Source organism: Mauremys mutica, chromosome 7 (genome assembly GCF_020497125.1).
Source record: "Mauremys mutica isolate MM-2020 ecotype Southern chromosome 7, ASM2049712v1, whole genome shotgun sequence".
Taxonomy (NCBI): domain Eukaryota; kingdom Metazoa; phylum Chordata; order Testudines; family Geoemydidae; genus Mauremys; species Mauremys mutica.
The window spans coordinates 48,725,063-49,846,068 of record NC_059078.1 but is presented as its reverse complement, the minus strand read 5'-3'; the positions used below and the strand labels follow the sequence as shown (position 1 = coordinate 49,846,068).

At 51.0% G+C, this 1,121,006-nt stretch overlaps 14 protein-coding genes across 30 annotated transcripts; 3 read left to right on the top strand and 11 right to left on the bottom strand.

Moving 5' to 3' along the window:
• Positions 1-5,920: 5,920 nt before the first annotated feature.
• LOC123374655 (2'-5'-oligoadenylate synthase 1-like) lies at positions 5,921-15,440 on the top strand. Its single transcript, XM_045024840.1, has 6 exons — positions 5,921-6,111; positions 9,790-10,084; positions 10,311-10,486; positions 12,046-12,278; positions 13,184-13,328; positions 13,697-15,440. Exons 1-6 carry the CDS (start codon positions 5,947-5,949, stop codon positions 14,180-14,182), a joined length of 1,500 nt encoding a protein of 499 aa, XP_044880775.1. The 5' UTR covers positions 5,921-5,946; the 3' UTR covers positions 14,183-15,440.
• Positions 15,441-18,590: 3,150 nt separating this feature from the next.
• IFRD2 (interferon related developmental regulator 2) lies at positions 18,591-38,193 on the top strand. Of its 2 annotated transcripts, none has more exons than XM_045025081.1 (12): positions 18,591-18,912; positions 26,751-26,867; positions 27,289-27,373; positions 28,114-28,238; positions 28,884-29,041; positions 30,596-30,646; positions 31,746-31,927; positions 32,368-32,473; positions 32,983-33,120; positions 33,840-33,968; positions 34,198-34,293; positions 35,120-38,193. In XM_045025081.1, the coding sequence occupies exons 1-12, from the start codon at positions 18,774-18,776 to the stop codon at positions 35,198-35,200; spliced, it is 1,407 nt and encodes a 468-aa protein (XP_044881016.1). In that variant the 5' UTR covers positions 18,591-18,773; the 3' UTR covers positions 35,201-38,193. The 2 variants fall into 2 exon arrangements, with proteins under 2 accessions (XP_044881016.1, XP_044881017.1); XM_045025082.1 differs by having other exon boundaries at positions 18,592-18,819; positions 35,120-38,190.
• A 905-nt stretch (positions 38,194-39,098) lies between these two features.
• Positions 39,099-44,560, bottom strand: LSMEM2 (leucine rich single-pass membrane protein 2). Its single transcript, XM_045023547.1, has 4 exons — positions 44,539-44,560; positions 41,134-41,274; positions 40,159-40,380; positions 39,099-39,226 (listed from the first exon to the last, which is right to left on the bottom strand). The coding sequence occupies exons 1-4, from the start codon at positions 44,558-44,560 to the stop codon at positions 39,099-39,101; spliced, it is 513 nt and encodes a 170-aa protein (XP_044879482.1).
• A 6,103-nt stretch (positions 44,561-50,663) lies between these two features.
• Positions 50,664-71,899, bottom strand: HYAL3 (hyaluronidase 3). Of its 3 annotated transcripts, none has more exons than XM_045024808.1 (4): positions 69,843-71,899; positions 54,426-55,409; positions 51,928-52,017; positions 50,664-51,441 (listed from the first exon to the last, which is right to left on the bottom strand). In XM_045024808.1, the coding sequence occupies exons 1-4, from the start codon at positions 69,852-69,854 to the stop codon at positions 51,007-51,009; spliced, it is 1,521 nt and encodes a 506-aa protein (XP_044880743.1). In that variant the 5' UTR covers positions 69,855-71,899; the 3' UTR covers positions 50,664-51,006. The 3 variants fall into 3 exon arrangements, 2 of the variants coding, with proteins under 2 accessions (XP_044880743.1, XP_044880744.1); XM_045024809.1 differs by lacking the exon at positions 69,843-71,899 and adding an exon at positions 59,136-59,180; XR_006581145.1 differs by having other exon boundaries at positions 51,383-51,441; positions 51,928-52,692.
• Positions 65,888-72,169, bottom strand: NAA80 (N-alpha-acetyltransferase 80, NatH catalytic subunit). Of its 2 annotated transcripts, none has more exons than XM_045024812.1 (2): positions 72,040-72,169; positions 65,888-67,360 (listed from the first exon to the last, which is right to left on the bottom strand). In XM_045024812.1, exon 2 carries the CDS (start codon positions 67,057-67,059, stop codon positions 66,028-66,030), a length of 1,032 nt encoding a protein of 343 aa, XP_044880747.1. In that variant the 5' UTR covers positions 67,060-67,360; positions 72,040-72,169; the 3' UTR covers positions 65,888-66,027. The 2 variants fall into 2 exon arrangements, with proteins under 2 accessions (XP_044880747.1, XP_044880746.1); XM_045024811.1 differs by having other exon boundaries at positions 65,888-67,414; positions 72,040-72,105.
• A 19,900-nt stretch (positions 72,170-92,069) lies between these two features.
• On the bottom strand, positions 92,070-96,728 carry HYAL1 (hyaluronidase 1). The gene is made up of 3 exons (XM_045025543.1): positions 95,315-96,728; positions 93,934-94,023; positions 92,070-93,629 (listed from the first exon to the last, which is right to left on the bottom strand). The coding sequence occupies exons 1-3, from the start codon at positions 96,221-96,223 to the stop codon at positions 93,300-93,302; spliced, it is 1,329 nt and encodes a 442-aa protein (XP_044881478.1). The 5' UTR covers positions 96,224-96,728; the 3' UTR covers positions 92,070-93,299.
• Positions 96,729-104,836: 8,108 nt separating this feature from the next.
• HYAL2 (hyaluronidase 2) lies at positions 104,837-123,709 on the bottom strand. 2 transcript variants are annotated; one of them, XM_045022708.1, is made up of 4 exons: positions 123,423-123,709; positions 114,023-114,996; positions 106,677-106,766; positions 104,837-106,089 (listed from the first exon to the last, which is right to left on the bottom strand). In XM_045022708.1, exons 2-4 carry the CDS (start codon positions 114,947-114,949, stop codon positions 105,688-105,690), a joined length of 1,419 nt encoding a protein of 472 aa, XP_044878643.1. In that variant the 5' UTR covers positions 114,950-114,996; positions 123,423-123,709; the 3' UTR covers positions 104,837-105,687. The 2 variants fall into 2 exon arrangements, with proteins under 2 accessions (XP_044878643.1, XP_044878642.1); XM_045022707.1 differs by lacking the exon at positions 123,423-123,709 and adding an exon at positions 116,688-116,916.
• Positions 123,710-133,854: 10,145 nt separating this feature from the next.
• TUSC2 (tumor suppressor 2, mitochondrial calcium regulator) lies at positions 133,855-179,348 on the bottom strand. 2 transcript variants are annotated; one of them, XR_006580809.1, is made up of 4 exons: positions 179,070-179,348; positions 174,717-174,837; positions 134,262-134,406; positions 133,855-133,939 (listed from the first exon to the last, which is right to left on the bottom strand). XR_006580809.1 is itself a non-coding variant. In XM_045022709.1 (3 exons), exons 1-3 carry the CDS (start codon positions 179,213-179,215, stop codon positions 171,060-171,062), a joined length of 333 nt encoding a protein of 110 aa, XP_044878644.1. In that variant the 5' UTR covers positions 179,216-179,332; the 3' UTR covers positions 169,659-171,059. The 2 variants fall into 2 exon arrangements, 1 of the variants encoding a protein (XP_044878644.1); XM_045022709.1 differs by lacking the exons at positions 133,855-133,939; positions 134,262-134,406 and adding an exon at positions 169,659-171,125 and having other exon boundaries at positions 179,070-179,332.
• Positions 179,349-188,515: 9,167 nt separating this feature from the next.
• RASSF1 (Ras association domain family member 1) lies at positions 188,516-217,378 on the bottom strand. Of its 2 annotated transcripts, XM_045022815.1 has the most exons (6): positions 216,832-217,378; positions 208,746-208,870; positions 192,764-192,868; positions 192,023-192,317; positions 191,321-191,436; positions 188,516-190,051 (listed from the first exon to the last, which is right to left on the bottom strand). In XM_045022815.1, exons 1-6 carry the CDS (start codon positions 217,154-217,156, stop codon positions 189,905-189,907), a joined length of 1,113 nt encoding a protein of 370 aa, XP_044878750.1. In that variant the 5' UTR covers positions 217,157-217,378; the 3' UTR covers positions 188,516-189,904. The 2 variants fall into 2 exon arrangements, with proteins under 2 accessions (XP_044878750.1, XP_044878751.1); XM_045022816.1 differs by lacking the exons at positions 208,746-208,870; positions 216,832-217,378 and adding an exon at positions 205,275-205,914.
• Positions 217,379-225,302: 7,924 nt separating this feature from the next.
• ZMYND10 (zinc finger MYND-type containing 10) lies at positions 225,303-248,915 on the bottom strand. Of its 2 annotated transcripts, XM_045022813.1 has the most exons (12): positions 248,604-248,752; positions 247,891-247,999; positions 246,450-246,566; positions 243,576-243,629; positions 242,122-242,274; positions 238,248-238,336; positions 237,549-237,649; positions 236,096-236,268; positions 233,140-233,265; positions 228,596-228,717; positions 228,071-228,196; positions 225,304-227,194 (listed from the first exon to the last, which is right to left on the bottom strand). In XM_045022813.1, exons 1-12 carry the CDS (start codon positions 248,696-248,698, stop codon positions 227,095-227,097), a joined length of 1,365 nt encoding a protein of 454 aa, XP_044878748.1. In that variant the 5' UTR covers positions 248,699-248,752; the 3' UTR covers positions 225,304-227,094. The 2 variants fall into 2 exon arrangements, with proteins under 2 accessions (XP_044878749.1, XP_044878748.1); XM_045022814.1 differs by lacking the exon at positions 233,140-233,265 and having other exon boundaries at positions 225,303-227,194; positions 248,604-248,915.
• A 2,220-nt stretch (positions 248,916-251,135) lies between these two features.
• On the bottom strand, positions 251,136-269,190 carry NPRL2 (NPR2 like, GATOR1 complex subunit). Of its 5 annotated transcripts, none has more exons than XM_045023772.1 (12): positions 269,069-269,190; positions 267,475-267,560; positions 267,059-267,150; positions 266,484-266,652; positions 263,640-263,748; positions 262,905-263,041; positions 261,681-261,778; positions 261,349-261,385; positions 260,519-260,612; positions 258,762-258,879; positions 258,049-258,191; positions 251,136-251,932 (listed from the first exon to the last, which is right to left on the bottom strand). In XM_045023772.1, the coding sequence occupies exons 1-12, from the start codon at positions 269,118-269,120 to the stop codon at positions 251,865-251,867; spliced, it is 1,203 nt and encodes a 400-aa protein (XP_044879707.1). In that variant the 5' UTR covers positions 269,121-269,190; the 3' UTR covers positions 251,136-251,864. The 5 variants fall into 5 exon arrangements, with proteins under 5 accessions (XP_044879707.1, XP_044879708.1, XP_044879704.1 ...); XM_045023773.1 differs by having other exon boundaries at positions 267,475-267,667; positions 269,069-269,169; XM_045023769.1 differs by having other exon boundaries at positions 267,475-267,667; positions 269,024-269,158.
• Positions 269,191-269,265: 75 nt separating this feature from the next.
• LOC123374167 (transmembrane reductase CYB561D2) lies at positions 269,266-277,456 on the top strand. The gene is made up of 4 exons (XM_045023775.1): positions 269,266-269,376; positions 271,518-271,844; positions 272,886-272,923; positions 274,914-277,456. Exons 2-4 carry the CDS (start codon positions 271,718-271,720, stop codon positions 275,415-275,417), a joined length of 669 nt encoding a protein of 222 aa, XP_044879710.1. The 5' UTR covers positions 269,266-269,376; positions 271,518-271,717; the 3' UTR covers positions 275,418-277,456.
• A 5,529-nt stretch (positions 277,457-282,985) lies between these two features.
• TMEM115 (transmembrane protein 115) lies at positions 282,986-297,906 on the bottom strand. Its single transcript, XM_045024395.1, has 2 exons — positions 296,700-297,906; positions 282,986-284,669 (listed from the first exon to the last, which is right to left on the bottom strand). The coding sequence occupies exons 1-2, from the start codon at positions 297,551-297,553 to the stop codon at positions 284,450-284,452; spliced, it is 1,074 nt and encodes a 357-aa protein (XP_044880330.1). The 5' UTR covers positions 297,554-297,906; the 3' UTR covers positions 282,986-284,449.
• Positions 297,907-323,181: 25,275 nt separating this feature from the next.
• CACNA2D2 (calcium voltage-gated channel auxiliary subunit alpha2delta 2) lies at positions 323,182-965,943 on the bottom strand. 5 transcript variants are annotated; one of them, XM_045024558.1, is made up of 39 exons: positions 965,787-965,943; positions 943,076-943,157; positions 840,973-841,089; positions 588,792-588,851; positions 528,707-528,751; positions 470,434-470,572; positions 445,778-445,909; positions 445,116-445,173; positions 420,160-420,210; positions 419,748-419,847; positions 406,675-406,833; positions 402,914-403,021; positions 396,491-396,569; positions 392,765-392,814; positions 381,143-381,232; positions 380,515-380,586; positions 371,536-371,610; positions 370,206-370,280; positions 365,701-365,772; positions 364,921-364,992; positions 364,617-364,678; positions 360,269-360,345; positions 357,053-357,073; positions 352,096-352,156; positions 342,730-342,827; positions 341,520-341,610; positions 340,450-340,512; positions 340,206-340,309; positions 338,633-338,731; positions 336,966-337,060; positions 336,426-336,473; positions 334,643-334,714; positions 333,824-333,976; positions 332,603-332,655; positions 331,175-331,230; positions 330,660-330,783; positions 328,643-328,752; positions 327,802-327,890; positions 323,182-327,472 (listed from the first exon to the last, which is right to left on the bottom strand). In XM_045024558.1, the coding sequence occupies exons 1-39, from the start codon at positions 965,894-965,896 to the stop codon at positions 327,344-327,346; spliced, it is 3,351 nt and encodes a 1,116-aa protein (XP_044880493.1). In that variant the 5' UTR covers positions 965,897-965,943; the 3' UTR covers positions 323,182-327,343. The 5 variants fall into 5 exon arrangements, with proteins under 5 accessions (XP_044880493.1, XP_044880495.1, XP_044880496.1 ...); XM_045024560.1 differs by lacking the exon at positions 965,787-965,943 and adding an exon at positions 965,366-965,387; XM_045024561.1 differs by lacking the exon at positions 965,787-965,943 and adding an exon at positions 958,182-958,209.
• Positions 965,944-1,121,006: the final 155,063 nt, after the last annotated feature.

Here is a 1,121,006-nt window from a genome sequence, read left to right as displayed (position 1 = left end):
GTGGTAAATTATGGGGAGTGCAGAAAGAAGTTTAAAGTGTTGCATTGGTATTTCGGTTATTTGCATCAGCACTCCCACCCCACTTAGCATACCGCAAAGCAGCATGGGATGGTTATTTTCACAGCTGTGGGAGCCCCAATTTCATTGTTATTGGGGCAGGAGCAATAAAATGTTGTCACCCCGATTAAGTAAATGAGGAACTACAAAACTGTCTTATGATAGAGGGTTTCATTATCAACTAAATAGCACTTGCTAGACAAGGGACATGGGTTCCAAATCCCAGTCAAGAAAGAGAGGCTGGGGACAGATATCTGTACTGGGTGGTGCAGGCTTCTTGTGTGAGCCAGAAGCACCAGCTCTACCTGTGCCTCTTTCCACTGTGGAATGTCAGAGTTAATTTTTGATTCCCTTAAGAATCTAGATACAGGTTACTGAGCTGAACTCACTGGCACTGGGGCTCCCTTACTATGAGCTGGAATTACTAAGAGCTGAAATCACTGAAGAGCTGGATTTGCTGAGCTGAGAGCACTGAGTACTGTGCTAATGAGTGGGGGAGCCTGAAGCAATACCGCGGAGCAGAGCAGCTGGCAGAGCGGAGTGGAGCAGTTTGTGCAGCCACTGGGTGAGTGGAGCCAAGCAGCTCACGAGGACGGCTGGAGTGGCTCACAGGACAGCTGGTGGACCAGAGCAGCTGGCAGAGCGGAGCAGCCCACAGAGCAAGCGGAGCTGAGCTGTTTGCGGGGACGACTAGTGGAAGCAGAACCCCATGAAGAGGCAGGGCAGTTAGCCCCGAAACCACGTAAGGTGCCCTTTTCTATCCAGGCTGGGGAGGGGGACCTCTGCAGAGAGACTCTTGAACTCTGGGGCTGCACTGACCCCAAGACAGAGACTTTTGGATTGTGGGACTTTTGGGACTGTGGGTGATTTGGGGGTTGCTGGACTCAAGGGCCCCGAGAGAAGGACACAGCCCAATTTGCTGGGGTGGGTCTTTACTCACGGTTTGACCCATGAACTCTAGCTGAGGTATTTTCCCAATTTAATGCTTCTTGTTTATCATGTAATTAAACCTCTTCTGCTACACCAAGACTCTGTGCTTGCGAGAGGGGAAGTATTGCCTCCTCGAGGCGCCCAGGGGTGTGTGTAAGATTTTCCCAGGTCACTGGGTGGGGGCTCGAGCTGGTTTTGCATTATGTTGTGGGGAAGGGACCCCTATGTATTGAACCCAGCCCTTGCTGCTATCGTTTCGGCCCGGCAGAAGGGTTACACCTATAAGAAGGTCAGGGAAGCCAGAAGCCCAAAAACAGTCTCTCTCTAGCTGTAGAGGGAGATGGGCCTGGCTTCAGGGAACTGGATACAAGGTACCTGAGTGAAGCTGGGCTGGGGAAAGGCTGAGGAGCTGGGCAGCTCTAGCCTGGAAAGCCCCAGGCTGTGGCCTAGCATTGGGCTAAGAGGTACTAGGGGTTGCAGAGGGCAGCCTGGGGTAGGCCAAGGCAGCAGGTCCAAGCCCCCCTTGCAAGTGATGAATAGGCTGATACTGCAGTCTGCCCCAGTGTACGGGGGCTAGATGGAGACTGGGCAGTAGCCAACACTGAGGCAAAGTGGCGATAGTGGGGTGGGGGTTCCCCTGGGAGGGGGAGACCCAGTTAAAGGGGCACCAGGGTCCTGGGAAGGACATGGGGGGCCAGTAGCTGGAAGGCGGATCACCGGCCTGCAGAGGCCGCTCCAGAGCTGGAACGGAGCTAATTCCTGAGGACGACCAGTAGGAGGCGCCACAGGGGTGAGTCCGGCCCGTTTACAGAGTCCTTGTGACACCATAGAGACCAACAAATGTATTTGGGCATAAGCTTTTGTGGGCTAAAAACCACTTAATCAGATGCATGGAGTGAAAAATACAGGAAGCAGAATGTACATTATAGCACATATTCTGGCCTTGCAGTCTTTGACTTGCGCCTCTAGGGCCCCCGGGACATTACGGGGGTGGGGAAACACCGAGGGGCAGGTTTGCCCCAATCTTCCCCCTCCCGTCTCTTTGGCCCGTCACACCCAATCGGCATCACGATGCTAAAGGCAGCCCCCGCCCCACACACTGGGGTGCTGAAAAGGGGCCTCGGGCAGCGATGGCTGAGGCCTGGGTATTTCTGACCCACTCTATATGTCTCCCACAGTATTCTTGCCAACAAGTTAAAGTAGTATGGATTGGATGAATGGACTATAAGGTGGATAGAAAGCTGGCTAGATCGTCGGGCTCAACGGGTAGTGATCAGCGGCTCCATGTCTAGTTGGCAGCTGGTATCAAGCAGAGTGCCCCAAGGGTCGGTCCTGGGACCGGTTTTGTTCAATATCTTCATTAATGATCTGGAGGATGGCGTGGATTGCACTCTGAGCAAGTTTGCAGATGACACTAAACTGGAGGAGTGGTAGATACGCTGGAGGGTAGGGATAGGATACCGAGGGACCTAGACAAATTAGAGAATTGAGCCAAAAGAAATCTGAGGTTCAACAAGGACAAGTGCAGAGTCCTGCATTTAGGACGGAAGAATCCCATGCACTGCTAGAGACTAGCGACTGAGTGGCTAGGCAGCAGTTCTGCAGAAAAGGACCTAGGGGTTACAATGGATGAGACGCTGGATATGAGTCAACAGTGTGCCCTTGTTGCCAAGAAGGCTAACAGCATTTTGGGCTGTATAAGTAGGGGCATTTCCAGTAGATTGAGGGATGTGATCATTCCCCTCTATTCGACATTAGTAAGGCCTCAGCTGGAGTACTGTGTCCAGTTTTGGGCCCCACACTAAGAAGGATGTGGAAAAATTGGAAAGAGTCCAGCAGAGGGCAACAAAAGTAATTAGGGGGCTGGAGCACATGACTTATGAGGAGAGGCTGAGGGAACTGGGATTACAGTAGCTCCTCACTTAACATTGTAGTTTGTTACTGAAAAATGCGACTTTAAGCAAATCCAATTTACCCATAAGAATTAATGTAAATGAGGGGGTTAGTTTCCAGGGAAATTTTTTTCACCAGACAAAAGACTATATAAAACAGTAAGTTTTAAACAAACAATTTAATACTGGTACACAGTGATGATGATTGTGAAGCTTGGTTGAGATGGAGGAGTCAGAGGGTAGGATATTTCCCTTACTGCTAAATGATGAACTAGCAATTGGCTGAACCCTCAAGTGTTAACTCTCTCTCTGCACAAGGCAGCAGGAATTGAGGGAGATATGCGCATTTCCCTTAAGTACACTGCTTGTTAATTAGATCAGTTTGCTGAGAGGCAGCTGCTGCAAGCTTCCTCTGTCCTGAGTCCTGGTCTGTCCCACCTGCTCTATGGAAGATGGGGTAAGCGGGGTGCAGGAGCAGGGGGGAGAAGGACACCCTGACATTAGCCCCCCTCTTCCTCCTGCACAGCAAGCAGGAGTCTCAGGGAGCACCTCCAAGGCAGAGGGCAGGAGCAGCATATAGCAGTGGGGGGAGGGACACAGCTGAACTGCAGGCAGCTGCTGCACAGGGAACTTAAGGAAGCGGGGCGATGATAGGGGACTGCCGGTCCAACCCTGGTTCCATGCCCCACCAGCTAGCTGCATCAGGCTGCTCTCCCTGCAAGCAGTGGACAAAGCAGGCGGCTGCCAAACAACGTTAGAAGGGAGCATTACATAACTTTAATGGAGCATGTTCCCTAATCAGGGCCGGCTTTAGGCCTATTCCACCAATTCCCCCGAATTGGGCCCCGTGCCTAAGAGGGCCCCGGGCCCAGTGCGAATCCCTTCCCTGGCTAGAGGCGCCTTTTTAATTTTTACTCACCTGGCGGCGCTCTGGGTCTTTGGCGGCACTTCGGCAGCGGGTCCTTCGCTCGCTCTGGGTCTTCGGTGGCGGGTCCTTCAGTGCTGCCGAAGACCTGGAGCGAGTGAAGGACCCGCCGCCGAAATGCCGCCAAAGACTCAGAGCAGAACACCGCCCGGTGAGTACAAGCCCCACGTGTGTGGGGTTTTGTTTTTTTAAGTCATCCCTGCCGGGGTCCCGTCGAAACTGTTTGAATTGGGTCCTGCACTTCCTAAAGCCGGCCCTGTCCCTAATTGATCAGCAATGTAACAACAAAACAAGGTTAACGGGGACGACTTTAAGTGAGGAGTTATTGTATTTAGTCTGCAGAAGAGAAGAATGAGGGGGGATTTGATAGCTGCTTTCAACTACCTGAAAGGAGATTCCAAAGAGGATGGATCCAGACTGTTCTCAGTGGTACCAGATGACAGAACAAGGAGTAATGGTCCCAAGTTGCAGTGCAGGAGGTCTAGGCTGGATATTAGGAAACACTGTTTCACTAGGAGGATGGTGAAGCACTGGAATGGGTTACCTAGGGAGGTAGTGGAATTTCCTTCCTTAAAGTTTTTAAAGTCAGGCTTGACAAAGCCCTGGCTGGGATGATTTAGTTGGGGATTGGTCCTGCTTTGAGCAGGGGGTTGGACTAGATGACCTCCTGAGGTCCCTTCCAACCCTGATATTCTAGGATTCTGTGAAATCCCCCCAGTTTCGCTTGGGCTCTATGTTGCCTGCTCTCCGGTGGGCAGCGCTGCTGGGAGCTTTCTGCTGCTCCTTGAGCTGGTGACATAATCTGCACCGCTCAGTTTCCACTTCCAGCCAAAGCAGGCCAGGCTGCTTCCTTGTCACCTGCTGGCACTGGCTGCGCCACCCCTCTGCCCCGGGCCAGGCAGGCATGGGAACTTCCCACGCAGGGAAGAGATGGAAACCGAATCCGATGCCCCTGCCCCAGTGCCAAGGAGTGATCCCCAGCTTCCAGCAGCAGCCCATACTGGCCCCTCCCTTGTCACCAGCTGGGCCTTTGCAGTTTCGTTTCTTTAGTGAATGGAAAATGAAACTTAGCAGATCAAAACCGGGGAAACCCTTAGCTCTGCTGCTGCCAGTTAAGGTGGCCTTAGGGAGCAGCTCCAAAGTGCTCGCCCAGGTGCTCGTCTGCCCTGGCTCCTGCATTGGGGTGCGCTGCAGGTGCCCTCCCTCCCCCAAATCCTGCTGTTCTTCCTTCAGCCAGGCTTGAAAATGCCCCTCAGCCAGGGGGCGGGTAGTCGCTGTCCGGGTCAAGGGGGAACCTCACCACCACTTAACCAGCCCTTTCGTAAAGGAAGGGGCCGGCCTGGCAGGCTTGCTGCTGGAGAGGAAGCGCAGCAGTGGGGAGGCTGCCGTGAGGCTGCAGGCAGATGGCTCCAGGACCCCCCTGGCACTCAGGGGTGTCCAGACAGTAGGCGGCAGAGTGACATTAACGAGACTCTGGGCTGGGGGTTCATGTCTCTGCCCACGGCCCTTCATTTGGGTCTCCCTGATTCCTAGATTCCAGGGCCAGAATGGACTCTGCCCTCCTGTGCAGCACAGGCCAGTGACCTGCCCCAAAATAACCCTGGGCGCAGCTCTGCCAGCAAAGCATCGGGTCTTGCTTTAAAAATGGCCAGGGATGGAGAAGCCACCACCCCGCCTTGGTAAGTTGTTCCAATGGTTAATTGCCCTCCCTGTTAATTACTCTCCCTGGGGCAGTTACCAGAGGGTCCCTGTGTCCCAGCCTAGGCACATGAAACTGACACGGACGAGGTCAGTGTCACTCTCTGGCGGGGTGGGGGAGACAGACACTCAGGATAGGGGCTGGCATGAAGGACAGCGCCTGCAAACAGGGCCTAGGGACAGCCCCCTCCTAGGAATCCCTGCAGCTGGGGATGGGGGAAGTGCATTGGGCTGCCCCTGGAATTGGGGATGAGGACCAGCCCCCAGGCTTCTCTCCTAGCCATGCCCAGCAGGCGTCTGGTGGACAGTTCTAGTCCTGTAGCCCAGGCCACCTTAACAAGCTCAGCCTGACGTCATCCACAGGGAGGAGCTTTGGGCTTTGCCGGGGTTGCTTAAAAGCAGCAGCAGCAGAGGAAGGCAGGGACAGGGAGCAAAGCAGCAGAGATGGAGCTGTACCAGGTGCCCGCAGGCTCGCTGGATGCCTGGATTGCAGAGCATCTCCAGCCCAGTGAGGAATTCCAGCAGCAGGTGAAAGACACTGTCCGGAGGATCTGTGATTTCCTGAAGGAGACGTGCTTTGATGACATCAAGGTGTTCAAGACGGTGAAGGTGAGTCCGTTCTGGACCAGCTGCCAGTGTGAAAGAGCTTGTCAGGGCTCCTTTGGTGCAGGCAAAAGCCTGGGTGTCTACACTGTGATCAGGGCAAGCTGAAACCACCAGCTGGACGGGCCAAGGGATGCTGAACAGGGCTCCCACTTACAGCTGGCAGCAGAGGGCATTATCCCATAACAGCCCTGGCTTCCCAGTTGCTGGTGGGATCAGGTAGGAAAGTAGGAGCTGCATTGTCAGGTCAGAGCAGTTTTAGCCCAGTAATCTATCTCTGACAGTGACCAGCACCAGCTGCTTCAGTGGAAGGCACAAGATCCCACCTCGTGGACAATTATAGAATTATTTGCCTATAGGGGAAGTTTCTTCCTGACCACAGGCTGTTAGTGGTCAGTTTATGCTCTGAAGCATGAGAGTTTGTCTCCCTTGTACGGTGACATGTTTCAGACTGGTAGCCGTATCAGCAAAAAGAACAGGAGTACTTGTGGCACCTTAGAGACTAACAAATTTATTTGAGCATAAGCTTTTGTGGGCTAAAACCCACTTCATCGGATTCATGCAGTGGAAAATATAGTAGGAGGATATATATACACAGAGGACATGAAAAATGGGTGTTGCCATACCAACTATAACGAGAGTAATCAGTTAAGGTGGGCTATTAGCAGCAGGAGAAAAAAAAACTTTTGTAGTGATACTCAGGATGGCCCATTTCCAACAGTTGACAAGAAGGTGTGAATAACAGTAGAGGGGAAATTAGCATGGGGAAATAGGTTTTACTTTGTGTAATGACCCATCCACTCCCAGTCTTTATTCATACCTAATTTAATGGTGTCCAGTTTGCAAATTAATTCCAATTCTGCAGTTTCTCGTTGGAGTCTGTTTTTGAAGTTTTTCGGTTGGAGTATTACGACTTTGATGTCTGTAATTGAGTGACCAGGGAGGTTGAAGTGTTCTCCGACTGGGTTTTGAATGTTAATTCTTGATGTCTGATTTGTGTCCATTTATTCTTTTACGTAGAGACTGTCCAGTCTGGCCAATGTACATGGCATAGAGGCATTGCTGTCACATGATGGCATATATCACATTGGTAGCTGTGCAGGTGAACAAGCCTATGATAGTATGGCTGATGTGATTAGGTCCTATGATGGTGTCCCCTGAATAAATATGTGGACAAAATTGGCAACAGGCTTTGTTGCAAGGATAGGTTCCTGGGTTAGTGTTTTTGTTGTGTGGTTGCTGGTGAGTATTTGCTTCAGGTTGTGGGGCTGTCTGTAGGTGAGGATTGGCCTGTCTCCCAAGATCTGAGAGTGAGGGATCGTCCTTCAGGATATGTTGTAGATCCTTGATGATGCGCTAGAGAGGTTTTAGTTGGGGGCTGAAGGTGACGGCTAGTGGCGTTCTCTTACTTTCTTTGCAGGCATCCGATGAAGTGGGTTTTAGCCCACGAAAGCTTATGCTCAAATAAATTTTAGTCTCTAGTGTGCCACAAGTATTCCTGGTCTTTTCTCCCTTGTACATTTCCCTTTCTGCTGAAAACAAATATGGATGTTCTAGTTATCCTTCAAATGTCTAATCCTGTGGAGAGGGCTCACAAGCTCATGGCCTCATTTGAGTGAGTTCCACGGATATGCTGTCACAAAAAAATACCTTTTGAGCTGTTTTAAATGTGTTGCCTTTTAATCTAGCATTATTAGACATCTGATACCTCTTCTCTGAATCAATGGCTCTCAACCTTTCCCCTGTTGGGTCACTACCTTGTAATCAGCATTCCCTTTACCAATAACAGGACAGGAAGTTTTCAAAACCTCTCCCCAGTCCCATTTATTACATCCAGGAAAAATTACACTAAAAAAGAGTTATTGAGATTGCAACTCAAACATTAGGATGTGGCCTGTTTAACCTCATTTCGGCCCCATTGTGCATATGTATTACAATGCAGGCTTTAATGACATGATCACATTATTTTTCCCATGGGACCCTGCCTCATTCAGTGCACACGGTGGACTTGCTCTACGGGTGAATCAGGGCCAGGTAGTAAAGGAGACTGTTGTCTGCAGGACTTTGCAGCAGATGGAAGCATGGGTGGTAGGGTTGTAGAAATTTTGGTGGTGCCCAGAACCTGCCCCCCAAACTCCACCCCCACCTGCCTAAGGCTCTGGGAGGGGGTTTGGGGGGGAGGTCTGGGGTGCAGATCCTGGGCTAGGGATTAGGGTGCAGGAGGGATGCAGGGTGCAGGCTTTGGGATGGAGTTTGGGTGCTGGGTGCAGGCTCCGGGCTGGGGTGGGGGTGTGTGCAGGAGGGGGTGAGGGGTGCAGGCTTTGGGAGGGAGTTTGGGTGCAGGCTCTGGGCTGGGGGTGGGGGCATAGGAAGGGGTGAGGGGTGCAGGCTCTGGGAGGGAGTTTGGGGATAGGAGGAAGTGCAGGGTGAGGGCTGTGGGGCTGAGGATGAGGGATTCATGATGCAGGAGGGGGCTCTGGCTGGGGCTGAGGATTAGGGTGCAGGGGGATGAGGGCTCTGGCTGGGGCAGAGGATTAGGGTGCGGGGGATGAAGGCTCTGGCTGGGGCTGAGGGGTTTGGGGCATTGGGGAGGCTCAGGGCTAGGGCGGAAGGGCAGAGTAAGGGCAGCCTGCCTTGCCAATAGTAGATAGCAGGCACTAGGACCCTGGGGCAGCAGACAGCAGTTCTGCCTGGAGCTGCTCTCTGGCAGCAGGAGCAGGCAGGGGAGAGGCACGCACTGTTTTCTGTCAGGCAGGGACGTGGCGTGGCGGGGGGGACATGCAGGGGGAGGGGTGGCAGGCGGGGGCTGGGACCTGCTCCAGGCAGGGACGCAGCAGGGCGGGGGGGGGGGAGACCCACGGGGGCTGGGGCCCGATCCAGGCAGGGCCGGGGGAGAGACCCAGCTCCAAATATTTCTGGAGCCCGAGCACCACAAATGTATATAACCTGCCGCCTATGGATGGAAGGTGTGCAATGAACAGGGCAGAGGGTTCCAGAGAGAGAAAGGAAGGTCTCCTGGGTAAGACAGTTGAATGCTGCCCTGGAGAACTGGACTCGATCCCTGCCTCTGCTCCGGAGTTCCTGTGTGATGCTGGGCAAGTCACTTAACTCAAGCTGTTCCCAAAGTGTGCATTCTTCATTTTTGGGTGCCCAATTGGAGCCCCCAGGGTCTGATTTGCAGAATTGCTGAGTGCTCACAGCTGCGACTGAAGCCAACGGGAGCTCGGCTTTGATGGTACAACATGCTATATAAATGCTACGTCATCTGTGGGGCTGGCCAAACTCTGACACATCTGTACTGAGCATGTGCAAAGGGAGATATTTCAAAGGTTCTTAGCTTGGGCAAAGTTGGGTGGGTTTTCACGGGCATGGCAAAAGGCGCATCCCTGAGACGCAGGTCACCCCACTGCCAAATTTCAAGGCTCTGCCCCATCTTCAGTGATCAGAAGGAGATGCGGGGAGAGGGGCCCCCAGCAGTATACACTACAACACTGGATTCATCCCAGGAATATTTTCTATCCCATCCTAACACTTCTGGTTTGTTGCTGGCTGCCCAGCAGGGGGGGTTGTGCCAGAGGGGTGACCTGGCTCAGCGGGCACAGGCGTGAGGGCCCCTGTATGGCTCAGCGCCCTGGGATTGTTCAGAGGATAGCGCAGTGAGCAAATGCTTCTGTTCCTTGGCAGGGCGGTTCCGCAGGGAAGGGGACAGCCCTGAAGAACAACTCGGATGCGGATCTGGTCCTTTTCCTCAGCTGCTTCTCCAGCTACCGGGACCAGATGGAGAACCGTGCGGCTGTACTCAACACCATCGAGCAGAAGCTGAACCGGTGCCGACAGACCATCGCCTTCAGCGTTGACGTGGAGGTTTCCCAGCCGAAGGAGAAGGGCACCTGCCCGCGCTCGCTCTCCATCACCATCCAGTCGAAGAGGCGGAGTGAATCCATTGAGGTGGACGTGCTCCCGGCCTACGATGCCTTAGGTAGGGACTGTATCCCTGCCCCTCAGCTCGGCCTCCGGGGATCCAACAGGTTTGGGGGTACCCACCCCCCCGCAACGTCCTCATGGGCCCCAGGGCTTATCCTGAGAGAGCTCATGGGAATGAGGGTGCAGCCTATGTATGGGACACAGGACTAGCCCAAGGCCCATTGGGACAGGACTCCCCTCAGATCTGTGTGTGGTGACCCTTCCTCCACTCTCTCCCCCAGGGCAGGTGACTCCTGGCAGCAAACCTTCCCCCCAGGTCTACGAGGATCTGATTCGGGCCAGAGCCGGGCCCGGTGAGTTCTGCACCTCCTTCACTGAGCTGCAGAGGGACTTCGTGAAGCGTCGCCCGGCCAAGCTCAAGAACCTGCTGCGGCTGGTCAAGCACTGGTACAAAGAGGTGAGGTGCCCTGCCCTGCCCGAGTCAGTGATTCCCCTCTCCCCCACCCTTGCTCCTTCTCACGCTTGGCCAGCCCTGGGGGTTACCATTGTATGTTAATGTGGGTTCAGCTGGAGAGCTCTGGGTTGACAAAAGAACCTCCCACATGTTAAAAACACCTTCAGTAGCTTTATTCCAGAGGGGATCACAGGAGCCCCTCCACCTGCCAGCACTTAAGTCTTTCCAGAAGATCACTTTGCTTCCCAGCATTTTGCTCACCGGAGATGGTGGTCATCTTGGCTTAGGCTGGTCTGTCCTAGCTCACTGCTCTCCTGGATGCTCTTGGGGTGGGCTGCAGCGGCTGGGTTCCATCACCCCATCAAAGGGCCGTGGGTGTCGCTGGAGGCAGACAGGACACTGGACTAGATGGATCTTGGCTCTGATCCAGTCTGGCGAGTTTGCTGAGTCCCTCTCTAGCAGTCCCAGAATATCTGTCCAGATCACTGGTCCCCAAACTGTGGGGCACCCCCCTGGGGCACACAGAGGAACATTCAGGGGGGACACCACAGGGCCTGGGCCAGCCTCCACAGAGGGCAGGGAGGGAGCGCCACCCAACCCCACTCTGCCCTCAGCTCCAGCTCTGCCCCCAACCCTGTGGCTCCTCTGCTGGCCACAGCCCCAGCCACAGCTCCGGCCCCAGCCTTGGCCCCCGGCTCCCAGTTCCCACATGGGTGTGGACAGATTACATTATGGGTAAGGGGGGCGAGACATGAAAAGTTTGGGGACCGTTGGTTTAGATGGCTTGGGTCACTCTGAGACAAGCGCTCACGAGATCTTCTGATCATTGACTGGACCAGAGGTTAAACAACAGAATTGTTGGCCATCTTGAACAGAGTCTGACTAGGAAACAATTGATTAAAAATCATTCCAAAACAAAACAACAATTTATATATCACTAGAGCTAGATATAAATTCCCCATTGGAACTAAATTTGTGTAGCTTCATAACAACCAAACACTCAAACATCCAATCACACGTCTCCTCCTCTAATCTCAGGGCAAGCAACTGAACAAAGAGCAAATTTCAGATAATGATTTAACAACCTATTTCCTGCTCGCTTGAGTGGAAATTACACTAGCCTGTCCAATGGCACTTTACAGGGCCTGGGGAGAAGAATTTTCTTTATCCTAACACCTGAAATGAGTCAGTGCCTGATGCCACAGCCTTTGGGGACTTCACACCAGCAGTGGAAATAAAATGTGGAGCCTTCCGTTTCAGAAGCACAGGCCTCTGCCACCTGAGCTAAAGGAGAATCCCCACTAGATGTTAGCAATATAGGGCCTTGACACACAACTGAGCAGGTCTGATTACACACACACACACTCTCTCTCTGTTTCCAGCTGGTACATTACACCCCGGCTCACCTTGTCTGGCCACTGCTAAGTAGTTGAGGGTTGTGGTGAGTATAGGACATGGGCAGGGGAGGGCACCCACCTGACCACGCAGCAAGAGGGATTTGAGGCCCCTGTACTCCCACCCCATCCCATGTCTCAGGCAGGCTTCCCCCATCTCCTTAACAGCTTTCCAAGACAACAACGGGCTTGCCGACCAAGTATGCCCTGGAGCTGCTGACCATCTACGCCTGGGAGAGTGGCACCGAGAGGGCAGAGAAGTTCAGCACGGCTGAGGGGTTCCGCACGGTGATGGAGCTGCTGTGCCAGTACCAAGAACTCCGCGTCTACTGGACCGAGTTCTACGATCTCCAGTCCTCCGTGATAGGGCCCCATGTCAAACGGCTGCTGCGGGAGCCATGGTGAGACCCCTGCATCTGCTCCTCTTGTCTCCGCGCGGCTCACTCACGTCTGGCTGCAGCTTGGCCTTCCTTTCTGCATGGGAGGGAGACTGTCATACCCGGGGACACGCGAGCAGAGAACTGGCAGCTCTGCTCAGCGTCTCTCAGCCCTGCCACCCCCAAGACCCCTGCGGTTACACTCAGCACCAGCCAAGCAATGTGGCTGACCCAGCAGGTCCTGCACCATGTGCAGCCAGGCTGCCCCTGGGGGTGTAGGCCCAAGGGGAGCCCCGGCCCCATGGAGCTCACCGGCCAAACCCCTTTAACTGAAGGGAGCAGAATTCCACCCGGCAGCACCCATATGAGCGAGGAAGAGTGGGGGGCTCACAGCCTGGCACAGGTCTGTCCCCCACTCTGCCACCAGTACCCCGTGCCTCAGTTTCCCCATGGGCATGGTGGGGATGGCGACAGTGATGGGGCGAGGGCTCGTGAATGAGTGCGTGTGGTACCCGGCAACACCCCTGGGCCAGCATTAGAGATGGGTGCAATAGTATCACAGGTTCTAGGGCAGCAGCTGTCTCCAGCCCCTCAGCTGCCCAGACCCTGGCTCTTCCAAGCTGGGAGACCCCAGACCATACTTACCCTCCCCATTGCCCCATCCTCGAGCCCCTGGGACTCTGGCTCCAGTCGGTCAAGCCTGAGACTCCCTCCTCCAGCTCCCCTCTGCACCCCAGTGCGGTGCCTGAGCCGGGGCAGGCAACGTGGGCAGCAGGCAGCTGGGATGTGTCAGCAGCCTGGACACAGAGCAGGGCCCGGCTCATGGGGGAGAGGGAGCAGGCTGGGGCTGACAGCAGAGCCTCTGGCCACGTGGGCAGGTGGCTCAGCTGAGGAGCCATCGACAGAGAGAATCTGTTGTGTGTTTGCAGCCCTGTGATCCTGGATCCAGCCGACCCGACAGGAACCTTGGGGCAGGGAAAGAGCTGGGACCTGCTGGCGAGAGAAGCCGCCAAGTGCCGGGACCAGCTGTGCTGTAGGAACGGCCTCGCCCCCATCCGCTGCTGGGACGTGCAGGTACCGACGCCTCACAGGATCCCCTTCCCACTCCAGCCTGTGATGAGCTCTTCCCTGTTCAGAGCCTCCCGAGCATGGAGTAGCCGGGAGTTCCCCTGATGGCCCTTGCTCCTGCCCCACCCCCACAGTGCCCCCTGCTGGGAGAGGCTGGGGCTGAAATTGCTGGGAGATCCCCCTCCCCCACAGCCAGCGCTCCTGCCCAGCTCCCTGCTACAGAATCTGATGGGCCCAGAACTGCGGGAAGCGCTCACGTTGAGATTCCACTCCCCAGCAGAGGTTGCTATGCCAGGGTGCCGTTAGAGGTTCGCCGCTGCCCCACCTGGGCTGTCCGACCCCCACCCATCCCCATCTCCTTGTCTCTCTTCCAGCCAGCCAGACCCATGCAGGTGATGGTGAAGCAGCTGTCAGGGGTCAGCCTGGCCCTGCGCCTGAGCCCCTCCACTACCACATGGGAGATTAAGGAGGAGCTCGAGCGTGCATGGGGCATCTCTCCTTACACGCAGCGCCTGGCCCTGCAGGAGCCTGGCCTGGAAAACCAGCTGCTGCTGGACGATCAGACCCTGGCATCACACAGCGTCTTCTACGACACCACGGTTCTAATGCTCACGACCGAGCCCCAGGAGATGGAGATCTTTGTGAAGGACCATAACAGCAGAACCATCACCTATGATGTCCGCGCCAGTGACACCGTCCTGGGCCTGAAGAAGAAGATCGAGGGTCGCACGGGTGTCTCCGCCAGCCAACAGCGCCTGACGTTCAACAGCAAAGAGCTGCAAGACGACTACACGCTCGCCCATTACAGGATCCGGAGCAAGAGCACGGTCTCCCTGCTTTTGCGCCTCAGGGGTGGGTAAGATGCTCACTGGGACCTGCACTCTGGCAGAGAGAGCATCACAGTGGACTATGTTTCCCAAGATTCTTTGCATGATAATTCAGGACTTTGCTAATGCCCCCCACGTTCCAGAATCAGCACCACGTCCTTCTGTAGTGCCAGCCCATCCCCACACCTCCTGCTGCAGCTCCTGGGAGCTCTTTCCTGCCGCTCTGTGGCCCGTTTCGGGATGTACTGCCCCCAGTGCAGAGCTGGGTGCTGGGCGCCCACCAGACATTGTTCATTATCCCCGTTGTTGTAGTCCCCTTCCTCCTCCATGTCCTGACTCCACTGCTGTATGTCACCATCTCCATTATTATGTCGTTCCAAATCCCGACCAGTGTGTGCTGCTTGGAATTCGAAATAAACTGCTTTACGCTTATCCCAGCTCCTGGGTGTTATGTCCATGGGATGTGGGTCCCACCTGCCCTGTGCGTACAGCCGGGGGTCATGGATTCAGAGATTCATTTACTGATCTCATCTAGTCTGACCTGTGTCACACAGGCCGGAGACCTGCCCCACATTAATTCTTCCAGCAGCAGTGCTATGACTGGGTCGTGGACCCCCTCATCCGATCCGGCTACAGCAAACTTGGCTGAGTTGTCTCCCCCAGCAGCTTTGTTCAACACACAGCCCCGCCGGCTTCCTCAGCGGGGCAGTGCATTGTTGGAGAATCTGGGCCACACTCCCATAGTGCCTCAGTGGAGACAGCGTACCTGGCAGATGGGGACACACAGCAGCACCAGCAGCATGTGGGCCAGTGCACGCTGGGATATCTGTGGCACAGGGAGCTGGGAGTGTCATGGACATGGTTATGGGGGGAGGCTCATTTACACGCCTGGCTGAGCTGTAATCAACCTGCTGACATGTTCCACCTCTAGGCTGAGCTGGAAAAGCACAATCCAGGAGGAGTAATGTCCTGTATCAATCCAGGAGGGGGCACTGTATGGAGGGCATGGGGTGTGGGCTCAGTGAGGGAACCAGAGGGCTGGGACTGTGCCCAAGATAAGAGGGACTCTGGCCCAGCCCATTGCAGCCAGCACAGAGGTCTGAAAGAGGGATTTTTACACCATGTTTCAGCTCAGCCAGCCTGTGGGACAGCCAAGGCCGCAGGACGCCCAGACCCAGATGATGTGGGACAGGCCAGGCCATTAATGTTTCTAGGACCAGGGCTGCATTCCCTTTGGTGGGAAAGCCCATCAGCCATTGGGGCAGTGACTTGTTGCCTCCTAGCCCAGAGAGATAAGGGATGTGTGTGGAGGGGGAGATAGTGAGGATGTGGCAGATGAAGGGGGGATGTGGGGGTCATGGGGGACATGCATACACCCCTATCCATGCCCTCATTGATGCCCACACAAAAGGTTAATTATATGGGGGAAAATATTTTTGTCCAGCCTGCTGCCCCCCCCGAGCACTTAGCAGAGAGGATGAGCACCCAACGGCAGAGGCAATGCCAAGATCAGACAGCAGGGGGAGGCAAAGGGAAGCATCCAGCTTCCCTCCTGTGCCTGACTGTGCACACAGCAACGTCAGCAGCAAGGGCGGGGGGGGGGGGGGGGCTCACTCTGCAGCATAGCCCCCCACATGTGCTATAATGTATATTCTGCTTACTGTATTTTTCACTCCATGCATCTGATGAAGTGGGCTGTAGCCCACAAAAGCTTATGCCCAAATAAATGTTTGTCTCTAAGGTGCCACAAGGACTCCTCATTCTTTTTATTAAATTAAGAGCAACTCTCAATCAGCGTTTGCATTGCAAACCAATTGCTGAGAACCCAAGCGAATAGGGTTAGGTCATTTTTGCTGCATTCCCTGAAATCAATTTATTCCTGGACTTGTTTGGGATTTCCTCTCCCCCCCTCCCCCCCAAAAAAGAGCCTGGATTTCCTCCCCCCTCCCCCAAAATAACAAGAATTGTTCTACATTAGATGCGCTGAAGTACTGACAGGTTTCAGAGTAGTAGCCATGTTAGTCTGTATCCACAAAAAGAACAGGAGTACTGAGAGCACCTTCTAGACATCGCTGGCTCATTGGCTAATGACAGAGAAAAGAAAGCTCGGCTAGAGGTCATATCTGTTGGATAATGTGGTATATTTGGGTGTTAACTGCTTTTGGTTTAGAAAGAGAGGAAGAAGGGGAACAGAGAGATCAGGCAGCGAAAGAGAGAACTAAACAGAACCAAGGAGTGTGACGGATTATTTTTCACTGGCAATTTTTAAATCAAGGGTGGATATTTTTCTAAAGGACCTGCTCTAGTTCAAAGGAGAATTCATTAAGGGAAGTTTTCTGGCCTGTTTAATGCAGAAGGTCAGACTAGATGATCACAGTGGTCCCCCTTGGCCTTGAAGACAATGAAAAAGAGCAGAGGACTGTGTGTTAAAGGGGGAAAGAGTCAGAATGTGCCAGTGCCCCAAATCTGCAACCTCAGGTATGTCACATCACCTCTCTGCGCTCGGGTTTCCCTGTGGATAACACTGTCCCATCTTGCAGAGGGGCAATGAGAATCCACACTATGCTGCTGATAATGTGGACTGGCCAGGGTGGGTTGTAGGATGGTCCTTTCCAGTTGATGGGGGGGGCGAGGTCCCTGTGGGATGGGAAACTGGAGTTACCCCCTGGCTTGGGGCTAGCAGGCTTAGCCAGTTCCTGCGCACCCATGGCCAGCACAGCCTGACCAAGGCAGCAGTTCTTTTGGACTCACAGTGGGGGAGTGGTGAGGGGGCTGGCAGATGTGTTTGCTGGAGGGGGGAAATCCCTAGGTTGTCTGTCCCTCAGGTACCTGAGGGGGCAGCCCAGGGACCCCTCTCTGGAGTCCAATTTCTTCAGCTGCTGGCAGCTCTTCCTTACTGAGTCCAAATCCAGGGCCACCCGGGGGGGGGTCAAGTGGGGCAATTTGCCCCGGGCCCCACAGGGGCCCCCACAAGAGTTTTTTGGGGCCCCTGGAGTGGGGTCCTTCACTCACTCTGGAGGCCCCGGAAAACTCTGTCGGGGCCCGAGCCCCCGGAGCATCTTCCACTCCCAGTCTTCGCCGGCAGGAGGTCCTTACTGCCGAAGCGGGACCCGCAGCCGAAGTGCAGCCGGGTCTTCGGCGGTAATCCGGCGGCAGGGGGCCCTTCCATTCCAGGACCCGCCGCCGAAGTCCCCCGAGGACCCGCGGCGAGGGCCCCCCGCCGCCAAATTACTGCCGAAGACCCGGCTGCACTTCGGCAGCGGGTCCCGGAGCGGAAGGACCCCCCGCCACCGAATTACTGACAAAGCGGAGGCCCCCCTCCGCTGAAGGATCCCAGGCCCCGGAATCCTCTGGGCGACCTTGTCCAAATCAGCCAGGCCAAGTCAGTGCCACTCAGGGTCAGGGCCAGATTAACACAGGGGATTTAGGGGCTGCAGCCCAGGGCCTTGGCCTAAGGGGGGACCCCACAGGCTGGATGTAGCCCGCCTCTTCTTTTCATCTGACCGTATGCCAGTCCCCGAGCCTCAGCACCGCCCCCACTCTGCAGGCTGGAGCCACAAGCACTGGCTCACCAGCATGCCCCTAGGCAAAGGGGATTCAGGGACTCTATACATGCTGCCCCTGCCCCCAGTGCCAGCTCTGCAGTTCCCATTGCCTGGGAACCGCAGCCAATGGGAGCTGCAGGGGCAGCACCTGTGGCCATGGGCAGCGTGCACTGCGCAGACTGGCCTGGCCCTTCTGCCTAGGAGTTGGACATGCCAGCCACCTCAGGGAGCAGAGCAGCACGGAGTCAGGACTAGCAGGGATCCTACCTTAGCCCCACTGCATTGCTGAGCAGGAGCTGCCCGAGGTAAGCACCTCCAGGTTGGAACCTACACCCTGCACTCCCTACCTCAGCCCAGAGCCCCCTCCTTCACGCAAACTCCCACCCGGAGCCTACACTCCAACCCCCTGGCCTATCCCTGGCCCCACCTCTCCCACACCCCAATCTCCTGCCCCAGCCCTGAGCACACTTCCGCACTCCAAACCCCCAAGGGCCTCACAAAATCTAACAGCCCCAGGCCCACAGGAGAGTTAATCCAGCCCTGCCTGGGGTGCTGGGGCCGGGCTTGGGGCTGCGCATTTCGATGCTAGCCGGCCACCAGATCCGTCCCGCAAAGATCAGAGCACTTTGCTGCTGTCCCAGCTCTCCCCAGGCCGGATCCCCCGCCCACGCAGCCCCATGGGCACCGCTCTGCAGCTGGCTTCGCATCTCCCCGAGCGTGAAACACGCCCCAGGAGAGCCGCCCGTAGCGGAAGGGTTAACACGGCTCCGGTCCGCGCGCGGCGGCTGCAGGGACTTGTAGTCCGTGTCCCAGGCAGCGGTACCCAGGCGCGGAGCATCATGGGCCGCGTAGTCCCGGGCGCCTGTCACAAAGCGCGAGAGCCGCGGCGACCCCCCCTCGCGGACTGCGCTTCCCAGGGGACAGCGCGGCGCGGCGGCGGTGGCCGGGAGTGCCCCGCCCGCGAGCGAGGGAAGATGGTGGCGCCGGCGACTGCCGCGTGGTTCCCCTCTCAGGCAGCGCCTGGCCCCGGCCGCCCCCGGCCCCGTCCCGCCCCCTGAGAGCGCCCGGTCCGGCCCGCCATGCCGCGCTCCCGCCGGGCGCACGCGACCCGTCGGGGCGGCCGCGGTGAGTCCCCGTCGGGGCGGGCGGTTGCCTGGCGGGGATCTGCGGAGCGGGGGTGCGCGGAGAAGGGGCTGCGGGGTCGAGGTGGCAGGAGAGGTGGGTGCCCGGGGGTGGAGCTGGCCGGCCGGGTTCCCTTGTAGGGAGGGTGCCCTGGGCACTCACCGTGGTCCCCCTTCTCCGGCCCCGATTTACTGAAGCGCCCCCGCCGCTAGGTCCCTGGCCCCGCTGCCTGTGCGAGTGGTGCCGTGGCTGGGGTGCTGGGGCCGGCTGGCAGCGGGTGCGGGGCCGGGACCGGGCTGGCAAACTGGCTGGCACCTTTGGGGTGAATCTCCCATGACTGGCTGCAGCGAGTGGACTTGTCTTTCGTGCCCACTGAGGGCCTGGTGTCCAGAGACCACAAGGGGCAGGCTAGGTGGGACCCGGTCAGGCTCTGCCTGCTGTGCCTTAGGCCTTTCTAGGCAGGGCTGCATGGCCCACTGTAAACTCCACTCCCCCCCTCAAACAGTGCCCACCCCCCCCCCCAAACAGACCTGTAGGCTGCTGCCCTCCCTGCCCGTGACCCTGCTTGGGCTGCCCACTCCCAGCAGTAGTTCTGGGCTGGGCTGCACGTGGTCTTACTGAACTTACTGCTCAGACTGGGGGTGGGGTGACTGGCAATGGGGGAAGCACTTTGGGGCAGGTGCTATCATTTTGTCCTGTGTTTGTGCAGCACCTGTCACAGTGAGGGCCTGATCTGTGCCTGGAACTTCTAGGTGCTTCCACAATAAATAATATGCTGTTATCTTCAATGTACAGAGACTGTGGTCTGGTCTACACCTAAAACTGAGGTTGATGTAGTTATGGTGCACAGGGGTGTGAAAAATCCAGGTATGCCAACCTAACCCCTCCTCCCCCCTGCAGTGCAGACTTGGCTAGGGTGACAGAAGAATGCTTCCATCGCTCAGGGAGGTGGAGTTACTACACCATAGGGAAAAACCCCTTCTGTCACTGCAGTTTGCATTGACATTACTATTTCCTGTAACGTAGACGTGGCTTAAATGACTGACCCAGGGAATCAGTGGAGGAACAGAAACTTGAACCCAGATCTCCCAAATCTCTCACTAGCACCCTATCTGCTAGACACTGTCCATCCTTCCTCTTGATGTGGTTGACTGAAGTCTCCTTAGCTGAACAAATCTTGCCTTTCCTATTCATTTAGGGCCCTGGTAATTGAAACAGCAGGTGCAAATACACTTGGTTCTGCCTGCAGTTCTGTTGCTGTTTTGTGCATTGACTGTCCCCTTGTGGTGGTACTTGGTCAGGGCATCTGTTTAAAAATGATTAATTGCATGATACATTTACAGGCTGCTCAAACTTTGACTTAGTACTAAAAATATAAATCCAACAGCAAAATAACGCTTTTGGACTTTTAAGATTAAATTGGGGGCAGTGGGTATGCCTGCTAAATCAGGGCAGCTCAAGATCATCTTCAATATTGCTTTGCAATCTGTGAAGACTACAGATTCCAGCATGCATGTTCTACTGTAATCAAAGCACCCAGAAGTGTAGTTGGCATACAGCACCTCATATTAAAGATGGGGACAGCTGTGATCTGCTTCCTTCTCCCAAGTTAGGTACATACTTTCTGCCAAAATGGAGCCCTCAAATATGTGGTTTTTAAAAAAGAAAAAAAAAATTGGGAACTGAACCTAGTTTTAAAGGTGAACAACAAGGGGGGAAAATTGAAGTAAGCGGAGATATGTCCCATGTGCTCATCATAGAAGGCAATTAGGTTAGTCAGGCATGACTTGCCCTTGGTGAATCCATGCTGACTGTTCCTGATCACTTTCCCCTCCTTTAAGTGGTTCAGAATTGATTCCTTGAGGACCTGTTCCATGATTTTTCCAGGGACTGAGGTGAGACTGACTGGCCTATAGTTCCCTGGATCTTCCTTCTTCCCTTTTTTAAAGATGGGCACTACATTAGCTTTTTTCCAGTCATCCGGGACCTCCCCCGATCGCCATGATTTTTCAAAGATAATGGCCAATGGCTCTGCAATCTCATCAGCCAACTCCTTTAGCACCCTCGGATGCAGCGCATCCGGCCCCATGGACTTGTGCTCGTCCAGCTTTTCTAAATAGTCCCGAACTACTTCTTTCTCCACAGAGGCCTGGTCACCTCTTCCCCATACCGTGCTGCAGAGTGCAGCTGTCTGGGAGCTGACCTTGTCTGTGAAGACAGAGGCAAAAAAAGCATTGAGTACACTAGCTTTCTCCACATCCTCTGTCACTAGGTTCCCTCCCTCATTCAGCAAGGGGCCCACACTTTCCTTGACTTTCTTCTTGTTGCTAACATACCTGAAGAAACCCTTCTTGTTACTCCTAACATCTCCGGCTAGCTGCAACTCCAGGCGTGATTTGGCCTTCCTAATTTCACTCCTGCATGCCTGAGCAATACTTTTATACTCCTCCCTGGTTATTTGTCCAATCTTCCACTTCTTGTAAGCTGTTTTTTTGTGTTTGAGATGAGCAAGGATTTCACTGTTAAGCCAAACTGGTTGCCTGCCATACACATCGGGATGGTTTGTTCCTGTAACCTCAATAAGGATTCTTTAAAATACAGCCAGCTTTCCTCGACTCCTTTCCCCGTCATGTTATTCTCCCAGGGGACCTTGCCCATCAGTTCCCTGAGGGAGTCAAAGTCTGCTTTTCTGAAGTCCAGGGTCTCTGTTCTACTGCTCTCCTTTCTTCCTTGTGTCAGGATCCTGAACTCGACCATCTCATGGTCACTACCTCCCAGGTTCCCATCCACTATTGCTTCCTCTACTATTTCTTCCCTGTTTGTGAGCAGCAGGTCAAGAAGAGCTTTTCCCCTAGTTGATTCCTCCAGTAATGCCTACGCTTTTGTCTAATTTCCTCTCTTTTAAAAAATGTAAGAGTTCATTTGCTCTGCTTGCTGCTTCTGTTCAAAGGTCTTTTCAGCAGGGGAGAAATTAATTATATATGGGAAATGGAAACTGACTAGTCACTAGTGCTGTCAAATGCACAAAGTACACTGGGGTAAATAGAGAATTTATTCTCTCATATTTCATTTTTAGTCATATTATTTGGGTCATGGACCAAGTCCCATTGCATTAGGCATTGTAGTAACACAAACAAAAAGCCTCTCTCTGCATTTTTTGTGTTAGTAACTGTATAATAGGTTTAACAAAAAAGTTGACAGGAATGTGACTTTTTTCAAGTTGACAGCATCTTTTTAAATCTTATTTCTGTGCTGAAATCCCTCTTTCCAAAGCACATTTCTGTTTTATCTAGCTCCGTTTTCACTTTCCAGTTCACTCTTAATCTTGTTCCTAAGCAGCATCCTTGCATGAAAGAATACTACAAGTAGGGTACGTTCTGTCAGCCTATGTCTGAACTAAAAGGAAGCAATGTGTCTGTTACCTAGCCAGTGCTTGCTAGCTACTGGAGTTTTCTGATACCTGGGTGCAAACAGGAAGAGCTTCCAGGTGGGAATTTGTCACGGTTGTTATACAAAGCTGTAGCTGTTTTGCAAGCCACACTTGTTGTGCTATTTCTGTGCGTGCATCTCCTCTGAAATCAGGTACTCCAGCTCATCTCCATTTCATGTTCTTTGCTGCTACTGAAGAGCCCACAATGAGATCTATGCTGTATGCCATGCAAAAGTAGCCTGTTTCTGCCTCAGGTAGCTTAGCATCTGGAAGACACTGAAGACTAGATATGCTGTGAGATCAAGAGAAGGGAGCAGACATACCTGGATGTATTTTTTTCAATATCTGTAAAATGCAGTAGTAAAACTTCTCACTTATAGAGACAAATCTTTGAGTGGACAAATCATGGAAGCCGTTACTGTCTGTCTGCAGTTCAGTGACTGCTGGGGAATGTGTTGCTAGCCATGTTTCTGTTCTTTGCGGACCACATCATAGTTGGCGTTATGGGGGACTCTTCAGTGAGGTTATTCCAAAGGGAACAACTTCACTAAGTGGGATGAATTTTACAGCTTGGGCACTGCAGTGTCCCTGACCCAGCCTGGAGCTTTCCATTCTTCACAGCTGTGAGAGAGGCATGCCCAGTGTGTCTCTTCTGCAGGTGTGTTGGATGAGTGCACGTTCACCTGTGCAGCTGTTTGCAGTACTCCAAATACACACAAATGCAATTGTGCCAGACTGCTGTTTACTTACTAGTTTGGAATCCAATGTTGGGCAAACACCTGTTTGATGTCCTGGGCATTGTAGGATCACCTGGAAGGTCTGGCTGATGTGGATCTACCCCAAACCATGGGAAGCCCCTGCCAATGGCACAGCTTATTCTTTAGGTTGTAGTAGAACCTGGATACACATGGCACTCTCCAAACAACCAGTTTAAGCAACTGTGTTCAACAGAGATGTCAGACACTCCCCTACCAAAGCTGGATTTGAACGTGGTATTCTCTAACATGGATATACCGTGGTTTTAAATGTTTGCTACATGTAAACATAGGCTATTAACCAGGGCTGGAGTAATTTTCTAGGTACTTATTAGCCAAAGGGCTAAATCTAATAGCCAGAGAGCAATGCAAAAGATGAGGGTGCAGGATAAGATCTGGGGGCTGTTTTTGCTGAAATCCACAGCAGGGTGCCCTCTGCTTGTACTGCTGGGAATAGGCAGTTCTTGGGCTCTGCTCGGGCAGCCCCATCTTGGTTTGGCAAGTGGCCATTTGGCTAGAAGCCATTTTACAGAGACTTCCCTCTGAGGATCTCAGAATGCAAATCTGTTAGTAGTAGGTGGGTCCATGCACGCCTGGCTGTGGTGAAAAGGGGGATGCAAAGGGGGCTTCTCTCTTTCTCTCCTGCTTGGGAGGCATGAGAGATTGATGCTGAGAAGGGGGATGAGCCTTGCCATGTGTTGGGTGTATCATTAGAGCTGTCTTTATTGCTCACCTGACAGAGCTCCCTGTACTGATACTTGGCGTCAGCATGAGGGGCAAATTGCGGGCACTTAACCACAACAGCAGCTAGCTGAGCATGTAAAAGTTCACCCATGTGCTCTGCAGAGCTCTATGCAGAAGGTTGCATGGAGTGGGCTGTTCTCAGGAGCAGATCTGAGCCCCATCCTGCTCCGTGTGTCTCTCACTAGCCCAGGGGGCTCAGGACAGGTTTTGTGTCTCGTTTGGGTTTGAAAGGCCCATGACCCCCATGTGCCCTGTTGTGAGGGACATGCTGACTCTGCTTCCCAAGGATCCCAACCTGCTGCCTTTCCCCCTGGCCACTGCATTGTGCAGCACCCTGCTGGCAAGTTCCAGGGGGAGGGATCACTGAGAGGGCGGGCTGTGTGCTCAGCACTATGCTTTCATCTCTCTGCCAATCCGCTCAGGCGCTCAGTGCCACGCTGTTCTTGCAGCAGGCGTGGAGCCCGAAGAATATTAACCTTTCAGTAGCATGTCACTGGTGCTCTGCTTGTTGTGATGAGTAGGACTCGATATACCAGCTGCCTTCTGGTCTTAATCCTTGTGCCTTAGCAAGAGGCTAAAAATAAAACCCAAAGGTTTGTCCCAGTTCCCCTTCCTTAGCATCCTTCTGCCTCAGCCTGTGCCCCAGTCCCTGTTCCCCTTCTCTCTCCTGCACCCCAATCCAGGCATCGCCCCCCCACCCCCCCCCGAACTCCAGCACTCCTTTGCTCTACCGCTGACCTCTTTTGGCAGTGGCTGCCTGCTTAGTTGTGTCGCTGTAACTTAATGTGGTGCTGTTTTGTTCTGGTTATAGCAGCAGAGGCTTTGACTCTCTTCCCACGAAGCTTGTCCGCTTTTGTGTGGGATCATGTAAGGTGAGCAAGCCTCTGTTTACCACTCAGCTCAGCTTTCTTGTGCTGCGTCAGCACACAGTTTCCAGGGCCTGTGTGCCTCTGGCCTTGCTGGGGAGGTGCCTGGTGCAGTCTGTGCATGCGCCGCACTCCCACTATGGGAGCCCGCTTGGGTTAAAGGTTCACTCCATGCAGTTCTCCAGCAGGGTTCCTCCAAACTACCCTCTAATATGTGTATAGCACTTCTTCCCCCAGTGATCCCAAAGTGCAGTCACGTCTACCACCACTGACCTGCGTATGGGGGGAGGGGTGCAGGCAAACTCTCCATGCAGTGTTCTCTGCCTGGCCTTCTTCCAGCTTCTTCTGAAGTGCTGGGCTTTAAAGAGCTGACAGGTGTGTGCCGAGCTGGCACTGGCTGGTTTAACACTCAAAGTGGCTTTAAGCTCCCAGCTGTGAGCAATGTCCCCCCTCCCTCAAGTCAGGCCTCAAGTGGGGAGGGGCAATGGGGCAATCTGAAGGGGAGTGGATCCAGATTGCCCTTGGGGAAATACTGAGGCTGGTTCAGTCTGCAAAGGGCTGGGCTTCCAGGGATCACAGCTGTTTCAGGAAGAGATGCACTTGAAGGCTACCTGTGATGTCTCTAGCTGGTTTAGCCTCTGGAGCATCCTCGCTGTGATGTCCAGCTTTCTGCAGGACCCATGCCTTTGGCCAGTCTGGCTTGTACTCTTCATCACTCTCTTGGGGACCGCCACTGGTTTGCTCTGTGGGGTTGAAGGAGGACAGTTGGCTCTGTGAACTTACATGATTAAGACACTTATCTCTCCACGGCAGCTGCTGGCTTCCTGTTGCTGCCCAGTGTGTTACTGAGATGCACCACTTCTCCAAAGCACCGCTCTGGCGCTCTCATGCCCCAGGGCCAGCTGAAAACCAAGCTGCCCAGCCAACCCCTCCAGGACACACAATCCTGTGTGGGGAGCACCAATTCAGTGGCTCGAGAGGGAGAGGGAGGTCAGGCGTGGGCACTTAATCCTGGCCTTCAGCACTCGCTCCATCAACACTCCTGCTGCCTCCTCCACTGGCGTCTTCCCCCCCGCCCCCCCCAGTCGCTGTCCATGTGCTCAGAGGCTGCTCTGGATCAGCTCGGCCATTCATGATCCTGCTGGCCTGTTGCCTGGTTCCTGTGCTTGCCATGCAGAGTAACTGGTGCTGCTTGTTGTTCATGAGCTAACTTGAGCGTGTAGTCAGTGCGCTTGGTGCTCCACAAACCATGAATGGGCCCTGCCCCAAAGAACTTGCAATCAAAGTTAAAAAGGGAGAAGATGGATTGGACTGGGATGGACTGAACTCTTAATAGCAACATACCAAGCTGTCTTGTGGCCAGTCTTGGCTCCCTTCTCTCTCGTCTCCTGCGCCTTGTCCCCTTTCCATATGGTGCTGATTATCAGAGGCTCCAGGTCTCGCTTCTTTATCGGCAGAGCATGTCTAAATTGGGGTTGGTAATTTGCCAATATCCTCCCTTGCTATCTGCGTAGACACTTGCTGCTTCCTTATTTGCAGGCTACATATGGTGCAAGCTAATATTCCCGTCCCCATCAGTGCTTGTGGCAATAGTAGCGAGGCGTGTGGGTCGCTGAACCCAGCCCTCGGGACAGACTCCTCACCGGTGGGGATCTAGCTGGCACCCCGAGTCACAGTACAGCTGGCTAGAGGCATGTGGCGCCCGCACAGCATGTTGAGAGGCATGGCGCTTTGCAGGCATACAGCTAGGTCCCTGCCTGGCAGAGTTGGCAGCCTGAGTTGGATGACTCGTGAGTGAGGCTTAATGGGCAGAGGATGGGGGACATGGGAGATCCAGGGGAGTGGAGGGGGAATTGACTAGATATCCTTTTGCAAGCTTCCCTGGCATGTTACATGGGCACGTTCAGTCTGCCTTTGCACACCTTAAGCTACTGGCCGCTACAGGAAGCTGGGCCAGCTAGCTCAGTGATGGCAGATCCCAGAGAAGGAGGATCGTATTTCTTATGGTTGCTGGGGCAGGGTAGGAAGGTGATTAATGGAACAAGCAAGGCTCTCCAGGAGTGGAGTATGGGGCTCTGCTCTCTCTGGCGGCTGCCCCTGTCGACCTAACCCCGGCCCCCTCCCCTTCTGGTTCCCCAGGAGCTCGGAGCAGCGCCAAGGCAGAGTCCCAGGCCAGCGATGATGAGGCAGCCAGTGAAGTACTGAGTCACTACAGCAGTGCTAGCGAGAGCACCAGCGTCGCTGAGGAGGGGACCGGTGAGTGAGAAGCAGGGGGCATGATGGGTGCAGAAGAGCTGGCTAGAACCTGTGGCCAGACGAGCAAACCAAGCACGTGACAACAGAGTGCTCTGTCTCACCAGAACCTCCCTTTTCCCCAGCATCTTCCCCCCCGCCGCGGGGGCAGGAAATTCCAGGCCTCAGTTGTGTAAAGGACTTTAACTGATGGAGCGCAAGGGCTTATCCCAGGCCCAGTCGCTCTAGCTGACCATGGAGCTGCCTCCAGGTCAGCCCCGCAGTGTCAGTGGTTCTGATTAGGTGTATGAAGCATATGGGTGCCAGGTGGCACAGCTGCTACTCTTCTTCCTGGGACTGGATGTGGGGGTTGGCACTGGGGCCCGAGGTGGGAAGAACGGGTCCATCTGGCTGCTCGGTGTTTGACTCTGGCTGTTGCTTGCAGGGAGTGATGCTGTGGACGAGCAGGCCCAGCAGGAGGAGGTGGAAGACAAACTGAAGGAGTGCATTGACAACGTGACCGACAAGAGGTAAGACTGGGATGGCCCAGGCCAAGGCTTCCTCCTGTTCCTCAGCCCTGGCCCTTCCTTGGGGAAAGCACAGATGATCAGCGTGCTTCAGCTGTACTGGGAGCTCTCGCCTCCTCTCTCGCCCTTCTCTCCAGAATCCTTGCGATGGGTGTCAGTAGGTGTCGGGAGCTCTGTGTGACCCTTTGCTCCTAGTAGGTGCAGCATGCTAGTGGGCTCAGCCAGACAGGGAGGAGCCTTGAGAGCTTGTCTGGATTTCATCCCTGATGGGAGCCATGGCAGATACGGTGCATAGGCAGCTCCCCTGGGATCTTATCCTGTACAGCCCCAGAGAAAGTACTTCTGTTCCTCCTCTAGCTGCAGCAAGGCCAGACTGGACAGGACTCCCCTGGGCTGCTGTGGAGCAACCCTTAGAAGCATGTAATCATAGCTGGCACCCCCTTTACTCTGCAGCCCTGCTGGGCTGGGCACCTCCCTCAAGAGGGGTAAGCTGGCCTTGGAAGGGGTGTGCTCCGCACCCCCTGTTCAGAAGAACCCATTGGAATGGTGACTCACCCTTTTCTCAGGGCTTCCGTGGCTTGGGAAGTTTTTCAGCCCTTTGGGACTGGCCCCAGAATATCTTCCTTCCCCTCGCCCAGGCTGCCTGCCTACAAGGAAGCTGGTCTAGGTGATGGGGTGGCCCTTGCCAGCCTTTTCAAGTCCCCACCTCGCCCTCAATGTCTAGCACAGGGTATCTTTTCCAGCACCAGGACCCGGCAGGTAGCCCTGGAGAGCCTGCGGCTGGCTTTCTCCTCCAAGACGCTCTTCGACTTCTTGTTGGAACGCAGGCTCACACTCACAGACTCCTTGGAGAAGTGCCTGAAGAAAGGTAAGGCTACCCCTGCCCTTCCAGCCCTGGGAAGGCCCTCCGTAGCGGTGGGGCCACCATCTTCCCTGCAGATCCGGCCCCTTGGCGTGAAACCAGTCTTTATCTGCAGCCTACATCTTCTCCTCATCTCAGCAGATCATAGCAGGAGTGCCCCCAGAGCATCAGCTGCAGGGGGGGTGGGGTAAGTAGCAGGAGCAGAGAGACCCAAGGGGGACAACCAGCAGAACATGCAGTCCCTTGAAACAAAACCTTTGCCTACTTTTCCCTTGCCTGCCTGGGCCAGCCCCTAATGCAGTTTAGGGAATGCAGGAGCTAACTCTGTCTTCAGCTCCTACAGCAGGAGCACTGGTTTTCTTCACTCTGCTCTGGGCGGGTTGAAAACCTCAAATCTATCAAAGAAATCAGCTTGGCTGAGAGTCCCCTCCAGTCTCAGGAGACCAGCCCGAAGTGCTGAGCAAAGTTCTGCTTTGCCTGCATTGGACATTCGCCTCCATCCAGCAGCTGAGGGGTATCGGTGCACCTCGCTGCGTGTTCCTTGGTTGCATGTATGTGCCCTTTGTTGCTCTGGCACTTGAGGTGGCCTCCCAGGTGGAGGAAGGGAGAAGATCTTGAGGCTGATGGAGGTTCTCTTCTCCTGCCCCGCAGGTAAAGGGGAGGAGCAGTCTCTAGCTGCTAGCGTTCTCACACTACTGTGCCTTCAGATGGGCTCGGGCCCCGAGGGGGAGGAAGTGTTCCGCAGCCTGAAGCCCCTCCTCATCAGCATCCTGACTGACTCCTCGGCCAGCCCCATCGCTCGCCAGAGTGTAAGTTGCAAGTCTCCTGGACACGGGAGCCCAGCTGGGTTCCAGGAGCGCAGAGCAGAGAGCAGCGCTGATGTGCTTTAAAGAGAGCCGTGTGCGGTGTGGAGCTGGGTCTCCCTGGCACCTGGGTCTGTCTTGGGTTAACTCTAGGCTTGTAGCAGGACTGGGGCTGGGTTATCATCACAGAATGTGTGGAACTGACCAGTGGCTGTGGAACGTGGCATTCGCTTTCTACCAGTTCCAGCTTCTACAGGGAGGAATGCAGCTGCGGGTGTGATGGGGAGATGTGGCTCTGAGACAGGCTGAGTGCCGGTCCTGGCTTGGCCAACCTGCTTTTGGACTCGCTTACACTGAGCCTGCAGACCTGGCCCCCGGGAGAACGGACCAGACTCAATACTATGTCAGAGGACAGGCTGGGACAGGGTCCTCTCTCCCCTGAATCCCCGTTCTCTTCCCATCTCTGCTCTGTCGGTGGTCTCGTCTACAAAGCTGGCTCCGTGATCCAGGGGATGAAACCATTCGGGAGTGGGAGGGAACTCTCCAGAACTGAGACGTGGAGGCCTGACCTTCCCCCTCCGTCCAACCTATCTGGATCCAGGGACACGGGCTAGAGGAATCAAAGCAGGCGGGCCAGCCCCAGGGATGCAGAGACAGGAGACCTCCCTTCTGAGCCGCCTTGTGTGCTGTCCCTCAGGCCATCAGGGCGGCACCCCAATCTGTGCTCTGCTAGGAATCAGACTGCAGCTTGCCATGGTCACAGGGTGCCCAGGCTCCTGACCACGCTGAATCCTTAGCTTCACGTGCCACGGGGTGCGGCTTTGGAACGTGCTGGAGTAACAGCCGCACTCTTAGCCAGCACCAGGGTATGAACAAAGTGTCTCCAGCTTGGGCTGCAGATCCAGGGCTCCCTAGCTGGGCTGTAACACTCCTAGCCTCTCCCCGACCCCCAGAGATGGCACCCCCCACCTTGAGCAGTGCTGCTTGTGTGGTGTGCTCGGCCTTACTGACTTCAAGTGGTTCAGTGTCAGCCCAGATTCCTGGGCCCTATGGAATCACGCAACCCAACTGCCCCCGCTTGGCCTCCTCCCTGGCATGCTCCTAGGCCAGGGATCGACTGGGCCTGGGAGGCTGGACCAGTGTCTTGTCCATAGACGGGTCCCTGCAGGGCACAGGTGACATAACACTAGCAGGCAGCATGAGGGCAGCTTGCCCTGCCTTGTGCCTGCGTGGCGGAGAGAGAGCTCCTAGGCTGGCCACCAGCAGGAAATCACCTGAACAAAGTCTGCTTCTGCTCTGTGCCCCCTGCTTTCTGCCAGTGTGGGGCACGCCAAGAGCCATGGAGGCCAGGAACGGGGCCAGATCAGCCAGCGCAAGCCCTGGTGTGAACATTTTCCACAGGAGAGGAGGCACCCAAGCCCTAGAGCAAAGGTGCCTGTGTTAGCTCGTGGCGCCGGAGGGTTTTACCAGAGGGTGGCTTGGAAGGAGTTAGGCACTGGGACCTAGGGGCAGGGATTGGCCCTGCATGATTTTCCATAACCCACTCCTCTTCCTGTCTAGTGTGCCATGGCCTTGGGTATGTGCTGCTACATCGCTGCTGCGGATGTGGAGGTAACTATGCTGTGGGATAGCACCCAATGGGTGCTTTAAATGGAAAAGCCAGGGAAGTCTGCTCAGCCCCAGTAGGGTCGGGTGTCCCCTGCCTTCCACACCCCAGAGCCAGATGCACCGACCCACCATTGCCACCATCTCGAGGGGTGCAGCAGTTGCTACTGCTCGTCACGTGGCTGCTTCAGGGAAGGTGGTCTTAGATCTTCTTGTCTGCAGTGCTTTCCTACCAGCTTGTCCTGCCTGGCTGCTGTCCCTGCCCTGGAAATGTCCAGTTCACCAGTCACCTGGCTCTGCCTAGTTGGGTGATGGGATGTCTCCCCTCCGGTGGGGGAGGGGCTGTGATCCTCATGCTGTTACCAGAGCAGCTGTTCAGAGGAGAGCAGCCTCCTGTCCCCCATGATCAGACCCACCCTCAGGAGGGACCCAGGTAACTGGCTGTCATGTCACATAGGATGCGGGAGTCTTCAGCCCTCATCTTCATGTCCTTGCACCTCCAGCTGCTGCCAGTTATCCACAGGCAGCCAGTCTCTGGGGCTGGTTCTTCATCTGTGACCAGGACAATGTGGAAACACCAAGAGACACCCCCACCCCCAGCAGCTTATGACTGGGTTAGGCCTGTCCAAGGAGTTTCTCTGCCACAGAACCTGGAGCTTCTCTGGATAACAGGCTGCTTCTGGGCTGGGCAGAAGTCCTTGCCAGCGGATGTGGTGAAGGCCAAGACCATAACGGTTCAAAAAAGAACTAGATAAATTCATGGAGGATAGATCCATCAATGGCTATTAGCCAGGATGGGCAGGGATGGTGTCCCTAGCCTCTGCTTGTCAGAAACTGGGAATGAGCAACAGGGAATGGATGATTTGATGATTACCTGTTCTGTTCATTCCCTCTGGGGCATCTAGCACTGGCCACTGTCGGCAGACAGGATACTGGGCTAGATAGACCTTTGGTCTGACCCAGTAGGGCCGTTCTTATGGGCAGACCCCAAATGTGTTTGACCCAGCTGAGATGCTCTCATCAGAGGCTGCTGGGGCTCATTTCTGCCCTTCGATTCACCGGTCCGTGAAACTCCCTGGTGTGCTCACTCTCTCTCCTGCCCTAGGATCTGGTTTCCTGTCTCAACTGCCTGGAGGGCATCTTTGGCACTTCCTGTCCAGAGGAGGGCAGTTCTGTCCCCACCCACCACAGCCCCCTGCTCCAGACTTTGCACTGCAACGCCCTCCAGTCCTGGTCCCTGCTCCTTACCATCTGTCCCAGCACCCAGATCAAGAAGATTCTGGACAAGTGAGTGACCTGGCAATGCTAAGGAGCTAGATGTGGGCTGGGGCTGAGCTGCCATTTGACCCTTTCATGCCAAGGGTTCAGAGGGCAATGCATGTCCTGTTGTACTGGCTGGGTGGCAGGGGGTTGGACTTGTGGGGCTGACTGAGGAACAGCTTGACTGAGCGGAGAAGTGTCCCATCCATTGTATGGGGGGAGCTAGCCCAGACTCCAGCACTGGCCATGTCAGTCTCCATTGTGGCTGGAGAGTAGCACAGGAGTGTGCTAGTTGCTTTCCATAGGAAGTGTGACAGGCTGGTTTCCTTGGTCTGTCTTCACTCCCTCCTGCCTGAGCAAGGCCCAAGAGGGTCTCCCCTGGCTGCCCATTGTCCTCTGAGTTGCCCAGGCAAGTGCAGCGTATCTGGTGCTGGCTCTGCCTTGATTCCCTGGCTCTCCTGCTGCAGTCACCTACTGAAGCTGCCGCTGCTGCTGTCCAGCGACAACGTCAACCTGCGGATTGTGGCGGGCGAGACCATTGCGCTGCTCTTCGAGCTGGCCCACGAGCTGGAGGTACGTCTCGGGGGCGCTGCTGGGGCTCAGGCAGGCTCAGTGCTCAGTGGGGCCCATGTGGAAAGGCTAGCCCTCAGCCGTGGTGGCCAGCTCAGTGCTGCAATAGCAAGGAGCGGAGGAGGCTGGCTGGCTGGGGAAGCCTGCCCAGGGCTCCTGCTGTAAGGGGGCTGGCTTGCTCTCGCCTCTTGCTGTTTGCTTTCCCTGTGCTCCTGGCAGGGTCCCTGTCTGTCCCCTGCTGCCACGATCCATGTCACTGGCAGGGGATGCCCAGGGGCATGGGCTGGTTATGTATTCAGTGGGTGGTGTCCATTGGGAAGACCTGCTCCCCTACTAGAGAGCCTTCCCAGCCCAGCTGCCCCTATCCAGGGAAATTCCAGCAGCTGGGCTCCAGGTTAACCCCCTCCTAGCACTCCAGCCACGGCTAATCCCTGTTCTCAGCCAGGCTTCGAGCTGTGGGGTGAATTCCAACAGGCTGCTCATCTCCTCCAACCTCGCTCCCTCCCACGCAGGAGGAGTTCTTCTACGAGGACACGGACCTGCTGTGCACCAAGCTCAAAGCCCTGGCCACCGACAGCAACAAGTACCGGGCCAAGACGGACAGACGCAAGCAGCGCTCCATCTTCCGCGATGTGCTGCACTTCATAGAGGTGCCCACTAATCCCTGCCAGCCCCAGAGAAGCCTCACTGATGTGTGTGCTAGAACCGGGCATGCCCAGGGCAGAGGCCAGCCTGGGTCCTGCTAGCAGGCTGCTTGGCAGGGTTCTCTGTTGGGATACAAAGCTCTAGGCCCCTTCAGCCTGTTACTGCCCCGGCCCTGACTGCAGGTCCCAGCTGGCACCTCACTGGGATCTCTCTGGGGGTGGGATTGTGCCACCCTGAGGTGACCCTGCCCCAGTGGGGTTGGAGGTGTACCCTGGCAAAGGGCTCAGTCACTAAGGACTTTGAGTGTCTCAGTCAAGCAGTGCCCAGTGTGTGACCCACTCGAGTTGCAGGGCTGAGCATGTCAGAATGCCAAGGGGCTGGGGTGGCCGCCACCAGCCAGTCTGCAGGGATTATGAAATAGTAAGTGGCTGACAGCTATGTTGGCACCTCAGCTGGCCCAAGGTGAGTGTCTTCCCCAGGGCACAGAGGCCTGCACATCTGAGGAGAACTTCCAGCTGGCTTATGCCAGTGCACTGTGGGTGAGCCATTAAGCTGTGCCTGCTGGGAGCTGCTGAGCTCATGGGCCGTGCTTTGTCCAGTGGCATCCCCTGCTGGGGGCAGCTCTTTCCCATGCTCCTTGGCTGCGTGTGGGATTGGGGGTGGGAGGGACTCATGCTCTCCTGGGCTGCCTGGCGAGGCACTAATGCCACCTCCCTGCCCCCAGAATGGTGAGTGCCATGAGGAGACCATCAAGTTTGGCCTGGAGTGCATGTACGTGGACAGCTGGGTCAGGAGGAGAATGTACAATGCCTTCAAGGAGGTGCTGGGCTCCGGGGTCAGGCATCACCTGCAGGTACTGGACTGGGGGTGGGGTGCTGAGAAGGTCTGGATGGGGGGAGGTGGGATCAGAGACCCTCCCAGGTCAGGGGGAGTGTCTGCTGAACAGGTGCTTGGCTTGCTCCAGGCGACCGTGTGTGGCGGCGGGGCTCGTCGCTGGGGCTGGGTGTGGCAGGGAAGCGGCTGCTCCCTCCCTGTGAAGGCCGGAGGGCGCACCAACAGGTCTCGTCTCATGTCGCCCTTAGAACAACGAGCTGCTGCGTGAGATCTTTGACCTGGGGCCTCCTCTGGTGCTGGACGCTGCGGCTATCAAAGCCAGTAAGATCTCCCGCTTCGAGAAGGTATGTCGGTCAGGGACTCGAGCCAGGCCTGTGGTCCCTTTCTCCCTGGCTCCAGCGCCCCCTGAGGGGCTGCCTGTGTCCCAGGGGGTGCTGGGCAGGGCAGAGCACTGGTTTCCCAGCCGTCCTTGAGAGGGGTCACTGAGCCTAGCGGGAAGGCACCAGGGAAGGGTTGGAGAAGGCTGCAGGTAGGCAGAGCTGTGATGGCTGGGAGGACTCTGCCAAACCTGCTAAAGCCCATCTCTGGCTCCTGTGGCCAGGCTGGGAAGAGCAGAGGGAACAGCTCCCCATTCCAGGTGGAGCTTTCCCCACGAGCCTTGGGGATCCAGAACCAGGAGCTCCCTTCCCACTTGGGGCCAGGTTCCCGGGGCCTGTTGGGATGGTGGGTCCAGTGCCAGGAGCGCCGTTAACACGGGACTGGGCCCGGACACCTCCAGGCTGCATGGCCAAGTCACTGGGCTCTCCCAGCGAGTGAGACAGAACCCCACTTGGCCCAAGCAGCTGCTTCCTTCTCTGGTGAGGGGATGGCCCCCCTCTGACTGTGCTGGCTGGAAGCAAGAGGATCTGCTGGAGTGCTCCATGCAGGGCTGTAGAGGGTTAATAGGTGGCATATCAGGAAGAAGCTGCCAGTGTTGACGGAGTAATCTCCCCAGGGAAGGGCTGGGAGCCCTATGGCTGGGGATGCAGAAGGTACCAGCAGAGCTGCCCACAAGCAACCCTGCCTTGTGCTCTGCAGCCAGCCAGGATGGGTAGATGGGCCCTAATGGCATAACCCAGCAGTCCGGTACCTTCCCCTCCAGCTGACTGTTCCCTCTCCTCTCACCCCCAGCACCTGTACAACTCAGCCGCCTTCAAAGCCCGGACGAAAGCCAGGAGTCGTGTGCGCGATAAGCGAGCCGATGTCCTGTGACAGAGGCTGCTCCCTCCACCGCCTCCTGGACAACCCACGGACTGCAGACCCCGACCACTGTGACACAGGGGAGGAGCTGGGGGGTGGGGCTCTCGGCCCTCCCAGCTCATCGGCTCCTGCCATGCCCCTCACCCCCAGCCGGGGGGGCTTTTAGACGTGTACAGACTTGTATTTAAATGACATGGCTGGTGGATCCCAGCAAGAGGGCCATGGGGTGGTTTTATTTTTTTAACCCAAAAAATGTAAGCGAGGTTTGGGTGTGGGGGAAGCCCCCCATTTTAGCTGGTGATTTTAGCCTCCTCCGTCCACCTCCCACTCTTGCGAGCACATTGGACCATCCAGGTGCTGTCCCATGGAAATGCTGTGAATCAGTGCACAGCCTGGGGGGCAGGCTGGAGGCAGCGGGAAGGGGGGAGGTGGATTTTCAGCTGAGTGTCTTGTTCTCTCCCCTGCTGTGGGAGCTGTTGAGCTTGGCTGGGTGAAGTGGGAATTCTGGTGAAATGCTGAGCGTGTGGCATTACTGGAGGGGCTGTTCCCCCTCCACTCTCCCTGTTCCTCAGTTACCCCCACATAGCACCCGTGTTCGTGCCCTGCTGTCCCCAATACACACATGCTTTGCATTGGGCCCCTCCCATGTGCACAGGCCAATCAGCTCTTCCCCTGCCCTTCCAGGGGCATGGCTCAGGATGTGCCCAAGGGGCCGTGGGCCATCAGCAGCCACTGGTTTGAGAGAAATCCCCAACCAGCGTCAGGGTGGAACTAACAGGGCCCTATGGGGGTAGGGCCACTGCTGAGGAGCTGCTGCTCCCCTCGGGTGCTCTTGTTTTGTAGGGTGGGGTCTTGGGGTTCATCTCCCATAGCGAGGTGCAGGGGAGGGCAGAGCGTGCAGTGGGGATTGCTTGCTGAGAGGGGTTGATGCAGTCCCTAGTGTTACCGGTGAGTGGGAGATGGGATCCCTCCACCCCGGGGAGAAGCCGGAGATCTTGGCGCGAGCGGCAGCCTTCTCGGGGCCCTGGGCCCCTGGCTGCTAGGAGATGAGGATGGGGATTGTGGGTGATGAAGAAGGCAGGGCCTAGAACTGAGCATGGGTGCAGGCTACCAGCACGTATTCCCCCAGCTCTGTCCCTGCTGGACAGATCTCACCCTGTGTTAGCCAGGTCTGACTCAGTCTAATAACTAACGGAGTGCACAGCCTGGACTAGCCCCAGCCCTGTCTTCCCCCCACCCCAGAGCTGAGAGAAACTGAGCAGGTGGGAAAGGTGAAACTCGCCAAGCTGAGGGAGCAAAGGGCCACGGCGGGGGCAGGGCAAGCTTTGTAAAGGCTCAGTGAGGCATTGCGGGGCTGGGAACGTGCTCGCTTTAACCAGGCGTTGTCTCTTTAAAAATCCGCCTTAGAAGTGATTCTTCCTCTCCCCCCACTCTGCCTGCTCCCCAAAACACAGGCAGGCTTAGTGGGACTCAGGGCCGGCTCTAGGCACCAGCGTCCCAAGCCTGTGCTTGGGGCGGCACTCTGGCCTTTTTTGGAGCCAGCCCTGGTGGGACCCTAGAGCCTGTGCTGGGAGGGGAGGGTCCCCTGTTTCTGTAGTGCCCCCTCTTGCCTTGCTTGGCAAGTGCTGGTGGGGGGGAAGGCCAGGAAACACCCTCCCTCTGCCCTCCCTGATGAAGACTTGCCTCTCTGAGAGCTGCAATTTCACTTTCTTCTGAGCCCTGTTGCCTGCCTGTCGGGTGTTGGGCCCCCTCCCACTAGCCTCTGCCCAGAGCTGGGGGAATGGGGCCAGCCACCCCCTGCCAGGAAGCATCTCAGCTGGAGTGCATTGAAGGTGGCTCCCCGCCTGGGGTTGAGGCCTTCCCTACGGTCTCCCTCTGACAGCACAATGGCCTAAGGGGCCGAAGCTGGCCCAGGTGCTCTCTGGCTAGGAAGGTCACATCAACTTCTCACTGTTGCTCTGCTGGGCTGGGCTCTGCCATAGCCGGGGGGCACACACAGCACCTGTGCCAGAGGAGGAGAAGAAAGACAGCAAGGGAAGAGTGAGATGGGACAGGGCAGCAGCATGGCCCAGCTGTATCATGGAAGGACGAGGACTTTGCTGAGGGGAGCCTAGGGCCTCCTGGTGCTACTGTTCTGAGAGATGTCTCCCCCCTGGGCTATTGGGCTGCTTACCCCATCCTACAGGGCTTCCCTGGAATGGATTGCTGGAGTGGTTTTATAACAGGGTGATGAGCAGAGATAATTAAAAGGCAAATGGCTGGGCTGCCTGGTCTGATTTCAGAGGCAGTAAGTGTAGGGCAGCACCCCCTGCTGGGGAGACGTGATCAGCGCTTTGGATGTGGGTTGGCTTGCTGGGTTGGGATGGGCTGTTCAGGGGAGCGGTGTGCTGCAGGGCCATCTCTGCAGCTCCTGACCATATACTTTGCCTGCACCAGGGCTGCCTCCCCCATGCAGGAGCCAGGCATTCCCTCCTCCTGTCTGCATCTGGCAGTGCAGGATGGGACCCTTGCCCTCTCCCAGCCCCCTGACATGCATGCAGGGTCAGTCCTGCCCTGCCCTGCAAAAGGAGCAAGAGGCAGTATTCCAGCTCCCCTGCCTCTTGCACCTGTGCTGTGGTAGCTGCCCCTTGCCACTTGGGGGAGCCAGCGGGGAGCTCTCTACTGCTCTGTCTCCATCCAGTCTGACCACCTGTGTAACACAGGCCCCAGCCCTGCCCCACTAATCCCCAGAGCAGAGCTGCTAGGAAAACACTCTGGCTTGATCTGACCATTGCAAGGGATGGAGAATGGACCATGCCCATTAGTAAATACTTCCAGGGGCTAAGGCAGTGGTTCTCAACACAGGCTTCATGGGGCCTGGGTGGTAGGGTCCCAGCTGCCTGCCTGGCTTGCACGGCAGGGTCTGGGCTGCCTGGCCACTGTGTGGGGTTGGAGCTGCTGCCTAGCCCTGCACAGCGCACCTGGGGCTCTGCTCCTGGCCCTACTCTGTGGAGGGGGTGCTGGGCAAGGGGGGGAGGGGCACTGTGGTTCTCAACCTGCAGCCCAGGTAACATGTGGGAAGAGACTCTGGGCTGATTCTCCACAGAAAAGGCCTGAAGGCCCAAACAACCCCTCAGGGGCTCTTGCTTTCTGCAGCCATGGAAGGTCAGGCTCTAGTGGCTGCTGTTCCTGGTCTAACTGCCCTCCCATCTGGCCTGAGCCCTAGGCTCCCCCAGCCACCACTGAGCTGGGCCCCCTGTAGCACACCTCCTGTTTCAGCTCACAGGCCCTTCGGGCCCTCCCCAGCAAAGGCAGAGCAGCTTCAGGGTGTGCCTAGGCTCAGGCTGTTTGGCAGGTGCCCACACCTGGAGGGCTCTGAGCATGGCCTCTCTCTTGGGGGCAGAACCAGCCCAGGTGGGGGCCATGCCCTGAACTCCAACCACAGCAGCTTCCTGGCCTGCTTGAAGCAGCTGGTAGCCAGCTTCTATGGGGCTGTTGCAGGGAGGGGGTTGATGGGGGTGGGTGCTAGCACAGCTTTATTGTCACATACAAAATCTGTATTTAGAAAGGATAAATAGTGCTGGGGGGGAGAAGCTGCTGTTAGAGGGGGAGGGGTTATAAATAAGGTGTGACTGGAGAGGATAATAAATAGGGTGTGGAGGGGGGGAGTAATGATGGTGATTCTCATTACCCCTCCCCCCCCTTTAGTCCTTTGCAGGTTGCCTGCTGCTGAACCAGACCCCAGCATTCCAGCAATGGCCCCCTGAGGCCAGGACTGCTGGGCCTGGCCCTAGAGAGCCTGGCCTCGGGTCAGTCCATGTTCCCCACAGAGAGGGGGCGCTGTCTCCTTGTCCTGGGGTGCAGGAGGTAGTGCCTGGCTTCTGACCTCCCCCATCAGAGGGAGCAGCAGGCCGGGCTGGGTGGCTCATGTCTAGTCCCTGGCCTCACTGACATTCAACCGCTTCCACAGCTGCAGGCTTGTGGCCTTCATCTGCCGCACGGACTCCTCCTGGGCCTCCAGCCACTGGGACAGGACTCGCAGTGACTCACTCTGCAGGACTGCAGGGGAGAGAGGAAACCCTGTGGGTGGTGCTCCTGGCCCCCCCTGCCCCCCATCCTGGTCCTTCTTGCCTAGGGCCATGGTCACCACGGGCTTAGAACTCAGAACCTGCAGTAGAGGGACTGGCTCTAGCCTAACCACGCCACTAGGGGGCAGGCTTACCCATCAGCACCCACTGCTGCTTCAGCCCTAAGCTCCCACTGAGGCCAAGAGCCCCCCTCCGTCGTGCCGCAGCGCCCCCTTGTGGGCAGCCTGGGAGCTCAGCTAGAGAACGGTGATTCTCAGGGAGTCTGCCCTTGAACCCAGGAGGATCCCACCCACGAGCACATACCCGCTGCTGCCACCAGGCTGGCCCCCTCAGCCCATGTCTGTTAGCAGCAACCCACGCACGTGATTCTGCTCCAAGGTGCCTGCGGCTCCCCCCAAGCCAGTACCTGCTGAGGGCTGTGAGTGGGAATGGAGCCTGTCTCTGCCACAGGGAGAGGGGGCCACTGGCAGGGCTCAAACCCAGCTCCCCCAACACACACACCCATGCTGCTGTCCTAGCGTGGGCACAGGCTCAGAGCCTTTCCATGGTGATCTCCATGGCTCAGGGTGGTGGAAGGGGCAGCAGGGGATGGGAGGTGCAGAGAATGGGACAGGGCAGAGGCTCAGCTCCTGCTCCCATGGGATCGGATGTGGGGGCACCAATAATGCCTCAGGCTGGCCTGTGAACTCTGCCCCTGTTGGTCTGCTACTAAAGTAGCTCCTGGCATGGCTCCCCCATGGCACCTTGCCACCCGTGCTGCCTCCTTCACCCCAGGAGCAGCAAGTGCTCTGATTCTACATGAGCCACCCCTGCCCCGCCTGGGTCCCGTTTGCCCAGCAGGTGCTCCCAGCCCAGTGGGGCGGGGCCAGCATGGCGAGTGCTGAAGGAAATGGTCCCACATACCGCTCAGGTACACGGCCAGCGTGGCGAGGGCGAGGCTGGCCAGCACCAGGCCCCCGAGCAGGGCGATGAGGGCTGTGCGGCAGCAGGCAGGGCGGAAGCAGGGGCAGATGGGGGTGGTGCGGACGGCTCGCAATGTTGGCAGGAGGGCTGGCCCAGCCACACGGCGCTGGGTGGAGTGGGCCTGAGGGGTCTGTGGGGTGGTGGACTGAGAAGGGCCATTCCCTGGTGGGAGAGGTTAGAAAAGAGTGAGACACCAGCCCCTAATGGTCCCACTGCCCCCTTTCTGCCCAGCAACCCCACTGAGAAGCATCTGCATGAGGGTGGGTGATGAGCTTCCCTGCTGCCATGCCAGGCCCATGCCATTCAATGGAGCTACCGCAGGGCCATGCCAGTGCAGGCTGTCCCAGTGCCCCTCCCGTGCCAGTGCCCGTCAGGGTGTAGCACTGCCCGACCCCTGCCTGAGCAATCCCAGGCTGGCAACAGACTCTGTCGGGGGGCAGGTGTCCTGAGGGAGGAACCAGCCTGATCTGAGCAAACCCCCACCCTGTGACTGCTCCCTTCCTTCTCTGCCACCTCAGGACTATCCCGTACTTGCCCTATCACCGGGGAGGACTTGGCATTAATTACCCAGGCTGACCCCCCTCCCAACAACCACTGGAGCCCCAGAGCCAATCTCTCCCCTGCCCCCCAGTACTTAGAGCCTCTTTGTTTCAGCCCCGGCCTCTCACCCAGCTCAGCCATCACCATGCTCCTAAAGTGACCGGGATGCTGTGGTCTGTGTAGTGCCCTGCTGCCGCCCTCTAGTGGTGGCTGGGCCATACAGCGGCTGATGAGCCTGCTATGGCCCTGGCTAGCCGACCTGGACCCTTTAGTTCAGACCAGAGAGATCCAGGCATCAGAGGTTCAATCCCCGCTGCCCTAGCCCAGCTGGCCTGCAGCATTGCACAGGCAGCCCCTGGGGGGAATGATCCTCACCCTCCGCAGCCTTGTGGCCCCCAGACACCCAGTACAGGTCGCTGATGGAGTCCACCGAGTGCAGGTTGATCTCTGCCAGGTCATTGCCATTGAGGTCGATGGGCTCCCTGGGGGGAGAGGTGTCTGCCTTCACCGCGGTGTCTGCCAGAGGAGGAGGAGGAGCTGTGAGGTCTGCTGGCTTGGCCCCTGGCCCTCAGCCTGGTCAGTTTCACTCTGACTCTGATTAGTTTAAGTGGAACAAAGCTAGCAATGGAGGTGCCTGCAGTGTGTCCTGTCCAGGTTAAATGGCCAAGTTATGGGGCCCAAACCACCTCTCCACAGAACCCATGGGGGGGGGGGGTACCTGTTAGCCTGGCCTCACAGAGCTTTCCCTCTGGTTCCAAGTCCTGCCAAGTCTCATCTGGCAGCTTCTGCCCATGCAGAACCCGTTTTTGTGTACAGCCTCTGGGGGAGCTGCAGATGGACTGGAGCACACAGTCCCTCTGCTTGGTGCAGGCTTCCGGTCCCCCAACCCAGAGTCACGTCCAAGCTGTACCAAGCAGGCATTGCTGTAGCTTGTAACAGCCGGTCACAACCCCGTGCACTTAGCTGGATTTATCCCACGGGATGCAGCGGATGTGTGATTCCCGGCCAGCCCATGGCAGGACTCAGCGGCTGCTGTGAGCCATGCCCTAGATGGGCATCGCACACTGATGTCATGCTACCGCGCAGCCATAAATACACAGCTGACTTGTTAATGCCGCCCGGCTTAATCACGCTAATGTCCCGCTCTCCTAAAACGGCGCCTGTCCTTAGCTGTGGCCATGCAAAATCCAATTGGTCTGGACATCAGCCTAACTGCCACCTGCCATTTGACAAGCAAAACCTTCTGCAGAATGGGACAAATCATTGCTAAGAGGAAGCAGTTCATTGCCCCCCACCCAACCAGAGAGCCCCATTGAGTCCTCCCCATGCCCACCTCAAACCCTTTTCCTCAGCCCCCACAAATGCTCAGGGTCAGTTCTGGTTACCTTTGTCGCTCATCGCAGGAAATGGTTGGCCCTTTTTTAAATTGGCACTAGACGGCTGAGGGAGGGAGGGCAGGCTGGTGCCTTCCCCGGCTGGCTCACTAGTGTGAGCCAGCCCTTATCAGCACTGATACAAAGTACAAGAATGGTTAATGCACATCTGGAAACGGGGGCAGGGGGAGGGTGTTGAAACCCCATTGCTGTCAATGAGGTGAGGTTTTTCACTCCCATCTATTCCACAGACTCACTGCATGACCTTGGGCAGGTCGTATTTCTGCTCCATGCCTCGGTTTCCCCAGCTGTATAATGGGGGGGGGGTAATCCCCCCACAACCTCACAGGCATGTTAATGCACATGGTGCTGCTCAGACCTAATGGGCAAAGGCTCTGATGTAGGGTGACTAGACAGCAAATGTGAAAAATCGGGAGGGGGGTGGACGGTAATAGGAGCCTATATAAGAAAAAGACCCAAAAATCGGGACCGTCCCTATAAAATCGGGACATCTGGTCACCCTACGCTGATGGCTGACAATGAAGCAGTGATGACCAATGCTGACTAGCAATGCCAGACTAGCAAGCATTGCTTTGCCCACAGACCAGATGCCAGTAGAGGGAGTGTCTCTCTGCCAATGCCCCAGACTTGACCTCTGGGACCTGTTCAACTCTTGGCCTCTCTGACCAAGAACACCAGGTAGGGCCGGTTGTGAGGCTGCAGTTTGTAACATGAGCTGATGACCTAGTCACAACCTTGCCAGAGCTTGTTACCAAGCCCCCATCCCAACCCCGCAGACAGCTTCTTTGGATTCCCACAGGTCCAAAATTGGTCACTGTCGCGCAGGGCTGATGCTCCCATTTCATGCTCAGGCTGTTTAGCAGCAGTCATCCCTGTCAGTCTCCTGGAGCTGTGTGAGAGGGAGGAGAAACCTGGCCCATGTGAAGTGTATCCGCCAGCAACAAACACAGGAGTCAATTAGCCCTGTCGCCTTAACCTAACGGTCACACTGCCAAGCTAACCTGGGGGGACATTCCGTCCCGACTCCAGATTGGATGGACTCTGAGCATATGTGCAAGCCTCACCAGCCAGGCATCTGTACTAGCTACTGATGAGACCCTTGCGTTGTTCTGCTGCCCACACCACAAAGCCAACGGTTGCTCCAGCCTATGTGCCACAGGCTCCTGCTCCTGTAGGATTTAGTTTTCTGCTTCAACGGGCCCCAGCCAGCTAGAGCCAAGCCCAGCATTAAGGTGTTTTTGTTTTGAGGGGTTTAACCAACCCTCAGCCATATGGCCAGCCCCACCAACCATGGTGGGCTCTAGCAAAATCATGAGAGTGTCTTAAAAGGCGTGAGATTTTTTTAAAAGCTATTTTGGGGTCTTTTCCTCTATCTTCTTACTTTGGAGCCTTTTGGACACCTCCGGGTCACATTTTCAAGCTTGTCTTTGCAACCATAATGGCTAGAAACATACTTTTTAAAAAAGCTGCTCACATTTTCATGTGTTCCCATGACTCCAGGAGCTGAGGCTTTAAGGATCATCACCATTAACACAGCACATGTAACCCACTGCCCTGTGTGGTATGTGTCCTCCTCTTGTCCTATCAGCAGAGCCTATGAATCGATTACAGGCCCCCTACGGTCAAGCTTGGGTCTTTAGTACTGGAGGGCTGTGGTTCAAGCCCATCATGTTTCAGCCAAGCTAAGTGAGGGTTAGGGGGTTGGTACTTTAAAACAGAGGTGCCGCAGCTCATGAAGGTTCCCTGCAAGCAGGTTAAGCTGGTGCTCGTGTTCAAGGAACTCCCAGTTCCACCAGCTGCTCCCTGCTGCGTGCTCTCTGCTGCCCTAAGCGTGAGCTGATGGCACCCTGGTCGTGTGCCCAACTGTCAGTGCCCAGCCTAGGGTTAGTGACGTGCTGAGCAGGCACTGAGCCAGCCCCATAGGACGGGGGGTGGGGAAACCAGGGGGTTAGTGGGGTGTTAACACCCTGCTAGGCTGGCAGGAGCGACAGTGCCGTTATCCCTGCACGCCGGCCTGTGCTGCCAGCAGCCTCGCTGGGGTCAGCCTGGCCTTGGACCCACCTGCAGCTGCCTGCACCATCTTGAGCCTGAGCTGGGGGCTCCACTTTTAAGCCCGGCCTCTCCTGAGCTGGGCTCACGCTGGGGACCCCTCTCAGACCTGTGCTGGCATCTACCTCCTCCGGTCTGATCTTGCCTGGGGGTCTATGCCCTCCCAGGGCTGGGACAGGGTGGCCTCACTCTCCCCTTGTAATCCCACGGCTGTGCCCGGCAGGATGAACACTGAGGGAGGCAGCTCGAGGCTGGCACAGGAGCAGGGGCATGGATCCCACCCCCTTCCCACACGCTGACGGGCACAGTGCCCCTGATGACTGCCCTTCCCCCATACCTTCTCCAGCCTCCCTGGGCATCGCTGTGGGGCCAGCAACCGCTGCAGCCGTTGTGCCTCTGCCAGTGGTCGGGCTGTGGGAGCCGCCGGAGGAGGGCCCCGGGTCCCTTGGGAGCTGCCCAGGAAGCCGGCGCTGGTGCCCACAGCACCAGCTGCTCGGGCTTAAAATAGGCCTGAGAGGAGCCCACTGAGGAGCTATAAATAGAGGGGGAATGAACTGGGGCGGGGGTGTGATGGGCTATATTAGGGGAATGCCTGGGATGACGCCACAGCTGGAGGCAGCCAAGGGAAGGGGAGGCAGCCAGCCTGGGGAGCTGGAGCGGGTCGGGAGGGGGGAAAGGGGCCCCAGCCCATGATTTGTCTCTGGTCCCCCTTCAGAGCTCCGGCTGGCTAGGAAATAGTTAACCCCATGAGACCCGTATCCGCGTCATGGCTGGGAATTAGAAGAGCTCGAGCCTTCTGGAACACCCCTCACCCCCGAAAGGAGCAGGGGCCACACCCCCTAACTAGTCTGAGGCTGGAACTGGAGGGGCTGCCATGGCGGGGTGGCCTGTGCAACATGGGACTGGACTTGACAACCCAGGAGGGCCCTTCCAGGCTGATGAGCCAGATGGGGAAACTGAGTCACAACAGAGCAGGTGACCTGCCAGAGGGTCTGCAACAGCACTGAAGGCAAACCTGGTGGTTAAGGCAGTGAACTGGCACTTGAGGGACATGGGGGGATTCCCAGTCCCTGTGGGAGGAAGAATAATTCTGCCTTGTCTAATTACTTTGTAGGGACTGACCCTCACTAGGGCTGGGTGCAATGGCTGGTGAGTCCCACTAGAGCACACTGCCTTTCACGTGAAACCCTGTTACTGCATCATCTGCCCTGGAATGGGAGCTTTTGCTGGTTCCAGACACATCACATCAGCTGCAGAGGAACGTGACAATCCCATCAAGGAATGGGAATGAAATCAGATTACAAAAATCCCTGGGGTATCCTGGGGAAAGCTTGGAGACCTGCACCCTCGATTTCCCAGGCAGAGCCCATGGTCCTTGCGCATTCAGACTCCTCCGCTGATGTCAGTGGGAGTTTGATGTATAAAAAAGCTGCAGGCTGGTACATGCTTGGTGCTATGCAAAGAAGATGACTGGCACCCCAGACAGAGGGCCAGCACAGAGCCAAGGTACCCCGTAAGCCCTACCAGGGAGTTTCAGTGAGGCACAAGCCTGGCAGGGCCCCTGTCCAGGAGTGACTTACACCCAGAGTGTGGGGAAGATGGCAGGTTTCTTTGAATCAGAAAACCAGAGTTCACTTCATCTATCCTGGACTGCGACTTGCTTCAACTAACCTCTGCTGAGAACTCCAATCACCGAGGAGCTGTTGGTCCATCCTGGGCACTACATAAGAACCTGTGACCCCCAACTGGCAGAGGGCACAGAGGGGCTGCCTAGGGGTTTACAGGGTGGTATGTGAGGGCTCTGCCAACAGTAACACACTGGTCCTCTTAGCCATTGTGAACTTGCAGGTGATATTTAAGGCATGATGGATCTAGGCTGAAAATTCTGACCTTAAAGTTAAAAGCAGGTCGCCAGGCGGTGACAGGCCAGGGACCGACTCTGTTCAGCCAGAGGGCAGGAGATGCTTCCCTCTCTTTGCCTGCTCAGGTGTGCAAGCGGGGGGGTGTCCTGCTTATGAACAAGAACAAAGGCTTGTCCTGCCTTAGCTAAGGGCCCCAAGCGATGCCTTTCAGCCTTCACAGAGGAGACAAGCCGAGCATGTGGCTAGGTCCATGAAAAAGGGCTTGCAGGGCTGCCTCGCTGGAAAATGCTGCAGACGGCTGAGCTAAACGTCATTATACAGTATCAGAGGGGCAGCCGTGTTAGTCTGGATCAATTACGCCATTACATGCATCTGACTAAGTGGGTATTCACCCACAAAAGCTCATGCTCCAATACGTCTGTTAGTCTATAAGGTGCCACAGGACTCTTTGTTGTCATTATACAGGACAGTGTTGGCCAATATATGCCGGTAGCACATATATTAATCATAGCATATTAGCGGCACCATGCATTAGTTTGCACAAAGCACAAATAGCATTAGGCACAGCCAGTTTTAGAACCTAAATTGGCCTATATCTTTGCTCTAATACTGGTCTCTATGCTAAGTAGCCCACACCACATTGCAGAAGTCAGTTGTTGGCTTAAGCAAATAGAGACATTGTTGAGCTCAGGTCAGAGGAGTGTTTTACCATAGCAACAGAAAGGGAGTTACTCTCACAGGTGAACATGGCCTGTCCCAAAAGAGGAGGAAAAGACATGTGATTGTTCTACAGCAGTACAAAGCTAGGAGATGGCTTCATGCCCCATGGTACAGTACTTGGAATGCATGTGTTCAGAACAACGTGATGAGGGGGACACCATGGGACCATGAGTGGTTACAAGTAGTTTCCGATGTACCCTGTACTTGTAACCAGGCAGGATACAAACTGATGGCTGTAACTTTGGGTGCACAGTGCTGTGTAAGGTGAACACAACAAGGCTGCACGAGCCAGCTTCCTGGAACTGTACTGAACCTTTGTCCTTTTCTATATTCTTCTTGACTTTTAGCAATAAACCCACTGATACTGGGTATTTGATCTCCTGACTCTTTCATAATGAACCAAACTGTGGTCAAGCAATGGCCTATGCAATTTATCAACACCAATATCTTGTTAATTCAATCGTGGCTCCAAAAGGCTTTTATTTTAAATGTAATGCCATGGTCCCAAGCTTGCCACTTGCCAGCACTTGATTTGCTGCTCTTTGGTAAATACACTTTAGCGTGTTCACTACAAACATGTCTAAGTGCTGTGTGTGTGAAGCAGAGCTGTGTGCAAAGGGGGAGTTGGGATGTAACGTGAATCCCATGAGTGGCCAGTGGGCCAGGGGTTTGGCACTCCAGAACCTATCACTAACCTACCGAGGAACAGCAGAGACAGCATGGCTGGCGGAGCCAGGGAGCTGACCCCTGGTGGGCACAGACAAGGTTTCCTCACACTAAGGGCAAGTGGTAGCAAGAGGCCTCACAACCCTGGGTACCCCCGGGAAGTGTCACAGAGCCTCTAAGCAAAGCTCCCTGTCTGGGCTTGTCGAGGCAGCAGAGAAGACACCAGCTTTACACAGTTAAGGCTTTAGTTAAGTTATATTGCAATTACATGGACTCAGGTAACACATATCATTCTGGTTCATTTCATCCTTGGGGGCAGGGCTAAAGAGTGAACAACCATTTGAGGGAGTGGCCAGACTGGAAAAGGCATGGTGTGATTGGACGTACAAGCTTTTCACTTTAATTTGAGGGCGGGAGTGTAATAAATACTGCTGGACTGTGATTGGCTGAAATCCTTTCCCTCATCTGAAGTCATCTTAATGGACTGGTTTTAGTCAGCCATTAATTGAGCTGTAGGAGTGGGGCTGGGGGTCTGATCACGTCCAGGCTGAAGCCATAGGGAGGAGAGACCACGGTGGAGCTTCCAGGGATGTAGAACATAGAGATGGGACCATGCCACACAGCTCAGCCATCCCCAAGGGCTCGGGTATCAAAAGCCAGGGGCCAGTCAGCGAGGTCTGACCTGCTGCCATGGCGAGGTGCGTAGAAGCCCATGGCTCTTGGCTTGCTCCCCTCACTAGAGCATCTGATGGCCGAGGCCCTCAGAGGTGCCCATCACAGCCCACCCCCAGCCCTTTGCAGTGCCAGGGCCCCTCTTGAGATGGCAGCAAGAACATGTGCAGCTGGCCCTGTTCCCGAAATGCAGCCGTTGGGGACGGGGAGGGATGGTGTAGGGGCACTGGGGGCAGGGAGGAGGCCGGGGTTGGGGAGTCATGCTGCCTCCTGAGGATTTGGAGCCTTTGAACTGCACCATCCTCCCTGCCAAACTCCCCCACTGCCTATGACTTAATGCACGAGACCGCTCCTTGCTGATCTAACGGCAACTGTGTCACTACCCCTGGCCCTCAGAGGAGATAAGAGCTATAGTCTCCTACAAGGAGCAACTTATGGAGGAGCTACTCCTTTAGCTCATGGCGTTGGGGCATTTGCTTTGGGGACAGAAGGTGCCCTGGTTCTGTCTCTGCTGATGCGGCTCATGTTGGGTGTGTTCCATGAGGCTAGATCTCGCCTGGATGAGCTCGTCTGGGACTGGGCATCTCCTCCCAGATGGATTAAAGATTAAAGAATCCTTATTTAGGTTGCAGGAACAAACCATCCCGATGTGTAGAAAGAATAGTAAATATGGCAAGTGACCAGCTTGGCTTAACAGTGAAATCCTTGCTGATCTTAAACACAAAAAAGAAGCTTACCAGAAGTGGGAAATTGGACAAATGACCAGGGAGGAGTATAAAAATATTGCTCAGGCATGCAGGAGTGAAATCAGGAAGGCCAAATCACACTTGGAGTTGCAACTAGCAAGAGATGTTAAGAGAAACAAGAAGGGTTTCTTCAGTTATGTCAGCAACAAGAAGAAAGTCAAGGAAAGTGTGGGCCCCTTACTGCATGAAGGAGGCAACCTAGTGACAGAGGATGTGGAAAAAACTAATGGACTCAATGATTTTTTTTGCCTCTGTCTTCACAAACAAGGTCAACTCCCAGACTGCTGCACTGGGCAGCACAGCATGGGGAGGAGGTGACCAGGCCTCTGTGGGGAAAGAAGTAGTTCGGGACTATTTAGAAAAGCTGGACGAGCACAAATCCATGGGGCCGGATGCACTGCATCCAAGGGTGTTAAAGGAGTTGGCAGATGTGATTGCAGAGCCATTGGCCATTATCTTTGAAAACTCATGGTGATTGGGGGAGGTCCCAGATGACTGGAAAAAGGCTAATGTAGTGCCCATCGTTACAAAAGGGAAGAAGGAAGATCCGAGGAACTACAGGCCAGTCAGCCTCACCTCAGTCCCTGGAAAAATCATGGAGCAGGTCCTCAAGGAATCAATTCTGAAGCACTTAGAGGAGAGGAAAGTGATCAGGAACAGTCAGCATGGATTCACCAAGGGCAAGTCATGCCTGACTAACCTAATTGCCTTCTATGGTGAGATAACTGGGTCTGTGGATGAGGGGAAAGCAGTGGACGTGTTATTCCTTGACTTTAGCAAAGCTTTTGTTACAGTCTCCCACAGTATTCTTGCCAGCAAGTTAAAGAAATATGGGCTGGATGAATGGACTATAAGGTGGATAAAAAGCTGGCTAGATCCTCGGGCTCAATGGGTAGTGATCAATGGCTCCATGTCTAGTTGGCAGCCGGTATCAAGCAGAGTGCCCCAGGGGTCAGTCCTGGGACCGGTTTTGTTCAATATCTTCATTAATCTGGAAGATGGCGTGGACTGCACCCTCAGCAAGTTTGCAGATGATGCTAAACTGGGAGGAGTGGGAGATATGCTGGAGGGTAGGGATAGGATACAGAGGGACCTAGACAAATTAGAGAATTGGGCCAAAAGAAATCTGATGAGGTTCAGCAAGGACAAGTGCAGAGTCCTGCACTTAGGACGGAAGAATCTCATGCACTGCTACAGACTAGGGACCGAATGGCTGGGCAGCAGTTCTGCAGAAAAGGACCTAGGGGTTACAGTGGACAAAAAGCTGGATATGAGTTGACAGTGTACCGTTGTTACCAAGAAGGCTAGAGGCATTTTTGGCTGTATAGTAGGGGCATTGCCAGCAGATCGAGGGACGTGGTCATTCCCCTCTATTAGACATTGGTGAGGCCTCATTTGGAGTACTGTGTCCAGTTTTGGGCCTCATACTACAAGAAGGATGTGGAAAAATTGGAAAGAGTCCAGCGGAGGGCAACAAAAATGATTAGGGGGCCAGAGCACATGACTTATGAGGAGAGGCTGAGGGAACTGGGATTGTTTAATCAGCAGAAGAGAAGAGTGAGGGGGGATTTGATAGCTGCTTTCAACTACCTGAAACGGGGTTCCAAAGAGGATGGATCTAGACTCTTCTCAGTGGTAGCAGATGACAGAACAAGGAGTAATGGTCTCAAGTTGCAGTGGGGGAGGTTTAGGTTGGATATTAGGAAAAACTTTTTCACTTGAGGGTGGTGAAGCACTGGAATGGGTTACCTAGGGAGGTGGTGGAATCTCCTTCCTTAGAGGTTTTTATGGTCAGGTTTGACAAAGCCCTGGCTGGGATGATTTAGTTGGGGATTGGTCCTGCTTTGAGCAGGAGGTTGCTAGATGACCTTCTGAAGTCCATTCTAACCCTGATAGTCTATGATTCCCCTTTAAACGGGCTATCCCAGCATGGATTCATTGATTGTTTATTTGTGGGAGGGAAGGATGTAGTCTTATGGCTGGAACAGTTGATCATCCTGTGGCACATCCAGCCCTCTAGCCAGGAATAAAGGGTGTGTCAGTGCAGGAATTTCCACCAGCACCACAGGCTCCCTTCTCCCCAGGTTCTATGTCTATGAGCCTGCTGATGTCCCAGGAGCCACTCCCTAATCCAGGCGGTCACCTGAGCTCCGTCTTCCCCTCGTAGGCAGACTTAGGGCAGATCTGGGAGCCCGCAGTGTTTCTGTCCTGCACTGCGATGCAGATGTCAGGATCATGTGCTCGCGCAATGCAGTCCGGGCCCCTGATGGGCTCAGTCCACCCCGGCTTCTCACAGCTGGCTCCCGTCCACCCGCGGTAGCAGCGGCAGCAGAACTGCCCCCATGTCCTCTGGCCCGGCTCGTCCATGCCCACATAGTTGGTCAGCACAGAGTCCGCTCCCCACTGCTGCGGGCTGAGGTGCAGGAAGGCTCCCAGCTCGTCGGGGCGCTGCCTCACACACCGTCCATGCCCGTGACACAGCTGGCGGCTGCACAGCTGGGCCGCTGACGTCACATTCACCACGTAGGGCCCCAAGGTGTGGGTGATGTAACGGCGGAGGCTCCTGCAGCTCTCCTGGGGGGCAGAAAGCCACATTTACACCCAGTTCCGCTGCAGAGGCTGGCATGACCGGGGAGCAAATGCTGCCACCCGTCTGCCCCACCAACGCGCCCCAGCCCTGCCCTGGAGGAACCCCACTTCCAAATTGAGCTAGGTCTCAGGGCCCATTGGCTCATGGGCCTCCCTGCTGAGAAAGAGGAGCAGCCAGTGCCAGCCACGCAGGGCCCCCGGGGAAGGGATCTGAGAACCCACACACTCATCTCATACCCCTAAGAGTGAGTCCCTATTCCCAGACACCTCCTGCACAGCTGCTTGCATTACGACTAACACATAGGTGAGTAAATGGAGGCATCGGGCCACGTGGATGGGCACCGTTCATGCCACATGGACAAAGGGCAGCGCCACCAGAAATGAACGTTCAGACTATTGCAGATCTTAGTATCTAGGTGATTACCCCCTGGCTCTGCTGAGGGCCTGACAGGGGCTAAGTGGGGTACTTACGGCTGAACGGGAGTAGGAGTTGTCCCCCCACAGTGCCAGGCCGGTAGCACCAAGCGCCGCGCTCTCCCCAATCGTATGGACCAGGTCAGCCTGACCGAGGAAAGAAGGGAATGAGAAAGGGACATTTAGACAAGTAAAATTTGGGCACCAACTCTGGCACCAGTCGCTGGGGGCACGTTACCGTACAGTGCTGTTTTCTTTGCTGGTCTCATGGCACTGGCACCGCATCATCTGTGTGTGTGTGAGAGGCGGTGCCCGTGGGATTGGTATCCCCCCGGTTCCAGACAGCTGCAGCGTGGTCCTGAGGGCGCCCACGAGGCGTGAACATAATGTTTATGTTGGCCTGCAGGTGATATTGGCATCCCCCATGACACTGCATGTGCCCCCAGTACAGCACAGCCCCATGGCACTTTCGGGGCAACATATGAGCCCCTGGCCCCACCTTTCACTGAGCAATGCCCCTCATTCAGCCGTCGGTGTCACTGATGTGCAATGAGCCCTAAGCAGAGATCAAAACAAGCCGGGGTTTGCACTGACTGAGGCTGTGTCTACACTACAAAGATAAATCGACCTGTGTAAGATCGACTTACAGCCATCACATCTCTTACTGCAGTGGCTGATGTTCACCCTCCCCTCCTTCTGTTGGTGCAGCGCTTCCAATGACGTAAGAGGGGCAGTGTGGGGGACAGATCCAGGGAGTGGAGACTGTGTGACTGAGGAGCCAGGAGCCGACTTTCTTGTCAATTGAACAGCTCCAGCAGAGCCCTGAAATTGACAAGAGGGCCAACAGCAGATGTTACTGCAGGATATTCTGCGCCAAAAAAATAAAAATTATTCACATAAAATTTTAAAATTTTGCAAATTTTATTTGTCAATAAATAAATGTGGCTCCAGCATGGGAGTGGGGAGCACAGGCCACTGGCTGCACTGAGGTGGGAGATCACCCTGAAGCCCCCACCTCTCCCAATACAGTGACTCGGCTGCACCGGACCCTGACACAGTGCAAGGGCTGGGCCTGCCCCAGAAATGCCCTGTGGGCCCTGCACCTCTGCGCCAGGTGCACCAGGTGTGGATGGGCAGGCTCAGCGCATCAGGATCCAAGTGGGGAGGGGCTTAGTGTGGGGGGGATCCAGGTGTGGGGTGAGAGGGTTCTGTGTGGGGCAACCTGTGTGCAGGCGGCTCAGTGGGAGATCTGGATGCACAGTGGCTCACTGGAGGGTTCCAGGTGCAGGGGCAATGGGACTCTGCAGAGAAGCCAGATGAAGGTGGCTGGGACTCAGTGGGGGGTCTGGGTGAGGGGAGATGTGGCTCAGCGGGGGGGTCTGGGTGTGGATGGCTTAATGTGGAGGTCTGGGTGCTGGGGGAGTGGGGCTTGAGGAGGTGGGGGTCCAGGTGCAGCTGGTTGGGGCTCAGTGGGGTGGAAGCCTGGTGGGGGGCATTGTCAGAGGGGTCCAGGTGGAGGGGGGCAGGGCTTGTCAGGATGAGGGTTCAATGGGCCTGCTTAACAGGGGAGCCCCAGCTGCTGCCAAGAGGACGCTGCATGTCGGGCTCCCACTCACCCCCCACCACCTCAATTCCTGCATCCCCTTTTCTTCTCTATTCCTGTCACCTCACACCCACATTCCCCTCCCCATGCCCTATTCCACACCCCCTTTCCTTCCCCGCTGCCTCTTTCCCCCACCCCATCACTTCCCTCACTCCCCCTTACCCAGCCCCACCGCGGGCACTCACTGTTGCACAGAAAACAGGAAGGCTCCCAGCACACAGAAGGGGAGCATGACTGGCACTAGGACCCAGGAGGTGGCATTCAGCTGCAGTCAGCAGAGCCCAGATATAGCCTCCTTCAGCTGGGCAGCTCTGCACTTGCAGAAATGGGGTGGGGAGGGAGGGCCGTGGCATGTAACCCCATGTACCCCCCATGCCTCGCCTCTCTTTGGGGGGGGGCAATAATATCCCCAAAACTATACCCATGATCACCCCCTCCCCCCCAAACGTGTAGCTTCCCTTTGCTTCCCTGACATTTTCTGCGAGGGGGGATTTTTCTGTGGAAGCACAGTCACGCAGAATCCCCCCAGGAGTAATCAGATATAAGGAAGGCAGTGTTTACACAGACACTACCTTGTCCTAACTACACCGACATAAGCCTCTCATTGAAATGGCTTTATGATGTCAGCATAGCAGGGGAGTTACATCAGTGGAAGGAGTATTTCAGAGCGTACACCTACACTGTTTTGTCTGCAAAAGCTGACTTTCTTTGACAAAACTGTAGTGTAGACAAGGCCTGAGTCAACTGGGCATATCCTGATTACAACAGCCCCCACCCTTGCTAGCCCCTGGCTGTCCTAGAGGTGCAGCTTCACCACCTAGTAGCCATCAGTGGCTGATCCAGGGCTATTCCCAACCACCAAGAAGGTTGAAGTCTACCAATGAGCAGGATACCAAGCACATGGATCTCCAGCTCTGGTTCTCTCCTTTGTGTCCCAATCCCTGGCTCTTACCTCGGACAGGTACCTGGCGGAGTGCCGATAGGAGACTCGGGAGTATGCTATCACCGGCAGGGGCTGCTCCAGGCCAAACCGTGCCACGCGGAAGGCCTCTTGCAGGCGGTGGTGAACATAGCTCTGGCGCTTGGCTGGCGGAAGCTTGGGTGGGAGGTAGATGCTCGGGTAGAGGGCAGTGGAGGCCTCCCAGAGCCACATGAGCCGGTTGTTCCGCAGCACCTCCATGGCATTGCACTCCCCCGTGTAATTCCCCCTCTTCATCCAGTTATCGTTGAAACAGTCAGGGAACCTGTAGAAGCCCCACAAACCCCAGGGCCTCAGCTCTTTCCCCAGCTCCAGCGTCCTCTCCATGAGCTCTTGGGCTGCTCCCTCAAACTCTACCTCAGCCAAGTAGACTCGCTTCTTGGCACGCATGTCTGGGAACCTCTCCCAGACCCACTGCTCAGAGACCTCCTTGTACACTGCTTTAGGGCCCCAGTTCCGTCTCCACAGCGGCCTCCACTCCTCCCAGTCAACCACGGCCAGCCCGTGGAAGTCTGGCTGCAGGAGCTGGGTGATCTCCGCTGTGGCCCTCTCTAGGTGCTGCTTGAGGCGGACTTTCTGGGGGATCCCCGCATTGTAGTATTCGCCCTCCGGGGAGATGTAGGGGTAGAGTCCAAACTTGTTCTTGTAGAAGATGGTCATGTTCTGGCCCTGGAATGCATTGCCTTGGTTCTCCACGATGGCATAGTCCTCAAGAGGCAGGGCAACCCCAAAGCGCTGGTGGCACCGGGCCGTGGGCATGTTCCACACTACCACAAATGGCTCATGCTGGAGAAGGGGGCTGGCGGATGCACTCTCCCAACTGCGCCCTCTCAAGGGCAGGATGGCTCCGAGGCAGAACAGGACCCAGGGCCAGACAGTTAGGCCCAGAGTCATGGTGGACGTTCTGCAACTACGTCCGGTCCGGACCCCCTCCTGCTTCCTTCCTGAATGAACACCCTACAAGGGGAGAACAAATCAGAGGTGGAGTGAGACCAGGGAGCCACGCCTGGTCTAACACTAATGGGAACAGCTTGTCCACGGCTTCCTCTCTCAGCCCCACATCCTCTCCCTTGAGCTCCACCCATGACAATGGGAGCAACCAACGCAACCTGTGCCCAGGACAGACTGTGGCAGGTCACCCTGGAATCCTGGGGAAAGGCCCCAGCCCATGTCACCCACGTCAGGCTAAGGAGGACCTGATGCCAGCTGAGAACTGGTCTCTTCTTGCTACATCCTGAGGCTGCCCACGGTCAGCTTGTGGTTGAGCCCGTTGGGGCGCCAAAGGGCTACTGGAGAGGACAGCTGTGCAAACTATGCCCCAGGATTGGGAAGCATAAAACCCCATGGCTTAGTTTGCTTTGCGTCCCTCCTTGTCGTTTGTTTTCCCTTCCAAATTACAGGTGTAATGGGTGTTGAAACCTATAGGTGGTGTTTCTCTGATTGTATTAGTGCATCCCAGCCAGCCTTCAGCCTGGGCTTTGTCCACCCCCATGATGCTGTCTCCACTGTTTCTTGCCCCTTGGACTGGACCTCACCTCTGACCCGGCCTTCCCACCAGATCACACTTGGACCAGGGACTCACTCTCCACAGGGAAAGAGCCAGAACTCCCAGTTGACACCAGCAAGCAGCATCACTCTCAGATCAGTGCCCCAGGAAAGGAGCCCCTGCTTGGCCCGTCTGGGTGCAGCTCCCAGGCTGGGATGCAGGAGAGGATCTAAGGCTCCTAATTCCCAACGGAAGCTGGGAACGTTTGTGGATCTGGGCCTTAAGTTCTTTGGGGCAGGGAATGTCTCTTATTATGTATGACGGGCAGAGCCGTCCCTAGGGTATAGCAAATCGGGGTGACCGCTCCAGACCCTGTGCTTTGAGGGCCCCACAGGCTGACACAATTGGCCAGTGCAGCTGGTCCCAGAAGTGACGGGTCGGTCCCGGAAGTGGCAAACTCATCACTTCCCCACTGATGATGGGGTCCTGATCTTGGAAAACCTCCTGCAATGAAACAGCCACATACTCGTCTCCCGCCATCGCTCTGATCTGCAGTCAAGCCCCAATTGCACGTAGCTAAGGGCAATGCTAGGTTCTCTCTGCTGGTGCCCCTCCACACCAGGGTATACAGATGGTCCTGAGTGGACACCAAGAAGCTCAGGCTGAGGGAACCACTTCGGGGGAGATTTGCAGTCAGGGGTGCAAGCAGGGCAGTACCCTCCAGTACACAGTATCAGCAGGAGATTTTTAGCGGGTATGGGGTACCAGAAAGACTTGGGGCTCGCTCCCCACTCCAGAGGGCGGGGTGGGGCTGTGCTCTGCTCCTTAAAGGAGCAGAACGGGGCTAGGGAGAACATTCATTCTTTAAATGGCTTTAACAGCACAATACATATTCTAACAAATATAAACAAAGGCTTTGTTTAATTTTTTTAGCACATATATTGTGCTGTTACATTGGTCAGGAGTCCTTGGGGGCGGGGGCAGAAGGTGTTTAAACAATGTTTTTTATTCTGTTTCTCCCCATTGGTCTGAATTATCCATGACATTCATACTTCATCACATCAAGTCCAAATCATTAGAGGAATGCCTCTGCTTGCACTGACCAGAGGATGTTTGGATTGTGATGTCAGCCCAGTTCTGCAGCCTGATGGGAATCAGGTGTTGTCCCCAGTGTACACAGAATTCTTCTTTGCAGCCAAACTAGTCTAACATGCATTTTGTTAACTGGAACTGGAGCAGCAAAACAAGGAAAACAAATGCCTCATTTTCCAGCTTTGTGGGTGAGAGAACTGTAAGTGAAGATTATAATGCCGGACACTGATGGCCATAAACCAGCTGCCTCAGGAATCTGCCAAGAACTTTGCTGAAAATATGTTCCTCATCTTAGCAACGAGCTACAACTTACCACACATCTGCCCACCTTTATTTGAATGAAGCTCCTTCTGATCTGACAGCTCAGGCATTGTCAGTTTCATCCAGAACAATTTACAAACTTGGAACCTAATCCTGTAAACTCTTAATCATTTCATCCGTCCCAATGGGACTATTTGCATGACTATGGACCACTTTTGCGGACTGGTAAGAGTTTCAGGAGTCTGTTTCTATAAAAACAACGAGGAGTCCTTGTGGCACCTTAGAGACTAACAAATTTATTGTGGGTTATAGCCCACGAAAGCCCAAATAAATGTGTTAGTCTCTAAGGTGCCACAAGGACTCCTTGTTGTTTTTATAGGAACAGACTAACATGGCTACCCCTCTGAAACTTGTTCCTATAAAGGAAGTTGAATCCCCCATTGAAATGCAATGTTTGGGTACAATACCATAAAGCAGTTTAGGATACAGTTCTACTTAAAATTTGTCTTTTAATAAGTCAGACCTATGCTGAAATGGCTCCTCACCAAACTCCCATATTCCATATAAACAGACTGAATACTATATACGTGGGGGGAAAGTGAGTAGTTAAGCATGTTGATGTTTGTATATACAAAGGGGGATGTCAGAGGGGACAGGGAGAGTGTGGGGTTCCCAGGCTGGGGGCAGGGCAGGGAGGAGTCACATGGAGGGTCTGTGCCCGCCCCCCCTTGTGTCCCTCCCATGAGTGCAGTACCAGCAAGAAATGATTTCTACTTGCACCACTGTTTGCAGGGGGCAGTTAGGCACCACTGGGAGTTGGGCGCATAATGCTCAGGCTGCCTGTAAGCCGCAGCACCAGCGGGGAGCATTAAATATCACGTTCCCACTCATGCACAAGCCATGCCACTGCCCCCCTCCCCGCCAGCTCAGATGCACCCTCCCTGCGGTCATGCCAATGACTAGCGAGGTGAATGCAAGGTGGGGGAAGGGGTCCAGAACAGTTCTGACTCTCCCCACCTGATCCAAGGCATTGGACCAGGCCTGGCTGCATGCGGCCAGGGCAGCCAATGCCAGCTTGCCACTCCCAGCTGCGACAGAGATATCTTCGGAGAGAGAAGATTAGGAACCAGATCGGTCTTGGGTGCCGCGTGACAGCCCAGAGCCACACTCTAATCCCCCCAGAATGCACTGCCTGGGCTCGCACTGCCTCCCGGCACCCCGGAGACAGGCTCTAATCCCCCCCAATCTGCTGCTCAGAGCTCAGTTACAACTGACCTTGTTGCTTGAATGTCACCTACCTTTTCCCCCGTCTATTTTCACAGCCCCGGTTATTCTAGGTCTGTGTTTTCCCAGCACAAACGCTCCAACACTTATCTATACACTGACTCACACCAGCAGCCCAGCCTGCTCAGAAGACCCTGCAATAACAAACCCAAGTGCAACACCCAGCACTTGCAGGCAACCCTACAATAACAAATCCATGTGTGTATAGCCCAGCACTTCCAAGCAACCCGACAATAACAAACCTATGTGTGTATAGCCCAGCACTTACAAGCAACCCTACAATAACAAGCCTGTGTGTGTATAGTCTAGCACTTCCAAGCAACCCTACAATAACAAACCCACATGCAACATCCAGCCCTTGAGAAACTCTGTAATAACACCCTAGTGTGTGAATTCCAGTGCTAACAAATGACCCTGCAATAGCAAACCAATGTGTGCAGCCCCTATGCTCCCAACAACCCTACAGTACCAGCGTGCATGTAACTAGCTCCACTTGAGCCCTTAGCAGGGTTTGACTGATGGCACTAGAAGCACAAGCACTATTTGAGCTAAAGAAATACCTCTTAGCAGGCAGCTGTAGTAGACTTTTAGCCTCTTACATGAACCAGCCACTAGAGGAAGACAGAGACACACTCTCCCCAGTGTGGGTTACATGTGCCCTTGAGCAACTCTGCAATGACCAGTCCCTGGATATAAAGCGCATCATCAGAAGCAAGCTCCCCACAGAGCAGGACACTCCACCTCACACCTGCCAGAACAACAGATGCAAAACCTGCAGCCTTATCTCCACTGCTACAATGATCAACACCCCCACCCCACCCCAGCACATCTTTCAAGATCCACGGGTCCTACACATGTCAATCACAACATGTGCTGTACCCCATCCAGTGCACTAAATGCCCCAATAGCAACTATGTGGGTGAAACTAGGCAATCCCCATGCTCTGGAATGAACCCGCACAGGAAAATGATAAAAGACAAAAGCACCCTATCACTTCTCACAAGGCGATCACTCTTTGTCCTTTGACCACTCTTTGACCACTCAGTCCTCAGCCCCAAAGGAAACCTGCGCAACACTTACAAGTGATGAACCTGGGAGCTTAAATTCATAACTTTGCTAGACACAGAAAATCCCGGATGGAACAGAGACAGACAATAGATTTATGGCTTATCACAACAATCTATAACCCACTAACAACCCATCTCAGCTGCTTTCCCCCTCTGACTGCAAGGGTGTTAATGGGCCACGGCAACTTGACTAGCCCCTTTTGGGGGGAGGGATAGCTCAGTGGCTTGAGTATTGGCCTGCTAAACCCAGGGTTGTGAGCTCAATCCTTGAGGGGGCCATTAAATGAACTGGGGTAAAAATCTGTCTGGGAATTGGTCCTGCTTTGAGCAGAGGGTTGGACTAGATGACTTCCTGAGGTCCCTTCCAACCCTGATATTCTGTGAAATGTGTGTTAACTACTTATGCTAAACAATTGTTCAAATCTGGGATTGAATTGTGGCACTTTGAGGAAGAGCTCTGTATAGCTCCAAAGTTTCTCTCTTTCACCAACAGAAGTTGGGCCAATAAAAGATATTACCTCACCTGCCTCTAATGTCTCTCTAATATCCCCTAGGGCAGGGGTCCCCAACCTTTTTGGGTCCAGGGACCGGTTTCGTTTGCCGGACCCTCCGCAGGCGTGCCTGCGGGAGGTCCAGCTGAGCCGCGGGACGAGCGGTCCCTCCGCAGTCGTGCCTGCGGGAGGTCCGCTGCTCCCGGGGCTCAGCTGGAGCTTCCGCAGGCACGCCTGCGGGAGGTCCACCGGCTCCAGTGGAGCTTCCGCAGGCGTCCCCGCGGAAGCTCCAGCTGAGCCCCGGGAGCAGCAGACCTCCCGCAGGCACGACTGCGGAGGGAGCGCTCGTCCCGCGGCTCAGCTGGACCTCCCGCAGGCATGCCTGCGGAAGCTCCACTGGGTCGGTTCGCGGCCCGGTTTCTAAGAGGCCGCGGACCGGTACCGGGCCGCGGACCGGGGGTTGGGGACCCCTGCCCTAGGGTATGGCTACACTGGCGAGTTGCAGCACTGGAAAGCCTCCACCAGTGCTGCAATTAGTGAGTGGCCACACCTGCAAGGCACTTCCAGCGCTGCAACTCCCTGGCTGCAGCGCTGGCCGTACACCTCACTCAGCATGGGGAATAAGGATTCCAGCGCTGGTCATCAAGTATGGCCACACACCAGCGCTGTGGTTGGCCTCCAGGGTATAAGGATGTATCCCAGAATGATTTTATAAATTACTCTCTTTGTTTTGTTATGCAGCCTCTCTTTGTTTTGTTGTGAACTCCGAGCTCTGTAGCTCCGTTGATCCTGGAGTTGTTTATCTACAAACACAGCTCCTGTTTGCTGTGATCAATCTGTGAACAATCAAATGAGATAATGAGGCAGGCAGGGAGTGAGTGTTTGCTTGACAGAAACAGCGGGGGCAGAGGGGAGAAAGGGAGTCGTGTTGGCTGCAGGCTGTTTGCAGTTAAGAGTTAAGGGTAAGGGATCGGGAACATGTTCTGATTTTTCAAGTCAGGAAGCTAACACACAGTGTTGGCTTCAAAAATCCACTCTCTCTCTCTCCCCCCGCTCCCTGTCACACTATGCCCCACCCCCCTCTTTTGAAAAGCACCGTTGCTGCCACTTGAATGCTGGGATAGCTGCCCATAATGCATCACTCCCAACAGCGCTGCAAATACTGCAAATGTGGCCACACACCAGCGCTGGTAGCTGTGAGTGTGGCCACACACCAGCGCTGGCCCTGCACAGCTGGATGACCAGCGCTGCAACTACTAGTGCTGCAGATTTGTAAGTGTAGCCATACCCCTAGAGTCAGAGAGCACATGGGCATGTGATGGGGAGGGAGCATTTTTGCTAAGGAAGCTTCAGAAAGGAGCTCAGCAACATTTTTAGATGGGGGGGATATAATGGGTTCCCGACAGCTTCAGCAGAGATTCTGTGCTAGCTGAAACATTGCTAGGTCAGTACAACCGGCCCCACGGAGCTCACAGCGGGCAGTGGTCCAGGGATGCCCAGACAGCTGTTCGGTACTTGGAGTTCCTTAGGGGGCTGGGGTATTGACAGGCCAGCATTCAGGGTGGCTGATGTCCCACCTGGACTCATTCTCATTTCCCCCACCCCAGCTGAGGGCCCTTTCCCAGCAAGCTCCACAGCAAATGAAGATCCCGGCGGCAGGTGTGAATGATCACGTGACTAACAATGACTACATAGAAGCAGCTGTGGATGATGGGACAGGGTGGGATGCAGGAGATTGATCTCAGCCACTCTCTTCCCCAGTTCTCCCGGTGTTGTCACTGGGGTTCAGAAGAGCTACAGTTATGGCAAACCCCATTGCCACCTTGCATGTCAACAGTGCTTCCCCACTAGAGCTGCTCCCCTCCCAGGTGCAGGGGACAAGGGTGCAGGAGGCTCCTGGGGGGTTCTCCTCATCACATGGGAACATGGGTCTCTGCAGAGAGTGCTGCTTCCTACAAAGGAACCTTGATCCTGGTGACTCCAGTCTACTGGACAGGAGTGGATCCAGTTGGCCCACAACAGAGGTAGGGGTTATCACCCCAGAAGTGGCTGCATTTCACCAGTGGGAGAAGTGACTCCTGTATAGTAACCATAGGCCAAGGAGGCCAGGTTTGGTTTTTCTTGGAAAAAAAATAGGGGTGGTTCCAATGCTGGTTCCATTTTATCCAAAGCACCAAGCTCCAGATAACAGCCAGCATAGGCCCATCTCCCTTGTGAATACTTAGAGCCACATTCTACTTTCAGATCCTTTCAGCGCATCTCCGCTTACAAGAACCCAGTTACACTCATAAGAACGGCTATAGTGGGTCAGACCAATGGTCCATCTAGCCCAGTATCCTGTCTTTGGCAGTGTCCATGCCAGGTGCTGCAGAGGGAACAGGGCAATTAACGAGTGAGCCATCCACTGTTGCCCAATCCCAGCATCTGCAGGTTTAGAGACTGCTGGAAAATGACATTGTGTCCCTGGCCATCTCATTTAACAGCCACTTATGGACCTTGCCTCCATGAACAGATCTAATTATTTTCTGTGTATAGAGCAGGAGTCGGCAACCTTTGGGCAGTGATGTGCCAAGTCTTCATTAATTTAAGGTTTTGCATGCCAGTAAAAGGTTTCGCGTGCCAGACCGGCAGCATGGGCACCAGACGGAACCCCAGACCGGCAGCGGGCTGAGCTGCTCAGCCCGCTGCCAATCTGGGGTTCCATCCGCCGGCCCCTGCCAGCCAGGGTCCCAGACGCCAGCCCCGCTCAGCCCGCTGCCGGCCCAGGTTCTGTCATCCAGGCCGGGACCCCAGCTGGCAAGGGCTGGCGGCCGGGACCCCAGACTGGCAGCGGGCTGAGCGGCTCATCCCGCTGCTGGTCTGGGGTTCCATCCATTGGCCCCTGACAGCCAGGATCCCGGCCGCCGGCCCCGCTCAGCCCGCTGCCGGCCCAGGTTCTGTCATCCAGGCCGGGACCCCAGCTGGCAAGGGCTGGCGGCCGGGACCCCAGACTGGCAGCGGGCTGAGCGGCTCATCCCGCTGCTGGTCTGGGGTTCCATCCATTGGCCCCTGACAGCCAGGATCCCGGCCGCCGGCCCCACTCAGCCCACTGCCAGCCCGAGTTCCATCCATCCAGGCTGGCAGCGGGCTGAGCGGGCCCGGCGGCCAGGAGACCCTGGCTGGCAAGGGGTCGGTGGCTGGGACCCCAGACCAGCAGCAGGCTAAGCGGCTCATCCCGCTGCTGGTCTGGGGTTCCATAATCCAGGCCCACAGAGGGCTGAACGGGGTTGGCGGTCAGGACCCCGGCTGGTAGCAGCATGCCACTAAAAATCAGCCCGCGGGCCACCTTTAGCATGCGTGCTGCAGGTTGCCGACCCCTGGTATAGAGCAATCCCTCGCTAAGCCCAACCCTCTACCCACACAAAACCAGCTGCTTCTCCCCACCTCTCAGCACAGTTAAGAGCAGACAGAGCTGTGGCAGTAATTCACATTACCAAGACTTCCCTTTGGTTACGAAACAAGTTGCCAAATGGTTCCCAGCATATCACGAAGCAGCCTTGTGGGTCAGAACCCACCACGATTGCCCCAACAGTCAGATCAAAGGCCTTTTGGTGAGGCACTCGCCTGGTCTGCTGAAAGTTGCATTTATTCCCTTCCTTGCAAGATACGCTTTCGCAATGGGGTTTCCCAGCCATTAGCCTGGGGAAATTCTCATCTTAGTGGAGCCTGCCATGAGTCAATTGTCCCATTGTGCCATCTAGCACACGCCCAGTACAGGATCGTTTGCAATTAACCCCTAGAACAACTGACCCAGGGTCCTGGACCTTCTCCATCACAAACAATTCTTAAATCCAGATTGGCTCTAGGAATTATCATGGGGCAGTTCTCTGGCCCGTATCATGCAGGAAGTCAGCAGATGATCACAAGGGACCACCCTGGCCTTGAAATCCATGAGTCACATCACACAGTTTGAGTGACATAGGGGGGTTGTTGGCAAATGGGTCTGGAACTAACCCATACTGCTCTCCCACCTGTATATATAGGACTTTAACTCCACCCCTAATTCAATTAACCTGGCCCCTGGGAGGGGCTTATTTTAAAATGACCCATTCTCCAATTTGGATTTCCCCTCCAAAGAGAGAGAGTCAGACTAGAAGCTGGCAACCAAAGAGACGAGGGAAGAAGTGACAGAAGGGCGATGGGTCGGAGAACGTCCCCTCCAGCCAGCCTGTCCTCTCTTGAACAAGAAGGGTGGCACCTTCTTGATGCCAGCTGGGATGCCCTTCTGACACCCACCCACCATCCCTCTACATAGAGCACCCCAAGAACTTCTTCCAGTCCGTCTGGTGCCTAGTTATAAATGCCTCCCAAAGGATCTATTTACAGCAAGACAGTGGCCACCGCTGTCTTCTCCCCGTGTACCTCACACAAGATATTCTTGTCTGCCCTGTATGGGCACCTGCACATGATTGTCGCCCTGGGGGTCTGGCTGTAAGACGGATGGCCTGGCAGTGTCCCAGGCCCTCCCTGTGTCTCAGCTGGAATGTGCCTGTTATTAGCTGCAGTAGCTCAGGGTGATGGCAGATCCCAGCCCAGGAAGTAGGTTGTGGGGGGCCCCTGAGAGAGAGGCACCTTCCCCTCTGTGTTGGCCATAAACTCCTGCAGTGTAGCCTAGTGGGTTGAGCACTGGAGTGGGACTTAGAAGGCCTGGGCTCTATTCCTAGCTTGGCTGGCTGGGTGACCTCGGGCAAGTCACTGACCGCTCTGTACCTCAGTTTCCCCATCTGTGAAAGGGGGTTAATGATCCTGACTTCCTCTGTAAAGCCCTATGGGCTAGATTCACAATAGGACTTTAGACACAACTGCCACTTTAGACACCTGAATCAGGGATTCACAAAACCACTGCCCCCACCCCCAATCTTGGTAGGTGCCCAAACTTGTTTGACACCTTAAACTTTCAGGGTAAAAGTTTCCTGGGCACTTCTGTTTCTGCCTCTGAGCATGCATACTGCAGCCCCAGGTCACGCATCTTGGCACCTACGCCCCAAAGAGCGATCCACAGGCCTCACAGGCTCTGAGATCAGCGCCATCCTGCTTAGCCAGCCATGGCACTCTCCTGCCCTTGCTGAATCATAGAATCTCAGGGTTAGAAGGGACCTCAGGAGGTCATCTAGTCCAACCCCCTGCTCAAAACAGGACCAATCCCCAGATTTTTGCCCCAGATCCCTAAACTGCCCCCTCAAAGATTGAACTCACAACCCTGGGTTTAGCAGGCCAATACTCAAACCACTGAGCTATCCCTCCCCTGCCAGCTAGAACTGGGCACGTGACCAGTCAGGCTTGGCACAGGTGTAACCCACCAGAGCTTCATCACCAATGCACAAGGACCAGCCCCACGCAGATTTGTTAGTGGGGCTCTTAGCTGATGGGCCTTCGACACACAAGGAGCAGACCTGGGGGGTCCCTTTGCAACCATACTTTCAGCTCCAAGCCCCATGTCCCATATCTGGGCCTCTCTGGCAATGGGAATAGAGTAGAAGGCCACTTGCTGATTTCCCTACCCCGGCAGCTTGGGGGGGCCCCATCATAAGGCCAGCCCTGCTGCTGCTAGAGATTTCTCCAGCTGCTTCCCCAATGATCCAAGGAGGCAGCTCGTGTGAGTATCTCTACATTATAGATTTGCAGGGTCTCTCTGTAGAAATCCCCTTCTGGCTGGACCAGAAGAGATACAGGCTCCCTGATTTACCCAGGTGAACATGGCAGATGGCCCAAAAGGGAATGACTGGGATTTGGACTCCCACCCCACCCCACTGGAGTCAAAACTAAAACAACCAAGCAGTGGGTAAAGTGGGGGGGGGAGAGTTCTCCCCACCCCCAACTTTTAATCAGCAGCTCATTGGCACACCGTGCAGGAGTCAAATGTCCTTCTTCATCCAGAAGATGGGGAGCCCTCTGAGGTCGCGGTACGGTGTCTTCAGGAGGCTGTGATCATAGGGCTCCTTCCCTGCTGGACTGGAGGCGATGGGGCCAGGAGAACCTGGTTGGCCTGGCAGAGGGAGGAGGCGTGGTGGAGGACCAGGGGGAGGGGGCGGAAAGTGTGCAGAGCTTACATGGGCAGCTGGTGCAGGTAAAGGGGGTGGGGGAGGGAGCCCAGCAGCAGCAGTCTTGGAATGGAAAGGGGAAGCATGGTGAGGTGAAGGTGGCAAGGGGAGTGGAGGAGGAATGGCAGATTGTGAGAAGTTTAAAGAGCAGGTCGGTGGAGACAGAGACGGTGGCAATGGTGGCGGAGGTGGTGGTGGGCACACAATGGTGGTGCACTGGGCAGGGGGTGTGGAGGACGGTAGTGGAGGCAGGTTGGCTCCTGAAGTTCTGCTAAGATGGGAGGTGGTGGGGCTGGGCTTTCCCAGTCCCCAAGCAGGTGCTCTAGCATGAGGAGGGGGGCTGGAGAACATCTGCAGGAACTCCATGGGGACCAGGGAGCTCATGAACCCCATGCTCTGCACCGGCTCAGATGTGGTGTAGCCCAGGTGGGCATAGAAGTGCTGCTTGTCATGTGTGGTGAGATGCAGGTGCCTGAAGCCACGGGACTTGGCGTAGCGCTCGGTGGCTTCCATCAGCTTCCGGCCATACCCCTGGCCCCGCAGCGCCCTGGAAACCACTACCGTTTCCACAAACAAGCTCTCGGGGTGGCTGACTACGCGGGACAACCTGGCGTGCCCAAGGAGCTGGGTCTTTGCCATCTTCCCTTCCTCAGCAGCCTCTGTGGCCCTTTGGGTTTTAATCAGCACCAGACACATGGGGAAGTTGTCTGTGGACTTCTGGAGTGAGTACATGCGAGAGGTCTTGCTTTTCTTCCACTCTTCGTTGATGAGCTCGGCACAGACCTCCACCAGATCCGGCCTCTGGTGAAGGGGAACTGCCGTGAACAGCTCCGAAACTGAGCCCATTCTTCCCACCACGGAAGACCAAGTGGGCAAAGCTTTGCAAGTCAGAGAGAGCTAGCACCGCTCCCCAAAGCCACGAGACACCTGGGCGGGTGCACACAGCCAGATGCAACCTTGCTGCTGGAATTCCAACGATCACGGCAACGGGCCATTCCCACCGGCCTTGGGCAGATTGTGGGGAGACAGGGAGACATCAGGCCCCCCCGGGGGGGGAAGAGAGAAACTCCCCCAGGCAAATCCAACCAGGCGCACACCCAGTCTTGCAAGGGTTCAGTAAGTGCTATGGGTCGTCTTGCGCCAAGAGCTGATAGAAACAAAGCAATGGGCAGAGCTGTCACCATCTCGCTCCATCTGGCACCTGGAGAGTTTATTCCTTTTAATTTTTTCCATTTCTGGATGAGCATTTGAAAATCCACCCACAAAACTAGCCCTATAAATACCACATCTGTTGGAGGAATGGATAATAAATGGTGCGGGAAGGTGCTGGAGAAATACCGGCTGGGTCACAGAGCTGCCACAGCCGAGCTGCGCAGGTCCCCTTTCCTGTCCCAGCAAAGGGGTATGGGCCAAAGAGTGCTGGGCTCCAGCTGGTCACAGCTGGCAGATGGCCCCCTAGGGGCCAGGGACACAGAGTGTAAATCCAAGCAGCCCCAAGGATGCTCTAGCTTACATCCAGGGGTGGGTGACAGCTGGTCCAAGCGTACATGGAGGGCAAAGGTGGCCTAAAGCCATCTCAGGCCAGGTGCCCTGCTCCTGCATAGACAAAGAGTGGGGACTCCGCAGTCTGCACAGGAGATCGGACTCTGGGGCTGGTCAAGTCCTCGCTGCTGAGACCAATGAGGTTGATCAGTGCCAACTGCGATGCCAGGGTCTGTGATTGGGACACAAGGCTGAGAACCACCAACTCATTGCATGCATGCCCTTGCTGCCCACTTGAGAGAGGAACTTGGCCTGACCATCAGGACAAAGAGGGAGAGGGCTGTGTCAGGCTGGGCTGGGCGAAGTGGGAAGGGGCCATGCCACAAGCACAGTCCGTTCCAGATGGGCCCCGTCTGTTCCAGGCCGAGGAGGTCCCTGCCCCATCTCAGCTTTGGCTTGTGCCGAGCTTTAAACCCAGGAGACGCATGCACGGACCCCACCCACACTGAGGCTTGGTGCCTACTTTAATGGAGGCTGCCTGTGTCCCCCAGGAGATGGCAGCAAGCCATGGCATACAGGGTACCTCTCCTGTGTGCCAGCTCATCTCAGAGGCTGCTGTCAGGCCCCACAAACCACCTGTGCACCCAAGCTAGGGGAGACAGAGCACAGTAAAGGCTGCACCTCACCAGTGGACAGTTTAGCTAGAGTGTCCCTGCCTCCCAGAGTCACACCCCCTGCCCCCCGCCCCGGCACTGAGCCAGCAGGTCACAGCCCAGCAGATAGGCCTGTGGATGCAGTGAAATCCTCACCCCACGCACTCCCCCCCACCCGACTTCCGCTCTGGCTGGGTCACAACCTTGTGAAACTGCAACATGCACAGTCACCACCACGACTTCCTCTGAGCCATCCACTCGCTGGATTTAGAGGCATCTTGAAAAGACCCCAGCCTCTCCCAGCAGGGGGCGCTGTAGGGATGGGGCAAGAACGCTGGCTGTGGGGATCGCCCAGCTACTCCAGCCCTAGCCTCTCCCAGCAAGGGGCGCTTCAGGGAGTGGGGTAGGGGGCGCTGGCTGGTGAAGGGGGGGGGTCCTAGCTACTCCAGCCCCAGCCTCTCCCAGCAGGGGGCGCTTTGGGGAGCAGGGCAGGGGGTGCTGGCTGATATGGGGGGATCCCAGCTGCTCCAGCCCAGCCTCTCCCATTATCAGAGCACCGGTCTGCAAACTCATCAGACCAGCACCTTTCATCAGCACTAAAGTCACTTAAAAAAACCCTGAGAGGAGACAGAGCAAACACTTGCCGTCCTCTATCCAGGGCTTACAGGGACCAGCCCACCCCTGGCACCACTCTGGAGACGCTTGAATTTCCTGGCACTGGCAGGCGCCTTTCCCCCAGGCTAGTTCCCCTTGCTAGGAGCCGGCGGGCTCTGGGAAGCCACAGGCAGTTTGCAAGAGGAACCACCAGCTAAGCAGTTTTCTCAATACAGTCTGATAGCAACAACCGTGCTTCCCTGCCAGCGTTTGGAGACAAAGAAGGGCCTGGCCTCGGCAGGCGGACAGGCTCCCAGCCCCGCTGCAGCTCAATCCTGAGACAGGCTAACGTCTCCTGACCTGGGAGAGGCCAGATCTGACTGTCCTGTATCCCATAGTAACTGCACAACCCACCCTGGTGCGGCCAATCCCAGCTCAGATCCCCTCACCCTGAGCCACAGCCTTATCTCCAGGGCTTCATCCAGCCTTGTATTAAAAGGTCCAAATGAGGGGGCGCCCTGTTCTGGGGAGGAGCTATCACAGCCTCGTCCATCTCTGCAGATGAGCCCCATTCTCCAGCCTGCCTTTGCCATTGCTCCATTTCAACCTCATAGTGAGAATCAAAATACCCATTCAGGCACTGGGGAATGGCCTTAAAGGCAATGGCATCCCCCTTTATGCCAGGCCCCCTCTCAGACCTGCCAGGAGCAAAGCCAGCCTCCCAATCCCCTCTGCAGGCTAGGTGTCATCACCCCCACTGGGGAAACTGAGGCATGAGGCATGTCCAGAGCCAATAGTGGGGTTGAGAAGAGATTCCAGGAATTCCTGGCTCCCAAGCACTATGGAGACCAAGTCAGTTCTGTTAGCCGGGGAGCATGTTTCTGCTGGGTGTCCACTCACCCTGCCCAGCATCAATGCCCGTCGAGCTCCTGTGCTCTGCGTCTCCTCCCTGCCTGGGGATCGACTCAGAGACTCTGCTCTGACTGAGGCCCCAGAGACACTGTCCAGCCTCTTTCACAAGCACCTCACAGGAAGCTGCACGTTCCCCAGCCAACCACAGACACTGACACCCAGTTCTGCTTCCCAGCCATGAATGACGTGTCTGTTTAAATACAGGACGAGCCCTTGGCCCACAGACCTGGAATGGAAATTGGTGTGGGGCAGCCCCTCCCCAGCGCTGGCACACGGCCCTGAAAAGCTCTGCTCGCTGGGGGCTCCTAAAAACCAGGTAGGGCACAGCAGGATTTCAGTTCAAAGGTGGCCGAGTTGGTGGGTTCTCAGCCTGATCTCCCCATGGAGCCATCGTGTGGGCACAAACCAGCCCCTTACAGGCAGGCTCAGCACAAAGGCCAAGAAGGGGGGTGGCGGTAGAGACAGAGTTCCCTTCGCAGCTGTCAGTGAGGGGCACATCCAGGGGGCACAGTGAGAAGAGAGCTTGCCCTGGCGCTGGCTGAGCTAGACCTGGTCTCTGGGGCTTCAGCCTGGCACCTTCAACCTTCAAATAAAAACAAGACCCCAGCACAAAGGCCCGGGGCATACAAAGGGTTAAAACAGGGAGTATTCACTATGGTACCTGGAGCACTCCCATAACTGCTATGCCGATAACACAAGCCCCTGGGGGACCAAGCTTCAGGGCAGCAGAGTGGGGAGGAAGGAGGACCAATCTCTAGATAGGCCTGCCTGTCTAGTGAACCTACCTGGCCGGGGTCCTAGCAGGCACCCACAGGGCACAGCCAGGGGGACGGTCACCCTGCCAGGGTTCCACCTAGCACCCACAGGGCACAGCCGGGGGAAGCTCACCGTGCCAGGGTCCCAGTGGGCACCCACAGGGGGTGTGCTTACATGGCTCAGAGCACAGAGGTGGGCTATGTCTGTGCAGCCTGGGGAAGTGTGGACACACGCCTGGGCACACGGACAAACCCCTGCATGGTCCCTGTTGAGAAGGGGGCCCAACTGCCCCCTGCAAACATTCCCTGGCACTGAAACAGAAATTAGAGGCGGACTAGGGGGTGGGGGGAGTGGGTCAGCCACCAGGGCTCCTCCTTGCTCCCCTAGGGGTGGGGAGACCCCTCCACAGCAAGTACAGCTCCACTTCCAGGGCATTGTACCTGCCATTCAGCTCCCCTGCAGTGGAGGTTTGTCCTAATTCTCCCTCTTGGGATCAGATCCCTCCCTGCACCTGGCCCAAGAGGCGGCAGCCTCCCCTACTCAGGGTAAGAGGGAAGTAGGGGGACCCCAGAGCAGCCCAACATTGTGCCTCTACCTCAATGAGCCCTATGGGGTTTGCAGGGGTGCAGAATCGCAGGGGTGCAGATCCAGCCCCACCTCCTCCCATCCCCATCTGCTCCCTTTCTCTGGCCCTTCGCCCCAGGTTGGCCCCGTGCCCAGAGCTGCTGCAGAGATGGTGTAAAGGCCAGAGCTATTCCCCAGGGGCTGACACCTGCCTGGCACAGCCCCTTGGCATTAGCCTCGCTGGCACAAAGGGCACCTGATTCCCCATGCCCTGTGGAGCCATTTAAGCCAGGACAAAGTGTGGGTGAAACTCCCTCATGATGACTGAGTGGCACTCAGCATCCTCTGTGCGCTGGCATAAATAACCACCCGGGGCGTAACGGAGAACCAGGCCCCAGAGCACCACACCCTTCGGGTGCTCCCACCACCGTGTCCCTGTTGTGGCTCCCACAGACATGGGCTGGCCAAGCTTCCTGCTTTTACCACCAGGGACGGCTCGGATGCAGGGCCGGGCCCTACCCACTGGTGCTCTTGGCAAAGCACTAGCGAGAGCTGTGGGCAAATGTGGAGTTTCCCTCCCCAGTGCAGACAGGGCTGCTGCTGTCTGAGAGCCAATGTGTCACCAGACCCAGCGTCTAGACGGCGCAGGGAGACAGAACCTCCCCGATCACCCTGTGGGTTTAGTCCCCCGCCCCCAGGCCGGGTCACAGCCCGAGCGGGGCTCCCCGTCCCCCGCCGCCAGGCCGGGTCACAGCCCGAGCGGGGCTCCCCGCCCCCCGCCGCCGGGTCACAACCCGAGCGGGGCGCTATGGGGCAGGGCCCCGTTTCCCCGCCGTTCCACCCCTCGCAGGGCCCCGGTACTGACATGGCGGCACCGTGCGCTGCCGGTCTCGCGTCCCGTCCCGACGCTCTCCCCGGCGGCAGACACTGCGCCGCCTGCTGGCCGGAGGCTGCCGAGCGCTGAACCCGCTCCTCGGCCGTGTGAACGGGGCAGCCCCCCGCGTTCGGTCAGGCCCGGCCTATGGACACCTGGCCCTGCCCCCTGGTACCCGGCCAGGCCCATTGTCGTGGGGGCTCTACACTGGCAGAGAAGCGGGGTGTGATGTACTCGTGGAGGAGGGTATAGGAGGAGCGGGGGTATCAGGAGGGCTGCAGGGGGAGGTGCGGGAGGGTACAAGGGGAGAGATGCGGGTGAAGGGAGAGTACAAGGGGAAGGGGTGCAGCGAAGGAGCGATGGGGGGAGGTACAAGTGGAGGGGCTGCGAGCAGGCTGGGGGCGGTGCAAGGGCTCAGAGGGGTAGGCGCTGACAGCTGCTTCCCCATCCCGGTGCAGGCAGAGCTGAGAGGACAGACACTGAGCCCCCCCCCCCCCAGGTGCCCGAGTCGTGTGGGTCTCCTGGTGGGGCACAGGGGCAGTATCCACTGCCCCACTCGGAGCCGGGCTCTGCCTCTCCCCACCCAGGGCAGGTAGCATGGGGCTGAGGTGGGGGAGGTGTGCAGCGGGCTGGGTCCGGGGACAGGAGGGGGCAGCTCCCTGGCAGCTCGATCTGCCCAGCCACTCGCCCTGTCAGCGTGCGAGCCGGGATCTGTGCCCCCTGCCCAGCCCGGTGGCACCCTGCACAGCCCACTCAGGCAGGGAAACGCCGCACCACCCTGGGGAGACTCAGAGCCAGTGATTTCCCTACACCCCGCCCCCCAGGTGTACACCCCACCTGAATTTTCTCAACACCCCCCCCCCCAGTTTTGTGAGCTAGTTACATACCCGTTTGGAAATCTGAATTTAAACTGAAACATTAATACACACTTTAAAACCTTATACAGTGTATGATAAAATATGTGTATCTGAAAAAGTATAATAGATTTGAAAAGTATGAACATAGACTAGCTTCCTTGTTTCCTTATACAGCTGTTTTTTATGACAATGTCAGTGCATTCATTTCGGTGATGTTGGCCAACCTAATAATTTCAAATGATGATTTGTAAGCAAAGTCTAAATGAGTTCTCCCTGACAGCTAGTGATGAGCTGGGGGCTAAGGCTTCAGGGCCAGATCATATTTACATTCACACCTAATCTACCTAGGTATCCAGCAAACAGAGCTGTGTTGTCCAAGTGATAGATTTTTGGCTGGGGTTGGGTTACAAACCACTTGAATGTGGGGGTAAGGGGGGATGAAATGTTGTTCTTATTGTATGAGTAAAGGGCAATAGAACTGTACTTAGCCTGTGATGATTTGAAGGCACCAAGAGAGAGGGTGGAGACCTGTCCCTCTCCACTGTTTAAAGACAGAGCTGATTAGGCTCCATAGATAGTCTGTTAAGTGACCACTGCAGCCGAAATCACTGACAATCAGGTCTAAGTGCTTAGTTCTGTTGTGGGGACAATCATAGAATCATAGAATCATAGAACTTAAGATCAGAAGGGACCATTATGATCATCTAGTCTGACCTCCTGCAAGATGCAGGCCACAAAAGCTGACCCACCCACTCCTGAAATAATTCTCTCCCTTGACTCAGCTGTTGAAGTCCCCAAATCCTGATTTAAAGACTTCAAGTAGCAGATAATCCTCCAGCAAGCGACCCCTGCCCCATGCTGCGGAGGAAGGCGAAAAACCTCCAGGGCCACTGCCAATCTACCCTGGAGAAAAATTCCTTCCCGACCCCAAATATGGTGATCAGCTGAACCCCGAGCATGCGGGCAAGACTCTCCAGCCAGACACTCAGGAAAAAGCCTTTCAATATTGACCCTTGGTACTAATTACCAGTGGTCGCACATTATTGACCTATTGACTAAATCACGTTATCCTATCAAACCATTCCCTCCATAAACTTATCAAGCTTAATCTTAAAGCCAGAGAGGTCCTTCGCCCCCACTGTTTCCCTCGGTAGGCTGTTCCAGAATTTCACTCCCCTGATGGTTAGAAACCTTCATCTAATTTCAAGCCTAAACTTCCCGACTGCCAATTTATATCCATTTGTTCTCGTGTCCACATTAGTACTGAGCTGAAATAATTCCTCTCCCTCCCTGGGTACAGTGTTTTTGTGTAAGAGACAGCCCAGACTGCACTAGCAGCGAGGTTCCCGCACTGAGAGCTCAGCTGAAATCACTGAGAGCTGGTGGAACCTCGAGACCAACTCGCAGATGTCACAGTGGTAGGTGACAGAAGAAGGTGACTGTGCAGGGCCATTGGCAACAGAGTGGTGGAGTGAACGGTGGCACAACGAACAGCTGTGGCCAGAGCAAATTGTGCTTTTTTGTCCCCCACCTGGAAGGTGTACTCACGTGAAAGCACCTCTGAACTCTGAGTCTCCACTGACCAAGGACAACACCGGTGAGTGGAGTGCGGTGGAGGGAAAAGTGAGGGGCATGTTAAATAAACATTTGTTTGTTGGACTATATTTTAGTCACTTTGCTCCAGAATGCTAGATTTGTGACTGGGAATGGAAACTTATATAAATATGTTTCCCAGTAGGCCAAGATTTTTAAAATGCAGTATTTGCCAAGGTTGTTATCTCACATTGTTGCTATCTTGGGAGGTCATTATGTTGGGGAGTTTCTGTACTAAACATTTTTATTATAATTAATTTTTACATAAGAATGGTCATACTGGGTCAGACCCATGGTCCATATAGCCCAGTACCCTGTCTTACAAAAGTGGTCAAGGCCAGGTGCTTCAGAGGGAATGAATAGAACAGGGAATCATCAAGTGATCCATCCCCTGTTGCCCATTCCCAGCTTCTGGCAAACAGAGGCTAGGGACACTCAGAGCATGGCGTTGCATCCCTCTCATCCTGGCTAATAGCCACAGATGGACCTGTTCTCCAGGAATTTATCTAGTTCTTTTAAAAATCCTGTTATAGTTTTGGTCTTCACAGCATCCCCTGGCAAAGAGTTCCCTGGGTTGACTTTATATTGTGTGAAGAAATACTTCCTTTTGGTTTTTTTAAAATCTGCTGCCTATTAATTTCATTGGGTGACTGCTAGCTCTTGTGTTATGTGAAGGATTAAATACAATTTCCTTATTCACTTTCTTCGCACCAGTCAAGATTTTGTAGACCTCTATCATATCCCCATTAGTCATCTCTTTTCTAAGCTGAAAATTCCCAGTCACTTTAATCTCTCCTCCTGTTTCATACCCCTCATCATTTTAGTTGCCCATCTCTGTAGCTTTTCCAATTCCAATATATATATTTTTAGGATGGGTGACCAGATCTACACACAGTATTCAAGGTGTGCACGTACCATGGATTTATATAGAGGCAATATGATATTTTCTGTCTTATTATCTATCCCTTTCTTAATGATTCCCAACATTGTTTGCTTTTGTGACTGTTGCTGCACATGGAGTGGATGTTTTCAGAGATCTATCCACAATGACTCCAAGATCTCTTCCTTGAGTGTTAACAGCTAATTCAGATGCCATCATTTTGTATGTATAGTTGAGATTGCTTTCCAATGTGCATTACTTTGCATTTATCAATATTGAATTTAATTTGCCATTTTGTTGCCCAGTCACCCAGTTTTGTGAGATCCCTTTGTAGCTCTTCGCAGTCTGCCTGGGACTTAACTATCTTGAATAGTTTTGTATCATCTGCAAATTTTGCCAACTCACTGTTTACCCATTTTTCCAGATGAATATGTTGAATAGGACTGGTCCCAGTACTGACCCCTCAAGTATACCACTATTTATCTCTCTCCATTCTGAAAACTGATAATTTATTCCTACCCTTTGTTTCCCATCTTTTAACCAGTTACTGATCCATGAGAGGATCTTCCCTCTTACCCCATGATGGCTTACCTTTCAAAAGTCAATTTAAATTAAATACATTTTTTTAAATTATATATTTTTTTAGAAGCAGCAAAGAATCCTGTGGCACCTTATAGACTAACAGACGTTTTGCAGCATGAGCTTTCGTGGGTGAATACCCACTTCTTCGGATGCAACCCACGAAAGCTCATGCTGCAAAACGTCTGTTAGTCTATAAGGTGCCACAGGATTCTTTGCTGCTTCTACAGAACCAGACTAACACGGCTACCCCTCTGATATATTTTTTTAGAAATCTAGATCAGTTATGTGTTTTGGTGTAACTTGCATTTTCCTTATGTTAAATTTGCATTATCCTAACAAAACATTTACTTTATTCACTTTCTTCACATCAGTCAAGATTTTATAGACCTTTAGCATATCCCCCCTTAGTCGTCTCTTTTCTAAGCTGAAAATTCCCAGTCATTTTAATTTCTTCTTCTGTTTCATACCCCTAATCATTTTTGTTGCCCATCTCTGTACTTTTTGCATTTCCAGTATGTCTTTTTTGGGATGAGGTAACCAGATCTGCACACAGGGGCAGCTCTACCTTTTTGGCCGCCCCAAGCAGTCATGCGCGGGAGGCGCCCCGGAGCCGCGGGAGCCGTGGACCTCCCGCGGGCATGACTGCGGAGGGTCCGCTGGTCGCGCGGCTCGGCTGGACCTCCCGCAGCTGCGGACGGTTCGCAAGTCCGGCGGCTCCGCTTGAGCTGCCGCAGTCACGCCTGCGGGAGGTCCAGCCGAGCCGCGGGACCAGCGAACCGTCCGCAGTCATGCCTGCGGGAGGTCCCCAGGGGCCGCGGGGCGAGCGCCCCCTCCGCAGTCATGCCTGCGGCAGGTCCGGTCGTCCCGGGGCTCCAGTGGACCTCCCGCAGGCATGACTGCAGCAGGTCCGCCGGCCCAGCCTGCCGCCCCCCCGGGAAAGGGCCGCCCCACGCGCGTGCTTGCCGCGCTGGGGTCTGGAGCCGGCCCTGTCTGCACACAGTATTCAAGGTGTACATGTGCCATGGATTTATATAGAGTCAATATGATATTTTCTGTCTTATTATCTATCCCTTTCTTAAAAAAGCAGAGGTTTCAGAGTAGCAGCCATGTTAGTCTGTATTGCAAAAAGAACATAAGCTTTCGTGGGCTACATCCGATGAAGTGGACTGTAGCCCACGAAAGCTTATGCTCAAATAAATTTGTTAGTCTCTAAGGTGCCACAAGTGCTCCTGTTCTTTTTAAAAAAGCAAACAGAATGTTGGGAATCACTGACTGCCGCTGCACACTGAGTGGATGTTTTCAGAGAACTATTCACAATGACTGCAAGATCTTTCTTGAGTGTTAACAGCTAATTCAGACTCCTTCATTTTATATGTATAGTTGAGATTGTTTTCCAGTGTACATTACTTTGCATTTATCAACATTAAATTTCATCTGCCATTTTTGTTGCCCAGTCACCCAGTTTTATAAGATCCCTTTGTAATTCTTCGCAGTCTGCCTGGGAGTTAACTATCTTGAATAGTTTTGTATCATCTGCAAATTTTGCCACCTCACTGTTTACCCATTTTTCCAGATCATTTAAGAATATGTTGAACAGCACTGGTCCCAGTACTGACCCCTCAGGGATACCACTATTTATCTCTCTCCATTCTGAAAACTGATAATTTATTCCTATCCTTTGTTTCCCATCTTTTAACCAGTTACTGATCCATGAGAGGACTTTCCTCTTACCCCATGATGGCTTACTTTTCAAAAGTCAATTTAAATTAAATACATTTTTTAAATGTATATTTTTTTAGAAATCTAGACCTGTTATGTGTTTTGGTGTAACTTGCATTATTCTTATGTTAAATTTGCATAATCCTAACAAAACATTTACTTTATTCATATCTCTTTTATAGATCTCATTGGTCCTGACACCCCCCCTGTAAATTTGAACACCCCCCCTAATTTCAATTCCTGGGGAAACCACTGCTCAGAGCAACAGCAGCAGCAGGACCCCTCCCCCCCTCCCTGCATCCCGGGCCTCACTTCCCTCCCTCCCCGGCTCCTCACACCCAGGCTGGACTGCAGTTCAGGCTGCCCTGCCGCTGGAGAGCCAGAGCATCATCCCCCGGAGCTGAGCCCCTTTCGCCGCCACAGCCCGGGCTCAGCTCCGGGGGAAGATGCTCTGGCTCTCCAGCGGCAGGGGAGCCTGAACTGCAGTCCAGCCTGTGCAACTCAGGCTGCCATGAGCGCCATCTAGCTACTGAAGCCAGAACTGCAGTGCCAGTTCTAGCTCAGCCTGAAAGCCTGAGCTGACAGGGAACATCTTGGTTCAGGGCCGGCTCCCAGCTTTTTGCGCCCCAAGCAAAAAAAAAGGGGGGAGGGGGCTGGAATGCTGCCCCTTGGAAAGTGCCACCCCAAGCACATGCTTGGAGAGCTGGAGCCTAGAGCCAGCCCTGCCCATTGACACCTGCAGGGTGGATAAAAATCAATGATTATTTTTTAAATAAAAAACATTGTATTTTTTTTTACTTATATTGGATTTTTTTATAAAATGCTTTTAAATGCTTAATTAAGATATATTATAGCTCAAAAATATCTCTTCATGGAATAGGGATTATAAATTCTAATTCTATAGTATGAGACAATATATTCATGCAATGTTTGAGACAAGTTTTGTAAATGAGTTCCAATAATTCATGGATTAGGGACCCGATTTTATGGGATTCCAGGGGCTTCTGTATAGATTATATAGGTTAATCTTTCTATCCACCCAGTGGGACTCAGTCTAGAACAGAGGTGGGCAAACTATGGCCTGCGGGCCACATTCGGCCCGCGGGACCCTCCTGTCCGGCCCCTGAGCTCCTGGCCCAGGAGCTCAGCCTCCCGGCCCCTCCCCCACTGTTCCCCCTCCCCCGCAGCCTCAGCTCACTGCGCTGCCGGTGCAATGCTCTGGGCGGCGGGGTGGCGAGCTCCTGGGGCAGCACAGCTGCAGAGCCCAGACTGACCCAATCTCTGTGCTGTGCAATGCGTGGCTGGCTCCAGCTGGGCGGCGTGGCTCTAGCGCTGCCAGCCACCAGTGCTCAAGGAAACGTGGTAAGGGGGCAGGGAGTGGGGGGGTTGGATAGAGGGCAGGGGAGTTCAGGGTAGGGGTCAGGGGGTGGGGGTGTGGATAGGGTTCAGGGCAGTCAGAGGGTGGGGAACGGGTTGAATGGGGGCAGGGGTCCCGGGGGGAGAAGTCAGGAAGGAGGAGAGGTTGGATGGGGTAGCGGGGGGCAGTCATGGGCAGGGGTTCCAGGGGCGGTCAGGGAGAAGGGGTAGTTGGATGGGGCAAGAGTTCCAGGGGGGCAGTGAGGAATGAGAGGAGGGGTTGGATGGGGCGGCAGGGGGCAGTCAAGGGGTCAGGGGACAGGGAGCAGGGGGGATGGATGGGGCAGGGGTCCCAGGGGCACTGTCAGGGAACAGGGTGGTTTGGATGGGCCAGGAGTCCGGGGGGTGGGGGCGTCAGGGGGCCAGAAGCAGGAGGGGGTGGATAGGGGGTGGGGGCTGGCCCACGCCCCCCTCCCCTAACCGGCCCGCCATACAATTTCCAAAACCCGATGCAGCCCTCAGGCCAAAAAGTTTGCCCACCCCTGATCTAGAAGATACCATCAGAGATGCTTAGTTTTGCAGTTCTCAAACGAACTGCAATATGAGTCAACAGTGTGCCCTTGTTGCCAAGAAGGCTAATGGCATTTTGGGTTGTATAAGTAGGGGCATTTCCAGCAGATCGAGGGATGTGATCATTCCCCTCTATTCAGCACTGGTGAGGCCTCATCTGGAGTACTGTGTCCAGTTTTGGGCCCCACACTACAAGAAGGATGTGGATAAATTGGAGAGAGTCCAGCGGAGGGCAACAAAAATGATTAGGGGGCTGGAGCACATGACTTATGAGGAGAGGCTGAGGGAACTGGGATTGTTTAGCCTGCAGAAGAGAAGAATGAGGGGGGATTTGATAGCTGCTTTCAACTACCTGAAAGGGGGTTCCAAAGAGGATGGATCTAGACTGTTCTCAGTAGTAGAAGATGACAGAACAAGGAGTAATGGTCTCAAGTTGCAGAGGGGGAGGTTTAGGTTGGATATTAGGAAAAACTTTTTCACTAGTAGGGTGGTGAAGCACTGGAATGGGTTACCTAGGGAGGTGGTGGAATCTCCTTCCTTAGAGGTTTTTAAGGTCAGGCTTGACAAAGCCCTGGCTGGGATGATTTAGTTGGGTTTGGTCCTGCTTTGAGCAGGGGGTTGGACTAGATGACCTCCTGAGTTCCCTTCCAACCCTGAGATTCTATGATTCTATGAAACTGTGGATTTGTGTCGCCAGAGAGAACATGCTTGTTAATAGCAAAAATGTTTATAAATAATTAAATAAATAATATTTAGAGGTGAGAAATAACAGACCTCAACCCTATTGTCCGTGTCATAAACAGATAGTTAAGGGTTAATGTCTCTTTTACCAGTAAAGGGTTAACAAGCTCAGTGAACCTGGCTGACACCTGACCAGAGGACCAATGAAGGGACAAGATACTTTCAAATCTCGGTGGAGGGAAGTCTTTGTTTGGGTTCTTTGTTTTGGGGGTTGTTCTCTCTTGGATCTAAGAGGGGCCAGACGTACATCCAGGCTCTCCAAGCTTCCTGAAATAGTCTCTTCTGTTCAATATAGTGAGTATTAATTAAAAAGGCGGATTAGTCTTTTGTTTGTTTTCTGTATTTGCAAATGTGTATTTTGCTGGAAGAATATTTTACCTCTGGTTGCTGTAACTTGTACTTATGCTAGCGGGGAGGGAGTCCCTTTAGTTTTATAAGCTGTATACCCTGTAAGCATTTCCATCCTGATTTTACAGAGATAGTTTTTTACTTTTTCTTTCTTTAATTAAAAGCTTTTCTTTTTAAGAACCTGAGTGATTTTTTCCCTTGTTTGATGTCTGTTACAGCTTTCCCCCTATTCCATTTTGTTTCTTACAGCTGTCCCCTTACTCCATTTTGTTTTTGTTCTCCTCCTGTGGCCGCCCCTCCCTGGCTGTTAAGTTGTTTACCAGGGCCACTGCCCTTCTCAAAGGGAGGGCCCCTTAAGTCGTTCCCAAGAGCCATTGCCCTTCTCAAAGGGATGGCCACTTGTGCTGCGTGCTAAGTGGGACCACTGCCTTGTTCAAAGGGTTAGTCCTGTTATCACCTTGTTAAACCTGGGCTCGGTGTAGGGGGCGCTGCCCAGAATGCAAGACCTGAAAAGGCCAAATAGCTGAGCATATGAGTTATACCTGTGGCTCAGAAACTTGCCCAGGCATGTCTGTGCTCACCTGAAGTCTCCTCTCCTCCCCTCTAACAAGGGGAACCAATCAAAGTTACTGGCGGGAAGATGCCTGAGTTTGCCTTTATAACCAGACATTTTCTGATCAGACCTCGGAGAGGTTCCTGCATTGCCACCTGGTCTGATCAGCTAGGGGTCTTTGGGGGGCCTTCTCCCCGCTCTCGTTTGTTTTTGAGCGTACCCCCATTTTTAAACTCCCCTCCCACGAACAGCGCATTTTGCCTGGAGATCTCCTGATTATTGTAAGTGAATCGAGTCCTCTCTGCGTCCTCTGATGCTGCTGCTGTTCCTGTCTCTGTGGGTACGTTTATACTTACCGCGCGGGTCGACGCGGCGAGTTCGACTTCTCGGAGTTCGAACTATCGCGTCTGATCTAGACGCGATAGTTCGAACTCCGGAAGCGCCGCAGTCGACTCCGGTACTCCACCGCGGCAGGAGGAGTTGGCGGAGTCGACCTTGGAGCCGCGGAGTTCGCTTCCGCGGCGTCTGGACGGGTAAGTCATTCGAACTAGGGTACTTCGAATTCAGCTACGTTATTCACGTAGCTGAATTCGCGTACCCTAGTTCGACCCCGGGGCTGTGTGTAGACCAGGGCTGTGCTTGCTGCTGTCCTGGGGATTGGTAAGAACTCCCTCTTGCAAACTCCCCCTGTCCTAGCTGCTGGCTTTGTTTCCCCAGCAGACAGACCCAAGTTAACTCTGTGGTCTGTGTTCTTTAACTGCTCTGCTTCTAGCTCCGTAGCGCCTTTGCTGCTAGAAATAAGCCTGTGCCACTGCTGAGCTGTGCCTTCCTGGGCTGCAGGCTTGCAGTCGTCCCACTGCTGCAGTCACCCTCCCCCCCTTGGGGCTGTATCCTGGGCACACACCACTCTGCCCTCTGTAACTACCCCTAGCATAAGGTGCACCCATTAGGTTAGGTTTAGCCTTTAGTCTAGATAAGTTGTAATTTCATTTTGCATAGCTGTGGTTAAGTTAGGTTTAGAGAATTGTTTGTATTGTGCTCTGTAAGTTAAGTTTAAGAAGTTGTTTCATTGTGTTCTGTTGCTTGCTAATTTGTGTAGTCTTGGTTAAGTTAGATCATAGATAAGATTTTGCTGTGTTCTGTATAATTGTGATTAAGTCTGTCTTCCCACTGTCAGCCCCCCCCCCCCCCCCACCGGGCTTCCCCAGTCACTTACAGCCTGTTTGTTCTCTGTGTCTCTCTGAGTTTAAATCTCCCTCCGCAGCGCCTCTGCCTTTGCTCTCTGCTCCACCTTCTCTTCCCCCATCCCAATCTAGCATAAAACCCCATTGGTTACCCTTTTTCTCTCTGATACACCTCACATTCTACATTTACACCACTGTGACACATTTTTACCTAAAATTGTTTGCTATTTAACATATTTTATCCATAACTGTTAGTTGGTTATATGCTGCTGTGACACACCCTTTACATAGAAATTGTTAGCTACCTGTTACATTTATACTTCAGTGTTAATTGGTTACCAACTGTACTGTACCCCACTGTATTGTACCCCACTATTGAAACCCCCTATACTATTTACTAAAAGAAACCCCTCCCCAATTGTCTACCTTAACAAACCCCATACCGCTCACTATTAAATTTTCCCTGCTTTTGCATTTTCTTAATAAAGTTTATTTTGCACCCCACCAGTGCAGTAGTTGTCCCCCAAGATCCCCTACCTGCTGGCAGGGACATTTGAGACCCCAGGGGGTTAGTCGGACTCACCAGGGATAGGTGGGGGTGGGGAAGAGGAGGGGGAAGGTAAATCCCTCTTTGTTTTAGATTCAAGGAGTTTGAATCAAGGTAGTCTCTCTAGACGACCAAGGGAGGGAAAGTCTGGGAGGGGGAAAGGTGGGGGAATGGTGTATTTCCCTTTGTGTTAAGACCCAAGGGGTTTGAGTCTTGGATTCCCCAAGGAAAGTGTACCAAAACACTATATTTTTGGTTGGTGGCAGTGCTATCAGATCTAAGCTAGGATTTAAGCTTAGAAGGGTACATGCAGGTTCCCCACCTTTTGGACGCTAAAGTTCAAAGTGGGGAACAAACCTATGACAGTCCGTCTGCACATTTGTGTACAGAGTCAATCCCTTACCTCTCTCTAAAAGTGCAAAGTTTCAAAAAGTTCAATGAATAGAAGATTGTTGGGGTCAGACTAGATCTTGACAAGGAGAAGTCTGGAGATAAATGTGAGAAGGGAGGGACAGGCAGTAGAAACAAAAGTGAAACTGAGCAGCATATTCCAGAAGTTTTGAGGTCTTTCTGAGTGTAGCCTTCATTGATTTGAGATCTACCATACCATTCTCTCACTATGTAAGGGGCTTACCAACTAGGTTGACCAGACAGCAAGTGTGAAAAATTGGGACGGGGGTGGGGGGTAATAGGAGCCTATATGAGAAAAAGACTCAAAAATCAGGACTGTCTCTATAAAATCAGGACATCTGGTCACCCTATTACTAACATTCAGTGGGGGTGTTTTGGTTGCTAACTCCTAGTGCTAAAAGAAAGGGGAAGGGTCGATGGGAAATCAGGAGCCTGAGACTGACAGTCCACAAGGGCAATGGAGAGAGGCCAATGCTCCAGGTCAGCCTGATTGACAGGGCAGGCAGGCTAATCGGGGAGTCAAGACACCAGGGTCCCATCCTCCATGTGAGCTGGAATTGCCTGAGTCAGACAGAGTGGGGCCGAGCTAAGGAGAAAGCAGAGACCCAAGCTGAGCTGGGGAGCAGAGCCGCACCAGCCAGAGGGGCCAGAAAACAGCCCAGGAAGCAAGTCAGAGCTGGGAGCAGAGTCACAGAAGCAGCCCACAGAGCAGACCTCCTGGGGGGAAGAGCTGCAGCCACAGAGCCAGAGACACAGCCCAGAGAGAGCAGATCCAGAGCTGCAGCCATAGAGCCAGGTGTGGTGAGCAACTGGGGCCAGCCAAGGGGGGATTCTGGGCAAAGGGCCCAGCGCAGAAAGACACCTCCAGCCAAGGGTCCCTGCAGGCCAGACTGGGAGGGGGATCTTAACCCGAGGGGGAGCTGATGCTGGGAAGAAGGGTCCCACCACCCAAAGCTGCTGTGACACACCCTTTACATAGAAATTGTTAGCTACCTGTTACATTTATACTTCAGTGTTAATTGGTTACCAACTGTACTGTACCCCACTGTATTGTACTCGCTGATGGTCGAGTTCAGGATCCTGATACAAGGAAGAAAGGAGAGCAGTAGAACAGAGACCCTGGACTTCAGAAAAGCAGACTTCGACTCCCTCAGGGAACTGATGGGCAAGGTCCCCTGGGAGAATAACATGACGGGGAAAGGAGTCGAGGAAAGCTGGCTGTATTTCAAAGAAACCTTATTGAGGTTGCAGGAACAAACCATCCCGATGTGTAGGAAGAAAAGTAAATATGGCAGGCGACCAGCTTGGCTTAACAGTGAAATCCTTGCTCGTCTTAAACACAAAAGAACAGCTTACAAGAAGTGGAAGATTGGACAAATAAGCAGGGAGGAATATAAAAGTATTGTTCAGGCATGCAGGTGTGAAATCAGGAAGGCCAAATCACACTTGGAGTTGCAGCTAGCCGGAGATGTTAGGAGTAACAAGAAGGGTTTCTTTAGGTATGTTAGCAACAGGAAGAAAGTCAAGGAAAGTGTGGGCCCCTTGCTGAATGAGGGAGGGAACCTAGTGACAGAGGATGTGGAGAAAGCTAGTGTACTCAATGCTTATTTTGCCTCTGTCTTCACAGACAAGGTCAGCTCCCAGACAGCTGCACTCTGCAGCATGGTATGGGGAGGAGGTGACCAGCTCTCTGTGGAGAAAGAAGTAGTTCGGGGCTATTTAGGAAAGCTGGACCAGCACAAGTCCATGGGGCCGGATGCGCTGCATCCGAGGGTGCTAAAGGAGTTGGCCGATGAGATTGCAGAGCCATTGGCCATTATCTTTGAAAAATCATGGCGATCGGGGGAGGTCCCGGACGACTGGAAAAAAGCTAATGTAGTGCCCATCTTTAAAAAAGGAAGAAGGAAGATCCAGGGAACTACAGGCCAGTCAGTCTCACCTCAGTCCCTGGAAAAATCATGGAACAGGTCCTCAAGGAATCAATCCTGAACCACTTAAAGGAGGAGAAAGTGATCAGGAACAGTCAGCATGGATTCACCAAGGGCAAGTCATGCCTGACTAACCTAATTGCCTTCTATGACGAGATAACCGGCTCTGTGGATGAGGGGAAAGCAGTGGATGTACTATTTCTGGACTTTAGCAAAGCTTTTGATACAGTCTCCCACAGTATTCTTGCCAGCAAGTTAAAGAAGTATGGGCTGGATGAATGGACGGTAAGGTGGATAGAAAACTGGCTAGATGGTCGGGCTCAACAGGTAGTGATCAATGGTTCCATGTCTAGTTGGCAGCCGGTATCAAGTGGAGTGCCCCAAGGGTCGGTGCTGGGGCCGGTTTTATTCAATATCTTCATTAACGATCTGGAGGATGGTGTGGACTGCACCCTTAGCAAGTTTGCAGATGACACTAAACTGGGAGGAGTGGTTGATATGCTGGAGGGTAGGGCTAGGATACAGAGGGACCTAGACAAATTAGAGGATTGGGCCAAAAGAAATATGATGAGGTTCAACAAGGACAAGTGCAGAGTCCTGCACTTAGGATGGAAGAATCCCATGCACTGCTACAGACTAGGGACCGAATGGAATGGCTGGGCAGCAGTTCTGCAGAAAAGGACCTAGGGGTTACGGTGGACGAAAAGCTGAATATGAGTCAACAGTGTGCCCTTGTTGCCAAGAAGGCTAATGGCATTTTGGGTTGTATAAGTAGGGGCATTTCCAGCAGATCAAGGGATGTGATCATTCCCCTCTACTCAGCACTGGTGAGGCCTCATTTGGAGTACTGTGTCCAGTTTTGGGCCCCACTCTACAAGAAGGATGTGGATAAATTGGAGAGAGTCCAGCGGAGGGCAACAAAAATGATTAGGGGGCTGGAGCACATGACTTATGAGGAGAGGCTGAGGGAACTGGGATTGTTTAGCCTGCAGAAGAGAAGAATGAGGGGGGATTTGATAGCTGCTTTCAACTACCTGAAAGGGGGTTCCAAAGAGGATGGATCTAGACTGTTCTCAGTGGTAGAAGATGACAGAACAAGGAGTAATGGTCTCAAGTTGCAGAGGGGGAGGTTTAGGTTGGATATTAGGAAAAACTTTTTCACTAGTAGGGTGGTGAAGAACTGGAATGGGTTACCTAGGGAGGTAGTGGAATCTCCTTCCTTAGAGGTTTTTATGGTCAGGCTTGACAAAGCCCTGGCTGGGATGATTTAGTTGGGTTTGGTCCTGCTTTGAGCAGGGGGTTGGACTAGATGACCTCCTGAGGTCCCTTCCAACCCTGAGATTCTATGATTCTATGAAAGCCACCATCAGAGCAAGTGTCCAACCCGCAGCATCCCTGCAGCACAGCCAGGGCCTGAGACGGCGGCCTGGGACCTACAAGGAACAGACAGTGAACTGCCCTGATGTTCCAGAGACACTGTTTGTGATGTTCCCTGCCACAGAGCGGGGTGATGTGTTTTCCTTTAACCTTTCCCATTTGTCCTTATTCTTTTTTTTTAATTAATTGTTGATTAAACAACTTGTATTTGCTTTAAATTATATGTAATGGTCAGTGGGTCAGGGAAGTGTGTCCACTGCAGAGAGCACCCCGGAGTGGGGACACCCTAGCTTCTGTCCTAGGTGACCACAGCAGGGTTGGGGGTCAAGCCCCCCAGGAATCCTGGGCCCAGCCTTTTTGGGGTTACGAGGACTCTGCCAGACAGGAGAGTGGAAGGGGAGTTCTCAAGGGCAGGCAGGCCTCTGGGTAAAGGAAGTGGGAGCGAGGACTCAGATCCTTTCGCTAGCCCACCTCACCGGGGTAGTGCAGAAGCCAGGAAAGTTCCCCACAATAGCGGGACCATTCCCCCGCTTACATAATTAGAAGGGAAAACCTATAATGGCAGCAGGCCATAAAAGAGACCCAGTTTGGGAATATTTTAAGGAAGTTCCTCTACCTGTGGGTAAGACAGGCATGTGTGCAAAATTCAAACAGTGCAACAAAGAAATGCAAGGCCTGGTTGCCTGCATGAAACAACATCATGAGACGTGTTCCTTCTCAGAAGGAAGCTGTGTTGAAGATGATGAAAGGAACATCTCTTCAGGTTGGTAAACTTTTTTATTTTGTATTTCTTTCTTAAGGTCTGCCTGACTTCCTTCTGGACTATTCTTGAATGTTCATGTTTGAGCAAAAAAAATATAATTGTTACTCTGTGGTACTATCATTTTAGATGCAGTTGTGATGAAAAATAAATGGCTGAATTAGGCAGATCTTCCCTTTACAATTTCACCTTTAAAGTAGTAGTGAGTGTCATGAATGCAATGAGTAATACTAAATGAGCAGTGTGGTAATAATAATTAAATAACTGCATTGACTTACTTTGTTTAGGAGAATCCACCCTCAACATACAGGATTCTGAAGACTATCCACCTTCAAGATCACCATCATTTTCTATAGTTTCAGAGTTATCTGCCAATGATAGTGTTTCAGTCACATCATGTATGTCACATAACCACAGTATATCTCCTGTAGCAAAAAGGGGACAAAAATCTACATCTTCCAGAAACAACCGTATATAAGTTTGTGATAAGAACCAGGAGATAACAAAAAAAGGTAACTGATGAAAAAATTGCCTGGTTTGTTTATGCAACAAACTCTCCTTTCCATATGATTGAGAACCCACACTTAATTTACATGGTTCAGTCATTACGAGCAGGATACAGTCCACCCAACAGAGCAGATGTCGCAGGCAAATTGCTGGATAAAGTGTATGAAAGAGAAATTGAGCAGTGTGCAAAAGATCTAGAGGGTGAAATTGTTAACCTGAGTCTTGATGGGTGGAGCAATGTCCACAATAATCTTGTTGTATGTGCTCGTGTGACAACAGAAGAAGGGAATATCTTCCTTACAGAAACAATTGATACATCAGGAAATGCACACACAGCAGAATACTTACAAGAAGTAGCAGTAAAAGCTATAACAAACTGAAAAAAAATTCAAATGTCTAGTACGCAGCCTGGTCACAGACAATGCTGCAAATATATTCAATATGAGAAGAAATTTAGAAGAGCGTCCCAAGCTAATAACACACGGTTACAGTGCTTATTTGATGCACCTCCTAGCCAAAGACTTCATTGTTCCAGAAATAAAGGCTAATGTTGTTGAAATTGCAAAATACATCCATAACAACCCTTTGCAGCAGCTGCTCTGAACAAAGTGGGAGGAACCAAGCTAACTCTCTCACAAGACATGTGATGGAACTCAGTAGTGGACTGTTTTGAGCACTATATCAAGAACTGGTCTAATCTGATGACAGTTTGTGAACAAAATCGTGAAAAAATAGATGGCACTGTCACAGCCAAAGTTCTCAACATTGGGCTTAAGAGAAATGTTGAACACATGCTGAGTACCCTGAAGCCTATTTCTGTAGCCTTGAACAAAATGCAGGAAATAACTGTTTTATTGCTGATGCTGTTGAAATTTGGAAAGAACTGAGCGAGATCATAAAAAGAGAAATATGCAATGACAGAGTTAAATTACAAGCATTAAAAAAACGAATGAGACAAGCACTATCTCCAGCTCATTTTCTTGCAAATATTCTCAATACTCAGTACCAGGGTCAAACCTTAACTGCTGAGGAAGAGGAGTTGGCTATGACATGGACATCCAGCAATCATCCCTCCATAATGCCATCTATAATAAACTTCAGAGCGAAGAGTGAACCATTCAAGAAATATATGTTTGCTGATGATGTTTTAAAGAAAATCACACCAGTTAACTAATGGAAGTCACTTAAGCACTTGGATTCAGGGACTGTTGAAGTGATAATCTCACTTTAAACAGCATTAGCTTCTTCTGCCGGTGTAGAAAGAATATTTTCTTCCTTTGGACTAATTCTTTCCAAATTGAGAAATTGTTTGAGACCTGAAAAAGCAGGAAAGCTCATTTTTCTTTTCTAGATTATGAACAAACAGGAAAATGAAGGTGAAGACAACTGAGTTAGCTGCAGAAGCCAATATTTTAAGTTTCTCATGTTGACCTGGCTGGTATAGTTGATTTAATTTTTTTTTAAGTATTTCATTTAACTATTTTAGTTAAAAACAATTTTAACAAAAACAAACCTGATTTTAAAAAACTTGAATGTTTAACTAAATTCAAAAATCCATATGCTTGTTTTGTTAAAATATTATATGATTGCTGTTGAAGAAAAAATATCCAGAATACATAACATTGTTGTTTTAGTTAAATACAACAATTTAAATGTCTGTCTGGTGATGTTCTCCTCCTAATACAGCATGGCCAGAAAATCCTCCAAATATTAATGATTAACCTGTTGAACTGGAGATAGTTCACCTCCCAATGACTTCATAAATATCTGCTTCCATTACCTTTGGTAAATGAAATAACCAAACAATCATTCATTTTCTGATATAGCTGTAAAACTAATCTGAAAAGTTTTCAAAATAAATCATTTTAAAAATGTATAGTGTGTACCTTCTAAAAATGAAACCTACATCTATCTCTGAGTTGTGAAGATTATGTATTAAGGTTATAACAACCAACAAGAATGCACTTTTATGTAGAAATCCATGAATAAATCAAGTCTTCCTGACTAGTGATTTAAATCAAATCCACCCTGACACCCAACCCATTGACACCCGGCCCAGCCCAGCCCAGCCCAGCCCATTGATACCCATCCCATTGACATCCGGCCCATTGACACGCAGCCTGGCTCAGCCCAGTCCTTTTACATCTACCTGGGCTGGACCCATCCATTGACACCTGGCCCGGCCCTTTGACATCCAGCTCATTAACACCGGGCCCGGCCCATTGACATCCAGCCCATTGACACCTGGCGCAGCCCATTGGTACACAGCCCATTGACACACGGCCCGGACCATTGACACCCGGACTGGCCCAGTCCTTTGACATCCGACCCAGCCCAGTCCTTTGACATCTGGCCCATTGACACCCAGCCCAGCTCATTGACACCCAGCCCGGCTCGGCCCAGTCCTTTGACATCCAGCCCATTTTCACCTGGCCCGGCCCAGTCCTTTGACATCCTGCCCATTGATACCTGACCCCTTGACACCCGACCCATTGACACCAAGCCCAGCCCATAGACACCTGGCCCGGCCCAGCCCAGCCCATTGATACCCGGCCTGACCCATTGATGCCCAGCCCATTCAAATATGGCCCATTGACACCCAGCTCATTGACACCCAGCCCAGCCCAGTCAAATATGGTCCAGCCCATTGACACATGGTGCATTGACACCTGGACTGGCCCATTGAGACCCGGCCCATACACACATGGCCTGGCCCATTCACACCCGGCCTGGCCCAGTCCTTTGATATTCAGTCCATTGACACCCAGCCCAGCCCATTGGCACACAGTGCATTGACACCCGTCCCAGCCCAATGACAGCCGGCCTGGCCCATTCACACTGGGCCTGGCCCAGTCCTTTGATATTCAGCTCACTGACACCTGGCCCAGCCCGTTGACACCATTGAAACATGGTGCATTGACATCGGGCCCAGCCCAGCCCAGCCCATTGACATCCAGCCCATTGACAACCAGCCCAGCCCATTGACACCCGGCCCAGCCCATTGAGACCCGGCCTGGCCCATTAACACCCAGCACATTGACACCCGGCCCAGCCCATTGACACCTGGCCCGGCCCAGTCCTTTGACACCCAGCCCATTGACACCCAGCCCAACCCAGTCCTTTGACATTCAGCCCATTGACACCAGGCCCAGCCCAGTCCTTTGACACCTGGCCCACTGACACCCAGCCCAGCTCAGTCCTTTGACACTCAGCCCATTGACACCCAACCCAGCTCAGTCCTTTGACATTCAGCCCATTGACACCCGACACGTCCCAGTTCTTTGACATCTGACCCATTGACATCAGCTTGGCCCACTCCTTTGACACCCAGCCATTGACACCCAGCCTGGCCCAGTCCTTGAGCAAGTCCATGAGCAAGTCACATGTCCATGCATGACTCAATTTTTTACAGGTAGAGCGAGCAGCCATTGCTCACATGTTTCTTGGCTGGGCACTTAATCTGAAAAGTCCCTTCTCAATAAGCTGGCCAGATGCTTCACTGGTGCTACTTAGAATCAAACACATTGAGATACAAGTACATAGCCAATATTCATAACTTCAAATACAAAAATGATACACACATGCAGATAGCATAATCATAACCAGCAACTCACAACCTTTTCATAGACACCTTCTTGACCTCCTTTATACAAGATTTGGTGCAACTATAGGACCTTGGTTGCCACAATGATCTGTACGGTCACAGTTCATGTCAATAACGTCACACCTAACCACAAGTGTATCTACCTCTCCCCCAAACTTAGTGTCCCCACTGTGTCCCCTTCCAACACTCTCATGTAGCTCCCTGCCCTCTCCCTGCTACCCCTTCAGCTCGGAATTCCCTTCCAAAATCCCTTCAGCCAGCCCCCCTTGCCTCGGTCACTCCTAGATAGCACCATCAACTAAAAAATGCCAGTGTGTTTGTGATCCACCAGTGGGTGGGGATGTTATAGGTCTGATCCACACAGGATGAGAGCCTTGTATAGGTCCTGCTAGGATGCCTTGACTCTTCAGCTCAAGCTTGCAGTCGTTCATGTGGTTAGCTCTGGAGGTCTCCTGTTCAGTCCCTGGGGTCTCAGCCAAGATGGAGGCCATCACACGCTTACACTTGTACAAATAAAAAGCCATTTGATTGGGTGGCAGTGCCGGGTGCTCTGCATGTGTGAATCAGCTCTTGAGCAGGGGTGGCTCCAGGCCCCAGCACGCCAAGCACGTGCTTGGGGCGGCATGCCGCAGGGGGCGCTCTGCCAGTCACCGGGAGGGTGGCGGGCAGCTCCAGTGGACCTCCCGCAGGCATGCCGCTGTGCTTAGGGCGGCAAAATGGCTAGAGCCGCCCCTGCTCTTGAGGTTGGCATGTGAATTCTTTGCATGGCTCTAGCTTGTGATTTCTTTTTATTTTGGAATGATGTGTTCCAGGGGTGGTGTGTTCCCGGGGTGGGGTGTATGGGCCACGTAGGGTGCATGGGCCATGGGGGGGGTGTTTAACAGCCCCACACTGAATGGTTCAGTGTAGGAGGCTTACACCGTTGTAGCCCTTGCATGCTGCTAGTTACAGCGCACATTTTGGGCCATGAGGTACGAATCTCTCTCCGTTGTGGACATGACAGAGATCACTATAAGTGGTATGCACCTCTCTGTGAGGTGGTTTTTAGCATAGGATGTATCTGACACTTACATGTCAGTTTATGATGGGGTTCCACATATCATGCATGTTTCCTGTTATAAAGTACAGAGTTATACTATGTGAGGGGTACATGACAGAAAGGCTTGAACTGTATCCCAGATTGTGTCCATATTGGTGTTCGGGTGTGTTTCAGGGTGAGGGGGCCACGTGGGTGCAATGGGGCCATGCGAGGGGGGGGGTGTTTTGGGGTAGGGTACATGGGGGCCATGTGGGGAGTGTTTCAGGGGTTGGATGTAAGGGGCTACATAAGGTGCGTGAGCCCACGTGGGGGTGTATATGTGGGGTGTGGGTATGTCAGGAGTGGGGTGTATGGAGCCATGTGGGATGCATGGGGCCATGTGGAGGATGTATATGTGGGGTGTATGGGGCCATGTAGGGTGCATGGGGCCATGTGGGGGTGTATATGTGGGCTGTGGGTGTGTCAGGAGTGGGGTGTATGGGGGAATGTAGGGTGCATGGGGCCATGTGGGGAGTAGGTGTGGGTATGTCAGGGGTGGGGTGTATGGGGCCACGTGGGATGCATGGGGCCATGTGGGGGATGTATATGTGGGGTCTATGGGGCCATGTGGGGAGTATATATGGGGTGTGGGTATGTCAGGGATGGGGTGTATGGGGCCATGTGGGGTGCATATCAGGGTGTCTCTGCTGAGGTTCTCACTCTGGGTTGCCCTCATGTTCACACTGGGTCCCTGCCCAGCCAGTGTAGCATTGGCAGCTGAATTCTTCCACCAGCTTGGCTTGCTCCTGCTTTGCCAGCTGTCCCTGCAGGTGGAGGTGGGGCCGGCTGTGGTGCCTCTGGACGGTGAAGCTGGAGGGGCTGAGGTGCAGGAACGCGCCGGGGTGCCCGGCTCGCCCGGCTCGCCGCACACAGCGCCCATGGCTGGAGCACACCGTGACACTGCACAGTGTGGCGCTGCTGGTCACATTCATGATGTAGTGGCCCAGGCTGCTGTCCACATACTCCTTCAGTGCCAGGCAGGACTCCTGTAGGGGGGCACAGTACAGGCCCAGGCAGGGCTCGCTCAGAGGAGAGGAGGGGCCCATTTTCCTGTTGTGCTTCCCTTCCACACAGTCCCGCCGGGACCCACCCTCCCAGCTCCTGAGTGCAGGGGGAGCCAGACCCCAGGGCTCTCACTCTCAGCATCACACACACCTGGGAACTGCCAGTTGCACACCATGCGAGACGCCCCCACACAGCTTCCCATCCTCTGAGCGCAGGAGCATCCACACCCCAGCCAGGATTCCCATTCCCAACCCATAAGCAGCCGTAGCCCCCCATGTAACGAACCCGTGAGCGAGTGTAATCCTCGTTGCCCCACAGCACAATCCCCGAGGCACCTTGAGAAGCACTTTCCCCAATGGTGTGGACCAAATCCTCCTGCAAGAAGCAGAGAATCACCATGAAGATAACAACTTCGGCTACTAACACCTGGGAGGGGTGGAAGGCTGTTCCTGTAGGATCCACGCATGCATCTTTCCCGCACAGATCGCCCCCTTCTGGCACAACAGCAGACAACCACCAGCATCCGCTGCCTCAAGCCAGATTGAGGAACCTCTGTGGTTCTGTTCCAGGTGAGGGGGGTGGGTCAGAGACAGTGCCATCGATTCACTGCCCACATGCAAAGCCGTGTTATGCTGACAGGTGTTAATGACTGCCAGCAAGTGGCATCTACAAACAATCACACACCTGGTTAAAGCAACCTTCTTGCAGGCTAAAGGGAAGGAGCAATTAAGCCCCTTTATGTAGTGACATAGCTGGAAACAACAGAAATCACCATCCAAGGCAATGGCAAGTCCTGATCAGAAGGTAAGCTGTGCGGGCTGTGGGATTCCCTAATGGCAAATGCAGGGGCTAGGAGCTGGTTTGGCAAGCTGTGAGGGGGTGCTAGAGCAGAGGTGGCCAGCAGGCAGGGAGATGTCATGGCCCTGAGAGAGCAGAGGGACAGCTCGGTGGGCCCAGCACTGACTGAAGAGGCAGGCCTGGGGATTTCTCAGTAAGGAAACTGACGGCTGCTTGTTTCTTTCTGTTCAGGGAAGCTGGACTTTGTGCCCATTCTTTGCAAATAAACAATCTGACTCAGAAACGACTTGCAAGGCCCCAGCTGCTGGCTAATCACTAAGGGCCACTGGGACCACAGCAGTGTAACAAAGACAGGTTTCTGCTAAGCTGGGGTGGGATGGGGGTGAAGAGTTGGCTGAGTTGGGGGTATTTTCTTTCCCAGAGGTATTGGGGGTATTTTCTTTCCTGGAGGTACAAAGAAAAGGCAGAGGAATAGCCTGAAACAGGCCAAATGTAGAGAGACCCTCCACGAGCCCAGACCTTTGTCTTGTGTGAAAGCATTGCTCTCTTCTGGCCCCATGGCCCAGGATATGGCCCTTGTCCCTCACACGTCTCCCGCTGGGATCCCTATGGATCCCCCTTCTGCCCTCCAGGGCTTCTCCACACACACACACACACCCCGAGCTGACTTCATCCTACCAGATTTCCTCCCTCTGCCCCTTCCCCGCCAATGGCTGCTCCTTGGCCCCGGGTGACAATGGTAAGCAATGGTCGAGAGGACCTGGGCTAGAAGATGGGAAACACCCCCGCCCCTAAAGCTGGCCTCCGCCTCATGCTGCCCCTCTATTCAGCCCTGGGGGGCCATGGCAACGTTGGCTGGGGGCATCACCTGTGAGAGGAAGTCCTCCGTGAAGTCGTACTGGATACGGGCGTAAGGTAGGACTGAGAGGCTGCCGGTCCCCATCTGCCCCTGCACCCGGAATGCCTCGGCCACACGGTGCCGGACAAACTTGCCAACCTGGTCTGTCAGCCGGAGCTCCTTGGGCAGGTAGATGCTGGGGTAGAGCGCCCGGCTTTGGTTCCAGAGCCACCAGAGCTGCTCGTTCCGCCGCTGCTCCACGGCGGGACACTCCCCTGTGTAGTTGGCCGCTTTGAAATCATAGTTATAGCAGCTGGGGAAGCCATAGAAACCCCAGAAGCCCCCAGGCCTCAGGCTCTTGCCAAGCGCCAGGGTCTGCTCCATGAAGGCCCGGGCGCTTTGCTCAAATTCCTCCTGAGCTTCCTCGGCCACCCTGTCTGGGGGCCAGTCGAGGTGCTGCTCCCGGACCAGCTCTTGGGACTTCTCCTTATAGAGCTCCATGGCATCCCAGTTCCGAGCCCACACGGGGCGCCAGCTCTCCCAGTCGATCACTGCCAGGCCCCGGAAGCTTGGCTCCGATATGGCGGCCTGGATGTCGTGCCTCGCCTTGCCGAGGTGGGCCAGGAGGCTGCCATTCTGGGGGATGCCCCCATGGGCTGCCGTCCCCTCCGGGGTGTAGTGTGGATAGAGGCCCAGTGTGTTGCTGTAGAAGAGGGCGATCTCCTGGCCCAGGAAAGACTCATTGCGGTTCAGCACCACGTCAAAGACCCCCAGGTCAAGGGGCACATGGTATTTTGTGCTGCACTCCTGGCTCGGGGCGTTCCACACCGTGACAAAGGGGCGGTTCCAGAGAACGGGGCCCCCGTCTGCCGTGCTTCGAGCCACCAGGGCCAGGCTCAGCAAGCATGCCCAGGGCAGTAAGAACGCGGTGGCCGCCATGTTGAGCCTGCGTGCCAATGGCTGGCGTCTAGTCCTTGAGGCCTCGGGAGAGCTCCTGGGGGCCCGGCTCCTCAAATCTCAGAGGACGCCCTGGCTGCCTAGTTTCCCCACTCAGCCCTGCCCCAGGGATGGGGAAGCTGAGAGAGATGCGGAGTGGATTCCTGCTGCCCCCCAGGGGAGCCGAGTTCTGTCAGCTTTCCAATGCTAATTCCTACTGGTTTGTCCCGACCTCGTCCCTCCTAATAACTCTCCCTGCAGAGGAGGGAGGGCTGGAATCAAACCGCTGGCTTTCGCAAGGATTTGTGGTGGGAGGCCTGGCACCTGCTCCAGAGCTTTGCCCTCCCCATGACCTTGGCTGATGTGTCAATGGGTCCTATTCCCCGCCCCCCACTCTCTTCCCGTAGGAGACACCAAACCGGACCCTTGAGCTCCTGTCCTCGGGGGCGGGTGGGAGGAGTGTTTTCCCCATGTGAAGGGACTGCTGGGCCATGATGCCAGGGCCACTGCTCCAAAGGGAAGCAGTGTTTGCAGATGGGGTGGAAGAGCCCTGGGTTGGCTGCTCTGTGCCCAGGTTAAAGATTTACCTGCGGGGGGGGGGGGGGGAGAAGGAGCAGGGAGAACGGGTCAAAGAGATAGCGTGGGGTCAACGGAACATGGGTCAGAGCTGCCATGCTAAACTGCAAGGCCAGAATCCAAGCCATGGCAACAAAGACACTGCTCCGAGGAAGCGCACAGCGCTGGGGGCCAGCTGGCATGGGCAGGGTACTGCTCCAAGGAAGTGCACAGCACTGAGGATTAGCTGGCATGGGCAGGGCACTGCTCCAAGGAAGTGCACAGCACTGAGGATTAGCTGGCATGGGCAGGGCACTGCTCAGAGGAAGCTCACAGCATGGGGCCAGCTGGCGTGGGTAGAGTACTGCTCTGAGGAAGCTGGCAGTGCTGAGGGCCAGCTGGTGTGGGTAGGGCACTGCTGTAAGGCAGCTCGCAGCGCTGGGGGCCAGCTGGCATGGGCAGGGCACTGCTGTGAGGAAGCTCGCAGCGCTGGGGGCTAGCTAGTGTGGGCTGGGAAGGCAAATCATATCCTGGGGCTGGATGTGGATCATGCCCATATCCTTGTGGCTATGCTCAGTAGCAGAAGCAGTGGCCCACGCTGACTAGCCTTGCCAGGTTCCAGTGTAACAAAGTGGAGCCAGCCAAAATCAGCCAGCCTACTTCTCAGACCACAGGAGTCAGTCCCCCCCAGCCCATATGGAGCGGGCCCCTTTCCTTCCTGCCCCACTAGGAGCTAAGCCTGTAGCATCAGTGGGGAAGCTGAAGTAAGTGGAGACCTGTCTATAAATCTCTGGGCTGGTGTTGGGATGCAAACTGATAGGGGTAAGCGGAGGGCAAGGGCAGAGAGGCTCATGGGAAATGCAGTCCTGGGGTGGTTCAGCTCCATCCCCAAGGAATCCTTGCATCCCCATGCTCTGCAGATCTGCGTGGTGCTGAAACTTCACCTGTACTGCCCCAGCTGGGCTGAGGGTGTCACCCTCCGCTACTGCGAAGCCAGAAATACGGCCCTGGCATCGATCGCTCCTGGGAGGGAGAGCATTTTATAAGGGGGCAGCCAGGGTAAAACACCAGGCCCAGGGCTGGGCCTACTCCCTGAAGGACCCAGGGCCGGCTCCAGACCCCAGCGTGCCAAGCGCGCGCTTGGGGCGGCGTGCCGCGGGAGGGCGGCAGGCGGCTCCTGTGGACCTCCCGCAGGCGTGCCTGCGGAGGGTCCGCTGGTCCCGCGGCTTCGGTGGAGCATCCGCAAGCACGTCTGCGGGAGGTCCACCGGAGCCACGGGACCAGCGGACCCTCCGCAGGCACGTCTGCAGGAGGTCCACCGGAGCTGTGGGACCAGCGACCGCCAGAGCGCCCCCTGCGGCGTGCCGCCCTGCTTGGGGCGGCGCAATTCCTAGAGCCACCCCTGGAAGGACCTCTGATCACAGCCCTGCTCTGCCCGTGGCAGCATGTCCCTGTGGGCCCAACATGACCACGCAGGCCCGAGGGCGGCTTAGGACCCAGATGGAGCCCACTGCCAGACCCTACACCCTGGGATTGGTGGGGCTGGATAGGAGGGGCTGGAGGAAGCTCAACTAGAACAATGCCTCCCTCTGAGCCAGGAGCTTAATTTTCTATAAGAAAGCTCCAATCTCCCACCAGCTCTGGGATCCTTCCCCTCCTCCTCCCCTCCCCCGTTTGCCTCCTTCCCCAGCCAACGGCAGGCTGGGGGAGTGAGATGGGGCAGACCCTTCCAACCAGGGATTAAGGGGATGAGTGAAGCTTTCCAACCTATGAGAGCCTTAAGGGGTGGCATAATGGGGAGGAGGGGGGGCTGTTTCCACCCCAGTAACCACAGCTGGCGTCCCGGGGGAATCTCTCTCGGGGGCTGGGGTCTACTCCGGAACATTTCCAGGTGGTCCGTCAGATGAGATGAGGGAGGTGCACATGTGCAAGCCAGATGGGCCACGTCCTGCACAGCCCTGGCGCCAGCCACCCCCGAAACCAGAGCGCTGAACCCAGACCAGGATCCGGATCCAAAGCAGGCCCTGATTTCTATAAAGGGCCAAACCAAAACCCAGGACCGGCCCAGCCCCCCAGGCTGCCTCAGTGTGTGTGAGATGTGGGCAGCGGTGCTGGCTCCAGCCCTGGCCTCCAGAGTATCCTCTTGTGACAGGGAGTGGTCCTGCAACATCCATGCCTCAGTTTCCCTCTCTTCAGGGCTCCTCAATAATTTCACAGACTGGTTTGGCTGTTGCAGTGACTTGACCCTCTGCCTAAGTCCCTAACAAAAGGTCCACCCCATCCCAGGTATACGAGGCCAAAACCCAACACAGTTTTCACACTGGGCCTGTCTGAGAGTCTGGTTGGTCTTCACTAGCTCAGACACGCTTCTGCCTGCCTGCCCTCGGGGCTCAGCTTTTCCCCCTTCCCAGGCTCCCCTCCTTCCCCCCACCCCAGCTCCTTTGTGCTGGACCCTGCTCCTTCCTCAGCAGCCACCCCCAGGCCTTCCTGCCTGGAGTCCCTGCTCCCCGGCACATCATGATACCGTGCCAGAGCCTTGCCAAACTCTGCAGCCCTCAGCAGCCTTCTCCAGGCCTCGACCTTCTCTACCCCAATTGGTGACATGATTCACCAGTAACATGACCGTCAGCATTCACCCCACCTAGGGAGGTGAGCTGGCTGGGTCACAAGTCTGCTGAGCCCCATCGCCTCTGAATAGGCCCAGCCAGCCTAAAAGAATGTGCGATAACAGTGCAATGCTGTGGGGTGCAGTGCTGCGGGGTGCCCTGAAGGGGGCAGTGTGCGATAACAGTGCAGTGCAGGGGGGGCGGGGCCCTGCAGGGGGTGGCGTATGAAAACAGTGCAGTGCTGCACGGTGCAGTGATGTGGGGTGCCCTGAAGGGGGCGATGTCTAATAAGAGTACAGTGCCGGGGGGCCTGCAGGGGGCAGAGTGTGATAACAGGGCAGCGCTGCAGCGGGCAGTGCTGCAGAGTGCCCTGAAGGAGACAGTGTGCGATAACGGTACAGTACTGAGGGGTGCAGTGCTGCGGGGTGCCCTGAAGGGGACAGTGCTGGGGGGAGGGGCTGTAGCCCAGTCCCCTGTTGTGATTAGGGGAGCAGTTCCAGGCATCGATCAGCAGGTGTCAGCACACGCCCGCACACAACTCTCAGAAAAGCAGCCGGCCAAGCACTGGGAAGGAGGAGGGGAATGGGGCAGAGCTCAGCCCCCACCGAGTCTGGTTCCTATTACACTGCGGTGGGGGGGCCGCCAGGGAGACTGGGAAAAGAAACAATCCAGCCTTCAGCTTCTGGAGACCTGGGGCCTTGACTCATGCAGCTCAGCCTATTAACTCTTTGCTGGGGAGCGGGCAGCAGGCATTTCAGGCCCTGCCCAGGGCGCCCTGGGTTGCGCCCGCACTACACCAGGTGAGGCTGCCCCGTTGCAGTGCAGGCGGGGTCGTGGCTGGAGTAAACTGGCTGGCTGCAGCCTTTAGCCAAGCAAACACCCCAAATAAAACAGTCACCTATTTTGGACGGGCCGGGGGGGCAATGTTGGGGGGAGTAATGGGGGGGCTACACCTCCCCTTCCCCATCCTGCCCCTGAGTGCCCCCAACTGTGCATTGCACTCACTAGCGACTGCTTTGTCCATTCTGGGAAGAGATGGTGACACCGGAGCCTTCCCAGTGATAGGATTGCTGAGGCAGAGGAGGACACCTTGGGGCAGGGAGCAAGGAGTGCTGGTTTGAATCCAGCCCCAGGCGGGAACTTGGTCCTGTCTGATGGCAGCCCTGTAATGGGAGTCTTAATCCCCGCTAACTGACCCCCTGGTTGGCACATTGGCAGAGGGGGGCCAAGGACGGACTGAGTCAGTGGAGACCAAATGCCCTGCTCCAGTTACAGCACAGAGAGAGGCCAGTGACGTTACTGCCTGTGCTGTGGCTGATTTCTGGAGCCGTCTGTGGCTGTCACGGCCCAGGAATACCAGCCTGGCCTGGCCACAGCACCATACCCACTTTTGCTGTGGGAGGAGGAGATGCCCCTATATCTAGGGAATGCCACGCTGCTCCCACCATACTGACAAAAAGGGTAGGCCGTGCTAATGACCCTCCTGGATGCCATTTCTCCTGCCAGGGCAGAGGAGCTGAGATTTCAGCAGGTTTCTGAAAAGCCACAAAGGGTTAAAGCACCCCTGGAACATGGAAATGACAGGGCTCCTCCACCCACACACCTCTCACTGTCATAGGACAAAGGGCTTGAAGTGATCTGGGCCAGACTGCAGGGGGGCGGGTAGGTGGGGAGAAAACACTCCCCCATCAGCCCGGGGTGGGGGGAAGAGGAGAAGAGTGATTCAGACTCTTGGCTCACAGGGGGAAGTGGAGAGCAAAGGCTCAGGTCTAACCCCTGCATCGCCCCTTGCCCAGGAGAGCAAATTCAGGGCCAAGAAAAGCACTAGCGAGCTGTGAAGCCTCCCAGAGCAGGTCATAACCCAGCATCTCCTCCGGAGCCTGCATTCTACGGGCCATTGCAAATGAATTGGGTTTTACAGCTGGTCAAAGGAGATAGCTGGGGCCAGCTGGAACGGTTCCCCATACAGCCCCCTGTAGGTTTTCCCCATGCAGCTCTGCCAATGCACTGAAGTCCTGTCCCACAGCCCCCCGCTAGCCCAACCCGGGGCTCCCCACCCCCTACAGCTCTGCTGGTGCCCCTCAGCCTGGCCTCTTGGTGCCCTGCCTATCCCAGCCACAGGCCTGTTCTGAACAGACAGCTAAATGGTTCCACACTGTACAGTAGTTTTGGGGAGCAGATGCATCTCTGCTTGGCTGCAACCAGTGGATCTGGTTTCCCTTGGGTAGCCAGGGAAGAGGCTGCTCAGAGGCTCCAGCTGGCAGTACCCATTGTGTGATGAATGGGGAGGGGGCTCCGGCCTGTCCATAGCAGGCACTGTCTCCACATCACACAAACCACCTCATTGGTCACCTCAGCTGGGCAGCCACAGACTGGGTGGGTCATTGAAACGGCACCTGTGGGCCCCCCAGGGCAGGGTGCATGGTGCTTGCCCTGCTCCCATCTATGCTGCACCCACTCCGGGTATGTGCCCCTCTCTGGCGTTAACCCCTCGCACCATGCATTGTAGGACAAGGGGCCCGCCCCTTGGGCCAGCACAGGCTCCCGTCACAGCCAAAACTGGGGGACTTGTGAAGACCCTCCAGTGCAGGCGCTGGAGAAGCCGGTGGAAGTCAGGCCCTGACAGACAGCAGCTGCTTCCTCCTTGCAGCCAGGGCAGGGTGCTAGACCTGCTCCAGGCCCTGGGGAGGTTTCACCACGCTGGCCTGGGCTGTGTTTGCTTTGGCTGCCCAAGCTCAGCTCCTGCCAAAGCGGGCAGCAGGAGCCATAGGGGTGGGCAGTGCGGTGGCAGTGCCAGCAGGGAACACAGTGCGAGGGGCAAGGTTGGGGCACAGACACATGCCTGGGCAGCGGGGACGCCAGCATTGCCAAGGGGAACTGGGCTGGGAAACCTCGAGGAGGGAGAGCACATGGGCTGCTGGGCCTGCCCCATGGACACCCAGCAAAAGGAGCCCGTGGCCTTCCCCATCCCCTTCCCCACTCCTTCCAGCCCCCCCATCCCCTCCTTAAGCCCCCCCCCAACTGGCTGCACAAACCCCTCCTTCCTCTTCCCCACTGAACACTTGCCTCAACCCCCATATAACCCCTTTCCCTCACTCTGTCCCATGGTGCTTTGGGGCATGTTGCCTGGCGGGGGTGGGAGTCACGATAGAGCCCTCTGTCCCCTCCTCTCTCCCATCCCCCTTTTCTTCCTTCCCCTTCCTCCCCTCCTCTGTCCTGGAACAAGGGGGGCCATTCTTGCAAACTGCACTGGAAGGCCAGCAGCCGCATGCAAGTCAAGCCCGGCCTCCTCTTTGAAATTATTAGTAGGTAATGAGAGAACGTGCCCGCCACTCAGCCGCCCTCTCCCTACTGACCCCAGCTCCATTCTGTCCAGCCACGTGCCCAAGCCTGGCAAGCTGCCGGGTCCCTTCCCCATGAGGCCACCGTGCCTGCAGCTCCAGGACTTTTTCTAACAGGACTACCAAAAAGCCCTGTTGGGCTGTTGCCCCCTGAAAACACACCCCAAAGCATCACGGGACACACATGCCCTGCAAACACACAAAAACCTAAGACACCAGGGCTGACCCTGGCAGAGAGGCACCAACAATGTGATACTGCAGCTATCTTGCCTGTGCACCTGCTAGCTGGCACACACTAAGCAGGGTTGTGGGGTGGTCACCCACCCAAGTCTTGGCTAGCCCAAGTCCCAGCTGGTACAGGAAGCAAGGTGGGGTACTCTGAGCTGGTGCTGTGTTGCAGGGAGTATAAGTGGGTGCAGGGCTGGTTCTAGAGTCTCATTACTGGATCTACTTTGGGGCCCTGGATGTCACTGAAAAATAAACACTGGCACATTGGCAGGTGTGTGTTAGACCACCAGGAGATCTTGGATTTTAAGCATTTACCAAAGTAAAAGTTAGCACCTGGCTATTGCTCTGTGATGTCTGTTATAGAAAAGATGAAGACTGGCATGTTCTGGCTTTTCTGACAATAATTTGGGGGCCCTAGGAAATTGCTGGGGGGGGAGGCAAATGCCCCCATATCCTTCCAGTAGCACCAGGCCCGAGTAAGGGGCTCAGTAGGGGGCATGCTCCCCTCAGTCACTGCTGACCCCAATGGGAAGCTCAGGATGCTGTGTTTCAGGGAGCAGAGGGGGTTACTCAGTAGGGGGCGCTCTCCCATCAATCAATGCCAATCCCTGCATGCTGCTGTATTTCAGGCCAGCTGCTAAAGTAAGGCCCCTCCCCTAGTGCTAGTCCCAACACAGGGTGATCATGCCTGGGGCAGTGGTGGTATGGGGGGTGGATAGCACCAACCCGTGCACTGTTTAAGGAGAACACAAAGACGAGTGGGCAAAGACAGCCCCCCTCCCTCCTGGCTTCACACCATACTGAGGGGTATGAGCCCATGGGGAAGGGAAACATCCCAGAGCAACAGGCACCCCCTGGAGCCAAGCTTCCAACACTCAGAGCTGGGGGCTGGCAGCAAGGAGGGAGCTATGTAGCTCAGTGCAGCACCCTGCAATGCATGAGCAGGGCCAGCTGTCAGAGATAGGTCTCACCTCCTGTAATTAACCTTGAGCCCCCAGCCACATGGCTTCCAGAGAAACCCCCCAGAGAGGGTCAGTCACCCACTGGGGTTTCAGCAGCCCCAGCTTTCCTCCTCGCTGCTGGCCTTGAATGAGCATGCAGCATTCCCGTACGCAACACAAACACCCCTGCGTATCTCCCCAACGCCTGCAGAACCCACGCTGCTAGCACGCAGGGCCACCAATAGTTTTATGGACAGCTGTTAGCATGAGGGGGCTCTGGCCACTCCTGGAGGTCAGGCAAAGGGGCAGGTGTCCCATGAGGTACCAGCCTCTGAACATGGAACAAGTCACAGGCTGAACGATAAATGACCTAGTTGGGGGCTGGGCTAGGGAGACATGGGGCTGCCCACTGCCCCCCCGTGGCCTGGAGCTGCAGGTATGACTCACGCCAGCTCCCAGCCTTAATGCCCCCTCCACAAGCTAGCCTTCCCCACAGCTTTCTTCTGCTGCCATCCCAGGGGCAAAGGGAAGCCACGGCCCAGCCTTGCCGAGCGCACACCCTACAGGAGCAGGAGACCTCACGGGCAGATGTCTCCATGCTGTGTGCCAGGAGCTAACAGAGGGCAGCTCAGTGAGCTGGGGGAGGAGGGAGGGAGGGGTGCTTGGTACCATGCATGCTGGCTGTTGAGTCACACACCAGGGGCCAGGAGAAACGGGGAATTGTCAGCAGGGGGGGGGGGCGCAGAGAAAAGGAGTATGGTCCAAACATGACTCAGATATAGTTGCCTCCCTAGCCCAGGTACTGTGCCAGCCAAGAGGGGCCCAACTAAAAGCCCCCAGAACACCTGTCCCAACCTCCCCTGCAGCAGGGGTGAGGAAAATGGGACTGTCCCCTGCTCTCAGGGCAAGGGGGAGCCGCGCCATAAGCCAACAGCAGCCACCTGCTCTCTCATTCCACCTTTAATGGTGAGGTAAAGCACTTTGGTTTCTCGGTGACAGAGGCAGGGCGCTGGCTCCCAGGAGGCCCCCGGCCCGGGCCCCACCTCACTCAGGCACTGAAAGGCAGATCCTCCCCCAGCCCATAAACTCAGCCCCAGGGGGATTTCCAGACACATACAGTAGTATGTCACATCAGGCCTTGCCTCCCAGACACTCCTCCGCTCATTGCATAGCCACCCCCCTCCTTACAACAGAAGAAGGGCCCTGCCATCCCCTTGCTCCTCCACCAACCCCAAAGCCTAGAGTAGAGCTAGGAGGCACCCCACACCCCCTGTGCAGCTTGGCTCATGCCAAGAGGCCCCTGTCCCTCTGCTGAACTGGGGATGGGGATGAGCACCCCCCCACACACCATGGGGCCAGGCTCCACATTGGGGCACACCCAGCAGCAGGGAAGGAGGGGCTACCTGGCCCTGGGGGATGAAGCCAGCCCCAGGCACAGCCCTTGTATTTCCACACCAGGGCAGATCTCCCCCCACTCCCAGCTGCAGGCTGCCCCCTACCCCTGCATCACTGCCCAAGAACACCCCTCACCCCACAGCTGCAGGCACTCTGCTGGCCAACAGGGAGTGCTGGAGGGGGTCTCTTGCCCCCTCAGCCATGGCAGAGGGCCACCTCCAAGAGATCCACTACATCGGTACTAAATGAAATACAAAAGGCTCCTGGGTTCTAAGTCTGTCTGCCCCACGGAGGGGCACGCCAGGCTCTGGCTACAAGTGCCATCTATTGCACCCATGCCCCTGCCATGCTAAGCACCAGGAGACTGCCTACTGCCATGAGGACCCCAGTAAGGGGCCAAACTAGTCCAAGTGGGCCAGGAGCCCCAGCGCCAGGAGTCCCAGAATGGCACAGGTCGGGCAGGCTCCACTGTTGTGTGTGCTCAGCTGCCACTCGCACGCATCCCCACGCCAGCCCTGGTAACACTGGCACCGGAAGTGGGTCCGTAGGTAGGCGGTGTCGGCGGCAGACAGCTCCCCCTCCACCCGCAGCATTGGCTGCTGCCCGTCTGCCTCACCCCGGCGCCGGATCTGGAAGCTGAGCGGGTTGAGGTGGAGGAAGACGTTGGCGGTGCTGTCCCGGCGCAGGCAGCGCCCCCAGCCCTGGCACAGTGCCTGGCTGCAGCGCTGAGCTGCCGTGGTGACGTTGATGATGTAGTGACCCAGCTCTTCCTCCAGGTAGGCCTTGATGGTCCGGCAGGTGCTCTGGGAAGGGAACGAGGGGTGAGTGAGAGCCAGAGGGCAGCTGTGGACCAACTGCCATGGCAGGCCCTGCTAGGAACCCAGGAGCAGTTCAAGCCCACCAGGGTATACCAATAGCACTGCCAGGTGCTAGCACTGTTCCTTCACATGCCTTCAGATCCTCAGGGGCTAGCAGCACTATTGCTGCATGCAGGGGGTTGGCACTTCCCTATGCCCAGGCCAAGCCAGGAGGCAGAAATGCCAAGCAGGCCAGGATCAGCAGGGCCCCAAGGAGACTGGCAGCTTCCCCTGCCCCACTGACTGCACTGGGTCAGGCACCATGGGATGCTCAGACCTTGCGGGCACAGACCAGAGCATCCAGCAAGGCCACAACACGTGCTGTGTGCAGCCCCGGCTCATTCTCAGCACAAGCTGCGGTAGGCAGATGCCAGCAGGGCACCAGGCCCAATCCTGTTTCAGTCTTTGACTCCACAGGAGGCAGGAGCAGGCCTGTGGAGAGGCACTCCCCATGCTCGATACCAGAGCTCAGATGGCAGGCAGATGCTTCCCTGCTGCGAGCAGAGGGGGAGCTGTCCTCCCCCGGTACCTACCTGGCTCTTGGTGTAGTCTGCATCACCCCAGAAGATGGCACCAGCTGCCCCCAGGGCAGCGCTCTCACCAATGGTGGAGACCAGGTCCATCTGCCAGGGAGGAATCCAGACAGGGCCAATGGTTAGGGTGGAAACTTGCAGCAGGAGGTAGCAGGTGCAGCTCCCCAAACCAACCTGCAAACTCTAATCTATTGCTCCCACCTGGATACTCCAGGGGCAGGAGGATCAGGATCACGTGAGAGGGCAGTGCCGTAGCAGTCAACCCCTGGGGGTGGGGGTGTGTGTGGGTGTCCCCACATGCGCTCACACTCTAGTTGGCTGCATCAGAGATGTGAACTCTCTGCTAGTCTCTGAGCAGGGCTAGGCCTGGCCAGGACCGGGACAGGAGGCCTCCCAGGTGGTGCTAGTGCCCTGCTGTAGTGTTAGAGGCAGGTGCTTTTGGGCATGCTAACTTGCCACCTGAGGCCATTAAAGATCCAGTGTATTTTTCCTGCTACCCTCCCCACACCCAATTCTGCTGCCCAAATCCCAGCTCCCTACACTGCACCTCCCTGATTGCTCTCCCATCTCTTCTCCAGTCCAGCTGCCTGGGGAATTCTCCATTATATGCCCCACACTGTTGCTGGGTGCTGTTAGAACAGCTGCTGTGCTCCACCCCAGAGGGGGTGGCCTTTCTGGCACCAGAGAGAGCAGTCCCAGCCTCCCTCTTACAGTCCATGAAGCAGCTGGGGGTGAAAGGTTGCCAGTTACCTAAGATATGAGATATCCCAGGGCTGCACCCAGCCTAGTGGCACGCACTTTGTGATGGGGTGGGGGTGAAGCCCCACCCCATGCTCCTCACATTCCTGCCCCTCCCTTCCTTGCCCCAGGCCAGCATGCATGTTCCTGGGCTGGGCCTAGCCACCAGGGCTGCTGAGACAGCAGGTGGCCTGATGGAACAAGCACTGAAAGTCAGGCAGGAGGGAGCCGCCAGCAGCTAGTGAGCTGTGCGGAGAGTGCCAGAGGTGGGAGGCAGGGCCTGCGTGCAGCTCAGCTCCTGCCTAGGATGGGGGTGGGCAGCTGCAGGATTAACTTGTCTAGCAAGAGGGACTGGTGGAGCTACTGAGAACCAGGCTCTGAGTAGCCTCCCCACACATGGCCTTGCCCACATTCCTGGCTGCTGCAGGCCCCTGAGATCCCAGGCCTGGGCTCCCTGCACACAGCTCTGCCAGTGCCCCTCAATCCACAGCCCCTGCTATCCCTGCCCCAGGCTCTCCCCACACAGCCCTGACAATGCCCCTCAATCCTGACCCACAGCAGCCCCCTGCTATCCTAGTCTCATAAAGGGGTTGTAGCCTATTAAAGACCCTTCACGTTACATTAATCCAAACGGAGCCAGCTCTTCAGCACTGAGAGGTTAGTGCATGGGGTTCTCAACAAAAATTTTGGTGGCTTCGGAGTGTGACCACCAACACTTGCTAGTGCCAGACTGACACTTTTTCCTAAAATACTTAATTAACTTTAGGAAAAACAAAAATATCCATGTGTATGTGTTTTTTTGGTACAGACAATAAAAATAGTGCTGTGAAAAGTGATATTTGTATGTTGGTTACTATCACTTTTCACAGCACACTTGGTAGCTAGCTGGGAGGCTGTGATAGGTCTGCTGGGAAAAGTGATACCTGCATGTTTGTTAATATCACTATTCTCAGCAAGCCCCAGGACAAATTAAGTCCTAGATGGGGGGGGGTCAGAGGAGGAGGTAGTGGGGGCCTGGGGCCATGGATGCAGGGCCAGGGGAGACAGCAGAGGCCCAAAGCAAATGGGGGAAGGGGGTGGTGAGCCTGCATGGCTGGAGCCGGGGTTCAGTGCCCCTGGCTGCGTGGTCAGAGCCAGGGGCTGTGCAGCTGAAGCTGAGGGTCAGAGCCTGCTGCCGCACAGCAGGGGCTAGAGGTCAGCACCGAGGGTTGGCTCTGCAGCTGGAACCCGGGACCAGAGCCCAAAGCTGGGGCCACATGGCCAGAGCCGAGGGTTGGCACATGCAGTCCCATGGCCAGGTTCCTGAAGGCCTGCCACTGGAACCTGCTGCCCAACCACCCCAGGGCTGAAGTCTGAGCCCTACCACCCCCTATCAAGGTGGGCTGAGAACTCACCTTGCTCCTGCAGCATTGTACCCCACCTGTCTCCAGAGGCAGTGCAGGGTACCTCATCCAGGCAGAGCCGCCCAGAGGATTCAGGGCCCCCTCGCCGCCAAATTGCTGCCAAAGACCCAGCACTTTGGCAGCGGGTCCCGGAGCAGAAGGACCCCCCGCCGCCGAATTGCCGAAGACCCGGAGTGGAAGAAGCTCTGGGGGCCCGGGCCCCGCAAGAGTTTTCCGGGGCCCCCGGGGCAAGTGAAGGACCCTGCTCCAGGGGCCCTGAAAAACTCTCGTGGGAGCCCTTGCAGGGCCCAGGGCAAATTGCCCCACTTGCCCCTCCCCGCAGCCCTGCATCCAGAAGCAACAGGTAGGGAAGGGGGAAAAAGAGGTTGATTTTCCCTCCCCCACTGCCCAGGAGGCTGTTGTGGCCACACGAAAAATCCCTGGTGGCTGCATGTGGCCACATTTGACAAATGCTGGACTTGTGGATTTCAGAGCAACATTCTGCTGGAAGGGACCTCGAGAAGCCATCAAGTCGAGCCCCCTGCGCTGAGGTGGGACCAAGTAACCCTAGACCAGCCCTGACAGAGGTTTGTCTGACTTGTTCTTAAAAACCTCCAGTGACAGGGATTCCACAACCTCCCTTGGAGGCTATTAGTCTGTGTCCTACTGTCAGCAGCTATGGAGAACAATCAATCACCATCCTCTTTGGAACAGCCCTTAACATATTTGAAGACAGATATCAGGTTTCCCCCCCCGCCCCCGAGTCTTTTCTCAAGACTAAACATGCCCCAATTTTTTAACCTGTCCTCACAGATCAGGTTTTCTAAGCCTTTGATTATTTTTGCTGCTCTTCTCTGGACTCTCCAATTGGTCCACATCTTTCTGAAGTGTGGTGCTCAGAACTGGACCCAACACTCCAGATGAGGCCTCATCCATGCTGAGCAGGACAATGTCCTCTCATACGACACTCCCTTAAACAACATCCCAGAATGAAAGTAGCCTCTTTGGGGAAGGGGGGGCAACTCTACCACATCAGTTTGATCCACTCTAACCCCCAGACCCTTTTCAGCAGCAGCACCACCTAGCCAGTTAGTCCCCATTTTGTAGCTGTGCATTTGATTTTTGGTTCCTAAGTGTAGTACATTGCACTTGTCTTTACTGAAGTTTATCTTGTTGATTTCAAACAAATTCTCAATTTGTCAAGGTCCTTTTGAATTCTAATCCTGCCCTCCAAAGGGCTCGCAACACCTCCCAGCTTGGTGTCCTATATATTTTTATAGGCAAACTCCCCACTCCATCATCCAAGTCATTAATGAAAATACTGACTAGCACTAGACCCAGGACTGATCCCTGCAGGACCTCACTAGATGCACACTCCCAGTCTGCCAGCTAACTATGAAATACCATCTTTCAGCCAGTTGCACATCCACTTCACCATAATGGTATCTAGACCCCATTTCCCTTGTTTCCTTACGAGAATGGCCATCAGCTGGCTGCCCTGAGCCATGCCAGTGCTATGCCTAAGCTATCACTAGGGCACTTGCCAAACACCAGCATCCAGTGTCTCATAATTAACCCTCTCATTGCCTCCATGAGGACTAGCGTGCCCATGTTACAGAAATGGAAACTGAGGGACAGGAGAGGATTTATTCAAGGTCAGAAAATTTAAGTACCAACATTGAGAATAGAACCCAGGAGTCCTGGCTTGCAGTCTCTTCTTCTAGCCCCTAGACCCCACTCTGCAGCCAGAGTCAGGAATAGATCCCAGGAGTCCTGGCACCCAGTTCCCACTCTAACCATTAGAACACGTGATCCTTCCTCCCCTGCATACAAGATCAGGCCTGTCCACTAAGAGGGGAGCTGCACTCCAGCAACAATGTATATAACACAGAGAAGCAGCCTGCCACCCACAGAGACACCCCCTCCCCCCCAGGACCCCTTCACCCCCCAGAGAGCTTCCTGTGGGAAGTGGCCCCAGCCAGGAGTTGCACTCAGCAGGACATGTGAGGCAACATTTAGGCATGTGCTGCCCTGGCAGACAGCAGAAAAGGAGAACACAAACACCAAGGTGGGAGGGGGGGGGGGAAAATCTGCCCAGCTGGGGTCATTCATCTCCACCCCCTCAAAATGCCCAGAAGGCCAGGGTGGAAAGGCCCCCCTCCCATGCAGCTAGGAGCCACCCAGCTGGGCAGGACAGCATGGGGACCCCCAAGAACCTCTGACTCCCAGCCCGCCCCAGAGAGATGGCTTTGCAGCCCCAGCCATGCTAGCAGTTGGCTGTGTGCAGGGCCCCCTGGACTTCTACTCAGTCACTGACAGGGGGCGCTGTGCCCAGCAGGGGCGGCTCTAGGATTTCTGCCGCCCCAAGCACGGTGGCACGCCGCGGGGGGCGCTCTAGCAGTCGCTGGTCCCGCGGCTCCGGTGGACCTCCCACAGGCGTGCCTGCGGATGCTCCACCGGAGCCGCGGGACCAGCGGCCCCTCCGCAGGCACGTCTGCGGGAGGTCTACCAGAGCCCGCCCTCCTGCTGGGATGCCGCCCCAAGCGCGCGCTTGGCGCGCTGGGGTCTGGAGCAGGCCCTGGTGCCCAGCAGAGCTGGCATGCTGGGCACTATAGATGGGCTAATGGGCACAGCCATCGGGGTCCCTGTGGTGCTTTGGGCCTCAGTGGCACTTTCACCCCCATCTCAGCAGCCAAACATCCCGCAGAGCCTCTGTGCGGAGAGATGTCCCACGGGGCTTGGCTGAGCTTCCTCCCCCTGTGCCTGCAGGGTGGGAGCACAGAGTGGAGCTGGGCTCAGACCTGAGCCCATTCACATGGGCTCTCTGTTACAAGGGGGCCCTTTATACTAAACAGCTGGGAGACCCCACATCCCCCATGCTACATCCTCAGTTAGAGAATGAGATTCTGTTGCCTCCTACCCCTGCACCATTGCTGCCAGGGAGCTGGGTGCCCGCCTTGCCCACCCACCACCTGCTAGCACCCGAGGCTCCTCCATGCTCTGCTGGAGGAGCCCACCCAGGGCATAGCCTTGCCCCATCAGCAGGGAGTTTGATGGAGCTGCTCTCCTGGCCCACAGAGCCTATGCTCAATTCCCATATCGGGCTGGCAACATGAGTTGCCCAGATCTAACACCCCCCCCCCCCCCCCCCCCATCACCCCACCAGCATGACTTGAAGCCCCACCCAGGACAATGGAGCACCCTCCTGTGGCAGATACTGGCCTCTGCCTGCCCGCTCACAGCTCGAACACACCCCTGCCCCACAGGCAGAGACTGCAATGGCTTCTTACCCGAGAACAGCTTAATGTATCTGCAGGCCCTGCCACTAAGTGCCAGGCACGCATGGGCCAGAACAATGGTACCAGCACCACCCTCCCACTCCTGCCTTTTCTCCCCCCACCACAGCCACCTCCCTGCCCATCATGCTGCCCCCACAGGCCCTTGTGGGGACAGTCACACCCCAGGGCACCAGGAAACAGACTTCCCAATGGAGATCCTTGGCACCGCAGAGGGCATCCTGTGGCAGCATGGCCCTTCTACACTGGGCAGGGGGGTTGGCTAATGGAGGCATAGTACAGGATGTGATCATTCCAGACTCTGCACCCCACCACAGCTCCATATGGCTCCCCCAACATGGCACCTTTCCCCATGCTGCACCTGGGGTCCAGAGAGCTCAGGCACCAGATTTTCAGCTGAGCTCTTGAGAAAAATCTGGCTCTAGGTGATTTGCCCGTGCTCAGGCAGGAGGGCCAGGAATGGAACCCAGGAGTCCTGGCTCTTGAGGCCATGCTCTTCTTCCAGCTGCCTCCTGAAGCTGGGCTCTGTGGGACAGGATCCAGAAAGGGGAAGTCATGGCTGTCAATGTGCGGTTAGCCTGCACAGCAGCAGGGCCACAGCTCCCATTTCAACAGCTGCACTCCCCCCACCAGAAGGGGCATGGTAAGGTCAGGAACTCATCCTCAGCCATGGCAACGCTGGACAGGACCAGGGAGCTGAAATGCAATCTCACAGACCCACCTGGCTAGCACAGGAAGATTCCCCCCACCCCCTCTCCACTGCCCATCCTTCTCTCCTCCACCCCAGCCTGCCAGGAAGGCCACAGAGCTGCCCGGTCTCAGCTCCCTTGGCTACCGCAATGCAAGAGCCCTATGCCCAGGCAGCACAAGCAACAAGGCCGCTGGCAAGTCAGCTCAGATGCAGAGGGGCAAGCGGGACTGGGACCGGGACCCTGCTCTACCCCATAAAGCACCACCAGCCCATGACAATGCAGGAAGGGTGCAGCTGGGGTTGAATTTGAGGAGCTGGTGTTTAAAACCTTGGATGGTGGGAAGAATCAGTTCCTCCTGCCCTCCCTGGTGGAGATGGGGCCTGGAAAAGACTGTGCAAAGTCTGTCCCCTTGGTATGTTCTGGTGCCTTTACTGTAATATGCTGGGAGGATGTGTGATCACACTGCTCCCTAGTGGTGAGACCACCCACTACCCTCTACGAGAACCAAAGAGCTAGAGGCCCAGGAAGAAGCAAGGTTCTAGTCAGAGTCAGTGAAAATAAGCCGGTACGCCCTGCTACAGCATACCAGCAAGAGCTGGTACGCCATACTGGGCTGGCTTCCCCAGACAGCAATTAAAGGTGCTGGGGCTCCCAGCAGTGGCTGGAGCCCCAGGCCCTTTAAATGGCCACCAGAGCCCCGCTGCTGGAGCCCTGGGGTAGCGGCAGCAGGGCTCCGGGGGTTATTTAAAGGGCTGGGACTCCCGCTGCCTCTACTGCCCTGGGCCCTTTAAATAGCCACCAGAGCCCCACCGCTGCTCCGGCAGCTATTTAAAGGGCCCAGAGCGCTAGAAGCAGGGGACCCCCAGGCCCTTTAAATAGCCCCTGGAGCCCTGCTGCCGAAGCCCTGGGGTAGCAGCGGCAGCCGGGGGCTCCGGCAGCAGTTTAAAGGGCCCAGGGTGGTAGCAGCAGCTGAGCCCTGGGCCCTTTAAACTGCTGCCAGAGCCCCCAGCTGCTGCTGCTATCCCAGTGGGGGAGGAGGAGGGCACTTACCAGTATAGGGCAGGCTGGGGCTGGCTCTGACCCCCCACCCCATCCCCACCCCTTCTGGGGTGGAGAGCTGGCCCCAACCCAGCCCAGCCCCATACCGGTAAGTCCCTATTTCTACTTTCACCCCTGGTTCTAGCCCCAATATCCCTGGCAGAAATAGGTCTATCCCTGGGGCGCGGGCACCGCCTTACCCTGCTCAGGACGTCCAGCTTACGGCTGTAGGTGGGCCTGGTGTAGACGAAGACTGGCAGCGAGTAGCCATCATGGTGCTGGTGGGAGATCCGCAAGGCCTCCATGACCCGTGAGCGCACGAACTTGCGGCCGTTCACAGAGGAGGCCAGGACCTGGTCTAGGTAGATGGAGGGGTAGAGGGCTGTGCTCTCCTTCCAGAGCCAGGACAGCCGGTCATTGCGTGTCTCCTCCACGTCAGGGCAGCGGCCCGTGTAGCTGTCTGGATTCTTGCTGTAGTCATGGTTGTAGCAGTCCGGGAAGAGGTAGTAACCCCACAGCTGCTTGGGCCGGTAGCTCTTGGCATGCTGCAGGGTGTGAAGCATGAATCTCCGGGCCGAGCTCTCAAACTCGTACTGGGCCTCCTTGTTCACCATGTCCTCCTGCCAGTTGGGGTGCTGCGACAGCACCAGCTGGCGGGAGTTCTTGCGGTAGATGTCTTTGTTCTGCCAGTTGCGGATCCAGATGGGCCGCCATTCCTCCCAGTCGATGACAGCCAGCCCTTCCTTGGCCTCTGAGCGGATGTACTTCCGGATGCCCTCCTGGAGGTGGTCCAGGTGCTCCTGTAGGCTGCTGTTCTGGGGGACACCCCCATTCACAGCCACCTGCTGCTCATCATAGTAGGGGTAGAGGCCCAGGCGCTCCTTGTAGAAGATGGTGAGGTTCTGGTCTACAAAGCCCTCATTGGGCGAGGCCTGCAGGTCAAAGAGGCTGAAGTCCAGCTGGACCTTGAAGCGGGGCCTGCAGTCCTGGGTGGGCGCATTCCAGGCCACAATGAAGGGCTTCCGAGTGAAAAGGGGGGCAAAGGCTGGCTTCTCATCCTGCCCACAGCCGCCGGTGACAGCAAGGACCAGGAGCCATGGCACTGCCAGCACAGAGCCTCCACGCATTCTCTCTCACTGGGCTGCTCGGTCACAGGACAGCTTCAGGTCACAGCCTGCAGGGGAACAAGACTGTAAGAGGGTAGAGCAAAAGGCACTCCCCCACCCCGCTAGCAGTAGAGCTTTGCAAGCTTCTCCCAGTTCTGCCAATGCCCCCCTACTATCTCAACCCCACAAACCCAGCTTTGCCAATGTCCCTCCAATCCATTGAGGTACTCAAATGGTCTGCCACTGGCCCCCACGTGAGCACCTCACAAATGTCAGTGCATCTCTGCTCTGAACTGGGGAGAATACTTTTCCACTTTGCTGAAGGGAAACTGAGGCACAAAGCTCAAGTGACTGACCTGAGGCCATACAGGATGACTGCACTGGAGCTGGGAACTGAACCGAGATCTTCTACATTGCAGACTAGCATCTCAGACCTCAGATCAGCCTTCCTGCCCTGCTCTGCCAAGGCACTTTGGTCCTGACCTGCTGCAACCCACTTGAGCCCAGTACGACTTGATGGGCAGCAGAGACTCATCCTTAGAAGGGGGAGCTTCCAGCCACAAAATCCTCCAGCACCAGCACAGGTAGAGGGCTAGGAGCAGTCCCAGACCCAGGTCTGTCAGCACAGTAGGCTGAGCAGCCTCCCCAACCCCAGCAAAGGGCCGGCTCCAGAGCTCAGCTCCAACAGTACAATCCCAGCATAGCTTTCTTGACAGTCCCACCAGCAAGAGCCAGGCCCCATCATACAGCAGGCACATAACCTCCCTGGAAGGGAGCTTGCAATGTAGGGCCTGGTTCCGATCTCTCCCACACGTGGCGCCGACTATTCGGGTCGGGTCACTCCGGATTGAGGCTGGCGGTAAACCGGAAGGATCGGGCCCCACGCCGGAGGTTGAAGCCCTAAAACATCCCAGGAATGTGCGGGCCTTCGCTTATCAGCGCAGTCGGTGGGTCGGACACGTTTTGTTCCAGACCGATCCCTCCCTCTCCCCCGGCTGCGCCCTCGTGCGACCCCCAGATCCCCGCCTCAGCTCCGCCGGGGTGTGCCAGCGAGGCCACCTTTTGTTCGGCAGCTCCGCGCACGGAGCAACAGGCTTCGCGCGAGCTGCGGGGCAGTGCGAACTTTTTTCCATTGCAATAGCCTGCGAGGCCAAGCGATCGACGAGAAGCAAGAGCCGGAGATCAAATAGCAAAGGGGGCGGGGGTGGGAAAAATGTGGGTGTCAGCAGAGCAAGGGCTCGCACAAAGCCGCCCCAAGGAGCGGTGCTGCAGCGAGAACAGCTCCGCTCTCAGCCCGGCCGGCAGCTAGCGGCACAAATCACAGCACGGCGCAGAGCCGGGAGAGGGAACTCGTGCAGCGGCGCGTCCGGGACAGAGCCGGGACTCCCCAGAGTTACCAGCTCCCCCGGCGTGGGGGTGGGGCGCAGGCTGCCCGTCGCCCCCCCCCGCCAGACCCCCAGCCAAGCCGCACGCCGGGATCCAGACCGCAAGCTGCTGGAGCGGGGCGGCGGGGCAGGGCAAGGCGCGGAACAGGGGACGTTTCCCGGCCACCCAGGGCTCCGCTCCAGAGCGGGACGCTCGCCGGGCCGCAGGGGGGGTCGGCAGCCCCCGCGCTAGAACCGGGGCCGGTGGGAGCGCCCCACGCCCCCCAGCGCCGCTGCCTCCCGCCCCGCTCCCGGCAGCTGGGAAAGTTCCGTGCCCGCCCAGTCCCGGCCGGGCGGGCCCCAGCAGCCCCTCTGCGCTCCGGGCGCGCACTCACCTGGGGCTCAGCTCCCCATCGCCCCCAGCAAGCCGCTCTGCAAGGGCCACGAGCCCAGCACCGCCCCCCTCGCTGCTGTCGGCCTCGGCAGCCCCTTTAAAAGCCCAGAGGCTGGAGCGACCCAACGCGAGCCGGAGGGGAAGGGAGATCCCCGAGGAGCCCCCAGGCAGGCACTGGCTCAGCGCTCGGCCGACCGGCCGGAAGCGGGAGGCAAGTCCTGTGGCCCCTGGCTCGCTCTGCGCCGTTTGTAACGCTCCGTGGCAACGGGGACTGCTATTTTTATGTGCCCTAGTCCTCACCCCCCTCCCCAGCCGCCAGGAGCCACTTGGTACAGCCCAGCTGTCTTGGCATGCCCGGCGCCGCTTGCTACTGAACTACAGGGGGCGGCGCGCGCCGGGGCAGGGCGGGGCTGGGAGAGCGGCCGGGCCAACTGAGCCCGCCCAGGGCGGCAGTTACGGGAGCGGCGAACTGCTGCAGCGCCGGCCTCTGCCCGCAGGGGGCGCTGTGGGGAGGATCACTGGCTGTGTGGGAGCTCCCAGCTACTCCAGCCCCAGCCTCTCCCAGCAGGGGGCGCTGTGGGGAGTGGGGCAGAGGGTGCTGGCTGCAGGGGTCCCGGTTACTCCAGCCCCAGCCTCTCCCAGCAGGGGGCGCTGTGGGGAGTGGGGCAGAGGGTGCTGGTTGCAGGGGTCCCGGTTACTCCAGCCCCAGCCTCTCCCAGCAGGGGGCGCTGTGCGGAGTGGGGGAGACACTGGCTGTGGGGGTCCCGGTTACTCCAGCCCCAGCCTCTCCCAGCAGGGGGCGCTGTGGGGAGCGGGGCAGAGGGTGCTGGCTGTGTATGTGTGGGTCCCGGCTGCCCCAGCCCCGGAGTCCCCTGCAATTCCAGTATTCAGAGCCCGTTTTCTCCGGGAGCTGCAGACAATGGGGCAGGCATGCCTGCTGCCTTGCCCTCGCCCAGCACGAGTTGGTATAAGGATTGACTTGGGAGCACTGGCTCTCTGATCAAGTCACAAAGCAGTTGTTATGTCAACGGCTGGGAATCCCTTGGAACGTTTGTTTCGTTATGGACTCTACATAAACATCTGCTGGGGGAACAATGTCAGCCCCAGTGAATGGCCATTGTCTCGGGAGGGCCATTTTCCTTCCCAGGAATGCGCCCGCCAGTCTGCTGGGTTCAATGGCTCCCCCAGAGCCCTGGCAACTGGCTGCCAGTGCAGGGCTTGGCATGCCAAATGGCTGGCACGTTCCAGCCAGACGGCATTCTGGAACCCCTCCAAAGTGCCACTAGAGCTCAATCAAAACCAGCTCTTCAGAGCCAGAAGGCCAAGCGGCTGGATCTTCTCCCATCACAAGGTTATTTGCATGTTGTTGTGATACCAGAAGCTGACAGCACTCAGGGGTTCAATGGGGCTTGTCTGAGTTTGGTGGCTGGCCAGCTTGGGAACCTGCAGACACAGGATGCTGAGTGATGAGCCCTGGTTGAGTTCAGCTGCAGCTGAGGGTTTTCCTCATCTCTGGAAATCAGGCTTCTGTCTAACTACATAACAGAGCCACTGCTTTCCCCATACCACCTGGCCAGCGGGCCTCAACCCTGTCCCAGAAGGGCCTTGAGACCCCATGGTGTCCCAGGCCTCTGCTCAGAGTGCCACCACCAGGGGCAGAAATGGTGCTTGTCAGCTCAGGATGTCTCTAAGGCTTTACACTTTGCTTGAACCCTCCTCTCTGGGAGCCCTGGGCCGTGACAAGGAACATGGGGGTTAAAGAGACAGTGCTGCTGCACAAATGGATTCCTTATTGATTAAAGCCTCCAAAAAGTGCCTTCAGTCACCTACGGTACTGGGATGGCTCTGGGGATGGAATCTCTCACCTCTAGGTCCTTAGTTCCATAACCCAGCCAGGTCAAAGGAGACCAAAGAGCCTTCCCTTGGGGTGGCTGATCAGTGGCCTGTTGGCCATGAATTAGATGGGGAGGGATGTCCCAGTCCATTTCCAAATGGGCCAATATCTACGTGACACCCACTGCCACCAAACCTGCTGGCACTCCCAGCAGCGAGACCAAGAGCTGAGTCAGCCACAGGGTCCTTCTGCAGTAGGGAAACAGCCCACAGGCTGACCTCGGTTGCCCACTGCAGATCTCTCTTGATCCATCCAGGATTGCTGCTGCAAATGGGGATAATAGGACGAGATCATTGGGGACACTGTTACAGGGCGCACAACCAGGCCCCAGTTCTCAAATGGTTTGGGCCCATCTACAGTAGCACTTCCCTCAATGGTGAGAGTGGGTCCAATGGAACGTATTGATTGCTTTTGCTGGCCTCCAGTGGACTCCCCTGTTGGTCTCTGCGGGGTGGGGCTGAGGCATGTGGGTAATATGGAGACTGTTTGCCCTGCCACTGCCCATGCTGTATCTTGGCTGCAACCAACCAGAGGCCTTTGAGCTCCAGGGCTGTCACCACGGCCCCAGTCTCACCCCCTCCCCCCAATCCAATGCAGTTTTATGTTTGCACTGCCAGCTGGCCTGGGCACCTCCCCTTCCTTCCTCTGCTGGGCTCGCAGGCCTTGCTTCTAGCTGGGCCCTGCTTTTCCAGCCACATGTGAGCCACATACAAGCCACTGTGGGTGTAAAGTAATTAAGGGCTTGTCTACATGGGGAGTTTGACCACATACACTTAGTCCAGAAGTGCCTGCTTCTGGTTTAGCTTAGCTCCCTTTGGCTGTCCACATGTAGGCTTAAATTCACTCCCTTAGCTTCTACTGGTAGAACTTCCTGGGTGCATGAATCTGAACAAGCAAACAGGATGAGGCCAACTAGTGACAGCTGGGGTAAGAACACTCTCCCCCCCCCCCACCACACACACACACACACACACAGGGTAAGGAGCCACTCCCACCCCATCATTACTCGCTGGTTACACAAATGGAGGGACAAACAACAGGGCATCACATTAGGGCTGTTCTTAATGAGCAGCCACCCCACTCTTTACTGCTTCTGCTGGGAGAGGTGGGCCCGGTAACTGGGGGCTCCCCCCACACCCAGCGCTCCTGCCCCTCCCCTCAGTGCCCCCTGCTGGGAGAGGCTGGGGCTGGAGTAGCTGGTTGCTCCCCCTCTAAATCCCCCCACAGCCAGAGCTCCTGCCCCCTCCTCCCAGCACCCCCTGCTGGGAGAGGCTGGGGCTGGAGTAGCTGGTCGCTCCCCCCATAAATCCCCCCACAGCCAGAGCTCCTGCCCCCTCCCCACAGTACCACCTGCTGGGAGAGGCTGGGGCTGGAGTAGCTGGTCGCTCCTCCCATAAATCCCCCCACAGGCACCACTCCTGCCCCCTCCCCACAGCACCCCCTGCTGGGAGAGGCTGGGGCTGGAGTAACTAGTAGCTTCCCCCATAAATCCCCCCACAGTCAGCACTCCTGCCCCCTCCCCACAGCACCCCCTGCTGGGAGAGGCTGGGGCTGGAGTAGCTAGTAGCTTCCCCCATAAATCCCCCCACAGCCAGCGCTCCTCCCCCCCCCTCCCCACAGCACCCCCTGCTGGGAGAGGCTGGACTGGAATAGCTGGGAGCTCCCCCCACAGCCAGTGCTCCTGCCCCACTCCTTACAGCAGGTGCCAGAATCATCAGGGCAAAGTCGTACCAGCAATGCCCTCTGAGCAGCAGTGGGTGGGTTCTGGCAGTGCACACCCACCGTGTGAGGCCCAAGGCCAGGGAATAACAACACGGAGGAGAGCTACTGGATTAGCTGGAGCCTTTGTCCCAGCTGAGATGGATCTCCACCGGCAGAGGAAATGAAGGGCTGCTGATCTGTAATCCGATCACAGCCCCTCACACCCCTGCGCTGGGGAGGGGCAAGGGGGTGAGGCCCAAAGGCTCCCTGGAGAGCTGGACTCTGCAGTTCGGGGTGGAGGGGGTGAGCTCCCAGCAGGAGGAGGGGGAAGGGAAAGGCACCGGGGCTAGGCTGAGGAAGGGGGCCAGGCCAGCCAAATAATGGGGGCTCCCAGAGGAGCTGACTGTGGAGCTTGGGGCTTTGTTCCATACAAAAGGCTCAGGAGGCAGCAGTGGGGCAGCTCCCAGCAAGGAGACTAGCCAGCCCACGTTCTGGGAGCTGGGGGCTCTGTCAGCCCAACCCCAAGCCATGAGCACAGGCAGCCAGTTCAGGGTGGATACACACCACCAGCCATGCCAACCACGCCTGCACTTCCCCTCCCCCCCGCCCCGAGCTACCCGCCCCATTACAGGCCCCAGTTCCCACACTCCACCCAATAAAGACTCCAATTCACTCACCCACCCCCATTACAGACCCCAATTCCCCCTGCCCAACCCCCCATTACAAACCCCAATTCCCCCATCCACCACCCCAGCCCACTCCCATTACAGACTCCAATTCCCCCTTCCCACTAACCCGCCCACCCCATTACAGACCCCAATTCCCTCCACCCCATGTTGCACCAGGTCTCTACAGGGGCCAAGGCTGACTGTCACTAGGGGATGCCGTTCTGCCTTGGGGGCTGCCCTGTGGGTGTAACACGGCGCAATGGCTGCATAGGATTATCGTTCCATGCCTCCTTGCTGGGAACAAAGCAAAGCAACCCAAGCTGGGGCTGACGGAGGAGATAATACACGCAGCCAATCTAGGATGACCAGACAGCAAGTGTGAAAAATTGGGACGGGGGAAGGGGTAACAGGAGCCTATATAAAAACAAGACCCAAAAATCGGGACTGTCCCTATAAAATCGGGACATCTGGTCACCCAAAGCCCATCCGGCTTCTTGACAGGCCAGGAAATCCATGTGCCTGGGATGAAGGAACAGCCAGGAAAAAACACAGGAAGCCAGGTGTGTTCCAGCCTGGAAGCATGAGACACTCACCGACAGTCCAGAGGGAGAGGCAGGGGCTTGCATAGCTAGGAGCTTCCACCACCAGCCAACACTCCTGCCACCTCCCCACAGTGCCCCCTGCTGGGACAGGAGTGGCTGGGAACTGCTCTGTGTCTAGCACTCACTTTTCTGGACAGTGCCTCCTCTGTTTTAGTCCTGGAAACACTGTAAATAAGCCACTTCTCCCCAATACAGAGACCTGAGATAGCAAGTCCCTGGTGAGTACTCTGGTCTGGATACAGAACCAGAGCACACACACACCCCCCCCCACACACACACACTTTCCACACACACACAAACCAGAGCCTGGGACCCACAGCCCTGTATCCTTCCAGTTACCGAGTCTCATGTTATCACACTAACAATATAGATCACAAAGCCCTTTGCAAAGGTGGGGGTCATTATCACCATTGCACAGATGGGGAAACTGAGGCACTAAGAGTTAACCAAAGACACATTGCAAGTGAGTGACAGAGCCAGGTCCTGAACCCAGCTCCCCAGCGCCACGTCCTACCCACAGGGTCGTGCTGTCACACGCAGCTCTAGTGCATTGCTGCTGTAGCATCTGCTGCACATCATGCAGTCCTCAGCCCCACCAGGGCAAGGTTCTGTCTTCAGAACATCTCGCTTGCCTGCCCTAATGGTGTCCGAACCTGCTGCGCTGTTGGTCAAACTGCCCTCTCATTGACCCTCGGGGCTGGTTGTTCCAAGCACTGGCACATGAGCAGCCAAAGGGTGTCCCCACTAGATGGCTAGTCACTGGCTTGTGTGACATTAGTTTGTGGGGTGTCAGTCCCATGGGCCCGTCACAATGCCAACAGGCCACCTGCTTTTAGTCGCTGCAGAAAGGCTGAGGACTGACTGGGCCACGGAGCCAACCTCCCTGCTCACCCCAGAGGCTGAGGCAGAGAGCGGTGTGTGAGATGCCTGGCACTGCTTCTGCCCATGCTGCGCATACACTAGCAAACAGATACCATGAAACTCCCTGAGCCCTTGGCTCAGATTCACCCTCAGCAGTGTAAGGGCCTAGCAAGAACTATTCTATATAGGGAAGGTTTCTGCCATACACCTAACATGAAGGAGGCAGGGCACTGAGCAGGTGTCCATGCCCAGCTAGATGAGCATAATGGATAGTGCAGATCACTGGATGTTCTACTCCCCTCTGGGACAGCTGGCCGGGGTGGTTCTAGCACAAGACACTGAACACTCACAAGGCACTCACACTCCGGTTAGTGCATTAAGTCTTGTCTCCTACCCCTAGCCTGGCATTGGGGTAGGATCAGATCCTTTGCTAGCCTCCTGTGGCCCCTCTATAGGTTTACACTGGATGTGTCCTTAGCACCACCCATTAGAGGGTGTCATAGCACTTTGTGGACATTAATTTACCCACAGAACCCCTCTGGGAGCCCAGTCAGTAACATTAGCCCCATTTTATAGATGGGGAAACTGAGGCACAGAGTGAGGAAGCAACTTGACACAATCATGAAGCAGGCCAGCAGCACAGCTGGGCCTAGAACCCAGCTCTTCCAAGGCCTAGCCCAGTGCACCAGCCACTAGGTAACACTATCAGAATGGGCATGTGATGGAGCTGGGAATAGACCTCAGGAGTCCTGACACACATTGCCCCCCATTCTCACTGTTAGATCCCCCGCCCCCCACTTCCCTTCCAGAACTGGGAATAGGACCCAGGAGTCCTGATTTCCACCCCCTACTCCCCTTCCAGAGCTGGGAAAAGAACTGAGGCATCCCAATTCCCTGCTCTTATCACTCCCTTCCTGACCTCATTTCTATTGCTAGGTCCATCCCAGCCCATTATTCTCTCCAGGTAAAGCAGGTCCCTTCACCCTCCCCAAGTATAAAAAATGACTCACCTGCCTGGCTTGGCTTTCTGTGGCTCCGGGTGGCAGCAGCAATGTTGGCACAGGGAAGGGTGTGGTAGGGAGATCAGTCCACACTGGGGGAAACCCCTCACGGATGGCTGCACCCAGCGAAGGAAGGGAGAAAGAAATGAACGAAGGAGCCGGCAAGGAGGAGAGTTTTGACCCCCACAGGGGATCTCCGAACAGTCCAAAGTGTCCGGATTGGACAGAGACACTTCCTGGGCTGTGCCGTCCCAGGGCTAAGATTCCAGGGCCTGCGGGGCTGGACAGTGGCTCTCTCTCCCAGTGTCTCTCTCTTCTCAGCTCTCCTATGCTCGGTCCCCCTCTCCAGAGGTGCACACTCTCACTCTCTGCAGCCCAGGGAGCTGTGCGCTCCCCAGTTCTCACCCGCCCCCGTGGAGCTGCCCTATGTGCCTTAGCCAGTGCACACTCTCTTGTCCCCCTAGACTCCCCCCTAGCTTGGAAGGTCTTTCTCCCGGAACCGAGCCTCATTTCCTGCTGGCAAATGGAAAGGGAAGCTGTGCAGTCCCTGCTCAGCAACCACAAGGCCTCCGCAAGCTCAGAGGTGGGAGGGAGGGTGGCTCAGAGGTCAGCGAGTGCTCAGGGGATCTCCCCTGCATTTGCCTCCACTTGCAACCCATAGCGAATGCTGCTGACTGTTCCATGATACACCAGCCCAGCTTCCCCCACCCCTGCTGATGGGGCAAGATCGGGGCTTAGCATGGGCCATCCTGTTCCTGCTCTTCTGAGGTCGCCACCTGCTCCACCCCAAAAGAAAATACTGTAACAAGAGTCACCCGAAAGTTCTCCAGACTCTTGGCTCCAACGTACACCTCTCCCAACCTGTAGGTAGCACTGCAGAACAGCCGGGACTGACATAGTGCCCCTCAGCTGTGCTCTGTGAGTGTGTCCGGTACCACCACAATGTGTCGGAAGGTTCTACTCCCCTTGAATGGTTCTTCCTCTGCTTCTGGGTCTGCCTGACCCCAGCAGGACTGGAGAGCACCGTCTATGGGCAAAGGAACCGGAGCCTGCACTGTTAGAGGATGCCAGAGAGGCTATAGCCCCCATTGCCCCCTAAGCTGAACTGCACATGGGTGCAGGGCCAATACAGGAGCCACATTCTGGGGCTGGTGCAGAGGTCCCTGGCCGGTTGTTTGTGGAGCACTAGCGGGTGTGCCATGGAGATCTGGCAGGGCACAATGGCACAGGTGTCCCGTCTTCTTTACGGGTGCTTAACCCCATAAAAGACATTAGAAATGCACAAAGACTTTCCCACAGAAGCACATGCCGGAGCTGCCCCAGAGATGTTCTGGCAGTCACCAGGGAAGAGGGGGGCAGGTAGATGTCCCCATGACACTCTCCTGGGCCCAGACTGAGGCTGTAAAGAGACTTTGCAGGACCCTGGGATTTGTTGTGAGTTGGTGTCAGGGGGGTTGATCCTTGTCTGGGCTGACCTAGAATTGGTGGGACTCGGTAAGTGGCAGGCGGAGGGGGGGGTCTTCTCAGGCCTTGTTGCCTTAGAAAGGAAAATTGCTGGAACTCTGCAATTGTAGCTTTAGTTCCAGCTTGTTCCCAAGCATGGTGCAGTTACAGTTCAGTGCTAAGGAACAGTTTCCCAAGGGGCTGTTTGCTATTCCTAGCCCAGGGTACATGGGTGCTGCCAGAATCCCTCGGCTAGCAGGGGGATGCAAGGGGCAGGTGAAGGAGCAGCAGGACAGAACCAGCATAGTTCTCTCGGGGAGCATCATGGCTGTGTGGTCCCAGGGAATGCCAGCATTTCGGGGCGGGGAGGGATTTCCTCTGCCCGTCACTGTGCCGCTGAGTGCGCGGGTTGTTCATGGAGCTGCTGGGTCAGCCCTCCGGTGCCTCCCCTTTCTGACCTCACCGTGGTGACTCAGCAGCTTTCTAGAACCAGGAGCAATACAGGAAGGGTTTCCTGTCCCGAGCTCTGCTGGGCTGGGGCCAGGAAAAGAAACTGTAGAGATCTGTCCTGGCCTCAGAGTGGAATGGACCTGGCGGGACCTAGCAGAGGTCAAGCTCCCATGACACTCAAGGGTTAGCCATGCTGCTCCATGAAGAAAGAACTCACCTTCCTCAGCAGCCTGGGGTGGGGTGGCTGTCGTCATGTTCCTTCAGACAGAGGATCTGCCCACCACCACCCAGCCTGAGACCCCAGAATCTAATGGCTGATGCCTAAAGCCCCATTTAATCCAAGCGCCCCTCCGCCTGAGCCACATGAGTGATGGCTGCCAAGGCACCCAAAGAGAACCTGCTCCCTTTCTTAATGACCCCCAACCAAGTCTTAGTCACTATCCCCATCCACCCATCTATGCAGAGCCTCCATCAGCATGATATCCATGCATCTTCTATGTATCTGTAAGTGTCCTGCTCCATGCAGTGTTACCCGGGGTTCTTTCAACCCAAAGCTTTTGGTAACTTTACTCTGTGTGAGGAGGTGTCAGGAAATAAATCAGGGGAGACACGGCCGTCCGACCGATAGATGGCTGGCACAAACAGGACAAGACAAGAGTGCTTCCACTTAAAGCTAAACTTTACTTAGTCTCAAGCACTTACACACATCCGCAACAAGTTAGTAAAACACCCCCAACCCTTGATAATTACCAAAGCTGAGTGTGGCTTTCGAGTGATACAGCAGCAGCCTGTCTGCCGCTGGGGAACACAAGATGCATCCAGAGGGAGAGCCCAGTCCCGAAACGAGTCCCACCTGTCTCAAGCTTTTTCCCCTTATTTATACATTAGTAATTAAAGAAACCTTGTTAAGTAAGCAGTTTCAAGCAAGAGGTTCCTTCTGATTATTGATTAACCAGGTGTGGGTTTTTCCAGAACTTGCAGCCTTGAGACCTCAATAGATATTCCTGGGGCATATCCTACTCTTTGAAAACGCATGTATCAGCAAATTTTAACACAGTTCTTATCAGGAAGGATGCAGGGTCAAGCTGCCCTTTCGGTGGCACCCTGAATCCCACCTCCCCTCCTGCCTTGGTCAAGCTGAGACTTGCTTTTAACCGCTTTCTGTCTTTAACAATAAGCCATAGTGGTTTCAGGCACTTTACTGGTTTGCCAAAGTCTCCCCGTACAACAGCTCCCCTACACCCTCGCCATCCCCTGGCCCCTCCTCTGGTGCATGTTTCTTCTCCAGTACCTCATCACTGAGCCCACCTGCTTCCTTGGGATGGGTGCTGGGATGGCAGCCAGCAAGCCCCATGGGGTGGGACTCAGGGGCAAGTTCTCTGATGCCAGCAGCCCCAGCTGTGATCCCAAGGCAGCCCCATGTGTCACCACTACCCAAGTCTTGTTCACTATCGCTGGGTGCAAGGGCCTGGCTGGCTCAGGGATTCGAGCTACATGGCCTTCCTAGCTCAGCAGTGACTGATGTCTGCCCAGAGGTCTCTGGGAAATGGGTTGCATGGTCCTACTCCAGTCCCTAGTGGACAAGCCCCCACACTGGCACTAACTGGACCCCTTGCTAGCAGTATCAGCTGATGGGTCAAGGACTGAATGGGCCACGGAGACCAATCTCCCTTCTCTGCCTACTGAGGTCCTTCCAAGGGGGGCAGAGGCACAACAATGTGTGATATGGAGAAGCCAGCCCTGCCACAGCCCATGCTGCTATACCTGCTCTGTGGATAGAGGAGTCCAGGTTCCAGGAACATTTCCCCAGCACAGGAGCCATTTAAATCAAAGCACCTTCCCCAGGATCCACCACTGGCCATGGGGCAGCACCATGGAGCAGCTGAAGGTGACACTTGTCTCCAGGCAGACAGAGATCAGGCAGGGAGGCTAGCCTGGCTGGCAGGGGCTAGGTGGGTGGGCAGGGCATCAGCTCTTTGACTAGCTGGCAAGTGCTGCAATAACAGACCAGGCTCCAGCCGGCGGTGCTGGAGTCAGCCTGAGCAGAACTGCAGGCTGGCAGCCCAGCCTGGCACTCTGGAGCTGCCCTGACTGTCCTTGTGCAGAAGAAAGGCCGTCTGTCTATGGGGCTGATTTGGTGGTTTTTTTGGCCAGGCTATTTCCAGGAGACAGAGTCAGTTTTTTTCCACTGAGAACGGAAGCGAAGGTCCTGCTGAAGGCTCCTTTATGTGTGTGTTTGTGCAGGTCCCTCTGGGTGCCTGTCTAAGGGGAGTGTGTGTGTGTGTTAGTATGTCCAGGGTGTGCATGTGTGATTCCTGGCACACACCCACACACGGAGCTGGCCAGGAGGCTACCAGGGGCTGCTAATCTGAGGAATCTCACAGCCCCCAGTTGGACAGATTGTCCCTGATCTACCCTGTCTCTGCCAGGGCCGCTGCTCTGACTCCCCCACGGTGCCATGGAGTTGATGTGCCCAGGACAGGACAGGACAGGACAAACTTCACCCACCCCGCCAATGAGCATGAGAGCTGAGCAGGGCCGGTGCAAGGATGTTTCGCGCCCTAGGCGAAACTTCCACGTTGCGCCCTCCCCCATTCCCGAGCCCCCGCCCTGAGGCGCCCCCCCGCCCCCCGCGGCAGCTCCCCCCCTCTGCCCTGAGGCGCCCCCCCCACGGCAGCTCCCCATCCCCCACCCTCCACCCTGAGGCCCCCCCCCGCCCCAGCTCACCCCTGCTCCGCGCACAAGCACGAGCACCCCGAGCACGCCATGGCAGCTTCACTTCTCCCGCCTCCCAGGCTTGCGGCGCCTAAGCTGATTGGCGCCGTAAACCTGGGAGGCGGGAGAAGTGAAGCTGCCACGGCATGCTCGGGGAGGAGGCGGGGCAGGGGTGAGCTGGGGCAGGGAGTTCCCCAGCGTGCCTCCCCTCCCTTACTTGCTGCAGGCGGCCCTCCCCACGCCCCCCTGCCCCAGCTCCCTCCGCCTAAATGCCGGCAGCGACCGGGACAGCCAAAGATCCAGCCGCTGCCGAAGAAAATGCCGCCCCCCAAATCCTAGTGCCCTAGGCGACCGCCTAGGTCGCCTAAATGGTTGCACTGGCCCTGGAGCTGAGTGGGGAGAGCCATCCCCGTGTGCCAGCCTCTGCTCAGAGTGAAAGCGCTGCCTGGCTTCCGAGTTCTGCACCCAGCGAATGTTGCTGCAGGGACTAAATCACCATTCTCAAATGCGGCCACCAGGGGGTTTCCCCTGGGCGAGGGGAGGCAGGGCTGGCGTTATCATGAGGTGAACTGTGGCAGGGCCGCCCAGAGGATTCAGGGGGCCTGGGGTCGCGGGGAGCCCCCGCTGCTGAATTGCCGCCGAAGACCCGGCACTTCGTCGGTGGGTCCTGGGGTGGAAGAACCCCCCTGCCCCCAAATTACTGCCGAAGATCCGGAGTGGAAGAAGCTCCGGGGCCCCTGGAGCCAGTGAAGGACCCCGCTCCAGGGGCCCCAAAAAACTCTCATGAGGGCCCCTACGGGGCCTGGGGCAAGTTGCCCCACTTGCTCCCCACCTCCCCGCAGGGCAGCCCTGAACTGACTCAGCCATCTAAGGTGCCAGACTGGGGGGGGGGGGGGGCGCCACTAGGACCCAGAGTGTAGAAAATTGTGTCTGCTGCTGGTGCATGTATTCTCTCTGCTCTAGATGCACAGAGATGGTGGAGTGCTGTGCTGGAGGAAGGAGGGCACAAGAGACATAACAGGCAGGCAAGAGAAAAGGTAAGAGGGAATAACAGAAAGCAGCAGGAGCTGCAGGGAGAGAGAGGAGGAGGAGCCTCTTATGTACCTCTCTGGCACCCCCAGGATCCTGGCCTGATTAACACCAGCTTCTCAGGGAGCTCCCTGTTTCCTGCTGCTTCCCTGAACCCACTTGAGGAGAACAGGCAGTCAACTGAAGTAGTAGGAGCCAGTTAGGTTCTTAAGACGCTGATATTTTCCCTCACTCAGGCCCTGCTGCCAGCCTGCTTATTTGTCCCCTTCTATTGAGTGTTGAGAGCCATTCTAGCTGGCACAGAACAGCAGTCATGAGTGAAAGAAGAAAACACCCCTCTGGGGCAGCATTCAGAAAAAGAAAGAGGCAAAGGAAGCTTTTCTATCTAAGCAGGATGGAGCTCTCCTGAGATACATAGACACAAATGTTCACGGTGAGCCTTCCGGCCCCAGTGAGGATGTGGTGAGGAGATGCCTGATCTTCCAGTTAGAGTGCAGGTGACCTGGCAGCTACTGCAACATCCATATCTCCATCTCAAATGGATGTAACCATGCACATTCCTGAAGAAATGTGTAGATCAGAGAAGAGTGTGGTGGAGGTGCAAGAAACAGCTGCTGCTGAGTTTAGTTCCTTAAATCTAGATGATCCAGGACTGTGGACCCACTTGAGCAGTAGCCTGAGGGACTTCCTTGCACTGCATGGGCCACAGCAACTGAAAAACTTCATGTTCCCCAAAGACAATGAAAATAGAAGTTTCCATCCAACACACAACTGGTGTGAAATCCCCAATGGTGACAAAGTGGAGAGGCCATGGCATATGTACTCAAAAACCCAGAATGCTGCATACTGTTTTTGTTGCAAACTCTTCCAGTCTAATGTTCCAGCCACATTGGGTTCTACAGGAACAAAGGACTGGAAAAATCTGGCTAGAAATCTGGCATGCCATGAGAAGGCAGCAAATCACCAGAGAGCATTCCATAGGTGGAAAGAGCTTGAGATGAGACTAAGGTTAAAGGCCACCATAGATGATCAGCATCAAGAGTGCATCAGAGTCTCTTTACTGGCAAAATGTTCTGAAAAGGCTCATTGCCATTGTGAGAATGTTTGCTACCCAAAACCTAGCACTGCGTGGCACTTCAGATCAGCTGTATGTGCCAAACAATGGAAACTTCCTTAAAATTGTGGAGCTGATGGCGGAGTTTGATGCTGTACTCCAGGAGCATGTAAGAAGAGTCACCACCCAAGAAATGTACACACACCACTACCTTGGAAAAACAATTCAAAATGAGATCATACAGTTTGTCAGGGTTCCCTCCCCATTCTGAACTTCAGGGTACAGACGTGGGGACCTGCATGAAGACCCCCTAATCTTATTTCTACCAGCTTAGGTTAAAAACTCCCCAAGGCACAAATCCTTCCTTGTACCTTGGATTAGGTAACACTGCCACCACCAAGTGATTTAAACAACATTTAGGGAGGGCCACTTGGAGCCCTACCTTCCTCAAATATTCCCCCAAGCCCCTACACCCCTTTTCCTGGGCAGGCTTGGGAATAATTCCCTCACCAATTGGTACAGGTGAACACAGACTCAAACCCTTGAATCTTAAAACAATGAAAAATCAATCAGGTTATTAAAAGAAGAATTTTAATTAAAGAAAAGGTAAAAGAATCACCTCTGTAAAATCGGGATGGTAAGTACTTTACAGAATAACAAAAGACTCAAGAACACAGAGGATCTCCCCTCTAGGCAAAACCTTAAAGTTACAAAACCAGGTATAAACCTCCCTCTTAGACAAAAGAAATTACAAGCCAAAATAAAAGTAAGCTTTCCTTCACTGGTACTTACTAATACTAATGGAGCTGGAGTGCTTGCTTTAGAATTGTAGAATCATAGATCATTAGGGTTGGAAGGGACCTCAAGAGATCATCTAGTCCAACCCCCTGCTCAAAGCAGGACCAATGCCCAAATCCCTAAATGGCCCCCTCAAATCTGTCTCCGGCAAGCACACAGAACAGACAGACAAAGAACAGACAAAACAAAGCCTTTTCCCCCTCCCCAGATTTGAAAGTATTTTGTCCCCTTATTGGTCCTCTTGGTCAGGTGCCAGCTAGGTTACCTGAGCTTCTTAACCCTTTACAGGTAAAAGGATTTTGTGCCTCTGGCCAGGAGGGATATTATAGTACTGTATACAGAAAGGTGGTTACCCTTCCCTTTATATTTTTGACACAGTTACTATCAACAAAATTCAACTAAAAGATTGTGGCAGATCTGAAATCAGCAAGATATTACTCTGTTATTCTGGACTGCACAGCTGACATAAGTCATACGGAACAAATGACTTTAATGGTGTGTTTTGTAACAACAACAGAACCTAGTGAAAATGTCCCCGCAATGGTGACTGTCAGAGAGCATTTTCTAGAATTTATTGACATTGATGATACTACAGGAGTGAGTGTGACAAATGTGCTTCTTAAAAAGCTGGAAGATACAGGAATCGCGATAGCTGACATGAGAGGATCAGGGCTACGATAATGGTGCCAACATGAGAGGAAAGAACAGAGGAGTGCAGATACGGATCTGAGAATTAAACCCTCGAGCTTTTTCTGTCCCGTGCAGTTCTCATTCATTGAACTTGGTGGTCAGTGATGCAGCATCAGCTTTCAGTGAGGCTGCTGAATTTTTTAATATAATTCAAAGCATCTATGTATTTTTCTCTGCATCAGCTCATTGATGGCAAATTTTGAAGCAACATCTGGGAACAGCCTCTCTGACACTGAAACCGCTGAGTGCCACACAATGGGAAAGTCGAGTGGAGGCGATAAAGCCTATAAAACACCAAATTGGGAAGATAGATGATGCCATAGTTGCCATTATGGAGGATAATGCTATGACAGGAACTGTTTGTGGGAGAACAGTGGCAAAGGGAAATGGAATCACCGAAAACATACATAACTTCAAATTTCTGTGTGGCTTAGGGTTGTGAAATGACATACTGTCATACGAAATAAATGTTGTAAGCAAGAGACTCCAAGGTGTTGACCTTGATATATCTGGAGCAATGGAACAACTGGACAAAGCAAAGTCATATCTACAGTCTTACTGGTCAGATGAGGGATTTCAAAATGTTCTGAAGAATGCACAGAAGTTGGCAGAGGAACTTCACACTGAAGCTATTTTCCCACCCATTCAACAATACAAGAGTCACTAAAGAAGAAGGCATTTTGATTATGAGGCACGGCATAATCCCATAAGAGACCCCAAACAACAATTCAAAGTTGAATTCTTTAACCAGGTGCTAGTTTGTGCAATCAGTTGAAGAATGTTTCATACAGCTCAAGGTCCTGTGGGTTGAAAGGAACCTCAGGAGGTCATTTAGTCCAACCTGCTGCTCAAAGCAGGACCACTCCTCAACTAAATCCCCAAATAGTCCTCTCAAGGATTGAACTCACAACCCTGGGGTTCGCAGGCCAATGCTCAAACCACTGAACTATCCCTCCCCCACTCAAGGAACACAGCATTTGAGATGGTGTATGATATTCCAAAACTCCTCACTATACCTGAAGAAGACGTCCACCAGCAATGCAGGGCACTAGAGACAGTGTTGACACATGATGACATGTGCGATATTGATGCAAGTGATTTAGGTGATGAACTGAAAGCCCTTTCAAGATACATTTCAGCAAGATCAACTCCAAAGGCTGTTCTGGAATATATGTGCACAAATAAGATGACCACCCTCGTTCCAAATGCTTTTGTTGCTCTGCGCATACTTCTAACACTTCTTGTAACAGTTGCCAGTTGAGAATGCAGCTTCTCCAAGCTGAAGTTAATAAAAACACATCTACGCTCCACAATGACACAGGAGAGGCTGGTTGACCTTGCAACCATCTCAATAGCGCATGAGCTGGCCCAGACTATGGACCTTCAGGAAGCAGGTCAAATCTTTGCAACCCAGAAGGCACGGAAAGCACCACTTTGATTATTCAAACAGATAAAAATGCCAGTGTTTATTATGCAGACAAGAAAAGTTAAATTTGCTGTTCAGGCGTTTGAAAGTTAAGCATTACTTAAAATTTTTGAACAAGGCATTTTAAGTTGTTAATTCTTCTTTATAGGGGTAGGTAGCAGAGCAGTACCATTAGAGGAGTAGAACAGGAAGAAGGCAGAATTGAGACCTTTCAAAGTTTTGGCCAAAGCGAGGGGGCGTGGGGGTGTCATTTGAGCTCCCCGCCTCAGGTGCCAAAATGTTGTGGGCCGGCCCTGGGGGTGCGGAAGTATCATAGAATATCAGAGTTGGAAGGGACGTCAGGAGGTCATCTAGGTGGTGGGAATAAGGGTGTTTGACTTTTGCAGGGATTGCTCCAGCTGCCTGCACAGATCCTATGACTGCCCCTTTGTAACCTGAGACCCAGGAGCGGGATGCGATCAGGTGACTCTTGACCCAGGAAGTGAGACAAAGGCCGGAGGAGGAGCAATGGGCAGGGCAGGGGCCAGGCAGCTGGAAGCGAGTCAGTCTCATCTGGCTTGGGGCGCCGAGGGAGGGTTAGAGTCCTGGCTCTGGGCTCCCCTCCCCCCAAGATGGACTTGGCTGAAAGACACTGATTTCTGTGCTAACAAGTTCTGTCCTACGCTGAGTTCTAAACCTTCTGTTTCACTGGTTGGCTGAGAGTCACGTCTGACGGCGGAGTTGGGGTGCAGGGCCCTCTGACTTCCCCAAGTGCCCCGCCCGGGTGTACTCGCAGCGGGAAGCACACAGTGTGTGAGTTCCACCCAAATCAAATTATGACCTGATACTTGGTAATGGTGTTTAATATGGTTTTGTTTATTGTCCGCCATTTTGGTTTGTAAAGGCCAAGTAGTCCACCATGTTAGACAGTCTTCTTGTTCCCTTAGGAGAGAAAAGGCGGGAAATCTAGTGGCTTGTTGTTAGGCAATGGGAGGGATTATATAGGTTGGGAAAGAGCAGGAAGGGGTTCTTCTTCCTCTGCTCTTACCTCGGAGAGAAGGAAAGAGATCAGACACCAGTTATCCATCTAAGTAATAGCTCAACACTAATTGAATGGGAAAAGATCTGATTTATTGTTGGGGTTTATTGTTTTAAGGGAAGCATACTTCCATCCACAGGGTTTCTATCTCGAGTGGCTAGGGCTCTTACTCACAGACAGGATGTCGCAAAGGGGTTAGGGTGGGAAGTTAGTTAGGCCTCTTACCTGATTCCTCATTGTCATTTTCTGGTGTGGTCACTGTTCCAGAGGGGATCGTGGTCCAGTGAGTCATTCATCAAATCCTGGTCTCAGCAGCATCAGCATCTGGACACGGTATAGAGAGCAGCCATCATTTACCCTTTTGTAATTCCTGTGTGAAAGAGTGACTGGTTATAAAATCTGTTCAGTATTAATCCTGCCTCCCCATTCCCTTCTTGCCTATCCTATTCCTAATTCCCTAGTTAATAAAGAATCGGTTGTTTAAGTTGTGGTCTCTGTGATTATTTTAGATAAGCTCTGATAGATGGGCAATACTGAGGGAATCTTGGGAGACTTCTGTTGGCTTCCTGCAGTCTTCTGGAAGTAGGGTCCTGAAATAAATAAAAAAAAATTAACAGGTGTGGAAGGGGATGCTGAATGTTTTGAGGTCAGACCCAGGAAGGTCGAAGCTGTGTAAGCTTCTTGCTCTGGAGACAGTATGCTCGGAGAGAGGAGGCTCCCCCAGAGTCCTGACTGGCTTCGTATGCAGTAGTTCCAGAGCATTGCCCCAGTGACTCCATGACAGTGGGCAAGACCCAGCAGCCAGACACCTGGGAAAGAATTCTCTGTAGTAACCCAGAGCCTCCTCATCTAGTGTCTCATCTCCAGCTATTGGAGATATTTGCTGGCAGCAGCTGCAGATAGGCTACATGCCATTGACAGAGCAGCTCTGATCTTAGGCTGGGGAGTTACAAAATTTCACCAATCTCTGTAGGGGAACTGGCTTATTCTGGGTCTAGATCATCAACCTCCACCTGCAATCTGAAACCCAAAAACGAGGAGCCCCTGGTTGCAGAGAGGGGCTGTATTTTTGGCTGCTTGCTGTTACCAGATTAACTTCAAAGCTTCTGCTTGTCACGCTAGCCACTGCACACAGCAGGGATGGAGTCTGTATGTTCTCCATGGTCCAGCTTGAACCCTTGCCAGTGACAAATGCCATGGTATGACGTGCCACTGAAAACAGTTCATGCTGGCTGATGAATGGATGGCCTAATGTGCACGGACAACTATGGCCAGCTTTCTTTGCTTGAAATGAGCAGTTATGTGGATATCCAGGCTGATGAATGTCACAGGTGGCTGGTGAAAAATTCTTGGGGAGGAGGGGGCCTGAGTCCCACTCCTGTGGGTATTTGGAAGGGACCTACTCTCAGAGGGAGAGGAGAAATCAGCAGCTCCAGTTCCGTGGGGCTGGGCCCAGCTCTCCGCTCGAGCATTCACTGATTAGGAGGAGCCTGCCCCAGCATCGTGTGATATGTGCATCCATATGCAGGCAGAGTGCCACTGGCTTGAGGGCTTCACTTACCGAGCTGGGCATGCACGTGGGCAGCAGGGTGTCAAAGCAGAGATAGGTTTGGGAAGGGGGATGAGCCCTCTCTAGCCCTGCCCACCCACCACCTATGCCTAATGTGTGGCCCTAGGGTGGTGGTTCCAATGTAGCTCAGGTCACGCCTCTACCAAGAATTACATGAGACCCTTTGGGAATGAAAATCCTGGTTGGGAGTTGTGCATGGTGGACAGGGATTGATAAACAAGCAGAGGAAATGGCATGGTTGTTAACAAACACAACGCAGACCTAGATATGCTCCTTTGCATTCTTGGGGGTAGCCATCTGCCCCATGGCAGCAGATCCATGTAGCCCCCAGGGGCTGTTAATGGAACATATGTCTTTGATTGCAGAAGATGCCCTTTCTAAATGGCCTGAAGTATTCTGTATGAACTCAGCTAATTCCACGCAGATGGTGGAAGTATTAAGACTTGTTTGCACAGACAGAAGTTCCTGACCAGATTGTAAGTGACAATGGAACTCAATTCCCATCCAAAGAGTTTAATTTGTGTGTCAAAAGAAATGGGATCAATCATGTCACATCAGTGAATTCCCTTCTTGCCACAAACGAAGTAGCAGAAAAGTTTATTCAGACATTCAAACAGTTTGCACTACAGCCCTGGATAAAGGCAGTTTACAGTACAAGATTGTGAATTTTATGTTGGCCTACAGGAACGTAGCCCATGCTGCTACAAATCAGGAGCCAGCAATGTTGTTTATGGGACGTAATTTAAGGACTCTCCTGGACTTGTTAAGGCCCGATCTACAGAGAGACATTCATAAGAAACAGTGTGATCAACTGGCCACAAAATAATCCCACCCAACCGCATAGTTTTCACATGGGAGAAAGTCTTCATAAGAGACACCTGCTTTAAGTCATGGAAATCTGGAGATTGTGTCACAGACTGGTCTTCTGCCTTATCAGATAGAAGAGGCACCAGACATGTCGTGGAGAAGACAAAGACCTGCTTTGGAGCACAAGTCCTGTGGAATGTTCTGTCCCACAGCAACGCCTGTTGAAAACACTGAACTTGCAATACAGCCACAGCAACTTGTGATAGCACCAGTGAGCCTCAGGGCCCTGTTTCTACTACAAGAGACCGGAATACTATAGGGCAGAAGGCTGTTGCTGATCCAGCGACCTGAGAAAGTGCAGACACTGTTCCGAAATGGGTGGGATGCCAGTGAGATGTGATCCACGGAGAAGTTACAAACCAGTTCTCAGACTGAATTTGTAGAATGTTGTGCATTTAGTGAGTGATGCATTGTAACTTTTTGGGATTTTACAATTATATTAAAGGTGGAGGAGCCTGTAGTGTATAGGAATAGGGCAATATCCCTTTAAATCGTTTGTAAACCTTCTAGTGGCGCTCACTGTGTTTTGTTTAAGAAGCTGCAAGAAGCAGAACCCAGCCACAGCAGCAAACTCTATGTAGCCAGGCCTGGATGCTGGGGATGTTCAATAAGCAGAGCTATTTGGACCCCACTGGGCCTGGCTGGTTCCTTAATATTATGTTTGTGTTTCCCCTGGTTTCTTCTGGCCATGAGTTCTAGATTGGTGGCCAGTCCCCGAGAATGCTCTGTCTCCTGCACGTGTCTTGCTCTTGCAGCTGCCGGTTCCGTTACTGTGCTGGAGCAGAGGGTGATCATGCATGGTGATGGTGTCATGCTGGTGCTATGGGCCCATCCTCTGGAGTCCAGTGAAGATGAGGACTGAAGTGGTGCCAGTGTACAGCCAGGAGCCAATGCTGATTGCTGTCGTGATGTGATCTGGGCAGCCTGTGCTGCTGAGCTCAGAGCCTGCTCTTGCTCTTTCAGGACTACGCAGGTACCAAGAATGGCATAACCAATGTCCAGGAATGCATAGGCCAGTCCAGCTGGAGGCATCGCTGCATGTTGGGATTTGAGAGCCTTTGGAGTGATGCAGTGCTAAGTTCCTCAAACTGCTACAGCAGAAACAGTTCTGCTGCCCTGATCATGAGGGAGGAACCTGTCTCCAAACAATGCACATTCCTAAACACTCCCTAATCTCTAGCACCTACTGCACGGTTCCTGCCCTCTATACCCAAGGAGTGGCTGATAAAGGTGCCTACAGTCAGAGGAATCTGTTGCCTTCAGCTTAGGAAGCCCCACTGGAAAGGGCCTACTACCCCCATGGCTCACACAGAGCTGAGCACTTCATGGTGGTAGAGCTGAGCCCTTTCCAGTGCTGGGCCAGTACCACTGTCCTTGGAGACTGAGGCCCAGAATGGTGAAGTGACTCAGCCCAGTCCCACAAGGAGTTGCTGGCAGGGTTGGGAATAGGGGCCAGTCACTTGCTAACTACCGCCTTACAAGCAAACTGCTTAACCAACCAGGGACCTCCTCCTCGTTGCTCCTTTCACCCGTCCTAGTGTGAGGGCTGGGCAGAGGCAGCGGAAGGCAGTTGGCAGCTCCCTTCTAGCTGTGCTGTAGGAAACACTGGGACAGGAGGTTCTGTTTAAGTACAATAGCCTTGTCTGCCCAGAATTGTTTCCTGATGGGAGGGACAAAATTTTCTTCTCTTCATTTGCAACGTTCAAACTGGCACAGGCTAGAGAACAGCTTGTTCCTGAGCGTCAGAGAGACTCAGTACCAAACGACAGGGGCACCGGCCAAGCCACACCACACCATGCTGTGCCACTCTCAGATGGCACAGGCAGGCCAGATCAGGACTGGCAGGGCAAGGGATGAGCAGGGAGCAGTTCGTGACTCACTACGGGGCACTCTGCTTTCTAAACCAGGCCTGCAGTGCTGTGGCGTTGCAGGTGCCATCTTTTGGCAAAGACTTAAAACTAAGCTGCTGATCACTTAAGGTTATTAAAATTCCCAGGGTAGGTCCTGTAAGAGTACGTTCATTAGCCCTGCTATCCAGGCCCGATTCCAATTATACTCTGCTTCCCTGAATTCCCCCTGCTGTTTCAAAGGGATTCCAGATGTCTGGTTCCCAGGGAGCACCTCTGCACCAACTCTAGCTCAACAGCCCAAGGTAGAGAACAAACACTTGCTGTTTGCACCAGCTCCCAAGCAAAAAATGTGCATCACAAATATGGCGTGTTGTTAAAGACTGGTCTGTGCTCGCATGCTAAGAAAAGGGCTTGTAAGGCTCTGCCTAACAGCACCATCTGGTGCCTCCTGCATAGAAATAGCGCTTGGAAACTAACCCATCTAGCCAAACAACTGCAGAGACTAAGCCCCAATATCTGTGTCTGCTGGTGGATGTAAAATTGAACAGCAGCCCTACCTGTGAAATCCTGCACCGTGTATGCTGAAGGGTTAAATACACAGTAGTCAGCTGCAACATGCTCTCATACCAGCCAAGCAGGCTCTGCAGTAGGAGAAGGAAACTCCACCTCAGCTAATGCTCCTGTTTGCTAAAGGGAAGATCCTTCCCTTGCACATTTGCACACAGACGGGGAGTGGGAGCCATCCACCCTCCAAGTTCGGTGTGTGAGGAGCTTCAGGAAGGCTCCCTCCACCAGCCTGGGTTCTCCAGGCCACTGCTGGGCTCTTCCCACATTGGGGATGCTCAGGAGGGCATAGGGGCCAGGAGCCATGCTGGCAGGGAGGGGTCTGTGGGCTGTTTCCACAGCAGCTGGAGAAATGGCCCAAGCTGTGTTTTCTTCCCCTGCTTCAGGATTATTCCACTTGCGCTGAACTCCGAACAATAAAAGTCAGTTCTGGGCTCCCCTGCTGCTGGTGACCACGTCCCCTGGCAGCGCTCCTTCTCCCTTTGATTCTCTGGCTCCCTCCATATCTCATCTGCCTTGAGGTCACTTCCTTCCTTAGCCGGCTCACCCCTGCTGCCTGCTCCCTGGGGCTTGTGCTGCCAAAGGGCTTCAGAGCTCTGCTCACTGGGGGGGCCTTTCCCATTGGCTGCCTGTGATGTCATGCCTGGGACAATGGGCCCCAGCAAGCTCACGGTGCTGACCTGCTCTTTCCTGAGTTGTTTTATAGTCTCTGTGTCACCGGAGGCAGTGAGACTCAGTGTAAGCTGTGCACTGCCTGGAGAACCCTATTCCTCAGCCTTTGAGTACCTGCTGCATGCACTTCACCAGTGCTGTCCCAGCACCCTCCAGGCATGGCTCATCACTCACTTACTTCAAGGCACCCAACCTTCCCCTGACCAACAGCTGCATTCACCTAACACGGGGCACATTGTGGCCACGTGATCGTGAGGGCCTACGGCATGCAGTGCTCCAAGTAGTACCAATAAAGATGGCAGGTGACGATCCCCATCTCCGGCAGTGAGGAGCACTGCATGCTGGGACCTGTGGTTGTGCCTCTGTGATGGGATCCCTGGGGTGTAACCTGGGACTGGGGGACCACTATGCCTCCTTAAATCACTAATCTGGGTCATCTTGCACAAGCCTGGTGACAAGCAGCAAACCCTTCCAGGTGCTGTTACCACTCAGTACAATCGCATGTGGAGCCCCACGCCCAGCCAGATTGCATGAATGCTCCCAGAGCCACTCATGAATCACACAGAGAAAGGCACCAGCCAAATCCTCCTAACTTCCAGCACTGTACCTCAGGAATATACCATCTTGCACTGCTCAAGAACCTTTCTTGAACAATGCAAGTTTATTAATGGGTTCACCACTTCATCAATGGAAAGTGGACATACACCAGCCTTTGTAATGTGAGCAGATTTACCAAACACTTCAGTCAAACCCACTGGTAAAGATAAACATTAGAATAAGTGTATTGATTACAAGAGATGGATTTTATGTGATTATAAGTGATAGGCAAAAAGTCAGAGTAGTTATCAAAAGAAAATAAAAGATAAGCGTGCAGTCTCAATTCTCAACTGTATTAGGCTAGGCAATATCTGGACTAAGCAGATTTTCTCAGCCTATTGGATATTTCAGGTTGGTTGCAGTCCTTCATATGCAGGTTCTCCTTGTTAGCCTGGGGACCAGTCTCCTCAGCTGCAGCATTCTTGTTGCCTTCAGCATGGGTGGGGTGGGAGAAAGGACCAACCATGCGGCCTCTGTCCCCTATTTTATATCCTCTCTCCATGTGCTTGGAGAACACAAGTCCTGGAATGTCTGGTGGGCATTTCTGAGTCCCCAGGCAAGGTTGAGCAATTCATAGAATCATAGAATATCAGTGTTGGAAGGGACCTCAGGAGGTCATCTCGTCCAACCCCCTGCTCAAAGCAGGACCAATCCCCAACTAAATCAGCTCAGCCAGGGCTTTGTCAAGCCTGACCTTAAAAATCTCCAAGGAAGGAGATTCCACCACCTCCCTAGGTAACCCATTCCAGTTCTTCACCACCCTACTAGTGAAAAAGTTTTTCCTAATATCCAACCTAAACCTCCCCCACTGCAACTTGAGACCATTACTCCTTGTTCTGTCATCTGGTACCACTGAGAAGAGTCTAGATCCATCCTCTTTGGAAGCTCCTTTTGGGTAATTGAAAGCAGCTATCAAATCCCACCTCATTCTTCTCTTCTGCAGACTAAACAATCCCAGTTCCCTCAGCCTCTCCTCATAAGTCATGTGCTCCAGCCCCCTAATCATTTTTGTTGCCCTCCGCTGGACTCTTTCCAATTTTTCCACATCCTTCTTGTAGTGTGGGGCCCAAAACTGGACACACTAATCCAGATGAGGCCTCACCAATGTCGAATAGAGGGGAATGATCACGTCCCTCGATCTGCTGGCAATGCCCCTACTTATTCAGCCCAAAATGCCGTTAGCCTTCTTGGCAACAAGGGCACACTGATGATTCATATCCAGCTTCTCATTCACTGTAACCCCTAAATCCTTTTCTGCAGAACTGCTGCCTAGCCATTCGGTCCCTAGTCTGTAGCAGTGCATGGGATTCTTCTGTCCTAATTCCCCTGGGGGGACTTGTGCAAGTGAGTCATTGAATTGTAACTCCCTTGCTGGACAATGGCTGTTGATGTTTTTTCAACACCCGCCCCGGTGTTGCTTAGTTCCCTTGTTATCTCTGGGGAGCTAATATCTGGGCGATTCCCCAACTCTCAGCATATTTTAGTGACAACCATAAAACACAATCTCATAACTTCATATACACCAGTAATATACGTACTTAGATAGAACAATGGCTTTCAGCAGATTATAACCTTTCCCATGGCATGCTTTATATGAAATATCCCAATTATATATAAATGATTAATATGGAGGTTACAGGGTGCTCCCCTGAGGTATAGAGTGTCGCAGTCTCTGTAGTGAATATGGCCTTTGGCACCATGTTAGGCTCCTTGGTAGGCCAGATAATCTGGCTAGAGCTTTGCATGCTGGGACATGTAATCTTTGTGGGCCGCACCTCCGCAGGAAGGCAAGGATGGCCGGAGACTGCACAGTAGAACTCCATGGACTGTGCTCCTCGATTTAACGATGATGGTGAATTGTGAGGAGGAAAAGACTGAGATGATGTCAGTGGGGAGATTGCTTCTACCTGTTGGGCCTCCCCATGACCACTTGCCGGCTGCCCTGAGAAGCCCCAGGGCAATCTCAGAAACACAGAAGGGATCAGGGAGCCGGCAGTCTTTAATGCAGCCAGGGTCTGCGGCACCAAAACCCATTGGGGTGGGTTTCTACACAGGCAGGGTTGTTCAAGGCCTTGAGCCCCAGGTGCTGGAAGGCAAGTGAGCTGCTGGTGGGGGAGAAATACTACCCGGAAGGAGCAGTGACCCAGCTGCTTGCCTGCCCGCCCGGCCTGGGGGCTGCTGTTGCAAAGTCACCACTGCACAGACAAGGCTCAGTGTGCACCAAGCCAAAAAGCTTTCAGTAAGTGACTCTGTGGCAGTTTCCTGTTGATAGCTTTGTGGGCCGGGGGTTTCCTTGTCCCCTTTACGTCCTGTGCCATCCGATGGGGAACAGGAGACCGTCTCTTCCTGAGCACGGGTCACGTTCCGGCACTCAGTGCCTGGGAACAGGCAGGGAGCAGGAGGCCTGGGCTGCTGCCTCTTCTCATTTCTCTCCCAGACCCCGGGCAGCCTTCCTGCCTTGGAAATCCCCACTGCAGCTTATGGGCACTCCCAGGCTCAGCCTGACACCCCACTTGTCTTCACCCTCCCCCACTTTCTAGGCCACGTGTCATCATGGCCACCAGCCAAGGTGAACTGGAGCCCATCAAACCCTGCTCCTTCAATAGCCAGAACTAGACAGAGACAGGAGCCATTCACTGCTCCCAGCCCTGCACGTCAGTACCTGCAGCTGTGAATTGTCCCCAGCGCCCCCTCCCCCATAGCATAGTGGGGCAGGGCCGGTGCATTCATTCTATCCTAAAATAAGAGGGCAAGGGGACACTGAAAGGCAGTATGCTCTGGACTATTAAAGGGAGATAGTTATACAGGCAGGTTGTAGTTAACCCAGGGGACTCACTGCTGCAGGAGGCAAATACAACCGTGGGGTTTGCAAAAAAGGCTGCGTAATAAGTGATAGCTATCATATTGCAGAGCTACATGAGCTGAGGCACTGAAGAGCATAAATCCATCTCACTCCACGGCGCAAGGGTTTGATGACTGTGGCACATGCCTGTGGCACAGCTAGGCCTGGCTCTGATTCAGGACAGGGCTCTCAATCGGTTCCTCAATGGCCTCTTCACTTGGTCGAAGGATATTTGAAGATCCAAACAAATTAAGTCCGACCAGTTCCATTATCCACTGTTTGTTAGTTTCTGATGGGTTTGACAAGAAGCATGATTTTCCTTGTCAGCCATTGGGCTGCTATGCCCCGGACGTATGATCGTCAAGGTGCTTTATAATTCTAGTTGTAATTATCATTTCACCAATAGAGAATGAGGAAGGGGAGGGCGCCTGTTTCACTTGGTAATAGAAGAAGAAAAGGTTCTGAACAAAAATAGCGCTTCCAGAATTTATCTATATTTAGCTGTCTCAGTGTCTCTCTTTGTCCCCGCATCATCTACCCCCCCCAGATCACGTGTAGAGGATTATGAGTTTGCCAGTGGCTCTGGCCCTGTTGTCCAATCAGGACAGTCTCTTACTTTTAGATCTGGAGTCCTGGATTCACCCTGCGGTACCCGGAGGAAGTCCCTTCCCCTCTCTGCCTCCATTTACTTTCTGCAAAATGGGGATCAGCATGGTGACCCTCCCTCATAAAGCGCTTTGAGATCTCTGATGGCAAGGCTCAGGTTCAGTCAGTGTGGGGTGGGACAGCAGGCTGAAGCCGCTGGTGAGCTGCTTGGTTGGTCTGCAGAGGCTCAGCTTCCACTTAAAACATGAATAAAGGCTCTAGCTGTTCCGGTTGCGAAACCAACCTCAAAAATGGGACCCAAGCCTAATTGGTGCAGAGCTGGGGCTGTAGAGAGCCGGCAGGGACTGGAGAGGTGGGACCGGCCCCAGTGACCTCAGGGAGGAGTGAACTGTTTCCTTGCTCAAGTCAAACAGGAGAGAGAGGCTCAGAGATCTGCACAATTTATCCTGAGGTCTGGGCTACACTTGAACGTTAGGTCAACAGAGGTATGGCCCTCAGGGGGGTATGCGGGTGTGAAAACCCTGAGCACTCTAGCTATGCTGCCCTAACACCAGGGTAGATGCGACTAGTGGACAGAAAAATCCATCCATTGACCTATCTAGCTATGATCAAGTGGAAAGCTGTTTTACCTACACTGATGGACAAACTCTCCAGCGATGTAGGAAGCATCTACAGTCTGGTGCTATAGATGTGCCGCCATAGTGTAGATGTAACACCGACAGACCCTGGTCGTCAGTGGGTGGGATCAAACCTGGGACTTCTGGAGCCTAATGTCATCTGGCTGTTAGAAAATTCATTAATCTCGTGCTAAGTGGTCTTGGTGCCTGTGGTGGGGCGATGACTCACTGGCACGGCGCCTCCTGCTGGTCATCCTGGGAATTAGCTCTTCTCCAGCTCCGGAGTGCCCTCTGCAGGCCGGTGTCTTGCCTGCCGCTGGCCCCCCATGTCCCTCCCGGACCCTGGTGCACTCTGCCCAGGGTCTCTGCCCACTGCAGTACCCCCTCGGTCTGGGTCTCCCCTCCCAGGGGAACCCCCAACCCCCTATCCCCACCTTTCCTCAGTGGCTACTGCCAGTCATCATCTAGCCCCCGCTCCCTGGGGCAGGCTGCAGTCTATAAACCATTCAGCATTGGCAAGGGGGGTTGGACCAGCTGCCTCTGCCTATTTCTGGGCTGCCCCAGTACCTTTTGTGGGCCCTTAAATTGGCCTGCAGCCTGGGGCTTTGCTAGGCAGGAGCTCCCCAGCTCCCTCTGCCCTTCCCCAGCACTGCTCCACCCTAGTTACCCTTCTCAGCTTCCCAGGCAGCCCAGTCCCTCTCTCTCTGAAACTAGAGAGAGTCTCTTTTTTAGCTTCTGGCCCACAGCCCTCTTATAAGGGCCAGCTGGGCCTTAATTGAGCTGGCCACAGCAGTGGTCAGCTACTCACTCAGCTTCTCCAGCTCTTCTTAATCCCTTTTACCCAGTCGCAGCTCCCTCCAGGACTACTTTTAACACCTCCGGGCAGGAGCGGGGTGACCATCCCATTACAGTCCCACTTTATGGGACAGAGCGCCATGCCCAGGAGGTGTGTGGCTTCCTCTAGCTTAGGAAGCACATCCTGAGCTTCAGAAACTTCCCAGCTGAAATCCCAGACAAGCCCCCACTTGTAACACCACCAGACTCCGGCCATTGGCAGGTGGGATTGAACATGGGATCTCTGGAGCTAAATGCATGAGTCTCTACTGCATGAGCTAAAGCCATATAGCTGTTAGCTATGGCTGTAGAGCAAACTCATTAATCTCTCACTCAATGGGACAGAACACCACATCCAGGAGGTGTGTGGGTTACATAGACATCGCCCCAGTGATTTACTCTTATTCTGGGTTCAGTTCCTGTGTCTGCTACACTCTTCCTGCGTGACCTGGGGCAAGTCACTTCATTTCTCTGGGCCTTTCACCTGCAGGAAAGTCACGCCCCATTTCCTGTGGAACACACTCTCACGATGAGGTCAGATCTCAACTCTGTCCATGCAAGCAATGCTCTGCATGGGTCATCCACCCTGCACTTCCCCTGCAGCAGGAGCATGGGGCCAAAACTGCTGGTGGTGCGTTAATTCCAAAGGGGCACGCTCTGGGCTAAACCCCAGCTTGGTGGGCTTGTTCTGGAGAACTTCCACCCATGGCCCAGGAAGCTGGCAATGACAGCCTCAACTAGGTTGCAAGGCAGAGGAGGGCGGCCCCTCCTGCCTGCTGCAGGGCAGCAGACTAATGAAGAGAAGCTGTGTCCCAGTGGAATGGTGCTCCCATGGGCTGAGCCCTCACAATGATACCCTCCTCCCAGGATTGCACCTAACACTTTGTCCTTCTCCAGCCCCTTCCATCAGCCTGGTGTCATCGTTCCCTAGTCTGTAAATGGGGAAACTGAGGCACAGGAGGGGCAGGGACTTGCATGAGGCCAGACAGCAAGTCAGCTTTCTCCAGGCACCATTTAGTCCGGGGTTCCCGCAACAAATTTTTTGGTGGCCTCAGAGTGCGGCCACCAACTCTTGCTGGTGGCTACACTGACACTTTTTCCTAAGATTATTTATTTTTCCTAAATTAATAAGGTAATATACACATATATACATCCAAATCATTGTAATTTATTTATGTAAGGTTTTTTGGGGGGTTCGGGTTTTTTTGCAGACTCAATAATAAAGATAATGGACAGTTATCTCTATTCTTTAAAAGCGGCAAAGAGTTCTGTAGCACTTTATAGACTAACAAACGTATTGGAGCATGAGCTTTCGTGGGTGAATACCCACTTCTTCGGATGCACTCTATTCTTTACTGGACCTAACAGAATAGAAAGACAAATAAGGTGCTTTGCATGTTCTTGTCTTTATTTATTATTATTATTATTATTATTGTTTTTTCTTCTGCTTTTTTTGATAAAAGTGGTTCTACAACAATTCTGAAGTAAATTTAAAAATGCTTTGACATAATAGAAGTCCAAATAATAATGAAAAACATATCTGGGCAGCTTGGGTCTGGGGAGGGGAAAGGAGGGGAGGCACAGCTGTGGCTGCAGCTGACCCAGGGGCTTCTCCGGGGAGGTGGTGGGGCTCAGAGCTTCAGCCGGCCCTGAGCTCCTCTGGCTGAGAGGGGGTGTGCTCCGGGCTACAGCCAGCCTGCGGCTCCTCCGAGCAGGGGTGTTGAGGGGTGGGACACTCGGGGCTTCAGCAAGCTGGGGCTCCTCCAGCCAAGAGGGGGGGTGCTTGGGGTTCTCCGGGTGGGGGGGCTTGTGGCTCCAGCCTAGGGGGGGGCAGAGGGGTCTCGTGGCTCCAGCTGCTGGGGCTGGGGTGGAAGGGGTTGAGGCGGGGGCTAGACTCCCCAAACGGGGGCTCCACCCGCTACCCATGCACCCGCCACTCACCTCTTGACCCACCCCCCGCCCGCCTCCTGCATCCCTCCTCACTCCCCCACTGCAGCCAGGCCCAGCCCTGCCTCCTCACTCTTCTGCGGGCTCACCGCCTGCCTCCTTACCCCCACCCCAGGCTCCCCCTCCCCTCCCCTCCTCACCTTGCTCCTTAAGCATTGTGTATCCCACCTGTGTCTCCAGAGAGGCGGAGCATGCAGCAACAGAGAGGAAGGGCAGTGTTCCCTCTAATTTTTCCCACCCATGTGCAGAATGAATCATAGAATCATAGAATGTGCAGAATTAATTTTGTTATGTGCACCAATATGGAGGTGATTTGTGACACATCGCTTTCATATTGGCGCACATAACAAAATTCATGTGGTGCCGAGGGGTTTGGAGTGTGGCAGGGGGCTCAGGGCTGGGTCAGAGGGTTGGGGATTCAGGGGTGTGAGGGCTCCATCTGGGGGTGCAGGCTCTGGGGTGTGATGAGGGGCTCGGGGTGCAGGAGAATGCTCTGGGGCTACGACAGGGAGAGAGGACTCCCCCCAGCTCTCCCCGCAGCAGCACCTGGGCTGGTGGGGGAAAGGTGCCTTTCCTTGCCATGGCAATTCTGGGGCTGGGGCTGCAGGATAAGCGCCCCTTTGCCCCAGCAGGTCTGGGCTGGGGCTGGGTTTGGGACAGGGGAGGAGAGCTGGGTTTGGGGAAGGGGTACCCAGGGCAAGGCTGGATTTGGGCCAGGCCACTCTGGCCGCACTGGGCTGCGTCCAGGTTGCTCCAGCCACATCTGTGCCGTGCTGCCCCGGCCGTGGCACGGACAGGCCGCAGAGTTGGGGCTGGTAGAGGGGTGCCCCAGCCATGGCAGGTTGGGGGCCGGTATAGGGGCACCCCTCCCTCGGGCAGGTTCCCTGAGCGCCTGTACAGCGCTAAAGAAGCTGCTGCACGGCTGCACAGCTTACAGGGAAATTGGAGGGGCTGGTCAGGCTTGAGAATGCCCTGGCTGGGATGATTTAGTTGGGGATTGGTCCTGCTTTGAACAGGGGGTTGGCCTAGATCAGGGGTCTCAAGCATACGGCCTGCGGGGCTATTTCCTGCAGCCCGCCAAGCGACCCATGCCTGCCCCCTCCCAGCCTGCCTCTAGGCCAAGGGTGTGCAAACTACAGCTGCAGGATTGCCCCCCTCGAGACCCGCGCTGCTCCCTGAAGTGGCTGGCATCATGTCCCTGCAGCACGGGGGGGGTGGGGAGAAGCAGAGGGCTCCCTCCCTCTGTTGCCCTAGCTTCCAGGCACCCCCTCCCCAGCTCCCATTGGCCGGGAATGGGGAACCACGGCCAATGGGAGCTTCGGGGGAGGTATGGCAAGCAGCAGGCGGAGCCCTGCATCCCCCTCCCCCAGGGGCCGCAGTGACATGGTTCCAGCTACTTAGCAGAGTCGGGCTGGCAGCCTGCCCTGGCCCCAGTGTGCACCGCTGCCAGCCCGGAGCCCAAAGCCCTCCTGCACCCCACCCCACAACTCCCTGCCCTGAGCCCCCTGCCTGCACCTCAACCCCCTGCCCTGAGCCCCCTGCTGCACCCCACACCCCAACCCTGTGCCCCCTGCTGCATCCCACCCCCCTTCTGCACCCCAATCCCCTGCCCTGAGCCCCCTGCCTACACCCCAACCACCCCCTGCTGTACCCCAACTCCCTGCTTTGAGTGCCCTGCCTGAACCTCAACCCCCTGCTGCACCCCACACCCCAACCCCCTGCCCTGAGGCCCCTGCTGCATCCCACACCCCTTCTGCACCCTTAGCCCCCTGCCTGCACCCCAACCCTCTGCTGCACTTCAACTCCCTGCTCTGAGCCCCCATCACACCCCTCATGCACCCTCTGGGGGCAGAGAGGGGGCGGAGTTGGGGTGGGGACTTCAGGGAAGGAGTTTGATTGGGGGCAGGGAAGGGGTGGAAAGAGGCAGGGCCTCATGGAAGGGGTGGAGTGGGGGTAGGGCTGGGGGCTGCGAGGGGTGTGTGTGTCAGTGATGCGGCCCTCGGGCTAATGAACTAGCCCTCATGGTCAGTTGAGTTTGAGACCCCTGCTTTAAACCATGATTTGAGGACTTCAGTAACTCAGCAAGAGGTTAGGGGTCTATTACAGGAGTGGGCGGGTGAGGTTCTGTGACCTGCAACGTGCAGGAGGTCAGACTAGATGATCATGATGATCCCTTCTGACCTTAAAGTCTATGAGCATAGTTCTGTTCTGCCAAGGGAAAAGATCTAGACACAACAGGCATGATCTTCCGCCACACGCAACCTCACTGCTCCTATTGCATATGGGGAAGCGACACACGCTGACTTTACAGGCAAAAATGCACCTTAGTGCAGAAGAGCCCTCTCAGACGACATGAGCTTCTTGGCCTCATCAGGCGGCCTTGGTGCAGCATACGGGCCAACACCAATTCTGGGTAACAGTTCATTTAGGGGATGTCACACTGTCCCTCTGTTTGGCAAGAACCTGTGGTCATAACTGACTGTCCCCAGAAAGGAACATAATTGTGACACTTTTGTGGTTGGGGAACCGTAAGGCTTGTCTTGTGATTGAATCAAACAAGCTTTGTCAATGGTTTAGCCACAGAACGCAACGGGGTCCTGGAACAAGCTCCATTTTCCCTCTTTGCTCCCTGAGCGCATTCAGGCAGCCTCACAAGTATTCTCTGGGTGCTCTTGATCATAGAATCATAGGACTGGAAGGGACCGCGAGAGGTCATCTAGTCCATTCCCCTGCACTCATGGCAGGACTAAGTATTATCTAGACCATCCCTGACAGATGTTTGTCTAACCTGCTCTTAAAAATCTCCAATGACGGAGATTCCACAACCTCCCTGGGCAATTTATTCCAGTGCTTAACCACCCTGACAGTTAGGAAGTTTTTCCTAATGTTCAGCATAAACCTCCCTTGCTGCAATTTAAGCCCATTGCTTCTTGTCCTAACCTCAGAGGTTAACGAGAACAATTCTCCTCCCTCCTTTTTGTAACAACCTTTTATGTACTTGATACTGGCTCCCGTGAACAATATGTTGCACCTAGGAACACTGAGTACCAGGAAGGCCTTGTAATACCTGGTCCATGACTTGTGGCCAAATAGCAGGTGCTATTCCAAACACAAGCCTCTTACATGGAACTAAGCCTGGTGTGTGTTAATCACGAGCTACGACTTGCCAGTCTTTGTTTCCAAATAGGCTTGGGCAAGGTTGGTCTTGGAGAAATGCTTCCCATCAGCTGATGAGGCAAATACAGCCTCTGTTACAGGCAAAGGATACTAAACCACATGCAATTCTGGGTTAATGGTAATCTTAACATCACCATCGATGTGAACTGCCCCCTTCTTTTTCATTGCTGTCACTGTAGGGGTGTGCCATTTAACCTTGGATATAATTCTGGAGTCCTGCCAATGCTGCAGGTCTGCCTCTACCTTTGACTGTTTTGCAAAATAATCTGCTACAGTGGAAACTGATAATGGCTGCCATCAATTGAGTCTTTGATCTACAGACAATGACAGATCTGCTTAAAGCCGATAGCGGGGCTGAGCAGTCTTCTTTCAGGTTGAAGTGGAAGGAGCAATTAAGCCCTCTTGTATAGTGAGATAGCTTAAAAACAATATAAGCCACCCTCCAAGGCAATGGTCTGCATGGCAAGAACTGATTAGAAGCTAAGCCATGTGGGCTGAAGGGTTCCCTAAGTGCAAATACAAGGGCTAGGGGGACTGGCAAACTGTGGGTATGTGCTAGAGCTGAGAAAGCTAGCAGACAGGGAGAGAAGCAGTTACGAGTCTGGCCCTGAGAGGCAGCAGAAAGACAGAGCTATTTGGGCACAGGAAATGCTGGAGATACAGGCGTGAGGATTTCTGCATAAGGAAACTGTCCGATGCTGTTTGTTCTTACTGTGTTCAGGGAACAAACAGGCTGTCCGGTCTTTGTAAACAAACAGGATTGCACCAAAGATATACCTGACTCGTATCACTGGTTCCTCCTCCTAAGGGAAAGAACCCTGCTTGACCCCAAATACTGGCTGACCATGCAGGCTGAAGGGGAAGCAGTGATGGAGGAGTGATGTGACTTTTCGGAGTTGCTGTCTCCTCAAGCACAATTGTGACTTCCCAAAGGTTGTGATTCCACCCTGAAGCCAGCAGCTGCTTCCTCCAAAAGTTCAGCTTCATTTTTGCTTGGGGATGGAATTTGGGTAGCTTTTTTTTTTTTAAACCCAGGGCCGCCCAGAGGGGGGGGCAAAGGGGGCAATTTGCCCCGGGCCCCGGGCTCCGCAGGGGCCCCCAAGAGAAGAGCGGAGGCTCCCGCCTCCGCCCCTCTCCTGGAGCCTCAGCGTCTCCGGCGGGGCCCCTGAGCCCCGCCCCGCTCAGAGACGGTCCCGCCCCGGCCCCAGCCCCAGCCCCAGCCCCAGCCTCTTACCGAGCACGTCTCTGGCGGGGCCTGAGCTCCGTCCCGCTCAGAGCCGTGTGGTGAGCGAGGCGGGGCTGGGAGCTCCAACGGGGCCTGAGCCCCGCCCCGCTCAGAGTGCCGTGGGGAGGGGGCGGGGCAGCTGCCTCCGCTCGGCGTGGAGCTCACAGCCCCGCCCCCTCACCACGCGGCTCTGAGCGGGACGGAGCTCAGGCCCCGCCGGAGACGTGCTTGGTAAGAGGCTGGGGCCGGGACCGGCGGGGCCGGGGGCGGGACCGGGACCGGGACCGGGGGTGGGGGGTGGGAGCGGGACCCGCCGCCGCCGCAGCGCAGCCCGGTCTTCGGCGGCGGGGGGCCCCTTCTGTTCCGGGACCCGCCGCCTAAGTGCCCGGAAGGCCCGCGGCGGGGACCCCCCCCCCGAAGACCGGGCTGCGCTTCGGCGGCGGTCCCGCTTCGGCGGTAATTCGGCGGCGGGGGGCTCCCGCCGCGGGTCTTCGGGGCACTTTGGCGGCGGGTCCCGGAACGGAAGGGCCCCCCGCCGCCGAAGACCCCGGGCCCCCGGAATCCTCTGGGCGGCCCTGTTTAAACCTGCAGACATTTTATGCTTTGCCAGGGTGGCTGAATTTCTCTCAGCCGTTCTCTAACCCCATTGTAATTTTGGGAGGCATTGAGGCAGCCTGCTGATGCAGACCTGGATAGATACAACACAAGACAAGCATATGGCTGCCCTTCTCTATGGGGCTCATCTGTGCACTGGGATAGGCTCTCTCATCTAAGTGAGGAGGGGAGCAGCTGCTCATATTTCCCCAGGAACACGATGGTCTCCAATGGTTACAGTTGGGGAGATCTTGCTGGGTCACTGACCTGCTAGCAGCTTGGAGAATTTTGCTTGAAAACAGGCCAGCAGGAGATCTAGGAACTGGTTGCTGGTGGAAGGGAAGGGGTAAGAGCTACATTGCTCGGGGCATTTAAAATTGGCCATGACAAAGACTTCGCAGAACCAAGCCTGCCTCGGCCAAGGAGAATGGCACCTCATGATGGGGAGAACTCCTCCAGAATCACACCTTTGAGTCAGGGGGCCTCAGGTCCAGGCAAATGTAGCCAGGTGGGCTGGCCAGAATGCAGAGAGGAAGGTTAGAGATGATCAGGGGTTGGAAGGGCTGGTTTAAAAGGTAGGAAGAAAGGAAGGGAATTGGCAGGGGTGTGTCTGAAAAATGGCGGAAAAGGAAGGCGATGCCATCTGCAAGTGTCCGAAGGGTGGACACGGCTGGGAGCAGAGGAAGTGCAGGAGCACCAGGGCATTAACTAGCAGGGAGTTAAGGAAAGGAAACCTTAGGCTGAATCTCAGGAAAAGCTCGCTGGCAGTGAGATTGCTGAGGCTGCAGAATCCTCTTCCCAGAGAACAAGGGGAGTTCTGGAGACTAGGACAGTTATTGTTTATACCATGGTAGCACTCAGAGACACAGATCAGGACCAACACAGTGCTTGGTGCTGTATGTACGCAGAGTGACCAACAGAGCCTGCTCCAAAGAGCTTACATTCTAGCTGGACAAGACAGAGGTGCAGGAAGGGGAAGTAATTGCCCAAGATCATCCAGGTGGTCAGGGATGGAGCTAGCAACAGAACCCACACCTCCTGAGTCTCAGGACAGCGCTCTGCCTGTATCACTTGAGAGGACTGGACATACTTACCTCACATGCTTCCCAGCTTTGTCTTCCCTCCCCCTTTTAATTGCTATCGCCTGCTCCATTGACAGATTGGCACAGCTGTGTCATTCTCAGTGCTGACTGGTTTGATTTTCAGCATCTCTGTGATGGAGCAGCAATGAACCGCCCTGCTTGAGGGCTATGCTGGAACCTTTTGCACCTTCTCTTGTGGTGCAGGAGGCTTTTTTTGAATTAAAGAAAATTGGGGAGGAGCCACAAAGCTCTGGACAATACCCAATAAGGGCCAATCCTGTCCTGGCCCTTGGGGAGCTGTGGATGGACCGGATGGGATTTAACAGCTTTCCCATCATTAGCAACCAGGGTTATTCTGTAAAGACCAATTCTACTGTCTTGTCCATTTTCCCATCTCCATGTGATCTATTGTCCAGTTCTTCACACAGACTGTGTTTAACTGCCACCAGCCCTGAGCCTCACACCCTTTCCACTGGGGAGATTAAGCTGATTAGATTTCCTTTAGATAACAGCTATTCAGCCTGGATGTTCCCTGGCTCAGTCTCCCTTCAAGCCAGTGGCCCAAATCAAAGCCTTCCTGTCCCACAGTTTATCAGCTGTCCCTGAGCCTGTGATTCACTACACACCACATCCTCTCCCAAGCTGGGCAGCACTGATAAAGTGCAGGAGTCACCTCCAAGCTCCATCCTTCTGCATGGAGGCTGGTGGCAGACGGAACAGTTGTATTGTCAGGGAAGGGCCTTGTGCCAAATTCAGCCAGTTTCTCTCTGAATGACTGTGACGTTATTGATATAATCTGGGACCATATAGAACATGGTTGCAACCAAGGTCCTGTAGTGGCACCAAGTCTTATGTAAAGGGGGTCAATATAAGGTGTCTAAGACCAGGTTATGGGTTGCTGGTTATGATTATGCTGTCTGTATGAATGTGTCATTTTTTAGTTGAAGTTATGAATATTGACTCTGTACTGTCTGTACTTCAAACTTATGCTATGCTTCTGGGTGACATCCCAGACAAGTTGGTGTTAGCTCTGCCTAGCCTGCTTGATGGCCCATTAAGGACCATCAGCTATACAATTGACCCATGGAGAGAAGGCAGATACGCCTTGTAACTCAGCAAAGTATGCAGGAACTTGGCCTTGTGACTCCAGACTCCATTTTGCTGTAATTTTCCACAGTAGGAACAAAGAAGTGTTCTTACACCTGGAAAAGACTATAGAAGGCTGATGCCTCATCTCCATCTGGTCTTCAATCCTGCTTCTTACCTCTGGAGGGACTTTGCTACAAACTGAAGCTCTGAACAAAGGACTGAATGACCCATCCAAGCTGTGCATGTACTCCAGAGACTTGATTTGAACCTGCAGTTTACTCCATCACTGCTACAAGCCTGAACTAAGAACTTTGCCATTACTGTATGTAATTGATTCCATTTAACCAATTCTAGCTCTCATCTATATCTTTTTCCTTTTATGAATAAACCTTTAGATTTTAGATGCTAAAGGATTGGCAACAGCGTGATTTGTGGGTAAGATCTGATTTGCATATTGACCTGGGTCTGGGGCTTGATTCTTTGGGATCGAGAGAACCTTTTTCCTTTATTGGGGTGTTGGTTGTCATAACCATTCATCCCCAGGACGAGTGGCACTGGTGGTGATACTAGGAAACTGGAGTGTCTAAGGGAATTGCTTGTGTAACTTGTGGCTAGTCAGTGGGGTGAGACCAAAGTCCTCTTTGGCTGGTTTGGTTTGGTTTGCCTTAGAGGTGGAAAAACCCCAGCCTTGGGCTGTAACTGCCCTGTTATAAGCGATTTGTCCTGAATTGGCACTCTCAGTTGGATCCCACCAGAACCGCATCGTTACAATGACACCTGGGTCTCTGGCTGTTGCTAGCTTGAAACGGTCTGGGGTAAATGGCAGTCAGGTGCTTCACTGATAAGGGAACTCAGGAGTGGAAAGGGAGCACGGGCCATCTGGTAAGCACTTCTCAGAGTCAGGAGACTTCTGGTGGAGCCCTGGGGCTCTGTCCCTGCTTGGCTGGGTGACCTTGGGCAAGTCCCTTCCTGCTTCTGTGCCTCAGTTTCCCTATCAGGATAATGAAGGTGATGATTCTGCACACTGCTCTGGAGGGGTGTCTCCATTCATGTGTGCCAAGATCCTCCCATAGGAGGAGCCATAGAAGGGCAAAGTATGACAGTGAGATAGGGCTCCTGCCCCTCTGCTCCACAGGCCTTGCCTAACTCCTGACCATGTGCATGGCACTTGGTTTGTGATGGAGACAGACCACCACATTTACACCCTATTACAGCACGAGCATCCAACATTTCTACTGGGATCACGCTCCTGAGAGATCCCGGAATATATCGCAGGCTAGCTGCAAGCTGCAGGGATTGCTCACCAACCTGGGACACCTCTGGGGAGGAACATGGCAGCCACCCTGCAGCAGGGAACGGAGCCAGGAAAGATGCTGGGGAGCATTCGCGATCACTAGGCTGACTACACATGGTCAGGGGCCCCTGCTTCTGCATGGCAGCTGAAGACAGCATCCCCAGCAGCACAGCGCCCCCTAGCACTCCATTGGTGTAGCACCCATTCAGAGTGGCACACCACATACTGAATCATCGACACCGCTATGGCAAGAGCCAGCTCCTCCAATCTTGAACCGGCATGGCCCTGTATAATCTGATCATCTCAGTACTGGAGGTGGCCTGACCGCAGATGGTCTTGTAGGCCAGTAAGGTGTCTGATCTCATCACATGAGCATTCACACACTCTGGGAAATGTGGCCAGGACCTGGGCAGTACGAGTGCCACTGAAAATCAGCTCACGTGCTGCCTTCAGCACGCATGCCATAGGTTGCTTACCCCGATCTACATTGAAAGACCCACGGCCTCATCACGTCTGGCCTGGGTCAGCTGACTGGCTTAGGGGCTATAAAATTGCAATGTAGACAGTCAGACTCACGCTGGAGCCTGGGCTCCAAGACGCCGCGGGGCGATGGGGGGGCCTGGGTTGCAGAGGCATCGCGAGGTCTGAACATCTACACTGCAATTTGCAGGCCCCAAAGCCTGAGCCCTGCAAGCCTGGATCAGTGGATCCAAGCTCTAGGTCTCGGTGCCATGGTTTTTATTGCAGTGTAGACCTACCCTCTGGTAGCTAAGGTCCTGCCCAGCCTCCTCCCATCTACCCAGCAGGGGCTGTTGGGACACTAGAGAGGCACACACATCTTTGATCACACACCAGTTTCTGGAAGCCTGAAATTAATACAGCAAGATTCTGGGAAAGAGGAGCCTAGCTGTAGAGGTGCTTCCAGTTTTGGGTGCTCAGCATCAGAAGCCTGCAGATGGATTCATCCCCTGCCCCCGAGGTGCTCACAACTCCCAAGTGTTGTGAGTGGGAAGTCAGTACCTCTGGAGCAGGGGAGGAATCAGTCTACACCCAAAAATGGAAACATCCAAGATTCATGCCCACTTCCCTGCAAACTGTAGGGCAGACATAAGGGGAAGCTACTCTTTATGAGGGGCATTGCATGGGTTCACAGTGGCCAATGAGGTTTGTTCCATTCACACCCAAAGAGATCATTTTTCTCACCAGCACCACTGCTTACTCAGATCTTAGTTTGAATTGCACCTCTGTTCTTAGACTTCGGCCTCCTAGCTCATCTCCTGTTAAAGATTTTGCAATTGGGGCTCAGCTGACCTTTAGACAGGGCAGAAGGGAATCCGTCTCGCTCTGCAGCCTGAAGAAAATCTAGCAGTCACGGAGTCACCAAAGAAGCGTCATTTGACCAGATACACTTTTCAGACCGTAACTGCACTCTGCTCGACCGCTTGGAGAGAGCTCTGCTGGCCCCAGCAAGCAAACATGGACGGGTCTTGTCAAATTTCACCAGTCAAAGCAAAGCTCTCACCAGCGGGTGAAATACCACTAAAGACAGTAAAAGCGGAACAAATGGCTCATTGTCTGGAATGGCCGCAAACCCCAGCGCATGCTCCTCCACATGGTCTAGAAACACGAATGCAAATGTGAGTTGCAGCCTGGATGGTTTAAATCTCTGAGCTAGATCAGGACACAGCCATATAAGGACGCACAGCCGCATGCTCCTAAAGCAACTGGATGCTGCCCTCGTCTGGGCAACAGCCAGAATGACAGTTATTCGTAGTGCCTGGGTGACCCTAACATCCAGCACTCCTGGGACACAGCATGTTGAGGGGTGGGGAATCAGTCATTTCGCTGGCTGATGCAGGTTTTGAAAGAAGGTCGCTGAGCTTTGGAAGATTAGTTTCCAAGTGGGTAGGGCCCGTTCTAGGTCACTGGTCCAAATGCAGGGAAGGTGAGCATTAGCGTCTGAAGGCCTTTCTGAATTTAGCTTGGAGGGGGTCCATGTCTGAATGTTAGTCAGAATCACAAAGGACACGCCTGGCCCTGACCAACCTGGGCTCATCTGAAAAGCCAAAGCCCAGACAAAGCTGAACTCCCTGCTCTTCACCTTGTCTATTTACATTCCAGGCTCTTTGGGGCAGGGACTGTCTCTTGCAGCACCAGTACCTAGCACAGTGGGCCCCCATTTCTCGGTTGAGGCTACCATAACACACGCCATTTCACAGCCAGGGCAAGACTGATGGGGCAGGGGTGGGTTAACCACCCTGCTGCCAGAGAAACAAGAGGACTAGTCTCCTGGGCCATGAATCTAGCTGCCTCCATGATCAGCAGCGACGGTGCCCCCCATAAGGCTTTATGGAAATATGCTTAGGAATGTATATATATATATGACATAATTGGAATATGTTTTATGCTACATACGCCATATGAAATATCTATGTAAAGGTTATGATCTACTGAATGTATTCATCCTATTTGCATGCATGTATCATTTTTGTATTTGAAGTTATGAATATTGGCTGTGTAGTGGTTTGATTTTCATGTAGCATCTGTAAAGCATTTGGTCAGCTTCTTGAGAAAGAAATGTGCAAATTAAGTGCCCAGTCAAGAAGCCCTTAAGGGACAATGGATCTTGGGAGGCTCTAATTCACATAAGAAGTATACAGGAGGACATTCAAGGTAGCAGGTAAGCGATGGCTGTTGCCTGTAAAAACTTAGTCATGCATGGACATGTGGCTCCAAAACTCCATCTTGGAGCTGGACTTTGCATAGAAGGGAGTCTCTACCCACAAGAGAAAGTCTACTTAAACCCCTGGGAGACCCCTCCATTTTGTCTTCAGCTGGCTAAAGAGATAGCCTCTCCACCCCCCAAAGATACCTGAAAGAAACTGGAACAAAGGACAGTAACTACCAGGGGTGTGAATGATTGCTGGACCCAGACTAGAAGGAGACTAGTCTGTAAAAAGGAAGCTTACTGAGTGAGGTTTTCTCTGTATTCAGTTTTCTTAGACATAGACTTGCGTGTTCTATTTTATTTTGCTTGGTAATTCACTTTGTTCTGTCTGCTATTAATTGGAACCACTTAAATCCTACTTTCTGTATTTAATAAAATCACTTTTTACTTAATTAACTCAGAGCATGTATTAATACCTGTGGGGGGGGGGGGAAACAGCTGTGCATCTCTCTCTATCACTGCTATAAAGGGCAAACAATTTATGAGTTTACCCTATATAAGCTTTATACAGGGTAAAACAGATTTATTTGGGGATTTAGACCCCAATGGGAGTTGGGCATCTGAGTGTTAAAGACAGGAACACTTCTGTAAGTTGCTTTCAGTTAAGTCTGCAGCTTTGGGGCATGTAGCTAAGATCCTGGGTCTCTGTTAGAGCAGACTGGTGTGTCTGGCTCAACAAGACAGGGTGCTGGAGTCCCAAGCTGGCAGGGAAAGCAGGGGCAGTAGTAGTCTTGGCACATCGGTTGGCAGTTCAAGGGGATTTCTGTGATCCACCCGTCACAAGCACTGTTCGCTCTAACCCAGGAGAGATGGCCGAGGCTGAGCAGATCGTCCACTCACGTCTGTCTGCAGTTCACAGCCATAGGCATGGAGCCTAACCCAACTCTCACTGAAAGCCCAAGAAGTCTTTCCAGTTGCTTCAGCAGCAGCCGGATCAGAACCCCACTAAGCATTATTTATCTGGACAGTTGCTAGGAAGTCCAACGCTGATCCGATGTGTCTCTCTCTCCAACATTAAGTGGTCCTGTACGAGCTTTCCTTTGGAGAGCTGCACCCCATTATCCTATTATGCTCCTGTGGCAGCACCTCTCCTGTAAGTTACTCCTCCATTTTTGTAGGTGACTCTTTCACATCCTTCTCTGAAGCTACACATGTATGGTGGATCACGGCTCTTGTCAATTCTCCTAAGACTGTTGGCCAAGGACCAGTGGTCTGCCATTCTTGACAGACATCTCAGCCTGAAGACATGTCAGCATGGCCCTTCAGTCTAAATCTGCGGTTATGGGTTCAGCCCTGGTGCGGATACTGCTAGTGGGTGCTGTGCTTCAGTTTGGCTGTTAAATGGGGTTGTCTCTGCAGCCAGGCTCTGCTGGGAGCCAGAAGTCTCATGAGTCTGAAGAGCCAAAGAATTTCAGCGTCCTGGCCAACATTTTCCTCCCCCACCTCAGAATGCCCAACATTCACGACTTTAAATGGCTGCTTGGTTTGCCTACAGAAGAATTGTCTAAATTTTTCTGTGCTCAAGAGCCACATACATTCAAATTGGAGCCTGTAGCTGCCTTCTCTTTAATGCAATGGTGGGGACGACAGATCACAACAGAGGTCACTCGGGTCAAGAAAGAGCGCTATGGGCTGGAAGTCACGGCATTAAACAGAGCAGAAAAGGTTCCATGCTAGACAGTAGAGCAACCTTGGGCTACACTATGGAACTTCCTGGAATGTAACTTGGCATGCCCCATGTAACTGCTCTGATGGGAAGCCAACTCTCTGAAAGTTACACAGAGCTTGGGACACCGAATTCACAAGAGGTCATGGCCAGTCTAGTCTTCCCCATTTTTGTTCATTTCAGAGACAGAGTTCTCAGTTTTCAATTGCAGGGTCACATCTTTAACCAAGAGAACTTCTCTCCCAACCTTACAAGGCATCTGAGTTAAACAGGTGTTAAGAACAGGAAAACTTGGGTAGTCTAAACAGAATCACATCACCTTTTAATTACATTTTACAATCATGGCGCCCTAATCTTACCCAGTTCTCCAGTCATCTGAGAAAAACAGTATAGGAAGAACCTGAATTGCTAATGTAAGAAAAGTCACAGGAGTTCCCATTCCAATTAGCAGCTTTTAAGCCATTTCAATTTCCCCCGCCCAAGCCACATCCCAACAAGAAATGCTGGTAGGACAAGCTGCTTCCAGCAACTGCTGCTTCCCAGATGCTTGCACATCATCCAGCCAAGACTGCCAACAAGATTTTCGCTGCATCAGTCATTCTCATTAGAACTTTCGTCAATGGCTCATTTTCTCCCAGAGACCAGGCCTGTGCTAAGGAAATGATGAGTGCTGCGGTACAGCAGGAAACCATTTACAAGCCATTTGGCTGTTCAGGGGAGGGGAGAGAGAAAGCAGGATGAAGCGCAGAAAGCAAGACAATGTTTATTTCAACATACAGTGTAATTGGGATCAAAGGCCACCCACATGAGGCAAGCTCCTGGAACAGCTCCACACTCAGTGTGGAGACACTTCTTGGACCACTACCTCCAATGATCAACTGACCTGTCACTCTCTTGAGTGACTGCTGAAGATGTGGTTCTAGATTTATTTTCTAACCCACAGTGGTGGTCTGTCAGACCAATGAGTATATTCAGTGTAAGTTAATTTTTTAGGACTTCTCTAACACTAGAAAATTCTTCCATTTTAAACTCTAATCAATATAGCTAAAGCTGCCAACCCAGGCTACATCTACACTAGGAGTGCTTTCTTAGTATAGGAACACACCACAGTATACTACACTAGCAAAGCCCTCCTAGTGTGGCTGCAGCTAATATCAGCAAAGCTGTACTATGTACCAGTAAAGTAAAATCACCCCCAAGAATGAAATACATCAGAGGGCATCTGTGTTGGTATAACTGCATCTACACTAGGGGCTTTTGCTGGCATAGCGATGTTGGTCAGGGGACACTTCTTCACAGCCTTGACACAGCCGGGCCAACAGAAATCTGTAGCACAAACCTGGTCCTAGTGCGGATGCATTCATAATGGCATAAGAGTACTTATACTGGCATAACTTATTCCAGGCCAAGAAGCAGAACTAACTATACTGGTATAAGGCACCTTTATACTGAGAGCCATGCGCAGATACAAAATTTGTATCTGCATCTGATCTGCAAAAATGGTCCACAGACTTCAATCACCCTGACATCTGCTGGGAGAGCAATACAGCAGTGCACAGACAATCCAGGAAATTTGTGGAGAGTGTTGGGGACAACTTCCTGGTGCAACTACTGGAGGAACCAACCAGGGGCCGTTCTCCTCTTCACCTGCTGCTTACAAACAGGGAAGAATTGGTAGAATTAGTAGAAGTGGGTGGCAACCTGGGCAGCACTGACCATGAGGACGGTTGAGTTCAGGATCCTCACAAAAGGAAGAAAGGAAATTAGCAAAATATGGACCCTGGACTTCAGAAAAGCAGACTTTGACTCCCTCAGGGAACTGATGGGGAGGATCCCCTGCGAAGCTAATATGAGGGGGCAAGGAGTCCAGGAGAGCTGGCTGTATTTTAAAGAAGACTCATTGAGGGCACAAGAACAAACCATCTCGATGTGCAGAAAAAATTGCAAATATGGCAGCTGACCAACTTGGCTTAACAGTGAAATCTTCGATGAGCTTAAACACAAAAAGTAAATTTACAAGAAATGAAAACTTGGACAGATGACTAGGGAGGAATATAAAAATATTGCTCGAGTATGCAGGGGTGTAATCAGAAAGGCCAAAACACAACTGGAGTTGCAGCTAGCAAGGGATGTGAAGAGTAACAAGAAGGGTTTCTACAGATACGTTAGCAACAAGAAAAAGGTCAGGGAAAGTGTGGGACCCTTAATGAATGGGGGAGATAACCTAGTGACAGATGATGTGGAAAAAGCTGAAGTATTCAATGCTTTTTTTCCCCTCAGTCTTCACAGACAAGGTCAGCTCCCACACTGCCGTCCTGGGCAACAGAGTATGGGAAGGAGGTGAGCAGCCCTCAGTGATGAAAGAACAGGTTAAGGACTATTTAGAAAAGCTGGACATGCACAAGTCCATGGGGCCAGATCTAATGCATCTGAGGGTGCTGAGGGAATTGGCTGATGTGATTGCAGAGCCATTGGCCATTATCTCTGAAAACTCGTGGTGATCAGGGGAGGTCCTGGACGATTGGAAAAAGGCAAATATAGTGCCCATATTTAAAAAAGGGAAAAAAGAGAACCTGGGGAAATTCAGACTGGTGAGCCTCACTTCAGTCCCCAGCAAAATCATGGAGAAGATCCTCAAGGAATCCATTTTGAAGCACTTGGAGGAGAGGAAGGTGATCAGGAACAGTCAACATGGATTCACCAAGGGCAAGTCATGCCTGACCAACCTGATTGCCTTCTATGATGAGATAACTGGCTCTGTGGATATGAGGAAAGCAGTGGATGTGATATATCTTGACTTTAGCAAAGCTTTTGATACAGTCTCCCACAGTATTATTGCCAGCAAGTTAAAAAAGTATGGATTGGATGAATGGATTATAAGGTGGATAGAAAGCTGGCTAGATTATTGGGCTCAACAGGTAGTGATCAACGGCTCTTTATTAATGATCTGATGATGGGATTAGATTGCACCCTCAGCAAGTTCACTGATGACACTAAGGTTGGGGGAGAGGTACATACACTGTAGGGTAGGGATAGGGTCCAGAGTGACCTAAACAAATTGGAGGATTGGGCCAAAAGAAATCTGATGAGGTTCAACAAGGACAAGTGCAGGGTCCTGCACTTAGGACGGAAGAATCCCATGCACTGCTACAGGCTGGGGACCGACTGGGTAAGCAGCAGTTCTGTAGAAAAGGACCTGGGAATTACAGTGGATGAGAAGCTGGATATGAGTCAGCAGTGTGCCCTTGTTGCAAAGAAGGCTAACGGCATATTGGGCTGCATTAGTAGGAGCATTGCCAGCAGATCGAGGGAAGTGATTATTCCCCTCTATTCGGCAATGGTGAGGCCACATCTGCAGTATCGTGTCCAGTTTTTGCGCCTCCCCCCCCGAAAGGATGTGGACAAAATGGAGAGAGTCCAGCGGAGGACAACGAAAATGATCAGGGGGCTGGGGCACATGACATACGGGGAGAGGCGGAGGGAACTTGTTTAGTCTGCAGAAGAGAACAGCGAGGGGAGATTTGATAGCAGCCTTCAACTACCTGAAGGGGGGGTTCCAAAGAGGACAGAGCTCAGCTGTTCTCAGTGGTGGAAGATGACAGAACAAGGAGCAATGGTCTCAAGTTGCAGTGGGGGAGGTCTAGATTGGATATAAGAAAACACTATTTCACTAGGAGGGTGGTGAAGCACGGGAATGGGTTACCTAGGGAGGTGGTGGAATCTCCTTCCTTAGAGGTTTTTAAGGCCCGGCTTGACAAAGCCCTGGCTGGGATGATTTAGTTGGGGTTGGTCCTGCTTTGAGCAGGGGGTTGGACTATATGACCTCCTAAGGTCTCTTCCAACCCTAATCTTCTATGATTCTATCCATGGATATAAAGTGGATATCTGTGGATTTGCAGGACTCTATTTATACCAGTATAACTGCCTCTACACTAGGGCTTTTACTAGCATGATCATGTTGGGGGGTGGGGGAACCACACCCACCCACCACACAAACACCACCACACACTGATAAGACACAAGTTTTATCAGTAAAACCCAATGGAGACCAGCCCTAAGGGAAAGTTAACTTTAGTTAAGGTTGCTGAATGTATTTTGAAACAAGACATTCCATTACACACCAAAACCCAAATGTTACAAACCTGAAATCACAGAATCACAAATAATTCAGATGCTACTCTTAAAACCCCCATTCATTCCCTCACCAAACAAAAATTCTGCACTTTAAACAACCTTAACTTTGCCCTTGTAACAGGCAAATTGACAGTCTAAGTCTTTCCTTTCCATCCATCACAATTTTCTCACAGCAGTGCATAAAAGCTTTAATACCTTCCTCCGATTCGTACAAGCCTGGTCTTTCATAGAGAAAGAATCATGCAACAAAGACACTAACTTCTGAATGCACAAAGCGCACTCAGAAATCTTCCCCCCAAAACACAATTCCACCTACTCCTAATTAGACAAATATCAGGGAGCATAGGAACATAACATTAAGTTTTACATTAGATCATAAAATTATGTCCCTTACATTATAACAGCCTTTACTGAAAAGCAAAAGTTCAAAGTACAGTATAACAAAGCTTAAATTTGAAGCACAAACTGTATGGAAATTTACACATAGCAGCTTAGCTGCTGTAGATTGGATCACTGTCAGCAATTACTGCAGATTATTACTTTGTTCCAACACCAATTTTGTCCTCAGCATGAGTGCATGCGGACAGACCTGCCCAAGACTGTGGTTTTGCAGTGCCTATGCATGAGAGGTCACAGAAAAGTCATGAGACACCATCCTTGAGTTTGACAATTTGAGTGGTTGGCATCTAAAAATCTGTTTAACCAGAGCTTTTGAAACTCTAGGGACAATTTTTTTTCCAATCCCAAATCTATAATTTAGAAGAAAGTTATATTTAGAGGTTGTTCCAATCATAAGTTAAAAGTGGGAATCAAACCAAGGCTCCTGTCTGAACCCACCCAAAAAAATCATGGAACACCACAACCTTTGCCAACACCACATTGTTTACTCGACTGGTGTGTTCTACCCTTTTCCCTCCACTCTGTGGGTCTGTCTCATCTGGATTACATGCTCTTCGGGGAAGGAACTGCCTCCTGTTATGTGTTTTTACAGCTCCCAGCAGTTCTTGATTGGTCCTTAGGCACTACTATAAACAAACATGATTGATGATCACCCAAATTCCAGTTGCAACTACAACTGTGGTGTCAGGGCCAACAAATTTGCAATTCTTGCTACATTAATCCTTGCAAACTAACTCTGTCAAATCCATAAAGGATTTGCCCATTTGCTTCTCCAGTACCTGCAAGGGGATCACTCACATCTTAGGGTATGTCTTCACTACTGGCTGGATTGGCGGGCAGCGATTGATCCAGCAGGGATCAATTTATCGCATCTAGTCTAGATGCAATAAATCCATCCCCGAACGCTCTCCAGTCAACTCCTGTACGCCAGCTGGGCGAGAGGTGCAGGCAGAGTTGATGGGGGAGCGGCAGCAGTCGACTCACCGTAGTGAAGACACCGCAGTAAGTAGATCTAAAGTACGTTGACTTCAGCTACGTTATTGACATAGCTGAAGTTGCGTAACTTTGATCGATCCCCCTTCCGCCCCAGTGTAGACCAGGCCTTAGGACCTCAAGACCATCATGATGTAAATAAACTTCAACACCACTGTAGCAGGGTGCTGGTGCAAAGGCACCTAATTAGCCCCTGCTCAGCCAGCCCCAATCAGAGGAAATAGATTGAGGCTGGGGAGAAGTGTGGTGCCTGGCCTTTAGAACTGGCTGCACCTGTGGGTTGAAGGCCTATAAAGACTGGCTGGCAGCCAGAAGGGAGATGGCCAGGGGAAGGTCAGTCTCCAGGCTGAGGGCAGCCTCCGTGTAGGAGAGGAGATTGTAAGGCCTGCAAGCTCTGTATATAGTCTATCACTGGTGGTGGGAGAACAGGGTGTAAATAAAGCCACGGGTGCTGTAGAACTAGAAGCCTCTCTGAGCTTTATTGGGGCAGCCAGTGGGCCCCAGGAAGAGGGGCGGGCAGAGGACTTGTTACAACCACATAATCCAAGCTTCAGCTCTCAGATAGCCCCCAAGGCTAACTGTTCATGTGTTCAATACCACAAACTGCATCCACACATGGCATTTGAACAGCCTACATAGCAATAATGTGGGGTGTAAGCATGTCGAGGTACCACATGCCTGTGATCTCAAGTGGGGTGGGGTGATTAGAAGCATTCACTGGGCTGCAGGAGTCTAAAGAGCAGCTGTGCTTAGCTTTGCCTCTTTTTTCTGCCCTGATCAGTTGAAAACAGTTGTGTAATTATAGGAGATGAGCTCAATCAGCTGGAGATAAGCTCTGTTAATTTTATAAAGACTCCACAGATAGATTCCAAAGCCACTAGGGCTGTTCTATTTACAAATCTGTTTATGAACAACCCAGCTTGGTGGCTTTCACTTACTACCACAAAACAGATGGCACAAAACACCATGCTTTAGAGACATTGATTGAGATCCTGAGGTGGATGTAAGCAGACATGTGTGTCCCCCTCAGGCAAGCCCTATGTCTGAGCACAATTCAGAAGAGTCTTTCCTTGTGTCAGTACAACTGAAGGGGAGAGAGAATCAGGTAAGGCCCCTGAGTAGAACTAGGGGGATTGCTACAGGGGCTGTGACATCTGTATGGGTAAAGCCTGCATGGTAAGTTCATATCATGTTAGCTCTAACATGTCCTGTCTTTCCATTACATACAGAGGCAGAGAGACCAGTTACAAAATCACCCTCCAAAAATAAGACAGCTCTTGAACTTTTGGGATCTACAAATAGTTTTATTGAAATTTAACAAAATTAGACAGATGCACTCAAAGGCAGAGGAAGAAGGACCATAAATATTGTACATGTTTGAATTGGAAGCTCCTATCCATTCGCTAGAGGAGCTGTAAGTGTAGTGTTGGTGGGTACAATTCTATACATCCACACTTGAAAGCACAAAGTCGCACAGAAAGAAGTTGTAAAAAAATTGAAAAGAAACCAAGTGGGTTTTTTTTGCTTGCTTCAACAATATAGTGGACATAGATACTATTTACAATCACCTTCACATTTTAAATGTCCCTTCAGCAGTTCCCAAGGGTGGTCCTCATCCCATCTGTGTAGGCTCAAGGGGACCGGAGCTACTAGGAAATATGGTTGGGGGAGAGAAAGGCTGGGATTCTAGACTCCATGCAGACTGACTGCACAGCTTCGACCCCAGTGGGCTAACCAGCCTAGAAAGAAGTGGGTCAGGAAGAGGGGTAGGAAACCTGCTGACTTAGAAGTAGGGTGCAATGAGCCCTTCCTTGGGGAAAGGCTCTGAGTGGATTGCTCGGGGTGTGTGAAGAGAGGGAGTTTCCCAACAGGCTGTCTCAGAGCAATTAAAGGACAGTGAAAGTGGGTATAGGTTACCCATGGTGCTTTGCTGAGCGAAGGGTGCTCTGGCCACCTCTCCCTATTCAGAAGCAAGGTGGCCAGTAAAAGAACATGAGAGGGCTCAGCTACTATGTTACGGCCAGACGTGAGAAACAGTCACTGTACTCTGCACACAGTGGTATGTCTGCACTGTAATTCAATACCACAGCTGGCCTGTGCCAGCTGACTCAGGCTCAGGGCTCTTTAATTGTGGTGTAGACTTTCAGGCTCAGACCCTCAGTCCTCACAGGGTCCTTGAGCCTGGACCTGAAAGTCAACACTGCACTTAAACAGCCACTTAGCCCAAGCCCTGTGAGCCCAAGTCAGCTGGTGCAGGCCAGCCACAGGTTTTTAATTGCAGTGTAGACAAACCTAGTGCCTTTCAGTCTTGGCTGGGCACCCCGAGTGTTACACTCACTGTGCCGTGAGTAACCCATTCCTGCTCCCAATTCCAGCAAGGGTTTGCCAAGGTGAAGATGTGCTACACAAACCCCTGTGCAAAGGGGAGGGCGCATGGCTTCCTCTGCGAAAGCCATTCAACAAGCTCCGCCAGATGCACTGTCTCCCGGCCGGCCCTGCTTGCTGCCATGAAACACACCATCTGCTTCCAGAGTCAAGCCCTTCATCTCTGCTGCTTGTGGTGTGCAGATGGTTTCTGTGAATCACAGAATGGGGAGCTCAGCCTGCTCAGGACTCTAATCCCCCTCCCTGCTCTCTCTTTTATAATAGTGGGAAGCATCTTGCCTTTCCCTCCATACAGTCTTCCCCAAAAGAGCTAGTTCACCATTCAGCTCACTCATTTCTGACCAACTCTTGGCACGGAGCTTGTTTAACAACGGCCGGCTCCACCTGGCATAGCCCACGACACTGCCCTAGGCCAGTTTGGCATTCACAACACAGATCTAACCCTGCTGCTCCAAACCTGCCCAGCACAAGGATAAGGCGCCTATCCCTGCATTTGCAAAGACAGGTACCACACCCCACACCAAAGCACATGGGAGGTGATGCCCTACCAACTTCTGCTCCAGGGCACATGCGGGGGGAATAAGATACTGGCCAGCGGTTCTCATTTCTCTCTCACCATGCACTCTCCTCCATACCAAACACATCCTCATTTCTTCGGTGCTAGATTCCACCCACCACTCAGTACCTAACCAATATTGCTCTTCACTCAAGAGGAGGCCAGTGGCCTCCTGCAGTCTCTCACCTCCATCAAGAGAAGCCAGGAGGGCTCCCCAGCCCAAGTTGTCTCCAGCACACACCCCACAAGCGGCAGCAAGGGGGTAGTTTTCACAGCTAAGTCTCCCCATATCAGAGCAGGGGTCCAGGGTTAAGTCAGCCTCACGTAACTTGATCCCTTCCTTTGTTGGAGATGGTGTCCTCCAGTCCAGCTCTGCCACCAGAGATGTGCCTCTTTCAAGGAGATCTGTGAGCCTTGGTCTGAGATGAACCCAAGTCACCTGCTAGAGAATGGCTGGTGCAAACAAGAGACATTTTAATAGGATATTTTTTTAAGAGCAACTTTTCCAAGTAGGTGGAAGAACACTGATCTAGAAGGAAATGCTCAGCGTCACAGTGTAAAAGTGCTCTCTGCTGGAGCTGTAACAAGCATTCTACCTGTGAAAACCAACCTCCATGCCAGCTGGGGAGGGGAAGTGGGGAGCAGAACCTTTGGTCCCTCAGTGCTGTGGTTTCACTCCAACCACTACAGAGAGCTATCAGGGAACAAGGCCGAGTCTGAGGTTATAGGGAGATAATGACACAGAGCCAGCATTGCTATTGCTAACTACCAGACCCCTATCAGAATGGCATACAGCTCCTAGAACTGTTCTCAGGGGTGTGGAGAGGGATACATCCAATACAGACACATGGATACTGCTAGCAACTTTGCACCAGCAGCTTAAATTAAAAATCGAGGTAGCAAATGTCTGAAGTGCTCAGAACGTAAATGACATGCTCTGGAAGGGGAAATGAGATGTTTCTAATAAGCTGACCACTGTGGGAGCCACGTCTCGATCCAGTTTTAAAGCTTCACCAGAGTTCTTGGAGGGGTAGACAGTGGTAAGGATCCCTGACATCCTGCTTGTGCACAGCGACTCTGCCCATTCTCATGCAAGACGGAGACAAGAGACCATGACTTCTAGTGTTTGGGATGGGGTAGTCTCACCCCGGCTCAGCAGCAGCCAGCTAGCGCTCAATCCTTCAAACGAGGAAGCAGGCATGAAGTGGCAGACGCACCAATGCACAGTTTCAGTGCTGCCACCATGAGTCTAGCTGGTAGAGGGGGCCGCCCCAATAGCTACGTGTTTCTTTATCAAGTTGGGTGGGGAAGAGAGAACCTTCCATAAAGTGACCCCACAGGGAGAAAGAGAGGAATGGGTGCAGTGGAAGAACCCAGGCTTCATACCTCAGGGAGGTTTCCAAGACCGGGGGGGGGCTGACGCCAACTGCTTTAGAGGGTAAAAGCTAACTCTTCATTCCTGCCTGGGCTCTATCACAGCTACACACAGTTGGGGCATGCTGTCAGCACCGGGGCACAACTGATCAACACATGAAAGTTACCCAGAATCACATTCTGAGAGAGACTGAGCCCCAAAATAAACACTATGGCTAATACAAGAAGTCACACCTTGTACCCCGCACTTCAACACACCAGATTCAGGAGGGGGAAGAACGCCACTCAACAGAGCGCAGCTTGCTCCCGCCAAGGCAGACGCATGCTAATGATGGCAAGCTAAGCCCTGCTGTGCGAATCCTAACTGCAAAGCTGTGTGGGTTAACATGGGCTGCCAGCCCAGTCACTCAGCTCTAAGCACTGCTGCTGCTTCCAGCAGTGTCCATTGGTTTTGCTGCAAAGATCGGACTGTTTGCTCTGCTGGCTCTGCACAGCACCATCAGTGGCCAATGGATTTTCAGAGAGGTCTGAACAACAGCTGAGCCAGGGTATCTAGAGCCATTGGAAAGGATTCTGGGGACCAGACGAGCCATATCGCTAGAAGTACAAAATAACGCTGAGCACAGGAGAGGGCCGTATAAAAGAGGAGACTGAGGTCTGATGCAATGAAATCTGGTCTCCTACCTTCCCGAGAAGCGCTACTGTTTCAGTGGGGTTCTCAAGATTAGCTTCACCTCAGACCACCCCATTTACCCTCCATTCCCAGACCAACTTAGGGACAGTACTGCATAACCAACCCCCCACAAAGGATAAACTATACCACTACCCTTTTATTCATCACCACTTCATAGGGAAGGGACATTAGGGGTCTGCCCCTAGCCCCACAGAGGTGAATTAACTGACCTCAACTCTACCTGGGGCAGATACCTGCAAAGCAGGGATTTTGTTCAGCGAGAGATGCAGGATGGCTCTCCCTTTAAAACCTCAAACACGAGCGTCACAGGCAGTTCAGTGATCCATCCAAACATCTGATGGCAGCCACAAGAAGGATTTCAATCTTCTGACTCAGTCAAGGGTATTGTTAAGCATGTTGCTAAACAAGTTCACATGTCTTGTCTGACTTGTGAACAGATCCCTAGCCAATTCTATTCCAGGTAACTAGCCAATTCTGCACCAGCCCATCTCTTTCTCCTTCTCCAGGCAAGAGGAGCTCCAAAGTCAAGAGTGTGTGCATCTGTGCTCGCAGTCCATTGTGGTTCAGGGACACAAGGCAGCCTTGTGTAGTTACATTAGGTGCAGTAAGGCCAGGCAGGTCGGGTGCACTGACGGCACACAGCAGCAGCTCACGCTCCCCCCGCAGCTCAGACCTCACAGATGATAACAGGGAAGTCCACGTGAATGCGAGGGTGCTCCAGTTTCACTATACCCTGAAAAAAGAGCAAGGAGGGTAGTGAGGCAGGGGAGACACTGGCCAGAGCAGAGTCCTAAGAAAAGGCCTGCAAACAAAGGACCCATGCTCTGCAAGTCACTGCAGATGGAGACAGACAATAGAGCTTATGTCCCAGTCCAGTTCTTAATGGACAAGAGTTTATTAAACCATCACAATTGAGCTGTTGGTTGACACTCTGAGCACCAGGCAGGCAAAACAGACTGGATGCACTGCTAGAACTAGCCCCTAAAAGTAAGACTAAGGTGCTCAGCTCTTACGATGCTGAGCACAACGGGTCTGAACGACAATGGCATGAGAGTGGGGGGAAGCAGTTTGGCCCATCACTGCCCACGTTCCACCTGATCCATGACTAGGTGGTCACCAGCTTCCAGGGCTGTTAGTCTGGCACCTTAAATTTAAAAGGTCATTTAAAAGACTGGAAAGGAAAGGCCTCTAAGTGACCAAAAAGAAGAAAAGATCAAAGACACTTGTGCACAAGCAAGCTTTCTGGCCAAGGAGTGATACTGGGAACGTAACAACCACCTGTATCAACTAAAGCAGAACTCTAAGCCTTAGGCATTTAATGTGCTCTGGTGTGAATATTCTTCCACTACAAACACATCAGAAAGCAAAGTAGCTTCAGGGTCTATAGGCAAAGGATGTGTGTGCTAGTGGGTTTTATGCTCTGATTTCACAGAGGGATCAGAACTAGACTGAACCAGGGCAATCCCCACTAGACTTACGAGAGGCTGGGAATGTGGTCTAATGTTTAGAATATGGAAAAGAAGTCATTTCACCCTTTGTGCTTACATTTCTCCACCTGCAGTACAGTGACAATATTCTTGGAATTGAACTGGTTCGTTTGTGTTTGCAAGGCTTCTGGAGGGCCAGAACTATACAGCGCTAGCGAAGGACAAAGGCCTAGTGCAAGGATGACAAAAACTGAGGAAAACAGTTTTATTACATTTAATAAAAGACCTGTATTTTCTGGAGAACAGCCACAGTTTTTGCAGGAGTGTAAAATGAAAAAAAGCAGCTGGGGGATGCCTTGACCTGTGGCCTCCCAATTAATGGGCCTTGCTTGATTCATGACAATGCGGACTGGTTCTGTCACATGGCAGCTACTGCTAGAAAGTGGCAGCAGCTCATATGGGTGCCTGGGTATAGCATGAATGCAACAAATGTATTTTGCAAAATAAACAAGACCTTCATAACTACATACAAAAGCCTTGGAACATAGCAGAGGCCATAGAAATCAGGGATTCATCCATACTCATTGTTATATCAGTCCCATCAAAAAGCTACAGCTAGGCAGAGTTTATTTTTAGTGCTCATGAAAGGTGCCAGCCTAACAGTCCTGGAGAATGAGGTCCTCTGTCCATAAAACAAATACAGCACAGGTAGAAACTGCATCCTGTCTATGTGCCTCACTCCACCGCCTAGATGGATCCCCTCAAGGAGTGAAAGGGGAGCTTGCTTCACACAGCCCATTCAGCCTCTCTCCTAAGAATGCCAACAGTGGCTTCAATTAGTGGCAACTGTGCAATATAGACAGCTGCCCACTAGAAGCTGGACTGAGACACCGCCCCCCCAAACTCATCTCATAGTAGCCACTGAACTGCTGTCAGATGGCGACAACACACCCATTTTCACTGACCTAGAGGCAGTACTGCTGTGTTGGCATGAAGTCTGCTCTACCCTAACATCTGCTTCAGCACTTCTGAATTTTAAACCCCTGAAAACTAGTCAAATCATAACCAATACTCCACATTTAGAACCTCTGGTCCCCTGGTCCCTTCCTACAGCTGATTCTCCCACCCCATTTATTCTTTTGTCTGATTTTAGGACAATTTGTTATATTGTTCCCTTTACAGTTCATAATAAAAGAACTCCACGGACCTGAGAGGAAGGTTTAAAAATGAAGAGGTTTTATATCAATGCTGAGTGTTAATACTGTAAATCACAGAACAGGGAGTCAATGTTCATTTTTAAGGTCAGATTGTTGGCTTCAGAAAGCAGGGACTTCCTGACACAAGTGTATCATGCTCATTGGCTTCCCTGACCTCACTGTGCTGGTTCACTAAGTCAGTTTGGATTTTGTTCCAGACTGGCGCCATCAAGTGGCTCCATGTGGTATACCAATGTCAGAGTTTCCCTGGCATTTGCTGTCTGGAAACTAGTGTTTAAAACTGTCAAGTTATTTCATAGTTGTTTCTCTCACCCCTGTCAGTGAGAGGTAGGGGGGTTGAGCCAAGCACTTAATCACACAGGATTTTCAGAATACCCCCATACATAGATGCTCTCTACTCAATCTTATCATTTCTGCTTCAGAACAAGGAGGCCTGGCCACGAGGGTGGGGGTGAATACTCACCCTTCCCTTCTGGAGCTTTGAGCAAAAAGATAAATCTGGGCAAAAGGTTTCCATGTACTGTTGAAAGCCATTGTCCCATAGGCATATCTAATCAGAATTGCAGTCAGCTACCACTAGACTTCTAGGGGATGAGACTTGGCACAAATCCTAGGTGCCCCCTGGGTAAGAGATCACAAAGAAACCCAGGCGACCTGCATAGCACGCTAATACATTGCCAGTCGAGTCCCCACAAGGGTCGCTTTTGTTTCTGAGCATGTTACCCAAGGTATCAGGTTCTTGTGGACAGACAGGCTGATGATCCATCAGCGAGGACAGTGGACTGTGAAAAGGCTTGGCCTTCCTGAGGATGCTCCATAAGGCCACTGACTCATGGACAAGGCAATACTACAGAGTCAGATAGTCTTGTCACCTGATACTAAACATTACCTGGGACCTCTTGCAACTTTCCACTGGAAGGGAAGAGGAGTCAAGTTTGGGAAACAAAGGATTCACACCTTATGTAAATCCAATTTAAGGGTGGAAAGGAAGGCAAACAGGACTCCTCTCCATGGCCTGTTTGCCCAAGAAGAAAGACTGCTAAAGCCACTTGAAGGGAAGGCAGGGGAAGAGTCCAGACTGAGACAGGGGTCCAGTCTGAAAAGAAATATAACTGGAACTCTGAACCACAGAAACTTTGCAACCTGCCTAAAATAACATTTAGGGTAAGAAATTACATTTTGTAACCTGTTTCTTAAGTATATTGAGCCCAGCTTGCACATTTTGTTTTATTTGGTCAGTAATCTGCTTTGTTCTGTCTGTTACCTCTTATATTCACTTAAAATTCACCTTCTGTAGTTGTTAAACTTATTTCTTGCTTATAATATGACCCAGTTTATGTAATTTCTAACGGGGGGGGAGGGAACAGCAGCAAGAAGTTGTACATATCTCCCTCCACATTAAGGGAGGGGGTGAATTTCATAAAACCTTTGGGTTTGTACCCCTTAAAGGGAATGGGCACCAGAGTGCTGGGGTAAGCCTCTAAGGCTAAATCTTTCCAGAGCGGATCCCTGCCTGTGTGCTTGGTTGGAAGAGGCTTGTGAGCCTAGCCCAGCAAGACCAGGTAAATGAACCCAGGCTGGCAGAATAGGCTGACTCAGTGGCATCCCAGCACATCAGGTGACACTTCAAAGGGCCAAAATCTCTCACAGTGGGGTCATTTTTGTTTCTGAGCACGTTACCTGAGGTATCAGGTTCTTGTGGATCCTTTTCAGTTTGGCGCGCTTTCTCCCATTCTTGGTGACAATTGTCTCCTCATAGAATTCATGGGCGAGATCCCCATCCTCATCATAATACATGGAGCTGCAAAGAAATGAGGAGAGGAGCACATAAGGGACGGAGAGGACTGGCTATCAATGATCCCTCCCCAAACTTTTTGGGAAGAGGGCATTAGTGGGCTGGCAGAGATCAGCGCTCTTGGACATTACACACTGGAGACGTCTGGGCACCATGGGACTGGGAAATGGGATATGGAGCCTGTCAACAGCCAAGAGTCATTTCCATCTAATAGCTGTTCAGCAGCTGTGAAACAAGAAATTGGTCTCAGTGCAGTACCTAGTAGGACAGAAATCCACATCATAAAGCCACTCAGACAACTGGCATTAAATACATACAGTACTCAGATTTCAATAGACGTGCCAGCAGCTGCTGTGTAGGCAGATCAGCCCACCCAGAGGTTGCACATGAGGCTCAGTGGAGAGGTAAGGGACTAATGGACCATGGAGATTGCAGTCCCTCCATCACAGGGGCCTGGCCAAACCAGGGGTGAGATGGGAGAGAGAAGAAGCTGGAACTACTGCTCCCATTCTGCATACAGAGATAAGGTTTGCTATCAACTCACACAGCTGGATGATTGGTTTTGTACAGAAGCAATTATAAGCAGTTAAATACAGACCAATGGAGCCATGGTAAATCAGCACCAAGCATGCTTCCCAGCTCTGATTCCATGCACACACTGGCAGATCTGTAGCACTCAAGGGTACAACGGCCACCAGAAGAGTTTCACTTTTGGACAAGCAAGCTCAATTGTTGCCAAGCTAGAAAGCTATTCAGCACGAAGGGTACAAGGCCATTTTTAACTACAAGATCAAGTCTTACGTTCACTGCTCAAAGACACCTAGTTTTAAGTTAAAAGAGAGCACACTTGCATCAGGCATGAAATAGGAACCACAAACTAAGCTCACTAAATGGGGACCCTGCAGTTCAAGAGAGACTGCTGCAGTTAAAGGGGAAAATAAGTCACTAAATAACTTCAGGACTTCTTGTGGCAAGAGGGGAATTCAGTCTGATCTATTCAGTGCCTGGCTTATCTGCTAGCCATGGAGCTAATCAAGGCGCACAGATGGTGGGGTTTGTGATGTAAACACCTCTTCACTAGGATCCAAAGTGAGATGGCCAGTTTATTTCACAGGAACCTAAATAAATCATCAGGTGATAACCAACTTGGGTCACTACTAATGGATCTATATCAGAACCCATGACCTGGTGGTAAAAGGCCCCAGAATCAACTCAGCTATCAACTTCCCCCTTTGTCCCAGTTTATGATATGTTTGAACACTCTTCCCTTTCTCTAAGGGACTGAACCAATTTTACCATATAGCACTAAGACTGCTCATATGAACTAATGTAAACACCACAGCTCCAGGCACACACAGATACTGTGTGCGCCAAGATTTGTACAGCTGACCCACATGTGCCTGAAGTCCTCCAATGACACAAACGACACCTCCCATGCTACACCATCCAATGCTACCCCTACCCACGAAATGAACATAAGAGACAAAAGCAATATACTGGTACCTCTAAAGAAGCCACATATGGAATTACAGAGTAGCACAGCCTCCTTTCTAGACAGAAGCCACATATAAACAAAAAATAAAGGCCCAACCACAGACTTTTGGATTGCTGTTGAATTGCCCTGTTTCCACACACTGCAAATCCTGCACCTCCCGACTGGCTTGTGGGCATAAAGAGAGACAAGCTACTGATTTAGGCTAGACAAAAAAGAGGGGTACTGAGACGATGCCAATTCCCTGATAAACATCAGTTCTTACACCTTCCTTTATATCCAAGGAAGAGTGGTAAAAATAAAGCTAACCATAGGCAACAGCTTGCCAGCTATGCCATTTGATTCAGATGTACCTGGCCACTCTCCTGTCAAGAGAGGAGGGACACTGGTATGTCAACAGCTAATTAGGAGGAAATGAACCCAAAGTAAAAGTCAAGGATTTTGGCACAATATTAATAACATAATTTAAGAACTGGCAAAAAAACAGCTTTGTGGTGCAAACAGGTCTGACGGAGGCAATCCATTTCAACCGAGTCACTAAGATAAAGGCATTAGCTGCAGCTCCACATTTACTTCCCTCTCTGCTAACAGTCTGCTAGCTCCCCGATAGGACTATACGGCTGCCCCTGACAGATTTGCTCCACAGAACAGCACAAAGATCAGACAGTATTTTGTTGGCAAGTACAGTCTGCTTCCAAGTTCTTGGCAAAAGGCTTGAGGCTTTTCCAGAGGTGAAAAGCCTCAAACAGCTACTGATGGGAAATAAGTCCAGACACAGTGACCAGCAAAAAGCACTAACAGGAGCCTCAATCTAAACTGGTGATAGGACTTGCCCTGCCCCAATGCATGAAGCTTGGATGGCAGGCAATCAGCAGGATCCCATGTTTTTGCCTCAGTACTTCTCAGTGCTTCTCACTGAAGGAGTAGCTGCTACTGAACACCACTGACTTTGCACATCTAAGGCTATGGCTACATTAGCGCTTCAAAGCGCTGCCGCGGCAGCGCTTTGAAGCGCTAAGTGTAGTCAAAGCCCCAGCGCTGGGAGAAAGCTCTCCCAGCGCTGTCCGTACTCCAGCTCCCTGTGGGGAATAACGGACAGCGCTGGGAGCCGCGCTCCCAGCGCTGGGGCTTTGACTACACTGGCGCTTTGTAGCGCCGCAATTTGCAGCGCTGCAGAGGGTGTTTTTTTCACACCCTGCTGCAGCGCTGCAAATTTGCAAGTGTAGCCATACCCTAAGTGACTGTACCCTGGTACCTCTATAATTTAGGGGCTATTCCTCACCCCAACTGTGACACCTGATAAGGCAGGGAGCACAGCTCTTCTTGGGCCCCTCTTTGAGACCTAGACACAGCTGGGTCGCTGGACTCAGTCGTTCACTCTTCCTCCCCAAAGATAAAGTCCCATCTCCTGGGCCCGACAGTCAGTTCTATCTCCTTAAAAACAGATCTGAATAAGAGCTGCAATTAGATGACCTATTTATTTTTAAATAAAAAGGAGACAAATCAAAAGAAATGATATACTCTTATCTGGGCACAGATGCCACTATATTTCAAAGGTTAGTGGTGACAAACTCCACTCAGACCCTTTTGTTTTGCCTCCCCCATTCTTGCCAAGAGCCCTGGGAAGAGTAACATTTCTGTCTTCCCAGACCTCAGCACCCTCTCCCTTTATAAAAAAAACCAAAGAGTCCTTGTGTCACCTTAACAAAACTATTTGGGCATAAGCTTTTGTGGGCTAGAACTCACTTCATCAGATGTATCAGATAAATTTGTTAGTCTCTAAGATGCCACAAAGACTCCTCGGGTTTTTTTTTTGCTGATACAGACTAACACCACTACCACTGAAATCTCTCCCCTTTATAGTGAATGCCCCTTATAGGCAAATCCATCCTCCTCCCAGACTGCTACGTAGGGCGTCAGGGTGCAAATCCTGTATATAAACTGTACCTTCTAATCACTAAGAAAGTGCATAACTTTAATAGAGACTCTGCAGTCCCCCCTAGAGGGGCACCACAGGGAATATTCCATGGATACAAACATATGGACCAGCAGTACTTGCAAGTGCTGGGTATCACTGGGTGCTATAAGGCTCCAGATAAGGTTGTTCAGGGGCACAATGGTGCCCAACTGAGCCTCAGATTGCCAGGATATGACAGTTTACTCAGATGTCACAGCTGTCAGGTGCACACCCCTGGACCCCACATGCCCATTAGGACACCCTAAGGGCACTTCACAGCAGAAGATGCTCATCTGAAGGCATCATGAAGGGGGCAGAGGACTATATAGCAAATCATAGAATACCAGGGTTGGAAGGGACCTCAGGAGGTCATCTAGTCCAACCCCCTGCTCAAAGCAGGATCAATCCCCAGACAGATTTTTGCCCCAGATCCCTAAATGGCCCCCTCAAGGACTGAATTCACAACCCTGGGTTTAGCAGGCCAATGCTCAAACCACTGAGCTATCCCGCCCTCCAACATGATGTTCAGCCCCCAGCCACCGCCTACCCCAGATAAGCCGCTCCCTCCAGCTCTGACACCTTCCTGCCGCATGGAAACCTGCCCCACAGGAGCCCAAACCCCAACACCCCCCAGTCCCACAGCAACACACCCCGTGGAAATCAGCCCCCGATCCCATGGGACCCCACCCCCTGCCCCATGGGAGCCCATTCCCCAGCCCCCCAGCCCATGGCAGCCCGCCGCGTAACAACCCACCCCCTGCCCTACGGAAACCAGCCGCCCGCCCTTACCCGCGGCGGGTGAAGACGAATGGGGTCGCGCTGCGGCAGCCGCGCGCCCGAGCCAGGGCCTGCTCCCCGCCGGGGCCCGCGGCGCCGCCAGGCCCGGGGGAGGCGAAGGGCCAGAGGCCGCGGGCCTTGGAGCCGCTGGCGCCCATGCTCAGGGCGGGAGCATGGCCCAGGGAGGCGGAAGCCGCCCGGCGCCTCCGCGGAGCCCAGCAACGGAGCGCGCCTCCCGGCCCGCCCTACGCCATTTCCGGCCGCGCGGGGCGCCCGCCTCACGTGCCGCAAAGGAGGGGGTGGCGACCCCTCCTCACGTGATCGGGGAGCGTGGGCGAGGCTACAGTGTGAGACTCCTCCCCCTCACGTGATGCCGTGGGTTCGCGGTAGGAGGTTACGGGCTGTAGCCCTGGTTCCCGGCTCCGTCGTGCACAGCTCCTGTCCCCCTCCCGCTGCCTCCGTCCCGAGCCCGGTCACACACAGCCCCTGCACACACATGCGTCATACACCTCCCGCTGCCTCTGCTCTTCCACCCAGGGGCGGCTCCAGGCCCCAGCACGCCAAGCGCGTGCTCGGGGCGGCAAGCCGCGGAGGGGGGGGGGGCGCTCTGCCGGTCGCCGGGAGGTCCACCGGAGCTGCGGGACCGGCGACTGGCAGAGCGCCCCCCGCGGCATGCTGCTGTGCTTGGGGGGGCAAAATGGCTAGAGCTGCCCCTGCTTCCACCACCCCCTTTCACACAAATACCCCTGCTGCCTCCACCCTGCCCCGGCACACACAGTCCCCATCCCACTCCTGCTGCCTCTGCTCCTCCACCCCCCCATCACACACAGCCCCCAGTCCACCTTCTGCCTCCACACACAGCCCGCATCCCCTCCTGCTGCCTCCACCCCAACCCCGGTCACACACAGCCCCCATTCTGCGCCCTCTGCCCTGACCCCAGTCACACATAGTCCCCAGTCTGCCTGCTGTCCTCATCCCTCCAGCATACATAGCCCCTATCCAACTCCTGCTGCCTCTGCTCCTCCACCCCCCCCCCCCCCCCATCAGTAATAGTAATAAGTAATAATTGGAGATATACCAATCTCCTAGAACTGGAAGGGACCTTGAAAGGTCATTGAGTCCAGCCCGCTGCCTTCACTAGCAGGACCAATTTTTTCCCCAGATCCCTAAGTGGCCCCCTCAAGGATTGAACTCACAACCCTGGGTTTAGCAGGCCACTCCTCAAACCACTGAGCTATCCCTCCCCCCATCACACAGAGCACCCATCCCACTGCCACAGCCACCCCCTGCACATACATCCCCTTCCCACCCACCCACCCCAGGCGCACACAGCCCCCTTCCCCCTCCCGCTGCCTCTGCCTCTCCACCCCCCTCCCTGGCACACACAGCCCCCTTCCATCTCCCGCTGCCTCCCTCTCTGCCCCCTGGTCACGCACAGCCCCCAGTCTCACAGCTGCCTCTGCCCTTCCACCCCCACAGCACACACATCCCCATCTCCCTCCCCCTCCCCATCCCACTGCCTCCCTCTCTGCCCCCTGGTCATGCACAGCCCCCAGTGCCCCTGCTGCCTCTGCCCCTCCACCCCCCCCGCACAAAGAGCCCCCATCCCCCCTCCATCACACACAGCCCCCTGTGTGACATAGTGGAGATTTTCCCTTGTTATGTTCTACGTGAGCCTATGTGAGTCTTACTGTTTTGCATGAATGCTGTGTGTGCCTCAGTTTCCCTGTGTATTGCACCAATGCCTAGGTGGTGGGAATAAGGGTATGTGACTTTTGTGGGGGTTGCGCCAGCCACCCTTCCTAACTTGAGACCCAGGAGGGGGATGTGACTGGGTGCCTCTTGGCCTGGGAAGGAGACAAAGGCTGGAGGAGGAGCAATGGGCAGGGCAGGGGCTAGGCAGCTGGAAATGAGTCAGTCTCGGCTAGCTTGGGGCACAGGGTGAGAACCAGAGCCCTGGCTCTGGGCTCCCTTCCCTCTAAGATGGACTTAGCTAAAAGTCACTGATTTCTGTGCTAACAAGTTCTGTCCTACGCTGTGTTCCTGTTGACTAATAAACCTGTTTTACCGGCTGGCTGAAAGTCACATCTGACAGTGGAATTGGGGTGCAGGGCCCTCTGACTTCCCCAGGAGCCCTTCCTGGGCGGGCTCGCTGTGGGAAGTGCACAGTGTGGAAAGGGATGCTGAATGCTCCAAGGTCAGACCCAGGAAGGTCAAAGCTGTGTAAGCTTCTTGCCCTGGAGACAATATGCTCAGAGAGGAAACATGTTCCCCCAGAGTCCTGACTGTTTTCATAGGGAGTAGTTCCAGAGCATCGCTCCAGTGACTCTATGACAACTGGTGGCAGAGGCAGGATAAACTGCACCCCATGGACAGAGCATTCTCCAGTAAGACTGGAGAGCAGTAAAACGAAGGCGGATTAGTGAGAGATGGGTGCTGAAGGCTCTGAGAGGTGCGGTTCCAGGAGGTGGAGGAGCCTACAAATTAACCCCAAGAGAGATTAGACCCACGACAAGGGCTGTTGCACTGCAGGGGTTCCTCTCAGGGATCATGGGGAGCTGAGAGAGCACAGGCCTGTGAGTCAGTCACCACTTGGGAACAGCGTGGAGATGGCCGATAACCATCTCCTTAAGAAGGACATTGTAGAGCTGTGCAGAGAGAGAGGGCTACGCATTGGAAAGTTCACTAAGGCATAGCTGATTTCAAAGCTGGAAGAGGAGGATCGCTCTAAGAAGTGCGTTACTGACCCAGCTGGGGCCGCAAGAGAGGCTGGGAGCAGCTGGATGTCCTGGAGAGACCCGTGTCCCTGACCAGCAAGGGGTCTCCACCAGGTTCCCCCGTTCAGGGCCAGCTTTAAGCCGATTCGCCTGATTCCCCGGAATTGGGCCCCACGCCGACACCTTTTTAATTTTTACTCACCCGGCGGCACTCTGGGTCTTCAGCGGCATTTCAGTGGCGGGTCCTTGAGTGCTGCCAAAGACCCGGAGCAAGTGAAGGACCCGCTGCCGAAGACCCGGAGCGCCGCCAGGTGAGTATGAATCAGGCCCCGCACTTGCTAAAGCCGGCCCCTGCCCCCATTGTTGGATCTGAAACAGATGGAATTGGAGCTGAGATCAAAGGGATCTGAGGACCATGAAAGACAAGGAAGGCATGAAGCAAAACAGCAGGCAAGACAGAAGCATCATGAACTGGCGATGGCTGAACTGAGAGGCAGAAAGAGCTGTCCAGGGGTGAGTGGGGATGGACCCCGGGATGCCAATTCCAGAGGGAACCTCCACACTAAATTGCTGCCCCAGGTTAAGGAGGGGGAAGATATAGATGCCTGTCTTGTGGCCTTTGGGAAGGCTGGCAATTGGAACCAGGCTGGCCCTGTGGAAAGGCTCTGGTGTCTAGCCCCCTTCCTGGGTCCCAAGGACATAGAGCTGTTTAGCCAGATGGGCGGGGTGGCAGACTGTCTTTCACTCCTGGCCCCAGCATATATGTCTGCATGGACTCTCCTGGGCTCAGGCCCCTGGAACCCCAGAAGGTGGTGGTCAATAGGGAGACATTCCTGGGGTGGCGAGACCCTGAGACAGAGAGAACTTTTGTCAGGCCCCAGGTGGTGCAGCCTCACCAGATGCTGAGGGGCTGTGTGACCTGGGTGAAGGTCCCAGGGATGAAGCCTCTAGTCCTGCCTATGGCCCATATCCCTGTGCAGACACAGGAGGGGTCTGGCTGGTAGTTGGAGTTTTCCAAGATATCGGCTGTGACCTCCTGTTGCGGGATGACTGTGTCTCTTTGGGACAGGATCCACGTCCTGCTCCTAGAACAGCCAAGGATTTGAATATGTATCCAGGGAACCAATTGGCTGAGACTGAAGCAGTCAGTGAAAATGCAAATGACCTGGCTGGCAGGGGGCAGGAGCTGCTAAGCTCAGGTTACCTGCCTGTCTGTAACCAGAGATCTGGAGCTGAGTGGGACAGAGAGATGGTCCCCGCCCCCCTGCACACGGGGGAGGTGGCTCACGCTAGCTCTGATGCTGTGAGCAAAGCAGTGGGCTCCCTGCCTGCCCTCACTGGGGCAGCGGGGGCAAAGCTGAGCTCAGGGGGATCGGAAACCCCAGCTGAGTGTGGGGAACCACAGCCAGGGCAGGAGAACTGCCAACCAGGACTGCCTTGTCCAGAGGTGCAAAAGGCCCAGGACAAGGGTAAAGCAGCCTTGAGACACCTGCCTGTTATAGAGGAGCCTTTTCAGAAGATGGCCCTGGATTTGGTGAGGGACAAATAGGAGGGGAAAGCCTCCCCCGATAGAGAATCAGTGGTGGAGTATGTGCTGACTTTCCAGGATAAGCTTGCTGAGCTCACGGGTCTGGCCAGGGAGAACCTAGCCAGGGCCCAAGGGAGGCAGAAGGTCTGGTACAACCACTCAGCCTATGGCACCGGGGACCAGGTGAGGAAGAATAAGCTGCAAGCTGCCCGGGACAGGCCCTTCAAGGTCATCAAGCAACTGAATGGGGAGAATTTGTGGCCAGTGGGAAAAAGGGGAAGATCCCATGGGGAGTCTCTTCACTGAGACAGGAGCCAGCCTCTTGCTGGCAGATCAGAGAGATGCTGCATTCATACCAACAGCAGTTTTCCAACCCACTTGGGCTCACTAACGGAGCTGTCCACTAGGTGGCGACAGGAGCCCGCCCTCTCATCAGGTGTTCCCCATTCAGAGTAACTGGGAAAATAACCCAGTCCCTGGAGGGAGAGGTCAGAGACATGCTGGCTTTAGGGGTGATCCAGCTATCCACCAGTCCTGTGGTGCTGGTCCCCAGGAAAGATGGGTCAATCCAATTCTGTGTGGCCTATCAGAAGCTCAGTGCCATCACCATGTCTGATGCCTGCCCATACGTAGGCCTGATGAGCAGGAGCGGCTCTAGGAATTGCACCGCCCCAAGCAGGGCGGCATTCTGCGGGGGGCGCTCTGGTGGTCGCCAGTCCCGCAGCTCCGGTGGACCTCCTGCAGACGTGCCTGCGGAGGGTCCGCTGGTCCCGCGGCTTCGGTGGAGCATCCGCAGGCCTGCGGATGCTCCACCGAAGCCGCGGGACCAGCGGACCCTCCGCAGGCACGTCTGCAGGAGGTCCACCGGAGCCACCTGCCGCCCTCCCGCGGTACGCCGCCCCAAGCACGCGCTTGGCGTGCTGGGGTCTGGAGCCGGCCCTGCTGATGAGATCCTAGACAAGTTGAGGGAGACTCATGACCAGGGACCTCACCAAAGGCTACTGGCAGGTGACTTTGGATCCAGATGGCAGGTTGAAACCTGCTTTTGTCACCCCTTTGGGGCTGTACAAGTCCCTGGTCCTACCTTTTGGCCCCAGGAGGTGCCGGTCACCCACCAGCGCCAGGTGGCTCAGTTACTGAGGGGGATGGAGAGTTTTACCCTAGTGGACATTGATGATATTTGTGCCGTTAACCAGACCTGGGAGGACCATGTGTCCCAGGTGAAGAGGGGGCTGAGTCACCTCCAGGATGCAGGGCTGACTGTAAAAGCTGGGAAGTGCAAGGTGGGGATGGCAGAGGTGTCGTACCTGGGCCACAAGGTGGGGAGCGCTGCCTAAAGCCAGAGCCAGCCAGGTGGGGGCAATCAGAGACTGGCCTGCTCCCCAGACTAAGAAACTGGCCCAGGCCTTTATTGGGATGGCGAGGCACCACAGGAGGTTTGTGCCCCACTGTAGCTCTGCGTCAGCTCCTATCACTGAGCAATGCAAGAAGAGTGAACCAGACAAGCTGGTCTGGACTGGGCAGTGCCAGAGGGCTCTCTGCACGCTGAAGGAGAATCTGGTAAAGGGCTCGGTGCGGGGAAACCCAGACCTCGACAAGCCCTTTATGGTGTTCACTGATGCCCCAGACACAGGGCTGGGCACAGTCTAGAGGCAGGTGTGACAAAGTGGGGTTTTATACATCTTGTTATGTTGCATGTGAGTCTTACTGTCCTATACTAATACTGGGTACATTAGTTTCCCAGTGTACTGCACCAATACTTCCGTGGTGGGAACTAGGTGTGTGATTTTTGCTGAGGCCCTCAGGGCAGGTGAGGCTGCCCAGCTATTTGCACCTATGTAACCTGTGACTCAGGAGGGGGATGCGACCAGGTGGCACCTTTTGCCCGGGAAGTGAGACAAAGAGAAGGAGGAGGAGCAACAGGGGGTGTCCGAGGTCAGATCACTGAAAGCTGGCAGTCTGCATGGGTGACTGGAAGAAGGGGATAACATAGATGCCTCCGCCCCTCCACCCCCCCATCACACACAGCCCCCATTCTCCTCCCACTGATCCACCCCTCCACACACCCCCATCATACACAGAACCCATCTCCCTCCCACTGCCTCCACCCCTCCACATTCCCCCCATCACACACAGCCCACAAGCCAACTGCTCCCCCCACACATACACAGCCTCCATCCCCGTCCTTCTGCTGCTGCCACACCACCCCTGATCACACACAGCCCCTCTCCCCCTCCTTGCTGCCTCCACCACCCCCCATGGCACACACAGCCCCCATCCATCTTCTGCCCCCACCACATCACAGACAGACATCATCTCCCCTATTGCCCCCACCCTCCCGGCACAAACAGCCCCCATCCTCCTCTTGCTCCCCCCCCCCGGCACACATTGCCCCGATCTCCCTCCCACTGCCTCTGCCCCTCCACCACCCCCTGCCACACACAGCTCCCATCCTCTTCCCATTCACCCCAGTTACACACAGCCCCCAGTCTCCATGCTGCCTCCGCCACACCACCCCTGCTGCTGGCACACACAGCCCCTATCCTCCTCCTGGCCCCCCATCACACACAGCCCCCATCCCCCTCCTGCTGCCTCCGCGCCGCCACCCCCCCCATCACACACAGCACCCTCCCTGTCCCTCTGCTGCCTCCCTCTCCTGGCACACACAGCCCCCATCCTCTTCCCATGCCACACACAGCCCCCATCCCCCTCCTGCCGTCACACACATCCCCTAGTCCACCTGCTGCCTCTGTGCCTCGCCCCCAGTCACATACAGTCCCTGCCCCCCAACTGCCCCACACTACCCCAGGGCATGGCCTGGCTGGGGATGGAGGTGGTAGAGGCGGGTTGGGCTGCATGGAGGCAGAGTGTAGAGTACTCGTAGCATGACCCATTGGCACCTGCCACTAGGCTGGCACCTGGGCTTCCCAGCCCAGTGGGGCATTGTCCCTGGCGGGTGAGTTTTCCCAGCTGTGGTGAGTGGGAGGGCATCTCCCCTGCTCTGGTACCTGTACCCCTTATGGTGCTGCCCAGACACAGAGCCAGGGGGCTTGCTGGAAGCCCTCACCCTAGACCTCCTGTGTAGTTTCTTGTTCTCCCAGGATCAGAAGCTTGGGTGGGGCGGGAAGAGCAGGAGTCATGCCAGGGAAGCAGCTCTGTGGCAATGGCACATTGGTGCCAGGGCTTCTCCTCCATTCTGCTCCAGCAGCAAATCTAGCTGGCTGGTAGCATGGGTTTGAAAGATTCCTCCACCCACTGGCACTACCGGTCGTGTGGCCAACAGCGCCAAGGCCTTCCATGCCGTGCTCAGGAATCCAGCCTGGGCTGGCAGTGGGATGGAACCCACTCAGCCCTCCACAGCTACATGGGCTCTACAGGCCTGACAGGGACAGGGGGCTTGTTCCTAGGCTGAGCAGCTGGTGCAGGGAGTAGAAAGGGTTTAGGGTAAGGGTAGAAGTAGGGAACTCCCTCCCAGGAGGCAGATTATGCAGCCCCTGCTCTGCCCTGACTTTGGCTAATGTCAATCCACAGCACACTGTCTATTACTGTCATCAAACTGCCGGGGACAGTTCATCCCGTTGACCTGCCTGCCCCAGCAGGACTGAGGAATCATAACTGCAGGCCTCAGCATGAGGATCCTGAACTCCAGCCCCCAATTTTGTTCCCATTCTGTCTCCCATGGCCTTGCTCGGCCAATTGCAATAAGTCCTCCTCAGACATCCTGTAGATCAGTGCCCCAAATACTGCTATGCTGGTGTGGGATGTATGGTACAGGGGGGTACTGAAGGTGGAGGTCACAGGTGGTGGGGGGGAAGGCTGCATGGGGCAATGTTCTGGCAAATTCCTAGCAGTGAGAATTCAGTTCCACCTCCCTAATTCCTCCTTGTGGACACTGGCATCAGCTTCACTTCCTGGTCTACACTGGTGCATATCACTGCCATGGGTAGTTGTAAACAGCTGCCATGCTTCACCCCAGAGGTGGCTGCATTTTAGGGACAGGGGAAATGAACCTTGTGTTTCTAAAGGGGTCTGGGCTTATGCAGGGTGAGTGGCACCATACCACTGTAACTTGTTATATGCTCACCCATTCTTCCTCAGGGTGGAGCCCTGGGCGATTGATTCACCTCTGACCTGGAGGGGGGGCTGCACAACTCATGGCGTGAGACAACAGCCTGAATCCTTGTAGGTTGCCCCATTGCTTATCAACACAATGTGGGCTATCGTAGTGGGCCAGCTAACTCATGACTCAGCAAATCTCAGTGACTGTGAACCCAGTGTTGCCAAACCAAACAGGTACCCCTCAGAGAAGGGTACCCTTCTGCAATGGCCATTAGCTTGTAAGGGAGAGTACAGTGCCCTACCCCCACCACCACCATTCCCCTCCTAAGAGAAGAGAGCATTGCCTGGACTGGGACACAGAATAACAGACCAGCAAGCAGCAGGTCCTCACGTCACATCAGGGCTGATCACAGGTCCATGTGGAAGATGTGGGCACAGCTATGCATGGTAACAAGTGGAAGTTGCATGGACATGGTGAGGGGAGGGGTCAGTTTGCCCCCATGGTTGAATGGTCCCTCCCCCTTTGCCTCCCTATCCAATGTGGCCCAGGCATCCCAACTGTTGCACCTTTAGGCTTTGCCTGTTCCTCTGGCTGTGGCTGGCAAAGCATGGTGGGAGGCCACTGGGGTGGGGGTGGGGAATAGGCTCAGGAGCTTTGGCTATTGCTGATGCTAGACATAGACAGGACACAAATGCAGCTAATTTTGTTTGTTTGTTTTGCGGTGGGTGGAGTGAGGAAAGTTGTGCCCACACAACTTGTGACATGCCCCCAGCCAGCCAGATTCCCCTTTGAAACACAGAGGATAAACAGCACAGATGGGAGGAAGGGGACGGCCGCTCATCTCCCAGCTCAGTGCTAGGAACACAGCCCAGGCAGGTGGTGACTGGAAGTTGCTACAACAAGCAGGCCCCATAGGTGAGTCAGCTAGACTGTGCCTAGGTCGGATGCACTGGCCCTCGCCCTGGTTGCGCCAAGGACTAGATGGGGCATGGGGACTAAACTCCCCTCTCAGCCCGAGGGCTGGCTGCTTCCAGGCAGTGCTGGCCTATGCGGATAGGAGCTTGCCCTGCTGCTAGTCATGCAGACACCGTCTGCCTGCAGGGTTGTTGTTCTGGAGCCAAAACTGGCTCCAAAGAAATAAAAACAGCAAAACAGCCTTGCCCCGAATCATTTATTGATCCACACAGAGCCAGCACCACGCACAGGCCGAGCCTCCAGGGAGCGCGGCCCCCCCTCGAAGCTCGGGACATTCGACAGAGTCAGGTTCAAAAACATTCACTGAAAAACTCAAATCTCCAAGTGAGGCCCCCCTGCAAAGCAGGCGGTCTCTTGGATGCATTTGCATGGCCTCAGGTCCCACACGCTCATGGGGAGTGGCTCGGTTGCTTCACTCCAGCCTAGCAGTCCTGCACCAGTGCCCCAGCTCCCTCAGCACCGGGGGTCTGCTGCTCCTCCAGGGAAGGGTTAGGCCTGTCCAAGGCTAGGGCTACCACCCCTCTCACTCCAATGCTAGCTACTTGCCATTGCTATTGGCCCATGCTCCCGCCAGGATGCACTGAGCTTGCTGGGTGCCATCCCTCCATTCACATGATGGATCTTGCCATGCAACAGCGCCCAGGTCCTCTTCTCCAGGATACCCATGGGGGCAGACCCATCCCTGGCACCAGCTCCATTGAGGCAACACTTGGGGATGGGGTTGCCCCATGTGGTCCCCTGAGCTCCTTCTCCTGGCCTTCCTTTGGATGCTGCCCTCTACCGAGGCCATCTTTGGTAATGGGGATCCTGGAAAGACCGATGCAGGGTTTTGAGGGCTGCATTGGTCCCTGAAGCAATTCCCCTGGGCTTGCCCCACAGACAGCCCCGAGCGCAGCTGGATCAAGAGAGTCCTCAGGCCTGCCAGCTCAGCACCCTGAGCTGCACCTGTCCAGGGAACTAGGGTCTGGCTACATCAGGCAGTCTTGGTTGTCCTGCTTAATGAGCCACAGGGCAGGGCTGAGCGGATCCAGGGCCCTCCCACTCTCTGAGTCCATTGCTACCCCCCAGGAATGGGGAACAGGGTTCAGGGGCTGCCATTAAGGTCCACATTGAGCCTCCATCTATCCCCGGACACGGCTAGGCCCAATGGAGCCAGAGGCCCTGGCAGGAGGATGAACCCAGACCAGCTCTACCACCCACCTCTCCCCAAGGCGCAGCCAGAAGCGGCCATCCCAGCAGTGACCCAGCAGCCTCACATATATGCACACATGATGGGGGTGGGCAGTTCACCCCACCCCCCTAGGGAAATGTTCCCATGCACACAGCCCCTCGATCGCTCACACTTGTGCCTCACACAGCACCGGGGGCCCCCGCGGGGGAGACACCCACGGCCCATTCCTCCACCACCCCCTCCCACACTCCCCCCCACCTCCCTGCACCCACGCAGGGGAGCTCCCGACCCACAAGCATAGTCCTGGAGCAGATCCGTCCATATCCGCCTCGCCTCGCCTCCTCTTCTCCTAGCCACCTGGTGTCGGTTGGAGTGTCAGGTCCGGGACGGGGTGGCTCAGCCCGGGGTGCGGGTAGTCAGTGCCTCCTGCATCTTCTGGCGGCAGCGGGCATACTTGTGCAGGATCTGCCGGACGTGCTCCTCCTCCTCGCGCTGCAGGATGCGCAGGAAGTTGTGCAGCTCGGGCATGCTGAAGGCGTCCCACTGCAGGGCGAGAGGGCCTGTTACCCTGGCAGCCTGTGCCACGGTGTGCAGCATCACCTAGGTAGTGGGTCTGGGCTGTGGGGCATTAGCAGAGCTCTCGGGGGATTACGGAGTTGGAACCCAAGGCTGGACTAGCGTGCGGGGGGGGGGGGGGAGGGGGAAGCTGTGGGTCAGGATGAAGGGGCATCAACAGAGCTGAGTGGGGTCCATAACAGAAATAGCAGGTTAGGACTGATGGGCATTGGCGGGGGGAGAAAAAGAGGGAGCCCAGGGCTGCAAGTCAGTTGAGAGGCACCGGCAGTACTGCATGGGTTCCACGACTGGAACAGCAGGGGGCTCTGGTCCAGTATCCTTCAATTACACTGCCCCATGCCCACCTAACCTTACAGGAATCAGTAGTGATTGAAGATTCTCTCCCAATGGCAAGGGGGGTTTGAGGTTCTCATGCTGGGGCAGTATCCCGCACCTCACTGTCCCCATCTCATGCTCTCAGGAGTAGCCTTCTGTTTCTACCCCTGCCATGCTCACGTCCCAGATGGGGCCTTGCTGAGCTCCCCTATTTGATCCCATTGTTCCCCTTATCCTCTGGAATGGATGATTTTATGAAATTGTGGCATGAACTGACTGTGTCAGGGATCACCTGTCTGTATGTGGATCCCCCAAGATTTAGCAGGCTCATGTCTGTCTGCTGGGCCAGAGATAATGGGGCCTAATCAGCATACAACAATCAATCCTCTATTCAAAGTAAAATGCTTTGGGACAAGGGGCTTGCTCTAGCTGGGAAAAGACACTTCCTGCCCCTGTCTGAAGGGAGGGGGGTTTGGAAAGTTACCAGGAGAATAAAGGAAGCAGGTGCCCCTCCCGGAGTCTATACAGGAGCTCACAGAGGGGAAAGGTCCAGGAGTGAGCCATTTTTTGCAGCAGATGAACAAGAGGGAGGCTGCGGCAGGGACAGGCTAGGCAAGGGGGTGCCTGCCTGCCGGAACACAGATGTTCCCCAAGGGAAGGGTGAGCTTGAAAGCATCCTGGGGATACTAAGGACAGAGGCTCGGATTCCCCTTGCAGCAAGCCTGGTGGGTGGCCAGGAAGGGGCGCTTACAAGAATCTGTGACACCCCTCTGCACTCAATTCCCCCCTTTCCAGCCATCTGGCCCTGTCAGTGAGGCAGCCAGCAGGGGGCAGTGCTGTAACACCATTCCCACAACCCATAGGCTTCCCAGAGGGACTCAGGCTCCCACTTGAGACACATCAGAGCATTCCCAGACTCACATTGACCTCTCCGGTCTCATTCTCCTTCAGAACGAAGCTGAGGACCTTCTCGTTGGGGCCAGCCAGCAGCCGGAGATGCAGAGGCTGCTCCTCATCTGAGAGCTTCCGCAGGTACACTGCAATGACAGATGGGCCACGCAGCTCAGTACAGTGGAGCAGACAGCTCCAGCTGCTCCAGCCCCAGCCTCTCCCAGCAGGGGGGTGCTGTGGGGAGGGGGCAGGAATACTGGCTGTGGGGAGGTTGTGAGTTCAATCCTTGAGGGGGCCATTTAGGGAACAGGGGTTTAAAAGGAAAAAAAAAAAAGCTGTCTAGGGATTTGTCCTGCTTTGAGCAGGGGGTTGGACTAGATGATCTCCTGAGGTCCCTTCCAACTCTGATATTCTATGAGGTCCCAGCTACTCCAGCCCCAACCTCTCCCAGCAGGGGGCGCTGTGAGGAAGTGGAGCAGCCACTGTGGCAGGGTAAGACTTAAGCCCTGGCTGGTCAGTGTAATCTAGGGTGACCAGACAGCAAGTGTGAAAAATCAGGATGGGGGGTAATAGGAGCCTATATAAGAAAAAGACCCAAAAATCGGGACTGTCCCTATAAAATCAGGACATCTGGTCACCCTAGTGTAATCTACACACCGGGAACAGCTCTGGCTGGTTTTAAAGCCGGTTGAGACAGGGACTGAGCCCAAGGGAGGAGAGGACGTCAGGTACCTTGGTCATCCTTCTCAGCTCGCTCGAAGAGAGCGAACTTGCGGGGGTTGTCGACCACCATAAACTTCTTGAGCAGGGCCTCGATGACCTCGCTGGCGCGGGTGCGGGAGATGATGTGCAGGTGCTTGACCGTGTCCTTGGGCAGGTAGAAGGACGTGCGGCGCGTCACCACCTGGGAGCGCGGCACCTTATTGACGTCCTGAATGGAGGGCGCCTTCTTGCTGGCTGGCACTGAGACCGGCCGAATCAGCTTCAGCTGCACCTTGATGAAGCCAGTGTAGGAGCCATCTTTGTTCTGGGAGGAGGCAGAGCCAGAGAGAGAATGAGCTGGGCAGAGCCGGGGAGTGGGGCAGGAAAATGGGGTGGCGAACATGAAATGGGCTCTGGGTGCAGCCCCTGGGAGCAGGAAAGACCCAGAGTGGGATCCCTGTGCCCCCTGGAATGGGCTCTGGGTGCAGCCCCTGGGAGCAGGGAAGACCCAGAGTGGGATCCCTGTGCCCCCTGGAATGGGCTCTGGGTGCAGCCCCTGGGAGCAGGGAAGACCCAGAGTGGGATCCCTGTGCCCCCTGGAATGGGCTCTGGGTGCAGCCCCTGGGAGCAGGGAAGACCTGGACATGGAGCCATGACCTCTCTGGAACGGATTCTGGGCATGGCCCCTTTTTAAGAGTTCAAATCTGAAGCTCTAAGCTCCTTGCCATGCCCCATTGCCCGGATGCAGACCCGCCGCGCTCCTGGCCTCACCAAGCTCATAAAGAGGTTGCTGTTGATCTGGCTGTTGTATTCCTTTATCTTCTGCTCGATCTCGGCTTGGGTCAGAACCGGCTTCTCCCAGTCAATCTGCTCATCCTGCAGGAGAGAGAAGCATAGGGTCAGCCCACCTCCCTGGATAGCAGGGGCTCCCACGTGGCTCCTATCCCCACTGCTGCCCCCTGCATCTCAGCCCGGCCACAGCCCAGGCCCACTCGGCACAGCACCCACAATGCCCTTCTGCAGGAGTTAGGACTGCTATGCTTCCCCTGCCCCAGCCCCAACAACTTCCTGCTGCCTGGTCTCTGGGCATGGGTGCTCTGGAACCTGTGCGCTGGGCGCGCTTCCCCCGCACGGCCCCCTCCACCCTGCCCTGGCAAGTTCACCTCTAGGAGGAAGACACTCCCTGACCTGGCCCAGCTCAGGAACCCAGCAGCACCAGCACCAAGAAGCACCGTGACAGAGACCATGCCCCATTTCCTGGTGAGGCCCTCAGGGCAGGTGAGGCTGCCCAGGAGTGACTCGGATGTAGCAAGTGGGTCACAGTGCAGCAAGAGAGGGGGCCAGGCACCGTGTGTGACACAGACGGCTCGATTTCAGTCCAGTGGGGCATCCTGCTGCTTTGGCCTGGGTGAGCCAGATGGGGGCGGGGGGTGTGGGGGAAAGGGGAGGGGCAGATGAGTTCCCTGCCCCCACAGGAGAGGTAGATACCAAGTCTGCTTTAATCACACCTGCTCTTCAGGGCAGACCAAAAACTTCTGTGGGTAGATACCTCATGTGAAGGGTGCATCTGGAGAGAGATAAAACCCTGCTGAGCCTTCCCGTAGGGTCCCCCCAGCCCTGGCTAGGGGCAGCTCCCTGGACCCACAGGCAGGATCAAAGTGGGGAGTCAGGAATCATCCCCCCTGCTTGTTATCCCAGAGGCTTCTAAGAGGCTGCGAGCCAGAGAGAGGTTTATATCACGCAGCAGCCAACCCCACAGAAGCCACAGGCCGGGCCCAGCAGATGGGCACTAGGGGAGGCTGAGGGCAGATGAAGGCTGTGCCCATGTTGAGAACAGGGGGGACTATGCCAGCCAGCAAGGCAGACTGTCATTACCACTGGAGAAACCACTTCACAAACCAAGAGCTACAGCAGCTTCTGGCCTGATCCAGGGGCGAGGAGGCACTCGCTGCCGAGCAGCGCCCACTGGCCACACCCCCATGCTGACACAGGGAACTCACACAGACGGGGCTGGGGTGCAAGTCAGAGACCAGCCTCCAGAAGAAAAACACAGGAGGCTCCAGCAGGAGATCTCATCTCCAGGGCACCTCAGGCAGTTGCATCCCTGACCCTGCCAGCAGGCCAGATGTGGGGCCTTCCCAAGGTGCCTCTGTGCCACCCTCAGCCAGGGGGTAATCAGTAGCTGCCCAGCATTTGAGCTAGAACAGACTACTCGGATCACCTGCTCTGAGCCCCTGCAAACACAGGCCAGAGAATTCCCAGGATTACTTTCAAGGGGCTAAGTGGCCCAGGTCCTGTGGTACTAAATGGGGAGCAGGCACAGCATGGGAGTTCCAGGCTAAACACCTGTCCCCCTCGACCAATGCAAGGCAAAGAACAGTTGCTTGGTCTGGGATATTTGTTTCAATGCACGTGTTGCTCTTCAGGGGCTAACTTGGCATTGCCCGAGTGTGTTTTTTGGTTTAACCCCATGGCCATCCGCCTGCAGTTTGAGCTGCACCATAGCAAGGGTTGGGGTCAGGGTGGGGGTGTGGAGAGGGAGGAATTTATCAACCCCATGCTGCTCAGGGCTGGCACAGGAGATCTAAACACAACTCTCCTCTAGAGCATGTCCCCAGCCAGGAACCTGGTTAGGAGCCCCGACACCACAGTGATGGGCCATCTTATAGCACCTCAGTAGGACAATGCAGCCAGTTCCTGTATTACCAGCTCTTACTTCCCACAGATCACACACAAACACGCCCAGGACACACATGCCGCCAGAGCAGGAAGGCCAACCCTCTCTCTTTCCACTGCCACAGAACTTCATTGCACCCTCTTGCATCAGCCTGGCTTCCTGCTGACATCAGCCCTCTGCACGCCCCAACCCTCCCCACACAAGGGGAATTACAGATGAGCTCACCACAGACCAATCGGAGCTCTCCTGGGATTTGTGGGAACCACATCCTTTCCTTTCCCACCGCAAAAGCGGCAGCTGCCTGCGCAGGATGGCAGTGGGGGAGAAGAGAGAAGCGAATGGCATGTGGCACACACACCCCTCCACTGCATGGCACACATCAGACATGCATGGACACACCCCTGGATGCTCACACCCATGTACACACAAACAGATACTACATAGCGTATGGGTAGTAACCCGCACCTGGCATTAGCACCTGCGGCAGCTGCCCAGCATGCTGTCCGGGGAGAGAGATGGCCAATGAGAGGGCAGATTGCGCTGGGGAGAGGGTACCGAAGCCACCCAAAGGGGCAACTGGCAGAAGTGTTAGAGAAGGAGAATGGAGATGCTGAGCTAGTGGGCGAACCGGAGGTGGGCTGAGCAAATAAAAGAAGAACAGGAGAATACAAGCAGGGGACTGGGAAGAGAGAAAGAAGGAAAAATAGGAAAGGTTTCAGGTCAGGAGAAGCAGGAAAAAAAACAGACCTGGGTACGTGCGCAGACACTGTTAGAGAGGGGAGGGAAATCAGATCTACAGACTTACTGGAGAGAGAGAATCAAGGGGGAAAAATCTGAAATATAATTGGGGAAAAAGGGAATTGATCAAAGCTGTGTGAGATGCAGCCAGATCCTGAAAATGGTAAACGAGCCCCCCCACACACACACACATATACACACACACACACACACAAAACACCTTCAGCACTTGGAAACAGAGAGAAACTCTTTGAACATCTTTTGACAGAACACAGCCCAAAAGATGCCCAATGGCCAGGTGAGGGCCCACGAGGTGTGAATAAACTCAGCACAAAGTGGTACAGCCACAGAAACACAGAATCTAAGGAGCACTTTGAGCTGAAGAGGAGCAAAAAAGAGGACAGCAAGAGTGGAACTGGACTTACAGCCAAGGAGAGGAAACGTTGATTCTTCTCTGAAGTGACACAGGATATTGTTGAGTGAGTTCTTGTGTTCTTGTGAACAGCAATGCATTTAGTACCAACCACACAGCATGGTCAAGCATACAAATGTTAATGGGTTTGTCACCTATATTGCTTATTATTATAAGTAGTAAGTCTTTGGTAATGTTCGATATTATTTGTGCTCCTGGTACAAGTTGGGGGTTTTCCCTATAAAATGTAAAGTTATCGCGTTTGCCTCTGGCTCTCCTCACAGCTAGCACAGCCTCGCCTAGCCAGGTCACCACATGTGCAACACACACACACCCCAAAGATGGACCACACACACACACACTCTGCTGGTGCTGCACGCCAGAGACCATCTCATCTCAAGCAGAAGCTACAGCAGCTTCTAATTTGCAATTGCTAAACCTGTTTTCTCCTCTTAACCCATGTCCACCTGCCTTCCTGTATCCAACCCTAGACAGTGCCATCAGCCCCTTACTACCACGCATGCCACATTTACCCCATCAGGTCTAGCAAGCATTCACGGAGGGTGGCAGGACTGCTTCCCCATCCCCAGGCTGCCTGCTAGTTAATATCTATCAGGTGTTTGAAACTGGAAAGCTCTGTGGCTTAGCTGAGCCTGCTTTATCACCCACCAACTATGGTTGCTACTCTGGTCCTTCCCCAGCCCCCATATCTCTGACCCCACAGATCAGCCAGCTGATGATCCTCTAGGGCAGTGGTTTTCAAACTCCCACACTCCCAGCCCAGAGCCCCCTCCCACACCCTGAACCCCTCATTCCCAGCTCCGTTGGGTCATAGGCATCAACAATTTTCTTCAACTGGGTCACCAGAAAAAGAGTTTGAAAACCACTGCTCTAGGGAATGGTTCTCCAGCGCGATCATTCAGCCTGCACTGCCCTAGCTCTGGGCAGGTGCTTGTCCCCTGGTTGTGGGTGATGGAACAACTGTAGACCAGTTCTCTAGTCTACAAACAAGAGACCAGGGAATAATTCAGAGTGGCAGGCAGGGGCCCCTTCAGGCTGAGCCACAGACTCCAGGGCCTGAAGCACATTAATAGCAGGACACGCCACTAATCACGAGGAATTATCCAACACATTTGGAGCTGTGGAATCCCACACAGCCTCCATCTAAAGCCGGGGACGGGTCTGCAGTGTCCAGACATCCATCTCCTGACAAATGCCATTAGATCAATGGCTTGTCCCACCAACACAGCACGGCTGGGCATTACAATTACCCTGATTTTCCCGGAAGACTTGATAGACAACTGGAAAACTGCTGGGTTACATCAGCACACACCCGAGGGATGAACGATGATTAATGAAAGGGAAGGACAGAGCAAATGCTCAGAGCAGTCTGTTTTTGTTAACATCCATCTAACTCAAATGCTCAACAAACAGGCAGGAGGAAAACTCTCCCTGTTAAAGTTTCAATACCCTTCAATTAAAGACTGAGAAAGCTCTTGCCCCATGTTACTGGATGCTCTGGAACTACTCCATACAAAGCCAGTCAGGACTCTGGAGGAGCATGCCTCCTCTCTGAGCATACTGTCTCCAGGGCAAGAAGCTTACACAGCTTCAACCTTCCTTCCTTGGAGCATTCAGCATCCCCTTCCACACCATGGGCTTCTTGCAGTGAGTCCGCCTGGGCAGGGCTCTTGGAGAAGCCAGAGGGCCCTGCACCCCAACTCCGCAGTCAGATGGGACTCTCAGCCAGCCGGTAAAACAGAAGGTTTATTAGTCGACAGGAACACAGTGGCATAGAATAGAACTTATTAGCACAGAAATCAGGGACTTTCAGCCAAGTCCATCTTGGGGGAAGAGGAGCCCAGAGCCAGCCGAGACCAACTCACTTCCAGCTGCCTGGCCCCTACCCTGCCTGTTGCTCCTCCTCCAGCCTTTGTCTCACTTCCCGGGCCAAGAGTCACCTAGTCGCATCCCCCTCCTGGGTCTCAGGTTAAGAAGAGGTGGCCATGGCATCCATACAGGCAGCTGGAGCAGCCTCCGCAAAAGTCAAACACGCTTATTCCCACCAGCAGACGTCGGTGCAATACACAGGGAAACTGAGGCACAAGGCTAAGACTCACATACAACATAACAAGGGAAAATCCCCACTTAGTCACAGCCCAGTTCTCTAGTCTTCCAGGGACATCTCCAGCAAAAGCAGAGGAGACAACTGCACATTCCTGTTCTTCCTACAGAAGCAGTCCAAAAAAAAAAAAATTGGAGCCAATGCCTAGTTTTCTGGTTGCCTTCCCAGGTCACATTTAGGACAGGAAGTGCAAAGCTGCTTTAAACTCCTGCATGCTATGGTTGTAATGTTCTCTGTTAAACAAGGACTGCTGCCCCAGGCCCAACGTCTGGCTGCCCCTGAGTCTGGGAAGGAGGTTGGGTCATGTGGATTTTGCCTTGTCCATGTAGCCTTTGGGAATCAATGCATTAAGTGCAAGTTACTAGCACTGTTCTCTGTCCACAGCTGTAATTCCATGGGTGGGAAGCTCTGCTCTGCAACCAGGCCTACAGCAGTTTAGGCAGAGGCTTACAAAACCCAGCCCGGCTACGCTCCGACAGGATGTGGGAACATGGGTGTGCGTCAGGGTGGAGCGCATTTCCCATGTGCAGAGATCAGATCCAAGGAACTAAAGGGGGAAATCTCTGTATCCTGAGGACCAGGGCAGGCGGAAGCCTGCGAGGGTGAGGTGCACAGCTCGCGGCTGAAGGATGAAAAGTCACAGGGAGGGACACTGGCATCCTGTTTACAGAACAAAGGGAGTTTTCTCCAAGGCCCATTTTCTGGGACATTACATAATGCATCACTCCCTGCTCCAATGCTGCAGCGCCTCCTGCGGGCACCCCTGGCTCCAGACATTCCCTGCCAGCTAATGCTAGGGCAGCAATAGCGTTCCCCACACACAAGGGGGCATGCCTTGCCAGGTATCTCACACGCCTGCCCCACGCCACTACCTTCGGCTGCTCCAAGCCCAGCTAGGGGAGTAGCTGCCACTTTGCTCAGATCAGCCTTGTTTTGCTTAGAACAGCTTTGAGGTTGGCTCTGCTGCTCCACAACGGAAATATCACAGGGCTGGTTAGTTACCGGGTAACGGCAACACAGACGCACAGGGCGAGGGTGTGTTACGGGCCCCCTCACCCGTGCCAAGCCACACAGGAGGAGTCTACCACTGCCCAAGCTAAGCAGCCTCAGCTCTGTCGCTCAGCTGCTTGTGCATTTAGCCCTGGAGGTTCCCGGGTAGTTAGTCCCACATATGCAGGAAGAGGCCCCTATGTGGCACCTGAAGGGGTGGTGAGATGCCCAGCCCACCTGCATAAGCCACATGTAACTATCAGCACAGGTCAAAGAGGGGCAGCCTGGAGCACTGGCACAGGATATTGTGCCAGGGCATAGTGGATACTGGGCATCCATGGGTACTCACTGTATGCTGGACCCAGGAAAAAGGGGGTGCACCCTCTTGGAAAGGGAGAGGGAGGCCCTGGCAGCAGCGCCCCCTCCCAATGGCATTAAGTCATCACGGCCGCACCCCACCCCACCCACAACATGGCACATGGCATGGGAAACAGCTGCTATGCCAGGGTGAAGACAGCAAGGTGCCTAGCAGCTATGGGGTGCCCTGCTGGCTGGGAGGGAGCACCCCGCAGTGCCGCATGCCCAGCTGCCTGCCACCAGCACCAGTAGGCATGAGACATGGCCGTGACCCAGGAGGGAAGTTCAGCAATCAGGGTGCAAGAGGCCGGGTGTGCAGGTCAGCACGGTGCCACTGCAAAGCCCGGCAGCCGATCTATGGTGCCTACACACCCGGTGCAACACAGCCAGCTGATCTTCCCTGGATCGTCTCCTCTCCTGGCCCCAGGCTGCCCTTATCACTCCCCGGCCTGCGATAAGGCCCTGCTCACTCCCTATCCCAGAGCCAGCAGCACCTTGGGTTATCACGCAGCAAGCAACCATATACAGGCATAACGCCCTCTCTCACCACTAGGACTGTGTTCTTGGGGATGGGCCAGGCCCTGCTTTCTGTGGCATTGGCATTACATACACACACGCTGCAGCCTCCAACATGCAGTCAGCCAGTTTATCCAGGGTCCATGTCCCCTCCACAGCTCCCCACAGGAACACCCCATGTTCCAAGAGTCCATCAAGCAGGAGCAGGGGCTGGGCTGCAGAATGGACGAGATCTGTGTTTGGTCCCTCGCCCGACCCCAGGCGGCCTGGCTGGGCGCGGGGACCACAGCAGATTTTCACCCTGGCTCCAGCAGGGCCAGAGAAGAGCTGTTCACATGTTTGAGAGGCCTGGGATTGTTGGATCCTAATGAATATTTAACCCCCGATGCCTCGGCTGAGATCCCACAACTTCCTGCTTCTGCTCAGTAGGGGAAGATGGGCGTGGGGGAGGGAATTTCCTCCCAGCCCACTCCCCTCACACTTTCTGGCTGCATTCCTCCCTCTTTCTCCAGTCTGGGAGCATCCTGCCCCTCCAGTCACTGCAGCTGGGTTCTCAACTGCCCCTTTGTTGGGCAGGGCACCAAAGCTACAGCCAGTCCAGGCCCGGGGGCATTGTTCCCAACTGCCTGCAACCTCCCCATCCCTCTGACCCCTGCTGAGGGGGCCGGCTGCTCAGGGACATGGTGAAATGGTTAACAGCCGGTCTGGCTGCTTCCGCTCTCTGACTGAGTCAGATGGATTGTATTACAACCCTGCTCCATCACCCTTAGTCAGGGGTGAGTAGCACTCCCATCAGGCACAGCACTGTGTGTGTGGGGGGGATACCGCTCCCCCAGTACGCAGACACCACACAGCTGGGATGCAGGTGGCCCTTTGCATGGAGCCCAGAGCGGGAAGGCAGCAGCCTTGACTCCCCTTAAACCTCCTGGGCCATGGACGAAGAGCCAGAGTCGCCCGGAAGGAAGCAGACAGGGTTTACCTGGGGAACAAAGTGCAGCCTAGCCCCACCCTAAGGAGAAGGCCCTGTGCTTTCCTGGCCTGTGCCTAGGAGTCAGCCTCAGGCAGGCTTAGCCCCTCCCATCCAACACTCCCATTAAGAACCATCCTGCTTTGTGCTTTGCCAGCCCTCAGGGAAGCAGCAGCTGGTGATGCCAGGCAAGGCCATGGTGACGCTAACCCAACAAGGGCAGCACTCGGAATGTCTCCTGGTATCCAGGACGTCCAGTTGGCCACAGCCTTGGGGTCCATTTGGACTCCTTGGTGTCATGAGAGGCCCCCAGAGCCATGAGGCCAGAGATGCCCCCTTCTTATTTGCCACTGGCCAGAAGGTTGCCCCCCACCCACCATCCTCATCACAGCCAGAGGCAGGTCCCAGTGTCTCACACAGTTGTCGCCTCAAGACATGAAGCTCCCCACACTGAAAAGCCCAGCAACACAGATCACTGCCAGCTGCCCCTGGCCCCTCCACAGTGCCCTGCCCTCTGCACCGGCTCCCCATTGAACAGAGAGCCCAGGGCAAGGTCCCAAACCCTGCCATGGCCCTGATTATCCAAGAAACGCCTCTTCAGCTATGCCACAATCTCCAGTGGACCAACGGGGAAGAGGGGCCAGTGGCTATGGCACAGGACTGGGGCTCAGCAGACCCAGGCTCAACTCCTGGCTCTAGCACTGGCTTACCGGGTGAAGTGGGACAAGCCCCAGATTTTCTGAAGAGCTCAGCTCCCCCGTAGGCACCTAAATGAAGTGGGCTGATGAGAATAGCTCTGCTTGGTGGTAGTCTCAGCACAGCCACTGACTCATACACAAACGCTACTTCTCCTGCAGGCCCATCATTAAGTGCTTGGGAGTGCTCAGATGGGGGCCAAACCCAGACAGAGCCAAGGATCTGAATGCACTTTACACCTGGGAGTGAACCAAGCTTCACAACCCATCACGCCCAGGATCATTGTACAGAATGGGAAACTGAGTCACGGAGCTTTGAAGTGACTCGCCCAAGGTCACCTGGTGAGTCAGTGGCAGGGCTGGCAACAGAATTCAGGAGTCCTGACTCTCAGACCCTCTCCTGTAACCAGTAGATTCTACTCCCCACAGATCTGGCAACAGAACCCAGGAGTCCTGGCTCCCAGCACCTCTGCTCTAACCACTAGGAAACACTGAATCACACAAACAGAGGAGACTAACAGGGTTCTGTAACTCACATAAGGACACCTTGCAGGGGTGTCCCCAGATGGTTTCCTGAGCCAGCTGGGGGATTTACCCGTCTGTTGGAGTCTTAATGTATCACAGCTGGGAGGCTACAGCCTTTGCCAGCAGCAGATTTAGCACTCAGGGAACAATTCCTTTCCACCAAGCTCTGCAGAGTGGCAGGCACTGGCACAGCTGCAGGGGGCAGCAGGGCCCCCTTTCCCCCCGCTGACAAACTGGCACCACACAAAGGCCAGACTCTGCTCAGCAGCAGCCCAAGACTGGCACAGCAGAGGGTGTTGCAGGATAGGATTGAGGGGCATCAGTCAATCTGGGGGTGAGGACAGGACCAGCAAGGGGGGCTGTGGCCAGAAACATGGTGCACTAGCAGAGGGCAGGGGGCTGAAGTTTCCACAACACCCATTCCCACTTTGCTTAGTTTTTGCCAGCTAAGTCAGCAATTCCCTTTGGGGAATTAAAAACTCCCCAATTCATCCATGCCTCCCCATATGTACGTACACACACATACACACAATCTGTTCCAGTCACCAGTTGAGTGGAACCAACTCATCCACACCCAACCCCAGCCCAGAGGCTGAGATCATCCCATGTCTCACACCCTTGTGTCTCCTGACCTCAGATCATCTGCTAAAGCCACGAGTTGAGCCAAAGGTCAGCCAGATTCCCAGTCCTTTGGTGAATAGCACCAAGGGGCAACATGTCCCACAATGCTGGCCCAGTTCAGCTCCTATAGGGCCACAGGCTGAGTGGCCCCAGAGCGCTTTGTAGGCTCCAAGGGGCCACCATGCACAAGGATCTCCCTAGTCACTGATACCCACTAACACCACAATCTCCTCTGGCCGGTGGCAGCTGGAGGTTTGTCATCGCAATACTGGGCACTGGTCTATGAAGCCCTTTGGAGTTCGAGTCCTTCCCTGGCACAGACGCTACCCACCCTGCAGCTTTTAAGACAAGCCCAGTCATCTCTTTGTTGGGTTCTCAGGTCCCACAGCTTCTTAGGACAGATGGAGACGGAGGCAGGGCAGGAGAGTGGCTAAGACAGCAGTGGACAAACTATGTCCTGTGGGCCAAATGCAGCCTTCCAGCCATTTTAATCCGGGCCTTGAGCTCCCGCTGGGGAGCGGGGTCTGGGGCTTGCCCTGCTCCAGCTGTGTGGGGGGGGGGGAAAGCAGGGTCGGGGGCTACTCCACGCGGCTCCCGGAAGCAGGGCATGACCCCCACTCTGGCTCCTATGCGTAGGGGCAGCCAGGGGCCTCTGCCCCAAGTTCCGCCCTGCAGCTCCCACTCCCTGGGAACCACAGCCAATGAGAGCCGCAGGGTCGGTGCCTGCAGACGAGACAGCGTGCAGAGCCGCCTGGCTGCACCTCCGCATAGGAGGCGGAGAAAGGACATGCCACTGCTTCTGGGACCCGCTTGAGGTAAGCACTGCCCAGAGCCTGCACCCCTGACCCTTTCCCTGGGTCCCAACCCCTTGCCCCAGTCCTGATCCCCCTCCCGTCCTCTGAACCCCTCAATCCCAGCCCAGAGCATCCTCCTTCATCCCAACCCCATCATCCCCACCCTAGAGCCCACACCCTCAACTGAAGCCCTCACACACATCCCGCACCCAACTCCCCTGCCACAGCCCGGGACCCCCTTCTGCACCCTGAACTCCTCATTTCTGGCCCCACCCCAGAGCCCGAACCCCCAACCAGAGCCCTCACCCCCCCCACACACACCCCAACCCCAATTTTGTGAGCATTCATGCTCACCATACAATTTCTATTCCCTGATGTGGCCCTCAGGCCACAAGCCTGCCCTCGGGTAGCACAGAGCTGGGTGGGTTGGGCCTCCTCAGGCAGAGAAGGAGCCTGGCAGATGCCCCATCACAGGGCAATGGTGCCAGGTGGCAATTTGAGCCTGTCCCTCAATGACCATTCACCATTCTGGGTGCCAGACACAGCTCAAGCTGGTGCCCTGCCACAGGGTCCTCCAGGGCAGATCTCCCTAACTCAGCCTCCATCTGCCACCTCCCCATTCCTCCCTCCCCCATCGGCCAGGATGACCTGGGAGTGTTAGATTGATGCATAAAACCAGAGAGCTCCTCCTGCCCTTACCACCACCTCAGTGCCCAGCACTCTGGGGACGGACACCACAGGAACAGGAAGCCCAAAGACAGATGGAAAAGGTGAAGCATTTGGAGAGCCGGATAACAATGCAGCTGCACTCAGTCTCAACCCACAGCCCCCGCCTGCTGTTCCAGTCTGGGGTCCCTCCCAGTTCGGCCAGTGCCCCTCAATCCTGAGCCGCACCCTTCCAAAAGCCAAGTCTTCCAGTAGTGCCAAACTAAGTGAGGGTTTTACGCTAAATGCCCATTAAGGGGTTGGCAGGAGACACACCAAACTCATGCCACGTGTGATGTAGCCATAGCTGAAGGGCAATACCCCACCTCTCTTTACCCCACAGACCTCAGCGAGCCATGTGTCGGCCAGGCCAGGAAGACAGGAACACCCCTCTCCCCCGACTGGCCCCCCATGACATTTGGCCAAGATACTTCAGCCCTCGTGACAGCAGAGAAAGAGTTAGTTTCACATACACACACACACCCCTAAAAAAACCACCACCACGGTTCCCGGAAAACACGCCTACCCAACCAAGCGCATTTGATACACCCAAGGGAAGGCTCAATGGAGGCGCATGGGGGACCAGCCCCCCGGCCCCGGTACCCTGGGATGAGCCCAGTCAGCCTGCTTGCTAAGTGCCCAGAGCCTGGGCTGACGGGGTACGGCTCCCTCCACCCAGCTTCGCTCATCTCGGAAACCCACAGGGCAGCCCCCCATCCGCGGCCCGTTCAGCCCGTGTGGCTCCCCAAGGCACACAGGGGACCAGCCAGTGGAGAAGCAGGACCCAGGAGTAACAGGATCGGGTCCGAAGAAACCGGATCAGGCGGCAGTGAGGTCTTTTGGGCAGGGGCCTTGTTCACCCCACAGTGTCTGCGCAGCGCCAAGCAGGTCGGGGCTCTGGGCACAAGGGCAATCGAAATAACAGTCATCTGGTTCAAAGGAAGGGGGGCAAACTCCAGCTCGAGGATCTGGATCTCCCCCTCCACGTACGGGGAGATCCGGATTCCACCCCCGCGCCGACACGCTCCAAGTCAGGGCTCCTCTACCGAGCACTGAGGGGGAATCTGGATCCCCTCCCCACCCCCAATCGGGACTCCTCTTTCGGGCACTGAGGGGGATCCGGATCCTCCCCCCACCCCCAATCGGGGCTCTATCCTCACCTTGTCCTTGTGGGGTTTGCGGATGAAGGAGGTGCGCGCCGTGAAGTACTGCTCCAGCTCCGAGTCCGAGTCCTCCTGGCTGCAGTAGCCGCTGCTGGTGGTGCTGCTCCAGGTCATTTCGAAGGACGGAGTCCCCGGCTCGCACTCGCTCATCCCCTCCCCGACCGCCGCTCGCCCTCCGACCCTGGAAACCAGCCTCGCCCTTCTCCGGCGCGGGCTGCGAGTTCTCAGATCCCCGGCCCCGCTCGGAACAAGCCCGGATCTGCCGGCAGCTGGGTCCGAACCGGGCTCGGACGATGGAGAGGGTCGGAGCGCAGCGTGTTACCCTCACCCAAGCACTGACCGCCCGTCTGCACGCCCGTGGTCCCGGCTCCTCCGCCTGGCTGCAGCCGAGCCGTTGAGATTGAAACGTACACACTGCGCCGGGGGCCGGCCCGCATTGGGGGAGGCTGGGGCGGGGCGAACGCGCTCCGGACCCTCCCCTTTCCGGCCGTGATTTCATCCCCAAAGCAGCTCGCCCTGCCTGCGGCGGCGGCGCGTCACAAACATTAGCCAGCCTGGGGCCAACATCGCCCATTATGCAGGCAGGGACGCCACTACCACCTCCGCCTCGCTCAGCCGGGCAGGGCGCCCATCATGGCGGTATCTGGGCGCTTCACAGGCCTTATTTCTTTATCCTCCCAGTAAGGTAACCAGACAGTAAGTGTGAAAAATCGGGACGGGGTGGGGGGTAATAGGAGCCTATATAAGAGAAAGACCCAAAAATCAGGACTGTCCCTATAAAATCTGGGGTCCTTCCCAGTTCAGCCAATGCCTCTGGTCACCCTACCTCCCAGCCCCCCCTGCCAGACAGGGAAGCGCCAGGACCCCCATATCACACAGGGGGAACTAAAGCACAGAGACTGGGGCCAGATCCTCCATGGTCTTTACAGCCTAACAACCTTGCAGGAGCTGGGCCTAAAGTGACTCACCCAAGGTCCCACAGGTAGGACACGTGGTGGAGCAGGGAATTGAGGTCAGGCCTCCCCTGTCACACATTAATGCCCTAAGCCAGCCTGTGAATAGCCCCAATTCTCAGGGCTGTGCTCTAACCACCCGGCCATGCTCCCAGGTAGGTAGGTAGGTGTGTGCGGAGTTAATCAGCCCTTTCACCCAGGAGTCAGAGATGGGTGCAGCTTAGGCCAGAAGGACCAAAGGAGAGAGACAGACACACTAACTCAGCAGGACACGAGGATCATTTCCATTAAGACAAAACTGCCTTTCTTCTGCATGAGGGAGGTGGTGACAGCCCCAGCAGCGACACAGAGTTCAGTGCGGGGCAGTGCAAAGTGGGGATGAAACCTGGCTGCCCTTTGTCCCCTCCCCGATCTGCCTCGGTGATTGTTCCCCAGCCGCTCCTTGAAGACACAGGCAGGGTGCTGGGGCTGACCCTGCTTTCAGGTTCTCACTTGCACGGGGAATCCCAGGCAGTCTCACTTTCTTGCATTTGTGATCAGAAAGAGTGAAAGCTGGTCCTCCCACCTGGCGGGAACTTCCCTTCCCCCACAATGCAGACTGACACCCCCCCATCTTAGCCCCAAAATGCAAACCTCCCTCCCAAACTCAAGCTAGCCCCCCAAGCGTTTAGCCAAACCAAAGCACAATCTAGTCCCCCGCACTCCAAAGCTTCCCCCAAACACAAACCAAACTCCCTTTGCCTAAAGCACAGAGCCCCCGATCCTCCGCAAAGACGGCAAGGTTTGGTTCGCTCCACTCCCCTCTGTGTTCCCTGGCCCTGGCCAGTAGCAGAGTCACCTGGAGAAATGCGGCTATCGATGAATTTCTGATTGCACCAGGAAGAACCAGTAATACCATGATAAACCCTGGCCTTTTAAGAATTCCGGTCCGGATTCGCAGGCTGGGGCATTCAGACGGCTCTGAAAAGCACCCAGCTGTCTGGGAGTGGTTCAGACCCACCATCCAAGGCAAAGTGCTACTACAACAGCTCAACAGGGCCACAAGGAGCCTGCTCTACCCACCATCAGTAAACTCCTCAGCCGAGGCAACAAGAGACACGCGATGACCCACAACCCAGCCAGGAGCCACTCTGCCTTTACGGTTCTCCTGAGCAGGCTACACAGGGATGAAAACCTTCATCAGCTCCAATCCAGCCAACAGGCTGTGATGATTCATTGTTGCTATGGCCCCTGGAGGGTGCAGTCAGCATCACTGTATTAGGCCACATTGTGCTAGGGGCTGTACAGACAGAGGAAAACATGGGCCCTGCCTCACAGGGTTCCCATTGTCACCACCTAATGGCTGTGTGGCAGCCCCGGGCATGTGCCCCAGAGCCAGAGGTACTTATATAGTGCTCATCAGGATTGTTGGAGCACTCCACGAGGGATTTTACACTTACACCCCAAGGAAGTAGGGAAAGATCCCCATTTTACAGATGGGAAAACTGAGGCACAGAGCGTCTGTGGTTGAGCCAGGCCTCTCAAGTTCCAGTCCAGTGCCTTAAGCACTAGGATCACCCTCCCTGCTGCTCTACAGATGGATCAACAGCCCCTTGGACACTATTCACCAGCACAATGCTCACTGCTGTTTAAAAGGTTGTCCCCTTCAGGGTGGGGCTCAGACAGGATTTCCTTTGCATTGGATTTCATCCTGAGAACCTCTCCACATGCTCAGAGAGGGACAAGGGTGGGTCTGTGGGGGAGGGGAATTGGGGTCTGTAATGGGTGGGGGGTGATGGGGAAAGGGCAATGGTGGGTCTGTGGGGGGGTGATTTAGGGTCTGTAATGGGGATGGGTGAAGTGCTAGGCAAAGGGACAATGGTGGGTCTGTGGGGGAGGGGAATTGGGGTTGATAATTAGGGTGGGGTGACAGAAGATTCTGACTGACTCAGCAGCTGGGGCAGGAGGTGTGGGCAGTAGGGGATCCAGACCCACTGGGCATCCCAGACAGAGGGGCAGGTGCTTGTCTGCAGTGTTGGTAGGTGTCAGAACAGCCACCCCGGCACATGGCGTGGAGTTAATTAGCAATGTGCCTGCCCAGCTGTGCAAATGGGCCTCACCACCCTTCCCCCACTCTTCCTGCCCCTGGGGAGTCCTTAGCCAGGAGGCCCCAGCTGCCGGGAGTGGAGCCACAATCTCAGGATGAAATTGGAGCTGGCTCCTCCACCAGGGCTACAACAAGATTTATGAAGCTCTCCCTGGATGCCAGCTGAGCCCGCGTGCACACTGCTGTGCATGGGAGGGGAAGGAACGAACCAGCAGCTGAGCAGCACCCACGCCCTGGGCTGGGGACAGATAGCAAGGGGAGCAGCTTGATGAACTCCAGCTCCAGCCTCTCCCAGCAGGGGGCACTGTGGGGAGGGGGGCAGAGGGCACTGACTGGTGGAGCTCCCAGCTGCTCCTGCCCTGTTTCCCCCCAACATGGGTGCATTTTGCAGCCTGCAGACCTAGGTCAGAATCCCAACTGCTCTCCTACCACGTTGGTGTCTTTCTCCACAGTCTGTTCATTGGCCTCAGCCGGGTCACTGTCCTGGTACCGGGGGCCGCTGCAGTCCAGCCTGATCAGGGCACGGCACCGATAGTGGCAGGTGAACTTGCAGTCTGGGGGAGGGGAGAGGAAAGAGGAGACAGCGTTAGGTGGATGGGAGCCAGCCTGCGGGAGAATCCAGCAGCCTGCTGGAAGGAGCAGCAGCCCCCGGGGTCCAGCGCTTGCCAGAACCCCAGGGCTAGGATCAGGCAGTCTGACACCATTGCACATCCCGATCAGCTGTGTGATGGCTCAGTATTTCCTATCCTAGCTCCCTGTCTCCCCGCTTACATCCCAGGTCCCAGGAGAGTCCTGCCGCATGGCAACTCGGAGTGGGGCTGTATGACAAACCTAACCTTGGATCACCCTTGCCAGACCAGGAGGGAGTCGTTGGCCCCCATCTCAGCCAGAGCTGGTGGCCAGTGTGGGGTCCTCGGAAGCAGAGAGGCCCCACTCTGGGCTGAATCCCATCTATCCAGGCCTGTGCTTTGGGATTTCAGGAGTGAATGGAATAAAGGAGCCGGGGTCCCATGAGATCCCCGCCAGAAATCGATCAGCAAGCGCATGGGCCTCTTTCAGCCACTTGGAGGGGTTCTCACCTTTCCAATCATCCCAGCTCTGCTGCCTGCCCCCAAGATCAGCCAGCGGAGGGAGGGAGGGATGGTGGGACTGGGTTCTGGGGACACTCGCTCACATAGGTTGCCCGGCCCATACCACGCCACGCACACCCCTGCAGAGCTGGGGTCTGCCAAGAAAGTGGCATAGGGGAATGAGGAGACACGAGCCAGGTGCTCAGTCTGGGAAGCAGCCATGCAGGTGAAGGGGAAAGGACCAGACGTTACAGGCGGACGCCAATCCCAGGTGGAGCCAGGCACAGCCTCAGCAGCCAGGGAGAGGGACAGAGGGGAATGGCACCCTTGACAGGTTCCTGTTCTGCCCTCTTCACTGTGGTGGTGGTGGAGCATCTTCAGTGACACACCCAGCATCTGCCAGTGGCCAGGGAAACAGACCCCAGGGGCTGCTCCTGCCCCGGCTTGCGGGAAGGCTGGGCTGGACAGAAGCTAATGGGGCTGCTGCCCCTCCGATTTCTCTGTCCCTGTGATTAACGCACCGTGCAGCTCTGTGGCACCCGGACACTGCCCTGCCAGCCCCAGGACCTCTGATGGACCCAGCAAAGCCCCCTGTACCCAGCCACGAGGCCTCCACTCAGACACCATCCATGGGGCGAGGGAGAGAGCAATCCCCCCAACACACACACACACTTCAAAGGGACCGAGACAAAGACCCTCTGTGCCAGCAGCATTGCCTTTCCCTGGAGCCATGCTGCCACCCGCCAGCACAAAGAGCCTATTAACGGGCACCCGGCTGCCTCCGCAACCATTCACCTGGATGGGCTGCAGCCAGACATGGCTCCCGCAGTGCAGATGAGCTTGTGCAGGAGGAATGCTCCAACGGCAGTCACATGGTGCCACGACACAGCCTAAGAGATTTCCCCCCCCCATTTGCCCTGTGTGCCCCCCCCAATCTCTGGAGGGATGCCCTCTTCCCCACACCCTATCTCACAGGGGTCTCCTCTCCCCCATAGGAAAGACCTTTTCCAGTTAGAACAAATTCTCCATTTCTTTCCCCTTGTTCTGCGTTACTGGCCTTGGTCCCACCACCTTTGAGGTCTGCTTGTGACATTACAATCATCTCCGTTGCAACCTGTGATGTCACAAAACAGAGGATTCAGCTTGGTAGCAGGAACCAGTCAAATGCTCTGGAAAGAAAAATAGTTTGGGGTTTCCCTCCCCCAGATCTCCCGAGCAACAAAGACTGAGGCAAAGATTAGGGAATCTTGGTATAAAAATAATTTTAAATTTTTTTTGGAGAAACAACATGGTCCTCATTTCATTCCTGGCCGTTTTGTGGCCCCAAACACATCACTTTTCTGGCCTTTCCGCATCAGAAGATGAATTTCAAAATGTTCCCTATCTTGAACCAAAAGAATAATTGGTTGAATGAGAATATGGTTTCATAGGCCAAATATGTGGCTTGAAAAACAGAGCTGAATTCACTCTTAAGTAGCCCTGTGTTCTTGCCAGCACCCCAAGCCTCCATTCACCCAGGTGGGGAGTGGGGAAAATGAGAGCAGTTGTGACTATAGAAAGAAAACAAGAGCACCTCTGATTTAGGAGATGTTAGAGTTCAGTTGTGGCTATTTCACAGGGCCACCAACAGAGACAGGGAGAGAAAAGCATGCTACTTCTGTTCTCTTTGCAGTATCTGCAATGTCAGGAGTCCCGTTCCCCTCCAGCCCTCACACAAAATAAAATCACATCAGGCCTCTGAAAAAGTCACAAGACTGGCTTAAAAAACCATGAGACCATGACAAACTAACACATTTTGGGTGCTTATTTGCCTTCTGGCTTCTGAGCCTTTGCCATGCTTTCAAGCTATTCTCTCTGCGAGCACATGGGCTAGACAGTGACTTCAGAAGAAAATTTATTTGGACATTTTCATGTAACCCATAGAGACAAAAGCCACCACATATTACAAGAGTCAGGATATAATCGTGATAGGTGTTGACAGTGGGTTCAGGCAACTCAAGGGCCTCCCCCCACGACTGGGACATCAGAACAGTCCCAGTGTCTACATCCAACATGTGAGCTTCCTTCCACCGAGAGAGAAGCCAAACTTCCATTTTGCTGAGACACTTGAATGCCTAGTCAGCTTTTAACTAGCCCACTGAGACCCAGGCTGCCCTGTTCCCTGCCTGCAGCCAGGCTGCTCTTTAGGAAGCAAATCCATGGTGATTTCCAACCCAGCCTTTCCAACCACTGGTCCTGCGAGCTGCAGGAGAAAGAGGCCCCATGCCGCAGCTTTGGAGAGCAGGATTTAGCTGCAGAAGCAGAACAATCTCACTTAATTCTCCATGGAAAGTTTCTCCCAAGATTTCCATGGATTCGCAGCTGTTCTTTTTAGAGGGGAACTAAGACTTTTAATAGGGCTCTGGCTCCCTCTAGTGGTTATCTCTGCAGCACAGCAGGACACCGAATCCAATTCTTTGACACCAGTGTCACTTCACTGGAGTTACTCCGATTCACACCAGTAAGAAAGCAGAGGATCAGATCCATAGATTTTACAGTGGTGTGGTCCACTTATCTCAGACACCCGCTGCTAATAATGGCCATGTTCAGAGGCAGGGGTGGCTGGGATGGTCGTCGCTTATAACTAGGCCTGGCAGAATTAAATTGTTACTTTTTTATCATTTTGATGGAGAATCTCAAGATTTATTTTTAACTATTTTTTAGATTTTTATCCATTTCAATTTTCACAGTTGCTGGAAATTAGGGGGGAGGGGGGAGACAATTGTGTACTGAGAACAAACACTGAGATTCCAAAAGGTAACACTTTATAACCGCTAAACACAACATTGACAAGATCACCTGTCAAAATGCACAAAGTAACTGCCCTTCAATCAAACTCTAACGAGTTCTCAACAGCGTTTTCCTTACATTGGTACATTTGGATTATTACTGACTGAAATATTTGGGTTTGTAGTGAAATTGACATTTATCAACATTGACAATAAAAATCAGATCCTGCCAAGCCTGCTCACAACCGGGCACCATGTCTAACGGGCTCTGCAGCTGCCCCTCATTGAACTGTGGTCTCATTAGATCTCACATATAAGCCTGGTGAGTGCTTGCATGGAACTGAACCAGGGGATGCAGAAAGTGGGATTGGTAACTCAGGGTGCTCCAGGGGGTGCTGTGCTGCAGGAAGTACGTCCCAATGTCCCAGTGTGGTGGTAGGGCACAGTGTGCTTCGGGAAGTGGTGTTGGTGGGTCAGTAGGGGGCATCCTCCTCTCTGATTTAGTATTGACCTCGGTGCAGTACTGACCTCTTGTGGCCAGTCACAGTCCCTTGGCATTTATAGAAGTGCTAAGTATTATTATTATTATTCTTTTCACAAGAATCGTTGCATGTTAATGTCAAGTTTGGGCTGAAGTGCAAAATTGGTCATTAAATTCTGCTGACCTGGCCTCCCCCTACAGTTTCAGTTGGACACAGCTTTGCTTCCTGTCCCAGGGTTGCTGTGTGCTGTTAAACAGCTGCAGTGTTGCACCCCAGAGGCAGCTGCATTCAGCGGGGTGGGAGTCAAAGAGTTTATCTGTAACTGATGCAACACTTTGGCATGACAGAGGCTCTCAGTGATAGGTTAATTACAATCAGAAGAGCTTTGCCACACTGGCCTTCATGCTGTTCAGTTATAGCCTTGTCTGCCTGTCCCTCTGGGGAAGCCGCTCTCCTGACACTAGAGCAACCGCGGATGGGGCAGGAAGAAGCAGACTGCCTCAGGGGAGATGCTGAAAGCATTCCCATGTCCCATCCTCTGGGGGGTCAGAGGCGCAGAGCACGGGGCTCAGCGTGGGGTGACAGCTGCGAGCAAAACAGATTGTGGGAGCGGGGTCGCTGGGCCAAAGGGACCCAGAAAAGCAAGAAGGGAAAGGAAGACTCAGCTCAACTGTCTCTGGCCCAGCATCAGAGCCAGGCAGATCTCCCCATCCCCTCACGGCAGGGGCACACAAGCAAAGGTTTCAGCTTCCTCCTTCTTCCCAGGAAAATTCCACCCACTGCCCTTTTTCCAGGGTTAAAAACAAACCAAAGGCTCTGGTTTCTCCTTTGGTCCAGAAAGGATCATGGCAAAACTCAGGGCTGATCTACACAGGGAAAAATCGACCACAATAGCCACTGAAGCCTCTTCCACTGGGGAGTCGGGCACCACAGGGAGTCAGCTGGCCTGGGATCCGCAAGCCCGGAATGCCCAGCCCTGGGGCAACCCACATGGCAGGGCTGCTGTACAGCCACAGAGCCTGGAGGCCTGTCTCAGGATTTCCCTGCTTTCTGCGGCAGAGCCAGGAGTCAAGTCCTGGCTAGAGCTGAGGCTCCCAGTGCTTTCAAGCTCCCAGCTCTAGGGTAGGGAGCCTGGAAACTTGTCACGGCAAGGCTACTCCAGAGCCCCGGCCCTCAGAAACCTTGGGGGCTCCAGCTCTAGGGCTGCCAGGAACCCCAGCAGCCCACTGGTCACCTGCCTGGGATTTGCTGGCAGTGAATGGAGACCCAGATGCCCCTGGGGAAGTGGAGGCTGAGGTGGAAGAGAAATCACACTAAATAGCAGGCAAAGCAGGTTGGCAGCTGGGGCGTGTCAATCTGTCAGGGTGGGTGGGGCCTCCCTGTCCTTTGGCATGGGACACTTCTGCCTCCTATTATTTCCATCTCTAAAATATTCTGTTCTGCCCTATACATTTCTCTCTGCTCAACAGGGGCAGGATGGGCGTTCCTGAGCACGGGCCCAAATCAGTTGGCTGATACCGTCTCTAAGGACGCCAGTTACCACCACCCCATTGCCCCATATTACGGCCCTTGCAGGGCTCCGTGCACTCACCACTATCACTCTCAGTGCCTGTTGCCATGCCCAGCCTCAGTGCCCAGCCACTCCAGAGTCACTCCTTGCCTCTGCCAACTCTCCCAACCCGTACAGACAGCCTGGTGCCATTCTGCACCCCTCCAGCCAGCCTGAGCCAGGCCTGCTGCCTCCCCTGCTCCCCAGGAATGGGCCCCACCAGCCTCTGCTTCTTCTAGCAGGAGGAGGAATTTGGGAGATAGCAAATGGTTCCCAGGCTGGGCGAGTCGGCCCTGCCTCAGTGTTACTGTCCCCCCAGAGAGATCTCTCTACTACACAGCCGCACATCACTGAAATGCAGCTGTCTCTGAGGCAGAACACAGCAGCTATTCGGCACCACACAGCGATGCCACCGCAGCTATTCGACACCACACAGCGATGCCACCCAAGCCTTTGGATGGAAACGGAGGAGACTGAAGAGGGATTCGGGGGAGGCGGATCGTAACATCGCCCAAGGAGGGACCTGGCCAAGCCCTTAAGGTTAATACTTCCAGACTTGCAGACAGTGCCCCACCATCTTTAATGCCCGCAAACAGGCAGGAAGTCAGGTTCTGGCAGCAGAACTCTACCCCCTGACCTAGAGGGAAGGGCATCCCCTTCCTGCAGCACCTTGGGTTTCCCCAAGAGTGCCTCTCATCCAGCCCAGCTCAGCCTGGCTTGCAGGATCAGAAGAGATCCCAGCTTGACATACTATGGCTGGAGGAGAGCCTTGGTCTATCTGTGCCACTGGGACCTTGCACCCACGCCTGCCTAGTGCCAGCACAGCATAGCAAACAGATCGAGGTAGAGAGTCCGTTAACCCCAGGGCTTCCTTCCACACGCACACTTCCTGTGATTGGCAGGGGGAGGGCAGGCAGGCAAACGAGCCCTCTGATTCTTACTGACAGCTGCACCTGGCTGGCAGGGGATGCAGCACAGGGATGCACCTGCTGTGCATCTGCTAGGAGCACCAGACCCCACAGTGCCAGGGGTTGGGGTTTAAACACCTTCGAAAGGAGCTTTCACTGTCTCCTCATCCACAGGGGCTGGCTGTGGTTCTCTCCCCACTGTGCTGAGTGCTGGTCAGGTGAAGGCGACTGGAGATCAGCATAGGGAACCATCTCCCCTTCCCCACAGTGCCCTCCCCCCCCACACCCCTCCCCAGGGGGCCAGGGGAAGACTGGGAGCTCCTGAGGGTTGGGTAAAGCACCACTGTGAGATGGTGTCCCAAGGCAGATTTTGCACCAGGCAGGCAGACCCCAATGCCATGTGTGTGGGGGCATTCCACCTACCCACAGCATCACCATTCTCACAGGCCCTGGGCTGGCTCTGAGTCCTGGGGGCTCTGAAGTCTTCACATGGCCAATTTCCTCTGTGCACCATTGTGAAATCACCAGCAGGGGGAGCCCGTTGGGACGATAGGGTGACTTGGCCAGGTCGGGAGGCCTGGGTGCGATAACACTACAGAATGACCCATAGCAGTAAGCATTGCTCGGCAGAACCGAGCGTTCGCTGTGCGTGACAATCCCAAACTTCATCAGCCTGGAAACGGGGCCAGGACATGCAGCAGGACCTGGCCCCAGCTCCATGCATGAGCTAGCACTGGGCCCACTGTGGAGTCTGCGCATTGTGCTTAGCCCAGAGCAGGCCAGGAGCTGCTGTGCCGGATTGGGGGAGGCAGCAAAGTGCTGGTCTCTGGGGGGACAGGACTGAGTCAACAATCACCCTGTTCTGTTCATTCCCTCTGAAGCACCTGGCACTGGCCACTGCCAGAGGCAGGATACTGGGCTAGATGAACCATTGGTCTGACCCAGAATGGCCATTCTTATAGGTTTGAAGAGCTGAGCCCTGAGTTCATCCCAGGCAGAGAGAGGTCTGGAGAGGGGTGAGTGTCCCAGAACTGGGCTGCTCACACCAGCTCACAGGGCCCCCACATGGCCGCCCCATGTGGCCTAGCAGCGACGCAGATACGAGATGATGCATGGCCTGGCACGGATTCTTTGTCTAGCGGAGCCATGCGCTGGGCACTATGCTGTCCCTGGCTGGAGAACAGGAGACGAAGGGTCCCACCATCCTGGCAACCAGAGAGGAGAGCCAGGGAGAGAACAGAGGAGGAAAGGGAGTCTCCTGCCCTCTCTCAGAGCACAAGGGGACCTCTGGGTGGGTTGGGGCGGGAGGCCTGTGCCCTGAGCCACTGCCTGAACTCTGGGAAGGAGGAAGCTGCAGACCCCTGGTTCCTGCCCCTCACTTCCTCTCCTGGCTCCTGCTCTGCAGACTTTGGCAGGGGAACTGGAGGGCAGCCTGAGCAGCTGACAGACCATGGCTGCAGCCCTCTCCACCAGAAGGGGCAGGGCTCTCCTCTCCGCCCCCAGATGCCTCTGGCCTGTCTGCAGGGAACGGTGCCAGGCTGAGACTTTCTAGCCTGGGCAGGGCAAATGCCCCTGCCGAAAGCCCACCCAGATCAATGGGCCTCAGAGCAGTACCGGGCGGGGGTTCCCTCTACTGGGTTACCAAGAAGGGGCCAAGAACCCAGCCTCGGCCAGTCCCGCTGCCTGCGCCCCCCTGCAGGTGAGCCCCGCTGCCCCGAGCCCCCGCCGCGGTACTCACGGGCGCACTGTAGGCTCTTCCGAGGCCCCCCCCAGACGAAATCTCCGCACAGGTCGCACCAGGTCTGCTGGCCGCGGGTGCAGGGCCGGAAGGCGTGGCCCTCGCCCAGCTGGCCCGTCAGCCGGGGGTCGCTCTGCCCGCCCAGCAGGCGGATCTGCCGCACGCGGCTCAGGAGCTCGGGCACTTTGCCGGGCGTGATGCGCAGGGCGTTGGTGCGCTCCAGGCGCACGGGGCGCTCCGGGGTGCCCCGGGGCTCGCGGGTCAGGTCGATCCGCTTCTCCAGCTCTAGGTTCTTCAGCTCGATCATCTCCTGGGCCGCGGCCATGGCCCCGGCGGGGGGGGCCAGGGCAGAGCCCCTCCGGCGATGGCACTGGGGTGGGAGAAGCCTCAGCGCGAAGCCTGGCCTCGGGCCCTCCCTTCCTCGCTCCGTCTGCCTCGCTCCTCTTTTCAGCCCGCCCGGCTCTTTCCTCCCCGCCCCCTGGGTTTGAACGAGGCGCAAACTCCGCGCAGACACTGGCGGGGATCAAAGCGAAGGTCCTGCCAGCTCCGGGCTCTCCTCTGCCGGGGCGCGTTGCCCCAGCCCCGCCGCTTGGTGCTGGGGAGGGGGGTCCCGGATTCTCCTCCTCGTTCATCTCGCTCCGTCATAGGGGCGGAAACCCCTGCGCCGCCACCCCACAGCGGTCCCGGCTGTGCGCCCTGGGCTCCCGCTGGAATTGCTGCCAGCGCCTCGGGGCGCCCGAGGAAGGACGGACCGGGCGGGAGCGCGGGGCAGATTCACCCTGAAACCTTGTCGGGGCCGCGGGGAAAACTCCCCAGGCAAAGGGGGGGGGGGACGTGCTGAGCGGGGAGCGCAGAAAATAACGTCGCGGGCAGTAGGAAAAGCGGTGCCCGGCTGCCCCGGTATCCCAGCGCGCCTCCGAGGCTGCAGCGGCAGGATCGGGTCCCCCAGCGCCCCCCGGCCCGGCTGGAGGTTCATTTCCTGCTGTTCCTAGAGCGGTGCCCGCAGGCCTGCGCCCGGCGTCCGCACTGGGGAAGGGGTGAGAGCGGGCGGGGGCCCTGAGAGAGAAACCGCGGGCTGCTTGGGGCCCTTCGGAAAACTGGCTGAGGGGAGTGCGCTGGGCGCTGGCTCTTAACCCTTTGTGGGGCAGGGTCCCGGTCGGGGCCATCCCCACAGAGGCGGTGTCCATGGGTACAGCAGAGGGGTTGGGGGCAGGGCTGGTAGGTCTGGTGATTCCTGGTTGGGGGTGGGGGAGATTGTGGGTCCGTGGTTAGAGCAGGGCAGTAGGCGCCAGGGCTGGTGGGGTCTGTTAATCTCTGGGCAGGAAAGGCTAGTGGTTAGCGTCGGGGTGGGGACTGGAAATCAGAACTCCTGGGCTGTTCCCAGGTGTGTGTGATCTAGAGATTAGAGAGGGGGACTCTAAATCCGGACTCCTGGGTTCTGCTGTGAGGGAGTGGGGTCTAGTGGGTGGAGCAGGGAGCTGGAGACTCCTGGGTTCTGCTCCCGGCTCTGACACTAACCTATTGGGCATTTTCCTCCCCTGTGCTAGTCTTTACCTCCCTTCGAGGGGGCCTAATAACTAATGAATACAACCCTGCAAAAGGCCATGATGAGCAGGGGTGAAGGCGGGAGGTATTCCAGCGCCATTTGGGGCTGGGGGCTCTATTCCATGCTCCGTGAAACTGACCAGACTTCTCTGAAAAGCATCAAGCATGGACAAAGCCAAGTGATGTGGCAACACCGGAGCCTCGCTGAAAATTCGGCTCAAAGGCATAACCGGGTCCCAGAGATGGCTCCAGGGGAAGTTGTAATGTATAAAGGACAAAGTAACAAGGTTGGGTTGATTGTCTACGGGGGCAGTCGGTTCTGAAGTGAATAGTGTCTACCTCTCAGTGCAGCCTAGTGACGAGCACCCTGGACTGGGACACAGTATTCGCAACTCTGCCACTCCGTGCCTCAGTTTCCCCATCTGTAAAATGGGGTTAAGGATATTGCCCTCCCTCGGGCAGGGGAGAGTGATGGCTGACAAGTTCTGTGTATTTTTTTCCCTTCCTCTAGTGACTCTTCTCCTTTATCTCTACTGCTGCTTGGTCTTAGCTGCTGGGGGGTTGGTACACCTTCTTGCTTTGATGTGCCACACAACCACTCCAATAAAGATCAACCTTATTTGAGAAGGAGGCTCTTTGTTCCAAGGGCTGGGTGAGGCGCTGGAGGGCCACAGATAAAGAAATCTACCCCCATGCCCTCTTGATAGGGCAAGGGGTGGTGCAGAAATCCACAGAGGGCAGGCCGGGAAAGCAGGGCATCCCCTGTGGAGATTCACCTGGTCTCTGTGCCCGGAGAGGGACAGAGATGCCAGTCAGTGCAGACATCTCCCCCTCCCCACCCAGTGCTTGTGCCCAGCGAGGGACAGAGATGCCAGTCAGTGGAGACTTTCCCTGGTAGGTGAAGGCACTGCTGCTTCCAGTTTCCAGCACTGCAGGGTGAAGGCAGAGGCAGCCCTGGCTAATGGTGCCAGCATTGCCTTGGCATGGCACTGAGGGGCACAGCTGCACGGCAGCCCCCAGGGCAGGGAGCGGAGTTAGAGCCAGACAAAAGTTATGTACAGACGCTTTAGCCTATTCCCAGTAAAGCCCCTAAGCAAGGCAGAGAGCAGCATCCCTCCTGGCTGGGAGGGAGGGGGCAGGGCAAGGGGAGAGACCAGGATGCGCCCACCCTGCTCTGACCCACTGCCATCTTCCAGAGGGAAATGCCCCTGGCTGGCACAGGAAGCCTATAGCCTGAGCTAGGGAGCCCCTGGCTTTTACCAAGTTCAAGCCCAGCTTCCTTTCCTCACCTGTACTACAGAGCTAGGGAGTAGTCCTGGCCCTTTACTAGCTACTGTCCCCTGCCCCCAGCTCTCCCCAATAGGATGCACTGCTGCAGCCTCCCTCCTCCGTACACTCATGCTGGAAGTTTGAACCATCCGCTCCAAGCCAAGATGCTCCTTGGGAATTCAGCAGCTGGGCTCTCTGTGCCATCCCTCCCAGGCTGCCCCGAGGAAGACAGCTGGCCCCAGCCCAAGCAGGGAGCATGCCTCAAGGAGTAGGTGACATCCCAGTTTGGACAGGGTGTTTCATGCCTGAGAAAAGCTGGAATGAAGCAGGCCACAAAGAGGAATAGGACCAGAGAGGCGACCTATCATCACTGAGGCCCAGCAAAGAGAGGAAACAGCCAAGCTGCATGTGGATAGAGGGGGCTCACCCCATAAGGGGAGCTGGGCTTAGCCCCACTTTTAGCATGAAGAGCAGCAGATTCTCCTGGGAACCAGCAAGTAGCTCAGCTGTGAGTTAGAGCTGCAGGAGGCCCCAGTCCCTGTGCGACCCCACACAGGCAGCCTGTGGTGTGTCATCCCACAGAAGGGAACAGAGATGCCCACCTCGACTCCCAGGCAGCCTGCCTCTGGAGTGAGTCCTTCAGGGAGTAGATTGGCCCTTGCAGAAGACCCCAGCTCAGGGGGGAAGGGGCATGTTTGACGTACTGACCTTGGGTCCTTTTGAGGAAATAAAATGGGACTGGGCTCTGTGGCTGGCACATTCTTTGGTGCACAGGCCGGTGCAAGAGCCCATCGGCTTACACACAGCCCCTGGCATGATGGGTGGGATGTGGAGGACGTTTCCAGCTGCCCCTTCCTCTTGCCCCTGGCCCAGTTAAGACAAACATCTTCCAGTGTCAGTGAGCTCTGTTGATTAGCTCCTCCAGTGCCCCCCCACATCCCCTGCCTGTCTTGCCCCCTCTAATCTGCCCCCTAACCTAAGAAAGAGGTTGGGCCCAGTCCACGTTGAAGTGTGGTCACTCCCGGCTGAACATGGGCCATCCGGTTCAGGCTGAAGGTCACTTCTCCATGAAGCCCATTGGCATGCCAACTTCGGTGCCTTCTTTTTGTAGCCCCTTTGGAAAACGTGTGTGTGAATGCTGGTGTCTTGGAGCCTTGGGGGAAGTTGCATGGCCTATGGGACACAGGTGGTCAGACTAGACAATCACAATGGCGCCAGCTGGCCTTGGCATCTCTGAATCTAAGCCTGGAGTCCGGCCCGGGCAGCTGCATCTCCTCGCCCTGCAGGCGCTCCCAGAACTGATTGGGTGGGAGGGGGTGTGTGATTCATTCAGTCCAGGGCCCTGCTATAGACCAGTTTTTGGGGACAAGGACACTGATCCACTAGGACAGTGCTTCCCCACCTTCCTCACTCTGGCTGACAAGAGGGGGAAGAAGAGGACAGAGAGAAAGTGCTGCTCCGGCTGCTGAGAGGAGGTCAGGCTAGCTGCCTCTCAAGTCCAGAACTTCTTGTTGCTGGTGGTCACTATGGCAGCGCAGTACAAAAACAACAGTCAGATGTGAAGACTGTCTGGTTTCAATGGAAAAAAATCAAGCCAGAGAGATGGGTGGACCCAGGCAAACCAGAGGAGAGCGTCCCAGGGGCACTGGTTGTGGGTTCTTGCTGGCACTAAAATAGAAATGAAGAGATCCAAAAATATCCCAGCAAGAGTCTAAAATCGCTCCCAGGAAGAGCCATTTCTGGGGCGAGAGTCCCAGGGAAAGGTTAACGTTTAGGAGGAGTTTAAAAGTCAGCACCAGTTCAGGAAGAACAAAAGGCAATTTCCCTCTCTCTCCATGTGTTCTTGGCCTGTTACATCCAGGCATTGGAAAGATTATTTCCCTGTGACCAGACTTCAAGCTCTACAGTACTAACCTGAGGTATTAAAACCCCCATGCAGGGCTGACACAGGGGATAAAAGTGTGTTAGCTGCAACACTAAACATTTAAACACATTACTCCAGATTCTAGCACTAGTGTAAATACAGTCAGTCCCTGGGACTCAGTGGTATTCTTTGTCCAGTGTAAATCTGGAGTCACTCCGCTATTACAGTAGGCTGACTCTAGATTTATACTTGTGTAAATGGGATCAGAACTGGCTTGAGTGTCCTCTAGACTTGCTCCCTACCTATGACATGGGTTTCAAGCTGTTCTGGCCAGCTCACATCCCACAGGCAAATCACACCAGCAAAGCCCGTATTTTAGCCATGTTGATCCCTGGTTCTCTCAATAGAGTTTTATGCTCTGTGTAAATAGGGCCTGATCCTGTAATTCCATAGCACTGGAAAAGGGGGAAGCAGTTCCTGCCTTACCCCTCCGCTCAGATCAGCTTGTGTCCTGAAGCATGAGGACTGATAGCCCCAATCATTTATCCTTCTAGCCCAAGGCAGCCATTTAAATACATCACATGAAACCAGCTCCCTCACCTGAGTGCTATTCACCAGCTGCTTTCTCATCCTCCTAAAGAGGGTGCAGCAAGGCCAGCCAAGGCACTATCTGTTTTCTATGGGGCAAACCAGCCCCACTGAGTTCCGCTCACAGCTAGGAGGGTGATGCAAAGCATGAATGGCAGCTGGGGCCTGATCCTGAGAGGTGTTGAACGTCCACCATTCCCAGCCAAGCTGACTTCAAACACCAAAAAAGGCCAGTGCTCTAACTGGGCACAGTGGGTCCTGTGCTGTTCTTCCACAGCTGGGCTCAGGGGAGAAGTGGGCCTCAGTAGCATCCAGCTCCTGTAGGAGAGGCAGGGCCAGGTCCCAACTGTGGATGTCTAAGTCATGAGTGAGGCGGCAGCTTTTTAGCAGAGGCCACAGCGATACTGACAGAAGCTACCCTGCAATGTCCAGCAGAACCAGCTGTGTGCATTAGTCCAAAGCGCTGGACTGTCACATGGCAGCGCACAGCTTTCCATTCCAGTGCTGGCCAAGGCAGCCCAGTCCACCCCACTCAAAAGGATTGAGATGATACTGCAGGAACATCCTTCTCCTGTGGCCTGTAGGACAGCTGCCCCTTCTTTCCTTCCTTGGCAACACGTTTACAAGAGGATAAACTCTGGTTTGCTGATGTCTGGCTTCCTTAGCAGGAAAGGGTGTGCGAATGCAAAGAAGAGGCTGATAAGGGGAAGGAATTTATTATACAACAGCATGTACAAGCCAGGTCCTCAGTTCCCTGCCAGAGAACAACACTCAGCGCGTTGGTGGATGACAAAACACAGGGGAAATCACTATGCACATTTTATCGATGGGGCAACTGAAGCACAGATAAGATAAGTGACTTGCCCAAGGCCACCCATTAAATCAGTGGCAGAGCTGGGATTAGACCCCAGGGCTCTCAACTTCTAGTTTAATGCCGTATCACTTGAACCTCTCTCCAAAGAAATCAGGGGCACTTCCCCCTAAGTGTCAGCAGCAGCTCTTCCAGAATCATTGACCACTTTGCCCTGTGAGCTGTAATACCCTCAGCCTCCCCCCACAGCCATGCACTGATTCTGTGCCCTCTGCTCTACAAAGGCAGGGAGGGGACTTAAGCATCCTGACTGAAAATATGCCCTAGACCCACAAGTTCAAAGCCCAGCTTGATCAACTCAGCCCTTCATCTTCCGGAGTCACATACACTTAATTTCATGTTTTGTTCGTTCACCATGTGATCTTCTGGCCAAACCTTTCAAAACTAAAGGTCTCAGAGGGCCTCAAAGATCACATAGGGCAAAAGATCTGAGTGAAACAGGTAATGTTACAGCTGCGGTTTGCCTAAAGGTTTCCTGTTCCCTTAGTGCAGAGCCCCACCCCAGCATGGAAAAGGTTCCTGTGTGTGCACTTTTGAAAAGTCAGACGCACTTCAAACCAGCCTGTTACCTGATTATTTCCTGCTCCACTAACATTCAGCACCCAGATTGTAAAATCACATCATGGATGAGTCAACAACTTCTGACAGAGAAAGTTTGGCAGCAGCAGTTTTAATCTGCAAGTGCCCTCTTTGTTCAGTGCCTGAACGTCATCATATTCTGTGCTCTTCCAGTTCAGTCTCTACCACATGTATGGCTAAAAGCAGGAACTTCTAAACCAGATCAATCTCAACTGGTACTTCTAATTCCCAGTCACACTCTCCGCACAGAAAGTGGGGGGATCTGTCTATAGCCCCCGTTGGTGTGGTCTCCGAGCATCTCACCATTTTCAATGTAGTTCTGCTGATCCTTCCTCCAGGATAGGACTGGGGAAAACCCAGGGCCAGTTGAGATGCCAGAAGTGGGCTGAGAGAGGGTTGAAGGAAGAGGAGGTCTGAAGTTTGGGAAACTGGGAGAGCCTGTGATAAGAGAGTCCTGTCCCTCCAGGCTGGCCTGGCGCAGCATGCTCATGTTTACATTCATGCTTATCTACAAGGAAAGATTAAAGAAAATGCTGAATCTAACATTCACAAAGGCAAAACTGCTCTCTGAAGTCGCAGGCTGGATCCTTCTCTCCGGCTCTTCAGACCAACAAACATCTCTGTCTAAACTAGCATCTGCCCAAGAGCCACATCCAGACACAGGTGACATGAGCCTCAAACGCCCCCACAGAACATTTCCAGGAGTTTGACTTTCCAGCCCCACTTCCATTATCTAGTTTTTGCACATACTTGTGGTATTTTCCATTCATTTCACTTGTTCCATGATTGCTGACACTTGGGATTTTATCGTGAGTCTCAAGACACTTGGTGATTTTCTTAAAGCCCCAGCTCCCAGAGTCACATGATTAATGGAGCATCTCAGCTCACACTTAAAAGAGAAGTATGTTTCTAGCCCTTGTGGTTGTGGAGAAAACCTTGATAATATGGCCACTAAAGGGTGAAAAAACAGAAGACCAGCACTGGTTATTTTTTAAAATCTTGTTTTTTAAGACAATCTCATGATTTTGGGGGCCTCACAGTTTTTGAACACTGGGGATTGGTTAGCCTCACTTTTTCTAATGCATCAGATCGAGAGGAGAGTGAGCTGAAAGTTCAGGTGAGAACAGCATAGCCTTCAGAAGAGTTCAGAGCTGGATCCAAACTTCACTGCTTTATTTATCATGGGTGGAAGCAAACCCCAGCATCGAACATTTTGAGTGTTCGAATAAGGCTCGCTCCTGATTGGACTAGCTCAGACCCATCTCTAACATCAAACTAATCTAGCGGAAGCAGCCCTCTCCCCTTTTCTGGAGGCATATTTATACAAGCCCGTGGCTTCTGGGCAGGATGACCTGGGGGTCAGCAAAAGTTAGAGAGACAGTCAGAGAGGCCACTTTTGCGGATACACGATGCTATGGGACAGCTCTTGCAGGACTATTTGTTGTAACTGTCCATATGGTCATTAGAGAGACAAGGTGTATGAGCACAAGATTGTTTAGCGTAAGTAGTTAGCACATATTGTAAGGGACCATTCAAGGTGAAGTGGTCTGTTAATACCTCGGCAGCCATAGGATTAAAAGAGGGGGTTAGTGGGTTACAGATTGTTGTAACAAACCATACATATAGTCTCTGTTCAGTCCATGATTTTTAGTGTCTAGCAGAGTAATGAATTTAAGTTCTGCTAGACACTAAAAATCTGTTCCACTTGCATTTTGCTGTGAGGCTGGGAGTACCTTTCCCAGGCCTGAAGAAGAGCACTGCGTAACTCAAAAGCTTGTCTCTCTCACCAACAGAAGTGGGTTCAATAAAAGATACTACCTCATCCACCTTGTCTCTCTCATAGCCTGGGACCAACACAGCTACAACTATGCTGCATTCACAGACATGGTCATTAACAGGATTGAGCTGGCAGGATTCAGGCTCACTGGAGGCTAACCGGGGGGAGGGATAGCTCAGTGGTTTGAGCATTGGCCTGCTAAACCCAGGGTTGTGAGTTCAATCCTTGAGGAGGCCACTGAGGGATCTGGGGCAAAAATTGGTCCTGCTAGTGAAGGCAGGGGGCTGGACTTGATGACCTTTCGAGGTCCCTTCCAGTTCTAGGCGATTGGTATATCTCCAATTATTACCTAACACTGGGGGAGCCAGCACACCTCATAGCATGACCCAAACAACTAGGGAAGTTACTGATGAACTTAGCTACAGGGTGTTCAGCATGGGGGGGGAGATCAATATCAAACATGGGGAAGATCAATATCAACATGACTGGAGACGAGCTGCATGGGGACTGATCCTTGGCATTCTGACCAGAACACGACTTTGGATGACCAGGGCTGACACAAGAATGACTCGTGCTGCTTTCTGGATGGAGCTGATTATTAATTTCGTTTCTCACTACACTGCAGAGAAAAGAGAAAACCCCAGAGCAGGAGGCAAGTCCCTCGGTAGCCACCAAGACACCGCATTATGCTCTAAACCGTGAAACAATGAGCCTCCGAAAATTGAAGTATTTGTCCTAACCACATCCTTTTCCCTGCCCCTCCCCCAGCCTACACGGCAAGGCCCATGCAAGGATGTTATAGAACTGAGCACCTAGATAAGGAAGGTACAGAAGATGTCACCTTCTGGGCAATTCCCTCCCAGCCTGTATGGCCCTGACTGGCATCTGAGCATCAACAGAGACCTTATAAACTCATTATTGGCAGAGATGGGGTTTATAAAATCCTCCCCAGTAGGATGATGCAGGAAATAAGTGAGGAAGTGGTTTTGTCATCTCTAAGGTGGCTGCTGCAGACTGTTACAGAATGGAGATGAATGAGAACAAGATGGTTAGTGGTTCAACCCATTTACTGGAGAACAAATTGTAAGGGGGGGAGGGGGGAGTCACAGCAGAAGAGGGTCTGAGCCCAGTGCGGCTATTGCTGGCCTCTGAGCCCTGGGAGCAGAAAATATATTTTCCTTAAGGCCCATGGTACAGTCCCAGCAGCAGGTAGTGAGAGCAGCAGTCAGTGGTTAGTTCCAAACTTGTCAGCCGCCATTGTGCTCTGCCGCACTGTGGCGAGATCTGCACTCACTGCCATGCTGCATGACGGCAGGTGGCGCCTGCTTCAGGCAGGATGCCCAGTAACACAAGCTGCTTCTGTGTCATGGGTGGCAGCACGGAGAAAGCTGCTTAGCATAAATGAGTCCCCGAGGTCAGGATAAGCCTGTTCTCAAGCAAGGAAGTGTTTAGAAACTAGGAGACAGAATGGGGTATGAGAGAACCAAGGCTCCCAATCTCAGCAGTTGTGCTGGCCAGTGGCTGCTGTCTCCCACTGAGCTGAGCATGATCCCTGATCCCTGTCCGTGGCTGCAAGGCTGGGATCTGGAGCAGCCCATGCATTACCACAGCATGTACAGTTACACAGGAGGCAGGCACCAGTGGTGCACTGGGCCCAGGTTAGATGAACAAGGGGTTGTCTGTCTCTAGTTCTAACTGGCGACCCTTTGCTCTTGGATTGCTGGAATGCCTGGGAGGAGAAGTCCCTCTTTGGAAAGCTCTGGCTCTGCATTACGGCTGCACTTTCAGGTCCTCTTTTATTTTCTTCAAGGCATCAGCCATCAGGTTGCAAGCTTTCTTGTGCTTCTGCCAGTGCTGCACCTGGCACTCCCTGCAAAGGGAAAGAGGACAGAGGGGCAATGGTAGAAAGGAACACATTGGAAATTGGATCACGGGATTGGGATGCGCTATGGAGGCCTTCAGCTCTACTTGTCTGCGTGAAATAAGGGCCAGCCAGTGACAAAACCTGTTCCCATCTACCCGTGGCTCAGTGGTCTGTGTGAAACGGAGTAGGGGTATCTGTTGTAGTGGTCAATTGCCTATAGCCACTGTCACTGACTGGCCCCCTCTGCTAGTCTGGCAGAGTCTGGCAATGAGGCTAAGGAGTCCCAAAGAGGCCAAGGACACTGAATTCCCACCCAGGGTGGTTCCCTCTAGGTGTAAGGTGAAGCACATTCACTGGGGAGAGGGTAAGGTGGGGAAGCTCACATTGCTGCTTTTGTTGTGGATAAACAGGGGACTCCGGAGTATCAGCCCAGCACCTTCCAGCATCAGCACAAAATTCACTGGGCTTTTCATAAAAGGAAACATGGAAAGGCTGCTTCTGCTCCGGCTTGTGACATAACTGACCCCAGTGGAGATTCACTGTGGTGCAAGGACAGCTGACCTCACAGTTCCAGTGACGCTAATCAGAGGGTTAAGCGCTGTGAATTCATGCACTGATTTGAAACTCCATGACAGTCATGAAGTCGAGGTGCACGGGATATAACACCTGTTATCATGACAGGTGCAGAGACCAGCCAGGGCTGCTAGACCCAGCATATTCAGGCATGCTCCAGACAAAGGACCAAGTCCTAGAATTGGCATGGCCAGGTCTCACAGCAGGACTCTAGTACCAGCTGCGTGCCCAAGGGAGAGGTGAGATCCCAGCTAAGCCCTGAGGGCAGCAGGAAGCTCTGACAGATCAGACAACGCTAAGAATCATTACCGTTTGCAGTACCACTCATTCTGGCATCGAGAGCAGCGCTTTGTTGCCTCAAAGCCGCACAGCCCACACTTGGGTTTCTCTGGGACGAGAGCCTCCATCACATCCAGGTTGTATGTCCGTGCCCACCTAGTTGGGGATAGAAAACAGGCATCAGCACCTGTAGCAGAAGACTCATGATATGAAAGGTGGTGTCTGTCCTGATTCATCTTCCTTACCCTCCAGCACAGGATGGAGCATTTAGGTCTGACCCTGCTATCCTTCCCATTCCACTCTCCAAAGGGACCTCCTGCTGCAGGCTAGGATTCCTGCCTCGCTCAATGTCTCAGTCCTCCCCAGGGCAGTGAAATTTACGCTGGCTATTTTCTCTTGTCAAGAAGCCCCTGCTCATTGGGATGATGGTTGTGCTGAGCCTCCTGTAGCTAGCAGCCTCATGGCACAAGAGGAAAATGGGAACTGGCTTTGCAAACGGGCTCTCCTGCAAGAGGGAGCTCAGGGTTGCTCATCATAGAGGGGCTGGGATCTTACCGGCATGCCAGATCTTTCAACTCGTCCTCTGAGGGGCTGAACATGTGCTTCACCTGGTGCTTGGCGATCGCCTGCCACTTCCCAGAATTCTCTCTGACAATGCGGTCCCTGATGACAGGAACCTGTTGGGACAGTGAAAAGGGTGAGAGGAGCATCGTGTCCCAGCAATGTGGGGGTGATTCTGGGGCAGGACATGCAGGGGCAGCAACAATGTCTGGGGTAGCTCATGGACTTGTATGAGAGCCAGAAGCAGGGATGAAGGATGTGTGTGGGATGAAGGAAGATGTGACAAATCTGTGTGTGTACATGTGCATGTAGGGAGCTAAAGGACGATGTGACAGCTGTGTGTACACTCACATTTGTGTGCAGGGGCATGGGCAGCGGGTAGCATAGGCTGGGGGAGGCTGTGCCTCCCCAAACAGTCTGGTGTGGCCCTGCTCACGCTCCACCCCCCGACCTCCTCCTGCCTGCTCCCAGTTCCCCTTCCTACTCTTCTGTGGCCAAGAGTCTGGGGCAGGCAAACTGGGGCTGGTGCTTGTAAGGCCTACAGCTGGGGGTGCTGGGCCTGTGGCCACGTGGTGCCGTCCACCCAGTGCAGGGGTTGGGGCGCTGGGACCACGCCGCCTGCCTGCCCAGTGCTCCAGGGCTGAGGGCACTGTGACCAAGCTGCTCACCTGGGGCTGGGGGGCACTCTGGCCATGCCACCCACCCACCCAGCATTCCGGGGCAGGGGGCACTCCGGCTGCGCCCCCTGCCCAGCGTTCTGGGGCTGGGGATGCTAGGGCCAAGCCACTTGCTTGGGGCTAGAGGTGCTCCAGCCTCGCCGCCTGCCCAGTGCGCCAGGCAGCTGCGGGGGCAGAGGGTGCTCTGGGCTCCAAGAGGGAAGAGGGGGCAGAAGGGGGGCGGCTCGGGACTAGCCTCCCCCAACAGCTCGTTCACCCACCGCCCATGTGCAGGAGTGAAGGAAGATGACAGATCTCTATGTATACACACAAGTATGTGTAGGAGTTGAAGGAAGAGGTGACATATCTGTGTGTGTACAGGTTGAAGGGAGATGTACACGTATAGCCCTGCCAATTGTGAATGTACGGGGTGAAGGAAGATGTGGCAGATCTGCAGAAGCCACAGCAGTTTGCTATGAGAAGAACTCCTTCTCCGCATTGTGACAAAGTTCCTCCTCTACCTTGGTGGGTCCTGCGCTTATTGGCAGATTTGCTCACCTCAGTGATCTTCCCCACAGTCTGGATCAACTTCTCCTGTGTCTGATCAGGAGTTGGGAGGAACCCGGGCCCGCCCTATACTCCGGGTTCCAGCCCAGGGCCCTGTGGATTGCAGCTGTCTATAGTGCCTCTTGTAACAGCTTCATGACAGCTACAACTCCCTGGGCTACTTCCCCATGGCCTCCTCCAAACACCTTCTTTATCCTCACCACAGGACCTTCCTCCTGGTGTCTGATAACACTTGTACTCCTTAGTCCTCCAGCAGCACATGCTCTCACTCTCAGCTCCTTGTGCCTCTTGCTCCCAGCTCCTCACACGCACTTCCTCTCCTCTGGCTCCTCCTCGCCTGACTGGAGTGAGCTCCTTTTTAAACCCAGGTGCCCTGGTTAGCCTGCCTTGATTGGCTGCAGGTGTTCTAATCAGCCTGTCTGCCTTAATTGGTTCTAGCAGGTTCCTGATTACTCTAGTGCAGCCCCTGCTCTGGTCACTCAGGGAACAGAAAACTACTCATCCAGTGACCAGTATATTTACCCTCTACCAGACTCCTGTACCCTACTGGTCTGGGTCTGTCACAGCGTTTATTGAGAAGAGGCCACAGCACGTGCCTCCTAGTTGCATGACACTGAAGGGAAAGCTCAGTTGTTAACAGCATTTATTCTGGGAGGTGCTTTGATCCCCTGGACCTACTTCATCTTCCCAGTACATTTGCCTCCTTAAACTCTCCTAATTCCCTCCCTTACACCAACACACTCCTTGAATTCCCATGTCAGCCCCAGCCTCCCTTCTCTCCAGGAGGATGGAGGTGATGAGACTTCTTTCAGATTCCTTCACTGACAGAGGTGATAAGGGCTAAGTGAAACAAGGCTATGCCTCCCTCTAGTCCTTGGGAGTGAGAGATCAGCAGCAAGACTTGAATTCCAGTAACATGAAGCACTCTCACCAAGCTGCGGGGGTGACCCAGCTCCCAGAATCTCTTTCCTTATTTGATCTTTCTCCCAGAACTGAGAACTTTTTCCACTCATCATTTCTCTGAACAGAAACACCCTCATGAGAGCCTTTCAATGCAAAAGAGCAAATGCCAGCCAAGAACAGAGCAAGGAGCTCAGGCTCCAGAAGAAAAGCTGCTGCTTCAAAGGAGCTGTCATCCCTGCGGAGTAAAATAGCCAAGCAGAGAAGGCGAGAGAAGGACTGTTCTCAGAGAAGCAACCAGTGGAAAAAGCCTTTTTCATCATTGCTTGGCACAGTGACAGTGGGTGAGTTCATGGGGCAGGATGCATGATTAGCATGTGTGACTGCAGCTGGCTTCCCCCAACCCACTTGAGATGCTGAATTCCAATTACATGCATGAAGCTAGTGATGCAAGCTGAAAAGGAGATTGATGAGGTTAGGATGGCAGCACATTGAAGGGCCACACAAAACCCTCCAGAGCGATAGCTGCCAGCCCCTGCATTGCTAACTCTTAACTTTAGCAAAGCCTTTGATACGGTCTCCCACGGCATTCTTGCCAGCAAGTTAAAGAAGTATGGGCTGGATGAATGGACTATAAGGTGGATAGAAAGCTGGCTGGATCATTGGGCTCAATGGGTAGTGATAACGGCTTGATGTCTAGTTGGCAGCCGGTATCAAGCGGAGTGCCCTAAGGATCGGTCCTGGGGCCAGTTTTGTTTAACATCTTTATTAATGATCTGGATAATGGGATGAATTGCATGCTCAGTAAGTTTGCAGATGACATTAAGCTGTGAGGAGAGGTAGATACGCTGGAGCGTAGGGATAGGGTCCAGAGGATTGGGCCAAAAGAAATCTGATGAGATTCAACAAGGACAAGTGCAGAGTCCTGCACTTAGGAAGGAAGAATCCCATGCACTGCTACAGACTGGGGACTGACTGGCTAAGCAGCAGTTCTGCAGAAAAGGACCTGGGGATTACAGTGGATGAGAAGCTATATATGAATCAGCAGTGTGCCCTTGTTGCCAAGAAGGCCAACGGCATATTGGGGTGTATTATAGGAGCATTGCCAGCAGTTCGAGGGAAGTGATTATTCCTCTCTATTTGGCACTGGTGAGGCCACACCTGGAGTATTGCATCCAGTTTTGGTCCCTCCACTACAGAAGGGATGTGAACAAATTGGAGAGTCCAGCGGAGGGTAATGAAAATGATTAGGGGGTTGGGGCACATGACTTATGAAGAGAGGCTGAGAGAACTGGTCTTGTTTAGTCTGCAGAAGAGAAGAGTGAGGGGGGATTTGATAGCAGCTTTCAACTACCTGAAGCAGGGTTCCAAAGAGGATGAGCTCAGCTGTTCTCAGTGGTGGCAGATGACAGAACAAGGAGCAATGGTCTCAAGTTGCAGTGGGGGAGGTCTAGGTTGGATATTAGAAAACACTATTTCACTAGGAGGGTGGTGAAGCACTGGAATGGGTTGGTTACCTAGGGAGGTGGTGGAATCTCCATCCTTAGAGGTTTTTAAGGTCCCACCTGACAAAGCCCTGGCTGGGATGATGGTTGGCTGCTGCCTTGCTCTCCACTCAGCCCTGGCTGCAGCATGAAGCAAAGGCTGTCCACAAAGCCACTACTGTTGCAGGGTGCGGAGAGAGCAGTGCTAGTGAGAGCTGGAGTCTGTGCAAGGCTCCCATCCAGGTACTGTGTAGAAGAAAAGGCAGGCACAACTTGACCTATGGTACCAATATGGCCTCCATTACCATGGTAGCTGTGCACCTCACAATCTACAGTGCATGTATCTGGACCTCAAACACCCCTGTTGGGGACAGGGGTATTATCTCCATTGTCCAGATGGGGAACTGAGGCAGACAGAGACTGAGTGACTCACACAAGGAGTCTGTGGCAAAGCAGGGACTGAACTCAGTTCTCCCAAGTCCTAGGGTAATGCCCTAACCACTGAGCCATTCTTCCTCTCCATAATATAGAATTCCATCTCAGGGCTCCGGTGACTCTGGCTTTGCTCTCATATCACCATCGCCTGATGCAAGGGCGAACTCCCTGCGTCTCAGCTGCCTGTCTGGCCTGTGTGGAAGTAAGCTCCTCAGGGGATGATAGTTGATAGAGCAGAGGCCCATTACTAATGTGAGGAAGAACTGGATGCCGTTGTAGGGCCAGTAAAAAAAAGAGTGCAAAGCACAGGTTCAGTGCCAGGGCATGTGCCCTCTCTCATCACAGCACCATGTTCTCCAAGTGGTGGGAATATACTCAACCTTTGGAAACGGGAGATGGGATTACAGAATGCTATCCAATATGAAATGCAGCAGCCTTGTGCAGCTGGAATGGAGGAGACCAACTGGCCTTGGGAGAGGGATGGTGCTGGAGGTACCTGCTCCAGGATGAGGTCCTTTTTGGGTGGAACAGGCTCTGTCATTACGAGGTGGCTCAGAAATCTCTGCATCTCCACCAGATTTGGCAACTGGTCAATGAGGACATCAGTCAGGAATGCACGGAGCTAAACCCAGAGAGAGAGAGAGAGGAGGGTAAAAGGAGAGAGATCAGAACAAGGCAAAGAAATAATCCACTGGTTAAAAAACAAGCTGCTGGAAAAGTGGCCAGGTGGTCACATGCCAGCTCAGCAATGCCCCACTGAGCAGAGCATTAACTGCAAAAGAGAGTGCAGAATGGTTATCATCATCAAGGGCTAAATTCATCGGGGCTCCATTGCTCAACATCAACAGCCAGAGGTGAAAGTAAGCCGGTACGGCGTACTGGCAAGAGCCAGTACGCCGTGCCGGACCACACCGGCTTCCATGGTTGGGATTTAAAGGGCTCAGAGCGCCCGCGTCTGCGGGCAGCCCAGAGCCCTTTGAATCCCGCCCGTGGCTCCAGTGGCTGGGCTGGGGCTGGGATTTAAAGGGCTCAGAGCTCCCCACCGCTGCGGGCAGCCCAGAGCCCTTTAAACCCCGCCCGCAGCTCTGGCTGCCGGAGCTGAGGGCGGGATTTAAAGGGCTCAGAGCTCCCGCGGCTGCGGGCAGCTCAGAGCCTTTTGAATCCCGCCCGCGGCTCCAGCGGCTGGGCTGGGGCCCGATTTAAAGTGATCGGGGCTCCCCGTAGCCGCGGGAGCTCTGGGCCCTTTAAATCCCGCACTCAGCTCTGGCAGCCAGCAAGTTAAAGAAGTATGGGCTGGATGAATGGACAGTAAGGTGGATAGAAAACTGGCTAGATGGTCGGGCTCAACGGATAGTGATCAATGGTTCCATGTCTAGTTGGCAGCCGGTATCAAGTGGAGCGCCCCAAGGGTCAGTGCTGGGGCCGGTTTTATTCAATATCTTCATTAACGATCTGGAGGATGGTGTGGACTGCACCCTTAGCAAGTTTGCAGATGACACTAAACTGGGAGGAGTGGTTGATAGGCTGGAGGGTAGGGATAGGATACAGAGGGACCTAGACAAATTAGAGGATTGGGCCAAAAGAAATATGATGAGGTTCAACAAGGACAAGTGCAGAGTCCTGCACTTAGGACGGAAGAATCCCATACACTGTTACAGACTAGGGACCGAATGGCTGGGCAGCAGTTCTGCAGAAAAGGACCTAGGGGTTACGGTGGACGAAAAGCTGAATATGAGTCAACAGTGTGCCCTTGTTGCCAAGAAGGCTAATGGCATTTTGGGTTGTATAAGTAGGGGCATTTCCAGCAGATCGAGGGATGTGATCATTCCCCTCTATTCAGCACTGGTGAGGCCTCATTTGGAGTACTGTGTCCAGTTTTGGGCCCCACACTACAAGAAGGATGTGGATAAATTGGAGAGAGTCCAGCGGAGGGCAACAAAAATGATTAGGGGGCTGGAGCACATGACTTATGAGGAGAGGCTGAGGGAATTGGGATTGTTTAGTCTGCAGAAGAGAAGAATGAGGGGGGATTTGATAGCTGCTTTCAACTACCTAACAGGGGGTTCCAAAGAGGATGGATCTAGACTGTTCTCAGTGGTAGAAGATGACAGAACAAGGAATAATGGTCTCAAGTTGCAGAGGGGGAAGTTTATGTTGGACATTAGGAAAAACTTTTGCACTAGTAGGGTGGTGAAGAACTGGAATGGGTTACCTAGGGAGGTAGTGGAATCTCCTTCCTTAGAGGTTTTTAAGGTCAGGCTTGACAAAGCCCTGGCTGGGATGATTTAGTTGGGTTTGGTCCTGCTTTGAGCAGGGGGTTGGACTAGATGACCTCCTGAGGTCCCTTCCAACCCTGAGATTCTATGATTCTATGATTTAAAGGGCCCAGAGCTCCACGGCGGCCGGAGCCCCGGGCCCTTTAATTTGCCCCTAAGCCCCGGGGGCTCCCAGCCACTTCTGCAGCTGGGAGCCCCGCGTTGATTTAAAGGCCCTGGGGCTCACAGCCACAGCCAGTGCCACAGGGCCCTTAAATCTCAAGAGGCCACGCCCCTTCTGGTTGAGACCACACCTCTTCTGGATGAGGCCACGCCCCCCTCAGGACTCCAGCAGTCCTATAATTTACTTTCACCCCTGTCAACAGCACAGCTAGGTATTAAGAAGTGTCAAAAGCCTGCAGTACCTGGAACTGCAGGAAGTGCTGTGGGTGAGGACTGAGGGGCATTTTCTGGATTGTGTGGGGAGCTCAGGGCTGGAATAGCAGGGGGAGGGGAGCTGTGGGTTGGGATTGAGGTGCATTGTCAGAGTTGTGTGAGAGCCCAGGACTGGAAAAGCAGGAGGGGGGCCCCGGGCTGGGACTGAGCTGCATTGGCAGAGCTATTAATGGGAAGTTTATATAGCACCTGCCAGCATGGTGTGTGGCTCTAGTGCTCTCAGACTCATCCTTCTACAGGCACTAAATCCATACATGGCATAACCCTAATTAAAGCAATAAAATAAACCTCTCCACCTCAACAAGCCACTTGTGAAATTCTCACTAAGGTGGTGGATTGGCAGCCCTATGTCTCCACAGAAACTGCAGCAGCAGTGTGAGTTTCCCAACACATCCTGTCAATGGGTCTCAGACCTGGCCTGGAGAGACCATTCTAGGATGAGTCTAGTCTCCATGGACCTCTCTGTCCTTGGACTCTGCTGATCAACAAAGAGCTAATTCATGCCAGCTGGTGGGGTATTTGCCTCTAAACTTGACTGGCATGAACAAAGAAGCCATCTTGGAACTGACGACATGGTATTTCCCAGCTTGTGATACAGGTTTCAACCAGGAAATGCTCACCTGGCACATTTTGAAAGTGACGAGAAGAGGATATCTATACCTGAGGGAAGGTCCTAGTCCTCCCTGCGCCTAGGCACCATGCTGGGTATATGTACAGGCTATGCACACTGAAGTCTTGTACCTTTAGGAGCTGGCTCTTGTTGAAACCGTCCAAGTTGTATTTCCTCTGGCATTCTGGGCTCAGGAGGAGGTTATAGAGGGCAATCCACACCTGCCCATCCAGCTTGGTCATCTTCACATGGTCTTCAGGGGGCACCACATGCCACACTCCATTCTCAAACTTCTTTAGCTTGCCTGAGAGAGACAACCAGTAAGACAGAGGGTGAGACTGAGACACCAGAGAAAAGAGGGCCCAATGTTTAGGGTGCCAGCTGGGACTCGGACCTAGGTTCAATTCTCTGCTCCAACACAGACTGCCTGTGTGACCCTGGGTGAGTCAATTAGTCTCTCTTCACCTCAGTTTCCCTCTGTAAAGTGGGGCCAATCGCACTTCCCTACCTCACAGGGGTGTGTGAGGATAAACGTATTAAAAGATTGTAAGATGTTCAGAGAAAGGTGATGGGGCTAGATAAGGATCTAAGAGAGATGAACAGAGCCCATGGTTTTATCATCTGTGCATTCACTCAGGTATAGCAGACAATGCTCAGGGTCAGGGTCATTGTGGGAAGAGAAGAAATGGAAGAAGTGATCATGGGTCTGTGGCAAAAGCGAAGAAAGATGATGTGTAGCTTCTGGGACAGCTTGGACTCCTGGAGGAGATCATGGCTGTGCTTCCCACACTTATCTGCCTTTACTTGCCATTCCAGGGATGTGTTGTGTAGCCAGTGGTCTTGCCTACATAGGCCTTGCTACTAAATTAGCCACCATGCTTATACTTGGTTATGGCTGAACCCCTGTAATGCTAGTGTGGACTAGCCAGCCTGGTTCCAGATCAGGTTAACTCTGCCAACACTGATCTGATCCACTGTATGAGAACCCAGTTTAAGGTGGCCTGGAAGCATGCTTGTTAAACCTGTTTGGAACTCCAGTTTGGATGGGGCCTCAGTGCAGACAGCAGGGGTGGGATGAGGGCACAGTTGCCAGGGAGAAGTGGGCTGATAACCAGGTCTTTCTAAGCAGATCCTGTTGCTACTCACAGAGCACGAGGACTCCCTGCAGGGCAGGATGGGGTGGGTGAAGGGGGCTGGCAGATACATTAGGGTTGTATTGTCCTCTTTTACTGCATTGTGGACACTAGCTTGGGAGCTGCCAGATTTGGATGAGAGACAGCCACAAGCAGAGACCATTTTTGGAAGCGCAGCTCCTCAATCCCAGTTGAGTGGTGTCTGCTCAAGAGCGGAGCCAATGGGCGCATACAGTCCCATGCAGGAAGTGATTCCATGTACCTGGATGGGACGGGAGGGAGATGGGAAGGCCAGATAGAAATCCATGTGAAAGATGGAGAGTGAGAACTGAATCTAGGGAGGACCTTTCAGCTATTTCTCCCTATATGGGAACCACCTACCAGATGGAGCTCCAGGCAAAAAATGCTACAGCCCCATGGATGCACTAAGATATGAGCACATGATTCATACCTGCTTCACGGTGGCTCCATGGACAATGCTCTAGGAGCTCTACCAGGAGGCAGGGCACGTTATGAGTGTTCAGCATCCGTGTCAGGGCACTCAGTGGCAAACTGGAGAAAAACAAGAGAGGAACTAGTGAAAACACCTATTGTGAGCAGTACAAGATCAGCTACAAATGGTCCCCAAGACTCTGGGGAAGAAGCAAAAGTGACAAAATAAAATAAATTACAGTCAGACCAGGGCAAAATCCATACAAGCAGCCATTGAGAACAGCCTGATCCCACACCAGGATCCACACAACCAGCCACCCAAGCACGGCAGGATCTACACACCAGGGCACTAGTACCAGGATCCACACATCGGGCAAAGCCAGATCCAGACCCTGGTGCTAGGTTTGATACTTTCAGCTGCTAGGATGGATCTGCAAACCAAATGCCCAGCAAGATTCACTGAGAGCCAATCAGCACACTGATTTCTCACTGCCAGCTACTGAGAACAGGAGGAAGCACACACCGGAACTGTAGTGCCATGATCTGCACATCCAGCTACTACACACAGCGGGATCCAGACAACAGGGCACTGTGCCAGAACTGATGCTCCCAGTCTCTGAGCATAGGACTGACACCCGCAGACCAGTGCAATGACTTAAACAAGCCCACTCCAGTTCCTAGGCTCATCTCTAGATTCTCCTGTGAGCCAGCTGCTTACCTGTCTACCTGATCAGTGATGAAACGGAGCACAGAAAGAGCCCTCAGGGAGATCTTAAACTCCATCATCTCTGCCTGCTTCTGTAGTTCCTACGGGGATGAAAGCACAGACTCTCACAAGCACACCAGATATAGAGCTAGATTTTTTTCTGCAGAGTAATAAAGGAGGCAGCATATGAGCTGGCTTTCAGTAGCCAAGGACTCGTTAAGAAGCCCAAGCCACATAATGCTGATTCCTGCCCCAAGATCAATGTAAACTGCAGTCACACAAATGCCTTTCTTACAAGACAGTGACGGAGAGCTGGATGGTGTAAGCACTGCTGAAGATAGCAGCTAGTCATGACATGAATGCACCAGGCTCCCCATATGAAGTATGCCATAGGCTGCTGCTGGCAGTGTCACATACAGCCAGGTCGCAGCAGGACAGACCATTTACTCAGTCCTGATGCTGAGTGCTCAAGTCCAGCCCAAGGAAGAAGTAATTGTCCTGATCCACCATTTGAGAGATCCTAACATTAGCATGACCCCACCTCCAGATATCTGCCCAGAATCCCTTCTGTAAACTCCAATGTCATGATCCCACGTCTGGAGCCTCCCCGGGTTGAGTGGATGAATATAAACTGGCCATCAAGAAGTTTAGGTTTGAAATTAGGTGAAGGCTTCTAACCATCAGAGGAGTAAAGTTCTGGAACAGCCTCCGAAGGGGAGCAATGGGGCAAAAACCCTAACTGGCTTCAAGATTGGGCTTGATAAATTTATGGAGGGGGTGGTATGATGAGACTTCCTACAATGGCATGTAGCCGATCTGTGACTGCTAGCAGCAAATATCTCCAATGGCCAGTGATGGGACACTAGATGGGGAGGGCTCTGAGTTACTACAGAGAATTCTTTCCTGATGTCTGGCTGCTGGATCTTGCCAACATAACTGATCATCGTATCTGGGGTTGGGAAGGAATTTTTCCCCAGGTCAAATTGGCAGAGACCCTAGGGGGGTTTTGCCTTCCTCTGCAGCATGGGGCACAGGTCACTTGCAGGTTTAAACTAGTGTAAATGGTGGATTCTCTGCAACTTGAAGTCTTTAAATAATGATTTGAGGACTTCAGTAACTCAGGCAGAGGTTAGAGGTGTATTAGATGATCATGATGGTTCCTTTGGGCATTCAAGTCTATGAGTCTATGGGAGTCTGAGTCCATTGCATTAGGGGGATAGGGAGCTGAGCGATCAGGGCAGAGAGCTAGGTAGGATGACAGAGAATGCTGTGCTCTAAAGCAACTGCAGTCCTAGGCAATGGATATGACTTCACCTACCATGTCTATGCCAATGACTCACAGATCTACCTCGCTATTCAGAACTTGTCTCCTTCTGTCCAAACTAAACTCTCAGCTGGTCTCTCTGATATCTCCATGTTGATGTCCAGCCATCATCTTAAGCTCAACATGACCAAAACAGAGCTCCTAATCTTTCCCACCCCATAAGCCTCCCTCCCTCCCTTCTTTCTCAGTTACTGTGGACACTGCCACCATCCTCCCTCAGGCCCAAATGTTGGTTGTCATCTTTGACTCAGCCCTCTCTCGGTCCTCACATCCAGGCTATGTCTAAATCTTGCTGATTCTTCCTTCCTAACACCTCTAAGATACGACCTTCCCTATCCATCCACACAGCTAAAACTTTTGCCCAGCCTCTCATGACTTTGTGTCTTGACTATGGCAACATCCTCTTCTGTCTTTGACAAATGCAACCTTGCCCTGCTATGCAGAAGCATTCTGACTGAAAAGATCATTTTCCTAGACCTCACTTTGACCACATCTCCTCTCTTTGAGTTCCTCTACTGGCTCCCCTTTCTCCATTGCAAATAGGAGCTACTTGTCTTCACCTTCAAGGCCCTTCACGGACTATCCCCACCTTACCTACCATCTTATATGTCAATAGCATATAGATCAACTCTTGCCTCTGTTCAGCCGGTGGAGCCAGGCTTCATTGCTCACTTGTTAAATTTCCAAACAAGCATCTTTGAGCTTTCTCCCTTGCCAGCCTTCACATATGGGAGGAGTTCCCCTTAAGCATCTGCAAAGCCACCTGATTATCCACATTCAAAAACCTCCTTAAAACTCTCCTTTGATGTGACACCTACAAAAAACTTGACAATGGTTCAAGGGTTCCTAGGCCAGAAGGGACCATTATGATCAACTAGTCTGACCTCCTGTAATAACACAGCTATAGAACACCCAAAACCAATTCCTGGAGCAGACCTTTTACAAAATTAATCTTGATTAAAAAATTGTCAGTGACAGAGAATCAGTCACAACACTGGGTAAACTGTTCCAAACCAGTTAATTACCCTCACTGGTTAGACAGCTGGTGTGCTGAGAATATGGCCATCGTGCAGACCAAAACAGTCTCATTGATCCCTTGTACTCCCCGCTCTGTCTGTATCCATCAGTCGTTTGCAGGTCCTGAAGAAGAGCTGTGTAGCTCAAAAGCATGTCTCTTTCACTAACAGAAGCTGGTCCAATAAAAGATACTACCTCACTCACCTTGTATCCATTTGTTGTTTCTTGAATTATACTGAGATTGTAAGCTCCTTGGGGAAAGAACTGTCTTTTTGTTCTGAGTGTGTACAGTACCTAACACAATAGGGTTGTGGTCCATGACTAGGGTGCCTAGGTCCTACGTTAATACAAATAATTAATAATTGGCTCCATCATGGGGAAGAAAGCAAGATTGTTGGTTTAACTCTGTCACACGGAAGGATGGCTGTGGATAAAGTTAGCAGAGACTGGACTGGGCCTGAGCAAACTGGACAGATATTTTTCTAAAAGATATGCTAATTCAAACAGGAATTATTTTGGGGAAGTTCTCTGGCCTGTGTGATACATGAGATCAGACTAGATGATCACAATAGTCCATTCTGGTCTTAGAATCCTCACAGCATAAGTAGTTTTCAATACTGCAATAGCTAAGACTGTCATTCTCCCTTGGGCCACCTCCAAGGGTTAACAAAAATGCCCAGTGGGGAAACACTTCCCTACTGTTCTCAGGAGTCCCATGACTTCCTCTCAAGCTTTGAAAGATGAGCATAAGTTTGGGCAGGAGGCCAAAGGGTGAATGCAGTTCTGGAGACTACTGCTGAGGTTGCTGTGTCTCACTTTAAATCCATTTTAAAAGAAGATTATGATGTCCTGTTTACAGAGAAGAATTTTAAGAGCTGAGAAAAAAAAATCCCAGATGCACAATACTGTCTCACACCAAAATGCAACTGAAAAAGCAACAAGCGATGGAGCAACAACAATGACACACCCAGAACTGGGAAGGGTTCAGGAGGTTGGGTATGACCTTTTTCTCCTTAGGTCATTGGTTCAAAATTGGTCCAGGACTGCAGAGACTGAGTTGTTACCATCTCGTAGGCGTTGGGTGGCCTGTGTGAAATGAGTCTTAGACCAATTCCAAGTGGAAACCTATAGAGATCTCAAAAAAATACCATTGCAATTAACCCTGACTGGTTCCCTCACTCCTAGTCTTAGGAGGCAGGTCAAAAACACAATGGTTCATAGAAACTGAACTGCCCTCTTGCCCCTACAGAGAATCTCATAATGTCACACTTGAAGAACACTTGTAGGACAGAGTGGGAAAACTCACACTGTCTCTGCTCATGATGAGCCACCAGTGAGAACAAATCACCAATCAAGAGACCTCCACCAACACCAAATTCATGTAGAGGAATGCCCAAGTGGAGTGGATTTATTCATCAGGTTCTGGATACAAGGGCCTTCATGGCTATAACTATGGTCTTTCCCAGTCATGGAAATTTAACTTCCCTCCAAGGTACAAGGTCAGACAGACCTGCTGGAAATTGAAAACTTGCACTTTTAACCCACCTGCATTGATGATGCATTGGTCAGATCCTCAGGCAGAAGCTTTTCGTGGGTTGGAAACTCCCTGTTGGTGCTCCAAGCTGCTAGCAGGGTCAGTTTCCGGTAGCTATAATCGATCAAGTCCAGAATGGTGTCCTCAGCTGATTCGCAGATCTCCTACACAACAAAAGGGCATCAGAGTGCTGTTTGAGAGGAGAAGGTATTCCCTTCAGAAAGATCATTTTTCAAAAGGCCTTCTGATTAGAAAACACCAGTCCAATTGCACCAATACCTGCAGACCTCAGTGTCACAGGGAGTTGATTGAGATCCACCTTATGGCTTCAGGCTGAACATAGAGATATAGGTTGTTTGAGTTGCCTTAATTCTGTATTTCCATACTCTCAGTTGTCTGTGGTTTTATGCATATCTTTAAACTGGCAGAACTGGGACTAGAATTCAAGGGGGCCTTGTCACAGGGTCTGGTCTATGCCCCAGCTTGTCACTAGTCTCCCAGGAGTGACAGCTTTAGCATGCCAGGCTCCAAGGGCCCATACAATCCCACAGGGGAAGGTCTGTGACCTCCAAGCCTGGGCCTTTGGCACCAGCGTCTCCTGTCTCTCTCTGTGGCTCCCTGCAGTGAATCTAACCAAGCCAGAGACCTGCGGGAGGCTGTACTTAAGCCCTTCAGGGTGCAATGCTCTCAGTATTTACAGTGACACAGGCAGCCTTTTAAAAATACGGTAACAATTTATTGGTCACCAGGCACATAGAATCTAGAAGTCCTTAGGTTAGCACAGAGAAATGAAGGTTAAAGTATAGTCCATTCTGGTCAGTCCAGAGTCCCAGTCAAATTGTAGTGAATCCCATGCTCAGGTTCTGTCTCTCCCCCACAGTCTGACCTCCTTGGTCAGTTTCCAGATGAGAGTCCTGACTCCTTCCAGAAACCAACACTTTATCCCCACACCTCACACCTTCCAGTCCTTTGTTCAGAACTGGGGTCTGTGCCCAGCTTCCCTGCGGTGAGGTGGGGGAATCCATCTCCCTCTAGGTTGCTGGTTGCTAGGTGTCAATGTCCTGGTGCCTGGGCTTTCCACTGTCATCTCAGATTTTCTGTTGATATGAGGTCGGCCTCAGTCAGTCCTTTTTTTAATGACCCATTCAGGCTCGGACAGCTAGGTTACACACATCCACCTAGCTCTCTTAACTAGCCCTGACAGCAGACTTAGTTCTCCCCCACCCCCAGGTAGCCAGGCAAAATATAGGGGAAACTGAGGCACACACAAGATTCACAAAAATACTACAGAAAATTCCCACTTCATCACAGGTCTGGAATCTACTCCCATGATCGGCCACTACATCACACTGCCTCTCTAATTACAACTCTTGGGAAAAATGTTTCATACAAATGACCTGAAATCACATCTGGGATTTCCCCATTCTGGGGCCCTTGATTTAACACAGCTGAACTAATCTCTTACCTTGTGAAAAAACACTGTCTCCAGGAGGTTGACAATAGAAGCTTCATGGTGCAGCTGAGGGAATGTGAGGAGAGAAAGCAAAGGTCAGAGGAACATCATCTACAGTGCCCATGGTAATATGCAACCAGCCTGTAACTGAGGTAGCCCCCAATACAGGTTCAGCCAAAAGCCCGGCCGATGAGGCAAATGCAATCCATGGAGTCCTTAGCCAAGCTCATCTTTAATACAGATATGTGGCCTGGGGAAACTACAGGTCCCGACTCCCAGCAAGCAATGCTCCATCATCATCTGAGAACAGGCTGGAGCACTGCAAACTGGGAGCCAGAGTCTGAACCCCTGTATCACTGCAGTCTGCAAGTTTATCATGCAAATGATACCTCTGGTTCCTGGCAGCTGGCCAGTATGGCCCCTCTACTGGAATAGTTTTCCTGGCTTCACTAGAAGAATACTAGTGCACTGAGATACAGGAATGTCTTTTGCTACTGAGATCAGTCCCACCACCAAAAGGGCCAGTGAAGACCTCTCACTGAAATTCTTATAGCAGCAAAGGGCCACCACTTTCCAGTCACCGTGGGGGTCTTACAAGAAATGTTTTGGTGGCCATAGAGTGCGGACACCAACTCTTGCTGGTGGCCACTCTGACAATTTTTCCTAAAATACTTAATTAACTTTAGGAAAAAACAGATAAATACGCATATATACATGACCAAATCATTGTAATTTATTTATGTATTCTTTTATTGCAGACTCAATAATAAAAATAATGTAGTTGTCTCTATTCTTGACTAGACCTAAACAGAATAGAAACAAAAAATGTGCTTTGCACGTTCCTGTTTCTTTTGCTGTTGTTTCTTTTGCATTTTTGGTTGCTTTTTTAAAGACTTGCTAACTAGTAAGTCTGTGTCTGTGAAAAGTGATATTTGTATGTTTAGGGGAGCAAAGCAGTGTTAACAATCACTTCCCAGGAGGCTGTGACTGTACAAAAAGCCCCTGGTGGCCGCATGTGGCCTCAATGGCCACATTTGAGAAACGCTAACCCAAGAGATCCCACCAGATGGCAGGAGATGTTGCTGTGAAGATGCCTGGAATTCCAAGAGCACATTGGTGGCATTACAGGTAGTGACCGGTTTCAGAGTAGCAGCAGTGTTAATTTGTATCCCGTAAAAAGAACAGGAGTACTTGTGGCACCTTAGAGACTAACAAATGTATTTGAGCATAAGCTTTCGTGGGCTACAGCCCACTTCATCGGATGCATAGACTGGAACATGTAAGAAGAGTATATATACACATACACAGTAGATGCCATAATTAATTAATTAGCCTCTTAGAGCTGGTATGGCATCTTCTCTGTATGTGTGTGTATATATATATATATATATATATATATATATATATATTTATATTTACTCTTCTTATATGTTCCAGTCTATGCATCCGATGAAGTGGGCTGTAGCCCACGAAAGCTTATGCTCAAATACATTTGTTAGTCTCTAAGGTGCCACAAGTACTCCTGTTCTTATTACAGGTAGTGTGGGAGGAAGTTCTACACCTTCTTCTAAAACAGTGGTGGGCAACCTGCAGCCCATCAGGGTAATCCACGGGTGGGACCCCAGATAGTTTGTTTACATTTGCACGGCCACCCACAGCTCCCAGCAGCTGCAGTTCGCCGTTCCCAGCCAATGGGAGCTGTGGGAATTGGTGGCCAGCACGTCGCTGAAGGCCGCACAGCTTCCTGCAGCTCCCATTGGCCGGGAACGGTGAACTACAGCCACTGGGAGCTGCGGGCGGCAGTGCAAATGTAAACAAACTCTCTGGGGGCCCACCAGCGAATTACCCTGTGTTGCCCGCAGGCCACAGGTTGCCCATCACTGCTCTAAAATATCCATCTTTGGCTGCCATCGGAGCCAGAGTACTGAACTTGATAGACTATTAGTATTTATTGCTATCACAAGTCCTAGGAGAGTGCCCCCTGATCCAGCATTAGCTAGTGGCCCTATTTGAGGTGTCCAGGGCAGACAGGACTGTGGAAGGAATTCTTAGAATCCCAAAGAATTTACTGGACTATCCTTCCTCCACATACATGCTGGGTGCAAACAGTGTGGAGTCCTGTCAATCAACAGCATGAACACCTGTGAGCTGTGCTAACTAAAAGGCAGTGAAACTCGGCAGAAAAGACAGTCTCTCTGTTTTTAGAAGCAAGAGATTTGTAGTGCCCCATTAAATGGCCAGAATACCAAAAACGTTCAGTGCCTGAATTAAATGTAAATGATCAGCCCTGAGAACTTTCGGTCATTCAAGATTCTATGGCTGTTTTTAAAGGGGCAGCAGCTACCCCAGTGTCCTGGCCAAAGTCTAGGATAGGTGATTACATTCTGCTGTCTGTCAAAATTTCCACTGTAGTTTCAACTGGATAGGAGATCCTTCCTCATTTCCTGTCCTAAACTTAGGTAGTGTTGCTGTGTGTGCTGTTAAACAGCTGCAATGCTGCCACAGGGGTGGCAGCATTTCAAAGATGGGGGAAGTGATCCTTGTGAAAAGAAGTTATTTGGGATCCTTGAGAAGAAAGGCCCTATGTAAATAAGGGTAAGTTATTTTATCATTAAGCCATTGCCTAAAACCTCTTCTCTCCCCTCCAGCCCTTGTGAACAATGACTGTCCGACAGAATTTGTGTTTCGTAAGAGTTTCGCCTGTGAATATGACTCACATGCAGCTACCATATGAAAAGCCTTATTGGAATATGGACAAGGTGTCTTGTGAAGCATGCCTGTTGAAGCAGAAGTACCATGCAGTGCTACCACCCTACAGGACATTCCAGATCATGGCAATGCGCTTGAATACTGTATGTTTGTTCTCCAAGACCTCTCTGTACTCACCACCAAGTAGATGGGAAAGGTGCTTTTTGGCTTGAAATCCTCCAGCTGGCACAGCACAGGGAACACCTTGTGCTTCCAGATCTCCACAGAGATCAATTCCTCGATGAGAGTAGGGATCTGGACAGAAGAATACCCGTGGAAAGTGAAACCTTTTCAGGCAAGAGAAAATGTACAGACAAGCCAAGTGCCATACAAGTACTTTAGTCCTAGAGGAGAAGATGCTGGGACAAACTGCAGCTCTCAGAGTTGGCAGTTTTGTTACACTCTGAAGTGGGTATTCACCCACGAAAGCTCATGCTGCAAAACGTCTGTTAGTCTATAAGGTACCACAGGATTCTTTGCTGACTCTTCATCTAGGTACTTTCAATATGCCTCATCATCGTATTATTTGCTTCATTCCATTGATAGTCATTTCTGAATCAGTATCTGTCCCCACCTTTCCATTGGGTGAGATGAGACAGTGCATCTGGTGCAGGTAAAGGAGGGAGGCAGAGTTCTGCTAGTCTATTTCCTAATACACCAGCAACATTTCCAACTGACCAAATTTATCTCTGAGATGAGCTCCACTGACTTCAGTGTTACATCAGAGATAAGCATAGCCCATGATCTCATGGACAGAGAGACTCACTTTGTTTAGCAACAGTCCTTCTCTGGTACAACCAAACTTGCATTCAATGTTCAATTCTGGGGTCCTTTGTACTCAGAATATAGACAAACTGGAGGGAGTACAGAGGACAGCAACAACTATGATTTGGGGACTAAGGAGGGTTACTGGGAGGAGAGAACAAGAGCCAAAGATGTAACAAATTTAGGCTAGAAAATAAGGCACACATTTTTAACAATGGGTAGAACAATTTATCTAGGGATGTGGTAGATTCTCTGTGACTTGAAGTTTTTAACTCAAGCTTGGCTGTCTCATTCTAAAAAAGTATGCGCTAGCTCAACCATGAAATATGGGTTTGATGCAGGAATCACTGTGTGAAACTCTATGGCTTACATTATTCAGAAGGTCAGACTAGATGATGAGAATGGTCCCTTCTGGCCTTAAAATCTATGAATCTATAATGTGGCTAAATGACTGAGGTCCAGACTGCAGTGTCACAGACAGGGCTGACTACATAATATTGGAGGGGTGCAGATGCCAAGCAGGGAGAGAATTTGATTACCACAGAGAGTATTTGAACAAACAAAAATTTGGGCTCCATATCGGGACACCTTCCCTGACAGTAAGGTGAATTAGTGCATGCATCTCCCCAAAGAAAGAGGCAGGAGCCCACTTGGACTAGGCACTGTAGGGGGCAAGGTTGTCTAGGCTTGGTTGGCAGAGAAGGATGAATGGGGCCCTCCAGAGCTTTCCCTGTGTGTCTTGTCCACTGGATGCTGTCCCCATGGGGGAGGGTGCTCTTATCCCCCAGCTCCCTGTGGCTTGCACAGTGCTCACCTTGGCATAGTTCACCAGCAGCTCGATGAGGAGCTGTTCCTGGCCGGCAGAGGCGCTCAGAATGGCCTGCATGTTCAGCTTCTCGATGGCCTCGTGCTGCCGGAGCCATCTAGGGAGCGGGAGCAGGGGCAGGGGGAGTCAGTTTCCTCATCTCATGGCACCCCTGGTACCACAGCTCCCCTCCATGCCACCTTCCCACTCAGAGACAAACCCCCAACCCAGGCGGATGCTTGCCCCCCTCTGAGGGACTCATCACATCCCCAAAGAGGCGCCTCCCCTGGAACTGGAGGGCTTCTTCCTGCAATCAATGGCCCATCCCCCCAGCTATGGTGGGGCTCACCTTTGCCTGAGGAGCAAACCCTCAAACCCACTGGGGACGCACATCTGCCCTTGGCCCACACAACCCCCCACTCAACTCAACCCGTTGACTCACTTCCCCTCACACCCCACGCCCCTCCCCTCGGGGGACTCACTCCACACACCCCCTTATCCCCCCAGGGACTCCACACACATTGCCCCCTCCCCTCAAGTCCCCATGGACTCCTCCCGCCCCCAACTCAACTGGGGACCCCGCTGCACATCAGACCCCGCCCGAGTACCCCCCCTCCACATCTCGCCCCTTAACGTCCGGGGGCCTCTCCCACACCCCGCCCCCAACCCTGCCAGGACCGCGCCCCACAGCCCGGCTTCGTGGGGGACCCCCCGTCTCGGACCCGTGGTCCCCGGTGTTCCGCAGCGGGCCGCTCCGCAGCGCCTGCACCAGGGCCTCGGCCTCCCCCGGCAGCAGCACCGCGGCCACCTCCGCCATGGCCCCAGGCCGTCACCATGGAGACCGACGGGGGCGGGCGGTTGGAAAGCGGCCGCGAGAGCCGGGGCCTGCGCGCGCCCGGCAACCCCACCCGCCCCATTAGGAGCGCCGGGCTCGGGCCCGGCTGTGAGCCCAACGGTCTGTCTCCCCCGCCCGCAGGCACGGGGCAGGGCGAGGGGAGCGGAGAGCAAAGGGCCCTCTGCAGTAGCAGCGCCATCCCTGGGGGCACAGGTGGGCTCGGAGCAGGGCCGCCGGGGGGGGGGGGGAAGAGAAGCAGTTTGCCCCGGGTCCCGCCGGGGCCCCCACGAGAGTTTTTCGGGGCCCTTCACTCGCGGGGGGGGGGGCTGGAAAACTCTCGCGGCCCCGGAGCTTCTTCCGCTCCCGGTCTTCGCCGGCGGGGGGGTGGGGGGGTCCTTACGCTCCGGGGCGGAAGGACCACCCCCCGCCGGCGAATTACCGCCGAAGTGGGACCGCCCGCCGAAATGCAGCCAGGTCTTCGGCGGCGGGGAGCCCTTCAGTTCCGGGACCCGCCGCCGGAGTGCCCCGAAGACCCGGCTGCACTTCGGCGCGGGTCCCGCTTCGGCGGCAGGGGGCCCCTGCCGCGGGTCTTCGGGGCACTTCGGCGGCGGGTCCCGGAACGGAAGGGGCCCCCCGCCGCCGAATTACTGCCGAAGCGGGGACCCCCCGCCGAAGTGCAGCCGGGTCTTCGGGGCACTCCGGCTGCAGGTCCCGGAACTGAAGGGCTCCCCGCCGCCAAAGACCCCAGGCCCCCGGAATCCTCTGGGCGGCTCTGGCTCGGAGGGAGAGGCCCTGCCCCCGTCCCTGCTCCCCCGTCAGTGGGCACCTGTCCCCCTGGTGCACCAGAGACCTCTGCCCCATACCACATCCCTGCCCCCCCACCAATGGGCACCAGTCCCCTCGCTGCACCGGAGAGCCCCTACCCTGTACCCTGGCCATGCTCCCCTGCCGCACTGGAGAGGCCCTGTATCCCTGCATTGCTCCCCCACTAACGAGTACCAGTGTCACATTGCTCCCGAGAGGCTCTGCTATGTGTCCCAGCCCTGCTCCCCTGCCAGTGGGCACCAGTCCCCCTGCTGCACTGGAGAGAGCCTGCCCCCATACCCCAGCCCTGCTCCTGGGTCCCGTACCTGCTCCCCCACCAATAGGCACCAGTCCCCCTGCTGCACCAGAGAGCCCCTGCTCTGTACCCTGGTACTGCTCCCACACCAATGGGCACCAGTCCCCCTGCTGCACTGGAGAGGCCCTGTATGCCTGCACTGCTCCTCTATCACCAACTACCAGTGTCCCATTGCTCCGGAGCAGTCCTGTCATGTATCCCGGCACTGCTCCCTCACCAACAGATCCCAGTCCTCTCACTGCACTGGAGAGGCCCTGCCCCTGTACTGCTCCCACACCAATGGGCGCTTGACAATACCAGGGGCACAAGGTGCCCTTGAGGGAGAGATGAACAACAGGCACCGCCTCTTAGTACAGATCCCAGCGGTATTTTTAAAGTTGTGTCCCTGTTAATTTGCAATTTAGTGTGCTCTTCCCCCCCCCCCAACACAAACATACACATACACTTCATGCTGGGTTGTTACATTCCATTGTGCCTTTCCAGTGAGGGACTAGCTTGGTCCATTTCCTTCGCTGGTTCCCCTGTCCCAACCCAGGGCTCCTGCATTTGAGGCCCCCCACACTGCACAGGAAGGTTAAGAACCATTAAAGTCCTTGTGTGTTAATTATCGTCAAATTCTTTAATCAACAACTGAATCGTAAGTCACCCCTCCCCCGGTTTTCTGGCTCCCTCCCCAACACAGACAGGCTGGGTGGCTCATTGAGATGAGTTAGAGGATGGAAGTGGCACTCCCTCCCTGAGTCCCCTGGTGTCACCAGCCTGAGCCACCCCTGCAGCTTTTTGGCCTGGGCAACTGCCCCTGCTCACCCCACCCCAGTTACAGCCCTGCCCTATAGTGGTTTCAGTCAGCTTCTGTCCCCTTGTGGGATTGGGTCCTGCTCAGCACTCCCCACAGTGGCAGCTCCTTCACTGTGGTGCTGTCTGGCATGGCTCTCCGCTCCAGGTACTGCAACCACTGGTTTGGCCCTGCCCCGACTGGACCAAATTTGTGAGAGTGGAGTTGTGGAGTGGGGGTGTGGTGCCATTTACTCAAACTTGGCCTACCAGGGCTCCTGCCATCATAGCGGCTGGGCCAAACCTGAGTGGCTCCAGACGCTGCTGTGCCTGGAGCAGGGAGGTGAGCCCAGCCCGCCCCATGGGACAGGAGTTGCCATGCTACCCTTTGAAGCATTCTGGCGACCCAGTTTTGGGGCCCACACCCACAGGCTGGGAAACTCTGCATTCGACAATAGAGGGTTAACCATTTCCCCTCCCACACACCGCCCCCATAACCAAAGCCAGACTAGTTTTAAGCAATGACCTTTTCACACCCCCAGTTTCCATCCTCCACAAAGCTGGAAATTCACCAAAACTTCAAAATGCAATTTCAACAGTTTTATTACTATTCACTCACTCAGCCCCTGCCTCCCTTTACCTAACCTGGCTACTCCACTCCTACAGCACCCTCTGCTGCTAGATCCACAGAACAGCAAGCATAGATGTTTCATTCCCAGCTGCAATAGGAGATGCTGGGAGGCTGGAGAAGAACTAGTTGGGGCAAAACTATCAGTGCTTCTGAGAGTGGGAAGGAAACCAGCCCCCTTCCCTTTTAACACAAGGACTCAGGTGTTCCACATGTAGATTGTATGTGCAGCAAGTGGACACTCTCCAACAATCCCCAATACAGCGATGACAGTGTTTCTATGTGACCTAGACCGGCAGCAAGAAGGCCGGCACAGGCACCATGGAACTGATGATTTCAGTGGCACATGGCAAAAAGCAGCTGGCCAGCACTTTGCACTGAGAGGTGGGACCTATGCTTTGCCATTGTGGAGGAATGCAAAGACATCCGACGCGAGTTCTCTCTCTTTCTCCAAGCAGCATTAGCCTGAAATACACAACATACTCTCCACTAAAGGAACCAAGTCACTTGAAAGAGCTGCAGTCAGGGGTCTCAGTTCCTCTCCGCGATGTGGACAGCTCAGCCATCCTTTTCCATGTTCTTTTCTCTGTGGGGCAGGGTGCTGCTGGTACTTCCCCAAGAGAGATTCACTTCCAGCAAACAATGATGTTGGGATCATTCTCCAGTCTCTCATCCAGCTCTCGGTAGCTCATGCCTCAGGAAGAAGCAGAGAACAACAGTGTTAGAACCAGCACATCTATGGCACCAACGTGAGTCCACCCTGCCAACCAAAGTCCCTGTTATCGCTGATGGGGGGAAAGGCAGGCAGAGGGGTGACACAAGACTAGAACGCCTGATTCTTCTTCGAGTGATTGCTCCTATGCATTCCAGTTAGGTGTGCGCGCCGCGCGTGCACGGATCTTCGGAACATTTTTACCCTAGTAACTCCGGCGGGCCGGCTGGGCGCCCCCTGGAGTGGCGCCGCTATAGTGCTGGATATATACCCCAGCCGTCCCGTCCGCTCCTCTGTTCCTTCTTCCCGCCCGTGACGGCCGTTGGAACAGTGGAGTGCTCCTTTGACCTCCACATCCCTAGCTTCTCTCTGTTTCTCGTTGTGTATTTAGTGTATATAGTCAGTTAAAATAGTTAGTAAAGTTAGTAATTAGGTAGATTAAGGGGAATTAGGGGGGCTTAGCCCCTCTTCTCCCGACCGGTGCGGGCTTATGCCCAAGAAACCGGGGTTTAAGCCCTGTGCGGCTTGCCAGCAGCACATGCCGATTGGAGACCCTCACGACTCCTGCCTGCGTTGTTTAGGAGAGGCCCATCGCGCAGATAAGTGCCCAATTTGCAGATTGTTCAAAGCTAGAATGAAAAAGGAGCGGGACATTAGATTGAAGCAGCTCCTAATGGAGTCGGCGCTTACCCCTGCGGTGCCGACACCATCAGCTCCGCAGTCGTCTTCGGCACGGAGCGCACCAGCGGTTCCCGACCGGTCCGGCACCGAGACTCTTAAAAAGAAGCAGCCGGCACCGAGGCCTTGGCACCGTTCCCTCTCGCCATTGGGGAAACGAAAGCCGCAGCAGAAGCCTATCAAGGCACCTGCGTCGGGACCGCTCGCCCAGCCACCGCCGGCACCTCCGGCACCAACTGTGGTGGTGCACAGACCGTGCACGGTTCCGTCGACTCCGGCGCCGCAAGGGCTGTTGAGTCCGGTACCGCCCTGCTCCCTGGTGCCAACCGCGGTCGAGCTGCCTCACCCGTCGACGCCCGAGACTTTCTCGACGGCGAGAGAGCTCATCGAGCTCACAGAGGCACCGAGCCTCCGGCCCCCGGCACCACCGGTGCGGGCTGTACAGTCAGTGGGAAAGCCGGCTATGATGAGGCCACCTTCCCCTGACAGACGGGATAGACAGCGTTCCAGGTCCCGGTCCCGATCCTGATGACGGTCGCCGTCATGCCGATCCAGATCCCGGCACCGATCACCATCTCGGTACCGCTCCCCGTCTCAGCGCCGGTCGCAGTCCCAGTACCGCGATGCGGAGCGGTACCGGTCGCACTCCCGGAGACGTTCCTGGTCCCGGTCACCAGACCGTCGGTACCGAAGGAGGTCCGGTTCCCGGTACCGTTCCCGGCACTGCGACTTGCGAAGTCGCTCTCACCGACATCGGTCGAGATCGCGGTCGACCTCCCGGCACCGGCACGGTCGATGGTCCCGCTCTCGCACCCGGCACCGCGACGACCGGCACCGATCCCCAGCACCATCCAGGGACAGACCGGCGGCATCGACGGCGCAGTCCTTGAGCGCCTCTGCCCCCCCATGGCCTTCTCGCCAACCCTCGGTCGCCTCTCAGGCGGACAGCGGTGGAGATCTCCGGGCCAACCCCCAAGGGCAGGACCACGGTCCGCAGCAGTGGGGCTTTTGGACCCCCTGGGCCTACCACGAGGCTCAAGGGCTCCCCCCCCTCTGTGCCCCAGGGGCTCCGAATGCAGGGTGCCGGAAGCAACGCTCAGCAGGCCTCCTCCATCATCACAGGGTGAGGCCCCACCGCCACCTGTAGCGGCAGAGCATCCTGTGGCTGAGGCGGCTTCCCACCCCCTGGAAGAACCACCTCCAGAGGCCGTGGTCCAGGGTCTGTCCTCGTCTTCCTCGCTGGACGAGGCGGTGGCGGGGGCATCTACAGTGGACCCCCTTCCGATTGACTTGCGGGCCCACCAGGACCTTCTTTGCCGGGTGGCGCAGGCTATTGACCTCCCCGTGGCAGAGGTCGCTGAGGATGACGACCCGGTGACCAGGGTGCTTGGAGCTGAGGCCCCGCTGCGGGTGGCCCTACCCTTTATCCGCACCATACAAAAGAATGCCACTACCATCTGGCAGTCACCGGCGTCCGTCCCTCCCACCGCTCGCGGAGTGGAACGCAAGTACTCGGTTCCTCCCAGCGGCTACGAGTACCTATATACGCACCCGACTCCGGACTCCCTCGTGGTGCAGTCCGTAAATGACCGGGAGAGACATGAGCAACCCGCTCCAGCGCCAAAATCTAAAGATGCACGGCGCATGGATCTGTTGGGCCGGAAGGTCTATTCGGCAGGTGGTCTCCAGCTCCGGATTGCCAACCAGCTGGCTCTCCTTGGTCGCTACACCTATGACATTTTGGTGTCCCTGTCCAAGTTCTCGGAGCTGATCCCAACAGCCTCCCGACAGGAGTTCTCGGCCCTCCTTGAAGAGGGCAAGAAAGCCTCCCGGTCCTCCATCCAGGCCGCTCTGGACTCGGCGGACTCAGGAGCCAGAACTCTGGCCTCAGGTGTGACCATGAGGCGCATCTCCTGGCTGCAGTCCTCCACCTTGCCGCCTGAGGTGCAGTACACCCTACAAGACCTCCCATTCGACACTCAGGGTCTCTTTTCTGAGAAAACGGACTCAAGGATTCAGAACCTCAAAGATGGTCGAATCGCCATCCGCACCCTGGGTATGCACACACCGGCTACCCAACGGACGTCGTTCCGGCAGCAGCCATACCGACCATTTACTCAGGCCAGGTCACGGCCTTATAATAGTCGCAGAGGCAGCCTAAACCGCCGTAGACCGTCGGGCAACAGGCATAACCAGGCCCAGGCGCCCTCCAAGGCCCCTCAAGGGCCTAAGCAGACATTTTGATGGGACGCCCGAGGACGGCCCATCAGACTCTTTGCCGGATCCTTCCCAGTTATTTTTCAACCGCCTTTCCCACTTCCTCCCGGCGTGGTCCCAAATAACAACGGACAACTGGGTACTTCGTACGGTCCAGTATGGTTACCGCCTTCAGTTTGTTTCGCCCCCTCCCTACCACCCACCTTCCCCGTCCCTCTTCAGGGACCCCTCTCACGAGCAGTTCCTCTCGCAAGAGGTCGAGACTCTGCTGAGTTTGGGTGCCATAGAGGTGGTGCCGAGCGACATGCGAGGCCGGGGATTCTATTCCCGATATTTTCTCATCCCCAAGGCAAAAGGAGGTCTCCAACCTATACTAGACCTCCGGGAGCTCAACAGGTACCTGCTCAAGCTCAAGTTTTGCATGGTCACCCTGGGGACCATCATTCCCTCCCTGGATCCGGGAGACTGGTTTGCCGCCCTCGATATGAAGGACGCGTACTTCCATATCGCGATTTACCCTCCCCATCGATGCTACCTGCGGTTCGTAGTCAACGAGGCGCACTACCAGTTTGCGGTACTACCCTTCGGCCTTTCCACCGTGCCGAGGGTCTTCACCAAGTGCATGGCAGTGGTTGCCGCCGCCCTCCGCCGTCATCGCATGCACGTCTACCCGTATCTCGACGACTGGCTGGTTCGCGGGCCATCCCGACAGCTAGTGGCAGGTCAAATGGCCGAGATCCTAGCCCTGTTTCGGTACCTGGGCCTTCTCATAAACGCCGAGAAGTCCACTTTATCACCATCACAAAGGGTGGAGTTCATCGGAGCGGTCCTGGACTCCAGTTTGGCCAGGGCCTGCCTCCCTCGACCTCGGCACCAGACGATGGTCTCCATCATCCGGGACCTGCACGCTTTTCCCACGACAACGGTTCGGTCCTGCCTACGCCTCCTGGGCCACATGGCGTCCTGCACGTTCGTGACCAAGTACGCGAGGCTGCGCCTTCGCCCATTTCAAACTTGGCTGGCGTCGGTGTACCGTCCGCACCGCGACCCTCTGGACATGGTAGTCACGGTCACGAAGCCAATCCTTGGTTCGCTCAGCTGGTGGCTGGACCCAGAGGTCGTGTGTGCAGGAGTCCCGTTCCACCCTCCTCGCCCATCCGTCACCCTGACCACGGATGCCTCGGCGTTGGGATGGGGGGCTCACCTTGGCGACCTGCACACCCAGGGTCTCTGGTCGCCCCGAGAGCTCTCCCTCCATATCAACGTCAGGGAGCTGCGAGCGATCCGCTTGGCGTGTCACACCTTCCGCGCCCATCTGCAAGGGCGCTGTGTGGCGGTGTTCACGGACAACACGACGGCGATGTTCTATGTCAACAAGCAGGGCGGAGCCCGCTCCTCCCTGCTTTGCACGGAAGCGATGCTCCTGTGGGACTTCTGTGTAACCCACTCGATTCACCTGGCAGCGTCCTTTCTTCCAGGAGTGCAGAACACGCTGGCCGACCATCTCAGCAGGTCGTTCCTCGCCCACGAGTGGGCCCTTTGTCCGGATGTGGTGCTCACAATTTTCCGAAGGTGGGGGTTTCCCCAGATAGACCTGTTTGCCTCCAAGGAGAACAGGAAGTGCCACCAGTTTTGTTCTTACCAGGGTCGCTCCAGAGGCTCCCTGTCGGACGCATTCCTCTGAGTAGCCGGCAAGAAGGAACTGAGGAGCGGACGGGCCGGCTGGGGTATATATCCAGCGCTATAGCGGTGCCACTCCAGGGGGTGCCCAGCCGGCCCGCCGGAGTTGCTAGGGTAAAAATGTTCCGAAGAGCCGTGCACGCGCGGCACGCACACCTAACTGGAATGGATAGGAGCAACACATCTCGAAGAACAACAGTTACAACGGTGAGTAACCGTCTTTTATGTTGAGTTGAGTCCTCAACTCTCATGCTCCAGTATTGGTTTGACCTGAAGAATGGCCCAACAGTGAATCCACAGATTCTGGATTTTGTGTCTCCCAGCTTGGTCACTGGAAAAGTGGGGCTAAAACAGAGACCTAGACCAACCAGATATCACAGTTTGATCCTGGCTATCTCAGCAATTACCATTTCAGTGCTGATGGCCATGTCTGATAAAAGGAAGACTCAATGTAGACTGGCACTGTGCCAACTTTCCCTGTTCTGCTTTGCCAACCTCTCTCGATCCTCACCTCTGACACCCACACTTTTGCAATCTTGCCCAAAAAATTCCTCACCTCTGATGCCCATTTCAGTTTTAGCCCTTTCCAGAGAACATCCTCCCTCACTGGTATGGCCAGTGATCTCAGTGGCTCATGCATCACTCCCCCTCACCTGTAACTTCCCTATGCCAACGCTTCTCTTAGGCTGGTCCTGAGCAGACACTCCAGTGCCCCAAGCAGTCCAGCGGTTGAGACGTGGACAGCTATTCCTTCAGTGGGGATCTAATTAAGACCACTAAATTCGTGCTAGGTGTGGGGCATATCCACTTTTAAATCCAAGTCTCCAGAGGAAAAAAGGTTCAGCCAATACCCTTCTGAAGTGCTCAGCTCTCAAATCCCCTCCTATAGCCAGCTCCCTCTCCAAAACACACCTTTCCATTGAGCCTTTCAGCGATCGCCATGAGATTCCTTCTGCATCTCTCTCTAAAGTCTCTAGCATACGGCTGAACTGTTTGTTCTGCATCTGTTCTAGACTTTAAACTTCTATGAGCTGCATGCAGCACTGCCTTATACTAGCAGTGACCCTACTGTGAACAATATTTTGCTGTCTAAACAGGATTCAAGAAAGGGCCAGGAAAAAAAAAATCAAATGGATTCTGCTGAAAGGGTCTCCTGAGCCAGAACCTCTTCTGGGGTCCTGAGTTCCCACTGTTAGGGCCCAGCACGGCTGGAAAACGGCTCTCAGCTAGGTTTGTTACAAGGTGACGTTGGGAAATGTCTGCAAGTTATTTCATTTGATCAAGTGGGTTTGTCAGATGCCTTGCAACTCCTGCAATATTGCTGCTACTCATCCAAATTGCAAGAACAAAATCCCTCCCACAGCAGTACAGAGCCTAATGCAATGACTGCTGCTCATAGGTGCTACTGCAATGCAAATCCTAGAGTACCAAATGTTACGGACTTCGAATTAACACCCCCTTCTACTGCTGAGCCATGCTTGGTCTCTCCTCCCTCCCTCCCACACAAAGCTGGGTTCCTGTACCTGTTTTACAGCAGATCTCATCGTAGCTGTGGCAGCCCGTGTACAGCCGGGCTGGGTGACTTTTCTCATCCCGCACTATCTTCACGGGATACTTCTGGAGCCGTCGGATAAGGCCCTTCATCAAACCGAACTGGACGAGCTTCCTGAGAGAAGAAGGAATTGCTCTCAGAAGGGCTGCCATCCCAGGAAACCTAGAGTTGGAAAGGTCCATTCACCAGCCACATGGTCTTAAATACCAGTGGGGGCTCAGCTCCAACCCAGCTTCTCCTCCCACTCGAGCCAAGTCAGAACACTAAGCAGGTGATCTGCCAGCAGGTTTGGAGGTTACACACCAATGAGGAGGACTTCACCACACGCCCCAACAGTTAGGGCTGCTGGGCCGGCAGAAAGTGAACCATAATCTCAGTATGACTCTGAAAAAGGAAGGTGCTAGAGCAAGAAACAGAGTCAGGAGACCTGGGCTGTGTGCCTGCCTCTGCTGCAGCTTCACTGTGTGACCTTGGGTAAGTCACTTTGCTGCTGTGCCTCAGTTTCCCCATATGTAAAGTTGGGTGAATTATACTGAGGGGAACACCCTAAGCTAGCTCTGTTAACTAGCCATGGGAATCCCGCATCACTGAGCCACTGGCATACATCTGCGCTTCCACTGGCATGCAGCAATGTTATGGCCTCATCCTCAGAGCTTCCTTCGGAAAGGGGATGCAGCCTCAGACCTTTCGTCCACTCTCTGGAGCTGCAGGGTGTAGCGGCAGATGAGGTCTCGCACCGTTGTGCCAGGGCTCAGCCCGCAGTAGAGCTGGAAGACGTCTCTCAGACTGGCTCGCTTGTGACCTATGGGGAAGAGAGACACCACTGAACAGAGGATAGAGCTAAGGAAGAGATTGTCCTGGAGATTAACAGGGCCTGGCCAATCTCACTACCATCCCCAAGTTAAATGGTGGTGGAACGGTATCAACACAGAAATATGGAGCTGCCTTTGTGTGCTCTGCAGGTCATGCAGCTGGGATATTGCACCAATCAGAAGGAGGGAACGTTGGTCAGGACACACGGCTTATCCCAGACTCTGAGATCGTGACATTCTACCAGAACACGTGGGACTTCACAAGACCCTGGTTTAGCATCTCAGCTGAAAGATGGTATCACCTCGGGTCTGAGTATCAGGACCAAGTCCTGCAATAGGACACATCATTCTCGCCTGGAGAAGTGCTCCCAATGCGGCTTCACTGTTACCAAGCTCACAGGAAATAGCCACGCTGGATCAGAGCCAAGGTCCATCCAGCCCAGCCACCTGTCTCTGACAGCGGCCAGCACCAGCTGAGTCAGAGAGTGATGTAAGAACTCTGCAGTAGTTGATTTGGGATAATGTGGGGGGCAGATTAAATATCATCCTGGTCTCTGTTAGAAATTGTCTTAACACCTGAAGCACAAGGTTTAATATCCCTTCTAATTGTATCATCATTAATTATGGTAACTGGCTATAATTGCCATTCATATAATAATTCAATCCCTTTTTAAATTCTGTTAAATTCTTGGCCTCCGCAACATCCCGTGGCAGTGAATTCCACCATCTGATTACACACGGTGGGAAAATGTATTTCCTTTTTTGAATTTGCTATCTTTTAATTTTATTTGATGTCCCCTTGTTCTTGCATTACATCACAGGGAGAATAGAAACTCCTCACCTCCCTTCTCTAGCCCATTCATTATTTTATAGACTTCTATCGCGTCCCCTCTTTGTCGTCTCCTTTCTATGATGATGACCCCCATTTTTCTATTCTCACTCTTCTCTGAACCCCTCTGATTCTGCAATATCCTTTTGGGGCTGGGTGGCCAGAACTACATAGAGCATTTCAGATGAGGCTGCACCACTGATTTATACAAAAACATTAGAAGAGCCTATTATTCTCCACCCCATTCCTTATGCCTCCAACCATCTGGTTTGCTTTTTTAACTGCAGCTGCCCACTGAGTAGAAGTCTCCATTGATCTGTGTACAATGATGCCCAGGTCTCTTCCTTGAACTGATACAGTTGACTTAGAACCCTTGCAGGCGTGGAAGTAGTTAAAGTTTTCCCTTCCACTGTGCATTACCTTGCATGATTTATCAACACTCAGTTTCATTTACCATTGTGGTGCCCACCTGCCTCGCTTTGTTAGGTCTCTCTGAAGTTCCTCCCAGCCATCCCTGATCTTTACTAACCTAAATAACTTTGTGGCATCTACAACTTTTGCTGCCTCAATACTCAACCCCTTTGTCAGATCATTAACATACTAACACAGGACCTAGTACACACACTTGAAGGCCCCACTACCAGCCTTGTGTCATGAGCAAACTCGAGGGAGAAAGAGCCAATGCTGGACTTTTGGTTTCCAAGTCCCTAGCAGATCTCTGGAGGACTCAGAAGGCCGCGACAGCATATCCTGGGCCAGCACAATCTTATCATATCTAGCTCAATTCAGGCCTGCTATACCTTGCTTGGTGACATAAGAGAGACATTCTTCCTGGAGGCATTTATCATCCACCAGATCCTGGACTTTAGGTGTAGTACAGTATACATTTGAGTACTGGGAAGGGGAGAGAGAGAGATGAAATTACTATTAACCAGAGGCTGAAGAGTTTTAGCTCTGGGCCTAGGATTTAAGCCAAACAACACTAGAGACTCCAACACAAACAAGTTGGTGGAGCCAGCCAAGGAGAAGCATCTGCAGCACATGACCACCATAGAGTGGCATAACTGGCATGTGAACCAAAGCACTGTGCTGTCCTAGAAGAATTACCCTCTATAGAGCATAGGGTGCAACTGCATCTCAGAAGCACAAGATTCTTCCCCTTTCTAAATCTGGTATCGTTAGCCAGTGATTCTGCTCGACCAAATTCTACAGCCGCTGCTGCCCCAGGTTTATACGCACGTGAGTGTTAAAGCAGATGTGTCCTGTATGCAGTCCTCTCCCCAACAGTACCAGAAACCAGGAACTATTAAAAGAATATGGGGAAAAACATAGCAGGTCCCATGTATTCAGATGTCCCAGCTCTGGTCACACTGCCAAGGACAACAGCAGAGCTGCAAGTCAGTACTAAAGCTTCACAACTCTATTGTGGTTCTTAGTATCAGCCTGGCACTCCCATACTGATTTTGTCCTAGGTCTTCTCCCAAGTCTGTCTACTAGTGAGGTAGTTTTGCGCTGTGCCTAACATGAGGCCAGCAAACTTCTTCCAAGAGAGACCAGATCTCCAGAGGTGAAAGGTCACATGTGTCAGGCTAATAATGGGCTGGAATCTTTTGCTCCTAGCCATACCCACCTGAAGTATGGAGACCAGAGTCACCACTCCATAGTATCTGCAAGACAGACAATGAAACATTAGAAATCACTGATTATAGATTCAAACACCAGCCTGTTCCCTAGTGAATGCACAGGTTTTATTACTTTCCACTAGCTGCAGGCTGGGTTTTCTGTAGTGCTTCCTCTACAGAGAGCTCTGCAGGGAATTTCTTCTAAATTCGGAGTCCCATGTGTCAAGGGGACGCAGGGCTAAGTGAGAACTGGGGTCAAGAAGGGTGGGTATATGGATCTGTGTGAGTATTCTGATCAGAGACCCTTCTCCTTCCTGATGTCCTAGATCTTAGCACTTACAGCAGGTTCTGGATGGCAATTCGCACCAAATTGAGCTCCACGTCGGCTTCAGCAGAGATTTTCTGGATGTGTCGAAATCCATCAATGTACGGCAGGATCTAGGGAGACAGCACGTGAGAGCCATCCGACCAAAGAGAAGAAAATCTGCACGTGAGACTCCCTATAGTGACATCAAGGGGAGTGTGCTTGTGAGGGAAATCTAGTGCGTCTTCAGATTACATTATCAATCTATGACCACAAACAATTAAATGCCTCAATCATCATTTGCATGGTTATTGCGTGGTGTCACGTGTTTAGGTACCTTAACTGCGCATTGATATGTTTGGATTTCTCTTCAGTTAACTTTAGCTCTATGTTTCCTGTGTTTATAATGTTTTGTTTGGGGAAAGTCACAACATCCCTGCAATGTTTTTTACCATTAAGTGACTGATACATACTCTCAATGGTATCTCTGTCTTAAGGTAGCATTTTTTCCATGAGACAGTGATATGGTTCTATCAGCAGACACATGCACTTCTAACATCCAAGAACTCTTGTATCCAACTGCAAAATCACATGCACTGGGAGAAGAAAATTATATCGTTATAGAACTGAACAAAAAAGGCACAGGCCACCTTGGGCCAGATTTTCCAGTAAACTTGGTCCATGCACAAAGGGTCAATGAAACCATCAGAAGAGATTTAACACGGATACTGCGCTGAATGAGAATACAGTGCAACCTCACTATAAACACATGTACCTCCGTATTCCAACCCTGTTTGGAAGTGTCTGCAACTGGAGCGCAGAGTTCCACACTATTTAACACTTTGTTAACCATCTCTAGTCACTGGATGAACACTTCCCCATAAAGGACATCTTTGCTTGATTTGGACAGCTGTTGCCGTTTATCACATGTTCACTGGGAATGGTTCAGCAGAGGCATACCCCTGCAATCAGCAAAGTCTTCTCCACAAAAGGGATCAAACTCCCCAGTCCTAAGACCCTGGGAAGGCTGGGCTGCTACCCAGTAGCATTCTCCTTCCTCTTGTCTCCCAAGCAGAGGATTTATAGGCCCCAGGCAAGGGCTACAGATTGCTGAGCTGTGGTTAACCCCTTGTTCACTGGGCTCCAGGTAGCGCAACCGACCCATCACATCTCCATGCAGCTAACTGAGTTGCTGGGATGGGAGATGATCCCATTAGAATGTCCCCCCTGCTTAGCCCCACCCCAATGAAGCAGACAGACCTGCTGAGTGGTGAGATCCCACTGGGCATTGAAGAAGTCGTCCTTGTCCAGAGTGAAGACGGGCACGTCGTACTCCTGCACAATGGGAGGGTCTGGCCGCTGCTCAATCACTTTCAGGTGAATGGTGTTCGATTCATCTAGGAGGAGGAGATGAAAGCACTCGGTTCTGCTAGCAAACACCTTCTGTCTCTTTCAACTTTCCCAACCAAAATCTGCCCTGATATAACAGTGTGAGTACCACCCCATGAACAATGGGAATTGCACCCGCTGCTGAAACCAGGGCAGGATTTGACCCTCAGACGCCAACCTCCCTTTCCATCCTCTGTGCAAGACTCTGTTACAGCAATCTGGTCAGTATAGAGCAGCTGCCCTTTTGTTCCCAGCAATAGCCAACTCCACTGTAATCACAGTCCATTGGCACTCCAGGGATGGCAGAGGCAATAAGGGAACAGTGCACTCCCTCAGCGCATCTAACTCCCTTCTCTCCCCTGTGCTCTTCCCCCACGAATGTCCCCCGAGCAATACTTCAAATACCACAAAACAAAGCAACACAAGGGTGGGGTACAGGTGGAGCTGCAAGTCTGACCCCACACCCTCAAGCTACAAACTTTATATCAGGAGGCTCCTCTGCCTCAGACAGGATCCACTAGTGGGGTGATGCTAAGGGACTCATTGTGAAGCTTGGAAGGGACACAGAAAAAGACTACATTACAGCTGGATGTCCAGAGACTCTACCTATTGGCAAAGTACATTTCCCAGTGGCGTTGAGCTCCTCCAGGAGGATGGTCATTATTGGCACCAGCTTTTGTTTACTCTCTTCATTGGAGATGAAGCCACTTTCCAGCTAGGAGAGAACAGGGTCAGTGTCATTGCCTCTCAGTAGCAGCAAGCCACATCCGATCTCTCTATAAAGCTGCTGTGGAGCTGTTATGCAGGCGATACAGTACGGAAACCCCACTGGTATTTTTTCGTTTGTTCTTTTCTTACTTTTAGTCTGATCCTGAAAACCTGTCACTCACCTAATTAATGACAAATCTCTCCTTTACACCATGATGTGTTATGCAGGATCAAGGGGTGAAATCCTGGCTCCAGTGAAGTCTCAAACTCCCAACAACCTCAATGGATTTCACCTAAGGAATTATTGTTTAGGGCCGTTGTAGAACCGATGAATAAAATTGTTTTTAATTATTCACTTTATTATTATAACTTCATAAGTAAAGTTTTATGAATGAAACAACATTCATTCATAAAACCGGTTACCCCAATAACTGGCTAATTGACAATTAAGATGCTTGTTAAGAGTGACAGCCTTCAGCCAGCTGACCTTGTAAGTTTCACTTTCAATCCAATTGCTGCTTAAATCACTGAAACTTGCACTGTTTCAACACTGTAACTTCTGCTCACTGTTTGCCATTCATTATACTTGTCTACATTGCAGCTTCTGTTCACTCTTTGCTACTCCTTACACTTGTCCATATTGTAACTCAAACTCCATTTTGTAAAAGCCTGCTGCAACCTTCATTTTACAAAACCCTAATGTAATCTTATTAGTTTAGTTTAAATGTGTGAATGAGGTCTGGATGGATGATGGAATCAACCTCCAGCGCCAGTCTGTCCTAATGAAATAAAGTTCAAACACCAACGGCTGAAGATGCAAACAACAGCCCTAACAAAGAAAGAAAAGTCCACCCTAAAAAGAAAAAACAAAAGTACAATAGAAGGAAAATCACAGTCAGGTCCAAGGCTAAAAGTCACCTCTGCAACTGACAGGTGATCAATCACACCGAACCCAGAGGCAGCGTGACACAGCAAGACCTATAGACTCTGGATTCAAACTAAAAGCCTATAGAAAGATGAGGGAGATGGAAGACTTTGGGATGGGGGCAACGTTCTGCTGCCAACATGGGAGGGCAGACCCAGCCCTTCCTTGTGCCAGTTAGCCTCCACAAGCTACAAACCCAAGCTGCAAAATCAAGCCATGGACTCAAGCTACGTTCAGGACTGGTAACTATACAGCAGCTGCAGACATCTGATGTGTGTGTGTGTGGACATGTGTGTGTGTGTATATAGGTATTAGTTACTGGTCGTAAATCAAATTGTGTTATCATAATAAATGTGGCATCTTTGTCTTGTCCCCTAAAACAATCCTGTGTAGTTTTGTCTGCAAAACAGCGTAAGCAAGCACAGAGGCCTGAAAGGATGTTTTAAAAATTTTTTTTGCTGTTTTTAACTTGAGAAATATTAGGCGTGTCAAGTCTGGTTCTCCATGGCTTTGTTGGCAGATCTGCAGGAATGATCAGGGATGTTTACCATGGGCTGTTAATACCTACTTGAAAGTTTAAGCTTCCATTCAAAGTGTTGCTCAGGAAGAAACATCACAATTGGGTCTCTTGATCCTAAACAACACACATCATCACCCGAACTACAAGCTTCCCTATACAGTCACTATGGTCACCTGCATGATTCTGAAAGTACATAGCTTATACCATTTACTGTTAAAAAGGAAATTTGAAATCAATGAACTCACACTTCATAGTAACAAACCATCCCCATATTATTTATTACAAATCATTAAAACTGGCTGACTTAAAATAGCCTTATTTTTAACAAAAAGTGGCTGGAGTTTCTCCATTATGAGAACTCAGTTTCCCAGGAAATGGACCAGAGAAAATAGTGAGAAAGAGACACTACCTGACATTTCAAAAACAAACAAAAAGTGAATGGGTGTGACATTATGTGCTTTTTAATTAACCATTGGAACAATTTACCAAGGGTGGTGGTGGATTCTCCCTGACAATTTGTAAATCAACGCTGGCTGTTTTTCTAAAAGCTCTGCTCTAGGAATGATTGTGGGAAGTTCTCTGGCCTGTATTATACAGGAGGTCAGACCAGATGATCACCGCAATCCATTCTGGCCTTGGAATCTATGAATGACAATAAGGCCTTGTCTACACAGCCACTTTCCAGCGCTGCAACTTTCTCGCTCAGAGGGGTGAAAAAACACACCCCTGAGCGCTGCAAGTTACAGCGCTGTAAAGTGGCTGTGTAGACAGTGCACCAGCGCTAGGAGTCACACTCCCAGTGCTGGCAGCTACTCTCCTCATGGGGATGGGTTTTTTTTACAGCGCTGGGAGAGCTGTTTGCTTTCAGGGCAGGCTGGGAGACATAGGTATGAATGTGGCCTAGCTGTCTGAGCATGAATGGGTCATTGGAAAAGTACTGGCTGAGGCCGGCCCCATATCAATGGGAAATCTGAGATGACAATGGAAAACCTATTCACCAGGACACCAACACCTAGTAACCAACTACCCTGAGAGAGATGGATTTCCCCACCTCTCAGCAGGGAAGCTGAGTAGAGACCCCAGCTCAATAACAAAGGACTGGGAAGGTTCAATCTAAAAAGACGATCAGACCACAGGGCCTACCCTGTGTAGGAAGGGCGAGACCTCTCGGAGGTCTGGCACAGCAAAGGTGTTTCTCCTAGAGACTGTTCTAAAGCTGGGGGTTGTAGCACCAATCCTGTGGATCCATGACAAAAACCATTAGGTATTGAACGGGTGCATCAGTGCCAAATCTGACCTCTAAGGTGGTGAGATAACCAGCCAATTTCTTCACGATGGGTTCCAATGCACAAGTCTTGGCTCTAGCATCACAAACAAAGCCCAGATTGAAAAGCAGAGCGTTCCGGCTGTATTTTTTGTGCTCAATACAAACTGGGCAGCCAATCAGCTTCTTCTCCATAGCGGTCCTATCAAAGAGAAACAGGCACAAGCCGTCAACTGCAACTGTTCTGGAAGCACTGGTCAGAACTCCATAGTGAAAGATTTTGCTTTTAGAATAGACATGCCTTTGTTTTGTATGAAAAATACAAAAGATCCTCCCCAAACTCCCAGCCCTTACTCCGAGCCCAGAAAGAATTTTCTGAGAATTTACAAGTAAACACGTTCATCAGTTTATGAGAGAGAGTCATTTAAGAAATTTAGCATCTGTGCCAGGCTTTGTCTTGAATTCTCTTAACAGAAAAACGCAGACTCTTCAAAGTTTCCATGTAGTTAAAATTCATTGACATCATGTGCACAACCTGTAATTAAATTATTAAAAATGGTGGTTGCTCATTGCTATGATTATACAGTGCAGTTCTAGGTGGTACTCACACTGTGATGAGTTTGTTCTGCAGCTCGGGTTTGGTGATGATGTACACCTGGACTGTGTCAAAGAGCTCTCGGGATATGAAATCCTCCGGGACCTGCATGGCCAAGGAAACAATAATGTATCACTGAAGAGCCAACAGACATAACCCTACAGTCTCATAAGAAACCCGAGCAACAGGCTACAGGCATGACAAGGAGAGTGAGCATCTGTGAAAAGCCACTTTTGTAGTGAGCCATAAGATGTCACAGTATAAAATGTCACAGTTCAGCTGAAGAGACACACAGGGCTCAGCTGCAGGCCCTTGGCTGATGGGGCCAGCATTGGCTGGGTGCTGGAGACAGCAGACTGAATTCCCTCAGTTCACTGCCTGTTTGAATACTCAATAGACCCCTGCCCCAAATACTCTGGCATCACTGACCTGGTAGGTTATTTTAGGCCCCAACGTTGGGTGGAATTCACTGAAGAAGATGCACTCAATTCTGCTGCTGCTGTCCATGGTTATTGCTGCAAGAGATACACCACAGAACTGATGCTTACCAAAAGAGCAATCAAGTGGATTCTCTTTGGATTTCTCTTCCCTTGGTCTTTTTCTCCCTCTCCCACAGAGAACGCTAGTGCAATAAAAATAATACAAACCTTACATTAATGCAAATTTTCAAAGCACAAGAGTCATGTGTTCAAAGTTAAGTTACAGCAGCTGTAAATCTGGCCTGCGTGACATATACAGACTCTGAAGTTAATGCCATGTGTGATAATACACATGTATTGGAGGGACAGGTAGTGTATAAAATATCTCAGTCTTTGACACAGCACTAGTGTGGCTTTATGCACTGAATTCCAGTGCAATCACCATACTAGTGGCTGGGCCCTGCCTCATTAACAAAGTCACTTCACATCAAAACAGGCCTTTGCCTCTCCTTCCAATCCAGCAGTTACTTATGTGAAGTAACACTTTAACACACCCTACTGCCCTCTGGAAGTTGACTGTACATGCAAAATATAAGTTATTCCCTGACTTCTACATGATTAAAACATTAACTTGAAAGGTGTCCTGCAAAGGTACACAAAAATGGAATAGAATTACAATATCATAAAAGGCAAGAGTTAAAGTTCAGCAACTACAAGAGAAAGGAGTCTTAGTCAGAATATTTAAATTTTTATTCCTCAGGAGCAGGGGCATGGGGTGAATGTTAGGCATGAATATTTAAAAAAATCAAAGTTTGCTTCTGTTAGGTATTAAAGTGTAATATGAGCTTTTTGCAAAGATTCATGTTGCAAAGCTCAAATTTGCAAGTTTTATGCACCATGAACACAAAAGTCAAACTGAAGTTCATATTCAAATGCAAATTAATATTTGCAGAACATTCCCTTCCCCCATAGCCACACTTCCTTTGCTCAGTGCTACAGCTGCTAATACCTAAAGCTTCTATAGCACTGATCATCCCAGGGCGTCAGCACATTAGTACAGCTGGTATCATCACCCCATTGACTGTACAGAGACAGAAAGCCTGTTCAAGAGCATACAGCAAGCTGGGGAAGGTGACTCTGAGTCCCGGCTCTGTGAGCTAGCCACTGAACTCCCTTCCCCACGATGGGGATAGAACCCAGGAGTTCTGGTTCCTAACCCCCTCAGCCCATTAGACCCCTCTCTCTTCCCAGAACCTGGACAGAACCCAGGAGTCCTGGGTTCCAACTCCCTCAACCTCTCTCCCCTCCCAGAGTTGGGACAGAAGAACCCAGAAGTCCTGGCTCCCCTCCCACCCAGCTGACTGCACACCCGGGGTACTCAGCTCTGGGTGGCGCAGGGGAGCCCGTGCTCTAGGCGTAGATGACGGGAGCTGTTCACACGACGTGCGCTAGACGGGGCCGTGGCAAACAGCCGCTCCCAGGCGACCCTACAATAACACCGGCACAGGGCCCCATCCCTTGCAACTCAGCCGCAGATACGAAACCAAGCAATCGCCTACCTGACTTCGCACATGCGCACACAGCCGGCCCAGGAGCACACTTACCCGTGCACGGTAGCAAGGAAAGGGGTCGCGCCCCGCCGGCCGATCTACGCATGCGCACTGAAGGCTCGCCCGGATAGGACTACAGCGCCCTACCTTTTGTCACGTGTTCCTGGAGCATGAAGGCGAAGCCGCCGTGAGATGGGGAGGGGTGGGTCTTACAGATGATAGACAGCAAAGTTCAGCCACTCAGAGGCTTTAGGAGGAGGGTCAATATAATGAAGGACAGCAGACCTCACCCAATCAGGAGGTGGGGGTTGTTTTTCCGGCTTGTCTCCGAGTTCTAGGAGATGCTGGTGATCCAGGATCAGGTGAGGCTTCCCCCGCGGAGCCCGCACCTAGAGCCGAGGGAGCCACGGGACCCCCCCCCCGCGCTGCGCTGAGCCCCTCCCCCCCGGCGGGGGAACCGGGGACACCCCCCCGCGCTGCGCTGAGCCCCTCCCCCCGCGCTGCGCTGAGCCCCTCCCCCCCGGCGGGGGAACCGGGGACCCCCCCCCGCGCTGCGCTGAGCCCCTCCCCCCCGGCGGGGGAACCGGGGACCCCCCCCGCGCTGCGCTGAGCCCCTCCCCCCCGGCGGGGGAACCGGGGACCCCCCCCCGCGCTGCGCTGAGCCCCTCCCCCCCGGCGGGGGAACCGGGGACCCCCCCCCGCGCTGCGCTGAGCCCCTCCCCCCCGGCGGGGGAACCGGGGACCCCCCCCCCGCGCTGCGCTGAGCCCCTCCCCCCCGTGGGGGAACCGGGGACACCCCCCCCGCTGCGCTGAGCCCCTCCCCTCCGTGGGGGAGCTGGGCTCCACGGGCCCCATGGTGGGTGGGGTTCGAGGGCATACAAACCTCCCAGTAGTCGTGCCTGCCAGCAATGCCCTGAGGCCCGTGGGGGGCTGGTGAGGAGCAGGGTGACCTGGTGAGTGTTGAAATGCCCGGACTCTTTGCTGCTTCCCGCCATGCGGGTGCTGAGTCTCCTGTGATCATGCCCCGTAAGGTGACGCTGACATGGCCGCTCTCCCGGTACAGAGCAGGTCCCTGAACCGGCTCTCTGGTCCCATTGCCAGGTCCCCTCGGGGCAGGTGGCTTGAGGAAAGGTTTGGTCAGTGAGAGGCCTCTGCTTTCCCCTGTTCCTCTCAACGTGTGGCTAAGAGGTGCCTAGGGATGGGTTTGCAGAGGAGGCGGAGGCTGTGTGCCTGTGTCATCTTAACCCTAGTGCTCCCTGGCACATAGCGTGTGGGCCTGAACATGCCTCGTGCCCTTGCAGTTATTTGAGATCTGTTCATCTAGTGTCACAAAAATAATGGCTCTTTCTTGTCCCAGCTGGGTCTGATTCTACTCTGACTTCAGGATCTGCTCCATGTGCATTTTGGAGTCACACTGCTGACTTTACAGCCCCGTCTTCAGGACTTCAGGAAAAGGAGCCTTCTGCAGCATTAGCTGAAACTGACTGCAGAATCTGTTTCACTGGGAGGATGTAAGAGGCAGGAAGGAGAAACCCAGCGGGTTTTCAGATTCCAGATAGAAATTGTAGCACTGACAGAAAAGTCATCTTTTTGGTTTGTAAACACAGCTTCCTCCATCTGTTGTCTTGAGTGAGAACTGAATATGGAATGTCATGATGATACTCATTTTTCAGAGTCTAAATGCGCTTTGAAGCCAAGCTTTCTTTGCTGATCCAGTGGGAGGAGCACCAAGCCCACATGGCAGTGCGTGAGATGACCTGTGTATTATAAACTCCTTTCTGGAATGATTTACACTTTGCGTATTCTAAATACACACTGCCACTGTATCTGTGTTCAATAGACTGAAATGTGATAGTACCATAATTGCCTTGCAGTGGTATAATATATCGGCTTGTGTCTTCGTCTCCATTATTCTTCCTCTGTTGATGAAATAGATTCGATCTGTTCCAGCTAGGTGTATCAATTTCTTCTACTTGTCACGCTCCTCTTGATCTCATCTGAATTTTTGGAACAAAGGGCCGTGTGTTCCATGTGATGCTACATGTTTAATCAGCTGATTCCCACAGAATTGTGATAACATCCCCCTAAATCAAGCCATTCTCTCTTGTCTATCAACAGTCCAGTGACAAAGTTTGATGCTTTTAAAGTTGGTCCCGCAAGCTCCTTCCAGGCTGAGCTGTTCAGCATGTGCCCTCCTGATTGGCATTCAGATTGTTTTGTTGTTGATGCATATTTCTTTCAGCGGCAAACTTGACATTTTTCCAATAATGTGGAAAGACCTGCCCCACCCTGCTAGAGGGCTGAACACTTGCCATTGCCTATGAGTGAGTTAACAAGCAACCAGTATCTGCAGTTTATAAACTGCCTTGGCAAACTTCAGGAGTCTCATCCTTCAGATTTACTGGTGGGATCTTGTATGAGCCTTCTGATGCTTAATGATAATTTCCCCTCATTGTTGTTCTTCGGGACTTAACTTTATTTTTCTCATTTTCCTGCTTTCTAGATAATCCATGGATGTCTAGGAAGGACAGCAGAGAATTTCTCGCTTTAAGCCAGGAACGGTCTATGGTGCTTCCTTGCTGGATCTCTCCCTTGCTTGGATGTCTTGGGGAAGCTGATGCCTGCTAGACAGCCCGTGTAGCCAGTGGGAGTTAAATGGTATAAGCGCTGCTGCTGTGGGGCAGAAGACAGGCTCATATCGCAATGGCTCTGACCATCGAGACAGAGTCACGGATCTACCGCTCCTTACGAGCCGTCTCCGGCATCACTGCCCACCTTGTCTCCCTTGGTTTCACCATCTTTGTGGCCGTACTGGCCAGACCTGGGTCAAGTAAGTAGAAGCCAGTGGGGGGCAGAGCTACTGGACAGCATCCATGATTAAACAAACGTGTGGGATTGATTTTAGTGCTTCTGAAAGTGATGGGCTGGCTAGTGCCAGAGGATGCATGCAGGCCTTATGTAAACTCCCCAGGGACCTCTGCCACCCCTGTGGCTATTTGAGTCCTGCCCCTTTCTGCCAATGCACATTAATCCTGCCTGCAGCATCCTACCTAATACTCTTGCTATTCTAGTCCTGGGGCTCCCGCTCTGCCAATGCACCTCGCTTGTGGTCTGCTGCATTCCCAGCTAGGCCTTTTGCAATCAGACTCCTACTCCTTCTCGTGGTGTTTTTATACTGTGAAGGATGAGATACCCAGCCTTGCTTTCAGTGATGACTGAAGAGGTACGTTGCACACAAGTGGATCACCCCGCTGGCTTCCCTCAACCGTAACAGTTTTGCTGACAACTGTTGCGCTGTCAACTTGAAATAAAGAGTTTAAAAAAATCCCCATCTGTCCCTGTTTTTGCAGGTTTGGTCACATTTCACAGTGTGGTTCCCTGGGTGGAAAAAACCACCCAAATGGGTGAAAGTGGCAAGACACAAAGTGCTGTCAAAGGAAGTAAACAAACTGAAAACACAGTGTGTTTCTTTCCAATCGCTTTCAGTTATAATCTATCTAGCTAAGGCACTTGTATGGCCTCCACTGCTGTAGTACCTGAGAGCCTCACAATCTTTAATGTGTTTATTCCCACAACACCCCACCAGCCAGGTGAGGCACAGAGCAAAAATGACTTGCCCTGGGTCATGCAGGAAATCCGTGGCAGAGCAGGGAATTAAAGGCAGGTTTCCCAAATGCCAAGCTAGCGCCCTGACCCCTGGACTATCCGATCTTAGGTGGCTGCATGTGATAATGGTGGGTTAAAACATGGAGTGATTTTTGAGGTGATACCTCTAGCGGGGTGTGTGGTGTTTTTTCAGCTATACATTAGTTTTTGGCACACCGGATGGCTAGTCTGAAAGGGCTCATTCCTCTCTCTTGTTTCATTCCAGGCTTGTTCTCCTGGCATCCTTTCTTAATGTCGCTTGCGGTAAGTCGGACAAAAGAGCTCCATGTTACCTGCCTCCTTCCCTGTAATCTAGGCTTCAGTAGCCAGTGGTAACCCCACCCTCTCAGGGCTGGGGGCTGCTCACAATGGGCTCAGTGCAACATTGCCCTGCATCTTGTCACATCATCGTAGTGCGTAGCAAGTGTAAAATGTTGCTGAGTCAGAATGGCAGAGTTGTCTACCTGCTTTGCACTCTTGAATGATAACACAGGGCACCGGTGGTGCTTGGAATCCCATTTAGCTGATTCCCCACCCCTTGTCCTCGCTCTCCCATCTGGGTATCTTCTCTCCTGGGCAATAACCAAATCTGTTTAGCTCTTCAAGCATCTCTCTTCCTCTGTCAGCACCACTGCCAGGCTCCTGAGGAGTTCAGGGCTACTGGGCTAAGTCTGGTCCTGGCCAGGTGCAGTAGACTGACGGCTGCAAGCAAGTTCTAAACCACAAGTTCTTTGCCAGCATGGAGAGAAAAATTGTAACCAATGGGAGCAGTGTTCCCTCTAATTTTTCCCACCCGTGTGCAGAATGAATTTTGTTATGTGCACCAATATGGAGGTGATGTGTGACCCATCACCTTCATATTGGTGCACATAACAAAATTCATGTGGCGGGGGTGGGGCTAAGGGGTTCAGAGTGTGGGAGGGGTCTCAAGGCTGGGACAGATGGTTGGGGGTGCAGAGGGGGCAAGGGCTCTGGGGTGGGGCCAGGGATGAAGGGTTTGGGGTGCAGGCTGCTCTGGGGCTACGGTGGGGAGGGAGGACTCCCCCCTCAGCAGCACCTGTGCTGTGGGGGAGAGGCGCCCCTGCCATGGCAGGTCCAGAGCTGGGTTAGGTCCAGAGCTGGGTTGGAGCCAGGGGAGGGGTGCCTTTCCCTTGGCTGCAGTAGGTCCTGGGCTGGGGCCAGCAGGGAGGGCCGCTTCTCCCTGCTGTAGCCCTGAGTGCCTGCGCGGCACTTAATAGGCTGCTGCGCAGCCGTATAGCTTAGCAGGAACTTAGATTAGAGGCTCAGGACTCTGAACATCCATGAAACTTCTGCCCTAAATATTCCAGTGTTACAACCTCTAGTTACCATTTCTGCAGCCAGGATCTGCGTGCAGCCTCTGATGGCGGGGCCTCGTAAAACCAACAGAACTAACTTGCATGTCTCAGCCAGCTCTTCTTTCTTATGCAGCCCTTTCCCAGGCACGCTTTGCATCACTCAACAGCTACCTGCTGCAGGGGGGAATTGGAGAGGCTGGTGGTAATAGCATATGTGAGCTGTAGAGGTGGCAGGAGCAGTGGGTTACATCCCATGTTAGTGGGAGATGCCTAGTTCGGAGCCATGACATTGAGGAATGTAACACAGCCTATGGAGACCAGCTGTACTGAATCTGTGTATCTTAGCTGCTTATCATCTTATTGTTTGGGCCCCAGATGGCCATGAATATATTTCCCCTCCCAGCTCCCCTGTGAGAGAGGGAGGTGGTGGTATTCCCACTTGACAGATGGGGAACTGAGTCCTAGAGTGACTAAGGACCATGTTCTTAAAGGTATTTAGGCACCTAACTCCCATTTAATAATAGGAGTTAGGTGATTTTAAAAATATGGCCCTAAATGACTTGCTCAAGGTCACACAGGAAGTGCCTGGTGGAGCAGGGAATTGAACTGGGGTCTCCAAGCCCCAAACTAGCCCCCTAACCACTGGACCATCCTTCTCTGGTTGCCCACACAGCACTGGCTACTCTCCCAAAGCCCTGTCTCTTGGTGCTGTAGGGCTCAGTGTAAAACCTGAATGGGCCTCTCAGGAGGGAGGCAACCATTCCTTTGGTTGTTCCAAAGTCTTGGTTGGCTATTTGGAAGGGCCATCTCCAAGATGTGATGCTTAGGGTGGGGACAGTTTTCTGGGGGGCTGGGGAGAGAAAGTGGCTGCTGCCAGCACTAATCTGCCTGCTGCCGTGTAGTGTCCATGACAAATCTTCTCCCTTTGTCCCTCTCAGTTCTCCTTCTTGATGACCGAAGCCCTGCTGGTTTTCTCGCCGGAGAGCTCACTGCTCCGCTCCTTCTCTCGCAAAGCCAAGGTCCGCTTCCACTGGGCCCTGCAGCTGCTGGCCCTCCTCTGTGCCCTGCTGGGCCTGGCTATCATCAGCTACAACAAGTACCTTAACAGCAAGGCCCACTTTGTCACCTGGCATGGTCTGACAGGCCTGCTGACCGTGCTCTATGCCAGCATGCAGTGCATAGGCGGCGTTGCTCTCCTCTACCCCAAGCTGATGAAGAACTGGACGCTGGCCAAGCTGAAGGTCTACCATGCCACATCGGGGCTGGTGGGTTACCTCTTGGGCTGTGCCAGTTTGATGCTGGCCATGTGCTCCTTGTGGTTTACCACCACAGTGACAGGTCTTTCCTGGTACCTGTCAGTGCTGTGTCCCATTCTCACCAGCCTAGTTATCATGAACCAGGTGAGCAATGCTTATCTCTACCGCAAAAGGATCCAGCCCTGAGGTACCACGCTGAAACCAAGTTTCCCTGGGAATGTTCGAGGTGCCACGCACAGTCCCTGGGGCATTGGACCAGGGAAGTCACTTGTGTAGGGTCTCTCTGGAGCTAGCTTTCTAACTAACTCTCTATTTTTAATACTGGAAATGTCTATAGCATTGTGCCCAGTCCATTAAATTGCTCTTCCCAGAATGCCTAGCAACCCTGGGCACGGTGGTATAGTTGCCATCAGACACTGTGTGTGACGGACAGCAGCAATTTAGCCCATATGTGCTTTGGTGCTGAACGGTTTCCCAGCCACACGCAGGTCTAGTAGCTGGAACAGCTGGGTGCTTATCAGCGGAGCCCCATATGAACTACTCCATGCTCAGACTTGGTACAACCAGCGGCGAAAGGATTAAAGCTGGAATTCAGACCTGCTTCCCCTGGTTGGGCTCAACACTAGTGCAGGATGTTCTCATTGATAAAGCACCAGGACTGTATTGCAGTGTGGGGAACTTGTTATATCCCTTTTGTGATTAGGCATGTCTGGAATTTTCCCTTCCCCATCCTTTTATAGGAGTAAAACTCAGTATTTCCTAGCAACAAGCAAACCTGCAGGGAGGACTGCCCCGGGCCCACAGCCCTAATCCAGAAGGAGGTGCTGCAGTGCAGAGAAGAGGGGATCATGGTAGTAGAGATGGGACAGGCACCATCTATCCTTGAGTAATGTTGACCCCTCTGCCATGGGCTGGGGAGTCTGCCTTGGAGAAGGTGCAGGCTAGGGAACAGGAGGTGGGAGGGAAGGGCCATGGCTACCTTCTCCCATGGGCAGAGGAGCCTTTCAGGCACCCCGTGAAGATTCTCTAAATTAAAGGTAAGTGATGGTTGTTTCAGCCCACCTGGGTGAAGGGTTTGAGGCTGAGGGAATGAAGTTGGGGTGATGACTAAGGAGCAGCCCTGGAGCCGAGGGGCCTGGGCTGTCCATGAGCAAAACTAGAGACAGGTGAAGCTAAGGAGACCATCTTGCCTGAGCTAGGGCTGTGCTGAGTGGATGAGGCTCACCCTGGGCAACCTTAGCTTGGATCTCCTGGTAGAGCATGGGCTGGAAATCCAAGCTCCAGGAGTGGCAGAGCCATTCAGCACCTCCCTGTGCACTTCGAGTGGGGCTGCTCGTTAAAGCCACTCTGAGTGGAGCCAGCCAAGGGCCTTAATCTGCATACTCTCTGTAGAGCAGGGCTCCAGCCTTGTAGCAGCTGGGACCAGCTGCTGAGAGGGATCTCCCCAGCGTGCCATTTGAGCAGCTCAGATCTGTGGGGCTGGAATTATTGCCCAGATGGTTTGGAGGGGATGGGAAGTTGGGACCTTCTCCATGGAAGATCGGAGAGCTGAGGGCATACGCTCTTGCGTCCTGGAGCACCTGCCAGCCAGGGATCTCATAGCACTTTTGCAGCTGCTAATGAGTCCTTCCCACACCCGTCATGGAGTAGCCAGTATTGTTCACCCCATTGTACAGCTGGGGAAACTGAGGAACAGAGAGGAAAGTGACTTGTCCAAGGTCTCACAAGGAGCCAGTGGGCAAATCTGGGAATCAAACCCAGCTCCTGAGGTTTCTGCACCATCCTCTCCCCACTGTTCCTCTGACAGCCTTCTGGGCAAAGCTCAGGCCCACTGTCCCCTTCCTTGTGGTATGTGGGCGTGATAGCAGCAGGCTTGCTGTGTGTTGCTGGGACACAGTCCTGGTGTATGTACTGTAGTGTCTTTAGCTGTATCATGTGGGAAAGTGCCCACAGCCTCCTGGGCACTGAGAGACTGGGAGTGGGGACGTATTGCACACATGGTGCTATGGCCCACAGGCAGAGCCTGTCTTCTGGGGAAGGGGAGAAATGAGTTGGACTGAACCTTCTGTGCCTGGTGGGAAGGAAAGGACTTGGGCTCCAAGAAGGAGGAGCTTGGAAGCAAGTCCTGGTTTTATACCTCTTGGGTAAAAGAACAAATCTTGGGTTAGGCCCTCCAGGCTCCCCAGGTCCAGCCCTTCTCTGGGAGAAGTCTGGGGCACATAGGCTAGATTCATCACAGCACCCGGGGCCCTTCCTTGTGCCTGGAGTAGCCCTGGTGAGGATTCCTAATGGTGCTCTGCTGCGTTAGCTGCTGTGCAGTATTCCCCTTGGCCGTTGTGTGAGCATGGAATGATCCTGGTGGCCCATTCACCTTAATGTGGCACTGACACCTCCCTTCTGTTAAAAGGAGTGGAAGGAAGTTCCCCTCCTCTCTGTTGGAGAGCTAGGAGCAGCCTTAGTTCAGGAGGCAGCCCCGGGGACTCTGCTGTGTGTGCAGCTCTCCTCCCTGGTTAAATGAACCTCCCTGCTAGCAGGGAGGTCCCACCGCTCCGCAGGCCTCGGGGGTGTAAAAGGTGCAGAAAGGGTTTGACTCCTGCTGGAGCCCAAGGAAGCTGCAGCCAGCCGCAGCTGCCATTTCAATCCTCTTACTGAGGTGCAGCATGTTCCCTCGGGGGCAGGGGAAGTGGGAGCAGGGCCTGCTCAAGGAACATTAAGCTGGAGTCAGAGGTTTTTTAATTAAAGATTTCAAGCAGTTGCAGCCTTGTCAGCTTTGTGCCACTTTGTTTTGGTTTTAATTGCCTCGTTATCCACTAAATTCCTGCTGAAGGAACAGAAGAATCCTCTTTGATGGGTGCTTTCATCCCTCCATTAACATGCAGCAGGGAGCATTTATCACCACAGGGTATGAACAGCTCCCTTTACCTAGGGATCCTACCCCTAAGCAGCTGATGGGAAGGAAGCAGGCAGAGGAGAGACATGGACTAACTCTAGATACCCTACCAGTGAAGATGCTAGCACAGGAGGGACAATGATGCAGTAGGCTGTATCTCACTCAGGCCATTCCTGCCATTTGCAGGCTACAGGTCAATATCACTAGCTTTTTTTGGCAGCTTTGGAAAAGGAAAAAAACAGCTCAGGCCACCTGGGGCACCTGCCAACAGTAAGCCCGGGTGCTGCTGGGAGAAGTCATTGTGTCATGCTTAGTCACTTATTGGCTGAGCCTGCATCTGCTGTCCTGGAGCACCTTCCACAGGAACTCAGTGGAATTCACCCTCCCCGCAGTCATTGTAAAACTGCTGGGCTCAGTGCCCCCTTCTCAGACACTGCTCTCTCAGATTAAATGAATCCAGCTCGAAAACAGGGTGGCTGCTGCTATAAGATTAAAAAAGGAGAAGCAGATTTTGCATCTAAATTAGCATTTAATCAAGTAGATTAAGAGACTACTGGGTTTATGGGAGGGTGGTAGGAGCTATGGCAGCTAATTCTATGCATCTGGGATCAAGTGCAGCATTTTAACCCTCTGGGCACCAGGATTTTCCAACACATGTTGCTCATGTCAGGTACATTAATTCATACAAGCCATTAGCTGCAGTGCAGTGAACCAGGGCTCGGGGGATCATCAGCCCAGCATTTCACATCTGACCAAGGGTTGTGGTGGATTCCCCAACACTGACAATTTTAAAATCAAGATTGAGTACATTAAAGATTTGCTTTACTTCAAACAGCTTGCAGCTTATAGCTTATTCTTCCTCACGGGGATGAGAAGCATCATCTGGTCCCCAGTAGCATAGGAGTGGGCATGTGCTGAGCAGTCGTACCCGACCTTCTGCTTCCCTTGGGCCCTGACTAGGTTTCCCCTGGCCAAGCCCATGATCTCAGCAAACTTTTCCCAGAAGGTCAGTACATACTCCACCATGGATTCTCCATCAGGAGAGGCCTTCCCCTCCCACTCATCCCTCATCAACTCTAGGGGTCCCCTCACTTTCCTCCCATACAGCAACTCGAACGGGGAAATCCTGTGGATTCCTGGGGCACTTCCCTGTATGCAAACAGCAGGTGGGGTAAATATTTGTCCCAGTCCTGCAGGTGCTGGTCCATAAAGGTTTTCAGCATCATCTTTAAAGTCCCATTGAATCTCTCCACCAGCCCATTGGACTGAGGGTGATGCACCGAGGCCCAGGTGTGTGGGACCCCACACTTCTCCCACAAGCACTGGAGCAGGGTTGACATGAAGTTGGACCCCTGGTCTGTAAGGACCTCCTTGGGGAACCCTACTCTGCTGAAAATGGTCAGCAGTGCGTCTGCTACGGTCCCTGCCTCAATCGACGACAAGGCCACCGCGTCGGGATAGCGCCTCGTGAAATCCACCACCAGCAGAATGTATTTCTTCCCTGCTGAGGGGCCCCACTATGTCCATAGCCACCTCTGGAAAGGCTCCTCTATGATAGGCAAGGGTCTCAGAGCTGCTTTACACTTATCCCAGGCCTTCCTCACCCTCTGGCAGGAGTCACAGGACCTGCAACACTGTTGGACCGTGTCAAAGACCCCAGGCCAGTAAAAGTTGTGCAGCAGCCTCTGCCTGGTGCACTGGATGCCCCAAAAGGGGAATATCGTGGGCCAAGTACAATAGTCTGTGGTGGTACCTTTGGGGGACCACCAACTGCCCCCTGGCATTCCAAGGTTCAGTTCGCCCTGAACCAGCCCATTCCCAGTATAAGAATCCCTTCTCCCGAAGGAATCCTGGTGGTCCTCCCCCTGGGATCCTGCAGCACTGTGGCCAGCAAGGGCCCTCAGCTTCTCTAAGGAAGGATCCTACTGCATCTCTGTCTGGAATTCAGCTGCTGGGTTTCAGGGTACAGCCTGATTGGCTGTGCCTCAGTTTCCCTACCTTGGGACAGAGGCTCTGGCCCAGTCCTGTCAAGCCCTACCCTTGGTGCTTCAGTCCCCTCCTTCAGGAGGTCCCGCATCCCACGCTGGCTCTGGCTCCAGGTAAGGACCAGGGCGCTCCGAGTGTCAGCCAGCCAGTCCTCCAAATAATTACCCATTAGCACCTCGGTAGGCAGGTGATCAAGCACCCCAACCTCTTCGGGTCCCTCCTTAGCCCCCTCATTTCAGGTGTATCCCCGCTACAGGCACCTTGACAGGGGGCCCAACACTCCCCTCAGGGTCATGTATGCATTGGGCACTAGCTGGTCTGGGTCCTCCACTACAGGCCACGCCAGTGTCACTTCTGCACCCATGTCCCAGAACCCCTGGATGCTCCTTGTACCCATTGTCCCCTGGGGCCTGTCCCACACTCACCCAGAGGATTGAGTATGGGTGCTCTGGAACTGGAGCCCTGCCTTTGAGAGGTCTCTGGGTGACTCCCCTTCCGAGTCCCCGATGTGGGTCTCCCTCCTCCCCCATATCTGCTGTCCACAAACTCATCCACCAGTGCCCCCGCACTGTGCAGATCTTTAGGCTTCCGGTCCCCTAACCACACCTTAAGGTCAGGAGGGCAAATGTCAAACAGCTGCTCCAACCCCACCAGGTTATACATGGCCTCTGCGGGAGTGGCCCCTGTGCCCTTCCCCCACTTGCGGAGATATTCCCCCAGCAGGCTGGCAACCTTCTTGTAAGTGACGCCCGAGGTCTTGCCTACACCCTAGAATAGTTTCCTGTACGCCTCAGGGGTCAGTTGAAGCTGCAGCAGCAAAGCCTGTTTGAACAGGTCATAGTCCCCCATCTCAATACCATCCATTTGGCTGAATGCCTCTATGGCCTTCGGACCCAGCAGGGGGGTTAGCCTGTCTGCGGGGTCAATCTGGTGCAGATCACAGGCCTTCTCAAAGGCTGTAAGGTAGGCCTCAATATCCCCCCTCTTTAAACTGAGGCAGCAGTTTGGTGTCTAGATTCCACACAGAACTGACGTCTTGGGGCCCTTCCCCACTTACCCCCTGGCATGTCCTCTTGGCCTGCCTCTCTTCTAACTCCAACTCATGCTTCTGCTGTTCTGCACAGTCTGCCAGCCTCCGCTTCTTTGCTTTCCAGCTGCTTTGCTTTCAGCTCCAGCCTCCGCAGCTCCTCCAGGGAGAAACCTGACTGGGGAGTTGGACTCCTGGCCGCTACATGGACTGCCCCCACAGCTACTCCCCAGCTCTCCGGGCATCCTGGGAGCCCCCCAGGATCTGGAGCCTGTTCCTCAGACTGATCATTCTCTACAAGCTAAGCCATCAGCTGCTCCTTAGTGAGCCTCCCCACGCTCAGCCCTCTCCCCCTGCACAGATGTGCTAGGTCCCTCTCACGGAGCTTGTTATAGGCCATTTCCACACTGGTTCCTTAAATTTCCTTGTTTTATCACTGGCAGCCACTCACTGCAAAGGGCCTGCACTCACAGCCAACTGTCTACAGGATGCATCCACAAACCATCCTCTGCTACCACGTTGTCATGGACTCTCAGGATGTGCCCGCTCTTGGCCCATACGGTCCCTGAGGTGACCCCCATTCAGTGTGACAGCCCTTCTCGAGGGTTCACTCTCTCTCAGGGGTTAAGCCCCTTCACCTCCTGGAACCACACCTCTGAGCCTTAGCACACCTGTGAGTCGCCGTTGGCCCCCTCAGGGAATCCACTCGCTCTGGACCCCCAGGGCCTCCACTCCCAGAGGGAATAATGCAACCCTGTTCTCTAGACCGGAGTGACTCTCAGCCAGAGTAAAACAGGAGGGTTTTTTGAGCGTCTGACCACAGCATAGGAAACTCTCAGGACCCTCAGGGCTGGCCTCCCTCAGCACAGTACATCTAAGTCTCCCCTGCATCCAGGTGGGCTCTGGCTGGTCTCCCCAGTCCCAAGCCCTCTGCTTTCCAGCTGGTCATCCAGTACCACCTGCCCCCAAGCCGTCTCTGTCCTTCGTCTTCGATCCAGGTAAACAGGGTCGCCTGGGCCTCCTCGCCTCTCATCCATCCTTTGTTCTTCACCGGCTGGTCAGGTCACCGGGCTCCACTCTCTCCACGGCCCATTGTCCTTCCACTGGCCAGAACCGGCTGAGTCGCCTAAGCTGGGCCTCCCCGTCACCACTGGTGGGGTATCCATTCTCCCAGGTTTTGGTTGGGGTCCCAAGTTCCATTGCTGGCCCTCTGTAACAACAAACTCCCTCTGCCATCACCTCATTAAACCAGTAACACCCAGAGGTCCCACCCCTCGGCATGCAAACCATTGGGAGGGGGGGAAATCAAGAAAATCCTCCACTTCGTCACACCTAACCCACAGGATTTCCAGTTATTCCAACCTGAACCCCTACCTCTCATCGCACCCTCACATGGCACGCCCCCATCACTCTCTCAGAGACTGGAAACCATCATGTGACTAAATGGGGGACTAAGATGAGACTCACTGAATTAGTTTCTCAAGGGACTGAGTTAGGATCTGAGCATGGCTTGCTAGGGATAAGAGCCCAGCCCCTAAATTCTTCTGCTACCAATGCCAACCAAACCCCAGGAGCCCTCGCCCCCAGCTCTGGTCTTGGCAGAGCCAGTCTCGTGTCCTGTGCTCTAGCAGCCACCTAGACTAAAGAGACAGCTGCTCTTAAACAGAGGGATCATCAATGGCTCAGAAAAACATACAGCTTGAAAGCTTCTGCCACACATTAGGATGGGACTCGGACTTACTGGTGATGTAGGGATCAGAGCAGATAAGTGAAATAAAATGAAATGGAAGGGTGACCCTCCAAACAGGACCTGGGCTTTGAGTGATCTACAAACTAAAGTGAGAGGCACTCTTTGAAATAATTGTTTATTGATACTGAAATTCCCGTATGTTTATTTCTCGGTTGACAAAACCTTCTTGTGTGGCCCTTTTAAAAAAAAAAGTCATCACACACGCACACTCCTCAATTTGGTAGCTGCCTCCCAGGGAAGTATACAAGCCGAAGTGGTATAGTCTTGGGGGGCTGGTTCTCAAGGAAAGCTTTTCCAGAGAAGCCCCCCCAAGCCCCCTCCAAAAAATCCCATCAGTACAGAGGAGGGGAAAAGGAGAGAGGAAACCAACATTTTAATCAAAGGGAGGGGAAAAAGCAGGTATTGGAAGAATTGTCAAGAGCCCCACCATAAAACAGATTTGCCATCTGACAAAGAATCAATGCACAGATGATTCATCCAAGCAGCAGTGAACGCGCAGGTTCTACCCAGTTCAGAGGCTGTGTTACAATTTAAATCACCGCGAAAGAAATTAGAGAAAAACCAAAGTAGCAACAACACAAATAAAATTAAACCCCTCTAGGACACCCACAGAAAGACTAGGGTTGATGTATGTCTATGGACTAGGCTCAAAGCTCTGTGGCCCCAGACTTTCCAGTCAATAATTCAAGGTAGGCAGCTGCAGCAACGGGGCGGTATTAAGCAATTACTTTGTAGCTAAATAGGCTTATCTAATGATCATGGCAAATTCCCAACTCAGGAATTTATTGTAGTCAGTTCTTGCCAGATAATTGGGGCCAGAGGGGAAAGGGTTAATATAGCAAAGGGATTAAGAAAAACTTCCTGCTCCTCAGATGAGTAACAAAACTAACTTTGAAAGGGAAAAAGGAAGCTGCAGGGTACTTTTTAACAACCACCACCACAAAAGTAAGAGAGAGAAAGTGCTGTATCACTTGCTGAGTTTGCCCTCTGGGATGCTGTGAGGGTCATCTAGTGGTCTAGCACACAGGCTTCAAAACTGGGACCTGACCAACCACGCACAGGGCAAATCCTGAGGCCGGATGAGTCCAGTGCCTCCACCCAGACAGTGCCATGGCCACCACTGAGGCGTACACCGTCAGCTAGCCCCAGTGGTGGCTACTGGCAGAGGTGGCCAGCGTAAGGCCTCTCTGGACAGACCAGTCCATGTCCTGTGCTGAAGAGACACACGCAAGTCCACCCCCCTTGGTGGTTGGCGCCCAGCCCTGCTTAGTGTCTTTGAGGAACCTCACATCACCACTGAAGAAAGCAAATGAGAACCAGAGCCCCAGCAGGAGAGAGAGCCCTTCCAAGACGCCAGCATTGGCTAACGGTTACCACCCAGAGACAGTCTAGACACATGGCATCAGCCGACTGTGGCTATTAAATGCTGGAATGAGATAGCCCTCTCCTCTTGAGGTTGCTGGAGGTGTCCCCTTGCTCCCTGCAGACAGCATTACTGGGGAGCAGACAGGACTGTGAGAAGATAGAAGGGATCACTCTGACAGGGGAGGTGGTGTGTTCACAGGTCACAGCTGAGGGGGGGCATCCTCAAAGGTAATGAGGCTGGACTCCTGGCTGGCTCCTTTCCCTGCAGCATTGGCATCCCGGCTGCTTTGGCTCTTCTCAGGGAGCAGCGGGCTGTCCACCTTGGGACCTCCCTCATCCTCATCGTCCTCCATGCTGGGCCACGCTGACTGGTCCTCCACGCGTTTCAACCGCTCATTCAGCGCCTTCAGGGCAAGTTGTCTGTAGGACAAGGACGAACATGCAGGGTTAGTGCAGGATCAGCTTCAGGCACTCCCAGGGAGAAGGGACAAGGCATGTGTTACAGCGTGCTGGGCACTTCATGGGTATTTGGGGGGAGCGAAGGACATCTTCCAATGCTTCTATCGACCATCTGTCCAGCCCAAATAACCACTAGAGTGGGAGCAAAAGAACTCTAATACAATAACCCTGCTCAGATTCCTGCCCACTCTCCTTTTGCTGCATTTCTGCCCCACTTCCTCTGGTTCAGTCTCTGAGTGGCTACTGTTCCCCATACATCAGTTATCATCCTTGGTGCTCCTACCTCCCGCTGGCTCGTAACTCGCTCCACCAAACCTGCATACAGCTCTCCATCCCTCTCGACTCAGGTGTATCTCCCGTTTATTCTGGCTGCTGCTTCTCCCAGTCTGCGACGGCTTTATGGTTTAGTCTAGCCCCCTCTGCTCATCTCCCCATGGCAGAGCACCCTCAGCAGCAGCAAAGAGTTAAGGACGTGTCCCTGCACTTCCCGCACATTGCCTATCTCCAGCAGAGGCAGTAGGGTTTTTGTGTCAGTTTCACTTGGCTGCTCTTGCCTGGGAGATGCTACGGGCAGTAGTGAATGCACCAACACAGTCCTCCTTGGTGGGCATTCCTTACAGGGGAATTTCACAGGGCAGAGGCCTAAGTGCCAGGGAAATGCAGAGCTCCTGCAGGTACTCCCAGGAGTGAAAATAACTTAAAGGACTTACATGCTGCAAAACGTCTGTTAGTCTATAAGATGCCACAGGATTCTTTGCTGCTTTTACAGATCCAGACTAACACGGCTACCCCTCTGATACTTAAAGGACTTACTGGTACGCCAGAGTCCTGAACAGGGGCGTGGCCTCAATCAGAAGAGGCGGGGCCTTTCAAGATTTAAAGGCCCTGGGGCTCCAGCTGTGGCTGGGAGCCCCAGGACCTTTAAATCACCCCGGAGCTACCAGCTGCAGAGGTGGCAGGGAGCCCCAGGGCTCAGAGGCGAATTAAAGGGCCCAGGGCTCCGGTTGCTGCAGAGCTCCGGGCCCTTTAAATCACCGCAGGAGCCCAGCTGCTGGAGCTTCGGCAGGGATTTAAAGGGCTCGGGGCTCTCCGCAGTGGCCGGAGCTCCAGGCCCTTTAAATCACCGCCGCGGAAGCCGGTCCAGTCTGGCACAGCGTACTGGCTCTTGCCGGTACACCATACCAGACTGGACCGGCTTACTTTCACCTCTGGTTACTCCCCAGATCTAGCCACCAATAAGCACAGACCCTCCTGTGGCTATGTCTTGGGTAACCTTGCTAAGATCTGAACAGATCAGGGTCTTCTGAAAGGCAGCAACCCACCAGGTTAGGCCATCAACACCAAGAACCACATTTGGTGAAAACACCGATGAATGGGACTTGGGAGGGTCTCCCAAGGGACAGAATCTTTCAGGATCTTGGCTTCAGTCAGGACAGCATCTGAACCAAGACCCTCTTCCTGCTGCCCTCCCCAAGTACAGTCAGTTGCACTTAAGGCGTATCCCTTGCGAATGCAGCATTGATATGAGACCCATGAGATTGTAAGGTCTCTGGGGCAGAGAGCATCTTTTACTATGTGTCTGAATAGCACCAACAGGGCCCTGATCCTGACAGCCTTATGGGCACTATTGCAGTAGTAATAAATACTAATAGGGACTGGGCAGCGAGTCTGTGATCCAGTTTAGGCAATAGAAGGATTTCAGCCAGTCTGAACACAGAAGAGAGAACATTCTCCTCCCACACACTACACTGAAATCTTCAGAGACAAAGGACACAGATTTCAAACCCTGGCCTCTGAATTAGGGCCCCTAGGTCCTCACTGGGAGCTCAAAGTGGCTCCTAAGATGTGTATTTGAACAATCTGACTTACTGGACAGTACTTCCTCCCTGGTCCTTCCACCTAACTCCTGCCCCCAGACACTGCTGGAGTCCTAGAAGGCAGCAGGACCAAACTGCAGCTTCCCTTCCTTGTGGGTATCACATCATTTGAAATATGGTGCTGGCAGAGAAACAGACAAGGTGCTAACCACAGAAGCAGCTTATCGAATCCCTCAGCCTGGCTGTAGCGTTAGATCACCCAGGAGCACTGTTCAGTGCCTCTGTTACTCTTCTGCTGCTAACATTATCCCTTGAATAAATCTCCCCCTCTTTTCTGGGAATGTCTGCTCATCAGCTGAGGTCAAGCCCCCACCCTTCTGAAGGGAAATTCTGAAGAGTGTGGGAGTGTTTGTGGAATATATGCATGCCAGAACACCAGGAGATTACACTTGGTGCAGGCCTGGGGGCATCCTGTGCCCCCATCTGCGCTGTGCTAACCAATGTCCATCCTCTCCTGGGAGAATCTCCCCTGGGCTGTTCCTACACAAACTGCTTCCCCCTAAGCATGCTGGCAGGAAATGCAACTGTGGAGTGAAACTGGCACCATCCTTGTCAGTTTTACTCCTGCTACCACTGGTTAACCACTAGAGTAGGAGGGACACAGGCTTCATCCTGGGGCAGAGAGAGGTATCTTCAATATCTTCATTAACGATCTGGAGGATGGTGTGGACTGCACCCTTAGCAAGTTTGCAGATGACACTAAACTGGGAGGAGTGGTTGATACGCTGGAGGGTAGGGCTAGGATACAGAGGGACCTAGACAAATTAGAGGATTGGGCCAAAAGAAATATGATGAGGTTCAACAAGGACAAGTGCAGAGTCCTGCACTTAGGACGGAAGAATCCCATGCACTGCTACAGACTAGGGACCGAATGGCTGGGCAGCAGTTCTGCAGAAAAGGACCTAGGGGTTACGGTGGACGAAAAGCTGAATATGAGTCAACAGTGTGCCCTTGTTGCCAAGAAGACTAATGGCATTTTGGGTTGTATAAGTAGGGGCATTTCCAGCAGATCGAGGGATGTGATCATTCCCCTCTACTCAGCACTGGTGAGGCCTCATTTGGAGTACTGTGTCCAGTTTTGGGCCCCACACTACAAGAAGGATGTGGATAAATTGGAGAGAGTCCAGCGGAGGGCAACAAAAATGATTAAGGGGTTGGAGCACATGACTTATGAGGAGAGGCTGAGGGAACTGGGATTGTTTAGTCTGCAGAAGAGAAGAATGAGGGGGGATTTGATAGCTGCTTTCAACTACCTGAAAGGGGGTTCCAAAGAGGATGGATCTAGACTGTTCTCAGTGGTAGAAGATGACAGAACAAGGAGTAATGGTCTCAAGTTGCAGAGGGGGAGATTTAGGTTGGATATTAGGAAAAACTTTTTCACTAGTAGGGTGGTGAAGAACTGGAATGGGTTACCTAGGGAGGCAGTGGAATCTCCTTCCTTAGAGGTTTTTAAGGTCAGGCTTGACAAAGCCCTGGCTGGGATGACTTAGTTGGGTTTGGTCCTGCTTTGAGCAGGGGGTTGGACTAGATGACCTCCTGAGGTCCCTTCCAACCCTGAGATTCTATGATTCTATGAGGTAAGAGACTGAAGTGGAAGGGAGAAAAAAAGGAGGAGACTGACAGGTCAGAGCACACATTGGCCAGTGGGTTTCTTGTTCTTTGGGCCAGAAGAGGCTGGGAGAGCTACTGACGCAGTTCAATCATTGCCTAGGGGTGGGGAAGTGCTATGTCAGGCAATGCTCCCATCTAGCTGCCCCCAGTTGGGAGAAAGGAGTAAAGGTAGCCTAGGAGATACCACTGCTGGATAAATATAAAAATGCAGATTAGTTTAAATTTGATTAACAAAATATATTTGTATTGTAAAGAGACCCTGACTAGCAAGTAGAAGGAATACCTTGAAATAATGAGTCATAAGGCCAGAGGGAATGAAGTGGGGAGGACATCTGGTTCAAAGACTAACTGATGAGATAAGGGGAAGTTTCTAAAAAGGCAGCCTCTGACCCATACGGGTGACTGTGGATGATTTTAAATAAAACAGAGAGAATCTGTCTTAAAATGAGCCAACATTGCCCTTCCCACCCTTCACACCAATGTTAAAGCTTATGTGAGCCCCGGTGCATTGAAAAACTGTTAGTCAGCAAGAGGGAGGGGAGGAAAGGCCTTGAGGATTGTAAATATTATCTGGATTAAGATTGGAAATAAGGGTGAACTGTCTCCAACTGGTTTTTAGCTGAGGTCAGTAACTGGCAATGACATCACTTGTTTGTTGAAGGGCAGAAAAAGTAAACTCTTAAAGGATTCATTGAGTCATGCAGATGTTATATGTTGCAGCAGACCAATATGGGTCTAAGCACGCCTGGGTTTAGCCCACTGAGTAAGTATGTTGATCAAATGCTTATGTGTTGTTACTATATTGGGTGTAATAAATTGCTTATTATTTAGGCTTTTAGGCATGTTCAAAGCAATTGTATAAACACTATTTGGCCTTTGGATTTAATAAAGGAATTTATGATTAAATTAGTGTTGTAGTAATACCCTGTGCAAAAATTAATAATTCCAACGTCACCCACAAAAACAAGAAGGGAGTGGTGAGACAGTAGCAGAGAAGCAAGAAGAGAGGGAAAGACAGGAACAAGGACCCAAGACAAAAGCCTGTTAAACAGAGAAATCCAGAGCTGTCCTGTCCCACCCCATGTCTCAGAAGTAATTTAACCCTCACTGCAACAGGAAGCCAGACCAGAAAGGTTAAGATATATGGAGCCAAACAGGTGCTTTATCTATTCTACATAAAAACAAGGACATTTGTTTTCCAAGTCAGTAATGGATTACAATGCAACCCTCACTGCAAGCTCCTGCAGAGAGTCTGCTCTGAATTTGCACTGGCTATTGACTCACATTTGCCATGCCACATTATATAGGAGTACTCATTATCTACTGGGAAATTATGCTGCATGGTACAAGATGCAGTCGGAGGAATGACACATTCCAGCTCTGAGTCATTTCTGTTCACTGCCCAGCCGTAGTTCAAGAGCCTACCAAATTTACTCACTGGATAGAAGGGGGGGGGGGGAGGAAACAACTGTCTCATCTCTAGAGGTGAGTTCCCTCTGAGACAGGGCTGAGGCATACTGACAAGGTAATTGGGGCTGGGGAGTTTGCACTGCTGCTCATCAGATCCCCATTTCTGTGGGTCGAGTCTCCTGGGCTCTTGAGCTGCCTGGTTTCACCATCACTAAAGTTGTTTTAAAACATACCCTGGTGTGTGCATCCAAAGGGAACAACTCCACATGAGTTCCTGGGACAAGGAGGGACTAGACGGAACTTAGCAGGTTTGTGATAACTGCCAAGGGCCTATGTCTGTTCCAGATCCCATATCACCTCACCATCTCAACAGGTCTCACCTGAAAGACGCCAGCAAATGGGAGAGAGAACTTGGAACCTGGGTCGGCTGGAGGAAGAGGAAGCGCTTGAACCAGCAACATGCGCCAGTGTTATTGCTCTCCCAGAGCTGGTTTAGTGGAAAGCAAACTGTCTCACCTTTTCTGAGGCAGAGCAGGGGCCAGGTGAGTCTACGCCCACCCATAACTAAAGGCCTGCCCCCTCAATTACAGGAGAGGAAGCACTAGGTCCAGGCTATAATCGATTGCTGGGGATAACCAAGGAGAAAACAGGAATGGGCTTGAGATTAAAGGCTGGAAATCAGGGAACCAGAAGAGACATGGAGTAGAGCACCCCAGACAGCGCCCACCACCCTTCAAAGGCATCCCAGGAATCAGTGGACACTGCCCAGAGATATGAGCAGACAAGAAATAGGCCCCATAGGTGCAGAGCACCTCTCCTCTCCGCCCCCCGCACCAGCCAGCTTTCTTCTCCTGGTATGATGGATGGTCATCTCAGCTAGCACCAGGAGGATGCTGACGAGCAGGTCCCATGACTTTGTGGGGGCGTGGATAGGGTGTGCAAGAATCAGGAGGTGCAGGGAAAAGTGCAACCAGAACCTCAGTAAGAGGTTTTGGAGAAGCCAGAAGAGGGGCTGCAACCTGACACATTCTACATACACGTGCGCCAGGGTCTCCCTCTCCCCACAAACAGGACAGGTGTGTGTGTGTGGGGGGGGGAGTTTGTGAATCATGCCAGGTACATGCCAGTGCTCATGGCACTGTGAAGGAGTCACATCCCCAGTGGGCTGTGGGACCAAAGTGGAGCACAGACTGGCCCACTGGGGTTCCTCACCCTCAGCAGGTGGCAGCAGGCCCCGCCACTTGATGTCAGGATGGAACCCAAGGGTGAGTAAATGGATAGTATGAAGCACGAGGATGTACAGATGTTCCCTGGGCCTGGTTCAGAGGTGGACCGACTGGCTGGATGTCGTTCAGCCAACTCAGATAACATGTTAGGGGCGGCTGAGGAGGCTCATGGGGCAGGGGCCTGATGAGTTCTGGAGGGCTGGAGTGAGTGGGGAGGACCTCCCACAGGAACTGCTCAAAGAAAGTAAGAGAAGCAGGAGGCTAGGCTGCCCTCACCTCATGGAACACGACAGGGGACATACAGGGTTGGCAGCCCCATGCGCTGGCCAAGGGGTCCACCCAGTCCCTCTGATCGTTGTCCAGGAGGTCTCTGATTCTGGTGGTGCCAGCCAGGACCATCATCTGGCACACCAGAGAGGACTCCTCCACCTGCACACAGCAATGGCGGGTTGTGTAGCAGCGGTTCTGTGAGGCGGTCCTCCCGCTCAGTGGCAGCTACAGACCTGGTCCCCAAGACTGACTTGCAGGTCCTCAGGAGGTCCTAGGAAAAGACTGGCAGCTCAGAGAAGCCTCAGGGGAGACCTCTGAGGTGGAGGCGGAGCACAGAGGCTTCGGCTGGCACCTCTCTGAACAAATCAATTCACTCCTAGGAAGCTTTAGTGAATTATGCTGAGACCCAGATGCTCTCTGATGTGACTAGAATATTGGTGTCAAGACACCAGCAGGGCAGGAATGCCTATTTCCACCCTCACTACAGGCACTCAGCTTCCACTCATGTCAATGGCAGCTTTGTACCTGGCACAGCTGCAAATCCGTGGCCTGGCCTGGCCAAGAATTCTTTCCAGTTTTTAAAGCCACTCCCCATGCTCTTTGCCCGTCTGCTTAAACCCATCACAGACTTAGGACAGAGAGCTGCCTCTGCAGAGGGACTCTTCACATCAGTCTCTTCACTGCTTTGCATAGTGCCCATGCCAGCAGCCATCTGCAGTTCTCACTGCCATTGTCTGTACACCCCATGTCAGTCAGAAAGGCCAAAGCAAGTTCTTCACATTGAAACTGGGCTCTGTGGGAGTCAACCTGGGTGGGTCCAGGAAGGGATTGAAGGATTTCAGATACAACTACTGTGCAGGCACTTAGGGCTCCCAATGGCTCACCCTAACAGAAGTGCTGGTCACATGCCCTCTCCGATATGTCACCAGGGAGGGAGACTTCAGAGAAAAAATACCCACATCAAGGAAACTGACCCTCTGGGTAAAACACCCAGTGTGCAGCTCAGAACAAGCCACAGGGGGAAGAGGCTGCAGCGCCCACATGGTCCGCACCTGCTCCAGAGTTAGCCATTCTAAAAGGCCAGCGAGCAGGTGTACTCTTCTCTGTCATCACATGAGCACGATCAACCCTCTACCCCAGGGGTCTCAAACTCAAATGACCCCGAGGGCCGCATGAGGACTAGTGCATTGGCCCGAGGGCCGCATCACTGACACGCCCCCTTGCTGCCCCTGGCCCCACCCCCAATCCACCCCTTCCATGAGGCCCCGCCCCTGCCCTGTCTCTTCTCCACCTCCTCCCCTAAGCGCGCGCAGTTTTAATAAATATATACACTCAGTAATGCACCTCACTCAAAGGACAAAACACGCACTTAGATTTACTGCCTAAGGCTCTGGGAGGGAGTTTGGGTGGGGGAGGGGGTCTGGATGCAGGCTCTGTGCTCGATGCAGGCTCCAGGCTGCGGCAGGGGGTGGGGGTGCAGGCTTTGGGACGGAGTTTGGGGATAGGAGGGAGTGCAGGGGTGAGGGCTGTGGGGGTGAGGGGTACATGATGCAGGAGGGGGCTCAGGGCTAGGGAAGAGGGTTGGGCTGTGGGGTGAGGGCTGTGGATGAGGGGTTCATGATGCGAGGGGGCTCAGGGCTAGGGAAGAGGGTTGGGCTGTGGGGTGAGGGCTGTGGATGAGGGGTTCATGATGTGGGGGCGCTCAGGGCTGGGGCTGAGGATTAGGGTGCGGGGGGAATGAGGGCTCTGGCTGGGGCTGAGGGTTTGGGGTTGGAGAGGCTCAGGGTAAGGGAAGCCTGCCTTGCCAGTACTGGCGGAGGGCAGGCACTAGGACCCTGCGGCAGCAGACAGCAAATCTGCTGGGAGCCCTCTGGGCAGCAGGCAGGGGAGAGGCGCGCTGCGTTCTGTCAGGCAGGGACGCAACACAACGCGGCGGAGGGGGGGGAACACGCGGAGGGGGGGTGGCAGGCGGGGGCTGGGACCTGCTCCAGGCAGGGTCGCGGCGGCGGGGGGAGACCTGCAGTGGCCGGGGCCGATCCAGGCAGGACGGGGGGGGGGGGGCGGGAAGAGACCCAGCTCCAACTATTGCTGGAGCAGGGCGCCCAGCCCTGAATATTGCTGGGGCCCGGGCCCCACACAAATATATAACCTGCCGCCTATGCCCCCCGGCCCGGCCCAGCCCCGGCGGGTCTCGCTTCCCTTCCCCGCCCCCCCCAGCCCGGCCCCGGCGGGTCCCGCTTCCCTTCCCCTGGCCCGGCCCCGGCGGGTCCCGCTTCCCTCCCCCAACCCCCGGCCCGGCGGGTCCCGCTTTCCCCCCCCCTTACCCGAGCGCGTCTCCGGCGAGGCCTGAGCTCCGTCCCGCTCAGAGCCGCGTGGTGAGGGGGCGGGGCTGGGAGCTCCACGCCGAGCGCAGCGCTCAGCCCAGAGCTCCCAGCCCCGCCCCCTCCCCACGCGGCTCGGATCGGGGCGGGGCTCAGGCGCTCGGATGGAGACTCGGCGCTCTATGCGCCGAGGCTCCAGGAGAGGGGCGGAGGCGGGAGCCTCCGCTTTTCTCTTGGGGGCCCCTGCGGAGCTCCCCTGGGGAGCTCCACGGGCCGCAGGGAAGAGCTCCGCGGGCCGCATGTTTGAGACCCCTGCTCTACCCTGAAATGCGAAGCTTTCATTTAAAACTCAGCCCGCAGTTATTGTAAGGCAATAGCGACAGCACTTCTGGATGGGCTACAATAGTGTTTCTCAAACTGGGGTCGCTGCTTGTGTAGGGAAAGCCCCTGGCGGGCTGGGCCGGTTTGTTTACCTGCCCTGTCCGCAGGTCCAGCCGATCGCGGCTCCCATTGGCCGCGGTTTGCTGCTCCGGGCCAATGGGGACTGCTGGGAGCGGCGCGGGCTGAGGGACTTACTGGCCACCGCTTCCAGCAGCTCCCATTAGCCTGCAGTGGCGAACCATGGCCAGTGAGAGTTGCGCGGGGCAGGTAAACAAACTGGCCCAGCCCGCCAGGGGCTTTCCCTACACAAGCGGTGACCCCAGTTTGAGAAACACTGGGCTACAAGAAGCCAGTTTGACAGCCAGCTCCAAGGAGGAGGAAAAAAGATCTGGCTAGTAGGACATTTCAGAAGCCCAATCCAGGCCAACAATGCAGGCAGCTAGGAAGGTGATATGAAGCTGGGAAGAGCTTTCCTCCACAGCAGAAGGGCTGGATTTCCAAGAAAGCTCAGATCTATGGCATCAGCAAATATGTACAGATGGTTTTTATTATAAGTTCGGCAACTGCACTGGAGCCAAACCCTCCTTTTCCCCTCCAGGCTTCCTAGCAGGGACTCCTTCCTCAGTCCTCCAAATCTAGGCAAAACAAAGCAATCAGTCTACCCAGAATACACCTTGACTACAGTGCATCCTATAGTGCTCTGGATACCTGGCATTGGCAGCTTCTGTGGAAACAGGGAGTGCAATGTGGGGATTCATAAAAGAGGGCACACAGCAACCCCCTGAACTGTCAGTGCATGTTGTACTCTAGTTATTTGCTTTCCCACACTAACCACGTTCTCCACCCAGGCATGCAATCTCATTTCAGCTCCTTTCCTCCCCTCTAGCAGGATCCTCCACATCTCCAGTACTCCTAGCAGGATTCCTCCACTTTAATCCCTCCCGGCACGTGATGCCACCTTCTGACAGGGGCTACCTATGAACATTCCTACTTAACCTGCCAGTGGAGGGGATGTGGAGGGACAGAGGGGTTCTCTCTCCACTGCACTTTTGTCCTCAATCCCAACAGCCCATCTGCAACCAAGAAACCATGCGTTTGGGCGGGAATTTAACCCGTCGCCAGCTCCCTTTTATCCTCAACTGATATAACAAAAGTCTGTTCCACTGCATGAAGCAATATATGACGACTTCTGCTTTAAGAATGGCCATCCAGTTGAATGCCAGGTGGAAAGCACCTGAGGCTGAGCAGCTACCTACAGGGCCTGATCTGGCAGAGAGCCAAATGCTCTCAACTAAGTTCGGCAGAAGGCACCTAGCAGAGCTGGGCCCAGAAACGCCCATTACATTGAGCCATCATTAACAAGAACGTGATTAGCTGGCAACTTTTTTCAGCAGGTTCTTAGCTCCATTTCACTCTGAATGCTCCAAGCTGGGGCTTGAGACTTATTTAAGCCAATCTTTCCTGAACAGCCTGTGGGAAATTACTAACTGGGCAGCTGTGCAGATGTGGCAGCTGCTCAGGTTACTGCCACCTGACTAGCTCTAGCAGAAGCTTGAATCAGTTACCATTATTCCAAGCCCTATCTCCCCCAAACAGGACTAACCTGAATACAGGGAAATGTTTACACTGAAGACAATAAAATGTGAAGGTTTCTTGCCTCACTTGCTTGCGAAACTCATGAAACACATGATCAGACTGCACAGTCAACTGAGAAGTTAAAGGGAATGTGTGCAAAATCTGACTATGAATAAAAGGGTTCATGAAAAATTTACAACAGTGTTTGCAATTTTTCTTTTTAAATATTTTGCCATTGAGTTCAAACCCAACCAGCTGCCTGGATTCAACAGATCAAGGAAGTGAAAGTGACGAGAAAAGGTGAAACTGACTCAGCTCATTTTCTTCCCCATACTGGAAAAGGGAGGAAGAGTAAGCTAGCATGACTGGCAAAGAGCAAATTAAGGCCTCAGTCACGTGGAGACTCATGAACCTTCGGCCCACTGATTTCAACAGGAATACTCTTGCACTTGAAGTTAAGCATGTGCACAGGGACTAGATTATTAAAATGGCAAGGATCTAAGCCATGTATTAGGAACAAAGATAATATTTTTAAAAAAGGAAGGTTCAACAGCTTCTCTTGAATTCTTAAATAGGAATGATGAGATGGCTCCCACTTCTGAAGTGGGCTCCACTGCTGATGGAATGTTCTGGTTTGATGCACGGAAAGTTCCTTTCCTTGGGTAGTTTTATTTTTCTCTGCACTGGAAATTCCTTTTTTGGGATGGGGTGGGGTGAGGGGGGAAATAGGTAGTAAGAGGTGAACTAAAAGGATTGCTTCCTGCTGACCTCAGGGTTTCACTCCCCTTAAGAGACCTTGTCTGTACAAGGATCCCCTTCAGAACTTCTTGTGATTATCATCGCTGAAGTTTTACTAGCAATAGCAATGGTTGGAGTGCTACTGTGCACAAGGCATGAGTATTTTTAACAGTGTGTGGGGCAGATCTGCTCTCAGTAGAGCCAGATGACATAGGCCCTAAAATGCAGCTGTCCCACATCAGGGCCTCCACTGCTGCTGTCACCAGTAGGGCTCCACCAGGGAACAAATCCTAGTGCAGACAATAGTTGATGGCTCCCCGATGTCAGATGCAGGGGGTAAACACAGAGCCCTGAATTCAGATTGTGAGAGGCAAGTAAAGGAGGGGCAGATTTTCAAATATTCCCCTTTTAAAAATAATCCTTAAAACATTTAAACCCAGACACAGTAATTTGAAACCAAGCAGTTTTGTGGTCTTATTAAAACTCATCTCAATTCACCTTTAGTAGGTATCTAGCACTGGGTATGCTGCATGAACTCATGATCTCTAACCACACAATATATTTCAAGGGAACATACAATACCTTCTCCTCTCAGCATCCTGTGGGTCTGTTCCAGGCAGGCTGATGGTGATGGATGAAGGAGCACCGACATCGTAACGCTTCACTGTTTTCCGGCAAACTTTTACCTTCACCAAGATGCCATGCACCAAGTTGGCCACCAAACCAATCACGGGCTGCAGGATCTCGGGGAAGAACGTGGCAAAGGCAAAGTGGTCTGACATGTCTCCACGTCCCCTACTGTGCCGCTGGTAGAAACGAAGATAGATCCAGCTGGAGAGGACCCCAAAGCCATAAGAGGCCAATAGGTTGCTTTCAATTAGGGTGGTCAGCCTCAGAACAGCCAAGATAAGGAGTAAGAGCATAGGGACTACTTTCATCCGCACCTGGGGCACCTTCAGGACAGTGCTGTCACCCATGGTCTGCTTGAGGGCCACCAAGACCCCACCGAGGAAGCCCAGCATGCCATGAATGCGAACGGTAAACAGGTACAAGAGATTGAATGACCCCACATAGGTGAGAAAGTAGGCAAAGGCTCCCAGAAGCCCAACTGAGATATTCACCACTGCAAAGAAGATCAGGAGCTCCAGTGCTCCCCACAGGGGCTCCAGCAGCCTGCCAGCCAGCACTACTGTGGCCAGGCTCACGCCAACGTCCCAGACATGCTTCTCCACCACACTGTGTGTGGCCAACGTCCAGATCCAAAAGTTGGGTGGAAAGAGGTAACCGGGAGTCACGCCAAGCCCGAACACTGTGTCCACAGCAAAGGATAGAAGGTAGAGCAGGATGACAGCGGCACAGATGGACTTCACCACCACACTGGTGCTGGCCAGCACAGCCAGAAAATGCTGCCGGGCTACTGGGAGGTAGCGGTTCATGTTGAATCTCTGCCCCCACACACCTTCACTGAACCAGTCAGAGGCCTTGATTTGATTTTTTTGGGGGAGTCATGCATCCAGCAGCCCCCTCTCCACCTCTTCCTCAGTATGGATAGAGCAGACTTCAGTCCTGACACCGGCCACCACAGGCACCAAGAGGGGGGACGACAGAGCTCTCCGCCCTGCTGATCAGCCTCCCCCTCCCGACAGCACAGCAGGGGACTGTTACCCTGCCTGCCGGAGAATCCAAAAGGGACGAGCCCAGATCCCCTTGGCCCTGTTACCCAAAATGCTCAGATACCGCAAAGCCCCACTGGAGTGCCTCCACCACACCCTGTGCCCCCTGCCCCCCGTTACCCCACCCCCGCTCGTCCGTCCCGGCCTGGGCCCCCTGCACCCCGTTACCCCACCCCCGCTCGTCCGTCCCGGCCTGGGCCCCCTGCACCCCGTTACCCCAGCGGGCGGGGCAGAGCCCGGCTCCCCTTGGCTGTGTGCGCACGGGGGGGAGGGGAGGGCAGGTCCCGAGCCTAGGGGCGTGTCCCCGGGCCTGCCACTCACGCCCCCTTCACCTCAGGGGGCTGCCCGGCCTCTCTCCTGGGCCTGCCCCAGGCCTGGCCCCGCGGGCCTCACTCAGCCTCGGCCCCTCCCGACCGCTCCGCCCGACCCCGCCTCCCGCGCCTGGCTGCAGCCCCGCTCGGCACCCCACGCCGCTGACTGCTCCCCCGGGCCCGGGCCGCCCCGCGGCCGCTCGGTGCCTCACTCACTCACTCACTACCCCGCCGAGAAGCGACGCGGACAAACAGGGCACTGCGCCTGCGCAACACCTTCAGGGCCCGCCTGGTGCACGCCGGGTATTTGAGTCTCGAGGCCGTGCACTGCCACGGGACGCAAAGGGGAGAAGAACGAAAAGTCCCAGCATGCACCGGGTTGGCCGGAACCAGGGGCGCCGTTGGCGAAAGGGATGCTGGGGGATGTAGTTTTGGGTAGGGATGAAGTTCTCCAGGGCAGTGGGAAACTGGCCCGTGCGCTCGCTCAGACCGTGTGTGTCCACGAGCCGCCGTGGGGGGAAGCGCAGCGCAGCGCGGGATGTGGCTGTCCCAGGGCACCCCGATCCACACTGGCCAGGGATTCCCTTGTGCCCAGGCTCGGGGCAGGGCCTCAAAACAGAATCCCAGCCCTGACCTAGGGAGCTGGGGGCCGGGAGGGGCCCAGGGGTGGGGAAATGGGACCTGCCTCGTCGCTTCCTGCAGCCGCACTGCTAGCCAGCCTCTGCAGCAGGGAACGGGTCTAGTGATGTAGGGACACCAGATCGCAAGTGTGAAAAATCAGGACATCTTTTTGGGGAGGGGTCTGTAGTGGTTGCATATATAAGACAAAGCCCCTAATATCAGGATGTCTGGTCACCCTAAGGCAGTGAGGTGTGATGGAACTGCAAACCTGGGCACTCCATGCTCCCCAGGCATCAGGGCACCTTCCTCCTGGGAGATAGGACAGACTGGAAAGAGGGGGAAGCCCTGGTGGGGACAGGGCTGGCTCCAGGGTTTTTGCCGCCCCAAGCAGCAGGATAAAAAACAAAGCCACAATTGCGATCGGTGGCACTTCGGCAGCAGCTCCACCGTGCCACTTCATTCTTTGGCGGCAATTCAGGGGCCGGGATGGAGGGACTTTCCTGTTGGCCGCCCCAAGCACCTGCTTGCTGCACTGGTGCCGGCCCTGGGTGGGAGTTAATCATGAGGGGTCCTATCCTCAGCTTGCCCATCCTCATACTCCTTCATCCAGCGAGGCCACGGGGGTTGCAAAATCCAGGGCTAAACCCTGGAGTTTTTTGTAAGACCAACAGGGACACTAGGGGGAATTCCAGCTTTCCAGGGGTGGGAGCAACCACTTGCTGGTCTGGGTACACCAAGCTCTGAGGATCTCAGCAGCATGACAAGAAAGTCACCTAGAGACCCCTCATGGCAGGGTGACCCGATGGGTACTCTGTATTCGTTTATGGACAGGGGCCTCTCAGCATGGGAGCAATGTAACAGGCTCTCAGGCTTGTTATAAAGCATTTGGAGTCCATTTTGATGCCACCCATAACAAAGGGCACCCTAACATTTCACCAAACACAATAAAGGGGTCCCAAACTTCTCACCAGTCACTGCCAAGGTCACCCTAGTGTCCCACCAATCACAGCATAGGAAACCCAAGCATCCCACCAATTACAGTCAAGGACAACTCAATGCTTTAAGCACTTCCTCCACCTTGAGACTGTGGTATCCTCAGATGCACGTGATGTTCTCCTGCTCGCATGTTCTCCAGCCCTTCGAACGAAGACACCAACATTTCCCGGTATTGATACTGTTCTTATGCTTTATTTCCATAGCATCATGGGCTCCATGTCCCCATACAGCCAAGTACAAAAGGTCCCTGCCTCTGTCGGCTTACAGTCTGAATTAGATACCACAGTGCAAACAAGGATGGGTTAAGGGATGTATGGAGAAGATGGGCTAGGACCATAACTAGACTGACACAGCCTCCGACTGTTTTGCTATCCCCGTTGTTTAAATGTGAGATGCAGAAATGTCTGTCAAACTGACACAAACAAGCCTGCAGTAAACACAGCCCCAAACATTCCAAAACCATGAGTCAGCCTCCCCCCCACCCCAGTCATGACATTGACTTAGTAGTCATGAGATATTCACACTAATCAGTGCTGGGTTCTTTTTATTTGCCTCCTGGATTTTGGGGCTTTTATGCACCACATTTTCCAGCTTTTCTCTGCCATCAGAAGGGCTAGCAATTTACTATTTTTTAAAATGAAAGCTGAGTCTCAGGTAACCACTTGACTCCTGGCACTGGAACTAAAAGAAAAAAACCTCACTACTGTGAGACCAATGTCAAATCACAAGAGTTGGCAATAGCAAGTCTGATAAGGACAGGGAGGAATGAGAGCTCACTAGAAAGTGATGGTGTTGGAATCAAGGATTAGAAAACATGCCTTATAGTGATAGATTCAAGGAGCTCAATCTACTTGGCTTAAACTCCCTTGGGACTGTCACGTGGTGCACTGAGACTACCTCTGAGCCTGTTTTCTCTGCCAGTTTGGGCCTCCAGAATCCTGCCTTGTCGAGCCAGACACACCAGTCTGCTCCAACACAGACCCAGGATCTGCACCATATGCTCCAAAGCTGCAGACTTAACTGAAAACAGCTTAAGAAGTGCTCATGTCCAGACACCCAACTCCCAATGGGATCCAAACCCCAAATAAATCTGTTTTACTCTGTATAAAGCTTATACAGGGTAAACTCATAAATTGTCCACCCTCTATAACACTGATAGAGAGATATGCACAGCTGTTTGCTCCCCCAGGTACTAATTACTTACTCTGGGTTCAATAATAAACAAAAGCGATTTTATTAAGTATAAAAAGTAGGATTTAAGTGGTTCCAAGTAATAACAGACAGAACAAAGTAAGTTACCAAGCAAAATAAAACAAAACTCACAAGTCTAAGCCTAATACATTAAGAAACTGATTACAGATGAAATCTCACCCCCAGAGATGTTCCAATAAGCTTCTTTCACAGACTGGACTCCTTCCTAGTCTGGGTCCAGCAATCACTCACACCTCTGTAGTTACTGTCCTTTGTTCCAATTTCTTTCAGGCATCTCTTTGGGGTGGAGAGGCCATCTCAAGCCAGCTGAAGACCAAATGGAGGGATTTCCAGGGCCTTTTATATTCTCTCTCTTGTGGGCGGAAACCCCTTAATTCTCCTGTGCAAAATCACAGCAACAAGATGGAGTTTGTAGCCACCTGAGCAAGTCACATGTTATTGAATGATTCAGCTTTTTGCAGGCCGACGCCATTGTTTACATGTTAGTTTGAAGGTTCCCAGGAAAGCTCAGATGTGGATTGGCGTCTCCCAAAGTCCATTGTCAGTTGTGTGTTTCTTGACTGGGCACTTACTGAGAATAGTCCTTTCTCAAGAAGCTGACCAAATGCTTCACTGATGCTACTCAGACACATTGAGATACAAGTACATAGCCAATATTCATAACTTCAAATACAAAAATGATACAAACAGACCACATAATCATAACCAGCAAACTACAACCTTTCCACAGACACCTCACTTGACCTCCTCTGTACAAGACCTGGTGCAACCCTAGGACCCTGGTTGCAACAATGATCTATACAGTCACTGTTCATGTCAATAACATCACAAAGGGGTGACTTGATCACAGTCTATAAATACCTACATGGGGAACAGATATTTAATAATGGGCTCTTCTGTCTAGCAGAGAAATGTCTAACGCAATCCAATGGTGGGAAGTTGAGGGTAGATATATTCAGACTGGAAATAAGGCGTAATTTTTTAATTAACCATCAGAACAGATAGCCAAAAGTTGGGGTGGATTCTCTGTCACTCACAATTTTTATATCAAGATTGGATGTTGCTATAAGAATTATTGTGAGACAGTTCTCTTGCCTGTGTTACATGAGACGTCAGACTAGATGATCACAATGGTCCCTGGTGGTCTTGGAATCTATGACTCAAAGGGTTACAAACAATGCACCAAAGCAAAGGGAATACAGAAGCAATTTCCCTGCAGCCTCATGGGCATTTTACTTCCAAGAGCTGTCGTTCGCCCAATGTCTCATTCATCAGGACATCATGATGACTGTCCTTTATGGGCTTCTAATGGGTTTCCATGCTGGGGTGCCTTTGGAAATGTTTGGTTAGGAAAGCGATTGAGCTGCATGTGAAGCCTCCAATGCTCCCACAGCTCCAAGAGAAATACTCTCGCTTTGCTCATGTTCCCTTAGCTTGATTTCCTGTTCCAGACATTAAGGAGAAGACTGTGCTCATCCGGCTGAGTCATTCCACCAGCTGACATCATGGGGTCACGGCGAGAAATGGGGCTGTTAAAATGGCCCCTTCCTTACTGCCCAGACCTGCTCCAATAAAACCCTCACATCGCACAACCCATTACTGCTGCTGGATGTGCCCCAGATTTTACAAATGTTTTCCTTTTCATTGGGACTATTTTTTGTAGACCTCTGCCTGTGACACCAGGCTTCCTTGGTTGCCACTGGCCCAATTCTCTCTCAGCACGTCACTCAGGAGTAACTCCAATGGAACTACACTGGCATAAAACCCTGGTGAGAAGAGAATCCAGCCTCAGGAGTCCCACTATAAATGGCTTAGCATGCATCCATACTAGAAAAAAGAGTGTTAGTGAACACATGATAAAATCCTAGATACCATTAGAGAGAGCCTCAGGGTATGGCTACACTTACGGTTTGCAGCGCTAGTCGTCCAGCTGTGCAGGGCCAGCACTGGAGTGTGGCCACACTCACAGCTACCAGCGCTGGTGTGTGGCCACATTTGCAGCATTAGCAGCGCTGTTGGGAGTGATGCATTATGGGCAGCTATCCCAGCAGTCAAGTGGCAGCAACGTGCTTTTCAAAAGAGGGGGGTGGAGTGTAGTGTGTAGTGTGACGGAGCAGGGGGAGAGAGAGAGAGTGGATTTTTGGAGCCAACACTGTGAGTTAGCTTCCTGCATTGAAAAATCATAAAATCTTCCCGACCCCTTAGTCTTAACTCTTAAATTGCAAATAGCCTGCATCCCAACGGACTGCCTTTCTCTGTCAAGCAAACACTCACTTCCTGCCTGCCTCATCCACAGGGGGTTATCTCATTTGATTGTTCACAGCCAGATACAGATTGATCACAGCAAACAGGAGCTGTGTTTGATCACAGCAAACAGGAGCTGTCAGTTTGTTTTTATAAGCAGCTCCGGTATCAACGGAGCTCAGGACGGAGCTCAGAGTTCACAACAAAACAAAGAGAGGCTGCATAACAAAACAAAGGTAATAATTTAGTTACAAGCATTCTGGGATATCTCCTTATACTCTGGAGGCCAATAACAGTGCTGGTGAGTGTCCACACTTGATGATCAGCGCTGTAGAACCAGCGCTGCAATCGTTATACCCCAGTCAGAGCCAGGTGTACGGCCAGCGCTGCAGCCAGGGAGTTGCAGCGCTGGATGTGCCCTGCAGGTGTGGCCACTTACTAATTGCAGCGCTGGAAAGCCTCCACCAGCGCTGCAACTTGCAAGTGTAGCCATACCCTCAGGCTGCTAACTCAGGGGAAAGCGACAAACCACCGTGTCTTTCAGGATTTTACCTGGTGGGCAGAACACACTTTTCTTCCTTGTGAAGACAAGGCCCTAAGAGGGGAGAGAAATTCTAACAGCTACATCTCAGATCCCTCTAGAGAGGCTTTTAAATAGCTCATCACTGGATCATGAGACAAGCTGAAAGCACAGCTGCTCCTACTAGTCTATTTCAGTAGTGCCTAGAGGCCCTGGTTGAGATCAGGATGCCAGGGTGCTAGGCGCTGTACATACACACAGTAATAGGTGGTCTCGGCTGGGAAGAGTTTACAGACAAGACATTAACAGATGGGTAAACAGAAGAAGAGAGAAGACAAATTGGTTGTCCAAAGTGGCAGTGGCAGACCCAGAAAGAGAATCAAGATCTCCTGAGTAAGCCCATCTTTCCCGTCTTCCTTTTCTAGCTGCTCTGTGGGTGCTCTGCTCCCCATAGCTGCAGGGGACATGAACAGTCAGTGCGGGAGGGGTAAAGTATTGGAGGAACAGCTACATCTTCTACCCTGAGCAGCTCCCCATCTGTGACTCTGTCAAGCCACAGGGGAAGTCTGGACATCCACCTGCGGGAAAGTTGGCCAGGGAGCTTTGGCGGCTTTGTGAGCCATCCATGCTGCCGCTGCTGAGGTGGAGGAGATTCCTGGAGGTCTCATGAGTGCATTCCAGGGGGCTGTGGGACAGCACCTTACACTCACCTTGCTGCTCAGAGCAGCAGTATTGCCGGACCCTGGCAGCTTTCCCCTCAGCTGTAGGAGGGGAGGAAATGAGCCCTCGTCTTTTGTTCATGGAGTTGAGGACACTGTAATTTTTAATTGCAAAACAGATACACAGCTTGGAAAGGTCCAGGCACATGTTGGGCTGGGAGCAGATTCTGCAGGAGAATTTTAAAAGCACAGCATCAACATGAGAGGACAATATGTTTGGGTAGAGGACCCCCAGCACAAAGCACACAGGATCCTAGGGTAACGCTGCACCACTAAATTCCCTGTTGTTGACCGTCCAGAGTCCACAGCTACAGCTCTGCATTTCAAAGCCAACATGTTGATGCATCCCTAAAGGAATGCCAAGTTCTCAAGGGCACAGTGTCATTCCCCAAGACTGATCTCTCTGGGAGCGAGATTGCACCAAAACTAGTTATAAAGGTAGTATGATGAGTGGAACTGAAGAGAGAGGATAAGGTTTCAGGCGGGACTCAGATTGGTGAAGGACCTGAGGTGCAGCTATAAAAGCCAAGTACGTGGCTGCTACTGGCATTAATAGCAGAATCTCAGTAGATACTGCTGGCCTCACAGCATATTAAACACTGTAACTCTGCCTGCTTAATGCATCACTTATTGCTAGTGAAACCACACAGCCAATTGGATTAGATTTTTATCCATAAACATTGGTAAACATTGATTTCACCAGACACACACAAAATAAAAGACGGTTACTCACCGTAGTAACTGTTGTTCTTCGAGATGTGTTGCTCCTATCCATTCCATGTAGGTGTGCGCGCCGCGCGTGCACGGCTCTTTGGAACATTTTTACCCTAGCAACTCCGACGGGCCGGCTGGGCGCCCCCTGGAGTGGCGCCGCCATGGCGCTGGATATATACCCCAGCCGGCCCGTCCGCTCCTCAGTTCCTTCTTGCCGGCTACTCCGACAGTGGGGAAGGAGGGCGGGTCTGGAATGGATAGGAGCAACACATCTCAAAGAACAACAGTTACTACGGTGAGTAACCGTCATTTCTTCTTCGAGTGATTGCTCCTATGCATTCCAGTTAGGTGATTCCCAAGCCTTACCTAGGCGGTGGGGTCGGAGTGAGACGTGGCAGAGTGTAAGACTGCGGAGCCAAAGGCTGCATCGTCTCTGGATTGCTGCACCAACGCGTAGTGGGAAGCGAAGGTGTGGACAGAAGACTAGGTGGCCGCTCTACAGATGTCCTGGATGGGAACATGGGCCAGGAAGGCGGCCGACGAGGCTTGCGCTCTCGTCGAGTGAGCGGTGAGGCGGCATGGTGGCACGCGAGCAAGCTCGTAGCATGTCCAGATACATGCTGTCACCCAGGAGGAAATCCGCTGCAAGGAGACCGGCTCGCCTTTCATGCGATCAGCAACCGCGACAAATAGCTGTGGCGAACGCCGGAAGGGCTTCGTCCGCTTGATATAAAAAGCGAGGGCCCTGCGGACGTCGAGGGTGTGAAGCTGTTGCTCACGAGGTGAGGCGTGTGGCTTCGGGAAGAAGACCGGAAGGAAGATCTCCTGATTGAGGTGAAAGGCCGACACCACCTTAGGGAGGAAGGCCGGGTGTGGTCGAAGCTGCACCTTGTCTCCGTGGAAGACAGTGTATGGTGGACTAACCGTTAGGGCACGGAGCTCAGAAACTCGTCTTGCTGACGTAATCGCGACGAGGAAGGCCGTCTTCCAGGAGAGATAGAGTAGAGAACACGTGGCCAGGGGCTCGAAGGGCGGTCCCATAAGCTTGGCCAGAACGAGGTTTAAATCCCAGGTCGGTGTAGGACGCCGTATCGGCGGGTACAAGCGGTCCAGGCCTTTAAGGAAGCGGGAAACCATCTGGTTGGAGAAGATGGACCGACCTCCCATGGATGGACGAAAGGCGGACACGGCTGCCAGGTGCACCTTCAAGGAGGAGACCACGAGTCCTTGTTCTTTAAGGTACCAGAGGTAGTCCAGGATTGATGGGATAGGGACTAGGAAGGGATTAAGGCCGCGCTGATTGCACCAGAGCGTGAAACGCTTCCATTTCGCGAGGTAGGTGGAGCGAGTGGAAGGCTTCCTGCTTTCAAGTAGGACTTGCTGTACTGCCGCCGAACAGTCCCTCTCCGCGTGGGTCAACCATGCAGGTACCAAGCTGTAAGATGGAGGGACTGTAGGTTCAGGTGGCGGAGTCTGCCGAAGTCCTGCGTGATGAGGTCCGGCCATAACAGAAGGGGAATGGGATCCCGAACAGAGAGCTCGAGCAGCAGGGTGTACCAGTGCTGCCTCGGCCAGGCCGAAGCGACGAGTATTAGGTGGGCCCTGTCCCTCCGAAGCTTGAGTAGCACCCGGTGTATGAGCAGGAACGGAGGGAAGGCGTAGAGGAGGTGACCCGTCCAGAAGCAGAGAAATGCGTCCGACAGGGAGCCTGGAGAGCGACCCTGGTACGAACAAAACAGGTGGCACTTCCTGTTCTCCTTGGAGGCAAACAGGTCTATCTGGGGAAACCCCCACCTCCGGAAAATTGTGTGCACCACATCTGGGCGAAGAGACCACTCGTGGGAGAGGAACGACCTGCTGAGATGGTCGGCCAGTGTGTTCTGCACTCCTGGAAGAAAGGACGCTTCCAGGCGAATTGAGTGGGTCACGCAGAAGTCCCACAGGAGCATCGCTTCCTTGCAGAGCAGGGAGGAGCGGGCTCCGCCCTGCCTGTTCACATAGGACATCGCCGTCGTGTTGTCCGTGAACACTGCCACGCAGCGGCCTTGCAGACGGGCGCGGAAGGTGAGACACGCCAAGCGGATCGCTCGCAGCTCCCGGACGTTGATGTGGAGGGAGAGCTCTTGGGGCGACCAGAGACCCTGGGTGTGAAGGTCGCCCAGGTGAGCCCCCCATCCCAACACCGAGGCATCCGTGGTCAGGGTGACGGATGGGTGAGGAGGGCGGAACGGTACTCCTGCACACACGACCTCTGGGTCCAGCCACCAGCTGAGCGAATCGAGGGTTGATTTCGTGACTGTGACCACCATGTCTATGGGGTTGCGATGCGGGCGGTACATCGACGCCAGCCAAGATTGAAATGGGCGAAGGCGCAGCCTGGCGTGCGTGGTCACGAATGTGCAGGATGCCATGTGGCCCAGGAGGCGTAGGCAGGACCGTACCGTTGTCGTGAGAAAGGTGTGTAGGTCCCGGATGATGGAGACCATTGTCTGGTGCCGAGGTCGAGGGAGGCAGGCCCTGGCCAAACTGGAGTCGAGGACCGCTCCGATGAACTCCACTCGTTGTGATGGAGTTAAAGTGGACTTCTCGGCATTGATGAGAAGGCCCAGTAACCGAAACAGGGATAGTATTTCGGTCATTTGATCCACTACCATCTGTTGGGACGTCCCGCGAACTAGCCAGTCGTTGAGATACGGGTATACGTGTATGCGACGATGGCGGAGGGCTGCGGCAACCACTGCCATGCACTTGGTAAAGACCCTCGGCGCGGTGGACAGGCCGAAGGGTAGCACCGCAAACTGGTAGTGCGCGCTGTTGACCACGAAGCGCAGGTAGCGTCGATGGGGAGGGTAAATTGCGATATGGAAGTACGAGTCCTTCATATCGAGGGCGGCAAACCAGTCTCCCGGATCCAGGGAGGGAATGATGGTCCCCAGGGTGACCATGCGAAACTTGAGCTTGAGCAGGTACCTGTTGAGCTCCCGGAGGTCTAGTATAGGTCGGAGACCTCCTTTCGCCTTGGGGATGAGAAAATATCAGGAATAAAATCCCCTGCCCCGCATGTCGTGCGGCACCTCCTCTATGGCACCCAAACTCAACAGAGTCTCGACCTCTTGTAGGAGGAATTGCTCGTGAGAGGGGTCCCTGAAGAGGGATGGGGAAGGTGGGTGGGAAGGAGGGGGCGAAACAAACTGAAGGCGGTAACCATACTGGATAGTACGAAGTACCCAGTTGTCCAATGTTATTTGGGACCACGCCGGGAGGAAGTGGGAAAGGCGGTTGCAAAATAAAGGGGTTGGATCCGGGAAAGAGTCTGATGGGCCGTCCTCGGGCGTCCCATCAAAAGGCCTGCTTGGGCCCTTAAGGGGCCTTGGAAGGCGCCTGGGCCTGGTTGCGCCTGTTGCCCGATGGTCTACGGCGGTTCAGGCTACCTCGCCGACTGTTATATGGCCGCGACCTGGCCTGAGTAAAGGGCTGGTAGGGCTGCTGCCGGAATGACCTCCGCTGGGTAGCCGGCGTGTGCATACCCAAGGTGCGAATGGCGATTCGACCATCTTTGAGGGTCTGAATCCTGGAGTCCGTTTTCTCCGAGAAGAGACCCTGAGTGTCGAACGGGAGGTCTTGTAGGGTGTACTGCACCTCAGGCGGCAAGGTGGAGGACTGCAGCCAAGAGATGCGCCTCATGGTCACACCTGAGGCCAGGGTCCTGGCTCCTGAGTCCGCCGAGTCCAGAGCGGCCTGGATGGAGGACCGCGAGGCTTTCCTGCCTTCTTCCAGGAGGGCTGAGAACTCCTGACGTGAGGCTGTTGGGATCAGCTCTGAACATTTCGCCAGGGACACCAAGATGTCAAAGGTGTAACGAGCGAGAAGAGCCATCTGGTTGGCAATCCGGAGCTGGAGGCCACCCGCCGAATAGACCTTCCGGCCCAACAGGTCCATGCGCCGTGCGTCTTTGGATTTTGGCGCCGGAGCGGGCTGCCCATGTCTCTCCCGGTCATTTACGGACTGTACCACGAGGGAGTCCGGAGTCGGGTACGTATAGAGGTACTCGTATCCGGTGGGCGGGACTGAGTACTTGCGCTCCACGCCGCGCGCGGTGGGAGGGACGGATGCCGGTGACTGCCAGATGGTAGTGGCATTCCGCTGTATGGTGCGGATGAAGGGCAGGGCAGCGGGGCCTCAGCTCCAATGACGTTGGTCACCGGGTCGTCATCCTCTGGGACCTCCACCACGGGGAGGTCAATAGCCTGCGCCACCCGGCGAAGAAGATCTTGGTGGGCCTGCAAGTCAATAGGAGGGGGGTCTGCCGTAGAAGCCCCCGCCACCGCCTCATCCGGCGAGGATGATGAGGACAAACCCTGGACCACCGCTTCTGGAGGTGGTTCTTCCAGGGGGTGTGAAGCCGCCTCGGACCCCGGATGTTCTGCAGGACCAGGTGGCGACGGGGCCTCACCCGGTGGTGATGGGGGAGGCCTGCTCACCGTGACTTCTGGCACCCTATGTTTGGCACCTGTGTGCCGCGGGGGAAGGGGAGCCCTTGAGGCTCGTGGTAGGCCCAGGGGACCCAAAAACCCCACTGCTGCGGTCCGTGGTCCTGGCCATGGGAGTCGGCCCGGAGATCTCTCCCGCTGCCCGCCTGAGAGGCGACTGAGGGCTGACGAGAAGGCCAAGGCGGGGCAGAGGCGCTAATAGACTGCGCCGTGGATGCCGGCAGTATGTCCCTGGACGGTGCCGAGGATCGGTGCCGGTCGTCGCGGTGCCGGGATGGAGAGCGGGACCATCGACTGCCTCGGTGCCGGGAGCTCGACCGCGATCTCGACCGACGGTGTCGGGAGCGGCTTCGGGAGTCGCGGTGCCGGGAACGGTACCGGGATCCGGACCTCCGGTACCGACGGTCGGGTGACCGGGACCGGGAGCGTCTCCGGGAGTGCGACCGGTACCGCGATGTTGAGCGGTACCGGGTCTGCGACCAGTGCCGAGACGGGGAGCGGTACCGCAATGGTGAACGGTGCCGGGACCTGGATCGGCGTGGCGGTGACCGTCTGCGGGAGCGGGAGCGGGACCGGGACCGTCATCTATCGCGTCCGTCAGGGGGAGGCGGCCGCATCATCGCCGGCGGTGCTGGGGGCCGGAGGCTCAGTGCCTCTGTGAGCTCGATGAGCTCTCTCGCCGTCGAGAAGATCTCGGGCGTCGACGGGAGATGTAGCTCGACCGCGGTTGGCACCGGGGAGCAGGGCGGTACCGGACTCAACGGCTCTTGCGACGCCGGAGTCGACGGTACCGTGCACGGTTTGTGCACCGCCGCAGCTAGTACCGGAGGTGCCGGTGGTGGCTGGGCAAGCGGTCCCGGAGCATGCGGCTTAGAGGACATCTGCGCCGTCTTCCGTTTCCTCGCACGAGAGAGGGAATGGTGCCGGGCCGCCGGTGCCGGCTGCGGAGCTCGAGCAGTCTCGGTACCGGAGCGGCTCGGGGCCGCTGGTGCGCTGCGCGCCGAGGACGACTTCGGTGCCACTGGGGTCGGCGCGGGAGGTTGAAGTGTCGCTTCCATAAGGAGCTGCTTCAGGCGAGAGTCCTGCTCCTTTCTAGTTCGCGGCTTAAACGCTGTGCAGATCGGACACTTATCTGGCCGATGGGTCTCCCCGAGGCAGCGCAGGCAGGAGTCGTGCGGGTCCCCGACCGGCATGTGCCGCTGGCAAGCCGCACAGGGCTTAAACCCCGGTGCCTTGGGCATGAGCCCGCACCGGTTGTGGAAGAAGAGGGGTAAACCCCCCTAATTCCCTTACTATTACTATATCTAACTAAACTAGTCAACTAATCTAACAACTTAACTAACTTAACCAACTATGTATACGTAGGAAATAGAGAAACGCTAGGGCTGTGGAGGTAAAGGAGCACTCCACTGTTCCAACTGGCCACGGTAAGAAGGAACTGAGGAGCGGACGGGCCGGCTGGGGTATATATCCAGTGCCATGGCGGCGCCACTCCAGGGGGCGCCCAGCCGGCCCGCCGGAGTTGCTAGGGTAAAAATGTTCCGAAGAGCCGTGCACGCACGGCGCGCACACCTACATGGAATGCATAGGAGCAATCACTCGAAGAAGAACAAAATAATATTTTCACCTATAATAATCAAAATTTAGAGAGTGGCAAAGTTAGAAAAACTGATTAGAGTTTGATTTAAAATTTACATTGTATATTTTGACAGCTGATATTGACAATTTGTGATTTTATAATTATAAAGCTTTAACTTTTTGAATATCAGTATCTATTATTACTAATTATTGTCTGACACCCCCCCGATAATTTCCCACAACTGTGAAAGTTGAAATAGCTGACAAAAACATTAAAAATTCTTAAAATCCATAAGCTTGCGCAGCTGTGAAACATTAAATTGATAAAAATAGAAAAAATGTTTAAAAATAAACATCAATATTATCTATTGAAATGATGAAAAATAAAAATTGAATTCTGTCAAGCCTGCTTATATGCTCAAGGATAAAGAAGCAGTTTATGCCCACATTCAAGAGGCTCTTTCTGCCAAATTTCAGTAACTGGGGGACTTTTCCTTGCTTCAGGAAGACTCCTTGCCATAGAAAGAACAGGAGGACTTGGAGCACCTTAGAGACTAACAAATGTATTTGAGCATAAGCTTTCGTGGGCTACAGCCCACTTTATCGGCTGCATAGACTGGAACACACAGACAGAAGATATTTATACATACAGAGAACATGGAAAGGTGGAAGTATACATACCAACTGTAAGAGGCCAATCAATTGAGATGAGCTATCAGCAGCAGGAGAAAAAAAAACTTTTTGAAGTGATAATCGAGATGACCCATAGAAGGTGTGAGGATACTTAACATGGGGAAATAGATTCAATTAGTGTAATGGCCCAACCATTCCCAGCCTCTGTTCAAACCTAAGTTAATTGTATCTAATCTGCATATTAATTGAAGTTCAGCAGTCTCTCTTTGGAGCCGGTTTTGAATTTTTTGTTGTTGTAAAATTGCCACCTTCAAGTCTGTCACTGAGGGCTTGGCTACACTTACAAATTTGCAGCGCTGCAGCAGGGTGTGAAAACACACCCTCTGCAGCGCTGCAAATTGCGGCGCTACAAAGCGCCAGTGTAGTCAAAGCCCCAGCGCTGGGAGCCGCGCTCCCAGCGCTGTCCGTTATTCCCCACAGGGAAGTGGAGTACGGACAGCGCTGGGAGAGTTTTCTCCCAGCGCTGGCGCTTTGATTACACTTAGCGCTTCAAAGCGCTGCCGCGGCAGCGCTGCCGCGGCAGCGCTTTGAAATGCAAGTGTAGCCAAAGCCTGAGTAGTTAGAGAGGCTGAAGTGGTCTCCCACTGGTTTTTGAATGTTATGATTCCTGATGTCAGATTTGTGTCCATTTATTCTTTTGTGTAGAGACTGTCCGGTTTGGCCATAGGACACTCCCTCCTGGCAACAGGCCCCTGCCCCAGCAATACACAGTAGTACCATTAGATTCACTCACCTCTCCCTCTGCGTGTTGGCAATCATGGAAGGACTGATAGTTATGGCTGCTGGTGTCTCAGCCAGGCTGTCTGGATATTGGTGCTTGATTGTTTTTCCCTTCTCCGTTCTCTGTGGCGGCTGCTTTCCAACAGGTCTTGTGCGCGTCGAAAGGAAAGTGCAGTCCTTTCTCTAACAGCAGATGACACAAACATGGATGGGGGTCCATGTGTATATACGTATGTGCATGTGTAGGCCCACACATGGGCATGTGTATGTTCATACATGCACTGGGTTTTCTGCTGTTCAACTGTGACAGTGCACCCCATAAACCTTTATGGAAATATGCTTATGAATGTATATATGACATAACTGGAATATGATTTATGCTACATATGCCATGTAACATATCTCTGGAAAGGTTATGATATACTGAATCTATTCATCCTATTTGCATGCATGTATCATTTTTGTATTCGAAGTTGTGAATATTGGCTGTGTACTTGTTTGATTTTAAATAGCCTTAGTAAGGCATTTGGTCAGCTTCTTTAGAAAGGAATTTGCAAGTTAAGTGCCCAATCAAGAAGCACTGAATGGACGGGGCCGGCTCCAGGTTTTCTGCCACCCCAAGCGCTGGAAAAAAAAAAAAGGTGATTGGCGGCACTTCGGCGGCTGTTCAATCGCGCCGCTTCATTCTTTGGCAGCAGTTCGGCGGCGGGACTGAAGGACCTGTCGCAAAATTCCCACCGAAGACCTGGCTGTGCCACCCGAATAGCGGACAGAGTGCCGCCCCTTTGAATTGGCCGCCCCAAGCACCTGTTTCCTTAGCCGGTGCCTGGAGCCGGCCCTGTTAATGGACAATGGATCTTGGAAGGCTCCAAGCCACATAAGAAGTCCACATGAGGACGTTCAAGGTAGCATGTGAACCATGGCTGCTACCTGTAAGTTCTGAGTCATGCATGGACATGTGACTTGTGCATGTGACTCCAAAACCCCATCTTGTAGCTGGAATTCTACATGGGAGAGGGGAGGAGTATCCACCCACAAGAGAAAGTCTATTTAAACCCTTGGGAGACCCCTCCATTTTGCCTTCAGCTGGCTCAAGATATTGCCAAATGTTTCATCACCTTTGAGAGACTGTGCACTCTCCATGCAATCCCTGAAGATCAAAAGATGACCACATTGATAGCAAAATTGACTGGCAGAGCTCTGGACTTATGCAATAAGATGCCTATTGATGATGCTTCAAACTATGGTAAATTTAAGGAGCTGGTTTTGAAACAGGTTCAGGTTACACTTGAAACCTACCGGGTTAAATTCAGGAGTCTTAAGAGGGAACCTGGATTGAGTAATGTGGCTACTTTAATTGAAATGAGAAATTTGGTAGATAAGTGGGTGAGAGGGAAAGGCATTACAAGCTTTGAAGGAATGCGTGATTTGGTTACTCAGGAACAATTCCTGAATATGTGCAGTGATGATGTAAAACAGTATTTGTGGGACAAAAAGGTAAATGCAGTGGGTGAATTAGCTGGTTCTGCAGACGCTTATGAGCAAGTACAAGCTGCAATTAAATATAAACTAGTGGTAGAGGGGTACAGGGCTGGTGGAAAGCAGAAGCACCATTTTACCCCTGGGAAAAAGGAGGCTGGGCATTCATCTCCCCACACCCCTGTTACTCGTCCCAAATCTCCTGTACAAGTAGAGGAGCCCAAGAGGTGCTATAATTGTAGGTCCACTTGGCACCTGAGGAATAAGGTGGAAACAGGAAGCAAGTAACACATGAAGCTGCTGCTTCTCAGAGCCCTGCTGCTGCCTCTTCCCACATAGGATTTGTAAAGCTTGCTTCTACACGACCAAGCAGGGAGCATATGCATGCCATTAAACTTAATGGTAAATTACTCATTGGACTGAGAGAGAGGGGGGCTGAGATTTCTGTGGTCAGGAGGGACCTGATCCAGGAGAAGGATTTGTTGCCAGGGAAAATGGCAGAATTAGAACTGGTGGGAGGTTACAAATTCCTTGCACCTTTAGCTAAAGTACACATGCAAACTAGGGGTTTGCAGGCTCAACCGACTGTTGCAACAGTGGCACACAATTTTGCACTGTTTCTACTAGGGAATGATTTCTTTAATGTGGCAGAATGTGTCCCAGGGTTGGTTAGCAGTGAGAAGGAATCTTGTGCTGAAAGCCCTGGGGTGGGGGGGCATAAAGTCACATGGACTGCTGGGGAAATAGGAGGATGTCTCAATGCAGCTCTGGGGGCAGGAATGGTTGTAGCCAGTTCCTGTAGCTCCAGGGCTCAAGGCAAGTTCCAGAGGGAGGGGCTGGACGAAGCCAGCTCCTGTCCTGTAATCATATCCCTAGGGGAGGGGAATGTTCCACCTTGTAGCAGGGGTGCCACCTCAGCTGCTGACTGACAGTAAGTTGCAGGTCAGCAGGGGACAAAGCTTGCCATGGGGTGCACAGAGACATGTATCCCGAAGGTGGAAGTTGAGGTCCTGGTGACCGCTGCGGTGGGAACAGACCCCCAAGGACTCTGTAACTGGAAGCAAGTTCAACCTGAAGGAATTTTGCTGGCCAGTGAAAGGTCTGTCATAGCTGGTAGCTGTGAGCCCAGGGCTGGACCAGGGTCACTTTCCCTTTTGGGGGACACAGGGGTGTCTGACCCAGAAGGAAGGTGGGGGGGGCAGAGAGTCCGCCACCTTTTGTAGGGAGGATCTTTGCCAGGAGGAGGGTGAAAAATCTGCATTTAAAATGCCAGACCCCTCTTCTGTAGATCAGGGTTTAAGGGAAAGCCGGGGGTCAGATCTCCTGGAGGGGAACACCCCCCCCAGCTAACCTTTTGGGAACAGAGAGTGGGGTATTGTCATAAGTACTTAGTAAAGGGTTAAAACATAGTACCTGGTAGGCACCTGACCTGAGGAACAATCAGGGAAAAGAATTTGAAACTCCTAGGAGGGAACTTTTTCCCTCTGTTTCTGTGTGTGTTGTTCTTAGCCGTTTGGAGTTACAAGAGTCCAGATGTTTTAATCAAGTCTGCTACAAATTTCCACCTTTCTGAACTAATTTCTTCTAGTCAAAATAGTGAGTATTAGAAAGGTACTTTGTGTCCTCATCTAATAATCCTATGTTTGCAATTCTGTGTGTTTGCTATTGATTATTCTTAATTCTGCCTATATTGTTTGTACTGAGAAGGAGAGAGGATTCTCTCCAGAACTTAGCAAGGTTATACCCTATGAGTGTCCAGCTTGGACTCATAGAGATTCTGTATTTTCTTGTTTTTCTTTTAATAAATTCTTTTTATAAAGATTTGATTAAATCCCTCTACTGTGGATACAGGGGAAGGGGCTAAGAAACTCCCTCTCGGTGGTGAGACAGGCTTATCTCCGGGCAGAGAGGGGAGGGGGAAGGTTTCTCTCTCTGTGAGTTGATCTGTGTTTCCCCAGGGAACGTCTTTGGAAAGAGGCAGGGGGAAAACAGGGGTGTCCCGGCCCACGAAATTGACCGGGTGGTGGCGGCAAAAAGGGGACCTACCCTAGGATTTTAGGGTGGGGGGATACATGCTGGTCCTCAACTTGAAACCCCCCAGTTTCAAGTGAGGGTAAAACCATGACATGGTGGCAGGCGGTGTTTCGAACCCATTGATAGAGGCACGGGTTTTTTTTTCCTACCTCGAGCACTCTGTAGCAGTTCAGGGTGAGAGGTGTGTCCTTCCTTTGTGATATCAGGTATCACTCAGGATTCCTTAGGTGGGGGGAAGTGCTCGTCGGAGCACATTCCCATCCAGCGGGAAAAACAGGTTTGGTGGGGGGGAGAGAGAAACCCTCCAGACAGATTTTTTTTCCCCTGTGTCTTTTGAAATACTCAGGAGACAGGATTTCACTAGACTTTTCTCGCAAGTACTAGTAGCACCTGCCTGTCAGCTGGGCTTCTTAGTACTACAGCTCAGAGGAGAGGGAGACAGAGACTTTTTTTTAATCTTTCCCTCTTTCTCAGTACAAACCAGTAACATTACACAAACCACAATTTGCTATACAAAGGATTGATTTCTCTTTCTCTACACAAGTTATCATAGACAGGGTTAGGGACTGTCAAGCACCACAAACAGTTCACTGACTACAGAGGGCTGTGGCCAGCACCTGAAGCCACAGACATGACTGAAACAAAGACCGAACTGCAGCTTGCTCAAGTAAATTTACAAATCCTACAGGCACAAAAAGAGAAGGAGGAAGCTGCCCAAAGGAAGGAGGAAGCTGCCCAAAGGAGGGAGGAAGCTGCCCACAGGAGAGAGATGGAAAAACTAGAAGCTGACCAAAAAGCCAAAGAAGCTGACTACAGAAGACAATTGGAATTACAAGAGAAACAAATTGAGTTAAAAAACAAAGACCTGGAATTAGACCAAGAGGATCGTACCAATCCAGAGCACCCCATTGACAAGGGAAACCCCATTGACAATCATAAACAGAGGCACCTCTTCCCTGCTGATCTTCAACCATGGTCCCACCACGGCCTTACTAAACATAAGGAGATGTAAATCTGGCCCCTCCCTTGAGCTCTCCTTCTGCAAACTCTCACCTTCTCCACTTGGACTCTTCAGGCATCTCCCCTACTCTATGGCTGAGTGCCACCAGCCAGGGCTTTCTCGCTGGACGCTCCTTTTCCCCCAGCAGGTTCTCACTTCTTCCCCTCCCGCAGGGCTCCCTGCTGCTCCTGCTTCTCCTTCTTAATGATAGCCCTGCTCCTTACTGGGAATACCCATCCCCTCCTCAGCTGCAGCCCCGACCCTCCTACAGGCCCATGTACCATTCTGGGCAGGTGCTATGAAAGGCATCCTCATTACTCAGCTGGAGCAGTGGGGTAAGCAAGCGGCTTAGCAGAGCCCCGAGCTCAGGGCCGGCTCCAGAGCCCAGCGGGGCAAGCACCCGCCTGGGGCGGCCCTTTCCCGGGGGGGCGGCAGGCTGGGCTGGCGGACCTGCCGCAGTCATGCCTGCGGGAGGTCCACCGGAGCCCCGGGAGCAGCGGACCTGCCGCAGGCATGACTGCGGAGGGGACGCTCGGCCGGCGGCTCCAGTGGACCTCCCGCAGGCATGACTGTGGACGGTTCGCTGGTCCCGCGGCTCGGCTGGACCTCCCGCAGGCATGCCTGCGGCAGCTCAACCGGAGCCGCCGGACCTGCGAACCGCCCGCAGCTGCGGGAGGTCCAGCCGAGCCGCGCGACCAGCGGACCCTCCGCAGTCATGCCCGCGGGAGGTCCGCTGCTCCCGCGGCTCGGGGGCGCCTCCCGGGCATGACTGCTTGGGGCGGCCAAATTTGTAGAGCCGCCCCTGCCCGAGCTGATGGGATTTCCCTTCCTGCTGGGGTTTCGGGCCCTGAGCAGAAGATGACAGCACCCAAGTGACTCAGGAGTGTTGTATATGCTGGGCACTGGAAGGCAGGGAGAGCCTGATGCCTTACACAAATTTTGACAGATTCTTGTATGTTCCCCTGAAGCCTTTTACTGGGCACAGCAGAAACCATAGGGGCTTGATTCACTTCTCATTTAGGGCCGATTCTCCTGCTATAAAGCAGTGATACGCAAACCTCCATGGTTCAGGAGCCAAATTAGCACTCAGTATTACCCAAAAAACCTTCATTGTTTCATTTACTATAGTACTACATAGTCCTATTTAAACAGTATGACAGGGGAATGATAGATCCATCAATGCTATTAGCCAAGATGGGCAGGGACTGTGTTCCTAGCCGCTGTTCGCCAGAAGCTGGGAATGAGCGACAGGGGATGGATCACTTGATGATTACCTGTTCTGGTCATTCCCTCTGTGGCACCTGGCACTGGCCACTGTCAGAAGACAGGATACTAGGCTAGATGGACTTTTGGTCTGACCCGGTATGGCTGTGCTTATGTTGACTGACCAAGTATTATTATCAACTACAGTTAGTTAATAATACAGTGAAAACATCCTGATTAGTTAATAACTTAAGATGGGTTAATAATGAAGTCACACAGTGTTTTAACATCATGTGCTGCAAAAGCCACATTGTGGCGCGCGAACCTCAGTCTGAGTATTGCTGCTATAAAGGACCCTACTGTTGAGTTTGGTGGCCTTAAGTTGGCACCTTACCCTGGTGTAGCTCAGCGTCTGTGGCGCTATGGCTGAGGTTTCGTAGCCTCTGCCATCTCTTTGCTAGTTGCAGCCAGAGACGTGTTACTCGGCTAGTCGGCTCTTTGAGGCAGGGATACGTGGTTTTGGTTTGTGTTTGTACAGCGCCTAGTGCAATGCGGGCTTCTAGGCGCAATCACAGTGCACATACCTAACAAACAATAAGAGAGGGAGGGCTAAGAATGCAGCAGAGTTCCCTCTAAAGACAATATTAAGAGAACATTATGATTGTCAACAAACCCTAATTGCTAGCAACTCAGGCAAGTCAATGGTCCAACAGCACCCTTAACTCTGCCCTCCTGTGTCCTCTGCCCACCTTCTCCCTAGCCTAACCTCATAGGTGGGTAGAGGACACAGGAGGGCAGAGTTAAGGGTGCTGTTGGCGTTTAACCTGCCCATGTGGGGTTATGAATCGCAGTAATGCGACCAGTAGTTGTTGGCTGATTTCAGCCACACTCCCCTTTCTGGCTTCTGCCAGGTGGTGGCAGGGTAGATCTTTGAGGTCCAGCCTGGTTCTGGAAGGGCCCCAATTTGGTCAGTATCTAGCTGACATTTACTGAACTCATCTTCCTGTAACCCCTGAGGGGTAATGCAGGGCGGCCCCAATGCCTAGGTGGGGAAACCGACACACACATAGAGGGGAGATAACTTTACAACACAGCCAGGATTAGAACTCATGCCCTTACCAGCCTGACGTTGACCTGTTCCATCCCCCCATCCCCACCCCTTGGTGCAGCTGTCCACCAGCCTGTCTCCCACCATTGCCAGCAGGCCAGCCAGCAGGCAGCCGGTGGCCGTGTCTTTGTGGGGCTGCATTTTGTGGCATAGGAAGGTGTATGTGTTTGTGACTAAACAGCAGCTGAGAGACAGATCCAGGGACTGGGATGCTTGGGGTGCATTTTGTTGAGATGAGTTCCTGTCTGCATCCTGTAAAACTTGCCCATACTGGTATTGCCCTGGCCTCTTCTTTTGTCATTCAGTGTTGAACGCATTCCAAACTAATATGCATTTCCTCACCTTTTGGGGGCGAAGCCAGACTTTAAGGCACCTGCTCCCCTACATGGTGTTAACTTCGCTTGTGCCAATCAGAAACGAACACAAACAGGTTTTGGGCCCCGTCCCCTATGACACTTCTATGATGTCATAGTTGGTACTTTATGGCCTGCCTGCCATGTACAGGCAGGGAGAGGAGAAAGAAAAATGAATCCTGTGTACACCCGTAACCGAGCCTGATCACCTCGAAGCCTCTCTCTCAGCTCACGTGTTTCAAACAGAGCTTCTACGTTTGCCGGTCATTATGCGTTGGTTTGTATTTGTAAGTATCAGTTATTACTAAATGCTGCATCTTTGTTTATAAATATTGTTAGTAGATATTTTAGTCATTGTGTGTTTTACGTTTCATTAACTCTATTAGCTAATCATACGCTCCTCCCTTACCCCTTGTAATTATCCCCAATAAAACTTTAAATTGATTAAGTTTAGTGTGTGTGTGTGTCTGCAGTTTGCATCGTGACCCACACTCTCCTTGCATCCCTTACCAATATAGTCTGTTGCCACGTGCAGCCTGGTAAATAACAGGCCTGCATTTTCTTTCGCCCCTGCGAGTCCGTGGCAATCTACACATTTGTGCAACCTCTATCATGTCTCCCCTCAGCCAGCCCTCTGGCTCTCCTAAGGAGCCTGCTGATGCCATGAGCATCAACCAACCAGGTGTGCTGGAGAACACTGATGGGTGCTCCCTTCCAGGGGCGGTTCTAGGATTTCCGCCGCCCCAAGCAGGGCGGCACGCCGCGGGGGGCGCTCTAGCGGTCGCCGGTCCCGCGGCTCCGGTGGACCTCCCGCAGATGTGCCTGTGGAGGGTCCGCTGGCCCCGCGGCTCCGGTGGAGCATCCGCTCCACCGGAGCCGCGGGACCAGCGGCCCCTCCGCAGGCACATCTGCTGGAGGTCTACCAGAGCCGCGGTCCCAGCGGACCTTCTGCAAGCATGCCTGCGGGAGGACCGCCGGAGCCACCTGCCGCCCTCCCGCTGGGACACCGCCCCAAGCGCGCGCTTGGCGTGCTGGGGTCTGGAGCCGGTCCTGCTCCCTTCACCAGCGCCTTCCTGGGGGAGCAAGCTGCTTCCTCCAGCCTTGGGGCACTAGGTCTTGAGTCCTGATATGGCACCAGCCCAACTCAGCTGCCCTGACAAGTCTCATGGCCAGAATATGTTGGGACGACTCGTCCTCCTGTAGGAAACCCCCCATACCTGAATGCAGGGCTTGTCCACTTGCATTCTCCATGTTGGGCCCACGTGGTTAGCAAGGGGGCAGCTGGCTTTGGCCATTGCAACCCCCTGCCAGCTGAGTACAGGAGCACAGCCTGCCTTGTATAGCTATAAGAACGTAACAATATTCTGCACTGACATGTCACCCGCCCAGAGTCAAGCAGGAGCAACCAATCCATTAAAAAATATATTCTGCTTGCTAGAATATATATTCTGCTTACTGTCTTTTTCACTCCATGCATCTGATGAAGTGGGTTTTAGCCCACAAAAGCTTATGCCCAAATAAATTTGTTAGTCTCTCTAAGGTGCCACAAGGATCCTCGTTGTTTTTGCTGATACAGGCTAACACAGCTACTGCTCTGAAACCAATCCATTGAAGCAGCTACAAATTCCCCACATATATGGCATCCCAGCCACCCTCCCCAATCCCATTCAAAACCAGTTAAAAAAAGCCACCACGTGTGAAGTGAAAATATGAACATTATTTAATAACTGATCCTCTGTAATAAACAATTTGAAAATATCTTACAAGGAATCACACACACAATATTTTACAAAGTTTTTTGTCTTTTTTTTAAGTTTTCTGACTCTTCTGTACAAAAAAAGATAACAAAATAAAATCAAATTAAAAAAAACCAACCCTTTCGAATGAGCAGAAGAAAGCGTTCAGATGAGGAATGATCAGGATTTGATCCCAGCAGAACAACTATCTAGTGGTTCGCTTTGTTCTTTTAGTTTTTTAGTTTTTTAAACGTAAAATAGAATATATATATTTATATTTATGTATAGGCTTTTTTTGTTATTCTCAAATGAGCACCTAACTAGACTATAGAATTACACAGACTCCCAGTAACACAGAGCCAGCCATCTGTTCAAAACACGTTTCCCAGAGACATTTAACCAAACACACACTGAAAAAGCTACAAGCAAAATGACCATTAATTAACCCAGTCATTAATTAATGAATCACTTCCCTTACCCCCCCGCCCCCTCCGGCTCAAGGGTCAAACCGGCAAGGTCCGTGGCTTCCCCCTGCCCACCCCCCTCCCATCCCATCCCCCAAGTTGGTTTAGTTGAATTAATTTTATAAAAGCATTATGAAGGTCCGGAGACTTCAGTTCCAGCCAGCCCTGGGCGCCCCCTGCTGGCAGCTGTGTGTGGAGTACAGGGGTACATGGACACGCTAAAATGATGATGGCCAATAGACCAATGCAGCCCCCAGTGCTGCACTGGAAACGGAGCAGCTGAGGATGAGATGAGGTGTGCTCCAGCCCCCGTTGCCTTCCAAAATGGGGATGGGGTAGGTCACCGGTTCCCCATTTCCTGCCCTGCGCCCACCCCCAAACCCTGGCTCCTCTCCTCCACCCAGTCCCCAGCACCCTGCACATGCACAAAATTCCTACACGGGCTCCCTCGCTAGCCTGAGCGTACTCTGCACAGATCTGCCCTGGCCATCCCCTCTACCTCCACCAGCACCTCATCCCTTGCACTCTGTCACAGTATCCCCTCTACCCCCATCCCCACCTTATCCCCTGCACTCTGTCCCAAACATTCCCTACCCCACCCCCACTTCATCCTCTGCATTCTTCTCCTGCCATACCCCAGCTCATCCCCTGCACGCTGCCCCAGCCACACCCTGCCTCACCCCCCCATCCCCTGCATTCTGTCACAGCTATCCCCTCTGCCCCACCCCCACCTTATCCCCTGCACTCTGCCCCGGCCATTCCTCACCCCCACCTCATCCCCTGCACTCTGCCCAGCTCTTCCCTGCCTCACCCCCACTTTGTCAGCACACTCTGCCCCAGCCATCTCCTCCCCCACCCCCACCTCATCCCCTGCACTCTGTCCCAAACATTCCCTACCCCACCCCTTCATCCTCTGCATTCTTCTCCTGCCATACCCCAGCTCATCCCCTGCACGCTGCCCCAGCCACACCCTGCCTCACCCCCCCCATCCCCTGCATTCTGTCACAGCTATCCCCTCTGCCCCACCCCCACCTTATCCCCTGCACTCTGCCCCGGCCATTCCTCACCCCCACCTCATTCCCTGCACTCTGCCCAGCTCTTCCCTGCCTCACCCCCACTTTGTCAGCACACTCTGCCCCAGCCATCTCCTCCCCCACCCCCACCTCATCCCCTGCACTCTGTCCCAAACATTCCCTACCCCACCCCCACTTCATCCTCTGCATTCTTCTCCTGCCATACCCCAGCTCATCCCCAACTTTGTCAGCACACTCTGCCCCAGCCATCTCCTCCCCCACCCCCACCTCATCACCTGCACTCTGCACTGCTGGCGCTTCACTGGGAGACCTCTGAAATACCTTCAGGCTGGCAGTGCCAGCCTCCTGCAGGGCACACAACTTGGGGGGCAAAGGGGCTGGGGTGCTCATGGCAATGGTGGGATCTAGTAAGATTTCCTCCAGGGAAAACGAATATAGTGCCAGGGGAATTCAAGGGGAAAAGCCACCTCTAGTGCTGGGTGATCTGACAGGTCTCCTGTCTGGCCCTGCGGCCGCTGGGTGAAGTTTGTGTCAGGATCAGAGGAAGGATACAGGGGGAATGGTGCTACCAGGCTCCTGGATGAGGGGTGATGGCAGTAGCTTAGCACAAAATGGCCCCCTGAACCAAAGATTGTGTTAGGGTGTATGCGGGAGTGTGTGTATGTACGTGTGGCTGTTCACAGGAGAGGTAGCCACGTGGGCCAGGTGTGTGCACAGTTTGGTGTATGCATCTGTGAACGTACAAGAGTGTGTGTTCTCTTGTGGGTATGAGGGGATGTGTCTGCATGTGGCTGTGTACACACATGGAGTGAGTGTGTGTGTGGTGGGGGGTGTATCTGACAAGGGCTGTGCTGTTGCTGGACCACAGGAAACGCTCTGCCCAGCAGGCACAGAGCTGTAGTGCCAGGGTGGAAGCGGGCACAGTGAGGGCGCTAGCCTAGTAATGCCCCAGGGGGCTAATGTCTTGTTTCAGGGCATGGCAGGTGCATGGGAAGGAGCCTGGCTTTGCTCTGGGAGCCCAGGCTGGGGCTGCAGGGTGCCGTGATCAGGAGACGCTGTTCTCACAGAGACGATGCAGCCTGGCTGGCCAGTGCTGATGGGGCTGCGCTGTCCATGTTCCAGGTGCAACTGGCTCTGCCACACGCTAGCAGCCAGGGGAGGGAAATACAACCTCTGCATGAGCCCCTGCTCTGTGAGCTACCAGAGAGCTCTCCTAGCTGAAAGGAGCAGCCTGCTACAGTCACAGGGGCGCGATCAAACAAAGGGCTCATCCGAGCTCAGGGGACACTCCACTGGGCCTTAAGCCAGTTGGTTATACAAGCAGCTCACAAAGTGGCTCCTGTATATTGGCTCCACACTATGGTGTCACAGAGCAGAGCAATGCACGCCCCCCCACCCCCTGCCCGTTCCTAGCTCTTCCTGCCCAGGTGTCAACACACCAAAAATCAAGGAGATTCTATAGGAGCGTACGTCTGGTTTTCTCTCACTTGGCCTTTGGTTTCTATTTGCTGCTGAGCGGGGACACACATTCCCTGGCTCCGTGGCTTCAGGCAAACACAGAGATGGGGGCAAGGTAGCGACAGGCTGGTTTGTACCCCAGGGGTTCAGTCCGGCTTTGGTGAGAAGTGGAAGGAAATGGAGTTAGGGCGGGATCTCAGTTAGTACCTCACAGACGTTTGCCCATGTCACAAAGCAGTCGCACCGTCTGGCACGGCTAGGCAATCTTGGCTCAGGAGACACCGAGAGCTAGGGTACAGGATGAGGTCGGGGCCACGGTCAGCCCCTCATGATGTTGCTCTATGCGCCCACCCATGAAGCAGCAATGAGCGAGGGTCCTTTCCCCTTTCCTGGCCACCCAATGCAAAGAGGCAGAGGAGATATTTGGCTGAAGAGAAGGGGGCTTTGGGGTCGGGAGGGTACTCAAGTGCAGCTGAACCTGTGTAGAATGGCATCCCAGCCTGTGCACCAGGAACAGCCCCAATGGCTGAGGACAGGCACTGAGCTAGCCCTGCCGCTTTGACATCCCATCTAGCCACCACTCGCTATGGGGGGAGGGATTCTGACTTTGATTTGAAAAGCCAGCCCCAGACATAAAACATGCCGCTATGAAGACAACTGGAGGGGCTCTTGGTGGGGGACAGGGGCTTGAGTTGAGTGGCAGGTGCTCATAGAACCCTCTCCCCTAAAACCAAATCTGAAAGGCCCATGTTGGGGGCATCTGATGCCATCTGGATACATATGTGACATCAGGGACAGAAAGTGCTGGCTGCTGCTTGAAAGACGGGTCAGTCTCAAGTCTCCCAGTTAGCGAGACCCTAAGATCCAGATGTTCTGCCCTCTCCCAGACATCTGGGTGCTTCACAGGCCCAGGGTAACTCACATCATGCAATGAGGCATTCCGAGTGTGAAAACCAGGGCCGTGGGCACCCAGGGAATAATGTGTCAAATGCACCATGGCATCCCCCTGCTGGTGGTGCACCTGACACGTTACTGGTGCCTGTGTAGCATCTTCCTCCTTCTCTTGCCCTGCATGCTGTTTCGGGAGACTGAACCTACCCCTCTGGGGGCCTGACCCCCTGCTCTGTGGCCAAAACCCCTCACTAGCGCATGTCCCTTCCCAAGCGTCCACCAGGCTCACATGGGGCAACCAACGGCCAAAGGTGCGTCAGGTTAAACTCTCCCCTCAGAGGCGGAGTCAATGGGAGTGACATGAGGGCACCACTTAGCCATTTTGGGGGGCTCAGTTCAGGGACCCTCCTCCTCTAGTAGAGCTGCCCTGGATGCCAGTCCCTCTGGGGTGGTATTTGGGGGGTGAGGGCCAAATGCTCCCTGGTGTATCTCTGCTGACTTAACAGTTACACTCAGGGGCGAGCTTGGGCTGGGTTTTTTGGAGGTGTTGAACCCCACTGAGGTCAATGGGAGCTGTGAGGGCTCAGTACCCTCCTTATATCAGGCCCTGGGTGTTTTAAAAGGCCCTGTTGGATCCTCTCCAGCTCTGCATGCCTGGTGGAGAATGAATCAGCACACAAGATCAGGGCATGCTACTCAAAGGAGTGGGCAGTGCCTACCCCAGTGGTGGTAGTCTGGTCCAGAGAGAGCCCCATGAACCCTTAGCCAAGCTTCCTGCCAATGTACCCTTGGGTTAACTGTCCAGGGGCATCTGTTATCCGGCCTGGGTTGTAGTGGGAGGCTGTCTCTGGGGAATGAGGCAACAACATGGACCAGAAAGTTCTTCTTAGCCATGGTTAGTCCCACCCACTGTATGCCAGGGCTAGAATGATGCACATGAATGGCTGCTGAAGGTCTTGGATCCCCTCTCCCACTTCCCCACTACAGAGTTATCAATTTAAATAAATAATACTGACCATGACATTCAATTCAAGTTTCTTTTTTTGTGTGTGTGTCCTTGTTGCTGACAATAAATATTTGTACTTCTTCAGGCTAAAACGTTGGAAAGCAGATGTAGAAAGATATGGTTTAAAATCCTCAGGCTACAAAATAATAATTGAAGATTGGGATAAGATGGATGTAAATAAGGTGAGACTTGGACGGGACGGTGTTGGAAAGCACCTAGGGATTGGGTGGCATGGAGAAGCAAATGAGGACATTATAAAATATAACATCGGTTGTTTTTTTAGTTCAAGAAGCCACGGTGATTGGTTGAGAAGTTAACAAGACTTGTCTCGATTTGGCAAGAAAACACCCTTTTTTTTCTCTTCTATTTTGTTTTGTGTTTTTGTTTGGATGGGAAGGGCAGGAGGGCGGATTATCTCAAATACAAGAGTAATCCGGCATCGGTGTTGGTTAAATACTTTAAGACAGCAAAATGGTAAGACGTCTCTCAATGGAAACTACAAAATCTCCCAGAATTCCACAGGTTCCATGAGGGAAAAGAGAAAAAAAAAGAAAACCGAACCAAAAAACCAGGTCACTGTTCTTCGTATTTGGCCAACAGCTCAATGGAAGGGAGAGGACGGGGTCAAGGAGTCAAGAGCTCAAGGACGCTCGCTGTCTGAAGAACAGAAGCCTCAAATGGGTTGTGATTCCCCAAGTCTTGCTCAAGCTCAGTTCTTGCCAACCTGCTGCACAGAGACGCTAGAAAGGCAAGGCCAGGTTGCAGAGGATGGGAAACAAAGCAAAAGGAAAAATAAAAAGATATTCCAGGCTCCTCAGTGGAGCGAGAGGAGGTCCTCATGAGCCACAGCCAAGGTGTAACCAGAGCGGATGGGACGAGAAGAAGTTGCCCTTTTCCAACACGCCTGGAGAGAATGGAGATGGAGTTTTAAACAAAAGAAAAATGGATGGGTTGGACCAGATGGATGTTTTAAAGGCAAGATGCTGAGGACAGAGGCTGGCGGCTGGCAGTCAAGTAGAGGAGCAGCAGCTGCAGGGACAACAAGACGCTGAGGGAGGGTTTGAAGGAGGCCCCTCTGCCGCAGTCTGAGGTATCTTCCTGCGGAGACAAAAGGTGAGATGGGTTTCTGCAGGGATTGGGTGGGCAGGCGAGATCGTCACACATGTGCCAGTGGGACCCAGGACAAAGGCAGTCCCCATGCAGTGATTGGATTCTGCTGACTGACACCCAGAACAGATGCACTCATTCTAGGAGAGCTTTGGAACCAGAGGGAGGTTATTGCCTGTGACCTGGCGCATCCTTAGAAAAGTGAGAGCTGCTGGCAACCTTGCTTTCCATCCCCAGCAGATTCCATGCATAGCTTGCCCTGCCTCCCTTCTCCCAGGTCCCCAGCTTCCTCTGCCCCTTAAGCCAGTTCCCCCACTTACCGCTGCATCGTAGTCAAAGCAGATGTGGGGGCCTTTCCGGTACCGGGGCTTGTCTACCAGCTCACACTGATTTGGATCTCTCGGTGGAGCTTCACGTGTCAAGGAAACAACGCAGTGCAGGGATGATTCTGGGGTTGAGGGCAGAGGGACGAAGTGGGGCTGGGGTGGCTTAGAGAAGTTAAGCAATTGGACAGGAGGCCCCCCCGAATGCAGGGGACTTCATGAGGTCTGCAATTAGGGAAGGACCGAGACCTCCCAAGATATTCTCCCCAGTTCTCTTCTCTCCTCGCTTGGAGGCTAGTGCACAGCATTGCCCATTGGTTTTTAACACTTCTCTACAGGGACCTGTGTATCTCAACCCATCGTCCTGGATCCCCTTCCTGTCTTTGAAGCCCTCTGGCAGGTTGTCTTGGTCTCCTCTCTTCCCATTGAGAACAATCTCAGCTCCCTTAACCTTCCCTCACTGGTCATCGGGCATGGAGAACCTAAGTGATCACCTGGGCAGCTGAACACTCTTGGAGGGTGTGGACCCAGAGCTGAACTCACATGAGGCAGAGACACAACTAGCTCCAAGGGGAGCTGATCTGTGGATTATGTTTGTTATTTCTAAGGCATTGGGCTGCTGGGAGGATCCTGCACTAGCATGGGCTGCACTTAAGACTCTCCTGAAACCTATGGGCTTGAAGAGGCGCTTATACTATACTGGCCCTCAGTGCGGGATGAATTCCACCCTCTGTGATCATCCAGGAGAAAAGCTACTTTTCTCTCCAGTAGCTGTTGGCCATGCCCTGGGGCTGAGGCAGGAGCTGTGAAGCCCAATGCAGCAACAATCAAAGGATACCTCGTATCTCCGCCTGAGGGAGCTTGGTGGACTCACACTGGCTGCACATCGGCTTATCCGCTACAACGAACAGCAGATTGGTGTTGGCGAGCCTCTGTGCGTGGAACAGTCTGTGGGAGGGGAGCAATATGGTTATCCAGGGCCACATCTCCTGCGCTGCATCCTCCACCTCTGCTGTGCCGCTCCCAAGCAGCAGAGAGCAAACCCTGCTAGTGCTACTTGGGAAACCCTAGCCACCATGAGTGCACCATGAGTTCTTCCTTGGCGTGGCTAACCTGTGACCCTGAGTACAGGCCGCCACATCCCCTGCCATCGGTGACCTCCCAAGCGTCATCAGGGAGGGACGTGAAGGAAGATTAAGGTACCAAAGAGGCGTCCAAAGCTTTCACCCCATCTGGTGGCCCTGTTCAGCCAGGTGAAATTCCTTCCTTCCCAGGCTGCGAGGGCTTGGGTGTCAGAGCTGCTGTGTTGACGTTAGAGGGGAAAGGTTCCACTTAATGAAACCCCAGTAGTCTGCACAATTTGGAGCTCACCTCGAGTCCAGCTCACTCATCCCATGGGGCTGTCGGTACCACCAACTGCTGGTGTCATGGGACAATGCTATTGAGAGTGTTTATTTATATACAGGGCCACGGCTGTGAGTGGTGCTTTACAAACAGATAGAGACACAATTCACACCCCTAATCTAAAATTAGATCAGGGCCACAACAGCCATCACATCACGGAGGGAACAGTAGCTCCGGCACCACCAACCCCAGCACCGCTGCATCCTCCTTCCCCTTCTCAGCAGGCGTGGGAACGATCCGGGGACTTGGGGTCGGGGGGATCACTGCTGCCACCTGGGCATCTCAGCAATCAATAACTGACCATCGGCTGAATTAAAGTCATTATTAATTCATGCACCCACAAGACTCTTTTAGTCTTGCAGTTCTTATTGAGTCAGCAAGGTGCCCAAGCTTTGCCCAGCAGAGGGTTACGTATCAGTTGGGTAGGAGATGAAGGGCCCCGTCCAAACTGCGTAACATGGAGCAGGATGCAGCTGCCCACTGAGAGACTACAGATCCCAGCATGCAAGGCACTCCTTGGAATTGAGTAGCCTGGCCTCGGTGCATGCTGGTGGGCCTCTGGCTAATGTGGCTTAATTAGGATTGGCTAAAATGATCATGTAACAAATTCTGTGGTCCCTTACACAGATTTGTATTTGGCCCAGTATAAAATACACCACCATTTTAAACTCCAAGGCCTCCTGAGTTAAAAAAAGGGGAAGAGAAAGTTCCTCTCCCAGGCATCAGTGTTCTCTAGCTCATCATCAGGAAGGCTTTCTGGGCAGAGGAGTCTGATAGGCTAACAATGGCTCAGAGTGTGTAGATCTCTCATACAACCCTGCGGATCAGGGACTCCGCAGCCAGATGCAACAAAACAAATCACACAAACGCAAGCAGTTCTAGAGGCTGCCTGTGATTCTGCATGGAGCTGATGGCACAAAGAGTTTGGCTTCAAACCTGCAAATGCACTTGAGATGCAATAATACCACTGCATGCTTGTTGGCTGCTACTGCTTATGGCACTGCCAGCGCTGCTGTGTTTGTTCCAGTCCTTGGTGCTACTGCAAAGCAACTGTGCCACTCTCAAGGAGAAGCAGCTGAAGTGGAAAGAAGAGGTGGAGCCTCCTTTGCATGGGACCTGATTCAGCTCCCACTGAATGAAGTATTTGCTTTTATTTTAACAGGAGTTGGATGGGGCCCAAGGAGCCATCTTCATTGCTCTGCTCTTTTTCAGCAGTCTGGCTCCTTCCTCTCCACGTGGTCGGATTAACGAGCCTGCTGCACAGAACTGACACTAGGGCACTCCAGTGTCCTCAGCCTCAGGACCCCCTGGCAGGAGAAAGACCCTCTGATGCCCCCAGCCCTCCTTGCAACAGAGTGTGTGTTGTCTAGCTGTGAAATGCACTCTGGATACTGTGTTCTGGTTACCAGCTGCTCTGAACCCCGCCGCTGTGGGCACCCCGTCGCACTGACCTGGAGCAGTTTCCACAGTCAATTATAGCATTATAGGTGGCGTTGACAGTGCTGAAGTAGTACTGCGTCTGCTTCATGATGCAGCTGGTCTCTCTGGACTCCATGCTGTCTGCTGTGACATCCTCTGTCACCAGGGACAAGAGACACAGTGGGACACGGCAGAAGGAAAACCCTAGGCTGCTCATTCCCACCCCACTGAAATGTGCCCTGCTTCTCTAAGCCCCTCTGAAGTAGCGGCCAGAACTAAGGTGGACTTTGCTGGCCAAAAACACACTCCACGATATTTTGGAAAGCAATACAATGTACCCCAGATATCTGTGCGCTGGAGCTGGGTGGTTACTGCAGTGACTCCAGGTGCTGGCCAGTGGAAGATCAGCTGGTGACATCATCTATCTATCTCAGTCGCTTAGTACGCTCCATTCCCCAGTCAGACATTTACTTCTCCTCTCTCCAGTGCTCCCTCCTCCCACTCATCCCTCTTGCTGCTGCACGGCATTAACCTGGGCAGGACTTACCTGTTTGAAACCAGCTGCTGTAGGTGAGGCCGTACAAGAGCTGCTGGAACAAAGACCTTTGGGAAGGAAAACACAGAGCTGTTAGCTGACATGAGAGGCCAATCAGAACACACTGCTAGGGCCAAGCTATGCACTGAATATAAGGCTGTGGGCTGCTCCCTGGGAGCACTAGTATAGACAGTTTTACACTGTGTCAGCTAAGCCCCCTTCACTTAGCAAGATCAGAAGCCAGAAGCAGATGTTTCTTCTCCCTTTCACTCTCTGTGCAGGAGGTTGCTTTGCCTGGCTTTGAGCTACTCTGACATCACGAAGGCAGGTACAGCCATCGCATGGAAAGGAACCCACCCTATTCCACCATGAATCTGATCAAAGCCAAAGAGACCCAGCCACTCTAAGTCTTCCGTTCCATCAAAGAGCACTCACTTTCCTCAGGCTAGTTCTCCTTTGCGTGCGGAACTCAAATTCTGTCACTTGGCAGGTGACATTACTGATGCAGATACGAGCAATTAACACAAACGCGGCAAAAACTGGGTAAGAGACGACGTTCTATTTGCTAATAAGTACGATTTTCAAACAAAACCCACACAGCATTCAGGAGCTCCTCTATTGGCCCCAAGGCTATCCCCTTCCATCTCTCTCAATCCAAATAGATAGATCTATCTGGATGGACGGATCTATCTTCTAATAGCATGCCAACCACCACTGCATCTCAGCACCAACCTAATGATCCCGTAAAAAGCACAAAAGCCAAAAATGTTCAAATTTGAGTGGCGAAAGTTAGATATTTATATCCACATTTAGACCCCTAAATAAAAATGATCTGATTTTCAGACATGCATTGCTGAGCACCAGCAGCTCCTGATAAAGTCAGGGAAGAAGCCACTTATTTAGGTATCTAATTTTAGACATCCATATTTGAAGCTTTCTGCTTAACTGTACAGAGAAATGTTTAACTGATGCCTAGGGGTGTGTGGGCGTCTGTGTGTGTGAGACAGAGAGAGAGAGATGCTGACTAAAGGGAGTATCTCACATTGTATCTGAAAGGTGTAAACACCAAGGGAGCAGAGCAGGAGATCTGGGTTGAAATGGATTAGTGCAGACATAGGCTGAATTGCAGGGAACATTTTCTGATGCTGAGACGTGTTAGGCGGAAATGGAGGCTCCCTAAGGAAGTGAGGTGGAAGCCCAGATTTAGAAGAGGCGTGGGCAAGCCCCAGGAGCATGGAGTTCTCTGGCCCGGGGGATGGGATGGACCAGATGGGAGCTATTAAGGCATTTCCACCTGACTTCTATCACTAGCACTCTCTTACTCTGCCTCGCTGTGGCACATCCTTACTCTCCAGTCTCACTATAAAATCTGGGCCGCATTCAGCTCCCCAGGCTGCTTGGGGCTCAGCAGCAGCAGTGCCGAGAGAGATGGAGACTTACCATGCGGCGGCTGATGTCCACCAAGCCAGGTTCAGGAAATCTGCCATGGTGGGCTGAAAAGAAAGAGGAGAAGGAAACAATGTGTCAACGGAGCAGGGCCACAGAAAGACCCTACAATAATAAACCAGTGGGCAGCATCCAGGGATTGATGCTGCAGAAGAACAGGTGTGAAGCGCTCCCCGGAGATGCCTGTGCTAGAGCCACATGGATAGAGGGCTCCATTTGCTCTTGTCTCCCCCGCTTTATAACCTATTAGTGGCTCTTAACATGGCTAGTGTCCATACCTCCCCGGGTTAACACTTGGTTAGTGACTGTGGCCACTAGTGGTCTTTCTCCCAGCCAGAGGTCTGTGCCGGCACACTGCTGTTACCGGCTAACCTGTCTGGCGCACTGCTCTTTTGCAGAATAGTGCTAACTCCTTAACCAGACCTGCATAACTGGTGCGGCTGGTCCCCCTTCCTCCCCACTCTCTGTGCGGTAGGACACCCCAGAGTGCATTGCAGTACGTGATGCTGGGGCTGCTCTGTGTCGCGTCCAGTGGGCACTCGAGACCCCGCTGTGGCACTCTGGGAGAGCTGCCCGTGTTTTCCCAGAATGCACTCAGACCGACACAGTAGGCAGCTCGGTAAAGGTGGATGCACAGCCACAGCTGGCACGCGACTGTGCTGTGAGGAAAGCTGCTGCATGGACACAACTCAGTAATGCTGCTGGGTACCATATTGGAGGAGACCGCAGCCTGGCCACAAAGCCTAAGCGTGTGTGAGACAAAAGGCTATTTCAGACTCTGCATCTGACAGGGAAGCTGAACCTTGATGAGCTACTCTCCACAGTCCCCCGCTCCACAAGGCATAAGGAAGAGGAGGGATAAAGCAGCCCTCTCCTAGTCCAGTGCAATGTTGAATCCCCTGGGGACACAGCACTTGAGGCTCTGTGACAGCAAACTGTCGAAGTATCACTCAAGGCTTGGTACCAACAGGCAGATTAAGAGGACTGGCCAGCTTTCTCCTGTTGCATTCTGGGAGGACATTTGTTGCTCTGATTGGCTGCATTACCCAGCTGCTACGCCCTATGGGAAAGCCAAAGGAATTCCCCCCACTGATTTCTTTGTGCCAATCAATGGCTCTTTAATTGCCTGGCTGTCAGGGATACAGCCCCTTGACCAGCAAGTGAACTTAGCCCTCGCCTGGGCTGTGCGATCGCTGCCCATAGTCCTGCACTCACCACAAACACCCCTCTGGGGGCAGCTCCTGTGTTGCTCTGAGCTTCCGGGGTGCACACCGACTGGAAGTTGTAGGACTCCTTCCGTGCGAAGAAGGAGTTGTTGTAGAGGGCAGACATCAAATTAGCATCCACTTCGCTGAAAAACTTCCCCACCTGGAACAGACGACACCAGAGCAGAGGGGGCGAGTCTGTGCTGAGCATGAGAAATGAGACATGCTCTCTGCACAGCAGGGCTCTGCGTTGGGTCATCCAGGCAGAGCTCACGGGTGCAGTACAGGAGCCAGGCTTATGGTCACAAATGAAATGAGTTTGGAGGTCTCTGCTGAGTCCCCTGTGGGTGCTTCATAACCCAATACACAGTTCAGTACCAGCAGGAATGACCCAGGAATGGAATAATGGTGGTGGGGCCACAGTGCAGGACTGAAGGTCACTGGCAGAGCTGGGGGGGAGGGCAAGAACTGGAATAGCAGGGGGTGCTGTGGGGTAGGACGCAGGGGCACTGGCAGATCCGTAGAGGGGCTCCTGCGGGAGCAAGGAGGCTGCAGGTCGGGATTGAGGTGCATTGGCAGAGCTGTGTATGTGGGGAGGCTCGGGCTGGAATAGCAGGGGGGCTGCAAGCCATCAGCCATGCACTGTGCTTAGGGGCAGCGCTATCAGTCCTTCACTTTCAGACAGAACTGAAATTTACCCAAATTTGCCATGAGGGGGCAAATCACCACACTTCTCTGCACTCTGACTGGGATTTCCCTTCCTTCGGCTCCCAGCATCTCAGAGCCAAGACCCTCCTCCCCAGCCTTTGGCAGAAGAACTGCTGCTCACCTGGTACCAATGATCTTCCTGGTTGGAGAGCACCAGAAAGCCTCCATCGTCAATGAGAACGCAAATCAGGTCCTGCAAAAGGAGGAGAGCATTGGTCTGATGTAGGCAGCTCAGAGCTACAGGCAGCCCTGCTGGGCTCAGCTGTGTCCAGGCAGCCATGCCATGGGGGCAGAACCCAGGCATTGCCTATTGGCCAAAGTCAAGCGAGTTTCAAGAGAAATGCAAGCGGCACATGAAATCCCTGGACAGGTGACAAGGTCAGTCAGCCCTGCCCTGAGCACCTAGTTCCCTGGGGCCCTCTTTCAGGATCTGTCCTGAAAGCACATGGGTCTTCATGTGTTAAAGGGCTGCTGTACTGTGTGAAAGGGCAGCACTGAAATACAGCTGCCACATTAGGAGGTACGGGCTACACAGGGGATGGAACAAACCTTTGTAAAGAGTCTGTATCAAAATCCACTTGCCAGGGCGATGTCTGATGACAAGGGACAGGGACAGAGTTAAAGGCATCTGCATCACTCTACGTGTGTTTTTGTCCTTTTCAATTTGATGTGTTCGGGGGCAACCTTAACTAAGAATTTCCTGCCTTTCTGAAGATTTTAAAATCACATCAGGGTTTTTCTACTGTGATTTCCTCTGGAGTTACAGATGGGTATTTTCAACCTGAACCAAAGTTTTTTGTCTTGGAATTTCCTTTGGGTTTTGAAAACATTTGTCACAAAGTACTCTGAGTCGGGAGGCTTTGCAGGCTCTCCCATCCCTGTAGTGTGTAATAATTATGCCTAGCTCTTAGCATTTCTCAGCAGTAGAGCTCAAAGTGCTTTACAAAGGATCATGATCTCCATTTTGCAGGTGAAAGAGGGGAAGTGACTTTCCCCAGATCACCCAGCAGGTGGAGCCAGGAATAGAACTCATGTCCCCTGAGAATCCCAGACAGAGGAGGCAAGTTGTGCGACTGCAGGAGTCATGCAAGGTGATGATGTAGATCAGAGGTTCTCAAACTGGTGGTTCGTGAGCTCCATTCAGGTGGTCTGCGGATAGTTCCCTCTAAGGTGCGCGCCTGGGCAGCCACACACAAGAGAATGAAGGGCCACCCACCTAATTAGTGGAGTCGCTCAGGCGTGGCTCCACTAATTAGCTGCCTGGACCCTGAAGAAGATGCACATGTAAGGTGAGGTGGTGGCTTTGGGGGGAATAGAAGGTAGGTGGGAGGGGGCAGTGGGGTGAGAAGAGGGGGTGGGGGGAACTTGGGATGTGCAGGGCTGCAGCGGCCAGAGAAAGAGGCGACTTTCCCCAGCTCCAGGGCTGTGGCTGCCGGGGAGAGAGGGCACATCCATCACATCAGAAAGGTAAGACTAGTGATATTAAAATATGAGTTGTGTGCTTTAATTTGTAGAATAAAAAAAAGTTTATTATTATTAAGTTTTTTTTATATAGCGCTTCTTTCCAAAGCACTTTACAATACTTAGCTAATGGTACAAACAACATTTGGAAGGATCATTAAGTGGTCCGCCGAGACCCTCAGCAATTTTCAAGTCGTCCGCAAAAAAAAAACTTTGAGAACCACTGATGTAGATTGTAAATGTCAGGGGGCAGGGATCACGCCAGCATCATGAACGCCTGGGGCGCGATACACAGGCTTAATAAAAATGGTAAGTGCACATGAGGGGCGGGGAGGAGGCACTGAATTTGGCTGCCATGCTCTGGACTCATGGCCCAGGGCAAAGTCAAGGGGCTGATGGGTAAGGGGCAGCTGTCCTCCTTAGCCCCCCATCCCACTGCTCACCTTGTTGTTGGCCTCACAGTCCATCTCGCAGCTCGTGGAGGGGTCGCACTGTCAATTCGAGCAAACACAAAGAAGGGGGGACAATTGTAAGCAGGGCAGCAAGCGGGGTGTCTGCAAGTGATCTGCTTCATTCGGAATCGCATCCATTTCTCCACTGACCACGTCCCAGCTCCTCCTGACTGTACTTCCCCGGGGAGATCAGAAGCCAACCGGGAGAGAAGGAACATGGATGTGGGAGGAAAGGGCAGGGGGGTGTAATGGGATGATGGGTGGAAGGAATGGGCAAAGGAGGAACCAGGTCTGTGTGGGATGGAGGAGATTGGGATAGCTAGGGGGCTGGCTGGTAGGAGATACTGGCAGGACTGTGCAGATCAGGGCTGAGCTGGGATTGCTCCTGGAGCAGAGCGGGACAGGTCTGAGCAATCCCACTGGAGTGCCCCTCTCTGTGCTAACTAAGATCCCACCCGTAGAAGCAAAGCCCAGCAGCCCTGCCCAGGAGGGCGACAGCTCAGATTTTTCCTCTTCTCTCTCCCTACTCACCCTGCGCGTTCCCAGCTGATCCCGGTCTGTCCGATTACTTGCCAGGACTTTAAACTTTTCAGCCCAAGCCTCCAGGTCAAGCTTCACTCCAACCACTGGGGAGAGGAAAGGAGAGTGTGGGAAGGTCACAGAGCAGCTCCCCTTCATTCCCACGGCCATGCCCCATGCCCTGGAGAGGTGCGTTGACTGTGGCCAGCGCATGTTGCCCCGTATGTTAAATCACAAGGAGCCAGACTCAGTACAGAAACTCCTCACTTAAAGTCATCCCGGTTAACATTGTTTCGTTATTAGGTTGCTGATCTATTAGAGAACATGCTTGTTTAAAGTCGTGCAAAGTTCCATTATAAGGTTGTTTGGTTTGCCTCGCTCCACCCGCCCACCTGGCGCTCCTGCCAGGAAGTGGGGTTGGGGAGCAGGAGCTTGCCCTGTTCTGCCTACTTGGTGCTGGGGAGTGGGGTTGGGGAGCAGGGTCGGGGCGTGGGGGCTTATCCCACTCCGCCTGCCCAGCATTCCAGCCGGGGAGCGGGCAAGACCCGACCCTGCTCCCTGGCAGGAGCACCGGACAGGCAGAGTGGTCTAGCCCCCGCGCCCTGACCCGACTATGTCCCACCTCAACCAAGCTTCACAATCATCATTCCAATTCAGCAGTCTCTCGTTGAAGTCTGTTTTTGAAGATTTTTGTTGTAATATTGCGACTTTTAGGTCTGTAACCGAGTGGCCAGGGAGATTGAAGTGTTCTCCAGCTGGTTTTTGAATGTTATAATTCTTGACGTCTTTGTTTGTTAGTTTCTAAGGTGCCACAAGTACTCCTGTTCTTTTTGCAGTATTAAATAGTTTGTTTACAATTATTTAAAACTTATACTGTATATGTATATAATGTCTTTTGTCTGTCTTTTCCCTGAAACCTAACCCCCCCATTTCCATTCATTCTTATGGGGAAATTGGATTCGCTTAACGTGGTCTCACTTAAAGTAGCACTTTTCAGGAACATAACGACAATGTTAAGTGAGGAGTTACTGTATAGTCGAGGGCTCAGGATCATCCTCCTAGTTCCCACATGGGCCAGAGGGAGGTGGCTGCTCCCCATCCATGGAACCACACAGGGGAAGCCCAGGATTGACTGGACACAGAGAGCTCAGACTAGAGCCAGGGGCACAGGTTCCAACTTTTCCGCTTCACCACAGGTGCTCAACCCCTGCTTCACCCCAAGGCCCCGCCCTCACTCCACCCCTTCCAGTAAGGCCCCTCCTTCACTCTGCCTCTTCCTGCCCCTGCTCTTCCCCTTCCCCCAAGGCCCTGTCCTCGCTCTGCCTCTTCCTGTCCCCACTCCACCCCCTCCCCAAGGCTCCTGCCCACCCGCTGCTCTTCGCCCTCCCCCAAACCTCTCTCCGAGCCACCAAACAGCTGTTTGCCAGTGCCACCCCCTATCAGCTGTTTGGCTGCAGCAGGAAACAGCTGTGGCCAATGGGTGCTGAGCACCACTATTTTTTTTCCAAGTGGAACAAAAGGCGGAGACCCCCTAAGCCGGGGTTAGCGTCCTGAGTGGCAGAGCCCACAGCTGGACAGAGCGTATCACCCTGCAGGCTGGGCCCAGACAATCCAGGAGATGCCCATAGAGGGGCTTTCCCCTAGGACTGCCATGCAGACATCTCCCTGGGCACCCTGACCTGCTGGCTTCAGGGTCCTCCCGCCAATGCTGAGCTCCACGGCTGTGCTGACCAGGATCCCAATGGTGTTGTTTTCGAGCTCCAGCCCTCTGTAGCTGGCTGTGGGGAGAAGAGAGAGACCGGAGACCACATGAGATGCGGGGAGGTCCACCAGGCAGGTCCCTCTGGAAGGGGAGGCCCTGGATCCATCCCTGCTGCCATGGCACTTTCTTAGATTTATAGAATCCAAGGCCAGAAGGGACCTCTTGGATAACACAGGCCAGAGACCTTCCCCACAATGCCCCTAGAGAAGATCCTTTAGGGAAACCTCCAATCTGGAGTTAAAAGTTGTCAGTGATGGAGAATCCACCATGCCCCTTGGTAAATGGTTCCACCACTCCTTATTTCCAGCCTGAATTTGTTCAAAGGGCCTCCCTGCCAGGCGGGGCTTGGGGTATTGCATCTGCTGGGTCAAGAGCTGGGCAAACCACACAGCAATAACTGTGTTCACACCTCCAGCTGAATCCTCTGGGCTCCGGCTCCCACTCAGTGGAAAGACTCTTTGGCTTCTTCTTCCTTCTAGCCTGATTCCACCTGTGTCTGCTGGCCCACCGATGCACCCGCCCAGGGGCAGGACTCTCTGACGGAGCCTCTGACCGCTCCAGGCCATGGATCAGCTGGGGTGCTCCAGAAGCATGGACAAACCATGTGCACCTTGTTCTTTAATTACCATCTTCCTGGCAGCCTAGACAGCAGGAATGCCTTCTGGTTTGCCAGCACCAGCGCATACGGCCTGGCAGAGTAACGCCGCAGGCCCAGCTCATGCCAGCCACCTTGCTCACCATTACAACGCAATTCCCACCTCCAGGAAAGGATTCTCCTACCCACCAGTGGGCAATGGACCAGGATATCTGAACCAGAAGAGCCGAAGAGATGAAGCTGCCCAGGGCCAGATCTCAGGCGTGTTTCCCCAGGAGCCCTGGGCAGGGCCTGCTCTGTACCTCCAGAGGCATAGGCGCCAACGTCTGCTCCCGCCGGTGGGTGCTCGACCCCCCCTCTGCTCCACCCCCACTCCACCCCTTCCCCAAAGTCCTCACCCCCACCCTGCCTCTACCCACCCCTGCTCCGCCTCCACCCTGCCCCCACTCCACCTCCTTGAGTGTGCTGTGTCCCCGCTCCTCCCGCTCCCTATGGGAGCGCCGCCAAACAGCTGTTTGGTGGTGGGCAGAAGTGCTGGGAGGGAGGGGGAGGAGCAGGAACGCGGCACTCTCAAGGAAGGAGGTGCAGAAGAGGTGGCGGGAGCTTGGCTGCTGGTGGGTGCAGAGCACCTGCTAATTTTTCCCCGTCAGTGCTCCAACCCTGGAGCACTCATGCAGTTAGCACCTATGTCCAGAGGTAGCAGAGATGCTTCCAGCCCCCAGACACAGCTCCAGGCCCCGAGAGCCATTGCTGTCTCCTCTCTCGGTACTGCTGCAAAGCGGCTGAGCCCAGGGAATCCTGTCTCATTCCAGAGGGCCATGAAGCACTGGGCTAGTCCCTGCCATGCACACCAAACTGCTGTCTGGTTGGGGTGCCGGTGCAGGGTGGTACTTACGGTCCCGGAAGGGCGGTTTGAAGATATACCCCCTGTTGTCTAGACTGCGCCGATAGAAGCTGGCATTGAAGGGTTCCGGGTCCTCTTCCCAGTCGTCGGCAGCTCTGGAGGGGGGAGGAGAAGAGGCCCCGAATCAGTGAGGCCATCAGTGGTGATAGCTCGTGTATGCCAGCTGTCCCGCCTGTTGAGGCTGCACCCTCACACAGACAGGGCTGAGACGTGAAGAGTAATCAAGGCCACTTACTTGTTAGGGAAAACTCGGGTGATGCCACCATCCGTGGCCGCAAACACGGCCAGGAGACTGTACCTGCAATGAGACAGGACAGGAGCACAGAGCGTTACAGCTGGCCAGAGGGCGCTCCATCTCCTTTTCCCTCCTCAGCGCTGCCCTCACTTCCACCTAGCTATGGGGTTTTTCCCTACTGCTCATCATCGTAGGATCCGGGCTGCTTCCATGCCAAATCAATAGCAACAGTGAAATCCCCCATGGACTTGGTGGAGTTCCTGGCACTTCTGCCTTGTCAGGGTTGAAACCCTGCTTGGGCTGGGGATGTTTTGGGGGCAGAGTTGGGTATTAAATGGGTGTTTGAATGAGTGTGATCGGTTGCAGCTGGGCCCCCAGGAGGTTCAGTGCTTCCTATAACAGTGCCACTGACGGCGGAAAGGCTCTCCCTAAAAGGAAGGCCTTGTGCAACAGTCCCTCAAGATGGTCTGACTCTGGATTTGCCTGATCTGGATCAGCTATTGCATGCACTGGAACTGTCATCTTGAGTGCCATCCATGCCAGCAGGGAGAGCTTCCCACAGCTGTGCCCTGCCCCTGCTGCCTACTGTTCTAGGAGTGCAAGCTTTCGTATAGCAATGCGGCCAATGCAGCAACGTGGGCTCCTTCCAAGGGCTGAGTCTCCGGGGCTGTGAGCTTCCCCAGCACAGTGCCCTAGCTGCACTTGGAGAGTCACACATTAACACCACAGCTTTTACTTTGAAACCTATCTGGGTTCAGAGTGCCTGCCAGGGGTGGCTGTATTCTCCACTCAGCACAGAAGCTGGCTACTGCATGAGCCTTGCTCAGCGAATGAACATCAAGGTCAAGGCAGAAAGTCTGGCCTCAGATAGGGGTTTCACGGCTGCTAATGCTGGTATTGTCTAGCCTACATGGGCCCGTCCAGAGCCCATTCCAGGAGGGCCCTGCCTTCCAGCTGGGGTTTCCAGGTGCGTCATTGACTAAGGGACTCAGTCTCTCTGCTCCCAGCTAGAATTGCCCCTGGCTGGGCTGCTGCTGGTGGGACTGGGTCTGGAATGGGGCTATGCCTACGTATTGAGGTCCTGGTCCTTCCACACCCTCTCCACCAGCTGCTGGGTGATTCCTGTGTCCAGGATCAGGTTGTGAAGGAGGAAGTTGTCACCTTGAAAGCAAGAGGGAGAGAAGAGAACAATGAGGTTTGTTCCCCACCCGGAGCCTCCCCCGCGACCTGCCAAGCAGCAGTCTCCCCCACCCAGGATTCCTGCCCCAGGGACTCTTGCCCCTTTGAGTGATGGGTTAAGGAGGGTGGGTTCTCCTCGCCCTTTGGTCTTGGCTGCCTTTCCTCTCTGTCCACTAGAGCCCCTTCTCCATGCTGTCTGAGCCATGGCACAAGTCCTAGCCACAGGAAGTGGGCTCTTCCGTGGCTACTGTGCTGTTCTGCACCAGCCACGAGGAAGCTGGGGCTAGAGAACTGCAGAGACAATTCCAGGATAGGGCAGGTGGGACATGGATTCAGGGCTCCCACATGGCAGCCAGCTGTGCAGATCCCTGAGCTACCGAGCCGAGTGCCTCCTTTGACCTTCTCTGGGACATACTTACCATTAAGCAATACAGATATAAACACTGGGGAGAACACAGGGCTTGCAGGCAGGCATCTCTGCCAAGGTACTCTAGTCCTAATCTACACCATCCCCTGCTAGCCCAGCCCTAGGGTCTCCATACACAGCTCTGCTGATGCCACTCACTGCCAACCTGCAACCCCCCTGCTATCCCAGCACTGCTCTGTCAATGCCCCTCCATCCTGCCCTGAAGCCCCCCTGCTATTCCAGTCCTTCATTCCCCCAGCTCTGCTGATGCTCCTCAATCCCAACCTGCAGCCCCTTCTGCCATTTCAACCCTGGACCCCCCACCCTAGCTTGGCTGACACCTCACATTCCTGCCCTTCCACACCTCTTCCTGCTGCCCCAGCCCAGCTGGCCCTCCCTTAGGAACAGACTATCACACAGTGTGCTGCTTTTGGGGCTAGGACCAACGCCCACTTGGCATCAGAGCCCACCAGCCTTCTTTGGCTCACGAGCCGATCCCAACCTGGAGCTCAATCCTGCCAGGTGTGTGCCCCAGCCTGCTGAGTCAGCTGCCAATCTGGAGAGGTGTCATTAACCACTTAACCCCCTATTCATCTCCTCAGCCTGCTGTGACCCTTCCCGACCCAAACCCCTCCCTTTCTTCCCTGAGAGAAGCCCAGGACCGCTCTGCCCACGCTGGCCCCTGTGGTACTTACACTGTTTGGAGTCTGGGGTCACCTTTTCCATGAGGGCGATAAAGTTTTCCAGGAATTCTGTGTTGTTATCCGACAGGTCAAGGTCTTTGCAATATTCTCTGGGATTAGGGTGAAAAGATTTGGCGTTTGGAAGGAGGAAAAAGTTACTGTCACTTTTCTCCTGCTCAGGACTGGTTCAATCCTGTCTGTGTGCACGTGTGCGGGCGCACAGGGCTGCCTGTATATGGGTGAGCGTGCATGGGCTACATGTGCGCTGATGCCTTTGTGCTTCTATGTTCATGGGGCTGCAGGTGCAGAGTGAGTGTGCGTGTATTTGAGGAGGTGTCTGGGAGGGGTATATGCATGCAGCACCCTATATGTGTGCACACATGGGTGTGTGTGTGTGTGTAGGCCTTTGTGCTCGGATGTGTCTATGAGGAAGAATCTACACAAGTGTGTGAGGAGGTGCTGGTGAATATGTGCAAGGGGCAGATGCTGGGTGACATTTGGGTGTGTGAGCGTCCCTCCGAGTGGGCCTGCACTATTTGCAAGGGCTGCGTGGAAGCATGCACATTCACCAGAAAACTGCACATTCAGGCTTCCCACAGTGGCACTGCATCGTCACCCAAGAACCACTGGAAGTTTATGAAAGAATAAGTGGCTAATTTCAGTGGAGACAGCCGCTACACTGGAATTTATCAGCCATATCAATCCTGGGTCAGGCACTGCTGCTGGCTATCTTGATACCATGCCATCAAACACCATGGGGGAAGGCTGCTAACGCTGCGACGGCACAGCACCACCGCCAACTGGACTTGCTAATGTCACTGAGTGGAAGTACCCTATGAGCAGTCACTGCACCCTCAGATTGCTCCGCGTCTGCTCAGATAAGCTAGGGATCGCTGGTTGCTTTTAGACTTCCCTTTCGGTTCTTGGATTCAATGGGCAGAAATAAGATGGTAGCACATTCTTCAGCCCCAGTGGGTCTTTGGTCAATTGCCCAGGGCTCCTTCCCTTACACTGACTCTTGTCATGGCAAATCCCGGGGCTTTGTTGTCAATGTACCAGGGCTCAGCTGTCCACGCATGTGAGTACTAGATAGTGTGATGGTACTAGATGCCATTGCACCTTCTCTTAGCATGCAGACCAGACACACCACGAATATCCACAGCACTCTGCAGCCTGAAAAGGGCCCACAAGTGTCCTCTAGGTGAAACTTCACAAAAGGAAACATTGCCTCTGGGGTCTGAGATGCGGGGGGAGCAATCAGATGACACACAACTACTTGCTTTCACTAACAGGAGGGGTGACTATCACTGCCGCACGGACAGCAGGAAGTAGCCAGATGCAGCGTCCTGTCACCGGAATGCCAACTAGAACCTGTGGATGGGCAGCATCACCTGGAGTGACAAAGCTGGTGCCAGCTGCTATGACTCCCCAGGAAGATGGTGCCACCTGGCAAAACATTATGATGCTTTCTGACATTACTGCCCAGAATGGTGGCAAGAGCTCCTCAAAATACAGTGCCCCCTGGCACAGAAGGATGAGGCTTTTCAAGGATGACAGCTGGAAGGGCCATAAAAGACCTTTGAAGGGAACATCAAGTAAGGTGAGATCTTCAAACCTACCTCTCTTTCTATGGGTGATGACTGGCACCTATCATGGTGGTATCAGAACACCTGAAGGCACTTACGCAGCATCAGAAGTACTATTTGCTGGGCTGCCTAAAACGGGATCTTATAAAGGGTGAAGGCAAGGCAGTTACGGAATTTATAATCCAGCTGCTGATCCCAGGTCTAGCTTTGAGGTGACTTAATGGGATGGAGACCTTGGAAAAGTCACCAAACTCTCATCATTGGCTGACACAACACCCAGTGGTAGTTTTTCTCTCAGCCCTTCCATGCAGGTGAAGGCCCCATTGCACTCACCCTGTGCATGCAGCTTCAAAATCCAGTTAACGTGTGATTGCTTCAAGCGTCACTGCAGGTGAATTAGCCAAAACTTGGGGGCTGTCTTCCTGTCACAAGCGAACCCTAACACTGGTGAGGAAAACTGTGGAATGTATCAGGCCCTTAGCTGAGATAGGAACAAGGCAGGAGGAGATGGACACGGTCTGGTGTTTGAAGGCATCTCGCGCTGGAGTGCCTTCTCAAAAAAAGTCTGATCTACACAACTTCAGATGCTGCTGCAATAGAAAACAAGATACTTCCAAATGCCATGGCACAGCCTAAAAGAGGCCCAGGGTTTAATAAGCAAAGACTCTACTGACCACATTAAGTCTGGGAGGAATTTCCCTTGACTTCCATACCACAGGTACTTATTTCCAGGTCTGGGTTGCACCTGATTAGACTAGGACCGAATGTGACTCTAGTTTCTTTCTCATGTCGTCATTTTAGTAAGGGTGGGCCTCACAGTTCAAGACAGGAATTCTTCAATGGACCTGGAGAAGCGTAGGATTCAGTGACCATGTGCATGAATTCCCCTGTCACCTTAAGAAGCAGCTGGTCTCTCTTTGGTAGGCCCACTCCATTGAGAATCCCATTCTAAAACATGGAAGGATGCCTATACTGAGCTTGCAATACTGGTTAATGATGTTTGATGGCATTCAGACGGCAATGTCTTATGTTACAGACTGTTACAAACGGGTGCCTTAATGTGCCATGATGTAGGTATATTTTATGCTATGGCATTGTGGCCATTGAGGACTGATTGTGATGGCCTCAGAAGTATCCTCACCTACCAAATTGCCAGCAGCTATTTAGGTGTTTGCAAAAGAACCGTCACATCCCCAAACACATGAATTCTTACTGCACACGGAGGATAAGCCATGGCTGTCTATAGGCCAGGATGAACAATTCAGTAGATTGAGAGACTCCTGAATATGAACAGCATTAGAATCGTGAATGCTGCAGATGGTATCCTGTGATTTGACCATGTGGCCAGGAGCGCTGGTGACGTGAGCAGGTAGAGTGGTGGAGCACAAAGTAGGTTAAGCACTTGATGACTGGAGACTGAGGGAGTGTGGTTTAGTGGTTAGAGCAACAGATATAGGAGACAAGACTCCAGCATTCCTTCCCTGGCTCTGTCACTGACTCACTGTGACACCTTGGGCAAGCCACCTCACCGCTCCATGTCTCAGTTTCCCCATCGGTACAATGGGGATAACTATACCTACCTGCCTCATGCAGAGGGTTGTGAGGATTAGTTTATAAAGAGCTTGGGGACTGCCAGAAACAGGGAGCAGTGGAAGTGTATCAAATTGAGTCTGGTTTGTGCTCCATTCACCAAGTGCTCAGCTTACCGTGTGCTCTGACAAATACCCTCCCATTGCTGGGGCTGCTGCTTGTATGCTCCAGTCACAGCAAGCCACATGCCCATCAAGTTAGCCTCACCAGCAAGAAAGCAACCTCTGGAAGCAAAATCTCTGGCGAGTCAGTTGTTTGTATTTTTCATTCAGTTAGTGCTTTTGTAGACTCCGCTCCTGGAAGGAACGGAGGGAAGGGGCAGGGAGGGAGGAAGCAGAGAGACAGCTCTGGGGTCTGTCTCATTGGTGGCACAGTTTCTACTGCACACAGCTGCTTTTGTCTTAGCAAAATGAAAGTAAGATGGCCAGCCATGCTTTACCCGGGTTACTGCATTGGAAATACCGGTACACACACACACACACACTCTCGTTATACATATCTGTACCTTTTATATAGATAGATAGGTGCTGGTTTAGCTGTGTAGAAGAACATGTACATCTGGCATAGATGTGTTTGTGTTCTGCAAAGAACCCCCCAGTAGCTGCTGGGAGTCCACTGTTGTCCCAGCCCCCACAATGTGTTGATATCGGACCGCAGGCACGCACTTGGCCTTGAGTCCCGTCCTGCGGTGCATTAGAAAATGAAGGTCATTGATAGTTTAAAAGAATAAACTGGATGGTGTGTGTGTGTGAGAGAGGTGTGATTGCATGTGCCTGGGTGTGAGGTGTATGAAATTATATAGGGACAGATTCTCAGTGGGGGTAAATGAGTGTTGTGCCATATGCTGATTGACACCTGCTGAGGATGTAGCTTGGAGCTTACAATATTCATGCCTGGAGTAACTTCGCTGAAGCCAAGGGGATGAGTTTGGCTCAGTCTAGGTTTGCCCTGAGCGAGCTCCTTTTGGGTTCCATGTCAGCCCCAGCTGGGAGTCCCTTTCTCCCAAATACCCATGGCTGCAACGTGTCATTCAGGAAAGAGAAACCAACTGCTTTTAAACCTGCTTCCAGCCATGCTGGTGCTACTTCCCCGATGGCTGCTGTCTCCAGCTGCTGGGCTCCCATTGCTTTCAGTCGCCAAGTCCCCAGGCATCAGGCTGCCTCAATCACGCCAGGTTTCTCGTACCTGTGAGTTCTGGTATGAGGGCTACCATCTTGGCCACTGCGCCAGGGACTGAACCAGGGACCTCCAGAGCTAACAGCACAGGTTGTCCAGACTCCCACACTGGCATCTGTAACAGCCTCATCTCTGCAGATCGGGCACCGTGGGGAGGCCTGTATCACACTAAGCACGAGGGTTACACTGGCATGATATTGCCCCTCGCTGCCAGACTGCCATCACTTCCAGGGGTAGGGTGCCATGGGGAGCAAGTCCCAGCTGCTGTTGCCTGCCAGGTGCAAAGTGGATGGGAAGGGGTCAATTTAAGGACTGTCTTTACAAACTCTTGGCTCTGTGGCATTGGTCTCCCTGCCTGGGACTGCAGCTGAGTTCCCTGGCATGGGACAGAGTGGGTCCTGCAGCCTGCAGGGCTTTCTAGCCTGTTTCATCAGTTCAGTTATTACTGCTTTATTTTAAGCCATCTGTGTAATTATGCTGAAGGATCAAATGTACTAGGAAGGAAGGCAGATCCATGCCTACAGGATAGCAGATGGCAGGGTATATGCAGTGATGAGCTGCCAAAATCTTAACAACGGGTTCCCTATAAAAAGTTCTGATTTAAGGGATGTGCGACAGCATGTATTTTTTGTACCAATAGGGTTACCATACGTCCATATTTTCCCAGGAGGTGATTAAGAACCGAAAAGCCTGACATGTCCAGGAAAATACAGATGTATTTTAACCCTACCTAAAGTTCTTTTTTAAAAAGATGGGGCTGAACTAGAAATGAGCTCCGTTTCACATGTGTGGGTGGTGATCAGGGACAGTCTCAATTTTTGGGTCTTTTTCTTATATAGGCTCCTATTACCCCTCACCCCCGTCCCGATTTTTCACACTTGCTGTCTGGTCACTCTAGGGTGTGCACATGTGTGGGTCCCAGCTGCTCCCTGCCCCCCCTCATTAAAGCAGGTGTGTAGGGTTACTGCCCTGGGAACTGCAGGGCACCAGTGGATGTGGGGCTGGCTGCAGATAGGGGCGTGGGGCAGGGCTAGCTGGAGGCAGGGAGTGACACGGGCTGGCTGTGGGCAGGTGATGCAGACGGGCGGGCTGCGGGTGGCTGTGGGCAGGGGGTGGCTGCGGGCGGCTGTGGGCAGAGGCTGGCTGCAGGCAGGGGGTGGCTGCGGCAGGGGCTGCAGGCAGAGGCTGGCTGCGGGCAGAGGGTGGCTGTGGCAAGGGCTGGCTGCGGGTGGCTGTGGGCAGGGGGTGGGGCAGAGGGCGGCTGCGGGTGGCTGTGGGAAGGGGCTGGCTGCGGGCAGAGGGCGGCTGTGGGCAGGGGGTGGCTGCGGCTGGCTGGGGGCAGGGGGGTGGCTGGGGCTGGGGGCAGGGAAGGCGGGGGAGGGGCGCAGATACTCACACGGGGGGGGGGGGGAGCAGCTGGGAGCAGCAGGACGGAGCCGGGGACTCACCAGGCAGCAGCAGGAGCCCCAGGGCCAGAGGTCCAAAGAGCAGGAGCAGCAACAGGGCCAGGAGACAGCTCACATGGCTCTCGCAGCACAGCGCAGCGCCCCCCGGCGGCCGGGAGGAGGAATTACAGGCTTCCCAGGCAGAGCCCATCAAAGCTTCCCTCGCAGGGAAGCTAGTTAACAAGCGGTTCTAAAACCGCTTCTAAATTTAACAACGGGTTCGCACGAACCGGTGCGAACCGGCTCCAGCTCACCCCTGGGTATATGGGTGCCCATGGGGAATGCTTGGGGGTCTGAGACCCCTGTGGAGTGGGAGCATCTCACAACACCCGGCTAATGAGGGCAACTGATGCTCACCACTGCGTGACCCTGGTATCAGCCTAGAGCATTTCTTGACACACAGCAGGCCCAGCTCTGGGGCTCAGATCAGTTGGCCTGCCCTTCGTGGGCTTGGCTCTGGCGTACGCTGAAGTGACTCCTGGGGAGAAAAAGTGGTGGGGAGGGAACCCCTGGGCATCCCATCCTTAAGCAGCTCTGCATGCAGCAGGTGTGACTCCTCTTCTCACCAGGTCAAACTACCCCAGGAGAAGTGATTGGCGTGCATTGTCTCTCTAAAGAGCTGAGCAGTGGACTCATGACTGGCCCTGAAATAACTCTAGTGCTATGGGACCATCACTGTAAAATATGGTAGCATTTTAAAAGCATATTACTGAAACGGTTGCCAGTTCTCGTGATTTCATTGCAAGGCTCTACATTTGGTGTTTTTTCTTAAATCTCCAGCTCCTGGAGGCCTGGGATTTGGGACAATCTTGGCTCTCAAATTTAAGAAAAGTAAGTTTCTGGCCTTTGTGGTTGTGGAGAAAAGCTTGAAAACCAACCAGGAGGCAAATAAAAAGAACCCCAGGTAGATTATTTTGGAAAGTCTCCTGATTTCTGAGGGGCCTGACGCACGATTTGTGAATGCTTGGGGTCTGAAATAAGGGGAGGGAGAGAAAAGTTATTGGATCCCAATGTTCTGGCTGAGGCAATTCTGTGACAGTCCAGGTAAAGTCTCTGTATTTCCTGCAAAGCCACAAAGTTGATGCTCTCCCACTTTCCTGCTGGTTTTTACATATTTGAGGCAGGGAGTCGAAAAGAGCAGCAGTGGAGATGCATCTGTATGTGGCAGGCATGCTTACAGTATAACAGCACTAACAACAGGGGTGTGTGTATGTGAAGGTGGGGTTCCTCTGGAGGGGCACCAAGTCCCCCCTTTGTGTGGGCAGCTGAGTGGGGCAGCCATATGGTTTTAATTTCCTGCTGCACTGTGCAAGGTCCAAGTCTCCTCTTTCCACTCCACCAACATGATGGAAATTGTCATTCCCCTCCCATCTTCTAAGCTTTTCACATGATGGCTAGAATGCATTGTAGATTCCCACACCCCTCTGTGGCTCAAAGATCTATAGGCGTCCCAAGGTCATCTTTAACTATAGCCACCTATATATCTACACAAACGCGTACAGATATATGTGCTCACACACGCACAGAGATATTAATATGTGATATATGGTTTCTGAAAATTGCCAGGGGACATATTAGAATTGATGGGATATCATACAGTCTTATTGACACTCATGTAATCTCATATGGTCCTCCTGGGACATCTTACAGTCCTTTTGGTCCCCAGGGATATGTAGGTTAGGGAAGCAATGACACAAGATCCTATTTTTTTTTCTGATGTGTCACAGTATTGATACCAATTTGGAGCAAGGAACATTCACAGAACAGATTTCAAAATGGAAGATTCTTACCTATTATTAGAAAAATGGTTAATATGCAATAAATCACTACAAGGCAATTCCAAGTTTCTCTTCTCCTTTATGAACTACATCATTTGGATCTGAATTTCAAACTGTTGGATCGGGCCCTTCTCTAACATACATGAATAATACATTGGTAACACAATGGATTTCTAATAAAAAGCTAGAAATTCATCAAGAGCTTCTGGTAATGTTCTATGCTGGGAGTTGAAGTTGGAGTCCCCTGACCGCTATAATGTACAGTAGATTCTCATAAGATGTGGGTTGGGTTTTTTTAATAACATATGCTTTGAAATTTTATGTCTCTAGTTGACACCGTCTCTGTTTAAATTCCATACTCCTTAAGTGTCTCATTAATATTGACTCTATGCCTCGTAACGAACATTAGTTTTCTGGAAAAGTCCTATAGCATTTAAAAGAAAATAATCCCATTTGAGTCCAATGTTATATTAAGGGTATATTTATAAATGGCTTATTAAGGGTCAATGAATGATTAATGGATGTTATAAGCACGTTACAGACATGAGTAGTATGTGTTATAGAGAGTTATAAGCACATCAATAGGTGTTATGGATGATTCTAAGATGTGGCTATAAGCAATCTATTGAGCTGTTGGACTCTATAACAACTGTATTAACCATTTATTAACCCTTTATAAATATACCCTTAGTAAAAAGTGTGACAATATTTCTATAGATTTTTTCCTATAGAGTTTAATAGAAATTTCTGCCCCTGCTAGAGAATCTTACAAAATAAAAACATCTTGTATAAAGGAGTTCCTTATCTATTAAGCCCTATCAGTTTTTAGAGTTATTTCTATAGGACCCTCTGAGTCCAATCCCTATTACCTCCTATTAGACTTTTCAATATGAGTGGAGCTGGGTGAACAAATTGATTGGTAACATTTTCACTAAATAAAGTGCATCATTCTATTGGCTCTGACTCAAGAGTGTTCAAACTACCACCTGGCATTTGTGAAAGCGTTCACAACTCTTCAGACATCCACAAATTTTGGTCAAACTATCATTTCTTCAAAAATTCACGCCAAAAGTGTGTTAAGTGCTACTTGTTATTCTGCCATTTAAAATCAAATGTGTTTGGTCAGCCAATCAGTGACCAGAAACACCATGTGACTGATGCAGCCAATCACATGAGCTGAATAATGAATCATTGACGCAAGCGACCCCAGCTCTGAGAATGATTGTTTGAAACTATCTGAGGGACACCTAGGAATAAAGGACCTGTTTGCAGAAACTCAGGCCTGGCTCCTGAACAAATCTGCCATTCTCTCTTCCTGAAAAAGGACCTTAACTTGAACCAAATATTATCCATAATTGAACAGTCTGACCCGCACAGCCAACATGACTGTATGATGCCACAGCAATCCCACTATGACTTCTGGGATTGTCTGTTACTCTACGAGACTTTTCAGAAACTATACCTATATATGTACACGTATATACGCCTCATATACAGCTATACATATATACTGTGCTTGTGTATATAACAGAACAGAAGATAGACACGGGCTGCCAACTGTGGTGGAGTCTCAACAGAGTGCAGGTAGCAGCTACCGTCTCAGAGAGGCACACAACACACACAAGAGACAAAAAGTAAGACAGGCACAATGAAGTGGCATCAGTTCTGGAGAAGAAGGGTGATGAGAGGGGATATTTGTAGGGGTGGAGGTGAAAATGGGAAGAGGGGGGTTGAACTAGCCCCGGGGTTAGCGTGGGGAGTGTGTTTAAATGGACACCTCAGCAAGCGCACACGCAAAGCTACCTGGGAGCAATGAATACATGTCCCTCGGACTCAAAGCTGTTTGGCAGCAGGAATTCAAAATCTGCAACAGAAAGGCAACGTTATCTGGCGGGGGTTTCAAACAAAGGAAGGGGCTTTGTCTCAGAATATGAGAGAGAGAGAGAGAGAGAGAGAGGAATAAACGAAAGAGATCAAACAATTGATTGATTTTTAACAAGAGAGAAAGGAAGGGGAATTCTGTTGGTAACTGTAGCATCGCACAAGAAGGAGAGTTATAGCCAATATGTTGCCAGCATTAGAAAGATTTGGTGATTTGATTGGATTTTTTTTTTTTGGTTTGTGCTCTGAAATGCAATATATTTCCTCTGTTGTATATGTATGAATACAGGGCGTATAGTTACATATACACACATACATATATATATGTGCACACATTTATATATATATATATATATATGCATGTTCAGTAGGTCATATGGGCATCTCTCTCTTATGAGGATTGTTAACAACGAAAAGAAACCACATGCTATGCTTGTATATTACTACAACAATTTTTTTTTGTAATAAAAATCATTGTTCAGGCATCAACATGGCCAAACCAGGGTCCTTTATGAAGACAGTCCAACCAAAGACTTACTCACCAAATAAAAGTCAAATGCAATGCATTGTGGGGGTGTTGCTGCCTTCTGGCTGCCAATGGTCTACAGCTCAGCAATAACCATCCCCCTTGGTCAGGCTGCAATGGATCCTTCTAAATCTGGATTAAGATGGGGCTGGGGGGAGGATCTGAAGGAGCTGTCGGAGCAACCTAGGCTAATCTTCCTGCTCTTCCAATGGAGGTTTTCCACTCTGGCTCTTGTAGATTCAAGGACCAAAGCTGAGGGCCACAATGTTATCTCTCTGCATTTCCCTCGTTCTGTGCTAGTGGTTTTCACTGCCATTGCCATTATCTCCTGGTTATGTGGCCACTGCATCTTCTTGGTACAAAACCTGGGGCTGGCTGCCTAGACGAATGGGAGATATTTGCCCCAGGAGGCAATGTGTTGCTGAAGCCTGGCCCAGTGGGCCCAGGAGAGGACCTGATGGGGTGGAAAAAAAAGGAGTCAGCCAGGATCCATGCAGCTGTTTGGAAAGGCAGAGGCCACACCCATGACTAGAAAATCCGTGAGTTGCTGAAAGCGACTCTCCAAAGCAGAAAGCTTCATTTTCAGTTCCAACAAAGGCTAAGGTGTCCTCAGGCCATTGGGCAGGGAATGGTTGGGGAATGAAGGTGAGGGGTTATCAGTCGTATTAAACATGGTTTCTCTTTCCTTAGTGGTGGGTATGGCACCAGGCGTTTGGAGACACCCTGGATTTCTGGCCCAATCATGGATGTTACTTGGAGCCTGGTCCTGCCTCGTTTACTCCTGCTAAGAGACCTTACTCAGATGAGTCGCCCCATAGGAGCCAAAGGGATGGGCGACTTGAGTATGTATTACTTGTGAGTGCAGGGATTAGGTCCTAAGGGTTTTCACCCATAAAAATTGCAGGGAAACCTTGGGCTGAACTGTGGCCTTGGAGGATGGATTTTGGCTTAGACAAAGGCTAGAGCAGCATATGTGGGGATAGGGGATGGAGGAACCTCCCCCAGATGACCCAAGTGGTTTGGAAGGCAAGGAGGGAAAACGGTTGGGGGAAACCCCTGCCGTGCATTTGGCATATGCCCAATCCTATTGGGATTTGATAGTTTAGGTGGCTAGTCCAGCAGGGACAGGTCCTTTGCCTTGCTCCCCCTAGGGGATGGCTGTTGTCAGCTCTCCATTGCAGGCCATTTTCTGACAACACAGGCTCGACTAGTACAGTCTGTCTGCATTTTTCACAAGGACCTACATACTCATAAATATTCAGAGGTTAGCCCTACCAGCAGCCATGCCCCTCGCCCTCCCCGTCATGTCTTCCCACAGTGCATTGCAAGACACACAAGGCCCTTTGCCAGGCAGCACAGCCATAGGTTGGACTGTTGTTTTCTGTAAGGCGGGGTCTGGATACAAGCCAATGAGAGGAGGAAGAGGAAAGGAATACAAAAACACTAGTAATTATTCCATCAGCATTGCCATTACAGGGTCACTGGGAAGAGGCAACTCAAGGCTGATAGAACAGGGCTGAGGACAACGCTCCCCTTACCTTTCTCTTTCCTTCCCCTTCCTCTGTGTCTGTCTGTCTATGGCATCTGTGGCCCCTCTGAGTCTGTCCATCCCTCCCAAGCTTCTGAGCCTCTCCTCTCCGCCTGGCTGGGGGAACTGATAGAGGAGTGGGTAGCTTCCAGTGGTTCTGCTCAACGCACTGTGGAGTGGGGTTGTAGGTCTCCTTGGTGGATGTGGGGTGGGAGTGGGGGAAGGAGGGCAATGGGAGGCACGTGCTCCCCATTCCCCCAGCCATCTGCATGCCTCAGAAGGTGCAGAGAAAGCGACTGGGACGCGAAGTCAATTTCCCACACATTCTTTCATTACTTTAAACCCATTGGCTGTGCTTTTCACTTGATCAAGGCTCTGGTTCAAAGCCTATCCATCGACTCTGACAGATTTTGGGTCAGGCCCTCTATGAGGTACAGCGTCAAGCCAATGTTTTCACCAGTTGGACTTTAATGAATCCCACAGGATTTGGAAAAGCAGATTGAGGAGGGACCTGGTATTTTTCAAATGAAATAAGGGCTGTTGTAACAAGGACGGGGATCAATTGTTCTCCATGTCCAGTGAAGGTAGGACAAGGAGTAATGGGCTGAATCTGCAGCAAGGTGAGTTAGGTTTGATATTAGGAAAAACTGTCTAACTATCACAGTAGTTCAGCTCTGGAACAGGCATCCAAGGGAAGTTGTGGAATTCTTGTTGCTGGAGCGTTTAGTAACAAGTTGGTCAAACTCCTGTCAGGGATGGTCTAGGGTTACTTGGGCCTGTCTCAGCGCAGGGGACTGGATTTGATGGCTTCTTGAGGTCCCTTCCAGCCCAATGTTTCTATGGTTTTATGATCTCTCAAAATATTTCAATGCCTCTTTCCCTGGGAGGCATTGGGCAGCCTTATTCATGGAGTCACTGTACCAAATTCTGCCCTCAGTCCCATCCATGCCCTCCCACTGTATTACACCGATGTTCCTGACAGTAAATGTGCCCATGAACCAGACCCTGACATGTCTCCTTTTGGTTTGGAGAGCAGGAGAGGCAGAGTTGGTCCTTGGCTGCCCGACATCTCTGGATTTACGTGATAGGGTTTTCAGACTCAGTTCTCCCCAAAAGGCAGGACCATGTCTTGCTAGTGCCTGGGCAGGACCAGCCATTTCCTCTCTCTGTTTGTATAACAGACAGAGAAGCAGTGAAGGCAGATGCTGAAGGGTAAACATTGTCCCACTGCACAAGGTTCAGGGATGGAGCACCACTAATGCCACTGGGAGACTAGCGGGGCAGATTGCTGAGTCAAATTCAGAAGTTACTCAGCCCCTACTCCTGCTGAAATCCGTGGGAGTTCTGCCTGAGTAAAGACTGTAGGAGTTGGTCCAATCTCTGGAAAGCTGTGCTTATGCTAGGCCACATCCTGAGAGGTGACCAGCACCACCCATTCCCAAGGGATGGGAGTTGCTAGTTGCTCTGCATTTCTTGGTGTCTGGCCCTTTATCTTGAGCTACACAAAGGATGGAGAAAAAGGAAACCATGGAAGGACAGCTCCATCCAAACTCATCCCCCTTTATTTTTCCACTGAGGGTGCTCCTAGATCCTGATCCAATGGCCACTGAAGTCAATGGAAAGACTCCCATTGACTTCAAGGGTCATCGACTCAGGGCTCCATTGCATTATGGGAAATTCATGTCCAAGCAGATGGTCCAGCATCACACCAGATTGTACTGTATACACCTAGACCCATTTACTTGAATACACTGTGCCAGCCAACTCCACCCTTGGTGTCACTAGACCCAGGATATCTCAGGCGGCTGCAGCTAGCTCAGAACCCCGAGGCTTTCTCTACACACATGCATTTGCAGCACATGGACACATGTGTTTAGGTTTTAGAGCTGTTCATTTGGGGATAAATCCTTCCCCAATCAACTTAAACTAAATCATAATAACTTGGATTTAAACAACAACAAGAGAGTCCTCACTCCTCCATTAAACTAAATAGGCCTAACATCACACCTGGAGTTAAACCAGTGCAACTCAGCATGTGGACCAGTATGACATAGCCATGGCTGGGACTGACATGATGCACCGACATACAATCTGGGGCCTTCTTAATATGATAACTGAGACTTGATCCTGGAAGAAAAGCTTTGATTCACACATGCCATGGACCTTTCTGAGATTTCAGCCCCTTTCTCCTGCTCAGCCAACATCTCCCCACTCAGGAGGTCTAACGTTTATTATTATTAGTTTTGAAGCGATCAATGGATCTAGTTCCAAGTACTGCTGAGTCTGGAGGTCTCTGCACAGCCCTATCCCATTCAGTTTGAGTTGTCTTGAAGAGGAGGGACGCACAGGAGCAAAGATGGGAGGAGGAGAGATTTGTAGGGAAGGAGTGAGAGAGGGAAAGTAGAACAAGAAAGGGGGCTGGGGGAGGCGGAAGAGCAGGATATTAAACTAGCTACGAAAACCTTGCTGAATCAAAACATAACAATTCCATAGGAGATGGACTCTAACGATATCAAATCGAATTTCTGAGCAATGCACAGGGAAGGAGTGCAGAGATAAATAGGGACAAAGCTCTCATGAACATAACAAGACATGTTGCTTTCAAATAAAGGGGAAAGAACTGGAGGGAAGGAGTGGAGGAAGGAACAGTTTGGTGGAGGTTTGCAAGGTTAGGCGTGGCAAACGGGCACAGGAAATGGGCAAGCAGGCTGGGTGGGAGAGGTGGGGGAGAGTCGGTGAAGGGTGGGAGTGAGGGGTGGGGGTACTGGACACGGGGGGTGGTGGTGGTGGTGAAGGGTTAGTGGTCTAAGACTGAAAATACTTGCCCTTCATTTTGATGTTTGGTACTGTGTGAATCCACCAGAGAGAGAAAGCAAGAAAAAAACAAACGAAAAAACAACAAACAAAAAAAAAGGGGGGGAGGGTTGGGTGGAAAGGAGGAAGGAGGGAGGGCACAAACAATATTTTATTCAATTTTTGTTTGAATAAAAATATTGTGTATCATAATCAGACCGAAAGGAAACCTCTTGCAAAAAAAGACATAAAAAAAGAAAAGAAAAAAGGCCACAGTAAAATAATAATAAAAAGTATAGATATAACTAGAGAACTATAATCCATCTATATTTATATAATCAAAATAAAAATGAACGTCAGTAGCAAACAGTTGCAACAGTCTTGATATAGAAATGTTCTTACTGAGTTAGCAGACCATGCAAAAAGACAAGGTTACAAGAGACCAGAGGGGAGACACGAGAGTGCCCAGAGGCACAGAGACAGAGAAGGAAGGAAGGTGGGTGAGAGAAGGAAAAAGGTATACAGAGATAGGCAGGGGGATAGAGAGCTCAAGACAGGGAAACGGAGGATGTTGAAGGCTGTTATCTCACTCTGATGTAAGTGGCTGCTGAGAGAGCAAGGACCTAGGGCAGATGTGGGCAAACTACGGCCTGCGGGCCGCATCTGGCCTGGCCCCTGAGCTCCCAGCCGGAGAGCTTAGTCCCTGGCCCCTCCCCCACTGTTCCCCCTCCCCCGCAGCCACGCTGCCGCACAGGCCGTGCTCTGGCCTGCCCCTCCCTCTGGGCAGTATGGGGAGTGCAACTGGCTCTGGCCTGGTGTTGCGGCTGTGAGCTCCTGCTGCTGGTAAGGGGGTGGGGAGCGGGGGGGTTGGATAAGGGAGAGGGGGGTTCTAGGGCGCAGTCAGGGAGGATGGGGCGGTTGGATGGGGTGGAGGTTCTGGGGGGGCAGTCAGGGGATGGGAAACAGGGAGGGTTGGGAGTGGGAGTCCCGGGGGGCCTGTCAGGGGGCAGGGATGTGGATGGGGTTGGGAGGGCAGTCAGGGGACAGGGAGCAGGGGATGTTGGATAAGGGGGTGGGATCCTGGGGGGCAGTTAGGGGCGGTGGGTCCCGGAAGAGGGTGGTGAGGGGATGAGGAGCAGAGGGCAGTAGGATAGATGGTGGGAGTCCTGGGGGGGCTGTCAGGGGGTGGGGGTGTGGATAGGGGTCAGGGCAGTCAGAGGACAGGGAGCAGGGGGGTTGGATAGAGGGCAGGGGTCCCGGGAGGGGGCGGACAGGGGACAAGGAGTCGGGGGGTTGGATGGGTTGGGGGTTCTGAGGGGGGCAGTCAGGGGGCAGGAAGTGGGAGGGGGCGGATAGGGGCAGGGGCCAGGCTGTTTGGAGAGTAGGCTCTAGCTGCAGCCCAGAGACAGCAGCAGCATGTTTCACTTCCATCTCTAGAACAGCAGCTGCTCTTCCTGGAGCAGACGTTGCAGCTGCTCCTTCCCCAAGGGGCACTGGGGCTAGTGAGTGCCAGCTCTTCGCTGCCCAACATGGGGCTGGATGAGGCCCCTGAAGCCTACCTGCTCATCTTCGAGTGGTGCTGAGGAATTCGGGGCCCTCCATTTATCCCATTTTTTAACAAGTCAGACTTAAGCTGCAAATCAGGCCCTGGGTGAGTACAGCTACAAGGCCCTCCTAGCTGCCACCCTGGGCTGGCTGCGTTTGGAGGAGCTGTGCTCCAGGGCTGAGCCCAGCCGTGAGCCTGTGAACCACAACTGATCCACTGGGCAGCTTGAGCCCGCATCATGAACCATAAAACTGATGGCCATAGTCACTCCAGAGCAATTTTTAGGACGCAAGCTTGGCTTGATGGCCCCAGCCATCTATGCAGGCACAGCCTGGGCAACACATGACGACTTCTACATGGAGGCTGAGCAGCCAGAGCAACCATCTAGCGGACTCAGGGTGCACCCAGACATTAGTGCAGAGGGCTTGGAACAGCTCCAACTCCTTCAAGTGACAGAGCCCATGGGCATCTCCTTGAGGGGCACTGCCCTGGCTCCCATCACCTATTGCCATGGGGCGAGATCAGACACATCACTGGTCTCTCCTGGATTCCATGAGATGTCCATGGAGTCATGGGATTGACTCCCAGCCACAGGGCCAAGACGCAGGCTACCACAGGGCTTTGCAGGAGTTGGATCCCAATGGGGCTTGCAATGGAGAGGATACCAAACTGGACATGTTGGCACGGTTGTAGTGGGGAGGTAGGTAACAGGATGGCAGTATTTGCAGGCTATCAAGTGCTGTTCCTGCTGGGAAAGGGTTACATGGGTTCTGCTGACTGATGCAGATGGCTCACTGCCCCACCTAGATATATCTAATGAATGAGGACCAAAGGTGTGGGCTGAGCAACCCCTTGAAGAGGAACCCTGGGAGCAATCAAGCCTGGGGAGACAAGTCCAGCTGAATTTTGTGTTGGTTCATTCCAAATTCCTATTGTGAATAAAATCAAACCCAGACTTACGTTCTGACCTGCTATACTAGGGAATATGAATGCAGCAGGGTGCTCGGAAAGAGAAAGGGACAGTGGGCAGCAGAGAGAGACAGACAAAGACAGAAGGAGAGAGAAAGGAGGGAGAGAAAGATGGAGGAGGAAGCCTGATTCACCCCCTTCAGGAGTGACTCCTGAAGGTGGGAGAATAGGTTCTGGCGTAGAACGAGAGAGAGAGAGAGAGAGAGAGAGAGAGAGAGAGAGAGGTGAGCAGGTTAACACATAAGTACATAGATTAATTATAAATTAATTAAAAAGAAAATCAACCAACCAAAACTTAAATCATAAAAACAAAAGTGGTTTAAAACAAAACCCAAAATAATCTTAACAAAAATAAAACATGCAAATTTTCACAGGCTTTCAAAGTAACTGGCTGCTACAGAATTATCACCTAGTACATCGAAAGCATATACAGCAGCACGTCAACCTCATCTCCTCTAGAGGGGTCTTTATTTTTTTTTTTTAGGAAACATTTTGTTTTAGGGGTTTTTTTTAAATGCAAAATCTAGGTCCGAAACCCTCGCATTCCCAGGCAGACAATTAACCTTCCATTTTAAATGTCATTGTTCATCTCTATTTTGAAATGATTATTTTTCATTTTAGTAGCACACATTTTGTTTATTTCCCCCCCATTGGTCATTCTCTGTACCAGCTGGTAGGTTCAGGGTCAAAGGGCATGTGAAAGGGCAAAAGGAAAAGGCAAGTGTCTACTTACACTTCACTTGGAGAATCTGGTCGCTGAGGTTTGCCCGGATGTAGTACGTGCTATAAGGTGGCAAGGCTAGCCCCAGGCTGTGGAAGAGAAGGAAGGAATCAGCATGTTTCTAGCCTGCTGTCAAACTATTTCCCAGGGGTAGGATCCTGGGGTAGGATCTTGGCCCTGGGACTCCAGTGGGGCCAGGATTTCACCCAACATGTTGTTCTAGACTGGCGTTTGACAATGTAATGGGGACATCTGGGGCCTGATCCCTGGCAGGAAGCTCTGTCCTTTTGGAGCTCTGTCCTTGCATTTGCGAGCTACCCCGGCACCCACACGGAACCCCACTGAGAACAGGGGCAGATCTCAGGCTCGAAGCCAGAACATGCTAACCCCACCGACGATTGTTAGACTGAAGGAATGTTTGGAACATACTCTCTTCCACCCCACTCCCCCATTAGATATAGGGACGGATGGCTTCAAAGTGTCTTTAACTAGTACATTCTCTTTAGCTGACCGGATACAGAGATCCAAATCCAGTTCTTCCCTCCCAGGAGCTGCACCCAAAGTCCGTCCCAGGGAGTTCAGGAATTCAGGCAGGTGGATGTCTTAGAGCCCCCCAGCACACGCTCTTCCATTCCACAGGGAGCTCCAGGAGGGTATTTCTGCTATCGGGGACCCAGAACCCCACCTGCCTGGGGCTGTGCTCTCTAGGATCCATGAGAGCTGGGTCTGTCCTAGCCACCAGGTTCTGCCCAGCTCCATGCGGGACGTTATTTGAAGGTGAGACCCCACCACTGATTTCCCATGCAGGGTCCCCCCAAGCTGCTGGAGCCTGTTTCCTGCAAAGCCCAGAAATGAGATGGGCTAATGGGGAAGTCAGTGGTGACAAGTGGGCTGGAGGCTGCTGAGAGAGGGGGGCTGGTATGGGAGTGAGGACAAGGGGCGTGAAGCAGGGCGGGGGGTGGGGTGGAAAGAGCCAGGATGGCCCTTCAGAGTTAGAGCCCGAAACAGGTCAGGCGCCTGAGAAGGGGGCAGTTCTAGCCTTGAGGAGGGGGGTTGTGGTTTTGTGGCAGCCTCCCTAATCTACTCCCGATTTTGTCCATTGCCAGCCCTGTCATCTCCACTCTGCTCCTGTCCCTCTCCCACAAGGTGGTGCCTCCTCTCCCTTCCTCAGGGCCTCTGCATGGATAGGTGAAGCAGAGGGTACCCAGTCTGTCCCCTCCCCACATAGGGACAGCCCCTTCTGTCTGAACTGGTTTGGTTGTGTCCAGGAAGCCTACAGCTCCCAACAGGCCAGCAAGCAGCGGGAGTCCTCCGATCCCTTTCCATTGCCCTGAGGGATTTGAACGCCATATTTTTTTTTGTCAGGCCATAAGCACAGGGACTGTCCCCTCGCCCCTGCCTGGGTGTCCAGCCTCTGAGACAAGGCCGCATTGTCCTCTTATGATTGCACCCCTTTTGTGCTTCCTTCCACTCCCCTGCCCCTCTGTTCTGTGGCTGTATCATGCATGGGATCAGATGGCCAGCTCTCCAGACCAGGGACCCTGTGCAGTTTCTCTAGTCTGCTTCATAGCAATCCCTAGGCAGTGTTTCCCGAACTTGGGACCCGCTTGTGTAGGGAAAGCCCCTGGCGGGCTGGGCCGGTTTGTTTACTTGCCGCGTCCGCAGGTCCGGTTGATCGCGGTTCCCACTGGCCGCGGTTCGTCGTAGTGAAACGCTACCGGACCTGCAGACGCAGCAGGTAAACAAACCGGCCCAGCCCGCCGAGGCATCCCAAGTTCGGGAAACACTGCTCTAGGGAATAGATATATCACAATGAACCTGTCTACCCACTAGATGGCAGCCTTCCCCAAGGCAGATTATGCTCTAGTCTAGAAGCCATAGCAAGCAAGAAAGCAAGATCTGTTTTTCTATGGCTAGCACCTGCAGCTCCCACTGATTTGAGAGGTGACAGGGAAGCTTAGGACCTTTGAAAACTGGGCAATGGTTTTATTTCCAACCATGGCTGCTGCCTTCTCTCCCTGCTCATGGCAGTTAGCGTGCGTAGCCTTCATGAGCAATACACGGGCACGATTTCACATGAATCCCAACTCACGGTTTGCTCCTCATTCTACTTTAACATTTATTATCAGGTGACTGGGAGACTCTGATTGGCTGGTGACTATTTTGGGCTATGGCCGATGACAGATGGGAAAGTCATAGCAACTTGCCACCAAATTCTGAGAGAGACTTCAGATAACTTGACTTATTTCTCCAGTAAAACTCAAGTGCCAAAGATGCCGGGTTTGCAATAATAAGCTACACTACAATGTAACGTAGTGGATGGAAAAGGCTGTGGGTGCAGCAGCACTCCCTGGCCAAAGTCAGAAAATGCCAGTTAAAGGAGGCCCACACAACTTTCACTCTGCTCCAATGTTAGTAAGTATTAATTCCCCTAAAATCCCTACTTACTAGAGGTGGGCGGGAAATGGTTTTCCCAACCCAAGAGAATTTTGGGGATTTCAAACTTTTTTCCTGTCCTGAATTGGGATCAAATGTCAAAATCTCTAAATTTTTCACAAGCTATCTGGTAAATAAATTTATCAGGTTAATCAAAATGTTTCGTTTTGAAAATTTCAAAATGTTTCATTTTTTACTTTTAATTCCCCTCCCCTGCTTTTTAACCATCCATTAACTAAAATTTTTAAACAAAAAGTTGTTTCCAGTAGAAAAAAACTAAACTTTTTTGGTTTGAAAATGCTGAAACAGGACATTTTGACATATTCTGAACACATTTTCCCTCCCAGTGTTTTTTGGAATTGGGAGATTTGTTGAAACTGACCCTTTCCCACCAACAGTTTTGGTCTTGATGAATTGCAATTTTCTAATGGAAAATGTTTTGTTGGAGAATTCCCAACTAGCTCTATTAATTACTTCATCACATACTAGTTCTCCAATAATATATCCAACCACTTTCCCCTGCGGTTTAAATACCCTTGTTGGGCCCTGCGGAGTTTCTTTTATTCCTTGCACATTTTACAAGGCTGTAGCAAAAATTCCATCTTGTATCTGAAAAATAGACTGTGACCATGTCATTACCGTGTATTGTAACGTCTATGCATAAGAAGGTAGAATTAAGGTTGTACGTGCAATCTTAACTTGGGCATTTTCTGAATTTCGAATTCTTAACTGTGCAACCCTAATGGTTTATTAAAATAGGTTTTTTTTTTTTAATGGAATTTCCTGTTTAGAGAAGAGAAAAATCCATTGTCTGACTCAGTCTGCCCAGGCTCCATATGTTCAAACCTTTAAGGCAGTGTGAGTTACATGTTAATAAAGAGCGTCTACTGGACACCTCTTCTTGCAGTCGGGATTATGTAACACCCCTGAGCAGTTGCTGACATGGGGACGTGACATTAGGAATGTTTGTCATGAAATTTGGTGTCTTTCAGTGCAGTGTAAGATACAAGATGAAATTCAATAGAAGACAAGTGCAACGTACTACACTTAGGAAGGAAAGATCAAATGCACAACTCAGGGCCGCCCAGAGGATTCAGGGGGCCTGGAGTCTTTGGCGGCGGGGGGCTCCTGCCACCGAACTGCTGCCGGAGACCCGGAGTGGAAGAAGCTCCGGGGGCCCAGGCCCTGCGAGAGTTTTCCAGGACCCCCGGAGCAAGTGAAAGACCGTGCTCCAGGGGCCCTGAAAAACTCTCGGGGGGGTTCCTGTGGGGCCCGGGGCCAATTGCCCCACTTGCCCCCCCCCCGGGTGGCCCTGGCACAACTACAAAATGAGGACTAAGTGGCTAGGTAGTCATGCTGCTGAAAAGGATCTGGGGGTTAAAGTGGATCAAACTGAATATGAGTCAACAATATCTTGCAGTTGCAAAAAAGGCTACTATCATTCTGGACTGGGGCGTATTAACAGGATTGTCATACGTAAGACACGGGAGGTCATTGTCCTGCTCTGCTTGGCACTGGTGAGACCCCAGCTGGAGTGCTGGGTTCAGTTCTGGGCACCGCACTTTAGGAAAAACGTGGACAAATTGGAGAGGGTCCAGAGGAGAGCAACAAAAATGATCAAAGATTTAGAAAACCTGACCTGTGAGGACAGGTTAAAAAACCTGGGCATGTTTAGTCTTGAGAAAAGAAGGCTGAGGGAAGACAGAGCTGGGGACCACACCCAGGTCTCCTGATTCCCAGCCCGGTGCTTAAGCCGCCGTTCCATTTATCTCGGATCCCACCAAGAGTCTCTTGTCACCCATTTCTCCCTCTCTAGCCGGTGGCTGGCATCCATCTGATTCTGTGCCTTCAGAGGGGCTAACACAGGGGATGGAGCAGAGCCCTCCTACCTCCCGCTCCCTCCTGCCAGCCACACCCTGCTCACCTGTAATTGGTGCTTTTGATAGGGGCCCAGGTGTAGGTCCTGATGACTTCATCAATGTATCTCTGGAATTGCAAAGGGACAAGCCACTGTCAGGGCTCAGGAGGAGACACTGAAATGGCAGCCCAGGTGCTACAGCCCACGGACAGGACAGTGCAAGAAGTCACACTCCAGGCTCTGAGAGCAACAGGCCCCATGAGTACCAGGACTGTCACACTGTCTCGCTTTCCCATTGCGTTCCATTTTTATCCCCAAGAATATAAGAATTTCCCTCCCCATCTCCACTTGGGCCCTGCCAAGTCCTTACCTCATCCAGGGATTTGATCAGGGTCTTGATGACTCTCTGCCCTTCGCTGCCATCGATCATACTTCTACGGATCTAGGGAACAGGCAGGAAGGGAACTGAGCCCTGACACACACCGTGGCTCTGCGCCCCAAGAGGCTGAGCCCTGGGCAGTCTGCTGCCTGTGTGGGCTCTCTGCGATCCTGTCTGTGCCCAGCGCTCCAGACACACGGGGGGAGGGGGGAGACAGGGAGGGGGCGAATGTGGCCAGCCAAGAGCCCAACGGATCACCAGAAGGGAGAACAAGGCACTGTGCCGGCCCCAGGGACGTTGAGATCAAAGGAGAGGGATGACAACCTCTCTGATGGCCCTGTGAGTGGGTGGGATGGGAGCGGAGGATGTTTATGGAGTGAGGGCTGGGTACAAGCATGTTCACGTGCGCCAGTCCCCGGAACTCCGGTGTGGGACTGCTTTCCCTGCAGGAGTCAGGATCGATGCCAGTGGGCAGGCGCTCAAATCCCCAAACCCCACCACCCCTGCCTACACTAAGGACCAAATGAGGCAAGGTGTCTGCCCTCCCTTCCCATCCTTAGGCTGTTCCCTGCAGGGCAGGGCAGGGCAGGGTAGGGTAGGGCAGAGGCAGCATGGAGGAAGCCTGCTGCCCGGGCTGTGCTTGTCCTGTGCACAGAATGCAGCAGGTTCCCGGGCCCCTTTGCCAGCAGGGCCACCTAGATGCTGTTTTTAACTCAGCCTTTGCCTGAGTCTCTAGTCTTGGTCGAGGGGTGGAGGGAGAGCCCAGCTCACCTCCTCCTTGTTCTCATCCTCCAGCTCAGCATCCAGAAAGTCCAGGGTCACGGGCTCTCGGAAATTGATGATCTGAAAGGAGAAAGAGGCTGGTGAGAATCAAGGGCTCATGGTCAGCAGAGCTGGGCCCAAGCAGCTCGGAGCCAAGTCAATTTCCCCTCATCCAAACCACCCGACAGCTTGGGCTCAGCCACTCAGCGCACTAGTAAAGCACTTGATTGGTCAGCCAACGCCCTGAGGCATTGTGGGTGCTGGAAGACATGGCAACAGCTTGGAAGAGTGAGACCCAACAGGCTGTACTAGCAGAGCTGTTTAGCTGTTTGCCTTCCCTGGCACCCATCACGTCATCTGCTCACTGGGGATCCCGAAGTGCTCTGCAGACACCGATGAACTAACGCTCCCCAGTGTCCTGAAGCGGGGAGGGTTATGAGCCAACTTTTACGTAAGGGGAAACTGAGGAACAGAGTTGTTGGGCTTTTTTCTACAGCCTTGTACTCCTGTCAGCCCCACAGAGCCAGCACAACTCCAGGAAATGGCGCTCTAGGCTATGGTGTGCCGATGAACTTGGGCTGCACAGGTGGAGGGCAGTGAGGGGTGAGTCCAGAGGCAGTGGGGGTTGCACAGCAGTTGCAGAGGACAGATTTGCCTGCAGAACCCTTATTCCTGGCGATGTCCAGACTGACTCTCAGCTCCCTGGGGGTGCATGCTGGGCCAGCAGATGAAATAAACATCCCTTTGTCTGCCATCAGGGAACATTAGATACAAGGATCCCTGGGAGACCAGAAGCATGGAGGCCACCAGTGCTGTTCATCCAGTCGCTTTTCTGAAGAGAACCACTCGCCCTTTAACTTCAGTGGGCTGATCCTGAGGCAGTCAGGGCAGGTCCCCACTGCCCAGCCCTGCACCCCGGCACGTTGTGTTTAGCCCCAGTTCTGGTGGCTGCCCAGTCACTTTCCACCCAGCACTAAGCTCTTCTCAGGCTTCCCTGGTTTTCTTTGCCGATCAGCCCTGGGGCTCTCTGGGCAGAGCTTGCACCCCAGGCACAGAGCCACCTGTAGGTGATTGAATGAAACTGACGAACAATGACCTGGAGGGGTCAGGGCTCCGAGACCCTGCCTGCCCCAGCAACCAGCCTAGTGAGCGTTCTGGAGCTGGGGGATGCCCAAGGAGGCATGACGTGGCTGCTCCTGGAATAGGAGACTGTTTTCAATCAGATCGGCAGGTCCTGCAAGGCTTCCTACCCTGGTGATCCCCAAGTCAGTGCTCACAGCACACTCTGGGCACAGAAAGGAGGTTACTGTAGGAGGCCCTCACCCCCAGGGATGCTGGACTAGTTCTGCTGCTATGAAAATAGCTTAGTTGTTAGGGGCTGAGCGGGGACTGGGGTGTGTGTGTTTATAACTCAGGTATGTCTACATGGGCCACGATCACATACCATCAGCGGGGAGAGTCCAGGGCCGTGGTGTGGCCCAGGAGGGGACAGCCATTGTAGGGACTGAATGCTGGGTGGGACAGATTTTCCCACTCATCAGGAGCTTATCCAAGGATCTATGTGGCTGCTGCAGTGCACAGGACTCCCTCCCCCAAGCAAGGGGGCTGGCTCCTGACTCAGACCTCTGCGGGGCGGAGTGATGAAGCTGGGCTGGAGCCTGTGGGTCTAACTGGGCACTCGGAGGGGGGGCAGTCTGGGAGCTCTAGAAGAGCCGCATGCTGGCATGCGGAGGGGTGAGGAATCTGTGAATGGGGGGTGCTCCTTGCCCAGTTACTAGAGGGCTGGGCTTGAGCCTGGGTGGGGGCTTTTTCCATACCGCCTCCCAGGGAAGCCTCTTGTTTAAAGGCTGTTTTGAGCCGTGGGGTCTGCGTCCCCACTCGCCAACCTTCCACAGTGGCAGGCTGAGGTATTGCTGCAGTGCTAGAGTCACCCTGGCCTACAGGCAGCATGGGCACACACGCAAACACACCTACCTCTCCCCCGCCCCAATCACAGTACGGGGAGCTCTGGGCCGTTCTCTGCCCCCGGTGCAGCTATCTACCCAGCAGGTGTGCTGAGCCAACGGGGCCAGGAGTGAGCGCAGGCACCATAGTTCTCTGCGTGCATGTGGGCAAAGGGGGCTACACAGCAGAAAGGTAACATCTGGGACAGAGCCCCACACTCCTGTGTTCTCAGCAGCTCTGACACCCAGATCCCATTCAGAACAAAGGGTCTTCACACCTGGAGGGATTGGGCCGTCCTGTCTAGAGACAGAGGCTGCAGAGTCCAGATCTGATCCTCCCCAGAGTTTGGTGCCGTTTCGATCTGGTGTTCAGGCCTGTCTCTAAGAATGGGGGAATGTCACAGCTTGCCCGGCCCAAGTTGAAGGTCCTGCTCAGACCGATGCGCCCTCCCTGGCATCTCTCACCGTGCTGGGCTGCGGCACGTAAACACAACACACACCTGGGCAGCCACGGGGAGAGGAATGGGCCAAGTACGCTTTCAGCCCCATCGAGCGGAAAGGGACGGAGGCGAGCGAATAAATCCCACCGTGTCCCTGTCCATCTCCGCCACTTATCCGCCGCCCATTAATAACGTTGATGAGCCCCATGGGACATCTGTGCCAATGAAACATATTTCACTCTGATTGCTGCCATTTCTCAGTGCCTAATTCCCAGCTCGCCTCTGAATGATGAATCTCTCCGATTAGCTCTGGAGCAGGGAGCCGATTTCCCCCGCTCTGCACTGACGGACGTGGCAGCCCCACAAGATAAATGATCCCACTTGCTGCTTGCTGCTTCATGTCCCCAGGAAGGCATATTTCATAAAGGGCTGGGCTAATCCCTTCGCATCCTGTCTGGAGGGGAGCAGGGGCCCATACATCATGACCCAGAGAGGGAGCGATTAATGCCCATGGAGCAACAGGGCTTCCTACTCAGCTGTGAGCAATAGAGAGGGTTTTGGGGGCATAGGAGTGAGGGGTAATTAGCTGGGGATTGAATCCACCCCGGCCCAGCCGGAGCCCATGTGCCTGGGATTGGGTGCCCTGCTCGGCGTGGCACAAGCACACGGGTACACCCACTTGCAGACGCTCAAACACATACAAGCATGTCCATGCACAGCACAAGATTGCAATGCAGCAGCCTTCGCCCTGAGGCAGGGGGATCAGAAGGGGGCCCTCTGCAGGTCACAGGAAGCCGATACCACCTCTCCTGCCAGTCAGTGCAATATAATGGCCACAGTGGGCAGGATCAAACACCTGGGTCCTACTCCAACACTGACCTGCCATCACCACGAGCAAGTTGCTTCTCTGCTCTGTGACTAAGTTTCCCCTCTCTGTGCTGGGGGATAAGGATCCTGATCTGCCTGCCAAGGGGTGGGGTGGGGGGGCTATAAAGTTATTCTGTGGAACACGGTGCAGACAGAGTTGGCATCTCAGCAGTGAAGGGGGCAGGGAGGTCTATCTGAGTCTGTCTCTTCCAGGCAGAGGGGGCTGTGGCCTAGTAAAATCCAAGAGATCCTGGAGAGGCTCCTTCCGTGAGAAGCCAGTGTTTGCTGTCTGGCTGAGCCTGAATTTCACGTGGTCCCGCAGACGTGCTTTGCTGGGGGAGTCAATCGCCTGTGTGAATCCCTCTGATCACACCGTTATTCAGAATCCCTGCATCTCCTGGTCAGCTGGGTGGGCACTGAGGCTGGCGGAGTGTGATTAGTGGGACTGGGATGTTTATCCCAGCTGTGACTGGCTCCAGGGGCTTTCCATGGGGGTACCCTGGCTATGCTCCAGCTGTGTGTGTGTGTGTAGGGGGGCACGGAGATGTTCCATGCATTCTCTCCCAGCCTCCTCGCCCATGTGTCCTGGGCTGCACCCATCCCTCTAACTGAAAGCGGTGACAACCTCAGCTGGCATCAATCTGTGTCGATCCAGTGACTTCACTACAGCTATGCCAGATCCAGGGTATTCATGTCTCTGACATTCCCCCCTGCCATGGCACGGAGGCGCTCTCTCTCTAGACCAAACTACATCAGCACTGGCCTGCTCCTTCAAAGCCCTAACTGGGGGGAGAGGCCGGCTCACCTGGCACCCTTCTCCAGCAGCTGTATCACCAGGGATGGAGCAGGTGACGTCCAGCTTTTCACAGAGACAGGTCAGGCTACATTTTAACAAATTGGAAAACTGAGGCACAGAGCCCTGACACCAGCCGCCCACGGCTGTGAAGCACCAGGAAAAGCCTGGAGCTTTGCTCTTCTTCCTCGAGGGAGCGGCATCCTTCGATATGTATGGAATGGGCACGACTACTGCCGTCCTACTCCCCACTGTCTGCTGACACTTGGCTCCGGAGCTGTGAGTCAGACCCTTGGCGAGTTGCAGACTGCACAGGGTCAAGGCAGACTGCAGTGGGTGAGGCAGGGCGAAGGGCCTGGGACTGTGAGGGCTCCAGGCTCCCCTGCATTGGGACCCCGGAGAGTAGATATGTTCCAGGCCCAGCTAGTGATGGCGGGGGTCAAAGCTAGGGAGCAAGGCCCCTGCCCTTACCTGAGGTTGCAGGTTTGGATGCAGCAGGACGTATCCATTGAGATCGATGGCGAAGATGTAGCCGTTAGCCCCTAGCTAGGGGGAGGCAAAGAGAAGAGACTGTGGGTTAGGATTCTCATATAGAAGCAGCTTGGAGCTTGCCAAACTGAGGCCTGGAGCTCGGTGTCTGCCCAGCGCAATCGCAGCCTTGGTGTGCGGGGCCCACCTCAGCTGATCCCAATTCAGAGGCCCCTGCCTCCTTCAGGGCCCACCCCACACTCCCCTGCCTCCTCCAGGGTCCAGAGAAGCCTGGTTCTGCTTCTCATCCTCTCAGGGATGGAACCCATCACCTCTCCTTGATGGACAAGGAAATGCAGCCCAGATTCTTACTCTGCAGGCGGCTGGAGTCTATTCTGGGGGGCCCAGAACCCCAGTCAAGGCCCTCCCGCCCTGGGCTGAGGGAACCTTCTCTTTCCCTGGCACTAGGCTTTGTCTGCTGAGACGTCTCTGCCTGCAGAGTTGCAGTGAAATGCTAGGCTGAATCGAGGTGCCTCAGCAACCGGGCATGGAGCGGTCTGATACCCCCCTTCCTCTGCCATCTCCAACATCTCGCCGAGCCGACGATCCCGTTTGTCTGGGCCCTCCCCGCCTGAACGTTTGATACGCTCCTTGCCCAGGGGCTCCTTGCTGCCCGGTTCGCTAGAAAAACCCTGCCGTGGTAGTGGGGACTGGATCCCTGGATCCCAGCAGATGATGGTTATTCAGAGGTTGGATCGTACCGCCCCCCCCCCGACACACACACAGGAGCGACAGGGTGAAGTGTTCTCAATCCAGCCAGGCAGGAGATATGACAGAGCAGGGACATGCCTCTAGTTCTGACCCGCATAAGCCAGGCTGCTGCTTCCTGGCCAGGCAGTAGGGTCTCTGTAACCCAGCTGTGCTCTTTTCCAGCAGGGTGTGACATGTGGGGTCAGATCCTCTGCTGGATGAAGTCATCCCTGCAGCTTCTCTAGCGTACACCAGCTGGAGAGGAGGCCGGCACCCTTTAGTGGGGTACCTGCTTCCTAGCAACACAGGCTTTCTGAGACTGTATCCTGTAGTGTCCCTCCTGCAGGGGTTGCTACAGGGGCTGGTGCAGTGAGATTTGGTGCAGGGAAGCGATGCAGAAAGGACCGAGGGAGACTGGTGCTGATCGGCACCCAGCTCATTCTATGCCTCGCATTCCCCTCCCCTCATGGCCAAGGGCAGAGCAAAGAAGCCCGTTTCCCCTCCCTCCCGCCATGGCCCTGGGGATGGCCTGCAAGGTGGCGTGCGAGGGACCCTTCTGAGTGGGGCTGGCTTCCCCACGCACGTTGTAGCGCGGCGTCAGCTTCTTGATGTCATTGAGAGCCACGTCGATTCCCATCACGCCCAGGATGAGCTGGTTCTGCAAGAAGCAGACAAAGCGGCATCAGCGCCAGGATCAAGGGCAGAGCTGTGGGCATCCCACGTGGGCAGGAGCACGGGTGCCATTCTACTCCCTTAGTGGGTGCAAAACACACACACACGCACACAAACGCTTGGATTTGGAGGGCCTGCTGCAGGTCAGTGCAGAAACTTCACACTGACAGCCCACTCAGCTTCCACAGAAGCGCTCTGAGCACCTGCACTTCATTCCCTTAGACCAGATGCGAAGGACTCATCACCCAGCAGCTCCCATGAGGCCCTGTCTGCACTGGGACTGGAGATGGTGCTAGCTCCTTAGGAAAACCACGCAGCACTGCTTCAAATCTCAGGGCCAAGAGGACAGCTATGGGAGAGGCTGGTTCTCATGGGTCTGTTCCCCCTACAGCTTTCTGCTTAACTCCTCCATGTACATCTGGGGCCTCTCTGATAGCAGGGCTCTGTCAAGGGAGCAGTGAATGCAGCCAGCTCTGGGGTGGAATTTAGCAACTATTCTATAGTGTAATGGATTTGCAAAGCAGGGGACTACAGTTCTCACCAGCCCTCTTACCCTGGCTGGGTAAGGGGGGAGGGATAGCTCAGTGGTTTGAGCATTGGCCTACTAAACCCAGGGTGGTGAATTCAATCCTTAGGGATCTGGGGAAAAAATCAATACTTGGTCCTGCTAGTGAAGGCAGGGGGCTGGACTCAATGACCTTTCAGGGTCTCTTCCAGTTCTATGAGATAGGTATATCTCCATATTTAAGGGAAAGATCCTGAATGAGGAAGTGCCAAGTGCTCTGTTTGGGAGTGGGGGCCGCATGGCAGCAGGGAGCTGCAGACACACCCCAGAACTATGGCAAAAGCTGCAGGTGGAACAGGCTGTGACTGCCGGACGTTGCAGCTCTGGGTGGGATTTATGGGGGAGTGCAGCAGCGGCTGGGCAGGGAGTCAGTGCAAAGGGGCCCCAGTGAGAGACACTAACTGAGCCTGGCTTGGAAACCCACAAATGCTTATTTGCTTGAACAGAAACTGGACTGGACTGGAGAGCACCCCAGGCATCAGGACTGCCCCAGGGACCCAGACAGGAACGGCTATGGCTCATCAGGGCTAGCACCTACAAGGCCTAGTTGCTGTGCTTGCCTCCAAGATGCAGTACACTGGGCACGCTACTGGCACCCTTGGGGCTTGGGGTACGGAGTAACCCCAGTAAGTACAAAGGCAACGCAGCAACACTACAAGCAGGAAGAGATGACCACAATTCAACAGCAGGGGGCATGTGAAGCAGGCCTAATGTACTCACTAAAATGAAGACAGAACAGCTCAACTCCTGAAAGACACTTGGGCGTCAAACTCCCATCAGGAGTTAGGCACCTAAATGTACCTTGGAGGATCCAGGACAATAACCCCAGCCTTATGGAAAATGCCACAGCCTCTTAACAGAGAGACCAGCAAACAGTGATGCTCTCTGGGACTTGGGGCCACCAAACTAACCACAAAGCCAGGACAGGACACAAGGGAAAATCACAGTAACGGGACTATCCTATGAACATGAGTTCAGTGCCAGGGGACAGCTGTCGAGAGGGAGGGGCTTAGTATGGAGACCATTAGAAGAAGCCAGAATTCGGTTGTAAGCCTGCCTACTGACCGCAGAGCTGCCCTGGGTAAAGTTAAGACAGGTCACTTAATTACGAGCAAAGTGCTCAGGTTTTCAATGGTTGTCTTAGCGTTTAAGATCTAGTTCTTTAGCATTGGTTCTGTGCTTTCCACCTGCCCAAGCTCTCCCCAGAACAGTAACGGAGTTTTGCAAGCCCTGACTGCTGCTCTCTGCACTGTTCTCTCATTACCTGTGAGACCTGAACGGCAAACTATAACCTCCTCAGGCAACGAGCACAGCTATAAAAAGCAACTTGACCTGAGGGTGGATTTTCTCCCCCAAGTCCTAATTGTTCCCCAAATGACCACGGGTGTGGGAGGTTGGTGGGTGATGGTCTGATCCATTTTGCTGCACGAGGATATGCTTGACAAAGGCGAAGACTTGATTCGATCTATCGAAGGCATTTACTGATGTAGTGTCTCAGCATCTCGCCATCTTCAATGCAGTTCTCCTCCCAACATCCTGTGTGGCAGGGCTGTTATCCCCACTGTACAGCTGGGAAACTGAGGCACAGAGAGGCTAAGGGATGTGCCCAAGGTCACACAGGCAGTCTGTGGCAGAGCAGGGACTTAACCCAGGTTTTCCAAGTCCTAGGCTAGTGCCCTGACTGCCAGACCATGCTTCCTCCATTGCATATCAGGATTAGAGATGACCCTGGGTCCCACAATCCAGCCCCAGGCCTCTGTTTCAGCTCAGTATGGAGATGGGTCTGAGCCAAAAAGTCTGGCTCCAGATCCAAACTTCCCCCAGCTCTGGGGGTGTGAGCAGAACCACAGTTTTAATCTGCCCCATTCTTGGGAAAGCAGCCAGCTGTCAAGGTCTGGATCCAGATCTGAAGTTTCTAACAGTTTGGTTCCAGATTTTGGACCAGGGCCCACCTCTACGCAGGACGTGCCCACTCTCTTCTCCGCCCTCACACATCCTGCCCTCCTGCTGCTCCCCTTGAAGAGACACCAATGCCCACAGCTGCCATCTCGCTAGATGTGGGACAGGCCAGGCTGCTTCAGCAGGCAATAGCCCAGCTCCCCAAGGGACAGAGGCTTGGTCTCCGGCCTTGTTGCTTACCCAGTTGGGAAACAGATCGCTGGCTGTTCAGAAACACAAAGTGCAGCGGCAGTGCCACTGCTGCAGTGATCAATCCAGAGCAGTACTAAGAGGGGAGCATGACACTGGGAGAGAGGAGGCTGAGCCAGTGCAGAGCAGTGAGTTGAGGGGGGTGATGGAATTAGGGCACCATTGCTGGGGATCTGGTTAGCAAGGGCTACGTGTCGCATTTGCTTGTTGCTTTGTGTTTCACCAGCCTGCCCTGGCTGCCTCTGGGAGAATTCACCCCCACCACCTCCCTTGTCAGGCAGCATCCGACTCCCCTTCAGCTGGTGGCCTGCTCTTCGCTATATTGGAGCAAATCTCTGGGCACCCAGGACTTTCCTTGCATCCCTGTGGTCTGGGCCACGACCGCTTGAGAGCGCACAGCAGCAGGGGCAGGCCCAGCCTCTGGCTCTGGGAGTCCATGGGGCGGGTGCAGGTGGGAGGGGATGATGCTAGAACAGCCGGCCTAGAAATGTCAGCCACCTGAGCACAAGAATTGTACCGCCAGCCCCAGTGGGAGTGGTGGATCCCTGTTGGGGGAGAGGTGGGGTGTGTGCTCCAGCTCCGCTCTCCCTTCCGACCCTTCCTTCACCACTGCTGTAGCTGAGCCCCTACTGGTGGTGCTCCTGCCCTTGCCAGTGCCTACCATTGGCTACAGCCGGTGATGCAGCATCCCTGGAAAGGGTCGTGAGCATCTCCCGAGTGAGCGCGGGCTGCTGGCCCAGCAATGGATCCCTACGGAGCACCCCAGGGCCTCGTCACATGCTGCAACTGGGACTCCAGCCTTTGCTTTGGTTCCTAGCACAAACAGCCACCACGGCACACGCAGGGCCAGCTCTAGGCACCAGCAAACCAAGCACGTGCTTAGGGCGGCACATTTTCAGGGGCGGCATTCCGGCCATCTTGTTTTTTTTTTTTTTTTTTTTGCTTTGGGAGGCAAAAGCCTAGAGCCGGCCCTGGCAGCAGCAGCGCGTCGTGTGCAGGGGGCGCCCTGGGGCCACTGCGGTTCGTGCTGCGGGGGAGCAGCGCCCGCACCTTGTGGCTGGACTGGGCAGGCTCCGAACGCGGGACACTCGGGCTGGGGGCCGCCCTGCGGGGCACACGGAGCCGTCTGCAGGTGCTGCAGAGCGGCCGCCCCCCAGCACCGCAGCCAGGGCTGGGCGAAGCGGCCCGAGCTGCCCAGGGACTGTCGCAGGGTGGCCAGAAGCAGCAGTGGGGCCATAGAGGGCGGGGCGATGCCATGTGGGGCCCGCATCCTGCTCTCTGGGGCTACCCTGCCCTGGCTCCTGAGCCCCCTGCCAGGGTGGTCCCCCGGCTCTGCCCTCCTGGGTCCCGGCCAGTCCTGGAGGCAGGAGCCCCGGCTGGAGGGACCCTGGGCTGAGGCGTGGCCCGGAAGCCTCGCTGCTTACCCCGACCCTGCCAGCGCTGGACTGGCTGGAGGCGAGGGGGGAGCGGGAGGAGTCAGCACTGGTGCGGGAGAGCCCAGGGCTGGGGTTGCTGGGGGTGCGTGTGGGGGGGAGAGCCCAGCGCTGGGGCAGCAGGGGGTGGGGGGAAAGAGAGAGCCCAGGGCTGCGGTGGGGGAGGGCACTGGTGGTGGGGGGGTGAGAGCCCAGGGCTGGGGTGGGGGGCAGCCAAAATTTTTTTTTACTTGGGGTGGCAAAAAAACCTAGAGCCGGCCCTGGGCACACGTGGCTCCCTCAACCCCCTGCGAGATGGCACAAGCTGGGTCTAGCTGCACAACGTTTGTACTTTAATATCGTATCAACTCAGGAAACTACAATAGCTGGCAAGAAAGCCCAGTGGGAAGCGGGCCGGGGGAAGAGCTCCATTCAGCATATGGAGCCATAAATTGGTTCACTAACCCCCACCACTGCTTTCTTCACCTGCCCTGTCTCCCTGATCTGCAAACAGGATCCACAGAGTAACGGGAGCCACTGCTCCCTCTCTCTACACCCCACCCTCCCCCTCGCCCCAGCAGCCCCACTCAGGACATCCGTGGTTCCTGGGGTGAATGCAGCATCTCAGCTGTCCCAGCCCTGCCCTTTTGGGTGGGTTGATCCAGCCCATGTTATCAGCATCCTCATGGCTCTGGTTTCATTCCCAGGGAATTACAATGAAAATTAAACCAGCCCCAACCTCCCATGTCACATGGTGCTGGCTCCGCCTCCTTGGCACCCGCTGCCACCTTCATAGAATCATAGAATCTCAGGGTTGGAAGGGACCTCAGGAGGTCATCTAGTCCAACCCCTGCTCAAAGCAGGACCAAACCCAACTAAATCATCCCAGCCAGGGCTTTGTCAAGCCTGACCTTAAAAACCTCTAAGGAAGGAGATTCTACCACCTCCCTAGGTAACCCATCCCAGTTCTTCACCACCCTACTAGTGAAAAAGTTTTTCCTAATGTCCAACCTAAACCTTCCCCTCTGCAACTTGAGACCATTACTCCTTGTTCTGTCATCTTCTACCACTGAGAACAGTCTAGATCCATCCTCTTTGGAACCCCCTTTCAGGTAGTTGAAAGCAGCTATCAAATCCCCCCTCATTCTTCTCTTCTCTAACTGAGGCTAAACAATCTCAGTTCCTTCAGCCTCTCCTCATAAGTCATGTGCTCCAGCCCCCTAATCATTTTTGTTGCCCTCCGCTGGACTCTCTCCAATTTATCCACATCCTTCTTGTAGTGTGGGGCCCAAAACTGGATACAGTACTCCAAATGAGGCCTCACCAGTGCTGAATAGAGGGGAATGATCACATCCCTCGATCTGCTGGAAATGTCCCTACTTATACAACCCAAAATGCCATTAGCCTTCTTGGCAACAAGGGCACACTGTTGACTCATATTCAGCTTTTCGTCCACCGTAACCCCTAGGTCCTTTTCTGCAGAACTGCTGCCCAGCCATTCGGTCCCTAGTCTGTAGCAGTATGCACTGCTACAGACTAGGGACCGAATGGCTGGGCAGCATTCGGTCCCTATGCTGGGATTCTTCCGTCCTAAGTGCAGGACTCTGCACTTGTCCTTGTTGAACCTCATCATATTTCTTTTGGCCCAATCCTCTAATTTGTCTAGGTCCCTCTGTATCCTATCCCTACCCTCCAGCGTATCAACCACTCCTCCCAGTTTAGTGTCATCTGCAAACTTGCTAAGGGTGCAGTCCACACCATCCTCCAGATCGTTAATGAAGATATTGAACAAAACCGGCCCCAGCACCGACCCTTGGGGCACTCCACTTGATACCGGCTGCCAACTAGACATGGAACCATTCATCACTACCCGTTGAGCCCGACCATCTAGCCAGTTTTCTATCCACCTTACCGTCCATTCATCCAGCCCAGACTTCTTTAACTTGCTGGCAAGAATACTGTGGGAGACTGTATCAAAAGCTTTGCTAAAGTCCAGAAATAGCACATCCACTGCTTTCCCCTCATCCACAGAGCCGGTTATCTCACCATAGAAGGCAATTAGGTTAGTCAGGCATGACTTGCCCTTGGTGAATCCATGCTGACTGTTCCTGATCACTTTCCCCTCCTTTAAGTGGTTCAGAATTGATTCCTTGAGGACCTGTTCCATGATTTTTCCAGGGACTGAGGTGAGACTGACTGGCCTGTAGTTCCCTGGATCTTTCTTCTTCCCTTTTTTAAAGATGGGCACTACATTAGCTTTTTTCCAGTCATCCGGGACCTCCCCCAATCGCCATGATTTTTCAAAGATAATGGCCAATGGCTCTGCAATCTCATCGGCCAACTCCTTTAGCACCCTCGGAAGCAGTGCATCCGGCCCCATGGACTTGTGCTCGTCCAGCTTTTCTAAATAGTCCCGAACTACTTCTTTCTCCACAGAGAGCTGGTCACCTCCTCATGCAAAGAAGCTACAAACACATGAAGTTCTTTTCTGCTCCATGCCTCTCCCTTGGGATGTGACCGCAATGGGAGGGCAGGGGTCCCGGGGCAGCCTCCCTGCTAGGTAGCAGCCTGTGCAGCCCTATGGTACAGTCTGGGTATGTAGTGGCACGTTGGGTATGGATGCAGGCAGCCGGATGGAAAGCTCCCTGGAGCTCTGGTCAAATTCTCGTGTTAGCAACCAGCAGGGCCCAGTGATTGCAGAGGACCCGCTAACTCAGCACCACTCTACAGCCACAAGCAAAAATCATCCTTTATTTAACCCAGCAGACAGGGAAAGGCCAAATAACCAGAATTTAGAACCAGACCCACAAAGGTATTTAGGCTCCTAACTTCCACGGATTTCCTGACATCCAGGCTGCACGATACCCTCCAGCTTTGTGGGGTGTGACCCCACGGCTCACTGTGCTTCTTCTAGAGCTTCGTCACCACCAGAAACATCTGAGCGATACCCCCTTGCCCCTCCCTGCCTCTCACATACACACGTCCTCGCGCCAACACACACGAGCAGTGGGTAGATCGTGGAATCGGAGGCATCCCATCTCCCGTGATGATGCTATCCACTGACACAGACGCTTTGGTCCCAGTATCACAAAGTGTTTTACCAACGGTAATTAGTGGAGCCTTTCGCACTTGCCCCTCTCACGGAAGGGATAAAAAGGGACCTAGATCTAGACACACAGCCCCTGCTGGGGTGGAAAGGAGCAGCTGTTCAGCAGCACACAGCAGTGCTATACAACAGTTCATGGTGGGAAGGGAAGAATATCATATCCAGTGGGAGCTGGTAAAACAGGGAGGCAGGCTAGGAATTTGGCTAAAGACCAGAGCAAACAGCCCTTCCATTTCACAAAGCAGCAAGGCATTTCTAAATCGTCAAGACCTTGATTTTCCATCTCATGCAAAAGAGGGCGGGAGATCTTTGCAAGCAGATTCAAGGTTGGGAGAACACCACCTGTTGAGCACTCATCACTAAGGCTAAGATTATGTCACGGAGGTCGCAGAAGTCACAGAATCCATGACTTCCAGCAACCTTTGTGACATTGGGGGCCCTGCAGCTGACCAGCCGCTGCTGGCAGCAGGGGACCCCGCAACAGCCCAGCCTCCGCGGGCGACAGGGGACCCTCTGGCGGGACCCCCCGCAACTAACTGGCTGCTGCTGTTGATGGCAACCCCTGAGCTGCCCAGCTGCTGCCACTGGCAGGGATCCCCCCCACAGCTCCCAGCCACCAGTGGCAGAGGGACCCTAGAGCTGCTTAGTGGCTGCTGGCAGGGGTTCCCCCGCAGCTCCCAGCCACTGCGGGTGGTGGGGGACTCCTCCCAGCCACTGGGCAATGGGGTCCCTGCAGCTCCCAGCTGCTGCGGCGGGTGGGGGGCAGGATGCTGGACCCTTCTCTCTCCCCATTTTGTCAGGGATGTTTTTAGTAAAAGTCAGTGATAGGTCACAGCTTCCATGATGTTTTGTTTATTGCCCATGACCTGTCACTGACTTTTACTAAAAATATCCATGACAAAAATCATAGCCTTACTCACCACCACCTCCTGCAGCACCGAGTGTTGTTATGCGACGTCTCCCATCCCAATACTGACCCACCCCAAGTCTGCTTAGCTTGGGAGAAAGGCTGAGCTTGCAGCAAAAGGTGGCACGCCTGTGGGAATCCATGCACAGATGGTCCCCTCCCTGCCCAGCCAATGACTCCAGCAATTGTCTCCAGCACGAGAAGATGGGCAGGGAACAGAAAACAGCCAGAACAAACGAGGTACCGAGTCCAACACGTGCCCATCTCTCCCGCTAGTTTTCTGGCCAGATTCATTTGTGATCGAGTTCTGAGCTGCCCCTTCCTCTTTAAAACCCAGCAGGGACTCGCCCCAGCAGGCCCCAAACACCCCAATCTCCTGCTCCTCTTGTCCCTATGCTCTCCGCCTCTCTCCATGCCATCTCTCACCTGCGGGCACAAGGGCCACGGCACAGGGCCAGCCTCCCTGTATCTCTCCAGTTCCTAGTCTCATTGGAAGATGAGCCCTTCCTCCTCTCTCACTGGCTCCTGGTCCCCCCATCCCTGTTTGAGATGCAGTTTGAATTGACACACAGTATGCACAGCAACGCTGGGTTGTGTTTTGTCTCTCTCCCCACCACACACACACACACCTCGATTCTCCACTCCCACTGGCTTGGCTCCAGTGTGACCCCACTGACACCCCTGCAGTTTCTCTTAGTTTACAGGGGTGCACGAGCCCCTGGAGCGGGAGAGAGGACGGTAACGTTTCATACCTTCCTGTTGCTGCTGCCATCCTCCGTGAGGTTAAACACTGGCAGGGTGCCGGTCACCATCAAGCCCAGGCCCTGGACATAGAAAGGAAATGCAACCAGTCAAGCAAGCTCTCAGACACGTCTGGCTCTGGTCTGACAGCTCCTTCGCAGGCTCCGTGCAACAGCTGGCCTGGGCCCATTGCATGGCTGGGGAAATCTGGGCTGGGGCAGACGCCACAGAACGGAGTTGGTGAGCTGCAATACCGAGCCCTGGGGGTCCGCTGTGCTGATGAGGATCCACTACCTGAGTCTGGCTTGACTCACTTCCCACTGTGAAGTTCTCAAGGGGGGTTGCCATGTGGTTTCCTTTTGGCACCAGTAGAGCGACTGTAAATCTACCCTGACAGTTCTGAGTCTTGTGGGGGGTAAATCCCAGGACTGTCCACATGTCGCAGGGCTACCAGGTCCCTGCCAGGGGCTAGCAGCTCCCAGCTCTCTGACTGAGGAGCCTAAAGCATTATCATAACCCCCTGCTTATTGGAAACTGAACCTAAACGTCCATGGAGCAGCACCGAGCAAGCAGCGGTTCCAGCAGCTGGGGGAGGGAAAGGACAGGTGGGTGCGATGGGCTCGCTTCTGTCTTGCTTACCAGAGCATCCTGATAGACATTGGTCCATTGAACCTGTTTTGCTTTGTTCCCTGCCAGGACCATGGGTCTCCCCAGCACGTCCAGGTACTCCTGCAGACACAAGGAGAGAGGCCAGCTGTGAGACAGAGACAGGCACTCCCCCTCCCCCGGTCAGAGATGAGCACACACAGCCCCAGCCCAGCTGGGAGAAGTGAGAGGAGAAACGCTGGCTCATATGCGTCTGACGAGAGAGGGGGGGAAGCTGGTAAAAATTACCGGGGCCCAGTGGTCTGGAAGGGGGCCTGGGGCCTGGCTTCGTCAGCCCTGTTTAACCGGTCCACACTTGCTGTGGTGCCCGAAAAATTTTTTTCACCGGGGCCCGAACCCGATCTCGGCAGCCCTGCTCCTATGCAGGGTATGTGACAGAGCCCACGGGGGATCCCTCCACCTTTGCTTCCCCACATCCCTGGCTACTCCGAGAACTGGCAGAGACGTGGGCCTTCCTGCTTTCAGTTTCTTAGCCCTGGTCCCATCCTCAGTCCCACGGTGCCCGCTTCCATTCTGGCTCTCCTGTTGGAAATGGCCGACATCAGCCAGAGGGACTCTTAGCCGGGGGCTCCACGCAATCCCGTAGCATGCAATGGTGCCTGCCTGGCTGATCTGGGTGTGGCTAGGTCTTTGTCTCATCTGGGGCTCGGCGGGATGAGAACTGCCACACCAGTACTTCCCTTTTAAAGGCTGGTATAGCAACCCTGCAACATGGTTGGCTGCCTCCCAAACTACCCCTTGCTGCCAGGGGTGGTTCCTGCAGTACCCTGCCTCAGTTTCCCCTTCACTCAGTAACTCCATAGAGATTTGTGTCCAGTAACAACACCCCTCCTTGGGGGCTGCTTTACTGCCATAAAATAAACTCAAACATAAAGTCTCCTCTGCCCTACTCTCCCACAGGGCCCAGCCCCCTTCCTTCCAAGACCTGTTTGCCTTTTTAGAGTCCCAAGCTGGGACAGCCCCTCTGTTCTGGGAGCCTCTTTCCTCCCTGCTGCATCTGCAGGCATCCGCCAACCTCCTGCAACGCCTACTCGCTCCAAGCCTCCCCAAGGCCGGATTAGGTCACCAGACCCACTAGCCACGTGTCAAGGCTGATTCCCCCACTCTGGCACTCCGAGTGCAGAAGGTGGGGGCCTGCAAGGATTCTAAAAATTAATACTGGCCACTCCAGGCTTGGATTAAACTCCCAAGGTTACAGCTTTTCTCTGACCTTGGCTTGGGAAACGCTGCCGACACCCTCATGAAAACTGCCTCTTCCAAATCCTGGAAAAACTCACTTGGGAAGTTTACCCTGAGGCCCCTTGGCTTTTCCACCCCTCCCTTGGGGAAGCCGAGAAAGAAAACAAACAAAAGGGAAACCCAGCTGTTGCCACCAGCTAATTGAAAAACATATGCACAGACTTTTTAAGACACAAAACCAATCAGGTTTTCAAAAAAGGTAAATTTTATTAAAAAAAGAAAGGAAACATCTGGAAAATAAGCTATTGCTAAATGATATAGAGCAACTGAAAAGGGGTTAAACACTAGGAATGGCTCCCTGGGGTCCAGCTTAACATTACAAAACAAACCAAAAATACCTGAGCTTAACATAGAGGAAATCCACATGCCAAAATAAAGAAATAAACCTGATGGCGTCTATCTAAACATTCCCTGTCCCAGTGAATCCTTAAAGGTATGGGAGATAATTTTTCATACCTAGTTCAAACTTTACACAGAATTCCTGTCTCTTCAGCCACAAGAGAATGACCAGAGACCAAGGGAAAGTTTTTTCCTATTTTTAAAAAGTTCTAGCCTTCCCATTGGCTCTTTTGGTCAGGTGCCCACTCCCTTTCCTTTACCTGGGCGGGGGGGGGGAGTCTGTTAACCCTTTATAGGTAAAGCAAGCAGAGAACAGCCACCAAGAGGGACTTTATAGCTAACTGGGTGTCCATAAAAGGGAGCAACCCCCCCTTCATTTATCACACCACATGACTGTTATTCTCTCCACCTGGGAAGAAGACTTAAGCTTGGGGCACATCTCCCCTCAGATGCCCTGTGACAGACCCAAACACTGGGTGCTCCATAGGGGTTTCCCACCCAAGGTTACACTCATCAGTGAAGCCTCGCAACTGCTCCCACCGTACAGATGGGGAAAGAGAGAGCGACGACGACATGCCCAAGGCACACAGAGTCAAGGGCAGAGCCAGGAATGGGACCTCGGAGTCCTGCTGTCCTGCTCTAACCACTAGATGACACTGCCTTCAAGTGATGCCGTTGAGCTGAAGGCCAAGAAATCCCCTTGGAGCTGGACTGCGCACATGGGGGCAGATGGGGGAGGGACTGGCACTGGACAATTCTTTCTCTGTCTCTTCTACTGCCACCATGACCCCCTCCTTTCTCTGGGCATGTACAGGCTTTGTGTCATTGCAGGGTCCTTCCTTCTGCCCCCTGCTGGCAGAGAACCATCCCAACAAACCCATCCCTCCACCAGTGCAACGCTGGACATTGACAGCAGCACTGACAAGCATTCAGCATTGACTCAGGCACCCAGGTCAAGGCCAGTTTTGGGGCCCAACTTGAGACTCCTTAAAGGGGCAGGATTTCCAGTCGATGGGTGCTCCCCACCCAGGCCCCTTTGAGGAGTCTCAAGTTGAGCCCCCCAAATCACTAGCCCCTTTTGAACACCTAGGCCTGAGCATGCAGCATGGGGAATGTTTGTGGGGGAAGTCTCCCGCCCCTGCTTCTGGGAGGCAGTGTGGGCTAGAGGATAGAGCACTGGGTTGGCATTTAGGAGACCTGGGTGCTGTTCCTAGCTCTGCCGTGCTGGGTGACCTTGGGCAACTCACAGCCTCACTCTGTGCCTCAGTTTCCCCATCTGTAAAATGAGGATCATGGCACTGCCCTCCTTTTGTAAAGCACTTTGAAATGTGCTAATGGAAAGAGTGAGGTAGCAGTGCCCACCTCCCTCTCACTCACTCACTCACCCTGTACTACCCCCGTGGCAGCACTCCTGCTCTATACTGCTGTGACAGAGAGCACACCCAGGCCCGAGGTGGCTCCCATGGGGAAGTAGTTTTTTGTCCTACAGGCTTGGGAAGGATTTAAGCAGCTGAGCCCCACCAGCGCTGCAGACCACAGCGGAAGGAGGGTGTTGAGGGGAGCACCAGCAGTGATGTGAACCACACCCAATCCTTTCTAAACCAGCATCTCCCTGGGTGCCAGAGTAGGGGGAACGAACATAGGCGGCAGGTTTGTATAATTTTTGGTGGGGCCCAAAATGGTGGTGCCCCCCCGCTCCCGCCCTGTAAGCCGATATAAAATGAAGCTACAACGCGTCAGTGCCACAAGATTACAAGGGTCAATTAAAAGTGGAAAGTCAGAAGCAGCACTTGCCTACTTCAATATACAGTATTATATTTTGTTGCACCTGTTGTGATGAATTGGGAATGTTCTTAATATTTTCTCTGAATACTGTGTGGGTGCCTCAGTTTTCCCTGCAAGATGCCAACTGAAGGTGTTGGGGACAAAGAGATCAGGTGGCCTCCCTGTCCGGAAGAGACAAAGAGGCCAAAGGAGGGAGTGTCAGTTTGGAGCTGGCTGGGGAAATGGGGAGAGACCCAGAACTTGGTTCTGGGCTCCCCAGCCCCCAAGATGGACCTGACAGAGGGGTTCTGTTTTCTGTACCAACAAGCTCTGTTTAAACTGTGTTCCCGTCATCTAATAAACCTTCTGTTTTACTGTCTGGCTGAGAGTCACATCTGACTGCGGAGTTGGGGTGCAGGGACCTCTGGTTGCCCCAGGACCAGCCTGGGCAGACTCACTGTGGAAAGTGCATCATGTGGAAGGGCATGATGAATGCTCCGAGGTCTGACCCAGGAAGGTGTAAGCTCCTTGCCCTGGAGACAGTATGCTCCAAGAGAGGAGGCTCCCCCAGAGTCCTGACTGGCTTTGTATGGAGTTGTTCCAAAGCATCACAGCATCCCCTTCCACACCGTGCACTTCCCAGAAGTCCGCACAGGCACTGACACTCCCTCCTCCGGCCTTTGTCTCTTTTCCAGGCATTAGGAGGCCACCCGATCTCTCTGTTCACCTTCAGTTGGCACCTTGCAGGGGAAACTGATTTGGGAGAAATGAAGTAAAAGCTGCCCAAACCGGGCTTGAGCACTCCTGAATTTTGAGGTGTTCAAATCTGGAAGGCAGGTGCTGGGGGTGGGAGAGGGCTGTGGGCTCCATGGGGGAGCATGGCAGCAACTGTCTGGAGCTGCACGGAGCCAGACACGCTGGTCTGAGTGGCACAGTAAGCGGTTTGGGGGTTGGAGAAGAGGTACGGGGTTCCGGGGGGCAGTCAAGGGACAAGGAGCAGGGGGAGTTGGATGGGGCAGAGGTTTGGAGGGGCAGTCAGGGGACAGGCAGCAATTGGATAGGCATGGGAGTCCAGGAGGTTTATCAGGGGACAGGTAGGAGGGTCCTGGGGGGAAGTTGGGTGGGGTCTCAGGAGGGGGCAGTTGGGGACAAGGAGAAGGGAGGCTTAGATAGGGGCTGAGGTCCCAAGGGGCAGTTAGGGGCAGGGGTCTCGGGAGGGGGTAATCGGGGGACAAGGACCAGTGGTGCTTAGATAGGGGGTGGGGGTCCTGGGGGGCAGTTGGGGCAGGGGTCTGGGGAGGGGGCAATCAGCGGCCAGGGGCTGGGATTCAAAGGGCTCTGGGCTGCTGGCAGCCGTGGGGAGCCCAGAGCCTTTTAAATCCCAGCCGCGGCCGGGAATCAGAGGGCTCTGCTCTGCCTGCAGCCGCGGGGAGCCCAGAGCCCTTTAAATCTCAGCCGCGACTGGGATTTAAAAGGCTCTGGGCTCCCCACCGCAGCAGGCAGCCCAGAGCCCTCTGACTCCCGGCCGCGGCTGGGATTTAAAAGGCTCTGGGCTCCCCGCGGTTGCAGGCAGCCCAGAGCCCTCTGACTCCCGGCCGCGGCTGGGATTTAAAGGGCTCTGGGCTCCCCGCCGCAGCGGGCAGCGCAGAGCCCTCTGATTCCCGGCCGCGGCTGGGATTTAAAAGGCTCTGGGCTCCTGGGGGCTGCCGGCAGCCCAGAGCAGGGGAGAAACCTAGCTCCAAATATTGCTGGAGCAGAACCCCTGACTGTGAATATTCCTGGGGCTAAAGCCCCAGGAGCCCATATAAGTTGGCGCCCACGGGAACGAATGGGGACAGACTGGAGGCTCTGTGCTCTCGGCCACCTGCCCAAGTGCATTAGGGGGCAGCGCTTGCCACTCAGCCCTCTCTTCTCCCCAAATTGATTAACCCCTCCCTGCAGGTTGCCATGGAGAGAGCAGCAGGCTGGAGCCTGGGCCCTGAGGGGGCTGTATTCTTTCTGGATGACAAGAGAGAGAAGGAGAAGGCATGGAGCAGGAGGGAACCATGCAGCCAGAAAGAGAAAGCATAGCTCCTAGGAGAACACCAGGGATGGCATTAAAGCTGTATCCCCGCTCACCGTTTACCCCCATGGGAGAACTATCTATCTAAGCTGCTTATATGGCCACTGTTGTATCTGGGCACCTGACACTCTTTAATCTATTTATCCCACCCCTATTCAGCAGGGCAGGGCTGGTATCCCTAATCTGAAGCTCAGTGTTGCATGGGACAGAGCAGGGAACCGAACTCTGGTCTCCTGCCAGCGCTCTGACCACTGTCTCTCCACTCAGCTGCAGCACCTGGTCATTGAGCCCTGCTCTGAGCAGACCTGAGTCCCCACAGGACAGCAATGGCACAGCTGTCCGGCGGCAACCTTGCAGAGTTGTTTAAAATTAGAGCATTGGAGGTGAATTCTGAAAGAAACCGACCTCCGGGCCCTTACCGCTGTGGGTACACCCCACTCTCCATGAGCACGCGGATCCGCACCCATGCCAACCAGCTGGAAACAAGAGTGCTAAGGGCATGTCTTCCCTGCAGCTCGTGTAGATGTACCAAGCGAGCTGGGGTGCAGAAGCCCGAGTGATTCCACAGGGTTCCAGGCGGGCTCGTGCAGCCCACGATGGTGCCTGTGTTGCCATGGTTTCAGTGCTCCAGAACCCAAGCAAAGCAAGATTCAGGCTAGCTCAGGTCCATCAACATGAGCGGCAATCTCAGCCTGTGCTTGCAGTGTAGATACATAGTGAGAAACGTTCTCAGCTCTGCCGCAGATACTCTGTGAGATGCTTCGCCCCATGCCTTTCCCCGCTGGCTCAGCCATGGGGGACCGGGAGGAGGGATCTGGCTGGACAGGTGGCTGTGAGTACCCTGTCGAAATGGGATTGAAGACTGGAGACGATCGCTGGCTGGCGAAGGAGGCGGCAGGAGGAAGTGAAGGCAAAGAATGGAGAAGAGGGAAGCAAGCGCTGTCAGCCACATGGAAAGAATTCAAAACAAATGGCAAATTCCAGCGCAAAGCATGGCCATGGAAGAGACGCCCCCTTCCGCTGTGGTGCCTGGGCTGTACTGGGCCCTGGCTCAGCACCACAAACCGCCAGCTGGCAGCGAGTCTCCGCTGGCCAGCTGCTCTGGGTGCGCCATGCACTGGGTCACACACCTGGAGGGCTGGCGGGGCTGGGAGGGATATTCCCATGTTCCAGTCTGAGTCGGAAACGTTCACTGCAGGCCAAACGCTCTGAGGAGTGCAGGGGGGCTGTGCCAGAGAAAGGGAGAGTCCCAGGCAGCACCAAGGGCTCAGGGGTCTCTCTCCGCCCCCTCAGGCTGCCTCCCTTTTGTTTGTCAGCACACCTTCGCAGAGCGACTCTGCATCACGGGGTGCATCCTCGCCCTGGGAGGCAGCATTAGGAAGTGGCCTGACATCACCTCGGGCCCCCGATGCAATGCGGCACTGTGGAAGCGTACGGTTCAATAGCCAGCTTTACTGCAGGCCTTGGGCCCATCACACCCTCTCCTTACTACGCGCTCAGCCACATCTGGGACTCCCTCATTTTCCTCAAGGCCAGGCTGGGGGATATGGGACAAACCACCAAACACTTTTGTGAGCAGCACTACAGGAAAGAGGTAGGGACAAGGAGCCACTTCTTCCAGAACATCCACCCCTTGCCTCCCACCCTGCTCACACTGCCCTATGGGCCCCCTAAGAAAACCTACAGCTGCACCACGTATGAGGGGCCCTCTGGCAAACTGCAGGGCTGCAAGATGCAGCCCCGTCCCCGATCCCAAGTGACCACTGAGTCAAGAGCCTGGCAGTGACCCCATCAGAGCCCAGTGGGAACGTCAGCAGGGGAGATGGATGTGATGGGGAAGCAGCCGTTCACCATATGCAGGGACCCAGCATGGCGAGGTGCTGGCCAAGCCCTTCCGAGTGACTGTGGAGGAGTCTCTGCCATGTGGTAGGCTGAATGGCTCTGAATGGCCAGGAGCAGCAGGGGTCGGCCGGGATGAGGATGAGAATGGCTCAGGCACCAGCTCAGCAATTCTCCAAACTGTGCTGGCAGAGCCCTGAGAAATGTCTTGGCCGCGTGAACGCCAGTTGCATATGATGTTCATGTTACTCTGCACCCCCTGGGTGGGAGCAGGAACTGAACCAACGGCCTCTGGATCTTAAAAGCAGGAGCCTCAATGGCGGAAGTGCAAAGATCCGACCCAGAGCCGTGTTGGGCTCAGCAGCCTCTCTCTGGCCCAGCCACCACTGGAGAGGGTGCAGTCCCACTGCGCGATGGGCTGCGGAGGTGTAGTGAGGGAGACGATAATCGCAGACGATGCTGGAGGACAGGACTGGTTGCCCAGCAAAATGGTGCCTGGCTCATCACATTCTCATCAAAACTCTCAGTTCCAATGGGAAGGTTTGCCCGAGGGAGGACTGCAGGATCAGGCCCATGGCTGGATCAGACAAACAATAGTCCGGAGCACGTCCAGACGAACACGCTGGTGATTTAGCTTTTTGAATGTGGGGAGCAGCAGACACCAATGAGCTCAGTAACGTGACATCTGTCACTAGCACAGCAGCTTCACTTTACTACCCTCCGTTACAACCAATCTACTCTGCCTCACCCCAGGCACTAAGAACGGGGGACACAAATGGCTACATTATCCCACCTAAGCAACCCCTCTCAGAGCCATTACGTGGATGGAGTTTGACTTTTCAGGAGAAAGGCGACAGACTCCGGGGCCGTCTGAGTTCAGACTCAAGACAGCGGTGCGCTTTGTGTTATTGTGATTCTGATCTTGTTTTACACTTAATTTCAAAGGGATACAATTACTGCTCTGCAGCCGAGACGTTAAATGCCGAGAACGGATGCCTCTGAGAAATTAATGCATTGTAGCTCTGCATTGCTGGTTGGGGTCTTTTTTGTTGTTTTCTTGTTTCTGAGCTATTAGGGGCTGTGTTTTCAAGCTGAGAGTCTCATAAAATCACCTGACTCCAGGAGCTAGGAGGTGAAAGAAATCATCAAATCTGCAAGGCTTGTAATCCACAGATTCCAAGGCCAGAAGGGAGCACTGTGATCATCTAGACTGGCCTCCTGTATAGCACAGGCCAGAGCCCTGCCCCACAATAATTCCTTTCGAACTAGTGCTGACCTTTAAAAAAAAAATCCAAATCTTGATTTAAAAGTTGCTGCTGACGGAGAATCCACCACGATGCTTGGAAAATGGTTCCAATGATCAATTACTCTCACTGTTAACAATTTACGCCTTATTGCCAGTCTGAATTTGGCCAGCTTCATCTTCCCGCCACTGGTTAGACCTTTGTCTGCTGGCCTGACGAGCCCAACAGCAAATAGTTGTTCCCCAGACTGTGATCAAATTGCCCCTTAATCTTCAATGTGTTAAGCTAAATAGGTTGAGCTCCTTGGGTATGTGGACACTGCAGCCTTCCTCCATGCAGACAGACCCGCCGTAGTGGGGCTCACGGTAGTGTGCTAAAGACAGCAGTGGAGGTGCGTTGGCTTGGGCTGCACCTGGGGCTCTCAAGGCTAGAGGGTCAGGTGGGCTGGAGCTCCCAAGTTGTAACATCCACACTGCTAGTTTTAGTAATGCACTAGCGGGGCTGGAGTCTGTCTACCCAGGCTGGGAAGCTCATGCCAGCGGCAGGGCAGACGTACCCGATGAGTCTATTGCTATAAGGCAGATTCTCTAGTCCTTTACTCATTCCTATGGCTCTTCTCTGACCTCACTCCACAGTATCAACATCCTCCTTGGATGGTGGGACCCAGAACTGGACATCGGATTCCAGCAATGGCTGCACCAGTGCCAAACACAGAAAGAGAATTGGCAATGCTGCCGAGAGAAAGATTTTATCGCTTGCACCTTTACTCTCGGGCCAGGTCCTCAGCAGCACCAGCTCAGGATATGGCCCATGATTTTCAAACTGACCATGTGTCACTTAGGACCATGACAGTGCCATGCAACATTCCCTGAGCGTAACCCCCTGCTCTGCTCACAGCACCCCATTGGACTGCTCCGTACCCATACAGGGCTCCCCATCTGTCTCATTCTCCATCTCCACAAGATGGACCATACTACACCCTACCCCAGAGTCACAGGATCAGGGTGTGGGGAGCACATGGCACCTGGACCCTACCCCAGGATGGGATGGCGGGGTGGACAACACGACACTCGAACCCTATCCCAGGATGGAGGCAAGGGGTGGGGACACCAGGACTTTATTTGCTCCCAATCCTTGCTGGTTTCCCTTTGAGTATCCAACACGTCAGCTGCAGAGAAACCAAGGAAAGGCAAAGGGAGCAGAGAACTGCCCCCACAGACAGGGCCGGCTCCAAGCACCAGCCCAGCAAGCAGGTGCTTGGGGTGGCCAACAGAGGGGGCGGCACGTCGGGCTCTTTGGCGGCAATTTGGCAGTGGGTCCCTCACAAACTCTCGGAGCGAAGGACCAGCCGCCGAATTGCCACCGAAGACTGAAGCGGCGGTAGAGCTCCCGCGGATCGCGGCTTTTTTTTTTTTTTCCTGCTTGGGGTGGCAAAAACCCTGGAGCCGGCCCTGCCCACAGATGAGAAAGAGAACCAGGGGAAAAGCAGAACATCTCCAGCCATTCAGCGAGGCAAGGGGACAGGCCAGCCCCCGGCGTCCCATGGACAACATTGTGCAACCAGCTGAAGCTCGCTCACTCTCCCATTCATTTCCCTCTCCCTCTTTTGCCGCGTTGTTTTGCAATGGTCTGGCTGGAAGGCCTGCCCGGGCTGCGAACGGAAGGCCACTAGCCCAGCCCGGCAGCCCCATTTGCCTGGAGCTAGTAACTTGTCCCCAGCTCTCAGCTGCCGTCTGTCACCTTGAACAGCCCGACAGATCAGCTGGCACCACTCGCTCCGCTCCATGTGGATTAAAGTACGAAGTTTAATAACTAGCCACTTAAGGAGGGAAGGGAAAAAAGATCCAAGAAGTGGGCCATTCATTTCAATAATGCGGCTCATCAGGCCCTGTGACGGGTACCTGGTTTCTGCTCTCCTTTCCCAGCATGGACTCAGGTCACGCTGAAATGGGTCTGGGGGCCCCAGCTGGGCACCCCATAGATGTCTGCCTGCATTATGTACTCAGCAATTCAGGGCGCTTGGGGATTGGGCCCTGGGAAAGATTCAAGGCTGGGACAGCAGGGCGAGTGGGCTGCAGGTGGGGACTGAGAGGCATCTGCAGAGCAGAGTGGAATGGCCAGGCAGGGTTTGCAGCTTGCAGATTTCATAGATCCCACGGCCAGAAGGGGGCACTGTGGTCACACAGGAAATCAGACTAGATAACCTCGGCCAGCGAACTTCCCCAGAATAATTCCTATTGTACCAGTTCAAAGGGGTAGGTGAGAGGTTCTACAAAACACAGCCAATCTGGATTTAAAAATCGCCAGTGATGGATGCATTGTTTTTGGGACAGGGGGTGAGAGAGGAGACACTTCTCCCAGTGAAGTCAGCACGGATCAGAGCCAGCTCTGGCCCTTTGATCTGACTCCCTTTGGCCCCAGTCCTGGGCAGAGGGAAGTCCCTGGGCCCCTGCCAGCATCAGCACATCTGTCCCCACACTTCTGAGGCGATGTTGCCCATGCGCCAGAGACGTGTTTGAGCCCCGCTGCAGGAACAGGGGTAAAACCTTCACTTGCGAAGGCCGTGTCTGCACTAGCATTCCCCGCTTGATCTACCAGCACTGCAGCTCCCGTGGCATGCTGGCAGCTGTGGGGTAGAGGAGGCGCCAGCATTCTACCCCTGTGCTCGGTGCCATGCTAGCCAGTGTGCACCAGGGCCCTTACTCTGGGGCAGCACTGGTGCTGGGGCAGCAATGGGGGATTCCAGGGGAGAAAATCTAGTGCAGGCCCAGCCAGCCCCGTCCAGGGGCGACATTACTGGGCTCACTGGCAGACAATCCAGTGGCTGGGAGATGAAGCCAGCTAAGGACAACCTGGAAAGAGGTGCCTGTGTGTAAGAGTGAGGGTGATTAACTTCCCTTTGGATTGGCTTCTCCTCCATCAGCTGGAGTCTTACCCCAGCACTGGGTGTCTCTCTCAGAGCCCAAGCCATTAGGTCTGATGCAAGAACCCCAGGAGCTGGTTCTCTAGCTTGTGTCATGCAGGAGGTCAGACCAGAGGGATCATTTGACCTTCCCTCTGGTGGATCTCTGGGTGTATGTGTGCTGGGGGCCCGGGGTGGCTTCTTACCTGTGTGTTGATTCGGATGGCTCCAATGGAGGGAATTTCGAAGTAGTAACCTATGCAGAGAAAAAAAGCAGGGAGCTGTAGAAACACGCCCATTGCGCACAGCCTGGCACCTCCCCATTCTCCCTTTCCCCAGTGCCCTCCCTCCTCACAGCCTCAGAGCCACTGTACCACCTTCAGGGATCCCTGAGCTGAGCCCCGGGCCCTAGAGACAATGGGCCCTGGGTGGGGGGAAGGAGCTAGCAATGGAGGGGGGAGCAGGATCCCCAGTTGCTCTCTTTGGATTGAAACCAGGGCAGGATTCTGCAGGCAAACAAACAGATGGGGGTGTGGAGAAATGAGACTGAAAGGAGCTGTAAGGGCCAGAACAAAGATTGAATCCTACAGGGAAGGAACAAAGGGCATGCACAAAGCTGGGGTGGGTGCAGCCCAGGGCTGGCAGAGCAGAGGGCTGTGGGTAGGGTGACCAGATGTTCTGATTTTATAGGGATAGTCCCGATTTTTGGGTGTTTTTCTTATATAGGCTCCTATTAACACCCCCCATCCCGATTTTTCACATTTGCAGTCTGGTCACCCTAGCTGTGGGTCAGGCGTGACGGGCATGGGCAGAATTTATGGGTGGGAGCCCAGGTCTGGAACAGTGGGGGCAGAGGAGCTGTGGATTGGGATTGAGAGGCACTGGCAGGGCTGTGGGCATGGGGGGAGGGATAGCTCAGTGGTTTGAGCACTGGCCTGCTAAACCCAGGGTTGTGAGCTTAATCCTTGAGGGGGCTGTTTAGAGATCTGGGGCAAAAATCTGTCTGGGGATTGGTCCTGCTTTGAACAGGGGGTTGGACTAGATGACCTCCTGAGGTCCCTCCCAACCCTGATATTCTATGAGAGCAGAGAGCTTTGGGTTGGGATTGAAGGGCATGGGCAGAGCTGGAGGGGAGGGAGAGAGCAGGGCTGGAACAGCATGGGTGGTACAGGTCCAGAATGAGCTGTAGGATCAGGCCCATGTGGAGGAACCTGAGCCAAGCCGCTCTCCCAGGCTCTGCTGCAGCTAGCACCGATGCTGTCAGTCTACAAAGCATGCCACCCAAAGCCCTGGGAATTCAAGAGGTAGTTTGAAAAGTGCCCCTCCCCCACATTAGATGATAATGAAGCATCAATCAGCTTCAAAACAGACCAGTGATTTGGGGAGCCTGTCAGTGGTCACTTTTGATCTTCAGCACCCCCTTGTGGCAAAACCAAGTGACACTGCAATTCTGCCTCAGTTTCCCCTGCATTGCTGGAGTGATCACTATCTAGCCTGCCTGTTGATTTTTTGCTACAGCCTCAGCCTTCTTGCTAGGTCACTGGTGGTCCTATTCCCTCGCAGAGCATTTGAGTCCCATGGATCAGGAGGCCAGTCACCCTTGGTTCGGGGTGTACAGTGCGGGTCTCTTCAAAGCATGGCTTGCCGCTTCAAGGCCTTAGTAAAACCCCTTGCTGGGTTTCGCACGGGAACCCAGAGACTCTGTCTGAACCCATCAGAGTCACCCTGGGGTCTGCTCTTTGAGAGGATCCGGTTTCTTGGGTAGCATCTCACCAGTCTCTGGCTGAAGGCTCCTGCTCCTCAGCCTCTCTGGCAGCCACCCCTCCCATCCACTCCACAGCTCTCTTATCTCCACAGCCCAGCTGTGAGGCAACCATCAGCCCAGCTAAGCAGGCAGGCAGCTTTCCCTAGTAACCCTCCAGCAGCCGAGACAGCGTGTGCACCCCATGGTGCCGGGGCCCAGCGTGAATCCCCTGAAAGAGGCCAATTTGCAGAGAGCGGGTTCTCTGCATCCACTGAAAATCAGGGGGTCTCAGGCTCCCAAAATCATGGATCACTTTCCAAAACCTTAAAACCCACACGCTGAGTGAGATGCAGAACCGGGACCCCACCCCAAGAGTCCATTGCTGTAACCGCTGGGCGCCCCGTGTTCCCACGAGCAAGGCGTGGATGGGAACTGATAAGCCATAACGAGCATTATGGTAATTGAGACTCAAGTGGGGCTAAGAGGGGGGAGGAACAGACGCTGTAGGCGCGTGGTGCATGAATTCCCAGACGTGCTGGGAGGGGAGAGGGCACCAAGAGGATAGCTGAATTAATGCTAGCCCAGGAGTTGATGGGTGCCCGCGACTGATACAGCCAGGTAAGGGGAGATCCCTGGTCGGGGATGAAGGAGAGCCAAAAGCAGTGTGGGCTAGGGAAGAGGCAGAGATGGGAGGCAGCAAGTAGAGAGGAGGGAGAGAGACTCGCGGAGGGAGCATCCTTGGCAGAGGCCGGAGCCAGGAGACTCCTGAAGAAGCCTGGGGAAGGGACACACAGCAGGCTCAGGGAGCGGAGGTGTGAGTGCGGGGGGCAGAGCAAAGACTCCTCACGGCTCCCCCACAGAGCAGGCTGTAGGAGAGGGCTTGGCACTGGCAGACACGTTCGTCAGGCGGGGAAAGAGGTATTGGGCTGATGGCAGGAGGGGAGAAGGCTGGGCCAGGCCGAGCGGGCAGAGCCCTGTGCCAGGCCTCTCCAAGCAGTGTGGGGGACTAACTGCCCCAGCCTATCCTTGGTCCTGAGTCAGCTCCCGAGGAGAGGCTCACTGCTCCTTGGGGCCCAGCTGGCTCCTTTGCTCATGGAACCCCACCCCCCAACCCCACTCCTGGGCAGCTCTGCTACAGGGTGAAGCCCTCCCCATAATCTGCTCCATGCCCCCATTCTGCACTCATGGCAGTGACCCCCACAAGCAGCTCCCCTCCCCTATGTGTGGGGGTCCTGCACATGCCATCTGGCTCCCCTGGCAGACAGTGTCCCCAGTGGGCACAGAACCGACACAGGGATGGCTACCTCTCCCTTTACAGGCAACTACATGCCAGCGAATGGTGCCAGCCTGGAGCCCTCTATCCAGACAGCAAAGGCAGAGAAAACTTCCCATGCACCTCCTCTGCCACTCAGTGCGACAGAGCTGTCGGAGGGTGAGGGCACCTCAGCCCGGTCCTTGGCCCCTCTGCTGCATGGGCTAGCAGGGCGGGTGAGCCTGGCTCGGTGCTGGGGTGCATATGAATGGAGCTGAGGTGGGGGGACCTGTTTTCTGTGCAGTCCAGCTTTGAAGGAGAGGCGTCTCCCAGCTGCGGCACTGAGCAGCACACAGCACTGGCTCCCAGGGAGATTTTGTCTCCTCTCTCCACCTCGGCCATCGGGCAAGGTCAGACTGGGAGGAGGCGCTTTGCTTGTGCGGATGGAAAGCACAGATGCCTTCCGTCGGCGAAGGGCGACTCTCCTGCACTTTCCCTGCAGGCTCCCAATCAGCCAGCAGATGGCACTCTTGGGTTAGGTTTGTTATGTTGCCAGGGCTCTGAGATGCTCTGGAAAGCAGGAAGAGACTATTTGGAGCATCTTGTGAATTGCACAGAGTGAGCCACAGAGTGCTGGGCCTGGCACCCTGGCTCCTCGCTGGGCCCCGTACCCCAAAATGCCAGAGCACGATGGGCAAGACGTCAGCCGGACCTTCCAGTAAAACAATGTAGCAGCAAAGCCGCAGCCCTGTACCTCGGAGGTTAGATCTGTTTGCAGTGGGCAATGCCACGCAATCATCGAGTGGGGTGAGCTTCCCCACAACAGTGCCCTGCCCACCCCGATCAGAGCCCGGCCGGTAGGAGCTGCCTCCCTCCCCTATTTGCCCCACTGTTCATGGCGTGCTGGCTATTCCCCCCCAGCGCCATCCTACTTACCTTTGTTGGCACAAGCCATCCACTGCAGGGGGGTCACGTCGTAGTTGTGCTGCCCCACCGAGAAGGTGAACACTCGCACCTGGTGGAACGGGGGGCAGGTTAGTAATGGGGGACAGAGACAGGGATCTGCTAACTGCACCACGCCCCGGAATGTCTCATACCAGAGTGCAACGCCACGAGAGCTGGGCCATGTACCAGCTCAGGCTGAAGGCCCTCACTGAGCTAGCTGGCCTGGCGCACTGCAGTGCAGGAGCCCAGGGCTGCAAGCTGAAGCCAGACTATCTGAAACTAGAAACAAGGCACAAATGTTTCACAGCGAGGGCGACCAAGCACTGGAACAAGGTCCAAGGGAAGTGGTGGAATCACAGAATATCAGGGTTGGAAGGGACCTCAGGAGGTCATCCCCCTCAAGCATTGAACTCACAACCCAGGGTTTAAGCAGGCCAATGCTCAAACCACTGAGCTATCCCTACCCCCCTTCATCCATTGGTGTCTTCAAATCCCGGCTTGGCTGCCTTGGCATTAGCCAGACCCAGGTTAGCGGGCTTGGCACAGGGGCAACTGGGTGTGGTTCTCTGGCCTGCAGGAGGCCAGACTGGATGATCCGATGGCCCCGTCCGCCCTCGAACTCTAGGAATTGATGAGCACAGCAGTGTGGTCAGGCGGACGGAGCATGGGACTGAGAGACAGAAGCTCCCAAATTCTTCTTCTCCTAAGGCCCTCACTTGAGATCAGGGCCTCCCTGTACAAACACAGCGAGAGACAGTCGCATACAACTGAAAAAGGTGAGACAGGGACAATGAGCCAGAGAGGTGAAGTGACTTGCCCAATAGCACAGCCAAGCAGTGATTGAGCTGGGAAGAGCGCCCAGATCTCCCGAGGCTCAGGCTTGTGCCCCTCTCCACTAGACCATGCTGCCTCTGATGCCCGCCCACCATTCCACTGATGGGTCTCCCGCTGATCCTGTCTGTGGCCTGGTTCACTCCCTGTGTGCACCGGACTTAGGGCCAGCCTGGGAAAGGCATTTAGGTACTGTTCTGCTCCACGTTGCTATGCCTAACTGATTTAGGAGCCTGAGTCCCACTGACTCTCAATCAGTCAGTTAAGCGTTGCTTTGCTCAGCCGGGTTGCTCAGCTTTGAAAATGTTATTACAATCTAAAGCGAAGAAAATCTCGCTCCCCATAGACCCTCAGTCTGTAAGGTCCAGTATTTTCTGTCAACCCCTCAAAGCACCCCGATCGAATCAGCTTAGCATTGTTAGTACTGAGACACTTATTACTCTTGCTTTTACAGTAAACGCACGGGTGGGGGTAGGAAAATGTTTGACTTCCACCTGCTCTAGACAGCTCTTTGAGCCAAGCAGCAGCTGTAGACTACAGCTCCCAGCATGCAACACTCTCTCTTCGTCTAGATTAAATTACTATAAAGTGGGTGCAAAACTGGCTGAAAGACCGTACTCAAAGTGTAGTTATCCATGATTTGCTGTCAGACTAGGAGGATGTATTTAGTAGGGTCCTGCAGGGGTTGGTCTCGAATCCATTACAATTCAATATTTCCATTAATGGCTTGGATGATGGAGTGGAGAGTGTGCTTACAAAATATGCAGGGGACACCAAGCTGGGATTGGTTGGCAGCATTTTGGAGGACAGGATTAGAATTCAAAACAGCCTTGACAAATTGAAGAATTGGTCTGAAATCAACAAGACGAAATTCAGTAAAGACAAGTGCAACATATGGCACTTAGGAAGAAAAAAAATCAAACGCACAACTACAAAATGGGGACTAACTGGCTAGGTGACCATGCTGCTGAAAAGGATCTGGGGGTTAGAGTGGATCAAATGTAATATGAGTCAACAGTGTGATGCAGTTGCAAAAAAGGTAATATCATTCTGGGGTGTGTTAACAGGAGTGTCGCATGTAAGACACAGGAGGTCACTGTCCTGCTCTGCCTGGCACGGTTGAGGCTCCAGCTGAAGTGCTGGTTCCAGTTCTGGGTGCCACACTTGGGAAAGATGTGGACAAACTAGAGAGACTCCAGAGAAGAGCAGCAAAAATGATCAAAGGTTTAGAAAACCTGATCTGTGAGGAAAGACTAAAAAAATGGGGAGTTTAGTCTTGAGATAAGAAGACTGGGGGGGGGGGGGTAGGGGGGGAACACACCTGATAACAGTCTTTAAATATCTTAAATGCTGTTACAAAGAAGATGGTGACTAATTGTTGCCCACACCCACTGACAGTAGGACAAGAAGTAATGGGCTTAATCTGCAGCAAGGGCGATTTAGGTTTGATGTTAGGAAAAACTGTCTAACTCTCAGGATAGTTCAGCTCTGGAACAGGCCTCCAAGGGGGCTGTGGACAAATCCCCGTTCCTGGAGAGTTTTAAGACTAGGTTGGACAAACACTGTCAGAGCTAGTCTAGGCTGACCTGGTCCTGCCACAGCCCAGGGGGCTGGATTGGAGACTTCCTCCAGCCCTACATTTCTGTGCTTCTCTCCCATTCACCCCGTGTGGCCCAGCTCTGAGGGGGCAGGGCCGACAAGGGGTTGGGTCAGGCTGGAGGGCTTGCTGCTTGGCTGACCCTCCAGTCCTCCTCAGCAATCGAAAGGATGCTCGGCCCATGGAGGATGGACTAATGAATGTGGAGCAGTTCCATTCCCGCTGCACGGTCTGGGCTGGAGGGGACTCCCCGCTCCCCTTTGCCAAGTTACTGGGGGGATGGATGGGGGTCACAGCGCAGTGACTTGCTGCCAATAGACTGGCAGGAAAAGGAGCCATCTGGGCACAACCCTCCTGCCTCCTGGGGACTCCTCTCCCACGGTCCTGCAGCCCCTTGAGAGCACTCCCCGCTGATGGGACCGGGAGACACCGAGGTGTTCCCATTCCCCTCCCTCCCAGCCCAGCTCTCCTGTGACACCTCCCCCTGTGTGCCAACAGCCTGGGCAAGGGAGCTCTGCCCATTTCCTTCCCTGGCACTTCAGCACAGGTAATAAAACAGCCCTGGCACGTGAGCCGCCCCATTACAGGGGCAGTGGCTCAGTGCGGGAGCAGGCGGGCAGGAGGGGCAGACATTGTAATAGCTCCCATCAAATGAGGTGGAATCTGGTGATAAAGCCGGTGGCTGTTTCCCCTTTCCTTGTGATGAGCTGGCGCAGCGCCAGGCAGCTCCAGAGACTCACTTCCAGCCCCCTCGCAGAGCTTCTCACCCGCCTTTCCCGACTCATGCTCAATCCGCTACTTGTGACAGGCAGCCCCAGGAAGGGACGGAGGGAGCCAGGTGGATGATACCACCTCTGCCCACCTCGCTGGCTCATTCACAGCACGTCGCTCCCAGGGAGAAACCCCATTGCATTTCCCGGGTATATCTTTGCCTGCTCTTCTGCCCCTGGCATGCGGCTCTGTGCACTAGATCCCTGTCTGGTGCTACGCAGGCACGACCCGTTCACTGACGGGCCCATCCCTTGCATCCCCAACCTTTTGTCCATCCCCTTTCCTCTGAAGAGGATGGAAAGGCCAGATCCCTCCATAGCTCATAAGACTCCCCTGAGCTCAGAGCTGGGCTGCAGCAGCTTCACATTTGGCTCAGTGCCCTTGGGGACTCAGCCCTTGTGCACAGACACAAGGGACAGCACAAGGTAGTGGCCGTGCAAGCTTCCCCTCCGTTGTGCCTCTGGAGGGCCCCAGCTCAAAGGAGAGCTCAGGCCTTGGCTACCCTGCAGGCTTGCCCTGGTTCCACCACCTGTGCAGCTGCAGCGAGATGGGGTTCACTGCAATTTGCATCAGTGGATCACACCCTGTTTTCAGAACCCAGTGCAAATCACGGCTCCCCCTGCACATACTAGGGGTCTGCTCTGGTGGCTGGAATCCGGGCTAATTCCGAGTCCAGACTGGCACTCCGTCACCATGGCCCTTAGCCTCTCACTTGAGACTGTAACCTGACTAATGCTGGGGTGGCAGTGGCTTTTGTGCTATGGATACTCGCAGCGGACTGAGAACAGAGCACTCATTTCACACAGGCCACCAAACTTCCACTGCACAGGGCTGACTTTTGGTCTCCAGCGAGCTTGAATCCAAAGGCTGCTTTTCCCACTCCCACCTCAGTGGGATCACTGCTCAGCAGGGACCTGCTGGGACCATGACAGTCCCCACCTGCCAGACCAGCACCCTTTAACCCAGGCTTTCCTTACACACGCGTAACGTAGCAATAGGTGCACACAGCATCAAATCCTGCCTTCACCTATCCCCTGTGCAACCCCACTGCAATCAGCTGGGCTGCATGGGATGGCCACCTGGGCAGGGCTCTGGGCTATACTGTTTGGCGTGCCCTCTAGTGGTAGCTCTAAATACAACACTTCTTAGTACAAGAAAGGCCTGATAGTCTACCAAGTATCAGAGGGGTAGCTGTGTTAGTCTGTATCCACAAAAACAATGAGGAGTCTGGTGGCACCTTAAAGACTAACAGATTTATTTGGGCATAAGCTTTTGTAGCTGGTTTTTCACCCACGAAAGCTTATGCCCAAATAAATCTGTTAGTCTTTAAGGTGCCACCAGACTCCTTGTTGTTTCTGATAGATTACATTACCCAGAATGCTTAACAGGAAGCAGCGTGTGCCTGTCGCAGTAGAGTGGATCAGTACAGCTCAGTGGATCCTTAGCTGCAAACCTTAGGTTATTCCTTACAAAAATGGATCCAAGGCCACATGTGTCCAGTACCCCATGATGGGACCCTTTTCTCCAGACAGTGGAACAGCAACTTGTTAGTCACTGTGCTCACAGTGAGCATTGGAGAGAGAGAGTGCGTGTGTAAGTCTGCATTGCAGGATCTGCTCTTAAAAGCCAGGAAGAGGTTTCCCTGCCCCCAGCCCTGCTAATGCAATTCACACACATCTTGACTCCACCCAAGGGGATGCTTTTGCCTTATCAGCCTGCCTGTTATCTCACCGGACCCTTCAATGCAGACCCGAAGAGAGTGAAAGTCTGTAGGTATGTAAATAAATGTTAACTAGGGCAGGATATAGGCCCTCCGTCAGCCGCTCTGATCAACCCTCTCAGGGCCCCGCTCTGATCAACCCTCTCAGGGCCCAGAGGGAGACAGAGACTCACACTCGCCTGGAAACTGCAGAATACACTGAAAATGGACATTTAGTATCAGCTTTTAAATCAGATGTGGGCAAACTACAGCCCGTGGGCCACATCTGGCCTGCGGGACTGTTCTGCCCGGCCCCTGAGCTCCTGGCCGGGAAGCCTAGTCCCCGGCCCCTACCCCGCTGTCTCCCCTCCCCTGCAGCCATGCCTCCGCACAGGCTGCGCTCTGGCTTGCTCCTCCCGCTGGGCAGCATGGGGACTGCAGCTGGCTCCAGCCGGGTGTTGCGGCTGCGAGTTCCTGCTGCTGGTAAGGGGACAGAGAGCGTGGGGGCTTGGGTAAGGGAGCGGAAGGTCCTGGGGGGCAGTCAGGGAGGACGGGGCAGTTGGATGGAGTGGAGGTTCTTGGTGGGGGGCAGTCAGGGGATGGGGAATAGGGAGGGTTGGGAGTGGGAGTCCCGGGGGACCTGTCGGGGGGGGATGTGGATAGGGGTCGGGAGGGCAGTCAGGGGGCAGGGAGCAGGGGGTGTTGGATAAGGGGGTGGGAGGTCCCAGGAGGGAGTGGTCAGGGGACAAGGAGCAGAGGGCAGTTGGATAGGGGGTGGGAGTCTCGGGGGGGGGGGGGCACTGTCAGGGGGCGGGGTTGTGGATAGGGGTCGGGGCAGTCAGGGGACAGGGAGCGGGGGAGGGTTGGATGGGGACAGGGGTCCTGGGAGGGGTCAGTCAGAGGACAAGGAACAGGAGTGGGTTGAATGGGTTGGGGGTTCTGAGAGGGGAGTCAAGGGGCAGGAAGTGGGAGGGGGCGGATAGGGGGCAGGGCCAGGCTGTTTAGGGAGCCTGGCCCTCCATACAGTTGCGCAACCCCGATGTGGCCCTTGGGTCAAAAAGTTTGCCTACCCCTGTTTTAAATGCAGCACCATAAAGGGCTGTGATGTAAACCTTGGATCTGCATCCCTGCCTAGCTACAGTGACTGCTGCTCTTGTAGCATTCCCTACAGCACCCACTGTTCGGAGAGGCTGGGCTGGCGTAGCTGGGAGCTCCCCCACAGCCAGCACTCCTGCCCCCTCCCTACAGCACCCCCTGCTGGGAGAGGCTGAAAAGTGAAATAGCTGGGCGTCTTCCAAGAGCCAACGTTCCTACCCAATTCCTCACAGTGCCTCCAGCAGGGAGAGGCTAGGAGTAGAGCCCAAGAAACAAACGCACAGCACACAGCAGTGTGGTCATTCTGGGTAAGAAGCGAATGCATATACCGCCTGTTGGAGCATGGGCAGTGCTCATGGGCTGCACCAGAACCAGGACCACGTCAGCAGGGGATTGGTGCGTCTAAAACCAGAGCACTCACCGTTTTATTGGGCCAGTTGTACTTCTCAAACACATCCTGGACCCGGTCTTCCCCGCCATCCGTGAACATCATGATCATCTTATTGCAGTTGGCTCGCGTGATGTTGGACTGCAACCAAGAGCAAAAAACAGAGTGAGGGCAGGGACAGAGCACTTTGATTGCCTGTCATGCTCCTGGGTTAAACCAATGCACGGGCTTTTGCTAAGAAAGGTTGTATACAGAGAGTGTGTGTGTGTGTGTGTGTGTGTGTGTGTGTGTGTGTGTGTGTGTGTGTGTGTGTGTGTGTGTGTGTGTTATACACAGCAACAAACTGGCTGGGGTATTGTGCCCCACTGTCTGCTGCTGGATGGGATCAGAACTACTCCATCATGTGTCATATGCCCTATACTGCTGACATCTATGGGGGATTCTCCTTTGGCTCAGATAGTGTGTTTGGAGCACAGAGGGTGTGAGTTTTATCCCAACAGTCACTCTGACGTTCTGGGAGGCCACTATGCCCGGACTAGTAACCTCCAAGGTGCCTACAGAATTGTTTCTGTATTGTACGTGTGGGTGCCTATACATGTCCAAGAGTGAGAACACCACATCCATATAACATGCCCCCATTCTCAGGGCAGGAGGGATGAATAGCTCAGAAGCGCCTGTCGAGAAGCAGCCCTGGTGATGAGTAGCATCAGTCGCAGTATCATCCCACGCAGGCCATTACACCTGCTGCAACTTCCTTCCTATTCAGTGAAACCGGGAAGGACTTAGGAGGTTATCTGGCTGATTCTCCTTGGCCAGCAAAGTCGGGTTCCCCGTTCTCCAGCCTGGACTGAAATGAGCCAAGCCATGGGGTGCCCACTGCTCTCCTGGGGAGAGGAGGCCTCCAGAAGTCTCCTCTGAGATTCAGACCGAATTTCCCCTCCCAGACATAGCCTGGGCACTTTGGGGTCTGGAAGAGAAGGGAACGGGAAGCAGAAGGGGCCACAGCCAGCTCTGCTCTGAGGATGCCATGACCCGGCAACGAGAACCATTGAGGACCCCCCAGTGCTTGCTGCTGGGCAGCCCAGGGTGATTCTGCCTCTGCCTGGAGTGAGTATAAGGAAGCTGTCAGGGAACTAGAGGGGCCAGCAGGGGCAAGAGAGCCAGGCCTGCACCACAGGACCTGCCCAGACAGGGAGAAAAGAGCAACATGCAACTGGAAGAACGCTCAGCTGGGCACACAACGGACAGTGGGAGAGGCTGGGGCTGGAGTAGTTGGTCTTCTCCCCTCCCCACAGCACCTCCTGCTGGGGGAGGCTTGGGCTGGTGTAGCTGGGAGCTCCCTCCCTGGCCCGGGCTCCTGCCCCCACTCCCCACAGTGCCCTCTGCTGGGAGAAGCCGGGGCAGCCGGGAGCACCAGGGCAGCCATTGGTAATTCCTCTCCTATACACCTGTCTCTCCTGCTGCTCAGATGGTGACAAATCCAAATCTACCTAACTCCCTTGTCAGGTTTGGCTGCATCTCACTGTCTCTCCAGGGAGGGTTTGGAATCCATGTGGGTGCCCAGGGCTGCAAGCCAGCCTGCGCATTTCCGCTTGCAAACAGAGATGTGTGTACGTGTGTGTTTGCGTCCACAACAGTGTGCATGCGTGCACAGCAGTGTGTGCATGTGTGTGTGTACTGCAGTGTGTGTGTGCATGTGTGTGCACGTGTACTGCAGTGTGTGCACGTGAGTACAGCAGGGTGTGCGTGCGTGTGTGTACAGCAGTGTGTGCTCGTGCGTGCACACAGCAATGTGTGCATGGGCATGTGAGTACAGCAGGGTGTGTAGTGAGTGTGTACATGCGTGGGCACAGCAATGTGTGCATGGGTGTGTGAGTACAGCAGAGTGTGCATGCATGTGTGAGTAAGGCAGGGTGTGTGTACATGCATGTGTGAGTACAGCAGGGTGTGTGTGTACAGATTTCTCTGTCTCTATGCAGGACTCAGCCCTGGCTCACCATGTGGCCATGACAAATCTGTTTTCCCTGCCTGATTCTCCAGGGGTGAAGGTGGTGGAGGTGAACTGGGGGTGGGGGCTGTCTGGACAGAAATTATGTTGTGACTATTACTGCTCAGTGATTAATAGGGCCATTCATCTTTATCTGGCCCACCGCCTTGGCGGCCTGTCTGAGCCGAGCCCTCTCATGCTGGTCCTGCGAACTTTTTAATGAAATGTAAGAGGCAGCAGTTCCTGTGAAAACTGAAATTCCAGTCCCTGAGATTCTCCATTGATCTGGCCAGGGCTGCAGCAATAACACAGGCAGGTCCTGCCAGCAGAGCCCTGCCCCGGGACAGGCTGAGCTGTGCTTTTCCAGCCTGGGCGCTGCTGATGGCCTCATGCAGCGCTTAGCAGCTGCATGTGATGCTGGGTGAGAGCCTTGAGGTGGGCATCTGTGAAGGGAACACCAGGCAATCCAAGGCACACCCTGTAGGGGACACTGAAGGGGATGGTGAAGAGGACTGCTTGTTAGTGACTGGAAAGCTGATCGCTGGCGGCCGGGGTGTGAGGGGCCTGAGGGACTGAAGAGCTCTGTACCGAGGAAGGATCAGCCATGTTACAGAGCAAAGGTCCACGCTGGGACCCACATGGATGTCCCCATGGCTTGGCAGCTGCTTGGGCCTATGGGCTCCAGCCCATTGCTAATGGATTTTGGAAGAAGATCCCATCAAAGACACGGAGGCTCGGAAAGGAAGGGCTGACCTGAGACTCTGAGAGGGAAAGTGGAGGCTTCCCTACAAGGCTAGAGCGTGTCCAGCTGCCAGGCAGAGGCCATGGGAGAATCTCCTGTTTCCAAAAGGTACATTTTGACAGCACTGTCTCCTGGTTTCCTTGTGCTTCCTCATGTGTCGTATCTAGCTGGTGTCTCTTGTCTTATACTTAGAGTATGTCGACACGGTACGCTTCTTCAGTGGCGTGCAGTGTCTATACCTAGCACGAGGATGAATAGTAGCGTAGATGGTGAAGCACCTCGTAGGTGAATAATGACACGCCTGAAGGGTGTGAGGATACCCGCCCAAGCAGTGCCTCCCATCTACACTGCTGTTTTTAGCAGCGTTGTGTCCTGCTGTCTCCCCACCACTGGACCTGTACCCCACTGTTGGGGAAAGACTCCAGCAATGGGGAAAGGCTCTGGCAGAGGGGAGGTAGCGACCAAAACCTCAGGCTTTCCCCACTGTCTCCCCCCGCCAGAGCCTTTCACTGACGCATGTAGCTACACACCGTAGTGTAGACGCAGTCTGTTTTTCACTGTGGTGTGTAGCTGTGCATATCCTACACGCTGGTGTGCAGTGTAGCCATAGCATTAGAATGGAAGCTCTTTGGGGCAGGGACTGTCTTTCTGTTCTGTGCCTAGCACAACGGAGTCCTGGTGATGATGGGGGCTCCCACAGGTTACGATAATACAAATAATAAATGATAACAGCAAGGACCTTCCCCACTAGGCTGAGATCCCCAGGTGAAGAGGAGAGAAGTTCACAGAGTCACAGGATGGGGGTAGCCTCCTGCAAACAGCTGATTGAACACAGTCCCCAGGCTCATGAGCTGCAGAGTCATCTGGCAGTGAATAGTCCTAGCCTCCTGCTCGGAGGCCCAGCATTTCACCTGGAAGCCTCCAGTCAGGATCCTGGAGCCCCCACCCCCAAAACCCAAGAGTCTGAGTCCTGAAACTACCTGGGATTTTGTCCTTTGGAAGCCCCTGTGCTTGAGTCCTAAAGCTTCCCTCCCACAAGGCCCCAGGTCTTAGTCCCAGGCTTACATTTTGCAGCTGGTCAAAGGCGTACTCAAAGCCGGCTTTGTAGTCGGTCGTCCCCTTGGCCACCATCTCCTGCACGTCTTCCTTGAAGACTTTCTTGTTGCGGATGTTGGCCTGGACCAGGTGCTTGAAGCAGGACACAGGTTTTGCCTTCTCGTTAAACTAGGAAGAAAGAGAGAAAGGGACTAAGTGTCACAGCATATTGGAGGGGCGGAGAGGGAACTGCAGCAGCGACGCTGTAATCCCCAACTGAAAGGCAACCAGCTTGGGAGAGGAGGCAAGAGGAGAACCAAAGACTCGCCTTCCCCATGGCAAATGCTTAGCAGGTTATAAATCACAGCTCCCAGCACTGCTCAGCACTCAGCACTTATGGGGCTTCTCCATGGGACACCTAGCAGCTCACAGTCCCTGTTGTGCTAAAAATCATTTCACCTGCCGTTGTACCTGGCGTGGCTGGGATGGATCTGTATCAGCGTAAGAGCCAATACGCTGCCTGTAATGACAAATCTAGCCCAATAAAAGGAACATGTGACAGAGAGTCAAAAATCCATCCCGGATAGAAACAGGGTGCATCTCATACTGCAGGACCCAGGAGAATGTTCCCACATCTTCAAGAGCTGGGCATAAAATCTGCATCCTCCCCTGCAGGCCTGGGCAGAGCGGGGAGCTAGGGAGTGACAGCTTGTGGCTGGCAGGGATGGGGAGATGAGAGGAGCCTTGCCTAGTCAAGCAGTGCTGTGGTGCCCTGCAGATCTGGCCCATGGCTATAGAATACAGTCGTGTAATAAAGGAACACTGGGACCTTCCCAAGGAAGCTGGTCTGTGAACTTCTGCTGGAGAATGCCTGCCGCAGCAATCTCCTCTAGACCAGGGGCTCTCAAACTTTCACACAGCAAGTCTCTGAGTGCGACCCCCCTTATAAATTAAAAACACTTTTTTATATATTTAACACCATTATAAATGCTAGAGGCAAAGTGGTGTTTGGAGTGGAGGCTGACAGCTCGCGACCCCCCATGTAATAACCTCTTGACCCCTGAGGGGTCCCAACCCCCAGTTTGAGAACTCCTGCTCTAGACAGCTCAGTCTTTGGGCAAATTTGCACCTTATCCCCTTTGTGAGATTGTTAACAAGGGGTGTGGGGCAATTAGTGCTAGTTACGATAGGGGATTTGTGTGTTTTGTGGATACCTAGTCACTGGGAGGCAGATGAGTGAATAATCCAAAGCCCAGTGGGAGTCCTTCCACTGACTTCCGTGGACCTTGGATCCAGCCCCGAGAGCTGCACTGAGATCACAAACTCATTTCACACAGGCCACCAAGTGGCCGTTAGCTGGCAGTGACTTGAGGCACCTGGATTTAGGACAAAGTAAAACCTGTGACCTAGAGGTGAAAACACTGGGCAACATTTTCAAACCCAGATGCCTGAAGTTAGACTCTTAAATCAATAATTAGGCACCTAAATAGTCTGATTTCCGAGGTGCTGGACACAGCACTTCTGAATGATTTCAACCACAGCTTCAGTTACTTGGTACTTCTGAAAACAAGGTCACTTTTGTGTAGGAGCCTAGATACAGATTTAGGAACCCAAGTTTGAAAATTCTGGCCAGTTCATAACAAACCAAACCAGCAATCCAACACACTGCATCTGCACTGCAAAATTCCCATTGTCAGTCTGACAGATGTGCTCATTCTGCTTCTGTTTTGATAAATGTGATAGAAAATGAGCAGGAGAATAAAAGGGCAATAAATAAAATACTATAATCACCTTCCTAGAAACCAGTAATTTCCAAAGAGCCTGGAATCATATCTTGCTTATCACACTGCTTTCAGCCTGTAACACTTATTTAATGGGACACTGGCAGGAACATTTTAGACCCTAAAATTTAGGTTGAATAAAAACAAGACTTATCAGCTAAGGCGACTAGAAATGTTCCAATTTTAAACAAACAGTCCAGTAAAAAACAGCTTCCTTAAAACTGGACATGGCCCTTGTGACCCAGACAGGGCAGTACTGGGCTAATGCCCAGGAAGCAAAGCTGACTAGAAGCCACAGTGAACCCGACTAGCCTATTTTCATTGCTCCAAGCTGAGTGAAAAGCACACAGAAAACATGAAGCAAATGCAGCAGCATTCATGTGGGGAGCTGAAGACAGCCCAGATGTGACTCAGAGTCTGAAAAAGCTTTCAGATTTAGTCTGATGGGTTATTAGCAACCGGGGTTACACACGCAGGATGGTCCAGTGGCTAGGCCTGTGTTCAGTTCCCTGCTCAGCCACAGACACACTGTATGATGTTGGGAAAGTCGCTCTGTGCCTCAGTTTCCCATCTGTACAATGGGGACAATTACCCTGTCCTGTCTCCCGGGGATATGAGAGGAGGTGGCAGGGTGGGACGCAGGCCCTCCCACTCCACTGCAACCCAGCAGCAGCAGAAGACCCGCTGCTTAGTCAGTGGGGATCCTGGCTGCAACACACTGACATCGGCTCTGGCAGTGCTGCAGCCAGACTAGGGTCGGCTGCCCACGGGCTACTTCCAGACTCCCCCTCGGGTAGTACTTGGGTCAGCATGTTGTCCTTCAGGGGGTCCAGCACCATGGGTTCCTCAGGGTAGTGGGTGAGCAGCAGGCCCAGCAACTCCTCCCGGTAGCGAGTGCCGGGCAGGTCCAGCAACTCCTCCAGGTAGCGGGTGCAGGGCAAGTCAGACCAGTCCTGCTGTGCACCTTGGGCCGCGGGGGTTTCCCAGTCATGGGCTAGACTGGAGACGTCTGGCCTGCCCGGCGGCTGGTTCCCTAGTGAGCTCTGAGGGTGAGCCTTTATACATCCGGGTCACCACCTGACCCTCTGAGGGGCGGGCTCTGAGCTCCATAGCTCTGCCCACTCCAGTCTCCCGATGGGCTTGTCCCACTCCGGGGCGTAGGGGAGCCACACCACCTCACTACGGGCACAAAAGGGACAACTAGTGGGCCAGGATCAGCCTGGTGATTCCTAACCTGATGCTGTCTAGTTACCCTATCAGCTGTTCACACACGCCAACAGAGCTGTGAGCTCATGCTCAAGGCCTCAAGAAAGCATTTCCTGCCCATTTCCTCCACACCCCCTGACTTCCTCTGAGACTGGAAAATCATCACAGCTCCTGAACAGGACAGGGGGAGGTGGAAGAAAAGGAATGAGAACTGGTAGGAACTATCCCCTCAAGTGAGAAATGGATGTCTAGAAAGAAGTGGGATTCATTCCCCGTTTGCTGAAAGTCAGGGCCCAATTAATCACAGAGCCAAATTTGGCTCTCAGTTATGATGGTGTAAATTCTGGAAGAACGGCATGGATTTGGGTGGAGTTGATGACATTTACACCAGTGTAACCAAGAGCAGAAAGTATCTGTCCATGGAGAAAGCTGTGATTTCCCTGAGCATCTCTGGGTAGGATTTCTGCAGGACATTTGAGTGCCTTATCACAAGGTGGCAGACCCACTTAAGCAAATGTCCTACACTGTGCTCCAGCACGGAGAGGCCTGACCTCCCATCGGGGAGCAGAGGTGAGAGGACGGACAGAGCAGGGGCTCACAGATTGCTGGAAATACAGAACGTTCAATAGGGAGGCAGGGATCCAGCAAAAATAGCCAGGTTACACTCATTACTTTCCTGCCAGAGAGAGGGCATGTGAGACAAAGAGCAACTACAGCTCCTGACTCCCGCTAGACTAGGCCAAGGGGCCGAGAAAGCAGCAAGCAGGCTGTCTCGCTGGGTGTGATCAGGGCAGGGCACAGACCTATGCAACGTCAGTTGTGATGAGTTCACAATGTTGCTGCAAGACATCGTTCACTGAAGGTGGCTGCACAGGTCAGCTTGTAGAATCCTGGAAACATCGGGCCAGAAGGGACCTTGAGAAGTCATCTGGTCCAGCTCCTGAGCTGAGGCAGGACCACATAAACCTGGCATGCTCTCGGTGCTATATAAATCAATCAGCAATAATGGATGCTGTCCAAGGAGAGATCATCGCTTGTCCTAGGAGCAGATCATGCTGAGAACGGAAATAGTTGGAGTCAGCAGCTGCAGCTAATCCTCCATAAAGATATTAAGGCCGGGACAGGAGGCACATTTCTCAGTCTAGACACCTGAGGATCTGAGCTGTGCTGGGGGCCTGTGGATAGACCATCTCTGACAGGTGCCTGTCTCACCTGTTTTTAAAAGCCTGCTAAGACAGGGATTCCACAACCTCCCTAGGAAGCCTGTTGTAGAGCTCAGCTATCCTTAGAGTTAGCCAGTTTTTCCTACTATTGAACCTAACTCTCCTTTGTTGTAGATTGAGCAGATTTTGTTGCTCTCATTTGGAAAAACAAGTCCAACAACCGCCAGTTTGCTTCCCCTACCCTAAGAGAAAACCTCGTGCAGAGCACATCCTCCTCAAGCTGGCCTGGCTTGTCTCTGCTCTGCCCCAGCCCTTTGGTCCCATGCTTCGCAAGCTGCTCCAGCCCTGCCTTCCGCCGATGCCAAAGGCTTTCAGTGGCTTGCGGCAGCCTCAGGAAGAGGCCGAGTGGGATGGCACGTGAGACCGTAAGGGATGCATTTGCAAAGATGGCTTTTAATTTTGGGAGCCACGTGTTTTTGGGCAACCTGCTGGCGTCTCCCTGGACTTAATTCTCAGAGGTGCTAAGGAAGTCAATGAAAAGCAGGCTCCTAAGGTCATGCAGGCTGACTTCCCAACATCAGAGACTGTTTCTGACCTCTCCCTGGGAGTCTGATGGGCCACCCCTCCCTTCGTTCAGGTCCATCCTAACCAGCCTCTTTCCCAAGGTCTGTACATACACCCTTGTCCTCCCCCCTGACACATACTGACTCATTTAGAAGGGAAAACATGGTGGCTCTTATGGGAAGCCTGCCTGCCTCACCACTCAGTCATTTTGTTTCTGCTGCTGTACCCTCTCCCTCATCTACATGCGGCATAGCTGGCTTCACGATTGTCTGTTAAGCGCCTGGCAGGCTCCTGGTGCTATATGAATCAACCAGTAACAATAATGCTGTGTAGTGGGGCGGACTGCCCCACTCCCCGTGAGAATGGGCTGCAGCAGGCCAGGGCGCCTGCGCAGACAGGGCTTATTGTGAGCCAATCAGAGAGGGGCTTATTGTGAGCCAATCAGGGCCCAGTTTAGAGACAGCCAATCAGGGCCAGGCTCAGACGTATATAAAGCCTGCCCAGAGCAGGAGCAGGCAGTCTGTCCGGCCTTCAACAGGGGAAGGTCAGTCTCCAAGGGAGGAGACTAGCACCACGCCAGGCTCGGGGAGGCTAGGGAGCTTGAACCCGTAGCCTGCCAGGCTGCAGGCCCTGAAGGGAAGGGCCTAGCGGGTGCAAGGGGCCGTAGGGGAAGTGGCCCAGGGAAACAGACAGCGGAAGGGGAGAGAAGGACAGCGAGGCTGACGCCAGAGGATCCCTGGGCCGGGACCCAGAGTAGAGGGCGGGCCTGGGTCCCCCCCTTCACTCCTTGCAGTGCACCCAGCCATTGGCCATAGGGAGCGGCCATATTGCTACGCCAGATCCCTGACAAGAGGGATTGGACTCAGAGGGCAGTTGGACATAGTGACTGGGGTGTGGGACTGCTGATCACTGACCCCCGGAAGGGGGTGCAGATGGACTAAGGGGCACTGCCGGAGGGCAGTGGCCTCGAAGAGGATGCCGCCGAGCACGCAGCAACGCGGGTCCAGAGATAACAACAGAGGACAGAATGACGGACGGGACACCACCAGGAGGAGGCGCTCCACTGGAAAGAGCTAATTCCCAGAGTCACCAGCAGGAGGCGCCGCAGGGGTGAGTCCCGACCCGTTTACACGCATGCTGTGCAGGGAGAGATCATCGCTTGTCCTGGGAGCACATCGTGCTGAGGAGGGAAGTAGCTGGGGTCAGCAACTGCCGCCAATCCTCCATAAAGATATTAAGGCCAGGACAGGAGGCACATTTCTCAGTCTAGCCACCTGAGGATCTGAGCTGTGCTGGGGGCCTGTGGGGAGCACTGAGGACCGATCAGTTTGCAAAACCTCTCAGGGCATGCTGGCGCCATTCATCTTGTATTCCAAACAGCTCCCTGGGGATGCTCCGGGAGCTGAGTCTTCATGACTGCTTTGCAGCACACAGCAGGGTCTAGAATCCGGAACAATGTCTGCAAAACTGTTTGAGAAGCGCTAATTATGTTTTTTTTTATTATTATAAACCCCTGGAGAGGAAAGAACTGAAAGGACTGGGAACAAATCAGTACTGCCAACCCCAAGAGGTTAAAAATCAGGAGTCAAGCCTCCAAAAAAATCACAAAATTTGCTTAAAAATCATGAGATTGTAAGGAATAATAATACTGAACACTGAATTTGTTCTTTGCCTTCTGGTGGGTGAGTCTTTAGAGGGCATCCCGGTACTTTTCAGTGCAATGGCGCTAACAGCCTTGCCCTGCCTCACGGAGCTGTTGTGAGGACTAATATGTTAAAGAGTGCAAGGTGCTCAGATACGAATGTGACGGCAGGCACCTAGGATGGCTGCTTTGCTGGAGCAGCGCCAGAGTGCTCAGCACCTTCAGGATCACACTCTATGGATGCCATCCGATGCCTGCCGAGGGGAGCCTTTCCCTGGGCTACAGTGGATCATACCTTATTCATGTACTGCCCCTCCTGGACCTAAAGGGGGGTGTTGGGAAGCGGAAGCCATCGATCTGCCAAGCTGGATTAGTTTTAACGAGCCCCAGGCCTGCAGCCACGTTGGCTGGTGATACTGACTACCGGACAATAGACCTTCGGCTCTGGGGGCAATCGAGTCTCAGCTCCAGACATGCTGCTTCTTCAGTCATCCCAGAGAATGGGAGAGAGGCTTGATCACCTGAGAGCACAGCCGGCCTAGAGAACCACCTGCCTGCCATAAGACATCTGGCTGCCTGGTTAGCTCAGAGCTCTAGTGGTGATGGCTGGAGAGGTGTCCTCAGGAAGGTCACTATTACATCTTGGTCACCTTTTGGCTGACAGGAACATCACGTATCTTGGCTGCTGGGAAAAACTGGCCCCTAGTAGCTTCACAGCCTCAGAGTTTGCTGCAATTGCCAACATGCAAGAAGTCGCAGTTTCCTCTGTGACTTTTGTCAAGACCTCTGCTCTGCTCTCTGGCCTGAGCTGAGCTTCCCAGATGAATTTGAACACCTAGGACTCTTGTGTTATCCCCCATAGCCTCTAAGAGATGTGATGCCACCAAACACATCCCAGTGCAACAGTCTGGGATGGGACAGGGCCCCAGGGGTAGCGAGTTGTATGGCCTGTGGTGCCTGGGCTTCAGCAAATTTAGGGCCCGGGGACCCGGTTCACTAATGTTCAGGGCCAGGTCTCTTCTCTGGCCCCATTTGCTGCCCCTGTGTGCCCCTCCCCTGAACATCCCTGCCTGCCCTGGGCTGTGGGCGGCTGCCCCCTGCAGTTCTGCGCTGTGCTCCCTTGCCAGCCATGGCACTGATGGCTACAAGGCAGCAATGCTGGGGGCAGGCTGAGGAGGCTGCTGCACCTATGGAGGGAGGAGGCGCGTAGCAGCCCCTACCCCCGGCAGGCAACTCCGGGTGGGGGCATATCCTGGCTGGACCTCCTGAGCAGCAGCCTGCGGGGGCTTGCGTGAGTGTTGTGCCAGGGGGGCCGTGCCGGGGCCTTCCCCTCACCCCGAGCTCGCTGTTGCTGGCAGGGAGAGGGCTGAGGGGAGTCCTCCTCTCTGGCCCCCCGCCCCAGGGCAGCCTGCCTGCTGTACCCCAAACTCCTCCTGCACCCCAACTCTCTGTCCCAGCCCAGAGCCCGCACCCAGCACACAACCCCCCTCCCAGAGCCCGCACTCAGCACCCCCAACCCCCTCCCGCACCCACCTCTCTCCTGCAAGTAGTCCTTCACCAGCTTCCATCCCTTCCCAAGGGGAGGCTTGCGTTTCTATGGGGCGCTCTCCCTGCCTGCAGCCATCCCAGGTCCAAAGCACTAGCCCACGGTGCCTGCCCTAATGCCAGGTCTGTGGAGGAGTCTCCCAAGTCTGCTCTTTCCCCGCAATGGGGAGTACCTGAGCAAGATTTTTTTTTGAGGCATCTACATGCCTGAAAAACGAGGGGACTCTGGACAGACCCCTAATACCCCCTGGGAGGGCGTGGAGACTAGGAGACAATTTCCTCTGACTCATAAAATGTCCCCGTTGCTCCAAACTGTTGTATGTCCCATCTGTCACATAAGCCAGACTGTGAGCCCCTTACGCCCGATGGCTAGTACCTTACTCCAGTCAGCAGCACGACTATCTGAAGCCACATGTATCCTATTAACTAGATCCTGCTCTGCCCTCGGGAAGTCAGAGCTCTTCCTGGCTGGAAGCCAGTCTGATTCCAGAGCACCCCCTGCAGAGCCACAAAACTTCCTGAGCTAGTTAGGATGATGCAGCTGTACGGCTCCCTCGGCCAGCCCCAAGTCTCAGCCTCCCCTTTGCCTCTCACACCAACGTCCCATTGTCACCACAATGAACATCCCCCACAAAGAAAACTGGCCCTCAAAGCTAGTGCGGGGGAAATGGCAAGGGAAGCATGTAATTTATTTCTCACCAGTGTGTTTTGTCGGTTGCAATCGATCAAAGGCAGGGAGACATTGGGAGAGGGGAGGGAAGGGAAAGGTGACAGAAATGGTAAATGGGGCTGCGGGAGCCATGCAAGGCAGAGGGCAGCGCCTCTGAGGGACTAGCTATTCCCCCTCACCCCCTTTCCCTTTCTAGAAAGAAAGAAAACGCTTGTCTCCTCCCAGACGCCATGGCATTTTGTGAGCGGCTAAGCTGCTTCCCAGATCTCAGTCACTACAGAACCAATTGTTGCTTTAACTCCTGGGTGCTGGAGGCTGGTGACACCACGAGCCACTATCACCCCACTGGAAACTATCTTTGAAAAATCATGGCGATCGGGGGAGGTCCCGGATGACTGGAAAAAAGCTAATGTAGTGCCCATCTTTAAAAAAGGGAAGAAGGAAGATCCAGGGAACTACAGGCCAGTCAGTCTCACCTCAGTCCCTGGAAAAATCATGGAACAGGTCCTCAAGGAATCAATTCTGAATCACTTAAAGGAGGGGAAAGTGATCAGGAACAGTCAGCATGGATTCACCAAGGGCAAGTCATGCCTGACTAACCTAATTGCCTTCTATGACGAGATAACCGGCTCTGTGGATGAGGGGAAAGCAGTGGATGTACTATTTCTGGACTTTAGCAAAGCTTTTGATACAGTCTCCCACAGTATTCTTGCCAGCAAGTTAAAGAAGTATGGGCTGGATGAATGGATGGTAAGGTGGATAGAAAACTGGCTGGATGGTAAGGTGGATAGAAAACTGGCTAGATGGTCGGGCTCAACGGGTAGTGATCAATGGTTCCATGTCTAGTTGGCAGCCGGTATCAAGTGGAGTGCCCCAAGGGTCGGTGCTGGGGCCGGTTTTATTCAATATCTTCATTAACGATCTGGAGGATGGTGTGGACTGCACCCTTAGCAAGTTTGCAGATGACACTAAACTGGGAGGAGTGGTTGATACGCTGGAGGGTAGGGCTAGGATACAGAGGGACCTAGACAAATTAGAGGATTGGGCCAAAAGAAATATGATGAGGTTCAACAAGGACAAGTGCAGAGTCCTGCACTTAAGACGGAAGAATCCGATGCAATGCTACAGACTAGGGACCGAATGGCTGGGCAGCAGTTCTGCAGAAAAGGACCTAGAGGTTATGGTGGATGAAAAGCTGAATATGAGTCAACAGTGTGCCCTTGTTGCCAAGAAGGCTAATGGCATTTTGGGTTGTATAAGTAGGGGCATTTCCAGCAGATCGAGGGATGTGATCATTCCCCTCTACTCAGCACTGGTGAGGCCTCATTTGGAGTACTGTGTCCAGTTTTGGGCCCCACACTACAAGAAGGATGTGGATAAATTGGAGAGAGTCCAGCGGAGGGCAACAAAAATGATTAGGGGGCTGGAGCACATGACTTATGAGGAGAGGCTGAGGGAACTGGGATTGTTTAGTCTGCAGAAGAGAAGAATGAGGGGGGATTTGATAGCTGCTTTCAACTACCTGAAAGGGGGTTCCAAAGAGGATGGATCTAGACTGTTCTCAGTGGTAGAAGATGACAGAACAAGGAGTAATGGTCTCAAGTTGCAGAGGGGGAGGTTTAGGTTGGATATTGGGAAAAACATTTTCACTAGTAGGGTGGTGAAGAACTGGAATGGGTTACCTAGGGAGGTGGTGGAATCTCCTTCCTTAGAGGTTTTTAAGGTCAGGCTTGACAAAGCCCTGGCTGGGATGATTTAGTTGGGTTTGGTCCTGCTTTGAGCAGGGGGTTGGACTAGATGACCTCCTGAGGTCCCTTCCAACCCTGAGATTCTATGATTCTATGATCAGCTGCCTTTACTGATTGTGTGGCAACACCAGGGAGGTCTTGCCATGCTGGATCTCAGGACCCTCCTGCTGCACCAACATGTCTCCGGTCCCACCCGCCTCGGGGCCTGCTTTGCCAAGGTTGTGAGTAATCCCATTGATCTCCATAGGAATGGTGGGGGCTCAGTGTTTCTGAAGGTTTTCCAGGGTACTTGTTCTTCCACCAGCCCTGCTAAGGTGTCAGCAAAGCTGCCAGACTCCTAGATGTCATCCAGGCTCCCTGGGAGTTGACACTGGACTTGGGTTTGACACCCTCTTTGATGGGTGTTGGGGGATTCGCGGTTTTGGGGTGGCTGAAAAGGTCTGTCAGGTGCTGGGTGAATTGGCTCAGGGATGGGATGGAGAGGGAGGAAGGAAAAGAGCCTGTGGCAACCCTCATTAAAAACAACCCTATCCCAAGAACCACGGTGAGCACTTGTGCTGACACTGGAGCCCTCCCCACGAGGCCTCAGACACACGGGCCGGTGACAAGACCTTCCAAGCAGGAGGGGAGGAGGAGGACAGAGATGAAACGATGCCCATGCTAGTCACAAATGTCCCAACTCTTTGATGCAAGCGTGCACTGTGACCCAGTAATTGGAGTGCACGTCATGACGATGCGGGGTCAGGGTCAGGGTCCATATCCAAGTGACCACATTCAGTGACACAGGCTCTCTATCGCTCTACCTCTGCAAGACTGAGCACCATAGATGCTGCACCTTTTTGCAGCCAAGAAGCAGAGTGCAATTAGCTGGCATTTGACTACTCTACAGAGAAATTACTGGATAACAATTCCTTAGCTCCTCGCTGTACACAGCTCCAGTTACAACGACATAGTTATTTAGCGGCTAAGTGATCCACTGTCATAGCCCAGAGTAGCACTGAGGTTACTTGTCTATAGAGAGTATCTACAGAACAATTACAGTTTGTTGGTTAGCAATAAAAAAGGTTACAGTATAATTAGTGCCACTCAATTTACCCTGTTGCCAAACCATCATGGATACTGTATAGTATGAGGAGTGGTGTGTGTGTGTGTGCCATGTGTGACACAGTTTTATTAATATGTAGGATTGGTGCCCTGAGGACAACCTTCTGCCCTTATCGGGATGAGCCAAACTGGGAAGCTGGCGGGGAGTGGTGCCATCTTTGCTTGGTGATGAGAGTCAGCCTGCAGGCACAGGGTGGACGCACGATGCAGCGGGTGCGATATGCATCCCAGGTGAGTGCATGGTGTGGAAGGTAACATATGCGCTAACTGACTGAGGGCTTGACCACACCCCGTGAGAGTTTGACCACACCCTACTGGGGCCAGGTGTGCCACGTGCATGGTTGGTGGCCAATCTCCTTCCCTAGCGACTCTTGGACAGTTTGCAATCCTGGCCTGCTGTTACAGGCAGGGAAGAGACTTCTACACCCTCTCCCTGCATTAGTGCGGCCAGGGTTTCGCCTTGCCAGTAGTTTGCGAGTGGCGGGAGAAGCCCAGAGGGCTAGGGCATTCAGAGGGGCACCCATAGGGTAAGAAGGACCTTTCAGGTTCAGCTGAACTGTCCAAATCCCATGCTGAAGTGACCTGAACAAGGGCCTGGGGCTAGAGAGGTCCTGAGTTCTAATTCCAGTCTGGTCACTAGTTCCCAGCGGGGCTTTAGCTCTCTGTGCCTCAGTTTTCTCATCGGTACAAAGGGGGTGACAACAGGCATCTAACTCTGGGTGCTTGCTCAGCGCTTTGGACATGTGAAATTGCTCTGCACTGGCATCAGGACCCTGCCATGCCAGGACCCTCTGATGGTGCATCAGAGCCGCTGCTCCTGGGAAAGGAAATGTGCAGGAATCATAGAATCCAGGGTTGGAAGGGACATCAGGAGGTCATCTAGTCCAACCCCTTGCTCAAAGCAGGACCAATCCCCAGAAAGATTTTTACCCTAGTTCCCTAAATGGCCCCAAAAGTGAGCTGAACTCCAGAATGGCTCAGGATCAGCTCAGGCTTTCGCTGCACCCCTCCTGGTTTGCCCATCTCCTGTGCAAGCAGTGGGGCTGGGGCACTTTTGCAGAGAGCTGCATCAGACTCTGGCTGCAGAGGGTCCCCCTTTGCCTTTCCCTGAACATGCTCAGCCAGGGTGGAGAGGTGTCCTCAGCCGGGGTTGTACGTGGTGAGAGCAGCTTGAAGGGGTACTTTCCTGAATTTCTTGCACAAGGCCTCAAAAGAAAGAGCATCTCCATGTCCAGCTCATCTGGGAACAATCCCAGCACCCACCACGGTCCAGGAAACGCTCTCTCCGTAAGAACTATCCACTGCCTCCCCGATCACTAGCTACGCAGCCCCCAGCTCACTAAACATTGAGGCAGAAGGGACTGTTTGGATTGTCTCATGTATAGCACAGGCCAGAGAACTCCACCGAGCGATTCCAGCCCAGAACTTCTCTCTTTTAGAAAGACCAACGCATTCTGAATTGACAGGGAGTCACATGGGTTTGCTATTTAGCCAAAGGAAACGTAGTCTGGAAATTTCCTCCCAGTGAGCCGTGTCAGTGTGGGAGGGCTGCGAGTCCCAGTATTTGGGTGCCCAATTGAGACCAAATGGTGGAGCACAGGCTGGTGGGCCATGGACATAAAGGGTGTTCTCCATCTCTTGTTGCTAGGGTTCCTCTCCCCTCCTCAGAGTGGTACTCACCGAAGCCACGTTGACGTAGTCGTCATCCGAAAGGGTGTCCAGCATCTCGCAGACTGACGTCTTCATCAGCTTCAGTGTGAGGCCACTGACGCTGCCACTCCTGAGGAGGCAGAGGGGGCATGGCTTGTGATGTGGCTCAAGGCAACACATAGCTCTGGGGTGGGGAATACAGGACACTGCTGCTTGCAGGGACAGGGCAGGGGAGGGGAGAATGGCATGACCAGTGACCCCACTGCTCCTCAGCAGCCCCCCAGAGCCTTCCCTTGGGGGAGGTGGAGGTGGCAGAGTTACAGGCTCACTCTGGCTCCACCCATTTGCAGCCTGTTGATTGGCTAGGTGAGAATTTCACAAGAAGGCCCTGGCCATAAAAGGAATCCAGGGTTCCTACAGATTCCTCCCGGGCAACACTCACACGTCCACGATGATCACCATGTCCTTTGGAGAGGAGGCCCCTTGGATATACCTGCAATGAGCAAAGACAGAGTGTGAAGCATGCCCCGGCCTCCCAACGCACCTGGGGAAGGGACTGGCATCGTATCACAGCCCGGGGCCACCTGGGGAGGACGAGGTTGGGATGGGAGAACTACAGCAGTGGCTGGCAAGAGGGCAGGTATGTGTATGTCTATTGTCCTGGGCTGGATAAAACTGCTCAAGAACCAATGATTAAATTACTCTCTGATAACTGGAGGACAGTCCGCTCCACAGAACGCTCAGGGCTCTATGTAACAATTATGAATACGCACATGTTTTTTTAAATGCCGTCTACTGGCCGGTCTATTAACTGTAGCCTGCTGGACTACACTACCCAGAATCCTCAGCAGGAAGTTTGGCAGGTCTGGATTCAGAGAGTGCAAAATGAAGCATGATGGACTGGCAGCACCAAACTTCAAAATCTCTGTGCACAATGCACAGCTCATCAGCTGGAACCTGTGTTTTGAGCACCACATGCTGTGAGAGCTGTTCCCTGTGGCGTGCAGAGCGCTGAATCTCCCTGGCTACAGCGCTGGTTGTACTCCACCTCGGCCTGGGGAATAACGATTATAGCGCTGCTGATGCAGCACTGCTCCGCCAGTGTGGCCACCAAAAGCGCTGTTATTGGCCTCCAGAGGTATTTGGAGGTATCCCAGAATCCCTGTTCAGCCACTCTGCTCATCAGTATGAACTGCCCTGGCCTCAGGTGACCCGCTCTTTAAATGCCCTGGGAATTTAAAAAATCCCCTTCCTGTTTGCTCAGCCAGGTGTGGAGTGCAATCAGTGAATCTTTCCAGGTGACCATGGCTCCACGTGGCAAACAAGCCCCAGCATGGAGCAATAGCGAGTTGTTGGACCTCATCAGTGTTTGGGGGGAGGAAGCTGTGCAGTCTCAGCTGCGCTCCAGCAGTAGGAATTACGATATCTATGGGCAAGTATCAAAGGCCATGCTGGAAAGGGGCCATGACTGGGATGCGCTGCAGTGCGGGGTTAAAGTGAAGGAGCTGCGGAGTGCCTATTGCAAAGCCCGCGAGGGAAACCGCTGCTCCGGCGCTGCCCCCACGACCTGCTGCTTTTATAAAGAGCTGGACACGATACTTGGGGGTGACCCCACTGCCAATCCGAGGACCACGATGGACACTTCAGAGTGGGGGGAGGAGGAGGAAACCGAGAGTGAGGGTACAGGGGTGGGGAGAGACACCCCGGAGTCCCAGGAGGCATGCAGCCAGGAGCTCTTCTCAAGCCAGGAGGAAGGTAGCCAGTCGCAGCAGCCGGTACTTGATGGAGGACAATCAGAGGAGCAGGTTCCCCGTAAGCAGTTTTTATTTTCATGATGGAAATTTTTTGGGAGAGGAGGGGGGGTTAGGGCTGCATGCATTCATGCCTAGATGCAGAATAGCGCATTGATGTGGTCTATCACGTCGCGGTAATTGGCCTCGGTAATCTCTTCAAAAGTTTCAGCCAGAGCATGGGCAATGCGCTTGCGCAAGTTTATTGGGAGAGCCACCGTGGTCCTTGTCCCAGTCAGGCTAACGCGTCCGCGCCACTGTGCCGCGAGGGGTGGAGGGACCATTGCTGCACACAGGCAAGCTGCATAGGGGCCAGGGCGGAATCCACATTGCTGTAGAAGACCCTCCCGCGCTTCCCAGGTGACCCGCAGCAGCGAGATATCTTCCAGGATCAACTCCTGTGGAAAATGTTGGGATAGTGTTCAGTGTAAGTGCCCCTGGCAGCTGTTTGCTTTCCCCAACGCACAGAAACCCCGAGGACAGTAGAGCCCTGAAGCAATCAGTCCCCCTTACTCACCATTTCGGGGCTCCCGTGGGTTATGTGCACTCTCTTTGGGATGGGAAAATTATGCTATTGTGAAGACTGTTACACTCCTTAACTGCGTGGGAATAACTGTCTGGTATAAACAATGCTGCCTCTGTTAAGTGTTGCATTTTTTGCCTTTACAGAAGCAACTTTGAGATCTTGGCTGCCCGTATTATCAACGTCTCAAAGACTCCAAAACCTCCGGAAGAAGCCGCGAAAAAGCAAAGAAGACATGCTGCAAGCGGTTATGCAGCACTCTGTCACAGAGAATCAAAAAGTGCAGAACTGGAGGGAAAGGGAAAGCAGGATCTGCCAGAAAAACGCAGCGGCCAGGAAGAAAAGCACAAAGCAGCTGATAAGCATCCTGGCACGCCAAGCGGACTCTCTCCAGGCACTCGTAGCCATGCAGACAGAGCACTACCGTGCCCACCCCCCCATCCCAAAGCTCTTTCCCTTGTGCCCCAATGTCAGCTCAAAACCCCCTTCCCCAGCATCCAGGTTCTTACCACCATCAGCTGCCTCCAACACCTGTACGTTCACCAACCAGCCCTGAGAACTATGACCCTTACCCTCTGCACTCAACCCCCATCACCATGCAGTATAGCCATCCTGAAATGCAGCAGTCATTGCACAGCACTCCAGAAAGGACATATTCAAACCTGTGACTGTACAGTTCCACTCCCCACCCCCTGCCCTTTTAGGTTCCCAAAATGTTGTGTGTCTGTCAATAAAGTAATTTTCTTTTCAATAAATGAATTCTTGGCTTTGAAAACAGTCTTTATTATTGCAGAAAGTCAAAGCTACCTTAGCCCAGGAAAGAAACAGGCACTGCAAATCAGCTTAGGAAACACAGATTCCTACTAACATTGTAACCACTGCACTTCTCTCATGCAAGGTATCAAACATTACTGTTGGTTTTCAGCCTCAAATTCCTCCCTCAAGGCATCCCTAATCCTTGCAGCCCTGTGCTGGACCTCTCTAGTAGCCCTGCTCTCTGGCTGTGCAAATTCAGCCTCCAGGCGTTGAACCTCGGAGGTCCATGCCTGACTGAATCCTTCACCCTTCCCTTCACAAATATTATGGAGGGTACAGCACGCGGATATAACCGCAGGGATGCTGCTTTCCCCCAAGTCTAGCTTCCCATACAGAGATCGCCAGCGCCCCTTTAAACGGCCAAAAGCACACTCCACAGTCATTCGGCAGCGGCTCAGCCTGTAGTTGAACCGGTCCTTGCTCCTGTCAAGGTTCCCTGTATATGGTTTCATGAGCCACGGCATTAACGGGTAAGCGGGGTCTCCAAGGATCACAATGGGCATTTCAACGTCCCCTACTGTGATCTTCCGGTCTGGGAAAAAAGTCCCGGCCTGCAGCTTCCTGAACAGGCCAGTGTTCCGAAAGATGCGTGCATCATGCACCTTTCCGGGCCAGCCTGTGTTAATGTCAATGAAACACCCATGGTGATCCACAAGCGCCTGGAGAAGCACTGAGAAATACCCCTTCCGATTAACGTACTCGGATGCTAGGTGGGGTGGTGCCAGAATAGGAATATGCATCCCATCTATCGCCCCTCCACAGTTAAGGAAACCCATTTGGGCAAAGCCATCCACAATGTCCTGCACATTCCCCAGAGTCACAGTTCTTCTTAGCAGGATGCAATTAATGGCCCTGCAAACTTGCATCAAAACGATTCCAACGGTCGACTTTTCCACTCCAAACTGGTTCCCGACCGATCAGTAGCTGTCTGGAGTTGCCAGCTTCCAGATTGCAATAGCCACCTGCTTCTCCACCGGCAGGGCAGCTCTCAATCTCGTGTCCTTGCGCCGCAGGGTGGGGGTGAGCTCAGCACACAGTCCCATGAAAGTGGCTTTTCTCATCCGAAAGTTCTGCAGCCACTGCTGGTCATCCCAGACTTCCATGACGATGTGATCCCACCACTCAGTGCTTGTTTCCCGAGCCCAAAAGCGGCGTTCCACGGTGCTGAGCATTTCCGTGAATGCCAGAAGCAATTTAGTGTCATACGTGTCAGGCGACTTGCTATCATCGTCAGACTCCTCATCACTTTGGATCTTAAGGAATAGCTCAACTGCCAAACGTGATGTGCTGGCGAGACTCGTCAGCATACTCCTCAGCAGTTCGGGCTCCATTTCCCACAGAAATCGCGCTGCACAGAAACCGTTGAGAGAGTCAAGATGGCGCCAAACGTGGACGGAAAAACAGGGATTGCTGGGATGTGAAGTGATGCATCACAGGGCGTTGGGACAGGAAGCAGAATAACCCGCCCCCTCCGCCCCCTTCCCACAACCCACGGCGCCAGAATGGGAAGAGGTGCTCTGTGGGATAGCTGCCCATAATGCATCACTCCCAACACCGCTGCAAATGCTGCAAATGTGGCCACACTGCAGCGCTGGTAGCTGTCAGTGTGGCCACACTGCAGCGCTTTCCCTACACAGCTGTACGAAGACAGCTTTAACTCCCAGTGCTGCACACTTGCAAGTGTAGCCCAAACCCTCAGTCTTGAAGCCAGTTAGGCAGGGCCATCCTTACCCATACACAAAGTACGCAGCTGCATAGGGCACCAGGAAATTTGGGGCACCAAATTTCCTGGTGCCCTGCACAGCTGCATGCTGCTCCAGCCCCTGCTCCAGATCTTCCCCAGGGCCCCCACCCCTGCTCCGCCCTGCCTCTTCCCCGCCCCAGACCCACCCCCACTCCAGCGGTGGGAAGTGCAGACCTGGCCCCAGCCGTGCCGCCGGTGAGTGCTGGGGGGTGGTTCCCCCCTGCTCCGCAAGCCAGCCCCGCCCCCCCCACTCTCCTCCCTGCAGAGGCCTCCCCACCGCAGGGGGAGCTGCGTAGGGCCTCAGAATAGCTAGGGACGGCCCTGCAGTTAGGTTTTTCTCCCCCACTTCTCGCCTCGGGAGGCTGCTCCAGAACTTCACTCCTCTGATGGTTAGAAACTTTTGTCTAATTTCAAGCCTAAACTTGTTAATGGCCAGTTTACATCCATTCGTTCTGGGGTACGCATTGGTGCTTAACTTGAATAATTCCTCTTCCTTCCTGGTATTTATCCCTCTGATGTATTTATAGAGAGCAATCATATCTCCCCTTAGCCTTCTTTTGGTTAGATTAAATAAGCCAAGCTCTTTGAGTCTCCTCTCATAAGAGAGGTTTTCCATTCCTTGGATCATCCTAGTAGCCCTTCTCTGCATCTGTTCCAGTTTGAATTCATCCTTCTTAAACATGGGAAAGCAGAACTGCACACAATACTTCAGATGAAGTCTCACCAGTGTAATGGTACTAACACTTCCCTGTCTCTACTGGAAATACCTCGCTTGATACATCCTAGGATCGCATTAGCCTTTTCACGGCTGCATCACATCAGTGGCTCATAGTCATCCGGTGACCAACTAATACACCCAACTCTTTCTCCTCCACTGTCACATCCAACAGGTACGTCCCCAGCTTATAGCAAAAATTCTTGTTGTTAGTCCCTAAATGCATGACCTTGCACTTTACACTATTAAATATAATTCAGTTTTTATTACTCCAGTTTACAAGGTCATCTAAGATCTTCTTGTATGATATTCGGGTCCTCCTCGATATTGGCAAAACCTCCCAACTTTGTGTCATCTGCAAATTTTATTATCACATTCCCACTTTTTGTGCCAAGGTCAGTAATAAAAATGTTACATAAGATCGGTCCCAAGACTGATGCCTGAGGGACTCTACTAGTAACCTCCCTCCAGCCTGACAGTTCACCTTTCAGTACGACCTGTTGTAGTCACCCCTTTAACCAGTTCCTTATCCACCTTTCAGTTCTCATATTAATCCCCATTTTCTCCAAGTTAACTAATAATTCCCCACGTGGAACTGTATCAAATGCCTTACTGACATCCAGGTAGATTAGATCTACTGCATTTCCTGTCTAAAAATCAGAAAGAAAGATATTAGTAACTTTGTTACCACCTCTTGAATATAACAATTGAAACAATTGTAGAAAAATCATTTGGCTACCTACTTTTTGCAGTTCACAAAGCTTGGAACAGATCATTTAACTTTAGGAAACACCCTAACAGCCCTTTCTTATCTTAATCACCTGCTAATCACTCTGTTTATAAAGAACATTCTGACTCCCTGCCTCAGGGGTGCAAGCTGGGAGCAGTCTCCTCCGCAGAACTTGTTACAACGCCTTCCCATGCCCCCCAAACTCTGCCTGTGTTAAGGTCATCTTCCTTTTTGGAAGATGGGGTGCTGGGTGGGAGGGAGAGATGGCACTGGCTCCAGCAGATGGCAGGTCCCATTGCTGTGTTACATCAGGTTTAAATGGAAATAATACATGATATGACAACAGCTTAGCTGATGAGCATGGCAACTACTGATCTGGTTATCCCCCATAAATTCATGATGGCAGAACTTCTCCTCCTGGCTTTGTACAGACACTGGGGACACTGCAACGCAAATCAGTCAAAAATGGGGCATGGGGAAAAACCTGCCCTATCCAAAGTATAGGGAGCGTGAATGGCCAGACTGCTCAGTTGGTCCTGCAGGCGTTCCAGAAGCTTGGCAATAGCCTCTCTTCCTCTACCAAATACCCAGCTCTGCAGGTAATGGGGTCTTTTGAAATCAGTGTTACCAGGATGCACAGTTTGTGGCTGTCCCTAAAAGTGGGGTGTACACACTGCCTGGGAAGGCAGGGGCTGTGTGCCTGTGTGCTTATTCACTCAGCCAGATGGACAGGGCTTTGTCGCTCTCCCTGGGGCTCTGACTCTGTGACTGGGAGTGGACAGGAGCAGGGTCATGGGAGATTCTGCCAGGTGCTCTCTTCTCTGCACAAGTCCTTGTAGCAGACCAGGGCTCGCACTCGGTACCACTCAGTAACTGATAGGCTGCACTCCTCGTGCACTGCAAGCTCCCCTGCCCTTCAGTGCCACGTTTCCCCAAGTACTGCTCCTGCAGCCAGATCCACAGCTAGTGCGCTCAGCACACTGCAGCCTGCTGAGCCACTGTACTGGCTGCAATGGATTGTGATGGAAGTTGGGACACCAAGGCAAACGGCATTACTTGTATGCCATGGAGACTGAAGCGCGACAGGTGTCACAGCAGAGCTCTGCAGCACCGTAGCACAAATTGGCAGCACAAATCCTCAGCTATGGGGGCCATGGATCAGCGTTCACATACCATTCCCTGTCAGTACCCGGCCCAGGCCGGGGAAGCTAATGATCCAACCAGTGGACCAAATTGGGTGAGGAATCCGGGTCACGGCCCCCCTGCCATACGTTGTGCATACGCTAAGAAGACCTTCAGCTGTGGCAGCCCCACTTGCCCAGGAAAGTGTGCCAAGGAGAAGGGGAGAGAAGATGATGCTAGCTCTCCTGGAAAGCCAAGGGAAGGCTGCAGAAAGGCCTTGCAAATTGAGAGCGACCCGCCATTCAGTATCATATCAGCTTAATGAGCTCGAAATGCTAAACTCTTCCATCAGCATAGTCTCCTTTTTTTTTCTTAGCAGTGATTATGTTGCTGACACACACATTCATATTAAGATGCTGTTTGCCCCCCCTGGTGGTTTCAAAGGCCAGACCTGATTAGGTTATTTTTAGCTGCTTGGAAGGAAAAAAAACACCCTGAACCCACCCGCTAAGAACAATTAGGAAAGCGTTTATCGCCTGTTTAAAGAGCACACACAAAACCGGGCTGTCTGCTTCCCACCAAGTGCCCCTCACAGCAACAGGGTGAAAGCGCTGTCTCATGGAGTGAGGTTCATACCTAACCTGGAGGCAGGGGGACACAAAACAGGACACAATACTGGCCGCAAAGACCTCATGCAAAATCCTAACTCCAAAATAACTGCAAAAGGACCTCCCTGTCCTCCTCCAGAATGCTGCCCTCTGCTGGGATGCCTGCAAAACAGTGGACACTGGTTTGTCATGCCCACTGCCCAGCCTACTGATCAGTATGACCTCATTGTTTCCTTGTGCTCCCCCGTCTGTCTGTTATAGCCACCTGTCATCTCCAGCCTTAAAACACTGAGCCTTCAGGGCAGGGGCTGTCTCTCACCATGAATGAGACCTGCTGCCAGCTTCCAAGGGTCAGCGACTGCTGTGGAAATGCCACCCACCCTCTGCCAAACCCTCTTTCTGTACCCCGCTGCGGCATGCAGGAGCAGCTCATCCAACAGGGCTGGATCCATGACTCAGCCCTGGCAGGAACAGACTCATGCACGGAACATGTGGAGCCTCAGCTAAAATGTGTTGGCACTAGCCAACATCGCTTCCGCAGAGGGAAGCATAGACACGTGCTACCACAATATGCTGCGAACCAATTCCTACAATGGCTCCCATTAGTGAGGCGCTGGGAACCCTGGGCTATGCCCCCAGAAACCCCAGTGCCAAACCCAGGTCACTGCAGCCCTGTGTGGACGAGGCCCATGTATGGCTCTGCAGCATGGATGCTCAGAGGAGGGGTTGACAAGCATGGGTCTGCATGCAGGGGAGACGTGTCTGTACAGCACCCAGCACACTGGGGCCCAGACTGGTGCTCTCACATTGCAAATTATTAATACTTAGTGCCAGATCTTTGCACTTTGATTGGAATGTTAAATGACCCATTTCTGTGTGTGCATAAAGAAGAGTGGAAATCTGCAGTTTTCCAATGCAAACTGGATCTGTTTTCACCCTCCCCAGTTCTACCCTCAAAGCGGGGGCTGGGGCGGGGGAGAATTAAAGGCTATGCTGGGAGATTTGAAAACCCTCCTCGTTCCTGACAAACAGCCGGCTTGCAGCCCCACAGCGTGAAATGCCACACTGCACGTGACGGGGGGCGGGGCGGGAACAAGTCAGCTGGCAGCAGTTTTGTGAAAAGCACATCCAGGGCACGAAGCAGTTTGGAACAAACACAGAAACGTTTGTGGGACACTGGGCACCATGTTTCGTTCCCTGTGCACAGCTCTGTTTATAAGGATCTTTGGCCCAAAGTTAAGGTTATTATTTGTTTTCTGGAGGCCTCTGCTGAGATCACGACCCTATCGCACTGGGTGCTGGACATACGCACGGTGAGAAACAGCCCCCCAACGGGCCTGTGATGGAAACAGACAAGACAGACTAAGGGGGGGGGGGGGGGAAGTGACTTACCTGAGTTCACAAGCAGAGCCGGGACTAGAATTCAGCTCTCCAGAGTCCCAGTTCAGGGCCCTGTCCACTAGCCCCCTCTACTTCCCAAACATAATCCCTCCCCCATGGCTTCCTATGTCCCTGAGGCTGTTCAAACTCAGCCTCCAGGCACTGAGCCTCTGCAGTCCAGTCCTGAGTGAAGCTTTCACCCTTCCCCTCACAAATATTATGGAGCATACAGCATGTGGCTATAAGCATAGGAATATTGTCATTGGCCAGGTCCAGCTTCCCATAGAGGCAGCGCCAGCAGGCTTTTAAATGGCCAAAAGCACACTCAACAGTCATTTTGCACTTGCTCAGCCTCCTTGCTGCTGTCAAGTTGCCCCGTGTATGGCTTCATAAGCCATGGCATTAAGAGGTAGGTGGGGTTTCCTAGAATCACAATGGGCATTTCAACTTCCCTACGGTAATCTTGTGGTACGGGAAGAAAGTCCCTGCATGCAGCTTCCTGAACAGGCCAGTGTTCCGAAAGATGCATGTGTCATGCACCTTTCTGGAGCAGCCTGCGTTAATGTCTGTCAAATGCCCACGGTGATTGACAAGCACCTGGAGAAGCACTGAGAAATACCCCTTGCGATTAATGTACTCGGTGACTATGTGGTCTGGTACCAGAATTGGAATATGCATGCCATCTATCACCCCTCCGCAGTTGGGGAAGCCCATTTGTGCAAAGCCATCTACAATGGCATGCATGTTGCCCAGAGTTATGGTCTTTCGGAGCACGATGTGATTAATAGCCCTGCAGACTTTCGTCAACACAAGTCCAATGGTAGACTTTCCCACTTCGAACTGGTTAGCGACCGATCGGTAGCAGTCTGGAGTAGCCAGCTTCCACAGTGCAATGGCCATGTGGTTCTCCAACGACAGGGCAGCTCTCATTCTTGTGTCCTTGCATCGCAGGGCTGGGACGAGCTCATCACACAGTTCCATGAATGTAGCTTTCCTCATGCGAAAGTTCTGCAGCCACTGCTCATCATCCTAGACATGCATGATGATGTGATCCCACCACTCAGTGCTTGTTTCCTGAGCCCAAAAGTGGCGTTCTCCTGTGGTCAGCACCTCCGTGAATGCCACAAGCAATCTCGTGTTGTAGCTACTACACGTGGCGAGATCAATGTCGCACTCCTCTTGCCTTTGTAGTTTAAGGAATAACTCCAATGCCACCCATGATGTATTGGTCAGAGCGAGCAGCATACTGGTCAGCAGTTCGGGATCCATTCCTGCAGCCTGATGAGGCAAGGCGCGCAGTACAGAAACTGATGAAAGATGGCGCCAAATGCGGATGGAAGCAGAGGGATTGCTGGGACACAAAGCAATGCATCATGGGGCATTGGAACAGGACCCAGGATGCTCTGCGACCCGCTCTGCCTTCCTACAACTCTTAGCAGCAGAAGAGAAAGAGGTGCTCTGTGGGATAGCTGCCCAGAGTGCACCACTCCAAAGTCCGCTGCAAGTGCCGCAAGTGTGAACACGCTATCGCGCAGGCAGCTGACAGTGTGAACACCCAACAGCGGTTTCCCTTCAACGCTCTCTGAGTGGCGCTGTAACTCCTGACGCTGTAACTCCGCCAGTGTAGACATGCCCCCAGAAGCTGGTACTGGGTGACAGGGGATGGATCACTTGATGATTACCTGTTCTGTTCATTCCCTCTGGGGCACCTGGCATGGGCCACTGTCAGAAGACAGATACTGGGCTAGATGGACCATTGGTCTGACCCACTATGGCCGTTCTTATGTTACCAGTGCATCTCCAGATGGCCTGATCCTTCCTGCCATGTCTACATGCTGCTTGGCAAGGACCTGATCCTGCCCTGGTTGACGTCAAAGGCAGCTTCGTCATTGACTCAAACAGGATCTGGCCTGATGTGAATTAGTGCTTAATTACTGTCAATTACTCACCATTACTGGGAATTACTTGTAAATGGACAGGCCTTGATTACTAAAGCGAGTGAGGGATGTTCACTAATTGGAAATGATTATATTTTCTTTGGGGGTGAGGCTGAGCTCTCCGCCTCACAAGCAGCCATGGGACCAACCAGTCCCTTTGCTTTTGGCACTGTCCAAGGAACAAGAGATGTTTTCCAGCTGGTAAAAGACCCCCGTCCTCTCTCCTGCTTTGCCTCGGAGCCCCTGACTCCACATCCCAGACTGCATGTGTGCTGGCCAGGGGAGTGCAAGGGTGAGCACTTTGTTCTGGGTCCTGAGTCCTGCATTTGGTGGCAAGGCATGGGGCTTTCTTTTCCTGAACCAAGCCGGGGGGTGCTGTGATGGGTCAGCCACAGCTGGGGGACAGCAGGTAACCCCTCCCCATCCCCATAACCACGAGAAGCAACAAAGAATGTTGTACTGAGTCCTGGAGGGAGAGGGGAAAAGGGACAGGACACTGATTTTTAGGGCTGTCCCCTCCATCCTCTGCTATGAACCCTGGTGCCACGAAGGCAGCACTAGCCCTAACTGGCACAGCAAGAGCAAGCACTGTTGCCCCCTGTGAGCAAGTCTGTGTGGATTGTGTACGTGATTCCCGCCACTGACATCCAACCCAAGGGAAGACCGACACTCTTGGGATCCCTTCACGTCAATATTCCCCATCACTTGTAAACAGTGAAGATCAGACTTAGGAGAAAAGAAAAGGCAGCCCAGCACTGCAGTGACATCCCCATTCATTGCAGAGATTCGAGCTGGCAGCAAGTCCCATCTTGCCCTGGGCCACTGATGCTCACAAAGGACCCATTCTCGCACTTACTCATGCTGCTGGGGAATAGTTGATACAAGAAGATGCACACACACCAGGGCCATCACTTGGGCCGGCAGAAGACTTGACCGAGGCTGGGTTGAAGTGCCCCCCACATGCTAGCTCCGAACAGATCAACGCTGCAGCAAATACTCAGTTCTTCAGATTCACTTGAAATCCAGAGGGCCAGGGGGAAATACCCTGACGCCATCCCTACTCATAAACTGCAGTGTAGAGCATGTGGACAAAAGGGGGCCTGTTGGGGGGCTCTCCTGCTCCAGTGATTCTGAGCTGCTCTAGGCTGCCATAAATCAGAGCCCCACCCAGGCTGCTCTATACCAAGCGCCTGTTTCAGCTCCTGAAGCAGCCCATAATATGTATAGTATAAGGTGGCTTGGATTCACCTTTGCTTCCTAGAACTCTGTGCTTCCCAGAACTGAACCAACCCTCTGAGCCTTGGGGAAGCTGGGAGCTGGATCCCAATTCTGCAACTCAAGACTCATTTTAAACTGGGGCAGGGTTGCTCAAAACCTTAACTCCAAGGACCCTGGTTTATGACTGGGACAAACAACCCAGCCTGGCTGATTCTGACCTCCACCAACGACCAGGAGCAGAGGGTGACAAAGGATCTGTCTGCTGTACCAGGCCCTGGCATGCTTCTGAAATGAGCTCTAAAACCGTGGGATCAATACAGAGTTTTATGGGCAGCCAGTGGAGAGACTGTAAAACAGGGAGCGAGGGGACTGGAGAGCCCCGTGCCCCTGGTGACATTACAGGTGCACAAACAGGAACGTATGTACGGGTGCAGGTGAAATAAACCACATTAGACTTTGGTGAGTTTCATGGCTCTTCGGGGGAGCGCAGGGCATATTCTGGGCACCCGTGTGAATGGGTCTACCTGCCTCAGCCTTTAAAGCTGGACCCATTTCTCCATCTATAGACCTATGCTCTGGTTCGTTAAACCATGCTCCAGTCTCCCACACTGGACGGCATAAGGAGGCCGAACTAAGATGCTGCTCCTAATGGATGGTGGCAGCGCATTTATCTCTGGGCAGTGAACTCGGCATAATACTCAGGGCACTGCAGGAAAAGGGTTTATTTAATAAGGCCATTTATCAAGGCAGGGAGCAAGGGAGAGCTGCCCACTGGCCGTGCTGCTGGGCAATCCAAATGGCTCTTGGCAGGAGCTGTGTGCTGGGCCCCTCACCCTGAGAAAGAAAGGGGGAGCTAAGGAGTTTGGCAAGCTGGAATTTCAGACCCTGAGCTACCATCACATGACCCTGCTGGAAGCACATTGTTATTATGTGTATTACAGTAGGACCTATGGATCAGGCCCCCTTGTGTCAGGTGCTGTATGCTCTAAACAAACCAAAGGGCTTACACTGTAAATAGACTGGCAGAACTCAGCTCTCCTGACTCCGCACCGTTGCCCCACTCACTGGCAATGAGAGATTAGCTCTTGGAATTAACTCCAGGGCCTGTCCCAGCACTCCCCATTCTCCCATCCCAGGAGGGCTCTCGCTGTGTATGTCTGCCCACCCTGGGCAGAGCTATCTCTGCAGGGGCAAGGGAGATCTTGGTCTTTGGCCCAGCTGCAACCTCTGTTTCTCTGCCTCCTTCACCCCACACTTCCCCCTACAATTTCCCACTGCTGCTCGCAGAGTCCCAGGAATGGGGGCTAGCGATGGTGGGTGTGCTCTCATATGGAAGGCGCTGGTGGCTACTGGTCTTTTGGCCACCAGGCGGTGCACACCTGCTCTGAGCAGGGCCAGGCAGGGCTGTGGTTACGGGAACCCCAACTGCTGAGCAATGCAAGGGGAAAAGGGCTAGTGTAGACAGGAGGAAGGGATAGCTCAGTGGTTTGAGTATTGGCCTGCTAAACCCAGGGTTGTGAGTTCAATCCTTAAGGGGGTCACTTAGGGATCTGGGGCAAAATCAATACTTGGTCCTGCTAGTGAAGGCAGGAGGCTGGACTCGATGACCCTTCAGAGTTCCTTCCAGCTCTATGAGATAGGTCACCAAGGGTATGTCTACACAGCAAAGAAAACTCACAGTACTGAACCCAGGTCAGCTGACTTGGGGTACGTCTACACTACAAGACTATTTCGAATCTACTTAATTCAATTTGTGGAATCGACTTTATGAAGTCGAATTTGTGTATCCACACTAAATACACTAATTCGACTGTCTGAGTCCACAGTAACGGGGCCAGCGTCGACTTTGGAAGCGGTGCACTGTGGGAAGCTATCCCACAGTTCCCGCAGTCCCCGCTGCCCAGTGGAATGCTGGGTAGAGCCCCCAATGCCTGCTGGGGGAAAAAATGTGTCAAGGGTGGTTTTGGGTAACTGTCATCATTGAACCGTCACTCCCGCCCTCTCTCCTTGAAAGCGCCGGCGGGAAATCTGTTCGCGCCCTTCTCTGGTCGGTTACAGCTCGGACGCCACAGCACTGCGAGCATGGAGCCCGCTGCGATCATCGCTGCACTTATGGCCGTTGTCAACTCCTCGCACCTTATCGTCCACCTCTTCCACAGTCAGCTGCTGAGAAATCGGGCGAGGAGGCTCCGGCAGCACGGTGAGGACAGGAAGTCACAGAGTGGCGCAGACCTCTCACAAAGCAGGGTACGCCGCGCAGTGGAGATCATGGTGGCAATGGGTCAAGTTCATGGTGTGGAACGGCGATTCTGGGCCCGGGAAACAAGCACGGACTGGTGGGACCGCATAGTGCTGCAGGTCTGGGATGAATCACAGTGGCTGCGAAACTTCAGGATGCGTAAGGGCACTTTCCTTGAACTCTGTGACTTGCTGTCCCCTGCCCTTAAGCGCCAGGACACCCGGATGCGAGCAGCCCTGACTGTGCAGAAGCGAGTGGCCATAGCCCTCTGGAAACTTGCAACGCCAGACAGCTACCGGTCAGTAGCGAACCACTTTGGCGTGGGCAAATCTACCGTAGGGCTTGCTGTGATTCAAGTAGCCCACGCAATTGTTGAGCAACTGTTCTCAAAGGTAGTGACCCTGGGAAACGTCCAGGTCGTCATAGATGGCTTCGGCGCGATGGGATTCCCAAACTGCGGTGGGGCTATAGATGGCACTCACATCCCTATCCTGGGACCGGCCCACCAGGCCTGCGAGTACATTAACCGAAAGGGCTACTTTTCTATGGTGCTGCAAGCACTGGTGGACCATAGGGGACATTTTACCAACATCTACCTTGGGTGGCCGGGCAAGGTTCATGACGCGCGTGTGTTCAGGAACTCTGGTCTGTTTAAACGCCTCCAGGCAGGTAGTTTCTTCCCGGACCACAAAATAACGGTTGGGGATGTGCAGATGCCTACAGTGATCCTCGGGGACCCAGCCTACCCGCTAATGCCCTGGCTCATGAAGCCCTATACAGGCGCCTTGGACAGTGAGAAGGAACTCTTCAACTACCGGCTGAGCAAGTGCAGAATGGTGGTGGAGTGTGCTTTCGGACGTCTCAAGGGGAGATGGCGGAGCTTACTGACTCGCTCGGACCTCAGCGAAAAAAATATCCCCGTTGTTATTGCTGCTTGCTGTGTGCTCCACAATCTCTGTGAAAGCAAGGGGGAGACCTTTATGGCTGGATGGGAGGTTGAGGCCAATCGCCTGGCTGCTGATTACGCTCAGCCAGACAGCCGTGCCGATAGAAGATCCCAGCGGGAAGCGCTGTGCATCCAGGAGGCTTTGAAAGATAGGTTCCTCGGAGAGCAGGGTAACCTATGACTCTCCAGTTGATTTACAGAGAAGCTGAACCTGAGCCTGTTTCAGTGACTGTTGACTTCGATCTGCGGTTACATACCCCGTTCTCCAGGTTTCCCCCCTTCCAACACACGTTTTAAAATAACTTTAATGGAACACTGATTATTAATAAAGTTTTCTTTAATTATGAATTCCTGTTCAAGGGTTGAAACATGGACGCGGACTGTGGTGGGTACGGTGTGCACTGATGTCCAGACCGCTTCTACACTAGAGGAATGACAGGCTCCTGCTCCTACAGCGGTCTCTGGGGGGAGGACGGTTGCAGGTGGGTGTGCAGGAAGGGGTGGGTTTGCAGGAAGGGGTGAGGGGTGCCGTCTTTGGGACGGAGTTTGGATGCAGGCTCTGGGCTGGGGGTTGGGGCGTAGGAAGGGGTGAGGGGTGTGTGGGAAGGGTGAGTATGTGTCCGTGGATGAGGGCTCTTGCTGGGGCTCAGGGCATCGGAGAGGCTCGTGGCTAGGGTGGAAGGGCATGGTAAGGGCAGCCTGCCTTGCCATTTGTGGATGTCAGGCGCTAGGACCCTGGGGCAGCATACACCTCACAGACTGACCCGGGGCAGCATTCACCTCCCAGAATGACCCTAGTGCCTAGTGACTGCAGTCTGTGTGTGTCCTGCTGTTGATCCTGCCCCCAAGTCTGTACCCTGGTAATGGAGGCTGTCCTATGCAATTAAAAAACCCCTCCCCCCCCTTCACACAAAGTCTTCTGACAAGGAAAACGTGACGGAAACAGTGAATAACAACAAACTACTTTTAATACTCAACTACACAGTGGGGGGATGAAACTTGGATTTGGGACTGGGTGATCCAGGAAGGGAAGCACTTCTCATACTTTAGGGAATGAGAGCTGTTTGGTACATGAGCGCTCTGCTGGGGTGGAGTGACAGTTTTCACGGCCCCTAGCGCCCCTCCTTCTTGTGATTTTTGGTGAGGGGGGGACAGGACTTTGTGGCGGGGGAAGGCGGTTGCAGATACAGTTCAGGGGGGGCTCTCTGCTCCTGCCTGCGGTCCTGCAGAACATCTACAAGGCACCGGAGCGTGTCCATTTGCTCCCTCATTAGCCCAAGCAGCGTTTGAGTCGCCTGCTGGTCTTCCTGCCGCCACCTGTCCTCCCGTTCGCTGTGTGAGCGCTGGTGCTGACATAGGGTCTCCCTCCACTGTCTCTGCTCGGCCGCCTCGGCTCTGGAGCAAGCCATCAGTTCCGAGAACATGTCGTCCCTAGTCTTTTTCTTTCGCCGCCTAATCTGCGCCAGCCTCTGTGAGGGGGATGCCGGGGCAGTTCGTGAAAGAGCCGCAGCTGTGTGATGGGAAAAAGGAAGTGATTTCCTTGAAAAGATACATGTTTGCGAACACTGAACACAGTCTAGTCAGTTTCTGTGAACAAGACCATACAGGGCACCTAGTCTCACAAGCTCTCAGGACAAGTTCGAGATTTCGGAATACGCTTTCATTGGCTGCGGTCTTGCACAGGAGATCGGACAAGCGGGGCGGTACAGCTGAATCCGTGTAGCAGCCAGGCCTGGTAAGCACTACACTATAGGCTGCTTAACAGTTAATGGATAGCTGTGCCCTCCCGCTGAAGGCAATCTGTAAAGCATAAAGTCTGACCCTGTTCCAGCCCCTCGCGGCTGTGCCCGGGAAAGATCACTGTATGCTTTTCCTCTGCGGCCTCCAACACGTGGCTGTTAAACGAAGGTCATTGCTATGCAAAGTAAAAATCAAGCATTCACAATAGTAACAGTACACTAATTGCCCTAATTAGATGCAGCAGTCGCCGAACGAGATTACCCTGAGGCGGGTCACTCGGAGAGAGAGAGAGAGGATGCTGCTAGAATCCCTGCACAGACCAGGACCGTACGCTGCAATGCTGGTGGAGGCAATGATTCCGCTGTACATTAGGATGGCCTGGTGCGGAAGAGTGTGCTTCCACGGAGCACCAAATAAGGCACCTCTCCCCAGGAACCTCCTGCGGAGACTTTTCGAGCTGCTCTCCGAGAGCTTCGTGGAAGTGTCCCAGGAGGATTTCTGTTCCATCCCTATATGTGTGGACCTTCTCTTTATATAGTTTTTTAAGGAAAAGTTTTTATATAGTTTTTACATATTTTTTATTCCTGTTTTTTAAAAAATAAATGTTTCCATGTTTATAGCACTTACCGACTGATCCTTCCCCTGATTCTGAGTCCGGGTTAACGGCCAGGGAGGGTTGGTAGGGGATCTCTTTGAGGGTGATGAAGAGATCCTGGCTGTCGGGGAAAGCGGTATTGCAAGCGCTGTCGCCTGCGTCGTCCTCCACAAACCCTTCCTCATCTTCCCCATCGGCGAACATCGCCGAGGAACTGCCCCTCGACACTATCCCATACTCAGAGTCCACGGTCACTGGTGGGGCAGTGGTGGCAGACCCACCTAGAATGGCATGCAGTGCTTCGTAGAAGCGGCATGTCTGGGGCTGTGCTCCGGAGCGTCCGTTTGCCGCTCTGACTTTTTGGTAGCCTTGTCTCAGGTCCTTGATTTTCACGCGGCACTGCGTTGTATCCCGGCTGTATCCTCTGAGTGCCATGGCTTTGGAGACCTTCTCGTAGGTCTTTGCATTCCGTTTGTTGGAGCGCAGCTCCGAAAGCACAGACTCATCGCCCCACACAGCGATCAGATCCAGGACTTCACGGTCTGTCCATGCTGGGGACCTCTTTCTATTCTGGGATTGCATGGACTCCTCTGCTGGAGAGCTCTGCATCGTTGCAGGTGCTGCTGAGCTCGCCCCGATGTCCAACCAGGACATCAGATTCAAAGTGCCCAGACAGGAAAAGGAATTCAAATTTTCCCGGGTCGTTTCCTGTGTGGCTGGTCAGAGAATCCAAGCTTGGACTGCTGTCCAGAGCGTCAACAGAGTGGTGCACTGTGGGATAGCTCCCGGAGCTAGTAAGTTCGATTTGCATCCACACCTAGCCTAATTCGAGATAGCCATGTCGAATTTAGCGCTACTCCCCTCGTCGGGGTGGAGTACCGAATTCGAACTAAAGAGCCCTCTAGGTCGAATTAAACGGCTTCCTGGTGTGGACGGTTGAGCGGTTAATTCGAATTAACGCTGCTAAATTCGATTTAAAGTCCTAGTGTAGACCAGGCCTTGGGCTTGGGCCGTGGGGCTAAAAACAGCAGCATAAATGCTCCTAAACCTGGCAGGGGTTGGGGGGTGGGTCTTGGAGCCCAGGCTCTGGCCCAAGCCCCAGGGTCTACACTGCTCTCAGCCCAAGTCAATTGACCCAGGCCCTGTCGCTTGGTGCTGTAGGTCATTTATTGCAGTGTAGACATATTATTGGGGTCTGTCTTCAGTGCAGATTGAGCCCTGGCTCTTACGGGTGTTGCTCTAATACTCTCTCCTCCCGCCCCTTCGACACACAAACCCTCTCAGCTGAGTTTGGTGGTGTTTTTAACTCAGGCTAGCTGTCATGCCTCAGGGTGGGGGGTTAGAGCCCAGCTGCTACTTTCACTCTGCAGTGAGGACGCAGGCTAAACCATGCACTGACAGTCCACTGGTGCCTTCCCACAATTCCCCGCTGTGTGCCCAGGAGGACAGACCCATGCTCACACAGTTCACTGGGAGAGAGTCAGAGAGACCCATGAGATGTGCCCCCAGAAGTCCTAGTGACACACACGGGGCAGAGCAGCACCAGTGTGGGACACAGCAACTGGGGTCTGATTTGCAGGGCAGTTGCTAACACCTGGGCAAGGCTAAGTCATGGGCCGATCACCAGGGCTACCTCTGCACTGAGGATGTCCCCCCAGACTGCAGAACCTGCCCCTGCTGTAGGTGGAGGGGGGATTCTCTCCCCATGCGTAACAGCCTCCCTGTTTGTTCCTCTAGAACTGTCCATGTGGGGCGTACAGTTCTCCCAGGCCCCTCTCTGGAGGGCTCACAGCCGGCTCTTCCCACAACAGTTTGACTTTGGTTAGCGCTAGAACCAGAGAAATTGTGAGGAGCAGGCACTTTCCATTCTCAAGTGCACAGACTTGGGAGGTCAGTCCCAGCTCTGCAAAACACTTCAGTCCTTGTTTAGCTCTGAGCATGCACTTAAAATCCCATTGACTTAAGCCCACGCTTAAGTGCTTTGCTGCTGCTGAGGAGAGAGGATTCATGCTGGTGCTAACAAGGATTGTTCTCCAACAAGCTCCAGGAGAAAGCGCATCAGTAAGGGCCTTAGCACAGTAAACGAACACAAGCCAGCCACACTCGGCTCCTTTCCTAATAACCTTGCACAGCCGCCACAACTGAGGAAAGTTAATAATTAATGTGCAGCAATCAAAGACAATTAACCATAATGGTGGGGCCATTAATTTCCTGTCAAAGACAGAGCCTGATTGGCGCTGGGGTGCGCGCTCCCACCGCTCTGTCCTATTTGTCAATCTGGTGACAAAGCAAGGCTGGGCAGGGCAGGGCAGAATGCCTCTTGAAATCCTATGCACGCCTGTGCAATGTAGCGCCCTCCCTTAGAGGAAAGCATGCAAACCCCCCCATTCCTGCAGTCAGGAGCTGCTGGGGCCTGATCCTGTATGCCTGCCACATGCAGAACTCCCATTGACTTCAATGGGAGCTAGGCATCTGCTTTGGGCCCGACCCTGCATGTCCTCAGTGTGCAGAGCTTCTGCTGACTCCAACCTCTCTCTGACTCTCATGAAGTGTTTGCTGGATGAGGCCCTGGTAAGACAAAGCTGCCCTGCAGCGATGCTGTGCTGCTACAAGCCTGTTTTCAGCTGGGTTTGCAGACAGCCAGTCTCCCCAGGCAGCGTGTTTTGCACACAGTCTTAAGGGGCAAATTATGATACAAACATGTTGTTTTTGTAAAAACAAAGCGGGTTGTGTGGAAATCACGGAAATGATACACAATCCCCATGGAAAACAACCTTCCTTCTTCTGCGATTTCAATAGACAAAAAACCATGGCATTCAAGATCTGAGTGTCGTTTCAGCTGTCCGGTGATTGGCACCTGTGTCAGCCTAGCCTAGGTGGCAGCCTCCCCATGGCAAAGCCCTGCCCTGTGACTGTGTGTCCTCACTGTTCCTGCATTCGTCTGCACACATCCCATAGTTCTTGGTGCTCAAATGCCCCAGTCAGCTGTGTCAATTGAGAGAGAACTTGTCTGTCCTTCAGGGGGAATTGTGGGAAGGCCCTGGAGGGCTGTCAGCACTCAAGTGATCTTGCCTGCGTCCTCATGGCAAAGTGGGCAGTGCAGGCAAGTATGGGTTCAGAGTGCAAATAAGCATGCGCTTGAGGGGTTTGCTGTGGATGGCAAGAGGATTTGGGCAACAACACATGTAGGCGTACGGGCCAAGGCTACAGCATAGACATAGCCATAGTGATAGTCCCAGCTCCTAAGAGCTTAGTATCGCTGGCTGGTCTATGGATACAGTATCCATAGACCAGCCAGCGAAAACAAGGATTATTAAGCCCAGTTTTAAAGATGGGGAATGGAAGCCTAGAGAGAGTAATTGTCATACATCAGTCAGTGGCAGAGGGAGGAGATGAACTCAGATTAATGAGACACCTTTCTCAAGAATGAAATTTGTTCAGATTAAAGAAGCAAAGATGACTAAAGCAACAGGAAGAAGGTATTCCACAGAGAAACCAACCAGCTCTTTCCTTCTGCACAACAAATACCATCAGAAGGAAAGAAAGAAAAGTCTAAACAGTGTCTATTCGTGGCTTCTGGGTAGCAACTTCTCCAAGGGATTCCAGTGTCTGCTACGCGCTGGATGCATAATGTGTATTTATATGAGAGAAGAAAAGGCGTCTGAAATGTGACAGCTTCCAGCATTCCTTGTTCATGTCTAAACATGGATTTAGAGCAAATGCTACATTCATGTTGCCACCCACAGGTTTCCAGGAGAGGGTTGTTTTTAATGTGGTGAACTAAACAAAGAGAACCCACCTGTTAAAAATATCCCCAGGAGAAAGGATGAAAATATATATATACTACACACACAAACCTAGTTGTATGTAATTTCCCACCCCCAGGCTCCTTGTCCCAGTTTACTCCCCGCACACCCGCCGCAGGTCTGGCTTTTGTCTTCTCTGCATTAGTGTCGGGCAGCTTCCTCCTGTCAGGCTGCTTGGGCCCAGCAGGGGTGTCACTGAGAGGGGTCAAGTATCAGAGGGGTAGCCCTGTTAGTCTGGTTCTGCAAAAAGCGACAAAGAGTCCTGTGGCACCTTATAGACTAACAGACGTATTGGAGCATAGTCTATAAGGTGCCACAGGACTCTGGTTTCTTTTTACTGAGGGGGTGTCACTCTCAGCTCTCAGTTCAGGTGCCCAAACTTGACATGGGCTTTAGCTTATCTGACCTCTCAGTCTTCGTCTTTAAAGGAAACCTGCACAACACTTTCAAAAGACAAGCTGGGAGCTTAAATTCATAACTTTGGTAGAGGCTAAAAATCATGGACCCAAAGACATTGGATTTATGGCTTATTACAACAAACCGATGGATAGACAGACAGATAATGGAAACACTTTGCTCCCCTCATTCACCACCATGAGGTATGAACTTGCAGAGCCAATGGAACCATTTAAATACTAACGCCACTATTCAGGAAAGCATGTCAACACATATTTAACTTTAAGTACATGCGTAAGGGCTTTCTTGAATCAGGGCCTAATATCGTTAAGCACAGGGAATGTTTCATTTAAAAACCTGGGTCTGACCCTGCAATCCCATCCCTTTGCCTGTGCAGAGTGCCACTGACTCCAGCACACGGCAGGTGGGTGAAAATACCTGCACGGCTCGGGCCTTAGACCCAGACACGTCAGACAATGGAAGAGTTACAGTTCTCAGACCATTAACATGGCTACATTGTGCCTAGTGTGGCAGATCCTCAGCCCTGGTGCGGCCCTGCTTTACAAAAAGGGATTTAGGCACCTGACCCCTATATTTATGCTCCTAAATTCACTCAAGGGTCTGCACCTTAGTGCTTTCATTTCCTGACTTAGGTGCTTTTAACTCCACCACCTTCGCATTGCATCACCCTGCAGGTGAACATGCTCACGCCTGTGTCTCTCCTTCTGGCAGCTGAGAGAACCTTATCTGTTCTGCAGCCAGCCCTGTTGGGATGGGGCTTTGTCTGGCTCCAGATAAGCAGGGACCCGGAGTTTAAAGGACAGACTTTAAACAAGCTGCTACTGTTTATGCAAATGCTGGCTATTAAACATGAAAACCTTCCCCAACTCTGATATTTTTTCTCTTTGTTGCCCTTCCAGGGCTTCTGCTTAGGATGCCCTCCTGCTGTGTCCTTCCAGGAGGTAAATACCTGTTTGGACAAGCAAGGGGCTAAAGAGGACATGGGTAAAACCCGATAACAGCAGTTGTCAGGCAAACAAAAGAAAAGAGCTGTCACCTAACCAGAGGTAGGCTCAGTGCAGGAAGAAGGCTGTTAGGTAGGGATCAAAGCAGAATGTAGGGAAGCAAAAGCACCCTTATATTTTCTATTACCCCCTGCATCACAGGCAGCCAGTGCCATTTGGATAGTTAAAAGGAACCCCGAATAAACAGGAAATCCCAAGCACCCTGCATTTGTGGTGGAATAATTAGCCCTATAGAGCTAGCTTCTCTACCAGGCTAATCGTAACTGATTCAATCATGCTTAACTTGATGTGTGGCTAAATTGATGCTTGCAGCTATCACTTCAACACAGTCTGTCATTGGGCCTCGTATTTCTCTCGCTGTCCCGTTCGTTTTTCTTTTTAAACGGGATCCTATGTGAGTGCTGCCTATGAATGAGCCCCACACTTACCATCTCTACTGGGGGCGAAAGGAAGGAAGATGATCAACCCGCTTGATCTGTATCTAAGAATCTATCTGCCTAACCCTCTGTCTTCCCCAGAGGCAGGAAGGAAGGGGAGGGGAGGAAAGAAGGAGCCAAAAGCTGCAGCTCCGATGCCCCTGCCTGTGTTATTGTATCCATTTTCCAACACCAATGATGTGTGAAATGAAAATTGGACAGAGCTGGCTGCTCCCAGACCTGGAGTTTCATACAGCCTAGCTGCCTCCCTACAAGAGTGAGCGAGGGATGGAGGGAGAAGGGGAAGAGAAGATGCAGGCAAGAGGAGAGAGAGAAACGGGAAGGGAGGAGACTCCTGAACAGCTACACACCAGGCCTTGGTAAACCCATCACCATTTTAATAGCTGCTTGTTGGGGCAGTGCTGGGAGTGGGAGGGGCCTGCTGTGTTCATTTACATGCAATTGCCCAGAACGCTCTGCCAATGCATGGCCGTGCTGGCAATTTACAGTACCTGAAAGACTGGGGACGTTGACCATTGGTGTTCTTGGCTCTTTTCAATGCCCTTTGTGACCAGGTCAGCTTTGCTATGGGTATGGCTACACTTACAAATCTGCAGCACTGGTAGTTGCAGCGCTGGTCGTCCAGCTGTGCAGGGCCAGCGCTGGTGTGTGGCCACACTCACAGCTACCAGCGCTGGTGTGTGGCCACATTTGCAGAGCTGTTGGGAGTGATGCATTATGGGCAGCTATCCCAGCATTCAAGTGGCAGCAACGTGCTTTTCAAAAGAGGGGGGTGGGGTGGGGTGGGGCGGGGCGTAGTGTGACAGGGAGCGGGCGAGAGAGAGAGAGAGTGGATTTTTGGAGCCAACACTGTGTGTTACCTTCCTGCCTTGAAAAATCAGAACATGTTCCCGATCCCTTACCCTTAACTCTTAACTGCAAACAGCCTGCAGCCAACGGACTCCCTCTCTCCCCTCTGCCCCGTTTCTGTCAAGCAAACACTCACTCCCTGCCTGCCTCATTATCTCATTTGATTGTTCACAGATTGATCACAGCAAACAGGAGCTGTGTTTGTAGATAAGCAGCTCCGGGATCACAACAAAACAAAGAGAGGCTGCATAACAAAACAAAGAGAGTAATTTATAAAAGCATTCTGGGATATCTGCTAATACCCTGGAGGCCAATAACAGCGCTGGTGTGTGGCCACACTTGATGACCAGCGCTGCAACACCAGCGCTGCAATCTTTATTCCCCATGCTGAGTCAGGTGTACGGCCAGCGCTGCAGCCAGGGAGTTGCAGCGCTGGATGTGCCCTGCAGGTGTGGACACTTACTAATTGCAGCGCTGGAAAGCCTCCACCAGCGCTGCAACTCGCAAGTGTAGCCATACCCTATGAGCTGTTGGAGCCTTGAGGCAGCACAGAGCTCCATGAAAACAAACAGCTGGCTACCTCAATGGGAGCTTCCAAGTATGGGTGCAGCCTGCAGGGGGTGGGCCTAGCCCTCGGTGCCCAGGAATTTGCTGCACTGTATGGAAGGCGGGTGCCCAGATTGTAGAAGTGGTTCAGGGTGCGCTCACCTCCCATCCCGGTATGTCATTCACATGCAGCCCTTTTGCCCACCCCCCGGGGGACTGTTCCCCTCCCCTCTCACCAAGGCCTCCTGCGGACGTCGTACAGGTCGATCTTATTGGGAGCCCTCCAGGGGGTGGCTGCAATGAAAACAGAGGAGATGTGAAACACCGCTGGGGAGGCGGATGTCAGCACACGGGATAGAGGCTGGGGGAGGGGAGGCAATGAGCTAGCTCATTGGTTCTTAATCTATTGCCCATCATGGGCTGCAGATGCAGCTCTCTGTGTTATGTGGGCCGCATCCACACAGTATATATTCTACCTGGATAGCCCTGAGGATGTCACATGGGCTGCAGCTGTGTGCTGACTGGGCTGCCCGTGGGCTGAGAACCACTGAGCTACATGCTCCCTGCAGAGGCAAAGCTGCTGTGGATGTCAGCAGGAGCTTGGCCGTTACTGGGGGCATGTGATCAGCCCAGTGCCAGAGGAGGGGCTGAATGCTCCCAAGGAGTTAGGTATCAGATCGTAATGCCTTATAGGCACCTGTAAAAGGACTGTGAATCTCAAAGCCTGAGTTCAGCACCTAAGCTCCCAGCATGGCACTAGGCAGCACTGTGCTGCTGCCCCCTAACCTGGGCATGCCCCACCTCCTAGCAGGGGTGTTTGAGGCTGCTGCAGTTACTCGGGGGCCATGCTGCCATGTTTCCCTTCCCCCAAGAAAGCCGCGATGCCGGCGCAACAGACCTGGGTAGTAGCGGGTCACGCCAGTGGCGCTGCCAAACACCTGCCACAGCAGAGATGGGTCTTCCTTCCGGTTCTCGATAAACACGTCCTCCAGGGCTTCAGTCCAGTTCAGCTCATTGAGGATCACGGTGGCTGGAAAGGAGAGAGCCCGGACGGGCTGAGTGGGGGTGTACAGGACCTAGGGAGAGGACCTCGTTCATTTCCCATCCTCGGCCTGAAAGGGGCTGGCCAGGGAACACATGGACACGGCAGGCCATGTCCTCCGCTGGTGCTGACTGGTGTAGATCTAGACTGCGGCGCGGCTGGCCCAGGAGAGTAACAATACCCAGCAGCTACTGCTCTGCTGTGAATCTCAGCTGTGTGCCATCACGTGGCTGATGGTAACCCTTCAGCACATCCTAGCGCTCACTCAGTAGCCCCTGTGCCTCCCCTGATACGGGGAAGGAGGGGTGGGAGACCCCCCACTCCTGCAGCAGGGCACAGGATGCAAGGCTGGGGCCAAGGGGATGCTGGGGGTGGGAGGGCAGGGGGCTCAGAAATGACAGCTGTGATGCTGGGGCCCCAAGAGCAGAGCACCATGGAAGGGAGGGTCTGGGCTCCATGAGGCACTGGAAGCCGCCCCCCAGGCCCAGACGTGGGCACGTGGAAGCCAACGCCAGACAGAGGTGAGCCCTGGTTTGTCACAGATCAGCCTGGAGCTACCCAGCTCTGTCTGGGCGGCGTCACATCGGAATCACACTCAGCACAGTGCTGTCCCTGGGCCCCGTGTGCCCTCCTTCCCTGCCCACCCAGTGCACTGTGCCAGTGTCTCACCCACTGCCAGCCCCTGGGCCTGGGCTCCATCTCCTTCCTCCTCCAGGTCTCCGCTACCCACTCACCATCCACCAGCGCATGCCCGCTCTTGCCCTGATGCCCCTACACCCAGCATGGGCAGTGTAAGCAGGCAGCTACTCTGAGGGGAGTAGGCCTGGGTCAGGGCAGGATCCGGCCCCTTGAATCTAACTCATGTCACACCACAACTCTGGAACTAAGACAGTGTAGTCCCGGGCCTTCTTTGTGTTGACACCCGATCCTGCAATGGAAGGGCTGATCCTGCCAACACTGGCTCCCAAGTGCAACCACTGGCCCAGGGGCGACCCCATTGTAGTGCAGGGAGCTGGTCTCTGCAGGAGATACTACACACAGCTGTCAATGTTTGCAAAAACTGATCCTCAGGGCATGTCGTGGCAGCAGTTCTGGGGTGTGGCTTCAGCTGGCCATGCTGGGGCTAGCTTTAACCTGGGTATCCCGTGTCCCAGAGCAGTGGAGCTGCAGCAGCACACACTTCCGCGGGGTCTCTATGAGCCCTCCTGAACCCTGCATGATTATCGGACAACTCACCTGCACTAGGACTCGAGTGAGCTACAGCCAAGCAAGTGAGCTACAGCCAAGCCCCGTCACTGCCATATAGACCTACCCTCTGGCTGTGAACTAGGGGCCTTCTCCTGCGTCTGCATAACCCAGGGTTGCTCTGTTCTCTGCCCGATCCTCAGGGGAGGGGAGTCTGTGACTGCAGCTGCCGAGGTCCCTAGTTCAATGGCCAGGGTGGGCCAAGATGGGGGTCCTCACAGATCTGAGCTCCATGGCTTGGGGTACTTGGGGTACTTTCAACCTGGGGATGGGGAGATGGACAAATCCGAGCTTCCCAGACTGATTGTTTCTTTCTCAATCAGCAGCTGGCAGAGACTCTGGGCCTCTTCTTCACACACTATTGCACAGATCCAGAAAGTCACCCCAGGCAGGTGTCAGGCTCCCAGTCTGAGTGGCTGGTGGGCAAAGGACCCCCATCCCCAAAACGAGGAACTGCAGGAGGCACATTCAAGCCTGTGGTATGTGCTTGCCGCCAGGTACCCACGGCAGATGGGAAATAAATTGGGTCTGTCTCCCATGGGGGCCGCATTCGAGTCCCTCCTCCATCAGCCAGTCCCCAAGAGACAACAGGTGAGAGGAGCGGCCCTCCGGGAGCTCGCCCCACTCTGCATTCACACCGGCCCTCGTGCTCGACGCAAAAGCAATTAAGACACTGGCAAAGAGCGATTTGAAATGATTCCGCTACTGAGGTGAGCAATGAGCTCAGAGCAGCCTGACTGTGATTATCAGATGGGACCGGGACTGCTGAAGTGCGTGGGACAGGCATGCGGTTAGTCGATCTTTACAAGGAGTTGTTTCTTTCAGAAGCCTCTAAGGATAGTACTCGAGTGGGGCAGCTCCTACAGGGCTGAGCCGGGGGCAAGGGGTAGCTGGGGAAATAGGGGGGTTTCTGCAATGACACAGGGCTGAGCTGCGGAGCTGAGCACGGGGGAAGAAGGATGAGGAGGTCTGAACCCCGTAGAGTACTCTCAGGCTGGTGAGTCTCTCAAACTCCTCCTGCTGAAGATCTCGGCTCTCTGCGAGGAGGAAAACATAGAGCCTCCTGCAGCGCACAAGTGGGCTGAACTCTCCCCACTTTACAACACAGCAACTGTGCCGGGACTACAACCCAGGAGTCCTGACTCCTTTCATGTTATTGGCCCAGTCCATCTCTCTCTCCTCCCTTCCTCTTCTGCAGCCTCCTCATGCAGTGGGAATAAGAACCTCGCCTGCCCCATCCCCTCCCCAGCCCCTTTCTGAAACCCTGGAACTCTGCACCTGCTTGGGGAGTGCCCACCTGAGCCCAGCGCAAGCTCCTGCCTGCTCTGCCTCCCTGCGGCTCCGCTCTCAGCAACTGCACCACATGTCAGGGGAGATGCTGCTCCATATGCAAAGGTAGACAACAGCACAGAGATGGGAAGGGGCCTGACCCTCTCCAGCTCAGAAGAGATTTCACAGGGTCACCACCCTGCCAGACCCGGCAATGGCGCAAAGTGTGTCGGGGGGGGGGGAGGTATTTGGAGCAGGGCAGGCTGGCAACATCTGAGACGGGGTAGACAAGCCTAATGCTCTGCAAGCCACCCGTCCCATTTGGGGTTTGAAGTGCACGCTGGTGAAGGAGCGGGGAGCACTGAATGGTGGTATCCATCCACGGGCAGGACAAGGGAGGGAAGAGACAGGGAATAGATAGGAAAGGAATCCCTTCTCTTCCATCCAAAGACTATGTGAGCATTCCCCCTCCACCAGTACCCCGGCACCACAGCAATATGGCAGGTGCAGCACAAACAAACGCTTAGGCAAAACAGATCGATGGTCAGAACAATATCTGCATAGAGCGAGGGGTCTCAGATTTCAGGCGACAGCATTAACTGCTCCCATGGCATCTGTGCAGCACCACTGCTGTGCCGGGCAGAATTTGGCACTGGGGGGCTTGTTCCCAGAGCAGGGGCTTCTGAGGGGCCTTGCAGGCTCTGAAGATGCCCCAAACTTGCTGGGAGCTCACCCCCATGAGCTGAGGGATTTTCAACATTTTAAAAGCCAACATTCTAGGAGAGCATTTGTGGCTCTGAACGCCACTCTTGAAAGCAGAGCCGTATCTTGCCTAAAATTAAACAGAGGAAAAAACCAACCACCACAAACTGGGCAGCCCCTCCTAGCCCTGCTCCTTCCCAGTGCCAAGAGGGGGTGCCAGCCTGCACTGTGGAATGGCACGATGCTGACTGCAGTGTCATGGCCTCAAACCTCAGCTAGGCTGGCACACACCTCCAGAGCAGCTCCATGCCCTTGAAGGGCTGCAGCGAGAGCCCACATTGGGATGGGTGGGATGAGGGAACTGGGCAATCCAGCCCCATCAGGGCTCGGGGCAGTTGCAAACGGGGCCAGTTTTGCATCCAATCTCTCCGTTGCTCCCCTTTGCTGACACCACCTGCTGCGCTGTTTGCACATCCCAGTGGGGGCTACTAGGCCACTGTCTAGAGAGGCTTGGACACAACCTGTGCCCTGAGCAAGCCAGGAAGGCTTCTGCCTTAGAGCTGCTCTTGGTCTCCAGCTTTCTGGCCATTGCGCCGGTTTTGGTTTCTTGCATTCTCAGTGACTTGTGAGAGGGAGATTAATCTTCCTTAAGCAGCAGTTTTTGTACTTGAATATAAACATCATAGGCTGCCCTCAGGAGACAGCTACCCAGAGAAAATCATGCTGGCTGGATCCCCTTCACTTGGGTGCTGCACCCAGGGCCCCAGGGCTCAGGAATCCAGGTCCAGTTCTCCTCCCAGGGCCCATGCCATGCAGACCCAGAAACCCAGATCCAGGTTCTCTCACGACTCCAATATTCTGTAACAGCCAACGTTTTCCCATTGCCGACTCCCTAGCGCTGGTGATGGCTACAGATTGCCTCATTATCCTTCCTTCCTACCTATCTAGCTGTATCCAAGTTACTCTACCTTGCCTATTACTGAGCAGTCACCATCTGCTAGCTACACTCCTCCTGTAGATCCCATAGCACAGGGGTTCTCAAACTTTAGCAACCCAAGGACCCCCATTTTGGTTTAAATTTTTTCACAGACCCCCCCCCCCAACCTGCAGATCAGCCCCAGGCCCTGCCCCCTCTCTACCTCTTCTCTCAAGGCCTCACCCCTGCTCCTCCTCTTCCCTGCCTCTTTCCGCCTCCTCTCCCAGCACCTCCTGCACACCCCTGAACAGCTGTTCCCTGGCATGCAGGAGGCACTGGGAGGGAGGAGGAGGAGTTGATCAGCAGGGCTGGATCCAGCTGGGTCCCCTGCAGCACCCTCGCAGACCCCAGTTTGAGAAACGCTGCCATAAGATACAGAATTTGCCTCCATTCTCTGCAGACAGAACAGGCTCCTAATGGTCCATCCAGCCTGGTAACCTGCCTCTGCCAGTGGCCAAGGTCATGGTAGCCTGCCGGTGGCTGTTGCTGGGAGGCTGGACTTGGGTTCCGGGCTCAGTTTTATCCTGGGAGTTCCACCTATTCCTCCCCAAAGCCCCCCAGACAATTCCTCCCCATCCTTAATGTGGCCGATGCCCTTACAACCCCTTATGGAGAGACAGCTATCAGAGCTCTGCTCAGTCAGTCGTCCTGCAGCATCCCTGACCACTGAAGCAGTGTGGCCCAGTGGGTAGAGCACTGGACTGGGATGCAGGAGACCACTTAGCTCTGCCCTGACCCTGCTGGGTGTCCTTGAGCAAGTCACTTCCCTCTCTGCACCTCTGTTTCCCTGCTTGCCCTTTGCCAGTCCTGTCTGTTTAGGCTGTAAGACACTACCTTTAAGATCTGGGCCCAAGCTCTTTGAGCGGAGGGGGGGCAGGGGCTGCCTCTCAGTAAGTTCACATGCAGTGCCCAGCACAAAAGGGGCACTGATCTCAGCTGGGGATGCCATGTGCTACTGTACACAAAAATGGGGAAGAGGGGGAAGGGCTCCGAGAGGTTCCAAAGGTGCTAAGGAGTTGTCCCCAGCAGTCAGCTGCAGGGCTGCTAAGGTGCTCACAAGAGGGGCTTTCTCATGTGCCCTGGAACAGCTCCACCGAGGTTATGTTGGGGACGGCTGACTGAGAGGGTGCGCCTGCGTAAGGGATGCCTGCACCAAACTCTCTCACATCCCAGCGAAGATGCAGGGAAGCCCAGGTGTGCAGGGGAGAGCCCAATCCTGAAACACTTTTGGGTCTCCAGGCTGCAGCAGCACACATCGGAAGGTGTACGGGTGCTAGAATGTACCAACATTTGTCCTGCCAGCTGGGGAGTTTCACAGAACTGAAGACTGGAGCTTCTCTTCCTTTATTTTGTAAAATTGCTTCTCCTTATCCATTGTATTTTTTTGTAACCCCACCCCCAAAACCCCAGGAAACTCCAGTGGAAAAAAACTGTGAACAGAACATTAAGGTGACACTGCTAAGCACTGAGAAACCAGGGAAGGCCAAAGGTTAGGTCACACATGTAACCTTAACTCTGCCCCCTCATGGACATAAATTATGACACAGTCTATTCCTACATGATCCCATATAATTTCTCTAATACTGCAAAACAACATGCAGGTTTTTAGATAGCCCTGTGTAGCAGCTTCTTGTGCTATGCACTGCTCCAGGTATCTTAAGATTGCAGGGAAAAAATGGCATGAGAACTGGCATGTTGTATTATATGAGAACTGGCATGTGACCTGAGGAATATATTTAGTTCTCTTAGAGGTTCCTCGTACATCAGTCCGTCCTCTAAACTCCTTAGTCACCCTTATTACCCTTCCCTCAAAGCCTCAAGGCACATTGGAGCCAGCTCGCCAGGCCAGGCAACAGATGAATCATGCTGAAAAGAGCTGGGGATGCAATATGCGGGAACACACAACACAAGGACTATCCACTGCCCACTATCCTCTCCCAACTTTGGGCCTACAGCTATCCAGTAAAGGGGCCATCGATTGGCCCTTGAGAAGGAGCATCTGCTGGGGCCATAAAGAAAAACACCTTTCCATCAATTTCATTATTTGTTACTGTTATGCGAATTGCCCCAGCGCTATGGGGGGATCTTATCGGTCTGGGGTCAGGGTGCAGCTGAGCACAGAATGGGTTAATAGACTGTAATATATGACCCCTTTCTCTCAGATCTCTACAATGCTTTTTATGGAGGAAACCCTGCATCATAATGGGAGTCGCTTGGTGCGAAGCTCTTAAAAATTTGGCTCTGACCTGTCATGGAAACATGATCTTAAGGGCCCTTAACTGCAGCTGGAGTCAACAGAAGCTCAGCGCCGCTGCAAATCAAAGCTTAGCTTTTGTCAAATCAGCAGTTAAACACTAGTGGTTGTGCCTCAGTTTCCCCCATCTGTAAAATGGGGATAATAATAGAGTGCAGTGAGGATAACACCATGAATGCCTGTGAGGTGCTCAGACACTAATAATCAATCAACCAATCAATTAAATAAAATATTGAAAATCTTTTCATTTTTAAGTAACTCCACTTTCATTTTTAATTTCCTCCATCTGAGAAAATAAACCTTTCCATAATAGGTATTTAATTCCAGTTAATTCAGGCACGTGGCAAAACCCACAGACACGTTGTCTCATTCACTCCTTCTCACACACGGCTTCTCAAAACCAAACCTGTATACACAAAAACCATGCGCCTCCCAAACCGTGCCAGTGTTGTGCTGCAAAAGCACAGGTGCTGGCAGATGGCTCCAACCCACTCTGTGGACCAGGTACCCGCCCCAAGCAACTGACAGCCAGATACGATGGGAACGTGGAGCCGGAAATAAGGACTGATTCATCCGAGCCCAAGAACTGACTAATGAGAGGAAAATCAGAGACTCCCAACCTCGTCCATTAGACAGAAGAATAAGCAGGTGCCCACAGCACCATGGTGGCATACAGTCCTCTATGTTCTCCTTTGTCTCTAAAGGCCTCCTTTTCTGTTCCTTTCCTCCTGGTAGCCAATCAATGGCACAGCACACGCTTTGCGACGCCACATTAGCAGGAGTGAGGAATGTGCTTTACGTATTGATCTCCTTCAATGTACACAATAGAGAACGGAGAGGAGAAAACAAAAATTAATCTCTCTGGAGTCTCCTGCAGCCTCTATCCCGATGCCCCGCCGGGGTGGGCACCGTGCCCTGCAAATCTTTTCTGAACGGCACAGCAGCAACAACTTCAGAACCAAAAGTCTTCTTTCATTAATGAAAATAAACATGTCTCACCCAATTCTGCACTGGAGATTCTGGGGTTGGTGTAGCTGGGAGCTCCCCCACAGCCAGTGTGCCTGCCCCACTCCCTACAGCACCCCCTGCTGGGAGAGGCCAGGACTGAGGCAGCTGGGAGCTCCCCCACAGCCAGCCTTCCCCACTCTCTACAGCACCCCCAGCTGGGAGAGGCTGGCATAGCTGGGAGCTCAGCCACAGTCAGTGCTCCTGTCCCACTCCTTACAGTGCCCCCTGCTGGGAAAGGCTGGGACTGGAGTAGCTAGGAGCTCCCCCATAGCCAGCCTGCCCTGCGCTCTACAGTGTCACCTACTGGGAGAGGCTGGGACTGAAGCAGCTGGGAGCATCCTTTGCTAATATACCCTTATTCCACAGAAAAAAATCTCTGTAGTAGAATGTTAGAGTTATACGGTTATGCCTTCGATCGTCAGAAAATGCGCAGGTCACAGTTGCATGCCTACCCTTTCCTCTGCCCCCTTGTGTGTATGCCAAACAGACTTTAATGACAGGAACACACACTATTTGTCATCTTAGATACACACATGCAGCATGGGGTAGGTATTTTTATTAATGTCACTGACCTAATGGCCTGAGAATATTTATACTGATTTAGGGCTGAATCCCACACCGGCCCTTAGCCTGTTATATATGACCTGTTGTCTTCTCTCTAAAGGCTGGATCGGAATATATTTCTCTGTATCATGCCCTATACAGTGAAGAGGACTTTTTTTTTCCTTTTGCAGACAGATATGTCTCCAACCAGTAATTTATGATGTCAGTATCTCAGATGCTGTTTCTCAGAAAGCTGCACATACTGAGTTGTGTTATCAGTGTATTTCACATGATTTCTTGTTTCACTGTGCCAACAGCTGTATTTTTTCCATGAGGGAAAAAAAACCTGGTGGTGGGGAAACGACAGATTTCATGGGAAACGGTTACATTTCATAACCACCTTATTTAATTGTGGGCATCAACCAACACAGCTTGATAGATCAGTACACACAAGACCTCAAGAGAAAAACAAGGAATCGCCATTCACTGTTAGCTTCTTCTTCTTGTTATAGTATTGTTAATAAACATCTGTAATGTGGTTGGGGTTGCACTGTGCTAAACACTGCACAAACACGAGCAATAGTGCACTGAGCGGACCAAAAGATGCAACACGTGGGTATCTACCCTTGTAGAAAAAATTGCTTGTTGTGCTGAAGGGTATTTGCTAATGGCTGCCGTGAGGTGGGTCTAAAGATAATCAACAGAAGGAGAAAGCAAACCCCTTTCTGTAGTCAAAACAGCTGAAGATAATGGAGCTGACCAGACAAGGCACTATGATGGATGGCAGGTCAGAGCTATGCCAGGCAGGTACTCAGAAGACCCGGGTTGTAGTCCTGGCTGTGCCACTGATCTGCTGGGTGACTTTGGGCAAATTAACTCACCTCCCTGTGCCTCACTTTCCCCATCTGTTATGATCCTGACCTCTCTTTGTAAAGCGCTTTGAGATCTGCTGATGAAAAGTGCTAGATAAGAGCTAAAGACTATGATTATTATGGGTAAATTAACAGAACTCCCCAGATCTGCCTTTCCAGCGAGCGCTGTGTCTGCTTCCTCTCAGGGTCTCCCTCACACAACTTCCCCTGGCTGCCTGCCCCCAACACCCACAGCTTGCAACCAGCATCACCCTGTTACTCTACCCCTAATAATCATGGTCTCTAGATGCTGCTGAGGTCAGGGAACAGGACTGTGACCATTCTTTGTAAACATACGAGATTGCTCCAGGAATGTCTCTGACTTGTACCACTGATTGTTCATCCTAATGGAACCAGCCCTGCAAGGTTCGGAACTTTGGGTAACTGCTGGGTTCAAGGGGCAATGGTATTATTTGGGAAACAGGCTGTGACTATGTAATTAAAGGCTGCATCCTTATTTGGTTAAACCTTCAGTTTCCTGGGGCATGTCCCGGTAACGCAGATATCCCAACAGAGTTTGTTGGTACAAGCAGCAGGTACCATGATATTTTACATTTGAATAATGATTTTTATTCCTGCAAAGTGATGTCTGCGTTATATACACAGGTCACTGTGGAAATGCAGCAGACTCTGGGGAGGAGAGCAGCAGTCAACCAACACACAGAATTGCTGCACAAAATGGCAGGGCCGAATTTTATACGTCTCCTGAGCAAATCTCTTCTCTCGTGCACTGCACTATGGGCTCGTCATCACCCACCCACACAACCAACAGGGATTCTCTGTATAAACCCTGTTCTGAACAACATACACAATGTACTGCACGGGGCCTTGAGGATAAATGTCTGAGACAGTCCTGCTGAGAAGGGAACCAACAGCTCCAGGGAGAGGAAATATTTCAAGCCTAATACTGAACCCACAATGCCAGCTCCTCTGCCCGCTTTCTTTCTTGCTTTCTTCTTAAAGCAACTTGTCTCTTGACAGAAATGGCTCAAGCCCTCCCCCACTCTGATCCCTTACTGATCTCTCCTGGATGTCTGTCCTGCTCACCCATGGTTGGGAGAAGGCATCAGAGCCAGGACAGAGGTTCTGTCCACAAAGAAAAACCCGGGGGGCTGAGTTTCAGAGTCCAGGTCTTACAGGGCTCAGGCTGCGGGGCAACAAATGGCAGCGCAGACGTTCCTGCTTGGGCTGGAGCCCGGGCTTTGTAACCCGGCGAGCAGGGAAGGTTGACACTGCTGTTTTCAGCCCATCAGTCTGCGCCCCACAAGCCTGAGTCAATTGACCTGAGCTCTGAGGCTCGGTGCTGTGGATTTTTCTTTGCAGTGTAGACACACCCAGGCCCAGTCTCCACTACAGGGTTAGGTCGATGTAAGCTGTCTCGTGTCGACCTAGCCGTGAAAGTGTCTTCACTTAAATCTGGCTCCCGCTACACCAATTTAGTAACACCAGCTTCCCACGTGGTGCAGAGTGAGTGTAGACGCTGCATTGCTTATGCCAGCTGATACTGGCCTCCAGGAGCCATCCCACAATGCCCCACGCTGACAATGCAGTCGATACAAGCACTCTTGGTGAGGACGCATAGCACAAGGAGCCAAGTGCGCACACAAGCAATGTAATTACTGTGGTGGCTGCATGCTGATGTAATTTTATAGTGTAGACATGGCCCGAGAGGGAGGGAAGTTTGCTTTCTGTGCAGTGCTGAACCTCTCCGGGCCTTTCTGACCCCATCTCACAGACGGTGGCAATGGTACTGGCCTAACCTCTTGGAGGAGCGGCATGAGGCTTTGCTAAATAAGAGTTGTGAAGTGCAGAGTTATTTAGGCCACTCAGCAGAGGGAAAGGGACACTGGCATTGCCAGACTGGCCCAGACCCATGGTCCATCCAGCCCATGTTCAGTCTCTGACAGTGGCCAGCGCCCGATGCTTCCGAGGGAAGCGACAGAGCCTCCCAGTAGCAGATGTGGGATAAACTGCCCCCCCGCCAGCCTCATCCTGGTCTCTAATAGTTAGAGATTGGCTTAAACCTTGAAGCCTAAGGTTTAATCTCCCTTCCATCATTTTTGTTCTCATTAACTATGATAGATGTGGAAAGCCTTGATCTCCATATAAGTGTCCAACCCCCTTTGGAATCTTGCTCAGTTCTGGGCCATGGTGACTTCTTGTGGCAATGAGTTCTGCAGTCTAACTGCATGTTGTGTGAAAGACTATTTCCCTTCATCAGGTTGAATTTGCCTCAGGATTTGCCCTCCTGAATCCCAGCGCAGTGCATGGCTCCCTCGGCTGCTTGGGGGCATTTTTTGGTGGGGAAAGCAACAGCTGCCCCTGTTTTTCACTGATGCATTTGGAAAGTGGATCCGGCGCACCTGCAGTAATTTAGGAGATTAAGCAGTAGCGTATGTAGCTGAGAGGGCCACACAAGATGTACAATGGAACCTTAGCTATACAGTTATGTGCTTAGCAAGAAAATGCCAAACAAAATGTCCCACGCATGCACAAGGCCTGATTTTCCGTAGGTGAACACAAAACTAAGTTTCTTCAGAACATTTTAAAGCACTTCCAAGAGAGGGCTACTTCTCTCCCAAATTTCAACTTTGCACCCCCATGCTGATTCTCCTGCAGAGCAGTTCAAAAAGAGAATGCAAAGGGGTTTTTTTTGGTTTTGAAATGGCGAATGTGTGTATTTTTCCTCTTTCTACCCTTTCAAAAATGAATGAATGGGTTTTGCTCAAACATTAAACAAAGGCCACTTTTGAGCAGGGACCACAGTTGGAAAATTCCAGATTTCAGAAAATTGTAAGTCACCAAAACCAGAGGCTTAGAATAAAAACTCTCCTGTAGCCTTAACAGCCATGAGTCATTCCAAGGCTTTCCAGCAGATACAAATATTCCCCAGAGCGACTTCATAGCCAAAGCTCCATACAGGTGGGGTGTTGGGGAGAGACCCAGATGTGTCCCTTGGAAAATCTTCTCCTGTGCCAAGTGCCAAATACTTTTGCCAAAGCCTCGGGCAACTCCCCAAGCCAGGCTGATGGGCGCAGGAAGCTTCCCTTGCTATGCTGAACCTGACCAACAGGGTGAGTGTGTCATCTGGGCGCTGGGCTTTGCGTGTGAAGGCTGCTGGCCTCTTGATGGTGATGCGGTTTGGATCCTAGCTGGACCCTGCTCATTCCCCCACTCTGCTTTGCCTGAATGGCCCCTTTGCACTTCAGAGGGAGATGGGAGCAGGCCGCTTTGGGTTGTGTGTAAACAGACAGTATGCGGGTTTCCTTTACTACAGCAAAGCTGCTCCATTATTATCCCCTGTCAGAATTAGGGGAGTGGGCGAGCATAGGGCCTGATCCTGCCAGCTGAGGGGAATTCCCCATGTGAGGGGCTCAGAGACGCCCCTTTCTCTCTGCTGTCCCACTCCTGGGATTCTCTGCTGGAGCTTCTTGTCTCTTATTAGTGGGACTGAATCAGGGGACTGGGTCCATCCAGGACTCCTTCCCCGCTCAAACACGTTCCAAATCCCCATTTCTCTCTCTCCTTCCCCAGCACTGCCTCTGGTGATTCCACCGCCTCCTGATACGTGAGGCTGGATCGAACCCCTCCAGGCGCCCTCCCCATCTCCAGACAGGCAGGACCAGGCAACGCCCTCTAGCAAACGATTAGGGATTTAATTAAAAGTGACACAGTAAATAAAAAACATGTAAAATGTAATTTGTGTGTGTAGTGACGGGTGACTGCGGAGGGCGTTTCATTCCATGTATTAATTAACATGCCCGCCGGCGATAGTGCCCCTCCAGTGCTTCTGTGCCAGACTGGCATGAGACAGGGCTAGGGTGCTGGCAAGCCAAGGGGCACTGCTTGTGCCTCTCAATCCCACTCGCGCTCCCCGACAGCCAGCTACACCTCCAACATCCCTCGGGAGAGCTGCTGCCGCCACGTGCGAACCCCCTAAATGCTGGGAATCACTGCTTCCCTGCCTGCTGCCTCCTCCTAGTCCTTCCTTGAAACTGGCGGCTGCCACGTGGACTTCATGGGGCTGGCTAAAGACAGACGAGGTCCCCCTGCCACCCAAGATCACAGGCCTAATCTAATGCCTGAGATGCCCCTTTCATGGGGTCAGACCCTAACAATACCCCCCTTTTACAGAGGGGAAGTGAAAGGCTGGCACTCTCCACGGAGCATCAACCTGTTTGGGCCTCAGCCCAGAGCCCCTTTCCCCTCCGTTCCCAGCCTTCTCTCTGCAGGGCTCCCTGGCCAGGGCCAGGCCTCACCCCTGGAGGGTGCCGGTCCTTGGGAGACGCTGTCACTGGCTGCTCTCCCTAAATCGTGTTGGGCACATGGGCATGGGGGACTCCACTGTATTGGGCTGAAAGCTACCCAGGGGAAACGATGCCAGCGATGGGGCCAGGCAGAGGGTTCCCTAAACAGGCTGGACTGGGGGGATGTCCCACCCATTGGATGCCCCATGTCCAGTCTCTATCCAGGGCCTGGCGCCCGCCTTCCCCAGTGGGGAGGGGCTGGTGTCACACTGGGGTTTGGCTCCCCACACGGCAAACCCCATCAGCCAACAGTTACATGTGGGTACCCAAAGCATGACTGCCCGGGGCTGTGACTGCATCTAGCTGCCCCCCCATTGCTGCTGGCTGGGCAGCCCTGCTGGGAGAGCCATGCTTCCCTGGTGAGTTACAGGTGAGCCGGCTGTCAAGCGCATTCCCTGGACAGGCAACCCTGGCTCTCTTTTTTTTAAATTAACACTAAATAAAGAGCAGGAAGAAACTTCTCCTGGCTCTGACCCTTTTCCTGGGAACTCACTTTCCATCATGGAGAAACGCCAGGCATTGGGGCTAGTAAATGGGCTTTGGAAAAAGAAGAAAAATGAAATTTACAACGAATGAGGCAGTGCTGATAGTTTCTAATTACCGCAGTTCCCTGGCACAGCTGCTCCTCCCATTTTAATATCCTTATGGAGGCACTGATCAGGGGTCTGCAGGGTCAGCCTCAAAGCCTTATTTTGACTCTGCCCCACCCTTTTAACTCTTTGGTTGCTGGAGCAACTGTTCTCACAGGCCTGGTCTACACTACGCAGCGTTAAACCGATTTAACCCTGCACCCGTCCACACAACGAAGCCTTTTATATCGATATAAAGGGCTCTTTAAACTGATTTCTGTACTCCTCCCCGACGAGGAGAGTAGCGCTGAAATCGGTATTGCCATGTCGGATTAGGGTTAGTGTGGCCGCAATTCGACGGTATTGGCCTCCGGGCGGTATCCCACAGTGCACCATTGTGACTGCTCTGGAAAGCAATCTGAACTCGGATGCACTGGCCAGGTAGACAGGAAAAGCCCCGCGAACTTTTGAATTTCATTTCCTGTTTGCCCAGCGTGGAGCTCTGATCAGCACGGGTGGCGATGCAGTCCCAAATCCAAAAAGAGCTCCAGCATGGACCGTATGGGAGAAACTGGATCTGATCGCTGTATGGGGAGACAAATCTGTTCTATCTGAGCTCCGTTACAGAAGACGAAATGACAAAGCATTTGAAAAAATCTCCAGGCTATGATAGACAGAGGCCATAGCAGGGACTCAGCACAGTGCTGCGTGAGAAGTGTAATGGAAAGTCAAAGAATCAAATGGACACTCATGGAGGGAGGGAGGGGGTACTGAGGACTCCAGCAATCCCACAGTCCCTGCAGTCTCCGAAAAGCATTTGCATTCTTGGCTGACCTCCCAATGCCTGAAGGGTCAAAAACATTTTCCCGGGTGTTTCAGGGTGTATGTATTCAATTTACACCCTTCCCCCCCCCCGAAAGAAAAGGGAAAAAAATCGTTTCTCGCCTTTTTTCAATGTCACCCTATGTCTACTGCATGCTGCTGGTAGACGGGGTGCTGCAGCGCTGAACACCAGCATCTTCTTCCTCTGCAAAATGACTGGTATCCATCGTCATCATCAGCCCGTGAGTGCTCCTGGCTGGCCTCGGTGAGATTGGCCGGGGGCGCCTTGGTAAAAATGGGAATGACTCCTGGTCATTCCCAGCAGACGGTACAAAAGGCTTGGTAACCGTCCTCATCATAGCAGCTGGAGGCTGAGCTCCATCAGTCCCCTCCTTTCATGTCTAAAGAAGATTCTGTACTCCCTGGACTATCATAGCAACTGGAGGCTGCGCTCCTCTCCCCACCACCCTTTAATGTCCTGCCTGGACTATCATAGCAGCTGGAGGCTGCCTCCCCATCATTTTATCTCACTAAAAACTCAGTGTTTCTTATTCCTGCATTCTTTATTACTTCATCACACAAATGGGGGGACATTGCCACGGTAGCCCAGGAGGGTTAGGGGAGGAGGGAAGCAACAGGTGGGGTTGTTGCAGGGGCACCCCCTAGAATGGCATGCAGCTCATCATTTCTGCGGGATCTCTGGGGCTCTGACCTGGAGCAGCTGTGCTCTCTGGTTCTCTAGTACACTTGCCTCATATTCTAGGCAGGACTGACTCTATTTTTAGACAAAACATAAAGAAGGGAATGACCCAGGGAGTCATTCCCATTTTTGTCCATGCGCCCCCGGCCGACCTCAGCGAGGCCAGCCAGGAGCACCCATGACAGCAGCAGATGGTACAAAAGGATTGATAACCATCATCGCCAATTTCCAAATGCAAACAGTGCAAAATGACTGATAACCATTATCTCATCGCCAATTTACAATGGCAGACGGTGCAATAGGGATGGTAAACGTCTCTGCTACCTTGCAAAGGCAAATGAATGCTGCTGTGTAGCACTGCAGTACCCCCTCTGTCAGCAGCATCCAGTACACATACGGTGACAGTGACAAAAGGCAAAACAGGCTCCATGGTTGCCATGCTATAGCGTCTGCCAGGGCAATCCAGGGAAAAAGGACGCGAAATGATTGTCTGCCGTTGCTTTCATGGAGGAAAGATTGAGTGACATTTACCCAGAATCACCCGCGACACTGTTTTTGCCCCATCATACATTGGGATTTCAACCCAGAATTCCAATGGGCGGGGAAGACTGCGGGAACTATGGGATAGCTACGGGATAGCTACCCACAGTGCAACGCTCCGGAAATTGACACTAGCCTCGGTACATCGCCGAATTAATGTGCTTAGTGTGGCCGCGTGCACTCGACTTTATACAATCTGTTTTAAAAAACCGGTTTCTGTAAAATCGGAATAATCTCGTAGTGTAGACATACCCATAGACTCATAGACTTTAAGGTCAGAAGGGACCATTATGATCATCTAGTCTGACCTCCTGCACAATGCAGGCCACAGAATCTCACCCACCCACTCTGAGTTTGTGAGCAACAGGACTGGGCAGGTAAGAAGTGCTCAGGAAATCTTTCTCCAAATTGAAAGCAAACTTGTTTCTTATGTTCTTCGGCCTATTCTATCCAAAACCCCAATTTACTATCTTGGTGGGAATCTGTGCAGCTTGATACAGGGTAATGTATCTGTGCATCACGATTTCAGAGCTCACTCGTGCCTTCCAATATTCCCACAAGGTCTATGGTGCTGTGGTGGGGCAGCTGCTCCACACAGGGAGGAATGGTTAAAACAGGCCAGAGGGAGCCTGCGCAGAACCCTCCAATTAGAGGAGAGCTCACTAAAAAAGCCAATCAGGAAGTAGCTTGTTGCAGTGGCCAATCAGGGCCAGCAGGGGCCATATATAAAGGGCTGCTTAACAGAGCAGAGTGGGGTCTTTCTCTGGCTTGCTAGGGAGAAGGATGGCTGCCTAGAAGCACCATGGCTAGAACAGTGCTGGGTAGGGTAGCAGAGCAGAAGGAGCTTCTGGCTGACTGCTGCCAGACTGAGGTCCTGGAGGAAGGGCAGATAAGATACTAGGGGTGCCCCCACTTGCCCTGAGGGAAGTGGCTAACACAGACTGCAATTTGCCTCTGGAGCAAGGGACTAGATTGGTGACTGCAGTGGGCCACTGAGGCAAGTGGCTGGACTATAGATTGCCAGTTCCCCCAAAAGTGAGGGAGACAACAGAGAGGGGGACACCATGGTCTGGGGAGCGACACGGGTCACGGTGGAGACAGCAAAGCGGGAGTAATGGCAAGTGAGACACCACCTGAGGAGGGTGCCCTGTGGAAGGACTTGTGCTAATTCCAGAATGGTCAGTAGGTGGTGCTATGGTGATGAGTCTCACACCACTACAGGTGCCCATCACAAAACTGTCCTTTAATCTGATGGTTAGAGCTTCACAGCAGAGAATTTGCAGTGACCCCACAGGAGAAGGGTCTGCCCTCTGCAGTCCTCTAAGGAGCTGCAGCGACAGCGTGCTCCTCCCACCATGGGAAGTTTTGGAGCTCTGTTGTCATGACGGCTGGGCCCTGGCTGCAAAACCCAGAGTGAGGTCCAGAGTGAATTTCCCGCGGCTGGGACCATTCGCAGCAGGCTGGGAACCACCTCTGGCCCCGGGCAGTTATTTCTCATTCAGTACGTAATGGTACTTATACGCAACCTTGTTTCTAAGCAGATGGAAGCACCAGTTGCTCATGAAGAGTCCAAGGGCAGCATTCTCAAGACAGGTCTGTCTAGGGTGTCCCATTGCACAAAGAACATGCCAGCGCACTTAAAACTCACTATTGCCTTAACCAGACAGCTCATCTTTTTTCCTCAAGCCCCATCCATCCTCTCCAGCCGCACTGCTCAGCTCCTGAGCACAGCACAATGATCTGGCCTGGCCTCAGTGAGCTCCTCCTCCAGGACTCACCCCGCACAAGCTTCAGAGGCAGAGATCCTTTTCTGCCCCTGCTGCTCTGGCCGGATCAACTCCCAATCCTGGTCTCTTCCCTCCACAACAACACCCCTCTTTCCGAAGGGGCTGCATGGCCCTCTCGGCAGTCACTAGTGAGGATGCTGCACTGGACGGCCACCAGAGGGTGCTCTAAGACCCTCACTTTTCCTCTCTCCCCAGAACACACAGATTGCTTCTCCAGCGCACCTGAAAGCTGCTCTCACGGAGCAGGGCGGGTGCGTGGATTGCTCCAGAAGCCAAGCTGCCAAGCTGGTACAAATCAGAGGTGCCCTGTCAGGTCCTGTCTCGTTCCTCCCCTGCAGCAGCAAGCACTGGAGTCATCCCCGCAGTCTAGTGTGCATTGTTCAGTCCATATTTAAAAGCCTGTTTCCACAGCCCAGTCCCTTGGGGAGATGATTCCACAGCCTTGTAGCTCTTGCCAGCAGAAAGATGTCCCGAGACTCCAACTAAATTCTTCTCTCCCGCTTTGGTACCCAGGCCTCACCCTTGCTGGCGTTTACACCCATTCCACACATCCAGACTGCTCTGCTCACACATCACCCTTCAGCTGGGCTCTGCCCTCTCCTGCGAGTCCCTGCTGTTAACCGCCGTTACCTTTGGTTCTGCGCTGCCCAGACCAAGTGGCCTTAATCTGCCCACACTGTGCGTGCTTACTGCGCATGCTCAACTTTGCTCCCTCAGCTCTAGCTAGTTCTGAGCACGATCGAGGTTCTAGTAACACCTGCTGCCCAGATGGTCTCTGCCATAGCCTGCAGGTGATGAGAGTCCATGACACCCTTCCCCAGAGAGTGTCTGCACAATTCCCAGGTGGGTGTGGGGGTATCACTGCAGAAGTTTGTATCTCAGGACCTTTGTGTTGCAACATGATGGCCTCATGCCAGATGTTTTGGGCCCTTTCCAGTTCCCGGCATGACAGGAGAGCCCGCCACCAAAGGCAGCCTGGATGCTAATCACCCCCAAGAAGAAGGACCAGGGCTTGCTCTTGGGCCTACACGGGGCAGAACTCTGTTAATCCTCCACAGCCAAAGCATAGGAAACAAGAGCATCCAGCTCTTCCCCAAGCAAAGCCCATCTCTAGCTGACAGCTGTGTGGGATGGACGGTTGTTTCATGCCATTCACTGACCTGGGAGCAGAGTCCATTTCGGATGGGTGTGTGGAGCCACTGCCAGTTCTGCCATCACATCCTGTACCTGAGTCTATTTCCAATGGGACATCAGGCTGGCCCAGGATCTTCACGCTGCAAATCAACGCACTGTCTCATGGCGCATGCAGCCTGTTGACTTCAAACACTGGGCTCCATCAGGCCTTCTCGACCCTGGTGGGCACCTGGAGCAGTGCAGACACACTGCCCCAGGGGGCTCCAGGAGGAATCCTGCCTTGGGAAGGCACAGCCCCTCCTAGCACACGGGGAAGGCACCTGCTGCTCCACCCTTCCAAGGGCCCAAACACGACCGCCTTGACTCTCTGGAGATGCGGCTGCTACTGCCTCTGGCCAGACAGGAGAAGACAGATCCCCTAATCATTTCCTTCGCAGACACATACTGACCGGGGAGCCAGGCAAGGAGTGGGAGCAGAACAGCAGCAGAGAAGATGGGATGGAGCTGGCGCCAGTGTTTAATAAAAGGTTTAAAAAATGATCTAGTGGGGAGATGTGGTGGAAAGTCTGCCCCTGCAGCAAGGATTCCCACAGCGTGGCCTCAGGCTGTGTGCCCGGGGGGGAGGGAGGGGGCAGAGAATCGCCAGGGCAGCATGCTGCAGACGGACCGGGCCTGCCCTAGACGCTGCAAAGCGTGTGTGTGTGCATGCACTGCAAAGTACGTGTGCATGTGGGGAGTGCACAGCAGCTACAGTCTGCAGCAGGGCCTGGTGTCTGTTCCCTCCAGCCCATTTCCTCATGCTGGAAGAGGCGCACCCATCGCCTGCCCTGCTCCTTTGATGAGCCAAGCACCGCTGCTGCCCCAAACAATCCCTAGCCTTACAGCCAGGGAGCATCCTGGCGTCCCATCCACACAGGGCGAACCAGAACGTGGCTCTATCTGTGGCCCTTGGCACTGGTGCTTAGATACCACGATGTCTGCTGCCTTGGAACTGTCACATAGTGCCTTGTGCTTTTACTCCAAGCCCTCTTCCCTCCCGCCATGCTGCATGCCAGGACTCCACCCCGACTCCACCACACTTGGCAGCTATTTCCACGCACCAGAACGCTGCTTCGGCTCATTTTTGCAATGGTTATTTCCAAAGAAGCAACGTTCTTCCCGACAGAACTACTCAGTTCTGCCCCCACTCCCCTGCCCCCGCCGTCCCCTCACGGCCATTATTTCTCCAAATAGGCCCCAACTCCCCGGAGTGAGTTAATCTCCAGTCTGATTTTCTTCCATAGCTGAGCATGGTGATTTATGTGGCTTTGGCAGGACATTAGCAATTGTGCCAGCTGAAGAGCGGGGGGTTGGAAATCATGAATATTTCATCCTGCTCACCCACCCCATGCTTCCCCCGCTTCCCAGATCTCATGATTTGCTTCATTAGCTGCTTGGCCCGTGCTAACTGGGTAATAAAACTAATTGCAATTTCTAATCCACTGATGCCGATGCAGTGAAATTGTTCCACGGATGTGCGCCTGTACATGCCGCTAACGAGTTTGTATATCAGCACATGATGGAAAGTGCGGTTAAATAAGGTGATGTGAGCTAGGCTCCAATCACAGGCGAGACGGCAATCAGAAGCGGAGGGGAGCCTCATTGGGCAGTTGGGGTATCTGTGTGTGTGATCTAGGAAGCTGTGTCTGGGCTCCCTACTTCCGTACTCCTAGCTGGGAGGAGGAGCATGAGTTTTCCGAGCTAATGTGTAAACAGTGACCTTGCTTAGGCCAAGAGTGGGGTTTGAACCTGGGACCTTCACATCTAAAAGCATCAGCCTCAACCCCTTGTGCTAAAGGCCCTCTGTGACTGGCTGTCGCAGACTTATCAATGTCTATGGTGGACCAACCACGAGGCCAGTGGTTCTCAAACTTTTGTACTGGTGACCCCTTTCACACAGCAAGCCTCTGAGTGCGACCTCCCTTATAAATTAAAAACATGCTTTTATATATTTAACACCATTATAAATGCTGGAGGCAGAGTGGTGTTTGGGGTGGAGGCTGACAGCTCGAGAGCCCCCATATAATAACCTCAAGACCCCCTGAGGGGTCCCGACCCCCCGTCTGAGAACCCCTGCACTAGACAAAAGGTTCCTGGTGTATCCAAAGTAGGGAGTCTGACCAGCTCCCTCACACAGGCTCAGTGGATGTGCAAGCTCCCTGGGGCACACTGGAAGGGAACTCTTGGCAGCTCCCTGGTGGTTACGTACTGCACAAATGTATATATGTGCTTGGTTCCATCCAGCACCATCAGGTCCCTTCATGTTCACAAGCACAAAATTCCTCACAACAGTGAAGCACAAAGTGTATGCACTATGGTTAGCAATGAGGAGCCAGAGAACCCCTGAGCCTTTGATGCAGGACTCCAGCTGGGCGCAGGTGATTTGCACTGCCAGTGTGTAGGATGTAGTGAGCAAGAGTCACAGCTTGCGGGCCCTGCTCTGCTTTGCAGGTTCCTGGTGAGAGGGCAGGAGCATGGGGCATGGGCACACTCTAGTGTAATGGACAGCTTTAGAACTCAGCAGGCTCTGGCTTTGTCCTTATTATTGTTCAAGGCCCAAAGACAACGTGATGGTTGATGAGTTTTGCTCATTTCTGGGGAAAGCCCAGGGCTGCTCCCAACAACCAGCCAAAGTGGGGCGATAACACAGAAATGAAAGACCTCATCCTCTGGGGGGGAAGGGACCTCAGTGAGACAATGCTCCCTGCACGAATGCAGCGCGGCTCTCATTTTCTGCAAGCCAGTGCAGGTAGCAGGTAGCCGACCCCAATCTCCTTCTCAGTCACAATGCAGAAGACTCTCCTACCAGGCCCTCAAGCCCAAAGACCTGCAGTGGGACAGTCTATGGGAATTCATACTCATCCCTTTGCTATTTGACAGCTCCCTGACTCTACCCCGGGGCTAGTTAACTTGGTGCCAACTCCTCTCGGGCCCCTGGTGAATCTAACCACCCCAGGTGCTGCTCGAATCTGCTGATTGAGGTCGGCTGTGCTGCAAGGAGCATTCTTCTAGCTGGTTCAGAGCAAAGCCTCTTTGGATCATGTCAACATTAGGAGCCAGCACCAAACCACACTGTTCCTCCAACGCAGCTTAGCCACTGTGCGGAATGCCAACCTAGCTCCTGGATGAAGACGCCACCCTCACCGCACGTCCCGGGCAGCGGCGTCAAATCCAGCCTCAAACACCTCAGGTGATGGGGACACCACAACTTCCTCTGCAACACGTCCCATCACCCGGGGGGCCTTTGAATTAATGCATTCCTCTCCATTAGCTCACACGGACGTGTCTGTCTCTGTCACAGGGGATCACTGTACTGGCTCAGACCAACGAGCCATCTAAGGCTGGTACCTTGACCTGACGCTTTGGAGGAAAGCGGAAGAGACCCACAATGGACAGCGTCAGAATGCTCTGCTCAGTGGGGAGGGTTCATCCCAGCTGCTGTCAGGAGGAGGTGCTGTGACTGGACCATCCTCTGGGAGTTACAGAGGGGCAAGGGACTCTTCTGGTAAATGTCATGAGGGGCTCTGGCTTAACAACGGCCCAGTAGGCTAAGGACTTGGGAGGTGCTATCTGTAGCACACCTACCTCCACCCCAATGGGACTAGTTATGGGACAGGGAGCTGGCCTTAAAAGCAGGGTTCTCCTCCCCTCCCACCCTCCCCTTCTGGGGACACCGAGACGATGCCTGGGGGGTGAAATACAGCTAAGCTCTTCCAAGGAAGCTGCAGGGCCGGCTGCTCCTATTAACAGTGTTGGCATGGGAAGCTCATTAGAAAGAAGGAGGGTTGCTCTGCAGCCACGCAGGGACCAAGCACTAACTGGGCTCCAGATAGGCAGCTGTACCGAGAGGTTTGGAAAACACCCGATGCCTATTCCCACCCCCCGTATGGCGAGATCGCTGGCAGTGTTTTAGATAGCCCCAGCCGTAGGGGTTAGAGGGCAAGGACGTTGCCTCACTGACAGAGACTGAAGGTAGGTGCCCGTACCTCCCTCGTGAGAGCCAGCCAGTGATGGTGCTGGGTAACTAGCAGACCCCGTGGCCCCAGTGCAATACAACTGGGTCTTCTACGCATGCGTTCCCCAAGCTCCTTTCCCATCTGACACCACGGTTCACCAGGAGACAGTGCTGCCCGGGCAGACCATGTGTGAGAGCTCTCCAACTCTAGCCACTCATGACAAGGCCGAGGCCAGTCTGCAACAATGGATGCACCACTGGTCCAGCCACTCCACGGCCCTGCTTCTCACAGAGGCCAGTCTCTAATGCGGCAGAGGGAGGTGGTCCCCTCTCACCCACCAAGCACCTGACTGCGCAGTAGCACTGGGTGAGGAGGATGGAGAGTCCTGGAGGACCAAGTGGCAGCAAAGGTGGGCTGGGTTCCAGGGCAGCGGGGTGACACATTCCCTTTCCCGGTATGTGAAGCCAGCCAGGTCAGTCCCGTGGCAGAGAATGGACCATGGCTCCCTTCGCTGCCTCCTTCCCTTCCCTCTCTTTGCAATTCAGCATCCAGCAACGCTGAGACTGGAGAGACGGGGTCTGCTGGGCCGTCCCATCCCACCCGTGGCCTTGGCTATAGTCCTGTCCTATTCCTCTGCCCTCTTAGGAACTGAGTCAGTGTCTCAGCTGCAGCAAGTTCCGCGAGATACAGACACATCCATCGCACGTCCGGCAGCAGAAGCTCCCGGCGGTTGGCCCCCCTCTTACTTGATCAGGTTGTTCTTTGGCACCAAGCTCACAAACCCAACACAGGCCAGGGCTTTTGTTTGACAGCGAGAGGGAAACCAGGGGAGAGCAGCCTCGGACCAGCGGCAGTGACACTACGGCCAGCACACACAATCCCACGGCTTCATCTGAGTCATTAGGCTGGGCTGCTGACATTCTCAGCATGGTCTGGGAGAAACCGGCTGCGCCATTGTGAGTGGAGACTGGGGAGCTATTTACCAACTGTTCTGCAGGGAAGGGAACTGCCCACACAGCGTCAGCATGAGGCAAACTTTCCATGCAGGAGTGTGGCTTACAGAGGGAGGCAGAGAGATACCAAGAGGCCTTGCAAGGACCAACTCTCCCATTACAGAGCGGTGGAGGTGACAGAACCCCAGGGCAAAGCGACGGTGGTTTTGGTGCAGTGCCGCTAATCGTCCAAGACTTCGCCTGGGCACTACAATGGCTGGAGGTGGATGGAACCTCCCCTAGGTTGGGGAGTTTTTGGGGTCAGACCCATCTCTGCTATAATCCCGGCTCCCTTGAACAGGGGAGGGAGGGGTTCACTCACTGTAGCACGCACACCCCTCCTCCCAGCGGCAGCTTTGCCAGGGGAAGGTGCATGCTCCGTCTTCCACAGGCCACGCCATGTAACTGCATTGACGGGACATTCGTGCAGGGGCTCAACAGCTCTACATTTACAGCAGCCTTTTGAGTCCCCAGACTCCGGTAGTCACAGGCTGTGCGTTATTTTTCATAAACCATGAGTTGCACGAAGACAATAATAGAGAGAGGAGAGCTAACCCATGAGCGCGGCCCTCTGTCCCTCCCTCAAGATCTTTACATCGAGGTCAGAGGGCTCTCTCTAAAAGACACACTCTAGCTCAGTCAGAGTTATTGACTTGACAGAGAATTACCGGATGGAGCTCTCTGACCTACGTTATGCAGGGGGGTCAGCCTAAGTGATCAGAATTGTCCCTAGAAATTTAGGAGAAAGCAGCACTCACAGCCTTTGTAGATGTCCGTAGGGATCTGCACGGCAGCATACGAATAGTTAACCTTGGTTTTGAAGTTCACATCTTCGGTAAACTCCAGCTTCAAGGAGTTGGACTTCTCCCTTTCTATCTCTTCTCCCTCTGGATCGTCCTGGGAAGAGAACAGAACACAGCTTGTCAACACACCGCCCAACCTGGGACAGGCAGAGCGAGTGGTGGGAGGGCCGAGCGTGGGTAGCGCTCAGCCCAGGGCAGCCCAAGCACAGTGAGATCCCATGGCGGTCCAGCGGCCAGACCCACGTCACGCATCAACACAGTGTGGGGCAGATGAAGGCACCCGTGCATGTCAGAATGCTCGGGTTGGCATGGGACTGCGTAGCTGTAACTCGCTAGCCCTACCACCCACCAGGACCAGCGCATGGTGTGGATACCAGCCAGGCAAAGCGATCACATGCACAGGGGAGATAGGCAATTCTAGCTCTAGTGCGGTGATTAAATTTAACCCCTCACTGCCCACCTCCTAATCACATCTGGAGGCACAGACCCAAAGAGCCTTGGCAAGAGCAGTCAAGGCAGGGGGCTTAGAAAGAAATCATCTGCTCTCCACAGAAAAGGCTGGTCGAAGCCCCAGAGGCCCAGGTTCAGCTCTGAGCAGGGTGTTACCCTACAGGGTTGGCTCCAAGCGGTTTGTGCCAAGAGCGCGTCTCTCTTTTGGTGGGTCCCTAGAGACCACAGGGGCTGGTTTTCCAGGTGTGGAGCCCACACAATGGCTAGTGCTGTAGCCACTCAGCTCTGCTGACACAATCAGACCCACAGCGTCTTTCTGCTCCTGTTACAGCTCCCGTGGCACTTTTTGGAAGAGGAGGGGGTTTGCCCTACTGTCTTGGAGGATATTTCCCTTCCCCTCCCCCCAGCCAGGGCTGGCTCCAGGCACCAGCTTAGCAAGTAGGTGCTTGGGGTGGCCACTCCGGAGAGAGGCGGCATGTCCAAGTATTCGGCGGCAATTCGGCAGAGGGTCCCTCACTCCCGCTACGAGCGAAGGACCTCCCACTGAATTGCCGCAGATCGCGATCATGGCTTTTTTTTTTTTTTTTTTTGGCTGCTTGGGGCCGCAAAACTCCTGGAGCCGGCCCTGCTCCCAGCCATTGCGCTCTGCAACGTTTGTTTCCCTCTCACCCCAGAAGTGGCTGCATTTCAGTGAGACTTCATGCACCGAGTTTGTAAAGAGCCCTGGGCTCCTCTGAGATGGAAGGCGCTATCAACATCACAACACTTCATGTTACTATAGTCGCTGGCGTCTGAGGAACGCCAGGAACGAGTTCCCCAGGCACAGTCAACCAGCATAATTTTCTGCAGTGACTCAGCCCTCATCCCATTCCTTACCGTGCCCCCTGCTGGGAGAACCTTATTCCCCACAGTGCCTCCTATTGGGAATGGAGTGGCTGGCAGTTCCTCTCCCATTCCTACAGCGCCTCCTACTGGGAGAGGTCAAGGCTGGCATAGCTGGGCGCTCCCCCCACAGCCTGTGCTCCTGTGCTATTCCCAAATACCCTGCTGGGAGAGGCTGGGACTGGAGTAACTATGAGCTCCCTAAAGCCAATTCCCCTCCATCTCTGCAGCAGCGATGGAGCAGCTATCAGATCCCTCCAGCCTCTCCTGTTACCCAGAGACGAGCTTGGAGCTTTGTGTATCAACTCGTGTAGGTGGAGATGATGAGGGAAGCTGGCTGTGTGCGAGGACAAGCCAGTTCCTGGCTCGCTCCTCAGCTCTGTGTCACCTTGCCTCTCTGTTTTCAGTGGCACCGCAGGTATTAAATCAGACAAAAAATAAAAAATAAAAACCACCCTGAAAATCAATTAGCAGAAAAAGGCGACTATCAAAGAACAAATTAAAACGGAGTGTGGCTTAGTGCTCTATCAATAAGCAATGCAAACAATATTTAATTATGGTGGAGAGACGGCAAATTCCCCACTGCTGGAGCTGGAACACACTGGCTCTCTTTCACACTCCACTTCCCTCTCCCTCGCCGAAGCAGACTGCCGTATCCTTGGCAAGGAAACTGAATGAAGGGACCTGTTGCCGTTTAGAAGGAGATTTAACCTGGTGAAGAGGCAAAAAAATCTCTCGAAGCAGAAGCATGGGGCTGGGCTCTGATGACTTGCTGGCCCCATGCAGGCCAGTGCAGGGATCTCCAGAGAGCTCTGTGCATGCAGGGGCAGGGGCAGATCACAGCTGAGATGCAGGCCTGAGAGCTGAGCAACATCCTGTGGCACTTAGGGATGCAGATCTCAGCACAATGGCCAGCAGGGGCAAGGAGGCTGCTCCAGGTGCAGCCAGCACAAAACAGAGACTGAAGGGAACTCCAGGGAACATGCCACCCCAGAGCCAGGCTCATCTGCAACAGCCTAGCAGGCCCACCTAGCCTAGGGCCATCCGCACAGGAGCTTGGAGAAGGACATTGGCAGCGGCAGGTGCTGCCATTGGGGACAGGAGGAACCTCTCCTCTCTGCAGGACACTTCTCTTTGTGGAGCCAGCACCATCCCCCAGAGGGAGACTGGCAACAAATCCCCTTCCAGCAGGCCCTCTAAAACTCCCCACAGCTGAGGGATGGGGACACCAGTGAATGGTCCTTTCTCCCCCCGGCTAGTCACTGCAGTGATGGGCACATGACAATACAGCAGATTGGAAAAACAGAGACATAAACATGCTCAGTGGAGCAGCCCGGGCTACTTGCCATCAGGGCCGCTCTCCTGGCTGTTCCAGCCGCTGAGAGCCCAGGGGAAGGAGGTGTGTGGCCTGAAAGGCCCCCAGGACTCTGTAGGGCAGGGCCTCTCAGCTTTCCCCTAGCACGGACCACCTCCAGAAGCAAGAGATTATCTGGCTGGTGTGACAAAGTTCCTCCTCTACCTTGGTGGGTCCTGCGCTTATTGGCAGATTTGCTCACCTCAGTGATCTTCCCCACAGTCTCGGTCAACTTCTCCTGTGTCTGATCAGGAGTGGGGAGGTTTGGGGGGAACCCAGGCCCGCCCTCTACTCCGGGTTCCAGCCCAGGGCCCTGTGGATTGCAGCTGTCTATAGTGCCTCTTGTAACAGCTGCATGACAGCTACAACTCCCTCGGCTACTTCCCCATGGCCTCCTCCAAACACCTTCTTTATCCTCACCACAGGACCTTCCTCCTGGTGTCTGATAACATTTGTACTCAGTCCGCCAGCAGCACCCGCTCTCACTCTCAGGCCTGGTCTACACTAGGATCTTAAATCGAATTTAGCAGCGTTAATTCGAACTAATCGCTCAACCGTCCACACCAGGAAGCCATTTAATTCGAACTAGGGGGCTCCTTAGTTCGAATTTGGTACTCCACCCCGACAGGTGGAGTAACGCTAAATTCGCACTTGCTAGCTCGAATTAGGCTAGGTGTGGATGCAAATCGAACTTAGTAGCTCCGGGAGCTATCCCACAGTGCACCACTCTGTTGACGCTCTGGACAGCAGTCGGAGCTTGGATTCTCTGACCAGCCACACAGGAAATGACCCGGGAAAATTTGAATTCATTTTCCTGTCTGGGCACTTTGAATCTGACGTCCTGGCTGGACATCGGGGCGAGCTCCGCAGCACCTGCAACGATGCAGAGCTCTCCAGCAGAGGAGTCAGCCCAATGCAAGAATAGAAAGAGATCCCCAGCATGGACAGACCGGGAAGTCCAGGATCTGATCGCTGTGTGGGGCGAGGAGTCTGTGCTGTCGGAGCTGCGCTCCAACAAGCGTAATGCAAAGACCTTCGAGAAGGTCTCCCAAGCCATGACACAGAAAGGATACAGCCGGGATGCGATGCAGTGCCGCGTGAAAGTCAAGGACCTGAGGCAAGGCTATCAAAAAGTCAGAGCGGCAAACGGACGCTCCGGAGCACAGCCCCAGACATGCCGCTTCTACGAGGCACTGCATGCCATTCTCGGTGGGTCTGCCACCACTGTCCCACCACTGACCGTGGACTCAGTGGATGGCATAGTGAGCCAGGACAGTTCCTACTCGATGTTCGCCGATGGGCAAGACGACGAAGGGTCCGTGGAGGAAGGCGCAGGCGACAGCGAACACAATGCCGCTTTCCCTGACAGCCAGGATCTGTTCCTCACCCTCACAGAGATCCCCTACCAACCCTCACCGGCCGTGAACCCGGACTCAGAGTCAGGGGAAGGATCAGGCGGTAAGTCGTATAAACAAGAAAATATTTATTTGCTCGAAAACATGTATACCAAAAATATAAATTCTATCTATAAATACTATATCTAAAAGTTTTTAAAGGGAAACTAAACGAACAGTAGGTCTACACAGATTGGGATGGAACAATAGTCCTCCATGGACAATTCCACAAATGCTTCAAACAGTTCCTCAAATACCCTCCGCAGGAGGTTTCGAGGAAGAGGTGCCCTATTTGGTCCTCCGGTGAAGCTCACTCTTCCACGCCACGACATCCTCAGATACAGGGGAACCATCGCCTCTACCAGCATGGCCGCGTAGGGTCCCGGTCGGTGAAGTGCTTCCCTTAACATCCTTTCTTTCTGCACTCGAGAGACACGCCTCAGGGTAATCTCGTTACTGAAGTGCTGCATCTAATTAGGGCAATTAGCGAATAGTTACTGTTCTTAATGGTTTACTTATACTTTGCATAACAAAGCCCCGCGCTTAGCAGCCACGTGCTGTAGGCCACACAGGAAAAGCATACATTGATCTTTCCCCTGCAGTGTCGGGAGTGGCTGCAAAAGGGTCATAGTATCTGATTTCCAGATTGCCGTTAGCACGACGGCACAGCTATCCGTTAACTGATAAGCATAATGTACTGTAAGGCTTACCAGGACTCTCTGCTAGAGGGATTCTGCTCTCTCTCCCGACTTCTCCGCTCTCCTGTGCAATGGCGCAGCCAATCAGAGCGTAGGCCAAAATGTTGTGCTTCTCTGGAGACCACGTGACACTTGTTGTCCGGTACGGTCTTCTTCATGGAAATTGACTAGACGGTGTTCACTGTTCGCGAAAATGTATCTGTACAAGGAAATCACTAACTTTCCCCATCACACAGCTTCGGGTCCTTCCCGGACTGCCCCGGCATCCCCCTCGCAGAGACTGGCAATGATTAGACGGCGAAAGAAGAAGACTAGGGACGACATGTTCGCTGAACTGATGGTCTGCTCCCGAGCAGAGGCTGCAGAGCAGAAACACTGGAGGGAGACCCTATGTGAGCAGCATCGCACACTCATGGAACGTGAGGATAGGTGGCGGCAGGAAGACCAGCAGACCACCCAAACGCTACTTGGTCTCATGAAGGAACAAACGGACACGCTTCGTCGCCTTGTTGATGTCCTGCAGGACCACAGGCTGGAGGACAGGGCCCCCCTGCAGTGTCTCTGCAATCGCCCTCACCAGCCAAGAAGTCCTGGCCCCCCCTCACCCAAAAGTACAAGACGGAGGGGTGGTAGAGGACGTGAGAACTGTCACTGAACCAGAGCAGAGCGGCCGTGTACCCCGCACTTCTCACGTTAGAAATTTGTAGAAGTGCTTCCCTTATAGGCTCAGCCAGTCCCAAATCCAAGGTTCATCCCCCCACTGTTTATTAGATTAATAAAAGCTGTTTGCTGTTAATCACTGTTTCCGTCATGTCTTTCCTGTCAGAGGATTTTTCGGTGTATGGGGTGGACAGGGGTTTCATACTTGCACGGTATAGCCTACAGTACCAGGGTACAGACTTGGGGAAAGGATCAACTGCGGGGCACACACACACTGCAGTCAGTAGGCACCAGGGTCATTCTGTGTTGTGTATGCTGCCCCTGTTCATTTCGTAATGTGTATAATTGTCCAGGGTCCTAGCGCCTGTCACGCCATTACTGTGAAGGCAGGCTGCCCTTACGATGCACTTGCAACGGATCCACGAGCCTATCCGCTGCCCTGAGCCCCAACAAGAGCCCTCATCCACGGACAGATAGTCACCCTTCTCCCACACCCATCACCCCTTCCCACGCAGAAACCCGCAGTCCACTGCCGTCATCCAAACCCCTATGCAAAGAAGGCACCACTCGCCCCTTCCTGCAAACCCTCCCCTTCATGCAGAACCACTGTCATCCGTCCCCCACCCCAGAGACCTATGTAGGAGCAGGAGGATGTCAGTCCTCTATGGAGGAAGCGGTCTGTACGTCAGTGCACACTGTGCCCAGCACAGTATGCGTCCATGTCTCAACACCAGAACAGAAATGCAAAGTAAAAGAAAGATTTATTAATAATGAGTGTAACAATTACTTTGCTTAAAAACGTGCTTTGGAAGTGGGGGAAACTTGGAGAACAAGGCATGTAGCCGCAGATCCAAATCGACACAAACTGACACAGGCCCAGGGTCAGTTTCTCTTGAAAGCAAGTGGAGAGTCATAGGTTACCCTGATCTCCGAGGAAACTTGCTTTCAAAGCCTCCCGGATACAGAGCGCTTCCCGCTGGGATATTCTCTCGGCACGGGTGTCTGGCTGAGCGTAAACTGCAGCCAGGCGATTTGCCTCAACCTCCCATCCGGACAAAAAGGCCTCGCCCTTGCTCTCACACAGATTGTGCAGCACACAGCAAGCAGCAATAACTACGGGGATATTCTTTTCGCTGATGTCCGAGCGAGTGAGTAAGCTCCGCCATCTCCCCTTGAGACGTCCGAAAGCACACTCCACCACCATTCTGCACTTGCTTAGCCGGTAGTTGAAGAGTTCCTTCTCACTGTCCAGGGCGCCTGTATAGGGCTTCATGAGCCAGGGCATTAGCGGGTAGGCTGGGTCCCCGAGGATCACTGTAGGCATCTGCACATCCCCAACCGTTATTTTGTGGTCCGGGAAGAAAGTACCTGCCTGGAGGAGTCTAAAGAGACCAGAGCTCCTGAACACACGCGCGTCATGAACCTTGCCCGCCCACCCGACGTTGATGTTGGTAAAACGTCCCCTATGGTCCACTAGTCCTTGCAGCACCATGGAAAAGTAGCCCTTTCGGTTAATGTACTCGCTGGCCTGGTGGGCCGGTGCCAGGATAGGGATGTGAGTCCCATCTATAGCCCCACCGCAGTTTGGGAATCCCATCGCGGCGAAGCCGTCTATGATGACCTGAACGTTTCCCAGGTTCACTACCTTTGAGAGCAGTTGCTCAACGATTGCGTGGGCTACTTGCATCACAGCAACCCCCACGGTAGATTTGCCCACGCCAAAGTGGTTCGCTACTGACCGGTAGCTGTCTGGCGTGGCAAGTTTCCAGAGGGCTATGGCCACTCGCTTCTGCACACTCAGGGCTGCTCGCATCCGGGTGTCCTGGCGCTTCAGGGCAGGGGCCAGCAAGTCACAGAGTTCAAGGAAAGTGCCCTTACGCATCCTGAAGTTTCGCAGCCACTCTGTGTCATCCCAGACCTGCAGCACTATGCGGTCCCACCAGTCCGTGCTTGTTTCCCGGGCCCAGAATCGCCGTTCCACACCATGAACTTGACCCATTGCCACCATGATCTCCACTGCCCGGCGTACCCTGCTTTCTGAGAGGTCTGCGCCACTCTCCTCACCGCGCTGCCGGAGCCTCCTCGCCCGATTTCTCAGTAGCTGACTGTTGCACAGGTGGACGATAAGGTGCGAGGAGTTGACAACGGCCATAAGTGCAGCGATGATCGCAGCGGGCTCCATGCTCGCAGTGCTGTGGCGTCCGCGCTGTAACCGACCAGAAAAGTGCGCGAACAGATTTCCCGCCGGCGCTTTCAGGGAGGGAGGGCGTTTGTGAGTGACGGTTGAATGATGACAGTTACCCAAAACCACCCTCGACACATTTTTCCCCCAGCAGGCATTGCGAGCTCTACCCAGCATTCCAATGGGCAGCGGGGAGTGCGGGAACTGTGGGATAGCTTCCCACAGTGCACCGCTTCCAAAGTCGACGCTGGCCCCGTGAATGTGGACTCAGAAATTCGAATTAGTGTATTTAGTATGGATACACAAATTCGACTTCATAAGGTCGAATCCACAAATTCGAACTAAGTTGATTCGAAATAGTCTTGTAGTGTAGACAAGGCCTCAGCTCCTTGCGCCTTTTGCTCCCAGCTCCTCACACGCACTTCCTCTCCTCTGGCTCCTCCTCGCCTGACTGGAGTGAGCTCCTTTTTAAACCCAGGTGCCCTGATTAGCCTGCCTTGATGGCTGCAGGTGTTCTAATCAGCCTGTCTGCCTTAATTGGTTCTCGCAGGTTCCTGATTACTCTAGTGCAGCCCCTGCTCTGGTCACTCAGGGAACAGAAAACTACTCATCCAGTGACCAGTATATTTGCCCTCTACCAGACTCCTGTACCCTACTGGTTTGGATCTGTCACATATCCCTCTCCCCTGCTCAACACCAAGGGGTTGGGCAGCTTGGGATGCCAGACACTGCACACGAGACAAGCCATCAGCATTGCCGTGACGGCTCCCTGCTCTGTGTTGCACATGGAACTGGAAAGGTTGGAGGGATAAGAACCACCTGGTCACCCTTGTGTTCTTCTCCTTGTTCCGCTGCATTCATTGAAGAGGGGCATGGTCGGTCACGAGGACAAATCTGCGTCCGAGCAAGTAGTAGCGCAATGCTTCCATGGCCCATTTTACGGCGAGGCACTCTCTCTCCACCACTGCATATTTTTGTTCCCTCGGAAGGAGTTTCCTACTAGGGGAGATAATCGGGTGTTCCTCCTCCCCGACCATCTGTGATAGAATGGCCCCCAACCCTACTTCCGATGCATCTGTCTGCAGGATAAATTCCTTGGTGAAATCAGGGGCTATCAGTACAGGGTTACTGCAGAGGGAGTCTGTAGGTCTGTGAATGCTTCCTCTGATATGTCAGACCATCTCACCAGATCAGGTCCACGGGCTTTCACTAGGTCTGTCAGGGGGCTTGCCCTCGTGGCAAAGTGGGGGATAAATCGTCGGTAATACCCCATTATACCTAGAAATGCCCGGACTTGTTTCTTGCAATGTGGTCGGGGCCAATTTTGGACGTCTTCCAACTTGTTCACTTGGGGTTTTACCAGACCTTTTCCCACAATGTAGCCAAGATATTTGGCCTCCATAAACCCCACGGCGCACTTGGCAGGGTTTGCTGTAAGGCCAGCTCACCTGAAAGTATCAAGGACTGCCTCCACCTTCTCTAGGTGGGTTTCCCAGTCTGGGGTATGAATGACCACATCGTCCAAGTAGGCAGCAGCATAACTGGTATGCGGGCGTAATAGCTTGTCCATGAGGCGCTGGAAAGTAGCTGGGGACCCATGGAGTCCAAAAGGGAGGACAGTATATTGAAAAAGACCCTCTGGTATAGAGAACGCAGTCTTTTCCTTTGCGTCTTCCGCAAGGGGAATCTGCCAGTACCCCTTTGTCAAGTCTAGGGTAGTCAAATACCGGACATTACCCAGATGGTCCACTAGCTCATCTATGCGAGGTATGGGGTACGCGTCAAACTGAGATACTTTGTTTAGTCGCCTGAAGTCGTTGCAAAACCTTGTGGTGCCATCAGGTTTGGGCACCAGCACAATTGGGCCAGACCACTGACTGTGGGATTCTTCGATGATCCCCAACTCCAGCATTTTTTTTACTTCTGCTTTTATTTCCTCCCTTTTGGCCGCTGGCACCCAATAGGGCCTCATTGTTATTCTGGCCCCAGGGTTCGTGACGATGTGGTGATATGCCTCGGTTGTTCGACCCGGTTTTGTCGAGAACACATCTTGGTTCCGGAAGGTCATCTCAGACACCTCATTCTTCTGGTCTGGTGTTAAATCGGGAGACACTCTCACCTGTTTGGAAGGCTTGTTTTCCTGGGTTAGGTCTTTTTGGACAGTTATGCACACCTCTTGTGCATGCCAGGGTTTCAGAAGGTTGATGTGATAAATCTGTTCTTGTTTTCGGCGTCATGGCTGCCATACCTTGTAGGTTACTTCCCCCACGAGTTCAACCACCTCATAGGGCCCCTGCCATTGGGCCAGAAGCTTGCTTTCTGCCATGGGTACCAACACCATCACCCAATCCCCTGGTTGGAACTGTCGGACTTTTGCCTGGTGATTGTAATGGGTTCTCTGGGCCTCTTGTACCTTTTCCAAATGTTCCCGTACAATAGGGGTGACCCGGGCTAGCCGGTCTCGCATCTGTAATACATGTTCTACTATATTTCTCCCCTCATTGGGTTCCTCTTCCCAGATCTCTTTGGCGATATCTAGTATGCCACGGGGGTGATGCCCATATAATAACTCGAAGGGGGAAAACCCAGTTGAGGCCTGAGGTACCTCTCGGATAGCGAACATAAGATAGGGCAGTAGGGTGTCCCAATCCTTCCCGTCCCGACTTACCACCTTCCTTATCATAGCCTTGAGGGTTCGGTTAAACCTTTCTACCAACCCATCAGTCTGCAGATGGTAGACTGAAGTTCTCAGGGTATGTATATGGAGCAGCGTACAGAGGTCCTTCATTAGCTTTGACATAAATGGGGTTCCTTGGTCTGTTAATATCTCCTTTGGTAGCCCCACTCGGGCAAAGATCCCCACCAGCTCTTTGGCTATCGTTTTAGAGGCTGTGTTCCACAGGGGGATGGCTTCTGGGTAGCGAGTAGCATTGTCCAAAACAACAAGTATATATTGGTGACCCCGAGCTGTCTTCTCCAGGGGTCCCACTAGGTCCATGGCTATTCGCTCAAAGGGGACTTCTATGATGGGAGGGGGTACTAAAGGTGCCCTCAGGTGGGGACGGGGACTGTGCAGCTGACACTCCGGGCAGGATGCACAGTACCTCCGCACTTCTTCATGTACTCCAGGCCAGAAGAACCGTCATAGGATTCGTGCCAGGGTCTTCTCTACCCCCAAATGCCCCCCCAAAAGATGACCATGAGCAAGACTTAATACAGCGTTCTGGTGTTTTTGAGGTACTAGGATCTGCTGTACCTTCTGCCCCTGTACTGGTGCAACCCGGTATAAGAGATTCTTCTTCATTATGAAGTAGGGTCCTGGTCCCTGGGTTTTCCCTTCCACGGGGACCCCATCTATTTCAGTCACCTCCTTCCTAATGTTGTCGTACCTTGGGTCTTCAGCCTGGTCTCGTCCAAAATTTCCTCTCCCAGGGCTAATCTGCCCAAGAACTAGGGGCCCAGTCTCTGTTGCCTCTACTGGTTCAGAAGTGTTAGGGTCGGGGTCAGACTCAGGTGCTTCTCCCTCCTGGGTGGCCTCCTTTTCAGCTGCTCGGGTCCGCCTACCTACGAGAGCGACCCTCTGGCTTTGAGTCAGTATTCGGGTTCCCAAGGCCTTAGCTGCCCTCCTTTCCCTTTTCGACTTTCTACCCTGTCTGGGAATGGAAAATAAATCTGGGGATATTTCAGAGAAGACTGGGGGCTGACAGTCTACTGTGGATGCCTCACTAATTTCAGGGTTCCCCTCTTTCTCCAATCCTCCTACTGGGAGAAAGTCTCCAAACCCTGGGAAGTCCCTCCCCATGAGCACCGGGTATGGGAGTTTAGGAACTACACCTGCTGCTACCTCAGTAGTGTTCCCCTGAATCTCAATTTTTACTGGGATGGTGGGGTAATAACCAACTGTCCCATGGACACATGTTATCCCCGTATGCTTAGCCCGTAGCAGCTGAGTACACTTCACGAGCTTCCCTGAGACAAGCGTGATAGCACTCCCCGAATCAACCAGTCCCGTGGTCTCTAACCCATTTAGCTTTACTGGTCTGGTGTACATATGTGGGGTTAGTGAGACCCCCACAAGGTGGATTAGGGAGCATGGGTCTGTCCAGTTCCCCATACACTGCATAGGCTCCTCAGCATTGGGACACTGTGCAGCTATATATCCCCACTCCCCGGAGGCATAACATCTCTATGGGGCCCTAGGCATTCCCCGGTCTCTTGGTCTGGGCAGTCTAACATCACGATCCTCTTCTCCCTCAGTGCTCCGACTCTTTGTGGCTTCTGGTGGGCCTTCAGCCCCTCTCTTTTTCCACCTGTGATCTCCCGTTGCCCAGTCACCCGAGCTCTAGGGCTTGGTGCTGCTAGTTTAACCCGGGGTGCCTCTTCCTTAACTGGTCGGGTCAGTTCCCTCGCTGTCCTTCGCCTTTCTACCAGTGCAACAACCTCATCATAGGTGGAGGGTTCGTTCTGGCTTACCCAGGCACGAAGGTCTGGCGGTAGCCCCCTCATATATCGGTCGATGACCAGAACCTCTAGTATCTCTTCCGGGCTCTGGGACTCCGTTCGCAACCACTTTTGTGCGAGATGGATGAGGTCATACAATTGGGACCGCGGGGTTTTGTATTCCTGGTACCTCCTCTCGTGATACTGCTGGGCCTGCACTGCGGTTGTTACCCCAGATCTGGTCAGGATCTCTGCTTTCAGCTGGGGGTAGTCTGCTACAGCCTCTTCAAGCAGATCATAGTAGGCCTTCTGGGCCTCCCCACACAGGAATGGGGCAAGGATGCCAGACCACTGATCTCGAGGCCAGGCCTCCCGCAGGGCTGTCCTCTCAAATGCCAGAAGATAGGCCTCTACATCATCCTCCCGCGTTATTTTCTGCAGCCAATGGCTGGCCCGTATGATCTGCATCCCATCATGGCCGCGGTTCAGCTCTGTAAGGGTCTTTACCTGGTTTACCAGATCCCGCAACATAGCTCGGTCTTGAGAAGCCTGGTCCATCAGCAGGCGATTAGTCTCTTGCTGCAGCCACACTGCCTCCTGTTGGGCCGCCATAGCTTGTATCAATGCCCGTACTAAGTCATCCATTGTGGTGAAAAAAAAATAAACCCCCTACTTTTTTTTTTTTTAAATCACCCTCCTTCTGCCGCGCTGTGCACTCCAAATCCCAGCCCTGACACCAGTTGTGACAAAGTTCCTCCTCTACCTTGGCGGGTCCTGCACTTATTGGCAGATTTGCTCACCTCAGTGATCTTCCCCACAGTCTTGGTCAACTTCTCCTGTGTCTGATCAGGAGTGGGGAGGTTTGGGGGGAACCCAGGCCCGCCCTCTACTCCGGGTTCCAGCCCAGGGCCCTGTGGATTGCAGCTGTCTATAGTGCCTCTTGTAACAGCTGCATGACAGCTACAACTCCCTCGGCTACTTCCCCATGGCCTCCTCCAAACACCTTCTTTATCCTCACCACAGGACCTTCCTCCTGGTGTCTGATAACGCTTGTACTCCTTAGTCCTCCAGCAGCACATGCTCTCACTCTCAGCTCCTTGTGCCTCTTGCTCCCAGCTCCTCACACGCACTTCCTCTCCTCTGGCTCCTCCTCGCCTGATGGGAGTGAGCTCCTTTTTAAACCCAGGTGCCCTGATTAGCCTGCCTTGATTGGCTGCAGGTGTTCTAATCAGCCTGTCTGCCTTAATCGGTTCTAGCAGGTTCCTGATTACTCTAGTGCAGCCCCTGCTCTGGTCACTCAGGGAACAGAAAACTACTCATCCAGTGACCAGTATATTTGCCCTCTACCAGACTCCTGTACCCTACTGGTTTGGATCTGTCACACTGGTCACCTCCCTCCCTTTGTGATTGCTGAGACCCCTCCTGCCTTCCACCTGGCATCTACAGCCACGGCTTACATGGAAAAGCGGTGCTAGCAAACTACCGCATGGGACTGTCATGCAAGGGAGCAGCTTGGGCTCGGGTATTTGGTGGGGGAGAGATTAGCCCGGAATCAGTTTCCTGGGGGCTAGTGTCTCAGAGACCTTAGCAGGGGGGCCCAGCTCTCTCTGGGCCTGGTATATCACTACGGAGCATCTGGGGGATCCTGTGGGGCAGACAGGTCAGGAATGTTATGGCCAAGGGCTTTCCCTACCTCTGTTTCCCTACTTCCTCTTTGCATCCCCCTCCCCACGTCTTTAAGGCATGAGTGAGCACGAATCATAGAATCATAGAAGATTAGGGTTCGAAGAGACTTCAGGAGGTCATCTAGTCCAAACCCCCTGCTCAAAGCAGGACCAACCCCAACTAAATCATCCCAGCCAGGGCTTTGTCAACCCTGATCTTAAAAACCTCTAAGGAAGGAGATTCTACCACCTCCCTTGGTAACCCATTCCAGTGCTTCACCACCCTCCTAGTGAAATAGTGTTTCCTAATATCCAACCTAGACCGCCCGCACTGCAACTTTAAACCATTACTCCTTGTTCTGTCATCTGCCACCACTGAGAACAGTCTAGATCAGGGGTCTCAAACTCAAATGACCACGAGGACCACATGAGGACTAGTACATTGGCCTGAGGGCCACATTACTGACACCGCCCCTCTGCCGCCCTCGGCCCCGCCCCCACCCCACCCTTTCCATGAGGCCCCGCCCCTGCCCCACCTCTTCCCATCCCTTCCCTGCCCCCATTCCAATCCCTTCCCCGAAATCCCCACCCCAACTCCGCCCCCTCCCTGCCCCCAGGGGGTGCAGGAGGGGTGTGGGGTGTGGTAGGGGCTCAGGGCAGGGAGTTGGGGTGTGGGGTGCAGAAGGGATGAGGGGTGCAGCAGGGGGTCAGGGCAGGAGATTGGGGTGCAGGAGGGGTGCAGCAGGGGGCTTGTGGCAGTGGGTTGGGGTGCAGGACAGGTGCAGGGTGTGGCAGTGGGTTCAAGGCAGGGGGTTGGGTGCAGGGAAGGGGGTTGGGGTTGGGGTGCAGAAGGGGTGCGGGGTGCAGCAGGGGGCTCAGGGCAGGGGGTCAGGGTGCGGCAGGCGGCTCAGGGAAGGGGGTTGGGGTGCAGGAGGAGTGTGGGGTGCAGCAGGGGGTTCAGGGCAGGGGGTCGGGTGCAGGATGCAGTAGGTGGCTCAGGGAAGGGGGTTGGGGTGCAAGAGGAGTGCGGGGTGCAGCAGGGGACTCAGGGCAGAGGGTCAGGGTGCAGGGTACAGCAGGGGGTCGGGGTGCAGCAGGGGACTCAGGGCAGTGGGTTGAGGTGCAGGAGGGGTGTGGCAGGGGATTGGGGTGCAGGGTGTGGCAAGGGGCTCAGGGCAGGGGGTTCAACTGCAGGAGGAGCTTGGGGGGCAGGCTCTGGCCCGGCGCGCACTGGGGGCAGGGCAGGCTCCCTGCCTGCCTGCCCTGCTCTGCCCCCGTGCTGCTCTGGGAAGTGGCTGGAACGTGGGGGAGCAAGGGCACAGGGGCGTGTGTTGCTGTTGCTTCAGGCACTGCCCCCAGCATCTCCCATTGGCCAGGAACAGGGAACCGCGGCCAATGGGAGCTGCTGGGTGTGGTGCCTGAAGCAACATAAAAACACGCCCCTGCGCTTCTCTTCCCTCACGTTCTTTCTGCTTCCCAGAGCAGCGCGCGGCCAGGGCAGGCAGGGAGCCTGCCCTGCCTCCGGTGCGCGCCGGGCCAGAGCTGCTCTAGGTAAACGCTGGGGGATCGCGGGGGGACTGTGAGGAGCTCGCGGGCTACAGAAAATAACTTTGTGGGTCGCATGTTTGAGACCCCTGGTCTAGATCCATCCTCTTTGGAATCCCCTTTCAGGTAGTTGAAAGCAGCTATCAAATCCCCCCTCATTCTTCTCTTCTGCAGACTAAACAATCCCAGTTCCCTCAGCCTCTCCTCGTAAGTCATGTGCTCCAGCCCCCTAATCATTTTTGTTGCCCTCCACTGGACTCTTTCAAATTTTTCTACATCCTTCTTGTAGTGTGGGGCCCAAAACTGGACACAGTACTCCAAATGAGGCCTCACCAATGTCGAATAGAGGGGAATGATCACGTCCCTCGATCTGCTGGCAATGCCCCTACTTACACAGCCCAAAATGCCATTAGCCTTCTTGGCAACAAGGGCACACTGTTGACTTATATCCAGCTTTTCGTCCATCGTAACCCCTAGGTCCTTTTCTGCAGAACTGCTGCCTAGCCATTCGGTCCCTAGTCTGTAGCAGTGCATGGGATTCTTCTGTCCTAAGTGCAGGGCTCTGCACTTGTCCTTGTTAATCTCATCAGATTTCTTTTGGCCCAATCCTCTAATTTGTCTAGGTCCCTCTGTATCCTATCCCTACCCTCCAGCATATCTACCACTCCTTCCAGTTTAGTGTCATCTGCAAACTTGCTGAGGGTGCAATCCAAACGCCAGACCGTTAATGAAGGTAGTGAACAAAACTGGCCCCAGTACCGACCCTTGGAGCACTCCGCTTGATACCAGCTGCCAACTAGACATGGAGCCATTGATCACTACCCATTGAGCCCAATGAGCTAGCTAGCTTTCTATCCACCTTATAATCCATTCATCCAATCCATACTTTTTTAACTTGCTGGCAAGAATACTGTGGGAGACTGTATCAAAAGCTTTGCTAAAGTCAAGATATATCATGTCCACCACTTTCCCCATATCCACAGAGCCAGTTATCTCATCATAGAAGGCAATCAGGTTGGTCAGGCACGACTTGCCCTTGGTGAATCCATGTTGACTGTTCCTGATTACCTTCCTCTCTTCCAAGTGTTTCAAAATGGTTTCCTTGAGGACCTGCTCCATGATTTTTCCAGGGACTGAGGTGAGGAGCTGGTGTGTAGAAGGGGCTGGGCCCACCTCTTCATCAGATTCTGCCCCCACCCTCCACTGAAACCAATACAGCCACATTTAAATACAAGCTAAAGGAAAGAGAACCAAGATAGGCTCCTGAGCTGTCTGGAGAGGAGTGAATTCTCCTCGAAAAGCAGCTTGATGCCTGTCCCATTGTGCATGTTCCCAGACTGAAATACGTATCTTGAGCCTGTATGAGACGGGCTGATTGCGGTAGCAGTGATCATCCCAGGGAAAATGATAAGAGATGTGACTGGAAGAGAGAACAGCCCCGGATGCTACTAGCTGCTACAGCAGGGCTGCCAGTTTGATCCCCTGCATGGCTTGGAAAGCTCCTCCTCTGTCCCAGTCTGCTGCACGCATAGCTGCCAGTCCCAGCCCTTTCTGGCTGCAGCTCAGCCCTGGTGTCCTGGTTTTCCTCTCCTTCAGCCCCAAGGAGACAGGCAGTCTATACAGCGCCTTCCTCCAGAGAGCTCCTGCTGATTGGCTGTGAGAGAGGAGAGCCCCGCTCACTCTGATCCCGGGCCCTTAAAGGAACAGTGTCCTGTGGTTCTCCCCATCCAACTCCTAATTCCCCAGGACCGCTTCCTCTCTTCTGCTACGAGTCCATTTCCTGGGCCTCTGTTCACTTCAATGCCCTGGAATGGGATCTTCTGGCCCCCTCTACTCTTAAAGGGCCAATATGCCCGGTTAGAGACATGTACTTCCTCCAGCTTCCAATCCAGCCTGGCACATGAGCAGCCCCTTCCTTGCCTTCCAGAACGACTGCCCTTCCAGAGTCCAGTCTGACTCCGATTCCACCGGGCTCAGTCCTGCCAGCAGGCAGCCAGCTTCAAGTGCCACCATCTGGCACTGTGACAGTCATCAGACAAAGCTGGCAGCCGCACCAGGTAGAAGCAGTCCCCTGCCTTTCCTAACCTTGCTGGCTGGGATTCCTGGCAGGCCCCTTAGACCAGTACCTCCAGGAAACGAGGCTCCTTCTCTAGGGAATGGAGAGAGACTGCTGTGTTCTGGCAGCGGGGCCCTAGGCTCCCTGTGCTCATCAAGGCCCCAAAGCTGGCCAGTGCGCCTGGGGTCTTCCTCCTCATCAGACAGGGGCTGGCCATCTGCTCTGTCAGGCACAAGGTCAGCACATTGCTCTTGCTCCTAGGGCTGTCTGTGTCTTCTCTCCCAAACAAACAAACAATCATCCCCCACTGGGGATCAGCTCAGGTCCGAATTGTGCCCCGCTCCCTGGCTGGGCAGGATCTAGCCCAGATGCTCTGCATTAAGAGCAGGGAAGGGACTTTCACTCTTGCATACGCCAGCAGGGTATGATGTTGATTTCCCCTTGCAGTGGGCACACATGCAGAACACAGTGATTCCTACAGAGGACAGCTTGCTTTCTTACCAGATCAGCTGTGGGTCACCAGTGTCATTAGATGTTGATAGATGTTTGGCTGTGTGTGTGTGTTCCCTCTGTGTGCCGCCCCAGCCCTGCGCAGACAGCTGGCACGGCAGACCTCGAGCGAACGACCCAATGACTACAAGATCCGTTAAGGGACGAAGGCACCCAGCCAGGTTTATTGTCGACAAAGCATGGTACTAGTATCCCACAGGCTCTACCAGACCACTAATCGTTGTATGCCTGTAACAATGGACCAGCTCAGTGAATGGCAGGACTTTCCTCCCTAAGGCCAGACAAAGATACTCCCTCTGAGATACATCTTTATACCCCAATACAAACAAGTTAGTACTGCTCCTTTGACATAGTTAGTTACTACCCCCTGAAGTTGCTAGTTATCACCCATCACCTTGTACATGTTGGTTCAATCAAATCATCTCAATTACATCCTGACGATATCTTTTAGGAGGGGTCGGTGTGTTCCTGTTATCCCTGGGGAATGTTTTTGTACCATCCTTGATATTGGGATGTTCTGGTACCACTTGATATCAGGATGTGTTTGCATGAACATTCTGTGACTAGCACTTCTCAGGAATGTGTATTTTTACAATATCAGCCCTGTTCTTGCCAAATTCTGTGAGCAGGTCCTGCCTCATACCAGGCCTTTGATACAAGGGCTTATGTCTCAGGCTCTCTTCCTACTACAGCCCCCACTCCTGATTCCCTCCCACATTACAACCAGTGCAGAAGGCTATTCCAGCTGAAAACCGCTTTGATCTCTCATTTTCTTTTCACCGTGCCTGCTGATTGGTTTCCCTGGGCATTTCACAGAGCTTGGGACAAGGAATATGCTAGTTCAGGGGTAGGCAACCTACAGCACGGGTGCCGAAGGCGGCACGCAAGCTGATTTTCAGTGGCACTCGCACTGCCCGGGTCCTGGCCACTGGTCTGGGGGCTCTGCATTTTAATTTAATTTTAAATGAAGCTTCTTAAACATTTTAAAAACCTTATTCACATACAACAATAGTTTAGTTATATATTATAGACTTATAGAAAGAGACCATTCTAAAAACGTTAAAATGTATTACTGGCACGTGAAACCTTAAATTAGAGTGAATAAATGGAGACTCGGCACAGCACTTCTGAAAGGTTGCCAACCCCTGGGCTAGTTAATTTCATGAGTGTCGCTAGTCAGTTTCCACGCCTTGTTCCTATTTGGCGGTGCAATGGCAGGGGATGCTTACATCTCAAAAAAATAAAAAGCCATTTTAACTGAATCTTGGTGTTTGCAAGACCTCAGGTTTGGGCCTAGAGTACTTGAGTGTGTCCCTGTAAGCTTGAACTTTGCACCCACAGCAGCACCTGCTGCTCCCTGGGGAACCGCTCCTCCCTTCAGCACCCATGGCTCAAATTACCCCAGTCAGTGCCTGAGGTCGTGTCTACACAAGGAGAGCTTTTACCAGCATAATTCAGGCAAGTGCTGCCCCCAGCAAAATAAGCTAGTCTGGTAAAAGTGCAGCATTGCCAATATAGCTGCATCTGCACTTAAGGTTCCTGCTGACAAGGCTCTGTCAGTCAGGGTGACATCTCGTCATGCTCCTGATTGACATGTCTGCAGTGTGGCCCTGGCCTGAGTTATCCAGCTTGCAGCTTCTCTGTCTGAAAAAAACAACCAAAAGAGCCATGCAAGTGCCAGAAGAACTCAATCTTCTCCTTGCCGGCACGACCATGATGCCCTGGGATTTGCGAGACCAAAGCTCTCATTCCATCCAGAGAGAGAGCCAGCAGTGCTGACCTTCGACGCTGAGTTCCTGGCATGGCCTATTGACACCGCTGGATGCATCAGACAAATAGATTGCTGACTGAGATGAAGTCACACCAGAATGAATCTGGCCCACAGACGTATTAAAGAGAAGCTCCCAGTGGACCCCTAACCTTGCAGAGAGCAGATCCGAGCCATGTTCCTTGCGTACACCTTGCTTAGTGGCCGAGGGAAGCAGAGAGAAGGGCATGGTAGGGGAGTGAGGCAGGCTGCAGCCATGGTGGCACAGCACTGAGCAGTTCGGTAGCAGACCATTGTGAAGCTTTCCAGCTGCCCCTTCATGGACTGGAACAGGCAGCACTGCTTTCCCCACCACTCTTGCTGTGCACACCATTTGCTGCTTGGCGATCTGCAGTGCGACATGGAGAACGGCTTCCAGGGCAATTTGGCTGGTGTTTGAAGCCTTTCTCCCCATCATTCCTCCCCTGCTCCAACATGCCTCTTGAAAAACTGGAGTGCCTGCTTTGCAAATGCCAAGTGGTTGAGAGTTAGCCTTCCGCCAGGCCTGGCTGGCACCGCAGACCCATCTGACAGCGCAGCAAAGCACAAGGACACCTCTGGCTGTGGCTCAGGGCTGACGATTATCACGAGCCCGGGGATAAGATGCTCATCTGATTTCCAAAGGCTTTGTCCTTGCTCCTAACCATGACACTCTGGCATCGAGGAAGGCTGCCAGGAGGGAAGTTATAAACAGAACTGCAGATAACGCAGGCTCGGCTGCTGTTCCCCTCCATGCACAGATCTCACCTGAAGGCTCCCTTTGATTGCAGTTGCAATCACTCATGCACTTGAGACACTTGAAGCAGGCCTGATATCAGGTTCTCGGCTGCTCATCCCAGACAAGCCCTGAAAGGGGGACCAGAAAGCTAGTGCAGCGCTGTCTCCAGAAAGGCAGCAGCACCCTGCCTTACAAAGCCAGTGTCCTGGGCCAACAGACTCGGCACTGCATGGCCATCTTGATCCCTTACTCCCACGGGCAATGAAGCACTGTGTTTGGTGCATGGCTACAAAGAATTCAGCAAGGAAGGGGATTAAAAAGCTCCTTTTCTGAGCAGCTGAAACAAAGGAAGCCAGCCCAGAGGTGGGGCTAAGAACCAGATCCAGGATATGATGGGAGCACTCTGCCTTTGCAAAGGAACAGATGTGGGAACAGAAGCCAGAGACTGCTAGGAAAATACAAGTGGAAGCCACTCCCAGCCCAACTCAAGAAGGACATGTTAATTCCCCAGCCCTCTGTTACAACCAGCCAATCAAGGCTCTTTCCTGGCTGTCTCGAAATCACGCCATACACCCAGTGAAGAGAAAATTAATAAGCTAATGAAGCTGATGGCCCATTTCAGTTCATTTGAAGGGGAAGCACACCTATCAGGAGCTGCAGGAGGGGGCCAGGGCTGTGATTAACAAACAGCGATCGTGAGGCAGAGGGCGGGATAGGAGCACAGCGGCAGAAATGCAGAAATCACCCCCACACCATGGCAATATCTGGACACGGCTTAGGGTGCGCTGATGGCACAGCGCATGCAGGATTAGCTGGGTGGGCTGTAGGCCAAGCCTGAGGCAGGGGTGGCTCTAGCCGCCTCTGGCCTGAGGTACACTGGCAAAGCAGTGGCAGGAAGGGGCCGGCAGGACTGGAAGTCAGGATTGAGGGGCACTGGTAGAGCTGGGTGGCCAGGAGGAGCCAAAAGCTGGACTAGCAGGAGCTGCAGGTCAGGACAGGGGTGCTGGTAGAGATGAAGCTCGCCCAGTGCTGGCCTCTGCCATTTTGGCTCTAGCTAGTAACACGAATCTCTGACTTTCCCGTACGCTGCACATCAACCCTGACCCCTCAAAGGAAACCTAAATCCAGCCCTAGGGACAGGTTGGCACTTACGAGCAGCTCGCAGGTGGCACCTGCCTCGCTCCCAGGCTGGAGCATCCCCTGGTGATGAAGGTTCATTAAGCGTGCAGCTTATTTATAGCTGCACATGCTCCATTGGGCAGGAGTATGCAGCCCGCACTGGAGGCAGAGAGCACAGTTCAGCTCTAAAGACAGCCCCTGCTCTCCCCACAGCATCATGCCAATTATGGCATCTCACCAGCACAGGCAAGAGAAAAAACCATCCACCCTCCAGCCAGCCTCAGCTGACGGACCCTCACAACATAACTGGGGTGGGGTGGAAAGAGAAAAGGCAGCGATTAACCCCTGCAGGTGTGTGAAAGGGACGTGGGGGAGCCGAGGGGAACGCAGGGTGACCAGACAGCAAATGTGAAAAATCGGGATGAGGATGGAGGGTAATAGGAGCCTATATAAGAAAAAGACCAAAAAATTAGGACTGTCCCTATAAAATTGGGACATCTGGTCACCCTAGAGGGATGACAGCTCTCCTGTGCATTGGTTTCCTTTCTTACACTACTCACTGAGGCACAAACACCCAGCGCCTCCCCTCCCCGCCTCCAGGGAAGAAGTTGTGACACAGCAAGGACAAGCAGAGGGCAATCACCCTGCCCCACCTGCTGGAAAATATCATCTCCTTGCTAAGGCAGGCAGGTTGACAGCAGCAGAATGGTCCTGTCGCTCTCTGCACAGCACCGGCTCATAAGCACCAATGACCGTCCTCGCCATCCTGGGTGAGTCCTCTGCTCCTCAGGGAAGTGACCCTGGATGAGCCCTGACGCTGACTCTCCTCCCGAGAAGGAGCAGGGCTCTGGAGGCTGCAGAGACACCTCCAGACCAGTAAGGAGACGCTGCCTGCCAGCTGGGGATGTCTCCTTCTCTCAGGTGCTGACTCCTTAGCAGCCCTTTTGGGTCCCTCTGGCTCTCAGCCGGCTAAAGGGTCAGCACTAAGGCAGTGTGATCAGCCATCACAAAGAGAACACGCCTCCCAGACTCGACTGCAGGTCAGTTAGCTTGGAGGGAGGGTCTGGTCCCTTCACATCGGAGGGGAGCAAAAGGCAGTGTTCTGGGAATCTGCAGGCTGGTCCCCCACAAATGTTACTGGCATTGCAGAAAGGGAATAGGCCTGAAGCGAGTTTGCCCCACAGAAGGTCGACTTCCTGTGACTCTGATCCCACTTCCTGGGCTCCTCTCGTCCTTTCGGAAGAAGGCCTGGGGATACGTTCAAGAGTCTACAGGGCCGGGAGGGGTAGAGGTGGAAGAGGCTAATCTGCCCTCTCCGAGAGGTTAAACCCACTTCCTGCCATTTCCAGCTCTCACAATGAAACAGCAGATCTCCTGCTCTTGCTGGCTCTACAAATAGCAGGTGCCTGCTGGAAAGATGGAGCACAAATGAATGAAAGAGACTGGAGAAAGCCAGGGGGCCTGGCCTATCGACAGAGAGGAGCAGCTGTGTTTCCAAGCAGCTATGGTCCTTCGGTAGCACTGACCAGCAGGCTGTTCCTGGGTGTTCCTCCATGCCTACGAGAATGGTGCCTTCTTTTATGATCCGCCCGCTGCCCAAGGCAGATTGCCTGTGCTGGAGGTTGGCTCATCAATGTAATCTACCCCACAAGTACTTGTCCGTGGTGTCATCCAGGCTGTGCATTCCAAGGGCTCTCCCAGGAGCAATCTGATTTACTCTCTGTTTCCTTCTGAAATAAGCGACTTTTATAGCTTAGCTTACGCCACCCTTAAGCCAGATCCTGCCACCCTCACTTGCATCCTGGGAAGAGTTCCATTGGTTTCATTTGGGGCCAGATTCTGGGGCGATATCACAGTGTGAGATTGGGAGGGCAGGATCTAGCCCAGAATGAATAAAGCTGTTTGCACGTGTAATGGCACCTCCTAACTGGATCAGCTGCTGGGACTGAACGCACGAGCCTAAATGCACGAGCCCGGCAGCTTGAGCTGAAGAAGCAGCTGCATTAGCACAGAGGAAGCAGCAGACTCATCAGCCTCTGTTAGCCATTAGAGGGGGACAAACAGCCGCACCATGCTAGCTGGGGTTGCACGCACGCATGCACACACAGCATAGTTCATTCCTCTGCAGTCGGGCTAAACAGCGGGCTCCCTTGCTGTACCTTCAGCCATTTGCTCACAGGTCCTCCTCCTTGTCAGACTGCAGTGCTGCCCCAGGGAAAAAGGCTGCTGGTTGGGGATGGCAGCCCTACATGGTGCTAGGACAAATGATGCCAATGAAAAAGCATCATGACGTCTTAGCATATGTGTAACCCACTGCCTAGGATGTGTTCCTTCAGGGCCACCTCTGTGCCCAAGCCACAACTGCAGGTGCTCCCGTGCTTAGCTCTGGAGGTCCTGGCCCAGTCTCTGATACAGCAGCAGGTTATTTGTCAGCTGCAGAAAGCTGCGTCCTCTGTCTCATCCTATAAAAGCCATAGACAAAGCCCTCGAAACTCCCTCCATGCAGCCCAAACCTGGCCTGGGGACACCCCTGTGAGGGGTGAATGCTTCCAGCATCCGGACAGTCTGTGACTCTTCTGATAAGGAGGAAGACTGTGCTGTCCCTGTGCACCGAACTAAGGAGGCAGTATCCAAGGAGGGCTTGACACAACAGACTGCAAGGGGTTTCAAGGAGCATTTTCCCCTCCACTGGCTCAAGAAACATGGAGCTGTTTAGAAGTGTCCTTGTCGCACTGTTCTCTGTTCTGGCACCGGGGTGTGTGTGCATTGGAAATAAGTTACAGCAACGCCTCGCTTAATGTTGTAGTTATGTTCCTGAAAAATGCGACTTTAAGCGAAATGATGTTAAGTGAATCCAATTTCCCCATAAGAATTAATGTAAATGGGGGGGTTAGATTCCAGGGCACTTTTTTCACCAGACAAAAGACTCCTATCCAGACAAAAGACTCCTATCTATCTATCTATCTATCTACACACACAGTATAAGTTTTAAACAAACAATTTAATACTGTACACAGCAAAGATGATTGTGAAGCTTGGTTGAGGTGGTGGAGTCAGAGAGTGGGATATTTCCCAGGGAATGCCTTACTGCTAAATGATGAACTAGCAATTGGCTAAGCCCTCAAGGGTTAACACTTCATTGTTAATGTAGCCTCACACTCTACAAGGCAGCACGAATGGTGGGAGAGGAGACAGCATGGCAGACAGAGACAGAGACACACAGTATGTGTGAGAGAGAGAGATGCGCATTGCCCCTTTTAAGTAAGCTGACCCCACTCTAAGTACACTGCATTTTTAAACAGATCAGCAAGTTGAGACAGCAGCTCCTGGCAGCAAGCTCCCTCCATTCTGAGCCCTGTCATGTCCCCCCCCGCTCTATGGATGGGGTAAGTGGGGTGCAGGAGCAGGGGGGAGGGGGATACCCAGACATTATCTCTCCTCTCCCTGCCCTGCACAGCAAGCATGAGGCTCCGGAGAGCAGCTCCAAGGCAGGGGGCAGGAGCAGCACATGGCAGTGGGGGGGAGTGGCAGCTGAACTGCCGATAATTGATAGCCTGCTGGGCGGCTGCTGCACAGAGAACTTAGGGGAGCGGGGAGCTGATAGGGGGCAGGGGCGGCTCTAGGCACCAGCAAAGCAAGCACCTGCTTGGGGCAGCCCATTTGCAGAGGCGGCATGGGAGCTGAGAACCAACAGGGGGCTCTGGGAGCTGTAGTTCCTTGGTTAGCTCCCTGCCTATAGAGCCAGTCCTGGAGCAGGGAAAGAACTACATTTCCCAGCATTCCCTTGGCCACTACCAACTGGAAAGGAAGGGGGGAGCTCATGCAGCAGCCTGCTGCGAGTGGAGAGTTGCACTGTGAATGGTAGGGACACCATATTTTAACATTCAAAAAACAGGACACTCCAGGGGGAGGGATGCCCCACCCTGCCACCATCCATTCCCTCCGACTGCCCCCCACAGAAACCACAACCCATCCAACTCCCCCCCCCGCTCCCTGTCCCCTGATCACCCCCTCCCGGGACCCCTGCCCCTAACTGCCCCCCAGGACCCCACCCCCTACCTGTCCCCTGACAAACCCCTGGGACTCCCATGCCTATCCAACCGCTGCCTGTCCCCTGACTGCCCCCCCAAACCCCTGACCCATCTAACTCCCCCTTCTCTCTGCCCCTGACTGCCCCCCAGAACTGCCACCCCATCCAACCCCCCCTGCTCCCTGTCCCTTGACTGCCCCCCCGGAACCCCCTACCCCTTCTCCAACCCCCCAACCCCCTTACCGTGCCACTCAGACCAGCGTGTCTGGCTCCGTGCAGCGCCAGACACGCTGCTGCATACATGCGGCCTGTTCCCCCGCGGAGCCCACAGCCCGCCCCCCCCACACACACCCAGCACCTGCCTTCCAGATTTGAACACCTCAAAATTCAGGAGTGCTCAAGCTCAGTTTGGGCAGCTGTTACTTCATTTCTCCCAAATCAAATATACTGATCCACTGTAACTTGCTGTAGAAAAAGTAGGATAAAATTGAGCAAGAAATGCTTCCCAGTGGTTATTAGGACTGGAATTGCTATTTTCAACAGCCATTGTCTTTTTTTCTGTGTGTTTGTTTAAAAGGAAGACAGTGATATTGCATTGGCAAATTCCCCATAGAAAGAAAAAGTGGAACAAAAGAATAATAAACTTTTCCTCATTTATGGAGGACAGTCTTATAATATGCATCCAGATATCCTCCAATCACACAAGCTGAAAATTGTTCCACTTTACTGCAGTTCTGTAACCATATGGGAACCAATCCTGTCTGTGTTTTGTGCACATCCAAAATTCCTGCTGAATGACCCGCCCTGGGAGCGAGTTACCAGTGACCCAGGGCTGCGGCGGAAGGAGAGTGCAGGTGTGTGTGGGGGAGAGCCCAGGGCTGGGTTGGCAGAAGGTGTGTGTGGGGGGCACTGGTGGGGGGGAGGGGGGAGCCCAGGGCTGGGGCGGCAGGGGGTGTGGGTGTGGTTGTGGGGGGGGGAGAGCCCAGGGCTGGGGCAGCAGGGAGGTGTGGCGAGGAGCCCAGGGCTGGGACGGGGGGCAGCCACATTTTTTTTTTTGCTTGGGGCAGCAAAAAACCTAGAGCCGGCCCTGATAGGGAAGCTGTCAGTTCACCCTGGTTCCAAGCCCCCACCAGCTAGCTGCAACGGGCTGCTCTTCCTGCAAGCAGTGGACAAAGCAGGCGGCTGCCAAACGATGTTAGAAGGGAGCATTGCACAACTTTAAACGACCATGTTCTCTAATTGATCAGCAACTTAACAACGAAACAACGTTAACCGGGACAACTTTAAGTGAGGAGTTACTGTATTTAATGAGAAATCAAAGACAAAAACCAAACCCCCAATGAATGTGACCTCAGGAGTGGAGCGGAAGAGGTAAGATGGGGAGTCAACGCTGAAAGGCGAAGGCTGCCACAGCTGACTCTACTCACCACGGCCAGGATCAGCTGACATCTGCTGAGCTGCCTTCACTCAGAATTCCCAGCCAGCTTGTAAGTCAGACTTGCAGCGTGCCTGCAAGGTGATTTGATGAAAGGGGAACATTGGGCGGGTGCCCTTGAGAAGTCCTGGAGGCATTTGTTATTTGTTTCTCCTTTTATTCCTGCTTGCTTGTCACCTTAGAAATACCAAGTCTGTCAAACGTGGTCTCCCTTGGTTTTGCTGGAGGACTCAATGCATGTCTCGGGGATGCGGGCTCTGAGCTTTCTCAGCCTTGAATTAACTGGTTCGGGCGCTGAACGCATTAGAATGAACTCTCTGACCATTAGAGAGGCATTAGCCAAAAATACCCAGGAAGAAAATAAAGAGTTTTAAACAGTCCTGACTAAAAATATCTTCATCCTTCTGAGTGATCAGGTTTCGCTTATTACTATTGTTTATTATTTCCTGGACTGTGATTCCATTGTGCTAGGCACTGCCCAAACACACTTCCTTGGTATCTCTGACATCACAATCCCCCCAGGTCTCCCGTCACTCATAGTGTCTTCCAGGAAAAACAAGAGAGAGAAAAGCTGAATTTCTAATGATAATATTCAGATAAACAAACTGAAAGGAAAACTATTAGGCCTTTAAAAATAATAAAGAGGCAATAAAAATCCCCAAATGCCCCAGACCTACCGACAAGTCCATTTTTCCTTTGCAAGTCACTTTGCTGTCACAAGCAACTACCAGTCGTCCCTCTCTGCCCATTCCGCAGACAGTGGAGGAGGGGAACAAAGATGAAATCTTGCTTTGGTAGAATAATACTCCCCTGACACTGCAGCTGTGGCAATAATGTTCTCCACGGCTCGGAAGAGTAATAGGATTGCTATGCAAGGCTTGCTTTTTAATTCCAGCCAGTGTACTGTATGTGTGTAAATACACTGTCTATGGGATCCTAATACAGTAGACCTAGTAGCCTAGAAAGATGCTGAACTCAATTATGTGTGCAGTCTCCAAGCATAGGACATGTATAGACCGTAAGGAATGATTGGAGCACCCATGGAGGTGTACCTCAATGCTCTAAATCCAGATTCAGCCCTCAGTTACACCCGTGTAAATCCAATGACATCAATAGCCTGACCCAGTGTAAACCAATGGAGTTTATGCTAGATTTTGCACTGATTTAGCTGAGTTCGGAATCTGGTCAACTCCCCATAGCGTGTACTAGATGCAAAATTGAGCAATGGCTTAGGTGTGTGCAAATGACAAGCAGCCTGTTTTTCAGCAGAAGTCAGGGGCCAGGCCCAACTGCAGGAAAACACCTCAGTACACCAGATCTTAATCCAATACACCTCTTTGAGCTTGGGCCTTCCCCTTTAAAGCCTGGCCCCTGCCTAAAATACACACAGAGAAAAGAAGGATTGACGCCCAAGCTGGAAATGTTAAACTCCAGTTCTATCCTTTGAAATCACTATTATGGAGAGAGTCACAAGACGGCATTGGCATGCACCTCTGCCGTTTTCAACCACCTCTGTTCAAGGACTGGTGTATGTAGTGTAAAAAGCCAAGTTACACTAATGATGCACTCAGACTCCACATCACTGGTTTCTCTTCCAATAGGAAGCTGCTCTGCAGGGCCCCCACTTGGTGGAAGGGCAACATCATTCAAAACCCGACCCTTCTAGGAAAGTATTATTTTCAGCTAGAGAAAAGTATTATTTTCACCCACTTATACTCACGGGAGAGTCTTAACGTGCTCTACAAACATTTCTTTATGAGGCTCCACAATTTCCCTATTAAGTAGGTGCCATGTTATACCTAGTTTGCAGATGAGTAAGTTAAGGTACAGCAAGGTTAACCCTTAGCGTTTCTGCATCATCACTATAGAATATTGCAGTATTTCTTTATAATGAGGACAAAGCTTTGCCCAAGGTTACACAGTGAGTCAGTGGCAGAGCCTGTAGAACCCAGGAGTCCTGCTTGCTAATCCCCCTCTAGACCACACTGATGCCTCAACTGAGCTTTCCAACATCAGTCCTAGGACTCCTCCATTTTTGTGTGTGACTCTGTGTGTGTGTGTGTGTGAGAGGGGGGTGCTGTTCTCTCTCTGTTCAGCGTGAGCTTTCTCTCACTCACACCCATTTTGTGACAAAACACACTGCCTTTTGCCCTCCACCATGGCTGGAGCCCTGCTTTCAGACGTAAAAAATCAAGGCTCATTCCCACCCCACACCGTTGTCATATTTATCCACTACTTCCAAGAAGCTTTAAACTACAGCAGATAGTTACAGACGCTCTGTCTGTCATTATGCTGTTATATCATCCACTTTTCAGTGGCTAATTAGTATTCTCCAAGTTTCAGAGCTGTCTGGCTGCTTTCATTCATCTATTCATATAGCCACATACACACAAATCCTGCAGACCAATCCTGCATGCAGCTGTCTATATGTAGGATACTTCATGTGTCACTGAGACCTACAAGGCAACGTACACACATCAAGATCTGATGGTTGCCAAAGAGTGAATACATTGGGACAAATATTTATCTGGGTGATCAATCTACTGACTTCAGTTGAGCTGTGTCTGATTAAACCAGGCATGAATCTGGCCCATAGTATGGAGTCACTGCAGCGCACATAAAACCAAATTATTATTATTTGGATTACAGTAGCACGTAAGGGCTCTGTCAAGGATCAAAGCTCCAAGACAGACTCATAGACTCATAGACTTTAAGGTCAGAAGGGACCATTATGATCATCTAGTCTGACCTCCTGCACAAAGCAGGCCACAGAATCTTACCCATCCACTTCTATAACAAACCCCTAACCTATGTCTGAGTTATTGAAGTCTTCAAATTGTGGTTTGAAGACCTCAAGCTGCAGAGAATCCTCCAGCAAGTGACCCATGCCCCATGCTGCAGAGGAAGGCGAAAAACCTCCAGGGCCTCTGCCAATCTGCCCTGGAGGAAAATTCCTTCCCGACCCCAAAGATGGCGATCAGTTAAACCCTGAGCATGTGGGCAAGACTCACCTGCCACCATCCAGGAAAGAATTCTCTGCAGTAACTCAGATCCCATCCCATCTAACATCCCATCACAGACCACTGGGCATACTTACCTGCTGATAATCAAAGATCAATTGCCAAAATTAATTGCCAAAATTAGGCTATCCCATCATACCATCCCTTCCATAAACTTATCAAGCTTAGTCTTAAAGCCAGATATGTCTTTTGCCCCCACTACTCCCCTTGGAAGGCTGTTCCAGAACTTCACTCCTCTAATGGTTAGAAACCTTCATCTAATTTCAAGTCTAAACTTCCTAGTGTCCAGTTTATACCCATTTGTTCTTGTGTCCACATTGGTACTAAGCTTAAATAATTCCTCTCCCTCCCTAATATTAATCCCTCTGATATATTTATAAAGAGCAAGCATATCCCCCCTCAACCTTCTTTTGGTTAGGCTAAACAAGCCAAGCTCTTTGAGTCTCCTTTCATAAGACAGGCTTTCCATTCCTCGGATCATCCTAGTAGCCCGTCTCTGAACCTGTTCCAGTTTGAATTCATCCTTCTTAAACATGGGAGACCAGAACTGCACACAGTATTCCAGATGAGGTCTCACCAGTGCCTTATATAACGGTACTAACACCTTCTTATCTTTGCTGGAAATACCTCGCCTGATGCATCCTAAAACTGCATTAGCTTTTTTAACGGCCATATCACATTGGCGGCTCATAGTCATCCTGTGATCAACGAATACTCCTAGGTCCTTCTCCTCCTCTGTTACTTCCAACTGATGTGTCCCCAATTTATAACTAAAATTCTTATTATTAATCCCTAAATGCATGACCTTGCACTTTTCACTACTGAATTTCATCCTATTACTATTACTCCAGTTTACAAGGTCATCCAGATCTTCCTGTATGATAGCCCGATCCTTCTCTGTGTTAGCAATACCTCCCAGCTTTGTGTCATCCGCAAACTTTATTAGCACATTCCCGCTTTTTGTGCCAAGGTCAGTAATAAAAAGGTTAAATAAGATTGGTCCCAAAACTGATCCCTGAGGAACTCCACTAGTAACCTCCTTCCAGCCTGACAGTTCACCCTTCAGTATGACCTGTTGTAGTCTCCCCTTTAACCAGTTCCTTATCCACCTTTCAATTTTCATATTGATCCCCATCTTTTCCAATTTAACTAATAATTCCCCATGTGGAACCGTGTCAAATGCCTTACTGAAATCGAGGTAAATTAGATCTACTGCATTTCCTTTGTCTAAATAATCTGTTACCTTCTCAAAGAAGGAGATCAGGTTGGTTTGGCACGATCTACCTTTTGAAAAGTATCAGAGGGGTAGCCGTGTTAGTCTGGATCTGTAAAAGCAGCAAAGAGTCTTGTGGCACCTTATAGACTAACAGACGTTTTGGAGCATGAGCTTTCGTGGGTGAATACCCACTTCGTCGGATGCATACCTTTTGTAAAACCATGTAGTAATTTGTCCCAATTACCATTGACCTCAATGTCCTTAACTACTTTCTCCTTCAAAATTTTTCCCAAGACCTTACATACTACAGATGTCAAACTAACAGGCCTATAGTTACTCGGATCACTTTTTTTCCCTTTCTTAAAAATAGGAACTATGTTAGCAATTCTCCAGTCGTACGGTACAACCCCTGAGTTTACCGATTCATTAAAAATTCTTCCTAATGGGCTTGCAATTTCATGTGCCAGTTCCTTTAATATTCTTGGATGAAGATTATCTGGGCCCTCCGATTTTGTCCCATTAAGCTGTTCGAGTTTGGCTTCTACCTCAGATGTGGTAATATCTACCTCCATATCCTCACTCCCATTTGTCATCCGTCCATTATCCCTAAGCTCCTCATTAGCCTTATTAAAGACTGAGGCAAAGTATTTATTTAGATATTGGGCCATGCCTAGGTTATCCTTAACCTCCATTCCATCCTCAGTGTTTAGCGGTCCCACTTCTTTCTTTCTTTTCTTCTTATTTATATGGCTATAGAACCTTTTACTATTGGTTTTAATTCCCTTTGCAAGGTCCAATTCTACATGGCTTTTAGCCTTTCTCACTTCATCCCTACATGTTCTGACCTCATTAAGGTAGCTTTCCTTGCTAATCCCGCCCATCTTCCACTCCTTGTAGGCTTTCTGCTTTTTCTTAATCACCTCTCTGAGATGCTTGCTCATCCAGCTTGGTCTACAACTCCTGCCTATGGTTTTTTTTCCCCTTTGGGATGCAGGCTTCTGATAGTTTCTGCAGCTTCGACTTAAAGTAATTCCAGGCCTCCTCCGCCTTTAGATCCACAAGTTCTTCAGTCCAATCCACTTCCCTAACTAATTTCCTTAATTCTTTAAAGTTAGCCCTTTTGAAGTAAAAAACCCTAGCTCCAGATCTATTTTTGTTTATCCTTCCATCTAGTTTGAACTGAATTAGCTCATGATCACTGGAACCAAGGTTGTCCCCTACAGCCATTTCTTCTATGAGGTCCTCACTACTCACCCAAACCAAATCTAAAATGGCATCCCCTCTTGTTGGTTCTTCAACTACTTGGTGAAGAAATCCATCAGCTATCACATCCAGAAAAACCTGAGCCCTATTATTGTTACTAGCACTTGTCCTCCAGTCTATATCTGGGAAGTTAAAGTCTCCCATGATCACACAATTCCCATTAGTGTTTACTTCATTAAAAACATTAAAGAGGTCTCTATCCATACCCAAATCAGATCCCAGTGGTCTGTAGCACACCCCAAGCACTATCTCAGGGGAGGCTCTAGTAGCTTTCTCTCCCAGTGTGATTTTTGCCCAGACAGACTCTGTCTTATCCATTCCATCACTTCTTATTTCTTTACAGTTAACCTCATCATTGATATACAGTGCTATTCCACCACCTTTGTCTTTATTTCTGTCTTTCCTAAAAAGCACATAGCCTTCAATACCTGTACTTCAGTCATGACTACTATTCCACCATGTTTCTGTTATCCCTATAATATCCAGTTTCACTTCCTGCACCAGTAGCTCTAGTTCCTCCATTTTGTTACCTAGGCTCCTCGCATTAGTGTACAGACATCTTAGTTTTTGCCGTTTGGCTTCACTGACATTCTTTACCCGGTTAGGCACAGGCATTCTACCACCAGCATCACCTATTAGACTGGTATCTACACTACCCCTCCTCCTTATGTCAATTCTTCTGCCCACGGCTGTATCCTCTCTTACTTTGTTTTCTTCCCTCTCAAGGTTAAATTCCGGCATGGAGATTACCTGGACATCTCCCAACCATCTCCCCCAAATTCCTAGTTTAAAGCTCTCTTAATCAGTTGGGCGAGCCTGCATCCTAGAAGTCTATTTCCCTCCTTACTCAGGTGAAGTCCATCCCGAGAGAACAGTCTTCTGTCCATAAATGCTTCCCAGTGGCCGTACATCCCAAAGCCCTCCTTATAGCACCACTGCCTGAGCCATCTGTTTATCGCCATAATCTTGTCACACCTTTGTTGCCCTTATCTAGGAACCAGCAGAATCCCACTGAAGATCACCTGAGCCTTGATTTCCTTAAGCGTCTTCCCCAGTCTGGCATAGTCTCCCTTGATACGTTCCAGCGAGAATCTAGCCGTATCATTCATTCCCACATGAAGGACAATCAACGGATTCTTTCCCGCTCCCATTAAGATCCTTTTCAGCCTCAGGTCCACATCCCGTATCTTAGCACCCGGCAGACAGCACACCCTTCTGTTCTCCGGATCAGCTCTAGTTACAGGCCTGTCTATTCTTCTCAGTAAGGAGTCCCCAATCACATAGACCTGCCTTTTCCTGGTGACAGTGTGATTCTCCGGTCTATCCCCTGCACCCAACTGGCTGCAAGTCCTCTCGATTCCTATTCACCCTTGCAATCCTCCGCAACCCTTACCGTATCCTCCTGGGGCTCGTATTTAGTGTTGTCTCCATTGACTTTTCCCCTCTTCCTGTAGGACTAGCAGCTCTTCTCTTTTTCCTTGCCCTCTCACCTTCAGCGACCACCTGCTGTGCCCCTTCTTCATTTTCCAACTCTGAAAACCTGTTCCTGAGCTCTATTTCTCCTTCACTGGCCCGTCTTTTCCTCTGCCTGGTTCTCTTAGTCACATGCTTCCACCGTCCACTTTCCTCACCCAGCAGTCTCTCCTCAGAATTCTTTGGTCCTGCTGCCATCTGCAAGTCTGAGCTTATCCCTTCAGCCTCCTCATGTCAGACTTGATGCTAGGTACTGTGCAAATACATAGTGAAGACACAGTCCCTGCCCCAGAAAGCTTAACAGTTCAACCCTGATGCAACTGCACTGGCTGCAGCCGAGTTACCTCAGGGCTCAAGTATGCCCACAGTGTAGACAAACAGCTCAGCATTCTCAGACCATAATGCCTATGAGAGGAAGCAAGGCCCAGTGGTTGGACAACTAGTGTAGGACTTAGCAGATGGGGCTTCAATTCCAGCCTTCCTGGGTGACTATGCATAAGTCACTGGGCCTCAGTTTCCGCATCTGTGTAATGGGGATAATGGCCTGGCCCTGCCTCCCAGGGGTGTTATAAAAATAAATACATTAAGGATTGGTAAGCGATTGGATAGCTACTGATGAAAAGTGCAGTGTAAGAGGTAGGTATTATTATCTACCTCTTCTGCTAGATCAGTGGTTTTCAACCTCTGGGCTGCAGACCCACTATGTTTAAGATTTCCAATGGGGTCCGTGCCTCCATTTGAAATTTGTTAGGGATCTGCAAATGAAAGTTGAAAACCACTGTGCCAGATCCAGGCCCATTTCAGATCTGGAGTAGTTAGGTGCTACTCTGCTGGAACTACCCCTGCATACACCAGGGACGAATCTAGCCCAATGGAGCAAAAATAGGGGGTGCCGTGGCAACCCAAGAGCAGCTTCCTCTGCTTTGCTTTGGCAGATCTGTACCATTTATTAGCTCCATTGCAGTAGCGTGGTCCCTGCACCAAAGAGCTCACAATCAATGTATGAGCATCTCCTTCAAATGTGTGTGAAACCTTCCCATAGTTCGTTTGTTCTTTCAGGACCTGAGATGGACCCAGACTGCAATTCAAAACATAAACTCCCTCTGCCTTGATATTTTGGGGAGGTTTGGAACCAAAGAGAGGCCTTGGTTTTAAGACTGAGTTCAGATGTAACCCAAAATGGCGGAAAACGTGCATGAATAGCCAAGCTTCATAGATTTCCATCATTTAAGTCAGAAGACCTGTACAAATATCTTCTTTAAAAAGTGCCAGTGGACCAAATTACAGTTTATGTTATGCTAGTGTAGCCCCAGAAGAATGTGATTCGAATGAAGAGAGTTACTCTAGCCTTACATCAGTCTAACCGAGGGCCAAATAAGGCCTGGTCTCTATCCACACTCAGAGCATTTTATTAAGCAATAATAAAATAAACAAACAAACAAATAAATAATAATCATAATAATAGTATAAGTTCTGATCTGCTGGCTCCTAAAGGCTCAAAATCCAAAGGTAAATACAAAGAACTCAGCACTTATTATTTTTAAAATCTCATGATCTTTGAGGTCTGACTCCTGATTTTTGAATGCTGGAGGTTGGATTATACTGACTGCTTCAGTTATTATTACTTACTTGTATCATGCTAGTGCCTGGAGGTGCCAGTAAGTGTCCCGCTATGCGAGGTACTAAGTACATGTGTAATGAACACATGGTCTCTACTCCAAAGGGCTAGTCTGTGTACTGAGCGTGTGTGGGCAATGTCCCTGCAGTGCCGCCCCAAGCATCTTCTATTTCCCTGTGGAAGTGTTGATATTTTAGTGAAACTCAGGGCTTACAGGTATGCTGTCAGGTCAAATCAGTCTCAAAATGTAGATGTTACAAAACAAGCTAATCCAAAACCTAAAGCCAGTGGAAATGATCCCGTAGAGTTTTTGCTTAAAGTCCAACTGGGACCTTCCCCTCCCAAAACCCAAGTCAATATCCCCCTGTGATGTTTGCAACTTATACATTGCAACATTTGGCCAATGCATGAGAACCAGAAAGTAAAACTGACTAGAAACAAAAGTGAAACTAATTTATTTTCAATCACCCCAATTCAGATCTGAACATAAAAACATAAGAATGGCCATACTGAGTCAGACCAAAGGTCTGACAGTTATTAGAGACATAGGATTTAGATGGATAGAGGAGACAGCCATCTGAAAGCTGGGAAATTTGCAGGAAGAAAAATGCTAGATACAGCAAAAAGTCAATGAGATGTTTAAGATGATTTCACTTTGAATAATCAGGGGTATTTGTCAGAGCTTGTCTACACACAAAGGTGGTGCCACTTTAACTTTCTCTATGGAGTTAAAGCACTACAGACCCCCAAGGATGGATACGGTTATATCGCTATAAAGGTGCTTAGCCGACTTTGGTATGGATAGGGTGACCAGATGTCCCAATTTTATAGGGACAGTCCTGATATTTGGGGCTTTTTCTTATATAGGCTCCTATTACCCCGTCCCAATTTTTCACACTTGCTGTCTGGTCACCCTAGGTATGGGAAAGGGCACCAGCTATACCAGTATAAAGCACCTTTCAACCAAAATTCGCATTAGAGGTTCTGCTGAAACAGCTATTTTGATAAGAAACCACAACCCTCAGTGGTGTAGTTACACTGGAACAAAGCCTGTGTATAGAGCAGGACTTATATATGTAAGGACATTTGTTAAAAATATTTGGGGCCCAATCCTCTTCTGACATCAGTTTTACCCTTCTTCATTTTCCACTGACTTTCATGGAGTTACTCCAGATTTACACCAGGGTGACAGGAGAATCAGACCCTTGATTTTTGTCCTAACACTTGTACGTCTACACTGTAATCAGCCAGGTGAGTAGATCTCTTGTTGCTAGCCAGGGTCTGTGCTATCAGGTGTATTTTAACAGTGCTAGCTAGAGCAGAGCTAGCAGGGGTATGCCTGTCTGTGTTGCAGTCCCTCCTCCGATTGCAGTGCGGATATGTCACAGAACCAGAGGGCTATAAGGGGCTGCCAGAGTGATCTAGTCTAAGCCCAAATATCCGCTGTCTCTTCATACAAATGGTGTCTTGTTATGCTGCTGGCACGAGCTGAGTGTCCGCAGTGTCACCTGAAAGCTTTAGTGGAGGCTGAGATGCTCTTGGAAACTACCTGTCTTTATCATGTGTAGATTTCTGTTGGCAGAGGAGCTAATAAATTAACACTGATCCTAAAATCAGCATAATTTGCCTTGACGCTGCTTTGATTTTGACAGCATAGCGGGGTTTTCCTGAGCCATTTACTGAAATCACCTATCTCCTGCCCATCTTAATTGCATTGTCATGATGGTCTCCACGGACCAGCACTGACATCACTGCAAGAATTAATTGGAGTCAGCACTGAGGATCTGTATTTAGTAAGAAAAGCCATAGGTATAAATCTGCAGTCACTCTCTGCTGGGCTGGGCTGTTTCTAGGCATATAGGGGGCTTGATCCAGCTCTACTGAGATCAGCTGGAGTCTTTCCGCTGACTTCACTGGGGGCAGCATGGAGCCCAGGGTTTCCAAGGTGACTGTGTCAATGTGCCCAGATGTGATGTTGAGCTCCTGTGTTTGAAATGATGGCTCCGGGAGCAGCGAACTCCCTCTGTTCAGCTCCACGGGGTGCTAGTCAGCAGGGCTATTTAAATGAGGGCTATTTAAATGTCAGCACCGAGAACAAACGCGCTGTTGATCATGCTAGCAGAGACAGCCAGACCCCTTAGGCTCGTGGCGGGAGGTTAAGGGTGGTGGGTTGAGCCTGGTACCACCAGTCTTTCCTCCAGCCTGACGAGCAAATGCCATTGTAACCCCCATGTAACTCTTTGGCCCAGGAAATAGAGTTACCACACATGCTTGATAACTGTCACTGAAAACCTGGGCCATAATCTTCATATGCCTACAGGCACTAATCCATGTGAACGGCTAGAAAAGCCTGCTCAATATTAATAATAATAAATACCAATTACTACTACTAATGAATAATAATACTTAGCAAATATATCTGTTCCCTCTGGAGACCCCAAAGCACTTTACCAAGGTGGGCAAGTATCATTATTTCCCCGTTGCAAATGGGAAAACCAAGACACAGTGCGAGAAGTTGGTTCCTCAAGGTCTCGCGGTGAGTCAGTGGAAGAGCCAGCAACAGAACCACGATGACAAGCTGGTAGTGGCTGACCTCGGGATCCTGCTGTGTCCCAACGAAATGATGGCTGCTTTGCTAGAGAAATATGCCCCAGGTGTTCAGAAGGCGTTTCAGGCACCAATCCACTGGTAGAGCACCTCTGCAGCTGTCTACACAGCAAGAGATATAAAGCTCTGAGTGCACCAGGAATTCAGGACCAGGCCTGAAAGAAGCATTAGCACCAGGGCCTAGGTCCTGAAGGTATCCAGTTACATCATTTCCATTGATTTAGGGGCCTAAATACGTGGAGGAGCTGGGCCTAGGACTAGAACTGGGAATTTTCCAATTAAACTTTTTTTTTTTTTTTTTTTTTGGTGTGTGGAAAATGCTGATTTGCCAAAGTCAAAAATATTCATGGGAAAAGGCCATTTTTGATGAATCTCCCAGTTCGAAAAAAAGTTGAATGCTCCCCCCGAAATTACAGAAATGGGACATTCTGGAATTTTCAAAAGGAAAGTTTCTTTTTTGGGAGTTGGAAATAACTGTGATTTGAGATTTTAGTGAATTTATACTGAAAAAGGGTATTTTTAAAAAAAAAGTCAAACTGAACTGAAGTGTTCTGATTGATACAATCAGGGATTTTTGTGGGGATTATCGGGTTGTGAACATTTTTGAGATTTTGACTTTTCATCCCGATTTGAGATTAGAAGATTTTTTTTAGCGCTCAAAAACTCTCATGGGATGGGAAAACTCTTTCCCACCGAGCTATAGGTAGGACAGGCATGTGCCCACACACCTGCAGAGCTGGTTGGCATTATGGAGGCCAGAGAGCTGAGACAGAGGGCTGATCTATGCCCATCTGAACCAGTCTGATGCCCCTTTAAGTCCCAAGCTAAAAAATATGGTGGGCCTAATTCTCATTTACACTAAAGGCCCTGTTATGCCACTGAGGTCACGTCTACACTGCAGCTCAAGGAGGCATATCAATCTGTGCTAGCTCTGATTGAGCTAACATGCTAAAAATAGTGTGTAGCCATAGTGATGTGACTGGAGGGATGCTAGGCATGTCTTCGGTGTGGCCAGCCCCACCTGCCCCTTGTGCCATCGCTGCTACATTCTATGTGCACTAGCTCGATTGGAGCTAGAACAGGTATGTCTCCCTAAGCTGGAATTTGCCTCGCCAGCACAAAGTGTGGACGTGCCCTCTGACTGTGTAAAGGTGCTTTAAAGTGAGTTACAAGATACAAAGGTGAGGAGGAAAGAGAGGCATAGGAGAGGGGCAGCTGTGAGCTAGTATACTGAACACAGCTCTGGGGGATCAGGACACCTGGGTTCTATTCTGGACTCTGCCACTGACCCACAGCATGACTTTGGAGAAGTCAGTTCATTCTGCTACCCCCGCCCCTAAGCCCAGGATGACGGCATTTTCTTTGCAATGGGCTTTAAGAGGCATGAACAAGAGGCTCTATGCAAATGCAAATGAATCTTATTAGATTTCTCAGCTTTTCACATAACACAGAAATCCACGCGGGTGCTGACGCCAGGGGAGCAAGATCCTGAGCTCTCCACACCACGTCCCAGCTTTTCTAAGCTGCACAGGTTATACATAACAATCAGTCTCTTGCGCTTACGCGCTCCTCTTTTTTTTTAAATCTTTGCCAAAGGTACTGTTTAGAGATCTTTCTAGACCATTTATTTTTAAATTACCAGCCAGAGGAGAGACGAAGGGACGAGGGAAAAAAAAAAAAGTTAGTTAGTTCTCGGGCTGATAGCTTATCAGAATGAAATCCAAATGTCACATTAGTTGAGAAAGTTGGGAGATTAAATTTTCTAACGCCCTTCATCTGCAGCTGACATTTCAGGGGGCTTTTCTCCCTCCTCCCCTTCTCCTCCTCTCCACGTTTAACTTCTTGAGCAAAAAGCTTGCGGAGCCTGCTCTGTGCACTGGGCCTGCAGATATCTTCTTAAGGTTAATTTTTTAGGCTTTAGTTTGACCCAAGGACTGTAGTTTGCGCTGTACACACAGCGTGTGTGAGAGAGTGTAGTGCTTGTAGGCATTACACAACATCATTTGAACTGAAATCCTTTCTTTTTATGAAGCTGTGATAAGTCATTATTGTTATTTACTGGGTTTTACTAGCTTGTGCCGTGCAGACCTATTCTGTGAACAGATTTTATTCTTTGTCTTGTGTATTGTTCACCCCACCAAGCTCACACATTCGAAAAGCCCGAGTCAGTCCTCACAAAATCCTGAGACTGGTTTAAAAACCAGGAGGGTTTTTAAAAAATAATTCCTGCTGGGATCTGTTCATTCCACTGATGGGTTTTGAGCCAGCAGGGGTCATGTTTTCAAGCTCTTCTCCACATATTAGGGCTAGAAACTTAGTTTTTTAAATAGGAGCTGAGAGTCTTAAGTAACCGCATGACTCCCGGAGCTGGGGCTTTAAGAAAAACACCAAATGTTAGGAGCCTTCTGAGGAAATCCTTGGAGGTGGCAACCCAGTGCAGAAAGGGATTCTTCATATGATGGCCTGCATTGCAACTTCTGACATTTGGGGCATTTTCGGTCTATCCTCTGAGGTGGAGACAGGCCTGACGTGAATTCCCAGATCTAAAGACCCCCACACTTTGGGCAGAGCTGAATTGTGCATTTTTCTAACTGTTACCTGGGATCTGCATGCTTCTGCACTCTGGGATCTGGATTCAATTCCAACTTTGCAGCCAGCCAATCATAGTGACACAAACCTAAACACAGGCACCAAGCCCCCAAACGCTAGAGGAATCCGGCTCCGGAGTGGAATCTTGCAGCTTTGCCCCCTCTCTGCTCTGAACAGGTTTGTACTTTTCACACAGTGGGCCAGATTCTCAGTTGGTGTAGGGACAATGGAGCTACACTGATGTACACCATCAGATGGTCTGGCCCACATTTCTGGAGCCTCTTCTATACTGTAAATGGCCTGAACCTGTCTATAAGAAACCTCCGGCTGAAGTGTCATAGACAATACGTGGCATTAAAGCGGGGGTAGTGTCTGCTCTCAGTTACACTGAGGTAAATCCAGAATAACTTCACTGACTGCAATAGTTACTCTGCATTGACCCCTGGTGTGAGCAGCTGTTAGATTCTACTGTATCTACGCTGTGCATGCACACAAACAATCTTTTCTGTACATTTCACCCGGTGGAACTAGGCTGCAGCTACTGCAAGGAACTAAACTCTCATGCCCCTTCCTAAGTGGTCTCCCACATTATTAGCCAATTACTCCAGAGTACATGGAGGATGCTTGGTTGGGGTCCCTGGCTGCACTGTGAAACCACCCTCCAATGGACAGCACTCACTCCGTCTCCCTCCCCTGGCAGGACAGCAAGGGAGATGCATGCAGCAGCCTTCTGACCCCAAACTGACAGCTATTAACGATTCCTAAAAAGCTATAATGAGATCCCAAGCATAGCTGCCTGCCAATCATTTCGCTCCACTGTCCGTGGCCAGACTGGCTGGTTAGAACGCTGTACATGTGGAGGAAGCAGAATGGGGGGAGGGGAGAAAGCAGTCATTGTTCCTTCTGAGCAGGAGCCAGCAATGTGGGTATAGGGTGGTGATCTGTGGAGCACATCCTTATTTGCACAGGTTAGGGATGAGTACAGGATACCCATTGTGGAAGAACTGCTGGATGGAAGAACTGGTTTGGAGGGTTCTGTGCAAACTACAGCTGCTAACTGAGTCTGTAACAAGTAGGGTACGTCTACACTGCACATTAGGTCAGGCTCTGACTCCGGTTTGAGCCCAAACCATCCACATGCAAATCAGTCTGACTCAGGCCAGCAAGCACTCAGGATCCTGGCCCTGCTAGGCCATGGGTCAGAGCCCGGGTCCTGCTGTGACGCGGCTCCAAGCCCAGTCATTCTGCAGTGTGGATGCAGCTGAAGCTGCAGATCCAAGTCAGAATGCAATATGACCAAGTCAGTGCAATATGGACCTGTTAACAGGGTTGGGAGACCCAGGTCCAGCCACTGTAAATCCAGGTTTATAATACATTGTGGACACTCAAGTGCAGGTTTGGAAACACCAAGCCCACAAGCCTGGGTCCCACAGACCTGGGCCTGCAATGCAGTGTAGACATACCTTTAGTGGCCTGATTGGCACTAAACATGGACCCCACATAGCTAAAGCTCAGTTAGTAATTGTGCCAGCTAACAGCACTTTGCCCCTGCCACAAGCCAAAGCTGGCACATGGCATCCTGCTGAAACTGCTTTAGCACACTGATTTACTACAGTGTAGATGGGACGCCTTTTGTAACTGGCTTGGCCAGTCATCCTCCTTCCCAGGATATCCCTGAGGGCATCACCCATGTGTTGCTGGTGGCTGCTCTGCGGGCACATGCCCTGAGCATTCTGTCACCTGCCGAGGCACTGTGGGAGAGCTGCCCAGATTTTCCCAGAATGGACTCAGACAAAGCCAGACAGTGTGGTGGGCGCCTATGCACAAATGCAGCTGGGATGACAGAAAAGCTGCACTGTGGACACAAACCTGTGGCAAGTAAACTGACTGTGTCTCACTCCAGTTACAGAGCCACAATTAGAAGCAACTGAGCGATTTGCGATGTGTGTGATGTACAGAATTGCTTCTGTATGCCTAGGAACACAACAGCTACCACAGCTACAGAAACAAACAGCTCGATTCTGATCTCACTCACAATGGTTTTACGACTTCATTGATTTCCAGGGAGTTATTGCCAATTGATTGGTGTAAATGTGATCAGAATCAGTCCCTTTTGCCTCTGACAAGGCCAGAAGCTTCAGTCCATTGCTGGCCCCTACAATAATGCACCAATTATGTGACACTACAAAGGGATTCTTCCTGACCCCCAACTGGTGACCAGTTTGTGCCCTGAAGCATGAGGACTGATACCTCTTGTGATTTTGAGTGACTCAAGACGTGATTCTTTCAGCCTCTCAAGAAGTGACACAGTGCAGTGCCTGTGCCGTGTAGCTTAGATCCCCCTTGCATGAGAGAATTTGTCCTGACTTATGTTTTCCAGGGCTCACCATCCCATACTGAATTTATACCCTCCCAGGCCTCCTGCTATACCTGCTCTCACTCATGCTGTTAGCATTTCTGTGGAAATAATATGATCTATTGATGAAGGGTTGGGGTTTTTTTTATTTCCCGCTGGTATGGTATAAATATCTGATATTTATAATAATTACACAGACAGCACCAATTCATGATTCTAAAGACACCGTCAAGCTGTCACGGCATTGATCATGTTTATGAACGCTAGTGAACATGCAAGCCTTGACAGCTTCAGCACCTCTAACTTCCCAGAGTCCTCTGCATGGCACTTCATAAGCTGCTGCTGAACGCACAGAAAGCCGTCTAGCTGCATTGCTAAGGAGCCAAGCACCTGCTGCTGCGGTGGAGTGAGGATGAGCCAGCGATGAGCTCCTCACACAAGCCTCCCGTTCAACTCAGTGGGAGTTTAGCATGACTAACCACACTGTGCCAATCCTTCACCAGATTACTTAGCTCATCTATTGTAACCACATCCCCTCTGTCTCCTCAGACTGTAATCCGAGCAGAACAGAGACAGTCTCTTTCCTACATCTGCACAGCGCCTAGCACAATGGAGCCCCAATCCTGACTGGGGCCTCTGGGTGCTAGCAGACTGTCAATATTTAATAAAAAAAATCATATCAATGCTGTCCAGCAGGTTGATTCTGCCCAGCCCTTCTCGCTGCACAGTCATGGGTCCGTGACTCTATCCTGGACTGCAGTCCGTCCACACAGTTCCCTTAGCTGCTCTCAGAACTAGAGCTGGACCAGGACCAGAGCCCTGTGACTTTCACAGTGAGACTGGACGTCTCTTTCTGAAAGAAATGCCCTGGTTGAACCAGACATGATGGGCTCATGGTAGGAATCAGCGGGTGGAATTCTCTGGCCTGTGCTGGGCAGGAGATCAGACAAGAAGTTCTTTGGGGCAGGGTCTGTCTTTCCTGTGCTGTGTTTGAACAGCACCTAGCACAAGGGGGTCCTGGTCTGTGACTAGGCGTTGCAAGAATAAGAGAGAAAAGATGGTAACAATGGTTCCTTCTGGCCTTAAAATCTAAGAATTTCTGGAAGGCTGGGATCTGAGTTCCTGGTGCCATCCCCACCCCTATCGTTTCTGGTAGATCCAACCCCTGGCTGAGCATGTTTTCAGCTCATCTCTCAAGATTTCCACCCCATGGGGCCAGAATCTCACCAGAACTGCTCATGAAATAACGACACCACACAATCTGGACATGAACCACAGCCCTCATTCAGGCTCAAACCCAGACCTCTGGGCCTAAACCTGAGCCAGAATAAAATGTGAATACAAACAAACACCATCCCCTGAAAATGCACAATTTGGTGTACAGGGGAATTGCCCTCAAGTCCATCGTCCTTAGGCAGAACAACAGGAGCCCCTGTCCTGTCAGCCGCACTGAGTGACCCAATGAGCTTCATTCAGTCTAAAGTCACGTCTACACTGCACTCTGAGATGCGAGTGCAGGCTCTAGTGGGCTAAGGTGCGAGGAGGTGTATCTTATACCTCGCTGTGTGAGTGCCGTCAAAAGGAATCAGTTAGGCATGCCAGATGCTGCGAGGGTCTAAGGGACTGGAAGTGGGACTACATGGGGGGAATTTACATGCTGAAGGGGCCAGATGAAGATGCAAGTTACAGCAGCCTGGACTCATCCCTAAGGAATGTCTGTACTGTAATTGGGAGATGTGATTGCAGCATGTGTAGATGTACCCAGATGTAGATCAAAGTTAGCTCAAGTAACAACAGCAGTGAAATACGTACCCAGGGTCCTGGGCAGGCAGGGCTAACCCTTGCAGCTGCCTGTGGGGACTGGGAAGGGCATGAGGCAGCTAAATGAGAGAGCAGAGCTCTCCTAGGACAGCTGAGCAGAAGTTCTGAGGCCCGGAGACCTCGGAGCCCAAGATATTTTCATCTCTCTATTAGGAGGATGCTGCCTTGCCCCAGACAGATGTCCCCTTTAACCAGGTGTGCATTGGAATCCCAATCCCACTGCAGCCTGGGCCCAGCCCTGCTCCCACTGAAGCCAGTGGGGACCGTGCAGTGTACATCCCAACGTGAGGGAGCGGGGTGAGTTATGCAGCAGGATTATACAATTTGCCTGTGATGTAGATGGCCGAGTTCACATTCAGAGGCTCTGCCATTACTGTACTCACTCTTTTAAGGGCACAACTTTCTCCATTTACATAAACAATGAGGCACATAGCAAAGGAAACCTAGCTGCATGATGCGCCATATCTAGACTGTCGGCTGTGTCTGCGGCTACAGCTTTTCCAATCGACATCTTGTATCGAAAAGGTCAGAGCAGGATGGTATCTGAGTGATATCTAATGTGAGCTAGTCCTTTGTACAAACGTAGGAGGCAGGCTCAAAAGATAGGGAAGCAAATCAAATACACAAGCTTACAAATGTCTCACGAAGCAGTAGAATTGGGAAGTGGAGCGAGGTACAGGGCTCGAGTGCTGGAAAGGATGATACAAAGATATCCCCAGTCTATACTGCCGAGCGCACCATGGGTAGGCTATCCCAACCACAAAAGAAGGGGCAGTTGCAAAAAAAGCCTGCCTTCCGTTTTATAACTCTGGGAAATTAATGACTTGCCACTGATCAGTGGCAAAAAATTAACATCATTGTTGTTATGGCATAAAGGACCAGATCCTCCAGGGCCGACATGGGACACAGCTCTATTGATTTCAATGGAGCTTTGCTGATAAACAGCAGCTGTGGCTCCGCCCTGTAGGATTTGGGCCTCAGTTCTGATTTAAACACTGCCCCCTGCCATAAACATAATCATAATGCCTGGAAAATTATTTTAATTTTCTACCATTCCGCCAGTGGTATCCAACTGAGAATGTTTGTTGATTTGAACACTTCTCTAGGACTAAACATCGAATCCCTTGCTTCAGGGAAGAGGCAAAAAGTTCTTGACTTCTGTAAACATTCTGAGTGTCTTGGGGTCCCCGAGTGAACCTTCGGACAGGCCCCATTCGTTTGGGGAAAAAAATAAAAATGGGTTCAGGAAGATAGTGGAGTGTCGGCAAAATGAATAGGAAACGCAACTCTATTTTCCCTCCACATTTCAATCTGGCGTGTGGCTCATGAATGAAGTCACAGTTTCACTGAATAGGCATTGTCTATTACAACTAACTTCATTTCAGGGAGTTCTCGTGCTCAATTTAAATCTAAAAAATGGAACTAAAAAGAGAAAAAGATGCGGGTTTGCTATTTACTTCAATTGCAAGCGTCCTGGTATCTTTTTTTTTTATTATTTCATCATCTTTTCTGTCTTTTATTTTGGTTGGAATTAAATTAGCTGGGATTTCATTGGGAAGAAGTAATAGTTCTAATAGGGTAGAGTCCCATCCATGGAAAATTACAAGCGTTTTCAATAGGGCCCATACAATTTTGCTATAATAAAAAAAGAGAGCGAGAGAAAGAGAGAGAAGCCCAAATGGGAAATGATTTGAGCGCTGCCATTGACATGGATACAAACTGCTAACTTCATTTGGTTCCTTTTCTTTTCTGCTTTGTTATGAGAGCTGCAGGTTTTAAAAAGCAGCGATTGCTGATGGCTCGGGAGACCTCAATGGCTTTGCAACCATCTGGAGATGGAGGGCCTGATTCATTCTCACTAGCACAATTTGCATCCTCTGGTGTGCAGTAGTAGATGCCCTAGTAGGGGCAATTCACTCTGGAAGAGGGAAGCAGCTGTCTCCCAGGCATTCCATAGAATGCAGAACTGTATGAGTGCCCAGCCAATGGAGACTGCTTGAAAAACCTGCTGCATCTCCCAAGCATTCTGGACATACCCCCTTGCAGATGGCCCCATCCACTTTGTAGGCTGCAAATCATTGCTTTTTCGGGGCTGAACTGCAAAATCCCTCCCCAACCCCCAAACCAGAAGTTTATTTCAAAGCCAAACTGATTTGTTTAGGTTGTTCTCAACAAAACAAAAACAAAAAAATTCATTTGGGTCGAAGGAAAACTTTCAAACCGCGATTCACATGGACATTTTCTAAACAAAATGTCGATTTGAAATAGTTAGTTTAGAAAATGTCCAAAATATCCTATTATTTTTCCTAGTGTTTTTCCAGACAAAACTATTTGCTGAACTTGACCCAACTTTTCGATACTTTTAAAAAAAACGTTTTTTCGGGGAATTTACTATTCGCTGAAAAATATTGCTGAGCTCTATGCATCAGTTGGTTCAGCCTAGGCAGCCTGCATTGCTTTGATTCATGTTCCAATTGGACTTTCCACCTCTGAGGCTCGCCTTCTGTCTGCACAACCCAGGGGACAGATGAATCAAGCCTTCAATGACACACAATTTTAGACCCAAGACCAATTTCCTAAACCACCATGCTTTGTAAAGCAATTATCAGTTTCTCCTCAGGAGTTGTCACTGTCCATTCTGCTGTGGCTTCACTGCTATTGTTATGTGAGCTAGTTGTGACCATGCTCAGGTACATCTACAAGGGCTGCAATCACACCTCCTAAATGCAGGGTAGACATACCCTTGGTTGCCAGAGGGGGCTACAGCTCATTTCAGGGAAATCTCATGGAGGGAAATTTGGACAGCGCTTGCTTTGGGCACTCCTGGTTCCAGCCAGTATCAGGAGACCCTCGTCTTCATGAGCACTGCCGATCACTGAAAATATTGTTATAGTCAAGACTGGCCTTTTCAAAAGCCAATACTGTGTCAAGCCCAATCCAGAATAATAGGAAGATTTTCCTAGCCCTCGTCTGCTAGAGGCTGGTTTATGCCCTGAAGCACAAGGGTTTATATCCCTCATATGTTCTAATCCCATCTAATGTCACCGTGGATGTTCTCATTACACATATAAATGTCTAATCCTAAAGCTAACAGCCAGAAGTTGCTGGCGTTTTGCATAGGAGCAGCCTGTCTTGCACCAAGATTGCTGCTGCATAAGTACCAAGTAACTCCTGCCTGGTAATAGGAGGGAGGTCTAAGAGAACTTCTACACTGTAATCAACCCATGCCCCATCTTCTGTTTTGTCAAAGCATCTTCCTGCCCCCTGCTTTCCTTGCTCAGATTAGTCCCATGGGCTGATAAAGTCTCATACTTCCCCTCCAAGGAAGTCACACCTGTTTGCATCTGTCACTGCTGTTTATCATTCCTGTAGCTCTCGTTACACTTTCTGTTCCTGGGACAGCAGGAGCAGGCCATGTGACCTGTTGCTGTGTCAGCGGGGGACGATGGTGTCGGGGAGGGTTTGTCAGCGATTGCACTTTGAAGAAATCGATCTGATCTGTTTTGAATTTGCCCTCAAGCACTGTTCTTTCTTGTTATTTCAGAGCCTCTGTGACAGGAAAGCTAGATCTGAATATCTGATGCATTGTTTGGCACTCAACTACTATGTATAAATTCTAGAGGTGGCTGAATCCTATTCGTCAGACTGAGCTGAGGCTTCTTATCAGCTCATAATCCATCCCTGCTTTCTGTGCATGTATTTGTAAGTGCTCAGCCAGTAGTTTGGACTAATCCTTTTCAGATGATGGGTGCTTTGCACCCTATTTGTTTCAACTATTTGCTGGTCACGATTCTCGATGTGCCATTGCCCATGTGGATTTGTTTCTGCTCCTTGCGTGGATGATTTGAACCAGCAGTATATGGAAGAACGAATCACGCACTGCAATGTGAATTCATTCAGCTTGCAGGAGTTGCAAATATTTTCACGGGTGCCAGAGAACGTTGGTGCCCAACAAGGAAGCTGACCTCACACAGAGAGTGGTTTATTCACAAATTTGGGGTTTCCTTTAGATAACCAGCTTTAATCATTTCTCCAGGCCACATCCTAAATTAATTCCTCTCTCTTTACACAAGTCAAACTACCAATGATTTCAAATGGAGTCTTCCCACATCGGCCTGAAGGAACAGCCAAGGAAGAACTGCAGGATCTGGCCCTGAGGTGCAGATCTTGGGACCGCACCAAGTGTCTAGGCAACACCCACTAAGACGCCGTGCAGCCAACATGGCCTGACTGTTATTTTTTATGTAGCCTAGTACGTCCCAGAGGTTCCCACATTTCTTCACAGAGTGGGTGCCATCTTAACAGAGAGATTACCATGGGGCACTTCCCCTCACAGTCACCCACCTGGGGACCCCTCCCCTCCCACTGAGCTCACATCCCAACCCAGCGAGCGCCACAGCAATTACTCAGGTGGGAAGTGACCTTAGGAAAGTCATATATTTTTAGCTTCGTATGTTGTACTGCAGGGCTGGAACTAGATGCCCAGCTAGTGTGAAATGACCCAGCCCCGCTGTCTGCAGTGACACTACACTGGGACCCCAGCCGAGAAGCGACTTCCCCTCCCCCATTGTAACACGGCTTGGCTTGCCGTTGATGGTGCAATTGCAGTGCTGCGTTAGTGCTGTTTATCTATGCCCAGGTGCACGTCTTGCCCTATTCGCCATAGCGATGGAGGGCTACAGGTAGTAGTGTACGGGGGGGCGGGAGAGCAGTGTAGAAGGGTGTGTCTTGCTGCGTTTCATGGACCCAGCACTGCACCATCCAGGTTAGGGAAGAGGGCGGGAAGAGCAGGGCTAATATGGCCCCAGCTGCACCTGGTAAGTGGCAGCAGCCGCTGCTCTGCTCAGACAGCGATGCCGGCACAGGTCACATGCAGAGGGGGAGATCCCGCAGCCCCACCTGGATTTATGACACACACCACATGCTGGAGGTCCGGCTCCTGCAGTGCTGCTCTTGCAGGCAGGTGGGCACAGACAAAGATACAAGGTCCTTCCAAGGTGAACTGACTTTGGGGATGGGGACCTCCTGGATTCAACTCTGTTTCTCCTTCTTGGTGCCTGGGTAGGGTTGTTCTGTGCTAAATGGTCATGTCCACCCCTTAGCCCTTCCCAGTTCAGCACCTAGCTGCTGGCTGGGGAAACCGATCCTGTGAATCGGTCTCTGGGTCAAAGGCCTGGATGCTCTCCCAGTCCTTCGCTGCTTGTCTCTGTGTAAAGGAACATGTGGGACATCAGGGGCCAGGCCTGGGCTCCCAAACCAGGGCCGCTCGTATGTTATTTACAATTGCTGCCCGCTGCTATTGCCTTCCACTCCGGCTAGGGAGTGTAAGCGGCTGGCAGAGGCCTAGGGGTGCAGAGTGTGGTTAATGGGAGTGTGTGTGTGCGACAGGGGGCTTTTCGTTCACAAGGTTCTGACTTGATCACATTTCATTGCTTTTCCCCTCCAGCTGTTTAACAGCCCTGTGGAGGGAAGGGGCAGCAGCAGGAAAAACTTCTTCCATCGCTGTGCCTGAGCCAGGTCTTAGAAGTGGGAGGGGAGCTCAGTCAGATGAAGAAAGAACTACTTTCTGCCAGCCCAGGGCTCAGAGAACAATCAACAGCAGCGGCTTGTGCTTATAGGGCATCTTTCATCCTGAAGGACCCCAAAGTACTTTACCACTCCCATACCCAGGCAACCTATCACGTGCCACTAAAATGCAGCCACCTCTGGGGCGAGCTAGGGCAGCAGCGATGCCTGTGAAGTGCTTTGTTCAGACAAAGCACTAGCTGAGCGCTATCATCAAGAAGTGTAACCGGCACATGTCGACCCCCTTGGGAGCCCTGGGAAATTCAAGCTGTCTGGTTTATATTTAAAGCACTGATTGCCAGCATCACAGGACGGCTTTGCCAGGAGGGGGGTCGAGAATTAGATTCAGTCTCTAATTAAAGGTTTGCTCTTCATTTGAATTTCAGATACCGGCTTTAATTTTAGAAACTTTCCCAGGCAGCAGAGCGGCTTGCCTTAGAGAACATGCACCTGGATCCCCCTGAGACTGGCTCCGGCTGACGGCCCATCCCTGTCGGAGCACAGAGTCTCTCTGCATGGGCCTACAGCCAGCAGCCATCCCCTAGTGTCCAGCCCAAGCAGCTGGGCTAGGCCTGGGGGATAAACCTGGGGGTTGTAGGGAGAGGAGGAGGAATCTGCCCCAGGCTGTGGGATGAAGGTGCCCTAATGGCTGGAGTAGCCTAGCAGTTCTCATCTGCAGGCGGAAGCGCAGGAAGGCCATGCCCTCCCCACCATGCTGTACAGGAGCGCCCGCCACCCCAAGCAGGGCTCTGCAGTGTGCAGTGCACACCCTCTCTGCAATGCAGAGCCATCCGCTGCACACTGGTTCTGCTTCCTGGGTGACGGCACTGGGCACTAAGTGGCCCCTCTCAGAAATTGCCTGGTGTAACAGAACAGCATAGCACTGGCTCTTAGGGACCGTAACCAGTTACTGCTAGGGAGCCCAGCTGGCTCAGCCAGAGAGACAGCACTTGCTACAGTCATACGTCTGGGGTTATGCTGATTCTAATGATCTCAAGGCATCTTGTAATCACGCTCCAACAGCCTGCGCTCCTGCCCCACAGCGCCCCCTGCTGGGAGAGGCTGGGGCTAGAAGAGCTGCCTCCCCCCCACACCAGCCGGTGCTCCTGCTCTCTCCTCACAGCACCCTCTGATGGGAGAGGCTGGGGCTGGAGTAGCTGGGTGCTCCTCCCATAGCCAGTGCCACCACCCCATCCCCACAGCACTCTCTGATGGGAGAGGCTGGGGCTGGAGTAGCTGGGAGCTCCCCCACAGTCCTGTGTAAGGGGTATAGAGCATAGATATATCTTGAATAATTACTAAGTATTAACTCCTCCTGGCCATTAGAGAAGCTATCCACCTCTGTTTATCTCAAAATAGGATCCACCTAGGAAGTAAAGACAATAAGAAAATGGTTCACATCATGTGAGACATTTTGTCTAAGGGCCCACAAATCAACCAAGGCTACAAGTTACACTCCCCAAGAACACAGACTAAAGCGGCTCAATGAGACTACTGTTACTCATCTACGCAAGACTCTCTTATAATCTGCATATGGATAAAACCTCTTTCTCCCTCCCAACCTAGCTAAAAAGAACTCCAAATAAGCTACCAAGAAGGCTCGCACCCTGCTTTCCTAGCAAAGCAGCACACTGCATACGGAGGCCCTGCCTATGCTGGCAAGTTTCTGCGCAGTAAAGCAGCTTTCTGCAGTGTAACTCCCGAGGTGTACACGCCCCTTCGTGCGCAGAAACTGCGCCGTTGTAGCACTTTAAAAAAACCAGCCCAACAAGAGGCGTAGAGCTTTCTGCGCAGGGGCTACAGCGCTGCGGTGCCAGTGTAGACACCGTGGTGATTACAGCGCTACGACTGGCCTCCAGGAGGTGTCCCACAATGCCTGTTCTCACCTGTCTGGTCATCAGTTTGAACTCTACTGTCCTGCCCTCAGGTGACCAACCGTCATCCCCACCCCGTAAATTCCTGTGGAATTTTGAAAGTCCCCTTCCTGTTTGCTCGGTGATGCGTGCAATAGTCTCAGCGCATCTTTCCAAGTGGCCATGCCTGCTCCACGCACCAGGCTATCTCCCACTTGGAGCAATGCCAAGCTGCTGGACCTGATCAGAGGAGAGGAGGCTGTCCAGACCCAGCTGCGCTCCAGCTGTAGGAATTATGATACCTATGGACAGATTTCACGATGCATGCAGAAAGGGGCCATGACCGGGACACACTGCAATGTAGGGTCAAAGTGAAGGAGCTGCGGAACGCTACCACAAGGCGTGAGAGGCAAACTGCCGCTCCGGTGCTGCGCCCACAAGCTACCGGTTCTACAAAGATCTGGATGCGATACTTGGCGGTGACCCCTCCTCCACTGCTAAGACAACTGTGGATATTTTGGTGGATACATGTCAGTCAAGAGTGGATTGAACCAGGAGGAGGAGATCTTGGATGAGGATAGCAGCAAAGAGTCCTGTGGCATCCTATAGATGCATCCGACGAAGTGGGTATTCACCCACGAAAGCTCATGCTCCAATACGTCTGTTAGTCTATAGGGTGCCACAGGACTCTTTGCTGCTTTTACAGATCGAGACTAACACGGCTACCCCTCTGATACTTGGATGAGGATGTGGCGGGAGAGGGGGCCTTGAGGCAGAGGATGACTCGGAGGTCAGAGATGCATGCAGCCAGGAGCTCTTTTCTACCCCGGAGGAGGCTAGTCAGTCACAGATGTCAGAGACTGGCAAAGTGCAAACAGGAGAAGAGGCCCCAGGTAAGTGGATCTGATTTTGGGAATCGGTGATGTGAGTTGTTAGGGGCAGGAGGGTTGCAGGCTTGTCTCCCCCCACATGCCTAGTCTGAGCAGCAGAATAGGCTGTTGATTGACTCCCTCACTTCACAGGAATCTCCCTCAGAGATCTCCAGAAACTCTCATGGAGATACTGGGCAATCTGCTGCTGCAGGTTCTTCGGCAGAGCTGCTTTGTTTCTTGCCCCAGTAACGGTAACTTTCCTGCACCACTGTGCCGTCATGGGGGGTAGGGTGGGCGACCATTGCTGCACACAGGCGAGCCACATAGGGGCCTGGACGGAAGCTGCAGGCTTGGAGAAGACTGTCCCTTGATTCCCTGCTCACCCTCACCAGTGAGAGATCTTCCATAATGATCACATCCTGTGGAAAGTGTGGGGACAGGAATGATTATCAGGCCCCTCCTACAGTGCTGGCTCTCCCCAAGAGCCATGTGCCCAGTGTACAGCAGGGTCCGGGAAGAGTGATTTACTCTGCCCCTGTGGCTACTCACCATTTTGGGGGTCTCGTAGCTCATGTGTGCTTGTCTGTGACAGGTGTGTGAGTACTGGCTGTGTTTTAAATCACTGAATCAGTGTTCTCTGTGTTGCAAACAATACTGCTGCTGTAAAATGTTGCGTTTAAACTTCACAGAGACGACCTTGGGAGCCCAGCCTCCCTCTTTGTTATCGGTGGCTGAATGGCAGCGCAGAATTAGAAAGCGGCCAAGAAGAACTAAGGAGGACTTTCTGCGTGATGTTATGAGAATCAGGAATTGAAGGAGTGGTGGGGCAATGAGAAGAGGGACTGAAAGGAGAACACGGCATGCCAGAATGAAGTCACAGAGTGGCTTTTAAAGTTATGGAGTGCCAACCGGACACACTCCAGGCAATACTAGCTCTTCAAACCGAGCTGCTCTGCTCCCGCCCTCCCCTGCAGCCACTGTTGCAAAACTCTTTCCCATGCTCCCTCCCCAGACACTGCCAACACACTCTTATCAACCTCCTGGCTCTAGTCTATATCTGCGGTATTCCGCTTCTCCCCCTCACAGTCCAGCACTGTGGACTCCCTCTACCCACTGCACTCAACACCCGTGCCTCTGCAGTTTGGCCCTGCTGAAGTACAGTACCCGCTTCATTGTACTCCAAAGGAGAAGGTTGGATATGATCCCTGGACATACACAAATCTTAAGCTGTTCCGGGACCCCTACTCCTCCTGGGACCTTCCCTTCCCCTGTCCTCCTCACTGTTGATGTTTTTTTTGGTTTGACTCTCTCCTCTAGTTGTTGTTTTTTAATAAAAGAATTGTGTTGGTTTGAAACCAATCCTATTAACTGAAAGCAAAAAGAGCCCTGCAAAGCAACATACAATTATGTTAAACCCACATATTGCATCGTCTGCACCAATCACCTCCTAGTATTACAAGCACTGCACTCCTGAGCATAGCAACAAATATTAGTGGCTTTCAGCTTCAAATTGCTGCCTCAAGGCATCCCTGATCCTTATGGCCCCGCACTGCACCCCTCTAATAACCCTGGTTTCTGGCTGTTCAAACTCAGCCTCCAAGAGCTGAGTCTCTGTGGTCCAGCCCTGAGTGAAGCTTTCACCCTTCCCCTCACAAATATTACGGAGCGTACAGCACGTGGCTATAAGCAAAGGAATATTGTCATCGGCCAGGTCCAGCTTCCCATAGAGGCAGCGCCAGAGGGCTTTTAAACAGCCAAAAGCACACTCAACTGTCAATCTGCACTTGCTCAGCCTGTTGTTGAACCGCTCCTTGCTGCTGTCAAGTTGCCCCGTGTATGGCTTCATAAGCCACAGCATTAAGAGGTAGGCAGGGTCTCCCAGGATCATAATGGGCATTTTGACTTCCCCTACGGTGATCTTCTGGTCTGGGAAGAAAGTGCCTGCTTGCAGCTTCCTGAACAGGCCAGTTTTCTGAAAGATGTGTATGTCATGCACCTTTCCGGACCAGCCTGCATTAATGTCTGTGAAATGCCGACGGTGATCGACTAGTGCCTGGAGAAGCACTGAGAAATACTCCTTGTGATTAATCTACTGGGTAGGTCGGTGGTCTGGTGCCAGAATTGGAATGTGTGTGCCATCTATCGCCCCTCTGCAGTTAGGGAAGCCCATTTGTGCAAAGCCATCCACAATGTCACTCACGTTACCCAGAGTCACGGTCTTTCAGAGCAGGATGATATTAATGGCCCTGCACACTTCCATCAACACGAGGCCAACGATCGACTTTCCCACTCCGAACTGGTTAGCAACCAATTGGTGGCAGTCTGGAGTAGCCAGCTTCCACAGTTCAATCGCCAGGCACTTCTCCAATGACAGGACAGCTCTCATTCTCGTGTCCTTGTGCTGCAGGGCTGGGACGAGCTCATCACACAGTCCCATGAATGTGGCTTTCCTCATATGAAAGTTCTGCAGCCACTGCTCAGCATCCTAGACATGCATGATGACGTGATCCCACCACTTGGTGCTTGTTTCCCAAACCCAAAAGCAGCGTTCCACTGTGGTCAGCACCTCTGTGAATGCCACAAATAATCTCATGTCGTAGCTACTACACGTGGCGAGATCAATGTCGCACTCCTCTTGCCTTTGTAGTTTAAGGAATAACTCCACTGCCATTCATGACGTGTTAGTCAGAGCAAGCCGCATACTGGTCAGCAGTTCGGGATCCATTCCTGCAGCCCGAAGAAGCAGGGTGCGCAGTACACAAACTGTTGAAAAATGTCGCCAAATGTGGATGGAAGCACAGGGATTTCTGGGATGCGAAGCTATGCATCACAGGTCATTGGGACAGGATCTAGGATGCCACACAACCCTCTCCGCCTTCCCACAAATCTTAGCAGCAGGAGAGAAAGAGGTGCTCTGTGGGATAGCTGCCAGAGTGCACTGCTCCGCAGAGTGCACTGCTCCTAATACCACTGCAAGTGCTGCAAGTGTGAACACATTATTGCACAGGCAGCTGACATTGTGAATGCACAACAGCCGTTTCACTTCAGTGTTCTGTGAGCAGGGCTTTAACTGCCAGCGCTGTAACATTGCCACTGTAGAAGTGCCCTGAGAGTTGATCCAAAGATGGGTGAGGAAGCTGCAAATTAAACAAACTATGCATAACTGGCTGTGAGACTGAAGGTCAAATAGGGCAAACTGCCTGTTACCCTAAGAAACTCAAACCGCATTTTCACCCCAAATTATCAATTATACATTTGTTTTCCTAATAAATCAAATATACCACGGATAATCTGTTTTGTCCTATTGATACGTTTTTCACTCTGAATTAGAAGCTGCACGTTTATCTGCTCTGTGAATCAGGTAAACTCGCTCTTTATATACGGATATGGATAATATCTCTTGTTCTGTTGCAAGCCCTAAATAATGTGAAATGCTCATATAAAATCAAAGACTGTATCCACCAAATGTAAAGGCTTAGAATGGATTTTGTTTGTTTCCTTGGTGAATGATTGCTGCACTCGAGGAGTCATAGGCACAAAAAGAAAGGTGGAAAGATATAATCACCTAACCACAGTATAACTTGGAATTATTAAAAGAAATTGCTTAAAAGGGGGAAATTTCAATTAACAACATGGGCTAATACTGAACTTAAATCCCTGAACTGAATCGAATTAAAAAGCCTCCGATAAGAAAAGGATTGAAGAAATGTATTATACACCCGCACCATCTACTTGATACCGACAGAAGCGGCAGAGAAACTGAAAGGGGTGAAATCTGAGCACTCATGTGGCAACGGGCCAATGGAAATCCAAGGGTGCCCCCCTCCAATGAGCCCAGGATTTAGGGTATATAAATCTGAGGTCACCATGGGGGACCCCAGAGTTGACTGAATCCCCGCATTGCAACATACTCCTGCACCAGCCACGTGGAACGGACTCTCCCGACAACCTAGGCTCTCCAGTGAGACATCAAGTAACCATATTTTAGATTTTAACTCATGCTCTGTGTATGTGCTCCTTTATAAACCCAAGCAAACTGGCCTAAGAGAGATTTGAACCATAACTTCAAGTCATTGCTTTTGATATTCTAAACTTGTCCCTCATCCCCAATCCATTCATATAGCAGGGACCACACTCTTAAGAGTGCCTTACAGACATGTACATTCTTACTCCTTGGAGAAATGTTAGAAGGGTGATAAATTTGTTAGGTACTAAAGAACTGATGATCCTAAGCAAATGTGATAAAAAATCTTAGTAATTTGCATTGTTCCTTGGTAAAACTGCTGAGCCTCAACCCTACTCTGTGACAACTGCTTGCAAGGCTGTATTGGGATGTGCAGAACATAACTGGAACATTGGTTCTGTCTACACTTGATTGATGAACTGTTGGTTGTATACTAATGTGGCTCTCGGTGAATTAATAAATTGCTGTTTGGTTAAGAATAACCCAGTGTCTTGATTTGAGAAATACTGTTGAAGTTAAAAGTTGACCTATGAAGAACCTAGTGTTAAGGTGGTAAGCTTTTGCCCCCTGGACTCGATAAAAAGAGGTTCTCCTATTAGATTCCATTCTAATATTGGCTATCACACACATCAAATTTGCAATTTGTTAGATTTCAGCATTAAAAACTAAAAAGTACCTCAGCAAAGTCATAACATTGACCCCTATCCATGTTGATACCTGTCCCATTGCCTACAGCACCCCCTGCTGGGAGAGCTTGGGACTGGAGTAGCTGGCAGTTCCCCCACAGCCGCCCCTGCCATGCAATGAGTCCAGCTGTTAAAACTAGTAACTTGCCACGAGTTCCCAGACCTCGCAGTCAAACACCCTGTATTGATATGAACCCGAGTGAACTAGGTCCTGTTCCCCTGTCTGGGATAAGTTTGCCATGTAAAAGGCCGTGCTCCTGCCAACAGCTGCCACAGGAGCAGGTTCCATGCATTGTATCAGAGTGGGTCAGCCAGAGTAGAGCGTCAGCCCAGACCCACCCCCTACCTGTGACTATTGGAGGATGCAGGGATTGTACTCACATATTCCGTGTCTGCCTTGGAGTCGTAGTATTCAATATCCTCCTCCTGCAAAGAATAGGTAAAAGTTCCGGTTAGTGCTATGCACAGCCCTGGCTGGCAGGCCCACACCACCCCAAACGCTCACAGAGGCTGTTCAGTCCCTTGCCTCCCCACTGGCCAGGCTCCTGGAAACAAGGCTCAGAAGGAGGTTCCCAAGAGAAAAACGGGAGCTTAAAAACAAATCCCATGCCTGAGCCGTCACAGTGACCATCAGATGGGTCCAGCTTCCCCCTCCTCCCTTCCCTTGCACTTTATTTCTTTCTGTTTCTAAGAGTCAGTGTTAACTGTAGCACTTGCTTCACCATCTCCGCCCTGATGACGTCAGAATGGGAGTATGACATCACGGCCTACCACCTCTCCTCCTGCCTGACCATCACAACCTCAGTGGCATCTCAGTGCATCATCACAGTGAGGTTGTGATGTCATTGCTCATCACATCTCCTGCTTGGTGACATCATGATGCATCATCACGTGGGGGGAGGCTTGGTGACATCACAGTGCTTTGTCCAAGAAGGGGCTGTGATGTCACAGCCCCAAATAACGTTACTTTACTTCAACCACAAGTTGGTAGCCATTCGCAGGAATCATTGGGAGGAATGATATAAAAAGAGTATAGAGACACAAGGAAGAAAGGAGAGCAGCAGTGTATGGACCCTGGACTTCAGAAAAGCAGACTTTGACTCCCTCAAGGAACTGATGGACGGGATCCCCTGGGAGAATAACATGAGGGGGAAAGGAGTCCAGGAGAGCTAGCTGTATTTTAAAGAATCCTTATTGAGGTTGCAGGAACAAACCATCCCAATGTGTAGAAAGAATAGTAAATATGGCAGGTGATCAGCTTGGCTTAACAGTGAAATCCTTGCTGATCTTAAACACAAAAAAGAAGCTTACCAGAAGTGGGAGATTGGACAAATGACCAGGGAGGAGTATAAAAATATTGCTCAGGCATGCAGGAGTGAAATCAGGAAGGCCAAATCACACTTGGATTTGCAACTAGCAAGAGATGTTAGGAGTAACAAGAAGGGTTTCTTCAGGTATGTTAGGAACAAGAAGAAAGTCAAGGAAAGTGTGGGCCCCTTACTGAATGAGGGAGGCAACCTAGTGACAGAGGATGTGGAAAAAGCTCAAGTACTCAATGCTTTTTTTTGCCTCTGTCTTCATGAACAAGGTCAGCTCCCAGAAGCACAGCATGGGGAGGAGGTGACCAGCCCTCTGTGGAGAAAGAAGTAGTTCGGGACTATTTAGAAAAGCTGGATGAGCACAAATCCATGGGGCTGGATGCGCTGCAGCCAAGGGTGCTAAAGGAGTTGGCAGATGTGATTGCAGAGCCATTGGCCATTATCTTTGAAAACTCATGGCGATCGGGGGAGGTCCCAGATGACTGGAAAAAGGCTAATGTAGTGCCCATCTTTAAAAAAGGGAAGAAGGAGGATCCGGGGAACTACAGGTCAGTCAGCCTCACCTCAGTCCCTGGAAAAATCATGGAGCAGGTCCTCAAGGAATCAATTCTGAAGCACTTAGAGGAGAGGAAAGTGATCAGGAACAGTCAGCATGGATTCACCAAGGGCAAGTCATGCCTGACTAACCTAATTGCCTTCTATGGTGAGATAACTGGGTCTGTGGATGAGGGGAAAGCAGTGGACGTGCTATTCCTTGACTTTAGCAAAGCTTTTGATACAGTCTCCCACAGTATTCTTGCTGGCAAGTTAAAGAAGTATGGGCTGGATGAATGGACTGTAAGGTGGAGTAGTGATCAATGGCTCGATGTCTTGTTGGCAGCCGGTATCAAGCAGAGTGCCCTAAGCGTCGGTCGTGGGGCCGGTTTTGTTCAACATCTTCATTAATGATCTGGAGGACAGGATACAGAGAGACCTAGACAAATTAAAGGATTGGGCCAAAAGAAATCTGATGAGTTTAACAAGGACAAGTGCAGAGCCCTGCACTTAGGACGGAAGAATCCCATGCACTGCTACAGACTAGGGACCGAGTGGCTAGGCAGCAGTTCTGCAGAAAAGGACCTAGGGGTTACAGTGGATGTGAAGCTGGATATGAGTCAACAGTGTGCCCTTGTTGCCAAGAAGGCTAACGGCATTTTGGGCTGTGTAAGTAGGGGCATTGCCAGCAGATCGAGGGACGTGATCATTCCCCTCTATTCGACAGTGGTGAGGCCTCATCTGGAGTACTGTGTCCAGTTTTGGGCCCCACACTACAAGAAGGATGTGGAAAAATTGGAAAGAGTCCAGCGGAGGGCAACAAAAATGATTAGGGGGCTGGAACAGAGGACTTATGAGGAGAGGCTGAGGGAACTGGGATTGTTTAGTCTGCAGAAGAGAAGAATGAGGGGGGATTTGATAGCTGCTTTCAACTACCTGATAGGGGGTTCCAAAGAGGATGGATCTAGACTGTTCTCAGTGGTAGCAGATGACAGAACAAGGAGTAATGGTGTCAAGTTGCAGTGGGGGAGGTTTAGGTTGGATATTATGAAAAACTTTTTCACTAGGAGGGTGGTGAAGAACTGGAATGGATTACCTAAGGAGGTGGTGGAATCTCCTTCCTTAGAAGTTTTTAAGGTCAGGCTTGACAAAGCCCTGGCTGCAATGATTTAGTTGGAAATTGGTCCTGCTTTGAGCAGGTGGTTGGACTAGATGACCTCCTGAGGTCCCTTCCAACCCTGATATTCTATGATTCTATCTTGTAGGAGATCAGACTAGATCAGTGGTTCTCAAACTTTTTTTTAGCGGACCACTTGAAAATTGCTGAGGGTCTCGGTGGACCACTTAATAATCTTTCCAAACACTGTTTGTACCGTTAGCTAACTACTGTAAAGCACTTTGGATAAAAGCGCTATATAAAAAAACCCTTAATAATAATTAACGTTTTTTGGTCTACATATAAAAGCACACAATTCATATTTTAATATTACTAGTCTTACTTTTGAATGTGATGGATGTGCCCTCTCTCCCCCGCTGTGGCAGCCCCTGAGCTGGGGCTGGGAAGGAGGGTGGTCTCTCCCCAGCCACAAAGCTAAGGCTGGGAAGGAGGAGGGTCTCTCCCCCACCACAGCACCCACAGAGCTGAGGCTGGGAAGAGGACAGCTGCAGCCCTGGAGCTGAGGAAAGTCTCCTCTTTCTCTAGCCACCGCAGCCCTGCACGTCCCAAATTCCCCCCACCCCCTCCACTAATTAGGTGGGTGGCCCTTCATTCTCTTGTGTGCGGCTACCCAGGCACTCACCTTAGAGGGAACTATATGTGGACCACCTGAATGGAGCTCGCGGACCACCAGTGGTCTGCGCACCACAGTTTGAGAACCCCTGTACTGAATGATCACAATGCTTCTCTGCTATCAGAGGTGGTCGTGGTGGTGTTGGGGGAAGGATGGAAGTGCCATGAGCCCCACCCTCCCCTTCACCCCCAGCAGCAGCAGAAGCAAACAAATAGCCTGAAAAATAAAAAGCAGCTTCACCATTCCCTTGGAGAAATCCATGTAATTAATTTGGGGTATTTAGAAACCATTTATGCAGAAAGGTCTGCTCTGATTCCTCGTCCCGCGTGCTAGGACATGTGGCAGCTGATAAAATTCATAAAGAGAAAGGCAATTCGGAGAGCAGTAATACTGTCAAAATAGAATTTTATATTCCATCCAAAGGGGTAATTAAAGGGCAGAGGGAGACTATTCTGGAGGCAGGAATACAGCAGCAGTGGCGGCGCGCTCAGTGCTAACATGGCTGCCATTCAATCAGCCACTACACAAAGACAGCTTTCTCTCCTGGAGCTGTGTCAGTGCTGATGGGATTTTATTCTTATTCTTATTATTATTTAAAGGGAAAAACGATCCGTGCTGAGAACAGCAGCTCAGGCAAGGAACCTGCAAGGATCTCAGTTGACTGCACTGCCACGGGCCCAGCTCAGCAAACGGGCTCAGGCCAAGCTCAGGGGCATGGCTATACAGGTGTGCGGACATGGCTGAAGGGGTCAACTACTAAATGTGTGTTCACTGGCCTGTTGTTCTGTTCCACAGGGATGTTATAGGCAAGAGCCGGTGTGGGGGACAACCAGTCTGCAGCCAATAAGGGATTTCAGGATGGAGAGGTGTGAAATCCCACAAACCAGCCACAGTTCTGTGAGCCTGTGCCCTCACCCCCACCCCCTGAGTCTCTGATTGGCAGCAGGGGTTGAACAAGCAGGAGAAACTGGTTAGAGAGAGGAATGGCAAGAAATTCTGTCCCGATGGCCTTTGCAAGCCTCCTGTGAAGAAGAGGTGGCGACTGGGACAGGGGGCTGGATGCACAGTGCCCCTTGGGTCTCTGGCAGTGTGGAGCAGCGAGAGTGCCAACAGCTGCTGCAGGGACCCAGGAGTCTGAAAATTGGAGCTCTGGGCTGGGGGAAGAAGCCCTGGGAGCAGCCTGGTCTCATAAGCCTGCATTGCCGGTAAGGACCAGCCAGAGCTCAAAGGGAAGGGAGCCGCTCCTCATAGGTGATGGAGGGACATTGGGCCATGGCTGACAGAGGTGACTGCTGCTGCTGATGGGGAGTGTTTGTTACTGATAATGGCTTTGGAGTGATTCTTGCCTCCCCAAAGGCCACAGGAGGGCTCTCCACCACAGGGCAAGGAGAGGGAGGCTGAGCAAGGGGAGCCTCTGACGGAGAATAGCAACAGTGATGGGCGTGTGAAAGACACCTCATGGCCATCGCTAAGGAGCTCATGGACTGGCATGGTTCCATAAAGCTGTGGGCCAAATCCTGCCCCCTCAGGTGTGATGGGAGCCCAGAGGGTATATGGACCCTCTGAATCACCCAGGGTAGCCATGCAGCAGCACGCACTAAATCCCGGGGAGGAACGTATGCTGCCCCAAGCAGGCTGGCTGGCATGTGTACTCAGTTCCCAGTGAGCTATGCCATGGTGCGCAGAGTACATTAGCCCAGGGCACACCAGCTGGCTCTGTGCTAGCAAGATGGCCCTGGAAACATGCACACAGTCAGCACTGCTCCACTTCCCCTTGTGTCTCCCAGCAGCAAGGGCCGGGCTTGGGCAGTATAATACTGCAGCTAGAACATGACAACCAAGACCAAAGCTATAGACCTTACTTCATTGCACGGGACTGGGTGTAATGAATCGGGTGACCAGACCAGCGCCCCAAGATTAGTGTATGTTGCAGTCAGTCCTAGGGGCTGTCTGGGTATGGACAAAGCTAAGAGTCTCCCGCTGACTATAAACAAAAACATGGTTTTCTGTAAAGATGTTGTTTTCATCATAGCAATTTTGGTATACACAGTGGCCAAGATGTTCAAAGTGACCAGTGATTTTGGGGGGTCCAATTTGAGACATCTTAAAGAGGTCTGGTTTGCAGAGGGTGGATGCTTGGTGCTGTCTGAAAAACAGCTCTCTGTAAGGTGTCTCCAGTGGGTTGCCCCAGATCACGGGTCACTTTGGAAAATCTTGGCCAATGTCGGACATTTACAAGCTTTGCATATACTAAACAGGAGCTACTTCCTCCATTGCAGCCACCTCTAGAGTGGAACCTGGCAGCTTTCAGACAAGGCCAACAATGCACAGCAGTTTAGGACAGGAAGTGAAAAAGAAGGTCAAACATTCAACAGAAAGTGAAGGGGGATATTTAGGAAGTCAGAATGTAATGATGACGTTTGAGATCTTCAGTGAATAAAGGGGCCAAGGTGGGAGGAAGCAATCTGTGTAACACCCTGCCCTGTAGCATCACGCCGGGGCACTGGTTCAGTGCTCATGCAGCGGGAAGAGTGAAACGCCGGCTGTGCAAACTTGTGGTCATTGAGAGAGAAATCCACAGCAGCCTACAAGCCAGGTTCCCCTCGGCCCACACTCTTAGTTCACATACCTCACTCTTTTCAGGGTGTGTTGCTGTTTTCTCTTTAACTCATCCATGCATAAAAAACACTGAAAAATTGTCTGTCTGCCTCTTAGGATATGTCTGTACTGCAATCACAGGGTGTCACTGCAGCTCGTAGCTTTAATCTAGCTAGCTCAGGTCCCACAACAGAGAAGCTGTGGCAGCATGGGCTTCGGAGGGGCTGCATAAACCCACCTGGAACCCTAGGTAATTGCTTGCAGAGCTAGCCCATGCTGCCGCAGCTTCACTGCTCCGGTACCCAACCTAGCTCGATTAAAGCTAATTTGGGTATGTCAGCTCGAGCTGCATTCACACTCTGTGACTGCAGTATAGACATATCCTTAGGAATGAACTGTACCTACATGGCTACAAAATCTCTTCTCCCATCCCTCTCCCTCCACCCTTCCCTTTCAGTCTGATAGGTAATGTTTCTCAGCTGACAACAACTCTCCTTGGCTACATCACCACCACCATAACCAACTCATGTCTTCCTAAGATTTCACAGCTGTCCCTATGCTACAGCCATAGCCACCTGGCTGCACACCTGAGACACGGGTCCCTTAGGGCACAAACTATCCCAGCCAGATCAGTTGCTTAGCACTTGTTACATATCCCCTGGAGCTGTTTCCTTTGCACAGATGGATTTTGTTATTGGCCAAGAGTTTGCATCTGGTGAGTTAATTCAACTCTCCGTGACGTGACGCCGTCAGTATTACCACCTCTGTCATGCTGATCTCACAAGGAATGTAGTCAAGGAGCAGAGAGATACTAACCCTTCTTTGGAGTTATCCTTAGACAAAAATCTGCTCAGCTAAAGCGCTTTCCTGTTTCTTCTCTGGATCGTTAAGACCCAAGCTGACAGCATGCTCAAGCTTAAAGAGATCTGGGCAAATTACATAGGCATAGAGTGGAAGAACAATCAGTGGGGAGATGTCTGGCAGCTGGTTAGAAAGGAACACAACACATAAGGCATAAGCTAATCTTTGACGTTCACCATCACATGTACCTTCCTCTGCACAGATCAGAGAGTGTTCAGTCAGGAGACGCCTGACTCCCAGGGATGCGTATCTCACAATGGTTCCCCAGTGCATTTGCAACAATCTAGTCCAAGCCTAGAGATCTGGAAACAGATGATTGGGTTTGGACCACACTGTGCCCATGCTCGTATGGGCAGAGGCAGCAGAAAGCCCATGGAGCTGGGATCCCCACCATGGGACTCAGGATCCATACTCAGGAAAGAGGCAAGACAAGAGGTGCGGGGGGTACCACAAAGGGCTTCTCCAGCTCATGCAACACACAATGACTAATAACTAACTTGCTCTCTGGGCCTGCCCCATCCTGAGAGTGATGGAGCGGACAAACCCACACTGGGTCAGGGAAGGAAGGGGTTAATGATCTGTCTGGGAGATGGGATCTGAAACTGGCTCTGTGTTTATACAGCTCCTTGCACACTGAGGTCCTGGTCCACGACTAGGGCTCCTAGGTGTAACCGCCTCCTAGGGGTTTTATCCTGCCACCTGTCACTGTACTCTCTGGGCTCCTTCCACATACAACAGAAAGCAGTAGTAAAAGCCCTCGTGGACTTCATGAAGTCTCTGTCTCTCTCCCTTTTCAGGGTCAAAACTCTTCTTGGGGTATTTTTGTTTGATTAATTGATTTCAGATTTTTAAAAATTTGTGTTTATTTTTAATTTTGGGGGGTGGGAGGTGAGGGTTGCGTAGGTGGGGTGGTCAGTATGGTGAGTGTAAACCTTGCTATGGTGGAAGGACTTTTGCAAAGAGGAAGGTTTCACAGCATCTCTGGATGACCATCAGACTCTGGATTCACCTAACCCAGAGGTTCTCAAACTGTGGTGGTCCACGAGCTCCATTCAAGTGGACCGCGGATAGTTCCCTCTAAGGCAGTAGGTCTAAAACTTTTTTACTGGAGACCCCTTTCACATCGCAAGTCTCTGAGTGCAACCCCTCTAATAAATGAAACACTCTTTTAAATATATTTAACACCATTATAAATGCTGAAAGCAAGCGGGGTTTGGGGTGGAGGTTGACAGCTCATGACCCCCAATGTAATGACCTTGCGACGCCCTGAGGGTTCCCAACCCCGAGTTTGAGAACCCTTGGGTGGCCGCACACGAAGGAATGAAGGGCCACCCATGCAGGCGTGGCTCCACTAATTAGGTGCCTGGACCCTGGAGAAGACACACATGTAAGGTGAGGTGGTGGCCTTGGTGGGAATAGGGGGTAGGTGGGAGGGAGCAGTGGAGTGAGAAGAGAGAGTCAGGGGAATTTGGGACGTGCAGGGCTGCGGCGGCCAGAGAAAGAAGTGACTTTCCCCAGCTCCAGGGCTGCGGCTGCCAGGGAGAGACGGCCCTCCTTCCCAGTCCCAGCTCGGGGGCTGCCACGGCGGGAGAGAGAGGGCACATCCATTGCATTAAAAAGGTAAGACTAGTGATATTAAAATATGAGTTGTGTGGTTTTATTTGTAGAACCAAAAAACGTTAATTATTATGATTTTTTTTATATAGCGCTTTTATCCCAAACGCTTTACAACTGTTAGCTAACGGTACAAACAACATTTGGAAAGATCATTAAGTGGTCCGCCGAGACCATCAGCAATTTTCAAGTGGTCCATGAAAAAAAAAAAGTTTGAGAACCACCGACCTAACCTCCCCGGGGAGTTTGTTCCATTGCCAGATCCCATAGACCAAGAATGGCTGAATGTGGAGTTAAGAACATACCCTGAGTCACCCCATTTTGAAAGAACTTGGCCGCTGATTTTAGTGGGTTCCCCAAAAACAGAGGCCTGGAGGGGAAGACTTGTCCAGTTAATTTATCTATTTTGCAGGAGCTGAGAATAAGTTATTTTCTCCCCACAGAATATTTTCTAGAGCTTTGCCCAATCTAGCTCTAAAGTGTCTCTGGAGATGGGAGCGAGTGCTGGTGATTGAGAGAAGTCATTACGCCTAACCCAGGCAGAGACAAATGGTGAACCCCGCCGCTGCCTTTCTAATTGCTGAAAAATAGCTTCTGATAGGGTAGAATAGGACTATTTGATGCTAACAGAGCAAAACTCTGCTTTGGATTCAAAGCCCTTGGATCCCAACTTAACAGACTAATTTGGAATGATGCTTTCTCATGGGTCACTGGCTTAGTAACACAGCCATGGGTAGGGCTCCTGTGGGGGACAATGAAGGGTTGGAATGCCCTCTCCCAATTCATGCCCCCTACAAAAATAAGCTCCAGCATTCTCTCCCTTCCCTTGTTATTAAACACCTCTCCTACTCCCTGCTTCCAACCTGCAATGGTAACAGCATTACCTTCCCATTCTCTAAGCACCACTGGGTGGTACTGAACACTCCAGAGTCAGAGCAGTGCCTTGCTTAATGGATTATTTTCCTGGTGTTTCTAAAATGAAGGATTATAGTACATTTAATTCAGTCTGAATTTTGGGGCCCGGCTCCTGAGTGTGAGGGTTCGTTTCTTCTTATTTATGACACACTATTTTCTAATTTATTCCCTTTCCAGATGTCTCAGAACCTCTCCCGGGGAACCGCTCATGTGTCTTATGGAGGCGGCCTGCCGAAGTCCCTGCTTTGTGCGATGCAAACATTTCCCTTCTCATAATCCTGAGCTACACTTTAATATTTCCTTGATTGTCTGGGGTGTTATAATCTCCTATTGACCGCCTCCGTGCCTTTTGTGGTGTGTTAATCCCTCAGCAATTGGAAGCCGCGCAATGCAGCCTTGCCACAGAGGCTGTAAGAATCTTTGCATCAGGTAGCAAACAACACTGGGAAATGTGCAAAAGACCAGGTGCTCCCTATCTATCCTGGCATGATACAACAGGACGCACCCATTCACATGAGTGAAATTGATTGGTGGGCGTGCGCACACACCCCCTTCCAGAAAATACATAGCTATTAGAAAAAGAGGTAAATTATTTATAGCAACAGGACTAGAAGCTTTCACTAACACCCCTGGGTACTTTGGCATTTCACCAGTCAAATCAACTCTCCAGGATCCATATCTGAACACCAGCGGTATTGCAAATGCTGTAACAAAAGCTGTAAAGAGTTTTGGTCACAATGTTCCTAATTGTACTGCTCCTAGCTTTCCTCTTGGACTGGATGGTGCCCCTAAATCATTACCAGTCTCCGGGCCCATCGGGGAGGTTTGTGCAAGAAGGGAAGACAAGGCATGGCACATATATATTTAAAGCTGAGGAGAAGAAGGTATGCTACACTAGGAGTGTGCCATTACAGGCTGTAACCTAATGAGGCACACTCAGGGGGGCAGAGTTACGACTGAAGAGTTAGCCGTTTTCTGACATTCAAGGGCTTAGCCAGCTGGGAGAAAGAGCCCATTACCTCCCTCCCATGCCCCAGGCGCTGTGACACAATTGAGGCCGTCCAGTGATGACATGGGGTAAAGGGCTGAGCCGTACCCTGGGAGTCACTCCTGGGGTTTGTAACTGAGATGACAATTCACCACACTGATAACACATTGTGAAGATGCCACCGCACAGGAGACTCATGGGGACCATCCCGATTTCACAGCTGGCCCTGTTAGCCTGCAACAAATTCCCCCCTCAAAGCCCCCTGCCTACAATGATTCTGAGCTGCCGTCACATGGCTATTCCATTTAATGCACTCTCTTCCCTCTACCCCTTGCTGTGCTGTCTCCTCCTGCCCAGATGTCCCACTGTGCTGGCCCCAAAGCCCCACGTCGGCCCCCTCAGGCTTCCCAGCAGTCCAGTCAGGAAGTGGAGATGAAAGGCACATTTTCCCACCTGTTTAAGCTGAAGGCAGCAGGCTCCTTGGGAGCCTTAGTGCTACTTTTAGCTTCTCTGCAGCACATGATCAATTTAGCCCCGCATGGGACTCGCCTGTCACTGCGATGGAAGAGAATGACAAACAGCAGCCTGGCTGGCATCTGGGGCATCTGCTGCTAATTACACAGGTGTACGTCAGAGCTGCACTGAATGGAGCCAGCACAAGGGGGGCGGAGGGGGAAGCTGGCAAGAATACCTCTTCAAAATAGCCCTCCTCGCACCCAACCTTAGCTGGCACCGCAGGTGTACACAGACCAACACACCCAGCTGCATGTTCCTGGTGAGCAGGAGTCCACCTTCCCAAAACCACTCTTTGTTGTCAGTCTGAGCACAGAGGCCAAGCACCAAACAGGCTATTGAGAGTGAAATACGCTCGTTAATGCAACCGCATTTCTGAATCGAGCCAAAGCCTTGGGCATGTGCACAGAGCCAGCAGGAGTTGGGACAAGGTTCCAACGTGGGTAGGTCCCAGTCTGTGCTACATAGCGGAGCTGTGTTGTGACTGGGATGGAGAATCACCTGGCTGCACAGCAGTGGTGGAATCTGTAGCGTAGATGGGCGCTGAGTTGAGTGGGGGAGGCTGTGGTGCCATGAAAGGGCCATGCCGGCTGAAGCAGTAGAAATGCTCTCTCTGTTTGAAGATGCTGCACTACAACCAAACTGTCAGTCACAGGCCCTGGCTGTCTGCAGATCTGTCATGGCCTCGTGCTTGTAACAAGGTGGCTTGACAGTCAGTCGAACAACGGTATGAACTTCCCCGCCATCCCCATGGTGTAGCATGTAGCTATCTGTACTCATGATGACAGAGTGCTATGAACCCAGCCTGAGAGAGGCGCTCCTTTAGCGCCTCTATTCCATCTACACGTACCTGCTCCCCAAACCTCCCTGGCAATACATGCTCTTGCTCGGCCCAGTGCCAGGCACCCAGCCTGGAGTGCTCCTAATTGTTCCCACTTTTGTTTCATTCCCTCTGTCTACTCCCCCTCCCCATGTGGTCCCCAGTTCCTGGCCCAGACCTGCCCTCCTGGCTGTCCTGCGGCTCTTCTGCCCACAGTGTGCCAGCAGCAGCAAAGGGCAGCTTCCAGGTTCTCTTGGGCTGAGCTGGGCTGCAGAGAAGGTCCCTGTGCCCTGCAGGTGCTGGGACACTGCTCTGATGTGTTCTGGTGCAACAGAGGCACTGAGCTCTGCTGGGGGGCACTGCTGCTGTTCCCACCACAGGCAACGGCAGCCAACAGGACTGCCCAGCACGAGTGCAGCATGTTATGGTGGAGCCTGCATTCTCAGGGAAGGTGCTAACTATCTAGTAGGAGAAGGTGCTGCAGCTGCGGTTTGCTCCCACAGGGCCGCCCAGAGGATTCCAGGGGCCCGGGGTCTTTGGCGGTGGGGGGGCCCCGCTTCGGCGGTAAGTCGGCGGCGGGGAGTCCTTCCGTTCCGGAACCCGCCGCCGAAGTGCCCCAAAGACCCACGGCGGGGATCCCCCGCTGCCGAATTACCGCTGAAGTGGGACCCGCCGCCGAAGTGCAGCCCCCACCGCGGGTCTTTGGGGCACTTCGGTGGCGGGTCCCGGAACGGAAGGACCCCCCCGCCACCGAATTACCGCCGAAGACCCGGCTGCACTCCAGCGGCGGGTCCCGCTTCGGCGGTAATTCGGCGGCGGGGGGTCCTTCTGTCCCAGAGAGGAAGGACCCCCGGCCAGTGAAGACCGGGAGCAAAGAAGCTCCGGGGGCCCAGGCCCTGCGAGAGTTTTCCGGGGCCCCCGGAGCGAGTGAAGGATCCCGCTCCAGGGCCCCCGAAAAACTCTCGTGGGGGCCCCTGCAGGGCCCGGGGCCTGGGGCAAATTGCCCCACTTGCCCCCCTCTCTGGGCGGCCCTGTGCTCCCAGGGTGCACTGGCGCTGCCGTTCAGGGTATGTCTGCACTGTAACCCGATGTACCCAAGTTAGCTTTAACCTAGCTAGCTCAGGTCCCAGAGCAGCCACGCTGCAGCAGCGTGTTTCAGCATGGCTTAGCTTGCCCAGAGCCCTGGGGAACTATTCGCTGGGCTAGCTCACTGCCCTGGGACTCAAGCTAGCTAGATAAAAGCTAGCTTGGGTATCGCTACTCAAGCTGTAATCGCACCCCATGACTTTTCTCAAGCTGTGTTTCTGTCCCCTCACCTCCCACACCACGCACCATGGGACTCTGCCCTCTCTCACCCCTGCCTGTCCCGGGACTTGAGGGATCTCTATCTTAACAGCTCACAGTGTGAGTTGTTTTGACAATAGCTTTAACCCCCAGGAGACAGCAATGGTACTTTGTGCTTCTGGAATGCAGGCTCCCACTGCTGCCAACTGAGAGCACCATGCTTCCAGCCTCCCATTAAACAGCGCGTGCCCACTGGTGCATGGGTGGTTTACAATGGTGGGTCTCAGCTATTGGGCAATGCACAACTGAATGGGAGTCAGCTGGCACTGGTTGAGGGCCCACTATGGCAGACTGGCACAGCCAACAATTCAGGCTGAGATAGCAGGGCAGCCAAGGAGTCAGCCTGGCATACTGGCAGGGGCTGGGATTAGGAAGTGGGTTTCAGCATCACCCATTGCACAGCAGTCTCAGCAACTCTCATTAGAGCGATAAGGAAAAAAACGGAAAGGGGGGGAAGAAAGAAAGAATTGACACAGCATCTTCCAATTTCTGCTATTAAAAAGCCCAGTCATTAAGGGAATGTACTTATTAATTATCTGTGATTTGTTGTGAAATGCTGAGGGGTTTACAACAACAAGGACAGGGAAAAAATTAATTTCTATTCCGTTGCCTTCCCAGCTCCTTCTCTGCATCCCTCCCAGCTCCCACACAGCTCTACCCCCTTTCCAGAGCTGCCCCAGTTCGCAGCCATCTGCACTTCATAATTAACGGAACCCCTGGGAGACCCGTAACACAAATGAGCTAATTTCATGTTTAATGATCTTTAATCAGAAGTGAGTGTGACTAACAACAGTCATCCAGAAGGTGCTTTGTTATTCATTTTATCTTCCAGTGGCTCCTCTGAAAAGCTAAATTCGCCTTTGACATGTGATGGCCCAGCTCCGTAGGAAGAGGAGGAGGAGATGATGTAAGCGGGCAGTGCAGGGCAGCAGAGCTCAGAGAGATGAGCAAGCTCTCCAAAATCCAACACAAGTGCTCTCCGTCTCTCAGGCCCATACACAGACATGCAGCACCGGGGTGACTTGTCCCTCCCTCCGTGCTGCGGGATAGCTTTCTGGCAGGATTCTGTTTCTGGAGACCATTAGTAGCTCTGATTGGAGCCCGTGTCACCTCCAGACAAGAACCTGAAGCCTCAACCCCACAATGCAACACAAGATGGAAGGGGAAGGGGGGCTTCTCTGACACTGCAGAAGAAACGACACAATATTCTGTTGGGTTATTTGAGAACTAGCGTGTGATCATGTAATTAAAGACCGTACTGTAGGAGGCCCACATGACAGGGCAGAGTTAAGGTCACACACAGAGTACATGATAAAAAGTGACAGGGAATCTTTATTCTCCAGTTATCTATCATATGCCCATCACCACAAGACTTGAGGGCACGTTTCTCAGGCACTCTATAGTCATCTTTAGGATGGTAGCCAGCCAGCATGGGAGTGAGCCCCAGGAGGAGTTAGAATTGAATGTAGAAACATGATCCACTTCTGTATATCATTACTCTCCGCGCTCGACAATTCTAACCCCACGACCAGCAGAGCAAACATAATCCCACTCCAAACCAAAACACACCCTGGACAGATCAGCATCTAAAACAAGAACAGCTCAGACCCAGAACCAAGCCAAGCTGCTAGAGATCCCCGCCCAGTACTGATATATTAGCAACACATTAAAACTCTCTTCTGGCACAAAGCCTACAAAACACTTGACACCGGTGAGGCTGCTCGTGTGCCTCTCATACAGATGAAGAGTTTCTTATTGCGTCCCTCTGTCTGTATCCATCTGTTGTCTTTCACCTTATACTTAGATGGTGCAGTTTGTGGCCTGGACTTTGTGCTCTGTGTTTGTACAGCACCTGGCCCACTGGGGTTCTGGAGCATGCATAGGGCACCTAAGCACTTCAGTAATACAAATAAATAATGACAAAAATAATTGCAGACATGCCACTTACAAAAGCAAGGCAGATTCTCCCCAAATGCTCAGGGTGGAAATGGGGGGAGACAAGGCCAGAGAGAGATTGTGAGATCGATGGGAGAGAGGACACAGCCTGGCTTTCTACTCCAACACCCAGAATACGAGTCAGAGATTTCCTCAAATGATCAGGGATCCCTGAAGACATTTCATCCAACTGTGATGAGGAAACAAAGCCCCTAGCCCTGGGAAGAAAGGAGAGGCGTGGCATGGGGCTATGGAACATCCTGGCCCTGGATTGGGAAGGGACAGACGGTGATGCCAGTCGGTCACTGGGAATCACGCTACACACACAGCGTGCGCTGTGCGGCTCATCCCCGTCTCTGACAGTGACCTGAGGACTCTGTTTCTTTTCTCTCCATGCTGGCAGCACCCGTCCAGCTTGTCAAGCTAATGCAAGTCTGGTTGAGTGGAGCTGAACAGCAAGGCGAAGGCATGCAAGCTTCTGCCATCCCATGGCAATGGCACTTGGGCTGCCGCTGCAGGGGGTGGGGGAGTCTGTGGCCCAGGCGTGTGCAGTCGCCTCTGTGCCAGGGACAGCAGGTGAGTGTGCTCTGCTGCCTCCAGCAGGGTAATGAGGTGGGAGAAGTGCAAGGCTGAGCTCCCCTCTGTTAAATATCACCAGCTATTCACTCTCTCCATGTAATCTCTCAATCAGAGATGGGCTGCCTTTGACACTCAAACACAAGGGAGAGCGCCCCATCTGCCCAAGTGGGGTGGAGTGAGGCCGTGGCAGTGGAGGGAGTGTCTCTTCCTTCCCTTCTCCTGCAGCCCATTCAGGGCACGAAGGCTAACCAGGAAAAATCACTGTCCTCTTGTTACACTTAAAAGCACACAGGATTTATTTATTATTATTTTTTTTTAGGGGAAAAGGCATTTATTGAAGATACAACAATTAGCACCATTGTTCCTGGCTAAATCATCGGCACCCAGCGAAATCACCAGCCCTGCTCAGAGCCCTGAAGGATACAATATGGAGAAGGATCAGACCAAGTCACACAGTTGCTAAGTTTAGTACAACTTCATGGGTGACATTTTATGCAAAGTATTAAATGAACTCATCTGCATGTCTGAAAATAATTCACGTTGACCCATACACTTCAGTTTATGGTCAAAACACCCCTTCCCGAGCAGTGGTGGGGACGGGAGATGATGCTGCACAGAGCACAGCAGCATTTAGACTGGCAGGACAGGGAGGTGGGCGGGCGGCTAAGGGTAGTGTTTGAGATTGTCCGATGGGTTAGGTAGGTGGAAGTAACTGGTGTTGTGGGAGATGGGGATGCCAAGATGTCTGAGAGTGGTAGCATGGGGATTGGTAGCTGGTGGAGGGGTCTCTGGAGGGCTGCGGTGTGGGGTCCAGCTGGTGATCTCTTTTGGGAGTTGGGGTATCTCTGCATCCGACAAAGTGGGTATTCACCCACGAAAGCTCATGCTCCAATACGTCTGTTAGTCTATAAGGTGCCACAGGACTCTTTGCGGGGTATCGCTGGGGGTATTGTGGGAGGAGTCAGTGGGTCTCTCAAGGACTAGTGCCTGGCTGGGGAGAAGGGGTTTGACTGGGGTCTCTCTTGGGGGCAGGATCTGCGGTGGAGTCTCTGAGGGGCAGGCAGTCTCTGAGGGGCACTAGTGACTGGCTGGGGAGAAGAACTCTGGTGGGGATCCCTCTGGGCGGTAGCGGGTCTGGGATCTAGCTGGAGGTTAGGGGGTCTCAGGTTTGCAGCGGGTTTCTCTAGAGGGCATCAGGGAATTGGTCTGGGGATGGGAAGAAGGGGGTCTGCAGACTGGTTGGGAGGCAGGGCCATGGGGGTCTCTGTAGCGGGAAGAGGGTTATTAGAGATTCCCAGATTCTGAGGCCATAAGGGAGCACTGTGATTATCTAGTCTGTCCTCCTGCATAGCACAGGCCAGAGACCTGCCCCACAATAATTCCTAGAGCAAAGTTTTTAGGCAAACAATGGTAAATTGTTCCAACGGCTAATTACCTTCACTGTCAAAAATGTACACCTTATTTTCAGTCTGAACTGGTCTCGTTTAAACTTCCAGCCGTTGGATCATGTTAGACTTTTCTCAGCCAGACGGAAGAGCCTATTAGCAAATATCTGTTCCCCATGTAGGTACTCTTAGGCTGTGACAAAATCACCCCTTCACCTTCTCTTTGTTAAGCTAAACATAGTACCGAGCCCCCAGTCACCTTCCATCCCTGCTGGTTGGGCCACTGAGGCAGCCGCTGCCCCTGCCCCTGCCGCAGCTGCTGTGCCATCCACAACTGGTTCCATCAGGGGCAGCAAGCAGAAAGGCAGCCATACAGACAGGCTGCCGGAAGCTAAGCTCCACAACGACAACTAGTGTCCAAAAGTTGCAACTGCTGCTCCTGCCCCAAGCTGAGCTATGGGCAGGTGCAACTGCCCTGCCGGGACCATGAATGTCCTGTGAGGTTCATGCCACTGGGCAGCCTTGGCTTCAGAACCCACTCTGCCCCTTCATCCACCATAGCATGGCCTGATTCCAGACCCTGCTGCCAGTACACAGCGCCCGCGCTATAACGCAGCCTGCATGCTCCTTTTCTAAACCGTGTTGTCTGTATCTCAGATCGGATGACTACTGCTGCGAGCTAGCTGGCGAGCCACTGATTGCAGGTGTCTGCCCCATCCCTAATGAAGCACTAACCCTATGCAGGTTTTCCCCAGACTGATTCAAGAATCATTGACCTAGGGAATGGTAACGAACCATGGCTTCCCTGCAGCTCTTCCCTTCCATCAATCTCAAAGGTGGCTGAGCATTACTACATCCGTTACTCAGAGGGAGAGAGCGAGGGCTGGTCACAGCAAGGTCTTTCTCAGATTCTCTCCTAGCCACTGGAGGATCTGCCCTGCTTCAGGGGTGCTAGAAACAGTGGGAGTGACAATGTAGACAGGCCATGTGGGGGGTTTAGCACCGTATTGCATAGCGGCAGGGCTAGACGACATGTTAGGTAACGCAGTGGTAGTTGATGCTCACCAGTGCTCGTGCTGGTGCTACTGGTAATAATGCCACAGAACTAGAGCAAGAGGGGAAGGATTTGCCCAACAGCATTAGGGTAGACCCCACTGGAGAGGGGAAGGGACTTGCTAAGGTCATCCCGCAGGACAACGGGAGAGCTGGGAACAGCAGCCAACTCCCCGGATTCCCAGCCCGGTGATCTACCTACTGGACTTGACTGTCTCCCACCCCTCAGGAGGGTCAGCAGCATGACACTCTGCTGTCACTGGCTCAGAGGGAAAAGTGACATGTGCTCAATAACCTTCATCAGCTGCGAGGTTCCCCATTCCTGCACTGACCAGCCCTGGTCCAGCTAAGCTTGAGCTACCAAGATTCTTGCTCTGAGGCATGCGGTATCTAAGCACCATTTATGGCCTTCTGCTTTGGTTGACTGTCTCAGCTCCTCTGGTTCCCATGTGTAATTCCGAGCCCCCTTCTCCTCCCTGTCACACGCCTCTCTCCTCTTTCCCATTTGCGTTAGGACCCCTTCCTAGTGCATCGCCTCATTTACATGCACTGCCCTGGGAGACAGGCAGCAAGGGCACTGATGCAGAGAGATTCCTGCCACAGCCACTCTCTCTGCCCATGCTGGCTGAGGATCTGCAGTCAAACGCCCCTGCCAGAAGGCATTAGCTCAGTAGCCTCTGAACTGATGTAACTACTTAGGCCATAATGGCTCAGGCTTAGCAATCCTAATTAGATGACTGAGGACAACACCACCTTGCTCTCTGCTCTCTCTCCAGTGCCTGTAGCTGCTCCTTCCTTTGCCCCTCCCCACAATCCTGTGTTTGCTCCGCTTTCAGATTCTCTTCCCCACTCAGTTTTTCATTCCTGCTCACACACTCTCTCTCACCTGCTCCTAAGCAAACCTGGCCTGCTTTCCAATTAGCATCCATCTGCTCAGGTGGGTATACCGCTCCCCGCTGGGAAGGCTTGGGGTTAAATACACATTAAACAAACCATCTGATTGCTGGAGTCACTCATGCGCTGCCTGAGATGTTTAAGCTGTGAAAGCTGAAGCCAGGCTGCGGGGCCCAGCAGTGGTCATCAGCCAACCAGTGCCAGCATGTCTCAGAAGCGGCAGCTGTCACCCATTGTACCGATGGAGGGTTCAGGCCTTGTGGTCCACCCCGCCTCGAGGGGGTGTGTAGGACAAGGCTGCGTGTGTCCCTCTCTTTAGGAACTCAGCAGGTGACCAGTTTGCTGAGAAATACAGTGTCTGGAGGAGAGCGGGAGGCACGGTCTGCCTAGCTCAGCCTGATGGGATTGACTGGCTTCCATAACACAGAGCATTTACATGGGGAGATAGGCCTGCATGCATGCATCTGGGAGCCCACCACCATGGCATCCGGGTGTCCAACGGGATTAATTAATTCAGCCTGGAGGGGCCAACAGCAGATCTTTGCAGTGGGCAGGAAGTGAAGAATACCAGGTCTGACAGAAATGACAGATAGAGGAATTTACACTGGCAGAACGCCTAGGACGTTTAGCCAGCACAATGCAGAATACTCCAATTAAAAGATGCCATAGATCTTGCAATGGGATAATATCACTTTTAAAAAGTGACATCAAGCCACTATATCATCATCAATTCCTCATGCTGTGACCCTGGCAGGAACAAGACATCTCAGCAACATGGGAGTAGAAGGGGTCTAAAGATGAGAAACATCCTTAGATTCCCCCCTTAACGGGATGTCAGCAGCAACATTCCATTCAGGCTGAATCCCTGTCCAACTGGAGTCAACGGTAAAGATCCCATTGACATCAACAGACTCAGAACTTGGTCCTTAGTCTCTACCAGGATAGACTTTACTGTGGTCTTCACACTCGGATTGTCTATGGGCTACCACTCATCCGATATGCTTGCATCAGGATCCTCGCTACCCTCTGGCTCTTCTGACCAGTAGGCTATGTTCTTCCAACCCTGATCTGCTTGCCAGTCACAGACCTCATTCCAGAAGTGGGACCCATATCTTACGAGGGGCTCAGGTAACAATTGTTCCCGTTTTTATATCAGCCACTTTTCACTTGCGTGGATTGGACCAGACAGTAAAACTTTACTGGAGATGCTTCTTACAGGTGCAGTGTACTTTGGAGGTATAGCTCTCTCCTCCCAGTGGACATGTCTCTGGAGAGATCTCACTCTTTCCATCCATGCTGAAACAATCTCTCCAGCCTGGCTTCCATTCCAACCCCTTACTGATGGTTTTAGTTTTATTATTCTGCACAGCGCTTTGGAATTCTTGGCATTTCAGGGTTCACACAGACTGACTGACTGACAAACCATCAGAGCTCCTCCTCCACATTACATATCCCCAACCCCATGCAGCCTCACCTCCAATGGCTGTTCACCTAACACACAGGTATGGCTAATCTGATGTCTCTCATCTTGCAATGTGCATGCACATGGAGCTGGCTTGGGTCCTTCTTTTTAAAAGACTGATTCCAGTGATGGCTTCCCTCACTTTCTCATTCTCTAGCAGCAGACATGCATGCTCCTGAAATGGTGCATCCTTGGATAAGGACATGTCACCAGCAATCTGGAATCAGACATTTACACACTGGGAATGGATACTTGAGGACTAATTGGAAGTGGATATCCTGATGTCCCAGAGCACATACCTGCGAGTACCCCTGGACACCCCCCCCCCCATCTGAACATGGAAATCCTGGATTAGAAACATGTTTTCTAGGAGTGGCCATCCTCAAATCTGACACACACACACTCTGGAAGTGAGAAACCCCCTATCCTACACCCAAGCTCTTAACAGATGTGGATACCTCCGAGGCCCAACATGCAGCTTCTGGAAGTACACATCTCAGCTCAGGAGCCCCCACTGAAACCAGAGCCTTAGCACCACTACCTACCCAAGCTCTCTGATATGGCAAGTGGTCACTGCCAATCAGACCCAACACTGCCTGGCACTGACGGAAGGACACTGTACTTTGTAAGAAAGGATGGACAGTGTCCCTAAGGCAAAACATTTAAAGAATGGTGTTGAGAGAGAAAAGTCAGGAGGCCTGTAGCCCTTGTTCAACCCAGCTTCCGCTCTAATCCTCTTCTTCCTCCTCCCCCTCCCCATGTTAATTCAAGTGCACCTTCTGTGTGAACTGCTCTGGGTCTGCAGGCTCTTTCTGAATATGACTCCAGGAAAGCTAAGGGGTGGGTGGAAGATATGGAAGACTTTGAAGCCTAGTTTCCAGCACACGTTATTCTCTTCACCGAGAATGAAAATGTAGTGGCAAGAAACATGAGTCACAGAGTTGAAGGCCAGAAGAAACCACCAGGTCACCTAGTCAGACCTCCTGTCTAGCTAACTAGCCACTAACACCCCCAGCATCCATACACTAAATCCAACAACTGAAATGAGACCAAAATATTATAGCCCACAGACTCAACTACTGTCTGCTACAAGCAGAGAATACGAGGTCTTGAAGTGCACCAATGCCTGAGGCCTTGGCAATGGCAGGGAATCGATTAAATGAGACACTGTTGATTGGCAGGGAATTGATTAAGTAGATCATTGTTTTAAACTGCGGGGGACTGACACCAGGTAACTGTTCCTCAATACTACGTTAACTGCTGACCATTTAATTATACTCTAATTGCCAAATGGCGTCTGGGTAATGGCATTCTAAGCACCATATCATTACAGGATACACACAGAGTTACCTCAGTCATCTAAACCCTCTGTGCAGGTTACACAGCAATTGCTTTGAGATGTAAGTTCAATTACATGGTAATGTGCAGAATCCGGTAAATACCATGTCATTCCCTGGTATTTAATTGTAAAACCCAACGGAATGACCATGGTCTCAGTCCCAAATTCCTTATGTAAGGTTGACAGACCCTGGTCGTTGAGGGGCAGGATGGAACCTGGGACCTCTGAAGCTTAGGGCATGAGCTTCTACTGCATGAACTGGGGACTGAATCTGGTACCTACACACCTAAATGCTGCTGGAGAGGCTGCTTCAATGTGTGTCAGGTGCTTTGAGATCCTGAGATGAAAAGCAAATAATTTTTTAGTGCACCCAAGAATGCAAAGGGTTCATAGATCACTGATAGAAAGTTACAGCCAAGTGCCAACTCTTTTGTGCCAGTTTTTAATCATTTAAATATCTGTTGCTTGCTTAGGAAATCTCCCAATGCATTCCCTGTAGCAGGAGTCAATGCGTTGGGTAGACAAGACCCTGTGCCCTGAGCATTTCAATGATAAGGGATCCGGGGTTTTGCAGAAGGGGATTTCGGCTGATTCAGTAAATGGAGCTCAGCTTGGCTGGAAATCCCAGGGGGACACCAGCTTACAGCACATTACTGCCCCAACAAGCCCACCTGCCACACACCCTTTCTAGACGTGTCACAGGTTCTGGAGAGGCCTGAGTGTGAACAGAAATCTGGGTCAGATACCAAGACACAGCCAATGAGGCTTCTCATAGAGTCAGGCAATACTCAGCATGAGGAAGGGTGTCAGAATCTGGGCTTCGAATATTTATTTAACTCAACATGGCAGTTTATACAGCATCTGGAGAACTGTATGAAAAATCCTTGCTATGACCTGTTCCATTGCATTTCTACAAGTGCCATCTCACCCTCACCAGCTCATCTCCTTGAATCCCTCCCCAAAAGTTAAGAAACTTAGAGTGGAAAAAGCCTTTAAATGCCCAGAAAAATGTCCATGGTCACAAATGAAAAATGGGCTAAAATTAATGTACTTGGGTCAATTTGCTATCTGAGTTCAGACATCAGTTGGCACTTGGCTATAACCTTCTGTCTGTGATCTGTGAATCTTTTTTGTCATTGAGTGCATTAAAATTAGTAATATTTTGTTCTTCATCTGAGGATCTCAAAGTGCGTGACACACCTTGAAGTACCAGCTCAAGAGAATCTCAAAGCAGGAGTTTGGAATTACATTACTTCAACAAAAAACAGGTGATGCAATTGAGAGAGGAGGAGAGTTAATCTGACTGCATTTCTTGATCTCCAAGATCCATCACGACACATTGTCTAATTTTTAGAATCAGTGGACTAATGCACTGAAAGCCCGTAAACTTGGGTCTTGCCTAGAACATGCCTATAGACAAATTCTGGTTGGTCACACCCCATCTACAGGTAGATGGAGTCTTGTCAGAGACATCTACTGTTATATAGAAGGAGTTCTGGTGGATCTCAGTTTGTTCCCCGGTGAGTGGTCCCATGCTCTGGATTTAGAAAGAGTAAATATGAGCCTGTGCGGACGGACATTAGCCTGAATACTCATATGGAAGCTGCCTGGCAGATGGAACTCTGGTGTTTCCAGACTGTCTCCTGGTAGATGGGTTCCTGCCTGAGAAATATGCATTTTCTACCCATTCCAACCTTCGAGAAACCCAAACCACCAGAAAACTAGATTCTACCAACTGTAAGTAATAGTAGGTCAAGCACACAGGTATCTAGAGCAAGCTCCACCCCTTGTTATCTCTGTGTCTTTTTACATGTAGCCTCCCAGGCACTAAGGCCAAGGCGATCCTGTTTCTACATTTCAATTTCAGTCCTAGGCTGATCCGCACAGCAGAGACATTAAAACACTGAGTTAATAGCCAATTAATTACAAACAAATCTGTGACCTTCCCAGGAGCTGCATCTTGACCCACTTCCTGCTATTCAGGCGAGGACCACCCTCCAGTATGCGCCAGGTGGAGGAGAGTCCCTAGCTGATGAACTGGAGGGGAAGTTTGAAGCCCAAGAAGCCAAGGTCAAAGAAAGTAATTGGAATGATGCCTGCTTAGTATCGGCTACCATCATATTCAGAATTCATCACCAAGAGGAGATCAGCCCCCTAGTTGTTGTGGGAAAACATCTGGGACAGGTTCTGTTCTTATTACCACCCTCATGGTAACTCCCTTGCTCACAAGACAGTTTAAAGTTCTCTTTTCTTCTTACTCTTTCGGTACCTCGGAAATAGTTCATTTCCCCCCTACATCAGTTACAGCAACTAAAAATAACACTGAAAAGGTCAGTGCAGTGATATCATTGCTGTGGTCCTGCAGCATAGTGGGTGGAGGGAGCCTGGATGATGACTCTGAGCTAAACAGCCCAAAGAGATGGCACGCAAGTGAGTCACATGCGCAGCTGCAGTGCGATTCAGATGCACAACTTTCCAACCCCAGGAAAATGCCTCCTTGGAAGGATGGAACAGCTGGTGTGTGAGCACCAGAAGCCCAGCTGACCATCTCCAGGCATCCCTGCACATTGCCTTGTGAGCTATTTCCAGTGAGTACTGTCACTCACACCAGCCCCTTGGCCTCATGATTCACTGGTGGAAAGCATTAACACACGGTTACTCAAATCCCCTTTGGCCATGGTTTAGAGAGGCACCTATGAAAGATCACACAGCATGTACTGCACATGTGGCTCATGCAAGACACAGGGTTAAGGCTTAGCCTCCAGTTTACCTGCCCTTCAAACAGCCCACACAGACAGGACCATATGAATCCACGGCATACAGCTGGGCACTGTGGATGACTGATACTGGAATGTGGCTTACGCACCCTGAGTGGCTTTTGAATCACATCTTCCTCTCCTTTCTACTAAGGAACAGCACAATGGCCATAGAATCGTAGGACTGTAAGGGACCTCGAGAGGTCATCTAGTCCAGTGCCCTGCTCTGATGGTAGGACTGAGATGGCCAGTATCACTGTGAGGCTGAGCCAGTCATCTCTTTGGGCTCCCTCCGTAGAACCTAGCACAACGTTGGGCCCAATCCTGCTCCCATGTCAGTCAATGGCAAAACTTCCACTGACTTCATCAGAAGCAGGAGCAGGCTGATGAGGCTATATTCTATTCCATCCTGCCTCAGGCAGACTCCTGCTGAGTAAAGAAATGAGTAAGAACTTCAGGATTTAGCTCTTGGAGAGCATGATCACATCCTATGGACTGCACGGGGTAACGATAGCAATTGTGTAGCAGAAACGCAGCACAGGGACTAGGAATTATTGGGATGCTGTAGGTGGGACTAGTTCTGATCTCACACTGCCACTGCTCCATTGCCTCAGGGAATTAGTGCTCATCTACATCAGCGTATGTGAGATCAGAATTAGTCCCTGTATATTTAGTCTAGGAAGCCTGCAGTCAGTAATTTTAGCAATGTTGCTTTGTTTTGGGGCGCATAGGTGAAATATGGCTCATGTAGCTTGGAGCCCTCACGTTAGTTACTGACATCCAAAGTGGGGTTGAGAGATACCAATCACTGTTTTTGTTCCTCTGCAAGATCACTCCAATTAGCTAATCCTTTCCTATGGGTCAACAGGCCTCCCTGGGATCTTGGCCCCTCTGCCTGCGAGGGCCCTTCTGCTAATCATACGCCCTAGAGACATTTTAGCAACTCATCTAGATGTTCCCGGTAATTCCTGCTGAGTTGCATTGATCTGGGGATATCTCATATTCCCCAGCTGTCGGTTTCATTCAGTCAGTCACCATGGAGGGCCCGTGGGCACATGAAATCTCTTTGAAGATTTAATTGGCTCACAAAGGACCAAGTTCTGTTGTCGTTTACCTTAAAGACAACTGGGAGCCACTCTAGTGACTCTGAGGGACTACTGCTGGTATAAATGAGGCCAGAGTTTGGTCCAAAGCTGGTAGCTCTGTTCACTCTCCATCCCCTAGCACAGGGGTGGGCAAACGTTTTGGCCTGAGGGCCACATCGGGTTTGCGCAACTGTATGGATGGCCGGGTAGGGAGGGCTGTGCCTCCCTAAACAGCCTGGCCCCGCCCCCTATCTGCCCCCTCCCACTTCCTGCCCCATCTGCCCCCCTCAGAACCCCCAACCTAAACCCCACCCCCGCTCCTTGTCCCCTAACCGCCCCCTCCCGGGACCCCCGTCCCCTATCCACCCCCCCCTGCTCTGACCCCTATCCACATCCCCACCCCCTGACAGCTCCCCCGGGACTCCCACTCCCAACCCTCCCTGTTCCCCATCCCCTGACCGTCCCCCAGGACTCCTCTTTCCTTATCCAACCCTCCCGCTCCTCACCCCCTTACCAGCAGCAGGAGCTCCCCACGCTGCCCAGCGGGAGCGGCAGGCCAGAGTGCGGCCCACGCAGCGGCGTGGCTGTGGAGGAGGGGCTGGGGACTAGGCTCCCCGGCCGGGAGCTCAGGGGCTGGGCCAGATGGTCCCACGGGCCGGATGTGGCCCACGTCTGCCCTAAGGGATGCTGGAGTCTGATGCACAGAGGAGCAGCACAGACAGCTGTGCATTGCTCTGAAGCTGTGCTGCACCTGTAGGGCCAAATCTGCCACTTTCATAGGCACATGTAACTCCACTGAGGTGACTTTACACCCGCTTATGCCAACAGTAAATTTGGCCTCTATAATCTTTGAACTGGAATATGAAATTGAGTTGCTTCTCTAGATGCCAGCTTTAAGATGTGAGACAGACAAGCAACACATTGAATAACTAACCCATCATATCACTTAGCAGGAGGAAGCAGGATGAAGGAAGAAGGCTGAAGGGAGCAGGCATGCCTGTAAGATATCATCTGGACTGTTCATGATCAAATCTCTCCACTGGTATAAGCATTTATAATCAATAATAAATATTCAGGTGGTTCTTCATTTCCCAGAACCATTGGGTACACAGTAATAGTAATAAATAGGAGAGGATTTTGCTTTTGTGCGCAAGGTGTCCTTTAATAGCTCTGAGTTGGGCACTGATACTGGAGTGGGCAAACACAGCAGCTGTTACCTGCTCAGCTATAATTCCTACATCGCTTAAAGCATTGGCAGCTTTTATCAGAATTAGGGGCTAGCTGACAGAGGAGCACTGGTGATGGGACATAAAGTATTTCAATTATACAGTCAATGATTTAAAATCTAACTGGTGTCAGGAGTGGCTGGAAGTGCTTATCTCATGGCCTATAGCAAATTAGCTGTTGGTTTCAGTCTGGTTCCTTCTGGACAGGTGTCCCTATTCAAAAAAATCCCATCTTAAGTGGTCTCTATGGTTGGCTGTCTCAGATAATAAGCCAAAGACTGGAAGGATGCAGAGACTGAACTACCCTCTCAGCTCTAAAGATGGTCTTTCCAGGTCGAGTCTGCCATGCTGCGCTATTACAGTGAATAATTAACATTGGAACATATGTTCCTAGGAATGTTGCAGGATTTATTGCACCAACACCAAAAATGCCGTCTCCTTTTTTAAAAAAAATAGTCTCTTAAATCGAAGGAAGGAAGGATAGTTTATTCCCTTCATGTGATCTTTAATTTCCACTGGGATACACACCAGAAGGGGCTTTAGTTTAACATTTCATCTGAAGGACGGATGGCTCTTGGATGGGTTCTGGTTTGTAAGCCACTGTTGTTTTACTTATTGCCTTTGGACCTTTTTCAGGCTCACTGAGCAGTCAGTATGCCAGAGATAGCTGCATGCACTGGTTCTAAACCTTTCATTCAGTGAACACCAGAGTAATCTGGCCTTCTCTTTGTGATGGCCACTGGAGCTCTGGTCACACTGCAACTCTTCTAAATATTTAAGTAATGACTCTGGGTTTAGAGGAATTGGCAGAGATTCATTCTGAAAGACGTTGGGGTGCTTTCAACTGCTTTCCAGGACTGACCCCTAGATCCACATGCAGATAATGTCTGAGCCCCAAGGCTGCCAGCTTTAGCACCTCTATCATTTCTTCAGCTTGTTGAATGCTCCTCCCAAACCCCTTTCCTATTTAGGGCAGAATTTCTTTCTGCAAGTCCACAGAGCAGCCAACCCAAAGTTACCTATTCATCTGTCCCATCTTCTTCCCTCCAACGCCTGAGGTCCTTACCCACCCAAACTCCCAGTGACATCAGTGAGTGCTTTGTCCAAGGGTGGACTCCAGGCTCTGCCCCCATTGGCTAGTTTGGGGTTTTAAGGGGATCTTGGAGCATCATTGGCCATTTTCCCATTGCTTATTGCCAAACCTGTGGCACGCTGGATTTTCAATGGGCTAATTTGTACCCATTCATGTTCTCTTGTTGTAGCTGTTCCAGCTTCATCTAATCCTGTGACTCCTGCGTCCTGGCTAAAGTGTTTTTTCCCCTGGCTCCCCAAACGATGTAGGTGGCAAGCCAGGAAAGGTCCAAGAAGCTAATGCTGTCTGACCCTGATATTAACATCAAACTGCTCTCTGGGGCTCCCAGCAATCCAGGGTGGCGTGCTGGGCTCCATTTACGGCAGAGATGACTATCTTTCTTGGAACACTACATTTTTCCCCATTAAAAGCCAACTGCTTCCATGCAGTATTATCTGCGCAAGCACAGGTAGTTCTGGTTTCAGGCACCACAAAAACGTGTGGGAAGCACAGGCAAAGGCTGATCTCTTTATCCATCACTGGGATATCTATAGGTATCTATTTCCCACATAGTGAGGTGATGAATCCATCCCAAGTCCTCCATGAATCTGATCACATTGACTGTTAGGCTGAACTGTCACCTGTCCCACCCCAATGCTGTGGGTAGTAGATATCTGATTAATGCATAACTGCTGTGGCTGCAAACATGCCTGCCTTTCCTGTAGCCTTCTGCCTACGAGCTCCTTTGTACTGCCTCCAGCAGCATGGGGCTAGATACATTACCAGGGACAGGCAGGAACAGTTGTCATGATCTGCCTTGGCATTTTTTTAAAAAGCAATTTCCTCTTTTTGCCACATTGAAGTGACCCCGTCGACAGGTTTATTTCATCTCTGAAAGAAGATGTTTTATCTGATCTTGCTTTGCCTACTATTTTTCTTCTCATGGCATCTTGCTCCCTATCCAGTCAAGACTGGCTCACATGAGACCTGGGTGATTCCACCTTAATTCTGATTTCAGCAACCCTTCCTGCCTTGCCAGCTGCCCATGGGGAAAGATTGTGGGCTCCTGCCGGGCAAACCATCTGAAGGGAAAGCCTATAGACTCTTGCCACGCCAACCACCCACAGGGAAAGCCAGAGGGATCCTGCCAAGCCAACCACCCCATATGTGAGGAAAACCAGTCTGCTCCTGTCATGCCAACCACCCAGAGGGAAAGCTACTGGTCCCTCAGATCTCGCTGTGCCATGCCGATGACATTGTCAATTCTTTTCTGTTTTAGAAAGGAGGGGCCCTCCATTTGCTTTAAAGAGCAAATGACAAAGACATGGTTTTTTTGTGAATGATTTTCTTGTTCTACTTTCAGTCGGAATGGTTCGACAGTAAGGTTGGTGCTGTAACACAGAAGTTCTCAGTGCGCCCTCAGAGTGTAATGAAAGCTGACATTATATCAAACACAATAAAGACTCTCTGTTGATGAAGATCATTCCTGAACACACAAACCTATTAAACCAAAAAGAAAAAAAAATATCAATTCTACACAGTCACCAGCCAAAAGCAAATGTGATTTGTTATCTAAAAAGGGGTTATAAACACAGCTTCAATGCACTTTCGGCTCGGTAATGAAAACTAGGTTTGAAATGGCAAGACGACTGCAAATTAGAGCATTTGATTTTATTTTCTAACTTTTTAGGTAAACCTTTCACAAGGGCAAGTGCAAGGTTAAAGAGACGATCTTTCTGTTCTCAGTCGATAAGTGGGCTCCATAATTAAAGGGGAAAAGAAATGAAATGAGGGGTGATGAGCTTGCGTTTGCTCTTCTGAAGAGGCTTTGAACACAAAGTCCTGCTGATGCAGCTCTGCAAAATAACTGATAGATATGCACACATATACCTGCACACAGTCTTGCAGCCTGAACTGAAGAAACATTTCAGAAATGAGCAGAGACATCAGTACTCTGTGCAAATTACAAAGCTTTGTGGCTACTGCTGTACCCACCATGTCCCCAAACACACACTTGGATCCCTTTGGAGGGGCACTGGTGGGTGCGTAGTACACCCCATTAGTGCACACCGACAACAACTTGTCGTGCCAGCAGAACTACGCAGCATGTCCAAATACACAGCAGAGTGCTGCACCAGCCACGAGAGCCCGCAGCACAGACCTCTGTCAATCACATGCCAAGACTGCAGCATTTCTTTGCTAGGAGCGAGCATCATTCCGCATGCAGCGTATGGAGCTCTTTTCTTGATGGTGCACTGTTTGCCCCTCACAGTCGGGAGCTCAGAACAGAGGTGTTCAGCAGCTTTTGTGGTTAGGCAAATCATAGAAATGTAGGGCCAGAAGGGACCACGAGACGTCATCTAGTTCAGCCCCCTGAGCTCAGGCAGACCAACTCAACCTGGACCATTCCTGACAGGTGTTTGTTCAACCTGCTCTTAAAATCCACCGGTGATGGGGATTCCTTAACCCTCCCAGGTAACCTGTTACAGTGCTTGATTGTAGGGCTTGTCTACATGTACAATGCAGTTGCGCTACTGTAGCTTTAGTGAGAATGCTACCACGCTACCAGGAGAGATTCTTCCGTCAGCGTGGTTAATCCATCTCCACAAGAGTGGTAGCTATGGCAATGGAAGAAGCTCTCCCGTTGACATGGCACACCCTCCACACGGGTGAGGTTGGTAATGTAGACCCAGCCATAGTTAGAAAGTTTTCCCTAATATCTCATTTCAATCTCCCTTGTTACAAACTAATCTGATTTTTTTTTGTCCTACTCTCAGTGGACATGGAGACCAATTGATCACTGTTCAGTGTACATTGTTACCGTCATTTCACTGGGCTTCTACCAAACTTTGTCTCAAACCCCCAAGCTCCGTGCAGGGTCTGTGCTGCATCAATCGACAGGTGAGAGGAGTGACAGCGCTGGAGGAAGCTGCACAATTCATCGTACATTCATACACAAGGTACATTTGCCGCATTCCACCCAATGGGAAAATGGGAGGGGTCTGTACTAGCTCGGGCGCTCCATTGCTACAGACGGCCAAGCTGTCTGCACTGTGTTAGAGCCCTGGGCAGAGGTGCCTGTGAGATCGGAATAATGCTCCTCGCCTGTACAAATGCATTAGCTCCTCATCCACATACATTAATTAACTCCTATAAAAGGTTTTCAAGCTCCCAGCTGTGGTGGAAGAGAGATTGCGGCATCAAAGGGAAACTTGCACATGCGAGCATTAAAAACGCAGAGGGGGTGAGTCTGACCATGTTCAAACAGGCCAACGACAGGAGGACGGGCAAGGGAAGCACAGGGTGCCAGCCAGTGGCCTCTGACCCATGGGGGCACACAAGTGATGGCTCAAGGTACAAGCAAGCTCTGTCCAAACTGTAGACTAGACCATATCTCTCTCTAGCTGTGCCCTGCTTCCCTGGATAATAGCTGCATTGCCCATTGGAAATCTGCTGGATAGTTACTGCTTCAAGCACCAGCAATACTCCACTCCATGCCTTCTTTCCCTTGGGGATGGGGCTGGCATTGGGGTGGGGGGAGATGTCCAGTGGCAGCCGGGCTCCATTTCCTTTTACCGATTTTAAATCGGATGCCTTTCCATTTCTTTAACTATCCCCTTGTTCTCGTGCCAGGAGACAGGGTCACTGGGAGTACCTGATCCCCCTTCAAAATAATGAATGGTCCAGTGAATGATCAGTGCTCACTTATAATTATTCAATTATCAACTGAATGTACAACCTGAAATTTGCTTTCAGCAAACATTTCAGCATTGCTGCTTAAAAACTGATTGTGGCGAGCATTCTTGCCAGTAAATCCTGAGGCGCCAACCTTTGTAGAAACTGACCATCGAAAGGGTGGCAGACATGGGAGACATTTCTTTTTTATTTTCAATGAACATTAACAGAGTATAAATGGCTACGCACTGGACTGCGACTCAGGTGATCAGGTTTCAATTCCCAGCTATGCCACAGATTCCCTGGACGACCTCAGGCACAACATTTCATCATTTTGTGTCTCAGGCCTTGATCTTGCAAAAACTAAAGCACATGTTTAACTTTATGCACCGTGAGCAGCCTCTTGGGAGTAAATGGGAATTACTGACAGTGCATAAAGTAAAGCATGTGCGCCAAGTTTTGCAAGATTGGGGTCTTCAATTCTCATCTGTAAAATGGAGATAATCTTCCTTCCATTTTTGCAGCATCATTCGGTACATTCAGAGCAGGCAGTGGGGAGCAGGAGGGGCAATGAAGATACACGTTGAAGAAGAGGAAAACTTAAAGGGAAGGCCTTGTTCTGGACCAGAGCAATCCCTCAGGCTGGGCCCGAAACAGAGTGGAGAGAGCATCAGACAAGGCTGCATCTTTCCAATGCTGATTCCCAAGGTGCCTCTCCATGCCAGGCCTCAGCTTCTATTATCTATGGCACTCAGAGAAATCCCACCACCATAGTATCTGGGCGCCTTGTGATCTGTAAGGTATTTAACTTCTCAACTCCCCTATGCAGCAGGGTAGGGCTGTTATCTCCATTGTACAGTTGGGAAACTGAGGAACACACAGGCCCAGTGAGTTGGCCAAGGTCACACAGGAAATCTGTGGAAGAGACGGGAACTGAAATGTAAATACAGGGGCAGGCATATCCTATTTAGGGGGAGTTTGCAGCACCCGTGTATTTATAGTAGCATTTGAGAAGAGCTCTTTGAAAATCCATCCTCCACGTTCACTCAGCCCTAGCTGGCTCACTCTGTGCCCTCCACCCCTTATCCTAACTGGGGTCTGTGGGAGCAGGGTGAGACGGGGACGGGGCCCCACGCAGGGCTTAAATTCAGCTGGAATCGTCTGGAGCAGAACACAAGTAAATAGTTTAAACCCCCTGGGGTTTTCATAGCAAGCTGGGGAGTGGGGGAGGGGAAGCGTGGGAGGCTCCCGGAAATACTCTACGAGAATTTAAGCCCTGGCCCAGGGATTCTTCTCAGCTGGGTGGGCACTGTGCAACATGGAGATCCCGGGGTGCTGCTCTCTGATGCTTGGTTGGCTGCATAGCTGGGACAAAGCCCACCCCAACACACACAAGGAAGACAAAGCTGGGAGGCTGGCAGTAGTTACCTGCTGTAAAAATAAAGCCCCTCCTTAGCCAGCTAGGACTCTAGCCTGGCTGTCAGGAGACATGAGGGCAGGGCTGTTTGCTAATCAGCATGCCAGATGAGGCAGGGGGCTGGGGCAAGCTATGAAGAGCTGCTGGATAACACAGAGCTGTGCTCCTTTATGATATTCCTGAGCAGACCCCACCTCGCCGCTTTTCTTTCTTCTCCCCTATCTCCCTAGCCCAGCCAGCCCCCAACGCACCCACTAAGGCTGGGAGTGCGGTGAAATCACTGGACAAAAGAACTGTGCTCAGGCAGAGCCTTGTGTGGGGAGAATGCAGAGGGCAGAGGTGGGGAGAGGAATGGGAGAGAGAATAATGAGGAACTAACCCAATTAGAATCTGCATTGCCCTTTGTGTTGTAAAGAAGGGGAAGAGAAAGAGAGAGAGACAGAGGGAGAGGGAGCGAGGTGCTGAAAAGTGGAGCAGCTCAGCTGAGGTAGGCAAAGAGGAAGCAGAGGGCTGGGCTCTTCAATGATTGAGCACGGAAAGAATCAGCCCACAGAGAGGAAGCATTTTAGACCTGATCACATTGTCAGACACTAACACGTGGCAAGGCCGAGGGGTCCCTTGTCCTAATGGCTCCCCCAAGGAATGGCCCACCCCATGCCATCCTTGCTGAAGGAAATGTGACCCACTCCGGTGGCCCTCCACACCCTTCCGCTGCTGCTGTCTAAGTCCATTGGGTGCGGGAGTAGCTAACAGCACTCTCTGTGGCAAATGGCAGCACTGGGAGAGGTGGGCATGCGAGCCAGCCACTGCACCAAGGAGACAGGATTTGGTCCATGTTTCTAGCCACCCCAACATCCCCTGAGCATCTGAGGGTACATGTACACTGCAGCCGGGGGCGAGCTTCTCAGCCCGGCTCAACAGACCTGTGCCAGTGAGGTTCGCTAGCACCCTAAAAATAGCGGTGTAGCTGGAGGGGGTGGGCCTTGACGGCTCAAGCCCCAGCCCAACCCACAACGTGAAAGCAATGTCTAAACAGTGATTTTAGCACATTAATGCTAGTGTGTCCATGGACCCTTACTCACCAGGGGGTGAGCGCAGAGTGGAGAGGAAAGCAGCATTTCTCTTGGCCGGTCACAACTCTAACATTTCCACCATGGGATCGCAGGACAGCACAGTCCCCACTGATCCAGCTATTCTATTAGGCACTAAACAGAGGTCCTGGCTAGAAGTATCACGAGATCCCAGGCACCTTGTTGTCCTGACCAGTTTGGTTCATTATATTCTGCTAGCCTAAACTCTCGCTGCAGTTACAACTTGATAGGATATTTGCCTTTACTTTCTGCGGTGACTCTTGTGCAGCGTTGCTGCATGCTCTTAAACATAGGTGCTGGAAGTAGGGGTGCTGCTGGCCTCCCCCCTCAGCTTGAAGTGGTTTCCATCATATATAGGGTTTACAGTTGAGTTCAATGGCTCTCTGCACCCCCTCTATACAATTTGTTCCTGCACCTCTGCTCTTAAATAGCTGCCGCATTCCACCCCAGATGTGGTTGCAATTCAGTTGTGGGAGGAACGATTGCTGCTTACATGGAGTCTACAGTTTGTAAATGTTGAAAAGCCTGTGAGTCACTCATCAGGGCATGAAGCTTATATAGAAATGTAAGATATCATAAGCAGAGTTGCCCAATAGCCCCCAATAGCCCCCTCACGCTCCAATTCTGTTCTCAGTTATACTTGGCGGAAATCTGGAATAAATGCCATGGTTTGGGCAGAGCTATTCTGGATGTTTGATGGCTGTAACTGAGCCCTGGTCTACACTAAGCTCGGGGGTCGAACTAGGGTACGCGAATTCAGCTACGTGAATAACGTAGCTGAATTCGAACTACCCTAGTTCGACTTACTTACCGTCCAGACGCCGCGGAAGCGAACTCCGCGGCTCCAGGGTCGACTCCGGCAACTCCTCCTGCCGCGGTGGAGTACCGGAGTTCGAACTAGCGCTTCCGGGGTTCGAACTATCGCGTCTAGATCAGACGCGATAGTTCGAACTCCGAGCAGTTGAACTCGCCGCGTCGACCGTCCCGGTAAGTGTAAACGTACCCTGAGAAGGGAAGTTGGCTAGCTTTCTTCGGCCTGGCTGTTGGTTTAACTGTATTCATGTAAACCTGGTTGAAAAATGGGGTAGGAACATGACATTTTGTGAAACTGTTTTCATTGTGCAGGGTTCAATAAAACAATTTTTCATTTTGGGGAATTTTTTCACCAAATTGGTTTCTCAAAGAATTTCAAATATTTGCTCCACCGATCTTTCTGCTTTTGAGCACTGAGTGCAATAAAATGAATAATGCCTGGTTTCTTTTCTCCATTTCTCCAGCTTTGGAAGTGTTCCATGTGTTTTTTTGCCACTTGGGAATTTTTCCAAGGTTGAGGAAGTTTTGAAAAGTTATAAAGTAGGAAAAGGAAAAGGGAAAGGAAGGAAAAGTAAAGAAGAGGGAGAAGAAGAAAAAACCTGGGAAAAAGAACCCTCGTCTAATTCAATCTAATGTGTTAATTGGCAAAAAAAAAAATGAAACACCCCCTCCCCCTCCCCAAGTCAACAATTTGAAAAGGTGTGAAAAGGCTTTGTTTTTCCAAAACCAGAAATGAACATTTTTTGTTTCATTCAAAATTTCCTGTAGAAAAACATCATTGAAAACTGATATAAAAAAGTCATTACCAAGAAACCAAACAAAAACAGGTTTAAAACAAACAAGAGGGAATACTTCTTCAATTGAGGGAATATCCCTTCTGATGCTCCACAGCTCCCTAGATAGGGAGTTTGGGCCACATGCGTCTATGAAGCTGGAGATGTTTTGGCCTCTCCCTGGACTGATCCCTCAAACTTGCCCAGATGATGGCCAACACCAGGATCAACATGGATAAGTGCACAAGGAGGTGTGGGGAGAACCCCATCCCCATGCAGCCACTTCATCTAGGTTCTCCCCAAGGAGGGGCTTTAAGCGATACAGAGCATGTGATTTTCACCTACAGTGTATGTAAATCACCAAGTGTGCATTACCATATAAGCAGCAAAGAGTCCTGTGGCACCTTATAGACTAACAGACGTATTGGAGCATGAGATTTCTTGGGTGAATACCCACTTCGTCGGATCCGACGAAGTGGGTATTCACCCATGAAATCTCATGCTCCAATACGTCTGTTAGTCTATAAGGTGCCACAGGATTCTTTGCTGCTTTAACAGATCCAGACTAACATGGCTACCCCTCTGATACTTATTACCATATAAAATCAGCCCAGTACAATTCAGCCAATACACCATGTCAGATACGCCAGGGAAATACACTGGTCATAAAATACTGGCCTGTGTGCCTGTACAACTGAAAGTACTTCCTATAATTGCCTTGCTAGAGTAGCAGGTACAAAACAGCAACACAAACACATGGTTGAATTCCGCTGTCAGAGCAAAGGGGTGTGTGACTTATGTCAGAAAGGACGATTCTATACACTCTGGAACTGTTTTGGGCATAGGGCACCCAGGAGAAAGACCTGGGGAGACTCATTTCTCTGCAGAAATGTGCTAGGAGAGGAGAGATTGAGTAGGATGCAGAGGAAGAAAGGAACTTTTTTCACTGGACCAATGAAAACTGTAGTGGGAAAGAAGCACTGGGAGAAAAACAACAGTAATAAACATTTTATGAAGCAGAAAATGGCTTATAAAGAAGTCAGCTTTTAAAGGCAATTTATATAATCCTGCCAAATGCACATAAATGTGGGAATGGCCCTCTTGGCAACCACTAAATGTCCCTTTAAGGGACACATAGCCAGGACAGCCAGCTCAGGACACCCGAGCAAACTTACACAACATTATAACAATGCTAATGACCTGAGTGCCGTTCCTGAGCCGGAAGGAGAGGGAGAATGTGATTGCTGAGCACAGATGAGAACAGCTGGTTTTCACCATGGTGGTGGTGGTGCTGCTGCATTGAATCAGTGGAAAGGCTGCCTTGGACTGCAACAGGTATTGGATCTGGGCCCTATGCTCCCATTCATTGCCCTGATAACTTAGGGTAACCCGGCCTGTTTGATACTGGCAACCTAGTATAACTTGGTGAAGCTGGGACTCATGGCCCACAAAGCATTGGCAAAATGCTAGGGAGTTAGAGGGAATTAGGAGAGCACAGTTTGCCTCTTCAGGTAGGTCTACCCTGCAAGTGAAGGTGCGATTGCAGAGGCAGGCATATCCATGGCTAACAACACTAGCATGGGTAACAACAGCATGGAAGATGCAGCAGCATGGACTGGCAACCTGCGTACAAGCCCGCTGGAGACCCTGGGCACACACTCGGGTTGTTAGCCCCTGCTGCCAGGTTCCCAGCGCTGGCTGATAGATTAAAGCTAACATAGGTATATCTACTCATGCTACAACCCTACTTTCTACACTGTAAGTGACATACTCATAAGCAGCTGCAGCCAACTAGCTCTTCTCAAATGCTACTGATAAATACACGGGTGCTGCAAACTCAATAGCCTAGGATTTGCCCCATGATCAAACCATTCATTAATAAAGCCTAGTCTCGGATGTTCAGGAAAGGGGTGAAATTATTAGAGCTGGTTGGGAATTTTTTGACAAAAGTTTCTTGGAGCAAGGATGGAGTGTCTGGTGAAAGCACTGGAGCAAGGACTTGAACCAGGGTCTCCTGCTTCTCAGGTGAGTGCCCTGAGGCCTGGTCTACACTACGGGGGGGGGGTCGAACTAAGGTACACGATTTCAGCTACGCGAATAGTGTAGCTGAAGTCGAACTACCTTAGTTCGAATTTCCTACCTGTCCAGACGCCGCGGGATCGAACTCCGCGGCTCCCCCGTCGACTCCGCCACCGCCGTTCGCGGTGGTGGAGTTCCGGAGTCGACGGGAGCGCGTTCGGAGTTCGAACTATCGCGTCTAGATTAGATGCGATAGTTTGAACTCCGAGAAGTCGAACTCTCCGCGTCGACCCGGCGGGTAAGTATGGACCTACCCTGAGGCTCTAGAGTCAGTCTCTTGCGCTCTCTCACTGGCCCAATGAATATTTAATTATTTATACAAAGCAAGGATGGATCTAGACTGTTCTCAGTGGTAGAAGATGACAGAACAAGGAGTAATGGTCTCAAGTTGCAGAGGGGGAGGTTTAGGTTGGACATTAGGAAAAACTTTTTCACTAGGAGGGTGGTGAAACACTGGAATGGGTTACCTAGGGAGGTGGTGGAATCTCCTTCCTTAGAGGTTTTTAAGGTCAGGCTTGACAAAGCCCTGGCTGGGATGATTTAGTTGGGAATTGGTCCTGCTTTGAGCAGGGGGTTGGACTAGATGACCTCCTGAGGTCCCTTCCAACCCTGAGATTCTATGATTCTATGAGCAGAACAGCTCCAACAGGAGAGATTGAAAGAGCCCCAACCCCAGAATAGCCCATAGCCTGGTGTCGGTCTAGGGCACTCACCTGGGATAAGAGACCCAGGATGAACATAAGAATGGCCCTACTGGGTCAGACCAAAGGTCCATCTAGCCCAGTATCCTGTCTTCCGACAATGGCCAGTGCCAGGTGCCCCAGAGGGAATGAACAGAACAGGTAATCATCAAGTGATCCATTCCCATCGCTCATTCCCAGCTTCTGGCAAACAGAAGGTAGGGACACCATTCCTGCCCATCCTGGCTAATAGCCATTGATGGGCCTATCCTCCATGAAGTCCCTGCTCCAGACATGGGAGAACAGGGACATGAACAGCACTGCAAGGGAATGGCCTAAACACCTGGCTATCCAGGGCTGGGTGGACATGCACGCACTTGCTCTCTCTCTTGTTTTTCGAGGAGAATTTGGAAAGGTCTCAGTTTTGTCCCACTGTGGAATGGGAACAGCTCTGAAAACTCAGATTTTGGTGAGCTGGGAAAATAGTTTCCCATCCAGCTCTGGAAATGACCCACAATGCACCTGGATAATTGGGGCTAGTTGCACACATCGCAAAAGCAAATCCCCTTCTGGTCCTGCAATGATTGTTTCATTGCCTGTAACAAGAAAACTGGTTGGCTGCAGGACCTTCGCTTGCCCAACTGCAAATATTGGGGGAGGGATAGCTCAGTGGTTTGAGCATTGGCCAGTTAAACCCAGGGTTGTGAGCTCAATCCTTGAGGGGGCCATTTAGGAATTTGGGGATTGGTCCTGCTTTGAGTAGGGGGTTGGACTAGATGATCTCCTGAGATCCCTTCCAATCCTAATAATCTATGATTACTGGACACCAAATTATACTATCCTCTGGTTAAATCTAGCTAGAGTGTTGGAGGAGAAGGTAAAATAAGAGTTAGAGAAAGCCCGAGAAGAAGGGAAACTAATCACAATTCCTGGTAAGCTGTTTAATCATTAGGAGATGGCATTTCCTATTACATCTCCTGTTACGTCACAGGAAAACAGGAGGGCCTGCGTGGACTAGGACTGGGATATGGATCTTCCCACCCAAGTCAAATGCAGCCCAGGTTGAGGGGACTGAGCGCCATTGCCACTGAAGGCTCTTCAAGGGCCACTGTTCTATTACTTGGTGGCCTCAGTTCCTACCGTAGTGGGGCCTGAAAATGTGTCCAACCCCCCATAAACATCACTGCCCACAAGAGAAAATGTAGGACAGGGGCTAAGCAATGGAACAGGGGACTTCCAGGGAAAAGAAATGCCGAGCTGGTGGGAGGCGCTGCAGGCTAATACCAAAGGCAGCTCAGGTTCTAGGCTACCGCAGCAGGAACCCACCAACAGAGACTCCAGGGCTGCCTCTGGGTAGAGGTACTGGGCACTCCGGGGAAGCAGACAGAGAAGCAGCTTCCAAGGTAGCTCTGCTGGGAATTTCAGGGGTTTATTCAATATTCCTCAGACCGACGGACTGTTAGCAGCAAACAGCTTCTTAGAGCTGGGCTGGGAGGGTTGGGGAAAAGAAGGACCCCTTGTCCTTTTGCAGTTGAACTGCAATAGGAGATGAATGCTGGGCAAAAGTGTAAGTGTTACTTGACATACTACTTAAACCAGGAGCTCTTTGGGGGTGGGGACTGTATTTGTACAGCACCTAGCACAATGGGATCCTGGTCCATGACTGGGGCTCCTATGAGCTACTGCAATACACCTATTACCAACAAAAATGTACAATGCCTAGCACAAGGGGGCCCTGGTTCATGACTGGAGCTCTTAGGTATTACCACACACGCACGTGCACGCAAGCATGCACACAAATAAATAAATAAAGCGACAGCAGCTGTTTGGGGCAGGGACCGAGGCTTAGCACAACAACCAGAACCAAGCCTCTGGATACGACTGCACTATAAATAGTAAATAAGATAATACGTGTGCTTGGGCTCTCATCCATGGTGCCCAACGATGGCTTCTATGTTCTCCCGTCCTCACTCTCCCAAGGAGGCTGTAAAGCCTGCTTTGGCTAACTTCCTAGATGATCCCAAGGCTTCAGCTGTTATGAGCATGCATGTCTTCCCTTCTTTAATACACACACCCTGTCTGTACATGATGTGTAATGCCATCGGTCATAATCATAGCAGAACATTAGTGCAAAGGAAAAGGCTACAGTACAAAACAGACATGCTGTGTCAAGGTCTTTTTACTGCTGTGCGCATCATGAAACTTCAATGACTCTTAGGTGAATCACATACAGGCACGGAAATGTAGGGACCTTGAGAGGTCATCAAGTCCAGCCCCTATGCTGAGGCAGAACCTAAACTGATGGTTCTCAACCTATTGACCATTGTGGGCCGCAGATGCGGTTCTCTCTGTTATGTGGGCTGCATCCACACAATATATATACTGCCTGTATGGCCCTGAGGACATCTCCTGGGCCACAGCTGTGTGCTGATTGGGCCACAAATGGCCCCTGGGTTGAGAGCCACTGACCTAGACCATCCTTAACAGGTGTTTGTCCAACCAGTTCTTAAAAACCTCCTATGATGGGGATTCCACAACCTCTTTGGAAAGCCTGTTCCAGAGCTTAAACTACCATTATTAAGTTTTTCCTAGTATCTAACCCTTGCTAAATCTAAACCTAAATCTCCCTTGCTTGCAGATTAAGCCCATTACCTCTTGTGCTACCTTCATCAGACATCGAGAACAACTGATCACTGTCCTCTTTATAAACAGCCCCGAACATATTTGAAGACTTATCAGCCCCGCCTCTCACTCTCAGTCTTCTTTTCTCAAAACCAAACATGCCCATTTTTTTTAAACCTTTCCTCATACGTCAGGCTTTCTAAACCTTTTATCATTTTTGTTACTCTCCTCTGGACTCTCTCTACTTTGTCCACATCCCCTACATAGATGGGGATTGCAGAGCTGGACCCTGAACCACGAGAACATGTTCAGCTCCTGTCAGGATCAGGTCCTTAGCATCCAATGCTGTGTGCTGCACCTGATCCATGCATGCACACCAATACAAAACATTTACTGTCTTAGGGCGACTGTCACTGGAGAGAAGGTTTCGCAGAGACATTTCCACTCCTCACACACTCAGGCCTAGGGACTCGTCTTCCCTGGTGCTAGAAGGCACCGTAACCCTAGCCTAATGCGGGGGGCATTCATTTCCATCCTCCCTCTCTCAGCCCAGGGGACGCCTTCCCTGGGTGCTGTCACTGAACCTCAGCCTGACGGGAGCACCCCCTGCCATCACTGGTGAGATGTATCCTTCCTCCCCACTGTGCTCCCAGGGCACCGCAGTGCCATCTTCTTCTTCATTTTCTCTTCCAATAATGCACTCACTTCTCTCTCCTGCCTGGATCTCTTGGCCCTAATTAGGAACAACTTCCTGATGATGCATGCACACTGAACTCCAGCTGCCTCCACCAACGTGCCCTCAGCTTCTGCAGGGAAGCATGGCTCGGCTGAAATCCAAACCCCACAAGGAAAAGGTCACTAAAGCTACAGGAGCGCCACAGTTTTGTATGCTGCTAAGGCAGACTGAGGCTCCTTGCCCTGCTGCTGCTGACAGTACGTGGGGCTGCTCTGGAAAAGCTCCATGGAGCTGCTGAAAGGGGGGACCAGCAGCTGTGAGATGAACAGGAAGCAAGGGCTTCCTCAATGCTTCTGATCCCTGCCTCTGCTTTGGTGGGTGCTTTCTCCATCCCAACCTGGAGGGAGGCCTTAGTGATTTAGACACTGTGTTGCCCATCCTGAAGGAAGGACTCATTGGAATGTGATTTCTCCTCTCTGGGAGGGTTGCAAGGGCTCTCTGTGCAGAAGCCTGTGTTCCAAATGAGGATCACCGAATTGCAGGATGGTCCTAAATCCACAGCAGGGCTGCGAGGGCTGGCTTGCATTTGAATGTCCTGGTGGGTCTTCTGCCCTCGGTGCCCAGCCTTCCACAGCATTCTTTAGTCAATCACACAGGCAGAATTTTGGATCTGGATCTGAATTCTGCAACTCGGGCCCCTCTCTCAGATGAGATCCTACTGCAGCTCCACAGCTGTTCAAGGAACTAGCTGTTGAAAGTCTATGACTTTATTATGGAGGAAGTCAGACCAAATGATCACAAATGGCTCCTTCTGGCCTTAGAATGTACAACTTTGGGTATGTCTACACTACCCGCCGGATCGGCGGACAGCAATCGATCCAGCGGGGGTCGATTTATTGTGTCTAGTCTAGAGGTGATAAATCGATCCCTGAGCGCTCTCCCATCGACTCCTGTACTCCACCACCGCCAGAAACGCAGGCGGAATAGACGGGGGAGCGGCAGCAGTCAACTCACCGCGGTGAAGACACCACAATAAGTCGATCTAAGTACGTCGACTTCAGCTACATTATTCATGTAGCTGAAGTTGCATAACTTAGATTGATCCCCCCCCCACAGTGTAGACCAGGCCTTTATGAGCGGTGCTGGCAAAACTGGGAGTAGGGGATGGGGAAATACAGATGAATGCAGAAGGATGAATCAGTTAACTTTGCAAAGAGCTATGAAATATCAAAGATGCTCTGCACAGGTCCTAATTTGACAGTCCAAGCAAAAGAGGTGTTAAGGGAGTTTAAAAGGCATCCAATTCTGCCATGGGTTTATTCACCGCAGCACAGTTTGCCAGCAACTCCAGATAAGGAGCAGCTCTGAGACACTGAGCATGGGAAGCCTGGGAAAAAAGGAAGGAAAACTGCAGTGCTAATATCTCCTGCCCTGCAAATGGCCCCACTGAGTTTAACTGTGACCAGCAACAAAGAAGAAGCAACAAAGGCATAGTCTGCGATTGCTGGCTGCAAAACACAGAGAGGTTGGATGGCCCATCCGCTCCGCTGCGCCGACTCATTTGCAAGGAGCACATAAAGGAAGATTGCAAAAAAATAAAGCTACCTTCTGTAATGGTTATAGGTACATTTTGCACCTGTCGCTAGTCTGAGCAAAGTGGCAAACAGAGGACTGAAACCTGGTAAACACCAATGCAGCACGCGCTCCGGAATGACAGCAGCCGATGCTCCAGCTGTCCAGGAATATCTGCGCAGAGGAGGGGGAGTGAGTGCTGGGCTGACCCACCCTTCACAGAGGTCTGCTGCTGTGGTTAAGCCAGGGTCTCGGTGCTGGGAAGGCGTTTATATGTTGTATGCACAGATAATATTGCGTTTTGGATTTGCATGTTGAAACAGAAACAATCCCAGTCTAAGGGCATAGGCAGGAGGTGAGGGGTGTGCCCAGCCTCAGGGCACTGTCCAGGAAATATGCTCCCCCAGGGAGCTCCTAGGATGCGCCTGAAAGACAGACACACCTGTAATGGGAGATGAGAACAAATCAATGGAGAAAGCACAGGAAAAGCTCAGGGCAAAAGTGAGCAATTGCAAAGTGGACTAAAACTTGATATTGGCCTGCTGGCACACTTCCAAACTGAGTTTTCCTCATCTCTCTCTACCTCCAACATTCTGGGTGTGTCTTTTTATACATACCAGGTAGGGAGACGCGCATGCATGTGCACGCACACACACATGAGAGATCTTCCAGAGAGTTTCCACGCTACATCTCATCCCTAGAGACATTTTTTTTCTCGGAAGTTTGGTAAAGACAGTCAGACCTGAAGGTTTAAAGTGATGTTGTTTGGAAAATGTCACTGAAATGCGCTTTTAAAAAATTATTCTAACTTTTTTTTTTTTCTTCTCTCTAAACTAGCTTGGCCTAGAAACTTTGCCGAGCTTCGTATCATCTGCAGGGCTGATCTTCTGCAGACCTCACACCCAATGCCATGCAAACTTTCGGAGCACAGAAAGAAAAAGGGAAGTTTGCTAACAAAAAAAGCTTTAGAGCTCACATTGGAAGCCTGAAGCCCAGGAGTCTAGCTATTACCCTATTGAAAAGAACACCCTTTCTTCACAAAAATTTGACACCCTTTAAAATCTAATTTACACTGCCCATCCAAACTTAACTGCTTCCCAGTAAAGCTTGCAAACATATACCAAGGTCAACATAAAACACTGCAAGTAGTGTACAAAGTGTCCTCTCTTACTCTCTAAGAGTAATCGCCTAATAATGGGTTACCTTTGATCTGAGCTTATATTTTTGCAAATTAAGATCCTGATCCAATGCCCATTCAAGGTGACTGCAGTAGGCCCTGGACTGGGCATCATGGTTAAATGGGGGACGAGCCCAGAGACTAGGGAGGGGACTATGATTTGTATATTATTCTGAGATGAACACACTTGGAGATGCCTGCCCTAGCATCCAGTCACCCTGATGGAGAGTTAATGTCACCATTGATAAAGACAAACCAGCAGAGCCAAGGCCGGCCCTGCTCCTCCCCGACAAACAGCGAAGCATCAGCATCATCAGCCAAACCTCCCCTGCTCTGATCCCACAAAGACATACAACCCACAAATGCCACATCCCACATGTCTCACCTGCACCATATGCCTGCTCTGCGGGGCTTTGCCACATGCCTGGAAAGACAGCACCTTGGGGCTATACTGGACCAAGGGGCAACCTCTGATCTCCAACCATAACCCAACCACCCTCCAGGTAACCTGAGCCCGCATCCCCACAGGAAGCCTCCTCCAAATCCAACTATGCCTGGTTCCTGGTCCCTCCCATGTTCCTAGGGTTCTGCTGCCTTAGCACTCAGGATTGGGTAAAACCCCTCACAAGGCACCTCACCTTGGAAAGGAAGATGAGCACAATCCCTCCCCCCTCCTTGCCCCTCACGTTGGGGAGGATAATGATAGGGCATCCTAAATTCATGTTACATTGTGTGAGGCTCCCACTCCCATGCTTAATACTGCCCTTCAATGAAAAGGCCTCCAATGAAAAAGCAACTCCCCACCACCACGGGTCTCTCACTCTCTTCCATGGAAGGATTGTTGGCCATCACGTCCCAGCTCGCTGTCACCAAGCGCAGATGACCGAGGCACTGAGACAAGCCCCTTTCAGCTGCAAGGAAACCAATACACCATCTGTGATGGGTCTGGGAGAGATGCACCTGGTGCCATTTCTTGGGCTGAGGCCTCCAGAGGAAAACCACCTCATGGCGGCGGGCTTGGTCCAGAAAGGAATGATAGCCCAGTAGTTTGAGCACTAGCCTGGGACATGGTGTGACCCAAGGACCTCCTGGTGCCAACTGGCAGAGGGCATAAGGGGAGCATGAGCTTTTACAGGCATCCCCTGGATCTGACAGTCACAAAATAGTGCACCAAAGGTTGGCATGTGAGGTCTCGACCAACAGCCAACACTGCACTGGTCACCCTAGTCATGGGGAGATGGATGTATGGAGGATATTTAAGGAGTGAAGTATCCATACTGAAAACTATGTTCTGAAGGTCTGTGAGTTAAGACAGGTGAAAAACAGGCTCTGTTCAGGCAGGGGGCAAGAGACTCTGACCATTGTGTATTGTGTGTCTTACAACGTAAGTCTGATGCACATGGAGCCACCAGCTAATCAAGACCATGAAGTCAACAACTTGCAAACTCTACAGGGAGAAACGCCTGCTAATAACTAAGATCAAAGAATTAGTCTGGTATACCAGGAGAATGCAGACACACCCGGGATCCTTTACTGAGAAGACAGATTGCGAGTACAGCTTGTTTCATGATCACAGTCTACCTGGCTGAAAAACGTTGGTGAGCAATACTCTAGCACATGACAGTACCTAGTTAAGTCACTCTAGGCTTTAGAATGCATGCTATGATTTTATTTTACATGTAACCATTTATTTCCAGTACTTTTGCTTGCCACTTCTTGAATCTCCATGCTTTATTAATTACACTTATACCCGTTTTTACTATAAGTGTGTCTAGGTGGTGTGTGTTAGGTGGCGTTGTGTTCTGAGGTGTCACTGACAAGCTGGGGGCGTACTGTTCCTTTGGGAACAGCGTATCTGTCAATTCTCTAAGTAGCAGCAGGGGCTGGGCACTCTAGGGGGAGGTCAGAGGGCTCAGGGGTGGAGTGCACGTTGCGAACCTGCAGAGGGAGAGCGTAGCTGGCAGAGTCTGGGAGAAAAGTGCTTCTGTTTTCTGTGGAGTCAGGGAGCTAAACTTCGACACGCAAGGCAGTGCGGTATCCTGAGGACGCATCACACATGGGAGACCTGGATTCAGTTGGGCAAGTAACTTAGTTTCAGTTACCCGTCAGTACAATGGGGATAACAGCACTGCCCTGCCTCTCAAGGGTGTGTGAGGATAAATAAAGTCAAGCCCGTGAAGCGCTTTGAGATCTACTGACGCAAAGCGCTACACAAGAGCTAGCTGTTGTTGTTATTGCAGTGCAGACAAACATTAGACACAAGGGCAAACCAAGGCAGCGGCTAGAGTGACTCAGCCACAGGACCCAGCCTCCATTTCTAACATGGCTCCCCATGGCATGACAATCCAGCCACGCACATGGACTTTGGACCACTTCTCCTTGAGTGAGGGGTTAATCTCCTAGGCAGGGGGTTAGGGGAATGGGAGATGGGACACGTGGGCAGGCGGGAATAGGCAGCTAGCCTGACTATTTTGTTGTGGGTAAGATCAACCTTCGTCAGCAAAGAGACTCAAGGAACCCCATACATAGTTGGGCCAGAGCCTCAGTTTGCGTAAGCCATCGTAGTTCTATTGACATCCCTTTATGTCAGCATAGAAATGTTTCAGTGGCTCCTAGTGCTCAGCCCATCCCCTCATGTGATCTCCTCTGAAGTCCCCAGAGCAGTTCTCCTTCCTGGCCATTCTGGCTGCAGAGACCCATGGTTGAGGAGCAGCACAGGAACACATTATGAAAGCAGCAGAACCCAGCAGTGCGAGGACAGGGGCAGGGAGAGGATCCCCTGAGGTTGTCGTCCTGTTGGGTGGATCCAAAGCCAGGATGGAGGGCCTAATGATGCCTGAAGGTCACTCCAAAAGACATTGCTGCAATCAAGCCCTTTGGAAAAAAGAGTGCTGGCATGTGGTTTAATATAAAAAAACCCTAGAAAAAAGAAACTTTCCATGCAGGGATCACGGTTCTGACTGATTGCCCAGCTGATGATTGCTGGAAACAGCCTACCAACCGCTTTCACTCCTGCTCTTGTTTCATTTTCCCCTGAACCTCCATAGCAACCCATCTGCAGTGAGTGACTCTAATGTTTAATGGTCCTGCCATTAGCACTAATGCATTCCAAACACTCAGCATCTGCCGTCGTGCATTCAGATGGAAACACAAAAATAACCACACTTGGCGCAATCTGTCATAAACTCCAGCTTGAGGTTACAAAATGACACACTGGGAGAGGGGAGAGCGGTGTGGCCAAAATTAACAAGTCACTTGGTAAAACAAGTAAAGGAGGAAAAGCCCGCAGTGTAACTATCAAGCAACGGAAAGGGGAAGGGTGGATAAGCCTCACGCAGAGCTGCCCAGAGACATGGCAGCAAGAGGTCGCTCTCCAAGGGGCTGATTTAATTGTCCGCCGTGCATACCAGCTAAATGTAAACAAACCTAGGATACAAATTGGGGCAATAAAACCCTTCCTTCTCTCCAGTAGCATTATATGGAGATAAACACTTGTGGCACATGCAGGTACTAATGGAGAAGAAGAGAAATTTTATAGCCTGAGACAGGGTGGCATTCACTGTTAATTACCTTTCAGTGCCTCTCCAGATGCTCTAAATTGCCACCTCCAAGTCTGCGAACTGATTCCATGCTGCAGTTAAATCAGTGGGATTTTCCCCCCCGGAGGAGGATTCGGTCGCTGTATTATATATTTTTTAAAGCAGGTGTGATGGTGTGATAAATGAAAAGGGGGGTGGGGGGATAGCTTCCTTTTATGGACCCAGTCAACCAGTTAGCTAGAAAATCCCTCTTAATAGCTGTTCTCTACTTGCTTTACCTGTAAAGAGTTAAAAAGGAAGTGAGTGGGCACCTGGACAAAAGAGCCAATGGGAAGGCTAGAACTTTTTGAAATTGAAACAAGACTCCCCTTTTGTCTGTCTGTTGTTGTTCTCGGGGAGAGGTAGATAGGGCTAGAACTATGCTGTAAGAAGCTTGGGGCCAGGTATGAAAAATAATCGGTATCATACCTACAAATTACTCATTTTAAACCCCAGATATGTAAGTAGATCAGGAAATGTCTAGGAAGACGCAATCAGGTTTATCTCCTTTTATTTCTTTATGGCTTGTGGACTCCTCTGTGCTAACCCCAGATGCTTTTGTTTTGCTTGTAACCTTTAAGCTGGACCTCAAGAAAGTTATTCTTGATGCTTAATTCTTGTAAGTTTTTTTTTAAATCTAGCAATAGCCTGAGTTTCCAGATGTATTTTCTTTCTTTTTGTTTTTAATAAAATTTACCTTTTTTAAGAACAGGATTGGATTTTTGTGTCCTAAGAGGTTTGTGCATGTTGTTTAATGAGCTGGTGGCAACAGCTGATTTCTTTTGTTTTTCTTTCTCAGCTCTTCCCCAGGGTGGTGGTGAAAGGGCTTGAGGTTACCCCACAGGAAGGAATTTCCAAGTGCGCCTTCCTGGGTTCTCAAAGGGGTTTTGCACTTGGGTGGTGGCAGCATCTACCCATCCAAGGTGAGAGAAAAGCTGTAACCTTGGGAGTTTAATACAAGCCTGGAGCGGTCAGTATTACTTTTTAGAATCCTTGCGGGCCCCCACCATCTGCACTCGGAGTGCCAAGGTGGGAAATCAGCCTTAACAGATGGACTGTATACAACGCAGAACGCAAACATGCAGCAGCAGTTAGGAGCTTAGAATGTGTGTCTCCATAATCTTCTGAGTGGACAGTGCCGGTGTCTGGAGAAAGTTAACCAGCCCTTGACCCCTCGGTGGCATCAGTCCACCACTCTAATGAAACATTGTGAAGTCCAAGAAACCGAGGCATCTCCTCAGTAATCGCCAGAGAACAAAAGGCCACCCAAAGGTGCAGAGAGCACATATGCGTAACCTGGGCGGGAGGATATTTCTACCTGGAAAACTTCTGATTTAATTATTTGTAAGGTTTTCAAAGGAAAAGAAGAAAAGTAGAGGAGAGTTCATTTTGAACCCAAACTAGCACAAAATAGTCCAACTATTCCATTTCTGAATCCCACATACACAGCTCTGCCCATGCACCACAATCCTGACTGACTGCCTTCCCTGTACCCCAATCACCTCCCCATCAGCCAAGATCTGCATATATACCATTGTCCTGACCTGCACCCTCCTGCTATTCCCAACCGAGACGCTGTCCATGCACAGCTCTGTCAATTTCCCTCCACCCTGAGTGGCAGTGCTTGGTGCCCCTCTGCTCCATTGTGAGCACAGACTGCTGAATAGGGTAGTTGGTCCTGCTGTAACGCCACAGACATTATTGCGGTTGTACCCTTATACCACAGCTGAGCTGGCCCCAGTTTTAAAGAACCACACCAGCCTTGGAGAAGTCAATAACTTGTGTATCTCCCACTTGTGCTCCTCTGTGCAGCAACACAAAAGACTTCCCACTAACTCCCACGCAGCAAGGTGACAATGGGGCTCTGCTGGTGCAGTCTAACCCAACCTTTATGGAAAGTCTCCATTTCCATCAAAGGGTGTCTGGTATATGGAGAGCATTAAGGTTATACAGTTAAGCAACACAAACTCAGCAAGTACCAGAGTTAAAATAGGGCACACTTCCCCTTAACTCTGCCCCCTTGTGCATGTATTTGGTAATGGTCTGATCACGTGACCATGCTCTCTGTCATATAATACAAAATATCTTACTATTTTGCTACACACACACACACACACACACACACGGAAGGAGCCTTTACACTGGAGCTAGAGCACAAGCAATGAACTGGGGCACAGCAGATCTTGGCTCCTAGAGCCATCTCTGTGGAACACAAATTAACCGATCATCCCCACTAACAGATGTTTACTCCTTCACATTATACATATGCAGAAAATGAGATTAAAACCTGGCCAGAAATGCTAGGACAAGCCATTTATTTAATCGTTCCTTTCTTTCCTAAGTTTTTAATAAACACACAGTCGTCACTGATGCAGTAGATACATTGCACGCTCTCACTTTGGTGGGTTGCATGAGGAGTGATTCTGCCTGCAGTGCATGGGGTGTGCTGTGAAGAGCAGGGACAGCTACTCAACCATCCGACCTATCCAAGAGAACAGCGCTGGGCTGGCCTGATAAAGCAGCTGTGTGTTGTGGCGCAGTTTGCCAGTGCACATCGGTTCTGGGTGGCTCATTCCTAATTACCTGCATCTTGATTAAGCGGTTGCAAACAGTACTGTTAAAAAAGTTTTTCCTAAGGAAGTGGATTTCAGAAGCACGTGTCGCACACATGGCAAAATAAACCAATGGCCCACTCGCACCCCAGCCAGTTTTGTTTTGTGTATATTGAGGTTGTTGTTCACCTCTGAGTCACTGGTTCCAATCTGGCTCAAGATGGTACAGACATTAGTCACTCCCATCTGCAGGCTGTGTGACATGATGGAGGATGGCATTTGCAAGACCAGCATCCACAAATGTTACCCATCACATTTGTCACTGACCGGCCCCCTTGTTGGGAGCAGAAGCACCAAGAGTTGAATGGAGCTGCAGGGACTCAACTTCCCTCTTGCTTGAGATGGCCCCTGCAGCTCTGAATCAAGGCACCACAGTGGGACAGGGTACAGGAAAGCTTGCCGTGCTGCACACTCCTACGGGACCTGTTCTAGGGATCAGGCTTCAGCCTCCAGGGCTGCTCATCTGGCACTGAATCCAGTCAAGTGACAGAGCGACATGTTACTCCTAGAATGGAACTCTGAGCCCACATGGTGATTGACATGTGAAAGCCATGCTGTCTGGGAGCGCTGCGGATGTGCCATGGAGGGAGGGGCTCTCTCAGCGGACTCCGGGGTGGATGAGAGCAGCTAGAGGACATGGTCTTTGTAATGCAGGATCTATGTGCAGGGGAGACTGGGGGATCCCCTCCAAAGAAAGTTAATGAGTGCCATTACTGCAGGTACCAGTGTGCAGCACATTTATGGACTGCTCCTGCCTCTACCACTGGGCTCTATAGGAACCAGCAAGCTCAGTCTGCGTCCCAGAGGAGCCTGGAGTCTGCCACTCCACAATCTACATGCTGCCATCACTCAGTACAAACCGGCTCATGAGGCTGCAAGACAAGAGCTCAGAGACCAGGCTGCCACCAGAGTTCCTGAGGACAGGAGCAAAACACTGATAAAAGCATTCGCAGCTCAGAAGAATAATGACCCGACAGGAGAAACAAGAGGAAACATGTCTTTTCCCATCCGACACTACAAACAATATTGATTTTGAGTTGCGGCCATCTCTGTTCTTCCTCCTGGGGAAGGAGCTTTAAGAATGGTGGCCTAAAATTAAACCCCTTCCTGCACCAAGGAGAGCACGGCTGCTATCCGCCAAAGGGAGCGAACGTTCATCCAACTCAGCATGCAACTTCCATGGCAGCTGCCATTGAGCAAGTGTTTTGGCAGTGGGTGAAATGGGGCCTAATTCGCATTAGAGCTACCCATAGCCAGCCACACCCCCTCCACTCCAGCAAGTTATACCTATCTATCAATATCTATACAAACAGGACTCTTTGCTGCTTATACACACAAAGAGCATTGTAGCTGGCTATAGCCATGTATACAATCACACACATTCGGCAGGGTCCAGAGCATTGAAAGGTGCCGTCTTTTCTCCCCATGGATTGGAGGGGGCCTGTAGAGGGGAGGAAAGGACACTGGAGCCATCCTAAATCTACTGCAAAAGCACTGGCCCCCTTGGGTGCTGACAGCAAGTCTGCTTATTGGTCCCATAGATTCATAGACGCCAAGGCCAGAAGGGTCCATCGCGATCGTCTAGTCTAACCTCCTGGATGAGACAGGCCAGAGACCTGCCCTGAACTCATTCCTGTCTGAAGTAGAGCAGATCATCTAGAACAGGGGTGGGCAAACTTTTTGGCCCGAGGGCCACATATAGGTATGGAAATTGTATGGTGGGCCATGAATGCTCACTAAATTGAGGGTTGGGTTGCGGGAGGTCTCCAACTGGGGGTGTGGGCTCTGGGGTGGGACTGGGGATGAGGGCTTGGGGGTTCAGGAGGGTGCTCCGGGCTGGGACTGAAGGGTTCAGAGGGCGGGAGGGGGGATCAGGGCTGGGGCAGGGAGTGGGGTGGTGGGAAGAGGTCAGGGGGGCAGGCTCCGTGTGGCACTTACCACAAGCAGCTCCCAGAAACAGTGGCATGTCCCCCCTCTCCGGTTCCTACCCGGAGGTGCAGCCAGGTGGCTCTGTCCACAGGCACCACCCCTGCAGCTCCCATTGGCTGTGGTTCCTGGCCAATGGGAGCTGCAGGGGTGGCACTTGGGGAGAGGGCAGCGTATGGAGCCCCCTGGCTGCCCCTATGTGTAGGAGCAGTAGGGGGGACATGCTGCTGCTTCTGAGAGCCGTGCAGAGTGGGGAAAGACCCCGACCCTGCTCCCTGGCTGGAGCGCCAGAGCAGGACAAGCCCCAGACCCCATTTCCTGATAGGAGCTCGAGGACTGGATTAAAACGTCTGGAAGGCCGGATGTGGCCCCTGGGCTGTAGTTTGCCCACCCCTGGTCTAGAAACACATCCAGTCTCCCAGGATGGAGAATCTGCCATTCAACTCCTTTCCAATGGCAGTCTGAGGTGCTCCAGAATGACTGGGAGAGGGGGGCAGGTCTCAGCCCTGGGATCCTGATTTCCCCTTCCGGTTCTCAGGGAAGGGCCCTCTCTCAGACTGTGACTGCAGCCTCTGTGGAGACAGCCCCACCTCCTTCAGGGAGAGGCAGCGCTGGCCCCCAGGACGTGGCTGGCAGACAGCGGGGCAGCACTTCACAATCACTGAAGCTAGTTAAAGATGGAGGCAGGAGGTGGTGGGAAGGCGGGGGGTAATGGAGGAAGCAAGAGGGAGACATGACACTGAAGAAGAGAAAGGAGCAGAGGGAAGTGGGGAGAGCATTAGCCCTGACAGATGGGAGATGAGCCTCAGTGGCCCAATCCCCCTTCCCTCCAGCCCCAAGGAAACCGCTCAGTTTTGGGGTTCCACAGATTTATGGGAGTCCTGGCTAGGAGCAGCTGCCAGGTGCTGCCTTGTGCTCTAGAAACACGGGCTGACCCTGTGCCTGTTAATCTCTCCAGATCCCCCATCCCTGAAAAGGGGGGAGGCAGAGGCCATGCATGGGCTGGCAGGTAGGGGATGGAGGGCATAGGAAGCAGTGCAGAGGGGCCTGCGCTCCATGAGAAGTCCCAGCCCACTGGAGGTGTCCTTGGACTTCCCCCATGGATCCTGTGCTGTCTGCCACACCCCCTGCTCACGCCCAGGGCCGGTGAACCCCACCCCTCGTCCTCCAGCAGATGACTCTCAAACTCTGCGGGGGCAAACTCACACGTCTTAGCCTTCCCAAAGCTCCTCTTTCTGTGCCAAGTTAGACACGGTGCTCTCCCCTCCATAGCTACTCCCAGAGCCCAGACACCATCCCACTGCATCTCTCGGCCAGGAGCTCCCATCCCCACGCACCAGGGGCCTTTCTTATAGATCCTTCCAAAGAGGGGGAGTTGGGGGGGGAGGCCCCTTCCCTCCCCAGCGGCTGAGAAGGGCTGAGTGCAGAGAAGTATGAGCTGAGTACATGGGGCCGAGAGCCTGGAGGTTACTTTGCTCACCTCCCTTTCAGCTCCTCAGGAGAAGTAGCAGCCTGGTCACCCGGACACCTTAAAGTGCTTCAGTCATGTGCTGGGAGCCAGAGAAGACAGGTTGGCCTCAGAGCCATGAGTCTCTCAGGTCCCTGAGCTGGCCTAGATGGCTATTGGAAACCAGGGTGTGCTGGGCCAGGAGCATGCTCAGCCACAGGGGTGGGGAGATACCCCCTCCAGCCTGCAGTCAGGCATCAGTGGGACATCTGGAGCATGGCAGAAAGAGGCACTAGGGACCCCATAGGGTTGGGGAGGAGTGGACAATGAAGACCCCCTCCATATGAAGATACTCAAAGAAAACACAATGCATATAGGATCACCTGTTGAAAGGCATCTCCTGCAGTGCAGAGCAGACATGGCAGAAACAATGCACTGTAGCGGGGATTTCAATCCATTGCTCAACAGGACACCTCTTAAACTAAGTCCGAGTGACAGCTTTTGTATTCCCCCTTCCCCTCCCCACCAATTGCTGCTGATTATGTCTGACCCTGCCTAAGAGATTGGACTAAGTCTCAGAGATCTGACCTGATTCCAGAACAAAACTCCTCTGTGTCTCAGGGGTGTTCAGGTGCAGGTTTCCGGTTCTGTCTCCTCATCTCCAATCTCCGCGGAGACATGGTCCTGACAGGTCAGTGCATGGCTCAACTGCTGGATTCAGGGGGTGGCCTCACAATCCTGCATCTATGGCATCACCCGCCAGCACAACTGAAAAGACTGTGATGCAATGCACATTGAGTGATGGCATCAGAGAATGAAGCAGGCAGCAGGAGGTGAAGGGCTGTGCTTGGATGCAGGTATCTCAGCCATCTGCAGTGAGAATAGGAGTGGGACTGATGGAAGGACACAGGTCAATTTAATGGGGAACTGGAGAATTATGTATGCCCGTGTGAAGTTGGGGTGTCAGGGCTCTTTAAAAGTCTCAGCAAGCTGGTTTTACTGGGCCAGTGGCTATGCCAAGCACCTGCCTGTGAAGCTGACAGCTGTGTGCCCTTCCTGTGACAGTATGTGCTGACTCAGTGCCATGGCATCTGAAGCTTTGTTACATCATTGCTGCCAAGCAGAGCCAGCCTCAGAGGTACCCCAATCCGGGGACAGATCAAGGTGGAAGGGGCAACCCCCTGTGCATCAGGGCTCATTTACTTCCCGTGACACAAGTTTGCTGCTCACGGCCATGCCTGCTGATGTGAGTCAGCTGCTGCCTGCTGGCGCTGCCTAAGAAGTGGTTCTGTTTCGCAGCACAAAACACCACCGCGGCTGGCCTCAGGGCTTCCAGCTCTCGTGCTCCAGTGACGTTAATGAAAGGAGAGGAGCTGCTCCTGCGGGAGCTGGAGCTCAGAGCAAGGCAATTCGGAGTCCTTGCTGGAGCGACCTTTGATCTCTGTGATGGTGCCTGCCTTCCAAAGAGACCAGGCAAGAACACGTGTCTGTTGGCCTATCCCCTGTGGATTGAAAAGGTGACATCCTGACACTTTTGGCTGTTTATGGCAGAGACTAGAGAGTAGCTAAAAGCAGCCTCACTTGCATCTCCAACTCAAGTGGAGGGCACTGTCTAAGCTTGCTCGAAGCACATGAAGCTCTAGGCACTCTTTGTTCCCAGTACATCCTAATTAGTCACCGGCAGCTGCCCCTGTATGTTTGCTGCAGCTCAATGAGATGCCAAAGCCACTACAGAAGGAGAATGCTGTGGCCTCTGCACCACAGGGGCTACTAGTCCAGCTGCAAACCTGCAAACAAGAGTTCCAGCAAGAGTGCAAATATCACCTGATTTGCTGCTGGATCCCAGGAGCATGGTAACCCCTGGGAGGCTGCAGGCATGCCACAGACACTGCTACAGTCCTGGGGAAAAAAGTCCAGGGTGTCCAGATGGGGACAGATGTGCACAATACCTTACAGCATTTCCCCCTGGGCTTTAAGGAAAACAGAAGGGAATAGTATTTCAAGCAGGTTTGCTGAGTGTCCCAAAGAACAAGATAAGTATGAAACTGGAAAGGACAAAGCCAGCTAGCAAAGGGAAGGGGGGGTATTACCCATTTGCGGCAAACCTTGGGTATCAAGAGTGCCAACTTGGGTATCTCTGTAAGACAATATCTAATGTAGCAATTCAGAAATGAGAAATACACATGCTGCTTCCTAAACAGAAATGGGGCAGGAATAAACTCTACCTGTCCCTACAGTACTTGCTACACAGCTGCCTACAACTTTCTGCTGTAACAGCCCTGAAACCCAGCAGTTGGAGTTCCCCATTAGCAGGTCAGTGTGTGTTTGTGGGCGCACCAGTGGCTGACAAGTTCTGCTCATGGAAGCCAAGGAGGGCTCACACCTCCCTTTTGTGCACTGCTCCTCTGAGCTGTTCTGCTGATCGTTGGCCTGAGGTTGTGATTTGTAACGCTGGTGTCCCGAGTTTTGTTGGAAGTGATGCAGCCAAACACGAGAGCATCCTACCAGCTGCCTGCTCTAGAAGCAGCCTCCTCCTTGAATAACCTCAGCCCTGAGCATTGGCTACTGTAGGCAGCAAGATCTCACCCAGATATAGGGGCCACTCCTACTCCTACCAAAGTCAGTGGCAAAGCCACCATTGGCTACAACAGGAGCAGACCAGCCTCACTGTTTCTAAGGCTAGTTCCCTAGTACTTTTGTTTTCAGATGTTGAGTTTCACTGGCAGCTCCTCCTCCACCACCTTTGCTAGGAATTTTCAATCCCTTACTGAGGCGGGAGGGGAGGGTTTCATGGTTAATTACATTACTGCTGTGCCTCCAAAGGCCTACTGAGATCAGGGCCCCCTTCTGCCATGTGCTGCACCAGTCCAGAGACTGCCTCTGCCTGAAAGAGCTGACCCTGTAGACAGGCAAAGTGTGGAAGGGGAAAGAGAGGGCTAGATAAAGGAAACAGCTTGCCCAAAGTCTCGCTGCAGATTAGTGGCACAGTGCGGAACAGCACTCAGATCTCCTGACTCCCAGTCCAATTCCATATCCATTGGACCACCCTGCCTGGGATGCACCGGAGCTGAGATTCTGTGAGCAAGCAAGAATCCGTGCAGACTTTACTAAACCGGTGCATGCTTCTTAACCAGGATGCAACTGTACCCAGGCCGCTCACCTTTTATGACCCCACAGATGTTGATGTGAATTATTATTAGATCAAAAACACAGTTCAGATTTCCCGGGCTCTTGGGTTTGGTATCCCAGAATTCAGTGGGGCCTCCAGAGCGATGACATCTGCAACACATGACTAAGCAACAAATTCCAAAGCTGCCGTTCCTGCATATTTTATACACAGCTACAGAATGGCCTTATTTCTAATATTTATTTAAAGTCCTTACGACACCAGGGCTCATCTGTAGGGCCCTACCCAATTCACAGCCATGAAAAACACATCATGGACCGTGAAATCAGGTCTACCACTGTGAAATCTGGTCTTTTGTGTGCTTTTACCCTATACTATAAAGATTTCATGGTGGAGACCAGCATTTCTCAAATTGGGGGTCCTGACCCAAAAGGGTGTTGCAGGAGGGGGTCACACGGTTATTTTAGGGGGTTGCGGTATTGCCCCCCTTACTTCTGTGCTGCCTTCAAAGCTGGGTGGCCAGAGAGCAGTGGCTGTTGACCAGGCGCCCAGCTCTGAAGGTGGCGCCCCACGAGCAGCAGCGCAGAAGTAAGGGTGGCAGCTCTGCTTTTAGAGCTGGGCTCCTGGCCAGCAACCGCCGCTCTCCAGCTGTCAAGCTCTGAAGGCAGGGCCACTGCCACCAGCAGCGCAGTAGTGAAGGTAGCAGTACTGCAACCCCCCTACGATAACCTTGTAACCCCATCCACACAACTCCTTTTTGGGTCAGGGCCCCCACAATTACAACACAGTGAAATTTCAGATTTAAATAGCTGAAATCATGAAATTTACAATTTTTAAAATCCTATGACCATAAAATAGACCAAAATGGATTGAATTTGGTAAGACCCTATTCATCTGGGATGGGTGGGGCCAGACAAGTGAAAGAGATGAATGCTATAGCATAGGCAGGACTCCTGGGGAATATGGAATGTAAGCAGATCACGATTTAAATGAGAACATTCTAACACAACTTTAAGTTATAACCCATTCAAAAATATGGCCCCTTTGTCCTGCCCTATGGCCAAGTGCCTTGCACTGATTTTGCACTACTTTGCTCAACAGCTGAGCACTGAGTACTGGTCATTTCACTGGCCTGTCCTGTCCTCCGGCTCACTGCCTGGCATTCTAATGCAGTCAACTTGGCAACGGGTCTCTCTCCCCAAAGCCACCATGTGCATCTCCAGATCTTCCTCTGTCAGGCAGCTGCAGCCGACAACGTCCCTGATACTCTAGCTCAACGTTTCCTGAATGTCTGATGAGAGAACTCCTGGTGCTATGAGAACCTGAGCAGTACAGTGTAGGAGGATCATGGGAAGCAAGCAAATGAGGACAGACCGAGAGAGGCTGTAGCTATAGCGGATACAGACTAACACAGCTGCTACTCTGAAACAGACACCAGTTTCCATCTTGAGCTGGTCATGTGGCAAACTGAACACAGTTGGCTCCTCCCTCCTGCTTCATTCTTCTATTGCATGGGCCAAATTCTGCTCCTCAGAGGTCAACGAATGGACCACAAGGGGGGTATCTAAGAGCTAGATTTGGCCTTAGGTCTTACTCTCATCTACCCCACATCTTTTCAATTCCTTCCTTATTTCTGTCTCCAGGCCCAGTCTTCACAATGGAGCTTTTGTCATGCCACAAAACACCTCCTCTGCACACACACCCATTCCACATCCCTCTTTGCAAACAGTACTCTGGCCACTTTCTCTTGCAAACAGCACACACTAGATCTCCTCAACACATTCGTGCTGTGCTATGAGAGACTTTAACAATACTCAGAGAGTTCGACCTCTGTTCCTTAGAAATAGAGATGGCCAGTTCATTCCATCGAGATAATACAAACACCAAGTAGGTCTTCTCTAGTGCTTTTCATGCACAGATCTCAAAGTGCTCCCAAAGGAGGAGATCCTTATCCCCATTTTACAGATGGGGAGAGTTTGGCCACATCTGGCTGCTGGGCCACGAGTGACATGCATAAAAACACAGAGGGGCCAGGAACCTGCTGGAGACACAGGCTGGGCCAATATCTTTTTGACAGTGCAAGAGATGGTTTCTCTGGGCTGGTTTCTCATGTTAGCCTGGGGTTACTCATGGAGTAAGGTACTCCTCAAAGTGAGGAATGGTCACAAAATCTGGGGGTTGGTCTCTCAGAGTTTTTTTTCCCCCAGAATCCATTTGCACTGAAAGGAAAACAACCACTTCTTCCTTTTGTATTATTGTTATAATTTGAGAGCATTTCCAGGCAGAATCCTTCAGATTCCTGCTGCGCTTTATCACTGCCATAATTACAAAGTCAAATGCAATCATTAAAACAACATTTTCCCTGCACCAGCCTCAATTATTCCTTCCCCCAGAACCAACCCTGAATCGGAATTACTGTCAGGCAATAGAAAAATAGGCGCACAACCTTGTGTGTGTGCGTGTCTGTCGTCATTTAACACAAGACCCCCTACTGCACCGAGCACGCCCCTCCAAATAGGGTCCCTGATGACCATGCAGATGACTCGTCTACTGAGATGGTGAAGATGTAAATTCTCTAGGGAGCTCTCCACAGGAACTCAATACCAAAGTGTTTAACCATTAGCTTGACCTTCACCTTCTGTCTTCTGACTGCTCTTATTACCTGCATGCACAGACAGAAGCAATGCGGGAAACGAGCTCAAAATTACTTCATTCACTTTCATTAGGGCTGGCAGGCAGCAGGGACAGAAGACGAGGAGCAGGGCAACTGTGTCTGAACTTGTAGAGATGAACAGAGTGTCATAGACACAGCTTGCTTTAAAAATCACAGCGCGAGTGAGGGAGTGGGCAGAGAGAGAGAGAAAGTTGGGAATGAAAAGCCAGCAGATGGGGAGAAGGGGAGGGAGAAAAACCACAAAGACTGAGATAAAACCAAGAAAGAAAGAACTGGAAGGGCCAAATTCTGCCTCAATGATTCCTACAGAACTCCAGTGGTTTCAGGGGTTACATGCTATGGGTGGGCTAAATTCTACTCTGGGAAACAAAGTGCAAAACAGAGACATACCAAGACGAGCCCATTAAAAAGGACGCGACACCTGTGGGGAGAGTCAGAGCCTTACCCTGATGTTGTCCTGCCAGCGGTGGGCTTTCTGGAACTTCTCAGCCGCACCAGCGAGTCTCTGCAAATAAAACAAGAGAGAAGAAGTGACCCCAGAGAAGAGAACATGTTTTGTAACAACCAGGACACAGCTGATTTGAGCTTATCCCACCACCCCAGGAGGTCATCGGCTCCTGTGGGGCCACCGACACCAGGAGTTGAGCTTGAGTCAATGATCCAGCTCTCTAGATGGGGGTGAGAACAGGCTCACCTGCTCTGTGGATCAGACACAGCGGAGGATGCATTCCACGCACGCACACACACTTACTCTCTCTCTCTCTGTGGGAGAGTGTTTTCAGAAGCCTTTGTGACCGGACACTGCATCAGCATCAGGACAGCGCAGCTATGTAAATCAAACTATTAAAGATCTGTGGAGATTTTACAGCACAGGCTCCCTCCTCAGAGATTCAGGCTGCAAGGGGCTTCCATTGCCCCCCTAGTGCCCATCACTAACTCACGAGACAAGAAGCAGCAACCAAGGGGCTGCAAAAGCCCTTGCAATGAGATCCCTCCCCTCGTTTCCAGAGAATTCTTGAAGGGCGAGAGGGAAAAAGGAGGAACCCACCCACTAACCACACACACACACACACTCTAACTAAAGCAGGCTTCTTGCGGTTTTGCCCTCATCAATTCCTTACTGACTTAGGCTGAGCTGAAATAAGCCACTCACAGTGAGATAAGTGTCTATATAGGGATCTGAACCAGTTTAACTAAATCCATACAGACACTGCTCGCTTCGCATGTCGATAAGCCTAGCTTTTCAGTCGTGACTTAGGACAGGAATTGAACTCATGTCTCCAGAGCAGACAGAGAGGAAGCAGTTAACCACAGCCAGCCCTAGCTGCTGCCACTCTGTGGACAGTCCATAGCCCCTGAGATGGCGAGGGAGTTACTGTCTCTGTCCGGAGCTGATTCACCCTCTCACATCACAACAGATTATTTTTACACCTCAAGTGCAAAAGCCCAGGAGAGTCAGTTGGGCAGCACTGAGCTGGTCTGCAACACACTAGCCATTTCCATGGGCTGCAGAACGGGGAGAGGAATCAAGGAAGATATCTCGGCAGCTCTGCCTTTAAATCACTGACTGCAGTAGGGAGGCTCCCATACCGAGGTGGCATTTAACGGCAGCCTAACGAGGTTTACTGAAAGGACAGGTTAAGCACAGACACAGGAGCCAGCTCCTTCCTTCAGAATGTAGGAGATTTTAAAATATCATCTCCGTATCCAGAGCGAGAGGAGAGTCTCCAACACAAGTGAGTGCAGAGTCAACATCATCCCTGGAAAAGGAAGCAAGAGGCAGGGCCTGGCACGACTGGAGGTGAGGGGGGGACAAGGTGTGCTGTCTTCCCACTCAGCTATGTTACCCCATGCAACGTGGCTGGCCCGGCCCAGAATGTGAAAAGTGAGAGGAGCAAGGGTTGTGCAAAAAGGGGGTGAGCAATTTCTTTGTTTACTGCAAGAAGACAGCATGCAGCTACTCCATTCACACTTTGGGTCGAACAGGCCCTACTTCACCAGGGGACATGGCTGAGGGATATCGCGTGGGGCTATCTAAAGAACCATTAGGCCCAAATTTCCAAAGGAGTCTGGCAGCTCTAGTTTCCATCCTGAGACACCACGGGCCTGATTTTCAGAAGCGCTGACCAGCCATTGCTCCAGTGGCCACCCCGGGAGTTATTGGTGTTCAACACCTCTGACAGCCAGACCTTGTGCCTCAAGTGGGGCTCCCAACCAAGGCACGTGAATTCGCTGGCCATCTGGGGCACGTGAGTAAAAACAGAATGTGCAGCACTGCTGATGGGGACTAGGCAGCAAACCCCAGCACCCCAGAGAGAGCAGGGGCATCAGGCGGCTCTTAGCCCTTCTGCTGAGCAGCCAGCATTGGCCACTATCAGAAACAGCAAAGCAGGTTAGATGGACCATTGGCCTGCTCCTCAGCAATCCTGACCCAGAGAGCCCCCATCCCACTGGGATGTTCCCTAGGTCCTTCCCTCTATTCATTTGTGTATCTCCTCTCATTTCTCTGAAGCTTTCCCATTCCCTGTCGCTTGCTCAGCTCCATACGGGGATGTGGAAAGCGGGGTTCCTGAGGCAGCTGGCAGAGGACAGCAGCCTCAGATGTCATGGGCCCATTGTGCAATCCACAGCATGGCAGGGCAGGAGCAGAAAAGGAAAGAAAGGAAAGAAAGCCAGGCAAATCGATTTGTATAATAAAGCACCAAGAAGTAGCTGTGATCGGCTCTTTTAATTGAGCTGAAAGGCGCAAATGTCAAGAGCCCGGAGATATCCAAGGGGGATCAATTCTGCATTACTAAGTAAATTAAAAACAGAAAGCAAAATAAATTGCACAACCTCCCCCCATAACCCAGTAGCCCAGATCCAAGAGCTGTGTGCCAGCAGGGCAGGTACACAGAGTGGCCACTTTCCAGATGTGCGTGGTGAGTCCAGCCCAGACCTTGCAGGGCCACAGGTCAGATGACAAGGGAAAACACAACTGGCTTTGGGGAGAGAGAGAGAGAGAGAGTGTGTGTGTGTGTGTGTGTGTCACAGAGCCCATGCGGTTTCCAGCATGGGCCATATCTTACTCTGGCAGAATGGGGTGTGGACTTCAGGATCTGCCTCTACTTGCCCTTAACAGCACCAAGGGAATGGATCTGACTTCTTACCACCCTCATCTGTCAGTGTTAGAGTCACACAAGACTGGCTTCCCCAGATAGACACTTCCTCCCGCTCACAGTGGTGATGTTTCCCAGGTGATGAGCACCCTAAGTCTGATCTCAGGTGCACTGTGCATATTGCTGCAGCCTTGTAAAATCAGACACACCCCACTAGCTCACACGCAGCTGTTGGCTTTATGGGATTCTCAGGGAATATGTGCCATGCACGTCTGAGCTCGGCTCCAGGGACTAAGTGGCTAATCCGTAAGGAGGTTAATTAGCCATGAGGCTACCACAACAAACAATACAAGAGTTAGTGAAATACACCAAGGCAAAGACATTGCTCATTGCAGGCCCTACTACCTACATACAGTCCTTCTTGTGTGTTTACTCAGGCAACTGTCTGATTGATTTGCCCTGATAACAGACAATGTCCATACTGCTTAGAATCTCAAACTCTGGTGGATACAAGGACTGTACAGCCGTCCCTGGCATGGTTTAACAGTGCACAGCCTACGCAGAGTTTAGGGCAGGGAGTGAAGAACAATACCGTGCCCACCCACAAGGTGGAAAGTGCTGGGTGATCTTTAATGACAAGTGGTAAAGGCCCCAGGCTGTTTTGCTGCTGTTATTCACGTGTTTTACTGAAAAATTATAAACAGACTAACAATGCTCAAGGAATCCTATAATGAAGGAAAAGCAAACAACGTGACTTGAAGCCAACAGAATCTCTCACTGAAAACCAGGAAGCTATTGAAATAGCTAGTCTGAGGAGAGTGATAAAATCATTGCATTAATAATTCATTGTAGTAATAAGCAAAGGAAGCTGCATTTATGGCCAGCGCAATAGCACCAGTTTCCCATATGTCTGTCAGTGTCTCTTTACATGCCCCATCAGCAACTATTTCACTGAACATTTGATCACTATACTCACAGGGCCAACTGTGCCCTTAGATACACCCTGGCACCCACACTGACTCATACGGGAGTTCTGAATCCAGATGGGAGATTTGGGCTTTGCTAATGGCTCTGACTATTCTGCACATTCAGTTTAAAGACAAGGGAAAGGCACTTGTCCGCAAAGCCTTTGTAAGATGTTCCCAAGCTGCTACTAAGGGCGCAAGAGTCAAGATACTAAGTGACTTGTTTGGTAATTTTTTGACTTCTTGTGCAAAAGATCCAGAGAACTGTGACCCAAAATCATTTCCTAGGGGGCATTAACACAATAGGTGCAGATGTGACTCTGTTTGCTATTATACGGCCAGGTGTTTTCTTTTAATGTTGCCTTCCACAGCTTAATTGGGATCCAAATTGTTCCATGTAAAACCAAATAAGATGGCCAGGGGACTGCTGCAGATTACCAAGAGTGGGCCAACTGGCTAGGAGTCACTCCCAAGGAGCTCCTATTTTAGCCTCCTCCAGAAGGCAGGGAGAAGTTTAGCTATTTTCAAGAAAGGAGAGAATTTCCCACAGCTGGATCTGAGACATGTTTGAAATAAAAACAGAGGGCCAAATCCCAGTCCCATTTAAGTCAATAGGAGTTTTCCAATTGCCTGGAATAGGACCAGAGTTTCACCCATAAGTCATGCCACTGTTCCCGTTGGGTTGGTGCCTAGGTGCTCATTGGTGGGTGCCAATATAGGAACCTAGGGCAATAGAAGAGCGATGGGTGCCTTAGAAATGCTCAGATCAGTACAGGCAGAGATATTGTACCTGGCTAGGAGGCATGTGATGGGAGAACTGGTGGTGCTGCAGGAATCAGAGATAAGCACCTTGCGATGCTGTGGAAAGGAACTGGTGCCACCAAAATGTAAAGCCAGGGGAGATGCTTTAGCATGCAAGCAGGTGGGTGTTAATTGGGCCCTAACAGCCCCATCGCTGGTTTCTCTGCACCATCTCTACCTGTCGTGGCTTAGCAGCAATACAGATATATCCAGACAGCCGCACAAGAGAGAGAACAAACCTGAGAGGCAATGGGAGAAGCCAAGCAGATTAAGGAGATGTAACCCACCCACTTTAAAAAAAAAAAAAAAGAAAAAAGAAACTCAGCCAGTGAGTTTCTGCCACGCATCAGATCCCGATTCACCAATATAACAGGCCATAAATGTCACATTGCCAGTGCAAACCCACACTGATCATGATAATGCACTGATGTGATAATTTTTATACCCTCCCATTAGGAATTCCTCTGACTCTCCTGTAAATTGATGTGTAATGCAGAACAATTCAGCCACTGTTAATCGCCGTGGAGCACAAAGTGCGAGAAAGAACGGTTAGTGTTCAGTATCCGGAGACACTGAATAGACTAGAAGATCTGGTAAAATGTGCAAACCTTATCCCTGCAAGCAAACAAAGAGGTGAGGAAGAGAAGGAGAATTCTCTTGCTCATCCCATTCTTCCTCCTCTCCGTCCATTTCTCCCGATGGGCGAGGCTACATCTTTCCAGCCACAGATGGGGCGTGGGAGGTACACAGCACTGGTGGTAGTCGCGGGAGGCATTCTGCCAGCAGTGTACTGAAGCCTCGTGAGCACCATGCTTGGAAAGGGTACAGGTGCCCTTTTCCAAAGCTGGCCTCCAAGCACTAGTGGATATGGAACAGGCACGGTCCTAACCATGCCCTTGGATTTACGGAGACAGAGCCACAATGCATGCCAGCAACAGCTTGCCCGCCTGTGTGCGGTCAGGGACTACACGCACGGACACCCTGTATGAAGACAGGCACTGGCTGCCTCCACATGAACCAGTAAGGTAGGTAAGGATCTCCTTGTGCCCTCCCCCACTTTGCATAATTATAGCAATGATCTGGCCCTATGTATCTGTGTAAGCCTGTAGGATAACAGGAACACAGCTAGTCTGTTAGCTAGCAGGATGGCTGACGTGACAGTGAGATACTAGACAACAGGGACCCAAGGGCAGCAGGTGGAGCGGAACATCATGGCCTGGCAGCAGTACACAGGCTAGGGCAGTCTTCTCCAGACTTTAAAAAGCTGTCCTTCCCACCCCTTTCCCAGCATTAGGATGAAAGCAATTATGCCTCCCCTACACCCCACCACATGTCAGGACTTGCCCATTCCATGCCCACCCCAGCTGGGCCTTTTTGTCCCCAGGGGGCATGTCTCACACACGGGGGAATGCTGGGCTGGCTAGTGAAACTCAGCACTGATAACGTACACAGGAAGTCACAGGAAACACAGGAATTCCCTGGAGACCGAGACCCATCCAGCCTCACACAGTGGCTGATTTCTGCTTCAGAGGAAGAAACAAGACCCCTGCAGTAGGCAGGTGTGGGATAACCTGCCCCCACAGAGCTCCTGTCCTAACCCCTACCAGTGACTGTAGGGTGACCAGACAGCAAGTGTGAAAAATCGGGACGGGGGTGGGGGGTAATAGGAGCCCATATAAAAAAAAGCCCCAAATATTGGGACTGTCCCTATAAAATTGGGACATCTGGTCACCCTAAGTGACAGCCCCTTTTATAGCCTTCCAAAACACTCCTCTTTCAGCATTAACTACCCTAACTCTGGCTGTTTCTGTTATCCCTCTCCTTGCACTGCTGGCACAGAGTTCCTGGAATTAATTCCTGAAGCTGGAAGTTTTGCCCTTGACTTCAGTGGGGCGAGGATTTCACCCATTGTTTCAAACCCCAGTTAAGGTGACTGGAGCGGACTGACCACAGGGCACTGGTCTGGGTCTCTGGACACCTGGGTTCTATTCCTGGCTCTGCCACTGGCCGGTGGGTGACCTTGGGCAAACCACTGCCTCTGGTCTGTGCCTCAGTTTTCCCATACGTAAAATGTGAATAATGATACTCAGTGGCGGATTAACAAATTTGGCGCCCCTAGGCCCTCATAAAATTGCCCCCCCCAACTCACCTCTGCTCCCCTGCAGTAAGCCTGGAAGGGAGGGGGGAGAAGGGGGAGTTGTGGCGTGCTTGGGGGATGGCGGAGGTGGAGTGGAGGTGAGCTGGGGCAGGGAGCGGTTCCCTGTCTCCCCCCCAAGACTCTCTCCCCGCGCCCGCCGGCCCCAGCTCACCTTTGCTCCGCCTCCTCCGATCGCGCCGCTACTTGCTTCTCCCTCCCTCCGTCCCTCCCAGCGCTTTTGCGCAGTGAGCCTGGGAGGGAGGGGGGAGAAGGGGAGTTGTGGCGCTCGAGGGATGGCAGCGGTGGAGCAGAGGTGAGCTGGGGTGGGGAATGGTTCCCGGCCCCCCCGGGTTACTCCCCATGCCCGTGGGCCCCAGCTCACCTCTGCTCTGCCTCCTCCAAGTGTGCCGCTACTCGCTTCTCCCTCCCTCCCAGCACTTCCGCGCGGCAAGCCTGAGAGGGAGGTGAAAGGAGGGAAGCGTGGCGCGCCTGGGGGAGGAAGCGGGCTGGGGATTTGGGGAAGGGGCGGAGTTGGGGAGGGGTCGCAAGAAAATTTGCCGCCCCTGCAAATTTGCTGCCCTAGGCCTTGTTGGCCTAGGCGATAATACGCCGCTGGTGATACTGCCCTCCTTTGTAAAATGCTTTGAGATCTAGAGTAGAGAAGAGCAAGGAATTGTTAACAGCATTTCAATGCCTAGGCATTTAAAAGCAAGGCAACAAACAGCTAACATCATCATAAATCTTACACTATTCACATCAGAAACTTACTTTATTCTTGTCAAATATAAAGGAATGCATATTTCATCACAATACAACCCTCTCAGCTATAGACTTGTAGCCTGTTTCTCCTGTATTGTTTCATTTTTAATCTTGTTTTCGGGATCCAAACATTTTCTTTCAAGGGATACTATTAAAGGGGAAAGATCAGTTAATAGAGTTATCAACTGACAGTTGAATTTTGGGGGATAATGGGGGAACAGAATTCTATACAGTAGCTATTTTAATAGGAAAGGTGTGTAATATCTAATTCTGTATGAGGACTTGCATGTGAGGCTGATAAATGTGGATTATTAACGTGTGTGTATATCCAATCGTAGGACTGTGGCCATAGTTTCTGTGTTTCATTTTCCAGAAGGTTTTGTGCTGTGTTTTTATGCTGAGATTGCTGATGTAAGAAGAGCTGCTGATGAAAGAAAAGTATTTATTCTGAATCACAGTTAAAGCTGCAGTGCTGAAATATGCCTCTCTCTAGATTTGGTAAGAATACTGGGTTTGTTTATAATTGTGGCCAGCGTAAGATTATAGATATCCCTAACTATTTAATGCCTTGTTTTAAGTACCCAGGTTCTGCAAACAATGCAATAGACAAATACTACAGCTGGTTGAATATCTTCCAACAGAAATTATCGATTTGACAACATTTCGTTTAAAAAAAAATCAATACAAAGCATTTCGATAAATGAACCCATTCAATTCTTTTGTTTCAAAATTACTTTTTGTTTCAAAATGTATTTCGTATTATATTACCATGAAGGTTTAATAACAATTTTCAAATAATAAATAAAAAATAGTTGACAAATCTGACCTTAATTTCGTTGTGTCAGTTCCCCATCTGTAAAATGGGGATAATATTACAGGAATGTTGTGAAGATTGATTGATTAATTAATGTTTGTGAGACTCTCAGATACAATATTGATAAGTGCCACAGAATAACCCTCAAGGAAATTAACAATTCTATCTCCAGAGCAAGGTTTGAATAGCATGCAGTAAAATAGGGCCTAGGACCACACACTGAATGATGAGAAAACAAAATATTACATAGCTGGTCATTAACTAAGCAACAGTCATCCTGTGCACCAAATGAAACAGGGGTCCTGTGGAAAAAAACCAGTATGTGATCATGTAATTACAGACTGTATCATAATGTATATGCACAAGAAGGCTGGAATTCAGGTTGCACAGGCACCTTCATTCTGGAATTTCCTGATATTTGAGTACTTGACTTTGCAACTTTAATAATGTTCTTTTAACATAGCTTTTGTGTGAAATACATACATATACAAAAAAAGTCTGATTCTTGGAAAACGTGAGGCCTGATTTTCAGAGATACTGCACCCACAACTCCTCCTGGCAGCTGGGGGGGGGGGGTGCCCGCAGGACCACTGAAACCCAGCCATTGGGTCTGACATGTTGTCTGCTAATCAAATCCATCTTGGCTACACAATACTGCCTCCGACATATAGGCAATCAATCCTGGTTGGGTAAAGGTGATGGGAAATTATTTAGACGTTAAAAAGCAGAATTAGATCCTGATTAATGTTGTAGCATTAGAGACAATTCAAAAGAAAACAAAACAGTTACTTATTGGCACACTTGAGAAATAGCCCAATAAACTCTTGTTTATAGCCCCCAAAGTGTGCAGTGAATTGATTGGCACTCTCACTTTGAGAGAGACAGACCTGATCCATTACTTTACCTCCTCTCTATCCGCATGTCTGTCATGGCCAGAAACAAATAGACAGGACAGCTAGCAGGACTGACACAGCTCTGGGCTCCTTGGGGATACGTAGCCCTCTCTTTAGTAGTCAGATATAAATTGTAATGAAGGTGGATAAGGTGGACCAGTTGGTTCATCTGATCTGAAAGGAACCCAAGAAGTGAAGAGGAAAAAAGTCACTTCTGTGATCACTACAAAGCAGGATGTTTATGCAGTCTGTACTGGGACTTGCTACCTAAGCCCTTCTAAATTCTTATCACAATAGGGGCTCCATCAGGGAGCCAGGGTGCTCAGTGCTGCACATAGAATAAGAAGGTTATCCTTCCTCCAGGGAGTTCACAATCTACATGGCAAGATGCAGCAAGGGCAAGAGACAGACAAATGGGCAGAGGGGATGGGAGGATGATGTATCCATCATAGGATGCATCGATCTCCACTCGCAATATCGCCAGTCTTAAGCGGAATCAAAACTCATGATTCAAATCTCCAAAAATAAATCAGACTGGCTTAAAAAAATCATGAGATTTTTAAAGAATGATAAATGTAGGTTATTTTTCTTTGCCCTTTGGTTTTTGATCCTTTCTTATCTCCATAATTAAGGAAGAGCTAGAAATTTATTAAAAACCACCACCACCATCTTAAAATCAGATTTAATCACAGGACTCCAGGTGCTGGGACTTGAACAACAACAACAAATATTGCGAGATGTACAAAATCACAAAAGTTGGCAACACTGACTTGGAGGCCACTATAGCTTCATGTGGTGGGAAGTTCCACAGGCTCAGCAAGCACAGGTGAAAAATCCCCAGTATTTCCTTCAATCTATTTCAGATGCATTTCCTTTTAATTGAATTAGCCATTGTCTTGTTCTAAGACACTAAATCAGAGAGCCCTAGCGACCGTCTCTGGACCACTCATTATTTTATATGCCCTTTTTACCATTTCCTCTCTAAGGCTCTGACTCAGCAAACCACTTAAGCACATGCTTACGTTCCACTGATGGCAGTGCTCTAAACCGAGCACATTCTTAAATGATTTGCTGAACAGGGGCCTAAACTATTTGTGTTTTCTCCTCATATTAAAGACTTTCTGTGCCCCAGCCATTTAAATCAGTGTAATTGTGTGTGTGTGTGTGTGTGTGTGTGTGTGTCGAACTTTTGAGCACTTGACTTTGCAACCTTTATAATGTCCTTTCAGTGCAGTTTTGTGTATGTACTATGAACAGTGGGTGCCACTGAAAATCATGGTTGCTAGTCTGCAGCTCCTACAGTGCGGTGTTTTCTCCTGAGTAAGGGAAGATACCATGTCCACTGCAGGTAACAGCAACTGTGAGCATTTAGTTTTTAATGGTGGCCAGTATATTATATACATATATAATTTAAGGATGGGAGGTGCAGGTGGTGAGCCTTGTACAATTCAGGACAGCATTACAGATCTCTACAAAGAGCTGCAGACTCACTAGCTAGGATAATTATCATAATTGGCACCAGCTTCAGGACATATGACAACCAGAGTGAGTATGAAATTCCCCACCTTGGGCATACTAGTGCATAACTCTGTGGTATGGGGCAGTCTATACTTTCCTTGGAGACATCTGGTATTGGCTCTAGACAGAGACAAGGTGCCGGACTAGAGGGAGTGCTGATGTGCTCCATAATGGCAACTCCTATGTTCCTAAACAGAGTGTGTTTAAACCCTGATCTTGAGGAATGGATACAGTGCTCACGAAGTGCAAAGCTGGTAGTAGTGGCTTGAGCCAGAACCAACTGAAGGAAACCTTGGTGCAAGCTTTCCTCTGCAGTTTGGCCAATGCACCTCATTCCCAATCTGCAAACTTCCGCTACTCCGGCCCTGGGCATTCTCAGCAGCTCAACCCAACCTGAAATACCCAGCAACACCTTTGCTACCACAGCTCTGCTAATCCAGCCACCTCAGTCCTGACCTGCAGTTCCCCCTGCTATCCCAGGCCCAGATTCCCTATACAGCTCTGCTGATGCCTCTCAGTCTTGACCTGCAGCCCAGCCCCCCCTCCGCACTATACCTGCCTGTGATGGGGTGCACTCGCCCCGCATGAGGAAGCCACGCCCCCTTCTCCCTACTGGGCATGCTCCAGGTGTACCAGTATAAAAGAGAGCAGCCCAGCTCAGTCAGCGAGGGCTCCAGGAGCTCCTGTTGAGGACAGGCTCCAGCCTGTGCCAGAGGGGAGCAAAGACGTGGACCATAGCCTCAGACCTCATGGAGCCCCAGGGTGCTGGGGAACTAAGAGATCCCAACACTTCCTGGACTACAACGCCTAAGTCTGCGGTAGGAAGTGACCAGGGGTGGTGTCGGAGTGGTATCTCCCACGAGGTAAGCTTGGCGTGTGTCATGGGACTCCCCGCTGAGCTGGTAACTGATCGTTCCACCGCTGGGTCAGCGGCCCCTGTGAACTCTGGCCATTGGGTTACACCGCTCTGACAGTAGGGGCATGTTTCATGGACTCCGGCAGCTAGGCCATACTACCCTGAATGAATCATAGACTTTAAGGTCAGAAGGGACCATTATGATCATCTAGTCTGACCTCCTGCACAACGCAGGCCACAGAATCTCACCCACTCATTCCTGTAACAAACCCCTAATCTATGTCTGAGTTACTGAAGTCCTCAAATCGCGGTTTAAAGACTTCAAGGTGCAGAGAATCCTCCAGCAAGTGACCCGTGCGCCACACTGCAGAGGAAGGCAAAAAAAACCCCAGGGCCTCTGCCAATCTGCCCTGGGGGAAAATTTCTTCCCAACCTCAAATATGGCAATCAGCTAAACCCTGAGCATGTGGGCAAGACTCACCAGCCAGACACCCAGGGCATATTTACCGCTAATAGTCAAAGATAAATTAATTGCCAAAATTAGGCTATCCCATCATACAATCCCCTCCATAAACTGATCAAGCTTAGTCTTGAAGACAGATATGTCTTTTTCCTCCACCACTCCCCTTGGCAGACTGTTTTAGAACTTCACTCCTCTAATGGTTAGAAACCTTCGTCTAATTTCAAGTCTAAACTTCCTGATGGCCAGTTTATATCCATTTGTTCTTGTGTCCACATTGGTACTGAGCTTAAATAATCCCTCTCCCTCCCTGGTATTTATCCCTCTGATGTATTTATAGAGGGCAATCATCTCTCTCATATAGCCCCAATGCCTGGGATCCCCCTAAGGCTCACAAAGATGGGGCCTGGAGACAATCCTGAGGCCTACCTCATCACATTTGAGTGAGTGGCCACCATTGCACGATGGTCGGCAGGACACTGGGCTACCCTGCAAGCACCTTATTTAATGGGGCCAGCCCAGTCAGCCTACCGTAACCTGGACCCCCAAGACGCCCTGGACTACGAAACAGCGAAGGCGGCCATACTAGACCAGGCCGGCATCAGTCCAGAGACTTATCGGCAGCGCTTTCGTCAGGGACGGTATCTGATGGGGGCCAGGCCATGGGCAGTGGCTCAACATCTCCGGGACTACACTTGGCGATGGCTAGAGCCCAACAAGCAGTCTGGAGCACAGGTGGCAGAGATGATCATCCTTGAACAGTTCACTCAAATCCTCCCAGCCGGAGGGAAGGAGTGGGTGTGTAAACACCGCCCAGCGATGCTTATGGAGGCTGTAATCCTGATGGAGGATTACTTGTCAGTGGAGACTACAGAACCCCAACCCTGCAAGGCAGGCGAACCTGTGGGGAGAGGCCCAGTAACCCCGGGAAGGCCCCAGCTGACACCCACAGGAGGGCAACGACCCCCTGTGGGGAACCCCAGGCAAACTCCCCAAACCAAATCAGAAATCACCTTCCTCCCGAGGCCCTATATGGCAGGAAGAGGTGCCACTCGGAGGAGTCAAGCTAAATCGGACAGGCACACTACCCAGAAGACCGCAAGACCGCTGTTATGAGTGTGGTAAAGCAGGGCATTTTCATCAGGATTGTCCATACATGGACTGTAATTATGGGCAAGTCTGGGTTGCCAGCCCCCAGGCTCGGAAGAGGGGGCCCAGGGAAACTAGGGGTCCCGCTGCTCATCGAAGGGGTTTCTATGACAGAATTGACTGACTTGTGTTGAGGTCAAACCCTCCTCCGGGGTGACCTTGTGCCTAATTTGGAGCCAGACAGAACCCCTATTTATGTCCAATGTATCCATGGTGACCTACATTCATATCCCACGGCCCGGGTAATGCTGGTAATACGCAACCCAAGTGCCGACCACCTGGTGGGTATAACCCCGAGGCTAGCCTACCCAGTGATCCTAGGGCGAGACTGGCCGTAGTTCCAAGAACTGTTACAGGAGGCCGCCCTGGACCCTTGGGCGTGATCTTGAGGATGAGGTCCCTGGGGAAGGGACCTCTAGACCCACCGAGACCCCAGTACCCCAACCAACGTTGATAGATTCCTCTGTCGAGGAGGCACAGGGAGAGCTGGATTGGGATGCTGATTTTATCCAGGAACAGTGCCAGGACCCCACACTTAAGCATGCCTGGGAACAGGCTACCATTGGGGACCGAGAAGGGGAGGAGGCGTCCCAAAGACCCCAAGGCTTGCACTTTGAGGTATGGTGGGATTGCCTCTATCGTCTGGTGGAGGAGCCCCAAACTCAGGAAATACTCTGTCAATTGCTGGTTCCTTGAAGGCTGCGTCAGGGACTTTTGTACCTTGCCCATTCGGTGCCCTGGGCAGGGCACCTGGGAAGAGAAAAGACCCTCCAGTGGGTGGCGCGGCAATTCTTCTGGCCAGGGATTCACCAAGAGGTGAGAAATTACTGTGTGTCATGCCCAGAATGCCAATGGTCGGGCCTGAAAGGAGTACCCAAGGCACCACTCATACCTCTTCCAGTAGTCGGCACTCCCTTTGAATAAATAGGACTCGACATGGTGGGCCCCTGGAAAAGAGTGCTGCAGGCCACCAATATATCCTTGTGATCATAGATTACGCTACCCAATACCCAGAAGTGGTTCCATTATGGACAGCCACTGCCCTTAAGATAGCTGCTGAACTCATCAAAGTCTTTTCCCAGGTAGGAATACCCCACGAGATCTTGACAGACCAGGGAACTAATATGACTTCTCATTTGATGGCTGACCTTTGCCATGTTTTAGGCATACAAGCCTTGAGGAAATCCCCATACCACCCTGTGGTGCGGCTTTGCCGCGGTTCATCTCTCAGCGGGGCCGTGGGGTATCCCACCGCCTCGCTCTAGTCCCCCGGCCGTCGGCTCTGCGGCAGTGTGGGATGGCCAGCACACGGTCAGGGGCTCAGACCTTTAAGCAGGGGGCTGAGCCAATAGTTCAGATAGCCGCCCAGGCCCTAGACCAGGGCGGGGCAGCAAACAAGCTGTCAGGGACTCCGGCCTTTCAGCGGGGGCTGAGTCACTAGTCAATATCAGCCCAGGCCCTGGGTCAGGGCGGGGCAGCAAACAAAGAGGCAAAGACTCAGGCCTTTAGGCAGGGCTGAGTCAGTAGTTTATAACAGGAGGTCCTAGCCTCTCCAGGCCAGGGAGAAGGGGGAGTCTGCCACCCAAGGAGTGGGTGGCAGGGGGGACGCAGGCCCTCCCACTCCACTGCATCCCAGCCCGGGGCCCTAACAGCAGCAAATCATAGAATCATAGAATCTCAGGGTTGGAAGGGACCTCAGGAGGTCATCTAGTCCAACCCCCTGCTCAAAGCAGGACCAAACCCAACTAAATCATCCCAGCCAGGGCTTTGTCAAGCCTGACCTTAAAAACCTCTAAGGAAGGAGATTCCACTACCTCCCTAGGTAACCCATTCCAGTTCTTCACCACCCTACTAGTGAAAAAGTTTTTCCTAATATCCAACCTAAACCTCCCCCTCTGCAACTTGAGACCATTACTCCTTGTTCTGTCATCTTCTACCACTGAGAACAGTCTAGATCCATCCTCTTTGGAACCCCTTTTCAGGTAGTTGAAAGCAGCTATCAAATCCCCCCTCATTCTTCTCTTCTGCAGACTAAACAATCCCAATTCCCTCAGCCTCTCCTCATAAGTCATGTGCTCCAGCCCCCTAATCATTTTTGTTGCCCTCCGCTGGACTCTCTCCAATTTATCCACATCCTTCTTGTAGTGTGGGGCCCAAAACTGGACACAGTACTCCAAATGAGGCCTCACCAGTGCTGAGTAGAGGGGGATGATCACATCCCTTGATCTGCTGGAAATGCCCCTACTTATACAACCCAAAATGCCATTAGCCTTCTTGGCAACAAGGGCACACTGTTGACTCATATTCAGCTTTTCGTCCACCGTAACCCCTAGGTCCTTTTCTGCAGAACTGCTACCCAGCCATTCGGTCCCTAGTCTGTAGCAGTGCATGGGATTCTTCCGTCCTAAGTGCAGGACTCTGCACTTGTCCTTGTTGAACCTCATCATATTTCTTTTGGCCCAATCCTCTAATTTGTCTAGGTCCCTCTGTATCCTATCCCTACCCTCCAGCGTATCAACAACTCCTCCCAGTTTAGTGTCATCTGCAAACTTGCTAAGGGTGCAGTCCACACCATCCTCCAGATCGTTAATGAAGATATTGAACAAAACCGGCCCCAGCACCGACCCTTGGGGCACTCCACTTGATACCGGCTGCCATCTAGACATGGAACCATTGATCACTACCCGTTGAGCCGGACCATCTAGCCAGTTTTCTATCCACCTTACCGTCCATTCATCCAGCCCAGACTTCTTTAACTTGCTGGCAAGAATACTGTGGGAGACTGTATCAAAAGCTTTGCTAAAATCCAGAAATAGTACATCCACTGCTTTCCCCTCATCCACAGAGCCGGTTATCTCGTCATAGAAGGCAATTAGGTTAGTCAGGCATGACTTGCCCTTGGTGAATCCATGCTGACTGTTCCTGATCACTTTCCCCTCCTTTAAGTGGTTCAGGATTGATTCCTTGAGGACCTGTTCCATGATTTTTCCAGGGACTGAGGTGGGACTGACTGGCCTGTAGTTCCCTGGATCTTCCTTCTTCCCTTTTTTAAAGATGGGCACTACATTAGCTTTTTTCCAGTCATCCGGGACCTCCCCCGATCGCCATGATTTTTCAAAGATAATGGCCAATGGCTCTGCAATCTCATCGGCCAACTCCTTTAGCACCCTCGGATGCAGCGCATCCGGCCCCATGGACTTGTGCTCGTCCAGCTTTCCTAAATAGCCCCGAACTACTTCTTTCTCCACAGAGAGCTGGTCACCTCCTCCCCATACCGTGCTGCAGAGTGCAGCTGTCTGGGAGCTGACCTTGTCTGTGAAGACAGAGGCAAAAAAAGCATTGAGTACACTAGCTTTCTCCACATCCTCTGTCACTAGGTTCCCTCCCTCATTCAGCAAGGGGCCCACACTTTCCTTGACTTTCTTCCTGTTGCTAACATACCTAAAGAAACCCTTCTTGTTACTCCTAACATCTCCGGCTAGCTGCAACTCCAAGTGTGATTTGGCCTTCCTGATTTCACACCTGCATGCCTGAACAATACTTTTATACTCCTCCCTGGTTATTTGTCCAATCTTCCACTTCTTGTAAGCTGTTCTTTTGTGTTTAAGACGAGCAAGGATTTCACTGTTAAGCCAAGCTGGTCGCCTGCCATATTTACTTCTCTTCCTACACATCGGGATGGTTTGTTCCTGCAACCTCAATAAGGTTTCTTTGAAATACAGCCAGCTTTCCTCGACTCCTTTCCCCGTCATGTTATTCTCCCAGGGGACCAAAGACTTGCTGCTGTCAGTGGGGATCCTGGCCGCAACACACTGACATAGGTTCAGGCAATGCTGCAGCCAGACTGGGGTCGGCTGCCCCCGGGCCACTTCCACACTCCCCCTCGTAGGGTACCTGAGTTGTGGTAGTGTCGCCAGCGGTCTCAAACACCATCGGTTCCTCTGGGTAAGTCGCGGATGGTAGGCTCAGCTGCTCCTCGGGGTAGCTGGCAAGAGGCCGGCTCGGCTCCTCCTCGGGGTAGCTGGCAAGAGGCCGGCTCGGCTCCTCCTCGGGGTAGTGGGCAAGCGGCAGGCTCGGCCAGTCCTCGGGGTAGCTGGAGCGGGGTAGGCTCGGCCAGCCCTCCTCTGGTTAACGAGCGAGGGGTAGGCTCGGCCAGCCATCCTCTGGTTAACGAGCGAGGGGTAGGCTCGGCCGGGCTGGGGCAACCTCAGGCCGGCCGCGGCCTTCTGCTGTCTCCCCCGAGGGAACTCGGCTGCAGACGTCTGGTCTCTGTGGCGGCTGGGTCTCAACTGAGCTCTGCAGGTGAGCTTTTATACTTCTGGGTCTGCGCCGTGACCTCTGAGGGGCGGGCGCAGGACCCAGTGGCTCCGCCCATGTTGGTGTTAGGGGAGGCTCGTCTCTCAGCGGGGCCATGGAGTATCCCACCGCCTCGCTACACACCCCCAGACGGATGGGTTGGTGGAGCGTTTTAATAAGACTTTGAAGAGTATGCTACGCAAATTGGTGGATGAGGGTCCGCAACAGTGGGATACATTACTCTCAGACTTGTTATTTGCTATACAGGAGGTACTCCAAGCTTCCACGGGATTCTCTCCATTTGAACTCTTATATGAAAGACAACCCTGAGGTATCCTTGACCTCCTGAAGGAGGGCTGGGAAGAACAAGAGACCCAAGGAAAGGGGGTCATCCATCATGTTCTACAGTTATGGGAGAGGTTGAAGAGATTGGGAACCTTTGCTAGAGAGAACCCGGAGCAGGCACAGCAGAGTCAGGCCCAGGTTGCGGAGTTTTGAACCCGAAGACCGGGTCCTGATCCTGTTGCCCTCATCCGAGTCCAAATTGTTGGCTAAGTGGCAAGGCCCTTTTGAAGTCACCCGGCGGATCGGTCTGGTTGACTATGAGGTTAAGCTGCCTGGCGAGCAGCATGAAACACGCACATACCATGTAAATTTATTCAAGGCCTGGTGCAGTAGGGAGACATTACTGATTACTCCCTACACTCCCAAACCAGAGCTGGGACCCCTGGCAGATGAGTCCTTTGAAGATGGGCCAGTAACCATCAGAGCAGACCTTAATCTGAACCAGAAGGAACAACTCCAAAGACTATTGCAGTTTTACCCAGAGGTCTTGTCAGCACGGCCCGGGCGGACGTCTGTCATGAGTCATCATATCATCACCCTGCCGGGACAGAAGATACACAACCCTCACCGGCCCCGCCTAAGAAGATGTAGGAGCCCATTCGGAAGGAACTGGAGGTTATGCTAGACATGGGCGTGATAGAAGAATCCCACAGCGAGTCGCGAAGCCCAACAGTCCTAGTCCCAAAACCAAATGGCTCCCTCCAATTCTGCATTGATTTTAGAAAGGTGAACGATATATCTTGGTTTGACGCCTACCGAATGCCCCAGGTCGACAAACTCCTAGAGAGGCTGGGGGCGGGAGGGTGAGCCAAATTCCTATCAAAGCTAGATCTTACTAAGGGATATTGGCAGATCCCCCTGACTCCAACCTCACGCCCAAAGATGGCCTTCCCAACCTCTTTTTGCCTATGCCAATTTGTGACCATGCCATTCGGGTTACATGGAGTGGCGGCCACCTTTCAGTGACTTATGGCCCGGATATTGCAACCTCATGGACAGTACGCGGTGGCGTACATTGAGGACATTGTCGTAAACAGCACTAGCTGAGACGACCACCTGGAACATCTTTCTAGGGTCCTACAGGCCTTAAAAAGAGGCAGGACTGACAGTCAACCCAACAAAATATCATTTTGGGCAAGAGGAAGTAACCGATCTCGGTTATACTGTCGAGGGCAGCGAGCTACGGCCCTTGGTCGACAAGGTACAAGCACTACAGGACTGGCCTGCGCCAACGACCAAGAAGCAGGTACGGCAATTTCTTGGCCTTGCTGGATATTACCGGCAGTTAATGCTGCAGTTTTGCAACTTTGGCAGCCCCCTTGACTGACCTAACAAAGAAGGCACAACCTCAGAAAGTCCAGTGGTCAAAGGAATGTGAGGTGGCCTTCCAGGCCTTAAAAGAGTGGCTGACACAAGAACTGGTCTTGGCCCATCCCAAATTCCAGAAACCTTTCATCCTACAGGCAGATGCCTCTGAAGTAGGGATCGGCGCGGTGCTGTCTCAAGGTGAGGCTGGAGAAGAACATCCTATATTATATTTGAGTCAGAAATTATTCCCCAGAGAAACTCGTTACTCAACTATAGAGAAAGACTATACAGAAAGACTGAGGCATAGACTCTCTAAGATATTACCTGCTAGGAAACACATTCTGGCTAGTTACTGACCATGAGCCTCTATGTTGGTTGCATAATATGAAAGAGACCATCCCTCGGATAATGTGATGGTACCTATCCCTACAGCCATATGACTTCCAAGTGGTGCATCGCCCAGGTAAGGCACACGCTAATGCTGATTTCTTTTCTTGGCCAGAGGGGGAGGTAAGAGGCCCTGCCCGGTCCACTATTAAAGGGTAGGATGTGTGATGGGGCGCGATTGCCCCACACCAGATGGGAAGGGGTTAATGCCACATTGTGGGCTAAGGAAGCCACGCCCCCTTCTCCCTACTGGACATGCTCTAGGTGTACCAGTATAAAAGAGAGCAGCCCAGCTCCATCAGGGAGGGCACCAGGAGCTCCTGCTGAAGACAGGCTCCAGCCTGTGCCAGAGGGGAGCGGAGACGTGGACCACAGCTTCGGACCCAGTAGCCCACGGCGCCTCAGGTCGCGGCCGGTGCTGGGGAAAAAATGGTTACTTACCTCTTGTAACTGTTGTTCTTTGAGATGTGTTGCTCATGTCCATTCCAATAGGTGTGTGTGTGTGCATGCGCCGCATGCACGATCGCCGGAAAGCTTTTCCCCTAGCGGTACTCATCGGGTTGGCTGTGGAGACCCCTAGAGTGGCGCCTTTATGGCGGTGTATATGTCCCTGCTGACCCGCTGCCTGCTCAGTTCCTTCTTGCCGGAGTACTCCGACAGTGGGGATGCGGGTGGGATTTGGAATGGACATGAGCAACACATCTCGAAGAACAACAGTTACGAGAGGTAAGTAACTGTTTTCCTTCTTCGAGTGATTGCTCACGTGCATTCCAATAGGTGACTTCCCAGCAGTTACCCGGGGGAGGGGTCGAGTTCACCTGATTGCTGAGTGCAGGACTGCCCTACCAAAAACAGCATCGCCATCACCCAGCAGGTGAGGGATGTAGTGTGAAGTGAAGGTGTGGAATGAAGACCAGGTTGCTGCCTTGCAGTTAGCCTGGATAGGGACCTGAGCCAGGAATGCTGTGGACACTGCCTGCACTATGGTAGAGTGCGCCATAAGCGGAGGGGCTGGAACTTTAGCCAGGTCATAGCAAGTACTGATACAGGACGTGATCCATGACGACAGAGCTGTAACAAGGCATTTTTGCACCTGAGGCAAGGGCCGGCTCCAGGCTCTTCGGTGGCAATTCGGCAGCAGGTCCCTGAGTCCCTCTCGGAGAGAAGAACCCACCACCAAATTGCCGCCGAAGAAGCAGCAGCAGTAGAGCTGCTGCTAAAGTGCCGCTGATCACGGTAGCTGCGCCCATCCACTTTGCACGCCCGAGGCAAGTGCCTCACTCGCCTCACCCTTGTTACGGCACTGCATGACGAGATGCGCTGTGATGAGATCGGGAGCCCCCTCATTCTTTCTGCAATAGCAATAAAGAGCTGTGGTGATTTATGAAATGGCTTTGTGCATTCAGTGTAAAATCCCAAGGCACGTCTAACGTCCAAGGAATGGAACATGCACTCCCTGTTAGTGGCATAGGGTTTAGGAAAGAACACAGGTAAAAATATATCTTGGTTCTCATGAAACTGGGATACAACCTTAGGCAGAAACGCAGGGTAAGGGCATAGCTGCACCTTGTCCTTATAAAATACCGTATAAGGAGGTTCGGAGGTCAGTGCTCTGAGCTCGGATACCCTTCTAGCGGAGGTTATAGCTACCATAAAAGAAGTAGGACAGAGGGCAGGTAGCCATGAGCTCGAAGGGGGGCCCCCCATGAGTGAGGACAGGACCAGGTTGAGGTCCCTCTAGGGAACGGGCCGATGTACTGGGGGATAAAATCTGTCCAGGTCCTTAAGAAATCTGCTCACCATGGGGTTACCAAACACTGACCCTCCCCTCGCCACCATTCCTGGGTGAAAGGCCGAAATGGCTGTGAGGTGTACCCTCAGGGATGATATCCCTAACCCTTGGTGCTTGAGATATAAAAGATAATCCAAAATAAGGGGAATTGGGGCTGATTGTGGCTCAGATCCCATTTGTCAAGGCCAAATGGAGAAACGCTTCCACTTAGCCAGGTACATGGCTCGAATGGAGGGTTTCCTACTTCATTGAGTGCGAGCACTGAAGCTCAAGAGGGCTCAGCCATGGAGTTTCGATGCCATGAGGTGGAGGGACTCCAGGTTGGGGTGTTGCAGATGGCCTGTGTGATTAGAGTCGGACAGAGAGGACTGGTCTGTCCACTGAGAGGTTCAGTAACATGGTGAACCAGTGCTGGTGAGGCCACACTGGCGCTATGAGGATCAAAGAAGCCCTGTCCTGACGAGTCTTGAGGAGCACACTGTGTATGAAGGGGAATGGCGGGAACACATACAGCCGGTGATCCATCCATGACAAGTGAAAGGCATCCCCAGTGGAGCCTGGGCTGTGGTTCAGGAAAGAGCAGAACCTCTGGCACTTCCTGTTGCTCTGCGTCGCGAACAGGTCCATGTGGGGAGAGCCCCACCTCTGGAAAATCGAGTGAGCGATGTCCGGTCTGAGGGACCACTCATGTCCATGGAATGAGCGACTGAGGCAGTCAGCCAGCTCATTTTGGGCCCCCGGAAGGTACAACGACTGTAGATGTATAGAGTGGATGATGCAAAAGTCCCACAGTGTGAGGGCTTCCTGTCACAGGGGAGAGGAGCGAGCACCACCCTGTTTGTTTATATAGAACATCGCTGCACTATTGTCCGTGAGCACTGATACGCACATGCCCTGAAGGTAGGCCTGGAACGCTTGGCATGCCAGACATATCTCCCTCAGCTCCCTTATGTTGATGTGCAGCGATAGCTCTGCATGGGACCAGAGGCCCTGAGTTCTGATATTGCCCAGATGTGCTCCCCAATTGAGCGCCAAGGCATCCGTGACCAGGGAGAGCGTAGGCTGGGGTTTGGCAAAGGGTACTCCCACATAAACCAGCTGTGGTTGCAGCCACCAGTGGGGAGAGTCGAGAATCCGAGGCAGAGTTCAATGGGTCCCTGCCCAGTCTGCGCATTTGCGCTAACCATGCCTGAAGGGGCCGAAGGCACAGCCTGGCGCGCTGTACCAAGTATGTACAGGCTGCCATGTGCCCCAATAGTTTCATACAATTTCTGGCCGTGGTTGTGGGAAAGCAGAGTCGGGTCTCGATAATGTCCATGAGCGCTTTGAAATGCAGTTCCGAAAGGAATGCCTTCGTGTGCGTGGAGTCCAAGAGAGTGCCGATGAACTCTATTCTTTGTGTGGGGGTCAATGTGGACTTGGGCTTGTTCAATACAAGTCCCAGCCTGCGAAACGTAGCCTGGGCCAGGGACACATGTTCTGCCACCCATGCTTGGGACTTGGCCTTGATGAGCCAGTCGTCCAGATATGGGAATACCTGCACCTGGCGCCTGCGGAGGAAGGCTGCCACAACCGCCATACACTTGGTGAACGCCTGGGGGGCGGCATTGAGAGGCCAAATGGGAGCACCCTGAACTGGTAGTGCTGGCCACTGACAATGAATCTGAGAAAGCGCCTGTGGGCTGGGATAACAGCAAAGTGAAAGTATGCGTCAAGTCGAGGGTGGTGTACCAGTCTCCCAGATCCAGGGAGGGAATGATGGCAGCCAGAGAGACCATGCAAAACTTTACCTTCTTTATGAATGTGTTGAGGTCTCATAGGTCCAGGATAGACCAAAGCCCGCCCTTGGCCTTGGGGATAAGGAAATAGCGAGAGTCAAACCCTTTGCCCCTGAGGAACCTCCTTTATTGCCCCTAGAGCTAGGACCGATTGCACCTCCTGTAAAAGGAGTTGCTCGTGAGAGGGGTCCCTGAAGAGGGATGGGGAAGGGGGGGGTGGGAGGGCGGAAGGGAGGGAACAGAATTGGATAGAATATCCCGCCCCTACCATGCTGAGGACACAGCGGTCTGACGTGATCCAAGACCAAGCACGGTAGAAGTGGGAGAGTCGATTCACAAAGTGGGGAGAAGGATCCAAGATGGTGACTGGTGCACCATCCTCAAGCGCATCTTCAAAAGGGGGCTGTTTGGCTGAACCCTGGCCTTGGCCCAACGAGGATTGCGGTGGGCGCCTCCTATTATTCCTGCCCCTTCTCCTTGATGGATCTCGCCTAGGAGGCCCAGGGTAGAAGTGGGACAGGGGCTGAGGTCTAAAGGGCTTTCTCTGAGGTGCTGGGGTGTGTAGCCCCAGAGACTTCAGAGTTGCGCGAGAGTCCTTCAGGCTATGCAGGCGCGTGCCGTGTTTTGAGCGAACAGGCCCTCGCAGTCAAAGGGGAGGTCCTGTATGGTGTTCTGGACCTCCAGTGGGATACCTGAAACCTGGAGCCACACACTGCGCCTCACTGCAATGGCAGTGGTCATAGTTTGAGCCGCAGAGTCCGACGCATCCAGTGCTGTCTGGAGGGTGGTCCTAGACACCACTCTACCCTCCTTAAGGAGCAAACCAAACTCCTTGCGAGAATCGGCCGGGATTAACTCCTGGAACTTAGCCAGCAGCTCCAGGAATTAAAAGCGTATTGGCCAAGCACTGCCTGCTGATTCGCTACTTGAAGCTGGAGCCCACCAGTCGAATAGACTTTACGGCCAACGAGATCCAGCTTCTTGGCGTCCCGTGACTTAGGTGCAGGGCCTGGCTGTCTTTGCCACTCCTTGTGGTTTGCCGCATCAACCACCAGAGTCCCTGGCTGGGGGTGGGCAAAAAGGTGCTCATAGCCCTTTTGCGGCACAAAGTAGCATCTCTCAACCCCTTTAGCTGTTGGTGGTATAGAGGCCGGGGTTTGTCAGAGCACCTCCGTAGTGTTCTGAATTGTCCTTATGAGGGGCAAGGCCACTCTAGAAGGACCCTCGGGAGTGAGGATATCCACCATTGGATCCGAGTCCTCCATAACCTCCTCTGCCTGGAGGTTAAGGTTAACTGCCACCCTCCTAAGCAGGTCTTGGTGGCCTTTGGTGTCCATTGGTGGTAGACTGGTAGAGGTGCCCGCCATCGCCTTGTCCGGCGAGGAGGAGGGAGAGCTTCCCGGGACGGGGTCTTCCTGTCCCTCCTGTTCTCTGGAGATCGGGTCAGGCACCTTGGAGCTCCCAACGTCGGTGGAGGAAGGGCTGTGCTTGTCTGTACCACACGGGGTCCTCAGGGGCCCTAGGGGTGTGTAGCGTGCCAGCGACGTCGCTGATGGAGGGGCACGTGGGGCCGACACTACCAATACCGGCCTGGATCCCTGATCCTGAGCCTGGTGGTAGACCCAAGGGGTATAAAACAGCCATTGTACTGGGCCCTGCCACTGGGGTGGCCAAGTGATGGCTGGTGCTGGCCTACAGTACCGGGATCGGTGCCGGGACCGGGACCGGTGGTGGCTGCCTCGGGAGATGGAAGATTCAGCGTCTGACTCTGAGGAGTATTCTGTACCCGACCACGGGGGAGCGGAGCCCAACGGTGCCAGCGAGCGGTACTGAGGAGAAGGAGATTGGTGCCGCAACATCATGGGCTTCTCCTGATGATGAATCAATGGCAGTGCAGCTGTTGGTGATGTGACGGATGTCAGAGCCGTCCGCAGTGCTGGGCTCGACGCTGCAGTTGGTGCCATCACTAGTGCTACTGGCAGTACCTGAGTTTGCGAAGCCGGGCCCCGCATCTGCGGGGCCAGCTACTGTGCTGTCATGGCAATGAGGTCTCGAGCTGCCTCATGTGTGTCCGGAGTTGAGTGGAGGTCAAGCTCTTCCTCCAAATCATCCCGGGTAGGGGAGTCCATTCTCGCCAGACTCAATGGCTCTGCCACTGGGGCCGGAGTCAACGGCACCGGTTCTTGAGGACCAGACCGAGGGTGTCCAGCCACAGGACACACCCCACTGGAATCCCTTCTTCTTGACAGGGGAACGTCCCTTGTCTGGTTTCTTTTTCTTATGGGGCACTGCGAACGGTGCCGCCTGATGGCACTGACCTTGTGGGCCGGGGATCAGTGCTAGTGCTCCCTGGCAGAGTCCTTCCTCGGTGCCGGGATCCCGCATCGAGGATGCTGGTGTCAGCTCTGGCAGTGGCTGAAGGGCCGACTCCATCAGGAGGAGCTTCAGACGATAGTCCTGCTCCCTCTTAGTCCTGGGTCTGAAGCTCCTGCAAATTGGGCACTTATCTGATGGCCCTCCCTGAGGCACTTGAGACAGGTGGTGCACGGATCACTTGTGGGCATAGGTTTCGCGCACCTCTCGCATGCCTTAAACTCTGCGACCGAGGCATGCCCCCGGTGCCAGGGCGAGCAGAACAGGGGGAAGCCCCCCAAAGTAAGCTAAACTGATCTACAACTATTAATAACTAACTAATGACTATTTACACAAAAACAAGGGAACCACTAGGTAAGGCACTTGCAGATACAAGATTCTGGGCTGTTCCAACGACCGTCAAGGGCGGTAAGAAGGAACTGAGCAGGCAGCAGGTCGGCAGGGACATATATACACTGCCATAAAGGCACCACTCCAGGGGTCTCCACAGCCGACCCAACGGGTACCGCTAGGAGAAAAGCTTTCCAGCGATTGTGCACGTGGCACGCACACACACATACTGGAATGCACATGAGCAATCACTTGAAGAACTATGAGATCCCAACATCTCCTGGACAACAATGCCTGAGACTGTGTTAGGAAATGACCTGGGGCAGTATTGGAGTGGTATCTCCCACCAAGGTAAGCTCAGCGTGTTTCAGTGGGACTCCCTGCTGAGCTGGTAGCTGGTCATTCCACCGCTACTAGGGCTCTCCTGCTAGCGGCCCCTGTGAACTCTGGCCATTGTGCCACACCACCCTGACAATAGGGGCGAAATTCATGGACTGCGGCTGCTAGGCCGTACTACCCTGAACAGGCGGGGTGCTTGCATAGACTCTGGCCATTGGCCCGCACTGCCCTGGCAGTAGGGATGTGTTTCATGGACTCCGGCCGCTAGGCTGTACTACCCCCGGAAGGGGGAAGACTGGAGTAGTGGGCACTGCCGGAGGGCAGTGTCCTGAAGAGGACACCACGGTACAGAGAACGATGCGTGTCCTGGTGGTGGAGACAATACAGCCGAGCAGACAAGAGGCAAGACACCACCCGCAGAGGGCGCCCCACAGCTGAATGAGCTAATTCCTGGAGCAACCAGCAGGAGGTGTCACGGTGGTGAGCACAACCCGTTACACTGCCCTTATACTGTCATGACCAGTGTCTGCCAATAATGGTGTACTGGGTGGTGGGTTAATTCTTTTCATCTGTCCCAATGGGGACAAGGATAAATCAATCACATTCATTTTTACTTGCAACTGAAATCCAGGATTTGAATTCAAGTCTCCAGAGGCTGGGAGAGGGGCCAGCTCATCTGCGGTGCCACCTCGCTTCCTCTTAACTCTCTTCTCTGAAGAGCAGATGAATGGTGATGAGAACAGGATTCCCATGGTGCTATATGTGGCTATACAGAACATCCACACTAATGACAAATGAGTTCATCAGGAATAATATTATCGCGATCAATAGAGCTACAGGATTATTGGTAATCCTTAAAAATGATTAGACTATTATTTTTAAAGCATTACCGATCAATCAGTCCATCTCAAGGGGCACCCCATGCACAGACTTCAAGACACTTGGGAGGCAAGCGGTGAGCTAGAGAGACCAGGGAATGAGGCTGGCGCTGCTGACAGCCATGCAGAGAGAGATCTAGCGCTGGGCAGATGACACACGTGAGGGGAACCGGGACAGGAAGGGGAGAGGGGTTGCCAGTGCCACAGAGCTGATCTGCAGAGAGAGCAGACACAATTTATGGAGAGTGACACGTAGCACCTTCCAAGACTGTAGATGGAGAAGGAGCAGCAACAAAAGCACAAAAGCAGCACAAAAGCACAAAAGCAGCACAAAAGCAGGGAGAATTAAAAAAGAAACCACAGAGCTGCACCCACCAGAGCCCAATCCAGGTGGCACAGAAATCCAGTTCAGGTTTCCTCCATACAATGGCTACAGTCGGAGCCCATTGAGGGTACTATAAGAATCCAGTTCCAGTCTCCCCCACAGTGGCACTCTATCCAGAGCCCATATAAGAGGAACAGGAATCCAGGTTAGGTTTTTTCCTTGCCTGGGGCAGGACCCAGAGTCCATTCCAGGAGGCGCTGTAAACAAGGCCAGGTTCCTCTACTCATGGGGGGCTGCACACAGGTTGTACTCCAGATACATCATAAAAATACACCCTAACACCTCTTGCTTTCCAGTGTAAACAGAGCCAGCCTGTGCCAGAAGGAGGCAAACACACAGGCAACAGGTTGAGGCTAATACAAACATCTCTGGATTGCTCTGGGACATACCTAACAAATAGCACATGTATAAAGCACATATCATTTGGCTGTATCCCCAAAGGCTTGACGAAGTACAAGCCCAAGAAGGAAGAGAATTCCCTTCCTTGTCTCGGGACCGAGGACGCCCTGGGAAATGTTCAGCTTTAGGGGTATGAACATCTTGGCCACTGTTGTTCACACAGGTAAATGGCTTGATTTGCTTGTATGTACAATATGGAGGCAAACACTAACCCAAGTCAGACGTGGCTATTCCCTTCGCAAAGTGCTTCCTCACTACAGTGAACACATGCAGCCAAAGCCCATACACTTGGATTTTCAGAGGTGCCCAAATCCCACTGACACACCATAGGAGTTGGGCACTGTCAGGAGACCCATGGGAAGAGTTGCACTGGGGAAGCCATCTGCAGCATACATATGTTTCACTGCTCCTGCAAAACCCAGGAACTCTGCTACATATTCCTGTGCACCATCTCCTGGCACTTAACTACTTACATATGTACAGGCACCTAATTCCCTTAGGCTCCTTTGAAAATCTCACTATTGTCTACAGAGAGGTTTATGTCCTCCACATACAGACCAGAGGAGATCACAGCTAATGGGACAGGCAAATGGAACTGCCCTATAAAAATGGATCAAAATTCCCTTAGAAATAGCACTTGGTGCACAGGAAACGCCTGGTTCCTAGCAGAGCGGAGGGTGCAGAATTGCATGGGATGTTCACTTCCTTCCTCACATCAGTGAGAGCCTTCGAAGAGATGGCCAAGACTGAGTTGCCCACTGTCCTCCCAGTGGCCAGCCCCAAGCACTGCCTCAAGTCGTGGTAGGTGCTCTCATTAGCACCACCATGATGTCTTGGCAGGTCCGGCACACCTAGAGAGTAAAACTGTCAATTGCAATGATCAAATAACAATGAAAAGAATATTAGAGGCTTTAAAAATGGGAACATGCTGGCATGAAATATCTCTCAATTCACCCAAATGAAAGGGCTCAATTTTCAGCATGCTAATATGCATGGCCTTCCCTGACCTCTGTGCTGGAAGGAGCAGAATTCATTTTTTTCCAAGAGAGTTGCTAAAGGACTAAGTATTGGAGATTTAGAAACTAAAAATCTTGAATTTAAATGAGTCCTGCGGGTCATAAAAGGTCAATAATAGACTTGAGATTTACTGGTCTTTCCAGTTCCCCATGGCTGCAGGTAGCTGGATGCTAAAGAACCTATGGGTCAGATTTGGGAGGGTGGAGGGGCCGCATAGTTATTTACTGCATCCTGCCTTCTTTTTTATTCTGCACACTCCTCCTCTCATCACCTGGGCAAATCCAGCCTGAGCTTTCTATTCAGAGACAGAGCTCCAAGTCAGGCCAGGATTAGGGCACATCAGGGAAAGCAGTGACTCAGAACTTTCAGACAATGACAAATGGAAGCCGCTAAGTTTCTAGAATTGCATAGAAGCTCTACTGGAGCTGAGCAGGCTCTCTCGTTGGAAGGCCCAGAAAGGAAAGGAGGGTAAAAACAAACCAAAAAAAGGGTCTGAGACCAAACAGGAAAAAGCATTTTAGGGATGACGGATGGATCGCTGATGTTAGGCAAGATGGCAGCCCCTCGCCACACGAGGCCAGTGCTATACTAGTGTTTGCTGGGAGTGGACACTTGCTCTGATTCTAATGCAACTGACCCAAGATGAGAATCCAAGCCAGCTGCAGCGCCCCAGTTGCCCTCTTCCTCTTCTCACCCTGTGATGATGCATCTGTCTGGCTTAGGAATTACTCCTGACAGAATTCTGCGCTCTTGTGGGGGAACAGAATTCATAAGGTCCACATATTTCTGTGCCCGCCCCCCGCCATGCAGAAAAATGCAAAATAAATCTTTGGGGGCACACGCACCTCTTCCCTGGCAGCCCAGGCAGAGCGCATCTGTTCCAGTGTGCCTGGAACAGTCTCAGAGAGGCAAATCACTGTGGGGGGAGGGGTCTGGGCCTGCAGGAGAGATGTTGATCACCATAAGGGGGCGGGGCAGGGCAGGGCTGGGCGTGCGTGTGTGCCAACAAGCGAGAGAGACTCTGTCCCTCTCACTTGCTACTGTGGCTCACTGGAGTGTGGAGGGGTAGGTCTTTTTATTATGCATGAGGCAGGCTCTGTTTCTGAGGCAGAAACATAGCAGCCTACCTGCATAGTAACATTGTTAATGTCCCTATTGTTAGTTAACTGTTCCCATTCTCAGTCAATTCCCCCAGCAACATAAAACCTGTAAAAGTTTTAAGGCCCCTACATTGCCAGGGTGATGTAAAGCCTTATAAATGACAGTAAGGGAATCAGCTAGGAAGATCTATGATCTATGTGCTCTCTCACTTTTTTCCTGTGCCAGAGTAGCACAATGGGGTTAGATTACAGCTCAGGATTTATTTTACTTACACATTAAAAGAAAAGACTTTGAGGGCAAATAAAACATTTACCAAGCAGTAAATAAAATGTCAGGACAATCAGAAGCAAGCACTTCCCAAAGTACCCAGCCAGTTCCAGGACAATGATTAACAAAACCATCTGACTTTCATGTGTGAAAGTTTGAGCAATTTAAAATGAGATTTTGTTTTGTTTTGTTTTGGGTTTTTTTGCTGTTTGGTGTTCTGTAATGTAATTTAAATGAAAATCCAGGATCATAATTAGAATGCAGCGTATTAGTTATCAAGTGTTTGTAACTTAACTTTCATGTGTCTAGGAAATGCTGAATTGTCATTGTAGTTTAAATAAATTACCAAAATAACTGAAACAGGTGTGATTATATGACATTATTTTGACCAATAAAATACGCAGAATTTTGAATTTTTTGGTGCAGAATCCCCCCAGGAATAAGGAATACAGCTCTTACCCCAGGCCAGGTGGTGAGAGCACCAAAGGGATCACAACGTCCCCATGTAATGCACACATTTTGTTGCACAAGGGCTGCAAGGAATCCACCACCGCTTCTGTGCTGAGGCTTATGGTCACACTGAGCTGATGGGTCTCTTGCCCCAACCCAGCGCCTGTTGCAGTCAAGGCTAAAACTCCTCAGTGTGAGCTGTGCCAGCCTTTCAACCAGTGGTTAGTTCCCATATGAAGGGAAGAGGGGAGGGTCTTTCCCACTTGCTTTCTCTACAGGGGGAGCTCACAAGTTCTAGGTGGAAATGTTTTAATAAGTTGCTTTCTTTCCAGCCTCACGTCCACATGACAGCAGCGTGACTTCTCTATGTCTCTGCTGCCTTCTCTCTCCCTGCCACGTGCTGGTAGTGCAAATTAAGAGGCTGGGCAAGACAGCCATCTGGACCATCTGGTACAGCCAGCGTTTCCTAGTGGCCCCAGACGTTGAATGGTCTCAATCAGAAACATGGCTGTCAATTCACAAAGCAGCCAGGTGCTGTCTCGGGCCCCAGTCCAGCCTCGTCAGCAAGCACTTCAGCATATGCTTAAGACTCAAGGGAACTTAAGTGTGCGTTTAAGTGCTTTGCTGATCGTAAGAACTAGCTGAACTGGAGCCCTGGTGAAAGTTACAAGCAAGAGGGATTTAAAACGGGGAAAGGGCAGTGCAGAGAGATGGGCAAAAACTCTCCTGCTCTGCTTGGATCAGCCCTGGTGACTTTCATATGCTCAGAGAGTAGGGCTGGCTCCTCTGCAACTTGTCCTGTGAGACGAACAACCACAACATGTATACAGTGCTTTGACTCTCACCGCCTCCCCGGTGTCCCGTGCTTTAAGAATGGGCTCCACACACACCTTCTTCCACAGGCATGTCCCACTCTAACTGGGGCATGGCCCCCCATCACTTTGCCTGCCTCACAGTCAACGGGGAGGTCTCCTAGCCACGCAGTGACAAGACCCAGGCCTGCTTTGCCTGGCCGAGTTCCCAACCTGAGGACGGAGGATTGGGGTTTATAACCCATGATTCTTGACCTGCTGGGAGTATCTGCAGACTCGCTGAAAAGGGATGCCACAGGGCAGCCTCTGTAGTCCAGGAGCCATGGGGCAGGGGTACATTGGCCTCAGGACTCTGACGATGAAAGTTACTGCTGAATATTTAAACAGTGACTTCCTTCCAATGGTTCACCTGGGCACTGGGCATCGGGGCAGCTCCAGTTCTCAGCACATGGAGCTACCAAGCTGATTTTAATCAACAGCCTCCTGCTTCCACTGAGGGTGGCATTTACAAAGCACTGCTTCGTAGCTCCTGAGCAAAACCTTGAAGGCAATAGGAGCTGAGACCCTTTAGTCCCAGTGCTGAGCACTTGGCAGGATGGGGTCATTGGGCAGCTTTCAGGATGGTGTGCAAAGCAGAAGAGGTTGTGGCCCTTTCCCTGCCTCCCCTCCCCATGACTCTGCATGGACAAGAACCTTCCTTCCAGCTCCAGAAGGCTGCAACTTCCCGCAGCACTTACCAAAGTTACTGTGATGGAGACACACTAAGGGTATGTCTACATCGCATTCGGGAGAGGTGACTGCAACATGGACCACAGCCACTTAAATATGTATCCAGGGCCCCGGGTGGCTGGCCTGTGCAGTCACGGCTCTTGTTACTCAAGCGAGCTTTGATCTAGCTCTACTACATGCGCTGCAATCACACCTCCCAACTGCAGCGTATAGCTCCTAAGCTGCTCTTGGTTTCCTGCTGGCACAGGAGCATGGGGAAGCAAACTGTGCCTACGTGTGTCAGGCTGTGCGCCACCAGGCCCAGCCCTGCCAGGTGACTTTACCACAAAAGAGACCAATGTGCAGACAACCAGCTCTGGGATGGGACAAATTCACCCCTGGTAGAACCCCCAGGCCAGCACTACACCCCACTGCCTCCAGGACCCCTGAGCAGCCAATGCCAACTCATTTAAACTCTGGCTCTCATATTAAAATCGAGACAGTTGATCATTACAATCCCAATTCCCTCCCATTATCTCACTGGCAATTTAAGGCACCAGGAACTGCTGAGAAGTCGGAATTAAGGTTGACCCAGAAGACAGAGACATTTACATCATCGTCAGCGGAAGCCATTAGGGATGGCTGTACCCTGACAAGTTCAGCCTGGTTGACTTAGCTAACAGCAGCAATCTGCCTGGGAATTGATGAGGCTCAGGCTTAGTTCTGCTAGAGCAGCACCGTAACTAACTTCACTGGGCTGGCGCGAGGGAGGCAGGAGTGAAGGGAGATCCAGGCTGGGTTGGCATTATTTCTTGCCAACCTGCTGATGCACACCCTAGACCTGCCTTTACATACAAATTGCTGCTGCTCTCACTTTAGAGCCTCTCATTGTCTTTGGGGAAAAAAAAAACCATTCCTCTGTTCATTTCAGTACAGATCGGAGGCCCCTATGCCTCCTTCGCACCCTCTTCCCCCATGCACCTATTGCCTGAGATCTCTCCTAGGTTCTTTCCCCTACCTGTGAATGTTACCTTCATTATTTCCTCCCCAGTCATCTCAATTTACTTCCCCGCTTTTCCTTTCCTCCTCCCTTCTTCATATGCTGCTTTCTCCCCAGTGCCCCTTCCCCACCCCATCCACTCTCTCTTCTCCAAGACCATTGTGTGGTGACCTTTGAAACTGGCTCAAAGCTTTCCCAAGTTTCCCTTCACTGCCTACAGGTGGCTGACGAGAATGAGGCAGACCCAATGTGTGCTCAGATGTTCATAAGTTTCACTGTGAAGGCTGCTGAGCAGACGGCACTAAGATACTTGAGCAGGGTGCAGGCAGGCAAAATGCCATGGGTGGACTTATAAGTATCGCAAACAGGCAGGTTCAGGGCAAATAACCTGTCACAGGAAGCCAGGCCAAGGAGAGTAACAGCAGAAATATTGTCTCCTCTGGCTCCAGCCCCTTTCATTAAGCTACAGGAAGCAAAGAGGCTGCATCTGTAACAACGGCAATCAGAAAATCCTGCGTATGCAGCCTGATGCAGGGAGGGAAAAAGGGAAGGATTTAGAAAGAGCAGAGGGTGGTGGTGGAAGGAATTGCTCTAGAAAGAACAGATGCACCCTGGGGCCAGAAGAGGAGCTGTTCCATATAGAAACACGTACCAGAGGGTCTCCGACCACAGTGCTGCACTCTCAGATCAGGCCTAGGCTAGACAGGAGCAGGCATCTAGGGCCTGGTCTACACTAGGACTTTAAATCGAATTTAGCAGCGTTAATTCGAATTAACCGCTCAACCGTCCACACTAGGAAGCCGTTTAATTCGACCTAGAGGGCTCTTTAGTTCGAATTCAGTACTCCACCCCGACGAGGGGAGTAGCGCTAAATTCGACATGGCTATCTCGAATTAGGCTAGGTGTGGATGCAAATTGAACTTACTAGCTCCGGGAGCTATCCCACACTGCACCACTCTGTTGACGCTCTGGACAGCAGTCCGAGCTTGGATGCTCTGACCAGCCACACAGGAAAAGTCCCGGGAAAATTTGAATTCCTTTTCCTGTCTGGACAGTTAGAATCTCATTTCGTGGTTGGACATCGGGGCGAGCTCAGCAGCACCGGCAGCGATGAAGAGCTCTCCAGCAGAGGAGTTAATGTAATCTCTGAATAGAAAGAGGGACCCAGCATAGACTGACCGGGAACTCTTGGATCTGATCGGTGTGTGGGGCGAGGAGTCTGTGCTTTCGGAGCTGCGCTCCAAAAAACGGAATGCAAAGACCTACGAGAAGGTCTCCAAAGCCATGAGAGACAGAGGATACAGCCGGGATGCCACGCAGCGCCGCGTGAAAATGAAGGACCCCAGACAAGGCTACCAAAAAATCAAAGCGGCAAATGGACGCTACGGAGCCTGCCACCACTGCCCCACCAGCGACCATGGACTCTGACGATGGGACAGTGTCAACGGCCAGTTCCTCGGCGATGTTCGCGGACGGGGAAGATGAGGAAGGGTTTGTGGAGGACGAGGCAGGCGACAGCGCTTACAACGCTGGTTTCCCCGACAGCCAGGATCTCTTCATCACCGTCACGGAGATCCCCTACCAACCGTCCCCGGCCATTAACCCGGACCCTGAATCAGGGGAAGGATCACTCGGTAAGTGCTTTAACCATGTAAACTTTTATTCTTAATATAACAGGAATCTGAAGTATGTGAAAAGGAGGTCTCTCTATATATGGGGATAGAACAGAAATCCTAATGGGAGATCTCCACGAAGCTCTCCTGGAGGTAATCGAAAAGCCTCCGCAGGAGGTTCCTGGGGAGAGCTGCCTTATTGGGTGCTCCGTGGTAGCACACTTTTCCGCGCCAGGCTTTCATGAGGTACTCAGGGAGCATTGCCTCCCCGAGCATGGCTGCATAGGGCCCTGGTTTGTGCTGGCTTTCACGCAGCATGCGCTCTCTATCTCCTTCAGTGACCGTCCTCAGGGTGATCTCGCTCGGAGACTCCTGCATCTAATTAGGGGAATTACTGTAATGTTACGCCTGGTCCAAAGTATTTTTAAAAAATCTCCGGACAGACGGCATAGCAGAGACTCAGCACGCTGCTGCGTGACGAGCGTAACGGAAAGCCAAAGAATCAAATGGACGCTCATGGAGGGAGGGGGGACTGAGGACGCAAGGTATCCCACAGTTCCTGCTGTCTCCGAAAAGCATTTGCATTCTTGGCTGAGCTCCAAATGCTTCTAGGGTCAAAAACAGTGTCCGCGGTGGGTCAGGGCATAGCTAGGCAATTTACGCAGCGCCCCACCCACCCCCAGAAGTGAAAGGGAAAACAATCCTCTCTTGACTCTTTTACATGTCACCCTATCTTTACTGAATGCTGCAGATAGACGCGATGGTGCAGCACTCAGCACCAACATCCTTGCTCCCCCCACGCTATGGATGGCTGATGGTACAATACGACTGGTATCCGTCCTCATCATCAGCCTATTGACACATGGGGCAGTGCAAAAGGGCTGGTAACCATGCTGACTAGCATCGGTAAGGTCAATCAAGGGCGCCTGGCCCTAATTTTTCCTGGTAGATGGTACAGTATGGCTGATAACCATCGTCATCATAGCAACAGGGGGCTGAGCTCCATCAGCCCCCACCCTTCATGTGTAAAGAAAAGATTCAATTGCCCCTGGACTAGCAGCATGATGATGGGCTCCTCTCCTCCACACTCCTTAATGTCCTATCTGGACTATCATAGCAACTGGAGGCTGCCTTCCACTCATTTCTCACTAACAAGTCACTGTGTCTTATTCCTGCATTCTTTATTACTTCATCACTCAAGTGGGGGGACAATGCTATGGTAGCCCAGGAAGGCTGGGGAAGAATGGAATGAACAGGTGGGGTTGTTGCAGGAGCACCCCCTGTGAATACCATACAGCTCATAATCTATGCAGGATCTGACACAGAGTAGCTGTGCTCTCTGGTTCTCTGATACAGTGGTTCTGTAGTACACTTGCCCATATTCTAGGCAGGAATGATTCTATTTTTAGATACCAAAAAGGAGGGATTGACTCAGGGAGTCATTCCCAATTTTGGCTTTTGCACCCCTGGCTAAGAGCAGCCAGGGGCACTTATGACAGCAGCAAATGGTGCAGTGCAAAAGGACTGGTAACCATGCCCATCTTATTACCAATTTATGGTATGGTAGATGGTACAGTATGGCTGGTAACCATCTCTGTTGTCATGCAAAAGCAAAAGCATGCTGCTGTGTAGCGCTGCTGGACCGCCTCTGTCAGCGGCATCTAGTACACATACGGTGACAGGCACAAAAGGCAAAATAGGCTCCATGGTTTCCACGCTGTGGCGTCTGCCAGGGCAATCCAGGGAAAACGGGCTTGAAATGATTGTCTGCTGTAGCTTTCCCGGAGGAAGGGATGACTGACGACATTTACCCAGAACCACCCGCGAAAATGGTTTTTGCCTCATCAGGCACTGGGATCTCAACCCAGAATTCACAGAGACAGACTACACTGTGTTCATTCTTCGCAAAAATTTATCTTTGCAAGGAATTCACTCCCTTTTTCACATCACACAGCTTCGACTGTCTCCAGACCTGCCACAGCATCCCCCTCACAGAGGCTGGCAAAGATTAGGCGGCGAAAGAAAAAGACAGGGGACGAGATGTTCGCTGAAGTTATGGGGTGCTCCCGAGACGAGGCGGACCAGCAGAGCCAGTGGAGGGAGACCCTCTCTCTGTACCAACGCTCACACAGCGAACGGGAGGAGAGGTGGCGTGAGGAAGACAAGCAGGCGACTCAAACGCTGCTTGGACTAATGAGGGAGCAAACGGACATGCTCCTGCGCCTTGTGCATGTTCTGCAGGACCTCAGGCAGGAGGACAGAGCCCCCCTGCAGTGTATCTGCAACCGCCCTCCCCCGCCACAAAGTCCCATACCCCCCTCACCCAAAATAACCAGAAGGAGGGGCGCCAGAGGCCGTGTAAACTGTCACTGCACCCCAGCAGAGTGCTCAAGTACCGAAAAGCTCTCATAGCCTAAATTTTGAGAAGTCCTTTCCTTCCCGCCTCACCCAAGCCCCCATCCCAGTTTCATCCCCTAACTGTCTAGTTGATAATAAAAAATACTTTTCTGTTAATTACTTTTTCCGTCATGTTCTTTTAGAGGAGACTGTGTTTGAAGGGGGGGAAGGGAGTTGGTAATTTGACAGGACAATCACCTTTACCAGGGTACAGACATGGGGGCAGGATCAGCAGCAGGTCACACACACACACTGCAGTCAGTACGCACCCTGGTCGGTATGGGAGGTGGTTTGCAGGTTCTGTGTGGGGGGGGGGGGGTACGTGACTTTGTAGCGGGGGAGGGGGGTTACAGATCTCATGCAACGGTCCCTGTCCTGGACCACAGAGCCACGCAGCAGAGGAATCTGTATCCGTCCTCCCCCGCCAAAAGGCCACATAGCCCCCGCACACAGAGTCCCAAAAAGGAGGGATGGCAGGCTCCGTTGAAACATCCAGTCCGGCACTGCAGACCGCTCTGGGAGCAGGAGCCTGTCATTCCTCGAGTTTACAGGCGGTCTTTACATCACCGCACACCCTACCCAGCACAGTCCGTGTCCCAGTTTCAACCCTGTAATGCAAAGTCATCAATAAAGAAACCTTTGTAAAGTTACAGTGGAACATGTATTTTATTTTTAAACGTGTGTTGGAAGTTGGGGAAGCGGGGTGGGCGGGGTATGTAACTGCAGATGCTAGTCAACAGTCACTTGGTAAAGAAACAGGGGCAGGTTCAGCTTCTCTGTAAAGAAACTGAACAGTCACAGGTCACGCTGCTCACTTCTCGCTGGGACTTGAAGAGTTCCTTGTCGCTGTGCAAGGCGCCTGCACAGAGCTTCACGAGCCAGGGCATTAGCGGGTAGGCTGGGTCCCCGACGATCACTGTAGGCATCTGCACATCCCCGAGACTTATTTTGTGGTCCGGGAAGAAACTACCTTCCTGCAGGCGTCTAAACAGACCAGAGTTCCTGAAAACACGCACGTCATGAACTTTGCCTGGCCACCCAACGTTGATGTTGGTAAAACGTCCCCCATGGTCCACCAGTGCTCGCAGCACCATTGAAAAGTATCCCGATTTCTCAGCAGCTGACTGTGGAAGAGGTGGACGATAAGGTGCGAGGAGTTGACAACGGCCATAACTGCAGCGGGATCCGTGCTCAAAGTGCTGTGGCGCCCGCGCTGTCACTGAGCAGAAAAGTGCACGAACAGATTGCCCGCAGGCGCTTTCAGGGAGGGAGGGAGGGAGGGAGGGCATGATTGACGGTTCAATGATGACAGTTACCCAAAACCACCCTCGACACATTTTTTCCCCCAGCAGGCATTGGGGGCTCTACCCAGCATTCCACTGGGCAGCGGGGAGTGCGGGAACTGTGGGATAGCTTCCCACAGTGCACCGCTTCCAAAATCGACGCTGGCCCCGTTACTGTGGACTCAGACAGTCGAATTAGTGTATTTAGTGTGGATACACAAATTCGACTTCATAAGGTCGATTCCACAAATTCGAATTAAGTAGATTCGAAATAGTCTTGTAGTGTAGACGTACCCTAGGTTAGGCTTTCTACTCAAAGCACAGCAGGAAAACTGATGGGAAAGCAACGATTGAACTCAGGGCTGCTGGATCTAAAAGTAAGAGCCAGTCACAGCTGCTTGAGCTAACAGACCAGCTCCATTAACTGGAAGAGCAGCAAAGAGTCCTGTGGCACCTTATAGACTAACAGAAGTTTTGGAGCATGAGCTTTCGTGGGTGAATACCCACTTCGTTGGATGCAATCGGAAGGCAGCTGTGGACTCATAACCCTTACACACAGCCCGACTGCTAAAGAGGAAAAGAGACCCACACCCCATTCCGGGCTCCATCCTTCTTCTTTGGACCCAACACATCATGACATTGACGCAGAAACACCATGGATCATCTCAGGCCGGGATCTGACTTGGGTCTGGCTCTTGGTCCCTAGGTCAACCAGGGCCAGGCTGGGGGCAGGATGTTTTCATCTGAATCTAAACGTGTGGGACACCCTCCTGGAAGGGGATCTCTCACCTACTGCTTCAGGGATTGAGGCCTGTCCTGTGCCCTTGGACAGGCTTCTCTTCCTCAGATTTCCACATCCACATGCGCTTCCACCGGCTCCTGTGGTTTCCCCATCCCCTTTCATCCCTATTCTGGAATTAAATTGAGACTGGGTCCCTTCCGTCTGCGTGTACTCGCAAGGCTGAGGTATGGCAACTGGCCTGAGGGCTACTGAGTTTGGTCTTGTGGGCTAGGTTCCCCGTGTAGGCTGGCTGCCTCCATCTGAATTGTGACGTTTTGTGTTGGCTTTACTGTGTGGCACTTTGATGCTCATTGGCCAGAGCCTTTTCAATGTAGTAAATAAATGTATTCATAACCTCCTAAAACCAAGATCTGAAATCCATGGGAAGAAAAGAGGAAATACAGCCCAAGCCTGATTTAAAGGAGACCTGAAAAGGGGAGTACATGGCTTTGTGCTCTTCCCTATTTCTTTAGGAGGCCCAAAGGAGGCCTGAAAGGGTTTGTTCTGCTTGTTGCTGTTTTACATTAAAATCAGGTCTCTTCTTCCTGGAAGACTTTATAGACAGCTGGAGAGCAGGGATGGCACCATCACAGCTACCAAGGAAATGAAACCTCAGACTGTGCATAGAGGGGATATTTGTTTCAACTGTGTCAACTGTTGATACTTGTTTTTGCAAAGCTGTAACGTAACTCTGTTCTATTCCGATTCCTTTATCGCCCTTATGAGCACCTTCCAGAAGGGCACTAAACTCAAGGGCCTTAGCAAACCATTGGATGAAGAGGTCATTGCTGAAGATTAAATACCCCTTCAAATAAAGGGCCAAGTCGGCTTCCAGCGCACATGTCCGAGTCCGCCACCAAAACCAGGCAGCAGACATGAGACTCCTGATGTGGCCGACGTAAAATAAAAAGAACAAGCAGGAAAAATGAATTGGGATGTGGGGGGAGAACCCAGAACTTTACTGCACTTCCTTTTCCGTCATAAAGAACTGAACAAGACACAAAACCTACCCCCTTCCCTGTACAGGTCACCTTTAAGTCAGGGCCTTTCCCAGCAGCTTGGGAAAGAAAAAGCACCTCCACAGGAGGCTTGGCTGGCCAGCCCTGCTTTGCAGTTAGGGCAGATGGATTCACCTGGATAAAGCGCTTTTCCTCCTCCCAGTCCAGAATCTGCCTCTGCAGTGATGCCAGTGAGTCAGAGCCTCAGTTAATGGAAGTCGGTGCAATTCCCCTGAAGCCAGTGCAGCAACGCTGATTTACAGCAGCTGAGGATCTGGCCACACTCCTCTGCCTGTGACATCACAGCCTGTTGCCATGTGAGCAATTGTGATGTCACAACTCCAGTATTATTGACCCCAGCAGCATCCTTCCTTCCTAGCAGGCCTGGGGGGGAGAGTCCTCTGCTTTTTGTACAGCCACAAATGTTTTTGGATAATTAGAGAGCATCGTAAGAGTATGTATCACAAAGCAAGTCTGGTTAATTGATTTCTGTTCAAGTCAGAGGAAGCTTGTCCTCAGCAAGCAGGAAAGTCCCTCGTCAAACGAGCCCAAATGGATCACTGATATATACACAACAGGAATCAGACTCTTAAGAGGGCATTATGGGGGATTACAGACCAGTCTGGCACAACATCCCAGCTCCTCCAGAGAGGGTATTACCAGGTGTTACAGAGTTTAGCAAGTAATACGCCTTTGCCGTTACTTGCCAAGCCAGTCCACAATCCCCAATAACGCCCTCTCTGGAGGGGATGGCACCGCTTGCCAAGCTGGTCTGTAATCCCCCATAATGACCTCGCTAGAGACTCTGGCTTTACAGAATTCCTGATGATGTTCTTGCAATCAGTAAGTCCCTGTGTGGCCCTGGACATTGTGGGAAACAGCTCATGGCCTCAGGACAGATACTGAGCATCCTACGGCTCCTGCTTGTGCCACTGAATACACTCTAGGGACCAGGGCGGGGACCTAAGACCCTCGCTCTCCACCTCTTGGGAGACAGCTCCAAATATCAGGTGCTTAGGGGGAGCCCCCAGGCTAGTCCCCATTCACAGGAAAAGGCAATTGATGCCTTTGAGACGTGTAACTTGGCAAGACTGGGAATCTCCGCTGAGGCCAAGTTCTGTGGCTGGGAGTCCTGGAAGGAGATGGCCCTGCGGGCTGTGCTGCCATGGTTAGGGGGGAAGGGACTTGCTGCACTACAATGATAGTAACTGATACTTTCAGCCCCTGATCACAAGATGCTTTAGTAACAGTAATTCAGAAAGCTTGTGAGGTAGTTAGTGGGTAAACTGAGGCAAAGGGTATGCATCCACTGCAGTTGGGAGTTGCGACTGAAGCACATGTAGACACAACTGAACTAGCTATGATCCACCTAGCTCGAGTAACAATAGCAGCGAAGCCCCGGGCAGCATGGGTGGCTTCATGGGCTAGCCGTGACTGCCCAGGACCCTGGATTAATACTCAAATGTCCATTGCCCACGCTGCTGTGGCATCACTGCTATTGTTACTCAAGCTAGCTTTGATCTAGCTAGTGAAGCAATCACACTTCCCAAGTGCAGTGTAGACTTACCCCAAGAGGGGGCTAATTGCCTAAACCAAGATCACATCACAAGTCATCAGCACAGACAAGGGCAGATGCCACAGGTCTTACTCCAGCCACTAGATACTGACCTTGCCTTCACTCACAAGATCAAATTCAGCTTGGAGATCTAGAGAGAACCTTGTCCATCCCAAACCACTCACCCACTGCCCCGCCAACTCTGTCTGCAGAGGCATCCCAGCATTGCACCATCACAGGCACTAAAACTCATCCAGCAAACTCGGAAAGAAAGAGAAGGAAAGAGCAGAACAGCGTTAGATGACACTCTGAAGCACACGGGTCAAGCACTGAAAGGGTTAACCAATCCCCCCACCCCCAATACCATGGTAGCTCCACAGCCTAATTAAACAAGGAGCTGCAGAGGAGAGGTAGGCTGGCCAGAGATACACAGGCCTGTGGTGCTTTCAAAGGAGAGAGCAATTGGCACCTAACAACTCCCTGTGCTAATGACCAGTTTTCAAAAGGTCTGAACAGGCTCCAAAGCCCAAAGATGAGACTGATTCTATCAGCCATGGGACTGGGAAAGGCAGCTCCTACAGCTAGGGGAGCTCAGTGTCTGTTGGAGGCTACACATCCAAGCCAGCAGGGTTATTCTTTGCCAGCAGTGTGGGGTGAGTATGGCTATGGAGCTGCAATGGAGCAAACGTGAGGGGATGAAATTTTCAGGTAAAGCATAGAGCCCTCACCCTGCGGCTTCAGATGCAGCCTTACGTCTCTAGCCAGGTCCTCTGAGACTCTCCCCACGGTCCTCCAGCGGAAGGAGAGAAGTGAGAACTGTGTCCAATTCTGGTGAGCACAATTCAAGAAGGATGTTGATAAACTGGAGGGGTTCAGAGAAGAGGCATGAAAATGATTCAAGAACTAGGAAACCTGTCTTATAATGATAGACTCAAGGAGCTCAATCTAATTAGCTTAACCAAAGGTAGGTTAAGGGGTGACTTGATTTCAGTCTGTACATATCTGCCTGGGGAACAAATATTTAATAATGGGGTATTCAATCTAGCAGAGAAAGGTATAACCTGATCCATTGGCTGGAAGATGAAGCTAGACAAATTCAAACTGGAAATAAGGTGTAAATTTTTGACAGTGAAAGTAATTAACCACTGGAACAACTTTCCAAGGGCTGTGGTAGATTCTTCATCCCTGAAAATTTTAAAATTCAGATTGGATGTTTTTCCTAAAAGCTCTGCTCCAGGAATGATTTGGGGGCAGTTCTCTGGCCTGTGCTATACAGGGGGTCAGACTAGCTGATCACAACAGAGCCTTCTGGCCTCAGAATCTATGAGGGCCTGAGATTTCAAATGGAAAAAGTCAGCAGAACAAAAACAATTAAAATTCCTTTTGAGGAAGCCGTTGTAAAGTGCAACCACTTTTCTTTCTTTCTTTGCCTCACAGGACACCTTTAGTTGTACCCCCTGGAAGGGGAGGAATTCTTTTGGGTGGTGCGAGGGTAACATCTAACTGAAATGAAATTTAGACTGATACATTTCCTAACCGAGTGAGATGCAGCTGCCTGTGGAATCACCTCTTGGGGGATAGCGGCCCATGCCCCATCATTCGTTCATTTGAAACTGGAGAACAGACTACAGGGTACAGTCCTGTACTAAGTACAGAGTGGAATAGTCACCCTTGCAGAGTTGCCTCTACTTTGTAAGGGTATGTCTACACTGGAGCAGGGCTGTTATTCCCAGCACAAGGAGACATACCCCCCCGAGCTCTGATCAAACCAGTGCACTAAAAACAGAGTGTAGCCACAGTGGCACGAGTGGCTAGCTGCCCAAGTACGTATCTAGGGTTCCAGATGGGATCAGCTGGTACTGCTGCTTGGGCTGCTGTGACTACACTGCTATTGTTACCATGTTAGTTCGATCAGAGCTAGCATGGGCATTGTCCCCTCAGTCTGGAATTGACATCTCCAGCTCCGGTGTAGACGTACCCTGTAATCATACGCTAACCCCTTTTATAAAGTGCCGGAGCTGAGATATTTTCAGAAAGGGGCTTCTAAGTCACACATCCATCTGCCTCCCATCTCTCAGGGCCTGTCTACACTTAACATGCTACAGTGGCACAGATGCACTGCTGCAGTGCTTCAGTGTAGACGCTACCTATGCTGACAAGAGGGGTTCTCCCATCAGCGAGGTAAACCACCTCCCCGAGAGGTGGTAGCTAGTCGACAGAAGAATTCTTCTGTCAGCCTAGCACCATCTGCATGGGGACTTAAGTCAGCTTCACAACATCACTCAGAAGTGTGCATTTTTCACACACCCTGACCAACGTAGTTAAACTGACCTGATTTTCTAGTGTAGACCAGGCCTCACTGCTTCCAGCCTGTGGGTTTGTTTGCCTGTTCTCCTTTTTCATCCCAATTGTTTCATCTTGGTGTTTGTCACACTGGCTGCAGGAGAACGGGGAAAAAAAGCACCCAACCCCAAACAAACAGTAATGATACTGTAAGTACAAGACCATCAAAAAATTATCAACCAGCGACAAGAAAAGACAACCCCTTATATACACACAGGGAATATAAATCTTTAGTAAACACTGTAAAGCAGCCAAGCGTCTCATCCTGTAATAATCTCTGAGACAGTTGATCCCAGGGCTCTTATTACCCCAGCAGCCCACATCTGAAATCCACTAGACAGCAGGCTTAGCCACCACTGAGTATTGATCAATGAGGCAGCTTCACAAAATGCTGCAGCATTTTTCTTTCAAAGCACTAACTCATTTGTCAATAACGCTCTCTTTGGCACAGCGAGGGTTGAGCAGGAAGGGATGGGGGGGAAGGAGGATCTTTTCTTCTCTTCACATGTAGTCAGTGTCTTGTCTTGTTCTCTGTTTTCCTCCATGGGGAAGGGGAAGCAGTGTGAGGCAGCAATGGTTTGCTAATGTTCTCCTGCCGATCAGAGAACAAACGAAATCATATTCCTGCTGGTGGAATTTGTAGATTTCCAAGGAGTCATCACACTACCTGGATGGACAGCAACAGTTATTAACGTCCACCTGCATCGATAGTGGCAGTGCACCATGTCAACCAGATGTGGACCGCACTCCTGATATGCTGGCAGCAGGAGGGGCAGGGATTAGTCAGAATGTAAATGCCCTCATACATACCTGGTGCCAGTGCAGAGCAGGGAATGGAACTGGGGTGAACTGAGGGCTCCTCATGTCTCGACATTAAGGGAAAGCTCAGTATACTTAAGGCTTGAAAGGCATCCATCGCCTAGAATCTACCACAGATCAAACCGCTTCGCCCTCCCAAGGCGGTAGCCTGCTCAGGATTCGACCTGTGAGTTGCCAGCTCGCTGTGCAGAGGAAGCAGGGGTCAGCGCAAAAGAGGAGACAATAGGTAATTCTGCAACCTAGCTAGTTTGAAACGGAGCTAGTTTGAATGGGATTAGATGATGGAGTTGCCTGGGATAGCCAGAGCCTGGACTCCAGGACCTAGGAGGTCCCTTCCGTTCTATGTACTTATTACAGCCCAATACATCACTGAAGTAGACAATCCTCTTTGATCCCAGAGGGACATCCCAGAGGGCTTGTACTGGGCTGCTGTATGGCCAGTACACCACATTAGCACCTCCCTGAAGCTGCTACCTAATTCTCCAGAACATTGACTTTCACTGCAAAACAACACCAAGTTTCCAGCTGTAACAGCTGCAAAGAAACCCCCACAAAAAGGAACCGAGTGTAACAGATGCAGAGAGATCAGAGTCTGCATGGAGTTCGCAGCAATGGTTCACACATAAGTGCGCTGCCTTATCCATCTCGGTGTGGCATTAACGCAGCTGCCCAGTGATGATCACTGGAATGTCAATGGAGAGGGAGGACCAGAGATCTGCAAAAGCCACGGCTCCTTTGAGTGCCAGGAGTGGGTGGTGTTTGGGAGATTTTTCTCCCCCAGTCAAGGAGCAGAACCTGGAGGGCACATTCCATCCCAGTGAGGGGCTCAGTGGAGCTGCACAATTGTATTTGCAATCTACCGTGGGCAGCATCTCAGTCTGGTGGCCAACACAGATGATGTTTATTTTGTGGGAGAAGCACTCCCCAAGGTCCCCTGATCCCGACCCCTGGCTGTCCACCTGCGCTCCTTTGAATGGAATAATGCTTTTAGCAGGTGGGAGAACAGCAACAGGCAAGCGAGTGCCCCAGGCAGAGTGTAATGAAATCACTCCAGCTCAGAGCGAACAAAAGGGACTGAAGGGGTCTCACTTGGCCTGTCCCACCACACCCCCTGGAGAATTTTGGATTTTGTCCCCACTTAGCATGTCAGATCTTCGCCCCATCCACCCAAATCCTTGGCCTCTACAGATCCCTTGCTGCCGTCAGAAAGCTATAAACAGGGGCACTCAGGAGGAAAAACAGTGTCCCAGCTTCCAGATCCATAGCACTAAGAGAGCTGTGTAGCAGCACAGAGCAAGTAATACTGACTGCTCTACTGAAATCAGAGTGCCTGTCTGAGCCAGGGGCGTTCGGCACATATGGGGCCGCGTAGGACTCCGTGGCAGGCCTGGATATCGCCATGTTTAAACACAGATGAAAGGGACAGACTTTTCTTCTGCTCTAAAATCCCTTTCATGCCTCTAGAATGGACCTTACATCATACAAAATGGAAAAGTACCCAAGGTCAAAAGGACAGCACTGGCTGCCTGCGTTTCCAGGGAGTCTGAGGCTTGTCTGGGTTCCTCTTTAACTCAGTCTCCTTCAGAAAAGTCTGGAAATCTGTATTTTCTCTCCTCTCGGTTTTGCCCTTCACCAAGGCAGAATTCTGCTCCCAAGCGACGAAGGGCTCAGCTCCAATCATCCAGCCTCCCTTGATAAGGGAAGTTCTGCACTTGTGAGGAGGAGCATGCACAGTGTCGCTCTGAGATCGCCACCTGCCCCATATCATCCCATCCCCTTGGAATCTGTGCTCTAGGACACTCTGCTGCTGACAGCACCCACGAGGGCAATGATCTTAGCGAATCACCACCCTTCAAAGCTGCCTGGGGGGAGAAAAATGTTCCCATGCAGCATTGATGTGCACAGGATTCCACTTTCCTCCCAATTGGGCATCCAGGGAGAAGTGTAGTTGTCCCAAAAGCAGGACAGACTTTGTGGCAGGGCACTGCTGGGGAAGCCCCAATCAGCTCCTGCCACTCCAGCCCCAATCAGGGGAAATGGACTGGGGCTGGGTGAGTAGCCTAGATTTGCCTAATCACTGACAGCACCTGCCAGCCTCATTAGGCAGGAGCTATAAGGCTGGGAGGGGAAGACCAGGAGGGAAGGAAGAAGTAGGAGTCTGCTGCTCTGTTTTGACCAGGCCTGTGTTAGGCCAAGTCATTGTAAATAGCCTGTATATAGTAGGAAACTGGTGGTGGGAAACAGACATCAATAAAGAGCATGGGAGTTGCACCAGCTTGGAGTATCCCTGAGTCTGTGAGGAGCAGGGCCAAGGGGCTGGATACATAGGGGCATGATGGGCACCCCGTTACAGACTTGTAGAAAACGAGGCCTGCGAAAGCTTGGGGTGGATTTCATCCTACTTCACTTTTGTTACTTCACTGCTGAGTCAGCAAGGGGAGCTCACAACATTGCATTTTGCTGTTCCTGCAAAAATAGAAGCTGCTGTTCCACACCGCTTTCCCTATCACAAATTTGACACCCATTTGCCCAGAAAAGGCCAGCAACATGCTGCCCTATAGAACAGAGCTGTGATACGGAAAAAGAGACAAGACCAATATAAGGGGCTTTCAATTGAACTGGCTGAAAACCAGCACAAGAGGAGAATGAACCTGGCAAATCTCCCCAGCCTTTAGTTTCCACTGGGCAACTCTGCTCCCCCTCTTCTAGTAAAGTTCAAAATTCTTCCTTTCTGCTCTGAACATCACAGTGCTGGGACCAATCTTTAATGCTACCCCAAAAGTGGAGAGACATGGGGGTAGGAAGGCCTGACCCCAACCCAGCACACTGTGGTTCCTTGAGATGTAGAGAGCTGCTCGGCACAGTGGCTAACCCTTCCACTTGGCACTGGGAGCACTGACACCCTGCTTTGCATTGCTCCTGCATGGATTCTCTTGGAGAACCCTGCAGAAGATATGGCACAATCCTGCTTTTCATCTAGTGAAGGAAACAGTATGGAAAACAGAGACTGTGAAGCTGAAACACAGATTCCCACCCCATGGTTTGCAAACATCCTGCGCCCTTCCCACAGTGCTAAATGGGGAAGGAGAAAGATCCCTAAGGGGTCCCAGCATGGAAAAGGTTAAAAATCACTAGTTTGCAAGACAGAAGAATAGGAACTGTTGGCAGGAAGCATCTCCAGAAGCAGCAACATCTGCATTCTTTCATTTGACCACTTGACTATTGGCTAGAAAGACTCATTTTGCAGAAGTTGGAGGAAGTAGCTCTGGCTACATCCCCAATCTCCTGGAGTTCTGCAGGCTAGGATAAGGGCATTTTGACACACCATGGGTGAGCTCAGATCTGCGGGTGAAACACAAGCACCTTCGCACCCCTTTAGTCCTTAACACAGGGCTTATGTGGTGCAGGTGGCCTCGTGAGATGAGTAGTCAGGTAGATTTCCCTCCAGAATAGTCATATCCGCACAAATCCCCTGGTGTGGATGCAGTTCAGAGATTTCAAGGCCAGAAGGGACTAACTAGTCTGACCTCCTGTATAACACTAAACAGAGAACATCCCCAAAACAATCCTTTATACCAGTGAATAGGTGCCTTCCCAGAACAGCTTATTCCCTTTCCTATATGGTGAAAAGCTGTACTGGTCTAAACCATCCTTATCCCACTGTAATTACATCCACACTCAGGGGATAGCACCACTTTGATTAGATCACAATTTTTGTGTGTAGACAAGGCCTTCGGAGGGAAACACACAATCTTGCTTATTTCATTACAAAATAAAATGCTCCCCCGCCATGCCCATTGCATCGGTATATGAGCACCTTACCCATTACTGGAGTGAAGACGAAAATAAGTCACTGTCCCAGTTGAAGAGGGACGGCTTTGAGATTTGTGCATGGCAGGCAGCAGAGAAAAGTGGGGGATGGGGTCCTGGTGGATGACTGGGCTCTCAGATGCTACAGTAATACAAATAATGAATAATCATCATCCCCCCCAGAACTGCCCACTATCCCTACAGGTTTGCAAACACTTCCTCCATCCCTGTCCAGCACCTTGTGCCTGGAGGTAGGCTGGAGAGCCGGTACACAAAGGGCAAATCCAGGGCAGAAGGGAAAGCCAGTTTGGCTTATTCATCAGCTGTGTGGTAGGTTTTCCCCACAGACATCTCGGAGCAGATTTTTCAGAGAGGTTTAGCCTAGGGGAGCTACACTGCTTTCATGGGAGTCCCATGAGTAAAATCTGCCGTACGGCATTGGAAAACGGAGGGTTGAGATGCTAGAGGACATTCTCCATCTGAATGGAAGAGGATGATGTGGGCATCTGACCAACTCCTTACAAACAGCCTGTGGGTTTAGCGCTGGACGAAGCCAACCAAAAGCCACCGTGCCTCTGAGAAGGAATAATGCTCAGGAAAACACCCCTGAGCACCCCACTGGCCGCTCCGTGTTTTAAAATTCGGAATTAGTTTAATACTTATAAAGAAAGGACCTAACAAGCACTGGTTTCACTTAGGCATAAAGCAGGCAGGCACAGTGGATATTACTGCCTAATCCTGACCCATAGCCCCCGCTATTCCAGCCTTGGGTTCGCCCCCTAACTCTGCCAACCCCTCTCACTCCTGACCTGCAGCCCACCTTGCTACACCAGTCCTGCCCCAGCTCTGCTGTTGTCCCTCACTCCCCACCTACCACATCATCACAGGATTGTTCTTTTCATTTAAGAAACTGTCTCTGTTCCAGAAACGCAATTTGCTCTTGCTTTCCAGGACCAATATATCTTCTTTTTGCCAAGAAGCAGCTCATGGCTGTTTTTTCTAAGAGGCATTTTGACTCTTTGTAAGAACTGGTTACATTTCGGCAGGTTTGCACCAACCTCCCGATATCAGCCACAAAAAAGGCCATCCCAGCAGGAATTCCAGGCATGAAAGTCAAGGTAATGCAGGCAAACAACGGAGCGGCCATCACCCTGACAACCTGGGATCCCCTAAGCAGGTTTCTCCCATGTAGACGGCTGGAAACTTCATTCCGGGGTGTCTCATAAGAAGAGGACCCAGCTCCCAGAATAAACAGTTCTTGAGCAACGTGCCAAAGGCAAGAGCCAGTCACCCGTTAAGCCTTGCTTCTTCACACCAGCTGCTTCTCTGGCCCCATAGTGTCCCTGGAGCACTGCCTCAGGAAGCTAGGGGGCGGCATTTACTGCAGATGATGGAGTGAGCATTAACTCATGCCAGAAATCCCAGCAGGGCTTGTGGGGAAGGAAGAGCCAATGGAGCCAGCTATCACCTCCTGCCCTTGGCCCGAGTCTTTCCCCCTTACTCAGCCCCATTCCCACCACCTATGACTATTTGTATGTCCTGAGGTGAGGCAGAGACCTATTATCCCTTCAACTTATTATTTAAAGAATATGTGATGAAGGAAAAAAAAGTTGCCTGCTAGGAAAACTGCCCCTGTGCATTGTAGATATCCATGGAAGATAAAGCTGTGGCTACTCTTCCTTTCTGGGTGTGGCAGGCCCGTTAATGTCAGTGGTAGGATGTCAATGGATTTTCAAAGGCTGCCCTGGGTGATGAATTCCAGCACAGCGGTTTCAAATTGTTCTCATTTCATCCCACTTGCAATGTTCTGTCACGTGATCGCAGCAATGCATTCTCTACAACTGTCTTACCCCCACAGATCTGAGAAACATTTTTATCTGTAGATTTTATGGTATTTATAGTACATGGAATGCTGTCCACCTGTCTGCAGAGGTGGGTAGGTTGTGTGGGAACTGGCCACAAGGTAAACATTCAGATTTTATATATCTGGATGGACGTATCTTGCTTGTGGATATTTAAGAACTAAAGCCTATATATATATATATTCATTGCTAAAACATAAATAATGGCTCAGGGTGGAGGAGAGAAGTCGCAGCTAACCCTAACCTTAGCTTGTGATGTTATGAGTGTGATACAATATCTCATTGAAAGATGACAGGGCCAGAAAGAGTTAATTAACTCACCAACTGACCTGACCCATGGGTGAACCTTAAGGACTGGTTAGGAAGATATGTAAATGAATAGAACTTTGAAATGCAAGTCTGCATTGTTAGAGACCTCAAGGGTAGATGTTTGCTCAGGTCTTATGATGTAAGCAAACAAGTCTTGTCTACTGCTATAACTTTAATTCAAAGATCATAAAAGGAATATTAACATTTATGATGATACTTGAGTAAAATAGTATTATTGTCTATATGTCTCTTTGAAGGTCGGGGTAACCTGTATCTGAACTATTTAATGGATAAATTATCCTGTGGTAATTGCCAGGATGTTTGGAAGGAGAATTAAGCCTATTGTTTCTCAGGCCGAAAGGCTGCTGGAAATGTATAAGAACCCTGGGACATGATCCTACTTCATCTCAGATCTGCTTTGGGTTTCAAGAAGGGGAAACCTTAAGCCATAAGGATTGAGATCCCCAGTCACTGACTGGAGTCACCCTGAATATGGACATTGGACTATAAACCTCTGGATTATTTCTAAAAGGACATTTGGCAACTACAAGCTCACCCCTACTATGTATCTGAACCTCAAGAATTGAATTCAAGTCTGTATGTATATTGATCTTTTAACCAACTCTCTCTCTTTTCTTTTTTAATAAATTTTAGCTTAGTTAATAAGAATTGACTATAGCATGTATTTTGAGTAAGATCTAAGTTATAATTGGATCTGGGTACGTGGCTGATCCTTTGGGATTGGAAGAACCTTTTCTTTTATATTATGAGATAAGATTTTCAGTAATCATCATCATCATATCTGACAGGTGTGTCTGGACGGAGGCCTGAGGCTGGGCACTTTAAGGGAACTGCGTTGTTTGGACTTCTGAGTAACCAGTGAGGTACTACAGAAGCTGTTTTGTGCTTGCTTGGTAAATCTAAGTATTGGAATATCCACCAGCATTTGGGGTTTGTCTGCCCCATTTGGTTTGCAATTCACCCTGATTGAGTGACCTCAGCTGGCTCCCACGGGCAGCACCGTCACAGCTCTTCACAGTTTTTCAAACTCTGGATGTGGGAGAAACCAAAGGCAGCCCAAGAGCTTAAAGTCCAGAAGGTAGCTACAAAATCCAGCTGGCCCAAAGCCCAGGAACGATTTGATCCCTTGCGGCTCCTGGCCTGTAATGTCCATGCAAAATGTCTAGTTAGATGTTTGATATACAGCAAGCGACCACCTCTTGGTGTGGTAGAATGGTTTAACAGCATGAGTCTGGAATGCTCATCAGCAGTGAAGCTACAAGTCAGTTATGCGAGCTTCGATGCCATCCCAAACTCATGGGCAATAAAACATCTACACCACCCTACAGGCAATCCTGTCTCAGAAATGATTTCTAAATGTTCTGGGTACTAGAGCTTGTGTCCTTCCACCCGGTAAGCTGCTTCGGTCACAACTGCACAGAGACCGTAATTCATTCTTTATAGAAGTTTCCAAAAAATGATTTCAAACAGATTCATTGTGCATTATGTCACCATGCAAAGGTCTGATAATTTATGCTCTGGCAGACAGCTCCCATTGGAAAGGGAAGATTCCTCACTGGGACTTAAACCAGAATATTTTGGGATTTAGGCCAGAGTAACTTGGGGAAAGGGGAGGGAATATTTTGTGGCCGGTAATTACTTACTTAAAATAGCTGGCAGCTCCTGGCAGGTGCTCAGAGGTCTGGAAATATCGGCAGCAGTCCCAGAGGAGCAGAGTGCAGCCATGATAAATCACTTAGCCTCTGCAGTTTACTGCATGGGCACTAGCACCACCCAAGAGGTAGCACTATTTACCCATGGAATGAATGGTACAGATGCCATTCTCTAAGAAGCATATGTGCTCTGCATAGTAAACAATGCAAGTCTGTTTCCATTGATCATGCCTGTTTGTCCCTGTGACTGCAGTGACCCAGTCAGGCAGTCCTGTTCTCAGGAATAAGGCTTGCTAACCCCCTTGCACGGGACCTGCTCTCCTGTTCTCAGCACTATGTTGGTTCTGTTCCACTGCTCTACAGGCAAAATGCTTCTGAAATAAATGTAGTCAAACTTTACTAATTCTGGGTCACTGAGAACGAAAATGATGCTTAAAATTGTTGATTGGCTCTAGTTTCCAAGTTATGCTATTGGGTCAGTATATACGACCCTTGACTTGGGAATAGCGGAGGATAAGTGAGTTATAAAGGGAAGGGATCTCAATTTAAACCAGAAATGACTAAAATACATCTTTGACTGGATCTATGAATAAATCTATGACTGGGTTTGGACAAGCAGCAAAGAATCCTGTGGCACCTTATAGACTAACAGACGTTAGAACCAGACTAACACGGCTACCCCTCTGATACTTGGGTTTGGACAGTACTTGCTTTTTAGGCAAAACAATGAATGATGCAATCTGAAGCTGGTATTGCATCATACAGGATATGAATTGCATCATGTTATTCCTAGAAGTCATGGATGATGCAATCATAACAAAGCTTACATCACTCTGCTGAACAAATTGCCCTATATCAGCTCTAGAAATCATACAGTGTCGTGCTCTCTTATTTGTCAGTGTTTGATTTTGCAAAGGGACACATTTCTGTTTAGCCAAAGTGAGCAGAGATGCCTCGTACTTGTGTGAACAGTGCAGATAACTTCTGCTATGTTTGTGGTGAAGTGACTTTTGCATCATAAAAGCGCAGTATAACCACTATGGTTAAGAAAGCCTATCACCTTTATTTTGGCTGCAAAATTGGAGATCAGGACAAGAGGTGGGCCCCACACATATGCTGCAACACTTGTGCAACAAATCTTCGCCAGTGGTTGGCCTTTCGCAGTGCCAATGATTTGGAGAGAGCCAACAGATCATACCAGCAATTGTTACTTCTGCATGGTGCCTCCAGTTGGGAAAGGTGTGTCAAAGAAGAAAAAGTGGACTGTGCATTATCCAAACATTCCATCAGCTATACGCCCAGTACCCCACGGAGAAGGACTGCCGGTTCCTGATGCACCAGAATCATTCTCACTTGAGTCAGACGAGGAAGAGGAAGAGGATGAAACTTCTGGTCCTGAACCATCAATGTCACAGGACCCACATTTTCTCCCATCCTCTTCCTCTGAACCACACCTCATAACACAAGGTGAACTGAATGACCTTGTCAGGGATTTGGAACTACCCAAGAGTAAGGCAGAGCTGTTGGGCTCCAGACTACAGCAGTGGAATCTCCTGGCAGGTGATGTTAGGGTTTCCATGTTCCGTGACCATCAAAAGAATCTTGTCCCATTCTTCTTCATGGAAGATGGAAGGTGATCTTGTAGCCTGCAACAACATCGATGGTGTGATGGCAGCCCTCAACATCGTTCACAATCCAGATGAGTGGAGACTGTTCATTGATTCATCGAAGACGAGTCTTAAAGCTGTTTTACTGCATAATGGCAATGTTTTGCCATCAATTCCAGTTGGTTATGCAGTCCATATGAAGGAAACCTATGACAACATGAAACAACTTTTGAGGTGCATAAACTATGACCAACATCAGTGGCAGCTTTGTGGCGATTTGAAGGTTGTTGCTCTCTTGCTTGGTCTGCAGACTGGATACACAAAGTACTGCTGTTTTCTCTGCGAATGGGATAGTCGTGCAAGAGATTCCCACTACATCAAGAAAGATTGGCCACTCCGACAGTCATTGGAGCCTGGGAGGAAAAGTGTTCAGCATCCACCACTTGTTGAATCAAGGAAGATTTTGTTACCACCCTTACACATCAAGCTGGGTCTGATGAAGAACTTTGTCAAGGCCATTGACAAAACACAAGCAGCTTTCAAGTACCTCCGTGGAAAATTTCCAAGGTTAAGTGAAGCTAAGATAAAGGAAGGTGTCTTTGTTGGTCCTCAGATTCGTGAACTTCTTCGAGATGATGCATTTGACCATGCACTGCGTGGCAAGGAAAAGACGGCATGGAAAGCCTTCCAGTTAGTGGCAATAAATTTTCTCAGAAACAACAAGGCAGACAACTACAGGTTGTTGGTGGAAAACCTCCTCAAGGCATACAAAAGCCTTGGTTGCAACATGTCACTAAAGATACATTTTTTGCACTCTCATCTAGATTTTTTTCCACCTAACTGCGGAGCAGTGAGCGACGAGCACGGCGAGCGATTTCACCAGGACATTGCAACAATGGAGAAACGCTATCAGGGCAAATGGAGCCCATCAATGCTTGCAGACTATTGCTGGACAGTGACAAGAGATGCTCCATTTAATGAATACAAGAGACAAGCCAAGAAGCGCCGAGTAGACACTGAATAGGACTAAACTACATACATAATAGTTTTTTGCCTTTTGTTTCATAATAAATTTTAGTTAGATAACCCTTTTGCTGATTTTTAAAGTGTTACATAAACAGGACAGGTGAAATATTATCATGTAAAGCAACCATAAACACATGAAAAGACCTAGGTTTACAATTTATGATTAAAACTCTACTATCTACACAATATACATAGACATAAAATGTAAAAACTTAAATAACTTAGAAACAGTAGCCAATCAGTTGTTTTAATTGTCATATTTGAATTCAGCACATCAAAATACATAATAAATAGCACATTTTATCTCTGAAGCAGACAACTTCTCAAAAATTGTAGACCAGTGTTCTTAGTGAACTCAGCACTGGTGAAAGCTGCCAGCTTGGCAGCCCTGGTGACTGAATTCTATTCTGATTTCTTACACTGTTCCCAGCACTGTGGTATGCTTGCGCTTCAGTCTTCTCTCTATCCACAGAGCGAGTAGTAATAATAACATCACCACCACCACCACCAAGTTTTTACCTAGCGCTTTTCATCCATGGTACTGAAAGCACTTTACAAAGATCATCAATATCCCCATTTTACAGATAGGGAAACTGAGGCACAAGCAAGGGAAATGTCTTGCCCACGGTCATCCAGCCGACCCCAATATATAGATATCGGCTGAACACAGTATTTATTGATATATTTACAATTTTTAAGCTGACAGCCCAAGCCCTGCCACCGGGGGCTGACAGCCTGGAGTCCTGTCCATACTCCTGGCCACAGTCCCAAGATGATCAGATAATCGGCGTTCCAATGTATAAGGTTTTTATTTTTTCACAAAATATAGAAACTAAAGATTCTCTGTAAAAATGCAGATTTCACATTTCTCCATAGCAAACGGATTTCTAGGATCCTCTCTGAGGGGACTCCAGCATGACCTGCATCACTGTATCCAGCAGCCTCAGGTCATGCCTGTGTAGGTTTTACAAAAGCTGAGGAAAGACAGGTAGGCTGGAGCTGACATTCTATGGAAAAGTCTCCGCCAAGTCTTCTCCTGGAGCCTGGTGGTGGGAGTGACAAAGGGGTGGTGATTTCCTGGGGTAGGGCTCTTGTTAGAAACACTAACCCGGCCCACTCAGGGAGAGCAAGAGGAGATCCAGGTTCCCACTGTGCCTAGTCTCCCGAAAGACCTCAGCACTATGCAAGGGGAGGGAGAAACTCAACTAATGTTAACTCCTTCTTTGCCGGAAAGTGCCCCTGACCCACACCTGCACTGTGGGCTCCAGGGAGGCAGGGCTCTTCAGGCTAGGGCACAGACCAGGGTAGTCAAAGGCCAGCACCCATTTGACACAGGAGAAGGATGTGGGCTACAAAAGGTTTCTATGGAATCGTATGAACTTCAGGCTCCCACCTCATCCCCATTCTGCTTCCCCTGTAACTGCAACCCCTCTGCTGAAAAGAGCCCTGCTGAACCTGTGCCCAGGCAGCAACTGTGCGCTATAAGCTTGGGGCGTGCTCCTGCGCTGAAGCGCTCATTACAAAATAATTTAGGGGGCAAGTGTCACCTCTGCCCCATAGAGTGCCATGTCTCTTGGCAGGGAGGGAGGCGGGCAGCAGGATGGGGCTGCTCCCAGGAGCTGCTTATTCACACTCCCCCAGCTGAGTGACAGCTGCATTTCTTGACACTTGTTAATCTCCTTGTCTCTTCCCTGGCAGGCTGCACTGGCTCCTTCGTTTATTACTTTCAGAGCAGTAGCCGTGTTAGTCTGTATCAGCAAACAGAACCAGGAGTACTTGTGGCACCTTAGAAACTAACAAATTTATTTGGGCATAAGCTTTCGAAAGCTTATGCCCAAATAAATGTGTTAGTCTTTAAGGTGCCACAAGTACTCCTGGTTCTTTTTGTTTATTACTGTTATTACTCGTACTCCTGGGGAGTTAGTGCCTATATGCTGCCACTGACATGCCAGCCACACCCTACCTGAACTCCCTCGCTAGCCCTGGGCTATTGTTCCTCAGCCCCACTCCTGTGGCACTGCAATTAGCGACTGTGAGCTGGTTAGTGCAGTCAGCCGGTTTCAGTTACCGCCGCTGCCATCCAGCCCTGGGGAATTTTCACAAAACGGTAGCCCCTCTTTTCGGGGCTAATGACTGCAACCAGTTCCATGCTGACACAAACATGCAATGACCTCTCTGCAAAGCTCACCTCTCCTGCAACTCAGGATGGTCTGGGTTTCGGTCACTGACGGAGCTGGGCAGGTGCGGTTTGCTCCCTCCAAGGCAAGCAGTTGGGAGCTCTGAAGTGGCGCAATGCTTCCCTCAGCGTAAGCTCAGGCAGTGCTGGAGTTTCCGTTATCAATCCTAATTGCAAAGACGTGATGACCCTGCCACGAAGACTGGATCTTGGCTGAATTCTGGCTTAGAGCCAGGGCACGTTTCACTACTCTCACCCTGCACAATACGTCTAAGGAGAAGATCGGTTGAGCTATGGAGCAGGTCTCCTGGCTTCTGGGCTTACCTTGGGGAGGCAGAATGTCTAGTGATTAAAACAGTGACCTGGGGGTCAGGACTCCTGAGTTCTATCCCTAGCTGCGCCATGGACTCACTGTGTTCTTTTGGACACATCCCTTAACCTCAGATTTCCCATCTGTAAACCAGTGGGAACTGTTCCCAGCCTTGGAGGAGGCAGGCTTAATTATGGCTTACAAAGCATTTGGAGTTCTGCAGGTGTGAAGATGCAAATATCAAAGGCAGAGTTAAAAAACCCCAAATCAAACTGGAATGAACTATTTACAAAAAGTGTCTTGTACTCACTAGGCCAAATTAAGCCCTGGTGTGAACCCTATTCAGCTTTTTATACTGTGTCCATCACCATGGTGTCTGAGTAGTTGAAAACAGTGATTGCAGTGCAGTTGTATCTGCTTTAATTCAAGGCTTTATTTGGCCCCTACAGATAAAAAAATCTATTTAGGAATTAAACAGGTGGTTCATCCCTAATGAGCATCAGCGTCTTGCTATTTTACCGGCATGCACAACAACAGTGTAAGAGAACAAGGGAGACAGCATTTGTTTAAAGCTGCTTCTGCTGGGTGCATTTTCACTGCGACCCCACTAAGCTTTTCAGCCATTGAATTTCCACAAGCATGGATGACACCTACACTGGCCCCTAATGACCCCCATGTCAATGCTGTTACCATTTGTCAGGGGTTACTGAGCCACAAACCAACATTTCTCAAAGGTGGCCTTGCTCTGAAATGTGCTTTGTGCCCGCTGATCCAGGGCTCTCTGTCAACACCCCTGGAATCCATGTCTTAATAGCTTTTTGCTCACAGCAGCTGGTGGGGGAAAGCCAGGACACAGTTTGCGTTAGCAGGGAATAGATTGCAGAAGCTGCCTTGTCCTTCCCATCCCTATCTTCTATGATCCTGCACATCGCCAAACTTTCTTAACTCTAGAACAGCTGCGGAGCAAATAAATAAATAATGCTGAGGTGCTCCCTTCAGTTGACTAAGTTTTAACACTCCAGTGAAACAGGCAAGGGAACAGACAGGCCTTCCTGTAATATGAATGGAAAGATCATGGCTCATTCTTTATTCATTAACGGAGAGTTTTCTTTTTCTGTGAGGGGCAGGCCCTGCCTGTAATAGCTCACACTCTAAAGAGACAAGACAGACAAAGATGGAGAGGGGAATCCCTAAGTACCAAGAGAGGAAGGATGTGCTTAAATTCACACAGGTGGGGGGGGGGGGGTCCAAGTCTCCTGACTCCCAGTCCAGTGCCCTACCCACTAGACCTCAGCATTAAAACCTTGTCCTGCAGCATCCAAATTTATATTCCAACAGCAGAAACCAAAATCTCCTCAACTCAATAAATTTGGCAACACTAATTATCATGCCAATATTCTGGGGGGTGGACAGTCAGAAGACAGACCAAAAAACCCACTAGACAATCTTTAACTAAAAAACCTCCTGATTTTTGGGCCTAGGCCCTGATTTCTGAGGGGCCTGATTCATGATGTTTGGCCTTTTGGATGTGGCAATACTGTATCTAGGCTGCCCTTCACCAGAGTCAGGTCCCAAAGGCCACAGGCAGGGTACACACGAAAGGACTGATAATGAAACCCAGGTAGTGAAGAGAGCTACAAACCTGATTCACCTCTCAGCAGGGACAGCTGCAAACTGGACCAGAACCACCAGACAAAGGTCAAATTAAGGACATCACTAATGAACCCAATGGTAGAGACATAATCCATGGCGTGAATTAATACCATTTTGAACATATTTCTATTTTGCACTCCAGTAGCATCTGAAACAGGGCTCCATTGCGCTCGGCGCTGTACATGTATATCACAAATATTCACTGGGCCAGAGAACTCGCAGTCTAGGAGAACAATGAGGTGCAATGGATGGAAGACACAGAGAAAAGGGGGGGCAGGAATGGAAGGATGAGGGAACAGTAAAAGGAGCACATTTTGCATGCAAATGGATGGTATCAGCTTGCCACCTAGCTAAACGCAGTCAGATGGCAATGGTCAGCAGACAATGCAGAGGTGAAGCTAGAGGAGGAGTCTGACGGCCAGCAAGACAGTGGCACTTTTCTTCATAGATCTCAAAGAACTTTTACAAAGGTGGCTGGGTATCATCATTCCTGTTGGATGGATGGAGAAAGCGAGGTAGGGTCCTGCCCCAGGCCACACAGAGTGTTAGGGACAGAGTTAAGAATACAACTAGGTGTCCTGGTTCCCAGTCCAGTGATCCAGGATTTATGAGTTTGTCTCAAGCTGGACAGTGAGAAACAAGCTGTCCCGAGATGGGTGCCACAGGCTGAAGGAAGATAATCAGAGTGGCACTGCTGTACCATGTACAATGATAGGAATCCTTTTCCCATCAGGAGTGAACTCAGCCTGCTGCAAGGAGAAGGATGGAGCTGGACTTGGGGGGACATGAAGAAGAGAATCCCAGCCCGTAGGTGAAGAAAGACCTGAACTAGGCTCAGGGTTTACTCATACATATACCAGCGTTTCTTTGCCAATCCTAGACCCTCCTCATCTTTCCTCAGCTGCTAGGCATCATATCTATGTCCAAAAGGCGCAGCAGGGAAATGGGGTGGAGGACTGTGCCGTACAGCACAGGACCTGTTGGACAGGCTAACGCAGCACTTTTAGAGAAAGGGCAGGGCTTGGGGCACCAGATCTCTGAAGCAGTCTCAGCTTCTGCAGCCTTGCGGTTGCGAGAACGGGCAGGAAATGTATTAGTCAGCATTTTGAGCCACTGCTCCTGCCTTCATCTCCTCCTTATTCACACAAAACGCTCGGCTAAGCTCAAATCATTCAATCCAACAAGGTTCCCTAAATCACATTCAAATAATCTGCGGCGCTCCAGTTATGATCATCAAGTAGGCCTCGTCACAGTTCAAAATCCATTACAATAACCACAAGGCATTTCAGCGGCAATTATAAGAGATAGTTTCACTTAAAAATCAATTTTACTTAGAGCTCGAGGGAACAGTTCTTTAAAAAAATAAAAAAATAAATAAACCAATAAAGTGATAGAGCCTGCCATTCGGGCAGGAGAACAAGGAATTTGCCCGGGTGGCTCTTATTAGAGCACAATGCATTGTCTTAGCAGATAGGGCATCAAATGGAAAAAAAATGATTCCTTTCATTTTGCAAAAAATATGTATATTTTTTAATAACACAAAGTTCAAAAAGTGGCTTATTTCTTCTTCATATAACACTAGACGTTAATACAACCAGACTAACAGATAAGCTCCAAAAGATCTCTGGGAGCTCTGGGTACATCGCACACAAAGAAAATGGAGCTGGGGTGACAGCTGCCACTTTCCCTAGGAAATTCCAGCTTTGGAAACACTTGGAGTGGAGGTTGTCACAGGCAGACTCCAGTTGGGGGTCTAACCCCCATGGAAAGTCAATGGGAACTGGGTGACTAACTAGAGCTGGGTGAAAATTTTCAGCCAACTTTGGGGGTGGGGGGAGGGGAAAGAGAGCAGTTGGAGAATGCAGATTTAGGACACCAAAACATTTCTCAAATTTCTGTTGGTTTCACTGAATTGTTCTGGTAAAAAAAAATTAAATGCTTTTTGTTTTGTCATTTTAAAAACATTCTGACGTTTCATTTTGAAACTACGTTTTGTTTCAAAATTTCCTTTAGTTTTTTTTTAATTAAAACATTTTAAATGGCAAAAATCAAAAGGAAATGTTTTGATGTGAAACATTTAGTTTTACTTTTCAATTTGAAAAATGTAGTTTTCAGTTCATGCTGTAACAATTTTCCCCCAGCCCCCAATTTTTCAGAATTGCCAAAGAACCAAAAAAACCCATTGTTCACTTAGCTCTACACCTTATGCCATTTGTGCTTTTGAAAACTGCCTCTTTGATTCTCACTATTTTGTTCAATAGGAGACCATTATAACCTTTGCATTGGAAACTGTGGACAATCAATATATTTTCAAAAGGCATCACCTCTTGCTGTGTTGTGATGTGTGAGCTGTAACATGACCTTTTACACTGTTTAGTGTTGCATGGGGATTTCTATACAGTAGACTATGGAGCAATAATAGTTACTCCAAGATTAAAGTTGCTGCTGAGTTTCAATTATAAGGCCGATTTTACACCCACCCACCCCTCTAAAATCTACAAAAAAGTCATACTGACCTGAAAATTAATAGGGGTTTATCTACACGGAGACAAATAAATCTGTGCCCAAATAAATCACTTAGTCTTTAAGGTGCCACCAGACTCCTTGTTGTTTTTCTACACAGAGTTATTCTGGAATAGCTATTGCTGATTAACTCCATGTGCAGAAGGTTTCTAACCATCAGAGGAGTCAAGTATCAGAGGGGTAGCCGTGTTAGTCTGGTTCTGTAAAAGCAGCAAAGAATCCTGTGGCACCTTATAGACTAACAGACGTTTTGCAGCATGAGCTTTCGTGGGTGAATACCCACTTCTTCGGATGCAAGTCCGAGGAGTGAAGTTCTGGAACAGTCTGCCAAGGGGAGTGGTGGAGGCAAAAGACATATCTGGCTTCAAGATTAAGCTTGATAAGTTTATGGAGGGGATGGTATGATGGGATAGCCTAATTTTGGCAATTAATTGATCTTTGACTATTAGTGGTAAATATGCCCAATGGTCTGTGATGGGATGTTAGATTAGGGTGACCAGATCACCCAGCTCAAATATCGGGACGCGGGGGGGGCGGGGCGGGGGCAGAGGGGGAAAAAATGGCGGCAGAGCAAAAAAAAAAAAAATCCCCCACCCCCGATTCCTCCTCCCTCCGCAAGCGCTGGAGGGAGGCCCGGGAGACTCAGGGGAGCACGGGGCCGGGGTGAGTGTGAGTCCAGCCTGGCCCCGAGCAGGCAGGACTCAGGCGCGGTATCTGGAGGGAGAGTACGGGGTGGCCTGCGGGGCCAGGCAGCGGCTGTTCTCCCCACCTGGGCAGCAGGACTCGGGAGCAGCCGCTGCTGCAGCTCCCACTGCCGCGGGAGGAGGAAGCGGACGCTGGCCAAGCTCGGCAGCTGCGGCTCTGGCGCCCACAAACCCCCCGAGCCCGGGCCTGCTGCGGGGACCCAGCGCGCACGCTGCGCATACCCAGCCCCTGGCCACTCGCGTCTGGGCTGGCTGCCCAGCTAGTGCAATCCTGCGGGCGGCCTCGGAGTGGGGGCAGCAGGCCCCAGCCCCCCGCATCCCGCTCGGGTCCTGCAGGGGAACGAACGGGACTGGGCTGCCGATGCCTCCGCCACGGGATTGCACCAGCTGGGCAGCCAGCCCAGACGCGACTGGCCAGGGGCTGAGCGCAGTGTGCGCGCTGCCCCGCAGCAGGCCCGGGCTCGGGGGGGTTCGGGCCCGGGCACCAAAGCCGCAGCCGCCGAGCGCCACGTGCTTGGCCACTTCCTCCCCCCGCAGCAGTGGGAGCTGCAGCAGCGGCTGCTCCCGAGTCCCCTGCCCAGGTGGGGAGAACAGCCGCCACCTAGCCCCACGGGCCGCCCCCCTACTCTCCCTCTAGGTACCGCGCCCGAGTCCTGCCTGCTCGGGGCCAGGCCAGACTCACACTCACCCCGGCCCCGCACTCCCCTGAGTCTCCTGGGCATGGCATGCTTGGAAAGAGGCGGGATTTGGGGAGGGAGACAATGGGGCAGTGAGGGGCGGGGATGGGGGCGAGGATTTGGGGAAGGATCCAATGGGGGAAGGAGGGGACGGAGTCGGGGCAGGTGAGGGCGCGAGCCCTTCGGGCTCCAGAACCTTTGCTTGTTTGTCCAGTGTCCCGACCTAACATTGGTCGGGACGCGGGACAAACAAGCAAATATCGGGACAGTCCCGATAAAATCGGGACGTCTGGTCACCCTATGTTAGATGGGATGGGATCTGAGTTACTACAGAGAACTCTTTCCTGAGTGCTGGCTGGTGAGTCTTGCCCACATGCTCAGGGTTTAGCTGATCGCCATATTTGGGGTCAGGAAGGAACTTTCCCCCAGGGCAGATTGGCAGAGGCCCTGGTTTTTTTTTTGCCTTCCTCTGTAGCGTGAGGCACGGGTCATTTGCTGGAGGATTCTCTGCACCTTGAAGTCTTTAAACCAGGGGCCGGCAACCTTTCAGATGTGGCGTGCCGAATCTTCATTTATTCACTCTAATTTAAGGTTTCACGTGCCAGTAATACATTTGAACATTTTTAGAAGTAAACAAGAGGCCACCCAGAACGGTTTCTGCTTTACAAGAAACATCAGGATGGTGCAGGGATGCCTAATGCCTGCCTGGCACCTGGAAGGTCAATGACAAATCACACAGAAGTACTCTGTGAAGGGCTGCAGGCTGGCCAACCCCAACCATTCAAAAATCATGAGTCAGGCCCCCAAAATCATGAGTCAGGCCCCCAAAGACCATGAGCTTGACTTACAAATCATGAGATATAAACAATTATAAATTCCTCGGACTGAAACGCTTCAGGGTGGGTCATGTTTTCAAGCTTTTCTCTGCAACCAGGAGGTCTAGAAACTTGCTTCTTTTTCTAAATGCAAACTGAGATTCTTAGGCAATAACCTCATTCTAGCAGCTGGAGCTTTAAGAAAAACACCAACATCGTGAGAGTTGATAGTATTGGCATACTGACCCACTCCTGGGCCGTCTAGGTCTATAACTCGGACAGGAACTCACAGGCAGTTCAGGGCCACTTGCATGTTGCCAACAGCTGCTTTAGCATCAGGCTGTGCTTTTCCTACTGGGATCAGATTCTTTGCATCAGGCCCCAGCCCCTTTGTTTAGATGGCAGCTGTTCTCTTATCACATTTTTTGCTTCCAATAGAATTCCCAAGGCCCCACTGAGAGAACAGAATTTCCAGGTATAAGTAATCCTGCCTCAGCACGAGGGGATAGGCTAGATGACCTCTTGAGGTTCCTTCCAGCCCTACATTTCTGCGATTGTCATAATATGGACCCCCCCTTGAACCACCCTATTCTCATGCTCCTTCTTGGAGCCCCCTCTCCTGTGCACCCTGGCAAAAAGGCAGCTATTACCTTTTCAGATGCAGCTGATACTCCAGTGGAGCCATGCCTCTAAACTAGGCCTGCACAGTGTAGCATTCCTGAGCTGGGCATCTTATGAGCTTAGCAAGGAAATCCCGCACTAAAGGTGGAATTCACCCATGCACAGATGGCCAGCCCAAAGCATAGGCACCATTTCCGTCTTCAGAACAGCACTGATGTGGTGCATTGGACTTGTGTTGGCCTCCTCTGCCCAAGGGTGAATTTCACTCCATCTGCACAGAGTCAGGGTAGCAGTGGGGGGATAATGCAGTCAAATCAAATCCAGTTTTCAGGGGATGTTTTAAACAAGGTACTTCTCCATAACAACTAGTTCCTGCTAAATTTTAGCTCGATACCTACAGCCATTTGGGTGCAATAGCTGCTACCATTTATATCTATAGATATAGATATATATTGCAATTGCTTCTCTTCCAATGACTAAGTCATTTTTCATAACCACACTCAAAAATGGCAGAACCAATTTGGCTCAGACTTTCAGAAAAATAAAAATAAAATCATTCCCCTCTAGGCTGCAGCCAAGCCTGGGAAATGAGAGGGGAAAGTTTCATAGAGTTGTAAGTGGCTAGATACAGGGGGCTAAAACAAAAGCCATTATATAACTAATGCCAGCAGTTGCTGCCTCTCCAGCTACGATCAGGATTATTACTACTTCATGCTCATTTCTCTTTAGCCAGGAAATCATTTCTTGTTCTCATTGCAGAGTCAGCTTCAATTACTGTCTGGGCTAGCTAAGCCTTGGCATGCTCGCACCCACCGGCAGTTGCGTAGAGGGAACGATCATGCTACTATACACATGGCGGGAGGGGGAAACCCAGTCATCCCCCAATAAATGTCAACAGGGATGACACATAAGGGCATCCCATTATCTCCTAAGCGCTTCAACAGGCCTGTGTGCTGCAGTCGCTGCTCCACCCCATTTGTGTTAAGTGCTGTTGGAGAGGTGAATGGTATCAGCTTGCAGCTTCCAACAGGAGGGGAGTGACAATGACTGACCTGCCATAAGCAAGAGCTGCCTGGTGCCGGGGCGGAAAATTGTGTTTTGACTTTCACAAGAGCACGGTAATCGCTCTAATTGAGGAGAACAAATAAATCTGCTTTGTGCCTTTCCGAGTGCTATTTTAATACCACTGGCAATAAGACATCAGCTGTTTGGAGTGTCTATGCTTTCACGTTCCCAACAGCTGGGGTTCCTCATTGCATCACCAGCCAGCATTACAGTTCAGAGCCAGATCCCACGCGCCTTGCTCATGGGACCAACTGCACTGACTTCAATGGGACTACTTGAGGCAGGCCAGCAGAGTTTGACCGTGCAGATCTACCCGTGGCTCTCCTTATGAGCTTTTGTTTCCAGGGATCTGGAACTTGGCCCGAGCCATTTGTTCTGTGAATCAGAGTGCTGGTACTCAGGACTTGATGGGCAGCTGAATAGACTGAATTCCTCCACCTATACCTACAGCAGGTACTGCACGGCCAAGCTTCCCCTCCCTACACCGCCCCATTCTAGAGTGACCACGCGCCTCCAGGAGCCAGAGGGGGATTTAGTCATCATGGCTCACACAGAGTGGAATTCACTCCTGTGAACAAGGCCTTGGCACCACATAAGCCATCATCCTAGGGCGTGAGTGGAGTGGAACTTGTGCATAGGTTGAGTGCTGGCCTTCAGAATGGGGGAAATTTTACCCTATATCCATAGCCTCTGTGCTGGCACCGCCAAGGGCCCCAGGTGTAAAGGTGTACATCCCCAGGCCCTGGATGTACACACGTTCCCTCCATCGCAGAGCTAAGGCTGCTGAAGTTCGAATCCCACAGACCTAAGTTTCTAAAAATCAAAGAAACTACCAAGTAATTGACTAAGTCCCTCCCCCCACACACATTCTCTCCCCCTCCCTCATTTCTCCTCATCTGGCTCACCAACACCCATGATCTTCTCACAACGCACATGCACCTCCAGCACTCCATGCAGTAAACGGTAGGTGGGGTGGGGAGCACACTTCAGGCACCAATCCCTCAACACAGAGGCACTTGGGTGTGCCTGGCACATAGCATAGCTGCAGTCCCTACCACTCCTGGCCTGTCTCTTATGCCCACCTGTGCATCCCCACTAGTCTTCCTCTCCCCATCAGAATTCCGCTTGATCCTTCATGCTTCTGATGCCCTCTCATGCCTGCGCCCCTCCTCCAGAGTCACCTCACTCCCTCTGTGACCGTCCCCCATAGCCTCTGAGAAGTGGAGCTCACAGCTCAGGGAGGCAGGCTGTCCGGGACACTAAAGGCAGACATCTGACCTAACGTGCCAGTTCCTTTAGCTGCTCCTTGCAGAGATTAGCTAAGTCACAAAGAATGGGGCTTTACATGTGATATTTCAAAAATGGTCTGTGCCCAAGCTGGCACCCAGATCTAGGTGCGGCCGGACCCATACATGAGAGAGGAATTTACAGGGATCGTGGCTGTTGAGCTAGAGAAGTCCAAAACCGCATAAGCTGGTCAGGGCAACATTAGCATGTTTTCAATGTTTGCTCTGCAAAGGGAGGCAGAGCGAAGGATTCTGGGAGGGCAAGGCTGGGCCTGCAGGAAGCGTCACGAGGCTAGAGGACAACTAAGGAGGGATATGAGGCAACAACCAGTGACAAGCAACCACCCGGCATCCACACCAGGAGCCAAAGGGGGCATTTCTCAGAGGCAGGTACAGTTTCTCCAGCAGCATAGGTGCAGCACCACCCCATACAGAGGGAAGCCTGAGTTCTCCCCCCACATACACACCCTGACAGCTCTTCTGGCTGATGTGGGATGGTGAGGCCATGGACCCATCCTGTTCCCTTTGGGGTATCCAGCACTACGGAGCATTAGCATGGGATGAAATTTCATAGTGCACAGTGCATGGTCAGGCGCTTAGGGACTAACAAGAATTTTTGCTGTAACCTGGGGACATATCAGTTAGAAGTGACAGAGGAGGAGAAAGACCTATGTGTATTGGTTGGTCACAGGATGACTAAGCCACTGATGTGATGCAGCTGTGAAAAAGGCTAATGCAGTCCTAGAATGCATCAGGCGAAGTATTTCCAGTAGAGATAGGGAAGTGTTAGTACCATTATACAAGGCACAGGAGATCTCATCTGGGATACTGTGTGCAATTCTAGCCTCTCATGTTTAAGAAGGATGAATTCAAACTGGAGCAGGTGCAGAGAAGGGCCACTAGGATGATCCAAGGAACGGAAAACCTATTTTATGAAAGGCGGCTCAAAGAGCTTGGCTTGTTTAGCCTAACCAAAAGAAGGCTGAGGGGAGATATGATTGCTCTCTATAAATACATCAGAGGGATAAATACCAGGGAGGGAGAGGAGTTATTTATGTTAAGTGCCAATGTTGACACAAGAACAAATGGATATGAACCAGCCATCAGTAAATTTAACCTTGGAGTTAGGGTCGGGAAGGAATTTTCTCCTGGGTCAGATTGGCAGAGACTCTGGGGGGGTTTCACCTTCCTCTGCAGCATGGGGCACAGGTCACTTGCAGGTTTAAACTAGTGTAAATGGTGGATTTGCTGTAACCTGAAGTTTTTAAATCATGATTTGAGGACTTTAGTAACTCAGCCAGAGGTTAGGGGTCTGTTATGGGAGCGGTCGGGTGTGGTTCTGTGGCCTGCAACGTGCAGGAGGTCAGACTAGATGATCACATTGGTCCCTGCTGGCCTTAGAGTCTATGAGTCCAACCCTCAGTCTTTGCATGCAGACAGTGCAAGTGGCAGCCCCTGGGTAAGGATGCCAGGGGCAGATGCTTGCTGATGCCCCTGGTTAGGACCAAGTGCACTCTGATTCCAGGGAGCAGGAGGCACTGTGCAGTGGGATAGTAAGGAGCCATTAATGAGGAATAAAGGGATGAAAACAGGCAAAGAAAATTTACTATCTGGGCAAGGGGAGTGTACTTGAATAGTAGGGAGAAAACTGGTAATAGTGAGATCAGTGAAACAGTGTCCCCAGGAAGCGGTAGATGCTCTAACACTTGAGATATTGAAAAATGGACAAAGCACAAAGCATCACAATGAAGAGAAGAGTCTTGCATTGGCCAGGGGGTGGGCTGGCTGATCTCTACAGCTCTCCCATTACTACAATACTTTGATAATTGTACCTAGAGACCTTGACGATCTATTAGGTAAATTATAGGTTTCATTTTTGAAAGTCCATTATTATGAATATACACAATAACAATGTAACAAAGGCTTCTGGTGTTTGTCTTAACCTCCGGGCTCTGAAGTCACTGCTAGCAGTGGATGTTATGCTAGGTAAATTCAATCCCTGACCCAAAGTTTTAAAACAAGGAGATGGAAAGAGATTAATGAAGTGAAGTGAAATTTGTAACACGGATCTGTTCAAATCTTACAGATGTCTAGACACTAATTGAGTGCCCCCACTTGACTGGGCGGAAGGCAGCAACGCCAGGCGGATGCAGGCATGTTTTGAAAACTTGGCCTGGGTCAATGAAATACTGCTTCTATTATGAATATCTGGCCTTGGTGGGTGATAACAGCTTAAGAAGAGTTTGCATGAGAAGAGGAAGTTAATCATCTTGTGCAGTAATGATGGTTCTTTAAGATGTGTGTCACTAGTTCCTGCAGTGATGGAGGGAGGGATAGCTCAGTGGTTTGAGCATTGGCCTGCTAAACCAAGGGCTGTGAGTTCAATTCTTGAGGGGGCCATTTAGGGCTCTGAGGCAAAAATCTGTCTGGAGATTGGTCCTGCTTTGAGCAGGGGGTTGGACTAGATGACCTCCTGAGGTCCCTTCGAACCCTGATATTCTACGATTCTATGACACAAAGAGAAAAACTCTTCCCTTAACAAAAACATATGGCAGTATTCTATGTCAAACACTGCAACAACACGACTGAGAGCTGTGATCTTTAGCAGCCCAGTTACCCAAGAAGCACTACTGTGGGCAGCAGCATCAGGGTGTGTTATTGAACAACACATGCCTGCAGCAGCACAGCAGTGGGCTGTCGCATTTGGCAGCACCATTGTACAGTAACACAGTAAGTTCATAATACATTTTAAAAAGAACGGTTTAACACACCTGTTTTTTCCACCCTAGGACGTTTCCCTACAACGCCCTCGTTGCAGCGCTGTTGTGGTTCCTTGCGCTGCTCACAGGTTGAGGGTAAGAAAGCTACTTGTGTGGCCATTTGCACAGATGGTGAATTTCCTTAATCCCTGCCCTCCTGTCCAGCTCTGAAAGCACAGCGCATTTGGGTAAAAGCCCTACCTGTCATCTGTCCTTGGCTATAGAGACATTGACTCCTGCCTCCGATTCGCCCATGACACCAGCCTCCATCGCCTAGTTGTTATATTTTCCAACAAGCCCCATAAATGTCCACAGAGCTCCCTCATTATTCTCCTTCAACGCCTCTTATCCTATGCCATGATGCCTACAAAATACTGGACGCTGGCTAGGGCTGCTGGGGTGCAGAGACCATCAACTAGCATGCTGATCAATATTGTCTCTTGTCAGATTATGAGCTATTTGGGGCAGGGACTGTCTTTTTGTTCAGTTTGTACAGCACCAAACACCACGAGGTCCTGGTCCAGGACTGGGCTGCCATGTGCTACCGTAGTACACCTAATAGCAATACAAATGTACAGCGCCTAACACCACGGAGTTCTGGTCCATGACTGGGGCACCTATGCGCTACAGTAATACATCTAATAGCAATTAAAACGTACAGGGCCGAACACCATGGGGTCCTGGTCCAGGACTGGGGCTCCTATGCACTACCATAAGACCCCTACTAGTAATAAAAATGTGCCACACCTAGCACAACAGGGTCCTGGTCCATGATGGGAGCTCTCAGGCTCTACCACAATACAAACAACAACAGTCTCCCCTGATGGTCAGCCCTGAGCTCTGACTACACACGCAATCTTCGTTCCGGAACTTGCAAAGCTAAGGAGAGAGGGATTTTCCTCCCAAACTTGGCATTTTCCAGCTTTTACAGCCGTTTGGCATTCCTTAAACGTAATTTCACCCATATGGTTTACCATACAATTAATTTCTGACTGGATTCTTTTTTTTTTCTTTTTTTTAAAATAAGATAATTCTCTTGCTTTCTGTTGAAAATTCAGCTCTGCCCCATTTAAGGCATAATTCCTGCCCCGCAGACATGGTGCTGAAAAGGCTTCGGTGCTAATAAAACCACCTATAATGAGAATTCAGATCCTCCCCCCTCTCCTTTGGCCAGTTTGATTGACTCCCATTCTTATTATTAATAAAGAGCAACTTAAGCCCAGGGAAACGGATTCGAAGCACAGCAACTCGCCAGCGTATAGCTATTTCTTATTACTTGTCTTAGTTCATTTCCCCTCTACTGTGCCGGTGCTGGATTCCACTGTGGAGCCACTCCCCAGCACCTCTGTCTGGGTCAGGGTGCTCTAGATCCATGCCATGCCACAGACCCAGCCTCCTGGCACCACCGCAGGAGGGTAAATAGGCAGAGAGGGGCTCCAAAAGCACAGAAGGCCTTGAGATGGGCTGCTAGGCCCTGCCCTTCCAGCGCTGGAGGAGCCGCACGGGACCTGCTCATGCTCCATGCCATTCCCCTAGAACTGTATGTATCACTGCTTTGGAAGTTTCCCCATGGCACCTATTCTGGGTCATGGCAGCCCAGTTTTGGCAACATCAGCTGAACTAGCCCCCCATGTGCTAAAGCATTCAGCTGTCAAATCCTCCTAAGCTAAGTCTGTGTGTGTGGGCCTCAGCAGCCTTGTTCATGCTGTGCGCTCAGCACTCCATGTTTGTTTACAGCTGAGGTCCAAAGTCTGCCCTCGCATGTGTGGAGGCAGCTCCAATGGAAGTGAATGGGAATTGCACACATGGCAGAATTTGCTTCCCAACATCGGAGGAGGTTGCCAAGATCCACTAGAGCTGGCTGGGAAGCTGTTTTTGCATCCCATGAAAACATTTGAGATTTCAAATATTTTTCCCTGTTTCGTATCGGGAGGAACCCAAGACCTTTCAATGGATTTTGCTAAAATCTGAGGGGGTGAAATTCAGTATAACTGATACGTTCCCAAGAGATGTTTCGGTTATGACGAATTGGCATTTTTCAACAACAACAAAACCCTCTTGTTGAAAATTGTTCTAGCTCTCCCACCCCCACGGCTGCCAGCTCTGATGGACACGGATTTTGGTTCCACCATGATAACTTGCCAAGAGTACCACAAGTGGGAGAGGAATCAGAATCCATCAGGTCATTTCAATGTGTGTCTCAGCAGAGGAGAGACTCAAGAGAACCTTGAATTTCTGTTAAAATGGGCCCGATCCTGCATCCCTTGCTGATGTGACTGCAGACTTGGACTCCAACTTCACAAAAGAAAACAAAACCCAGCTTCCTTCTCCTTTGCAAATGTCGGGTCCAATCCTGCATTCATATACGGGCTGCTGGGTCAAGCCCACTGACACAGAAATTAAAGAGCTTTTAGGTTTGTTTCTCTGATTAAAGAGCACATCTCAGCCCTATCATTAAACCTGGAAAAATCAAAACAAATTAACACATTTTTGTTATGGGAAAAAAAATGAAGGGGAACAAAAATAAAGAGGAAAAAAAAATCCCCTAAGGGAAAATCCATCAACTGAAACAAGATTTCACCAACTACATATTTCCTGACCTTTTCCACAGTCATATATTTAGTGGTCCACTGACGAATTTGATAAAAAGAAAGAATTAATAAAATAAATTTCATTTTTTAAAAAAGGTCAGGACATGTGTTACAGGGAAAAACTCATTTAAGTTTGTATCTTCCATCTCTCGAAAGCTGGAACCTCGCTCCCCTTCTCCTCTCCCCCTCCCTAACCAGAGGACCTTTTGGCAAGCTGTGGATTGAAGTCATTGATTTTCATTTGTTTGCACCACTGCGTTCAGAGCTTGGTCTATTTTGTTTTTCCTTCCCCAGCCAAGCTCTGATTCAGTAACCAGGAATCACTCAGAGGAGGAGATAAACGCTTGGGAGAAGCCAGTAACTAGTGGGATGTAGTAGACATAGCACAATAATGCAGCCAATCACAAATGAGATTCTGGAAAAAAAAACAACTTGGAAGCCATCTATTACCCCAGAGGTATAGCCACTGAACATGGGTTTGCCACCAGCAACTGGGCAAACTGGTAACAAGAGGCACACAGCAAAGAGGGGGGTTGCAAACAATAACTGAGGTGCCCCCAACAGTAACTGAAGAATAGCATGTAAACACGAGGGTGAAATGCACAACATTGATGGCTCATTACATACCCTAATGGCAATGCCAGGAGGCTCCATTAAAATCCTTCTAGCTGATCTCTACTGGTTTCTACTTTGTTTCAGTTGACATCTACTGGAAGATGATGTAAGTGCTGTAAACAACCAACCAATAGAGCTGCTGCTCCATTCCAAAACCTAGCAGGCTAACTAGAAACCAGATGAACCTTGGAATTTCCTTTAGGATAAGACCAGCAAGGATAACAGCAGAGCACCCTTGTAAAATTTATAGCTACTGATTGCAACAGACAGGCAAAAATGCATCTCTCTATTAACAGATTTTAAGACCAGAAGGGACTATTAGACCATCTAATCTGACCTCTTGTATAACCAGGCCCGAAAACCCAATTACCTCTGTATTGAGCCCAATAATTTGTATTTGACTAACACAACATCAGCATCTCCATTATCCACTCCATGTTGGTTTAGTATCTTGGCTGCTTTGAAACACGCTGGATTGACACCTGACACACACAGTTGTCCACCCAAAGGAGATTTCCCCCTGTCTTACAGAAGTACTTAAATCAGTTCTGCCATGTTCGATTTAGAGATTGCCAACAGCAAACGGAACAAAACAGACATTCCAGGGAAGCACTTCGGAGCTAACCTACTGACCAAAACCGTTTGTAAAAATTAAAATATTTCCCACTGGCTCTTTTTCATGGGGGCTCCTGGTTCCTGATATTTCAAAAAACCTTTGGGGGGAAAAAAGCCCAAACAAAACCTTTCACAATATAGGCCACAAACATTCATGTTTGTAAACTGGCTGCTCAGCAAGTAGAGTAGACTTTTCCTAACCTCCCCCCCTTTACCATTGTCTGATATTTTTTATTGAATAACAAAATATAAATTAATCAAAGTTAGCAAAAAAAAATTACCCTGATAACATCATACCAAGTTATTACGAGGCGACAATGGGGGACAATTACAGTATCTAGTCCTTTATACAGTACTGCAGCCAGGATGATTCAAAGCAAATACTCACAATGAGTGGAGATGAGCTTATTAATCAGAACATTAGTATAAGTGAATATAATACCTGCCATTCAGATTGTACATTTATCTCTGTGGTCCATGCAGTCGGCTGGAGAGATTGGAAAGGAGAGTCAGAAAGGGGGCGGGATGGAGAGGACCAGGTGCAGAGTGCAAGGAAAGAACCTACTCCCTCTAGACAGTATCTCCAGAACAGTGGTATATTTCAGACAATCCCATTGATTGAAGCCCACCCAGGCGGGATTACAATTTGGGAACTCAGAGAAGAACACCATGCCAAGTTTTTGACCGAGTCGTCAGAGACAGAATTACATTTGTATTCGAATTAGGTAAAAATGGTAGAATGGCAAAGTGGCTTCAGCTAGATGTGTCAAAATACACACACACACACACACACGCTGCATGAACCTGATTCATCAGCGTCCCCAGCATATGTAACACTAAGAACACACTGATGAGACACCTTAAGAGTAGTCAGCAAAAACTCCAACCATCACACAAGTTTTACTTGTTACCTTCACATAAGCTGTGTCCGGTTACTAGGCTGGAATCTAGCGCGTGCGCTCCAATCAGTTGCACATGTGACATTTGGTCTTGCTACACTACCAGGCACAATGTAAAGCCGCACGTGATGCATCGCATGGGGAGGGAGGGAAATGACACAGCAGCTTGAAGCTGCAGAAGATGACTTATGATTATTATTGGGAATCTATGTATGGTCCATAACATGCATAGGCATGGATGGGGTGCACCACTCAAACCAGGCTCAAGAGGCACACGGGCCTGGTGCTTGCCATCTGACTGGGGTGAATTTTCCCTGGTGGGGTTATAAGAACAGGTTTTAATGCGGGGGTTTCTCAGGTCGGAGCAGCTGGTGGGATGCAATAAAATACCAAGTTCTAGTGTGAGACGGTAACATTTCTGACCATGCGTAAGTGACTTCGGGATTATGGGGGAAATTTTCCAATGTCCCTCTCTGCCTGCATATTCATGCAAAGAGATGAGCCTCAATCAAAGCTAAGGCATCAAACACAAATGGCAGGTTGTGGCTTGGAAAGCCCTTCCTGGCCTACCTATCATCTCTTCTCAACTGTCGAGCTGTCAGCCCCAGGTACTGCTCTGCCAGCAACACCAGCCTTTACTGCCCATTTGTCGAGCTCACCCACAAGCACCTTCTCATTCTTTCCCATTCACAGCAGAAGCTGATCATAAAATATCCATAAGGCCACTGTACAAGCTTCCTTTACTTCTCTCCTCTATACTCATCTGCCCCACAAGCCCACTAGACGCTCGGTAGCGGTTAGGCAGCGGGCATGCTGTGACCGCTGCTTACCAGAAGGGTTAGAATGGTCTCTCACTGGCACGTTGCGCTCCCACATCTCTCTGTTGTACTGGACTGTTGCATGTAGGTGTCAGCTTGCTGTCCTGTGTTTGTTCAGTGCTCAGCACAGTGGGGCTCCGATTCCTAACTGGGGCCACTAGACACAACTGTAATACAAATAAAGGAAAGGACTCTGATCCCAGCCTCTCTGGCCAGGCCCCTCTCTGGCATGCAGCTCACAATCCATCACTCTTTCGCTGACCTGCCCAGCTAGCGGCCCAACCCTGCACCACAGTGCGGGGCTCCTCCTGAGAGCTGCTGAGTGTCTTCTGTGGGCATCAGCAAGGGCTCTGCACCCTACCCAGTCGTCTCATTTCCAGCTAGTTCTGCCCTTTAAGCAGTTCTTAAAGACTCCAGTAGAGTTATGGTGCTGCTTTTCCCACCTCTTTCTGGCCACCTCTAATGTGTGATTTCCAATGTGGAGAAGGGAGGGCAGCTTCGGCACTGGAGAAGACTCCTCATCTCTAGAGGTGTCAACCATTGCCCAGTCTCCGCCTTTCTCTGCTCCCACTGGAGTCACCAGAAAAACTCCCATTGATTTCAATGGTAGCTGCATCAGGCTAATGATGGCCCTTTCCATAATCCCACTCTAAGCCTCTTTGGCTCCCGTGAGTTGGAAACATTGTAAAGCTGGGAGGGCTGTCTTGGGACAGGTCTCTCAGAGAGGCTGCACTAAGCAACAGCACGGACCAAGCTGAAAGAACTTTAGATTCATCCTGATGGGAATCCTTTCCCCCCCGAGGCTGGGCCATATGGAAACTGGTCTGAGGCCTTGCTTGCAATTGGTTCTGCAGTGCCCAGCACTATGTTCCAGGAAGGCTCTGAGCGGTGTATTTCTTTTTGAGGACTTCCCACAGGCGGGATTAGAGACCACAGATAAAGGCGCACTCAGCAGCAGGATCTGATGTGGTCTAGTGGAGGGCAGAAAGCAGTACCCTTTTGCTCCCAGGAGGAAGGGAGTCCAGTTTGATCCATCTGGAGCGCTCTAAGTGGGTGCATTATTATTTCTGAGCAGACTAAACAAGGATGGACCAAGAAATTGAATGGTATGAGACACACATCTGTGAAGGTGCGCAACACACCAGGAGCAGAATTAACACCTGTATCCTCTCAACAAGAGTAACCACTGAGACAATGCAGGTCTGGAATCAAAAAAGCCTTTTCTCCATGCAAAAGATGAACTAATCTGGGTAATAAGTGACCTAAAACAATACAGCAGGATCCACTAGTATTTATGATGTGTGTGTCTAGGATGGAGCTGCATCTTGTAATCCAGTGGTGTAGTGGTAAAAGAAGGTAAACTCCATTTACCCTTGACAACATTACAGTCACAATCATCATAATTCCTGAACATTTCCATGCATGGGGGCTACCCTGCCACACCTTTTGGAAGGTGAAGCTAAGCTAAGCAGAGGGCTCAGTCCAGCCACTGTAGTGTAGATGCTTCCTACAATCGACTGAAGGAGTTTTTCCCATCACTGTAGGTAAGCCACCTCTCCAAGAGGCAGTAGCATCTACAGCAGGGGTTAGGTCAACCTAAACTACTGCACTCAGGGCAAGACATTTTTAGAACCCTGAGTGATGCAGGTAGGTCAACCTAAGTTTTTGGTATAGACCGGGCCTAAGAGAATGATCTGGACCAAAAGTTGCAGGACTTCTCTTGTCCACTTCCATTCCCCAGGCTAGTTCTGGGGGTGGTATTGCAGGAAGGCAAATGCACAGAGGCGAGATCTCACTATTGCTCTGAAGGGGGGAGATCTGGGCTCATCCTCGTTTCTGGTGGGATGGTGTTCTCCAGCCTGGGGCCTGCTACCATAAAGTCCCTGTCCCAAGTCCATGTAGCATTCCTAATGCCCACAGCTAACAGGGGAGTCATGGAGAAAGAGGAGATTCTCTAAGGCACTCAGGGCCCAGATCATCGAGAGCTCTACCGAGTAGCACCAGCACTGCTTGGGTGAATCTGGCGCTGCACAGAGAACACACGGAGAGCACATGAGCACCGCAGCGATGTGATCTCGTCGGTCTAGCCTATGCATAACAGCTCCTGCACATTGACCTAGGTGGGGGTTTCCATGTGGCCTATGCATCCTACCTCAGGATGTTACTACAGTTCAGCCAGGACATGGTGAACTGGTAGATCTCTGTGGTGTATATCATCATCGAACAAGAAAGGCAACTTCTTGGACAGCCAAAGACACAAAGAGGCATTTCCGTCTTCTGCCACACCTTGGGCACCCCAGAACAGCCAAGAATACAGTGATGATAGCTATCCTGGGTTCTGAGCACTCCCAGACGGCACAGCACCATTGTGACTGGAGCATGGTGACCTAGAGAGGAAAAGGCAATGGCTTTGGCCAGCTCTACAAAGCATTCACCTCTTCCAAGGAACATCATCTAAGTGCATCCTGCACATGGGCACTGAGACAACTGCATGGAGGTACTATAAACATTGGCTGAGCAAAAGAGGTAGAGCTAGGGGTCATCAACATGGGACTTTCTTTGGATTTCCTTAATGTTCGTTAAAGCAATAAGGTGCTGTGTGATGCTTTGCTACACAGCCCTGCTCATCGCTAGATGCTGCTCCATACCATAGACTGGTTTTCTGTCCAATTTCTGGATTTGGTGGACCGACCCTGCCAACTTATGTGGGGAATGAGTGCAAATATTTTTCCTGATGGGTGCGATATAATCAGTCAACAAACTGTCTTTAGCTACACCTAAACCATTGACCTCTTACATCTATTTAAACTGTGCTGGGGAATATTTTGAGACGTTTTCAAAATAATTGCAAGAGTTTTCTCTTTGTACCGAGCAGCTAATTAAATGGATTATAAACAATGCAAAATGATAACATCTTTCACTTCCTGCAACATATCTCATGCTCTTAAAAGTAGTATGTGAGGGAGGTAGAGCTCCGCCCGCTGGCCCAGCCACAGAAGTTCATTAGCAAACACATCTCAAGACACCTTAAAGACCAACAGATTTATTTGGGCATAAGCTTTCGTGGGTAAAAAACCTCACTTCTTCAGATGCATGGAGTGAAAGTTATACAGACTAACACGGCTACCCCCGATACATCTCAAGAGCTGTTGTCAATCCTGTTGTCAATTCAGTGAGGCCAGTGTGTGAAACGGGAAGTAAACAAGAAGGCAAGCTTAACTGCTGCTCCTATAAAAAAAACACAAGAAGCAAAACAAAACGCCAAATGCAGAAGGAAATCATCAGCAGATAAATACTGTTATGTCGATTGTAAGCTCTCCAGGCAGAGTGTCTTTTAGTTAAGTTTGCACAGTGTCTAGCAAATCAACAACAACTAAGGGCCCGATCCTCCACTGGTGTAAATGAGTGTTTTTCTGCTTCTGAAGAGCCTGTCGCCATATGCACTGCATGGCAGGAAGCACTTTTAAACTCCAGTCAGCACTTCGGCAGCTCTTGCTGAAGAGTGACCTCATGCAGTCACCAGCAGCCCGGGAATCCCAGGCTGTGGACTGGTTCCCATCCTGCTCTCATGCCCATTGAACAGTGTGACAAAAACCTTCTCTGCTGAATATTTAAACAGGACGTTTAAAGATTTAAAGCCATGCAAGTCTCCTGGTTTTAGCTGGAGCAGCATTAAAGCAGGCTGGGGAGTTTCCAGCAGTCCTTCAGTACTCCCCACTAGCCTGGATTCTAGGATGAGGTGCAGCGAGGGCAACTCCCTCCCTGCTGGGTTCACAGCTCGGCACTCGTCAGGAAGACAGCTGATGCCAGCAGAGGAGTCGGGAAGGGGCAGCTGGAATAGTTTCAAAGAGGTTTCTTGGTGGGAAGTGAAAAGGGAGGGCTCCAGTGGGTGGGTTTTTTAAAGTTCATTCTGGAGCAGTGCTGAGTATTTGCTTCTTTCCTGGGAAGCAACCCAAGACAGGAGGCACAAAACCTCACAAAGCAGAGTAGAAGAAATGACATGGGCAATGGAGTGCAACTGACGCCGCAACCAATGATGCATGTCCTAGGAAGACTGAGGAGCCCCTCCCTTCCATCAGTGCTGAGGGACAGGTAACAGCTGGGAAAGTTGCAGACGATGCACCTTCGAGCAGGGATCCCCAGGCCTGCCCAGCGCCTGGAAGACACTAACAAGCCATAAAGAGGGGACCCTGTGAATAACAGCCAGTGGACCTCACTGGAAATTGACATGCTCGATTCTTGGTGGGTCGCAGGAGGAGGTGCATAGGAAAGAGTTAGCTAAATTGTTATGTCCTGCCCCTCCGTGACCCAATGAGAATGTGGGTTTTGGATAGGCACTGTCTCATTTGGAGAATTGACCACAGATTTTAATTCTCACTGGACTCGGCTGGCAGTTGAAGCAGAGCCCATAGCACCAGGCTCTCCTCCATGCAGTCTATTCTAGGCAGGTTCTTATACAGCGAACCAATTGCTGTGGTTACACAGCATTCACCCAAGCCCCTTGATCCAGTATTTAAAAGAAGCCAGTGCAGCCTGCCCATCCATGGACTTGATAGGGTGCTCTCTCGCTTAGAATCTGCCAGCCATATCAGAGGCATCTCATTCTCAGTCACTTTTTGGGGGCACATCCCAGGCTCCCATCTCACACTAGCTAGCCAAGGTCTCTTCCTGCATGGCCAGGGCTCGTGGGTTTGAAAGATCAAAGGACCACGCTTCCTGGGCAAAGATGGAGGGGAGAAATAAAACCTCCTGCTGCTGCCAGAAGAGACCCAGCTGAGACATTCTCGGGTCTGATTCTCCATAAAGAATGAGCTCTAAGAGGAAGGGCTGTCCCTATGCGCTCTCTGTGCTCCGCCACAGAGCAATCCTCTCCAGGCTAATGCATCTAGTAATTGTTTGGACAGCTCCTGCCCCTTCTCCTCCTCAGATCTGAGATCTTTCGCCCTCTCCACTGGCCTGTCTCCTTCCCAGGGCTGAAAAACCTATTTTCCTTCACCGGAGCCAGATCTCCTGCTGCTACAGTAGCTTTGATTCTTTCTTTCGAAGACGTTATTTTTACACTTCTCTTAAAATACAACACAGAGAGGCTTCTTGACTATATTAACATTAGGAATCTAATCAGCAATCAGACAGCTCATAATTTTCTGATTAGCTCTGATTATACTCAATCTTTGGGAAAGAAAAAAAGAGAATAAGCGAGAGAGAGAAGGGAAAAAAGGAGAAAAAATATTCTTTGCTCATTTCCTTGTTCTAATTCCTGTGATGAGGGTGTGAGCAACCACACTGGCATCTCAGCTATCTCTGGTTAAGGAAGGTGATGCCACAGTGACCTAGTAAATGAAAGCTACTGAATAAACTACAGTGCTGTCATGCTTCCTTCTCTTCAGCGGTTTGGTGCACAGGATGAGCAGCTTCTGTCCAGAGCCTTGTCCCAGCAGATAACTCAAGGTATGGATACGAGTGGTGGAAGGGAACTTACACATGAAATTGCCACACAGAACCTTACCCAACATGCCTGGACCAGTACAACAGAAGCTAAGCTATTTCACCAGCACATTGGATGGAAAACGAAGATGGCCAAAAAGACTGGGGCCTAATCAATCCATGTGCAACATATGCAGACTTTCCCCGCAGAGCCCCTGGTGTGTCTAGGAGCCTTCTGCTCATGGCTAGCTTGGCCTCCTGGAGCAATATTTCCAAGAGGAGGCAGGGGAAGATGGTAAAAGCCAGGAATGGAAGCTGGGTGCCTAACTACTTTGAAAGTCCGCCCCGAACTCCTGCTCCTGACCAATTCCATGGTAACATCCAGGAGAGAGCATCGTTTACAGGGGAGAATGCACATAGCAGGAGCAGACTGGGCTCATGGGACTCAATCGTGAACCAGCCCAGAAGGCACTTGCACCTCCTTCTCCATGATTCACCTGCGAATCAAACACTCCAACTCTGGGACTGTAACTGGGGAGGAGAAACTTCCAAAGTGCCCACCACTGGTCCCTGATGCATAACCCTATGGGTGTGGCAGAGAGTGTTCTGGCTGATGGCTTAGCACCTTGATATTGGAGTATAGGTAGCATGGTCTCAGACCCTGTTCTTCTCACTTACTCAGGAAGGGAGCTAGCAACATGGCCATTGGCTTACACTGGTCTGAATGGGAGGGAATGGCTACTTATCCCAAGGAAATCCCAGGGACCTTTGGCTGTTCTAAATCGGTACATTGCTGAAAAGCGTCACTGGGGTTAGTGGAGAAAAGGGGCACCGTGGATCGATGGCAGTCAGAGCAGAGGCTCCCTGTCCTGAGTCTTGGAGATGTGACAAAGAGGTTGAGCCATTTGAGGAGTAACACAGGACACCACTGAGTGCCTGGCGGTGCAGTCCCATAAACATCTGCTCCAAATGACCAGGACAATTGCTCTTCTGTCTAGGAGATACCAGACTAGCCCCAGAAATTCTCTTGCCTTCTGTGTGTAAGCAGAGTCAGGATGAGCTCTACCCTGACATCTGGTGGTAAATTATGGGGAGTGCAGAAAGAAGTTTCATGTATTCGCATTGGTATTTCAATTATTTGCATTGGCACTCCCACTCCCATTAACATAGCGCACAGCAGCCTGGGATGGCTATTTTCACCGCTGTGGGATCCCCAATTTCTTTGTTATTGGGGCAGGAGGAATGAAATGTTGTCACCCTGATTGGGTAAATGGGGAACTACAAAATTGTCTTGTGATGGGGGGTTTCATTGTCAGCTGGATAGCGCTTGCTAGATGGGGCACATGGGTTCCAAAACCCATAGAATCATAGAATCTCAGGGTTGGTAGGGACCTCAGGAGGTCATCTAGTCCAACCACCTGCTCAAAGCAGGACCAAACCCAACTAAATCATCCCAGCCAGGGCTTTGTCAAGCCTGACCTTAAAAACCTCTAAGGAAGGAGATTCCACTACCTCCCTAGGTAACCCATTCCAGTTCTTCACCACCCTACTAGTGAAAAAGTTTTTCCTAATATCCAACCTAAACCTCCCCCTCTGCAACTTGAGACCATTACTCCTTGTTCTGTCATCTTCTACCACTGAGAACAGTCTAGATCCATCCTCTTTGGAACCCCCTTTCAGGTAGTTGAAAGCAGCTATCAAATCCCCCCTCATTCTTCTCTTCTGCAGACTAAACAATCCCATTTCCCTCAGCCTCTCCTCATAAGTCACGTGCTCCAGCCCCCTAATCATTTTTGTTGTCCTCCGCTGGGCTCTCTCCAATTTATCCACATCCTTCTTGTAGTGTGGGGCCCAAAACTGGACACAGTACTCCAAATGAGGCCTCACCAGTGCTGAATAGAGGGGAATGATCACATCCCTAGATCTGCTGGAAATGCCCCTACTTATACAACCCAAAATGCCATTAGCCTTCTTGGCAACAAGGGCACACTGTTGACTCATATTCAGCTTTTCATCCACCGTAACCCCTAGGTCCTTTTCTGCAGAACTGCTGCCCAGCCATTCGGTCCCTAGTCTGTAGCAGTGCATGGGATTCTTCCGTCCTAAGTGCAGGACTCTGCACTTGTCCTTGTTGAACCTCATCATATTTCTTTTGGCCCAATCCTCTAATTTGTCTAGGTCCCTCTGTATCCTATCCCTACCCTCCAGCGTATCAACCACTCCTCCCAGTTTAGTGTCATCTGCAAACTTGCTAAGGGTGCAGTCCACACCATCCTCCAGATCGTTAATGAAGATATTGAATAATCCATTGAAAGGAGAGAGGCTGGGGACAGATGTCTGTACTTGGTGGTGCAGGCTCCTTGTGTGAGCCAGAAGCACCAGTTCCACCTATGCCTCTCTCCACTGTGGAATGTCAGAGTTAATTTTTTGATTCCCTTAAGAATCTAGATACCGGTTACTGAGCTGAACTCATGGGCACTGGGTTCCCCTACTATGAGCTGGAATCACTAAGAGCTGGAATCACTGAAGAACTGGACTTGCTGAGCTGAGAGCACTGAGTACTGTGCTAATGAGTGGGGGAGCCTGAAGCCATACTGTGGAGCAGAGCAGCTGGCAGAGCAGAGTGGAGCAGTTTGTGCAGCCACTGGGTGAGTGGAGCCAAGCAGCTCACGAGGACGGCTGGAGTGGATCACAGGACAGCTGGTGGACCAGAGCAGCTGGCAGAGCGGAGCAGCCCACAGAGCAAGCGGAGCTGAGCTGTTTGCGGGGACGACTAGTGGAAGCAGAACCCCATGAAGAGGCAGGGCAGTTGGCCCCGAAACCACGTAAGGTGCCCCTTTCTACCCAGGCTGGGGAGGGGGGTCTCTGCAGAGAGACTCTTGAGCTCTGGGGCTGAACTGACCCGGGACAGAGACTTTTGGATTGTGGGACTTTTGGGACTGTGGGTGATTTGGGGGTTGCTGGACTCAAGGGCCCCGAGAGAAGGACATGGCCCAATTTGCTGGAGTGGGTCTTTGCTCACGGTTTGACCTATGAACTCTAGCTGAGGTATTTTCCCAATTTAATGCTTGTTGTTTGTCATGTAATTAAACCTTTTCTGCTACACCAAGACTCTGTGCTTGCGAGAGGGGAAGTATTGCCTCCTCGAGGCGCCCAGGGGTGTGTGTAAGATTTTCCCAGGTCACTGGGTGGGGGCTCGAGCTGGTTTTGCATTATGTTGTGGGGAAGGGACCCCTATGTATTGAACCCGGCCCTTGCTGCTATCGTTTCGGCCCGGCAGAAGGGTTACATGTGAGTATCTGAGAAATGAGAGCAGTATGTTTCCGAGATGCACAGATGAAGTAGAAGGGGAGGATGGATGTGAATGGTGGAACGTTGCTGCGAATGAGATGATCCAATAGGACTCCTCCACCTTATCAGCGACCCCAACGAAGAAGCCACACCCCACCAGGCCTATTCCTCACGCAGGGGGCAAACTGATGCTCAACAGTGCTCAGGCTACACCCTCTGCTGCCCACATATGGTGTGGTACAGTCACATCAACCATATCAGCCTTAACAAGGGGCCTTATTATCTATCCCCGCTTCATGGGAACATGAGAGCTACTCTACGAGATGAGGCCATAGTCCACCTAGTCAAGTATCCCACCTCCTGTCATATCCGATAAGCCCACTGGTCCATCTCCTCCTATATCCTGCCCCTGACACGGGCCATGAAAATAGCTGATTCTTCAGAGGAAGGAGATTTACGCCCTCCCCCAACCCCAATATACCTAATCAGTCATGCAAAGCTGCACACAGGAGATTCATTTCCAACTGCAGGAAATGATACACCAATGCTGTGAAGCATGAGATTTTATTATTCATATAATAGTCAGAGCCTGCATTACTACAAATGTTATTAATGGTCATACAATTATCCAGCGGGCTTTGCAAACCTGCCACTCCATGCCCTCCTATAGCGGTGAATTCCACAGGTTACCTACAGGAGCACTGCCTCTTATTGGTTCCCAGTTTAGTTTCACGTGTTCTCTGGGTCTCATGTTATGGGATGGGAGAATAAAAGAGGGAGTGACTAGTTCCCACTATGCCCCACAGAAGCTTAAACACATCAAACTCGGCATCTCCTCTCTTCCCTCTCCCTACACTTCTCTTTCTTTTCAAGGCCAGGTCACAACAACAGGCCCTGGTTTGTAACCCTCACCCAAGAATTGGAGAATGAGTTAAAGTATTCCCACAGTTAATATATGCAGTTCTGAGCCAGTGACAAACTCATTGCTAGCCTGAGTGTCCAGACACAGTATCTGATACCATAGGGACCATGATGGCTAGAAACACCTGCTGTATACCAGCTGGGATGCTACAATTTCCAGTGGTGTAGGGCTGGAGACAAATGCCTCATTAGGCCACAAGTCCTCAGACCTCACAATGACATCACTCTGATACACTCCTATTTCCCCACGCACCTTGCTCCTGTCATTCAAAATGGTTCTTGCAGCCACTGTCCTGGACAACCAGGGCTAAAAACCAACTCTCTGTGCTATCTGAAAGCACAATGCAACCTCAGTTCTCAAACTGTATCAAGCATTAACCTCTAGAAATCTGCCTCGGATTGGCTGCTGGAATCATGGCAACATAGAACTAGGGGGCTGGGGAGCAAAGTAACAAGTAGAATAACTCAGCTGGCAGTTCCCAGATCTCACAACCTGTCAAGGCTACAAACCATCTGGAAGGGCCATTAAGCTTTTGCCCTGAGCATTAGTCTGGGGGCAGTGAGCAGAAAGGAAGAGTCTCATTCCTTTGAGGCAGAGGGAATCTAGGAATATGTCTACACTATGGAGACATAACCCTGTAGTGTAGATACAGAAAGTTTTGCCATTGGTGTAGGAACACTACCTCCCTGAGAGACAGTAACTACATCAAGAGAAGCCTTCATCCATCTACCTCACTGCATCTACATTGGGGGTTAGGTCGGCATAAGTACAGTGCTCAGAGGAGTGGATTGTTCACACCCTTGACCGACGTAGTTATATTGACCTAACTTTTCAGAGTAGACCAGATCTAGGAAATGTCAGTTTCTCTAAGGACAGGTCTACACACACATTTGCACTGATTTAGTTAAACTGGAGCAAACCCCTGCGTGAACACTTATGTAGGTTTAAGAGTCGCTTATTTCAGGTTAGCTTAAACCATTCCTAATCAATATAAGCTAAACCAAAGTAAGTCTGGTTTAAACTGAAATAAGAGAGTCCACACAGACTTTTACACTGGTTTAACCAAAGCATTTTGGAATCCCACTTAAAGTAAACTGGTGCAAAGCTGCATGTGGATGAGGCCTGGTCTACACTAGGGGGGGTTCGATCTAAGGTACGCAACTTCAGCTATGCGAGTAGCGTAGCTGAAGTCAAAGTACCTTAGTTCGAATTACTTACCCGTCCTCATGGCGCGGGCTCGACGTCCGCGGCTCCCCCGTCGACTCCGCCACCGCCGTTCGCGGTGGTGGAGTTCCGGAGTCGACGGGAGCGCGTTCGGAGTTCGATATATCGCGTCTAGATGAGACGCGATATATCGAACTCTGAGAAATCGATTGCTACCCGCTGATATGGCGGGTAGTGAAGACGTACTCTGAGAAAAAAATAAACCAAACACTTGATTTGTTAAGATCCTCCTTCCCCTCCTCATTTCACAGTCTGAGGGAGAGAGAAGAATCTTCCTCTATCACCCAGATTCCAGGGTACAATCAATCACAGCTGTAATCAAACAGGCAGCTGTGGTGAGAGGCGAGAGGCACGGTTGGAGAACAACTCTCTTTTGTATAATTCTACCGAGAGCTTGAACTTTGTGCGTTGTTGTCGCACTCAACACAAATGCTGGTTTCTGCAGCCGATACAAATAAAACCTCCAATAAAAGGGTTCTATAATTAAACCACCTGAATTTATGCATTAAAAGCCGCTTGAGTTCACGTGGCCAGGCCCTTTCCCTCCTCCCCAATGCCAGGAAAAGTCTTCTCCTCACACTTCAGACCCTGTAATCATATCCACAGAGCCCTCTTTTGTAAAGCGGCGCTGGGGATGTAATTAGTTTGAGGTGACCTCTGCAGAAAAAAAAAGTTCAAGTTTAAAAAGAAAATCTCTCTGGTTAATGCTATGCAAATTGCCAGAGAGGCAATCAAGCTGACTTTTAAAAAGCTGGCCCCCGTCGGAACCACTCACAAGACAGGCTTATTGTCTCTCTATCAATTTGCATCTCATTACCCACAATGCTCTGCTCCTTGGAGGTAACCTTTTTTGGGGGGCATGCTGCATAAGAGTGGAGGCTAGGGATAATACAGTTACTCATGTTTACAAGGATGTAATGTGGCTGGGCACGTCCAGTGCAGTTGTTCTGAGACTCAGCCTGCTGTCCTCCCCTTGTCCCCTTCCTTCCCTGAGAGGTGGCAGGACTCCTGCAGCAGCTTTCAGCCCTCTGCTAAACCCCTGCAGATGTCCTGGAGGGCAGGTGTGAGCTCAGCAGCCAGTTCTGCTACCTCAAAAGCCACATCGGGGCTGCCTTCGGCATCAGAGCACTCAGTCCATGCAGTGCAGCCCTGAGTGCAATCCTTGCATCAGAGCTCCCAGGCCCTGCAGCACAACCTTGCATCAAAATCTCTGCATCAAGCTCCCAGGAGCCCTGCATTGCAACTCCTGGCCCCTGCATCAGAGCTCCCAGGCCCTGCAGCACAGCTGTCAGTCCCCACAGAGCTCCCAGCCCCTCAGCTCTGCATCACAGCTATTTACTAATGACAAACTTAAGTAAAAAGAGCAAAGGTTGAAAGTGTGTTTCAGTAGGAGGAGTTGCAAAGGGGATGGTGGGGGTATTTCTCCACATGGGAAACTTAAAGCTTAAAATCTCCTAGACAGGGGCGCTCTAGCTTTTTGCTGCCTCAAGCACGGCAGTCCGGCAGCTTTTGGTGGCTTGCCTGCGGGAGGTCCCAGGTCCCGCGGATTCGGCAGTGCGCCTGTGGGAGGTCCGCTGGTCCCGCGGCTTCAGCGTACCCGCCGCTGAATTGCTGCCAAATCCGCGGGACCAGCGGACCTCCCACACGCAAGCCGCCAAAGGCTGCCTGACTGCCGCCCTTGCAGGGACCAGCAGGGCGCTCCCCGCAGCTTGCTGCCCCAGGCACGTGCTTGGAGTGCTGGTGCTTGAAGCTGCCGCTGCTCCTAGATATAAAACATTAAAAGTTTAACTTGCATCAAGGTCCCTGCACATTTCTACATGCCCTCCCCAAGCTCTCATTCTTTTTCCACACCCGCCCAGTCCTCTGTTCCTTCTTTAACTACCCCCTCCATAAATCCAGCCTCTTCCTGACTCATCCCAGCACCTAACAGAACAACAACATGTAAGCAACCCAAGCAAAGAAACAAAATCCTGCACCCTGCCCTTTAAATCACCCACCCACACACTCAAAGAGCATACAGTATGTAGAACCTCAGAGTTACAAACTGACCAGTCAACCACACACCTCATTTGGAACTGAAGTACACAATCAGGCAGCAGCAGCAGACCAAAAAAATAGGCAAATACAGTACTGTACTGTGTTAAATGTAAACTACTAAAAATATAAAAGGAAAGTTTAAAACAATATTTGACAAAGTAAGGAAACTGTTTCTGTGCTTGTTTCATTTAAATTAATATGTTAAAAGCAGCATTTTTCTTCTGTATAGTAAAGTTTCAGGGTGCCTCCCTCAGCATTTGCCAGCTCCCTTTTCTGTCCCTGTTTTAACAAGCCACTAGTTAACCCCTTGCCTGCTTACCTGAGCTCAGGGTGCCCCGAGCTATTTCTATGTTCTATTACACGGCTTTGTAATTTCCCCGCTAACCACCCACCCTCTCTAGAAGTCGGTAATAGAAATGCACTTCTCTGCAACAAAGTCAGTGAGGAAATTAACCTGGAGTCTCTAGAGCAACCCGCACTAGCAATAGGATAAGCTTTCAGACTGCAAGTGCTTTGGGGCAGGGACTGTAATTTGTTATATGTTTGTACAGCACCTAGCACAAAGCAGCCCAACCTGACTAATATAAACTGATAAAGTTCCTCCTCTACCTTGGTAGGTCCTGCGCTTATTGGCAGATTTTGCTAGCCTCAGAGATCTTCCTGTGTTGGGTCAGGAGTTAGGAGGTTTTGGGGGGAACTCGGGCCCACCCTCTACCCCGGGTTCCAGCCCAGGGCCCTGTGGACTGCAGCTGTCTAGAGTGCCTTCTGGAACAGCTACACGACAGCTACAATTTCCTGGGCTACTTTCCCATGGCCTCCTCCCAACACCTTCTTTGTCCTCACCACAGGACCTTCCTCCTGTTGTGTGTTAACGCTTGTACTCCTCAGTTCTCCAGCAGCACGTCCTCTCACTCCCAGCTCCTTACGCACACACCACTAACTGGAGTGAGAGCCTTTTTTTAATACAAGGTGTCCTGATTAGCCTTAATTAATTCTAGTAACTTCCCAATTGGCTACAGTGTCCTAATTAGCCTGCCTGGCTTAATTAGTTCTAGAAAGTTCCTGAGTGTTCTGGAATAGTCCCTGTTATCTTACCCAGGGAAAAGGGACCTGCTTAACCTGGAGCTAATGTATCTACCGTCGACCACTCTCTTGTAGCCATCTGGCCTGACCCTGTCACAAAACGTTATTCTTATTTAATAAGTAATAAGTCAAAACTTTTGGAAACATTTTCAAAAGGGACCCTCAGGTACATTTTCAAAACACAGTAACTCCTTTTCTGATTTTGACTACACTTTGCAGAAATACTGGGCCCTGGGATGAGGCGAGGGATGAAATGTTTCAGGGAGAGAGGCTGCTTTTAGGGGAGGGAAGGGAACGAAATGAAAAAAGTCAGGCTTGTAAGTGGAACCTTGCTTCAATCTTAACAATCAAGCAGTAGCAGTTCCCGTCACACAACAATCAGTCAGCATATCGGAGCCATCAGCGGCAGCACCGCTAGGAACTGCAGTGCTGCATCACAGCTGCCCTCCACCAGCTGCAAGCACTGGATCTGAGCGGCCAGTTTTAAGTTTCAGCATCAGGAATATCAGCTATAGGCTGCTGCATGAGACCTGTGGTTCCTAGTCAGCAGCTGCAATCAGAGCAGCCATCAGCCTCAACAGAGCTGACAGCTTCAGTGTGCAATGTGGAGGCCTGGATCACACCCCCGTATGTGTAACCCCTGGCTAGACTGGTCAGGGCAATTCAGGAGTGAACCTGTTTTGCACAGCCAAGGGCCCCTTTGGCCTATCTCCCGACTGGGGTAGGCACTGGATCTTGGGTCACTTCCCTCAACAATTCTCAGACCTTCCTCCCATCCCAGACCTCTATGACCTCCCTCTTTGAGATCCTCTGGCCTTCTCCAGCCTTCCCTCTCTTCCAGCAGCTTTGAACCTCTCCAGTCTCTGCTCCTCTAGCCACAGTAGACCGCTGCCATCTCTCCTCCGCTTCTGGCAGCTCCAGGCCATCTTCTTGTCTCCGCTGCGCTGACCAGCCGCCTCTCTCAGCCCAGGGGTTTGTTCTGATTGCGCCTATTAGCTGATGGAGATCTGAGAGTCCACTGGAGTCTTTGCAGCTGGAGCAAAGCCCACCAGGAGCATACAGCTGCAAGGCATTGAGGCAGTCAGAACTGTAGCAGATATACATGCTGAAAGGAGCACGCATAGCTGGCCTGCAGCCCTCTCCAGGTGAGCGATGGGAGCTGGGGCCACTCCACCACTGGGATATGAAATGTCTCTATGCTCACCCCATACACCTCTTCTATGGCTACTGAAGCACCAGCACTGGCTCTCTGCTCCTTCTGCCAGCTCCAGCATATCTGCACTGCTGTGCCTGGAACTGGTTACTGGCGAACCCTATAAAGTCCCTGACATAGCGTTTCCCTCTGACCTTCACTCACTCATCCTCTGCCAGCCAGTCTATTCTCCTCTACCATATCGCTGGCCTATGCTGCTCCTTTGCACTTTGAGGCCGTTAGAAGACAATTTAGCAGCAACCCTCCCATAGGGATCAGTGCTGAAAGGTTCTCTCTGCCCCACCACACCCCAGAGTGCAATGGCAGCCACACAAGTCTCATGCTCTCTCTCTCTCTTTTAAAACAAACTTTTCCATATCGAAACTTCCCATCGAGGCTGGGAGGGATCTTGTGTTTTGCTTTTTAGAGATGCCTGTAAAGCATCTTTCTCCAGCCTCCTGCTCAAACAGCGTGGGACTTTCGCGTTGCTAAGCACTTCCACAGCCCTCGACCAATGAGGAGCCACCACCTCAGTATCCAGGCCAGAGGTGCCAAGACAACAAAGAGATTTTTTAATAGTCAAGAGAGCACTACTGTGATGAAGAAAACCTGATCGTTTAAAAACCCTTCTGAATAATGGGTCTGCCTCCCTGCTGCTGAAATCAGCCGCAGCATTTTGTTATTATGATAACTAAATATGGCAGATTTTAACAGCTGGAAATGCAGCAACAATATTTAAAAGAGCTTTTTAAATTGTCAGGATTTTATTCAATAATAGTAATGGGTCTTTTTTTTTTTTCCTGTTTAAGACACAAGGTTTCCTTTTTCTGCTGTTTCCGCACCATGCTGGTCAGGCTGCGAAGCCCATGGCTGCGTGGGGATGGCAGGCCTGCTGGAGACAGCATGTGCATGAGATATTGGCAGCGGCATGTGGAAATTACAACTGGCTGTTCAGGCTTCCTGCTCAGTTTCAGATTCTCTCTTCTCAAATTGGCTGTAGGTTCAGAAGCTGCAAAAATTACAAGTCACTGCAAAGAAGTGTTAGATACCATGGCCAGGAACTCGCAGTAACTCTAGCAGTCACTAGGTTTACAAGAGCGACGTGCTAATCCCTCAGCTATGGAGCCAGGCCAATAGACTCTCATACACTTTGGATCAGGCCCTGAGATACTCTTCTAAGTTCTCTCCTCTTCTAAGTAAAGAAAAACACTTTATTCTCTCCGACACCATGAGATAACTGGTGGGATGCATTTGCATTTTAATGGCAGCCACAGGGCTAAAGATACTTGCTTAGAGATTTACCAGGTTCCAAAGAGTATGAAAGCAGAACTTAAAGCCAAAAAGTGCACCAATATTAACATAGCTCGACTACTGGCCTTTTCAAGGTATATTACTGTTATTTGTAGTATTGTAATGCTAGCCTTGCCTTGCCACGCTTGTTACTGGTACTTTTAGATCCCATATTAGAAATAAAATGGAAAAAAAATACAAAACATTATGACAAACCTGGATAGAGCAGAACATCACTAATCCCTGTGGTTTGACAAGCCAGGCACACTGAAATGGCGCTGCTGTAAGACCACTCATGTAGCCGCCCTATGCCGATGGGAGAGAGCTCTCCTGTTGACATAATTAAACCACCCCCAAGAAGCGGCAGTAGCTATGTCCCGCCAACACAGCACTGTGCATGCTATCACTTATGCTGGCATAATTTGTGTCACTCAGGGTGGTGGTTTGTTCACCCCCCGAGTGACATGTGTTTTGCCGACGTAAGTGCTAGTGTAGACATGGCCTTAGAGCGCAGTGTCTTGGAGTGCTCGACAATTCACGCCCCAGAGCCTGGACAGCAGCATCCTGTAGACAAGCCCACAATTAGAGTTACAGTGCTCATGGTACAAAGAATTCATTAGTCCTGCAAAAAAACCCCACAGTCCATTGCCAAGTAATTAAAAGGAGGCTATAAATGTCAATATAAATGAACAATAGGACATTTTATGATGTGGTATTTTTGATTTTTTTAAAAATTGCATTAGTTTCCTAATTCACAAAATTCTGTTGGCATCGGGTTTCCCAGTCATTAACAAGATAGTACCGTAATTCACTTCTGCCAGCTAAAATTTCCCCATGCAGCTTCAGAGGGATACACTATTCATCCTTCACTTCATTTTCTGGATGTTGCTATGCACAGCTACATACCCAGTTTGTTCCACCCCAGAAAAGGGTGGATTCCAGTGGCTGAGGGTGGGGGAAGTGCACTGGCAAGGGTGCTCCATTGACCAAAATGGGGCCAGGATTTCACCCATTTTTTATTCATTTAACTTGTACCAAATTCTTAAACCTTTAAAAATGTATGGCAGTGTAGCCCAGTGGTCAAAGCACTGGACTGTGACTCAGGAAAGGTGGTTTCTATTCCTGGCTATGCAACTGGGTGACCTTGGGCAAGTCATATCCCCTTGTGCCTCAGTTTCCCCACCTGTAAAATGGGAACAATGATAGCAACCTCCCATATCAAGCACTTTGAGATCAATGGATGAAAAGCACTATATACAAGCTAGGGATTATCATCACTTCCTTCTCAGTCAAAACACTCGTTAAAAATCAATGCAATTTTGGCCAGAGAGTTGATTAAAAGCGAAGTAGCGGCCTCAAGTCTCTGGCCATGGATGACAGTCAAAAAGGCGACGACACCAAGTGCCCTCACACATGGGAAACCCCTCGGCAGCCCCTTGGAATGCTGGGAAAGTATCCATTGCAGGGGCTGATGCAGACAAGGAACCTTTTCACTGAGGTGGCCTGTTGAGCTCTGCTCTGTCCCCACTTTCTAAAATACCAGCCAGTGAATCTCTGCCTCTGCTCCCTCTGGAAGGTGAACGGGATTGCAGCTAGCAGGGTGAAAATGTCCCATGAGCTCCCGAAATCAGTCACTGCAGATGTCACTGTCTGAGCCAGAGAGAGGACTGGGGGCTTCCTGGAGCACAGCAGTGCCCAAATTAGAGCCCACAGGTAACAATCCACCACTGACTGCTATATAGCTCTGACGACAGCTATATCCCTACAGCTGCACACATGTACACTTGCCTGCACACCTCCTGCCCATTTGAGATGTTCTTAACAGGTGTTACAGAAGCCAGTACAGTTAGTGGCCTGTTTGAACCACAGCTAGCAGGGATGAATGCTGATGCATTCAACCAGGGTGGAAACTTGGCTACACCACACATCACCCCTTAAAGACACTTTGCCTGTCAAAGCAATTCAAGCATTCTATTGGGATGTAAGATTAACTGGCAGGGTGTCTCATGCTCTCGTATTGGGCCTCCTTTTATTATCATCAATTAATTAAATAAAAAATCAGAGACTGGGTAAAATGCAACAGGAAAGGCTTCTTCAATCCCCATAGACAAGTTGCAAGAAACAAAGTAAGGAAAAGCAGGCACCGGGCAGCAGACTGACTTGGCCATGCTGGTGATGTCATCAATGTCACTGGTGCAAAGAGGAGAAGAATGTAGCAGGTGCCTTTTCTGACCAGCTCTAAAACAAAGTCCAACGTGCAGAATCAAGAACTTGACCTGGGATTTGGTTTTATTAACAAAGAAATTAACAATAACACAATAAAGTTCCACACAAGCCTTCACACTCCAGACTTGGCTGCTTCTAGGGCTCCTCCCTCTGGACCGCTCAGCCCACACTCTGGTTCCTCTCTCTCTCTCGAGAGCCACTTCCACCTCCCTTATATCATGGCTTAGCAACAAGCCACCTGTGACAGTGACTCAGCAGTACCCTCTTTACCCTTTCCCAGCAGGAGCAACAGCTATAAAAGGGTGGGTGTGTTTCAGGCTAATCTGTTACATTGTCGAAAGACAGAATTCCTGTCGGGGGAGGGCATGAAGAGGGAGAAGAAACTGCATGATTGAGAAAATGAAAGTCCAAACAGAGAGAGAAGAGAGAGAGAGAGAAGGAGAGATAGGAATCAAGTGCAGATCAGAACAAATGAAAAGGCCAAAGAAGGAAGGAGGAGCTGCTGCTAGCTGTAGTGACTCCGGAGAAAAGTGTTATTTTAATGCTTCATTCACAGGCATTGGCACCCTTCACCTTGATGCCCATTTAGCGTTGTCCTATTCAGCAAGTGTCCCCATGATCTGGTCATTATCTTTTGCTTACAAAAGAGCATCTCCGTGTCACAAATATTCCCCTCTCCAGCTCTGCTACAGATCAATATCTCCTCAAGGCCTTTCACTATTGTTTGGAGGGATATAATTGATTTCTCGGAGGAATGGCTGCATGTGGGGAACAGGAATAAATAAAAGCACCACCGATGCGCCACTGCCAGAGTTCTGTTGAAGCCTGTGCTGTGTGAGTTGTGAAGCAAAAGGAGAACCTAAGCATCTCGACTGACAATGTCATACATTGTGTTTTACCTGAACTAGCTGTTTCTGCTGAATCAGGGGCAGGTGATCCATTCCATACCATTTACAGACAAAACATTTAAAGAGCTGGCTCTGAAGGAGATTTCCAGGTCAGGACCCTTCCTGCCTTCTTAAGGTTTCAATACAAGATGCACAGTACAAAGGTCCCGATTCAGCAAAGTACTTTCAGCAAAGCTCCCATTGACTGCAGAGGGACCTAAGTGCCTTGCTAAACTGGGGCCTAAGTTACTGTTCTGCAGAGTGCTAGTGAAAAGCCTTAGCCAGGGTGAGACCTTCTAATTTTAGAGTACAGCACGTAGAAATGCTGTCAGGGTTCCCTCCCCACTCTGAACTCTGGGGTACGGACGTGGGGACACGCATGAAAGACCCCCTAAGCTTCTAAATACCAGCTTAGGTTAAAAACTTCCCCAAGGCACAAATCCTTCCCTTGTCCTTGGACGGTATTGCTGCCACCACCAAGTGAGTTGGATTCAGGAAAAGGACCACTTGGAGTTCCTGTTTCCCCAAAATATCCCCCCAAGCCCCTTCACCCCCTTTCCTGGAGAGGCTTGAGAATAATATACTAACCAATAGGTTAACAAAGTGAGCACAGACCAACCCCTTTGGTTTTTAGGACACTAAAAATCAATCAGGTTCTTAGAAGACGACTTTATAATAAAGAAAAAAGTAAAAGAATCAGGATGGAAGGGTAATAAAAAATTTAAAACACAGAGGATTCCCCTCTATGCTCAACTTCAAAGTTACAAAAAAAGACAAAAAAAACAGGAGTACTTGTGGCACCTTAAAGACTAACAAATTTATTTTAGCATGAGCTTTCGTGAGCTGAAGCTCACTTCTTCGGATGCATAGAATGGAACACACAGACAGGAGATATTTATACATACAGAGAACATGAAAAGGTGGAAGTATGCATACCAACAGGCAGAGTCTAATCAATTGAGATGAGCTATCGTTAGCTCACGAAAGCTCATGCTAAAATAAATTTGTTAGTCTTTAAGGTGCCACAAGTACTCCTGTTTTTTTTGCGGATACAGACTAACACGGCTGCTACTCTGAAACCTGTCAAAAAAAGACAGTTACCTGTTCCGTAACTGGTGTTCTTCGAGATGTGTTGCTCATGTGTATTCCACAGTAGGTGTGCGTGCTCGTCACATGCACCGGTGCCGGAAGTTTTTCCCTTAGCAGTGCCTGTACTTAGGGAGCACCGCTACGACTCCTGGAGTGGCGCCTCTATATCACACTCCCCCCACCCTTGGTTCCTTCTTGCCGGACCAACTCTCGAAAAGGAACCCCTTGCAGCATATTGCTCAGGTAAGACCACCATTGTAGGGAGGCAAGTATCGGGGACAGTACCGTGAGAACCTTGTCTAGCCCGTCCCGGGCCTGGGAGAACTGGGAGGCCAGCCAGAGCTGGAGGAGCCTCATTCGGAGCCTGGTGTGGCGGACCACATACATGCATGCCGCCATGTGCCCCAGGATCCGAAGGCACGCTCTCACCGTTATCACTGGGAAAGCCGTGACCGAGGCGATGAGATCTTTTAGCTCCCCTGCTTCCTGGAGGGGGAGCAGTGCCGGCTGGTGGAGGGGGCCTCGCTGCGCACTGATGACGCGGTGCCAGGCACCGATTCCATAAGGAGAGCTCGAAGCCTGATGTCATTCAAACCGCTTAGTCTGCGGTTTGAATGACCTGCAGATTTTGCAGCATTCACTCATGTGAGTTTCGCCCAAGCAGCGGAGACACTCAGCATGCGGATCACCCCTTGGCATGGAACGGCAACAGGAGTCGCACGACTTGAAACCTGGGGCGCGGGGCATGCCCCAAGCCCACTCTAACAACTGAAAACTACTAACTCTAGTGAACGGTATTACTAAGGTCGATTAGAAAGGCTGCAGCAGAGCTGGAGCACGAAGTTCTGACCACCTTCACTGGTGGCAAGAAGGAACTGAGGGTGGGGGGAGCGCGCAGGTCCCCTTATAGCACGATATAGAGGCATCACTCCAGGGGTCGCAGCGGTGCTCCCCCAGTACGGGTACTGCTAAGGGAAAAACTTACAGCACCGGTGCCCGTGGCGAGCACACACACCTACTGTGGAATACACATGAGCAATCACTCAAAGAAGAACAGGAATAAACCTTCCTCTCAGCATAGGGGAAATTCACAAGCTAAAATAAAAGATAATCTAACGCATTTCCTTGCTATTACTTACAATTTCTGTCATTTTAGATGCATCATTACAGGGTATTGTTAGGAGCTGGTTTACCTGCTTGGTCTCTCTCTTTGTGCGGAGAGGGAACAAACAAAGAGAGCACAAACAAAACCTTCCCTCCTCCCCCACCCCCAGATTTGAAAGTATCCTCGTTCCCCATTGGTCCTTTTGGTCAGGTGCCAACTAGGTTAATTGAACTGATTAACCCCTTACAGGTAAGTGATTCTGTACCTCTGGCCAGGAGGGATTTTATGTTACTGCATACATAAAGGTTGTTACCCTTCCCTTTATATTTATGACACATGCAATCAGCAATTGAGGGAGCGCTGACAGTTGAAACCCAGAGTATAGCAAATGTCATCTCATCATGGCAATGTAAGACTGCAACAGGCACCTTAGATACATGGAAGCAGGAGGTACACCCAAATCCATCAAGCAAATCGCCAGCTCCAAGTGTTCACAAATATTGAGTTGTGTCCTGCCCCCAAAAATCAGGAGATTTATTAAAAAATCATTACATTAAAAATAAAATTTGGTGTTTGATTTGCTTTCTGGTTTCTGCTTTTCTCCACAACCATGAGAAACTTGCCAGAAACTTACCTTTTTCCCCCCCAAAGCGAAAGCGGAGATTCTCACAGAATCACATGATGCCAGGAGCTGGGGCTTTATGAAAGACACCAAATATCGCAAGAGCTGTAATTAAAACCATGAGATTTGGTAACACAGGATTCGGAGAAGCAGATACTGCGCTAAGGGGGTTACAGTTGGATGGAAAGCGCCAGGAGTTCATGCAAAGGGGCCGCCGGGACACAAACCAGGAAACATGACATGGGAGATACAATACACCAAGCCCAACAAGGCAGGACCAATTGCAACCTTCAGTCTATTCTCTTTCTTTCCTTTTTCAAGCTTTTCAACCACTTCCTAAGTTTTTCTTGTTCAAGTGAAATAAAGCGTGGGACGAAGAAGGGGGATTAACACAAGAAAATCCGTTGGCTCTCAATTCCTAATACCCCGCTCAAAGTGCGATAGCTCAGTTTCTGGGGGCCATACTATGTGCTGCAGTTCAGCCCTAAAAACCCCTGCTGAGGTGCTGCAGCTAGGGTGACCAGATGTCCCAATTTTATAGGAACAGTCCCGATTTTGAGGACTTTTTCCTTATATAGGCACCTATTACCCCCCCACCCCGTCCCAATTTTTTACACTTGCTGTCTGGTCACCCTAGTTGCAGCTCAGAGGCTGGGCACTCCTCCAGTCCTGAAGCAGCAACTGATGCTGCAAGCACACTTTTTGTACCGATTCAGCTAGAGAAACTGAGTGCAACAGAGCTACCTACGAGAGCAGGCTGCAAACCAGTAGGAGAAAGAGACATTAAACTGGTTTTGTCATACAAGGTCCATGTACCGAACTACCAGTACTAGTGCTGGCTCAGATAGGAAAGGAAGGAGTAAAAGGAAAGGGTCCAGGAAGTTAGAAGGAGAACCAGTGCCATAGACTAGGGGTGAAAACCTGGCCCACTGAGGGAGTTTTGCCATTGACTTCAGTGGGGGCAGGATTCCACCCAAGAGGTTTTGTGAATGAGGGCTCAGATAAGAAGCCTGGGCTGCAACCCAAACCAGGAGGGGACATCAACACATCTATCTTATATAGTGTTTAGGGAAGGTTTATACAGACACTGAGGTTGCAGCTTTGCAGATCTCATTGTCTGATGCTTTTGTTCCTCTCTGCTCAGGAAGCAGCAAAGGACCCAGTGGAATGAGGATGGATCACTGGAAGGAAAGGCATTTGAAAACTGAAACAGGTTTCTCTGCCTCTACTGGCCCTTCCAAAAAGACTGGAGAGGGGCTTACTCTCAGAAAGATGTTACCTGTCCAGAACATCTCCTGACAGTTCTTGTGACATCTCAGGAACGTAGCGGAATTTCTTCCAGGAGGGAAGGTTTAAAGTAAAAAGAGGGGTGGGCAACTGAATGGAAAAAAGAGCAGATATTTAGGAGCAAAGTCCAGAAGAGCCCTGTGCATCTCCTTACCTGGGTAAAAGAAAAGGAAGGCTCCAAACTTACTGACTTGTGTAGTGAGGATGACGGATATGAGTAATGTGGCCTTCATCACAAGAAGGTAGAGTGAAACCAATCTCCTGCTTTAGCTATGTGATACCTGAAGAGGGGGTCTGAGCCTTTTTATGGTGCTTGGGAAACAGGAATTGAAGGCACCTATAGAAGGAGTGTGACCATTTGGGGAATTTGTACAGATTATGAATTCTGGCTGATATCATGAAGTGGTTAATATGAAAATTGCTGTACCACTGAATGCCTCTGTGTAAATGTGAAATGTTTCTGCCAGACCAGGGACAATAGTGGGTGGTCAGAATTTAATTACTGGACAATAGGTATGTTAAAGAGGTTGCTGAAGAGGGAAACCCGTTCTCTTCAACTCCCCTCAGCAGGGGACTAGAGGTTTAGAGAGTGGATAGTTACCAGCAGCAGAGCAAAGATGCCAAGGAGGCAATGTCAGTCTTTAAAAAGCCTCACAGAGGGTGACTGGGGGACACACACAGAGGATACATGGGGCAGGAGAGAGAAGGGGACCGATTGGCTAAGGTCAAAGAAGGTAAACTGGACAGAGAAGGCTCCACGTTTCAGAACCCAAGCCATGCATTGCAGCTAACGGACCCTGGAGGGCCCCAGATGACTGACTCCAGCCCACAGACTACTCTGGAGTGGTGAGGAAACTGAGGCAGGGAAACACGTGTATCATTTTTGTATAGATTTGCATATTTCTTGTGCTATCAAAGAAAGACCAATAGAGTGTTAGACTCCAGTGCAGTGTCTCTGCATTTCATGTGTTACACCAATCATGTGCCCCGCAAAGAAGCTGCAGTCCCAGAACACCCCATGGCTGGAGCTCTGGGAGAGGGTGTGGTTAAGCTATGGGGGCAGTCTGAGGGCTCAGCACTGATTCCAGGGGCTGAGCAGTGGGCCCTGTGGTTGCAGCTCTCAGGAGAGGGTGACAGGTAGAAGGTCTGCACCCCAAGAGCATGCCCAGAGGCCCTAAGACTCTGGGGGCTTAGAACAGCTGGAGGTTCAGTGGCTGGATCCCCAGTCTGGTGAGTGGCCAAGAGGGAACTCTCGACTGGATCAGTGACAAGGTGTCATTACAAACTGCCAGACTCAGAGCTCACAGGTTAGAAACTTGCATGCTGTAGCTGAGACTTCTGTTTAACTCCTGCAACAGTTAATGCAGGAAGGCACTCGGTGGAACATGCAGGTGTGGAAATAGTCCACTCCAAACACACCAGCGACCACCAACGGTGAACATTTTCCTTAGCATTTTGAGACGAGGAACAGGAATCTTGAAGATTCACCCTCTTCCAGCCTCCATGCTGCAAACTTCAGACAGGCAGGGCACTTGTACCCTGGAGGATGGGAGGGATCACAGATTGAAGCAGGCTGGTGCCCCATGATATCCCAGGGGCTAGGAGAAGGACCTTTGCATGGTCCCTGCTGATCTTCCAAACCAATGGAATAACAAGGAAAGGCAACAAGGAAAGAAGAAGGAATCTACATTCCACACATTGTGTCCCAGTGTGTGGATCAGTAGATGGGAGAGGTGATAGCTCCCATGGGAAGCAAACAAGGCAAGCTGGGTAAGTCCTGTATAAAGATGTGAGCGAAGCTGACTAGTACATGGACATCCCCTTGGAGGAAGAGTCTGTCAACTATAGGTCACTTAGCTTCCCAGAGCTACAAGCATGCCTTCCCCACACTGCTGCCGAGAACTTCTGCTCTGGAGGAGTTCCTGGGTTCCACGCAGAAGGAGGGTAACAGTGATGTGTCTGAAGGACCCATGCCAGGACCAGCATTCTACACGTTACTTGGAAGAGAAGAGGAACAAAGAGGTGGCAACTTTTTGTGGATAGGGAAAAATTAGATTAGTCCAGTCTGGATAAAGCGGCAAAGAGTTTCAAAAGGACCTACCTCAACTACAGGACTGGGAAACACATTGTTAGATGAAATTCAGTGCAAGCAAGTACAAGGTAATGCTCACTGGAAGGAATGCTTGGAGCTCTACATGCTGATGAGTTTTCAATTAATGGGAACCCCCTCAAGATAAAGATCTAGGCATCAGTGAACGTAAATATCTGCTCAGTACACAGCGGTGGTCAAAAAAGCCCACAAGATATTAGGTTGTATTAAGAAATATAATGAATAATCCTGACATACTATCAAGTTGGTATATAAATCAATGGTATGCCCTCACTTGGAATACTGCATTTAGTTCTGGTCACCATAACTCAAAAACGATAGAGTACAAACACGTGGTGGTTCAGCGAAGGGCAACAAAAGCGGTGGAAAGATGCCCACAGAAGAACAGACTGGAAGGATTCAGAGTATTTAGTCTAGAGAGGAAGAGACGAATAAGAGGCTAGAAGTATATAAACTAATAGATGGTACAGAAAGGGTTGGTCAGAGCTTTTGATTTAGCTTCTCACACAAGTCAGGAAGAAAAGGGAACATCCAACGAAATTAAAAAGCAATACATTTAAATGTGATAAAGCCCTAACACTTCAGGGTATAAGCTACCAGGCAACTACTTCGAAAGAAACTTCTGCAGTCAGCCTGCTAGTGCATAAGTGTTGCCTATGAGGGTTTTAAATCTTCCTTTGCAGCATCTGGTATTAACTACTATTGGAGACACAACCATGGGCTGGATGGACTGTAAGTCTGATCCCATCTGACTGCTATGTCGTAAAATGGGTTACTGAACATTATTTTTCATTGTATGTATTATAGCAGTACCTAGGAGCTCCATCATGGACCATGACCCACTGTGCCAGGTGCTGTACACACACAAACAGAAAGACAATCCTTCCCCAAGGAGTTCACAATCTAAGCAAAGACAGACCTTTAGAAAGGAGGATGCTTGCAGGCAGGGGCGGCTCCAGGCCCCAGCACACCAAGCGCGTGCTTGGGGCGGCAAGCCGCGGGGGGCGCTCTGCTGGCGCCGCGAGGGCGGCAGGCAGGCTGCCTTTGGCGGCTTGCCTGAGGAGGGTCTGCTGGTCCCATGGCTTCGGCAGACCTCCCGCAGGCAAGCCGTGGGACCAGAGGACCCTCCGCAGGCAAGCCGCCGAAGGCAGCCTGCCTGCCGTGCTTGGGGCGGCAAAATGCCTAGAGCCGCCCCTGCTTGTAGGCAATATGTGCCATTGGATTTTTATTTTATTCATTATATTTTCAGAGGCTTTTAACAATCAGGCATTTCCCCACCATGAAGAGACATGCAGCTGGGCATACAAGAAGCTATGAGGGGAACATCGCAACAAATGTGCATTTCCCTTGGTGGATCTGCGGTTTTATATCACGCATCAGAGCTGTCTCTTGACATAGCATCAGACCCAGGCAAGCAGAATTAACACATGCCTTGGATAAGCTTGCCATTTATTTTTTTAGCCTGTACTTTCCCTAAATGTTCCCAAAGCTTAATGCATTGCAGCCTGCGCAATTCTAGTGGAAATGCATTATCGAGGGAGGCCGAGGTGGGGGTGGAGTGCAGTCTAGGCAGAATGTTTCTTTTCTTTTTCTTTTTGCATAAATTCTAGTAGGCAGATGTTTCCAACAACTTCCTGCTTTGCCGAACGTTTAATTGATGTTGACTTGTTTGCCATTTTAAGATTGAACACGAGGATACAGGAACACAGCTCCCAACTTCCCCCGCTTCCTTCTCTAACATGCGACATTATCTTGTGCTGGGATGAGTGTTCTACCAGGGGTGCGCCAGTGAATGAGTCGCCTCAGCCAGAATTGCTTGAAACGGAACCAGGGGAAGGAGTTGGAAGGGGAGGATGGAAAAAGAGAGAGAAGAGGATAAATGGAGGGAGAAAGGAATACTACTAGAGCATTATATAGCATCTGTCATCGAGAGAGCTTTAAACAAAAAAGCTGAGGACCAATATTAGAGATGGTTGAAAGACACTAATTATCTTTCTGTGGAAATTTTAGAACTTTTTTTGCCCTCCAAAAAATGCCCATGATTTTTTTTCAGTTTCTTAATGAAGCCCCTTTTTCCCCTGCCCCCCGTAGAATTTTCAGTTAGGGAGGGGGCTGTCTTAGCTTATTTAAAAAAAACCAGAAAATTTTGATCCAAATGGTCTGTTGGTTTTTTTCATTTTGGTCTCAAGACTAGTTTTCATCCAAAAAAAAAGCTGCAGCAGAACAATTTCAACCAGTACTAGTCAATAACCCTGCTTTACAGAGGGAAACTGAGGCATGGCAAGATGAGGTGGCCTGCCCAGGGTCACCGAACAAATCAGTGGCTGAATTGGGGATAGAATCCAGATCTCCCAAGTCCCAATCTGCACATGTTATCTTGCTGTGGTACCACAAGAAAGAGAACCAAAAATCTAATCACAATGTCCTTTCTTCCCAAATCCACAAGAGCACTTCAGTTTAAAATCTATTAGCCTTTTTTTAAAATCAGTTTTAATCATCCTTGTCCCTGGCTCTGATGCTACCTGCATGCTTCTTCGAGTTTGCCTCTTAACTGGGACAATCTCAAATCACACAAGTCCCACATCCACCTGGATGCCTATAGTCACACTGTGTAAACAAGCATTTAATGGACCAGCAGGGGTCCCTAACTCAGCCCTTGCTGGGGCTAAACTCCTGATTGTGTGTTTGTAACTCTCTGCCTTTCACAGCTAACTGTCAGAGAGGAAACTGGGGTGCAGAAAGGCAGGTCCTGCTCCACTTCCCGGTTCCTTTTGAGTCTCACAAGCATGTTTTCCATTACCACAATTTCTTCCCCCTGCAACACCACAGGGGAAGATGCTTTCAAAGCCTTCCTAATAGGCTCTCTCTAGCTAAGTGACTCTACTCCCTCGCAATTAAATCTCTCTGTAAATAACCAACTCTCTTACAACAAGTTTGGAGGAGCCATAGTAGGCAGAGCTAATGTACTTTCACAAGCAATGTTAAACCTCCTGCTTGGGGATCACACAGCCATTCAGGGTTCCACTTCAGACAGGTGATAGTTTATCTGGTACTGCATCACAGTTTGTTTTGTCATTTCATCACAGCCCTCTGGGGCCTGTTGGAGACCATTCTCCAGAGCAGCGATTGCCAATCCAGGTAGCCCCATGTCATTTTCCCCATAACATCCATTTCCCATCCACCAGGATCTGTGTTACTGAAGGTTCATTACATTACAGATGCTGAGAGATACCACTGGGAGAAACACAGTGGTACTGCACTATGCCGCAAAGCCTAAGGTAATGCTAATTGCTTGGCTGGTTCTTTCTGGGGGATCATTGAGCAAAGACAGTTGGAAGCTGATACAGATCTGCAGCAGGTCTACAGGAGGCCTGGACCTAAAGGGCAGTCTCCTCCCATTCCCATAAGAGTGGGAGGAATGGCTGGGAGAGGTGTAAAAGATGCCAACCAGGCCCACTCCTCTAGGAATCAAAGAATATCAGGGTTGGAAGTGACCTTGAGAGGTCATCTAGTCCAACCCCCTGCTCAAAGCAGGACCAATCCCCAGACAGATTTTTGTCTCAGATCCCTAAATGGTCCCCTCAAGGATTGAACTCACAACCCTGGGTTTAACAGGCCAATGCTCAAACCACTGAGCTATCCCTCCCCCATGGCAAATGGGCCCTTCTACTCCCCTCTATACCACATCAGGAGATGGAGACTCACAGGCCAGAGCTTCTAACCCCAAGTAGGACATGTACCAAATTACACATCACTGAGGTGTCACGTCACCCAGCAACGTGTCACACCCAGGGGCGGCTCTAGACCCCAGCGCGCCAAGCAGGCGCGTGGGGCGGCCCTTTCCCGGGGGGCGGCATTTGGCTCCGGTGGACCTGCCGCAGGCATGCCTGCGGCAGGTCCACCGGAGCCCGGGACGAGCGGACCTGCCGCAGGCATGACTGCGGCGGGTCCCCTCTTCCCGCAGCTCCGGTTGAGCTCCCGCAGGCATGCCTGCGGCAGGTCAACCGGAGCCCGGGACGAGCGGACTTGCCGCAGGCATGACTGCGGCGGGTGCCGTGGTCCCGCGGCTCCGGTTGAGCTCCCGCAGGCATGCCTGCGGGAGCTCAACCGGAGCCGCGGGAAGAGGGGACCCACCGCGGGACCGGGGAAGGGCGGCGCAGCGCACCGCGCTGCTTGGGGCAGCCTGATTTCTAGAGCCGCCCCTGGTCACACCACAGGATGTATCCAGCCAGACCCTGCTCCCAACCATAACCAAGGGAAAATCAAGGATGTAAGGGTAGGATAATGTAACATCCCAGAACCCAACAGCTTCAGAGGCTTTTACACAGTTGATTGTGGGTCTCTAAAACTCAACACTGAATTGTGCTGCTCAGCTCTGACCCAGTTCAATACTTGGGCTCATTTTTCCTATTATTTTAACCCTCTGTATTCTAAACAGGAACTCTCTGTAGTGACAAGGAGGACACTGATGGGATGATTCTAATTGTTCCTATTGGGATCTTTATGGACTGAATATCCCAGAATTCTGCACTGGAATGATGGACAAGATCAAGCCTTGTTCTCTTTGTTGTGTTGGAGGGGTAGAGGTTGCAGAGAGGTACCCGATTAGCTGAGGTCTGATATGTGTGTATTAGACACACAGCCAGATTGGTGCTTTCAACTTCCAACACAGTCAAGGGACCAATTTCAAACACTTCTCTCTGGCCCCAGGGACAGGGGAGCAGCTGTCTTTTCCTACAGACACCACTGCTGCTGGGAGCCTTTGCACTGAGCAGTGACTTTCAGACAGCCTCCACTGGTGCCTCATTGGGAGTGCTTTTGCAGTTTAAATTAAATCATGTATTAAAACGCATGGCACCTCATTGCTGTCTGACAGCATCAACAGGAGAACTGGTTGTTCAACAGGAACAGCAATGCTGAATCCAAGCTAGCCTCAGCACTGCGAGGTTAGAATTCCTGGGAAGTTTGCATAGTGGGAGCTATGCTCCCCTGGAATGCAGGAAGGAAGAGGTTAAGATGGTGGGTTACTGAACCAGTCTTTGACCTCTGGAGAGCTGGATTCAAACCCTAACTGAAATCACTACTGACCTCAACTTGGGAGCTTTAACCCCATGCAGAGTATTTTCTCAGCACAAAAATCCATGCAAAGTTAATGGAAGAGTTGAAAATGATTTGTGGACGTTGCTCTGGAAGAAAGACCCAGTGCCGGACACAGTGGGGCTAAGAGAGCAGGTTTTAAGTACACTGGAAAATTCTGTGAGTGCCACAGGACTGAAGTAGCAGGGGGTTCTGCAGATCAGGCATAAGATGTCTGGCAGAGGTGTGTGAGGAGCCCAGGTCTGGAATAGCATGAAGGCACGCAGGACTGGAATAGCAGAGGGCACTGTAGCTCAGGACAGGGTTGGATGACAACTGCCTCTCTCCATTCTCTAGGCACTTCAATTAAATTTTAACAAAAGCAAACTCTATCCCAGGGGAACTGGGAAGCATGCATGGCTTTGAGACTGGAAGGGGCAGAAACCCAAGTACAATTCACCTTTGAACACCCACCTTCCCTCTGAGTGTGTTTGGCTCCAAGAGCGTTTATCCCATTACCGTCTCCTGGGGCTGGGTCACCTTCCTTTACCAAGAACTTGAACACAAGAGGCCAAAATAATATCTGGGGTTTCCTGCATTGACATCAATGGGCTTATGTCAGGGATGAATTTGGCCCCCACAGTTGTAAAAAAAGAAACTCAGGGTACAGCTGCCTTCTCCCCAAGGATCATAGCCCATAAAACCTGCCAGAGGTAGACACATCCCAGAAGCCCTTTCTCACAGATGACAGGCCAGCTCCCTGATTCAGTCTGGTGCAATGGGAACCATAGCATGCTAGGCAGAGTGTGGCTGTGCTCCAGCCCAGGCCAGCAGAGACAGCCTGTGCTGCCAATGGAGGAACTCGGCAGACAACACTTCTGGCTCTGTGCTGGTCCCGAAGGGATGCTGAGACGACGAGCTAACTCTAGCCAACTTGATGGCTTGGAGAGCGCTGGGCTGCAATGGTCACTTCTGGTTGATGGCCAGTACAAGATGAACACAAACTACCCTAACCTGTAACCCTCCCTCGCCCCACAAGCCCTGCCTCTCCTAGCCCAGCCCCATCCCTTCACCATCAGCCCACCTCACCCCCTCTGGAGAAGGACAGAACCTCCCTCATCCCCTTGCAGCATTCAATCCCCCTTAACACCAGTGAAGATCCCTGCCTTAAGCAGAGCTGAGTGCTGTGTGGCATTGGCTTGTGCACTCATCACAGCTTGCTTGTCTCCTGAGGCCATGCAGGGAAAACAGATGCAGATGCCAAGGCTGAGGCCAGGGAGGAGGAACAGTTCCTTATAAATGACCACAGACCAGATCCTGGGGAAGGTGGCTCCCTCCCGGGAGGGACAACAAGTGTCATGGCTGTTTGGAACACAGACCCCCAGCCAGCCAGCATGCACTGCAGGGTAGAGACCAAAAGCAATGTTAGTGGGGCGTATCCACAGCAGCTTGGAAAACTGTCACCAAAACTGCCATTGAGGATTATCCCTCAGGATGTAGGAAAGTCACCTGACATGCACTCACTCTCTCTCTCTCTCTCTCCCCGCCTGTCATATCCAGGCAGTGTCAAGGCCAATGTTTGAGTCTTGTCATGTGTTTCCCCTGCATCAGCTGTCCAGAAGGAGTGAAGTAAACATTGCTATGGGAACTGTGAAACTAACTGAGCTGACAGGACTTTGCCCAGGGTCTAAAGAGGACAGTGAATTAAGACAGCCTTTCATTTCAGGAGACCTGTGTTCAAATCAGACCTTTGCACAGAATGGAGGAAAAATGTATTTCAAAAGGTCACCAACCTAGCAGCCCCAGCTGGTCCAGTGATGGAATACTGGGGGGGGGGGGGGGGAGGAAAGGGGGCTGCAAGTCAGGATTGAGGGACATCAAGCAGAGCTATGGGGATGGGGGCTAGGGCTTGCATAGCAGCGGGACACTGGCAGAAGGGCCAGGAATGGAATAGCGCAAGTATTTATTGCAAGACAGGACTGAAGGACAATGGCAGAAGCTGTGTGATGAAAGTTAGCCAAATCCACTTCCATCTTCTTCTACCACTAACCAGCGTTCTCAGCCCTTAACATTTAAAAGGTCGTAGAACAGTTTTTAAACTAAGGATGGGGGAAAGCCGACAGGCGCGGAGGAGCACATGGTTCGGACATCCCTTATGTAAGGAGACTTTTGCCCCCTTACTAACATTCAATGGGGGTGTTTGGTTGCTAGCTCCCAGCACTAAAAAGGGAGGTGTTGATGGGAAATCAGGAGCCTGAGACTGACAGTCCCCAGGAACAATGGAGAGAGGCCAATGCTCTAGGTCAGCCTGATTGACAGGGCGGACAGGCTAATCAGGGAGTCAGGAGGCCAGGGGGGTCATGTCCTCTGTGTGAGCTGGAATTGCCTGAGTCAGACAGAGTGGGGCCGAGCTAAGGAGAGAGCAGGGGCCCAAGCTGAGCTGCTGGGAGAAGAGCTGTAGCCACCAGAGCCAGAGGGGCCAGACAAGCAGCCCAGGAAGCAGGTGAGAGCTGGGAGCAGAGTCACAGAAGCAGCCTGCAGAGCAGACCTGCCCTGGGAGCAGAGCTGTAGTAACCAGAGACAGAGAGGCCAGAGAAGCAGCCCAGGGAGCTGAAGGCAGAGCAGCAGCAGCGCTGAGGCAGTGTGGAACTGGAGCTGGAGCTGGGGCTGGAGCAGTCTGGAGCCGGGTATGGTGAGCAGCTGGGGAGAGCAAGGAGGACCCTGGGCAGAGGGCCCAGCACAGGGAGGCACCTCAGCCAAGAGGCTCTGCAGGCCAGACTTGGAGGGGATCGTAACCCTGACAGGGCGGGGGCAACGCTGGAAAGAAGGGTCCTGTCACCTAGAGCCTGAGAGCGTGTGGCCACTGCCAGAGCAAGTGTCCAACCTGCAGCGTCCCTGCAGCACAGCCAGGGCCTGAGAAGGTGGCCTGGGACCTACAAGGAACAGACTGTGAACTGCCCTGACATTCCAGAGACACTGTTTGTGATGTTCCCTGCCACAGAGCAGCGTAATGTGTTTTCCTTTAACCTTTCCCATTTTTCCTTATTCTTTTTTTAAATTAAGTGTTAATTAAATAACTTGTATTTGCTTTAAATTGTATGATGTGATCAGTGGGTCAGGGAGGTGCCCAGTGCAAAGAGAGTACCCCGGAGTGGGGACACCCTAGCCCCTGTCCTGGGTGACCACAGCAGGGTTGGGGGTCAAGCCCCCCAGGAATCCTGGGGCCAGCCTTGTTGGGGTTACGAGGACTCTGCCAGACAAGAGAGTGGAAGGGGAGTCCTCAAGGGCAGGGAGGCCTCTGGGTAAAGGAAGTGGGAGTGAGGACTCAGATCCTTTCGCTAGCCCACTTCACCGGGGTAGTGCAGAAGCCAGGAAAGTTCCCCACAATAGCAGGACCATTCCCCTGCTTACACTTAGGGGAGGAGCTATTAATAGAGAATCTCTGTGTCTTAGTGAGGACGAGAGGATGGAAAATGATAAAATACAGGCAGGGTCTGATCAGAAACAGTGAAATAAAAAAAGAGTCCCATTCAACTACATCATGTAATGGCAGACAGCTAAAAGGAGACAAGTTTTTAAAGTGCTTATATACCAATGCTAGAAGGCTAAATAATAAGATGGGTGAACTAGAGTGCCTCGTATTAAATGAGGATATTGATATAATAGGCATCACAGAAACTTGGTGGAATGAGGATAATCAATGAAATACAGTAATACCAGGGTACAAAATGTATCAGAACGACAGAACAGGTTGCGCTGGTGGGGGAGTGGCATTATATGTGAAAGAAAGTGGATAATCGAAGTAAAAATCATAAATGAATCAAACTGTACTATAGTTTCTCGATGGATAGAAATTCCATGCTCTAATAATAAGAATATAGCAGTAGGGATATATTGCCGACCACCTGACCAGGATGGTGATAGTGACTGTGAAATGCTCAGGGAGATTAGAGAGGCTACTAAAATAAAAAAAGCTTAATAATAATAATGAAGGATTTCAATTATCCCCATATTGACTGGGTACACATCACCTCAGGATGGGAGGCAGAGAAAGTTTCTTGACATTTTAAATGAATGCTTCTTGGAGCAGCTGGTCCTGGAACCCACCACAAGAGAGACAATTCTTGATTTAGTCTTAAGTGGAACACAGGATCTGGTCCGAGAGGTGAATATAGCTGGACCGCTTGGTAATAGTAACCATAATACAATTAAATTTAATATCCCTGTGGCAGGAAAAACACCACAGCGGTCCAACACTATAGCATTTAATTTCAGAAAGGGGAACTACACAAAAATGAAGAGGTTAGTTAAACAGAAATTAAAGGGTACACTGCCAAAAGTGAAATCTCTGCAAGTGGCATGGAAACTTTTTAAAGACACCATAATAGAGGCTCAACTTAAATGTATACCCCAAATTAAAAAACAGAGAACCAAAAAAGAACCACCATGGTGAAACAACAAAGTAAAAGAAGCAGTCAGAGGCAAAAAGGCATCCTTTAAAAAGTGGAGGTTAAATCCTAGTGAGGAAAATAGAAAGGAGCATAAACACAGGAAAATGAAGCGTAAAAATACAATTAGGAAGGCCAAAAAAGAATTTGAGGAACAGTTAGCCAAAGACTCAAAAAGTAATAGCAAATTTTTTTTTTAAGGACATCAGAAGCAGGAAGCCTGCTAAACAACCAGTGGGGCCACTGGAGGATCGAGATTCTAAAGGAGCACTCAAGGACAACAAGGCCATTGCAGAAAAACTAAATGAATTCTTCGCATCTGTCATCAGGGCTGAGGATCTGAGGGAGCATAGGCGCCGACTCTGTGGGTGCTCCAGGGCTGGGCAGGGATGGTGTCCCTAGACTCTGTTTGTCAGAAGCTGGGAATGAGCAACAGGGGATGGATCACTTGATGATTAACTGTTCTGTTCATCCCCTCTGGGGCACCTGGCACTGGCCCCTGTCAGAAGACAGGATACTGGGCTAGACAGACCTTTGGTCTGACCCAGTATGGCTGTTCTTATGTACTAAAATTCAAAGCCAGCTAGATACCTCGCAGAACTTCAGCTGTCTCTCTCTGCAGTGGGTTTCAAATAAGGAAAACAGGTCTGTCCATCCTAATTTCAACCCTACAGGTACGTCCTGATTTTGAAAGTGAGACTTAAACAGGACATAATTTGGATTGTGTTGGGTTAAGTGGAATGTGGGAAAAAAAGAGAAGAGGAAGAGAGACTAGTGAAAAATATGGGGTGAGAAATGGAGCAGAGTGAAAACCAGACAGAGGAGCTGGGAAAGGTGGCGCAGAGAAGGAGAGAGAAAAGATAGGCAGAGACTGTATAACATAGCACCCTACCTATGCAGGGAGTGGAGGTCTCCTGCCTCCACCTTTCAGCTAGGGAAAAAAAACTGAATTGAATGTTTGAATTGAATCACCCTTGAAAAAAAATTTGTGGGTTTAAATTACATGCAGAGAGGGTCACAGTCTTGTTTTACAAACCTGGTGAGCCTGAAGTACAGTGTGTGAGCTTCACCAAACCTGGGCTGTTCCCCTAACCCCTACTTTCAAGGCTGAACTCACCAATGCAATAAGCTTTGACGTATCTGCAAAATCCCTAGTAATTGATAATACATTGCAAGACTTCTGGGCGCATGCTTTAGTTCAGTTTGTGTGTGTAGTCCATGACCGGCACCAGATTCTCTCTGAGAGAGGAAGGATGGTCCAATGGTTAAAGTGCGCGCCTGGGATTCTGGAGACCTGAGATCACTTATTTGCCCTGTACAGACTTCCTGTGTGACCCTGAACAAGTCAGTTAGTCTCTGTGTGCGCCCGCTCCCCATCTGTCTAATGGGGATAATAGCTGTGCCTTGGTGCATAGATGCGATGGGAGTATAAATACAATAAAGATGCTGAGAGCCATACAAAGACCTATGATAAAAAATAGGTCATGGGTAATGGGGGTCTATCATAAAGAAGCAAATAGTGGGCAGCCTGCAAGCTGCTTTGGTGGCCCCTACCTGGGAAATACACTTGCTGTTTAATCTGCAGACTCCCCATTTTTTACAGTATTTACGACAAGCTACAGAATGGTGCCCTCTGTTGACCAGATAATTGCAGAAGACTTAGCGCCTGCCTAGGGTACTATAACCTTGCTGCTTAAATTCAGCACTGAAACGGTTTAGAGTCCAGTGCAGAGGTACCTGAGGGTAATAAACAAGGAGAGGGACGGGGGAGCTGTACAAGTAAACTGTTCTGATTCTGCAAAGGTTTGTGTTTTCTTTCTTGTTATCCTAATAACCCTTTTATAGAGCATATTGTTGGCAAAGCTCTTTGCTGAGGCAGCCGGTTCTGTGTAGGCACAAGACAATTTGCAAAAGCAATAAGCTGACATTCAACTGAAAAAGCCTGCGAGAAAGATGAGACATCAGCAAATCCCCCTACACACGCATGGCCTTAAAGACACATTGGCTCTATCTCACAGTTACAGGGAAAACAAACCAAAACAAACACACACTGCTCTGGAGAATCGCAGGTGGCATCTGGCAAGCTGCACTGATACATGCTTCCAGTGCAGCACGATCTCACAGCTCTGCTTTTTTGCGCCTCCTCCTATACTTGATGAATCCGAACACAGTGATGTATGAATTCAATTGGACTCAGAGACCTGAGTGAGGGTTTCCTGGCACTGTGGCTATGATTCATGGCTTACTGGGCTCTCAGATACAATGTGAATCCTAGCACTCGTGCCCTAGTGTGTTTCAAGTCTTTGAGCCTGGCTTTTTGCCCAGTCTATGTAGAAGCCCCCCTCTCACCATAGTGCATAGAAGCGTTTTGCATACGGAAACAGGAAAACGGTCCTGCCATTACCTAAAGGAAATCAACTTTTAATTGAGAAACTTTCAAGGCTAATATGTGACATTTGGAATTTACTTTCTGCTCCAGTTAGTAAAGAGGAAAACATAAAGGAGCATACTGTGGAAAAGAGAAAGGAGCATAAAGTCTGGCAAGTCAAGTGTTAAAGTATAATTAGGCAAGCCAAAAAAGAATTTGAAGAGCAACTAGCAAAAGACACAAAAACTAACAGGGAAAAAAAAAGTGAAACAAGAAGCCTGCCAAACAATCAGTGGGGCCACTAGACAATCGAGGTGCTAAAGGAGCACTCCAGGTGGACATGGCCATTGCGCAGAAAGTAAAGGAATTCTTTGCATCGGTCTTCATTGCAGAGGATGTGAGGGAGATTCCCACACTTGAGCCATTCTTTTTAGGTAACAAATCTGAGGAACTGTCCCAGATTGAGGTGTTGATAGAACAGGGTTTGGAACAAGCTGATAAATTAAACTGTTATAAGTCACCAGGACCAGATGGGATTCACTCAAGAGTTCTGAAGAAATTCAAATATGAAACTCCAGAACTAACAACTCTGGTATGTAACCTATGACTTAAATAAGCCCCTGTACCAAATGACTAGAGATAGCTAATGTAACACCAATTTTTAAAAAAGGCTCCAGAAGTGATCCTGGCAATTACAGGATGATACGCCTAACTTCAGTGTCAGGCAAATTGGTTGAAACTATAGTAATGAATAGAATTATCAGACACATAGATGAACAAGATTTGTTGGGGAAGAGTCAACACAGCTTTTGTAAAGGGAAATCATGCCTCACCAATCTATTAGAATTCATTGAGGAGGGTCAACAAACATGTGGACAAGGGTGATGTAGTGTATATAGTGTACTTGGACTTTCAGAAAGCATTTGAATAGGTCCCTCACCAAAGGCTTTTAAGCAAAGCAAGCAGCCATGGGATAAGAAGGAAGAGCCTCTCATGGATCAGTAATTGGTTAAAAGATAGGAAACAAAGAGTAGGAATGAATCGTCAGTTTTCACAGTGGAGAGAGGTAACAGTGGGGTCTCCCAGGGATCTGTACTGGGACCTGTGCTGTTCAACATACTCATAAGTGATCTGGAAAAAGAGGTTAATAGTGACATGGCAAAGTTTGCAGATGATGCAAAATTACTCAAGATGGTTAAGTCTAAAGCTGACTGCAAAGCATTACAAAGGGATTTCACAAAATTGGGTGACTGGGCAAGAAAATGGTACACAAAATACAATGTTGATAAATGCACATTGGAAAACATAATCCAAATTATACACACAAAATGATGGGGTCTAAATTAGCTACCACCATTCAAGAAATATCTTGGAGTCACTGTGGATAGTTCTCTAAAAACATCTGCTCAATGTGCAGTGGCAGCCAAAAAAGTTAACAACTGTTAGGAAAAGTACAGATAATAAGACAGTAAATGTCATAATGCCACTATATACATTCATGGTGCCCCCACACTTTGAATACTGCGTGCAGTTCTGGTTGCCCCATCTCAAAAGATATATTAGAATTGGAAAAGATACAGAGAAGGGCAACAAAAATTATTTGTTATACGGAAGCTGTTACACCCCTCCAAAGATTAAAAAGACTGGGACATTTCAGCTTGGAAAAGAGATGACTAAGGGGGGATATGATAATGGTCTATAAAATCATGAATGTTGTGGAGAAACGGAATAAGGAAGTGTTATTTACCTCTTCACATTACACAAGTACCAGGGGTCACCTGATGAAATTAACAGGCAGCGGGTTTAAGACAAACAAAAGGAAGTACTTCTTCACACAATGCACAGTCAACCTGTGGAACTTGTTGCCAGCGGATGTTGTGAAGGCCAAAAGTATAACTGGATTCAAAAAAGAATTAGATAAATTCATGGAGGACAGGTCTATCAAAGGCTATTAGCTAAGATGGTCAGGGATGCAACCCCGTGCTCTGGGTGTCCACAAGACCCTGACTGGATGACAGGGGATGCATCATTTGATAATTACCCTGTTCTGTTCATTCCCTCTTAAGCACGTGGCATTAGCTACTGTTGGAAGACAGGACACTGGGCTAGATGGACCATTGTCTGACCCAGTATGGCCGTCCTTATGTTCTTAAGAGCATCAAAACTCTGCTCATGTGTGCCACGCACTGTATTAGACATACATGAAATGTGACTTTAAAAGGATTATGGATAGCCAAGGACTTCCAGTGCTCCAAGGAATGAGTCACAAATTGGGGGTGGCAGGAAACAGCAATGTTCAACTGTAATGTAGGACCAGGTTTGCTGGAAAATCTGGACAGTAGGCGTGGGGAAGTGTCACAATGGCAAACCTAACCACTGCAACTTTAAGCCTTATTTCTTCACAGACCTAATCCTGCTAACATCAAGCAGAGCTGAGCATTTTAGGGGGAGCCCTATTTAGGAAGAACCTTTCATCTTCTGGGAATGAAAGGCAAATAGATCTCACTAGGAGTGGGAAGGTGCTTTGTACACTGTAGCCCTCATGTCATTATTATTCCCTTTTCCCCAGGTCAGGAGTTAGGCGCTAAGCATTATTTATATATCATCTCTGGATACCCCACTCAATTGTAACAGCCTCTTCTAAGTGGTTTCCACCTTGGTAATTTACAGCACATGCAGACGAGCAGATGGAATGATCTGGCCAGGCAGGATCACTGGCTGAGATCACTGCTCCATATCTGCGTATCACACCAAAAAACCCTGCACTCACCTAGTCTGTGCAAAGACAGTCTGTTCTACAGTTACCCTCTTGTCCCTCCACTACCCCTCTCCCACGCATAAGGTCTTGCTTTAAGATTACAAAGTCTTCAGGGCTGGGCCTGTCTTTTGCTATACGTCTGCGGAGCGGAGCAAAGGACCTAGGATAATGTGACCTAGCTGGGGAGAGTAGGCCCTACTGCTACACTAAAAGACCACCATTGAGCAACAAGTGGCTACATTCATAAAACTCTGCAACCTTCACTCACTGCAGAGCACCCTATGCTCTTCCCCTGACAGAGTGTTAATTCTTGGCAAGCAGACTGGTTTGCCATTACTGAGACCTAGTCTACAAGCGGCCCCACTGCACCGGCTCTCTGCTGGTACAGGAGGCTAGATCTTGCTTTAGGGCCAGTCAATGCTGAGGGTCATTATCCAGGAAAAAGGAGGAGCTGGAGGGCATGCAGCTGAGGTAAAGGTGGGTAAAGAAGCAATTTGCTTCTCGCTAGCGTCCTTGCAGAACCTCTCCACTATTAGTCAGCACACTTTTTATTTAATCTTTCTTTTAAAAGTGCATCTTATGTAAATAGGATGATTCTTATTAAGATAATTAACTCCTCCATTTAGATCTAAATTAACCTCCCTTTACCCTACCTTCTACAACACCTTTCAGCCAGATCCAAATTCCCCTTCATCCCACACGCCTGTACTGGTTGTTATCGCACGATCCATCATCCCTTTCATCCCTCTCTCATTACATATTCTATGTTCCCCTGAGTGCCACACAGAACTGTCACAATACTACACAGTCGTTCATCTCATCCACCCCCACCAGAGACCTGCCATTATCCACCCTGCCCATCACCCCACCCGCTCCCATTACAGCCTCCAACTCCCCCTGCAAAGACGCGCTGTCATTCTTGTCCCATCCCCCTTACCCAATAAAGGCCCCAATTCCATTCCCCTGCACAGACCCCTGTCCATCACCCCTATTACAGACCTCAATTCCCTTCCTCCACACAGCCTTGCTATAACCCATCATCTCCCCATGCCCCATTACAGACCCTAATTCCCCTTCCCTGCACAGACCTGTCCTTACTTTCTATCACTTCCTTCACAACAGAGCCAAAAATTCTTTTGCAGGACTCCCTAGATACACTTTGCCATTGAAGACAGTCCATCACCTCTCAGCCCAGGTTAATAGGCAGTTTTCTGTGTAGCAGCGGCCAGCTTCAACTACCAGCAAAGTTTTTATTTCATTCCTGAATGCTGACCACCAAACCATAAAAAAATCCCAAACCCATAAAGAAATCAAACTTTTCTCATAGTGTAGCTGCTCTCTCTCTCTACTTCTTTTCAAAGGAAGAGCATCTTGCTAGAACAAAACTGGAGTTTTTAAAAATCCTTTAACATGTTTCATGTTTCTTTTATTTTTTAAATGCTTTATGCAGCTGTCAGTGTGCAAAATGAGAACTTTCTTTGTTAGCACAGTCTTTGAAATAAGAATGCTATGTGGGATCAATTTTTTTATGGCAGTAAAGTAAAAGGGGAAAATAGTAGCAATTTTCTCTTTTGAACATGCCCTATTTAATGGAATGGATGTCACAGTGGAGTTTTATCCAACGGAGATGGAGAAAGAGCCACAAAATGATACTGTGGTCAATCAAAGACTTCTACACTACAATCTTGTTACTCACTCTCTCTCTCTCTCGCTGTCTCAGCCACTCGAGATTTGCTTTGCTCTCTCCTCATCCTCCCTGCTTGTCTACTTCCGCTCCCCTCCCAGACCCGAGGGAAAGGAAAATAAAAAAGTAGATGTAGAGATCCAACAGCACTCCCTTGGCAAACACTGAAACACCAGGCACAAATGGCTCAAAACTCCCCACCCACATTGGGGGCAGGAGAGGAAGCTTCCCTGGTATTTATTTGGATTTCTAGGATAACATGCCAGTGAGAAATTATGTTTCATTAAAAACACCAACAAATGTGCATCTGAAATGCATAGATATTAAACAGCAATGCTGGATTTTTTCATGTGCAATTGTTTTCCTTTCTTCATAAACATAGTAGGAAAATGAGACTCCTCTTGCATCTTCACTCACCAGGTCTCCCAAGCCCCTCTTGGTTCCTGTTTCCTTCCATCTCATTGCTGCTCTCCATCCCCCTGCTCACTCACCTCACCCATCTACATTACACTGTCTAGTCCCCCTGGCTGCAGAGTGGCAGATGGCCAGCAGGGGCACTGCTGAACCACCACAGATTCCAGGCACCAGCCACTGCTGGCTGGCATGGGAGTGGCTGCAAGAGCCTGTCTGTGCTAGAGCTCTCCCTGTGACCCATGCAGGTTGAAGCTGAATTGATGGCTGCGGAGTGGGAACGTTGTGTCCCAAAAGGCCTAATGTAGACCAAGCCAGCCAAAGCAGTAGCCCTGGGGCTCAGCCCGCTGCCAGCAGAGGGAGCTCTGGGGCAGGCAGTGAATCGCTCATGGCATGGGGCCTGCCTCTTCCTCCCTGCCCGGAAGATGCTGTCACGGTCATTCCTACGCGAGAGCCCCATGCGGCAGCTCCTGCCAGCACTTCCCCCTGCAAATGCTCTCCAGAGTGAAGGCTGCACTGTTTTACAAAGGGGATACAAAAAAGCTGCTTTAATTAAAATAAAATATAGGAAGAGTCTAAGGGGGAAACCCCATGCAAGAGAGAATCTGGCTTGTCAAACTCCTCCATCCTTCTAACAATCACTCTTGAAGCACTTGCCTAGGGGCAGGGAGGTGTGGGCGGGAAGCTAGATGGTGAGTAGGTTTCTAAAATACCTTGCACACCAACTAGCTTCCAGTAGCTGCAGGAACAAGCTGTTGAAGGTTTCCTTATCAGGCTGTTGGTGAACCAGGCTGTGCATGTGCAGAAGAGGACAGGAAGGAGGGAGAGAGGGGGACAGGATGGAGAGCAAGGGGGGGATGAGGATGGGAGAGCCTGTCTCAGAACAAGGAGCAATGCAAGTAGCCAGAGGGATTCAGCCTCTTTCCTGTCAATGGGAAACACAGTTAATATTATACAGAACAAAAATAGACAAGAAGGAGAGTTTATTTCCAGACTCCTGGGACACGAAGGAGAGGGAACTGGCAAGGAGACAAATTTATTTAAAGCCTCTGTCAGCTTGTTTAGGTCCCAGCTTTAGGTTATTTTTTGCAGAGGGGCTTTCACAAAGCTTAAGATGGACTGAAATGGCCAAATAATGTGTTAGTCTCTAAGGTGCCACAAGGATTCCTTGTTGTTTTTGCTGATACAGACTAACACGGCTACCACTCTGAAATGGCAGGGTGGGGATTTTTTTTTAAATTTCAGTTAAAAACCTAAAAGTATTTTTTAAACTAAAAACATTCCCCTCTGAGGCAGAGACCAAAACAGGACAGTGCGGGGCTAGGACAGGAAGTGAAATGGACCCAACCGGTGTTCTCAAGCAGGGACAAACAGCATGAGGAAGGGAAAGGGAACGATTTTGGACTGGTGCAGTGCTGATTAGAGGTGTGCTGGAGGCCTGGAGCCAGGATTCAGATTCAAACTTCCCTCAGATTTGGGAGTGTTAGGGTCTGGTTTCTGATCCAGCTCTAGCTGTGTTCTGCATTGGAGGTGTTGGTAGCAGCATAGCTAAGGAATTTCCTCATGGCCCATTCGGTTCCTTGCCGTAACTCCATTAGCTATGCAGGGGGTGGGGTGAGGTGAGGTGAGGTGGGGTGGGGGGAGAGTTCAAACCATGGTTTTGATCACAACGAGGTCTTTTACTTTAATTTGGCGGGGGGAGGAGCTTTAGAGGCTGGTTCTAGAGGGAGAGGGAGGGGAGATGCCAAGTCTCTTTGCTGATGTTACCACATTTTTTTCTTCTTGTGCAGCCAGTAGGCGCCAGCTTTAAATAACACTGAGTCCGAAATGGCAACACTCAAGGCACGTGGTGTCTTTCAGCCAGCCGATCCCAAGGCAAGTAGGCATCATTGGCTCACAGATGGGGAAACTGAGGCACAGAGTTGTTAAGTGACTTGCCCAAGCTCCCGCTGTAAGTCAAAGGCAGACCCAGAAGTAGACCTCAGCTCCCTCTTCACTCGCCATCCCATTCCTGTCTGCTGAATCAGGCACTGACACTGGGCTAAGGCAGTCGTTTCGGGGAGGCCAAAGCAGGATCCTGAGGCAGTGCTCCAATACAGCCCTTCCAAAAGGGTGCTAGAGGAGAACAGTTCACTTCCTGTCCCAACCAGAGGGTTGTGTCAGACAGATGCTGTGTCCCACTCCTGAGGGGGCGGCATCTCACTTACAGGCGAAGTGATCCCCAGGCTATGGTAAGGTGGCAGGGTGCTCTGGTGCCTGGCTGGAGGAGAGACTGCTTGTAAATGTGAGCTCATTATCCTGGGTGGGTGGCCCAGGCTGGAGCAGGGGTTCTAGTGCAGCTGGCAGTCTAACGACCCACAGGTGTGGGGGGGGGGGCAGCGGAGGCGGGGTCATGCCATTCCTGTACAGGAACACAGGAAAAGGGACACTGGAGCCCCCTGTGAAGCATGAGAGTCTCCCCTGTTAGTGAGGCCTGGCTGGGACACACCCCTCCCCAGCCCCCAGGTGTTTAACACAGGGAGCAAGATGGACAAACCTTGCAGCTGAGACTGAAGAGGGAAAACAACTCGCAGAACTGCTCCTCCAGAAGGAGCATGGTCCTGGGGCTACACTAAGGGGGTGGAAAGCTCCTCCTTGCCTGGCGCAGTGAGAGTTCCCCCCCTCTCCATTGCAGTCTCCTTTAAACCCTGGTGCAGTCTATATCTAACATACCATCTGTGAATCGTCACACCCCTTCCTGGGGCTGCCCCAAAGAGAAGAAAATTTGCTCAGGGAAAAGGCACTGGACTGGAACTCAGGAGATCTGGGTTCAACCCAGAGCTCTGCCACAACCAGTCCTGTGTGACCCTGGGCAAGCCACTGATCCTCAGCTCCCATCTACTCCATGCTTCTGCACCTCCTAAGGTGGTGGAAGGGCAGGCACATTGATCAATGGCTGTGAGGTGGATGTGGGGGCACAGAGAAGTCCACAAAAGAAGAATAAGGAGCTACTACAGCCCCTGTTAGAGACCGGTGGGCTGGAGTGGAGCAAGTGGGGTTCTGCTTGCCGCTGCACCAGTGTGGACACAATTTACCTGGTAGCTGTGTCTGGCACCTGCACATGGATTTCTTTCTTATATTTGTTTCCCATCTACAAAATGGCGCACACCACCTCCCAGTGAGCACTGTGCGGCTGCGCATCTTGACAATGCTTTGAGATTCCCAAAGGGCAGGCAAAGCATTCCTGCTCCTATTCCCTCCCATTCGCCGCTGGCAGAGGTAGTGGCAATGGGGCAGGGGGAGGAGCTATGACATCGTGGCCAGGGGAAGGCACACCAATAAATCTACTTAGGTGCCTCCACCACAGCTGCTCCTACTGTTCTCTAGTCAAAAAAATCCATTCTAAAGTAGCTGAAGCAGCTCCACTGAGTCGTGGCACAGCCCAGCTAATGATGCAAATATCCTGCATGTTACAGTTCCCAATTAAAAGCCTCAGCCCCGAAACAGAGACTCTCAGAGCCCATTCTTCTGATGTTTGCCAATCACCTGTTTCAAAAAGCAAGCCCTTGCCCATCCCCACAGACCCAGGCTGCCTTGGCGTTTACCTTGGAAGTGAACACTTACAAATAATTTATGTTAAAGGGATTAGAGCACAAGGCTCACCCCTGCAGCTTCTTCCAAGCATCTAAAACCTACTTCCAGGATCCAGCCCGATGCTGGAGTGGGTGGGAGAGAGGGGCGCAGTTGGGTAGGATGGGACGGGGAGGCAGCTTGCTGAATGAACCCTTTCACATACTTACTGCTATGGTTTGAAGCACTGAGTGAGTGAGTCAGTCGGGGGAGGGAGGTGGGGCAGTGCACAGAATGTAGGCCAGCTACAGGAACAGCACCTTGGGGGGCAGGAGGAAGCAGCAGGGTGGCTGCAGGAACAGCACCGGGGGCGGGGGGAGGCTGGAGAGGGGTAGTTCAGCTGCAGCAAGGCAGAATGCATCAAGACATCATTACAGCAGCTGTGGGCCAGGGAAGGCAGATGCTGGAGAGCCTTGCTGTGCCCTGGAGCAGGCAGCCCCATGCTTCCCCAGGGCGAGGCTGGCCTCAGCAGAGCGACCATCCCACAGGCACGAGACCTTCACACTGGCTGCTTCGGCACTTCCTTGCTATGGCACGAAAGGGGGAGACACACAAAACCAAACTCCCCCCACCCTCAAATCCCTCCTGCCCCATTCCACTCTCCCCAGGTTCTGCTTTTCTCTTCTTCCACCCAGCCCCAAGGCTCTTTCCCTGGCTCCATGCACCTTCTTCCCTGGCTCTGTGCTCCTGACCCCTCCACATGCGGCAACTGCTCCCCCTCAGTCCCATGTTCTCCCCTGGCTAATCCAACTGCTCCCCAGCCCCCTCTTCTCATCTCCCTCTCTGCTCCCCACAGGTGATGTCCATGGCCTGGGGAGAATGCCCAGCTCCCAGCTTCTTTCCTTCTGGTACATAGCAGGGGGCAGTAATGGCTTTGTCTATCAGGTGCCCTGGTTCCAGTCCTGGAGGAGGAATGACGGGGTGGCTGCTTTAATGCAGTCTCTCTCCTTGCAGGCAGCCTGTCCATGGCTGAGTCAAGGGGGGCTGAGAGTCCAGCTCTCCACACGCTAAGGGGCCAGGATCCACAGTTCACGAACCCTAGTGCTGCCAGCTTGTGCAGTTTTATCACAAGTCTTGCAATATTTGGGGCTTTTCCTAAAGCCCAAGCTCTTGGAGTCCTGTGATTTTGAGAGAATTGCAGCTTACATTTAAAAAATAAAGTTTCTAACCCTCATGGCTGCAGAGGAAAAACTTGAAAACATGAAACCTAAAGGCTGGAAACCCAGGAGGCAAAGAAAACCCAACACTGATTATTTAAGAAAACCAAACAAACCCCTCATGATTGAAGGCGGCTTGATTCAAGGTTGCTGAAGACCTGGGGTTGACAATACTGCAGACACACCCAGGGGAGTGGAGGGGTTCACCTTGGATGGATATAAAGCATGGCCTCAGAACTCCAAGTTGCTTTGCCCTGTTGATTTTCCAAGGCCTGAGGCCTTTGGCCACTTGGGAGTGTCTTTTAGGGGGCAGGGGGGATTTTTATTTATTCATAAAAGGTGATTTCAGCAAATCCATTGCAAACTCCACAGAGCTCATAAGCCGGCACAGGAACTCTGACCCCACCAGGTGTGAACTTCCTGAACAGCGCATACGCAGCACACGTGCTTCGGAAACCCCACATCCTGTCACTTCTCTGACCTGGGGCTTCACAGCACCATGTCCAAGGAAATGCACCATGTAGAACTCTGGAACAGCTTAAGAATCTTGCATCTGCCAGGGGTGGGCTCCCCAAGTGAGGAGGGAGCAGTGGGGGCCTTCCCCAGCCCAATAATTTTGCCCCTCAGCATAATGTGGCAGAGCTAGGATCACCCATAAACCCAGGTCCCATCTCATCCTGCTAACACCCCACCCCTGCAGTCCCCTTTACTAGCCAGCTGGGGTGGGCTCCCTGTGGCTGTGGGCACTCTACCCCCGGCATGCCGCATCCTTGCAGCTGGGCCAGAGACACTCTGCTGGCCAGACCACAGAAGACATGTCTTCAGCCACAGGCAGAATGCCAAAGCAGACCAGGATTAAGACATCCACAGCCACCCGGGATACCAGCCAAACCGGCAAGGCATCCAAGCTTTAACGTGTCAACTAACTGCAAGACAGCAATCCTATTTTTGCCAGGGACACGGATCGACTTTACACAGAAGATAGGTGGGAGGATGCAAGCTGCCTTCAGCCCCTGGTCTTAGTATTCCCACATTCCCCACTAGGTTTGGGGAGCGGTGGTGACACCTTATAACCGTAACCATCGCTACCTAGTTCTTGGCTTTCAGGCACTTGTGTTTTTTCCCCAAAGAGCAATGATCAGTTCCAGGATTTCTGCTTTAGGTCAGCGATATGTATAACAAGTTCAAAGCCTGGCACCCGGGAATAAAAGCCTGGGGAGCAGGAGCTGGTGGGCAAAGCTTAGTGGGAGATGTGTGTTTGGAAGGGAAGAGAGGAGGTTGGTCAGGAGACAATTCCAAACATTAGGGGTTCCATGGAAGACATAGCCGGAGAAGGCTAGAAGCAGAGGAAGGCAGCCAGAGGGAGGTGGTGAGAACTGTGCATAGCCCTGAAGGTGCTGAGAACTGGCACAGATCTCGAAATGGTGACAAGCAGGAAGCGCTGGCACAGGGATTTCCATATTTAGAGAGGAAAAGAACTGACACTTCCTAAATATAGACTGGCACTCTAACCTACTTATGTAACCTAACGTGACAGCACAAAGGTCCAGTTCATCAATGATGCTGGCACCTCACCCGAGAGTGCCCGACTCACTGAGTATCTCTGCTGCTTCATCACACAGTGCATAAGTGGTTTAAGAATCATAATTACTGCTGCTTAATTGAAAGCATTAACGGTGCTATGATACATACAGGAGAGAATGCCAATCCTGTCTCCTCCCGAGGGCACCCGATGACTGGGCGGGAGCTGGGCCACTGAGGGGAGCATACTGGCTGGACTGGCACCTTCCCACCAAGGACCAGGACAATCCTGTCCACTGGCCTGTGGGGAGTTGTGTTAGACGGCAGAGCTCCAGGGTCCTCCAGTTCCCAGAGCGGACCAGAGTGTGACACTCCCAGCCAATCTCAAATCGCCTGTCACAGCAGCCACTTTGTGGTCTACTCAATGGGTGACACTTTACGCAAGTTGTTCAGTGGGCTCATTTGCAGATAATCTGCATGTAACCATAAATTTAAACTGATGGTCAACACCCTGCACTGAGCTGAACAAAACCCAGCAGCTCTGGGCGAGGGAGATATGTTAGGATTTGGGGGGGGGGGGGGGAGGGAAGGGAGGAGAGAGAGAGACCAGGTGGCCCCTGGGACTGTTGGGACTTCCAGGAGATTGCAGGTGCTGGGGATCCTGGGGGGCCACGGGAAGCCCAGGGAGGATAAGAGGTGCTAGGTTCCTAGGGATAGGGGACTCCTGAGAAGGGATGCATGGGGGCAGGGAAGCCCAGGGAGGATAGGAGATGCTATATTCCTGGGAGTCAGGGGGCCATTTGGGTGGGATGGAGGAGACTGATGCAGAAGGTAGCCAAAGGGAAGTAGCCTGGGGCCCTTACTGGCCCCTCACCTTGTGCTGGAGCAGTTGTGCCTGTCCACCTGCTCACAGGCTCCATGACTCCCTCTAGTGGCCAGAAGGCACAAACGCCTCCAGTTTTCCCACAACTCAGCCAGACACGGGCATTTCTGCAGGGCCACAGGTATGCGGATGGGATGGCCAAAGGCGTGGCCCTTGGCAGCACTGTGCTGTAGACACAGGTGCCTCTGTATGCTCCTTCCCTCTGCCTGCCTGGGGAGTAACACACTGGTGTCTTCACACCGAGGCACCAAAGGCAGCCTGTAGGCTGGATTTGGGGGGGGGAGGAGCACATAAGCCTGCAAGTCATTCATCATTTAATTCCATATCTTGGTGTGATAAATGAAGCAGGTAGTAGCTCCCTTTTATGAACACCCAGCCAGCTAACTAGAAAGTCCCTCTTGGTGGCAATTCTCTGCTTGCTTTACCTGTAAAGCAGGGCTTTGGAGTTGTGCTCCAGCTCCGCTCCGGCTCCAGGCAAAAACTTGCAGCTCCACTGCTCTGGAGCTGCTCCACGCTCCAGCTCTGGGCTCTGCTTCAAAGCCCTGCTGTAAAGGGTTAACAAAGTCCCCCAGGTAAAGGAAAGGGAGTAGGCACCTGACCAAAAGAGCCAATGGGAAGGCTAGAACCTTTTAAAAATGGGAAAAAATCTTTCCTTTGTCTCTCCCTTGTTCTCTCTCGACTGAAGAGACAGGGGCAGCACGAATGCTGTGTAAAGTTTGAACCGGGCATGAAAAATTATCTTCCATACCTAGAAGGATTCATTGGGACAGGGTATGTTTATTTCGGCTTGTGGATTTCCTCTGTGCTAAGCTCAGATATTTTTTGTTTTCTTTTGTAACATTAAGCTGGAATGCAGGGAGACATTCCTGGTGTTTAACGCCTTTTCAGTTGCTCTATAACATCTAGCAATACCGATTTTCCAGATGTGTTTCCTTTCTTCTTTTTTTTAATAAAATTTACCTTTTTTAAAAACCTGATTGGTTTTGTGTCTTAAAAGGTCTGTCCATGTGTTTTTCAATTATCTGGTGGCAACAGCTGGGTTTTGCTTTTGTTTGTTTTCTTTCTCAGCTTCCCCAAGCAAGGGGTGGAAAAGCCGAGGGGCCTCAGGGAAAAAACTTCCCAAGTGAGAAAACTTCCCAGTTTTCATTGGGTGGTGGCAGCATTTACCAAGCCAAGGTCAGAGAAAAGCTGTAACCTTGGGAGTTTAATACAAGCTGGAGTGGCCAGTATTAATTTTTAGAATCCTTGTGGGCCCCCACCTTCTGCACTCGGAGTGCCAGAGTAGGGAATCAGCCTTGACACCTGGCATGCAGAGAAGAACTCTCTCAACTCCCTCTGCTCCGTCGGCCACCTGACTCACAAACAGCGACAGACCTCTGGAACCCATTAAAACTCCTCTAACTCAGGCAGAAACACTGGGGGAGTCTCCCAAAGCACCATTCACAGTGCTCGCCAGCCAACCGGGAGGAGAGAGCACAGACCTTCAGAACCCACCAGGCAAAACACCACTGATGTAAACAAACACCCCAGATCTACAGGTGCTGGAGGCCCTCAATCAACAGAGCGCATGAGCTGCCGTACCTGACAACAGATGCATGCTACTCCGCATCCAGCATGGAGCCTTTGAAATAATTAGCCATTCTGAACTACAAAACATTGTCCCAGTGGGATAATAAAGTCCAACATCTGTCAGAAGAGCATTTTTTCTCCTCGTTCAATGCACATCTAAATTGAAAACAACCCCAGAAAGTATCCAGTGGCACCAAATCATTATACATCTCTGAGCACGCAAGCTGTTCGCCACTGCCAGCAAAGCAGGCCAGCCATACAGCGATCACTCACTCAAATTAACAAATCATTTTATTTAGATATGAAAAGGATTGGTAACTGGCTGATGGCATGCCCCCATATGGCACCGTAAACTGGAAAAAAGAGGAAAAAAATATCAATCCAATCAGCCACACCTCTTCTTCCCCCCATTCAGCATCCACACTCGCTACAGCAGAAGCGGGGAAATGTGACAGCAGACGTCACTGTAAGGAACAATGGAAAAGCTGTGGAGGGAGGAAACTATAGCTGACCCAGTCAATTCTTCTGTGCAGAAGCCATTGCAGAGCCTGGTATAGGAGCACTGGCTGTGGGGGAAGCTCCCAGCAGTAGGCACAGTACAGAATGGCCCAGGAATTCTGGTCATAGACAGCTTCTTGCTACTCTAGACCAGGGGTGGGCAAACTATGGCCCAGGAGCCCTTTTAAGCTGTCCCGGGAGCCGCACCATGAGGGTCAGCCCTGCTCCAGCTGGGGCGCAGGGTCAGGGTCTCACCACGTGGCTCATGGAAGCCGCGTCATGGCCCCGCTCCAGCTCCTACATGCTCCAATGGGAGCTTCGGGACAATGCCTGTGGGTGGATGGACGGGGCAGTGTGCAGAGCTGCCTGGCTGCACCTCTGCAAAGGAGCTGGAGAAGAGACATGCCAGTGCTTCCGGGAGCCGTTTGAGGTAAGCACCGCTCGGAGCCGGCACCCCCTGAGCCTCTCTCTACGCCCCAACTCCTGCCCCAGCCCTGATCCTCCTCCCGCTCTCTAAACCCCTCGATCCCAGCCTGGAGCACCTTCCTGAACCCCAAACCTCTCATCCCCAGCCCCACCCCAGAACCCGCAGCCCCACCCCAGAACCCGCAGCCCTTTCTGGACCCCTGCCCCAGCCCTGATCACTCTCCCACCCTCTGTCCCAGCCCAGAGCACCCTCCTACACCCTAAACTCCTCATCCCCAGCCCCACCTCAGAGCCCACACCCCGTCTTGCACCCCAACCCAAATTTTGTGAGCATTCACAGCCCGCCATACAATTTCTATTCCCCGACGTGGCCCTCGGGCCAAAAAGTTTGCCCACCCCTGCTCTAGACCATCCTCTCCCAACAGGAGGTGCTATAGAGAATGGCCCAGGACTATCTCTCTAGCTAAGGGCCCCATAGATTGCCCCCTATTATCAAAGTGATGTTGTGGCAAAAGGTTGTGAGCACCTCTATGCGGGAGGGAAGTTCTATTATCCTCATTTGACAGATGGGGAACTAAGGGGCAAGTTTCCAAAGGTATTTAGGTGCCTGAAGATGCAGACAGGCACCTACCCTTGGGCACTTTTGAAAATGCCACTAGGTACCTAAATCCAATTGGTTTCAGTAGGAATTAGGCACCTAATCTCCATAGATGCTTTTGAAAACCTCACTAGGTAACTGCCTACAGCATTAGGCACTTAAATACCTTTGGGACCATGGCTCTAAGTGGTTTGGCCCAGGGTCACACAGGAGGTCTGTGGCAGAGCCAGGAAGTGAACCCAGGATTCCCTCTCGAGTGCAGCCCTGTGCTGTAAGCATAAGGCCATTTTTCCTCTCTGCTGGTTAACATAGAGCGTTTCCACCTACTCCAGACCCATCCTCTCCCAGTGGGAGGCACGCCAGGGATGGCGAGGAGTAATAAGTGTCACAGAAGCTCCAAGCAGGGACAGCGTAGCCAACAGTGTAAAATTGCTGGCTTTGGGGAAGCTCACAGCTGGTCCAGTCCCAAGTCGCTGTGAGGAATGGTGCAGAAACACCAGGTGTGGGTATGACCCAGCAGTCCCTTGGTGCAAACTGGCAGAGGGCCCAGAGGGGTACGTAGGGTTTTACAAGGATCCCCTGGGTCAGATAGCTGCATAATAGCTCACCAAAAGGTGGCAGGTGAGGTCTCTACCGAAAGCCAGTAGCCCACTGGTCACACAGTCACTGGGAAATGGACATGCGGGTCATATTGAAGGAGCTCTGTATCTATACTGATAATTATGTTCTTAAGGCCTTGGAGTTAAGGCAGGTCACCAGGAGGTAAATGACACCTATCTCCCTGTCTGGCCCTTTGTATACTGCAGGCCTAGCAGTGTGGAGTGAGCGATTGTGAAACTGACAAGGGAGGAAATTGACAGGATGAAACAAACAGCTGAGGTGTGTCCCCTGTTTATGAACAAAGACCAAGGACTATTCCAGTCCATCTTGGCCTGCAAAGAGATGCACTGAATCCTTCACCAAGGAGGTAAGCTGACAGCATGCCTGTCTCATGAAAAAGGGGTCACAGCCACCCTTGCTGTAAAGCGTGGCAAGGATTTTGGGTCAGCAATACTAGTAGACAGGAGAGTATCTTGCCAATTCAGTCTAGGCTCTATATTGGGAATTATGACTTTATTTTATATGTAACCATTTGTTTCCAATACTTCTACTTGCTCCTACTTGAATCCCTCTGCTTTGATAAATAAATTGACACGATTTCACTACAAACACATCCAAGTGCTGTGTGTTAAGCAGAGGGGTAATCTGAGGTGGAACTGCTAAACTGGAGTATATTGTTTCTTTGGAAGCAGCGAATGGATGATTACTGCGAGTGTCCAGTAGACCAGGCAGGCTGGACACTCCAGGGAGACACGTGGAGGGCTCAAGTGTTGGAGTGCAGCTATAGCTAACCCGCAGAGTGACCACAGGGCCTGAGAGGCCTACAAGGGAGGGCTTATCTTGCCCATGGCCAGGGGCGGCTCTAGGCATTTTGCCGCCCCAAGCATGGCAGGCAGGCAGGCTGCCTTCGGTGGCTTGCCTGCGGAGGGTCCGCTGGTCCCACAGGACCAGCAGACCCTTCGCAGGCAAGCCGCCAAAGGCAGCCTGCTTGCCGCCCTTGCGGCGCCAGCAGAGCGCCCCCCGCGGCTTGCCGCCCCAAGCATGCACTTGGCATGCTGGGGTCTGGAGCCGTCCCTGCCCATGGCATTGAAGCACTGACCCCTGGCAGGCACAGACATGGCCTCCTCATGCTAAGGGCAGGTAGTGGCAAGGGGTCTCACAAACCTGGGCGCCCCCAGGAATGGCACAGTGGGGAAGCAACCTACTCTACTCTAAAACCAGAAGTCTCTGTTGGGAGTGACCTACGTGTCAACCATCTGCATGTGTGAACATTGTGGTTAAATTCAAGATATAAGCTAAATACTGAATTTCTTAGGAATTCCTACAATAAACTAGATTCCACATACCCCTCGTCAAAAAGAAGAGTCAGAACATGCCCCATACAAGGCTTTCCCTCCTTAATTCCCCACCCCCAAAGACTCGCACAACCCCACTCACTGGTCAGTGAAATATCAGTTGATTGGGTAGGTTAACTTCTAATGGCATTGGCAAGTGTAAGAGGAAGAAGATAGGAGTTTTCACAACAAAATGCCTTCCGAGGCATTTTGTGCACGTTTAGCCCCAGTGTAAAAGGGTGCACGGTCACAGAATTCTGAGACTTACAACCGGGCCTAAGTCTATTGTTTGGCCTTTTGAGAAGGGAGCCTGGTAAAGTTAAAGATGATGCATCAGATTCAGCTACAGTCAATGACCCTGGGCTTGTTAATTTCTCTTTTACATTTGAAAACTTGACAATGTAATGAAACTGGCAATGAGATTACTAGGAGGATTTCATTCTGCAAGGAGCACCACTGACTTCAGTGCAACTACTCACTGAGTAAGGGGCTACTTAACTTGAGTCAAGGCAGCAGAATCTGGCCTCTGCTGACTACAGCAAGACACAATGCAGGAAAACACTTTGAAATGCAGATCTGCCAGTGCACCTCAGTCCTGAGCTGCAGCACCCCCAGTATTCTAGCCCTAGACTCCCACACACATAGGTCTGCTTATGCTCCTCAGTTCTGACCTGAAGCCCCCTTGCTAGTCCAGCCTGGGCCCCCCCAAAATCCTAGTTCTTCTAATGCAGCTTGACCTTGCCCAGCAGCATGCCACAGTCCTGGCTTTTCCTGTACAGACCTAGGCTACTGTGGATAATGCACCAGAGGTTTAGTGTTCTAGGCTGAAATATGGAGATTCACTTTCCCCTTCACAATGTAAATCCAGGGCCCTTCTTCTCTTCTGTGCGCATGAACCCTCAGCCTCGCTGGGCCACGCATTGCCTTTGATTCACATGTGCAACTGCATCACCGTACAAGGCCAAGGGCGCAAGGGACGCACGGTTTCTGTGGCAGCTAGAAACTCAGAATGGCACAAAACAAAAGAGAATTTACAAGTGGTGTCACTGACAATACAACAGCCCGTGGTTTCTCAGCCCATATCGACTTTGGCAGGCCCGCCCCTCCCTTTACCATCTGCAACATGCTGTATGCCATGGAAATGGGACTTAAATGTCATTGTCCCCCCCAAAAAAATAAAATAAAAAATCAGAACTCAAATAAGCTGTGGTTTGCAAACGTGTCAGAATTAGAAATAAATAATAAAGAGGAGCGGTTTGCAAGCCATTCACCTTTATTTATTTTGTCAGCTACAGTTTTGCCAACCATGCACAGTGCCGGGCAACATTTCTCTCCTTCCCCAAAATGTCAAAATTGTTATGACTGCGTGGTTGGAAGCATTCCGTCAACAGAGGAAAACTGCCTCCAGTGCCTGTCAGTCTAGCGAGCCCCAGGACTCCTGCGGATAGCACAGCTTGGCCTGACAGTACATCTATCACCACGCAAGGAGATGAGCAGAACAGGAAGGAGGGGTTAGTTGGATTACTCCCCTTGACCCTCCCCCCTCCGCTCCCTCCCTTTGATCCAAAAGGAAAGTCAGTTTAACCAAATGAGAAAGAACAGACGAAGGGGAAACCCTTTAAACCAGTGTTTCTCAAACTGGGGCCGCCACTTGTGTAGGGAAAGCCCCTGGTGGGCCAGGCCGGTTTGTTTACCTGCCGCGTCCGCAGGTCTGGCCAATCACGGCTCCCACTGGTTGCGGTTCGCTGGTCCAGGCCAATGGGACCTGCTGGAAGCTGCGCAGGCCAAGGGATGTACTGGCTGCTGCTTCCAGCAGCTCCCATTGACCTGCAGCGGCGAACCACAGCCAGTGGGAGCCGCGATCGGCCGGACCTGCGGACGCGGCAGGTAAACAAACCAGCCTGGCCCACCAAGGGCCTTCCCTACGCAAGTGGCGGCCCCAGTTTGAGAAACACGTCTTTAAACTACCAAGAGCTGGTGGGAGGGAGCATGGGGACAGGCAAGTGGGGGTCAACTTTTGCCATCATGCAAGGCCAGGAAGGCATGAGATACCTGCAGCTTGACAGCCCCCCCAGTACAAACCCCAGCCTGGGCTGGCACACCCTTCAAGCTTCCCAATCAACCCCTGCCATGCCACACGCAGCCACTGGTGCTCCAGGATAAACTGGAGGGATGCAAGCAGGATTTTACTTGACAGTGAAATACCATCAAGACTTTATCTCGTTCACACAGGCGATGGTGGAAGGGGTGCTTGGGTCTGGCTCAGTTTCCCAGTTGAAATAAAAAATTAGTTCAAGAGCGCACATGCTTCATATGGGGATGGACTGTTAACGCTTTCCAGCTGCTGAGCCACCCTGCTCCCCAAACTCTCCTCCTGAAGCCCCCTTCCTCTGCCTTCCTCCCTGCCCTTCTCAGTGCTTCCCCCCCCCCCGCCCTGCTGACTTCCCAGCCACAGCCAGCACTGCCTTCCCACACCAATTCTTGCCCCTGCTGCCAGATCCTTTCCCCGCCCTCTGCACCCATTGCGATATCCCAGCTGGTAGATGCATATTGTGCAGGCAAGCCATGGAAATGGGGGGCAATTGCAAATGATTTTGGGATCAGCAGGCTACAGCATATCAGGTGGCTGAAGGCTAGCTAAAACTTGCAGAGCTCTCTGTACAGCCACTACCTCCCTGCAGAGGAGCCCCGTGCGGCTGGCAAACGGTGCTACTTTCATATCATGTTCAATAAACACTGTTACAAAACCTACAATTTACAAGCGGGTTCAGAGCACGGAATGGGAAGCTGCATTCTGCACATTTAAGGATCTTTCAGGAAAGTGGGGCGACGTTTGAATTCCTAGCAATAAATCCAGGAGACAACTCGCTGATTTCCTGGAAAGCAGAGCTGCTTTCTCACCTCGCCTCCACCCCACGCTGTCAGCTTTGGTTCCATGCAGACAGACAGAGCTGCTGCTCCCTGCAGCTGTAAGATTCCAGCAACAGAAAAGCAGAGAGAACTCTGCCTACAGTAAACATCTGAGAAAATATTGCAAAAGCAGAGTGCAGCTGGGAAGCAGTCTGAGTGCAAAGCCAAAGCAAAGGCAGGCAGCTAGAACAGAGGCACAACGGACAAGTGCATTAGCACTTAGCCTCTACAGGCCTCAGGTTCAAATCCTACCTTAGATCACAAGTGAAATGAAAGTCTACAGCAGTCTAAGCAGCATCCTCCTGGAGATTTAGCCTGACTGCAGTTGCATGTGGCAGTGTCTGCTTAGGAGAGGCCCAGGCCTTGAGGCGCAGTGAGGTGCTTAGTGTCACAATTCTGAGGGCAGCGGGGGCTGCGCTGCAGGATTAAGGTGCCCTGGGCAGAGCTGGGGGGGGATGCCTGCATAGCAAAATACCAGGCTGGTGGGAAGCCGAGGGCTCTCTTGCTGGCCACTGCAACGAAGCACGTGCTCCAGCCACAGGGATCTAGTGCTTTTTTCTTTAGGGGTTCAGCTCTCCACCCCTCAAGATATGCTTATTTACCACAACTTCAGCATCTCAGTCATGCCATTTTCCCTTGACCCAGGGTCTTCTGCAGGAGCCGATCTAATTCCTGCAGCTCTTATTAGCAACTGATCTCTTCCTGGCTCTTGGTAGAGACCTCCATCCTTAGAGATTTTTAAGGTCAGGCTTGACAGAGCCCTGGCTGGGATGATTTGGTTGGTCCTGCTTTGAGCAGGGGTTGGACTAGATGACTTCCTGAGGTCTCTTCCAACCCTAATCTTCTATGATTCTTCTGAGGACCAAGTGATCTTCAAGCCATTGTCTGAACTAGGTGCTCAGGTGCTGGAATTAGGGGTTCAGGGGGTGCCGCTGCACTCCCTGGCTTGAAGTGGTTTTCATCATACACAGGGTTTACAGTTTGGTTCAATGGCTCTCAGCACCACCACTGTACAAATTGTTCCAGCACCCCTGGTCTGAGCCCTAGTCTCACAGCACCAGCCGGTAGGTAGCTACTGAGTGACAGGTGGGTCTGTACCCAACTCCCATCTAAGGCAAGCCACCTTGTGGCACTGGTCCCGTAAGTTTCTCCTTTTTTGTAAGTACCAAGTTTACAAAGCAGCAGCAATGAGCCACAGAAGAGATGTAGCTAGACACTCCCTCCGAAAAGAGGCCGCTGCGGATGTACTTACGCTGTAAAAAGAAACCCCTGGCAGAGTCTCAAAACCTGGTTCGACTGACTCAGGCTCACTGGGCTTGCGCTATGGGGATAAAAATAGCAGTGTAGATGTTCAGGCTCAGGCTGTAGCCTGGGTTCTGAGACTCTCCTTCCCCGCCGGGTTTCAGAGCCTCCAACAAAAAAAAAACAAAAAACAAAAAAAAAACAACACACCTCTAAAACCCTCACCTTGTAGGCCAGAATGGGCCTAAGACCAGACCCCCAACACCATCAATATCTCCTAACAGAGATGCTGTAGAGAGCTCAGACATGTTCTGGGCTGGATGCAGGAATCACCGAGTGAAATTCTGTGGCCTGTGCTGTGCAGATCAACCTACACGATCAGAATAATCCCTTCCGGCCTTAAAAATTGACGCAGCTATGACGAGTAGGGGAGGAATGGAGAAGCAGCATGCACTGCACTGCCACGCAAGTTTACAACCAGGAAACAGGCTTAGCCAAGAGAATGCTGACCCAGAGGATGGAAATGGCTTGGGAATAAAGGCAGGGTTGGGCAAGGACTTCCCTATTGGTTTGCATTTTTCCTAAGGGACATTTAGGCAGGATGCTGAAAGGAGAGACAACTGGACCAAGCAGAGTGAATAAGAACATACCACCTGATCCAGCAAGATGACTTCAATGAGTTTAAGATCAGGCCTGCAGTAAAAGTCTAAGTGTGCCAAAGTCCACCGAGTTCAGTGATCTACATCGAAAGTCATGGCTTTGCTTGGTACCTCCCAGGCTGGCCAAGGTACGCTGCATGCCGCTGATTGGTGTTTCAGCATGAAGGCTGCATCTTCTGAATGCCTGCTAGCTTCAAACCTGGAGATTAATGACCAGAGGAAGGAGCCTATCTGGGAGATGAAAGCATTTTGTTAAAAGCATGACAGTAATTATGTTCATATTAGTCACAAAACGCTGCACGCTCTGCGAGATTTTTGGTCGGTTCTTTTGTTTATTCCCCTTTCTGGCTGCACAGATTTCATATTTACATCCCTTCTGAAATGAGGATAATTCTATAGGAGGTCTGAAATCCTGACTGCCCACAGACCTGGTTAAAATTAACCATAAAGATCCAACCTGAGCCACTGGCCACAAAACCGAGCTGGTAAGGTCATTTATCATGGCTCAGGTTTCCTAGTTTTTTTCTTGTGCCAACATTTGCTGCTGATGAACACAAGGAGCTGATAGGTCTGGATAAAGGCAGGTTATAGTGCAGGCAAGTGATGTGCAAGCTTGCACCACACAGTTCTGCCAACAGCCTCAGTCCTTGCCTGACATGCCACATGTCTTTGGTGCCTGCCCGGGGACAGCACAAAGCTCTGATCTTGACCAGTCACTCCTGATCTGCAGCACCACCTGCTATTCCAGCCCTGAGTCCCCACTCAGCTCTGCCAATGCCCTTCACCCTGACTTATAGCACCGTCTCCTATCCTAGTCCTGGGTTCCCTACATACTCAGCTCTGCCAATACCCCTCAATCCCAAATCACAGCCTCCCCTCCTATTCCAGTCCAGGGTTCCCCATACACAGCTCTGCCAATGCACCTCAATCCTGCCTTGCAGTACGTCTGTCCCAGCCTGTTACTCCACTCCTGAGCAGCAACTGCAAAAACTCACCAAGCGACTTAGTATCTGAGCAATACACATGAATGTTCTCCACTTGCTAGACTGAAGCCACCAAACTCACGTCACCTGCCAGTCAGACATCAAGAGTTAGAGATGGTGAAATGGCTTCCTTCCTCAGACCCCCTTCCTGATCTGTTAATAGTGACACAGAAAGAGGCCAAAGGAAAGGGGAGAGAGAGAGAGAGATCAACAGGGTCTCCAGAAAGGAGAATTCATAGCACTGCCAAAATTCATCATGCCTGAGCCCATATGCTCCTCAAAAGAGGATCCAAGAAGCACTAAGACATCCCTCTAGGCAACACAGAAGGGCCCTGGTAACAGGAGACACGGATGAGACAAACAGCTGATCTCACCATGCTCAGGGACGCAGCATGAGACAGCAACACCGTACACACAGTCAGAGCTGGGTCACCAGCATCCTCCAGAATATCCACTTAGCTACAGTAAGACTGAGCATCAGATTACTGTTCAAGAGGCAGGTACAGGCTGTCAGCATTTACAAAAGGATTTGTGGCCCATTTCGTTGTTGATACAAAAGAACTTGGCTCTTTGCTGCTGATTTTTAAGGCTACAATTACATCTCTACCCCGATATAACGCGACCCGATACAACATGAATTCGGATATAACGCGGTAAAGCAGCGCTCCAGGGAGGCGGGGCTGTGCACTCCGGTGGATCAAAGCAAGTTCGATATAACGTGGTTTCACCTATAACACAGTAAGATTTTTTGGCTCCCGAGGACAGCGTTATATCGGGGTAGGGGTGTACTGTAAATCAAAGCAGTCAGGAGGCCCCATGGTTGACACAGGTGACACAGCCAAATCGCAGGCTGACAGAGACCAGGCACCCAGTGGAAGTCATGCCCGCCACCTGGGAAGACGAAACACGGATGCTGATCATGCTGATCAAGCGTTTTATACCTGCTGGCTGTCGTAGTGGCATCAAATTAAGCAACGTGTATTCCAGTCCCCCAATCTGAGAGGGGAGTCTCAATTAATCTCTGCACCCCTCCAGCTTTATCAACACTTATAGCTCACATATAGTGTCAAAAGTGTACAAGGAGCTGCACAACAAGAGAACTGTGCCAAATCAGCTGGTTCCCAGCCTCAAAGGCCTACAGGATAGGATGGGCCTGTATCCTGAGAATTCTCTTTTTCCAGGTGCTTTGCTGGCTGGTTCTTGCTCATATACTCAGAGTCTAACTGATCCCCTGATTTGGGTCAGGAAGTAATTTCCCCCCCAGGTCAGACTGGCAGGGACTGTGGTGTTTTAATGCCTTCCTCTGCAGTATGGGGGTGCAGATTGCCTGCTGAGATCATCCAGGTATCTCTCACCTAATCAATTCTTTGCTACTGCAGGGACCTCTGACACTGGTTTGCTCTCTCCCTCCTGTTCTCCGAGTGTGGCACACAATAGTTTATGTTATACTTTGGTCTAATTCCAAAGTTGTTGGGTTTAGCGTGTGGGCACTGGATGAGGTTTAGTGGTCTGCGTTATACAGGAAGTCAGACCAGATGATTTGCTGGTCCCTTATGGTGAAGAGAAATTATGATAAGCTGGTACAAGCCCGGAAAAACAATACAGTACAGAAGGGAGGTGATGAGTGGCCACTGGAGGGGCAATGTACCCCCGAACGTGCAGGTCTGGAGGAGAGGATTAAGGGAGCTTTGCATGCATGACTTGGGAGGTTGTTTGAAGCATGCAACATGAAGCAGCAGAATGCATAGTGCCAAGGTTGAGCTATGGGGGAGGTCAGCATGAGGCTGAGGTGGAGCAGACGGACAAAGAGGTGATGCCGCAGCAGATGAGAGCAGAGATGTAGTGGGGGAGAGGCCAGCAGTGGATAGCCATGGAGGTCAGAAGGAGGTTGAGCTTCAAGCAAAGGAAGTGGGGAAGCAAGGCAAAGATGCAGTAATGTGGAAGACTCAACTGGGGCAGCGGGAAAGGAAAATTATTTTGGAGATGGGAGAGAAAGCAGGCACAAGGCTGCAGTGCTTCAGGAGTGAGGTGAACAGAGCACTAACAGCTGAGCATGGACGAAGGGACACAGACAATCAAGACCCCAAGGGCAGGAGCCTGGGTGGTGTAAAGGATGGTGTTATTGATAGCTGAGACCACAGAAGTAAATGAGATCTCCTAGAGAAAGAGTATAGAGTGAGATGGGTGAGGGAACAAATATCTGATAATGGACTCTTAAATCTAGCAGAGGAAGGATAACACAATCCAATGGCAGAAAGTTGAGGCTAGACAAATTTAGACTGGAAATAAGATGTAATTTTGTGGCACTGGGAGCAATTAACCATTGGAACCATTTACCAAGGGTTCTGGTGGAGTCTCCATCACTGGCAATGTTTAAATCAAGATCAAATGTTTTACTAAAAGCTCTGCTCCAGGAATTATCTGGGGACAGTTCTCTGGCCTGTGCTGTACAGGAGGTCACACTAGATCAGAGTTTCTCAAATGCAGCCACCAGTGGATTTTTTTGCATCCACGACAGCCTCCAAAACAGGGGTGGAGATTGGGGGGGGGGGAGCAGCCCCTCCTTGCAGCATGCAGCTGTTGCTCCTGAATAGCTGTTACCAAGGGCAGCGAAATGCGCAGCCTTGGTGTTTGCACTGGTGCTGGCAGCAGGGATCAGCACCCTGCACCACACAGCCTCCTTGGGGGTTCAGGGCAGAGCCTCTGGAGACACATGGGGCCGATGGTGGATCTGGTCAGTGGAGAAGGCTGCAGTGTTCAGTTCCCAGGGAGCTTCCCTGTGCAGCATCCCTGCTCCAGCCCAGCCAGGGCATGCAGAGCCTGGGACTCCGCAGGCAGCCAGTGAGTTCCTGACCCACCTTCCCCAGGGTGGGCTCTCGATGAAGAGTCCCAGGAGACAGAGACAGAGAGACAGATTTGTCAAAGCAGAACATTACAGGGGGTTCGCCAGAAAAATTTCACTAATAGCAGCCAGAGGACCCCAGGCACTGGAGACAGCAGGTGGGACCTCGTTGCAGGACAGACAGCCCGAGCCCCAGGAAGAGCGGGGCCGGGCAGTTGGGGCTGGCAGCCTGAGCCCTGCCCATCAGCGGGGGAGCCGGCAGCCCGAACCCCAGCACCCCACACGGGGCTGGCAGCCCGAGTCCTGCCCCCGTCAGCAGGGGAGCCAGCAGTGGTTCCGGACTTCCAAGAGCTATGCAGAGCAAAGCAAGCACATCCATCACACTAAGGAAATTTAAACTTAAATCCCTGGAAATATTCATTTTTAGAAGGGGGCTCACAAGATTTCACGATTTAGTGAAAGGGGTTCACGGGCTGTTAAAGTTTGGGAACCACTGGACTAGATGATCACAATGCCCTCTTCTGGCCTTGGTATCTAGGAATAAAGGCTGAGAGGGAATGGGGAAGGAGGAGGCAGAGCCTCCAGAACTGAGGAAGAAAACGTCCAGGGAGGTAAGCGAACCAGAAAAAGCGATCCACAGATGTCCAGGGAGGGCATGACTGACGGGGCCAAGGGCAGTGGATATAAAGAAGCCTCTAGAGGAGAAGAAACCATTAGTCTTGTCTGGCAGGGAATCACTGATGACCTACTGAGAGTAAGGAAGTGAAACAGATGAAAGGGGTGCGAAGCAAGGAATGTGAGGGCTCAGCTCCACACTCGAAAGCAGTTAAAGGTCAAGTCGGAGCGGGACGGTGGCAAGGAAGTTACTATGAAAACATCATGGTGTCATAATGCCACTTAACATTTACACTGTGCATGTTCGCTGACTCCCCCTTGCAGCCATCCCCTTCAGAGGTAGCTATTGTCCCATCATACAGAAGTGGATACTGAGTCACAAACAACTTCAGTGACTTGCCAAAGGCCATCATTGAGTCTGGCAGAGCTAGAACCAAAAACTCAGTAGGCGCTGTGGCTCCTAGTCCCAATGTTTGCTCCTCTTCTCTGGAGCACAAACAAAGCATATGCACAAACTAAGCCATCAGCTGTAAAGCAGGGTTGATCAGAAGTCTGGTACATGAGAATTCCTTGCAAAGATGATTAACCCTTAGCGCTCAACAGACTTTCCAATGCATCAAGTGGCACCCGTATGACCCTGAAATACGTTGGACATACACTGTACATCCTGTAGAGCCATGTTAGAGTGCTTTCAACTTACTCTCTCAGCACTGCAACATCATTACTTCGAGAGTCATTACATCAAAACTGGCTCCTAGCCACCAATATACAGCAGCAGATTGGGGTCAATGTAGTAACTTTAGTAAAGTTCATAGCTCAATGTGCTAAATGGCCACATCCAATGTGTTTTCATCACTCCACCTGCACTGCAGTAGAATTCCACAGCACTCTGTGAAGTACTTCAGTACGTTTAAAGTGCACAGTCACTAATTTTAGCGTCATGATTTGCAGTATGCTAAGTGCATCACATCAGAACATAACACCAGAGCATCTAGTTTTGCATAATTCCCTCTCAAATTCAAACACATGGAAACTCTTTATATGACATACGTATGAAACAGGAGCTAAGTGTCATGTAAGAAACATTTTTAATTTATAAACTGTCACACAAAGATGCTTCAGAATTAAAAGATAAGGGGGAAAATCCCACATGGGTAATTGACACCCTCCATAGCCTAAAAGTGTTTTGTTTGATTTTTTTGTCAGCAGTAAAGATTTTCATCTTGTACCAGAACATAGAAGCAAGATGCGTTCAAAGACAGGAGACAGATGTGCTCGGAGACAGAAGACAGATGTGGCTCCGAGACAGAAGTGTAGCAAGAATTTAAAGTGCAGTAGCTTATTTAAAAGGCAGCAGCACATTATTCTTTTTTAAAAAAACAGTTTAAATTGTTTGATGTTTTTAAAGGAAAAATTAATTAAAATTGTAATTTCCTAAAGGATCCACTGAGAGCTGACAAATGTCTCTGTGGACATCTGCAGAAGAGGATCCGAGGACACCTTTCTTCCCAATAGCCCACGCGGTCATAGATTTATACACTGACAGATGTTAATTTTTTTTTATGTGAAGTTATTGATTAGTCTGTGTCTTGACTGTATAACTGAGGGTTCTACATTACACTGTGTCGAGAATCATCTAATTGTATAACAGAATGGAAAAGTGTGTTCCCAGACTCATTCTATACACCTCCAATATTAGGCCGTCATCCTTCATTTAATTGCAAGCCACAAAAAGTATCCTGTCTTAAGTCCCCGCATTCAGGAGCCCCTGCTGCAATAGGGAGAAGTTTGAAAGACAGTCGGTAAAGAAACAGTTCTGCTCCTAAATTCTACAGGACAAATTCTGCACTGACTGGTGCCAACCCCTCTAAACCCTAATCCTTGAGCTACCCCAGTGAAGCAAAAGATGTCACACGGGACATAGATCAGCACAGACCGACTCCTCTTTGTTTGTTACAAGTGAAGGTTTCACTGTTTCCTTTACTCTAAAGCAGGGGTCGGCAACTTATGGCACGCAAGCCAATTTTTAATGGCACGCTGGAGCCTGTCCGGACTCCGGCATGCCATTAAAAATCCTGCCCAGCCTCGCCCGCTCTCCTCTGCCTTCTGCTCCCCCTGTGGGAGCAGGGAGCAGAAGCATAGCTTTACACACGGGGTGGGCAAATGGCCCCACTCTCCCGGCATGGCAAGCCACGGGGTTTGCGCTCCGGGGCTGGAGCGCCGGCCGAGTGCAGCAAGCTGCCGGCCCCTCCCCTGGAGCCCTGCCGCCACGTGCAGTGCTCTGGGGGGTCAGGGCTGCGCGCTCCCGCGGGGCAGCATTTGGCTCCGCGGGGAGGCAGACATGCTCCCTGCTCAACTGGAGCTCTGCTGCCACCGTGCGCAGCACTCTGAGGGCCAGGGCTGTGCTCTCTGGTGGGGCAGCGTGTCTGGCTCTGCGTGGAGCCTCAAGGTAAAGGGCCCAGAGCTGGGGGGGTTGGATAAGGGGTGGGGGCAGTCAGGGGACAGGGAGCAGGGTTGGATGGGGAGGTGAGGTCTTGGGGGGGTATGGGGTGGGGGTCTCTGGAGGGGGCAGTCAGGGAGCAGGGGGGGTTGGATGGGGCATGGGAGTCCTGGGGTTTGTGAGGGGGCAGGGGGTGGATAGGGGTCAGGGCACTCAGGGGACCAGGAGCAAGGAGGGTCCGGGGGGGGTAGTTAGGGTGGGGGGGTCTCTGGAGGGGGTGGTCAGGGGACAAGGAGCTGGGGGGTTGTATGAGTTGGGAGTTCTGGGGGTCCTGTCAGGAGACAGGGGTGTGGAGAGGGGTTGGCGCAGGCAGGGAGTCGGGGGGGTTGGATGGGTCGGGAGTTCTGGGGGTCCTGTCAGGGGCGGGGAGTGGTTGAATAGGCATGGGAGTCCCGGGGGTCTGACTGGGGACTGGGGTGTGGATAAGGGTCAGTGCAGTCAGGGGACAGGTAGGGGATAGGGTCCAGTCCGAGGACAAGGATCAGGGAGGCTTTGATAGGGGGTGGGGTTCTGGGGGGCAGGGGTCCCAGGACGGGGTAGTCAGGGGACAAGGAGCAGAGAGGTTGGGAGTTCTTAGGGGGGCAGTTACCCAGCCCTCTCTCCTGAGCCCTGACCCCCACACATACACCACGCCCTCTGCCCTGAGCCCTGCACACCTCCCAGGTCCCTGCCCTGAGCCCTGTACCTCCCTCATACACACCCAGCCCTCTGCTTGACCCCTTCATCCCCCCCCAACCCTAGCCCTGACACTGGCACCCCCACCCATACCCAGGCCCCCCTCTGCCCTGACACCTACACCCCCCCACATACCCAGCCCTGACTCCAGCCCTCTGGGTCCCGGCCCCGCACAGCCTGCTGCTAGTCTTGGGTTCTGGCTGACGGACCCTTGCCAGTCGGGGTCCCGGCCACAGGCCTCGCTCAGCCCGCTGCTGGCCTAGGTGAACAGAACCCCAGACCAGCGGTGGGCTGAGCAGGCTGGCAGCGTAAGATCAACATTTTAATTTCATTTTAAATGAAGCTTCTTAAACATTTTGAAAACCTTGTTTATTTTACAATACAACACTAGTTTAGTTATATAATATAGAGACTTACAGAGAGAGACCTTCTAAAAAACATTAAAATGTATTACTGGCACCCGAAACCATAAATTAGAGTGAATAAATGAAGACTCGGCACAGCACTTCTGAAAGGTTGCCGACCCCTGCTCTAAAGTAAGAGAGTCACCCCAACCAATATATGGCTGCTCTTTGTGCCAGAAGTAACTTCAGAATTAGGACTCCCAAGCTATATGCCTCCTGCCTGACATCTGGTGGCTTTTGCAAGCCAAGATGGGTAAGAATGGTCATGGATTGTAAGTCCTCTCCCATTATATAACTAATGATCAGCAGGTAACAGGTGCCTGACCTTAGCATATGGAGGCTGAAGACATCTGAAAGTCCCCAGGAGAAATGGATGTGTATAAAAAAAGGAGACACTCACCCAACTTACAAACATGGATAAAGATCCTATCAGGTCAGGGGCATTTGTCTTATCTGTCCAGCACCAGACACAACTGTAATGCCATATAAGTAACATATCCGATTCCAAACAAGAAAAGTACAGGCTGCCCTCAGGGGCCACCGCTACGGTTTTTCCAAACGAGAAATTTCCCCTTCCCCCTGCTTCCATCACAAATCTTGCACAGAAATAATAAAGAGGAATCCTAATGCACCTTCCATTAGGGAGCCCCCTTTGTGCTGTTCCCTGCTGCAGCCTTTGCATGGCAACAGAAGCTGGCATTCTGGAGGCATCCTACCTGGCCCATTTGGCGGCCCCGAAGCAGTTACAAACAGATAAGTAGTGTATAAACTGTAACTTGTGATTATCACTGACTCCTCCAACAGCCTCTCTGCTGCCGTCTCTCTCCCCCACCTCCCTCACTTCTAGAGGTGGGGGGAAGGAGAATGACCGATGCAATATTTTGCAAAATGAGATAATTATACAGCAGCCACATGTAGAGATTAGATTAGTCAGAGATTTCAATGCAAGGATATTTAACAAGAATGAGACACAGGTACATGAAAACGCAGATGCAAAAGGTCATCTTCATTGCGATGATGATATTGAGATTATGAAACAAAATGCTTATGACCTACATGGGCTCCCTGCAGTAATTCTGTTGTCATTGCAAATGCAAACAACAGGATTATTCTGAACAGGAGATGTATATCCAAATGGAGACAAAAAACTTATGCTGAAGTGACAAAGGCAAGGTAACTCAGAGGCAAGGTGGAAACTCCATGCTAGACTCATCCCAATCTGCAGCCTTTGTGTCCTGCACCTGTCCATCAGGTTGGGTTAGGGATAGAGAGCCCATGTGTATGTTTGTAGCTACCAAAGTAGTTACACCAGTGCAAACTCCCAGCGTAGACATGCTGCAGCAGTATATGTGGCTTACACCAGTGCAGCCAATCCTGGGCTAACCTACAGCAGTGCAAGCCATTTTATACACTGGTGCAGTGTGTTTGCACTAGAGCAGCTATGTCAGCACAAGACTCCCCTATGTAGACAAGCCCTGGGTTGTCAATCTCCTGGTCTCTGTTATCTTAATGCGAGTCCTAGTGATGGATTAGCATTTTGTGCAGGGTTTAAAATTTCCCCTAATGTTATATTAAGCATGAGGTGGGAAGGGAGCGGAAGAGTCACTCCTGACAGGATACACTATCCTCTCGCAGAGATCTGGTACGCACACAGATATACTGCACTCAGATGAAACAATTTCCCAGTGAGGAAGCCACACTCCATAGGAGCTGTCATTACACTCCACGGGGACAACAGCAAGTCTATTTTGCTTAAAAATGCATCTTATTTACCCAATAGGCCAGCTGTGTGTTTAACACATTTGGTTTTAAAAAGGGAGTGCTCTCTTTGCGTCTCAGATGTTGGAACCTCTCTGAGCAAATACATCACTGTGGGCAAAGCTCTAGCCCCTCCCCTAGATCACAAGAGCACCCTGCCTGCAGCAGGACCCCTAGAAGGAGAGAGATGGATGTGATCTGGGGTGCTCCCTTTCTTAGGAGTCAGAGCCCAGCCCTGCAGAGACTCCTGCGGGAGCCCGGAGCAGTGGTGCTTTGGCCACAGGAGGTAAGCGTGGGCTGAGAGGTTGAATCACAGATGAAGGTGCAGCAGCAGCAAGAGTTATACAGTGTTGCCCACTCCTGTGATTTTATCACAAGCCTCACGATACTGGGTGCTTTTTGGAAAGCGCCAAGTGATATTATAGAATCATAGAATTCAAGATCAGAAGGGACCATTATGATCATCTAGTCTGACCTCCTGCAAGATGCAGGCCACATAAGCCGATCCACCCACTCCTGAACTAATTCTCTCCCTTGACTCTGCTGTTGAATGCTCCAAATCGTGATTTAGAGACTTCAAGTAGCAGATAATCCACCAGCAAGCGACCCCTGCCCCATGCTTCGGAGGAAGGCGAAAAACCTCCAGGGCCACTGCCAATCTACCCTGGAGGAAAATTCCTTCCCGACCCCAAATATGGCGATCAGCTGAACCCCGAGCATGCGGGCAAGACTCTCCAGCCAGACCCTCTGGAAAGGGCTAACAATATCCCAACATTGACCCTTTGTACTAATTACCAGTGTGGCACATTATTGACCTATTGACTAAGCCCGTTATCCTATCATACCATCCCTTCCATAAACTTATCCAGCTTAATCTTAAAGTCATGGAGGTCCTTCGCCCCCACTGTTTCCCTCGGTAGGCTGTTCCAGAATTGCACTCCTCTGATGGTTAGAAACCTTCGTCTAATTTCAAGCCTAAATTTCCTAACTGACAATTTATATCCATTTGTCCTCGTGTCCACATTAGCACTGAGCTGAAATAATTCCTCTCCTTCCCTGGTATTTATCCCTCTGATATATTTAAAGAGTGCAATCATATCTCCTCTTATCCTTCTTTTGGTTAAGGAAAACAAACCGAGCTCCTCAAGTCTCCTTTCATACGACAGGCCTTCCATTCCTCGGATCATTCTAGTGGACCTTCTTTGTACTCGTTCCAGTTTGAATTCATCCTTCTTAAACATGAGAGACCAAAACTGCACACAATACTCCAAATGAGGTCTCACCAATGCCTTATATAACGGGACTAGCACCTCCTTATCTCTACTAGAAATACCTCGCCTAATGCATCCCAAGACCGCATTAGCTTTTTTAACGGCCACATCACATTGCTTACTCATAGTCATCCTACGATCAACCAGGACTCCTAGGTCCTTCTCCTCCTCCGTTACTTCCAACTGGTGCGTCCCCAGCTTATAACTAAAATTCTTATTAGTCATCCCTAAATGCATAACCTTACACTTCTCATTATTGAATTTCATCCTGTTACTAATACTCCAGTTTACAAGGTCATCCAAATCTCCCTGGAGGATATCCCGATCCTTTTCCGAATTGGCAATACCTCCCAACTTCGTGTCATCCGCAAACTTTATCAGCCCACTCCTACTTTTGGTTCCGAGGTCAGCGATAAATAGATTAAATAAAATCGGACCCAAAACCGAACCTTGAGGAACTCCACTGGTAACCCCCCTCCAACCCGACAGATCACCCTTCAATACGACCCTCTGCAGTCTCCCCTTTAACCAGCTCCTTATCCACCTCTGGATTTTCATTTCGATCCCCATCTTTTCCAATTTAACCAGTAATTCCTCATGCGGTACCGTATCAAACGCCTTACTGAAATCAAGATATATTAGGTCCACCGCATTTCCCTTGTCTAAAAAATCTGTTACTTTCTCAAAGAAGGAGATCAGGTTGGTTTGACACGATCTACCTTTCGTAAAACCATGCTGTAATTTGTCCCAGTTGCCATCGGCCTCAAGGTCCGTAACCACTCTCTCCTTTATAATTTTTTCCATGACTTTGCATACTACAGATGTTAAACTAACAGGCCTGTAGTTACCCGGGTCACTTTTTTTCCCCTTCTTGAATATAGGAACTATATTAGCTAAACTTTAGCTAAATTAGCTAAATATTGGGTGAAACTCTCAGGTTTTATTATTTGAAACAAAGTAAGTTTCTAGCCCTCACAGTTGCTGAGACAAGCTGGAAAACAGTGAACTCTAGAGATTTAAAAACCAGAAATCAAATGAAAGGATCCCAGAATGTATTCCTTCTAAAATCTCATGACTTTGAAAGTGATCTTGTGATGGGGGGGGGGGGGCGGCTGACTTTTGAATACTTGGGGCTGGCAACATGCCTCAGCCTTTTCCCTTTCTCATTGTTGCTGAGTCTGCATGCGCAAAACCTACTTACTGGGGTGTGGAGGTTGCCTGGGCAACTGTGGGGGTGGCTGGAGAAAGGATCTGGCCTACTATCCTGGGCATGCACTAGACCAGTTCAAAGAAACTGCTAAAAATGATCTCTCGTCTGAAGTTGCACCTGACAGGTTTGACCACTTGCCAAGTTTCACTGTACAATAAATGACACATTTGACACACAAACATTGGAATGATGCGAGCCTGGGAATGCACCCAAGTGCACACAGGTAATAGTTTCAACAAAAATATTTGCGCTCACTTAAGTGGGAACAGCTTCATGCAGGAAAACCTCCACAAACAGACCCCCAGCAGGTTGAGCAGCCAGCACACCAGAATCCACAGCAGATCGTGTTTCACCACAGAGCCACTGTGCAATGATCCCCACAACCTCGCACACGAGGGGTCTAATGGAACTGACAGGTCCTTAACTATGCTGGTGCTACTGAGAACCTGCTATAAGTGGCCCCAAGGGGGCAGCACATGTTTCCCAACCTGCTAGCAAATTCACTCATGGAGAAAGGAATTGGTTAAGACAGATTTGGAACAAAATGCTCCTCTCTGGTCCGCAGTGCAGATTCCATATACACACAGAGGGTCTCTGATGCTGCTCTCCCCCACTGTACAGCAACTTCTCTCTGAGCATCTCCAGGTGCTTTGCAAACATTAGTAAATTAAGCCTCTGCACACTAGGAAGGAGAGGGAATAATGTGCCTGTTTTATTGGGAGAGAGTGTACATGATTCACCCCAGGGCCATAAAAAAAGCCTGTGACAAGATCAGAAATGAAGGCCACATAGCTTGCATCCCAGCCCTGTGTTTCAACCACTAGCCCATGCTTCCTGGCATCCCCAGAAAGCAGATGACAAGAGACACTGGCATAATTCCTGCATGAGGTACAGGTGCAGGATGTGCAAACCCACTTGACCTCCAGGCTTGGGAGCCCGAGCTGCAGTGGCTATTTTTAGCACACTAGCTTGAGCCCTGCCAAGGTGAGTCTGTCTCCCCAAGCTGAGAGGTTAGCTCCCTGCTGCAGTGTAGACAGACCCAAAGTTCCGGCAGCTAATGGAGCCTTGTTTGAGTAGCAGAGCCCCTGCAGGCCCCCACCTGTAAATCAGCCACCGATGAGCAAGGAAGTGCTGACTGTCAAGGGGTGCTACAGTGCATAGGCCCCAGACTCTTCTCCCAGCATGCTTTGCACAGAAAAGACAGCGCTCAGCTTCCCTTCCCCCATCCTGTTATGAGGGTGACCATGGCTCCCCCTCAACTCCCCCATTTCTAGATGCTCAGAAGACCAACCTTTACACACTCTGTAAGCAGAGGCAGGATGAGCTCTACCCTGACATCTGGTGGTAGATTATGGGGAGTGCAGAAAGAAGTTTCAAGTATTCACATTAGCATTTCAGTTATTTGCATTGGCACTCCCACCCCACTTAGCATACCGAAAAGCAGCCTGGGATGGTTATTTTCACAGCTATGGGAGCCCCAATTTCGTTGTTATTGGGGCAGGAGCAATAAAATGTTGTCACCCCAATTAAGTAAATGAGGAACTACTAAACTGTCTTATGATAGAGGGTTTCATTATCAACTAAATAGCACTTGCTAGACAAGGGACATGGGTTCCAAAACCCAGTCAAGAGAGAGAGGCTGGGGACAGATATCTGTACTTGGTGGTGCAGGCTCCTTGTGTGAGCCAGAAGCACCAGTTCCACCTGTGCCTCTCTCCACTGTGGAATGTCAGAGTTAATTTTTGATTCCCTTAAGAATCTAGATACAGGTTACTGAGCTGAACTCACTGGCACTGGGACTCCCCTACTATGAGCTGGAATCACTAAGAGCTGAAATCACTGAAGAACTGGACTTGCTGAGCTGAGAGCACTGAGTACTGTGCTAATGAGTGGGGGAGCCTGAAGCAATACCGCGGAGCAGAGCAGCTGGCAGAGCGGAGTGGAGCAGTTGGTGCAGCCACTGGGTGAGTGGAGCCAAGCAGCTCACGAGGACGGCTGGAGTGGATCACAGGACAGCTGGTGGACCAGAGCAGCTGGCAGAGCGGAGCAGCCCACAGAGCAAGCGGAGCTGAGCTGTTTGCGGGGATGACTAGTGGAAGCAGAACCCCACGAAGAGGCAGGGCAGTTGGCCCCGAAACCATGTAAGGTGCCCCTTTCTACCCAGGCTGGGGAGGGGGACCTCTGCAGAGAGACTCTTGAACTCTGGGGCTGTACTGACCCAGGACAGAGACTTGGGATTGTGGGACTTTTGGGACTGTGGGTGATTTGGGGGTTGCTGGACTCAAGGGCCCAGAGAGAAGGACACGGCCCAATTTGCTGGGGTGGGTCTTTGCTCACGGTTTGACCTATGAACTCTAGCTGAGGTATTTTCCCAATTTAATGCTTATTGTTTATCATGTGATTAAACCTCTTCTGCTACACCAAGACTCTGTGCTTGCGAGAGGGGAAGTATTGCCTCCTCGAGGCGCCCAGGGATGTGTGTAAGATTTTCCCAGGTCACTGGGTGGGGGCTCGAGCTGGTTTTGCATTATGTTGAGGGGAAGGGACCCCTATGTATTGAACCCGGCCCTTGCTGCTATCGTTTCGGCCCGGCAGAAGGGTTACACTCTATTAGAACGAGGGGGGCCCTGAGCCACTCTTCTCTCAGTGCCCCAACAGGGCCGGCACTGGACACTCTATGGATCTAGCCTGCTCCTACCCAAATGGGGGACATGGGAGATGGAAGCTGTCTGTAAAGAGACAGACACTCTCACAGCCCTGTCTAGCGCTGGGTTAATGCAGCCACTCCCAGCTCCAGCACGGCCATCCTGCCTGGGGGAGAGGGGATGACAACTCCCCACTCAAAGACACAGACACACTCCATGATGCCCTGCTGTTGGGGAGAGAGTGGCCAGGTTGGTAGCTGTCCATGAAAATTAGGGACCCTAGGAAGCCATCTGTTTTCCCCAGCCCTACTTCTGGCCCTGGCAATGACCTACAGTTCGTTGCCCAATCTCAGGCAGACCCAACAAACCTAGTCTGCAAAGATGTGACCCACAGCCCATCCAGACAATACCAGGGAGATGACAGTAGCTGAAAATGACATTTTAACCAGCCACACATGAGGCTCACCTACCCTTTCCCTGTGGTTTAGCATTTAGGAGTGAATCAGAGAGGACAGATGATCTTATGGGTACGGCACTGGGCTGGGACTCAGGAGTTCTGGATTCAGTTCTGGGCTCTGCCAGACACTCCCTGTGTGACTTTGGGCAAGTCACTTTCTTATTAATAATTATTATTTCTGTAACACCTACGAGCCCCAGTCACGGGCCAGGACCCTGCCATGGCAGGTACCGTAGAAACAGAACAAAAAGACAGCCGCTGCTCCAAAGAGCTTGCATTCTAAGTACAACACAAGAGCAACAGATGGCTACAGACAAATAGGCAAGGGAGCACAAGAAAACAATGAGACAATGGTCTTTCTGCACCATTCCCTAGCTATAATGTGGGAACAACCACCCTTTCTCCCTTCTCCCACCCTTTTTTCTGTCTTGTCTATTGCTGATTTGGCTCTGTATAGTTCAGTTCTAAACACACTTTGTACTGTGCGCTCCATGACAACTTTATGACTGTATTTACTGAAATGTCATGGGTTTTTTTTTAAATAAAGGATCAGTAAAAAAAATGGATGGATTTGGAATGCTGACTATGACATCTGAATACCTCGCATATTGTGCCATGTAAGAACTGGGATCAAATGGATATTTTCCTCCAGTGAAGTTTGGCAACATCTTCATAGCATATTTAAAGGTGAGGTTACACAGATTTGACCTGGATAATTTTTTCAGTGCAAGAACAACGTGTCAGAATAATGAGTATGTGATGCCATTCTGACAACAGCTGGGGGATTCAATAACTCAGGGGATACGTCGCCTTTCTCCTCAGGGCTGCTGTTTCCAAGCCACCCGAGGCTACATATTCCCAGGCTTAGAAGTTACTATCTGCTGCTATGCAGCTGCCTATGGAAAACAATTTTGTGCCCTCACTCCCATGCCCAGTAGACAAGCCTCCTACAGCACAAAAAAAGCAGTTATCACAAACTGCCCCCTTGTGAAGAGTGCCAGCAAAGGAGCCAGGACTGGATGAGTCATGGAAACAGGACTTCCCCTTTCATCCCTAGAGCTGAGTGGAGGCACATTGGTGGGAAGGAGCAGGAAAAGCTTCCACCTGTGGCTCGTGTTCCTGTGAGTAGAGGATGTCAACTCCAGCTGTGTGGATCTGTCACATTTCACCAGACCTAAAGTTCATGACAAGAACCCAGAATTGAGGAATGCACAGGCAGAATTACAAGCTCCTTGGTCTATATCCTGTTGAGTCTCAACACGACTATTTAAAAAAAAAAATCAACTGGATCTAAATTCAGACTGAGCAGGTATTTATCGACACACAGTGCTACAGGGAAGAATTCCTCTCAGCCTGGGATACAGATGCAATAGCAGCACATGCTCCTCACATTAGCAGGAAAGCTGACTTTTCTTTGTCTCTATATAGGTCTCCAGCTAGTCTCAGTTCCCTTTGGACACCACTACCTTTTCGAAAACACAGTGCATCTGGGTCAGGAAATCCCAGTTCTCGGTCCCCAGGTTAAAATCAATCTAAAAAAAATTCCAATCCAAACAGCAAAGACAGGGAACAGTATTAGTTCTGATCAATTCTTAGTGGGTTTATAACAAAACAAACAAAACAATTATAGCCTGAAAGATAAGGTCTTTTTTAAAGAGTTGACAAGCACAGTACAGTACTAATGGTCACAGCAAAATATCTGCCCATTTTCAGCAGCACTTTGATATACTATTACCAGACGCATACCAGCCAGTGGAATGATTAAAAATGTTAAGGCTGGCAAAACGTACAAAGCTTTGAAGAGCATGTATCAGAATGGATTTTACTGTGCTGAAACAGCCCCGGGCTCTGCAAATCCATTTCTTCCTACAATTGTGTTGAAGTACTAGTTTATCTCCCCTGTTAAGTAACCTGTATCAGAAAGATCTGTGGAATATTTCTGAAGTTTCTGGTGACCCAGTTCACAGTAACAATGTTAAATGTATTAGTCTTAGCTGGGCAGAGGTGGGGAGTGGACATGTCACATCTGCACAGAGACTTATAATAGCCTCATGGCAAACTGTGGTCAGGGATTCGGAGGCTCCTTGTTAAAGCCAACAGGACCTGAAAATAATGTCAAATGCCCAGGGGAAAAGGAAATTCAATTACTCACAGCTGATGCCGAGAAGACAACTGCCCTTTATAAGTTTAGGGGTGTGTGAATCACAAGCAGTGGAGAGGTAAGCAGGCTCGCAGAGGTCCATGTCGCACTGAATTATCATTGGGCTACAATGAACAGGTACACTGGAGGGAGCCTCGGGCTAGCTTTAATATGCTGAAAAATCTGAGACAGCACTCAGAATGAGTAGGAACTGAGTCCAGACATGGGGTGGAGGGAGAGCATCCGGAACCTTTAGTAAGATCTATATGCTAGTGCAAGACATGACATTCCTTCAGAAAGTGCCCCTGGGTTTTAGTTGTACCAAGAACTGACCATCTCCTGCCACGTGTGACTCTGCACAGCGAAGAGCCCTATTGCCTCAGAGCAGTTAGAGCAAGAGACAGCGAGTCAATATCTGGAGTCCATTCCTGGTGCCTATGCTCCCTCCCCCCAAGCCCATATTCACCCTGGGGATCTGTAGCGATCTCTGTGAAGCACTTGGTGCACCTTGGGTGAAGTGCTCTGTAGGAGTGCAAAGCAGTAACACCAAGGAGGCAGATTCTGCCTAGGCCTTAACCATCCAGTACTGAGTCTACTGTTAGAGTTGGCTTGGAAACCCTGTGTATCTATTGGGTTTCTGGGAAACGGGGCGGGGAGGTTCCACAGGGCCTCAGAAACCCACTAATTGCGGGGGACAACTAATAAAAGAACAGGGACAGGAGTGCGGTCAAAGGGTCATAAAAAGGGAGCCTGACGGGGACACCGAGCAGAGAACCCCGGACAGCACCCACTGCTCCTCGAAGGTGTCAAGGGAGCCAGCGGACGCCGCCCAGAGGAACTCCGACTGGAGACGTGAATGGACTAAGGATCGGAAACAAGCCCCACAGTCGCAGGAGTCTTCACTGGCCAACCGCCTCTCCCTGGTCACGTAGATGGCCATTTTCGCCAGGGCGAGGAGGAGGTTAACCAGGAGGTCCCGCGACTTCGTGGGGCCATGGATAGGGAGTGCATTGAGAAGGAGGTGGGGGGAAAAGTGCAGCCAGAAACGCAAGAGGAGATTGGTGAGGAGCCGGTATAGGGGCTGCAGCCTGGCGCACTCAACGAAATTGTGCGCCAGGGTCTCCCTCACGCCACAGAAGGGGCAGGTGTCTGGGACAGGGGTAAACCGCGCCAAGTACACGCCCGTGCTCACGGCCCCGTGGAGGAGCCGCCAACTGATGTCCCCGACGGGCCTCGGGACCAGGGTGGAGTACAGACTGGCCCACCGGTGCTCCTCACCCTCCAAAGGTGGCAGGAGGTCCCGCCACTTGGTGTCGGGGCGGGACACGAGGGTGAGGAAGTGAAGGGTGTGGAGCACGAGAGTGTAGAGCTGCTTCCTTGGCGCGGTTTGGAACCGGACCGGCTGCAGATCGTGCAGCCGGCTTGCGGTGAAGGGGCGGCGGGGCCGTTTGGGTCCACGGGGCAGGGGCCCGATGAAGAGGTCCGATGGGCTCGGGGTGGGGGGTGGGCGGGGCGTGCCCTCACGCAGGACCTGGTCGAGGTAAGCCCGAGCAGCGGGCGGCAAAGCGGCCTTCACCTCCTGTAGTACGAGCCGGGAGTACAAGGTCTGGAGAGCCCCATCCACCGAGTGAGCGTCAGGGGATCCAGCCAGTCTCCCCGGTCGTAGTCCAGGAGGTCTCTGACCCTGGTTGTTTCCGCCAGGACCAACCTCTGGCGCACCGCGGGGGACTCCGCCACCTGCACACGGAGCTGGGGGTTGTGTAGCAGGGGCTCCGTGAGGAGGTCTGCCCCCTCGGTGGCCGCCTCGGACCTGGTCACAGAGAACAGCTTCCAGGTCCGGAGGAGGTCCTGGTAGAAGACCGGCAGCCCAGAGAGGTTTCGCGGAAGGCCCCTCGGGTCGAGATAAAGGAGCTGCCGGTCGTATCGGAACCCTCGGAAGTGGCGCAGGAAGGCGTGCGCCAGGGCTCTCCATGCCGGACTACCCGCACCATAAAGGAGCCTCTGCAGTGCCTGGAGGCGGAAGACGTGGACCTGAGTGCGCAGGCACTTCAGGCCCTGCCCTCCCTCCTCCAGGGGCAGGTGGAGCACCCCTGCAGGGACCCAGTGCAGTCCTGGCCAAAAGAACTCCAGAACCACCTTCCGGAGGTCGGTCAGGAACACCGGGGCCGGGACCAGGGTGTTGAGCCGGTACCAAAGCATGGACAGGACCAGTTGATTGAGCACCAGTGCCCTCCCTCGGAGGGAAAGGCACCGGAGGAGTCCTGTCCATTTCCGGAGCCGCTCCGCCACCCTGCCCTGCAAACCTTGCCAGTTCTCCGGCGGAGAGGGATGCGTGGCAGAAAGGTAAACGCTGAGATAGAGCAGCGGACCCGCGCTCCACCGGATGGCCTGAAGCGCGGGTGGGAGGGAGCTCGCCTGCCACCCGGCCCCGACCACCAGGCCAGAGCTCTTGGCCCAGTTGACCCGGGCGGAGGAGGCCGCCGAGTACACGGCCTGGCAGGCCTCCACCCGCGCCAAGTCGGCCGGGTCCTGGACCACGAAGAGCACATCGTCGGCGTACGCCGACAGGACCAGCCGCAGCTCCGGCTCCCGAAGCACCAACCCCGTCAACCTCCTGCGGAGGAGACAGAGGAAGGGCTCGATCGCCAGGGCGTACAGCTGGCCCGAGAGGGGGCACCCCTGCCGCACTCCCCGCCCGAAGCTGACCGGCTCGGTCAGGGTCCAGTTGAGCCTGACCAGACACTCTGCGGAAGCGTACAGCACCTGGAGAAACCCCACAAACTGGGACCCGAAGCCTAACGCTTGCAGAGTGCCCAGGAGATACCCGTGGTCCACCCTGTCGAACGCCTTCTCCTGATCCAGGGACAGGAGGGCGAACGACAGACCATCCCTGCACCCAAGCTCCAAGAGATCCCGGACCAGATACAGGTTATCGAAGATGCTACGGCCCGGGACGGTGTAGGTCTGGTCTGGGTGGATCACGTCCTCCAGCACGGCCCCCAGCCGCAGCAAGATGGCCTTGGCTACGATCTTGTAGTCCGTGCTGAGGAGCGAGACGGGACGCCAATTCCGTAAGTCACGGAGGTCCCCCTTCTTCGGCAGTAAGGCGAGCACAGCTTGCCTGCACGAGAGACTCTGGGCCGAGTCCGCAAGGACTCGGCCCAGACGCTGACCAGGTCCGGGCCGAGGACGTCCCAGAACACGCGGTAGAACTCCGCGGTCAGCCCGTCCATGCCCGGAGACTTGTTGGTGGGCATGCGGCGGAGGGCTTCCGAGAACTCGGCCAGAGAGAGAGGCAGCTCTAGCCGGTCCCGGTTGCCCGCGCTGACCGTCGGGAGCCCGTCCCAGAGCACTCTGCAAGCGGCAGGATCGGTCGGATCCAGGGAGAAAAGGCGTGCGTAGAAGGTCCGGGCCCTCTCGCACATCTCCGCTGGATCCGTGAGGGGGGAGCCGTCCTCCGCCAGAAGGGAGGTGACATGCTTCTTGGCCCCCCTCCGTTTCTCCAGGGCGTAGAAGAAGCGGGAGCTGCGATCCATCTCCCGAAGGAGGCGGATGCGGGATCGAACAAAGGCGCCCCGGGCCCGATGGTCCTCGAGGACCCGGAGCTCCTCCCGCTTCTCCCGGCACGCTCCGCAAAGGGATGGATCCTCGGGGCTGGCGGCCAGACGCCTCTCCAGCTCCAAGACCTCCCGCTCCAACTGCCCTATCGCCGCATCCCTCCGTCGGCTGGCACCCCGGGTGTAGTCACGGCAGAAGAGCCGGGCGCGCACCTTCCCCACATCCCACCAACGCCGCGCCGAGGGAAAGGCACGCCGCTGCCCTCGCCAGGCCAGCCAGAACTCCCGGAAGGACGCCACAAAGCCCCCATCCTCCAGCAAGCTGTTGTTAAAGTGCCAATAGGCCGGCCCCGGCCTCTCCGCACTGAGAGAGGCTGTCACGGTGACAAGGTGGTGGTCCGAAAAAGGGGCCGGCCGGACGCTGGAGGACTGGGCCCGTGAGAGATGGAACCGTGACAAATAGATGCGGTCCAACCGGGAGCGGCACGACCGATGGGCTTCCACCCGGACATAGGTGAACATGGAGACATCGTCCGGGTGGTGGTCGCGCCAGACGTCCACCAGGGAGTGATGGGTGACAATCTCCCGGAGGACGTCTGCGGCGGCCGGGCACTGCTCGGTCCCCGAGTGGTCCCGCTCCTCTAGGACGGTGTTGAAGTCCCCGCCCAGGACCAGGCACTCGCGAGGATCCAGGGAGCCAAGGAAGGCGGACGCCTGCTGATAGAACTGCAGCCGCTCCGGGGCCGATGTCGGGGCATAGACGTTGACGAGGTTGACCACGAGCCCCTCCATGCGGACCCGGAGGTGCAGCAGGCGGCCCGGCACAGCCTCGGTGACCCCCAGCACCTCAGGCCGTAGGTCGGGGGAGAACAGGGTAGCCACTCCAGCCCGACGGGTCGTGAGATGGCTGAAGTAGACCCCGTCCCCCCACTCCAGCCGCCAGCTAACTTCGGCGGCCGGATCCATGTGGGTCTCCTGCAGGAACACCACAGAGTATCCCCCGTCCCGAAGGAAGGAGAGCACCTGGCTCCTGCGGAAACCCACCCTACAGCTCCGGGTGTTCAGTGTGGCAAAGGTGACGAGTGCCATGAGGAGGGCTGGGGGGGATCCTCGTCGGCAGGGGCGCTCACGGCCCCCGGTGGGCCACGCAGCAAGCCGTGGCCCTCCCCGAAGGTGAGCAAGGAGTCACGGAATTTGCGTACCCGATGGTAAGCCGCGGCGCCCTGCTTCCCGGTCCTCTTGCCCTCCCCCAGGAGGGCCCTCGTGGCCAGGAGGATCTTGTGGAAGTCCCCGCAGCGCTGGAGAGCAAGCGGGATCTTGTTGCGGGAGCCCTGGACATCCTCCAGGAACTCCTGCAACTCCTCTCTCAGCACATGGGGGGGTGGGGTCACTGGCCTCCGGTGATCCACCAGCGGGGCCTCTGGCGCAGCCCCGTGGCCTATTGGGACGGACAAGCAAGGGGCGGACCCCGGCTCAGTGGGGGGCGGCGGAGGGAAGAGTGCAGCCCCTAGTGGGTCGGGACTGTGAAACTCAAAGGCCGCTCCCTGGGAGTCATCCTCCGGGAAAGGGAAGGAGACAGCTCCAGGGGCGGCAATAACATCACGGGAGGTGGAGGGGGCAGGGACGGGGTCAGGAGCAGTGTTGGGGGGAGGGACAGAGATGGGACCCTGGGCCGCAAGAGCTAGACTCTCAGTGGGTGGCTCCTCGCGGCCAGGCACAGGGGTTTGAGGGGCAGGGAGGGGGTCCCCAGTGACGCCGGGCTCGGGCTCAACGGCAGGTAGAGCAGCCTCGGCAGGGAGGAGTGCAGAACCCTCGGGGGGGCCCCCGCCCGGGGAGGAGCTCGGTTGCCCCGCGCCACCGAGGGACACCCCTGGTAGCCCTCCTCCCAGCCACGAGGCACCGGCCATCGCCTCAACAGGCTCGGCAGCCAGCAGCAGGGTGCCGTCCGCAGCCGGGCAAGGCGAGGGGCCATGGGGACCCTCGGAGGCGGGAACGGACGCAACAGGAGGGACGGTGGAGCACGGGGAAGGGGAAGCTGGGGTGAGGTCAGCTAGGTCGAGGCCCATTTGCAGAGGGTCGTCCTCCCCCGGGGTGACCGGGGTCAGACCCAGGGCCTCGATCTCCGCGAAGATGGAGGGGAGCTCACCTCCCCCCACCCCGGGGTCCTCCCCACTCGCGCCCGAGGCGACGCTCACCTCGGGTATTGCAGGGGGTACAGGCGGCAAGGGAACAGGAGGGGCCGCAGCGGAGGCGTCCGCAGGGGGGGGACTGCGGAGGAGGGATGGTGGTACCTTCCGGTGCTGCCACGTCTTCCCTAGCCGTCATCGGCAGATGGGTCAACCCCTGGGGCACGGCGGAAGGCTCGGTGTCGGCGGCCTCCTTCCTGGTCTTGCGGGGGGCTTCCGCCTCAGGTGGCACGGGCGGAGCCTGAGCCTTCCGTTTGCCCCGCTTACCCTGTACCCGGGTCCAGCCCTCCATGGCATCGTCTTCGGGCTGGTCGACAGGGGTTGGGTTGGGGGGCAAGGATGCCTGTTCGGGGGCTTGGAGAGGCACTGGGGGGACAGTAGGAGAGAGGGAAGAGTCCCCCTGGGGAGAGCCCTCTCCCACGCCCGGCAGTACCCCTGCCGCACCCTCCTCCACAGGCCCCGCCAGAGTGCAGGCAGCGGAGGCGGGGCTCTCCCGCTCATCTGGGCGCCCCGGAGAACGCACCCCTGAGGCCCGAGCGGGAGCAGTGACGGACCGAGGGGGAGGAGGGGCGGCTCTGGGTACCGGGCGGTCAGGGGCACCGGCGATGGCGGGGCCGGCACCCTGCCGGGGCTCGGGGGTCCCGAGAGCTCCTCCGAGCCGGGCCAAGGGGCAGTCCCTCCGGACGTGCCCCGTCGCCCGGCAGAGGAAGCACCGGGCCTCCCCCGTGGCGTAATGCACCCGGTACTGGGCCCCCTGATAGGGGACCAGGAAGGACCCCTCGAGCGCCTCTCCGCCACGCGCCCCCGGCGGCAGTTGAAGCTGCACCTGCCGGCGGAACGAGAGGATGTGACGGAGGGCGGGGTCCTTGCAGCCCAAGGGAAGAGGGCTCACCACGGAGATGGGCTTCCCCAAAGTAGAGAGGGCGGGTAACAGGGCGACATTGGGCAGGAAGGGAGGGACGGAGGTCAGGACCACTCGGACACCCAGGTCCTCCAGCGGCTCCAGGGGGACGAACACGCCCCCCACCGCCAGGCCCTTCTACACCGCCTCCTGGGCGGCGGCCTCCGAGGCAAGGAAGAAAACCACCTTGCCGTACATTTTGGAGGCCGCCACGATGGCCGTGGGCCCCACCACCCTCGCCAGCGCCTGCACGTAGGTCTCCACGTGGGGCGAGGCGGGCACCAGGAGGCAACGGACGCCGTGCTTCCGGGTCAAGGTGGGGAAGGGGCCCCGGCCGCTGTAGACGGTAGCTGAGGCGGCGGTCGGGGGAGATGACGTAGCGGTGGGCGGGGGGGCCGCCGCCACCTGGACGTACGCTCTGGGGGCCGAGGGAGGGGCACCCGCAGAGCTGGTGGAGGGGACAGCGGGGAGGGACGCCGCGGCCGGTGCCGCGGCAGCGGTGGCAGGCTCCGCCATGGAGGGCTTTGTCTTCCTAGCGGGGCCTTTTCCCTTCTTTTTGCCCTGGCCCTTCCCGCCGGCTGGGGGGGCTCCCCCAGAGGCGGAAGGGGCGAGGGACGTGGCAGCAGCAGAGGGCACCCCGTCGGTCGCCGCTGCCGGCGCCGCAGCGGGAGCGGTGGCAGGTGGTCCGGCAGCGGCGGGTGAGGTCGAGACTGGGGGGGGTTTTGGGGGGAGCAGGCGGGGGAGGGGGGGCAGGCGTTGTCCCAGGGGTCCCACCCGCCGTGTCTCCCGCCATGCTGAGTCGGGACGGAGGGCAAACACCGGAGAAAGGGGGCGAGGGGGAAGAACAGGTCACCCACTCCTCCCTGCTAGGCTGTGGGCAGGGAGGAGGGTGCCAAAACGCGGGGGGGGGGCAGATATGGGGACTACCAAGGACTTGGGGGGTGTCAGGTACCGACAGAGGATTGAAATCCGGCTCCTCTAGCTGCACTAGGGGAGGGGAGGGGAAACAAGAGCAATGGGGGGTGCAGTGCAAGAGGGGCAACTTAAACAAGGGAGAGGCACAAGCGCACTGATGGGGCTATGGGCGCATGAGGGGAGGGGCCAATCAGGGCGAGGGGCCGCGGAGGGAGGGGAGCAACCAGGCTGGGAGTGGGGCAGAGGGACCAAGGGGCTGGCTTCAGGGCTGGGGCAGGACAAACAAAGCTGCAAAGGGAGATGGGCGGGGCTGGCAAACAAACTGAAGCTGGGTGCCGGGGGAGGGGGGGCCACAAGGGGCGAACGGGGCAGGCAACAAGGGGCAAAGCCAGGGGGCCTGTTGCAGAGGGGCAGGGGTCAGTCCAGGGGAAGGGGGGGGGTGCGTGCACCCACAAGCACTTGTGCACAGTCAATGACTGGCTGGCTGCTGCTGGAGGCCCAAACGGTGGCAATAGGGCGTGGCAGGCCAGGCGAGCAGCTGAGTCCCAGAGGCAGGAACTGAGGCAGATGGTAAGGGGCCTGCAGGGGTAGTGGAGGGGGCAGCGGTGGTGGTGGGGGTTGGAGGGGGGACACAGATGGACCAGGGGGCAGGCTCCACGCCACACCCCCTGTGTCCCCACAAACACAGTCTAAACCCCCACCACTAGAGCACAGTTAGAGAGTTACTCAGTCTTTAAGGCCCCCTCCACAGTGATCTTCAGAGTTCTGTGCGCTCCCCAGCAGCCGGTGGGCTTCTCAGTCCCTTTCCTCCGCCTACTCCAGGCTCCAGCAGCTCCCCAGAACAAACACAGCTCCAGCAGCAGCAGCAACTCCTCCTCCAGCAGCCCTGGTGGCCAGGCAGGAAGGACCTCTCCCAGGTGGTAGCTGTAGTGGTGGTGGTGGTGGGGTCCTGGCTTCTCCCTCCAGAGATGGGGAGTGGGGGCTGGCCAGCAAGGCCCCCCCCACCCCTCACTCACTTGCTCAGCAGTAGCAGTCCAGGGAAGGAGCCCTCCAGCCAGCAGCAGCCCAGGAAGGGAGAAGGAGCTCCAGCCAGCAAGGCAGCCAGAGAAGGGGGGGAATGCTCCAGCCAGCAGAGCAGCCCAAGCAGACAGAGCGGTATCTGTTGGGTTATCCGGGAGAGGGGGCGGGCGGAAGCCCGCCCCATGCTAACGGATCCCCCCCCCCAGCCTAAGGGGAGGATCCACAGGGCCACGGAAACCCACTAAGTACGGGGGACAACTAATAAAAGAACAGGGACAGGAGTGAGGTCAAAGGGTCATAAGGAGGGAGCCTGACGGGGACACCGAGCAGAGAACCCCGGACAGCGCCCACTGCTCCTCGAAGGCATCAAGGGAGCCAGCGGACGCCGCCCAGAGGAACTCCGCCTGGAGACGTGAGCGGACGAGGGACCGGAAACAAGCCCCACAGTCGCAGGAGTCTCCGTCGGCCAACCTCCTCTCCCTGGTCGCGTGGATGGCCTTTTTAGCCAGGGCGAGGAGGAGGTTGACCAGGAGGTCCCGCGACTTTGTGGGGCCACGGATAGGCAGTGCATGGATAAGGAGGTGAGGGGAAAAGTGCAGCCAGAAACGTAACAGAATGTCGGTGAGGAGCCGGTATAGGGGCTGCAACCTGGCGCACTCTAGGTAAACATGCGCCAGGGTCTCCCTCACGCCGCAGAAGGGGCAGGTGTCCGGGACAGGGGTGAACTGCGCCAAGTACACGCCCGTGCTCATGGCCCCGTGAAGGAGCCGCCAGCTGATATCCCCGGCGGGCCTCGGGACCAGGGTGGAGTAGAGGCTGGCCCACCGGGGCTCCTCACCCTCCACAGGTGGCAAGAGGTCCCGCCACTTGGTGTCGGGGCGGGACACGAGGGTGAGGAAGTGAACGGTATGGAGCACGAGCGCGTAGAGTTGTTTCCTTGGCGCGGTTTGAAAACGGACCGGCTGCAGATCGTGCAGCCGGCTTGCGGAGAAGGGGCGGGGGGGTCGGTCGGGTCTACGGGGCAAGGGCCCGATGAAAAGGTCCGGAGGGCTCGGGGAGGGGGGCGGGCGGAGCGAGCCCTCACGCAGGACCCGGTCGAGGTAGGCCCGAGCAGCGGGCGGCAAAGCGGCCCTCACCTCCTGAAGTACGCGCCGGGGAGTACACGGTCTGGAGAGCCCCATCCGCCGAGCGAGCGTCAGGGGATCCAGCCAGTCTCCCTGGTCGTAGTCCAGGAGGTCTCCGACCCTGGTAGCTTCCGCCAGGACCAACCTCTGGCGCACCGCGGGGGACTCCGCCACCTGCACACGGAGCTGGGGGTTGTGTAGCAGGGGCTCCGCGAGGAGATCTGCCCCCTCGGTGGCCGCCACGGACCTGGTCGCAGAGAACAGCTTCCAGGTCCGGAGGAGGTCCTGGTAGAAGACCGGCAGCCCGGAGAGGTCTCGCGGAAGACCCCTCGGATCGAGATAAAGGAGCTGCTGGTCGTATCGGAGCCCTCGGAAGCGGCGCAGGAAGGCGTGCGCCAGGGCTCTCCACGCCGGACTACCCGCACCATAAAGGAGCCTCTGCAGTGCCTGGAGGCGGAAGACGTGGACCTGAGTGCGGAGGCACTTCAGGCCCTGCCCTCCCTCCTCCAGGGGCAGATGGAGTACCCCTGCAGGGACCCAGTGCAGTCCTGGCCAAAAGAACTCCAGCACCACCCTCCGGAGGTCGGTCAGGAACACCGGGGCCGGGACCAGGGTGTTGAGCCGGTACCAGAGCATGGACAGGACCAGTTGATTGAGCACCAGTGCCCTCCCACGGAGGGAAAGGCACCGGAGGAGTCCTGTCCATTTCCGGAGCCGCTCCGCCACCCTGCCCTGTAAACCGTGCCAGTTCTCCGGCGGAGAGGGATGCGTGGCAGAAAGGTAAACGCCGAGATAGAGCAGCGGACCCGCGCTCCACCGGATGGCCTGAAGCGCGGGTGGGAGGGAGCTTGCCTGCCACCCGTCCCCGACCACCAGGCCAGAGCTCTTGGCCCAGTTGACCCGGGCGGAGGAGGCCGCCGAGTACACGGCCTGGCAGGCCTCCACCCGCGCCAAGTCGCCCGGGTCCTGGACCACGAGGAGCACATAGTCGGCGTACGCCGACAGGACCAGCCGCAGCTCCAGCTCCCGAAGCACCAACCCCGTCAGCCTCCTGCGGAGGAGACAGAGGAAGGGCTCGATCGCCAGGGCGTACAGCTGGCCCGAGAGGGGGCACCCCTGCCGCACTCCCCGCCCGAAGCTGACCAGCTTGGTCAGGGTCCAGTTGAGCCTGACCAGACACTCTGTGGAGCCGTACAGCACCTGGAGAAACCCCACAAACTGGGACCCGAAGCCTAACGCCTGCAGAGTGCCCAGGAGATACCCGTGGTCCACCCTGTTGAACGCCTTCTCCTGATCCAGGGACAAGAGGGCGAACGACAGACCATCTCTACACCCCAATTCCAGAAGGTCCCGGACCAGATACAAGTTATCAAAGATAGTGCGGCCCGGGACGGTGTAGGTCTGGTCTGGGTGGACCACGTCCGCCAGCACGGACCCTAGCCGAATCGAAATGGCCTTCGCAACGATTTTATAGTCCGTGCTGAGGAGCGAGATGGGACGCCAATTCCGTAAATCGCGGAGGTCCCCCCTCTTCGGCAATAAAGCGAGCACGGCTCGCCTGCACGAAAGAGGGAGGACCCCGCCCCGCAAGGACTCGGCCCAGACGGTGACTAGGTCTGGGCCGAGGACGTCCCAGAACACGCGGTAGAACTCCACGGTCAGCCCGTCCATGCCCGGGGATTTATTGGTGGGCATGCGACGGAGGGCTTCCGAGAACTCGGCCAGAGTGAGAGGCAGCTCTAGCCGGTCCCGGTTGCCCGTGCTGACCGTCGGGAGTCCGTCCCAGAGCACTTTGCAAGCGGCAGGATCGGTCGGATCCGGGGAGAAAAGGCGCGCGTAGAAGGTCCGGGCCCTCTCGCACATCTCCGCCGGATCCGTGAGGGGGGAGCCGTCCTCCGTTTCTCCAGGGCGTAGAAGAAGCGGGAGCCGCGATCCATCTCCCGAAGGAGGCGGATGCGGGATCGAACAAAGGCGCCCCGGGCCCGATGGTCTTCCAGGACCCGGAGCTCCTCCCGCTTCTCCCGGCACGCCCCGCAAAGGGATGGATCCTCGGGGCTGGCGGCCAGACGCCTCTCCAGCTCTAAGACCTCCCGCTCCAACTGCCCTATCGCCGCATCCCTCCGTCGGCTGGCGCCCCGGGTGTAGTCACGGCAGAAGAGCCGGGCGCGCACCTTCCCCACATCCCACCACCGCCGCGCCGAGTAGTGGTGGTGGTGGTGGGGTCCTGGCTTCTCCCTCCAGAGGTGGGGGAGTGGGGGCTGGCCAGCAAGGCCCCCCCCCCACCCCTCACTCACTTGCTCAGCAGCAGCAGCAGTCCAGGAAGGGAGAAGGAGCTCCAGCCAGCAAGGCAGCCAGAGAGGGGGGGAATGCTCCAGCCAGCAGGGCAGCCCAAGCAGACAGAGCGGTAGCAGGGGGGGATCCCTGCTCCGGGGTTTTTAAGGGGTTTAAAAGCAGCTTGGCAGGGCTTGAGAGCTGCTACTCTCAAGCTGGGCTGATTGGGGAAGTAGCTGCAGCTGGGCCACACCCCAATCAGGCCACAGCTGGCCCCTATAAAAGGCTATGAGCCAGGAGCCCAGACAGTCTCTCTCTCTCTCTCCCTTCAGAGAGAGAAGGGCCTGGCTGGACCAGATACCTGAGTGAAGCAGGGCTGGGGATAGGCTAAGGGGCTGGGGAGCTCTGGCCTGGAAAGCCCCAGGCTGCGGCCTAGCAGAGGGCCAACAGGTACTGGGGGTTGCAGGGGGCAGCCCAGCGGTAGGCCAAGGCAGCAGGTCCAAACCCCTTTGCCTATGATGAACAGGCTGATACTGCAGTCTGCCCCAGGATGTGGGGCTAGAGAATGACTGGCAGTAGCCACTACTGAGGCAAAGTGGGGATAGTAGGGTGGGGGTTCCCCTGGGAGGGGGAGACCCAGTAAAAGGGGCACCGGGGTCCTGGGAGGGACACGGGGGCCAGGAGAAGACAGGGGGATCACCGGCCTACAGAGGGCGCTCCGAACGCTGGAAAGAGCTAATTCCCCAGAGTGACCAGCAGGAGGCGCCACAGGGGTGAGTCCAACCCGTTACACCCTGGTACCTAACAGCTCCTGCATATGCCAGAACAAGTGGGAGTCTGGGAGATGAGTCCTCCCCTTTGTCTGCAGCAAACCAATCAGCACCAGGGAGAGTTGGGAGTGCGTACGCATCATTCCCCAAGTACAGACCACGCTTATGCCCCTGACCTGAACTTGCGTGGCGACGAATCATTGTGTGTTTGGCCAGGCTGAAGAGCAGGTGGTCATACCATAAATACCTTAATGCAGCCCCCATCCCTGCAGTACCTGAGCAGTGCACAAGTGTATTTACCCTCACAACAACCCTGTGCTTTTATCCCCATTGCACAGAAAGGGAAGTGGGCCACAGAAAGCCTGAGCGACTTGTCCAAGGACGCACAGGGAGTCTGTGGCAGAGCAGGGGAATTGAGTCAGAGGCTAACACTTAGACAACTGAGCTATCCCTTCTTCCAGGCTATCTATCTCTGTTACCGCAATTTTATATTACCATGACATAGTAGTCGCCACACTGACCATTCTCCCTCTATGTCATACCTTTTTCCCATACTGTCTATCTCTGTAAGCCCTACCAGGTAGGGGTCATCCATTCAGTGCTGTCTGGAAAGTGCTTAGCATATTGTGAGCTCCATCAGACGTGAAAGGAGCAGACGCAATTGGCTCCAGGCAGGAGATCAAGCCCTATCTGTGTCCATAACACTCTGTAGTAAAGGTGAAGAGGTAACCAGGTGTTGGAGATTAGGTTATATCATCTAGCTCTTACACAGCAGATTTTCTTCTGTCAATTTCAAAGTGCTTCTATAAAGGGGAATGGGCAATATCACTGCACTCCATTTTACACATGGGGAAAGTGAGGTATGGAGAGGCAAAATGCCTTGCCCAAAGCCACACAGTGTGTCGATGACAGAGCTAGGAACAGAATCCAGGAGTCCTAGCTCCCAGTCCAGCGCAAAGAGAGTCACTGTTCTGAGAGTCTAAGCCTTTAAAGCTGAACTTTATTAACTATATTTCATACTTACAAATGTACTGTAAGCAATTTGGGGCTGGTATAGTAATTTACTGTGTGCGTACACAGCACCTAGCATTTACGACCATGGCCTGATTGACCTCTAGGTGCTAGCACAGTATAAACGCTAAATAATAGTCTTATGAAATGAGCCAGCCTCAGGAGCCATCCATGTTAGGGAAGAATCGAGTGCTGTAGGGAAACTTTTTTCTGCTAGGATTTTAGCTGTCTGTAACATTAAGAACTCTTTTATTAGCCTGCAAATCCCTCTGAGGTTAATAGGAGTTGTGTGTGCTCCATGAGGGGCACACAAAACTCCTTCACCCCCTTTAAAGGTTCACAATGTGAAATTACAGCCATCGCTGTCAGTGATGCCAAACACCTCCCAGAGCAGAGAGAGGGCCGTGCACCCTGCAGTCTCCCATTTATGGAGTCGTACCGAGTCAAGACTGCAGCCATGATGGTGTGTCTTGCATGCTGCCTATGGAACAGATCCAAAACCCTAACCCTAACTAAATACTTGGGTTTATTAACCTGACAAGGGGAGCATCCAGACTCCCAGCTTCCAGAGCTGAAGAGTTTTTTTTTTTAATCTCTGGAAGCACCTTATGCAAATGACGACAACTCTTTACAGACCTATCTGAGGTCTATAAAAGGCCAGAGTTGATGTATCTACCATGACTTTTCTAGAGCTGGTATCTAAGCTTCCAGAATCCAGAAGAGACTGGGTCACCTATCCTCCAGCCTCCATGGTGCATCCAAAGCACCCAGTAACACAAGATCACAGCATTCAGCAGCCTGAACTAGGACCAAAACCGGGCCCCACTCAAGTCAAGAGGCATTTTATCATAGACATGTGTAATGTCAGGCTTTGGCCCTTAATGTTGCTAGTGCTCTTCAGAAAACTAGGTCCCAGTGCCCACAGTGAGCTGGCCTCAAAGCTGCAGTCCTAGAACAACATTAAAGCACATTCCCTTCCCAAGCCAGCCCTGGGGCCCCAAGCAAGATCAGATGTCAGTGGCTGACCTTAGTATTTCCAGCATCAATAGTCAAAGCCACAAATATGCTCTGCTGGATCCCATGCAAGTTAAAGGGCACCCAGAGGGGCCTGAACCGTGTGTGAATTACACACACACACGCGCACACACACTGCCCATTAACATCCCTGGGTAGAACAGTCCCTAGATTCCAATATCCTTAAGTCATGTTGATTAATACATTACTCAGTGAGTGGTCCTATTGAAATCAACAGGATGACTCATGGAGTAAGATACTATTCAATACATGCAAGGATGTCAGAATCCGGCTCTTAGAGTTAATTCTACGTGGTACATTCAAGATAGCTTTGATTTGCTTTTGAGGATAGATACTACAGAGGGGCACAACGCAGCAAAGGAAAGAACTGGAGAAATGGCACCAGGATTATAACAAACAATGATAAGAGACAACTGTGCTGTGCAGCACAGATCGCTTTAGCACCAAGCCTTTCCAAATGACTCATTTCCAATCTTGCTGCACACTATGGAAAAATATGACGGGATACTCCTCATCTCTCTAATGTGCTTTAAATAGATGATGTTCCAGATGGTATTGACATTGCTAAACAAATTGTGAAACTCACATGCCAAACACTGTGGGTAAACACACCAAAGCACCTCTTGCAACAAAAGAGGCTAAAAACTCCAATCATCCTCAACCTTAAATGCTGCTCACAAAGAGTATGTCTACACTGCCTGCCAGATCGCTGGGCAGTGATTGATCCAGCAGGGATCGATTTATCGCCTCTACTCTAGACGCGATAAATCAACCCCCAAGCCCTCTCCCGTGGACTCCTGTACTCCAGCGCCATGAGAGGCACAGGCAGAGTCGACAGGGGAGTGGTAGCAGTCGACTCACCACAATGAAGACACCACAGTAAGTCGATCTAAGTACGTCGACTTCAGCTACATTAATCACGTAGCTGAAGTTGCGTAACTTAGATTGATCCCCCACCCCCAGTGTAGACCAGGCAAAAGGTGGGAAAGGGTCTGGGCTGCAATAGCTATTTTTAACAAGAAATCAGATGGTATGATACAAACTGCAGCCCAGATTCACAATACATTCCTCCGAGGGACCTGGGAGAAGGGCAATGGGATGTGGAACCTCTCACCTCTAGATCAATAGGATCAACAGCTGAGGTCAAGAGAGACTGAAAGTCAATGAAATCTGACAGCTGTTTGGTGGCCTGGGTAAAATGGGTTGATAGGTCTCAGTCCAATTTTGAGCGTACATCACAAAAACCACCATCGCATCTGGCATTACTTACCTACCTTGCCGTTGTTGGCAGTCTCAGCATGGAGACGGAAATAGGCTATGAAGAATGAAGACTGAATGCCCCCTTATGCTTCTAGGTGTTATTTACCCTGGAGAGCAGGCCCTGTTAGTGAGAGACTATGCCATACTCTATCAAAGAAACTGAGGAACCACCTGATCAGCATCCTATACAGCAAACAGGAAAACATCAAAAAAGAGCTCTCCAACCTGGAGACTCTCATAAATAACCAAACTTCCATCCAAACGGACTTCACTAAAATAAGACAGGAGATCTACATTACTCACTTCACCTCTCTACAAAGGAAAAAGGACTGTAAGCTGTCTAAACTCCTACCTGCCACATGGGGCCACAACCGTGGTACCCCTAACCCACCCAGCAATATCGTCAATCTATCCAACCACACACTCAGCCCAGAAGAAAAGTCTGTCCTATCTCGGGGACTCTCTTTCTGCCCTGCCACCGCCACTAACATGATACAGTTCTGCGGCGATCTGGAAGCCTACTTTCGCAGTCTCCAACTCAAAGAATACTTTCAGGATAACACTGAACAGCCCACTGATACACAGTTACCCTCCCACCAACAGCACAAGAAGAAGAACTCCACATGGACTCCTCCTGAGGGTCGAAATGACAGCCTGGACCTATACATAGAATGCTTCCGCCGACATGCACAGGCAGAAATTGTGGAAAAACAACATCGCTTGCCTCATAACCTAAGTCGTGCAGAACACAATGCCATCTACAGCCTCAGAAACCACCCTGACATTATAATCAAAGAGGCTGATAAAGGAGGTGCTGTTGTCATCATGAACAGGTCTGACTACCAAAAGGAGGCCGCCAGACAACTCTCCAATACCAAATTCTACAGGCCACTTCCCTCAGATCCCACTGAGGAATACACTAAGAAACTGCACCATCTACTCAGGACACTGCCTACACTAACACCGGAACAAATCAACATACCCTTAGAGTCCCGACCAGGGTTAATCTATCTACTACCCAAGATCCACAAACCCGGAAATCCTGGATGCCCCATCATCTCGGGCATTGACACTCTCACTGAAGGACTGTCTGGATATGTGGACTATCTACTCAGACCCTATGCCACCAGCACTCCCAGCTATCTCCGTGACACCACTGATTTCCTGAGGAAACTACAATGCATTGGTGACCTTCCAGAAAACACCATGCTAGCCACCATGGATGTAGAGGCTCTCTACACAAACATCCCACACACTGATGGAATACAAGCTGACAGGAACAGTATCCCTGATGATGCCACAACTTGTTGCTGAGTTCTGTCCCTTTATCCTCACACACAACGATTTCAAATTTGATGACAATATATACCTCCAGATCAGTGGCACCGCTATGGGCACCCGCATGGCCCCACAATATGCCAACATTTTTATGGCTGACCTGGAACGCTTCCTCAGCTCTCGTCCACTCACGCCCCTTCTCTACCTACGCTACATTGATGACATCTTCATCATCTGGACCCATGGGAAGGAGACTCTGGAAAAATTCCACCACGATTTCAACAGCTTCCACCCCACCATTAACCTCAGCCTGGACCAATCTACACGGGAGGTCCACTTCCTAGACACCACGGTGCAAATAAGTGATGGTCACATTAACACCACCCTATACCGAAAACCTACCGACCGCTATGCCTACCTTCATGCCTCCAGCTTCCATCCCAGGCACACCACACAATCCATTGTCTACAGCCAAGCACTGAGGTACAACCGTATCTGCTCTAACCCCTCAGACAGAGACCAACACCTACAAAATCTCCATCAAGCATTCTCAAAACTAAAATACCCGCACGAGGAAATAAGGAAACAGATCAATAGAGCCAGACGTGTACCCAGAAGCCTCCTACTGCAAGACAAACCCAAGAAAGAAACCAACACGACTCCACTGGCCATCACATACATTCCCCAGCTAAAACCCCCCCAATCATCAGGGATCTACAACCCATCCTGGACAATGATCCCACACTTTCACAGGCCTTGGGTGGCAGACCAGTCCTCGCCCACAGACAACCTGCCAACCTGAAGCATATTCTCACCAGTAACTGCACACTGCACCATAGTAACTCTAACTCAGGAACCAATCCATGCAACAAACCTCGATGCCAACTCTGCCCACATATCTACACCAGTGACACCATCACAGGACCTAACCAGATCAGCCACACCATCACCGGTTCATTCACCTGCACGTCCACCAATGTAATATACGCCATCATATGCCAGCAATGCCCCTCTGCTATGTACATCGGCCAAACTGGACAGTCTCTACAGAAAAGGATAAATGGACACAAATCAGATATTAGGAATGGCAATATACAAAAACCTGTAGGAGAACACTTCAACCTCCCTGGCCACACAATAGCAGAACTTAAGGTGGCCATCCTGCAGCAAAAAAACTTCAGGACCAGACTTCAAAGAGAAACTGCTGAGCTTCAGTTCATCTGCAAATTTGACACCATCAGCTCAGGATTAAACAAAGACTGTGAATGGCTAGCCAACTACAAAACCAGTTTCTCCTCTCTTGGTTTTCACACCTCAGCTGCTAGAAGAGGGCCTCATCCTCCCTGATTGAACTAACCTCGTTATCTCTAGCCTGCTTCTTGCTTGCTTATATATACCTGCCCCTGGAAATTTCCACTACATGCATCCGACGAAGTGGGTATTCACCCACGAAAGCTCATGCTCCAAAACGTCTGTTAGTCTATAAGGTGCCACAAGACTCTTTGCTGCTTTTACAGATCCAGACTAACATGGCTACCCCTCTGATACAGATTCTTCCGGTACTGAAGCTAAGCAGAGGTCTCCCATCTCTAAGGCTGTTCAATCTAGGATCTTCTTCAGCACCAATCACGATTAGAGGCTTCACAAGGAAAGGTACCAGGATGGGGTTTCTTCCGATGAAGTTATCGGAAAGTGGGACAACATGCAATCCCGAACAACAGCACAAAGCCATCCAAGGCAGAGATGACATGTTACAAATTACACGTTTGCTGAATATTGAAAGGACCTGTCACAAGGCACATTCCTACTTCTGTGTCTCATTAAAACAATTTGATGTGGAATAGCAACTCTCGGCCCTATATTGTATTTCATCTGTGCATGCTGATCTGTGGCACGAGCACAATTCTAAACAAAGGAAGGACAATGTAACCATTCAGCAAATGGATGGAGCCCAATCCCTGGTGTAACTTCAGGGAAGAAATGGAAGGCGTAATAGGCATCGGATGAACCTGGCCCACGGTGATTATGCAGGGACGCAGAACACAGATTGTGGACAGGTTCCTGGATAAGGGGGAGAGTCCCAATCTCCTCTTTTAACCTGCAATTGGGCTGATCAAATGCAGTCCCTAGAGAACATGCAAGGAACAAGTGGGACTATGCCAAGGAGAGCTATTATCAGAAAAAATGGCCCAGACATCAGATGCCAATGGCAAAGCGTGAGAGGAAACCCTGTGGCTTATCAGCGTGCAATGCTGCATCCTAGCAAATGTGGCCGGCCAGAGAAGAACCAAGAGGGAAGCACAGTACCTCTACTTTTCCCCCTTTTCTGTATATTTCGGTAACTATACCTACTGTTAGTTGCAGCAACTCAGTTTTCTGCACTGCCTTAGGAGACATCCCTTGCCTATGCTCCTCTGTACCTTCACCATCCTGTGCTTTTAAATTAAGCCAGGAACATAGGTAAACTCTTCAGTGAAGCGACGGCCAGCTAATATACCTTTGTACAGCGCCGAGCACAATGGAGCCCTCATCTATGGTGGTGCCCCTAGGGAATACCACAATGCAAATAAATCAATTGCAGTATAGCCACTGGCCAGCAAGTAGAAGTCACTGAACACCTTATTTTAAAAGGGACTGGATTTGATCTCCCTTGAAGAGGGGTTCCCATCTCACAGGCAGTAGTTACTAAGCAGATGAATATTTCAAATATAAGCTCAACTGCTGCTCCATTGAGAACCTATAGAAAACCCAAGAGAGAGAGCGCGAGAGAGACTGCGCACAGGCATGCAAGAGGCAGCTGTAATTTGGATGGCTGTATTCCAAGAGCACAAATGGGAAAGCCATCTAGCATTACCCTAGAGGGGGCCTGCCTGGGTGGGAGTAGGAGGGGAAAGTTGGTGCTGATCACACCCCCACAGCTCCCCATAAAGTGACTGGCTCCTAAATCCATAACTGAGTTAGATCAGGATGGTGGCACAATTATAATAGAGCAGGTTGTGGTTCAGTGCTTTTCTTCAACTATAAAATCCGAGAATGGAAAAAATTTAATTTTCAAGGTTCAAAGGGGGTATTATGAACAGCAGAGTTAAAGTATAAACCCAAAATTACTAGATCTTGTTCTTTAATTACTGGTAACAAACTTCTGCAGAATTCCCAGGGCAGTAACATACAAGATGAAATGCCTTCAAAAAGGTTTCACACACTTTGTTTCTGCCCACATTTTTAATACTTTTTCCTTTAAAAAAATGTAATGATGGAGGGGAAAAGAAAAGACTTTGTAGGAAAACAAAACAAAAATGTTTAGGAGCAAAAATTATTACAGCCTTAGGAGGAAAATGTTGATTTGTTTATAGCATATTTGTCCTGGTGGGGCTGTAAGACATATAGAGAAACAACGACTAAGTGTTAAAGTTTTGCATTTCTTTAAAAGGCTCTTCAGAATCCCAGCAATACTGTTTGTCCTGCGCCTATGCAGGGGAATGGAGGGGAAGACCCTCAGCAGGGATAAGAGGCTATGGCTCAATGGAACAGTGTAGCGAGGGGGCATGGTCTCCTGCCCTGACAGACAGGAAGAGACCCATGAGCTGCCCCTGGTGGGCAGAGGCGGAACACCCGCGGCTGCCCCACTGGAAGCAGAGGGGCAGGACAGGAACCGGAACTATAGAAGACTGGCCCTCTAGTTCAGTTGGGGGAGAGCTGCCAAAGGACCAGGACGTCTCTCCCCCACTGGTGGAGCTTGGAACTGATAGAGGCTACCACCATGCCTCTGACTCGGAAGGGCTGCTAGAGCCAGACACCGATGAGATGGTGGGGCTGCCACTTGCTGTTTACCCGAGCAAGACCAAGGACAACCCTGGAACTCAGGTACCCCAGGACATGGAGGGTAGGAAAGAGCCCAGGGAAGCTGAATAGGGCTCAGCTGTGGGACTGATTGTAAGCCAGCCAGTGTGTTGCAGGCGGATCCCTGCTGACCCAGTGGCAGAGCACTCTGCCACTGATAGGACCCTGGGCTGGGCCTGCATCCCCATATCCCGGCCACCGTATCCCTCGAGGGAGGCCCCGTTAGGCAGGATGTATTGGTCGGGCACCGGCCAGAGTTAGGGTGCCAGACAGCTTTGGCTGTAGCTCCTCCCGAGAGCTGATTGACCCCGAATTGCTGTATTGCTCTGCCTGGACCCAACCAGAGCTGTTAACTGTGGATTGCCTGCTGTGATTGAGGGCCCTGGCCAGATAGATTAATTGCTGCTCTGATTGATTACCAGCCAGGATTAGTAACTGCTGGCTGCCCCGCCCTGCTTGAAGGCTCTGGGCAGATAGTTTAATTGCAGCCCTGACTGACTGTCAGCCCGGACCATTGACTGTTGGGTAACCAGCCCTGCTTCAGGGCCCTGGGTTTATAGACTCCCTGCTGCTCAGCCAACAGCAGGATAGAGCCAAGTGACTCCTAGCTAATTCTCCCCTGACTGAGTAGTAAGGAGCATGGTCTCCCGCCCTGACAGATGGAGAGAGACCCACGGACTCCCTACGAACAGCCACCTCACTTCTGCATTGTGGGGTGGTTGTTTGCATTCTAAGAGGTCCATCATGACCTCTTGACTGTCTCAAAAAACATGCACTAGAAATTCCAGAGCCTCTGTATATTGCCAGGGCAGCAGGATTTACTCTGTGTAGTGTGGCTTGGCTTGGCTCTCTTTTGCTATGGAGGAGACTGTGGGTATGTCAACACTGCGAAGTTGTCAACAAAACGTTTGTCTTTCACAGGTACTTAAAGCCCCTCTCCCCCTCCCCCCAAAGGACAAAAGTTTTGCGGGTGCAAGTGTCAGTGTGAACGCAGCTTTGTCTGCTGACAAAGCTAACACCACTCGTGGGGCTGGAAGCAAAAGTGCCAACAAAGATGTAGCATTTACACACGCTGACTTTTAGCGACAAGGCTGTGTCGGCATAGTCTTGTCGTAAAAGCTGTGTGCTGTAGACAAGCCCTGTGAGGGGACTCCTACAGCGGTGGGATGGATTAAGGTAGTATGAGGCCATAGGCACAGTTGCATGTACTGGAAGCCGAGCTCCAAACAGCAATGGCGTGGACTTTCCCCGAGCAACAGGGGTTTGGTTTCCTTTGGTGGCAGCCATGGGGGCAGGCAGCTTTTTCCTTAGTGCTATTGGCTGCTGCGCCTTCCTCTTCAGGAAGCTGTCTGCAGACTCAGACATCACTGCATCAGTTATGCTCCAGTCATGTTTTCAACCGTGAAGGCTAGAAATATTAATGAAAGCTCTTCTGTTCTCTTATTTTTTCCAAAGTTACCAGCCATGTTCACATACTCTGAAGTTCTACATCCTCATGACAAGAAGCAGAGGCGAGTCCAATGACATCTGGTACAAAAAGACATTGGGCTCAATTCTGCAAGCTGTCTGTGAATGGAACTCAGCACATGGAAGGCATGTGGTAAAATGTTGTCAGTGACAGGGGAAGGAAAGGAGGTGCACTCCACATTATTCTTTGGGTTGGGGGTTCTCTCTTTCTAGGTGTCCAGCACCTTGTACAACGGGGCTTTGATTCCGAGTGCAACTCCTGGACACTCCTCTAATCTCAGTATCCCAAAACAAGGTCACGCTCCTTCCTAAACCATGGCAGAGACATTTTTGGTTAATTTTTTTGTACTTTGTACCTTTTGATTTCTTTCCCATTAGGCTCTACTATGTTTTATTTACAGCTTCTGGTTTCCAGAACACCCCCCCCCCCTTTAAAAAAAAAGCCTCCTGCACTTTTCACAAACCCAAACACATGCAAAGTTGGAAGGAGAGGACCACTTTTAATTGCCATCCCTGAATGTCAGCCCTGAAATCCTGGCATCATATTGAAACTGCCTCTGGTAACCTGAGTGACAGCACACTCCTATATGGAAGTTACTAAATTAAACATAGCTTGGATTCCAGCCATTTACATCCTGCATAACACACTGAATTCCAACAGGCATATTCCATTTAACTTAGGGCAGACCACAGGGTGTACAACTCTAGAGGTGTCATTTCAAGGGGAAGAGAGATGGAGACAGACAGAGACTGAAAAGGAGTAAGCCATTGCTATGAAATAATTATTAGTATATGTATTTTGGACAGCACAGTGTTTAACAAAGGGACAATTGCCCTAACCATGTTGCTAAGAAGGCTAGATCAAGTAAGTTCAGTGCCTCGTGGTACAGAGAGCACAGTGTCTGAACGCATTAAAAAAAAAAACAACAGAAAAACTTGGACGTGGTCTGCCACTGTAGCAAGAGGTAGGATGCTTTGTCACCATGACTGTGCAGGAGTTGGGCTGAGCTGAACACCATGGCGACAGAGTGAAAGGTGTTAGGGTAGGAGAAAATGTGATCAGTGAAAGGGCTGAGTAACAGCCTAGAGAGCTTAAGTCACACTCAGAATTAGGGCACAAAGATACAGCTCAAGGTCTTTCTGGATCCCAGAGCAGGGAACTCCCAGTAACTTCTGATTACATCCCCGAATCCTGCTGTGAGCAGATATGGATTAATCTGCCCCCAAAGGAATCTCTTTCCAAATGTCTGATCCCTTCCAAGACGTACTGAAACAACTCTGGATATTCTTGCTCTCTGTGCTATCACCCAAACCCTCTTTAAATTTTTCTAGTTCTTGCACTCAGCTATATCCTGTGGCAGTGAGTTCCACAGTCTAATTAGGCATTTTTATCAGTTTTCAGTTTTCCACATTCCCATTCCACTGACTGTCCCTTGGCTAGGAAAACAGCGGATGGGCTTCCAAAGAGGGACTCTCTGAGACTACAGGAAAGAAAAGTGTGGGGGGGGGGGCAGGGGTGTCTGAGCTCAGGAGAAGAGAGGAAGTAGACACTGTGTTTGGGGTGGGAGGAGAGGGGCCCTGACTTACCTCCTAGTTGTGTGACGCACACATATTTGGAAGGCCTACAGTATCATCAGAGAATGAGCAATATTATGAACCTCATTACTATCGCCTCAACTGATGTCTAAGGCCAAGATTTTCAACAGTCACTAGTGATTCAGGAAGCTTCAGTTATTTGGGTGCCCAACCTGACAGACCTTATTTCCAGGTTCTCAGCACTGTCTGAAAACGAAGCCCATTTCACCGGTCTCAAGATGGGAATAATTGTGGGATCCAAAAAAAAAAAAAAAATCACTAGTCACTGTTGTAAATCTCTGACTTTTTCTTATCCCATGAGCTGCCCTTGCAAGGAACAGGACAGAGCCAGCAAAGGCCTGACTGTCCTCTGAGGTTTGAGGTAGGTGGCGACTCTGATGCACAGTGAGTATTTCAATCCTTTGAAAGCACAGACTGCCAGCTCATTGTAGCTCCAGGCTACAGAGTTACCTCTGGAACTTGCTTTCCTCCTATCAGCTAGAAACACAGGGCAAGAGGGTACCATATGCCATTAATGCCAGGGGAGGGCACGGTGGCACTAGCCAGGAGCTGGAAAATGAGAGTACTTGAAAAGCAACAGAAAGGACAGTTACCTGTTCCATAACTGGCGTTCTTCGAGATGTGTTGCTCCTGTCTATTCCACAGTAGGAGTGCGTGCTCGCCACGTGCACTGGTGCCGGAAGTTTTTCCCTTAGCAGTACCCGTACTGGGGGAGCACCGCGGCGACCCCTGGAGTGGCGCCTGTATATGGCGCTATAAGGGGAGCCGCGGGCTCCCCCCACCCTCGGTTCCTTCTTGCTGGACCACTCCGACACAGGGGAAGGAGGGCGGGGTGTGGAATAGACAGGAGCAACACATCTCGAAGAATGCCAGTTACGGAACAGATAACTGTCCTTTCTTCTTCGAGTGATTGCTCCTGTGTATTCCACAGTAGGTGATTCCAAGCAATATCTGTTGGAGGTGGGTAGGAGTTCATGATGGTCCGTGACGAAGTACCACCCTGCCGAACCCGGCGTCATCCCTAGACTGGGAGACGATTACGTAATGCGAAGTAAATGTGTGAACTGAGGTCCACATGGCCGCCCTACAAATGTCCTGGATGGGGACATGGGCGACGTAGGCAGCTGATGAGGCCTGAGCCCTCATAGAGTGTGCCCTGCCAAATCATAACATGTGCATATGCACAAGGTGATTCAGCGTGAAAGCCGCTGCGTGGAGATGGGTTGCCCCTTAGCCCGCTCGGCCGAGGCAATAAAGAGTTGAGAGGATTTCCAGAACGGTTTAGTCCGATCCAGGTAAAAGGCCAATGCCCTACATACATCGAGCGTGTGGAGGCGGCATTCCTCGATGGAGGAATGGGGCTTGGGACAGAGCACGGGAAGGAAGATGCTCTGCTCCTTATGGAAGGCGGAGGCCACCTTCGGGAGGAACGTTGGGTGTGGGCGGAGCTGGACTTTATCCTTATGGAAAACCATATAGGGGGGTTCCGAGGTTAAGGACCTGAGCTCTGAGACACGTCTGGCCGACGTAATCGCCACCAGGAAGGCCACCTTCTAGGAGAGGTGCGACCAGGAAAACATGGCCAGGGGTTCAAAGGGGGAGCCCGTGAGACAGGACAAGACCAGGTTGAGGTCCCATTGCGGTACTGGGGGCCTGGCGTATGGGAACGAGCGGTCAAGGCCCTTTAGGAACTGGGAGATCATAGAGTGGGAGAAGACTGAGTGGCCTTGCACCGGCGGGTGAAAGGCCGATATGGCCACCAGGTGGACCCTGACAGAGGCAGGTGCCAGCCCCTGGGCCCTAAAGGATCTGAGGTAGTCCAGGATAAACTGCAGGGGCACGGCGGAGGGGGACATTCCCCGCTCACTCGCCCTCCTGGCAAACCTGGACCACTTTGCCATGTACGTCTGACGCGTGGACGGCTTCCTGCTTTCCAGGAGTACTCGCTTTACCTGCTCCGAACACCTACTCTCCTCCTCATACTGCCACAGAGCAGCCACGCTGTCAGGTGAAGCGTGGCTAGATTGGGATGGAGGAGTCGCCCACAGTCCTGGGAGAGGAGGTCCGGGCGGAGTGGCAGCCTTCTTGGGGGGGGGGGCCTTCCAAGAGGTGTAGGAGTGGCCCATACCAGTGCTGGCGGGCCCATGCCGGGGCTATGAGAATGACCCTTGCCTTGTCTGCTTTCACCTTCTGAAGGACCTTGGTGATGAGTGGGAGCGAGGGAAAGGTGTAGAGGAGCTGGCCCGACCAGCTCAGGAGAAACGCGTCGCAGATCACACCTTCCCCTATCCCTCCCCTGGAGCAGAACCAGGGCAACGCTGGTTCTGACAAGTTGCAAACAGGTCGATCTGGGGAGCTCCCCACTCTTGGAAGAGCTGATGAGTGACCTCCGAGTGGAGCACCCACTCGTACTGGGGGGAGAAGACCCTGCTGAGGCGGTCCACTTGCGTATTGCGCACGCCTGGGAGGTGAGCCGCCCTCAGGGAGATATCGTGGGCTATGCAAAACTCCCATAGGTTCAGGGCTTCCTGGCAGAGGGCAAGGGAGCGAGTCTTGCCTTGCTTGTTGATATAGTACATTGCGGCAGTGTTGTCCGTGAGGACTCTGACCACTTTGCTGCGGAGGTGCGTGAGGAACACCACGCACGCCAACCAAACCGCCCTGAGCTCCTTGGCGTTTATGTGAAGGGGCAAGTCCGGGGCCGACCAGGTTCCCTGGGTTTGCACCTCCCCCGTGTGGGCTCCCCAGCCCAGGTCCGAAGCATCGGACATCAGGTCTACGGACGGGTTGGTTTCCCTGAAGGGAACTCCTTGCAACATATTGCTCGGGCAGGACCACCATAGGTGGGAGGCGAGAATCTGGGGCGGAACCGTGAGAACCTTTCCCAGACCACCCCGAGCTTGGGAGAACTGGGAAGCCAGCCATAATTGGAGATGTCTCATACGGAGCCTGGCATGACGGACCACATACGTGCACGCCGCCATGTGCCCCAGAATCTGAAGACACGCCCTTGCCGTGGTCACCGAGAAGGCTGTGACAGAGGCGATGAGATCCCTTAGGGTCTCGAATCTGTCCCGGGGGAGAGAGGCTCTGGCCTTGGAGGAGTCCAGTAGGGTCCCAATGAAGTCTATGCACTGAACTGGCACTAACGTCGATTTGGTCTTGTTCACGACCAGGCCTAGATCAGCGCATGTCGAGAGGAGCAGCTTTATGTGGGACTCTCCCTCGCAGCAGGACGCTCCCTTGAGGAGCGAATCGTCCAGGTAGGGGAAGATTTGTACGCCCTCCCGCCTGAGGTAGGCCACCACCACAGACATACACTTCGTGAAAACCCTGGGAGCCGTGGATAGGCCAAAGGGGAGGACCATGAATTGGTAGTGGTCCATTCCCACCATGAATCGGAGGAAGCGTCTGTGTCCCTCGAAAATATGGACATGAAAGTACGTGTCCTGGAGATTCAGGGCCAGGGACACCATGCGAAACTTGAAATGGGTTAGAAACCTGTTCAGGTCGCGCAGGTCCAGAATAGGCCTGAGACCCCCTTTTGCCTTTGGGATGAGGAAGTACCGGGAGTAGAACCCTTTGCCCTGAAACGAAACCAGTACCCTTTCCACCGCTCCTAGGTGGAGCAACCAGTCCACCGCCTGACGCAGGAGACAGACATGTTCTGGGTCCCCTGGGGCCATCATGGATGGCGGGAGTGAGCTGAACTGCAACATGTAGCCCTTGGAGATGGTACTGAGGACCCACTGGTCCAAAGTTATGCGGGACCACGCCCTGAGGAAGGCAGAATCGGTTGTAAAACAGAAACTATTAACCAGGGGGTCTCCCTGGCAACAGGCCTGGTGCCCCCCTGCCGACACCTCTTCCCTTGCCTCTTGCCATTAGAGGGCCCAGGCTGCGTGGCAGAGTGAGACTGGCGCTGAGGCCGACACTTCTGGTCTCTGGGCCTTTTGTACGGGGGCTCATATCTGCTCCTCGCAGGTTGAACTGCCGGAAGCAATTTGGCCTTGTCCTTAGCCGGAGGGACAGAGGCCCAGGTCTGCAGGGTGGTCCGGGAATCCTTCATCTCATGCAGCCTGATGTGCGACTGGTCCGCGAAGAGCGCCTTGCCATTGAACGGGAGGTCCTGCATCAGTGATTGCACCTCCATGGACAGTCGGGATAGCAAGAGCCACGACACCCTACACATGGAGATCGCCAAAGCCATCGAGCGGACCGCTGTGTCCGCCACATCGGACACCGCTTGCAGGGCCGCTTTTGCCACCGCTGACCCTTCTTCCACCAGAGCCCTGAAGTCCTTCCTGTCCCGGTCCGAGAGGAGGGGCTCAAATTTAGGCAGGGACTCCCACAGGTTGAAGTCGTACTTGCTGAGTAGGGCCTGGTGATTGGCTACGCAAAGTTGGCCGACAAATAAATTTTTCTGCCAAAAGAGTCCAGATCCTGGAGTCCTTATATTTTGGGGTGGGTGCGGGCTGGCCCTGACGCTCTCTGTGGTTTACCGATTCCACAACGACTGAGTTGGGAGCCGGGTGTGAATACAAGTATTCATGGTCCTTAGTCGGCACAAAGTATTTCCTCTCGGCCTTTTTCGAGATTGGGGCCAGGGAGGCGGAAGTTTGCCACAAGGAGTTTGACATGTTGGCAATACCCTGGTGCAGAGGTAGGGCCACACGGCCCGGTGCCAAGAGAGACAGGACATTGAAGAGGGAATTGGACGGGCCCTCCATCTCCACGGCCTGCAGCTGGAGGTTGGAAGCCACCCGCTTTAGCAGGTCCTGGTGTGCCCTGAAGTCCTCCTGCGGGACCGATGGCGGAGGCGCCACTATGGTGTCGTCCAGTGCTGAGGAGCGTGCCCGCGCAGAGCCGGGTGCCTCAGTTGGTGCCGGTGTGTCGGTCTCGAGGTCAGACGGATCCGACGACCCGTGACCTGCCGACTTGTCTTGTTGGCGGCCAGAGGAGACAGACGGAGCCCAGGACGCTCCAGCGACCGAACGGGCCTCCGCCTGGGGTGGTGACGATGGGTATGGTGCCCACTGGCACCATTGTCCTTGCCAGGGAGCCCCTTGCCACTGGTTCGTCTGAACGTGGGATGGCAATACGTGCCCCGGTGGAGCGGCATGTGCCGAGGGCAGGTGGGCGTGCCCCGAGGCCGAGGTCTCTGAGGAATGCTCCATCCCGCAGGAGCGGTAGGAGCGGCGTCTGTGTCACCGTCTCCCTCGGGACCGGGATCTCAACGACGATGACTGGTACCCACGCGACAACTGCTCCGGTACGTGTGACGGACGGTGACGCCCCACTCAGTGCCATGACTCTGAGGTACCCTGAGGGGAGCCTCTGGTGCAACGCCTAGACGAGCGGGAACTGGAATGGGAGCGGCAACGCCTGTCCCGTCGAGAACGACTCCGGTACCCATGTCTAGCAGGTGAGCGTTCCCAGTGCCTTTCTCAGTGCCTCCACTAGCTGGCAGGTGGCGTGGAGGGTCCCCACGACTCCCGTCCTGAGCACTCGGGACGGCCAGGGACATAGTGTCCATCGCAGCCTGCACCGCCTCCGGCGTCGACGGCATCCATACCGGTGGGAATGCCTGGGTCGATGGCACCGGGCTGCTCCGCTCCACACGAGTCGGAGTCTTAGAGCCCGGGGGGATCGAGGGCTGCCCAGCCTCCCCCTTGTCCTTATCGCGGCATCATTGCGAGGTCGCGCTCTTCCCTTGCTTTTTGGCAGGAGAGCGGCGCCGACTAGTCAACGGAGCCTCGCTACGTACTGACGATGCGGCGGCCGGTGCCGAGTCCGATCTGTGCACTGGCGTCGGGGTCGGCACCGACTCCATCAGGAGAGCTCAAAGCCTGAAGTCTCTCTCCTTCTTGGTTCTTGGCTTGAACGACCTGCGGATCTTGCAACGGTCACTAATTTGAGTCTCATCCAGGCAGCGAAGACACTCAGCGTGAGGGTCGCTCCTGGGCATAGAAAGGCGACAGGAGTCGCACGACTTGAAGCCTGGGGCACAGGGCATGCCTCGAGCCTGCTCTATTCACTGAAGAACAATGCACAACGGTACGCTAAGGTCGAGAAGAAGGGCTGCAGCAAAGCTGGAGCACAAAAGTTCCAACTACCTTCACTGGCGGCAAGAAGGAACTGAGGGTGGGGGGAGCCCGTGGTTCCCCTTATAGTGCCATATACAGGCACCACTCCAGGGGTCGCCGCGGTGCTCTCCCATTACGGGTACTGCTAAGGGAAAAACTTCCGGCACCGGTGCACGTGGCAAGCACGCACACTTACTGTGGAATACACAGGAGAAATCACTTGAAGAAGAATCATATTGCTCCTACTTTCACAATAGCTCCTGCAAGTGCTGGCCAGTGTTCAGCAATCTGTCATGGCCAACAGCTGGCAGAAAACAAGTTTACTAACAGTGGTATGTTTATACACACAGATGCAACCAGAGTGTCTGTTAGTCTCTGGGAGGGAGTTCCTTACATTAAAGCCCTGAGACTCATAACCATACTGATCATGTCCCCACTGCGGGGTATCCGCGTGACATTGACTGTGCTCCCAAAGTCCACTCTCAGCATGGGCTGGCTCAGTGTAAACCTGGAACAGACTCGCAGTGGGGAGTGGCTGACCCTCTTCGGTAATCCTTCCAAAGGGCAGGCTGGAAATCCAGAAGGCATGCCCACAGGGCAATACATAGCAAGTTGACTACACCTGACTATGGATGATTACAACAGAAATGGCCTCCCCACTATGCATCATTGCTGCAATGATGGCACCTTTTCAAAGTGTTTTGGACAAGGACCTATGAACTCACCCTGCCCAACAATGCACTTGGGGACACAGTATAGCCTAGTGGAGAGAGCATCAATTTGGACTCAGGAGACCTGGGTTTTATTCCCAGCTCTGTCACTGGCCTGCTGGGTGATCCTTGACAAGATACTTCACTGCCCCGTGCCTCAGTCTCCTCATCTGTAAAATCGGGCATAACGCTATTGACTTCCTTTGTAAAGCGAATTGTGATAGGAAGATGAGAAGTGCTATACAAGAGCTCGCCAATATTATTATTGCTGTTGTTCTCTTATTCCTACTGCCTTCTTGCCAGCATCTTCTTTCCCTTGCAATAGAAACGTTAATAGTCATAGGCACCACAGTGGTTCATGAAGATCAACACTTGGAAAGTTTACAAGGAAGTATACAGCCCTAAGCAAAGTAATTATCTGAGGTATTTTTATATCAAAGAGACCAGGTGGGTGAGGTCTGTCATCCTTCTCTCCCTCAAACCCATCCTTGCCATCTGTCAGCCACATCGGGTCTATGTTTACACTGTGAACCTCTGGGGTAGGGACTGTGGCATAACTGTTCTGCAAAGGAACACAGAGGGTGCAGTACTGTCAACTCCAGCAATTTTATCATAACATTTGTTGTTCTTGAAGCCTCCACTCTCAGAGCCCTGAAATGAGAAGCTCAGCTTTCCCTTTTAAAAAACAGTACGTTGTGAACCCTCAGGGTTCCAGTCTGGAACTCTAAGCTGTGATCTCTCAAACCAGAAAGGAAAAACAAAACACATTTATTATTTTTAAAATCTCATGATTTTTATGCCAGCTTCATGATTTTGGGGGCCTGACTCATGGAGTTTGAACGCTTGGGGTTGGCAAGACTGCGCTGAACAAAAATAAATAAATAATCCCATATCTGGGCTGGTCAAAAGACAGCTCTGGTCATACCTGGCGCCACAGACAACTGCCATCCAGAGCGACGTATAGGTCACAGCCACAGCTTCAGGCCTTTCCTCACATTCTGCAGCCAATCCGTCCCCTATTCATCACAGCTGCTGAAGATGAGAGTGGGGACACATCTTCAGATCCCACTTCCCCTTCAGTAGTGCAAGGTGAAGGGGGCCAGATCCCAGTCCTACTTCCCTGCTCTATCTATTCTACCCTAACTAGGTATATAAATACTATGGGGTTATATGAGCAGCTCACACTTTTTAATAGGTTTCATCTGACCAGTGCCTTGTGAGGAAGGGAAGTGCTACTCGCCCCAATTTACAGATGGACAGCTAAAGCACAGGGCATATGAAGTGATGCCTCCTGGATCCCAGTCCAGTACCCCACCCGTTAGGCCACCCTTTCTCTCTAGCCTCCCCTGCAGAGTTCATGAAGAAGCTGCACTCCACTACAGTTCCACATATCTGGGGATGGTACCTTTTGTGCTTGGGAGTTTTTTTTACAGACAATTCTGGCAGCCAATGTTAGCAGGTGAGGTGGGGCCACTTGGGACACAGAAGGTTAATAGAAAGAAATCCTGTCCCTAAAATAATTGGTTTGCTCCTGAGCAGCATATGTGTGTGTGTGTGTGGGGGGGGGGGGGGGGGTGTTGTTTTTTGTTGTTGTTTTTTAAAAAAAGCAGCGACCGGTTTAATAAAATATATAGTGACTTATTTTCAGATCCGATCTCAATACCAAGCTAGGATATGGCTTCTGAGAACCATGCCCTGAAAATACTGCAGAAAAAGCCTTCTGCTGGGCATGAGCCGCAGCCCATCAGACAACAGGGCGAATCTGAAGAGACAGCAGTTTGTTCATTGCTAAGAAATGCTGCTGCGGAGTTTTACCAACTCTAACCTCATTCACAATGCATCAAGGCTCCACACAATATTAAAGAGGTGCAGCACAGTGGCTGGCATGCCCTCCCTCCCTGACGGAGCCACATGGCAGAGCTAGAGCATGATAGAAGGGAAAAGGGGTCTGTCTACCCCGTGCGAGAGATGGCAGGGTGGCTCTTCCAAGCACAGCATTTTCCAGTGGGAAAGCGCGTGCGTGCATTTTAGTCTGCTACTACGCAGCGGTGTGTGGAAAAACAAAAATGTAACTCACTGTGCCAACAACTGCCAAAACATGAAACACTAAACTGTGTTTGTGTGCAGGTGAGAGACAGAATGTGATGCGTGTGTTGCAGTGAAAGTGGTCCCCGGCATCCTTCTATATCACCCACACACAGATCTACACATGCATGACTGCAGCTTGGCAGTCTCTGCTCTGTAGAGTCCCACTGCTGAACTAACACAAACTGAATTGCTCTTTTACCTCTGCTGCACCCAGCTCCTCTCCCTTCCTCCCATGTCCACCCCTGAGAGACGACATTTCCTCTGGGGCAGACAAGTCATGGAAGAAACATAGTGCACCTGAACAGTGGGTATGAAGGGGATGTTCCCAAGTCTCTAGATCCTCTTCCCTCCCCCAGCAGCACGAGCTGCCGACCTAGATGTGAAAAGAAATCAACAGAATTAAAAGCTACGCCTGTGAAGCAGTGGAATAGTGGGGCTGGACTGGTGATCTAGGGAGAGGGGAAGAGGAGAACCCGGCGAGAGCTTCCAAGTTATTGGCATCAACCTGTCCCAAGAATTTCACACAAGCCTGTCACATCTGCCAGAAGCGATCTACTCAGAGGAGCAGTGAGAGAAATAAATAAATCAAGAAATAATGAATGAATAAATAAAGGACATTAAAGAATCTTAAAAGACTGCCTCATGTGAAACAGACCCCTTGGGGAAGGTAAGGGGCAGCAGCCAGAAGGGTGGCTCAGTACCATTCCCAGTGCTCTGACAAGATTGCATCAGACAGAGATACCAAGCGGGTGGGGGTAGTTCAGGGCATGTTTCATGCCCTCTCTTCCCCATGCGTAGTGACCTTCCTGTCACTGCTAATTATCATCGCATTCATGGACTCGGGGAAGAAACCACAGCAGATAAACTTTCCACTGTGCGCACAACAGCGCGCGAGATGGGGACAGGAGGGGTAGAGAGGGCAGTCTCATGCTATGGTTGGGTTTGCGATGAGCGTTCCTGAATTCAATGCATGCCGACGCAGACTGGGGAGGGGAAGGGACACATCCAGAGAAATGACACCCACTTCCCACCCAGGGGGAGGCAAATCGAAGACAATTATATGTCTCCTTGATGTTTCTACGGGCAGGCTAGGATGGATGTTGCGCTAATCAAAAGGGATTTGATTCCTCAGGACAATGTGCACCAAATAACGGAAGACCACAAAGGAGCACTGAGGAGTGAGATGAAAGCATCGGAGCCAATACAAATAAGAGACTATAGAACTCAGCGAAATAAATAACTGACATTGTCTGTGTATCAAGGTGGAACAACAACAGTTGAGAGCCCACCCTCACTTGGTACACTTTACCCATTGTGCAGCTGTGAAGTTAATACAATGCAGGGCGGCAGTTTGCTATTGTGACTGGAGCTGGTTGAATTCTATTCAACAGATACAAAATCCAGCCAATTGTGGCTATTTTGGGCTTTACTAATCATTTGCAAACAACTCCATTTGGTATTTGAAAACATGCAATGAATCTCACAAGCCAACAAGCCACAGCCTGCACGCTACTCTCTGAAAAGCATCCCGTGTGGCTAGCCAGGATTTGAGCTTCAGAACGGGCCATCCGAGTCATTAGCAGGGGCCAAAGCACATAAGACACATCAAATCCATGGGAGCAAATCATTCAGGCCCATTTCAAAGCTTCCTCAATTCAGAAATACCAAAGGGCTGCACTGCAGTAGAAGAGAACCTCAATCTTCATGTATGGAAAACATTCCTCTTTTTGGTACTGTTTGGCCAGCTGCCATTCTGCCTACCCCACAAAACTGGACCACGGGGAGCTGGGCTCAGTCTCTGACTCTGCCACTGATGGTAGATGCGGTTTGGCCAAATCTCTCCCCCCTCTACCTTGTAAAAGAGGGACACCACCACTCACCTCACCTACAGAGTCTAAATTAATTAGGGCCCAATTCAATCCTTAGAGAAGTCAAAGGGAATCTTTCCATTTCCTTCATGGGAGTTAGATCAGACCTTTATAGTGTTCATGAGGTGCCTGCAGATCTTCAGGATGGCAGGTGGTGCTGAAGTGCAAAGCAGTATTAGCAGTTACATGGCTGGACACTAAATCCAGGACTTTGGTACTTAAAGGATGCGACTAATGTTTAATATTCATTAGATCCTTTTTTAAAAGGCTAATTTTAATACTCATGAAAAAGGAAACCTGGAAGCAGACGGGAAAGTGCCCTAGGAGACAGACCATACTGAACTGGTACCCTGAGATTGAAAGCTTGGCAAATACCAGCTACTTGACCTACTCCAGTGGGGCCTGGTCATCTCCAACTTCTGAGAGGCAGACAGCACTAGCAGGAGCCAGACATAGTGCAAGAACGATTCAGGATTCCCTCACACAGCTCTGCCAACGACTCTCAAGCCTGACCCACAACGTGATGTTCTATTCCAGGCCTGGGGCTTTCCTGAACAGAGACGGTAATTCAAATTCAAGCCAAATTATGCTATAAAATGGGCAGTGCTTTGTCTGACACCCACTAGGAACAAGTTCAGACTTTCAAACTCCGTGTGCTGCAGAGAGAAGCCAAATTTGAATGGGGGCTTCCAGAGGTGAAAGGCAAGGCATCTGTGCTATTTAATCCTCCACAGTAAAGTACACAAGGACAGGGTTGAACTTATCAGTTCTCTGGTGATTTGATGAAGCAGCTAACCCTTCCCCGAAGCCACAGACACAGCAGAGGGGAAAGCTGATGTGACCACAATAATTTGCACTACATGTAGCGGTAAGAAACTTCTCCAAGGAAGCCTGCACCTGGGAAAACCCCAGCTGACGTACCAAGAACAGCCCTGGTCAGATGCTCATGCTCAGAGGGTTCCAGCTGGCAGCTCTCCTGCACTGTCATCAAGGAGTTCACAATGCCAGAGAGGCAGCAGGCATTGACAAGATACTGTTGAAAGGGAGCTTGTGCCGTCTGTGGGGAGGATGGAGGGGCCATAACTAGAGGCCACAAACCTGGATTCTGAGCATTCAGGGGCAGGAGCTGTCTGTTTTTGTATGGTGTCTAGTACAGCAGGGCCTTGATCCTTGACTAGAGTCTGCAGGTACCATCACAGTACACATAACACACCCCACAAAGAATCACAGAAGTGCCAGGGCACTGTTGCAAGGAAGCTCACAACGCAAGACATCTCAGCTAACACTTGAAGGGTACTGCTGCAGGGAGGACAACACAGAGGGAATGGCATGCAGTGTGCACACATTCCTGCCAACACCATTGGCACCGAAAGGGCACTGCTCTAAGGAAGAAAACAATGACCCTTTTCTTCAAGGGGATGTATGTGCAAGAAAGAGAGAGACACACATACACACACAGTATATAATCCGTGTCACTAACCATTCCATTCACTTGGCTGTTTCCCTCTTCAGAGATGCCTGCTGCAGAGTGACACAGAGCCTGCCTGACATGGAGACAACAAATTAATCACAAGGAACCCCCCCCCACACACACACATACAAACACAATTGGTAAGCCATGTGGGAGTGCACATAGAAAAGAGAGGCGCTCAGACCCAGGTCTCTCCACCTGGCAAAATGATCGGAAAAATGCATTAGCTTGAAGAGATGAAAGATTAAAAATGTCACCCCGAGTACAGCATCTACTCTAATACCTGTCCATGTTGCCATCCAAGGAGCTGCCTGACACATTGACTCAAACATGCAAAATGAAAGTGCCTCCAGAGGGTAAACCTGTCACTTTAGCAAGTGCGGATTTTATACCTAAATTTGTTTATAGTTGCAACAGGGCTCCCTCCAGCATATGCAGAGGCAGAGCTGCCACCAGCAGCCGTACAAGTCGATTACAAGCCTCCATTCTCGGCGGGGTTTTGCAGACGCTAGAGCTTGGTAACAGGAAACTTTTATACGCCTTCATTGCTGCCACCGAACTTGATTGTCATGCAGGACTACAAGAGTGCATGGCTGTTTACAGACCAGTAAAAGATGGAGCCCTTGCCCCAAGAAAGTTACAATCAAAGGCCCCAGTCCCACATGCAAATTTGTGCAAGAGGTTCTCATGTCAATAGGGAGCCCCATCCAAGTCAACAGTGTTCTGTCTTGGTGCAAGAGGCTGTGTGAGCCCACTAACCAGTCAGAGAACTAGGTGTGATAGGACACAAGGCAGAGAAAGTTCTGAGATCACTCCTCTTTGCGCCATATACACTGTGTTATTTGAGGTGATGGTCTTGTGTTTAAGATGCCGGGCTAGGACTCAGGACACAGTGGGTTCAATTCCTGGCTCCGCCACAGCTTTTGGACAAGTCACAATCTCTCTGTGCCCAGAAAATTACACTCCCTCTCTCCCACCCTTTGTCTGCCTCATCGAGCGTAGAATAAAAACGCTTCAGGGCAGCAGCTGTCCCTACCTCTGCAGTGAAGACAAGCTAACTCAAACGACAACTCAATTGTTGCCCTTAATTTGAGTCCACACACAAAAACCCTTAATGCAAGAACGGTGGTGCTTTTAACTCTAATTGGCTGGCCCAAGAGGAGTATTGGCTAAAGCTCAAGTTAACACATCTTGACAGACGCTAACATGACCACCAGGTAGTGTGGATGCAGACTACCTTCCCTCGAACGCTGCTAGTGTTGCAGTCCCTAACCACAACTCTCCTCCTTCCAGTGGGTGCTCAGAAAGGACAGGAAAATTCCCCCACAATTCATTGGAAAAGAATTCCTAGAGTGGCTCAGCTTACTGCAGTGCAAAGAGCTATGGGATATGCCCCCAGCCTTTAGTGTCACACAAATGAGCACAGTACCATGTGGACATGGCAGCTCCCATTCCATTTCGCAGCGTGGCTGCTCTCACACAAACTAAGCTACGTATTTGCTGTATTGGTAAGGGGAGCATGAGGTGAGTAATATAGGGCCAGGTTTCCAAAACCAGCTGTCTGCTGTACTCACAAAACCCACCTGCACAAACACTCACATGTATGCATGTAAGTAGCCCCTTCTGTGCACATGCTTGTTTATGTGAGCAGCTACCACTTTCCACATGCACTTCTGTCCCCCACAATACTGTATTGCTTATAGGATATTCATCAGAAGGAGTAAAACTTTCCTGTGTACAATCCATCAAGCTGGATGCATCCCCAGTCCCCAAATGACCATGCAATTAGCAGACGCAAGCTTGGAGTCACTGACTGATTCTAAGGCAGCCAGAAGTTTAACAGGTGAAATAGAAAACATCGCTTCAGAAAAAGGACAAACTAATGCCAACAAAACAGATTTTAGTATCATGGAATGGACCGCTACTCCTGTTGGGCTCCTTCAAAACTAAAAGGACAAGTGGTGGATCAACTCCAAAGCCACACATAGCACTGTGTCACAAAGTGAGCAAGTGGAAACCTGATTGGTAAACCAATGCTGCAGCTCAGGCACCTATTGAGCTACCCGAGTACTTACATGGCCCTCATCACTATAATATTGGAGCATCTCACAGTCATAGACTCATATAGACTTTAAGGTCAGAAGGGACCATTATGATCATCTAGTCCAGGGGTCTCAAACATGCGGCCCGGAGCTCCCCAGGGGAGCTCCGCAGGGGCCCCCAAGAGAAAAGCGGAGGCTCCCGCCTCCGCCCCTCTCCTGGAGCCTCGGCGCATAGAGCGCCGAGTCTCCGTCCGAGCGCCTGAGCCCCGCCCCGATCCGAGCCGCGTGGGGAGGGGGCGGGGCTGGGAGCTCTGGGCTGAGCGCTGCGCTCGGCGTGGAGCTCCCAGCCCCGCCCCCTCCCCACGCGGCTCTGAGCGGGACCGCCGGAGACGCGCTCGGGTAAGGGGGGGGGGAAAGCGGGACCCGCCGGGGCCGGGGCCGGGCCCGGGCCGGGCCAGGCCGGGGGGTGGGGGAGGGAAGCGGGACCCGCCGGGGCCGGGCCGGGGGAAGGGAAGCGGGACCCGCCGGGGCCGGGCTGGGGGGGGGGGAAGGGAAGCGCTCAGGGCTGGGGCAGAGGATTAGGGTGCGGGGGGATGAGGGGTTCATGATGTGGGGGCGCTCAGGGCTGGGGCAGAGGATTAGGGTGTGGGGGGATGAGGGCTCTGGCTGGGGCTGAGGATTAGGATGCAGGGTCCTAGTGCCTGCCCTCCGCCAGTACTGGCAAGGCAGGCTTCCCTTACCCTGAGCCTCTCCAACCCCAAACCCTCAGCCCCAGCCAGAGCCCTCATTCCCCCCGCACCCTAATCCTCAGCCCCAGCCCTGAGCACCCCCACATCATGAACCCCTCATCCCCCTGCACCCTAATCCTCAGCCCCAGCCAGAGCCCTCATCCCCCCACACCCTAATCCTCTGCCCCAGCCCTGAGCGCCCCCACATCATGAACCCCTCATCCCCCCGCACCCTAATCCTCTGCCCCAGCCCTGAGCGCCCCCACATCATGAACCCCTCATCCACAGCCCTCACCCCACACTCCAAACCTCTTCCCTAGCCCTGAGCCCCCTCGCATCATGAACCCCTCATCCACAGCCCTCACCCCACAGCCCAACCCTCTTCCCTAGCCCTGAGCCCCCTCGCATCATGAACCCCTCATCCACAGCCCTCACCCCACAGCCCAACCCTCTTCCCTAGCCCTGAGCCCCCTCGCATCATGAACCCCTCATCCACAGCCCTCACCCCACAGCCCAACCCTCTTCCCTAGCCCTGAGCCCCCTCCTGCATCATGTACCCCTCGCCCTCAGCCCCACAGCCCTCACCCCTGCACTCCCTCCTATCCCCAAACTCCGTCCCAAAGCCTGCACCCCCACCCCCTGCCGCAGCCTGGAGCCTGCATCGAGCACAGAGCCTGCATCCAGACCCCCTCCCCCACCCAAACTCCCTCCCAGAGCCTTAGGCAGTAAATCTAAGTGCGTGTTTTGTCCTTTGAGTGAGGTGCATTACTGAGTGTATATATTTATTAAAACTGCGCGCGCTTAGGGGAGGAGGTGGAGAAGAGACAGGGCAGGGGCGGGGCCTCATGGAAGGGGTGGATTGGGGGTGGGGCCAGGGGCAGCAAGGGGGCGTGTCAGTGATGCGGCCCTCGGGCCAATGCACTAGTCCTCATGCGGCCCTCGGGGTCATTTGAGTTTGAGACCCCTGATCTAGTCTGACCTCCTGCACAACGCAGGCCACAGAATCTCATCCACCCACTCCTGTAACAAACCCCTAACCTATGTCTGAGCTACTGAAGTCCTCAAATAATGGTTTAAAGACCTCAAGGTGCAGTTGACCTCCAGCAAGTGACCTGTGCCCCACGCTACATTAGTGATGCATTAAAGGAGTCTGTTTAGAAAGTACTGAGCACCCGCCCTTGGAAAACCAAACCACTTAAAAAGTGTTAAGATGTGCACCCAAAAATTGACTCTCAAAAACGTTAGTTACTCTTGAAAATGTAGGCCTTAATATTTAGTGACCAACTGACATAACTGTATATTAGAGCTTGTTTAATAACTGTCAAATCTGTTAAAATATATCTTTAATACAGTCATTAGTGTATTTATCCTCCAGTACCCTGTAAGGGAGAAAGTGCTAGTATCCACAGTTCACCATCTGTGAGACAGGATAGATTAAATCTATGACAGAGCCAGGAATTGAACTCAGGTCTCCAGAGCCAATGTAGTAACTTAACCCACAAAGCCAGCTGCCTCCCTCCCTGCCCCCACCAGATTAAAATTGTGGCAATTGCCACTGTTGATCAAAACTTCAGGACAGAAACAGCTAGAAGGGTACAACCCCGTATCTCATGCCATAGGCAAAGCAAAGGACTACCAGGGTCATCTACATGCACTGGAGACAATTCCACCTGTAGGTGAAGAATACTGAAGAATTCTCTGTTCTGTTGGGAAGGGACTACATAAGAAACCTGGAAAAGCCAGGCACTATTCCAGAGTATAAGTACCTATGCTGGGGATACTTCCTGTAGTCCCCAAAGCACAAGAAACAGACGTATGGTCTTGGCAAGGAAATGAAATGATATGTCACACCAACTCTGAATGACATCTTGTAATGGGGCTGCCACTGCTCAAACAATACCCATCTCCTTGAAATGGCAGCTCTAAGTACATCATCTCACATTGGTCTGGAACAGATGATCGTTTGGAGCACCTTCAGAAGAGTTCCAAAACACCATCAAGCAAATGATCAACCCTATGAATAACCAACTCAGTCACAGCCAGGGCATCATCTACGAAACAACACAACAAGAACATGGCAAATCACGGAGGAATGGCTGCAAAAAACCCACCACCTATATCACTAACATTAGGCTTGCTAAAAAAACCCTCAGAGCCTGACCAATACCTTGATTGCTGCAACGTAGCTGAAGCGTGGGTGCTCTTATGTTCGGGATTGTTTTCCTTTCAAGTGTAGCTTAGTTGACTTCTGAACAGTTGATAAAACAGCAGGGCACGTTTAGCAGATCACTTATTAGAATGAGTTAGACATTTAGTCTATCCGAGGGGGTTGGACTGATTTAGTATTGATAGAAGGGTTACTTAGTGATGTTCAGCCAGATGCAGCCCAGAGAAAGGAAGAGCAACTCCCCCGCAAATGCCTGAGTCTAAGTCAGCATGGATGTAAACGGTGATGAGCGCTTGTTCCTCAAACAGGTGGCCATGGCAAGGTACAGGGGTATAACTAGCACTGTTTTGTTTGGCACAACCACTGGCTGCTGAATGTAACTCAGTCACTGAGGGGGTGGAAAGGTGGGGGAAAAGCAGGAAAAGCAATAGCAGGAAGGGGTAAGATAGCAGCAGGGGGGCTGCTTTATGCCAATCGCCAAGACAAAGTCAACACCGGCATACGGCATCACAGCTCCTGGTGCCTTCAATCATGGCTGCACCCACTTTAACCATGGTTGAATCTGATCTCCCCTGAACACTGCCTTAGTGTCGGCTGCATTTAGTTAATATCCTCACCACCAGGCCTACTGTCTGCACTCAGTTACACCTGTGTAAAGCTGGGGAGGTGCACGGATTTTGGAGGCCCACTTGAAGCAGCTAGTTACGGAAATCTAGTCCAGGGTGTAAAAATGAGTCTTTGCTTTAATTCACCCTCCCCAAAACACTCCCTGGATCCTTCCATCCAAATGCCTGTTAACACGTGTGACAGTCTCCCATGGCCAGCATGCAGCTGCAGGGAAGCTGAATAAAGACATTTGGGTGCCGGGAAGGGGCAAGACACTGGTATTGCCAGAGGACAGGGCACAGTTTGCAATCTGCAGCAACGTGACTTCTGGGTGCAGCTCACAGAGCTCTATCACCTCCCTGCACCATAACAAGCACCACTGCCATCAGAAACGCCGTTGTGCGGGGCTTGGGCTGGAGTGCCGGGTAGGTGAGGGAAGCACATCACCTCCATGCTGGCTTAGGAGTTGAGGCAGCTGCCAGGTAAGGGGAGAAGATGGTGCACTGGGGCCTGGGAAGACAATAAAGAGGAAAAAGCCCAGAGGAAAGAGGTGGGTAAAAGGCTCCCTGGGATCCTGTTCAAGGCAAGTCACACTGCTCCGGTTTGCCAGATGGTATGGCAGACATGGGGGTGAAGGCCCATCTCTGTGCCCCCTGAAGGCACTGCATGCAGGCAGGGAAGAAGCCTAGTCTAGATGCCACAGGAACAAGGGGGGAAGGCGGCCCTGGAGTATTTGAGCCCAAATGATTTCTGCGGTGCTCAGTTCCACCCTCGCTGGGCACTGTCGCCAGGGCGAGGGTTGGTTAAACAGCACTTCTGCAATGAACACAATGCAAAGACACTTGGCAACCCACTTTATTACCATACGGCTAATATCTTACAGCTGCACCCTCAATTGCAAGAGCCATTTGTTTGTGTCTCATTAAAGCACAGTGTGTGTGTTTTATTTGGGTTAGACCAGCTCGCCGAGAGCAATCACTCTGTACTTCCAACGTCATCAGCTTCTCTGAGCAGCACCAGCTACTACAAACCCTCCCGCATACCCCTGCTCAAGTGCTTCTGACTCACTACGAGCTTAGCTTCGAGGTTCAGAGCCAAAGAGGGGAAGGGGTGGAGACGGTACCAGGATCAAGATTTATAAGGATCTGTCAGGTCCATACAACATGAAGCACTAGGTTGCAAGGTAGGAATGGATTAGTTGTGCCCTGACTTTGTTACAAGGCAGGTCCCTTGGTGTAGATGGGAACTAGCCAAGTCCAGAGACACTGTTAACATCCTGTTCACACTACAAAAGGGAGCGCCACAGACCTGTCCTGACTGAAATATCCAAACCAGCAGCATACAGAACAGACAGACCACGTCGTCCACACAGACTTTGCTATTACCAAACCCCTTTCCAGGGAAATGAAGGGTTCTACACATGAAGGACAACAGTGCTAATAATGGAAGACACCTCTGACAAATACCTTTTCTCTTCTGTATCTATAGCTTGTCATCCTGGTGAAGTATTAGAATAAATATAAGTTATCATTACTGGTATAGATCAATGTCCATTATATGCAAATATAAACACACACACTCCAGTCTAGACCACAAACTTGAGACAAGCACTTATGTGAGAGTAGGTTCTTCAAAAAAGTGATGTCAGATAAAAAAACTGGGTATGTTGAGTGTTGAGAAAACACATGCATACTTTGTGGTTTGCGGAGCCAACACAACCCAAAAAAAGCATGGTGGTAGTAGAAGTCATCGTCAGAAGTGGGTTAACTGTTGAAATACAGTTGAGTGGGTTGTTTTACAGTGAGCTCAGTGGGCACATCAGAAGGAACACCAAGCTGGATTGAACACCAAATCCTGTAGTCCAGCACAGAGCCCAATTACCAACCTGTGTGGTGTTGGGCTGCTCCACGGAAAGTGGGTGGAAGGAATCCTCACCCATGTTGTCCCAGCACTAACATACCCCCTCCATGTATGAGAGGAGCTGCATAGCAGTGGTCCTTGTGGCCCTACAAACTGCTAAGTTGTCCGCTGTGCATCCTGCCTCCTGGCCACAGTGGAGCTGCTAGGGGTGTGGAGGAGGGGGCTGGATCTAAATTCCTACTGTATTGGCCTGCACCATTCCTGTCCTGAAGTGCATACAGCAACAGTCATGCAAGCCAAAAATAAATGGCATGGGTGGCTATGATATAAGGACATGGATTGTAATGCTTTCACCAGTGCAGTGAAACATGTACCACAGCCAAACAGTGTGCCATTCCCACTGCGCAGTACACTCAGGTTCTTAAGCATTGTTTTCCATGGCTTCCTCACAGTGGTGCCAGCGAGTGACGGTGGTGTTCACACCTTCCCAAAACCATCAGCGACTCCCATCATCTTGATTATGTTACTTCTATTAACAGAAGCATCCAAAGGCCCTGTTGTGCACAGACACAGAAGCAGACGCAGCCCCTGCTCAGCAGAGCTGACAATTGAAAGACAAGTGATGTGTGAAGAAGAGGGACACACTGAAATATATATACACTCTTTAGGTACAAATATATATTCCCCATCTCCTTTCCTCATTTCTGTCAAAGCCCAGAGCCCTGCCACAATGTCTCATCACAGGTGGGTCTTGAGGAGGGAAGAGAAGTGGGGAGAGGATAGTGGCTTTACAGATCCAGTACGGGAGAGGGTGCCATGCAGAGGTGCAAGCAGAGCGGACAGTGACACGATTGTGGAACAATCAGGCACACAGGTAGCAGAGGCTGCAATTGCTGAAAGAGTGGAGGGTCACCAGAGCGTATCCAGGGAGGAGTTGAGATGGGAAAGGGAGGACAACTTCAGCACTACACCTCAAACTTTGAGCTGCACCAAGCCACTGTGTGCGATGGAGACAAAGGAACCCATTGGCTGTGGCCATCCAGTGCTTGGCTTCTGCACGCTGCTGTCTGCTAACAACCCTCTTCCCCTTCCATCCCATCAATGCCAAACGCCTGCAGGTCACATTTGTATCTAATCATCACACAAGACCCATCTGAAGAATGAACCCACTTCCCCAAACCACTGTAGCTCAGGCAGATTTCAGCTGCTCTCTGTGGAAATTGCTACATTTGACATCCAGGGGTTTTTTCCACTTTCAGTCTCTCTTGTTAAGGAATGTCTACAAAGGGTGAGGGACAACAGCACCCAGCTCCCTCCTTTCCCTCACAGAAGCCTGGGGCTCAGTTCCCTCCCCTGCCTAATTCTCCCATCCCCACACAGAAGTGCCATGTGCTATCACTGCACCTCTCCCAGAGGCTCTCTCCCCTCCTCCTCCTCCTAATGCAAAGCTTGCTGTAAAAAGAATAATACTTGAGAGTAATCGTCTGCCTCCAGACATAAGTGAGTGCTCTTCGGAGAGCCCCAGTTAGCAGGCAATGCCCCTTGCAAGCACTCAGGCACTTCCATTTGTTTTTACAGTGCGGAACACATATTTAGCCAATGTAAATTTGACCTTTTATCCAAAAAAAAAAAGAAAAGAAAAAAAGAAGAAGAAATAATACTGGATTCTCGCTCTCCTCTCCAGCTGAGTAAACATTTTCTTCTTTTCATCCCACAGTATCTTTACAGACATGGGGAGCAGTACAGCGTCACCATTCATTCCTGTCCATGGCTTCTTCCTCCATTAAGCCCAACCAGGTCATGTCCCTGCGTACAATGTCCTGCCATCTAGCTGGTGGCCAGCCTATAGGCCAGACTGACCTTGGTTGCGTTTACTTTATTTTCTTTGCATTCTATCATCCGTTTGTCTTCTGCAGTGTCCCCACCATCGTAATCCTTTTGATTGTAGCCAATCTTGTCCCTGATGTCACATTCTCCTCTCCTTCTAAATTCTCCATTTGTCAAAAAATCATTCCATTTTACACCTGCCATCTTTTGAAGAACTCTTAGCTCTACTGCCTCCAGCCTTCTGATGTCTGCCTGTTTCATTTAATGCAGCTGCTTCCAGCCCATAGAGTAATATTGTTAGTACACTGGCTTGATACATTATCACTTCAGAACCAAATATAATGTTTTTATCAGTCCATAATTTCATCAGCTTCTGTGCAGCACTTGTAGCTAAACCACATCTTCTTTTAACCTCATCCCCGATGGAACCATGGCACTGATCAAGCTTCCTAAGTACACATAACATTTTACTTGTTCTACCACTTCACCACTGCTGCATTTCAACATTTTATCTATTGTCCCTTTTCCAAGGTACATCCATTTCATCTTCTTGGCATTTATTTTAAGGTCAAGCTGACTATACCAATCTTCCAAGGTAGCAAAGAGTATCATCATTAATTCAAATAGGTCTGCCAGCTGTACAATGTCATCTACATAAACTAAAGAGATTAACTCCAGATCATTTAACGCCATGCCCGCCAATTTGTCTAATATTCTCAATGTCCAGTTTAAAACCATGATGAACAGTGACGGTGATTCCCTGCCCCCTTGTCTAACACCAAACTTTTACTTTAACCAGTTCCTTTATTTTCCACCAATTCTTACAGGTTGCAAATGGAGCCTCATTTGATCTAGGTAAATTAAAGGATAAAAGAAAGCTCTGTGAAGGAGGCATACAAGGTGGCCCTGGAGTAACTGTTAAACCAACAAATATACCTCCCCACGCAGCTTTCCGCATGCTGGCCACACACACTCGGCTGGATTGTGGATTCCTCTGCCACTGCTGCCTTAGGGGGTGAGCACAGACTCCGCACAAGGAAAGTGGCTTGAGGCATGTGAAAGAGAAAGGCAGACTCAAAGCCTTCCACAGTGATGGGTACCCACATCTCCCAACCCACCCTTTGCAGGACAAAGGACCAAAATGTCATGCTGTTTTTCACTGCTACTGCAATGGGGTTTCAGGGAGACGACCTCTTGTTGTTGGAGGCTTCAGATGAGCTAGGAACAAAAGGCAATCCTGGCTCCCATGTCCAAACAGTTATCTCTTAGGAAAAATCTGAAGAGACTGAAGGGCTATAATCCATTAAGGTGGATGTCAGATCTTAACTGCAATTTCTGCTAAGAACTTTTCATATAGGCCCGGAGTCCACAGCTTGGCCTGGGCCATGGGGGCTGGCTAACAGAGAACAATACATAGCTAAGAGAAACCCTTTTTCAGAGAAAACGCTGCATAAAATCCTGGATATATATTTGAAGGTGCCATTGAACAGATGGTTGCCAGAATTCAACCATCTGCATATAGCTATAGCAACCACCATTCACATGGTTTCAATGGTCTGACTCCACGCAGTAGCCCAGCAATAAAGAATTGGTCTATTACGGCAATGTACATAATGATAATCCGCTAGACCACTTTACACAGGTATCGAGCGAGGCAGAGGATAATGCCCTGTGTCAGCACTGGCCTCTCAGAACTGCACTTAAACTCCATCAAATCCTCAACAAATGAGGAGGTATGTGCATGTTTAACAAAGCTTTTAACCCTAGGCCACCTTGCCTTTCAGGATCGATTGCTCATGGTGGAAACACTGCTCCCATTGTCCGGGGGCACTGCAGTGGCAGAACGTGGGTTTTCCATAACATATTTAACGAAAACAATTCCACACACTAGCTGAAACAATATTTGTGGGGGGCGGAAAGGGAGGGGTTAAACTTGAATTTGAAATAATCTACTCAATTCTCAGTTGTGACTCTGACTGGTGGAGCTGTGGCATTTTAGGGTATGTCTACAGGGGGGAAAAAACCAGCAGCATTAAGTTTCACAGTCTGAGTCTACAGTCTTGGGCTCGGGTTCTGGTGCTAAAAGCAGCTGTGTAAATGTTCTGTCTCAGGCAGGAGTTCGGACATACCCCTAGAGAGAGAGACAGTCCTTGCTTCAAAGAGATTACACTCTAAATAAGTAAAGGTGAGAGGGTAAACAGAGGCAGAGAGAAATGAAGTGACTTGCCCAAGAGTACACAGCAAGTCAGAGCTGGGAACTACATATCCACCAGCAAATGACTTTAGGAGAAACTTAATGTTATGGCATACACACACAGAAGTTAGATCACATAAAATACTCCTTCTGGAAGGATGCAGCGTAACACTATTTTATCTCTTAGAATTCAGAATGATAACACACAAAAACCCAGAAGCAGAGAGAGAAAACAGGCTGCTCTCTAAAACGAGACACAACTCACCCTACCTTGTTTTGAAGTGGCTCTTTCCAGACTGACTGTGATTGCACACTTTCCTACAGAGCCACCTAGAGTGCAAGCAGGACTGGGAACAACGCCAGCACACACACACACTTTTAGGACAGGTCTGCACTGCACCTCGGGTAGACACACATACGAGCTCTGCTCAAGCTAGCACACTAAAGATAACAGTGTAGCCAGGAGTAGCAGGGGTGGTGGAGGCTTGGACTAGCTGCCTGAGTACAAACCCGCCCAGACCACCTGGGTACACACTTAGCTCAAGCCACCACCCATGCTATTCCTGGTTACTCTGCTAGCGCATTTGCTTAAGTAAAGCAAAGCCCTCTCCCAGCTGCGGTGTAGATGAACCCTTAAAGTGGTAACTTGCAATTCCAACACAGTCCTCAATACACCACACTTAAGGTTGCACAACAAGCACTGAAAGAGTCAGGCAATGCTCCAGTGAAGGCTCTGGCAGTGGCTCTTGGACTGGGAGGTGCTCATAGAGCAGCCAAAGACACCAAAGTGCAGCAGTAGAAGTTCACTCAGGGAATGTCTACACTGCACACTAAGCCAGGCTCTGACTCATGTTTGAGCCCAAGCTCTCTTCATCTCGGGTCAGCAAGCATTCAGGATCTAAGTCTAGGACCCTGCTAGGGGGATGGGTCAGAGCCCGAGTCCTGCCATGACTCAAGTCAAAGCCCTGTCATTTTGCAGTTTGGACCAGAGTCAGAAGGTCTGTGCAGTGCAGTATGGATGTGTTACCATGGCTATGAGACCTGGGTCCAGCAACTGTAAACCCAGATTTATAATGCAGCGTGGATGCTTGAGTGTGGGCTTGGGAAACACAGAGTCTACAAGCCCGGGTCCCACAGACCCAATTGCAATGCAGTGCAGACATACCCCCTGTTGGTGACAGCACAGGCAAGGGATGGGAAAAAATACTGGGATGGAGGCTTGGGATCCATTTTATTAAAAGACAGAAAAAAAGTCACCGCAACAAGCCTTCACTGCTGCCACCAGTTTGTGACAAGCACTATCTTTGCGAGGAAGATGCCTGGAGAGTTACTTCTAAAGAGAATGAGGCAGGAAAGATGGGGTCATGGCTAAAGCACAGGACCGGGTGAGGACACTAAAGCCTTCATCCATGGATCTCAACAAGTTTATGGACAATAATGTATGTATGTTCGTCCATCGTTTTCGAAGAAGACCTTGACATCTAGCAGATTGTGAGCTGTCCACAGTGCGTCCGCAGGTGGCTGATAAGGCCAATACGGGCACGAAATGTTCTGCCACATGTCGGGCAGACATGTGTGGGCACCACTGTTACAACGTTTACAGCTCTGGCTTTACGGAGTGCTCACTTCTCTTGTGCTATGGTTATCCTTCTGGCTTCAGATGTCTGGCAGCCTTGGTGGATCAGCGTACGCCATGTCGATCGGTCTTGTGCCAGAGTTTCCCAGGAGGTGATGTCAATATCCAGGGACTTAAGAGAGGCTTTCAGCGTGTCTTTGTATCGCTTCTTTTGTCCCCCGTGCGATCGCTTTCCTTGAGACAGCTCACCATAAAAGAGCTGTTTGGGGATGCGGTGGTCTGGCATCCTTACAACATGGCCTGCCCAGCGTGTCTGGGCTTTCATAAGCAGAGTGTAAACTGACGGCAGGCCTGCTCTGGAGAGGACTTCTGTATCTGGCACCTTATCCTGCCACCGGATCCTCAGAAGTCTGCGGAGGCAAGTCATGTGGAAGTGGTTCAGTTGCCTAGCGTGCCTCCTGTATACAGTCCAAGTCTCACTGGCATACATCAGGGTAGTTAGCACTACTGCTTGGTAGACCTTAAGCTTTGTAGCAAGGCTTATTCCACGGCGGTCCCACACGTTGGTCAACAGTCTGCCAAATGCAGAACTTGCCTTAGCGATTCTGCAGTTGACCTCGATGTCAATTGTCACTGCGCGAGAAAGGGTGCTGCCAAGGTATGTAAATTGGTCCACTGCTTGCAGCTTTTGTCCCTTCACTATGATGGTGGGCTCTTGGTGTTGGGCTTTCAGAGCTGGCTGGTGCATCACTTCGGTTTTCTTTATGTTGATGAGGAGGCCGAAGTTATCGCATGCTGCTGCGAATTTATCCATGCTAGCTTGCATTTCCTGCTCTGATCCAGCATTCAGGGCACAATCATCAGCAAAAAGAAGGTCTCTTAGTACAGTCTCCTTTGTTTTGGTGACAGCCTGGAGTCTTCGCAGGTTGAACAGTTTCCCATCAGTCCTGTATCTCAGGCTGATTCCCAAGGAACTGTTCTGAAAGGCGTCTGACAGCATAGCTGAAAACATTATGCTGAACAGGGTCGGTGCCAAAACACACCCCTGCTTGATGCCGTTTGTGACGGGAAAGGCCTCTGAAGCTTCTCCGTCGTCCAGAACACGAGCCGTCATGCCGTCGTGGAACTGACGTACCATCAGGATGAATCTGTCAGGGCACCCAAACTTCGACATGATGCGCCACAGACCTTCGCGACTGACAGTGTCAAAAGCCTTGGTAAGATCCATGAAGATGGTATACAGTTCACGATTCTGCTCTTGACACTTCTCTTGGAGCTGCCGAACTGCAAAGATCATGTCCACAGTGCCATGCTCTTTGCGGAAGCCGCACTGTGTCTCGGGTAGTAAACCCTGTTCCAGGTGGTCAATCAGGCGATTCAGCAACACTCGTGCAAGGATCTTACCTGCGCTAGAAAGCAGTGATATTCCTCTATGATTATCACAGACTTTTCGATTTCCTTTCCTCTTGTAGAGGTGTACGATGGACGCATCTTTCAATTCCTGAGGAATGGACCCTTGATTCCAGAAGGACTGGAACAGCTGAGTGAGTTTGTCAACAAGCATTGCACCACCATCCTTATAGATTTCCGCTGGAATCGCATCAGATCCTGAGGCCTTGCCACTAGACAGCTGACTGATGGCCTGTAGGGTTTCAGTCTCTGATGGTGGAACGTCCAGGCTGTAATTAATATCCGCCTGGGGCATTCTGTCAATCGCCTCATTATTGATGGAAGATGGGCGGTTCAGTACGGATTGGAAATGCTCAGCCCAACGCTGTAGAATCAGAGTCTTCTCAGTAATGAGAGTTGCACCATCTAAGTCCAGTAGAGGGGAACTCCCTGAAGGCCAAGGTCCGTACAAGGATCTAAGGGCTTCGTAGAACCGTTTGGCATCGTTTCTATCAGCAAACTTCTGGATTTCATCTGCTTTGGCACTCAACCAGGAGTCCTGCATCTTGTGAAGCTTGCTCTGTACGGTCCTGCGAATGTTGTTGAAGGCATTTTTCTTAGCTGTTGACGACGAGTCGTTCTGATGAGCACGGTGAAGGCGGTGCTTTTCAGCAAGTAAAGCCTTGATCTCTTCATCGTTTTCATCAAACCAGTCCTGCTGTTTCCTGTGTGAGGGTCCAAGAACCTTTAGTGCAGAAAAGTGCACAATATTTCGGAAGCGTTCCCAGTTCCTCTCAACGTTTTCTTCTAATTGCAGCTCTGAGAGTTGGTTGTCGAGATCTTCTACTAGTGAAGCTGCTGTGTTGGGGTTCCTCAGTTTACTGACATTGATCTTTTTCATCACAGCTTTATTTCCCTGCGGACGTCTCTTTGGCTTGATGTGAAGGCTTAATTTAGAGATGATAAGTCTATGATCAGTCCAACAGTCAGCACTCGGCATGGCCTTAGTCACCCTTACATCCTGTCTGTCTTTCCTCCGCACGATGACATAATCAATGAGATGCCAGTGCTTGGAACGTGGGTGCATCCAGGACGTCTTTTTGCGAGTGGGCAGGCGGAAGATGGTATTGGTGATGATCAGATCATGAGCCGCACATGTCTTCAATAGTAGTAGGCCATTGCTGTTGCATTTGCCGATTCCATTTTTTCCAATGACGCCATCCCAGGCAGAGTGATCGGATCCTACTCTCGCGTTAAAATCACCAAGTAGAATCAGCCTGTCGGTGCGCTTCACGGATGAAAGTAGGGCATCGAGATCTTCATAAAACTTGTCCTTTACTTCATCCGGATTCGTCATTGTGGGTGCGTAAGCGCTGATTAGTATAACTCGCTTTCCTCTCGGTAGTGGAAGATGCAGTGTCATGAGTCGATCGTTCACGCCCTTGGGAAGACTGGCAAGTTTGCGGACAAGATGATTCTTAACCGCAAAGCCAACTCCAGATTCACGACGTTCGTCACTGCTACGTCCACACCAGAAGAATGTGTAACCACCTCCTGTTTCTGTGAGCTGACCTTCGTTGGCTAGACAAGTTTCACACAGGGCCGCAATATCGATGTTAAATCTTGCGAGCTCTCTGGCAACCAGAGCTGTTCTTCTTTCTGGTCGATCTGCTGAGGGGTTGTCTTGAAGCGTGCATACGTTCCATGTACCAATAATGAGTGGTGTCACCTTGCATTTTGTTGTTTGAAATTTTGTTATTCGACCGCATAAGATGGGATCCCCTCCAGCCGCGGTAAGCTGGCCAGGGTTCTATGAAGCAAACAATGTTTAGGGCACCTTTTCTAGCCCCTTCCTCTTACTATGGAGGTGAGCAGTGCAGTCCTAAAGAGGGCTGCTCAGTCACTCAGGTAGATGCCGAATCCAGCTGTTGCTTCGGTCAGCAAGAAGACGACCATTAGACCTGAGCCGCCTGTGTGCAGGTCCGCGGCTACAGCTCCCAGTGTATCCACACCTGCTGCTTCGTCGCTCGCCCATCGCCACAGGACTTTAAAGTTTACGGGAATTGGAGGGATGTCAAGACTTGCGCGTGAATTGGATTAAAGTGAGGGAGAGGTGCGCATAGTCAGCCTCACTCTCTCTTCCCAGATTCCATCTTGCTCCAATGGCAGGACAAAAGTCAAGACGGTTGGAGATGGGCTGGGCGCAGTGGTTGACCAGGGCGTCTTTCGCGTCTTGCCGTGCTCTTAGCGTACCACGTCGCTTGCAGAAACCGCCTTCATGACCGTTGGTCCTATTCCAAAAGGTCTCATCCGCTCAATCCGCCGGAGTCTGTCTTCACATGCTCGGGATAGACAAGGCCCCATCTCACCGAAGGTCTATGCCCGATGGCTACCCTCAACCTGGTTTAGCCAGCCTGTCGAAGCTGTTGCCCGGGGTGTGGCCGCTGCGCATGCTACAGCTGCTAGGAGCCACAGGTGAGAGCTGAGTGACAGGTGGGGACCAAAGGTGGACGAGCTGCCCTGAAGGGACACGACATGCCCCTACACCAGAGGTGCTACCCCTCCCTGAACACCCCCATACACCCCATATGGACAATAATAGGAGATATACCAATCTCCTAGAACTGGAAGGGACCTTGAAAGGTCATTGAGTCCAGCCCCTGCCTTCACTAGCAGGACCAAGTACTGATTTTACCCCAGATCCCTAAGTGGCCCCCTCAAGGATTGAACTCACAATCCTGAGTTTAAGCAGGCCAATGCTCAAACCACTGAGCTATCCCTCATCAGTGGGGTAGGTAAGAACAAATTGTTGTAAAACATGCATAACAGATGGGGAAACAAGCACAGACAGGCCCAAGGGCATACGATGAGTCACCGATAGACCAGGGACCGGCCTGTGGAAGTTCCAGCCTCCCGTGCTTAGTCCATGAAGCTAAACCCGCCTCTCACAAAATTACATCCCACATCAAAGGGAATACTAACAGGTTTGTCAGGGTTTAGAAGCCCATGATAATGCCCCAAGCCATTATACCCTACAGCGCATGCAGAAGGCTAAGATTGTACTCTCCCTCCTCTCACTGATGCAGGTATATAGTGCTTCCCCCTAGGAGACTGTTACAAAGGGCATCTCAAATGCCAGCTTCCCCGATCCACAGCCAGATACCTCCCCTTCCACTGTCTTCCAGGACAGATGTCCCTTGACTCACTCTTTGTAAAAGACTCTCGGTAGACGCTGCAGTGGGTCCCATTAAGGCCACACAGTAAGGGTTTAACCAGAGAGCCCCCAACTATGCGGGTGAGGAGTGTAACAATGCACATTCATCACCAGTGAACCCCCTTGTGTCAGGGTGCAGTGGTTCTCATCTCCAGTAACCCCTGCAGGCCCCCTGCCTTCACAGGATGCTCTGCCCTCTGGCTGAAAAGGGGCTGGTCCAAAAAAAAAATCACCCTAACCTCTGGGCCCTGTGCTCAACCCTTTCCTGGGATGCCACTGCCTTTCCCTGGCTCTGTCCTGCCCAACCAAAGTCTCCTGAGGCCTCTAGTTTCCTTCCACCTCTGGCATTTCAGCCCTTTACAGGAGCCAGCCTTCTCGTCTCCTCCCTGTGGCATCTCTCCCCTGATTGAATTCTCTTAGCACAGGTGTCTGCTGATCCTTTTAGTCCTGTCCTCTCCAACTGACGAGGAACTGCCCAATTACCACCCAGGTGGGGTAAATATGACTAACTGTGCCTTTAAGCCTTTCGCACCTGTGATGGGGGTTTTACCCCATTGCGAGTCTCATGCTAAAGCTGCCAGAGTGCACAAGCTGTTGGCTAAGGAAGCCTGCTAATAATAGCTTTGAGTCTGTATCTATGCACACTTGGATTTGCCTCCTCGCAAGACAACACTGAAGCATTAAAGACCCACCCCTGGCTATGCCCATCAGTTGATTCTCCAGTTAAATGGCCAAACTTCCCCAGCGCCCTCTCCATCTCTGCTTTTGTGGATGCTGTAGCTGGCTCCTTCAAAGCCTGGTATGTGAAGTGGCAGCAGGTGCAGCGCTCCATCCTCCCAGCACCGTACGTTTACCACAAAGTGTTATATAGCCTGCCATCATTAACGGAACAGGAAAGGACTGCACCGGGAATGATGTGAAGGTGTTTATCCAGTGACGATCTGCTGTGACTTCAGGAGACATTTTGCTATGTGAACACATACAAGGTCATCTTGCTTAGGCCTGGTCTACACTAGGACTTTAATTCGAATTTATCAGCGTTAATTTGAACTAACCGCTCAACCGTCCACACCAGGAAGCCATTTAATTCGAACTAGAGGGCTCTTTAGTTCGAATTTGGTACTCCACCCCGGCAGGTGGAGTAACGCTAAATTCGACATGGCTAGCTCGAATTAGGCTAGGTGTGGATGCAAATCGAACTTAGTAGCTCCGGGAGCTATCCCACACTGCACCACTCTGTTGACGCTCTGGACAGCAGTCCGAGCTTGGATTCTCTGCCCAGCCACACAGGAAATGACCCGCGAAAATTTGAATTCCTTTTCCTGTCTGGGCACTTTGAATCTGACGTTCTGGTTGAACATCGGGGCGAGCTCCGCAGCACCTGCCACGATGCAGAGCTCTCCAGCAGAGGAGTCCGGGCAATCCCAGAATAGAAAGAGGTCCCCAGCATGGACTGACAGGGAAGTCATGGATCTGATCGCTGTGTGGGGCGAGGAGTCTGTGCTCTCGGAGCTGCGCTCCAGCAAGCGGAACGCGAAGACCTTCGAGAAGGTCTCGAAAGCCATGAAAGAGAAAGGATACAGCCGGGATGCGATGCAGTGCCGCGTGAAAGTCAAGGACCTAAGACAAGGGTATCAAAAAGTCAGAGCGGCAAACGGACGCTCCGGAGCACAGCCCCAGACATGCCGCTTCTACGAGGCACTGCATGCCATTCTAGGTGGGTCTGCCACCACTGTCCCACCAGTGACGGTGGACTCCGAGGACGGAATAGTGTACCGGGACAGTTCCTCCTCGATGTTCGCCGATGGGGAAGCTGAGGAAGGGTCTTTTGAGGACGGCGCAGGCGACAGCGAACACACTCCCTGTAGCAGGGTGGACCCTGCTCCGGCCCTGAGGGCTTTAGAAAGCAGCTGGCAGGGCTTGAGAGCTGTGGCTGGAGGCTGGGCTGATGGGGAAAGTGGCTGCAGCTGGGGCCACGCCCCAAACTGAAGCCCTGGGGATTATAAGAGGCAGGAAAGCCAGACCCCAGACAGAGTCTCTCTCTGCTCCAGAGAGAGAAGGGCCTAGCTGCTTAGGGAGCTGAGAAGGCACCTAGGGTGAAGCAGGGCTGGGAACAGGCGGGTCACCGGCCTGCCGGGGGCGCTCCAGGGCCGGACCGAGGGACATTCCGGGACCGACCGGCAGGAGGCGCGGCAGGGGTGAGTACCGCCCGTTTACAGTGGTACCTGACCAGGGACCGTTAGAACCGCCCCTGATATAAGGGGCCAGGGCAGGGAACCTAAAGGAGTGATGGATCCCTGTTATCCCGGGGTCTTCTTTGTGGAGACCCCAGGTGTAGTCCCTGGGTGGGGTTGGGAGTCAGCACCCCAGAGGAAGGGGACTGACGACCCACGGGGACTACAGGAGGCGCGATGGGCCCTCCAAGGACAGTTGGCCCAGCTGGTGGAGGAACAGTGGGCCATGCAGAAACTCCTGCGGCAGGTTTTCAGGAGGGACCGCCGAGGACCACGAGAGGAGCCCGGCCCTAGGGCCCGAAGGCCTAGGGCAGAAAGACGGACTTGTTTTGTCTGTGCCAGGAGTGGGCACATAAAAAGAGACTGTCCCTATGGGGCTGGGGGCAGGGTGCCTCACCCCAGATTGGGACGAAACCCAGTCCCTCGGACAGCACGCTGGGAGAGGGAACCCAGGCGGCTGCGGGTGTGTTGGGCCTGTGAGAGGCGGGGCCACTTTTGGAGGGACTGCCTGGCCCAGAGGAGCACGACCCAGGGCAACCCAGGAGGGGTTGGCCCAGGGAGGGACAGTGGGAAGAAGCAGGGGGCCCGGGCAACACCGAGGCGGGGAGCCTGTTGGCATTGCCGGGAGCAGGGCCACCTGAAGAAGGACTGCCCCCTAGTGGCAAGGGTAACACAGTTGGCGGCAGCCGAGAGAGTGGCTGACCGGCCAGTGGACCACCCAGGGGAGGAGGTGAAGACCGCAGCTGGGACGGTGGGGACCCTGCGAGAGGGTCAGACCCAGACCAGCACCAGGGAGGTCATTAATGAGGAGACCCAAACAGAGTGGGCCCAGCAGGAGGCTGGGGCCCAGGAGAGACTGGTCCACGAAACTAAATGGACCCAGGTGGTGCTGGGACAGACCACCACCGGAACCCAGACCCTGAGGGAAGAGGGCCTGGGGGACTCAGCCACGGAGCAGGCGTGGAAGACGGCCGTAACAGAGCTCCGAAAGGTCCACCAGGAGAACGAAGCCCTGGCCTGCAAACTGAAGGACAGTGAAGAGAAGCAGGCACGGCTGGCAGGACACCTCCGGGCCGCACAGGCCAGAAGGCCCTATGATCCCCAGGGGTGGGGGTTTTAAGGAGGGAGTGTCCCTACCAGACTCGAGTGCCCCCTGTGACGTTAACAGGGGGCCTCCGAACTTGTTGGGCGTGTGGGGAGCGGGGACACATAAAGAGACTGTGCCCTCATAAAGCTCCCAGACCCCGGGCCAAACCCCACAAAACAGGGGCTGAGGCAGGGGAGGGGCAGCGAGCATGCTTCCTCTCCCATACTCCGTCCCCTATCAAGGGGCAAGGGCCCCTGGGGAAAAGGGGGGACGGGCCGGTAAAGCCTCGCCGTGAACGGGGGACCCAGACAACGGCCGGGAGGGCCGACATGGGGACCCAAACGCGCGGGGAAACCCACAGGGGACCAGGGAGGTCTACGGTGAGGACCCAGAACCTGAGGGAAGTGGACAGGCTTCTCCGAGAAGTGGAGGGCCTGCGGAGAGAAAGAGACTCCCTACGGGTCCAGCTAAGAAGGAGCCTGGGCCGGTAGAACACCCTGCCCCCACCCCGGTGGAGGGGTTCTTGAGGGGGAGGGTGTGTAGCAGGGTGGACCCTGCTCCGGCCCTGAGGGCTTTAGAAAGCAGCCTGGCAGGGCTTGAGAGCTGTGGCTGGAGGCTGGGCTGATGGGGAAAGTGGCTGCAGCTGGGGCCACGCCCCAAACTGAAGCCTTGGGGATTATAAGAGGCAGGAAAGCCAGACCCCAGACAGAGTCTCTCTCTCTGCCTGCAGAGAGGGATGGGCCTGGCTGCTTAGCTGGAGGCTAGATACCTGAGGGAAGCAGAGCTGGGGGATAGGCTGAGGAGCCAGGGAAGCTCTAGCCAGGACAGCCCCAGGCTGCGGCCTAGCGAAGGGCCATAGGTACTGGGGGTTGCAGAGGGCAGCCCAGGGGTAGGACGAAGCAGCAGGTCCAAACCCCCTCTGCCTGTGATGAGTGGGCTGATACTGCAGTCTGCCCCAGGGAGTGGGGCTAGACCATGACTGTCAGTAGCCACTACTGAGGCAAGGCGGGGATAGTAGCGCGGGGTTCCCCTGGGAGGGGGAGACCCAATTATAGATAGCGGGCACTGGGTCCAGGGAGGGACGCCGGGGCCAGAGAACAGGCGGGTCACCGGCCTGCCGGGGGCGCTCCAGGGCCGGACCGAGGGACATTCCGGGACCGACCGGCAGGAGGCTCGGCAGGGGTGAGTACCGCCCGTTTACACTCCCGCTTTCCCTGACAGCCAGGATCTCTTCATCACCCTCACAGAGATCCCCTACCAACCCTCCCCTGCCGTTAACCCGGACTCGGAATCAGGGGAAGGATCAGGCGGTAAGTGCTACACACGTATAAACATTTATTTTTTGTAACATTGTTATAGAAAAAATAGAAACTGTATTTACAAAATTCTAAATATTAAACTATATAAAGAGAAGGTCCACACAAATGGGGATAGAAAAATAATCCTCTAGCGACATTTCCACGAAGGTGTCACTCAGTTCCTCGCAAAGCCTCCGCATGAGGTTCGTCGGAAGAGGTGCCTTGTTGGGCGCTCCGTGGAAGCAGACTCTTCCACGCCAGGACATCCGAATATAGAGTGGAACCATTGCCTCGACTAGCATTGCTGCATATGGTCCTGGTCTGTGCAGTGCGTCCCGTAACATCCTGTCTTTCTGGGCACGAGTGACCCGCCTCAGGGTGATCTCGTTCTGCAAATACTGCATCTAAGTAGGGCAATTAGTGTAGTGTTACTATTGTTAATGGTTTACAATTAGGTTGCATAACAATGACCCTCGACTAACAGCCACGTGCGAGAGGCCACAGAGAACAAGCATCCATTGATCGTTCCCGTGCACTGGCGGGAGGGGCTGCAAAAGGCTCATCCTTTCTACTTTGCACATTTCCTTTAGCAGGAGAGCACAGCTAACCACTAACTGATAAGCAGTATGTACTGTAAGGCTTACCAGGACTTTGTGCAAGAGGGATGCAGCTGTCTCCTCGCTTGTGCGCTGTCCAGTGCAATGGCGCCGCCAATGAGAGCGTATTCCGAAATCTCGGACTAGTTCTGAGATCTCCTGAGACTTGGTTCCCTCTTTGGTCTTGTTAACTGAAACTGACTAGACTGTGTTTACTGTTGGCAAACATGTATGTGTTCAAGGAAATCACCTACTTTTTCGCATCACACAGCTTCGGCTCTTTCCCGGACTGCCACGGCATCCCCCTCGCAGAGGCTGGCTCAGATTAGACGCCGAAAGAAAAAGACTAGGGACGACATGTTCCAGGAACTGATGGCCTGCTCCAGAGCGGAGGCGGCAGAGCAGAGACAGTAGAGGGACACCCTGTGTCAGCAGCATCGCACACACATGGAACGGGAGGATAGGTGGCGGCAGGAAGACCAGCAGGCGACTCAAACGCTGCTTGGTCTAATGAGGGAGCAAACGGACACGCTCCGGCGCCTTGTAGATGTTCTGCAAGACCGCAGGCAGGAGGAGAGAGCCCCCCTGCAGTGCATCTGCAACCGCCCTCCAACGCCAAGAAGTCCTGTCCCCCCCTCACCCAAAGTTACAAGAAGGAGGGGCGGTAGGGGCCGTGAGAACTGTCCCTGCACCGCAGCAGACCGCTAATGTTCGAGACACCTCTCGCGCTGTAAATTTGTACAAGTTCTTTCCTTACAGCATCAACCAGTCCCAACTCCAAGTTTAAACCCCCCACTGTGTACTACATTATTAATAGCGGTTTGGTGTTACTCACTGTTTCCGTCACGTTTCTCGTGTCAGAAGACTTTCTGTGGGGGGGGGGGGGGGGGGATTGTAATTGCAGTGCATAGCCCACAGTACCATGGTACAGACTTGGGTGCAGGGTCAACTGCAGGGCACACACAGACTGCAGTCACTAGGCACCAGGGTCAGTCTGTGTGGTGTATGCTGCCCCGGGTCTTTCGTTGATGTGTATGCTTGTCCAGGGTCCTGGTGCCTGCCATCCCCGAATGTAAAGGCAGGCTTCCCTTCACATGCACTTCGACCGTAGCCACGATCCTCCCCGGTGCCCTGAGCCCCAAAAAGAGCCCTCATCCAGGGGCAGATACTCACCCTTCCCCCACACCCCTCACCCCTTCCAACGCCCAAACCCACAGCCCACAGCCGTCATGTAAACCCCTATCCAAAGACGGCACCCCTCGCCCCTTCCTGCAAACCCACCCATTCCTGCAACCCTCCCCCTACATGCAGAACCACCGTAAACCGTCCCCCACCCCACAGACCTATGTAGGAGCAGGAGGCTGTCCGTCCTGTTTTGGACAAGCGGTCTGTACATCAGTGCACACCTTACCCAGCACAGAATGCTTACATGTTTCAACCAAGAAACAGAAATGCAAAGTCAACGAAAGATTTATTATTAATTACTGTTACATTTCATTAGTTTTAAAACGTGCTTTGGAAGTGGGGGAAACTTGGAGAACCGGGTTTGTGAGCTCAGATCTAACTGGACACATACAGACACAGGCCCATGATCAGGCTCTCTTAAAATCAAGTAGACAGTCACAGGTTACCCTGCTCTGCGAGGAAACTCGCTTTCAAAGCCTCCCTGATGCACAGCGCTTCCCGCTGGGATATTCTCTCGGCACGGGTGTCTGGCTGATCGTAAACAGCAGCCAGGCGATTTGCCTCAACCTCCCAAGCGGCCAAAAAGGTCTCGCCCTTGCTCTCACATAGATTGTGGAGCACACAGCAAGCAGCAATAACTACTGGGATATTCTTTTCGCTGATGTCCGAGCGAGTCAGTAAGCTCCGCCATCTCCCCTTGAGACGTCCGAAAGCACACTCCACCACCATTCTGCACTTGCTCAGCCGGTAGTTGAAGAGTTCCTTCGCACTGTCCAAGGCGCCTGTATAGGGCTTCATGAGCCAGGGCATTAGCGGGTAGGCCGGGTCCCCGAGGATCACTGTAGGCATCTGCACATCCCCAACCGTTATTTTGTGGTCCGGGAAGAAAGTACCTGCCTGGAGTCGTCTAAACAGACCAGAGTTCCTGAACACACGCGCGTCATGAACCTTGCCCGCCCACCCGACGTTGATGTTGGTAAAACGTCCCCTATGGTCCACCACAGCTTGCAGCACCATTGAAAAGTAGCCCTTTCGGTTAATGTACTCGCTGGCCTGGTGGGCTGGTGCCAGGATAGGGATGTGAGTCCCATCTATAGCCCCACCGCAGTTTGGGAATCCCATCGCGGAGAAGCCATCTATGATGACCTGGACATTTCCGAGAGTCACTACCTTTGAGAGCAGTTGCTCAACGATTGCGTGGGCTACTTGAATGACAGCAATCCCCACGGTAGATTTGCCCACGCCAAAGTGGTTCGCTACTGACCGGTAGCTGTCTGGTGTTGCTAGTTTCCAGAGAGCAATGGCCACTCGCTTATGCACACTCAGGGCTGCTCGCATGCGTGTGTCCTGGTGCTTCAGGGCAGGGGACAGCAAGTCACACAGTTCAAGGAAAGTGCCCTTACGCATCCTGAAGTTTCGCAGCCACTCTGTGTCATCCCAGACCTGCAGCACTATGCAGTCCCACCAGTCTGTGCTTGTTTCCCGGGCCCAGAATCGCCGTTCCACACCATGAACGTGACCCATTGCCACCATGATCTCCACTGCCCGGCGTACCCTGCTTTGTGAGAGGTCTGCGCCACTCTGTGAATTCCTGTCCTCACCGCGCTGCCGGAGCCTCCTCGCCCGGTTTCTCATCAGCTGGCTGTGGAAGAGGTGGACGATAAGGTGCGAGGAGTTGACAACGGCCATAAGTGCAGCGATGATCGCAGCGGGCTCCATGCTCGCAGTGATGTGGCGTCCGCACTGTAACCGACCAGACAAGGGCGCGAACAGATTTCCCGCCGGCGCTTTCATGGAGGGAGGGCGTGATTGATGGTTCAATGATGACAGTTACCCAAAACCACCCTCGACACATTTTTTCACCCAGCAGGCATTGCGAGCTCTACCCAGCATTCCAATGGGCAGCGGGGACTGCGGGAACTGTGGGATAGCTTCCCACAGTGCACCACTTCCAAAGTCGACGCTGGCCCCGTGAATGTGGACTCAGAAGTTCGAATTTGTGTATTTAGTATGGATACACAAATTCGACTTCATAAGGTCGAATCCACAAATTCGACTTAAGTAGATTCGAAATAGTCCTGTAGTGTAGACAAGGCCTTAGTGGAAGGATGATGGTTCCATTTCTTTCATGGAGCTGAAAGACCTATAACTCACACTCACTAGAGGCATCAAAGGGCTATTAAGGCCCTTCTCAAGGGGGATATTTTGCTAGCTCAACATCATATTTCAGGGAGACGGTGCCCCCCCCTTCTTCTTAAGACAATATTTTTGAGTTAAATAAATGAATGCATTAAGGTGACAATTTAAATCACCAGCAGCTGCACAAAAGCGGAAGGAAAGGGGATGGGGGAATGGATTCTGAGTTACGGCTGCCACTCAATCCTCTGCTTATCCCCCAGTACCTGAGTACTGCAGAGATCTCAGAGCAGTGTATGATTTCACACGTTCAGGCTGCAATAATCCTGGCACCATAGGAGGGAGATGACAAACAACCTTAAATCACTTCCTCGCTCTAGTGAATCTAAGTCAGCGGCTTAAGTTTGGGGTTTCTTTTTAAAAAATTTGTTTGATCTGAGCTGTGGTAAAAAGGTGCCAGATAGGTGGTGGCCTTGGAAGGTAAACCTTCTGTCTAGCCACAGAACTGGGGCAGCACAGGCTGTGGAAGCTCCCGCACTGCAGTTCTTCTACATTGAGAGGTAACACAGCTGGGTGGGAAGCTGCATCCCCATGCTGATGGAGATCACAGATTCCAAGGCCAGAAGGGATCATTGTGATCATCGAGTCTGGCCTCCTGTATAGCACAGGCCAGAGAACTTCCCCAAAATAATTCCCTTGGAACTAGCACAGATCTTTAAGAAATGCAAAAAATAAATAAATAAATAATAATTTAAAAAAATCCAATCTTGATTAACAAACTGCCAGTGATGGAGAATCCACTATGACCCTGGATGAATTGTTCTAATGGTTAATTACCATAAATACTTTCCTCCTGGCATGATGACCTGAAACTAAGGGAGGGGCAGAGAAAACAGCCCACATCGATATGGTTTACACTCTTGTATTTGGTATCTAGATGGGTCCTTAGGCTGTGAGCGCTGATATTGTGAGCAGCAACCACGTAAGTGTTTGGAAAGTGCCTAGTGCATAGTGATAAATTGTAATGATGGGTCCTCTAGAGATACATGGAGAAATTCCTCTTCAGTCCTTGGCCTGTCTGCCTGGGCCTGCCCACAAGGTAGCCACTGGTAGCAGTAGTTTCTGAAACTTGGATGTTTGCCTGAGAGGAAGTGGCCTAAGATAACTGATTAAGAAGCACAGCCCCTGCCCATAAATAAGGGCTTTTCTGCATGAACAACATCTCCAGCTCACATCACCGAATAGCTAGCAAAGTTTTGTTATTTTGTTTCCTTTACAGAAGAGTTACAGTGGTAGGACAGAAGGAAGGAAAATACCTGCCTCCATGTACACGGCAGTCAATAGAGAGTCCTTAAAGCTCCACGATCATTGGAGGTAGGTGACACTGGAGACTGCCAGCAAATGATCCAATGTTATTATTCAGTAGATTAAGACCACAATTGAGAATACTCCCCAAGATAAGGGTGTGTCACTGTATGCATTGGTCTAGCTAGCTGACAGAACCTTAGCAAAAGGTTATGTGCTGCTCCAGGAGTCCTGGGGTTAATGTGCTACACTCAGACCACCTGGCTTTCAATTTCTGAGCTCAGTCTCTTGTTATCTGTGCCCTCTGGTCAATCAAATGAGTCAGGTTGATGGGAAGAAATCATACATTTTTTCATCAAACTAGGTCATGCCAATGCACAGGGCAGAGACGAAGGGAAATCTTCCACTGAGGACATAGGGAAACCTTTGTTGAGGATATGAGAAAACAAAATATTATAATTTCAAGTGCTCCAAAACTGCTGCAAGCTGAGAGGATGATGTACCCTACTAACACACCTCTGCATCTGTCCCGAAGGGCCCAACACTACATCTGGGGAATAGTTACACTGTAAATTAACAGTCAACGCCAACAGCCTCACCTGATATCAGTGGTATTTCCCATCCTATTGTGCATTTCATGCGTGTAATTCCCAAGGAAGTGATTATTTACATTTACAAAAGTGCGAGCATACAGCCTTCTTTACAGAACACTTAGAATATTCCACCCTAGTGTGCTACGCAAAGCTCCCATTATGATTCAGATCGAGCTGTATCTCACCCTTGAGCCTACAGGTTATGCATCAAATCCTGTAGCTTGTCTTAACCCCATGGGATTCAATGGGCTGAATAAAGACTGCTGGATGTGTTCCTCAGTGCAATAATGGATGCAAAGTAAAGCAATATCCTAAGGAGTAGCCAGTAGCTGCTTTTCAAGCTGCAACTGATCAGGGATGTTTGTGGGGAAGGACAAGGAGAACGCCTCAAGATGTGTCCACCGTTAAAGTGATTTTTTCAAAACTCAGACCCCATTTTCCTGGACACCTGCATGGTACCCTGGGGAATTTATATTTTGGAGTTAAGAGGCCAGGGTATGGCACAGCTAATTTAACATAACATTTGCAGGGGATGGAGTTTGCAATAGACCCCAGCTGGCACTGGGATATACACATCATCAGATGGAGAAAGTGCCTCCAAACTGGTCTCTATAGTGAAAAACACATACATATCCTTAGTTCTGAGGACAGCAGGAAAGCTGTAATTATGTTAAATGCACAGACTTCTGCTTCATGCTTTTAAGACATGTAATCTTTCATCAGAGCCTAAGTATCTTAAGCTGAATGGGCCACATTCATCCCTGATGTAATGCCACACATTTCAATGGATGAATTCAACCCAGGTTGTTCTATTTGGGTGCCCAGAAAATGTCTTATATTTAAACCTCTCTGATCTAAAGATGTCCTAGCTGTGCTGCTGTAACAGTGCCAAGACATCTGGCTGTGTGGCTTCCTTGCAGACCAGTGTTTTGAAAAGGGGATGCACAAACACTGGCTCTTTGGTGTTGCCAAAGTTAAAAGCTGCCTCTCTGCGTGCCTGCTTCTGATGATAGATTACACTTTGCATAGTACTCTCTGATGTTTGGGTGATTTGAGCATAATCAGACTTAAATGCAAGCAATCAGAGAAAATGCCTTCATAGACACCCTAATTTCCACACACTGGATCCTAATTGGCACAATGTATTACTTTTCTTCCAAGAGATAGAAATGGATGGTCAAGATCTTTTAATGCATATAATAGATATAATGCATAAAAATACATTTACTGTTTAAGACACTGCCTTTTAATTTCTAAGGGAGAAAAAAATAAAAGCAATAGCAAAGCGGGAGGGGGCAAAATATCTTAAAACCCCATTAGAGTGATGCACATTTTGCAAGTTAATTCATCTCTCTCCTTTCCATTTTCTCAGCCATTGATCAAAAACAATTCTCCAAGAAGGAGAAACAATGCCCCGGTTTGACAGTACAGCCATGAAAGCTGGGAGAGATGCATACATGTGCCCAAGGAACAGGAAATAAGGAGGTTCTCACTAGATAGCCATCTGCCTTGATCTAGAGTCCACTTCAGGGCTAGGAGGAATCTCAGATACAAAGCAGTCACATGGGTCAGCATCAGCAAAGCTAAGCTGTAATGGATGGAGAAGACCTACCCTGGCCAACCCAGTGAGGGGCAGATGCCTCTCTCCCTCCAGAAATCCTGATGACCAGTGCAGCATCCCATCAAATAGGCTGTGGGCAGGTTACATGCAGTTTGCTGAGGCTCTGGAAAGGAAGCACTGCATGTCCCCGACTAGCCAGGGCACAGAGTGTGTACGCAGTAGGCAGCTGGGAGGCCAGATGGGCCTCCTGCAAGGGTGCGCAGGGCAGCAGGAGTGAGACCAGCTACTTTCACCCTCTGATACCTGGGCGCCCTATGCACCCTTCTCCTTCCCCATGCAGAACCTAGGTGGAAGGATCTCCTCCAAAGTGTGTGCCTGGTTACCCTGGCATAACTACTTACAGCCCTCTGCCACGTTTCCCAGGTTCGCTTGTTAAAATGCACCTGAAATAACTAGGAGAAGAGGCCGTGCTGGCTGTTAGAGATGCAGAAGTGCGACTGCCTGGGAAACAGATATATGACGGGCCCAGCACTGTCACCATAGCCCACTCCATCATGTTGTTCCTGGGACACCTGGCACCTTTTGCGGACTCACTCTTTGAAATGCTACAACTACAGGGTTGTCCACATAAACAAGAACCATCCCAGAACCACTGAAATGTCAGCTGGGCTTCAGGGGAGGTTTTCTCCCAATGGAAGTATCATTCCGAAAATTATCAGTGTGTCACATGACTGGGCCATGGGCGGTGGTGCCTAGTGAGGGGAGCTGAACTCAGGCCTAATGGTCAGAGCAGGAGTCAGGCCCAATGGTTAGATCAGGAGTCTGTAACCAGGAATGGGAGTCAAAGGTCAGAACATGAGCAAGAGGCGAAATCCCAAAGCCAAGGGTCAGGGCCAGAGTCGGAGGTGAGGAATCAGAGACCAGGGTCAGAACCAGGTTATCTGGAGTGGCGCAAGGCAAGGTGCAAGGCAGGGAACAAGCAGGAGCAGGAGCTATCACAGCCATGGGCAAATGCTTTGAGCAAGAACTAGGGGTCACCAAATGAAATTAATAGGCAGCAGGTTTAAAACAAACAAAAGGAAGTACCGTATTTCTTCACGCAACGCAGTCAACCTCTTGAACTCTTTGCCAGGGGATGTTGTGAAGACCAAGATTATAACAGGGTTCAAAAAAGAACTAGGTAAGTTCATGGAGGACAGGTTCATCAATGGCTATTAGCCAGGATACGCAGGGATGGTGTCTAGAGCCTCTGTTTGCCAGATGCAGGGAATGGGTGACAGGGGATGGATCAGTTGATGATTACCTGTTCTGTTCATTCCCTCTGGGGCACCAGGCATTGGCCACTATCAGAAGACAGGATACTTGGCTAGATGGACCTTTGGTCTGACCCAATATGGCTGTTCTTATGAGCAGCCCTGAACTGCAGCTGCTAGGCTTAAGAGCCAGTCTGCTGACTCTTCCAACCAGTCAGGCAGCCAACTACAGACCAGCTACACTCGTTAGCTCGCTCGGAGACTGGCTGAGCCTGCAGGCCCTGATTCCTGACACTACTTGAGTTTTTACCTGCAAGGGTCTCCCCCCCCATGCGCCACTGGGAGCACAGAGGGGAACAGTCAAAGAAGTGCCCTTCTTTCAACACATCTTTCAGAACAGAGGAGTTGCTATGGTACAACTGGCCCAGTGTCCCACCAATCATTACATCTTACTAATGCTTTGGGAGCAAGACACAACACACCCTGCCCTCAATGCTGCACTTACATACGCTGTACCACCAATGGAGAGATCCTAGCCAGAGACTGGCTGAACTCCTCCTGAAGCAGGGGACGGAATAGCCTCTCTTATTTACATCCATTTACATGCTGCATTTTATAGATGCTGGGATTGATCCTGAGAGCCTTCGTCACATGGAACACACCCAATGATTTCCAGAGAGTCACCACTTCAGGGATTAAGGAGTATTACTGCACATAAAAGGTGGCAGAATCAGGTCCGTTATTCTTGTTCATAAGAATATTTAATCTTTTTTTTGTGCCTTACTAACTTTTTTGCCTCAAACAGCATACTGGAGCAGCACGTGCCACAAGTTAATAATACTTCCTATTAAAAAATATTTGTTTGACCTGCGCTGAATTTTTCATTACCCCAGACGCCCTTACGCTCCTTCATTAGGAGTAAAGGGGGAAAAGAAACACACCAATGGTCTTCTGGAGAAAGGTATGTTAGTTGCTGTAGTTCTGTTTTATTGACTCTCTGATTTTCAACACTCAATAACCTTGATCTGTTTAATCTAAATTTTAAAAAGGAAAAAAGAAGAGTATCTTGAGAATTATACTCATTTCAACCCCTAGTAAGATAGTGGAACAAACATTAAGAAAAAGATCTAAGAGGCTAGAAGATAATGGAATTGAACAATCAGCAGCAATAATAGTGCAGCAAAGTTGATTGCTTTTTTAAATATATAAAATTACAAAATCAGCAAGGAGAGGAAAGTGGTAGATATGACATTCAGATTATAATAAAGCCTTAAATTCAGCACCTCAAAATCTTACTCTCACGAATGAACTACTGTTGACTTGGATAAGAACAAAGTCACACTGACTGATGGGCTGGAAACAAAGAGCAATGGGTCACACACTATGACAATGTTCCACTAATTAACTTTATACAGTAGAACCTTAGAGTAACAAAGTGACTGGTCAACCACACACCTCATTTGGAACCAGAAGTATACAATCAAGCAGCAGCAAAGACAAAAGAAAGCAAATACAGTACGCTGCTGTGCTAAATGTAAACTACTAAAAAAATAAAGGGAAAGTTTAAAAAAAGATTTGACAAGGTAAGGAAACTGATTCTGTGCTCATTTCATTTAAATTAAGATGGTTAAAAGCAGCATTTTTCTTCTGTATAGTAAAGTTTCAAAGCTGTATTTAGTCAACGTTCAGTTGTAAACTTTTGAAAGAACAATCAATGTTTTGTTCAGAGTTACGAACATTTCAGAGTATCAGAGGGGTAGCCTTGTTAGTCTGGATCTGTAAAAAGCGACAGAGTCCTGTGGCACCTTATAGACTAACAGACGTATTGGAGCATAAGCTTTTGTGGGTGAATACTCACCATTCCCAAGGTGTTCCTAACACTGAGGTTCTACTGTAAATGATGAATAGGATGAAATTCAGTATGGACAAATGCAAAGTACTCCACTTAGGAATGGGAAATGACTGCCTAGGAAGGAATACTGTGGAAAAGAATCTGGGGATTAGGCATCAACTGGAGTATTGTGTCCATTTCTGGGGGGGGTCACATTTCAGGAAAGATGTGGACAAATTGGAGAAAGTCCAGAGAAGAACAACAAAAATGATTAAAGGTCTAGAAAACATGACCTATGAGGGAAGACTGAAAAAATTGGGGTTGTTTAGTCTGGAAAAGAGAAGACTGAGAGGGGACATAACAGTTTTCAAGTACATAAAAGGTGGTTACAAGGAGGAGGGAGAGGAATTGTTCTTCTTAACTTCTGAGGTTAGGACAAGAAACAATGGGCTTAAATTGCAGCAAGGGTTGTTTAGGCTGGACATTAGGCAAAACTTCCTGTCAGGGTGGTAAAGCACACGAATAAATTGCCCAGGGAGGTTGTGGAATCTCCGTCATTGGAGATTTTTAAGAGCAGGTTAGACAAACACCTGTCAGGGGTGGTCTAGATAATACTTAGTCCTGCCTTGAGTGCGGGGTCTGGACTAATGACCTCTCGAGGTCCCTTCCAGTCCTATGATTCTAATAGATTTTATAAGCATGTTACAGACATGAGTAGCATGTGTTCTAAGCACATCAGTAGATGGTTACAGATGGTTGTAAGTCATGGCTGTAGGTAACCTAGTGACCTGCTTCACTCTATGACAATTTATTAATCCTCTATATACTATAGACGTGTGACTGAAAGAGATACCGAGTGGGGGATGAGTCTAGTGGAGATCTGTGGCAGGTGGTGCTCGGCCAGGTCACAGTTCACAAAGTCTGTTGTGATCTATCGGGGGAAGAAACAACTCCCTGAAGGGGCAGAGGATTGTAACTAGAGAGGTTTTGTGAACACCAGGAAGATCAGAGAGTTGAAATACAGGCAGAAAAGTAAAAATAACATTGAAGTTGGTCAAACCGCTAATACCTCGGAACGGGAAGGGAAAGAAAGAAGTAATTACACACAGAGATATTTAATGGGAATCCTGGGATGCAAATGGCTAAGGAGACTGAGGAGTGAACATGGGCAACACATTAGACATGTTTACGATGTGAGAGGGTAGCAGAAAAATCCCATTGCTATTCTGAGCTGCAAATGTCAAGTCATGAGGAAGGGAGGGAAGAATCTCTCGATCTGACAGCTCTGGTGTGACTGCTCCTGGATTCCATTCCATTCTGTGTAACACACATTTTTATGATGATCTAATGGATTTCTTCTATACTAGACCAAAAGCTTTGGATTCACCAGAGGAGTAAAGGAATCTATAGCAAGGCTCCATGCCTAGATTTAGACTGTTCTCAGTGGTATCAGATGACAGAACAAGGAGTAACGGTCTCAAGTTGCAGTGGGGGAGGTTTAGGCTGGATATTAGGAAAAACTTTTTCACTAGGAGGGTGGTGAAGCACTGGGATGGGTTACCTAGGGAGGTGGTGGAATCTCCTTCCTTAGAGGATTTTAAGGTCAGGCTTGATGAAGCCCTGGCTGGGATGATTTAGTTGGGGATTAGTCCAGCTTTGAGCAGGGGGTTGGACTAGATGACCTCCTGAGGTCCCTTCCAACTCTGATACTCTATGATTCTAAGAGAAGCCTGCAATATTCTCCTGCCACAACCCACGCTGGAAGGGACTTTCACATCTGTCAGGTAATGCTCTTTGAAACCCCAGGGGCCGACATTACAGATCAGAAGCCTCTGACTTCTTGGCCAAAAAGGCAGCTATTGCAATGGTTGAATTAATCTTAAAAAGTAAGCCAGGTGTAGCTCTTCCACTTCTCTAATAGGCTGCTCTGATAAGCCTGGCCAATCTTTCAAGAGAAGGTGGCTTTCATAGCACCTGACTTTCCATATCTCCTCCCATGGAGCACACACCACCTGTGATCTCAATAGCTGGAGGCCTTTTGAGGTACAATTTTCACATCCAAGGTGTGGACCTTCCTTTCATTATTATTTGGACGTACGGAAAGGAAAGCCTCTTCTGGGCTCCCATGGAAAGCTGAAATGGCTTCAGGAATAGGGCATGGTATTGCTTGTAGCATCAACTTGTCTTGCTGGCAGAGAGGGCTCCTTACAGGACAGAGTCTGGCATTCCTCTCTCTCTCAGTCCAACAGATAGCTCCTAGGTGGAAAACTTTAAGAGACATAGCTAGGGCCCTACTAAATTCACAGTTCATTTTGGTAAATTTCACAGTCATTGGATTTTAAAAATTGTAAATTTCATTATTTCAGCTATTTAAATCTGAAATTTCAAAGTGTTGTAATTGTAGGGGTCCTGACCCAAAAAGGAGTGTGTGGGGGGGTACTGTTACCCTTACTTCTGCTCTGCTGCTGGAGGCGGCCCTGACTTCAGAGCTGGGCAGCTGGAGAGCAGCGGCTGCTGGCCGGGAGTCGAGCTCTGAAGGCAGAGATGCTGCCAGCAGCAACGCAGGAGTAAGGATGGCATGGTCTGGTATTGCCACTCCTATTTATGCGCTGTTGCCTGCAGAGCTGGGCCTTCAGTCAGCAGCTGCTACTCTCCAGCCGCCCAGCTGTGAAGGCAGTGCAGAAGTAATGGTGGCAATATTGCAACCCCCCGAAATAGCCTTGCGACCCCCCTGCAATTCCCCTTTGGGTCAGGACCCCCAATTTGAAAAACACTGGTCTCCCCTGTGAAATCTCTTTGGTATAAGGTAAAAGCACACAAAAGACCAGATTTCACAGTCCATGACGTATTTTTCAGGGCCATGAATTTGGTAGGGCCCTAGACATAAATCATACTCATCCACAGCCTCGATAAGTAGGTTGAAATGAATCAAGCACCACGTTAAGGTCTTTGAAGGAGACATCGGAGACCAAACGTTAAGGCATTTCCTTGATGAATCTGGCCATGGATTGGGATGGAACTACTATGAAGTTTGTGCCCTGTGTCTGTATAAAGCAGCACCTGGCTGTCCTTGGCAGATAGCTAAAACTGCCTCCCTCTGGACCTGCCTGTCTTCAGAGAGTTAGTAACAGCGGCATGTGCTGGGTCTGTCTTGGATTCTCTACAGCAGGATAAAAGGGCTCCAAATTCTGAGTTAAACTGAGGAAGAGGAGGTTTGGGGAATGGATCTCCAGCTCTGGAGAGAGAGCATATAAAACCTTCCCTGGGACAAGACAATCCTCATCACTCCATTAAATACATTACCACTAGAAGCAGGGACAGTGCACGCCTTGAAGAGACCTATTCTTTTAGCGGCTTGGCTATCTAATGGACCTGACCCCAGAGCACTCCTCTCTCAAGGACTGCACTCATTTACCCATTTTCTTAGCTTGACCCGGGCCAGCATGACCACTGCCTGCATTTGTGCTCTGTGTTGTTCAGCCAGCCAGCCATTAATCACCTAGGTTTTGGCAGAGCACGTCACCAGGGTCTTTTTGTCCAATCTATACAATGAAGGCCACTTTCCCCCCACTCAGTATTCTTCCCAGGCTATGGCCAATTCCAACAGCACTCATTCTCTCTCTGATGGAGCTGTAGCCCCTTTCAGTCTCCCTGTGTTTGTAATTGTGCTCTGAATGCACTGCTGATGACTGTCTGGCATTACTCGTGCCCCCATTTAGTTTCACTGAATTCTTTATTTTGTCCATTCTTCTGCTGAAAGTGCAGTCTGGTACAGCATAATTTCACCATTCTGACTCTCCTTTCCATTGGGCTTCTCAGTAATAGTGTCTTGACAGAGGTCGCCTAGTATCTTTCAGGCAGAAAACATTGATCTGTGCTTCATCTTCTCTGCCAAAGCGGTTTGAATGGGACTGGTTGGGTTGGCTGCTATATCCTAATGGGAATAAGTTTAACAGATTTTTTTTTTAAGCTCCCACATGAATTGCTCTATGGGACGTAGAGTCGTGCTCTAAAAATAAAGTCAGAGAGGTGGCATCCCTTGGGGACTGCAACCAAGTCATTGGCAGCGTTCTTTCCTTCAGGTCAGCTCGACGGGGACTTGGGACCTGGCAACTTATACGCAGCCTTCTGCATCACTGGTTCTGCTACTGCTCTCTCAACAAACCTCCTCCCTCTGCTCAGAGCACAGCAGCTCACTTTGCTCCTTGCTGTCAAACAGAAGGGGTGGTTTCTATCACATCCAGATGGGTTAATTCCCAGCTACAGGGAACCATCAGTCCCCAGCCATTGTGCACTGTACCCATCAGATACACAACTCAGTGCTGGATTATGGAAGGGGCACAGTCCCACAACCCACAGTGGGAGGGAGCAGATGGTGCACACATGGCACCAGGCTCTGGGAACATAGTAGAAAAGAAGAACTGAACAATGGGGAAGCCCGAGTGAGGTCTCAGGGGTAGCATGGAGGGAGCCGGGCCAGACTAAGATGGCCACTACTACATAATGGTTGCAGTGACCAGTCAGGCACTGCACTGCGCTGGCATGATGGAGTTTGGGTGAAGTCTCGAAGCTGGTGGCTGTGACAGCCGCCCTTCGTTCAGGATAAATGTAAGAAGCAATTAATCTCCTTTTTGGAGTAAGATACTGAAACAGAAGCCCCAACCCAGAACACAGGCCATAAGCCAGGCCAGTCAGGAGCCCAGCTATGTAGGTGGCGGGGTTTCGCAGGGCGTTGTTTGATGGAAGCGTGTGTCTGTGAGCAGAAGCACGCAGAAGCAGCCACAGAGAGAGAATCGGCCAAAAAGACAGGGACTGGAAATGTGGCCCTGAGAAAAAGTCTAGAGAGAGCTTTGGGGGCAGAGTGCTGACTGGAAAGAGGCTTGGAACTATAAGCAGAGAAACTGCCTCCTGCTCAATTCCTATCGTGGCCCAGGAAACTGGACTTTGTGAACATTCTTTGCCAAAAAGACAGGATTGCACCAAAAAAATGCCTATCATCAATTTCTCCCCCGAACAGAAACCACCCACAAGCCCCTGAACACTGGCAAGCAGCTCAGGTAAAAAAGGAGCAATAATAAAAAAAGCCCCCAGCCCAAATTGCTGAAAGGAATCATGTGTGATTCTGCTCTGGTGAACAAGTCCCCCCAGTGCCAATCATTAAGGTTTCAGCACTGGGGCAAACCTGCTTTATAACCAGCTGTTTCTCAGCCACATCCCTCTTCCTCAGAGGGTGCAGCTGAGGCTGTTTTAATGAATCTCTGTTCAGAAGGACAATCCCATTAAAGAGCATACATCTCGCATGCACCAAATCCCTACAGGAAATATGAGGCCTTTTAAAGAGGGAGTCCTAATCTTGTTACAAGAATCAGCTTCCAGAGCCCCAAAAGCAGCAAATAAACAATGGAGGAGGGAGGGATCATTACAGTTATTTTTTTTAAAAACATATAGGCTCTAATGGAGAATCCCCCTCCAACCACTTGAGTCCTTGGAAGGAAATTTAACATTCCCAGGAGTCTGCAAAATGGCTCCTCCTCTATCTGGGAAATAACTAGTGTCCCTGGAGGTTTGGTCTCTTACTGCAAAACACATCATTCTCCCTCACTCAGGGAAGAGAGTGAGATGGGAGCAAATAAAAGTGGAAGCTAGTTTATTTTCTAAACCCCAAAAACAAGAGATGGGGGGGGGGGGGAAATCAAGCTGTGCATAAACCCTCCCCCCCACACACACTCTCTCTCTCTCTCTCCCTTCCAATGTAAATTGTAGCTGCCCTGTGATGAGAGGAGGCACTTTAGAATTTTTCCTCAGTGCTAAGGATTAGGTAAATTAGCCAGCAGCCTTCTGCAATAACACATCCAATCAGTCCCCTTCCTTTTTGCCTCATCAGCTACAGCCACTGGGAAGAGTCTCATCTGGTAGAAAGCTTGCAGATATCCTGGGGAAAGGTTAGAAAGCAAGTGCTTTGTTGCAGTTACATCTCTCCAGGGAAGGGCGCATTACTAGCCCTGCCACAAAGGGTTATTCCCTAACTTTAAAAGCCAACCCTGAACATCACAGAGCTTCTCTACCCAATTAACACGTGCCTCAGACCTGCCACTCGCTCCAAACGCTAGTACGGCTAGGCCATGATCCAGCAGAGTGCTTCAGTAATTGATTTACTTTAAGGGTAGAATTTTCTCCAGAGACCTGTAGTGAGAGCTGTGAGGCTGTACGGTGGATGGAGGTACACTAGACTCCAGAGCCCAGGTCCTCAGATGGTACAAGTGCAGGAAACTCCACCAAAGTCAATGTAGCTGTTCCCCATATGCCAGCTGCGGCCCCATGCACCTAAGCAGAGTGCTAGAGAATGACCTCCTGCCAGGAAAACCCTCACTTATGTTCCTCCTGCAGCATACACTGGTCCACTCTGGAAACTGGAGGACCAAAAGCTATAAGTTCAGCTCAGCTCCACATCTCCCTATTTTACTCATTTTATACTTCTTCCTACCTATGAATATAAACCAGTAAATGAACAATTCAGAACAGAATTCAAATCCTTTGGTGCTTCCAAGGTTTGTGCAGTCCTGCCTCAGCACAGGGGGCTGGACTTGGTGACCTCTTGAGGCCCCTTCTGCCTCTACACTACACTCCGATCTTAAACCTCTAGAGCTCAACAACCTAGGGCTTGTGAGGGGTGCAATCCCTTAGGTACCTTTAAAAATCCCACCTTGAAGCACATGAACAATCCTATCGACATCAACATGACTACTTGTGCGATTACAGTTCAGCATGTGCTTCGGTGCTTTGCTGGATTGGGGCGTTTGTCGCCAATGAAAGCCTGAGTAGCCAAACATTTTATCACTATATCAATTTGTTCATTGTTGAAGGAGGGTGGTTAAGAAATCTAATGAATCTCAGAGGCTAGGTAGAGGTACAGAGCCTGCAAACCACCTTGCATGGACCCCTCAATCAGGCAGGAGAGGAGTAGGATTGTTTCCCTAGAAGTGCAGCTGTGTGGCCACAGTACAAAGCACTGCGACCACAGAAGGCACTTCCCACACCGTGCAGCACCATGGGCCATGCTGGTCCTGTCAGTTTGACACAGGATCCTCTATCACTTTCCCACTAAAAGGATAGAGGGAGCCTTGATAAAGAACGTGGGTGGGAAAGGAGCTGGAAGGAAGGAATGTGGCACCTTCACCCCGACTCTTTCTAGCTGCTGGGATGGATCTAGTACCGACTACCTTCTGGCTCTGGGGACAGGGAGTGTGGGGGGCTGAGCAGGCAATCAAGTGGGGATCTTAAATCTGTGAATACAAAAGCTTTTGGCTTGATTACACCTTACCTTGAAGGGAGGTGACAGTGCCAGCAAACCTGCCCCCAAAGCAAAGAGGAGCAGGGTTTCTGCAGCAGATAGCTGAAATGGCAAACCCTACGGCTGCAGACACTGAATCGGAACTCACAGGGCCCTGGACAACAGTGACTTCTGTGCCATTCTGTCATCCAGTCACATAGGTCCCAGTGGGCTCCTGGAACGCAATATCACAACATTGCAGCCACACACAGCGCCCTGTCTTGGAACAGCTCTTTCACTACTGCAGCAAATCTGTACACACAGACTAACTAAATCCCCCTCTCCAGTATAGTGCCACCAGAATACAGCTACAGAGCTTCATACAGACAACAAACGTACATCCTTTTCCAAGGCACAGTGAAGCGGCAGAACCATCATTTAATCTGGATGGCCTTTGTCTGGGATTTATTTTAGACAAAACCTAAATGACCATCAGGAGGGTGGGCAGGGAATCCTATGCTATGACTAAGGTGGCAATAAAGAGGTGTGAAACAGCAATATGGAATTCTAGAGTTTGTTTCATTTCTATTTGCTAAAACTTTAAAAAAGAAAACAGGGAGGATATCAAACCTTTTGGCCCTTTCCCGTATCTTTCTATTTCCATCTCTGTTTTAAATGAGGTTTCAGGATGTACATTCCCCTGGGATGGCAGGTGCTTCAGAACGTGCTCTCCCCATAGCGCAGAGGGCGAGTGTTCCCCTTTTAAATGATTTTCGTTTCTATTCCCTATTCGGAGAATTTCATATTCCTATCAACAGACTGCCAGAGACAGTAAATAGTGACAGGACTGCATGATGGGAAATCAATAGCAATAGGTGGGTTTTATGTTTGTCTGCTCCCCTGGAACTGTTTTCAGCAGCCATGTATTACAAACCTTTATAAAAACAGACCACATGACGAGAGGGTTCCGACTGGCTGAAAGTTCCAGCAGGCAGGTATCACTGCAATGGCACAGAGCAGGGCTCATTAGCAAGGGGTCACCTGAGCCACAAAATAGTTTGTGAAAGTGGCACAGCCCTTCAGAAATCAGCTCTGCTACTGCAGGGACTCAAGAGGCCTGGCAGAAAACCACACTTGGCTGCACGTAGCTCATAAACCCCAGGCATAATCTCTTGTGTGGAACACAGCAAGGAGCGCAAAGCCAAGAGTGAGTGGAGGCAACACACAGGCGCATGTCGGCGCCAGACATCATCCTCCACCCTTATCAGGAATCATTCCTCCAGCCCACTGGGCATCCGCTGCCTAACTTTCAAAAGCAGGGGCTGAGAGGAGAATGGGCATGTCTGAGGTGATACAGAGCTCATGGTCCCTTCTTAGACCTCCAGCTTGCTGCTAGGCACAGCCAACCAAGCAAACACGCTCTCAGTGCTCCTTGTCCTATGGGGCCACTTTGTACCTGGCATATGTAGGATCCTGATCCAAAAGGGGTGGGGTCAGTAGGAGGACACAGGATGCCTTGACCTCATGCCTGTCTACATGAGGAAATGGAAAAAGACAAGTTTCCTCTCAGCCACTCCACAACTGGATTTCCTGGCTACCTGCAGGAAACCAGAATCATCACAGAGTTCACAGCCAAACAGGACCACCAGATCATCCAGTCTGACCTCCCAAACATGACATGAAGCAAAATTTAAAATCATATAAAGAATATTCCACCTACTTGAAGGGACTCTGAGGACGGTGAGGGATCAGCAACTCAGGATCTGTGTTTTTTTGCAGGCTGTCTAGATAGGGCCCATCCATCAGTTCCTCCTCTGGGCCATTCAACATCACTGTCATGTCATAGCACCCACAGCCTTTGCCCCCATACCTCTGGCATAGCCAAGTAGCCTGCCATTTCTGATGTGGTACTAAAGGCCTGAGAAATCCCCTGCAAACCTGAGCCCCATGCAAAAAGCTTTGTGTTCGAAATAGACTGGAGCCATGCAGCCACAAGAGGAATTTACAACACAGACCTCTACCATGCTCTCCTGCCAAGTCCCTTCCTAGGAGCAAGAGCTCCAGACACTGCAACACTGAATTTTAAAACAGGATGGAAATGATTTTAAAAAATGTGTCATCAGGAACACTTACAGCACATTGGCAGCAGGGGAGGTTTCCATGACTCCTCAGAGCACTGACCAGGAACCAGGGTTATTAGTGAATGTATTGCATACCAACAGCGGAGTCCCTTCAGCAGGTGGCAGGCTGCCCTACACAGGAGCGGCTCTAGGAATTTTGCCGCCCCAAGCACGGCAGGCAGGCTGCTTTCCACGGCTTGCCTGCGGACGGTCTGCCGAAGCTGCGGGACCAGCGGACCATCCGCAGGCACGCCTGCAGGAGGTCCGCCGAAGCCGTGGGACCAGCGGACCGTCCGCAGGCAAGCCGCCGAGGGCAGCCTGCCTGCCACCCTCGCAGCACTGGCAGAGCGCCCCCCGCGGCTTGCCGCCCCAAGGACACGCTTGGCGTGCTGGGGCCTGGAGCCGCCCCTGGCCCTACAGCCAGACCGCGCAGAGCGCTAAACATCTTCAGCTGCCACTGAAGCCAAAGGGAGTTTTACTATTGACTTCAATGGGGGCAGAGACCAGCCAGCACCAAGCCCTTTAGAAAATTCCACCTCGTTATTTTGCAGGCTCGGGTCTTACACCAGTCATGGGCAGCACAATTATGAAAGTCTGACCCTGGAAGGCCGCCTGTCTCTTTGGAGAGGGGGGAATGGCTGGGGGAGACAGCAGAATTTCAAAGCACTACAGAAGCCAGCTCTGGGGCAGATATTCTCTGAAAAGGATTCAGACACTACAACCATCTCCCCAGCATGGAGAGCTTTTCAATATAAAGTAATTACATGTTTCCACTTCATTCCAGCAGCTCAACAATGTACACCCACTGCTCCAGCTCCACCCACATATTTGGAAGAAGCCACAGATCCAAGCATTTTGGTCACAGAGATATATACATAGAGAAAACTTATTATACACTTTAATAAAATCTGAGCTGAGTGTGCTTTGGGATACCCTCCCTCAAATCTACAAAAGAAATAATATATTTGGAATATTAACAGGAGCATCAAAGGAAATGCACCACAACAGGGTGGCTCACCAAAGAGAACCCTGATAGAATTATGTGGCCAAACATAATCAGAGATGTACTGAACAGATTTCAGCTAAGATTAGATTGTCCCCAGACCAGCTTGAGGAATGCTGATCTTGTAATATGCAAGAAACAAATGACAAAGAATAATGACCATTAGCTATCACTACATTGTACCATATGTAGAAAGGTGTCACCTCCTTTCTATACTGAATAATTAACACCTGCATAGTTACCCACACTTAGCAACATTACAACAAATACCCATGGACTGGTACTAAGCTATGAATAAAAACCTCTGCATCAGCAGCTTGTGGATCCATCAGCCGAGAATCTATTGCACTAAGCACCTATATTCTTACCTGTGTTCAGCCACAGCACACAAAACCTCCACACTGTATCTACCTACCTGTGCATTCACCTGTGTACTTGCTTACATCATAACAAAATGTGAACAAAGAAAGGCTCATCCATTAGGATCAGGTCTGTACAAGCCACAGGATTGACTTCCTTTGGTTATAAAAGATGGACACTGGTAGGCTTCAATCTTTCTTGGGTGTTTGTGTTTCTCAAACAAGTGACAATAAAGATGGCAAATATGGGGCACTACAAAGAACAAGTGGCAAGGATGAGAAGGGAGGTGAAACTAATTTCTTTATGGGCTCACCCAAAGACCAATGAAGTCAGCAGAAAGACTTCCACTGATTTGAGAGCCTGATTCAGAGTCCGTTTAATTTGTGTGACCTTGTGCCCGTTTCAGTATTTCCAATAGTGGCAGCCTGTAGTAACACCCCCAAATAGCTGATCTGGAGAGATTCTGAGCATCTGCAACACCACTGAAGTCAATGAGAGTTTTCTGTGATTAACACCACTGAGTCAGGTCCTGGATTTGACCACAACTCAGAGGCAAAACTGAATGAAAACAGTGGTAATGTAAGTCATGACTGGGCATGGATGACAGGTCTCTCTGCTAGGAACTGGCTCTAACATTCCCTGTAGGATGATTTCAATGAACGGCCTGGTTCTAGCAGCCCGGACCTTCTTTTGTTAAAAGATATAATAAAGTAAAATTGCTGTCCTAAATATTACTAAAGCACTGGCTGACATGTTTAATAAACCTTTCCATTTGGATAAATTAGCACTCATCTGGACAAGTGCTGAAGAGCTGTTACTTGAGGAAAAATATTCAAGGCTCGGAGTTCAATTTAAATAATTATCAGCCTATTTCTGCTCTTACTGTTTTGCTGAAATTACTAGGAGATTGATGCAGTCTGAGCGTAAAGTGTCTTTTGTCTGCATGTAATTTATTGACCCCCATCTCAGTCAAGATTTTTGGCCCATTCATTCTGCTACCTCAGCTTGTCTCCCAGTAACCAAAGAAGCTTTTACAGCCAGAGATTGTAAAGTCAATAGCAACTGAGCTATTTTTATAGATTTTGACAGGGACCCTTGATTGATCAGTTACCACCTAGTGCTCTCGACATTGGCTAAACCTTAGATCAGAAATAATTGTCCTGCTTCTGCACTGTGCTCTGCATTTCCTTACAGGTTGGTTCAAAAACAGACATTTTACCGATTTCCCACAGGAAAACAAATAACCGGTCTGGCTAGACAATTACCTCACCTTTGGCATGACCAAAACAATGCATCAGTGTCAGATGACGATCCCCCGCAGCATGAACTTAGCCCAATATGCAGTATATATGGCGATTAGCTGACCCCCAGAAGCATGAGTTTTGGTTACCCGGACCTGTCTGCTGTCATAAAATCATCCAGCCCATTGTACAAACCATCCATGATATTTGACACACTGACCTCTCGTGGCAGTGAGTTCCACAGGACAACAGCATGTCAGGATGTACCAAGGATACCAGGCAGCACAATGGGTGTAAGTTTTCTAGACCTACCTTGTGCATTTATCACAGTAAACCGGGCTGTCATTTAAGGTCACTGTCTCACCTGATGAGGAGTACGTAGAGCTTGGAACTTGCGGGGGGGGGGGAGGGGGTTTACAGATTCCTCACTGGGGCAGAAATTAATTACACAAACACTCCTCCTAGTCTATTCTATTTGCTGCATTTAATTAAGCCCGGGAGGAGGGGGGAAATTGCAAGATTTCTGTGTAGTTAAAGACATTTTTCATTTAAAAACAAAAAAAAGTTTCAGCCCCACTCGAGTTCCACAGTCCATTCCACTAATCAGCAGGACAGTGATCCTCCCTCAGTTCAAGCCCCGCATGTGTGGTATACTGCATAGCCCATGCTGCAGCTGAAAGGACTGTATTCAGGTAAGGAGAGAGGGCCAGGTCTGTCTGGAGGATATAAAAGGTGCACACACTCTAAAATAACTCCCTGCCACCCAAAACAAATATGCATTCCGCTAGTGATTCAGCCATCTGCGCCTTATGGCTGCTATAGCTAGGCAAGAATCCCTTCAGGGCATATTCTGTGAACCTCACATTCACCAACCCATCAATCCTTGGCTCTCATCAAAAGACAAACTTAAAAACAGGTCCAGACGCTCTGCTCAGGTTTAATGGAGGCAGCTAAGGAGCTGTGATCATTTGATGTTTTCTGATGATAGTGGTGATGCCTGAGGCCAGCAATAATATTACCATGAAATAAATCTGCAGTGATATAATTAGCAGGGTTGCTATTACAGCCTGGGTTTTACTGCTGCTCAACGTACGGGGAATAAAAACTGCTTGGATGGGGTGGTATTGAGGATCTGGTTTGGATGAGGAGGGGGCAGAGGGAGACACTGTGATGTCACAGGGAAAACTCAAGCATGACCAGTGTGGAGATTATCTGGACTAATTTTATACACATCTCCTTAGGGTTAGAGGTTACTGTGGGGCTGGGTCTATGGAATCTTAAAGGGTTAAGTCCAGGTTGAGCATTCCCCAGCTTTTCAGGAACTCAGCCGTGGCTTTAATTCAATTGCCTAGTATACAAAAGGACCGACGGACCAGGTACAAGGTCCCAAATCTGAGCAAGGAACTTTAAAATCTTGAACAACATATCTTGGAATGAATAAGGGAGCCTGTGAATTCAGGGGGAAACAGCAACTGAGGTTGGGGGGGGGGATCAGAGGTAGAGGTAGAGGCTGCGCGGGCAGGCTGCCTCACCCAGCCCAAGGCTGGCAGCCTACCCAGAGCTGGCAAGGAAAGGCCACGGCTGAAGTCAAACATTATGTGCTTAGAGACAAGGTCATCATCATCATCATCATCGTGTTCCTATTATGCCTCTGGCTTTTAGGGCGGTGATGAAGCTCCTCCAGCTTTTTCAAAACAAGTATGACTGATCCATAGGTACATCACAAATAGAGAGGCCAGGGTTAAAATAACAACCACCTAACCACGTTGTTTGCAGTGTTGTTGTCGTGTTGGTCCCAGAGTGTGAGGGACTTGTTTCTGGCAAATCTTCCAATGGTTCCCCAGCTGTACCCCAAGTTTTTCAGCTCGGCTTCCACAGCTCTTCAGCATGTTGTTTTCAGGCAGCCTCATTTTCGCTTGCCTTCTGGTGTCCATCTTATTGCTACTCTGGTGATGGAATCAGTTTCCACCCGAAGCACATGACCGATCCATCTCCAACGCCTCCTGGCAATGATGGTGCTCAGATCCTCTTGGCTGCACTGAGTCAATAGATCTTGGTTTGAGATTGTTCTGGGCCAAAAGATATGGAGGATTTTTCTGAGGCAGGTTGTATGGAATGAAGACAGTTTGGGCATGTCATACTTTCTCATTCCCCAGCATTCTGCACTATAAAGTAGTGTTGAAAGTACGCAGCTCTGATAAATCTTGAGTTTGGTTTTGGTGTTGTATTTTGATGATTTCCAGACTGTATTTAAGCTCCTGAAGGTGTTCCTGGCTTTATTGATTTTGTTCTGGATGTTCTGGCTTGTTCCATCGTCCTGACTGATGGTGCTGCCCAAGTATGTGAATGTTTCTACATTGGTGAGAACATAATCCTCTCTCCGTACTGGTGATGGTGAGGCAATATTACAGGTCATGATATCTGTCTTACTGCGGTTGATTTTCAGTCCAATTTGCTGGCTGAATGCGTTGAGTCGAGTTGTTTTTTCTTGTATATGGTGTTGGGTATGTGATAGGAGAGCAACATCATCTGCGAAGTCCAGGTCTTCCATGGATGAGAAAAGTGTCGATTTAATGCCTCCCACTCTCAGAGACAAGGAAGGTGAGGTAATATCTTTTACTGGCCCAACTTCTGTTGGTGAAAGAGACAAGCTTTCGAGCTCCACAGAGCTCTTCTTCAGGTCCTGAAGCTTGACTCTCTTTCACCAGTAGAAGATGGGCCAATAAACAATATTACCTCATCCATCCTGTCTCTCTCACACTCTGGGACCAACACGACAACAACACTGCAAACAACGTGGTTAGGTGGTTGTTATTTTAACCCTGGCCTCTCTATTTGTGATGTACCTATGGATCAGTCATACTTGTTTTGAAAAAGCTGTCCTAAGTCCCTTCATCTATCAGCTGGTGACAACACCTGAACAGCAGTATATGGAAGGCCCAATGGGGTTCAGGCCCTGCTGGAGTAATACAGTCAGTGAAACAGGGGGCACTGTAACATAGTGACCGATTTTAAAAAAAAGTGAGGTGAACTGTGGGGTTTTCCCTAAGAAAAGCTCATGTGTGGGTCTGTGGCTTAAAATGGGAGACTATGGGAGAGTTGCGAGTGGGGTCAAGGTACAAAATATCCCTGCAACCATAATATGTTATGGGCATCCCAGACTGAGACTGCCCATTCTTCCAACCCTATCTCCATTTTTCAATTGTCGTTTAGTTGCACTCGAGCACATATCCTCCAGCAGGTTGCAAAAGAAGGCAGAGAAAGTAGCAGAGCAGTGGTTTGGTACAGAGGAAGCAAAGAACAGCTGGACACTATTATACAAATAGACTATTTAAGGGTGACCATCAACATTTAAAACCCATGGCCCCCGTAGCAGCCTCGGTTACAAAAAAAGTACGCAGACGAGGCTTTGGACCATCGTTCTCCTCCAGCAGTTTTGCTGTTTTATTTCTAGTGGTAACCCTTGAGGAATGGTCTTGTGGTTACAGATGTTGCACTGAGATTCAGGAGATGTGGGTTCTACTCCCAGCTCTGCCACACTCACTATTTGAAACTACTCTGTGCCTCAGTTTCCCCATGTGTAAAGTAGGGATCGTCAGCCACCACCACCACATCAGAGTGTTGTGAAGTGCTTTGAGTTTCTTTGATGAAAATTGCTTGAAAAGGCAAAAATATTATCTTGAGGTGGGTTTTTTCAGGACACCTACTCTCCAAAGCTGGTCTTGTTTTGCTTGTGTAATATTTAGTGCTTATATTGCTCCCAACACTGTTACCTGGTTCTCCCCCCCATCATCATCGGTCCTGGGGCCGGTTTTGTTCAGTATCTTCATTAACGATCTGGAGGATGGCGTGGACTGCACCCTCAGCAAGTTTGCAGATGACACTAAACTGAGAGGCGTGGTAGATACACTGGAGGGTAGGGATAAGATACAGAGGGACCTAGACAAATTAGAGGATTGGGCCAAAAGAAATTTGATGCGGTTCAACTAGGACAAGTGCAGAGTCCTCCACTTGGGACGGAAGAATCCCATGCACTGCTACAGACTAGGGACCAAGTGGCTAGGCAGCAGTTCTGCTGAAAAGGACCTAGGGGTTACAGTGGACGAGAAGCTGGATATGAGTCAGTGTGCCCTTGTTGCAAAGAAGGCTAATGGCATTTTGGGCTATATAAGTAGGGGCATTGCCAGCAGATCGAGAGCAGGGCCGGCTTTAGGAAGCGCGTGGCCCGATTCGAACAGTTTCGGTGGGGCCCTGGCAGGGATGACTAAAAAAAACACGTTAAAAAAAAAACACATGGCGCTTGTATTCACCGGGCGGCGCTCCTAGTCTTCGGCGGCGGGTCCTTCACTCACTCCAGGTCTTCGGTGACACTGAAGGACCTGCTGCCGAAGTGCTGCTGAAGACCCGGAGCGAGTGAAGGACCCCCTGCCGAAGACCAGAGCCCTGCCGGGTGAGTAAACATTTAAAAGGAGCCTCTAGCCAGGGAAGGGATTCTCAGGCACTTGCCCCACCCCCCGGCGGCTCTGCCACTGGGTGCGGGACCCTCTTAGGCACGGGGCCCGATTTGGGGGAATTGGTGGAATTGGCCTAAAGCCGGCCCTGATCGAGAGACGTGATCATTCCCCTCTATTCAGCATTGGTGAGGCATCATTTGGAGTACTGTGTCCAGTTTTGGGCCCCACACTACAAGAAGGATGTAGAAAAATTGGAAAGAGTCCAGCGGAGGGCAACAAAAATGATTAGGGGGCTGGAGTACATGACTTACAAGGAGAGGCTGAGGGAACTGGGATTGTTTAGTCTGCGGAAGAGAAGAATGAGGGGGGATTTGATAGCTGCTTTCAACTACCTGAAAGGGGGTTCCAAAGAGGATGGATCTAGACTGTTCTCAGTGGTACCAGATGACAGAACAAGGAGTAACGGTCTCAAGTTGCAGAGGGGGAGGTTTAGGTTGGATATTATGAAAAACTTTTTCACTAGGAGGGTGGTGAAGCACTGGAATGGGTTACCTAGGGAGGTGGTGGAATCTCCTTACTTAGAGGTTTTTATGGTTAGGCTTGACGAAGCCCTGGCTGGGATGATTTAGTTGGGGATTGGTCCTGCTTTGAGCAGGGGGTTGGACTAGATGACCTCCTGAGATCCCTTCCAACCCTGATATTCTATGATTCTATGATCAGTTCCCACACACAACCTCTGCAAAGCCGAATCTTTAGATCTAAATTCTCACCCAGCTACCTTAATGGCAACTATAAAAGTTACGGAAGTCTCCATTTATGTGGGTGGAAAGTGAGTAGTGAAGATTGCTCTGGAAATAGTATACACAAGAGATATATGTTTATATATAGATAATTCATCCATACAAAGCGTGCCATCTACTGGCAAATCAGAATGTGAAACTGCTCATAAGTTAGGTACAATAAAGTTGTTGTTGCTATGCAGTACAAATGGTTTCCAGAGTCCAGCTTAACAAGGCTAATTGCATGCATGCACATTCATTCATGCTGCAATGGATATGAAGCAAGCTCACTGATTCAGCACCAACAGGGCCAAGTGAAGTCATGCAGTGTTGTCAACTCTTAAGATTTTTTTGCAAGTCTCACAATGTTTGATATTTTCCTTAAAGCTGAAGCTCCTGGAGTCAGGTGATTAAAAATTAAAGCTGAGGTATCATGCAAAAACATTTCTTGCCCTCTTCATTGCAGGGGGCGAAAAAGCTTGAAAACATGATCCCTAAAGAACCAAAATCTAGAAGGCAAAGAAAAAACCCATACACATTATTTTTAAAGCATCATGATTGTCCAGTGATTGGCACTGGCATTACTATCAATGGGAGACAGGAAAGGAAGAGCAGCAGCCAGAGGTCATAGACTCACAGAAGATTAGGGCTGGAAGAGACCCCAGGAGGTCATCTAGTCCAACCCCCTGCTCAAATAGGACCATCATCACAGCCAGGGCTTTGTGAAGCTGGGCCTTAAAAACCTCTAAGGATGGAGATTCCACCCCCTTCCTAGGTAACCCATTCCAGTGCTTCACCACCCTCCTAGTGAAAAAGTTTTTCCTAATATCCAACCTAGACTTCCCCCACTGCAACTTGAGAGCATTGCTTCTTGTTCTGTCATCTGCCATCACTGAGAACAGCCTAGCTCCATCCTCTTTGGAATCCCCTTTCAGGTAGTTGAAGGCTGCTATCAAATCCCCCCTCATTCTTCTCTTCTGCAGAATAAATAAGCTCAGTTCCCTCAGCCTCCCCTCCTAAGTCACGTGCCACAGCCCCCTAATCATTTTTCTTGCCCTCCGCTGGACTCTCTCCAATTTGTCCACATCCTTTCTGTAGTGGGGGACCCAAAACTGGAAGCAATACTCCAGATGTGGCCTCACCAGTGCTGAATAGAGGGGAATAATTACTTCCCTTGATCTCCTGGCAATGCAGCAGATCCTTCACTTGCAACTCATGCCCTGCACTAAGGGGACCAGAGACACAATATGCTTGAGACTGATTGCACAGCTCTGACAATAATATTTTAAGATGGTCTTATTTGGTTGAATTCATCTCAGTAGGGTGTGGAGAAATCAAAACACTACAGGATGGAAATCGTGCACTCTAAAGAAGAGATTTAACGGGGAAAAAAGTCAATTGGCCCAGAAGACATGGGAGACTATTGTAAGCATTAGCATAGACACACTACCAATCTGCAAGTTCTAGGCTGGGTTATGGGATCGTTCAAATCTACCCACAAATGCTACTCACACTGCAGCTGCTGCAGACAATGTCTTTGCCCACGTAGTGTCTGTAACCCCATTAGCTCCTTATTATTCGGCTAACGTGATTCAAGCTCTTTAATATTGCAGCATGAAGCCTAGGACCATTGTATCCAGTCACTCTGCAATAGAGACCAGTGTCCAGGTGAGGCACGCTCCTGGGGAAAGACTTCTGCTTCCATCAGTCTCACTTGCCTTGTGGGTAGTCACATGATTACATGCTGGTAGGTGCATTGCTCAAGATTTCTCTTACGGTTCTGGAATTTACTGAGCTGGGCTGCCTCTGTGGTAAGGTATATTTTTAATTCTAGTTTGTTAGGCACCCAAAGGCCAGCAGGCTTGGGCAGCCTATTTTAAAACAAAGAGGATATAATCATTATTATGGCAACCAGGCAGCTTTTCATTCATCCCCAGGAAGCAGACAGTTTCTTGAAGCTCGAGGTTGTAGGTTTAGAGACGGCTTGTACAGAAGTCTCAGGCAATTTACATACTTTCTGCTGAAATTCCACTGCCTAACAAGGATTGCTCTTTAAAGAGCGGATCACAGAGCTTGGCACTAAACTTGCATTAAATTGATACGATCTCTTTAATGTTATCTGCAGCTCGTTATCGCAATTGTATGTGCAATTTACATTCTTGTTGGCTTTTTTTTTTTATTAAGATTTGCTAGATACCTAATGTAGATATTTTGTACATTGTTCCAATGTCACTCAAATGTTTAATGGACATCAGTTGCCCTGAGAATATGTAATAGCTCTATGCTATGGGCTACGCCTGATGCTGCCATTTTTCACGCTCACTTCAAGGGTGCAGACAGAGCTGTGGGCAGCCCAGGCCCCCATCATTTGCACTGAGAGAGAGAGAGAGAGAGAGAGAGGGGCAGGCAGCCAGTTATATAGAGTTTAGCGGCTGCAGCTTAGAGTCAAGCCACATAACAGGGCCCGTGCAAGCTGCCTTCATGTCAGTTTGAGGCTGTCTCTCAATCTTGACGTGCACCAGCCTCTGCTATGCCAATTCAGGGGTTACCCATACAGCTCTGCCAATGCTCCTCACCTGCCCCTACTCTTCCAGTCCTGCACCTCTCCGAAGCAGAGATCACCAAATTCACTTTCACTTGGACCACAAGGCAGGATTTGAACTGAGCTCTCAAGACCCTAAAGGCTAATGCCCCAAAACTGCACAAATGTGCATAGTAATTACAATCACTAATTGAGCTGGCAGCTCACAAAGTTGCCTATCTAGTGTAGAATTAAGCTGAAACTCCATTCTCTGATCTCAATTCCTGACTAGATCCGGTATCTCCATTTCTTACTGCGACACTGAATATTTGAGTACCTACAGCCATAAGTTTATTTATCCCCTCTATCCTTGTATGTTCCTTGATCTGCATGGAGAGCAGTGTCTGAGCCAGAGCCAGAGGTTTTTAAAGCTACATTTGGAAAAAGGAAGGGTCAGGAATGGAGGTCCTAGGCTCCAACACAGTTGTGCCTATGCACCTCAATCTTGATCTACAGCACCCCTGGCTCTTCCAGCCCTGGGACGCCACATGTCTCTACCAAAGCACCTAAATCCTGGCCTGCAGTTCTGCCCATGCACAGCAGCCCTGAATTTAAACACCCATTTATTCCCAGCTGGGATTCAGCTGCGATTGCCAGCAATGCTAAGCTTTGGGTCAGAAAATGCATTATGTTTAACACTGACTCTGCAGAGCACTTTATGTTTTCAAAGTGCTTTACAAACATTAACTAGTATGAACACATTAATTAACACTAATGCGTAAATGTGGGTAAGACAAACATCCACAAACTACACGACAACCTGTCAGGCAAACCAGGGTCTCCAGGGACTAAAGAGTGCATCAACCGGCTATGTCCAATTTCCTCTCTAATAAACACTGCTCAGTGCCAGTCTGCATCTAGGGGAATATTCATAACTATGCAGGACTCTAGGGTATTTTCTGCACAAAAGCTCCTTCACGTTCTTGGCTTTTTAAAAAAAAACAAAACCAAAAAAAACCAGCAGCAGTAAAACTGAAGCTAGAGTTTGCCAGGTTTTAAATTTACGTGGGCTGTTAACAGCTATAGAATACTGAAGTGATGTTGCTTAAAGAGATATTACCAACTTGAAATTCAGCCCATTAAAACCTATTTTTAGGAAAGTCTGGTACTACACGGGAGAAAGAGCCACAGAAACAACATGAGACACTGACTGTGTAGGTGAACCTGAAAAAGAATGATAGTGCTGTCAAATACAAAAGCTAAACAATACCGGCAAAGTTTTAAAAAACTGCCCCTCTTTCTATTCTATGAGTTTCAGGGGTCTCTGGGGCCCTTGCAACAGTAGAAATGAAAAAGGTTAACAGGGGACTGCAGCCCTCTACATTTTTTTTAACTCAAGATTAAAAATTTTTTTTTTGTAAATTTGGGCCAAATGTTCACATGGTCCAATCTCCTGTAAGATGCATCCACATCATTTGTGACATCCCATTATTACATCTGCATTGTAGCAGCAAGAGACCCGAATCAGGAATCAGGGCCTGTTGTGCTAGGCAGAGTATAGATCTATAGGGCCTGATTCTCATTTACCCTAAGGAAGCCTCTGTACACTACTGTGGCAGTGTGAAGAGCCTTGAAGAGGGTGTACTTATAATTCCCCCTCTCCCCTTTAAGGCTCCTGCATGCTGCCAGAGTAGTGTAAAGGAGCCTTAGTGCAAACAAGAATCAGGCCCATAATGAAAAGGCAAAGAGCCCCAAAGTGTTTAGAGTCTATCTTATACCTCCAGCCTTGTGGGTGCAATCCAGCACCCACGGGGCTTGTGTTTTCAGGTACGAGTACGCCAGGCATAGAAGTGCCAGGGCAAATTTTACTCAGCCAGTTTAGAAAACGCAACCCTTTAAGTCAAATGCAGTTGGGCCGCCCTCACAGAGCAATTTTAGGAGTTCAGAGCCCACAACTGAGGACAGTGCAATGAACAGAAGCATACTGAAACTGCCTGGTGTCATACCTATCTCAGGAGAGACTTCAGTGTGGAGCAAGCACCAGAGAGAAAATACTTTAGGAGCATGAAGAAATACAGAAGCCCAAAATAAACCCCTGAGCCAAGCCCATAGGTACAGACAGCTGAGCAGCAGCAACCCACAGTAAGTGACCAACTCCAAGGCAGCTCAGCTCTTTGATGAAAGCTGGACACTAGTGGCGATAATAGAGAAAGGAGGAGAGATCATTTATTTGATCAGGAAAGCACAACGAGACAAAGTAACTACTTGCCCAAGGCTAGCCAGTTATGCTTGAGGAAGTGGAACCCAGGATTTCCCTGGCCTCTGGACCTTTGTTCTAACCACTAGAAAACACAGGTTTCTTGCTCTTGAGCTGTGACGGAGCCCACAGCCCAAGCACACACTACATATAAATCAAAACAATTAAATCTACAAAAGCCGAGCACCAGGTTTTAGATGCCCTGTAGCAAGACAGAAAAAAGGCCATTGTATATTTATTCATTCTTTGGCAACATCCTCTCCCAGCCAAAAGTGCCTGAGGGCTCATACGCATATGTACAAGGTTAGGAAGTATCTTCAATGCAGAGACTTATCAGGTATCTCCATACATGAGTTACTACCTCCTATTTCCCAGCACCACAGCTCAAATGCATCCTGAGTGACAGACATGGCACGCCACTGTGGCTGCTTGGAAGACCCACATGGAGCGAGTTGGAGAGGCCTCTGCTCAGGAAGTACTCTGATCTCTTCCAAACACAGGGCACATGGTGCCACTGGCACCATCACTCAGGGCCCTGCAGACGCCACAATGGAAGGATGTGCGGCCTCACATTTCCCTGAAGCCTCAGAGCTCACCAAGCAGCTTACAAAGTTTTAAAGCAAACAGGGCTGGGCTTCTGCCAAGCATACATGCAAGAAGAAAGGAAAACGTACGACATAATCTGCATGAAAGTGCACGAAGCCCTAAATCGTGTTAGCATTATTAGAAGGCTGGTTACATTGCTCTGCAAATGGGCCCAATACAGTTCTGATAGACTTGTTACAAACATCTGATTGTCCCTGATTAGATTAGACAATAAACTCCCATCCTGGTGTGTGCGCATTGTTCAACTCCCTCTCTGCAATCTGTAAATTAGAATTCCAGACTTGAGAGATTGGATTCAAATTGGATTACTGGATCAGGTCCAGCTCAGGAACAGTGGAGGGAGGAAGGAAGAGGAAGAGAAGGGGAGGTGGGGAAGAGACAGAGACATGCACACGTACAGGCCAAATAAATAAATAAATAAATGAATGAATGAATGAATGAATGAAGCGAGTCAGCCAAGATTTGATTAGGAGTGAATTAAAAATATAATTAAAACAAAAACTACTAACCAGCAGTTAGGAAACAAGTGGGAGAAGGGACAGATTATCACTATTAATTAACAAAGCAAGGAGATTATACCTTTAAATATTTGCAGTTCAGGCAGTGTGTTATTCCCCCCCCCCCCTTACCCACCTTCTCTTTAAATGCAAGTGCTGAGCAGAGAAAGCTAATTTCCATCTTTATTGCTGGGTGGGTTTCTGCTCTGTGTGATTGGGCACGGTATGATGTGCAGTGTCTGAAGGAAATACTTCCCCACATAGGTCACCTGCCATCTGAAATGGGGAAAGACAGGCAGATAGTGTGACCTAGTGGACAGAGCACTGGACTGGGACCCAGGATATGTGGGTGTAGGAGTCTGTCCTCTTCCTGCCCTGCCCAAAAGCCTCATGCTGTGTAGAATCCATGGACCATGTCTGGGTAAAGAGGAGGAACCCTACAGGCCTGCGTGCGTAGCACACTCTGCTGGAGTCCTTGGAGCCCAACAGTCTGGTGGACTGTGGTTCAGTATAGTCTTTATTTCAGCTCAATGACCCCTTCCTGCTGACTCTTCCTCTGCAGTTGAAGCAGCAATGGCTCCAGCACCTTCTCTCTGCCAGTGTTGGCTCCTAGACTCATCACAAGGAGGCCTGCTGTAGCTACCAATGTAAGTTTGCTCCGCTGACCTGAGCGGGTAGCCTAACAACAGCAGGGCCACTGCCTCGATGGGAAAGTTCAGACAGCCCCAGACATGCCACTGGGAAGAGGGGGGAGAATGCTTTTTATGAGCACTATTTCACTATGCTACCCAGTCCTCCATATCACATGCCTCCAGAAGCCAGAGAGGAACAATGCTACAGGCATTTAGCATGGAGACCAACAGGACAAAGAGAGAAGCAGCTCCTGACACAGCTCAGTGGCTTTCACTGGAGGTGGAAGGGCAGTCCTGTTCCAAACTGGATTAGCCTTGCTCATTGTGCCCTAATACCACCCTCAGCACAAACATTGCTGTCACAAGTCAGATAGGTTTCCACAGGAGAGATTTAACTGCATGCAATGACAGCGACATAAGACTTACTTACGGGGGTGGGGGTGGTGGGAGGGGAACCACTCTGAATGGAGCAGAGGAACATTTTGTTGCATGCCAATCTTTGCAAGTCTTCAAACCAGTGAAACCTTTCACTCTCACTATCAGGGAGCTGAAGGGCTGATAAGACTCCATTACCTAATACCTGTAAGGGAAATCTCATGGCTATCAGAGCTGTTAAAGGGATAAACCTGTCCAATTAAATCCTCTCTGCATGCATGATATATGCTAGACGCAGACTGAGCCCGAGACAACTCCCAGCGGGATAGAACCAGGCAGTGTACAACAGGGCTAAGAGCATCAGAGGATGAGCTGCCAACCCTACAAGCATTCTGACCAACCAGCTATCATCCCCGGAAAGCCCCGATACAAGGTTCTACAACAACGCACTACACTTCTGCAGGGCCTTCCCTCCCAGGACTCAAAACACTTCAGAAGCCTTAATTGCACTACCATGCAAAGCAGATGCGTAATGATATCCTGATGGGGAGGCGGAGGCACAAAAAGTTAAGTAAGTTTCCCAATTTCTCCAAGTCTCCTGGGTGAAGCCAGGTCTCCCGATGCCTGGTCACATGCTGACACCACTAAGATGCTGTCCCCTTTCTCATGCACTGCACAGCCAGTACTGCCAAGCATCATCTTTGGAACTGGAGCCAGGGGAGAAGGGAAACACATTCCTCAGTAATAGCAACATCCCCAGGAAATCTCTTCAAGGAGACCTGCAAAAGTGTTTAAAATAAAAATACACTCCGAGAGCTTTGCGCCTGCTGCTTGTGTTTTGCAGTAGGGTAATGTGGAAGGTCATGCCTGATCTTCCCTGCCTTTGCTGAAGGACGATTTGGGGATCTTCTAGGATGTGCACAGTGAGCTCTTGCATCTTAACTGAAGGGACAGGAATGTTGAATCTTTACCAAAGAGGTCCTTTCGCCAGAGCATTCATCATCAGGCACTGGAGATAAGTAGGTGTTAACAAAACCCATGGTTCATCCACACAGGTCAGCAGCGGGAGAGACGGAAGGTGAAAACAAGCATGGAATTGTGATGGGGGAGAAAGGAGAGAGAATAAGCTGGAAAGAATTGGAATTGGAAAGAACACAGGACCCATTTAACTGACCGCTCCTGGGCAGCGCCAGACTCCAACACCTCACTCACAGGGCTGAAGGCTACAGGAAACAAACAGGTCTTCACCATAAGGCAGCTTAAACTTTTCTACTAGAATTTTTGTCACTTTCCCACTAGAATTTGTGCAGACTGAGAAATACAGCCTCAGCTGCCCACCCTTCAGGCCTGTGCAAAGACCCTGGGAAGGTAGTCCAATGGGTGGAGAGAGAAAGAGGCTGGCTTTAGCACTGAGCACCACTCTCAACGTCTTGCCCCCAGAGGTTCAGATCTAGGAACTATCAAGCAGAGTGACCCAGCTGAACCCAGCTGCCAGGCTGGATCTTGGAGAAACGGGCAATTGCTAAAGGAGCTGGGACCTGGACTGCTTAGGGTCTGTTGGTTCTGGTCTCCATCTCCCATTCCCAGTGTTCTAGGTTAAACAACAGAGTGTGGCTATTTGTATCTTATTTATTGCATCAGATGGACTCCTTTCAGAGAAGGAGAAAACACCAACACAGCCAGCACTGTTTAGGCAAGTCACAGTGTATAAATAACTCAGCATAGCCCACAGTAAGCAATGGGATGTACAGCTATCATGAGGCAAAGCAAATCATCTGTGGCTAAGCCTGTGAAACGGGAACCAACCAGCAGTCGAATTAGCCTTCAGAGGTCTGCATGAGAAAAGCCCAAAATGAATCCCAGGATCGAAGCTTTCCATCCTGCCCCTAACCCCTAAGAATGTGGGGAAAATTCAGATCCAGATACTAACTGCACACACAGCTCGTATCCCTTGCTGATTACAAAAAAGCAGTCATGGGACATTCATGGCCCCGGGGGGAGACAATGCCCTGTTTACCACTCTGAGTTGAGTGGAGCTAATCAGCAACAGTGACTTTTCCACTTGTGTAAGTTGTGTTTGACTTTAGCTACAGAGAGATGCTCCGAGAAACTGCTCAGCAAACAGAGAAAAGGACCCTGCTGCCACAGCCCTGGGACCAGATTCTCATCTCTCCTACACTGGGATCAGCTGGGATAACACCATGGGATTCAGGGGGAGAGTGACATGGTGGGAATCGGGCACATGGAGTTCCAGAAGCTCCCGCCATGGAAAGCGCAGCCTCCCACGTTTCAGGGAGTTACTCTGGCAAAGGATCATGTCTATTGCTGCAATTAATAAATAATTCCCCTGTGCCACTTAACACCTCTGGAAAATGTCAGTGGCATATTAGCTGTTTGCACTGATGCTTTCTGAAAACCGACATCAGCTCAAACCACAACCCCTGCTGCCCTCCTCCCTTTGCTGTGCTGCAGCTTGGCATTTACAGAACTGGTTAGGAAGAGAGTCTGGGCTGAGTGGAGCACATCAGTGGCACGCAGCCGCAGAGAGCAGGTGGAGGAAGCCATGGAAGTGGCAAGCACAGCTTAACACAAAGCAATTACTACTCTGATCTGCACATTCAGGTAGCAAGCGGAAGCACATGCAGGAAATAGCAAACCTCTGCCTTAACTGTCATGCTGGGTCCCTTCCTCCCCAGTCTACCTTGGTCATCAGCTTCTCCTGACCCCAGGACACATGCCGCCCTGGAGAGTGGCTAATCATTGGCATGGGAAGTAACACACAACAGGCCCAGAAGGGAGGGAGAAGAAGCCAGCAGCAATACCACTGAAGGGGATTATACTTCCAAGAAGTAAATCACCCAAATTTATCCACAGCCAATAATAAAAATCAGGTCCATTTAGTAAAGTTTATTTTTCTCCCAAACTCTTCTGCAGGCAGCAATTACACAGCAGCAGCATCATTATAATACAGCACATCTAGGCAGCATCTCCTGTACTTATCCAATGCACAGAGCAGCACAGGGATTTCAGAAAGAGCAACAATGCAGACGTGGGGAAGGGGGACCCAGCTTCCCCCTCCCCCATCTCTCTTTCATCCTTCTCCCATAAAATCTGCTGTCTCCGGGGTCCTCAATCATGGATTCCCTTGGGGCTCCCCTGACTCACACAAGTCACCCCACTGATTTCAGCACAGCTTCCTGTGTGAGTGGCGCCAGCAAGATCTAGCCTTTGGCCCTGTGCATCAGAGACCACTGCAGCTGCAGCCTGGAACACCCAAGCCTGTTTGCTGACACAGGATTCTTCACTGCCACGTCACCTGTGTGGAACTAGAGCTTTCTCCCCCGCCCAGCCAGCGCCTGAACACAGAGAGTTAGTGTGCTCCAGAGATGGGCGGGGCCCAATAGAAATATCTTAACTCAGGTTAAAAAAAAAAACCCAACACCAGTGAATGGAGCAGGGGAGGGAGGCAATGCCAGCCAGCCCCCTCTTTCCAGCCTGGCACTCACTGCCCTCCGCAGGCATTCAGAGTGCCAGTCTCATGAAGATGGAGTTAACTCACCATCAATCATTTGGCAGTTGCTGACACCTTGACCCTTTTGCAAGGGTCAGGGAAGACATATTTCCCAGGCAGAACCAGGGCAACTGTTGGTCTGGGCCAAAAAGCACCACAGATGTTTGAATTTGATGCAGGAAAGCAAATCAGAGCCATCCATATTGTTTCCCTATAATTCATCTGATGTGACACACTGGCTAAGTAAGTTGTGTCCTATAGTGTCAGCCAACTAGGATACAAGTCTACTACAGCCACTAGCAGGAGTTACTCCATTAGCTCAAGGTAGAGGGCTGTGCTTTTGGGATTGAAGGCCTAGGGTTCCATCACTGCTGGTGACACTAGGAAGCAAGCGAAATGGTGATTGTAGGGCCTAAGAAAGGATACAATAAGACAGTTAACACAGGGCTGGGTTGGTGTGAAAGGGGCTTCCCCTGGACAACAGGCACTGGGGACAGAGGCAGCTCCATACTGATTTCATGCTTATGGCTGGGCAAAAGGGTGGGCCAGCAAGAAGTCTGATATCTGGCAGAGTGCACTAACCCCACAGGGCCAGTGGAAAATGTACCTGGAGGGAACAAGAAAGGAGTGTTGCAGAGAGATCCTGCTGGGAATTTTTCCCGTCTCATGAGGAAACGGGACGAGAGCTGGTCCAGTGGAAGAGCAGTAGCTAAGTGCCCAGCCTTGCAGCTCACTTTTACTGAGGGAAGCAATCACTGTCCTGCACCCGCATTACTCTGAAATACACGTGGGAAATAAGAATGCCTGTAATGGCCAGACCCCTGCTGCAGCCATTAGGCTGTGTCAAGCCACTGCCACCAAAAGTCAGCACCGAGTGTGGTTTCTGGTGTTTAATTCTTGTTTCTATAGGGGAACCGGGGGGGGGGGGGGGGGACTGTAAATATTATTAATAAACGCTCTGGACACAGCTTAAACTTTCTTTAATCAGGATGCATGAATGTTTTCCTTTGAAATTAGGAACAGCAGGCTCTTTGACGAATGGGCTGAATCATCGTCTAATTTGAATGACTCCTATACAGTGCCTGTGCAGCGTGTCAAAAGACTAGATAGTACCTTCCTCCAGAAACCTTGCTCACTGAGAGATGTCCTACACCTCCTACAGCAACAATACAGAGTGGGGAGGGGACTACTTTTCCAGTGGTGGAAGCATACAGGTATCACAAAAATTGTGCTACACAAGGCCTGATGCCCCCTCCCATTCTCACCGATACACGTCACTCACACTTGACTCAGCCACTGAAAAAAAATCATTTAAGGAAAATCATCATCATTCCCATGAGTCACGGGGGAAGGGGGGCGAGGAACATCTCAGAGAGATGATTCAACTGGAAGGAGAGCTGAGGCAGAGGAAAACGTAGGTTGGAGATGAGGAAAAACTTCCTGGGAGAGAAGAGCTGTGTAAGGTTTTGTCTACACTAGCACTTTTCTCAGCAAAACTGTTGTTGATCAGGGGTGCGGACAGCACTAAGTCCACAGGAGACCTTACAGCGGCACAGCTGCAGTGGTACAGCTGTGTCATTGTGAGGCCTATAGTGTAGACATAGCCTTAGGAACATAGCCTTAGAGACTCCCAAAGGAAGTAGAGGGAGTGCTGTGGCTTAGATTCTGGCCCCTTTGGCACTATACAGTCCTGCACTGGCAGGGAGAGGGGCTGGAGGAGCCTATAGGTTTCTCCCATCCCCAGATTCTATTGCCTATCACCAATCTGGAAGGAGAGACCAGGAACACCTGCTAAAATATTATAATTGAGGTGTATGGACATTCAAACTGGCTTGATGAGAGATGAACCACCCAGGGTCTCATTCTGAAAGTGCATACTTCAGAAGACACATTCAAATCAGGATTTGAAATCCAACGAAGCCACAGGGTCTCTCAGTCCTGGATAAATACAAGTCACCTCACCATGCCAGGCTACTGAATAGGGGGCTCTTATCACAGACAGAGATAGAATCAAGCTGGAAGACAACTGAGGTTAAGCATGAAAGCAAATAAATTAAAAAAAAATGATTTGGGATGGTCCTTAGTTGCTGTGGGAGTTCATGCCACAGACTGGGACCAGCCCCTAAGAAAGCTCCGTCTCTTGTTCTCTTATTAAGGCACAGAAAGTTTGTATTTAACATTACATAACACAACAATGAAAACCTGCTCCAAACAGCTACAGTGTGGTCTTTCCCTGCAGTCCAGCCCCCCTCCTACCAAGATGGAGGGCGGCCTTTGATCTCTCCAACTGCACCCACACATCCTTACAAGACACTTCATCCATCGCCCCTGGTTAACTCAGCTGCATGCCCAGTTAGGCCAGCGTTGCCACTAGAACTGTGCTCCCAGGTGCAGAACTTCACCACACACAAAGTTTCATAAAATCAAGCACTCCAAAGGAAGCTACAGTTCCAATAAATGAAACAGCTTCACTCCCACCTAGGCACAAGCTCTCTCCGTTCCACGGAGATAAAATCCTTGTTGTTTCTTCAGCTAAACTTACTGAGAGCAGCACAAAAACTCCAGATGCTGAACATGATCACAGAGAGGGTCAAGTTCAGACAACATGGCAGTGTGATCAGGTTATCTTGGTCCAGCACTAATGAAATGAGCTCACTCAAAGAGAAAATGACACAAAATGGGAAGTGAAATTGGAAACTTACATAGATGCCCAAGGGGACAACTCACATACTTATATCACAGGATAAGCGCACTGTCCAACTGGACCATCGGACACAGGCATGCGAGCATTTCAGGGTGCAGCCTCTTAAAGAGCCAAAGCTATCTCTCCGTAACACTTTTCATAAGTTGTGCTAAGGAACTGAGTTACTTTCCCCCCGTTCAGTAGTTGCGGAGAATACACTGGAAAGCCAACGAACGTCTCTAACCGTAGCAGCACACGTAGCAGTTATCCTGAGACCAAGGATGACACTTTACTTGAAAAGTCCTCTATTCTGGAGATTTGCTGAAATTTACCAACCCATGTGCTTTCCACACCCTTTCAGAAATATTCACATTAAGATATGCAACCCCTAAGAGATGCGGTGCCTAGGAGATAGCATGTCACCGTGTTCTGCTGGCAAGGTCACACCATTCCACCAGGGTCATCCCTTCCCGCAGACCTCAAAAACACCACAAGAGACCAATGCACCAGTCAGGCCCCTTACCTTTAAAGCCTGAACTTTCTTGGCCAACAGGCTCTCAATGTCTCCCGACACTTTTTCCACTAATTTCTTGGGGACGTTCTCCTTGACCTCGAACAGGTTCCTGTTGTCATTGTAGATCTAGTAAGGGGAATAAAAGGAAGAGAGACAGTCACCACTACATAAAGACATGAGAAAAACAGTGCCAAGGGATTATCCTGCACAGGTAAGATGGGCTGTGGGATTTGGAAGTTGGGAGGCTTAGCACGCAAGGAAGGTGTGCACAAGGGTATGGTCTGAAGCTCATCCCTCAGGGCTTTCCAGCTTCCTCTCTTCTCCAGCAGAGACATCAAGGGCCTCTCCTCCCACAATGCTGGAGACATACCAGTGCAATGGCCACACACCCCTCTGGTGACCCAAATGTGCAATTTTTTCACCCATTTTTCAGTGTCTAAATGATGTCCCCAGACCCCAGTCACAATCCACACTCCAGATTTCACTTGCCAGACCAGGAAACTGCAAGAAGAGTTCACTGCCACCCCCCAGGGTCCATATGTGCTATCTGCTGTCAGCCTATGGCACTGCCACCCAGTGCCGTGTCAGCAGGGGGCAGAGGAGAGGTTAGCCAGCCAGATCGGACTGAAACTGGGATAAAACCTAGGACTTCTCCAGTAAACCCAGAATTTGACTGACCTGTGCTGGAGAAGGACTAGAGAGAAGTTGCCCTGTGGTGAAGGCAAAAAAAAAATCCTGATACAATTAGCTACTCATTTGGGTTTCTAAAGTTTGCAGCCTTACTCCTGCACAAGGATGGAAACCACTCTAGCTGAGCACATTCAACCCCAAGGAAACCCCACTGCAGTTCCAGTGGAGCCACTCTGGGGACTGATCTGTCCCACCAGCCAGAAGCTGGTGCTAGAACAATCAATGAAATCGTTAATAACCACAATGATATGGTCAGCATTAGGCTTCAGAGTTAACAACTCTCATTCATCTCCACAGGGAGGGGAGGAGGCTTAAATTATGCAAGAAACAATCCTTAGGGTGACTAACTCCACTACAGCAGGTGGAAGTTCCATGCATGACAATTTCCAATACCACTGATAACAGGGCACTGACTTTCATTTCTATCAAAGTACCTACCCCCCTGGCCTCTGCCCAAGACAGATACATAATTGCCCCCACTTTGTGACCTCCCCACATGGCCTCATGCCCTCTGTCCCCCCACAGCATGCCATACCTCTTCCCTCTCCTAATTAAGAGGCTTCCTCCCACAAGCCCGTAGGCCCTAGGTCTCCCATCAGAGGCGTGTTAAACCAGACAGCAGAAAATCACCCAAATAAATCTGAATCCTTGGCGTTCACAGGCCACAAAGTCAGCATCATTGTTCAAGTGCACTGCTGAGCATCTCATCCCCCTCGCCCCGTGTACAAGATTGCAGACTCTTTGGGGCAGGCAATTCTGTCTTCATGCCTGCCTACAAACCATCCAGCACACTTCAGGTGTCTTCGCCTTTTGGACATCAGTTCAAATCTAGATCTGATCAGTAGCAACAGCAAGTATTCAACAGCAAGTATTCGCTTGCTTCTTGCTTGCATATATATACCTGCCCCTGGAAATTTCCACTACTTGCATCCGACGAAGTGGGTATTCACCCACGAAAGCTCATGCTCTAAAACATCTGTTAGTCTATAAGGTGCCACAGGATTCTTTGCTGCTTTTACAGATCCAGACTAACACGGCTACCCCTCTGATACTATTCAAGGCAGGGACTGTTTCTCACTATGTGTCTATACGGCTCCTAGCCAAATGTGGCCTGACCTGGGATGGGCCTCTAGGCACTACTGTAATCCATCTGAGATGTCTGTGGTGGCTTGTGTGCAACACGCAGGGAGTCTCAGCCCAGGTCCCTCCCCAGCAGACAAAACACATCACAAAAGTTACTAGACCTGGACCAGCGCTGGCAGCCTCAGTGGAAAGATTAAGGATGGGCTGGGACAGAAACAATCTCTTCTCCGTTGAGGAGATAACTCTATGACCAGCAGGAGCATTTGTGGTAACGCAGGCCTAGATCAGAGCAATGAAAGCTGGTGCTTCAGGGCATGCCTTGGAGACAGGATGGTAGTGCTCTATACACACTGCACTACACCACTAGATAGGTCGGTGTATTTCAGAGTCAGGTGAGGTGGGGCTCCAATTCCCAGAGGCTAGTGATGGGATCAGGATCCCAGCGGATGGGCCAGTGCCCTGATCCAGCATGACAAACACTATGTACACTTCTGTAAATTGGCAGGGGGTGAACTGGAGGGAGCTCGCACTGCCACTGTTCAGGCAGCACTGAGTGTATAAAACAGGGGGCTTCGGTCACCAGAGCAGCCAGGCTGACACCTTTCACTGGCACTATGTTCTCTGAAGAGGCTGGAATGAGAACTCCTGCTCTGTATTCCAGCTCCACCAGCAGAAAGCAAAGAACATGTTTAATTAATCAGATAAACACCGGCTCCTGCATCAGGCCTAATGCAGAGACAACTCCTATAATGGAATATGCCAATGCTACTATTTAGGGACAGGGAAGGCCACCAGAGTATTACCCTTCAAAGGCGATCTTCAAAGTACTCCTGCAAAACAGCCCAGCAGAAGGATGCAGACACCAACCCCATGGAAAAATTCCTTCGATATTTCCATCCCCTCCACCTCTTCCCTGAAAATCTGAGCTGAAGCAGTTTCTCAGTGGACAACAAGCTCCTGATAATTTGAAGGTAGCTAGAGGTGAATTTAAAGTGTCTGAATACTGAATCCCTCCAAGGTCCCCCTCCCACCTTCCCCCACAGGCCCAGACAAATGGTTACAGAAGCAGAGGCTGCATGTGGTGGTTTCTGAGGCTAAGGGAAAAGATGCTTTTCTCCTCTCGGACTGTGTCTCCAGAGTTCCTTCAGGCTTAGGCCACAGGTTCCCACCTTGTTTCCTCAGACCCTTAGTGTAATTGTCATTCCGCTCAAGCTATTTCTGATGTGCCCAATTTTCTCCTTTCTTCTGTGCTGCTGGTATATGCCTGATAACAGCCACCTCGTGCTGACCTTTCATCCAGAAATACCACTCCACACAAGGCTCCGCTCCCAGAACTTATGGGAGAGATATCGTCCTTCCCAAAAAGTCAGGGTTTCAAGCAAGTTACCCTGGGTGCCAGCTTTTCCTGCAAATGGAATAACAATCTTCCTCCACCGATGTGCCTGTCAGCTGCATTCTAACTAGCAGGAGCAGCATGTTGAAATTTGCAAGACTCCCCTATTCTGAGGCCTATGGAAAGTTCTTGTCAATTTCTCTATATTACTGGCTCACAAGAATGGGGCTGGTAGGCGCAGGGAGTGGAAGTGTGCTCCAGCACCCCACAGAGCAGAGGCCCAGGGAGGTGATTTGTTTGCCTCATCCATTGCAATCACATGCCCGCAAGGAATAACCGGGTAGATCAGGAGACACCTCACTGGGTCTCCTCCTCTCCCAGGCTGAAGAGCCATGTGGTTCACAGGAAAGACAGGAGGGATCGCCCTAGAAACTAACCCCTCAGAGCCAGCTGCTTCAATAAGTCTGTGCCTCTCAGGAACCCACTCACTTTGGCCCCGAAGTCATCCTATGTTCCATACCAATCTGGTGTCCCCACAGCTTTTATTGTTGGAAATTACTGACATCAGAAATAAAGATTCATGGATCTGGGCAAGAGAATTATTTACAATAAAAGGAGGCATCCCACAGACATTTTAAGTATCCTGCATGAATAATCTGTGAGCACCCCTCATTTCAGGTCCTTGTCTCCCAGCAGGCTGGAAGGTGTGTGCTGCTGATAGCAACGGATGCTATTCTGGAAAAGAATCTCACCCGAGCACAGAATGGGTTAAAGAAAGAAAATTGAACATAAATTATATTCTCCCTCACTCTCTTTTTTCCTTTGGTAAGTAACAGCATAACAAAATAATGTGTTTTGAAGGCACACTACCTCCAGCTGAGCAGCAGCAATTAGGGAAGCAAAAGAAGAGGAGCAATCTTCAAGGAGAAAGCTTTGGATAAAAAGGGCATCCTGAAATTCGTGTTTTCCTATTATGAAACGGAAAATCATCTCCCATTGGTTACAGCCAGAAACTGTGCCTACCCATTCTCGGCGGGGGAGGGGAGGAATAAGAAAATCAAGCAATGCTCCCCGGCCCCCATCACAAACCCTCTGCAGCTACAGACCTATGCAGGCTTTTTGTCCATCAATTTATCGAAGTTAATGAGAACATTTCAATTCAAAGAGAGGGTGACCAAATGAGAAAGTTACTCACCTTGCAGTAACTGAGGTTCTTCGAGATGTGTGTCCCTGTGGGTGCTCCACTCTAGGTGACGGTGCGTCCCGGCGCTGTCGATCGGAGATTTTCGGTAGCAGTGCCTGGTTGGGGCGCACGCACCCAGATGGTATCTCCCGTCCAGTTGGAATCTTCCAGGGTGCGTGCGCCCCACACCCTCCTCAGTTCCTTCTCTACCGTGGAGAGTCATCTCAGTACTCCAAAGTAGAGGGGAGGAGGGCGGGGAGTGGAGCACCCACAGGGACACACATCTCGAAGAACCTCAGTTACTGCAAGGTGAGTAACTTTCTCTTCTTCTTCGAGTGCTGTCCCTGTGGGTGCTCCACTCTAGGTGAATGTATAGCAGTACCCACTACGGTTGGTGGGACTTTGGAGATACGGCAGGAAATGCTGAAGATAGTACTGTATGACCTACTATTGTGTCTGCCGTGGTGTCTTGCGTTAAAGCATAGTGTTTTGCGAATGTGTGTTCAGATGACCATGTAGCTGCTTTGCAGATATCGGGAATGGGAACATTGTGTAGGAAGGCAACGGATGCCGACATGGCTCTAGTGGAATGAGTTCTTATGCCTTCGGGCGGTTGAAGATTCTTCGCACGGTAACAGGATCTGATGCAGTCAGAGATCCACTTGGATAGACGTTGTTTAGATATAGCCGTGCCTTTGGATCTTTCGGCAATTGAAACAAAGAGTCGTGGAGACTTGCGGAATGGTTTAGTCCTGTCTAAATAAAAGGCAATTGCTCGCCTGACGTCGAGAGTATGCAGGGTTGCATCCTGTGGCGTTTTGTGAGGTTTGGGGTAGAAAGTTGGTAAATATATAGGTTGGTTGAGGTGGAAGGTCGATACCACCTTAGGAAGAAATTGAGGATGTGGTCTCAAAGTGACTTTATCTTTGGAGAAGATTGTGTATGGAGGGTGGGCCATCAAGGCACTTATTTCTCCAACTCTCCTTGCTGACGTTATGGCAACTAGGAAAGCCACCTTCATGGACATATGGAGATCAGAGGAGGTAGCCAAGGGCTCAAATGGAGGTTTCATGAGAGCATGAAGAACGAGGTTAAGATTCCACGTAGCCACTGTTGCGTGAATTTCAGGGTAGAGATTTTGCAGGCCAGAGAGAAAACGTTTAATGGTGGGGTGTGTAAAGAGTGAGTACCCATCCAAAAGTTTGTGGAAGGTGGTAAGCGCCGCCAGGTGCACTTTGATGGAGCTAAGCGAAAGTCCGTCCTGTTTCAGTTCGAGGAGGTAATCTAGAATGTTAGGAAGAGTCACATTGTTGGGTGCTAAATGTTTATGTGAGCACCAAAGAGCGAAGCGCTTCCACTTCTGAAGGTAGGTTTTGCGGGTGGAGTCTCTCCTACTGTGCAGGAGGACGTGTAGGACTTGTTCGGAACAGGCTAGTTCATGGGTTTGGAACCATGAAGGAACCAGGCCGTGAGGTGGAGCTTCTGGAGTTGGGGATGAAGGACCCGCCCGTTGTCCTGGTAAAGGAGGTCTGGCCTGTTGGGGAGAGCCCATGGGTGACGGGAGGACATACGGAGAAGGTAAGGATACCACGTCTGTCTTGGCCAAGCCGGGGCAATAAGGATGACCTGGGCCTTGTCGTCCGCGATCTTCCGAATAACCCTGTGTAGTAGAGGGATAGGCGGGAAGGCGTACAGGAGGTAACTGTTCCATGAAATGAGGAATGCATCCCCTAGGGATGCAGTCCCGAGTCCCGCCCTGGAGCAAAACAGGGGGCATTTTCGATTTCGGGTCGTGGCGAAGAGATCTATTGATGGAGTGCCCCAGTGGGAGAAAAGCTGTTGGAGTACTGTGGGGTGCAGTTCCCACTCGTGTTCTGTGGAGAAGTGCCTGCTGAGTGCATCGGCAGTAGTGTTGTGGCAGCCTGGTAGATAGGAGGCGATGATCTGTATTCGATGTTGTATGCACCAATTCCAGAGTCGAATGGCTTCCATGCAGAGGGAATGTGATCTGGCACCCCCCTGTCTGTTTATGTAATACATACATGCTATGTTGTCTGTTAAAACTCGCAGATATCTGTTCTTTATAAGGGGAAGAAAGTGAAGGCATGCTTTCCTCACTGCTCTGAGTTCTAGGAGATTTATATGTAGATGCGACTCTGATGGAGACCATCGACCTTGTGCTTTGTGTTCTCCTAGATGCGCTCCCCAACCTAACAGGGAAGCATCCGTGGTGAGCATGAGCGTTGGGGATCGTTGCTGGAAGGGAACCCCTGTACAGAGGTTTTCTGGACTTGTCCACCATTGTAGGGAAGTTATAACATTGGGAGGAGGAGTTAGCAGCATCCCTAAGGGATGTCTGCTGGGTTTGAAATTGGAGTTGAGCCAGCCCTGGAGGCATCTCATATGTAGCCTGGCATGTTGAACCACGAAGGTGGTAGCTGCCATGTGACCAAGAAGCTGTAGGCAGATTCTTGCTTGTGTCCTGGGACGAGTAGAGAGTGTGCGTATGAGCTGTGTGATAGTGAGGAATCTGTTGTATGGGAGCGAGGCCCTGCTCTGGGTTGAGTCGAGATGAGCTCCAATGAACTCTATCTGTTGCGTGGGTATCAGGGTGGATTTTTGGGTGTTTATTTGGAGACCTAGGCTGTGAAAGAGGGAGATGGTGAGACGTGTGGCTTGAAGTGTGTCGCCACAGGAGTCGCCCTTGATGAGGCAATCGTCTAGATAGGGGAAAAGTGTGACTCCGTGTTTGCGGAGGTGAGCCACAACGACGGCTAAGGTCTTGGAAAAAACTCTTGGAGCCGTGGAGAGTCCGAAAGGAAGAACTCGGTATTGGAAGTGATCGTGACCGATTGTGAATCGTAGGAAGCGTCTGTGAGCTGGATGAATTGATATGTGGAAGTAAGCGTCTTGTAGGTCGAGGGCTGTGAACCAGTCCCCATGATCCAATGCGGGTATTATTGTGCCCAGTGTGACCATCTTGAATCTTTGTGTCCTCACGAATTTGTTCAGTCGGCGTAGGTCTAATATAGGCCTCCATCCCCCGGTCTTTTTCTGTGTTAGAAAGTAATGGGAGTAGAAACCTGTCCCCTGGTGTTGCAGAGGCACAGGCTCCACTGCGCCTAATTGCAGAAGGTGAGCCACTTCTGTGCGAAGTAACTGCTCGTGGGAGGGGTCCCTGAAGAGGGACGGGGAAGGGGGATGGGTAGGAGGGTAGAAAATAAAAGGAATGGAGTAACCGGTCTGAACTATTTCGAGGACCCAGCGGTCCTGTGTGATCCGCTGCCAGGCATGTTGGAAATACTGGAGGCGGTGGCCAAATGGGAAAGTAAGTGGTGGAATCAAGGGGTGGTCGTGCAGACCCTCGACCAAAACTTCAAAACTGTTGTTTATTGCCCTGTGGACGGAAGGTGGTGGCTTGGTTTTGATTTTGTCTGCGTTTGGGAGGTCTATTACGATTCCGAGTTGTGTCGTACGGTCTGGATTGAGGGCGATAATACTGACGTGTTCTTTGGTAGGGTTGGTATCGCTGTCTCTTGGGAAGAGATGGTTGAATGCCCAGGGTGCGCAGTGTCGCTCTGGAATCCTTCATGGTATGGAGGAGTTCGTCAGTTTTTTGGGAGAAAAGTTTGTCCTTGTCAAATGGGAGATCCTCCACTTTAGTCTGGAGTTCTTTAGGAATGCCGGATGCAGAGAGCCATGAGGTTCTGCGCATAACCACAGCAGTTGCGGTAGTACGGGCTGCTGTGTCCGCCGTGTCTAAAGACGCCTGTAGGGCTGTTCTGGAGATTAATTGTCCCTCAGACAGGATTGATTTGAAGTCTGCTCTTCTGTCCTCTGGTATGTAGGAGGCAAATTCGAAAAGCTTATTGTAATTATCGAAATCATAACTGGCAAGGAGGGCAGAGTAGTTAGCAATCCTGAACTGTAGTGTAGAGGATGTATAAACCTTGCGTCCCAGGACATCAAGGCGTCTAAGGTCTTTGTCCTGAGGGGTGGGTCGATATTGTGAATGTTTGGTCCTCTGTGTCACTGCATCGATGACAAGGGAGTTCGGTGGTGGATGAGAGAATAGGAAGTCTGCGTCCTTTGCAGGAACGTAATATTTACGCTCAGCCTTCTTGCAAGTTGGTACCAGAGAAGCTGGGGTTTGCCAGAGAGTGTCAGCTGGCTCCATGAGTGCTTCATTTATAGGGAGCGCGATTTTCGAGGGTGCAGACGGTTGAAGGATTTTAAGGAGTTTGTGTTGCTTCTCCTGAACCTCTTCTAAGGGAATATCCTGGCTGATCGCAACCCTCTTAAAGAGTTCTTGGAACTGTTTGCAGTCGTCCACGATCTGTGGAGGTGGAGGGAGGCTGGCTTCATCTGCGGCTGATGGAGAGTTAGGATTAGGCGAATCAGGATATGGTGCATAGCTCCCCAGTTCAGGAGGGGGTTCAGGCACCCTGGAAGTGGATGGAGCAGGAGACTGAGGTACCGAAGGAAGGTGATTGATAGGAGGATTCTGCCACGGGTACCACTGCGGCCAAGGCATGGGGTAGGAGAACCCAGGCATCACCCACGGAGGGGCAGCATAGGGAAACTGAGGCTGCTGAACTTGAGCCGTGACCTGAGGTGGTAAAGGTGCCTGTGGAGGAGAAGCAGGAGGGGAGAACTCTGCCTGCTGTTGCAGTTCAAGGTCACCGTCGGTGAAAGCCATTTCAGGTGGAGAAAGTGGCAGGTCAAGGAAGGAGTCCTCTGCTTCCAGGAGTGGAGAGTGAGGCTCAGGTGGCACTAAAAGGTCACTTTGAGTGAGCAGGTGTCGTTCCTGCTCTCTAGGCTGAGCTAAGTCTACTCTCTGCTGTAGCTGTTTACTAGGCGAGAGTGACAGAGAGTCTCCTGTTGTATTGTGCTTGGACGCCCCCTGCAGGGCGTCTGCTGCTAGTGCACGGGTAGCAGAGTGGCTGGGTGCCGACTCTGTTCTCGGTGCCGAGGCTGATCGAGCTGTCGGCACCGCAGCTATTTTTGTTGAGGCAGAGCGCGCTGGCGGGATCGCGGCTGCTTTCAGCGCTGAAATTGACCAGGCTGAAAGCAGCGCGGCTGTTGCTGGTGCCGGTGCTGACTGCGCTGTCGGCACCGTGGCTGTTGCTGGTGCCGAGGTACGTGGTGCTGGTGCCGTAGCGTTCCTCGGTGCCGAGGAGGAGCGAGGTGTCCGTGCTGCAGCCGTTTGCGGCACCGAGGGGACCGAACGGGTAAGTGCCTTCCCAGCGCGGGAAGTCTGGTCCCTGCCTGTCAGCTCTGTCAAAGCAGCAGCTGAGGCATGTGAAGAGGCTGAAGCAGCAGTACTTCGTGCTGCCAGCATAGAGGGTAGGGATCTCGCAGGAGACCCCTTACCCTTATTAGAGTCTCGCTTGTGAGACTTTCCCGCTTCGTGCCTCCGCTCCAGGGAGGGTGAAGCGACGCTCCCCACCGGTTCTGATCTGGCTGGGGAGCGTGTGGGAGCGGGTTCCACTTTTCCCGTCTCCGACAGTGGCTGCAGGGATTTCTCCATCATAATGATCTTGAGGCGCAGATCCCTGTCACGACGAGCTCTTGTTTTGAGGCTCGCACAGTGTTGGCACTTCGTGGGGATGTGGGTGTCCCCGAGGCACTTTACACACTGGGAGTGACCATCTGACCGTGGCATGGAGTCCTGACAGGAGATGCATTTCTTGAAGCCTGAAGCTCCTGGCATTATGAGTTTGAGATAGGCGAGGAAGTGTCTCAAGGGGAGACAAGCCTGAGGTGTTTTTTTTTTTTTTTTTTTTTTTTACTAAGTAACTAACTATGTAACTATACTAAAGGAAGGGAAACAACTGGGAATTAATTAATAACTATTTCTATGTTTTCTATAGAGATTAGGGAAGAGAAGGCAGCACTGCCCCGAGTCCCGTCTTCAGCCGAGGACGGTTGAGAAGGAACTGAGGAGGGTGTGGGGCGCACGCACCCTGGAAGATTCCAACTGGACGGGAGATACCATCTGGGTGCGTGCGCCCCAACCAGGCACTGCTACCGAAAATCTCCGATCGACAGCGCCGGGACGCACCGTCACCTAGAGTGGAGCACCCACAGGGACAGCACTCGAAGAAGAAACATACATACATACATAAATAAATAAATAAATAAATAAAAGAGTCAGGTGGGGTGGTAGCATTGCCTGTTAAGATTGCCCAACACTTTCCATTATAAGACCTTGTTTTCAGATGCGTATAACTTTGCCAAACTAATCGTTTCAGCTGAAATTTTACATGTACATGTTGAATGTCTGCCTCAGGCCGAACAGTTTTGGAAAATTTCAGTCAAAATAGCCCAGCCATTTCTGAGAATGAAGCTAGTGAAAAATACATCGTAATGGCCTAGCTCACGGGGGATCTGGAGCATTATTTAGCATTTACAGCGCTCTCTGAAGATACAAAGCACCAGGGAAGTTAGAGCTGCAGCACTGAAGCTGACAGCTGCTCCCTCCTCAGCTCTGTTACAAAGCTTCCCATGGCAATTTGGGCATCCATGACAGATCAAAATTCCCCTGGCAACCCGTGTCATGCTGCTGCCATCAATTCTTGGCCTCCTCTTCTCTGAGTGGGCAGCTTTGCTGTCAGACACTAAAGGGAAGCTACTTTGAAATACTCAAGTATTCTACAGTAATGGACTGGACTACTGTACTAACTACTGCAAGGTGCAGTACTGCGGCCCCTTCACCGTTCGTGCAGAACAGTGGTTCTCCACCTTTTCTAGAACAGGACCCCTGCAATCTTCTCCCATTCAGACATAACCAATACCCTGCTCTAGTTATCCGTCTGAGATAAACAGGTATCGGGGAACATGGTCATCCTGTCTGTGACCTCCTTGGAGAACCCATTGTGCAGAATAATGTAATTATATATTTAATAAGGCGTCGACTTCAAGAAAGAGTCCCTTAGAGAACCACAGAAATCTCATTTTTGGGTTTGTTTAAAAGGTAAGATTCTAGCCCACTTGCTTGCAGAGAAAAAGCTTGAACATGTTCTAAATCCAGAAGGCAAATACCCAACATTTCTCGTTCTTACAAAATGTCACGATGTTTTCAAGCCTATCTTGATTTTTGTGGGCCTGCCTCCTGGTCTGGCCAGGGCTCCCAGAAGAAGGGTGAGCATTCCAACAGGGGCAGAGAGCTGAGAACTCCAGAGTAAGGGAGCAGGTCTGCCCAAACTCCAACACTCACAGAGACTCCCTTAAAAAAAATAAAAGGCAGCTTAGTAAAAAAAAGTAATCAGGCAACATCAATAGTTTAAAAAAAAAAAAAAAGCCCAAATGGACTATTCCACACTGAGCAAAGAGCACAGCACCTGGACCAGGCCTGCAACCTTCAGATCCTCCCCAAGCTTAGCGACTGCTCAATGCTGCAAGCAGAGACATAAAGAACCAGATTCCCATCTCACTCTTACTCCCCTGCTGCACCCACTGTTCTTAAATTTCATCGCCTGGTGCTTATATTTCATGCTATGATTATAATCACTGTGGTGTCTATATTACATTAACAGGATGTCAGCTTCTGTGCAGCATCAGGGATAATCAAGCAGGCAGTGATAAGAATGACACCGGCCTTGCTGTCAGCGCGTCGGGACAATTTGCGCTGTCTTCAGCATGTTACATGGAGGACATCATACATCACTGCAGAGGGAGAGGCGACGCAACCCAGTGGAGAGGCAGCTGGAGGGAAAGGGAGAGCGGTTACTGGAGAAGAGGCTGTAAAGGGAAGGCAATAGAGGCAGCAAGGAGAGAAGTGAGCCAAGAGGAGGAAAGGCAGGAGAGGGGAGGAAGCAGCAAAGGAGTTACAGTCCTGCAGCCTGGTTGGGACAGGACACATCGTCCCCCCATGCACGCTGCTCCTCAGAGCCGGCTCAATCAGAACCATTATCACAGGAGCTGCAGTAGCACAGCAAGCCTGCCAGCCCTTGATGCTGCTGCTCTGGGATCTTGACTCTTCCCTGATCTCAGGGGGGAGCAATAAGCCGATTTTAGATGGAGGCACATGTTGCTGACTCAGGACCTGAATGCTGGAAGGAAGCCAGTCTGGAGGATGGACCTGCAGTCACCCTTTCCCTCCCCATGCCCTCAAACCTCCAGCATGCCCCCAATAAGAACCCTTGTTCCTATAGCAGTGGGATGTGCATGAGGGATAATGCAAGAAAGGAAGAGAGAACCTGACATTTTTAAATCCCATCTCCCTCTCCTTGCAGGCAAGCAGCTTTCCTGCCACCTTTGCTCCTGTTACCTATTTAATAATAAAAAAAGCAGCTGTCCTAGCAGTTCTTTGCAACATTGCTACAGGAGCAGTAGAGGGAAGCATGTACTTATAGCTAGCTGTCCCTGAGGAGCAGCTTAACAAAGCAAACAAACAGAAGTGACGATGCTAAGGCTCAGATTCTGAGATGAGCTCTGTCCAGACAGAGCTTGATTCCCCCATGATGCACCATCAATGTCAACAGGGGCCCATCCACACAGAGCTCATGGTAGGATTGGGGCCTAAGTTCATTGAAGCATGCTCCAGTGAACCACATACAAGAGAAGAGCTACAGGAACAGAGATAATATTCAAACACGCTGACAGATCACATGAGCTCTAAGGGTATCGCTACATTAAAGAGTTTACAGCAGTGCAGCTGCACCATTGTAAGCTCTCTAACGTAGCTGTTCTAAGACGACGGGAGAGAGCTCTCTCACCGACATAGCATTGTCCCCACCGGTGCTTGGGTCGGTGTAATTTATGTTGGTCAGGGGGGTGATTTATTCACACACCCCCACAAGTGGCATAAGTTATGCCGACATAAGCTGTAATGTAGACATAGCCTAAGTTTACCCATGCATGACACACTGCACATTCCAAAGACAACCTTAACTCTGTCCACTAACCATCTTAACAGGGACATAGCTCCTAGAGCCTTAGAAACCAATCCAACAGACTTCTTGGCTCAGGGTAAATGAAGAGCAGGCTGCTCACAAAAGTGTAATCAATTTAACTAAGGCCTTGTCTACACACACGAATTGTCTTGCTTTAATGCTACAGATACAGTCAGAACTATACAGCCACCCCTAGGGCAGGTTTAACTATGTCAGCATAAAGGTGTTTTATACAGGAACAGCTATTTCTGTAAGGGAAGGGGAATAAGCTGTACCAGTATAAAGCACCTTTATACCAGTTTCACTGAGTCCACACTGATATAGTTATCCCAGTACAAAACCTGTTTGAAAACCTGACCTATAAAGGTGTGGGGTGGGTGGTGGTTGTTGTTTTTAAAGCAATGCAAATCCTTAGGTGGGCAAATCAGTATAAACCATGTTAATATCAGTTTGATTTAGCTGAGGTTGATTCCTTGCTGACTTTGCTTATATCAACATAAGCAAGAATTAAATCTATTTCAGTGACCACACAGGAGCTGGCACCAGGTTATCTAACTTGATTAAACACCCACCCTTAGTTAAACCACCACAGCTTGTGGGCACAGATAAACTCTTAGAAAAGTACCAAACTAATCTAGTTTTTGGTATTTGTAATCAGGTTGGCTTTTCAAATAGGCCTTAGGATACTTTATACTTACACATTTATTTACAAGACTGCATGGGAGTGTTTGAATATTGATCTGCCTGCCCTTAGCGGTTTATTTCCATGTTTAGGTATTTTTAAATTAGAACATTCCTTGCAATTTCTGTTTAACTACTTAACCCTAACAGAAAGTTAACTACATGACAGGATGAGGGGATATTAAGTGTGTATCCCTGACCTAAGTCAAGTGACCTGAGCCAGGAAACTAAGACCACTCTGGTAAGGGGGGAGAGTGAAAACAGGAGGGAAGTCACCAGAGCCCCTTTAGGAGGCATGTGGATTTAGGAGGTGCTTGGTTGGAGAGGCTGGAGAAGGGAGTTGGAAGCCCAATTAGGCAGGGGAATTTTGTGCAGGGAATGACAGCTTCAGCAGGTGTGTGGATCAGGTAAGCAAGGAGTAGGAAATAGAGGAGCCCAACTGAGGATAGACAGCAGTGGCTTAAAAGAAGCTAACAGATTGAGATGGGCAATTTCTCTGCTTCCCCAGCTCTCCCCATTGTGTGTTTATGTGGCTGCTCCCCTCTGCCATTCATCCCACTGCCTTGAGACTTAACAGTCTATTTTCCTTTCTCTAGCCTCCTTCAAGTCGCCTTCTTTCTGCTCTAGCTCTTCCTTTAACTGACACTGCACAGCCCGCCAGGGGAGCTCCGTCCGTCCCAAGGTGAGACACTCAGGAGACAGAACTTTTGCTACAGCTGGTACAGACCCTTCAGGGCCCCAAAGGGGGCCGCTCCCTCATAAGCATGGCTCATCATTGCCTCAGTTTCCCTAATAACAAAAAGGGAAAGGCAACATGGCTAAAAGGATTGGGAAGCTAAGACCCAGAGGAGTTCCCTCAGGAGCTTAAGGAAAGGAGGCAGGACAACTAAACCTAACTTTCCAAAGCACCTATAAAGGGGGCAGTCTCCACAGCTGCTGCTGCTAGGAGAAAACTGCTTCCTCCTCCCTGAAGGAGCATCCTTTGCTTGTTTTGTATTGGATGATCCTATTTTTAAAAAAGCAGCCCAGGGACCTATGGGCCCTTATGAGACTATATGCTATGCTGGCTCTAAAATAAATAACCGGGGCTCTTTCCCAAGAAAGATGGCAGAAAAGCATCTCCAGTTTGTGGGAAGGGCTCTGCTACATGGGCCTAATTAAAGTTTTCATGCAAGCTTATTTTCTAGGCTGTCCTTTTACTAGCGTGCACGCGTGCGCGCACACACACACACACACACACACACTTCTATGCCCACCCCTGTTATTTTCCATTCTTTTTGCAGCCACAAAGGGCCCAATTCTGCTCTCCATGACAGTGATGTAAATCCAGGGTATCGCCACCAACTTAGTTACTCTGAATCTACACTGGAGCAAGGAAGTGCAAAATCTGGGCAAGTGGGGCCATGCTACCAGTGATATTAACAGAGTTGGGCCCAAAAAACACAATGAGAGTGGTTTAAAAATCCTGAGCTTTTAAAAAAGTTAAGTGTCTGGTTCTTGTTATTTGCTTTCTCGTTTTAGAGACACTAAGGGATCACATTTTCAATCTCTCTCATAACCACAAGAGCTAGACTTTTTTTTTTTTTAAATGCAAGCTGAGATTTTTCCCATCATCTCCTGACTCCAGGAGCTGGGGCTTTCCGAAAAGCAACAAATATCATGAGACTCTCAATAAAACCAGGAAAGTTGTCCGCATTGTATCAGCCAAAGACATTCATTATCCAACTCTTCACTTCCAAAGAAACCCCACTGAAACCTGTGACTATTTCTGCCATCTATGTCTCATCTTCGACCACCACGAAGGACTATCCAGTACCTCCTAGCTTATAGGCTGACAGCCCCAGTTCAGCTCCTGAACATGACGTTTCCTGTCCATTGTTTTCAGATCATCTGTAGTCATTTGATCCAGGAGAAGTGCAGTGGTGCTGGAGGGAAATTTGGTAGGCAACAGTAATAATGAGACAGCCCCAACAAACATGCTGTCTGTAAACAACACATAAAAAGACAAAATGTCACCAAAATACCTTGGGAACCCACCAAGAGACAATGCTCCAATTAGCAACTAAGAACAAGGTCCTTGTCATTAAAGCTCTCTAATGAATTTCTACTGTTTTTCTAGTTTACAAAAAGGGTAAATAATGGATTAATTTCTACAGAAGATCTGAGAGGTCTAGGTCACCTTGCCGTGGGGAGCTCAAACACATGGGGGAGGCAGTGCGGACTAGTGGCTTTGCATCTTTCATGAGGCTTGGGTTCAAGCTATGCTGAAGGTCACAAATGGAAAATAAACGTGGTGGGTTCCATCCCAGACTCTGTTTGGAAGCATCACCCTAGTTACCATGGCATTTAACAAGGCTAGAAGGCTTTGGTCACAAGATGCACAGAAACAGTATGGGGCGGGGAGGCCCCCAAGTGAGCAGTGAGGTGCACTGAGAAAGCTGGGTGAGATCCCAGGACTGGGATAGCAGGGGATGCAGCAGACCAAGTCTGATGGGCACTGGGAGAGCGGTAGGACTGGAACAGCAAGGAGGGCTGCGGGGCAGGATTGAGACACGTTGGTAAAGGTGTGTGGGATCCCAGGACTGGATTAGCTCGGCATGCTGCAGGTCAGAACCAAGATGCACTTGATCTCATGACAGAGCAACAGGGTGGTGGCTGTGCACCACTAATGTGCACTGGCAGAGCTGTGAGTGAGGGGCTTAAACAGCACCCCACTGTGTTATGTCCGACCCCGTCTGGCTCCTCAACCCCCACGCTGTCACAAACTATACAGATTAGTTACATCGGAGAAAAAACACAGCCCTCAGTCAGAACACCCTGCTGAAGATGATACCACTCAGTGCTATTTACGTGTACAAACTGTTAGCATGGAGCCTCCCAGGGAAATGCAGGTGCAGCTGTCGCATCGCAACTCTGACAGCATGCTGAGGAAACCCTTCAAATTAAAGAGAAAAATACAGTGGGGACCTCTTAGTTGAGCAGCAAATCACCTTCCCCCCTGCAGCTGCTTCAGCCCTCAATCAGCCCCTCATTTAGCTGTGTCTATGCTGAACACGAATAGCCCCTGCATCAGACACCTGTGGGGCTTGGCATGGAGCGGAGGAGATATTCCTGGGCAGTGAGTGTGGGCATGGGCACAGGAGTGGGTTATGCATCCAGCACTTCTCCTTTGAGCACGTAGAAAGGATGAGGCAGAGCTCCATGATGCTTTCCCTACCTTCTATTGGGGGTCTCCACCAGGGCCGCCCAGAGGATTCCGGGGGCCCGGGGTCTTCGACGGCGGGGGGCCCTTCCGTTCCGGGACCCGCCGCCAAAGTGCCCCGAAGACCCGCGGCGGGAGCCCCCCGCCGCCGAATTACCGCCGAAGCGGGACCCGCCGCCCGGTCTTCGGCGGTAATTCGGTGGCGGGGGGGAGGGGTCCCCGCCGCGGGCCTTCGGGGCACTTCGGCAGCGGGTCCCGGAACAGAAGGGGCCCCCCGCCGCCGAAGACCGGGCTCCGCTTCGACGGCGGCGGGTCCTTTTCTGCAGAACTGCTGCCCAGCCATTCGGTCCCTAGTCTGTAGCAGTGCATGGGATTCTTCCGTCCTAAGTGCAGGACTCTGCACTTGTCCTTGTTGAACCTCATCAGATTTCTTTTGGCCCAATCCTCTAATTTGTCTAGGTCCCTCTGTATCCTATCCCTACCCTCCAGCGTATCAACCACTCCTCCCAGTTTAGTGTCATCTGCAAACTTGCTAAGGGTGCAGTCCACACCATCCTCCAGATCGTTAATGAAGATATTGAACAAAACCGGACCCAGCACCGATCCTTGGGGCACTCCACTTGATACCGGCTGCCAACTAGACATGGAACCATTGATCACTACCCGTTGAGCCCGACCATCTAGCCAGTTTTCTATCCACCTTACCGTCCATTCATCCAGCCCATACTTCTTTAACTTGCTGGCAAGAATACTGTGGGAGACTGTAACAAAAGCTTTGCTAAAGTCCAGAAATAGCACATCCACTGCTTTCTCCTCATCCACAGAGCTGGTTATCTCATCATAGAAGGCAATTAGGTTAGTCAGGCATGACTTGCCCTTGGTGAATCCATGCTGACTGTTCCTGATCACTTTCCCCTCCTTTAAGTGGTTCAGAATTGATTCCTTGAGGACCTGTTCCATGATTTTTCCAGGGACTGAGGTGAGACTGACTGGCCTGTAGTTCCCTAGATCTTCCTTCTTCCCTTTTTTAAAGATGGGCACTACATTAGCTTTTTTCCAGTCATCCGGGACCTCCCCCAATCGCCATGATTTTTCAAAGGATATGCCTTATATATCCTGCTGGGAGAGCTGAGTGGGGACAAGGCACTTCAGTTTTACTGTGAGGTAAACTGGTGATGGGCAAAGGGGAGTGTTGACCAGGCCTAGCTACCTCACGGTAAACACAGCCTGCTTCTTGTCTCCATTTAGGATTTCACAGTGAGATAATGATCTATTTTTTTTTTTAAGCCATGAGATAAACAAAGTGAAGACACCGACCCAGTCAGTGTTTTCTTGTGCATTGTGAGCCGCCACACAGCGAACTCTTAACGGTGATGTCAACCCACATCTTTGCCTCTAGGTGCCCCCTCCTGCCTGGACATGGCCTGGGGATTTTGCCTCTCACACCCTTCTTGAGGCCATTTTCTCAGCCGCAATGACCAATGACCAGTCCAGCTGGTCTCTTCTCTAGACTCTCTCGCTGGGTCTTCTATGGCTCAGACCTCCAGCCCAGGCATGCAACAACTCAGTTTCCTTCTGAGGTTCATCTCTAAACCAACAGCCCCTTGCTCCACCAGGACTCAACCCTAAACAAAACATCCTTCACCCCTTCTAGGCTCAATTTCAATTCCTTGCCCTTGTCATGATACTGACCCCCACCCCAGGATCTGCCCTGCTGGGAGTCCAAGTGCCACTTGAACTAGCCTTCCACCTCTCCTGGGCTTGTGTCTCATTCCCTGGCCTTTCCTAGAGAGAGGAAATGCCCTAGCACCTCTCATGGGTCCCTCCCAACTGCTGAGCTCCCTCAGCTCCTTATACAGCCTAGCCATGAGGCAATTAGTTAATCACCTGCCAGGGGATGGGCATAACTAATGAGGTTATTTTCCTGGCCTTACAAGTGATAGGGTTAACCCCAGCACAGGTCAGTTCCGAGAGACTGACACACAGAGGTGACATGTGGGCCTCCCTACCCTCACGCTGGTCTGTGCTGTCTGGGGCCAATCTATCCCCTGGAAAGGGCAGGAGATGACCAGAAGCCCAGGAGAGACTCATCGGGTTTGCTGGGAATCTCTCAAGTCCATACGAGTGATGCAGCAGGTTTAGTCGCTTAGCAGCTGTACACCACAAGCTGAGCAGCGAGTTAGCTATTGGTGAAGTTTCTCCCCTTACCAATACCGGGCTGGGGTAGGTCCACAGGCTTTGCAGAGGCACACCTCATGTGTGATCTGTAAGTGACTCCTCTCTAAGTTGCCTACCAGATGATAGTATGAGGAATTGTTACTACCATAATTGCTACAGTCACCTGACACCATTTGCACAGATTACCAGGACCACGAACTGACTTTTCCAAAGATGTAAAAAAGAAGCCAGACCAAGAGTCCCTGCTGTATTTAATACCCTGGGATCCAATGAGGTCTGCAAACAGTTTGGGAGTTGGGAGACAGTACAACAGGGAGTCAGTGATCCTCTTTCCTGATTGCAGCACCTGATTCTGTTTCAGGAACAGGTCTTCACACAACTCTGTCCATGCATCCTTCGTTTCCCTCAGCCTTTTGCCAATACATCTCAACCCAGCACTCTTCTATTCCAGCCCTGCCCTCCCCAAACAGACATACACACAATGCACCTCAGTCCTGAGCTGCTACTCCAGTAATGGGCTCCCAACACAGGTCTGCTGATGCATTTTGACACCTGCATGTGACAGCGAGTGCTGTTTCAGTTATGCCCCTGCATGTCCCCAAGAACTACTACAACAGTATACTGAGACCACTGAGCTATCTTCATTTACAGCTTAATCCAACTCCAAACACAAGCAAGGAGTAATGGTCTAGTAGTTAAGGCACATACATATAGGGGAGCCAGGAGCTGTGAGCTCTTATCCCCTAGTTCTGACACTGACTTGCTGTGTGACCCTTGGGCAAGTCAACTTCTTTGTAGCAGAGTTTTCCCATTGATAATGAAACTGGCCTGCCTCCCTGGGAGACTGTCTCTTTAACGTTTACAGAGTGTTTTGAAAGCCTTGGATGGAAGGGGCTATGTGAGTGCAAAGTATTCACATTCTGTTCTGAGTCTCCAGATGTAAGAGCCTGGGTGCATTAACAGTAGTACAAGAGGAACCAAAAACTCTTGTATGTTTCAAGTCAGACACACAAAATACCACCAGATCTCTGCACATGCTTTCCATCAGCACAAGATGTGTCCTCCGGCCCTTGGTAAGCCTATAAGACCAGACCCTCATCTCTTGGCTCTCTAGGATCAGGCGAGTGGGCATGGGATGAGCTCTGTTTGAGGAAAATGCCTTGGAACACATCAGACACCATACACAGTATGGGATAGTTTCCTACTGTCCCAGCACAACATTAATCAGAGACAGAAATTATTCCTTCCTGATAGCATGTTACCAGTTTCTAATTTCATTCCCACTTGCCTGTCATCAAGTGGATGGGAAACCTGTAGCGTGGATCAGTCCTGCCATGTGCTTCATTCTTATGTAAAACACACATACCTTCCTATAGATACGTACACACACCCTACACATACACCATATATATGCACGCACACACACACACCCTCAGATCCATGCACAACCACAAAGGCATGTACAGGCAGATGGGCATGTGAACAAACATGCAAACTCACATCAAGACACACATAGAGCTTTAAATCAAGACACACACACACACACACACACACACACACAGGTAAAATCAACTCCCTGGACGAACAGTGCCCAAAGAGCAAAGTGGCTTTTAAAACTCAAACATTTCCCTTTCCCACTCTTTTTCCTTTGCCCAGAATGTTAATTAGCGTTACTCTAAACAGCAATACCAGCAGCCTAAGCCTGAGCAAGCTCCAACTGCTTTAAAGGAAACCTGGTTATGAGTTCTTTCAGGCATGAGATGATTAAGCCAAAACCGAGATGTACATCAAAGGGTGATGTAGCAGGCTCTTTTCATCCTCCTTTTTAATACCATTTTAAAACTCGCCTTCTAAAAATAACACAATTTCCCAGGAAGGATGCCATTGTTTCTCAGTGCCATCCAATTCTGCCTGATGTACTGGAGTAGGATGTCAGGAATGTATGTTCTAGCTTCTGTACTGCACTCATCACCATACCAGTGGTTCTCACTGCTACACTCTAAGGGCATGTCTATACTGCCCACGTTACAGTGCAGTGAGCTGTGACGTGGGCAGCGTAGACACTGCTTTATCGCCGGGGGAAGAGTTCTCCCGGTGATTTAAAAAAACAAAAAAACAAACCACCCAACGAACAAGTGGTGGTAGCTTTATAGCTGGGAGCACAGCTCCCGGCGATAAAGCGCTGTCTATACTGGCACTTTTCAGCGCTAAAGCTTTTCTCGCGCAGGGGGGTGTTTTTTCACAACCCTGAACAACTAAAGTTTTAGTGCTGAAAGTGTTAGTGTAGACACAGCCTAACATGGCATCAGTACCACAGTCATGGTCTCAGCACTGTAGCTTCTGTACTAAACCAAAGCAAAGCTATTGCTGCTGTGCCTGAGCCCTGCAGACTGTGTGAGACTGGGGCGGTATCAGAGCAGAGTTTAGTTGGTCAGACAACAGAAAAAACAAATGTTCAGTTATATGCATAAATAACAAGGCTGACTTTGCTCTGTGACTCTATATTAGCACGCAGGGACAACTAATATACTCTACATGCAAATGTAGCTGATCGAGTATCCCAAGACACTAGCACCAATTTTGTCAAAAAAAATTGTGCCAGAAAGTGTATTCTTCATTAGTTGCTGTTCATTATATGCTATTTACCACTGTACTATTTAAAAAGTTTCTCATCCAAGCAGGGAGCAGAAACAATGCCATACGTCTTAGGTGACCAATTACACACCTCAGATAGCACATAGTTGAAGTGAACAATTCATAACCATCCCATAGGCTGAATACAGTTGGTCTAAACTATCAGGGGAAATAATTATAAATAACAAATCCATGTGCAGAAATCTGCACTGGTTCACAGATGATTCAGAAGGAGACAGAGAAAGAAGGCTACGTTCTCTACACAGTGGAAAACAAAACTACTGTACAGCAGAGTTAGATGCTCAGATACTATGATGATGGCCTTACTCTGAGGACATGGAAAGACAGACTGTAAATGCATTTCAGGGCTAAGTTCCCCAATACCATGCTGTAACACAGCAGAGATAATGCAGCCCTGTCCCAGTGCTTCCTTTTAAAAAGTACATTATGCATGGCTTAGCTGTGTTTTCAGCAAGAAGCACGTTCTGGGAGCTTTCAGCTCTGTTATCTTAGAATCTGAAGAGTTTGTGAATGGGAATAAGTGCACGGAGGAGAATCACAAATACAAAACTTGTTAAGTGTGGAACCATTAAAAGAGCAGAAATCTGCTTCCATCCACTGGCCCCGTTCCCTGGTGCAAAGCGGTTCACTCCTACTTCACTTTGACATCATTTAGCGCCTGCCTCAATGAAGCTCACTGGCCTTCATGATGCCAGGCTATCAGACACTGGCAACATCATAGTTCCAAACCCTTCCACAACTCAGGTGATGAGCAAACTCCAGTGCTGCCTCTTCCATCTCCTGTCTCCTCCTCCAACATAGCTCCGGCTGACAAAGGATACCACTACCCCTCTCTCATTTTTTCTTTCCAGGGCCATTGCTGGGTTGTTCCAGAATAATTTACACTCAAAAGGGGCTCACATGACATTACAAAAATCAACTCGTTTCCAGGAATTAAATGTTCTCAGTAGTGATATCCTTTTTTTATGCTCTTTACATTGCTACTAATGAACTAAGCCAACATAATGCCTGGTAATTCCCAGCTGGGACTGATCGTCAAGCTGATGAGAATTTTATAGTTGGATTCTTTCCTGCTCTTTTTTTGCTCCCCCCAATCTGAATAGACAAATACACAAAAAACGAGAGACCGGCATGCCTTTTTCCCTTGCAAGACACACAGAATAGTCTCTCCGGGAGATGCCTTTCCTAGTCACATTAGTTATTACTGCCTCTGCATGGCTTCTAGTTATGTGTGCGTTTGAAGGAGGAGGGGAAAAATGCCCAAAATACCTTCCTTTCTGCTTCAAGATGCCTCTGTGAATGTTTGGAAAGAAATGACCCGTAAACTTTTAAAGTGATTAACAGTTTATTAACTTGAAGGGCAAATCACATAACAGAAACAAAAATAGAAAAGCAAAGCATCAAGTCTCCCTAGAAACACTGGGAAGTTCTGGGGGAATCTAATGATCTAACTGAATCATCTCTTTCTTTAAAATGAATTCTTCTATTTTGTGCCATTTTCCTCCACTACACTCCTCACCCTGCCTGCTACGAAACACTCTTCCAACTCAGAGTAGCATCCATCCATGCTGTGGGCATTTCTTACGTAAACACCCATCAAATATTTCAGGTATGACTCCAGGAAGTATGTGCTCCAGGTACCTTCTCTTAACAAAAAGAAGATTAAGAGGTGACTTGAATACAATCTAGTTATTTACGTGAGGAACAAATATTTGATAATGGGCTCTTCAGTCTAGCAGAGAAAGGTACAACATGATCCAATGGTTGGAAGTTGAAGCTAGACAAATTCAGACTGGAAATAAGGTGCAAATTTTTTAAACAGTGAGGGTAATTAACCATTGGAACATTTTACCAAAGGTCGTGGTGGATTCTCTGTTACTGACAACTTTTAAATCAAGACTGGATGTCTTCTTAAATGCTCTGCTCTATGAATTATTATTGGGAGGTGCTACGGCCTGGGTTATACCAAAGGTCAGACTAGGTGATCAAAACAGTCCCTTCTAAACTGGGAATCTGTGAATCCATGGGTTTCGACTTTGCTCTGAAATCCACTGGTCTGGTAATGCCAAGATCTGTGGCTCCCATCCACTGTTTATTCTACATCAGTTGCCTTGACTTCATTTTCAGTTCCCTCCATGCCTCTGCAATCCCAGCAGTCTCATCTTGCCATCGCAACTCACAATGCAAGAGTGGGGCTCTCCCTTTCCACAATAACCTTATAAGAATTCAGAACTCTGCCCAGTCCCAGTCTTCTCTGGAGCTCCTGTAGAGAAGGGGACATTATGCCAGCAGGTGTGTATAGACAGAAGCTTGGAGTAGTGCTGGCTGCACGGGAGAAGGAAGGGTGGTGGCTCCTAGCTATTCCAGTTACTATAGGGAATGGTTCAGAGTATTGGCTGTAGGGAATCTCCAAGCTATTCCAGCCCCAGCTTCTCCCAGCAGTGGGAGCTTTAGGGAATGGTGCAGAGGCACCACCTGGTGTGGGAGCTCCAATCTACGCCAACCCTGGCAGGAATCGTGTTGAGATATGAGGTACTTCACACCGCAGCTTCCCTCAGCAGGAGTTACTGAAGGCCAGGAAGGGAGAAGAGCAGTAGTGGTGGAAGAGAGCCCAGCTACTCCAACAGGATCTGTGCTTGTGGAAGAGCAATACAAAAAACCCTCCAGAGAAAATAAAAATATGTTTCTAGAAACCATGAAATGCCAATACATGCTTGCTATTCGCCGCCCCCCCCCGAGACTCCAACAACAAAACTGTGAAGATATTTTTAATAACTGACACCAAATGATGTAATGCATATAGTGTAATTATGCTTAAGTGCTTTCCACGTTAAATGTCATTTCAGTTATCACTTTTTAAATGCAATTTTTATTGAGTGCACAATAATAATTTAGCTACCGTATGAGCAAGTTACAAAAAGAGAACAGAACCAGGGAGGAAGGGTGGGAAACCTGAAAACCAACAATGAAATGCACTGGGATACACAGAGATGCTGTCTCTGAAAAGCTTGCAAATAATAATAAAAAAGCCCAAAATTACAAGGCTGCAAATTGCAATAAAATTACAGCTTCTACCAAGGCCGATAATGGGAAGTGGAAAGGGGGGGTAGGGAGACAAATCTGCATAATTTGTTACCGCCAACCCCAGACACCTGGGCAGCCTGCAAAAAGTAATAGAATGTTAGGATAGTTCAGAGGCCCAGTGAACAACAGTTCTCAATGGCCATGGAGGAGGTCAGGACTGGGGCAGTTCCCGCAACCCACGTTCCAATATGGGAGCCTCCTTGCCCCAGAGCCCCAAAAGAAACACATGGTGCCCCCACATGCCCCTCTACAATATACACAGCTGGGATTCTGGGAGAGCCTTGTCAGTGGAACTGCTTTGTAACAGGCTGAGCCCACAGTCTGAAGCTCCTGTCTGCAAACCAACGAGAAGGAAAGAAGCATCAAAGAAAGCAGTTACACTTCCCCAAGGACAGGGAATGAATGCACTTAGATCGTCTGTTAAGTACTGACTCTTGGGGTATGTCTACACTGCATTTGGGAGGTGAGACTGCAGCATGTGTAGACACAGTCCCAAGCTAACTGGATCAAAGCTAGCTCAAGTAACAACAGCAGTGAAGCTGCAGCAGCACACACAGCTGTTCCAAGCTAGCCCCACCTGCAGGTTCCTACTCACGCAGGCGCTGCCTATGCTGCCACAGCTCCAAAGCTAGCTCAGGTATGTCTACGTGTGCTGCAATCACATCTCCCAATTGCAGCCTTAAAGATATGACTCTCCCCTCAAATACCTTGCCAAGCCCATAGGATCAAATTCACCCTTGTCATGAGTGGGTGAAACTGCCACTGGAGTCAGTGGGAGATGTGTCCAATGGCCCAAAGCAGAACGCTGCACAGAAGGCAGCTAAGAGAGAAGAGATTGTTAGCAACACAGGGCTGGCAGTCTCCAACCAGACTGACTCACAGGGGGAAAACAGCTAGTTCCCAGGCCACAGTTACACAAGAGGCACTTCAGCTGGCAACTCTGAACCAGATGGAGGAGAAAAACAAGGCTCTTCTCAGGATCGGGGCCAGACGCTGGGCGACATTGTGCTGCCAATTCTGATGCACAACTAACTCCCCGTTGATTTTATGGCCCAGGGGCTCCACTGAAGTCAGCGGGAGCTCAGGCTTTAAAAACAAACAAATAAATAAATAAAGAGACAAAGGAAAATCCAGCAGAGTAAAACAACAAACAGAATCAGAGCAGCCAGGTTCCACGAGTGGAGATGAACTGGATCTTAATCTCTGGAAAATTAAATTGGAAAGAAAATGGAACAACAAAAATAATATTGGCTGATGCAGATCATTCTCTCTCCTGCCTCTCCACAGCAACTCTGCCAGCTCTGTTTGACTAAAACTTGTCAGGATGGAGGAATTTTTTATTTTTTTTTTGGCAGGAAGGGAGAGTTGTTTTAATTTTTCAAGTGGGGGAAGGGAAGAAACAACCTGATCTGAGCCCACTCCAAGCAGCTGATGCTTGGGGGGGGGGGGGGGGGGGGGGGGGAAGTGTCCTAGCACATAGGGCTGGTGGGAATTTACAGGTATTTCATTCCTTATGCAGGGATTACACTATTCACAGGCATTTGATTCCAGTTCTTTGGGGTCTATTTGGGTGACAGGAGGAGGAGAAAGCCCTTCAGAAGTCTGGTCGGGCTACTACGTTGCCGTGAGGCCTTTCGCTAATCTCAGAAGAAACCCCACATCTCAGTGTGAGATGGGTCAAAACCTGTGAGCATGGTATTACAGCTCTGGGGACTGGCCATGTAGGATTTGTGTCCCACATTACAAATCACCACCACGCTTGGTGTGGATTGGCCTCCTTGGGGGCAGAGTCATCAGAATGGCCAACAGCTGAATGGGCTGGGCCGGTAAATCACCTTCCCGCCCTTCAGAGTAGGAGTGAGGTCTGTTGGTGGGACAACATGGAGCAAAGCATAACCTGCCACTGCTCCTGCTACATCTGTTCAAGGGCTAAAGGACACCAAGCTCCGGGGCTGTCAGGCCAGCACTACAATACAAGGCTGGTTCTGATTTTGCAAGGGAGGTCAGGCAGAGGGGAGCCTATGTATCCTTGGGAGCACTGAGCATGCTCTAAATAAAATAATTAGTCCAAAGTGTACATGCAGAGGACTGAAGGAAAGGCAAGTGGCCCTGCTACCCCTTCCCAGTCCAGTCCTTGATGCAAATACCCCGGTGCAGCAATAACAATGGGCCTACAGAGCCCGGTCCAGCTCAGTCCTGCTCATTCTAGAATGGCTTGCTGGGCAGGGAGGGATTTTGACTGGATTCGCCATCCTGATCCCAGTTCTTCAGGGACACTTCACTGCGGAGATGGTCTCAGGCAAGCAAGAACAGACTCGGACAGGCTGAGGCTGCCCCTGTGCACGTTCTCTGAGGTCCAGTTGGCTCCCTCTCAAGAGGATGCACAGGATTAATGATGGTAGCCAGATAGCAATACTCGTGCATCACCCCAGCAGATGGAGATCTGCTGACTGAGTGCCCAGCAGGACCTGGGCCCAGTAGCACTGAGAGCAAAGGAGAGATGATGCACAGAGGCACTGCAGCCTAAGCGCCATGCTGGCATTTATAAACTAGACAGGATGTCTCTTGAAGGTGAGGGCTCAGTGCTCCCCCCACTCCCTGAGGGGCCTTCCCACATGGCTGATGTGTTCCAGCACAAGTCGCTAATCAGGGCAGAGTGAGCAGGAACTGGCAGGCGCTGGCTCCAGCACTTTCTTCTCAGTGGGAGCTGAGTGCCAGCACTTCCCCTGCACTAAAAAAGGGGACATGTCTCATGATTTCACAGGAGCCAGGGAAAAAGGCTTCAAAGGTTTAAAATAAATTAAACAGAAGGTTAAAGGACATGCAATTTCCAAGGGAAGAAGAGTTAATTCCAGGGTCTGAACGGAGCTGTTCTACAGGGCTTGGTCCAGCTTTTCCATCTCCCCCCCTCTGGGACTCAGAACCGCAGTGCAGCATCAGCTCATCTGCTGCTACCCACCTGCCTCATCACAGGAGCTCCTCTTCTCCCCCACAGTGCTCCCAGCGCTCGACTCCCTGGCTCCGGCCTGCTCTGCAGCCTGGTCCCCTGTGCTCCACTCCCAGCTGAGACCCATTAACAAGGGCAGCACTCTCAGTGCCCCAGGAGCTTATGAAGTTCATTAGCTATGTTATGCCAAGTGGAACACGGAGTCACTGAACTTTAACCGGTGGAGCCTAGAGATGCTGCTGGCACGGCCCAATCACTGCAGCCTCTGCCACGGACAACCCTCTGCTAACGCACCAGCAGCCAGCCCGCTTCTCCATCTGCTTACAAGCACCACCTGAACCCGGGGGTGGGTTGGGGTGGGGTGAGGGGGCAGTTACCAGATGGCTCTCTCCACCAAGGCTCCTTTCACTATATCCCTGATCAACTGCCATCCAGTCCTTCCAAATCCCCTGGCCCCCTTCTCACCCCAAGGCTACTCTTGTCATCCCTGACTAATCAGCTCGCTCTTTCCCCAGCCTTTGGGTTTTAAGCTACTTTGTTCTGCAGTGTGTACTGGGCAGGAGGAGATACAGCTCTCCTTGTCTGTCCCACCACCCAATGCCTCCTTGGGGGAGACGCCCTCTCCCACATGCTGCCAGAAGATCGTGCACCATCTGGAATTCAACCTGCTAGTTGAGCCCTAACCCTTCAACCTTTACATGCAGAAAATACAGAGACACTTTGCTGTGGGTGAAATGGGGAGATGAGGGTAGCAGGTGCCAACAATGCCCTTGCTTCCCCTCACCTTCCTATCACTCCTCCACCTCCCTGACATTGCTGTGCCTTCCATACTCCCATTAGCCAGCCTGCCCGCCTCTCCCCAGGGATAGATTTTCAAGGGGCAGGATTTTCAGCTGCTAAGTCAGGGCCAGGCTCACAGCAGAGCTGAAAACCCAGTATGCACCCAACCTTCTCAGCTCTCCTGAACATCATGTCTCAGACCAGACACTGGCTGTTTTGCCCTTGCTACCAGGCTGCTGTATCAGAAGCAGAAAGGGTGGGCTTGGAGCTCTCTCTTGGGTCTCCTATTAAAAAGTTCCCCCCTACATTTCCCCCTAGCTTCGCCAACCCCCAACTCTGACTGCTCCAATCCTTGCCCTCCTCTCTCTGAGCCAGTGCCCTCCATCCATCCCCATGCCCTCCTGCAGAGCCAGAATCCACTCAGCAACTTTTGATTTTGAGAGACAGCAGATCTTCTCCCCAAGAGCCATTAGAAATCCCCAGGGCACAGAGGGCAAGCCGAGGACATGTGGCCCCACCAAAAGGCTAGGGAGCTCTGCCCCCCAGCACCAGCTGCCAGCCTGCCTCCTAGCATTTCAGAAAGAAGGGTATTGACTAGGGCTGCTAAACATCTTTGAGAAAATGAGCGATAATCAATGATGTGCCATTGGAGCCCCTGAGATAATACTATCTAATCAAACAGGCCCAGGGAAAACAGCATCTTATGGGCCATAAAACAGTCAGAGGCTTATTCCCCCTCATAAATACTGAGCAGCTGCCGCCACAGCAAAAACCCCTTTGGCTCTTCCTTCCTCTTCTCCCCTCATATCCTTCCACTTGAACGCTCTGCTGCTGACAGACCCTAATGACTTGGAGTCAGATTCGTCTGACTGTTTAATCAGGGATGCGCTAATGGAGATGTTCTCCAGTCCGGTCTAACCCTGGATGCATGCTCAGAGGGGAAGCAAAGACTCTACATTGCAGGAGAACAGGTGCCTCGAGCACCCACATCCACCTACCCGAACAGGTGCTTGTAGAAGCCATATCCACACATCCCCAAACAGGTGCCTGTAGCAGCTAGAGACCCACACGCGTGCACACGTGCCTGTAGTGCACACATGCACATGTCCACACACACACACACATAGCTTGACTCTCCACTGAGTGGCAGTCCATGTAGGCACTTCGGGTGAAATCCTGGCCTTGCTGTCGTCAATGGCAAAACTTCCATTGACACCAAAGAGGCTATGACTGGACTTCTCATTTGCATAATGAAGATGGTGACTGAGACCATGTCACCTCAACACGCCCCCTCTGTCCACACCCCACCGCTGCATTCTGGGGAAAAAGGGGCTGAGCATCCACAACTCCCATTGCCCAGCCCCTCGGAAATCCATGCCCACAGCCTGCCTCCAGCTGGGCACACCCCACATCCTACAGGCACACAAACTCAGGGGCCACTTTTTAAAGATTTTGGCTCTGACTTTCACTCCCCTCTCCAACTTAAAATGTCACTCAAGAAACAGCAGCTGTCCCTAGAGTTGGGGCAATTTCTCCCTCCCGTTCTGGTGTAGAGCTATTGAAGTCAAGTTATGCTGGTGTAACGGACAGAAGAATTTGGCCAAAATATGCCCTAGGCTCCCCTCAATCAACTGCCCCCCACCCATAGCAAGCTCTAGTATCGATTTTGGATCATCGCATCCCCTTGCCCATAGTCATTCCATACCCTTTTCCCTTCTTATCATTTGATGTTTGTTTTATTGTTGCCCTTCAGCTGGAGGGATAGCTCAGTAGTTTGAGCACTGGCCTGCTAAACCCAGGGTTGTGAGTTCAATCCTTGAGGGGGCCATTTAGGGATCTAGGGCAAAAAATCTGTCTGGTGATTGGTCCTGCTTGGAGCACGGGGTTGGACTAGATGACCTCCTGAGGTCCCTTCCAACCCTGATATTCTATGAACCAGGCAATTTATTTATTTGGAGATTTTAGCATTGCCCCATTGTGACCATATTTAGCTCTTTACGCTTTAAAAAGTACATCCTCTTTCTCTCCCACAACATCCAAGGAAAACAAGGAATCAGAACTCCTGGGTTCCATTCCCAGATTGTACCAATGATTTGCTACTTGATCTCAGGCGTGTTATTTTACCTCTCTAGATGTCAGCTTCCCCTGATTGCAAGATAGGTATAATACTGACCCACCCTTATAAAGTGCTTTGAGATCTTTAGGTGATGTGGGCTGTACAAAGGTTAAATTACAACTCAGGCTAAAGCTGAAAAATTAGATCGTGCAGCATACCCCAAGAGTAAACAGACTAAGGCAATGAATTGCAGAGCCCAGGGAGCTGCCCTGAACAGTCAGACATTAAAACGTAGGGGGGGCTAGACTGAACAAACCTCAGCTGTTGCCATAAAGAGTAGGACAAGAGACTGCCTCAGGGACAGTCCTCAAGTATATAGAGCTTTGCCTTGTTAGGATACTTTTAACTAATGCCACTTGTCTGCAAAGCGATAGGCACCATCCTTACAGCTTGTAGGGCCCTCCAGAAGAAGCAAGCACAATACATGCACGATTGGTGGAGGGCTCACTCGAACACACTTCCTACCGACCCTGTTGAGAGCCACGTAACCGCCTTCTACAAATAGCCCCTTACCTCCACGTGCAGCTCGTGTTTTGCAATACATGTTCACATAGGAACAGAAAACTAAGGGTAACCGAGTCTCTGCTGCGTCCAAGGCAGTGGGCCCAGGGGCATTCTCAAAGGTGTCCATGTCCCAGGAACATGCTGGCACATCTGCTGCACAGCTGGCATGCAGACAGCACTGCACATGCATTTTGCCCCTTGTAATTCTCATGGCTGGGTAAATGGAAGGGAGTTAACTTGCTTTGCCCAAGTCCAGGGCTAAGAAATGGGCATGTCAAGGCTCAGGTGAAAAGTAATGATGAACCTCTGAAAGCAGGGGTTCATAAGGAAAATGCCAGGTTAACTTTAACTCTAGTTGCAGGGTCAGGGTCTTCACTCCAAGTACCAGGAAATCAGAAAAGGCTCAAACCCAATCCCTCTCAGCCTAGAGGTTTGATTAATTGGATATGTTTTTATTTTTATTTTTTATTATCATTATTGGCACCGCTCTCTCTTTTCTCTGGTTTTGTCTGAAAGTGACGGGCCCAAAGGTTGGAAGGAATTCATTTCTGCCAGTGATGCTGACAGACGGCAATCAGGAAGGAGTGGAATTCTCTGCACAGAGCTGGTTACCGTAAGATTTCCAGCCTCACTTTAAGACCATAGTGTTATGTTTTAGAGGTGGATAAATCATTTCCCATGTTCTGAGAGGAGATGGTCACTGCTCAAAGTTCAGGGAAGAGTATCAGGAGAACTGGGTTGCACTCCTGGGTCTGCCACTGATTTCTTGTATGGTCTCTAGCAAGTCACTTCCCCACCCTGTGTTTCAGTTTCCCCAACTAAAGGGAGAACAGTGATATGAGGTGCAGACCTGTCTCCCCAGCCCACAAAGGACTCATTGCCATGTCCAGAGAGTTTTTCAGGCTGTTAGTAAAACAGTACCCTAGAAGAATTCAAACAAACTCACTTCTCAGCTAGTCACAGGAACCCGCCCTCCCTTCAACTGAGTGCTCTCAGGGAACACCTGACCCCTTCCCAACTAGGTCTGAAAAAAATGGCCATGGTGGGCAAAGTGGCTCAGGCTCTTAAAGGGGCAGGCCACACTATTACAGGTGTGATGAAGTTAAATTCCGTAAAGCTCTTCAAGATCTGAGATGGAAGGCAGGGGAGAGGCAAAAGCATCAGTCTTATGAATTACAAGCCCATTACGATGAAGTCAGTTCTGATCACAGAACTAAAAATTAATGGTAGCCAAGGTATAAGCAAATCAGAACTTGATCACATTTATAATGTGCAAGCAGAATGAAGTTCAGACCAGTAATATACATACTTGGTACTTTAACCCAGCCAATTTCACAAAGCTGAAAACAATGATGAGCCAAATCAGCTGGGAGGAAGAATTTAATCAGAAAAATGTGAATGATAATTGAGAATCATTTAAGAACACCTTACTAGATATGCAAAAATCCCACAATCCCACAATTGAGGAAGAAAGCCATATTGGTTTTTTTTAAATGACCTGGTTTAGAGGGGAAATGAAGCCAGAATAAAAAAAATAAAATGTTATATTACTATATGCATGTGCACGCACACACACACACACAGAAGAAAAGGGAAAGTGATAGTAATGAATATAAATCAGAAGTTAGAAATTGTAGAAAATTGATCAGGGAAGCCAACGGACACAAGAAGAAATCTATGGCCAGCAAAGTCAAGGAAAATAAGGAGGAGTTTTTTAAATACATTAGGAACAAAAAGAATCCTGGCAATGGCATTGGTCTGTTACTAGATAGAAATAGTAGAGTTATTAATATTAATGAAGAAAATGAAGTGTTCAATAAATATTTCTGTTCTGTATTTAGGGAAAAAACAGATGATATAGTCTCATTATATGCTAATGAAAACACTCTTTCCATTCCACTAGTCTCTCTTGAGGATGTTAAACAGAAGCTATTAAAGCTAGATATTTTTAAATCAGCAGGTCCTGGTAATTTGCACCAAAAAGAGTTTTAAAAGAGCTGGCTGAGGAGCTTGCTGGACTGTTAATGTTGATTTTAAGCAAGTATTGGAGCACTGGGGAAGTTCCAGAAGACAAGAAGAAAGCGAATGTTGTGCCAATTTTTAACAAGGGTAAATGAGATGACTCAGGTAAGTACAGGCCTGTCAGCCTGACTTTGATACCAGACAAGATAATGGAGCAGCAAACATGGGACTCTGTTAATAAAGAATTAAAAGAGGGTAATACAATTACTGCAAATCAATGTTTTAGGGAAAATAGATACTATCAAACTAAATTGATATCCTTTTTTGATAAGATTGCAAGTTTGGTTGATAAAGCTAGTAGAACTGACATAATATACTTACACTTCTATAAGGTAGTTGACTTCTTACTACATGACATTTTGATTAAAAAACTAGAACAATATCAAATTAACATGGCACACATTAAAACTGGCTAACTGATATGTTTCTAAATGTAATTAAACGGGGTATCATCATCATCAAGCAGTTGTGTTTCCAGTGGGGCTCTGCAGCAATCAATTCTTGGCCCCATGCTATTTAACATTTTTATCAATGACCTGGGAGAAAATATAAAATCATCACTGATAAAGTTTGCATATGACACAAAAATTGGGAGAGTGGTAAAAAACCAAGAGGACAGGTCATTGATTTAGAGCAATGTGGATCTCTTGATAAAATGGGACACAAGCAAACAATGTGTCTTTTAGTATGGCTAAATGTAAATGCATATACCTAGGCACAAAGCATATAGGCCATACTAACAGGATGGGATACTGAATCCTGGGAAGCAGTGCCTCTGAAAAAGATTTGGGGGGTCATGGTGGATAATCAGCTGAACATGAACTCCCAAGGTGATGCTGTAGCCGAAGGGCTAATGCAATCCTGGGATGTATAAACAGGGGTATCTCGAGCAGGAGCAGAGAGGTTATTGTACCTCTGAATCTGGCACTGGTGCCACTGTTACTGGAATACTGTGTCCAGTTTTGGTGCCTACAATTCAAGAAGGATGTTGATAAATTGGAGAGGGTTCAGATAAGAGCCATGAGAATGATTAAAGGACTGAAAAACCTGCCTTGTAGTGATAGATTCAAGGAGTTCAATCTTTTTAGCTTAACTTTTTCTGTAAGAGGTGACTTGGTTACAGCCTATAAGTACAAACTTGGGGGACAAATATTTAATCATGGGCTCTTTAATCTAACCTGATCTAATGGCTGGAAGATGAAACTAGACACATTCAGACTGGAAAGAAGGTGTACATTTTTGACAGGGAAGGTAATTAACCACTGGAACAATTTACCAAGGATCCTGGTGGATTCTCCATCACCGACAATTTTTATATCCAGAAAAGACGGTTACTCACCTGTAGTAACTGGTGTTCTTCGAGATGTGTTGCTCCTATCCATTCCATTATAGGTGTGCGCGCCGCGCGTGCACGGTTCTTCGGAACATTTTTTACCCTAGCAACTCCGGCGGGCCGGCTGGCGCCCCCTGGAGTGGCGCCGCCATGGCGGCTGATATATACCCCAGCCGGCCCGTCCGCTCCTCAGTTCCTTCTTGCCGGCTATTCCGACAGTGGGGAAGGAGGGCGGGTCTGGAATGGATAGGAGCAACACATCTCGAAGAACACCAGTTACTACAGGTGAGTAACCGTCTTTTCTTCTTCGAGTGATTGCTCCTATGCATTCCATTATAGGTGATTCCCAAGCCTTACCTAGGCGGTGGGGTCGGAATGAGACGTGGCGGAGTGTAATACCGCAGAGCCGAAGGCTGCGTCGTCTCGAGACTGCTGCACCAACGCGTAGTGGGAGGCGAAGGTGTGGACTGAAGACCAGGTGGCCGCTCTGCAGATGTCCTGGATAGGAACATGGGCCAGGAAGGCGGCCGACGAGGCGTGCGCCCTCGTCGAGTGTGCAGTGAGTCGGCACGGGGGGACGCGAGCAAGCTCGTAGCACGTTCGTATGCAGGCCGTCACCCAGGAGGAAATTCGCTGTGAAGAAACCGGCTCGCCTTTCATGCGGTCTGCGATCGCTACGAACAGCTGTGTCGAACGCCGGAAGGGCTTCGTTCGGTCAATGTAGAAAGCGAGGGCCCTGCGGACGTCCAGGGTGTGGAGCTGCTGCTCACGAGGTGAGGCGTGCGGCTTCGGGAAGAAGACCGGGAGGAAGATCTTCTGGTTGAGGTGAAAGGCCGAGACCACTTTGGGGAGGAAGGCCGGGTGTGGTCGAAGCTGCACCTTGTCTCTGTGAAAGACGGTATACGGGGGACCGACCGTCAGGGCGCGGAGTTCTGAGACTCGCCTGGCGGATGTGATTGCCACGAGAAAGGCCGTCTTCCAGGTGAGATAGAGCAGAGAGCACGTGGCTAAGGGCTCGAAGGGCGGGCCGATCATCTGGGCGAGAACCAGGTTCAGATCCCAAGTCGGAGCAGGAGGACGCACCTGAGGGTAGAGACGGTCTAACCCTTTGAGAAAGCGGGCTACCATTGGGCTGGAGAAGACGGAGCGGCCTCCTACAGCGGGTCGAAAGGCCGACAGAGCTGCCAGGTGCACCCTGAGGGACGAGATCGCGAGACCTTGACCCTTCAGGTACCAGAGGTAATCGAGGACGGTCTGGATGGGGGCTGAGAAGGGGTTAAGACTTCGCTGGTCACACCATAGCGCAAAGCGTTTCCACTTCGCGAGGTAAGTAGAGCGCGTGGAAGGCTTTCTGCTTTCCAGCAGAACTTGCTGCACCGCCGCCGAACATCCTCTCTCTGCGTCGGTCAACCACTCAGGAACCAAGCTGTAAGATGCAGGGACTGCAGGTTCGGGTGACAAAGCCTGCCGAGGTCCTGAGTGATGAGGTCCGGCCATAGCGGGAGGGGAATGGGATCCCGAACCGACAGCTCGAGCAGCATGGTGTACCAATGTTGTCTCGGCCAGGCCGGAGCGACGAGTATTACGCGAGCCCTGTCTCTCCGAAGCTTGAGCAGCACTCGGTGGACGAGCGGGAACGGAGGGAACGCGTAAAGGAGGGACTCTGTCCACGGCAGGAGAAACACATCCGAGAGGGAGCCTGGAGCTTGACCTTGGAAGGAGCAGAACCTGTGGCACTTCCTGTTGGCCCGGGAGGCGAAGAGGTCTACCTGGGGAAATCCCCACCTCTGGAAGATTGCGTAAGCCACATCTGGGCGAAGGGACCACTCGTGGGAGGCGAAGGACCTGCTCAGACGGTCGGCCAGCGTGTTCTGTACTCCTGGCAGAAAAAACGCTTCGAGGCGAATCGAGTGGGTCACGCAAAGGTCCCAGAGGAGCATCGCCTCCTTGCAGAGCGGGGAGGATCGAGCTCCGCCCTGTTTGTTGACATAGAACATGGCCGTGGTGTTGTCCGTGTACACCGCTACACAGCGGTCCTGAAGGTGAGTCAGAAAGGCGAGACACGCCAGACGGATCGCTCTCAGCTCCCGAACGTTGATATGGAGGGAGAGCTCCTGGGCTGACCAGAGGCCCTGGGTGTGCAGGTCTCCCATGTGAGCCCCCCATCCAAGCGCCGATGCGTCCGTGGTCAGGGTGATCGACGGCCGAGGAGGGCGGAAGGGAACCCCTGCGCAGACCGTCTCCGGATCCAGCCACCAGATGAGCGACTGGAGAGCGGAACTCGGCACCACCACCACCATCTCTAGCGGGTCGCGCTGAGGGCGGTACACCGATGCCAGCCATATTTGGAACTGGCGAAGTCGCAGCCTTGCGTGCGCGGTCACAAACGTACACGCCGCCATGTGGCCTAGGAGCCGTAGGCAGCACCGCACTGTTGTCGTTGGAAAGGCCTGTAGTGACCGTATCAGGGAGGCCAACGTCTCGTGCCGAGCCCAAGGGAGGCAGGCTCTGGCCAGAGTGGAGTCGAGGACGGCTCCTATGAATTCCACTCTTTGTGTCGGAACTAAGTGGGACTTGTCGGCATTGACAAGCAGGCCGAGAGACCGAAACAGATGGAGCATCTCGGACATCTGAGCTGCTACCAGGTCTTGGGTACGACCACGAATCAGCCAGTCGTCGAGATACGGGTACACATGGATTTGGCGACGACGGAGGGCTGCGGCTACGACCGCCATGCATTTGGTGAATACCCTCGGTGCGGTGGAGAGGCCGAAGGGTAACACCGCAAACTGGTAGTGGGTCTCGTTGACCAGAAAGCGCAGGTAGCGTCTGTGGGGGGGGTAAATTGCCACATGAAAGTAAGCGTCCTTCATGTCGAGAGCGGCAAACCAGTCTCCCGGATCCAAGGAAGGGATAATGGTCCCCAAGGTTACCATCCGAAACTTGAGTTTGCAGAGGTATTTGTTTAGCTCCCTGAGGTCTAAGATGGGACGAAAACCTCCTTTCGCCTTGGGGATGAGAAAATACCTGGAGTAGAATCCCCTGCCCCGCCTGCCGGGGGGCACCTCCTCGATGGCACCCACGCTCAACAGAGTCTGGACCTCCTGTAAGAGGACTTGCTCGTGAGAGGGGTCCCTGAAGAGGGACGGGGAAGGTGGGTGGGAGGGAGGGGGCGAAATAAACTGTAGGTGGTAGCCGTGCTGAATGGTGTTGAGCACCCAGCTGTCCGATGTTACAGAACACCACGCCTGGAGGAAGCGGGAAAGGCGACTTGAAAACAAAGGGGATGGATCCTGGGGTGAGAGTGGTGCGCCGTCCTCGGGCGTCCCATCAAAAGGTCGGCTTGGGGCCTTGAGGGGCCTTGGACGAGCCTTGGGACTGGTTACGCCGTCCGCCTGATGGTCTGCGGCGGAATGGAGCCCTGCGGTTATTAAATGGCCGAGACCTGGCCTGCTGCCCGGGCCGATAGGGCTGCTGCCGGAAGGGACGCCTCTGAGTGGCCAGGGTATGCATCCCCAAAGTGCGGATTGCCACTCGTCCGTCCTTCAGGGTCTGAATTCGTGTGTCCGTTTTCTCGGAGAACAGGCCCTGCATTTCGAAGGGAAGGTCCTGGAGGGTATATTGTACCTCCGGCGGCAAAGTGGACGACTGCAGCCACGCAATGCGTCGCATGGTTACACCGGACGCCACCGTCCTGGCCCCCGAGTCCGCTGAGTCGACCGCAGCTTTAATCAAGGTTCTGGAGGCCAGCTTGCCCTCTTCTAGGAGGGCCGAGAATTCTCGGCGGGAGTCCTGCGGGGTCAGCTCCGCGAACTTCCCCAGGCATCCCAGGATATTAAACGTGTACCGGGATAGCAAGGCCATTTGATTCGCGATGCGGAGTTGTAGGCCGCCCGCTGAGTAAATCTTGCGTCCCAGCAAGTCCATGCGTTTGGACTCCTTAGACTTGGGCGCAGCTGCCGGCTGTCCATTACGCTCCCGGTCGTTCACGGATTGTACTACTAAGGAGTCCGGTGTGGGGTGCACGTAAAGGTACTCGTACCCTTTAGGTGGTACGGAATACTTTCTCTCCACGCCGCGTGCCGTGGGAGGGACGGAGGATGGCGACTGCCAAATGGCGGCATTGTTCCGCTGGATCGTGCGGATGAACGGTAGCGCCACTCTCACGGGGGCATCTGCTCCCACGACATCCGTGATGGGGTCATCCACCTCCTGGACTTCTTCGACGGGTAAGTTGATGGCTTTCGCCACCCTCCGCAGAAGGTCCTGGTGCGCCTTCAGGTCAATAGGCGGGGGCTCTGATGGTGACGCCCCTGCCACCGCCTCGTCGGGAGAGGAGGACGAGGATTGACCTGGAAGCACCTCTTCAGGTGCCTGCTCTGCCTCTGGGCGGTCAGGTGCCAGCGTCTCATGCCCCAACGGCGTGCCGTGAGTGGCGGTCTGTGGCGTTGGAGACGGGGGTGGCCTGCTGTCCGTGGCCACCGGCACCGAGTGTGCCGAGCCCGGCTGTCTCGGAGGAAGGGGAGCTCCCTGTTCATGTTGGGCCCAGGGCACCCAAAATCCCCACTGCTGGGGTCCATGGTCCTGCGGCAGAGACCCCGCTCTGAAGTCTACCGTGCTGCCCTCAGGAGAAGCAACTGAGGGCTCCCTTGAAGGCCAGGGAGGAGCCGTTGCGGTTCCCGGGCGGACGTCCGGTGCCGGAGTAAACTGCCGCTCCGGTGCCGACGGACGGTGCCGGTCGTCCTGCGGTCTGATGGGCGAACGGGACCTGCGCGAAGCGCGGTGCCGGGAGCTCGACCGACGGTGCCGGGAGCTTGACCTGCGGCGCCGGGAGTCAGACCTGGATCGTGAGCGACGTCGCCGTGAGTGGCTGCGAGAGTCTCGATATCGCCCGCGACGCCTGGAGCCGGACCTGGTTCGGTGCCGGCGACTTGGTGACCGGGACCTAGAGCGCCGCCGGGATTGCGACCGGTACCGCGATTGTGAGCGGTACCGGGACTGCGACCGGTGACGAGATGGGGAGCGGCGTCTCGACGTTGATCGTCGTGCTGCTCGGCCCCGGTGCGTTGGCGACCGTCGTCTAGAGGGAGAACGGGAGCGAGAGCAGATCATGGTGCTCCGATCACCTCGGCCGCCAGGAGAAGGAGGGCGCATCATCAATGGCTTTCCGATGGACTTCACTGTCCGCACCGGCGGTGCCGGAAGCTGATGGCCCGTATCAGCAGTGAGGTCGATCAGCTCCCTCGCCGTCGCGAACGCCTCCGGCGTGGACGGGAGCCTCAGCTCTTCCTCGGTCGGTACCGGGGAGCTGGGCGGTGCCGGACTCGACGGCCCTTGCGGCACCGGAGTCGACGGCCCGGTGCACTTCTTGTGCACTGTCTCAGCCTGTACCGTTTTGGTCGGTGGCGGCTGGACTAACGGCTTCTGCTGCTGTTTCGCAGCGGCCGTCTTCGGCACCTTTTGCTTCTTCCTCGGGGAGAGCGAGCGGTGCCGGGTCTTTGGAGCAGGGTGCCGAGACGGTACCGGAGCGGCTCGGTGCTGCCGGTGCGCTGCTCACGGAGGCCGGTTTCGGTGCCGGAGGAGCTGGTGCCGGCGGTTGGAGAGCCGACTCCATAAGGAGCTGTTTTAAACGAGAGTCCCGCTCCTTTCTCGTACGAGGCTTAAAAGCCACACAAATGGGGCACTTATCTGTCCTGTGCGACTCTCCGAGGCAGCGTAGGCAGGAGTCGTGCGGGTCACTCACTGGCATCGGCCGCTGGCAAGCCACGCAGGGCTTGAATCCCGGTGCTCCGGGCATAAGCCCGCACCGGGGCGGAAGAAGAGGGCTAACCCCTCTAATTCCCTAACTATTTACACTATACAACTAACTGAACAACTATAACAAGAAACTTTAACGAAATACTACAACTATATACACTAAACTATGGAGAAAAATGCTAGGGCTGTGGAGGTAAGGGAGCACTCCACTGTTCCTACTAGCCGTCACGGGCGGAAAGAAGGAACTGAGGAGCGGACGGGCCGGCTGGGGTATATATCAGCCGCCATGGCGGCGCCACTCCAGGGGGCGCCAGCCGGCCCGCCGGAGTTGCTAGGGTAAAAAATGTTCCGAAGAACCGTGCACGCACGGTGCGCACACCTATAATGGAATGCATAGGAGCAATCACTCGAAGAAGAATGGATGTTTTGATCTGCCCCATGTTAAACAGTATTGAAGCTTCATACAAGGAACAGGCTTTGAATGCCAGGGATTTCACTTCTGCCATGTTGCTAGAACCCAGGCACAGGGGAAGGCCTAGAACCTAAATACCTTTTTGAAAACAGTCGTCTTTATGCACGTTAGCACGAGAACAAATATATAATCTGCATATTTCACCATTTGGTGGAAGGGCTTTTTAATCATTTAACAGTTTTAATCCTTTATCCAATGTTCATCTAAGAGGATTTTGCTGCACTTACAAGATTTAGTACAGGGTCATTTGCAATAAATATATTCATTTAACAGGTTTATTTCCCAGCCACTCATGAATTTGAGCAAGGGGCACGTTATCTGCCAATCGACGGAGGAAGGCTGCGAGACCCTCCCCCCCCACATCTCCTCTCCAGGCAGTGGCAGGCTAGGGTGTCTTAGGGTACGTCTACACTTACCTGCCGGTTCGACGCGGAGAGTTCGACTTTTTGGAGTTCGAACTATCGCGTCTGATCTAGACGCGATAGTTCGAACTCCAGAAGCGCCGCGGTCGACTCCGGTACTCCACCTCGGCAGAAGGAGTTGGCGGAGTCGACGGGGGAGCCGCGGAGTTCGACCCCGCCGCGTCTGGACGGGTGAGTTGTTCGAATTAGGGTACTTCGAATTCAGCTACGCTATTCACGTAGCTGAATTTGCGTACCCTAATTCGAACCCCCTTCTTAGTGTAGACCAGGCCTTAGCTACAATGTCTTGAGAGGCGATCACCCAACCAGACACACGGACTGGCCCCTGCTGCCATACCCTGCCCCCCTGCAAGGGAAAACATAAGACTAAGCATTAAAAGCAGCTGCAGCTTCCCTTAAAGTAACATCTGCAATGAATGGTGAGAGGCAATCAAATGGTGACGATGATTCGGGCGAGAGCTGCGCTTGATGCCGCCTGTCTGAGGTATGGAAACGAGGCATCACAGCAGCTCATTAAGTCACCCAGTAACACCCCACCTGCCTCGTCTCAGATTGGTCGCTTGCAGGAGATTGTAAATCTACTTTTCCAGAGACCAAGTAAAAATTGACTAAGACTAAAACACGCTCTCTAGTTGACTAAATTTGCCATGGAAGATGTTACCCAGTAACAACAGTGTAAATGACAGCCCAATATTAGAGGGAAAACAGCACAGCTGAAATCTCTGTAATTTTCAAGCTAGATTTTTGGTTTTTAACTACAATAAAATCCACAGCTGAGTTTATAGCGAGATGAAGCTTCTCAGACTTGCAAGGGTCTGTCTATGGAAAGCTGGGACTGAAGCAAGTCTGTGTGTTAATTCCCTAAGTGTGCAACCAGGGGGAGGGGGAACGACACACCTTCAAATTTTTCTGCAAGAACAAGATGGTTGTTGACTCTTTAGTGAACTTAGTGCTGGCATGGGTTGCTTGTCAGAGGGTCAGCTGATCCTGAAGTGTCTGGATAGCTGTACCTCAGTTTCCCCTGGCAGGACTTGAATCTTAGGCAAACACCTTCCCCCCTCCAAAAAAAACCCCCTCCAAACAAGCAGTTCCTTAGCCCCTTCAGTAAGCTCTGTCTAATGGAAAGGTCTATCTGTCTCAGACACATACATACCCCCTCCATCACCATAGCACTTGAGTGCCCCACGATCTTTAACATGTTTATCCTCACACCACCTCTGGGATGCTGGATAGTGCATCGTGCAGGTGGGCAACTGCAGCACAGAGAGACTAAAGGATTTGCCCAAGGTCACACAGGAGGTCTGTAGCACTGCTGGAAATTGAACTCAAGTCTCCCAAATGCCAGGCTCGTGCCCTAATCCCTGAACCCTCCTACTACTTCCTCCTGCTGCCTTGTAGCCACTGACCCTCTTTTCTTCTTTGAAGTGGACAGGAGCCCTCCCCTTCCTCTACCCTCTCCTCCATGTTTTTACAGTTAGTGCAAACAGCTAAGGCCCTTCATAGGGCAAGAGCATTAACTCTCTCTGCCAGCCCAGGGAAGGGCTTGTGTACCCCAAGCCCTGTCTTTCTCCACAGATCAGGTACAACACAGGCAGCAGCAGTGCAAGCTTCCCCACACTGCTTTGTCTCTCTTAGGTCCCACCATCTTACTCTTCTTAGCGTATGCACAATGTGCCTCACGTAGTCTGTGACCAGGATTTATGCCCCCACTTCATCTATTTGTATGGGTCCCCCTTACCCAAAGGGACCCTGCCTCTTGTGGGGAGAAGATAATTCAGCCTCTAGAGCCCATTGGGTCCTGGGTGTCTCCAATAATTCTGCCAACAAGCCAAACAATGCTAACTAAGGGTTTTGGGGATGCAAGCAGAACAGAGTACCATGACTGATCTTCGCTGGATTTAAAGTCAGTAACATACAACTAAGGTTTGCTATATCCATCTCCCTGAGCTCCCACTAATACCACTGGCAGCTGTACCCCTTTAAGCTAGTGCAACCTAAACCCCAACTGACAATTACAAAAATACTTTCCCCTTGATTTGCCAGTTGCTCTGTGGCTTAATAGCTTTGATTGCCCTTCTGGCACCAAAGGAACGGCCATACCGGGTCAGACCAAAGGTCCATCTAGCCCAGTATCTGCTTACCGACAGTGGCCAATGCCAGGTGCCCCAGAGGGAGTGAACCTAACAAGCAATGATCAAGTGATCTCTCTCCTGCCATCCATCTCCATCCTCTGCCAAACAGAGGCTAGGGACACCATTCTTTACCCATCCTGGCTAATAGCCATTTATGGACTTAGCCACCATGAATTTATCCAGTTCCCTTTTAAACATTGTTATAGTCCTAGCCTTCACAACCTCCTCAGGTAAGGAGTTCCACAAGTTGACTGTGCGCTGCGTGAAGAAGAACTTCCTTTTATTTGTTTTAAACCTGCTGCCTATTAATTTCCACAGACTCCACAGATCTGACTGTGGCCCAGCAGAACTAGCCACTCCTGGAATAAGAGAAGAAAGTCAGTGCTGTGCTACTGAAGAGACAGCCCTACTGCTTTCAAATACATGGCCAAAGCTGCACATGAGCCAGACATGTGTCTTGCCTCAGTGGTCCCACATGGCAGTGCTTTGGGTCAAGCATCTTTGCTCCCCCAGAATATGTCACTACTGGCAATTTGAAGGATACTGGGTGGCAGCTCTCCAAAATAGCAGCAAATGTTTACCCAGGTCGTACTGTGGATGGGCCCCACATTTTTAAAAGTCCAATATTGTATCCCTAACTAGAAAAAGGGAATACCCTGTCCAGTGGGTCTGTTTAAAGGTGAATTCAGTCTCTTGGGTTCATCCAGAATAAGCTGATCAAGAAACGACAAGGATAAGCAATACTGAAGCAACATTCAGCAGCTGCACTGTGAACCAGAGCCTCCCTCGCCATGCACTTGTGGGCATCAGAGGGGACAGGGAGAAGTGTCAGCAACAGGTGAAACTCTTCTCGCCCTGTTCCCTCTCTGCCTCTAATTCATTGTGTTTTTTCAAATCCTCGATATTTTGCAAGACATGAAGATGCACCTCCTGCAAAAATGCTGCAGTTTCACAGGGCACCCGTCAACTCCTTCACAAGCAAATGCTAATGCAAATTTTCCTGCAAAGATCTTGGATTGTAAGCACTCCAGGGCAGCGACCGTATGTTCCTGTACACACTGAGGGCACTACTAGGACTCAAATAATGAAGAATCCTGTGCCCGAATCAAGCCATCGCTCATTAGAACAACTGGCAGCTGAGATTTAATCCACTAGTGCATGAAACTAAGAGTTAATGTTCCTCTAGTCTGGAAAATGCAATGTGCACCAGAGTCTGTTGCCCTCTGTCTGCATAGAATTAGATCTTATGGTTTTTAAGGTTTATTTAGCAAAATTAATAGGGTGATGCTACTTTACTCCCTATTTAAAACATTCCAGAAACACAATGTTTACTTGCAGTCTCAGTACTCCGATACTTAAGTATCTGTGTGGTTCAATGGGTTGGTACAGCAGTGGTAGGCTTCTTGCTTTGCGAGAGAGAGTCCCCAGGAAATCTCTTCAGAGAATTTTCACTACTTCTGCACCTTTACATTTTGCTTCAGGACTTAAGACCATCCCATGAGGGGCAGACTTTCCCATATCTGCCCAATGCAGAATCTCTTATGCCATCCTCTATAGCATCTGTTGCTGGCCCCTCTCAAAGATCAGATACTGGACTAGATGGGTCTGACCCAGTATAGTAATTCCTATGTTTCTAACATTAGCCCCACTATACGGCTGGGGAAACTGAGCCCTGAAGAGCCTCATGCATAGCTACTAGAAATAAAATGCACATCTCCTGACCCTGTAAAGCCATCCTTCCTCCTACTAGCACATGGACAGTGACACCAAATGTCCCGAGCCTCAAGGACAGCATCCTGACTACGGTCATCAACAAACTGGAGATATACAAGTCTTCTCAGCTGCCCAGCTGGTGCTCCAGCAACACAAGTATTAACTAAATAAGCCCTTGCAGAATCCACACACACTCAGAGTTGTTGCACATCACAGATGCCCAGCTCCTTTGCTGCCAGACTGATGGAAAGCAGAGTGCCAGGGTCCGCTACCTTTGATATGCAGCAAGGATAAGCTACAAACAAAACCTCTGTTTGTCCCTTTGGGAGTCTACAAGAGCAGCCCGTTGCCGGGGAGCAGAGTCAAGACAGGTCTGTTCCCTGGCTCAGAACCTTGAAAGGGTCCTTAATAAATGCTGCACTCGCACCACCCAGAGAATGAAATGTTGCTAATGGATCACAGTCACCCCTGGGATCCATTCAGACTCAAAGCCACATCAACACTCTTATCATTCATAAAGCTGCCCAGCCTCAACCCACTCGGAATGTCCCAAATTGTCCCAAACAGAGGGGAACTCAAATCCACAGCCAGATCTCGATCAGGATTTGGTAAACATCCTCTCCCCTACTCTTCCCCCCCCCCCCACTCCGGCTTCTAATGGGCCAAACCCAAACTCTGGATCCAAATAGCCTCAAGTTCTTGCATCTGGATCCCAATTATGCAGCTTGGGCCCCCCTCTTGCCTGAACAGACATGCCAAGCACATGCAGGTAACAAAACACACACAAGCACAGTATCCAGGGAATTTATTCACCCTATTTGCCAAGATAAACAGCATGCTGAGTGTGGAAGGGGGGGAGGAGGCTGGGCTGATTTAAGTGATTTCATTTTGCAATTTGCTGTGCTCTTTTTAAGTCGCTTATCCATTTCAGTGCTCAATATTCGGCTCTTTCCCTAATTAGAAAATCGCTAATCTGCTCTGAAAAATGTAAAAGTGAGTCTTGCTTACGTGCACTGCTTGGAATATGCAAGTGAGATTTTTTTTAAAGTCCTCTTTAAAAGCCAAAACTGTTTTATTTATTTATTTATTTATTTAAAGTCCCTGGTGTCTAAGTGGCATCTGTGTCCCCCCCCCCCCCCGCCCCAATCCAGGCCCCAGCCTCCACAGCGACTCAGGGTATGGCTACCCTTGGTGCAAAAGGTGTGACTGCCAGCTCGAGGAGTCATGCTTGCATGCTTAAATCAGTAGTGTAGCTACAGTAGTAGAGGCTGCCTTGAGTATGTGTCCACAGGGTCTGAGCGGATCTGTACTCAGGGTGGCTAGCCCATACTGCCGCTCGCCCCTACCCGTGATCCCCTGGCAATGCTATTATTTTGAGTGTGCTGGCTCGATGACTGCTAGCGTGAGTACATCTATGTGAGCTAGGAATTGCACCCTTAGTTCCAAGTACAGATATAGCCTCTGAGTAGTGCCACCTGTGCTGGTGTGAAGCCCACGCTCTCCTGACTACTCCTGCCCTGCTCCACCTCCCCCTCGGAGGGATGTCCCCACCCAACTCTTCACCATCACCCAGCGGGACTCACTCCCACTGGAAACGAGTGCCCTTCCCCCTCTCTGCACTCCATTCCTCGTCACACCACCCAGATGATCTACAGTAGGTTTCAGGCTCAAAGCTGCTGGGAGCCAGTCATCTGGCAGAACTCGCTGTACATCACAGTGACACACAGGAGGAGAGCCCAGTCCAGGAGATAGCTGGAGGTCAGGCACAAAGCCACCTGTTAAAGTCATGTCAAACTTCATGTGCCTCAGGCCTCTGCTTTCCTTTGTCTTTCAGATATGTTGGCTAAGGTACCCATCCAGGGAGAACCAGAATGGCAATGGTGTGGAAGTAACAACGCACCCAAAAGAGTAGCCCAGTGGCCCCAACATTCTCAGGCACACTGGTGGTGTTCTCTTCTTCATTCTGGACATGTGGCTCTGAACCAGCTGTTCCAAACCAAAACTCCTTAAAGATATTTTGCATCATTCCGCCTCTCCCCCCAGTATAATTTGCATCTGTATGATAGAGGCCAAGATGAGGTAACTTGCAAAAGACACGGTCAAATTTCACAAGCTAAGTTTGGTCAGGTGTGGTAAAAACTTGTATGGGGGCCCCCCATCCAGCATGACAACTTCAGTGCTGCTGGGAACCAATAACCCAGCATTTTGGAGGTGGTATGGCCTGCAAGAGACATAAAACTACAGTAATTAAAAATCAGAGTAATGATTCTTGTCCCATGGGCCTTTTGAAAGAGCAGGGGTGCTAACTGCAGGAATGGGGTTAAGTTCCAATGCAGATCATTCAATTCTGCCTCCCTCAATCTGCTCACTACTCACTTTATTTCCTAATTTCTTTTAGTATTGCTGTGCACTGTTAAACAGCTCCTACATTTCTTCCTGAGGTGGCTGCATCTCAGTGGCAGGTGAGTGAGATTATAAATTACTTGGAGCAGAGACTGTCTTTCTGTTCTGTTTGTACAGTGCCTAGCACGATGGGATCCTGATCCATGAATGGGACTCCTGGGCGCTACAGTAATACAAATAATATAAATAAAATCCCAGGGCAAGATTCATCCTTGCACCCACACTGTGGCCATCACAGGAACAAAAGCTGAAGCATCCTGCACCTCCTCTTCAGGGGCTGCCATGGGATAATGAACTGTGCCTTACTTCAGCTACTTTCCTGCTTTCAAGATCCCTACAAGCCATTGCATGGACACACTTTCAACAGGGCATAAGAATGACTCAGAGGTGTCTCCTCCTAACCATGGCCTGGAACACCCCATGCCCTGGGTTGGAGGTGGAAGCAGTGCAGAGTTGGTGGAGTGGGTACTGCAGCTGGCATAGAACCCCCCTGTATTGGCATTAATTCCTGGTGGGGGAATGGAGCCAGCCCTACAGCCCCTTGGACCAGCTCAGCAGAGTCCAAGGGGGCCACATGGTATCTGGCCAACAGACAATAGCATGCTTAGAGCTTCCTTTGGAGGCAAGATGCAACATAAATTCCAGACATCATCATTAGCACTAACTGATTTTTAAATAGGCACCAGTAGCATTTGGGAAAAGCTTGGGAAGTTCACCCAGAGTCAGTATAGCTGTCTGCTGCTAAGTGGACAAAGTTTACCATTTATCTTCTACTCCTCAGATCACTTGCAGAAAGGACGGGGGGAGAAAGAGAGAGAGTGACTCCTATACAGCTGCCATCATAAACCTTTTTAGCCAACCTGCCCTGCTTCATTATAGCTTGTCACCTGCTCAGGGAAATCACTTGTCATGAAGATTTTCTTTTCCGCTTAACAACTTCAGACTCAATTTGAGGGTTGGCTCAGCAGGCTAATGCACTGGCCTTCCGGCTCTGAAGTACTGGGCCTACACGTAGGTTAGGTTACAAGCATTAGATATGCGGTGGTCTCAGCCTTTGGCCACAATGCAAAGTTCCAATTCTGTTGGCACAACCAAGGCACCACCTCAGCAAAGCGCTTAAATCCCACTGACTTACAACAAACTCATGCCTAAGCGCACTGTTGAACAGGGATAGGAGAAGACTTGTGGTTTGCTGAATCAGGGCCTGGCCTAAGGAGGCCTAGGGCTGAAATGGAAGGCCATTCCAGTTCACGAACAGAACTAGGAGGAGAGGCCAACATGGGAGAACTAAATCCATCCCTCATTTAATTCCACTGAATTCAATGGGTTATTGCAACAAAAGAAATTGGCCTGGGAAGTTAAAGGTCAGGACTGAAGTATGGAGGTCCCGGGCTGGGATAGCAAGGAGGCGGCGGGTTCAGAACTCAGGTGCTTTGGCAGGGCCGTGCAGAGACCCAGGACTGGAACAGAAGAGTGTTGCAGCTGTACCAGCACAGCTCACAGAGGAAACTTCACAGAACTTGCCATTAGCCTCTCATTTCATTAGCACTAATTAAGGACGAGAGTTTGTTGTAACACTGTGGTGTTTTAACCCACTGGGTTCTCAGGGGACAGTTTATGTTTCCATAATAAATTCAGTGTAATCCAAGCAGGAGATGTCACTGACCCAGATTCAAATGATTAGCTGGTGATACTATTTATTATCTACATACTGACAAAAATATGTGAGATCTAGAAATCAGAAGAAGAGCTGGATAAGTACCCTCCCATCCATTTTACAAATGAGTAAACTGAGGCAAAGTAACCAAGGTCACCCATAAGGTCACTGACAGAGCTAGGACAAGAACCCAGATCTTCTAAATCCCAGTTCACTGGCCCTATCCAGTGGTCCATACTGCCTTTCATATGACTACTGCTTCAAAATACAAAATAAGACGACAAGGAGGCTTTCCCCCACAGAGATGAGATATTTTTCTAAAAATATGAATTCTAATTTATTAAAATTGCAAAGAAAGATAAACAGCCAATAAGCCAGTTGATATTACTGCATTTTTATTTTTTAAAAGCCTTGCTCCTCCATAAATACAGAATCTGAACTATAATCTAGATGCATAAGATAAGTGGACATTGAGTTCCTCTCAGCATTTGATAAAAATCAACAGAACAATATTACAGTGGTGACGTCACAGGTAAGACTGTGGCAAAGCTGTCATTTACTTATTCTAGAATCTTCCTAAACAGCAGTAACCTACACAAGTAAAACTAAACATTAACCCAACTCATTTATTCCTTGGACAAAAGGTGACCTCATCCTTCCTAAAAGCAGAAGGCACTGATCGGACAACTAATGGGATCTCAGTCCAGCTCCCAGAGGAGCTGTGATCCTATCACAAAAACCACCACCCCACAATTGGCACTGATTGGCTCCCAGTCCATGTAACACATACACCGCCTTGGTGGGTCAGCAGCAGCAGGAACTGAATCTTTGACCTCTGGTTCTAAAAGCATAGCAGCCTCATCAACCTCTACGTAGCCCAGCCACCACTAGAGGGCGACAGAGTACTACCCCGAAGGGGCGGAGTCTACATTAGCAAGTCTTGGGAGAGTGGCCAAGGACTGAGGGCCTGATCCAGCCCTGCCCTTTGAAGCCAAAGGGAGTCTTCCCATTCCCTTCAGTGGGTGTGGACTGGGCCTGGAAGGAGCCATAGAGAATAAACGTTCCACTTTCTGTTAGATGTTTCTCCAAGAAAGAGTTGAGGAACGCTGTCAGTGCTCTGCTGCTGCCTGTGCTAGACCTCTCCTATAGACAGCCACAGGACTTCACTCTCCAGGGCTGCCCCCAGCACTAAACTGAAACACTCCCCTTCTTCCCAAAAACTCATGCATTAAAAGCAGGACGATCAGATTTATAACTGATCATTTTTAAACTGAGCTAAAAATGCATCCTGCAGGAAAAAAAAAATCTTCCACGTACACAAATATTGGAGACTGCATTTAACTGAAATTTTTCTGTCTGTAAATTAAGATTTACTTTTTAAGGGGAGACAGGATTGTCCAGCAGATTCAATGAGCCCTGCACAGATACAAAATTTGTATCTGCATCCAAACCGCAAACATGGGCCATGGATATGAAGCGGATATCCACAGATTTGCAGGGCTCTACCAATGAATTCTCTAAATCCTTGTAATATAAACTTACTCCTGCAGCTGCCCTCTGCTCCCCCTGCAATGGATGTTCACTTTCTAATAACCCCAGTAAATTAATGACACAAGCAACCAGTTCCTTTCTAATTGGTTTATAAGTGACCAGGTCTCCTTTTTGAATAGCTGATTAATTACCAAGCTGTCCAATGAGAAGCTGTGATTCGCTTGTCTCTCTACAGAGATTTAACATAGGGTGCTGAGGCTTCCATGCATAAACAAGGTGACTGGCACAAAGGGCCTCTTGCACTCGCCCTGTGCTTGATGCTGTTGTCATGGATCTGTGTGCCAGCCAAAATTAAGCCAGACAGTGGCCTTTTCAGATAACACTCCAGCTGGTTCCACCCCTCAAAAGGTTAATGGAAATAAAAATGAGAAAATCTTTATCAAGGTAAAACACTACATTTGTCAGGGAGACAGGGCTCATTTGGTGTTAAATTTTTTAATTTGGCTACTAGTTAAATCCAGGCAAAGACCTTGATGTTAAAATGAATTGAAACAACTGCACTAACATGCCTAAGCTTCCGTTGCATACTCCCTTCCTTCTCCCCGCCTGCCCCCAAGAGGGAGAGAGAACTGCACGAAAAATGGGCAGATTAAGTAGAAACAAAGTTATAAATCAGTGTGAGGCTCGGTTAATGCAGTCATGGCTTTCTGCTGTCGTCATTTCTCTGTTTGTTGTTTGCAATCCTTTTAAGGTGGCTGCATCTTGGAGACAGTGTAATCCTGATTGTGTGTTTTTTCCCATCCCCCATTGCTGGCAATTGATTTCAATTAACATTTTCATTCCTCTGCCTGCTGCAAATAATCACTTGGCATTACAGTCTCTCAAGTACAATCGGCAGTGGCTGCTCACTCTCTTACTGGCAGTTGGGGGGAGGGGGGGCGGGAATCTGGCAAGCACTAAAGTAAGAAGTTTCAAGTACCTTCAAAATGTGAGGGAGATTCCATCACATGTAATCAGATTAAGTCAAGGCTGCAGGTTGCTGAGAATTCATTTTTTTAAAACTTGGTGCTCATGTGACTGAAGGACAAAGAGTACTGCAGGGGTAGGCAACCTATGGCACTGGTGCCGAAGGCAGCACTCGAGCTGATTTTCAGTGGCGCTCACACTGCCCAGGTCCTGACCACCAGTCCGGGGAGCTCTGCATTTTAATTTTAAATGAAGCGTCTTAAACATTTTAAAAGCCTTATTTACTTTACAAACAACAATAGTTTAGTTATATATTATAGAAAGAAACCTTCTAAAAATGTTAACATGTATTACCGGCATGCAAAACCTTAAATTAGAGTGAATAAACGTATATTCGGCACATCACTTCTGAAAGGTTGCCGATCCCTGGAGTACAGGTTAGAACCCAGCATCTTGAAAAAGCTAACTATTGGCAAATGAATCATGTTAGTAGTATTATCCCACATAAGGGAATATTGTTCTAGCCAGAAACTCACTAGTGTCTTGTATAAAATAAGATCTTGGGTCCAATTCATCATTGGTCTGCACCTTGTGTAGTCACTAACCCCAGCAGAAAGTGATTGCAATGTTATCATTCTGGTCAAGTAGCCCATTGAGACCATTTTCCACAGGTGCAAATGCCTATGCAAGGTGCACAGCCATGATGAATGGGTCCCACTATGTGCATCTGCTTTGCAAGCTTTGAAGTGCAATGGTAAAGCCAGCTATCTGTGTGCAATCTTCTACAGCATCATCACCTGATACTCCAGTCCTGCACCCTCCTCCCAGCTCAGCCAACATCTCTCAGTCCTGACTCGCCAAATGCCGTTATTACTACCTGTCCTGGGCTCCTACCTAACTCTGACAATGAACCAGTCATGACCTGAAACACCCCCTGCTATTCCAGTCCTCCACTCTTTCACAAAGCCAGGACTGTGTAAATCACCCCTATCCTTCTGGGCAACAGCCCCTGCTAATTCCAGGCCTGGACCCTTCACCCAGTTTTACTAGTGCCCCTCAATCCTGCCCTGCACCACCCTGCTTTTTCCATCCTGGGTCTCTCCTGAACAGTGAGACTGACAGTTCTGTTGTGTAACATGCACAGTCTATGAGATCCACTGATGCACCGCCCAAATGGAGCATCTGAAGGCAGGTTTCCAGTGGGGCCAGGTGAGAGCATGGCAGCTCACCCTAGCATAACCGGGCATGGATTTTGTTTTAACATTACAGCGAATACAAAAATGGGATTTGCCAGAGTAAAAAAAACTTTGTGCTTTCAAATGATCTTTAATCCAAGCAGCAAGCCCATTCAGGGAAGAAGGACATACAATCCAAGACGCAGATACAGCCCTGATCTCAAGACCCTGTAAACTGGCTCCAAAACCTCCAGTTGCCACTGATTTAAGAAGGGCCAACTTCTGTGCAGGCTTATATCCTGCAAAACCCCACTGGCTTCAGCAGAGTCATAAGGTGCAAGTCATAGCAGACTATGGCCTTACACATGGATAATAAAGCAGTAACTGAACTAGTGACAGCTAGAGAGGGAAAGAACGTTGCATCCAAGTCTATCACCGGGATTACAGCCATGTAACTCCATTGATTGGAACTGAAACTACTCCTGATTTGCGCCAGCATGAGAGGAAAATCAGGCCACATAGGCACATAGTAGCAATAATAAAATGCAGACAAGTGCTTGGGGGGCTGCATTTTCTAAGTGCAGGAGTTACGAATAAATAAAAGAGTAGCGCCAGTGTCCAAGATGTGTCAAACTGGGCACCCAGAAAGACACAGCCTTGTCCTTAGCTTCCCTGTTCCCCCTTCTCCGAGATGGGGGATGATGATATTCACTATTAGGAAATGCTGTGAAAAGAACCATGCAAATGCAAAGTCCTAAAAAGGACTAATTTGCAACGGATGTTTTTTTTTTTTTTGGCTTTTGTTTAAAAATCATAAGGCTGTTCTGAAGGGAGCTGCTGACAATACCAACAAGCAGGGCTCATACCACAGACTATGCAGTATAATTCTCCCCTCTTTGTGATGCAGCAATAAAAAGCACTGGCAGTGCCAGGACACAGGCAACCACAGACCCCCGACTTTGATCTAAATACTGAACGCTCCTCAGCCAATAGCTGTTTATCCTTCCCATGCCTCTCCTTGCCATCTTCCCCTTGCCAGCCCCTGCCCCTCCAGCCCCTTGCTGAACTTGAGCTTAGAGGCAGAGCAGAGAGAAGATGACAAAATAGGAGTTGGCAGCTCTGCAGTGGGAAGCCCAACAGAACAGTCACCTTTCGCCTCCCCTCTCCGCCCCACGCACAGCACAGTCCAAACAAAGCTCAAAAGCAAAAGCAGCCCAGCAAATGCCAGCCAAGCTTGCGACCACAATGGAGGGCATGAGGAGAAGGGGAACAGAGGAGGAGATAGTTGCCTTTTACATTTTTAATGCACTGATCCAAAGCATGCCCTTAACCCATCTGGAGTGCTAGGGGAGCAGTGATGGTCAGAGGCATCTTGCTAGCCCAAGGCAGCAGCAAGCAGAAAGCCTGGGGGGAAGGGGTGGCACTGAGGGACCATGCTCGGCCACATCCCTCACAACTGCTGCGAAAGGTGCTACACCAGCTCCCCTCTCAAGAGTGCCTCAGGGTACCAGCATGTGCAGAGGGGACTCCAGACCATGACCACAACCCAAACCTGGCAGGCCCTTGGCTCTCCTGAGGTTGTACAGGGGTTGGACTGGCTGCCCCAGTCATCCTCTCCCCCGCCCCCATGTGCTCATGGGGTGCTCAGCAAAGCCTTGCTCGGATTTAGTCTATCGGTTTGCTGACTGTTGATTACAAGACTCCCCTGCCCTGAAAATAGTTCAAGCCTCCTGTATCAGTAGCTAGAATATATCCAGGGCCAGTGGGGCAGGAACCTACGGGAATGTTGTTCCTGCACATTTTACCACACACACAGAGTACATCTGAGATCATGCCCCATGTAGGATGCCATTTTATACAGAAATGCACCGGGGAGGGAGTACCAACACTTAAAAAATCAGCACTACGCCCCAGCCCAGAGCTCTAATAACTGGCTCAGGGCTTGTGGCACTGTAAAAATCTGGCGGCTCTTCTTTAAGGAATTTAATTTTAGCAACCCAACATTACCCTGGCTCCTCCCTTCCACAACGTAGAGCATACATGGAAAATTCTCATTCCATTTTATTTTAGGTGTGCATGCACTTTGCAGTGAACAAATTAAGTTTTGAAATTAAGTGGGCTGCAAGCAGTCTGATACACTGTGTGCAGAGCACGCGTCTCGCAGCCTCCGTCTTTAGACAAATGCAAAAGGCAAAGAGAAGAAAAGGAGCCTGGGAGCAATTGACTCGTTGCCGATTGCAGAGCGTGATTTTCTGGGGCCTGGGTGTGAGGTTCTACATAAGTGGCCACAATCAGGGGATCTCATGGAAATTTAGGCACTCAGAAACCAGCGAATGAGAGCTGAAGAGGGTAAATGGAAAACACTTGAACAGAGGAGGTAGGTAAAAGCACACCTGCCTTTCCTATAGCTTCCCCGGAAGACAGAGCGAGCAGAGGGGCAAAGATAGGATAAGGGAAGAGTACATGGGAAAGGAGCATTTTAGAGGGAAGGAAATATTTCCCCGGGATCGTCTGGAATGGGAGCATACAGGCTCCTTCACACAGTGCAGGGCAAATCTTCCCCTATACCTCTGCACAGAGTCACTGGCCAGCAGAGCTCTGCTAGGCAAGGGCAAGAGTAGGAGTTGCAGCTCCCAGTGGAACTGACTGAAAGAGCCAGCGCATGAATGGGAGGGGAGGGCTTGGGCGGCTGGGTGGATTCTCCTCTCTCCCCCCGATAAGGATGCATTCAGCCCTAGAGGTCACTGCAGCAGAGACCAGACTTCCTGGCCACACACATTTCCCCAAATTTGGAGCTAGTCACTATGCTGAGGACTTGCCCAGCACGCAATAATCCTCAATTCAGGGAGCTGCTGGAACCTGGCACTCCATTGGAGCGGTCCTCTAAACATGGCTGGATCTGCACTGAGTCTAGCCATGGGTTGAGGGCAGTTCTCTGCTGGGTCATTACCATCAGGTCACTGCTTATAGGGTGCGAATGGAGAGCGGAGCTTCCATTGGCACAACGTTCTTCTCTTTGTATAGTCCATTAGACCTGAGCAAATACCTCAAGAGCATCACTAACAAATACTTAATTTCAAATTTGCTGTCGCTGTGTCATTCGCCCCGCCCCCCGCGCGCAACTCCTGTTCGTCTGCCCAAGCTATTCTAGTGATCCGGCTCATGCATGATATAAAGGGATTCCAACAACTAAAATTAACCACCACCAATCCAGTTACAGGAATGGCCTGTTGTTCACTAGCAACTTGCAAACACACAGAAGGCAATGTTCATCCTACAAATAAATGGCTGCTCTCAGACCTGCAGTCAGAGACCTGTTTGGGACTCCCAGCCCCAGGCAAAATTCAATCCAGAAAGACAGAGCAGACAGGAAGCAGAAAGGCTCCACATGCAGAGCTGGGTGAACACTGCAAGGCCTTTCCTGAGCATTTCCTCAGAGTGGTGAGCTTACTTTAGCCATAGTCTTTGGTTGATCAGTAAAGCCCTGCGCGGATACAAAATGTGTACCCACATCCGATCTGCAATCCGCAAAAATGATCCGCGGGTGCAGGTACCCGCGCGGATATGAAGCGGATAGCCGTGGATTTGCAGGGCTCTATTGATCAGCCTAAACTAGCTGATTTCCTCAGCCAATCAGCCAGTGTTCGCCTTTCTGCAACCACTCCAGTGCTGGAGCTTTCCGCATGCAGACCCTTACAGAATGCGTCGTAGTAGGAGTGCTCGCTCTGAGTTTAACACAAGGAGGTCTGCTTCACCCCAACACGGCTCCCAAATGCTCCTGACCAGAACGCCAGCACAAAGGCAATTAAGTGAAGCAGATGAGGGTCTGACCGCATCCTTTGCCTGCTAGGAAATCCCCTTCCTTACCATAAGTGGGGCTGACCAGAAAACAAGAATTGTGGCTTGCAAAAACAATATTGGAAGGTCTTTTCTTTTTGTTCTGCATCGGAATGAAATAGACTTTTCCAATAAGATCTGTGAAAACAAACAGAGAAAGACCTGGGCCCAGAACATCCAATAGCTTAGCAGCCAGGGCACTCCCTTGGGATTCAGAAGACCCAGGTTCAAGTCTTTGCTCCTCCTGAGAGTCCATCTTTCTCTCACACACAATCACACCTGTCGAAACTGTTCCACTTTGTATAAGTAATGAAATAGTCACTGGTCAGAGAGAGGGACTGACTCTAGAGCCCTGTAGCTAGGGCACTTCCCTGGCATGTGAAGCTCTGGGCAAGTCATGTCCTCTCTGTGTCCTCTTGTTCCTTTTATCTTGTCCATTTAGACCAGTGTTTCTCAATCTGTGGGTCAGGACCAAAATTGGGTTGCTAGGATGTTTCAAAGGGTGGCGTGTCAGCTCCTGTGACTCCTGTCCCATGGGGCAGACTGGGCTCACCTCCTTGCTCCAGGCACTGCAACTTCTGGAGCACAGGTGGGCAACCTGTGGTTCTGGAGCCACATGCGGCTCTTCAGAAGTTAATATCAGCTCCTTGTATAGGCACCGACTCTGCGGCTGGAGCTACAGGCGTCAACTTTCCAATGTGCCAGGGGGTGCTCACTGCTCAACCCCTGGCTCTGCCACAGGCCCTGCCCCCACTCCACCCCTTCCAGGCCCCTCCCCTCTCCCCCACCCTCCAGAGCCTCCTGCATGCCAGGAAACAGCTGATCAGGAAGTGCAGGGAGGGAGGGGGAGGTACTGATCGGTGAGCTGGAGGCACTGGGAGTGGAGATGGAGCTGATGCGGGCCCGCTGATGTATTACTGTGGCTCTTTGGCAATGTACATTGGTAAATTCTGGCTTCTTCTCACGCTCAGGTTGGAGTCCCAGTGCCTGCGTGGAGTCCCAGTGCCACTCAGGTTTGGTCCAGCCGTCATGATGAGAGTCTAGGTAGGCCAAATTTGAGTGAATGGCACTGCAACCCCACGAGCCAGGTCACAACTCCACTCACACAAACTGGGTCTTGTCACGGGGGCAGAACCAAACCTGAGCGGCGTTGCAGCCCCAGAGGTTGCAATGCCCAGTGCAGAGAGCCAAGCCCAGCCAGCCCCACAACACAGGAGCTGCCACTATGGGGCGAGTGATAGGCAGGACCCAACCCCACTAGGGACTAGAAGCCGACCCCCAGACTAATTTTCTGGGACACAGCAGGCCAAAAACACTTACAAATGGGTCCTGAGCCCGAAAAGCTTGAGAGTCACTCGTTTAGACTGTAACCTTCTTGGGGCAGGGCCTGGCATTTGTTACTAAGAGTTTGTACAGCACCTAGATCAGTGGGTTGTGACAGTGATACAATTTTTTTTTTTTTTTTTTTTAGAACCTGTGTGCCACTTTAACCCACTGTTCTCATTTTTACTGGTGTTAACGGTCCACCTGACCTGCTGAATCCATGAACCTCCCCGCATCCAGATTACATGATTTGTGTTTAAGGAAATAAAAGTCACATTTTATAAGATGCCTACAGTTCTTCCCTGTATCCCTCATTAAACCTTTTTGACTCACACTGGGTCCATCCCCCCATGGGGTACGAGCAGTATGGAGGGAAGAGAAACAGCTTGAGATTCACAGTATATTAGAATTGACAGCCACAGCAGTCAAGTGTATTTCTGTCCAATCTTTTTTTGAAAGGCTTATAAAATAAAACAGGGTCATCTCCAGGTATTTAATCGAAAGTTCCACAAAGAGAAAGAAGACAAACATTTATATCACACTGAGAATCTGCTTGAATGATGGGCAAGAGTGGGCGGAGCCTAAGGAAGCCATGTGACCAATGGGTCAGTGCCCGAGACCAGGATGTGGGCAGTCATGCCTAGTAGTTGGAGCAGGAGTCAATGACCCAGAATACAAGCCCAGGGTCAGAGGCAAAGTCATAAGTCAGGAATCAGAGCCAAGGGACACAGCTGAAGTCAGAGGCCAGAGCCTAGGGTCAGAGCTGAAGTCAGAAATCAGAGCTGAGGGTCAGAGACAGGTTACTGGGGGGGCTGGAGGGAGGCAGAAAGAAGCAGGCCTGCACACAGGTGGGTGCAAGGCTGGAAACAAGCAAGGGCTATCACAGTTGTGAGCAAGTGCTTTGATGAGCCAAAGAACTGCTGCTGTGCTGGGCTCAAGAGCCAGCCTGCTAGCTTCCTCAGTCAATCGGGCAGGGTGTCCTGTCAGGGAGCCTAGCTGATATAGCCCAGGTTTGCTCATTAGGCCATCAGGAGATGGAGCAGTACCTGCTCTAGGGCCTTATTCCTGACTCACAGCCAAAGCCCTGTTCCTTTTGCAAGGCTACTGTCTGCCCCCCCTAGATCACACCAGGAGGGGGTTTTCCATGAGACCAATGTACGCAGAGCTGGGTTTACTGCATCCTAGTCCAACAATGTCCCAGCAAAACAACAACAAAAGAAGGCTCACTTCAGCCAAGGGCACACACCAAACAGTCCTTAGAGCCTCTCGTCAGCAGTACAGTAATATGGTCAATTTCTCAGTTTCTTCTGACTAACTGGGTCTGAACCTGGGAATTTCCAACCCTGTTTGGTGGCTAGGCAGAGAGAATAGATCTTTGCCTCCACTTTATAACCCTGCTTTAATTAACCTCTTCCCTGCAGAGGTTAGTGTGGGGTGTGTACACTCCAGCTCAAGCTTTTCATATTGCCTTGTGGCCCCACTAATCACCCTCTCCAAAAGACAAATACTTCTCCTCATCAAGGAGAGCAAAAGCAAACAGCTTTGGAGTGTGCAGGCCAAACAATTATGCAGATCTGACAGGCCAAAACACAGCCAGGACATTTCCCAGAAAGGTAATAGTCGGGACTTTTTATTTTTTTGCTTCTTTGCTTCTTTTTTCCAAACCAACCGGAAAAAAATTCAAACCTGGCACTGAGATATGGCGTCAGAAATTTCAGGGCGACTTTTTTTTTTTTTTTTTTTTTTGCAGAAGTAGGGTGTGGGGGCTAACTTCCAGGCTTACGATGGGAAAATTCAACAGTAGCCAAATAGCTGTGGGAGTCCCTCTGTGTGTAGGTGTCTATTGACTTAGGTATTGACCTTACATCTGAATTTACTTGTGCATCTGCCTATTGTACCTGTATGTGCCTCTTAAAATTCAAAGTTATTTAAAAAAAATTAAATAAAAAAAAGCCTTCCCCTCAAGCAGGAAACAAGTTTCAAATGTCAGTACCAATTACAGACTAATCCCTTCATACCCTCCTCCTGCCCAGACCCCACCTCCCCCGACAGGTACTTTAAGAGGGGAAAAGGCATCTTTTCCATCCAAATGCACTAGACCAGCCTATCACATCCATCTAAGCCCAGCTCCCAGTCTAGAAATTCCTCAGCTTGATGATTCTCTAAGAGGAAGTGGCACTGTCAAGAATTGCAACAGGGGAAATTGCTCTACCGGATATGAAGCAAAACCTGGAAGGACACACAGCCTGGAAGCCCTGGAACAAAGCTGCTAACAGGGAAAGCTGGCTGAAAAATGGGAACTGTTTAGAAAAAGATTCCACCAGCATTTCTTCACTGGAAACCAGTTTTGACAGAAGACTGCTGACCACTTCTGCTATCAAGGATGCGACCCTTCAGGCCCTGGCTCAAGGAGAAGGATGAATGTCTCTGGAAGACCAGGCCACCTCTACTGAGCAGGGAGTTCGGTTTACAGGGGCTAGTCTATTCTTCACCCCCCTGCTACAGCTGCCAGTTATGATCTTGCTATAGAGACAGATGTGTCCACTCGGAATGGGATTGAGGGCACCTGCTCAGTTCAGAGATCACTAAACAGCCATTAGTCATCACTGACCTGAGTTGGTTTCAAAACAGATGAGCCAGCTCCACAATCACTACCGCCTTTAACCCTCAGCTGCCATTTTGCTGCCCCTATAAAGGAAAGCTGCAGCCATTGTACTCGCCCAGCAATTCGACAGCTCGGCTGGTGGAAAGCACGGTGCACAAGAACCACCGATTGTACTGCAAATTAAGGTGTTTAATTGAAATGGGCACTTTTAGGTCTCCTACTAGTGGCAATAGGGCTGCCACCACCAAGTGAGCCTCTATTGGTGATACCAGCAAGCAACATGGGGTCCAATGATTAACAGAAACCACTCTTCTCTGCACAGCACCTCCTATGGGCGTCTCTTAGGACAAGCTCTGGCCAGAGGTGGAATTGGTCAGGCACAGTCCAGCTGGCTCATCACAAAGGACCACAAAGAAAGTAACACAAGAGAAAAGATCCCAACAGATCCAGAGGGAGACACCATGTTGCCAGCTCTGTGTATCGACGTCAACTATCAGACACTCATTGTCGCCCCAGATCCTATTCCCAGTCCTCAGCTCCTGATGACACCGCAGCCAGAGCAAAAAACTAAATAAATAATTATGCAAAGCATTTGTTAGGCTGGCGTACATACGATCATTTTGCAGTGTGGTCTAGAAGTTCAGGGACGTGGCAACTGGGGCCCTCTCCCAGGAGAGGCTTGTAATTTCCAGAGAAGACTGATATCGATAATAGTGCAGAGTCAAAGAGGCAATAAAATGGGGTGGGCTTGGGAAAGGAGGGGGAAGTTCATCTTCTGATGCAAGCAGTGAATTCTGAAATTAAGCCCAGAAGGCTAGAGTGTGCTGTGTGTATTATACCATAATGCAACTTTATTTTGTCTTTCACACAAACTCGAGCCCCCAGGTACCAGAGCAAGTTAATAAACAGCAGCCGAGGGAGAGAGGAATTAAAGAGGGAAAGACAATGAAGGGAGAGAGAGGATTTAACAAGAGCTTTGTCAAGGGAGGGAGATCTGATAAAGGGGACTTGGTAGAACCTGCTGAAGAGATGCACTATTCGACCCGAAGTGACAAGGTCATGCAAAGGAGAAGCAGCTGCTCAGTGAGTGGAGGGCGTGCTGCACTCTGGGACTGGATTTCCAAAGATCCTGCTGCGCGCTTGTGAGCTAAGGAGTAATCCAGGCCTCTCTTCTGGGGAGGGCAGCAGAGCAGCAGTATCTGGAGGGCAGCGAGTGTGGGGGCACACATACTTTGCAGTCTTCTCTTCTCCTCCCCGTGTAGGTTCACTTAAAGACCCTGCATAGGCTACTTCAGCCACTGAGTCGATGTCACTTCCACCAAGCAGCTCTGCAGTCTGCCTAGCTATCAATGGTATTTATCATCACAGTAGTATTCCAGCACCTCAGTCCTTAATTTATTCTCACAACACCCTGTGAGGTGGTGAAGGATTATCCCCATTTTGAAGATGGGACACTAGAGGCAAGAAAGATCAAGTGATTTGACAAGGTCAGATAGGGAGTATGTGGAAGAGCAAGGAACTGAACAAGGGTCTCCTAGATGCCAGGTCCAGGGTCAACCACAAGACCATCCTTCCCTTCCTCTATAGTACCTCTCCCCCCCTTCCCCATCCCAGCTACTTGGCCCAGTCTCTAGCTTTGATGCCTTTTTTTTTTTTTTTTTAAAGAAGACTTTGATCCAGCAGCAGCAGCTGAGCCAGTGAAATGGCAGATTCGGACAGCAAGCCCAAATTAAATCCATTTCTAAATGTACATGAACACTTTCCCTGCTTCTCACTCACACAATCGGATGGCTGCAGAGGAGGAGGAGGAGGGGCAGTATGCTTTGGGCTGAATTACAGCCTCTCTCCCTGCGAAGGGAAGTGTGCTGCCAATCAGGCAGGGGGAATGCAAGTCTTCAATCTATAACTGTGCAAACACTAATGCTGCAAAAGCTAATTTTACAGAGTTCCACTCTATGGACTCCTCTTTGTCCCAGAATTCCTCAGCTTGGGAGATTAACAGTATAGAGATGGAGAAAGAGAAGTTATTTTAAAATTCAGCATAAAACTCAGACTCAATGAGCTAAAAAAAATGATTGGAAAGTATCAGTTGGGGGAGGGGGATTAGGAAGGACTCAAACAGAAAAATAATTGAAAGAATGAGAAGAAAGTGTAGATCTGCCACTCTAGAAACACCAATACGTGCTTTCATTTTCAATCTCCTCTTCATGCCCCTTTGGAACTCACTCACTGTCTTCCCAAAGCCCATCCTGGTCTAAACAAAACAAACAAACAAAATACCCACCACATTCCCAACTACAGCTACCTTCAAGCCTCCTTGCTGCCAATCATTTGTTTTACTCCTCCATACCACATCATAATTTGCTACCTCACTTCCAAATGTAAGGATAATTCCCTAAACTAACATAACTGAGGACTGAAAAACTCAATACAGTTTGCTTGAGTTAATCGTTGGACCTGCACCAACAGTCCCTAGCCCAGAACTCTTCAGGCTCTCAATCCTCCACACTATCTATGTAGGTTCTTATATGTAGGTACTATTAGTTCCACTGCACAGTAGGTACTATTAGCTCCATTGCATAGATGGGGAACTGAGGCACAGGAAGGCTAGATGACTCTCCAAGGTCTCACAGGAAGGCTATGCAGAGCTGGGATTTGAACCCAGGTCTCGAGAGTCCCAGGCCAGCCCTACCACTAACCATTCTCCTCTCACCCAGAGCCTGGCCTACAGGGAAGCCAGGAGGGTCCCAGGGTTAAGGCACAAGGCCTGTGGGTCAGACAATGTAGCATCCAGTCCCGGCTCAATGCGTGGCCTTGAGCATGTCACTTCTCTTCACTGTGTGAATGGGGATAATGGTACCTCCTTGGTCCCAAGAGGGGCTTTCATGCACATAAAGCGGTTAGAGATCCTCAAATGCCAGGGCAACGGAGAACAACAGTGGGTTTTGACTTTGAAACCCCCTTCCCAAATCAAACACCCCAGGTGTTGATGGCGGTTCAGACTAATCAAGCTTGCACAGGAGAAGGAGACATACACTCCTGCAGCAAGAAGACGCAGAAATGTCTTCAGCAGGAGTTCATTACGCTTGTTTATCTTCATTTCGTCGGTAACAGATGAACAGCATAATGGCTCTGGCTTTCCTGGATGCCATGAGCCCAGAAACACCCTAATGAAAAATAAATGTATTTACAGGGAAATGTCAAAACAGCCCAAGACAAGTCAAAGTAATGTGCTTGCGATGGGAGTGAGTACTTTTATTTCATCGCCCCTCCATGGCCTTCAAGCAGATCACGCAGCGGAGAGAGATAAATATTTTAAATAGCGACACTTTGGCGATCCACGGTTGTGCTAGACAAGGAATAATTAGAAAATAAATTACTTTTTTTTTTTTATCCTGGCATTTCCAAACATTGAATGAATTAGATTATTTGACAAACTCCAGGGCCATGCCAGGTTTGTCAATGCTGAGGGGTCCTACGCAATCGGGGGTGCTCAAATAAATAAAAGGCTAGGGAAATACAAACAAATACAGTTCAAAGAAAGTGCTTAATATCTGCCTGGCAACTTTCATAAATCTAAAAGATTTCTGGCTTCACACCAACAGTCTGGTCTAAAAATAGCTTAATCTCCTTGAGAGCAAAGGAGCAATCATCAAAAGCAGACACTCTCCCCCTGTGCACACACACATGCACACTCCAGCAGCCACCACACTCAGACACACAACTTATCCTCTAGTTAATTTTCAGACATTTTCACTAATTCTGTTCTGCACAAGTTCGCAAAGCCATGTGCCAAACTGCTGGACTGAGCAGAGGGCACTGGGATGATTTCTTAGAACTAACCATCCTTCTACAGTTTTGGAAGCCAATTTGCATACATGCAAATGTGGTTCCCTAAATCCTAATTAATTATACAAATGTATGTGTATACAGTATGATGAATACACACACTATTATTGTGCTGAGAAAACACTTCACCTCTTTGGAGGAGGATATTGAGATTTTAATTTACCAGTGGTGGGGATGGTATCACACACCAGCCAAGGTATAAATTACCCTACTAAGTCAAAACAGAAAAACGTGATGCACTGTACTTCTAGCATATCTGCAGAGGCTTTCACAGACTCCTGGAACCATGACATGCTTACGGAGAAGGCTGTATAACACAGCAAGGTGCCATATAAATGTGTATTTGCATCCTATTGATGGTATCATGCTATTTATAGAATGCAGAAACTATATATGCTATAGATATGCAAACAAGCAAGCTCTGGTTCGAACAAATTAGTTGAATAAGGACATGATACGAAGCTGGCTGGCTATGGCTGAATCTGGCCAGGCTTATATTTCCGAATTTTAAAAAGCGTGTTAAAAAATGGAGCAAAAAGCTGAAGTGAACTGGTGAGTTGCAATCAATGTAGGCTTAGTAGGTGGTGTTAGTGAAACTGACACAATGTTAAAGGGGACAGGGAGTTCCTGAGTCCCAACATGTCTGTGCTTTAACAGCCCCGCTCTGCACACCGGCCTCAGCTCCCCTGGCAGCACTGCCTCTGGGCATGCTGGAGAACCTTTCAAGCACTGATCTCCAAGCTAGAAGCGGCCACAAAACCTTTAATGGAGCAGTAATAGGTTGGCCACACCATCTACCAATGAGAATGCTTCACATGTGTCCATACCACTGAGTCATTACACTCAGCATAACTGTTGCATGCAAATAGCTGTAGGAGAACGGTGATTGGTTTAGTTATCTATGACAGTGATTCTCAAACTTTTGTACTGGTGACCCCTTTCACACAGCAAGCCTCTGAGTGACACACCCCCCCCCTTATAAATTAAAAACACTTTTTATATATTTAATACCATTATAAATGCTGGAGGCAAAGCAGGGTTTTGGGTGGAGGCTGACAGCTCACGACTCCCCCTGGAATAACCTCATGACCCCCTGAGGGGTCCCGACCCCCAGTTTGAGAACCCCTGATCTATGATGTATGATGGCCCTGCTTAAGAGTTATCTGACCCAGTCTGTAGCTTAGCAATTAATTAGATATAACAATCTTTAAATAGTTAAGCTAAATTACCTAATTTCTTCAAATATAGCCTCTGCACAAGATTTCACTTCATTTTAACTAGCCGAGAAGTTTGAAGTGTCTGTGTTACTCCATTGTTAAGATCATTCGAGACCTAGAAAAGAGTGAAAGATGCTACTTTTCTGAAAGGATCCAGTTATTAATTAATCCACAGACATATCCCCAAACCATCATATGCACTTTCTCCCAGAAACAGGTAAGAACCCAGGAGTCCTTACTCCAACTCCTATGCTCTAAGGGTTTGGCTACACTTGCAGGTGTGCAACACTGGGGGTTACAGCTGTCTTCGTACAGCTGTGTAGGGAAAGCGCTGGAGTGTGGCCACACTGACAGCTACCAGCGCTGCAGTGTGGCCACATTTGCAGCAGTGTTGGGAATGGTGCATTATGGGCAGCTATCCCACAGAGCACCTCGTCCCATTTTGGCACCGTGGATTATGAGAAGGGTGTGGGTCATTCTGCTTCCTGTCTCAACACCCCGTGATGCATCGCTTCACATCCCAGCAATCCATTTTTCCATCTACGTTTGGCGCCATCTTGACTCTCTCAACGGTTTCTGTGCAGCGCAATTTCTGTGGGAAATGGAACTGCTGAGGAGTATGCTGACAAGTCTCGCCAGCACATCACGTTTGGCAGTTGAGCTATTCCTTAAGATCCAAAGTGATCAGGAGTCTGACGATGATAGCGAGTCGCCTGATGCGTATGACATTAAATTGCTTCTGGCATTCACAGAAATGCTCAGCACCGTGGAACATCGCTTTTGGGCTCGGGAAACAAGCACTGAGTGGTGGGATCACATCGTCATGGAAGTCTGGGATGATGAGCAGTGGCTGCAGAACTTTCGGATGAGAAAAGCCACTTTCATGGGACTGTGTGAGGAGCTCGCCCCTACCCTGCGGCGCAAGGACACGAGATTGAGAGCTGCCCTGACGGTGGAGAAGCAGGTGGCTATTGCAATCTGGAAGCTGGCAACTCCAGACAGCTACCGATTGGTCGGGAACGTCGACCGTTGGAATCATGGTGATGCAAGTTTGCAGGGCCATTAATCGCATCCTGCTAAGAACAATTCTGGAGAACGTGCAGGACACTGTGGATGGCTTTGCACAAATGGGTTTCCTTAACTGTGGAGGGGCGATAGATGGGATGCATATTCCTATTCTGGCACCACCCCACCTAGCATCCGAGTACGTTAATCGGAAGGGGTATTTCTCAATGCTTCTCCAGGAGCTTGTGGATCACCGTGGGTGTTTCATTGACATTAACACAGGCTGGCCCGGAAAGGTGCATGATGCACGCATCTTTCGGAACACTGGCCTGTTCAGGAAGCTGCAGGCCGGGACTTTTTCCCCAGACCGGAAGATCACAGTAGGGGACGTCGAAATGCCCACTGTGATCCTTGGAGACCCCGCTTATCCGTTAATGCCGTGGCTCATGAAACCGTATACAGGGAACCTTGATAGGAGCAAGGACCGGTTCAACTACAGGCTGAGCCGCTGCCGAATGACTGTGGAGTGTGCTTTTGGCCGTTTAAAGGGACGCTGGCGATCTCTGTATGGGAAGCTAGACTTGGGGGAAAGCAGCATCCCTGCAGGTTATATCCGCGTGCTGTACCCTCCATAATATTTGTGAAGGGAAGGGTGAAAGATTCAGTCAGGCATGGACCTCCGAGGTTCAACGCCTGGAGGCTGAATTTGCACAGACAGAGAGCAGGGCTACTAGAGAGGCCGAGCAAAGAGCTGGAAGGATGAGGGATGCCTTGAGGGAGGAATTTGAGGCTGAAAACCAACAGTAATGTTTGGTGCCTTGCACGGGAGTGAAGTGCAGTGGTTACAATGTTAGTAGGAATCTGTTTTTCCTAAGCTGATTTGCAGTGCCTGTTTCTTTCCTGGGCTAAGGTAGCTTTGACTTTCTGCAATAATAAAGACTGTTTTCAAAGCCAAGAATTCATTTATTGAAAAGAAAATACTTTACTGACAGAGACACAACATTTTGGGAACCTAAAAGGGCAGGGGATGGGGTGGGGAACTGTGCACTCACAGGTTTGAATATGTCCTTTCTGGAGTGCTGTGCAATGACTGCTGCACTTCAGGATGCCTATACTGCATGGTGATGGGGGTTGAGTGCAGAGGGTAAGGGTCGTAGTTCTCAGGGCTGGTTGGTGAACGTACAGGTGTTGGAGGCAGCTGATGGTGGTAAGAACCTGGATGCTGGGGAAGGGGGTTTTGAGCTGACATTGGGGCACAAGGGAAAGAGCTTTGGGACGGGGGGGGTGGGCACGGTAGTGCTCTGTCTGCATGGCTACGAGCGCCTGGATAGAGTCTGCTTGGCGCGCCAGGATGCTTATCAGCTGCTTTGTGCTTTTCCTCCTGGCCACTGCGTTTCTCTGGTGGATCCTGCTTTCCCTTTCCCTCCAGTCCTGCACTTTTTGATTCTCTCTGGCAGAGTGATCCATAACTGCTTGCAGCATGTCTTCTTTGCTTTTTCGCGGCTTCTTTCGGAGGTTTTGGAGTCTTTGAGCTGTTGATAACACAGGCAGCCGAGAACTCAAGGTTGCTTGTGGAAAGGCAAAAAAGGCAACACTTAAACAGAGGCAGCATTGTTTATATCTCAGACAGTTATTCCCACACAGTGAAGGAGTAACATTCTTCACAATAGCATAATTTTCCCATACCAAAAGAGAGCGCACATAACCCACAGGAGCCCCAAAATGGTGAGTAACGGGGACTGATTGCTTCAGGGCTGTACTGGGGTTTCTGTGCTTTGGGGGAAGCAAATAGCTGCAGGGGGCACTTACACTGAACACTATCCCAACATTTTCCACAGGAGTTGATCCTGGAAGATATCTCGCTGCTGCGGGTCACCTGGGAAGCACGGGAGGGTCTTCTACAGCAATGCGGATTCCGCCCTGGCCCCTATGCAGCTTGCCTGTGTGCAGCAATGGTCCCCCCACCCCTCGTGGCACAGTGGCGCGGACACATTAGCCTGACTGGGACAAGGACCACAGTGGCTCTCCCAATAAACTTGCGCAAGCGCATTGCCCATGCTCTGACTGAAACTTTTGAAGAGATTACCGAGGCCGATTACCGCGACGTGATAGACCACATCAATGCACTATTCCGCATCTAGGCATGCATGCATGCAGCCCTAACCCTCCCTCCTCTCCCGAAAAATTTCCATCCTGAAAATAAAAAGCCGCTTACCGGGAACCCGCTCCTCTGTTTGTCCTCCACCAAGTACCGGCTGCTGCGACTGGCTACCTTCCTCCTGGCTTGAGAAGAGCTCCTGGCTGCATGCCTCCTGGGACTCCGGGGTGTCTCTCCCCACCCCAGTACCCTCACTCTCGGTTTCCTCCTCCGTCCCCCTCCTCCTCCTCCCGCCCCGCTCTGAAGTGTCCATCGTGGTCCTCGGATTGGCAGTGGGGTCACCCCCAAGTATCGCGTCCAGCTCTTTGTAAAAGCAGCAGGTCGTCGGGGCAGCGCCGGAGCGGCGGTTTCCCTCGCGGGCTTTGCAGTAGGCACTCCGCAGCTCCTTCACTTTAACCCTGCACTGCAGCGCGTCCCGGTCATGGCCCCTTTCCAGCATGGCCCTTGATACCTGCCCAAAGGTATTGTAATTCCTACGGCTGGAGCGCAGCTGAGACTGCACAGCTTCCTCCCCCCAAACACTGATGAGGTCCAGCAACTCACCATTGCTCCATGCTGGGGCTCGTTTGGCGCGTGGAGCCATGGTCACCTGGAAAGATTCACTGATTGCTCAGCCAGGTGTGGAGGGCAAACAGGAAGGGGATTTTTAAAATTCCCAGGGCATTTAAAGGGTGGGTCACCTGAGGCCAGGGCAGTAGAGTTCAAACTGATGAGCAGAGTGGCTGAACAGGCACCTCCGAATACCTCTGGGAGGCCAATAACAGCGCTTTTGGTGGCCATACTGGCGGAGCAGCGCTGCATCACCAGCGCTGCAGTCGTTATTCCCCAGGCAGAGGTGGAGTACAGCCAGCGCTGTAGCCAGGGAGATACAGCGCTGTATGTGCCTTGCAAGTGTGGACGGTGAGTGAGTTGCAGCGCTGTAAAGCCACCACCAGCACTGCAACTCTCCAGTGTAGCCAAGCCCTCAGTGCGTGACACACTCACTGTTCTGGTACTGTGCTGGGAGCAGATTGTGCCCTAACATCATTTCTTTGTTTTCCAGCATCTATATTTACAATGTCTCTGGATGGGTCAGTGTCTGTGGAGACTGACCCTAGGACTTTTAGGATGCATATCTATTGCTTGAGCTATAGGTCCAGGAGCAGATGCCTACCCCATTTTATAGGATTTACCCACAAGAGGGGGAATGGCCATGCTGTGTCAACATGAGTTATACACTGAAGAAATTCACTTGAGCAATCTTAACTCTAAAGTTATAAGAGCTTTTTGTATGTGGAGCTAGGTCTGTGAGCTCACAAAGATACCAAGAAGAGACTGATTATGCACACGGGTCCATACAGAGAGTGATCTCAAATTGCACCTGTGGCTGAATGAGCAGCCATTTCAGATATCAGGAGCTTGATCTTGTTCTCATATACACTGGAATAAATACCCTGTAATTCTGGCAGGTTCCTCCACATTTACACCAGCACCTCAGAGATCAGAACTGGTCCCAAGTATCCTTCACATATCCTACCTTTTCCTTCCAGATTCCTCTGAGCCCCTGACTCCTGTAATAGATGTCTCCTTTGCTCATGCATGACTCTGCTAAACAAACACTCTTTCCCCTTCATGCTATTCCCTGCCTACACCTCACTACTGCTCGATCCATCTCAATCTGTCAGCATTTCCAGCCTGAAACCTGTCACCCAATCTAGCCTGGCAGGATGCAGACAGCAAATGCTGGAGGCCCTTGACTTTGTGAGATGCAAATACAGAAGGGGAAAAAAAAAAAAGACAGGATCTAATTTTCTGATAGGAGGACAAGAACAGCTACTGACCCCTACATCTGACAGGCATGGGCATAGGCCTATCCAGAATGCTCCAACTGTGCACTTCTTAAAACAGATCCACTTCATGATATTGCGTAAGTGACAGTGGGGCTGGAGAGGAGCAGAAAATGAAAAGCAAATGGGGAAAAAAACACAGTGCCCTATTCTGTGCAGTAGACCATAGCTGGAAGGCGAAGGGTGCCTGCCCTGCAGCCACAGAAACATCTCTCACCCTGCTGCTAACACAAGTGAAGGAAGTAGTAGTAGAACCAGGAAAGACTTTTGGACTCCAGGGAGAGATCTGATGGAGGTGGTTGGTACTCCCAGTGCCACGTCTTAGGGAAGAAAGCAGAGGTGTTTATTGGAACCTGCAAGCTCTTCTGGACAGGTACCATGTCTTTGTTTACCCTTATATGGTGCAGAGCAACTGGTGAGAGCCCAAAAATAAATAGTAATACAACTGATGCTGGAGGTTAGACTAGAAAGGACAGTCTGGTAGTTAAGGTGTTGAACCCTGGCCTCCTGAACCCCATTCCAATTCCCTGCTCTGCTACAGACTTCCTGTGTGACTTTGGCCACTCAGACTCTCTGTGCCTCAGTTCCCCATTTGTAGAATAGGGATAAATAATGACCCACCTCCCGGGGGTGTTGTGAGGAGAAATACATTCAAGATTGTGCGGCGCTCAGATACTGTAGCAATAGGGTCCATCTAGGTACCTTCGATAGAGAACCAGACTACAGAGGCACCAGTGGTGTAAAGATAAGGGGATAGGATGAGCAGAGCATTGTGATGCAAGCCAGCTGTTTGGGTGAAATAGCAAGTGCAGCACCAACCTCCTAGACTTCGCAAGCTCTGCCAATTTTGAGAAAACAGCCAGCAAGGTAGGAAAGTATCATCAGATACCATGGTGACAGGCAGAATATAAGAACCTGAACAGAACAGGGCAGCTTTCACTTAATGCTTTGAAATAATCCAACATGTAACTTTAGCATGTAAAGTTGTAGAGGGCCTGGGACCGAGGTGGATCAGAAGCGTTTTAAAGAGAGCAGTATTAATGTACTCAGACAGAAATTCTGCCTCGATTTCTGGCTCAACGTGGCATAAATTATAACCGAATCTGGCCCCAGAGGATTTGTGAACAGATCCCCAGGAGAAATAAAGCAGGATAAAACAAGGAAGAGTGTGACTAGCCAAACAGACATAGTGAAACCTAATGAAATGGTCTCCTCAACTTGGCTGTCAATCCAGAAGAGTACCCTCTATGCAAAAGATCCAAACCATAGAAGAGGTGGAAGTCAGTGCCAAAAGACCTTCCGATACCAGTGAGACACCATTTGATAATAACAGAGTAGTAAGCCAACCCTGCAGCCAAGGACAGAAGACAAAAACAGGAAACAAGAACCTTCCCTGGATATCTGCGATGGACCCTCAGGGAGAATGAAACATTCCAGGACCAAATGCGAGGAGCTTTTAACTATATGACACTGCAGCTGGAGGAGGAGTTTAATTATCCAGACATCTGTTGGGTGACAATATGGCTAACCAAGAATCATCAGTGAGAGTCAGAAGCTACACAGAAAACAAGGTCATGCGGCTGCTCTCCCTTGTGCTGCAGTTACCCTGAGAAGCCCCGCAATAGAGATACACTGCATATAGCTTACCACCAGATATGGAAGATGGGGAGATAAGAGATGCTGCACACAGAGAAGGATCATAGTTTGAAATCTGCTCCACTCACCAGTGAGTAAGGCATGAGGTGAGGGTGTACAGAGAGGAATTCTCGGTACCAGACAGACAAATAGGCACATAAGTTATGACAGGACGGAGAAACAGGAAGGGACAGTACACAGACAGAAAGGGGGAGAGAGAGAGGGGGATCTATAATATCATGGCATCTATGACAGAAGCAGGAGGAGGGAAAAAACACAGAAGGTGCACTGTGGCTCAAACTTTATTCTCAATCTGACCCAGGTTTATTCAAAACTTGGCAGACCAGTCAACAGAACCTGCAATCAGTCTGTAGTTAGTCAAACACAGATGTGATACCTGACAGATTTCTTAATCAAATATAGTCACCAAACCGATAAGAGGGGATACCATTTTAGATTTAGTATCGGTGAGGACCTTGGTTCAAGTGATCATGAGCTAATTCAGTTTAAACTAAATGGAAGGATAAAAAAAAATAGGTCTGAAATTAGGGTCCTTGATTACAAAAGGGCAAATTTAAAGGAATTAGTGAAGTGGGGGGACTGAAGAATTCAAGGAGCTGTATGTGGAGGAGGGTTGGAATTACTTTAACTGAAAATTGCATAAGGTATCTGAGATACCGTATCCCAAGCAGATTGGACCTTGCAAAGGAATTAAAAACCAACAGTAAAAAAGATTCTTTAGACACAAAATAAAAAGAAAATAAGGAAAGATGAAGTGGGACCACTAAGCACTGAGGATAGGGTGTAGATTAAAGATAAATTAGGCATGGCCTAACACCTAAACAAATACTTTGCTTCAGTTTTCAATAAGGCTAATGAAGAGTTTAGAGTAATGGCAGGGTGGCTAATAGAAATGGGGAGGGGGCAGATAATCTCCACCCAAGCATATTAAAGGGACTGGCACATGAAATTGCAAGCCCAATAGCGAGGATTTTTAATCAATCCATAAACTTGGGGGTCATGCCCTATGACTGGAGAATTGCTAATACAGTACCTGTTTTTAAGAAAGAGAGAAAAAAAGTGATCCGTGAAACTATAGGCCTGTTAGTTTGAGCTAAGTTATATGCAAGGTCTTGAAACAAATTCTGAAAGAGAAAGTAGTTACAGATATAGAGGTAAACAGTAACTGGAACAAAATACAACATGGTTTTACAAAAGGTAGATCGTGCCAGTCCAACCTGATCTCTTTCTTTGAGACGATAACTGATTTTCTAGACAAAGGAAATGCAGTAGATCTAATCTACATGGATTTAAGCAAGGCATTTGATACAGTTCCACTTGGGAAATTGTTATATTAATCCCCATCTTCTCAATTTAGCTGAGAACTGAAAGTTGGCTAAGGAACCGGTTAAAGGGAAGACTATGACGGGTGTGACAGAGTGCTAGGTATGAAAGCCTGAGTCAGCACTCTGTTCACAGCAGCTCCAATCAGGCAAAGCAGATTGGAGCTGACTAAACAGAGCTGTGCCTAATTTGTGGGTGGGGCAGGGCAGAAAGGCTAATTAAGCCATTAGCCAGAGCCCACAAATAGGCACAGGAAGGAAGTAAAAAGGGGGGAAGCAGGCGGTGAGAGAGAGAGAGAGCGAGCATCTTTAACAAGCAGAGGAGAGCAATGTATGCTGTGAAGGTGGTGGGACTTCTTTATAATTAAACTGCACAAGGTGCTGGACCAGCACAAGTGTCTCTGTGTGGTTTGTAGACCAAGGAGGCCTTGTTACACTGGTCATACTAAAAAACGTGAACTGTCAGGCTGGTGGGAGGTAACTAGTGGAGTTCCCCAGGGACTGGTCTTGGGGCCAATCTTATTTAACATTTTCATTAAATAACCTTGGCACAAAAAGTGGGAATGTGCTAATAAAATTTGCATAGGACACAAAGTTGAGAGGTATTGCCAATATGGAGAAGGACTGGAATATCACACAAGATCTGGATGACCTTGAAAACTGAAGTAATTTAAATGGGATGAAATTTAATAGTGCAAAGTCATGCGGGGGACTAACAAAATTTTTTGCTAAAAGTCAGGGACTTATCAGTTAGAAATGTCAGAGGAGAAGAAAGACCTGGTGTATTGGTTGGTCATTGGATGACTATGAGCTGCCAGTGTAATGCAGCCATGAGGGAAAAAAAAAAAAGCTAATCCTAGGATGCATCAGGAAAGGTATTTCCAGTAGAGATAGGGAAATGTTATTGCCATTATACAAGGCACTGATAAGATCTCATCTGGGACAGTGTGCAATTCTGGTCTCCCATGTTTGAGAAAGATGAATTGAAACTGGAACAGGTGCAGAGAAGGGCTACTATCCAAGGAATGGAAAACCTACCTTATGAGAGGAGACCCAAAGAGCTTGGCTCGTTTAGCCTAACCAAATGAAGGATATGGGGAGATATGCTCTCTATAAATAGATTAGAGGGATAAACATCAGGGAGGCAGAGGAGTTAATTTAAATTAAGTGCCAATGTTGGCACAAGAACAAATGGATATAAACTGGCCATCAACAAGTTTAGGCTTGACATTAGATAAAGGTTTCTAACCATCAGAGGAGTAAAGTTCTGGAACAGCCTCCCAAGGGGAGTGGAGGGAAGGGGCAAAAAACCTAGCTGGCTTCAAGACTGAGCTCAATAAGTTTATTGAGAGGATGGTATGATGAAGCAGGTCACATGCTATTGTAGGCAATCTGCGACTGCTAGCAGCGTATATTTCCAATGGCCAGTGATTGGGATACTAGAGAGGGAGGGCTCGGAGTTACTACACAGAATTCTTTCCCGGGTTTATGGCTGCTGGGTCTTGCCCACATACTCAAGTCTAACTGATTGCCATATTTGGGGTCAGGAAGGAATTTTTCCCTGGGTCAGATTGGCAGAGACCCTGGTGGGGGGTTTGCTTTCCTCTGCAGCATGGGGCACGGGTCACTTGCAGGTTTAAAACTACAGTAAATGGTAGATTCGCTGTAACTTGAAGTCTTTAAATTAAGATTTGAGGACATCAGGAACTCAGCCAGAGGTTAGGGGTCTATTACAGGAATGGGGCGGGGGGGGATGAGGTTCTGTGGCCTGCAACATGCAGGAGGTCAGACTAGATGACCACGATGGTCCCTTCTGGCCTTAAAGTCTATGTTGTGCAATTGAGAGGGCAGAGACATGTATGCATCATGGGCAAGTGCTTTATGAAAAGATAACTAGAAAGTGATATTGATAGCCCTACAACATCATCACTATTTTAAGTAATTTGCAAGCACATCTGGTTTTCAGTTTCATAATGAAAGTGGCATAATGAGTTCAACTTCCAGCCTAGAGATTCAGCAAAGTGTAGATAAGCCCTAAGAGTCCAATCCAACTGCCATGACAGTCTATAGAATGACTCTCATTGACTTCAATAGGAGATAGATTGGCAACGGGGATGTGTCTCTGTACGGAGCCAAGCCTTCCAACTTTCGCCCTACTACAGATTTCTGGCCACTCCAAGATTAGAAGAGGATTTCTCCCTGCCAAAGTTTACAGCATTACAAATTAGAAGCTGAGAAATATCTTCTTTGACACATTTCACTAGGCATGGACCTGAGCCATGAAGGCCTGGCTCCAAAGTGAAGTCTGTACGTTTCTAAAGCACAGGAGTGTTCAGATTCATGGCCCTAGCCCAGCCCATTGTAACGATATGGGATGGTCACAAAGGGATTTTCCATTCACCCCGTTATAAAAGTAAAGGCTAGCCACAAAATTCAGTTAGACATGCAAACTTCCAAGCTTGTTCACGTCAGGAGCTTTCGTGTGCAGGTCAGAGTTGGGCCTGAACAAATATTTCAGGCCCAACGCAATAGTTTCTAATTAATAACATATTTGCTCCTGGAAAAAAAAATACATGGACTCCTAAATTCAAGGATTGAACATATTTTCTTTCTGAAAGTGAACTGAGAGAAACTTGACTCCTGAGAAATATGGTCTTGTGCCTTATAGCTAGGGTGACCATATCTCCCAAAGGAAAAATGGGACATTGAGTGGGACTGGCCCAACCCCTTCTCCTCCCCATCCCCTAGAGGTGGCCTGAGGCACCTCCCCCCCCCAAGGCTGGTCCAAGCCCCCCTCCCCATGCAGGGCTGGCCAGAGCCGCTTACCCCAGTCCTGCCTGCCCCCCTCCATGCAAGGCTGGGGTTGCTGCTTGTTGCTCGCTCAAGCCTGCCTCCCTCCCTGCACAGGCCTGGTATTGCCCCTTACCCCACCCTCTCTCGCACGTTCTTCCACACTGCACCCCACTTTTTTGACAAAAGTGGGCATTTGTCCCATTTGCTCTTGCCAATGGATAAAGCTGGTAAGAGCAAACAGGACAAATACCCACATTCATCAAAAAGAGTCAGGACAGCCGGGACAGGGCTTAAAAGAGGGACTGTGCCAGCCAAGATGGGACGTATGGTCACCCTACTTATAGCCATCTTCAGTACCAATTAAAGAACACCTGCATAGAATATACAAGGCACCCCCATGAGTGGGCCCTCATTCCTGTAAAGAAGATTTTAAAAGCCTCCCAGCAGCGCTCTCTGAAATGGAACAACCTCGTTAACAAGAGATATTACGACACACTCAATTCTAATCTACCCGTTTACCTTCCGTGTGTTCTCTCCATCCCCTCTCCCTCGCAAAAAAAAAAAATTCCTTTGCCCATCTGGCCCATTTTGAAAATTATTTTTAAACAGAAGTTTTTCCTGCTCCAGCCCTAGAAGTCCTAGGGTCACATTTCAAAACAGGATGGATTGTTTACCATCAATAATATGTGTAGCTATACATGCTACAGTTAGGGTAATCAAAACCTTCTGCCTCAGGGCATAAGCTGATTGGGATAAGAGTCAGAAAGCAATTGATCTCCTTCCAATGTACAGCATTGTATGACTGACCGGATGCACTATGGGGATATTTTCTTTCCTCTGAAGCATCATGGGCATAAGCAACTTTTGGAGACAGCATATGGAATTTGATGGACCATTAAGCCAAACTGTGTAAATCCCATGTTCTTGCTCTCACTCTTCTCCTCATTCACAGCCAGATCAATGTAAAGTACCCACAACTCCAGCTGCAGTCAAAGGGGGTTGAGATTGAGGTGCCAAACGAAAAGATATTATAAAATGCAGGCTTACATCTACATTTCAGGAATCACAGCCTAATTCCATAGATACAGCTGGGCCAGCTATCTGCAGCAAGCAATTTAATGAATCTTGCAAATCTTGGAAGAAGGGCTAATTATACCCAGACTAATTTTTATGAAGTTGTTTGTTACACCAGATCATTGACAAATGGTTTATGCCAACATATTTCGACCTATGGACAACTTAGGAACTATCTGACATGACTATTACAGCAATCTGTGCAACTGGTCTCCTAAATCACAAGAGACTTTCTGCCGTTTGACTGGATAACTCCCAAACCTGCAAAGAGCTTTCCAGATACAAATTTGCAACACCACTTTCTCAGCTGAACATTGTTGCAAACAAAAGTTGATGTCTGTGAATGTTCACAGAATGTGAACAAAAGAGGTACAATTAAATATTTTTTCACATTAATCTATGCAAATATACTTAGATGTGTGTGGGTATATATACATATTTTTCATCCCCCAGCAGTCACCCATCTGAGGCTATTGACATCACAGATTCAGCCTTCTAACTTCCACTACTTCCAACACAACCGTGGCAGCTGGAAGAGAGCTCATATTCAAATAGCAGCTAGGAGAATACATAAAAAATTACTGGCTAAGTAATTGCTTTTTGTATAAATGTTCTTTTTTAAAGTTTTCCCCAGCGTGGAAGTCCTTTTTAAAAGGAATAAATTTACTGTATGCCAATTTATTCAGAGCCTGTAGATTCAGTATAATGAAATCCTCCTAAGTAAATATCTGATAAAGGAGCAAGTGGTTAGCACTTGACCCCAGGAGCCAGGATTTCTTGATACACTGCTCTAATGCAAAACAGCAGGAACCTCAGAACTGTTCACACAGAGGAGTCAAGTGAATAAAACCTCGAACAAAGGTCCTGGCTCCTCAGCGGCACAGGCTGCCAACAGAGTGGGTTGGGTCCAAACATAAGACTTCACCTTTGACCCCCAAGACAGCCAGAACAGGCAGCACTAGCAAGAGGAGGTGCAGTGCTCTCAAAGGGCAGGGCATGCTACAGTGGGCTGCATGAAAAACCCAGGATCAGCCTCTTTGCAATGACTGCTGTACCACTGTCACCTTTGCCAAGTGCAGGACGAGACTACAGCAACTGCCGCAACACGTATTGCATTTCTAATGGTCATCACTGCACTAAGCCATAGACGGATTCCTCTTCTCTCTCCTGGTATCCTAGGTTTTGGGTCCCAGCAAGCTCTGGATGTCATAACCCAGCCAGGTACTCCCTGAAGGAGGGTATACTAGAGTATTTGGGAGGGGAAAATCTCATTCCCTCATGTTAAGACCTGCACACTATAACACCTCAGTCCTTCACAAAGCACTGCCTGTGAGCTCCAAGCCCAGCCCAGAGGAGGCACTGAGAGGTCTTAGCACCTTGCAGGATCAAGCACTTCAGACCATCTATTAGGGGGCTCCCCCAGTCTCTAGGAGAAGACTGTCTCTGACAAGTTCTTCTGTCAAGGCTTTTTCAGCATCTCCTGCTCCAAGGTGCGTCAGTAGCAGCATGTCACCAGCAGCTGGGAAGGCTGATCCAGTGTGAGGGTTCTAGTGGTCCTGGAGAACTTACAGAGGGATCAATCCTGCTCCCACATAGGTGACGGGAAGTTTGGTTACTGGTTGCAACGGGACCTGGATTTGACTCTTGGGAGAACTACGAGGCACCTTCACCTCTCAGATGACGGATGCTCTAGAAAAAGCCTGTGTTTGGGCATGAATGCGAGACACCCACTTTCAATTCACCCTGTCCCTCAATCCAGCACCAGACACTGAAAAGTACATGGGGGCTTCTTGGAGACGATCATGAGAGTCTCTCCTTGAAAAGTGACATACCCACTAACATTCTACAGGCCAGGTACACAGAACAGTATCTTCTCCTGCTGAGACCTGAACTAAAGCTCCTAAAGTAACTGCTCTACAACTGTAGCTATTGGAGAATTGCTGGCACTAGTTATCTACAGATATTAACATCCAGGGTAAGGTATGACTGCACTGGAAGACAGTACCATTAGCAAAAAAATTAACCAAGAAAATAGTCAGGTGGCCAAAGAGCGACCCCAGGGACTGCCCGTCACTGGCCAATTTCTTGTCTTTGCTCTCTCAGTGCTCTGGGCTGCTGTCTCTTTGTTTAGTCACTCTTAGTGCAGGCTTTTTGCCAATTCCTAATCTCTCTTTTGAGGACTATACACTCCAGTATCCCTGCTTTAGCGCTGGTATCCTCTTTGGTCTCTGTCCCTATTAACTAAAGGGAACAGGCACAGATGGAACCATACCAACCAGTCTACCAGCTACTGCACTGCAGAACAGCTCCTCTCTGCCATGGGCCACATATGTGAGAAATTTCTTCTGCAGCATCTAGTGCAATGCCAGAGCCACATTGAAAGCGTTTACTGCCCAAACTTTGGCCTTCCGTGTTATTGGGCCTTTAAAGCAACATGTCCCAAGGTGCTCCTCCAATCCATTCATAAACAAGCAAAGCCAGTTTCCAGCCAGAAAAAGCTTTAGCCTGATAAACAAAGACAGTAACTGTCTTCCTGTTAAAAACAAGGGAAAGAGCTCCAGATCCAAAAGGGAGAAACAAACAACAGATAAAGTCTCAAGGAGACAAAGATCTTGAGCTTGTGCCTGCATGTGCGTGAGGCTGAGGGAACTGGGATTGTTTAGCCTGCAGAAGAGAAGAATGAGGGGGGATTTGATAGTTGCTTTCAACTACCTGAAAGGGGGTTCCAAAGAGGATAGAGCTAGACTTTCTCAGTGGTAGAAGATGACAGAACAAGGAGTAATGGTCTCAAGTTGCAGAGGGGGAGGTTTAGGTTGGATATTAGGAAAAACTTTTTCACTAGTAGGGTGGTGAAGAACTGGAATGGGTTACCTAGGGAGGTGGTGGAATCTCCTTCCTTAGAGGTTTTTAAGGTCAGGCTTGACAAAGCCCTGGCTGGGATGATTTAGTTGGGTTTGGTCCTGCTTTGAGCAGGGGGTTGGACTAGATGACCTCCTGAGGTCCCTTCCAACCCTGAGATTCTATGATTCTATGTGACCTGGAAGTACGTGTGGAAGGTGATTATTATTTATTCATATTACAGTAGTGTCCAGAGGCCTCTAGCAGGGATAGGGGGCAGGGGGAGGGGAGGGCAGAACTTGCTAAACAAATACAGAAAAAAGAAAAAAGACAGTCCCTGCCCCAAAGTGCTCCCAGGGCAGGTTAGCAATACAATGCAACAGGAGAATGAGACAAACCAATGGGCAGGAACATGGGAGATAACAACAATAGCCCAAGCCAGTTCTCAGTAGTTGTACGTACACACACACACGCCCCTCTCTCTCTGTAGGCATCATGGCAAGAGTGAGTTTCAAGACGTACAAGAGCCCTCAACTCCCATCAACTTCAGGGATAGTGGAAGTTGTACAGGACCAAGTCCTAATGGGGAAACCAGCAGGATGGCCAGTCGGAATGACCCACCATGAGCTCCATAAGTCAGCATCCGCCTCCACGCCAGAGGAAGCCACGTGTGCCAGCTCTCAGCTCCACAGGCTGGGTGCCAAAATAAAAAGATGAAAGATTCAGTGGGGAGGGAGGAAAATAAACCCAGCAACTCTTTGTATCTAATTCGAAAGCTCCTCCAACAGCACAAGCTGCAGCCAGACAGTCTACAGGGTAATATTTATCCTGTGCATGCGCATCTGTAAATGATCTCCACCACCGAGCCAGAGACTTCTCAGTTCTGCTAATTAATTGCTTAAGTAGTTCTCACCCAGCTCTCTCTGACACAGAGCTATCAGCTTCTCTCTCCCCTCCACTTAGTGCCTCAGTAGCATCGCCTGCTCTACCTGAAGATCCTACAAGGAAGCCGACATCCCTTTCTCTCAGCTGAGTGTGTGTGTGTGTGTGTGTGTGTGTGTGTGTGTGAGAGAGAGAGAGAGACACACACACACAGGTTCTTAACAATTTGCACCACTAATGCACTCAGACTTGAGACGACAGTGCACACCCATTCCCTGTCCTCTTCCCATGCCCCACCACTCCTCACCAACTAACAGCAGCATCAATGTATCCATAGGATTTCAAGCCACACAAACGCCAGTTTGGGCCTAGTGGGTTTGGTTTCCTGGATTCCCATTCCACCACTTCACTTCTTTACAGATGCTGGGAACATACCTAGGAACCCTGTTTACTGGAACCCAGCTCCCCATAATATACCGTTCATCAAACTCAAAGGGTGTCCTGCTGCCACCCCCATGGAGCGTGAAGTACACAATGAAATGCAAGAAGAGAACAAGAGATGGAACTGAAATCTCAGGGTCTTGCATCAATCAACATGCAGTCATTCTAGTACAATAAAAGAGTCCAAGGACAGCAAATGGGCAATGACTCCAAAGCCCTAAGCAGCTACCCCATCATGATCCCAATGCGTCAGGCTGCACCAGAACCAGATCCCTGTTACAATCCCAATCCCAGGGTATAACCCTAAGAACCCCTCAATGCCAAATGGCAAGGGGCATTACAAGAATACCATGATCCTGGTTCACCAAAGAATATCACATGAGGTCTTAAATCAAAAGCCAAAAGGCATGGTGGTCATTAACATAGTTGTGAAATGTATGTACAGATTCTATTTAAGGAGTTGTGTATATATATGAAAAATAAGTTCCTAAAGTCTGTGTCAAGGCAGAGTTGACAAACAGGTTTACTGTCAGACAACAGGTGTTTAATTTACATGTGACAGGTGTATAAACATTGTAAGCAAACACACTGGAAGCCCCATTTATATACAAAGTCAATGAGGTTGGTGGTGGTTGTGAAATCGACACAGAGGCAGCACACCGGAGAATAAGCTATGGGGGGTTATCCTAACTTTAGGGACAGACAATGAACTTTTGAGGATATAAGGAGAAAGCAAGGCAGATACCACTTTATCCTGCACCTAGGAAGTAACTGGGCTGTGTGATTATGTTCATGAAAACAGGATCACAAATAGCCTTGGCTGGAACACTGCAAAAGACATTTGGGGTGAGAAACTTCTTTAGACAGGTTAGCCTGTTACGTATAGTCTCTAAATATGGCATTGTGATTTTGTTATATAGTAACCCTTTTGTTTCCATTATCTTTTCTCACTACCTCTTCATATTGATCATAAACTTCTTGTTGTTTTCACCATAAAAGTGTCTCAGTAGTCCGGTATTATAGAAGGAGCAGATCCCGAGCTGAATCAGTCAAGCTGGTATGTACACTGTTTCCTTGGGGACCACAGACCTGGTATTACTGTGAGTGGTCAGTAGAGAAGGGGCAGGACATGCCAAGGGAACACTTCAAAGGGGCGCTGGACTGGGGTGCACCTAATGTTAACTTGCAAGGCACAGCAAGGGCTGGCACAGCCCAGAGGAGAGTGTCTGGGTGTCTAGCAGACTGGTAGCATCAGTGAGCTGATACCCAGGTAAGTGCAATCAAGTTACCCCCTGCCTCCAGCGAGAGGGAAAAAAAGTCCTGAGCACTCCAAGAACCAGGAGCTGCCTAGGGATGGTGACCCCACTGTGAAAACAATCCTGGGACCACCCACAGACAGCACCCCATTAAAATATTGATGCCATGACTGCACATACGTGATGTCATAGGTGGCGATCCCATATAGCATTATTAACAATCACACTTTGTGACAGCATATAGCCAGCAGTGACCCCACTGATTTAAACAGACATGAAGAGCGTCACTGGATATTTTAAACAGGCAAACACCAATTCAAATCTCACACTGATCAAGAATCACCACCACCAGCCAACCAGTGTAGAATGACAGCCGGCCTCAGGTCAGTCCCTAGCAGACAGACAGGTGCCCCCACCCCAACCAACGCAATACCTTGGCTGGTGGCCATGTTTGAAACCATTTTTCTAAAACACACCTATGGCTGTAACATGCTTTGCACCCCTGCTTAATATGGTTACAAATCGTGGTACAGTTGTACTAGAATCCTGCATGGACGGGGTTAGGTGACAGAGAAATGAGACTGCTAGCAGAAATTAAGTGGCTGATGCTAAGACCACGCTAGCTGTGATCAGAAACAGTTCTCTAGCACGTTTGGCCTAGAGCCGTTTACGGGCTAGTACATCTCTGCTGATACACAGCCAAGGCCCAGTCTGTGCCCCTATTCGGCAGTCTCAGCAGACAGGCTAAGGACTAAATGTTCCTGGAGACTGCGATTCCCCTTTTGCCCCTGGAGCATACGGCTGCAGGTCAGGGTTGAGGCAAAAAACAAGAGAAGTTTGACCTGCTGGTGTATCTACAGTGTGGATAAATAGAAGCCATCAGTTCCCAGCTCTGTCATCCTGGCACCTTTCACAAGCACTGAATTCCCTTTTTAAAAGAAAAAGGGAGGCTATATTAAAAAGTGAGTGGACAATCCAAACACCTAGGTGAGAGTCTTGAACGAGGTTAAGAATATTTTTACAGTGGCACTAAAGGTGAATGAACACCAGAGCTTTTTGATTTCCTGCCTGGTTTCAATAAATGTTGCACTCACAGGCACCCAAGGGACTGCTGTGGTTTGTCAAAACCAATTAATTTTCTTCCTCAGAATGCTGCAGGCTCCTCAAAATGTCATTTGAGAGCTAGCACGCACCCGAGGAGGGAAGCCAGTGAAAAACTGCAGCTCTGGCTGCAGAGCTCAGTGATTGGGGCCACGGCTCCCCACACCTCAACTCACTGACAGAGAGAGAGAGAGACCACAATGGGAGTCCAGCAGCCAGGCCGGGGACAGAGACAAGAATAGGCTCAAAGCAAAGGCACCGTAACAGAATAAAGCAACATGAACAGAATTAAGGAGTCTCTGCATACAGTGCATCCTATGAGCAAGCCTCCAAGGAGAGAATTCAAAGCTCAGAGTTGTTTCTCTCATGTGCATTTCCAAGCACCAAACTTTGTTGCTGGCACTTGCAATGGTCAGCCAAGAGTTACAACTGAAGCCCCTATTAATATTAAAGATACATGGGAGTTTTGTCTGGTATTTAGAACATAGGACTTGAGGTCAGGATCCCTGGCGTCTGTTCCCATCTCTGCCACCGATTCACGGTATGGACCTAGAGCAAGTCACTTCTCTCTGCGCCTCAGTTTACCCATCTCTAAAACTTGGGGAGAAACCATTACCTACTTCAGAGTGGCAGGAAGCAAGAGCAAGTTAGCATTTGTAAATCACATTGGGATCAAAGACGAAACACACTAGAGGGGAGGCCAGTATTATTAGGTCAGGATTTCTTTTTTCAATGGATACCAAAGCAGCAAAGATTCATCATATACTGGATGTTATGGCACAGACTAGATGGAATGAACGTTCTCTTTATATTTACCTCTAATATTAAACAGCCAGCATTTATACTAGAGTGAATACTAAGAGTAATTACTACCTGGGTGAAGTCATAGGTCATCCCTTTCCCTTTGTAAATTGGAGGGTGAAGGAAAGTATCCATTTCCACGTGCCTCTTCATATCTTCTGCAAAGGAGGGTGATGAGATATACCACCTGCCCCAGGACTCCTCCCTGAGGTTGAAGCAGCCCACAAATGAATTCTGATACCTAGCACTTTTACAGTAGTTTCTATCAACTTCATTATCCCCATAGTACAGATAGAGAAACTGAGGCAAAGAGAAGTTAGCCAAAATGTTCAAACTTGGGTGCCCAAATGAGAGTGATTGATTTTTCCAGAGATGCCCAGGACAAGCTGCTCTCATTGGCTTCTGTGGGAATTATGGGGCTCAGCCCCTCTGATGGTCAGGCCACTTTTATTCAGATTCCTAACTGTGGGAACTCAAATTTGCACATTTCACTTTAAGCGATTTGCCCAAGGTCACAAAGTCAGTCAGTGGCAGAGATTGCAAAGGGGGCTGAGCAGCCAACTCCCTAAAGGTCAATGGGATCTGCGGACCAATCTTCTCTGAAGATCCCCGTCCAGGTCTCCCAACTCCCAGTCCCGTACCCTGCCTACAGAGGGCTGCACTGAAACACAACCCCAAAGCTCTGCCAATTAAAGAGCAGCAGCAGACTGAGCAGCAAAGTGAGTTCTATTGTGTAACAAATCTTTCAAAAAACAGCCCAGGAATAAATCCCCCTTTTCTTTCTCTCTGCTCACCAACCGTAGTTTCTTCTATGGGCTTACTTACCTTTGAGAGTAATCCGGCATTTACCAATACAAGCCTCTTTATGACAGAAACACAGCTCCCCCAGCCACATAAACCCATTGGATATGCGCTCTCCTCCCCCTCTAGGTACCTGGCTTTATAGCTGCAATGGGGAGCTGTGCAAATCTGCTCCCTCCTCCTCTTTTGCTGGAAGGCAAGTCTTTCCACAGAGGCCCTGGAGATGAGAACTAGTGCAACTCTGAGGACAAGCTTCTAAATCTCTCTTTCACACTACTAGCACCACCTGTTTGAACAATAGCCTCCCAGCTAACCTGAAGCCTTTCTCCGTAGAAATTGCAGTCACCTCCCACCATTGTTCCCTCGAACATTTATACCATGTTTGGATAAAGAGACTTTTTTTGGTACTCTTACTATGTAATATTTATATTACTGTAAGTGCCCATAGGCCATGAGCAGGCTGGTCCCCTTTGTGCTGGCTGTTGTACAAACATATAATAAGTGACCATCCCTGTCCCAAAATGCTTACAATCTAAATCTTAAAAGGCAAAAACTATCCCCACCCCAAACCAACAAATAACAAAAATCACGAGACAGAGGTCAAGGGTTAAAATTAAGAAAAGGTGTTAAGAGACAGGACAAAGAGGAGCCCAGCCAGCCCAGATCCTAAATCCCTTGGAGGACTTGCGCCTCTTTTGACTTCAATGGACTTGTTCCTTAATGTATATTCTACAGGGCTTTGCTCAGGCAAGTTGTAAACAACAAGTGATGGAACTTCTACTGCTCCCCATGGGAGATCACTCCACAATGTAATACATCTCCGTAGAAGGCAGTTTCTCCCAGCAGTGGAATTTTCTAACATCACCACCACCAATTCCCTGCTCTTCTATTCCATAGATCTCAAGTGCTTTACACAGGAGTTTAGTATCATTATCACTATTTTACAGATGGGGAAACTGAGGCACAGAGCAGGAACGTGACTTGCCCACGGTCACCAGTAGACCCAGGAATAGAACGCAGGTCTCCCAAGTCCCAGTCCAGTTCTTTGCCCACTCAACCAGACTGCTTCCTTCAGGGGGCCCTACCCGTGACAGTTGCCCATCTTGCCCAATGAAATGCTGACAGCTATTGTTCTGTAGGAAGCTTTGCCTCCACACAAGAGGAGGATTTTTCCAGTATCAGGAATTTGAGAGGAAAGGAACGATGGCTCGCTGGTTTGCCTGCCTTCAAATCACAGGACAAGCAGGGCCGAGCACTGCATTTTCAGCAAGTGTACTGTTCCAAATCACATTTCCATCTGAAGTTGGGCAGGAAATGGACATTCCACTACAGTAACTCCTCACTTAACGTTGTAGTTATGTTCCTGAAAAATGCAACTTTAAGTGAAACAATGTTAAACATCCAGTTTTCCCATAAGATTTAATGTAAATGTGGGGGGTGAGGTTCCAAAGAAATTTTGGGGAGGGGGGCAGACAAAAGGCATTATATACTGTACAGTACTGTACTGTGGTGGGGAGGTGCCCCTGGCTTACCCCTGGGGCTCAGGGCTAGGGGTGCAGGGTCTGGGAGGGAGTTAGGGTGCGGGAGCTCTCAGGGTGGGGGTGCGGGAGACAGGGCTGCCCAGAGGATTCAGGGGGCCTGGGGCAAAGCAATTTCGGGGGCCCCTTCCATAAAGAAAAGTTGCAATACTATAGAATGCTATATTCTCGTGCCCCCCCACCCCGGGCAGCCCTGGCGGGAGGAGGCTCAGGGTTGGAGCAGGCAGGAGGTGCAGCTCCTGTTTGGTGCAGGAGGTGTGCAGGTGGCTCTCTGCAGCACGGCACCGCCCCCATGGCCGCGATTCTGGGAGCTGCGATTCTGGGAGCTGCCCCGCCCCTGGCAGGCAGGGCCACCCAGAATTCAGGGCTTTAGGGGCTGCAGGGCCCTGGGCTAACGGGGCCCTGGCCTGCAGCTGTAAAGCCCCTTTCAGAATGCAGCCCTGCGAGCACGGGACAGAGGACTCAGGAGGAGCAGGGGCAGCCGCGCAGCCAGCAGCTGGAGAGAAGCGATGCTTTCCCCTTCAAAGCAGGGCCAAAGCAGGGCCCCCTTAGCCCAGGGCCCTAAAGCCCCTGCGTTCCGGGTGGCCCTGCCTGCCGGGTGGGGGGGGGGGGTAGCTTCCCCACTCCCTCCCTCCCAGAAAGTCCTAAGCGCCACCAAACAGCTGTTTGGTGGCGGGGGAAGTGCTGAGAGGGAGGAAGGGAGGAGGAGGAGGCGGAGAAGAGGAACTTGTGCAGTGCTCCCTTGTACAGTCAGACGAACGACATTATAAGGGAGCATTGCACAACTTTAAAGGAGTATGTTCCCAGCGACGTAACTTCGAAACAACGTTAAGCAGTAGGATGTTAAGTGAGGAGTTACTGTATTTTGAATTTTTTTCCATTCCAAAATGGAAAGAAAAAACAAAAACATCTCAAAATTTCCCACAGAACAAGATGATATAATTTGGGGTCAATTGAAACATTTTGTTCCTATTTAGACCTTTTAAAAACAACAAATTTCTCTTTTATTTTTTTGAAAGATCAGTTTGAAACAAGAAACCAAAATGTTCCACTCCAAGAATACCAAAAGGGGATGTGTCAACATAAACAAAGCATTTTGTTACTTCCCGCACCCATGTAAACAAAATTAAGTCAAAATTGACATGTTTTTCTAAACATTTAGATTTTTTACAAAAACAGTATTTTTGTTGATCAACTGTTTTGATTAAAAGTTTCCCACCAGCTCTACTCACAACCTTTTCAGACATCCCCTTAGTCTTTGAACAAGGCGCGCTGGTATAACCAGATCACAGCCAAGATCAAAAAGGGAAAAAACCTGAATCAATGTCAGATGCTGCGGGTTCAATTTTTAAACTCTGAATGATTAAAAAGAAATGAGGACTCTATAAAACTGGCAAAATTATTGCAAGCCAAAAGCTGCTATGAAACAAGGGAACCCATGCAAATTATGCAGGTCAGAAGTCAGAGGTGCTCCACCTTAATGAGAAACCATAAATATACTCACTTAACAGGCAAGTTTGCAGCTGCAATTTACAGGGCTGAAGCCTCACTCAAATAAAAAAAGCAATTATGTCCTTGAGGAGCCACCTATTCCAGACTCCTCATTGCATTTTAATGCTGCCATCTTGTTATTTCATACATGTGCCAAGACGGGCTATATAAAGAGGGACATCCTCTTTAGAGTACTTGGGAGCATATACTCGTGTTGAAATGTGCAAACAGTCTCAGATCACAGGACAGCGATGCAGATTTCTCCCCATGGTGGCGTCTGAGACCAAGTTTTGGTTTGACAACCCAGGTGGGGACAAGAAAGGCAACCACCGCCCCCTCCAACGTTTCTGGGTGGAAAAGGCAATGCAGTTCCCCCAGCCTCAATTTATCTTGGAAGTCTGACGCCATGCTGGACATTTAAAAAAAAATTCTCCTTGTTTTGATTCCTGATCAGCGATAAAGCTGCATCTTCAGTTATCAGCTCTCACAGGAGATTGTGTCCCAAGCTACATCAATTCCCCTGCTGAGTGTAAAGGAAAAGAACCATCTGGAGAGAATAATAAGACAATTAACTTTCCATTAAAGAATAATATGTGTGTGTTTTTAAAGAGGCAAACTTTAACAATCGCAGCCTATTGATTCATTTTGCATTCAGGAGATTTGTTTTGGTTTGGTTTAACCGCTGCCTGAACCTAATGGTTTAACCTAGTATTAAAATGGAGGGTCATGTGGTTTCTTGGTGTCTCCACAGTACAAGCACGGAACCCAGGTAATTAACAGCACCAGAACGCTGTCCATGCTCTCATTGTTCCCACAGCTGTGCAGTGCCAGCACCCTAGATCATAATGGTTTTGTTCAACCGTCATGAGGATCTCACATGCATTGCCACTGGGCGTCTGGCTAAAAATTCAACATTTGTTAGAAACTTCAGAAAACAGGGCTGTGCATCCGAGAGATGTGCGCGTGCGAACATCAGCATCTGCTGAACACTGGGCCTGTCCCCTCATCGACAATACTGGGGGTAAATCAGTTAAGTCAATGGAATCTGTGTCATCAGACCACGATATTGCCAGCTTGACGATTAGCTGAAAATGCATCAGTATTCAAGCCTAGTTCTGTCAACCAGAGGGGGTTACAAACAAGGTCTTTGGGAGCTATTACTATACCAGGTCAGGAACAGGAAGAGACCCTGCCACTGCACTTCAGGTCTGAGATATGCAAACACAGCCCCTAGAAGAGGTTTCCACACTGGATCATGGCCCAAACAGCCATGCACAGTCAGCACCTCCTAACACCCCCACTTTCATGAAGGAGGGTTCAGCAGTCTCTGTGGCACTTTCCTAAACCCTACCAGTGCCTCTGGGGTCTGTTCTGAGCAAGTGAGGGAAGGGGGGCTGCTGGAGGAAGGAGTCAGCCAGCCAGCACTTAGAAAGAAGTGGGTGCAAGCTGCCCTCCTTCTGGCCCTCCAAAAGTTACTCAAAGATGATACAGCCTGGGGGAGGCCGCAACCAGGGGTAGGCTTTGGGGACTTGGCTCTAACAGCGCTGCGTTGCCAGGGAGCTAGAGAAGGGACAGTGGCACTGGGCTTGCACACACCTGGATGCAGCCTCCCACAGGAAGGGTTCTGGGTTGAGCCTCAAGGCCTCTTCCCAGGGTGGCACATCTCTTCCTCCATCATAGCCCTACCACCTTCCCACAGGCATGGATGTCCTTAGGAGAGTGCTAGCTGTGTGCTGGAGCTCTGGGACGTACACTGCCTCCTAAAGCAAATCAGCTCCACACCTAACCACACTGATGCCAAAGCCTAACAGGCACAACCTGGCCCAAGCCCTGGGAGGCAGGTCAGTCTGTAAGATACGTTCACTGATGAATTGTGTTGGAGTTTCACTGGATGGTTTTAATGCTGAAGCCTGGAGTAAGTAGAAAACAGACATATCTAAACTGACTCATCTTTCTAGCACTTGGGCTTTGTGCAATGTATCACATTTTGGTTCAGGATTTCCCCACTTCCCTCTGTGTTACAACAGCTGGTTGGGGGAATTTTGACAAGACCATATTCCAGCAGAATGTCCAGTTCTATCAAAAACAAAAGTTCTTCATGAAACTGGGTCAAGAAACTGGGAAGAAAACCAGGAAAAAAAAAAAACCTTCCGCCAGTGCGAAACATACCGATTTGACATTTCTGGAACAAAACATTTCGAGCTTTCATTTTGAAATTACATTTATTTTGAAAAAGTTTCTATTTTGCATTATAAGATATACAAAAGTACAATACAAAAACAAACAACACATTTTGATTGACCCAAAACAGCTCTTTTCCTCCTGGAATTTTCCTTCAGAGAATTTCAAAGTGTTCAGTTTTTGTTCTGACTTGCATTAAAGCCAAATTTCAAAGTCTTAATAAAACCCTTTGCAAAAAAATGGAACTTCCATCCTCCGCACAGCTCTGGTTACAATATGTCTTTTTCTGGACAGTGACTTCTTTCAAACATGGGGTCTAACCTCCTTAGGCAATTTAACACAATGAGCAGGAGCACAGGCAAATGACTAGAGCACATCACCAGCAGAGAAGATGCCAGGTTTTGTCACAACTCCACTGCATGGCCTTTGCCAATTCAATCTGCCTCAGTTTCCCCATGTGTAATAGATCCACAGGGAGGATGTGTGGCTAAAATCCATTCATATTTGCAATGTGTATTGAGATCCTGGGCTGGAAAACCACAGAAGAAAGCCAAGAGTGTTTTTGTTTTTTTTTTAAATTGAGGAAATCAGCTTGTGATCTCATTTGTTGCAAGTGACATAAAGTGTCAGATAAATCACCATAGTTCAATCAATCAGATCCTCCTATTACTAAGCATTTCCAGGGACTCTCAGCTTTCCACTCACTCAGCTCATGGAATAAACAGACCAGAATGTTCTTTGCCCTGTTCAGAGCCTGCAAACTGGGGAATCTTTCCCAAACTATTGTTTTAAAGGCAGGGAGGACAAATATTCATGTTTCCATGATCAGTCCCCTTGGCAAAGAGCAGATGACTAGAGAAAATGTATCAGCCCAGGAACAAAATCAAGTTTTACCAAGGCCTCTACAAAAATAAATAAAAATAAATAAATAATAATATGAAGAGCTAGAGGGCACACCTTCACTTCCCCACCTTCACTTCGAAATATTGCAGAGCATTTTAAATTCACAGCTTCCCACTAAAAGAAACAAGTTTCTAGCCTAACATGTGAGACTTCTAGGCTGCTTCGCCCCTTTGTTGTAATGCACTGGGCTCCCGCCTGCTAAAAGGGGTGTTTCTCCCTCTCTCAGAGAAGAGCTCCTGTATCCACCAAGTCAACTGGGCTGCAGTCTGTTGTATTGATTCATCCCTTCCAACCTCCTCACTGGGTTTGCACCAGTCACTGGAAGGGATTTAACGAGGGGTGCAAATGCCATGGAGTGAACATCCACATGCAGCTATCCCCTATGAATTATTCATACATATTAGCCTCATTATGCAAATGAATTAAAAGCTGGAGCATATGTTTCCCTGACAGCTCTTAGGATGGATGCAATACACTCTAAGTGGAGAGGAAGGGTGAAGAGGAGGGGGCTGCCAGAAGGAGCCACTTGCAAAGACCCTGCTAAAGGGTGGCACAGGAAGGCACCCTCCTCCCCCCCCCCCCCGCCAAGCTGCTGCGAGGGGAACATTAAAAAACACTCCCACTCAGTAATACATAGTCAGCTTTGCACTCAGTGTTGAGCAGACTGCTGAAGCTGTTGAACGGCCTGGGCAGATTAAAATAAACCTGAGCAGTTTGGAACTGGAATGTGTTTATCTGGCATCGCACACTTCACCTCCCCAAACAAGAGGAGCAGGAGAGGGCAGAGCAATGGCATTTGGAAGCAGTGTGTGCGTGCATGGGGGAAAAAAGAACGGTGAGTACCAGCTTAAATAGACAGCACATGAACCTTGCTTCCTATAGGTGGGGAACAGATGTAGGGGGCTGGGTATCAGCATAGGCTGGCCAGCATCGCACCAGGATGCATAGTCCCTATTCCCGGCTAGCACCTCCTGGGAAGCTAGCTGTCTGAAAGTGGGAAGGAAGGGGGTGGAAATTAGTCAGAACCCCACCTCCTTTCTCAACACTGAGCACAATGCACCCACAACATGGGCAGCAGAGCTACTGCTCAGGATTTTGACTCCAGCAAACATTCCTTCTATGGGCTCTAGCCACAATCTAGTCCCTAGGAACCCTCCATACTTAAACACACCTCAGCGCACTCAGGATAGATTCTGGCTTTTAAGATGGGCAAGACCAACCCCTTCCCCATCACCAGGGGATGGTTTTAAAGCATGGTCTAGCGGCTAGAGCACTCGACTGGGAGTCAGGACACTTGGGTTCTCTTCCCAGCGTGGCCACTCATCTGATATAAGAGCTTGGCCAAGTCATGTCCCCCCATGTGCATTTCTCGGTTTCCCCTTCCACCCACTGTCGTCTTGTGTATTTAGACTGCAAGCTCGCTGGGGCTGGGACTGTCTCTCAGTAAGTGTCTATACTGCTCCTAGCACAATGGAGCCCTGATCTCTGTTACTGTAATACCAGTTCATTTTTACTAACACTCTGGACACTGTCCAAATCCCTACCACTACCCCCTGAATTCCCAGTGAGAGTCCTCCTCACTCAAAGGAAATTAAGGCAAGCAAAGCAATGCTCCATCATCCCCAAGGCAGAAGACGGATCCGTTCCACAGCCCCCTGCCCCAGACAGATCAGCATTCAGGCTCACAAACAGGTAACAATACCCGGCTACAGAAAGCGTCATGCAGTACATGCAATTCTCACAGTTACCTGTATCGTTATCATTAGAAGACTGAACAGAAACACACTGGCAGCTACCCTCACAAATGTGCTTCTCACCCGCTGATGTCATTAAAAAAAAAATCCTTTGGTACTTTAACAACATTTGTATAGGGGCTGCAACAACACAGAAGGGTGAAAAGCAGCAGGTTGCAGAGACACATGAGAAGGACAAAGGCAGGAGCTACAGTGGGTTCATGCACTCACCCTTCAGCTCTGCAGACCCAAATCCAAATCTTTGCTCAGAACAAAGACTTTAAAATACACTGAATCCTCACTGGCGCACAGCCAACTCCGACAATTTGATGGGAAGGTAGGTCTCAGCTCACGAAAAGGCCAGGACCAATGTGCACAAGCAGAGGTGTATGGACACGTGGAATTCAAACAGCAGGTGGTGCTGGCAAAGCTTGCACAATATCTGGCCACACTGGCCCTCCCCAGCCAGTGCTCAAGTCCCTCACTTCTACAACCCCCCAACAGCAACAAATAAGAGAACTTCCAGGCAAGCAGGGGTGCCAGACTGTCAGGTAAAGTTAAAGAGTTGGGAAAGCAGAGCACAGCAAGAAGTGAAAGTCCTGATGCAGTCAAACAAAAAAAGCCACTGAAGAAAAATTAGATGTCAGTTTAGGAAAGACTGGAGCCATCTATCTGCTCCAAGGTGCTCAGCAGAGCCTTCGAGGGAGGAATGCTACATCCAGAATGGCACACCTGCCACCATGGGATTGCCCGTAAATAGAGGAAGCCCTCCGTGGGATCGGCATGGCTTTAAACTCACGCCCTCCCCCATGCACCCTGTTCAATCTCTGTGCTTTCCCCAACATTGCAGTGACACCTGTAGAGGAGGATCAAGCATCGATGGGCTGGAGGGCAGGCGGCTGCCGAGCTCTGCCAACAAGCTGCTCCTCACACCCAGCTGACGGCTCAGCTTTTCGGGCCATCTGGACCTTTATGGACTGGGTGTTTCCTCATTACCATTAGGAGACAAAAGGGGCAGCATGATCTGCAGGCAGCAAGCTGGTGCTGGATGAAAAGGACGCAGGGCTGAGCCAGTCACCACGACCTACTTCTCTGGAGAGGGTGGCAGAGGCAGCCTGCTGGATTCGAGCGGGGACTGTCAGCTTGGTTCAGCCGATTGCAGAGGCGAGAGGCAGGGAGGGACCCTGCACCTGCTCTACTCTGCCTGTCCCACAGTGCCTCACTGCTAACCCCCACCTTTCAGAGTAATACCGACATGAAGACCTTCGGAGCACAATGTCCCCAGGGTCAGCCTTTGTGCCTGTCCCTGTGGCATGCCCCATGGCGGCAGGCAAGCTAAGGGATCCCAACAGTCGCAACTCTACAGCTGGGTTTTTCTTCACCCGGCTGTGAGGACTGAAGCAGAGGATCAAGGCCGTTACTCTGGAGAGTGAAGGTGCTGGGGAGAGGTAAGGGGGGCAGATGACACTGGTTTGAGGCATCAGCCTTTCATATTTGGAGACCTGGGGTCACATACAGTTTAGTTAACAATTGAGAAGAACCTGGCAGTCTCATCGGTTTCACAAAAAATAAAGAACACTGCACAATTTGCAGCTGCTCACAAAAGGTCAGGCAGCGCAAATGCAAGACTGTAATGCAGGCCAATATTGAGGTGCGTTGCCAGATTTGTGAGACGTCTCATGACAGGAATTGCAGGAGAGCACCACAGGTCAGGACAGAGCTGCATTGGCAAGAGGGAGTTTACACAGCACCTGTGGGCACTGTGCCTGCCTCAAGTCTGTGATACGAGTTCCTCTGCCTTTTATATTTAAAATTTATGAATTTCTTATTGTGAACCCAGGGTACTAATAGCACTACATGAGTCAAGCATGCTGCAAGCAAGCTCTATGTACTGTACCATAGTGACAAACAGAGACCTGCTGAGGTACCTCAATCAATCCTGACTACCAGCAGACAGCCCCTCAATCCTGAGCCACAGCCCCTCTGATTCTAGTCCTCTCCCACAGCTCTGCCAATGCCACTAACCTTCAGGCCCACCCCCTACACAGTTCCATCAATGCCCTTCAATCCCAACCCACAGCCCCACTGCTACTCCAGTCCTGCGCTCCCTAACACACACACACACACACACACCTCTGCCAATGTACCTCAATCCTGCCTGCAGCACCCGCTGCTATTCTAGTCCTGGGTCTCTTGAGCATAGCACCAAACTCTGTGGTGATTTTTGTGATGTGAAGACAGACTACAACAGGAAATCGCTAATGCACTGTCACTTTCTGACTAAACCTGGTAGTTTATGACCACACTAAAACATGGGAAGAGAGAGTTAGAATTTTAGGGACATGGCAGCACACAATGTCAGTATTACATTACCTGTCCTGCAAAATGCTGAGAGGACTGCTGTGACCAGGGGGAAATATTCTAAAGTTACTAACAGAGCAAACACAAAAGAAGACCGGGAGTTATGTTTGGGAATAAAATATACCTTATTTTAACAGAGAAATGTGTATTTTAAACTGGTTAATTATATCGAATGAATACTTGAAAACCCCACACTCCACTACACTGGACAGAGTCAAATTTGCAAGGATTCATAGAGGAGCTGGTTCAGGTGACCAAGACCATGGTTTTGGATGGGAGGGAACAAACCAAGCCAAACCCTTGAGAATCAGGGTTTTGTCTCTGAAGTCACATCTGGGACAAACCAATACAGAGCCTGATCCTGCACCACTAAAGTCAATAAGGGTTTAATCATTGGTATCTCTGGCCACTGGATTAAGCAGATGAGGCCACATCTGCAGCTCCAACCCTGAAAATACTTAAGCACATATAGTCCCATGCAGGATCAGGCCCTTAGGGGAATGCTGAACCTATATCTCGGAGATGAAAAGCCAGCACTTTGGCATGCCACCCCACTTCAACCGAGGCCTCTATCACTCTTTTATGACTGCAAAGAAAAAACAATGTACAAAAACAAAGATGCATCTGAAGTGGTGCAAACTCAAAAAACATCCATCAAAGAGGCGCGCAAGATGACTTTATCTTCAGGCTTCAGGAGAGGAGGAAACAGGGCATCTGACATTTAGTATGCCGACTCCAGGAAATGACTTAAGAGTTATGATTTTTTTAAAAAAAAAAAATTCAGGTGGGCAGAATAAAATATTCAGCACCATTATGTTCCCAGAGATCAGCTTTCTGACAAATTTCATGCCTCATAGGCCAAAACAGTTATGAGGTTTCAGTCCCACATCCTTTCACAGCAACCAAAAAACATAAATAAATAACCCTGACAAAGCTGAGGAGGGAATTTCTATTATTGTTATTTACTGGGTATAGTCAGGCCTGGATTGAAGATCCATTTCTGGAGCAGAACCTTCCCCAGTACTTGCTCTCTCCATAACCCTGTGAGAGATGACGGCGGGACCCAGAATGTACACTGGCAGGGGTTCACAGATCTGGACTGCAGCTTCTGCTTGAACAGCAGTTTTCTCCAATACCCCATGAGGAGCTAGGGGCATGAATCACCAAATTTAGATCCACATAATATTTCAGGTCCCAAATCAGGGCTCCTGCTGTGCTAGGTGCTGCACATAAATTTACAAAGAGAGTCCCTGGCTCCATGAATCTGCAATCTAACTTGGGAAATGCAGACAGAGCTAGGACATACACACACAGAGCTAGAACCCGCAAGCACACTCACTGTTAGTTCCTGATCCCCTGCCATGAAAAGCAACACACAAAGTCTGGGGGAGAGGGGAACAACCAGCATGTGCACTAGTTGTATACAGGTATAAATTTGCTTAAAATGCATACACATCAGGTACATGCTACAGTCCCTAAACCTACCCATACCATGGCACTTGCCGAACCTGGAAAGATGTGTGTATTGAGGAAAGAGATGCAGAAAGATAATGGAGCAAATAATCTGCAAACACCTAGCAGATAAGGTGATAAGTAACAGTCAGCATAGATTTGTCAAGAATAAATTGTGTCAAATAAACCTAATCACTTTCTGTGACAGGGTAACAAGCCTTGTGGATGGAGGAGAAGCAGTAGATGTGGTATATCCTGACTTTAGTAAGGCTTTTGATACTGTCTTGCATGACAGACTCAAACAAACTAGGGAAATACAACCGAGATGGAGCTACTATAAGGTGGGTGCATAACTGGTTGAGAAACCATTCCCAGAGAGTAGTTACCTGTGGTTCACAGCCAAGCTGGAAGGGCATATCAAGTGGGGTCCCGCAGGGATCAGTTCTGGGCCCGGTTCTGTTCAATATCTTCATCAATTATTTAGATAATGGTATAGAGGGAATACACTTATAAAGTCTGCAGACGATACCAAGCTGGGAGGGGATGCAAGTGCTTTGGAAGATAGAACTAAAATTCAACATGAACTAGATAAACTGGAGAAATGGTCTTAAGAAAATAGGATGAAATTCAATTAGGACAAAATGCAAAGGACTCCACTTAGGAAGGAAAAATCAGCTGCACACATACAAAATGGGAAATAACTGCCTAGGAAGGAGTACTGCGGAATGGGATCTGGGGGTCATGCTAAATATGAGTCAGAGTAACACTGTTGGGAAAAAATGTGAACATCATTCTGGCATGTATTAGCAGGAATGTTGTAAGCAAGACAAGTAGTAATTCTTCCGCTCTACTCCACGCTGATACAGCCTCTACTGGAATATTGTGTCCAGTTCTGGGCACAACATTTTAGGAATATGTTGACAAATTTGAGAAAGTCCAGAGGAGAACAACAAAAATAATGAAAGGTCCAGAAAACATGACTTATGAGGATAGATTGAAAAAACTGGGCTTGTTTAGTCTGGAGAAGAGAAGACTAAGAGGGGACATAACAGTTTTCAATACATAAAAGGGTATTACAAGGAAGAGGGAGAAAAATTGTTCAGGATAGGATAAGCAGCAATGGGCTTAAACTGTAGCAAGGGAGGGTTAGGCTGGACATTAGGAAAAAAAATTTCCTGTCAGGGTAGTTAAGCGCTGGAATAAATTGCTCAGGGAGGTTGTGGAACCTCGGTCATTGGAGGTTTTTAAAAGCAGGTTAGACAAACACCTGTTTGGTTCAGCCCCTTGTACAGCTACAACAAATCAGAGCCAAAGCTGGGTCCTGACTTGGAAATAGCCCCAATACCTCCAACCTCACATTTTCTCTCTTTCTGCTTTTGGTTTCCAGATTTCCCGCACTCAGAAGACAGCATGACCAGTGTCATAAGTAGTTAGTTAAGGGTTAAGTTCTACCTGTAAAGGGTTAACACAGACCTGGTGAAACACCTGACCAAAGGACCAATCAGAGACGAGATAATTTCAAATCTCTGTGGAGGGAAGCCTTTGTCTGTGTTCTTTGTGGGTTCTCTTTTTGGATCTAAAAGAGACCAGTCATGTCTCCAAGTTCTCCTGGAGTAGTTTCTACTAATTAATAGTGAGTATTAATTAGAAAGGCGAATTAGTCTTATGATTTGATTTCTATATTTGCAATTGTGTGTTTGCTAAAGGAAATGCTTTATTCCTGTTTGCTGATATTGCTTTTACTGAGAAAAGGGGGAGGGGGGGTTCTCTCCAGAGATTGATAAGGTTATCCCCTATGAGTGTCCAGCTTGGGCTCATAGAGATTCTGTATTTTCTTTTTGTTCTCTTAATAAATTCTTTTCTTTTCTTTGGACTTGGTTAATTCCTTCTCTTGTGGAAATTCAGGGGAAGGGGAGGGGGGAAGAGACAGTCCTCCTGGGTTTGATTCAAGCAGTTTGAATCAGGTATCTCTTTCCAGGACTAGGGAAGGGGAGGGGGGAAGTGAGTCCCTCTTTGTGTTGAGTCAAGGATTTGACTCGGTGTATATCTCTCCAGAGCAGGCTGGAGAGAAGGAAGAGGGGGAGGAGGGGAACTGGCTGTTTCTCTCTCTCTCTGGTGAGATTCAAGGGGTTTGAATCTGGGTTCCCCAGGGGAAGCTTGGGGGACAGGCAGTGTGTCAGACACTTTAACCTGACTGGTGGCAGCGACAAGGAGACCTACCCTAGGATTTTAGGGTGGGGGGATACATGCTGGTCCTCAACTTGAAACCCCCCAGTTTCAAGTGAGGGTGCAGACCAGGACAACCAGTCTCTAATACTGAAAGCAGCACTCATTCCATCGTTCTTTCCCCTACCTGTCTCACAAGGAATTACATCTGCCTCATAATCATCCTTTTTTACAAGCCCCAATAAGACATTTCCATTTAGATGCAAGCTTCAGTTCCCATAGCTTCTCACAAAGTTGTAGTCCATTCTCCCCTCCGCTCATGGTGATTCAGCTGGTGCTCTTGTTGTCTGAGTCAGTCCCAAACCAAAGTGCCTTTGTGATGTTTAGAGTGGTGTTTTGCTGGAGGTGGTGTCTTTCAGATGAGACACAAACCCAAGGCCCTGTCCAGATGGCACTTTTTGAAGAGAGGGAGCATTAGTCAGTCCCTAACTTTAAACAATTATGTGCTCCTGCTCCCTAAATATCCCCAACAGGTTACAGTACTCCCTTTTCACTTCCTGTCCTAAACTGCTCTGTGCTGTTAAACAGCTGCCACACTGCATCCCAGACGGACTGGTGGGCAACAGTGCTGTATGTGTGTACAGTTTGTAAAGCTCTTTGGGATGAAAGGCAGCTAGGTTTAAAGTCAATGAAGCTCTGCCAATGTGCACCAGCTGGGGATCTGCCCTCTAAAGTAGGTGTCATTCGTTTTAAATTCTGCTTATGAAATCAACCCTTAAGCACCATACCAGGTCCCCCATTTGTTGATCCATAGATAACCTTGGCTATTCTTTTACGATTACAACAAGACATTCAGTAGGGTGATGTTAAAAGTTGTCAGTAGCCCACCACTTGCTTGTACAGTCACCACATATAAGAACAGTGTACAAAAATTCTCTTTCTGCTTCACGTTAATCCTGTCTGATTTCAACTGATCCTGTGGTATTCAATTACAGCTTGGGGAACCCTATGCCACAAGAATAATTAAACAGAAGGAAGTGATCACCCTTACCTGCAATTTACTGACTGGCCAATGGGAAACAAGGGCTGATAAAGTAGAGTGCAACTTAATGTTGGTATTAGACAGAACACTATTTCATTTTGGATTCCGATGCACCTATTTAACGTGCATGGGAGCAAAATGCAAAAGGAGAACAACATTATACGAATGCGCAGTCGCAGATGTGGAACTAAGTAGTAGTCCTTCCCAGGTGCTCTTCTGAAGAGCATGTTGTCCATTATGTACACACACACACACACAAACACAAAACCAACCATATAGATGTCTAACGCTATACAGGATGTGCTGGTAGCTCAACACCAAGAGCCCAGTTCTGATTCGAGAGCTTGTCTATATGCAAAGTTGCCCCAATTTAACTAACAGCATGATTTTAAAACTTATTTACTTAAACTGAGTCAAAAGGTGATGTGGTTGCTCTTAAATGAATATAAACCTGGCCTATATCCATTTAGCCTAAGTCAAATAGTAGTGACTTAAGCTAGCCTAAAATAAACCACATGAAGAACGTCTACATGGGGTTTTGCACCTGTTTAACTCAATCCTTTTAAAAAACAAGTTAAATCAGTGCAACTTCTGCATTTAGACAAGGCCACAAAGTCAATGGTAGGAAACTAGAGTAACTGCTGTCAAAACAAAGGAGTTGCACCTGTTTTAAACCAGTGTAAATGAAAGAATCAGACACAGAAATATACTATATATTGCTTTGTAGTGGTGGAGCAATATATCTAGCATGCTGCAAGAGCCTGATGTCTTTAGGATCCTCACACCTCTAGTGTTTCAATATTTATTTCAGATTATTCCATTTAAATAACTAATAAGGTGAGGATGGAAGTGTTGGGGAAAGGAGGCCCTGGAGGCTGACGTTTGTGTTTTTTTTTTTTTCTCTCTCTCTCTCTCCCACACACCACACACACCACGGGCAGAAATAGGGCAGGCTTCCCTTTCACTACCCCAACTCAGACTTGGAGGAATCACTTCCAGGAATGAGGAGGGAGTTCTGCTGCCACAGACCATTCAGTCCCTGGCTTCACCGCTTAGCTGGGCAATGAGGAACAGAAGGGTGAGGAAACAGGGGCCTCTGCGATGGTGTTTTATTTGTGAACACCTGTACACGGGGAAGCAGATTGTTATTCGCCAACTAAAAACCACCACGTTTCATTATGGTATTTAGGTGCAAACCAGCCACTCAGATTATTCTCTGAATGCAGCCTGTTTTAAGAGTGAGAGTTTAAATTTACAAGGCGAATATGAGCACTGCCTCACCTTGGCAGCACAAGCAGCTGGATCTAGTGTGTGTATGCTGTGCAGTACAGGGAAAGAACACAACGAAGTGTGAGAAAACAGTCGTGTGCAGCCATACAGAAACCCAGGTAGATGGCTACAAAACACACATGCACACTTGATAAATGCATCAAATTGACTAGCAACCAGAGGCACAGGCAGCCACAACCCTGCACACAGAGAGACGGTGACTTATGACAAGTGTTCACGTAGGCAACTTCTCTAGAATAGGAGAGCTGCTCAGTGCCACAAGGAAGGAAACAGAGGGCAAAAGAGACAGCTTACCCCTCTGAGCTGCTGGACACCACCGAATAGCCTCATCACTCCATCGATCTCCTGCTCCAGCCTTCTGGTCCAGTACTGCATCCTGCAAGACGGGGAGAGAGACGCACGGAGTCAGAGCCCTAACACTTAGATCAGCAGGATAATCGAAGGCGGAGGAAGGAAATCAGTGCCCACAGCCAAGTTTACTGCACGCTGTTTCTGCACTGCCAGATGTGGGCAGAACACCAAGAACGTCTGTCCTTAGAGTCATGGCTGGGGCTTCAGGACTTAAGTTTACACACAAAGGAAAGGGGAAGGGGTGGGCAGGCAAAGCAGAAATTGCAACGTGCCTCTTTTCGTCCTTTTACTAAGCAGGAGAGACAGATAATCTTGCAACCCCAAAGGGACTATTCAAGGCCTGAGTGGTTCAGTGCTTGGCTTTTGCTATGGAGAGCAGCTTGTTGCTCCTGCAGGCCTGTTTGGCCACGAGCACCCACAGAACCAGTTCAGGATCAGCCCTGTCTTCTGGCAGGGGACTATGCCCTGCCCCAGCTAGGGAATGGGCTCTAGGCTATAAAGGGCTTTTCCGATGTTAATTTATATGATTGCAAGGCCACAAGACAGCATTTGACACACTTGGGATCCTAATATTGGATCAGGAGAATCCCAAGGCTCAGCTAATAAGCAGCCCCAATATTTCTCACTCCCATAAGAGGTGGTGCTGCCAGGTCTGAGAAGAAGTTATTGGCAAAGCTGCCTCTTGGGTTACTTGACCAGAATGGGATGGGAAGCTGCAGCATGGACTACACCATGTCACTCCTATGTACCGATCACTTTATGGCAAGAGTTCCCATTGCTGGCAAGCCTGCATTTGTCCACAGCACACTCTATACCCCCCCACACCCCACCCCCAAATGTATTTTTAGTTGTAACAACAACAAAACTCCTCAAATTCACAGCTTTTAATCCTCCTCTGCTTTTAATGAGCTTCCCTGACTTCTTTAATTCCTGGCCATGCAAATGTCAAATCTCCCACCCGGCCTGGAAAAGTGCTGCTGGCTTGTCTACATCCCAATTATTATTATTTTCAGTGCTATTCCCATGGCACCTTTTATCTCTAAGTGCTGCATCAGAAAAAGGAGCCAAAGAGGAGTAGACGAAACTGAGGCCAGTAATGGAAAGTAGGAAGCCAGCCTCACAGCAAGTAGGATCATGCAGTGGAGAGGGCAGAAAGCGATAGAGCTATCGGCCTTGGACCATATTAAATCCAGGACAATTCCCCCAGATCGGGGGGATATATACATACATACATACACATACACACACATATACATATACACACATATACACACACACCTGCCACTGAACCAAACTAGCCTCTCTGCAAGGACAGGAGATGGGGAAACCCAACTTATGAGAGGATTGTAGTACTGTATTTTACAGTCTAATGATTGTCAGCCTGGGGCCAATATGTATTTCCCTTAGGCACAAATTCCAGAGAAACACCCCTCTCCCCCCACATGCACACAGCTTCTCTTTTAGAGCAGAAGCACCACTTGTAAACACCTGGAGTGGAGGCACCTAAGGAGGACAGGAATCTGGACGGCAGATACCCATGTTATTCACGCAGGTGGAGCTCTTGCCAATTGTTAACGTTACACAGGAGGCCGCCAACAGAAGGCTAGTATAGCTGCACAATCCAAGCTTACAGAATTAATCATGCTGAAAACCTCATCTCTCTGATTAAACTGGTCTAATGTTCTAAAGCAGGTGATGCTCTGATTTTTGCCCTCAGGAGTTTGGTAGAGGAGGGGAAGGCAGGCAGGGGAGCATATGGGCAAGAAAGCAGCAGACACATTTTCTCTGAGAAGCAGAGAGCAAAGCCACACGGACAGCTGTTTTAAAAGGTGGAGGGTCAAGTTCTAGAAGCCCGCTGAGGAGTTTACACAGCTGGCATCTTTCACTGAATTCTAGCTACCTACAGCATCTGTCCATCCCATCTCTCTAGGAACACTGGACTTGCCATATCAGATGAAACCTATAGCCCATCTAGTCCAATATCCATTAATCCTTAACAAAAAAAGAAAAAACATCTTCACGTGCCATCAAGGCACAAGATTTCAGACAGTTCTAACTATATGGGAAATTTGAGGCATCTACATTATTCTGTTAAGATCATTCAAGACATATACACCAAACTGACATGGGGTGCTCATTTTCTTAATTTTTAAATTAATTTTAACTCAAATGAATTAACTGAGTTACTTAAATCCACAGAAAATTCATTCTGTGCCCAAACAATAAGTGCTGTCATTTTGGGGAGGAGATAAGGTATGTTTCCATGCATAAGAAAAAAGGTTGGAATTTTGATTCAAGTGTAAAATTCAACTGAGCCTTAACTCTGGAGCCACGACCATCATCTCCATATCCAAGTATCTCTGGCCTAGCCTGCACCAGTGGTACGTGTACCCCCAGGAGGTACAGCAACTCATCTAGATGTTTGCTTAGTTTTTCAACAGGCTAAATGAAAAGCACTAGCTAAGGCAGTAAAAACTAAAATTTCATACAGACAGACAATGACTTGTTTATACTGCTCTAAATACTATATCAGTGTTTCTTAACCTAGGAGGTCATGATTTTTTTTTATAATTATATGGTAAAAATTAGAAAGTAAGCAATTTTTCAGTAATGCTGTGCTGTAACACTTATATTTTTGTTCTGATTTTGTAAGCAAGTAGTTTAAGTGAAGTGAAACATGGGGTATGCAAGACAAATCAGACTCCTGAAAGGGGTACATTAGTTTGGAAAGGTTGAGAACCACTGGCTTACACTACAGAAGGTTTGCCAGTATAGTTATACCAACAAACTCGCCTAGTGTGTATGCAGCTTACATGGGCAAAAAAAAAAAGAGTGCTTACGTCAGTTCTCTGAACAAAACAGGCTATACTAGCAAAAAAGTAATTTTGCTGGTATAACTGACTATACTAGGGCTTCTGTCAGTATTGAATGGTCAAAGAAAAATAATTGCCTGACATTACTACACCAGCAAAAGTTTGTAGTATAGACCTGGTTTATATCTATGGATTTCTAAATGCAGCCATCACTATAACATTTGGGGCCAGTGATTCTGGTGACCAGGAATGTTCAAGGCCAGGCACATCCTAGAATTTGGCATCACCTCTTCACCCACCACTTGCCATGTTCTGGGTAGGAAGGTACCATTAAAAAAATATATTACTATTCTACCTCAGTTGACCTCCTGCTTCTGTGATTGTTCCTCTTGAAATTTTACAGAAAGGGATTAGCGCAAGGATGAAAAGGGCAAAGAAACTGATATGCCATTATGCACATGGAGATTTTACTTTGAAGGAACTCTGGTATGGAAGCTGTAAGCAATAAGACATGACAGTCATTGCATCTCTAGGCCATTATTGCACGCCTCAGGTGGCGTTACGGGGCTCGAGGAGCAATAATTCCTCGAAATGCTTAGTCCGGAGTGTCTTACCGCTCTTGTGAAATGGCATTTATAAATAAAATATAAAGCAAACAGCAAGGCCGCTGCACTTACTGGGATACTATTGACACAGATGCATTACCAGTCACAAGGCCCCATTTGCGACCTGTGTGCTAAAGCCTTTTCCTGAATATAATTCCAGCTGCAGCAGCCTGAAGTATCCTTCTCCAGTGAATTAATATGAGAGAGGAGGATATCCCAAAGACAGGAGTTTTGGGTCACCACTGAGCAAGTTACTAGATAGGCACCAGCATACCATAGTGAGGCTGCCTCATGGTCCCACTCTCCACCCCGTTTAATGACTATCCTGCACAGCTTACCTCAGTCCCTGCCAAAAGCAGACCCTTGACCACGTGTGGATGCAATGTGTAATTTCAAGTTCCCTTGGCACTCAAACACAAAAATGTTGTGTGTTTGGTGGCTCCCCCCGCCCCCAATCTGCACCATTTATAAACCTGCTGTACGATTTGTAACAAGGAATATAAAGAAATCTTTAAAAAAAAAAGCAACATCCTTTGTCATTGTCTCCTCAAAGGAAGCTTTAAAAATGTTAATTGATTTCATAATCTGCATATTTGATTTTTTGTTGAGAGAGAGAAGAGATAAAACTTAAAAAAAAAAAAAAAAAAAAAAAGGCAGCACTGCAAAAATATTTACTAGCACACGCATCCAGTGCTGCACTCCAACCTGTGCTATATGGGAGCTAGAGAAGTTTGCACCTCACATACATTCCTTCAGAAAAGAGGTGGATCTCCTTTCTGACTGCTCTCCTATTCTGGACATACCTGGTTTGGGCCCAGGGCAAGTTCCCCATTTTACATAAGCCAGTCCCCTTTCTCAAGGTCCCATACCTCCATGGAAGACTTTCGTTAATATGTCTGAGCTGCTGCCGCCGCCACCACCACCATTCCTGGGGGCATTCGTTGGGAAGGGAATGAGAATTCCCGTGGAATCAAGGAACACCCCTTCCTTGGCCCAAGTCCCCCCTAATTCCTTAGCGCTGGTCTTCTGCACAGCAGCTCTTACTCACAAGCAAGCCACCAAGACAGGTCAATTCCATTTGTTTGTGGTCTCAAGAATGTAAAAGGACAAGGGGAAAAACAATTTGTTAAGAGGATATGCTCCCCCAAGGCTCAATGGGCTATACAGAAAGCCTTTTGTACAAGTGTACACACTTAATGCTGTGTGTTCAGCCAACAATGCTTCACTCTCATTCCTATGTTTTGTTTCAATACCCAAATCATAGAATATCAGGGTTGGAAGGGACCTCAGGAGGTGATCTAGTCCAACCCCTGCTCAAAGCAGGACTAATCCCCAGATTTTTGCTCCAGATCCCTAAATGGCCCCCTCAAGGATTGAACTCACAACCCTGGGTTTAGCAGGCCAATGCTTAAACCACTGAGCTATCCCTCCCCCGTTATTAAATATCGCTATTTTAAAAGGTTATTAATTATAGTGTTGTCCAATTTTTGCTGTGCAGGAACTTTCCCTTTTAATTGGAGAATTGAGAATTTTGAAGAATAAGCCAACTACCTTCACATGTGTGTGCATTCTTCATTTCTTATATATCTGAAAGGGAAAGCCCTATACAAGCCAATATTTACTGACCAGAAAAAAAAATATGACCCAACATTTGTTGTTGTTGAACAGGACTTCTGGAGAGTACTGGTTTGTAACGGAACAGCCACAGATATTGCTGGCCACTCTGCCAGTCATTTTCAAACCTCCCATACTGTCATTTTCATGACTCCCTGTTAATTTCAAGTATGTGCACAGGTGCTTATCAGGAATAAGGGCAAGAAAATACCTAGACAATTCATACACACACGTGCATGTATGTGTATACATATTTATATACAAATACATTCACACACACACACACCCCTCCTCAAGATGTTACTCACCCACTTTCACCCCACAATAAAGCACCTTGGAGGGGGATGAAGGAGAGAGAAATTCCAGAAATCTAATGGAAGAAAGATCTATTAAGAAGATAGGATGGTCTGCTAGATAGAACCCTAGACTGGAATTCCCAGCTCTTCCGCTGACCTGCTGCGTCATCTCGGCCACACACATCCCCTCTCTGTGCCTTTGTTTTCCCCTCCCACTCAGTCTTGTCAGCTCATTGCAGCAGGCAGTCTCTTAATTCGGGTGTACACAACACCTAGCACAGAGGGGCCTTGACCTCAGCTGGGTCCGCCAGACCTCAGTGTAAAAATTAATAAATAAGTAAATAAAAATCAGAGGGATAATTTGCAGAGGTGGCTTTATGGGCCCGCAACCTAGACCTGGGCAAATAATGTGAACAAAATGCCACAAATACTAGATTACATTTTGTAACAAAACGCACTTTAATTTGTGCTCAATTTGTTAACCACAAATAGTCCAGTGAACAAGTATAACTGGCAGGAATGTTCACAGAACTAGCCAATTTTATAGGGAATACGAGAGAATATTCCTGGAAAATGAGTTTTGACCCTGAAAACCCAAGTGTTTGCCACCTAAGAGTTACACTCCACCAATACCATGTGATCAATGTGTCCTGTCAAAATACCTTGAATTTCAAACTTTGCATACAAAATACTCACAACCAGCTTTTTTCCCCAGAGAAGCTGGAGGCCAAAGGATAATTCAGTGAATAAATTAAAAAGCAGGCTTGAGAAAAATCATGCTGTTTGTAGATGACTGGCCAATAGAAAGAGGAGAAATTAAGTGGTCAAATGTACCAAATACCATACTTAATGGTACTGCGAAGGGTCCCCAGAAGATTGATGTATCCCTTTATCACATCAACTCACACACACTCCCACAGCCCTGGTAATAAAAAAAAAAAAAACCAAAAAACAAAAAACCACACCAACCACAACCAGCAAAGCACACCACAGGAAATCTTTTGCAGACAGTGAGGCAGAGGGGAAGGCAATTGCAGCATGAGGCTCCCCAAACCAGTCACTATCCATCTCAGAGTGGGTTTCTTCATTATGTGACCATTTGGAAATGCAGCCATCACATGAAGGGCACTGGAATTTTAGCAACATTATTTTGCAGTTCTTCCACCAGAGGATCCCAAAGTCCTTTTCAACCATGAAAGAACTAAGCCTCACAGACTCTCAGAGCCTGAGATTATGTTGTAGCAACACTGGGTTACAGTTGTTTAAGTGAGAGCAGAATCATGCGGGTGAGGTGCAAGGCAGGTTATCCTCAGCCAAGGCACGGAGAAGTTAAGCCAATGCCAAAACAGCAAGTCTCTCTCTCTCCCCCCACTCTTTCCAAAAGCCTTGATCACACCTACACTAGTGTAAATCAGGAGTAACTGTACAGAAATTGGTGAAGTTTCTACTGTTTTACAGAAGATTGGAACCACACCCTTTAACTCTTAAAGCCTGTAATAGAACTGAAGAGCTGCAAGATACTGCTTTAATAAATAAGGGAATAGGTGTCAGTTTTATAAAACTATTTATTGCCTGAAGGAAGTTTACCCAACAAATCCTCTTGTAATTTTCACTCCCCATCAAGCCCTCATGACTGACAACGTCCATGCATCACCATTCAACCAGCTAGGTGCACAATGGTTTACATTAACACCTCCCTCTGTGCCACTGCTATCTCGGCTGTTTCACCACTCTCTCAGCTGCTACGTCTTTCAGTCATTATGAGGATGGAGGGGTTGAAGAGATCCCATCAACCAGTGCAAAGTGAGAACAGGTCCAAAGCTTCTGCTAGCAGCATGAATTAACTGACTTTATGATGTAATGACAGACACACTGGTTTATTTGTTTATTGTGTATAATTCATGGCTCTCTTGGGAGGCAACAGGGAGGGGTGGGGGAGATCATTGCAGTTCTCGTTTGTTCCAGGAAATGAACATCAGATGGAAAGCAAAGCTGCCTAAAGAAGAGCAGTCCCAGTTTCCATGAAGCAGCTCATGGGATTCCAGCACCCAGCTGGGGACCAGAACACATGCTCCACAGCTTGGAAAACTAGCAAAGCAATCAGACCGACATAGCCAGAGTTGGCAAGAACTCAGATGCTCTTTGTCTGGGCTCTGGTGACAAAGGATGCTAGACTATCTCCTAACCATGTTCTGAGAGTCAACTTCTTCTGCAGCATCTCACCATCAGAATGTTTGCACCCTCGCACCTGAACATTGCTTGGTGATGTGATGATAAAAACCACAAGAGAGCTATAATGCAGCTGCATCGCCGTGTTCCCACCCTTTCTATGCAGGGTCCCAACATGACGAAGGTCATTGGCCCTTAGGAGAATGAAGGAGTCTAAACATCCTCCACACCTCACAGAAACAACTTCTTGAGAAGAAAATATATTGGAGTATGCAAACAGTCTCCACTAAGAGAAATGGTAGAAGTCCCCTGGCTTGGCTCATTTAGGAAACTGGACTGATCCACACATTGGGGAATGGACTGTAAGGAACAACCCTCCACTGCCTGCTGGAATACGATTTTAAACAGAGCTTACACTTGTCCTCATTTCCACAATGTCTAGTTTACAGGGTGTGGGGCAGACCCTGTTGAGTAGATAATGGGGCTCATGGCAATCAGGATTTGTAAGCACGGCCACAACTCCGGGCTAGAAAGAGCCCACCAAGGGGATCACTGCTCTGTGCTGGAGTATCTTACCACAAGACACTTATGGCAAGGAATACATTCCAAAGTGAAAAGCTATTAAGCAGCACAGACGGTAGGACTGAAAGAGACTAGTTGCGTCCCCCTTCCTGACCCCAGCATGCTGCAGGGCCACTCCCTACATCATTCCCCCTAATGTCTCAGCTAACCTACACTGGGCGCTCTGCAGTGATTAATTAGGCCTTTAAAACACAGGCCACCTTGAAAGGTTCAATGATATTCAGTTACAGTAAGCCTGATGGCTAGTTGGTGCTGAGTTGGGCCTGAAGTAAGTTGGAATCTACAACTTCACCCCTGGCCAAGCAAAAGTATCATTCACCTCTTCTGCGAGGGCCTGCGAATACGAGAAACATTCAGCCACACCATTTCCACTGCTCCTCGGCTTCTAACTGCATTAACCCACCTTCTCCTAGTCTGGTTGAAGTAGACTGGCACAGCATTATATACATGTCTCTAGGGCTTTCTAGGCACCATTTTCACTAGATATGTATTAAGTTAAAACCCCTCTCCCCACCATTACTCCACTTGAGGAATTCCTGGGCCACAATAGGAGTGGCATAAAGAGAGAGGGTGGTATAATCATTGTTATTATAAAGCACTTAGTGATGCTCACTCAATGGATCTCTCGATAGCCAAACATGCAGGACCCTGTCATTTTTACATGCAGGCTACCTCGTTCCCAGAAGCTGCATGTTGGATGTTCCTTTTCAGCAATGCACTCAAGGGAAAAGGAGGAGAAAAAGCACTTTTAACAATTAATTGATTGCACTTTATGCCATTATCTCAGTGCTTTATGATTCATGCCTAAGAGCTGCCTCCAGTACCTTTGGATCCAATCAGCACCAGTGTAAGGTGCACACTCTGGAAGCATAAAGCTGTGTCTGGTTTTATCACAATACCACCTCATCCATCGGCGCTGCATAACATGAGGGGCCAAATTACAGCATTAGCTGGTCACAGACCCCCAACCTCAAGCACATGGCTCACATAACACAACTGAATACAATCTAGTTTCCCTTCAGTGACAACACAAAACCCAGCTTGCCCTATGAGGCCTGGGGAAGAACTAGATCAGTGCTACAGCTGGTCCTTTCTTTTAAAGAAGCCACTCTCCTGTACATTTTAGAGCTTAGGCACAGTGAAGGAAGAAGGGGAGAAGGCAGGGAAAAAAAGGTAAAGTTGTGTCTGCTTCCCAAAACACTTCAGCAGCATTAAACAGGTGATGCAACCACAGCCCTGCCTCAATTCTGATCTGCCAGACCCCCTCTGGGACTGCTTAAGGACTCTGGCTGAGAGACATTTACAAAGGTAACGTCATTGGACAATCTTGTTACAGAGCTGTTCAGCATTAACTAGGCCATCCCCATAATACACAGGTGATTATTCTCGCCGTTTTTACAGAGAGGGAACACTGAGGCACAGAGGTTAAGTAACTTGCCCGTGTCCACAGAGCCAGTCAAAGGCAGAGCCAGGACTAGAACCCAGGAATTCCAGATTCCCAATTCTGTGCTCAAGCCTCAAAAGGGTACATTTACACTGCAAGTGAAGTTAAGTCTGTAGCCTGGACAGACATACCCCTGCTAACTTTAATCTAGCAAGTACACAACAATAGTGTAGATGTGGCAGCATGTGCTAGCAACCGGAAAACGTACCCAGTGTGCTTGTACTAGGGCAGCTCTGAAGCCCATGCTACTACGTCTACACTACTGTTGTTACCCATGCTAGCTAGCTTAAAGCTAGCACGAGTAGGTATACTTTTACTTGCAGCATAGACATACCACTTAAGGAGGCAGCAATCAATTCAGAAGGAAGGATGCTCCCACAGACAGTGACACCCCAAGGCACTTGCCGTGCTTACCACACACGCACACACATGCATGCACAATAGAAACCGGGGAACCAAAGATAATTCACTTTTTTTGTTTTCGCTGCCAATACTCATTTATGAAATCAAAATTCTTGTTTGCAGGCAACCAAAAAGCTTGTGCAGAGAATATTTTTCCTAGAAGACAAAACCAGTTTTAATGTGGCACTCTTGATGGGTCTTATGACATCATCAACCCCTTTCTATTTAGAATAATGATTTCTTCCACACGCCACAAGATTTGAAATTACCTGTGAAATATATTTCCCTAGGCACAGGCTCAAGAAGCATGTAAATTACCCAGGTTAATGGCCTCTAGAATTCTCTCTCTCTCCAACACACACACTTTCACCCCAAGTTGCAAATGTTCAGAAGAGATCATGGGAGACATGCTAAGGGGTAAATATTTGTGGGATGAGAGAGGAGTTGTGCTGAGGCTTCCCCAAGAGCTAGCTCTGCCTTTAGGAGCCAAGATACACAAGCCTTATACAGACAGAAGTTGGTGCACTGTCAGCACAAAAATGTAATTTTAAAAGAGCGCTTTCTTGGGACAGTTGCCTGGCCATAATTTCCACAGCACAAGCAGCCACACATACTATGGATTATGCTGCAGAATGAACCCCTTTAATTTTCCAACACCTGATGTTATGGCACGTTGAGCAATTGGCAGCAATTCCTTCAACTCTTCTCTCAACTCCTCAGAGAAACAGCCCTGTTCAAGCATACATTAAGCGCCTCGCTTTGGTGCCAAAGAGCTTGCCAGAGTCTGGCCCCCAGAGTCTGGATTCCACAAGGACAATTCCCATCCACCCCAAGACAGGGAAAGAGGGATTCTTCCTTAGAGGTCAAACTCTCCTAGCCACGTCTCTACTCACAGAACATTAGTATATAAAATGAGATGCACCAAGTCCAAGAGAAGGTGCCTTGTCCACTGGGAGGAGCAGATATCTGGGAATTATATGGCCTAAGTTCTATTCCTAGATCTGCTATTGACTTAATGCCTGACCTTGTCATGTCAACTAATACATCTGTTTCACCTGAGCTAGTCATTCATTTTGAAGTGCAAACATTATAGCAAACACACTAAAAGGAAGAGAGTTATGTAGGGGAGAACTAGGCATAGGAGAGGGAACCAAGGATGCACACATGAGAGGAGAAAGACATGTAGGTGCTCATACTTCAGCAGAGGGGGGGGAAATGAAATGGGACCTGAAAATAGAACTATCCACCTACTCAAAAGGGCAGGACTGAGTCATAGAAATCAACTCTTTAGCTGGTGTAAACAGCTGCAGCTCCACTGGGGACCTGGCCATGCCACTAACAGAGCCTACTGCAGGCAAGGCTGACAACCAGTCACCTTTCACCAAAGTCATACAAATCACAAGAGCCCCTGAAGATCTATACTGAAAAAAAAACAGTAGGTGGGAAAATAGGAACGGCCACAAGATAGCACAGAACAAAATGGGCCAAGTTTATCCCCCCAGGGGGATTCCACTAAAGCAAGTGGAGGAAGGCCAGGGATGAATTTGGCACAATGGTCTTTGCATGGGTTTTTCAAATTCAAGGTCAAGCTGCAATGCATTTCCCAGACATATCCATCCTGCTAAGCCATGGTATCACACTGCTCTCATTTTCCAGAAGCATAACTAGGACAAGCAACTTGAGCATTTTCAACAAAGAGGGCTATACAATATGTCAAGCCATTTTCCCCATCAACAGCTAAGATCTGCACACACTCTTCAGGGTCACGCTCAGAGTTCAAAATTAACTGTTGGCTCAGGCCACTAATACAACCACCACACTATATACAAATGATCAATCCTGAAATACTAAGTCCAAGTACAGTGACAGCAGAGAAAGCCTCATTCCTTTTATTCCCACTGTTACAATGACATGTTTCATTGCTGTGACCCAAATGAGGACAGCACTGGCTTCATTCACAAGATTTGCCAAAAATATTTAATACATGATTCAGAATATTACAAGTTTTGACTGCTGAATTTGGATTTATTTATTGAATCATATTGTACTTCTCGCAACCTTCAAATGCTTTAGACAACTTCAAACTTTACACTTATAAATATCACCCCCGAAATGCAGCTGCCATTCTGTATACAACAGTTTTAGCGCCAGGCAATGAAGACACATTCTGCACCCACTTAAACAGGAGCAGGAATTTAAGCAGGCAGATTAAAATTATACAGTCAGGGCCTTAGTTTCCATAATAACATCTGAGACAGCACCCCTTCAGGCACACAGCAACTCCCCTTCCCCAACACCACATTGGGATATCGCACTTGTCCTCCTGAGTCAGGGATAAAGCAATTTGCTAAATCATCAACACCACTTGCTGCCTGGTTATCTTTGGGAGGGGTCTCCCATCCATGTGTTGTCAACATCTAACTCTCATAAGATAAGCAGAGGTCACAAATGCTATGCGGTATGGCTACATGAATGGGTAAATTCAGTTAGGGAAGAAAGTCAATAGGGTGTACAACTTAACATACAAAAAAAAAATATTGACTCTGGCCATGGGCACATCCATTCATCCACCACTTAACTATGCTCTCACACAATATAAAAGGCTCACTCCCTGATGAGAAGGCCACACACACAGTTGCCTGAAAGCCACCAAACAAGTGACATTTATTAAGTGGCTCTTGCAAAAAAGAAGCTCCTTTCAGTGCATGTAATCACATTAATAAACAGCTTGAACTGCCAGTGCAAGACTCTACTTTGAAAGATGTCAGGAAGGAAGGGGGGAGGGGGAAAAGATTCTAACTCACCAGCATCACTATTGGCAATTCTCCACACAGCATATTGGCCGGAGTATTCAGTCTGATCCCAGACAAGATAAAATAGTACCTTCTGAGGCAAATGAGGTACAAACAGGGTTGTCAGAATGGTACGGTGTACAAGACAGCACAGTGCAAGGGGAGAGGGAAAAGAAACCATTTATCTCAGCAGGCATGATGGTGAAATCAGACCCTGTGTCAGACCTTGGCTCTCATGCATCCTTTCACAACTGGCCACAGAGTGGCATTACAGCTCCATTTCACCCTGCAGGATGCCTGGTTAAAAGAGCAAGGAAAGGCAGGTAAAACAATGCTGCCTCAGCTTGGACCACCTTAACCATAAGCACTGCCTCACTGGGGTGAGAACGCTGCCCAAAATCCTCATCAGGCCCTGCAAGATAGTGAATAAGAAGCAGAGCTGATTATATTTCTCTCCAAAGAGAAACTGAGTCAAGACAGCTCATTTCCAAGGCCAACAGAGATAGTAAAAAAAGAATGACAGAGGTGCTCCATTCAGTCTTGGGGCAAGGGGAGGAAAGTTGGCGTTTGTGTCAAAAACATCTACAAGGCATCTGACATCAGGTCACATGTGTGGGGAGAGGATAGATAAGGCTGCCTAGTAATAAGTGGTGAGGTACTGAAGCTACATGAAAGTATGTAAATTATGTGTGTTTCTTTCCTTCACACCAACATAAAAATCAAGACAGAAAAAACTACAACCTCCATCCTCTTTAAAAATGGAGCCAAAAGCCCAAGTTCATTCCAGAGCTAACTCCACTGCCTTTAGCAGAGTTGCACTAAGGATAAATTTGGCCGCAAACCTTGAAAACACTTGGATGGCCCTCCCCCTGCAAAGAACATGCTTCTACAGCAAAAAATAGCCTGGGAGACCAAAGATGGTGAATTCTGCTACACAGCGACACAGACAGGATGGTTCAACTGCAATGATAAAATAGCCTACTGTGTTTGGGGAGCGGGGCTAATGTTGATTCACTCCCTCCCTGTGCTCTTGAAATGGCTGTCATTCCATGGCAGGCAGAGCAATGTCATCGGCTCGGTCACTGATCTACAATTATTAAGATTCCCAGGCAAAACAAAGAGAGAATAAATAAAAACTAAGAGGTACATACGTGGAGGGAAGGCATTGATTTTTATACCCAGTTTCGCAGCAAGGGCTGGGTGGGAAGGGAAAGCACAGAACCCTCTCTGAAGCTGTGATACATCTCTAACTGGTTGGAGGCTCACAGACCTCTCTTTGGCCTGCAGGCCTTGAATAATTAAATGCAGTTTCCTCCAACCTTTTTTTCCCTGCTATGCGTGATGGGCTGCAAAAAGGTTTACCAGTAAGGGCTTCTTGTCCCCTTGCAGAGCCCCTGCCAGCACACAGGCCTTATACTCCCGAGTGGAAGTGCAGATGCATTGTTTTATTCTCTTTCCCCCCCCCCCCCCCCGCCCCAGCACAAGAAATATGTTATCAGTGGTGAATGCTCAAGTATATGGCTCTAATTTATAAGGCTACATCAGACATGAGGAAATGGTACTTTGGCTCCTCCTAGCTCTGCTGAGTTCATTATAGAGCAGTAAAAGAGGCTCAGCCACACATAGCCCAGAATTTGGCTGAACATTCAACACCTGATAAAATTGTATATTAGGTGCTCTGCTTAGCTTCTTCCTCACTTTTTTATTCCTCAGTCTCTGTTTTACAGCAGCAAAAAAACCTAACTAGGAACAAGGGACTTTATCTCTTCCTGTCACTGCACCAAGCCCCTAACTAGGTGACCATTTGACCATTCTGAAGAGATTTATGCAAAGCTTATGAACCCGAGGACCTAGCTACAAGAGTTTCATTGATTCAGAGGGAGCGTTATAAGTGAGACAGTTTTATTAATCACCTGGAGCATAGCAGCTGACACTAGCCACTCAGAGTAGAAACAAAGGCTCTAGACCTCTTGTACCAGGCTGGGGTGTATATAAAATGCCCCCTGGGTAAGCAACAAAGTCTGATTTCAAAGCAGATCGGTGTCTTGCTATTGAAGGAGTGTTCTGGGGGCCGGTTCTGGAATTTGTTGAAACAAGTCATATATATATATATATATATATATATATATATATATATATATATATATATATATATATTATACACACACACACACACACACACACGAGAGAGAGAAAACATAATTTCTTCGTTTGTCACTTGAGTGGAGATGGATTCACACTCTCTCCCAATTCTTTCCACCAATTTAACAGTTTAAGGGGCAAATCTGTTTGTGTGCAGGAAGGCCAAGGAACTAAAGAAACTGGGACTTACGATGCTTCTTTTTATCAAAAAGTCAGGTATGTGGAGGCAGCTGCAGTGCAAACCCATGCCAGGCCTGCCGCATCATGGAGTGTCGGCTCTGAACTGGGGGATGTTGGGAACCGAGATGGCCAGTTAGTTCCTGCCAGAGGAGAGCTTCAAGATGATTGCTGGCTGATACATACTCAGCACTCTCCCCTTCGGGCTTGGATTCCCTGGGTAACCTTGAGCAGGCACCATTGTACAGCCAAACGATCTCCTCACTTAGCACTACACGCAGCCCTTCCTTCTACGTACCAGCCCAGCGCAACCAAGCATGCTAGTGCCTGAAACCACATGCAGTTCATTGGAACAGGAGCTTCCAACGCAGCTGAAACATTATACGTTGCCTGATACAACAGAACCCTTTTCCCCCCCCCACTAACCTTACTCACTTCTTCTGCAATACGTTGACGTGGTCCCACCTGCCTGCCCTCCAACTGTCAATATGACACACAAAAAGCAGACACAAAGCTTTATCTAGCCAATTTATAGGCAATTCCGAGGCTTGATACTCCAGCCCTTAGTCATGGAAATAACCCTTACTGGAGTGAGTAATCCCACTGAGTTTAAGACTACTCACATGAGTAACTATTATTCATGGATAAGAGACTCCAAGTCTTTAGGGCATTTGATTTGTGTTCTTTCCTCCCAGCATAAATTGCAATTATATTTCTAACCCCACAGTGATTTTTGCTCTGATGCACAGTGTAATCTCACTAATTTGCACTTCATTTTGCTGCACACCTCATCATTTGCACATGGAAACTGTGGTCTCCCATTCTCATCCCCTCACACACTCCCGCAACTTCTTAGAAATATAAAAGCTTTCTCGGAACAGCTAAGACTTCATTACGTTTACAAAATTTACTGCGGAACATTCACTAGCATGCTGTGAAGGCTCATAAATAAATTAGAGATAGACAATCCTCGGCAGGTAAATTAACATGCATTTTGAAATGCATTATCCTTGGTTCTCTATCATGCTTGTTCATTTACTCGCTAATTGGCAAAATCCGGTAGTTCACAATGGACAACTTCCTCCCCCCCCCCCCCCCCCAAATCATCCATGCGGCAGGGGACAGTAAGACAGACTCTGATTTCAACAGCACCAATGTAAATCTGAAGTCACTGATTTCAGTTGTGTTACTCCAGATTGCACTGCTGCTAGTGAGAGGGGAATCTAGCCCACAGAAAGTAGAATTTGACTCCTTATTTGAATAGATATGGATACGGTGGAACTCCATTACAGCCAGTTAATAAAAGTCAATGGAAGCTGATAGCTCCCCAAAATTCTCCCCCTTAACTTCTACATGAGAAATCTGACAGATCTCAAGAAACATCCACACTAGAAATGCATTGGGCCCCATTCATCCTCAGTTTAATTCCATTCACTTTGCTGGAGTTACAAATGCATTTGGCTCATTACATATACACAAATTCCACTCTGTTTTGGCTGCAGTGCCCATGGCTTTATCATAGTCAGCTACATTTCATTGAAGGTTTTATATCCTCATTAAGTGCCCAGGCCAACAATTTGATTGCTGACATGGGACGGGACCATGCAGAAGAGACAGGATCAGGCCTCATCCCTCACTCCCTTCAATCCCCAGCTCGGTTGATGCTGGGAACTTGAGTCTCCCACAGGAGACAGTCCAGCATGCATTGGTCTCTTGTGCCCCCATTAGCTCACTGAGAAGCAGCTTTAGAGGAAGCTGCTTACTTTCCTAATTGCAGGAAAGGATCCAGGGTTTGCATGGAGTGCATGACAGGATATGGAAACCACACAATGTTTGCCTGGCCTGATTCAGATTCATATGCCTGGGTCTCCTGTCCTGCAGCCCAATCCCCCCATTCACTCCAACCGATCTGGCTAAACATACTGATACACGGATGCAGAAGTGGACGTAAACAGGCATATGAATTACAGACAAAAGAACCAATTCTTCACTCTGGGAAAATGCTCAGTATATTCATCGTCTGACTAATATCTTCCAGTCTCGAATGATATCGACCAGCATTAAAAGATTGTTGAAATAAGGACTCACCAAAACAATGGATAGGGAGGTTGTCAAAGTTGGTGAGTAATTCTGCCCATGTGCTTTCCTCAAAACAGTTTGGTGCATTTCCAACTCCATGACCACATTCCAAAGAAATCTATGCCATTCAGGTTATCAGTGCTGTATAACCCTACAACAAACCAAAGTGCATAGCCCAGAACTCAGGAGCAACTCTACAACAACCAACCACTGCGGACACCAATAAAGAAAACAAATATGCTAAAGAAATACATTTTGCTTTTCCAGGGTTCTTAGGAAAGCATATATTTAAATGTTCCGACAGTGTGCTTCCTAGAAGAGTATTTAATTCAAGGAGTACTTGCTTGAGAATGAGTTTTTAAAAAAAATCCCATCCTACTTGGCTATATCTTCAACTTCAAAAACAAAGCTGTTGTCCAAGTTGTGTTCTTTATTGTACATGTACAGTGTTGTACTGTAAATATACACTCCAGCACTAGACCCTCAAGGGCACTCTGCTGGCTTTTGAAGCCCAAAAGCCAATAGACTTGATTGAGGATAAACTCCCAAGTTCCCATTTAGCCTGCAGCTGACCTTCTTCAATGGAATTTTAAGGGAGTTTTGCACAGAAATAACAGTTTCCTCAGAATGGAGCCTCTGGACTAGGCCCAACTGTGGGTTCAGAGGGATTAATTCTACCCTCCAGCGCTCAGGAGGGTCCCTGTTGATTTAAGTGGGAACCTCACACACAAGACCAAAACGAAGTCCTTAAAAATTAAAAACAAACAAACCAAAACAAACCTTTCCAGGGCTGAAAGAAGCAAGCCAGGGGCACCATGATGAAGGGGGTTCACGTAAGCAGGGAGCATGGTGCATTTAACCCATTGGAGATAAACAAGAAACACCCCTCATTATCATATTACCCATGAGCAACCCATACTGGAGGATGCTTAGCAGTACAAAGGGAACTGCCTTCCTGACCTCCTCTCTGCCAGAGGGAATGTGGCTGTGGCAAAGAACGTTTGAAAGTGGTTGAGAGGGGAACAGAACTGAGCAAATGAAGAACATAGAGGATCATTAAGAGAAAAAAAATGAGCACTATTAGTGAGGGATCCTGCAGAATGAGTTTAAAGACTGAGCCAGGTCAGAAATGACACACATTCTGACATGCTGGCTGACATGGTTCCCATAGTGGCTTCACTGTCAGGAACAAGGACTCACATGCAGCTGTTTCAGACACAAGCCCTGAGCAAGGGATGTCTGGGAAAAGGGGCAAGAGGGGGAAGAGAAAGAAAAGGAGATTTCAAACATCTGAGAGAAATATAGCAAATGAATGTTTTCTGAATGGGGAACTGAAGCACATCAGGAGGTTAAGGCCCAAACTTACCAAAATGGCCAGTTTTGAGGCAACCTAAAAACTTCCGGTTTTCAGAGGTGCTGAACACCTGCAGCTTCCAGCAACCTCAGATGGAGCTCTCAATGCTCCAGATAATGAGGCCTGCAGTATCTCAAATTAAAAATCTCACAAAAATATCACTGCCCACTTTTGACAGCTGCCCAAGTTCATAGAGGAATGGCTGTAGCAGGGCCAGCAAATGAGCCCACCTCTCTGAATCCCAGTCCAGCCCCTCAACTGAGAGGCCATCCTTCCTCTCCTCTGACAACCAAACAACTAACAAGATGTGCTATCACAGCAAGAGACTTAAGCAGCCAACTCTCACCATGGGGGATAAAATGGTTCCGAACACACATGCCACCCTACAAGAAGAAAATGGATCACCGCTCTCTAGCCAATGGCAACTTTTTTCAAGTCCAAGTGATAAATGGCAGGTTCACAGAGTGAGGCATGGGCTTGCTCTGTTTCCAGGGTTTATGTAACAATTTATATACGGGCTATTCTCCAGCAGTTATGCACGTGTAATTCCCATTAACAGGAGTTTGGCGTAGGCACCAACAGAAGAAAAGTCCCCTAAGTGGTCAGCATTTATAGAGAATATGCATTTTATATTCTAACAATGATCAGGATGAATCCATCAGGGAATTCATGTTGTGCCTTCACAGGGATCTCACTGCAACCCAGCACCAACTAGCTGATGCCTCTAAGTATTTAAAAGAAAAAAAAAATCAGCATCAACCAGCAGCCCTTCCCCCCCCCCCCCCAGAGCCATTAATCTCGTTCACGACATACACACACGTGCCCACCCATAACAAGAAAATCAGTCAGTCAAGTGGACACCGCCCAGCCCGCCTGCTTGAATGGGTCTGTTTCAATCGGGGATTTTGCTTTCTAAATCTCAATGAGAAATTTCCCTTTGGACAACTGCTGAGCTGAGCCTTCCTTAGCTCAGCATAAGATGATTAAAACCATGTTACCCGGGAGGAGAGAGAAAATATGGAACACTGACTATTTACCAGGGACAGAACCAGAAACCAATATCCAGAACTGCCAAAGACAATGAAAGCGATTCCTACTTTCAAAAAAATGAACCATTTTCCCCCCTGTCCCACCAAAAAAGGAAAATGTTCTAATCATTGCACATGCTGCCCTAGGTCATAATGAAACATTTCTAGGGAGTCTGCAAAAACAGACTCATTCTTGAGGACCCTATAAAGGGAGACAACTTAAGTAACTCACACAGAAAACCTCTAAAGATAAGAAGGGTTTCTAATAAAAACTCAATATTGTTCTTTGTTGATATATGGAAGAGAAAAATTGGTTTTATAATTGGAAGAATTTAGCATCCAATTTAGTTTCGAACAAAGGAATCCTCCAAAATTATACTTGCGCTACAGGTTTAAATTAAGTCTTTTCAATCGCTGGACTGGTAAGAGGGGGAGGGAGGCTTATAATAAGGGGAACTGCCAGAGAAGGGGCTTAGTCTGAGTGTAACAGTAACTGTCACAAACAGTTTTCTTCTGTTCAATATTTCTTTCCTTGAGTGACAGATGTTACAATCCTGAGAGCTCCAGAGTACCGTACATAAGGCATTACAGTCCACATGTTACAGGGCATTAACCTACTGCCCAGCAATCATGCCTCATCATCATCCAATACTCACACATGACTTCTTTTTTTCCCCCAGGTTCAGAAAACAGGTCATAATGAGAATAAAATAACACAGCAATAACAGGCCAGGCTGAGGTCTCAGTTCCGATACTTTTCGTCTTCAGATGCAGCATAAACCAGAATTGCCTTCTGCCCTCTGTCAGCAAAGGCACACACACTCACACAAGCCCCTTTTAGGGCCAAACCTTCTGCTTTATAAAAGTTTCTGAGCGATATATTGTCATTACTGGGCCCAGTTTTACATTCCTGGCACACGTCAAACTCCCACTGATTCAATGCAGGATCGGGCCCATTCTGGTAACACTGACATTCTATTGAAGCTGATAATGAAACATACCTTATACTAAGCACTGTTTTGCCAGGAGTTTAACATGTCTGGAAAAAATTTGCTGTGAGCCAAAACCTAGCATAGCAGACAGGAGCAATTTAATAATATTTACTTAATCAATTTGGGTGGAAGAGGGAAGCAATTTTTTAAAATAAATTATAGTACTCTAGAAACGTCTCCTGATTTAAGATCCTTGTTTAAACTTTTATGACAGAAAAAAACGTTACTCTAAATTAAAAACTGATATCTGGAAAATAATATGGTCTGATACACTTCAAGATCTCAACAATGTTTTCTGGGTTCCCTCTCCATCCTTCCCCCAGATTCTGAATGTAAGGATCCAACCCTACAAACCTTACTAGTGTGATGAAGGATTAACACCACAATTAGGCCCATTGACTTCAATGAGACTTCTCACATGAGTAAGAATTACTCACATGAGTTGTAGTTGTAAGATCCGGCCCTAAAAATGTGCTATCTATGCAGTGCAGGCATATTCCATACACCCCGGCAATAGACACCTCTCAAGGTTTTATTCTGAGGAACATGTGTGCATGTTTGACAGCCAGATTGACAGAAAAAGATCAACAGCTCAGTATCAGAGGTCAATAACATGTGGGCTCCGAAGTACAATTATAATGGGCTCCATAACAGCCCTGGAGTCATCTCTATGATGTGGTATGATGCCGAATAAATAACACAGCTAACTATGCCTTTTAGAATGGAGTGCTAGGATAGTAACACAATAGACCATAATGATTCCAAATAAATAATTCAAATAATTCTGTTAATAAGCTTCCTTTTTAGAAGACCTAAACACAAGTCTAAACATGCATTCAAAAATATTTTGGCCCTTCAGTAAGTTACATTCATTTAAAAAAGTCTTTCATCAAATATTTCCATAAAAGCATGAGCTAAAAGTCAAAATCTATATATAAAAAAATCTGATGCTTAAATACCACAAAAATTTTGACTCAAAGCAACAAATATCCAGGGAGGCAAGAACAAAGTTAAGGGTGACAGTGCCATTATTAACCCATGTCATTGAGACCTTTCTCCACCTTCAGAAAAGCACAACGTAAGGACACAGTGTCAGCCTTTACTCTGAACAGCCTGGCTTTCCCCGTTTTGTGGCACAAACCCTTAACGTCTTGTAACGTAGATGGTGGCGTCTCAAAACACATTCCAGAAAGGTTTTGGGTGGATTTGCGGAACGGAAAACGGTTGCAGCTATCACATTGTGGAATGAACAAGTGAGAGAGCAAAAATTCCCAACTCTAACTGCAAATATAATTCCACAGTCTTCTTTTACAACCCTTCCCCCCACCTCACCTTTCCCTCCACCCAAAAAAACCATATGCTTTCTGATTTTCTCACCAGACTAAAATCAATTTGTGTCAGTTCAGAGAGGGGGAAAATATCCTCAGATTGATAGTTCCACAGCCACAGGCTATTATTAGTTTGTACTAAACTCCACCGGGCACTCCTGGATTGCAGATGCTGTACTGTGCACCTGTAAACCAGAAAAGCAACCTCTGTTTCTTCCTCTCTCTCTCTAAATTAACATTTATATAACTGTATTAAAGAAAAAAACAGAAACCTCCAGGCACTGGTGAAGTTTGAGTCTTCTAGCAACTTACAGTCTATTTCTATTTTCCTGGGGGGGGGGGGGGGGGGGATTTCAGACCAAAGATTTTAAAACTTCTTATTAGAAGAAAATAAAAAGAAGGCTGCCTAAACGAACCGCCTAAAAAGAATTAACTTGCTGGAGTGTCACCTCCTGATAACCTAGACAGAGCAATCTTTGCTCCTGCATACACACTCCAGGTAGTCACGCACTTGCAATACCGAGGGGCGTGCAAGGCAAGACTCAAAGCCCATCGCTGGTGCTGCCCCCGATCCCTTCGCACGCTGCGTGTATGAGAGAGTTTGCCAGGGAGGAGCTGCGGTCATTACGTTAATTAACTTTCACCTGTCCCTCCGAGCACGCGGCCCTCTCCCCCCACACCTCACTTTCGGAGGCATCTTCTTTGAAACCCGGGGAGCTGCTATGCCCACGGCGCCCGGACACCTGTCCCCGCCGCTGCCCACGGGCACCGCGGGAGGGTGCCGGCCCCGGGCGCTCGCCTGGCCCCGAGGGAGCAGGGTGCCGGGCCGGTACTCACGTGTAGTGCTGCGGGAAGCTGTAGCCCTGGGCGGCGGGGGCGGCCAGCAGCAGGAGCAGCAGGAGCGGGCCGAGGGGAGCCGCGCGGCGGGGCTGCGCCGGCATCGCCATGTTGCCATGAAAGATGCAGCGGGGAAGGGCGAGCGGCGGCGAGCAACCTCTGCCCCCCCTCCTCCTCCTCCTCCGCCTCCTCCCCCCGCTGCCGGGGCGGCCGAGCGCCCCCTCCCCGCTCGCCTCCCCCGCCGCGGGTGCGCTGAGCCGGGCCGTTCTCAGCGGGGCGGCCGGCAGCACTGAGCCCAGCCAAACGGAGCCTTTCCCTCAAATAGCTGCCGCGGCGCCCAGCCTCCTCCCCCCTCGCCGCTTCTCCCCCCGGCCCCCCCATCGCCGGGCGGCACGCGCCCAGCCCAGCCCAGCCCCGCCGCCGCGCATGCTCCCCCCGGCCCGGCCAGGCTCGAGCGCTCCGGACCCGAACGGGCGCAGCCCGTCCCCGCTCTCTGCCTGTGTCCCCCACCCCACCAGGCTGTGTCCCCGCTGCAACCCCCCCCCGTCCCTCGGTGCATCCCCCCCTCCTGTGCCCCCTGCAAACCAGCCCCCCATCTCCCTGCTCCAGCCCCCCTGCAAACCAGTCCCCATCCCTCGGTGTATCCACCCGTCCTGTGCCCCCTGCAAACCAGCGCCTCCAGCCCCCCTGCAAACCAGTCCCCATCCCTCGGTTCATCCACCCCTCCTGTCCCCCCTGGAAACCAGCGCCTCCAGCCCCCATCCCTCGGTTCATCCACCCCCTTGCCCCCCCTGCAAACTAGGCCCCCTAGCCCTCCTGTATCCACCTGCAAACCAGCTCCCATCCTCCAGTGGCATCCACCCTACTTGTGCCCCCCTGCAAACCAGCCCCCCATCCCTCAGTGCATCCATCTGCTTTGTGACCCCTGTAAGCCAGCCTCTCAGCAAAGCATCCGCCAGTGCATCCACCCTGTCTGTGCCCCCCACTGCAAACCAGCATCCCCATCCCTCAGTGCATCGCTCCTCCCTGTGCTCCCATCCCCCTGCATCCCCTATAAACCAGCCCCTCCAGCCTACTTGTAAACCTGCCACCCCATCCCTCATTGCATCCATCCTGCAAACCTGCCCCCCCTCCTCCAATGCATCCACCCTGCCTGTGCCAGTTTCTGTGCCTCCTCCTTGTACACCATCCCCTGGTGCATTCACCCTCCCTGTGCCAGCCCCTGTACTCTTCCTGCAAACCAACACCCAGCCCCTCTGTGCCCCCTGCAAACCATCCCTCCCATCCCTCCTGGGGCATCCACCCCGCCTGTGGCCCCCTGCAAACCAGCTCCCCTATGGCCTCTGCAAACCAGCCCCCCATCCTCTCTGCTGCATCCACCCAGCCTGTGCCATTGACAGAACAAGGAGTAATGGTCTCAAGTGGGGGAGGTTTAGTTTGCATGATAGGAAAAACTTTTTTACTAGGAGGGTGGTGAAGCACTGGAATGGATTACCTAAGGAGGTGGTGGAATCTCCTTCCTTAGAGGTTTTTAAGGTCAGTCTTGACAAAGCCCTGGCTAGGATGATTTAGTTAGGGAATTGGTCCTCTTTTGAACTGGGTTGGACTAGATGACCTCCTGAGGTCCCTTCCAGCCCTGATATTCTATGATCACTGATCCCTGCAAACAAGCCCCCCATCCACCCAGTGATCCACCCTGCCTGTACCAGCCCCTGCAAACCAGTCCCCCGCTCTGTGCCTCCCAGAACCAAGTCCTGCATCCCCCCAATACATCTACCCTGCCTGTGCCAGCCCCCATGGCCCCTGCAATCCAGCCCCCACCCCAGTGCATCTACCCTGCCTGTGCCAGCCCCTGAGCTCCCTGCAAACCAGACCCCACCACCCCAGTGCATCCACCCTACCTGTGCCAGTCCATGCCCCCTGCAAACCAGCTCCCCCCAATACATCCACCCTGCCTCTGCCAGCACTTGGGCCCCCTGCAAACCAGCCCCCCAGCCATGCACCCTGCCTGTGCCAGCCCCTGTACAAACCAGCCCCACACTCCATCCGCCCTGCCTGTGGAAGCCCCCAGACCCCCTGCAAACTAGCCCTCACCCTCATCCCCCCAGTGCATCCACCCTGCCTGTGCCAGCCCCAGGGCCTCCTGAAAACCACACTTTCTCCCCAGCTGGTGCATCCACCTTGCCTGTGCCATCACTATGCCCCCTGGAAACCAGCCCCCCACTCCAGCTGGTGCATCCACTTCTGTGCCAGTCCCAATGCCAATGCAAATTAGACCCACCTCCCCGCTGCTAGTTACACCTGCTGGGGGGAAATTGGGGAGGAGGGTCTGTCCCTATTTGCATGAGAGAGGACATTGAGATGATTTAATTCTACCCCACTAAAGAAACCCATCATTCCTATGGCCTCAGGACATGTGTGCACAATTCCCAGGGCCCTCACTAATAATCTGTCTCATTCTGGCCCCTTCCATTTGGGCTGCAAAATTTAAGATTAGCACCCCCACCCCATCCCCGGTAAGCAGGAAAGTGTGTAATTTAGTTTGTGCACTTGCTTTTTTTTTTAAATAGATCTGTGCCATGCTTGGGGCATATCTGCACTTATAATTTTTTTAAAAGAACAATTTAGAGTCACTCTCCAACAAATTGGGAGGATTGGGGAGGGCTTAACAGGACTCTCTAAAACCCCAACTCACCCTCCAACCCCCCCACCCTGGCCACCCCACACAGCCCCCAATAAAAGCGAAGGCAAATAAATGGTCCTTGCACCATGCTCCAAAGAGCAACAAATTCTGCCTTTGGAGAAGCAAAGCAGGAAGCACATTGCGGATCTGAGGACAGTTGTCCCCCACCCTCCACAGGGCACCCTCACTCCATGCCCTCTCCCAGTTAAAATGGAAGTGGGGCAGCTACCTTACATGCTAAGTTAATCTCAACTGCCATATCACGTCACACGGGGTAGTGGTCTTGGAGGTAGCTGGCACCTGACTTCTTTGGGGTTTAAAACCTTGCACCTTCAATTTCATCCAGAAATAAATACAAAGTTAGTGCACTCTGATGTAATATGCATCCCAAAAGAGATTCCCCCAAAACAGCAGTCTGCTGCATTCTGCATTTGCTGCAGTTTGATGGGCATTAAGGTATAGCAACGTGTAGAGTATGTTACAGAAATGGGAGGCATTTGGTGCACTAAGGCAGAGCCCCTATGTGACCCGTTAAGGTTCACCACCATAGCACCCCTTATCAGAGCTTCCTGTGCAGGCGTTCTCACGTCCTAGTGCACAGGATCCAGCCCTCTGGCTGAGAAGCATCTAGTTCAACTGCCTTTCAGCACAACAGAAGATTTAGCTGATGCCCAAAAGCCCAACAAATCAATCCATCTTCAGTGCTCTGTTCTCTGTCCCCTTTCTGGGGGGACTCTGGAATCTTTTCCTCAGCTCTGGTACTGAGCACAGACCCCCTCAGACTGAGGGTTTTTTTTGGGGGGGGCATGTCTGCTCCCCTGCTGATCCTGGCTCCAGGTTCTTTATAAGCATCTCTCTACAGCTTCCTCCCAAAGACTGGCCTCTCTCTCTGCCTTTTATGAGGCCTGGGTGGCCATAAAGTTATCACCTGACCCTTCTTAATCCCACTCGCTTTCGCTGAGAAGTAACTAATTAATTATGGCACAGGTAAAGTACATGTGACAAATTGGCCTTTAACCCTCTCTAGCCCATGATGGGGTTTCACTCCATCACAGTCAGTCCCCATGTCTAAAAGAAATGTTTGCAACATTTTGGCTAGGTGTGAATGACCAAAGGTTTTCTGATGTAACCTAACTAGATTCACCAGCACCCAAGGTTATGAATTTCTGTAACAAAAGGCAGTCCCGCTTCTGTCATTGAGGGAGCTAGTATCTTCTCTTCCATGTCTTCTGCAGGTTCTGTCATGAGTCTTGATTTTCTTAAAGTCCGAACTCCTGGAGTCAAGTGAATCTCCATTTTAATTTTTAAGAAAGTAACTGTCTTGCTCTCCAGGTTGTGGAAAAAAGTTTGGAAGCATGATCTGACTGCAAGCTAAAGGCTCAAACATCAGAAGGGAAATAAAATGAACCCCAAAATTATTATATTTTTAAATCTCATGATTTGGGGGTCTTAGTTAAGATTTTGTTTAAGACTTGGGGTTAGTAATACCGCTTCAGGCTGATTGCATCAGAGCCTCAGTCTTAGCTGGAGAGAGTCACAGCCAGCTTGCCTTCAACAAAACCCCATCCCCAGCAAGAGACTGGGACAGTGGGTCTACTTCTCCATCCAGGATGGATGAGAAGGAGATATAGAGATGAGTGTCATCTCAATACTGACTCACTATCTCCCCCAATAGCCTACATCTAAGTTGTCTTTGATCAGGGAAATCTGAGGACCAGAGCAACTTTGCCTCTTCTATAACCTTAGAAACAGAGTGAAAATTTGCAAGATTATCCATATCCAGAAATACTTTTTAAGCTAGACCCTAGCCAATGCTTCCTTAAGAGGTCTATGTTGGAGGTTAGGAAAAACTATTTCACTAGGAGGGTGGTGAAGCACTGGAATGGGTTACCTAGGCAGGTGGTGGAATCTCCTTCCTTAGAGGTTTTTAAGGCCTGTCTTGACAAAGCCCTGGCTGTGATGATTTAGTTGGGATTGGTCCTGCTTTGAGCAGGGGGTTGGATTAGATGGCCTCCTGAGGTCTCTTCCAGCCCTGATCTTCTATGATTCTAAGAGACTTGGGTCCATCTTTTAGATGGTGGCCCAAAGCATCACCAGCATCTCAGCAAGTGAAACGGGGCCAAATTCCAGAACCCATTGGGAAACTGAGAGCTCCATCTGAATCCATGTGATCAGGTTCACATGAGGACGTCTCGTAGTTGAGAAACACTGTGGTATAAATTGGAACTATGAAGATTTACCAGATTAACTATCGACCAGAAGAGGTCCATTGAGCAGGGCAGCCCAGAGCAGGCCAGCACACTGAGGTACAGAAATGTTGTTACATACCCAAGGTCACATAGAAAGTCAGTCATAAAACCAGCACTAGAATCCACGGTCTCTGTGCTGAACTCATATGGAGAGGGTTTGCAGGAAAGGGAGCCCCGATTCCCAGTCCTGTGCATCAATAAAATAATAATGAATGTAATACTTTTATCTCATGGTTTCCTTGTGCTCCTGTCCATTTCTTGTACTTATCTGTTGAATCTTGTCTTGAAGTTGGACTGTAAGCTCCTCAGGCATGGACTGTTATTTTATTTTGTTTGTACAGCACCTAGCACAGTGAGGCCTTGGCCTATGATTGGTGTCTCCAAGTGCTACTGTAATACAAATACTAATAATAATTATGTAGATATTACACAGTACTTTTCATCTGAGAATCTCAAAGTGCTTTACTAAGTCAGGTAAGCATAATGTGGCAGATATTGTAATCACAGGCAATATCTGTGGGGACTGCAGTGTATTAAATCTGAATGGTTTATGAATTATTGTGTTCTGCTCCATGCAGTAGGACTACCACAGCTGCAACAGAAATTTAAAAAAAAACAGAGAGAGGTGATTAAAGTTGAATCAATTAGACTAAACAACTCTTGAGGGGTACCAACCCCTAGAGGGGACTGCATCTACTGATTCAAGCTGGGTTTCCAGAGACGAGGAGACAAAGAAAGGGCTTTTGGCATAGAAGGATAACCTTCAACTGACTTGGGGCCTTCTTTTGGATCCAGCAAACAGACAGGACCTTCTGTCCATGCCCCTCCGCTGCAAGCCTTGTGCAAGGACTTGGAAAGCCTTCGGCCTAGTAAGGTCCCATTACACTAATGGGTGACTCCAGGTATGTGTAGTGTGTGTTTAAGTGTTTATTGTTTGCCTGTGTTTTCCCTGTAATGCTTTCACCTTAAGAATAAAGGTGCTTGCTTCAAGAGAGCTGTGTGGTAACTTGTAACCACTGATACTTAGCCCTCGGAGAGAAAGTAACACACAGGCACTGGTAATTAGGCAGATTGGCTTCCTGGGGATATCACAGGAAGGATATCTGCAGCCTTAAAATCCCCAGTCAGTAGAGAGTGGGGCAAAGGTTTCTACCCAGAGACAGGTAATGGCTGGAGACCAGAGACCTGACTGGGCGTTCCTGGAGTGGACCATGGAGGAGGGACAATGTCCACTTGATAAATGGGGAAACTGAGGCAAAGAGAGATGAAGTGTCTTGCCCCAGTCAGGAGCAGAGATAAATACAAGATAAGTACATTCTAGTAATTTGCACATCAAATTTAGCCCCTGTCCTCAGAAGGAGTCATAGTCTATTCTCAGTTACAGCCGTGCATTATCTTAGCATTAATGCGTTTGCCATGGTCTAACTGAGAGATTACTTTTTCCCTCAGCAGCCACTACAACTGAGAAGAGAATTTGGCCTTGGAAGTTTGGGTGCACAAGGAATCCATCAATGAGCCCCAAATGTCTCTATTAACTGATTTCCAATATTGCTGTCTAGGGTCGCTAAGAGTTGCTATCAAAGCCCTCCCAGAAAGAGTGATGTGGAGAGTTTCCCTCTTTTTAAAAAGTTTTGCTGCAAACCTCCCTTGTGCATATGGGCATTTTGTTTTTGTTCAGGGCTGGCTCTAGGCACCAGCATTCCCAGCATGTGCTTGGGGCAGCCTCTTTTCAAGGGGCAGCATTCCTTTTTTTGTTTTTTGCTTGGGGCGGCAAAAAAAACTGGCCTGGCCCTGATTTTGTTGCAGTGGTTCCTCCCCCGCCCCCATTATACGTGTAGCCCTCTGCATTTGCAACTGTGAATGCTTTTAACCACGTTTTACTTTGTATTGAGAGCACTGTAAGCTGGGAATGGACAGTCTGCTAAAAGCAACCCATTTGAAAACAGTCTTAAGTGTGATGGGGCAAAAATGAAGGTAATAGCACACATGACAGGGAAAACGGGGCATTCCCAGGCCGCTCCTAACAAAGCAGACACACTCAAGGTCTCTTGTACCATTGAATTCATTGGTGTAAATCTCAGCCTAAAGCCATTGCTTGCCTTTCCTGTTCCTAGGGTTTCCTCCTGCTGAGCCCCTAATTCTGTCTGCCTCTGTGAGAGATGCTCAAGCCTTTTTATAGCCTGGCTTGAGCAAACAGGACCTGCCTGGTCTAGTGTCTGTCACTCTCATTCTGTCTCCCTCTCTCTGTCCCCAACAACTAGTTAAGTATTTATTCACACTGGAAGAGTCGTTGGGCCAGAGAGAGAGTGAGGCTCTGGTTAGGGCCCCTGCCTGGAGGGTGGGAGACCCTGGGTCCAGTCTCCCAGCTCCAATCACGCTTTCATTAGTTATCCACTATATAAGAGCTTCAACAGGAGAGACTGAAACAGACCCACGTCATAGAATCATAGAATATCAGGTTGGGAGGGACCTCAGGACCAATCCCCAACTAAATCATCTCCGCCAGGGCTTTGTCAAGCCAGACCTTAAAAACCTCTAAGGATGGAGATTCCACCACCACCCCAGGTAACCCATTCCAGTGCTTCACCACCCTCCTAGTGAAAAAGTTTTTCCTAATATGCAACCTAAACCTCCCCTACTGCAACTTGAGACCATTACTAAATCCCATAGCTCTGTGGTTAGAGCACTCTCCGGAGAGCTAGGAGAACCCCATGTCAAATCCCCCCTTCCTCTGTCAGAGTGGGGGAATTGAACCAGGGCTTCCCACGTCCCAGGTGAGTGCTCTAACTGCTAAGCTAAAAGTTACAAGAGGGAACCCTGCCTCTAGTCAGCAAATAATGCAAAAGGGGAATGGGAGGCAGTGGGACCATGGCCCTGTCCCCTCTCTGCACCAGCATGCAGAGTTGGACCACTGCTCTGGAAGGCTAGGGGAGAGTGATCTACACCATCCCAGTGGATTGTGAACCTTCTGGGTACACTGGACAACTCCGGGCAGAATTAGCCACAATGGGCCTTTTCCCTTCTGGTTTGACACTGTTATGGAGTTACTCTTGCTTTACACAAGCAGAAGTGAGACCAGAATCTCCTCGGATGGCCCAGTGTAAGGATTTTGTTTTGGAGCAGGTTGGAAGAGGCACCTGGTTCACATATAGAAGGGTTAATAAGTCTGCACTAAGATAAACCAGTGTAAATCTGAAGTCATATCATGGAGTTCACCTGGATTTATACTTGTGTAAATCCAAGTAGAATCTGGCTCTGCACAGCTAAAAGATGCCTGTAACGGACATAGGTGCCCATCTTCCTTTTAGATTCAGCTCCTGAGTGAGAGAATGGAAAATGCTGGCTGACACACCATTAAAGTGAGACAAATAAGGGTAGGAGATAATTAAGAGTAAACAGATGATAATAGCTAATACACATTCTGACTTTAGAGGCTTACTCTTCTTATCCAATGTTCTTCAGCCTGAGCTTCTTGGCTGATGATATATGGGGCTGTTTCATGCCAGATATTAGTGTTTCAGAAAAGGGAAAAAAAAGACTACACTCAGTGCTAATAGAAACATAATAAGTAACTGCTGTGCTTACCAGAAGTCAGGGAGAACCACTGTGTGTCTGAACAGAGTTCAAGAGGGAAATAAGATCCACAGCAGAGCGGTGTGCAGAGTTTCTGGAGTGCGCAGTGTAAGAACAGCGGTGAAGAAGGCAAAGAGGTACCTGTGGGACACCAGCATGAACAGCACAAGAGAAACAGAGCCCAGGTGCTCACACAAAGGATGCCCCAAGATGTAGTCCTGTGAAGTGAAGCAATGTGCATGCTTCAGGGCCTCTGCTGGAATTCCACTGCAAATGCTGCAGAGCGCGCGTATCTTGACAGACATGTGGCCTCTTTGTCCAAACTTATGGCAATCAGAATCAAAGGCTTGCTTTGACCCCAAAGTGGCCAGCATCCCTGCCTCCTCCCCAGACCTGCAGGATATGGGAGGTATGCTATCCGTATCTGCTATACAATATAAAAGATATTCATGCTGCATTTCGAAGCGGCAGACTGCAGGATAACTCAGTGTGAAATTCGCCCTGGTGCAGAGGCCCAGCGCATGACGAGGCATCCCTTGCATGCTATTTAGGGGGTTTAATTGGGATCTGAGAGGCACCTAGGCCTTTGCACAGGGGGAATTACTGAGTGAAAGTTATTCTAGGGAGATGCAGGGTAGTAGGCAGGGGAAAACTGACATTTGTCAACTGTCCCCTTACATCAGTTATTTAGATGCAAAATCTAGCATTCTGAGGTGGGACATGGATTTGGGAGACTCACTGGATGACATTCAATTCATTACCGATAGGGCAATATACTGTTAGTTAAGGAAACAGTATGTATAACTCCTTTAGAAACCAAGGGGACAGCTTCATTCATGATGTAGCTTTACTGACTTCAAATGGAATGGCACCAGGGAAGAATTTGGCCCCAGGTGTGAAGAGAATAAAACTTGCTCATTTTAAATTGTTTTCATTGACACGTGCTCCTGCACTTGACGCAGAATGCGGCCACTCTCCTTGCTTTTATTCAGAACCTAAGCAACTTCTAGATAGTAACCAAGACTTGGCCTAGAGTCTGGCAGAGGAGATATGTGTGCTTGCCCCATTTCTTCTTAGGTGTCATATCATTTCAGGTATGGCGCTTGGGAAGAGCCAGGTTACCAAGTGGTTTCCTGGTCTTTCAGCAAAATTTATGCCATTTCTAATAATGTTCTTTCCAGTTAGGTAGATGATTGCTTAGAACTCAAGGTGGTCCAGCTGATGGCCCATGGGCTGGATCTGTCCAGCCCCCAGATGATTTTCAGCTTTGTGCAGTCCTGTGGGCCCCTTGCGCCCCTGCTCCCAGGGGCGGCTAGCAGGGTTGCCATTCAGTTTTTATTGAGCTCAGTACAGAGATAAATCTTTGGCCTCTATTATACAGAGGTCAGGCTAGATCATCTAATGGTCTCTTCTGGCCTTAAAATGTATGAAAAAGAAGTGATTATTGTATGTTTCAGTTTGGGGAATGGCTAAGGGCAGTATTATACAGCAGGAAGAGGTAACAAAGCATGCTGTAAAAACTGAGGGCTCAGGTCTGGAACCAAAGAGCAATTGTTTAAACACTTCCCAGGTGTTGTAAACCCCGCCTCAAAAAGTGTTCTGTTCACAAGGATCCAAATTATAGGACAAAAAACACCGCAGCAACACTGTCAGCATTACAGTGCTATGTTCAAATGCCAAATGGAATACAAACAGCTACCTGGTTGGAAGAATTATATACAGACTTGGCAGAAGTCAATTTTTTAAACATAATTTTGACTAATATCAATGTTTATTTTTATGCATTTTTCAATTTTATCAATTTAAATTTTCACAGTTGTGCAAATCATGGGTTTTAAGCATTTTTTTTTATTTTGATCAATTTAAATTTTCCTAGCTGTGGGAAATTCTGGAGGGGGAGATTATTTAATGACAGTAGACCTTGAGCTTCAAAAAGTTAAAGCGTAGAACCATTCAGATACAAGCTGTCAATATCACATGTCAAAATATACCTTAAATCAAACAGTAATAAGTTCTCAAGAAGCATTTTTCTTACTTTGCCTATCTGTAAGTTTCAAATATTATAAATGGAAATAGTTTTTAGTTGGTTGGTGTGTGTGTGTGGGGACAAACAACGTTTGCCAACTTTTACCCATAATAATCCTGCGGAGCCTAATTATACATCCGAAACATCTAATGAAGTTGTGTAAAGCACTTCATAGACATTAGTCTGGGGTGGCTGCATTACTTATGAGTAGTTATAAAATCTTTTCTGCCACATCACAACATCATGTAGTTTGTAAATGCCACTGATTTTACAGCCACTCTGTCTTAGAAATATTTTAGGATGTTTTCCCAATCCAAATGGCAGTACTGTGTTTTGTATTCCTCTGCCTATAATGCAACTCTCACTTAGTACCATGATTATGGTCTCAGTTATGCAATGGGCTCCATATGGGTTCAGGAGTCTGCTAGCATGGAGGACTGGGGCCTATATGTGCTCTCCTGAGAGGTACATGGATGTCAGCACATGGTTCTTCCCATGAGAGGGAATCATTTGGTCCTTCTTCCTATCTACATTCTGATCATCAACACAGTAGCTGAATGAAAACCTCACAATTATGAGTGTACTTAGCCTCACAAAATCCCTGTGAGGTAGGGAAGTTCTGTTCTCCCCACTTTACAGGAGGGGACCTAATGTACATGGTGGATGGAGTGATTTGCCCAAGGTCACCCACAGGGTTGCCAGGAGTCCAGTTTTTGACTGGAACACCTGGTTGAAAAGGGACCATGATGGCTCCAGCTGGCACTGCTGACTGGGCCGTTAAAAGTTCGATTGGCGGCGCAGCAGGGGCCCAGGGCTAAGGCAGACTCCCTGCCTGTCCTAGCTCCATGTGGCTCCCAGAAGCGGCTGCCAGGTCCTTGCTGTCCCTAGGTGCATGGGTGGCCAGGGACGCTCCATGTGCTGCCATTGCCGCAAGTGCTGGCTCCGCAGCTCCCATTGGCCAGGAACTGCGACCAATGGGAGCTGCAGGGGCAGCGCCTGTGGCCACGAGGGCAATACATGGAGCCTCCCTGGCTGCCTATGCACCTAAAGCAGGCAGGGACCTGGTGACTGCTTCCTGGGAGCAGGGGCGGCTCTACAAATTTGGCTGCCCCAAGCAGTCATGCCCGGGAGGCGCCCCCGAGCCGCGGGAGCAGCGGACCTCCCACGGGCATGACTGCGGAGGGTCCGCTGGTCGCGCGGCTCGGCTGGACCTCCCGCAGCTGCGGGCGGTTCGCAGGTCCGGTGGCTCTGCTGGAGCTGCCGCAGGCGTGCCTGCGGGAGGTCCAGCCGAGCCGTGGGACCAGCGAACCGTCCGCAGTCATGCCTGCGGGAGGTCCACTGGAGCCGCCGGCCGAGCGTCCCCTCCGCAGTCATGCCTGCGGCAGGTCCGTTGCTCCCGGGGCTCCAGTGGATCTCCCGCAGGCATGACTGCGGCAGGTCCGCCGGCCCAGCCTGCCGCCCCCCCGGGAAAGGGCCGCCCCAGGCGGGTGCTTGCCCCGCTGGGCTCTGGAGCCGGCCCTGCCTGGGAGCCATGGTAAATGCCACTGGGACCCCAAGCCCCCTCCTGCACCCCAACCCACTGCCCCAGCCCGGAGTCCACTCCTGCACCCAAACATCCTCCCGGAGCCTGCACGCTGCACCTCCCCGACACTCCAACTCCCTACCCCAGCTCTGAGCCCCCTCCTATACCCCAAACCCCTCATCCCTGGCCCCACCCCAGAGCCTGCACCCCCAGCAGGAGTCCTCACCCCCCACACTCAATCCCTTGTCCCAGCCTGGAGCCCTCTCCCACACCCTGAACCCTTCATTTCTGGCACCATCCAGAGCCTGTACCCCCAGTCCAGAGCCCATACCCACCCCAGCACCCCAACCCTGTGCCCCAGCCTGGAGCCCTCTCACGCACCCCAAACCCCTCATCCCTGGCCCCACCCCAGAGCCCGCACCCCCAACCAGAGCCCTCACCCCCTCCTGCACCCCAACCCCCTGCCCCAGCCTGGTGAAAGTGAGTGAGGCCAAGCGATGGAGGTAGGGGAGATGGAGTGAGCAGGGATGGGACCTCAGAGAAGGGGCAGGGCAAGGGAGGGGAAGGGGCGTTTGATTTTGTGCCATTAGAAAGTTGGCAACCCTAGTCACCCAGGAAGTTTGTAGCAGAGCAGAAAACTGAACGTAGGTCTTGTGAGTGACAGGCCTGTGCCCTAACCACTACACCATCCTTCCACCACGCCCTTCCCAATCTGAATAGAATGAAAACAAAATAAGCTGATGTGTGAAAAATAAAATGACACAATTTCTCAACAGTTTGAATCACAGAATTCATGTGTCTTTAATCTTGGAAGGACACACACACATACAATCTTGCAACAAGAGCTAAACCTATGAGAGCATGACAAATCAGAAAGGCGGCCTGCAGCAACATGGACTGACAGTCTGTCATTAACTCATTCCAGCACTTGTTTTTCCCCCTCAAGGGGCAAGTGGTAGGTGTCAAGCCAAGCTGCAGCAGCCCTAAATCAGAGTGCTCCTCTGGTCGTGAGTTTAAAGTCAGACTCTTCGTGTTCGCCAAGCAGAGGTTTGTGCGGTTCCTGTATCATATTAAAAAAGCCAATTTGCAGACTGGTGCTTCCCATATAAAAGCCAACTTCCTTCCCTCCCCACCATTAAGTAATTCAGTACATCTGGCACCCAGTCTAGCCTGCCAGCAGGCTTTTTCCTCATTACATTCAGGCAGCTGCTGCACCTTTAGCTTTTGTCCAGTTTGGGGGAGTGCTGAGGGTACCTGGTCAAGAGGGAAAAGGGGACATCATCCCCTGGAATTTAAGATCTAGGTTGAACATGGTGAATCCTTTGCTATTTTGAGCTACTTCAAATAAAACCAGGTTGCTTTTGCTGAAAATATGTTCTGTTTCTCCTCATTCTCTCTCCATCATTCCCTCACCCTCCGTTTCACCCCATCTCACCTGCTCCAGTGAGCCTTCTACTCCAAAAATGATGGGAAAATCTAATCTGTGCTTTTCTCCCCCAAGTCCTCTCTCTGCCCACAAACCTCCTGACCCTACTCTCAAATCCTCTCTGTCCTGTCCCCCAATCCTTTCTGCCACCTCAAAAATCCTTCTTCTCCCAAATCCGAGGTCTCCGTTTCTCTTCCCCAAATCTCCCAGTGCTCCTTTCCTACAAACCCATCTCTGTCCTGATCTCATTTTGATCTTCTCAGTACAAGAGCCCAGGTCTTTCCCAGATGACAGAAAAATACCTGTAATCTGGTCGTCCCAGTTGGCATTGAAAAGCATGCAGCCAGTGCCAAGGCTTGCCAGGGTTGAGCCCTGGCATGACTGGGCTTGGCAATCCATAGCCCCAGCACTTCTGGCTTGCCACATCAGTTATGAAAGTAAAAAAAAACTGCTTGAGCCCATTACAAATTAAGCAAAGTATGCAGCTAAAGAAAGTGTTTACAAAGCTGCACGGTAAGCGTGTGTGCATGGAGCACCCACCACCCCCGCGGAAGGATAGTAAATCACAGCATGTACAGCTCTCTGTTTGCTGTCATGCTGCATTCTAGTACTGACTATGACGGTGTGTGACCTGGGACAAGTCCCTTAGGCTCAGATCCCCAAAGGTATTTACACACCTAAGTCCCACTGAAATCAAAACCTAAATACCTTGGAGGATCTGAGCCTCAGTTTTCCAGTCTTCTAAAATGCTTACCCACATTTGAGGAGCATTGAGATCTACAGATGAAAGGCATTCCCGACTATCAGTGCAAAGGAATATAAATTGCAAAGGTTTATTAGATTCTGAACTGTATCCTTTTCAGTTCACCCACAGGGTCTATGAACGATCTGTTTTATAAACCCCTTGATATTTGTGGTTTGTATTGGTTAATACTTTCTCAAGTCTTAGTTTGTAACTACATTTATTGCAAAATGAAAATCAATAAGAAAAAGAGGATTTTTAAAGAAAAGAATACTATATATATTTACACGAATGCATAGAGTTCCTTCTACCCCATCCATATCTATCTATCTATCTATCTATCTTTGAATGGGGTAGAAGGAACCCTATGCATTTGTAACTGCTTTTAAAAGCATCTGACAATCAAGTCTCATCTCTGTCTCTAAATGGAACTATTCTATAGAGATGCTTTAAATACACAAGCTGTATAGGCTACATCCAGTATCAATCTATCTCCCCCCATCACCCCTCACCCCAGGTCTTTCTTGCTTGCTTTGACTATTAACTCTACCATAGTGTTGCAAAGAAAAGAGGTCTCCAGATATCAAAATGATTCAAGGACCTAGGAGACTGCAAGAAAGAAAAAGGGTATTTTCTAAACCAGTTCTCCATGAAATCGTTGAAACTAGCTTTGTCCTGGGGGATAATAGAATGGATCATTAGGTGCCTTAGAAAGTTCACATTGGATTTCAAAGCCACATTGCAAGATGAAAAAAATCAGTATTTTAGGCAAATAAATAAAATTCAGAGGGTCCCCTTTAAATCTGCAAAATGCAGAGGTGCGGGGTTTGTAACCAGAAAGATTTCATTCTTCCCAAAACAGTGAGGATTTAAAGTCCCTCCTCCCCCACTCCTCCTCTTTTTCTCCTGGTGATTTAATCGAATATGATATTGTAAATCAAATCATTTCCTTTTCTCCTCAAGTGTGAATTAGCTCTTAATTAGGCTATTGGGTGAAATTTCCAGTTAAAATGAAATGCATGTTATTAATAGCTCACGATAGCCTTTGTGTTAATGTAAAGGTTAAAACATGGGTCTTTATCAGCATATTGAGGCCTGGTTTGGGCTTACTGTCAAAGATGTTACCCCCCTCCATTGACTTCAGTAGAATTCCTCCTAATTTACACCAGTGTAAAATGAAAGGAGAATGAGGTCCATAACATTTAAGTTTTCCATTTCCAGAATTCATTTATAATAGAACAGATCCGGGGTGGTTTGGGGGAAGAATGCCAAGCTGAGAATCCAAATGATCTGGTCAGTTTTCTTTCTTTCACAGCTCCCTTTATGAACATCACTGTGTTTGAGTTGCCACCCATCCTCAGGACAGTCTCAGGCTCCGTGGAGGTGCAGGACGATTGAAGCATCCAAGAGACCTGTGGGGCCAATGTAACATTCTCCTGTGATGCTGCTGCATTGTCTAAGTTGCCTCTGCTCCATGATGTGATGAATTAGCCATGTGGTGACAGTGTGATATGCTATAATCGCATTACATCCTGATGTGGTGACATTTCTTTGTGAAACACATCCCAGCACAGTCTTTGTTCCCCCTCAAGTGCGTGGAGGATAAGAGCCCACTACAGCTACCAGCTAATAGATTTACTCTTTTAACTCCAGTAGCAGAAGCTCTTTGTTTCAACGATGCATGCCCCAGGTTCAAACCCCACTCTCAGCCCAAACAGAGTTGGTTATACTTACAATAGTGCAAACCTTCACCATGCTGAGAGTGGTGTCTTGCCCCAGTGCAAACAATGGTGCAATGGCAGCAGTTCTACTACCACTGGTCAATAGCCTCATGTTCTTTTTGGAACTGACTTGGAAAAGAGTCGATTAGATGAAACCAGCCACTGCTTGGAATTTCCTTCCCCCCCATCAGGGCCGCCCAGAGGGGGGGGCAAAGGGGGCAATTTGCCCCGGGCCCCGGGCTCCGCAGGGGCCCCCAAGAGAAGAGCGGAGGCTCCCGCCTCCGCCCCTCTCCTGGAGCCTCAGCGCATCAAGCGCCGAGTCTCCGCCGGGGCCCCTGAGCCCCGCCCCGCTCAGAGCCGCGTGGTGAGGGGGCGGGGCTGGGAGCTCCAACGGGGCCTGAGCCCCGCCCCGCTCAGAGCGGCGTGGGGAGGGGGCGGGGCAGCTGCCTCCGCTCGGCGTGGAGCTCACAGCTCCGCCCCCTCACCACGCGGCTCTGAGCGGGACGGAGCTCAGGCCCCGCCGGAGACGCGCTCGGGTAAGAGGCTGGGACCGGGGCGGGGGAGGGGGAAGCGGGACCGGGACCCACCGCCGCCGCCGAAGCGCAGCCCGGTCTTCGGCGGCGGGGGGCCCCTTCTGTTCCGGGACCCGCCGCCGAAGTGCCCCGAAGGCCCACGGCGGGGACCCCCCCCGCCACCGAATTACCGCCGAAGACCGGGCTGCGCTTCGGCGGCGGGTCCCGCTTCGGCGGTAATTCGGCGGCGGGGGGCTCCCGCCGCGGGTCTTCGGGGCACTTTGGCGGCGGGTCCCGGAACGGAAGGGCCCCCCGCCGCCAAAGACCCCGGGCCCCCGGAATCATCTGGGCGGCCCTGCCCCTCATCAACATGAGTTAATGAATTTAGCTTCCCACTCTAAGCCCTCACCCTGTGTCTCTGCTCCCCACCTGCAGAACAGGAAGTGATTTGCCTAACATCACAAGACACATCTTCGGCAGAGCTGGGGACAGAATCCAGCTGTCCTGGCTCCTGGTGTTGTAGCACTAACCTCGACGCATCACTTATATTTACTGCTAAGCTGATTCTTTTGGGGGAAAGATTTGACAATGACTCTTTTAAACCTCAGATGAGTCACTCTGCGGGGTCGGATGTGAAATGGGGTGACTAGCTGGACTGGCACTTGCTGTGCTGAGATGCCACCAGTCAATAGGATGTATAGGTTAAATGTTAGACCAAGAATATGGAGCCACAAACCCACTTGCATCTATTAACCCACATCCTCAGCTGTGGCAAAGCTCTGCTTTGTGCACCTAGTGTGGTGGTTTTAAAAGGTGAGCATGGGGCAACCAGAGGTGGATTTGAGCCCAGCATAATTTATTTCAGTTTATAAAGTGCCAGATTTTAACAGATCCCCAGGTGCTTTTATGCTGGCTGAGGACTGACGGAGCACAGAACATTTCATTCTTCCATATTCTCACAAACTCCCACCCAACGCCTCCTGTACTAGGGGCACCCTTGGCTGTCTGCTTAAGACAGTTTTAAGGTTCCTTTGTGCTGCCAGAGTGTTGTCAAGGGATCAGAGCTCAGCCCAGTATATGGCCTAGGGACAGCTGTAAAATGTACAGAACTCTTTTAGAACGTAAGCCTGGATTGACTCATCTCTTGCACCCTGTTTTAATTAGTCATGGTAGGTCCTTGGAATGAAAAGTAGAGGCCTATTCAAGACTCCGTGCCTTTACAAACTCCAGCAGAGCAGAACACATTTGGTGGCTTTATACACAAAAATAGGTCCTTTTCTAGTGCAAGCATTTCCATGTGAGTGGGATAAAGCAAAAATGATTCTAGCACTAGCTAGTGTGACTTGATTTATAATATCAAACAGGAATCCAGAACACAAAATGCTAGTTTGGTGCTAGCCACTGCAGACAACATAAGGCTGGCTCATAAGTCAGGTCTCAGTGAAAACAAGATCTTTGCTAAACAACGGCAACGCAGTAACTAAAATGTGAATAACTAAATCATACACTGTGGAAATGAAATCACGGCGTGAAAGTGAAACACTGAATTATTTCAACACTCTTCAAACCCAATTTAAATTTCACCCACTATTGAGACCTCTGTTTGCTGGCATCATAACTAATAACGGGAATGTTGCTGAAACGTCAGTTTAGCGAACAGCCCATTAGGAGAATGAGGAAAAAAGAGACATCATACAAGAAAACCAGCCGCTTACAACAAGGCAAATAAGCTTGTTGCATAGAAATTCAAAATAGCTGGAAATAAAAGCACTGCAGTAATTGTCCATTTTATAGCACACTCAGTAACCAAATCCATCCAGGGAGCCCTGACTGTAATCATTGTGCAGGAGATGCTGCAACAGAATTAAAGCTCACCACTGGGGGACTAGATGACTCAGAGGATGTGGGGGAAACAGTGGACCTTTTCACCTTTAGGTCTCTGGTTTGAAACCAGCTTAGTTTAATTGTGAGTGGAAAGTCATTTCCATTTGGTTGTCAGTTTGAAATGAGTGGGTGGTGTATTATATCCAAATTGCAATTGGTAGCCTCTGCAGAGAGGCTAAGATAGACCATGGAGACTGAACTGCTCCCAAGCCCTAGATGGTCTTGTGGCTTGTCTACACATGGAGTTATTCAGGAACAAGTATAGACCAGCCCTTAGAATGCTACTGGCTTTCTTAGCTATAAGTGAACAATTATTATTTATATTACAGTCAGGGGTCAGCACCGTGTCCGGACACGGACACAAGTGTCCGTGGTAAACATTTTGAGGTCTGTGGTAATTTTTCAAAAAATTGAATGACTGAATGACATAAGCCCCCACCACAATGTCCGTCACTAAGTATGGTAATTTTGTCAAGTGTCCATCATGCAACATGGTGGTGCTGACCCCTGATTACAGTAGCAACTGGAGGGCCAAATCAAGATCTGGGTCCCACTGTGCTAAGATCCATACAGAGACATGGTGAGAGACAATTGCTGTCCTGAACAGGTGGTGGTGGGGAAACTGAGGTACAAATCAGGGACAAGACTTACCCAAGGTCATGTAGCAGGTGAGTGGCAGAGCCAGGAACCAGGGCTGGCTCCAGGGTTTTTGCTGCTCCAAGCAGCATACACACACACAAAAAAGCCACGATTGTGATCTGCGGCAGCTCTATTGCCACCACTTCATTCTTTGGCGGCAATTTGGCGGCAGGTCCTTCGCTCTGAAAGGGACTGAGGGACCTGTCGCCGAAAAGCCGGACGTGCCGCCCATCTCCATAGGCCGCCCCAAGCACCTGCTTGCTGAGCTGGTGCCTGGATCCAGCCCTGCCAGGAACAGAACCCAGGTCTCCTGTAGCCCACACTAGTGCTCTATCCACTGAACCTCACTGCTTCCTTGCAATGCACTCATATCTTCAGACTAGGGGTGCCAACTCTGTAATATTTAAAAACTGGACACTCCAGCAGGAGTACTGGAACCTCCCCTTCCTTGTCCCTTCCCCCTGAAGACCAGCCCTACCCTGCCCTGCCCCTTCGCCCCAGGCTTCACCCCTACCTTGCCTCTTCCCCCAAGGCCTGGCTCCTGCCCTGCCCCGTCTCCCTGAGGCCCACCCCCCATTCAATTCTCTTCCCTCTCCCTCCATTGCTCACTGCTTTTCCCCTCTCCCCTGCTCCCTAAATGGGTCAGGACCAGGAGAGGCTTGCCTGCAGAGCCAGGGCTGGAAGCAGCAGCTGCCTGATGCATTTAAGAGGTGGCCCTGGCTGAGTAGAGACTGGTGCGGGTGACGATTCCATGCCTCCCCAACCCACAGTAACCAGACTTTGGGTTTCCAGTGAGTAGTCTGACTGGATGCTGTCAGGTCCCCCTTTCGACCAGATTTTCCAGTCAAAAACCAGGCACCTGGCCATCCTACTTCACACTCCTGTTAGAGCTGAGCAAATAATGCATACAAATACTTCATCTGTCAAAAGTCGCCTCCCTTTTCTGTTCCTGAAATGTTTGCCAGGGGCTAGCTAAATTCTCAGAATTATTCATTATATTCCCCATTATTTGTGAATTTCTTTGCATTTTTTTCTTTAAAAAAACTTATGCCCAGTTTATCTGTGGTCTTTGAAATCTGAGTTCAGAATTACTTGGATCATAGACTCATAAGAGTAGAAGAGACTGCAAGGGCCTTCTAGTCTAATCCCCAGTCAGATTAATTGACTTCTGTTAGTTACAGAAGAAATGTGTTATTGTTTCTATTTCTGATTGGATGATTTATATAACCAACCAATACCGAGTGAATTGCAAATTTCAATGTCAACTGGTGAAATGGCTCTGCAGCAAACAAGTGCAGTCAGCAAGATCTTTCCCTCAGGAGCTGGTGTCTGGAATAAGAATAGAAATGACCACAAACAAACAGAGAAATCCCCCAGCATGGGGCTTGGGGCAGTCCTACAATGCTGGGTATGCCCTTCCCAAAAGTATCTTCCTTCTTCTGGTCCCCAATTCACAGCCCTTTCCCTGACCACCTGTGCAAAGAGAGGAGAAAGCTGAACTGAGGTTAACCCTTTGTTCATCTGTTGGAGCCCCTGCTGCCTCCTCCATCCTTTCCCATTCACAGATTACACCTAAATATACAGTTTGAGCCTTTCTTTCACATCGGAAGATTTAAGCATGAAACTCATTTCGTGGGTGATATTCATGCCCAGGCAGGACCGCAGCATGAGCCAGGTTTTCAAAAGAGCTCAGCAAGTTGGGTGCACGTTGGGTGCTGAGCTCTTTGGAAAACTGGGCCTCAACTTGGTGCTGAGCATTAGAAAATCCAGCCCCTGGACTTAAGTGGTGTGTAAGGGCTTATAATGCAGCCCCTCTGCACAGGGGTAAAGTGCCATAAATCATCTCAGGAAGTGAATACGGTCAAGATTAGCATTTACATTTCATAGAATCATAGAGTCATAGAAGATTAGGGTTGGAAGAGACCACAGGAGGTCATCTAGTCCAATCCCCTGCTCAAAGCAGGACCAACACCAACTAAATCATCCCAGCCAGGGCTTTGTCAAGCCAGGCCTTAAATACCTCTAAGGATGGAGACTCCACCAACTCCCTAGGTAACTCATTCCAGTGCTTCACCACCCTTCTAGTGAAATAGTGTTTCCTAATATCCAATCTAGACCTTCACCACTGCAACTTGAGACCATTGCTCCTTGTTCTGTCATCTGCCACCACTGAGAACAGCTGAGCTCCATCCTCTTTGGAACCCCCCTTCAGATAGTTGAAGGCTGCTATCAAATCCCCCCTCACTCTTCTCTTTTGCAGACTAAACAAGCCCAGTTCCCTCCGCCTCTCCTCGTAAGTCATGTGCCCCAGCCCCCTGATCATTTTTGTTGCCCTCCGCTGGACTCCAATTTGTCCACATCCTTTCTGTAGTGGGGGACCCAAAACTGGGTGCAATACTCCAGATGTGGCCTCACCAGCGCCGAATAGAGGGGAATAATCACTTCCCTCAATGTGCTGGCAGTGCTCCTACTAATGCAGCCCAATATGCCGTTAGCCTTCTTGGCAAAAAGGCACACTGCTGACTCATATCTAGCTTCTCATCCACTGTAATCCTCAGGTCCTTTTCTGCAGAACTGCTGCTTAGCCATTCAGTCCCCAGCCTGTAGCTGTACATGGGATTCTTCCGTCCTAAGTGCAGGACTCTGCACTTGTCCGTGTTGAACCTCATCAGATTTCTTTTGGCCCAATCCTCCAATTTTTCTAGGTCACTCTGGACCCTATCCCTACCCTCCAGCGTATCTACCTCTCTCCCCAGCTTAGTGTCATGTGCAAACTTGCTGAGGGTGCAGTCCAAGCCATCCTCCAGATCATTAATAAAGATGTTGAACAAAACTGGCCCCAGGACCAACCCCTGGGATATTCCACTTGATACTGGCTGCCAACTAGACATCGAGCCATTGATCACTACTCATTGAGCCCGACGATCTAGCCAGCTTTCTATCCACCTTATAGTCCATTCATCCAATCCATACTTTTTAACTTGCTGGTAAGAATACTGTGGGAGACCGTATCAAAAGCTTTGCTAAAGTCAAGATATATCACATCCACCACTTTCCCCATATCCAGTTATCTCATCATAGAAGGCAATCAGGTTGGTCAGGCATGACTTGCCCTTGGTGAATCCATGTTGACTGTTCCTGATCACCTTCCTCTCCAAGTGCTTTAAAATGGTTTCCTTGAGGACCTGCTCCATTATTTTTCCAGGGACTGAGGTGAGGCTGTAGTTCCCCAGGTTCACCTTCTTCTCTTTTGGATGGACATTTGCAGAATTTCCACCCCCGCCCCGCAAACACACACACTCTTTGCTCTGCTGTAGTTACCACCTACACGACAGCAAAAGTCCCTTGCATTGCTAGGACTCTCCATTTCCTCATCCTGCACTCACTGTGTAATTTGCTGCGTGATCTTTGGATTTCAAGTGCTTCCCTTCACATCTACCCACCTTTCTTTCCATCAGCCATTTTCCAGCCCAGTCCTCCTAGAGTACTTAAAGCTCTCTGAAGGATATTTATCCGTTCCTTTGGAATTAACAGTACAGTATCAAGTATCATTCAACGGTTGCTGCTCTGCAGATGCTGCCTTGTAGTCACTTATAAGTGAGCTGAAAAGCAGTGACTCTCGTACTAATCCCTCTGGGACTCTACTATTGACCTGTCTCCACTGCAACCTAATGTCATTTAATTACTTCTGCTTGCTCCCATTTGCTTTCATATACTGGAGCTCTGTGTTCAGGGTGATCAGTCTAAGACTCCAGCCCTTTGGTGAATTATTTTATCAATGGCTTTACTGAAGTTGAAGTAGACAGAACCTTCACGTGCATTCCCCTTGTCAGTAGTCTCCCTGAGGTTAGGTTGGACTGGAGTGATCTATTTTATATACCATCCTGTTGGGTTTTTTTCATGTATAAATTTTGTCCCTTCAGCCTATTCCATCAAACTGCTTTTTGTAAGAGATTCCATGGGTCTCAATTCCACTCTTAATTTGGGGTAAACCAGGAGTGACTCCATCCAGTGTCAGTGTGATCAGAATCAGGCCCCATAATCTTACTGGGGACTGAAGCTAGACTAAAAGGCCAATGGTCACCTGCATCACACTTTTTAAAGACAGACTAACATGAACCACTCCCTAGCACAGCAGGGATAGCTAGCAACATGCTGTTATGCTCATACTGCCTGGTCTGTTGCCTCCTGCCTGCAGTATCTCTACAATATCCCAAGGTAGATATGCCACATTGCACACAATATGTTCACTAGCAAAGTAGCGTCCGTTAGGGAGATCTAGAAGAAGTGTTATTAAAAGGCCTGATGACAAGGAACAGAATATCTGTTGCTCCCCAAGAAATTCCAATGCTTTGCTGTGGATGATGTAAAGGGCACATGTCTGCCTGCAGTCATGTTCTGACCCCAGCACTAAGATCAGGAAAAGGGTGAATATGGCTGCCAGCAGCCGGAACCTCTCAGCGCTCTCATAACTCACTGGAATGCAAACCATCCAGGCCTGGTGATTTACTGGATCTACATTTTTAAAATGCTGTTAGCACCAAGTTGATTTCCCAACCTGTAAGCTCTTCAGGGCAGGGACCATCTTTGCATGTACCCAGACAGTGCTGAGCGCAGTGGGACCCTGGTAATGAGTGGTGCTACTGGAATATAAACATGGGCGGCTCCAGGCCCCAGCACGCCATGCGTGTGCTTGGGGCAGCATGCCGTGGAGGGCGCTTTGCCGGTCGCCGGGAGGGCGGCAGGTGGCTCCGGTGGATCTCCCACAGGCATGCCTGCGGAGGGTCTGCTGGTCCCGCAGCTTTGGTGGAGCATTCGCAGGCACGCCTGTGGGAGGTCCACCAGAACCGCGGGACCAGCAGACCCTCCGCAGGCACGTCTGCGGGAGGTTCACCGGAGCCGCGGGACCGGCGACCGGCAGAGCGCCCCCCGCGGTGTGCCGCCATGCTTGGGGCGGCAAAATGGCTAGAGCCGCCCCTGAATATAAATAAATAGTAATAATAAAGCCCACTGATGCCTTCATCCTCCATGCACCCTTGCAATTTTTTTATTTGGGCACCATCATCATCCTCTTTGAAAAGCCTTTATTTTTGTCCTTCGTGCATCTTCCATATTGGTCTTCCCTGCTTCATTTTGCAGATGTCCTACAGTAACCTTCCCCCAAGGATTCCCTTAGATACATTTACACACTGATGTGTTGTTCTTCCTACTAATTTTAGCTACTGTGTTCTCCTCTCACATATGTGCTCTGGTGACTCTTTTCTTCCATGCCCAGGAGCAGGAGAATCTATATTTTGCCCCACCCAACAGCCATATTGACATCTTGCCAAGAGATCAAGGCTGCAGCTGATTTGTACTAAATGGAGTGGCTTGGCCCATGTGGGAAACAAATGTGACCTGCCGAGACTACGAGCCCCAGCATGCAATTTTCTATCCTGAGGTGAGTTGCCCGGCTCAAATTAAGATGTGTATCCCCATATTCATGAGGGCAGTCACAGGCCATGTTGTAGAATGTTGTGAACCGCAATTTGCCGCTGGGCAAGTTAATTCACTGAACTGAGCCTCATTTTTTCTGTCCCACTGCTCTGCCAGATTTCACCCATACTGTAATGAACTGGCCTTCTCATTACTGGGCACCTTCCCTCCTGAGCTGGAGGGAAAGGATCTAACCACTGGAGGACATTGTTTTACTCAGTTCAATGTCTAGCCAGCAAAGTACTCCATAATCCCTAGAGTGCAGGAAAAGGCAGTAATATCCTGACATCAGAGGGGGCCAGGTTCAGGAGAGCATCAGAGGCTGCACGTGGCAGGAGCAGCAGCACAAGAGCTGGCCAGTCAGCAGCTTAAAAGCTGGATCGAAAGCTGGACAGGGAGCCGGCAGTGCCTGCAGGAGTAAATAACACCATGGTGTGCACTCAGGAAGACTGTAAGTGCTTCAGCACAGGGACTGTTTCCTACTCTGTGTTTGTACAATACCTAGCACAGTAGAGCCCCACCTTTGGCTGGCCCTGAGTCACTACTCTAACAAACACAATTTTTAATAATAGGTGGAGCAACTACACATGCACAACAGCAGGATGGTGCAGAAGGGACCCCAATGAGATTGTTTCCCTTCGTATCCCTGTGCTGGGCTGCCCCTTGGGACTGGGCTAGGAATTTTTGGGTTAATCACTTAATGTCCTTGTGCCAAGGGTATTTGCTCATTTTAGTTTTTGGCAGCCCTAGTAAAGGGGTTTGCTCAAACTATGTGTGGGTTTATGGGAACTCACTCCCAGCCAGAGCCTCATGCTTGGAATGGCAACAGCATTTGCATCTCAGCTCATGGTACACAGAGCACACTGCTAGACATCTCAGTTGGGTGGGTGCACCACAGTCCTCACAGAAATACCCAGCTGTAGGGTCAGTTACAACAACTGGGACCTCTCTTGCAAGGATCTCAGCGCACTTTACAAGGGTAAGTAAATATTAGTATCCCTATTTTACATATGTAGAAACTCAGACACAGGGAGGGAAGTGACTTGCTAAAGGCCACATGAGGAAGCCTGTGACATAGCTGGGAATAGAACCCAGCTCCAGGCTCCTCTCCCCCGTCTCCTGTTCTAAGCACCAGGCTGTACTTCTTCCCTATTCATAAGGGCTCCTCTTTTCAGCTAACACGCTGTCTTTTTATTCTCTTTGCTAATCGAGGAGGGCTGCTCTATTACCTGTGTGTGCTTTTCTGAAAATTGGGCTAAATCTGCTCCTTGCTCTAATTAGAACTGAAAATGCCTCCGTGCTCTTGCCTGCAAACTAATTGTTCCAATTAATCCTCAAATAGGTCCTCAAAGAAAAAAAATGCTTGGAGGGGGTAGCGCTGGAGGTCATATTAGCTAGAAGCCAGTGTAAACATTGCTAAGCACATAAAATAGCTACTTTGCAACGGGAGGAGAGATGGGTGGCTCAGGAATTCACATGGTCACCAAGTCTAGCTAGGACTAGATCTCAGTGGCACCTGGAAGTTATTACCAAGGGATGGCTATGCAGTTGTCTGTGCACTATGAGGCTAGCCTGCAGCAGCCAGGAGTCCTCATCCCCAAAATCCCATTTTAACTGGTAACCTGGATGGGCATCTCAGCAGATATTGACTAGGGTGTGGAGACTGAACTAATCCTTTCTCTCTTTTAGGCGGTCTCTCCAGGTCAGCATTAAGGCCTGTGGGTGGGGTGAAGCTTGCACTGTGTTTTACCTTTCCTGGGGGTTAATTGAGGATTTCAGTCTCCAGTACAATCACCTGGCACCTTGCACCAGCATGATATCCACATGGAAAATGTTTAATAAATCAGCCTGCCAATGCCTTGCTGACTTATGCTGTCACTCTGGAGACCCCAGGTTTGGTTTCCAGTCTTGGGCCTTATCCCCAGAGAGAGCAGCCATCTGCAGCCTCCCTCTTTGCACATAGAAGCCACCAAATAGCATTCAGGTGGCAAAGACTTTTGCCAACTGCTAACAAAGGCAGGATTTCAAGCAGGAACCTAAAGGAAACCAATGCAGGTTTTATAACATCAAGTTAGTACGCTGGCCCTGAAGAGACTTGCCATCCAGGACATAAATCTCAAAGCATAGGAAGTTCACACTCAACACATTTTGTATCTATAGCCTGAACTTGGGCATCGTGGTCCAATGGAGAGAGCCGAGAACTGGAGTGAGAAGGCATGGGTTGTGTTCCCAGGTCGGCCACTGACTTGATACATGACCTTGAGCAAATCAATTAACACCTCTCTACAACTCAATTTCCCATCTATAAAAAAATGGTGAGAATGACATTTTCATAGCTTTGTAGCTCTGTGATCTATGGGGGTGGTATATACCAGCCTAGCATTAACTAGCTGGTTCTGCTGGTTCTCTTGGGGATAGAGACAATGATGTTTCCATTTTATGCATCTCCCAATGCTGCCAGAGGCATGCTCCAGTGGCCCATTAATACCCCCCATGTCGTCTCTCACTTTTGCAGTCTAGAACTAATCTGCCTCCAGTCTCGGCTAATTGGAAATGGTTTTTTCCTCTATGTTGCGTGGATTTCCAAAGTTAAATCTTGAGTGATAGACAGTTCTGTCACAGCAGCATTAAGTGTTTAGAGAACGATTGTTCTTGAAAGACTTTCATTTTTCAAACTTTTGCTTTTACAGAAAGCTGGAGAAATAAATGAGAACACTTAGGGCTAACCAACCTTTCAAGCTTTATACAGAGATCTACAAAAAGGAGAAACAATAGCCCAGACCAATGCCTAATATATTTACAATTACAAGCATTTGCAGTTTTCCCCACATCCCTATAGGGCATTAGGGGCTTACCTTATACTAAGTCCTATTCATAACAGTCAGAGTGCTCCTATGAGGAATCACTCCTAAAATGTCAGTATACTTTTTTTAACCTGTTTAATAAAAAAGGAGACAGCTGCAATTAGTGATGAATATTCCATATAAATGAGATTATTTTAAAAGCACCAGCAATATTATAAAATATTTTCAGTAATTGAACAGCTGTCACATTGGCAACTTTTGTATGCTTTTATTCTTTTTTAAACATCACTTTTCATACTGGGTCACTTATTCTATATGAGTCAAAACCTGCAGTTATCATTCAGTCACAATTCCCTACTGAAGCTAGTGGAAACTTTGCCTGTTTAAAAGGTGAATAAAGACTGCCCTGTGCTTAGAATCTCATTGCAACCAGTGGCATGACACCCAGTTACACTAGGGCTGAATTTGACCCATGGACTCTTGAGCCCAATTCTGCCCTCACTATACATCTAGATCAACTTCATAAAGGGCAGACCACAGGCCTACTTTGGATATGCAATACACCTCACTGCCTTGCCTTGGGAAATTGGCGTCCGCGCACCGCTGCTGCCTGCCAACCCATGCTGCAGCACGAGAACCCAAATGGTAACCTCTGTTGCAATGCCTAGCTAGGATCATGAGCTCTCTGGCTGTTAAAAGATTAAATCCAAAACCCTGCTATCAGGACGCAGCAGGAATGCAGGAAGCAGCCTCCACTTCTCTCCTCCCAGCTACTCAGCTTTGGCATATTTTCTTTCTCTTCCCTTAGATGTACCAGCCCAGTGCTTTGCTATCACACCTCTGCATCTCCCTCCTCCCCAAAAGGAATACAGAACAAATAGCATTTTAACAAGGCTTTATTAATTGTTATTATTATTATTTCCCCCCAGATCTCTCAGTGAGGCCCTTCAGGAGGAAAGCTTTTGTCATCAACGAATACGCAGCACAAAGCAACCCGGCCTTATCTTATTAATTACTCCAATGACTCCCCACATCCAATCACGCTGCCTGTTATTTATCAGTTAGAATATTGTACTGCAGTCTATGGGGGACACGCAAGCTGGGATTGTCTCTGTTTACAGAATTCCAGCTTTGGCAATGAGGAGAAAGGTGCTGGTGGGGCCAACAGTGGCCTCCAAGCTGGAGTAGTGGCCACTGCCCTTCCGTGTCCCTATGTGCACTCTCTCGGTCCCTGGCTCCTCATGCTGCCCCCAACATTCTTGGAATAGGGTGGCTTGCCCAATGGGCTGGAGAGCCAGGGGCTAAGCTAGCCCTGATCACAGGATAAGTCCCACCTGGGGAATCAGGAGTATAAAAGGAGCAGAATGTTACAGTGAAGGGGAGAAAAAATGCTCAGGGGACTGGGGTAGAGATTGAGGAAAGCTCTCTGGGCAGGAAGGCCTGGGAGAGATTGCAAAGACCTGTGAGGAGGAAGAGAAACCTTGAGTTGTGTGGATTTATGAATAGATTTTGTCTGGGGTTTCTGAACTTTATTTACGGTTTATTTTATATTAATAAACCCAGTCACCAAGCTGGGGTATTTTTTGACCAAGAAAAAACCCGAAGTGAAGTTTATTTGAATAGTCCAGGAGGGAAAACTGGGGCAGGCTGCCTGCAGCATGACCCTAGGCCACGAGGGGATGTAGGAGAGGCACCTGGCCCAGTTACAATTCCCTTATGTGCCAGCATATTCTGAGCTGTGGAGCCCAGCTCCCCACTGCAGAAAAGACACGAAGGCCTTCCCCCCAGGCAGCAGCTCCACTCCTCATCCTGCAAACATCCCTCTGGGATATTGTGCTAAAAAGCTCTTTTGATAGCTGTTTTGCATCAAGCTTCCTCTGACGGCTCTGTGTTTTAAGAAGATAGCATCCAGGACCTCATAGCATGACACACTGCATGCCATCGCCTCTCCGAGAGGGCTGTTCCCAAATCCTGACTTGACTCTTCCTCACTCAGTATTTCTGCTTCAGTAATGGGACCACGCAGTGCCATACAAAGCTGCCTCACTTTCCTCTGAAGCACCAGATAATGGTCACGGTTGCAGGGGATGAGGAAGAAAGTCAGGCAATAGGGCGTGGCCGGGATCAGTAAGCAGCTATGAGTTTTGCAAGAGGGAGAACACAAGCTGCTCACTCCCCGCCGAGTTGTTCCATAGAGGAGATACACCCGAGCTGTGTATGTGCAAATACTTTGCCATCCCCTCATACCCTTCCTGTGAGAATCCCAAAGCATTTTACTCACAAGGATGAATTAAATTTCACATCCACGGTGAGACACAGGCAAGTATTGCTACCCCAACGTTAGAGCATGAGGAAACTAAGGCACGGCGTGGTCAAGCGACTACCTGAGTCACAGAGTTGAGTCAGTGGTAGAGTTGAGACTAGGACATAGGAGACCTGATGCCCTGTCCTTGGCTCTACTCACTAACCCACCCTCCCTCCCTCAGCATATTTAAGCAGCACACTGCTATAGTTATACTACATACACTAAGCATTATTCAATTATTAACAAATGGCAGCTTCACAATGGTATTTTTTCTTAGCTTTCTCATTTCCAAAATTCCCAGGTACAGCACAGCCTGTACCTTGATTTCCAGCTGCAGCACTTTCCCCACTCCAGAGTCAGCACCCCAAAATCCTGAGTTACTCACGATATTGCTGTTGTAGGTAAAAACAGCAGCAACTCTGCTGTCTTCCAACACAGCCTAGAGCATCACAGTCTTTTTCAATGAGAGCAGGACTGTTGGCCAGGACATTGGGGTTATCACATGCTTTATTCAAGAAGTGTCCTGGGATCCTAAAGGTCCATCTGGACAGGCTGCAGTGAGCCACAGATGGGACCTCAGTTTAACAGCCGCAGTCAGTGCAGAATGGCAGCATCTGCGCTGAGCAGGAGCCGGCCCCTAGCGTGGTACTTACGCTCATGTTGACCCTTCTGGCCAAGCCGTGAGAGTGCTATCGAGTCGGCTCTAGCACGTTGCATGAGAGATACCATGTGATTCTGTTTTGTGTTTTAACATGTCATTAAACGATTCATAATTAGGACAAGACCAAACCTTTGATGCCCATTCGTGCTGTCCTATATTGGCAGCGGGACTGATCCTCTTCTCACTCAGACTGCTTTTAGGTAAGTAAATTTGACGGAGTTACTCCAATTCACCCTGCTGGGAGAGAGATCAGAATCAGGCCCAGCTTTCTAATATCTATTCTAATTTAATTTGTGTCACTGTCTCCGCCTGGGAATTGTGATCTAGACGTGCCCCCCTTTGGGCCTTGTGCTATTTCCAAATATAGGGCCTTCTCCCACTGTCTGATGGGAAGCCCGGCTGCTTCTAGTTCGCTCAGATGATGGCTCTATATTGTTAAGCTTAGATTCACGACACTTCTTTCCTCCTGCCTCCCATCACTTTCAATTGCACTGTGTTTTATAGTTGCATTTCAGGTTTTTTGCACATAAATCAATATATAATAAAGCTAAGCACTTTTACACTCATCAAAGCACTGTGCAAACATTAACTCTCCTCACGCCCTTGGGAGGTGAGTAAAGAAACGTCTACACAGCCCACGGCAGGAGTCTCAGATCCCATGTCAAGAGACTGGAGCCCACTCCTGTGTCCCTAGGCTTCAGAGTCTCAGCCTGAGCCCAAACTTCTACACAGCTATTTTTAGCCCTGTAGCGTGAGCCCCATGAGCCTGACTCTGTCAACCCACCTGCTGTGTAGATGAATCCTAAGGGAATAAGCATTATTATCCGCCTTACTTAGGCCCTGCTAGTGCACTTGACACTGGAGTAGCTACAAGCACATTTTACAAACAAGGAAAATGAGGAACATGACCCAGAGAGGTTTTGCTGCAGCTGGGAGGGTGGATGCAGAGAATCTATATCCCTCATGTGCTATGGGACTGTGTTCTGTTATTATCCTAGTGTGCAGGGGCTTTTGCGTGCAGGTCAGGAGAAAGGATAGTATCAGTGGATTTGTGCAAACATGGTACATTCACCCCACTAAGGGATCTGCCCTGAGGCTGCAGAAGCAGCTCCAAGGTTGAGTCCCTCCTCTCTTGTCCCCTATAGAACTTCCCAGTGCATTGGGCTAAGGATTTAGCCCTGCGTGATTTGACCAAGGTCACACAGCAAGTAGGGGCAAGCCAGGATTAGAACTCAGGAGTTCCTGGCTCTCAGCCAAAGCACAATCTATCAGAGCGCAGCTGCCTCTGTGCATTATAATAATGATAATCTGAGCTGTAATCTAGATGGGCAGCTTTGGAGCTGATATATATACTTAAAAAACAGAAAGCGGCTAAAAGGACAGACCTGTGAAATGAAGCATTTCTCTGTGCCAAAATGAACCAAAGCATTCATATGCAACATCACAGCAAAGCCCCTTCCAACCAGAAAACACCTGGGAAAGTTTAAAGTACAAACCAGTAGGGGGAAAGGGAAGTAAAATGTCATATGACGCAAACTTGTTAAAGTCAGCGATCTGTTAAATACACACAGTGTCCCTTCACCCATCCAAGGCACGTTTCAGACACTAATGCAGTGTTTGCAAAGGGATTTCTGTTAGGGTGAAAATTATACCAGTGCAGAAGTCCAGCACAAGTTTCATACCCACTTCAGCCTTCAAAACAGGTGAGCTCCAGTAGCTATTTAAGGGGCCACACATCCAGCAGGATGCTGTGTAGTGCCACAGTTCCTGCTGACTTCCATGCATAGAGCCAGCCACTAGTAGCAGAGATTGAGACAGAGAATTGAGCTAGGTCATATTACAGTAGTATCAGTACTGTGTTTACTATGTAAGTTATTTCTTGCTCTGTATTGCCAACCCCAGCAAGTCAAAAACCCGTGAGTCAGGCTCCCAAAATCATGAGATTGGCTTTCAAATCATGAGATTTTAAAAAAAATCTAGAGACATGATCTGGGGATCTTTTCTTGTGCCTTCTGGGTTTTGAGCCTTTAGGCTGCACTTGGAACACATTTTTAAGCCTTTCTCTGCAACTGTGAGGGCTGGAAATTTACTTTTAAAAATATGAAAGCTGAGATCCTCATGTATTCACCTGACTCCAGGGTGTGCGACTTTAAAAAAACCACCAAAATCACCAAAAACCATGAGTGTTGATAACCCTGCTTGTTGTTCGTTAAATACATTATTCTAACACCTGCCTCGGTTGCCAAGGAAATACCACAGATGTAAGTCAGAAATTTCCACTCTCTGTAGTTACACCAGGCAGAGACACCGTCCCTCTTCCCTGATTAAATATCATTATGAGGGGCTCTCAATCTAGGGTGACCAGATAGAAAGTGTGAAAAATCGGGACAGGAGGTGGGAGGCAATAGGCACCTATATAAGAAAAAGCCCGAAATATTGGGATTGTCTCTATAAGATCGGGACAGCTGGTCACCCTATTTCAATCAGGGGGTCAAACTGTCAGGTGCTTGGGGAACAGGTATCAGAGCGTATGACCCTCACCTTCTCACACTGCTGAAAGGGAGAGCTGGGTCTCAGCATGATGGGAAAGGGGTGTTGGTATGGAAAAGGCTTGAGAATCTCTGATCTAGATATCTGGCTTCTTGTGACTATTTTCAAGGAGTGAACATTCACCATCTGTAATAACTGAAGACTGTTTTGTTGTTGTTTGGAGTACTAAACAAGATGACTATCCACACAGCAGAGGGAAATGCAGAAGAAATTCATAACAATGAAGAAGAAAATGAATTTAAGATTGAATCCCCAGGACAATAACTCAAACACCGTCCTCAAAAAAACAGCAAAGAACTGCACATTCATTAAAAGTAACTATCTGACCCTTTGTACTGGAAAATGTTGTGCTGATTCACATACTGCAGAAATAGTGTCAGAAGAATGTTTTCTTTTATAGGTCATTTTGGAAATTTAAGAGATATTAAGAGATAGTGGGTCCAAGTTATCTATGGGACTTTACCTATGAATTCCCAGATTTTCAAATATTTTTAACATTTTATTTTAATTTAAAACCCTGATCGCCATTAATAATAATAATGATAATTAATTCTATAGTGCTTTTCAGCTGTAGGTCTCAAAGCACTTTACAAAAGGACATCAGTATCATTACCCCCATTTTACAGATGGAGAAACTGAGGCACGGGGAGAAGAAATGACTTACCCAAGGTCACCCAAAAGGCCAGCAGCAGAGCTAGGAATAGAACTCAGGCTTTCTGAGTCCTAGTTCAGTATACTGTCTGCTAGGCAACATTGCCTTCCCTTTTATGGTGTTTATGAGGTAATGGTGCCCAGCTTTCCCGTCAATACATCCATATGTACGTGTACTCTTTCATATATTCAGTGACAAAAACAATTTTGCACACACCTCCAAGATCAAAACACTGAACACTTTGTGAAACTACACAGAAGCAAGTGGCTGACTGTTTGCTTTATCTTCCTTTGGAGATTTGAACTGCTATTTGGGCGATTGCGCAGCCCAACACCACATCCGCTGGGCATACTGACTCCCCCATGCCACCCGAGGGGGTGTCCTCCTGACCCTGAGAGGTAGGAAGGCTACACCTGGACTAGCTCAGTGGAGGACTGGACATTGAGTCAGTCATCAGCTGCCAGTGGGGTTGCCAACTTTGGTTGGACAAATTCCTGGAGGTTTCATTACATGATACAATCTTTAATTAAAGTTTAATCTTTAATTTCTGTAGACTCCAGGACAATCCTGGAGGTTGGCAACTCTAGCTGCCAGCATGGGCGCCAACTTATATGGGCTCGTGGGGCTAAAGCCCCAGGAATATTCAAAATCAGGGGCTCTGCTCCACCAATATTTGGAGCTAGGTTTCTCCCCTGCTTGGAGTACAGGGGAGTCAGAGGGCTCTGGGCTGCCTGCAACCGCGGGGAGCCCAGAGCCCTTTAAATCCCAGCCACGGCCGGGAGTCAGAGGGCTCTGGGCTGCCTGCTGCGGCGGGGAGCCCAGAGCCCTTTAAATCTCAGCCGCGGCTGGGAATCAGAGGGCTCTGCGCTGCCCGCTGCGGCAGGGAGCCCAGAGCCCTTTAAATCCCAGCCGCGGCCAGGAATCAGAGGGCTCTGCACTGCCCGCTGCGGCAGGGAGCCCAGAGCCCTTTAAATCCCAGCCGCGGCCGGGAATCAGAGGGCTCTGGGCTGCCCGCTGCAGCGGGGAGCCCAGAGCCCTTTAAATCTCAGCCGCGGCTGGGAATCAGAGGGCTTTGCGCTGCCCGCTGCGGCGGGGAGCCCAGAGCCCTTTAAATCCCAGCCGCGGCCGGGAATCAGAGGGCTCTGGGCTGCCTGCAACCGCGGGGAGCCCAGAGCCCTTTGAATCCCAGCCGCGGCCGGGAATCAGAGGGCTCTGGGCTGCCTGCAACCGCGGGGAGCCCAGAGCCCTTTGAATCCCAGCCACCGCGGCTGGGATTTAAAGGGCTCAGGGCTCCCCACGGCTGCCAGCAGCCCAGAGCCCTTTGAATCCCAGCCCCTGGCCGCTGATTGCCCCCTCTCCAGACCCCTGCCCCAACTGCCTCCCAGGACCCCCACCCCCTATCTAAGCACCACTGGTCCTTGTCCCCCGATTACCCCCTCCTGAGACAACTGCCCCTTGGGACCCCAGCCCCTATCTAAGCCTCCCTTCTCCTTGTCCCCAACTACCCCCTCCTGAGACCCCACCCAACTTCCCCCCAGGACTCCACCCCCTACCTGTCCCCTGATAAACCCCCTGGACCCCCATGCCTATCCAATTGCTGCCTGTCCCCTGACTGCCCCTCCGAACCTCTGCCCCATCCAACCCCCCCCCCCTGCTCCTTGTCCCTTGACTGGCCCCCGGAACCCCCTACCCCTTCTCCAACCCCCAAACCGCTTACTGGGGGTTGGAGAAGGGCAGCAGGAGGGTACGGGGGGAGCCCAGGGCTGGGAAGGGGGCCAGCCAAATTTTTTTTGCTTGGGGCAGCAAAAAACCTAGAGCTGGCCCTGCCCGGAGCTTCCCTGCCTGAATGTAAAGAGCCCGCAGCGCGCGTCTCTCTCCCTTGCTGCTGCTGCTGCCCCAGCCTAAGGGCTACAGCATAACAACAGTGCAAGCTGCTAGTGCTGTAGCATCTCAGGAGGGGGAGGGGAGTGGAGGGGGCCATGCCGTGCCCCCTCACCATAATCCCATCTAGGTTGTAATTAATTTTGACTGAGTTGACCAGGATAATATCTCTAAGACCTGCAGACTTGTGGCTGCTGCTCTGTGACTTTTAAAGCAGATGAAGCCACTTTTGATTACAGCTTAAAACAAAACAATGCGGGTGAGAGGAGGAAGTGATTGATTGGTTTCACATAGGACCTGGAGTAAAATTGCTATAAAGGATTGTCTGAAACTGGTGTACAGACAAACTAGTGTGTGGCAAAGTCTTAAAATGACTGAGAATTGAAATATTTAATTGTAATGTGCTCTTAAATTAATCAGATTGCATCGACAATTGGGAACCATTTTTATACAGTGATGGTAAAATGTATATTGAAGCAGGCAAGTGCTGCTTCTGACTTTCCACTTTTAATTGACCCTTGTAATCTTGTGGCACTGACGCGCTGTAGATTCATTTTATATCGGCTTACAGGGCGGGAGCGGGGGGGCACCACCATTTTGGGCCCCACCAAAAATTATACAAACCTGCCGCCTATGGCTGCCAGGGCAGTAGCGTCCAGACCAGGGAGAGTGGTCGGCCCTTAAACCTTAATGGTCAGTTGGAAACACCCTTGGCCCAACAGGTTGGCTGCAGCCTAGGCGCCTCTGCAGTAAGGTGGGAGATGGAGAGTGGAAAATCCCCAGCAGCAGAACAAAGGAACCAGGCATTGTTGGCGGGATATATCTATTGGAAGGTCTCTCAGCAGAGACGCACAGGACCCTGGGGCAGGAGAGAGGTGCATGCTTTTGCAGCAGGGGGGGCTGGTTAACTACAGACCAGCAGGAAGAAGGAAACAAGCTGTGTGTGTCTGCCCCATTCGCTCTGTTTCTGAAGAGAAGCCATGAGCTGCAGGGAAAGGATCCTGAGCAGCACAGAAGACTGTGCCTAAGGCCAAAGAATGTCAAGAGTGGTGAGATAACCGCAGCAGGTGATTTGTGATTTTCTCTAGATCTGTGTATCTGTTGCGCACGGGTTCTCAGGATAAATTATTTGGTGGCCTCAGAGTGCAACCACCAACTCTTGCTGGTGGCCACTCTCACACTTTTTCCTAAAATGCTTTATTAGTGTAGCGCCCCCTCTCCACCCGATTACCTTCTTTCATGCCAATCTGCTTACAGGTGTTGATGGACAGGTCTGGGTTCTTCTGGATCTCGCCACCCACTCAGCAGGGTGTATCTTCTTTATTTTTTTCTATGAATTTGTTTGGCGGTGCCTCCCCCCTCCTCCCCCATTCCTGGCAGGGTCACCAGGGCAGCTTGGGAGGAAAATTCTAACCACAGGGTAACCCCCACTTACTTGCCAGATAGTTGGAGACTTCCAAGAAATAACACAAACACAAAAATTATATTAAACAGGAGACAAATATAACATAACAGGGTAAAACACTATTTTTAGGTTCACCGGTGCCCACAGTGATAATACCCGTGACTTTCCCCCAGTCACATGACTTGATGTAGCAAATGTAAGATTAGTGTCCCGCTGGTATGCATACTTAGTTGGGGCCCTTGATGACCACAAAATTCTTCTCTGCAGTGGTCTAGCAGTGTGGCTGACTGGGTTCAGTACAGTCCAAAGGACTCACAAGTAGGAGAAGTTGTTAAATCCCTCCACAGGTTTAATATGCAGCAGGTTATAGAATCCCCAAACCCTTACTCCCTGGCCTGAAGACACAGTTCAGGGAGTGGGGGGGTCCCCAAAACAAATTCCCTGACTAACTAAAGGATGGTGCACCCACAAACTCCATGAATGATCCTCAGGTTCAGAGATGACTCTGGACTCCTCAGTCACTGCAGAGAGGCAGATCTCTGCTGGCAGGGATCCTCTTCAGACAGGAGTCAGGCTGCTTCGGTCCCAGGATTTCCCCTCACCACAAAGGGTGCTGGGCTCAAGGTGCAGATTACACAACTGTACTAAAATCCAAACTGTAGTCTCCTAGGCCAGCGTTCAGACACACACACAGAGCAGGCAACAGTCCTGGATTAGCAGACAGAGCAGAGCTGACCATGTGGTGACTGGTCTCATCTAGGGAGCTGGAGGGCTAACTCAGCTTGGCTGGGGAAGTTTCCCAGTAAAACTCTACAAACTGGGAATCATCAGTGGAGAAGGAAAAACCCAGCTGAGGGATCTTGCTTTCAGGACCCTAGAGGCCAGTTCTCAGGGGGAACCCTGCACGCAGGCCTGGGACTCCCCAGCTTCCCACACAGCCAATCCTGCCCTTGCCCTGGCTGGCTCCAGACTGACTCAGAAATGGCTTCTCCCCTTTCCTGAACTCCCTGGGAGGGGCATCTCACTCCCTATTGGTTGCCGGGCAGACTCTGAGTCTGCCTTGGCTCCCCCTCCCTACCAGGGACAAGTGTGCCTCTCCCTGAGCTGCCAGAGCCCCAGGAATCTAGGTAATCTCCTTGGGGGTTACATTAGCTTTAGGAAAAACAAATAAATTTGCACATATACATGTCCAAATCATTGTAATTTATTTATTGCTAGCTAGTAAGTCTGTTGTGAAAAGTGATATTAACAAGCATTGCTTTTCACAGCAGACTTACTCAGCCCTGTCAAGACTGGTGACAAATTATGCCCTGGATGGGGGGGGGGCGTGGCAGACAGTGGGGGCCAGGGGCAATGGGGATGAGTGGGGGGGAGGCAGTGGGGGGCTGGAGCCCGAAGCCATGTGGCCAGAGCCTGCTGCCCCGCCACTCCAGGGCTGAAACCCAATACCACTGGGAAGGTGGGGAACTCACTGGCTGATGGAAGGTGCCGTGACAGACTGTGTGTGTGTTGTGGGGGAGGGTGCAGGGTTGTCACCTAGCCCCAGGTCTATTCAGGGCTTTAAAGATCAAAAGCCAGATTCTGATCTCATTTACACCTGTGTACATTTGGTGTTGCTGTACTGAAAACAGTGGAGTAATGCTGGGTTTCCACGAGTGTAAGCTGGATCCTGATCTCAGAAAGAGGCTGGTTTTGTGGTTACAATGGAGGAGTAGGATGCAGGAGATCTAGGTTCAATTCCCCGTTCTGCTATTAACATCCTGAAAAAATTTGGGCTAGTTGCTTCATCTCCCTGTCCCTCACTTCTCCAGGTGTAAAATAAGATAATAGTCATTCTGGGTCTGTCTTGTATATTTACATCAGCAACTTTTTGCTACATATATCTAGAGTAGCTAGCACAGTGGGATACTGATCTTGGCTGGGGCCTCTATGTGTTTCTAATAATACAAATAATAATAGTCTGTCCCCAGCACCCTGAATTGCACTCAAAGCGCCTTGATGGCAAGACTACGATGCTCTCCTGTCAACCTGCCATGCTTGAAGAAGGATGCTGCACTAATGCTTCCTAGTGGTCTCCAAGGGTGGCCCTTATGAGGAGAATAAGCAACGTAACTAGTGGGGTTTTAAAAATGATTACCCTGTTTCAGTGCAAATGCCCCTAGGAATGAGAGACAAGAGGGAGAAAACAAGAAAAGCTGTGACACAGGGAGAGGCAGAACTGTCTCCCAACAGAAAGCTTTCCAAAGTCTTCCACTAGGTACCCTGGATCTTTAAAGGGCACCATCGAGTACTTTTAAAAATAGTTTAACTCCCCATTGTTTGTCTTTCACAAGCTTGAAAAATGCTGTCTCTCCCTACTGATTTTGTTCTTTTTGCTTTCATTGAGCAATCATTATTTCCCATGCTTTTAAATGATGCTGAAATTAGCTTGGTTATTTTTGTTTAACAACAGCCTCGATGTATATGGTGCTCTTATCCTGCAAAAACAGCTTTGTTTGTTCTCCAGCATCAGTGTTGATGTCAGCAAAGCTCCCGGAAGAGTGGCTGCTGTTAGTTAATTGCTGGCTACTTCACAGCCAGCAAAGAGGTGGTAATGAGGCCAGGTGCTTTTGTAGGTCCTACAGAAATATCCTCTATTGCATTTCTTGATAGAACTTTCCTCATCGTAAGTCAACAACATTACATAGCTAATATATAACCTTTAAATCCTTGGCTGTTAAAAGGACAGTCAGTATTTTCATTTTTTTTCTTAATAATTATTAATAATAGTAATACCTAGAAAATTTCCCCCTTCCAGTTTATAGTAGCAACTTCTGATTAAAATGTTTATGATCAGAGAGATTGTTCCTTGTGATAAGGCCTTCAGTGGTCAGGCAGCCTAGATTGCTGGTTAGGGGCTGTAGGGGGACTTGACCCCTCCTTCTCCCTCAGGTCCTGGCCCAGAATCCAGGTTCACTCAAACCCCTAATCAGGGGAGATGGATCATCTCCCAGCCATGGGGGGAGGAGAGGTTGTGTGTTTCAGGACTTGTTGTCTTGAGCTGCTCTCTATACAAGTCCTTTAGCTTGCACCATGGCCCTGCTAGTCCAGTTTCCCCACAGTTGGGCTTATCTGCAGGCTCTCCTTGGCAGGGGAAGACTGACTCACCTCCAGTGGCTGCCTAGGAGGCAGACACACACGCCAGCGCTTGCGCGCACACACCTTCTGCCTCTTTCCCAGTCAGCCTCTAACTGAGCCAGGCTCCCTGCTCCCTTCTCCCCCCCCCCACTGGCATTGGCTGAAAGTATAAGGTGGGGGGGGGGGGTGTAGCTGAACCCACAGGTGTTCTTTAACCCCTGCTGTGCCTGGCTGCAGTTTCTCTGCTCCTTCACATTCCTCCATTACTCAGGTAGATTGGCTTGTTATTCTAGGTTGTTAGACAGCTGGGGTTTGCACATGGGTTTGTTTTAGTAGGGTCACTCAGGAGCTAGTTTATTATTGCAGGGTCATTAAAGTGTAACATCCACCTCCCCACTCTCACTGATGTCTATGAGAAGAGGCCATGGAAACTGAGGGCACAAGATGGCCTTGAATGAAATGAATACTTCAGGGAGCAGAAAGGTAGAAGTAAGCCTCTTCCTTCATTTCTGCTGGTAGCAGCTGGCCATGTCACACATAGCAGGAAGATCAAAGGGAATGGAGATGCCCTGCCCTCATCCAGGAGTCTGTGTCTCCCGGCAGACTGGTGAGTAGGAGATTGGTAACTCTTCAGCCCTGCAGTTTCTGAACTCAGACTCAGAAGCCCAAGGGTTAATTCTGTCCCTGCTGAGGCCCCACAGCTACTTTCCTTTGATGGAATCTGCATGCAGATTCTCCAGCAGTGAGGAAGAGGGCAGGTTTTTCCCTTCCAGGCTTTCATTATGTTGCAGTTTTCATGATTTTCCAGAGCTGCTGGGTTCATGAAAATTAATGCAATTCTGCCAGACTGTTTCCCTTGCTTCTGATGTGCCCTGATACATTATGAAACTGTTCAAGTGACTGAAATTTCCCTTCCGCTGAGTACAGACCATCAGGGCTTGATTCACACTGTTTCAGGAGACTCCTTTCTGACACACGTGGTGCTGTGCTAAGTGACCCAGCTGACTAAATCAGAGGAGCCTTCTTGCGCTCGGGCCCTCTTTCTCAGCTGCCTCTTCCAGTTTGATGACATCAGTTCACTTGCTGGGAAATGTTGTCAGTTCAACAGGCAGATTTTGCAAAATATGTCAATTCTGTAAAATTTCCAAAACATTTATCATCTTTCCTGTTCCTTTAATTCCTGAACAGTAACAGGGGAAACAGATTGTAGACAGGAAACATTTAGCAGGCTGGAGTTTTTACAGACATTAAGAATGGGTGGTGGTACTCTTGGTTAGCCAATTCACTGATGTGCATATTACAGTCCCACAGAGTGTCCTACAGGAGGTGCTAGTGAGCTGAAGTTTTGGCATGTGGAAATTCTCATATTTTGACTTCACCCTACTTCTGGTGTCCTATTGATTATTGTAGAATTGTTCTGTATTTCAGTGCAAGCATTCTGTAGGGGCCTGTTAGTTTGTATCTCTTGGTTATGTAATGTCCATATCTTCTGGCAGGACTGGTACCCACTGAAAGCATAGGACTGATTTCTGAATAATAATAAACAGGAAGTTAATAAATTATGAACTGATTCCGATCATGCACATTGGAGAGGCATAAAGATTTCACTAAGAGATGCCAAGTGGACATATCTGAGAGAGGGAGACCAACTCAGGGGAGTGCCAACCCCACTGTTCACATAGCATCGTTGAATGGAGAATGGGCTCTTTCTCCTGAGGGTCCTCACCTTCCCATTTTTCTGGGGTCATTCGATGAGATAGGGTACTGTACTTGCTCCCAATGTGTTTCCAATTGGCTCCCACAATAGCTCTAGGATCTATGGGATTTTTCAAGAATTTAAATCAACCAATAAATTTTCTCATCAGGTATTTTGCTTTAGGTGGCTGTCAGATATCTCCTATTCCAGAGGTTCTCAACCTTTTCCATACAGAGATGCCCCCTTCCCATTTAGCTAGGATCTATTTGGGATGGAAATAGCAGGGTGATTGTGACTTGCTGATACCTGGTCATGTCTGCCAGGTTGAGGATCCCTGTCCTATTGTAAGTACAGAGAAAACTGACTAATTCCAGGTACCACTGGGCAGAAATGGTTGGTGCGAATGTAGCCTTTTTAATAGGAACCATTGCCTTTTTTTCTGAAGGGATGGCAAGAAGATAAAGACAGTATTGATAGGGTAGTTGGGTAAGTGCCCATTGGGTGCACTAGAATTCTTGCGCGGATTGTTTGAACTGATCCATGCATCCAGAGCAGTGGTTCCCAAACTTGTTCCGCCGCTTGTGCAGGGAAAGCCCCTGGCGGGCTGGGCCGGTTTGTTTACCTGCCGCGTCCGCAGGTTCGGTTGATCACGGCTCCCAGTGGCCACGGTTTGCTGCTCCAGGCCAATGGGAGCTGCTGGAAGTGGCACGGGCTAAGGGACGTACTGGCCGCCGCTTCCAGCAGCTCTCATTGGCCTGGAGCAGTGAACCGTGGCCACTAGGAGCCACGATCGGCCGAACCTGTGGACACGGCAGGTAAACAAACCGGCCCGGCCCACCAGGGGCTTTCCCTGCACAAGCGGTGGAACAAGTTTGGGAACCACTGGTCTAGAGCTTTGGACAGGTGTGTAAATCTATACAAGTCTGTTTAGCAAGACATGAATGGACCATGAGATAAATTCTCAGGCCCTTATTAAGTCACATCTGTAGGCTGTCGCACTGCAGCCTAAACATCGGCATGCTCCAACCATGTTTTATCGTGACAATGGAACAGTTGTATCCCGATGTGCCAGAGCACTACCATGATGGCAAATTTGTCCTTCCAGTGCAAGTCTCCTCCCACAACATTCCTTCCGCCCCCACTTTTATTTCTGCAAGGGGGCTTGCCCTAACCCCACCTGCGGACAGCACCGGGCTCTCCAGTGCTTCACATTTCCTTCTGATGAAGGGCACCTGGCTCTGTGGCCCAAAAGACTCGATGAGGAATCGTTAGGAAATAGTGCAAGGACTCATTCATTTCCAAAACTTTTTTCTTTTTCTCCAGTCACTGTTGTTAATTGGATTGTTGGTAGCCAGCGGGCTTTTGATCTGCTTTGCTGCCCCCACGGCAGGGGAAGGGAGAGAAGAAGAGAGAGGGTTTTAAATGTCATAAATCACACAGAGCTATGTAAGGGTTTAAAATGATCAATAAAACAAACAATTATCCCGTCATTACCCAATACACTGTCATGATGGCACCAGCAAGAAAGATATAAATAATAACACCATTTGGGAGGGAAAAAGAAAGTAGAAGCCTCGTCAGGTGGCTGTAGAACACAGTGGAATGGGGTTCTGGGGTTGAGGTGTTTCTGCAATGCCTTTATTAGTTAACATTCCAGTAGCATCTACAGTTCCCAACTGAGATCAGAGCCCCCAGTGTGCTAGGCACTGTACAAATGGTGAGATAGTCCCCTGCCCTGAACAGCTTTCAATCTAAATACTCAAGAGAGACAAAGATTGGAAAGGAAAACAGAAGCAGAGAGGGAAAGTAACTTGCCCAAGGTCACCCGGAAGATCCTTGAATAGAATCCAGGTCTCCTGACTCCTGGTCCACTACCCTAGTGACTGGATCACACTGTCTACCTGCTGTAATGGTATTATAGGTGGCACAGGTAGTGACACATAATGAAGGTTGCCTGACACTTTCCATGGTACATGCATCCTGTGCGCTGAAGGAGGCAAGGGGTTTTGTGGAACAAATAGCACATGATCATGTAATTAAAGACTGTAGCATAATGCACATGCACCAGGCTGCTAAAACTGAGGTTGCACGGGCAATCTTAATTCTGGCATTTCCTAACTTTTGAGTGCTTGACGTTACAGCCATAATGCTCCTTTAATGTAGATTTTTTGGCTGTATTAGGATGTTTCCAAGGGGCAGAGAGGGCTGTGAGAAATCCTTCAGGGCTGAATTCTCCACTCCCCGCCTCCCCCCCCCCCCAGAACTCTAAGAGAATAGGCCATTGGAGGAGACTCCAGTGTTGTTAATCAAGGACTACACTCAGCATCTGTTTGCACTGAACTTACAGCTCCAGCTCGGGATTTCCCTGGGGTCAGCTTCAGAGGAAAGAATCCCTGTGTGTCTGTCAGGACACTGCCTCTGATCCATCCTGCTCCCCCATTTAAATCAATGGGAAAACTCCTGCCTGCTCCTGCTGGAACAGACTCGGGTCTATCAGCGACGCTGGCCCCAGCACAAGGATATGAATGGAAAGAGCTGCCTTCACATGGGCACCCCTGACGCCGCAGATCTCGAGAAATGCCGACAGAATTGGCCAAGGGAGGATACTCCTGTTGGGGCAAGGAGCTCCCCCTTCCCTCAAGCTCCACCAATCCCTCGAGGTGTGTGCAGATCTCCAGGGATCCACTGGAGATAGGAGGCCCAGCGGTTGGATAGCCTGGGCCTCTTCCTCTGCCCCAGCTCCAAGGGACCCCACTTCACCTGCCTGTGGATGCCCCCCAAGTCCATTCAAGGGGGATTCCCCAGTGGGCAGAGGCTTCCACAGAAATAGCAGTGGAGCAGGAGGCGGCTTCCGAGCAACGCACCCCTGCTCCTACACCTGCTGAAGCCAAGGCAGCAACTCTGCGGTGGCTCTATTACCATTCTTGCAGAATGGGGGAGGCTTCCCTCCCCATCAATCCTTTTAGCCTAAGCTTACCCCCCTCTGTGAGTGGGTATGCAAACCCTACACTGGACCAGAAGGGGTTAAGAAGATGATCTGGGCTCAGGTAGCTCCGCCCTGTCACACCTGTGGGGCATGCCCAGGCTGGCGGAGGAATTAAAAGGGGAGCAGAGGCGCTTACCTGCGGGCACACCAGAGGAAAGGGCTGACTGCAGGCAGGAGCCTCCCTGATAACCCTGGCCTGAAGGCTCCTCCTTGGGGGAAGGGAGGGCCAGATCCTGATGCAGCCTGACTCAGTTTATTTGCATTAATTCCCCTTGCTTTTTGTTCATAGACTACCCTGGATGGGGAGAGATGTGGAACCAGAGGGTCAGGTCACAGGAAGAGGCTGGCTGAGGCGGAGCAGCTATCAGCAGGAGACAACTAGCAGGAAGAGTCCTGCTATGCCATGCCCAGCCACAAGGAGGTGCTACTGGTGAGTCAACCCATTCACACCTCCGCGGGCATGCCTGCGGGAGCTCCGTCCGAGCCGCGGGACCAGCGCACCCGCCGCAGTCATGCCTGCGGGAGCTCAAGCGGAGCCGCGGGAAGAGGGGACCCTCCGCAGTCATGCCTGCGGCAGGTCCGCTTGTCCCGAGGCTCCAGTGGACCTCCCGCAGGCATGACTGCGGAAGGTCCGCCGGAGCCAAATGCCGCCCTGCCGGCAAAATGCCGCCCCACGCGCCTGCTTGGCGTGCTGGGGTCTGGAGCCGGCCCTGGATCCACCTATTGATGGATCTCTCTGTTGCCAGAGGGAAGGGTGACATATAAGGGGCAAGTCCAATAGTGACCATTTCTTGTGCAACACCACTTCTCTAGCTAGGGCTGAACCACTGCAGTCATTGGGAGTCTTTCCATTGACATCAGTGGGCATTGGGTAACGAGCTGTCTGTCTAGCTTGGGTATGTATAGGACTCCCATCACCCTAGTTTGAGCACCTCACAATCTTTAGTGTGTTTATCCGCAAAACACCCTCACAAGGCAGGATTGTTGTCCCCCTTGTACAGATGGGGACCTGAGGAGCAGGAAGGCTGAGACTTGGGCAAGGTTACACCAGTAATCTGTGGCAGAATAGGGAATTGAACCAAGGTCTCCTAAACCCTCGAGTAGACCCCAACCATCAGACCAACCTCCCCTGCATCTCTGTCTCTTCTAACAGTTCCACCCCAGTGCAGGAGAGTGGCTCAGAGGAACACAACAAGCTATTACAATTCCCCTTCCCTTATGGGAGGAAAGGAATGAGGAGCTGCAGGTCTGGCTGCCTCAGATATGTTCTCAGAGACGTTTGTAAGCAGAGGCCAAGGACTGACGTGCTGCCCACATTTCCCCAGCATTGCCTTCTCCATTACTGCCATATCCAGACTCTGATGCAAACATTTTTGGTTTGGGGAGTATGGCAAGTGGCACACTTTTGTGTCTTAAGGGTGGGGTAGCTGGCATGACAGCCCTGACTGTCCGCAAGTTGCATTTGCTATAACTTGGCTGCTGTGGATATGTCAGTGTTTATGAACTGTACCTGTCAGGTGCTAGACGAATATGATCCGTTTGACACGTTACTGCATAATTCTGCCTTTGTGTAGTGTAGGTGTGACTTGTTGCATACATTAAGTGGTAATTTTCCCATGACACTGATTTTTTGACAGCTTGAAGTGTTACAAAGAGTTGGTAACAACTTAAACAGTAAACAAATCCAGTGCTGGGCCAGGCACATGCCCCATTGGGACAGCCAGGCCAAGTGGCTTGCAAACTGAAAAAACAGACATTGTGGAAATCTATTCCCACCAATACATTGCACAAGGAGTTATGTCTAATACCATCTAATGTACTTGAACCAAATCTGCAGCCACAGCTATGAACATGTTGGGCCTTGGAGTGACAGTGAAGATCAAACTCTGGCCTGCTGTTTCAGAAACACAGGCCCCTACTAACTGAACTAAATAGAATTCCTGTAAACGGGTCAGACTCACCCCTGCGGCGCCTCCTGCTGGTTGCTCTCCAAATTTACTCTGTTCAGCCCTGGAGCACCCTCTGCAGGCTGGTGATCCCCCTGTTCGTAGGCCCCCGTGTCCCTCCTCGGACCTGGTGCCCCTTTCTCTGGGGTACTGCCCCCTGGCAATAACCCCTTTCTTACTCGGTCTGGGTTTCCCCTTCCTTGGGAACCCCCCACCCTACTATCCCCACTTCACCTCAGTAGTGGCTACTGACCAGTCTCTATTTAGCCCCCCCTTCGCTGGGGCAGACTGCAGTATCCAGTACTCATCATTGGCAAAGGGGGTTTGGACCTGCTGCCTTGGCCTAACCTTAAGTTGCCCTCTGCAACCTCCCAGTACCTTCTGCCCTCTGCTAGGCCGCAGCCTGGGGCTTTCCAGGCCAGAGCTCCCCAGCTCCTTAGCCTGTCCCCAGCCCTGCTTCACCCTAGGTACCTCATCTCATCTACCAAGCAGCTAGGCCCATCTCTCTCTATCACCAGCGAGAGACTGTCTAGGCTCCTGGCTTCCCTGCCTTTTATAAGGCCCTGCTCCTCAGTTTGGGGCGTGGCCCCCAGCTGCAGCCACTTCCCTAATCAGCTCAGCTCTGTCAGGCCACTTTTTAAACCCCTTCCGGGCAAGAGCAGGGTCCACCCTGCTACACACCTCCCCCCTTAAAACCCCCACCCCTGGGGATCATGGGGCCTTCTGGTCTGTGTGGCCCGGAGGTGTCCTGCCAGCCGTGCCTGCTTCTCCTCACTGTCCTGCAGTTTGCAGGCCAGGGCTTCCTTCTCCTTGCGGACCTTTTGGAGCTGTGCTACGGCTGTTTTCCAAGCCTGCTCCATGGCTGAGTCCCCCAGGCCCTCTTCCCTCAGGGTCTGGGTTCCCTTGGTTGCCTGTCCCATAACCACCTGGGTCCACTTTGTTTCTAGGACCTGCTTCTTCTGAGCTCCCGCCTCCTGCGGGGCCCACTCCATCTGGGTCCCTCTCTCGGTGACTGGTGGAGTGATGGTCTGGGTCCCAGCCTCCTGCGGGGTCCCCACGATTGCCATCTCCGCTGGTGTCACCTCCCCGGGATCCAACTTGGCCCCTTCTGGACCTCCCAGCACCTCCCTTGGCCGACCCTCAGCTTTCTTGAGGGGGCAGTGCCTCCTAATATGGCCTGGTTTCTGGCAGCCCCAGCAGGCTCTTTGCCTCCCCACTGCCTTGGGCCTTCTGTGTCCCTTCACGGGCCTAGCCTTTCCTGGGCTGCCCTGCCGCATGCTCTCTGGGCCTGGACAGTCCCTCCAAAAGTGGCCCGTCTGCCCACAAGTCCAACATGCTGGCAGCTGCCTGGGTTCCCTCACCCGGCGGACTGCCCGAGGGACCTGCCACTGCCCCTTCTCTGGGTGAGGCACCCTGCTCTCACCCCAGTAGGGACAGTCCCTCCTTATATGTCCTCGCCTTCGACAGGCATAACAGGTCCGGCGCTCATCCGTGGGCCTCCTGGTCGCGGCTCTCCGCCTCTCCTGTCTGTCTCCACCACGCCTCCGGAACTCCGTCCTGAGGACGTTTACCAGGGCCCGCTGTTCCCGTACCAGCCGGCCCAACTGTTTCTGGAGGGCCTCCTGCACCTCCCACATGTCCTGATGGGCCTCCCGGATCCCCTGCAAGTGGTCGGTCCCCTTCCTCTGGGGCACCGACACCGGGGCCCAACCAGAGACTGCATCCGGGGCCTCCGCATAGAAGACCCCCACATAACAGGGATCCATCATCCCCTGGGTTTCCTACCCTGGCCCCTTGTATCAGGGGCGGTTCTTACTCCTGCCTGGCTTGCCACATGTAAACGGGTCAGACTCACCCCTGCGGCGCCTCCTGCTGGTTGCTCTCCAAATTTACTCTGTTCAGCCCTGGAGCACCCTCCGCAGGCTGGTGATCCCCCTGTTCGTAGGCCCCAGTGTCCCTCCTCGGACCTGGTGCCCCTTTCTCTGGGGTACTGCCCCCTGGCAATAACCCCTTTCTTACTCGGTCTGGGTTTCCCCTTCCTTGGGAACCCCCCACCCTACTATCCCCACTTCACCTCAGTAGTGGCTACTGACCAGTCTCTATTTAGCCCCCCCTTCGCTGGGGCAGACTGCAGTATCCAGTACTCATCATTGGCAAAGGGGGTTTGGACCTGCTGCCTTGGCCTAACCTTAAGTTGCCCTCTGCAACCTCCCAGTACCTTCTGCCCTCTGCTAGGCCGCAGCCTGGGGCTTTCCAGGCCAGAGCTCCCCAGCTCCTTAGCCTGTCCCCAGCCCTGCTTCACCCTAGGTACCTCATCTCATCTACTAAGCAGCTAGGCCCATCTCTCTCTATCACCAGCGAGAGACTGTCTGGGCTCCTGGCTTCCCTGCCTTTTGTAAGGCCCTGCTCCTCAGTTTGGGGCGTGGCCCCCAGCTGCAGCCACTTCCCTAATCAGCTCAGCCCTGTCAGGCCACGTTTTAAACCCCTTCCGGGCAGGAGCAGGGTCCACCCTGCTACAATTCCAATTAGGCGTTAACAGTATAGAGCCTATGACACACAATTGAGCAATTTTGATTTTGTCCAGTAGAGGACAGTGTGCACCTGCCAGTAGATTCTGATATCTCTTTCTCTGTAATATTACTGACTGGTCATCTGTTTCCCCGTTTTGGCTTTCTTTTGCATGCCTTGACTATTTGTTCTTGCAGTGGTTGCGCCTCCTATCAATGTAATCCCCTCAGACCTTGCAAGCTGAAACAGGGTTGGACTGGGTCAAACCCAGGCCTGGAGACCTCTAAGAAAAACCCCGGGCACCAGACAATTGATTCTGATGACCCAGTATTAGGTGGTCTTCCGAGTGAGTCTGTATGGAGCGGATGCCAAAGCTGCTCGCTGTGCATGCTGCATTGGAGTAATGGCTAACTTTCAGATAAGAAGTAGAACAGCAGCTCTAATCACTATGCTCATTTAGCAAGGGGGTCCTAGTCACATCCCAGTGTGGGTATTGATATACTGTCTGCTTAACTTCCTGCTTCCATTTCAGTCAGATGCATTATTCTTTTTTATTCCATGCCCTAATTTATGACGTAGCATTGCTGTGCACTGCTAAACAGTTGTCGTGTTCCACCCCAGAGTAGGCTGCATATCAATGTTGGGCAAAGTAATTCTTGTGTATATATTGACTTTCAAAAACTAAAGTCTTTGGGGTGTGTCATGGGGTGCACCACTCACCACCTCCTGGTCACTCTGGGGATTAGCTCTCAAGGTCGATGCCCATTTCCAGGATCACACACCATCTCTCTGTCAGGTCTGCAGCTCCTCTCTCATTCCAGGAACTGCAGTGTTCTCTTTGTGACTCAGCCCTCTGGCCAGGCCACTCAGCATTTTCCCCCTTCTGGAGTATATTGAGGTCTTTCTTGCAGCAGCCCTAGGCAGTCTTTCCATTCGCAGCTTTAGGTGACACTTCTTCAGTGGCTGGTAGGGGAATCTGGGTCCGCCCTCTACTTTGGGTTCCAATCCAGGGACCCTCAGCTCAGCCGTTCTTGGCTTTCCTGTCCCAGCCCTCACTGTTTGTTCCCTAGGCTGCTTCCTACTGCCCTGGTTCCCCTTCTCTCTCTGGGCATAACAGCTCCAAAACCTCCTCCCTTTTCCCATGGAGTGATTGCCCTTTCCTAGCAGCAGTCCCTACCTGGTGCCAACTTCTTGGCTTTATAGGCCCTGCCTTCTCCTGCACAGCTGAATCTGTTTGCAGTTAATTCCCTGCTCCCTGGCTCTTCCTCTAGGTGCAGCTTGTGGAGTTAATAGGCCTACCTGGCTACCATAAACCTTCCAGTCCTGTGTGGAGTAGACATCCCATTACAGGGTGTCAAGTATCAGAGGGGTAGCCGTGTTCACCATTACAGGGTGAAAGCACTAACTGAAAGCAAGGTGGTATTCTTATAATGGGGCCTTTTCAGAGCCATCATAACGTGTTTCCTGGAGACTATTGCTGGCTCGTATCCGCAGCCTGACAACTGGTGAGAAGGGTTGGATTTAAGCTGCCCTACCACACAGAGAACTGCAGACCATTTGCCATTGCCATGCACAAAATAAATGTACCTTGACTTGTGCTCTTGAGAAATCATCAAGAATTACATAGACCCTGGACTTCCCATATGAAGCGAGTCAAATCAGCTAAGGGAAAAAATCCATTTGAGTCTAACAGTTCAGCTGCCTCCATGTAACCTTATATCAGGTCACTAGCTCAATGTGAAATGCCTCCAAGAGTACCCAAATCAACTGTAGTTTTCCTGATCTCACCCCCAGCCTGCTCCACCAACATCTCCACAGCATGAAAACCAAAAAAGTGAGCAGAAGCTGTCCTTCCATTAAAGAACATGCTGAAACTTGAGGCAAGTATTGGCCACATCTAAACACAAAGGGACTGATCCTGCCCTCAGTTTCACTGGAGCAAAGCAGCAATAACTCTACTGTGGTAAAAAGTGTAAAACTGAATGGTACGCTCAGCTCAGAGTTGATATACAAGCAGAATGGTCACCATCAATAGAGGGTGGCAGGATCCTGCCCTGGACACCTGGAGGAGTTGAATGAAATTGACCTCATTGTTTGCAGTGAAGATCCTGTCAAAGAGGGAACCCCCCCCCCCCACAAAAAAAAGTCAGTAAAAGCATAACATAGAAAACCACACTTGCTTTTAAAGCCAAACTGCAGCAGTTCAAAAATCCCCGCTTCCTGCTGAGATTTGTGAGTCTGTCCCTGTACTGCTATCAGAGGAGCATGGTGCAAGGTCTAATCACCAGGCTGGGAGTCAAGTGGTCTCGATTCTAGTCCCAGGTCTGCCAGGCGCAAGGCCTTAGTCAAGTCACTTTGTCTCACCGTGCCTTAGTTTACCTACCTATAAAAAGAGGATACTGCTGCCCACCTGAGAGGGTACGAGCAGGCTCCGTTCATTAATATTTGTAAGGCACATTGAGCATATCAGATGCAAGACTTAAGAGAAGACAAAAGTATGACTATTAATATAAGTTGGGCTCTGTGCTGCACCCACTGAAGTTGCTATTGAAGACGCAGGGCCAGAGCTTTAGGGGATGACGTGTTTAGCAGGTTGTAATCCTCACTGGCCTAAAGAATACCTGGGACACATCCCTGTCAGTCGAGATGAAATGCTCCTTTAGAACATACTGCTGGGAAGATGTTATCCCCTTATAGATGTCTTTTATTCTCTGATGCTTCCTACAGCACCATGCACTGTTCACTTGTAGTAAATCTCCTCCATCAGATGAACAGACACAAAACAGAAAGTGATTTATTATTCTGCCCCATTATGCCTGTTTTCAGAGAAACTAATTATTCCACATTGTTGCAGTAGATACTTTAAGAAAGATTACATTTTCTTACTTTTGGCTGATAAAAAAAATTAAATCCATCAGTTTTCCTAAACACATTAGCGTAAAGACAGAATTTCTGGTTCTAATTATTAATCAGTTGGATTTGAGGATGCAGAACATTTGACTTAAGCTCAATATATTCACGAACAATGTCCCAATATCACATTTTGTATGGAAACAATTTTTCACTTTATTCAAGTCTTTTGGAGAGGAAACTGAGCTGCAGCTCTCGCTCAAGGTCGTGGGAGCTTAGTGAAGCCTCCTTGGTGTAACAAAGCTTAAACATTATCTTCAACTTTCCAGACACTACGGGCATTTCTCTCCCTCCTTCCAAGCTCTGTGGTGTGGTGGGGACAGGATAAGAGAAAAGGAAATTAGCTAGCAGGGTGTGGCACCTGGGTGAGAATACTTCTTTGAGAAGGAGGGCGGGGTAGCAGCATGAGGGGCAGAGTTAAGGCTGGCTTTAATCGCTTATTGACAATTTCTTGACTCTTGTATGCACTAGATTGTGGAGTTTAGCCCTGGTTCAGTAATTCACATAAGCACATGAATTGTTCTATTGAGGTCCATGGGACTGCTGGAAGGTGCAAAGTTAGGCAGCATGTGTCTAAACACCTTGCTGAATCTCTGAGCCTCCGTTGACAGGGAAGGTGAGTGGGGGTGTTACTTCTCTAAACTGCCTGGCAATTTCCCATTGAGGCAAATAGGAGCTGCCAGAGCATTAGCCAGTTCCCTGCCTCTCATACTCAGCTGTTCCTTAGGTCACCCCCCTACCTGCCTCCTGTATCCTGGACTGGCCTGCTCTGCAGTGCACCTGAGTAAGAGGAGAGGAGGGCAGCCCTGAGCACTTCAGTTCTCCCCTCCCATGTTGCAATGCGCTTGGTGTGTTGTCAGGGGAATAAATTCTCCCCTGTTGCTGCGGGGAGCAATATTTGGGTGGGGAGGGTTAAGTTTTGCTTGTATTTCAGCTCAAGGTGCCTTGCAGTCTCCCTGGGTCTCAGCTTTGCAGGAAGTGAAAAATTCATTGGCTGGGAGAATCTGTGTTTTGATGAAAAGCAGAAGCTACTTGAACTTTCTCCCATCCCCAGACTGAATGCGTGGGAGGTCCGAGAATGTGCAGTCAGCTCTTGGCAGGCCTGGAGCATTGCCCCTTAAGAACTGAGCCATCCTGAGTCAGAGGAGTTAAATCCTCGTTCCAATATTGGGAAGGCATAGGATGTATCTTGTCCCTGGAATAGGATGTATCTTCTCTACTTCCAGCAAGGGGATTACAAAGTTTCTTTCTGAGGAACTGCTGCAGAGCTGCCTACTCAGCCTGGCTTCAGGCTAGTGGCTGCCTCACTTTCCCCTCATTCAGGTTGGATTGCCCCCGAGCCTTCTGGCCTGCTTTGGTTACTGCAGTGACGTTGCCGTCCAGGAAAGTTATTACAAAAAAAAAGAGTCCATCCTTTCCAGAGTACCCAACTCCAAAATGAACCCAAAGCCTTCCACTCAAGCTGGGCACAGCCCCTGCTTTCTAAGGTCTGTCTTCTCTACAAGTTTCAAACGCTCTTCAGCCCATCCCCTGGGTTCAGTTCTCAACCCCTTCCCAAGCTCTCCTGTCAGCCCCTCCTGGGCTCCTTTGGGTCACCCCCTGCTGTCTACTGAGCACCAATCCCAGGGCTTCCCAGCTGGAGTCTCTCTTGGTTCTCAACTGGCTTCTGTTTTATCACCAGCCCAAAAACCTGCCTGTCATGTGACTTGGCTCATTTTCTCCACCTAGGGAGGGGAGCAGAGTGTGTCACAAGGGACCGGTCTGGGCTCCTCTCCCCTTAAAAAGCCAGTCCCCTCTGTGACAAGGCCATTAAATACCTGCCCTGCCCCAAAGGAGCATTTGGGTTGTCAGCCCCCTTCCTGGACTAACGCCTAAGTCTTATTAGGGATGCAGGCCTTTAAAAGAGAGCAGCTGGGCTACAAGGGTCCTTGGTTCCAGGGAGCAGCATGATGTCTCTGGCGCCTGGCCCATTGGTCCAAGGTCTAAATATACAGGGACTGATTCTGAATGCCCTGAGAAATATTTGGAGGTCGTGGTGGATAATTGGCTGACCATGATCTCCCACGATGACAGCATTTAGCCAAAAGAGCTAATGCGATCCTGGGATGCATAAACAGGGGAATCTCGAGCAGGAGCAGAGAGGTTGTTGTACCTCTGTGTTTTGCACTGATGTGACTGATGTTGGAATGTGTCCTGTTCTGGTGCCCACAATTCAAGAAGGGTGTTGATAAATTGGAGAGAGTTCAGAGAAGAGCCACAAGAATGATTACAGGATTAAAAAATATGGTTGTAGCAATTAGACTCAAGGAGCTCAATCTATTTAGCTTAACAAAGAGAAGATTAAGGGGTGATTTGATTATAGTCTGTAGGTATCTACATGGGGAACAAATATTTAATAATGGACACTTTGGTCTAGCAGAGAAATGTATAGCACGGTTGGAAGATGAAGCTAAAAAAATTGAGACTGGAAATAAGGTGTAAATTTTGACAGTAAGGGTAGTTAGCCATTGGAACAATTTGCCAAGGGACATGGTGGATTCTCCATCACTGACAATTTTAAAAATCAGATTGGATGTTTCTGCTCTAGGAATTATTTTTGGGAAGTTCTCTCGCCTGTGCTATTCAGGAGGGCAGACTAGATGATCACAGTGGACCCCTCTGGCCTTGGAATCTATGCATTTCATCAGCTTGGTATTCACAAAGCTCCAGCATTGCCTGGAGAATCAGGAGGTGTTTGCTGTGAGTTAATCTTTCGAAGGGGTCTGGAACAAAGACCAGTTTAAAACCTACAACCGTGTTGGGCCTGCTGTGTGAACTTGCAGTAGGCTAAGCACTAGCCACAGATCCCGATCTTTATAGTGGGTTGAACTGAAATCCCAGATCCAAACACACCAAGATTTTCCAAAGTAAGGAGTGATTTTGGGTGCCCCAGGGAAACACCATAAAATGCTAGTCATTTTGGACAATCTTGGCCCTGAACTCTTTGGCATTCAGACTCTAGATCCAGAGCTGAATTTTATACCGTGACTCCTTTTCTAGTGTTGTTCATTTCCATGCATCTCTGCAGTTGCTGGGCCTAGCTGAAGTAGCTTGGCAATGGCTGGTCTCAGGAGTTCTCTGATAATCTCACAAGGGCCAGTTCTAACTCAAGTTCTAGCTCTAACTTTGCAGACCTAAGTGGCTCAGGAAAGCATCCAACCTTCCATCTGCAAAGAGCAGGACCTACCAGTCTTCTGAGGTTTCCTCATTTCTAGCTGGACCTGGCATCCTCCACCCTCAGCTATCCTGTACAACCCCACTAAAGTCAGCTGAGTGTAACTGAGGGTAGAATTTGGTCTTATGGGTCTATTTTTACTAAGATATCCATATAATTACATGAGCAATGGCCAGTTCTGCATTCAGCAGGTCCTCTGAGAGCATCCATACCCTCGATGTGGATGCAGTCAAGGTAACGGCTATCCAAAGTATAAATGGGAAAGAATGTTTGCACATGCAATCAAGGGAGCATTTTAGAACACCAGGCCCTTGGTGAGGTGGTAACACAAAGATCTGGTCTCCTTCATCAGACCCGTAGTGGCTTGTACTGAAGTGCAGTGTGTTTGTGTTGTGTCAGCACTCACAGCAATGCTTGTTTTTATTAGAACAAGAATAAAAAACCAAGCCTCTCGCCTCTTCCTCACTCTCCTCCCGCAAAGCCCACTGTCAGCATGAGACTCAGGACATCAAGATTAATGGCAGTGTAATGCACATCTATGTCATTTCCATTTTAATTCTAGTCTGCGTTTAGCACAGTAAGTGTCGCTTAAATGTAACATATGGAAGCTGACACTTTGTCACTGCTGTCACTGGCAACGGATTGTGGGAAATATTCTGAGAGCTGGGGCCACGCTCCATCATTGTCTCCTGTAAAATATTATATTGTAGCAGATTGAGTTCCATTGCACTTCATACAGCCGCTTTCCATCACTGTTGCCTCTGTGATTTTTTTTTTCAGCATCTTTGATACCAGCCTGCCAGTGGCACTGATCTGTGTGTCACAGGCCAGAAAGAATTGGCTATAGCCACGTGGCACTAGGGAACAGTTATTGTCTCCCAATTTTGTGCAAAGTGCTTTGCCGTTTCTGTCTGCAGGATCTTGGCTCTGCAAAATTATGTTGTGAAATTTCTGGACTCCAGCTCCTTTTTTCATATGGAAACCTCATTCAGTGCTGAACTGGAGAAGGCTCTTGGGAGACTTGTGTTAAAGTTCTGTTGCCAAAGGTTGAAATGACTTCCCTGCTTCTGGTGATATGCACCTGACTGGCTCCCTATGTGCTAACTTTATCTACCACTCCATTTCTAAGGCACCCATCATTGCACTTCACAGGCACTGGCTTCAAAATTGAGTGGGGCATAACTACTCTCTGGAGTGTATTTCACTGGTGGAAATCGAGCAACTCCAGTCGTGTAAATAGAGTTGTTCTGGTCCAAAACTAGAGGAAAATTGGGTCTATAGGCTGGGACTCCTAAGGGAGTTAGGCACCAAAAGCTCATTGAAGTAAGGATGTGGTGCTCAGCTCCCTTAGGTGCCAGTGAAAATCCCAGGCTTATTCTCTGTTCTCCTTGTTGGAGATGATTTGTACCTAGGGATCACACCCCTGGAGAATAAATGTGTTTGTCTCTGGAGTCCAGTGCCTGGCAAATATTTACAAAGAGACTGCAGGAGAGGGGACCCCTAGCTTTCACACATGGTATTTGTGATGGGTTCGGTCACAGAGATTCCCTTGGGACTGTCGCCTGATGTGCTGAAGTTACCTCTGAGCCCGTTTTCCCTGCCAGCTTGGACTTCCAGAACCCTGCCTTGTTGAGCCAGACCCGCTGGCCTGCTGCAACACAGACCCAGAGTCTGGGCCACACTCCCAAAGCTGCAGGCTTTAAGTGAAAACAGCTCAGCAGGTTACTTGACTCCAGCACCCAGACACCCAGCTCCTGATGGGATCCACACCTTAAATAAATCCGTTTTACTCTGCATAAAGCTTATACAGGGTAAACTCATACATTTTCTGCCCTCTATAACACTGATAGAGAGATAATCACAGCTGTTTTCTCCCCCAGATATTAATCACTTAATCTGGGTTCATTAATAAACAAAAGTGATTTTATTAAGTATAAAAAGTAGGATTTAAGTGGTTTCAAGTAATAACAGACAGAACAAAGTAAGTCACCAAGAAAAATAAAGCAAAACCACTCAAGTCTAAGCCTAAGAAACTGAATACAGGTAATAGGTCACCCTCAGAGATGTTCCAATAAGCTTCTTTCACAGACTAGACTCCTTCCTAGTCTGGATCCAATCCTTTCCCCTGATACAGTTCTTGTTAGTTCCAGCAGACATCTTAGGTGGAAAACCGGGGCTTTCTCATGACTGGCCACCCACTCTCTCCTTCTCCACCCCTTTTTATAGCTTTGGCACAAGGCAAGAATCTTTTGTCTCTTGGTCCCCACCCTTCCTTCTAAATGGAAAAGTACTAGATTGAAGATGGATTCCAGTATCAGGTGATATGATCACATGTCCTGTGAGACCCCAGCCTCCATTCTTCCTGGGCTGGCCCACACATACACTGGAAGGTTTGCAAGTAAGCAGAGCCATTTATAACCAATTGTCCTAGTCAATGGGAGCCATCAAGATTCTAAACCACCATTAATGGCTCACACTTTGCATAATTATAATAGGACCTCAGAGTTATATTTCATATTTCTAGCTTCAGATACAAGATGATACATGCATACAAATAGGATGAACACACTCAATAGATTATAAGCTTTGTAATGATACCTTACAAGAGACCTTTTGCATAAAGCATATTCCAGTTACATCTTATTCACATTCATAAGCATATTTTCATAAAGCATATGGAGTGCAACATCACAGTCTTCACTCTCCCCAAACTCCAATGGCAGCAGCTGAACACAGCACTGTAGGTGCCATTTGCTGAGGATATTTTTCAGGAACAAAATGTAAGCTTTTTCATGCAAAGGCCATGACCTTGGTCTCCACCCCTCTTTGATGACTTCTCGCTGTAACTGGGGACCAGAAAGCCAGGGACTGTAGCTGGCCATGCAGGGTCGTTAGGTGGGAGGAAGGCTCCCTGAGCCCCCTTCCTTGCCTATTTGTACACATCCCACCACTTTCAGACCCAGTGTTTCTAATGCCATGGTGAATTAGCTCCAATGAAGTTGATGGCCCACCAGGGTCTGTACCATCAGGAGGATGACATAGCTGGGCGGGCATTACTGCTACTGACTAAGCCAGTGGAGATAATGAGTTCCAGCCCTAGCGCACAGTGCTAGCTGCAGTCCTGTGCCTAAAATGACACTGTGCTTGGCCTCCCATGTAAGCAGTATGGTTCTGAGACCCAGCAGAAGGGCAGTCAGGGCAAACTGGATGGTGCTGTCACAACGGCCATTGGCTCTCATTTTCCATTTTCTCATTCCATGAGAAGCAGCCTGCTGTTTCTGATTTGTTTGTTTTAAACTGCAACAGAATCTTCTCCTGGCTGCAAAGCAGCATGTCCAGTAGATTGCAGTATTGCCAACCCCACATGTTCAAACAGCATGAGTCAAGCTCATCAAAAATCATAAGATTGGCTTTAAAATCAAGAGATTATATAAAAAACAATTTGGTATTCTTTTTATTTGCCTTCTGCTTTTTGAGCCTTTAGGTTGCACTGAGGTTACATTTTGAAGTTTTCTCCACAGCACAAGGGCTAGAAACTTACATTTTCTTTAAGAATGAAGGCTAAAATCATGTCCCACAGGAGTTGGGGCTTTAAGGAAAACAATAATTATCATGAGATGCACGACAAAATCATGAGAGTTGGCAACACTGAGATTGTGTTTTCCTTCTCCATGTCCCTGTGGTAAAAGGCTGTTAGTGGCACTTTCATGCTGTGTGAATGAGAGGCAGCGTGTTCTAATCAACAGGCCCCCTGGACTGGGAGACAGAAGACGTGGGTTCTAATGGCAGCTCTGCCCCTGAGCCACTGTGTGACCTCGAGAAAGATATTTCACCTCAGTTTCCCTTCCCACTACTTGTCTATTTAGATCATAAGCTTTTTCAGGGGACGGTGTGCATGCAATGTCCAGCACAGTGGAGCACTGATCTCACTTGGGACACGTAGGTAGTAGTACTGCATTACAAATGAAAATCTTCAAAAAATCTCACCTGTGAATATTAGAGCGACAAAGCAGGTGAAGTAATATCTTTTATTGAACCAACTTCTGCTGGTGGAAGGGACAAGATTTTGAGCTTATACGGAGCTCTTCTACAGGTCTGGGGAAGGTAATCAGAGTGTCTGAGCTAAATGCAAGTTGGGACAGATTGTTAAGCATAAGGGATAACACAAGTTGTAGGAAACTACTTAAGGGTTAGCAGGCAGGTATGTGTTACAGATTATTGTAATGTGCCATGAAACCAGTGGCCTTGTTGAGTCCACGGTTTTAGTGTCTAGCAACGTTATGAATTTAAGTTCCCACATTCACCTTTTGAAGGTGTTATAGAGGTTTCCTTTGAGGATGAGTATTGAAAGATCAGATATGGAGTGATCACTTTAGTGAACAGTGTTCACTCACGGGTGATAGAATGTTTTTGTCTTTTTTCATTTTTCTGTGGCATTCATGAGAGCATAGTGATTGTCTGGTTTCACCCACACAGTTGTTATTGGGGCATTTGATGCACTGGATGAGGAATACCACATGTTGTGATAGGCATGTGAACGACTCATGGATCTTGAAAGGTGGATTGTGGGGGGCATTGATCATTGTAGTGGTGGAGATATGTTTGCAGGTTTTGCATCTATTGGTATGACAGAGTCTGGTGCCATTTTGCATTGGTATGTTCTGTCCCATGGATACTTGGGAACTTGCTTCTGATGATGAACTTTGCGGTTATTTGAAGGCCAGAAGAGGATGTTTGGGAAAGATTACTTCCAGGATGTGGTCCCCATCAAAAATGTGTTGTAGATGTTTGATAATAGCCTTAGGGAGGTTTTTTTCCCTTGTATCAAAGCAGGTTCTCCCAAGGTACTTGGATGACCCTTTCCAAAAACACCACAATCACCTGTCATCCAACACATTTCACAAAGCAATCACTCCATAGCTAATCTTTCAATACTCATCCTGAAAGGAAACATGTACAACTTATTCAAAAGGTGAGCCTGGGAACTTCAATTCATAATGCTGCTAGATACTAAAAACCCCACACAAGGCCTGAAGGGGTTAAGATGACCATGTGGGCTAATTAGCTGCCCAGACTGCACCTGGAATTGGGGCCAGGGAGCACAGATTAATTAGACAAGGCTCATCTGGACAGGAACAGGTGGGGCCTGTATAAAGCCCAAGAGCTGAGAGCAGCAAGGGGCTGCAGGGGAGGCAGTCTGCAGTCACTCCCTGGGAGAAGGGATGTGTGTTACTAGAGGGTCATTCACAGTTACTCCCTGGGAGGATGGAATTGGGAGGCTGGTGAACCCAGAGAGGGGGGAAGCCAGGAAGGTAGCAAAGGCTCAGGGGGAAAGCAGCAAGGTAGAACAGTGCAGGCCTTGGCTACTGCCTGGAGGGCCCCTGAGTAGAGTGCAGGCCTAGGCTACCCTACCAGCCACTGGGGATGTGCACAGACCAGGCAGAGGACAGTGGACTGCCTGGGACAATTTGTCCTGGAAAGACTTTATTATGCTCCCCCCGGAAGGCAATACACTCCTAGTGACCTGGCCAGAGGGCCAAGTCACCAAAAAGCAGCAGCTGGAGCTGCAGAGGGTGCAAGAGGACGACGGGAGATATACCACCAGAGGAAGGTGCAATGCCTGGCCAGAGATAATCCCCAGAGTGACCAGGAGGAGGTGCCGCTAGCAGTGAGTGGATCCCATGACACGTGGATTCAACAGGGCTACTGGTGTCATGGCTCATTACAATTTATAACACACTAACCCTTAAGGGCCCACTTCCAACTCCTTTTGAATAACAATCTAATCTTTATTTTAAATGGCCTCCTACAAGGTCTTACTCCTCTGCTATAGATCTGTCCCAGCTTGTATTTAGCTCAGATGCTCTGATTTCTTCCCCATACCTGAAGAAGAGCTCTGTGTAGCTCAAAAGCTTGTCCCTTCCACCAGCAAAAGCTGGCCCAGTAAAAGATATTAACTCACCCACCTCGTCTCTGTCATATCCTAGGACCAACAACACTGCAAACAAGTGTGACTATTGTCTGAATAACAAAGCAGCTGTAGGATCATGGGCTGAGTCTCTCCATGGCAGAGGGGCACTCATTCATCGCCTGTGTGCCTGACTGTAAAGAGAGGTGTGCCTCTGCTGCTGGACAATGATCTGAACTGTCCCAAAATGCAGGGGTGGGGATTGCTCCTGGGGTCTGGGCCCAGGGTTACTCACTCACTTGTAAACTTTCTCCTTTCATTTTAATGCACCCCACTGTCGACGCTTGCTGACTCCTTCTCCATTGCACTATTGCAACTTGCTCTTGGCCTGTGGGAGTCTGGATCTGGCCGGCAGGTGCTCAGGAAGGAAGAAGCTGGCTGGAGGCAGGAGTGGATCACTTCCTAAAGCAGGGGTGGGTAAACTATGGCCCGGGGGCCACATCTGGCCCTTCAGACATTTTAATATGGTACCTCGAGCACCAGCCAGGGAGCAGAGTCGGGGGGCTTGCCTCACTCCTGCGATCCAGTTGGGGAGTGGGGTCGGGGGCTTGCCCTGCTCCATGTGTACCGTGGCTCCGTGTGGCTCCCGGAAGCAGCGGCATGTCCCCCATCCGGCTCCTACGTGTAGGGGCAGCCAAGGGACTCCGCTCGCTGCCCCTACCCCAAGCGTCACCCCTGCAGCTCCTATTGGCCGGGAACCATGCCCAATGGGAGCTGCAGGCGCAGCACCTGCGGATGGGGCAGCATGCAATGTTGCCTGGCCATGCCTCCACGTAGGAGCTGGAGGGGAACATGCTGCTGCTTCTGGGAGCTGCTTGAGGTAAGCACCGCCCAGAGCCTGCACCCCTGACCCCCTCCTGTGCCCCAACTCCCTGCCCCAGCCCTGATACCCCTCCAAACGCCTTGGTCCCAGCCCAGAGCACCCTCCTGCACCCCAAACCCTCATCCCCAGAGCTTGCACCCCCAGCTGGAGCTCTCATCCCCCCCCATCCCACACCCCAGCCCTGTGCCCCAGCCCAGAGCTCCTTCCCACACACTGAACTCCTAATTTCTGGACCCACCACAGAGCTCGCAGCTGGAGCCCTCACACCCTCCCGCACCCCAACCCCCAATTTCATGAGCATTCATGGCCTGTCATACAATTTCCATACCCAGATGTGTCCCTCGGGCCAAAAAGTTTGCCCACCCCTGCCCTAAAGGATTGTGTATTGTGCTGTATTTAAAAAAAACAACATTTTTGACAGTGCCATTTCCCTGAGTCCCTAGTGACGGGCTCCAGTCAGATTTCAGGGTTGTTGTGACATCCCTGTATGATACCTACTAGGATGGAATCAGGCATCAGCAAGTCTACACTTTGGGTGGCTCTCAAAATCATAGAATCATAGAATATCAGGGTTGGAAGGGACCTCAGGAGGTCATCTAGTCCAACCCCCCACCCCTGCTCAAAGCAGGACATAATCCCCAACTAAATCATCCCAGCCAGGGCTTTGTCAAGCCTGACCTTAAAAACCTCTAAGGAAGGAGATTCCACCACCTCCCCAGGTAACCCATTCCAGTACTTCACCACTCTCTGAGTGAAAAAGTTTTTCCTAATATCCAACCTAAACCTCCCCCACTGCAACTTGAGACCATTACTCCTTGTTCTGTCATCAGGTACCACTGAGAACAGTCTAGATCCATCCTCTTTGGAACCCCCTTTCAGGTAGTTGAAAGTAGCTATCAAATCCCCCCTCATTCTTCTCTTCTGCAGACTAAACAATTCCAGTTCCCTCAGCCTCTTCTCATAAGTCATGTGCTCCAGCCCCCTAATCATTTTTGTTGCCCTCCGCTGGACTTTTTCCAATTTTTCCACATCCTTCTTGTAGTGTGGGGCCCAAAACTGGACACAGTACTCCAGATGAGGCCTCACCAATGTTGAATAGAGGGGAATGATCACATCCCTCGATCTGCTGGCAATACCCCTACTTATACAGCCCAAAATGCCGTTAGCCTTCTTGGCAACAAGGGCACACTGTTGACTCATGTCCAGCTTCTCGTTCACTGTAACCCCTAGGCCCTTTTCCTCAGAACTGCTTCCTAACCCTTCTGTCCCTAGTCTGTAACAGTGAATGGGATTCTTCCATCCTAAGAATGGACTCTTCACTTGTCCTTGTTGAACCTCATCAGATTTCTTTTGGCCCAATCCTCTAATTTGTCTAGGTACCTCTGTATCCTATCCGTACCCTCCAGCGTATTTACCACTCCTCCCAGTTTAGTGTCATCTGCAAACTTGCTGAGGGTGCAGTCCAAGCCATCCTACAGATCATTAATGAAGATATTGAACAAAACCAGCCTCAGGACTTGGGGCTTGATACTGGCTGCCAACTAGACATGGAGCCATTGATCACTACCCGTTGAGCCCAAAGATCTAGCCAGCTTTCTATCCACCTTACAGTCCATTCATCCAGCCCACACTTCTTTAACTTGCTGGCAAGAATACTGTGGGAGACCGTATCAAAAGCTTTGCTAAAGTTAAGGAATAACATGTTCACTGCTTTCCCCTCATCCACAGAGCCGGTTATCTCCTTGTAGAAGGCAATTAGGTTAGTCAGGCATGACTTGCCCTTGGTGAATCCATGCTGACTGTTCCTGATCACTTTCCTCTCCGCCAAGTTTTTCAGAATTGATTCCTTGAGGACCCGCTCCATGATTTTTCCAGGGACTGAGGTGAGGCTGACTGCCTGTAGTTCCCCGGATCCTTCTTCTTCCCTTTTTAAAAGATGGACAGTACATTAGCCTTTTTCCAGTCATCTGGGACCTCTCCTGATCGTCATGAGTTTTCAAAGATAATGGCCAATGGCTCTGCAATCACATCCGCCAACTCTTTCAGCACTCTTGGATGCAGTGCATCCGGCCCCATGGACTTGTGCTCGTCCAGCTTTCCTAAATAGTCCGGAACCATTTCTGTCTCCACAGAGGGCTGGTCACCTCCTCCCCATGCTGTGCTGCCCAGTGCAGTAGTCTGGGAGCTGACCTTGTTTGTGAAGACAGAGGCAAAAAAAGCATTGAGTACATTAGCTTTTTCCACATCCTCTGTCACTAGCTTGCCTCTCTCATGCAGTAAGGGGTCCACACTTTTCTTGACTTTCTTCGTGTTGCTAACATACCTGAAGAAACCCTTCTTGTTACTCTTAACATCTCTTGCTAGCTGCAACTCCAAGTGTGATTTGGCCTTCCTGATTTCACTCCTGCATGCCTGAGAAATATTTTTATACTCCTCCCTGGTCATTTGTCCAATCTTCCACTTCTTGTAAGCTTCTTTTTTGTGTTAAAGATCAGCAAGGATTTCACTGTTCAGCCAAGCTGGTTGCCTGCCATATATACTATTCTTTCTATACATTGGGATATTTTGTTCCTGCACCCTCAATAAGGATTCTTTAAAATACAGCCAGCTCTCCTGGACTCCTTCCCCCCTCATGTTATTCTCCCAGGGGATCCTGCCCATCAGTTCCCTGAGGGAGTCAAAGTCTGCTTTTCTGAAGTCCAGGGTCTGTATTCTGCTGCTCTCCTTTCTTCCTTGTGTCAGGATCCTGAACTCGACCATCTCATGGACACTGCCTCCCAGGTTCCCATCCAGTTTTGCTTCCCCTACTAATTTTTCCCTGTTTGTGAACAGCAGGTCAAGAAGAGCTCTGCCCCCAGGGGCGGCTCTAGGCACCAGCTAAACAAGCAGGTGCCTAGGCGGCAAAATATATGGGGCGGCATAATACTGGTGCCCCAGCTCATACCTGAAGTGGCATCCCGGGCTGGATCCTGACCGTCCCGGGGGGCGGTAACCAGCCTGTTGTTCTGCCGCTGAGTGCGGCAGGGCAGGGAGCTGGCTAAGTGGGGAACGTGTCCCTTCCGCTCTCCCGCAGGCAGCGGCCACCCCCGACCCCTCAGGCAGGAGCCAGTTGTGTGGCTCTGCCCAGCTGCAGAGGACAGGCCGCTCCTCCTTGGCTTGTCCCCGCCGCTGCAAGCTGAGGAGCAGCCCGTCCCCTGCAGCCGGGGCAGGGCCGTGCTACCAGCTCCCGCCTGGGAGGGTGGGGGGTGGCCGCTGACTGAGGGAGAGCAGCACGAACAAGCTGAGGAGCGGTCTGTCCTCTGCAGCTGGGGCAGGGCTGCGCTACCGGCTCCGCCTGGGGGTGGGGGTGGCTGCTGACTGCGGAAGAGTGGCGGGAGCCACTAGCGCGGCCCTGCCCGGCTGCAGAGGATGGGCCGCTCCTTGGCTTGCAGCGGCAGGGACAAGCCAAGGAGGAGTGGCACATCCTGGGGGTGGGGGTGGCCGCTGACCGCAGAAGAGTGGCGGGAGCCGGTAGCGCGGCCCTGCCCGGCTGCAGAGGATGGGCCGCTCCTTGGCTTGCAGCGGCAGGGATAAGCCAAGGAGGAGTGGCACATCCTGGGGGTGGGGGTGGCCGCTGACAGTGGAAGAGCGGCAGGAGCCGGTAGTGCGGCCCTGTCCGGCTGCAGAGGACGGGCCGCTCCTCCTCGGCTTATCCCCGCCACTCTCCCGCGGTCAGCGGCCACCCACCCCCCCCAGATGGGAGCCGGTAGCGCGGCCCTGCTCCGGCTGTAGAGGACGGGGGGAACATGGTGCCCAGGCGGGCCGCTCCTACTTGGCTTGTCCCCGCCTCTGCGTCCTCCTCCTCCTCCCCTCTGCACCACTTCCTGCCAGGGGAGGGGAGAGGGGAGCAGAGCAGCAGCCCGGGCTGAGCCCAGCTCGTGCCAGGGCCAAGGCAAAGACCAAGGATGAGCGGGGCTGGGATCCAGCAGCAGCCCCAACCCCTGGCCCTGGGAGTGGCGGTGTGGGAGATGAATCCACCTCGGGCCAGATCCGCAGCAAGGTAAGAGTTGGGCCAGGCGGGAGGGTTTTGTTAAAATTAAATGTTAAAATTACACTAGTAGGAAAGGTTTCAGAGTAGCAGCCGTGTTATTCTGTATCCTCAAAAAGAACAGGAGTGCTTGTGGCACCTTAGAGACTATCAAATTTATTTCAGCATAAGCTTTCATGGGCTACAGCTCATCCGATGAAGTGGGCTGTAGCCCACGAAAGCTTATGCTGAAATAAATTTGTTAGTCTAAGGTGCCACAAGTACTCCTGTTCTTTTTACTAGTAGGAAATTGTTTTATTTCTCTGTTTTCATTTATTTTTTAATTTTAAACAGTCAAAACAAAACTCATGGGGGCAGCCAAAATTTTTTTGCTTGGGGCAGCAAAAATCCTAGAGCCGGCCCTGTCTGCCCCTAGCTGGTTCCTCTAGCACTTGCACCAGGAAATTGTCCCCTACACTTTCCAAAAACTTCCTGGAATGTCTGTGCACCGCTGTATTGCTCTCCCAGCAGATATCAGAGTGATTTGAAATCTCCCATGAGAACCAGGACCTGTGATCTAGTAACTTCTGTTAGGTGCTGGAAGAAGGCCTCGTCCACCTCATCCCCCTGGTCTGGTGGTCTATAGCAGACTCCCACCACGACATCATCCTTGTTGCTCACACTTCTAAACTTAATCCAGAGACTCTCAGGTTTTTCTGCAGTTTCATACCGGAGCTCTGAGCAGTCATACTGCTCTCTTACATACAATGCAACTCCCCCACCTTTTCTACCCTCCCTGTCCTTCCTGAACAGTTTATATCCATCCATGAAAATACGCGTCATGTGAGTTATCCCACCAAGTCTCTGTTATTCCAATCACATCATAATTCCTTGACTGTGCCAGGACTTCCAGTTCTCCCTGCTTGTTTCCCAGGCTTCTCGCATTTGTGTATAGGCACTTAAGATAACTCGCTGATCATCCTGCTCGTGCGTCCTCCCAGTATCCCCACTTACCTCAGGGCTTTGGTTTCCTTCCTCCGGTGAACCTAGTTTAAAGCCCTCCTCACTATGTTAGCCAGCCTGCTTGCGAAGATGCTCTTCCCTCTCTTCGTTAGGTGGAGCCCATCTTTGCCTAGCACTCCTCCGTATCCCAAGGTCATCAATCCAAAGCCTTCTTTCCGACACCATCTGCGTAGCCATTCATTGACTTCTACGATTCGGCAGTCTCTACCCGGGCCTCTTCCTTCCACAAGGAGGATGGACAAGAACACCACTTGCGCCTCAAACTCCTTTATCCTTCTTCCCAGAGCCATGTAGTCTGCAGTGATCCGCTCAAGGTCATTCTTGGCAGTATCATTGGTGCCCACGTGGAGAAGCAGGAAGGGGTAGCGATCTGAGGGCTTGATGAGTCTCGGCAGTCTCTCCGTCACATCATGAATCCTAGCTCCTGGCAAGCAGCAGACTTCTCGGTTTTCCCGGTCGGGATGTCAGAGAGATGACTCAGTCCCTCTGAGGAGGGAGTTCCCGACCACCACTACCCGCCTCCTTCTCTTGGGAGCGATGGTTGTGGAACCTGTATTCCTAGGACAGTGCACCTCATGCCTTCCAATCGGTGGAGTCTCCTTCTGCTCCCTTCTCTCAGATGTATCACTTAGTCCACTCTCCGCATTAGTACCTGTGGAGAGAACATGAAAATGGTTGCTCACCTGTATCTGCATTGCTGGTACATGGACACTCCTCTTTTTTCTTCTATAGGTCACATGCTGCCAAATTTCTTCACCGTCCTTCTGTCCCTGCTGCGCAGCCTGCTCTGATTCTTCAGAATGTTGTGCCTGGTTTGCAGCTGGCTGCCTTTTTATAACAGTCAGACTCACTCAAGGCCCACCTGGAACAAAGCACTACCAATTCACACTTTTCATACAATCAAGCACACGATCAAACTGACAAACTGTCCCCGCAACAGACACTCAGATGCTCACCAACACAGCCCCCAAATGCAGCACTTAGTGTACCTCTTCTCGGACAGATCCCAGTCAAACTCCCTCTGTTAGCCTCTCTGCTGTTCCTTGTCTGTTCTTTGAGTTGAATGACCCTCTGCCTCGCTGCTTTTTGGCCCATAACGCCACAATTCCCTCATTATTCAAATTGGATCAGCAGGATCACCTTTAAACAAACCCCTCACTGTACCAGGCTCTCCCCCAATTCCTGTTCTCTGAGTTACTCTTTGCTTTGATTCCCAAAGCATTGTGAAGAGGGGGATCGCATCTGTGTATGTGCCAGGTGGGTGTATGTGGTACAGAAATAGCCTGGATCATATAGTTTATGTTCAGAGCACTCAAGGGAGGATATGTAGATAAAATTTAGCTGGAGAGGGAGCCTTTTATGGCAGAGTGTTCAGACATGTTCCTATTTCCCCTGACAAAGACAGAGGAGCACTGTCAAAAACTTCTGAGAAACATTTCCCCAGCTCTGCATCTATCTGCCTATCTCCTCCTCCCCTTCTTTTCCTCCATCCCCACACATACCTGTCTGCTTTATACAGACTCATCACTCTCATGATTTATATTGTTGCTTGACACCTTCCATAGAAATGCAGATGTGTAACCTGCATGGCTCAGAGTAGTTTTTAGACTGCTCGTCTGCTGATAAAGAAAGAGACACCAGGACGTTGTCCTTAACACCCACTGCTCTCTCTGGTGTGTCTTTTGTATAATGCAACTGCAGTGCTGGCGAAAGGGGCTGGTGTGACAGTGCTGAAGTCTTTGTCTAGCCACAGGTCAGGGCAGTGTGGGCAGCACTAGAGCAAGCCATACTTCAGTGTCCCTCTGCCCTGCCTTGGAGGGACCAAGGGGAGTTGAGTCCCAGTTTGGCAAGGGCGATGCTGAATTTTTACATGTTTTGTGGTTGCTTTGGTTAGTGTCCCAGACCTGTGAATCCCCTGCTCCCTGCAGGCAGCCTCCCTGCTGAACTGGCACAGCTGTGTGGGTGGGTAGGAGGGGAGAGGTGACTGGAACTGGGAGCTTAAAGAGCAGCAGGTGGAAGGGAGAGAAGCAGCTACACATGGAGGGCGGAGAGTGGACAGAGAGTGGGGGACAAAGGCTCAGGTCCCCCAGGGGTTTTAGGTTCCTAACTTTTCTGTGGACATCACTGGAAATTAGGAGCCTAAATACCTTTGCGGATCTGGAGCAAAGCCTTGTGGGAGAAGAGGTCGATGGGCAAGAGGAGCCATGACGAGAGGAAGAAGTCTGATGTCACTGAGGGCAGAAGCATGAAGGGAAGCATTGGGAAGGGTGAGAGATGCACTAAGGGCATAGCAGACAGCAATGGTCAAAGCAGATTGAAACAGGAGCGGGAGTTCTCACTGCACCGGCCAAGGAAGGGAGAGATGTGGGAGAATGCTACTTACCCAAGCCAGGGAGCTGAGGGGGATGGTGCAGGCCTTGCTACTCTGTCTTATGGACCCCAGAACTCTTGGAACTTGCAGTCATTTGTTGTCCAATTACACCAGGCCAGGGAGGGAAACTGAGGCAGTCGCCACACCAAGACACTACATATCCCTACACCTGGGCCCAGACAACCCCTCAGTTAGTGCCCTCTGCAAGGAGACTTTTTAAAGGGTGCGTCACTTTTTAAAAATGTTATCAAACTTGTTAAAGTCCCTTCAGCTCTGGCTGATCTCTTGGGGGGGAAAACTGCTCTCCACACAAAACTGAAAGCCCAGCAGCTATCACAGAACTGGGATCACCAGATAACGGCAGAGAATCTCTCTCCGGTGCGCAGGTTAATTAAATGACACAGATAACCTTGTGCATGGCCAGAGCGTGCATGTGTGTTTTCTCTCTGAAATCATATCAATCATTTAATTAGCCCTGTGCTCACACTGACATTATCTGGAGTTAAAGGCTGTGCAATTATTGCTTGGTTTTCTTTTTCTTCAAAGGAGCCACCGTTTTCTTTTAAAGGCTAAGTTATTGCCCTAGGTAAAGAGATCCTGCTGGCTGTTTAGTTGCACTCTGAATCCAAATCCAAGCCTCACTGCCTACTCTATATAGAGGCTTTTCATTGTAATAGAGATGAGGGCCTTCCAGTAGTGCATTAAGCAAATTGACTAGCATGAGTCATGTGTGGTGAGGTGAGGTGCCCAAGGATGCACATTCAGTGGCAGGATAGAGATTACATTTGCTGCTCCCATGCCAGTGCCCTGTTTGCTGGCTCGCACTGCTAGCTCACTCACCTGGCTTGGAAGATGGTCTTTGCCCCTAATCAGGCCCCTAATGTCTTTGAATCAAACCTCAAATAAGCTTGAATCCTACCTCAATCTGAAGGGGGGACAGGGAAAAGAACTCAACCGAGCTACTGAGAGGTATTTAGGCACCTGACTCCCATTGATTTCAAGATCTTTCAGGACCTAGGCCACAGGTGCTACAGTGATAAATGTATAAATGCTTTGATATATGTTCCAAAACCATCTGTTCTGGCATGATTGACAGACATTGCTCAAATTAAGAGAGACCTTGGTCTGGAATAGCTGAGGTCCTGCAGGTGAGAAGTCAGAAAGTGATGAAGGGCAGGACTGGAATAGCAGGGGGGTGCCCAAGATTGAGGTGCAGTGGCAGAGCGCTGGGGGTACCCATGGCTGGGATAGTAGTGGGGCTGTGGATCAGGATTGGGGTGCATCGGCAGAGCTGTGTTGTGGAAACTTGCTTAGCCCCTGCCCATGCCACATGGGGCATTAACAAGAGCCACAAGGATACCTCTCTCCTATTCAGGAACAATATCATCCCTGCATTTTATTCAGAGAAGATGCACAAGAAGGAACAACCACTAGCTGAGTCAGTTTGTGCCTAACCCACTCTGCTGTCAGTAAGGATGCGTTGTCAGGATGCCCCAAAACTTTGCATGTGCTGCCAACCCCTGCAACTTTGCAGTGCCTATTGGGACTCCCCTTCTGTTCTGTACCCCACAGCTGTGTCCATGTTGCACATCTGTACTGCCCACCCTAGGTGAGGAGTGTCTGGCAGCAAAATACCTTGGACCCAGGGTGCCAAGGATGGGAGCTTTTATGCCAAGGAATGAAGAATGCGGTGGTGGGGGGCAAAGTTGGATTCTGGATACAGAGCCATAGAGAAAACTTCCTGTGAATTAGGAAGAATTTCTTATCGGCTTTGACTGTAATTTGTGCCTTGAGAGCACGGGTCCCTCGCCAGCTGTTTTTCCTGCATTGAGTGCTCCACTCGCTCTTGTTCACATTGCAGTCTCCAGGACTGTATTATTTTTTTCTTTACCAGAGAGCTGCCAGCTGGTGGTGTTGATCACACCCCCAGCAGCAGGCACAAAGGCCAGGCACAGTTTACACAACACTCCTTCTCCTTCCCTTTCTATTTCAGCACTAATAAACACATTGTCATTTCACACATAAGCAGCTGGGAGCGTCGCTAATTTCAGCCTTTTGATTAAGGTGGTTTGGCAGAGCTCCTATGTAGAGTTCTTCATGTCCCAGTGCTGAGTCAGGGCATGGGATAGCCCTATCTTCCAGATGCCATAACCTCACTTCTCTTGGTAACTTGCCACCCTGACCCAGGGCCGCCCAGAGGGGGGGGCAAGAGGGGCAATTTGCCCCAGGCCCCGAGCCCCACAGGGGCCCCCACCAGAGTTTTTCGGGGCCCCCGGAGTGGGGTCCTTCACTCCCTCTGGGGGGCCCGGAAAACTCTTGCGGGGCCGGGCGCAGGAGCTGCTTCTGCTCCCGGTCTTCGCCGGCGGGGGGTCCTTCCACTCCGGGGCGGAAGGACCCCCCGCCAGCGAATTACCGCCGAAGACTGAGCGGGACCCGCCGCCAAAGTTCAGCTCGGTCTTCGGCGGTAATTCGGCGGCGGGGGGCCCTTCCCTTCCGGGACCCGCCGCCGAAGTGCCCTGAAGACCCGCAGCGGGGGCCCCCCTCCGCCGAATTACCGCCAAAGACCGGGCTGCACTTCGGCGGCGGGTCTGGCTTCGGCAGTAATTCGGCGGCGGGGGCGGGGGCCCGCCGCGGGTCTTCGGGGCACTTCAGTGGCGGGTCCCGGAACGGAAGGGCCCCCCGCCGCCGAAGACCCCGGGCCCCCGGAATCCTCTGGGTGGCCCTGCCCTGACCCATACAATGTCAGCCTCCCATCACTCACATGCCCCTCTTGTGGCACATGTTTCCTCACTTGATTGGCAATTCTTCCCAGCTTCCAAACCCTTCCTCTGCAGACATGCAACCTTCCCGTAACCCTCCTCACTCCTCCATGGATGGGCATCCCTGACCTGTCTGTGCCCTCCCATAATCCTCTCCCCCTCCTCTAGAGACCTGTATCCCTCACTCATCCCCTACCATACCCTGACCTCTCCTCTCGGGAAATGCAACTGTCACCCATCCCTGCCTCTAACCCTCTCCCCTCCCTTCCCTTCCAGGGGTATGCAACCCAGACATGTCCCTTCCCATAACCCTCATCCCTCTCTCCTCCAGCGACATGGAACCTCAATCCATCCCCTCTTATTACTTCCCCCTCCAGGGGTACAGAATCCCAACACAACCCATCCCATAACCCTTGAAACTACTGAGACATGGAGCCTCAACACATTTCCAGTGATAACTATCTCCCATGGAACTGCTATCCTCTCTTCTCCCCCACCCAAACCTTGACATTTTGGGCTGTAAGTGAACAGACTGTGTAGCTGATGTGGCTGGGTTTGGAGAGCGACACTCCCTGGACTGGGCACCTTCCCGCCACATGGATCTGTGCTCGGCACCACCCTCCTCTCAGGAATTCCAGTGGTAGCTAGTGCGGTGATGAGCCACGGACTGCGTGGGGCTGTCCACAGTTCTCCTAACCTTCACCCAGCACCTGAAAGTTTTCCCCATGGTGTTTTCCATTTAGGTTGCTTTCCCACTCCTGATCTTTGTAGGGTAGCCTCCCTCCTGGGTCCCCCTGGTCTGCAAGAGGGGTAGAGCCCACTTTTTCCTTTCTCCTCCATTGCTGTGGCCCTGTTGGCCCTGGGTTCTAATCCCAGCTGTTTTGCTAGACTGGGGTGTGACCTGGGCAGTCAGTTCACCTCTCTGAATCCTCTACTATGCTCTGTCACTCTTGTCTGCTCAGACTGCAAGTCTTTTGGGACTGGGAGGGTGGGAGGCCTTTTCAAAGGTGCTCAGCGTTGGCGTAACTGGGCTCCACTGAAGTTAATGCTAAGATTGCCACTGATGGAGTTAGGCCACTGTGGAGCACTTTTTGCAATAGGGACCCTGATATTTGCTGAGGCTTCCAGGTGCTGCTGTAATAGAAATCAGTACCAATAACTGTAATCTACTCTCACGTCACCTCTTCTTCCAATGGGCACCTGCTCTCTTGGCACTACAGGGCTCCTCATTGCTAGCCTCCTCCCTTGGCTTCTGTTCTCCTCTCATTCCCTCCTGTCTGCATTCTGCAGTGATGCCACCAGACCAAAGCTCCCTTGCCCAGGCTTTCTTGCTGCACTCCGTTGTGACCCATGCAGCAGTCCCACCCATCCCCATCCCTGCTCTGGGCTTTCACTTCAGATAACGTATTTCCATGGGTGGCTCTCCCACTACACCATGGATCTGAGTTCACAGTGAGCTCACATTCTCCATGTTCTGATACACGGGTGATTTCTGCAGGGTGATGTCCAGGAAACTCATTTGCTGGTGACTTCAGGGTCAAACTCATGAATATCTAGCACCTGCCCAGCAGGGGGCCCTTTGCTTTCCAGCTTCCTGCAGTATGTGGGTCTGACATGAGTTAATTGAATCCATGTGCTGTTAGAGGTGCACAGTCATGAGTCACTGCAGAGGGAAGGCCTTAATTTCCAAAGCAAACACCTCCCATAGCTGACTCCTCCTAGGGACAGGTGATTGACCTGTGTCACTACATTCCCTCTTTCTCCCACTATCACTTCCAGAATCCATACCCTTTTCATTTATGTAGTAGCTATCAGTGTGCTTGAGAGAGAGTGAAAAAGCCAAGGCAGCTGACCGAGTACAGTTTTATTACCACCAGTAAGGAATGACAGCATCACATATTTACTCTGTGAGTTTTATACATTCAGTTCTTCCAAATGTAAATTAGGAGTGTATTACAGTGCTACCCATCATTCATTATATTTGGACCATTCCAGAGCAGCTATGGTTGTACCTAGATTTGCTTGTGTTATTAATAGGCTTGGAAGGGTATGATTTTTATCAGTAAATGTCAATTTCACCATACACACCCAAACTGGCAAAAAAATATTTCCATTGATGATTGATCATTGAAATATACAGATAGGCAAAGTAAGAAAAATGCTGCTTGAAAACTTAAGAACATTTGATTTAAGGACATTTACTTAGTGCATTTTGACATGTGATGTTGACAGTTTGTGTTTTAACAGTTATAAAATTTAACTTTTAGAATCTCAGTATCTACTGTCATTAAATAATTAGTGCCTGACCCACTGCCATTTTCTGACCCTCCTATAATTTCCCACAACCGGGAAAATGTAAATTGTTACAAAAATAAAAAAATATGCTTACAAATAAACATTGGTATTGTCTGTTGAAATGATATATATATAAAAAAAATTGAATTCTGCCAAACCTAGTTATTAGTAGGATAGCAGCAATAATAAGATGCTTTGACACTTATTTCCCAGTGGGGTACTATGCTACATACTGTGCAAATGTATGTGTCGTGTGTGTCTGTATTTTTCCAGCCTTGTCTTGTCTTATTCTTGCCCCTCTGGTGTGTGTTTGACAGCCTCCACTGGGCACGTTTTAGCAGAGGAGACAATCCCTTCTGCATCAGCTGCGTCTGGAGTTGCCCCATGTAGCCTTTCAGCCTTTTATAGCTGGTCCAGAGAGCAACCCCCTCACCTTTTGCCCCTGAATGGCATCTGGACAGCCAGGCTAAGCTGCACACCTGGCTAACCTTCAGTAAAGCAGGAGGGGAAGCCAGCGTGGGGAGATCTGTTTTGTCAGGCAGCAGGAGGCGGGAGTGCTCAGGGGGCGAGAGAGCAGATGGGGAGTGATTTAGAGCGTTGGCTGTCTGCTATCAGAAGGTTGTCACTGCAGAGCAGGTAGGGGGAGATGCAAAGCAGCCTTTAAGGCCTGTCTCTCTTTTTCCCTCTGTAACTCTCACCTTGAGGGCAGGTGCAGTTGAATGCATAGTCATGGATTCACAGAGGTGGCACCTGCCTTCTTCTAGGCACCAGCAAAGAAGAGGAAATGTCTCCATTTTCCTCATTTTTTAAAACAACAACCTCCAGTGACCCCCAAAGGAAACCCCAACCTAAACAATTACAAGGCTCTCCACCTATTCTCCCACTTCCTGTTGTTCCTGAGAAGTTGTTAGCTTCCCATCTGTAACAGAGACTAACTGCAGGCTGGGAGAAGGGGGAGGGGAAGGCTGGGGGCTGGAGCCATTTAAGCTGTCAGCAACTCGATCAGCACATTTAAATCACTGACACAATAACAATGCCAAATATTGCAGTTCAAAAACAACCAGCCCCCCCCCGCCCCCCCCACACACACCGCAGACAGGACAGATTAATGCGTTTCCAGCCTTGTTGTTTGTTGATGTACAAGAAATGGAAAGACAGACTCAGGGGTCTAGGCAGCATGGCAGGGCTGTATGTACTGGCCGGGTAAATTAAATACAAATAGCATGAGCCCTTTAGGTTCTCTTCTTTCTATTTAAATGGGCAACCGCTGGTAAGAGCCATGATAGGGTCTGTCAGCAATTCCAAAATAAAGATGAGCAATCAAACCCTTAAACAGAATCCCAGGGATAGGCTATAGACCATCAGGGTTAAACAGATACTTATTGTATACGATGACCCAGCTTTAGGGCTGGGAAGTCTCTCTGCACTAATAGTGCAGGACTATTCCCGGCAGTGAAACCATGGTGCTGCTAAGCGCTGTAGCGGGCACCTCTTGTGAACAGCCCCACCCCATGCCCTTCTTTGGCAGAGGCTAATCTACATCCTTTCTATAATGGTCCCCCTCAAGCTGGGTCCAGTCAGTAGAGTTACTGCCACTCCCATGGGGGCTAAATGTGGCCCCAGGGTCTAGTGTCAGTGCCCTCTTCATGTGTGTCAGGACTGTGCACCCTTTAGTGCCCTCCTGATGCACTGTCACCAGCCCACAGAAAGGACTTGTGGCTTGTGGGAAGTTGTTTGCTCTCAGCGCTTCCCTAGGCCCCTCCATTTCTGTCAGCCTTTGCTGATGCTTTTTATTTGACACAGGTGAGTTTCCTTAGCCAAAGCCATCACTAGCTGGCGGGGATGGGGAGAGAGCTCTGCACAACCAAATGCACTGAGTCCATGGTGCACCTAGACACTGCCGGGCAGAGGACTGTAGGCTCACTGCAACAGCACCAAGGCACCAATTCAGCTAGACCAGTGGCTTTCAACCTTTTTTCATCTGCGGACCCCAATGAAGGTGCAGACCCCTTTGGAAACCTTAGACATAGTCTGCAGCATGACAACAACCTTTTGCGGACCCCTTAGATATAGTCTGCAGACCCCCAGGGTCCATGGACCACAGGTTGAAAACTGCTGAGCTAGACACTTAAGCACCCGCTTTAACTTCGCTGAACAGAGATGATTAAAACATGAGCTTGAAGTTAGGCATGAGTTTTCCGATCTGGGACTTAAAGCAGATCTGCTCTCTGTGTTCTCATTCCTTTTCCTGAAGGTTGCTGTGCTTAGCCATTTCTATGATTCTTCCAGAGTTATCACCATGCAAAGTAGCTCTGCTCCTCACAACCCCACATTTGGGTCCTTTAAATCCAAAGTCTCACTTGGCTCTCGTTCCCTGAGCCTGGGAGCTGCGGAGGGAAGTGTGGAAGGAATGTTTTGTGCCACCGCTAGACTGGCAGATAGCAACTGAAACTCCTGAGGCCCAGGTCCTCAAAGTCATTTAACTGTATAACCCTCATTGATTTCCCATTGGTTTCAGTGGGAGTTAGGCACCTAAATAATTTTGAGGGTCTGGGCCTTCTTGCCTGTAGGCTGCTCAGTGGTGGATATGAGATGAGTTTGGTGGTCTCAGATGAGTTTCTACTGGGACAGGTTCCCACATCACTAAACACAGAATGGCTCTAAAAATTACCTCTTCTCTCAATCCGGTATGGGGGATCCTCTCAGAACAGAAGTGAGGCACATCAATGCCACAACATCTGTGTCCTGTTCTGTAGCTAATTGAAGATTTCATTCTGCAGAGTCAATATTGCCATATCTTTCGCACATACTAGGCTCACTTCATTAACACGTCCTTCTGAGCGCCGAGAGGCTGAGAGTTTTCCCTCGTTCAACACATCTTTAAAATAAAAAAACGCGTGCATTTGTGGGAGCAGGTCTTCACCATTCCACGTACGGGATTGTAATTTTTCTGCAGTGCCTGCGAGCCACGATTAGGAGCCAGGATTGCTCTGCTCATAGCAATCCTGCCGTCGTCTTTGATTGCATGGTATTAACTGTAAATTATACCCTTTTGGAGGCCGCATGTAAAAATAAAATAAAAAAGTGTCAAAAGACAGAGAAAAATATTGATTCTTGAGGAAGTGGAAACTATAGCTTGGTTAAATTAGAACCTTAAAACCAAACCAAACAAACCTTTGTCAGGGTGAAACAGGGATTAAAAGAAAAGGGGTCTGATTCTCCTCTTCTTTGTGCTGGTGTAAAACCTCACTGAAGTCCCTGGAATGACACTGGTGTAAGCAAGAGGAGAATTAGGCCCAAGGAATAGAAATGAGCTCAGAGGAGGAGACGGAGGGCGTGGATAGCAGGAGTGTGGCCAAGGTGCTGATGAATCGGAAGCCTAGTTAATTAGCAAACTAAAGCACAATATATATTTAAAAGAAGAAAGAAAGAAGCTGCAGCCTGAGAGTAGTGCTGTGAGCTCTGATTGACCAGAATCCAGCTCCACTTACTAATGAAGTTTCCTGGTCTCAGGTTGACCTCAGAAGCTGTCTTTGTGCACTGCCTTGCACTGATGAAAGACTTGGAGTAGGGGGATAAGAGACCTCTCGAGGTGACCTGCATTTCAGTTGGTTATCTAGAACTGAAACTAGACTCTCTGTCTCACTCCAAACCTTGGAGTCATCCAGGTTTCCCAGGAAAATCTTTGGAAGGAAACTTCCAAAAATGGCAGAGGCATCAGAATCAGGCAAAACTCCACGTGGAGCCAGCGTCTCACCCGCATGGGCCTGGTAAGGGGTGTCCAGGGGGCAGTCAGGGAGCAGGGGGAGGGTTGGATGGGTCAGGAGTTCTGGGGGTCCTGTCGGTGGGGAGGAGTGGTTGGATGGGGCGTGGGAGTCTCTGGGGGACTTTCTGGGAGCAGGGGTGTTCATAAGGGTTGGGGCAGTCAGGGGACAGGTAGGGGGTAGGGGTACTAGGGGGGCAGTTAGGGTGGGAGGGTCTCAGGAGGGGGCAGTCAGGGGACAAGGAGCGGGGGGGGAGGGGTTCTGACCGGAGCAATCGGGGTGGGAAGTGGGAGGGAGTGGATGGGGACTAGGGCAGGTCTCTCCTCTCTTTTTTTGATTGTTGAAATATGGTAACCCTAGGCGAGGGGGGAGCCAGGGGGCACATGGGGGCTGGTGCCCACATACATCCACTGCAGCCTACAGGCGCCCCCGGGGCGGGGCGCTGGGCTGCAGCCTGGGCAGAAGGGGTGGGAGGGCGCAGCTGCTTCCCGCTAGCAGTGCCACCACTGCCTTTGCAGGGCTGCTGCCCCCCTGCAGCATGCCAGCTCCTCCATGGCTGGGGCTCGCTGCTGCTGCAAGTAGGACACTCTGGTTCTCCGGTGCCTCCAGAAGGTGGCTTCTCCCTGCCGAGCTGCTGCAGCAGCCCAAGCCGGGCAAAGCCAGTGAGTGGACTCGGTGCGGGGGCCACCTGGGTGGGGTTGGGAGGGCTCGCATGGGGGCTGTGCACCCTCCAGGGGAGTTCAGGGGGCGGGGAGGGGAGAACCTGGTCTGGGGGGCAGCCCCTGGGCACGGCTGGTCCCTGGGGTCTATAAAGGCTTGTTGGGGATTTGCCCCTCAATGAACTGATGGGCAAGGTGGAAGTTTCGCCTAGGTAGCAAAATATCCTTGCACTGGCCCTGCCCCAGGATGTGCGTGCGTGCGCCCCAGGGTGTGCGTGCACCCCAGGTTAAGAACCACTGCACTAAACTGACAAGATCTGCATTTTAATTTAATTTTAAATGAAGCTTCTTAAACATTTTTTAAAACTTGTTTACTTTACATACAACAATAGTTTAGACTTATAGAGAGAGAGACCTTCTAAAAACTTTAAAATGTATTACCGGCACGTGAAGCCTTAAATTAGAGTGAATAAATGAAGACTTGGCACAGCACTTCTGAAAGGCTGCCGGCCCCTGCTTTAAGCCTGGTTGGAGATAACCTGCCAGCTAGGCCAACTTGCCAGCATGACTCAGCATCTTAATGCAGGGTTTTAGCACCTGAGACTAGAGTGACTCAACAGAAGAGTCCTCATTCCTACCTAGGGTCTCTGAGTCCACCACCCGGAAATCCAGGCCTGTTTCGGACTTTGCCTCCATTTTGGTATGGAGGGTTTGGAAGAGCTCACCTTGAGGAACCCTGAATACGTCTCCATATGTCCCACCACCCTGTAGCCCTTCCCAACCCCACCACCCCATTACACTGTCCAGATTCCTTAGCCCATTATCCAAACTGCAGCTGCTCCCCATTCTCTTGCCCGGGTGCTTGTTTAAGGTTTTTGAGCAAAGTGGCACTACAGTGATCTTCACCATAAAACACTCCTCTCACTCTTAATTTTTTGGAGGGAATCGGGGGCCTCTGAGGGGGGTCTCTGCATCATCCCCTGGTTAGCACCACATCCTTCTTTCAGACCCCATGTCACTATTGACCTTCATCCAGCCACTAAAGGTTGGTTCATAGATTCTTAGATCCTAAAGCCAGAAGGGATCACTGTGATCATTTAGTCAGACCTCCTCTGTAACCCAGGCCAGAGACCTGCCCCAGAATCACCCCTAGAGCAGAGCTTTTAGAAAAACATCCAATCTGGATTTAAAAATTGCCAGTGATGTAGACTCCAACAGGGCCTTTGGTAAGTTATTCCAGTGGTTAATTACCCACACTGTTAAAAATTAACACCTCATTTCCAGTCTGAATTTGTCCAGCTTCAGCTTCCAGCCATTGGATCGTGTTCTACCTTTCTCTGCTAGCCCATTATTAAATATTTGTTCCCCAGGTAGATACTTATAGCCTGTGATCGAGTCACCCCTTAACTGTCTCTTTGTTAAGCTAAATATATTGAGCTCTTTAAGTCTGTCACTATAAGGTATGATTTATAATCCTTTAATTTTCTCATGGCTCTTCTCTGAACCCCCATCCAATTTATCAACATCCTTCTTGAATTGTGGGCACCAGAACTGGACACAGGATTTCAACAGTGGTCGCACCAGTGCCAAACACAGAGGTAAAATAACCTCTCTGCTCCTACTCGAGATTCCCCTATTTATGCATCCCAGGATTGCATTAGCTCTTTGGGCCACAGAGTCACACTGGGAGCTCATGTTCAGCTGATTATCCACCATGACCCCCAAATCTCTTTCAGATTCACTGCTTCCCAGATACAGTCCCCAATCCTGTAAGTATGGCCTACGTTCTTTGTTCGTTGATGTATACATTTACATTTAGCCATATTAAATATATATTGTTTGCTTGCTTCCAGTTTACCAAGTGATCCAGAGTGCTCAGACTCAGACTCTTCATCATTTACCACTCCCCCAGTTTTGGGCCATCTGGACCTCCTTTTGCAGCCTAGCCACTACCTTTAGATCTGCCAGAGGCTCCCTTCAGAGCAACAGGGGAGTGTCCTACCATGTCCACAAATGGTGTGGTTGGGGATGCTACCACTACCAGTTGATGGGGTACCTGGGCCATGTTATCTCTGTCATGTGACTGGAGAGCATGTCTCACATGCCAACTGGCCTAGCTCACCTCACCCCCCCCCCAGTGACTGCACATTCCCTGTCAATAAATACTCAAAATAAAAAGTTTCTGATAGGTACGGCTGGGGATGGAAGGAGTTATGGGGGGGGGGGGCGAGGAGGGAAGTTCCCATGGCCAGAGTAGTATAACTAGGCACCTTTTTATGAAGTCTTTCTTTATTTCTTGTGTTTAGAGAAAATAGTTCTCAGTTTATGGCTTCTGTTCTGTCAGTGATAAAATGAGCTATAAAAGCAGTGCTAGGAAGGAGTTAACCCATTTCCAGTTCAGTGTGTTACAATTTGCTTCAGTAATAATAATAATAAAAAGAACAATATTGGGAAACATAATTTTTAAAATGAAGCCTACCAAATCAATATGTGCTACATGACTAATCATTTTCTGTGTTCTTGGTGGAGAAATGGAGAGCTGTGATCGGAAATCAAAAGCAGGGGTGCCCAGCTTCTCTGCAGTCATTACAAATCTCTGCTTTCCTGTAATCTGTGGGAAGGGTTTTTTTCACTTGGGTACAAGCTAATGCTGGCAAATGGCACTGAAGTCACTCCTCAGTGATATCAGTGTATTTCTTGGAAAGAGAAGGAAACCCTGCTATACTGGAGGGACAGAGAGGATGAGTCAGTTTGCAAAACACTTTCACTAGTGACCTAAGTCAGCATTTGGATCTGGTGTCCAGGGGTAAAAGGCTGATTCACTACCTACCACCTCCATCAGCTATGGTAGGATTTCATATGATAGGCTCCATTTCAGCAACGTACTTAATTTTAAGCAGGAGACCAGTTGACTACAGTGGGATTACAGGCATGCTTAAATTTAGGCATGCGCTTAAATACCTTCCTGAACTGCCACCACATAGAGCATAGATTATTATTTATAAATGTAGATCTTAGGGTGTTTAACCAAGATGGGTAAAATATTACCCCCAGACTTTAAATGAGTTGCCCAAGATCATAGAAGATTAGGATTGGAAGAGACCTCAGGAGGTCATCTAGTCCAGCCCTCTGCTCAAAGCAGGACTAACCCCAAGATCACATGGACTCAGTGGAAGAGCTGGGATTAGAAATCATGGAGTGAGATTCCATTGTGTGTCAAAATCCCTTAGGTGGCTTTGAACATCTGAGCTCAAATTGCTTGACGGTCAGCCAGAGCCAAGCTCAGTCCATTACCTGCCTATTCTGCATGTGGGTATGATTGTAGTTGTCTTGATGTTTTTGATCTTGTGGAAAGGAATGAAGGGGCTGAGCTAGTGGTGGGCTGGGTAATGATGGTGCATTGTGGTTTGGGTTTTTTTTGTATAGTGCCTTACATCCTAAAGGATCACACACAGCTTTTCAAACTCAATGACTAACGGGTGGAATGGAGCAGCTGTATAACAGCACAGAGCCACACGACTCCACAATGATGGAGAAAGCTGGGTCCAGCAGTGTGTGTGAGGATTTTAGGAAGGCGGAGTGGAACTGGAATTTGTCTTGGACATTTGGTCTAATGTACACCTGTTGCAGAAAATGACCTGAGATCTTTCGTAACCACAAAGTGTTGACCACAACATGGCAATAATGCCAACTGGTCTTATATAATATGCACTTTCTCTTGGAGGCTCTTCAGCATCAAGGTAAACCAACCGGATCTGGTGTATCAGCAAGACATTGCATGAAGTGGTGACACTATGAAGGGGTGGCTCGCTGAGTCACTATTGCTGAGGCTCTGTAGGAAAAGCAGATGGAGGTGCCACGGACATGATCTTCTCAGTGGGAAGCCTCTTGTGTGGAGGGTTTCCAACTCCAGTTTCCCACTGCTTGTCTCAGATTTGCTCCTTGAGCCACCATATTTGCAGCCTGGTGCCCTATACTGTGAGGATCACATTCACTTGAGGATCATATACATATGAGAATCAGCTTAGATCCTCATGTGCCGTGTCCAGGCTTGCCTCAAATTCAGGAGTAGAATTCCCTGACCATAAGGTAGGGCAAATGCTTCCCCCATCTGTTGCATTTGGGAGAAATTCTGACCTCCACTTAATATACAGCACCAATTGGTAACATGTCTCCAGCGGACAATCTGAAGAGCATAGGCCAAGGTCCAAATTTCTTGGTCAAGGTATAGTCAAGGTCCAGACTCCGGAGAAAATAATAAAAAAAATTACAATAATGATAATAATGAAATAAAAATATTTTGGGGTATGTTCAAAAGCGTCTGGGAGTCCAGATTTGGCCCATGGTCCACCTATTGGTTACCCATGGCATAGGCCTTTATGTACCAGCAGTCAAATAGTGTTTAAATGAACATGCAATTACTGTGTGAATATTTCAGGTAACTCAGGTCAAAGACACACAGAATAAAGGGAGCAGCCCTGGATCCACATCCCCAGTTAACTTCCCAGAGCAGAAAGTAATTAGTCTGCTTGAGTAACCCCAGCCTTCCCCAGGGACGGGCTCACTCAACAATCTGATGTGCACACAAATAGCTGGTGTTGCTTTCCTAGGAAATATCTTCTTCAAAGCCTGTTTTTTATGTGGACATTTTGAAGGCCATAATAAAGAGGAAATTGCCCTTCCCAGTGAGGCCGAGTTTATGAGGGGCCTGAAGATGAGGAGCAGCCGTTTGAACTTGATAATAAATAACACTCAGTACTTTCCATCTATAGACTCGAGGTGTCTTACACAGGAGGGCCAGCATTTTTTTATCCCCATTATTCAGGTGGTGGAATGAGGTCTGGACAGTTAAGTGATTTGGCTAAGGGAATAGAACCCATATCTTCCCCACCATGCATTGTACTGCCTAGCCTATCTGTTTTGAGAGGGCTTTGATGCCTTCTGAAGCAGTATGCCTCACTGGCTACCAGACTAGTTGGACCAATGACATAATTTGGGCAGTTCAAAACCCAATATTCCTGTTGAACCTTTATGAAGCAATGGAAAACACAGGCAAGATTTATTTAACAGAAAGCCCTGGGAGCTGTTTCCTAGCAAAGACCAACCTAAAGTTATTGGGGAATAAGGAGAAAATAGCAACACAAACTTCACTATAATAAACTCTTCTTAGGATGCAGCCAGTGTTTGGAGAGAGTCTGCTTTAGTCTATGAGTGTTTGTGGGAGATTAGTGCTTATTAGCTAATAACCTTTGATTATGTTTACTCCCACAGCTGATGTGCTCAGGTGTTTGTCACATAAAAGCTGCGATACGACTCAGTGCCACAGCCTGTGCCTGGTCTAGGCTTCAGAGTTTTGTTTTCTTGGCAGCAAACTGATGAATGATTATTTTTTTACATAATAATTCTTTACTGTTCTGAAAGGTTTTCCATGCAAGGAACATGAGGTAATAAAAAAATTGTCTTGCAACATTCCTGTAATGTGTACAGTAAACTGGACTGTTGATAACTTGGAGAGGGTTCAGAGAAGAGCCATGAAAATGATTAAAGGATTAGAAAATATGCCTTATGATAGACTTAAGAAGCTCAATCTATTTAGCTTAACAAAGAGAAGTTTAAGGGGTGAGTTGATCACAGTCTAATAGTGGTTCTCAACCTACGGCCTGCGGGCCACTTGCAACCCAATCAGCATAGAGCTGCGGCCCATGTGACATCCTCAGGGCCATAGAGGTAGTATTGGATGCATCCCACAATTGTAAATAGGTTGAGAACCACTGGAAGTAACTATATGGGGAGCAAATATTTGTTAATCGGCTCTTCAATCTAGTGGAGAAAGGTGTAACATGATCCAATGACTGGCTTGGCAGCAGCACGGCTGAGAAGGATCCGGGAGTTGTGGTGGATCACAACCTCAACATGAATTAGCAATGCGATGCTGCTGCAGAGAAAGCAAATGCAATTTTGGGTTGCATTAATAGAGGCATAGCATGCAAGTCACAGGAGGTGATAGTACTGCTCTACTCTGTGCTGGTGAGGGCCTCAGTTGGAGTACCGTGTCCAGTTTTGGTCACCAATGTATAGAAAGGATGTGGAGAAACTGGAAAGGATCCAGAGGCGAGTGACAAAGATGATTAAGTACCAGAGAGGTAGCCGTGTTAGTCTGGTTCTGTAAAAGCAGCAAAGAATCCTGTGGCACCTTATAGACTAACAGACGTTTTGCAGCATGAGCTTTCGTGGGTGAATGCCCACTTTGTCCGAAAGCTCATGCTGCAAAACGTCTGTTAGTCTATAAGGTGCCACAGGATTCAAAGATGATTAAATGAATGGAGTGCAAGCCATATGAGCAAAGGCTGAGGGAACTGGGTATGTTTAGTTTGGAAAAGAGGAGATTGAAGAAGGGGCGGCTCTAGCTTTTTTGCTACCTCAAGATGGCAGGCAGGCTGCCTTTGGCGGCTTGCCTGCAGGAGGTCTCCAGTCCTGTGGATTCGGTGGCTTGTGTGCGGGAGGTCCGCCGGTCCCGCGGCTTCGGTGTACCCACCGCTGAATTGCCGCCAAATCCGCAGGACCGGTGGACCTCCCACAGGCAAGCCGCTGAAGGCTGCCTGACTGCCGCACTTGCAGGATCCGGCAGGGTGCCCCCTGCGGCTTGCTGCCCCAGGCACATGCTTGGAGCGCTGGTGCCTGGAGCCACCGCTGGATTGAAGGAGGACATGACAGCGGTCTTCAAATACTTGAAAGGCTGCCATAAAAAAGGAGAAAAGTTGTTCTCTCTTGTCACAGAGGGCTGGACAAGAGGCAATGGGTTCAAACTACAGCATAGCAGATTTAGATTAAATCTTAGGAAAAACTTCCTAACAGTAAGAAGAGCAGGACAATGGAACAGGCTGCCTCAGGAGGTTGTAGAAGCTCCTTCACTGGAGGTTTTCAAAAGGAGGCTGGAGCCATCTGTCTTGGATGGTTTAGCCACAACAAATCTTGCATCTTGGCAGGGGGTTAGACTAAATGACCTTTGTGGTCCCTTCTAACCCTATGGTTCAAGAATTGTAAATTGAAGCTAGACAAATTCAGACTGGAAATAAAGTGTACATTTTTAACAGTGAGAGCAATTAACCATTGGAACAATTTACCAAGGGGCATGGTGGATTCTGCATCACTGACAATTTTAAAATCAAGATTAGATGCCTTTCTAAAAGATCTTGCTCTAGGAATTATTGTGGGGAAGTTCTGTGGCCTGTGTCATGCAGGAGGTCTGGCTAGCTGATCACAATGGTTCCTTCTGGCCTTGGAATCTATGAAGCACTGGGTGGGTAAGTGACTTGGTAAGGTCAGTGAGTAAGTGGCAGAGCCAGAAAGAGATGCCAGAAACCTGATTTTTCCTCTCTCCCCTAACAAGTAATCAACATTTCCTCCCACTTTAGATAATTACATGTTGAAAAAGCCATTGTTGGTCATTTTACACTGGACTGATTGAGTGCTTCCGCATATACTGTAGGGAAACAATTGTGCATTGGCAGAGGGGCTGAATAAGATGCGTTAGTGAGATCATTGATATCTTGGTGTTTAATGTAGCCCTAATCTGTAGTATCTGAGCACCTCACCATCATTAATGAATTTTATAATCTCAACACCCCCCTTGTGAGGTAAGGAGGTATTATCCCCATGTTACAGATGGGGGACTAGAAGCACAGAGTAGATTGAGTGGTGGCCTTGCAGGGAGTCTATGACAGAGCTGGGAATTGCACCTAGCTCCCCTGTGTCCCAGACTAGGATTATGTGCATTAAATCTCTGTTTCCCAAAATGTTGGATGTACCTGCTGCGGGAGGGAGGTGTGCAAAGAATGAGCCTGAGATTGAGGACACAACACTCAGGCCTTGTCTACACTACAAGACTATTTCGAATCAACTTAGTTCGAATTTGTGGATTCGACCATATGAAGTCGAATTTGTGTATCCATACTAAATACACTAATTCGAATTTCTGAGTCCACATTCACGGGGCCAGCGTCGACTTTGGAAGCGGTGCACTGTGGGAAGCTATCCCACAGTTCCCGCAGTCCCCACTGCCCATTGGAATGCTGGGTAGAGCCCCCAATGCCTGCTGGGGGGAGAAATGTGTCGAGGGTGGTTTTGGGTAAGTGTCGTCATTGAACCGTCAATCACAACCTCCCTCCCTCCCTCCTTGAAAGCGCCTGCGGGCAATCTGTTCGTGCACTTTTCTGGTCAGTGACAGCGTGGACGCCACAGCACTGCAAGCATGGAGCCCGCTGAGATCATCGCCGTTTTCTCCTCCTCGCACTTTATCGTCCACCTCTTCCACAGTCAGCTGATGAGAAATTGGGCTACTTTTCAATGGTGCTGCAAGCACTGGGGGACCATAGGGGATGTTTTACAAACATCAACGTCGGGTGGCCAGGCAAGGTTCATGATGCGTGTGTTTTCAGGAACTGTGGGCTGCTCAGACGCCTGCAGGAAGGTAGTTTCTTCCCGGACCACGAAATAACTGTTGTGGATGTGCAGATGCCTATAGTCATCCTCGGGGACCCAGCCTGCCCGCTAATGCACTTGCTCATGAAGCCCTATACAGGCGCCTGGGACAGCGACAAGGAACTCTTCAAATACCAGCGAGCAGCGAGCAGCGTGACCTGTGACTGTTCAGTTTCTTTACAGAGAAGCTGAACCTGCCCCTGTTTCTTTACCCAGTTACTGTTGACTCTCCTCTTCGGTTACATACCCCATTCACCCCGTTACCCCCACTTCCAGCACACGTGTAAAAATAAAATACATGTCCCATTATTACTTAACAAAGGTTTCTTTATTCATGACTTTTCATGAAAGGGTTGAAACTGGGACGCAGACTGTGCTGGGTAGGGTGTGCGGTGATGTAAAGACCGCCTCTAAACTCAAGGAATGACAGGCTCCTGCTCCTAGAGCGGTCCGCAGTGCCGGAAGGCTTCTTTCAACGGAGCCTGCCATCCCTCTTTATGGAATTCTGTGTGCGGGAGGATATGTGACCTTGTGGTGGAGGAGGACGGATACAGATTCCTCAGCTGCGTGACTCAGCGGTCCAGGACAAGGACCGCTGTATAAGATCTGTAACCGCCCTCCCCCGCTGCAAAGTCACATCTCCCCCGCCCACACAGATCCTGGAAAACACCTCCCATACCGACCAGGGTGCCTACTGACTGCACCGTGTGTGTGACCCGCTGCTGATCCTGCCCCCGTCTCTGTACCCTGGGAAAGGTGACTGTCCTATGCAATTAACCACCCCCTTCCCCACGCCCCCCATTCAAACACAGTCTTCTTTGAAAAAACATAACGGAAACAGTAATTAACAGCAAAGCATTTTTATTAATTAAGTAGACAGTTAGGGGATGGGACTGGGATTGGGACTACTGTGAGTCTGGAAGTGAAGGACTTCGGCAAATGTACGGTATGAGAGCTTTTGGGTACTTGAGCACTGTGCTGTGGTGCAGTGACAGTATTCACGTCCCTGGCCGCCCCTCCTCCTGATTATTTTCAGGGAGGGGGGTATGGGACTTTGTGGCGGGGGAGTGCGGTTGCAGATACACTGCAGGGTGTCTCTGTCCTCCTGCGGTCCTGCAGAACATCCACAAGGCGCCTGAGCGTGTCCGTTTGCTCCCTCACTAGTCCAAGCAGCGTTTCAGTCGCCTGCTTCTCTTCCTCACGCCACCTCTCCTCCCGTTCGCTGTGTGAGCGCTGCCACAGAGAGACGGTCTCCCTCCACTGGCTCTGCTGGTCCGCCTCTGCTAGGTAGCAGCCCATACGTTCCTCGAACATCTTGTCCCTTGTCTTTTTCTTTCGCTGCCTAATCTTTGCCAGCCTCTGCGAGGGGGATGCTGTGTCAGGTCTGGAGACAGTGGAAGCTGTGAGATGGGAAACAGGGAGTGAATTCCTTGCAAAGATACATTTTTGCGAACAATTAACTGAGTCTAGGCTGTCTCTGTGAATTCTGGGTTGAGACCCCTGTGCCTGCTGGGGCACAAATCATTTTCGCGGTGGATTCTGGGTAAATGTCGCCAGTCATTACTTCCTCCGGGAAAGCAACGGCAGACAATCATTTCAAGCCCGTTTTCCCAGAATTGCCCTGGCATACGCCATAGCGTGGCAACCATGGACACTGTTTTGCCTTTTGTGTATGTCACCGTATGTGTACTAGATGCCGCTGACAGAGGCGGGCCAGCAGCGCTACACAGCAGCAAGCTTTTGCTTTTGCATGACAGCTGAGATGGTTACCAGCCATATTGTACCATCTACCATACCATAAATTGGTAATAAGATGGTAATAAGATGGGCATGGTTACCTGTCCTTTTGCACTGCACCATTTGGTGCTGTCATAAGTGCCCCTGGCCGAGCAGCCAGGGGCGCAAAAGCAAAAATTGGGAATGACTCCCTGAGTCAATCCCTCCTTTTTGGTATCTAAAAATAGAATCAGTCCTGCCTAGATTATGGGCAAGTGTACTAGAGAACCACTGTATCATAGAACCAGAGAGCACAGCTGCTCTGTGTCCGATCCTGCATAAATTTGGAGCTGTATGCTATTCACAAGGGGGTGCTCCTGCAACAACACCACCTGTTCATTCCGGCCTTCCCACAGCCTTCCTGGGCTACCATACCATTGTCCCCCCACTTGTGTGATGAAGTAATAAAGAATGCAGGAATAAGACACAGTGACTTGTTTGTGAGAAATGAGTGGAAGGAAGCCTCCAGCTGCAATGATAGTCCAGGCAGGACATTAATTACTGTGAATGAAGGAGCCCATCATCCCTCTGCTAGTCCAGGGGCAATTCAATCTTTTCTTTACACAGGAAGGGTGGGGGCTGATGGAGCTCAGCCCCGTGTTGCAATGATGAGGACGGTTAACAGCCATACTGCACCATCTACCATGAAAAATTAGGGCCAGGCGCCCTTGATCAACCTCACAGATGCTAGTACGCATGGTTACCAGTCCTTTTGCACTGCCCCATGTGCCAATAGGCTGATGTTGAGGACGGATACCCATCTTTTTGTACCATCAGCCATCCATAGCGTGGTGGGAGCAAGGATGTTGGTGTTGAGTGCTGCACCATCGCGTCTATCTGAAGCATTCAGTAAAGATAGGGTGACATGTAAAAGAGTCAACAGAGGATTGTTTTCACTTCTGGTGGTGGGTGGGGTGTGTGCGCAAATTGCCGAACTATGCCCTGACCCACCGCAGACACTGTGTTTGACCCTAGAAGCATTTGGAGCTCATCCAAGAATGCAAATACTTTTCGGAGACAGCAGGAACTGTGGGATACCTTGCGTCCTCATTCCCCCCTCCCTCCATGAGCGTCCATTATATTCTTTGGCTTTCCGTTACGCTCGTCACGCAGCTGCGTGCTGAGTCTGTGCTATGCCGTCTGTCCGTAGATTTTTTAAAAATACTTTGGACCAGGCGTAAAATTACAGTAATTACCCTAATTAGATGCAGGAGTCTCCGAGCGAGATCACCCTGAGGAGGGTCACTGAAGGAGATAGAGAGCGCATGCTGCGTGAAAGCTAGCACGAACCAGGGCCCGATGCAGCCGTGCTCGGGGAGGCAGTGCTCCCTGAGTACCTCATGAAAGCCTTGCGCGGAAAACTGTGCTACCACGGAGCACCCAATAAGGCAGCTCTCCCCAGGAACCTCCTGCTGATGCTTTTCGATTAACGCAAGGAGAGCTTCGTGGAGATCTCCAAGGATGATTTCTGTTCTATCCCCATATCTAGAGAGACCTCCTTTTCACACAGTTAAGATCGCTGTTATATTAAGAATAAAAGTTAACATGGTTAAAGCACTTACCGACTGCTCCTTCCCCTGATTCAGGGTCCAGGTTAATGGCCGTGGAGGGTTGTTGGGGGATCTCCGTGACGGTGATGAATAGATCCTGGCTGTCGGGGAAACCAGCGTTGTAAGCGCTCTCGCCTGCCTCGTCCTCCACAAACACTTCCTCATCTTCCCCGTCCGCGAACATCACCGAGGAACTGGCCGTCGACACTGTCCCATCGTCAGAGTCCACGGTCACTGGTGGGGCAGTGGTGGCAGGCTCCGTAGCGTCCGTTTGCCGCTTTGATTTTTTGGTAGCCTTGTCTGGGGTCCTTGATTTTCACGCGGCGCTGCGTTGCATCCCGCCTGTATCCTCTGTCTCTCATGGCTTTGGAGACCTTCTCGTAGGTCTTCGCATTCCCTGTTTTGGAGCGCAGCTCCGAAAGCACAGACTCCTCGCCCCACACACCGATCAGATCGAAGAGTTCCCAGTCAGTCTATGCTGGGTCCCTCTTTCTATTCACAGATAACATGAACTCCTCTGCTGGAGAGCTCTGCATCGTTGCAGGTGCTGCGGAGCTCGCCCCGATGTCCAGCCAGGACGTCAGATTCAAAGTGCCCAGACAGGAAAATGAATTCAAATTTTCCCGGGTCATTTCCTGTGTGGCTGGTCAGAGAATCCAAGCTCCGACTGCTGCCCAGAGCGTCAACAGAGTGGTGCACTGTGGGATAGCTCCCGGAGCTACTAAGTTCGATTTGCATCCACACCTAGCCTAATTCGAGCTAGCCATGTCGAATTTAGCGTTACTTCACCTGTCGGGGTGGAGTACCGAATTCGAACTAAAGAGCCCTCTAGTTCGAATTAAATGGCTTCCTGGTGTGGACGGTTGAGCGGTTAGTTCGAATTAACGCTGCTAAATTCGAATTAAAGTCCTAGTGTAGACCAGGCCTCAGTTGTTCTCCAGAGTCTCAGCTTTCAGTTTAACAGGATAAGGTTCCAGCACTTTGGTTGCGAAGAAAACCTTAAATGCATGAAGCACATGTAACCAGTGCCTGAGTCTGTGCAGAGCCTGAAACAACAGCTTTGAGATGTGACCTGACCCATTCATTTCCATGCGAGCTGTCTCAGATGCCACCAGTTATACTTAAAATGTCATCATTGCCTTAACGATTTCACTGCTGACCAGAGCAGGTAAGCAAGGATAGGACTTTGCCTTAACATTGTCACCACTCTTGGAGGAGGATTATTCAAGCCCATAGAATCACTTGAGAAGTCTTGGGAACAAGCCATACAAAGCTGGAGGCCAATTTAAAACGGCTGACATGTGCAAATCACATGCACACAGCAGACATGTTTAAGAAGGATGTATTCAAACTGGAATGGGTACAAAGAAGGGCCACTAGAATGATCCGAGGAATGGAAAGCCTGTCGTATGAAAGGAGACTTGAGGAGCTCAGTTTGTTTTCCTTAACCAAAAGAAGGTTGAGAGGAGATATGATTGCTCTCTTTAAATATATCAGAGGGATAAATACCAGGGAGGGAGAGGAATTATTTCAGCTCAGTACTAATGTGGACACGAGAACAAATGGATATAAATTGGCAGTCGGGAAGTTTAGGCTTGAAATTAGACGAAGGTTTCTAACCATCAGGGGAGTGAAATTCTGGAACAGCCTACCGAGGGAAACAGTGGGGGCGAAGGACCTCTCTGGCTTTAAGATTAAGCTTGATAAGTTTATGGAGGGAATGGTTTGATAGGATAACGTGATTTAGTCAATAGGTCAATAACGTGCGACCACTGGTAATTAGTACCGAGGGTCAATGTTGGGATATTGAAAGTCTTTTTCCTGAGTGTCTGGCTGGAGAGTCTTGCCCGCATGCTCGGGGTTTAGCTGATCGCCATATTTGGGGTCGGGAAGGAATTTTCCTCTAGGGTAGATTGGCAGTGGCCCTGGAGGTTTTTCACCTTCCTCCGCAGCATGGGGCAGGGGTCGCTTGCTGGAGGATTATCTGCTACTTGAAGTCTTTAAAGCAGGATTTGGGGACTTCAACAGCTGAGTCAAGGGAGAGAATTATTTCAGGAGTAGGTTGGTCAGCTTTTGTGGCCTGCATCTTGCGGGAGGTCAGACTAGATGATCATAATGGTCCCTTCTGATCTTAAGTTCTATGATTCTATGATTCTATGACATGCACAGACACGAGTGCACACACCAGGACATGGCAAAGTTTTGCCCACAAGAGACCAGCTAACAAAGGCTGATGATAGAGAGAGAACAATATCCTGACTTCCTGCTGGGTTTTGCCGCGGGTGGGAGAAGTAAATTTCTTTATTCTTCCCCTTTGGGAACAGTCGCCTGCTGGAGAGAATCAAGCAGCATATTAGCATTTCAGTGCACTTTATTAGCAGAGGGATTCTGGACAATGATGTTTCTTAATAAACTGATTTGAGTGATAATCTGCTGTCCCAGTGCTGCAAGCAGACGGGCTGCCGAGCAGCTTCGATTCATGAAGCCTTTCCAGAGGAGAAAGCGACTCAGAGAAACTCTTCAGCTGGGGGATGAGGAAGGAGAGGGAGTTGCATGTAAATTGACTGAGGATGAACATTAATTGCTGGCTGGAGAAGAAGGGATATTTGCTTGAAGGGAGGATCATTATGGTTTTACTTGGATACATTATGACTTTGCGGGGGGGGAGGTGGGGGGGTGCTTGACCTCCCCACTGTTCATTTGCTGAGGTGGCTCAGAATCTGTGCTGCTTTTGACTTGCAAGTTTGTAGCAACCAATGGCAAACTCAGACACAGACTGTCAGTCACATAGATTGCATGCCCAGCCTGACTTCCCAGAAGAGCCCCGTAACCCAGGTGGGCACCATGCCTACTGGTTGGAGCACTGCAAATGGCAGTTCGACGTTGGTATTATTGCATTGCCTCTGCCACACTGAGATCTTCCCCTGTCCCCCAGTCTCACCACACTGATCCATCAGAAGCTTTTGGTACCATTGACCATGAGATCTTGTCAGCTGCAGAGTCTTGTGGGAGTCAACAGGGTGACCTGTGACACTTTCCCAGTGTCTTGAGTGAGAGAGATCTGGATAAAAGTGACTTGGCTGTAAGAGATGCTGGTTGACAAGAGGAAGTATTTTGCAGTGGCTTTCAACCTTTCTAGACTACTATACCCCTTTCAGGAGCCTGACTTGCCTTGCGTGTCCCCCAAGTTTCACCTCACTTAAAAACTACTTATTTACAAAATCAGACATAAAAATACAAAAGTGTCACAGCACACTAGTACTGAAACATTGCTGACTTTCTCATTTTTACCATATAATTATAAAATAAATCAGTTTGAATATAAATATTGTACTTACATGTCAGTTTATACATAGAGCAGTATACACAGATCATTGTCTGTATGAAATTTTAGTTTGTATTGACTTTGCTAGTGCTTTTTATGTAGCCTGGTGTAAAATTGGCAAATATCTGGATAAGTTGATGTACTCCTTGGAAGACCTTTGCGTACCCTTAGGGGTATGCGTATTCCTGGTTGGGAACCACTGATTTAGAGGAAAGGACAGAAGTTGTGTCAGCACCACCAACCAACTAGCTTTTTGTTTGCAGCTTCAGGGCCCTGTTGGAGCCATCAATGCTCCTGACCTGCCAGACAGCAGAGTCATAGTGACTTTAATCCTTTGCATTTATATTCAGGAACCACAGCCGTTCCTCTAATATGGACCTCACCAAAGCCCTCCATGCATTTGTTACCTCCAGGCTTGACTGCAAGGGACTATATAGGTAGGTCCCTACCAAATTCATGCTTCACTTCGATCAATTTCACGGCCACAGGGTCTTAAAATTGGTCAACTTCACGATATCAGATGTTTACATCTGAAATTTCAGGATGTTGTAACCCTGGGGGTCCTGATGGAAAGGGGATTGACGGGCGGGGGGAGGGGGATCCCAAAGTTGCTGTTATCAGGATTGCCAAGCTCACTTCTGGGCTGTGGAGTTTCCTGCAGCTGGAGGAGGCTCCCAGAGGTGGAGGTAGGTCCAATCTCCCCAGTGCTGCTAGGAGCACCCCAACGGGGAGTTCCTAGCTGCTACTCAGGGCCAGTGTTGGATTAATCAAGAGGAGTGCCCCAAGGGTCGGTCCTGGGACCAGTTTTGTTCAATATCTTCATTAATGATCTGGAGGATGGCGTGGACTGCACTCTCAGCAAATTTGCAGATGACACTAAACTGGGAGGAGTGGTGGAGTGGAGTGGAGTGGAGGGTAGGGATAGGATACAGAGGGACCTAGACAAATTAAAGTATTGGGCCAAAAGAAATCTGATGAGGTTCAACAAGGACAAGTGCAGAGTCCTGCACTTAGGACGGAAGAATCCCATAAGAACATAAGAACATAAGAACATAAGAAAGGCCGTACCGGGTCAGACCAGAGGTCCATCTAGCCCAGTATCTGTCTACCGACAGTGGCCAATGCCAGGTGCCCCTGAGGGAGTGAACCTAACAGGCAATGATCAAGTGATCTCTCTCCTGCCATCCATCTCCATCCTCTGACGAACAGAGGCTAGGGACACCATTCTTACCCATCCTGGCTAATAGCCATTTATGGACTTAGCCACCATGAATTTATCCAGTCCCCTTTTAAACATTGTTATAGTCCTAGCCTTCACAACCTCCTCAGGTAAGGAGTTCCACAAGTTGACTGTGCGCTGCGTGAAGAAGAACTTCCTTTTATTTGTTTTAAACCTGCTGCCTATTAATTTCATTTGTTGACCCCTAGTTCTTGTATTATGGGAATAAGTAAATAACTTTTCCTTATCCACTTTCTCAACATCACTCATGATTTTATATACCTCTATCATGTCCCACCTTAGTCTTCTCTTTTCCAAACTGAAGAGTCCTAGCCTCTTTAATCTTTCCTCATATGGGACCCTCTCTAAACCCCTAATCATTTTAGTTGCTCTTTTCTGAACCTTTTCTAGTGCTAGAATATCTTTTTTGAGGTGAGGAGACCACATCTGTACACAGTATTTGAGATGTGGGCGTACCATGGATTTATATAAGGGCAATAATATATTCTCAGTCTTATTCTCTATCCCCTTTTTAATGATTCCTAACATCCTGTTTGCTTTTTTGACCGCCTCTGCACACTGCGTGGACATCTTCAGAGAACTATCCACGATAACTCCCATGCACTGCTACAGACTAGGGACCGAATGGCTAGACAGCAGTTCTGCAGAAAAGGACCTAGGGGTTACAGTGGATGAGAAGCTGGATATGAGTCAACAGTGTGCCCTTGTTGCCAAGAAGGCTAACAGCATTTTGGGCTGTATAAGTGGGGGCATTGCCAGCAGATCGAGGGACGTGATCATTCCCTTCTATTCGGCACTGGTGAGGCCTCATCTGGAGTAGTGTGTCCAGTTTTGGGCCCCACACTACAAGAAAGATGTGGAAAAATTGGAAAAAGTCCAGGGGAGGGCAACAAAAATGATTAGGGGGCTGGAGCACATGACTTATGAGGAGAGGCTGAGGGAACTGGGATTGTTTAGCCTGCAGAAGAGAAGAATGAGGGGAGATTTGATAGCTGCTTTCAACTACCTGAAAGGGGGTTCCAAAGAGGATGGATTTAGACTGTTCTCAGTGGTAGCAGATGACAGAACAAGGAGTAATGGTCTCAAGTTGCAGTGTGGGAGGTTCAGGTTGGATATTAGGAAAAACTTTTTCACTAGGAGGGTGGTGAAACACTGGAATGGGTTACCTAGGGAGGTGGTGGAATCTCCTTCCTTAGAGGTTTTTATGGTCAGGCTTGACGAAGTCCTGGCTGGGATGATTTAGTTGGGGGTTTGTCCTGCTTTGTGCAGGGGTTTGGACTAGATGACCTCCTGAGGTCCCTTCCAACCCTGATATTCTATGATTCTAATGCATGGGCCTATGCGGCCTGTGCCCAGGGGCCCTGGACAATTTGAAAAATGGGTGCCTCAGCTCTTGCATGAGCCACGGGGTGAAAGCCCCGAGCCCCAGGAGGTGCTGCAGGGGCTAAAGCCCCAAGCTTGGGCTGTGGGCAGCTCGAGCCTGGGCATGAGCCACGGGGGAAGTGGGGAGGGAGAAGCCTGGAGCTCAGGCAGGAGCTGTTGTGGAGGGGATGCCCTGAGCTTGGGCAGGAGCTGAGGGGGCTGGAGCTGTGGGGGGTGGCAGGGCTGTGTTCAGGATGGTGTTGGCTTCTTGTTCCATTCCAGTCGCAGGACCAGGTGTTGATAATGATCTTCCGAGCCCTGACAAAGTGACACCAGGTTATCTAAGAAGCACCTCCCTTCCTGCATCCCATTATGGCAATTAGGATCTGCAGGGCAGGGAAAGGCTCTGCATTCCTGGGGCTAGCAAAAGGGCTTTCTGAGTTACCCCTGCTTTGGTATTTACGTCTCTTAGTAGTTCCCCAACTCTTTCAGCCTTCATGACACATGGTATTGTTTCTGAGTTCTCTAACGCTCCCTTCAAGGCAGAGACCTTCTATTAGTCTGTATGGGTGCACAGCACCTAGCACAGCGGGGGTGCCAGGTACTGCTGCAATGCAAATAAAAATAATTGCTCCACAACTCAAAAAATAAATTCCCTGGCTGTTAAAAACTCAGCCATTTACATTACTCAGCAGGCAGACATTAGTCCCTGGAGGTATCAGCAAACTCTAGTGGCATCTTGAAGATTGAGGGTCAGACAAGTTGTGGTGAGGTAAGATGTCCACTATAGGCTCTGCTCTGCTCTCCAACCCTACAGTGCAGCCGAGCACAGGTTTTCCTTTGTAGAGCTACACCTAGCTAGATTTTGGGTGGCTTTTATAGCCACTCAGGTGCATTTTACAGCAGCCTGATAAAAGATTAAAAACATCCAGTCCAGAGCATGGTTTGGGGAAGGGCCTACAGCTCCAGAGGCCATCAGGAAGATGCAGTTCCAAGGTCTGGCAGCCAGCGAGGAAGCCATTTGGTGTGAGTAGGATGGACTGACATTTTCCATATGCGAAGTTTTTCCTGTGAAAAATGGCTTTTGTTTAAAAAAAATAGAGCTTTTTACAAAATATGGTTGACATCTTTAAGTTACATATTTTTGCAGAAGCTTTGGTGACATTTTAGTCAATTTTGTAATTAAAATATTTATCAAAATCTTACTTTAAATCATTATCAAACATCTTCATTGGCTGACAACAGTTTTCCACCAACAATTGTAAGTACGATTTTAGTGTATTGAAAACCACACATTTGGTCAGCAAAAAATGTTTGATGGTTTCAGGTGCAATTTGCGTTTATTGAACACATGGTTTTTGGTAAATGAAAATGTTCAAATATAATTTCAGTCAAAAGACCAGTGAAAAAATATTGATTACAACCTCATGGAAACCTGCATGAAAAGCAAAACTTACATTTAAATCCCTGGGAAATGGAAACAATTGAACTTTCACACAAAACCAGTTTTACTGCTTTTTCTCCCACCTTTAGCTTGGAGCATCCTCCCTGATTGATAGTTATTGATTCAGTAGCATGACTCCTGGGTACCTGCTAGAGCTGGAAACCCAGCTCTGTCCTGCCTTTGCAGTTGTACTCAGGGAACTGTCACAGAGCAGAACTCCATATGGTACCATGTGTGTACAACCCCTGTGCATGCCCTCACCCATTATGTATGGCAGATTTAACCACTTATGTTTCTGGGGCCCTTCGTGTCTGTGAAAGAGGAGCCAAAATTTGTCCGTTGAGAACATCTGGGGTGGACTTCCTCTCCTTCAGTCTCCTATTTGCTACAGCACAGACTTATCCATGGGGCAGGTATTTGGCACGGATAATGGTTAATCACTTTGGGGGGCTAAGATCAAGCAGGCTATCAGTGTGATAGCTAAGCAGTCTGCTATCAGATGGCTGGATCCTGCCCCTGCTAGGGGACAGAGCTGAAAATACAGTGAGGCTTTTCCAACATTAATGGCTCCCGTGACCCTGGAAGAGAAACTTGGGAGACGACCAGGTTTTACAGAAAGAGCTGCTAATTCCCATTTAATTTTCTCCCCTTTATTACTAATCATATCACTGCAAACGTCGTTTACAGCAGTATAAATAGGAGCTGTAGCTAGAGGGAATTGTGCAGCTTCTGTCAATTTTTCAGCACCCAAATGTGAAACAGAAGCAATTAAACTCTGAGGGAAAAAAGTAACAGTGTGGAACACATCAGAAATCGGGTCATGAATTCACACAGATGGGAAAGGCAGGAAGCAGTGGGAAAGCAGGGTTTTGATTGACTCACCGTCAACAGTAAATGAGCCATTGGCCGTTTACTGTCAATTTTTTGCCTTTTAATCCGCATATTCAGAGGTGAAGACACAATCCCCCCCACCCACCTTCTGAGGAGTGGAAGAAAGTGGGACAGGGAAAGGAAAGATAGGTATGTAAGAGAGGAAAGGGGATGATCCTCGTTAGTGCGGGAGGGCAGAAGGGCAGTTTGGAGCATCCTCCACATGTATGACTGGAGGAACATGGGTAAAAATTAAACAGTGCCCAGGCACTACAAAGATGGTCACTATAGAAATACATCATCTTTAGAGGGACAAGTGGACTCTGAGAATTTAATCATAATACTGCAGTAGCACCTAGAGGCCTCAGGCAGGTCCAGAACCCACTGTGGTAGGTGCTGTACAAATCCAGAGTAAATGACAGCCGCTGCCCCAAAGCCTTGATGAGGCAAAGCAAGGAGATGAAGTAGCAGCACCCTTCTAGTGGGACAGGAGGGGCATAGGGAGCATATTCTGTGTGCTGGGTGTCTCTGCTATTTAGGAACATTCCAGATGCAATCAGCAATGGCTATTAATAGGTTTTGGGTGGGTAGATGTGGGGACAGGGATGAGGCTCAAAAGCCACTCTGCTATAAATGCTACAGTATACTACAGGGGGTTGTATGCTGTCCAGCTGGGATACAGTGTTGCCTAGTGCTTAAAGCACCTCCCAGCTAGTCAGAAGGCCTGACTTCTATTCCTAGATTTCCTTCTCACTTGCTGTGAGATGCTGAGTGGCCTGAACTCCCCACGATTCCATGGGAGTGAAGGGTGCTCAGCACCTCACAGGAACATCTGGCATCATGCAGAATCGAGCCCTTTCTTAGCAGCCATTTACTCACTGGGTATTTTCTTTTCTTGGGTGCCGTTCTGGGCATGAGGCAGTTAACGGCAAAACTAACCTAGCAGCAAAGTGTCAAGGGGATTTTATATATGCTAGTCAATTTTCATTATTGCTCTTCCTACTTATATTTAGGTTCTGATTCTCCTCTCACACCAATTTTACACCACTGCTTCAGCAGAGTTACTCCTGATTTACACCAGTGGAAGTGAGAGGAAAATCAGGCCCCTAATATGTAGCTCTGAGTAATACTTTACCCATGCAATAATCCCATTGATTTCAGTGAGACTACATGCAGAATAAGGTTCTACTCAGCGTGAGTAATGGTGGCAAAATCTGGCCATTACTGTGTACTTGTCAAATAAATGACTTTAATGGACCGGCCTGTGCAAAATAGCACACAGCACTGTGTGTTTGTAGGGGAGAAATTATATGGCATTGTATTCTATTCAAAATAATATGTGATCATATAATTAAAGACTGTACTGTGATATATACACACAAGGGTTGGAGTTAACACAGAGCATAAAATCTTAAATGAGGACTTTTAAGTGCTCTGCCAAGCATCCTTAACTATATCTTAACAGAATTTTTTTAATGGAATTTCCTAGTTGTTGTTGGGTTTGTTTGTTTGTGTTTTCTTTTTGCAAGGAAAAAAATTAAAAAATGCAGCAATATGGAACTATTTGGTGAGATGTGACTGGAATACCTTCTCCTGTACACTTCATCAGCCATTCAGGAGGGGAGGGAGCCCTCTGGCACTTCTCTGGAGCTTTGCAGATTTTATCACAGATGCACAGTGAATGTAGCAAAGGCACCTTTCTCAGTCTGTGCCCAGGCTTCCTACATTTTTCACTCAGCAGCCACATTCACCGCTGGAGGCCCTGATTCCACAAAGTACTTAAGCATGTGCTAACATGCTTTGGTGAATCAGAGCGCCAGAGGCTGGATCAGTGGCGTCTACCCTGTCTCTGACCATTGATAAAAATTAGAACAAAGGGTGATTTTATTTTTAAAGAACTTTAATTTGGTCAAATCAAAACCAATTGTCACCAGACCACTAAAAGGCGAACTCAGGACTGCTTGGTGGTGGCAATTTCTGTCAGACAAAAAGTTTGTCTTTCCATTTCAGCACAGCAGCTGTTAAATAAGAAGTTGGAAGTTTTCTTGAGGGGTGGATTGGTTTGCACTGAAACAGGGGCTTAGAAGGGAAACTCTTGTGTGGCCTTAACTATTGTATGAGCAAGGTAAGATCTGGGCCTCTGCAGTGAGGTTCAGGCTCTTTTGTCAGTAGCTAGAACCCTGCTTAAAGATCTAGAGGATTTTTTTTTTGTTTTTTTGTTTTTTTGCCAACTTGTGGGAACAGGTGAGAGAAGTAGGGGCTGGGACTGAGATGTCCTGAAGGGGGAAACCCTAGGAACAAACCATGTTCAGGAGGCTGAGGTTTGTTTTTTTGTTATTTAAGCTAACAATAATGGCAAAGGGCCCAGGAACAGGTTGGGTGTAAGACAGTTACATTGTACGTGTGTGTGTGTGCACTTGCTGTTTAAAGAACAGAGGCCCAGTCACCTGGGCTCTGCCTCTCCTGCTGGAATGGCTTGGACATACTGAAATGTTTTCTAAAGAGGATGTACGAGAACTTTAGGGACGTGGAAGAGAGAGAGAGGCAGATGAAGGCCATGAAGAATTCACTCCTGCCCCAATCCCTCTGGATGTGGGAGAGACACATCCAGTGGCAGCCTGAACTCTGCATATTAGGATTTCACAGCCTCAATCCATGTCTGAATGTTGTGTAACAAACAGAAATTGCTCATGTCTAGCTGACTGAATGCATTTCCACTGGAGGGGTTTTACACTTCTATGTCTCTGCTGGAGAAAAGCGCAGGCCTGAAACACCCAGATTTCTGGCCCACCTAGAGTCACCTGACTCTTCATTTAGGTACCACAGATGACCTATCCCCAGTGTTTGGCTTACCTTCCCCCCTCATTTTATTGGGCTTGAATGTTTTTTTTTCCCTAAGAGAAGGAAGCCAGCAGGCTAAATGCTGTGAAGAGACAGCTATGAGAAACAACCCAGCGAAGAGCAGGCTGTGGCCAGGGAATAGCGCTTGGTGGATGGCCAAAGAGCCAGAGATACGTGTGAACCTTTGGATTGCAGGGATGGACTGTAATGATGGGACTTTCTGGGCCTGTTTGTGTGCATTAAACAGCCCCGGCTGGAGGGTGATAGGATTTACAAGAGAGAGGACTCTAATAAGGGGCCCTGAAGAGGGGACGCTGCTGCAAAGGGGCTCGGGCCACTCAGTAAGTGGCAGACCTGTCGCAGGAGGTCTAGTTGCTATACTGCTAAAAGTAGCAATGTAGAACTAAAGGGGAAGGGTCAGACTGCATGCAGTTAGAATCACTGCAGTGCCCTGCAAGAACAGGCTGATTGTTTTGCCTTTTGCATTCCTTTTATACTATTGTAGCATGCCTTACAGCAGCACCATTAAACTGGCTGAAATGAGAATGAAAAACTGTTATAAGATACCTAGGTGAGCATGATCGGACAGGCGCAAACCAGCATGGATCTGCAAAGGAAAATCATGCCTCTCTAGTCAACTGGACTTCTGTTGTCCTGTCAGCAGAATAGGAGAGAAAGGCGAAAAAGATGACATAATTTACTTCAAAATGCATTTGACCAGCTCTCTCACAAGTAGCTATTACGGAAACTAGCTCGCCGTGGAGTGAGAGGTAAAGTACCTGTCATGGATCAGAGACTGGCTAGGGCCAGGAAACAAAAAGTAGGAATAAAGGATCAATTTTTAACATGTCAGCAGTGTCAAGCAGAAAGGGGGTGATGAGGTTCTTCATGAGGACCAGCATTTTGTTAATTCATTAATGACCTGGGAAAGGGGCTGAGCAGTGAGGTGGCAAAATCTGTAAATGACACAATGATTTAGTCAAGAGCAGAGAAGACTGAGAGGGATGTCAGAGGGACCTAGCCAAGCTAGGTGAATGGGCAACCCAACAGGAGATTAAATTCACCAAGGCAGATCCAATGCAAGTTAGAGCGTGTTGGAGAGAGTGTTTTGAACTGCTCTTACATACTGTTGGGTCCCAAATGAACTATTATCATGGATAATGAGAACATCCACCGTTATATTAGCTAGGATTAAAAAAAATAACAAACTAGGGATATAAATCCCCATGCTTCAGGGCATGAGGCAGACATTAACTGTGTGAGACCAGGAAGATATTCCTCTTTTGTGCATGTTATCCCATAATTGTCCACTGTGGAGTTCTTGCAACGTCTTCTGAAGCAGCTGGTACTGTCAGAGACAGATACGGCAAGATGGGTAACTGGTCTGATCCATTAGGCAATTCCCATGTCCCTGCATTTATGTTCTGTGGACACACAGTCCTCCTGGGCACCCAGGGCATCAGTAAAGTTGCCCTAAGCCCAGGGATCTTCTAAATGCAACTCCATTCAGATTTTTGGATCCTGCCACTTCACAGAGCTTCAGTATTCTATTCCATTCAGAAAGTTATGGTTCAGATAACTTCTGGATTCTGCATCAGTCAAAATTCCAGCTGAGCTCAGGGAGCTACTAATTCCATCTCATTCAGAATTTCTGCGTGTGTTTTAAATTTTGCATCTTCTGGTCTTCCTTGTCTTGGCAGAAAATAGATCAGTTTTGAAGAGTTAGCATGTATCAATGGCTTCAGAGCTGGTCAAAAATTTTTGCATCACTTTTTTTCCTATTAGAAAATGTGGTTTCATTTAAATCAATATTTTCCATGGAGAAAATGTTGACTGAGACAAACAATTTAAATTTTCTGATCAGGAGAAACTAAACAAATTTTTTTGGTTTGAGTGAAGACTTCAAAACAAAGTAACATTTTTTGTTTCAATTCATAATGGAAAATGTCTCATTGACATGTTGAACCAAATTATTTTGGTAAAAAATGTCAACATTTTTCATTTTGACATTTATTATTTGAAATCATTTCAGAATTTTGACTCTCCATTCCAATTTGGAATGGAAATCAATTTTAAAATTTCTGTGGGAGGAAAATTCCATTTCTTAACCAGCTCTAAGTATCTTATTGTGAAGCTAGATGATCCTGTGGATAAAGTACAAGGCCTGAGAGTCAGGTGATCTGGGCTTTATACCTCTCTCTACCCTAGGTATGCTTGGGTAAGTTCCTTCACTTCTCAGTGCCTTGGTTTCTCTAGTTGAAATTTTAATTATGATCACTGGAAGATGTGTGCCCTAAATCCCAAGCACTACTACAGACTAGGGACCGATTGGCTAGGCAGCAGTTCTGCAGAAAAGGACTTAGGGGTTACAGTGGACGAGAAGCTGGATATGAGTCAACAGTGTGCCCTTATTGCCAAGAAGGCTAACGGCAATTTGGGCTGTATAAGTAGGACCATTGCCAGCAGATTGAGTGACGTGATCCAGTTCTCAGTGGTAGAAGATGATAGAACAAGGAGTAATGGTCTCAAGTTGCAGTGGGGGAGGTTTAGGCTGGATATTAGGAAAAACTTTTTCACTAGTAGGGTGGTGAAGAACTGGAATGGGTTACCTAGGGAGGTAGTGGAATCTCCTTCCTTAGAGGTTTTTAAGGTCAGGCTTGACAAAGCCCTGGCTGGGATGATTTAGTTGGGTTTGGTCCTGCTTTGAGCAGGGGGTTGGACTAGATGACCTCCTGAGGTCCCTTCCAACCCTGAGATTCTATGATTCTATGATTCTATGATCATTCCCCTCTATTCGGCATTGGTGAGGCCTCATCTGGAGTACTGTGTCCAGTTTTGGGTCCCACACTATAAGAAGGATGTGGAACAATTGGAAAGAGTCCAACGGAGGGCAACAAAAATGATTGGGGGCCTGGAGCACATGACTTATGAGGAGAGGCTGAGGGAACTGGGATTGTTTAGTCTGCAGAAGAGAAGAATGAGGGGGAATTTGATAGCTGCTTTCAACTAGCTGAAAGGGGGTTCCAAAGAGGATGGATCTAGATGAGGGCCAGCCCACAACATTTTGGCACCTGAGGCGGGGAGTTCAAATGATGCCCCCTCGCTTGGGCCAAAACTTTGAAAGATCTCAATTCTGCCTTCTTCCTATTCTACTCCTCTCATGGTACTGCTCTGCTACCTACCCCTATAAAGAAGAATTAACAACTTAAAATGCCTTGTTCAAAAATTTTAAGTAACACTTAACTTTCAAATGCCTGAACAGCAAATGTAACTTTTCTTGTCTACATAATAAACACTGGCATTTTTATTTGTTTGAATAAGCAAAGTGGTGCTTTCCGTGCCTTCTGGGTTGCAAAGATTTGAACTGCTTCCTGAAGGTCCACAGTCTGGGCCAACTCATGCGCTATTGAGATGGTTGCAAGGCCGACCAGCCTCTCCTGTGTCATTGTGGAGCGTAGATGTGTTTTTATTAACTTCAGCTTGGAGAAGCTGTGTTCTCCACTGGCAACTTTTACAGGAAGTGTTAGAAATATGCGCAAAGCAACAAAAGCATTTGTGCACATATATTCCAGAACAGCGTTTGGAGTTGATCCTTCTGAAATGTATCTTGAAAGGGCTTTCAGTTCATCACCTAAATCACTTGCATCAATACTGCACATGTCATCATGTGTCAACACTGTCTCTAGTGCCCTGCATTGCTGGTGTAGGTCTTCTTCTGGTATAGTAAAGAGTTTTGGAATATCATACAACATCCCAAATATACTGCTGTGTTCCTTGAGCTGCATGGAACATTCAACTGACTGTATTGCACAATCTAGCACCTGGCTAAAGAATTCAACTTTGAATTATTGTTTGGGGTCTCTGATGGGATTATCCTGTGCCTTGTAATCAAAATGTCTTCTTCTTCAGTGACTTTTTTATTCTTGAATGGGTGGGAAAATAGCTTCAGTGTGAAAGTTCCTCTGCCAACTTCTGTGCACTCTTCAGAACATCTTGAAATCCCTCATCTGACCGGTAAGACTGTAGGTATGACTTTGCTTTGTCCAGTTGCAGGGCCACCCAGAGGATTCAGGGGGACTGGGGTCTTTGGCGGTGGGGGGCCCCTGCTTCGGCGGTAATTTGGCAGCGGGGGGTCCTTCCGCTCCAGGACCCGCCACCGAAGTGCCCCAAAGACCCGCGGCGGGGGCCCCCTGCCGCAGAATTACCGCCAAAGACCCAGCACTTCAGCGGCGGGTCCCGCTTTGGCGGTAATTCAGTGGCAGGGGGTCCTTCCGCCCCGGAGTGGAAGGACCCCCCGCCGCCTAAGACCCGGAGCGGAAGAAGCTCCGGGGGGCCCCGGCCCTGTGAGAGTTTTCCGGGGCCCCTGGAGCGAGTGAAGGACCCTGCTCCAGGGGCCCCAAAAAACTCTCGTTGGGGCCCCTGCGGGGCCCGGGGCAAATTGCTCCACTTGCCCCCCCTCTGGGCGACCCTGTCCAGTTGTTCCATTGCTTCAGATATATCAAGGTCAACACCTTGGAGTCTCTTGCTTACAACATTTATTTCAAACAGTATGTCATGCCACAACACTAAGCCACACAGAAATTTGAAGTTATGTATGTTTTTGCTGATTCCATTTCCCTCTGCCACTGTTCTCCCACAAACAGTTCCTGTCATAGCATTATCCTCCATAATGGCAACTATGGCATCATCTATCTTCCCAATTTGGTATTTGATAGGCTTTATTGCCTCCGGTCAACTTTCCCATCATGTGGCACTCAGCGATTTCAGTGTCAGAGAGGATGTTCCCAGATGTTGCTTCAAAATTTGCCATCAATGAGCTGATGCAGAGAAAAATACATAGATGCTTTGAATTATATTAAAAAATTCAGCAGCCTCACTGAAAGCTGATGTTGCATCACTGACCACCAAGTTCAATGAATGAGAACTGCATGGGACAAAAAAAGGTCGAGGGTTTAACTCTTGGATCCGTGTCTGCACTCCTCTCATGTTGGCACCATTATCGTAGCCCTGACCTCTCATGTCAGCTATCGTAATTCCCATATCTTCCAGCTTTTTAAGAAGCACATTTGTCATACCAGCTCCTGTAGTATCATCAATGTCAATACATTCTAGAAAATGCTCTCTGACAGTCACCATTGCAGGGACATTTTCACTAGGTTCTGTTGTTGTTATAAAATGCACCATTAAAGTAATTTGTTCCGTATGGCTGATGTCAGTTGTGCAGCCCAGAATAATAGATCTGACTTCAGATCTGCCACAATCTTCTGTTTGACTTTTATTGCCAGTAACTGTATGATCTCATTTTGAATTGTTTTTCCAAGGTAGTGGTGCTTGTACATTTCTTGGGTGGTGACTCTTCTTAGATGCTCTTGGAGTACAGCATCAAACTCCGCCATCAGCTCCACAATTTTAAGGAAGTTTCCATTGTTTGGTACATACAGCTGATCTGAAGTGCCACACAGTGCTAGGTTTTGGGTAGCAAGCATTCTCACAGTGGCAATGAGCCTTTTCAGAACATTTTGCCAGTAAAGAGACTCTGATGCAATCTTCTCTTGATGCTAATCATCTATGGTGGCCTTTAACCTTAGTCTCGTCTCAAGCTCTTTCCACCTATGGAATGCTCTCTGGTGATTTGCTGCCTTCTCATGGCAGGCCAGATTTTTAGCCAGATTTTTCCATTCCTTTGTTCCTGTAGAACCCAATGTGTCTGGAACATTAGACTGGAAGAGTTCGCAACAAAAACAGTATGCAGCATTCTGGGTTTTTGAGTACATATGCCATGGCCTCTCTACTTTGTCACCATTGGGGATTTCACGTCAGTAATGTGTTGGATGGAAAGTTTTATTTTCATTGTCTTTGGGGAACATGAATTTTTTCACTTGCTGTGGCCCATGCAGTACAAGGAAGTCCCTCAGGCTACTGCTCAAGTGGGTCCACAGTCCTGGATCATCTAGACTTAAGGAACTAAACTCAACAGCAGCTGTTTCTTGCGCCTCCACCACACTCTTCTCTGATCTACACTTTTCTTCAGGAATGTGCATGGCTACATCCATTTGAGATGGAGATATGGATTCTGCAGTAGCTTCCAGGTCACCTATACTCTGACTAACTGGAAGATCAGGCATCTCCTCACCACTCACATCCTCACTGGGGCCAGAAGGCTCACCATGAACATTTGTGTCTATGTATCTCAGGAGAGCTCCATCCTGCTTAGATAGAAAATCTTCCTTTGCCTCTTTCTTTTTCTGAATGCTGCCCCAGAGGGGTGTTTTCTTCTTTCACTCATGACTGCTGTTCTGTGCCAGCTAGAGTGGCTCTCAACACTCAGTTGAAAGGGACAAATAAGCAGGCTGGTAGCAGGGCCTGAGTGAAGGAAGATATCGGCGTCTTAAGCAGGGCCATCCCTAGGTATTCTGGGCCCTATGCAGCTCCCCCGTGGGGGCGGAGGGTGTGGGGCCCCAGGCCTCTATGGCGAGGGAGTGGCGGGGGCTGTCCCCAGTCCTCCGTGGGGGAGGAGCGGGGGGGGCGGGCCCTGGGGGGCTGGTTTGGGGGCCAGGGGGAACCACCCCACAGCACTCACCGGCAGCGCAGCTGGGACTGGGTCTGCACTTCCCGCTGCTGGTGAGTGCAGGCCTGGCCATGCTGCAGAGCTCAGGGGAGTGGGGGCGGGGCTGGGGCGAAGCAGGGGCAGGAAGAGGCAGACCTGGGGTGGGGAAGGGGCGGGGAAGGGGCAAAACAGGGCAAGGGCCCTGGGGAAGAGCCAGAGCAGGGGCTGGAGCAGCACGCAGCTGCACAGGGCACCAGGAAATTTGGTGCCCCAAATTTCCTGGTGCCCTACGCAGCTGCGTACTTTGTGTATAGGTAGGGACGGCCCTGGTCTTAAGGGCTTAACTGGCTCCAACTACTTCAGTTGACTGCCTGTTCTCCTCAAGTGGAAGCATCAGGAAACAGGGCGCTCCCTGAGAAGTTGTTGTTAATCAGTCCAGGCTCCTGGGGGTGCTAGAGAGGTACATAAGAGGCTTCTCCTCCTCCTCCTCTCTCCCTGCAGCTCCTGCTGCTTTCTGTTATTCCCTCTCACCTTTTCTCCTGCCTGCCTGTTATGTCTCTTGTGCCATCCTTCCTCCAGCACAGCACTCCACCATCTCTGTGCATCTAGAGCAGAGAGAATACATGCACCAGCAGCAGACACAATTTTCTACACTCTGGGTCCTAGTGGCGCCCCCCCCCCACAGTCTGGCATCTGAGGCGGCCACCTCAGTTTGCCTCATGGTAAGGCCAGCCCTGATCTAGACTGTTCTCAGTGGTACCAGATGATAGAACAAGGAGTAATGGTCTCAAGTTGCAGTGTGGGTGGTTTAGGTTGGATATTAGGAAAAACTTTTTCACTAGGAGGATGGTGAAGCACTGGAATGGGTTACCTAGGGAGGTGGTGGAATCTCCTTCCTTAGAGGTTTTTATGGTCAGGCTTGACAAAGCCCTGGCTGGGATGATTTAGTTGGAGATTGGTCCTGCTTTGAGCAGGGGGTTGGACTAGATGACCTGCTGAGGTCCCTTTCAAGCGAGATATTCTATTATTCTGCGATTCCCTTCAGTGCTTTGAAAATCCTAACTCCATCTCTATGAAACAGGAATGACAGTACTTGAGTCTCTCACATGGGATGGTTGTGAGGCTTAATTAATCGGTGCTTGTAAAATTCTTAGTTGCAAAGTGCTCTAGAAATCAAAAGTGTTATTGACGGAAGTGAGTGATCCAAACAACCTGAGTGCAAATGCTGAGCATACCCTACTTCCGCTATTAATACATTTTCATAGAAACCATTAATTGTTTGGGCTGACCAGGACTTCTAGACCCTCCCCTTCCAGGGGAAGAACACGAGTTTTTTTTCCATTTTGCATTATCACATAAATATCAGACAGCACTTTGCAATCAGCCACATGGCCTTTGGGTAGCATTCATGGGAACAACATTAAATGGGAGGATGGCTGCTTCTGCTCTTGGTGATGTGGTATTCCACTTGGGGCTGCCACATTGATATAGGTCCTCTTTCACAGCCACTGCACCATGCTTCTGGCCCCTCCCTGTATTTTCTCTGTGTGGCACTGCTGGCATCTCTTCCCATTTGTTCAAAGAGTAGTGGATCGAAAAAGAGTTTCACAATCATGAGGGTAAGAGGTTGAAGGTTGAAGTAGGCAGGGTAGGTAGGGAGATCTTGGGAATTCAACCAGGAGCTCTGTCTTGGTTCATTCATCGTCCACAGTGGGGATGGGGAGGAAATATATTAATGGGGACTTAGCATATAGGACAGGTGAACAGTGAGGGACAATGGCAGAAGCAGCCAAAGTGGAAGGAAGAGGAGATGAGCCAGGATTCTTTATTGCATTGTCCTGTAGTTTTCTATAACCTATGCAAGATTCCATATGCCAATAACTAGCACTGAGACCAAACCAGCCCTCCTGACTCCAACATGTCCAGAATGCCTGTGACCCACATTCTCCCTCAGATAAAAACAGGAACGTCATCCCACTCTGCAGCCAGCAACTCTGACTCCCTCTTCATTTCAGGATACAGTTCAGAATTGCCCTGCAAAGCCCACTGAAGTCAGTAGAAAGACTCAGTGGGCTTCAGAGAAGGTCCTTTGTTTTCATGGCCTTGTTCTATTCTCCCTCTTGCTCCTCTTTCTGCTCCCTCTTCTTGTCTAACACTGGCCCCCTCTGTCTCGTCACACCGGTCTTGTCACTTTTGGTGTGAGAGCCTCCTCCTTTGCCCCTGCTGCATCCAGCCTCTCCAAATGGTATCTCTCTACCTCATCAACTCTCTGCCTCATTTCAAATCTAAGCTGAAAATCAATCTCTCTTCTTCCCCTCCGCCATCCCCACTGCTCTTTGTCTCCTCTGCAGCTGCTGCATGCCAATTAAGACCCTTAAGCCTTTGGAGATGCATTTGTATGAAGGGTGTGATGTATGGAGTGGGATTGGGGGTGGGTGGGTTAGTGGCTGTGTCAGCTGCTCTGCATATTTCCCTGTCTGGTCCTCTCCAGCTGCCATACACTGCACTCCGCCTCCAACCAAGAGGGCAAAGGCCCCTTTCCAAAGCTGTACCACTACATTTCCGTCAGCTGCAAGACATGAGCAGCAGGGCTGGATCTAGGCACCAGCAAACTAAGCATGTGCTTGGGGCAGCACAATTTCAGGGGTGGCATTCCGGCCACCTTTTTTCTTTTTCTTTTTTGCTTCAGCATTTGCACTCCTGGAGGTTTTTTTTTTTTTTTGCTTGGGGCAGCAAAAAACCTAGAGCCGGTCCTGATGAGCAGCATGTCCTTCTTTGAACCCCTTCACCTTTCTACACCAAGACTGCACCAGCTCAGGTTTAGTCTACACAAGAAAGGGTTTATTGGTATAGTTATAAATCACCCCACTCTACAGAGAATTCTTTCCTGGATGCTGGCTGGTGAGTCTTGCCCACATGCTCAGGGTTTAACTGATTGCCATATTTGGGGTTGGGAAGGAATTTTCCTCCAGGGCAGATTGGCAGAGGCCCTGGAGGTTTTTTGCCTTCCTCTGCAGCATGGGGCACGGGTCACTTGCTGGAGGATTCTCTGCACCCTGAGGTCTTTAAACCATGATTTGAAGATTTCAATAACTCAGACATAGGTTAGGGGTTTGTTACAGGAGTGAGTGGATGAGGTTCTGTGGCCTGCGTTGTGCAGGAGGTCAGACTAGATGACCATGGTGGTCCCTTCTGACCTTAAGTCTATGAGTCTATAGCCTGGTCTACACTAGGCGTTTAAACCGGTTTTAGGAGCGTAAAACCGATTTAATGCCACACCCGTCCACACTGAGAAGCCCTTTATATCGGTATAAAGGGCTCTTTAAACTGGTTTCTGTACTCCTCCCTAACGAGAGGAGTAGCGCTAATATCGGTATTACCATATCGGATTAGGGTTAGTGTGGCCGCAGATCGACGGTATTGGCCTCCGGGTGGTATCCCACAGTGCACCACTGACTGCTCTGGACAGCAATCTGAACTCGGATGCAGTGGCCAGGTAGACAGGAAAAGCCCCGCGAACTTTTGAATATTTCCTGTTTGCCCAGCATGGAGCTCCGATCAGCACGTGTGGTGATGCAGTTACAAATCAAAATAAAGAAAGAGCTCCAGCATGGACCATGCGGATGTGATCGCAGTAAGGGCAGGCAACGCTGTTCTATCAGCGCTCCGTTACAGAAAATGAAATTCAAAATCATTTCTAAAAAATCTCCAGACAGACGCCATAGCAGGGACTCAGCGCACTGCAGCGTGACAAGCGTAACGGAAAGCCAAAGAATCAAATGGACGCTCATGGACTGGAGGACTCAAGCTATCCCACAGTTCCTGCAGTCTCCGAAAAGCATTTGCATTCTTGGCTGAGCTCCAAATGCTTCTAGGGTCAAACACAGTGTCCGCGGTGGGTCAGGGCATAGCTCGGCAATTTACGCAACCCCCCACCCACCCCCAGAAGTGAAATGGAAAACAATCCTCTCTTGACTCTTTTACATGTCACCCTATCTTTACTGAATGCTGCAGATAGACGCGATGCTGCAGCCGTCAACACCAACATCCTCACTCCCCCCCTCCCCCGCCATGGGTGGCTGATGGTGCAATAAGGCTGATATCCATCATCATCGTCAGCCTATTGGCACATGGGGCAGTGCAAAAGGACTGGTAACCATGCCGACTAGCATCAGTTAGGTCGATCAAGGGCGCCTGGCCCTAATTTTTCCTGGTAGATGGTGCAGTATGGCTGGTAACCATCCTCATCATAGCAACAGGGGGCTGAGCTCCATCAGCCCCCACCCTTCATGTGTAAAAAAAAGATTCAATTGCCCCTGGACTAGCAGAGGGATGCTGGGCTCCTCTCCTCCACAGTCCTTACTGTCCTGTCTGGACTATCATAGCAGCTGGAGGCTGCCTTCCACTCATTTCTCACTAACAAGTCACTGTGTCTTATTCCTGCATTCTTTATTACTTCATCACACAAGTGGGGGGACAATGCTATGGTAGCCCAGGAAGGCTGGGGGAAGAATGGAATCAACAGGCGGGGTTGTTGCAGGAGCACCTCCTGTGAATAGCATACAGATCATAATTTCTGCAGGATCTGACACAGAGCAGCTGTGCTCTCTCGTTCATGATACAGTGGATCTCTAGTACACTTGCCCATATTCTAGGCAGGACTGGTTCTATTTTTAGATACCAAAAAGGAGGGATTGACTCAGGGAGTCATTCCCAATTTTGGCTTTTGCGCCCCTGGCTGATCGGCCAGGGGCACTTATGACAGCAGCAAATGGCACAGTGCAAAGGACTGGTAACCATGATCATCTTATTACCAATTTATGGTATGGTAGATGGTACAGTATGGCTAGTAACCATCTCTGCTGTCATGCAAAAGCAAAAGCATGCTGCTGTGTAGCGCTGCTGAATCGCCTCTGTCAGCGGCATCTAGTACACATACGGTGATAGTCACAAAAGGCAAAACAGGCTCCATGATTGCCATGCTATGGCATCTGCCAGGGCAATCCAGGGAAAAAAGGCGCGAAATGCTTGTCTGCCGTTGCTTTCCCAGAGGAAGGAGTGACTGACGACATTTACCCAGAACCACCCGCGACAATGAGTTTTGCCCCATCAGGCACTGGGATCTCAACCCGGAAATTCCAAGGGGCGGGGGAGGCTGCGGGAACTATGGGATAGCTACGGAATAGCTACCCACAGTGCAATGCTCCAGAAATCGACGCTAGCCTCGGACCGTGGACGCACACCACCGATTTAATGTGTTTAGTGTGGCCGCGCACACTCGATTTTATACAATCTGTTTTGCTAAACCGGTTTATGTAAATTCGGAATAATCCTGTAGTGTAGACGTACCCTATGAGTCACTCCCTAACTGACGTTGTTAGACCAGCAAAAGTTTCTAGTGTAGACTGGCCTCAGCCCTCCGCTCTCTCAGCCTCCAGTGGCTTGAAGAGAGCATCTGGCTATTATGTTTTCAGCGGAATATCACCTTGCACAGAGTTGAAGAAGATTCTGTGTATGTCTCTGATTTTCCTTCCTTTATTCCATCCGACAGGATATTGACTTTGCAGATAGTGGTAGCTGCTCCCTGGTATGTTGGTGGCTCTGCTGGCATGGTAGCTGGCTCAGTCAGAGCTGTGGACACCTCTGCTTTGCTGCCTTTCCTGTTAGCTATACTTTACAATCCATCCTTTATAATGCCACTGGCTGAGACCTCCCCAGACAACAAAGGTAAGGGCAAGGTGCAGCATTCCAGTAAATCTGATGTCTGGGCAGCTTCAGCCGTCTGATAAGGAATTCATTTTAACCACACAGAAAAAGGTGTAATTGTTTAGCTCTGCTGTCAATTGGCGAACCGTTGATTTAGCCATTTAACAGGTCCTGTAACCAATATCTACCTATCTGCATTTCTAAAGAACCAATCTGTGCTGTATCTGGGCACTATTATATCATTAAAAGTCAGTAGAACCTGGTCAGCTGTTCAGTTTGTTAATTTCATTTCAATGCGCTAGTCCTTGGGCTGGTATTTACAGGGGAGAATGTCACTAACACTGGATTTCAGAAACTGGGGAGCAAAGGATATTCAAAGAAGCCTAGGTTCCCAATTCCCCTTGAATTTCAGTGGCTCTTTTGGAAATCCAAGCCTATGGCTATTAAACAGAGGGAGGACTCATGATTTCTGTGAGTTTATGGAATCATCACGGTTAATGTGATTCATTCTTGCTTTCTTTCCTCTTCGTCCACTTGTCCCATGCATTAGACTCCGCATCCGATTTGTCAGCTCATCCTTCCAGCCACCTGTCTAGTCTGTCCTTGTGTCCCTGTCACATTTGTTGGTCTGTGCATGCTGTTGCCTCTCCAATGAATAGTTCTCTTGTGCACGCACATGCTCTCTCCCCTTGCTCTGGAAGGACAGAGTGTTATTTTGCACTTTGCATCCACAGGGCCTCTATTAAGCGTTTCCTTTGCATTGTTAGAACTTTGCTTCCCCGTCAGGAAGTATAATATCCTCCCTGTGCTCAGGAAAGAGAGAAAATGCGGGAGGTGAAAATGCAGCAAACAGGCACAGTAATGAGATCTGATGCCTGGTCTCCAGAGAGGAAATTGGGAGATAAATTAAAAGTTGGTCCTACTGGAAGGTTCCCCAATGGGTTATTGATCAGTATCAGGTGAGCTAGAAATAACTAGAGGAGAATTTATTAATTAGAAGCTGACATCCAATTACCTGTCCCCCTCCCAGCTGCTAGGTTGTACGTTTTTGTTTGCTTGCTTCTCTGATGAAGTCAGCAGGTATATTTCTTTAAAATCCCTCCTTTTTCTATGTCTAAGAGGCAGTAAAGTGGAAGCACAGAAGCTGGCAAAGCCTGTTAAAGGCAAGCATTCTGAAATGGAAGGCAGTTTCTGCTATTCCTTCCCCCAGGATGCTCAGGTTTGGTTAGCATTCACCTGAGACCCCACCTCTTTTCCTTATGGTTGCTGTTGTGTGTGCCTTTATGGCACGCTTAGCTAAATAACTCTAGTAAAGGCCTGTTGGCTGGAAATATTCTCCATAGATATGAAAAACCAAAAAGCATCTGCTGGCTTCTGAAACAAATGACCCATCAGTACTTTGTATCTGCCTTAGCAGCATGTGTTGCTGGGTGCAAGGAGGGAAGCAAGTGGTTTTCCCCTGACTGTAGCAGCTACTTGTGGTTTAAATGTGGAGCCACCCATTGTATGTGCATTCCCATTGTAATAATAGTTAATGGCCTGGGATAGTCAAAGGAATCTGAGGGAAATATGCTGGGGTGGTGTAGCCGTGTCGGTCCCAAGATATTAACGAGACAAGAAGTTGGTCCAATGAAAGATATTACCTCACCTCTCGAGAAGTAGGCACCCAAATCCCTTTCAGTTTCAACGGGATTTAGAGCCTACCTCCTCCACAAATCCTAGACAGGAATTATACAGCATCTCTCCTTCGAAAGCAATGCACAGATGCTGTGTATTATATTACACACACACAACAATGTTGAAAGAACATCATTGAGGTTGCAAAGTCAAACACTCAAAAATCAGGAAACGCCAGATGCAAAGTTAGCAAATGCAACTTTAATTCGGCTCCCTTGTGTTTTAGGCATCGTGATGCCACCATGATCGCATACTATTTATGTGCCCATGTAAATAAACAGTGTATCTACTCCTTTCCCTCCCTCTGGTCTGGCTTTTGTCTCCTCTGCATTCAAATCAGGTAGCTTCCTCCTCCACACTACCTAGGTGCCACAAGGCAGAGGGGTCAGGGACAGCACAGAAGGAACAGCTCCCTGCTCTCAGTTCCAGAACCCACCCCCAGCTGGCCTGAAGCGCCAGCTGGAAGCAGCCATTACAGGGAATGACTGGCTTCTCCCTCATAACAGTGGGCTGGAACATGTGCCGTCACTCTGTGGGGATGGCATGTGCACAGTCTGTCAGCAGTAGGAGCTATGAGGGGACCGAGCATGCTCCATGAGGATGGAATCTTCAGAGACTTTTGCTGCTAAAATCAAAGAAGTCTCTACTGAGCATGTGTGAACTGCGATTTTTCAGAGACTTATCATTTGGCCAAATTTGGGCCAGTTTTCACCAGGACAGCAAAAGGCAGAGGGCACCAGAACTGTTCAAAGAAACAGTTGCCAGAATTTTTTAACAGGGGCAAAAACTTCCCCTAGCTTCATTCTTAAAAATGGCTGAACCATTTTTACTGGCTTAATAATCAGCCCGAGGCACACACCTAGCATGGAAAATTACAGCTCGAATCATTAAAGTTTGGAAAAGTTATAAGCAACTAAAAACAGAGTCTTATAATGGCAAGTATCAGAACTACCAATATTAGGCGGTGTTACCAGGGATCAGCAACTTACTGCTGCAGTGTAACCTAAGCAGTTTTGATTTGAAACCTGTAGGCTCTACCATGACCCAACTATAACATAACCACTCTTATTTGAACCTCACTTATGAAAAGTGCCTCAGTTTTCCATTGTGTTCATGAGACAACACCTCCTCTGCTACAACAATCCTCTTTTGTCCCCACATTATGTTGGCCAAACTGGTTCATTGCCCCCTACTGAATCTCCAACACCACTTCCTAGGATAGGAACTCTCCTGGGAGGTCACCCTTCCAAATACTGACCAACTTGTGCCTTTCTAACTTGTGAGATCTGCTAACATCACAGCCTGAGGCAATGTGGGTAAAAGAGTGAATGAGCGTAGGCTGCAGCTGAAATAGCCATAATAACAGTACAACTTGACATAGGAAGTCTGAGATTCTTATATGTGGTTTATAAGGTAATAATAATTGTACATCTTCTGAAGCATTGGCATGGGGGAGGCTCTGCTGTATAAATAATACAGTGAAGACCATGATATTTGCTGTTGAATCTGATCATGATAAGGCAAAGAGGCTTTTCCCCCCTCCCCTTCCTCTTCTGTTAAAAATAAAACCTCCACAGTGCATGAAGGTTGCTCCTAGATTTATTTGCAATAGGTTATTAGTTGTTGGCCCTAGGTGTTTCCATATGTGATTTATCTTCACCAGGCCTGGGACTTAATGTTTCCCCTGAGGTGTTGGCCACTTCAGCAGGACTTGAAAGGACAAGGCAGGATTTTAAACACTAGATTCCATCTCAAGTTGGGTTCTCTTCTTTAAAAGTGAATTTAGTGCCGGTGAAAAGTGCTGGCCAGAGGGCCGCAGGGAATGATTCTCTTTATTTAGTGACAAAACTGGTGCAGTTTGGACAAGCTTCCCCACCACACACTGCCCTGCCAATGTGAATCACTCCTGGTCTGGAGTTACCTCCTGTAGGTGTGAGTGGAGAGTTCAGTCTCCGGGTCCACTCAGTCCTTGTCCTCGCTACTGAGACTGCCAGCTAGTGACAGCTGTGGTGGTGGCTTATCATGCTCTTGGCTTTCCTCCATTCAGAGCTGGATTGGGACCACTTGCTCATTTCATACAGGCCTCTCAGCAGCAAAGCTGGGTGAATAACTGATTTTTTTGGTACACTGGCAGGTCTGAAAAATTAAACAATTTTGGTTTGGGTCCAACTGAAATTTTACAGAATTTATGAAGAATCGAAAAAGTCAGAAAAATGTTGTTCCGGGCCAAATTAAATGCTCTCCACTCTGTGATGAATGCAATGATGGATTAAGAGCAGACTGGACTGATGGGCTGATCCAAAGAACATGCAATGGGCACCCAGTCTGGCCTCAGTCTTCCCAGGATGGTGGCCCTGTGTTTTCAGCCTGTTCAGTACAAGTTTGGCCTTATTCTGTCCTTGAGTTGCAGCTGCTGAACTAATCAAACACACCAGGGCTGAATTTGCCTGACTATAACTCCCTGGACTTCAGTGGCCTTATACGAGGGGCGAACATGGCCCTATGTATCTTCCATATTCTAAATGGGAAAGCAGGATTTTCTATGAATGTTGCCTAGCTCTGGTTTGATCTAGGAAAGGTTGATTGTAGCACTGTTTTTCCAAAGAAGCATTACAAAATATTCCATGCTGCACATCAGGGACATTGGCAGAGCTGTGTAGACTAGCATAACAGGAGATGCTGCTGCAGGTCAGGTGGGAGGAGCCCTGTCATAGCTGTGAGGGGACCCCAGGGCTGGAATAGCAGGAGAGGCTGCAGGTGAGGAGTGAGGGGCATTGGGGGAACTGTAAGGGAGCCAAGCCTGGAATAGCATGGGGGCTGCAGGTTAGGAGTGAGGAGGACTGGCATGCTGCCTGCCTGCACTGCTCTACGTGATGTTATCAGACCCTTGTTTTCTGAAGTACGTACATTAACCGTAATTATCCCCGGAAAGGAAGCAATTTGAAGTTGAAAGCGGAGACTGGCCATGATTTTTCAGAGTAAATGGAGAAACTGAAAGGAAGCCTGCCACCCAGCATCTCCTACCTTCCCTCTCGCGGCTGAGGACAAGCTGCAATGCTGAAAAACCATGTGGCCATCCTCTCCTCCGAGAGGGGGACAACAGAGACGGATTTAGTTCTCTCTGTCTTGTTGGAGTTTACATGTTCCTGCCTCAGTGGAAGAATACTAGACAAACAGGGAACATAATCACTCATGCTGAGGCCACTGAGGAGTGACAGCATTATGGCTCTTCTGGATTGCTACACGGCAAAGCTGGTCTAAGAAAGAAAAGAAAAGGAAAGAAAAGAAAAGAAAAGAAAGACAGGCAACTAGACTAGTATATTGACTTCTTCATGGAGGCCAGAAAGTCTGGATGATAAAGCTCACTAACGCTGCACAAGTGAGGTGTTGTCTGCCCGTGGTCTGGTCTTGCAGCCAGAGTTTGGAGCTGACCTTTAGGAAACCTGAGTTTTATTCCAGGCTCTGCCACTGACTTTCTGGGTGACCTCGGGCAAGTTGCTTTACTTCTCAGCGCATCGTTCTCCCCACCAGATGATGCTGATGCACCTTATTGAATGCTTTGAGATCCACATGCTGTAGTTCGAGGAAGCTGGGAGTCTCAGGCTCCATAGTTGTTGTGCTGTTAGATCCAGAATATAAGAGAGGAAACTGAATATATTTTCTTGCTGAGAGTCCCCAAACTCAGTCTGTCTGTGTCTCTCTCTCTTACTCGCTTCTTCATCCATCTGCACTTCTTGTTAAATATAGAAGGTGGCTCTGTGTGTCCGAAGGTCCTTGAATGATGGACACGTATATTTATTGAGTACAAGGGTCTTATTACCTGAAAGACCCTTCTATGGACAGGCCACAATCTCTAGATTCTCCCACAATCATTTGAGGGTAATATAACTGCTGTTCTTGCCACAAATACCCTCTGGACACATTTATTGCTGCTGCTGGTATTATTTATGAATTAATAATGCAATGGAGTAATAATTCTATTATCTGATTTAATGCTAGTGAAATGTGCCAGACAGCCCTGGAAACTGAAGTCCTGAAATGATCCCCAGAACAGGCACAGCAGAGGAGCAGGTCTACACGCCAAGTTAAAGCAGTTTAACTAAAGGTGTGATTTCTTTTTTAAACCAGTTTAGTTAAATCAGTGCAACTTTTGTATGGGGACACTCTTACAGCTGTTTAAGAGTATCTTAAATCTCAAGGGATTTTTTATTGTAGTGTAGACATACCCTTAGGTGCAATTCCCATTGATTTGCAGCATGACCTTAACCGAGTCACTTACTCCCTTGATGCCTCAGTTTCCCCATTGGTGGAATGGGGAAAAATTGATGCCTTTTTCACAGAGCAGTAGTGGGGTGTAATGCTAATCAATTATTATAAAGCCTTAAGGGACCAGTAGTGCATGTAACTATAGTATGTAATGTCACTGTTAGTGCATCTTTGCATTTCTAAGGAGTCTACTTGTCTGCAGGGGTAACTGTCATTTTGCGTGGCTGAGCTGATGCAGTATGTTACCAACAAGGTACACACACTGTGCTCTCACTCATGGAAACTTGACCTTTTATTCTTTCTTGTTTTGTCATTTCTCTTATTCTACAAATAAGTAATTGAGACTGAAAGACTAGAAAAAGACAACAAAAGTTCTATGGCTAAAAGGAGCTTTAGAAGAGCAAAGTATTATTATTTTATTTACTTTGCACTCCTATAGTACTTTCCAGCCAATGATCTCATGGTGGTTTTTTGGGTTTTTTTTTCATACACAAAGAGCAACAGCTACAATAATAAGGTTTTTGTGCATAAGCTCTCTGACACTTACGTTGGTCCAGGCGAATCTCTGTGTGGTCCCTGAGCTGTACATCTGTGTGTATATCTTGGCTCTCATCCACACAGCCCCGCTCTTCCCCACCCCGCATCTTGGCTCACTTGAGATCCTTCCCTATCCTCGGCTCACAGAATGGTTGATTTAACCTTGACGTTCTCTTATCGACTGCATCATTCTCCCATAGCTGAAAGAGCTAAATTGTTTTCCATTGTCCGTGAAGTGAATGGGGCCAGGGCTTCAGTGAGCATGAGTTTGGAAGTACTTTAAATTGGACTGTCTGAAATTGAAGTGCTGCAGGTAGCAGAAAAATCAACAGACACACTCCTTCCCAGGATACACCTGATGCCCCGCTGCAAGATGGGTGTGTCAGCCCCAGCCTTCTCAGGAGGGCCGAGTACTGCACATGGCTCTTAATTATATATACAGCTGTGAGTGATGGCCATGTGCAGGAAGGAGGAAGGCTGTTAGCCCTGGGGAGAACCAGGCACAGTGGGAGGAGCATTGTGCAATCAATGCAGCTCTGCTAGTGCTCCTTATTTCTGACCCATGTTATTTCAATCATCCACCCCCATAGCTTTGCCAATGCCCCTTAATCCTGCTCTAGAACATCCCTTGCTATTCCAGTCCCTCTTCCTCCCTACCTCTGCCATTTCACCTCATTCCTGACCTTCAGCACTCCTGTTTGATTAGCCTTTGATCCAACACACTTCAGAACTGAGGGACATTGGCAGAGCTGGGAGGAGGTCCCAGGTCTGGAACACCAAGAGACAGGCTGGGTTGGAAGTGCATTACCCCAGATGCACATGTCTGTGTGTGGGACTTTCAAGCAGTACTGCCTGCACTGGGAGCCTGATCTCCCACCACGTGCATTGTTTGCTTCTAACAAGGGCATCACTCTGCACTACAGAGAAACCAAGCTTGGCCCAGCATTGAAGAGAACATCAAATGGAATGGATGCAATTTTGTCCTGACTCTTTCCCTTGATGCCCTGTCCTCCCGCACCCAGAGATGTGCTCACATTTGTTGCAGGAATTGGAGCACTGGCCGGTTCCCCTGAGCAAGCCCCTTTGTGGCTGCTCTTCCTAGGCCCTTGCTGCAATATTTTGTTGTGACTAATTGGCAGGGCTCTCTCCGGTTTTGCAAATTAAATGCAAAAATGGATTATGTGTTTGATCATCTTCCTTGGATTTGGATTACAAGTTTCAATCTATGTCACTAACGGTCACTGAGCACTTGTGTTCTCTCTGTCAGTCTCTGCGAATGTGTGCAATGCACTTAGAGATGACACATGCCTTTCCATTTTAAACCAATCCCTGGGAAAGCAGTTCTCCCTTTATTTGCCTGGTTTATGCCATGTTCAGGATTCTGTGTCTGATGTGAAGCAGCTGCCACTCTCAACCAACCACCTCCAATAGCCCTTTGTTTTAGATGCTTGTTTACTCCTCACTTTCTCAGGCCAGGTAGAGAATCCTAGACGCAGGGCTTTGCACATCTCCCACCAGGAGAAAGTGCTTTAAGCTCCTCAGATGAAGATCGCTGTGTGACCCCCTTTTACGGAGAAAGTGGCTGAACCACAAAATGAAGCGACTTTCTTATGGTCACCCAGTGAGTCAGTGGGAGAGTTGAGTCAGAGCTAGAACCCTAGACTTGTCCTCAATCCACTAGATCGCAGCTGCCGCTCATTGACAGCATGATGAGTCACCAGGATCCTATGCGCACAGTTCTTAAAATAACTACTAATCAGCAAAACCGCACAGCCCTGCACTCAGTCACTTCTTATGCAAAACTCCCTGTAGGCCACCTTCCCTTTTCTCCGTTACACCAGTGTGTCTCCATTGAAATAGAGGGTGTGTAAAGGTGTAACAGAACTTTTGAACTCACTAGGAGTTTTGGCTGTGGAAGGACTGCATTATTCTACCCCTCCCCATCACCCTGGATGCTCAGCAAGCCAGCAAGGAAGACAACCGTCTCTGCCCTAGGCAGCTTGGAGCCAATCACAGTAGCAAACTACTTTAGATGGAGGATATGCTGCTTTTCCAGGCAGAGAAGCCAAGATGGGTCATTTTCTGTGACTCTCCTGGACAGTGTGACTGCTTCTCTGCAACGCTGGAGCCAGGCTACGTCACTGAAAAGCACTGCTATATTACTGCCACGGGACGTGCGATGTACCCAACGTACTGACTTGAAACTGAATCCTGCCCCCAAAGACAAGGTTTGGCCAAGCGTTGAGGAAGGCAGCTGCTGCTGAAATGTTGGCCAGACTATAACCACTCTGAGGAATATAAAGGACTGCGTGAGAAATACATCTGCTGAGTGACCAGAGATCTGGGGGTTGCTGATGACCGAGTGTGTGCCCCTTTGAAGGTAGCGTGACAGAAAGACCGATTTCCTGAACTGACCCATCGGCAATCTGGTTGAGTAAAAGTGGCAGAGCTCAGTGTTGCTGTGTTGCGACTGAGCCCCACTAAAGGGGGACAAAAGCAGAGACAGAGACTGGAAAACTGGAGAGGGAGAGATTAAAGGGGGCAGGAGAAGGGGGAAGGCGAGAGAGGAGGAGATTGAGAGGGCCAGTGGGAGAACTTTGGGGTGAGGGGAGAGAGATGGGGAAGGCCTGAGTAGGCCCATGTAGGTCCTGGCTGGGGAGGGGCCTGCAGGTGGGAGAGCAGGCCCCCTGGACTCTTCCTCCCCAGGAGCCAGCAGCAGATAATATGCTCTGCATGGAGTGACATCCTGTACCCACTGGACACTGCAGCTAGTGCAGAATCCTGCTGCCCATAGAGAATTCAGCCTCTGCTCTGCCAGGGGTGATGCCACTCACCACTGCCTAGAACTGAGCCCCATGGACTCCTGTGCTTCCCCCAGCCCCACCCATGACATGTCCCCCGTGCTGAAGCTTTTAGGCATGGGGCAGCAAAAGGCAGGTTGGGGCAGCCCTAGGCAGTGTCTGCCCCAGGGGAATTTCCCCCAGCTGGGTAAAGGGGCTTTGATGGCTCCTGGACAATGCCTGAGGGACTGACATGGGCTGCAGCAGCAGAAAGGAGCATACCTCCCTCCCTCCATCTCTTGATCTAGAGCTTGAGAGCCTCCCTTTTCCCATGGGGGCTGCAGTCATTCAGGCACTGGAGCTCCCTCCACCCTAGATTGGGATGGTGCTGTCAGCAGCAGGTTCTCACAGCGGGGTCCCTTGAACCCATTCCCCTCTGGCTTTCCAAAGCACTGGCTTGGTGACTTTCCAGGCAGGCTCCAAGAATAATCTATTCTCCAGTCTCTCCTCGGGGGAGGTTCAGTGGGGATCACTCGGGGGCTGCGGGGTGGGGCTGGGGGGTAGATAATCTGTTGTATTTGACGGCTGGGAGGGCTTCTGGAGGGATGGGGCTGTTCAGTTCTAGGTATGTTTCTCCCTTGTGGGACAGGGGTGGTGATTGTGTTTCAGGACTCAGGAGAACCTTTGAACTCACTTTGCAATGTACTAGAGAGGTTAAAAATTATGTGATACTCCAACAAGCTTAACTCTCTGAAATTTGATATTGGATTACAAGAACAAGAAGCCTGGCATATGCAAACTGTTTTATATAGCAAGCATAACGACATATAGAACAGTTGTTCACCATACCACATAACGTCATTTAATAATGGATCCTTCCACCTCTTTTTGTTAACTCAGTGTCATCATACTGTTGCTATCTCTACCGTATGCATCATTTTAATGGTGAGATTATTGATTTTCAATATTTTACTCTCTTTCTAACATTGTGTTTTATTGGCTGGGCCAGGTGAGATCGCATGTGTCGTTTGATGACTGAGATTTTTCTCTCATCACCCCTTATTGTCTGTCTGTCTGTGAGGGAGGGAAGCGTTAGTATCTCCACTTTGCGGATTGGGCAGCTGAGGCTCATAGAAGTTACATGATTTGGCCATGACCCACACAATGCGTCAGCGGCTGTGCCAGGATTAGAACTCATGGGTTCCTGGCATGCAGTCTTGTGCTAGGCCTGCTGGACTATGTTGATAAAAACAAATGAACAATTTCCAACCTCCATAAAGTCTGGTACAGTTTTATCCAAGATGCTTTGTCCATCCCTGCATTGTACTTAGTATTAGTCATAGGTTCATAGATTTTTAAGGCCAGAAGGGACAATTAAGATCATCCAGTCTGATCGGCTGCATAGCACAGGCAATAAATTTCATCCAGTGCATTATAAACTGTGGAAAACAGTCTCATTCCATTGTTGTTTTATAATAGATATGCCTGAGCTCAAGGAACTAGGGTCCACCTGGGAAAAAGGGGCCAAAGCCCAGCTCTCTACCCTCTTTATAGGAGTCCTCATTGGTTCCTTGAGAATCTTAATGGCACATGCTCTGAGCCCTTGAAGAGAGCTCTCTTATCTCGCCATAAACTTACTCTGTGTGTTCTGTTAAATTGCACAGTTCTTTGAAACAGGTATGTTTGGATCTGGCTGTCTGTCCTCAGTAACAAGAGCCATGAGTTACCTCAAGCAATCGGAGGTAAGTGCACAGTTTCTCTGGCCCAGGAAGCAGAACCATTGCTGGCAGGAAAGGGGTTAATCCAGTCACTTTTTGCAGCAGTCCCCGCTGGGTGGATGAAAATGAATCACATTTCATTCTCTTCTCCGTCAGCTGAGATTGCTCTATAATTTTGTTTTTAGTCATTCGTGACAGACCTTCTCTGGCAAATTTAGTCACCGAGTGTTTTTGCTGTTTAGCCCTACTCGGTTGAAGGTTGGGGAGAAGCACCTTTCATATTGCGACAGCTGAGAGATGAGCAAGGGGAGAGCTGATGGCTGTTGGTAGCAGACATGCAGTAGCATTCCTATCTCCCACCTGGCTGGGCAGAGATACCCAGTTCATTTATTCATGATCTTCTAGAAAGGATTTGAGTGTCATAATAGTTTGTGATCTTAAAGGGATACGGTCAAGTATTTGTGGCCAAGAATGTGACCTACCATAGAAACTGTTATAGGTCAAAGGGGTTATATAATAGTACTTTCACCTATCACCTTGCATCCCAGCTTCCCAACACATTTTACAAACATTAACAATGAGTTAAATCTCACAGCCACCTGGCACAAAGAGAAGTTTTCCCTGTTTATAGAAGAGGGAAACTGAGGCACCGTGTGATTAAGCCACTTGCCCCAGGTCACACAGAGAGTCACTCGCAGAGTTGGGAGCAGGACTACTGTCTTCTGGCTCTCAGCACTGTACCATAATCACGGCAAAAGACCTTCTTCCCTTGAATGGCTGCAGAATTCTAACCAGTGCATTTGTTATTTTAATTCAGCAGTTGGTTCCCCAAAAGGAGCGTTGCCCTTTGGGGCTTAATTAAGTGAGGTGAAGGTGCCACCTGCTAGCTGTCCACTGGCCTGGCCTCTTTCCAGACCTGTATCCCTTCCCCATGACATTGGCAATGATGCTGGCACATGAGAAAGGAACCAAACAAAATAGAGACATAGTTGCATTTGCTCTATTCAAAACACAGGGGATAAAATCACTGTTTAGCAATGGGGTGAGTGTGTGTGTTGGGGGGTGATAAGAAAAATCAGTTGGTGAGACCAATGTTATCTCTAGATTCTGAGAGGTTTTGCACACAGTGGAGGGTAACACCAACACTTGCAGCGGGGACCCGAGCTGTCTGCAGAGAGCAGGAGCTAGCTCTGTCATAGTAATGTGAAGGGCTGTAGCATTGCTGAGGTTTCTGGGGGTGTTAATGCAGCACCACCCTATAGTTTCCTTGCCAGGCCACTTGCTGTTGACAATAGAAGCTGATGGGGAAGGCAGTTCCACTCTGTTAATGACTGGCTGACAGAGGCGAGAGCCTGGGGCCATTGGTGCCATTAGAAACTCTGGAAATATAAAGGAAAAAATAAAAGAAATTGCCTTTTTATGTGTTGGAGAGTTTAAAGTTGAACTGCCTGTTGCCATGGCTACAGTGTTCGGTTTGCAGTTTGGTTCTTTAAGACAGAGGCCCGATCCTGTGCTCCCACTGACGGGAACACGTCCTTTGATGTCAATGACAGTAGGATCAGATCCCAGTAGGGTGACCAATAGGAACGTGGGACTTCGTCCTCAGCATCCCATTCCATTCATTATGGGTCAAATGTCCTGGCCCTGGAGCGGTGCCTCTGCTCAGGGGCATGGGTGGGATACAGGTAGTCTTTGCAGGGTCTGCACTCCAACGGGCCTCCATGTCCAGATGGGCTTCATCTTCCACACTACAAAGTGGGGAGGGTCGGGAGCCTGGGGAGCCTGGGGACTTTGGCCAGCCGCCCCGTGTCTGTAAAGGGCCTGGCACGTCTCTACAGCTGTGTAAATAACTGATAAGGGTAAGACTCTTCTCAAACAGTCAGGCTCTGTTACTGTTGACTGCAGGTTTCTCAGCCATTTTCCTCCATCATTGACATTTTCCGGAATGCCCCTTTCTTGGCCTTGCCCAGCAGTGGAGAGACCTTGCCCAGCAATGTTTCAGCTCCCTTTGTGCTTGGTCAGGTCCCAGGACTGGAACGCCACAGGAATGTGTGTGTGCTCTGTGTTCGCACCTGCTGGAATTGATCCTGCAAAGCCAGTGGATCACTTAGTGAGGCCAGGAAACTGCTCCAAGCTTGTATCCATATATTGTGCCACTGGGTTAACACATCGCAATGTGCTGCCATCAGGTGACAAAATGACACCATCTATTGGTGAGCAATGCCAGCTCAAATCCCAAGTGCCATTCTGATGTTTCCCTCTGCACAAAGGACAGCCAGAGGCTTTTAGGCTGAACCATTTATTCTTAGATTAAAGGAAACCACAAAACAAGAGAGAGCAAAAATCAAAGGCTCCAGGAGAGTGAGAGCACAGCATGCGTGTCACCTCTGTAACCGGCTGCCCCTGCCCTACCTCACAAAACAGCCACCTGTCTCTGCAGACGGTAGAGAGATTAGGGATTTAAGATGCAGTACGGGGAAAACAAAGGCATAACAGTCTCAGAGCGGATTGTGCCACTCCAGCATCTAGGTCTGACCTTTGAGTTGGGCGGATCTCTAGACATTACTTTAAAGTACAGTATCCATCCACCATTTGCCATAGCCTCTAGGCAACGAACAAGGTAATTTAGACCCACAAAACATTGTGCATAGTATCATGATGTCCCAGAACTACATTGTGATGCCGCCGATGAGTTCACTATCCTAAATGTGGGGCTTGCGGGGTGATCCCTAAGGATGTTGGGACCGTCCCCTGCATTTCAAAGCGGGTGGTTTCCCTGCCTTGCTGGTATTTTATATGCATTCTCTGTTGCTTCCTGAAAAATGACTGCCGTGTGTCCCCCTTTGAGGAATCTGCTTCTTCTCTGCTGTGGTTGCTGGCCTTTCTTCCTCACTGAGGGGTGGGAAGAGTGCTTGCCAGATCAGCCTAAGTGCGTCAAGTGCGTTGGCTGCCCACAAGTAAGACTAGATAAGACTGCCCCATATTGAGTCAGAGACAGAAGAGGTTTTATCAGGGACGAACATGAACCAAATGAAAGCTTTGGGATTTCACTTCAAAGGGAGGATGCCATTAGCAGCCCCTCTGCTGCTGGTCGCGCAGGTGGGCAGGCATTTTATTAATGTCCTGAGCGAGCAAGAAGGAGCAGCATGGCTTTAAAAGCTGCTGGCACCTCTGCACTGTTTGAGGCTGCATTAGAGCGAGGATAAGGGAATCAAGAGGGAGCAGGAACATTTCTGGGAGAGACTAACATCCCCACAGCACCTAGCAAGACTCTTTACAATTCAGGGCTCCCTGTAGGTACCTCTATGCAGTGTCCCAAGGGTCCTGCACCACCTATGTATGGAGGCCAACAGGACGGAGTTCTCCATACACAGTCCTCCCAAGTAATACTGCAGAGCTGGCAGTGAACCGCTGTACTTACACCCAACCACATTCCCTGTTCCCCACCTAGTGTACATGGAATTAGATTTCTCCAATGAAGGGTGATCGGAGCCCCCAAACTCTTTTGAACTCCCCTCGCCCCCTAGAGCACCCAGCTACCAAAATCACCCCATCCCTTCCCAGGACCACCTCCCTTACCCCACCCCAGAGCTGCCAAACAAGGCTTCCCAACCAGACTCGCGCCCCGCTGTCAAAATCCTCCCATTCCTCTCCATAACAAGCATCCCCTCCTGCCCATCCCCTCAGCTAGCAAACATCCCCGTGACAAGACTCCCAAACCTAGCCCCCTCGCCAGCTGCTCAGCCCCTCCTTTTTTGGGACAACGTGGAAGGTACCCCCATTTTCTGTTTGAGAATTGGGGTCCCCCTACAGAAGCAGGAAGAGCAAAGCCTCCACTAGCTGAAAAGTCAGGTTCTTGCCTCATAATATGAGGGGGGAACTATATAGGATAGTTCCAGCCCCCCACTCAGAAGCACGAAGAATAGAGAGGAATACACTAGCTAGTAACCCTTCCTCCCTCTCCCCAGTGCTACTGGTCTTCAGGGTGTGTTAGCTGGGGGTTTTCACTAGTTATGTTAATGTTTCTTGCCTGCCTTCCAATGGCTCGGAAGCCACTCCAAGAAATAAGAGTGTGGAAATGTGGAAAGGATGGTTTTCCCATTCATCACATCAAAACAGCCTGCATTGGCAAAGACTGCATTTTTACTGAAGACGGGTGATGCGATTGAATTTCCTTTTATAAAGGAGTTGTGTTTGGTTCGCCGTTTCGGCACTTGTGTGCGAATTTTACAGACTGGCAAATGGGAGGATGTTATCCCTGGGTAGGCCCACCTACAGGAAGGTGTGGGCTGTGCAGGATTTCCACACACTGACTGTCTGGCAATGCTCCTTTCTGAGACGGACTTGGTCCGTCAAGAAAAGTTATGCTGTTGGCCAACTTGCCATCTGGATAGACGTTTACTCGCTAGAGATTGCTAGACACTTGTCTATTGGAACCTGAGATCGGGTGTCAGTGATAGTTATTGTTATTATGTAAAATAGACTCAGGGGCTGGTCCTGCAAAGTACAAAGCACTGTCAGCTCGCACTGGCACCCTGAATGTTGGCAGCTTGACAGCCCCTGAGAGTTAAGTCCCATGTTGATCAGCAGCAGAGATGCACCCCCAGTGGTGTAGTTCTTTGCTGTGTGTCTCAGTCTGAAGGACATTTTAAACCTTAATTTGCCTCCTCTCTCCACAGCTAGCAACCACCCCACTTCTTCACCTGCAAGTTCTGTGGCTCAGCGGCTAAATCCTGAGGTCACAGATGACGCTATTCATACTACACAATCTAATGGCGTCTCTTTTACAGCTCACTGTGCTGCAGAGGCCCCTGAGCACCTGGGCTGCCGCAGTCTGCAATACTGGCTGCCTAAGGGTGGTTTTCCAAGGACAGTGCCCATATAAAAATAAAGGAACAAAACCGAAAGGCGGTACATGAAGGTGTTTACAGAGGGTCAGAAGCTGACCTCAGATTCATAGATACAAATCCCGCTGACATCCACAGATGGCTGCAAACACATATCTGAGACCAAACTCTGCCCTCAAATAGCTGTATTAACAGCTGCACCTGAGAGCGTCTCTTACAGTTCAAATGTCTATCTTCACTGAGGCAGCATGGGTTACTGGGCAGGACACTGGCCTGTTGATCAGGAGACCTGGATTTCATTTCCCACTCTGCCACTGACCTGCTGTGTGACCTTTGGATAGTCACTTTCCCCCTCTGTGTCGTCAGATGTTTGGCTGTATGTGTTTTCTCCCTGTATGCTGTCCCAGATAGCTGGCACAGCAGATCCCAAACGAACTGCCCAATGACAACAAAATCTGTTAAGGTGCGAAGGCACTTGGTCAGGTTTATTGTCAGCAAAGCATGGTCCTAGCTCCCCGGATCAATGTCTACAGTTACACTAGCACATGTATGCCCAAGACAGTGGACACAGCTTAGTCAGTGGTGGGACTTTCCACTGTCCCCTTGGCTGGACAAAGACACTCCCTGAGATACATCTTTATACACCAATACAAACAAGTTATGTATCACCCCTGACATATCAGGGTGCCATCTTCTGACGTATTAGGGCACCATCCATTGCCTTGTACTTGTAGGTTCATTCAAAACATATCTATTCATCATGCTGTCATCCTGACCTTATTCTTAAGATGGTTCAGCATGTTCCTGTTATCTTTGGGGAATGTGTTTAACGGGGTGTTCTGGTACCAACCTTGGAATGTGCTTAAATGAGTGTTTTGTGCCTAGCACCTCTTAGGAATATGTGTTTTTTCAATATCAGCCTGCGACAGGGCAGGACTCACTATCTCAGCGCCTCCTGCTGGCCATGCTAGGAATTAGCTCTTGGTTGCTGGTGCGCCTTCCTCTAGTGGTGTCTCACCGCCATCACTTCTGCTCCACCTCTAAGACCCGCGTTGCTCCCCGGACTGTGGCATCCTCTTCTGGGCATGGCCCTCTGGCTGTGCCCCACTCTGCTTTCTCCCCGCTGTTTCTAGTCCATCCACTTGCCACTGTGGCCTACTGTAGCCTTCAGTCTAGCCTCTCACCTCAAGGGGTAAACTGTAGTCCAAATACTGGCCACCAACTCTGTGGCAAGTGGGGGCAAAAGAGGGGGAACTGCCCCAACTCAGGGACCCTATAGTCGGTGGCCACGTGCTGCTGCTCCTCCAACTCCCACTGCCTATTTCCCTGGGCCATTTCCCCATAGTCCTAGCACCTTCCTGGCCCTTTGTATCAGGAGGCTCAGTCTGGTAGTCCTCAGTCTGGAGCTCCCTATTGCTCCCCTGACCCTGCCCAGCACTGCTCTAGCTAAGGTACTCCTCTAAGGCAGCCAGTCCCTTTCCCTTGCACTCCAGGGAGAGACTGCCTCTGCTCTGCTGTGCAGCCCTTCTTATATGGCCCTCCATGCCCTCCTGATTGGCTATTCTGGCAAACCTTCTCCTGATTGGCTCTCTTCAAGCCCTCCTCCCATTGGTTGGGTTTTGCACAACCCAGCCTCCCTGAGGGCTGCTTTAACCCTCCATCTATCTGTGTGCGGCAGCCACCCCACCTCATAGCCCTATGCTTGCCAAATTCTGTGAGCAGGGCCTGCCTCTTGCTCACAACTTAACTTTGCTTTATATCAACAACGTTGTGACTACTTTAGCCCAGGCCTCAAGCCTCAGACCAGGGCCCTGATATATGGGGTTATTTTTCAGACCCTCTTCCTTCTCCTGCCTCCCACCCTTCATTTAGGCTATAAGCTCTTCAGAAGAAGCACTGCTTCCCTCTGTGTGTTTGTACAGCTCTGTGTACGATGGAGCCACCATCTCAGTTGGACCTCTGGGAGTGACTGTAACAGAATTAGTACTTAAATAATAATAATCATTAGGGCAGTTTGGAATGGCTCGTCCACACCAACCCCTGGATCATTGTGTTCTGGACTTCCCGGAGCTGGTGCAGGCAGCAGTATCTATCCTCATGCACACACAGAACCCTAGCCAGGCAGTGGAACACAATCCACTGCTTTGGTACATCTCTCCACTTCAGCACAGGCTGTGCCTTACTCCTGCTAGGTAATTTTCCTTTCTCCTCATGTCCCACTCCCCAACTCCCTTTCCTCCCTCCCTCCCTCTCCTTCCTCGAGCTGTCAGTACTAATGAACACAAAACCATCTTTATCTAACCCCTCACGACATCTCCTGCATCTGAACTCCTGGCTAATGGCTTATGGGAACCTTCCATTGATTGGGTTAATAGAGAATAAAATTACCTCGTAGCTGGATTTCACTTTGGTTTTAAAATTATGCCCCCCTACCCCAGGGAATGACTTGTTAACTCTTTTGATGCTAAACTACACCAGCGTTGGTGTGAATAGACCCTTGCCTGCCTGGTTGATGGGGAGAAAGAATGGGTGTGGTAATTAATCTTGGGTAATTAATCTTTCAGGGCATTGGGTGGCCTTGATTCAGAGGCACTGAATATGGTCTGAACAGGAAGTGTCACATATGAAGCTGTGCACACATCCTAAATCTTGGAGTGCATGTGCGTATTACTGGTTTCCATTCCGCAGCACGGTTCAACTCACATTTAAAAGCAACAGATCCTCTTGCAAGTCTATTTCCTCTCCCCCATGCTGACAAGAACTGAGATCCTGTTCTCCATGTATGCGTAACCTGATTATAATAGAGTGGCATCTCCTGTCTCCTGGCCGCATATAGTCTGAGTGGTAAAGCACAAAGATGGAAGTCTACTGTATGCTTCCACATAATTGAAGTATAACTCTCTCTGGATCCCCCAAGTTCCCAGGAGTGGAAATTCTCCCCTTGCCCCATGTCTGCTCCCCCAGAGTGCCCCTGGCACTGCAGTGGGGAAAGAAAACACAGATGTCCAGATAGCAGGACTCAAGCGCAATGACTAAACATGGGCTGGCTCAGAGATTAGAGCTTTGAGTCTTATGGGTGATTTCTTGGTTCTGGGGTTTGCTGGGGCTGGAAATGCAGCCAATGTTTAGCCCTGGGAGAGAATAAAGAAGGATTCTATCATGACGCTGAATCCCCCCCCACTGGATATTGTGCTGATGGTTCTGAAGGAGAGAGGGTTGAGCTGGGGAGGAAACCAGGGATCCTCCCTAGAGGAACATACAACCTGCCCACAAGCATGTCTATCTATATAATGAATACCTGTGTCCATGAAGTCTCTTTGGCTATGTCTACACTGCGCCCCAGTGCAGACTACAGGCTGTGAATTGCACAATGCACCAACATTTTGCAATCTGTTCCATTCGGATGCTGCTGGTGTGAACTAAAAGGTACCTAGTTTGTGTTAACATAGTCCTGTGGGGCCCACACAGGAAACATAGCGCTGTGCTGTTGGCTAGAAAGACCCACTTGCTTCTCTCCAAATCAGAAAATATTGCTCCTTTGCATCAGAGAGACTTCACCAGACACAGAAGCCAAGACAGAAGAAAAGAGCATGACCATTACTAATTGTTGTAAATTAGAAATGTTGATATCTAAAAAATTTCAGCCAGTTCCATGGTTGGTTAAAAAAACTGGGACTTTTTCAAAACCAACTGACATTTTTCCCAATATTTTTTTTTCCAATTTCTAAATGTAAACATTTTTGAAGACTTGAAAACTGTTGCCCATCTCCACAGCCAAACACTGGGGCTGTGTAGTTTTTGCCCCATGCAGATTTTGGTCTGAATTAGGGATCACTATTTGTTTGAAATGGATAGACTTTACGTTGAATCTTTTCTTCATTTTCCAGACTGTATGTTGCCCTTGTGGGTAGTGGACAAATATGGAAATCCCTTGGTAGCCAAAATAATCTATCAAAGGAGGGATTCAATTGACATATTGTCTCAAGTGCGTTACAATGTTTTACATCTCTATCTGCTGTATCTAGCTGGGTTTCTTTACTGCTCTTGTAACAGTAGCAGCCGAGTACCTTGCCTCGCAAGCAGCATGTAATCCCCCATCGCAATAAGGATAGGTAGCAGTAGTGATGATTTCTTTTATTAGGCATAGAGCCTTTCATCTCAAAGCATCCACCGTTGCTTTGCAAACCATTTATGACCACAAAAAATGCATCAGTTTCTGGGGTAGAGGTGGATGTTGTTTAAAAAATAGCCACCAAGACGACTGCACAACAGTTTGAGGCAGGAAAAGGACAATATTGTGTTCTATTGAAACTGCAGGGGAAGGGTATTTGTATTTCAGGAAAGGGGAATCTGATTATCAAATTGGAATTTAGCCAGGGTAAGGAACGTAAACCCCCCAAGTCATGAGGAAAATATGGGGGTCTTAGTGGTGACTGTAATCAAGGACGTCAGCATGTTATCTCTTTTGAAAGACAGCACCGCCAGAACCACAACTGCCCTATTCCTATGTCGAGGCACTGATGCGGTGCTGACTCTGAGGGCAGAGTGCTCCTTCCTAAGTACCAGACACCACTTCTTGCAGCTTGTTGCCTTTTCCTCAGGTCTCTCCTCCATGAACTGGCCTGGCCTGATACTAATTAGCTTATGAGATCCGACAAGTTCACAACACAGAGCGATATGGCTGCAGGTTTCCGCTTTAGCTTTCAATTAGTATTTATCTGAGCCCAGCAGTTCCTCTGGTATATTGTAGTTGTTCATGGGATAATTTTTTCAAATGGATATTTAGCCTGATGTCCCATAATGGCTCCAGATATGCATATTGGCTCTCTTAAAAGACATGGACACTGGTGCTGATTGCCTGTAACAGCTCCAACTTCTGGACCCATTCCTCAGTCATTGCTCCTTCCAAACTGGCACAAGCCATTGAATCAATCCACAGGGCAAAGCCATCAGTACAAATGAGTGTCTCTCCGTTTTCTATACCTTGACCTTCCTTCTTCTCTTACAGACAACTCTCATGAATGCCCTTCCCCACCCGAAACAAACTCATATCACACTGTGATGCCACCTCAGGGGCAGGGCTCCTAATCTAATCATGGCATTCAACACCCAGGCAGCAAGGCATCCTTATTAGAGCAACCTGTACCAGCTTCTTGCGTCACCATTGACTATCCCCTGGACTGGCCAACAAATGTGCTTTTAGAGCAAGGTGAGAAAGATGTACTTAGAATCATAGAATCATAGAACTGGAAGGGGCCTTGAGAGATCATCTAGTTCAGTCCCCTGCACTCAAGGTAGGACTTCTCCATCCCCTCCCATGCAGGTGATCAGCTTGCTGCTCCTGGGTCATTCCGACCCATCACTGGGTCAGGGAGGAAGAGGCTGAGTCTGGGATGTTGACGTCTGCTTCTTCCAGAATATATGATGTTAGCTCCACTCAAAAGCACTTAAAAAGCACCCTCACTGCCTGGACTTGGGCTGTAGTGTGCATGTTTCTGTACTTCATCTTACTACACCTCTCATATTACTGTGTTTGGTAATTTTAGAAACACTGCCTGGGAATACTGTTAAATATAGAGAGGGGTGAGTAAAAGGCCTTCCTGTTATCAGGCATCAGTACAGATTCTTGGCATCCCGTAGATACAGGTTGTATTGTTCCTGATTTAAGGCTCTGGAGAACCTTTGGCGAAGCCAGGCCTGTCCTTCATAGAGTAGAAAGCTGCCTGGAGCCAGCAATAGATTAAACCGAATGAGAGGTCTCCCAGGGCCAGTCAGCAAGCTGGCAGTTTGTCAAGGTAGAACTCTGTGGATGAACATGCTGCAAGCCACTGAAGGTTTAATTTGGGAGCTGCTATGTGTTATTTACAGGGTGATCTCAGGGCTAAGCAGGATGAGAAAATCACTTGGACTCAGTGCCCACAAGCAGAGAGAGAGCAAGAGAGTAAAAAAACCCAGGCAAGTGTGGGTGTGTTGGAGGGGGAAGAAAGAGGAGAGACTGTGGAGGCTCCAGGGTGGGAAACAAAAGTGGGAGGAAGAATTAAAAATGCCACTAGAGGCTGTGCCATTAAAGCTGGCATGCATAGCAGGCCCAACAGCTTGCTTGGAAGCCCTGGGGGTTCTCATGTGAGACATGTTGATTCAAGGACGCCTTTGGCAGCCAGAAGTTGTGAATAATGATGAAAATTACACTCTCTGTCTCCAGTGGAGGAAAGAAAGGAGGGATTCCGTTTGCATGCCTCTCTAGCAGCCCTTTCTGGTTCCAGTGCGGCCACTGAGGAGCTGAAGATTCATAGATTTTAAGGCCAGAAGGGACTTCTGATCTTCTAGTCTTACCTCCTGGATAACACAGATCTGAGCACTTCACTTAGCGATTCCTCAGTCAATCCCAGTACCTTGTAGCATCTCTCCTAGAAGGGCATCCATTCTTGAGTTAAAGATTTCAAATGATGAAGAATTCACCCCTTCCCATCCCTTGGTAAGTTCTTCCAATGGTTAATGACACTGACTTAAATATTTGAGCCTTGAATCTGTCTAACTTCAGCTCCCAGCTGTTGGATCTTCTTATGCCTTTATCTGCCAAATCAAAAAGCCCTTCCTGAAGTCTGAGCTCCTGAACTGGACACAGTATTCCAGTAGTGGTTTTACCAGTGCAAAATACAGAAGTACTTTAACCTTCCTGCTCCTGCAGAATATTCTTCTGCATATGCATCCAAAAATGTAGACCAGTACAAGGGGGTGGGGTGGAGGATTGGTCCCCGTGAAGATGGGAGCGGAAGCTCCATCATCAGAGGCTGACAGGAATGGAAGAAACTGGTGGTTATCTTCAAGCAGCCACCACAAGCTCACACTTACAGTAAGTGGCCTAATAAGGCACTACTGAGGCTGAGGCACCCATGGGTGCAAACTCTTTCCTCTTGAAAAGCTACACAAGATGAGATCATCTAGTCTCTCATGGGGTAGCAGAAGTTTGGAGACCAATCCTGATAATTCTGTGTTTGCCAAGCCTTCTGTATAGCTTAAAGGTTGGTGGTGGCATGGTTGATGGGTGTAGACATCAAGACATTAGCTTGAAAACATCTGAGGGAGGAGTTTCACGTGCTGGAGGGTAAATGCAGCATCACCATCAAAAAACGTACTACAGAAACTGGCCAGAGAATGTCCACAAGATATTCAGAGCATGAAAACCCAACACTGTATGGTACAAATCCATGAACCCACACTCACAGCAATAAATACTTTATTCCCCTCTGCCTCTATGATACTAACTCCGGCTGGCAATAGGATAAGAACAAACATAAGAATAGCCATACTGGGTCAGACCAAAGGGCCATCTAGCCCAGTATCCTGTCTTCCAACAGGGGCCAATGCCAGATGCTTCAAAGGGAATGAACAGAACAGGCCAATCATCAAGTGATCCATCCTCTGTCCTCCATTCCCAGCATCTGGTAGTCAGAAGCTTAGGGAGCCCAGAGCATGGGGTTGCGTCCATGACCATCTTGGCTAATAGCCATTAATGGACTTATCCTCCAGGAACACCTCTAATTCTTTTTTGAGCCCACATATACATTTGGCCTTCACAACATCTCCTGGCAATGAGTTCCAAATAGGGTGCAGGCAAGCGCATGTTCATAAGTTTGGGCTTCCTGCTACAAACGAAATGCAACATGGGTGAGCGCCCAGTGTGTTTCCTCAAAGGGGCTGAGAACAAGAACTAGTTAGGAAACTATCTTTTTAGTCAAGAAAAGTTTTGATGAAAATATTTTTGACTACATTTTTCTTCTACATTTTCCAGGTTTTCATCAAGAAATTTTGAAAACCAAAAATATGTTTTTCCCTTAAATTGACAAAAATTGCAATTTTACTCAAATTTCCATGTTGTAAAAAAAAACCCAAAGCCAGTTTTCTGCCCCAAACTGAACAATGTTTCAATGGGAAAAAAATCAACCAGTTCTATTGGTAAGTGCAGAGGGCATATAGCCAACAAGCCAATGCCTATCTTCGTGCAAATGACAACTTGCAGGTCTGTGATAAGTGCAAAGGGAATTTCTTGTACAGGGAAAGGTAAAAAAATGATATGTCTGCATACATATTGGGTAACAGAAAAGAGCACTCAGCTAGAAGGGAGTCTTCATGCCCGTGTAGAAGACAGCTTTCATGTTCTTCCAAATAGAGAAGACAGTCTGTGTGCCAATAGTAGAAAAGTGCTCCAATTTCCATGCCAACACTAAAGAGAACCTGCAGTGCCCATACAGAAGGAAATCTGCATGCCCATATAAGAGGACTTTTGTGTGAATATTAATATAAAGAGGGTTTCCACGTTGTCACTGAAGAGAACCTCCACGCCCATGCTAGCACTGGAGAGAGCTTCCATGCCAATGCTAGCACTGGAGAGCACTTCCATTCCCATGCTAGCATTGTAGAGAGCCTCCTGACTACAAATGCCTGCATAGGCATTAACAGAAAACAGAATGACAAAACCAGCCTTTTGAAACCAAGACCAATTAGCAAGGTAAAAAAAAACCCCATGATAATTAAAAATTAAAAACCAACAAGACAACAGTGTAAAAAATGAAAGGAATGAATAAAAACAATTAGCAGAGATGAAAAAGCAGGGATGGGAGTGATATAAATTGAACCTATTATAAAACACTAATGACATTCGAAAACCTAATTTTTACATTGTCAAACCATTTTGATTAAGTGTTAAATGCTGCTCTTATGAACTTGGCATATTTTGTGCTACAGCAGTAATTTCTGCCTTTATCTTTCTCTCTCTCTGAAAAGGTGCTTCTGTGCCGAGCAAGACAGCGAGCATTCACAAGTTATCACTGTTTCCCTCTTTTGTACGTGCCATGAACCCCAGCCCCCACGCAGTAATGGCCATTCGTGTGCTAGCAAGAAGGGGGATCAAGGTGATCAGGGGTGTTGGGGCAGGTGAATAATGATGAAGCCAGTTGCTACTGATGGGAAAAATATATGTCATCATAACAGGGAAACTTTTTTTAAAATGGAATAAGCAAAATAATTGAAAGAAAGAAAATTGACTTTTTATTGCTTTTTAAGTGTTTAACATGAAGTTTCATCTAGCAAAATTATTGTTATTTTTATCTTTAGCTGCACTGTGCATGCGTCTTCTTAAAGAAGATATTTCATGAGTTCAGGATGCCAGCTGCAAGGGGTTGTGTGGAGAATGACAATGGCCTATGCCAATACAATACATCAGCTATAAAGCACATTTTTGGAGCACAACCCTGCTGAAGCACACTGCCACTGGAGTTGAATGCAGCAGGTCTGGTCTTGAGATGTGCTGCGCAATTGCAATTCCGGTCAATGTGACCGGGAGTTGAGAGTACTCAATACCTTGCAGGAGTCAATTATTCTGGCAGTGCAGAGTCACAAAGGGATGAGGCATGTTGTATCTACTTAAACAGCAGGAGGAGGCAGAAGGCAATCACCTATTAGGGAATTTAAACAAGCCACCAGGGTAAACATCTCCTTCTTATGAAAAGATCTTTAAAGACTCCAAGTGGCCAGAACCTTGGCTTCATAGCTCATCAAAACAGCAGGCTAGTGCCCCAAACATCTTACTGGCCTGTTGGGTGAGTGCTTGGAAGGATTAGTCATAGCTACAATCCCCTCAGCCTGGACTTGGGGGTCTTCCTTCTAGTTGGTCTCCCATTTATACACTGACCAGGCTTAACTAAGGAGACTGAACAAAGTCACAGTCCAAGGCAGGTTTCAGAAGGACCCTTTTGTGGGAGGGAGAGTTGCATGTAGAGCTGGTCAGAAAATGGCGGCGGAGGTAAGGCGGTTCTGTGGAAAATTTTGACTTTTTAGGAAAATAATAAACAACTGAAATATTTCACCTGACAGCCAAAAGATTTGGATTTGGAAATGTTGCCACTGTGCCTTGTGGGAGTTGTAGCTCAGTTGCCTCATGCACCCATTCTCCTCTATAGGTTGGACTCCCTGAACAGACTACATCTCCCATGATGTAACATGGTCTCACCTCTTCATGAGGGGTGGTGATGCATCATGGGAGTCCCATGGACACACTGCATCATGGGAGATGTAGTTCAATTCAGGAATCCAGCCCATAGAGGTGAATGGAGACATAAGGCAACAAAACTATATCACCCATGAGACATGGCAGTGGATATCTGAATCAAAATATTTCAGTTTTGGGGTGTTTGGGTTTTTTGGGAAAAAAATGGAATTTTCTGTGGAAAAAATTTTTTTAGTCAAAAACCCAATTATATGTAAAAAAATATGGAATTTTTTTTACCACCCCTAGCTGCAACAGTGCCGGGCATCAGGAGGCAGTTAAGTTAAAAAGAGGAATGGTGTGCGTCAGGTTGGCTGGCCCCTTTAAATGAAGCAAGTCCAGTACCAGTACAGGTGCTCCTAGTTTGTCCAATTAAAAGAATGGGGAAGCACCTGTGGCTATAAAGGAGCAAGGAGAACGAGGAGGTCGCTGTAGGAAGTTCCTGGCAAAGGCTGAAGAACAGCAAAAGAAGATGGCTGGCTGGCTGGCCGGCCTTCCCAAAACAAAGAGCCTGAGCTGGAGAGGGCTGAAGTCAGTGGAGCAGCTGAGGGTTTTACCTGCAGGCGTCTCTAGTGCTTCTATATCCTGGGAAATTTCCCAAAATCTGGAAATGTTTGAGTAAAATATTTTGAATGAAAATTCCCAATTTCCCAAGTTGAAACATTTCTCTCACAAATTCCCAGGTTTTGGGAAATTTCCCAGGATATAGAAGCACTGTAAAAAACTTTATCTGGGAATTTTTCACCAGATTTGGGAAATTTTTAGCGCTAGATTGGGAAAAGTTGGCATCACGATATAGAAGCACTGGCATGTCTCCATACTGGAGAGCAGGAAAAGCTTAACAGAATGGAGAGTGATGGATGGTCCAATGCAGAGGGTGAGCTCCCCACAGAGGAGCTGGGGGTTGTTTCTGCTGGGAACAGTGGGGTTGCCCTCCAACTGGGAGCCTGTCCTGACAGAAAGACGGGAGAGGACTGATGAAGAGCTTGTGTGTGGTAGGGGACATCTGTGTGTGGTATGTGCTATGTCAGTGCACTAGCAGTTGTGGGATTTTCAGGACTATGTACACTGGCTGAGATAAATGGACAATGTTTCAGACTTCAGCTATGTATTATGTGTGCTATGTTTTGTAACTAACTGGCACCAAGGAGGGGTATTCTTGACGCAAGAGAGCCATGTCGTCCGTAAGGGCCTGTCAAGGCTGAATCCCCACTCTGTCACTCCTAGTGCATAAGGTGGGGGCCCGCAAGGATTCTAAAAATTAATACTGGCCACTCCAGGCTTGTATTAAACTCCCAAGGTTACAGCTTTTCTCTGATCTTGGCTTGGTAAACGCTGTCACCACCCAAATGCAAAAAAACCCCTTGGACCCAGGAAGGATCACTTGGGAATTCCTCCCTGTGAGGTACCCTCAAGCCCTTTTACCCTCCGCTCCGGGGAAGAGCTGAGAAAGAAAACAAAGAAAATTAGCTGTGGCTACCAGCTAATCAAATAACATGCACAAATTTCTTAGGACACCAAAAATCTAATCCTATTCTTAAAAAAGGTAAATTGTATTAAAAACAAAAAGGAAAAAAATCCATCTGGAACTCAGGCTTTTTGCTAGATCTTAAAATAAACAATTACAAAAATTAAGCAACCAAAATAGCTTTCTTGGGGGTTCAGCTTAAAGGTTACACGCAAACAAAAGCATCAGAGGTTAGCACAGAGGAGATCCACAACTCAAAATAAGAAATAAACCTGATAGCATCTAACTAAACATTCTCTATCCAAATTATTTCTTCTAGGTATGGAAGATACTTTTTCATACCTGGTTCAAACCTTACACAGCATTTCTGCTTATAGCATTGCAGGTCCGTGTCCCTGCAGCCCAGGGAACATAGCACACAGGCAAAGGGAAAGTTTTCCCCCCCCCCATTTAAAAAAGTTCTAGCCCTCCCATTGGCTCTTTTGGTCAGGTGCCCACTCCTTTTCCTTTACCTGGGGAACTTTGTTAACCCTTTACACGTAAAGCAAGCAGAGAACAGCTACAAAGAGGGATTTTTCAGCTAACTGGCTGGCTGGGTGTTCATAAAAGGGTGCTACCGCCCCTTTCATTTATTACAGGGCCCAAGAGGGAAAATAGGATGGTAACCAAGACATTAGAGTGCCTAGCTGCAAGGGTGCATTTGGGGATGAAGGGCAATCGTTCGCAGGGGGGATTTCTCAGGCCAGCCAATACAAGCTTGGTAAACTATATGTACTCCATTAGTCAGGACCTTGTCCCTCTCCTTTCTCAGACCTTGGCTATGAGGTGTAACACAGGGAAGCAGCTAATGCTAACTCAGGTGAAATCTCTAGCTGCATGTGAGGTATTTTTGCCAAGACAGGAGCTAGGTTATACCCTGTGAGATGTCCTGGCCTACCCCACTCTCTAGCTCAGGGGTCCCCAACGCAGTCTATATGCGCCTGCGTACCGGCCGGCAGACGAGCCTCCGCCGAAATGTTGCCGACAAGCAGTGTCATCCAGAGGCGTCGGTGATGCCTCTGGATGATGCTGCTTGTCAGCGGTATTTCGGCGGTGACTCCTATTGACATTGCTGCTTGTCGGCGGCATTTTGGCAGATGCTCGTCCGCCGCCACGGTCCTCCGTGGCTCGTTGTCTGGCACCCGCCAGACGAAAAAGATTGGGGACCACTGCTCTAGCTGTTAGGCAATTAGCATCAGACCCCTCCACTTGCCCTATTTCCTCTCTTTTCTGAGTAGCTCCTGGGTTGAGTTCAAGGGGGGCTGCCTGTGTCTGCCTCAGAGAGGTTGAGCCAGCCAAGCATCATTGCCCTACTGCTCCTCCTGTTTCCCCCGCCCCAGCTGCACAGCTCTCTTCTGTCTCCATGAGAACAGCCAGCCCCGCGGGAGAGGAGAATCCCTGCCTGGATGGAAAGAGGAGATGGATCTTGCAGCTGGGGATGCAGGGAGCAGAGGGGGCACTAGTGTTTTAGGGAGAAGTGGGTCAGAGACGGGCCTGGCGAAAGATCATGAGGAAGGAGAAGAGGGACCTGGGCAGAAAGTGGAGAGAAGAGGAAAAGTGACTGGGAAAGGAAAAAGAGAATACATAGGTGCAGAGAGAGAGAGGGGAATGTGCGTGTTTGTAGGGAGGGGGGAAGCACATGTGCTGAGGGAGGGGAGAGCATAAGCTCACAACATCGACACCCTGTCTACCCACAAAAAGACCCATTACCCCTGAAACAAATCACCATAAATAAATCAACACAATTTAAAAACAAAACCCAAACCCTACCCCAAGCAGAGTTCCCTGCTGTCCCATGCCAGAGAAGCCATACAGTCCTTAGGGACTTTGCTATTACTTTCATGTGGAAGGTGCTCAGATATTACAGTGGTGGACAGCAAGCTAAAATCCCCAAATAGGGTAGACCGTGCGTGAGCACAGGGTGGAGGTCGTGTGCACCTGGAGTGGGGAGAAGGAATGTAAGATGAAGGCATGAAAAAAATGCAGGAATATATATATTTCAAAGTGCTAAGTGGAAATAACCAAAGGGAAAGAGCCAACAGGAGAGGAAGAGAAACAAAAATAAATAAGAAGCCCAGGAGAAAACAGAATCACAGGAGAGAGAAATGTACAAGAGAAAAGGCATGGGAGGGAAGGAGTTAGAGCACTGTAAGGGTCCGGGTGCGGGTTCCCTTGTCAGGCGAGGGGTCGCTCTTCGACTTCGGGGCACCTGGGAACCAGGCCGCCTCACTACAGGAGGCTGAGTAGTAGTGTAGTCACACAGTCCAGACCCTAGATCAGGGCGGGGCAACAGGCAGTAGTCCTGGGCTCAGACCCTCAGACAGGGGCTGAGCAGACAAACAGTACTTTAAGCCCCAGCCCTAGATCAGGGCGGGGCAACAGGCAGTAGTCCGGGGCTCAGATCCTCAGGCAGGGCTGAGCAGCAGTTCAGTTTAGAAAGCCCCAAGCCCTAGCTCAGGGCGGGGCAGCAACAAGTACAGGGCTCAGACCCTCAGGCAGGGCTGAGCAGCAGTTCAGTTTAGAAAGCCCCAAGCCCTAGCTCAGGGCGGGGCAGCAACAAATACAGGGCTCAGACCCTCAGGCAGGAGCTGAGCAAACAGCAGGTAAGTCCAGACTTTTGGGTCTGGGTGCTGGTGTGAGGGGGAGACTGCCACCCGTGAGTGGGGTGGCAGGGGGGACACAGGCCCACCCACTCCACTGTGTCCCAGCCCGGGGCCCTAGCAGCGGCGTGGATCCGCTGCAGTCAGTGGGGATCCTGGCCGCAACACACTGACATAGGCTCAGGGTCGGCGGCAGCCAGACTGGGGTCGGCTATCCCCGGGTCACTTCCAATCTCCCCCTCCAGTGGTACCTGTGTCGCTGTGGCTTCAGCAGGGGGGTCCACCAGCATGGGCTCCTCAGGAGACGGGTGCACGGGTGGGCTCGACTCCTCCTCTGTGTACTGGGCTCGGGGCAGGCTCGGCCAGTCCTCCTCTGTGTACCGGGCTTGGGGCAGGCTCGGCCAGTCCTCCTCAGGGTACCGGGCTTGGGGCAGGCTCGGCCAGTCCTCCTCAGGGTACCGGGCTCGGGGCAGGCTTGGTTCAGCAGGAGCTCGGGCACCAGCGTCTGTCCTCTCCAGCGGCCGGGCTGCAACTGAGCGGTGGGCCCGGGCCTTTATACTTCCTGTCCTGCCCCTTGACTTCCGGGGAGCGGGGACAGGCGGCGGCGGCTCCGCCCACTGAGGCAGCCGTTCTGACTCGTCCCTCTCAGGTGTGGCTGGGAACCAGGCCGCCTCACTACACCGCCCCCCCACGCAAGTCCGGCTCCCGTGCAGCGGGGCCGGACCTGTCCATGCCTCCCAGCCGGGAAAGAAAGTCAGCATTCGCGTGGTCCTTCCCAGCTCTGTGGAGGACCGTAAAGGCATAAGGCTGTAGCGCTAGGTACCACCTCTGCAGCCTCATGTTGTGGTCTTTCATTCGGGCCAACCATTGAGGCGCGGCGTGGTCTGTCACCAGTGTGAACGGGGCTCCCAGGAGATAATACCGGAGGGCGTCGCACGCCCATTTTATAGCGAGGGCCTCTTTCTCCACCACTGCGTAGTTCTTCTCCCTGGGGAATAGCTTCCGGCTGATATAGATGACCGGGTGTTCTTCCCCATCGACCTCTTGGGAGAGGACCGCGCCGAGTCCCGCTTCTGAGGCGTCGGTTTGGAGGATGAAGGCCCGATCAAAATCAGGGCTGCGGAGGACGGGTTCGCGGCAGAGGCTGTCCTTGAGGGTCTGGAATGCCGCGGCGCACTCCTGGGTCCACCGTACCTGTCGGGGACTGTCCTTGGCCAGCAATCCGGTCAAGGGGGCTGCGATGGTCGCGAAGCGGGGGATGAAACGACGATAGTAGCCAGCCAGCCCCAGGAACTGGCGTACCTGGCGCTTGGTAGTTGGCGGGGGGCAGGTGGCAATAGCCTGAACCTTCCCTATGAGAGGTTTTACCAGTCCATTGCCGACGATATACCCCAGGTAGTTCGTTTCTTGTCACCCGATTCGACTTTTCTTTGGGTTGGCTGTCAGCCCGGCAGCCCGCAGAGACCTCAGGACTGCGGCCACCCGGTTGAGGTGATCCTCCCATTGACGGCTATAAATGACGACGTCATTCAGGTATGCGGCGACGTAGTCCTGGTGGGGCTGGAGGAGGCAGTCCATCAGCCGCTGAAAGGTGGCCGGGGACCCATGGAGGCCGAAGGGCATTCTGGTGAACTGGTACAGGCCCGTGGGGGTGGCGAAAGTGGTCTTCTCCCGGGAGGCCGGTTCGAGGGGGATCTGCCAATACCCCTTGCTCAGATCCAGAGTAGTGTTGTATCGGGCTTCTCCCAACCGGCCGAGCAACTCATCTATTCGGGGCATCGGGTACGCATCGAACTTCGAGATGGCGTTGACGCGCCTGAAATCAATGCAGAACCGTCTGCTGCCATCCGGCTTGGGGACTAGGACAATTGGACTACGCCATTCACTCTGGGCTGGTTCGATGACCCCTAAGTCCAACATGGCTTGTATCTCTTCCTTGAAGACTGGCCGCATGTGGTAGGGCAAAGGCCTGGCTGCACCTCAGATTACCACGCCTGGCTCTGTCTGGATGGTATGCTGGACAAGAGTGGTGCACCCCGGATGGGTTGTAAAGGTGTGGGGGAATGCCAACGAGAGACTGGGTTTGTTTAAGTTGCTCTGTCGTTAGGGTCGGTCCGAGCTGGGGCCCTTCGGAGTCCACTGGTTCGGCCACCTGGGGGCCCAGCTCAGGTTCTGGCGGGTAGGGGGTAATCAACAGCCCCTCTCGCGCCCGCCATGGTTTCAGAAGGTTTACGTGGTAATGTTGCTTCTTTTTCCGCCGGTCGGACTGGTAAATTTCATACGTGACAGGCCCGACCCGTCGGATCACCTCGTATGGCCCTTGCCACCGGGCCAAGATCTTTGATTCGCTAGACGGGAGGAGGAGTAGGACCTAGTCCCCGGGTTGGAAGTCACGAGTCTGCGCCCCGCGATTGTAGGTTTGTGCCTGAGACTCCTGGGCGTCTTTCAGATTCTCGCGGGCGAGGGCCCCTGCCTGGGCCAGGCGCTCCTGAAGCTGCAGCACATATTTCAAGAGGCCTTGGGCAGGGGACGGGGCTTGTTGCCATGTCTCTCGCATCAGGTCCAGGAGGCCTCGGGGCCGTCGGCCGTAGAGTAACTCAAATGGGGAGAACGTGGTGGAAGACTGCGGGACCTCCTGGATCGCCAGGAGCAGTGGGGGTAGTAACTGGTCCCAGCGTTGGAGGTCGTCTGGGGGAAACTTCCGTAACATGCTCTTAAGGGTTCGATTAAAGCGTTCGACCAGCCCGTCGGATTGTGGATGGTAAACGGACGTATGCAGCTGCTTAATCCCTAGGACTTCACACACTTGCCGTAATAGCCGAGCGGTGAAGTTGGTACCCTGATCCGTCAGGATTTCTCGGGGCAAACCGACACGGGCAAAGATTTTCACGAGCTCGCTGGTGATGCTACGGGCCGTGATAGTCCGGAGGGGTACCGCCTCGGGGAACCGGGTAGCATAGTCCAGCAGGACCAGTATATACTGGAAGCCGGCCGCGCTCTTGGGGAGTGGGCCCAACAAGTCCATGGCCACCCGCTCGAAGGGGGTTTCAATCAGTGGCATGGGAATCAATGGTGCCTTCGGGGTCTGGGCTGGCGCAGCCAACTGGCAGTCGGGGCAGGACCGGCAGTAAGTCCGCACCTCCTGATGCACGCCAGGCCAAAAGAAGCGCGTCAAAATCCGGGACAACGTTTTCTCCTGGCCGAGGTGTCCAGCCGCCGGGACATCGTGGGCTAGCTTCATGACAGCTCATCGGTGACACTGGGGAACGAGAAGCTGGGTCTGAAGCTCGCCTGTCCGGGGGTCCTTCTCCACCCGGTACAGGCGTTCCTGTCGTAACTCGAAGCGGGGCCATTGGGTGGCCTGGCAAGAGTCTATGATGGTGCCGTCGACGACGGCCACCTGTTCATACGCCCGCTTGAGGCTGGGGTCGGCCCGCTGGTCGCGGCAGAAGTCCGTCTGAAGTGGGAGGCCCTCTAGGGTCCCTGTAGGGGAGTCTTCTGAATCGTTCAGCTGCTCGGGGGGTTTGGACGTTTCCTCCTCGCCCTCTACGGCCTCCAGCAGCTCTCCTTCCCAGGCCGGCATGATCCTTGGGCCTTCCCCGGCGTGGCGGTGGAGGACCTCCGAAAACTCGGGCCAGTCGCGGTCCAGGATTACTGGGTATGCCAGGCGCGGGGCGAGGCCCACTACCATCCGTCGGGTGACCCCTTCTATTGTTAGCTGGGCCTGAGCACTGGGGTACGGCCGAGTATCCCCGTGGATGCATTGCAACTGGATCGTTCCCAGGTGGGGGTCGGCCCGGGGCCCCAAGCTCTGGCAGACCAGCGTCTGACCGCAGCCGGAATCGATGAGAGCCACCGTTGGGGACCCCTCCAGGACCACGGGTACCGTGATTTTGGCGGCCTGGCGACGCCGGGCGCGGCCTTCCCCGGAGTAAACTTGGCCGAAGTGGCACTCCATCGTCAGGCAGTCCTGGCGTAGGTGTCCATACTCCCCGCAGGAGAAGCAGGGTCCCAGGTGAGTTCGGCCTGGCTGGGGACATCTTCCTGCGGCTCCTCCCGGAGAGTCCTGCATGGTCCCCTGCTTTACAGGAGGCGCGGGTCGCACCGGGACCTCCATGGGTCGGCCTCGGGGTTCGGCCCCCCGGGGGGACTCTCGGGAGTCCGTCCGGGCCAGGGGGGCCCTCCTCTCGGGATTAGGGCGATCCACCCCGGGGGTGGCGACTCGCGGGGTCGGGGCCGTGGCCACTTCCGCCGCCAGAAAGTTCTCCATTAGGGAGACGGCAGTCGCCAGCGTCGAGGGCCGATGGCGGAGGACCCAGGCTCTCCCCCGTGGCGGGAGTATATGGAGGAACTGTTCCAACACAATTTGCTCCGTGAGTTCCTCCGGCGTTCGGGTCTCGGGTTGTAGCCACCGCTTACATGTCTCTTTTAGTTCCTGGGCCACCATCCGGGGCCAGCCCCCTGTGGGGTAGGTCAAGCCCCTAAACCGCTGGCGGAAGGTTTCCGGACTCACGTCCAGGGCGTCCAGAATTGCCGCTTTTACCTGTTGGTAGTCCTGGGCGGCCTCCGTAGACAGGCCCCGGTAGACCGTCTGGGCGGTCCCCGTCAGGTACGGGGCCAAAAGGGATGCCCACTGGTGCGGAGCCCACGCCGTGACGATGGCAACCCGCTCAAACATTACCAGGAAGGCCTCCGGGTCGTCACTGGGGCTCATCTTGGTCAGCCGGATGGGTGGGTTCGGACGCGGTGCCCCCTCGGAGCCCCCCGGCTGGGGCTCCGCGGGCCAGGGCAGTGCCGCGGCCAGCTGGTGGAGGCATTCCCTCTGGAAGTCCTGATGGCGCGTGGCCAGGTCTTGCATCAGCTGGTGCTGCTGGGCTCCCAGCTGCTCAACCAGCTGCTGCTGTTGCTGTTGCTGGGTGGCCTGCTGCTCTTGCTGTTGCCGGAGCTGGGCCGCCTGCTGTTGCTCCTGGCTTTCGGTCAGGAAGGCGAAGAGCTGAGACAGATCCATGTCTCGGGGTGGGGTTCGCTCCCCTCCAGGTCCCCTCTCCGAAGGGTCGAGGGTCCGTGCCCACATATCTGGGCAAGGGTCCCTGGTCAGGTGCCACGTGTAAGGGTCCGGGTGCGGGTCCCCTTGTTAGGCGAGGGGTTGCTCTTCGACTTCGGGGCGCCTGGGAACCAGGCCGCCTCACTACAGGAGGCTGAGTAGTAGTGTAGTCACACAGTCCACACCCTAGATCAGGGCGGGGCAACAGGAAGTAGTCCTGGGCTCAGACCCTCAGACAGGGGCTGAGCAGACAAACAGTACTTTAAGCCCCAGCCCTAGATCAGGGCGGGGCAACAGGCAGTAGTCCGGGGCTCAGACCCTCAGGCAGGGCTGAGCAGCAGTTCAAGTTTGTAAGCCCAAGCCCTAGCTCAGGGCGGGGCAGCAACAAATACAGGGCTCAGACCCTCAGGCAGGGCTGAGCAGCAGTTCAGTTTAGAAAGCCCCAAGCCCTTAGCTCAGGGCAGGGCAGCAACAAATACAGGGCTCAGACCCTCAGGCAGGAGCTGAGCAAACAGCAGGTAAGTCCAGACTTTTGGGTCTGGGTGCTGGTGTGAGGGGGAGACTGCCACCCGTGAGTGGGGTGGCAGGGGGGACACAGGCCCACCCACTCCACTGTGTCCCAGCCCGGGGCCCTAGCAGCGGCGTGGATCCGCTGCAGTCAGTGGGGATCCTGGCCGCAACACACTGACATAGGCTCAGGGTCGGCGGCAGCCAGACTGGGGTCGGCTATCCCCGGGCCACTTCCAATCTCCCCCTCCAGTGGTACCTGTGTCGCTGTGGCTTCAGCAGGGGGGTCCACCAGCATGGGCTCCTCAGGAGACGGGTGCACGGGTGGGCTTGACTCCTCCTCTGTGTACCGGGCTCGGGGCAGGCTCGGCCAGTCCTCCTCTGTGTACCGGGCTTGGGGCAGGCTCGGCCAGTCCTCCTCAGGGTACCGGGCTTGGGGCAGGCTCGGCCAGTCCTCCTCAGGGTACCGGGCTTGGGGCAGGCTCGGCCAGTCCTCCTCAGGGTACCGGGCTCGGGGCAGGCTTGGTTCAGCAGGAGCTCGGGCACCAGCGTCTGTCCTCTCCAGCGGCCGGGCTGCAACTGAGCGCTGGGCCCGGGCCTTTATACTTCCTGTCCCGCCCCTTGACTTCTGGGGGGCGGGGACAGGCGGCGGCGGCTCCGCCCACTGAGGCGGCCGTTCTGGCTCGTCCCTCTCAGGTGCGGCTGGGAACCAGGCCGCATCACTACAAGCACAAATAAACCAGAACTTTTAGAAAGTTAAAGAATTTAGAAAGAAAGAAACAAAGAAGAAAAAAGCAGGGAAATAAAAGGCCAGAACATAAACCCAGGAGGTGAGATCAGTCTCCTTTAAATCGTATCTTTACTGCCCCTTCTTAATCGACTTAGGTGTAGTTCATGAAACACAACATCACTGTTGCAGGGTGACACACACTGCAAATCTTTTTCACACACTTTGTCACACAGTAGTTGGCTCAGATGTCGAGAAGTCAGGGTTGGATCGGCCTCTTTGGGGGCTGACAGATTAATCAAAACAAAGAGGGTTAAGGAGGTCATTGGAGATGGCTTATGTTTGGAGTGTGCATATAATTAGAACTGAGCAAAACCTTTTGGCCAGAACTTTTTTTTGGTGAAAAATGCAGATTCAGAGACACTTAAACCTTTGTGTTGGTTTTGCTATGTTGTTCACATTGGCTTTTCCAGTCCTGTAATCATGAGATTCTCAGCTTTCATTAAAAAAAGTATGTTTCTAGCCCTTGTGGTAACGGAGAAAAGCTTGAAAACATGAATTTTAAAGGCTGAAAAGCAAGAAGGAAAAATAAAAGCTCACATTTGCTATGTTAAATCTGAAGCCAGTCTCATTTTGGGGAGGGGGGTTCTGACTCATCACTTTGGATCACTTGTGGTTGCCAATGTTGGGAAAAATGCCCCTCTTGACACAGAGAGCCAGGCAAACATTGAGGTCCCTCAATTCATGGGTGGTAGAGCTGAGAACCAGCAGGTGAACCAGTCACTGTAAGTCCAATTGGCTTCCCCAGAGAAGAGCTTGATTGAGGGAAGGTGGGGCTAATTACTAGATCAGTCTGTGCTGAGGAGAGCTAAGGAGCTAGTTAGCTCACAAACTGGAAGAGTGGAAAGGTGCAGAGGAAAGATGTGGAAGGAGGGAGAGAGAGAGAGAGAGACAAGTGAGTGGGATGGAGAGGCTAGCAAAGCCAGGGTAAAGGGAGATCTCTGCATCAAGAGATCTCTTCCCTCTCTTCTCTCTGGCTAAGGGGAATGATGTTTGTATGTCAGCGTAAGAAGAGATGCTGCACAGTACTGTAAAAGAGGCAGTGGTGGTTGAGATAACACAAATAAGCCACATGCTGGTGTTTACAAATCGACAGCATTAGAGCCCTTGGTGCATGAAGACAGGTGCAGAGGGCCACTCCTTATCCCAACAGTCTACATTAGAGATGGTCCCAATCCAAAACTCTCTCTCCAGGTATACACAGTTCTGGAAAACAGTGGATCTGTTGGCCAATATCTAATCTGCAGGAAGAGCCAGATTGCAAATGGTGTCAGCTGACTCCTGTAAAGTCAGTGGCGTTATGCTGGTGTACACCATCTGAGAATCTGCCCCTATCTATTTAATTGTCTCCTGTCACTCCACTGTTGCTTTGCTAGCTCAGCTTGCTTTAACGTTCCCTTGGTTTCGTCCCCTAGCAAGTGATAGTGGCAGGGCTGCTCCTCCCACTTCCAATGCATGACTGTGGGCTAGGGTTGCCACCTGGCCCGTTTTTAACTGGACTGGCTGTTTTTTGTACATCCTTGTCTGTTATAAGATTTAATGTGGGGTTTTAATTTTTGGGTGTGTGTGCGATGGGGTGTTCACCCCACACTTGGCCCAAAAGGGTTAATGGAAGCCACATGGGTCAGTTAACCTATTAAGCAGCAAAGAAGGGAGATACTGGCTGGGTGGATTAGAGGGAAGCTCACCTGAGCAGAGGTGGGCTGGGCTGTTAAAAACCCAGGAAGCTGGCAGCAGAAAAGGCTGATAGGAGGAAGTTTGTGGTGACCTTCTGTTTAGCAGAGAGAGAAGGAGGGAACCCCGGGGAAAGAGTAGGACCCAGGGGGCCTGGCCTGGAGGGAAGGGCATACCCTGAAGAGAGCATGGTGGAGAAGAGAGTCTGTGGGATGTGGGGCAGGAAGCAGCAAGCAGCAAGACTGGGGACTGAACAGACCGCGGCTGTGTGTTGCTGGGTACCTGGGCTGGAACCTGGAGTAGAGGGCAGGCCCAGATTCCCCTCCCCACGACTGGGAACTGGAAGACTGCCTGGGTCACTGTGGGAGTGACAGAGACTTGGAAGGGTTATACCCCAGAAGAGGAAACTGCTGAGTGACCTGGCAGCAGCTCTTGGAGTGAAAGAGGCTGCAGACAGGAGAGAGAGAGAGCGCGCAACTGTGGGAATGAGCATTTACCTGGCCAACTATTCTCAGAGTGACCAGGAGGAGGTGCCATCCTAGCAGTGAGTAGAGCACTCTGTGACAGGGATTATGTTTATAATTTTTATTTTTTCTAATACAACAAATATACCAAAATACCAGATTCAACATAACACACAAAGGCAGTAAAGAGGCTTAGGATAAAGGAATGGATATATCTATCTTCAGGGACTGCTTCAATCATAGACCTCTAAAAAGTCAGCCCAAGTTGCTTTGAATTCTTCGGGTGTTCTCTTTCCGCAGAATGCCAGTCGTTTAATAGCTGCAAGGTCAGCCATATCACTGAGCCAGGCATCAATGTTTGGTGGGGATTGACTTTTCCATTTTTGCAGGATTAATTTTTTTAGTGACCATAGCTTCATGTTGGAACCAGGCCACCTTATTACCAGGTAGTCTCCGAGTATCAGAAATATATCCAAGAATAAGGGCTTCCACTTAGCATCCAATATCAAATCGGTCCTTTGATCCACCTTATACCAGAAATTCTTGGTACAGGGGCACTCCCAAAACATATGAGCTAACGTAGTACCAAGGGAGTTATATTTCTAGCAGTGGCCGGCATTTATGAGGCCCATTCCCATTAGCTTATGTGAGGACCAGTATATTTAAAAAAGTGTCTTTGGTGAATAAGATGGGTCTATAGTTGCTTTTTTAACATTAGATCCAATTGTGGTCCACTGGGTCAAAGAGAGTTGTGCATCCAAACCTCTATTCCAAGCAACTCTCAAATTATCAGTCGGTCGCAGATTTTTTGGGGGAGTGGAACATTGTAAAAGGATACCACTGGCTGAGTAAATCTAGGAAGTTTCCTCCAAAATAATAAAATCTCTGGAGTTTCCAATGCATCCAATCCAAATACATTCCTAAATAAAAGCTTTCAGAGGAGAGATTTCCATGCTCCAGAGCAGGGCAACCCAAATTGTTGCTGGAGAGTTACAAATGGTTTGACTTTACTATTTACAATTAGCTGCGACACAGTCGTAATTTCTCTCTCCAGTCAATCCCTCCACACCAAGGTTTTGCCACCAGTTTTAAGGTGAGGATTTCTCTATAGGGCCACCTCTACACGGAAGCAGAACTTTCTAGGCAAGTTTGATCAAGCTTGCCTCACAGCTGTGGGAGCTCTGGAGTCATCAATTCTATAATAATTCAATCCTACAATGCCTGAAAGGGGTAGAGGTTCTACCAGTTCTTATTCAATTTGAACCCACGGTGGGAGTCTGTGCGGTCAGATCTAACAGCCACAAAGATTCCTGGCTTCACAGAAAGGAGGTATGATAATTGTTCTGGTTGGGAAAATGAAGTCCCCACAGAGATGGGGGAGCCGTACTTTGTCCAGAGCTAGTCTGGGTTTCTGACTTGTGCCCCAAAGGAACATTCTGAAAATATTATTGAATTTCTTAAGAGAAGTTTGAGGAACAGAAATAGGTTGACCTCTCAGGACATGCTTGTGATGGTATGTTTTTTTCTTGGGAGTCAATGGAGAGCTGGATGGTTCACAGTGCCATGGTCTGGACTATGGCGCCATGTTAGGATATAGTAAGAAAAAGGATAAAATAACATAAAATACAGTGTGTGTGTGTGGTGGAATGTAAAATGGTTCTTGTAGTGAGTCGGTGTGGCTCCCCTCCTGCCCAGCAGAGGGAGCACCCTCACAGACACCCAAGTGGGCGGAGCCACCACCACCTGTCCCCGCCCCCTGGAAGTCAAGGGGCGGGACAGGAAGTAGAAAAGCCGGCCGCCAGAGCTCAGTCAGAGCCCAGCCGCCGCCAGGAGCAGACATGCTGGCGGGAGCCCCTGACTGGGAACCCTCCAGGACCCGAGGCAGCTGTCCTGACTGGCCGGAGCTTCCCCGCGCCCACTACGACGAGGAGCTGCCGGAGCTTCCCCGTGACCGGTACTGGGAGGAGCCGCTGGAACTTCCCCGGTCCCACTACAAAGAGGAGCCACCGGAGCTTCCCCGTCCCTGCTGTTACCCGGAGGAGCCGCCTGGGCACGCCTGGCCGGACTTCCCGGAGGAGCTGCCGGACCTGCCACCAAGCCCTGGTCCTGAGGAGCCTATGTAGGTTGACTGGCCTGGAGCTGGTGCCCCGGACGAGGTAAGCCCTGAGGGGGAAAATGGAAGTAGCCCGGGGGTAGCCGACCCCTGTCAGGCTACAGACGCAGAGGTCCCGATGTCAGTGTGTTGTGGTCAGGACCCCACTGACCAGCAGCGGTGATAGCTGCTGCTAGGGCCCCGGGCTGGGACACAGTGGAGTGGGTGGGCCTGTGTCCCCCCTGCCACCCCACTCACGGGTGGCAGTTTTCCCCCTCGCTCAGCCCCTGCTCCAAAGGGCCTGAGCTCTCTGACTGTACGGTTTGCTGCTCAGCCCCCTGCAACAAAGGGCCTGAGCTCTTTAAACTGTTTGTTTGCGGCTCAGCCCCTGCCACAAAGGGCCTGAGCTCATTGGACTGTTTGCTGCTCAGCCCCTGGCACAAAGGGCCTGAGCTAATTGTACTGTTTGCTGCTCAGCCCCTGCTGCCAAGGGCCTGAGCTTCCTAATACTATTTACTGTTATTCAGCCGGTTCCACAGAAGACGTGGAGTGAGTCGGCATGGCTCCCCTCCTGCCCTCAGGAGGGTCGAGCCCCGGCGCGATCGATTACAGTTCTCTAAAACATTTGACTAATTAATTAGCTGTAGTCAGAACCAGGAGTCTCTGTTGGGGGGCAGCCAGAGACTGTTTTTTTTTGCATCTTGGAGGTGCCAGCCCTACTGTGGGCTGCTCTTTAAGACAGTCACCGTTGTGCACTGAGCCACATTTGTGTGGCTGTA

What these genes read in the sequence shown, in the direction of transcription:
- LOC123374655 (XM_045024840.1), top strand. Translation starts at nt 5,947, where the DNA reads ATGGAGCTGTACCAGGTGCCCGCAGGCTCGCTGGATGCCTGGATTGCA. An exon ending in TCAAGCACTGGTACAAAGAG is followed by an intron (nt 10,487 to 12,045) that starts GTGAGGTGCCCT and finishes TCTCCTTAACAG; the next exon opens with CTTTCCAAGACAACAACGGG. An exon ending in CGGCTGCTGCGGGAGCCATG is followed by an intron (nt 12,279 to 13,183) that starts GTGAGACCCCTG and finishes GTGTGTTTGCAG; the next exon opens with CCCTGTGATCCTGGATCCAG.
- IFRD2 (XM_045025081.1), top strand. Translation starts at nt 18,774, where the DNA reads ATGCCGCGCTCCCGCCGGGCGCACGCGACCCGTCGGGGCGGCCGCGGT. An exon ending in GGAGAAGTGCCTGAAGAAAG is followed by an intron (nt 28,239 to 28,883) that starts GTAAGGCTACCC and finishes CCTGCCCCGCAG; the next exon opens with GTAAAGGGGAGGAGCAGTCT. An exon ending in AGCTGGCCCACGAGCTGGAG is followed by an intron (nt 32,474 to 32,982) that starts GTACGTCTCGGG and finishes CCTCCCACGCAG; the next exon opens with GAGGAGTTCTTCTACGAGGA.
- LSMEM2 (XM_045023547.1), bottom strand. Translation starts at nt 44,560, where the DNA reads ATGCCCAGGGAGGCTGGAGAAG. An exon ending in GCCCAGGGAGGCTGGAGAAG is followed by an intron (nt 41,275 to 44,538) that starts GTATGGGGGAAG and finishes CTCCTCTGGCAG; the next exon opens with ACACCGCGGTGAAGGCAGAC. An exon ending in GCTGGCCGTGTACCTGAGCG is followed by an intron (nt 39,227 to 40,158) that starts GTATGTGGGACC and finishes TCTCCCCTGCAG; the next exon opens with TCCTGCAGAGTGAGTCACTG.
- NAA80 (XM_045024812.1), bottom strand. Translation starts at nt 67,059, where the DNA reads ATGGGCTCAGTTTCGGAGCTGTTCACGGCAGTTCCCCTTCACCAGAGG.
- HYAL3 (XM_045024808.1), bottom strand. An exon ending in CCGCCAGGTACCTGTCCGAG is followed by an intron (nt 52,018 to 54,425) that starts GTAAGAGCCAGG and finishes TTCCTCGGTCAG; the next exon opens with GCTGACCTGGTCCATACGAT. An exon ending in ACTCCTACTCCCGTTCAGCC is followed by an intron (nt 51,442 to 51,927) that starts GTAAGTACCCCA and finishes TCTGCCCCCCAG; the next exon opens with GAGAGCTGCAGGAGCCTCCG.
- HYAL1 (XM_045025543.1), bottom strand. Translation starts at nt 96,223, where the DNA reads ATGGCGGCCACCGCGTTCTTACTGCCCTGGGCATGCTTGCTGAGCCTG. An exon ending in CGGAGGACTTCCTCTCACAG is followed by an intron (nt 94,024 to 95,314) that starts GTGATGCCCCCA and finishes TGCTTCTTGCAG; the next exon opens with GAGGATTTGGTCCACACCAT. An exon ending in AGGATTACACTCGCTCACGG is followed by an intron (nt 93,630 to 93,933) that starts GTTCGTTACATG and finishes GCCCCCCTACAG; the next exon opens with GAGTCCTGCCTGGCACTGAA.
- HYAL2 (XM_045022708.1), bottom strand. Translation starts at nt 114,949, where the DNA reads ATGCGTGGAGGCTCTGTGCTGGCAGTGCCATGGCTCCTGGTCCTTGCT. An exon ending in AGCTGGACGTCCTGAGCAGG is followed by an intron (nt 106,767 to 114,022) that starts GTAAGGCGGTGC and finishes CCTCCCTGGCAG; the next exon opens with ATGGACCTGGTCTCCACCAT. An exon ending in CAGACTACACCAAGAGCCAG is followed by an intron (nt 106,090 to 106,676) that starts GTAGGTACCGGG and finishes TTCCCTTCCCAG; the next exon opens with AGCACCTGCCGGACCATCAA.
- TUSC2 (XM_045022709.1), bottom strand. Translation starts at nt 179,215, where the DNA reads ATGGGCGCCAGCGGCTCCAAGGCCCGCGGCCTCTGGCCCTTCGCCTCC. An exon ending in TTCGTCTTCACCCGCCGCGG is followed by an intron (nt 174,838 to 179,069) that starts GTAAGGGCGGGC and finishes ATTTCTTTGCAG; the next exon opens with CTCCATGTATTATGATGAGG. An exon ending in ACAAGAACCTGATACCTCAG is followed by an intron (nt 171,126 to 174,716) that starts GTAACGTGCTCA and finishes CTCTTTTTTCAG; the next exon opens with GGTATAGTGAAACTGGAGCA.
- RASSF1 (XM_045022815.1), bottom strand. Translation starts at nt 217,156, where the DNA reads ATGGCCGCGGCCCAGGAGATGATCGAGCTGAAGAACCTAGAGCTGGAG. An exon ending in GAAGAGCCTACAGTGCGCCC is followed by an intron (nt 208,871 to 216,831) that starts GTGAGTACCGCG and finishes CCCCTCCCCCAG; the next exon opens with ACTGCAAGTTCACCTGCCAC. An exon ending in TGGAGAAAGACACCAACGTG is followed by an intron (nt 192,869 to 208,745) that starts GTAGGAGAGCAG and finishes TCTCTCCTGCAG; the next exon opens with GATGAGCAGATTGACTGGGA.
- ZMYND10 (XM_045022813.1), bottom strand. Translation starts at nt 248,698, where the DNA reads ATGGCGGAGGTGGCCGCGGTGCTGCTGCCGGGGGAGGCCGAGGCCCTG. An exon ending in CGGAACACCGGGGACCACGG is followed by an intron (nt 248,000 to 248,603) that starts GTCCGAGACGGG and finishes CCCGCTCCCTAG; the next exon opens with ATGGCTCCGGCAGCACGAGG. An exon ending in ATGGAGCCACCGTGAAGCAG is followed by an intron (nt 236,269 to 237,548) that starts GTATGAATCATG and finishes TGTCTCTCTCAG; the next exon opens with GCAAGCTAAAGAAGTTTGAG.
- NPRL2 (XM_045023769.1), bottom strand. An exon ending in GAAATGTACTTTGCCAATAG is followed by an intron (nt 263,042 to 263,639) that starts GTAGAGTCTCTG and finishes TCCTCCTCCTAG; the next exon opens with ATGAATCGAACACCATTCAC. An exon ending in CTCCAGAGAGTGGACGAAAG is followed by an intron (nt 258,192 to 258,761) that starts GTCTGAGGCTGC and finishes TTCTTCTCTCAG; the next exon opens with GAAGCTCGTCCAGTTCGGTT.
- LOC123374167 (XM_045023775.1), top strand. Translation starts at nt 271,718, where the DNA reads ATGGCTCTGACCATCGAGACAGAGTCACGGATCTACCGCTCCTTACGA. An exon ending in ACTGGCCAGACCTGGGTCAA is followed by an intron (nt 271,845 to 272,885) that starts GTAAGTAGAAGC and finishes GTTTCATTCCAG; the next exon opens with GCTTGTTCTCCTGGCATCCT. An exon ending in CTTTCTTAATGTCGCTTGCG is followed by an intron (nt 272,924 to 274,913) that starts GTAAGTCGGACA and finishes TGTCCCTCTCAG; the next exon opens with TTCTCCTTCTTGATGACCGA.
- TMEM115 (XM_045024395.1), bottom strand. Translation starts at nt 297,553, where the DNA reads ATGAACCGCTACCTCCCAGTAGCCCGGCAGCATTTTCTGGCTGTGCTG. An exon ending in CAGGATGCTGAGAGGAGAAG is followed by an intron (nt 284,670 to 296,699) that starts GTATTGTATGTT and finishes CTTGTCCTACAG; the next exon opens with ACAACTTGCCCTGAAGGCGC.
- CACNA2D2 (XM_045024558.1), bottom strand. Translation starts at nt 965,896, where the DNA reads ATGGCGATGCCGGCGCAGCCCCGCCGCGCGGCTCCCCTCGGCCCGCTC. An exon ending in AGGATGAGAACAAGGAGGAG is followed by an intron (nt 364,993 to 365,700) that starts GTGAGCTGGGCT and finishes CCTGTTCCCTAG; the next exon opens with ATCCGTAGAAGTATGATCGA. An exon ending in GACCCCAGACTCCAAACAGT is followed by an intron (nt 341,611 to 342,729) that starts GTAAGTACCACA and finishes CTTGCTTTCAAG; the next exon opens with GTGACAACTTCCTCCTTCAC.